The sequence below is a fragment of the Paroedura picta genome, chromosome 17 (assembly GCF_049243985.1).
Source record: "Paroedura picta isolate Pp20150507F chromosome 17, Ppicta_v3.0, whole genome shotgun sequence".
In the NCBI taxonomy this organism is placed as follows: domain Eukaryota; kingdom Metazoa; phylum Chordata; class Lepidosauria; order Squamata; family Gekkonidae; genus Paroedura; species Paroedura picta.
Genome location: NC_135385.1, coordinates 7159654 through 8276270, shown reverse-complemented (window position 1 = coordinate 8276270; position 1116617 = coordinate 7159654). Strand labels below are relative to the sequence as shown.

General features: G+C 51.4%; 36 protein-coding genes and 4 long non-coding RNA genes across 89 annotated transcripts; 18 read left to right on the top strand and 22 right to left on the bottom strand.

Moving 5' to 3' along the window:
• Positions 1-7362: 7362 nt before the first annotated feature.
• Positions 7363-17728, top strand: LOC143827219 (cytochrome P450 2W1-like). 2 transcript variants are annotated; one of them, XM_077316614.1, is made up of 10 exons: positions 7363-7425; positions 7519-7772; positions 9813-9975; positions 10422-10571; positions 10669-10826; positions 13840-14013; positions 14622-14763; positions 14861-15045; positions 15280-15421; positions 16762-17728. In XM_077316614.1, the coding sequence occupies exons 2-10, from the start codon at positions 7575-7577 to the stop codon at positions 16947-16949; spliced, it is 1500 nt and encodes a 499-aa protein (XP_077172729.1). In that variant the 5' UTR covers positions 7363-7425; positions 7519-7574; the 3' UTR covers positions 16950-17728. The 2 variants fall into 2 exon arrangements, with proteins under 2 accessions (XP_077172729.1, XP_077172728.1); XM_077316613.1 differs by lacking the exon at positions 7363-7425 and having other exon boundaries at positions 7457-7772.
• An 8196-nt stretch (positions 17729-25924) lies between these two features.
• MPRIP (myosin phosphatase Rho interacting protein) lies at positions 25925-103026 on the top strand. Of its 6 annotated transcripts, XM_077316688.1 has the most exons (26): positions 25925-27040; positions 44843-44920; positions 46099-46164; positions 62125-62276; positions 62741-62825; positions 67129-67324; positions 67994-68513; positions 74684-74825; positions 75305-75418; positions 76403-76459; positions 76758-76826; positions 77043-77132; positions 77891-78000; positions 78943-78981; positions 82403-82997; positions 83433-83549; positions 85995-89795; positions 91982-92129; positions 92705-92822; positions 93322-93481; positions 94465-94584; positions 95223-95309; positions 96379-96541; positions 97554-97639; positions 98117-98183; positions 99536-103026. In XM_077316688.1, exons 1-25 carry the CDS (start codon positions 26921-26923, stop codon positions 98147-98149), a joined length of 7266 nt encoding a protein of 2421 aa, XP_077172803.1. In that variant the 5' UTR covers positions 25925-26920; the 3' UTR covers positions 98150-98183; positions 99536-103026. The 6 variants fall into 6 exon arrangements, with proteins under 6 accessions (XP_077172803.1, XP_077172801.1, XP_077172804.1 ...); XM_077316686.1 differs by lacking the exon at positions 98117-98183; XM_077316689.1 differs by lacking the exon at positions 98117-98183 and having other exon boundaries at positions 25926-27040; positions 67994-68153.
• On the bottom strand, positions 63313-108933 carry PLD6 (phospholipase D family member 6). 2 transcript variants are annotated; one of them, XM_077316694.1, is made up of 3 exons: positions 108030-108933; positions 104533-104683; positions 63313-63721 (listed from the first exon to the last, which is right to left on the bottom strand). In XM_077316694.1, the coding sequence occupies exons 1-3, from the start codon at positions 108571-108573 to the stop codon at positions 63652-63654; spliced, it is 765 nt and encodes a 254-aa protein (XP_077172809.1). In that variant the 5' UTR covers positions 108574-108933; the 3' UTR covers positions 63313-63651. The 2 variants fall into 2 exon arrangements, with proteins under 2 accessions (XP_077172809.1, XP_077172808.1); XM_077316693.1 differs by lacking the exon at positions 63313-63721 and having other exon boundaries at positions 104024-104683; positions 108030-108914.
• A 4055-nt stretch (positions 108934-112988) lies between these two features.
• Positions 112989-121289, bottom strand: FLCN (folliculin). 2 transcript variants are annotated; one of them, XM_077316525.1, is made up of 12 exons: positions 121066-121289; positions 119852-120104; positions 119108-119254; positions 118600-118821; positions 118016-118176; positions 117463-117554; positions 117148-117341; positions 116662-116775; positions 116397-116520; positions 115687-115818; positions 115051-115156; positions 112989-114231 (listed from the first exon to the last, which is right to left on the bottom strand). In XM_077316525.1, exons 2-12 carry the CDS (start codon positions 120086-120088, stop codon positions 114021-114023), a joined length of 1740 nt encoding a protein of 579 aa, XP_077172640.1. In that variant the 5' UTR covers positions 120089-120104; positions 121066-121289; the 3' UTR covers positions 112989-114020. The 2 variants fall into 2 exon arrangements, with proteins under 2 accessions (XP_077172640.1, XP_077172639.1); XM_077316524.1 differs by having other exon boundaries at positions 119852-120208; positions 121066-121287.
• Positions 121290-123188: 1899 nt separating this feature from the next.
• COPS3 (COP9 signalosome subunit 3) lies at positions 123189-131871 on the bottom strand. The gene is made up of 12 exons (XM_077317053.1): positions 131654-131871; positions 129680-129809; positions 129161-129273; positions 129002-129051; positions 128336-128428; positions 127641-127820; positions 127384-127524; positions 126468-126641; positions 126080-126166; positions 125327-125440; positions 124902-124982; positions 123189-124817 (listed from the first exon to the last, which is right to left on the bottom strand). The coding sequence occupies exons 1-12, from the start codon at positions 131706-131708 to the stop codon at positions 124764-124766; spliced, it is 1272 nt and encodes a 423-aa protein (XP_077173168.1). The 5' UTR covers positions 131709-131871; the 3' UTR covers positions 123189-124763.
• Positions 131872-134472: 2601 nt separating this feature from the next.
• Positions 134473-141806, top strand: NT5M (5',3'-nucleotidase, mitochondrial). The gene is made up of 5 exons (XM_077317055.1): positions 134473-134921; positions 137301-137401; positions 138090-138150; positions 138714-138828; positions 139909-141806. The coding sequence occupies exons 1-5, from the start codon at positions 134652-134654 to the stop codon at positions 140049-140051; spliced, it is 690 nt and encodes a 229-aa protein (XP_077173170.1). The 5' UTR covers positions 134473-134651; the 3' UTR covers positions 140052-141806.
• A 1669-nt stretch (positions 141807-143475) lies between these two features.
• Positions 143476-153561, bottom strand: LOC143827477 (uncharacterized). The gene is given in 8 exon segments (XM_077317056.1): positions 143476-144051; positions 144053-145623; positions 150163-151386; positions 151646-151774; positions 152094-152222; positions 152428-152505; positions 152641-152749; positions 152911-153561. Coding segments are annotated over 8 exon segments (3414 nt in total). The 5' UTR covers positions 153019-153561; the 3' UTR covers positions 143476-143985.
• A 3434-nt stretch (positions 153562-156995) lies between these two features.
• ZNF287 (zinc finger protein 287) lies at positions 156996-162379 on the bottom strand. 8 transcript variants are annotated; one of them, XM_077317045.1, is made up of 6 exons: positions 161961-162379; positions 161494-161561; positions 160015-160094; positions 159683-159809; positions 159240-159368; positions 156996-158861 (listed from the first exon to the last, which is right to left on the bottom strand). In XM_077317045.1, exons 2-6 carry the CDS (start codon positions 161540-161542, stop codon positions 157351-157353), a joined length of 1896 nt encoding a protein of 631 aa, XP_077173160.1. In that variant the 5' UTR covers positions 161543-161561; positions 161961-162379; the 3' UTR covers positions 156996-157350. The 8 variants fall into 8 exon arrangements, with proteins under 8 accessions (XP_077173160.1, XP_077173161.1, XP_077173163.1 ...); XM_077317046.1 differs by having other exon boundaries at positions 160024-160094; XM_077317048.1 differs by lacking the exon at positions 161494-161561.
• A 265-nt stretch (positions 162380-162644) lies between these two features.
• Positions 162645-168166, bottom strand: LOC143827471 (uncharacterized). 7 transcript variants are annotated; one of them, XM_077317042.1, is made up of 5 exons: positions 168115-168166; positions 167067-167137; positions 166726-166852; positions 165977-166093; positions 162645-165620 (listed from the first exon to the last, which is right to left on the bottom strand). In XM_077317042.1, exons 2-5 carry the CDS (start codon positions 167124-167126, stop codon positions 164002-164004), a joined length of 1923 nt encoding a protein of 640 aa, XP_077173157.1. In that variant the 5' UTR covers positions 167127-167137; positions 168115-168166; the 3' UTR covers positions 162645-164001. The 7 variants fall into 7 exon arrangements, with proteins under 7 accessions (XP_077173157.1, XP_077173153.1, XP_077173155.1 ...); XM_077317038.1 differs by having other exon boundaries at positions 167058-167137; positions 168115-168131; XM_077317040.1 differs by lacking the exon at positions 168115-168166 and adding an exon at positions 167841-167921.
• Positions 168167-170337: 2171 nt separating this feature from the next.
• Positions 170338-190056, bottom strand: LOC143827502 (uncharacterized). Its single transcript, XM_077317096.1, is given in 19 exon segments — positions 170338-173704; positions 174074-174200; positions 174406-174485; positions 175055-175172; positions 175338-175708; positions 176156-176246; positions 176316-176539; positions 179398-181146; positions 181499-181626; positions 182515-182631; positions 183023-183203; positions 185895-185917; positions 185919-187605; positions 187962-188090; positions 188418-188544; positions 188750-188829; positions 188965-189073; positions 189321-189768; positions 189937-190056. Coding segments are annotated over 18 exon segments (7356 nt in total). The 5' UTR covers positions 189429-189768; positions 189937-190056; the 3' UTR covers positions 170338-171797.
• Positions 190057-249057: 59001 nt separating this feature from the next.
• On the top strand, positions 249058-251229 carry MED9 (mediator complex subunit 9). The gene is made up of 2 exons (XM_077316604.1): positions 249058-249662; positions 250492-251229. Exons 1-2 carry the CDS (start codon positions 249307-249309, stop codon positions 250706-250708), a joined length of 573 nt encoding a protein of 190 aa, XP_077172719.1. The 5' UTR covers positions 249058-249306; the 3' UTR covers positions 250709-251229.
• Positions 251230-258059: 6830 nt separating this feature from the next.
• RASD1 (ras related dexamethasone induced 1) lies at positions 258060-260501 on the bottom strand. 2 transcript variants are annotated; one of them, XM_077316612.1, is made up of 2 exons: positions 260106-260501; positions 258060-259250 (listed from the first exon to the last, which is right to left on the bottom strand). In XM_077316612.1, exons 1-2 carry the CDS (start codon positions 260389-260391, stop codon positions 258565-258567), a joined length of 972 nt encoding a protein of 323 aa, XP_077172727.1. In that variant the 5' UTR covers positions 260392-260501; the 3' UTR covers positions 258060-258564. The 2 variants fall into 2 exon arrangements, with proteins under 2 accessions (XP_077172727.1, XP_077172726.1); XM_077316611.1 differs by having other exon boundaries at positions 258609-259324; positions 260106-260487.
• A 5742-nt stretch (positions 260502-266243) lies between these two features.
• Positions 266244-313849, bottom strand: PEMT (phosphatidylethanolamine N-methyltransferase). Of its 6 annotated transcripts, none has more exons than XM_077316066.1 (7): positions 313711-313849; positions 308520-308627; positions 296799-296914; positions 290660-290805; positions 284040-284151; positions 278476-278550; positions 266259-266928 (listed from the first exon to the last, which is right to left on the bottom strand). In XM_077316066.1, the coding sequence occupies exons 2-7, from the start codon at positions 308610-308612 to the stop codon at positions 266844-266846; spliced, it is 627 nt and encodes a 208-aa protein (XP_077172181.1). In that variant the 5' UTR covers positions 308613-308627; positions 313711-313849; the 3' UTR covers positions 266259-266843. The 6 variants fall into 6 exon arrangements, with proteins under 6 accessions (XP_077172183.1, XP_077172181.1, XP_077172180.1 ...); XM_077316063.1 differs by lacking the exon at positions 313711-313849 and adding an exon at positions 311847-312002 and having other exon boundaries at positions 266261-266928; XM_077316064.1 differs by lacking the exons at positions 266259-266928; positions 313711-313849 and adding exons at positions 272063-275769; positions 311847-312002.
• A 16601-nt stretch (positions 313850-330450) lies between these two features.
• RAI1 (retinoic acid induced 1) lies at positions 330451-454837 on the top strand. 3 transcript variants are annotated; one of them, XM_077317228.1, is made up of 6 exons: positions 330451-330781; positions 368374-368473; positions 439612-445330; positions 449376-449469; positions 451300-451349; positions 453787-454837. In XM_077317228.1, the coding sequence occupies exons 3-6, from the start codon at positions 439628-439630 to the stop codon at positions 453799-453801; spliced, it is 5862 nt and encodes a 1953-aa protein (XP_077173343.1). In that variant the 5' UTR covers positions 330451-330781; positions 368374-368473; positions 439612-439627; the 3' UTR covers positions 453802-454837. The 3 variants fall into 3 exon arrangements, with proteins under 3 accessions (XP_077173343.1, XP_077173344.1, XP_077173345.1); XM_077317229.1 differs by lacking the exon at positions 368374-368473; XM_077317230.1 differs by lacking the exons at positions 330451-330781; positions 368374-368473 and adding an exon at positions 438684-439036.
• On the bottom strand, positions 391140-395659 carry LOC143827402 (uncharacterized). The gene is made up of 3 exons (XR_013227295.1): positions 395591-395659; positions 393284-393458; positions 391140-391277 (listed from the first exon to the last, which is right to left on the bottom strand). It is a non-coding gene; the product is annotated as an uncharacterized LOC143827402 (long non-coding RNA).
• Positions 454838-460122: 5285 nt separating the features above from the next.
• SREBF1 (sterol regulatory element binding transcription factor 1) lies at positions 460123-481514 on the bottom strand. Of its 2 annotated transcripts, none has more exons than XM_077316333.1 (19): positions 481104-481514; positions 473180-473554; positions 472196-472359; positions 471960-472100; positions 471425-471640; positions 471183-471297; positions 470627-470817; positions 470140-470344; positions 469197-469381; positions 467954-468215; positions 467335-467501; positions 466969-467137; positions 466260-466368; positions 465671-465774; positions 465307-465439; positions 464725-464875; positions 463634-463819; positions 462727-462838; positions 460123-461973 (listed from the first exon to the last, which is right to left on the bottom strand). In XM_077316333.1, the coding sequence occupies exons 1-19, from the start codon at positions 481210-481212 to the stop codon at positions 461750-461752; spliced, it is 3318 nt and encodes a 1105-aa protein (XP_077172448.1). In that variant the 5' UTR covers positions 481213-481514; the 3' UTR covers positions 460123-461749. The 2 variants fall into 2 exon arrangements, with proteins under 2 accessions (XP_077172448.1, XP_077172447.1); XM_077316332.1 differs by having other exon boundaries at positions 473171-473554; positions 481104-481513.
• Positions 481515-484325: 2811 nt separating this feature from the next.
• Positions 484326-505626, bottom strand: TOM1L2 (target of myb1 like 2 membrane trafficking protein). Of its 7 annotated transcripts, none has more exons than XM_077316760.1 (16): positions 505497-505626; positions 499708-499792; positions 499237-499315; positions 498827-498976; positions 498598-498732; positions 498221-498379; positions 497756-497872; positions 497474-497607; positions 496759-496807; positions 496429-496555; positions 496049-496166; positions 495102-495177; positions 493573-493638; positions 490185-490244; positions 489296-489404; positions 484326-488756 (listed from the first exon to the last, which is right to left on the bottom strand). In XM_077316760.1, the coding sequence occupies exons 2-16, from the start codon at positions 499743-499745 to the stop codon at positions 488605-488607; spliced, it is 1569 nt and encodes a 522-aa protein (XP_077172875.1). In that variant the 5' UTR covers positions 499746-499792; positions 505497-505626; the 3' UTR covers positions 484326-488604. The 7 variants fall into 7 exon arrangements, with proteins under 7 accessions (XP_077172875.1, XP_077172871.1, XP_077172874.1 ...); XM_077316756.1 differs by having other exon boundaries at positions 505341-505502; XM_077316759.1 differs by having other exon boundaries at positions 489368-489404; positions 505341-505502.
• Positions 505627-505791: 165 nt separating this feature from the next.
• On the top strand, positions 505792-514629 carry DRC3 (dynein regulatory complex subunit 3). Its single transcript, XM_077316764.1, has 14 exons — positions 505792-505969; positions 506581-506614; positions 507106-507334; positions 507799-507915; positions 508945-509111; positions 509598-509744; positions 509951-510070; positions 510441-510553; positions 511189-511363; positions 511877-512008; positions 512388-512458; positions 513376-513499; positions 513613-513744; positions 514455-514629. Exons 3-14 carry the CDS (start codon positions 507172-507174, stop codon positions 514560-514562), a joined length of 1569 nt encoding a protein of 522 aa, XP_077172879.1. The 5' UTR covers positions 505792-505969; positions 506581-506614; positions 507106-507171; the 3' UTR covers positions 514563-514629.
• A 30-nt stretch (positions 514630-514659) lies between these two features.
• On the bottom strand, positions 514660-519483 carry ATPAF2 (ATP synthase mitochondrial F1 complex assembly factor 2). The gene is made up of 8 exons (XM_077316765.1): positions 518963-519483; positions 518654-518698; positions 518275-518420; positions 518066-518163; positions 517283-517363; positions 516288-516400; positions 515965-516080; positions 514660-515694 (listed from the first exon to the last, which is right to left on the bottom strand). Exons 1-8 carry the CDS (start codon positions 519093-519095, stop codon positions 515557-515559), a joined length of 870 nt encoding a protein of 289 aa, XP_077172880.1. The 5' UTR covers positions 519096-519483; the 3' UTR covers positions 514660-515556.
• Positions 519484-519702: 219 nt separating this feature from the next.
• GID4 (GID complex subunit 4 homolog) lies at positions 519703-530844 on the top strand. Its single transcript, XM_077316766.1, has 6 exons — positions 519703-520064; positions 525208-525267; positions 525385-525492; positions 525894-525995; positions 526188-526318; positions 526966-530844. The coding sequence occupies exons 1-6, from the start codon at positions 519825-519827 to the stop codon at positions 527027-527029; spliced, it is 705 nt and encodes a 234-aa protein (XP_077172881.1). The 5' UTR covers positions 519703-519824; the 3' UTR covers positions 527030-530844.
• A 1703-nt stretch (positions 530845-532547) lies between these two features.
• DRG2 (developmentally regulated GTP binding protein 2) lies at positions 532548-539646 on the top strand. Its single transcript, XM_077316578.1, has 13 exons — positions 532548-532716; positions 533523-533683; positions 534423-534512; positions 534857-534917; positions 535605-535695; positions 535964-536036; positions 536400-536490; positions 536880-536977; positions 537629-537705; positions 537837-537925; positions 538273-538331; positions 538595-538648; positions 538879-539646. The coding sequence occupies exons 1-13, from the start codon at positions 532653-532655 to the stop codon at positions 538963-538965; spliced, it is 1095 nt and encodes a 364-aa protein (XP_077172693.1). The 5' UTR covers positions 532548-532652; the 3' UTR covers positions 538966-539646.
• An 8741-nt stretch (positions 539647-548387) lies between these two features.
• On the top strand, positions 548388-618974 carry MYO15A (myosin XVA). The gene is made up of 63 exons (XM_077316755.1): positions 548388-553090; positions 555641-555723; positions 556225-556288; positions 557173-557282; positions 557743-557817; positions 558018-558108; positions 560228-560331; positions 561881-561944; positions 562819-562932; positions 563081-563242; positions 563545-563658; positions 564008-564066; positions 564355-564478; positions 564991-565086; positions 565357-565488; positions 566143-566268; positions 567312-567389; positions 567749-567903; positions 580076-580121; positions 580758-580882; positions 581545-581662; positions 581969-582144; positions 582762-582846; positions 584881-584934; positions 585883-585964; positions 586697-586827; positions 587054-587149; positions 592070-592305; positions 592823-593001; positions 593296-593368; positions 594224-594412; positions 594640-594752; positions 595004-595098; positions 595429-595552; positions 595958-596019; positions 596704-596880; positions 597804-597885; positions 598428-598578; positions 599315-599423; positions 600429-600564; positions 601247-601368; positions 602060-602119; positions 602609-602684; positions 603117-603232; positions 604128-604246; positions 605090-605231; positions 605477-605588; positions 606987-607192; positions 607523-607647; positions 609074-609146; positions 609600-609672; positions 609946-610019; positions 610667-610749; positions 611161-611291; positions 611562-611656; positions 612218-612295; positions 613057-613153; positions 613322-613482; positions 614223-614356; positions 614758-614891; positions 615314-615447; positions 615816-615956; positions 617775-618974. Exons 1-63 carry the CDS (start codon positions 549047-549049, stop codon positions 617874-617876), a joined length of 11022 nt encoding a protein of 3673 aa, XP_077172870.1. The 5' UTR covers positions 548388-549046; the 3' UTR covers positions 617877-618974.
• Positions 618975-620957: 1983 nt separating this feature from the next.
• ALKBH5 (alkB homolog 5, RNA demethylase) lies at positions 620958-634512 on the top strand. Of its 3 annotated transcripts, none has more exons than XM_077316218.1 (5): positions 620958-621081; positions 624646-625780; positions 629904-629984; positions 630902-631057; positions 631311-634512. In XM_077316218.1, exons 2-5 carry the CDS (start codon positions 625053-625055, stop codon positions 631492-631494), a joined length of 1149 nt encoding a protein of 382 aa, XP_077172333.1. In that variant the 5' UTR covers positions 620958-621081; positions 624646-625052; the 3' UTR covers positions 631495-634512. The 3 variants fall into 3 exon arrangements, with proteins under 3 accessions (XP_077172333.1, XP_077172331.1, XP_077172332.1); XM_077316216.1 differs by lacking the exon at positions 620958-621081 and adding an exon at positions 621433-621598; XM_077316217.1 differs by lacking the exon at positions 620958-621081 and adding an exon at positions 623967-624543.
• Positions 634513-637007: 2495 nt separating this feature from the next.
• On the top strand, positions 637008-680410 carry LLGL1 (LLGL scribble cell polarity complex component 1). 5 transcript variants are annotated; one of them, XM_077316154.1, is made up of 23 exons: positions 637008-637143; positions 652165-652262; positions 662487-662568; positions 662666-662796; positions 663736-663894; positions 664227-664389; positions 664639-664774; positions 666052-666106; positions 666697-666851; positions 667027-667244; positions 667819-667886; positions 669206-669359; positions 670838-670942; positions 671557-671849; positions 672268-672421; positions 673675-673828; positions 674393-674676; positions 675172-675436; positions 675873-675987; positions 676840-676937; positions 677105-677228; positions 677862-677941; positions 678273-680410. In XM_077316154.1, exons 2-22 carry the CDS (start codon positions 652228-652230, stop codon positions 677938-677940), a joined length of 3027 nt encoding a protein of 1008 aa, XP_077172269.1. In that variant the 5' UTR covers positions 637008-637143; positions 652165-652227; the 3' UTR covers position 677941; positions 678273-680410. The 5 variants fall into 5 exon arrangements, with proteins under 5 accessions (XP_077172269.1, XP_077172268.1, XP_077172267.1 ...); XM_077316153.1 differs by lacking the exon at positions 637008-637143 and adding an exon at positions 639543-639730 and having other exon boundaries at positions 662666-662781; XM_077316152.1 differs by lacking the exon at positions 637008-637143 and adding an exon at positions 639543-639730 and having other exon boundaries at positions 678434-680410.
• Positions 680411-681311: 901 nt separating this feature from the next.
• FLII (FLII actin remodeling protein) lies at positions 681312-702165 on the bottom strand. The gene is made up of 30 exons (XM_077317100.1): positions 701538-702165; positions 699567-699677; positions 698847-698918; positions 698136-698216; positions 697700-697785; positions 696821-696982; positions 696182-696285; positions 695906-696081; positions 695367-695524; positions 694037-694121; positions 693688-693835; positions 693428-693561; positions 692606-692818; positions 691727-691906; positions 690937-691019; positions 690467-690541; positions 690211-690294; positions 689677-689848; positions 689431-689535; positions 688755-688946; positions 688098-688286; positions 687674-687813; positions 686731-686971; positions 685775-685929; positions 685081-685141; positions 684054-684182; positions 683735-683841; positions 683211-683316; positions 682630-682695; positions 681312-682190 (listed from the first exon to the last, which is right to left on the bottom strand). The coding sequence occupies exons 1-30, from the start codon at positions 701598-701600 to the stop codon at positions 682056-682058; spliced, it is 3813 nt and encodes a 1270-aa protein (XP_077173215.1). The 5' UTR covers positions 701601-702165; the 3' UTR covers positions 681312-682055.
• Positions 702166-702374: 209 nt separating this feature from the next.
• MIEF2 (mitochondrial elongation factor 2) lies at positions 702375-707827 on the top strand. The gene is made up of 4 exons (XM_077317102.1): positions 702375-702529; positions 704410-704560; positions 704675-704858; positions 705324-707827. The coding sequence occupies exons 2-4, from the start codon at positions 704417-704419 to the stop codon at positions 706379-706381; spliced, it is 1386 nt and encodes a 461-aa protein (XP_077173217.1). The 5' UTR covers positions 702375-702529; positions 704410-704416; the 3' UTR covers positions 706382-707827.
• A 378-nt stretch (positions 707828-708205) lies between these two features.
• TOP3A (DNA topoisomerase III alpha) lies at positions 708206-719885 on the bottom strand. Its single transcript, XM_077317101.1, has 19 exons — positions 719175-719885; positions 718234-718293; positions 717992-718065; positions 717342-717417; positions 716996-717104; positions 716280-716423; positions 715624-715794; positions 715093-715193; positions 714922-714996; positions 714054-714136; positions 713694-713901; positions 713178-713363; positions 712504-712633; positions 712185-712298; positions 711778-711943; positions 711457-711600; positions 710922-711044; positions 710020-710741; positions 708206-709163 (listed from the first exon to the last, which is right to left on the bottom strand). The coding sequence occupies exons 1-19, from the start codon at positions 719361-719363 to the stop codon at positions 709003-709005; spliced, it is 3036 nt and encodes a 1011-aa protein (XP_077173216.1). The 5' UTR covers positions 719364-719885; the 3' UTR covers positions 708206-709002.
• A 773-nt stretch (positions 719886-720658) lies between these two features.
• SMCR8 (SMCR8-C9orf72 complex subunit) lies at positions 720659-728706 on the top strand. The gene is made up of 2 exons (XM_077317223.1): positions 720659-723344; positions 725648-728706. The coding sequence occupies exons 1-2, from the start codon at positions 720988-720990 to the stop codon at positions 726099-726101; spliced, it is 2811 nt and encodes a 936-aa protein (XP_077173338.1). The 5' UTR covers positions 720659-720987; the 3' UTR covers positions 726102-728706.
• Positions 728707-728917: 211 nt separating this feature from the next.
• SHMT1 (serine hydroxymethyltransferase 1) lies at positions 728918-735092 on the bottom strand. 2 transcript variants are annotated; one of them, XM_077317224.1, is made up of 13 exons: positions 734647-735092; positions 734490-734552; positions 733423-733543; positions 732688-732833; positions 732359-732474; positions 732106-732266; positions 731775-731856; positions 731160-731372; positions 730942-731058; positions 730569-730691; positions 730147-730263; positions 729878-729988; positions 728918-729338 (listed from the first exon to the last, which is right to left on the bottom strand). In XM_077317224.1, the coding sequence occupies exons 1-13, from the start codon at positions 735075-735077 to the stop codon at positions 729166-729168; spliced, it is 1974 nt and encodes a 657-aa protein (XP_077173339.1). In that variant the 5' UTR covers positions 735078-735092; the 3' UTR covers positions 728918-729165. The 2 variants fall into 2 exon arrangements, with proteins under 2 accessions (XP_077173339.1, XP_077173340.1); XM_077317225.1 differs by lacking the exons at positions 734490-734552; positions 734647-735092 and adding an exon at positions 733971-734111.
• Positions 735093-735210: 118 nt separating this feature from the next.
• On the top strand, positions 735211-739146 carry LOC143827566 (chemerin-like receptor 1). Its single transcript, XM_077317227.1, has 2 exons — positions 735211-736960; positions 737506-739146. The coding sequence occupies exon 2, from the start codon at positions 737560-737562 to the stop codon at positions 738661-738663; it is 1104 nt and encodes a 367-aa protein (XP_077173342.1). The 5' UTR covers positions 735211-736960; positions 737506-737559; the 3' UTR covers positions 738664-739146.
• Positions 739147-740014: 868 nt separating this feature from the next.
• PRPSAP2 (phosphoribosyl pyrophosphate synthetase associated protein 2) lies at positions 740015-752461 on the top strand. 3 transcript variants are annotated; one of them, XM_077316373.1, is made up of 12 exons: positions 740015-740167; positions 745414-745525; positions 746216-746367; positions 747184-747236; positions 747640-747706; positions 748026-748198; positions 749156-749271; positions 749453-749508; positions 749849-749997; positions 750261-750331; positions 751057-751203; positions 751360-752461. In XM_077316373.1, the coding sequence occupies exons 3-12, from the start codon at positions 746249-746251 to the stop codon at positions 751516-751518; spliced, it is 1110 nt and encodes a 369-aa protein (XP_077172488.1). In that variant the 5' UTR covers positions 740015-740167; positions 745414-745525; positions 746216-746248; the 3' UTR covers positions 751519-752461. The 3 variants fall into 3 exon arrangements, with proteins under 3 accessions (XP_077172488.1, XP_077172489.1, XP_077172490.1); XM_077316374.1 differs by lacking the exon at positions 740015-740167 and adding an exon at positions 740204-740297; XM_077316375.1 differs by lacking the exon at positions 740015-740167 and adding an exon at positions 743221-743349.
• Positions 752462-754050: 1589 nt separating this feature from the next.
• Positions 754051-830675, top strand: SLC5A10 (solute carrier family 5 member 10). The gene is made up of 15 exons (XM_077316361.1): positions 754051-754197; positions 755788-755859; positions 755992-756096; positions 758727-758786; positions 759594-759698; positions 766852-766957; positions 767882-767962; positions 772052-772257; positions 779121-779256; positions 810813-810920; positions 811681-811831; positions 819585-819753; positions 828899-829114; positions 829302-829413; positions 829832-830675. The coding sequence occupies exons 1-15, from the start codon at positions 754087-754089 to the stop codon at positions 830008-830010; spliced, it is 1917 nt and encodes a 638-aa protein (XP_077172476.1). The 5' UTR covers positions 754051-754086; the 3' UTR covers positions 830011-830675.
• FAM83G (family with sequence similarity 83 member G) lies at positions 769071-809690 on the bottom strand. Of its 2 annotated transcripts, none has more exons than XM_077316358.1 (5): positions 808360-809690; positions 792894-793061; positions 787088-787212; positions 784958-786833; positions 769071-772804 (listed from the first exon to the last, which is right to left on the bottom strand). In XM_077316358.1, exons 1-5 carry the CDS (start codon positions 808837-808839, stop codon positions 772394-772396), a joined length of 3060 nt encoding a protein of 1019 aa, XP_077172473.1. In that variant the 5' UTR covers positions 808840-809690; the 3' UTR covers positions 769071-772393. The 2 variants fall into 2 exon arrangements, with proteins under 2 accessions (XP_077172473.1, XP_077172474.1); XM_077316359.1 differs by having other exon boundaries at positions 785243-786833.
• Positions 819494-826030, bottom strand: LOC143827105 (uncharacterized). Its single transcript, XR_013227189.1, has 2 exons — positions 825911-826030; positions 819494-819811 (listed from the first exon to the last, which is right to left on the bottom strand). It is a non-coding gene; the product is annotated as an uncharacterized LOC143827105 (long non-coding RNA).
• A 3990-nt stretch (positions 830676-834665) lies between the features above and the next one.
• GRAP (GRB2 related adaptor protein) lies at positions 834666-840165 on the bottom strand. The gene is made up of 5 exons (XM_077316792.1): positions 840043-840165; positions 837377-837474; positions 837058-837180; positions 836587-836755; positions 834666-835603 (listed from the first exon to the last, which is right to left on the bottom strand). The coding sequence occupies exons 1-5, from the start codon at positions 840118-840120 to the stop codon at positions 835418-835420; spliced, it is 654 nt and encodes a 217-aa protein (XP_077172907.1). The 5' UTR covers positions 840121-840165; the 3' UTR covers positions 834666-835417.
• A 22061-nt stretch (positions 840166-862226) lies between these two features.
• EPN2 (epsin 2) lies at positions 862227-874605 on the top strand. Its single transcript, XM_077316149.1, has 8 exons — positions 862227-862821; positions 864598-864710; positions 865933-866025; positions 866364-866520; positions 868179-868355; positions 869417-869509; positions 870559-870780; positions 872053-874605. The coding sequence occupies exons 1-8, from the start codon at positions 862227-862229 to the stop codon at positions 872400-872402; spliced, it is 1800 nt and encodes a 599-aa protein (XP_077172264.1). The 3' UTR covers positions 872403-874605.
• LOC143827020 (uncharacterized) lies at positions 862815-865323 on the bottom strand. Of its 2 annotated transcripts, none has more exons than XR_013227167.1 (3): positions 865120-865323; positions 864411-864680; positions 862815-863323 (listed from the first exon to the last, which is right to left on the bottom strand). It is a non-coding gene; the product is annotated as an uncharacterized LOC143827020 (long non-coding RNA). The 2 variants fall into 2 exon arrangements; XR_013227168.1 differs by lacking the exon at positions 865120-865323 and adding an exon at positions 865014-865114.
• A 4108-nt stretch (positions 874606-878713) lies between the features above and the next one.
• B9D1 (B9 domain containing 1) lies at positions 878714-894503 on the bottom strand. Its single transcript, XM_077316357.1, has 7 exons — positions 894348-894503; positions 892826-892894; positions 892014-892125; positions 891695-891791; positions 891098-891160; positions 890287-890354; positions 878714-878994 (listed from the first exon to the last, which is right to left on the bottom strand). Exons 1-7 carry the CDS (start codon positions 894420-894422, stop codon positions 878879-878881), a joined length of 600 nt encoding a protein of 199 aa, XP_077172472.1. The 5' UTR covers positions 894423-894503; the 3' UTR covers positions 878714-878878.
• A 4658-nt stretch (positions 894504-899161) lies between these two features.
• Positions 899162-1110476, bottom strand: CACNA1H (calcium voltage-gated channel subunit alpha1 H). Of its 3 annotated transcripts, none has more exons than XM_077317197.1 (39): positions 1110384-1110476; positions 1107247-1107381; positions 1106775-1106911; positions 1105806-1105945; positions 1052828-1053143; positions 983749-983864; positions 981015-981148; positions 977637-977734; positions 975176-975335; positions 971260-971575; positions 960095-960187; positions 958262-959039; positions 955968-956395; positions 945509-945660; positions 945116-945301; positions 944329-944446; positions 942212-942367; positions 939094-939184; positions 938473-938681; positions 937244-937678; positions 936921-937021; positions 936257-936380; positions 935503-935571; positions 935226-935410; positions 931739-931865; positions 931508-931633; positions 930051-930140; positions 928757-928970; positions 923592-923743; positions 922555-922664; positions 912632-912765; positions 912030-912100; positions 910134-910212; positions 909513-909634; positions 908561-908875; positions 907381-907536; positions 903471-903657; positions 903199-903377; positions 899162-902267 (listed from the first exon to the last, which is right to left on the bottom strand). In XM_077317197.1, the coding sequence occupies exons 4-39, from the start codon at positions 1105854-1105856 to the stop codon at positions 901128-901130; spliced, it is 7518 nt and encodes a 2505-aa protein (XP_077173312.1). In that variant the 5' UTR covers positions 1105857-1105945; positions 1106775-1106911; positions 1107247-1107381; positions 1110384-1110476; the 3' UTR covers positions 899162-901127. The 3 variants fall into 3 exon arrangements, with proteins under 3 accessions (XP_077173312.1, XP_077173313.1, XP_077173314.1); XM_077317198.1 differs by having other exon boundaries at positions 1106775-1106907; XM_077317199.1 differs by lacking the exons at positions 1105806-1105945; positions 1106775-1106911; positions 1107247-1107381; positions 1110384-1110476 and adding an exon at positions 1056705-1057334.
• Positions 1056749-1064919, top strand: LOC143827554 (uncharacterized). Its single transcript, XR_013227348.1, has 3 exons — positions 1056749-1056813; positions 1062289-1062388; positions 1064672-1064919. It is a non-coding gene; the product is annotated as an uncharacterized LOC143827554 (long non-coding RNA).
• Positions 1110477-1116617: the final 6141 nt, after the last annotated feature.

The following is a 1116617-nucleotide window of genomic DNA, read 5'->3' as shown; positions in this document are numbered from 1 at the left end:
CGTGGGAGAGGAAAACTTGTAGCCCAAGAAGTTGGCCTCTTCTTTCTATCCTCTAGTTGGCAAGACTGCGAGGAATTGCATTCCTCTGGATTTGTTGTTTTCCAAGTCCCGCGCTTCAAGGGACCATTTCTTGGGCTGATTTCTCTTCCCGCTAAGCCCCGCTCATACTGTGGGTCGGCCAAAAGAGAAATAACTGGGTTCTAGATCAAGTCAAGCCTGTACGCTCTTCCTAGTGGCTAAACTGACTCAACCAAGACTATCCTTGGTCACATTATGACTTCATGTGAGGAGACGAGAGTCACCGGAAAAGGCGATAACGTTCGGAAAAGTCGGAGGCAGAAGGAAAAGGGGAAGGCCTCAGAAGAGATGGATCAACTCAATCAAGGAAGCCGTACCCTTCTGTTTAGAAGACCTGAGTGAGGCTGTTCACGATGGACAGTTCTGGAGGTCATTCACAGGTTGGATCGTCATGTCGGAAGCAAATCGATGACATAAATACACACACACACACAGACAAAATATGGGTATATATGATATTTGGGCATGCAAGGTGGTAAAAAGATCTTGATAAAAACAGTAACAGGAGAAGAGCTTTGTCCGTAGACTCTCAGAAAATGGCTGACCCATATATTATCTCTTGGAGCTTCATTTTCTAGTAACCACCACTTTTATTTATATTAGTTGATAGTGGATAATAATACCTATCCATAAATATATTAATGAATTTTTCTGCCTCGGCCTCTACACCCTGTTGTTGACCCTCCAGAGGAACCGGTTGGCCACCGTGTGAGACAGGAAGCTGGACTGGATGGACACTGCTCTGATCCAGCAGGGCTCTTCTGATGTTCTCATGAAGGTCTTGGCCTCTCTGCTCTGATGCTGGCTGGATCCATCGCAGACCAGTGTCTTCCAGAACCTGTGAAACCTCAGTATGGTGGGATACGATTGGTTGCTTACCAGTGTGTGTGTGTGTGTAGGGAGGGAATACTGCTCACCACCTTATTATTTTCTTATTTCCTGTGCAACCAAAAGCAGCTTGGAGCCCCCTGTGTATAATAGGGTTTCCAATCCCCAGGCAGGGCCTGGAAATCTGATATTACAACCGATCTCTAGCCAAACCACATCAATACGGAAGAAAACAGCGGATTTGGAGGCTGGAATTTGTGGCATCAACCTGCTGAGGCCCCTCTCCTGAAACCTCACCCTTCCTGGACTCCAGCCCCCAAATGTCCTGGTTTCTCCCCACCCTACAGCTGGCCACCATTCTATATGGACCTTTCTTCCTCTGGATAAACTTCTGGATCAGACCCTGGGGTTTCTTGACAGCCCTGGAAGGGTTTCCCCAAGGAGTGGAATTAATTTTTAATATATATTTTTTAAATTGTTAAAACATTTATGTCAAACCTCCCCCCCCCAAAAAAAAATGGCCAATGATGGGCCTGGAGGGGGTGGGGAGGAGAGGGGCTCTGAGTGGGCGTGTCCACAGCTCTGCTTCCCAATCCTATTCTGCATGATCGTGCCACTTCTGGGGTTTCTTGAAGCCTGAGGAATGTTTCAGGGGTTTCTCAATGGCCAAAAAGTTGAGGAAGGCTGGGCTCGCAATATGACAGCGACATCTACTGATGCAGGGGAGAATTGCAGCCATTTCTCTTGTTATTTCAGGTTGGGACGTTCTGGTCTTTTGCCAGCTGCTGCAAACTATAGTCCGTTCAGTCTTGTTCAGAAGTCCTGTTACAACCCCAGTTTTATTATACGCGACACCGTCGTGGAAAGGGATGACAACGTGTGCATATTTTCCAGAAACAGAATCCATTCCACCTCCAAGACCTAGTCTCGGTGAGATGTGCAGATCTGTGCCTTCGTCACCACCTCCTTTAAGGCAAGGGCCATCGAGTCACAACCGAATTGAATCCCAATACGAAGCAGAGGTGATTTGCCCTCCCCTTCCTCTGCAGAGCCTTCCTTGGTGGTCTCCCATCCATGTCCTGATGCCACTTTCCCTCCCCAACTCCTTTTGGCATAAGCACAAAAATAACAACCCGATGGTTAAAAGTTTGGTTAATGCATTCTGTACCCTAGTGAAGGCAAAGTACAGGGTTTTTTGTTTTTTGATGTTACACAACCACTTTAAAAGTACTTCTACCTAACTTTCCCAAACTGTCGCTCTTACACATTTCGGGAATCGCTGCTGTGGGTAGGGATTGCAAGGATTGTAACTTCTGGCCAAGCTGGCCTCTTGGTTCGTTTTGGTTTCAGAAGCAGGGGTGGGGGAGAGAAGGAGGCATGTCCCCAGGATGAGAGCCTGCAGAGAACCCAGCAACCGGGAGGAAAAGCCAGTGCTAACCATTGGCCAGCACAAGGGAAGCCCCCGATCCTGTGCCTGTTGTGGGGAGAGGAAGGGAAAAGGGGCTTGTAAGCTCCTTCAAGTCATGGAAATCATGGCATTTATTTTTTTAAAAAAAACAGGTCCAGAGGACATGGCTGGCCACTGGGTGAGACAGGATGCCAGATTAAATGGATCACTGGTCCATCAATTTATAATTCATTCACATTCCTCGACCAGTTGGACATAAAAGTCATAAAAGTGACTCGGATGATACAATCCGTATTTATCATCAAACTAGGGTATGAAATTAATGTACGCTGTAAGAAGGTATGAATAAAAATAAACAGAAGGATTAGCCATTTATGATGTACTGATCATATTAATCCTACCTATAATGGAGTTTCTGGAAAAAAAAGATTTATCATATAAACACAGAACCTCTGTTACAGGTACAGATACTGGCCTGACCCAGCCGGGCTCTTCTTTTATAAATAGAATGTTATTTTAGCACCGATCGTCGAGGCAGAAGTAGAAAATAGCTAAAGAGGAAAGAACAAGCATCTCCCATCACCTACATTACAATATCACATGGTATTCTTGTTCCTGTTAATTTTATTTCCATCCCAGCATATATTGTAGATCATAAACCATAAACTAGCCATTCCACTCTGATTATGTTGTCCGTAACTTTCATCATATCCCGATTATAGGTAAGTCTACGTTTACTTTCTTTAATCTTCAAAGCCATAGGTCATCCAATCAGTTCTTTCCCTTTGCCGCAAGAAGTCAATAAAAAAGGTTTCCATTGTGTCGTAAAAGTTGCTTATTCTCTAACCACGGCTGTGAGTTTAGCCATTTGGGCTAATTCTAACAATTTAACCACCTGGTCTTCTCCTGTAGGCAAATTTGAAGTTTTCTAGTTCTGAACATGCAAAAAAGTCTCACAGACGTTACCGTGTACCTAAACATCTCAAAAGCACTTATAAGATTTTGGGGTAAATTGCAACGTTAGGGTTTGGGTTAGCTTAGGGTTAAAGATAGGGTTTCACGAAACCCTGGTTGAGAAAGTCTGGTTGGCCACTGGTTGGACAGGGGGCTGGTCGAGATGGACCACTGGTCTGATTCAGCAGGACTCTTCTTAACTCCTTTTTTGCAGTCTCAAGCAGCTCGTCACAAAAGACATCCAGCGCAGGTCTACGGATCTCTAACGCCCCTTTTATAAGGCAGGGTTGACCTCTTGTTGACAGAGGAGATCTTTTCAGAATTCTTTTCTGGGCAAGGTGTCAATTATGGGGCCATTCCGAACTGAGGGGAGGAGAATGCACGGACTTTCCCCCGTGAATAGTCTGAAAATAAGATCTATTGTTCCGTCAGGCTCTTGTTTCACATGGGGTTCTGATTAGTCTTGATTCCCAAAGGCAGTGAATTGGAGTAGAATTTCAGAAATGTTGGGGGGGAAATAACATTTCTGTCCAATTTTTCTTGGGCTTGCAAACTCTCGTGGGTTGTTTGTGCTTTTGGTTGCAAAACTAGAGCCAGCTTGGGGAGTCAGGCACAAATTCACTGCTCCCTGCAGGGCCGGGATTTTCGAGCTATAGTTTATCAGCTATAGCCCCTGGGCACCATGGTGTCTGCCTATACTTCCCTTGGTGCCCTCCAAGCTTTACAGAAAATTTGGTATTGACTGCCCTCAGTTCTGTGAAAGGGTTTTCCACTGGTGGATCAGGCCGATAAGGACTTCTCTTTTCTTTCAGTGGTATGTGGTTCGATTTTCCTTTCAATGCCCCGATTGGACTGGAACTAGGAAGCAGTTTTCCTGTGTATGGTTGGGGCTCGTCCATTAGGAAGTGATTTTCCTGTGTCTGGGTGGAATTCACTAGCATGTCCATTAGAAACTTCTGTGTCTTTGTGAAGTTCATTAGAAAGTCCACTAGTCAAGGTCTTGCCTGTCTTATCTGATGAACCATTGCAAGGCATTTTTAGAGTTCCATGTTTTTTTTTAATTGTTATTGCTTTTTAGGTCTGGTTGCGAGGTTCTGTTGCTTTTTTATTGAAACTGTAAAGATGTTTGTGAGTTTCAAGGGCATCCCTATATAACATAGCAACCATTGGTACTGCCCAGTATTTCTGCGTCTTCAGGTGGGATTCTGTGTCCAGATCGGTTTAGAGGACTGGCTTAGATTCAATGTCCAGATTGGTTTACACACACACACCCAAGCATTAAATAATTTGCCCAACAACTGTGAGACATTCCACACTTTGGAACGGAGAGATTCCCATCCGGCCGTGTCCTACCGCTGCAGATGCCAGCCACAGTTACTGGTGGAACATCAGGAACTAAAACTATCAGGCCGTGGCCCCAGCGTCCAGAAAACCCCCAACAGCCAGTTTAATGGAGGCAGCTTAGACCCAACCGGCAATGAGATTTGCTCGAAGCAAACGGGTCCCCCTTCCCCTCTGTTACGCCAACCATCCCGTCCCTCCAGCAATCGTCCAGCCCCCCTGCCCCTCATCATCGGTTAATTTTTCACAAGGGTCATTGGTCTCGAGGTAATACGTGACTTCCTCCCATTTTAATTTTTAACTTGAAGAGCCGGCTACTCCCGTGAGCCGTTTTAATAACCCCAGAGAGCTGGACGGCTTCCCAGCTCCTCCCCTGGTTAAAAAAACAGGCGGGGTGACCGACAATAGCCATCCCCTTTCTTGACCGTCGCAGTGGCTGGCTGTCCATTCGCTTTTTATCAACGCTTCTTCCCTGAATGTAACCTGTGCTCTAAAGAGAATATTTGGTGCCGTGTTTCGTGGTCCCCAAAAGTCCCATTCCAGGTCCCGAATTCTTGCTCATCTAAGCACCATGAGTTCTCCACTTGCAGCCTTCCTTTCACATGCCTGGCTGTCCATTGCTGGAAAGAACCAACACTCAAGTCTTCCCTGAGGTTAATTTGGTACAGGGGCCTTCTTAAACAGAATATAAGAGCCTCTTGTGGCGCAGAGTGGTCAGGCAGCAGACATGCAGTCTGAAAGCTCAGCCCATGAGGCTGGGAGTTTGATCCCAGCAACCGGCTCAAGGTCGACTCAGCCTTCCCTCCTTCCGAGGTCGGTAAAATGAGTACCCAGCTTGCTGCTGGGAGGTAAACGGTCATGACTGGGGAAGGGAATGGCAAACCACCCCGTGTTGAGTCTGCCATGAAAACGCTGGAGGGCGTCACCCCAAGGGTCAGACATGACCCGGTGCTTGCACAGGGGATACCTTTACCTTAAACAGAATACCCTGCCTGGAACTTACTAGGGTATTCCATGGAACGCAGGGCTAGCTATCAGGTTCCAGGAGGGTGCGGGGGGGGGGGGGGGGTGATGTGTTGCCTGCCAAAATTATTGTTTGGAACCAAAGTGTTTGAGCAGCAGAAGAATCTGCCAAACATCAAAATGCATTCACTTATTACATTCCTGTGCACATTTAAAAATTTAAAAAAAACATCAACTAATATCCTTCTGCTTCTCAACCTCTTGGAATCTTCACTTGTGGTTGTTTAGGGCTATTTTGTTCCCTCTTTTGCGGTGGGTTGCCAAGATTATTGACCACAATTTTTGCTTATTATAAACAAGGGCTTGTTTTGAAGAAGAAGAGATTTTTTTTATCCCTCTTGTTTTTTTATTTGTTTTTGGCATGTCATACACATACGGGAGTTGGGTGCTGTTTATTTTCTTGTTTCTGTGCCACCCAACCATTCATAAACCATATAAAATCATGAACCTTAACATTATCAGCCTTAAATTGAGTCTCACAGTTTTCAGACAGAGTCTCACAGTCTTCTTTAATGGCTTGTGGGTCATCAGTATTTTCCTTCACCTATTGCCTCTTGTTTAACTGTTCCTTTTATCGATGTTGTGTCTCTGTTTGTGTGCCAGATGGGTCATCATTTGCCCGGAAACAGCAGGGTGTGGTGGACAAAGCGGCAGCCTCTAATCTGGAGAACTGGGTTTGATTCTCCACTCCTCCACGTGCCGCCGGCTGGTTGACCTGGGGTCAGTCACAGTTCTCCCAGAGCTGTTCTTGCAGAGCTGTTTTCTTAGAGCTCTCTCAGCCCTAGGGTATTGGTTTTGGGGAGACAAAGGGGGAACTTTTTGTAAGCTGCCTTGGTTTTCCTTCAAAGAGTGAAAAGTGAAAACCAGCTAAGGTCACCCTTAGCTGCAGGCGGAGGAGTGGGAAATCAAACCCAGTTCTCCCCAATTCAAGTCCCAGCTGTCTGTTTCTTCATATTTTCTTCTCCATGCTTGCTCTTGAAGCTGCGGGGGAGAGACCCCTTTGTCACGAGGACCCCCACTCCACCCCATTTCCCAACAAGAGTCCTGAAGTCAAGTTGGCCACACTTTGAAAGCACCAAGAAGTTAAAACAAATTTAGAAAGCAGGTGACAGCCTTAAATCTAATTATACGTTAAGTAATTCAGCTATACCGGACAATCATCGACTCAGGCATATTTTTACTGATTCCAGCCTGCGAATGACCCACAGCATTTTGCTGTGTCGTCTTCAAGGCTAGCCCCATGCACAGCATGTTGAAGCAGTCTAGTCTTAAAGTTCCTGCAGCATGGACCAGCGTGGCTGGGTTGACTGCATCCAAATATTTTGATTTACAAACCAAATGCAAACAGGGAAACATAAATCCTTGGGTGCTTCGCTATCCTGGCTTCTCTCGGGACGCCTTGACCGGATCCGAGGACGATAAATCTGTCGAAAATTGGGAGGGGCACGCCCTCTGACATCCTCCCAACCAACATCATCATGTACGAATTAACCTTGACGCAACCTGTTCTCCCCAAATGTCAATTAATCTCCTCCCCCCCTTTAATAAGGGTTCGTATGCAGCGTGGAAGCAACATGACCCCTCTTTAGCACACCTTCCCCCACACAAAAAAGGGATCGCAACCAGGAGTAAACAGCAGCATTTGTGTATTGGAAGATGACGAAACTCTTTAATTTGGCCGGATAACTGAGCGTGTGCTATCCTTTCTTCCCTTCATTGCAACATCCTTTTTAAAGCTTTCGGACTGTCCGTCGTCCTTACAGCCAAATCAGTTTATTTCCCAGGGCCTGTGGGTGTGTAAAGGAGGGGGGGGAAGGGCTAGGGTGTCAACCGGAGAGTTATAAAACCGATGAAACGGATCAAACACACAATTCTTTTTCCCGCAGCGCAACGTCGGATCTCTCTGCAGTTTTCGGCCGGTGGCTGCAGGCTCCAGCGGGACATGGCTATTTGGGGGCTATTCCCGCTCACCCCATACGAGACATTCGTGCTTGTCGCCTTGGTGGTCCTGGCCACGCTCTGGCGTCTGAGGGGCTCCGGAAGACCCTCTCTGAACCTTCCTCCTGGGCCTCCACCCCTCCCGCTCGTTGGCAATCTGCACTTGATAAACATTAAGCGGCAGGATAAATCCTTTATGAAGGTAAGATTCGCACCCACCCCTTTGCTGGGATTTCCTTGCTCTGAGGTCCCTCCGGAGTTCAAATATCATTTTGTAAATTCTTAGGTCTTTTCAGAAGGAATCGGCGTCAGGAAAGGGGCAGGTCACCATATTAAATTTCTTGGAGCACCTTGAGTTATAGATTTGTTTCCTTTCTCCTCAGCGGGGTAGCTTACAGAATTCCCCTCGCCTTCCTGGCATTTTCACGACAGCCCTGTGAGGAAGGTTAGGCTTGAGAGTCTGGGACCGGCCCAAGAACAAAGTTTGGGTCCAGTGGCACCTGTAAGACCAAGGAAGCTTAATTTTGGGTTTAAGCTTATCTGTGCATGGGCAATTCTTCAGCTACACTGAAACACCAGCTGGTGTCGTGGTTAGGAGTGCAGACTTCTAATCTGGCGAGCTGGGTTTGTGTCTGCGCTCCCCCACATGCAGCCGGCTGGGTGACTTTGGGCTCGCCACAGCACTGAAAAAGCTGTTCTGACTGAGCATTGAAATCAGGGTTGTCTCAGCCTCACCCACATCACAGGGTGTCTGTTGTGGGGAGAGGAAGGGGTATTTGTCAGCCGCTTTGAGACTCCTTCGGGTAGAGAAAAGCGGCATCGAAGAACCAACTCTTCTTCTTCTTCAGTAATCTCAGGGCTCTCTCAGCCTCCCCTCCCTCACAGGGGGTCTGTTGTGGGGAGAGGAAAGGGAAGGCGACTGGAAGCCGCTTTGAGACTCCTTCGGTCACCATTAGGAGGCTCCCTCATTAAATGGTTTACTGTGCCTCCACGGAGTCATTTGGCGTTTACTTGCTACCTTCTGTGTACTCTGTCTGTTGGCTACATGACACGCATGCCACGCAATGAATAGTATCTACAGGTTAAAAGTCTTCTGCAGATGTTCTTATGTAAAGGACTCCATTGACAAGTTTTGAAAAATTAGCTATCCACGGCAAAAGTTATCTATTCTCCAGGGTACTTGTTTTTTTCTGTTAAATTATGATAGCAAACGGCAGAAATCTTTTGCAAAACTCCGGAAAGCACCCCTAAGCTCAAAAGAAAAAATAGGTAGAAAGGTTTTTCATAGGAAAAATCTTTGTGCATTTTTTAATAATAGCCGTATGTTTACAAATATTATACAGATCACTGTTTAATTGTGACACTTAATTTTAAATGCAGTCAACATTTCACCTTGTATTTGGATATCCCAGCATTTATTATACTGGCCAAAATAACTGCGAATAAAGTTTTCTCCTCCGGTCACGTCGAGTTCCTTTCAAAAGATGTTTATGGATTTGTTCCTGCCTCAATGCCATAACATCTGCAGGGCTAATATTAGCTCAGAATGGGAAGAGCCACATTATTCCAAAGGAAGAGGACTGGTTAGAGAAATTAGTAGGATGTATTCATTCGTCTGCGTAAACTAATTTGCCTCCTGCACAGCCAAACGTCTGATAAATCTGGAACACGGAATGCTTTCCTATCTGGAAGAAGTTAATTTCGGCTTTGCATAATGGAAGCTTTAAAACAGTTTTGTGGCCTTTATTTCAGACCCTCGTCTGTATTCATTTTATTGAAAATAAATATAGTTATTCTTGTTTTATTTATTATATTTATATGCCGCTCTCCCTGGCGGTTCAGGGCGGTTGAAAAATGTATGTGGATGAATGACAACTTGGGAGTCTAGATTGCTACCCAGAGGCAGGTAACAGGAAAACAGCTCTTCAAATCTCTTGCCCTATCTCTGCTTGTCTGTTGCCATGAAAACCCCGAGGAGTCGTCATAAATTGGCTGCATCTGGACAAAACTTTCCACCACCGAACTGCCTTGCTGCATTTTTATCCCCCCTTTGTTCGCAGGCGTTCAGGGCAGCCTTCTCCCCCTCCTTCCCTTTATCCTCACCTCTTGAAGTAGATTTGGCTGGTCCGTGATCACCTCGGTTGTTTCATGCCCGATCGGGGTTATAGCCCCCGGTTTCCTTCCTCCAACCAACAGCATCTCACTTCTTTTGTCGGTCATGAAACTCTTGCTTCTCTTCCAGCTTTCCGAAAAATACGGCCCGGTCTTCATGGTCCATTTGGGCTTCCAGAAGGCCGTGGTGGTGACGGGCTACCAAGCGGTCAGAGAAGCACTTCTGAGCAACGCCGACGAATTTCTGGACAGGCCTCCTATCCCGATATTTACTGAGATCCAGCATGGGCACGGTAATAGCACTTGGGGCACTTGGGGCTGTTCTTAATATCCCTTCTATATTCAGTTTGGCCGTAGTGGCAAAGCAGGGAGAAGTGGACATTTCCAGCAATAGAATTCGAGGGGCATTAAAGCTGGCAATTTTTGCTTTGTAAACCTGCTTTGGGGCTGAGAATGAGGTCTTGAGGGAAGGTCCTCCAAGAGGGTTCGGGGCCTTGTAGGTCAGGTGCCGAAACCACACCCACGTGAGGCCAGAATTTTCCTAACCTGGGGGGTAGCATCCCTAAGCCCCAACCAACCACGAACAATAACCTGGCTGCTGTGTTTTGAACCAGCTGTACAGTCTTCAAGGGCAGCCCCGCCTAGGAAAAAATGCAGCCATCAAGACGAAGCCTCAGCGACAGATGGCAACCAGTGCTCCCCTCGAAAGAAGGCTGATTCCTTGCGATGTCTTCCGCAGGTGTGTTCTTCTCTTCTGGGGAACTGTGGAAAAGCACCCGCCGATTCACCATGTCCAGCCTGCGGGACCTCGGCATGGGGAAAAAGCTGATAGAGGGACGGATCGTGGAGGAGCTCCATTACCTTATTGAGCTGGTCAAGTCCTTTAAAGGTGACAAGGGGCTAAAAGCCCCTTCTGCCGCTTTCTGGGGCAGCTGCCAATCCAAATGCCCCTGCATTGACACTTCCATTCCTCGTTTTTTTTTCAGGTGAGCCTTTCAAGCTGAGATCCTTCAACACGGCTCCCACGAACATCACCTTCGCCATGTTGTTTGGGGACAGGTTCGAATACGCCGACCCGACTTTTGTCACTCTCCTCCGGCTGATCGACGAAGTCATGATCCTGCTGGGATCGCCGTTCTTACATGTAAGAAGCCTCGTATGCCTGCAGGAAATCTTTCTGGGGCTGGGGGTTGGGAACATCTCAGCTGTAGTCTGGTCCAAAGGCATGAAATTCGAGTCCAGCACCCCTTTAGAAGCTGATGAGATTTCAGGGGCGTCAGTTTGGTGCAGAGTGACAGGCTCTAATCTCACAGTTCTCTCAGAGCTCTCTCAGCCTCACCTACCTCACAGGGGGTCTGTGTCCCGATTGGGATAGAAGTAGCTAGAGGAACAAATGATAATAACAAGACTTGGGTTTTATGACCCGCTTTTCACTCCTCGAAGGAGTCTCAAAGCAGATTACAATCCTTTCCCCACAACAGACATCCTGTGAGGTCGGTGGGGCAGAGAGAGCTCTGACAAAACTTCTCTGTGAGAACAGCTCTAGGAGAATCGTGACGAGCCCAAGGTCACCCAGCTGGCTGCATGTGGAGAGCGGGGAATCAAACCCGGCTTGCCAGATTAGAAGCCACCGCGCTTAACCACCACGCCAAGCTGGCTCTCCTGTTACTTCGGGCTTTCAGTTGTCGACGTCCACCTACGGCAAATGCTCTCTGCCCTCAAAATTTTGATTCAGCCCGGAAACCATTTGAGAAGCCAGCAAAGCCATGCCAAGCGACCCTTTTTGGCTAGCGGGAATCTGGATTCATCCCGCACCATGGAGAATTGTTCTCCTCTTTTAAAGCTTGACGCCGAAAGGAGCCTCAGCCTTCCCCACCGAGCCCTACCCGAGCAATTCCTGTCTCCGATGATCGATTCCCCCCCAAAACTTCCCGCCCACCCTGAGCCCACGTTCAAATGAAACCCAAATGTTGCAAGGAGCCGTGGTTTTTCAGCTTGGGAGGGAAACTGCCTTTCCCCCACCCACCCGCGCATGATCTGCTTCCAGGGTCTGCAGCCTTCTTGCTTCCACGGAACGCTATTCCTCGATTGCTTCGGAGTCTCTGTCCAGTTCCGCCAGCGCCGTGCCTCATCTGCCATTTCTGTGAAAGAGTCCTGAAGAGCAGACCTCGCAGGGAGATCCTGTGCAGTGCAGAAGATAGGAGGGCAAAGTAGGGCCCTGAGGGAGCCAGGTTCGAATCCCCGGAAGCTTCCCGGGTGACCGCATGCCCTTCGCAAGCTCTCAGCCTGGCCTACTCCACAGGTTGTTGTTCTGAGAGAATGGAGGGGAGAGAAAGCGACGTTCTAAGCCAGCGTTGAGTCTGGGGAACAAAGCAGGATACAAGTAAACCAACGCAAATGATTTTGTGAGGCCAGCATTCTATCTTGGACCTTCGGGTAGAGGAAAGCAGGGTATAAAAACCAGCTTTTATTCTTCTCCTTCCTTGGCTTCCAAGATCTGATGTGGTGGTGCTAAGCTGAGCTGTTCAGGTCAGAATTCGCTTTTAAATGGGAGCCCTTAAATCCCGGAGTGACTCTGTTCTAAAAGCATTCGTTCATTCGCCTTTACTGGCATTCCAGAATATTACAAAACGCATTCGGCAGAAGGTCAGAGGGAAAGAAAACAGAAACAGACAGCAGCAGAGGAGATAAAACAGTAATTCACTGAAAGGGCTATAAGTACTTCAACTCAAAATTTAGCGACCACGGCTGTAATCTCAGGGGGGATAAGGGCAGAGCACTGCATTTATTCACTCGCAGTTTATTACCGTCTGCGGAGCAGGTGGATTGCTGGAAAATCACAGCGGCAAAGTTTATTATGCTGGGAAGTGTTCGGCTTCCGGGTCGTAATTGATTTGCGAGTGGTGCAGCCCTGGAAAATGATGATGTTACATGCTGAAGTCCAGATTTCTTCTCTGGGCTCTGTCCCACCCACCCCCCTTTTGTCATGCCGCCCCCTTTAAGCAGCTGTTTTATTGCTTCCCCGTCACCCTCACTGCTGCTTAATTGTACTTTTTATTCACTTTCATAGTCTGGGTCCAGACAAGTCTGAAAGTCTCTCTTGGTTTCCCCAGAGATTCTTCAAAGAAATCGAGGCCGTTTCCTCCTTTCCAAAATGCCACTGTCAAATTGCATCCTTCCAAGAAGGTCTGAAGGATTTCTAGATTTAAAGAACAGCAGGGGATTTTTTTAATACCCCCGAAGGAGTCCTAAAGTGGTTTACACATGCCTTTCCCCTCCTCTCCCCGCAACAGACACCCCGTGAGGCAGGTGGGGCTGAGAGAGCTAGCCCAAGGTCACCCATCTGGCTGCATGTGGAGGAGTGGGGAATCAAACCTGGTCCTCCAGATTAGAGTCTGCTGTTCTTAGCCACTGCGCCATGTTCTCCTATGTGGGCCCTACTGCGTGGAGAAATCCATGAAAACAATGGCTTGTGCCTTTAGGCCTTTGGCAGGAGAACAAGGCACAGGGAAGAGGAGGCAGAAAGGTGGGCAGGCAAGAAGGGGGTCAGGGGGGGCTGCTGGAGACCCTGTCCAGGGCTCCCCTAAATGTGGAATTGGTCCCTGTGGTTTTGGTAAAGGTGACAGGCACAATTTATCAAGCTATTTCCCTGCATGAAGGCACATTTCGCTGCGGCTGACACACAGAAACTTCCTGATAGAGTTGGCTTTTACTGATTCATCCCATATCTTTATGTATTAGCTAGATTCAAGTCCAGTTCCAGGCGGAGCCAAAACTCATCCGTCTGTTCGCTCGGGCAGGAACCAGAAACGGCCAAAATCAGTTCTTGTCATACGGTTACACCTATATTCCCAATTCACTTGTGTTTGGCGATGGCTCCGTTTCTGATTGGCAGTGCTAAAAACTTTGATCAGAAGAGCGTAAATTAAAAAATGCAAGATTCTAGTCCTTAAGAGACCAACGAGACCAACCCAGCTATAAAGGCTCACTGGCCTCTTTTCCTACTTGTATCTGACAAAGGGAGCTTTGAAAATTGGCCTCCTGGGCTTGAATCTAGCTGTCCTCCTGCAAACTGACTCGGCAAACCCTCCGCAGCTGCCGTTTACCGATCCTAATCCCTTGCGTTGACATGGCGGGAATGTGCGTTTCCTTCCCAGCTCTTCAATTTCTACCCGTTCCTCGGGTTCTTCCTCCGGCCCCACAAAATGATCGTGAGGAAAGTCGAAGAGGTCTGCGTGATCCTCAGGAAGCACATCCAGGTTTGCAAGGAGACGATCAATGCAAACTGCCTGCGTAGCTACACCGACGCTTTGCTCTTCAGGCAGAAAGAGGTAATTTTTATTTTTTATTTTATTTTAGCAAACTGGTGGCGGGCCAGTGCGTAAGGGCAGAGCAAAACATCACCCCAAACGCCACGCCTGGGGTTTGCAAAGTAGAATTACAAAAAAAAACTCCTGGTTTCTAAACTGAACTCTCCCATTCTAGTTCCCTGTGGGAGCATCAGTAGGTTCTGTCAACGTTCATGTAGCTCTCTGTCACAGCTCCATCCAGGCCCTGCTTGCATGCACTACCCTATCCCCCACCTGTACATTGTGACTCTGGTTCCTCCTCCTGGTCAGTTTCACCCCCCAATTCCAGCTCACTTCTCCCCAATCCCATCCATTTGCCCACAATTGTTGGCAGGATCAGAATAGTCCTAAAAGGAGTGAGAAAAGATGACTGTAACACAGCAAGGGCATCTAGACTGAATGGGAGGGAAAAGTAGAGCATAGCTCCCCTGGACTGTCTCCATGCCCGTCTCCTGCTGAAAAATGGAAGCCAGATCTGGGCAACGGGCCCTCTGCCCGGTGCTTGGCCATTCCTTCACACCAGCCCTGTCCGTTGCAAGCCCCCACCACTGCAAATCCCCCACGCTCAAGCGGACGCTTCTCGTTCAAAGGAGGAGAACAGAGGCACAAGCACGTTCGATGATGCAAACGTCGTGGCGTCAGTGCTCGACCTCGTCATGGCTGGGACCGAGACAACAGCCACCACGCTGCAGTGGGCCGTGTTGCTGCTGACGAAGCATCCCGAGATTCAACGTACGTGACCGTGTTTGCCTGCCAGGTTCGATGCTGCAGGGTTTTGATTTATAATCGTCCATCGTCATTTGGAAGGTCATCCATTTCGCTGTTGCAGGCAAGGTCCAGGAGGAAATCGAGTCAGTCCTGGAATCCGGGCGCCTGCCGACCTCCGAGGACAGGAAGCATCTGCCCTTTTCCAACGCGGTGATCCACGAGGTGCAGCGGTTTGTCACACTCCTCCCACACATGCCACGCTGCACCGCTGTGGACACACACTTCCGTGGCTATTTCATCCCCAAGGTAGGAAGCGGGGCCTGCAGCGGGAGGGAGGGCCAGGCGCACTTCCCAGGGGAGGTTCTTCCAGAATCGTGGGGCTGCCACTGAAAAGGCCCTTTCTTGTGTGCTCACCATGAAAGCTTCTTTGACGGACGGGACAAGCAAGAGGGCCTCTCCCAGAGATCTTCACTCCAGGGCAGGAACATTGAGTTTTCCCCTCCCAGTCCCCTGCTGACATCTGTCTGTTTGCATCTCAAGGGTACCACCGTGATCCCCTCGCTCACCTCAGTGCTCTTAGACAAAACTCAGTGGGAGACGCCTGACCAGTTCAACCCCAACCACTTTTTGGATGCAGACGGCAACTTTGTGAAGAAAGAAGCCTTCCTCCCTTTTTCTACAGGTAACTGGAATTCTCCCCGTGGCATAAGAGCAAACATCTCATAGGCTTAGTGAAGGGGATTCCTCCCAGCCAATAATTTTGTAAAACAACATTTATTTTGAATTGGTGAAAGGAAAGCTTCTCTTAAAGAATGAGAACTTGTGGGAGAGGACTTGCAAAAAATAAAACAGAAGCAGCTTGTTATGTCCTGCCAAAAAAACCAAAACAAAACAAAACACAGGGGTTCAAGCTCCGCCCGCCTGACCCTCCCAGCTCCTCCCACTGATGTTTCCCATTGGTGGATTTACTGGGGTCAGACTCCACAAGTGACCGGAATGTATATATGTGGCCCATATAACTTCCATTATCGGACAAAGTGTGTCATGCACATAAAAGCCAACACACCTTGAACAAAGCTTTGTAACTCTTGGAGGTTATTATTTTAAGTCCGAAAAGCATAGAAGGTTCCAGATAGTGTTGACTTTTATCCATATCCATGGAGCCAACTTGGGCTTAGCAGAAAGGGTCCTTCTTTCTTTCTTTCTTTCTTTCTTTCTTTCTTTCTTTCTTTCTTTCTTTCTTTCTTTCTTTCTTTCTTTCTGTCTGTCTGTCTGTCTGTCTGTCTGTCTGTCTGTCTTTCTGTCTGTCTTTCTGTCTTTCTGTCTTTCTGTCATTCGTTCGTTCGTTCGTTCGTTCGTCTGTCCATCCGTCCGTCCTTATCCTTGTCCTTTCTTCCAAGGCTCTGCTCAGCATATGCTCCATTGCATAAGGAAGCTGTCATTGCACCGTATGCAAATTCAACAACCTAGCGCTCTCAGTATTTGAAATAACTCACCGTTTATCTGCTTGCACAGCCCTGTATGCCAGCATTGATATCCTTGACCTGCCAGTAAAAAAAGAGAGAGGGAGGGGGGGGAAAGCTTCTTTAAGTTCAGCTAGTGAGTTTGAGACAGCCGGGAGATTTGAATCCAGGATCTCTTGAACCACTAGAGTTACCAAGTCTGGGTTAAGAAGTAAATAGAGATTTGGGAATGGGGGTGGAGCCTGGGGAGGGGCAGGACATCAGCAAGGTGCAATGCCAGAAATCCCACCCACCAAGGTAGCCATTTTCCTGGAGGTCTGGAGATCGGTTACAATTTCAGGTGCTCTCCAGGCCTCCCCTGGAGGTTGGCATCCCTAGGAAGCACATCACATCCCTCTTAGCTGATACAGCCGTTCTGCGGCAGCTACTGGTTCATAGGTCTCCACTGAGGCTCCAGGCAGACTTCAAAACCAGGGGTTAGTCAGCTCTTGCTTCTATCTCCCGCCAAACCATTTCCCCTAAACGTTCTATGCTGGGGTTGGGGGGGGGGTCGTTGCAGGGCGCCGGAACTGCCTGGGAGAGAGCCTGGCCAAGATGGAGCTCTTCCTCTTCTTCGTGGGGCTGTTCCAGAGGTTCTCCTTCCGCCCCCCTCCGGGATCCACCGAGTCTGACGTGGACACGGTCGCCGTGCCAGGATTCACCATGCGTCCCCGAGCACAGAAGATTTGCGCCGTGCCCTGCGAATAAGACCCACAGATGTTTTGCTGAGACAAGAGATGGAGAAAGAGAGACCCTTTCTGTGCGAACGAGTGGATTCTGGGGTGGGCGTCCTACCACCAAAAAAAAAAAAGCACAAACCCCAAACTTTCGCTTCACTCCTTTAAGTTGTTTACAGGCTGTGCTGGTGTTTCTTTGTGGCAGTGTAAATCAGGGCTCCCTGTGGTGAAATGGTGAATTGACAGAAAAGAAGGGAAAGCAAAGCCTTCGGCCTGCAAAACAGGTGAGAGCCAAAAAGGTTGAGGGACGATAAAGTATAAAAATATATATTAAATATTATTATTAAGCATTCTGCAGGGGGCTGGACTAGATGACCCTGGAGGTCCCTTCCAACTCTATGATTCTAGGATTCAGCGCTCAAGGTCATTAAAATATTTTTAAAAAACATAAAAAGGGAACACTTTTTTCCCTGTAGGTCACGCACATCTCAGATGAGCATGTACACCATAAGAACAAAAAACTCGGACCTTACACGTTTCAATCTATAAGGGCTTCTTCGGAGATCAATAATGTACTGGCTTTGCAATATTTTTGTCACCCACTGGATATTTTAACGCTCAGCTGAGAAAAGAAATGTTATATTGTATTGGGAACTGTGTGTTATTGTGTTCACCTAAGAGGGATGGGGACCGTCAAGGGGCATTTCTAAGCAAACACGACAGCATTTTCTCTGGATATAAAGACCTATTCTATGCAATCTATATCGCATGGCACACTTCCCAAATAAATCCTGAATATTTGCCTCCCGTTGGAAGGCCCGTTTTTCTGTGCATTCAAGCCGAATCAGTCTGGGTTCGTTCTCCCAAGGGCTGGAGAAAGATATCCGTGAAATAGGTTGGTCTGGGAGGAGAGGAGGTTTTCCCCACCATCGAGGCAATGCTAAACTCCCGGCCTAGGCTGCATTAAAATGAAAAACATGGTGCCTTCCCTAGTTCTAGGTGGACAGCCGTGTCAATCTGCAGTAGAAGAGCATGATTCGAATCCAGGAGCAACTTGTAGACCAACAAGAGAATTAGGGGTTGAATTCTTTAGGGTTCAGAGTTCCCTTCATCAGAAACAAGCAGGAACAAGGAGCCCTGTTTCCTTATATACCACTCAGAAGGTGGGAGGGGGTGTTGCCAAGAAGAGAAGGACTCTGAGATTTCCATTCTGATTGACATCTGAATATAAGGACTCTACGGGCACTGGAGAAATTAACAAATAAGATCAAATTAATTCAGGGGGGGGGGGGGGAAGGAGAGATGACCAGCAACAGCTGTAAGGCTAAAGCAGAGAAGAACTATATAAGCTTCTTTGGTTCCTCCCCGGGTTGGAAGGCGGGCTTTAAATGAAGTTAGTAAAATAAATCAGGGCACCCAGAGGCATTGTGTTTGTATTTCTCAAACCAGAACTCACTCCCGGCTACCTGGAACCAGTCCTACCCACCCCTGCCTTCCAAACCGACCCTATGCGAGCCCCCTTCTTTTTTAGGAAGGCAGTTTGCAATAAGGGGCGGAGGGACCTCCACTTAAATCCAAAAGTCTGGAAACGCAACACATTCAGGGACTAAATTTCCACAATCTCAGAGGCCACCTAGCGTCAAAAGAGCTTAATGGCAGGGGGGGGTGGCTCCCCCTCCCCTTTGCACCGTCATTTCGGGCTTCTGCCCTCTCCTGTCTGCTTGAGGCCAGTTTCCCAACCCTTTCACTAACTGGCCTGTATTTCACACAACACGAGCCAATCTTTCTCCAAAGCGTTCCAATGGAAGCCAAATTCCGCAGCGGAGGAGTGTGTAAGAAGGACAGAATGCGTGCATGTTATGCGTTCAAATGCTTCGGCGGCATTATGGAAAAGCTGGCACCTTTGGGAGCCCCCACCGAGTTTTTTAAGGAAGTGGGCCAGGTTTTTGCCCAGCCAAGCTTCTGGCTGGCCACGGAAGATGTGATTGGCTGTGCAGAGTTGTTGTTGTTTTTTAAATTCAGTTGGCAGTTAGCTAGTGGCTAGCTCCGCCTCCTATGGCAGCCATTTTGGAGCTGCCGTTTTCTTGCTATGAGCACCGTGCCATGGGCAGAACTCCAGATTTACCCACAGGCTCAAAAAAGGTTAGGGACCCCTTTTGTTTTCTCTCTGAGCAGTTGATGCATGGAGTTATCCAGCACCCGGCTCACTTGCTCTGTGGCTGACGGATTCCTAGAGAGGACCTGAGGCCACCATATTATCCTCACAACAGCCCCAGGAGGTAGGGTACAGTGATGGAGAATCACTGGCCCGTTGTCTTTCACGATGGGCAGGGGATTTTAACCCAGGACCCAAGGCACAGTTAAGCGGAGGGTTAGCTGGAGCATCACCACCAACCATAAGAAGGGATTTCATAAAGTGTCTTGTACCCACAAAGAGGAAAGACACAGCTTCTTTGAAAAATCATAGCAATTAATATAGCATTTATATAGCGCTTTCAGTGTTCAAAGTGCTTCACGTCACCAACGACAGGCCTGTGAGGTAGGCCAGTATAGGGTTGCCAGCTCTGGGTTAGGAAATGCCAGGTGACTTTGGGGGTGGAGCCAGGAGTGGGCGGGATTTGTGGTGGGGAGGAACCTTGGTGGACTATAATGCTGTAGACTCCACCCTCCAAAGCCGCCATCTTCTCCAGGGGAACGGATCTCTCTCACCTGGAGATGAGTTGTAATTCTAGGGGATCCCCAGGTCCCCCCTGGAGGCTGGCATCTCTAGGCCTGTCCTATAGGATGAGGAAGGCGTTCTTCATCCCCCACCCCCATGAATTCGTGGCAAAGAGGCGGCTTCAAATTGGGTTCTTACTTGGCTCCCCCCCCCTTCCATTTTTGATCCTCACAGCAACCTTGTGAGGGAGGCTTGACCGCGAGACGGCGAGCAGCCCAAAGCGATCAACTGGAATCCGGCTTTTCGGGTTCCTCGCCGCTGCGCCAGGCCTTTTCAAACCAGCACACCAGTCTCCTGAGCCAGTGAAGAAAATCTATCAGACGGCTTGTCAGCGCTCCCAAGATGCACCAAGACTCTCAGGTAGGCGTCCCAACCTTTTGGGGGTTGGTGGGCATACCTCTGGAATGTTGAACACGACCTCAAAATGGCTGCCGCAGGAGGCGGAGCCAAACAGAGCCCCCCTCTCCTGGCGGGAAGGAGGCGGGGAGGATGAACCAAGCTGTCCAGCGGAAAGCCCTGTCCCTGTGCCTGCTTTGGCAGGAACCTAGTAACGTTTCCCTGTGGCCGTATCGGTGCAGACAGGTTCTCTCCCAAGCTTCTTCCGTATTCGCTGAACACTGTGCTCTGGGGCTCCCTCAAATGTGCCGGTTGCACAGTTACGCGGCCCCTGGCCCGTCTTCACCTTCCCCCACGCAGGCGACATTTCCCACAAGGCCGAGAGACGGTCTGGAGCCGCGCATGCAAATGCAACACACGGCACGATTCAGGACCATCGGCTTCTCCCTCTCCGCTCCAGTCTCCCTGCGAGGCGGGTGGGGCGTGGGGCTTGGCCGTGGGGAAGCACAGGATGGAGGTCTAACCCGGCGGGAAGCCAGATCGGACGTGGCCGGCAGGAGAGGTAAAGATTAACTCAGGAGTTCAGCCAGGCGGTGCAGTCAACGAAGCCGGGGACGGTGAAAGTTCACTCTCTGTACGGTTTGGGTTCCTTCGCCGCTTTGCGGACAGGAGCAAGAGGCCTCGTTTGGCAGTCCGAAACCGGCACCCTCTGTAGAAAGGACGGAGGTGGGCTTTGGAAACCGCGACACACCTTTGCCTCCTGTGAAAGCAAGGTGCCCCCTTTCTGGGGAGGACCAAGGCGGGATCTGCAGGCGCCGAAAGAGGCTGAGCCAGTCTTTCAAAAACACAAGTTTTTGGTGAATTGGTGGTGGGCAACTTACGGGGCACCTGTAGAGTCTTCGCAGCAAGAGAGGAGACGGGTATCTTGGCATTGCCTGCCTCAGCACAGCAACCCGGACGACCTTGGCGGTCTCCCCTCCGAGGACAAACCAGGGCCGACCCTGCTGAACTCCCAAATCCTGACAAAGGTAGACTAGTCTGGACCATCCTAGTCAGGGCCGCCATAATTCGGAAGCAACTTGTTATTGGCTAACACACACACACACACAGAGTATCCAGTGAGCCATCTGGGGACGTGGAAGGGGAAGGCCGACTCCCCAGCCTGTCCCACGAAGTGCTCGGGGCTGAACCCTCTGATCCCGGGGAAAAGGAAGAGCACAATGGGTAGGTCTCTCGGCAGACTGGTCTCTCTGCAGATCTTCCCACGGCCCCCGAGATAAGCGTGTTTGATCAAGCCAGGCGGTTATTTGCCAGGAGAATATCTCTGGTATGTGAATGGTGGGGACAAACCCTTTCTGGCGACCTGCAGCTGGCACATGTGCTCCAAAGGGCACCAGGATGCGAGGGCAGGAGTGGAGCATAAAGTGGGGCAAAGTCTGACCACCCTCACGTGCTTGATTCCCCGTGCTGCGATCCGCAAATGAGTAACGCCTCCTTTACGGCAAAGGAATACAGCGGCCCTTCCACGGAAACAGAATCATGGGCATTTAATGTCATATATTTCCCGCCTGTCTCCCTGAAGGGGACCCAGATCGGCTTTCTTCCATCGCCACTTTATCCTCCCAGCGACCTTGCGAGGGAGGCTAGGTTTCCGGTACACAAGTAGGGATTCGAACCTGGGTTCCCCATCCTCTGTACCACACCGGCTGTCATTGTAGGCATGATCTTTATTTTCATCATCAAATTTCTTCCCCGCCACTCCCGGAGGCCAGCTTGTGGTGGGTTACAGACGTCCGATAAAACCCCATTAAAACCCCCATTAAAAGGACACAAAACCCAAGACATAAAATCACATTAACAGCAAACAATAAACCTTTCTTATTTAAAGGAGGAAAGACTAGCAGGGTTAGAGGTGAGAGTGAGTCCAAAACACAGCAGGGTGTATCCTAAAAACAGTTCTGGATGAAATTTGACCGTGGGAGGCAGCCAATGGGTTGAGGAAATAAAGCTGAAGAGATGTATAAATTCCCCCGAGGGGCAAACAGCCACGGTGGAAAATGATAAGGAAAACCTTCTTTTCCCCAGAGCGCCAAGCGGATCACGGCTCTGTTTTCCTGTGTCACGGAAAAAGGAAAACGTTTGCAGATCTAATGGTGCCTCTCCCACATCACGGCCCTACAGCTAGGAGCCATGACTCAAACTGGGCCGACAAAGGTCATAAGCGCCCCTGCGCATGCACATGTCACACGTGAAACCCTAAATCCTGAATAAAGCTTGTTTGGCCTCAAAGGTGCCTCTGGGCTCAGTCTTTGCCCTGCTGCTTCAGACCCATGAATGGCCACCCGCCCATCAAGTCTATCCAACTAAACGTTTTCATGCTCAGCATAGAATTGCTCCCAAGCTATGAACTCCTGTGAGTGCAGGCGGTTTACGTCACTAGATGGCGCCAACCTTATTTCGCGAACGTTCAAGAAGGGGGAGGCTCTGTTTGCATGGTACAGAAGCACCAAAACCAAGTTCGGGGCCAGGGATACCAGGGCATCTTTAAGGCCAACCAAGGTTTATTCACCGTATAGGTTTTCGCGGGTGTGCACACTTCCAAGGCTAGAGTGGAAGCAAATTTCCTCAACCGTTACACATAGGCAGTAAATTGACATACGGCATGATGAAGACGCTTAACAGGTTCCAGGGCCAAGCAGAAATGACAAGCTGAGGTTTTGCTTGTTTCTGCGTTTGTTTAGAGATTTCTAAAGCGCCCCTCTCCAAAATTGGCCTCGGAGCATTGCACAACGGTAAAAAAAATACAAAAACGAACACAGAAATCTGAGTGAAATTCCAAAATTCGGCTCGAACCAGTTTCCTTAACGCCTACTATCCTGCTTCGTTCTAGATGTCACATCCCAACAGACCAAGTTCAGAAACACCTGGCTCGAAGAGGGGGTACCCACACGACAGGACATTCCAGGTAACCATTCATTTGGGTTAAATATTTGGGGGGGGGCACACACAGAGAAGGAAATATCAATATGTCAAAGAAATATGCAGCTGGAATTCCCCCCGGGTTTTGTTGAAATAAGGCCGGGCGGAATATAGATGCTTTTAATCCTTAATATTTATAACAGTTTTTTAAGAATGGGTTGTTTTAATCTCCTGTAACAGCGGAAAATAAGAATACTTTTATTTATTTATTTCGATTTCTATACCGCCCCTTTCTTTGCAGCTCTGGGCTGCATCATAGATACGATGGTTGATTTATTGATTGATTTATTGATTGATTGAAAGATGTGAAACTGCCCGTTCTCAAGGTAATGGGACCAAGAAGATCCAGGTTGAAACTGCCAAAGGATGGAGCCAGGGGAGGGCAGGGGCTTCAATGGGCTGCAAGGCTACAGGGTCCCCCCTCCCAAGCAGCCCTTTTCTCCAGGGGAATTGATCTCTGTAGTCTGGGGATGAGCCATAATTCCTTACCTGGAGGCTGGCATCCCCCGTCTTCAGGCAAACCATGGGCAGGGAGGGGAATTTTGCCCCTTCCTCTGTCTTTCCATCCAGGAGGCTCAACTTGTGTTCCCAAACTGAGGGGAAAGGCCACAGCCAGGTGAGTAAATCCACCCTCAATGTCCCAGGCCTCATTTCCAATGACAAACAAGGCAGAGTGCTCCAAATATTTATTAACCACTGTTAGAGTAATCTCCATTTCAAACAAACAGGACGCAGCAGTTGCCATTCAGGTCTGTCAGCCAAGAGCTCTGCGAGAACTGCCCTGCGAGGACAGCTCTAAGAGAATTGCGACTGGCCCAAGTTCGCCCAGCCGGCTGCATGTGGAGGAGCGGGGAATCAAATCCAGAGGCTCCCGGATATCTTTGCCTCCCCACCTTAAAAAACAAACAATAAATCGCGTGGCTCAAAAACAGAGGGAAGATCATGGGTGAAAAGGCCAATCACCTCAATACTTGTCCAGCAAGCTCCAGTAAGGAGGTTTTGGAGGTACAGGCATCCCAAATTCAACAATCCCTTCCTCAGATTCGAAGTTCTAGACTCCGGGAAGGTCATACAGGCCTGTTCTCGTTTAGACCTGTCCAAAACCACCTTGGATCTGAACAGGCCTGGTCAAGAAGGCCTCCAAAACGAATTTCTTTTTCGTTTACATCATCCCCTCGGGGTCCCAAAGCAGCCCCCCCCCCTCCAGCCTTTATTTTATCCTCTGAACGTCCCTTGACATGGCATCAACTGTATTGACTCCTTGATTCTATTGAGGAAATGAACACCAATTTATGGGGCCGGAATGGCGGAGAATGTCTCACTTTTGACCCTCCTCTCAACACCCGGAGTGGGCGATAAGCACCTTGCCTTTTAATTTTTAAAATAGATAAGTCTGTGCAAAGCCTCCCTCCAATAAAACCTACACCAGTCGAGGAATGCCCAAGTACTCCAGACATTTTGCTAAGTTAACGCTGCAAAAATCTGTTTATTGGAACGCAGGTCAAAGCGATGGATCCTTCCAAGCCACTGAATCCGTTTCTCTGGGCTGACTTTATTTGACCGGGAGAATTTGTATGTTTCCACTCCAGCAGTTTACAAGCCAAAAACCTTCCTAAGGTCATGTTTGTTACCATCAATATCAAACCATAACAAGCCATTAAAAATAAGCCAGGAGCATCCAAACTATCCACAAATCGGATTCTTCGGGGCTTTTGGCCCCGCCTCCCGCGGCAGCCATTTTGTTGCTACCAACCTGGGCCTGAATTCGAAAGGTGCCTGCAGCATCGGAAGTCTTGGGGACCGCTGGTTTGGTATTTTGGCAGAGAGAAGTTTGCAGAATCGTGGACACACGATGTTCTAGATTCCAGGTCAACAACGAAGCATCTATAAATACGTGATCAATTTCCACAAGGGCTATTTCACTCCAGAGGACTGGCAAATGGGCAGTGGGAAAGAGGTGCTGCATTTTAGGGCCGACCCAGATAGCTCAGGCTAGCCATCTCTCCTTAGATGTCCGAAATTAAACAGGATCAGCCCTGGCTGGCATTTGGGCAGGAAATTCCCAAGGAAGACGGCTGCTTGGGGGGATTGCGGCTGTTAACACAAAAACGGCATGATTGATCATTTATAACGTATACAGTAAAATTGCAATATTGATTATGTATAATAACAATGGCAAAAATTGATTGTTTATAATGAAGACTGCCTGTTAGGTTGCAGTTTTACGAGAAGAATCGCACGATATTTACAATTTCAAAAAGAGCAATCTGCAGGAAAAAGTTCAAACCTGGTAACATTTATAATAAAAAACTCACAATCCGCGGCACGACTGGGGGTTGCCGTTTCACAACACGGATGGCAATATTTATGATTTGCAATCGTTGTTGTTGTTAGTTGCAAAGCCGCGTCCGACCCACCGCGACCCCATGGACAACGGTCCTCCAGGCCTGGGATCACAGGGACGGCAAAAAACTAGATAATTTATCCTGAAAATGGGGTAAAAAAAGGATCATTTCTCCAAAAACCGGCCATGGGAATTGCGCCAATTTCTGATACCAATTGCAAAACTGACAGTGGGGCTTGCAGCTTAACAAGACGAATTGCAAGGGTGATAATTTTTAATAAAAATGGCAACACTGTTGATAATGCAGGACAAAACCCACCGAGGATGGCAGGGAGGGAGGGTGGCTGCAGCCTCTGTGTCCAGTAAGAGCTGCCAAACTGGCAACAAAGTGCAAATCAAGGCACAACATCAGAAGGGCAACGGGAAGTGTCAATCAAACGCGCCCCCTCCCTCCCTCCCTGTCTCCCGTCTCCCGGGGGCGCGCCCGCGCGTCGAGAGCGCGCCCCGCTCCCCTCCCTCCCTCCCTCCCTCCCTCTCCCCGCCCCCCTCCCGGATTGGGCCGCCGATTCTTTTGTTCCAACCCGGCCAATCCGGGCCCGCCATTGGCTCGGCGGCCGTGTCAATTACCCAGGCGCGATCCCTGTGCGGCTCGCGCGGCTCCCTCCCCCCAAGCGCGTGAGGATTTTCGCCTCTTCCTCCTGCAAGGCAATTTGGGGGGCCGCCGCGAAGGGGGGGCCAGAAGCAGCAGCAGCAGCAGCAGCCCCCGGCCCGGGGAATTTTGCATGCAAGCCTCTGCCTTGCCTTTGCACCATTGCAAGGATTCTTGGTTTTTTTGGGGGGGAGGGGGGGAGGAGAAGCCGAGCGGAATCAAGGCGTTTCCTTTTGCATTTCCTCCACCCACCCGCCCACCTCCTCGGCTCTTTCCTTTTGCTCCCCCTCCGGAGGACGGCTGCGCGTTGCGGGATCGCGCCCTCGGGGAGAAGGAAAGGCTTGCGTTGATTGCGCCGGCGGGGCTTGCGGGGAGGGAGGGGGAGGGAGGGAGGGGGCTGGGACCCCCCCTCCCTTACTGCTCTCCAGAGCTCCCCCCACCCCGGTTTCCATGCTTTGGAGGATCATGGCCAGGGGGCTTCTCCTGCGCAGGGCCGGGCCTGTCCGGCTCAGGATCGGGCGCAGCGGCTGGGCCGGCCCGCACGGCATTGTGCCTTGAGCCCGCGGTGGGCGTGTTGGTGTCTCCCCCTCCCTCTCCTTTTTTTTTTTTTGTCGGTCTCGGCTTCCCCTCTTGACAGTTCGGAGCTTTCCAACGGGTGCCATCATTTTCTGGATTATTTTTTCCCTCCCCCCTCCGCTCCTTAATCCGGATCCGAATGCGGACTGACTTCGAATTCGAGACTCGCCTCCGGGTGTAAAAGGATTTGGTGCAGAGACCTCGCTTCTCTCGCACCCGCTTTGCAGGCCGGACCCAAACTCTTCCTCCGTCGCCTCTCTCTTTAAATGCGCCCTGGGAGCGGGCCGGCGTCACTCCGCTTTGCCTCTTAACAGCATTCCGGGGGGGAATCCGGATTTGGGGGAGGAAATCGACTCGGATTGGGGGGTTTTTTTCCGCCCCCCGAGAGGCACCAACGCCATGTCTGCGAAGGAGAACCCGTGCAGGAAATTCCAGGCCAACATCTTCAACAAAAGCAAGTGCCAGAACTGCTTTAAGCCCAGAGAATCTCATTTGCTCAACGACGAAGATTTGAATCAGGTGAGTTTGGACGGGCTTGGTGGGGTTTTTCCTCCCTCTCCTTGCTTTGGCGGCCGGAGTATTGCAATTTATTCCTTTATAATATTTTCTTGCAACCAATACTGGAGGGGGAGGGGTCGCGCAGGGCTGGGTGCAAAGGGGTTTCTTAACAACAACCCCCCCCCAAATAACAACAACAACCTTTGACCTTAATACATTGGGCCAAGAGGGTGGCCAGCACCTTAAATGAAAGCTGGAACTGGGTTTGGGGGGGGGGGAGGCAGGAGACCTAAACTACAACCCCCCCTCCGTAAAGGCCTGGTTTTAGAAATACAGATTTTGAGCTTTTCCCTCTCCCTCCCCTCTGGTTCTCCTTGAGGGCTAGAACCTTGAAACCCAAATGTCCCAGATACCATATGCTGGGGGGGAAGGCCGGCCTTTGGCAGAGGCTTAATTTACGTGTGTGATTATATTCATCATATTATTATTTTACATTATTTTAATTCAAGCTTATCATTACCCACCCCCTCCCTTTCCTCTGTTTGGGGTCAGCCCCGGGGGGCGGGGGGTGGTCTTTCTGCTTGTTTGCTTGTTTTCCCCTCTGTGTTTGGCAGGATCCTCCCCTAGGTATGCGTGTCATTAGCAAAGGCCACCGTTCCTTTTTGTGTCTCCGGTTGTTGATAAACACAATTTGGGTGTGTGCATGCCTGAGTGTGTGTGTGTCGTGAGAGCCTGGATCCTGCTTGGGCTGTCTGCTTCTTTAACGCCCCCCCCCCTCCCTCCTGCCCTCCTAACACCCACAGTTACAATCCTATTATGGGAATGAGTTTGGTCATATTGCACAGCTGGGCGGAGAGTCGCGTCGGGAGGGAATGCCATCATCTGGGGAAATGTACGAGGACTCTTCCCACCCTGTTAGTATTGAGTCTTATTTTCACATGCATCCCCTGCTTTTTGCACCCAGATCCCTGCCACTGTGTGACTCCTAATGGGGCAGCCCGTGATTGAAGAAAGCCAAGTTATTTAGTGGATTCCCACCCCCTAAAAATATATATATATTGTCTTCCTTCCCAAGATCTGTCATTTCCCCCCCTCCTGCTGACCTCTTTCAGTTCGGGTTGGGGATGGGTGCTTTCCTGGTTACAGGACTGGTGGATTCTGAACGCAGTGGCAAATGGGGCTACCACTTTCGACTGGTGGTCTGGGGGTGTTTCGCAGGCACCCTCCTCTTTGCATGTCGTTTTCCGTTCCATGCACCTAGAAATCTAGGAAGTCAGGGTTGTAGGTTTCCAGCTTGGCCTTGCCTCTGGAGGACTGGTTTTCTGTGAACGGGGATTTAGAACAAAAATCTGTTGTGGCCTCCAGTCTGACACGGTACAGTCCTGGCAGAGGCTGGGGGAACAGATGGAGCTTTGACCTGCTTTGGGGTTGAACTTGACAGAAGAGTCCCTTAGAGTACTAGCTCCTTGGCGCAAAATGCATTTTAAACAACAATAACAAACTCTTTTCCTTGACTTGTGTACCAGTTTGAGGGTAAGACCTGGGCGACCCAGGTTCAAGTCCTGGCTTTGCCGCAGAAGACTGCAGGGTGACTTCAGGCCAATTGGCTGTTCTCAGCCAGACCCACTTTGCAGGGTTGTTGTGAGGATAAAAATAGAGAGAATGCTACAAGCCATGGTGGCTGAGGGGAACTTTCATGCAGATGGACCTTCAGTGGTGTGACCCAACTGGGTTCTTCTAAGGTTCTTATCAGGGAAGGCCTCGGCCTCTCTGCCCTGTTGTTGGCCCTCCAGAGGAACTGGTTGGCCCCTGTGTGAGACAGGAGGCTGGACTGGATGGACCCCTGGTCTGACCCAGCAGGGCTCTCCTGATGTTCTCATGAAGGTCTTGGCCACCCTGCCCTGTTGTTGGCCCTCCAGAGGAACTGGTTGGCCACTGGGTGAGACAGGAAGCTGGGCTAGATGGTCAGGGACGTCTCGCGTTCTTTGTGTTGTCAGTGCCTTTGGTTCCCCACTGAGGAGAAAAGTCGAGTACCCATGCAGAAAACAAAATCAATACAATTAGCCTGAAAAGTCCCACCCTGGTCCAGGGGTCTGTTTCCACTGACAGCCCTTTGGATACTTATGCTGACTTGTTTCTACTGTTTGACTTTCTTACTGCCCTTGACCTTGGAGGCTCCTTTAAAAAAAACGATTGTTGTATTATGATGATAGATTCAAATGGGGAGACGTGTTGGTCTGAAGCAGCACAATAAAGAGTCCAGTCAGGCACCTTTAAGACCAACAAAGATTTATTCAGGGCGTGAGCTTTCGAGTGCAAGCCCTCTTCCTCAGACTATGAACTCCCTGCTCTCCTTCTGCTTCACACCTTCACTTTGTTGGTCTTAAAAGTGCTACTGGTTCTCCGATTTTATTGTATTATGAGGTTTATTCACGGCCTCTCCCTCTAAGGCTTGGGGTGTGCATTAAAACTGGCATAATGTAACAATTTGATCAAAATGATGCATAATGCAACATTTTAAACCATTGCTCCAATTGCTCCGCAGATTTTGGCGTTGTGGCCAATAGTGCTGGGCAGTTTTAACCTCTCCTGGTTTAATCAGTAAAATCAGAGTCCAGAAGCACCTTTAAGACCAACAGAGATTTATTCAAGGCGTGCTCGTTCACACATGACACAGTTGTCTTGCAGAACTCAGCTGCCACCAGCGGCTTCAGTGGATCTATCCGTTGTTGTTGTTGTTGTTGTTTTTAATTCACCTGGAACCTCCTTGTCCTGAAGCAGTACACCTTGATTATTAGAAGCACTGGGGAATTGGCTGGTGAAAGGTTAGTTTGGAATTAATTCAGTACAGAGTCTACATTGCACTCCGTACACTCGGACCCAGATTCTAGGAGCGAATTGTGCTTCAACCATAGGTGGGCCAAGAGGGGGGGGGATCATCCACAGTTTGTTGCATTGAGGGACCTCTGGGTCAGTGCTCTGACTGAGCAATTTGGAAGGGAACTGACTTTTCTTCTCGGACTGCCACTTGGAAAGATGCAGGCCTTTTTTCTTGAGCTGGATCTGGATCGTGGGGTTATGGGCCCAGAATTGTCTGTGCCTCTAGCATAGAACACAGAGAGAACTGTCCTAAGCAGGTGATGGTTGTGGATATTCTGGGCTCTGTGGCAGTTTAAGTCCCTGACATTTCAGAGGTAGGACATGGCATCTTCAGAGGTAGGGCATGGCAAGATGGAGATCTCTCCCTGCCAGAGTGTCAAGGGAAGGCCTCCAGTTGACCACTTTGTGAGTCAGGATGGTGAACTCAGTGGACGGTTGGGATGGTTGAAAATCCACAGAGTAGCGTTTCGGGTGTCCGGCTAGGACCTGGGAGAACCAGGCTTGAATCCCCAGTCTGCCATGGGCAGAACTCGGTCTAGCTTACTTGACAGGGGTGTTGTGAGGAGAAAAGGGCAGGGAGGGAAATCACACGAGCCGCCTTGGGTTTCCCCCAGCGGAGAAAGGAGGGTAAACAAATGAAGCGAGTAAACAAATAAATCAAAACAAATTTGGTGGCAAACAGGTTGGGCAACAAGCTGTCGCCCACAATGAGTAGCGTGAGCCTCCCTGTTCAGAGGCAGTGTACCTGCGGATGCCATCTGCTTGAGTAGGGAGCGTAAAGGGGCACAGTCCCTTGCATGCTTGACCTGTGGGACTCCAAGGTGACTGGGAAATAGATGCTGGACGAAACAGGTTTGGTCCCGTCATTGTGGGTGCCGTGAGTCTTGTATTCTGGACCGTTCACATGGTCTGGAAGCTGAAGGGGTTGGCAACCCCCTTTCCCTTCCTCTTCCCACAACAGACACCCTGTGAGATAGGTGGGGGAGCTCTGAGAGAACAGCTCTGTGAGAAGAGCTCTTAAGAGAACTGAGACTGGCCCAAGGTCACCCAGCCGGCTGCATGTGGAGGAGTGGGGAATCAAACCCGGTTCTCCAGATTAGAGGCGGCCGCTCTTAACCACGACACCACGCTGGCTCAGGTGAGGGCGGTATATAAATATATAAATAAACAAACAAACAAACAAATAATAATTTTAAGTGGAGGGAAAGAAACATGCATTGCTTTGGTTAATTTCTGTTGAGGCGAATGCTACAGTGGCCAGCTCCCGGGAACTCTGATAACCCTGCCTTTTCTTACTCCCAAAACGGACCATACGCTTGGATTGGCTTTCCAGGATCAGCTTCCGGAATAGCCCTGCGAGGTAGGCAAAACAAGTTTGTTTCCCCGGCAAGCTTTACGAGGGAGGGAGAACTGGAATTCTCCTCTTCCTGGCTGGTGCTGAACAGGAAGGTGGCCTCGGGGAATGGCACAGCTTTGTGTTTTAAACAGCCCATGCCAGCGGCCAGTTTGTGGATGTTTTGGGTTAAGCCCTCAGCCCTCGTGCACAGCTGGAGGCTGGCCCAGCCCAAAAATGTTTGTCTCCTGGTTGACACATTTTCCAGCCTGGTCGCCCGCAAGAGATTGTCGCTCGCCACTGGCGACCAGAAAAGTGGTTAGATGAGCCGGCTCAAACAAGCTGTGTGACCCTGGAACTGGCAGATTCTTGACTTGAAGAGTCAGACGGTTTGGCGTGTTTTTGCCCAGCCAGGTCCCAGAGTGGCTAGCGCCGTCCTCCTCTCCTCCGTCGCACTCTCGCGATAACCTTGCAAGGTAGGTATGGCTGAGAGGATGCGACTGGCCCCCAGCAAGCCTCTTCTACATGCAGCCTGCTGGGTGACCTTGGGCCAGTCCCCGTTCTCTCAGAGCTCCCTCAGCCTCACCTCCCTCGCAAGGTGTCTGTTGCGGGGACAGCAAGGGACGGCGATTGCCAACCTCTCCAAGACACACAAGGTCTGCTGGGTGACCTTAAGCCAGTCACAGTTCTCTCAGAGCTCTCTCTCAGCCCCACGTACCTCGCAAGGTGCCTGTTGGGGAGAGGAAGGGGAAAAGTGGTGGTAAGCCGCTTTGAGACTCTTTTGAGCAGTAAATAAAACAAGGTGCATTTCTTCTTCCGTGGCGGGACTTGAAGTTCAAACTGAGATCCCAGTGCTGTATTTGCTGGGCCATTTTTAGAAAAGGGCATGCCAAAATTTCTCTGAGTCAGTGGTCTATTTGCCCCACACCTTCCAAATTCCCTTTCCAGGGCCCTCTAACTTGGGTCGGGGCAGACTAGTTACCTCCAGCGACTCAGTCGTCATTCCCGGTTCACGTTTCCTAGCGACTAAGTGACTATTTCTTTTTCTGAGTTTCCAAAAAGCCCTAAACTCCAGGCTGCTTGGGGGCCCTTACCTGTTGACCGAGGAACGACAGTCCCTGGAGATCCACTGCTGGAGGCGAGACCCACTTTGCTAGGACTCATTAAAGGGTGGGATCGTGATTCTCAGGGGGGGTTAGGCTCTTGATGCCTCTCAACGCCCAGCGGATGTCTGCTGCGAGGGGTCAGCCATCTTCTCCTCCGGGGGTCATCTACCTGGCTTTGCAGTGGGGCAGGGATGCCCCCCAGGCTGGCCTGGCACCCGGCAGGTGTCCTTAAATCCGGTTTTACTTGCGAGCGGCTGGCAGAGGGGTGTGGAGAGGGCTGCATTCCTCACAGTGGCCACCGTGCCCCGCCTAGGGAGGAGAGGAAGGTGCTGACTCCAGTCCTTGGGAAACCGCAGCTGGCCTCTGGCCCCTTTCTGTTTTGGCTTCACTTCCCCAGGTGTTTGCCGGATTCTCTTTGGTGTTTACGAAAAGGGTCGATCCTTCTTGGTCCCACCCCCCGCCCCCTCCTGCTCTCGGCCACCAAATTTGCTGACAGTTTAGGGGTGTTCCAAGAGTTTAGGGGTGGGAGCGGATTTGAACCCGCAAAGTTTTGGGTTTCCATTGTTTTCTGAAGCTCAGAGTGGGCAAACAGCTCCCAGGAGGTTCTGCCTGTCAACCTTGAGAACGGATTTGGAGCAAATATTCCCCCCCCCACACACACACACACACACATTGTTTAAAAGATAATGTTTGCTTTTCTGCGTCCCAAAACAAAACACCTTGTAATACCTTTTATTGAGACGGACCAAAACATGACCTCGAGGTTTTCATTCCTCCAGAACTCTCTTAACCGGCTGAATGCCAAAAAATTAAAATAAAAAAACGCTTACTTATACGCCGCTCTTCTCCCCAACGGAGATTTGAAGCCACGCTGCTTTCCCTGCTTCCCGTTTTGTACGCACAACAGCCCTGCAAGGTCTCTCAAGGCCACAAGCACGTGATTGGCCCAAAGCTGTCCTGACGTCTTCCGTGGCAAAGTGACAATTTGAATCTGGTTTTCCTAAATCTGTTTGACCCTCCAATCCAAACTCTCCCAGCGTTTTGTACCATTGAGAAACCCCTAAAATATTCATTGCCCACTCTGTAGCTATTGTTCACCCCCACCCCCGAATACACAATTTGGGGGTGACCCCCCAGCACTGTGGCAGCAGGAGCCATGACTAAAGGCCGGCTACAAATAAAGTCAATAAAACTTGTTGTTTTGGAGGCAAGGCTGCACACCTGTGTTCAAATCATCTAGGTTTCATGTTTTAAGTTTCTGCAGAGCTGTGCGTTGGAGGTTCATCGAATAGGGCAGGTGGGCAATGAACCGTCGGACGAAAGGGCCTCGGTCTCCCCACAGAGAGCCGGGCAAACACGCCCGTGACCGCAGTGTATACACAGGCTTATTTCCCGCCGGTGCAAAGAAAACGTCCATTATTCATAGCAGGGTTGGCGCAGAGAAGCAGAATGGGTGATGTCGCCCTGAACAAAAGAGGAAGGGAGGATGCCCGTCGGAGGGTTGTGTGCCAGGTCGATAGCTGCTGCCACACAGAGTGTGACCGGTGTCCGGTTTTCCCCTCTGCCATGTGTTCGAGAAGCAGCCGTTCCCCCAGCCCTCCCCCCTCTACCATAAGGGAACAATACAGACCTACCTTACAGGGTTGTTGTGATTATGGAGGCCGCACATGCAGATCCACCTTTGGGCACTCCAAAAACACTTTATCCGGGTCCCCAAAGTCTTTTTGAAGCCAGCAGGCACCTCAAGTTCTGGCACGGCCACGCAGCAGAGGGCGGCTTGCGAATTCGTGTGTCCCGACAAACCACAGCCATTACCCCCTGCGAGCCACGAGCCCTTGCCACAAACCAAGAAACCCTGGTTTGCACAGTCAGCATTCGGTTAATTGCGCCGAAGCCGCGGTTGATCGAGTCACAGCTTGTAAACCGCAGTTCGTCGTGATGTCTAAATTGCACCACCGAGTTCTCGCTTCTAGGTTAACTTTCGCCATGGAGACGGTTGCCAGCCAACGGTGTAATGCTGCACCCAGAGAGGCAAACGTCCTTCACATCATTCAAACGGATCCTAATGGGACCTTCTGTCCTTGTGAGGCCTTGATCTGAATCGGGTCCCCCAACCTTTTTGAGGCCATGGGTGCCTTCGGGATTCGGACGCCGGGTGATGGGTGCAGCTCGGACAGGGCTGCCCCCTCCCTTTCGGTCACGTCATGGAGAAGCTTGTATTGCATGCAGATCATCAGATCTCTGCTTGACCTCACCTACGTCCTCAAAACATTTGGCAGGGGCCAGGGAAGGTGGTACGAGGCCCCTGGGAACACCTGTCCTAAATTGTGGTGCTACTTTTGCGGCAGTAATGGGAGCATATGCAGCGCCTGGTTTTGAATGGCTGAATTTTGGGGAGGGATGTTTGTGTTGGGCGGGGGGACTCTGCTTGGCTTTCATTCCTCTGCCCCCAAGCTGCAAGCACCAAATATTTGTACACTCACCTGAAGCTGTAGACGGAAGGAGGAAAAGGGGGTGTGCAAGGCAATTTTTTGGGAAGCTAATTTGCCGTCGCTGAGGTTATGGTTTAGGGACTCTCATTTCTGTGGGAGTCTGGGGATTTCACCCCACCTAAGCAGAGTCAACTAACAAGGCACGGGAGAATCAGTGAGAATCGGTGACCTTTAAAAAAATTTCAAAACCCCCAGGGTAGGGTATCGAAATTTGGTCAGTGGGACAGAGGAACTGGAGTGTGGTGTGGTGATTAAGAGTTAAGAGATTCGGTTTCCCCACTCTTCCGCATGCAGCCAGCGGGGTGACCTTGAGCTGGTCTCAGTTCTCTCAGAGCTCTCTCTGTCTCACTTACCCCACAGGGTGTCCGGTGTGGGGAGAGAAAGGGAGGGCGATGGGGAGCCCCTTTGAGACTCCTTCGGGTGCCAAAAACCAGCTCTTCATCTTCCGTGGAGGACAGGAGCACTTATTTTCTTAAGCTATATTCTTGATCTAACGCCCTCCCTCCAAGTGCAGTTTTCGTCATCATACTTGACCCCCTTCCCAGAAAAAAAAACACCACAAAAGCAAAATGACTGAGCTCCCAAACTGCAGACAGATTCTCTGTTCCAACTTGGGGCAGAAGAATCCACCCGGTTCCTTCCGCCGATCTTTGTACCTTCAGCAGCTTTCCTGCCTCCCCTCGCCCCTGGGCCAAGAATTTTTCCTAGTGACTAATCTGAACTTCTGGAGCGTGTTTTGACGGGTCGGTAATTCTGCTGCCGGGGAATTCTTTCCTTGCGAGTACACCGACTTTCTCATGAGATTTGCGCCCCCCCGCCCCTTTTTGGCGTGTTGCGCGGGGGACTCTACCAGGTGGTTTCTCTGTATTTATTTGGGCCGTCACGGAATGCCCCGGAAGCGAGTGAGACGGACTCAAACTGGGTCTGGAGTAGACAGAAGGTTGGGGTGGTGGAGTCCCCAAATTTTGTGGTTGGAGACGGATTTGTTAAAAATAAGCGCTGACGTTCGGTCATCGGTCCGGGGGATGGCACGGTTCCTGGAGAGGCCGAGGTGACCTTCCCTGACATTTAGCCGAGGCGTGGAAATAGCAGCGGTCTTAGTCATCTAGGGTGACTAAGAACGGCTTGTGGGTGATTACGGAGGGAGATGTTTTGGTAAGCCCAGATGACCACAGCACGTCTGTTCTTGGCTTCTGAGAGCCAGCATGGTGTAACCCCTAATTTGGAGAACTGGGTTCGATGCCCACTCCTCCATGTGCAGCCAGCTGTGTGACCTTGGGCTTCCACAGTTCTCTCCGAGCTCTCTCAACCTCAATTATCTCGCAAGGCATAATTGAGGGGAGAAGAAGGAAAGGGACCGAGAAACGAAGTTAGACCGTTGATTCCACTTCTGCTGTCCTCTCCCAGTCTCAGTGAAGCTGGACTAACAGCGGCCTGCCTCACAGGGTTGTTTTGAGATAAAGAATAGCCCGGGACTTGAAAGTTGTAATGTTAATTGCCGGAGCTAGTTCTGTGCCGTCCCTGTTCCGGTCCACGCTTCCTAATGGAGAATTTCGGGGGAATTAAAGTCATCGCCCAAACACCCCTTCAGTACACCAGTTGAGAAACTCCACTGCCCTCGTCCTGTCCAGTCCTCCGGCGGGGGGGAGGTCACGTCACCAGCCGGCCAGTGCCAGATTGTCTTGCCGGTTGCAGCCCCAGCATCTGCCGAGGCCTGCAGTCCGTCAGCCCCGCACTTTGACAGCTTTGTGTAAACGGACCGGGGTGGCCATTTCCTCTCCCTGTTTCCTCGTGTTGAAGCTTTCGTATCCTCCGTCCTGGAGGCCAGCCGGCCGTGGGTAGCCAGAAGGGACTTAAAAACAGGCCCTCTTGGGCCAAGGGGCTGCAGCCTGTCTAAATCAGGGGTGGCAAAGCTGGCTCTCCAGCTGCCCATGGGCTGCAATTCTTTGGTGGCCTCCCATCCAACTCCTGACCTGCTCAGCTTCTGAGAGCTGATACGATGGGACTAGCCCGGGCCATCCACACAGAAATGTGAACAATTGTTTACACAACAGTTTAAAAAAAAAAACAGGAGGTGCAGCTTGCCTGTCCCCTTCCACCCAACGCAGCCCAGAGATCCGTGCTGAAAGGAACACCCAGATAAGTGGCAGGTTTTCACTTGGTCCCGGGAAGATCACAGATCTCCCGTCGGCTGAGCCGCTGTGAGAAAAACAGGGTGTCACCGCAGAGAAGACCCCGTCCGTCATCACCTGCCCATCTTCCTTTAGGTGTGGTGTCAGGGATCCCCGAAGGCCTCCCCTGTCAGTCCCGACAACTGTGTAGGTTGTGTGGGAGCCAAAGCAGCCCAGGTCTTCTCCTGTGTGGCATCCGGGAATCTCCGGACTCTGGTGGATGACTCAGCTACCCCCAAAGCGTAGCTCTCAGAGAACTGCTCAAGTCGGCAGAAAGCTGCTAAGCGTGAGGAAGTATCTGGTATTCTTCCTTTGTAGCTGGAGGTTCCAACAGTGGACTTCAGGTGGCTTAAAAAAAAGAAGACTGAAAAATTTGGGAGTTGCAGGTGCGTCGGCCCTTGGCGAGAATAACACCTTCTTTTCCCCTCTCTGTTGACGCGGTTTGCTTGCAGTCCGCTGATTACGGAAAAGAATTCCATTTATTTATGTTTATATTTATATACCGCTGCTCTCGAGTGTCTCTCAGCGGTTTACAAAGTCAATAAAATGCAATAAAATCCCCTAAAATACCTAACAGCATAACAAGATGGCGTCTTCGTTTCTAGTCTATTTTGAGCCTCTCCCTTCGTTCCCACGGAGGTTCCTTATTTAATAAATAGCTACTGTTCCCTGTGTGTCGATCACTGGCTTTCTAGTCTTTTAGGTTCATCTCGCTTTTTCCTGCTCCAGTTTCCGAGGCGGTTTAGGGGGTGGCTTCGAGCAAATGCGTTCCGGCTGATGAGCACGGGAGCCCCACCCGTGGATTCTGCTCCTTAAAACGATCCGATGAATCCTCGTCTTCCGCTTGGAATCCAGCTAGAAGGGCTTGGGTGAAAGTTGCCCGCATCCTCTGGTTTTGCCCTTCGGTGTCTTCTCAGTGGTGGCACCAGGGTGAAGAGGAGGCCCTCCCAGTAAGAACCCTTTAGGGTCGGTTCTAAGGTAGAGTCCAGGGGCTGCTTCTCCCACACGGTTCTCCCTGGAGGGAATCCGTTTCGATTAAAATCCCCCTCTGGGAGGAGCGGAATGGAATTCTTTATCACTGCCCTCACCCAGGTCCCTGGGAACCTTAATTAAGTTTGTTGTTCGTGGGGCAGTTTCCAGGATTAAAGGTAATAATGTAAAATAATAAAATATTTTTCATTACTGTATACTTTTTAAAAAAATGCTCCAGGGGCTAGTAGCCCATACAATTAAAAAAACAAACAAACTAAAATGTTAAGGAGCAGCGTTACGAGCCGAAAAGGATAGATTCAAATGGGGAGCCGTGTGGGTCTGAAGCAGCACAATAAAACCAGAGTCCAGAAGCACCTTTAGGACCAGCAAAGATTTATTCGGGGAGGGAGCTTTCGAGGGCAAGCAGGGTAAGGTGAGCAAAACACATTGCCGTATAAAACAAGCGAGAAAAGAGCCCTTGAAAATAATATGGAAGCGACAGATTTGTAATGGAATACACACCGGTGGGCAGGATGCTTTCCCAAAGGAGCGTGGTTTTTAACAAAGCACTAGTAAAGCATTTAATTGGCCTTTGCTTAATTGAACACCCAGTGTTTTTTATTTTAAGGGGAAATGTGTTTGTTTTAATTTAAAAAATTGTAAGCGCTGGATACCAGGTGCCCTGCTGGAAGAGGCATTCTCTCCATCCGGAAGAAGGCCTCTTCCACGGCCGTCGCAGCGTGGCTGGAACCAAAGTTTGTGTTCTGTTTTCTTTGGCGCACGTGTTTTATTTACAGACCCCTTTTATGCAGATACATTCAAAGTATCCTGAACTTCTTGCACCCAATTGATGTTCCGCCCCACTTGTAAATGACCGATGGGAGGTTTGTCGGGAAGGGACGGGAATAAATTCTCTGAGCCCGGCAAACACCTGGCACGGCAGCACAGGCATTTAGGGAGCGTCTCGGGGACGGACCGAGGAGGGCATCGTGGCGGAGCATCTGGAAAATTTGGGGGGCCTGGTTGTTGGGGCACCTCTGCTTTTTGTCTTGGCGTCTCTTTGGCACCCCCAAAGTTTAGTGCGTCTCCATGCATCTCATGGCGCATGCAACAAAGTCTTGTTTTTGGCGTGCGCGAAAATCCATGTACGTTTTATGTTGTGGTTTTAATAAGCTCTCTGTCTGACCCTCACACCGAAAGAGAAAGCTCATCAGCCTTGAAGGTGCTACTGGATCTGAATCTTTATCTTCTGCAGGCCAACACTGTTGTAGTTCTGGAAATAAAATTCCCGGGTGGGTTCCCCCTGGAGAGATCCGTCTTTTGATATTCTCTCTTGCCCCGTGACTCAGAAGTGGTCCTTTGGATCCAGGAGCACCTTAAGAGACCCACAAGATTTTTGGAGGATGAGCTTTTGAGAGTTCAAAGTTCCCTTTCGCACGAAGAGAGTTTGTACCCCAGTTAGGATAGAAGGTCATGGGGACCTTCATTCCTGTTCGTATCTGACGAAGAGAATTTTGCCTCTCCAAAGCGTTGGCCTCAAAAATCTCCGTGGTCTTTAAGGTGCTCTGTGACCCTCTGAAACGTTCCTCGGTGGTTCTTCCCGAACCACAGGATGTCAAAAGAGGAGCGTCAGAGTTGGCTGCTGTCCTTTGACCCGGGCTGGTCGGGATGACGTCCTCGCAGGGTGCGTGTTAGCGAAGGAGAGGGACCCTCCCGCCTTGTCCTGAAGCTTGCCGTGTGCCGAAGGAGAGACTGGCAGGTGCCTCGCCCTCGGAGGCTTGGCTAGACTGCCGCAGTTGTGTGCTGCGTGGGCGGATGGGTGGGGAGCCCAGGCTGGGAGGAGGCGCCGTGGCTGAGCCTCACACGGAAGGGAGAAGCAGCCGGGAGAAGCGGTGGGGACGGGCCGTCGGGAGCCATGATCCGCGGGAAGAGTGGTCGCGCCAGGAGCGCCCCGAAGGCTCTGGGGGAGGCGGGGGCCGAAATCAAGGTGCGTATGAGAGAGCGTGCCTTGTCTCGTCTGCTCTTGGAAGGGAGGCAGGGCCGGCCGGGTCAGCGCTTGGGTGGGTGGTCTCCCACGAAGTCCAGGGTCACTACACAGAGGCAGGCAGGCCGTGGCAAAACGGCTCCAAAGGGCTGTCGCCAAACGTCGGGTGTGGCTTTTGAGAGTTTTGTGGATTTCCTAGTATGTCTAAGAGATGCAAGGGATTACTTTGGCATTGAGGGCATGTTGGGGGGGGGGAAGTATTGTATAGTGGTCAAGAGGGGTGGACTCTAGTTTGGAGAACCGGGGGTTGGTCCTCTCCCATGCCTCTGCATGCAGCCAGCTGTGCGACCTTGAGCTAGTCACAGTTCTCTGAGAGCTGCTCCCACAGAGCAGTTCTCTGAGAGCCCTCTCAGCCTCCCCTCCCTCCCAGGGGGCCTGTTGTGGGGAGAGGAGAGGGAAGGCGAGTGTAAGCCGCTTTGAGACTCCCTCGGGTAGGGAAAAGCGGCATATAAGAACCAACTCTTCTTCTTCTTCAGTAATACCAGGGCACTCTCAGCCTCACCCACCTCACAGGGTGTCTGTTGTGGGGAGAGGAAAGGGAAGGCGATTGGAAGCCGCTTTGAGACTCCTTCGGACAGGGGAAAGCAGGGTATAAAACCAGCTCTTCTTCTCGAGAGCCCGTGTGGTGTGGCTAAGAGTGGCAGCCTCCAATCGGGAGAACCGGTTTTGGATTCCCCACTCCTTTGCCGCATGCCGTCAGCCGGGTGGCTTTGGGCAACTCACAGTTCTCCGAGAGCTGTTTTCACAGGGCAGTTCTCTGAGCTCTCTCTCAGCCCCACCTCCCTCACAGGGTGCCTGTTGTGGGGAGAGGAAGGGAAAGGGGCATAATATTTTACAAAAAACCCAGCTCTCTCTACTCTTTTTAAAACAGGCGTGCTTCTTTGATGGGACTTGGCACAAAAGGAGTGTGATATCACACAAGTGCAGGACAAAACCCACCAGTGTGACCTTAGAAGGCGCATTCCTTTGCACGCCTCCAAGACAAGCCCTCTGCTTGCAAATTCCACCCCTGGCACCTTGGAAGGCCAGCAATTTATGCCGGGGTCAGCGTTCTCGCATCCGCGCTTCCTCCGTTGGAGGCACACGAACACAAACTTCCTTTGCTGCTCTGGCTTTATTCATTTCCCGACTCGTGCCTGCTGATTCGTCCGCTCTCTTTGCTGCGGAACCGGATATTAACTCCGAGCCCCTCCGTCCCCGGTCAGTTTGTTCTGCGTGAGCGTTCCTGGGTTAGTCAAGGGAAAGACGCAACGTTTTCGATAGCTGCGGTGGTTTGTGGGGAAATCGTGTCTTCTCCGATCTTTGTGGGTTGCTGAGTTTGGAAGAGCCAGTCTGCTGTGGCGATGGAAGGTTTGGGACCGCAGGAGCCCTGGGTTCGAGATTCCGTTCCACAGCGGAGTCCTTGTCTTAAACATGTTGGTTACGAGTGCCAGAGATGAGCAGAGCTACTGAGTCAGATTCCTGGTTTATCAGGGCCAGTCTTGTTCGCTCTGACCGGCAGCTGCTTTTTGGGTCTTGGGGGGGTGGTCTTTCTCGTCCCCTCCTACCTGATCCTTTCCACTGGAGACGCCCAGGATTGAACCGGGGACCTTCTGCATGAGCAAAGGGAGCTGCTTCATGGTGAATCAGACGCTGGCCCCTTCAAGCTTAGTATCGCCTGCTCAGACTGGCAGCGTCTCACCAGGGTCTTTGGCAAATCCTCCACCAGGAAAACCCTCAGGTGAAAGCACCAACGAAAAAGCTCTGGCGGCCATATCTTAACTACCAAGATCTTTAGGCTCCTTGCCTACTCCACAGGTTGTGTTCTGCCTGGCCTACCTGGCTGGGTTGTTGTGAAGACACGAGGCCTTGAGCTTCTTGGAGGGAAGGCCAAGATAATACTGAGAAAGGCAAAAATGGAAACTGAATTTCCAACATGACTTTCAAACATGCTTTATTCTCGAGGGCTAGGAACTTGGCTTTTTAAAAGCACCAAGAAGGAGTTGGCGGGACTGGAATGGGCGTGTTTGGTTGGGGTTCTCTCGGCACGAATGAGAATTTCTAAGGTGCATATACCGAAGAAAGAGTCATTATCATTTTCACCTTTTTGGGGAGGGGGGGATGAGGTGCCTTGGGAAATGCCGTAGTCCAGGAACACCTTTAAGACCGACACGTTTAATTCCGGGTGGAATCTTCTCTGTGCATGGACGTTTCATCCGCCGATCCCCAGAATTAAACCCATCAGTCTGAAAGGTCCCTTTGGGCTAAAATTTGGTTCTTCTGTTTCTGACCCAACACGGAATGCCTGAAATGCATAAAAATACACGCAACCCAGTGGCCATCCGAAAATGCCTCTCCCGTCTCCTAGCCCAACCCTCTAACCGCCAGGCAGCACTGCCTCTGAAAGATCTAGGTCAGTTGCGTTTTGATTTAATCGCAGTGCCTAAAAGCCTGTTTGGGGAGAGCTCTCTGCTAGCAGCCCGTCCTGTTCTGTTCTTACAAGGACTGCTGTTTTCTTACTGTGCAAGGACAGATAAGAACCTTTTGGAGAGAAATCTACCCACAATGCCCCTGCTTCTGATAGGGGTGGGGTGTGGGCAGATTTCTCATATGTGTAAGCGTGTGTGTGTGTGTGTGTGTGTATTTGTGTGTGCTTAATTGTTGTGAAAGCTCGCAACCGGTAAAGCAGGTCCGGGGAGGTGCGGTTGCCGAAATCAGCACGAATGGTTCTCTGTTTCTGGCTTGCAATTAGATGGCTAGATTTTATTTGGATAGTTTTGCGGTTTTTTTTTTTTTTAACTTAAGAAAGAAACCTGGGCTGTTGGGGGCAGCTTCCCAAGTCCATGGCTTACAGGCCGCAGGTCTCCATGGGCTTTCCCGCAGGTAACCTTGCTGGAGAGACGGAAGAAGGCCAGTGGAACCACCAAGCCAAAACCACCAAGGCCAGTGGAACCACCAAGCCAGAAAATTTCGACCTAGTGGCTCAGCTAGCATCCTTCCTTATTCAACAGGTGTTCCATATACCATGTCCGGAAGGCTGGCAATTTTCAGGTGAAATTGTTTTTCCCAAAAAAATTGTGGGTCCTGGAAATCGTGAGCCTGCTAGAACATTGTCCATGAACGTCTTTTGAGTAAAGAAGGATATTCACTAAGCCGTTTTCTTTGTTTTACTTTTGGAGACAGCATAGAATCAAAACAAAAAACACAGATTAAGAATCTGACTCACAATGCGCTTTCTTAAAGAGGTCACTTGGAGGAGGGCTTCCCAACCTGGACGGAGCTGGTCTTGACTTTGGGATTTTGAAAATGGCTACTGGGTGCTGCCCCGAAACGTCAGACATGAAGACAGTTTGGGAATGTTCAGGGGCCACGAGCCGGGAGAAATCCTAGGATGGGAGACCCAAATTGGGTCCTTCCACTGGTCCAATGAGGCAGATGGAAAGCCAGACCTCACAATTTGCTTTGGGGAAGAAGGACGTGAGGGCGAAGGGACACAGGGGAACCGCTGCCTTGGCACCAAAAAGAAGGAAAATGGTTTTTGTCTGTGCTCAATTTTTGTCTGTGCTCCCAGTTTGCACCAAATAACCAGGCAGAGAAGCATCCATAGTTTTAGTCCCTTTCCAAGCTGTTGCCATCCCATAAGCTTCTTTGTAGGGCAGGGAAAATCGATTTCCTTCCCTTTGGGGAGCTGGTCAGTGTTTCTTAGCGAGCTGCCGATCCTTGCCCCGATAGCCGTGCGGAGGTGTATAATTTATTCCTTTGCCTTTCCCACCCGACGGGGGCCTGAACAAGGCTGGCGTCGTTCTTTGTTTCAGCCTCACAACAAACCTGCGAGGTAGGTCAGGCTGCCTGCGTGGCTGGCCGGCCCATGCATGGTAGTATAATTCTAGCAGTGAGATAATTCCGCACTTCCTCCTACTCCGTCGGGCCCAAGGCAGGAGGAATTCTGCAGGCGGACGCAGAAGTTACGCTCTCCTCTATCTCGTACAGCCTTCACTGATTTCTTCCTCCCTTTTCATGGGTGGCGTGAAGCCAAGCAGGCCTGTGGGACTTACTTTACAAGCATTTCCTGACGTTCCTGCTTGGTCCCCCACCACCCAGGCTGGGTCACTGATCCTCCTGCCCCTCTTTTGAATTAGCAACACTGGGAATGCCCTTGGCTCCCCCTGCTTCGAGATGGATTTGTTCTCCTTCCAGCCGGAGAACGTCCGGGGCCTCGGACCAGATTCCGTAACCCGGGGGTCCCCAGCTCTTTCCCGTCTGTGGGCACCTTTGGGGTTCTGAAGCAGCAAGGTGGGCACGTCTGCAAAACGGCCACAAAAAACCTCCTTACGCCATGACGGCAGCCGTGTTTATAAAAATCCACCCAAGCTGCTGACTTTCCAGTGACCAATCTGAAACCTAGCTAGGCCAAAGCCACAGGTGGCCCCGCCCGTTTCCCCCAAACACTGGGCAGGTGCCAAGAAAGGTGTCCTGTTGGCCCCCTGCGTTAATTGGTGTTGTTAGCATCATTTATGTCAATGGATTGAAACTGAAATACTTTGGCCCCCTCCTGAGAAGGAAGGACTCCCTGGAGAAGAGCCTGATGCTGGGAGCGATCGAGGGCAAAAGAAGAAGGGGATGACAGAGAATGAGGTGGCTGGATGGAGTCACTGAAGCAGTTGGTGCAAACTTAAATGGACTCCAGGGAATGGAAGAGGACAGGAAGGCCTGGAGGATCCTTGTCCAGGGGGTCACGATGGGTCGGACACGACTTCGCACCTAACAACAACAATGTCAATGGATAACTTTATGTACCTTTTCCAACATAAAGTACTGATCATCTTTTTCTTCCCTCCCTCCCCAGGCAAAGCCTATTTACGGTGGGTGGCTCTTGTTGGCCCCTGAAGGCACGGATTTCGACAACCCCGTCCATCGCTCTCGGGTAAGGACTTGGGGGATCCCTCTCGGGCAGCGGGCAGCCAGGGGAAGAACCCAAACAGGGGGTCTGTGGGAGTGCAGCTATCCAGTGGTAGCACAGAGAGGAATTAGAATTCGGCACACCGTTGAAATCCCTGCTAATTTTGGTTTTTGGGGAGCAGACCAAATTTCTGTCCCTTGCGGATAGCAAGCCAGCAGCAGCCAGACACCCCCCCCCCCCCCCCGTGAGCTCGGAAGCCGGAAACATGGCGGAATAATATTTCCAGGATTCAGGGTGCAGCTTGAGGTTCTTCCCTCTGGTTTTTCCGCCACAGAATAAATTATGCAAAACCAGGGGAGAAGGAAAGCCACGCTTCACATAGTAATTTATGCTAATCTAGAACTGAGGCGGGCGAACCAGTGGTACGTCTTAATGCAAGCGAGCTTTGTATTTTAACGTCTTGGGGGGAAATGTAGAGAAAAGTTCTTGCTGGAGCAGCGCCCAGTTATCCACCGGTGCACGAGGGGGCCAACACCAGCAGGGCCCTGCATGTCATGCCTCCTTCCTCTGGCGCTGGTTCATGTTAAGCAGGCAAGATCTGGCTGTGGGTTAAGAAGTGACCGGGGAGGGGCAGGGGGTTCTTATTTCAAGGTAGGGTTGCCAGCTGCAGGTGAGGAAATTCCTTGAGATTCGGGAACAGAACCTAGGGTACAAGACCATGGAGTCCGCCTTCCACGGTATTAATTCTCTCCAGGGGGATGGATCTCTGCAGCTGTGATCCCAAGGGATCCCCAGGTCCCACCCGGAGGCTGGCCTCTCTGTCTCACTCTCCCCGCTTGAGCACCCTGCTTCTGGGCAGCAGGAAACTCCCGGCTTTGGCTCCTCTCCAGGAAGAGGGCAAAGTTGTTTTCCGAAGAGGAGACATAGGGAAGCTGGAGGGTTAGTTGGGCAGAATTATTTGGCGGCTTGTGTGATTTGATTTGATTTATACGCCGCCCTTCCAGAACGGCTCAGGGTGACGTAGAGCAATAACAACAACCATAAAGAATCAAACATCCGGTACGATTCAAGAAACCTTTATTGGCATGCAAATGAAATATTCATCAACCCCCCTACACAAAAACATTCATGCTCTTGCTTTAAACCTCCCCGTCTGAATGAGCACATCTCTCTCTCTCTCTCTCTCTCTTTCCTTCTTCCAGAAATGGCAACGCCGGTTTTTCATCCTCTACGAACACGGCCTGCTCCGCTACGCCCTGGACGAGATGGTACGTCTCTCCCCCCTTTTTTCCTCCCTCCTCTCTCAGGTCTGTTGGATTAGGTGGTTTTACGGGCGCTGGAGGCTTTTTTAATAGGGTGTTTTTTATTTAGAGCAGTGGTTCTCAACCTGGGGGTTGGGGGCCGAACGACCCTTTCCCAGGGGTCACAGCAAGGCAAGTATCTTGGCCGGGGGGGGGTCAGCATCCAGCATCCCCACAACAGCCTTGCAGGGTAGATCGAGATAGAGCCTTCGTCTGTCTGGAGCAGCGGAAAAGAGCGAGATCAGCATGGTGGGACAAGAGGCAGAACTGAACTGAGAAACCCCCGGGGGAAAATTATATACAATCATGAATTATGGATCTTCATGCCGTTGGTCAGTTTTGGCTTAATTTCTGCGAAAGAACCCTTGCATCATTTTAGGGTTGGGGGTCCACCCCCACATGAGGAACTGGATTAAAGGGAAGGTTGAGAAGCACTGATTTTGAGGGATACAAAGAAGGAATGCTGCATATTATATGCTACAAAACTGCTGTGCAGAAAAAAAGATATACACACATTTAGCGGTACACATCTTGATCTTTTGCCTCACCTGGATGCCGCAGAGACTGCGTTTCCCGCTTAGTACAGTCTAGAGAGCTCTTATTTCTTTTCGCTTTTTCAACCAGGTTTTGCTTTTTTTAAAGTCAATCCGCAAGGAAAGGGAGAAAATTGAATTAGTAATCTAATAAACAATAAACTATACCCCAACGTATTTTAGGGAAAAGTCTCAGGGTTCTTGAAATTCTTCGGTGGGTTGTCTGTCGGATTTGTCCTGGCGCTTTCTGTTCTTCTGTGCACTCTCGTATCTGGCCCCATTTTCTTCTGGATCCCGACGTTGGTTTGTGGTGTGCCGAATATGGAATATTATCCACTCTGTCATGTTCTCTGGTAACGATTCTTTTATTGCATCCTGACCCATAAAGAAGCCCAGCTCCTGCGACCGTGTATTTAACAAGTTGACAGTGCATTTTATTTTTATATGGTACCATATTTGAGAACATAAGTTTTGGATCCAGCTCCAATTTAACCTTTAATATCCTTTAACATCATCCTGAATCGTAATCCCCGTCTCCCAGCCTTCCTTGCCACAAAAAGTTTTACAGCGAAGTGCAAGGACAAGAAGAACAAAACACAACAGCCTGTCAGTTTGCGTGTGGGATGTTGGTCCCAGGGGATCCATGTCTGCTGGCCCCCCGTGGGTCAAGGGGGGCCAGAGGGAGCCGTGAGAGTCATCACAGAAGTTGGGTGACCGTGGGGCCAGCCACACTCTCTCGGCCGCGCCTACCTTACAAGATTGTTGTGAAGATAACGACGTAAAATGAAAATCCGGATCGTGTCCCTCTCCCGCCTGGAGAGAAAAGAGGCAAAGGCGGCTCCTTCTTTTTCGTGTGCCGTGGGATTCTGTTCTGCCAGGAACGGGAGACCTGTGGCAAAGGGAACAGGTTCGTTCGGCTCGCCAGCCAAGGACGGGTCTGCTCACTCTGCTCGTTTCTCCTCCGGAGTTGCCCCCTGGCACGGGTGTTTGCCGGGCGCTTCCCTGTGCTCCACTCCCTGGAGGAAGCATGTGAATGTTTCCTCAGACGATTAGCATACAGGCCGGGCCTGTGATCACAAGGGGCAGGAGGCGGGCTGTGAGTATTTCGGGAGGCCAGGTGGAGGACACGGAACCTCTTGGAATTCTGAGTCTTCCTCCTCCCCGAGGCGGTAAAACCTGTTTGGCCTCAGAGTGCAGGTGAGGCCTCCCTAGCTCCGAACGAACCTCGTGCCGACTCGCCCCTGGCGATCATGAAGCGCCTCCAGGTGCGGCTCTCGTCGACGGAAAAAGTGTCTTCTTCTTGGGACTCAGAATGAGCTGCGGATAATTTCCACGAGCCGGTTTTTTAAGAAAAGACAAAGCAGGTGGACTCGTCTGATTTATCACCTCCCAAAACTTGACTTCTTTGCAGCTCCCAGAGCCGCACACCAAAGTGGTTAACAGCGCTGGGGAAACATTAAAACCGGCAGCGTCTGCAGAATGTTATCAAACGAGCTGGAGATAAAAGATCAGGACGTGCAAGTCGGTTAAGAAGATCTGTGCGGATAAGATAAAATTGGGCTGCTTATTGCGAAAGGGGGGGGGAGTTTAATTATGTTTATGTTAATGAATGAAAAATATGTTTCCAGGGTGCTTGGGAAGAAGGGGGCTGCCGCCAAAAGGGCCCCGCTGGCCTTAAATGCATGCCGGAGCCCCACTTGCTGGGCGGGGGTGGGGTGGGAGCCCCCCTCTGTTGGGAGCAGGAGCTGTCTCAGAACTACATAAAACCCTAGAAAGTTTTAAAGCCTGGAGCCGGCTTCTCGGAGGCAGCCTAGAAATGGAAGGTGTTTTAATACTGAGGAGGGAATGCTTAATGCCCCAGGGTAGAATAACAGTACCAGATCTGTTTACAAGTGAGGAGGAGAAAGGTTTAGCCCTTCCGGTAGGGATGCCAGCCTCCAGGTGGGGCCTGGGGGTCGCCTGGAATTACAGCTCATCTCCAGACGACAGAGATCCGTTCCCCTGGAGAAAAGGCTGGTCTGTAGGGCGTAATACCCCACTGAAGTCCCACCTTCCCCAAACCCTGCCTTCTGCAGCCCTGGTTTTCCAGAGCTGGTTTTTGGGAGGGATATTTCCTCTTCCCTTGGCCGTTCGGAGTTCTCCCCGGCTCCGTGGAGGGACGAGGAGCCACTTTCCGGCTTGACGTGAAAACAAAACCCGCAGATTTGCACGCACAGAGAAAGCTGCCATTGTTGTTTCTGGAACTTCATCCAAATGTCCTTAATCATCTAGACCTGGAACGCAGTAATCTCTCTTTCCCCCCACACACACCCCTTCTGTCTGGTCTCCCAGCAACCTGGCTGCCTTGGCTGAGCTAATATTTCCTGAAACGGCAACGGGGAGACATTTCGGAGGGAGCTTGGGGAAGGAAGGGGACGGGGGGCGGAAGAGAAGCACCAATAGGGGATGGTGGAGTCCGGAGGGCAAAGTGAGAGGGGCAGAAAGGGGGGAGGCAGGGGACAGAGGACATCTGGCATAGGTGCCGAGAGAACAGCCCCCTCTCCAGATGTTAACATCTGACAGGGAAGGTCAGGAGGCCCTCCACCTGGGTTGTCCTCAGCAAAGAGCAGGGCCTTTTTAGGGGTGGCCCTGTCAACAGAGGATGCCTTTGCTCAGGCATTACGGCAGGCGTGGTCTCCTTCGTTCTCCGAAGACAAGGGAAGGATAACTCCCCCCCTCCCCTTGCTGTTTTCCCTCCCCTTTTCCAGCACTCTGCTTTGCTACAGTTGTGTTTAGAGTTTGGGTGTGTTTTCGCTTCTTTCGTGTTTAAGGTTTATTTTTTGTTTTCGGTTGTGTTTCCCTGCAAACTTCCCGTTTAGTAAATTTCCGGGGTCGTTTACGGCAGGAGTAGTCAACCTGTGGTCCTCCAGAGGTCCATGGACTCCAATTCCCATGAGCCCCTGCCAGCATTTGCTGGCAGGGGCTCATGGGAATTGGAGTCCATGGACCTCTGGAGGACCACAGGTTGACGACCCCTGGTTTCCAAGATCTATCCTTTTTGCTGAGCCCTGGCGATGGGAGTTGTGCATCTCCAATGCCTCAAATTTTGTCCTCGTGGGATGCAACCGGGGCAATATCGAGCTTGGGCAGTCGCTTGTTTTTCACGTGCAGAACCCTTGTCGAGAGTCTTGTGATGCAAGGAGAAGAGGCCTCTCGGTTTTTCTCCCCTTTTTCTACGGGAGAAGTGGCAGAGGGGCACGGGCCCTCTGAGATTAATCGTGAGGAAGCAAGAAGGGGAACGGAGCAGGACGTGTCCTGCATTCTGCAAAAGCTTCTGGGGAACGCGGGGTGGGTGGGATATTCCTTTTGGGTTTTTCTCACCAAGCTTTTGTTGCTTTTTTTTTTTTTTAATCCACGGTCAGTTGGTACCTCCCCCCAACCTCCTCTCGGAGATCTACTGGGCTTACAATTGATCACACCTTCATGCAGCCCTCCTCCCCTGCCTCTATCTTTGCTTCCCCGTCTCCTTTGATAGACCCTTTGGTTGAGGAGTGGGCGGGCGATTTGCAAACGATTCATCAGTTCGCCATCCCCCTTTGCCGACGGCCTGTCATTCTTCCGGGTCCCTTTGCAAAGGAACGATTCCGTTTATTTTGGGTGCTGCTTGCGTAAGCCGGGAGCCAAATATAGCGGATGCGGCAGCTGTGCCGTGCCATCTTCCCCACTCCCACCTAGCCTGTGTCTTGTTTACGCTCCCGTCGTTTAAACCGCCTCTGACTGCTGCCCTGGTTTTTATTTGGCCGTTTTGACTTTTGGCAGGTTAAAAATGTGTGCAGCCGTGTCTCCCATAGCTGCTGGGGCTGGGGGTCCCAACCTTCTTGAGCCTGTAGCCACCTCTGGAAATCTGACAACCCCAACATGGCTGCCCTGGAAGGCGGAGCCAGCCACAAAATGTCTGCTGCAGGAGGCGGAGCCACGCACATAGAGGAAGCCCGAGGGCAGAGAAGAGGGATCCCTGGTCCCAAATATGTCCAGCCTCCAGCAATGACTCCTGCCTTGTGGAGCGAGCTCCCCAAAGAGATCAGAGCACAAAATTGGGCCACCCTCCATCTCCCTGAGTGGGCATCAAGCGCTGAGTGGCACTTAAGCCATGAGACCGGCTCCTCCTCCAAGCCCTTGCTATTATACCAGATACCAGATTGTTATTATTATTATATTAGGATGCTTTGTTCACTGCCCCAAGACGGCAACGACCGAGCGGGAGCAGTAAATGTCAATCAATCAATAATCTAAAAGACACGCTTGCAGGGAGAGAATAAAACTAACAGTGGGGCCATCTGCTCCTAAGACCTCATTGTCTTAATCTGCACGGCCAATCCGATCTCCAGCGTCCAATCAGAAGCCCGGTTGGTCTAGATCTCCCTATAGCCCCACCCGCTTTCTGTAGTCTACGATGGCTTGGCGGGCACCATGTTGCGGATCGCTGCCCTGGTCTTTTTATGCTTTCCGCTTATCGGCAGGGTAAAATTGCTGCCTCTGGCACCGCCCCCTTCTCCCCCCCTTCCGGTTGTTTCTTTCCGGCCCTCCAAGCAGAAGGGCTTACGCGTGAGCGGCTGGGAGAGCCAATCCTGAGCTTTGCACGATAATTCTTTGCGGCCGACCGGCTGCTTCCACAGTCAGTTCAGTGGGCTTGTCCGGCTTGTTTGAGCTCTCCGCCCCTCCCCGCAATTGGGAGACAAAGACCCTCGGTCCTTTCTGCCGATTGTTGGCGCCTTTGCATGTCCCAAACAAACCATTTCTCGCCCACCTGGATTGAAGATGAAGATGAAGATGACTGAGAAGAAGTCTTCTCAGCTGGGTTAATACCGTCTGGGTCCCACACGGGGGTCTTCATGGTACCCCCCTCCCCCGGTTTCTTTGCTTTTTAAAAAGAGGGGTAAATGACCATTTGAAGACCTCCACCTGAACTTTCAAGATACTCTTGTTTATCGCAAGAGAACGGCTTTAATGAGAATTACAGAGCGAGACCTTGAGTTTGAGAACAGGTTATCGAAACGTCCATCGAGTCAGAGAGCTCTCCTGATCTTTCTTAGGGTGTACAGTAGCTCTTTTGTTGTTGTCGCCATCCTGAAATTGGGCCTGTTCTTCGAGAGCCTGGACAGGGTACATTTTCAAGGGGCTTTGTCGTTTCCCTACTGGGCAAGGCTCAATAGTTCTGCTTTAAGTGGTTTGACTGTAAGACTGGAATATAGGAGACCCGAGTTTGAATTCTGCTCGCCAGATAACTTCCGGCCGGTTGCTTGCTCTCGGGGCTGATCTGCCTTGCAGGAGGGCTGTTACGAAGGTAGGAATGAGGCGAAAGCCGTTTGTGGGGGCCACTGTGGCAAGAAAGGAAGAATATAGACCGTAGAATCATAGAGCTGGAAGGGACCTCCATGGTCATCTAGTCCAACCCCCTGCAGAATGCAGGAAATTCGCAACCGAATCCAATCTTGGCATGCGAGCCACGAAGGCAGCCAAATCTGCACACACGGAGAACTTTTCACTCCAACGAGCGCGGAATAGTTTCCCCTGAAACCTTTCCAATTAAATGCTTGTAGTGCTGCTTGTGAAAGCGTGCAGCTGCCCTCGATATTACTTCCTTTTCTTAAGGAAGTTGAGCGCAAACCCCACTCACTCAGCTCCCGTCAGTGGCAGTTAATCGTCCGTTTTGTTGGCCCTTTGTGGAGCTCTCTGTCGGCTGCGCTGTGGACTCCTTTTCCCGGAAAAACCTCGCTTTGGTGCCATGGAAATTTGTTTTGTGCAAATATAATACTGATGATTGTGACGTTTTGGAGGGTAGTCGCTCCGGTCTGTAGGAGAACTGCTCGATTGGAGTCCCGTTGCACCTTAGAGGCCAACCAAAATTTTGGGCAATGAGCTTAGGAGGGCCAGAGCGCACTGACACATCTAACTCTTGCAGGCTTATCCCCTGGAAATCTTGCAGATCGGATGGAGGGGGTCTTGTTGGTCTCTTAGGTGCTGCCGGACTCACATTGAGCTCTCAGGTGAGAAAAGCACATCAGGCTGCATCCTAAACTGAAGGTTTGTCACCGAGATTTTTGGTGTTGCAGCCAGAAGCCATGCTCACAGGCGACCCCAGCTGCTGCTTTGACGTGCCAGAAATGGGACTGTGTCGCCCGTTTCCTGTATTTATTGGTGTGGTGCTGCTTCTGGGGTCTTGGCTAGATCACAGAATAATAGAGTTGGAAGGGACCTCATGGGTCATCTAGTCCAACCCCCTGCACTATGCAGGACATACACCGCTCTGGTTGTGCTTGAAGGATGGGATCGGAGCAGGGGGGTCATGTGGGTGCCCCCAACGGTGGGAGGCCTCCACCGACTCTAGATTGGCGTGAGAGTAGCCCGTAGCCTTTATCTTAGCCTACCTTGCAGGGTTGTTCTGAAGATAAAAGGTGGGAGTGAGCCAGGAAAAGAGATGAGGTCAAGTAGGATAGCCAGCGTGGCATTGTGGCTAAGAGTGTCACAGAAGGATCTGGGAGACCCAGCTACGAATCCGTGTTTTGGCATGGAAGCTTGGGCCAGTTGAGCGCAAACTCTCGCCCTAGCCTACCTCGCAGGGTCATTGTGAGGATAAAACAGAGGAGAAGAGAACAATGTGAGCCTCATTGAGGAGGAAGGAGGGGCTTTGGGACCGCCGTCACCGTCTTCTCCAGAAAGTCCTTTTTCTGGCTCTCGTTTCAATGTTTCTATTTTGACTTCCCCTCCTCCTCCCCCAATCTCCTGGCCGTTTCCCTTCCTGCCCCCCTCTCCAAAACCGATTGTTCTTCTCCCAAGACCTCCTTTCCCGACATCCTGCCTCTGTCGTAGGGGCAGGAGGCAGTGGTGTGGGGGGAGCTTCTTGTTGCTGGAAGCTTTGTGGATCTCAGCCGCTCGGGAAGGGGCAGGGGAAGGATGCGGCCGCCCGGGGATCTGGAAGTAAATACTCAATTAGGCCAGCGTCCAGCTTTGCCGGAGGGAGAGGGAGCGAGGGGGAGCGAGCCGGGTGTCCGAATTTTGGAATGCCTGAGAAAAGGGCCGGGCCCTACAGCAGGGTTGTGGGTTTCCCACAGACTCGGACGGCCTCGGCTGACCACGCAGGGCCAGAGGCCTTGGCGGAGAGCGCGGTTCCCACATCGAATGCTAATAATGGGACGTTGGGGGGGGGAAATGCCGTGTAGCGAGGATCCGGGCTCGTGAAGATTTGGTAGCCAAGACCCCTGAAAGTTGCATCGAGTTAGACAAAAGGGAACCGTTTCCCTCCCCCCTCGCCATCCCCCAGCATGCCTTGGCCCGGAGAAATTGAAGGCCTCCAGATCAGCTCTTTTCTTTCCGGGTAGCGAAGGGTGACCTCCTTCTTCCTTGGCACGCATCCCGGTGGTGCCTTTCGGAGCCGCCCGACTGGTTCAGCGGGTGTGGGGCAACGGGCAGAATTGGACACGCCGTCTCCGGGGGGAGGGGCTGTCTTGGGACCACTGTGCGGGTCCCTCACTCTCCTCTCCCGTACCCCCCCCCCAACGAAGGTTTCTCTGCAGCTCTTGCGCGAATGGGAGAGACAACAAAACACCTGTCTGTGCTAATTTATAATTTATTTCATTCATTCACTGCATTGATACCTCACCCTGCCCCCAAACGGTCTTGGGCCGTTCTCCTCTTCTCTGTTTTCTCCTCACAACGACCTAGCGAGGTAGGCCAGGCAGAGAGGAAGAGACTTTTGCTGTTGCTACTAGGGTTGTACGCTTCGGCCGCTTCGGTGAGCACCAGGGAACCAGAATTTGGCCACCCCTGGAAAGTTCCCTTGTGTGTCTCTAGGGGGAGATTTTCTTGTTGTTCTGCTCCTCGCCCCGGTCTTCATATTTCACGTGTTTCTCTCTCTGTGTGTGTTTTTCCTCCTTGAGGATTATGTACACTTTACATACAAAGTCCATGAAAAACCACTGCCTGGGGTGTCTCTCTCTCTCTCTCCCTCCTGGCCTCCCAACCCAAGGCGTGACGCTTCCCTTCTTCTCCGGAGCACCCAGTCTTCTAATCCCTTTCGTCGGAGCTCTGGACGCTCCCTTCCTCTCCTAGGTGCCCTTGAGCAGACTCAGCCCTTCCAGATTTACCTGGGGCAGAACGAAGACCCAATGGGGGTAACTTGCCATTTCGACCAGCACCAGCAATGGGAAGGATTCTTGGGCAAGTTTGGGGAGGGGGGATGGGGAAGAGACTCTGCTGTTTGTTGTTGCAGGGAGGGGGTTGCGGTCGGGAAACATCCTTTCCCCTTAGTCTTCCTGATGCTCCCAACAAAGCAGGAAATGCTGGATTTCTCATTAAAGTGGTGGTGGGATTAACGAGGGTTCTGGGTTTTTCCCAACAAAATCCTCGTAGTACGGCTCTTGTTACCCTCGGAGGCATTTAAATGCACATCTCGGTCCCTTTAAATGCCTCCGAGCCCGAATTGATTCGGCTGAACTCGAATCACCTGAACCCAAATCCCTGTGCCCGTGCCGGGATTCGGTTATTCAGGTATACCTGAATCATTCCCCCACAACTGTGACAGATTTTTCTTTGGTATGCCTCCGTACGGGGGAGTGGGGAAGCCAACCCGGTTCTCCAGATCAGAGGCTGCCCGTCTCCACCCCTCCACCACGCTGGCTCTAATTAATACGCTGCTTGTTTGGAATAAGCAAGCGCGTGTTCCAGTTGCAACCCTAATAATCATAATACTCGTTTACTTGCTTTCTTATTATTATCGATGTAGGTTATTTGCAGCCTTTGTTCTCACTGAGATTCAGGACGGGCTCCCTAACACGAGCCAAATGTCGCCGGCAGGAACGGGGCCTGCGGTGAGGAGAGTGGATACTGTTTAGACTGCAGACCCCAGAAAACAAACCTAAATCTCAAGCAGAACTCCACCGAAGCATGGGCTTGTTGTGTCCAGCCAAATGAGCAGAGCTGGCCTGGTGTGTGTGTGTGTGTGTGTGTCTTGGTTTTCAACCCTAAGCCACTTTCCCGCAACCCTCTCCCGCATCCCCCCTCTCTCTGCTTCGAGACCTGGCTGGGGGAATGCGTTGCGTAACCGGCAGGACTCAACGCCGTGGTTGATGCTTGCTGGGGGGTGGATTGTCATGGATACACTTGAGTTTTAGGCGCAGTTGGTTTTTATGTGCTGCAACCAGGCCAAGGGAGGGAGGGAGTTCTCCGTGGGGAGTCCAGCCACGGGCTGGCAGGACCCACCCGGCGCTTTTCCTGGGAATCTTTCACAACAAGATGCCCGTTTTATAAACATTTGCAGAGTTGCTCTGCACGGGTGGGAACAGGGAGACGTAGGAGAGGACCCGAGGGGGGCGCAGAATAGCGGATCGTTACGGGAAAGGACGAAGGGGCAGGGTGAAAGGTCATATGACTTCCAGCTACAGCAGGACCTCCTGTCACCCCTGTGAATAGCCCCACCCAGTTGAGTAACCCGCTGAGTTAATTTCGAGCTCACGAGCATCTTAATATTGGTCCCTCTGAACGCTCCTGGCCTCAAAAGAGGGGAGGGAGAGGAGCTGCTTTCAAAAAGGATGAAAACGGCACCGCCTGCTCGCCTGCAGAGATTTCTGCTCACCGCAGGCGACCAGACGAGGGAACGTTTGAGAATGCACGGTATAGGTTTTAAGTTCCGGGTGGCTTCGGCCCCTGGGGAGGCTTGGAGGGAAGGAAGGGTGGTGTGGTGTAAGGATCCCACTGGGGATTGGGGTGGCGTTTCTCTGCATGGCTGCCTCGTTTACCGGCCGGGGCAGAGATCATAGAATCATAGAGTTGGGAGGTACCCTCGACTTCCTAGACTGACCTCGCCTCCCCAACTAGCACGATCTGGAAGAATGCCACATTTTTACAAAACATGTCGACGTCACCAGGAAATGACATTGGGGAAGGGGGCACTCTGGTTTTTGGGCAAAACTCGGGTTTGAAGCATATTTTACCATAGAGTTTTGCCCAAAAGCTAGAGTGTCCCCCCTCCCCCGTGCTCCCCGAAGGTTCCTCCCCATTCCCGGCCAGCAGCGACTCTGCATTGACCGGCTTTGCAAAGGACGTGGTGGTTGGACCCCAGGCCCCAAGTGGGATTTCTCTCTCTGCCTTTCTCCGAGAGGGTTAACAGGACGAAATCCTGGCTCAGGACGCAGCTACCCCTGTGCTCCGGGCTGGCCCGGTTTGGCTGTTTAGACTCACTGTCTGCCTTGAATAAACTCTTAAGCTTCTTTTAAAATGTCCTCTGGCTGAACTCGCTGGCCCAGTCGGCGAAATGCTAGAAAGAGAAACCCGTCGGCGTCTCCTTGCCTCAGGCGATAAAAAACGGAGAGGAAAAAATGTGTCGATTTCCCCTTCAGAGATCGTCGGAAGAATCAGAGGGCCTTCTCATCCGGTCCAGAACTGTGACTTTACTGGGGGGTTTTGTTAGTAAGTTGTTTTATATACGTAGTTTATCATGACGCAATCCGCGCGGAGTCTGAGGAGATGGGGCGGAAAATAAATACAATTATAAAGAAAACAAATACTAGAGGTTCTAGCTAGCAGCGGCTCTTCAGAGTAAGGGTCCCCGAGGTGGTCCCCGTGGACACCAACCCCTTTTATGGCACCCAGCGAATGATTTTTGAGAAAGTGTGGGGCCATTTGGGGCTCCTCCCAAGCGGGGTTTCTGATTGGCCGTGCAGAACCCCAAAATCTTCTTTCCGCAGCAGCTGCAGCCACTGCAACCAATTACACCTCTCCTTTCCCCCCTGAGTATTTTAAAAAAGGGGTTACTCCTGTTGCTTCCTGCATTTGGGCACCCTCCGTGGGTCTGTCTCCATGTCCGCCAGGGTCTTTTTTGTGTTGGCTCCTCCTTCCACAGTGGCCATTCCGAGGCTGTGCCCAACACCCCAGGTCAGAGGTCAGAGTTCTCAAGATGGCCCAGAAGAAGAAAAAGTTGGGGACCCCCAATCTCAAATCTCAGGACCAGGAAAGGTCTTTCCCGCCAGCTGCTGACCTAAAGATATTTACATGAAGGCAGAGCCTGCCGTGCCAAGACCCTACCACTAACTAACCACCGACCCTCCTCTCTGCTACCACGTGCACTTCTTACAGAATTTTTCAATTTGGGAGTAAAATTTTTATCTCCCGTGATCTTTTCCTCTTCTTCCAGCAGAATTTAATATGGCTTCACTGTTGTGTGGCCATTTTGTTCACGGGAACCGACCTCAGATTCCCGGAGATCAGGGGGAAATTTTGAGAGATCTCCAGGACTCACCTGAAGGTTGGGAACCCTACTTGCAGGGAGTCTAAATGCCCAACAAACACACACACGAGACCACTCCCAATGCAAGGGAATTTGCTTCACATTATCTTTTGAGCAGCTACATTCTCAGATTGGGTCATATGTCCCTTTTTGGTGTGCCATTTGTCCCGGTGTGTGGGGGGCCGATTCAGGACCACCGTATACTGGGAGAAGGGTCTTACGCTCACCTCCATGTTGTTGTTCAGGCCCTAATGAAGGAAACACACCCAGGGGCGGTGTTTGCCGGATTCTTCCCAAGCATTTCCTGTTTCATTTCATTGGGGGGAAAGCAAGTTGAACTGATTGCTCCAGGGTAGTGGGAAGCAGGTGCTGGGAAGCACATTCCTGCGGGATTGCTACTCCACACTGTCATTAAAGAACATTTGCACGCATTCGAAATAACTCCTGTGCGTTCACTCTGAAATCTGCACAACAGCCCTGCGAGGCGGTTCATTATAGTGCAGACAGCTAGACTGAAAGCTGCCCAGTGGCTCCGTGGCTGGAGGGAGATTTGAACTCGGAATACTTTGGGATTTACAGAGATTCTGCCTTTCGGCTGTTTACTTTTTTTATTTCCAATTTTGTCCACTGCTTTGAGTGTGATTTTGCTTTGATTCTGATTTTTATTTATTTTGTTGCTGTTCTGCTGGTTTTCGGTGGTTCGCTGCAGATTGTAGTTCAGTAGCGAGCCCTTTGCGTTCTCTTTGCTTTTGCAACAGCGGCGGCAGGCACACCTCGCCCCCCCCCTTACCCCAAATGCTTGTGCATGCAGGATAATTGTGACCATCTCAACTCAGCCCTTTGCCTTGGTTTAGGAGATGCCAAAATGGCATCTCGCCTCCCTGCTTTCCTCTCCCGCTCCATTGCTTTCCGGGCGGATGAGCGAGCGGCTGGCAGAGGTGCACCAGTTGGAGCTCTGCCTGGCGAACACAAGACACACAGAAACTAATTGGTAGGTGTTCACCCACGTCCCAGGGGAAACCGGGTCCACGTGCTAATTGGAGTGCTTGGCAGGTTTTCCCCAAGGGAAAAAGTGAGCATTAGAGGGAAGCGTAAACAAAAGAAAAACCTGTGGGCAAAGAGACCCGCAGGTTGCTAGTCCACAAGAAGTTTTATTTATGGCCCTGTTTACTTCTGCCTCTCTCTGTTAGGCGTGGGAGGCTCCTTGTTTTCCTGAAAAGCAGAGAGGAAAAGAGGCCGGACTTGCAAAAGCTTCATTTCCTGGTTACCTGGAGGCGATGCACAATTGCCCTAGGTGAGCAGGTGAGCGACTGTTTATTGACAAACTTGCTCGACTTGACTCTCTCGGGATAGCACAGGCAAACAGGGGGAAACACGCAAACAGGAGGAAACACGCAAGGCTGCTCTTCACAACAGCCCGGCAAGGTAGACTGTTGTCCATATCCCCAGGCTGCCGGCGGTGGGGTCTTCCCTCCTGCACAAGCTCACAGCAGAGGGAAAGACGCGAACTGCACACCGCCCGCCCCCTCTCTCTCCCCTCTCGGCCCTCTAAGCGGTTCTGGGTTTGGCCCCTCTGCCAAGTCGCTTTGCATCCTGTCCAAGCACGGAAAGTTTTACGATGGTTTGTCGAAATGGAAAGTACAGTTTGGAGGTTTTTGTTTCCTTGGCTTGCTGCGACTGGCCGGGCGGCGGGGGACTTTGAAGCCCGTTAATGCGGATGGGCCGTGCCCACGGGGAATTCGGACGCAGCGGCACTCTGAGCGCCGCGTTCTCCGGAGCACTGCAGCTGCTCCGGACTGATGTAAACAAAGCCGATGGGCACTGTTTTACAACTGGCATTTAAGAAGGGGTGTGTGTGCGTGCGTGTGTGTGCTGGAGACGGATAATCCAGGCTTCTGTCTTAAAGAGGCCATAACCCAATTTTTTTCTGGAGAGAGAGCCGATTCCCTTTTCTGCATTAATATCAGGGGTGCATCTTGCTTTTGAGCCTGCGGGAAAGAAAGAGCTTTGGACGCAAAATACGTATATTGACGCAGAAGATCTTGACGATTAATATCCACCGAGACCTGAAGCTGTTCTTCGGGGACTGATGGATAAATAGCTTGGGAATCGGCACAAAACTTTGATTATAGATACGAGAAGGCCGGCAGGATTCTTATATGCTCAGAACTGGGAATCCGCAGGAATGCCCTCAGTAGAAGACGCTGGGACTTGCAGAAAGGGCCAGGCGGATCTTTTTAGGGGGAAAGCAACAACTTTTTAGAAATAATAACTAGAAACCCCTTATTGACTTCTTGGATGAAAGCGGGGGGGAATTATCTGAGGTTCTGTGGTTTTAAAGAGCAAAGAGAGTAATTTAGAATTAATTTTAAGTAAATAATCCTGTGAGAATTGGAGGAGTTTGAATTATTTGGTCATTGTTGTCCTAGCAGACTGGAAAGTCAAAAGTTAATGGCGATAATTTTACCTTTTGATTCTTTTCATCTATTCTTTTCCCTGAACTTTTGTGTGTCTGTATTTAAAGGGTTGACCTTTGAGACTGCAGAAATAAGAACTGGGAGTCCCTTTCCTGTGTCTCTGCATGAGTCATTGTTCTCTGCATGTTGTTCCCCACCGTTAAAAAGAAGTGACTTCACAGCGGCTGCTCAATCTGAGACAGCAGCACATGGCTTCTGGATAGTTGTGCTGTGTCTCCGTTTTGTGAAGCGAAATTAGTACTTTTTCAATCTGAGGAGCTTGATAAATTTCACATCTTGGGCAAAAGCACCCTGAAATACATATTGTGAGGGAGAGAGATGGGCTTGGAGATGATGGGGCTTGAACCAGAGACCAAGCATATGCCCTACCATTGAGCGCCAGAGTCTCAGGCCAAGGTCTTTCCCATCCCCTCCTGCCTAGTCCCTTCAGCTGGAGAATCTCGGGATTGAACCTGGGACCTTCTGCCTGCCAAGCAGAGGCTCTGCCACTGAGCCACTGAGGTCTTTCCCATCATCTCCTGCCTGGTCCTTTCAACTGGAGATGCCGGGGATTGAACCGGAAACGTTCTGCGTGCCAAGCAGAGGCTCAACCACTAAGCCACGGCCCCTCACGTTGAAAGAAATGCATTCCTACACGGCCTGTACCATGGTGGCACCAGCAGATAAAATCAGAGTCCAGGGGCACCTTTAAGACCAACAACGATTTATTCAGGGCGTGAGCTTTTGAGGGCAAGCCCTCTCCCTCAGACCAACAGATGTCAGAACTGCTTCTAGTTCTGCCGCTCGTTTTTCGGGATCACCAGCCCCACCTCCTGCGCATGGATGTATATCCAACGTCTGCACGCCAGCATTAAAAATTCTCGTTCCAGGCAGGCATTCTTGTCCGCCTGTATTATATACCTTATACCAGGCTTTTGGTTGAGCCAGTGAACAAACTGTTAAATACTTTGGGCTTTGGGGAGAGGGGGAGTGAATTAATTCACTGCGTGGGAGGCATGTGCTCTGTCGATGCTTCCAACAGCCGTGCGATGATCAGAGGAGAGGAAAGGGCTTTTCTGGATGGGCCTGGTCCCTCCAGACTTCTGGAAACGGCCTTTTCGGCAGGTCTGTCGTAGACTCACTGGCATGTCTTCTTTCCCCGTTTGCCTGTGAACCCTGGTCTGGGTTCTGTATCTGATGTCCAGTGTCCAGTTCATGTCTTGGGGGGGGGGGAATACGCAGTTAATACAGTTGTGACCATCCGCACTAAACACATACGCAAAGACGCACAACTGCCTTCTGGGTTTCTCAGCTCTGTGTCAAGAAAAAAAATGGAGTCCTTTCATCCTACACACGTTGGACAAGATCTGTCAAGTCACGTGTGCTTTTGCACGGCTCTTGCTTCTTCCCGCTGCGGAAAGAAATCAGCAGATATATAGGTTGCAGACAGGCTGTCCCCACTCCCTACATTCCTAAATTGACTTTTTATACCAGATATTGAATCCGATTTTTCTGGCCATCTAGGGCCACCCTGTGAACGGGGTCCCGACTCCCAGGTTGAGAACCACTGCACTAGGAGATGACCTTTAGACCCCACTGAGGTCCCTCTGAAAACCCCAGGCTCCTCCCCGAAAGTCTCCAAGCTTTTCCTTTAATTTCCGCCTCTCTCCCTTTCCAGCCGACCACGCTAGCTCAGGGCACCATCAATATGAACCAGTGTCTGGACGTGGTGGACGGGGAGAGCCGGACGGGACAGAAGTTCTCCCTCTGCATCTTGACGCCGGAGAAAGAGCACTTCATCCGTGCCGAGAACAAGGAGATCATCAGCGGGTGAGCCTGGATGGGCCTGGAGAAGGGGAGGGGAGGGGAGGGAGGCTGGATAGAGGGCAAGAAGGCTACAGTGGGCACGGGCCACGTGAGTGCCACCCCCGGGGGCTGTTTGGGGTTCCACTTCCTGACGGCTGTAGAAGGCAAGGGGACATATTAGTGGAGGAGCCATCTCAGTGGCTACTAGCCATGGTGATTGAAGGGAACCTCCCTGTTCAGAGGCAGTCAACCTGTGAATCCCAGTGCCAGGAAGCAGCATCAGGGCAAGTCCTGTGGTTGGCCCTCCAGACGAATGGATTGGCCACTGCCTGAGACAGGAGGCTGGACTAGATGGACCTTCACTGGTTGGGTCCAGCTCGGCTCTTCTGGCATTCTTAGGAAAACTTTGGCCACAAGGCTCAGAGTCTGTCTGCTCAATGCCTTTTCCAGCTGCGTGACCCAACGTTGCTTTCCCGTCTCACCCACAGGTGGCTGGAGATGTTGGTTGTCTACCCGAGGACAAACAAGCAGAACCAGAAGAAAAAGAGGAAAGTTGAGCCCCCCACCCCCCAGGTAAAAAGGGCCCCCAGTCCTTGGGGGCATCATCTCTCCCTCCCCCCCAGAACCTGAATTCTTACCTCTAAAACAGGACAGAAGTCGTTGTGAACGAGGCCCACCAATCAACTCTTTATTTATTTGCTTGTTTTTTTGTTTGATTATTTGGGTTTTTATTTGGTACTTGGGACTCCCTGTCACAGGGTGTTGTGACGTCAGCTAACTCCGGACAGCTTGTCAAAAGGGAATTTGACAAATTCGGGGAGGACAGGTCCGCTGGTGGCGATTAGCCATACTATCAATTTATTTAATTTATATGCCGCCCCTCTCAAACCAGTCGTCTCGGTTCAACGGAGCCTCCATGTTCAGAGGTAGTGTACCTCTGTGTATCAGTTGCCAGAGGAACAACAACAGGGGAGACCAAGGCTTCTGTGTCCTACCTGTGGGCTTCCTGCAGACCTACGGTCTGATACAGCAGGAGGCATTTTTTACAGAGTCTTGTCTTCATAAGGACTAGAACCATGCTTCTTGGTAATACGCAGACGTATCCTGAGAATGTCCTAAAGAAATTCTCTTTGTGAGTCTGCACTGAGTACACGCTGCAGTACAAAGGCCCAGATTCATGCTTGCCCAGTTTTGCCTAGTAGCTGGGGGAGAGCTCACACTCTCCTTCCCTTTCCTCCTTCCCCCTTCTGCGATCACAAACGGGAGAACGAGGGGAAGATTCTCGGCTGCCGACGGGCCTCTTGGGCAGAATAAAACCGCCCAGCGCTCTGGCTTCTCCGCACCAGATAGTCCCCGGAGATAAAACTCTCCAAGCGGGAGGCTTCCAGCCGAGTCGGGATCACAGATCTTCCAGGGGCCGCGACTCTGTTCTCCGGGGATCCGGCGATGACGATTTCACTCTCTTTTGACTATAAATGGTAAAAAGAGAGAGAGGGAAGGAGGGAATTAGCCCAAGCCGGTGACTCGTTTTTTCCAGCCGGAATCTGCCACGTGGAAGGCGTGGGGGAGCGTCCCACGGGGTCAGAATCCGACCCTGCTGCTGCCCTGGAGAATAGGTTTCTCTTTGTCCCGGACGGGAAGGGGCTTCTGTTTTTTGTTACGGCGGTTTTATCTTTTCTGCGCAAAATGGGCTGGCTAGCTGTGGGGAGGGGGGAGCCGAAGAAGCTTGGGGGGGGGGGACAGAGAACAGTCACTGGTCCCTTCTCTAAAATCAGAGTCCCGTCGCACCTTTAAGACCAACAAAGATTTAATCAAGGCGTGAGCTTTCGAGTGCAAGCACTCGAAAGCTCACGCCTTGAATAAATCTTTGTTGGTCTTAAAGGTGCGACGGGACTCTGATTTTATTGTGCTACTTCAGACCAACACGGCTCCCCATTTGAATCTGGACCTTTCTCTTTTTGATCTCATAATTGGGGCGTGTACGGTAGGATTGAGCCTCTTGTGGCGCAGGGTGGTAAAGCAGCCAACATGCTGTCTGAATCTCTGCCCATGAGGCTGGGAGTTCGATCCCAGCAGCCGGCTCAAGATTGACTCAGCCTTCCATCCTACCGAAGTTGGTAAAATGAGTACCCAGCTTGCTTGCTGTGGGATAAAACAGTAATGACTGGGGAAGGGAATGTCTCTGTGCTTGCACAGGGGATACCTTTACCTTTACCTTTTAGGGTGGGATACTTTACCCTCATTCACACACACACTGCTAAAGCGACACAGCTGCCTCAGTTTGGTCTCTTTCTCCCCACGTGGATGTCGGAATCCGCAAAGAGGCCGCCCTCCTGTTCTCTAGGAATGGCCCTGCCCAGTCTAGCCTGAGATCTCCGTGGCCGGGAAGGAAGGTGCGGGAGGTCTCGGATAGGAAGGAGGGTCTGTCCTCCGCGTGATCTTCCCTCTCCTCCGGCTTAGATAATTCATGGGGCGGCCATGCCCTGAGGATTTCACTCCCTGGGTGCTTAAGAGAGCCAGTTTGGTGCCATGGAGAAAAGCAGACACCTCTGATCCAGGGAACCAGTTTGCTTCCCCACTCCTCCTCCACGTGCAGCCAGCTGGGTGACTTTAGGCCTGTCTCAGTTCTCTCAGGGCTCTCTCAGCCCCACCTCCCTCACAGGGTGTCTGTTGTGGGGAGAGGAAGGGAAGGGCACTGTAAGCCGCTTCGGACTTCCCCGGGCAGTGAAAAGCAGATTACAAAGAGCTGGTGCTTCATCTTCTTCTTAAGGGCTTGCCAGATTGAGTCTGCATTTGATCTGGTCGCCCAGCCCTACCAAAACGTCCTTGGCTGATGCGGTGAGAGCCGTCTTCCCCCTTCCAGAGGGGATCTCTAAAACGGGTCCCTCCTCCATATTCCAAAATTGCCCTGCTCTTGCAAACCCCGTACTTGAGTAGCCCTCCTCTGCTCGAGGCCAAAGCTCAGGACGAAGGAGCGTCGCACAGTGTGAATCCGGCCCCCGAAAGCTTTTTTTGGAAGCAGGGTTTTTTTTAAGGGGGGGGGGGAGAACGCTGGCTGAATAATATAATTTTTTGGATTACGCTCCGTTGCCACGGCAACTCCCCTGGAAACCGTCCAGGGCCTGTTCTCCTGAGCACCAAATAAGGTAAGTAGGATTTCGGGAGGGGGGGGGGTGAGACGCGAGGCTCCGAAAAGCCGTGAGTGGAAGCGGAGCCTGAGCAAGCCGTGCTCTCTCGCGGTGCCCCGTGGAACGAATGGGGCGGACTGGGCCTGTGGTGCACCTCTCCGTTTCTTTGTGGAGAGAGTCTGCTTGCAAAAACCGAGAGAACTTCAGCAGCGAGGGAAGGGACGTTGGCTTGGTTGCTGCAGCAATTCTTCCGCTCTTTCCCCCCTTCCTCGGGTGCATTCCCCCTCAGCCTTCCCAGCATGCTTTGAGGGGCCCATCCGTACGGCAGCCATCTTGGTTGGTTCGCTTAGGTCAGGAGGCCTCTTGTTGGTCACTCTTGTTGGAAGGGAAGGAGCGATTGCAGGTTGTGAACAATGAGAGACTGTGCCTGAATCTTAGTGTTCGCCATCTGAGAGACCGGGTAGGGGGGCTGGAGAAAACAAATTCCGGAACTGCAGGAGGAGCAAGGTTCTGCTAGAAAAACTTTCCTGCGGCCGAAGCCAGGCGAAGCTAGCTGAGCCACTGTGGAAGAGCACGGTGTTCGGCAGACATGGGTTTCTTAATATACACATGATGTTTCTCAAGTAAAGTTTTGTACACCAAAAGCAGTTTAATAATATCATTTAATGAATGCGTTTTAATGTAAAACCTTTAATAACTGTTTATCAATGACACCTGATTGCTTGTACATGCCTTCTTGCCTCCTGTCCTGAGCCAGCCGAGAAGGGCAGGCAGTAAAGATAAAGTTCTTGTTACTATAATAGAGAAGGGTGGTGGTGGGCGGAGGGAGCTGTCAGAACCTGAAATGGACACGGAGGCTTTTCAAAAGGCAGACTGAAAGCAGACATCAAGAAAGGAATTTTTTTTCCAAAAAAGGAATGGTGACAGGGAGGGTGAGGTACCCCCAAAGCTTCAGGGGTGAGGGAGACGGGGAGGGTGTTCTCCCATTGCACGCTGGGTTGCCAGCCTCCAGGTGGGGCCTGGAAATCTCCAAGAATTACAGCTGAGCTCCAGAGCGCAGAGACCAGTTCCTCTGGAGAAGATGGCTGTTTTGGGAGCCCCACTGAATGGCAATAGACCCCACTGAAGTCCCACCCCAAATCTCCACCTTCCCCAGGCTCCGCACCCACAAGTCCTGGAATCCTCCAACCCACCATTGACAGGTGTATTGTGGAGTTGCCCACCCCATTGGGTTCGACTGAGGATCGTGTCCTGTCCAGAAGAGGAAGAGGGCCTCCCAGGGCTAACCAGCCCCAGGGTCTGTAAGAGGAGGCAGGCTGTAAATTAGTTCTTCTGATCAACATAGAAAGAGAGGCCCTGTGAAACTCTTTGGAGTTGTAGGTACCTCTCTGTGTTGGTGGAACTCCACACTGAACTTCACTCAGGGCTACCTCTGAAAAGGGAAGTTTAGTGTTCATCAGCCTCAGAGCTCAGTCATGCTTTCATATGTCGTAATGTTCCCCTGGTGGAGCATGTAAACATGCAATACGATGGATGGTGAGATATAAGCATGCGGTAAAGTTACCCAGGGTAACTTAGGAGAACCGGACATGGGCCTGCCATTTTCTGCAGCAGCCGTGTGCTGAATGCATCCGATTCTTCCTCCTACAGAAAGGAAAACGGAGTCACCTAAATGGGCACTGAATGGAAACTCTGGTCTGCAGACAGAGCGATCTTAATGCGTCTTGTGTCTTTGGTGTTCTCTTTAGGAACCCGGTCCAGCAAAGATGGCCGTGACCAGCAGCAGCATCCTCAGTGCCGAGAAGGTCCCGAGCACCAAGTCGACCCTCTGGCAGGAAGACCAGCCGGATGCAAACGGGGCGGTGGGCATGGCCCCGAGCCCCATAGAAGCTCCGCCTCCATCTGCCTGTTCCCTGAAAGAGCCCACGTTGGAGAGCAAAGAAGGTAGAAACCGATGTCGGAGAGCGATTGAATGTCATTTTGTTCTCATCCGCCTGGATTTGCATCGTTGGTGTCCCACTTTTTCTGCTGTCACAAGGGCAGCTGACAATTTAAATTGCACATGATAAAAACCTGCATTTTAAAACCATTAAAATCAAGCCCCCTCCCCACGCAGTACATCACTAACGGTGCTAAAATACTCATAACACATAAAAACGGCTATAAGGACATTGGCTTGGAAGGAGGATTGTTGAGTTGAAGGCCAGCTGGAACAAAGAAGTATTCACCTAGAGCTTTGGTGCCATGTGCCATGACCAAGAAGGCCCTCTCCTAAGTGGCCCCCGGTCCTATGTCACACTCTCCAAGTTCATACTCCCAAAATTCTTCAGAGGCCATCCTCCAGAGAAGCCCACTTCTCCGGGGTCCTTGTCACCTGGACTTCAGCTGGCATTTTGGAAGGTTTCCTGGTCCCACGTGGAGTTTGGCACCAATAGCTGAAATTCCAAATCTGCCGCAAGCGTCCACATCTCCCCCTTGGTTTAAAGCTTGGGGGGAGACCGTGGTCCGGTCCCTCTGTCAACCTGACCTTCCTCACATGGAAGTGGCGGGAGTCGTCCCCTTGAGGTTTCTTTCTTCTTTTTTGAGCTGTTGTTGTCCCCCTTGTGCCCCCAGACGAGAGCGTGATGGAGGGAGATCGTGGCGACTGCGGGCGGAAGGCGCGCGTGGAGAGCGGCTACTTCTCGCTGGAGAAGACCAAGCAAGACACCAAGCTGGAAGAGCAGCAGCTGCCGACCCCGCCGTCCCCGCCCAGCCCAGGCACCCCGAATGACAGGTACAGTGACCTCACGTCACCCTCCCCGGAGGAAAGCTGCCCGTTTCCTTCCCCAGGTTCCCGGCCCGGCAGCCGAATGGTTTACAGCCTCTCCCTCAACGCCCTGGACTCGGAAAGCGCCTACCCCGCCACGTGCGAGGACCCCGTCGGCCGAGACGGGGCCGGGGTGGCTGAGAGGCCGACCCGGTCCGGCGCCTTTAAAGCCAGCCGGCAGTACGCCACCCTGGCCAGCATCCCCAAGGCCGTTAGGATCAGTAACCGCGAAGCCTTCCAAGCGGAGCGGAAGCGGCTGGAAAGGAGGAACCGGGCCCGCAGCCCCGGGAGGGAGGAAGTCGCCCGGCTCTTCGGCAACGAGAGGAGGTAAGGCCCGAACGGCGCCATCACAACCCACAAGGGGTGGGAAGGGGGGGTTGATCTCCGCCTAACATCTCCCTAGTCAGAGCAGAGCCAGAAGGTGGAGATTCCAAGGCTTAAGAGGGGATTAGGGAGTTTTGTGGAGGAAACGTGCACCAGTGGCTGTACTCACTGAAGGAGACGGCCACGTTCAGAGGAAGCCACGCTCTGGATCCCTGTGGAGATGGCCTCTCTGCCTTGCTGTTGGCCCTCCAGAGGAACCAGTTAGCCACTGTGTCAGATGGACCCCTGGCCTGATCCAGCAGGGCTCTTTTGAGGTTCTAATGGGTTGTGTGCATTGAACTTTGCAGGGCAGGCAGGTAGGAAGGCTAAGAAGGAAGCAAGCAGGTACCCCGTTGCTTTCGTCCCTGGGATGCCGTGAGAAATCCTTGGGTTGCAGGGGGACAACCAAGTAACCCTCTGGAGTGCTGCGTGGTTATTCCAAGACAGTGCAATAAGGATTCCTGAGCTGTCCTCTGGGCAGGACCCAGAAAGCCCATTATTTTACTAAAACCTCATTGCCAAGTCACAGCAAACGCACGCGTTGTCCGTGCACACCGTCCCCTTGATGTTTCTCTTCTCACCCCTCGAGCAATTCTCATGTGACATTTGAGGCACATCCCCCTGAGCGTGCAATTCGAGCCCCACATTCACCTGGGGGCTCTTCCCCTCGTTCCTTTATAAAGGGAACGCACGTTCACCCCTTCTTCCAAGCAGGTGTGCATGCGTTGTACCCCGCAAATGTACCCCTCAACGTGCATTCCCTTGCAATGCACGAACAGGGCTGTAACCTCTGAGGCATTGCCGCAAGCCCGCACGGCAGCTTTTCAGTAACCGCGGTGTGGATTCGTTTCTCTTTCGTGGCTGTGCTTTAACCCTTGGGTGGTTTGTGGTTTGTGGGGCTGCGAGTTTGAAAATGTTACCTTGCTTGGGGAAGAAGGTTTGTGCGCTGGGATGTGCTTCCAGCTGGCTTCCCCCTGAAGAAGGGAGCGGAGTTGATGGCCCTGCACACCTACCTCCCCGCCTACGGACCCCTGACCCCCTGCCTTCATTTTGCCCTCCTGGGTGAAGATTCTAAAAGTTGGCCTGCAGGAATCACTTCCTCTGAAGTTGTGCAGTCTTCAGCCTGTGCAGAAGGATTTGCAAGCCAATGTCAAAACTTGGGACAAAAGTTGCTGTTGCTTTTTTTTTTTATTTGCTAAAGTACAACATTCACGGACAGAGAGAGAAAATAAAATCAAGGCCTTAGATAGGAGGCTATCGACCGATGAAAGATTCTTTTTTAAAAGGCTTTGACTAAAATTGGGGGCGAGGAGCAGTGAATTAGGAAAGAGAGCCGAGGCCCTGGAAAACAAAGATCAGAGTCAAGAGATTAGCTAGATCCTCCTTGTCAGGTAGCAATTTAGAAACCCGACCAGAGTTTAGGAGACTGAGGCGCTGGAGGAAGAGTGAGGAATTAGAGGAGGACGACAACAAAGTAGAGGTGTTCCCGCAGCTTTGTCAGACGCGTGCCCCGACTGTAGACGCTTCCCTGTGAATCCCGCCATGTTGCTTTGCTGGGCTGCTTTTCTTGCTGTGTTTAGCTTGCTGTGTTTGTTAACACTCACCACCCCCACCCCGTCCAACGTGTGCACACGCACACCCTTGGGTTTCTTCTGTTGTTGTCGGCGTTGCAGAGTTGAGCAAACTCGAGGTGAACGGCGTGCACTTGGTGTACCCCTGGGGGAGCACATCTTTTCGCCCCCCCCTTCTCTGGTCTGTAGGTCCTGGCATGCTCTGCATGCACCCAGAAGCACTTCCCTCAGTGTGAAATCATCACACACTCACAACCCAGATGATGTAGACGCGCTAAAAACGGCCACTCACATTACGACTGACTTCGCCCTCTTGCCCTCTCCCCTCGCCGAGCCTTTGTGCCCCAGAAAACGCATCGGTGGAGACTAGCTCCGCGGGGCCAAATGGGAATGCCCATCTATTCCACTCGCATAAACCAGTTTGGGACTGGTTTGAAATGGCTGCCATCTCCCTGCCACCCTCACCACATGCTCTACAAATTAGAGGGTTTTTGGGGTGTCTGGTGGGGGTTGCAGAACTAATTCTGCAAAAAATAAACAAACCCTATTTTTTAAAAAAGGACTATAATTTTGAGGGCGGTTGGGATGAGCTCTTGGGAGTCAGAGCTACCCTCTGAAAGGGAGTTCAGTTAAGGGGGCTGCCAAATTGTGTCTGCAAGAGAGGCAGGGATTGACTGGTGTTTGAGCTCCCTCTGCTGGCCACCAGGAGAGATGCTGCGAAGCAAATACGGTTTCCGGGAGCAGGGCACGCCCTCACTTGGGTCGGTCTTGGGTAGGAGTTGGCCCACCCTTCCCTGTGCTTATTCCCCGTTTGTTTTCTCTTGCTTCCTGACCTTGACCCTAGCCCCAAACGATCAATCTCCCGATCAAACCCCAAATTTAATAACGATGAATTGGGGGGCCACACCTCTCCAAGCACGGAGAATGCGGTCACGTTGGAACGATCTGCATGACGAATCCTCGCTCCCTTCCCCAAAGTCTTGGAATGCTCCAGTGTCTCTTCACGGACGTGGATCTTGTGCAGCAGGCGAGGGGCCTAGGCGGTTTCTCATTGGCGGCAGGAGAAGGGTGCCATTTTCAGGAAAGCAGCCGTAGGAAAGCACTTGGGCCGGCCCTGTATCCCATCCCTTACCAGAACAGTCACTCCAGGGGGGGAGCATTGGGCCTGCCTTCTGTCCCTAGTGCTGACCCCACCCCCAGAAATCATGCTTTCCGATTGCCCTTTTCCGCAGTGGACGGGGTTCCCCCCACCTATCTTTGCTTGGCCCCCTGACCAGCTGTGGGAGCTCCAAATTTCCCCTTTTTAAATGGCCTTGAAGACGCAAGCAAGGGGAATCGGGGAGGACGGACACCCTCCAGCCCCTGCCCCACACGCACAGTCGCTTCGTTTGCTCCGAATGAAGACCGCCTGTAGGGGGAGGAGGTGATGGGGGGGGGGCTTTGCGACAGATTCTGTTTTGTTCCCTTTTGCCGATGATTTGCATTTTAGTTTTCTGTGTGTCTAGAAAGCTTTAACGACTTTGATTTTGACTGGGGTGGGGAAGGAGAGAGACTGTTCTCTGTGCATTCATTCGCCAGCCTTCTTTTCTTTTCAGGTCTTGTGGCTCTCCGGCTTCTGCCGCTGTGTGGCGCGTCCGTCCTTTACTCCACCTGCTTCTGCTACCATCTCATCTCAAATCTCAAGCAGTAGACAACTCGGTGGCACACAACGCCCCCCCCCCTCCCCTTTCATAAGAAACCAACCTGCTTTTTTTTTATTTGTTCCTTTACGGAGGGGGTTGGCTTTTTTTCTTTGCATTTGGTTTTTGACTTAAAAAACAAAAAGGGTTTTGTTCCCAGACTGTCCCCGTTTTGGCCGAGGCAAATGTTAATTCCCCTCGCATTTGTTCCTTTTGCAAAGCCAAGATGAAAGGGGGGGGGGGTGCGTGGGAGAACGAACCACGAAGCAGACGTGCGGCTGGCCGTCAGACGATTTGCAGGAGTCCAAATGCAAACCGTTTGCCTTTTGCGAAAGGGGCTGCGAGGGGGTTCTGAGCGGGGCGTTTTTTTTTCTGAGCGTGAGACGCATCTGTAGCTCCCCCAAGTCACCCGGAGCTGTCTATTCCACCGGCGTTTTGGTGTGGGGCCGCCCCTCGTGGGCTCTTTCCTCTCGCTGCATGCGGCATGTTGGGATCCTGATCACACAGGCGAATCTGGAGCGCTGGGCAGACAGAGGTGTCGCGGGGAAATTCGGGTCTCACGTTCGCCTGGCTCTTTCCAAATCAACACTCCCTCTGTCGTTCGAAATTAAAGTCTGCCGCATTCTCCATCGACTGTATAACTTGCAAAAACCTTTGCACATGGGCTCATACGTTCAGGGGAGACACCCATTCCCCCTTGGATTCATTTGATCCCCTTTCTTTTTGAACACCCAGCTCCAGGCAGGAAACGGTTGGGTTGCCATCAAATATATTGGCACACAAAACTCTTCTGTCAGGACGTAAGCCTCCACTCCTGTGCAAAATGAGTTCCAAACCCTCTTTTCAGAGCTGCCTCACTGGGAGGGTGGTATATAAACAGGCTTGCTGCTTCAGGAGCAAGTCTTGCCGAGTTCCACGGGACTTTCTCAAGAGCTGCATTTTCTGTCCTCACCTGGTGATGCCATAGCGTCATGGGCAGATGTGGTGGTTGGTGGAGTTTACATAAGCAAGAGAGATGCGCCAGGCTACTTAAAACAAAGAGAAAGGTGCCAGGCTATTCTTTCAGCCTGTTCTGGAGGCAAGCAGGGAGGAAGTGTGTTCAACAAAGCAGGAAGTCTCCAGTGAGCCAATCAGGAAACTGGGGGAGATTATTTGATAAAACACCAGGAAGTTCCGAAGCTAACTAGGCTAAATGCACATCTCCTCCGATGCCCCCCACAGGGCATTCTTCCTATGCTCCTGAATCATGCACCCTACAGACCTTGTATATTCCAGCCGTTGTTCCCTATGCGCTCAGAACTGGAAGCCCCATATTTCCTGCTGCTTCCTGGTAAAAGCCCCCATGCTGTTTTTTTCCGTGGCAGTCGGAAAACTAGCGTCTTCACGTAGAAAGAGGAAGACCCCCTTCCTCATGAGTCCTTCCCTGCATGTTGCAGGGATCCTGTCAGAGCTTCAAATAAGACGAGGCTGTAAGTTCTCATAGTTGCATGAGGTGGGGGAGCACCGCTTGGCCCTTGTTCTCCTGCTGCCCCCTCCCCACGGAAGCCAGCAGAGAATTCTCCGCTCCTGTGCCGGAGCGAGACAGAACGTGCCAAAATTCCCCGCCATGCCTCGAAGGCAGGGACTTCTAGACGACTCACGTGGAAAAGTGATCCCTGTTCTGTCAGCAGTAATCTGCTTGATCCAGACAGTTGCACTTCTCAAGGCTGGGGAAGCAAGCCAAATTCTGACCAGCTGTATCTGCCCAGCTTCCAGATCCTTTAAGTGGAGAGGCCAGGGACTGGACTTGGGGCCTTCTGCGTGCCAAAGAGAGGCTCTTGCATTGAGCCAGGGTCACTTGACCCTACTGCCTGGTCCTTTTTAACAGGAGACGCCAGGGACCTTTCCCATGCCACACAGATACTCAACCGCTGTGCCACAACTCCTCTCTGATGCTGAACGCTTGACTTGCAAAAACGTTATGCCACCTCTCCAGAGGCCTGCTTGAGACAGCTTATGATGAAGAGTAAAACAACATCCTCAAAACCAAATAGTGTTTTTTATTTATTTAAAACTTTTATTAGCTGCCATTCCACCTTGTGGAACTCGAGGCGGCTCGTAAAGGAAATGATTTAGACCAGATTAAGATGGCCAACAAATCAATCCAATACACATCCGCCAAAATGTAGATAAAAATCTTAATCGCATTAAAAAGTTGGACCGCCTTCATTACGACAGCTGAAAAAAAAAAAGCAAGGCAGGTGCCGGACGAATTTCACGGAGGAGAGAAATTAATATGGCAAGGGGTCACCACTGAAAATACCCTGTCTCTAATAATAATAATAATTTATTTTTAATTATTTTTATATCCCACCCTTCTCAGTTGACGCAGGGCAGGTAACATCAGATAAAAACACGATACACAGATACGATACGTAGATAACAAATCAACAACAAAGTTAATTGGGTCTTTAAATTACAGTTGCAGACCTTCTGAGGGGCTGGAGGATGCTTAGTCTGGGGGCGTTGAGGTGGGTTCTCGAGCGGTCCCATGTGGTTCTTCCTGGCTTCAGCCGTGGGCCTGCTGGAGCGGTTGAAGGGCCCAGATCTCACTCACCGTGCCGGAGCCAGGGCATCTCAGAACCGGCCCAGCATAGTCAGGGCCACAGAACAAAATGTGGACCCGGGGGTCCACAAGACCCGGTACCGCTGTGTTCCCCATGACCGATTCTCACAGGGCCACTGAAGGTCGTCCTCGTAGGAAGAGCTTGTAAGGGTACCTCTCCCCCCCACCCCCCCAAATATCGTAAAGGATCTTTTTCAATAGTTGTAATTTGGGAGAGACGGTAGTGGCTTCTGTTGAAGGCCCTGCTGGTTTCCCTTTTTTTCTTGTCTCTCCTTCCAGGAGGTCCCAGGTGATAGAGAAATTCCAGGCCCTGGATAGCGAGAACGCCGAGCACATGGAGACCAGCGTGTCCGGCAGCAACGCGCTCTCCAGCGAGACGCGGCAGGGCAGGAGCGAGAAAAGGGTTTACCCCAGGAAGCGGGTAAGAGGCAGAAAAGGCTCTTCCCTGCGGAATTCAAAGGCTCACAATCGCACTTTTGCATGCTCTGGCTTGGAAAGGAGCCATATTGGGGGGAAATATTTGTGATTTTCGCACAAACATGCATGGCAGAGGGGGGGAAGCTGATGGCCTGGGCTAAATGGGACTTGGGCATACGAAAGCTTATCCCTTGAATAAATTTCTGCAACCTTCCCCTTGCATTGGTGTATTGCCATTTTAAACCAATGCAATTCTAATAAAGGCAATTTTAAATCATCGTGTCATTTATTTACATTATCTGCCTGGAGTTCTGCGAGGGAGACAGGCAGCGAACAAAACTTCTAAAGAAATAGATGGCGAGCTTAAAAGTGGCTTTAAAAAATTCTACCTGCTCAGGGGCCGCTGAGCCTCAATCGAGGAACGGATCTGCAGATCACCCTTCTTGTGATCTGCAGGGTTTTTCTCTCTTTCTTCCTTTGCAGGACTTTGATCCTGAGTCAGCCACGGGCCCCATCCAAGACCTGGCCTCTTGCCCTCTGGCCTCACACCGCAGGGCTAAGTCACTGGACAGGCGATCCACGGAGTCCTCGATGACGGTGAGCCACTGGGGGGGGGGGGGAGAAGCCATTCGTAGTTACAGCCTGACCCTGAGGGATCCTGAGTAGCCATCCTGAGCCCTTTCCAAATCCAACTTTGGGGGGAAGAATCTCACACAGCTGAGCATTGATCAAGCTTGCATCTGACGGAGAGGCTGATTCTGTGAAGGTTCAAGGGGGCGGCAGGTGACGGGATGAGCAATCCGGTTGTGGGTGTCTTGCATGGTGCAGGGGGTTGGACTAGATGACCCAAGGGTCCCTTCCAACTCCGTTATTCTATGATTCTAGTATTTGGAAGCCTCTTGCGTCAGCTGGACAGTTGTGAAAACACATGGCATGTATAGTTTTCAGACCCATGTGTAAAGAGGGAGTGGTTAAGGTTTAGGGCCGGGGTCTCGGAGAGGCTGTCCTGGCAGCATAGTCAGGATTCTGCTGGAGAGAGGAAGAACCGGGGGATGCTGAAACAAGGCAGAAAGGGTCTGGGGGTTATGCCTGAAGGCCAGTGCCAAGGAGAACGCTAGAGAGGTGGGCAGGTCACTTTGAGACCCACAGACATTTCAAGCGCATATTCGTCCCACCCTGATGCTCGTAGTTTTGTTGCACGTCGTTCTGTTTCACCCCCAAATGAGCCCTGGGAGGGGGCTGCTGGGGTTGGGCCTGGGAGGAGAAATGCTCCTGGGAGAACAAATGTCCAAGTCTGCCGCTTCAAGGTTGCCGGAGAGCAAAACGATTAAGTTTCGAAGCAAGGCTTGGACAGGACTGACCAGTATGCCTGTAAAGATTGCTCGGTTGGGACTGGCCATTTCCCCAGAAGTCCAAGTTGTCCGTGATTCTTCGGGGGTGACTTTGGGGCAGTCACTCTTGCCTCCTTGGAGGAAGCAGGCTGTTCAAAAGGCGCAAAATGTTATACTGGTGCTTCCTTACTGGAAAAGTTCCTTCCGTCTGGGTTGTGTCAACCGTCTTTCTGTGTTTTCCGCTTTCCAGCCCGACTTGTTGAATTTCAAAAAGGGATGGTTAACCAAGCAGTACAAAGACGGGCAGGTAAGCGTCGGGTGAAATCCTGACATGGTGTGGTGGGCCCAGTTTCCCAACAAAGCCTCGTAGTTCCTCTGCCACCGCAAAAATGGCTGCCTGGGGAGGCGGAGCCAGACACAAGATGGCGACTGCAGCTTACTGCCAGTCACACAGTGAAGAGCCTTTAGGCTCCCTGGTTCAAATGTCCTGTGACTTGCCAGGAACTTTGCCCCACTCACTTTTTAAAAAATATTTGGCAGGTAGCTGCTTGCCCCCCAATAACATGACCAGCACCTCACAAAACAACCTGTTTTGTTTTCCACAGTGGAAAAAGCACTGGTTTGTGCTGACCGACCAAAGCCTGCGATATTACCGGGACTCGGTGGCGGAGGAGGTAGGTGACGGCTGGCGCTGGTGGCTTCATTTCTCTTCATCCTGCAGAGGAGAATCCATGCTGGGCTCTGCCCTCTGGCAGTCGGGCTCTTCTGAGAATCCTGACTTTTCATTCAGCCTTTTGCATGGCTCGCGAAGGGCCAGGGGGAGTTCCTGGAGCGCTCAGGGCTGTTCTCCAATACGTCTTCCCCTTAATGTTGTTTCCCCTGCTCCTCAGGCGGCTGATCTGGATGGGGAGATCGACTTGTCCACGTGCTTCGATGTGACGGAATATCCCGTCCAGAGGAACTACGGCTTCCAGATCCACGTAAGAGTACTCAGGATGGAATGGGCAGTTCTGTGGAAGTGGAGGTGGTTCAGATGGGAGGGGGGGAGGTGGGGAAGCAATTGGATCTTGGCAATTTGGGGGTGGGGGTGTCGTGTCCCTTGATACCAGGGGTCCCCAACCTTTTCGAGCCAGTGAGTACCTGGGGCATTCTGATGCAGGGTGGTGGGTGCAACCACGCAATGGCCTCCATGGTCAGTGGAGCCAACCCTACAGGCACACCCAAGGGGAGCCCAAGTGGAGGGGACAAGCAGAATAATTTAAATGTATCTATTTAAATATAAAGAGTAGCGAGAGAAAATAAAACGAACGCTGGTGGCAATTTCTGCCCAAACCACATGAATCTGCACAGCCAGCCGGATCTCCGGTGCAGAAGCCAGTGCAGAGATGCTTGATGGGTAGCAGGGAAGTTCAGCAAGCCCCATGGGGTCCTCTGCTATATGGAAAGGATGAATCAAAGGGACCCAAATAGATTTTCCGAGTTTTTCATCTTTGGGATGGCGGCATCTTGTGGATCCCTCCTTGGGGGGGTGTTGCACTGAGGGCCTGTAAATCCATAACAGGTGAATCCTGGGAAGGAGAGGCTAAGCACCATGCTCTCAACCAACTCTTCTGAAAGCTCGCTCCTGCAAAAGATGGCGTAACACCAGCCCTGCCGAAAATGCCCTTTCCAACTCCCCTTCCAGGGGACTAGCGTGGCCCAGAAGTCCTCTGACTTCTACTCTCCTGTGTTCATGCAGACTAAAGAAGGAGAGTTCACCCTCTCGGCGATGACTTCGGGGATTCGCCGGAACTGGATCCAGACGATCATGAAGCATGTGCGGCCCACCACTGCCCCAGACGTGACCAAGTAAGAGATGGGGGAGCACAGCGCCACATCGAGGTTCCCTTCCTCTCTGGTCCGTGACTCTTGTCTGACCCCAGGCTGCATCTCATGCCTCTCCCTCTCCCTCTTCGAGCGCAGCTCAGGGTAGCTTTTTATTAGCATCAGGGACAGGAGGCTCAAAAGCATGGCGGTTAGCAAAGGAAAAAGTAAATTGTTTGGTGATTTTTTCAAAATGTTTTGGCTTTGGTTTATGCAGAAATATTTTTAAAGGGAAAGATTCCCTTCCCTCCCCGGGAAATCGTTAGAGCAGAATGATATATCAGAAGTCAAAAAGGAGAGGGAGGCACCCAAAAATAATATCCAGAGAAGGAAATTCTTCCAGGAAAAGGAAAGCCACAAGGAGCTGAAATGATGTTTAAAAATCTAAACAAAGTCTTCCTTGGGAGCAGTTCAGAGAGAGCGTTTTCCCCTTTTCAGGTTTCCTCTCCTGGTTCCAAATTCGTTCCTCCTCAGATGTTTTTTCCCATGGGCGAAATGTTGTATAAGAATCATCCCTTGGCAAAAGACAGCTTGGACCCTTGTTGGCTCACGTGTCAACCTCACTTTGTAGGCGAGGGCCGTAGCTGGTTCCCCAATTTCTTATTCTCAGTTTGGTTCCTAATGAAGCGCAGTGACTTGTTGGACTATCTCCCGCTGGGACTAACATAAACATTCAGTCAGATATCAACCCGTCCCGCTTGGTTCGTTTCCTTTCCGACCCCGTTTGCCGTGGCTTGGGCTGCTGTTTTGCTTTAGAGATCAGAGCTCTAAGCAGCAGACCCTGAAGAATTGGGACCACCTGCATCGGCCCAGGGATCTTTACACACAAACACACACAAACACACACACGCTCTTTCTGTGTGCTTCGGGATCCTCCGCTTTTTCTCTCCTCACTCCTCCGTCTGTTTAATTTCCATGCGTTCCCAGGAAAAACTTCTCTTTGAAACTATCCGTGCTGAAGCCCAGGTTGGAAAACTGTGTTCTCTCCTGTATTAACGTTTTGTGGTTTGTATATCTTGTGATTCACTGCATGCTTCCCCACTCTTATCTCTGCACTTCGGACGGGGCCAGGAAGTCCCGCTTTTCTGCTAGAAACAAGTCAGCCGGGGAGGGGGAGATGAAAAGGAAGGGCAGCCCTTGACTCTTTTGGTGCCAGCTTCCTCCCCTGGCTTAAGGACGCTTTCCATGCTCCTGCGAGTTAGTTGGTGTCTTTTAAATGAGGCGCATGAGCAGGAAGGCACGGGGAATGGCTAGCTGTAGGTTGATAAGACGCCGGAGACGCTGGCCTCGGGAGGGCGTGGATCGCTTTTACGTGACAGGGTCAGACATAGTGACTGCAATGTTTCTGCATCGGATATCGGCCCCATAAAACCAGCTTCTGGTTTATTGAGGTGTATTTTGCAGAGGGGAACGGATCGAAAATTCGGGAGGCCTCTGCATGTGTAGGGGGTGAATCTGCCGTGTGAAATAATGGCAGCCCCTCTTGCAGCTATTGGTTTAAGGACGGTCGATATAATGTGGATGCAGTCCAGAACGTGCGTGCAGAGGAGCTTTTTGGCCCAAGAAGGAATTTCGTTGGCTTAATTACAAGATTTTAAATGACTCCCGGGGCCCCTTCTGTACAACTGGGAAGGGAGCCCCTGCGACAGGGGCAGCCGCTGATGACATGGGAGGATGTGGGGTCTGCTTCTCAGGACTGCCCCGTGGATAGGGATCAAGAGAGGTAGCACTTGGGCAAGTGGGCCCAGGTCCTGCACGGCTTTTAAGGTGATCACGGTATTCCCCTCCCAGGGAAGACTGCTGACCTCCTTCTCCTCTCTTCCACTGTATCCTCACAACAACCCTGTGAGGTAGGCAAGGGCTGAGAGTGCGTGACTGGCCCAAGTCCCCAGCAGGAGCACCCATGGCGGAGCAAGATCTCCTGGGTCCCAGTCCGTCGTTTGAGCCCCCTGCACTCTGCTGGCTGGCGACAGGAGCAGTTAGCTTCCAGGGGTTGAATTCAGGCCGTCAAGAGGGAGCCACTTTTTGTACTGACTGAAGCTTCTGAAGGCTTGGAGGCAGCCCTGCAGACAGCATCTCCCACTTGTCCAGCCGGAGATCACAGTGCGGGACAGACGGGCTGTCCAGTTCTCACCTTTTCCCGTTTGTTTCCAGTCCAGTCTGCAAACCTGCATGCGAAATGCCGGGCATGCGTTCACTTCTGTCCCCAGGCCTTGTCTGAGAGTCCTTGTCCAGGCTCCCCTTGGATGTCTGAGAAAGCCATTTCCCTTTGCCTGTCTGCTGCCTCTCTGTGTCCCGCTCGCTTGCTGTCCCACCGTCAGCCTTGGCTCTTGGGAGGGCTGCCGCTTCCTCAGGGGCTCAGCTGTGGCTTGCCTTCAGTCTGGTGTCATGTAGAAGGGCTACTCGGCTGTGCTGGGGCTGACGTGTTGACCGATTGCCAGAAGGAGGTGGAGGGGGGTGTAGTAGGCGAGTCGACCATCAGAAAACACACAGCGGGACTGCGATAGGAAGTCCAAGAGCACCACTGAGGATCCCTGGGGGTTTACATTAGAGTAACCCATGCGATGTGGCACCATCTGGACCGAGTTAATCCCTTTTGGACAAAGGACAATCCGGTTCCTCTAGCCAATCTGGGCCAAATTTGCCACGAAAGTTCAGAGCTTGAGGGGGTGGGGCTACAGTTTGTACAGCGCTGATTGGTGGCCGTAGGCTCCGGCATCAGACGTGGAGCTTTTGGAAGGAGGCTGGCTCAGGTCCAATTCCGTGGACCGCCGATCCCTGGATTTCCCTCAATTTCCGTTTCTTGCAGGAAGGTTGGGTTGGGGGTCAAGGGCTCCTCCCGAAACCGGAGAAGGGGGTCCTACTCGCAAGACAACTCCCCACGCACGCACCACCAAAGGAGGCACAAACGGATGTTTCCTTTGCTTGGGTGTTAAAGATACTGCAGTCATGTTTGCTCCCAGGCACCCGCAGCATGATCTCATGAGCACACACACAAACAAAAATACCTGTTTCCTTCACACAGGGAAAATTCTGAATTCTTTTGGACAGGCTGTTCCCACGTTGTGTAATCGCTCTCAGCCGTGGAATTGTCACCGTTGCTGATCGAGGAACCTTCAAGGCTGCAAGAGGCTCTAGACCAGGGGAAGTCAAACTGCAGCCCTCCAGATGTCCATGCTGGCAAGGGCTCATGGGAATTGTAGTCCATGGACATCTCGAGGGGCGCAGTTTGACTAGTCCTGCTCTAGACTCTGCGACCCCTTTCTATTGAAGGGGGAGGGGTTGGATTTCTAATGCAAGGAACTAGATTTGGGGGTAGTTGCTGAAGAATCTTTGCAACCAAAACCTCTGGAGGATACGTCTCTGAGCCCTGTTGTTTCTTGTATCCCAGCTGCCCGTCTCTAATCTGAAACTAACTGAAGCCACAAAAGGAAACAGCACAGTGGGAGGAGGGGGGACGAACCCCAGAAAGATAAGAGAGTGAAGGGGGTGGCAGGTGACAGTGGAGGAGCGAGAGGGTTGTGAGTGTCCTGCCTAGTGCAGGGGGTTGGACTAGATGACCCAGGAGATCCCAACTCTAGGATTCTATGAAAATAAGACCAGAGGCTAAGTCCATCTTTGGGTCTTGGTTCTAGGGCACATCTGTGTTGGAATACTATGTTGGAACCAGCCCTAAATCTACATTGTTTTGTGGGGAGACTCAGTCTGTGCCGTTTGAGCCAGCAGAAAAGCCAGTCGCTTTTTAGGGCCCAGTTCACCAGTCTGCTGAAGAGGCAGAAACAGTTTTGGAAAACCGTTCGGCAAAGATGGACTTGAAGCGGCTTCTGAGCAGCGTTAGTTGACCCCCAATTAGGTGGGTCTTTCCCCCAATTAGGAGTGCATTTATCCCGTCTCTGCCCCCCAAAATCTTGCCATGGTGGTGAGCAGTGACATAATGTCTTGGGAAAGGATGAGAGATAAAGATCCTGGCAGTTAAACCAGCAGGATAACAGTTCTGAAGATGGCCCAAGATAAATGTCTTTTCTCCCAGGGCTTGGCAGGAGGCCAGGGCCAACTAAACTTTGAGGAGCACAGAAGTGCACAACTGGGCATTCCCCCTGCTTCTACGAGTGAGGGGCGTCGCTGGTCACAGTTGTGATGAGGGTCCTGGATGGTGGGTGGGCCAGTATGGGGCAGGCGGTCCCGGCAGCAGCATCAAATAGGAACAGCCGCAGAAGCCCAGGCGAGGTGCAAGAAGCAGCCATATCTGTCACGTTCCCCGTTCTTCCCCTGCTTCTTCGGCCCCACAAGATGCCTTCCCGGGGCAGAGCAGAGCGAGGAGACAGCAAGTCAGGTTCCCGACTGACGTTTTCCTGCTCCTCTGTCCTCTTTGCTCTCACGTTTCTAGCTCCTTGCCGGAGAAGAAAAGCAAGACCAGCTCCTCGCCGGAGGCCTGCCCCAAGCCGAGCGAGAAGCAGGACTCGGAGCCTGCCGAGATCGACCCTGAGCACAAGCGCAGCCGCGTCCGGGAGCGTAGGCGGGAGGGTCGCTCCAAGACCTTCGACTGGGCCGAGTTCCGCCCCATCCAGCAGGCCCTGGCGCGGGAGCGAGGGAGCGGTGTGGAGCAGCCCAATGGCGAGGGGCCGGCTCCTCTACCCCTGGAGCCCAGCCCCTCGGACTTCGACCCCGGGGAGCTGGAGAGAGAGCGCGCGCGGCGGAGGGAGGAGCGGAGGAAGCGTTTTGAGAGCCTGGATGCGCCCGACGAGGGAAGCCCAGAGGACTTCTCCCGGATGGAGGTGGACAGAATCCCCGGCTTGCCCGTCACTTCGGAGATCAAGCCGCAGAACGTCCACGTGGAGATCGAGCAGCGGTGGCACCAGGTGGAGACCACTCCTCTGCGCGAGGAGAAGCAAGTGCCCATCGCCCCGCTGCAGCTGGCGCATCCCGAGGAGGACAGCGAGTCACTCCACAAGCAGCATCTCACGGCGCTTCTGGAGAAGGAGGTGAGGCGGAGAACGGATTGGGCAGGAGCCGCTGTGGGTAGATTGGGGTGTGTGGGTAATTTGAGGTGGGGGGGTTCCTTGGAGGGATCCCCAGCCTTCTTGAGGTTGTGAGGACATCTTTGGGATTTCAAGATAGCATGGCGGGCAGACACCCAACAGCTGCTACGCCTCACGTCAGTCAAGCAATGAAAATGTCCTTGTAGTGCCGTGCCAGTCTCTATGAACAGAATGTTTTTGAAAATATACACAGCCAATCAAAAGCCCTGCCCAGCCCTTAAGCCCCCGATGGGCACCAGGTGAGCTGTCGGTGAGCGTCACGGCTTCCATGGGTACCCCATCAGGGATCTTAGCTCTGTGATTATCTTTGTGTAATTTCTGCGTGGGGATTTTTAATCTCGCTCTCCCTCTCACATCACTTTTGTTTTGGTCCGGTAGCTGGAGCAGAGCCAGAAAGCGGCCTCGGAACTCCTGGAGCAGAACCGAATTCTGCAGGACCAGCTGAAAGTGGCCTTGTGCCGGGAGCAGAGTGCCAGGGAAGGCTACATCCTGCAGGTAGGAGAGCAGCAGCAGACGGGGGGATCTGGAGAGCTTTGGCCCAGGTGCTCAAGCTGGATATGGAATTTGCAAAGGTGGCAGGCAGGACAGTTTTTGATTCCCCTTTGCCTCACATCGCAGGCCCCGGGCCTGGAAAACCTGGGAAAACTGGCTATGGGACACATGTTAAGAGAGAGGCCCCTGGTACCATAGTTCCTCCCAAGTCCTTAACTTAGTTGCTTCTTCTGTGGGACTCTTTTGGCAAGACTTGGGGGTATGCAAAGGTTCCCTGAGTGGTCGCGGTTACCTTCCTTTTGGGGAACCAAACCTGTTGGGTCTCCCCAGCTTGGTGGTAGGAAGTGCCTCATGAGTCACATTGGGAACGCCACGGTGGAGAACCAAGATTAACTTCAGCATCCCTTCCACCACCTAAGGAGGAAAGCGGGTGCCATTTCGGGCCCTCCCGAAGCATCTCCCCTGAGCTGCCGGAACAGAGGCTTCCTCCTAGCTCCTTTGTAGCTAACTGGGTCTCTGATTCCGTAGGTGACATTGCAAAGGCCTCTTTCAGGATCCGAATGATCTCACAACAGTCGTCTGTCGATGAAAAAGGAGTTGATATAAGACACTTATTAGTTGTCTTTCTTTCTCATGGAGCTAAAGGTGTCTTACATCTCGCAGTATAAACATCTTATCCTACATTGCAAATAGAATAAATAACGTTAAAATATGCAGCACCAAAACTTGCTCCCACTGGCCTCAGCTGCTGTGTAGCTTCCACCGCTCAGAATCCTGGAACGCAGGGAAGAGCCTTTTGCTCTGTTCCCAAGGCAACTTCTCCAAAATCTGCAGAGACAATCACTTCTCCAGTTGCCAGTCATAAGCTTGGTTTGGCAGGAGCCCCACCCACTTGACCAAAACACAAGGTGGGCGCCTGGAACAGTGTTGGGGATCACCATGGCGCCCGAGGGCACTCTGCCACGGATGCCTGCACTGGAGTGGTCTCCCGTGTTAACTTTTAAAGCCACTTCATCCTTTTCCTATTCCTTGCGCTGCCCCTACGGTGACGCTCTGGTGCAAGCAGACCTCCCTAAGCCTGTCAGACGCACTAACTGAAGTTGAGCATGAGAATTTCCTTCCTTCTTCCTTTTTTTCCGCTCTCTCAAAGACACCAAAATGTCTTCTGGGTCATTTTTGGAGCACGGGGGTCTCTGTATGTGCAGAGAGGTGGGAGTCGTGTTACTAATCACTCTTGGGTGTGAAGAAGTTCTGCATGGGGTGTTTCTTTTTTATTATTCTTTTGGAGAGGTTTGGGGTTTCTTGTTTTGGTGTGGAAGCATGTCATCTGACTTAACGATAACTGAGTGTCACATCTTTGGGCTGTCCCTGCCTGAAACGCGGCATCAGAAGGCGGGCCAAATTATTTGGCTGAACGCTATTGCTCCTTTGGCTTTCCGTTTGTGTTCTCCAAGACGCGTGATTTCTGTCTCGACTCTTGCATGATTCTCTGGATTTTTGTTTTCTCCTCTGTGCATGCAAACCACGGCTTTTGGTTTTGAGTCTCCCCCCAGGAATTTGTTCCGACTCTTATGTTCTCATCATACCCTCCCCCGTTTCTCCTCTTCATTTACCTCTCTTCAAAAACACAGCACAGATAGCAGGTAGACCTAGATGCTCCCAAGAAGTGTAAACTTCACTGGCAGTGTTTGAAAAACAACTACAGGCATAAACTTTGGTTCCAAATAGCGACAGATTACTAGCGCAACAAGAGCAAGGTGCTTCTTCCGTGTGTGTTGCACTTTTTGTTTGGCAGAGTTCAATTCAGAGGTGTAGATGTGTGCATACAGTCCAGTTTCACTTAAGACTTGATGTCCCGCTCTATTCCGAAGGCTGGAGGTGGGCAACTAAAGCAAGCAAAAAAAAACCACACACACACACACTCCCAGGAGAACAGAATTCACTGACTTTCCCCTCTGCATGACCCCATCTAGCTCTGAGCTTCCCACCCCAGTCAACCCAAAACAGGTATCCAGAGAGCTTGTTTTTAAATACATCCCTCAAACATCCTCATCATTTACCCCTCTTATACTCCATAATTTTCATTTCTTTCCGGTCTTCTACTACTTGTCCTTTTTATTCTTAGCGTTTTCTTTTCCGTTGTGTTTTGTTTTTTTATTTTTCCAGTTTGTTTTCCCTTCAGACTCTTTTGCGTTAGACCTGTTTCGGTGTTTTTTTATCGTCCGTGTTGTCTGTTTAAACCGGAAAGGAGTCTCCCTTATCCTTTGAAAACGAGATCTATTTTAATTAAAACAAAAGCACCTGCCACCAGCAAAATTGGAGCAGATGGGCAGCTGGTCAGACCCATCGGAGAAGACTTGTTCTGTGTCCCAGCAGGACCACAGGTGTGACACTCAGAGCTGGGAGCCAAGCGCACTACTAATCTCCTCTTTAATCAATTTTTTTAAGACTGGGGTTCCTGCAGCCCCATCGGGGGCCTGGCAGAGGCTCCACAAAGTCAATCAGGACCTCCAAAGCGAGCTAGAAGCCCAATGCCAGCGCCAGGAGCTGATCAATCAGCAGATCCAGGCCCTGAAGCGTAGCTACAGCGAGGCCAAGGATGTCATCCGGCACCACGAAGCGGAAATCCAGAGTCTGCAAGCCCGGCTGGGGAACGCGGCTGCGGAGCTCTCCATTAAAGAGCAGACCCTGGCCAAGCTGAAGAGTGACCTGAAGGCCGAGAAGGAGAAGGCCCAGGAGCAGATGGAGGAATGGCAGCACAGTGAGACGGCACTGAGCTCCCAGCTGAAGGCCAGCGAGCAGAAGCTCAAGAAAGCGGAAGCGCTCCTCCTGGAGAAGACCCAGGAGCTGCGAGATCTGGAAACACAGCAGGCCCTGCAAAGGGACTACCAGAAAGAAGTCCAGCGGCTCCAGGAGAGGATCGCCGACGTGAGCCGACAGCTCAGTGCCAGCGAGCAGTCCCGGGTGCTCATGGAAGAGAAGCTGCAGAGGAACTACGAGGCTTTGTTGGAAAGCTGCGAGCGGGAAAAGCAGGTCCTGATCCAGAGCGTGAAGGAAGTGGAAGACCGAGCCAGCGAATACGAGAACCAGCTCCAGAACAGCGAGCGGCAGATGGAGGTCCTTCAGAAGGAGAAACTGACGGCCAAATTTGAAGGCAGCGAGATTGTCCACCAGCTGGAGGAGCAGCTCGAGATGAAGGAAGACAGCATCCAGAAGCTGGCCGAGCACATCAAGAGCCTGGAGGAAGAACGGAATCAGATCAAGTACAGGTTCCAGGAGCTGATGAATCAGGTGGCCGAGTCGGACAACGAGGTCGCCAAGCTGCAAGCGAAACTGCAGGCTGAAGAGACCAACTACGGCACGCTGGCGCGCTCCTATGAGCAGGTGTCAGGCCAGTTTCAGAACTTGCAGAGGGTCCTGCAGGAGAAGGAGGAAGAGTTGAGAGCCATCCAGGAGGCCCACCTCAAGAGTGTCCAGAAGGATCCAGATTTGGCTGGGTCTCTGCAGGAAACGGAAGGCCATAAACAGGCCCAAGATGAGGCATTGAAAACATCGGCTGACGAAGGTTTAGAGCAATGCACTGCCCAAGAGACGGTGAATCCCTCCATCGCACCAGAGCCTGACGCCAATCAAGTTACGCAACATCTGCCGATTCTGGGAGGAATCCCCATTTTAGAAAGCACGCCCACGGAGAAGGACAGTCCTGGCCAGAGACCGATTTGTGAACAGGTCGCCATGAAAGCTGGAGAATGCCGGTCTTCACTGAAGCCTGCTTACCTTCAAGAGAGGGAGGCTGGTCAGAAGGACGGGGCCAAATTTGACCCCGAAACCCCAGGATCCAAGCGGCAGAGGATCCGTTTCTCCAGCATCCAGTGCCAGAAGTACATCCACGCGGACAGCTCGGAGAAAACGTGGGCCAGCAGCACTTCGTCCGACACCAGCCAGGACCGCTCCCTGTCCGAAGACAGCATGTCGTCAGAACCGGCTCCCTGCTACCCGGCCTCGGGTGACTCGGAGACTTACCTGTCGATCATCCACTCCCTGGAAACCAAGCTGTACATCACGGAGGAGAAGCTCAAAGACGTGACCATGAAACTGGAGAGCCAGCAGGGCCACAACCAAGACACCCTCCTCGCCCTTCACCACCAGTGGGCCGGGACGGAAGCCCAGCTGAGGGAGCAGCTTCAGGACAGCTTGACGCAAGTCAGCCTGCTTGTCTCGCAGCTGGAGCACGAGAGGCAGGGGAAGCTCAAACTGATGGCCCAGCACGCCAGCGAGCTGGAGGGATTCCAGGGGAGAAACAACCAAGCCTTGTTGTGTTTGAAGCAGTGTGGGGAACAGCTAAGGACCCTTCCTGGGTCTGACCAGGAAAGAGGGGGAGAGATGTTCTTGGACACCTTATCCAGTATGGAGGTAGCGCTATCAAATGCGATCCAGGCCTTACAGGGGATGCTGTCTTTACCCGATCTCCAGCCACGAGAATGTCCCCCGCCCCAAGAAAGCAGTCTGCTGGGAAATGATGCCCCTGCCCCCCTGGAACAGCCAACAGAGCTGTCTGAGCAAGAACAACTGAAGCTACTTTCCAAACGGGTGGCCTTTGAAGCCTGCCTGATCAACCAGATAGCAGAGTCGTTGAAGGACTCCACTTCGGAGATCAGCCTGGCCCTTCGGGAGATTCACGGGACGGTGGACTCTGTCCTCTTGGAGCCTTCCAACATCTCCCACACCGCGGTCGCCTTGGCCAACATCTTGTCGAAAAAGCTAGTGTTGGAGGATGAGTTTTGGAGTCAGGTTGAGGAGTTAAGGAAGCACCTGGGCAAGAAGGAGAAAGAAGAGGACAAGATGGAAGCGGGAAGCTCAGGTTCCCTCCAAGGCCTGGTTCACGCCACTGCAGGCAGTGCGCTTGTCCAAGCTGAGCTGGGTTTCGTCGCCCAGAAGATGCGGGAATCCTTTCATCGGAGGCTGAAAGCCATCGAGGAGGACCTCCACAACACCAAGACTGCCTTGCAGCAGCACAAGTCCATGCTGGAGGAAATTATTAAGGCCTACCAGACGCCTCAGTTCAACGGGGTTATGGACCAGATTTCCAAAGCGCTGGAAATCCAAGAGGGCACCTCTGAAGGTGTCCAAGCACCTTGGGATAGGTGTGCTCAGGAGCACGGGACACAAGACCGCAGCTTGCAAAGCTTTAGCACTCAGGCTCTGGCAGCTGTTCAGGAGGAGCTTTCCCAGCAGCTAAAAGACAGAGCAAAAGTCTTGGAAGAAATAGCAGCTGCTTTACTGTCTCTGTCCCCTGAGGAGGCCCTGAGAGATTGCCAGAAGCTCTTAAAGCTTTCTCGCACACCTCCCTATCTGTTGTGTATGGGAGATCTTGAACGCTACTCTTCCCTCCTAGTCCAGGATGCCGTTCTCCAAGCCCAGGTTTGTTATGGGGCCTACCGAGCAAGGCTGGAATACGAAAAAGAGGCGTGGCTGAACAAAGAGTCCCTGCAGAACATGGACGCTCTGTGCCAGGAGCGCATCAGGGCCGTGGCGGTCCTCAGGGAGGAGTACGAAGACTTGCTCCGAAAGCAGCAGAACGAATATTCGGAGATGATCGCAGTCCTCGAAAAGGAGAACGTGGACATGAAGGCGAAAGTGGCCCAGCTGGAGAGCCAGCGGAAGCTCCTGGAGGAAGAAGAACGCCAGCAGAGCAGAAAGATGATGGAGCTGCAAGGCAGGTACGAAGAGGAGATGCAGACGGTAGTCGAGCAGCTGAACAGGACAGAGAGCATCCTGAAAGCTGAGCGGACCAAGGGGCTGCACCAGCTGGACACAATCATTCAGGACAAGCAGAACTTGGAGAGATACCACCTGGAGCAGATCCAGACCTTAGAGGACAAGTTCCAGGTCAAAATGAAAGAGCTGCAGATTATTCACAACGAAGAGCTGCACACACTGCAAGACCACTACAGCCGGAATCTTCAGGGCCTGCAGGAATCTCTCGATGAGTACCGGAAGCAGTACCCGGAACCATTGCCCAAAGACACATCTGAAACTGGCCTGGTGGAATCCCAGACTGAGGGTCAGCTGGAAGACGGGCTGCAGGGCTCTGAGGGCGAGCTCAGCTCGATGCACGGTTTGCGCGAGCGCATACAAGAGCTGGAAGCCCAGATCGACGTCATGAAAGACGAGCTGGAGCACAAGCACCTGGAAGGAAGCGCGTCAACCCTGCGGGAGAAATATCAGAAGGACTTTGAGAACCTTAAGGTCTCTGGTGGTTTTATTCCCCCTTCCTTCAACAAATCGTGTGTGTGTCCCATTCATTGTAGAGTAGCTGTGAACGTTTTGTTAAGGGAAAGAGGACTCAGTGGGACTAGAGGACAGGACCATCCTTTAGAATTAATTTTGGCATTTCTCCCTGTGCATGAGGTTAGAAGACATTCTCGGCCCAACATTTCCTGGTCCTCTTGCCTGCATAAAGGTGGGTCTGTCATGATCTCTCCGCCCTACTCTGAGCTCTCTGATGGAGGTTTTCTGTGTCAATCCCTTTTTAAAAGGAGAGCTGCTGGGGGTTGAACCTGAGCAATCCCCCTAAAACTTAAGTTTTCAATCCACTCAATCACAGTTGAGCTTACAAAGAGCTCCATCACCATCTCCCTGGAAAGCACAGCACTCATGTTCTTTTGTTGTTGTTTTTTAAACGAATTCTCAAGTTCTGTCTCAATATCTTTAATTGAATATATATATTCATATAAAATGCGGACATCCAGTTTAGTTGACGGTCGAATCTACGACCTGAGTTTTGTTGTATTAGCTTATTTATTTAGTATTTATTTGGCCCATTTTTTATCCCACCCTTCCTTCAGCAAGTCCATCCAGCTCTCCCCTCTCCTGTTTTATCTTCCCAAAACGAGGTCCATGAAGTCGGTTAGGCTGAGAGCATTTACCTGGCTGAAGGCCCCCCGGCAAGTTTTGTGGGTTTGGCTGTGGGTCTCTCAGAGCCTTGCTGGACACTCCTAGCCTTGCTGCCTTTTATATAATGCAAGTCAGCAATTGCTCGGAGAAAATACACAGGCCAAACAAAGTGAGATTCACTAGTAGAGGAGTTAAACAAGCAGACAGGTGATGCATTTCAAATTATCATGGTTATGGCAGACTATCTGTGCAATCAGGATTGGGTAAATAAAGTTATTTATTATTATCAGGTAAATGCTGTACAGTTTGTGAAAGAAGTCTTTGATTCAAACAGAGTAACTAGGCTGGCTTTTATGGCACAGATTTTCGATCTTGTGCAGAAAAGCTGAGAAGAAAGATGTGTTTATCTCCGGTTAGAACAAACCATTCTGGCTGCCAGATCTTGGCTATTTCAACTGGGCCAAAAAAAACTTTTTTTAACTGCCAGTTTAATAATTTAAAACGGTAATGACTGGGGAAGGCACTGGCAAACCACCCCGTATTGAGTCTGCCATGAAAACGCTGGAGGGCGTCACCCCAAGGGTCAGACATGACTCGGTGCTTGCACAGGGGATACCTTTATCTTTACCTTAATAATTTAAACAGCCAAATTTTCCCAGCAGAATGGAGATGATCGTTGGGCTTGGAGAAGCAACATGCAACACACAAACAATTTTTTACAAGCTAAAATGCATGCTTCTCATGGCAAGCTCAGCAGCTACTTCGCCAGCCCTCCAAACCACCATGAGATGCCTGGGGCCGGGGAGGGAAAGGCTATGCTCAGGCCACCCTGCCCCGTTTTTGTGCATCTTTGTTCGGAGGTAGTTGGTTGTCAGGCTTTTCCCCCAAAGAACTGCTGTCTGCGATTCAGGCATTCTGGTCTTCTCTTGTTGTTGTTGTTGGATTTATTTCCCGCCACTCCTGGACAGACCAGCTCGTGGCGGGTTACATACAAAGTTCAGAACAATAATACAATCCCCCCCCCATTAACCGCCGCCCCCCATTAAAACCCCATAAAATTACCGAAAAATACAAAAAACATCTCTCTCTGGTCGCAAAACACCCCAGGCTCAGCTGTGGGGGCACTTTAGGTGCTTGTTTTATTTCTTTCCCGTGACATTTCATGGCACAAGAGCACCTCCTGATGCTCCTGTCCCCAAGGGGCTCACAGTCTTACGTACCCATGCAAGGGGGTGGGGTGGGGGTTATCCTGCTTTGAAGACTTAAAACTCCAAATCTTTCTGGCATGCCCGCTCAAGTGAGTCCTCCAGTATCTCTGTTTCTAGTCAGTTTTCCATCAGCTGTAGACCAGGCAGGCTTGATAGTTCTCTAGCTAGGAGAGCATTAACCCTTGCTTGCATGCTTAGCTCATGAGTTCTGTTTGTGTCTGCCTATTCATCCGTCTGTCCATTCATCTGTCCGAATGCACATGCACTGAATTCTTCCCAAAGGGACAAGTCCCAGCTGAACTGTTGTTTCCTTCTCCCCCCTTAAATTAGGCGACTTGTGAGAGAGGATTTGCCGCCATGGAAGAGACTCACCAAAAAAAGATCGAGGACCTGCAGAGGCAACACCAGCGGGAACTGGAGAAGCTACGGGAAGAGAAAGATCGGCTGCTGGCGGAAGAAACGGCAGCCACCATCTCAGGTAGGATGAAAAGTGTGCAGGGGCCGGGAGGAGAGGGCTGGGGTCTGTGCAAAAGGTGAGCAGTGGATCTACTTGAGGAAGCTCTCCATCCAGCAGCACCTCGGAGATCGCCAAGATGACACGGATAAGTCAAAAAGCACGGCTACAAAGTCATAGAAACCTTTATTAAATAAAAATGCGAAGCGGTTGTTTCTCGACAGATTCTCCCTCTAGGTCTATGCATTTCTGAAGGGGATGTCTCCATCTGTCTAACTCTTCCCTGTAAGACTTATACCGTGAGCCAGTTATCTGGGAGCGTGCAGTATAGAAGTTTAAATATAAATAAGTATAAATTTACACTGCCGTTTCGACGTCCTCGAGAGGCTCAAATTGTGGTGCTTAAGCATTCAAGAGTCAACACCCCCTTGAGCAGAGACACTTTGACTCTTGAAAGTTGACACCTTGGAGATCTCTGTTGGCCTCTAAAGGGCCACCTGACCTCCCCCTTGCTCTTTTACTGCCTTCCTGTGTTCTCAGGGGTGGTTACGCTTCAAGGTTCTTGTTGTTCCAAGTGTGTTTCCTGCCCTCCTTTCCAGCCATAGAAGCCATGAAGAATGCCCACCGGGAAGAGCTAGAGCGGGAGCTGGAAAAAACCCAGAGGTCCCAGATCAGCAGCAACAACTCCGACGTCGAGGCTCTGCGGAAGCAATACCTGTAAGATGCTTCTCTGCACTTCCTCATCCGTTGAGGTGGTTTGCTTTTTGCTGGGGGTGGGGGGGTGGGGAGAAGGAGGAGTTCATTAAGGAACTGTAACGCCACACTGGCAAATTCTGGTCCTGGAAGCCCATTTCAGCCCACATTCCCTGTGGACAAAATCATCTTTTGATTGCCAAACTCTTTCTTCCACTGAAATTTCACGAGCAGATTTATTTTCCTGATGGCCCTGAGGCAAAGAAAGGCATCAAGGCAGTGGCCGGAACGGCACATTTTATTTATTGTATTTATATACCGCCTTCCCGTTTCATGTTCACGTGAGAGCACTGCGTCTGCTTGTGCATTGCTCCTCTGAGCTCGAAATAGCTGGCAAAAGCCTTATTTTAAGAGTTGCTCTTTGCACAGGGGGGGAAAAAAGATTGAGGCAAAATTGTTATGATCCTGCCAGGACTGTCTGACTGTGCCTCTAGCTCTGTGTGACGAGATTTTCCGCCTGCAGGGAGGAGCTCCAGTCTGTCCAGCGGGAGCTGGAGGTCCTGTCGGAGCAGTACTCGCAGAAGTGCTTGGAGAATGCGCACTTGGCACAAGCCCTGGAGGCGGAGAGGCAGGCCCTCCGCCAGTGCCAGCGCGAGAACCAGGAGCTCAACGCTCACAACCAGGTGAGGCATGAGCCTGATGCTCCTCTGGGGTGGGGTGGGGGTCTCATTTGGGGCTTCCCCAGAGGGCCTTTCATCCGAGGGTTTATCCCACTGACTTGCCCATTCAGGAATCCCAACCGTTGGCCTATTACGGCTTAGTAAGAGAGAAGGAATGCGTCGCTCTTTGAAGACTATTCGGGAGCAATAGGTGATACAGAAGGCTGAGGCCAGCGCGTTGACTGTGGTAGCTTGTTTGAGCCTTGTTCCCTTGCCCCTGGCTTCTGGGCTGCATCTTCTCCCATCTGAACCTCCTCTGGTCATCTTTGGAGGCCTGCTTCAGTTGCCTCCACCACGGGAAGTTACCAGAGAAAGAGCCTCCTCAGTTGTGACACCAAAACGTTTATTTTTATGTATTAGATTTTTATACCGCCCTTCCATATGGCTCAGGGCGGTTTACATATAATATCATGAGGAGATCCATACAATGACCTAACATATAACATAGTGAAATACAACATGATAATTAATAGTGTTTCTAAATAACACCATTTCAGTGATCTTAAACAATATAACAAGGCCCCTAGAGAGGTCAGGCTGGTTCAGGCCATGGAAGGGATGTCAGAGGGGGACCTGTGGATGTCATTTGGGTTTGGTGGGTCTTAGGCAAACGCCTGGTGGAGGAGCTCCCTTTTGCAGGCCCTGCACCATCCTCACAGAGATCTGTCCTCCCTTTGTAAGCGTCTTTCACCAAGGAGTGAAGACTCTTTCATCTAACATGTGCCCAGTTACGGATCCTGGCTCCCCTTCCGGAGTCAGCTTGGCTAGAACCCTCTCACCCAGCTTGGCTAGAACCCTCAAGGAAGGCTGAGTGACCTGTGTTCATATTGTGGGGCTCCATCAAGGTCCTTACACACTGCTCCAGTGCAAGTGGGTGTAATAAATTGCTAGGATCATGGGCATCTCATTCAGAACTGTGCTCATGGCACCTACGGCGGCTCTTACAGGAGCTGAACAATCGTCTGGCTACGGAGATCACACGGTTAAGGGCGCTGCTGACCAGAGAGGGCGGCACAGAGACGGCCGGCACGCCTCTCACCCAGGGCAAGGATGCCTACGAGCTGGAGGTGAGTAGCCCTCTGCTTTGACTGTACACAAAACCACCCAGAGCTTGTAAGCTTGGGACGGGCGCTTTGGCTTGGGAGATGGCCTCTGGGTTTTATTCAATCCCCACAATGTGTCGTGGAGCTATGATGGTTACAGTGTTGAACTAAGACTGGCAGGGCTGGGTGGTCTACATGACCTTGGGCCACTCGTAAATCTCCAGTTTAGGAGCCATGATAACATTGAGAAGAGGGGAGGACTGCATCTCTCTCCCTCCCCTGCTCAAAATGAGATGGTTAATGCCAGCTGGATTATAGGCAGTCACTCACTTAGTATTTGGGGTACAGAAGCCCCCCTTTCTTGGAGACCTTCAGGAGATGCTGCATGGTTGCTTGCCAGGGCTGCTGAGGGAGTTTCATTGGCATGCATCTTTTACGGGGATGAAGGGGAAGAGATTTGGGGCTTGCTATTTTAGCTTTTACTGATATATATACATTTTTACTATTAGCACAGGTGGTGTATAAACGTTTTAAAATCGATATACACGAATACTTAATTGTAATGGGAGCATACTGAATCTGTTGGGATAGTTTAGGCTTAAAATGGTCCCTTTTCACCTAAAATGTCCCTGGCCAGCTTGCTCTCTCCTCCTTCCCTCCAGGTTCTACTGCGAGTCAAGGAATCGGAAATCCAGTACTTGAAGCAAGAGATCAGTTCCCTGAAAGATGAACTACAGACGGTGCTGCGGGTAATGTATATATCTACATGCTTTTCTTTGTGGAGTCTCAAGGCAGGTCAGAGTGACAGAAGCGGTACAAGACATACCGTAAATAGTGGAAGATTTGCAAACAAGGCAGTAAAATATATACGTAACCATTTTTTTTGTAGTGTTTTGTTTTTCGCGGTAGGCATGCTCTGATGTTATGCAACCCCCGTGCTTTTTGTGTACGCAACTTTGGACAAAACAAGACAGTATACTTTGTATGCACACTTCATATGGTAGCTCATGAAAATATTTCATTTATTAGATTTTTATCCCACCTCTCCATCAGGAAAGGGCTGGGGGGAAGGGGTCAGCTCACAACATTCAGGAACGATAATAAAACATTAGTTCTAATAAAATCAAATTAAGATAAATGAAATTAAAATGCTTTTAGCACAAAAGTCCACAGTGGTGTTAACAGAGTCCAGCAGGACTGCATTGCTGGAACGCCTGGTGGAATAACAGTCTTCTGTGCCCTGGGGAATACATTCCTTTGAATCTGGACAAAGCCCTGTTTGAAGTTACTGCACATTCCACTTACTCCTCTGCCCCGACTGAAAGCTCAGAAAGAAGCATTAGTGGCCCTGGCCAAGAGGTTTGTCCTGGACCATATGAATGATGAACCAGTACCTACAGTGAGGGAATCAGAACCTATGAGCCAATGCATTGTCCTCTTCCATGGGTGTTGGTTTCCCCTTTCGCCATCAGGTTTCAATCCATTTACAGCAGCCCTACAGGGTTTTCAAGCCTATAGGGGAGTTTGCCATCAACCTCTGCATAGCAAACCTGGGTGATTGCACAGGGCTGGTAAATATTTCAGGTGCTTGGGTGCTCTGCAAGACCAAACTCTTTGACGCCAACCTCATCTTTAATAGAAGTGGCATCTTAAAGAGAATAGCAAGAATCCCATGCTAATTGCTAGGCTTGCCAGAGATTGGGGTTTCCCAGGGCTGGACTGTTTTCCTCGTGGAAGCCGGTGGTGCGTATTTCTGCCTGTCTCCAGGGTCAGCGGAGCTCTCCTTAACTGAAAGGCCATCTTCTCTCCCCCCTCAAGGATAAAAAATACGCCAGTGACAAGTATAAAGACATCTACACAGAACTGAGCATTGTGAAGGCCAAGGCCGACTGTGACATCAACAGGTTGAAAGAACAGCTCAAAGCTGCCACCGAGGCCCTTGGGGAGAAGTCGCCGGAGAACACCACGGCCTCGCGATACGGTCAGTACTGTGGTAACAGACGACGCGGCTATTTTCCACCCGGGCTATTCAGGGAAATTAGAGGGATAGTCATCCTATTTAAATGTTAACCTGCATGCAAAGACGGGGCCTGTCATCTGGTAGACGATTTACTCCCACCACTTGGAATTCAGCTGCATTTCCTTGGACATGATCCATAAAATTTCCAGAAAGGAGGGGGGACATCTGCAGGATAAAAAAATAACCAGAAATCTGTAGGCTAGATGAAACATATGCAATACTGTCCTGAATGCACCATTTGCAACTTGTTTGCAGTTTTGGTATTTTAAATCACAAATGTCTTTGTGTCTTGTAAAAAAAAATATATATATATATCAAACTGCTTCATTCTGTGTGCCAGGGCACGTATTTCTTACTTTTTATCGTTTTAGTGGGCAGGGGGAAAAATAATACTGGAAATTTGAATACAGTAAACAAAAATGTGTATTTGTTAGACAGAGATAATAGGTAGGCTTGCCAGCATATATGGATATTAAAATCTTCATAACACTAAAAACAGCAAACGCATTGTAGGATACCAATAGCTGCTCTTATTTTTATTTATTTTTAAATTATTTTTGACAATGTTGCATATAATATCGACAGTCTGCATAGGAGATAGTACGTAATGCTGTAGATTGTTTTACATAATTATTTCCATGATAACGTTTTCAGTAAAAGCTTCTTTTCACTCATTCCAAAAGGAGTAGGAAATCAGTTTAATTCCTCCAGTTTAATTCTTCCTCCAAATTTTCTGTTAGAACTCCATAATTTGAGTGAGGAAAATGTCATCTTAAAAAGCATTTAGTTAATTCTAAAAGAATTTCAGTTTTTCTTTCCACTGTTCCCCATATTTCCTATGAAAAATGTCTAGCAAGACAGGAGAAGAGCTTTTTCCTGAATTTCTCTGGGTTTTCAGATCTCTAATCAATGTGAGAGGGTTCTAGCCAAGTCTTTTCAACAGCCAACCTAGCTGCCTTTTCTCCCCATCCAGATATCATGAAATCTAAAAGCAGCCCAGATTTCTTGAAGAAAGACAAGACCAACGTTGGCCGGTATTACAGAAATCTCAGGTCAAAGGTGAGTTTGTATGTTTGGGTGGATTTCCCCCCTCTGAGACTTTGGATCCATGAAACCACTCAAGAGAGCACAGGAGGCCGGTGTGCTTAACGAAGACTGCCTGAATTTGCCCTCCAACACTGAATCCTTTCTACTCCCTACTGTGGGGTAATATACTCAGCTGGTTTATTTGGTGTGTTTTGTACATTACCTGCTTTTTGTGTGTACGGCTCCCTTTTGTGTACGCACAGTAGTTGAGGGGGACAAAAGACCCTCCCGCCCAACTCTTTTTCCATTTGTTACTCCCAAGTTGTGTGACTTTTCCTGTGGTCATCACAGCATTTGTGTGCTAAGCAAGGACGCCAGCACCTGATCTCAGAGGCTCAAAGCTTCGGTTCTTGCCAGAGAGGGAGGGGGAAGGCTGCGGAGCTCCTAGCAGAACTGGGATTTATGTGTTTCTTGTTTTGTGTTTTTGTCTTTTACTCTCTCCTCTGACAGTCCGTTATTGAGCAGGTCTCATGGGATAACTGAAATGCACCAGACTCAAGGGGTCCCTGTCATATAGGTAATCCAGTCGGTACCCACGAGCAAAGCTGCTTCCCGACAGGCAGCCCATTCAATGCATGCCCAGCTCATACCTCCATGGCTGACAGGAATCTCTTGTTTCTCCGTCTTCTTAATCACCTGGAATCGTCCTTAGACTGGGGGCAGGAGACAAATTTTAAAACCTTATCAAGCCAGCTGAATGGTTGCTTCTGTGGGCCCCCCACCCACCCTTCTGTCTAACCAACCTTCCTTACCCAGAGGGATTTCCGCACCTTCTGAAATGCACGGAGAGATGCTGTTGAGGGCATGGGACAAGCAGTGTGCATGTGAAATTTGAATGTGCATGCGTCAAACTAAACTTTCCTCAACAGGCAGTGCTTAGATAGGTATTAGCTGTCTCCGTGGGAATGGATAATCTTTTCGAGAGAGCCAAGTCATTCCTAGAAGATAAATCAGCTGCATTTTCCAAAGGGGTGCCCAACCTGGTGCCCAACAAGTGTTATTAGAAAGCAAACCAACAAGGCTTTGGTTATTCTGCACAGATTTTTTAAAAACATTGCTTTGGCAGCAGCCAGCACAGCACAAAGATCGTCGCGGTGACTGAAGGTAAACTGTGGCAGCCATTTTCTGACTGGCTCCACCTCCTGTGGAAGCCATTTTGTGGCTGCATCCACCAGTGTCGGAATTTCATAGGTGCCCACAGGCTCACCTTGAGCCTCCTGCTCCTGTTCCCCCCCCCCAGGAAATTGATGTCCCCCCCATTTCTTAAACATTTTGCCTGTAAATAAACTGATGCACCCAGGTCTCCTGGGTGTCTCCCCCCCCTCCTGCTACTACAATGTCTTTGGTTTTCAAGAGGTCCTGGTGGAAGGAAGCAGCCAATTTGCAAATTATCTAGCTGACCTCTCTGGCTCGGTTGTCAGTTCCAGTCCACGGCTGGTGGACACTGTTCTTTTTTTAAGAAGGAAAAATGACCCATTTGCCACAGGCCATGTTGATGATTCTGTGTGCCTAGGGCTTGTGAAGAAGTCTGCAAACACCAAAGGGTACAGCAACAAAAGGGAAGGGGCAACTTTACCTGCACTGTTTGAATTGCACAGGCTGCCTCAGACCTCCAAAACCGTAATTCTCCCAGCTTCTCGTGCCTGCAGCCATCCAGTTCACCTCTCTCCACTTTGGACTGATTGACCAGTAACATCACCGCATCGTGGTGCATTTTCTTCCGCATGTCTTTCTAATTTCCATTGCGGGAGGGCTGTCACCGGCCGCCCCCGTGCCTCTGCATCTCCACCCTCTCTGTCAGATGCCGCTCTTCCCGTTCAGAACTGTGTTCTGATGTTCCTTTTTTGTTTCCTCTTCCTCCGTGTGCAGAGTCTGAAGGAAGGCCTGACCGTGCAAGAGCGCCTCAAGCTCTTTGAATCCAAGGACTTGAAGAAAGACTAGTTCTCCTTCCTGTGCAGCTTGACCCACGCGCACCTCCTCCTCCTCGCTTGCGGTGTGACCACACAAGCACCCTTTGGGTTTCTTTGTCGTTCCTTGGGATCCTCCTTGCTCTTTTTGTATGGATGTGGAAAACGCCGCCACCGTTTCTTCAGCCGGTCAGACAGACTTGCCAAGACTTTGCCCTGAGATATAGTTGACTGTTGGCGAGAGACATGGACAAGATTGGGGATGTGCTCTCCCCCCCACACACACACCTTTTTCTGGCTTCTCACACAAAAGCCCTCCAATGCATATCTATTACACTAAGTGTCAGTATTAAGGCTTGACGGCCTGTCGATAAGCTAGCTCTGTTTGACCAAACGCTTTGGTGTAGCTACAGGGCCTGGGGCGGGGAGGGGAGGCGACACACTGTGTTTTTAGCTCTGCCACTGTCGACGCTAACCCAAGCACTTACGGGCACGCTTTGAGCCAAACGTTGGCATCTCTGAAAGAAACAAACCAACAAAATGTCTGTTCTTGGCATGGTTTTTACCTGGCTTGCAGCACCAATGAGCGCAGCTGGGGATCACCTTGCCTCTTCTGTCTGCCTTGGGAAATGATGGAATGATGCCTCTGATGTATTTTAGCAGCTTCCGGAGAAGCTTTTCTTTGGAAACAGATAGTGCTACAATGGACGCCTAGTCTGGGAAGGAGAGCCGCTGCCACCTACGCCCTGTGCTGTTCCGTTCTAGCAGTACGGGTTCCAAACAGCTGGACTCTTTTTTAGCATGACGGTAAGGGATATTCGGGACAGGGCAAAAAATAGGGAGGTTGACTGAAAGAGATAGAAGTTGTCTGTATGTGGCTGCAATTTGGTATTGGGGGGGGGGGGACAGCAGTGGAGTGGTGTGCTTCAACAAAATCCTGTCTATTGAAACACAGCATTTGAGCAGCACACAAAGAAATTAAGGAGCTTGTTGGCGCTCGATCTCATCATTTTCTCTCCCAACAAGGAAACTCGGTGTCCCGTTCAGAGCTGGTTTTTCTACCAGGACCCAAAGGTACAGATTGGGGAACGTATCATTTGAAGTATTGTGCTCCTTGGTTTCAGTGCTCTTTCCAAGGAGAAAAGTCTCAATCTTGTCTGTTGCAAATGTTCCCCCCCCCCATCTCCTCTTTTTTTGGGGGAGAAGAGGGGGACTTAATTCAATTGTCACTGGAACTGGTTTTCCTTTGTCCCCTGAAGAAATGGAAAAGAAGTATTTTGCTTGTGCTGATATGCTAAAAAAAGAAAAAAAATCAAAACCCAAGTAAGCTGGGTTTTTTTCCCCCTGTGGCAGTGGCTGCCTGAGAGTAGCCCTATGCATTGTATAGAAAAGGTTGGTTTTTGTAATAATATTACTTGATTAAAATCCTACTGGACTTTTTTGCATTTTTGGTGGTTCATATGCAGTACTTAAGTTTTGTTGTGAACACTTTTAAGCACATGCACGCTCTGTGTAGCTTCCTTTTCCTTTGTAATTCCTCCCCATTTTTTAAAAAAATGGCTTTGTTATTCTCTTTAAAATAATTTAAAACCTGTATAGTATTCAAAACACGCCATGTAAATATTTATTACTCAAAAACTAGCGGAGGGTTCTTATGTTTTTGGTGACTTTTAATTTTTATTTTTAATCTTGTTCTAATACACTGTCCTTTTAACTTGGAAAATTATTGTAATCCGCTAGGAGAGGGCCTGTGGTAGAGCAGAAGGCCCCAGGTTCAATCCCTGGCATCTCCAGTTAAAAGGGATCAGGTAGGCAGTGATGTGAAAGATCTCTGCATAAAACCCTGGAGAGCCACTGCTAGTCTGAGTAGATAATTACTGACTGACGGACCAGTGGCCTTATTCAGTATAAGGCAGCTTCATGCGTGATAAACTCTGCTCTGTGTTCCCTTATAGGAGGTTTGTTTGAATGTTATAAACAAACAAAAAAAGATTCTGATAACTTTTAAGTTTGGAAATGCCTGTCCCCAAAAACACACGTTTCAAAACTTTAAACCTACTTACCTAGATACGGATTTTTCTTCCCCGCTCTGTTCAGTAATCCTGTAAGTTGACAGTGGCATAAATTCTTGGGAGTGTGCTGATTTTACTATATTTCTATAGTAGCAGTGGTGGTAGCAGCTACTCTCTCACTAGGCCTACACCAGTACCTTTGCATGGTAATACTGCTGCAAAGTGAACTAAGGTCCCCATATATTAGGGCCAGGAGTCCTATTTGCATAGCTGTACAGAGATGCTGACGCCTATGGGGATTTCTACAGACAACTTTGTATAGATTCTTTCCCGTCCGTTCTAAGTCTCACGGCATGGTGTTATAACAGAATGGCAGAATACTGTTCTTCTAGGACAACCCATAACAGGTTCAACAGAGTTGCCTTGCTAAGCTGATAGAATATGAAGAAGAAAAAATTCTTAGAAGTAGCAGAGGTGCCATTCTTGCATGACTTGAGAAATGGTGGTCTCAGCACCTGCTTGGATGTGTTTTGCTTTTGCTAGTGGTGTTCAGCAGTCCAAAGCCATGCTAGAGTATACATGAGTCCACTAGAGTATACATGAAGCGGTTTTTGACAGTAGACCCAATTTGTCCAGTGCAGATCGGTTTGGGGGATATAATTTTGTTCTGGCAGGAAAAGAACGCGAGTCCACCATAGCTTAAAATGCAAACATTCCTCTGTAATTAAAATGGAAAACAAACCCCCCGATAGTCTCTGAATACATACACTGTGTTTGAGTAACAAGAGCATGTACTAATATATTCTTCCAATATACTGTTTGGCTGGAATGCATTTTAACAAAAGGGACAAACTAGCAAAATACACATTTGAACTCACCTCAGCTACTAGCCCACCCCTCAAGTTCTCAGAGGTGGGTGGGGCTACCAGCCTCCCTGACAAGTAGACACCCCCATACACAGTGTCATAACAGTGACCCTCTTGAGAATCACATAGGAAATTGTTCTATTCCTGTAGTTCAGCAGGAGCTCAGCACAAATAAGGCCATAGCTGGCAGCAATGCTGTAAAACCACAAATGACAACTATTGTGCAAGAGAGGCACATTCAAACAAAATTACTGCAATGAGGGAAGGAGATGTGACTCCCCACAAATCTACTGGTGTGATTTGACTCGATTTTCTTTGGGCAAAGAAAAATTTCGAACCTTCTGCTCGGAGAATGAAAGGTATTCTCCTCCTTTGTTTCCATGCTTCTGAAAAATCCATTTCCCTCTTCCGCTGTTCACTGTAATAGAAGCGTCACTTATGTCACAGTATTTATTCCTTACAAAATCTTGTGTGACATGCTAGGGGTCCCATGGATGTAGCGCTGATGATTTTTATTTTGTAAATATAATTACTATACATAAAACTATATCGTAATAAACTATTTTTGCACCACTCTTGGCATGCTGTGGAGAAGGTTTTTTGTTTAAGGCAGAAAATAAAACGTCAGGATCGATTAGTCTTGGCATCTCTCACTGTCTGTATGCATTTGTTAAAAATCTCAAGATAGCAGTTATGAAAAACCTGAGCGCCCTTTGGAAAGCTATAACCTAGAACTCAACCTTTCTGCTGCAGAACGGTTTCTAACATCCCAAAGTAATGAGAAAATTGGCTGGGAGCATTTAGCTTGCTGGGCACTTTAAACCCCTTCAGGGTCTCCGGGGGGCTGGGACAGATCTCCCTGCTGCACAGGGACCTGAAAGGAGCAGCTGGAGCAGCCAAAGCTCAGAGCTCCCATCTCAGCTGACCAGCCTGAATAGAAGAGAAAAATAAAAACCTGTCCTCAGGTTTCTGGTGGGGTTTTTTTGGCTCAGTTTAGCTGAATGCACAACCCTAGTCTCCTCCACTGGCCCTTTAGAGAGCTGCTACGAGAGAAAGGGTTGGCACATCACCCTGCTGGTCCACTCTCAAATTGGTGCTTTTCTCCCACAGCTCCACACATACAAAACACCTGCATAAAAACAGCTGACTGGAGGCTCTTCTCTGGCAAGTAGATCTTACAGAAGGGGGAACGTGGGGGAAGTTCATGTGCTTCTGTTTAATGCATTCATTTGCAAGGAAATTTACCTGAGCACAGAGAGCATGCTCAAATTTATGTGGGGGTTGATGCATGATTGTCCCTTTTTGATTTTATGGAAGCTGTAGCCATGTTTAACATTACTGATTGCAGGAAAGGAGCACGGAGACTGTTTCCGCACTGGGAACTACGCAGCCTCAGCTCCCACGTGGGAGCACAAGTTCAGGGTGGGTCAAATGCTCCCCCATGCGGGAGCAGGAAGAGGTGGGACAACCTGCCCCGCCTCAAACTCCAGCCTGCCGTCCGGTGCAGAATCTCCAGAGTGGTAACAGTCAGAGGAAACCTAGGCCTTAAAATCTCAGAAATAATAAACATGCTTGGGAAAGATATCTGTATTTTTAAGTCATTATTAGAGAAAGTATGTTGCATCAGTGCTGCAATATATTATACAAACATACACAAATTTATATGTACACTCAACCTTTCTGCTGCAGAATAGTTTCTAACATCCTAACGTAATGAGCGAACTATACATTTTTCTCTGGGGGGGGGGGGAAACACTTAAATAAGAACACCACAACATCACAACTTGGATGAACTTGTGGTCATAATAATGATCTATTCAGACATATTAGTACCAACTGTGCTTGTCACACAACAGCTAGAAAAAAAGGCCATTAATAACATCTTTAAGAACTGTCCTATTCTCCATGGACTAGTCTCTGCAAGAAACTCTTTGCTAGCGGCAAACTATCGTTTGTTAAGCTGCCTTTCTGTCTCAGGCTTCTGCTTTTGTGGAGCCTGTTCTTTGGAGAAGAATATATAGTTAGCTGGATTGTAATTTTCCCAAATCTTTTCAAACTCCTTTAGAAAAAGCTTCACATACTCTGCATCTTCCAGAATCAAAACATTCTCCCTGTTGTGCTGGATGGCTTGGGCGGTCCAGTTGAGGGAGCCAGTGAGCAGCAACTGTTTGTCTATGATGGCAAATTTATGGTGCATGTAGCCGCTGTCCTGGTCGTGACGCACCTGGATCCCTGCAAACCCAGAAGACACCCGTTACCAGTCTTCACTTTCCCAGCACAGAAACGGAATGTTTCCAACAATATGATATTCACTGCAGTAACACACCCTGTATTGTGCAGGGAGATTGATTGCACCAACAACTGTCCTACATCAGGAGATCATGGGATATTAATTCAAAGTGGCCTTTGACCACCTATGAGGTTAGTAAGATCTGAGGCTGCAAGTAGGAATAAAAGCCAACAGTACGTCTAGTCAACTACTTTGGAAAACCTCTGTCAGGTCTCAAAGGAATACTTTTGTTTGTTCCTGGCTCTTACCCAAACTGAATATCCATGTTCATTGGAGGTGTTTTGCTTTTTTTTTTTAACTTCATGTTTACTGTGTACCTTTTCTCATCAGATGTGGGGGGGGGGACACACTTCTTCATGCATGAAGCAGCACAATGTCAACAACATGTTGGTTTAGAAGTATTTAAAAATATCTTTTAGTATTGTCAGATCTCTGATCCAAGATTTTTTAAAAACCTTTTACACAACTAAGTTTCTTGAAGAGATGGCTGCCCTTTTCTGAAATCAGAAAATTCTAAGCCGCAAAGGACCTTTAAAATACAACTCCACCCTACTATAAGAAGTCATCAAATGTAGTGTATTTAAAAAGAAGAGTTGGTTTTAGACTCTTTTTACTACTTGTAGGGCGTCTCAAAGTGGCCTATAATCACCTTCCCTTCCTCTCCCCACAGCAGACAAACTGAGGCAGGTGGGGCTGAGCTGAAACTGCTCTGTGAGACCAGCTCTAACAGGGCTGTGTGTAGCTCAAGTTCACCCAGCTGGCTGCATGTAGTGAAGCAGAGAATCCAACCTGGCCCACCAGATGAGAAGCAGCTGCTCTTAACTACTACACCAAGTGCCTGGATTCTATGTGATGCAATAACATAAATGCCCAGTGCTGGTTTTGGAACACCACTGTTAATTCTACCTCCATAAGTATTTTTGCCAATATTTTTATGAAGCGGTGATACTACTGGGAAGTGGGAAGAGCCATCAAGCCGCAGCCAACATGGTATCCTTGTTTTCAAGACAGAGATAGCCTGCCATTGCCTGCCTTTCTGTAGGGACCCTGGACTTCCCTGGTGGTCTCTCATCCAAATACTAAGCAGGGCCAACCTTGCTTAGTTTCCGAAGAGATCAGGGCATTGTCACTATTATAACCAACAAATACTACTAATAAATAGTAGTTTTAAATCAGCAGGACTGGGGTAGGGACGGCCAAGAGCACCTTTTAAGAGGACAATGAAAGGCCCTTTGATTTCTTTAAAATTATTTCTGTGTTTTAAAGGTTGGAAATAAAAAAAAAGCAATTTTGAAACCAGTTCTCAAACAGGCAGAGCGAAAGCCACCAATCTACCTTGCAGGGTTGTTGTAGCAATTCCTGAGACGATGAATGAAAAGTAGAGAAGGGATGCTACCCTGTAGGTAGGAATCTATCTCCTGGTGACATAGTTCCTCTGGAGAATATAGCTGCTTTCACAGGGGTGGCCAAACAGTGGCTCTTCAGATGTCCACGGAGTACAATTATCATGAGCTCCTGCCAACATGACCAACTGGCAGCAGCTCATGGTAACTGTTGACCATGGACATCTGGAGAGCCACTGGTTGGCCACCCGTGCTCTATGGCACTGAACCCACCAAGGTCCCTGTCTTTCCCAGGTTCCATCCCCATATCTCCAAGAGTTCCCCAACCTGATTCGGCAACCCAAATTAGGGGGGTTAAGATTAGGACCGTGGAGAACCAGGTTAGAACCCCCCCCAAAAAAAATGGAACACTAACACACAGGACTAGAAGGGGGGGGGGGGGAGGTAACATGGAAGATGGAAGGGGAGCCTGCCCTTCCCCCAAAGATGCAGTAAAAATTGGGCCATGGTGTGCCTGCAAAAACTCTAGACTTCCTAGAACAATAAAACCTGGGACTTTAAAATGTTACCTTGTTTTTAATGTTAAGGTCTTAATCTTGGTGTAGTGGTTAAAATGGGCAGCCTCTAATCAAGAGAGCCAGGTTTGATTCCCCACTCCTCCACATGCAGCTGAACTCTTCTTCACAACATAAGCGGTTCAACAATCAAAACCAACTGTTATTTATAATAAAAGATTATAAAGCGCACAGGATTCCACAAGCGCTGGTATACTTATTTATTTTATTTATATACCACCCTCCCCTAAGGCTCACGTTACTTTCTTCTCTTCGGGCAGTTCTCCCAGACTGGAATCAAACAACATCTACTGGGCCCTGGAGCTTCCCTTCCTCAAACCCATCTGATTGAACTGACCAACCATGGGCCTGTTAAGACTGTCTACTCCGTTAGAATGTCAGTTTCTCCGTTTACTGTTATTATTATGGTTGTCGCCTTTCCTTCCTTATAACCACAGTTTGATGTATCGTTCTTGTTTACGTTTATTGACCTCCTGCCCTGAGCCGTAGGGAAGGGCAGCACACAAATGTCACAAATAAATAATATCCTAATGTGTAGCTACAGACAGACAAAAGGTACTATCAGACAGGTAGCATCCCCATTTGAAATGATAGGCATACAAAAGGTAATATCAGACAGGCAGCATCCCCATTTGAAGCTTCAGACAGACAAAGGATAATATCTGATGGGTGATATCCCTAATTGAAATTTTAAACATACAAAAGGTAATATCAGACAGGTAACATCCCCATTTGAAATTTTAAGCAGACAAAAGGTAAAATCAGACAGGTAACATCAGTATTTGAAGTTTTAGATATAGAAAAGGTAATATCAGACAGGTAACATCCCCATTTGAAATTTTAAGCAGACAAAAGGTAATATCAGACAGGTAACATCCCCATTTGAAGCTTTAGATATAGAAAAGGTAATATTAGACAGGTAACATCCCCATTTGAAATTTTAAGCAGACAAAAGGTAAAATCAGACAGGTAACATCAGTATTTGAAGTTTTAGATATAGAAAAGGTAATATCAGACAGGTAACATCCCCATTTGAAATTTTAAGCAGACAAAAGGTAATATCAGACAACTAACATCCCCATTTGAAGTTTTAGATATAGAAAAGGTAATATCAGACAGGTAAAATCCCCATTTGAAATTTTAAGCAGACAAAAGGTAAAATCAGACAGGTAACATCAGTATTTGAAGTTTTAGATATAGAAAAGGTAATATCAGACGGGCAGCATCGCCATTTGACGCTTCCGCCAGACAAAGGGCACTATCAGTCGGGCAGTCTCCCCACTGGGGCCTTGAAGCCCCTGAACCTCCATCCCCCCCCCGGGCCGTGTGGCCGCCCTGTCCCTGTCCCTGTGGCTGCCCGGGGCCCTTACCGGCGCGGCGGAGGAGGCCGATCTGGGAGCCGCGCAGGGCCATGTAGTCGGCGTCGGTGACGACCCTCACGCGGACGCCGCGGCGGTGCAGGAGGAGGACGGCGCGGCCGAGCTGCGGGCTGGAGAAGGCGAAGACGCAGAGCTCGAGGGAGCGGCGCGCGCCCAGCAGGCGGCCCAGCAGGCGGGCCAGGGGGCTGTCGCCGTGGGGCAGCGGGCAGGGGCACGAGGGGGCCGCGCCGCCCCGCTCCGCCGCCGCCAGCAGGCCCTCCACGCACGTCAGCCGCGACGGGAAGAAGAGCACCTCGCGCCCCGGGGCCTTCCGCCGCCGCCGCCGCAGCAGCCACTCGGCCAGCGCCTCCACCGCCAGGGCCAGCGCCACCGCCAGCGACACGAAGGCCCCGCCGCGCCACATGGCCGCCTCAGCGACCACGACGACGACGCTGCTGCGCATGCGCCGCGCGCCAACGGCCTCTCCCGCTCTTTCCCCTCGCGGCCTCCCCATTGGGTGGAAAGATAACGGCGCCTGGCACGCGCCGCCGCGCATGCGCGCCTCCGCATACCTCGCGCTCGCTTCGCTCCCTGACTCGTTAGGGGGGTTTTTCTGCAATTCCCATGAGCCCCTGCGAGCTGTCGACGGCCCAGGTCACTCGGCCTCCGCCTTGCCGCGAGGTCACATGACCACCGCCTCAACGCGCGCTAACGGCACGTGCGCGACGCCCAACCGCCGCCGGCGGATTCCCCCCTTCCCTCTCCGCCTCCTCATTGGTGGAGAAAGTGAGGGTCACGTGACAGCATGCAAATAGGGAGCGGCCTAGGGCTTTCTAGATACTCCTGGACTGCTCATAATGGCAGGGGCTCATGGGAATGGTAGTCCATGGACATCTGGAGAGTTCCCCATAGGAAAAGCTTAATTTTAAAAATAAAGTATTTTTTTAATGAATGCTGTTACTTGCCATGAATAACTTTGGTGGGCTAAAAATAAAATTATTGTTAAAAATCAGTATTAAAATGCATTAAGATCCAGCGCTGGATACGGCAAGCCACGTTTTAAAAAGTAATATAACACAGGGAACACTTACTGCATGTCCAACAGTGGATAACAAGGCTAGCTAAGTGTTGTCCGAGTTAATGTTTAGGTTGACCTTTACCTTTAGCAGTCTTTTATCACGAGTGAGGTCTCCCCAGGAAAGCAAAGAAATGTTCCTGAATTAACTAATTGTTGTTATTGTTGTTATGTGCGAAGTCGTGTCCGACCCATCGCGACCCCATGGACAATGATCCTCCAGGCCTTCCTGTCCTCTACCATTCCCCGGAGTCCATTTAAGTTTGCACCTACTGCTTCAGTGACTCCATCCATCCACCTCATTCTCTGTCGTCCCCTTCTTCTTTTGCCCTCAATCTCTCCCAGCATTAGGCTCTTCTCCAGGGAGTCCTTCCTTCTCATGAGGTGGCCAAAATATTTGAGTTTCATCTTCAGGATCTGGCCTTCTAAAGAGCAGTCAGGGCTGATCTCCTCTAGGACTGACTGGTTTGTTCGCCTTGCAGTCCAAGGGACTCGCAAGAGTCTTCTCCAGCACCAGAGTTCAAAAGCCTCAATTCTTTGACGCTCGGCCTTCCTTATGGTCCAACTTTCGCAGCCATACATTGCAACTGGGAAGACCATAGCCTTGACTAAACGCACTTTTGTTGGCAGGGTGATGTCTCTGCTTTTTAGGATGCTGTCTAGATTTGCCATAGCTTTCCTCCCCAGGAGCAAGCGTCTTTTAATTTCTTTGCTGCAGTCCCCATCTGCAGTGATCTTGGAGCCCAGGAAAATAAAATCTGTCACTATCTCCATTTCTTCCCCTTCTATTTGCCAGGAATTGAGAGGGCCGGATGCCATGATCTTTGTTTTCTTGATGTTGAGTTTCAAGCCAACTTTGGCACTCTCCTCCTTCACCCGCATCAACAGGCTCTTTAGTTCCTCTTCACTTTCTGCCATTAGAGTGGTATCATCTGCATATCTGAGGTTGTTGATATTTCTCCCTGCAATCTTGATCCCAATTTGTGACTCCTCTAATCCCGCATTTCTCATGATGTGCTCTGCATACAAGTTAAATAGGCAAGGCGACAGTATACAGCCTTGCCGAACTCCTTTCTCAATTTTGAACCAGTCAGTGATTCCATGTTCAGTTCTCACTGTTGCTTCTTGACCTGCATATAAATTTCTCAAGAGACAAATAAGATGCTCTGGTATTCCCATCTCTTTAAGAACTTGCCACAATTTGTTGTGCTCCACACAATCAAAGGCTTTAGCATAGTCAATGAAGCAGAAGTAGACGTTCTTCTGGTACTCCCTAGCTTTCTCCATGATCCAGCGTATGTTGGCAATTTGATCTCTAGTTCCTCTGCCTCTTCGAAATCCTGCCTGTACTTCTGGAAGTTCTCGGTCCACATATTGCTGGAGCCTAGCTTGTAGGATTTTGAGCATAACTTTGCTAGCATGAGAAATTAGTGCGATGGTGCGGTAGTTTGAACATTCTTTGGCATTGCCCTTCTTTGGGATTGGAATGTAAACTGACCTTTTCCAATCCTGTGGCCATTGTTGAGTTTTCCAAATTTGCTGGCATATTGAGTGTAGCACTTTTACTGCATCGTCCTTTAAGATTTTGAATAGTTCAACTGGAATGCTGTCACTACCACTAGCTTTATTGTTGCTCAGACTTCCTAAGGCCCATTTGACTTCACATTCCAGGATGTCTGGCTCCAGGTCAGTAACTACCCCATTGTGGTCATCAGGGATGTTAAGCTCGCTCTTGTATAGTTCTTCTGTATAATTTTGCCACCTTTGTTTGATCTCTTCTGCTTCTGTGAGGTCCCTACCATTTTGGTCCCTTATCATACCCATCTTTGCATGAAACGTTCTCTTCATATCTCCAATTTTCTTGAAAAGATCTCTGGTCCTCCCCATTCTATTGTTTTCTTCTATTTGTTTGCACTGTTCATTTAAGAAGGCATTCTTATCTCTTCTAGCTTTTCTCTGGAATTCTGCATTCAATTGGGTGTATCTTTCTCTTTCTCCCTTGCCTTTCACTTCCCTTCTCTCCTTAGCTATTTGTAAAGCTTCCTTAGACAGCCATTTTGATTTCTTGCATTTCTTTTCCTTTGGGATGGTTTTAGTTGCTACCTCTTGTACAATGTTGCGAACCTCCGTCCATAGTTCTTCAGGCACTCTGTCTATCAGATCTAATTCCTTAAATCTATTTGTCACCTCCACTGTGTATTCGTCAGGGATATGATTTAGTTCATACCTGAGTGGCCTAGTGCTTTTCCCTACTTTCTTCAATTTAAGCCTAAATTTTGCAACAAGAAGCTCATGATCTGAACCACAATCAGCTCCTGGTCTTGTTTTTATTGACTGGATAGAACTTTTCCATCTTTGGCTGCAGAGTACATAGTCAATCTGATTTCTGTGTTGACCGTCTGGTGATGTCCATGTGTAGAGTCGTCTCTTGGGTTGCTGGAAAAGAGTGTTTGCTATGACCATTGTATTCTCTTGACAAAATTCTACCAGCCTGTGCCCTGCTTCATTTTGTACTCCAAGGCCAAACTTGCCTGTTATCCCGGTTATCTTTTGGCTTCCTACTTTAGCATTCCAATCCCCCATGATGATAAGCACATCATTTTTGGGCGTTGCTTCTAGAAGGTGTTGTAGGGCTTCATAGAACTGATCAACTTCATCCTCTTCAGCAGCAGTGGTTGGGGCGTAGACCTGGATCACTGTGATGTTGAATGGTTTGCCTTGGATTCGAACTGAGATCATTCTGTCATTTTGGGGATTGTATCCCAAGACTGCTTTTCCTACTCTCTTATTGATTATGAATGCTACTCCATTTCTTCTGCGAGATTCTTGTCCACAGTAGTATACCTGATGGTCATCTGAATTAAATTCACCCATTCCTGTCCATTTTAGTTCACTGATTCCTAAAATGTCGATGTTCAGTCTTCTCATTTCTTGTTTAACCACGTCCAGCTTGCCTTGATTCATGGATCTGACGTTCCAGGTTCCTATGGAAGATTCATGGATCTGACGTTCCAGGTTCCTATGGAATTAACTAATAGAATATATTAAAATCAGAGTTGGAAGGGACCTCCAGGGTCATCTAGTCCAACCCCCTGCACTATGCGGGCATTTAAAATGGCTTTCTCGGGCAAAGAAGTGCCTCCCTGAAGCCCCTCCCCAGACTCCCCCACCCATCCACCCACAGTAGTAACACTATTTTAGTGAATATGGTCCTACAGCTGTAATGTATTAACTTGGAGCAGATGTGTGTGTTTGAAAATATACAGAAGTTTTGTTACAATTGTAAACCACCACCACCACCCAAAAACATTCTGCTCAGGAGAGCCAGCTTAGTGTAGTGGTTAAGAGCAGCTGGGTTTCATACCCTACTCCTCTTCCACATGCAGCCAGCTGCATTACCTTGGACTAGTCGCAGTCCTATTACAGCTGTCCTCACAGTGCAGTTCTCTCTGCGCTCTCTCCGCCTAATCTACCTTACAGAGTATCTGTTGTGGGGAGTGGAAGGGAAGGTGATTGTAAGCCACTATGAGACTCCTTCAGGTAATGAAAAATCAGGGTATGCTGGTTTGTATACTCTTCTATTATGTGGTTGCAGACTATGCATTTGAGGCAGCAACAAGACCCTGGTGGCATTTTAAACTCCATATGCATTCACACAGTAGGTTTGGCATCTTGCAAGGGGGTCCTGGAGAATAACAACTGATCTGCAGACTATATAGATGATTTCTTTACTATTAATTTAAAACATTTGTGCAATTTCTTTCTGTGGAAAACAGTAAGGTGGCATTATAGCATACTAAGGACCTTTCCTCCCAAAATCCCATTCTCACCAGGTATTCCTAAAATAGAGTTAGGCAACCTAACATGCATACACATAAAGGCCATTTAAACAAGGATGGGGAGGAAAGGGTGATTTTATTTAGTTGCAGAGACTGCAGATTGAACATGGCTTATAAATTAAAACAATGTCAACAGCAGAATCAATATAAGTCCACTGAAACCCAGTGGCAAGTAAAACGTAGCAAGGAATCTTTCCTGTACAGGAAAACAAGCCTGGGTCTATTTTTAAAAATAAACCACAGAGGCTGAGATTTTAAAATGTTAACGCCTTACAAAGACAACCGTTCCAGAAGTTAAATATATCCAGTTTTAAAAAGCCATCTTCATTTTTCCCTTCCCTTTTAAATTCCCACATAAATATTTGTTTTGGGGAGGGGGGAGGAATTAAATATAAAGGAAACAAAACTAGGAAACATGGGACTTTAAAAGTTCTTTCGCAGATTCCAAGAACATCCCTGCCCAAAATACACAAGACTTGTTTCGCTTATTACATCACACCTAACATTTCTTTAGGTTTGAAACAAACAAGCTCCAGATCAGACGCCGGCTATTAGATGAACACTGGATAGTGAGACGTGACACACTCTTAGTGTTAACTTTTTCTTCTTAGGAGAAATCAGGTGAATCACAGGGCCAGCCTAGTGGCCCAAGCTCCCTTCAGTGTAAGAATTGACCTCTGGTTCTGCTTTTGGCTACATTGTAGGAAATCGACGGCCACAGAGAGAACACCTTTGTAAAATTACGTTAACCTGTCCCTAGAAAAATTCACAGGTGAAGCACTTCTCAAGAATCCCGTAGGAGAAGTTCAGACGTCTCAATGTGCCTTTGGATTTCGCAAAAGAAGGTTCTGCAGAGTGGCAAACGTTTACCGTTTCCAGTCCAAGACGCAATTGTGCCTCCTGGTCAAAGGACATAGAAAAGATCCCAGTGGGAGCATCTGAATGATCAGAAACCAGGACACAGGGGATTAAGGCATCCGGGGATACAGTAGAAAGTCATAGCTCTCCATGGATATCCAAGAATTCCCATTTGTCCTTGCCTCAGCCCTCGGAAAGGCCAGAGCACAGGATCCCACAAAGTAAGCCGGGCTAGTTCCGAGACTCTGAGGTCGACGACAATGTCGGGCTGCGCACAGTCGACATGAGGTGGGATTTGTAGGTCTTGCTGAGGCCCGTCATCCAGAACTTGAGCAGCTTCACGTTGTCCTCCTCCGAGGCTCCCAGAATGCTCAGCAGTTTCTGGGTGTCTTCCTTCGGCCGGCTGTCCACTTTGGTGAACTTGAAGAGGACTTTCACTTTGCTGCCAAAAGCAACACATGCAGGCGCCCCAAAAAAGAAAAAGAAAGAAAGAAACAGAAATTAAAAACCAAAAACCGCCATCCCAGCCCTGCAAGGTAGCAGCAGCGTAAATTATCCTCTCAAGAAAAGGGAGGTTTCCTTTGGGTTGTTCATGTAAACACACTATGTACAACATTTCTGCTCTTTGTTATGAACTGAAAATTGGAACTGGGCATAAACCAGAGTATTTCAAGAATGAATCCGTCTTGCACGTGTTTATGCGCAGCAAGACACCAAAGGGGAACGGCAGCTCAAAGTTTGCATCTATTAAAAAATTACAAACTACTATTAGATGTAAGTGGCCAAGCCAGCTAAAACCACAGAGGGATCCTAAGCAAAGTGAGATTCTCCTCTCTTCCGTTCCCCCACAACAACCAACCTGCAAGGTGGGACAGGCTGAGAGTTTGTGACTGGCCTATGATCACCCAGTAAGCTTTGGTAGAAATGGGGATTACAAACAGGATCTCCCCGGATTCTAGTCTGACTCTACACCATGGGTGGGCTAACTGTGGCTCTCCAGATGTCCATGGACTACAATTCCCATGAGTCCCTGCCATTGTAGTCCATGGACATCTGGAGAGCCACAGTTGGCCCACCCCACTCTGCCACTCCTTCAGCCACTGGGCTCACACAATTATTTGAGCTCACCTCTCAAGAACCTTAAAAACCCAGACATCTTTTAACAATCCCTTGACCCAAACAGCCTCTTGCTCCTACATTCTCCTGGGGCGAGGGGAACCTGCTTTAAAAAGCTTTTACAGAAGTGGAGACGGTCACTTACTTCATCCACTCCTCCTTCAGGCAGATGAGGCACTGGTCCACGACGTCCACCAGGAGGTTCTGGTTCGACAGAGCGGCTTCAATCTTGCTCAAGATGGTTGGACCAACTGTTTCCCAGAAAAGGAGGAAGAGAAAGCCTTTGACACGTGATGAATGGGTAACTAAGTCTAAACACAACTACACACCCAATTGGCAAGCTCTAGGGCCTTGAAATTCTGATCCAGGGTGCAACCACAAAATGGCGGCCACAGGAGGAGGAGCCAACCACAAAATGGCTGCCACAGGAGGTGGAGCCTCATGTACACACAGAGGAAGTCTAAGAGCAAGGAGAAAAAGTGTAATTTTTAAAAATCCACTGAGAAATAAGACCAATGAAGCAGTGCTATTTTTACCTGCACACCCAAATCAGGCTTCCAATGGCTCATCAAGAGCCGCATTAGACCAGAACTCTTCCCACCTTCTAGGCAACAAACAAGCTCACTTCCTTTTCACCTCAGTCCCTCAGTATCTCTCATCTTTCTATGTCCATAGCCAACACGTTTTCTCCCCAAATCTACAGCCACTACCAAGCCCAGCGTAACATCTGTTTGTTTTACCGAAAAACCCACATTTCAGCGTGGCCAAGCAGGCTGCTTACCTCTGTCCGCCACAACGGGGCTCCCGCTGGTGACCACGAATTCGTATTTGCTGAGCGCCTGTTCGTCGTCGAACAAGACGGGGTAGAGGCTCGAGCGGGTGGCCGTGCGGACTTCCACGAGGACGGCAAACTCTAAATCAAGAGACATGTGCACTCAAGCCCGGCAGAGTTATACTGATTTTTTGTAGAAACAGAAATTCCCACAGGAAGCCGCTCCGGAGTCTCTGTCTCTCTGCGAGATTTATTCACCGACCCTCCCAGCATAGCCAGCTCGGGGCAATTTGCAACGTTTCAACAGAACAATTCATAAAAGATATTAAGCAACCTTCTGCATGGCAGAAAAAGATAATTCTATTTCTTCTACAGAGGCAGAGTTCTGTTGTATTGCCAGCAGAGTGTGGAAATCCTTAGTTGAGGTTAAGTGACTTGGTTGTTATTAATATAATAAAATTACCGTGCTTTTAGCTATATTCTGACCCCGGCCAATGACTGTGAATGAATGAATGAATGAATGAATGAATGAATGAATGAATGAATGAATGAATGAATGAATGAATGAATGAATGAGCCGCATTAACATAACTTTAGAGCCCACCCAACCCAAAAAAGTACACCTCAACAGTTTCTGCAGGAACGGACTTAAATCTCCTTGGAAAATAACTGGCAACGCAAAAGGGGTTGGTGGGAGGGGTGGCAAACGCAGCTCTCACCAGATGACAGGATGTGAGGCGGAACTGGCACATGAGGGGCGAGGCCTAGGAAGTTACACCTGTAGGCTTCTTCGTATTTGTCGCTGTAGGGGATGATCCGAACGCAGCCGACGGGCAGCATGGTCTAGCAGAGAGGGGAGAAGGGGACAAGTGAGAAGGGCCGTCTGGCCTGGTCCTGTGACGTCGCAGCCACTCAAGAGGCCTCACCACCCGTGACACGTTCCGGGAGGGACTGGGGGAGGCAGAGCCGGCTGGCCATCCCTACCCGTAGGACGTTGAAGGCAGACTGGACGAGGTCTGGGTCCCGCGCTTTCCAGATGACCTGGTTCCCCATGAGGACGTGCCACGCCAGCATGTGGAAAGCCGACACGCCCAGGACCTGAGAAACCAAAGACATCCTTGGAAAATTGTTATTATGTTCCCTGTACTATGCCAGCATCGCATTATTTGAACCAGGGGATGGGCAAACTGTGGCCCTCCAGCTGTCCGTGGACTACAATTCCCATGAGCCCCTGGCAGCACATGCTCATGAGAATTGTAGTCCATGGACAGCTGGAGGGCCACAGTTTGCCCACCCCTGATCCAAACTGCGAGCCACAAATTTTATTGTAAACCACCCTGAGCCACAAGGGAGGGCGGTATGGAAGTGTGACAAATAAATAAACGAAATAAATAAATCATAAATCAGAGATCCCCACTGAGCTCACAGACATCTTAGATTTCCAACAAGCAAAGGGCCCCGATCCCACACCTGTCTCAAATGACGGAGAGACCGGAAAACTGGCTGGTTTCTGACTCCACCATTCCAGCTGCCGCAGTCCAGCACCAGAGACGAATCGGTCGGGCTCTTGACCAGCTCGCGGCCTTCCCCGGGATTCGCCCGGCTGGCCGGTTTCCCGTCCTCCTCCTCGGAGTTATCCCAGCCTTCGGATTCTTCCTCAAGATCTGGAAAAACAAAATCGGAAGAGTAATCACAAACTTGGCCTTGGAAAAGGCAAAAGGAAAGGAAGGAGACGAGGTGTGAGGGAGGGGGAAGTGCCTCTCTGATCAAGAGTTCGAATCCTACCTGCGAGCTTCTCCATCTGGACAAGCGTGTCCTCAGTGGGGGCGCCCTCCAGCAATTTCTCTGTCAGCCGGCTCCCGCAAGCCTTCAAGAGCCTGGGAAAATTAAAACAAACTTACAAAGATCAGGATAGAAAGCCGTAACGTGGCAGTGGCCAACAGAACATGGTGATGACTATGACCCCGCCATCTTGCATAAATTACAGCAAACATCCAACACCCAGCCAGCCAGCCACAAGCCCCGCCTCCTCCCCAGCATGCAATTATCACAAACGTAAGAACAGCCCTGCTGGGTGATGGTCCATCTAGTCCAGCCTCCCAAGTGGCCAACAACAGAGCATAGAGGCCAAGGCCTTTCCCTAATGTAGCTTCCTGGCTCTGGGATTCAGAGATTTTGTGCTTCTGAACATGGAGGTTCTCCTCAGCCACACTAGCTAGGAGTGACTGATACAGAGTTCCTCCATGAATCCATCTTGAACCCAAACCATCTTCACCACCTGACTGTATCAACATGCGCCCAAAACATACACATTACCACGCAAAGGAGAGCGCATTACCACGCAAAGGAGGTGTGGAGACAAGCCCACAGGTTCTCATCGTTGGTCAGCGAGGTGAGGGACCGGGCTGCATTGCCGTTCCTCTGGTGCAGGAACGGTGTAAAGGCCGTGTTCATGCGCTGGGCCCTCTGTGGGCAGCCGTACTGCTCCGCCTCGAACACCTGTGGTGCGAAAGCAAGCAGGGGTGAGAGGAAATCGGGAAACACTATGATTCAAAGCAGGCCCTCCTCTGTCAGAGGACTATCCAGCCTCGGCTTAAAAACCTCCAAAGGAGGAGAACCCACCACCTCCTGAGGAAGCCCGTTCCACTGAGGAATTGCTCTTAACGAGTCCTTGGAGAGGGAGAAGGATAGGAATTTGACAATAAATAAATAAAGCCAATAAAACCATCAGGAACGTCTAATGGACGTTTCGCCCCCAAATTATTTTGCTGCGGAATTCAGGGGTGGCTCCCCAGATGTCCATGTACTACAATTCCTATTTAGCAGGAGCTCGTGGGAATTGTAGTCCAGGGAGGAAGAGTTTGGCCGCCCCTGGTGTAGATGGTAGCCGCTCTGTCTCTCCCACGCCCCCTTCCCCCTCACCCTCAGCGCTTTGCCCTGCAGCTCGTCGATGATCCCCCGGATCTTGCCCAGCAGGAAGGGCCAAGAGTTGATGAGGTAGATGCGGTCCATCATGACGGTGATGATGCTGTACCAGCGCTGGAACCCCCGTGCCAGGCTGTCCTTGATGAAGAAGGTGTGGCTGAACACGAACCCGTGCTGCTCGTCCCCAAAGAAGATGGGGCCTTCGCGGCCCGGGCACACCTTGGGGAGAAGGGTGAGAGCACAGAGAAGGAACGGGTGGTGAGCGCTACACCAATATGGCCGCCACAGGGGGTGGAGCCAAAGCTCAACATGGCCGTCTCAAGAGGCGGAGCCGAAGGGATTCACCACAGGAACTGTGAGGTTGATCTAAGGCGGGGTGGGCAAACGGTGGCTCTCCAGATGCCTATGGACATCAATTCCCATGAGCCCCAGGGGCTCCCTTTCCTTGGAAAGACCTGGACTGCACCACTGAGGCCAACAGGGATGCCAAAAGTTCTCAGCTTACCTCGCAGCTGAGACTCCGGACGCACGCCTGGCGCACAATGCTGAAGAGCTGTGGGTGGTTAGGGTGCTGGTGGCTGACATACTTTATGGAGGTCTCTTTGTCGTGACTGACGTAGCCCGGGTGGCCCGCCGGAAGGGAACGACAGCCCTGAAAGGAGGAGCAGAGAGGAGGTCACTTCGCTGATGAAATTCCAAGGATAAAAGAAGAGCTTGTTCTTATATGCTGCTTTTCTCTATCCAAAGGAGTCTCAAAGCGGCTTACAATCTCCTTCCCCCACAACAGACACCATGTGAGGTAGGTGAGGCTGAGAGACCACGGCCTTTGAAAGAAAGAGAGCGGCAGGTGAGTTAGAAGTGTCGGGCTAGGATCTGGAAGAACCAGGTTCGAATCCCTTCTCTGCCCCTTCTCAGGCGGTCACAAGCTCTGAGAGCCAGCATGGTGTGGTGGTTAAAGACTGACAGACTTTAATCTGGAGAACCAGGTTTGATTCCCCACTCCTCCTCCAACTGCAGCCAGCTGGGCGGCCTTGGGCCCGTCCCAGTTCTCTCAGAGCTCTCTCCGCCCCACCTACCTCCCAGGATGTCTGTTGTGGGGAGAGGAAAGGTCCCTTCCAATTGCATGGTTCCAAGAAGCTCTGCAATTGGAAGGGAGAATATTTTTCTTTTCCAGCTACCATGAGACACCTTGCCCTTTGTAGAGAGACAGAACTTGGCCAAATTCTTCCTCAAAGTCCGGCCTACTTGCCTCACACATATCCGATTTCTTCGGTCCCGGGCTGCTGGAGTCGGCACTGGCACCCTCGGCCGGGCTGTGAGAGCGAATCCGACTGCTCATCTGAATGCCCCCTTCTTCCTCTTCCTGCCCAGGGCTGTCCCCATTTCCCGGGCCCTGCGGAAGGGGGGCGTGGAGGACTTCAGTGCAGAAGAGCGTCCGTGGGCCATGCAGTTCGCAGAAATGACACAGGACGACGATGGCATTCATCACGGCACCGTCCCTGCTACTCAAGAGGAGACCACAGAACTGCTCTGAATTCCTGCCAAAAGTTACACCTTCTTCTGCTTTGGGAGCAAACCCAGTTCAGCTTTGCGTGTAAATCCAGTCCTTGAAAAAAACCCACATACGCTCACTTAAGTTTGTATTTGTTCAGGGAAACGACAAACAGCAAACCACCACAGCCTTAAGAAAATCATGGCATCGAACGCATCACGCTTGCTAAAACACAATGTCCTGATTTTTTTTTTCCAGAGAGGCCAAAGAAAAGTATAAAAACGGGCCTTTCTTTTGGAAGATGCTTTCCCAAAGGTTATTCATAGAGGGGGAGAGAGCCAGTTATGTGACTTGCCAGTATACCAAGATGGACGGGAGTTTATCTTTTTGGAATCACATTTCCTCAGTATAACTCAAGTCCTTTCACTTGTTCTCTATAGCAGTAGCTGTGTTGGCCAGGCAGCAGGGGATGGGAAAGTGGTTGGAGAGCAGCTGCCTGCTGAGCAGACAACACAGACAATTGAAAATCTAACTCCTTAGAAGGGAGATTATGAGCACTTGGGACTCCCGTGTCCAATCCCGCCCCCAAACCACAAATTCACAAGAGTTCCTTCTCGACCCACATCCCAGCCACAAAGCCCCTGATTGGCATCCCCAGGCTGGCAGTATTGCACCTGTTTATAACGCACCTTGCCTGGAGCAACCCTAGTTCAAGCAAAATAATAAAATTAAAAGGATTCTGTGCTTGAAGGAATAAAATCCCACTCGCAGACAGGGGGAAATAATAGCTCCCTGATTTGCTCCTGCAGTCCCACGGATTGCACGGATGCCACCCGCCTGGATCAGATATTAAGAAGGCGGGCTACAAATATAAAGTCAATAAAATTGCAATAAGCTCATACCAGCTGGACTCTCAGAAGACGCTGGCGCATGCCCAGCGCAGGGCTGCCCCCCCATCCAGATAAGCCTACCTTTGCCCCTATTTCCAGGCGTCTTTGCAAGGCGCTAGACCTGCTTGAGGTCTCCCTCTCGCCCTCCTGCTGGACTCGCCTTCCACTTTGCGCATGCGCGCCGGTGCCCGGTGCCGTCCCGACCCAGAGCGCCTGACCCTGACTGAGCCGGAGATACCACCCGTCGTCCTTCAAAGGGGGGTACGAAAAAGCTCCCGCTGCTTCCACCAGCCTCGCCAAGCTTAGGAAGTATAGAATAGACTTTAATAAACACATTCAGACATAGTCTGGACTCCCAAAACCTCCCTGAGTAACCTCCTCCCCGCTTCACGGCCTCTGCAGACCCCCCTCCCTGGAATCAGTAAATAGTTCAGCCCGAGGGCGTTCGCGTTAACGACACAGTGGGGGAGACCATTTCTAAAACGGGGGAGGCGGCGTAATCCCAGAGCCGAGGGTGTGTGGCCCGCAGAGCGACGGGGGGCAAAAACGAACGCTGAAGAGGACCTGAAGGGCCAAAAAGGGGGGTGAAACGTTGAAAGGAGTCCGTCGCAGGAACGGGGAGTGCCCCTGAGGCCACTTTCTGGCTTCCGAGCCCCCCCTCCTGAGGAGATGGTACGAGCTGCCCAGTCCTATGACCGTCATGTGATCGAAGCGGCTGCGGGCGGCGCGCGAGGGTTGGCGCGCGCGTGCCAATCAGCTGCCCAGGTTGACCTCTTGCAAATAATAAAATGCAGGCAGCGTATGCCGTGCAATGTCTCGCAGGGGAAGTTTTCTAACTCGGTTGCAGCTTCCTAAAGAAGGCAATCCAGAAGTCCCTCTTCTCCTGTCCCTGCAGAAGGCTGCCTGCTTGCCCAGCGAGCTGGGCTGAAAAAGGCCTAAGCTAAGAGTGAGCTAGCTCCTGGAGACTCAGGCAGATTTCTAGGGCATCTGACCAAGAGAAGAGTGGGCGTTTGTTTGTTTTCTTCTTCCTCCTTGAATGCAGAATTTAAAGAATCTGGATTGCCCGGCCGTGGATTCCTTGACTGGCTCCGTCCATCTCCCATCTGGCCGCCCACCTTTCCTGCTGCCTTCCTCTCTTTTGTACAATGCCTCTCTCTTCCAGAGACTCTTTGGTCTCTTCATAAGGCGACCAAAATTCTGTCGAGCCGTTTCAGGTTCTGGGGAGAGTTCCGGTTTGACGGATTCGAGACCCATTTGCTTTGGTTAGAGTCAAGCGGGTGGCCGTGGGGGGCAGAAGCAGTGAGCCCCACAGCATTTTTAAGACCGAGTTTTATTCAAGGCATGAGCTTTCGTGCATGCACGCAAGCTCATGCCATGGGTAAAATGCAGTTGGTCTTCTGGACTCGAACTCGGTTCTTTCGGTTTGTTGAGGTCTTCCCTTTTCCCTGCTGCCTTCCCTTTTTCCTGGCATTATTGGCTTGTCCCGTGAGTCTCAAACACCCCAGCCTTATTCTGCCAGACGATGTTGCAGAACAGAGAGGGATCTGGTGGACCCATGTCAGAATTCCCCAATCCAGCATGGAAGCTTGCTGAATGACCTCAGCCCATCCTACCTCGCAGGGTTGTTGTAAGGATAGAATAGAGGGGAGAATGTTGTCAGCCACATTACAGTTCCCTGCTAGGAAGAAGAGCTGTTTTTTTTACACCCCGATTCTCAGTACCTGAAGAAGTCTCAAAACGGCTTACAAACCCCTTTCCCTCTCTCCGCAACACACACACAGTGAAGCTGAGAAAGCTCTGAGAGAGCTGCTCTGTAAGAACAGCTCTGAGGACTGTGACTAGCCCAAGGTCACCCAAGCTGGCTGCACATGAAGGAGGAGTGTGGGACCAAGCCCAGTTCTCCAGATTAAGGGGTCTCTGACCCAAGACATTTGGTAAATGCACATCTTATCCTAGAATGGCACAGTGGTGAGAAGAAGTGTCTTTCTAGGAGCCTCGAGTTCAAATCTCCACCTTGCCACGGAAGCTTCCCGGGTGAGTTTGGGCCTGTGGCACCAGCCTAACCTACCTCACAGGGGTGTTGTGAGGATAAAAGCAAGGCAAGGAGACATATGCTACGCTCAGCTCTTTAGAGAAGCAGGATAAAAACTGACTACATTTCCTTGGCTTCAGACACACGCACAGGGTATTTAAAACAAACGGGGTTGGAATAACTCATTTCAATGCTTTATTTTTTGCTTAAATAGTACACTGAAAGAACAAAACCGCCAGACTGGCCTCACAGGGGGGCCCGTACAGCAAAAAGACGCTCCTCCTCAATTGTACAATCAGTTCCTTGGCAGACACACACACACACAGAGACACACAACTGGTCACAACTGCAAACAGCCATCAGGAAGACTCGTTCCGGGGAGGTGGCGGAGGGAGCAGCCCCTTAAAAGGGCAATCTGTGAAATGGGTCTAATCTATTGCAGCTTGCAAATCGTCTCATCCAAGGCATGGTACCTCTGGGCTTGGCACCGGAAAATTAGCCATGCCTTCGGCCAAGGCCTTTCGTCCCGCCCGAAAGGCTCTCTGCGTTCCAGGTTCGGTAACCAAGCGCACCGCCTTTCTCTTGCGGCCATGAAGGGGAAAGTTCGACGATTGTTCTGGGAAGGAAGAAGCCCGCACGGGGGGCTTGCTGTTCTGGAAACCCCATTCCAGCCTCCATTCCCACAAGGGGTTGCCGAGGACACGTCTAAGCTGTCAACAGAGACCCAAACGCAGTCTGGGGTTACTGAGACGAAATCTCAAAAAACAGACATCAATAACGAGGCCATAACCCTATAATTGAAGTATCAGCCTGTTGCAGAAACAGGGACACCATATAAAGCAAAAAAATGATGTCGCGTAGCAGATGGAGCTGGGTTTTATACCCTGCTTTGCACTACCAGGGAGAGTCTCAAAGCGGCTTAGAATCGGTTTCCTTTCCTCTCACCACAACAGCCAACAGGTAGGTGGGGGCTGAGAGCTCTGAGAGAATTGCTCTGCGAGAACAGCTCTAACAGGACTGAGACTAGGTCAAGGGTCAAACTGGCTCGGCAGATTACAAACCGCCGCTCTTAACCATGAGACCACTCTGGCTCTTTGGAGGCCACTGAAGTACGTTAAAGGTTGACTTGGAGAGATTTGGAAGGTGAACCTCAAAGTTCCTCCTTTGGGGAGCGGTTCTTAGAGCGTGGATCAGGAATCCCACACAAGTGGAGGCAGGGAGTAGGATCAACGTGTCAAGCTATCATTTACAGAGTCAGAGGTCTGTCTGGCCTTTTCTGACTGGCAATAGCTCTCCGGGAGCCGGGGAAACATATTTTTTCCAAATGAACAGAAAGATGAAGAAATTGATCAGCATTTTAAAGAACCGATTGGGGCTATTACAGAAAGGGCGACATTCGAAGTCACGTAGAACAAAAAGTAAATTATTTAATGCATTCAACGGTGTTAATTCCAAGATAAATCCACAACAGGAGATTTCATTCTCTCTCTCTCTTTTTTTTTTTTCCTTTCCTTCCATTGCAAAGAATTCGGAAATGGTACAGTACTGAGAAGACGTCGGTTTACACTTTGCTTTCAATGTCCCGGTGAAACAGTAAATTTCCCGCTCGCCGCAGAGGGCTTCTTAAACACATTTGAATCTCAAAGGTCGTTTTTCTTTTAGCTTTTTTTTTTTCCCTCTCGTTTTCCCCCCCGCTCTGCAGTGGCGCAGCAAGCAAGCAAAACAAAACAAAACAAAAATGTGTTTTTCAAGAGTAACTGGAGGGTTTGCTTCCTGATTCGTCTTCTTGGGATCCCAAGCTCTGGGAAAGGAGAAGGAGAGAGCCGGTTAACATTGCAAAGAGACACACGACAGGGCCTGCTTTAACCTCATTTCTGAGCGTTACCTTCTGGACAAACTGAGGGTTCACAGTGATCTCCTGATCCATGGCTTTTAGTCTCTCATCCAGCTCTATGCATTTCAGCATCTAGGAAGGGGCACACGGTAGATAGCTTTGGTCAGTTTGGGCATCTGTACCACCGCAGGGTTCCCCAGCATTTGTGGGGCGCCCAGGCATAGCGATCTGCTAAACCTTTATGAACTTCACATTCACCAACCTTTAAATAAAACAACAACAACTCTCTATGTTCCCTGACCTGAACAGCCCAGGCCTAGATGGTCTCATGTGATCTGGGAAAGTAAACACTGGATGGGAAATTGTTAAGGGACACCAGGGTCAGCCAAGGAAGCGAACGAGACTGACGGCTTCATTCCGCCACTGTCAAAACAAATATTTGGGATGAAAATTCAGCGATCCCCTGAGTTCTTTACCTCCTGATCGATGTTGTGCAGCATAGCGGGGTTATTATATTTCTCCGGATTATCGTGGAAACAGACCATTCCGTCTTTCTGGTTAATACTAGCAAAGATTTCTCCGTCTTCTATCTGGTGGGGGGAAAAGGAGAACAAGATAACTGATGGCATGAAATTGGTGGAGAGATAAAATTTCTAGGAGGTCTGAAACAGGTTTTCCCCAAGGTTAAAAAAAAAACACCCAGAAATTTAGGGGGAGACCTCAAAATATGCAGTACTGTCCTATTGAGGGTGTCTGTTGTGCGGAGAGGAAGGGGAGGTGACTGTAAGCTGCTCTGAGACATCTTTGAGTAGTGAAAAGCGTGGTATAAAAACCAAGTCTCCTACTCTTCAGTAAGTTAACTGGTCTGGTTCCTGTAAGTAAAATTTCTTTCTCTGGTTACCATCGGAATCAGGCCATCTTTGTCATTGGTTTGAACACCAGTTTTCCTTAACCTGGAAACTTGGTGGATTGGGGATACCATGTAAAATTTCTCTGCTTCCATGATTTTTTTTTTTACATTTAATCCAACTGGCAATTTGGGGTTAGGGGATGGTCTAGAGGGGCCAGTTTGGACCTTGGGCCTTGTCCTGAAAACCAGCAAGCCCAGCCACAGTGCTTGCAATGAATCAGACCAAAACCCGACAGCTAATCATACCCAAAAACGACTTGAATCCCAAAGCTTCTCATCCCCTCACCCTGAGACGCAGAAACAAAGCGATGCTCCTTACCATGTGAAGGACGTATTTTTCAGCTTCCTGGGGCCCAGAGAGCTGCACTCGACTTGCCATGTCTTGAAGCGATAGCGTTAAAAACGTCTGGGAATTTAGGAGGGGAAGAAGCATTTAGGAGGGGAAGAAGGGCATGGCCTCCTGGCCCTTAATCAAAAGGCGCCTGCGGGTTCTTCTCTCATGAAAAGCTTACCCCCAAAATCTGATTGTCTCCAAGGTGCTACTGCACTCAAATCTAGCTCCTACCCTGCTACACTCTGAAGCCCCAGAGTAACGTCAATCACGGTTGTATGGCCTTCTCGTAGATGTGCCTTGCAACAGCCAGGACCCCCAAGCAGAGGCAAAGCCTCAAGGGAGAGCTAAACATAGAACACGGCAGAATTCTTACCTTGGTTAACCTCTGGATATTCTTTTTGTAGAGCGAGGAGAGGCACTGCTTGACCAGGCCCATGTTGTTATCCCGGGCGAACGTCTCGCTGTGTTTGTTCACCAGAGCCCGCAACTCCGAGGGCTTATTGGTGGTGTATACCTGTGCTAATTCGTGGTAGGCATTGCTAAGCGGCTGTGGGGCGGGGGGGGGGAGAGAGAAAGAGGCGTTTTATATATGGGCAAACTGCAGACTCTCGCACCTTTCAGGTTTAAATACCAGTCATGATTTGTTCCCTTTAAATTGGGGCACGTGCCAATTGTATATCAGCTTTTTAGGGATGAATGGCGAAGGACCAATACCATCGTGTCAGGTGAGCCTGTGCGTCTTTTCGGATGCTTCGTGCCACTCGTTTGGGCCGCAGAAACCAAATGGATGCTTTAATCCAGGGGTAGTCAACCTGTGGTCCTCCAGATGTCCATGGACTACAATTCCCATGAGCCCCTGCCAGCTGGCAGGGGCTCATGGGAATTGTAGTCCATGGACATCTGGAGGACCACAGGCTGACTACCCCTGCTTTAATCGACACGTCCGATCTCTCTTACACAGGCTCTCCGCCCATCTCTTGCTCTGAACTGCGACGCTACTCCCTGACCCTCACTTTACCTCACTTCCTCACCTGGCTTGACTGGCCAGTCATGGAAGAAGGCTGACCCCCTACCTTAGTGACTCATGAAGGATCGTACCATTTCCAAGGCTACTAATCCAGGATGCCCCCACCCCTCCTCCTGAGAATGTGGGCAAACCTCTTGTCTTTCCACCAACTCCCTCCCTTTCTCCCAACACGCCACACAGCTGCCGTGCGACGGCAGGGCCAGGAACAGCAGCATATAAATGTAATAAATAAATGGACGCCTACGACTATCCCGAGCCTTACCTTAATGAACCGACCCACGACCTGGGAGGTGTATTTCGGTAGCTGCTGCACTTTGCCAAGAAGTATCAAGGAAACTAAGATATATTTTTTATAGGACTCCAACATAATGTGGCTCACGGCCATGGCGGGAGTCGTAATAGCCTGGGAGAGAAAGGAAAAGACAGGCTCAGAAAGTGAAATCCTGCAAACAGAGCCCATCTCGTTAAAGAGAAGAAGCTGCTTTTGTAGGGCAGGCGTCACCAAAAACCAAGGGTTACCTGTTCGTAGAAGTAGAGCGCTCTTTCAAAGTTCTTGAGGCCAGTGTAGATCATCCCACCGTAGTAGTAATAGCACAGAAAGTGCTTGGCATCGTATGCCCCGTTCTCTTTACAAATATCCATCATGTCCACTTCTAGATATGGGAGGGCAGGTTTAAAGCATTTGGCTAATAAACAGAGCTAGAACAAAACAGAGTCGGGTTATGCAAGTCGGGCAACTTCCACGCACACAACAATGGTACAGTCTTCTCAATTCTTAGCAGGAGAAGGCCTCGGCCTCTCTGCCCTGTCGTTGGCCCTCCAGAGAAAACTGCTTGGCCTCGGTGTGAGACGGGAGCCTGGACTAGACGGGCCTTCACTGGTCTGATCCAGCAGGGCTCTTCTGAGGTTCTTATGCCAACTCAGAGCATCGAAAATGAATCAGAAACCGGCTCCTTATGAGAGAAATACAATACAGCCCAGGGGCATATGGAAGTTTGACTCTTTAACACAGTTAGCACAGTCGTTAAAGATTGCTTTAAGCAACAGCCCCCAAGCAGACAGCAAAAAAAGACACCCCCAAGATATACAGAAAGGCTCTCCATCGTGAGCTGCTGACTTCAGTTCCTGAAATGCATTTGGAAGGGTCTGCAGGGTGACTTCACAGGCACTTCCTCAGCCACTGGTTCCTGCGTCAGCCTGCTGGGCCGTCTTACCTGGCATAGATCGGCATGGATTGAGGTCAGCTGGTTAATGTTCATCTGCATCTTGTCTATGGCTTGCCTGAGAATGCCGATTCCTCGCAGGGGCTGCCGGAAACCATAGTCTCATTCAGGTACACTGTTCATATTTATTAGGCTTATATCCTGCCACTTTCCAGACTGGTTGGTTTTTACTGGGCTTTTAATGGTGACTGCTTTTTCGAATATATATTTAATCCCGTTTGACTTGCATTTTAACTGAATTACATTCAATTCGCTACCGTGGCCAACCAGCACGATTCCGCTTATGCGCCGAGCTGGCTTGAGCACCCCCAGGGGGAAAGGCTGCTAGTAAAAAGTTTTTAGGAAATAGATCAATTTTGCTGTGAACCAAAGACAAGGTCAGCTTCCACAGCAGAGGGGGAGCCATGCGACGGCGCAGCAAGGAACGACAACAGAGGGCCTGAAAGACTGATGGGTTTTGTTGCAGAATAAGGATTATAATAGTTAACAATAATAAAGATTATTTTTACTATTCCTTCAGGTGAATACAGATCAAAGAATCTGAGAAGCCAGGAAGGCGGAGGCCACCAGATTGCTGAGCTCAGGGGTTCTGGGCTGTGCCAACTGGGCTTCCGTACTCAGCGGCATTGTCCAAGGAACTGCAGCAGGCCCGCTTACCTGTTTCCTTTCCACCAGGGCGTTGGTTAACTGGTGACAGAGCCCAGCGACTAGAAACAATTCCAAAAGGAAAAAGACAGCAATTAGAACCCCCAAGATAAGGGAAGCAAATGGGGCAGCATGCCGGAGGTGAGGGCGCTGGCGTGACGTTTGACTCACATGTGTCCGTCGCGTATCGAATGTGCTCCCCGTTACACGTGCTGATGAACAGCTGGACCTGTGAGAAGAGCGTCTCGAAGTCGGGGACGCTGGGCATCGAAAATTTCACAAACCTAAAGAAATAGGAAAGCGACGTTTGTATTGGGAACTCCAAAGCCAGAGCCCAGCAGAAAAGGAGTGCTTAAAACTGGACATTGGGGGCAACGTGATAAGGCGTGCCCTGCAGCTCCCTTACTCTGAATCAGACTTTTGTCTGCTCAGACTAGCAGTAGCTCTCCAGGGTCTCAGAAGGAGGACTTCCCCATCACCCACTGCCTGGTCTGTTTTACTGGAGATGCTGCTGGGGATTGAACCAGGGACCTTCTGCCTGCCAAGCAGAGGCTCTGCCCCTGAGCCACAGCCCGCTCTCAAGCTCTCCAGGGTCTCAGGCAGAGGTGTTTCTGGAGAGCCACAGTTGGGCCGCCCCTGCACTAGACCAAGCTCCCAGCAAAAGATTCGGACAAACGCCACGCCACTCACAGAACGGCAAGGACCCCTAGTGAGTGTTCCTGGACGTCGAGGGCGCCCAGGACGGTGTCCAGGTGCGAGAGGTTCTTCGCAAGCAGCTCCCCGCTTTTGTTGATCAGTTCGCAGAGCTGGGTCATTTGCCCTGGAATAAGAAACGGCGCCGTTACGTTCACAGCTAGGTTTATAGCGGAAAAACACAGAGGCTGCCGGTCACTTTTTTGACTGGGGCTGTGGGGGACTGAACCCATGACCTCCTGCATGCCAAGCAGATGCTCTGCCACTGGGCCACAGCCCCTTCATCATTGCTTGCACATCACACCCTTTTAAAAAACCTGTAAATAAGAGAAAAGCCATGCGGTAGCCAGGTTTCTTCTCCTGGCACAAGGAACCTGTCTCTTTGCCTGCCAAGCCTGGAAGAGCATCCCCAAACACACCTGTTGCCCAACTCTCCTGATCCACAAGCACCTGCTTTCTCCTTCCCTGCCCAAATTTTGATTGCCATTCCCTTGGAGGCAGAGGGAAGAAGAGACCCCTCTCCACCGCACGTTCTTCTAGTGCTGCTGGACATGTCAAATGGATGTATTTTTATTTTTTTTAAGTCTCTCTCTGGAGACTTATAGAGAAGAGACACAAAGAGGAGAGTTCCCTTTCCTCCAAGGAGAGCAAGAAAACACGACACGACACCCAGCAGCAAGACTGACCATCAGTGATCCACTGGTAATAACCCCAAGAAAAGCAGGCCACAAATAAATTTACGATAAGAAACATGGTGGTGCTTTCTCCAAGACCAGGCAGAAACGGCTGAATGGCTGACACCACCATCGATTTCTTTCTCTTTTTAAAGATGACAGGAAAGTTTTAAACAGCCAACATGCTTCTACCGCTGAACCACCCGGAGAATATCCAAACGTAAAGCTTTGCTTACTTCCCTGACACTAGCCATGGCGTTCACTCAGAGGTCTTTTACAGGACCAGCTCACCCTGTCCTTTCAGCTGGAGAAGCCCTGGAGACTTTTGCTGTCACCTGTTGTCTGATCAGTTTCAAGGTGAAGCTGAACCCCAAGGCCACCCTTAGATCCCTCACTTTACCAAGTGGGATTTTCTTATCTCCTACTATCCTACCCTTTTTAACTGGGAGTGAAGCCGGGGCCTTCTGCAGGCCACCCAAAACACACAAGCGGATGAACACTGAACCAAACCGAGTTTAAAAAAAACGCGTTGGCCTTTATATACTGAATTAGCCTCTTAGGAGCAGTACTGTTTTTTTTCACGCCATTTCTTTTAAATTGAGGGTGCCAGGCTCCTTCCCTTCCCCTGCTGCCAGATTTAACTGGAGATGCATCTCCAAGAGTCTCGGGCTCTCCCATCTTTAATTGGAGATCCAAATGGGGACCTTCTGCAGGCCATCCAAGCAGAGGCTCTCCCTCCCATGGATCTCCATGGGATCTCCCAGGGATCCTTCCCATCACCCCCTGCCTGGTCCTTTCAACTGGAGGTGATAGGGATCCAACTGGGGACCTTCTGGGGACCATCCCAGCAAAGGCTCTCCCTCCCATGGGATCTCCCAGGGATCCTTTCCCATCACCCCCTGCCTGGTCCTTTCAACTGGAGGTGATGGGGATCCAACTGGGGACCATCCCAGCTAAGGCTCTCCCTCCCATGGATCTCCATGGGATCTCCCAGGGTCTCAGGCGGGGATCTTTCCCATCACCCCCTGCCTGGTCCCTTTAACCGGAGCTGCCGGGGATCGAACCCGGGCCCTTCCGCGTCCCGAGCGGAGGCTCCCCCGCGGCGCCACGAGCCCCTCCCAGTGCGCAGGCTCCGTCGGGCCCCTCCCTGGCAGCCGGGCTCTCCCCCTCCCCCCGCGTTCCATCCCAGCCCCGGGAAGGCGGGAGGGTCCCGCGCATGCGCCCCGGAGCCGCCCGGCGCGCCGAGAGATGCGGGGCCCGGGCCGGGCTCGGCCTCCTCCGGGCGGCGGCCGCTCACCTTGGGCCGAGAGCTGCCGGACGCTGTTGACGAACTGCTCCAGGGCGGACGCCATCTTGGCGGCTCGGGAGGCCGCAGAGAGCGCGCGGGGCCGCGCCGGGGACGGCGGGAAGAAGGAGCCGCCTCCCGCCGCCCACGCTGCCTCGACGGGCCAATCGCGGGCCGCGCCGGGTCGCGCGTCCGTCGCGTCACTTCCGGTCGCGGCGGTGGGTCTTGACAGGGCGGTTGCCGCGGCAACCCTCCGGAGACCCGGAAGTGGCGGAGCCGCCCGCTCTCCGGAGGAGGCGGCGCCTTAAGATGTCGTCACGGTCCTCGTCGCGTTTCCCGAGGCTGCTTGTTCAGCGCTCGCGTGACGTCACGCTCCCCGTGTGGCGTCACAGGGACGGCGCTGTGTTTTGTTGTCGCTTGGGAATGTTGTCTTCCTGCTTCTCTCTCTTTGCCAGAAGTCAGCCAGAGGCATCCAGGAACAGAACCTGCGGAAACCATGCTCTGCTCACAACACTGCTCAAAACTATGCACCAAACCATGCACTATGCACAACGCTGGCCCAAGATATACACAAATCCATGTGCACGTGACACAATTATGCACAAAACTGCACAAAACCATGTGCACGTGACACAATTATGCACAAGACTGCTGCACACAAAACTACAAATCTGTACAAAATGATGTACTATGCACAACAGTGGACAAAGCTATACACAAATCCATGGGCAGTGCACAACGCTGGACAAAGCTATGCACAAAACTATGTGCTGTACACAATGCGGAACAAAACTGCACAAAACCATGTGCACAACGTGACAAAACTGCACAAAACTACAAAATGATGTTCTGTGCACAAGACTGTACCCACAAAAATATTATTTTATTCTGTATTTTTAAAACAATGGAAACAGGAAATTATCAGTTGATTGGCTGGCTCCTGCACCTTCCTCCCGCACCTACTTCTCTGAAGGCGCATGTCACCCCTTCCAGTGTTCCTAGACGCCTAAAATATATTTCAGGGGTTCGTCCACAGTCAATAGGTTGTTGATATGTTATTGATAACTGTGTTATTTGTTTAGATTGTTCTGTGTATTCCCCTTGCAAAGTTTTGTGTGAACCGCCCTGAGCCATATGGGAGGACGATATAAAAATCTAATAATAAAGAAAGAAATAAATAAAGGTTGCCTTACAGGGAACAAGAGTCCATTAAAGAGTCTTCAAGCAGTTCCCTTGTTGTTTTTAGATGGGTACCCCCTCTGTTCCATTGATGCTCCTGGCCTTCAATTGGCCATCAATTATTTCTTCTCTGTTTTCAACTATTTCCCAATTCACCTCCCTGTGACCGCTTCCCTGGAAGCCATTTCTGATCTGAATTCGGGCATCCCTCCACAGTCATCATGAAATTACTCTCACCCTAACATAGCCACCCAGTCCCAGGGCATTCAGTTCAGAGTGCCCTCTGTTGTGGCCCTGGAGATTATTTGAAGAGGTGCCCATCTCTCTGAGGAACCCCTTGAAAATCCCCGCAAGGCCCTCCATACACACATCTCCCTCCGTCCTGATGCTCCTTCTATGGTTTGTCTTTCTCGTAAGGCTCCTTTCTGGCCCATGGTAAGAGGCCCAATCCAGAAGTTGATGGATCAATTCTAGAGAGGCTGGCTGGTTTTCCTCGGAGGATGCAAAAGCCTGTGAGATCAGGCACCTCTTTTCTTGACAGCCTGATGGCGAATGATCCTAGAACCAAGGCACTTTCCTCTCCACGGCGATTCTGATGTCATAAGCAGCATGATGTCATCAGAAGCGTCATAGAGAGGAAAGGAGACTTTTTTTTCATTTGTCTGAAGCTTTGAAAGGCTTAAGTCTACCAAACTTTTGCACGACGAAAGAGAACAAGGAGGCCGCAATGCGTGAGTTGAAGAGGTGGTTTGTTCCTCTGGAGCCTTCCCCAACTTCCTTAACCGACAGGCAAGCTAGGTGGGCGAGGGGGGAAGCTGACCAACGGCAGGAAGACGGTGTTGGGATGCCAGCCTCCAGGTGGGACCTGGGGATCCCCTGGAATTAAACTAATCTCCCGGCGACTGAGCTCAGTCCCCCTGGAGAAAAGGGGTGCTTTGGAAGGTGGACTCCCTAGCATTATACTCCACTGAGGTCCCTCCCTGCTCCAAATCCCCCCCCCCCAAAAAAAAACCTCCAGGTGTTTCCCAATTCAGCGCTGGCAACCCTACACTGACAACCCAGCAATCCCTTTGCCCCCCTCCTAGTAAGGGAGCGTTGACGCTCCGGAGTTTCTGCCCGGACACTGGTGGGGTTGACCTCCAAGGCGCTGGCCGGACTCCAGTCTAGCGGCCCGACCGGCAGGGCTGTCCTCTGCCAGGATCTGAACGGAGGGCAATATATTATGGACGCCCCGCTGGGTCCCTTCCAAGGCCCTTTCCAAGAGCTTTTGCAGAACAGGAAAATCTGTTTCCAAAGTCCCGCAGCCGCAGTGCCCGTCCTTAGAGGCGGCGCCCGCGGCTGCCCGTCCTCCTCCCGGACCCGGGAAGGAGAAGCCGAGCACTGCCGGGTTGGAAGGAGGCGCGGGGCTGAAATTGACCCGCCGCCGCCGCCGCCGCCGCTGAAACTGACCCGCCGCAATTGACCAGGCCGCCTCTTGGCAGCTGCCGGCCGTGCCCAGCAAGGTCGCCCCGGGCGCGCGCAGCCGCATTCCCCAGACGCGCGGCTGCCCGCAGAGCCCGGCGCGCCTCTCCATCCGCGCGGCGCCTTGGCGCTTGTTCTGCTGCAGGGGCAGGGGCAGGGGCAGGGGCTGGGGGTGGGCGGGGGTCGGGGTGGGGGCACCCAGGGGAGATGGGCTGGCCGCCGGCCGAGAGCCAAGCCCGGGTGGGGAGGGGATCCCGGCGGCCCGGCTGCGCTTTCGCGGGCGCAATGCGCAAAGGCGCAGGGGCGGAGCGAGGGGCTCGCCTGGGCTTGACAGCGCCGGGTCCGCGATGAGGCGTCCCCGCCGCCAGCCATGACCTTGGCGGGCCGGATCGTGCCCCCGCCGCTCGTCGCCCTGGCCACCGCCTGCCTGTCCCCCCCCAGAAGGGCCGGCTCGGGATGCGCCCCCCGGGGGGCGCGCCTGCGGGTCCTGGTGGACATGGACGGGGTGCTGGCGGATTTCGAGGGGGGCTTCCTCAAGAAGTTTCGGGCCACCTACCCGGACAAGCCCTACATCGCCCTGGAGGACCGCCGGGGGTTTTGGGTTTCCGAGCAGTACGGGAAACTGCAGCCGGAGCTGAACGTGAGTCTGCATTTTTGGGGCTGTTTTTATCGCATGGCTTTCGACTGACTTTGGGGATCCGAGGCGGAGGACGTCCCTCTCCATTTTTGTCCTTGCACAACAACCCTGCCGGGTAGGCCAGGGCTGCTGTTCCGAGGCCGCCCGACCGATCTGCAGGGCAGAGGGGGGATTTGAACCTGAGCCCCCCTGATCCCAGGCCGACACTCTAATCCACGGTGACCCAACCCGTTTCCACGGCAGAGCGGGATCGGAACCCGTCTCCCCGATCCTAGGCTCTCATCAGCACATTGTTTATTAGCAGGATGAGTCAGGGCATCAGGCAGAGTCATCGCTGGACTGTAGAGCAGCACACCTCAGTCCCCTCAGAGGGCAGAGGAAGGGAGCCCCTCACAACCCTTCTGAGCAACCCCTGCGCCCCAAATTCCACCCTCCTCGTGCATCACCCACAAACCACCAGGATTCCGCAAGCTGGAGTTGGCAACGAGATGATCCTTCCCTGTGGACACCAGATCACCGTAGTCCCATTCCATGAAGTCGTAAAAGCATAGAATAAGGGATTAGATCGGTCAATCAGAGAGGAGATGCCTATTGGCTTAGCTGCTCTGATGTCACAGCACTGAGGCGCTCTCTCTTTTGGCTGGGATGCCCTGGCAAGGTTGGATGAGTTAAGAGAAGCAGCAGGAGATTTTATTCTTAATATTCCACTTTTCACTACCAGGAGGAGTCTCAAAGCTGTTTACAAATGGCTTTCCCTTCCTCTCCCCACAATAGACACCCGGTGGAGTTGGTGGGGCTGAGAGCTCTGAGAGACCTGGTCTGAGAAGAGCTCTAAGAGAACTGGGGCTGGTTCCAGCTGGCTGCATGTGGAAGAAGGAGTGGGGGATCAAACCTGGTTCTCCAGATTACAGCTTTCCGCTCCTGAACCACGACACCACGCTGGCTCTCAAGAAGCCGGGCTGCTTTTTTATATCCCGCTTTTGACTACCCGAAGGAGCCCCAAAGTGACTTACAAATGCTTTCTCCTTCCTCTCCCTACAACAGGCACCCTGTGAAGACGGTGGGGCTGAGAGAGCTCTAAGAGGGTTCTCACATAATTGAGGCCTTTGAGCATCATCTGGGAGACGGTTGGGCTGTCTGAAGGTTGCGTAAACATTACAAAAGCCAGCTTCCTGTATTTCTTTATTCCCCTGAGCACAGAGTCTTCTAGAGCTGCAAAGGCATCACCCTTCTCCCTCTGCTCTTTCAGAACATGAAAGGAGCCCTGCCGGATCAGACCAGGGAGGGTCCTTCCAGTCCAGCCTCCCTTCTCACCCAGGGGCCAACCAGTTCCCCTGGAAGGCATGAAGGCCACTGTAGCCACTGGTACACTTCTCCACAAATCTGCCCCTTTTAAAGCTGTTTATTCCTCTGGACATCACTGCATCCTCTGACAGCAAATTCCACATTTTAACCCCTCTCTGTGTAAAGTGGTATTTCCTTTTGGCTGTCTTTAACCTACTGCCCATCAGCTTCATTGGATGTCTAGAGAGAGAAGGGGGGGGGGGATTTTAATTAAAAAAAATAACAACTCCACCCCAGGCGTAATTTTATAAACTTCATGTCCCTCCTTTAATAATCTCTTTTCTAAACACCATTCTGAGAATGGGAAATTCTCCTGGCAGGAGATATCTTTAGATTTTATTTCCCTCTTATTTTTCTCCAGCTTACAGCTTGGACCCAGACTATTGTGACGGGGTCCCTATAACATATGCTAAATACATAAATTAAACATCAATTTCCATAAAGGAAACATGCTCCAAGATTCCCTGGTATGTGCTGGGATATTTGGTTAGCATAGCAGAGTTTGCATGCTCCTGAGTGTAGTAAATAAATCTCTCAAGGAGTATACTGCAAAAACAAACAAACAAACCCGGTGAACTTACATTTCTTCAAGACACTCCAGTTCACATTCAGGTTGCAGTCGAACGGAGAGAAGCCTTGTCTAAATTCTTTCCTCATCACAAGTGGCCAGCTTGTCTGTGATCCTGTGTGTGGGTGGGAGTAGGTGGGCATCGTCTCTACAGGAGGGACCGGCAGACAATAGTGTCTCCATGGAAGGCCATGTGGAGGGAGTGGGGACAAAGTGAGGAGAGATTTGAGGGCAGCTCCCAGGTTAAGACAGAGAGCCATCCCATTCAAGGAGATATCACCCACACGGACCATGTGGAGGGAGGGAGAGGACAAAGGGAAAGAGAGAGCAGCTTCCAAGGGCAGCTCCCAGGTTAAGACCCAAGAGAGGCATCCCATGCAACACCTATAACCCCCTATAACACCTATAACAAGCTGAAATTCAGTAAAATGTGAAATTCAGTGTAATTTCTTTCCTCTCCCCTCCATCAGGAAAAGGCCATCAGCATCTGGGAGTCCAAGAACTTCTTCCTGGACCTCGATCCGCTCCCGGGCGCCGTGGAAGCTGTGAAGCAGATGGCGAATTTAGAAAAGTGAGTACACGGCAGCGGGAAGAGCTCAAGAAGGAGTGAGTGGGAGTGAAAGAGAAGCAGGATCTTGGGGAGCCCCACGGATGGAGCGAAGGATCTGGGATAATACGGTGTAGCCCAACCTTGGCTGCTGGGAGAGGAGGTGAGGTAAAGCGAGGGTCGGAGAGGAGGGAAGGAGAAAGAGAAAGATGGAACCAGGAAACTTCTGTGTACCAAACAGAGGACGTTTTGCCGCTGAGGAAGATGCCCTCCCCTAAACCAGAACCAGCATGGCGTGCTGATTGAGCACTGCAGTCTATAATCTGGAGAACAGGGTTTGATAACCCGCTGCTCTGCATGCATGGGTGATCTTGGGCTAGTCACAGTCCTCTTACAGATGTTCTCACAAAGCAGTTCTCTCCGAGCTCTCCCGGGGCCACCTACCCCACAGGGTGTCTGTTGTGGGCAGAGTAAGGACAAGGGGTACATCAACCGCTTTGGGGTAGCAAAAAGCAGGGTATAAATTTCAACTATGTTTCTTGCAAGCCAGCGTGGTGTAGCAGTTAAGAGGGGTGGCCTCTAATCTAGAGATGCAGGTTCAATTCCCCTCTGTTCCTCCACATGCAGCAGTTTTCTCAGAGCTCCCTCAGTGCGAATTTGATTTCACCCTCCTCCTTCTCTCTCTCTCTCTCTCTCTCTCTCTCTGAGATAGGACTGACCTATTCATCTGCACAAGCCCTATCAAGAAGTACCGCTATTGCCCTTATGAGAAGGTATGAAATCACCGGCAGAAATGGCAGAAGTTGCAAATTCCTTTTGCAGGACAGGCCGGGGGGGCTCAAGAGACGATGGAGGTCATGGTGGTGTGTGTGGGGGGTGTGTGTGCCCACACAGCTCTTTCATTCCTGCAAAAAGGGAAGGCGCTTAATCAGATTGCAGGGCCTCCGGAGGTCTCCCACCTTCCAGCAATCTTGGAGCAGGGAGTAAAAAATCCCTGAAAGCTCCCTTCACATAGCAGACAACCTAATCCAATCACAGCACCATGAGACTGGCAGCAATTCTCCAGGGTCTCAGGTCTCTCCTATCCCTTCCTGCCTGGTCCTTTTAGCTGGAGATGCCGGGGATTGAACCTGGGACCTTCTGCGTGCCAAGCAGAGGCCATGCCACTCAGCCATAGCCCCTCCTCGAGGGAGGTTAAGCTGAGAGGGAGTGACTGTTCAAGGTCACCCAGCGAGTCTCCACAGGGCGGATTTGAACCTCGCCCGACACGCTGAACCCGACCCCCCTCCGTGGGCGCACAGGGCTCTTTTTCCACCTGCCCTCTTTGGCTTTTCAGTACGCCTGGGTGGAGAAGCACTTGGGCCAGGAATTCCTCGAGCAGATCCTCCTCACTCGAGATAAAACCGTGGTCTCCGGCGACCTGCTGATTGACGACAGACCGGATATCGTCGGTAAGGAAGACGCTGGCCCGGCACAAGAAACATGGAATTTTGTAGGATGTGGGAATCAGGGGGTAGGATCTGGGGCGCGCTTCCACCAAGAAGCAGAGCTGACCATTCATTCTCACGAACGGTATCCGACACTGTGCTCCTGCACATGATACAGGAAGTTGCAAAGGTCGCTCTAGGGAGTATCAGAAAGTCTGTGCTTTTACCATAGAGTTTTTAGTGATTCCTAGAGCCAACTTCCAGGATAAGTCTAGGAATGGCCAGAATATGGTTTTACTACCGAGTTTTGAGTGATTCCTGGAGCTAGCTGTGTCCTTTGCTGTATAAGTATAGTGCTTATGACCAAAAAACATCTCTCTCGGTGTTGTGGCTTCCATTGGTTGCCAGGCAATTTAGAAGATTACAGCTACTCTATGATATACCATAGAGTCCGCCCTCTGAAGCCACCATGTCCTCTAGGAAAACAGGTCTCCTTAGCCTGGAGATGAGATGTGATTCCAGGTCCTCACCTGGAGGTTGGCAGCTGTAGCTGTGGTCACTATCAGCTACAACACCCCACCCGCAAACAAACCCAAACCTTTCTGCGCTTTTACTGGGGTTCACTGAGATCATTCCCACCAATCTTCTGTCCATAAGGACTAGAAACTTGAGTCATTCAAAAAAGAACGTTGAAAAATGTGAGGGAAGTTTCCGTCCATAAGGGCTAGAAACTTGAGTAATTCGTGTAAATAATACAATTGAAAAATGTGAGGGACGTTTCCATCCATAAGGGCTAGAAACTTGAGTCATTCATGTAAATAATACAATTGAAAAAATGTGAGGGACGTTTCCATCCATAAGGGCTAGAAACTTGAGTCATTCATGTAAAAAAGACAGCTGAAAAATGTGAGGGACGTTTCCGTCCATATGGGCTAGAAACTTGAGTCATTGTAAAAAATACAGTTGAAAACTGTGAGGGATGTGGACCCTCTCCCCACAACGAGGTCCCACGTATATGAAGTTTAGTTTGTGGACCGGAACAAGTTTCCTACATGATCTCACGCGGACCACATCTTGAAAAACATGGTTTTCTCTGCCTTCCAGGAGCCGAGAGGAGCCCCAATTGGGAGCATGTTCTCTTCACAGCCTGCCATAATAAACATCTGGATCTCCCCCCTCCTCGCAGGAGGCTCCATTCATGGACTGACGACTGGAAGGCTATTTTGGACAGCAAGCGGGCCGCCTAGAACCGGGCTCCTCGTGCCATTCTTCAGTTTGTCCCACTGGGACTCCCTCTGAGAGGCCCCCGAACCAGACATTGGACCTCCCAGACAGAAAACTCATCTCCATATCTTCAACTTTGGCTATGGAGTGAGAAGAGAACTGCGGTCCCAAGACCTAGAACCGGGCAAATTCAGTCAAAGAGAGATGGTAAATGGAAGCATCAGATATTGTGGACTTCCAGGGACACAATGCCGTTGCCATTTTTAGGTCATCTTGTGCCTGATAAGTGTCTAATTCAGCGCCCTTGTAGCCCATCGAGTGCTGTTCAGCTTGGGCTAGTCACAGTTCTCTTAGAGCTGTCCTTGCAGGGCAGTTCTGTCAGAGCTCTCACAACCCCACCTACCTCACAAGGTGCCTGTTATAGGGAGAGGAAGGAAAGGATGTTCTTAATCCCCTTTGGGATTCCTTAGGGCAGTGGAAAGCAGGGTATAAAAAACAGCTCTTCGCCTTCTTAGGTCTGGCCTCCATTGGGATGGAGACTGTTAGGTTCCTCCCCATTAGACAATTAGCAGTTTCAAAGAGAGGACTCGTATTTTCCAAAACAGCCCCAGGGAAGCTGGGCTCCGTCACAATACGGGATGCTGGAAGGGACAGGGCAAGTTTGGCGTCCCCTTCATTATAACCACATCTCGACATGGCTCTCCAAGGCTGGAAGATGTACAGTTGAGCCACAGGGTCCTTTTAGAATTTTGAAGGGCAGCCAAAACAATATGGCCACCATGGAAATTGGGTCAGTCACAAAATGGCCACCTTGAAGTTGGGTCAGTCACAAAATGGCCACCTTGAAGTTGGGTTCAATCACAAAATGGCCACCATGGAAGCTGAGTCAGTCACTGAAAAGCCAGCTTGTTATAGTGATTAGGAGTGTGGACTTCTAATCTGGTGAGCTGGATTTGATCCCTCGCTCCCCCACATGCAACCAGCTGGGTGGCCTTGGGCTAGTCACAGCCCTGATAAAGCTGTTCTGACCAAGCAGTAATCTCAGGGCTCTCTCAGCCTCACCCATCTTACAGGGTGTCTGTTGTGGGGAGAGGAAAGGGAAGGGGATTGGGAGCTGCTTTGAGATCCCTTCGGGTAGAGAAAAGCGGCATATAAGAACCAACTCTTCTTCTTCTTCTAAATGGCCACCATGGAAGTTGGTTCAGACACAAAATGGCCACCATGGAAGCTGGGTGTAGTCACCCACGGCCTAACCCCCAAGCCCTCTGCGTGGAGGCGGCCAGTTCCCTAGTTTGGGGCCAAGTCCATGAAAGCAGGAGGGAAAAGGGTGCAGATCCCTGGCTGGGAATCCCTGCCTAGAATAAACCTTTCTTCATCGTAAAGCCGGACTTAAACCAAACTTAGAAAATGTAAAACCGGATTTATTTGTTTTTTTGCCAAGCCAAGCCAGGCTAGGAAAATCCTCTCGAGAACCTTTGGATGGCAAAAATGTTTTTGTCACTAACCTGGGGACCTTCTGAGGCTTGGCCATTACCGACTGGAGCAGAAAAGCTTTGAGCAAGGCCAGCCCTACCTGATAAAACAGCGCAGATAAATTTAGTGCGTCCCGTGGGTAACATTTCATGGGACAGAACCCCCTTCATCAGACGCATGAAATATCATCTGTAGGTACCAGAGAGAGAGATGCACACGTACGGGAATAACAGAACCTTGGTCTCCGACGAAATATAATAAAATTAAAAAATAAATAAAGATAAAACGTTTGTGCGGCCGCGAAAGCTTATACCCAGAATTAAACTTTGTTGGGTTTAAAGACGCCGCCTGGACTCAAATTTCACCCCAAGATTCTTTGGTGTTGTCATTAAGAAGACCGACAGTCTTAGATTTGCAGGATGTTTGAAGCAAAGCGCTCTGCGCTAAATGAAAACACAAATTCTCCCCTCAAAGGGCTACAGGAGGAGAAGCACACATACGTGAGAAAGCCCAAAATTGAGACGGGAGGTCCTTACACAGGACACAGTAACCCCCCCGCAAGCAACAACCCCTTTCTAAGAACAAAGTTTTATCTCTTCCTTCCTAAAGCTCCACCTGAACCTGTAGCTTTGGGCATTGTGTAATTCCCAGTGGTCTGACCCTTATGATACAGGGGATAATTTATTTCATTTTAATTATTTCTTGGATTTCTCTCACGACTTTCCTGGCGCCTCGAGGGGGCTGAACAATTCAAACCATAACCATTTTTTCCCCATTAAAAAACAAATAAACCTTAAAATAGCAATACACAGAAACAGCCACAAGATGGCGCCACAAGCTATCATATATTTTTACTGAGTCCAGCCAGTCAATAGGGGATATATAATACAGAGATGCTCAGCCAAGGTGGGACCCCTGATCGAATGGTCACCCCCCTTCCGGCCTCAACCAAACGCAAGGGATTCTGGGAAGCTCAGCCAAGGGTTCGCGAAACCCTGCAGTTTCTTGAGGGCCCTGGAAAAGTTTCCCGAATGGGTGGGAGTTGTTTTTTAAACCTATTTTTTCAAAATCTGTTAAACATTTATTGGGTGACGTGACCGTAGGGGGTCCTCTCAACCCACTGGCCTCTTCCCAAAATGGCCAATGATGGGTCTGGAGGGGGTGGGAAGGGAGTGGCCTCGGGTGGACCCGTACATAGCTCTGCTTCCCGGCCCCTTCTGGGGTTTCTCAAAGCCTGAAGGACGTTTTGGAGATTTCACAACAGTGAAAAGGTTGAGAAAGGCTGGCCTAGAAAGTGCCAAGGAACATAAAATTTGTAAGAAGGGTCCTGCCGGATCAGCTCAAGGGTCCGTCTCGTCCAGCATCCTGTCTCAATCAGTGGCCGGACAGTTCTTCTGGAGGGTCAACCTCAGGATGTAGAGGCTGGCAAGAGAGAAGCACGAGAATAGCCAGTGGAGCTGGAGCTTTGGCCCTTGCTGGTCTCTTGATAATTTGGGCAGATACCTCCAGCCCAGCCAAGACTTCCCCCCAGGCTGGTGCCTCAGAAAAGGGACATGCGATCTTCCTTTTTTTGGCGAGATACAAAGCCCTCCATCTTGGTCGAAGGTTTCTCATTCTATGTTGGTGAATAGAATAATAGGGCTTGTACAAGTAGGCAGACAAGCCGTGCTCCAAACATTTTTGCAGGGCTATCAAAACCAGAGGGTCAGTCTCGCTCTCAGCCGATACAATCTACACAAATTTGCCTGGAGCGAGAGGAAGCATGATTTAAACAGTTCAGATAACCTTCCCCACTGAAGGAGAATATTCAGTGCAGTCTGGAGAGCCACGGTTTGGCTACCCCCCCCCCAAGGTGACAGTTACTTATTTACATGCTCACCATGTCTCTGATGCAAGCGGGGGCATTTGCACTGTGACTGACAGAAGCCATTAACAGAGCATCAATGCCCAGCTGAATGCTCAAGAAGCAGACTCTTTGGGTGAAGAATTCTCTTTATTAAAGACTGTAATGAAACAGGTACATAAAGTTCTTTGCTGAAACTAAAGTTAATGCCGGCTCACTTATTTACATGGCCGTCCTAAAAGACTCTCCTTATATTTCTTTTGGTGTGCAAAACCCAGGTGACGTATTTCGTGTTCCCACACTACAGGACTGCAAAAGCAGGTGATAAAGGAGGCCCCCCAGGACATACCACATTTCCCTCCCAGGAGGCAGCAGAAACGAAAGGCCCATACAAAGGTCAAACAAAGACATCAAGCAAAGAGAACCAATGTGTATAGAACAAAACATAATAAGCAATTGACACATCATAAAGCATAAAGTCTTGTGACTCCATGACTCAAACTTCCGTTTTTGTTTTTTACGTTTTATTACCATTTCATTGTATACGCACAAAATCGTAAAATGCAAAACATGTACTGTAGCTGTAGAAGTTTTTCATGCTGAGTAAAACTCCAGCCTGAGCATTCAGAGGTTTTATTCCACTATGTAAACTTGTGCAACACTTTTGAATCTTTTCCCACATTTTGAGCATTAGAAATATTTCTCCCCAGTGTGGGTTCTCTGATGCTGCTGAAGAGTGCCACTCTGACTGAATCTCTTTCCACACTCTAGACATTCAAAAGGTTTCTCCCCAGTGTGGGTTCTTTGATGGCGCTGAAGAGTGCCACTCCGACTAAATCTCTTTCCACAATCTGAGCACTGAAAAGGTTTCTCCCCTGTGTGGGTTCTCCCATGGCGTTGAAGATTGCCACTATCACTGAATCTTTTCCCACACTCTGAGCATTCAAAAGGTTTCTCTCCTGTGTGGGTTCTCTGATGCTGTTGAAGATGGGCACTCTGACTGAATCTCTTTCCACACACTGAGCATTCAAAAGGTTTCTCCCCTGTGTGGGTTCTCTGATGATGCTGAAGAGTGCCACTACGAATGAATCTCTTTCCACACAATAAGCATTCAAAAGGTTTCTCCCCTGTATGGGTTTTCTGATGCTGTTGAAGATTTCCACTCTGATTGAATCTCATTCCACACACTGAGCATTCAAATGGTTTCTCCCTTGTGTGGGTTAGCTGATGGCGTTGAAGATGGCCACTCCAACTGAATCTCTTTCCACACTCAAAGCATTCAAAAGGTTTCTCCCCTGTGTGCGTTCTTTGGTGCTGTAGAAATATGCCACTCTGACTGAATCTCTTTCCACACTCTGAGCATCCAAAAGGTTTCTCCCCTGTGTGGGATATCTGATGACGTTGAAGATCGCCACTCGAACTGAATTTCTTTCCACATACAGAGCATTCAAAAGGCTTCTCCCCTTTGTGCATTCTTTCATGATGCTGAAGAGTGAAACTCTGACTGAATCTCTTCCCACACTCTGAGCATTCAAAAGGTTTCTCCCCTGTGTGAGTCCTTAGATGCCTTTGAAGGTCACCATTCCAGCTGAATCTCTTTCCACACTCTGAACATTCAAAGGGTTTCTCCCCTGTATGGGTCCTCTGATGGCACTGAAGAGCACCACTCTGCTTGAAGCTCTTTCCACACTCTGAGCACTCAAAAGGTTTCTCCCCTGTGTGGGTCCTTTGATGCCTTTCAAGATCGCCACTCTGCCTGAAACTCTTTCCACACTCCGAGCATTCGAAAGGTTTCTCTCCTGTATGGGTTCTGTGATGCTGTTGAAGGTGGCCATTCAGACTGAACCTCTTTCCGCACTCTGAGCATTGGAAAGGTTTCTCGCCTGTGTGGGTTCTGTGATGCTGTTGAAGTTCGTCATTCATACTGAATCTCTTTCCACACTCTGAGCATCCAAAGGGTTTCTCCCCTGTGTGGGTTCTTTGATGGTGCTGAAGACTGCCACTCTGACTGAATCTCCTTCCACACTGTGAGCATTGGAAAGGTTTCTCCCCTGTATGCGTTCTCTGATGCTGCTGAAGGTGGCCACTCAGAGTGAATCTCTTTCCACATTCAGAGCACTCAAAAGGCTTCTCCCCCGTGTGGGTTCTCAGATGCTGCCAAAGATGGTTATTCTGACTGAATCTCTTTCCACACACTGAACACTCAAAAGGTTTCCCCCCTGTGTGAGGCCTCTGATGCACTTGAAGAGCACCACTGTGACTGAATCTCTTTCTAAACTCTGAGCATTGAAAAGGTTTCTCCCTTCCGTGTGTTCTTTGGTGTACAAGGAAATTAAATATATTCCTGAAGTACTTTCCAAACTGAACGTATTGACTTGCCTTCAGTATCCTGTGCTTTGGGAAATGTGCATTGACCTTTCTTCCTCCCCTCTTCTCAATCATATGGATGCCTTTCTTTCTCTTAGGTTTCCCTCGATTCCTGTCCTTCTCTTTCACGTCCTCATTTTTAACTCCGCCTCGTATTTCCTCACCCTGCGCATTCCTCTGATCATCCCCTGTGGGAATAAATAGAAATATTCTGTTAGCACCAAGGAGGCCTGGTAAGGTCCAGTCATTTTATGTGACTGCGACAGGTAAGCATTAATGACCCTTGTCTATATTTTCCCAGAATTTCCTTGACCTCTCCCCAGAATATCTACTCCTCAAGGATACCTCACTCCCCACCTCCGGGAACCATGGCTGAGCTCCAGATTTTAGGCCCCCCAAATCCTCCCTCCCTCCTTACGCAGCTGTCTGTGAGATTGTACGGAACAAAATGTTGCTCAGAAGAGAATCAGAACCCCCCAGGTGAAAGCAAAGGACAGGAATCAGGGCAGCCCTAAAAGAAAGAAAGGCAGCCGTATGGTTGAGAAGCAAGAGGGTCGAAAGTGTCATGTTCATTTTCCAAAGCACACGATAATTCAGTCGGACAAACGCACAGAGTTTGGAAAACGCTCCAGGAATAATCTCATTTCCTCGTGCAGCAAAGAAGACACAGAAGACAGAAGCAAAGAAGACACAGGGGAGAAACCTGGACACCAAACTGGCTTTCATGTCAGGGTTCCCTTGCAGTTTCTTCCCTCCTAGGAAATCTCCCGTAGAGATTTTGGATGGCTAACGCCATAGGATCCACCCTCCAAAGCTGCCATTTTCTCTAGGCGAATGGATCTCTGTGGTCCAGAGTTCAGCTATAGTTATGGGAGACCTCCAGGTCCCACCTGGAAGTTGGCAGCCCTGGGCCTGACAGAAGCCCCCGAGGGGCTCCCCACTACCTGACTCACCCAGGACTGGCTGCTGAGTGCTATTCAATTCCGCACAGAAAAAGATTACACCATGTCAGACGACAGGCAATAAACAAGAAAAACTCTGTGGCTAAGAAAGTGACCCAACTTTTAAACAACCGTCAAGGAGCTTTCGGTTACTTGTGTGTTTTATTTCGACGGGAGACTCTCAGCATCCAACGGATCATCTGTTTCTTGTGTGTTTTATTTTGACAGAAGTGTCTCAACATTCAATTACTGTACCGTGTTTCGGTCCACCAAAAGGCCTTCCTCAGATTGTTTTTGTGCTATAAAGCCATCAACAAAACACCTTAATGCAGAGGCCTCATACCTGCACAACCTAAAATTACAGTTTTTTCATGGGGCGAACACGCCGTCAAGTTGCCCCACAACTCTGGTTACAAAGAACCCCCCGAAGTCTCCTTCAAAACACTGTGGACATTCCTGAGGGACCAACTCTAGGATATTTATGAACGATCGTCCGACAAACAGCAGAAAAGAATCTTCCCCTTAAAAAATGCCATTCAACAAATACTGCTTCTCCAGTCAGGTTGCAATGACATCACCTACAACTCTATAACATAACCCAAACATTTCTTATAACCCAACTCAAATAATGAACGGTAGAGTCCTAGCGTTAACACGAGAGAATCCTACTCTCCGTTTTTCATTCGAAAATCCTGATTTCTGGTTATAAAAACCTAGAAGGATCTAAACATCTAACCATTAAATCCAGGATCCTCAATATAGGAAGCCACGGCTGCTTAACCTCACAAAAATAAGGACGCAAGTTCTTACCCTGGGACAACCAGTCCTAAGGGGTAAGGATAAATCGCGTAAGAATACCAAGTACTTAGATTGCTTTATTACAGCCCTTTACAACCCACATCCAAAAGGTTTCTCCCCTGGGTGGGTAATTAGATGCTTTTGAAGAGTGCCACTCTGACTGAATCTCTTTCCACACTCTGAGCATCCAAAAGGTTTCTCCCCTGGGTGGGTTTCTTTTTTAAATAAGATTTTTATTTTTATTTTCCAGGATTAAAGATAATGAAATACAGGCAATCTACATTGTTGATACAGAAAAAGAAAGGTTATGCTCTTCATTTGATACATTTAGTTCCCCGTTTCAATCCCCTTTTGTAATATTTAAAGATCATGCAATGCAAGTAATCTACATTATTGATACAGAAAGAAAAAGATTATGCTCTTCGTTTGATACACTTGATACCCCGTTTCAATCCCCTTTTAACTTATTTTCTTAGGTAAATCAGATAAGGGCCCCATTGTTCTTGAAAAGTCTCTTCTCTTCATTTAAGATTATAAGACTCCACATGGCTACAATATTATGGACTTTTACCCAAAGCTTATAAACTTTTTCACGTTTCCACCACATTTAAAAAGAGAAGTCTACTTTGTTACCATCGTTTCAACATTTGTTTGCACAGTTTTTAACAATTTTAACAATCATAAACAATTTATACTTAACGTGGTCTTAGAGCCATCCTCATTTCCACTAGGGAAAAGAAAAAAGGAAAAAATAAAAGCCTGCTTAGTTGTACGGAAAAAGAAAAATATATATATATATATAGGTTGTTAAGGTTGTTAAGTTATATAAGTGTATGTTATTAATACAAAAAAATGATAAAATAGAGTCTTCATTAGTTAGTAAAATAAAGTCTTCGTTAGTTACATTTATACCTCCTCAGTTAGGTGCCTCCTTTTAGTTATGCTTTAAGTTTAAGCTGAGAGTCACTACAGAGATATGTTAAATAATTCAAATTCAGCTAACATAGGAAATCTAAGACCACACACTTACATGGTAGTATAAACCCATTCCATTAAGTGCCTCCTTTTAATTAAGCTTTAATTTTGGGCTGGTAGACACTACGAAGTTCAGCTTACTTAGAAGATCATAGACCCCAGATTAACTTCTTAACTAGTTATATTGCCTATATGGCTACGGAAAAAAGCAGAAGGAGGAAAAGAATTTCAACCACTGTGTTTCAAGCTTCTTAAGGGGGTCTCGTATCGAGGCTTGTTACATCTTGTTGTTCCCATTGACTTATGTTCTGTCCAATTAGCCTTTGAGTTAGAGAGTGCAGTTGTAGTCTTTCCCTCGGAGTATACATCGGTGAATCTTGAAACAGTTGTACCTCCTGGGCTCCAATATCAGTACAGTTTTTTTTCCCCAAGAAGCTCCTTTGAATCGATTACTTTCACAGCAGATCCATATATCTTTTGATTGGTTCTTGTATACTGTAGCTTTGGAGTGGCTGTATGTCTTCTTAGGCAGGGCGTCCTTATCTAGGCTGCAAAGCTCCGACATCCCCTTTTCCATCTCCATAGTTTCAAGTTTCTCTTCTGCTGGTAATTTTCCACCTTGTTTAGAGCTATCATCAGCCACTGTTATTGATTCATCATTCCTGTTAGAGACTTCTTCCTTGCTGCCCTTGAACTCCTTGAGCATGTTTTTAAGCAAGCCATCTGTAAATGCTTTCAAATCTTGTGTTTGTCTCTCTAATAAGTAAGCGAATTTCTTTAGCATGGACATTATCTAGGCTTGAAATTTTGTAGGCAATTTTGCAAATAACTAGTAGAGGTCCTACGGAGTCCTAACGAAAAGCAACAGTCTGTTTTGATATTAAAGCAATGCCTCGTACCGGAACAGAATTTTCGCGAGATCTTCCCACCCACGGCAGTAAGAGCTACAAAACAAATGCAGTAAGAGCTATTACTAATTAGTTTGAGTTATTTTAAGTCCTTCTTCTACTTAGAAAAGAGAATTGGCCTGCCTCATATCAAGGTGGCTTCAAGCAGAGCCAGAGACAGGGGGAAATGAAGAAACGGGAAAGTACTTGCGTCTTTATGCGTTGTTTGATGTCTTAATATCTTGGAGTTTAGCAGATGTTCTCCCCTCAGTTCACAACATTCCTTTGCAGTAAATCGTAGTAGAGGATCAAAGTAGATTCGCTTATCTTCCTGTCACTCTAGCTTGCTTGAAGAAATCGGCTTTCCACGCCGAGAGTTTATTCCAGGGGAGAAAGTGCCGGGGGAAACCCCACTCACTGTTTATAGGCTCGATCTGATGTCTGCCAGATGTTTTCACTCCAGAGTTGTGATGAGTCGAAAGTCTTGCAGGGAAGTATCCAATTAGCTTTGTAGGTTAAGATAAGAGCTTTGTAGATTGCAGAGTTGAAAGAAAAGAAAAAAGTTTTGAAATGGCGGACGGCACTTACTGGACCCTGTGCACACTGAGCTTGCGTTCCAGTGGGATATTAATTTCCCTGCGGAACAGAGAGGCCCCAGAGATTCACAAGGAATTCCTGAGTAGATGGTGTGTGGGTTTGCGTACCCAAAACCCGATTCTGTCAATCACAGCAGCGATTGACCCTCAGTGGAACAGGAGCTCGAAGTATTCGAGCTATCCAAGTGCCATGTCTCCGCCCCCCTCTTCCTGAGTGTGGATTCTCTGATGGTACTGAAGACTGCCAGTGAAACTGAATTTCTTTCCACATGTGGAGCATTCAAACGGTTTCTCCCCTGTGTGGGTTCTCTGATGCTGCTGAAGACTGGCACTACGACTAAATCTCTTCCCACACTCGGAGCATTCAAAAGGTTTCTCCCCTGTGTGGATCATTTGATGTTGTTGAAGATGGTCATTCCGACTGAATCGCTTCCCACACTCTGAGCATTCGAAAGGTTTCTCTTGTGTGTGGATTCCTTGGTGTAGTTGAAGACTGCCACTTTGACTGAATCTCCTTCCGCACTCTGAGCACTGGAAAGGTTTCTCCCCTGTATGTGTTCTTTGATGCTGCTGAAGTTGGCCACTCTGACGGAATCTCTTTCCACACTCTGAGCATCCAAAGCGTTTCTCCCCTGTGTGGGTTCTTCGATGGCGTTCAAAATTGCCACTCCAGCTGAATTTCTTTCCACATATGGAGCATTCAAAAGGTTTCTCCCCTGTGTGGATTCTCTGATGCTGCCGAAGATGGCCACTCAAGTTGAATCTCTTCCCGCACACTAAGCATTTAAAAGGTTTCTCCCCTGTGTGGGTCCTTAGATGCCTTTGAAATTTGCCATTCCAACTGAATCTCTTTCCACACTCTGAGCACTCAAAAGGTTTCTCCCCTGTGTGGATTTTCTGATGTTGTTGAAGAGTGTAACTCCGGCTAAATCTCTTCCCACACTCGGAGCATCCAAAAGGCTTCTCCCCTGTGTGGGTTGCCTGGTGCTGCTGAAGCTGGTCATTCCGATAGAATCGCTTTCCACACTCTAAACATCCAAAAGGTTTCTCCCCTGTGTGGGTTCTTAGGTGCTTCTGAAGGTTGCCATTCCAACCAAATCTCTTTCCACACTCTGAGCATTCAAAAGGTTTCTCCCCTGAGTGGGCTCTCTGATGCCGCTGAAGGTGGTCATTCCGACTGAATCTCCTTCCGCACTGTGAGCATTCAAAAGGTTTCTCCCCTCTGTGTATCCTTCGGTGCACAAGGAAATGAGATATACTCCTGAAGAGCCTTCCAAACGGAATGCATTTACCTGCCTTCGTTATCATGTGCTTTGGAGAATGACCATGACACTTTCTGCCATCTTTTTTCTCAACCATACGGCTCGTTCCTTTAGGCCTTTCTGGATTTCTGTCCTTTTCTTTCGCGTCTTGGTTTTTAGCTCCACCTTGTGCTTCCTGATCGGGTTCTTCCCCCTCTGCATCCCTCTGGGCATCCCCTGTTGGAATAAACAGGTGCATACTTTTAGCACCTGGGAGGGCTGCTAAGGAGCCAAGGAATCTGTGTAACAGGGAAGAATTCATGGCCCTTTGGCTTCGCCCACCTTGGCTCATCTTCACCACACTCTGCACCTCTCCCCAGGATATCTACTCCTTAAGGATGCACCAAGCCCCACCCCCCTGGCAGGAGCCACAGCTGAGCGCTTCCCCGTGGCTATTCTTGCCTTGTCCTCTGACATAACCGTGAAGGATGCTCACTCTCTTTCGTCTTGTCTGGGGAGCCAGTCTGATCTTGGGATCCGTTTGAAGAATTCTGCAGCCTTCCCTGGGATGCAGGGCCCTCCTCTGTCTCCTGCACTGTCTCCCACATACTTCTGGCTTCTTTGGCTCCAAGAGAGAGAAAGAAAGACAAAGCTGATTAATCTTATGTGGTGGAAAACATAAATTCAGTTCTCTGGGAGGACAGAACCATATCCAGGGTCCAAGCCTGCTCTCAGGCACAGCCCCCTCCCACCTGGTCTTTCCACCTGGAGATGCCGGGGATTGAACCTGGGACCTCCTGCAGGCCAAGCGGAGGCTCTCCCCGTGACTCCCAAGGGTTCCTCCCGAGAGGCCTGAAAGCACCGCATTGCTATTCAGTGTTTGGATTTCTGCCTCATTAAAATGGCAGCCATTTGCAACTTTGGCCCCCGGGAGGAATCCTTACCCAGAAAGGCCAGATCCCGAGAGATCTCCCGCATGACTTCCCCGTGCAGAGCTCTTTGTCCGGGATCCAGCAGGGCCCACTCGGCCTCCGTGAAAGAGACGGACACCTCCTCCAAGGAAAAGGGGCCCTGCAGGAGAAAGCAGACCCCCCCTCAGAGATCTCGCCTGGCAGAGACTGAACCCCGGAAGGGAGGCGTCTGGGAAGGGACAGGGCGCTTGGCTTGGGGTGGGTCAAGGGGAGGGGGCTCAGAGCATCTCCCGCCTGGACCCCTTGCAGGGACTGCAGGAGCCCCCCTGGGGGAGGAGGAGGGACCCGGGCTGACCCCCTCTCCCCTCTCCTACCTGGACTGGAGGGGCAGCAGCCGATTCCACACCTCTGGGAAGACGACTGTTCAAGGGCATCTCTGCCCTGCCTGCGAGGGAGATGAGGGAGGAGGGTGAACTCTGCCTCGTGTGAAGGAGGAGGTCATTTTCTTCCTGAGCTCAGCCCTCCCCCCACCCAATTCAGGGGGGTGCCCCAAACACATCCCGGCCCAAAGAGACCTTACCAGGGGAGAGGGCCTCCTGGACACGCTCCATGGCCTGCGCCTTCTCCTCAGAAGGAGCTCCTTCTGCCCCTCGGAATGTGCCTTCTTTCCTCCCGGATGGGGCCCGCACCTGAAGCAGCAGCAAGGGAGGTGGGGGAGAGAGACGGGATGGAAAAGAAGGAGGGTGTGAAATCTCCCGCTTGGAGGATGGAGAAATGTCTGGCAGGGAACCTTGCGGAGAAGGCCAGAGACGGTCGCTTGAATTGGACGTCCCTGGAGGAGCCCCCTCACCTGCCCGGCCTGCCTCTTCTCCTCGGCCTGGCTCAGGAGGAAGCCTTCGGCCAGGGCCACCGCCTGGGCGCTGCTCTCCGGCCCACATCCTCTGACCCAGCGCTGCATCTCCCCGGGCAGGACGGCCAGGAACTGCTCCAGGGTCACCCGAGTACGAAAACTGAATATATGATTTTTCCGTTGTCAGATATCGATGCCTACTTTGGAGTCGCCCCGATCTCCCTCGCCGCTCACGGAGAACTGGGTCCCGGTTGTGTATTCAGAGCTGAAACCCTAATCCTTGTGTAACTTTTTCCCTGTGTAACTTTATATAATCCACGTAGGGATAATCCATCTGACAACTTTTAAACTTCTCACAATCTTGCCAGTTGTGTGTCTTACTGAGAAATCGGGGTTCTTCATGACAATTGTTTGGCTCACTCGGAAAGTGACTCTGCCCCTCCTTGGCCTTGGATGTGGGCATCACAGGTCACTCCCAGGGGCTGCGTTTTAGGACAGGGGGGGGATTTGGGGGGGCATCTCAGCAGGACCAAAGCCTCAGGGGAGACACCCCCCAGCAGCTCCCAGAGGGGGTCACCCCTCTGCAGGTTAAGGGAATTTAGGATTCCCTGTCTCTTTCCCCTTCTCCCTCCGTCTCCCTGTTCTCCTGCTCTGCCCCCCTGCGGGACCCTCTTTGGGGTCTGCACAGTTCTCATAGGGCCAAAGGCTGCCCTTGCCTGGTCCCCCCCAAGCCCCCCAAGTCTCCACCCCCCCCCCACCGGCAGAAGGAAACTGACCCCCAAGAGGACTCCCGGAGCCTCACCTGAGCTTTTGGGGTGGAATTAATAGGGCTGATTCCCCCCCCCGCCCACCCCCATTTACACAGCGGAGCCAAAAGGATGCCTCACTGCGGTGCCATCCTCCAGGCGGGGCCTGGAGATCTCCCGGAATTACAATTGGTCGTGGCAATACCAAGATCCTCTACGGCTGGGGGGGGGGAGGAGGGGGAGCGCCTGCTTTTGGGGGGTGGGGCTAAGTAGGATTAGGCTTCCCGCCCCGAAACTGACCAGCCCCCTCCTGGGCGCCGCCTCGTCCTCCCTCCTCTGGGGGAACTGGGAGGGCCAGCAGGGGGGGCCGGGCTAAGGACACGGGTTGCCCCCCCCCCAAATAAGACCCACCCCTCTCCCCATGGTGGGGGGAGCCCCTTTCAGGCCCAAGACCTTCCCCGGACAGACCTGCGATGTTCCACCCCCCGAATTACTTGCAAGGAGACCTCCCCCGCCCATCGCTTCCTTGCAAGGCAATCCGAGTCCCGGATTTCATTGTGCTCCTTCAGGCCAACGCGGCTCCTTGCAAGGAGACCTCCCCCGGCCCCGCCTGCAAACCCCCCCTCCCCACCCCCACCCCCACCCCCACCCCCCAATTGCATGCAAGGAGACCTTCCCCCCCGTGCAACTTACTCGCGAGCAGCCCTCCCCCGGATCGAGACCGGCTCCCCCCGCTGCCTCCGGAGCTCCTTTTTCCTCCCTTTGGCCGCTCCCCTCGGCCCCGCCTCCTCGCTCGGCCTCTCTGCCAATCAGCGCCGCCCGCTTAACCCCTGCAGTGCTGGCCTGGAAGGACCTCCCCCCCCCCCAGACTCACCTGGAGCAGCGGCTCCCAGGTGTGCGAAATGCAGCCTCCATTTCCCCCTCGGCAGCTGAGGAGCCTGAACTGCGGCTCTGCAGAGGTCCAGGGACTACAATGACCATGAGGCCATGCCGTCTGGTGCTGCTGGCAGGGGCACACGGTCATTGTAGTCCACGGACCTCTGCAGAGCCGCAGTTCAGGCTCCCCTGCTTGGCCACCCCACAAAAACACTTTCTCCACAATGTCCTGGGACCACAAAGGTGCAAAAGTGTAGCTGAAGTCTGTGGACCCTCCTGATTGTGCAAAGTCAACATAAGGTCACCTAGAATATCAGTGGAGGGGGGGGGGGATCACTGTTGTGGCAACATGGATCCAGAGCACGGATGCTCACTTCACACTCACCGTGAAATCTCTTCGCGTGTTCCTGGCCACAGCTTGAACCCCAAGAATCACAGATCCACGGCTTCGAAAACAGCCCCACCCAGCCCTCCCTGAAGGCCAAAACAGCTCCGGAAAGGACCCTGCCCTCCCCTCTGCCCGTCACTCCCAGAAGCCCAGACTGGAACGCTGTGGTTAGACTGGTCTTTGTGCAGGTGCGGTTTTTCTGAACAGATGTTGAGCATTTGGGCAAAACTCTTGGAAGACTCACTGTGTATCATGGAACGGTTTCCAGATATAAATTGAGGACAGATAAACCTGATATTATCTGCTTCTGTAGAAATTTATATGACCCCCGTCCCCCGTCTGAGTGCTGCCGGGGAGGCCTCTTGCCTTCCGCTTCAGACCCCCAGCACAGAGTTCAGACCCCTCCGTCCGTTCGTCCGTCTTGGGCTCGGCTGGCCTTGAGGTGCAGCTACTGGGACAGACGCTTGAGGCCTGGCCCTTGGGGACCAGAATGGCATTCCAGATGTCCTCTTTCCCATCCAACACTATCACCCTCTTTTCAGGAACTAGTCACCACTCTTAGCCAAGACCCACAAGGTTCACCTGCCAACTCCGTGGATACTTGTCCATTTCCCCAAAACTGGATGGTATCACAGGGACAAAGGGGGGTATGACCCCTTGAATCCCTATATCTTTACATGTACAATGATGTCAGAAAATGTTTATACATACAATAGTGTTTCTGAACCATGGCACAAATCTCCCCCACCCCTAATGATCCCAGTAAACCTCCAAATTCCCCAACCGGACCCATGGTTCAGCTAAGCCTTACCCTAATCTCAGAATTACCTACATAAATCTCTATATGAATACATGTACAATACTTTGAAAATATATATATATATTTACATCTCATGGTCTTTCCAAAGCAAGCCACAAAGTCTTCCCTATCCCTAACGATCCCGGTTCACCTCCAAACTCCACAACACCAAAGGGAAAACAACACCAAAGCACCAAAACACAAGCAAATACCTGTGCAAAAGGTCATAAATGTTCTTGGTAATCTAGTAACCGGAATGTCAACACTCAAGTCAAGGTCTTGTAGGTTTTTTCCTCTTGGAGTTGGGCCAAAACGACTTCTGGATTTTAGTCACTTTCAAAAGTTTTCCTTAATGGACAGGAAAACACATAAAGAGAAGGTGATTGTAAGCCGCTTTGAGACTCCTTCGGGTAGAGAAAAGTGGCATATAAGAACCAACTTTTCTTCTTCCTGGTCAGAATAAAACAGACCCCAATTGGGCACCCTAATAAACCTCAATGGTATTATTGGGACCATCAACAGTCTTCCTAATGAATAAATATGTACTTGGGAAACAGCTTGGTGGAGGGGTTAGGAGCGCAGACTTCTAAACTTGCAACCCAGGTTCGATTCCCCGCTCCTCCTCCACCTGCAGGCAGCTGAGTGGCCTTGGGCTAGTCACAGCCCTGATAAAGCTCTTCTGATCCAGCAGGAAGATCAGGGCTCTCTCAGTCTTACCTACCTCAGAGGGTGTCTGTTTTGGGGAGAAGAAGGGGAAGGCGATTGGAAGCTGCTTTGAGTCTCCTTTAGGGAGAGAAAAGTGGCATATAAGAACCAACTCTTCTTCTTCTTCAGTAATATAAGGGCCCTCTCAGCCTCCCCAGCATATAAGAAAAGTGGCATATAAGAACCAACTCTTCTTCTTCATCTATCCAGGAAAGATAAAATTTCTCTTTCTGGGGACCCAGTTTTCAAGGTGACATCATATTTGAGAGTTGGACAGACTCATGGTCATTGTAGTCCATAGATACCTGGGGAGCCAAAGTTGGGCCAACCCTGTACTAGATGCCTCTGGCTCTCTTCTCCTTCACACTGTATTTATACCAGTAGCAGAGAGAAGGAAGATAACCGTTATGCTCAAGTTGTCTTCCAACATGAGATTCTGAAAAGGAAACGTTTTTGCCAGTTTTGGAGATACCAGAAGGAGCCAGATCGGAAGAAATAGGCGTGAAATAAGGGGAAAGCTCTTTTCATGGACTAAGCAATTACAGGATTTCTCCTTGCAAGGGTTCTTAGATATTGTGCAAGATTTCTTTATTATTATTTTTTTAACTTTGATTTACTTACATACCATAAAACATACATTATAGCTGTACAAGGTTTTCATGCTGAATGAAACTCCACACTCTGAGTATCCAAAAATAATTTCCCCCTGTATGCATTATTATACGCTGTTTAAGACGCCTACAGTTACTCAATCTATTTCCATGCTCAGAGAATTAGAAAGGTTTATTTCCTGCATGAAATCTCTGAAGCTGTTGAACAGCCTCCCTCCGACAGAATTTCCTTCTATATTTTGAGTATTCAAAGAGTTTACAGGACAGTGTTGAAGATTTCTACTATGAATGGATTTCTTTCCACACTTTAAGGATTCAAATGTTTTTTCCCCTGATGGTGCTGCAGATGGAGACTCCATCTGAATTTCTTTCCATATATGGAGCATTGAATAGGTTTCTCCCCTGCGTGGGCTCTTTTATGTCTTTGAAGAACGCTACCGCAACTGAATCTCTATCCCATTGTGAGAATTCAAAAGATTTCTCCCCTGTGTGGATTCTCTGATGCTGCTTCAGATAGCCACTCAGGGAGAATCTCTTTCCACACTCCAAGCATCCAAAAGGTTTCTCCCCTGTGTGGGTTCTTTCATGTTGACGAAAGTGGCCACTCTGATTGAATCTCTTTCCACACTTCAAGCATCCATAAGGTTTCTCCCCTGTGTGGATCCTTCGATGTTGCTGAAGAGAGCCCCTCTCACTGAATCTCTTCCCACACTCTGAGCATCCAAAAGGTTTCTCCCCTGTGTGGGTTCTCTGATGACGTTGAAGATGGGCTTTCCGACCGAATCTATTTCCACATATGGAGCATCCAAAAGGTTTCTCACATGTGTGGGTTCTTTCATGTTGTTGAAGAGTGCTAATGCGATTGAATGTCTTTCCACACTCTGAGCATCCGTATGGCTTTTCCCCTGTGTGGGTAATGAGATGCTTTAGAAGTTCGCCACTCTGAGTGAATCTCTTTCCACATTCTGAGCATACAAAAGGTTTCTCCCCCGTGTGGGTTCTCTGATGCTCCTGAAGGTGGCCGCTCTGACTGAATCTCTTTCCACATATGGAGCATCCAATAGGCTTCTCCCCTGTGTGGGTTCTTTGATGTCGTTGAAGATGGGCACTCCGACTGAATCTCTTTCCACACTCTGAGCACTCAAAAGGTTTTTCCCCTGTGTGGGTCCTTTGATGTCGCTGAAGATGGGCACTCCGACTGAATCTCTTTCCACACTCTGAGCATCCAAAAGGTTTCTCTCCTGTGTGGGTTCTTTGGTGTTGTTGAAAATGGGCACTGTGAATGAATCTCTTTCCACACTCTGAGCATTCGAAAGGTTTCTCCCCCGTGTGGGTTCTCTGATGCCGCTGAAGTTGGTCACTCCTGCTGAATCTCTTTTCACATGTGGAACACCCAAAAGGTTTCTCCCCTGTGTGGGTCCTTTGATGGAGTTGAAGAGCATTTCTGTGACTGAATCTCTTTCCACACTCTAGACATTCAAAAGGTTTCTCCCCTTTGTGGGTTCTTTGATGCAACTGAAGACTGGTGCTCATCCTGAATCTCTTTCTACACAATGAGCATTGAAAAGATTTCTCCCCCTTGTGTATTCTTCGGTGCACGAGGAAATGGGATATACTCCGGAAGTGTTTTCCACACTGAATACATTTAACTGCCTTCATCATTGTGTGATTTGGAGAATGATAATGACAATTTCCACCAAATCGTTTCTCAACTAAAGAGTTGCTGTTACTTCTTTTAAGTCTGCCTTGATACCTGCCCTTTTCTTTCATATTTGGACTTTGCCTCTGAATTTCTTTGTCCTCCTCATTTCCCTCCTCATCCTCTCCTGGAATAAACAGGGAGATCCTGTCAGCACGTGGATGAGCTGCTAAGGGCCAAGGGCGTATGGGTGGATGGAGCAGGGAAGGACTCCTGTCCCTTCGGCCGATCTTACCCACACCTCCACCTTCCCCCAGAATATCTTGCACTTAAGGGTTCCTCCCCACCCCCAAGAGACATCATGGAGCTCCTGAAGGACCATCATGGAGCTCCTGCCCAGAAGGAGGTCCGTAGCCTCCAGATTCCAGGCCCCAGAAGGCCTCTCTCCCTCGTCACCCAGCAGGCCTTGCAACTGAGCCAAGGCAGATGTGCCCCCAAGTGAATCGGCCGTCCCCCACGGCTCCTCCTCGCCTCTCCCCTTGACATGACCCTGAGGGATACTCACTCTCAGCCAGCTCATTTCGGGAGGATATCTGCTCGGGGGGTTCTTTTGAGGACGGGGGCAGCCTTCCCTGAGATGCTGGGCCCTCCTCTGTCTCCCGCACTGTCTCCCACATACTTCTGGCTTCTTTGGCTCCAAGAGAGAGAAAGAAAGACAAAGCTGATTAATCTTATATGGTGGAAAAAATAAATTCAGTTCTCTGGGAGGACAGAACCATATCCAGGGTCCAAGCCTGCTCTCAGGCACAGCCCCCTCCCACCTGGTCTTTCCACCTGGAGATGCCGGGGATTGAACCTGGGACCTCCTGCAGGCCAAGCAGAGGCTCTCCCCGTGAGTCAGTTCCTCCCCGGAGGCCTGAAAGCACCGCATTGCTATTCAGTGTTTGGATTTCTGCCTCATTAAAATGGCAGCCATTTGCAACTTTGGCCCCCAGGAGGGATCCTTACCCAGAAAGGCCAGATCCTGAGAGATCTCCAGCATGACTTCCCCGTGCAGAGCTCTTTGTCCGGGATCCAGCAGGGCCCACTCGGCCTCCGTGAAAGAGACGGACACCTCCTCCAAGGAAAAGGGGCCCTGGAGGAGAAAGCAGACCCCCCCTCAGAGATCTCGCCTGGCAGAGACTGACCCCCGGAAGGGAGGCGTCTGGGAAGGGACAGGGCGCTTGGCTTGGGGTGGGGCAAGGGGAGGGGGCTCAGAGCATCTCCCGCCTGGACCCCTTGCAGAGACTGCAGGAGCCCCCCTGGGGGAGGAGGAGGGACCCGGGCTGACCCCCTCTCACCTCTCCTACCTGGACTGGAGGGGCAGCAGCCGATTCCACACCTCTGAGGAGACGACGGTTCAGGGGCATCTCTGCCCTGCCTGCGAGGGAGACAAAGGAGGGAGGGAGGGAGGAGGGCTGTTTGCTTGTTTGTTTGTTCCTTGCTTGTGCAACCTCGTCCTCTGTGCAATCCACACATTCCCCTCCTACAGTTTTTATTTATTTCTGGAGGGGGCCGAAGGGAAACTGCAGGCACCCAGGAGCCTCGGGGGGCATAAGGGCTGCCCTCTCTGGCCACTTCGGGGTCCCCCAGGGACTAGGAAGGGGGATTCTGCACCACAAGCATTTGGCTCCCTTGGAAACTGCCCCTGCCCCTCGGGGTTCTTCCCAGAGTTTGGCCTTGGCTGGCTGCCCTTCCCAAAACACGCGAATAAATCAGGGGTCTGTCCCAGGTAGAAGGGGGGGGGACTTTGGGGGGGGGCATCTCAGTAGGACCAAAGCCTCAGGGGAGACACCCCCAGCAGCTCCCAGAGGGGGTCACCCCTCTGCAGGTTAAGGGAATTTAGGATTCCCTGTCTCTTTCCCCTTCTCCCTCCGTCTCCCTGTTCTCCTGCTCTGCCCCCCTGCGGGACCCTCTTTGGGGTCTGCACAGTTCTCAGGTGCCCTTGCTTGGTCCCCCCCCCCACCGGCCCGGAGCCTCACCTGAGCTTTTGGGGTGGAATTAATAGGGCTGATTCCCCCCCCCTCGCCCACCCCCATTGGCACAGCGGTGCCAAAAGGATGCCTCACTGCGGTGCCATCCCCCAGGCGGGGCCTGGAGATCTCCCGGAATTACAAGCGTGGGGGGGAGGGGGACCGCCTGCTTTTGGGGGGTGGGGCTAAGTAGGATTAGGCTCCCCCCCCCGCCCAAAACTGACCAGTCCCCGCCTGGGCGCCGCCTCGTCCTCCCTCCTCTGGGGGAACTGGGAGGGCCAGCAAGGGGGGGCAGGTTGCTCCCCCCCCAAATAAGACCCACCCCTCCCGCACCCGCAGACTTCCTTGCAAGGAGACCTTCCTCCCCCCCCGTGCAACTTACTCGCGATCCCCCCTCCCCGGATCGGGACCGGCTCCCCCCGCCGCCTCCGGAGCTCCGGAAAAGCCTCCCTCCCTCGGCCCCGCCCCTCGCTCGGCCTCTCTGCCAATCAGCGCCGCCCGCTTAACCCCTGCAGTGCTGGCCGGGGAGGCCGGGGGCAGCCGAGGACCCCGCAGGGGAGGCCAACGCGGGAGGCGGCCGGGGGGCCACGGAGGCCCCGATCCCCCCGTCCCTGGACGGATCCCCCGAGGAAGAGGGCGGGGAAGGCGGGTCCCTCCTTGCTGGGGGTCGTGGCCGCACAGAAACGGGGCTCCGGGCAGAGACCCCCCCCCTGAATCCCGGAGGTTTCCCCCCCCCCGGAGTGAGACGGAGCCCCCCCCCCCCGCACGACCCCTGAGCCTCAAAGAGGGACCCCCCGCATCACGCACCTGGGACCGCAGGGGGGCAAAACCGTAGCTGAAGCCTGTGGGTCCCCATGATTCTTGCATAAGATAACCTGTAATAGCAACAGCCACAGCACACACACACACACACACACACACACACAATATCACCTTTGGGGCCACATGGTCCAAAACCACAGATCCTGATGGGTCCTCGGGGGGGGGGGGGTTGCACTGGGCCACTTCAAACTTCCCATCAAATCTCTTACCGTGTCCAGGGGGGCCACAGCCTGCACCCCAAAAACCCCGCAGATGGAAAACACCCCCCTCCCCTTCCCCGGTGAGCCCTCCCTGAAGGCCCAAACAGCTCCGGAAAGGACCCTGCCCTCCCCTCGGCCCGTCACTCCCAGAAGCCCAGACTGGAACGCTGTGGTTAGACTGGTCTTCGTGCAGGTGCACCAGTTTTTCTGAACAGATGTTGAGCATTCGGGCAAAACTCTTGGAAGACTCACTGTGTATCACGGAAGACAGATAAACCTCATATTATCTGCTTCTGTAGAAATTTATATGATCCCGTCCCTCGTCCCCCATCTGAGTGCTGCTGGGGGGGCCTCTGGCCTTCCGCTTCGGACCCCCAGCGCAGAGTTCAGGCCCCTCCGTCCGTCTTGGGCTCGGCTGACCTTGAGGTGCTAAATGGCCCTCTGCATTCAACAGGTGAAGGCCAAAAGAGGGGTCATACATGGAACAGTCTGAACACAAAACACAGTCACAATACAGCACACCAGCAATGATCCAGCGGTGGATCTAAGTCAACAGATCGCCAAGGGCTTTGGAGTTTGCCCCACTGTGAGCATTCTCCTACAGAGACACCTTAGCAAAGCTTAACTTATCTCTGCTGAAATCCTTCAGGGACTCCCCTCAGCACCAGGCAGATGCGGCCTCCCTCCCTCGCAACGCCTCCCCCCAACCCACCCCACTAGCCACCCAGTTCAGCAGCAGCTTCATGATGCAGACCGACCTCTCCTTTAGCATCCAGGGTGGGTCTCAAGGCCAGAAACAAGGAGGAGGAACTGCAGAAGTTCCGAAAATTCCCCCCAAAGCCCCCACCCTTTAAACCCTCCCCATGCCGGACCAACACCCAATCCCATAGTCTCAACCGGAGCCTACTCAGTGGATCTCTCATCAAAAAAACAATCTTATTTATTTATTGGTTTATTTCATTCAATTTCTTGCCCCACACTTTGAAGGCTTCCGGCCGGTTACAACCCTTTGTTAAAAACCCAGTAAAACCCCTTAAAACAGATATAAAAAGATTTCTTACAAAAAAACCAGAAGACTCTGCGCTAAGCTCATCCCAACTCTAACCGTACCCTAATATCTAGAGTTGGGGAGAAGAAGAGGGCACAAAGAGCATACGGTCAACGTCTTCTTCTTCCCGGTGACCAAACGTTGACAAAAATCTCCGAAAGTTCTCTCTCACACCTGGCACGCCATCAAATTGCAGCCCAATTTCTCTCATTCTCCCCACAGACCTCCCACGCTCACACATGGAAGTACGCGTTAAGTGTGAACATGTGAATGAATGAAATATTAAGCCTTTAACCGAATATGTCAACAAACAGATGTCCCAAGCTCCACAAACGGACACTGAACAATTGTCCTGCGGAGAGATTCAAGTGGGCCACTGTGTTGGTCTGAAGCAGCACAACAAAACAAAACCAGAGTCCCGGAGCACCTTGAAGACCAGGGGTAGTCAAACTGCGGCCCTCCAGATGTTCATGGACTACAATTCCCAAGAGCCCCTGCCAGCATTCGCTGGCAGGGGCTCATGGGAATTGTAGTCCATGGACATCTGGAGGGCCGCAGTTTGACTACCCCTGTTGAAGACCAACAAAGATTGATCCAAGGCGTGAGCAAGCCCTCTCCCTCAGACAACCCAGTGAATTAGTGATCCGCACGTCCCTCTATTACCCCCTTCCAAGAGTTTAATAGCAATCATGGGGACGCCATGACGTCTCTTCCGTTTTCTTCCTCTCATTTGGGCAGGCCACGCTATCTCCTGAGACAACTGGCATCTGTCCTCCACCGAGAGGTCAGCGTGACATCGCTCTCTGGAACAAACAACTTTTAAGACAGCTCAGGTGAAAGACGCAGACCTCAATCTTCTCCAACCTGTGAGATCTATTTGACGGCTTCAAACATGGCTAAAGTGCTTTTCACAGAACAAGCATTTCTCACATTTCTTCCTGATTAGGTTAGGATTCCTATGTTTATATAGTTTCAACGCTTCATACGTACTGTGGTTGTCCTTTAGGTGTGAAATAACGGGAAAGCTCTTTTCATGGACTAAGAATTACAGGATTTCTCCTTGTGTGGCTTCTTCAATACTGTAGAAGACTTTATTATAATTTTTTAAAATTTTGACTTACACACCATAAAATATACTATAGCTGTAGAAGGTTTTTGTGCTGAATGAAACTCCACACTCTCAGTATCCGAAAATATTTTCCTCAGTGTGCGTTCTTTCACGCTGTTGAGGACAGCTGCAGTTACTCAATCAACTTCCATTTTCAGAACATTACAAAGGTTTCTCTCCTGCATGAAATCTCTGAAGCTGTGGAAGAGCGCCACTCCGGCAGAATTACTTTCCATACTCTGAGCATTTAAAGGGTTTATTGGATGTTGTTGAACATTTCTACCATGAATGAATCCTTTTCCGCACTCTGACCATGCAAAAGGTTTCTCCCCTGTGTGGGTTCTTTGATGTCGTTGAAGAGTGCTACTGTGACCGAATCTCTTTCCACATACCGAGCATCCAAAGGGTTTCTCCCCTGTGTGGGTTCTTCGATGTTGTTGAAGAGTGCTACTTCGAGTGAATCTATTTCCACACTCTGAGCATTCAAAGGGTTTCTCCCCTGTGTGGGTCCTCTGATGCAACTGAAGATTGCCACTGTGACTGAATCTCTTTCCACACTCTGAGCATCCAAAAGGTTTCTCCCCTGTGTGGGTTCTTTGATGTCGCTGAAGAATGCTACTGTGACTGAATCTCTTTCCACACTCTGAGCAAGCAAAAGGTTTCTCCCCTGTGTGGGTCTTCTGATGTCGTTGAAGATGGCTACTGTGACTGAATCTCATTATACACTCTGAGCATCCAAAAGGTTTCTCCCCTATGTGGGTTCTTTGATGTCGTTGAAGATAGGCACTCCGACTGAATCTCTTTCTACACACAGAGCATACAAAGGGTTTCTCCCCTGTGTGGGATCTTTGATGTTCTTGAAGAGCGCTACTATCACTAAATTTCTTTCCACACTCTGGACATCCAAAAGGTTTCTCCCCTGTGTGGGTCCTTTGATGTCGTTGAAGATGGCTACTGTGCCTGAATTCCTTTCTACACACTGAGCATTGATAAGGTTTCTCCCCCGTGTGAGTTCTTTGATGTTTTTGAAGATTGCCACTGTGACTGAATCCCTTTCTACACACTGAGCATTGATAAGGTTTCTCCCCTGTGTGGGTCCTTTGATGTTGTTGAAGCTGGCTGCTCAGAATGAATCTCTTTCCACACTCTGAGCATTCAAAGGGTTTCTCCCCTGTGTGTGTTCTTTGATGTTGTTGAAGAGTGCCACTCCCACTGAATCTCTTTCCACACTCTGAACATCCAAAAGGTTTCTCCCCTGTGTGGACTCTTTGATGTAGTTGAAAATTGCTACTTTTACTGAATCTCTTGCCACACTCTGAACATCGAAATGGTTTGTCCCCTGTATGGGTTCTTTGATGTTGTTGAAGATCACTACTTTGACTGAATCTCTTGCCACACTCTGAACATTGAAAAGGTTTCTCCCCTGTGTGGGTCCTTTGATGATGCTTAAGATGGCCACTCTGACTGAATCTCTTACTACACACTGAGCATTTAAAAGGTTTCTCCCCTGTGTGTATTCTTCGGTGCTCGAGGAAATGGGATATACTCCTGAAGTGCTTTCCACACTGAATGCATCTACCTGCCTTCATTATTGTGTGATTTGGAGAATGATCATTACACTTTCTGCCATCTTTTTTCTCCACCATATGTCCACCGTTCCTTCTTTTAGGTCTGCCTTGATTGCTGCCGTTTTCTTTCAGATCTGTCCTTTGCCTCTGAATTTCTTTGTCCTCCTCATTTCCCTCCTCATCCTCTCCTGGAATCAACATGGAGATCCTGTCAGCACGTGAATGAGCTGCTAAGGGCCAAGGGCATATGGGTGGATGGAGCAGGGAAGGAGTCCTGTCCCTTCGGCCGATCTTACCCACACCTCCACCTTTCCCCAGAATATCACGCATTTAAGGGTTCCTCCCCGCCCCCAAGAGACATCATGGAGCTCCTGCCCAGAAGGAGGTCCGTAGCCTCCAGATTCCAGGCCCCAGAAGGCCTCTCTCCCTCGTCACCCAGCAGGCCTTGCAACTGACCCAAGGCAGATGTGCCCCCAAGTGAATCGGCCGTCCCCCACGGCTCCTCCTCGCCTCTCCCCTTGACATGACCCTGAGGGATACTCACTCTCAGCCAGCTCATTTCGGGAGGAGATCTGCTCGGGGGGTTCTTTTGAGGACTGGGGCAGCCTTCCCTGCGATGCGGGGCCCGCCTCTTCCACCATCTCTCCTGCACTTCTGGCTTCTTTTACACGTAGACAGAGAGAGAAAGAGGGAGAAATTGATCATTCAGGTGTGGGGAAAGAAGGCAAGATTCTTGTACCAGAAGAGAACCATAAAGGTAAAGGTATCCCCTGTGCAATCACCGGGTCATGTCTGACCCTTGGGGTGACGCAATCCAGCGTTTTCATGGCAGACTCAATACGGGGTGGCCTTGCCAGTGCCTTCCCCAGTCATTACTGTTTACCCCCCAGCAGCAAGCTGGGGACTCATTTTACCGACCTCGGAAGGATGGAAGGCTGAGTCGACCTTGAGCCGGCTGCTGGGATTGAACTCCCAGCCTCATGGGCAGACAGCTTCAAACAGCACATGGCTGCCTTACCACTTTGTGGCACAAGAGGCTCTTGAAGAGAACCATATTCAGGGTCCAAGCCTGCTCTCAGGCACAGCCCCCTTCCACCCCCTCCCACCTGGTCTTTCTACCTGGGGATGCCGGGGATTGAACCTGGGACCTCCTGCAGGCCAAGCGGAGGCTCTCCCCGTGAGTCAGTTCCTCCCCGGAGGCCTGAAAGCACCGCATCCCTATTCATTGTTTGGATTTCTGCCTCATCAAAATGGCATCCATTTGCAACTTTGTCCCCCGGGAAGGATCCTTACCCAGAAAGGCCAGATCCCGAGAGATCTCCAGCATGACTTCCCCGTGCAGAGCTCTTTGTCCGGGATCCAGCAGGGCCCACTCGGCCTCCGTGAAAGAGACGGACACCTCCTCCAAGGAAAAGGGGCCCTGGAGGAGAAAGCAGACCCCCCCTCAGAGATCTCTCCTGGCAGAGACTGACCCCCGGAAGGGAGGCGTCTGGGAAGGGACACAGAGCTTGGCTTGGGCTGGGTCAAGGGGAGGGGGCTCAGAGCATCTCCCGCCTGGACCCCTTGCAGAGACTGCAGGAGCCCCCCTGGGGGAGGAGGCGGGACCTGGGCTGTCCCCCTCTCACCTCTCCTACCTGGACTGGAGGGGCAGCAGCCGATTCCACACCTCTGAGGAGACGACGGTTCAGGGGCATCTCTGCCCTGCCTGCGAGGGAGACAAAGGAGGAAGGAGGGAGGGAGAAGGGCTGTTTGCTTGTTTGTTTGTTGCCTGCTTGTGCAACCTCGTCCTCTGTGCAACCCACACATTTCCCCCCCACACTTTATATTGATTTGTGGAGGGGGCAGAACGGGGAGTGTTTGTGGGAATGACGTCCGTCCTCCCGTGTCCTGGGAGCTGGACCCCTGAGCTGCCTGAAGGCGGAGGCCCCCCCGGGTGCCCCAGGCGGAAGAGCCCCGCTGAGCTTCCCCCGCCTTGGCCCTGGAGCCCCTCTTAGGGGGGGAGGGAGGGAGGGAAATGCATCCTCATGTCTGACCTCCTTTCACACCCCAAGGGGAGACCTTCCCACGGGGGAGGCCGCCTGGGGCACGATCCACGGCCTGCGCCCTCGGCCCTTGCTCCAAGGAAGCGCCTTCCGCCGCGGGGAATGAAGCTTCTTCCTCCTTCACGGACGGGGCCCGGATCTGGACCGGCAGCGATGGAGGGATGGAAGGAAAGAGACCAGGGACCTTCCCCCCCTCCCCGCCCGCAGACTTCCTCCCGAGGAGACCTTCCCTCCCCGGCCCCGCCTGCAACACCCCCTCCCTCCCCCAATTGCTTGCAAGGAGACCTCCTTTTCCCGGATATTCATGCAACCCCCCCCCCATTTGCTTGCAAGGAGACCTTCCTCCCCCCCCCCCGTGCAACTTACTCGCGATCCACCCTCCCCGGATCAGGACCGGCTCCCCCCGCCGCCTCCGGAGTTCCGGAAAAGCCTCCCTCCCTCGGCCCCGCCCCTCGCTCGTCCTCTCTGCCAATCAGCGCCGCCCGCTTAACCCCTGCAGTGCTGGCCGGGGAGGCTGGGAGCAGCCGAGGACCCCGCACATCACACACCCCTCCCCGTGTCCCGGGACCAAAACCGTAGCTGAAGCCTGTTGGACCCCCATGATTTGCACTAGATCTCCCCAAACTCCACACAAGATCACCTGTGGTATCAACAGCCACAGCGTACACCTCCCCCGTCACTCCCAGAAGCCCAGACTGGAACTCTGTGGTTAGACTGGTCTTCGTGCAGGTGCGGCTTTTCTGAACAGATGTTGAGCATCCGGACAAAACTCTTGGAAGACTCCCTGTGTATCACGGAAGACAGATAAACCTCATATTATCTGCTTCTGTAGAAATTTATATGACCCCCGTCCCTGTCCCCCATCTGAGTGCTGCTGGGGGGGCCTCTGGCCTTCCGCTTCAGACCCCCAGCGCAGAGTTCAGACCCCTCCGTCCGTCCGTCTTGGGCCCGGCTGACCTTGAGGTGCAGCTACTGGGACAGACGCTTGAGGCCTGGCCCTCGGGGACCGGAATGGCATTCCCGATGTCCTCTTTCCCAACCAAAGTTATCGCCCTCTTTTCAGGATCTAGTCCCAGTTTGTTCGCTCTTAGCCAAGGCCGGTTGGCTTCCCCGCTCCTCCTCCACCTGCAGCCAGCTGGGTGACCTTGGGCCGGCCACAGCCCTGAGGAAGCTCTTCTGACCCAGCAGGAAGATCAGGGCTCTCTCAGCCTCTCCCACCTTGGGGGGAATAGCCCCGCCGCCGCTTGGAAAGTCATTTGCAAAGCATAGTTCAAAGGGGCAACACAACCCAACTACAATAACCTATATATCTCGGGGTACAAGTCTTAGATAAGAAGGGTTCATGTGCTAAGATGTGCTTCATCTGTATCGATATGTACATGTTTACAATGGCACAATAAGGGAGGGGTTACTAAACACGGCCACTAAATCAATACGTCATAGAATCATAAATAGACTTGGGAGGGCCCTCGTGGGTCATCTAGTCCAACCCCGTGTCTGGCGCCAAGGAGACTCTTTGTGGCAAGCGAACTTACAGGGGAGGCTCCAATGGATAAACAAGCTAGACCGGCTGTAGGATTCAAGGCCAGCAGTCTAGGAAAGCCACGTCTCCCACAGTTTCACCCTCACAGGCTGGGCCCAGGTGACCGAAGCAGGTATTCCAGTCCGCTGATGGACCGGTTCCCATCTCCAGGTGGAGGCTGGAGATTCTGCACCTAAGCCTCGCCCAATGTCAGCCTGGTTTCCTATACAAAGCCATGCAATTTACCTCCTGAGCCATTTATATTGCAAAATCCTTTAGGCACACAGGAGCAAGGAACAGGGGGGGGGGGGACAGGCTGAAAGTTCACAGAGGAAAAGCACAAATATTAGGCAGAAACGAACCTGGTTCTGACACAAGCCCTCTCCTCCTTCAGGCTGTATTTATTATCAGTAGCAGCGAGGAGGAACATAAGCGTTATCCTCAAGAGAGTTAAGCTCTGCTAAATGCCCCTTACTGCATTCAACAGGCGAAACCCAACAGACGGCAGGATACGTAGGGGGATCCCTGAGGGTCTGCCTCCTCCCAAACACCATGAACAGTGAGGGGAACACACGTTTATTTAGGGATTAAGAAGAAGAAGAGTTGGTTCTTATGTTTTCTTTCCCCGAAGGAGGCTCAAAGCGGCTTCCATTCGCCTTCCCTTTCCTCTCCCCACAACAGACACCCTGTGAGGTGGGGGAGGCTGAGAGAGCCCTGATATCCCTGCTGGGTCAGAAGAGAGCTAAGAAAAGGGTACAGACCTGCAGTTAAAAATCACTGCAAAACGACAGTTCAAAAGGAATCCGTTGCTGAATTCTCATGGCCCTTCAGTACAAGTCTAACAAATTTCATTTATTTATTATTAGATTTCTATTGTGCCCTCCCATACGATTGTGGGCCCATAAAACATGGAAGAGTCTGAACACATAACACAGTCACCATATAACACATCAGCAATGACCAAGCCGTGGATCTTAGCATCCAGGGTGGGTCTCAAGGCCAGAAACTAGGAGGAGGGACTCCAGAAGTTCTGAAAATTCCCCCAAAGGTCCCCATCCTTTACACCAGCGGTCACCACCTTATTATCACGGGGATTGGTCAATGCTTGACAATGTGTCGGAGGCCGGGGGGGTTGGGGACCACTGCTTTAAACCCTCCCCATACCTGATCAATAGCCAATCATATAGACTCAACCAGTGCTTGCTCAGTTGATTTCTCACCAATACACCAATCGTTGAGAGAAGGGAGGTTCAAAATGTCTTCCAGGTGGCATGTCACCCCCAAAGCTCTAGGTAAGAGGCCGCCTAATGCGGAGATGCAAAAAAAAAGGAAGCAGCCGGCTACCAGAGTAATCAATAATCTATATAAAAACACAATCCATTATCTTAAAACATACGTGCTCAATTCCCATCGCTTAAATTATAAAGAAAAAAAGACGATCAACTAACCAAATAATTATTGATACATATGAAAGTATAGTTTGCCATCCTCTTAACCTACATATTCAGTTCCCATCACATATTAATCCTAATCTAGAAGTTGTTACCATCTTTCTTAGCAAAGTAATTGTTGATACATATGAGAGTATAATCTGTTATGAGAATATGTTCTATTATTGTCTTAGGTAGTATAAAGTCAGTTCCCTTCATATATTGGCCCTAACCTAAGAGTTACTGCTGCTGTCTTCCTCACCGGAAGCCAAGTGGATGCTCCACTGTTCAACACATTCTTCAAGTGGTCGCAGAAAATGAAATTGTGTTCTTTTCCATGATGTATCCGTTTGCGGGTCTCGAAGTATTTGTGTTTCTTGATCCACCCTACTCAGCAGTGTCGCCTGATGGTTCCTGTATAAAGTATTTCTGGCCGTGTTTCTGTCAGGGCCAAAAAAGTCTCTTGGTTGATTCTTGCTTGCAGTCGCCTTTGAGTAGGCTCTGTATACTTTATCAATCTGGATCTCATCCTCCTGTATGTAGTGTTCCAGGCTTTTTGTAATTTCCTTCCTTAGATCTGTTTTCCCAAGTTCTTCTGGGACGTCTTTAATTTTAGTGCTCCTAGCTTGTGGTTCTGCTTCCAATGTTGACTCTCACTCCTGTTGTCTGGCATCTGGACTTTGGTATGCTTGCCAGCTGATTTGTGTTTTCATCAGCTGTTTTCTTCAAGTCGTCAATTCTATCTGAGAGCTCTTTCCTGGTATCTTGAATTTCATTTTCAATCTGTTTAACTGCTTTCAGTATCTCTAAGTTGCTTTTGTTTAACAAATAAAACATCTGTGCGTTTGTTAGATTTTCCATTTCTGTACGCAGTATGTAATAAAGTCTCGTCTCGCGAGAGTCCGGGTACTTAGACGTTATCAGTTTGCAAAATCTCCGTGTTCTTTCAGACACTTCCCCTGAGCTCTCATTAACAAATTCTCAAGCTCTTTCATTGCCCGTTATAGCGAGTGTATTTAGCTGGCTTGCCTCCCGGCCGAAGAAAAAATTATCTTGTAAATTAGTTCGGGCGAAAAGGGAGGGGGAGAAAAAAAAGATGCCCTAGGAAAAATGCAGGCTTTTATCAGCTGGTCGTTCCAAACTTAGAAGATTAGTCCAAGATAGAATATGGCGGTCGTCCTCTTGACCCGAAACGCTGACAGCCTGTAATCCGGGGAGATATACTCCCTAAAGGATTGGAGACAGCCCCAAGAGTTCCCTAGGACTTCCTGGGTAGAAAGGTGAGGTGGGGGTTGCGTACCCCTCCTCTTTTCTGCCAATTGCTTCCACAATTGGCCCCTGTCAGGCTTCAGTGATTGCAATGAAATCCTCTCAGGACGACATCTTGGCCACACCTCTCTGATTGAATCTCTTGTTGCACTCTGATCATCCAGAAGGTTTCTTGCCTGTGTGGGTTAATAGATGACGTTTAAGAGTGCTACTTTCACTGAAACTTTTTCCACACTCGGAGCAGCCAAAAGGTTTCTCCCCTGTGTGGGTTAACAGATGACGTTTAAGAATGCTTCTTTGACTGAATCTCTTTCCACACTCTGAGCATCCAAAGAGTTTTTCCCCTGTGTGGATTAATAGATGTCGTTTAAGAACGCTACTTCGACTGAATCTCTTTCCACACTCTGAGCATCCAAAGAGTTTTTCCCCTGTGTGGTTTAATAGATGTCGTTTAAGGGCGCCACTTTGACTGAAACTTTTTCCACACTCGGAGCAGCCAAAAGGTTTCTCCCCTGTGTGGATTCTTTCATGACCGCGAAGACCGCTACTGTGACTGAATCTCTTTCCACACTCTGAGCATCCAAAAGGTTTCTCCCTTGTGTGGGTTCTTTGATGTTCTTGAAGATTGCCCCTCCGACTGAATCTCTTTCCACACTGTGAACATCCAAAAAGTTTCTCCCCTGTGTGGGTTCTTTGATGTAGTTGAAGAGTGCTACTGTGTTTGAATCTCTTTCCACACTCTGAGCATCCAAAAGATTTCTTCCCTGTGTGGGTTATTTTATGTTCTCGAAGACGGCAACTGCGACTGAATCTCTTTCCACACTCTGAGCATCCAAAGGGTTTCTCCCCTGTGTGGGTTCTTTGATGTACTTGAAGGGTGTTACTTCTACTGAATCTCTTTCCACACTCTGAGCATCCAAAGGGTTTCTCCCCTGTGTGGGTTCTTTGATGTTCTTGAAGATTGCTACTTTGACGGAATCTCTTTCCACACTCTGAGCATCTATAAGGTTTTTCCCCTGTGTGGGTTCTTTGATGTAGCTGAAGACAGGCAGCCAGACGGAATCTCTTTCCACACTCTGAGCATCCATAAGGTTTCTCCCCTGTGTGAGTTCTTTGATGTACTTGAAGGGCGTTACTTCTACTGAATCTCTTTCCACACTCTGAGCATCCAAAAGGTTTCTCCCCTGTGTGGGTTCTTTCATGACCTCGAAGAGTCCCTCTGTTCCTGAATTTCTTTCCACACTCTGAGCATCCAAAAGGTTTCTCCCTTGTGTGGGTTCTATGATGTTCTTGAAGTTGGCTACTTCGACTGAATTTCTTGCCGCACTCTGAACATCCAAAACGTTTCTCCCCTGTGTGGGTTCTTTCATGACCTCGAAGAGTCCCTCTGTTACTGAATCTCCTTCCACACTCCAGGCATCCAAAAGGTTTCTCCCCTGTGTGGGTTCTTTGATGTTTGTGAAGAGTGTTAGGGTGACTGAATCTCTTTCCACACTCTGAGCATCCAAAAGGTTTCTCCCCTGTGTGGGTTCCTTGATGTTTGTGAAGAGTGTTAGGGTGACTGAATCTCTTTCCACATTGTGTGCATCCAAAAGGTTTCTCCCCTGTGTGAGTTCTTTGATGTCTTTGAAAATTGCTACTGTGACTGAATCTCTTTCCACACTCTGAGCATGCAAAGGGTTTCTCCCCTGTGTGGGTTTTTTGATGTTCTTGAAGATGGCCCCTCCGACTGAATCTCTTTCCACACACTGTGCATTGATAAGGTTTCTCCCCTGTGTGTATTCTTTGGTGCACGAGGAAATGGGATATACTCCTCAAGTGTATTCCACACTGAATGCATCTACCTGCCTTCATTATTGCGTGCTTTGGAGAATGATCATGACACTTTCTACCATCTTGTTCCTCAAGCATACGGATTTTAGGTCTGCCTTGATAGCTGCCCTTCTCTTTCAAATCTGGCGTTTGGCGCTGAATTTCTTTGTCCTCTTCATTTCCCTCCTCATCCTCTCCTGGAATAAACAGGGAGATCCTGTCAGCACGTGGATGAGCTGCTAAGGGCCAAGGGCATCTGGGTGGATGGAGCAGGGAAGGACTCCTGTCCCTTCGGTCGATCGTACCCACACCTACACCTTCCCCCAGAATATCTCGCATTTAAGGGTTCCTCCCCGCCCCCAAGAGACATCTTTCTCCAGGTCTTTCTCCCTGGGGATGCCGGGGATTGAACCGGGGACCTCCTGCAGGCCAAGCAGAGGCTCTCCCCGTGACTCAGAGTTCCTCCCCGGAGGCCTGAAAGCACCGCATCCCTATTCATTGTTTGGATTTGTTTCTCGTCAACATGGCAGCAATCAGCACCTTTGTCCCCTGTGAAGGATCCTTACCCAGAAAGGCCAGATCCCGAGAGATCTCCCGCATGACTTCCCAGTGGAGGGCTCTTTGTCCGGGATCCAGCAGGGCCCACTCGGCCTCCGTGAAAGAGACGGACACCTCCTCCAAGGAAAAGGGGCCCTGCGGGAGAAAGCAGACCCCCCCTCAGAGATCTCGCCTGGCAGAGACTGACCCCCGGAAGGGAGGCGTCTGGGAAGGGACAGGGCGCTTGGCTTGGGGTGGGTCAAGGGGAGGGGGCTCAGAGCATCTCCCGCCTGGACCCCTTGCAGAGACTGCAGGAGCCCCCCTGGGGGAGGAGGAGGGACCCGGGCTGACCCCCTCTCACCTCTCGTACCTGGACTGGAGGGGCAGCAGGTGCTTCCACACCTGTGAGAAGACGACGGTTCAGGGGCATCTCTGCCCTGCCTGCGAGGGAGACAAAGGAGGGAGGGAGAAGGGCTGTTTGCTTGTTTGTTTGTTGCCTGCTTGTGCAACCTCGTCCTCTGTGCAATCCACACATTTTCCCCCCACACTTTATATTTATTTCTGGAGGGGGCAGAAGGGAAGCTGCAGGCACCCAGGAGCCTCGGGGGGGCATAAGGGCTCTCCCCGTATTTTGGACTTCTGGGAGTGCCGTATTTGGCTGGGGGGAGGGAAAGGGGGGTTGAAATGATGTCCCATGACGGCCACCGTCCCCTTTGGCCCAGACCTGGCTTGAGTGCCTTCCAAAGACCCTCCTCCAGTCCCCTGCTGACCCCAGCCAGCCGGCCTGCTCTGCCCTCTTATTTCCCTCCGCATCCCACCCGGAGCCCTGAGAAGGGGGGACACAGAAGTCCTCCTGTGTCCTGGGAGCTGGACCCCCGAGCTCCCTGAAGGCGGAGGCCCCGGATGCCCCAGGCGGAAGAGCCCTGCTGAGCCCTGGAGCCCCTCTGAGGGAGGGAGGGAAATGCATCCTCATGTCTGATCTCCTTTCACACCCCGAGAGGAGACCTTACCACGGAGGAGGCCGCCTGGGGCACGATCCACGGCCTGCGCCCCCGGCCCTTGCTCCAAGCAAGCGCCTTCCGCCTCGGGGAATGAAGTTTCTTCTTCCTTCACAGGTGGGGCCCGGATCTGGAACGGCAGCGGGGGGGGGGGGGGGGGAGGAGGGGTGGAAGCAAAGAGGCCACATTGTGGGTCCTGCCCCCCTCCCACTCTCTCCCCCCTTCTTCAGCAGACCTGGGGACGTAGCTGGAGGGAGGAGAAAGGCCAGAGATGTCGCTGGAGGAGCCCCCTCACCTGCTCCACCTGCCTCTCCTCCTCGGCCTGGCTCAGGAGGAAGCCTTCGGCCAGGGCCACCGCCTGGGAGCTGCTCTCCGGCCCGCATCCTCTCACCCAGCGCTGCATCTCCCCGGGCAGGACGGCCAGGAACTGCTCCAGGATCACCCGGTCCAGCATCTCCTGCTTGGTGCTCCTGTCCGGCTCCAGCCAGCGGCTGCAAAGTCCGTGGAGCCGGCTGCAAACCTCCCGGGGCCCGGCAGCCTCCTGGTAGCGGCAGCCCCACAAGGACCGGCCCCCCTCGGCTGCGGCCATCCCGCCCTGAGCGAGCCCCGGTCCCTGGAGGAGGAGGGGGCCACTCCCGGCCCCCCAGGGCTGCCCCCCGCCTCGGCCTGGGGAAAGAGAGGGGCCTGTGAAGAAAGGGGGGCAGGGGGGCCCGAGGGGACGGAGGACCCCCACTCACCCACCCACCCCCACTCCCCCCAGGGTGGCCCTCCTGGACCAGAGGGAGCCCCTCCCCCACCCCACCCCGGAAGTGACCAGCCCCTCCCTCTGGGGGAACTGGGGGGGCAGCGAGGGGGCGGGGCTAAGGACAGGGGTGGCCCCCCAATAAGGCCCGCCCCTCCCTTTCCCCAGAGGGCGGGAGACCCCCACAGCGCCGCCCTCCCCCCCACCCGCAGACTTCCTCGCGAGGAGACCTTCCGCGCATGCGCTTGCCACCCCCACCTCCCCCAATTGCTTGCAAGGAGACCTTCTGTTCCCGGATCCCCCTGCATCTCCCCTCCCCTCCCCCCACTTGCTTGCAAGGAGACCTTCCTCCCCCCCCCCGTGCAACTTACTCGCGATCCACCCTCCCCGGATCGGGACCAGTTTTCCCCGCTGCCTCCGGAAAAGCCTCCCTCCCTCGGCCCCGCCCCTCGCTCGTCCTCTCTGCCAATCAGCGCCGCCCCCTTAACCCCCGCAGTGCTGGCCTGGAAGGACCCCCCCCCCCAGACTCACCTGGAGCAGCGGCTCCCAGGTGCGCGAGGTGCAGCCTCCGTTTCTCCCGCGGCTCAGGAGGGCAGCTTGACCCCTGCAGTGCTGGCCGGGGAGGCTGGGGGCAGCCGAGGACCCCGCAGGGGAGGCCAACGCGGGAGGCGGCCGGGGGGCCACGGAGGCCCCGATCCCCCCGTCCCTGGGCGGATCCCCCGAGGAAGAGGGCGGGGAAGGCGGATCCCTCCTTGCTGGGGGTCGTGGCCGCACAGAAACGGGGCTCCGGGCAGAGACCCCCCCCTGAATCCCGGAGGTTTCCCCCCCCCGGAGTGAGACGGAGCCCCCCCCCCCCCCGCACGACCCCTGAGCCCCAAAGAGGGACCCCCGCATCACCCACCCCCCCGTGTCCCGGGGCTGAGAGAGCCCCGAGAGAACTGCTTGGTCAGAACAGCGTTAAGAAAGGGGAACCGACTTGCAGTTAGAATCACTTCGAAACGACAGCACGAAAGGAATTCTCATGGCCCTTCAGTACTAGTCCAACATATTTTATTTATTAATATTATATTAGATTTCTATACTGCCCTCCCGTAGGATTCAGGGCGTACATTTAAGAGTCTGAACAGAAAACACAGTCACAATACAGCACACCAGCAACGATCCAACGGTGGATCTAAATCAACAGATCGCCAAGGGCTTTGGAATTTGCCCCACTGTGAGTATTCTCCTAAAGAGACACCTTAGCAAAGCTTAACTTATCTCTGCTGAAATATATATATATATATATATATATATATATATATATATATATATTTAATTGCAACGTAAGTACAATTGGCCAGGTGCCCCCAGATGTCCCTCCAAAAGTGGGACAATCTGGTCACCTTAACATAGTCTCAACTGGAGCTTGCTCAGTTGTCCTCTCACCAATCAACCAATCCTTGAGAGAAGGGAGGTTCAAAATGTCTTCCAGGCGGCATGTCACCCCCAAATTTCTAGGTAAGAGGCCGCCTAATGCGGAGATGCAAAAAGGCAAAAAGTTCCTTTTACCGTCTGTGGTGGACACGTTAAAGGATCCAAACATTTTGGTGCAAAATACACGGGCTCATGCAGGAAATACGAAGAATATGTTTCCTATGGAGGCCAAAAACTCAGTTCCAGAAGATGGAGAACGTCTGGACAAGACTGGCCTTCATGGTACGCAAAGAACCTCCAGAGAAATTTCAAAACCACTGAAAATGCATTCTGGATGATCGAGAGACATAATTATTCATAAAAACACATCATCGATGTAATTAACTAGCTAGTAGACTGAATGATGAGACTGAAAAATTGAACTTTTTCCCCCTCTCCCTCCTCCCCTGCTGTTTACTGAATATCAACCCCTTCACTGCCCACCCTTTCCATGAAATTGTATTCAAGAGAGAGAGAAAAAATGAACCAATCTTATTTATTTCTTCAATTTATTGCCTACTGCACCCCAAAGGCTTGTGGTGGGTTACAATCCTCTGATAAAAACTCAATAAAACCCCTTAATATACATAAAAACAGATTTCTCACAAAAAAAACATAAGACTCTGCAGTACGCTAGTCCCAACACAAGAATAGACTAATATCGAGGGGTGGGGAGAGGAAGAAGGCCGCTTTTATAAGAGGCTGCCCGGCCTCAACCGTAGACCTGGCGGAAGAGCTCCGTTTTACAGGCCCTGCGGAAATCTGAAAGATCCCACAGGGCCTGCAGCTCCTCCGGGAGCTCGTTCCACCAGGTTGGGGCCAGGACCGAAAAGGCCCTGGTGGAGGGTCAGGCGTGCTTCCCTGGGGCCGGGGATGCCCATAAACTCACACTGCTGATCTCAGGTACCTTCCCCATCTGGCGTGGAAAATCCCCAAAACACCTGTCCATAGTGGATCAATTTCCCCTTCCTCGTGGTGACCTAACATTGACAAAAATCTCCAAAAGTTCTATCTCACAGGCGGTACGCCATCATATTGCAGCCTAATTTCTCTAATTCTCCAAACGGACCTTGAACGCCTACGTACGCAAGTGTACATAAGTGTGAACATGTGAATGAATGAAATATTAAACCTTTAACCGAATAGGTATTGGTATAGTCTACGTAAAAGTTCCCCAAAACATCTCCAGAACTCTTCCTCCTGTCCACAAGCTGATGCTCCACAAAGGGGCATTGAACAATTGTCACATGGTTGACACAACTCAGCTGATCAGTGATCCGCACCCCCCCCTACTACTCCCTGCCCAGAATTTAATAGCAATCATGGGGACGCCATGACGTCTCTTCCGTAGTCTTCCTCTCATTCGGGCAGGTCACGCTATCTGCAGAGACAACTGGCATCCGTCCTCCCCCGAGGGGTCAGCGTGACATCGCTCTCTGGAACAAACACCTTTTCAGCCAAGTCAAGGGAAAGACGCAGACTCCAAGATTCCCTTAGAGCCGTCCAGTGACTCCTGAAGGAGACCAGGTCCTCCAGCCAGAACCAACCAACCTAAATGCCTGTCCTGGATGCTCACCTGAGCACCTCAAGCCCCATCAACAAGAGGATTCTGAAAAGGAAATGTTTTTGCCAGTTTCGGAGATACCAGAAGGAGCCAGATCGGAAGGCAACCTGAAGGAGGGAGTTCCACGGAGGAGGGGAAGCACTACAAGGGAAAGCGCTTTCTGAACCTCCAACTCCTGGGCGTCTGAAGAAGACCTCATCAGAGCCAGCTGAGGATCATTTCACCTCCGTGTGGATTCTTGAGGGAACCTGAAGACCGGATCTATCCCTCAAGCCCTTGCCGGAAAACAAACATTTAGGAGATTATTCCCTTGTGTAGACTCCTCCAGGCTAGAGGAGATGTGAACTCCTCTTCAATCTTCTTCAGCCTGTGAGATCTATCTGACGGCTTCAAACATGGCGAAAGTGCCTTTCACAGAAGAAGGATTTCTCACATTACTTCCTGATTAGTTTGAGATTACTGTGTAGAATCAAATGTTTTTCAACTGTATATATATTTCAATGCTTCACGTGTACTGTGGCTGTCATTTAGGAGTGAAATAAGGGGAAAGCTCTTTTCATGGACTAACCGAAAGGTTTCTCCCCTGTGGGGGTTATATGATGTTATTGAAGAGGGCTACTTCGTCTGAATCTCTTTCCAAACTCTGAACATCCAAAGGTTTCTCCCCTGTGTGGGTTCTTTGATGATGTTTAAGATTGCTCCTCTGACCGAATCTCTTTCCACACTCTGAGCATTCGAAAGGTTTCTCCCCTGTGTGGGTTCTTTGATGTCGTTGAAGTGTGCGATCGTCATTGAATTTCTTTCCACACTCTGAGCATTCAAAAGGTTTTTCCCCTGTGTGGGTTCTTTGATGTACTTGATAACTACGCCAGTCACTGAATCTCTTTCCACACTCTGAGCATCCAAAAGGTTTCTCCCCTGTGTGGGTTCTTCGATGTGTTTGAAAATTGCGACTCTCACTGAATCTCTTTCCACACTCTGAGCATTCAAAAGGTTTTTCCCCTGTGTGGGTTCTTCGATGTACTTGAAGAGTGCGTCTGTCATTGAATCTCTTTCCACACTCTGAGCATTCAAAAGGTTTCTCCCCTGTGTGGGTTCTTCGATGTGTTTGAAGATTAGCAGAACGACTGAATCTCTTTCCACACTCGGGACATCCAAAGGGTTTCTCCCCTGTGTGGGTTCTGTGATGTTTTTGGAGAGTGTCACTGTGAGTGAATCTCTTTCCACACAATAGGCAGGCAAAAGGTTTTTCCCCAGTGTGGGTTCTTAGATGATTTTGAAGATTGCCCTTCTGACTAAATGTCTTTCCACACTCTGAGCATCCATAAGGTTTTTCCCCTGTGTGGGTTCGTTGATGTCGTTGAAGAGTGCTCCTGTGTTTGAATGCCTTTCCACACTTTGAGCATCCAAAGGTTTTCTCCCCTGTGTGGGTTATTTTATGTTCATTAAGAGCGCTACTGCGGCTGAATCTCTTTCCACAGACTGAGCATCTACAAGGTTTTTCCCCTGAGTGGGTTCTTAGATGTCGTTGAAGATAGGCACTGTGAGTGAATCTCATTCCACATATTGGGCATCCAAAGGTTTTCTCCCCTGTGTGGGTTATTTTATGTTCATTAAGAGAGCTATTGCGACCGAATCGCTTTCCACAGACTGAGCATCCATAAGGTTTCTCCCCTGTGTGGGTTTTTTGATGCCGTTGAAGATAGACATTCCGACTGAATCTCTTTCCACACTCTGAGCATCCAAAAGGTTTCTCCTCTGTGTGGGTTCTCTGATGTTGTTGAAGACCGCTACTTCGACTGAATCTCTTTCCACACTCTGAGCATCCAAAAGGTTTCTCCCCTGTATGGGTTCTCAGATGTCGTTGAAGATAGGTACTCTGACTGAATCGCTTTCCACACACTAAGCATCCAAAAGGTTTCTCCCCTGTGTGGGCCCTTTGATGTCTTCGAAGACTGCTATTTTGACTGAATCTCTTTCCACACTCTGAGCATCCAAAAGGTTTCTCCCCTGTGTGGGTCCTTTGATGATGCTTAAGATGGCCACTCTGACTAAATCTCTTACTACACACTAAGCATTGAAAAGGTTTCTCCCCTGTGTGTATTCTTCGGTGCACGAGGAAATGGGATATACTCCTGAAGTGCTTTCCACACTGAATGCATCTACCTGCCTTCAACATTGGGTGATTTGGAGAATGATCATTACACTTTCTGTCATCTCGTTTCTCCACCATACGGCCGACTTTCCTTCTTCTAAGTCTGCCTCGATTGCTGCTGTTTTCTTTCAGATCTGGCGTTTGGCGCTGAATTTCTTTGTCCTCCTCATTTCCCTCCTCATCCTCTCCTGGAATAAACAGGGAGATCCTGTCAGCACGTGAGATGCTAAGGGCCAAGGGCGTATGGGTGGATGGAGCAGGGAAGGACTCCTGTCCCTTCGGCCGATCTTACCCACACCTCCACCTTTCCCCAGAATATCACGCATTTAAGGGTTCCTCCCCGCCCCCAAGAGACATCATGGAGCTCCTGCCCAGAAGGAGCTCCGTAGCCTCCAGATTCCAGGCCCCAGAAGGCCTCTCTCCCTCGTCACCCAGCAGGCCTTGCAACTGAGCCAAGCCAGATGTGCCCCCAAGTGAATCGGCCGTCCCCCACGGCTCCTCCTCGCCTCTCCCCTTGACATGACCCTGAGGGATACTCACTCTCAGCCAGCTCATTTCGGGAGGAGATCTGCTCGGGGGGTTCTTTTGAAGACGGGGGCAGCCTTCCCTGCGATGTGGGGCCCGCCTCTGTCTCCTCCACCATCTCTCTGGTACGTCTGGTTCCTTTCCTTCAAAAATAGAGAGAGAAAAAGAGGGAGAGATTGATCTCTCAGGTGTGGGGAAAGAAGGCAAGAGAGTCAGGAGTCAAGATTCTTCCAGCAGCAGAGAACCACATTCAGGGTCCAAGCCCTGCTCTCAGGCACAGCCCCCTCCCACCTGGTCTTTCCACCTGGGCATGCCGGGGATTGAACCTGGGACCTCCCGCCTGCCAGGCAGATGTTCAGCCACTGAGCCACAGCCCCTCTCCCTTCAAGGACCTCAGTAACCCAAGATTGGAGGGGTTGAAACTAGAATCCCTCTCTCTCTCATCTGTGTCCTCATGTTCTGCCCTCCTGCCGGATCCTCCTTGGGGTCTGTTCGAGGCCCCCGGTGTGTTTCTGGGCCCGGGGGGGGGGGGGAGGCCTCCTTTTCCACTCCTCCTGCCGCGCCTGTCCAGGACTCTGGCCTGTCTGGCTGAGGCCCTGCATCCTAAGGCCTCGCCCACTCTCCGCCCCCTTAGCCCTGAACCAGTTATGTCTGCCGCTCCCCGAGTGGTTTGAAGAAAGGATCTTCATAAAGGATCCCCATAACTCTCCCCCCCCAGCCCCCCCTTGCACAGCGGAGCAAAAGGGCCATCCTGAGCTGCAACTGGCCGTGGCCACACCAGGATCCTCTCCGGCGGGGGGGGGCGCTTCATTTGGATTGGGCTCCCCTTGCCCCCCCCTCCCGGGCTCCCCCCTCCCCGAAACTGAGCAGCCCCTCCTCGTCCTCCCTTTGGGGGAAACTGGGAGGGGGCAGCGAGGGGGGTCTTGGGCTGCAGACAGGGATTGCCCCCCCCCAATAAGACCCGCCCTCTCCCCCTGGTGGAGGAGACCCATTCAGAGCGCCGCCCTCCTCCCTCCCTCCCCGGGTCCTACTTGCGAGGAGGCCTTCCTTGCCCGCGTGCGCCTGCAATCAACGCCCCCGGGTGACTTGCGAGGAGACCCGGTCTGGAAAGCGGCGAGGAGGCCGCTCTTTCTGCGGATGCGGTGCCTTAAAACAGGGATTGAGCTTCCGGGCCAGAGGACTCCCGCGCATGCGCCAGCAATGCTCCCCCCCTCCCTTGCTCTCGACTTCCGTCCAAAGAGACCTTCCGCGCACGCGCCTGCCCTCCTCCCCGCCTCCGACTTCCGTGCAGGGAGAGCTTTCGCGCATGCGCCTGTCATCCTCCGTTTTCCCCCCGACTTCCGTGCAAGGGGACCTTTCGCGCATGCGCCTGTAATCCTCGCTTCCTCCCGACTTCCGTGCAGGGAGAGCTTGTGCGCATGCGCCTGCCATCCTCCCCCCCTCTTCCCCGACTTCCGCGCAGAGAGACGTGCCGCGCATGCGCCTGCAGTCAACGCCCCGAATTACTTGCAAGGAGACCATCCCCCCCATACGACTTACTCGCGAGCAACCCTCCCACGGATCGGGCCCGGCCGCTCAGGGGTTCCTCCCCCCACCCGCAAGAAAAGCCTGGCAACCCCTGCAGTGCAGGCCGGGGAGGCCGGGGGCAGCCGAGGACCCCGCAGGGGAGGCCAACGCGGGAGGCGGCCGGGGGGCCACGGAGGCCCCGATCCCCCCGTCCCTGGACGGATCCCCGGAGGAAGAGGGCGGGGAAGGCGGATCCCACCTTGTTGGGGGTCGTGGCCGCACAGAAACGGGGCTCCGGGCAGAGACCCCCCCCCTGAATCCCGGAGGTTCCCCCCCCCGCACGAAAGAGGGACCACCCACAGCACCCACCCCACCACCACGCAGGGGGGCAAAACCATAGCTGAAGTCTGTGGACCCCCCTGATTTTTGCACTAGATCGCTCCAAACTCCACACAAGATAACCTATAATAGCAACAGCCACAGCACACAAACACAATATCACCTTTGGGGCCACATGGTCCAAAACCACAGATCCTGATGGGGCCTCGGATCTCTTACCGTGTCCAGGGGGGCCACAGCCTGCGCCCCAAAACCCCCGCAGATGGACAACCCTCCCCTCCCCCCCCGCCCGTGAGCCCTCCCTAAAGGCCAAGACAGCTCCAGAAAGGACCCTGCCCTCCCCTCGGCCCACCCTGCCCTCCCCTCGGCCCGTCACTCCCAGAAGCCCAGACTGGAGCGCTGTGGTTAGACTGGTCTTCGTGCAGGTGCGGCTTTTCTGAACAGATGTTGAGCATTCAGGCAAAACTCTTGGAAGACTCACTGTGTATCATGGAACGGTTTCCAGATATAAATTGAGGACAGATAAACCTGATATTATCTGCTTCTGTAGAAATTTATATGACCCCCCCGTCCCCGTCTGAGTGTTGCTGGGGGGGCCTCTTGCCTTCCGCTTCAGCCCCCCAGCGCAGAGTCCAGACCCCTCCGTCCGTCCGTCTGTCCGTCTTGGGCCCGGCTGGCCTTGAGGTGCAGCTACTGGGACAGACGCTTGAGGCCTGGCCCTCGGGGACCCAAACAGCATTCCCGATGTCCTCTTTCCCAACCAACATTATCGCCCTCTTTTCAGGATCTAGTCCCAGTTTGTTCCCTCTTAGCCATGCCCGACAGCAATGGTGGACGGTTACCCACCTTCCCCACCAGCCATTTTCGGCAGGGCATCCGATCTCTGCTGAGGAGGGATGGCCCTTTGGGGGGGAGGGCAGTCCACTGCTGGGGGTCCTCAAAACTATTTAGAGGGGTTGCCACACTTAAAACTATCGGCCAGACTGTCCCCTCTCCAGTTATCACCTTTCGCTGCCACCAGTAAGACCCTCTTTTTCAAGGGGGTCTCTGAGGAGTCCAGGACCAGGAGCCAGTCTCCCCCAGAGCTTACTCCAGGTCCCCCTGGCCCATGGAGATGTCGGGGACAGGGTCAGAGGAGGAAAAGGGGACCTTACTCCTGGGAGGAGGTGGGGAGGACAACTGCGGTTGGGAGATTTGGGTCCCACAAGGTTCACCTGCCCACTCCATGGCTATCAGTCCATCCCCCAAAACTGGATGGTTCTCAGAGGGGGAAAAGGGGGTCTGACCCCTTAGAACGTACTGGAATGTTCTGTTAAGGGCAGCAGCTTTTCCTCTTGACCCCTGTGTGTCCTGTTTCTGGACTTCATGGGGCTTCAAGGTGGTGACTTCCCAAAATCCTCACAGCAGGCAGGACTGGGGAGAGATGAGAGCTGTACCATGTCTCTCTAGAACTTCTGGTCATCTAAAAATGTGTCCGAATTCAGGTTGCTGGCTGGTTGCCCTGTATTCTTATAGCCAAGGGAAAAAACACCAAAGCACCAAAACACAAGGAAATACCTGTGCAAAACGTCATCTATAATAAGGTAATAAATGTTCTTGGTAATGATGTAATTGGAAAGTCAACATTCAAGGCCTTGTAGGTTTTTCTCTTGGAGTCAGGCCCAAACGACTTCTGGATTTTAGTCACTTCCAAAAGTTTTCTTCAATGGACAGGAGAACGCATGAAGTCCCTTCTTTGGTCAGAATAGAACATACCGCATTGGGAATACTAATAAACCTCTTGAGGGTTTTCTTGGGACCATCAACCGTCTCCTAATAAATAAATGTTTATTTGGAAGCCAGCTGGGTGGAGTGGTTAGGAACGCAGAGTTTTAATCTGGTGAGCCGGGTTGGATTCCCTGCTCCTTCTCCACATGCAACCAGTTGGGTGACCTTGGGCTAGTCACAGCCCTGATAAAGCTCTTCTGATCGAGCAGGAATATTGAGGCTCTTTTAGCCTCACCTCCCTCACAGGGTGTCTGTTGTGGGGAGAGGAAAGGGAAGGCGATTGGAAGCCGCTTTGAGACTCCTTTGGGGAGAGAAAAGTGGCATATTAGAACCAACTCTTCTTCTTTTGGGGATAAATAAGATAAATCTTCTCCATCTGGGGACCCAGTCTTTAAGGTGACATCCTACCATTCCAATGTGTTCTACATGTTTATACAGTTTCAATGCTTCATATATGCTGTGGTTGTCTTTTAGGTATGAAATAAGGGAGTAGCTCTTTTCATGGACGAAGCAATTACAGGATTTCTCCTTGCAAGGGTTCTTAGATATTGTAGAAGACTTCTTTATTATCATTTTTAACTATGATTTACTTACAAACCAAAAAACATATACTGTAACTGAAGAAGATTTTCATGCTGAATGAAACTCCACAATGAGTATCCAAAAATATCTTCCTCTGTAAGAGTTCTTTGATACTGTTGAGGATGGCTACAGTTACTCTATTTCCATGCTAAGAGAAATTAAAAGTTTTCTGTCCTGTGTGAAATCTCTGAAGTTCCTGAAGAGCGCAACTCTTGACAGAATCTCTTTCCACACTGATCATCCAGAAGGTTTCTCCCCTGTGTGGGTTCTCTGATGCAGCTGAAGACTGGCACTCCGACTGAATCCTTTCCCACACTCTGAGCATCCAAAAGGTTTCTCCCCTGTATGGGTCCTTAGATGATGTTGAAGCTGGACACTCTGAATGAATCTCTTTCCACACTCTGAGCATCCAAAAGGTTTCTCCCTAGCATGGGTTCTTTGATGTTGTTGAAGATAGCTACTTTGACTAAATCTCTTTCCACACTCTGAACATGCAAAAGGTTTCTCCTCTGTGTGGGTTCTTTCATGCAGCTGAAGACTGCCACGTTGACAGAATCTCTTTCCACACTCTGAACATCCAAAAGGTTTCTCATCGTTGTGGATTCTTTGATGTTTTTGAAGATGGGCTGCCTGATTGATACTCTTTCCACACTATGAGCATCCAAAGGGTTTCTCCCCTGTGTGGGTTCTTTGATGTTCTTGAAGATGGGCAGATTGACTGAATCTCTTTCCACACTCTGAACATCCAAAAGGTTTCTCCCCTGTGTGGGTTCTTTGATGTTGTTGAAGATGGGCAGATTGACTGAATCTCTTTCCACACTCTGAACATCCAAAAGGTTTCTCCCCTGTGTGGGTTCTTTGATGTTGTTGAAGAGTGCCTCTCTGACTGAATCTCTTTCCACACTCTGAGCATCCAAAAGGTTTCTCCCCTCTGTGGGTTCTTTGATGTTGTTGAAGATTGCCTCTTTGACTAAATCTCTTTCCACACTCTGAACATGCAAAAGGTTTCTCCCCTGCGTGAGTTCTTTGATGGTGTAGAAGAGTGCCACTCTGATTGAATCTCTTTCCACACTCTGAGCATCCAAAAGGTTTCTCCCCTGTGTGAGTTCTTTGATGTTGTAGAAGATAGCTACTTTGACTAAATCTCTTTCCACACTCTGAACATGCAAAAGGTTTCTCCCCTGTGTGAGTTCTTTGATGGTGTAGAAGAGTGCCACTCTGACTGAATCTCTTTTCACACTCTGAGCATCCAAAAGATTTCTCCCCTGTGTGGGTTCTTTGATGTTGTATAAGAGTGGTTTTCTGACTGAATCTCTTTCCACACTCTGAGCATCCAAAAGGTTTCTCCCCTGTGTGAGTTCTTTGATGTTGTAGAAGATGGTTTCCCTGACTGAATCTCTTTCCACACTCTGAGCATCCAAAAGATTTCTCCCCTGTGTGGGTGCTTTGATGTCGTTGAAGATCGCCAGTATAACTGAATCTCTTTCTGCACACTGAACATTGATAAGGTTTCTCCCCCGTGTGGGTCCTTTCATGTCTTTGAAGAGAGGCCCTCTTACTGAATCCCTTTCCACACTCTGAGCATCCAAAAGGTTTCTCCCCTGTGTGGGTTCTTTGATGCATCTGAAGATTGCCACTCTCTCTGAATCTCTTTCCACATACTGAGCATTGATAAGGTTTCTTCCCTGTTTGTATTCTTCGGTGCATGAGGAAATGGGATGTTTTCCTGAAGTGTTTTCCACACTGAATGGATTTACCTGCCTTCCTGATGGTGTGATTCGGAGAATGATCATTACACTTTCTACCATCTTGTTTCTCAACCAGGCTGCCGTTCTTTCTTTTAGATCTGCCTCGATTGCTGCTCTTTTCTTTCAGGTATGGCTTTTTGCGCTGAATTTTGTTGTCCACCTTTCCTTCCTCATCCTCTCCTGGAATAAACAGGGAGATCCTGTCAGCACGTGGATGAGCTGCTAAGGGCCAAGGGCATCTGGGTGGATGGAGCAGGGAAGGACTCCTGTCCCTTCGGCCGATCTTACCCACACCTCCACCTTCCCCCAGAATATCTTGCACTTAAGGGTTCCTCCCCACCCCCAAGAGACATCATGGAGCTCCTGCCCAGAAGGAGCTCTGTAGCCTCCAGATTCCAGGCCCCAGAAGGCCTCTCTCCCTCGTCACCCAGCAGGCCTTGCAACTGACCCAAGGCAGATGTGCCCCCAAGTGAATCGGCCGTCCCCCACGGCTCCTCCTCGCCTCTCCCCTTGACATGACCCTGAGGGATACTCACTCTCAGCCAGCTCATTTCGGGAGGAGATCTGGTCGGGGGGTTCTTTTGAGGACGGGGGCAGCCGTCCCTGAGATGCCGGGCCCTCCTCTGTCTCCCCCACTGTCTGTCCCGTACTTCTGGCTTCTTTTGCTCCAAGAGAGAGAAAGAAAGACAAAGCTGATTAATCTTATATGGTGGAAAACATAAATTCAGTTCTCTGAGAGGACAGAACCATATCCAGGGTCCAAGCCCTGCTCTCAGGCACAGCCCCCTCCCACCCCCTCCCACCTGGTCTTTCTACCTGGGGATGCCGGGGATTGAACCTGGGACCTCCTGCAGGCCAAGCGGAGGCTCTCCCCGTGACTCAGAGTTCGTCCCGAGAGGCCTGAAAGCACCGCATTGCTATCCAGTGTTTGGATTTGTTTCTCGTCAACATGGCAGCCATTTGCAACTTTGGCCCCCGGGAGGGATCCTTACCCAGAAAGGCCAGATCCTGAGAGATCTCCCGCATGACTTCCCTGTGCAGAGCTCTTTGTCCGGGATCCAGCAGGGCCCATTCGGCCTCCGTGAAAGAGACGGACACCTCCTCCAAGGAAAAGGGGCCCTGCGGGAGAAAGCAGACCCCCCCTCAGAGATCTCGCCTGGCAGAGACTGACCCCCGGAAGGGAGGCGTCTGGGAAGGGACAGGGCGCTGGGCTTGGGGGGGGTCAAGGGGAGGGGGCTCAGAGCATCTCCCGCCTGGACCCCTTGCAGAGACTGCAGGAGCCCCCCTGGGGGAGGAGGAGGGACCCGGGCTGACCCCCTCTCACCTCTCCTACCTGGACTGGAGGGGCAGCAGCCGATTCCACACCTCTGGGAAGACGACGGTTCAGGGGCATCTCTGCCCTGCCTGCGAGGGAGATGAGGGAGGAGGGTGAACTCTGCCTCGTGTGAAGGAGGAGGTCATTTTCTTCCTGAGCTCAGCCCTCCCCCCACCCAATTCAGGGGGGTGCCCCAAACACATCCCGGCCCAAAGAGACCTTACCAGGGGAGAGGGCCTCCTGGACACGCTCCACGGCCTGCGCCTTCTCCTCAGAAGGAGCTCCTTCCGCCCCTCGGAATGTGGCTTCTTTCCTCCCGGATGGGGCCCGCACCTGAAGCAGCAGCGAGGGGGGGGGGGAGACGGGATGGAAAAGAGACCACGCCGTGGGTCCTGCCCCACTCCCAGGCACTGCCCCCTCCTGTCACCAGACCTGGCGACTTATTTGGAGGGATGAGAAACCCTCTAATTTCAGTGGCCCCGGAAGGAGGGTGTGAAATCTCCCGCATGGAGGATGGAGAATAGTCTGGCAGGGAACCTTGCGGAGAAGGCCAGAGACGTCCCTGGAGGAGGCCCCTCACCTGCCCGGCCTGCCTCTCCTCCTCGGCCTGGCTCAGGAGGAAGCCTTCGGCCAGGGCCACCGCCTGGGAGCTGCTCTCCGGCCCGCATCCTCTGACCCAGCGCTGCATCTCCCCGGGCAGGACGGCCAGGAACTGCTCCAGGGTCACCCGGTCCAGGATCTCCTGCTTGGTGCTCCTGTCTGGTTCCAGCCAGCGGCGGCAAAGTCCGTGGAGCCGGCTGCACACCTCTCGGGGCCCAGCAGCCTCCTGGTAGCGGCAGCCCCGTAAGCACCAACGATGTTCCTCGGGGACCCCCACGTCCTGATGCCTGCAGGTCCTGGCCCAAGTCCTCTCTGGCCCGGCTCTTGCCCAGGATTCAGTGCCAGTCTCTGCCTATCCAGGGTGAGGGTCTCTCCTTGATCTCCTGCCACCTCCAGGTCCTTCCATCTCCAAAAGATGCCCTTCCTCACTAGGGGAGACAAGGGGGGGGGGGGATAGACATCGGAAAGGCTACAGGAAGTGGGAAGAGAGTGGTGCCACCCCCCTCCCCATTAAGACCCCCCCAGGATTGCCCTGCTTGGTCCCCCTTGACTGCTTGGGCTCTTAGGGGATATCCCCCCCCCTCAATAGGACTTACCTGCCCGCCGGGGCTGCAGGGCTCCTTCCAGGTGCAGCTGACCCACCTCCGGGCTCTTTGTGCTAGTCAGAAACTTCCCCCCTGCTTTCCCCTCCCCTCCCCTCCCCCAGCGGAAGAGGCTTTTCCTCTTCGCTCCCCACCCTTGCTCAGCCTCTCTGGCAAAAAAGCTCGGTCCCTTTAACCCCTGCAGGGCTGGACAGGAAAGGAGACGCTCCCCGGGCCCGTTGCCATCTCCCGGGGCCAGCCAGGCTGCGGCTCGGGGCGGGGGGGGTTTGCTGAGGGGGTGTCTCTGCTTTGCCCACCGAGCGCCGGCTTGGGGAGAGCAGCGGGAGGCCGGAGACACGCCGGGGACTGTCTCCCGTCAAGCGTCCGCGGAAACTTACATGCGAACCATTCAAAAGGGGGGGGGGATTGATTGGCAGGGGGATCCGGGGGGAGGGAGGTCTCCTTGCAAGTAATTCGATGAGGGGAGGGGTCGCTTGCAGGCGGATCAGGGGAAGGAAGGTCTCCTTGCAAGTAATTCGATGAGGGGAGGGGTCGCTTGCAGGCGGATCAGGGGAAGGAAGGTCTCCTTGCAAGTAATTGGTGGGGGGGCGGGCGGGTTGCAGGCGCATGCAGGGAAGGTCCCCTTGCAAGTAGGCATCTGGGTTGGGGCGGTCTTTGGCCTCGGGAAGGAGGAGTGCAGCATCCTCAATGGGTCTCCCTCCACTATGGGGAGAGGGGTTGGTCTTTGTTTCCGGGGAGGGGGCAATCTCGGTCCTTATCCCAAGACCCCTCCTCTGAAGAGAGAGAGAGAGAGTTTGCATCCCCTTCTATCTTCAGCCTAGGCTAGTTCCCCTTTTCTATTGGCGAGGGATTCCCCAGAATAAAGCGGCCGCCATCCAAGGCCTGCAGCCTGCCTCTTCATGGCCTCCCTTGGGGTTTCGTGCCTGCACTCCCAGGAGAGCGTGCTTCACTCCCCTTGTGCTCAGCCTTGAGCGCTCTGCTGTCCACATGCAAGGCATTTCCCTGCTTGCTTCTTGTAGGTGTCCCATGCAGGCATTACCTGGGACTGGCAAACCGTACCAGGAAACGATGCGTCCACGATGCACCTTTGCCCTCCACAGAGCCTGTAGCGAACAAGGCCGTATACGGACATTGCACACCTGGCTGACCAGGCCACAGGGTCGCCACCTGGCTGCAGCAATAATGAGCCACTGAGCTCCCGCCAGGTGGTCTGCAGGAATGTATAAATAAACAAGTCCCCAGGCACGGGGAGGGCCATTCCTTCCTCTGGCGACCCCTGATCCAGATCCACGCGGAAGAGCTGCAGAACTCAGCTGGACAAAATTGCGGGGAAGTCGTTGCAGTGAAAGACCTCATAGATTTTTTTGCACGGAATTGAATATCAGTGCGCGGGGTACCCTGCTCGAGGTACTCTGGAGGTAAAAGACTGGGAAAGGATTGGGGAGGAATTGAAACCAGAACCGAGAGCCCCTGTTCAGTTTTTGCTCCAAAGGCGCTGAGCGTTTTGACCCCTGAGGCGTCCCAAAGAGTGGGTTAAAATCGAGCTGTTGTATTTGGCTTTCCCTTAAGGACCCCTCTTTTCTTATTTGTGTGCTTTGCATGTTTCTGTGTTTTACTCGGTCGTTTTCATCCGGCTTATAAAATGTATTTCAAAAAAAAATGGTTTTGATGATTAGCCACCTAGGGAGATTTTCAATTTTTTTAAATGTGGCTGCCATTGGGAGAGCCTCCAGCTGCAGTAGCAGGAGTGCTGCTTAGCAATTTGGAACCGGGCTCTCCCTTTCCAGTTCCTGTGCTAGGAGCTTAATTAGAAACTTAAACAACCCGATGAGTCAGGACTTGCTTTCTCCCAGGGTGGATCTTGATAGTCACGGATGGGGAATACCCTTCTGCCCCAGTCTTTCATTCGAACCCGGGACCTTCTGCAGGCAAAAGAGAGGGCACAGCCACAGAGCCACAATATAAATCATGGGGGGGGGGGGTTATCCATTTTGGAAAAGAACATCACATCCCACCTGAATGATGGAAACTCCATCAGGTTTACCGAGACGGCCTGGCATAGGAGTCAAGAGCGGTGGCTTTTAATCTGTTGGGCCGGGTGTGAGTCCCCGCTCTTCCCCGTGCAGCCGGCTGGGTGGCCTCGGGCCAGTCACAGCCCTGATGCCGCTGTTCTCACAGAGCTCTCTCAGCCTGCCTCTGTGTGGCAACCCGGGACTTCTTCCTCGGAGGTCTTCTTTCCGGGGACTAGCCAAAGCCCTGCTTTGCTTCTGAGACCAGACAAGATTAGGGTATCCCAGGCCTCAGGGGTTACTGCGGCAGGCACACACACACTGGGATTAAAATCCACGGAGGATCCCACCCTCACCCACTGGGTGGAGCTGCAGAACTACATTAGTTTGTTGATCCAAACAGGGAGCCCTGTCGGTCTGAAGCAGCACAATAAAACCAGGGTCCAGGAGCACCTTTTAAGACCAACAAAGGTTTATTCCAGGCGGGAGCTTTTGAGGGCAAGCAGTGGCCATCATAAAGTAGGAATAGATAAGCAAAAGTTAATCCTGTTGCATTATTAAAACGTGAGACCAGCCAGGTCCTGTACGAAGAGCCAGGCAGTGACACCCTCCTGTCTTAGGCTCCTGCCTAGACACCTTTACGGATCGCGATAGATCACCTGCAGCTGGAGGGAACTTTGCAGTCACCATGGGTGTAGCTAGCAGCGTCCACAACAGTGTGATTTGGGGCAGGAGCATGAAGAAGAAGGGTTGGTTCTTAGATGCTGCTTTTCTCTACCCGGCTCAAAGTGGCTTACATTTGCCTTCCCTTTCCTCTCCCCACAACAGACATCTTGTTAGGTGGGTGAGGCTGAGAGAGCGCTGATATCACTGCCCGGTCAGAACAGTTTTATCAGCGCCGTGGCGAGCCCAAGGTCACCCAGCTGGCTGCTTGTGGAGGAGCGGGGAATCCAACCTGGCCCGAAAGATTAGATGTCCGCACTCCTAACCACGACACCAAACTGAAGCCTGCGACACTTCCGTGTCACCTGCCACGAGGAATTTGCGACCCTCTGGGGCTAGCAAACAAAATGTCCAAGGTGGGGTTGGCCTTTTCCGCTGCAGCAGCACGCAGCTGGCTCAAGTTCGACTTCATACCCGTTCATCAGCGCTCAAAACCTCTTGGTCATTCTCGTGGTAGACGCCACGCATCTCACACTTGGATGGTCCAGACAGGGCTGATCCTGCTAGAACCTGGAAGCTGAGCAGGGTGATGGAAGACTTCCAGGGATTTGGGTGGGCGTTCCTCCCAGGAGCGCTAGAATTCGTGACGTGGAGGCAGGCGATGCAAACCCCCTCCAATGGCCCCTCTCGCCTGGATGCCAGAAAACCTTGGCTCCTCCGGCTACACGGCACGCGCCGTGCGATAAACAGAATAACAAAGAGTTCCCCTGGGTTCACCAAAATTTACCCCGGAAAAACAGGGGACGGGTTTGGATTGGAAGTGACGCCCTGCTGACTCAGCCTTTGAGGACAGCACCCAAATGTTTGTGAAACGGCCCATTCGGAACAGACCCCCTAGTGAAATGACTCTGCGAAAACAAGCAGACGCACAAAACTCTTCTTTTCCCCTCACCTCTGAGCCAGCGGCCAACCGGATCTCGAGGAGGGAAAATGTGGCCATCGGCTGACGTCAAACGGCATCTGAGCCATGCTGCTTCTTACTGGGGGGAGCACATCCTTGGCTTTCCGAGTGTTTGGCTGGAGGAGGGAACTGGCAGGGCTCTCGCAATTTCTGAAAGAGAGGTTTGTTTCCTGGCTGCTTTGGCCAGAGCTGGCGGGCATCGGAGTTCAGCGAGGCCTCGGGGCAGCTCCGGCCCTGCATGATCGGTCAACGACGACGCCCATTCCAGAAAGCTACCGGGAAGGGGAGTGAGGGCACGATTCCCACCCTGTCCACCGAGGAGTAAAGAGGGCAGCCTGCTTCCGGTTGGGGCTTGGAGATCTCCCCGAATGCCGACTGATCGCTCGACAACCAAGAACAGCACCTCTAGAATCCTAGAATCCTAGAATCACAGAGTTGGAAGGGACCCCCTGGGTAATCTAGTCCAACCCCCTGCACTGTGCAGGACACTCACAACCCTCTCGCTCATCCACTGTCACCTGCCACCCCCTTGAACCTTCACAGAATCAGAATCAGGCCTCTGGAGCAGGGTTTCTGGACAATTCTGGAAGGGTTTCCTAGTGGGTAGAAGTTAATTCATTTTCAAGACATTTACTGGGGGATAGGATCATGTACCCAAATCCCTGGAAGTCCTCCCATCACCCTGCTTAGCTCCCGAATTCTGACGGGATCGGCTTGTCTGGACTGTCCAGGCCAGGGGACTTACTCTGACGTAACCGTGAGATGTGTGGCATCTATCACAACAATGACCGAGAGGTTTTGAGCACGGATAACGGGTATGAAGTCGAACTTGAGCCAGCTGCGTGTTGCTGCAGCAGAAAAGGTTACAATCCCGTAAGGGTTTTGAGGCAGGAGACTAACAGAGGCGGTTTGACCTGCGCCCCTCTCCAAAAACGGCCAGCGATGGGCCTGGAGGGGGTGGGGAGGGGGCTCCGGGTGGGCGTGTCCACAGCGAAGCTTCCCAACCGTATTCTGCATAACTGCGCCCCTTCCGGGGTTTCTGGACGCCTGAAGAATGTTTCGGGGGTTTCTGGATGGTTTAAAGGTTGAAAAAGCTGGCTCTGGAGGGGGTGAAGATAAGGCAAGCCAGGAGACCTCTGCAGTTCATCCCTGGAGTGTCCCGCGAGGGAATAGGAACAGGGTGCCCGCTTCCCCCAACTCCTATCTGTTTTGCCGACTTCTGAATCTCAGGGGAGGTCGCTGAGTTTGAGCTCACTGGGCCGTGGCCGGCTGGCAAAGACACAGGGCGCCCTTGCCAGCGTGAGTTCTCCGGATCACAAACAGCACACGTTCCACGATCTTTCCCCGCCTCCTGCGAATCTCAGTCCCCCGGGTGCTATCGTTGTCTCCTCTGGAGGTTTTCGTCACGCCGTCCGGAGCCAAGTTCTCTGGAGGGGCAACCGAGATGCACCAGATAACCTTTCCCAGAGGCAAGCTGCACCGTGACCCCTTTGCAAGAGTTCAGCTGCACGCCCCGTCGAAAACGGCACGGGGCCAAAGTCGGTGAAGCCGGGAGGCTTGCCGCGGGCTTAGGAAAGCGTGCCGGCCACCTCTGTAGGCCCGCCGCGGGCAACCCACAACCGTGAGCCGAAACCAACACACAGGGCTGAAGCAAGCCGGGCAAACAAACCGGGCCATAAAACGATCGATAAAACAAATCAACAAATAAGAACCCAACAATACAAAAACGTCGATGGAGAAGAAGCCAAGATAACGACGAGGCTAAAAAGCACATTCAACCGAATTATATTAATAAAACAGTCCAACGTAGGGATGCCATCCTCCAGGCGGGGCCTGGGGACGCTCTGGAATTGCAGCTCATCTCCAGACTGCAGGGATCTGTTCTTCTGGAGAAAAGGGCTGCTTGGGAGAGGGGACCTGCTGAATAACTTTGGGCCAGTCGCTCTCCCGTTCTCTCTCCAGGCCTAACCTACCTCGCAGGGCTAGGAGGAGAAAAGAAAGGAGGAACTACATATACAGCCCTGGGAGGAGGTGAGATATAAATGCACCAGACACATTTTTTTTGAGGAGGGGGGATCCAATCCATCGAAGGTGAAAAAAGCTTTGTTTGGGGTGGGGTGGGGTGTGGAGAATGTGACCGAAAGACAGACGTACTTCTGAGCCCTTTGAAACAAAGGCTAGGACCTCCGCGGTTTGTTGACTGCAGCAGTCTTGTGGCACAGCTGTTCGTGCCGGGGAAAGGGGACTGTCACAGAGGCCGCGAGGTCTCGTAAATATTCCTCCACAGGGGCAACCTGCTAGGGAGGGAGGCATCTGTTATTCCCGGCAGCATCAGAAGCACCTTCGGGCAGGGGGAAGATCAAGATTTGGCGATAGACGGGCAGGTTCCACCTGGGGCACGGGCTCCAAAACGTAACTATGAACACTGTTGCCAGATATCATACTTCAGGACACACGGATGGGCTCAATGCATTCATACAATCCCTCTGAGACTCACTTTTCTCCTCAATACGGATTCAAGATATCTGAGCGTTTGACAGGGAATATTTTATACTTGCCGGGAGCAAATTCTGGAGGGGAATTTTTTTGGGGGTGGGGGGGAGGGTTAGATGTGCGGACTTCTAATCTGGCATGCCGGGTTCGATTCTGCGCTCCCCCACATGCAGCCAGCTGGGTGACCTTGGACTCGCCACGGCACTGATAAAACTGTTCTGACCGAGCAGTGATATCAGGGCTCTCTCAGCCTCACCCACCCCACAGGGAGTCTGTTGTGGTGAGAGGAAAAGGAAGGCGACTGTAAGCCGCTTTGAGCCTCCTTCGGGTAGGGAAAAGCGGCATAGGGAAAACCAACTCTTCTCCTTCTCCTTCTCCTTCTCCTTCTCCTTCTCCTTCTCCTTCTCCTTCTCCTTCTCCTTCTCCTCCTCCTCCTCCTCCTCCTCCTTCTCCTACCACTCCCTGGTGGCCTGGTTTCTCCTGGCCACAGGTAGGGGATGGAGGTGGTAAGGGGGCCAGACCCAGCTTTGGAAACCCCTGGAGATTTGTGGGATGGCGCCCGGGGAGGGCAGAGACCTCAGTGGGATACCAAACCTTCAATCCCACCCTCCCAAGTGTCCATTTCCTCCAGAGGAACTGACCTCTGTAGTTTGGAGATGAGCTGCCATCCCCGGGGGCTCCCCAGGCCTCACCTGGAGGCTGGCATCCCTGTGCCTTCCAAGCATCCACATACACGTCTGCTATGTATTTATTTAGGCAGAGCAATTTTCGCAGGGAAACCCAGGCCAGAACAGAGGGTGGAAGATCCGTAACCTTAGTACAGTCTCAGCCTCTGTGTACTAAGGGGAATATTTCCCCCAGCCGGCCGTGTTTCCCGGAGAGCTGGGGGTTAGAAATAAAGATAAGAACTCCGGCGGGGGAGCCATAAAACCCCAGAGATGCTCCCTGAGCAGAAACATAACCCCAGAGCAGGTATGTTTACTGTCCTCAAGGGAGTCTGTGTTTGAAGTGGCAGAAAGGTGAGAGCAATCTGTCTTCCTCAGGGCCTAGATGACAGGTGAGAGAAGAAATTCCCCGCTGGGCAGAAAAGCCTGCAGAGATAACCCACTGAGGAGCAGAAGAGCTTGCAGACTGAAGACAAGGGTGTAAATTTCAGGAGGGGACAGGAAAGTCAAAGCCCTGGGCTTCTCTATCCCTTCTTGGCTCCCTCTAAATATTTTTCCGAACCGCTAATTGTCTGCAATGGACTTTGCACCTGTCAAAATTACACTTTTACTGGGACAGCGGTTGAAAAACAACATCTTCGGGGAATAGGCAGGACAGCCGAGGGTCAAACAAACCGAGGACAGGGCCGTGGCTCTGTGGCAGAGCCTCTGCTTGGCATGCAGGAGGTCCCAGGTTCAATCCCTGGCATCTCCACTTAAAAAGACCAGGCAGGAGGGGATGGGGAAGACTTTCGACTGGGATCCTGAAGAGCTGCTGGCAGTCTGAGTAGATGATTCTGACTTTGACGGGCCAAAAGTCCGATTCAGCTGCCGGTCAGGGGAGGGGCCGTTTGGTGGGGTCTGATGCACTGGCCCAGTTCGATTAGCCATTTTGGGGAGGGGGAGGCTGTTGGAACCAGCCCTCCCCACAGAGCCCTGATGATCCCTGGAGAAACCTCTCTGCCACTCAGTTGCTTGACAGCTCTGGAAGCATTTAAATGGACTGAGGTCTCTTTAAATGCCTCCCAAAAACTCGGCCTTCCCAAATCAAGCCGCACCAGAACCCCAGAACCGAAACGAGGATTCAGGTGATTCGGGAAATGCTGTTCGGAGGCTGATTCGGCCAGAACCTGAAACTCACAACTGAGTCAGTGAGAAGAACCGAGAAGCCAACGTTTAGCTCTGGCTCTGATGCTTCAAACCAGAAACAAATGTGACGGTTTTCACACGGAACCAGCGCAACTCCCTGGGGATACCTGTTTGAGGAGCAGAGTGCATAATACGCTGCCCTTCCGTGCAGTGGCAGCAATCTGTCCATGCCATGTAGCTGTTGCGAAACGCAGACCAGAACCTGATAAGGCACCAGGTGTGAGGGTCACATCCTGAACGCTTGATTGGGGGTTATCAATCAGCAATCTCTGGGAACAGAAAAGCCTCCTGAAACAATATTATTCACGTGGCTTTTGTTCCCAGCTCGGGGACAGATCGGTCCAGAGTCCACCGTGGCCCGGGAAGAAACGGAGCAGAGGAGAGTCGAAGAGAGATTTATGAGAACGCAGAAATAAGGTCGGCCTTTCGCAGCCTGAAATCTGGCCGGCGAATAGGAGACGTCGGCCTAGTTTTGCTTGTTTGGAGAGCCTGCGTGCCCGACGCTTGCGGGGAAAGCTGGAACAACAGATTCGAGGCCCTCTTCCGGAGTCCGGATCGCCTGAGATCCAGCGAGCCTCTCTTTTGAATGGCTTTTCTTCCCGTAGCTTACAGACAGAGTCTGCCAAACCTTTTCACTACCTACTGGAAAGGCTTATTGATTAACAGGGCCCGGGGTTTTTTCAAACAGCGTTTCCCAAGCGATGCTGGAATTCTCTCTGCCTCGCTCTGCATTCATCCCTCATTCTTCCCACAAGTATCCTTTCCCCGCACCGAGCCGCAGTCAAATTTCCGGCGACCCCTCAAGGGGGGGTTTATGGCAAGGAGCATTTGCGGTGGTTTGCCGTTGCACACCTCGGTACGGTTTGCCATCGGGTGCCTCTTGGTAGAAACCATGGGTCTCTTTGGTGGCCCTGCTCAGCCTCCAAGATCTGATAAAATCAGGCTAGTGTTGGCTATCTCGGCCAGGGTATACTTTGGTCTCCATTTTACCTGCACGATCACCCTGCGAGGTAGGGCTAGGCCAAGAGACGGAGAGCAATAAGCACCTCCTGCGCTTTGAGGTAGGGCGGAAGATTTGAAAACCAGCTCTCCCACATCCTCCAACGGTAGCCTAACCTCTGGACCACACTGCCCATCACTGCAAATTCCTCAGAGGGGGCGTATTTGTGGGGGTGTCAGGGAGCGCAAGAGCAGAGACGGATGAGGGAGCGTGATTACGTTAACAAGCTCACGGCGGAGCCAGAAGCCAGTCTCTCTGGTGATAACGGTGGCTGCGGAGGGTACTCTAGGACTTTTGTTGCTCCTAGACTCTATGGTATACCGTAGAGTCTAGGAGCAACAAAAGTCCTAGAGTGACATCACCTTCCTGCTGAGCTCCCCTCACTGCCTGAACCTCACACGCCCCACGCTCCTTGCCAAAATCTCCAAGAATGGCTAAATATTAATGCTCCCTATACTGTGGGGAGAATGATTACCTCAGGAAACGAGGTCAGAAAATGGGGGGAAGCCAGGGGGAAGCTCCTCTGTAGGGAAAGGGCCGAGCCTAACCCCCCAAACAAAGGCGGCGTTTCTCTTTCCAGCACCTTCCAGCGAGGATCTGTCAAAAACACCTCCCGATGGAGAACCTGCCATGGGGGTCCAAAGATCGCTTGGCGCCCGACAGACCGTAAAACCACAAGGCGATAAAAATGCCGGAGCCCATCATAACTGGCATTCGTCTGGATCGTTAAGGACGAACAAACAAGCGTCCTCCTTGAAGCACGATGTATCGCCCCAACCCCTCGGTCCAGTTCATCTTCAGTTTGTTTGACCTCATTTTCCCCGCGGTGCCAATTCCGATATGGCTCCGAGAACCGGTTTAACTCCGGGTGTTATTTGGGGTTGGCTTTACTTTTTGGCTTCCTTCGCCGACAACCCACCGTTCTCTCCAGGGGGGGGACTGGAAGTAGATGACATTGTTCTCCATTTTATGCCTCAAAACAGCCCTGCGGGGTAGGCCCGGTAAAGACCACAGGGCAGGCTCAAGCACGGGAGACCCGAAGCGGTTTATTCTCCTCTCCATTGCTCTGTCGTCACAACAGCAATGCAAGATGGGCCAAGATGAGCGGGGGTAAATGGCCCAAGGTCCCCCAATGGGCTTCCATAGCAGAGCCCGGGCCCCGAGCTCCCAAGTCCAAAACTAGAGCCGATGTGGTGGCAGCCTCCAGTCTGGAGAACTGGGCTTGATCCCCCTGCTGCGCCCCATGCAGCCAGCCGGATGACCTTGGGCTACTCACAGTCCTGTTAGAGCTGTTCTCACAGAGCAGCCCTGTCAGAGCTCACTCAGCCCAACCTGCCTCGTGGGGTGTCTGTTGTGGGGAGAGGAAGGGAAGGCGACTGGAAGCTGCTTTGGGTCCAAAAGCCCACAATTCCTCTCCTCTTCTTCAAAGAATCAGCCGCCCTGGTTCTCCGGAGCTTAGCAGCCTTTGCATGTGTGCCGAAAATATTAATTGGGCGGAGGATAAATATTCATCAGTACACAAATGTCAGGTCTTCCTCCATATAATCGCTGCAAATGGGAGCATGTGAGAAATAATATTCCACAGGGGAGGGGGAATGGCGCTTCCCATCTTTTGCAAGAAATTGGGGAAGAAGCAAGGTGGCCTTCGACACACACCGAAACCCACCCCTTGGCTTTCTTTCCCAAGAGCTGCTCCAGATTTCTCGACCACATAACAACAAAAGTGTTTTTATTTATCCAGTGAGCGACTGCGCCCCCACCCCACCCCCCCGCTGATTCGGCCTATTGATGTGGAGGGCTCTTTGCAAAACACAATAAAATCATATCAGCGCTGGGACCAAAGCAAAATTCTCTCTCCTTTTTCCCGGGGAAAGAAAAAGGACGGCAGAAAGACGAGGAAGAAACAATGGCTGGCCCCTTTGAAAACACTTACGGGGATAAAAAGAGCTCTCGGTGGCTTTTGAAAGGCAGGGGGGACCGAACAAAGCTAGGGAGGGAGCATCAAACCCTCGGCCGGCATATGTTCTCCGAGCACATGATGCGCACAACAAAATTGATCCACCGGCCACTGTGAGGGAATCGGTCCCATGAAACACTGGGGCCTAGCCAGCCAATGCTGGATTATTTGCAGAATTAAGACGCAAATTGGGGACTGTCTCCCCAGTTTGGTTTGTGAAAACCCCCTCCTCTCAGCAGCGGTCTGCAAAGGAAGGGGGGCTGGAGCTGGTCAAAACTTGCAGGGGCTTCTTGGTGGTGGTGCTTCCGCTCTCGAATTCTCCCCCCCCCCTCCCCAAGGCCCTTCTCCTAGCTGCACCTTTTAAATACAAGGTGAACTGTTTTTTAAAACCCCCAAATTTTCCCCACGGCTACCTCTCTATCTACCCTGCTGGTGCTACCCTGCTGGTGGAGAGCCAGTTTGGTGTAGTGGTTAGGAGTGCGGACTTCTAATCTGGTATGCCGGGTTTGATTCTGCACTCCCCCACGTGCAGCCAGCTGGGTGACCTTGGGCTCGCCACAGCACTGATAAAGCTGTTCTGACCGGGCAGTGATATCAGGGCTCTCTCAGCCTCACCTCCCTCACAGGGTGTCTGTTGTGGGGAGAGGAAAGGGAAGGCGACTGTAAGCCGCTTTGAGCCTCCTTCGGGTAGGGGAAAGCGGCATATAAGAACCAACTCTTCTGCTTCTATTCTTATATCTTCCTTTTAATGGCTATTATTTGATCCGTTCTTGGAAAATTGTGCTCAATATTTTTATCAGGGGAAGGCCTCAGCCTCTATTTCCCTATTGTTGGCCCTCCAGAGGAACTGGTCAGCCACTGTGTGAGACAGGAGGCTGGACTAGATGGACCCTCCCTGGTCTGATCCAGCAGGGCTCTTCTGATGTTCTTTTTAGGGGAAGGCTTCTGCCTCTCTGCCCTGTTTTCCCCTCCAGATGAACTGGCTGGCCCCTGCGCGAGACAGGATGCTGGACTAGATGGACCACCGGTCTGATCCAGCCTGGCTCTTCTGATGTTCTTACCCTCCCTTTGCAAAACGCAACCATCTGGATGTTGTGGACAGACTGAGCAGTGAGCTGAGACAAGAGCCAGCCAGTTCGGCTCTTGACGTTCGTTCCTCGTATACCGGCTCGATCTTACTCCCTCCGTTACTCTTTGGAAAATTGAAAACACCCCTGGAATAACAACAAAAGCCATACCCCAAGGGCAAAGCCGCCTTGTTAATTAAAAGAGAGACGGGCTTCGTAGCTGTAACCTTTATATATATAAAAAAGAGACCGGGCAAAACCAGAAGTCCAGGCTGGCTAGATGGAACCGAAGTGCCAATTAACCTAGATTTACATTCTTTCCCCCATTCTCAAAGCGAGCGGCTTTTCGGTTACGCAATCCCTCCCAACGATTGGCCAAGAGGTTGGGGAAAGGAAAACATCGAATTAAAGGTGATTTGCAATGTCTCATCCCGGCTATTTCAACCCGGCACGCCTTGTTTTGGTTTTGCCGTTTCCATTTGCGCAAACCAAGGTTAGGGGCTTTTCGTTCGACATTGCTTTCTGTTTTCCTCCCGTTGGGTTCTTTCCCTCCGTAAAGCGCGCCCCCCCTTTTAACCGCGAGGAGGCAAATCTGGTCTCAGAAGCAAATGTCGGGCAACCGCGCACTGAGGGCGCATGGGCCCGCGCCTACTCAGGGCTGGCGGATGTAGGAAGCCAACGAGGGAAAAAGCAGAGACAGGAAATGTTTGAGGAAAATATTCACATAAAGACCTAGAGAAGGAAATGAACTGTTCACATGGCCGGTTGTTTGACCAGGCAATACCCGAAGAACGCTACAGCTGTCATATATTTACCTGGAGTTTTTCGGTTTGTACATTCCAGTGGAAACTCTAGGCATTCACCGAGGGTTCTCTATGGTTCTGCATACCTATTCGGGGACAAGCCCCTCCCTCAAAAGGTCCCCCTACCCTTATTTTTTGCTTGACAACCTATGATGGGGTTAAAGAGGCATCTCGGAGAATATACCGCCTGCCCGTCTCCCGTGCAATTTCCCCTTTTGCTGTGGCTGAGTACATTGCTCTATAAATTTCCCTGTCGTGCCCTCTGGAAACTGATTCTCAGAACTGGCATGGACGACCTTGTTCTCCCTTCTGAACTTTCCTCCCAGGGAGAATTAGCATGAAATGATACTTCGACATGTTCTTTACTGGCCAGACCAGGGGTAGTCAAACTGCGGCCCTCCAGATGTCCATGGACTACAATTCCCAGAAGCCCCTGCCAGCATTCGCTGGCAGGGGCTTCTGGGAATTGTAGTCCATGGACATCTGGAGGGCCGCAGTTTGACTACCCCTGGGCCAGACCCTTCTCTGGCCCGTTCAGGCGGACAAAGCCGGCCGGATGCTGGCCGTGGAAGCTTGTAGGGATAGAGGGAGAAAGACAGAGGCGAAGGGGCTGGTCCAGAGGTCTCCAACACAGTGCCCGCCAGAGCTTCCGTTGTAAGGCAGGGCTTGTGGTTGGCTGTCGTCTTTCAAACAGGAGGGTTTTCATTTGCGGTAGGCAGCGTGACACTGGGGTACCCTGAAGCAGTCCTGGAGAGCTGAGTTTTGTACTCTGGAGGTGAGTTGGAATGCCAAAAGATATCCAGCCCCGCCCTGGAGGATGGCAATCCTACTTGTGAGGCAAGTGAGGCTAAAGAATGGGGATTGGTCCCTACCCTGAATCTAAGTTTGAGAGAGGTGTGCACGGCGTCGTGGTTAAACAGCGGGGTTTGATTCCCCCACTCCTCACGCTGTCAGCGGGGTGACCTTGGGCCAGTCACAGGGCTCTTAGAGGTGTTCTCTTAGAGCAGTTCTCTCAGAGCTCTCTCAGCCCCACTCAGTTCATGGCGTGTCTGTTGTGGGGAGAAGAATGGAAAAGGTTTGAAAGCCACTTTGGGAGTCCTTCAGGGAATATGAATCAGGGTATTAAAAAGAGCCTCTTGTGGCGCAGAGTGGTAAGGCAGCAGACATGCAGTCTGAAAGCTCTGCCCATGAGGCTGGGAGTTCAATCCCAGCAGCCGGCTCAAGGATGACTCAGCCTTCCCTCCTTCTGAGGTCGGTAAAATGAGTACCTGGCTTGCTGGGGGGTAAACAGTAATGACTGGGGAAGGCACTGGCAAACCACCCCCCAAGGGTCAGACATGGCCCAGTGCTTGTACAGGGGATACCTTTACCTTTATTTAAAAAACAGCTATTTTTCTTCTTGGTTTTTGGCAGGTGCCTGGCCATAGTTGTAAAAATGGCTTTATAAATACTAAGCACAGAGGTTGGAGGAGGGGAAAGGACCCCCCCCCCCAACTCATCTCTTCCAAGCACAATGGTCTGGACTGGTCCTCCGTTATCTGCATCGACAGATGGTTTGGGAAACTGTGGCTTTCAAACGCCAAGGATCTTTTGCATGACAAGAGAGAGCGAGGTGGAAAACCCGACAAATGGCTGGCAACGGGGGCAGACGATTACAAGTTATAAATAACTGTGCCCTAAAAACTAGCATACTTATTTTCAAAAGGCAGAGGGTTAGGACAGCCTAACAAAACAGCAAATGACTGGCCCTCACAGAAGGTCCCGAATGACAGGTACATATAACTTGAGAGGAGGGAAAACAATTAAATTACAGAGGCTTCCTGACATAGTCCTGATTGGCTGAGGCTGGTGTTCTCACTTCCTGACTCAGGCCTGATTGGATGAGGCAGGTATTATCACTTCCTGACTTAGTCCTGATTGGCTGAGGCTGGTGTTCTCACTTCCTGACTAGGTCCTGATTGGCTGAGGCTGGTGTTCTCACTTCCTGACTCAGTCCTGATTGGATAAGACAGGTATTGTCACTTCCTGACTTAGTCCTGATTGGCTGAGGCTGGTGTTCTCACTTCCTGACTAGGTCCTGATTGGCTGAGGCAGGTGCTCTCACTTCCTGACTCAGTCATGATTGGCTGAGGCAGGTATTCTAACTTCCTGACTCCATCCTGAGTGGCTGAGGCTGGAGTTCTCACTCCTCCCCTTCCCTAGGCAGCCATTTTGTAGCTGACTCCTCCCCTTATCATGGCAACCATTGTGTGGCTGACAACTCCCCTTCCCCAGGCAGCCATTTTGTAGCTAACTCTTCCCCTCATAAGGCAGCCATTTTGTAGCTGACTCCTCCTCTTCAAATGGCAGCCATTTTGTAGCTGTCTCCTCCCCTTCTCCAGGCAGCCATTTTGTAGCTGACTCCTCCCCTTCCCTAAGCAGCCATTTTGTAGCTAACTCCTCCCCTTCCCCAAGAAGCCATTTTGTAGCTGACTCCTCCACTCATAAGGCAGCCATTTTGTAGCTGACTCCTCCTCTTCTTATGGAAGCCATTTTGTTGCTGACTCCTACCCTTCCCAAAGCAGCCATTTTGTAGCTGTCTCCATGTCTTCTCATTGCAGCCATTTTGTAGCTGACTCCTCCTCTTCAAATGGCAGAAATTATGTAGCTGACTCCGCCCCTCCTAAGGCAGCCATTTTGTAGCTGTCTCCTCCCCTTCTCCATGCAGCCATTTTGTAGCTGACTCCTCCTCTTCAAATGGCAGCCATTTTGTAGCTAACCCCTCCCCTTCCCCAAGAAGCCATTTTGTAGCTGACTCCTCCCCTCATAAGGCAGCCATTTTGTAGCTGACTCCTCCTCTTCTTATGGAAGCCATTTTGTAGCTGACTCCTCCCCTTCCCAAAGCAGCCATTTTGTAGCTGCCTCCACCTCTTCTCATGGCAGCCATTTTGTAGCTGACTCTGTCAGACGCACAGGAAACTCACAACAAAACTTATTCAAAAGAAAATAGTTTTATTGATTAGCACTATACGCATTGGACTGAAAGTCAAATCTGACTCGAAGCCAGATTTGCCTCAGCTTATCAATACATTTCTCCCGCCCAAAACTTGACAGTTCCCAAGGAGGGGGGTTAGTGAAGAAAGACATATGTGAAACAAAAACAGGATTCCAAACTCCCATCCTTGAGAGAGGTACAAACAACCCTGTGAGCCCACAACAAGATAAGGTTAGAATAACATCACTATTCTATTTTATTGCTTACAAACTACAAGGACGGGGCTAGCAGGCGCCAGGTCCCATTAAACAATATAACTGACATGGAGGAACTCAGGCTAAATTTATGACAGAGATTCTACAATCCTGACATCCCTCCGCATTAAAACTAACTTCACTCCTCCATCTAGCCGGCATCTACCGGGCGAGGACAATCAGGAAATGCTCGATGGAAAGCCCGGAGAAGGCGAGGTGCCTTCACATTCCCTGCCTCCACCCACTCCTTGTCCCCCGAGGGGAAATCTTTCCACTCAATCAGATATTGAAGGCGACCCTTGTGCAAACGAGAGTCTAAAATCTGGTTGACTTCATAGTGGGTGTCTTTGTCGATGTAAATTGGCACAGGCTGGTCTGGAGGAGGGTGCCACTCGTCTGGGGCCGGAGCTCTTCGCAGCAGGCTGGAATGAAAAACCGGATGCACATTCCTATAAGTCTTTGGTAAGGCTAGCTCAACAGTCACAGGATTAATCAGTTTTACCACTTTAAATGGCCCCACATATTTAGGGCCAAGTTTCTTAGATTTCTGCTGGCACCTCAGGTTCTTAGTAGACAAATAGGCCAGGTCTCCCACTTTCCAATCAGGTGCAGGTACTCTTTTCTTATCTGCTTGAGCTTTATAGGCCTGTTTCGCCTCTTTGAGGCTAGCAACAATTTCTGGCCAACCTGTACTGATGGTCGATGCCCATTTATTTATGTCAGGAGCCTCCGTGGAGCTGAGTTCCCAGGTGGGGGCTGTTGCCAAATCAGTCCCATACACTACTTTAAAGGGCGATACCCCTGTTGAGGCGTGAACCCCATTGTTGTAGGCAAATTCAGCCAGCGGCAATAAGGAGACCCAATTGTCCTGCTGGTGATTGATAAAACAACGCAAATACTGTTCCAGGATTTGGTTTACCCTCTCGGTCTGGCCATTTGATTCCGGATGATAACCCGAAGTGAGGGCTTGCTCCACCCCTAATAGTCTCAAGAGTTCCCTCCAAAACTTGGAAACGAACTGGGGGCCCCGATCCGTCAGGACACGTGTCGGGATCCCGTGCAGACGTACCACGTGTTCAACAAAAAGAGAAGCCAATTTAGGTGCTGAAGGCACTCCCGTGCAGGGAATGAAGTGAGCCTGTTTAGAAAAAGCATCCACTACCACCCATATAACGGTGTTCCCATGGCTGGGAGGGAGGTCCGTAATAAAGTCCATAGTGACATTTGTCCATGGACGAGAGGGGGTGGGCTGTGGTTGCAATAGCCCCTTTTTCTTGCCTCCAACCGGTTTCGAGGCGATACAAATAGGGCACCCCTGCACGTATTTCTCTACATCTTTGCGCATGGATGGCCACCAATACTGTCTCCTAACTAGGTGCAGAGTTTTCACGAAACCAAAATGTCCAGCAGTTTTTGCATCGTGGCAAAGTTTCAAAACTTTTCCTCTGGCCGCAACAGGAACAAAGAGTCTCTCGCCCTTAAAAAAGAGCCCTCCCTTCTCCGTTAGATCAGGGCGGAGGGAGCCAAACTCCGGATCTTGTGACATCTCTTTCTGGACCCAGCCCCCTGGGATGGGCGGAACCGTCTTTACTTGGCTGCGCGTCACGGCGGCCATCCCTAGTTGGGCGGGGGTGAAAACGGTGTCCACCAATGGGTCTCGTTTGCTGTTGTACTGGGGCAGGCGTGATAATGCATCTGCCAAAAAGTTCATTTTGCCCGGCAGATGCTTAAGGGAGAAGTTGAAACGGGCGAAAAACTCCGCCCATCTCATTTGCTTGGCGGACAGTGATCGGGGCTGCTTGAGTGCCTGGAGGTTTTTATGATCCGTCCAGACAACAAATGGGATTGCGGACCCCTCTAGCCAATGCCTCCAGGTGGAAAGGGCCAATTTTACTGCAGCCGCCTCTTTTTCCCAAATTGCCCAATTTCGCTCTGCCCCCGAGAATTTCTTTGACAGATAGGCCAGCGGGTGTAACTTCCCGTCCTCCCCCTCTTGGAGGATCACGGCCCCCATTGCTACGTCCGAGGAGTCTACTTGCACAGTAAATTGCTTAGAAGGGTCAGCATGGGCCAGCACTGGTTCGGACGTAAACAACAACTTTAGTTTGTCAAATGCGTCTTGACAGGGGGGAGTCCACAGAAGGGGCGTCCCCGGGCGGCTCGCCGCTTTTCCCCCTTGTTTGGTTTTCAACAAGTCAGTGAGGGGCAACGCCACTTTAGCAAAATTGGGGATGAAAGTCCTGTAGAAATTAGCGAACCCTAAGAAACTTTGCAGTTGCCTCCTGGTGCGGGGAGGTTCCCAAGCCAGCAAGTCGCGCACCTTGCCAGGATCCATCTCAATCCCAGCCTGGGAGACACGGAACCCCAAAAACTCCACCGCATCGCGGTGGAACTCACATTTGGACAGTTTAGCAAACAACTGGTGCTTCCGCAAGCGGTTGAGCACTTCGCGGACCAGATCAGCATGACTCTCAACATTCTCAGAGTACACAAGAATATCATCAATATAAACCAACACCCCCTGGTACAATAAATCATGCATAATTTCATTAATCATATTCATGAACACGCCCGGAGCGCCGGCGAGGCCGAACGGCATTACGGTGTACTCAAACTGCCCCAGGGGGGTATTAAAGGCCGTTAAATATTCGTGCCCCTTCTTGATCCGAACTCGGTAATAGGCTTCCCTCAAATCCAATTTCGTAAGAATCCGTGCCTTCCCCAAATGGCCCAGCAAGTCTTTAATTAGGGGGAGCGGGTAGGCATTGCAGGTAGAGACCGCGTTCAACCCACGGTAGTCAGTACACAAACGTAGCGAACCGTCCTTCTTTTTTACAAAAAGGACCGGGGCCGCCAATGAAGACGTGGCCGGTCTAATAAAACCCCTCGCCAGGTTTTTGTCCAGAAAATCCCTAAGCTCCGCCATTTCCCGGGGGCTCATGGAATAAAGTTTGGCTTTGGGGAGTGGCTCCCCTTTCTTCAATTCGATGGCACAGTCAGTTTTACGGTGGGGAGGAAGTTGGTTGCACTCAACCTCCGCGAACACATCCGCAAAGTCCTGATACTCAGGAGGGAGCGCAGCCCCCCCCGATCCCAGAGCGGCCACAATCCCCGTACTTAGGGGATCCCGCGGTCGGGCGTGCTGCTCGCAGGCGGGAGAAGTAAAGTCCACAGTCCCTTCTTTCCATTTCACTAGGGGGTCATGCTCCTTCAACCAATCCAACCCCAACACACAAGGGAAGGCAGAATGAGGGGCTACCAAAGGCTGGAATTGCTCCCAATGTTTTTTTATGTCCAAGTCCATTGGGCGCGTTTTCGCTGTGGCCTCCCCTCCGGGAGCACATTTCCCGTCTAATTGGGTGATTGGCAAGGGTTCCCTCAGCGGCACCTTTCCCACCCCCAAAGTCTCGGCCAGTGCCGGGCTCACTAGGGATTGGGTGCACCCCGAGTCCACGATACACCGGACTCCCACTGTTTTCCCCGACTTAGGGTTGGAGAGCTTGGCAGGCAGGAGTAGCAAGGGGGAATCACTCACCACGCGTTTGCCCCTGTTGGCGGCCTGCTGGCGGGGCGCCTTTACAGCAGACCGTCCTCGTTTCCCGACTGCTCCTCGGCTTGATCCTCGTCCTCCAGCCCGCTTCCCTCCTCCGAGTCGTCCACTGCTGGCACGGTAGCCACTGGTACCAGGAGGGACTTGGCACTTTTCTTTGGAGCGGTTTTCTTGGCCGGCTGGGCTTTCGGTGGGGCGCTGCTCACGGCCCTCGGGGTCGCTGCCGCTTTTGTCGGGCAGTGTGCGAGAAAGTGCCCCGCTTGGCCGCAACCCAAGCACAGCCCCTTTTCCATGCGCCGGGTGCGCTCAGACGGCTCCAACTTGGCTCGGGGCTTGGTTTTCGCCGGGGTGGAAGTTTTCGCCGCGGTTTTGCCCGCAAGGGCCTGCACCATCGCAGCTCGCTCCAATCGATTTTCCATCTCCCCAGCCAATTGGACCCATCCGTCGACTGTAAGCGGGTCTTCCAAGAGGAGGCATTTGTCTGCCAGGGTAGGGTTGAGGCCTCCCACAAACGACAGCACGCGTTGGGGTTCCGTCCAGTCCGGCACCGAGGAAGCCAGCTCCTTAAACTCCCTGGCGTACTCGACCACCGACAACTTCCCTTGCCGGTGAGCCCTGAGTTTTTTCTCCGCGGTCTCTCGCTCGAACGGTTCCACGTACATCTGGCGCAGGGCTCTCATAAAGTGGTTGTAGTCACGGATGGCTTGGGGGTGATAGCGGTACAAGTCCACAAACCACTTGGCTGCTTTGCCTTCTAGGGCTTGACCCACGAAACGCACTTTCTCAGCGTCGTCCTGGAAAGTGAACCCCATTTCCATCATGTAAGCCTGGAGGTGCACCAGGAACGTAGGGAAGTCGGAGGGGTCTCCGGAAAACTTAGCCTTGAATTTATAGGTGCTCCGCATCTCCACACCCCGGAGGTGGGCCGGTAGGCGCCCCGGGCCCCAATCCGCCGGTGCCGGGGCCGGCGCTGGGGGTCGGGCACCACGGCCGATGCCTCGTCCCCTCCCCGCCGCCGCTCTTGCTCGCTCCGCTGCCCGTGCCGCCTCTGCTGCTCGCGCTGCCGCTCGCGCCGCTTCGCGCGCCGCTGCTGCCGCCGCCGCCTCAGCTCCCGCAACGTCCGCCGCCGCCGCTGCTGCTGCCGCCGCCGCTGCATCCTCGCCTTCGTCCGCGCCGTCCCCTCCGGCTCCAGCGCCGCCCGCGCCGCCTTCGTCCTCTCGCTCCTCGTCCTCGCCTTCTTGCTCACGCTGTGCTCTCGCTCGAGCCTCTGCCTCCGCCTCGATTTCCAGCTGCGCCCTGGCCCTGGCCAACGCCTCAGCATCCGCTGCCGCTTGCGTGTCCGCCATGCCGTGTTCCCGCAGTGCGAGCCCTCCACTCACTCTTCGCAGGCTGGTATCGTGCGCACCACCACCGAGCACCTCCTTCAGCAGGCGTTGTGTTCGGCGCTTCTCCTCCGGATCCAACCGACCCGAAAGATCCTGCAGCCAGTTAGTCACCCTGTCCAGCTTGTACTGCAAGTCCTGTGTCTCACCCACAGGCTCCAGCGCGTAGCTAGGCAGTCCCAGGTGCTCCGGCCACTTCTCATCCCCAGTAGGGCGGTCGTATTTAGACAATCGCCTGCGTTGGGTGACGTGTCGTTCCAAAAATTCCTCGGGCCCCGGGGTTGTCCCCGAGATTGCCCGCATCATGCCCGAGCTGTGCGGGCCGGCACTCGCGCCGTCGCCCTGGGAGAGGTCCCAATCCAGGCCCTCTCCCTGCTCAGAAAAAGTATGTCCCTCGCCCTGCATTTTGCAGGTGAAAGGAGTTGTGAGATTTGACTTGATGTCAGACGCACAGGAAACTCACAACAAAACTTATTCAAAAGAAAATAGTTTTATTGATTAGCACTATACGCATTGGACTGAAAGTCAAATCTGACTCGAAGCCAGATTTGCCTCAGCTTATCAATACATTTCTCCCGCCCAAAACTTGACAGTTCCCAAGGAGGGGGGTTAGTGAAGAAAGACATATGTGAAACAAAAACAGGATTCCAAACTCCCATCCTTGAGAGAGGTACAAACAACCCTGTGAGCCCACAACAAGATAAGGTTAGAATAACATCACTATTCTATTTTATTGCTTACAAACTACAAGGACGGGGCTAGCAGGCGCCAGGTCCCATTAAACAATATAACTGACATGGAGGAACTCAGGCTAAATTTATGACAGAGATTCTACAATCCTGACAGACTCCTCCCCTCCTAAGGCAGCCATTTTGAAGCTGTCTCCTCCCCTTCTCCAGGCAGCCATTTTGTAGCTGACTCCTCCCCTTCCCCAAGAAGCCATTTTGTAGCTGACTCCTCCCCTCCTAAGGCAGCCATTTTGTATCTGATTCCTCCTCTTCTTATGGCAGCCATTTTGGAGCTGCCTCCACCTCTTATCATGGCAGCCATTTTGTAGCTGACTCCTCCCCTCATAAGGCAGCCATTTTGTAGCTGACTCCTCCTCTTCTTATGGCAGCCATTTTGTAGCTGACTCCTCCCCTTCCCAAAGCAGCCATTTTGTAGCTGCCTCCACCTCTTCTCATGGCAGCCATTTTGTAGCTGACTCCTCCCCTCCTAAGGCAGCCATTTTGAAGCTGTCTCCTCCCCTTCTCCAGGCAGCCATTTTGTAGCTGACTCCTCCCCTTCCCCAAGAAGCCATTTTGTAGCTGACTCCTCCCCTCCTAAGGCAGCCATTTTGTATCTGATTCCTCCTCTTCTTATGGCAGCCATTTTGGAGCTGCCTCCACCTCTTATCATGGCAGCCATTTTGTAGCTGACTCCTCCTCTTCAAATGGCAGCCATTTTGTAGCTGACTCCTCCTCTTCTTATGGCAGCCATTTTGTAACTGACTCCTCCCCTTCCCAAACCAGCCATTTTGTAGCTGACACCTCTTCTTATGGCAGCCATTTTGTAGCTGACTCCTCCCCTTCTCCAGGCAGCCATTTTGTAGCTGACCCCTCCCCTTCCCTAAGCAGCCATTTTGTAGCTAACTCCTCCCCTTCCCCAAGAAGCCATTTTGTAGCTGACTCCTCCCCTCATAAGGCAGCCAATTTGTAGCTGACTCCTCCAATTCTTATGGAAGCCATTTTGTAGCTGACTCCTCCTCTTCTTATGGAAGCCATTTTGTAGCTGACTCCTCCTCTTCAAATGGAAGCCATTATGTAGCTGACTCCTCCCCTCCTAAGGCAGCCATTTTGGAGCTGTCTCCTCCCCTTCTCCAGGCAGCCATTTTGTAGCTGACTCCTCCCCTTCCCTAAGCAGCCATTTTGTAGCTGACTCCTCCTCTGCTTATGGCAGCCATTTTGGAGCTGACTCCTGCTCTTCATATGGCAGCCATTTTGGAGCTGACTCCTCCTCTTCTTATGGCAGCCATTTTGTAGCTGACTCCTCCTCTTCTTATGGCAGCCATTTTGCAGCTGACTCCTCTTCAAATGGCAGCCATTTTGTAGCTGACTCCTCCCCTCCTAAGGCAGCCATTTTGTAGCTGTCTCCTCCCCTTCTCCAGGCAGCCATTTTGTAGCTGACTCCTCCCCTTCCCTAAGCAGCCAAATTGTAGCTGACTCCTCCTCTTCTTTTGTAGCTGACTCCTCCCCTTCCCAAAGCAGCAATTTTGTAGCTGCCTCCACCTCTTCTCATGGCAGCCATTTTGTAGCTGACTCCTCCCCTCCTAAGGCAGACATTTTGTAGCTGTCTCCTCCCCTTCTTCAGGCAGCCATTTTGTAGTTGACTCCTCCCCTTCCCCAAGAAGCCATTTTGTAGCTGACTCCTCCCCTCATAAGGCAGCCATTTTGTAGCTGACTCCTCCTCTTCAAATGGCAGCCATTTTGTAGCTGACTCCTCCTCTTCTTATAGCAGCCATTTTGTAGCTGACTCCTTCCCTTCCCAAATCACCCATTTTGTAGCTGACTCCGCCTCTTCTTATGGCAACCATTTTGGAGCTGACTCCTCCCCTTCTCCAGGCAGCCATTTTGTAGCTGACTCCTCCCCTTCCCTAAGCAGCCATTTTGTAGCTAACTCTTCCCCTTCCCCAAGAAGCCATTTTGTTGCTGACTCCTCCTCTTCTTATGGCAGCCATTTTGGAGCTGACTCCTCCCCTTCTCAAGGCAGCCATTTTGTAGCTGACTCCTCCCCTTCCCTAAGCAGCCATTTTGTAGCTAACTCCTCCCCTCCCCCAAGAAGCCATTTTGTAGCTGACTGCACCCCTCCTAAGGCAGCCATTTTGTAGCTGACTACTCCTCTTCTTATGGCAGCCATTTTTTAGCAGACTCCTTCTCTTCATATGTCAGCCATTTTGGAGCTGACTCCTCCCCTCCTAAGGCAGCCATTTTGGAGCTGACTCCTCCTCTTCTTATGGCAGCCATTTTGTAGCTGACTGCTCCTCTTCTTATGGCAGCCATTTTGTAGCTGACTCCTTCTCTTCTTATGGCAGCCATTTTGTAGCTGACTCCTCCTCTTCAAATGGCAGCCATTTTGTAGCTGATTCCTCCCTTCCTAAGGCAGCCATTTTGTAGCTGTCTCCTCCCCTTCTCCAGGCAGCCATTTTGTAGCTGACTCCTCCCCTTCCCAAAGCAGCCATTTTGTAGCTGCCACCACCTCTTCTCATGGCAGCCATTTTGTAGCTGACTCCTCCCCTCCTAAGGCAGACATTTTGTACCTGTCTCCTACCCTTCTTCAGGCAACCATTTTGTAGTTGACTCCTCCCCTTCCCTAAGAAGCCATTTTGTAGCTGACTCCTCCCATCATAAGGCAGCCATTTTGTAGCTGACTCCTCCCCTTCCCAAAGCAGCCATTTTGTAGCTGCCTTGTAGCTGACTACTCCTCTTCTTATGGCAGCCATTTCTGAGCTGACTCCTCCTCTTCATATGTCAGCCATTTTGGAGCTGACTCCTCCCCTCCTAAGGCAGCCATTTTGGAGCTGACTGCTCCTCTTCTTACGGCAGCCATTTTGTAGCTGACTCCTCCTCTTCAAATGGCAGCCATTTTGTAGCTGATTCCTCCCCTCCTAAGGCAGCCATTTTGTAGCTGTCTCCTCCCCTTCTCCAGGCAGCCATTTTGTAGCTGACTCCTCCCCCTCCATAAGCAGCCATTTTGTAGCAGACTCCTCCCCTTCCCCAAGAAGCCATTTTGTAGCAGACTCTTCCCCTCATAAGGCAGCCATTTTGTAGCTGACTCCTCCTCTTCTTATGGAAGCCATTTTGTAGCTGACTCCTCCCCTTCCCAAAGCAGCCATTTTGTAGCTGCCTCCACCTCTTCTCATGGCAGCCATTTTGTAGCTGACTCCTCCTCTCCTAAGGAAGACATTTTGTACCTGTCTCCTACCCTTCTTCAGGCAACCATTTTGTAGTTGACTCCTCCCCTTCCCCAAGAAGCCATTTTGTAGCGGACTCCTCCCATCATAAGGCAGCCATTTTGTAGCTGACTCCTCCCCTTCCCAAAGCAGCCATTTTGTAGCTGCCTTGTAGCTGACTCCTCCTCTTCAAATGGCAGCCATTTTGTAGCTGACTCCTCCTCTTCAAATGGCAGCCATTTTGTAGCTGACTCCTCATCTCTTAAGGCAGCCATTTTGTATCTGACTCCTCCTCTTCATATGGCAGCCATTTTGGAGTTGCCTCCACTTCTTATCATGGCAGCCATTTTGTAGCTGACTCCTCCTCTTCAAATGGCAGCCATTTTGTAGCTGACTCCTCCTCTTCTTATGGCAGCCATTTTGTAGCTGACTCCTCCCCTTCGCAAGGCAGACATTTTGTAGCTGACTCCTCCCCTTCTCAAGGCAGCCATTTTGTAGCTGACTCCTCCCCTTCCCTAAGCAGCCATTTTATAGCTAACTCCTCCCCTTCCCCAAGAAGCCATTTTGTAGCTGTCTCCACCCCTCCTAAGGCAGCCATTTTGTACCTGACTCCTCCTCTTCTTATGGCAGCCATTTTGGAGCTGACTCCTTCTCTTCATATGTCAGCCATTTTGGAGCTGACTCCTCCTCTTCATATGTCAGCCATTTTGGAGCTGACTCCTGCTCTTTTTATGGCAGCCATTTTGGAGCTGATTCCTCCTCTTCTTATGGCAGCCATTTTGTAGCTGACTCCTCCTCTTCAAATGGCAGCCATTTTGTAGCTGACTCCTCCCCTCCTAAGGCAGCCATTTTGTAGCTGTCTCCTCCCCTTCTCCAGGCAGCCATTTTGTAGCTGACTCCTCCCCTTCCCTAAGCAGCCATTTTGTAGCAAACTCCTCCCCTTCTCCAGGCAGCCATTTTGTAGCTGACTCCTCCCCCTTCATAAGCAGCCATTTTGTAGCTGACTCCTCCCCTTCCCCAAGAAGCCATTTTGTAGCAGACTCGCCCCCTCATAAGGCAGCCATTTTGTAGCTGACTCCTCCTCTTCTTATGGAAGCCATTTTGTAGCTGACTCCTCCCCTTCCCAAAGCAGCCATTTTGTAGCTGCCTCCACCTCTTCTCATGGCAGCCATTTTGTAGCTGACTCCTCCCCTCCTAAGGCAGACATTTTGTACCTGTCTCCTCCCCTTCTTCAGGCAGCCATTTCGTAGTTGACTCCTCCCCTTCGCCAAGAAGCCATTTTGTAGCTGACTCCTCCCATCATAAGGCAGCCATTTTGTAGCTGACTCCTACTCTTCTTATGGAAGCCATTTTGTAGCTGACTCCTCCCTTTCCCAAAGCAGCCATTTTGTAGCTGACTCCTCCTCTTCTTATGGCAGCCATTTTGTAGCTGACTCCTCCCCTTCGCAAGGCAGCCATTTTGTAGCTGACTCCTCCCCTTCTCCAGGCAGCCATTTTGTAGCTGACTCCTCCCCTTCCATAAGCAGCCATTTTATAGCTAACTCCTCCCCTTCCCCAAGAAGCCATTTTGTAGCTGACTCCACCCCTCCTAAGGCAGCCATTTTGTACCTGACTCCTCCTCTTCTTATGGCAGCCATTTTGGAGCTGACTCCTCCTCTTCTTATGGCAGCCATTTTGGAGCTGACTCCTCCTCTTCAAATGGCAGCCATTTTGTAGCTGACTCCTCCCCTCCTAAGGCAGCCATTTTGTAGCTATCTCCTCCCCTTCTCCAGGCAGCCAATTTGTAGCTGACTCCTCCCCTTGCCTAAGCAGCCATATTGTAGCTAACTCCTCCCTTTCCCCAAGAAGCCATTTTGTAGCTGACTCCTCCCCTCATAAGGCAGCCATTTTGTAGCTGACTCCTCCTCTTCTTATGGCAGCCATTTTGTAGGTGACTCCACCTCTTCTTATGGCAGCCATTTTGGAGCTGACTCCTCCTCTTCATATGTCAGCCATTTTGGAGCTGACTCCTCCTCTTCTTATGGCAGCCATTTTGGAGCTGACTCCTTCTCTTCTTATGGCAGCCATTTTGTAGCTGACTCCTCCCCTTCCCAAAGCATCCATTTTGTAGCTGACTCCTCCTCTTCAAATGGCAGCCATTTTGTAGCTGACTCTTCCCCTCCTAAGGCAGCCATTTTGGAGCTGTCTCCTCCTCTTCTCCAGGCAGCCATTTTGTAGCTAACTCCTCCCCTTCCCCATGAAGCCATTTTGTACCTGACTCCACGCCTCCTAAGGCAGCCATTTTGTAGCTGACTCCTCCTCTTCATATGGCAGCCATTTTGGAGCTGACTCCTCCTCTTCTTATGGCAGCCATTTTGGAGCTGACTCCTCCTCTTCTTATGGCAGCCATTTTGGAGCTGACTCCTGCTCTTCTTATGGCAGCCATTTTGTAGCTGACTCCTCCTCTTCAAATGGCAGCCATTTTGTAGCTGACTCCTCCTCTTCAAATGGCAGCCATTTTGTAGCTGACTCCTCATCTCTTAAGGCAGCCATTTTGTATCTGACTCCTCCTCTTCATATGGCAGCCATTTTGGAGTTGCCTCCACTTCTTATCATGGCAGCCATTTTGTAGCTGACTCCTCCTCTTCAAATGGCAGCCATTTTGTAGCTGACACCTCCTCTTCTTATGGCAGCCATTTTGTAGCTGACTCCTCCCCTTCACAAGGCAGACATTTTGTAGCTGACTCCTCCCCTTCTCAAGGCAGCCATTTTGTAGCTGACTCCTCCCCTTCCCTAAGCAGCCATTTTATAGCTAACTCCTCCCCTTCCCCAAGAAGACATTTTGTAGCTGTCTCCACCCCTCCTAAGGCAGCCATTTTGTACCTGACTCCTCCTCTTCTTATGGCAGCCATTTTGGAGCTGATTCCTCCTCTTCTTATGGCAGCCATTTTGTAGCTGACTCCTCCTCTTCAAATGGCAGCCATTTTGTAGCTGACTCCTCCCCTCCTAAGGCAGCCATTTTGTAGCTGTCTCCTCCCCTTCTCCAGGCAGCCATTTTGTAGCTGACTCCTCCCCTTCCCTAAGCAGCCATTTTGTAGCAAACTCCTCCCCTTCTCCAGGCAGCCATTTTGTAGCTGACTCCTCCCCCTTCAGAAGCAGCCATTTTGTAGCTGACTCCTCCCCTTCCCCAAGAAGCCATTTTGTAGCAGACTCGCCCCCTCATAAGGCAGCCATTTTGTAGCTGACTCCTCCTCTTCTTATGGAAGCCATTTTGTAGCTGACTCCTCCCCTTCCCAAAGCAGCCATTTTGTAGCTGCCTCCACCTCTTCTCATGGCAGCCATTTTGTAGCTGACTCCTCCCCTCCTAAGGCAGACATTTTGTACCTGTCTCCTCCCCTTCTTCAGGCAGCCATTTCGTAGTTGACTCCTCCCCTTCCCCAAGAAGCCATTTTGTAGCTGACTCCTCCCATCATAAGGCAGCCATTTTGTAGCTGACTCCTACTCTTCTTATGGAAGCCATTTTGTAGCTGACTCCTCCTCTTCAAATGGCAGCCATTTTGTAGCTGACTCCTCCTCTTCATATGGCAGACATTTTGTAGCTGACTCCTCCCCTTCGCAAGGCAGCCATTTTGTAGCTGACTCCTCCCCTTCTCCAGGCAGCCATTTTGTAGCTGACTCCTCCCCTTCCCTAAGCAGCCATTTTGTAGCTAACTCCTCCTCTTCCCCAAGAAGCCATTTTGTAGCTGACTCCTCCCCTCCTAAGGCAGCCATATTGTAGCTGACTCCTCCTCTTCTTATGGCAGCCATTTTGTAGCTGACTCCTCCTCTTCTTATGGCAGCCATTTTGTAGCTGACTCCTCCTCTTCATATGGCAGACATTTTATAGCTGACTCCTCCCCTCCTAAGGCAGCCATTTTGTTGCTGACTCCTCCCCTTCTCCAGGCAGCCATTTTGTAGTTGACTCCTCCCCTTCCCTAAGCAGCCATTTTGTAGCTAACTCCTCCTCTTCCCCAAGAAGCCATTTTGTAGCTGACTCCTCCCCTCCTAAGGCAGCCATATTGTAGCTGACTCCTCCTCTTCTTATGGCAGCCATTTTGTAGCTGACTCCTCCTCTTCTTATGGCAGCCATTTTGTAGCTGCCTCCACCTCTTCACATGGCAGCCATTTTGTAGCTGACTCTTCCTCTTCAAATGGCAGTCATTTTGTAGCTGACTCTTCCTCTACAAATGGCAGCCATTTTGTAGCTGACTCTTCCCCTCCTAAGGCAGCCATTTTGTAGCTATCTCCTCCCCTTCTCCAGGCAGCCAATTTGTAGCTGACTCCTCCCCTTGCCTAAGCAGCCATTTTGTAGCTGACTCCTCCCCTTCCCCAAGAAGCCATTTTGTAGCTGACTCCTCCTTCCTAAGGCAGCCATTTTGTAGCTGACTCCTCCTCTTCATATGGCAGCCATTTTGGAGCTGACTCCTCCTCTTCTTATGGCAGCCATTTTGGAGCTGACTCCTCCTCTTCTTATGGCAGCCATTTTGGAGCTGACTCCTGCTCTTCTTATGGCAGCCATTTTGTAGCTGACTCCTCCTCTTCAAATGGCAGCCATTTTGTAGCTGACTCCTCCTCTTCATATGGCAGACATTTTGTAGCTGACTCCTCCCCTCCTAAGGCAGCCATTTTGTTGCTGACTCCTCCCCTTCTCCAGGCAGCCGTTTTGTAGCTGACTCCTCCCCTTCCCTAAGCAGCCATTTTGTAGCTAACTCCTCCCCTTCCCCATGAAGCCATTTTGTAGCTGACTCCACCCCTCCTAAGGCAGCCATTTTGGAGCTGACTCCTCCTCTTCTTATGGCAGCCATTTTGGAGCTGACTCCTCCTCTTCTTATGGCAGCCATTTTGGAGCTGACTCCTCCTCTTCTTATGGCAGCCATTTTGGAGCTGACTCCTCCTCTTCTTATGGCAGCCATTTTGTAGCTGACTCCTCCTCTTCAAATGGCAGCCATTTTGTATCTGACTCCTTCCATCCTAAGGCAGCCATTTTGTAGCTGTCTCCTCCCCTTCTCCAGGCAGCCATTTTGTAGCTGACTCCTCCCCTTCCCTAAGCAGCCATTTTGTAGCTAACTCCTCCCCTTCCACATGAAGCCATTTTGTAGCTGACTCCACCCCTCCTAAGGCAGCCATTTTGGAGCTGACTCCTCCTCTTCATATGGCAGCCATTTTGGAGCTGACTCCACCCCTCCTAAGGCAGCCATTTTGGAGCTGACTCCTCCTCTTATTATGGCAGCCATTTTGGAGCTGACTCCTCCTCTTCTTATGGCAGCCATTTTGGAGCTGACTCCTCCTCTTCTTATGGCAGCCATTTTGTAGATGACTGCACCTCTTCTTATGGCAGCCATTTTGTAGACGACTGCTCCTCTTCTAATGGCAGCCATTTTGTAGCTGACTCCTCCTCTTCAAATGGCAGCCATTTTGTAGCTGACTCCTTCCCTCCTAAGGCAGCCATTTTGTAGCTGACTCCTCCCCTTCCCTAAGCAACCATTTTGTAGCTAACTCCTCCCCTTCCCCAAGAAGTCATTTTGTAGCTGCCTCCTCCCCTCATAAGGCAGCCATTTTGTAGCTGACTCCTCCTCTTCTTATGGAAGCCATTTTGTAGCTGCCTCCTCCCCTCATAAGGCAGCCATTTTGTAGCTGACTCCTCCTCTTCTTATGGAAGCCATTTTGTAGTTGACTCCCCCCCTTCCCCAAGAAGCCATTTTGCAGCTGACTCCTCCCCTCCTAAGGCAGCCATTTTGTAGCTGACTCCTCCTCTTCAAATGGCAGCCATTTTGTAGCTGCCTCCTCCTCTCATAAGGCAGCCATTTTGTAGCTGACTCCTCCTCTTCTTATGGAAGCCATTTTGTAGTTGACTCCCCCCCCTTCCCCAAGAAGCCATTTTGTAGCTGACTCCTCTTCTTATGGGTCCCATTTTGTAGCTGACTCCTCTTCTTATGGCTCCCATTTTGTAGCTGACTCCTCCTCTTCAAATGGCAGCCATTTTGTAGCTGACTCCTCCTCTTCTTATGGCAGCCATATTGTAGCTGACTCCTCCCCTTCGCAAGGCAGCCATTTTGTAGCTGACTCCTCCCCTTCTCCAGGCAGCCATTTTGTAGCTGACTCCTCCCCTTCCCTAAGCAGCCATTTTATAGCTAACTCCTCCCCTTCCCCAAGAAGCCATTTTGTAGCTGACTCCACCCCTCCTAAGGCAGCCATTTTGTACCTGACTCCTCCTCTTCTTATGGCAGCCATTTTGGAGCTGACTCCTCCTCTTCATATGTCAGCCATTTTGGAGCTGACTCCTGCTCTTTTTATGGCAGCCATTTTGGAGCTGACTCCTCCTCTTCTCATGGCAGCCATTTTGTAGCTGACTCCTCCCCTCCTAAGGCAGCCATTTTGTAGCTATCTCCTCCCCTTCTCCAGGCAGCCAATTTGTAGCTGACTCCTCCCCTTGCCTAAGCAGCCATTTTGTAGCTAACTCCTCCCTTTCCCCAAGAAGCCATTTTGTAGCTGACTCCTCCCCTCATAAGGCAGCCATTTTGTAGCTGACTCCTCCTCTTCAAATGGCAGCCATTTTGTAGCTGACTCCTCCCCTCCTAAGGCAGCCATTTTGTAGCTATCTCCTCCCCTTCTCCAGGCAGCCAATTTGTAGCTGACTCCTCCCCTTGCCTAAGCAGCCATTTTGTAGCTAACTCCTCCCTTTCCCCAAGAAGCCATTTTGTAGCTGACTCCTCCCCTCATAAGGCAGCCATTTTGTAGCTGACTCCTCCTCTTCTTATAGCAGCCATTTTGGAGCTGACTCCTCCTCTTCATATGGCAGCCATTTTGGAGCTGACTCCTCCTCTTCTTATGGCAGCCATTTTGGAGCTGACTCCTTCTCTTCTTATGGCAGCCATTTTGTAGCTGACTCCTCCTCTTCTTATGCCAGCCATTTTGTAGCTGACTCCTCCTCTTCTTATGGCAGCCATTTTGTAGCTGACTCCTCCCCTTCCCAAAGCAGCCATTTTGTAGCTGACTCCTCCTCTTCAAATGGCAGCCATTTTGTAGCTGACTCTTCCCCTCCTAAGGCAGCCATTTTGGAGCTGTCTCCTCCCCTTCTCCAGGCTGACTCCTCTTCATTTTGGAGCTGACTCCTCCTCTTCTTTTGGAGCTGACTCCTCCTCTTCTTATGGCAGCCATTTTGGAGCTGACTCCTGCTCTTCTTATGGCAGCCATTTTGTAGCTGACTCCTCCTCTTCAAATGGCAGCCATTTTGTAGCTGACTCCTCCTCTTCAAATGGCAGCCATTTTGTAGCTGACTCCTCCCCTCCTAAGGCAGCCATTTTGTTGCTGACTCCTCCCCTTCTCCAGGCAGCTATTTTGTAGTTGACTCCTCCCCTTCCCTAAGCAGCCATTTTGTAGCTAACTCCTCCTCTTCCCCAAGAAGCCATTTTGTAGCTGACTCCTCCCCTCATAAGGCAGCCATTTTGTAGCTGACTCCTCCTCTTCTTATGGCAGCCATATTGTAGCTGACTCCTCCTCTTCTTATGGCAGCCATATTGTAGCTGATTCCTCCTCTTCTTATGGCAGCCATTTTGTAGCTGACTCCTCCTCTTCTTATGGCAGCCATTTTGTAGCTGCCTCCACCTCTTCACATGGCAGCCATTTTGTAGCTGACTCTTCCTCTTCAAATGGCAGCCATTTTGTAGCTGACTCTTCCCCTCCTAAGGCAGCCATTTTGTAGCTATCTCCTCCCCTTCTCCAGGCAGCCAATTTGTAGCTGACTCCTCCCCTTGCCTAAGCAGCCATTTTGTAGCTAACTCCTCCCTTTCCCCAAGAAGCCATTTTGTAGCTGACTCCTCCTTCCTAAGGCAGCCATTTTGTAGCTGACTCCTCCTCTTCTTGTGGAAGCCATTTTGTAGCTGACTCCTCCCCTTCCCAAAGCAGCCATTTTGTAGCTGCCTCCACCTCTTCTCATGGTAGCCATTTTGTAGCTGACTCCTCCCCTCCTAAGGCAGCCATTTTGGAGCTGACTCCTCCTCTTCAAATGGCAGCCATTTTGTAGCTGACTCCTCCTGTTCCCAAAGCAGCCATTTTGTAGCTGACTCCTCTTCTTATGGCAGCCATTTTGTAGCTGACTCCTCCCCTTCTCCAGGCAGCCATTTTGTAGCTGACTCCACCCCTCCTAAGGCAGCCATTTTGGAGCTGACTCCACCCCTCCTAAGGCAGCCATTTTGGAGCTGACTCCTCCTCTTCTTATGGCAGCCATTTTGGAGCTGACTCCTCCTCTTCTTATGGCAGCCATTTTGGAGCTGACTCCTCCTCTTCTTATGGCAGCCATTTTGGAGCTGACTCCTCCTCTTCTTATGGCAGCCATTTTGTAGCTGACTCCTCCTCTTCAAATGGCAGCCATTTTGTAGCTAACTCCTTCCCTCCTAAGGCAGCCATTTTGTAGCTGTCTCCTCCCCTTCTCCAGGCAGCCATTTTGTAGCTGACTCCTCCCCTTCCCTAAGCAGCCATTTTATAGCTAACTCCTCCCCTTCCCCAAGAAGCCATTTTGTAGCTGCCTCCTCCCCTCATAAGGCAGCCATTTTGTAGCTGACTCCTCCTCTTCTTATGGAAGCCATTTTGTAGCTGACTCCTCCCCTTCCCAAAGCAGCCATTTTGTAGCTGTCTCCTCCCCTTCTTCAGGCAGCCATTTTGTAGTTGATTCCTCCCCTTCCCCAAGAAGCCATTTTGCAGCGGACTCCTCCCCTCCTAAGGCAGCCATTTTGTAGCTGACTCCTCCTCTTCAAATGGCAGCCATTTTGTAGCTGACTCCTCCTTTTCTTATGGCAGCCATTTTGTAGCTACCACCTCTTATCATGGCAGCCATTTTGTAGCTGCCTCCTCCACTTCACAAAGCAGCCATTTTGTAGCTGACTCCTCCTCTTCTTATGGCAGCCATTTTGTAGCTAACTCCTCCCCTTCACAAAGCAGCCATTTTGTAGTTGACTCCTCCCCTTCCCCAAGAAGCCATTTTGTAGCTGACTCCTCCTTCCTAAGGCAGCCATTTTGTAGCTGACTCCTCCTCTTCATATGGCAGCCATTTTGGAGCTGACTCCTCCTCTTCTTATGGCAGCCATTTTGGAGCTGACTCCTCCTCTTCTTATGGCAGCCATTTTGGAGCTGACTCCTGCTCTTCTTATGGCAGCCATTTTGTAGCTGACTCCTCCTCTTCAAATGGCAGACATTTTGTAGCTGACTCCTCCTCTTCATATGGCAGACATTTTGTAGCTGACTCCTCCCCTCCTAAGGCAGCCATTTTGTTGCTGACTCCTCCCCTTCTCCAGGCAGCCATTTTGTAGTTGACTCCTCCCCTTCCCTAAGCAGCCATTTTGTAGCTAACTCCTCCTCTTCCCCAAGAAGCCATTTTGTAGCTGACTCCTCCCCTCCTAAGGCAGCCATATTGTAGCTGACTCCTCCTCTTCTTATGGCAGCCATTTTGTAGCTGACTCCTCCTCTTCTTATGGCAGCCATTTTGTAGCTGCCTCCACCTCTTCACATGGCAGCCATTTTGTAGCTGACTCTTCCTCTTCAAATGGCAGTCATTTTGTAGCTGACTCTTCCTCTACAAATGGCAGCCATTTTGTAGCTGACTCTTCCCCTCCTAAGGCAGCCATTTTGTAGCTATCTCCTCCCCTTCTCCAGGCAGCCAATTTGTAGCTGACTCCTCCCCTTGCCTAAGCAGCCATTTTGTAGCTGACTCCTCCCCTTCCCCAAGAAGCCATTTTGTAGCTGACTCCTCCTTCCTAAGGCTGCCATTTTGTAGCTGACTGCTACTCTTCTTATGGAAGCCATTTTGTAGCTGACTCCTCCCCTTCCCAAAGCAGCCATTTTGTAGCTGCCTCCACCTCTTCTCATGGCAGCCATTTTGTAGCTGACTCCTCCCCTCCTAAGGCAGCCATTTTGGAGCTGACTCCTCCTCTTCAAATGGCAGCCATTTTGTAGCTGACTCCTCCTGTTCCCAAAGCAGCCATTTTGTAGCTGACTCCTCTTCTTATGGCAGCCATTTTGTAGCTGACTCCTCCCCTTTTCCAGGCAGCCGTTTTGTAGCTGACTCCTCCCCTTCCCTAAGCAGCCATTTTGTAGCTAACTCCTCCCCTTCCCCATGAAGCCATTTTGTAGCTGACTCCACCCCTCCTAAGGCAGCCATTTTGGAGCTGACTCCTCCTCTTCTTATGGCAGCCATTTTGGAGCTGACTCCTCCTCTTCTTATGGCAGCCATTTTGGAGCTGACTCCTCCTCTTCTTATGGCAGCCATTTTGTAGCTGACTCCTCCTCTTCAAATGGCAGCCATTTTGTATCTGACTCCTTCCATCCTAAGGCAGCCATTTTGTAGCTGTCTCCTCCCCTTCTCCAGGCAGCCATTTTGTAGCTGACTCCTCCCCTTCCCTAAGCAGCCATTTTGTAGCTAACTCCTCCCCTTCCACATGAAGCCATTTTGTAGCTGACTCCACCCCTCCTAAGGCAGCCATTTTGGAGCTGACTCCTCCTCTTCATATGGCAGCCATTTTGGAGCTGACTCCACCCCTCCTAAGGCAGCCATTTTGGAGCTGACTCCTCCTCTTATTATGGCAGCCATTTTGGAGCTGACTCCTCCTCTTCTTATGGCAGCCATTTTGGAGCTGACTCCTCCTCTTCTTATGGCAGCCATTTTGTAGATGACTGCACCTCTTCTTATGGCAGCCATTTTGTAGACGACTGCTCCTCTTCTAATGGCAGCCATTTTGTAGCTGACTCCTCCTCTTCAAATGGCAGCCATTTTGTAGCTGACTCCTTCCCTCCTAAGGCAGCCATTTTGTAGCTGACTCCTCCCCTTCCCTAAGCAACCATTTTGTAGCTAACTCCTCCCCTTCCCCAAGAAGTCATTTTGTAGCTGCCTCCTCCCCTCATAAGGCAGCCATTTTGTAGCTGACTCCTCCTCTTCTTATGGAAGCCATTTTGTAGCTGCCTCCTCCCCTCATAAGGCAGCCATTTTGTAGCTGACTCCTCCTCTTCTTATGGAAGCCATTTTGTAGTTGACTCCCCCCCTTCCCCAAGAAGCCATTTTGCAGCTGACTCCTCCCCTCCTAAGGCAGCCATTTTGTAGCTGACTCCTCCTCTTCAAATGGCAGCCATTTTGTAGCTGCCTCCTCCTCTCATAAGGCAGCCATTTTGTAGCTGACTCCTCCTCTTCTTATGGAAGCCATTTTGTAGTTGACTCCCCCCCCTTCCCCAAGAAGCCATTTTGTAGCTGACTCCTCTTCTTATGGGTCCCATTTTGTAGCTGACTCCTCTTCTTATGGGTCCCATTTTGTAGCTGACTCCTCTTCTTATGGCTCCCATTTTGTAGCTGACTCCTCCTCTTCAAATGGCAGCCATTTTGTAGCTGACTCCTCCTCTTCTTATGGCAGCCATATTGTAGCTGACTCCTCCCCTTCGCAAGGCAGCCATTTTGTAGCTGACTCCTCCCCTTCTCCAGGCAGCCATTTTGTAGCTGACTCCTCCCCTTCCCTAAGCAGCCATTTTATAGCTAACTCCTCCCCTTCCCCAAGAAGCCATTTTGTAGCTGACTCCACCCCTCCTAAGGCAGCCATTTTGTACCTGACTCCTCCTCTTCTTATGGCAGCCATTTTGGAGCTGACTCCTCCTCTTCATATGTCAGCCATTTTGGAGCTGACTCCTGCTCTTTTTATGGCAGCCATTTTGGAGCTGACTCCTCCTCTTCTCATGGCAGCCATTTTGTAGCTGACTCCTCCCCTCCTAAGGCAGCCATTTTGTAGCTATCTCCTCCCCTTCTCCAGGCAGCCAATTTGTAGCTGACTCCTCCCCTTGCCTAAGCAGCCATTTTGTAGCTAACTCCTCCCTTTCCCCAAGAAGCCATTTTGTAGCTGACTCCTCCCCTCATAAGGCAGCCATTTTGTAGCTGACTCCTCCTCTTCAAATGGCAGCCATTTTGTAGCTGACTCCTCCCCTCCTAAGGCAGCCATTTTGTAGCTATCTCCTCCCCTTCTCCAGGCAGCCAATTTGTAGCTGACTCCTCCCCTTGCCTAAGCAGCCATTTTGTAGCTAACTCCTCCCTTTCCCCAAGAAGCCATTTTGTAGCTGACTCCTCCCCTCATAAGGCAGCCATTTTGTAGCTGACTCCTCCTCTTCTTATAGCAGCCATTTTGGAGCTGACTCCTCCTCTTCATATGGCAGCCATTTTGGAGCTGACTCCTCCTCTTCTTATGGCAGCCATTTTGGAGCTGACTCCTTCTCTTCTTATGGCAGCCATTTTGTAGCTGACTCCTCCTCTTCTTATGCCAGCCATTTTGTAGCTGACTCCTCCTCTTCTTATGGCAGCCATTTTGTAGCTGACTCCTCCCCTTCCCAAAGCAGCCATTTTGTAGCTGACTCCTCCTCTTCAAATGGCAGCCATTTTGTAGCTGACTCTTCCCCTCCTAAGGCAGCCATTTTGGAGCTGTCTCCTCCCCTTCTCCAGGCTGACTCCTCTTCATTTTGGAGCTGACTCCTCCTCTTCTTTTGGAGCTGACTCCTCCTCTTCTTATGGCAGCCATTTTGGAGCTGACTCCTGCTCTTCTTATGGCAGCCATTTTGTAGCTGACTCCTCCTCTTCAAATGGCAGCCATTTTGTAGCTGACTCCTCCTCTTCAAATGGCAGCCATTTTGTAGCTGACTCCTCCCCTCCTAAGGCAGCCATTTTGTTGCTGACTCCTCCCCTTCTCCAGGCAGCTATTTTGTAGTTGACTCCTCCCCTTCCCTAAGCAGCCATTTTGTAGCTAACTCCTCCTCTTCCCCAAGAAGCCATTTTGTAGCTGACTCCTCCCCTCATAAGGCAGCCATTTTGTAGCTGACTCCTCCTCTTCTTATGGCAGCCATATTGTAGCTGACTCCTCCTCTTCTTATGGCAGCCATATTGTAGCTGATTCCTCCTCTTCTTATGGCAGCCATTTTGTAGCTGACTCCTCCTCTTCTTATGGCAGCCATTTTGTAGCTGCCTCCACCTCTTCACATGGCAGCCATTTTGTAGCTGACTCTTCCTCTTCAAATGGCAGCCATTTTGTAGCTGACTCTTCCCCTCCTAAGGCAGCCATTTTGTAGCTATCTCCTCCCCTTCTCCAGGCAGCCAATTTGTAGCTGACTCCTCCCCTTGCCTAAGCAGCCATTTTGTAGCTAACTCCTCCCTTTCCCCAAGAAGCCATTTTGTAGCTGACTCCTCCTTCCTAAGGCAGCCATTTTGTAGCTGACTCCTCCTCTTCTTGTGGAAGCCATTTTGTAGCTGACTCCTCCCCTTCCCAAAGCAGCCATTTTGTAGCTGCCTCCACCTCTTCTCATGGTAGCCATTTTGTAGCTGACTCCTCCCCTCCTAAGGCAGCCATTTTGGAGCTGACTCCTCCTCTTCAAATGGCAGCCATTTTGTAGCTGACTCCTCCTGTTCCCAAAGCAGCCATTTTGTAGCTGACTCCTCTTCTTATGGCAGCCATTTTGTAGCTGACTCCTCCCCTTCTCCAGGCAGCCATTTTGTAGCTGACTCCACCCCTCCTAAGGCAGCCATTTTGGAGCTGACTCCTCCTCTTCTTATGGCAGCCATTTTGGAGCTGACTCCTCCTCTTCTTATGGCAGCCATTTTGGAGCTGACTCCTCCTCTTCTTATGGCAGCCATTTTGGAGCTGACTCCTCCTCTTCTTATGGCAGCCATTTTGTAGCTGACTCCTCCTCTTCAAATGGCAGCCATTTTGTAGCTAACTCCTTCCCTCCTAAGGCAGCCATTTTGTAGCTGTCTCCTCCCCTTCTCCAGGCAGCCATTTTGTAGCTGACTCCTCCCCTTCCCTAAGCAGCCATTTTATAGCTAACTCCTCCCCTTCCCCAAGAAGCCATTTTGTAGCTGCCTCCTCCCCTCATAAGGCAGCCATTTTGTAGCTGACTCCTCCTCTTCTTATGGAAGCCATTTTGTAGCTGACTCCTCCCCTTCCCAAAGCAGCCATTTTGTAGCTGTCTCCTCCCCTTCTTCAGGCAGCCATTTTGTAGTTGATTCCTCCCCTTCCCCAAGAAGCCATTTTGCAGCGGACTCCTCCCCTCCTAAGGCAGCCATTTTGTAGCTGACTCCTCCTCTTCAAATGGCAGCCATTTTGTAGCTGACTCCTCCTTTTCTTATGGCAGCCATTTTGTAGCTACCACCTCTTATCATGGCAGCCATTTTGTAGCTGCCTCCTCCACTTCACAAAGCAGCCATTTTGTAGCTGACTCCTCCTCTTCTTATGGCAGCCATTTTGTAGCTAACTCCTCCCCTTCACAAAGCAGCCATTTTGTAGTTGACTCCTCCCCTTCCCCAAGAAGCCATTTTGTAGCTGACTCCTCCTTCCTAAGGCAGCCATTTTGTAGCTGACTCCTCCTCTTCTTATGGAAGCCATTTTGTAGCTGACTCCTCCCCTTCCCAAAGCAGCCATTTTGTAGCTGCCTCCACCTCTTCTCATGGCAGCCATTTTGTAGCTGACTCCTCCCCTCCTAAGGCAGCCATTTTGGAGCTGACTCCTCCTCTTCTCCAGGCAGCCATTTTGTAGCTAACTCCTCCCCTTCCCCATGAAGCCATTTTGTACCTGACTCCACGCCTCCTAAGGCAGCCATTTTGTAGCTGACTCCTCCCCTTCTCCAGGCAGCCATTTTGTAGCTGACTCCTCCCCTTCCCTAAGCAGCCATTTTGTAGCTAACTCCTCCCCTTCCACATGAAGCCATTTTGTAGCTGACTCCACCCCTCCTAAGGCAGCCATTTTGGAGCTCACTCCTCCTCTTCTTATGGCAGCCATTTTGGAGCTGACTCCTCCTCTTCATATGGCAGCCATTTTGGAGCTGACTCCTCCTCTTCATATGGCAGCCATTTTGGAGCTGACTCCTCCTCTTCTTATGGCAGCCATTTTGTAGCTGACTCCTCCTCTTCTTATGGCAGCCATTTTGTAGCTGACTCCTCCTCTTCTTATGGAAGCCATTTTGTAGCTGTCTCCTCCCCTTCTTCAGGCAGCCATTTTGTAGTTGACTCCCCCCCCTTGCCCAAGAAGCCATTTTGCAGCGGACTCCTCCCCTCCTAAGGCAGCCATTTTGTAGCTGACTCCTCCTCTTCAAATGGCAGCCATTTTGTAGCTGACTCCTCCTTTTCTTATGGCAGCCATTTTGTAGCTACCACCTCTTATAATGGCAGCCATTTTGGAGCTGACTCCTCCTCTTCAAATGGCAGCCATTTTGTAGCTGCCTCCTCCACTTCACAAAGCAGCCATTTTGTAGCTGACTCCTCCCCTTTCCAAAGCAGCCATTTTGTAGCTGACTCCTCCTCTTCCTATGGCAGCCATTTTGTAGCTGACTCCTCCCCTTCCCAAATAAGCCATTTTGTAGCTGCCTCCACCTCTTCTCATGGCAGCCATTTTGTAGCTGTCTCCTCCCCTTCTCCAGGCAGCCATTTTGTAGCTGACTCCTCCCCTTCCCTAAGCAGCCATTTTGTAGCTAACTCCTCCCCTTCCCCAAGAAGCCATTTTGTAGCTGACTCCTCCCCTCATAAGGCAGCCATTTTGTAGCTGACAACCTTTCAAATACTTAAAGAGGGCTATCATGTCCCCTCTCAACCTCCTTTTCTCCAGGCTGGACATTCCCAAGGCCCTCAACCTCTCTTCATGGGGCTTGGTCCTATTAAACCCAGATTCTCTCCCACTTGAGCGTTATAGCAGCACCATTGCGATGGCATGATTCCATTGACTCCGTGGAGCATAGTGCAACAATTCAGAGGTGTAATGGAGGAGTAGAAACCAGAAGAAAGAGGTTTCCCCTCAAATGTGGATCAACCACCCTTTTTTGCTCACCTGATGCAAGCAGATTTGCACAGACTGATAAATTAATTCCACTAGCAGCCGGTTACCAAAATGGGTCTGTCTGACACGATGGGGAAAAACCCATTAGCAACCAGTTACTAAAATGGAGTATAAAGGGAATTTGAAAATGACCCTTTTACAATAGCTCTAGGATGCTTTAGGATGCTTAGGGCTAATCCTGCGTTGAGCAGGGGGTTGGACTAGATGGCCTGTATGGCCCCTTCCAACTCTATGATTCTATGATTCTATGATTCTATGATTCTATGATTCTAGCTCGTACCATCCCACTGTAAATACATCCCTGAGCTATTGGACGTAAAGTTTTCTACCATGATCTCTTCTTCCTCGGGAGAGACCAGCCTGGCTCAAATTGGGGTCAGTGAGAACCAGCTCCACCAACACCAGGTGCAAGATTCCAGGTGTTCCGGAAGCTGACCTCTCTTCCAAAACGCAGGGCAGGCTAAACGCATTCATAAAGCACGACAGCCTTCTCTCGCAACGACAGAGAACGCGGCAAAGAAGAAAGAAGGACGGCAAGGCCGAAAGCGCCGGAGTTTGCAGTAATTGCTCTGGAGTGCGAAGCAAATTTACTTAATGCATGCTATTATCTGGAGAAACATTTAATCTCGGCCTTTCTCCCCTCCCGGCTTCACTTCACGTCCTGTACATTCCCTCTGCAATCGGTGTTTTGTCTCTTTCTCAGGGTTGCAAAACGTGAACGCTGATAAGGGTGGCGGGGAGCCAGCCCCTGGCTGGTGGAGGGTGGGAAAGGGGGTGTTGTCTCTCTCTTGCTTCTCCCCCTTCCTCGTTCGCCTCCAAGTCAAACACAAAGGGCAGGGGACGCACCGTGGCACAAACGCTGAGAGGGAAGGCTCTCTTTGAAGAGGCATTCCTGGCCAAGGCTTTCGCCACCTGTGCATTGCTGCTCAATCCAAGCCCCAGAACTAGGGATGCCAACCTCCAGGTGGGTCCTGGGGACCCCCCCGGTTTTACATCTCACCTCCAGGTGACAGAGATCAAACCCCCTGGAGGAAATGGCTGCTTTGATCCATACACCCTAAAAGTCCCCAAATCCTGCTGGCGACCCTACCCTGAACAGAAGCTTACAAAGTAAAAGTCAAGGCCCAAAGGCAAGATTTGGACATTTGGAAAACCCCCAGCAGGCGCCCTGGGAGGTGGGTGGGGCTGAGAGAGCTCTGGAAGAACTGCAACCCCTTTCTTGGCTTTCCTCCGTCACTCATGTGATGTAACCTCCCCGATTACCCTCAATTGCCCCAATATTTGCATGCTGTTATCGAGAGGGTGACGTTGTCTGTCAGCCGGGCGATTAATGCTTAACTCGCCGTTAACACGCCCCCCGCATTGGTAAGGTTTTTGGATAACCGGTGTGGCTTCAGGACGGAAGGTGGGGAGTTTTATGTGGGGGGACAACAACACCCCAACAACTGTTAATTTCCCTTTGCCCTTTTCCCACGTTACTTCTCATACTGACATTCCAACCTTACAGGTGGTGGAATCAACACCAAGAATATAAACCTTATGTATAGTAGTAATATAATACTGGCAACACGCCAGATACCAGTCTGTATTGAACGTGTCAATACAGACCGGTATCCCCATACCTATGTGAACCTGTGGCCAGCATTATATTATTATTAGACATAAGGTTTATATTCTTGATGCTTATAAAACTGATAAAAATATTGAAGACACAGAGGACTTGTCACTGAGGAAAGCATTTCACTGAAAACAGAAATTACCTGGATGCTGTTTTGACCAGAAGTCCTACTGAATAAACAGATAAGGAAAACTGTAAAAAGGACATTTTCTTTATTTTATTGTATTGCCACTGGATAGGTCTTTCTCTCTCTGTTAGGTTTAGTTATTAGACCGTCCTTCTTATCTTCTTGTATGATGGTGGAATAAACACCCTAAACACCATGTTTGAGGCTGGGGAGGGATCAAAAACACAGAAGAAACTTTTCTTTGGCCCAAGGAGTAGTCTCTCTCTCTCTCTCTTTTAAGGTGGGAGAGCTTTCTCCAAATTCAATATTTCAAACCAGGTAAACCCATTGGGCAAAATTATTTTTTGCCACACACAGGACTGCTTGTTTCCCCCCCCCCCCCTGGAGACTGGCATCCCTCATGGGGACCTAAATGCCCACATTTGTATCTCAAGTCAGCAGATTTTGGGGTGAAAAAGTAATTTGCACTGTATTTTTAGGTGCAATGAAAGCAGGAATGCCAGTTTCCAGGTGAGACCAGGGGATCCCCCCAGGAAGTCTCTTCCGTTCCATCCCAAAATCTCCAGGTGTTTCGCAACCTGAATCTGGCAACTGCATCTCCTGCATCCGCCACCAGCGCCCAGGGGGACACGGCAAACTGGGGTGCCAACCTCCAGGGGGCGGCTGGAGATCTCCTGGCACGGCGACGGAGATCCGTCCGCCTGGAGAAACCGGCCGCTTTGGTCGGTGGAATTTGTGTCATGATGCCTTGCCCTCCACCCCCCGCCCCCAAAAATGTCCGTGGATTTCTTAACCCAGGGCTGGCCACCATCGATAGATCCCACTATGCAAAAGCTGATTTTCCAGAAGTGGTTGGACCCACAGATAAAAGCCATGTTGGAGCCAGAACATCAATTTTTGGGGGTGTGGTGTGTGGTGTGGAAATCAATTGGCTACCTTAGGGGTGTGTATGTGTGTGTGTGTGTGGGGGGGGGTGTTCAAGAAAGTTCCCAGCTCTCTCATTCTGCCCCCGTTCTGTGGCACATGTCCTCTGTCAGGCCGCCAATTTGTTCGTATCAATTGTGCCGGCTTGGTAAACACAGGGGGAGGGGGGGATATCTCCTGATTGTCCCCGTTCTAGAGAGCGCAAAGCCAGCTGGAGATGAGAAATTACAGGACCAGGGTCGAAGGCACACCCCCCCCCCCGCCCAAAAGGAATCAACATTCAAGATAAAAGCCAGGGGACGCTTGCTTGTTTTCGAACCTTTGTGGGAAAACATCACCTTCACCGCAGTCCGCCCAGCAGCTTTGTCTACCTTTCGGAAATGGGTTTTTAAAAAATTGGGGGGGGGGGGGGCGGTGTATTTCCTGGCATGCGATACGTGGAGGATATTTTTATCTCTCTTTTTTGTTGATATATTTTTAATGTTGATATTTTTATCGCCCTCTTGGACAAATTGACTCAGGCCTAAAATATGGGAACAGGAAGTGTCCCTGGTGTTGAATTAGGACAAGGGGTGTAAACAGAGCCTGAGGCCTGGGTCAGGGGTCCTCAACGTGGTGCCCGGGATTTATTTATTTTTTAAAGAATACAGGCAGGACACAGCTTCTGATAGGTCACTGGAGCCTTGATGGGCTACAGGGATTTTTGCAATGTTGCTTTGGCAGCAGTTGTTATCCCAACAAACAAATCTTCGCTGTGTGACCAAAGGCAAGCTGGGGCAGCCATTTTGAGGCTGGCTCCGCCTCTTTCTGCAGCCATTTTGTTGCTGTGCCCCCCCTGGCCTAGATACTCAAGTGGTTTCCAAATGAAGTCCAAATAATAAAAACTGTTGCGTTTGTAAACCTCGGGAAGGCTGAATCTCAAGACCGAGGTAGGATCGAATTGGGCGATGGAACTGACCAATGCGTGGCGAGGGGGGTATGTGGTCCAGAGAGTCTGCCCACCGAAGCACCCATTTTCTTCAGGGGAACTGATCTCTGTAGTTTGGAGAGGCGTCTGCACGCTGGGGAATCCCCAGGCCTCACCTGGAGGTTGGCATCCCTAACTGCCCCGATTTGCAAAACAAGACTCCCTCCTGGTTGGCCAAACACGGTTAGCTTTTAGCAGGAGATCCCTGGCCCCACAATAACCCTCCCTTGTCCTATTTCAAGAGGGTTCAGCAGGGGCAAACTGAGGCAACCTTGAGGTCTATCCAGAGTCCGCTAAGGTCTGTGATGTTTGGTCCTTTCCAGGTCTGCCTTAGAAGGCCCAAGGGGACTCCAGGCCTGAGTTCGTGAGACGACCCTGTTGAACCCGTGCGGGGCAAGCAAAAGATCCACCGGGGTGATAAACTAACGTTTAAACGTTAATTCCAAATCGCCTACAAGGTCATCCACGTGACTTCTGCCTCAGCCTGGCCAGGAATGCGTAGTGAAAGAAGAGGCAGAATACCGGGGCGTCATGCTCGGGGTTGCCCTGCCTCTAGTCGCTCGAGCATGAGGGGACTGCTGTGGCAATGGATTGGTGGCATGTGCCCCGTGGCACAGAACATGGGCCACGGTCACAGAAATCCAGGATCACTGCTGAACAAAGCCCCCCTCCCGAGGGAAGATTCACAAAGTCCGCAACGATTTCCACACTTAGGTAAGGACTATGACCCACAGCCTGCCCGGGTCAAAGGCCTAACCCACCCACCCTAAATCCGGCCCGTCCTTAAGTAAAGGCAGGCTGCCGAGAGTACAGATGATAAAATACAGACTCAATAATGCATCAGCCACGGTCTCCCTTCAGGATAGCGCAGTATCTTTCCCGGAAAAACACCCACTGAAACACGCCGGAAACGCTGCGCTAATGGCCTCAACGCCATCATTTCGGCAGCGGATAGCTCGGCTGTGCGGAAACCATTTGGCCAGCTGACTGCAAAATGCCAGATGCGTGGTGGCGCATGGAAAAATCTCTCGGGCTGCTTTAAGGTTCCCGATGGTCCCACTTGCCCGCCAACCCTGGTCGTAAATCCCCATCCTCTGTTTGTGCTTGTTTCCTCTTGCGGGGCTCTTTGTCCCAGCGAGCTGGGGGGGAGGACTTCAAAACCGCTTTACACCGTGTCTGAGTTTTGGGGAGGGCTGGGCAGGACGCTGCTATCAGAAGAAGAGCCCTGCTGGATCAGACCAGTGAAGGTCCATCTAGTCCAGCACCCCATCTCTTGCAATGGCCAAGCCGTTCCTGATCGGCAGGGAGAGGAAGGGAAAGGTGTTCACAAGCTACTTTAGGAGCCCTTTGGGATGTGAAAAAGGGGGTTTGAAAAAACAGTTCCTCCTCCTCCTCCTCCTCTTCTTCTTCTTCTTCCTAGTCTTCTTGCCTGCAGCAGAGGGTGTAATTCCGGACTCTGGCGTCCGTCTCTGTGCCGCACTGATAAAACCTAGGCAACTTCAGCTCCCTCAGAGGCACAGTAGGCGCCCGCCCCTCCTCCATCAAGATGCGTTTCGTATTGACGGCGGAGGGGTGAGCATTTTCCCTTCGCCCTCCATCCGAAGCAATTAGGGCCTTCATTTCCTCTCCTCCTGCCATTTCGGCGCAGTTCGGCTTCCATTAAAAACGAAACCGCTGCCAAGCGGAAAGATCAGGGCGGGACGCGGGCCCTGCCGCAAACAGACGGCAGAGGCAGTCGCCCCAAATTATGCATCATTGGCCAATTCCATCCCCCAGGAAGAAGAAAATTTCATCAGTAAATAGCAAAGGAGAACGGTTCGGGAGGCAAGAGTCACTGGACTGGTCAGGGGGGAAATAGCAAAGTTCGGGGCAGGTTTGCTGGGGCTTCCCAATATTCATGTTGGGCAGGTGAGAAGCCAGCAGGTAAAAAAGGTAGCCAGGTCGAATTGGCTGCCGGAGGGGGATGGGGGGGTGTTCAGGAGCCCCCCAACTTTGGAAGTGACGTCACCGCCTCGGAGGGCGACACTCTGGCTTTCTGGCATAACTCTATGGTAGAATGTGCTTCAAACCATAGAGTTTTGCACAAGAAAAACAGAGTGTCACCACTCCACAACAGCTCTGGTGTGCCGCCGTCACTTCCGGGTGACGTCAGCACAATGGGATGTTCTTCCAGGTTCCGGTGATTGTTTTGGTGGGGGAGAATGTGGGGAGGAGGTGAGTCTGGGAAATGGAGGACCCTGCCTGGACAGGTAAGCCCAAAACACGGTTTGTTCCTTCCCCTGGACGACGCAGACTATTGTTCCAAGCCAGCAGGGCTCTTCTGACGTTCTTACGACTGCAGTAAATAAATCCCCTTCAAGAAGAGAATTGAGAAAAAAGGTCAACTTATATTTATTCAAGCAGACCCGGCTCACATTCAGGTTGGCGTTGAGAGAACGGAAAGGAGCTCACTCTACAGAGCTCTTTCCTTGTTAGGAAGGGGCAGCTAATCCAGCACCTTGTCTATGAGATACTTTGCAAGAGTCTGGGATCAGTGCAATAAACATTAATGCAGAGACATGCGTCTGGATGTATCCGGAGACATAGGGAAGGCCATGGGGAGGGAGGGAAAGGACAAGCGGGGGGTGGGGAGCGAGAGAGAGAGGACAGCTCTCAAGCTAAGACCAAAAGAGGCATCCCGTCCACCCGAGCTGCCCCCGTCTCTTCTCCGCCTCTCCCCAAAGTACATTTGGGGACACAAGATCCAGCGGAGATTGGCGCCGAATCTTCGCGGCAGGACAGATGGCGATCGAAGGAAGGTCCTCTGGGGAAAGACGGCATTTGCATTCTTGGCTCCTGGATGCCACCATCCGCCCCTCTTGCTGCGGGGGAGACTGGGGGCTGCCAGGTAATGTTGACAGTATCCGGGGTGGGGAGAAGTTAAGAGTTGTACGGTCCATTCTGCCGTCAGGCGGGAACTGCTCTTGATTGCACTGCTCCAGGGCTGCTTGCAAAGTAGCTCCACAGCTGAGGGCTGCCAACCTCCAGGCGGGAGCTGGAGAGCTCCCAGATTTACAATTGTGACAAAATACCCTGCTGAGTCTCCTTCAGCCCTAAATACCATGCTTTCCAGGATTCCCCCCCCCCCAAAAAAAAAACTTGAAATGTCTCAACCAGGAGTAGAAAACTCCCCTGTGAGGTAAGTGGGGCGGAGAGAGCCCCGAGAGAACTGCTCTGCCAGAACAGCTTCACGAGAACTGGGAGAGAACTGGCCCAAGGTTACCCAGCTGGCTGCAGGCGGAGGAGTAGAGAATCAAACCCGGTTCTCCAGATCAGCGTCTACCATTATAGATTCCATAGTGGCCACCCTCCACCAGCTGCAATTCCGGGAGACCCCCAGGCCCCAACTGGAGAGTGGCAACTCTGTATCCCAGCTCTGCCCCTTGTGCAGAAACCGGTGCTCGCTCCAGGAACCGCACAGCCCTGGTTGTGCATCTCAAATTTCGCCACGACGTTCAGCCCCGGGGTCTCCCCCCGACGGCCCCTGTTCCGTCTCCAGGCCTTCTCCGCCTCCCCAGCGTTCCCATGTCTTCCATGTACCCTCTCAGTGTTTACGTGGTCTCTCCTCCGGTGCCAGAACATCTCCCCCTCCCCAGCCAGACCCTTGCATCACCATGTGCCTGCGTGCTCAGGGGGAGGTGGCGTTGTTCTTCCCGGCGCATCGGGGACAGGGGAGCTGCCATGCACTTCTGACCTTTCAGAAGAGGAGGGATGTTCTGTCTTGGCTCCGATATCCAGTGGGCGGATCGCACTTTATATACAGTCTGTGTAAGCGCCCTGCTTGTCTAAGGTTTCAGAGAGAGAGGGAGGGAGGGAGACTTGGGCCTTGGGGAGAGGTTGCACCAGCGTGGCCAAGATGCCAGACACCGGACAAAGGTGTTAAACCTTTATTGAATGTCAGGGGTGACCAAGAGCTGCTCTTGTCACTGGCGAGAAGAAGAAGAAGAACTGGTGTTTTGTACCCCACTTTTCCCCACGCGAAGGAGTGCCCAAGCGGCGTACCAAGCCCTTCCCCTGTCTCTTCCCACAACAGACACGTTGGATAATCACGTTCCTTCAGGGTGCTTTTGCAGCTGGGCTTTCCTTTTGCACACATTGGATAATGCTCTTCCGGTGCGTTTTTGCAGCTGGGTTTTTCAGGGCGGGGAACTGCAGGGAAATCTGCTTCGGAGGTGCGGCGAAAGCATGCACACCTGCAGAACTCAAAGGGAGCCAGGATCGGGAGTAATTTCATTCCCCCCCAAATGAAAATGACACAGGTCAGCGGGGCTAAATGAATTAACCCTTCCTCTGCTTCTTTGAGAGCCAGCGTGGTGTGGCTGTTAAAAGCGGCAGATGCAAATCTGGAGACCTGGGTTCGATTCCCCACTCCTCCTCCACATGAGGTCTGCTGGGTGACCTCCTCCCAGTCAGTTCTCTCAGAGCTGTTCTCTCAGAGCAGTTCTGTCAGAGCGCTCTCAGCCCCACCAGCTTCACACGGTGGCTGTTGTGGGGGAGAGGAAAGGAAAGTTGCCCTGAGATTCCTTCGGGTAGTGAAAAGTGGGGGATAAAACCCAACCCTTTTCTCACTGGAGACCTTAAGCTCAGACTGTACCCAGCCTGGGGTGCAACCTTGCAGTGGCAGGGCCAGCTCTGTGCGTTTCCTAAGCTGCGGCTGATTACCGAGCTTGTTCGGAGAGAACACCGAGACCCGGAATTAGCGAGCAGCAGGCCAACATGAGGAGCCGCGCAGTTGTGTGCGGGAAGGGGGGGGGATCGGGCCCTTCTGCACCCCCCTCCTCTTCTTTATACAGATCTCCTCCAACACAATTCCTGGAAGAGTCCCCCCACCCCACAGCTGCCCACGAAGCATCCAGCAAGCAGATACGAGTGGCAAGATCAGTGTCACCAGGAGAACATTGGCTGATGCCTGTTTGAGAGTCCTGTGGCGGCACTGTCCCCCGTCCCCCCCCCCTCCTAGTCTCTTTGCACTGGGACGCAAGGGGAAACGAGCAGCCCTCTGTGGGATCCAGATGTTCTCCGCTCGCCTCCAGCTGCTGCCCTATACCCGAGGTTCTTGGCTCAAACCAAGCTGCATGCCCAGGGTTCCTTCCAACTCATTAAGGCTCAGCCGTGAGCGCATGCGTGTCTCTGGGTGACATCGCTCCAACCGAGATGCGCTTGGCGCCTGGCAGCTAAACCTTACATGCCGCTCCTTGAGTTGCGCGGTTAGCAGGGGCGCATTGGCATTCGATATGCGCTGGCCGAAGAGTCCCCAATTCCAAGGTGGGACGTTCCTGGAGGTTTCGGGGGCAGAACTGGGAGAGGATGGTTCTTGGGGAGGAACCTCAGCCGGTAGCTGTAGCAGCTAGATTTCCAGAGCAGCCAGAAGTTCTGGCAGAACTGATCTTTGTGGGTTGAAAATCGAGAGCGATCACCAGGTGTCTCCAGCTCTCACCTGGAGGTTGGGAACCCTGCCTAAGCTGAGCACTGGTTCTTCTCAAATCCAGCCCCTGCAGTGTCCTCAGAGGCAGGCCGAAATCCAGAGGTGGCCCTCAGACCGAAAAATCTTTCCCGCTGGTGAGAGCCAGTATGGTGCAAGTCATTTGACACGCCTCTCCCTCCTCCCCATGCAGCCCGCTGGGTGACCTTGGGCTAGCCACAGCCCTGTTAGAGCTGTTCTCACAGGGCAGTTCTCTCAGAGCTCTCTCGGCCCCACCGACCTCCTAGAGTGGGTGTTGTGGGGATAGGAAGGGAAAGGCTGTTCTTTTCTTGTGACATTTGCGCTTGGAGACTCTCCCATCCTCCACCGTCCCTTTTCCAATCAAGCCACCACTGGCCCCCCACGGAGCCCCTGCTTCTGATACAATCCTTGTTTTCCAGCTTTCTTTTGCCTCTCCGCCGGCCCCGGCCTCTGGATTTCTAGAGCAGCCCACACCCAGAGTCCAGGGAGAAGGTATAAGTCATCCAAAGAGTATTTATTTATTTGGGGCACCTCTGGCCCAGCTAGCACCGCAGGGGGCCTGACAATGGAATAATGCAGAAACCCACTCAAAAAGACTCAACTATACCGTAATGAAACACGTGCGGTTTTCCAAGACAAAAACACAGAACAAGATCTGCCGCGTCAATCAAAAGTGGGACAGAAAATAACTTCAAAAACCGGGAAGACAGCCGCGGCCGTAATAACAACCTCAAATCCAGAAGAAGCAGAAGAACTGGGGGTTTTGGACCCTGCTTTTCCCTACTTTAGGGAGTCTGAAAGTGGCCGACAAACACCTTTCCCTTCCTCTCTCCCACCTCCGACACCCTGGGAGGTAGGTGGGGCTGAGAGAACTCTGAGAGAACTGCTCAGAAAGAACAGCTCTAAGAGAACTGTGCCTGGCTCCCAGTCATCCAGCTGGCTGCCTGTAAAGGAGCAGCAGGGAATTGAACGCGGCTCTCCAGACTAGAGTCCGTGGCTCTTTACCCACAACACCACCCTGGCTCTCAGACAGCACAGTTTTAAAAAAGGGCAGAGAAGATTTGGAAATTAACTGGAAAAAAGAAGAGGTGCCAGGTCTGTAGGGGAGAGACAACAGAAGGTCCAGTCAAACCAGCAGTGTTAAGATGATAGAAACTGGAAGTGTGTCTGCTATTTATTAAGGTTTCCAATTTCCAGGTGGGGCCTGGAGATCTCAAAAAATCGTAACTTGGGAATACAGGGACCAGAACCCCTGAAGGTAACGGCAACCTTGGAAGGTGAATTTTGTAGCAGTGACCCCCCCCCTTTTCCCCAGCAAATTCTGCCCTCCCCATGAGCCACCCCCCAAATCTCTAGGAATTTCACACTGAGTTGGCAACAGAAATTATAGAGCACAGGGAATGCTAAGGGGAAGGGGTCATTTAGGTGGGATCGCCAATTCTTCCTGCAACAGACACCTTGTGAGGTAGGCGAGGCGGAGAGAGCTCCGAGAGAACTGGGAGTGGCCCAACGTCACCCAGCTGGCTGCATGTAGCAGAGACACGGGGAATCGAACTCCCCAGATTAGAGGACGTCGCTCTTAACCACGACACCACACCGGCTCCGGAGATTGGTTGTAATGCCGGGAGACCCCCAGCGACCTGGGGCTCAGACCTAAGACCAGTTCTGATTCTGGCTGCCCCCCCCAAATACGCTCCTGTATGAAACAGCTCAAGAGAAGCACCAAAAGCATCCCACGTCCCTCCGGGGACCGCCCCAGACTAGACACCGGCTTGTGGCAGCCGTCACGCGCCTGGCTCTTGCAAGAGTTCTGCCGCCCCAAGCCCGTCTCCTCTGCGGCCCGGCCAGTCTCTCCCATTCCGCCGCAGAAATAATATTAACGCTTCCTCTGGGCCTGTCTTGTGTTTCTATTTACAGGGGCCCGTGTACCTGCCGTGCGCCAGTGCAGCACAGCTTGTCCTCACAAATTCTCTTCTGCGGCCGGCCTGAAACATCCATGTCAGCAAAAGACGTCAGCCACTGCTGGCCCTGGGAGGCTGACCCAAAATACCAAGGCACCGGGCTTTTTTTTGGGTCTTTCCGCATTCCTCAGGCCCCTGGGAGAGTCAGACGGAAGCATGACCCTTTGTTTCCGCCCCTCTCCCTCTTGGCTAGCCCCCCTCTCCCCCCAGAGCTGTGGGATGAGGGTCTTTCTCCCTGGTTTTCGTTGGGACCGGCAAGCGCAGCTGGGGAAGCAGGGAGGGACGTTCCAAGCAAGCAGATGTATCGTGTTCCAGGCCAAGCCTTGGTCAGAAAGAGCCAGATGGGACAGGCTGGACTTTGTGGGAGGAAGACAGGGGTGGGATGTTCACTTCGGACCCCTGAGTCGGAGAGGGGTCGTGGCTGGAGTGGGCGAAGGACATCTCCCGGGGGTGCTTTAAAGGGGTGTGACGCTCTTGAACTCACCTTGCAAAATGGCCTCTTTCTCCTGATGAACGGATTTCAAGAACTGTAATTTCAGGACAGCTCCAACCCCCACTTGGAGGTTGGCAATGCTATCTGGACAGATTGCTTTTGCTGGTTAGCAAGAAAAAGGAGATGGGGTGTGTGTGTTGTCCTCCACTTTTTACTACCCGGAGTCTCAAAGCAGCTTACAATCGCCTTCCCTTCCTCTCCCCACAACAGACACCCTGTGAGGCAGGTGAGGCCGAGAGAGCTCTAAGAGAACTGATAATGGACCAAGATTGCCCAGCAGGCTTCATCTGTCTCAAAGAGGTTTACAATCCCCTTCCTTTCCTCTCCTTAGAACAGACACCCTGTGCGGTAGGTGGGGCTGAGAGAGCTCTGAGAGAACTGATACTGGACCAAGGTCATAAAGCATTCAACAATCGCCTACCCTTCCTCTCCTCACAGGCAAGCTAGGTGAGTCTAAGAGAGCTCTGAGACGACTGAGACCGGCCCGAGGTCACTCAGCTGGCCACATGTCTCTCTTCACGTGGCTTACAATCGCCTGCCCTTCTCCTCCCCACCGCAGGCACCCGGTGAGGTAGGCGAGGCCGAGAGAGCCCCGAGAGAACTGCAACTGGCCCAAGGCCCTGGGGAATTGAACACCGGCTCTCCAGATTAGAGGCCACCAATCTTTTAGCCAAGCAGCCGCTAAAGTCAGCATGCCACCCCCGGGGGTCTTGCGATGGTTGTTTTTCTTGCTTGTTTTCTTCCTCCTAACGCCAAGCACCGGTTCTCTGTTCGCCTCGGCCTGCCTCACCAGCTTCCCAAAAATAGCAACCTAAACGGCGCTTCCGTCAACCGGTTCCGAACCAGCCAAAACCTCATTATCCAGAGGGGACAATTAGGCATTGCCAATTACCTCGGCAGCTCCAGAGAGACGCCGGAGAGGTCTAGCTGCCGCTAGGTCTAATCCAGCTAAGCTCGGAACAGCCAGTGGCCCAGCTCTGCTACGGTCCGTGTTTATTGGGGGGAAGGTCCTGCCAGACCACCTGCTGGAGGGGGGCATAAGACGAATATTTCTTGGCTTCACGTTTGTTTCCCTCCCGAACTTGGCCTGAGTTTGGCGCATCACCAGCGCCACACGAAGCTCCGTGTCAGAAATTCACGTCAGAGAGGACTTTCTCCCCTCCTCCCCAAAGAAGAGCACTTGGGGGGCATCCAGGAATGCCGATGGGCAGTAGGTGCAGGAAGGACCAAAGGAAACACCACTTTACACAGAGAGCAACTGAATGGTGGAATTCGGGAGTGACGGATGGAGTGACGGCCACAGGAATCAACAGCTTTCAAAGGGGATCGGAGAGATTCAGGGAGGATCAATCCATCAGTGGCTCGTAGGCATGGTGACTGAGCCTCCATATTCAGAAGCACTAGGCCTCTGAATTCCAGAGCCAGGGGGCAATCTCAGAGAGAACTGGGACTGGCCCGAGGTCACTCAGCAGGCCTCACGGGTCTCAAAGTGGCTTACTATCTCCTTCCCTTCCTCTCCCCACAACACACACCCTGTGAGGGAGGTGGAGAGCTGAGAGAGCTCTGAGAGAACTGGGAGTGGCCCAAGGTCACCCAGCCGGCTGCACGTGGGGGAATGGGGAATCAAACCCGGCAGGTGAACGCTGAAAACGATGCTGTCCAAGCTTGCACAAGAAAGATTTCAACAGGATCTTCCCTGCCATGAAAAGAGGGCTAATGCCCAGAAAAGATGATCCTGGGTTAGGTTGCCATCCTCCAGGCGCCACCTGGAAATGTACAGGTGTCATGACTGATCCTCAGGTGGCCAAAATCAAACCCCCTGTTGCAAATGGACGCTTCAGAGTGAATCGTATAGAAATGTCCCCTCCTGACGCCTCTCCCTCCACCTTGAAATTTCCAGGTATTTCCCAACCCAGAGCTGGCAAAAACGTGTCGATCGCTCAGATATTTAAACCCTACTTCCTCCAAAGCAAAAACACGGCTCCTCCCTGCCCCTCACAACAACCCTACGAGGTAGGTCAGCCTCAAAGCAGATCCATCTCCCCCTCCCTTGCCAGCAGCAGGGCGTCATGGCGATTGTAGTCCATGGACATCTGGAAAGCCAAACGGCTCGACGGTCTGTATTGGTTTGCCGGAAACAGCTAAACTTTTCTATTTTTCTTTCCCCGTACGGTTCAGGGCAGACGTTTGTCACCCTGGCACTGAGGAATCCTTCTTACATCGTGTGAAAGAAAGGCAGAATGTCACCACGGCCCCGTTTTGGCCGCCTGGCGAAGATCCAGCCCCGTCTCTGAATGTCAAGGTTTTCCATCAAAAAGAGTGCGTCTTGCAGACGGTTTCGTCCCAAGGACTTCAAAAGCAGCGTCCTGCACGGGTTTCTGTTCTGACCCACTTTTCGAGACGGGGGGGGGGGGAGGAAACTGCACACAGATCGAGGAAAGGAAGGCGATGGGGATAATGCCCACGCCAGGTCCGTGGTAACGCTTCGTGGCGTCATGGGGTGTCCAGCAAGTCGCTTTTAAAAGCCACGCCGGCCGGAAAAATCCAAAAACCCACTTGACGGCTGTCGGTAGTGATTTGAAGCTGGTTGTAGGCAAGAATATTGGGACGGACATGCATCATAAGCTATAGCTTTTGAAAGCTCAGCCTTGTTGAGCTGAGGGGTGCCTGGTTTTTTCCGAAAACAGTGCATCAATGCCGCCACAAAATGGCCACCACCCAGGGGGCAGAGGCAGCCTCAAAATGGCTGCCACGAATGGCTGCCACTGGGGCCAATAGAGCAATTCCAAGCCAAGCCTCCTCTTCCGATGGAGACGGTTCTTTCTGAACAGACACACCCTGGAGACACAAAGAGGATACCCTCTTGGTTCCCCCCACAAAATACCTCTTGCTCCTGCAAGTTTTGACTCTTTCTTTGGGGGAGGACAGCTGTATGCTTTTCATTGTCCACGTTTGCTGCAAAGGTGCTCCACAGGTGAGCCTTCTGCCCACACTAACCCTCAGAGCCACGCAATCGTGGTTTCCTATGAGCCAGTACTGCTGCAAAGGTACGGCTCTGCCTAAGCATTCTGCCCTTACTAAGCCTCTTAGCAGTGCAACGGCTGTGTGTGTTTTGCTGTGAGCTAATGCCCCTGCAAAAATTCGTCTCTCACTGGCCTCCTGCCCTTGCTAAGCTCTTACGTGGCTCCTACTTCAGCCGCCCTGACAATTTGTCTCCATGTACCGAAATAAACGCCTTGTCCTGCAAACCATTATTTATCATTCAGTCGATCACCGGCCTGGCCTTTGAAGCCCTCTTTCGGCCCTTTTCCAGATCACTGAGCTACGGCCTTCAAAAATCACGCGGCCTATTTAGTGACGTCTGCTGAAACAGGGTTCCCAACTTCCAGGCGGCCCCTGGAGTTCTCCCAGAATCAGAACTGATCTTCAGTTGGCCAAGAACGGCTCCCCCGCTGGGAGACTCCTTCAAGTTGGGGAAAGCAGGGGTGTGAAAACCAACTCTTCTAATCGTTCGAGAAATAGGTCAAAGAGCCCTCTGGGAACTTTGCACCGACCAGAACGTAAGGTACAAAATTTAGCAGCTGCTTTTTCCCAGATCAAGCAGGGGGGCTCTCAATGCACCCAGCAGCCGCTCTGCCACTCGGCTACTCATGCAAGCAGAGGCAAAAATGGGCAACCCCCTTTTCTATTCCAAACCGTCTCCTCCCTGCTCCTTCCAACTTTTGCACAACGCTCAGGGTTCACCTTTGGAGCTGTCTTGTGCTTTGATTGCGTTGGTTTCGGCCGGTCGGAGGCCCTGTTCGTAAGCTTTTGGGACTTGCGTGTGGACTGCAGTGTCACCCGCGGTCGAGGCAGGCTGACCGGGCACAGCCTGTCCTGGCGTGGCACCCCTGGCTGCTGGAAGGGAGGGCCGTCATCCAAGGCACAGTGCATAAGGTTTTCCATGATGTTGCCTCCTGGCACAGGGATTGACTGCCCCTGGATGTGGAGGTTCTCTCTTCCGCAAGGATTTAATTATTCGTTGAGTAACAAAATACTTCCGTCAGACCTGTGAAGCCCTGCGTTGTCCGGCATAAATCTATTGTCCACCCACTTTAATGGTGTGCCTTGGTTAAATATTTATTGAATTCACATATACCCCATTTTTCTCCCTGCTGGGGAGCCAAGGCAATTTAAGCAGTCTCCTCTCCTCCATTTTTTCTTCACAACCACCCTGTGAGGGAGGGAAGGTGAGGAGAGGATGTTTCCTTGACACAAGCAGGGATTCGAACCCCAGAGCCTAGTCTTGACTCCCTTCCCCACAACACAACACTTTTCTGCGTTACAGGGCTCAAGAACGTAAAACATCACAAACTTTTATTACAGGCCACGGCATTCACAACACGAGCCGGGATTCGAACCGGGTGATTTCTGAAATGCTGACTGCATCCCAATCCATTTGACTGCGGTCTTGGCCCTTTAATATTGCTGATCTCGGGTTTTGGGTTCTTCCTCCTAATCAAAATTGATCCAAGCCAGCTCTGAGAATTCAGTGCCACGCGCCGTCTGTTTGCTTTTTTTTAGTGTCAGATGGAGCTTAGAATAGGGTTTCTTTTTTTAGGGTGTAAACAGCCCTGGCTTGTTAATATTTATTTAAACAAAACGGGGGAATAGATCCCCAGCGTGGCCGGCCGGCTCGTCACGAATTGAGCCTGCGCGGCATTCAATCTGCTTGGTACGAAAGCCGATGTTTTCAAGACGCATAAGGGAGACGCACGGCTGATTTTTTGCACATCTCCACGCCCCCGAAAGAGGGACGCAACGATTTCTGAATTTAATTAAAAATGTGGAGCCTTTTCCAAGTGCTCCTTGCAGGACAGTCACCCACGACTCACACAAAGCAAGGTCTTTCCCCTCAAATGAATGCTATTTCCTTCCCTTCCCCCTTGAAATCTTCCCAGCGCCGAGGAGCCAAATAATATTATTAGGGACGTCAGAATTACCATCACTGTTGTATCATCCACAGATTGGCATTTTAAGCGCAGCGCCAAGCTCCAAAACGCGGATTCTAAAAACAGGGTTGTTTTTGGAAAACAAGTTTCTAGGGCTCAAGAAGCAAACCTTTCATGAGAGGCAGAAAAGTGGGAGGAAAAACAGGCTCAGAGTAAATGAGGGGTACCAGTTTTGAGATATAGGTTTATAAAATTTTGAAAAGAAGAACCCGCCTGCCCCCATGAGATCTAGCCCCACTGAAACAGACTGCCAGGACATTGGAAGAGCCCTGCTGGATCAGAGCGGTGGTCCATGTCCTCCAGCCTCCTGTCTCACCCAGCGGCCAACCAGTTCCTCTTTAGGGCCAACAACAGGGCAGGGAGGCTGAGGCCCTTCCCCTAATTTGAATATTAGGACAGCCCTGCTGGAGCAGACCAGTGGTCCATCTAGTCCAGCATCGTGTCTCACCCAGGAACTGACCAAGACGTAAAAATATAAGAGAAGCCACATCCGGTCAGGCCACTGGTCCCTCCAGTCCAACACTCTGTGTCACACAGTGGCCAAAGCCCAGGGGCCATCAAGAGGTCCACCAGCAGGGCCAGACCTCCAGAAGCCCCCCCTCCACAGTTCCCTCCCCCCCTGCAAGGACCAAAAAGAGCACCACCTCTACCACACCCGACATAGTGCTCCATCTATACCTTGTGGCTAATCTAAGGTGACCAGATTGTCCCACTTTTGGAGGGACATCTGGGGGCACCTGGCAAATTGTACTTAGGTTGAAGTTTTAAAAAATATATATTACAATACTGTTTTTGCGTTCTATGCATTCTATGACAAGTTTTGTTGCTCCATATAGACCAAATTTTTAATCAAGAACGCCCCCCCCCCCGCCCCCGCCCAGTCAATGGTGTCCCGCTTTACCAATTTTAAAATCTGGTCACCTTAATCTCCACCGACAGACCTCATAAGAACATTGGAAGGGATGTTGAGAATTTCAAATTGGGGACCTTTTGAATTTCTCGTGCTTCTTCCGTGTTGCAACCCGCCCTTGGGCCCTTGAGGAAAGCAGACTAGAACTGCAATAAATACAATTCTACCTGCCACTCCAGTCCTCCCCCCCCCCCTCTGTGTCCATCTCTCTGCCTCCAGTAAGGGCAGCCAAGAAAGGGGGAAAAAGAGTCACTCTAATCTGTGTCTTTTTGGTCTGTTGCACTTTGAATGGGAAGCAGAGGGCTGTTTTTTTCATGTTGTGGGTCTATTGCCGGATGTTTGGCCAGCTGGAGGAAGTTTGGGTAAACAGGGAGGGGATGTGTAGGCCTCTCCTTGATGTATAGCAACACGAAGGAGACATGTGGATTGCGGCGGGGCCTTTTGTTTCCTTCCTAGGCCTCCCCTCGGATTCGTTTAAGTCCCTTTGAGTTCCATTTTTTTTTTCTTTTAAGGCAGACTGAAACGCGCGCCCCGAACGACGGCCAATGCTGGGGAAGGGGACGCTTTTGCACAGCGCCCCCAAAGCTCGGAAAAGGGGGGGTTCCTTTTTGCAATGCTCGGAAGAGTTTGTTTTTTGCAAAGCGCCTCCAATGCATGGAAAAGGGGACCCCTTTTGCAATGCTCGGGAAAGTTTTTTTTTTTTGCAATGCACCTGCAATGCTCGGGAAAGGGGGCCCCTTTTGCAATGCTCGGAAAAGGGGGGCCCTTTTGCAAAGCGCCTCCAACACTTGGAAAGGGGGAGGGAGGCTTGCAGAGCTCCTCCCCGCACGCCCCCTTCCCCCAAACCCAGCCCCCTCCCGCCGGCGTGCTGACGCGCAAATCCCGCGGCCGCCTGGCCTCTCGCGTTGCAAGCGGGGAGGGACGGGAGCGCTGCTTGCTCCTTCTTTTTTGGGGGGCCAGGGGGGCTTCACTTGCATGCCAGGAGGGAGGAGGCGCTGCAAGTCTGCCGGGAGGAGGGAAGGGGAAGGGGGGGGGTTCCTGCAGGGGCGCCCTTGAGAGCAGCGGGGGCTGCTGACCCCCCCGGGGAGCGCCATTGAGACCCCCGGAGGCGGAGGACCCCGGGAGCGGCGCGGGCGCGGGATCATGGCCACGCCGGGCTCGGCCGCCGCCCCTGCAGAGCCGCCGCCGCCGCCGCCTGCCGCGCCCCCTCCTCCGCCGCCCTCCTCCTCCCAGGCGCCCGTCCCCCCAGGCGCCGAGCAAGGCGGACCGCCCTCCGCGCCCCCGACGGCCCCTCCGCAGCAGCCGCAGCAGCCGCAGCCTTCGCCGGGCGAGTCCAAGTTCCAGCCGCCCCCCGCGCAGCCCCCGCCGCCCCCCGCGACCACCACCACCGCCTCCTCCTCTTCCGCGGGGGCGCAGCAGCCTCCGCCCGCGCCCCCCGGCCCCCGGCCCGACCAGCAGGACGCCTCCTTCCTGCCCCTGGTGCACGACGCCATCAAATGGTGAGGAGGAGGAGCCTCCAAGGGCAGGCGCAGTCTACCCCCGCAAGAGGCCGGGTAGGGTCTCTCTGGAGCCCAGGGCAGGTGCAGGCTGCCCGCTGGACAGGGACGGGGTCGGCTGGGTCCTTCTCGGTTTTGCTCCGAATAGGAAGAGCTGGGGGGTTGGAGGCTCTGCGGTTTTTTCCCCCTTCCTCGCCCCTCAACAGGTACCCCGGGAGGTAGGTGAGGCTGAGAGCTCTGGGAGAACTGCACCTGGCCCAAGGTTGTCCCAGCTGGGTTCATGTGTCGCAAATCGGCTTTGAAAAAGTATTGCTACCTGCCCTGAGCGATGCAGAAGGGCAGGATGCAAATAAAAATGGATTGCTAAATATATACCATCGCCGTCCCTTCCTCTCCGAAAAACAGACACCCTGCGGAGTAAATTGGGCTGAGAGAACTGTGGCTGGCCCGAGGTCACGCAGCAGGCCACGTGTGTCTCCTACCCTACCTTTCCCCACAACAGACGCCCTGTAAGGTAGTTGGGGCTGAGAGAGCTCAGAGAGAACTGGCAAGCCTAAAGTCCCCCAGCTGCCTGCGTGTGGAGGCGAGGGACTTGAACCCGGTTCTCCAGATTAGAGGCCACCGCTCTTAACCACACACCAGGCTGGCTCGGCGTTTGCACACACATCTCTTGCACAAAGGGACCCTTCTCTATTCAGTGCTTTCCCAGGGGGATGTGCTCCAGGTGTCCGTGAGGCCAAGACCGCTCCGAAGGAACGGCGGAACCCTTTTTCTGTCCCATCTAACTGTATTAAACTGCCTTGGTTTTTTTTTTTCCCTCTCCCGTCCCCAGCATGGACAAGGACAGCCAGGACATCCACCAGGTGCTGAGCGACCTGCGCACCAAATTCGTGGAGATGCGCAAGCTCATCAAGAGCATGCAAGGCATCGGCGTGAGTCCTGAACACCAGCAAGAACAGCTGCAGAGCCTCCGGGAGCAAGTCCGGACGAAGAACGAGTTGCTACAGAAGTACAAGAGCCTGTGCATGTTTGAGATCCCCAAGGAGTAGGGAGGGGAGCTGGACGCCATGCCTCCAACTTGTAGTTATATTTCTCGTGGGCCTTAATACTTTGTTCTTGGTCTACATCTGTTCCTGGAGACACATAAAATTGGGGTGTGCCATGGCAAAGGGAGAGGGGTGCGTTCGAATGCTCCTCGCACTGAGAAAGCTAGCCTCTCAGGGAGAAGGATTTATCCTGCGGGGAGGTTTTTCAGTGTGAAGGGCTTGTCTCAATGGAAGAGCGTGATGAGACAGTCCTAATTTTGCTGTGGGTTACAATTGGCCATGCGAGTCTTTTAAAAAAGAACACAGGCCGGTAGAAGATAGCATTTGCAAGGGACTTTGAGATCTAGACAGAGAAAGGACAAAACTGGGATTACTGGGAAAGTGGGTGGTGTTAAATGTTACCATAGCCTTTGGTCCCATGTCCTAGTGAGGACAGGAGAAATGGGAAAAGGCCTCCTTTCAGACATGTCTGTATATATTTTGAGTGTTTTTTTGTAAAAAAAATAAACTCTTCTTGTTTCTGGGATAGTTTAATCTTTTTTAAATTAAACGCAGAGGTTGCAAGATCGTTCTTGGCTGAGTAATTCTAGCTACCCCGGAGAGAACCATACTGCAAAATGCATCTATGCAGCCTTTTGCCGAAACCTCTGCTGATCCGTTAGAAATACATATTTAAAGACCTTTCCTTGGGGAGTGTTCAAAAGGGCGAGAACGCCAGACTCTCGGCTGGTTCAAAGCAATGAGGCCAGTCGCTCTGTCAAATATTTTTTGTTCCCTGGCTTTTATTACAAGTGCAAACAAACAAAATGGGCCTTGATCAACATCACCCTGAGCCTTCGCCCCGTTACGAAAACAGATGACTTCAACGGCGAAACTTGCTTTTCTCAAAATCGCAATGAGTTTGGAATTCAGTGCATTTTCCAGGGCAGGCCAAAATTTGCACACGAGGCAAAAAACGCTACCCAAACTGATTGTCTCTGTCTCCAACCATGGCTTTTTTGCTTAAAGTCAAGACTACGAGTATGGGAAGGAGAAAGGCCATTGGCTTAAACAAATTCCTACTATATTGACATGTTGGCTGAGAATCCGTAAAGTTTCCACTGCCCAAATACCAGCCCTTGTGAGTCCTCAGGTGGGAAGTCAGACATAGGAGAGTCAATAATTCGTGGATGTTTTCGGCCACGTCCTGTCAATTGTTTTTTGCGCCCCGGTGTAAACATGGGCATTGTCCACGCAACATTTTATTCCAGGTGACCTCTTTCTGAAAATACCTCTCGAGAAACCCATGAAAACGAACATGTTCACAGACCGGGTGCTGGTACAGGCCCCTCTGATACACTGGAAAGATTTCAGGGTCTTTAAAAAATATTTGTTTCCTTACTGATCCACATTGTGCTCCCCCAAAAAGGGTCAAAATAAGGAAAATGTGCTCAGGCCTCTGTAGGGTAAAATGTAAAATGGAATATTAATATTCAAATTAAAAACGCAAGGCTTAAAATACAGCCACCTTAAAATCCAAGCGTACATTCATGCTAACGCCCCCTCTGATTAGACGCATTTTGGCATGGCTGCCTTTATCATCAACGGTCAGGCATAAATAAATAAAGCAGCGTGCATAAAATACAGGAGCAGAAATGTTAAATAGACAGTGGGCTTCTTTCCAATATGTTAACTGTGTAGGACGTTAAGGAACTTCATCCATTCTATGGACCAGAAGGCTGGATAAACTTCTTTGAGCACTCTAATGTATCTAAAGCAGCAGTTCTCTCAGAGCTCTCTCAGCCCCACCGACCTCGCAGGGTGTCTGTTGTGGGGAGAAGAAGGAAAGGTGATTGTAAGCTGCTTTGAGACTCCTTTGGGTAGTGGAAAAGCAGGGTATAAAAACAACTCTATCCTGAGAGCCAGCTTGGTGTAATGGAGAGCTGGATTTGGTTTCCCCACTCCTTCACATGTGGCCAGCTGGCTGACCTTGGGCTAATCACAGTCCTTTTAGTTATTCTTACTGAACAGTTCTATCAGAGGTCTCAGCCATACCTACCTCACAGGGTGTCTGTTGTGGGGAAAGGAAGGGAAAGCTATTGTAAGCCGCTTTGACACTCCTGGTAGTGAAAAGCGGGGTATAAAACCCAACTCTTGTTCTCACAGAGTTTGCTTTTTTGGACACCCTAATGTTGTCATTCCCCCCAGAAGCCCAAGATCTTTCCCCCCTTCCACCTCAGCAGGTCCAGACACCCTTTAGCCTGTACTTGGAGAGAGCTCGTGGTGGGTGAGGCTGAAAGATACCTGGGATTTTTGGTGTTTTGAGGCATTTAGAAAGGGAAGAGGGCCCTGTGAAGGAACTCCTCTCTGGAGGAGTTGAACTCCGTGACCGCAGCAGGTGACTAACTTTGCCAACGTAAAGCATTTGGGGGGGGGGGGGGGAGAGACACAACCCTGAACAATGGAGTTTGTCCCTATTCTCCACCGGCCATAACGTCAGTGCTGCTGGCCCCGTAGCAAGAGGCCACTCGAGTGCTTCCACAGGCTTCACGTAAAGGTCACAAGCGGGAGGCCGGGAAGGCCAGCTGACGTAACCTCCTCCCGAGGAGGCTCAGAGGAATGCCTGAACTCTCTGACTACACACACACCGCCAACTATAATTTCACCCAGACAAGGGGTGTGGCTGGATGTGGAACGCCCCGGGAGGGGGGCGGATGGAGTTCGCACGGCTTGCGTGGAGGTGAACCAGGACAGGACATTGGCCCCTGTCCAGAGCCACACAAAAATGCCGTTCCTTTGTTTTCGGACTCGTCCGGGGGAATGTCGTGGATGATCGGAACACAGGACGTGTTGAGAAAGAGCGTGAAGGGGTCAACCAGGTGCGACTTGGCAGAGCTGATGGGACGCCGTGGTGAGAGCCAGCTGTAGTTTTACACAGCTGACTGCCACGCGGGAGGGAGCCGACCAACAGCTAATAATAATAATAATAATTATTATTATCATTATTATCATTATTATTTTACTTCCTTTTCCTGCTGTCACACACCATGAAGTTCTGTGTTCTGTGATGGAAGTTGTTGTGGGAGTGATGTTTGCAAAAATCCAAACTGCCAATCAAATCTCCATGGCCAGTCAGAAGTCCGACTGGCCACAAGCCCCGCCCACTTTTGTAAAAACCCTTAGCAGGTGCCAAAAACAGTACAACTGACAGGAGCTACCCACCTGGTATTAAGCCCCACAAGTGCATTTTGAATTGAATCATAGAGTCATAGAGTCGGAAGGGATCTCCGGGGTCATCTAGTCCAACCCCCTGCACTGTGCAGGACACACACACAACCTTATCACTCACCCACTGTCACCTGCCACCCCCTTGAGCCTTCACAGAATCAGCCTCTTGGTCAGTGGGCTCTCCAGACTCTGTTTAAAAATCTCCAGATGGAGAACCCACCACCTCCCGAGGAAGCCTGAGAAACTGCTCTGTCAGGAACTTCTTCCTGATTTTTGGAAATTGAAAGACAAAATAAAACCTTTGCCAGGAGTTTGGTGATTCTTGTTACTTAAATTTTCAAGAAGACCAGAACTGGAAAACCGTGGACGACAATTTGCATTGGAGCTCCTGAAATCGTGGCACCAGAATGAAGCCCAGGCAAATAACAGCTTGATGTATAATAATTACTACAACCATCTTTTACTTCAATTCCCTGCTTGAAGTGTGTGCAGGTAAATCAAGACGATCCTTTCTGCCAATATGTATTTTGCCAATTGATTATTCTACAGGACATACAGAAACATTAAGATCCTGACAGAACACCAAGTCCAAGAAGCACGTGTTGGAAACAGTTTCATAATGAGCTTTCCAAAAAGTTTCTCACAGACTCCAAAAAGTGTTTCCCCAAAAATTCACCCTATAGTCTCTCTCACACACTCCAAAAAGATTTTTCCAAAACACATGAAAAGTTTCTACCAAAACGAGATCACAAACACATCTTTTAATCCATACAGGAATGTCAAAAGAAAACAAAAGCATATTCCCCAAATGTTTTATAAAGACAGCCTTACTTTGCCCCTAAATTCATCCCTCAGGCTTCTGGGACAACGATCAAGGTGTGACTGCCTGCCTTAAGGCATGCTAGGCCCTTAAGTACAAATTTAAAAGCCTGCAGGTGTTACAGGATCCCCATCAAGAACCTTCTTCCAGGAATGGCAATCAGAAAAACAACAGGCAGCTGGGTTGTTAAAGCAGCTTAGTTCAAGATGATTTAGGCCAAAAAGACTTCAGGTTCTTAAAAGGACAGCTAACTTTGGCCTCCTCTTGGAGGAGGATTTTGCAAGCATCTGCATAGCTATATTTGTGAGGGGTAAATTCAAATGGGGAGCCATGTTGGTCTGAAGCAGCACAATAAAATCAGAGTCCGGTAGCACCTTTAAGACCGACAAAGATTTATTCAAGGCGTGAGCTTTCGAGTGCAAGCACTCGAAAGCTCACGCCTTGAATAAATCTTTGTTGGCCTTAAAGGTGCGACTGGACTCTGGTGTTATTGAGGTACCAACTGGTTCGAGCAGAGAGTGGAACTAGGAAGGGGGTGCCCGGGTACCCTGGGCCTTAACTGGCATCTCGGCCTGCCCCTGTGCCAGCTGGGAGGGCAGCATCACACACGGCTGCCACACCCTGGCCTGCCTTGGGCCGGCAAAACATGGTGTGTCCAGGCTGAACGCCGTGTGTTAAGAAAAGCAAACACAGAAAGGGACAGGTGGGGCGGGGGCGGTCCTGTGCCCGGGTGGCTGGAACAGGGCAGCCCGTAACACTTTGTTTCTTAGATTGGTATCGCTTCCTTTTTCGGAGTTCAGCGAGGTCAACCAAGAAACGCCTCATCGGACTCCCTGCGAATTCTGGAGACTTAGATTGAAAGTCTTGCCCATGCCCCTGTCCGGCTGAGCCTTACGTAGCAGCGGGTGTCTTGAGGTTCGCTGCCCCTGAACATGGAGGTTCCACTGGGGCCCCAGGAACAATAGCCCATGGCTGAGTTAACCGTCCGAGAATTTATGGAATTTCCCCAGTTAATGGTATAAAAACTAGCAGTTGTTCAGCTAGGGCTGCCAGCTGCAGCCTGGAGAATTCCTGGAGATTTTTGGGTGGAGTCTAGTGAGGGGGGAGTTCTCTGTGGGGTGTAATGCCACAGGACCCATGGCATTACACCCCACATTTTCTCAAGGGAGAGAGATTTCCAGAGTTCAGTTCCGATTTGGAGAGATTTCCAGGTCCCACCTGGAGGCTGGCAACCTGAACCTTGTCCGTTGATGCCCCAAATCTCAGTCTAATATGTGGAAGGCTCACAGAATCCAGAGCTCTGCTATCGGAGCATGCTGGGTAACCTCAGGCCAGTCACGCAATCCCAGTCTAGCCTACCTCACAGGGGTGTAGGTAGGTTCGGCGGAGAAAGAGCTGTGTTGTAATTTTAACCCAGCTCTTCTGAGCCTAGCCCGACACGAAACTCTGGCTCCACAACAGCTGGCACCTTTGAATGCATCAAGGCAAGAAGCTGGCAGGTGCTGAGTCAGACCTTCTGCCTGTTGGCTGCTCTGACCGGCAGCCGCTCATCAGGCCCTTTTACTTGGACATGGTGGGTATTGGATCGGAGACCTTTCTGAGCCTGCGGGCACCTTTGGAATTCGGACTCAGGAGAGGGGGCTCAGGGACAAAATGGCCACCATGGTAGGCGGATCCATGCACACCCCTCAGGGAAGCCCAAGCGCAAAGGGGGAGAGAGGCCAACCGAGGAAAGAAGAGAGTCGAAATAAAATCCTGTTTCGTCGGCACTGCCAGTGAGATCTTCAGCAGCCTATCAGAAGCCGTGTGGGCCAAGAGCTCCCTGGCTCCACCCACTTCCTGAAAGCACTCAGATGGTGCCAGGTAGGGTTGGCGGGCAAAATCTTGGGGACCCCCGCTCTCACCCCCAAACCCAGGCCCCTCCCGAAATGACCTTGCAGTTTTATGCTGTGACTCAGCATCTCTCTCCTGCCACAATCTAGACAAAAGGTTTTTCAAGTCCAGCCAGCATGGGGCCCCGGTTAACAAGTCAGATGAGGATCTCAAAGACCCAGGTTCAAATCCAACCCTGGGCCGCAGACGTTCACCAAGTGACCAGGCAATCTCTTCCATCCCGGCCTCCCTTGCAGGGTCGGCGCCGTGAGGATAAAACGGCAGCTGGGAGAGCGACGTTGAGGCAGGAAGTGGAACAGAAACATCAGAATTAAAATTCAGCGTGAACCAAGCTAGTTGGTGGGAACATAATTTTTTTTCTTGGTTTGCATTTTCAGGGTGTGTGTGTTTTTGTTGTTGATTCAAAACATCATGCAATGCGATTCACTTTCATGTTTACTTTTGTCCCGTTTGGCCGAGGTCCCAGAACAGATGTCATATTTAAGCTCTGCACATTGTTCTGGACACAGAGAAACTCATGTTCTACCAAGGGAATGTTTTCGGTTTCCCGAGGGGCCCCCCGCCCCCCCCCCACTTATTTCGAGCCATTAATCGGCATTAAAAAAATTCACAGGCCCCGTCTCTGAGGAGGAAGGTGGAAGGAAACTCTTGACGTCACATCTTGGCCAAGGAGCCTCTCGTAGGACTTGCACTATTAATGTGCTGCAACAGAACCTCCACATTCAGGGGCAGTGTATCTCATGAAGCCGGCCTGGAACAAGCTGTTTGATACGTTCTGAGCCAAATCATCAACAATGCTTAATGCAGATAGCCCTGGATGGTGTGGTTATATTTAGAGGGGTGATATTGGCCATTCCCAAATTAACATTAGCAGTGTGTGTGTGTGTGTGTGTGTGTGTTTGTGGTGGTGTGTGGGGGAGGTTGCGCTTTGTCAAGCGGCCAGGAGGATCGAGGGCGATGAGTTCGACAACCAAGCACAATCCACAAAGGAAAATCCGTTTTACGGCCACGTTGGGAACCGGGCCAATGTACACAAGTCCTCCTGGGACAATGGGACCCAGATTCACGGGCTTTGTGTTTCATTTCCTGTCCCCTCCCTCCAGTCAGAACCAGCCACCACTAAGCAATGCTGTCCCCAAAATATTCTTTTTTATTTTGGAGGGGGGGGTCCTCCTTAAGAAAATGGCCTTTTTCCTGAAAAGTATCTTGAAGCCATTTTGTCATCAGGATTCCCGTCTCTTACCTCCCCAGGGCAAAGGCAGCACCGTAACCACTGAGCAATACTGCCATTTTGGAGATTTTGGGTTTCCCCCCCGTAAAAATGGCTTGTCGTGAAATGGACCCCCCATTTTCTTCACCCCCTCGATGCCTCCCTCCCCTTTCCCCAAAACCACACTGGAGAATCCCACCGGAATGCAGACGGAAGACAGCAAGTCATTTGAAAAGAGTTTTTTTATTATTATTATTGTTGTTTTGTAGAAAAAATATAACAAAAAAAAGATACCACAGTCGCCCCGCGGGAGAACCAACCGCCGGGCCGGGATTTGTTCGGGTCCAGGGACCAAAATACTCTGAGCATAAAGTGCCTGTTTTTTAAAGTTCCGTTTTTGCAAGGGGAAACAAAACAAAACAAATAACCCCCAGACAGACAGACAAAGACAATGTAAACAAGAAAGCTTGCCCACCGGCCTAACCCAGCCCCCCCCCTCCCGCCTGCCGTCCCACAAGGAGAGGGGGGAGAGAAAGGCGTGGAGAACTTTGCTAATATTTTTTCGACGGCAAGCAAGCTCTCTTCCGAAGAGTGCTTTCCACGAGCACACAAACATTACAAAGAGACAGAGCCATGGTCCGGAGTCCGTAAGGGCTGGTTCCGCCATCCCGAGGGGGAACAACCCCCCTCAAAACCCAAATCTTCCGACTGTACACGATGCCAAGGGGGTCAACGAGACCGGTTTCCAGCTTCCAAAAATGTCTCTCCACCCGTCCAAAGTCTCTCCTCGCCAGGGAGTGTGTCCCCCCCGCAGCAAGCCATCTTCCTCCCCAAACAGGTGAAGAAGGGTCCTCGTCCCCCAAAGGCAGGGACGTCGGAGGCACAGTGCCCCAGAGGGGTGGGTGATGCCGCCTTCGGCAGAAGGAGTCCGGACAGCCCAGCGGGTCTTAGCTGATCACGCAGCGCTCCTTGTCTTTCGCCTGCCCGCCCCGGACGGCCTTCTCCCGGATGTACATGAGGTCGCTGTGCACGCTGGGGCGGCGGGCAAAGGGGGCCAGGATGCCGTAGGCCTCCCCGCCCCCCTCCTCCTTCAGGAGTTTCTTGCCCTTCAGGGCCTTTTTCTGCAGGAGTTCGCAGTACTGGATGGAGACCTTGCGGTGGAGGTCCGGGCTCATCTCGCTGGGCAGCTTGGCCATGGCGAAGAGGGCCTGGAACATCTGGTCCAGGCTGCTGTTCTTCTTGGCCGAGATCTCGAAGTAGGCGCACTTCTTGGGATCGGGGCCCACCAGCTGCTCGATCTCCCGGGGCTCGACCTCGCGGTAGAAGTCCCGGTCGCCCTTGTTGCCGCAGATGACCAGCGGCACCTCCACGTTCTCCTTGGTCTTGTTCTTGAGGCAGGACTTGGTCTCCACGATCTGCTGCTTCAGGCGCTGCACCTCCTCGAAGGAGTCCCGGTTGTCCAGGCTGAAGACCAGGATAAAGACGTCTCCTGGGGAAGGGAAAAGAGGACGAGGACGGGTTAAGAGCGCGGCAAAGCGGAGAGCCCCGAGCTGCAAGCCCCTCGAAGCGTGCATGCACGCCAAACCCAAAATCGCCAAAACCCTTTGTTCGAAAACCATGCCGCTGTGGCCAATTTGAGTCCAGAAGCAGGAGAAGGGGTTCAGGAGTCTGGGGGACCAAAGCTCCCTTCGCCGGCTCCAGGTTCGAATCGAGCCGCCCCCCACCACAACAAGCTCCCTTTGGGCAAACGGGAAACATGACCGAGTTGCTTGTTTGCGGACAATCCCTGCGCTTCTGTCCCTCGCCCAGAAATCCCCTCCCATCTCCTCCACCGCCTAGCTGGAATGGCAGGCTCTGGAAGGGCTTCCAGGCAGCCGCTGCAGACCCTGAATCGCTGGGGGGAAACAGGCGCCGTCTGCCTTTCCACAAGCCCCTCTCTCTAGCTCACTCTCCCCCCCCCCTGCATTCCCCAGCATCGCAGCGTCTACAACATTTTGCACGTTGCATTTCTGAGCCCGGAGCCAAGCCGCTCCGGGTCTTCGGTCCGGGGACGCCCGTCTACTCGGGAGCAAGCCCGGCCAGGCTGGACGCGGACTCTGCGTGCGTGTGTCGGGGGTGGGGAGGGCTTTTTTTTTGTCTTTTCAAACAGGGTCCCTAACAGGACGCGCCGCGCACGATCCAACAGGTCAGCGCGGTTTTCTCCCCGGGCGAAACCTCGGCGACCTGTTGGCGGCGCGGCGCGGCTTTGTCGTCCTCCGGCTGGCGCTCACCTGTGAGGATGGAGAGTCGGCGCATGGCCGGGAAGGGGTGGTTGCCGGAGGTGTCGAGGATGTCCAGCTGGTAGACCTCGCCGCGGATGCTGTAGAACTTGCGGTGGAAGTCCTCGATGGTGGGCGTGTACTGGTCGTCGAAGCGGCCCGTGAGGAAGCGCGACACGATGGCCGTCTTGCCCACCTTGGACGAGCCCAGGATCACCATGCGGTAACGGTGCTTGGCCGGGATGCGCAGCTCCGCCTCGCTCGGACCCATCTTCTTGATCATCTCCGCCAGGCGCATCGGGCACGGAGGTGGTGGGGCGGAGGCGCGATCCACGAGGCGGCAAGCCAGAGACTGAGCCCGGGCCGGCGACGAGCCGCCTTAAGTAGAGCCCGGAGGGCGCCGCCCCCTCGAGGGGCGGCGGCCAAGCGCTTCCAGCGCCGGTGGCGCGCTCGGACGCCGCCGGTGGTGGCTGCTTGGGCAGGTTGCGGGGCCTCTGAGCGGGTGCAGAGGGCGGGGGGCAAGACCCCCTGCAGGGGCAGAGGCCGTGGGGGGGGGGTGTATGTGTGTTTTTTTCTCCCCCTCCCAAGGGAGGCGGCGCGCCCTAGGAAACCTGAGATTCGGGGGTGGCCCGCTTTTACGCATGGGGAAACTGAGGCAGGGAGGGGGGCTGCGCCAAGGGAGCCTCAGAATCTGACGCTGGGGAGGAATAGCTAGAGGGTTGCGTTTAGTTGGGGGGGGAGCGCTCTGTGCATGCTCAGGGGGACGCTGTTGCGCGGAGGAGACGCCGACCCTCGCGGAGAGGAGAGAGAGTCGCGCCGGCTCCCTCCTACCCAGGGATTAAGGCTTCGCGCTTCCCTTGGGAGCCAGCCCCGCAGAAGGAACCGGGGTTTGCTTCCGAGTAGACCTGGCTCAAGTGCCGCAAGGATGGCTTGCAGGGCGAAATGCTGGGAGCTTCTAGCGACCCCCTCCCCTCCAGGAGGGCCCGGGGGGGGGGGAACGGCTCTGATCCGCCGCGGTTCAACGCCCGCTTACTCAAAAGTAACCCCCTGGGCGTGCGCGGGATTGCGGCCTTTGGTGGGGACCGGGCACGGGCGGATCGGAGCCGCTGTGGGGGGCTTCTCCCCCCCCCCCATACCGGGCTCGGCTTGCAGTGACTCCCTTTTCCCCGGCTGGGGGCTGTGCAGGGAAGAGAAATCTCAGCCAAGAGGACTGCAAGCAAAGCAGCTGCTCTCTCAGCCCCCCCCCCCCCAATGGTGTCAATAGACTCCAGCAGCCATGCCTGGCTCCAAATCTATTTCATCTTCTCCGGATTATTGCAAACAAAACAAGCATTTCCCCCCGAAAAGCCAGGACAGGGAAGATAATATAGCTCTGACACCCCCCTGGCACCTCCTTGCTCCACTCACATCATCCGGACCCCCAAGATGAGCCACCAGGAGCAACTGGAAAGCTAGCCAAATTTGGGGCAGGGGAGGAGCCTTCCTGAGTCCCCTGCCCCCAATTTGTTTAGTCTTGACCGGGCTCTGGCTCTTGTCTCCTGCTGCAGACCTGAACCCCCTCCTCTCCACAAGGACATCTCCTGAGCATGTGCAGAGTGCCTGGGCTGGGACCAGGACCGGCCGGGCTGCACGGGTCTGCGAGAAACAAAGACTGCGGTCCGACTTCCGCCTTCCGCCATCGCCCACCTGGATCCTCTGGGCCAGGGGCGCCTTTGGAATCCTGGCCCACAAAATGGCGGCCGCCGAAGGCGGAGCCAGTCGCAAAATGGCTACCGTCACGAGGCAAAAATTCTTGCGCTGCAGTGCTGATGGCCACAGTCAACCAAATCTGCAGTGGCCACTCAGGAGCCTTGCTGGGGATCAGACCCGTCTGTCCACGGCTGCTGCCTAAAAACACACAGTGGACAAGAGGGATGGTGTTGGTGGGTACCCGGGTGCCATGCTGGGGGCCCCTGCTGCCAGCCTTGCTTTTTCCCTCTGCAAAGGTGGGCTCCTTTCCCTGCCCCCTCTCACTGCAGATTCGCTGGTGTGCGTCTGCTGCTTCACTTGACCCTCCCTGAGCCGTCAGGCATCTGGCCAATTCTAGGCCCCTCTCAGCTCCAGCTGTTCTCCCTCCCTCCCTCCCTCCCACAGTAAACACCAGCCCTTTGCTCTTTTATTGCCTTTGCAAAATGAGAAAAGGGGAGAAAAAACCTCTAGGGAGTCTGCTGCAGTGGTGGGAAAACCGTTAATTTCTAGCTAGGGAAAGAAATGTGCAATTTCGTGAGTGGGGTGGGGAGGTTGAGAAACTGCACTCCGTTTTGGGGGGGGCTTCTCTTTCACCCCCCCTTAAGAAGCAATGCCTCCTGGGTAGGAGCAGTCTATCTGACTGCCTGCAATTGAATGCAACTGACACATTTCAGCATATGTTTTAGCACACCTCAAACTGTTGCAAACCGTTTCTTGAAACAGAACGGGAAAAATAGTTCGTTTTACCCATTTTCTCCCTCCGTGGGGTCTCAAAGGGACACCCCCTCCTGGAATACATCCATACATTCCCCCCTCGCCTCCTCTCCGGGGCAAATCAGAATGGGAAACAGCTCTATAATTTAATTAAATTATCGGAGCTGCACTCCTTATCTGTTACTAAGAGCAACTGCCAGCTACGTACTGTATTTATGCTTCTGTTTTACGATTTTAATCTTTGTGTGTTTTTACGCTGGAAGCCGCCCTGAGTCTCCTGGGTGGGGGGGAAAGAGGGGAGGGGGGGAATCTGTCCGGCCTGCTCTTTTTGCTAAAGAATAAATCTGATTTCACCACAATGGGCTGATTTAGGCCTGGGTTGAAGCGTCCTTCCAATTTGTCGTGTGCTCCACTGTGGGGCAGAAGAGGGCATGTTTTGCCTCTCCGGATGCCTTTCTCCAAGGATGCGTTAATTTGGGAGCCAAAAACGGGAGGGTTGGGGGGGAAAGAGCCAAATTTATCGAGCCATGTGGCAGCGGCGGTGGACTTTGGGAGCACAAAGCCTTGGCCAGAGATTTAAGAAAGGGGGCATGTCGAAGAAGGAACAGGGAGGGCTTTAAATACTGTAAATCGCGTATTCCTTCGGGCTTCACAACAAAATCCGTTTCTTAATAAGGGTGACCAGTTCAGAGGCATGCGTGGGGCAGGAGGGACGGAGGGGTTAAAACCCCCGTGATTCTGCAGAGGACACGCTGTACCAAAAAGTGAAAAATGAGGGAGTCCACCCCCCCCCCCATTATGTATTTGGAATATTTCCCATTGGGAAGTGTGCCTCTTTCAATGTGGTGTGTTTTTTTTGTAAGTATGCTGTAAGAGTGGCTGACTGTTATCTATCCAGATTTGTTCCCGATGTGTCAAAAAAAAGGGCCTTTTCATTGTAACAAACAAAAAACAGAGAAACCCACAAACAAAATAAACAGGAAGAGAGCGTGGCAGAGTGGTTAAAGACCAGTGGACTCTATTCTGGAGAACGGGGCATGCTTCCCCACACCTCCGTATGCAGCCAGCTGGGTAGCCTTGTGCCAGTCACAGTTCTCTTAGAGCTAGCATCTCAGAGCAGTTCTCTCAGAGTTCTCTCAGCCCCACCTACCTCACAGCCCCACCTACCTGTTGTGGGGAGAGGAAGAGAAGGTGATTGCAACCAGCTTGGAGATGCCTGCTGGGTGACCTTGGGCCAGTCTCAGTTCTCTCAGAACTCTCCCAGCCCCACCTACCTCACATTGTGTCTGTTGTGGGGAGAATGTATTTGTAAACCACTTTGGGACTCCCTTGGGCAGTGAAAAGCGGGGTACAACATTCTCCACTTTGAGGACCAGATTCTTGCTCTATTAAAAAGGAAAGATTGAAAGTTTCGAACCTCAAGATTCGGAATCTGCTTCCCGGTCGCCATCTTGCCACTGCCGCGGTGGCGGTGGAAGCAGAAAAGGCCACCCGTCTAGCTACGAAGACGTCACCGCGGCTCAGGACGGGCCCCGCCGAGACAGGAATCGCTTTCGGCTGGCGAGAGCCCGATCTAATTACCCGAATGGGGATGTTTTTCCTGTTCGAGTGACTCGGACCGAGAGGGGTGATTAGGCAATTAGAAAAGGGTGAATCTGTCTCCCCCCCTCGGCTCCGCGCCCAATGAGCCGCCACCGTTCGATTTGCCGGTAAGCGGCAGCCACGGAGATTGGCGATCCCTGGGGGACGGACAAATTGGATATTGATTAGCCTCTCTTGCTAATGGCCAGCTATTAATAGCTCTGGGGCGGTTTAAAAATAGCCCTCGGGGAACAGAAAACTCACTCACTTACCTCAACGGTGCTCTTCTCGATGGGGAACGCAAAACCGCAAAGGCCCAATAACTGGGGGGTGTTTTTTTAATCTTCATTTGTACCACACCGTTCTCCTCGGTTGGGGATCCCCCAGAGCTGACAAAGCTCTCTTCTTCTATTTTACCCTCCAAACCCCCACCCTGCGAGGTAGGTTAGCCTGAGAGGGTGTGCCCAGCTAACGGTGAGCTTCCGGAGCGGAGTGGAGATTTGAACCTGGGTCTCCCAGATTCCAGACCGAGGGGGACCAAACTGTGGCATGTCCATGGACTACAATTCCCATGAGCCCCTTGTGTGATTCTGAGCCAGTCACATGGTCTGCGCCTAACCTACCTCAAAGGGAGTTTCGGCGAGTAACCCGGCTGAGCAGCTTGGTTTAAATCCAGTCAACATCTTAGAGACTAACAAGATTTTTGCATGAGCTTTTGAGAGTAATACCTCCCAAAATGTTGTTATGATTGGAACCGCACCGCAGGGACCCAAGGGGAATGTGTCAGACCCTCCCCATGCCTCCAATGTCCACGTACGGTTGGGCCATCCCCGTTGCCCAAGTACATCCGCATCAAGGAGCATTAGAAATCTTCGTCCAGCCAGGGAACTCTCTGGCCTGACCTTAGGCCACTTTCACAGCCAAGCCTACCTCGCAGGGTTATTCTGAGGCTCAAACTGGGGGGTGGGGGGGTGGTAGCGGTGATTCAACAGCTTTTGGGGGGAAGGGGTGGACAGAGACGGATGGGTTCGGCTTGTTCGGGGACTGGCTCGAACTCTAAATACTTAAAATCGAAACATGGGAATCCTCTCCGAGGCAGAACTCGTGGGGGAGACTGTGCCCACGGCTGGGGGGTTTCTCGCCATGCCCGCCTTCCGGCTACCCCCGTGTGCCACGGGGCAAGGTTGACTCAGCCCGGCGTCTGCTTCCGCTACGGCGATGACGTCCGCGGCTCTTCCATTCATCTCGGAAACGGGAACCGCTCGAGTCAGCCTGGTCCTCCGGGAGTCTCAATTTTTAGCACCGATCAATCCGCCACGTTATCGCTCCTCTTTCAGCCTCCGCTCCTTCATTGATTCCCCGAAAGATTTTTTCTTTATGTACAAGGGAGGAAGGAATAAAATATTTCTTGTGGCAGTTTATAACTCAGCCGGGGGAACGGAATGCCAAGAATATCGCTTTGACTCATCGTCCGCACCCCGCTGGAGACAGGTTCGAACGACGTGACTCTCGTTCATAAGAAACCTGGCTGGCCATTGACCTCGGAAGAAGCTCCAAGTAGATCGAACTTGTTTTGGTACCTGTGTTTCCCAACACAGTATGTGCTGCTCAAAGGGTCACTGCATATCTTCCACGTTAATTTAAAGGCCTTGTGTTATTGACCTTCTTTAGCACTGTGAAATAATCATGGAATCCTAGAGTGGGAAGGGGCTACTCAGGCCATCTAATCCCACCCCCTGCTCAATGCTTCTGTTTGAAGATTGCCAGTGAGGGGGAGAGAGGTAGGTAAGTAGGCTGACAGACAGACAGGTAGGTAGAATTCTAGAATCCCGGAGTGGGAAGGGGCCACAAAGGCCATCTAGTCCCACCCCCTGATCAATGCAGGATCAGCATAAAGCATCCAGGAGAAGGATCTGTCCAGCCGCTGCTTGAAGACTGCCATATTATAATATGTTATATATATATATATATATATATATAAATAATACCGAGTATATTATAATAATCTTTAACCGCTCCTGCGAATAAAATAAAGCAGTAAGAGCCCTGAGGGCAGGCCCTGTCCGGGATGAAGAAGGTTGCCCATTGGCCCCTTCTCCCGGACTGACAAGCGGAGGGCCTCCCGATTGGGCCCTCCGCTTGTCAGTCCGCCCCCAAAGTGCCAATCAGCAGCTGCACTTCTTGCTCCAGCATGGACCAGTTGGGAGGCACAAAGTGCCTACCAACCTGTCCAACCCCCCATGAGGCTAAACCTTCGCCCCACGGTGGCCATTCCTCTGTTGGCCGCTGAGAGGGCAGGTAGGCCCGCAGCCCCCCGTAGCCTGGCCTGGGTGGGGGGAAGCCTTCCCAGGTGTCGGCGAGCACTATCGCCGGCTCTGCGAGTCCATGAGCATCGCGCTCCCTGCCGCCTGGGAAGGCCTTTCGCCTGGGGGGGGGGGAGGAAAAAGCCTTCCCAGCCTCCCCCAGCCTCCCCTGGACACTCCCATGGCCACGCCACGCCGGCAGCTCTCCTTGAATCGTGACCGGCTTCCGTCATCGGCTGGGGCGCGCGGGGATCGTGTTCGTGGAAAAGTGACTCATTGTTTTTTGACCTGGGAAAGGCTAACGGTGAGACCTTGAGGGAAAGCTGAGGGAGAACTCAGAATATCTCTGGTCAGGGTAACACACAAGGGACAGGAGAGATGTCAAAGAGCTTTAATGTTCAGTTTGGTACACAGAGTCTTTTCCTCATTCCACCGCTCCGGAGTGACCTGCTCCCAGAGTCCTGCTCCGAAGAACAGGGCAGGTCAATCCACGTGTACCACGGTGACTCCTAAAAGAGAAGCTGATGGTTTAATCTCAGCTACTGGTTTTAATTTATTTATCCTCTGCTCTTCCTTTCCTCATGGGGACCCAAATCAGCTTAAAAACGCATAATTCCCATTAGCCCCGCTTTTATTCTCACTACGACTCCCCTGTGAGGTAGGTTAAGTCGAGAAGTTGTCCCGAGACCATGGTCACCCACAGATCCCCAACAGTTTTTGGCCTGGATATATATTTGGAAATCTAATACAGGATGGCGGACGCAGCCACTAATTGGCTGCTGCAAAATGGCTGCCCCCGGAGGCGGAGCCAGCCACAAATTGTCCACTGCAAAATGGCTACCCCAGGAGGCGGAGCCAGCCACAAAATGGCTGCTGCACCTTATCTTGTCACACAGTGAAGGTTCTTAGGCTGTAGTACCAGCCGCTGCCAAAGGCGTGCTTTGAAAAATCGGCACGGCCAACCAAATCTCCAGCGGCCAATGAGAAACCTTGTTGGGTAGAAGCCCTGTATGGCTCCACCCACTCTAAAAACAATTGATGGATGCCAGAAATACTGCTTCTGAGTACCCTTTCTGCTTAACCACTCCACCATGTTCTATCACTCCTTTCCTTTGCTGTTGTTATTGTGCGTTTTATCATCTCGTATTCATTTCAATTTCGTAGCATGGTTTCTATCTGGTTTGAGAGCGGACAATTAAAAAAAGAAAAAAAATTAAATAGGCTCATTTTTTTAAAGTCTCAGATGACTCCAGGCCTTTTCAGAACAACGTCTGCCTTCCTTCGGAGCTCTCCCTGGTTCTGAAACATCCTGCCACCGTCTTTAAACCCTACGATTCCCCGCCAGCGCTTTCTGACCAATTCACCATGCTGTCCAGCTTTGGAAGCCCCAGATCTGCACCTCCTACCGCTGGTGCTTCTAGTCCATACGTCTTCTGGTGCTTCTAGTCCAAAGGGTGAACTCCCCGAGGAAGCCAGAGATAACCAAAGCGAAGCACCAGAAAACGTGCCTGATCTTAGGGGCAATCTGAGACGGACACAAGGTTGCTTGCACGTGGCACGCGAGGGCATCAAAGCCCCGAAAGCACGGGCGAAGTCTGTGGTTTATCTAGCGCCTGGATCGAGGTGGGGTGTTAGAACCCGCACCTTTGTTTTGTAATGCTAGTTCCAAGGCCCTTCTCTTGGCTTCTCGGTTAGCGAGTGATGCACTGGATGTTCCGAAAACAGCTCCCGTTTGAACTATCGTCACCTAGTTAGCCGTCTGGGACGCCGGCGATGTGGAACACAGTGTTTAGAAACAGGACCCTGATCTTGGGGGGGGGGGGCGACGCCAAAAGGCTGTTCTTTGTCTGCCTGTGGGGTGAGGAGAATTAACATGTCTTGGTGTTGTACCCAGAGAGGCAGCTCCGTCCTCGCACCTTCTGCCGGCTTTCAAAGGGCCCGGGATTAGGAAGATAATGTCATGGGTAACCAGAGACAGTCCGAACCCTGCGCACTTTGCTGTGAAATATAGGCCAGGGGTCGTGGCAGGCAGAAAAGCCAAGCCAACGGCTGAGGTTCCAAAACGTAGAAGGCAGCAACCGGTTCGGAGGAAGGATTGGTGAGAGCCGGTCACGGTCAATCTCTCCGCGCGCCGTTAGGAAGGGTGAGCTCCGGAATGTGCCAAGATAGGGCTGAGGGAACTGCAAGGGAACTGACATGTTCAGTGCCACGGAGGGGTCACGGGGAAGGATGGTGCCGTGACTGGGCGGCCACTGGGGAAGGCAGAAGAGGGAGGGAGTGGCAAAGCGCTTCGAGAAAACCAGGGTGTTGCCGTGGTTAAGAGTGGCAGCCTCTCATTTGGAGACGCGGCTTTGGTTCCCCGCTTCTCCACATGCAGCCAGCGGGGTGACCTAGTCACGGACCTGTTAGAGCTGTTCTCGGAGTTCTCCCAGAGCTCTCTCAGCCCCGCCCACCTCACAGGCGGCCTGTTGTGGGGAGCAGAAGGGAAAGGGGTTTGTGAGCTGCTTTGAGTCTCGCTCGGGTAATGAAAAGCCGGGGATAACCCCCCCCTCTGGTTCTTCTTCTGCTCTCTCTGCTCCATGCCTGTCTTGAAAGCCCCTCCGTGGGGTGGGGGGCTCACTGTAAGTCTGTTGCAACATGAGAACATATACAAGTGGGTTTGACTTGAGTCAGCGTTGTCTTTTGAACGTTTGGGGCAGGCTCGCAATGGGGGGGGGGTTGCCAACAAGCACGTGCGCTCAATCTCTGGTGACCCAAACAGACCTGCAGCCATTAACTGTTACCAAGGACTGTGTAAACAAACACCAAACAGGGAGGCGGTTTTTTAACACTCAGCAGTTCTCTTACGACCGATTTAATGGTCTATTTAAACAAGTACCCGTGGCAGGGATGAGGAAGAAGGACAGTTGGTTTTTATATCCCGCTTTTTTATACCCGAAGGAGTCTCCAAGCGGCTTTCAATCGCCTTCCCTTCCTCTCCCCACAACAGACACCTTGCGAGGTAGGTGCGGCCGAGAGAGCTCTGGAAGAACTGTGAGTTGTCCAAGGTAACCCAGCAGGCCTCATGAGTCTCAAAGTGGCTTAAAATCACCATCCCTTCCTCTCCCCATAACAGCACCATATGAGGTAGATAGGGCTGAGAGCACTGCAAGGGAACTGACTGGCCCGAGGTCACCCAACTGGCCTCATGTGTCTCAAAGGGGCTTACAAGACCCTTCCCTTTCTCTCCCCACAACAGACATCCCGTGAGGTGGGTGAACCTGAGAGAGCTCTGCAAGAACTGTGACTGGCTCAAGGTCACCCAGCTGGTTGTACGTGGAAGAAGAGTGGGGAATCAAACCTGGCTTTCCACAGTCCAGTCCACCGCTCTTAACCATCACGCCAAACTGGCTCTCACAGTGCACTGCATCTCTCAAGGAGATGCCAGGGCTTTAAGGAAACTAGGAAAAGAAACCAGAATTTGAATACAGGCCCCCGTGACGCAAAAATCTCCCCATCCGTCTATTACATCCCTTCTCCCTCCTCAGCTAAGCTAACACGGACAGGGAAATATGACCAGCTTTCTGTGGATGAGCCGAAAAACGCGTCTCATGGATAGCACGCACCTCCAGGTATTATTTAAGAAGTAAACACTCATTTAAGTTCAGGTCAGGCCAGGAAAAAAGAAGGTGAAACCTAGGCCTAGTCTGCACACAATAGATAATGCACTTTCAATGCACTTTAGATTTTCCTGTTCTGCACTGGAAAATCCAGCTGCGAAAGCACATTGAAAGTGCATTATCCTCTGTGTGCGGAATGAGCCCTAGTCTGGATGGTTAGGAACATAGGGAAGCAGCAAGAAAAACGGGCGGCTTATTACAATTCACTAGCAAAATTGTTAGGTGAGAAGGGAGAGCATGACTCTCGCAAAGAAACGAGGAGGAGAGTGCATCTGCAGGTGACATAAAGGCATATTTTGTCCCCCGTGAGAACGTTGGCCAAGCCGTGACCACATGTCTACCGGCTCTAACATCCTTTCTCAGTGATCACGCAGATATTTCACCAAAATTACCCCTAAAGACATTCCCCTCCCTGCCCTGTTCTCCTTCAGCCGTAAAAGCACTCCGTAGTTTCCCCAGAATTTTATAAAGCAAAAAGCAACGTCAGGGCAAGTTTTAGTTAAAGGACATTACTAATCTGTCTGCTTTTACTGAATTCATTAATCAACAAGGTATAACAGAACCCATAGGGTCAAAGTGTAGCTTTCGGGAAAGAGAGAGGTTGGTTTTGGAGGGGACATAAATTACTGTTGAGATGAACTTCTAAGTAAACAATTTCCTTTAAGAGTATCAGCTTTCAAAATGAGTTTCCAGTATTTTTTACTCATCCTTTAAAAACAAACGAACAAAACGCCAGAAATGGCATGCAGATAAAATACTGGGGTGGGATGAAGCAGGTCCTTCAAGCCGTGATCTTGTGTAAATCCTCTGAGGAAGAAGAAGAGTTGGTTCTTCGATGCCGCTTTTCTCTACCGGGTCTAAAAATGGCTTCCAGTCGCCTTCCCTTTCCTCTCCCCACAACAGACACCCTGTGAGGGAGGGGAGGCCGAGAGAGCCCTGAGATTTCTGAAGAAGAAGAAGAGTTGGTTCTTATATGCCACTTTTCTCTACCTGAAGGAGTCTCAAAGCGGCTTCCAGTCGCCTTCCCTTTCCTCTCCCCACAACAGACACCCTGTGGGGTGGGTGAGGCTGAGAGAGCCCTGATATTCCTGCTTGGTCAGAAGAGCTTTATCAGTGCCGTGGCAAACCCAAGGTCACCCAGCTGGCTGCATTCAGGGGAGGAGCGGGGAATCAAACCTGGCTCACCAGATTAGAAGTCCACGCTCCTAACACCTACACCAAGCTGACGAAGGGAGGGGGTATATATACATTTTAAAAAATGCAATACTGCTGGCGCACATGTGGAAACTGAACGCCAATCCCGGCCCGGAGCGTGCAAACAAAGAAACAAGACGGATTAAATTGCCACGAGGAAAGATAATAGAAAGGACGAGTCTCCAAATGTTCCTACAGGCCCCAGGCAAATGTCGTTGGTGAAACCGCGTTTCCATTGGGAACCAAAAATCCAGGAAGCGACTCTTTCTTAGAAATCAGCCAACGTCTCCCCCCCCTTCCCATTTCCTTGAACACTTTCCTCAACTGTTTTTGCCTCCCTGCGTTGGTTCCGCCATTTTATGAGTGTGCCAGGCGGGTTTTATATGCCATTTGTGCAGCCGTTCTGCCTTCGACGGACGTCATTCGGCCCTGCAATCGAAGTTTCATATCGATTCGCCGGGGCACAAATAGCATCCAAAAATACACGCGTTTTTCTGAGAGCAGGAGAGGACAGCAGATGGGGGCCGATCTTTCGACGGATGGGGAAAGTTCCGGAAGAAGCCATTGCGATGCTCTGAGCGTTTGGAGGCAGCTGCCCAGTTCAGTCCCAGTTCAGCCCCAGTTAAAGCGATGCGGATAACAAGAGCAGACTATTTCCCTGGATGACGGAGAGTCGGGTGTTGTATTTATTTACCTCTATTTAATTCTTTTGCATTTCACTTTTTCTGCCCAATGGGGGTCCAAAGTGGCCGGCATCACACCAGCACATAAAATGTCTACAGCACTGGAATTGGAATAACAATTTCCCCTCCTTTTATTGTGAGATACAGAACAGATTACCTTTTTTTGGAACCTGATATAATAAATGTCATAGTTCGCAAGCTACAGTTGTTCCTCAGAGACGTTTCGTACGGAATGTGCAGCAACGTCAAAAATTAATAACGTCTTGGTAAAACAGGCTAGCTCGAATGTTTGGAACTTAGGATATCTGAAGAGAGAACTATTGATAAAATTATGAGAAGACATTCATTGCTTATTTTAGATACCCTGCAATTTATACCGAAGCCGAAGATCTGGTCTGCATATCTCTGGAAACAGAGTGCTGGGCACGATGGAAGGCCAGTTCGATTCGGCAAGGGGATGTCTCAGCCTCTTCTGCTCCCATCTTGGCCCTTGCTTCACTTCTTCTCTGTGCTCCACCATGACACGGTCTGTTTACTTTCCCTCTCCTTTTGTTTTCATTCCCCAAAGCTCCGCAGGTTGATGTTTGCAAAAGATGGTGTGTAATATCCCTTCTCCCCCCACCCCAGGGGTTGTGGCCACCTGGGCAGCAGGCAGGTGGTTCATCCAGAATAAAGCAAACACCGGAAGGCAGAGCGGAGAAGAGCCGTGAAGGAGATTGGATGGGCAGAATGCCCGCCTCGTGAGGAAAAGGGCATCGGGTTCGTTTGCCAGCCCCGACAGTTAAGAGGAGCCAAGGACTGAGTGACTGTTGTGTTGGATCAGTGCAAGGTCCAACGGGTGTTTTGGAGGAATGACAAAGCAGCTTCGTATCGAGAGTTAGATTCATGGTCCAACGAGCTCACCTTCTCCGCAAGATCTCAAGAGACAGGGGACAAAAGGCTCAGAAGCATGGGGTCCACAGTGCATGCTCCATGTGTCCATGGATGAACCAACCCTGGATACAGAATATGAAATTTCAGCTGCTCAGACTTTTAACATTGTCTCCTCGATGCATTATCGTTTTGCTGGTCCAGTAGAGTATCGGGGGTTGGTTGGCAACCTTCATGTCGGGCTCTTGGACCACGGCCAAAGACAGGCCTTTTCTGAACCATTATACGGCCTGGTTGCGCCTTCCCTCATCTCCCTTTCAAATCAGCCTGACTTGTTTTGTTCACTCGCGTTCCGCTGAACCCAAGTGGCGGAGCCGGTTTCCCCGCTGTGGAATTCAAATCGGCATGAAAGGCGCACGGCTCCGGCACAAACAGGCTTGTCAACCTGAGCTCGTTTAGTGCGCGGGCCGAGAATAATATCTCATTCTCGACGGCGGGAGTCTTTTCTTCTCTCCCCGCAGCAGGTGATAAGGACGGGGGCCGCGGCTCCCTCCGCACGGAGCGGATGGCCGTTCTGGCTCCTGATTAATAGCGACAGGTATGAACCGAATCCAGCTACCTGGGACCCAATTAATCTTGATCTCGCAAGGCTGAGCCTTGCGAGATAATTATCCCCTCAAATCGACACTGGAATCGTGGGCTCGGCCAGTGGCATGACACCGCCCAGCTCCCCCCGCGCTCCATTCAGAAATGTCATCTGGAAGCGTAATTAAGTCCCCAAAGGGTTTGTTGTTATTGTTTGGTTGGTTCTTTTTTTTTTTAATTGGAAGATCAGAGCAAAGGAAGGGGAAGGGTTGTTGTTTTGTTGTTGTTGTTGTGACTTTGTGAAAGATCAAGGAAATGACTGCTGGAAACAGGAACATTCAGTTGGAGAAGACCTCCCACAGGAACGTTTCTTTGAATAGATTTCCACTATCTGTCACTTTCTCGCCTTCCCCTCCATATTAGAACTCCCAAATGCCCCTTGTCCCAATGCTGTTACATAAGGATGTCGGAAGAGACATGCTGGATCAGATCAGGGAGGGTCCATCTAGTCCAGCATCCTGTTTCACACAATAGACAACCAGTTCTTCTGTAGACTCAACGAACGGAGCATAGAATCCAAGGTCTTCCCTTGAGAAGAACCTTCTAAGACCCCTGCAGGATCAGGCCAAAAATCCATCTATTCCGACATTCCATCTCATGCAGTGTCCATCCAGTTCCTCCAGAGGGCCAACAACAGCCCTTCTTCCTGGCTCTGGGATTCAGAGGTTCAGTGCCTCTGAATGTGGAGGTTCCCCTCTGCCACCATGGCTAGTAGCCACTGATAGATTTACTTTCCATGAATCTCTCCAATCCCCTTTTCAACCTGTGCATTTCTATGGCCATTTTAGGGTATCCTTGCCTACTCGAGAGCAACCTTTTAGAAAGCAGCTAATGTAAGAAAGCGAGAATCCGACCACCGTTAAAAGCCTGGGTACGATTGTGGACGCCTCTCTATTGAGGAAGGTCTGGGTCACAAACACTGCCCCCACCAAGCTTTTTACCATCTTCACAGTATTTCCCATGTGTCACAGGAATGTGAGCATCGTGCTTTCCAGGGAGATGTGACAGAGATCTTTATACTCTCCCAAGCTGCGACGGAGATTGGAAGCTAAGATATTAGTATTTACAGGATTGCCCAATTGGTCTGCATCACCTTTGTGCCTACTTGGTTATGCATTTTATCTTATGATACGCTTAATGTGTGTAACTCTGCCATACGATAAAGAAATGTACGTTTCTGTGAAGCTTGAAAAGCAAAATAGTAACGTCACGAGGGAGAAACTGGACTTTGGGGCAAGGATGTAGGTTCCCGTGTTTTATTTTTCAAACAAAGGCATCATGGCGCTCAGCAATTTAAGTTACAAAATGGCATGGGTGCAATGTAAATAAAATTAGACTGCTGAGCCTAAAGGAAGAGCTTAAATCGGGCCGGGCCTCTTGACGCTTTTACACGCACTAAATAATGCTCTTCCAATGCGCTTTGCGACTGGATTTTAGCGAGCGAAATGGAAAAATTCGCTTGCAAGCGAATTCAACTGGATCGAAACCACATTATTTAGCATTCACGTTTCCCAGCCAAAATGGCATCCCCTGACCGCTGCAATCAGCCGGGTGCCGGGAGCATGTGCTCGAGCACCCTGCCACAGCAGAGGGAGTTGCGTCGGCCTTTCAGTTGGTAACACACAAGAAAAAGATCAGGTTGTTTATGGCCAGAAAAGAGGACGGTCTGGAAGGGGGGGGGGAAGTCCCAAGACTAATTTTGCACTGCACGCACTTCCCCTAAATTGTATTCATGCCGCCTAAACGACGGCAGATGAGGCTTTGCCCCAATGCTTGCTGAGCGCATGCGTCCTTGTGCCGTATCGCTCTCCTCCGAATCGCATGCCTCCACTGCTGTGTTTGTTCTTTGCCTCTGCACGTGGGCCTGCAGTTACCTCTAAACGCTCAGGCCTCCTACTTGCGTTGCCTTAGTATTTTTTTTTTTTGACGTTTTCCAGAGGCTATAATCAACCCGTTCAAATTTCTGCACTTAACAGGATCCTGCTGAAAATCAGAAGTGGAGGCGGGCTCCTTGGATTGGGAGGGGGTGGCTTTGCAAAGCGTGAGTGCGTGTTCCCCCCCCCCCCCCATACCCACCAGTGGGTTTCCGTCTCGAAGGGACTTTTGAAGACGTTTTTGTCACGCATAATTAGAGGCCAGCCTGAATTTTCAGAGCCCTCCGAATTGTCCCGTGTTGGTGGCAGACTGAATTCTTGCTTCTAAACCACCCTGTTCTCTTTTTTTCCCCTGCTGCTGCTGCCGTAGCCCCAGTTAGTGACCCTTGACGGCTTTCTGGCGATAGATTTCTTCAGTGAATGGCCTGGAATTTGGGAAGGCGGAGAGAGGAGGGTGGATCGGGGAAGGTAAAAGGTTTCGGAAAACAAAAGAAAGAGATGGGGAGGTTACAGTTTTGCAGGGACTCGAAATCTGAGCGTCAAAACAGTAAAATACAACTACTTACTGCACGGGGCCCAGCATTTTAGGATTAAACACACCACGCGTAAGATACGATTAAAAGCTCAAGATCTTATCATACACTGAGAAGGTGAAGTTACATGTCCGGCATCAATGAATCACAATAACGGTTAGAGGTGTGTATTAAGGAGAAAGAGGAGAAACAATTTGGCCAACATTCAGCCCAGGGACAAAGGTTAAAAGAATACAGTCTTCGTGTTATGTTTTCCAAAATAATGAGAACTATAATGGCGCCTCGTGAATTTAATCAGGGTTGGCTCGTGGCTCATTCCACCAGGTTGGGGCCAGGACTGGAAAGGCCCTGGTCAAGGGCCAACCTCCCCTGGGGCAGGAACCTAAAACAGATTTGCACCTGCACAGCGAAGAGCCCTGTGGGGGGCATAAGGAGGCAGGCAGGCTCACAGGTATGTGGGGCCCGCATCTGTAGGTAGCCCACAGGTCAGAGTGGCCTTAATACATCTGCTGATGGTTTTTATGGTTGTATTGAGTTGGGCATCAAGTTTGTGGAGGTGGAGGGTGTTCAACTACCGTATAAACTGGCATTTCTCTGTCCCCGCCAGTTCTGGCACCTTCTGGGTCCTTCTCTGCCCTGCACACCGCTGAAAAGGCATACATAATAATCTTATTGCCGAATTCAAGATGCAAACTAGCTTCATTCAATCGCGCTCTCTTGTCATCAGAGGGAACAAAATGTTGCATCCCTCCACCTGCTGCTCGCTTTTGTGGATCACCTTGGAAGGGAGGGGTGGAAAAGTATCTGCCACACCTAACGTATCATTAACACCCCCAGGGAATCTGGTGTGTCGTTGTGGTCCCCAGGCAGATGTGTGGGTTTCAGAGAAGAACTCGTGAATGGAACTGCAGAGTACAAAATGTTTCTTGTGTGAGTGGTGGTGGGGAGGTCAAGCCTTGCCAATCTGGACTCAAAATAGCCCGTACTCTAGAATGACCTTGCAGGAGTGAGAGCCTGCCTTCATCACGGCATCATGGGGTGGTCAGAAAATTACGGCAGGAGCAGAAGCTCCACTATTCATGTCACCCAGGTGTCCCTAGCCTGGTTCCCACCAGGTCTTCTGTGCAGATTTTTAAAAAATATATATGACTTCAGGGGCAGCCAGGACTCAAAGGACAAGACTCTTCACGGTTTGCGTGAAGGTATGCTGATTGCATGGGAGAATAAAATTTTAAAGCATGATGTTCATTTGGGAAGGTACGTTGAAGAGTTGCTACTAGAATGATGCATGCCAACTCACTGCCTGACATACTTGGGTTGGCTCCGCCTCTTCTGGCAGCCATTTTGCAATTGCGTCCACTGCTCTCTGTCATGATTCCCACGATGCTCGCAGGACCAAAAAAAGACTGGGGGGGGGGTCCTGATATAATCCCCACACTCCCCTACAGAAAGGCAGCTGTCCCTTGTGAGTAGAAGGGGGTGTGGAATGTCTCCACTTGGGACCCTGGAGAGAAGCTGCCAGTCAGAGCTGACAATACTGATCTTCAGAGAACAAGTCCCTAAAAGTATTTCCAACTCCACGGTCCGTCTGGGAACAGGCCTGAAAAAGACTGAAGCCAGAGTCGGCTTTTTGTCTATTTTGATTTGGCTTAAGGCTCATTTCTCCACAAACGGCCTGCTACCACTAACCGTCTCAATTCTAGGCGGCAGCTGCGCACAGAAAGTAGAACTGTGAACCTCGGCAATACAAGTAGGGAGATACAAAGCAATAAAATTAAAAATCAAGCAGAGTTACTCAGCTGCGTTAGAATCAATTCCTTGTTTTTAACGAAACTGAGTAACTCTGCTTGATTTTTAATTTGATTACTTTGTATATCCCCCTACTTGTTATTGCTCATTATGCCAATAAATCTTCTGTATCTGTATCTTGGTTTCTCCATCCACACCGTACTTGAGCTGGGCAAAGATCAAGCCAGGCAAATGATTAAACAAAGGAGTAATGATCCAGAGCGTGAATCAGATTTGGCAGGGTCACCTGAGTTTACGGAACCCCCAAGAAATAGATTCAAAAGTCAGCAAAAGTCTTTTTTAGACATGAATCATATGTGTTCAAAGCCTTACCCCCTGCAAGGTTAGAGGGGCAATATAAACAGATTCTGAAGGTCGGGACGAGAGATTATGCAGATGTGGCTCAACGGAATTGAAGATTCATGGGCATAGACCACAATAAGATCATGGCACCCCTGAGTTGGTTTTTGTGGGTAGTAGAAGCCCATTCACCATAGACACTGTTGGTCCAGTCAAAGTTGGGGCCTTGCACAGATGTGAACTGAATCCCCTGCAGGGAACTCGAGGCTGACATCTGGTTAGAAGTTGGGGGACAAATGTAAAACACAATCTGCAGTCAGGACTTTAGGCCTTGAAGAGCCCTTGATCATCCATGATCGATGGTGCGGCCTTTTCAAGGGCAGGAGCTCTTGCACACCGCCGACAACGGGGAAATACACACAGCGAGTTTGCTAGAACTACCCTCTTGGCATAATTCTCCGAAGCTGTGGATAATCATTTGCCGCTCTCCGAGCATCAAAACAAACTCACCCTTCGTACCGCAAAGCAATTGTGTAGCACAGGGCCACGACGGCCGTCAGGAGGAGACCAGCTGGACTCGCAAGCCTGGTTTTGAAAGGGCGGAAGAAAACACAAGAGAAGGTAAGTGGGTTTTTTTTTTGTACTGTTGTTTTCGGAGAAAGGTCTTATGTAAGACACAACTGAGTCACTGGGCCAGGAGGCTGCAGCAAGATCAATCTCCAATGGACGCTCAAAAGAACAGTGTCATGCTGCGTTACCAATTCTCTCTCTCTCTCTCTCTTTTGACCACAGATGTTTGCCGAAAGATGCTGGTCACTTGGCCAAAGCTGCCTCCCGACCTCATTTTGGTTGACCTCTTTGCGGTGCCGTTACAGCAGTGCTGGAGACAGTACGACGAGGACCGTTTTTGTCGAGGTGACCAAAGAGCATAACTTTTTGTTATCAAGGAACTGCCTTGATTGACAAGAAGGCATTGACAGCCCAAACTGGGGCTGAAATGTGGGGCTGCCAGGGCTGCTTCCAGATAGGGTGGAGCAGGATGCAAAAAAACACATTCTGACACAGCAGGAGAAGCAAGGGGTCATCTTCCTTACCTACTCGGACGACATCTGTACACCGCCCGTGGCGCCGCGGGCGCCACGGACTAAATAAAACAGTAAGGGGTTCTGGGGCGGGATGTGTCCGGGATGAGGAAGGGTCCGGATTGGACCCTTCCTCATGACAGACAACCGGAGGGACCAAACGGCAGGCGCTTCGCGCCTGCCGATTGGTCCCTCCGATTCCCAGCCCCAGCAACTGCGAGCCGCGCTCAGCGCGGCTCGCAGTTGCTCCCGGCCTGACGTGGTGAGAGGCGCGAAGCGTCTCTCACCGCGTCAGGCCGGCCCCAAGGAAGCCCCCGCCGCAAACACAACACAAGACTCCAGCCGCCGAGAAGCTGCAGAAAAAAAAAAACACCCCCGGAGGAGCCTTTCGCCGCTAGCGCGACGAGAGGCAGCAGAAAAAAAAACCCCTGTAGGAGCTCCAAGCCGCCGCGCCGACGAGAGGCAACAGAAAAAAAAACCCCTGTAGGAGCTCCAAGCCGCCGCGCCGACGAGAGCTAGCAGAAAAAAAAAACCCTGCAGGAGCCTTTCACAGCTCCAAGCAGCAGAAAAAAAACCCCGGAAGGAGCCTTTCACAGCTCCAAGCAGCAGAAAAAAAAACCCTGTAGGAGCCTTTCACAGATCCAAGCAGCAGAAAACAAAACCCTGAAGGAGCCTTTCCCAGCTCCAAGCTGCAGGAAAAAAAACCCCTGTAGGAGCTCCAAGCCGGCACGCCCACGAGAGCTAGCAGAAAAAAAAAACCCTGCAGGAGCCTTTCACAGATCCAAGCAGCAGAAAACAAAACCCTGAAGGAGCCTTTCCCAGCTCCAAGCAGCAGGAAAAAAAACCCCTGTAGGAGCTCCAAGCCGGCACGCCCACGAGAGCTAGCAGAAAAAAAAAACCCTGCAGGAGCCTTTCACAGATCCAAGCAGCAGAAAACAAAACCCTGAAGGAGCCTTTCCCAGCTCCAAGCAGCAGGAAAAAAAACCCCTGTAGGAGCTCCAAGCCGGCACGCCCACGAGAGCTAGCAGAAAAAAAAAACCCTGCAGGAGCCTTTCACAGATCCAAGCAGCAGAAAACAAAACCCTGAAGGAGCCTTTCCCAGCTCCAAGCAGCAGGAAAAAAAACCCCTGTAGGAGCTCCAAGCCGGCACGCCCACGAGAGCTAGCAGAAAAAAAAAACCCTGCAGGAGCCTTTCACAGATCCAAGCAGCAGAAAAAAAAAACCCTGTAGGAGCCTTTCGCAGATCCAAGCAGCAGAAAACAAAACCCTGAAGGAGCCTTTCCCAGCTCCAAGCAGCAGGAAAAAAACCCCTGTAGGAGCTCCAAGCCGGCACGCCCACGAGAGCTAGCAGAAAAAAAAAACCCTGCAGGAGCCTTTCACAGATCCAAGCAGCAGAAAAAAAACCCCGGAAGGAGCCTTTCACAGATCCAAGCAGCAGAAAACAAAACCCTGTAGGAGCCTTTCCCAGCTCCAAGCAGCAGAAAACAAAAAAACCCTGTCGGAGCCTTTCACAGCTCCACGCAGCAGAAAAAAAAACACCTCCTGGTGTCCCCTGGGTCCTAGCGCCCATTGCATTCCTGGTTGCAATGGGCTTTCTTGCTAGTATTCCTTATAAACAAATTGTAGCTGTATATAGTAGTTGGCTTTCATGTCAACCTGGTTAACCTCTGCTCTGCAAATTCTAACTTCCCACAATGTCATTGGCAAAAAACAGTTTCACAGAGAACTCCTGTCTAAAAATCTATCAAATGAAACAGAAGTCCCTTCCCCCTCTCAGTGCCAGAATGTGGCCCTTCCTAACACTGCACACCTTTTCTTTTGAGTGATGCTTGGTCGATGACAGTGGGGTTCTTTTTTTTTGTCCAAGCCCAATTAGAACACGGCTTTGTTTGGACGAAAATTGGGCCCCATTCTCTTCCCCACCCCCTGCCTTGGGCTGAGCTGGCCACCTCAAAATGGGTCACGGTGTAAAAAGACAACAGGAATGATGTCACAAACGATGCTGTGGCAGCGCTTAGTGGGAAAGATTACAGTGGCGAAGGTTAGCAGGCAAACACAATGCAGGAGGCACAGAAAACTCAGTCGTCCGGGGATCGATAATAAGGTCAAATTGCAGGTGCGCAGATATATGGGTTAAATGTTCCAAAATGAGAACCGAGGTAACAAAAGGCTCCGGGGGATGCAGCCCATTCTGCGATTGCTCATTCCAGACCACCATGCAGGGGCAACTTCATATCAAAATCTAGGCTGAACGAACCGACGAGATTTTCGGAGCGCGATCGGGGAGGAGGGGGAACAGTAAGGCGCTTTTGAGACTTCTCCGGACAGTAAAAAGCGAGCTACAAACAACCAGCTCTTCTTCTTACTGCGAGCTGAACAGGACTAAAAGTTTTTGGCTATAAGAGTGAGATTGTTGCTCCGGTTTCTATAGCGAGGCAAGGCTGAAAGCAGATCTTCCCAGCAAAGAGGCTGGTTCAATGATTTCCAAGGAACCCCTCGGAGTCCCCTCGGGGTCAAAGATGGACTTTCACTGGTCTGATCCAGTAGGGCTCTTCTGAGGTTCTTATGAAGGCCCAGGCCTCAATGACCACTCCCAGAGCAAAACAATGAGATGGAGAGGCGTCCTTTGAAAACAAGGGGAAAGATTTATTGCCTGTCAATGGGAGGGCTTCACAGCCGCAGTTCCTGTGTGGTCCCTGCCATTCACTTCTGTGTGCATAAAAGCAGGGGGCGTGCTGGATGGGAAGGGAATAACCCCCCTGAAAACACTCAACTCCGAACTTCAGGCACATGTAAACAGCCACACAGATATGTTGAGTTTCTTTAACACCAACCCTCTCTCTGGGTGGGAACTCGCTTCCCACATGGGAAATGTAACATTTAGATCTGTTTCACTACCGTGTGAGACAAAGAACAACACTGGGAAAGGGGTATTGGATTAGTCACGCCCTGCTTTTCCTCCCAAGGTGGCTCAGAATATTGAACATGAGTTTGGGAGTGGGGCTCGTACCCCTGTCTTTCATAAGAAGAGCCCTGCTGGATCAGACCAGTGAGGCTCCATCTAGTCCAACATCCTGGCTCATCCAGGGTTTCATGAAACCCTGGGGCTTCCTGGTGGCCCTAGAAGGGTTTCCCAAAAGGATGGGAGTTAATTCATATTTATTGGGTGGTATGAACATATATGATCATGTCGACTGGCCCACCTCCCGAAATGTCCAGTGATGGGCCTGGTGGGAAGGGGAAAGGCTTTGGGTAGCATGTCCACAGCTCTGCTTCCCAACCATATTCTGCACGATTGCACCACTTCTGGGGTTTCTCGAAGCCTGAGAAATGTTTCAAGGGTTTCTCAATGGTAAAAAAGTTGAGAAAAGCTGCCCCAATCACTACGCTACATCCCACGTTCTCGTAATGAGCCATGAAAAAGAAGCCATCCACATCTCTGAGCTTCACAATAAGGGTATCTTTTACTTCCGAAACGCTAAGTTATCTTCACGGATGAACGGACTTTCCATTCCGTTCGTTTATCGGTCTGGAAGTTTTATCTGCCCAGCATTTCACTGGCCCGTGATTCCAGTTCAGCTAGGCCAGTTTCTAAATTTAACTGCGGATTTGGAGCTGAGGCAATTTCCCACGGATTTCGCCGCCTTCAGCCCGCACGTCCGGTTCTTCTATCGGGCCGGCTTGGATCAAAACCCAGCGGGAAGGAAACCAGCGTGGTCTTAGGAGTGAACGCATCGAGATGCGTTTTCAAGGAGAGCTTTTGTGGCGGTCCCGGGAAATGGTTAACCACTGCATGCATGCGTGGTTAACACAACACAACACAAACATACACAACACAACACAAACATACGCAAAACATGGAGGTTTAAGACAATGACAGAGTGATTGCTATTTATTAGTGTTTCTATCTCGGTTCATATGCACCATGAGTGAGAGAACGCAAGGAAAAGATAGGCAGTAATCTGAGGTATAGCATACTCTTCTAACAGTGTCCAAAACCCACGGGCCATCAGAGGGGCCAGAAGTGTGGAATCTCTCCCACTGTTGCCTCCCAAGCACCTAGAAGATGGAGCGTCACTGCCCCATACAGAGCGCTCCATCGATACCTTGTGGCTAACGGACCTCTGCTCCAGATCTTTCTCCAATCCCCTCATGAAGCTGCCTGAGATTGTAGCCGCCACCTTGCAGAAGTAAATTCCATGTTTTGAAGCCCCTTTGGGTGAAGAACTTCCTTGTTTCTGTTCTAAGCCAACTACCCATTCATTTCCTCGACTGCCCACAAGTTCTTGTATAGTGAGAAGGGGAAAAGAGTATTTCTTTCTCTAACCTCCCTATCCCAGGCATATTTTTCTTTACGCCACATTATTCTATCCTTCTCGAGAGGTTCTGAATAAGGAAGAGCCGCGTCTCTTTTTGAAACCGGCCGCTTTTAACTCAGTTTTTTCAACCCTACTTTCCATCAGGATTTGTTTTACCACACACAAGGTGTCAAATCAATGCACACCCCCAAAGGATAAAAACTCAATACTGTTATCTAGACGGTTGCAAGCGTAGCCAAGGCCTCCAAATCTGTCCAGCTGAGTTTGCAGCATTGTGAAGAGCAGTTTTCCCCCCACCCTGTGAGTTTGTAAAAATGTTGTGCTAAAGGCTAGGAAACCCAATACGGGCTCCGGGTCCCTTTTCAAGAGGTCACACAGGACAGCTTCTCAGGCAGCAAACAGAAACAGCCTTGGAGATCAGCCCAAACCCACAAATTGCCTTAGGTCTCATGCTTGGCTTGTATTGTAACAGCATCACAAAATTCTGTTCATGTTAGGCTAAGGTTGCTAGTCCCCAGTTGGACCTGGGGGTCTCCCAGTTTGGTGCTTCTCTCCCTGCTTTAGAGTTTTAAGAAACCAGGTTGGAGATACCAGGGTACATCTCCCCCCCCTCCCCAAAGACACGCCAGAAGCCTGAAGAGACAATAAGGATGGCGTCATTGCCAGAACTCACATGAGGGCCCATCCGAGGTAAATGGCAGTGCTGCCCCAGTACATTGGGTTGTCCAGTATGCTGAACGGGAAGCAAGTCACCTTGGCCTCCATGAGGATCCCAAAGTAATCGCCTGGAAGCAACACACATGTGAAGGTCAAAGGTCAAGGATGCATGGAAACACTGCAGAACATGCTACCTAGCATCTATGAGGAAAAGCATACGGTATCTCCAACCTCTTGTCCGGGGCACTTGCTAAAGTGAAGGTCTACCGTTAACGTTACGAATATTTAGCAATGACACATGGCATCCAAAGCATTTAGACATGAACCCTCTCACCTGAAGGCCTTGCTTGGAGGAGGGCAGCCAGAATGCATCCGGACGCTCCCTGCTCCTGGTAAGTCCCCTCCCATCCCGTCAGCTGTTCCAATGGATTTGGAAGCTCTCCCTCTTCCTCCAAACAGGAGACAAGAGAGTGGGACGACTTGTAAACCCCAGGAATAATCTCAAGGAAGGAACTTCTAGACAAGACAAAGGAAGTACCTCTTTGTCCTAGCTTGACCTGGGTAATGGGTAGGGAAACAGAGGTGAAAAACCTCAGGGGAGCTTTCTTTGGCATGGAGTCCTTCAGAGAAGACAGATCTCTTAAATGAGGTCTGGAGGGATGGCTATTGGCCATGCGGCTTCCTGCAGAGCTGGAGAAAGCACAGGTGTTCTGAAGGGAGCATTGGAGGAGCTATCTATTTAGCACTATTTTGCATTTCCCCTCTGCACGAATGAATGAATGAATGAATGAATGAATGAATGAATGAATGAATGAATGAGTGAATGAATGAAAATATTTGCATTTTCCCTCTGCGCAATGCACTCTGTGGCCTTCATTTCCCTCCAAATTCACCTTCCACCCAAACCACTGCCTGATTCGCTTCAAGAACAGAATGTTATTTTTCTTTTCCAAAAGGGTCACATGCCGTTTTCAGCTCTGGCAAATGAACACACTTTCCCGAGAATCCAAGCGCTTCCAGTAACGGCTCTCAAAGTCACCCCCTGTTTTCGGACGGGTTATAACCGAAGTGTCCAAAGAAGTATTTACATCCCAGGACTCTTTTAGCCTCTTTACTCAGAACTGTGAGAGCTTCGCTTGTGTATTTCTGAAGAAGTCCCATCTTCTTTCTTCGGAAAACAGCTTCTTCCGTCTCCTGCCGTGCCAGTGCTGGGCTGTGCGGAATACACTGCTGCTGGCTATCCTCTCCTTCCTTCTCCTCTCTGCTTTCTTCATTGGAAGATGTTTTCTTCCTCTCCTCTGGCCAGGCATGTTTCTTTCTGTTTTCCCCGTCTCCTCAGCTTCCGCAATAATCCTTTCCAGTCCCAGTGCTTCCGAAACGCCATAATCTCTGGCCTCGAGGAGATACGTCTGGCCTCAACCAGGGCCGGGATGGAAAGAGATCCTGGTGGAAAGAGTTCCTGCAGCAGATCCGGGCCCTGACGGAACTGACACAGTTCCGCAGGGCCTGCAAGATGGAGCTCTTCCGCCAGGCTTTTGGTTCGGATCAAGATGCCCCCAGATCGTAGCGTCATTCCAGGAGAACCAGGAGCACTTTAAAAAAGGGACTGCCGGTGCTGATGGTTTGTTCAAGTGTTTTAATTGTATTTTAAATTTTAACCAACTGTTTTAACTCCATTGCAGGATTGTATGAAGTTGAGCAACATGGCGTATGCTGCCCTGAGCCAGCTGGGAGAGCAGTATATAAATATAAATGATATATAATTATATCAAGTAGTCCAGAATGTTCTTGCGCAGAGGACTAAATCGCTTGAACTGTGCCACTCCGAGTTTTAAAACCACTGCATTGGTTTCCAGGCCCAACTGGGATTCTTGGCTTTGAACACCAAATCTCTGAAAGTTTCCCAGCACCAGCCTACCTGAGTAATCACCTTTTGCCAAACCCTCCACTTCCCACCTTCTATATCCTTTTTCTGAGCATCTTCTCCTTTTCAGCCCTAATTCCCGGGACAGCTGCACATGGCTTTCCTGCCCGCCTTTTATCCTTGCTGCAAACCTGTGTGGTCAACCGGAGCTAAAAAGGGGGACTTGTCCCAAATCACCTGGCAAACTTGGACATCCAAATGCAGATTGGAACCTAAGTCTTTCCCCCTTCCGGACTGGCACTCTAGGCCAAGGTGGGTTCCAACCAGCCAGAAAATCATCTCTGGTCTTAAGTGGGGAAAAGACCCCTGGACTTGGTAGCACAGGCAAACCTGATCTTGGAAGTTAAGTACGGCCAAGCTTGGCTAGTATTTAGAGATGAGACCACCAAATATCCCTGGCCTGCCTGCCAGAGAAGCTTCGATAAAGAAATCATAAACAAACAGAGTGGAAAAGTGATCCGCTGACACCACATCAGGTGCACCAACCTGGTGAGACACACTGCTCCAAGGGTCTCTTGCGGCATTTCGACAGCAATGCGCCAAACTCCCCTCGCACACAAAAGCATGACTCAGCACGCCATCCCGGGGTTCACTAGGCAACGGCAAATAATTTTTTTCTAGCGGGGAGAAAACTTTTTTCCCTGCCGGGTCATTATCCCACTTAAACGCCGATGGCAATTACCCAGGGGAAAAGAAATTAAACCAGGCAGATCGTTCTTGGAAATTCAAATGGATGATTTGTCAGGGAGGGGGTGTCACTGCAAGGGGCTGAGGAAATTGAAATCCTGAAACCGGCAAGAATGGCAATAAACTATAGCACTCAATTCCTTCCCGCCGTGCCTTTCAGCCCTGTGCTTGCAAAGGACCCCACTTTGCTAATGTCAATTATGGCATGCGGCTTAACCTTGGAGAGAAGGGGTCGGCTTTTGTTTGGCAGGGAAACAGAGGGCGGGGCCGGTTCGGTGAGTCATGGCATCTGCAGAGCCTTCCGGAACACAAACTTTCCCGGGATCCTTAACTCAACAGCGCCCCGCCTCAAATCCACGGAGAAGAGTCTGATGTTCCTGTATGAATTGATTTGCGTGGAAGAGAGGTGACTCTTCCCTCGGTAGAAATGTTAATTTTGAAAAGGAGGGGGAAAAGGAAAATATTTATAGACATAACGGGCAGCTTGGGAATATTTATTATTTCTTTAGTGTATTTGGACCTCGTTTTGAGGGGTTCTGGGCAGCGTACGTGGTTCGCCCCCTTCTCAGTTTTCTCCTCACAACATCCTGCGATGCAAGTTGGGCTAAGACTAACCAAGGTTCATCTGGTAAGTGTCAAGAGAAACAGAGGGTGGAGCTAGCAGTCAGCTCTTGAGATACCACTTCTTCCTTCTCTTAGCTCCAAGTGTCTCATGGCGACCTTCTGGGGAAAGTGCTATCAAGTCCTATGCTGTCAGACGGCAACCTTCTGGGAAAAGTGCTATCAAGTCCAGCTGTCTCACAGTGACCTTCTGGAAAAGTGCTATCAAGTCCTAGCTGTCTCACAGTGACCTTCTGGAAAAGTGCTATCAAGTCCTAGCTGTCAGACGGCAACCTTCTGGGAAAAGTGCTATCAAGTCCTAGCTGTCTCACAGCAACCTTATTGGACTTTCAAGACAACAGATGAACAGAGGTGGTTGGCCACTGCCTGCCTCCATGTTGCGACCTTCTTATTCCTCTGAGGTCTTCCAACCAAATGCTAGGCAGGGTCAACCCTGCTTAGCTTCCGAGATCTCGTGATATTGGGCTCGCTTGGGCTATCCAGGTAAAAGTGCCTTTTAATCGTACCGATGAGGAAAAAAAACAATTGGAAGAAAACGGAATTAGGCCAAGCCGCGAAATTTCGGCCCGTTCGTTTTCATTCATGTTATTTAACAGTCGCCGGGAAAAACAACAATGACAAAAACTCTCCTGACCTGAAGCAGATGGACTCACATACATATTCGTCCCCTCTTCCCTCTCCCCTGCCATGAAAACCTCATTACCTCTTTCAAAGCTTGTATTCAGCACAATGCGTGGTGGGAAAATAGGCCAGGCCGCATGGTGAAAAACGACACGCTGAAAAAATTAGGGTATCCTGGGAGTGCCGAGGCCCAGCACAATAACACCAATTGTGGAGGAACAAAGAGGAAGGAAATACTGGGGGAGAACTGTCCGACTGACTGTCCAGAGGTGGGGACAAATTAGCACGCACTCCAGAAAGAAAATGAGCTGAAAGTGAAGATATCCAACCGGTGTCAAATAGAGGCCTGAACTGCCACCATGGCGAAGGAAATTGGGTGGGCACAGGACGGCGGCTTAGTACGAGTAATTTTACCCTCCACTGCAATCATTTAGCCTACATTTAAGATTCAACGGGGCAGCAGTAGTGGGACATTTTAACCGAATCCTTGCAAAGGAAACACTGAATTACTCGCTTCGGAATTAGCTGCCACATTCTACCGACTCATCTCGAAGTTTCGGTCGGTTAGTGTCACGAGGTCTCCTGCCCTGCAGGATTTCAGGAGTGAAAATATGTCTCGCCTTTGGTGGGGCGTCAGCCTGTGAAATATTTTTATTAATGTCGTAATGTTAATTTTGATACGGGGAGCCTTTAGTTGATTCTGGACCCTAGAGGGAGCTGAAGCGTGTTCTGCCTTCCGTTCCGTGTACGCGGAACCTTCTCCCGTTCTCTTTTTGCTGTTCTTCCTCTCTGCTCATAAGTTAGTTCTTGTATCCTCAAGGTCTCTCTGCTGCCAGAAGGCCTAGCGTCAGTTTACGTTATCGCAAGCCCTGCTATTGTGACAATGACAGCCGTTCGAAACAGGTCTCAGAAGCTGCAGTGCATGAAATAGGGAAAGTGCAAATTGCATGGTGCCTTAGCATTCACATGCAGGCATTTATACACATGCGACATTGAGTCACAATTAGGGTAGCCAGGTGTCCCCTGGCAACTGGCAGGGGGAATTACCGCTCTGGTATTTGGGCTAAAGCTCTATGGTAGAAGCCATTTTAACCATAGAGTTTTGACCAAGTATCAGAGTGAACCATATTGCTGGAAATGCAATGACATCACTTCCAGTGCATACCACATCACCACTGCTGAACCGGGCTGGATCTCCTATGTCCCCTGCTGGACCACTGGTCCATGGCTGGAGCATCCCCTAGGGAGGGGGTTTCCTGCCCCCAGCTGGGGTTTTCACAGCAACAGTCCCCACAAAGCCACTCCCCCAAATAGCCTAAAAAAATAAATTCGTATTCACCATAAAAGAGCTCGTCATGCATTTCACAAAGTCAATATAACAAAAAGCTTTCCTTCGAATTAACTTTGTTAGTCTTGAAAGTGCCCCTGGTTTCCACAAATAAAGTTTCCCGCACGCTAGAGAGAAGCAGCTAATTTTTCTTTAAGTATTGTATTTATTTATTTATTTCATGGAAACCTTGAGTGCCTCTTTCAGCTCTTCTGGAAATCTCTGCCTTGCCCTGGCAGTCCCAGAACAGCGCACGGTGAAACATCTCCTTCCCACCTTCCCTGGTGACGCCCACCACCGCGGGGGTGTGTGTGGCAATTTGGTTCTTGTCGTGGGTGGCAAATAACCCCGCCACCTGCACAGGCGAAGTACATGACTGTAAACCACCACGTAAACACTGTGGAAGGGGAAGGTGTGCCTGTGATCCTGACTCACCTGTTTTGCCTGTCATCCAGGCCCGGATGATTCACACCTGCCATAAAACATTCTGACGCTCTGGCGATGCATCAGCTCTGGTGTCATCCCAAGGGGCTCTCTGAATGGGAGGCCCACCAGCTGCTCCCCTTCCACTTTTCTGATCCTTCATCAGACGCTGAATAAATCAAAAATCCCTAGGTGCACATTATGCCGAAGAGAAGGGTCTTCCTGGCACTCATCTGTCTGTACAGATCACATCTGGTTTGTGGGCACTTCCCCTGCATTTGTCAAGAGCACCGGCTCGCTGGATCGTGTCCTTTGGTGAACATTCAATAAAGATGGTCTTCGGGTCAAGGGGCATTATGAATAACAAGTGGAGAAGAGAGGCGCATATCTGGAGGTGCAGATATTGCTGCAGATGTTGCGCTGCTACAAAATGGCTGCCCCAGGAGGCGGAGCCAGCCACAAAACCAGAGACAGCATGGTGTAGTGGTTAAGAGAGGCAGCCTCTGATCTGGAGAACCAGGTTTGATTCCCCACTCCTCCTCCACATGCAGCAAGCTGGGTAACATCGGGCCAGTTACCGTTCTCTCAAAGCTCTCTCAGCCCCACCTGCCTCACGGGATATCTGATCTGGAGAGAGGAAGGGAAGGTGATCTGAAGTGGCTTCGAGACTCCTTTGAGTAGTAGCAAACAGGGTAGAAAAAAATCAGCTCTTTGTCTTTTGCTTTTGAGGTCTCTGCAAGGGAGAGTGGCGGGGTATATATCGAAGCAATGAATAAATCAATTTTCAACGTTGCTGCATCCACCTTTTGAAAATTGCTCGGTGAGAGGAACTGCAGGGGAGTTCAGTTTCCCTGCCCTTGTACCACCAAACTGAGGAAACGCATCTATTTTTATTTATGTATAATTTAATTTTTAAATCTAGTTTGCTAGATCTATGCTACATCAGACAACGATCTCCTAAAGAAAACAGCAGTCCTAGAAGACTTCCGCTGCTCCTATTACGGCAGAAACGAACGCCCCACTTGAGACTTACCCAAAAACGTTCCAACAAAGCCCAGGGCGAGAAAGCTGGAGAAGACGAACACCACTCCTATTGCCACGAGTCCAGCTCCAGCGTAGTAGCCAGGAAGCGAGTCTAGAGGTCCAAGTTTCGGCTGGCTCTTCATGGCTTCTGCAAAACTACGGGGGAAGGAAACCAAAGGGTTATTGGAAGGTCACAAAGACAGACTTGTATGTCAACGATGCATTTTACAGACCAGGACACCTTGTGAGTCTCCAGGCATTTCTACTCTAGGGGCAAAAATATTTAGATCCGGTGCGGTTTACGGGTTAAACTAGGACAGGGGTGCCTAGTCTTTTTCAGCCTGTGGGCACCTTTGGAACTGTGACACAGACAACCACAAAATGGCCGCCACAAAATGGCTGCCGCAGGAGGCAGAGCCAGCCACTTGGCCCCACCCACTTTCTATAACCCCTTGTTGGGCATCAAGAGAGGGGCCAGTAGGCACTCTATTGGGGTCCTCTATCCTAAGATATGGGAGACTTATCCTAGTTAAAGCTATCCCAGAAATTCTTACCCAGTAACCTTGGGCTGAGAACTCTCTTGGAGCTTTTTTGATAATTCAGGGAGGGGAGAACCACGGGTAATGTTCACACTCCTCGGAAAAAACAGTGGGACGTAAATGGAACAGAGACGTATCTTCATTGTGATTAAGTGTCCCTAACAGGAAGTTTTGGACCGAGTGGTTACTTCATTAGGGGAGGGGGGGAGACACCCAGTAATTGAACATGCTCGGTTTTGTGCAATTAAGCTAACCGCACATACAAAATGCAAGCATGATTCTGATTGGCATCCCACCGATTAAAGCGTTCGCTGTGTTTGTGAACGGGGAACATTATGCACAAACAGGATAATTACAGATAATAGCCTGCATACAGCTGGCAGTGTGCCTTCTCTCATACACATGGGAGGGAGGGGTCCACAATTTTGGTGCTTGTTGCTAGCTGATCCCTCATTTCTGCACATGCCGGAGAACGTGAAGAAGAGGAAAAGGCATTTCTGATGTGGCACTGTTGACGTTTGGGAGAAACGGGCATGAAATCATTTGTGGCGCTCACCGAATGGCCTTCATTACCATCTTCTATTCATTTTCCAAACCACCAATGACTTTTCTAGTATGGATGTTTGCCAATACCAAGACGCAGAGCGGATCCTTTTTGTCTGTCCATGTTTAACCAAGTGGCGAGATCCTACCAGCACCACCGAATGCTCCTCCCATAGGATCTTTTCCGGCCTAGTTTTATTGCTCGCTTTCCCCAAGGTGTTCGATATGGTTCTCTTCTCGACTTTATCCACACCACCTCTGTGGAAGGTAGGCCAAGTTGAGAGACAATGTCCTTCCCAAAGTCAACTCATGGGCTTTGAGGTTGAGTAGAAGAATCAAACCCAAAACATTCTAGCCAGGTGGTATGGTGAAGAGGGTTGGACGCATGTCTAGAAGACCCGAGTTCAAATTCCCGTTGATGACATGGAAGCCAGCTAGGTGACTTTGGACTGGTCATGTGCTCTCTGCCTAACCCACCTCACAGGGTTGTTGTGAAGATAAAACAGAGGAGCTTGCTAAACAAATCCTTAGTAGTATGTTAGCAAGCTCCTCAATTTGCGCTTACTATAATAGTAAGCGCCCATTGTGGAGCTTAGTAGTATGTTAGTAAACTACTAAGGATTTGTCTCGTATTCAGAGCCTTCAAAAAGTGTCTGACAGACATCAATTCAGTAATTCCTACAACCAACTTGTAAGTTGGGCCTAAAACCTCTACTACTCCATGGGCTGCAGATTTTAAACATTGCTGGAGCGGAGTGTCAGGCACCTGGTTACGATGGCAACCTTATAAAAACTCCCTGCCTGACATTACAAGAGACTTTAATTGACCAGCTGCTGTTTGACCGATCAAATGGAAACGAACGTTCGTCTCCCGAAAACTTCGTCTTTCTGGGAACGAAAATTCTCAGCACAGAAAGAAAAGCAACCGTTGACTGCACAAACAAAAAATCCGCTCTTTGGCCAATTCTTTTACATCCACCCCCCACCCCTTCAAATTAATCAGGCCAAGCAATTAACCAACCACCTGATTCCTCGCCAAGACAGCAGCTCTGCGAAAAAACAGGGACCCGGGCTTTGCCGAAACGTGCCTGACCTTCCTTCCCCCCGCCCCTCGCCCATTCGTGCCTTGATTCTCTTGCAAACAAATCGGTCCCTTCATAAAGCATCCGCCCCAGTCCGGCTGCAACCGAGGGGTGAAGGTGTTTGTGAACGCTAATGGCTTCTCTCCTCCCGTGGGTAACAATTTACTGTTTCTATTTGTCCAGTGTATGAACTCAGGTGGGTCACAAGCTGGTAAATCAACTTTGCAAGACTTGGCAGGTGGGACCCCGTTAATGAGTGGCAAAACATTGTTCCAGCTAGCGTATGCTGCCTCTCTCGGCACCTCAGGTCCTATCCAGCGGGGTTACTGGCCTGTCTCGGCCCTCCAGAGAATCACCTTTGGTGACTTCTGCGGATGAGGACAAGTGGGCAGCATTATGGCTCAAAATATGCACCTCGCACATAAGAGACCCAGTTCGATTCGTGACACTGGCAGTCAATAGATTTTGGAACAAGGAGAGGGAAATCCTGGCCTCGGGGCAATTCAGGGAAACATGGCCTGCTGGCGGACTAGTTTCCAGGTTGTGGCACATAACATGTCGCATTGTTGTGTTGGAAGGCCAACAGATTGGAAGGCCAACATAACATGTCGCATTGTTGTGTTGGAAGGCCAACAGATTGTGGCACACAATGTGTAGCCGCTGTGGGTTTACATATGAAGCTCGAAATGTGCAAGTTGTAATATACATACTGCTACCCAAAAATGTAAGTTACAATAAACACGGAACTGCTGTCTAAAATGGCAACCTCGTGTCCAGTTCACCCCCGTTGGGGTACACAGCCAATGTAAGTTAAACACAAAACTGCCATCTAAAATGGCAACCCTGTGTCCAGATCAGCCACACTGGAATATGCAGCCTATGTGAGTTACAATAAACACACAAAACTGCCGTCTAAAATGGCAACCTTGTGTCAAGACCACCCACACTGGAATATGCAGCGAAGATCATTTCAATAAACACAAAACTGCCGTCTAAAATGGCAGCCCCGTGTCCAGCAACACGTGTAGCAGGGTTGTGCGAGGATAAAATGAAGGGGAGAACGACTCGCAAGTCTTTTTGGAGTTCCTGTTTGGGAGAAAAGTGTGTGCATGCATTCATGGGGGAGGGGGGTTATAAACAAAATAAATCAGTACCGAGTGCTTTAACGCCCCCACCACCTCGGAATGACACCCATGGTCTTGTTATTAGGGAAAGCGGGGCATCTATCGTTCTGCAGACGCTCTCCGTATGCCTCACACTGTTGCATAAGGCCGAGATTTGGTATTTACCAAGCTCGCTTCCACCTGCCGGCCCCTCCCACTAGCTCTGGGACCCCATTTCCCCCCCCCCCATGGAGCTGATGATGGCTTTGCTCATCTAACAAGCAGTGTTTAAGCTCTATTTGGGTCAGTGAGTAGCAGCTAACTCTGCACAACACTTATTCGAATTCTCCTTTCGCCGGATTTGTCTCGGCCACAATTATCTTTTATTCTGACGGGCCCCCGTAACGCTTAACGGACACCTGCCTTTCTCCCCACTGGGAACCTAAAGCCATTTGTGTCCTTGGCCTCTCCTCAGTTTATTCTCACCACAACCCTGCGAGGGAGGCCAGGCTCAAGGTACCCCAGTGGGCTTTCATGACAGAGTATTGTCTGCTCAGACTGGCAGTGGCTCTCCAGAGTCAGGCAAAAGTCTTTCACATCACCTTCCGCCGGATCCCGTCACTGGAGGTGCCAGGGATTGAACCTGGGACCTTCCGCATGCCAAGCAAGTGCTCTACCACTGAGCCAGGGAAATTCCGTCTAAGCCTCCGGAAGAAGTTCCTGACAGTCAGAGCGGTTCCTCAGTGGGACAGGCTTCCTCGGGAGGTGGTGGGTTCTCCCTCTTTGGAGATTTTTAAACAGAGGCTGGAGAGCCATCTGACGAGGAGGCTGATTCTGGGAAGGCTCAAGGGGGTGGCAGGTGACAGTGGGTGAGCGAGAGGGTTGTGAGTGTCCTGCATAGTGCAGGGGGTTGGACTAGATGACCCAGGGGCTCCCTTCCAACCCTTTTATTCTATGATTCTCTCTGTTCAACAAGCTGCGCTTGGAAAGAGTTCAGCTCAGCGCAACACCCAGAAAGAAACTCAAACGACCAAGGATTACCTGCTTTGTTGACCTAAGAGTGGGGCAGTCCCATGCCTCTGCTGCAATCTATCAAGTTCACGAGCAGATCGAAGAAAGAAAAAAAAGGCCTGAAAACAGCTCTTCCAACACGGCTCCTCCCTTCCTCTCACGACCCACCGCTGTTTGTATCGGGAAAGCAAAACTGGGTTTTATGGACTGTTCCCGAAAGGGAAGAGGCAAATCCACCCCCGCCTCCCCCCACACTTCAAACATAACTTCTCTGTTACATAATCCAGGCATGCTTGGATCTCTCTGGTTACCAATTGCAGGGAAAATCACCGTCTCTCTCTGATACAAAAATGATGTAAATCATTCCGGGAGGGGAAATTTTAAAAAGATGGCAGCCAGCAAAGTTTCCAGATAAAGTTGATTTGAGGTTCTCATTCTCGAGATTTTCTGGGCTTCTAGAACGGGGCCATGATTTTGCAGCGTAACTTCATCCGTTTGTTAGATTAGTGGAAACAAGTACTGTTCATTAATGTAACAGGGAAAAACTAACGAATGTCATTCATTTAGATGCTGGCCATCTGGTTTGGAGCGTTAGGGAGGTTGGAGGGAGCAGAGTCAGGAGGCACAGAACTGATACCTGCGCTTTCCAATCAGCGAGGTCAAACGAATCTTTACATTTGTTAGAATAATCACAATGACGTGAAACTATGACCGCCATAAATGCAAATGAAAAAGCTAGCATGAAAATTCAAAATGAAAACTGCCCATCCTTAATTGTATACATGCTCTCAAACACCCAGCATGAGCAGTAATTGCAGAAGCCTGACAATAGTGGTTATTTTAATTATATTTATATACCGCTGCTCTCAAAAGTGTCACGGTGGTTTATGAAATCCATAGAGTGTTAAGAGTATTGCGCTAAGAGGCCTGCATTCGAGTCCCCCACTCTGCCACGAAGCCGTCCTTGTGAGCTCACCCTGCTCCCTTCCTTTCTCCATCTAACCTACCCCGCAGGATTGTTGTGAGGCTCAAACAGCACAGGAGAACACAGACAGTTCAATAAAACACACCCTCGATAACAATCAATTGTCCTGCCTCGACCAGCTGTGAGCCAGAGTGAAACTAAAGCCCGGGGAGCCAACGACGCTGAGAGCGCTACCTAGAGACCCGTCTCCGGTGTGTTTCCCTTGGCTGCACTGAGAACAACTAAGGACAAATTACCATGATGAGCAATGCTTCATTCATGCTGGATTACTCGCTAGCAAACGGCGGAGGGAGGGAAAGGGTTATCTTGTCACATCGGCGATAAGGAAGCTGAAGCAACCAGTACGCTTAAGTGCCCCGTATAATCCCTGTAGAGTCTGCAAAGGCAAATACTGTAACTCCTCAACGGTACTCAAGAGAAAGTCTTTATTTATTCCCTCACCTTTCATGCTTTAGAGGAGAAGGATGATCATTAACCCCGTCCGCCCTAGCCGTGCAGGGGGCGAAAATTCTTTATTTGCTGGCTTCATTTACACCCCATATTTTCTCCCCAATGGGCGGTTTGGGTCGTTCTCTCCTCTGTTTTATCCCCACCATAACCCTGCGAGGTAGCTTAGGGCTGAGAATGAACCGAGGACACAGAGTGAACTTTCATGGCACAAGTGAGGATTTGAACCCAGATCCCCCAGGTACTAGCCTCGCCACTCTTGACCACTGCACCATGCTGGAATAATGCATCGAGGCAGTGGAAATGAAGCAGGTATATAAAACCCACTAGCAGTTGCCCCCGGCGGATGAGTTTTGCTACTATAATAAAGGATTCTTGACGGTTCACTGAAGGTACCCATAGAACATGTCAAGGAAGCTTCCCTGCTCCCATTTCTTACCAGTGACTCCGCAGAAAGTTAAGCGACAAGATGACAGCTGCAAGGGAGTAGCAGGCAAGGTACGGGGAACGGAAGATGCGGGTCAGAACCCGAGTTCTGTGCTCCCATCTTGCTACCTGCTCGAACAAGCAGAAACAAAACAAACGGGTTATCAGAAGCGGGAGTTTAAAGTTAAACTGCACATCTGGAATTCCAGATGCATCACCCAGAAATTTGGCCCCAGGTTTCTGTGTTCTTGACTCCGGATCCTCAATATTCCCCTCTGGATCCTCAATATTCCCCTCCAGATCCTCAATATCCCCCTCTCTCTCCAGTTCTTAGAGAACATTCATGTTATGCCTGCAATCGCCTTTTGGCATTGAAAAACTGGGTCTCAGGGACTGCTTGCTGTTTCTGGGGTATAAGTCCAAAACTAAAGGCAGTGGTCTGACCTGTGGCCCGCCCCACAACAGAGGGACCATTTATTTATGCAGCAAACATTTCCTCATCAGTGTAACCCTTCACATCCAAATACAGAAATACATTCCCCTTCGTGCCGGTACAAACATTTTGCAGCTTCCAATTCAATTTTAGAAATGGAAGCACGCGTCACAGGGGTGCTATAAACAGAGCTCCCGGCAAGGTGGGTGAACACACAAGGACAGAGGCGTGGCCACGTCTGCGTAAGTCAGAGCCGAATTGGATCCACAACAGGCTGCTGAGTCAAATGGAGAACAGAGCCAGACACGAGACGTTCAGGCAAATGAGTCGCACGCCCGTGCCCTTGGTGGGAAATCATTTTGCCTATCAAACATCCGTCACAAGACAGATGCCGCTTGTCGCTTTTGCTTAGGAAAGCCATCTTGCATCTTCCATGATTCTGAATCTCGTCCCCGATCCCTCAATTTATGAGCGGGGAGGGGAGGAATGATGACTGAGTCAGGGCATCAATCTTTGTCTTTTCGAAAACATACCCCTTTGGATATCAGCCCAGAAGCGAAGGTTAGCAGCCGCTGATAGGGCATAAGGAGACGATGTCTAATGGCTGACAGCACGAATTCAGGAAGCTTCAATCATACCTTGGCACCAGACATATTTAGAGCTATGTTCCCACCCAGAAGCACTGGAAAGACCAACAAGATTTCCGGGAGAATGACCTTTTGCCTCTTGAAAATGCAAAAGCCTTATTGACCTCATAGGTGTGTTTGGACTCGTATCTAGTTCTTCTACCGGAGATCACTACAGCTAATCTCTGAGACAGGTCTAGGATGCCTTAAGATCATCATTCAAATTTTTGACAGCCTTTTAAAATACAGCGTTGATCCCAATGGCCTGCCTTGTAGGGTTGTTAGCAGTGTTGGGAGTATCGAATTCAGCCAGGTTGAAGTCCTTATGATCGAGAACCCGAGGAAGACTATCTAATACCGAAAGTGGTTGCGCCTGAGATTTAAGAAAACACCTTGGAGAAGCTAATTTCCTCTCCTCTCCCACCCCAAATCTTTTTGTTTTTAATATGAATTCTAAGCAGCCTGGTTACGGGAGTTGGCAAGGCCGACTTGACAAAGCTGCCCTGCTGCTTTGGTTTCATTTGTAGCTTCTGCCCGCATATTCCTGCCTTTCATTCATATTCAGTGTTTGTTCCAGGGACACGGATATACTGTTTCCCATCAGCAAAGCAGGCCCGGCTTTTCGGAGTGCTGCATTTTAATTAACTCCGCCTTGGGCTCCGAGACCCCAGGTCCCGTTCTATTTTCCGCTGTTCCATTTTTAACTTCTTTGGTACACTGCAAAAACAGACAGTGCAACGGCAAATCCAAATGTTTTGAGGCCAAGAAAGGTGTTATGTTTCCCTCAGCACTGAGCTACCCGTCTAGGTCCTTACATGGCCCCATGTTGTCCTAGCCTTTAACCGTTTTCGGCCGCCAGATGATGGTTCTAGGTTAGGTGGTAGGTGTAGGGGTGTCAGGTTCCAGGTTAGATCTTGTCCCATCTCATTCATAGTGGGGTTTATCTGCCATTGGAAGGAACCTTGCATCAACCAAGATGTAAAAATCACGACCACTACGGCAGGAGACCCTGATAGTGCCCGATAGTGCCTGCCAACCTCTCCGGGTGTCAACAAGTGTTTGTAGAAAGTGAGTAGGAAGATTCCTTGCTTTCCAAATGGCACCAATTCCCATGGCTGCTCCAAGGGGCAGAGGAAGGCAAAGGCAGCAGACTCTCTCTTTTTCCGGACTTCACTGAATCCATCTGCACTGCTGGTGGGGGATGGGAAGGTGCTTTCCTGGAGCTTTCAGACATGCTGACATCATCCAGGAGTGATATCAGCAAGTCAGCAACTCTCTTGCTTTTGGGGGCAAATCTCTAAGGTAGAATTTGCTTCAAACTTTAGCGTTTTGTCCTAAAGTCAGTGTCACCCCCCCCCCCCCCCCGGACAACCCTGGAGTATGTCTATGTCACTTCTGGGTGATAGCATGTTGCCTTAAATGTGACATTCTTCTGGGGTGAATTCAGGGGGAGGGGGGCATTCGAGCACAATGTGCTTCCAGAAAGCAAGGACCCCCGCCCGGATCAATAGACTTGATTGCTTCTCGGCCTTTTGGCTAAGATCAAGTGTAATAGGCCTGAGGACCCTACCGGGGCAGTGGCAATGTCTCTCATGCACAATGGACATATGGCCATGCCAGGTGGTGGGAGGTGAGTCGATGTCCCCTTGGTAAACTCAGATGATATGTTGATGATATGTCCATCTAGGCTACAGCTAGGACTAATGAGGCGAGGAAACGCAAGCGGAGAAAAGACGGTCCTGTGAACTAGGAGAGAGGAATGCCTCTGCACCCAGTCCGTTACCCAGCATTCTTCCCTCTGTTCGTCATAAGAACAGATTACGGAGTTAGGGAGATGCCATCAGGACAGACGTAAAGGAGGCGGACCTGGAAAAAGAAACCAACAGAGCGAAAATAGCAATGCTGGCCGTATTCAGGGTCCTGCACATCCAAGGCATCTGGGGATGGGCCAAAAGTGGGTTCAAGGAACCTCTTTTTCCAGCCACGGAGGTCGAAGGAGCACCTGGGAGTTTGACAACTCCCCTCATGGGCCTCGCCAAATTCTCTCCCCGCAGTTGAACTGGAGACTGGAAGCTAGCAGAGTCAAAACAAAAGGGAAGGCGAACAAAGAGTGCTTAATGTTCTGACATTTCTCCCCAAAAAACTATCAATCCCAGTTCTGCTAGGAATCCCTCCCTCTGTTAATTAAAAGGGGCCCCAGTTCTTCCAGGCCCAGGGAATGCGAACCATCCAGAAAGCATCAGTGATAAATCTCAGGCCCAGATGAAGGGCAGTGACGTGTTGAAATCTTGCATCAGGGCTAACCTGCGTTAGTCGGGTATTTATTTACTTATTTACACCCAGCCTTTCTCCCCAGAGCAACCTATATGGTTCTCCTTTCATCCATTTCCCCCACAAAAAGCCCTATTAGGCAATAGAACAATGTTTGGTTCCAGCAGCACCTTTAAGACTGGCCAAATTTTACTCTAGGTATAAATTTTGTGTGGATGCACACTTCTTCAAATGGAGACAAAAGGCTATAACCTGAATAAAACTTGGCTGCTCTTAAAGGTGGCCCTGGACACAAACTTTCTGCTGCTTTGGAGCAACATGGCCACCTGCCTCTAGTTAGGTAGGTTGAGTGTGGGTGACCAGCACAAGGTCACCTTGAGAGCTCCCACAGACCCCAGCGGACATCCAGTTTAACTTTTAGGGCTTCCCTTGTTTAGAACATCAGAAGAGCCCTGCTGGGTCAGACCAGTGAGAGTCCATCTAGTCCAGCATCCTGTCTCACACGGTAGCGAACCACTTCTTCTGGAGGGACAACAACAGGGCTTAGAGGCTGAGGCCTTCATAAGAACCTCAGAAGAGCCCTGCTGGGTCAGACCAGTGAGGGTCCATCTAGTCCAGCATCCTGTCTCACATGGTGGCCAACCACTTCTTCTGGAGGGACAACAACAGGGCTTAGAGGCCGAGGCCTTCATAAGAACATCTGAGGAGCCCTGCTGGATCCAGCCCTGTTTGGAGAAGGCATCCAAGTTGGGTAACCACCTGCAACTCCAGAGAAAACAGAGAACGTTATTTCCACACCGGGCGAAAACGGCTGACGGGAGGGATGGGAGAGAAAGCGAGGAGCGAGGGAACGCAGAAACGCAACGGCTAATTAATTTGTACAAGCCGGCAATTAGAGGCGCCCGATGTTTGCATGAAATTACTAATGAGACTCTTAAGGGGAGGGTTACGTGCGGCCAGGCTGCACGGGGAACGATCGAGGCGTCTTTGCTGGCGAGGGAACGCGGGGCGATCTTCAACAACCCACGAGCTAATTAGGAAACTTCATTAGCTGTGCTAAACTGTATTCAACTAGCTAGTAGTAATTAGCCAAGCGCACGCCATGATCGCGTTCCCCGGCCGCTGGGAGAAGGCATCCGAGCCGAGAGAGCCCGGCTTTATGAATTAATTTCCCCACTCTTTAAGGGAAGGTATATCCTTCCCCCTAGAGAGAGCAGGTTCGACAAGGTTGATTCCCAGCATCCTCAGGTGAGACCGAACAACACAGGATACGCATGCCACTGTTTCAAAAAAGTGAACGGAACACGGGCAGCAAAGCCAAGGAGAATATTCCACTCCCCCTGTTCTAATTTTTTTAAACCAATATTCTAGTCCTTGGGTATGGCAGTAAGGATGCTAGACCTCTGCTGGGGCCAGGGAATCTCCGCTTTGGCATTGTTCCCCCCACTTTGAGGGCAGAAAATGGGGGTAATACCCCCAAAACAGTGTTTTGGGAGGATCCTGCCCCCCCCCCGGACCTCTCGTCCCCTGCAGGAAGACCCTTCCAACCTGCTGACATCACCAAGAAGTGCACACTTAGGTCATCAACTTACGACGCTCTGGATTTTGGAGGAAATTCTGTGGTTTGAGGCCAGTTTTTTACTACAGAATTTTGCCTAAAGTCAAAGCATCTTCCCTGACGTACTTCCGGGTGACATTAGCTTGTCTCGAAAACCAGAGAAATGGCTGGACCTTATTTCCAGAGGTCATAGGGTAGACTTTGTGGTTTTCAGGCATTTCCTTGCCCCCTCTCTTTTACCGAAGCATAAAAAATCATGCCGTTTAGTTCAATAAATAAATACAGAAAGCACAGATTCAAAAGGAATAGCGCCATTTTACTTTAATTGCATAGCAGAAGCCCAGGGTCCAATTCAGAAGGAGGCAGTGGGGATCAGTGGAAGAGCATCTGCTTGGCATGCAGAAGGTCCCAGGTTTGATACCCAGCATCTCCAGTCAAAAGGACCAGGCAGGAAGCGAGGGGAAGGATCTGCTTGAGACCATGAAGAGCACCTGTCAGTCAGAGCAGACAATACTTGGTGGACCGAGAGTCCAACTGAGTATAAGACAGGCTTGTCTGTGTTCATGCGAGCTAACTCATACCCGTGACACGTTACCAAATGGTAAACATGGAGCTATTCCAGCAAGATCTTGGGATGCGCCTGAACCCCCTTTCTTGCCGATTCTGAATTGCTCTAAACTTCATATCTTGAGTGGAGGTCCAAAAGACCTCTTTAAAAAACGCAACCCGGTTGAGGAAAGAGCTCTTGAGACGAGGCGCGTAAACACTATTAGAGAGATGAAATTCTTATCGAGGGGTTATCGCGCATGGATTTGCAAGGCGCATGGGGATGTAATCTCCAGGGATGGGCGGAAAAGGGAAAACAACCTCCTAGACCTTATGAAACCTTTCTCTGTTTATCACTCCCCAAACCCCTCCGCTTTGGCTGGATCATGTTGCACCAAAGGTAATCATGTCAATTTGGCCTAAAAGCTTTTTAGGATAAACTCATGCATGAGACTTAGGGGGTAAACTCATGATAAATGAAGGTTTCGTTTGTGTTTTTTTTTTTCAAAAACCCTTCACGTAATGACAGCTGCTCTCATTTGCCCGCGACGAGTATGGAAAAGTGGCCGCAAATGACTTGCTAGTCTTCTAGGGTCACCCTCAGAAACAAAACTGAATTGCCTGACTCCCAGAAGGACAAAAACATGCCCCGATGATCAGGTGGGAGGGCATCTCAGAGCAGGGGGAGAGGCAAACTTTTTACGATGATTAAAGATCCCAACTGATATCAAAAGTCTGAGCAAGAGAACTAAGAACGGTATTTCAAGAAAACCCATTTGTAGAACAAATTATATCACAGAACATGTGTTGGTTCAGAATCTACAAAGTTTCTGCAGCCCAAATGTTGAGAGTTGCGAGGCATTTATTAGGAAGGGGTTTATTACGACGACTTACTGTAAGTCATAAAAGATATATACCGGAGTGTCACACGCAACTGCACAAGGCAGGAAGCTCACAACTCTGCCCATCCACAGAGACCCAAATGTGATCATATTTTCCCCATACCTTGTCTCCAAGCAGCCATGTTATGTCTTTTGTTAGCCACACCTTGCTGTTGTTGTTGTTATTATCATTATTAGTTTATTTCCCGCCACTCCTGAAACCAGCTCATATATTTGCATACGGAATTCGGTATTTATTTATTTTTAGATTTATATGCCGCTGCTCTCAATGAGTCTCGCAGCAGTTTACAGTAAGACAATAAAATACATCCCCTAAAAAGCCCTTAATACATTAACATTAAACATTCAAAGATGTAAATAGAAATCCCCAGGGTCAGAGTTGTGCCAGGTAAAGAATTCCTTGAGGTTTGTGCTCTTTCTCTTTTTTAAAATTTATATGCCTCTGCTCTCCATTCAAACTTGCAATGGTTCATAATACAACAATAAAAACCAGTACAACCCCTAAAAACCCCTTTAAAATGTTAAACATTAAATATTAAAAGATGGCTATGCAAGAGTTCTAACCCTTTGTCCAACTTTTAATGCTTAAATGCATCTTTTAGTGAGTTGACAGCGGATAGGCTGTGCTGTCTGCTTGAATTCCACATTCTGATCACTCTCTACGTAAAGCAGTGTTTCTTGTATCTGTACTGAACCTACTGCCCACCAGTATCACTGGATGTCCTCAAGTTCTAGAATTCAGAGAAAAGGATCACCATTTCTCTTTGACCCAGCCCCTGACCACTGGGAAGCTAGTCCAGTCACCCCTTGTGCTTCTGAGAGTCTTTCAAACACATGCGTTTCCTGTTTCTAGTTTTTTTAAATCTTTTAGGAAGCGGCATTCGCACCCAGTACCTGATCCGGCAGGCATTTTGCACTCCCACCGGCTCACAAATTTCAGATCCCGCCCTCCACCCGCCGGGAACGTGATTCACTGATCCCTCTGTCACTTTGCATCATTACGGGCTAATTATTTCCAGACGAGCATTTATAAATAGGCCGAACCCCCTGTGTCGTGAGACAGGCACCGTTCCCAAGGCCTCACTCCTGCGAAATGAGCCTGCTTAAGCTGAGGATTCATTCCTTGCCTGCCAACACGGGAGCCATGTAAATAAGCCCCGATTTATTTGTACGCAGTTCGCTGATAAACGGGCTGTCACAGGCCCGGTGGGCTTCATTAGCTCATGGCTGAAGACGGCGATTTTTATTTAAAAAATGCATTCTTATTATTTTAAGAGCGCTTTGCGAAGGGTCTATTTTCGGCTGTTGGTCCTGTCTTCAATTAACCACCTGCAACTGAAGAGTGTTCTTCCAAAACAATATGTTGGGTGAAAATGAGGGTTCGGAGGGGGGGCTGCTTTCCCCCGGCCGCTGTGTTCCACTGTGCATACGTCGCATATGCCCAGGAAGCAATTAAATGATGTTCAGAAGGAACACTTTTCATCAGCAGGATCCGCACGGGGGAGGGTCCCGAGGGGGCTTACACACCAAAGGCACCGTTCCATGTCTATCAGGGGGCAAACCTCGGATCAAACCTCAAGCACTCTGAAGCTAAGTCAGACGATTGAAATATAACCTGGAAGATCAGTTAGAACTTTTTTTTTTTAATTGAAACCGGCTGTAGGGGCTGGGCCAATCCACAGTGTTATGCCCCTGATTGGCCCTATCCCAACTCGGACACCCCGGACACGTTCCACCCCGCCCCTCCCAGGCTGTTTCACAAATATTACAAGGAACTATGGATAAGGATGTTCACGGGACTGGACTGAATGTGAGAATTATAATGCAAATGGGAGGGCTGTAGGTAGGTAGGTAGGTAGATAAGTAAGTAAATGAATGAACGAACCAAATGAATGAATCAGCCCTGTGAGGTAGGTTAGGCTGAGTGAGCATGACTCAAACTCAAACCTAGCCTCTGACTAAATGAGCTCTGAAAATTTTGTTGGTCCCTAAAGTGGACTCCGATCTGGTATCTCATAAAGAGAATTTTGTTATCTGGAAAGCATATTCCCTGAAAATTGCGTTGGTCTCTAAGGTACTACAGGACTCGAATTTGGGATCTGATAAAGGGAGCGTCGATTCTCGAAATGTTATCCCCCCCCCCCCAATTTTGTGGGTCTCTAATGCGCGACTGAACTGGAATCTCAATTCTCGCAAGGGTCCTCAAGGGCCTGCTCTTCTGCTGAGTCTATTTGCCCACCACCTTGGGCAATGGCTCATTACCACAAAGGGAGGGTTTTTACGAGCCCACGTGAGTGTGGAGGAGGGGGGGGGAACGGTTGCCTCTCCAGTTTGCAAACATTCGCCACGCATCCTGCCCATAATGGATTCCAGGAATCCGGGCTGCTGTCTAAAGTGCCCATTGGCTCTCCCTCCCCCCCAAACACTTGATGTCATTTCCAGCCACTAATTCCAACCAAAGTCAACAGAGAGAGGAAACAAAAAGAGCTCAACAGTTGCTTTTGTAATCCCCGAAATCCAAGCACCAGGTAGTAAAATGTGGCCGAAGGGGCGCCCAAGGCAAACACACACCAACACACACCTCTTCTCCAATCGATGTGCCTTTACCAAAATCACAACAAACCAGGCGGGCAAGAGGTCGGTCATATATTTTGCTCCTGCGGTGTCCCCTGCTGGCAACCGGGAGAGCTACAAGGCGACCAATTCTGCTGAGCCAGACTGGGGTTCTGCAGGAGACCCACAGAATTGCTGACCTCCAAATGGGGTCTGCAGAGCTCCTTCCCCAGGTGGGATCCAAAGCAGCTCCAGATCGCACTCTCCCCTTCTGGATTTTCTCACAACCACCCCTGAGAGGTAGGCCAAGCTGAGAGTTTGGGACGGACGGGCCTGAGGTCACCCAGCAAGCTTCTGCAGTACAAGTGAGGATTCGAACCCAGGATGCCTGGGACCTTGGGCCAGGCACGGTGCTCTTGGGGCTGTTCTCACAGAGTGGTTCTCTTAGAGCTCTCTCAGGCGCACCTGACTCACAGGGTGTCGGTTATGGGGAGAGGAAGGGAAAGGGCTTTGGGAAAAGTGGAGTATATAATAATAACAATAATGATGATGATGATGATGATATAGATTCAATGGGTAGCCGTGTTGGTCTGACGCAGCACAACAAAACAAAACAAAACCAGAGTCCAGCGGCACCTTTAAGACCAACGAAGACTGAATAAATCTTTGTTGAATAAATCTTTGTTGGTCTTAAAGGTGCCGCTGGACTCTGGTTTTGTTCTGTAATAACAATAATCATTCGCCAACAACATGCTGGCCCAGATCCACTGATTAAAACAGGGCCTCGCTGGGGCCAGCTGATCCCCAGAGTGAGAAAAAGGATCCCGGGGCCGTTGATCCCCCTCCCCCAGGTCAGTGGATCTACTCCTGTGTGAGCTCACCTGCCGACAGGGCTGCTCGCTTCACGCAATCCTTCCATCGTCTGAACCAGGACTTTCAAAGGCCTTGATTGCCGGAGATGCCACTGGGCCTCTGACCATTTTGGGTGACTCAATCACCGTGACCCAGTTCCCCATGTCCCCTTTGTGCATAACCGAGTTACGGCCGGGGCTCTAAATTTAGCCTCTTCCACCGCTTCTGACCCTCTCCCTGGGCGTCAGTTATGAAGTAGCCCAGTTAGGCTATTGTCTCTTTGCTGTAAAGGGATGACACAGCTGCAGTGATCAATAGAGATTTCTTCCCTCCAGCTCTGCCCCTCCGGCTGGCTTCAATCGCCTCCCCCCCACCTTGGTTAAGAGCCATTAAAAAATATCTTTGTCCGAGAGAGATGTACGAGGGGAAGGCAGCGATTGTTGCACCGATAGCGGGCCAGTTGGTCATCCGCCACCTCCTCTGCGGGCTCAAAGAAGCGGGTTTGTATGTCGCCCACCGAGACCTTAACTCGGGAGGGGGAAAGGTTATCTGTGATGTCAGCGTCCACGGTGAACCTCCATTAAAAACACCCCCGTCAGCGTTGGTAGCAAGGGAAAGAAATTCTAGCGACGTGCGACAATGACGGCTTTTCTTTTGATCGAGAAGCGTTAGGTCTCTGAAAAAGGGACGAGGATCTGTCGGCGTCCGTAGGAAACATCTAAGGACGTTTCCCCAAAAGAACAGGGGCCGGCAGCCCAAAAAAGCGTCATGTTCATAAAGCGGGGAATGATCTCAGCTATCCTGGGGGAAAGTGACTGGTATGATTTTCTCCCGTTATAGAAAGCAGAGTTGTGCACCCGTTACCCAAAGATGCCTGGAATTGAACTCAGGACTTTTGGCCGACAAAGCGTGTGTCAACTCTGGAGCGACCCTCCAGTAGCATAACCTCAAACACTGCAGGGGATTCTGGGAATGCCTCTCTCCAACCCTCAGGGGCGGTCATTGGGCGTGCCAAATTCCCTCTGTCCGGTCTTGGCCTGGAGAGGGCAAGATGGCCCTCTTGGAGCGCGGCACAGACAGAAACCGGAGCCCGAGAAAACCAGCCTGAAACCAAATCCTGCAAGTTACACAGTCCCCATTCACGGAAGTCTGCTGACCGTAACCAAAGACCCGTTATCTCGTTTCCTTGTTTACCCTCCGGTCGATCACTCCCGACTATAAACGACTTGTCAACAACTTATTTTTCACGGGCAGCTGCTGTGGGGAACCCCTCACAGCCTCACAGCCTCGTAGGCGGCTTCACTCCACGCGGGAATCAGTCTTTGTTTGGGTCCCTTATTGTGCCGCCAGCACGGCTATCGGAGTCACGAGAAACTCTCATTTCTTCTTCGTCACCCTTCCGCCGACGCAGCACCCGACTCTTTCGGTGTCAGACTCCATCTTGTTCAAGACATTTCAAGGGCCCCACGAGGAGGATGGACTCCAAAAATTCTCCTCATCTGGACTTCGCCTTGGATTTTGGCATGCCGGATTAGCCGGGCCCTGACCTGGATGGATCTAATTACTTAAAATATTTCTATCTCGCCTTATCTAAGCACATTCAAGGACGTCAGATTGCATATTGTGTTTATTTACTTCATGTATACCCCTCCTTTCTCCTCAGCAGGGTCCAAAGCCGCTTATAGGTAACTGTATCCTCACTACAACCCTGCAAGGCGGGCCAGGCTGAGAAAGAGAAAACCCTCCAGGCACATGCAAAGAAACCTACTGACAGTCATGAGTCAACAATTGCTCTGAGATTAACAGCGGCATCCTAAACCCATTAACTTCAGTGGATTTTAAAATATCTTAACCCTGCTTAGGATAGTTTTGTAAAATGGCTGCTAAGAACTAGGACAAATAGGGAGATTTCCCCCCACCCCCTCCCAGCAATCAACAATACCTAAACAAATATTTTTAAATTCCCATAATCACGAAAGGAGATCTTGCATACCAGATTCCAGAAAAGTGGATTGAAGGCGATGAAGAACACAGTGGCTCCAAAAGTCGAGTCCGTCACGTCCACGTAACTGAGGAGAAAAGCCATGGCCGAGAAATCAACCTGAAAAAGGTAACCAGAGTCAGTCAGAGGCCCAAATAAGACGATCGTTCAAACCTTCAGTGTTTATTTACTTCTTCTGTAGTCCGTCTCTCTCGCCTGGACTCCAGGCGGATTACAGAATTAGACCAACAAAGTTTTAAAGGTGCGCCTGGACTCAAAGTTTGTTCTGCTGCTTCAGGACAACTCGGCGACCCCCCTGAATCGGTCACGACAAACAGGAGTGGCAGAAAACAAAGCCAGAACTGTAGTGCACAGCCAAATCGACCCCCAAAGCGCTGTTTGGGAAAAACCTGCATCACCACAGCAACCTCCAATAGCATCCATCTCAGACCTATTTCCTGAGAAGGAGAAGGAGGAGGAGGAGGAGGAGGAGGAGGAGGAGGAGGAGGAGGAGGAGGAGGAGAAGGAGGAGGAGAAGAAGGAGGAGGAGGAGGAGGAGGAGAAGGAGGAGGAGAAGAAGGAGGAGGAGGAGGAGGAGGAGGAGATGGAGAAGGAGATGGAGAGGGAGAAGGAGGAGAAGGAGAAGGAGGAGGAGGAGGAGGAGGAGAAGAAGGAGGAGGAGGAAGAGGAGAAGAAGAATTGTTTTTTTATACCCCGGTTTTCTTTACCAGAAGGAGTCTCAAAGCAGCTTCCCTATCCTCTCCCCACAACAGGCACCCTGTGAGGTTACTGCTCTGTGGGAACAGCACTATCAGGTCTGTGACGAGACCCTGGCTGGCTGCATGGGGAGGAGTGGGGAATCGAACCCGGCTTGCCAGATCAGCAGCCGCCGCTCTTAACCACCACGCCAGGCTGGCTCTTGGGGCCAGTTTCCCCCTCTTTTCAGTCCAAAGCCCTGACTTGCCTGCTGAGCATCCTTGACCTGTTTTAAAAAACAAACAAACAAGCCACAGCGACTGCATCATCGATAATAACAACTCCAGTTCTCTTGTGTCCTCTCCAAAGCTAACCTAGATCTTTACAGGCAGAAAATTGGATTGAAAACTTGGGGGGGGGGATATGAATATCACATTAAGTGCGGATAAAAGAAGGTACAGGTAGCCTTTTCAGAGCCCAGGGCCTGCATAACTGGGGAAGTTGGTCATGTTTTGTTTTTGTTTTTTTTTCACTGTTTTCTTCCCTCCAAGAAAGTCCCTTCTAAAAAAGAAAGTCTTTTTTTACACCACTGAATGGCATTTATTGATTTATACCCACGGGAGCCAAAGCGGTTAATAATAAGATTAGTATTTATTTTTATTTATTATCTTTTTTCGGGCTGCTGCTGCTCCTCCTCCTCGATTTAGATTTATATGCCGCTTAAAAACAACCGTTACAATATCCTCACAACAAACCTGCGAGGTAGGTTAAGGCCAGAGACTGCTTGACCGTGTCAACCTTCCAAGAATGCTCTCAGGCCCCATAACGTTGAGGGCCCCGGGCCAAAAAAACTGATCTGCTATTTAGGCTTTTTCGCCTTCTCTGGATCGCCTCGACGCGGCCCCAGTCACCCATGCGCACGAGCGCTCTGCTCTGGATGTGGCCGATGTGGCTCTTGGAACCCAGCAGTGTGCACAAAACGCATCCGCTCAGCTTCTTGAGAATTGTCCGCCAATTTAGGGAGCAGGTCCACACTAGCTTCCTACGGGGCTTGATTCACACGGCCCCACAGCGCTTGGGCGTTGAGTGGAAAGGCCTTGCAAGCGTCACATCTCTGGTGGGCGCCGTGCAGCGAGAGAGAGACAGGAATTCCCTCTCGGAAGCCGTTCACCTTGCGCCCGGCTTATCTAGGCTTTAAGAGCTAAGCAAAGACTCGGCGTCACGCTGAAAATTCGGTGTGACGTTCCCTGGCTGGGCTTCATCCCACCCTCAGTGTCTTTTTCTGCGTCACTTGGGGTAGACAAGGCCCTTGAGCGCATCAGGGGAGTTGTTGGGTCACCTGCTTTGGATTGGGAAATTGGAAATTTTGGAGTGGGGGGTGGAGCCTGGAGAATAGGGCAGGCGGCCTTTTTCTCAGCGGAAATTGATTGCTGCGGTCTGGGGGAGCAGACCTGGAGGTTGGCAACCGCAGACGTTCTGGGTGGGCCACAGCCGGGGTGGGGGACGGGAAGGCATAAGGTGGCCGGCGGGCTCTACTTTGTCAGCTGCAAGACGTGCGTTTTTGGAGAGCATCACAGATGGCCAAACTGTGGCTCTCCAGATGCCCATGGACTACGATTCCCATGAGCCCCTGCCAGCATGCTGGCAGGGGCTCATGGGAATCGGAGTCCATGGACTATGTCCAAACTTGTTAAGACTGCAGCCGAAAAGAATGAACACAGAAGTCACTTGGAGCACAGTTTATCAGACCTCAAGGGCAGCCTCAGACTGGGAAGGATTAAGGAGACAAGGACATATATAGGAGCCCTGCTGGATCAGACCAATAAACCATTTTGTCCAGCCTCCTGTCTCCCAAAGTGGCCAGCCAGTTCTTCCGGAGGGGCAACAACAGAGCAGAGAAGCTGAGAACCTCCCCTGATGGTTTTGGGGAGGGACCTAAGCGGGATATAACACCATGCAATTCCCCTCTCCAGGGGGGAAACTCTGTAGAGCTCAGTTATTAACCTGGGGGAACTCCAGGTTCAACCTGGAGGTTGGCAAGCCGACGATAACCCCGTTCTCAAAGGACTTCGCTCCACAATGGAGAGTCCGTGGGACTCTCCTGACATCCGCAGCAAATTCTTTAGGCACAAGTCATGGAAATATTATTGCCATGAGCTGTATTCTCACTTTAATCACTTAAAGCACGTTTTGTTCTGGGTCGGAACAACCTCAGCTGGGCTTCCCTGCCGAGGTTTCAAGCGAAGACCAGCCCATAGGGAGAAAAGCTATCCGCGCACCTGAGCACGTGGGTTCGAGTTCTCCACAGAGCCTCCGCGCCCCCCCCCGCGTTGCACGTCTGAATACAGAACCCCGACACGTGTCTGCTTTAAAAAATTGCTGGAAACGTATTGGTTTTCCCTCCAAACATCCTCACGTTTGCAAAATATGTAAACACACGCATACACGCTTGCAAAAAAAAAATAAAAATACACAGTTGCAAAAAATTTACGCGTTTGCAATACACGTTATGTGTATAACACATACACACACTCGCTTGCAAAAAAATAAACATACACGTTTGCAAAAAAATAAATGCTTATATGTAAATGGTAATGTAAACACGCATACTTGCAAAAAAAATAAACAAATGTATATATCTACCTTATTATAATCCACATTATCTAGTCCTCCACAGCAATCCAGAGGACGTGGTTGCTGACACATTCACACGTTCACATTAATAATACTAAATTTAAAGGGAGGGCATAGAGATCCACCCCTCTTTTCCCCGCCCCCCCCCAGTTGTAACTGACCCGATGCAATTTGCAAGTAGCTAATGCAACTTCCGGATTGCAAAGGCTGTAAGCAGGCATGCTGGGAAATGTAGTCCATCACTCTCTTTAAAAGCTTGCAAGCAACGAACTGCAAGACCCGGGAGGCAATGAAAGGGTGCATTCGATGAGCTGAACCCCCCCCCCCCCCAAGGCATTTCTGGCTCTTTGCACGCGTGCACCGAAGCTTCGTGCGTTCACACGTGACGCAGGGATCCGCTGGCAGATGCGTGTTCTCAGCGTGCAAGCCTTGCTCCTTTGGGAAACTATGTGCCCCTGGAAACCCGGAGTAGCCTTTGAGAGGAGGCTTTTGCAATGGTTTCTCTGGGTGCCTTCAATATTTGACTCATGCTTATATAATAACACTCCCGTGGACACGTTAAAGGGCAGTAAACCCGGGTTTGCCAGCCAGGATCTGCTAAGAGGGGGAGCTGACAGCTCTGGAGATCATTTGCAATAGCAGGAGATCTCCAGGGACTAGCTGGAGATTGGCAACTCTAATGTAAGCAACCCAAGTGACCAGGCATGCCTCCTGAAATGCTTGCCAACCTCCAGGTGGGCAAACACGAAAAAAAACCCAACCCTACCGCTCCATAAATCCTGTAAGTTTCCAAAGTATTTGTATATTTCAACAGGAGGTCAACACGACCTCTTCTCTGTTACTCCAGAGACTCTGAGCTCCGCTTGAATTTATTGGCCACGGGCAATTACGATACAACTGAGGAAGTCTAACAACGAAACTAGCGATTACCAAGGACACTGGTCTGGGTTGTTGACTATTTTTAAAGGTATTGAAAACAAGCCGCTTTCCTCCTTGCTGGGCTTAATGTCGGCCTCCAGTTGAAATGTACCAATCCTCCGGAAACTTACAGGGTTTATTGAGACGTGTTGTTTTCTTTCCTGTTTGCACAACTTCCATGTGGGACCTGAATCCCCCCTGGAATTTCAACTTATCTTCTGTCTACAGACGGATTGCGGTTTCTCAGGGCAGACTCTAAGGTACATCACAGATTCTAGGTTAAATCCGCTCCCAAACCTCCAGGAATTTCCGAGGGCAGAGTTGGCAGCTGTATGCAACCTTCAGGAAACATTAGTCTGCTATATTTGCATTCTATAAATGGGCACCTTTAACACCAACCAAGTTTTATTCTTGGCATAAGCTTTTGTGGGTGTGCAAACAGGGTTCCTGCACACAAAAGAAGAGTTGGTTCTTTTCTCTACCAGAAGGAGGCTCAAAGCGGCTTCCAATCGCCTTCCCTTTCCTCTCCCCACAACAGACACCCTGTGAGGTGGGTGAGGCTGAGAGAGCCCTGATATCACTGCTCGGTCAGAACAGCTTTCTCAGTGCTGTGGCAAGCCCAAGGTCACCCAGCTGGTTGCATTTAGGGGAGGAGCGGAGAATCCAACCCTGCTCGCCAGATTAGAAATCCGCACTCCTAACCACTACGCCAAGCTGGCTCTCGCAAAGCGTCTACCCAGAATCAAACTTTGCGGGTCTTGAATATATAATCATCATCATCATCTAATCATGACTTTATTTATAGAGCCCTCTCTTCCCAGTTGGCTCAGGGTGGGCAACCAAGGTGCCCCTGGGCTCGGAATCTGCCTTGCTGCTTCAGACCGACCCAGCGGCCCACTGAGCCCGCCAGCAAAGAGAGTCAAGCTTCAAAAATCAGTCTTCCGAGACAACTGACCTTGTATGATATTGCTCAGGCTGGGGAAGTCCTGGCTGGTGCAGAATCCGGCTCCCTCGTGTCCCCCCGGATTGGACTTTGTACCTCACATGGGCCAGTCTCCAAAGTCAGGAGGATTCCCCGTCAGCGCTCGGTGTGGGTCCTTTTGGAGTTTGCAGGGTATGTGCTTCGTGTGTCAACAGCAGTGCCCTGCAAGAATATACAGGGTCCCAGCCTTGTGTAGAGAGCAGAAACAGACGGATTAGGCCTGGGTTCGAATTTCCGCTTTGCTGCGGAAGCTCGTATTGTCAGGGTTTTGACTACGCAAAGGAGCGGGTTAAGGAATAAATAGCTTTATTAAGAAGAGAAACGTGTTTGTTAAGAAAGGAGAGAGAGAGAGAGAGAGAGAGAGAGAGAGAGAGAGAGAGAGAGAGAGTCCTAACAGTGTAACTGACTAACTGTTGCGGAAGCAATCACGGAGGAAGTTTGCTCAAAGGAGCAGGAAGACTTCAATTAACCAATGAAGACATGGGAGGAGAGTATTTGAAAAAAAAAAATACCAGGGATTTCCTATCTAAATATGTGAATTGCACATATCCCCCAATGACTCATGTAGGGTATTCTTCACAGGGTCTTCAATAATGCCCATGAGAGAACTTCCACATTCCGACAGCTTCCCTTCGGCCTTAACCTACCTCACAGGGCTGTTGTGAGTATAAAATGGGGGCGGGCGGGAGATCAATGTAAGCAATTTTGGGGAGGAAGGCGGGGTATAGCCGAACTCTGGGTTGGGAAATTTCTGGAGATTTGGGGAGTGGAGCTTGTTGAGGGGAAGGTTTGGGGAGGAGAAGGCTTTCAGCCGGGAATAATACGATGCCGTCCCTTCCAAAGCAAACCTTTTCCTCCCATTGTAATTCCAGGAGAGCTCCAGGCCTGACCTGGAGGTTGGCAGCCGTACTAAAAATGCATCCTTGGGTGTAGGTAAGACTGAGTAGACCTAAATCTGAGCAAGCCTACTCTGGCTTCTTCTCTTAGCTTACCACCCTATGTGAAATCCTAGCTAAAGTGTAATGAGCACAGTGTAGGGGGAGACACGGGTTCGAATCCCCCCTTTACCTTGAAATCTTGCTGGGCGACCTCAGGCCCTGCCTTGCAAAGTTGTCGTAAAGATAAAACGGGAGAGAGCAGACCGCTTTGGCAAGGTATAAATGAAGTCAGTAAATAAAGAAGCCGATAGATAAAAAATAACCAGAGAGGACAGCGTGGGAGTTCTCGCTCTCCACCCCGTGTCACGTTCTCCTTTTTCTTGGTAAAGAAAAGGAACGGACTGCAGGATTAGACCCTCCCTGGGGATATATTGGGCAACGGGCCACCATGGCAAATTCTCCAGGGCTCATTAAAATCATATTCTGTCAAACAAACAGCTGGATGCTAGAGAAAGCAAGGGAAAAAAGGAGCTTATTTTCACAGCTACTGGTTCGATTGGCAACCGGCATGAAATTTCGGATTAAAAAACCATCTTACCCTCTTTGCCCACCAGTAAATCTTAACATTATTATGATGGGCATGAGCATTATTAATAATACTGGCCTAATGATGGGCTGCCAAGGAAGGTTGTTGCACACTTACAAAATGGCTGCCAAAGGGGGGAGTGGCCACCCACAAAATGGCTGCCCACCAAGAGGTCTGTGGCCCATCAACAATATAGCTGCTAAAGGGTGTGTGTGTGTGTGTGTGTGTTGGGGGGCACCCTCAAAATGACTTCAAAAAGGAGCTGGGGCCACCCACAAAATGGCTGCCCAAGAGAACTCTGGTCCATTTACAAAATGGCTGCCAAATGGAGGAGTGGCCACCCACAAAATGGCTGCCAAAGGGAGCTGTGGCCAGCTCATAGTCAGAATTAAATTTTATTGGGCTTAAAGGTACCCCTGGAATCTAAGTTTGTTCTGTGCTTCAGACCAACATGGCTACTTGCTTGCATCTATTTATTTATTTACTTGTTTTATATCCCCATTTTTCCCCCCCAATGGTGACCCCAAATGGCTTACACCATTTCCCCCTTCTTCCCTGGTCCCTAGGAATTCACAAATACTGGAGCAAGCTATTTGGTTTCCATGGCCCTCTCTGGCCAAGTGGCCGCGCATTGACGCATTCTCCTGCCGCTCCTTCCGAATTGCGCAGTGCCATGCCAACGAAAAAGCCCACTTCATGCACAGGCTAGCAATATATATATATATTTGAATTGCTTCTTGTCCTCTTCCTGCTTAAGTGTTTTCTTCTTGTTCCCCAGCATGCTCCTGGGACGTGTGCAAAGGAGGCAGTGGTGGGGAGGCGTATATAATGTACTCTAATGAAATGCAAAGGTGGAGGGTTCTATTTTGTGAAGGGGCTTTTGATTGCCTAGTTGGGATGGAGTCACTTGCCGGCAAAATGTTCTTTCCGCCTCTTTCCGCCGATTGAGAACCGAATCCGCTCCATCCGTGTGCCCGGGCTCCTTCGTGACAACATGAAACAAATCCCATGGCCCTGAGGGGAAAGAACAGCAGGGGACCATTTTTAAGAGTCAACTGGTATGAAAACTGTTTCTCTGATTGCAGACTTTCTTTCAAGGATCTCATGTCTGATCTCCCCCTATTTGAATCCTACAGGCCATCTAGTCCAACCCCCCTGCTCAACGCAGGATCAGCCCTAAGCATCCTAAAGCATCCAAGAAAAGTGTGCATCCAACCTTTGCTTGAAGACTGCCAGTGAGGGGGAGCTCACCACCTCCTTAGGCAGCCTATTCCACTGCTGAACTACTCTGACTGTGAAAAACCTTTTCCTGATATCTAGCCTATATCGTTGTACTTGAAGTTTAAACCCATTACTGCGTGTCCTCTCCTCTGCAGACAACGGGAACAGCATCCTGCCCTCCTCCAAGTGACAACCTTTCAAATACTTAAAGAGGGCTATCATGTCCCCTCTCAACCTCCTTTTCTCCAGGCTGGACATTCCCAAGTCCCTCTCTTCATGAACCTCTCTTCATAGGGCTTGGTCCCCAGGCCCCGGATCATCCTACTGGCTTTATTTGATTTATATTATTTAAAAATTTTTAATTTTTTTAAAAAAATTCTGATATGATGGAGCTTTACTGGAACCCCCATAATGTTCTGTGTAAACCGCCCAGAACTGCAAAGAAATGGGTGGTATAGAAATATAAATAAAGAAAGAAAAGGGCTGCTTTGGAGGGTGGGCTCCATAGCTTTATACTCCACTGGGCTCCCACCCTGCTCCAAATCCCACTTCTGGCTCCACCCCCTAAAAATCTCCAGCTATTTCTGAACGCAGAGCAGCTGCCCCTGAATCCTGGTAGTCGAGCACAGGCCAAATAACAAACCCTCAAAAAGAGTTTATTGATCCAAGCAAGGAGGAGACTTTGCTCCCACTGAGAGCTAAGAAAGCATTGCTGGCCAGATCTGAGTTCGAGAGCCAGGGTTCTGGGCCTTTGGCCTCACTGGAGGGGAAGCCGAGGTTCCAGGGGGTCAAGTGCTAATTGTCAGTCCCCTTTCCCGAAAGCCCTCTTTCTCCTCCGTACAAATGCATCCCTCCGACCTCATCATGGAAACCACCAGGCGGTCACCGGCGCTGCCAAGAAAATCCCAGCAATTGCCCATAACAAGCCCCGGACCCCAGGGGGATGTGGTGACCCAGAAAAGCCGAACAATGCAGACGGGGGAAAAGCTAACTCATTACTGTTTCGTTTAAGTGGGGAAAGTGGACCCGGAGGGGGGTCTGACAGAGGTGTATGAAATCATGAATGGGAGAAAGGAAAGGATTTCTCCTCCCGGTCCTAGAACATGGGGCTCCCCCTCCCCACTGATAAATTTGGTTTGAAGTTGGCCCCCTACAAAATAGTCTTTCTTGCTCAGTGTCCTTCATTAATTTGTGGGATTCGCTCTCACTGAAAGATTCAGGTGGGTCGCGTGGTGATCTGTAGCTGCAAAACCAAGTTTGAAGAAGAGTTGGTTTTTATACCCGGGTTTTCCTTACCCGATGGCGTCTCGAAGCGGCTTACAATCGCCTTCCCTTCCTCTCCCCACAACAGACACGCTGGGAGGTAGGTGGGGCTGGGAGAGATTTCAGAATTTAGGTTGATCCTGCGTTGAGCAGGGGGTTGGACTAGATGGCCTTTATGGCCCCTTCCAGCTCTAGGAGTCTAGGATTCTGTAACTGCGACTAGCCCAAAGATAGATGTGGTATGCTTCTTGGGAGATCTGTTTACTGCACTCTGGATGACGCTTCGACAGCTGGGCAAAGCACCCCAATATTAACCAAATATCCCAATATCGACAACTTCAGGATTTTCCCTGTCAATCAACCTGAGTTGGATAATTAGCTTGTGGTCCTTATTTCCTCAGGTAACCCCCTTCTTGTTTTCAGATTCCAAATCCAGAGGGCTGATTCGTTTTCAAAGGAGTTGTTTCTTTTTCCACTCACCGTTTCTCTCCGGCCCCGTCGAGAGCGACTTCTGCCTAAGAGGACATCAGCATGGGATCCTGGACTGTGTTCCCAAGGAGGCTGAATTGAGAAACAGCCCACAGCAGGTTTTCAAGGGACTGGAGCAGCAAAAGAGTGTGAGAAAGGAATGTATGAGTTATCCAGGCTGGGCAACTCAAATCTTTCCCCTTCTATTTATTAAAACAGTAGATTGGGGACCCACTTGGTTCTACCCCAAAATAATTCTGTTGTTCAGTGGCATGCACTGCAGAAGGCCCCAAATTCCACCTAAAAAGGACCAGGCAGGAGAGGATGGGGAAGACCTTCACCTGAGGCTGCGGGGAGCCACTGAGAGCCTCAGCAGACGGTACTGGCCTTAATGGACCGAGAGTTTGATTTGGTACGAGGTAGCTTTATATGCCTTCTTGTGAGGTTCTCTCTCCATCCTCCTCCTGGGTTCGGTATTTTATAGCTCTCAGAAAAACCGATCTACAGAGCCAGTTACAAACTCCCTCTCCCTGGTCGTTTTAATGTTTTTAATTCAACGGTCTGAGACTAGCGATAGTCTCTTATCAAGGCTGCCTTAAACCGGCACTTGATGGTGCTTTGCACATGGACAGATCCCAGCTGAGCAATTGGGAGGGTTGTCAATATCCAACTGAGACCTGGAGTTCTCGGGCTATTATCACAGGTCTCCAGGCCAGAGAGATTAGTTCCCCTGGCAGATGTAGAGGGGGGACTCCCTCCCTTTCTCTAGGCTTCACCCCCAAAATCTCCGGGTATTTCTATACCCCATTTTTCACTACCCGAAGGAATCTCAAAGCACCTTCCAATTGCTTTCCCTTCCTCTGCCCGCAATACACACCCAGTGAGGGAGGTGGAACTGGGAGAGCTCTGAAAGAACTGTTCTGTGAGAACAGCTCTGTGACTGGATCAGATTAGAGGCTCCTGCTTTTAACCACACCTCCATGCCGGCTCCCCTGGAGTTCCCTGAGGCAAGATTGAAAAATAGTTTACCAGCTCTTTTTTTTTTTTGGAGAATCTTCAAACAAAAAAGTTAGCTTTGGGCGTCCTGAATGAACCACCTCCAAATCTAGACCTCTGAGGGGGAGACTGTGGTCAGCTGTGACCGAATTCTCACCTATTCCCAGTCTGCCAGCATTTTCAGGGAAATTCACATGGACTCCACAGTCCATTCCACGTGTGGTTCCAGCTCCTGCAATGTCCGTCTGCAGAGGGGAGCTGACCCTGGGACACCATGAGGCTCATGTTCTTGGCTCTGTCAGCACAAAGGCCGCTTGTGTTTCCTCCGGCCTCCAGAACTGCTGTTCTCCATATGACTCCTCGGTCCCCTTTCCTCAGGCCAAAGGCTGAAATGCAGAATCTGTCTGCGCAAGAGATGTCCCAGCCCCATTCAGGGCAGATGCTCAGTGTGTGGCATCCGTGGCTTCCGCACCGCAGGCTAGCTGCGTATGAACACACAGATACGGGCAGGGAAGCATTTTGAAATTGTTAATGGCAAATTCTTCAAATCTGGGGGCATGGGATCACATTCGGGATTTTGGGGCAGCGAGGAGCGAATTCGAGGTTAGGAGGTCAGTCGAGGAGACCTGCGTTCGAGTTCCAACTCTGCCATCGAATCTCGCTGGGTGACTTTGGCTCGGTCTCTCTCCCCCTCTCTCCCCCTTTTGTGAGCTTCGGCTCACAAAAACGCAAATCCTCCCCTCCAAATCTTGTTCTCGGCCACGCTACCGGCCTTAAATTGAGATGTTCGACCTCACAGGGGATTTGTTGTGGGGGCAAAACGGAGCTGAGGTGGCGTCTTGGTGATATTCGCTTCGGGACTAGCGATATGCCTTCCCACGTGCTTGCGCGAGACGTCAATTGAGAGCCAGAGTCGCAGAGACGATGTGGGAAGAAACATTCAACATGGCTGGCCGCGTCCGCCAGTAACACAACCAGAGTCTAGCACGGCACAGCTCTTGCGAGCACGGCCTCTTCTGTCTGCATAAGCGTCAGCAGCTTTTTGCAGATGGGGATGCAATCCTGGTGCATTTGGGGAGTCAGGCCTCCAGCCGGCGGGCTCCGTGCCCCGACTTGTTTTTCTCATTTTCTCAAAGACCATTCTGGTTGCAAACTAATTTAGGTTGCTTTAGGTTGCTTCTAATTTAGGGCTCATGCTTTTCTCTCCTTCCTTCTCCCCCCGAGCGAGCGTTAAAGGTAACTGCCCTGTTCCTAGAAACCCGGCATTTTTGACATAAAGCGCGCTCCGGTCCCCATGGCGACAGCGTGAGCTCTCTCCCCACAGCGTGCGGCTGCGAAGAGAGACGCCATCGGCCCACAATCGATCTTGCCTCCCCAAGGTCACGAAGATTTGCGAGGAGGCTCAGGAGGGCTGGTGGGGGGGGGGGGAAGGGTTTGTCCTCTTCCCTTGGCCGAGAGGGCTCTCATTTAAGCCCGTGCTGAGCTCTGGCCGTTCCCGCAATTAATCTACAGCCTTGGCTTTTGTGACGGAGAATTCTGACATCCTGTCACCGCGAAAGGCCAAAAACGAGTCAGTCTTTTCTGTTTTCTTCTGGCCCTGAAGTTTGCGGGCGACTTCTGGAAACCCTGCAGGGGTTTTCAAGGTGATGGATGCACAGAGGAGGCCTGGTGCTCCACTCTCCTTGCATATTCAAACCCTGCCTGTAAGGAAGACCCTGAGGAAAATGGCAAGAAGACAGAAAGATAGGATCGTGAGGTCGGCATCTTCTCTCCTGTTAAACTCAGCGGGGAGGCCGTGTTGTTCTGAAGCAGCAGGGCCAAGATTGATTCCGGTGGCACTTTTAAGACTAACAAAGTTTTATTCCAGGTATAAGCTGCCATGTGCATGCGTCAGTCCTTTTCGGATTTGACCTGAATTCATTTTGCCAAATTCGAATCAACCAAATCAATGGTTCGGTACAGCGATTTGGATTCGGACAACTCGAATCGGATCAATTCGGTGCCATTGAAACCTATGGCGCCATTAAAAAGTTCGCCTTTTTGTCTGTTCCGTGGTCGGGGGGGGGGTAGGTTTGAGGCATCGACACCAGATTTGCAGTGTAGCTTTGGGAGCCTGCCCTCAAAAGCACCCCCGAGTTTCAAAAAAGACTGGACCAGGGGGTCCAATTCTACGGGTGCCTTAAGAGGGTGCCCCCAGCAGATCTCCATTTTTTTCCTATGGTGGGAAAAAAAGACAAGACCTGAATCTCTGTGTTTGTCTCTCCCCCCCCCTCCCTTGCAAAAAATGGAGATTGGATGGGGGGGCCCATAGAACTGACCCCCCTGGTTTCATTATATCTGAAGAAATGTGCACACACAAAAAAGCTCATCCCTTGAATGAAAGCTTGTTGGTCTTTTATTCATTTGTTTATTTATTTTTAATTTTGCATGCCGTCTCTCATGACAAATGTCACCTCGAGGCGGCTTGCAGCATGAAACCATCAAACAAGGTAGCCCATAAAACCCATTAAAACATTGACAAATGCAGTTAAATACAATTAAAGACGGCGGTCTAAGTCAGCAATAAAAAAACAAAGTCAGAACGGTCAATCTGGGAAGGGGAAGGGGCCCCGGGTGGGCTTGTCCGCAGCTCTGCTCCCCAACCCTATTCTGCAGGATTGCGCCGCTTCTGGGGTTTCTCGAAGCCTGAAGAATGTTTTGGGGGTTTCTCGATGGTAAAAACCTGAGAACGGTTGACGTAGGGTGAGCCGATCCCCAGAGAACAAGGTAGCACTTCACCCTTTGAGCCTCTCAGGTATTTACACCGTCCTTGGTACGCGGAGACCAGCTGTACGGAATCAACCACGCACCCCTTCAACAGGCCCAGTCTGCCGATATCTGCTTACCCCGTGAGGGACTGAGTGAAACTGAGTCTCTCCAAGCTGGCCCTCCCTAAAGCCAGCTTGTTCCCGGCCCGGCAATCGCAGCTGAGAATTACGAGCGTTTTTGCCTTGAGGGAGCCCGGAACAGGCCGTCTCCGAAGCTGAAGCAGCGGGGAAATGCGGGTGAAAAGGCAAGGCTGCCGGTGGCGGGGCCAAGGGAGAGAGAAACGGCATCACCTGTCCCCAGAGGACAGGGTGCCCGAAGGCAGGGAGTGGGCGTGGAAGATTCTGGTGGCTCGTGGGGGTTGCCAGCCTCCAGGTGGGGCCTGGAGATCTTCCGGAATGACCGTTGCTCACCAGAGTGCAGAGATTAGCCCCGCTGGCGAAGACAGCTGCTTTGGAGGGGGGATGCTGAGTGTGTGGATGGCCCAAGGTCTGCTAAGGCCTCTCCCCAAATGCAGTTTTCCCCAGGCTCCACCCCTCCCCAAATCCCTAGCCCTTTCTGTCTACCCGTAAATGTCCTGGAATTCCCCTGTTCCAAAGTTCTAGTCTGAGCATTGCTTACTTCCCCCCCACCCACCCCAGTTGCCAATAAAATACTTGGCTTGTTCTCATCTACTTTGCCAGTTTTTCAATATCTCTCTCAGCATCCTCCCCTGTATGACCCAGGAGTAAGCACATGTGCTCAGGGGCCGCGCGGGAACATCGGCAGAAGTCAAAATGTCTATCGATGGTCTGGAGCACATCAAGATGCCACATCTGACCACTTTCTGTAGCTTGCCATCCACTCACGGCCCAAAGCAGAACCAGCGTCAAGGGTCTCCCTCTGGTGGCCAAAACTCACAATACTCAAAAGAGAGATTGAGGCCTTTTCCGCACAACATAAATAAAGTGGGATGCTTACCTGGTGAAGACGCTACATTTTTCTTTTTCTTTTTCCTCCACATGCAGCCCATTAGGTGTCCTTTGGCCAGTGACATTTGGAAAGACCCCCCTGAATGCTTGGGTGGTGTTTCATGTGCCCCCCCCCCAAATATTCCAGAATTCCCTGCTTTAATGCAGGAAATTTTACTGGAGCATATGCTGGAAATTTTACTGGAGCATATGCTCCAATGCTGGCTACCTCTGCAACATATCCCAGAATTCCCCAATTCAGTTTATTGGACTCGTACAACATAAGCCAGAACCCGCCACTGCAATATCAGGGTGTCTTCAGCACATAAAGGGACACGGAGTCCCTCGTGGTAACAGCACTGCCATGTGTTCCTGAAGATAGTCGGGTCACAGATGCCCTTTGCTGCTCTCCGTTGAGTCTTTTTACATTATCTGCCCTTTGTGTTCTGGCTCCCGAGAGGTCAACATCGAATGCTGCCATCAAATCTAGAAATAACTGAGCGTTAACAATCGGGTCCTTCTTCTTCAATTCCGAGTGGAAGAACCAAATGCCGTTTCTGGGCTTGGAAGCCACAATGTTCCCTGGGCCGAGGGGGAGATTGAAAATGGACATGAAGCCCCTTGAGATAGGCCTACGAAGGGGTGTCCACGCGCTCCTTTTCTTCTGCCTTCGCCCTGGATCTCTCTGTTCCACATCCCACAGAAACAGTGACTCTCTGCCCTCCACGCACTTGCCCCAGGGAGGTCAGAGCGATCTCGGTGGCGTCTTTGTCCGGGGAAATGAGTTGCGACCGGCTCGCTTTTCATGGAATATCCGGAGAAGGCAGGGGTTTCATTACTTTGATGATTATTAAGCCTCTCGCCTTGAGTTCTGTGAAAATGCCGAGAACCCAGAGGACACCTTGACCTTCGTTGGTGGAACATGTCCCTGCTCAGAAGCACTTGGCTCCAAGTGGCCGGGTAATTAAATTATCTCCAAGAAGAAGATTGATTATCTTCTAGATGGTAGTCGGGGGCATACAAAGGTGGAAGAACAGCAGCTTATCTGCGGGAAAACATGCCTACCTTTCAACCATTTGATTAGGCTTTGTTCAACCGGCAGATGCTGTGAGAAAGCGGGAGACGGAACGGTGAGCTAGCGTAGCGTAATTATTCGAGCAACGGACGTGGACCGAAAAGTCCCAGGTTCGAATTCCCGTTCAGACGCACCACTATCACGAGGTGTCTTTTGCTGGTATCATCACAGCTTCATCGGGGTTCACCCATGTACAGTGTTTGATTGAACGCTGCCAAAAATGCAAACGCACTGAGTCTGTGTGCCAGATCTTGGTGTGAAGTGTTTCATCGGTGTATGTGGATGAGTGCAGTGACCATCATGGTGTCCCGTGGGTCCCCTCCGTGCCGATGGCAGAAACGCATATTTAGCTACTGAATACCAGAGAGGGGATTCGGAATGTGCGGCAGATACAGCCACGGAACGGCTGCTACAAAATGGCTGCTGCAGAAGGCGGAGTCAGCCGTAAAATTACCCACCTTCAGGTGCACAGTGACGATTTCTGCGTGTTGGTTGCAGGTCTTCCCAAACCAACATTTTAAAAGCCCTGCCTGGCCCATCAAATCTCCAGTGGCCCATCAGAAAAGCTCTACTAGGCCCCGTCCACGTTGTAAAAACATCTGGCAGGCCCCCTTAAAGGTGTCAGCAGGCATTTGGGGGATCCCTGCTCTAACCTCTACACCGTGCTGCTTCTGAAACTCCCCCCGGTGTCTGTTTCAAAGGAGATAGACCTTGGTCTGTTCTGAGATCAGGTAGTCTGTAGGCCTGTTATTCTTGGCTCCGACCTGCTGCCCAATAGAGACAGAAGCCTTTCTAAAAACAGCTGCATCGATAGAACGAAGGAGGTTAATCACTTGGTGGTGAAGGAACGCATGATCACGTCGCAGCTGACCCATGGCAACCTCATCGGGCTTTCAAAGCAAGAAAGGAGCAGAGGTGGTTTTTCCATTGCATACCTCTGCGTAGCAACCCCGGACTATGTTGTGTTCTACAATTAAGAGTCTATGGGCTGAGCTGTATTGCATATTTAAGCAAATACTGCTTGCCAATATGGACCTTTTTTCATAAGCAGGACAGCTGCTTTTCCCAACTGGGACGTCCTGGGCGAGGCCAGCATCTGTGATTGGCTCCCACTAATCGGCCAATCAGGGCAGGGCAGCTATATTAGTCCCTCCTTCTTTTAGGGCCAGGCCACCGATTTTGAAATAAAAAAAAACCTTTTCTTAAAGATTTTAACATATAGGACAGAAGACAGATAACAGGAACAGAGGCTGATTACCTTTTAAAAAGAAAAGGCTTCCGATTTTATCCACGTCAAATATAAATAATGGAATCATAGAGTTGGAAGGGACCTCCTGGATCATCTAGTCCAACCCCCTGCACTGTGCAGGACACTCACAACCTTATCACTCACCCACTGTCACCTGCCGCCCCCTTGAGCCTTCCCAGAATCAGCCTCTCCGTCAGATGGCTCTCCAGCCTCTGTTTCAAAATCTCCAAAGATGGAGAACCCACCACCTCCCGAGGAAAATCGCTTCTCATTTTCACAAGGACTATATTTAAAAAAATGAAGTCCCCCTTTTTTCTACATGCTCAAATTTTCCCCCCGAATCCCTAAAACCATGTACCATCAGTTTGGCCCCCCCGCAATATCACACAAACAGTCTAGAAGAGGTCCCCAATTAGCAACAAACAGAAGTTGCCTTTCCCCCTAATTACGGTTTTATCAACCATTCTTCTGTCGGATCACATCACCCTTTCGAAGCTGACCTCTGGCAAATGTCACCGATGGAGCTTCACCTAATTAACAAACTTTGGGGCCATAGATCATCTCCCTTAGCCCTGAGTGGTGAATGAATATTCCAAGTGCACAGTTCTCTTTTGGAGACACCACAGCAGTGTGATGCAAAAAGTCACATTTCCATCTCCGGAGAGAATAAACACGGAGGAGAGCGTGTGCAAACAGTCCGGCAATACAGCGTATGCTTCGTAAGCTGCCAGCCCCCAGTTTTAATCTGGTGCAGTTTGAAATCGTATCTACATTTCTCTCCAACAACCAGTGTGGGTGTAGTGGACAGAGCATCGGACTAGCGTCTGGGAGACCCAGGTTCGAATCTCTTCCTCCGCCGTGGAAGCCCACCGGGTGAACTTGGGGCCAGTCATACGCTCTCAGCCTAGCCTACCTTGCAGGACTGTTGTAAAGAAAAAATGGAAACTACGTAAGCCGCTTCGGAAACGTGGGGTAACAAACAAAGGAAATATAATCAATATTGCAGGTAACAAAGTTGGTAAAGGGGTGGGAAGCGTTGTTCTTTGAGTAACTTTTATCTTGCTTTTCCCGTTAGCAGAAATCCAAGGAAGATGAGATCAGAAGGTGCAATAAATACGACAAAAATGGACAATAAATCACAATAGATATGTTTCAAGAACAGAGTTCCTCCTCGCTGGGAAATCAGAGGGGTTCCTGCATTCCCCTGTCCCCCCCCCCCCCCCCGCGCTATTTTTTTGTAAGGAAAAGGACTAAGGGCTAATATTTTCTTTAAAAGAAAAAAAAACCCTTCACAATGGGGAAGATCCCGGGAATTTCACAAGCTTGCTCTGCTTTCCTCCAAATCCTGAGCAATTCTGCCATCTTGTGGCGGAAAGTGTGCATTACGCCACCCAGTGTCTAAATCTCATTGCCACGTCTTTAAAAGCACGGGCAGCACTGCACCTGCTCCAGGTGGGACCTGGAAATCTCCCGCTATTGCAATAGGTTTCCAGGTGCACAAAATCAGTTCCCTTGGAGAAAATGGCCGCTTTGGAGGAGGGCCTCTTTGGCCTTATACCCTGAGTCCCCCCCCCCTCCCCAAATACTGCCCTCCCCCAAATTTCTACTTTCGGAACTCTGACATGGGATGGTGGGTGAAGCCCCAAAATGGCCACCACAAGGGGCGGAGTCAGCCCCAAAATCGCAGGGGGTGAGGTCAGTCGCATTTCGAATAGCTCTCGAAAATTTCAGGCAGAAGCTCTTTAAAAAGACGGACAGACTGGCAGACAAAACGTGCCCAAGGCAGTTTCCCTCATTCTCCTCTCTTCTATTTTGGCACCACAACAACCCTGCGAGGGAAGTTGGGAAAAGAGGCTTTGAACATCTTTGGGTTTATTTGAATTGCATTTTTTGTCAGCTCCCTTGGGCCCCTACTGAGGGGAAATCCAAGACAGCAAGGGCTCAAAGAGTCAAGCTCTCCCCTTTAACAAGGTTGCTAACCAGAGATATTTTATTTTATTGACTTCATTTATACATTCCATTTCTCCTCAGAAGGACTTCTTGCCCTCCTCTGTTTTATCTTCACGACACCCCTGGGAGGTAGGTTAGGCCAAAAGCTGTTGACTGCCCCAAAGTCACCAGCAAGCTCCTTTAGCAGAGCAGGAATTCAAACCTGGGTTTTAACAGACACTCTAACCACTTTTATTTGGAATTCTGACATACTGCAGTGAGTGGAGCTACAAAATGGCTGCCACAGGAGGAGGAGCCAGCCACAAAATGGCTGCCACAGGAGCAGTTGTTAGCCACAAAATGGCTACCGCAGGAGGAGGTGCCAGGGCACAAAATGGCTGCTACAAGAGGAGGTGTCAGCCACGATACGGCTGCCACAGAAGGTGTCAGCCACAAAATGGCTGCCAGAGGAGGAGGTGTCAGCCACAAAATGGCTCCCACAGGAGGAGGTGTCAGCCACAAAATGTCTGCCACGGTTCACCTCCACTCACACAGCGCTGAGCCTTGTGCTGTGGTGGCAACCGCTGGCAAAAACAATGTTTTAAAAGCCAGCAGCTGATCAATCTTCAGTGGCCTATCAAAACCCCTCCGTCCAAAAACACAGGGTGGGCACCTTTCACGGTGGGATCCGTGCTGCATGTGGGCACCCCAATTGTGTGCCTCTGGGCTAGACTTTGAGGGCACTCAAGGGGAAGAAGTTCTGGGGGTTGATAAACCCTCTCTGCTAAGGTCAAGAAAGAAATACCGAATCCCCCCCCCCCCCCCAGGGCCTGTTCATCATCTCCAGCTGCCCACGGACGGATGGATGGATGGACGGTGGCTTCGTGCTCCAAACAGCTTGCTCTGCAAACCCAAAACCGTACACCAGAGCTCGGGTGAGTCAGGGCGACGCTTAAATTAGCTCCACGACAGCGGGGCCGAGCCCAAAATAGCATCTGCTTTCGTCGAACGGGGCCTGTGCGGAAAGGAGGCCCATATATCCCGAGATGGGCGTGGGCCAGCCGACGCGCCCGGCCAGCCAATAACAATCCCGGCTGGGTCGTAATGGCTCTCAAAACAGGCGCCAGGAATTGTGGCATCAGATGTGGCATTGTAGGCGGGTTCTGCCGCTGTTCCCGGGTCCCTGGCCGGTTGATTTCCCGATCCGTTAATTGGCCTGACCCGCACAGTGCTGGCTTGTGGGCTGATTGATTGAGGCTATTAGGCGGGCGCTATTAAAATGTAATTGTCTTAAAATTATTCACGACATGGATTTAATTACATTAGACGACGCGTGCGGGCAGGCCGTCCGCTCCAGACTGTCCTCCCGGGACTGTTGACGGACGGACGGCGCGTCACCCGGCGTCCCCATCTCTTCCCAGCACAAATTCGGTCTCCCTTGGAGCCGGGGGGTTCAGGTGGGTGGTCCCGTTGGAATGAGGCACCGTTAAGACCCCCCCCCCCAAAGTTCAGTTCGAAGTATAAGCTTTTGGGTTCATGCTGAGAACAAAGTTTGAACCCAAAAGTATAAACTTCCGTGTGCGGGCAACCTTTAAGACCAACAGTGTTGGATTCTGGGTATTCACTTTCCTTGGGGTTGCCCTCTCTGGCCTCTGGAGTCCCCCTCTAAAGCAGCCCTTTTCTCCAGGGGAATTAATCTCCGTCGCCTGGAGATGAGCTACAATTCCAGGGGCTCTCCAGCCTGGAGACTGGCATCCCTAGCTTTCCTGTGCTCACACACTTCTGCAGAGCCCTGGAGCCTTCAAAGTGCCACTGGACTCAAGCTGCATCCAAAAGTAGCCGTTTGTGTGTTTTTGTACGCCCTCAATATCCTGCCGTCTTGTTTGCGTGTTTCACTGGGACACACAACAAAAGGAAACACACAGGAACTGAAACTTACAGTATGTTTTCAAAAGGATCTAAGCAGATTCATGGCATAGGAGAAATCTGTCAGCGGTGAAGCTCCATGTGGACTAAAGAGAACCTCCATCTTCAGAGGCAGTCAACCTCTGAATGGCAATCCCAAGACACAGCATCGGGACGTCTGCAGCTTCCATATCCTGTTGTTGACCGTCCAGACGAACCAGTTGACCCCTGTGTGAGGCGGGATGCTGGACTGCAGGGACCACTGGTCTGATCCAGCAGGGCTCTTCTGGTGTTCTGTTGGGCCTAGAGAACTCTGGAAAACCAAGACCCAGTTCTCTCAGGGCTGTTCTTGTAGAGCAGTTCTAATAGAGTTCTCTCACAGGGGGGGGTCTGCTGCAGGAGGAGATTTGTAAGCTGCTTTGGGCCTGTTTCCTGTGGTGAAAGGCAGGGTATAATGCCATAGTCTACCTTCCTCCTGCTTTCTCTCAAATCTGTCGCATTTCTATATTAATGTTTTTACTATCTATCTATATTTTTTTCCTGCACACTGAACTTTTCTGTCAAGTGGAGTCGCTTGAAAAATGTAACTGCTAGTTCTATTGTTTTCATTTAAACCCCATTCGGTCCCCTCTCCCACAGGACTTACAACATTCTCCTTGCCTCCCTTTCCTCCTGCACAACAGCCCTTCGAGGTAGTGTGTGACCAGCTTAATGTCACCCAGAACATTTTGCAGGAGAGGGGACCCTGGGACCATGTTGCTGGTAGAGAGGGGGCTGCAGTCTCTCCTGCCCCTGAAATGGTTGGGGGGGGGCTCTTTGGGTCACGGAGGAACTGAGGGACTCATGAGTGGCTCCTTTGCTGGCAGGGGCTCATGGGAATTGTAGTCCATGGACATCTGGAGGACCACAGGTTGACTACCCCTGCAGGTGATCCCAGCCGCCTGTAGTGGTTAAGAGCAGCGGCCCCCAATCTAGAGAACTGGGTTCGATTCCCCACTCCTTCTCCACATGCAGCCAGCTGGGTGACCACGGGCCAGTCACAGTCCTTGCAGAGCTGTTCTCCCAGAGCAGTTCTCTCGAGGATGTCTCAGCCCCATGTGGGACTCTTTCATCTGGAGATGGGCTGGAATTTCGGGCAGATCCCCTTCCTCCTCCTCCTCCTCCATCTCTTCCCAAATCTCCAGAATTCCCCAAACCCCGCCTCGCAAGAAGCCCCCACCGCCGTGCCCGGGGAGCCGCCACGTCCCTGCCCCCCTCCGTGCCACGGGGCGGCCAGAGATCCAGCAGGGGGCACTGTGGGCCTTTGGCACGGCACCGGGCCCTGTTCCCACCCCCCCTCCGGGGGAAACCCGAGCCGGCGCTTCCGACAGCCGCCTGGCAGCAACTTTTCTCGCGGCCCCCTCCCGGCGCCTTTCTCGCTGGCTTCCCCCGTGCGGCGGGTGCGCTCCCGCGCTCCCGCGATGGCCAAGCCGGCGCCGGCCGCAGGCGGAGGAGGCGCGCCGGATCAGGGCCCCGCTCGCAGCTGCAGCCGCTTCTGAAGCGCCGGCTTCCCGTCCGTGCGCTCTTCTGGGCGCTTTGTCGGGGGAGAAAGGGAGCGCGGCCAGCAGCCGGGCCCGGAGGAGGAGAGGAGGAGGAGGAGAGCCGGCGCGGATGGATGGGCGGCCGGCGGAGCAAGGGCGGCGGGCGGATCGGGGCCCTCGCTGAAGGCGCCCAGGCGAGGTAAGAGCAAAGGACCAGCAGCAGGAGGAGGAGGAGGGGGCGCAGGGCTGCCTTGGAGACGCGGTGGCATCCGCCTCCACCGCCGTTACGCCAGGAGGGAGCGCCGTGGGCGGGCTTCCTCGCGAGTAGGGCATCCCGTTGCGGTTCCACCCTCCTCCCTTTGTCCCGCGTCCGCCCCGGCGAGGCCAGTGGGGTCCCCGGCGCGGAAGGCGCTTAAGCCGGAGCGGGAGGGCGGACCCGGGAGTCACGGGAGGGGGAGGGGGAGAGGGAGGGGGTGCTCCTTGCAGCCGAGCCGGCGGAGGAGGCGGAAATCTCGCGGTAGGCTGCAAGGGGGGGGTCAGGGCGGGGGCTTTCTTCCGAGGAGACCCGCAGCGGCTTTGGAACGGGCGTCGGGGCGCGCCGAGAGCGTTCTTTCCCCCCCGGGGCTAGGGGGCTGCTGGAAACGGGCTTCCTCGGGAGTAAAGGAGCGCGGGGGTTGCACTGGGGGGCTGCGGGGAGTTGGGGGGGCTGGAACCGGGCTTCCCCGCGAGTAAAGAACCCGAGTCCCCCCTCCGTTTCGCTTCCCCCTGGGGCTGCCGCCTGGGTTTCCCTGCATGGCTAGAACTGGGTTTCCTCGCGAGGAAAGGAGCGCCGGGCTTTGCCAAGAGAGAGACACACATACGCAGCTGTCTGAAGGCGGCTCCCGGGTTTGGGGGCGGTTTCCTCGGGAGGAGGGAGCGGGGAGAGGCAGGAGGCGGCCGGGGCCGGGCTGGCCGGGACTGTCCCCGCAGGGCCCACCGGAGAGCACGGGGAGGGACGCCAGTGGGATGGAGGGAGCGGCTTGGACGGAGGGATCAGCTTGCACAGCTTTTCACAACAGCCTTGCAGGGTCGGCCGGGGGCAGACTAGGGCCTCCCTAGTCTGCCCCCGGCCCCCGGGTAAATTCGGGCTATGGCGAGAGTTGGAAAGGTTTTTGATCGTTGCAGCCCTGCTAGGTAGGCCACTGCCATTAACTTGGTGGGGAGTGGAAAGGCGGGGTAGATAGGTAGTAGCTGGGCAGGGTTGTTTATCATTGCAGCCCTGCAAGGTAGGCCAGTGCCTTGGTGGGGAGGAGAAAGGTGAGGTAGATAGGAATTAAAAATATAATTATAATAATTTTCCTGTTAGGGACAGCTATGGAGCAAGAGGCTTGCCTTCTAAGGGAATTCAATGTCTTTGGTTGTTTCCCACAACACCTCTGTAAGGTAGGCCAGGAATCTTCCCCCTGATATTGCTGGTAGGGGACAGACGGCAGGTTCTGTCAACCAGCCGCCCATTTCCCAGTTCACAGAGTTCACCTCTGGATTGCGTCACGTGGAGATTGAATCCAGATGTTTCTTTGCATCCGAGGAGGGAGGCTGTTTTGCTGAGCCACCATCTTGGCTTGGAAAACCTGTTTCGATTCCGCTTCTGGGTTGTGGGGGAGCCCAGTCTTGGTTGTCCGGTTTGATTCTCCCTGGATTTCTAACCCTGATGAAGCTGACATGACAGCAAACCTCGGTTTGTGCCAATTGCATCTCAGTGACCCAGAAAGCCTTAGAAGGTCCTAAGAATGGCCTGCAAGAAACACAGGAGTCGGAAGATCGAGGAGAACGGGAGCAAGGCCAAAATCTGCTCTGGTGGCCCACAGAAAGCTCACAGGTGTTTTGGGGCTTGCTCAGCAGCTATTTTCTGCAGGAAAATAGGGTGAAATTCACTTAAGAAAGACAACGTGCTGCTCCATGCGTCCCAGGCCACAACCAACCCTTGAGCATTGTTACACCCTGTGTAGAACTAACCACCTTTTCATAGGAAAATCCAGAATGGGTCCCTTGTACATCGCTTTGCAGGGTTAGTCCGGTTCTGTTTGTTTTCCAACAGAAGAGCTTGCCAGCTGGGTAGGGAAACGAAACGCCTCTTGCCCTGCCTCCAAAAACTAGATATTCTGAGATAGACTGCGTTGGAACTTGGAGGATCCATTCTTAGGTCTTGGTTGGCCCTTTCTCCTCCAGGGATTGGTCAGGTTCTGTTCGAAGAGAAAGCTGTCTGCATGCCCCCCCCCCCCCCCCCGTGGCAAGGAAATTCCTTAAGTTAATTATCCGTTGCTTAGAAACCACTTCCTCTCTCCGGTCCTTAATTCAGAGGTGCAGGGAAGGGCGTCCTGGTCAAGAGATGCGCTCTGCAAGCCCCACTGCTTATTGTTTCAAAGTTCCAAAATAAGGAAGCCACGGTTGATATTTCTTGGGACCCTTTGTGGGACTATGAAACATAAACAGAAGCTGGGGTCAGCAAAGATCTTATGATTAAGAGCCAAACGATGTCGCAGTTCCGAAAGAGCCACCAAGGAGGAGCTCGGATAAGAAAGCCAGTTCGCACGACGGGTCTTAGACGTTTGAACTGGTTCTGAGCATTCGAGGACTGACCATCCTGTAAAGTTTCCACAGCGCAACCGCACTGGTCTTTTGTTAGGAGAGCAGCACCCGTGAGGTCCCACAGTCAGCCATATAAATATACATAGACTCGAATTAGGGTTCACGGATGAAATGCAATAGATGAAACGGACATTGTTTACAGCAGGGGTAATCAAACTGCGGCCCTCCAGATGTCCATGGACTACAATTCCCAGGAGCCCCTGCCAGCGAATGCTGGCAGGGCGCTCCTGGGAATTGTAGTCCATGGACATCTGGAGGGCCGCAGTTTGACTACCCCTGGTTTACAGGAACCAAAAGGTCGACGAAGCTACAGAGTTGTGTTATTTTTGTGTTTTTGTTTTTGTCGGGGCAAAATAATAATAAATTTAAAAAAATAAATAAAAATAAATAAATATACACAGGTGAACCCCTGCGATTGTTTTAGCATAGTGGCTAATATCTGTGCATCATTCGCACTCGGGGTTCCGGGCACCGATTGGCCTCCTTTCTCTTTCTGCAAAGCATTTTTAAGAACCCCTCCCGTCCCATCGCTGTCTTTGCTTGATGTTCCCTTCCCTTCACAGAGCAGATGTTCCGGCATCATTTGCTCCTCCTCTGTGTTATCTTAAATATATGTCAGTTTGGGCCGAGTGGTCATAGGTTGTAGACCACCCAGCGTGGAGCTTCAGGGGTCCTTACGAGTCCGTCTGCTCCATCCAATGATCAGGTTGGAACAGTGAAGAACTTGGTCCTCTTGGGATGGGGAAAGTGCCATCATGTTACCTGCCTCTGCACAGCCACCCTCTACCCTCCTTGGTCTCTCATCCAAGAACTAACCACGGCTGACCCTGCTTAGCTTCTGGAGTCTGATGAGGTCCTCTGGGCATATTGTGTGGGTTGGTCTTTAGAGGGGGGAACCGCATGCTTGGGCTGTTTCAGTAGCAGCATGGCGATAGCCACGGGCATTGTGGGACATCTCCTCCCCCAGGAAATTTGCCGAATCCCCTTTTTAAAAAGCCATAAACGTGCCGAGTTCGTAGCTTCCTGGGGCAGTGAGTTCCGTAAGTTAACTGGCTTCTGTGGGAACATTTGCCGTTTCTCGACTTGGCTGATTTCTGTGTCACAGGAAGTGTGTGTGTGTGTGGGGGAAACAAGCATCTCCCCTTGTCTGCACCAATTGTGTGATTATAAACCTTGGCCTCGTATTGAGCGGATATTCCCCCATGGGTTCGTTCTGTAATTTCAGTTTTAGGAAATTCGCACAGCTTGTTTTTCTCTGCCGGTTTATTTATGCGGCACACATGACCCATTCTGTAGGCTTCAATCGCATGCTAGCCCAGCTAAAAACATGCATGTTTCACAACATAAGCTTTGGGAACAGGATACGGAAAATAGGGAGGCTACAGTGCATTGTGAGCCCGATTTCCGCATGGAAGAAACAAAGTGGAAATGGAGATTTTGGGGGTCAACACTGCAGAGATGGGGAATCCAAAATAATCTCTGCCTTGGATTATATTCCCCAGTCCCAGGTTATGTGAGAAACCATGTTCGTTTGTTGTCACCTGGCTTTCTGTTATTACTACAGTTAAGATGATAAATTCCTAATGATTCAGAATCCCCATGGGGGAATAAATAATGTTAAATATAGCAGCGTAGATTGAATTAACATCTTTTTGTGCACTCGGCTGTCCCGTGAGAGCTACCACTGAGCGGCCCTCACACCAATATTCTTACTTATATATTCCAAAGATCCATTTTGGGTTACAAAGGATACAATCTGGGTCTCTCCCATTGCAGTAATACCAGGGGCCTGTTCGTCGGTCCTGGTCGGTGCAGTTCTCATCTCCCCTATTGTAAGTTTTCCTGAACTCAAGTCCCAACCCCTCAAGCAACTGAATTGTCCACACCACAAACCAATCATGCATGAAATGCTTGTTCTGAGCATGAGTGTTTTGAGACATATATTTTCGGCAGCGTGTGGGAATCTTTGGATCGAAGGAAGCAGGCATGGAATGTATTTTTAGCCATTACATTCCCTTCTTCCCTCTTGTTCAAGGATGTATTTTTAATTTTTCCCCCTTTCCCACGGAGTAAGGTGGGTTAGACGTTGTGAATCGGCGTAAGAGATAAAATGAGACAGCCGGAAAGAATTGAAGCATGCCATAAGTATTCGTGTAACATATTAAGGGGTACAAATGGTGTGTGTGCAGTGTAAACAAACAATAAGGGGACAAAACAACCCGACCTGAAAAAATGGGTGAGAACCAACGAGGTTGAGGGATGCAGAAGTATAAAAATATGCAGAACTCAAGGTAATGAAAAATATCTATATTTAAAAATCATGAAAAGGGAACGCTTCTCTGTGGGTCACACAGATATCAGTCAGACATGTACACCCTAAGTACAAAAGCATGTGTTATTGTAGTGGACTCTTATTGGTCGAAATGCGTTTGGTCCAATTTTTTTGTACTTACTAGAGGCGAAGCCCGTTGCACTGAGGAAGGTGTAACGGGCACTAGCCTGGTGGCCTGGACGTGGCCTCCTTAGGTGTGTTTCAGCTCATCCGTGCATCAGATTGTCAGGCAGAGGTCTTTCAGGTGGGAGGGGGAGTGGCAGAATGGGGCAGCCAAGGAGCAGAGCTGCTGGGGTTGATCTCCAGGTTGTGGTGCGACTGAGCATAACCCGGCCTCCCCCTGCCTCTGTCGTGGGTGTGGGAGGTGGTGCCGGGACCAGAGTGGCCTACCTAGCAAGCAGGGCCACCAGAGCTGGGCCTCTGCCTGCAGTGCTACTCAGAAGGGCTGATCCTCCTCTCCCTTTCTCCGGTGTCGACATCGGGATCTGAGCAGCCCAGCCAGCGAACAGGGTCAACAGAGCTGACCCTTCACCCATGGCACCAGTGAGTGTAACTGGGTCCCCTCCCCTGACTCCTGGTGGGCAGGAGGACACTTGGGGATGAGAGTAGGCAAGCCAGCCCACTAGGGCCAGCCTTCCACCTGCTGTCCTGGCTATTCCTTCAGTGTCTTGTTGCAGAGCGGGCCTGGTTCGTCTCCTACCCTGGTAAATGGCCAGATGTGGCAGGGAGGAGGGAGAGGAGGAGCAGGAGGGAAAAGAAGACAGCCGATTGGCCCTGAGTAGAACAGACCCCTCTCCCTATTGGGTGCGCATCCCCCACTGAGGGCCAACTAGAGGGTTTGGAATATTCAACCCGTCATCGGATGTACGTGCACCCTTTTTATGTTATGATGATGATGTACATATATGTAGCATAGGTCGGAGTATCGTCGAGATACTAGGCGACTTTGGAGGGTGTTTGCTGTCGCCTGCCTCCACGTCATGTCACTTGCTTTCCTTGGAGGTCTCCCATCCAAATACGAACCAAGGCCTACCCACCTTAGCCGCCGAGATCTCATTAGATTGAGGTATCCAGGTCAGGGCTTGAAGTGATACCAGGACAGTATAACAGAACCCTGCTTCTAATACACTATGTGCCGCTTTGTAGGCCACCATCCCTCATCCAACCGTTCTCAACCTTTTGATCACGGAGGAACCCTGAAGCCCCAAAAGAGAGGCTGGCTGGCCATGCCTCCCTGCCGTGTCCCCAGAAGTGGCATCAAAACAGGCAGGCTTGAGAAGGGCTGAGGGGGGTGGAGAGAAGAGGTGGTTTCAGGTGGGAGTAACAGTGCAGGCTCTGTAATCTCCCAGGATCGGAAGCAGTGGGAGTGACTGAGTCCATTAAGGCAGGAAGGGAAAGGCTGTGGGTTCCCTCTGGAGCTCTTGCGGTCCCCCAGGGGTCTCCAGGCCTTAGGGTGCAAATCCCTGCCCTAATCCTTTCTCTAAGCAAGTTCATAAACCAGGGCAACCGTATCCCATATTTTACGGAAAGCCGAGAGAGGGAAGCTTTTGGATCTCCTCAGGTAAGCCGTTCCCCATCCGGGACACATCCCCGGGAAAAAGGGAGTAAGCAGATTGTTTCCCACATGGAATTGCTTGCAACCTTAGAAGGGATCCGTATAATTTTGGGGAGGGGCATGTCCTTGAGATCCCTTCTGCCTTTTCACATTTCCCCTCCCTCCCTCTTTGTGCGTGAGTGGGTGTATGTGTAACATACCACATCCCCTGGGTGAACCAAAGCTTACTGCAAAATATAACTTTAAGCTTCCATTTATCTCACAAGGTAGCCTGCCTCCTATCAGGCGCCGTGGAAAAAAAAAAACAGGAGTACGGAAAGGGCTTTTCGGGAACGCTTGGCTGGTTTTGGAGATTTCAAAATAGCAGGACGGTGGAGAGACAGTTGCTGGCAGGGACACAAGCAGCTGCCTGCTGCCGAAAATCTCTGAGCCGTTTTTGAACGTCGGCTCTCTCTGGCTGCGCGTCTGCTTCTTTGATCTTGTCTTGGTGGTTTCCAAGTCCTGGATGTTTCCACGCGTGCACTTTCTGACTGTGGCCAGCGCACCCTGGGATTTGGTCTCCGGCTGCTTGCCGGAGCACAGCCGATCTCGTCTAGGCATATGCTTGGGCGGTTGCACTGCATCATGGGCTCTGTGTGATTTCAAGCTTCGGTAACGTTGCGCTTTTCCAGACGGTCGGTTTTGGGAAATGGGTTTCCTTGGAGGAGCTGGTTGGATTTTCGGAGCAGGGGTTGGCCCGGAAGCGACTGCTTGTTGCTGTTTCAAGGTGAATTGCCAATCACTCAGGCGGTCCCCATGGTGTTTTCAAAGATTAATGTTTCTGGTGAGGCTATCCATGCAAATATCGTTCTTGCAAAGTGAACCTCTTCTGCGCCACCCCCTGGTGCCCATTTTCTCTTGAGCCTCCTGTAACTCTCTCTCCTTTGCTGTTTATAACAAGCCATGCTTTTGAGAATGCCAACATCTGCACATGTGTTAGCCTTCCTGGCCGCATAGCCAGGCGGGCTCTGAGCGCCGAACGCCACATGCGTCAGCTGACAGTTTTCTCCGGGTTGCAATCCCTGGGCGCGTTAAATGCTGTCCAGTCACTTTCGATTTTTGGCGACCCCGTGAATTAACATCCTCCCAAAACGTCCTCCTGTTAACAGCCTCGTCCAGATCATGCAAACAGAGGGCGGTAGCTTCTTTTGTTGAAGAAGAAGACGACCTGGGGCTTTGTACATGGATTTTTACTATCCGAAGGAGCCTCAGAGTGGCTTCAAATCACCTTCCCTTTCCTCTCCCCACAGCAGACACCCTGTGAGGTAGGGGAGGCTGAGTGAGCTCGGAGAAAACTGTGACTCAGGTTGCCAGATGTGGGGATCTCCTGGACCGATAGCTCCTCTCCAGACTAAAGCGACCAGTGATAAAAAGGGACCTCTTCTTGTTTGGCTCTACTGAAAGTAATCAAGTAGGTCTTTCCATTGCAGTTTCAGAGAGAGGTAGATGCTTCTGTACTGTCCAGTCCTGATGAGGGATCTCCCAATCCCAGCCTCCCACCCACAAGAAATTGAGAGGCAGAAGAAAACATGGTCTTCCTAGAGGGACCCTCTAGGAATTAGTCTCGGACATCACCCAAACGTGACATCACATCCTTCCCCAAGCCCCGCCCTCCATCTCCTTAATCATGTTGGGGGAATTCTAGCTTGGTACAGGTTGCACCATGCCCCTTCCGTACACAGCTGGAAAATGACACGAAATAGAAACCGGGACACAGAAATTGGAGATTCGCAATCCTTCCGTTGGCAAGCCACTCGGTTTGATTCGGCCTCGGTGGCAGGCTCTGAGAGCCAACCGCAAACAAGATCCGGCCTCGGATAGCTTGGGAAGCATCAAGTTTCCGGAACTGTTGGGAAAGCAGCTTGGAAGCACAGAGGGGAGAGTCCGAAGGCCAGGGAAGAGAACTTTCCTGGCCCCGTGCCCTTCGTGTTTCCGTAATTTCCCTCGGAACGAGTTGAACTCCTCCCAATTTGTGGTTCCGCTAGGCCAAACTTATAAAATTATTCTTGAACTGAATCCGATGTAGAGCGCCGCAGCGGAAGATGATTCGAATGCTTCCTCCCCCGCGCGCTGCTGACGTGCACATGAAAACATTGCCAAAGAAAACAGTCCAAGCCGACCACAATGGGATTAGGTATACAATTGCATCAGACTTCTTTTAAGTGTCGGGTTTTATTTATTTACTTCCTGTCCGCCTCGCCTTTCTTCCCAGTGCAGAACCCAAAGCAGCTCCCCTTGTGAGGTGGGTTAAGATGTGACTGGCGTGCAGGATTACCCAGAGGGCTTTGTGCAGAGTATGGCCTCATGGGAGGGTCAGGGCTGGCCCACGTGCCCAGATTCAGGTTGGGTCTCGATTCCCATTCAGGAGCCATGTTGCATGGGGCGGGGGGAGTCTTTTTGGCTCTGGAAGAACAGGGGGAGGATTATATATAGCCGGGAGACCCTAAGAATGTACCCGCTTGTTGTGGTGGTTTAGAGCGGCAGCTTCTAATCTGGAGATCTGTATTTGATTCCCTGCTCCTCCCACTGCAGTCAGCTGGGTGACCTTGGGCTAGTCATTGTCTGGTTATAGCTGTTCTCACTGAGCAGTTCTCTCAGAGCTCTCTCAGCTCCACACACCGCACGGGGTGCCTGTTGTGGGGAGAGGAAGGGAAGGCGATTGTAAGCCGCTTTGAGACTCCTTTGGGCAGGGTATAAAAAACAGCTCTTCTTCTGCCAGACAAGAATAGTGGTTGGCTATTGCCCACCCCTGTGCTGAGGTCACCCTTCCAAGGACTAGCCGGGCCAACCCTACTTAGCTCCCGAGGTAGGACAGGATCAGTCTTGCATGGGCTATCTGGGTCAGGAAAAGAGAAGGAAAGGGGCATTAAATAGCTTTGGAGGGAACAGATAACTGCGGTGGTGCAGGGGTCAGAGCTTCAGGGCCTTCCTGAGTTTTCCGCTTGGAAAACTATTCCAATTCAGGATCCGTGCTGTGCTGGGGGAGAGGGGTGATCTTTTTTGACTTTGAAAGAACAGGGGCGGAGGAGGAGTAAGAGAGGTATTCAGCAACCCGGCCGGTGTCAGAAGGCCTCCTCTCCGTCAGTGGCTGGCCCGACAAGAAGGATGCGACAGTCCCCTCCCGGGGTCCAGCGGGAAACGTAAAGATTAAATAGTGAGCGAGCTGTGAGGCTCAGGTAGCTCGAGGCAAATTGCAAGATGGAGCAAACGCGGAGGAGGGAAGGGATTGAGAAAGGCCGGGGAGGGTGGAGGGGAGGGCAGGTTGGAAAGACACCAAGCCACGCATTTCTCCGTCCCTCCCGCTCCAAGGTCCAAGATTTGAAGCCATACAAACCGAGCCAGCGTCAGGTCCTTATCTTCCGAGAGCAGAAACAATTGGCCCGCAGTAAGAAAAAAAGGGGAGGGGGGAAGCAGTCCATTTGATTGACAAACAACAAAAAAGACCACGTTTCCCCCCCTCCCCGTTGTGCACAGGAAAAAAAATAAAGGAGGCAGCAGCTGTCTGGCTGGCACGGCCGTGTTGACACCTCCCCCCCCCCAACCAGTGGCGTCTCAGCCGTGCCTGCTGCCAGTGAGGCGTTCTGACTGGCTACGTTCAGCAGCAAATGCCATTGCCAAAACCTGCTGTCTCCAGCTGTGGCGGGGCTGGAGCCAGCCTCTGATTGTGCCGCAGAGGCAGAGTGTTGGGGGGAGTGTTGGGGGGAGCTGGGCGTATCAGAGTGAGGGAGGCGAGCAATGGCACGGAGTCCCCTGGGCCCATAACCGCACTCCTCTGGGCCCGTTCCCACACTCTTGAATTCAGACAGGGGGAAGGTTTGGCCAGGCTCGTTCTGCAACATTTCCACCCCAGATGGCCAGTTGTTTTGGCAGAACCAGGGACGACGGCACTGCTCAGGAGACTTGCCATGAAACTGGTGATCCGGACAAATGGACCATCTGCCCAATATCTGAACCGGGATGCAAATGCCAGGAGAAGCGTTTTATCTTTGGGAGATTCTCCTGCGTCTCAGCCAAAGCTGATTACAGACTGGGTCACTCCTGTCTTCTCTTGTGGAAAGCACATTATAGTCACGTGTTCCGGTGTAGTGTTATTTATTTATTCTTTGATTTATATACCGCTGCTCTCACTCGTGGCGGTTTACAATAAAATGATAAAAACACAAAACCTTTAAAATCCCCCGTACATAAAACACAGTAAAGATGACTATTAGTTGGAGTTAACCCCCCCCCCCCCATCTACTCGCCCCACCCCTGTCCAGCTAGCAGTCCGGAGCTCTTTCCTTAGGAGCGGGGGATATGATCTCACCAAGACTGCAATCCCAGGCCGTGCCTGGTTCAAGCCCCGCTTTCTCCATGGAACCGCAATTTAAAACATTTACTTTAATACATATATTTTTAACCAAGTGATGCTGCAAATGGCCGTCACTTAGCGCTTCAGCAGGAATCCTGGGATCATCGCACGGGCCCACTCTGCAAGGTTGTTGTATGACCGCAACTCCACACATACTCCCCTTTGGAATGGCTGTTCTTGTACAGCTTGTTTCCCAAGCTCAGTGCTTCAGTGCCACGGGGAATAGAAAGAATTTCACCACTGTCCCGCACGAGGGTGGAACTCTGGCTGCTGGTGCAGTGGGAAGAGACAACAAATTGTGGGGAATTCCAAGCGCTCTCCCGGAAATCTGTACCGTGGCTAGGCAGGCGTGTTCTGGGGGGTGAGGGCCATGGCCCAGTGGTAGAGCATCTGCTTAGTATGCAGAAAGTCCCTAGTTCGATCCCTGTTTTAATTGCTGTTTTAATGTTTGCGTATTTGCTTTAACTCTTTTTAAAAAATTGATTTTTTTAAACGGGTTTAAAGCGTGACTGCGATTTTGTTGGTTGCCCATGTCCACTGCCTCGGTGTCCCTTGTCAGGGCAGAGAGGCCGGGTGCCAATCTGGTCCGTCAGTAAGCGGCCAATGAAATAAGCAAGGGGGGAAGAAACAGGAGGAACATCAAGGGCCCTGTGGAATTGCGCCAGAATCCGGTTAGATTCTTTCTCAAGCATCAGGCCTCATGGGTTACGGCAGCATCCCCGAAAGGGAGGGGAGAGGAAGGCCTGGTCGAATTCCCGGGGACGCCCTTTGTGGTGACCCCTGGCCCTTTCGACCTCTCTCCGTTCCCATGGAGGAAACAGCCGGGCCACCTGTAGGGTGGTGTTCAGCCAAGCCAATCGAAGAAAAAAGGGCCTTTCTTTCTTTGTCGGGCCTCCACCGTGGCCGTTCCCCTCGGGGAGTCTGGAAGCGACTGGGACACTGAATGAACTTGAAACGGGGCCAGGGCCAGAATGCGCCACCCCGCCGGTGAAAAGGTGGCCATTATCCGATTCACCTCTCCAAGGGATAACTGCGCTCCCATCACAAAAAATGTTTGGACTGGAGCAGACCCTACTCCTCCAGCCTCTCAGGGGCAGAGGATGATTGCTCACCAAAGGATATAAAAGAAGTGGTACTGAGGGAATGCAGGAAGGTGAGCTTGGGAGCACAGCTGTCCCTGTCTGCTCTCCCCCCAATCTCCCTGTGATTGACACATGCCATCCCCTCTTCCTGCTGTATTCGTATTTCCGCAGTATCCCCTGCTGCCCTTGTCCTGTTAGGGGCCAGATAAAATAGCCGCTGAGTGCAAGGTTTCTGTATAAAATGCCAAGTATTTTCTCCAGTATCCACCGGCTGCCTCCCGCGTGCTCCCCGGCTGTGACTCGTCCTCTCCTCTTCAGAAGTTAGAATGTTTTTGAACATTCCACAGTATCACAGCATGGATTTTTTCACCTCGGGCAAGCTATAATTGTGTGCTTCCAATCAGTCATCTGCAGGGTTAGGGCAGGAGCACGCAGCAGGGGGTATTTCCCTTCCAACGTGAGAGACGGAATAGCACTGAGATACTTGTCTCCAGACTGCTCCTAGGATTTCGGAGTCCTGCGATACGTTCTCTGTTTTCCAAAGCGAAAACCGATTTCGGACGGTTTTGCTTTCGTTGTGTATTTCGTTTCCTAAAGCGGTACCAGGCGTTGCGCCCCTCCGGTCTGCTACGATTTTCACTTCCTGAGTCTGCCCCTACGGTTTCCGATGCAGTCTGTGTGCGTGCCGTTGACACAACGCCCAAAGTGAAGCAACCCAGGTGCCGCTGGGCAGTTCAGTGTCCCGAGATTCCTTTCGCGGGCTGCTGATCTGCACACGGGGATGTCCGCAAAACGGCATGTGAAACAATGTCTGTGATCGCAAGATGCACCAAACACCATGCACGAAGCAGTGTGGGTCATGCAAAGCATTTTTTAGGCTGCTACTGCAGTATTTAGAGACAGATTGCCTCTAACCATGGAGGTTCCATTTAGCTGTCAACCCCAACCACCACAAATGGGCCTTATCTCAGAACAGTTCTTCAGTGTCCTCCTGAAGCTCAGTATTGTCCCTCCTCCCTTGGCACCCCTTCATTGGTTAAGCCACCCTGTGCAGTTCATGTGCCTTCGTAAAGATGCTTGCTCCTGTGCACATACATGCTCAGCGCTAGCCTTGGGACCATGTACAGATGCTGGCCACTCCATTATCTGCTCCATTGGAGCCAGCGTGGTGAAGTGGTTAAAGAGTGGCTGAGAACTGGGTTTTATTCCTCAACAGTTGCAGTTCTCTTAGAGCTGTTCTTGCAGAGCAGTTCTCTTAGAGCTCTCTCAGCTCCATCTACCTCGCAGGGTTTCTGTTGTGGGGAGAGGAAGGGAATGGCATTTTGTCAGTCTCTTTTGGGTATTGAAAGACGGGGTCTAAGAACCCAGCTTTTCATTTTTGTAGAGTTGGTCTGCTCTTTTCCTCTCTTGCACTCCCTGGGCATCGGCAGGAAAGATGGAAATAGGGACAGAAGGCAGGCAGCATTGGTGCTGAGGCCCCTGCCAGATGGGCAGAGCCAGGCTGGTCTTTCCCCCTTGATCCCAGAAAAAGTGAGAATTTGCAGTGAAGACTATTTATATTTATTGTGAGGCTGTGTGTGGTATAGCCAGGAGATCTGCAGATTGTCCAGAAGCCAGGCAAGGGACGTTCGGAGGCAGTTTGCCATTCCCTGCCTCCATGCCATGACCTCTAGTGTTCCTCGGAGGAACTACCACCCAAATCCTTCGGGCGTCTCCCATCCAAATGCCAGCCAGTGTTGGCCCTCATTCGCTTCCAACTCTGATTGGATCAGGCTTGTCTGGTTGGATGCAGGGAAGACTGCTGGCACGCCATTGGCCGGTTGTGTGGCTCGTTAAAAGTCTGGACAGCTGTTGACACCCGGCCGGGTTGGCAGGAGTTCTCACTTTCCCTTCCTGAAACCGCTGAGGCCACCTTTCCCTGTGGGCACTTACTGCCTGTTATGCAATTTCCTTAGCTGGGTGGTCTTTCCCTCCCCCTCCCCACACCCCCTCACCAAGTCCTTTTTTTAAGGTTCCTGTCTTCTCCCTTTCCTTAACCCAGCAGTCGCTCGACACGTTTTACGGGCTCCTGGAGCACGGGGATAGCGGATAGCATTTTGGGGTCGGCGCATCATGCGTTGCGTGCCCTCCTGGAACATCAACAAAACGGTGGGTGCCCCCTGAGTAAAGGTATGGTGCCAGGGCTGCCTTAAACGGCACACGGAGGCAGGCCGTTAATCATATCCCCCTTAACAGGTTTATTTGCTCATTAAACATTTAAGACTTGTTTCGCTTTATCAATAGCGCAGAGGCGTGAAGGCTCCCGGTGCAAAGATTTATGCCGCGCACAATCGGATTGCTTGATTCCTTTTTTCTCTCCCCCCCCCCCCGCCCCCTCTCCAACCGGTCTAAGAGGCCATTTAAAATTTCACCGACAGGCAGAGGAGAGGTTTCCTCTGCCGCCTTGGCAGCTTTCATCGCTGACGTTTCTCTCTATAAATTAAAAGCCCAGATCCTTCCCCCAGCGCTCACGTCTCTGGCAGGGGTGAGCATCTGGTGCCCTGCTGCCTCCGCTGCCCTTCCTGTCGGCATCGAGTGCAAGGAAGCCTCACCTACCCTTTCAACCACAGGTCCAGGGAAGGTCTCTCTGCAAATGTGGCCTCTCCGAATGCCTGCTTTGGGCCCCGCAGGGATCGACAAGCCCCGGCTTGTGATGCCCCACCAGGATCCCTCCCTGGATTGGAAAGGAACACCTCCTGTCAGGACTTGCATGGTTTCAAGCACTGGCTGGGCCTCAAAAGATTTCCAAGGGGAAAAGAGGGGGAAATACTTAACCCCCCAAATTTGCATCAGGAAACCCTGAAAAGGTTAAGGAAACACACACGTGCGACCTGATGTTGTAAGCGTGATGCATAGAAAAACTTAAAATATGCAAAAATGTATTTATTCATGTCAGCCTTTCTCAACTTTTTCACCCGTTGAGAACATTCTTCAGGCTGCAAGAAACTCCAGAAGTGTCGTGAACCTGCAGAATATGGTTGGGAAGCAGAGCTGTGGACACGCCCACCCGGGACCCCTCCCCTTCTAAACCCCTCCAGGCCCATTGTTGGCTATTTGGGGAGGGGGGGGTGACCTGACCATAGATGGTCGTATTGCTCGATAAATGTCCAACGAAGATCAAATGTATATATATAAAATTATTTGACTCCAACCCATTTGGGAAATCCTTCCAGGGCTATCAAGAAACCCTCTGATTTATACAGAGAAGAAATAGAGGATGAGCTCTTGGGTCTCCAGAATGGACCAAAATGGTATGATACATTAGAAGGCTCCTGAGAGCTGCGAGTAGGACTCTCTGCTCCCTCTCTCAGCCTTGATTAGTTTTGCTCTTGGGTTGCATTGAATGTATGGCGACCCAGTAGGGATTTCGAGGCACGAGAGGTTGAGAGGCTATTTACTATTGCCTGCGTTCGCCTAGTGGTCTTAGACTTCCTTGGAGGTCTCCCATCCAAGGACTAAACAGGACCGACCCTGCTTAGCTTCCAAGATCTGATGGAAGCTATTTGAGTCAAGGCAAAAGGAGCACAGAGGTGGTTTGCCTGTCTCTACATAGCAACCCAGAACTTCCTTGGTGGTCTCCCACCCAAATATGAACCAGGACTGAGGTTGCTTTGTTCCCGAGATACGATGAGTAGCGGGGGCCACCCAAGTCAGGGCAGCTTCCCTTTCGGCATTTGGGAATTCGTGGTGCTCACTTTGGGGACAGGGGTTGGATCCTGCCACGGCCAGGAAGAGAAAGGATGTTTCGATGAAACGAGAGAGGCATTTTCCACTTGGCTGGGAAGTTCAATCTGCCAGAGCATTTCGATCCACTCCCACGACTGTTTGACAGTGGATTTTGCCATTTCACATGGAAAAAAACCCCAGTAACAAAATACATCAGAAGTGGATTGAAAGTGCATTATTGAGCATGCGTGACTTCCGGGAACGGAACTCTCGGGCATTCGGGGGTCCTGGTTCCGTTCAGGACTCCGATATAGGAGCGGGTGGGTCCATCTTGGGCAACCCATCCAGACCTAAAAACCATCTGCTCTGGAGTCCAGACAACGCGGAAACAAATCTGTTCCCGGCTCCACCGAGACTCCCTTGGCGCCTGGCCAAGTGGTCTCGCTCCTCCTTATCTAGGACGGGCAGTCCCCGTAGAAGGAAGCAGCCACTGGCTGTTTGGCTGATTGTCCTTGCCAAGAGCCGCTTGAAAGTGCGGCGGACTCTGAAGATGCCTCCGTGGACGCCTGCTTCTGCCGTCTCTGCCTTTGGGGCAGCTGTTGGCCATGAATCCTCGTCTCCCCCCCGCCCCCCGCCATGGTTTTCCAGCCTGGGTCCCATCTATCTGGATCCCCAGGGAGTAACTGGGAACCTTATGGGCTGGAAAGGGGACGAGTGTGCTACGTTGGGTGGTGTGCTTTCGGGTTTTCAGATCCCAGAAGGAACAGGGGGCATACAGCCTGGGGTTAGCAGATATCACTGTTGTGTTTTGCTTTGTCAAGCTGGAACATTCTAGCTGGGCTTGATAACCAGCTAGGTTGCTGTCCTCTAGAACCTGGTGAACACCCCCTCCAGATCTCCTTGTAGGTACATGACCCACCCTTCTCTCTATTATCCCCTCTCCTGCATTACCTCTAGCCTGGATTGCATGTCACCTTTGCGTGGGGCCTGCTGAGAATTATCCCCCTGCCCCTGCTCCTGCAAACCGAGTCCCTGCCTTTGGCCTTGACGGAGGAAGGCGACACGGCTACCTGGCTCCCCACCGCCGCCTCTGTGTTTTTTTTTTGCAAAGCGGAGTCAGCCAAAGGAAGGAAGGGAGGAGGAGGAGGGAGAGAGGGGGGGAAGGCAGTAATCTCTTTGCATTGGGGGAGCTGGCTGCTACCTCTCCGATTGCAGCCAATAATGACAAAGAAGCAAGGCTGCTGCCAGAGATAGAAAGAAGCGAGCCCTCCCCTCCCCCAGCGCTACAGCAAAGTCACAGCGATGGGAGTAGCAGTGCTGCAGGAGGGACGCTTCCTTCCAAGAAGCCTGGTAATAGCAGCGAGGAGTCATCATTGATTGCATTTGAACCCTCCTCTCCTCCTCTCTTTCTTTGGCATGCCATTTTTTCCCCCAAGGCTGTATCTCATCTCTCTCTCCCTCTCCCTCCCTCCCTCCCTCTCCACGGCTCCCCTGTCCTTCCCCCTTCGTTTGCCATTGAAGCGGCTTACAATAAAAACCCCCACTGCCTGAACGTGCCTGCTTAGATGTTCTTGACAGCACAATAGGCAGAGACCTGCAAATGCTACCGAGGAGCCGTTAGCCAGCCTCTCGAAACGACGGAGGAAGAAGGGGGCCCTCCCTCGGCTCCCGCCTCCCCTTATCCACCCATGACGTCCTGGCTAAGCCGTAATTGCAACCCTCCCCGCCATAAAAAACCCTGACAAAGTGAATGGGTAAAGAGCATGCTGATGCGAGCCAACTTACGGGAGGTGGTAGCCGTTTTCATCTCCCAGCGGCTCGTAGTCCCCTGAGCCCACTACGAATATTTAAGCCAGGGACGGTCAGTGTGTTTTCTTTAAAACATGGCTTGCACTTTTAGAAAGAGGATACACAAGAGATTCCATGCGCATTTGTTCGAAATGTTACTAGATAGCACTTGTGCATGCGTTTGGGGTAGACCAGAGTGATCTCTAGGGGTTATATTGTTCCATCTCGGAATAAGACAGAAGGCCACTGTGCCAGTTGGCCTCTTGTGGTGTTCTTTCCGGAAGCAGACTGTTCCTCCGTCCACTACTTGAAGACCTTGTCCTGTGTGCCTAACTTGTGAGGTCTTTGTAGTAGGTGATAACCCCCTACTTTATTGATCACTCCTGCCTAATTCCAAGCTAGTGGCCCTATTGGGAGCAGTCATGGTCTCCATCCCATATTCTTTCTTGAGTTGGCTTTCTTGCTCGGTCCTTCATGTCCCTCCCCCGTCAAGTAAAGGCCACTCCTAAGTAGAAAATAGGTCTTTGTTTACACACAGAGACCGTAGCTCATTCCTCTCAATACGGGCTGTATCTGGCAACAGAGGTTCTTTGTTGGAGATACCGCAGGCTCTGGGTCCAGAGGCCAGGGGGTGGCTCCTATCTCAGCTACGTGCCCGGGTCAAAAGGGACAGCCTGGCCACTTCCCTCCGGGAGAAGGATAATACCAAAACCCCGGCCCCCAATATGGTGGGATAGATGAAAGAACAAAGGTGTCGGGTTCTTTGCAGAAGAGGTTGCCAAATGACAGTCCGGGCCCCACCCTGAGGTCTGGGGGGCCAGGCGTTTTACCTCTCGTTCCTCCGCGCGGATCTCTCTTTCTCCTACGGGTTCCCTCCCCCCCCAGCCCCGCCTGCTTCGAAGCTTCCTTCCAGTTCTTATGCTAATGAGGTGCATTAATGCTTAATGACTGTGAACAGGGTTGGTTAATTGCACCTATCTGTGCAGGAGGCACGTTGACGTGTAAGCGGGGGGAACCACCGCTCCGAGCAGCTGCATGCCCTCCTGGACATTCTTAATTACACGGAAAACTAATGTGATCTAAACCGCTAGGATGGCGGTTAGTGGAGGGAGGCAGGTGGCACGCCATGCCAAAGGACTCTGGTAGCCCGTGGGGGTGGCAGGACCCAGATCCCCCCCTCCTTTGCTAGCCACCGAGCCAGCGAGGGAGACGGCAGCGAGCCCTGCTTGTCCGCAGCGTTCGCATCGGGTGGGGACGGGCGCAGCGCAGCAGATTAATTTAATTAATTTATTGCAGTTAGTTTGCAAAGGCATTATCCTGCCGTCTGGAGTGGAATACTGAGCAGCCCCATTAATGCGCCGCCAGTGAATCTGCGGCGGGGAGAAGGAGCGAGACGCAGGGCTCCCTGTGTTTGGCGGCGTTCGCTCTTAATGCCCTTTTGGAACGGTGCTGATTGGAGCGACAAAAGGGCTTTCGCCACACAGAACGTCTCAAAGCTGTCCAAGTTGGCATTTGTCCTCCGTTTGGGGCCACGCCTGTCACCCCAGGCGAGATAAACCCTGAACCTCCTGGACTCCCCTGACAGGGGCTCAGCCTCAGGACATCACACAAGTCCCCCTTCCATGCTGTTGATGCCTGGGAGCTGCCTGAACCCCCACGGGACACCACGGGTTCTTCATGTTGCCCCCCGAGCGGTCACTCCAGTCCCGTAACTGGAGAACCAGCTCTGCTTCTGTCAAAACACCGGAATGTGCCACCCTTATGATATCCTCGATTTCCCCTCGAGCCCCTGTCAGTGCTGTTGGGAGCCGTGCTTCCGTGGAGACCCTGTAAATGCTCGGCCCGTGAAAGCGAGCATCAGATCAGAGAGACCCTTCAAGCACGAGACTGCAGAGATTCAGTGCAGGTACAAAGTCCCTCTCCGTCAAACCTCTCCGACTTGCCGCTATGAAATGCCAGTCGCCGTTTATCTGCGGGGCTTTGACACGGCAGTGAGGCAAAGGTGGGTTCCGCGTTCCAAAGGTACCCCTTTGATGGGACGCCTTTGGAAGAGAGACTCGCACGAGCGTTTCTGAAGATGGCAATTTGAATGTGCCTTACAAGAATGCTCGGGAGCGATTCCACACCGTTTCCTCTGAAACCAGTGCCAGAAGGAGGGACTCTTTCCCCCCCAGTTGATGCCTGGTTGTTATCCCTGATTTTGACTTGCAGCTGCAGTGAGGATGGCCACACAGGAGAGCAGATTCATTTTCTGTGCCTTTTCTAGTCCCTGTGCAGTGCAGAGTCTTTTGGAATTGGTTGTCTGCTTTGCGACTATCTCCTCGTTTGGCAACCTTTTGCTTATCTCTGCTACTATAGCCATTCCCTAACAAGCTTGCAAGACCCAACTTTTTTTTTATGTGACAAGCTTGCAAGTCCCGACTTACTGCAGTTGCCAAGGAAAGGTGATCTCTAGGGAGCGAGCATCACAGGGGTCCCAACGCCTTTCAGTTTGGATCACAAAGGGATTTTGGAAGAGGTATTTTGTCCTGGAAGGGTGAACTTAGGGCCAGTTTGCTGAACTCCAGTCTCCTCTGCAGAAGCTCTTACTTTCTTTTTTGTTGGCATGTGCAAGATCTGTACTGTGCATGCTTCAAGAGCATATGAAGAATATCCTGCAGGGGGCATCAGGAGTGAGATATAGTGTCCTGATTGGGTAAGTTGCCGACTTCCTGCCACTTTGAGCATACTTCCTCCCTGCTTGTCTCGGTAACAGACAGAATGAAGACAACAGAACAGTTAGATAATTAAATCTCACCCGCTCCTTTCCCTATACAAAGCTTGCTTGTTTCCCTAATAAAACTGTTCTGTCCTAACCCCTCTCATCCTTATTTATTTGCTGTTTGCATTTCTAAATCACCCTTCTTGAATCCGTCATCTCAGGGTGGTTTGCATCTTATAAATTAGGAGCCTTAGGTGTCTGACTGCTCTGTGAGAACCAGATTCTCCCCAGAACAGACTGACAGTTAGACGGTTAGGACCATCTCTCTCCTCGCCGACTTACAAAGTTGTTTCTCCTCTCAATAAAACTATTTTATTCTTTAAGCGGCCAGTGCTGCACTGCTCCTTTGCATGTTTAAACTCTGCCACCATCTTTGCCATGAGTTGTTGTTTCTCTTTGTCCTGTCCCATCTTGTAGCCCTCTGTCTTCTGCCTTGAATCTTGCCACCTTGATGCCGGTTTTTCGCCTTGGGATCCTGGCTCTGTTCCCTCCATATCTTGCCTCCCGGTGCTCCAATAACATTCCTGGCTTATACCCCGTCAAGCCCTGAATAAGGAAAAACACAATTTATATATATTTTTAAAGCTGGGAAGTGCTGTTTCCAATGTGTTGGCTGCAGAATAGGGTGGGGTGATGGATGGAAAGAGAAAATCTCCCTCCCCATACACAACTCTCCACACACAACACCTCCCTCCCTTCCTGGAACCAGAAGTAGTTTATCCTAGTAGCATATTCAGCACGTTTCAGGGTTAAGGGGCCTTCACACTGTGATTTTTACGGGATCTTCATAATTATGCTGCTTGCGGAGCACAAGAACAAAAATGGGCGATACGCCTGCTCTGTTAGTAACGGAATATGCATATACCTCATTGAGGATGTTTGTGGACCATGAACCGCATAAGCATGAAGGTCCCCCTAGATATAGGGGCATTGGACTTGCATGTCCCACCACGGTTCAGGAAACAAAAGAGGATGAATGCGAGGACTACGACCATGCTTTCCCTCGTCAGCGATAAGTCTCGAAACAATGGGACGCTGCTAGGTCAACACGGCTGACCCTTTGTGTTTATTAGCGAGCCTTTCTCAACTTTTGTACCCTTGAGGAGCTCCCAAAACGTTCTTTAGGTGTCAAGAAACCCCAGAAGCGGTGGTGTCGTGCAGAATATGCAGTCTAACGTGGTGCAGTCTAAGGAAGAGTCTCTCTGAGCTTCATGGCCCAGGTTAGCGCGATCTCATCACATCTCAAAAGCAAACCAGGGTTTGTGATGGGATGGCAGACCACTAAACAAGCCCATGGTTGCTCTGAAGAGGCAGGCAGTGGCAAACCACGTCGGTGTGTCTGCCCTGCCCTGGATGGTCCTGGGTAGCCCAATCTCATCAGATTTCAAGGGCTAACTGGGGTCAACCCCAGTTAGGTCTGGGATGGGAGACCACCAAAGAAGTCCAGCTATGGTGGGCAATGGTGAAGCACCTCCAGACATCTCTTGCCTTGAACACCCAAGAAGATCCCCATAGGTCAGCTGTGTCTTCTCCGAAGAGCAGCTCATGTGCATGAAAGCTTCTGCCACAAATAAAACTTGGGTGGTCCAGAAGGGGCCCCTGGATTTGAACTTTGTCCTGCTGCTTCAATCCCACCCGCCGGGATCTGGTTCTGAACATGTCTGCCGGGTGAAAAGACCTCGGGAGTCTGTCCGGCGGGGCGAGCAGGGCAGACGCAGCCAATCAATCGCAGATGCATCGATCCAACGTCAAGGTTGACAGAAGCCAATGCAGACAATTAGTTCAGGCATTGCTGCTGGAAGCCAAAGAGATGTCGGCGTCCTTCCTTGTAAAATGTTCCTCGTGCTCTTTTTTGATTGCATGCTTGTGTGCAACGGTGCAGTTGTATATGCTGGGGGAGCGCGTGCCCCTCGGTGCTCACGAATGGCAGACCTTTCCTGCTTTCTCCATCGGTGCATGTAGATTATATATCCCTTTGGTTCCATTTATACCCCAATGGAGGCTCAAAGGGGGCTCACCTCCTCACCTCTGTTATATCCTCCCAACCACCTTGGGAGGTAGGCTAGACAGAGAGCAGCTACAAGCATAGACAGCTTCAAGAGGGAGTGGGATAGATCTGCCAAGAAGAAGCCCATTGGCGGCTATTAGACAAAATTTATAGATGAAACATTCTGTCTGGAGCAGTGGTGCTCCGTCTTCTTGGTACTTGGGAGGCCAACCGTGGGAGGGCTTCTGGAGTTCTGACCCCCCTGGTAGACCTCCTGAATTTTGTCTACTGTGACACAAAGTGTTGGAGTGGATGGGCCACTGGCCTGATCCAACATGGCTTCTCTTATGGCTGATATTTTTTAAAGCATGCACCAAAAGGGTGGGAATGATGAAAGAGCCAGCTTTCTCCCCATCTGGATACTTCCTTCTTCCCCAAATACATTCCACAAGAAACTCTCCCCCTTTGTGTCGGATCCCAATTCTCTTTTCCGACAACTATTTTTATGGGTGCTCAAGGATTTGGCCGCAGGCAGTATCTGGGGAATGCCTCTAAATGCATTAACCGAAACATTTTCTATCAACGACAAGCGCTAATAACATTCCGGATCTGCAGCCGTCCAGTTGAGCTTTCTTTTTTTAAAACACACAAACACACAAATCGTGGTAAAACTGTCAGCAAATAACTGGATTGTTGAAGGACTGAGAAAACGGGGAGGGGGGAAAATTTGGCTGCACATGAAATGCTTTCCTGTTTTCTTTATCGGCAGCAAGAAACAGCTCCCGGTGTCCTTCATTTTCCTCGCATGCTGCTCACCACAGCGTTGCCAAGCCCCCAAAACCGCACGGATCCAGAGACAGACTCTAAAGATTTTTTTAATTAAATTAATTCTTCTCTCCCCCCCCTGTCTCCCACATCCCTCCATCCATTGCTCTCTTCTGTCTCCTCCCTCCCGCGTTTCTCACTTGCTTCATCCTTGACTTAATGGCTTCTAAGCGGGCTCTGACATTTCCATACTGCCCGCCCGCGAAGAGAAGTGCTTTCCCTGCTTGGTACATAAATTGGCCGCGGAGGCTCCGGGATCCTCCCGCAGAAGGGCTCCCGTCGGATGCGATTCTCAGAGGTGATCCTCCGGCGCTTTCTTTAATGGTGCGGTAATGAGCACAAATTCATTAAGGCTCTTTGGAGAATTCCTTTAAAAAAAAAAAGAAATCTTTCGGTGCTGATTAGAAATCAGGTTACCTGCTTGTTTCCAGCCGTGGGCGGGGGCTTCCCAAAGGGTATGGGTTTCTAATGTCACGTTAACACCTGGATGCTAAAATGCAGGATGCAATCCCAGTAGGACAAGAAGTCCAACGTACCATCTATGCATTGCTGGTGATAGCGCTTGTTATTTATTTATTGTACCGTGGGTGTCGTGTAGCCAGGAGAGCTGAGGATCGTCTGGCAGCCAGGCAAGGGAAATTTGGAGGTGGGTTACCATTGCCTGCCTCTGCGTCATGACCCCTAGTATTCCTCAGAGGAACTACCATCCACATCACTGGCGGTCTCACATCCAAACTCTGGCCAGGGTTGCCCCTGCTTAGCTTCCGAGATCTGATGGTCAGGATGGTGATTGTGCTAATGTTGTTGTATGCGTCAGCAGCCAACGGCTCTGGAACGAAATGTGGTTCAGGACAGAGCCAGTCTTTATGTTCGGCTGAATGGAATTGGTGGGGGTCGGTCCAGTGCTATGGAAGGCCTGGATTTTTCCAGAATGGTTTCATAGAGATGCTTTGTAGAAAGGAAATGACAAAGATGAGCAATTGCCAGGAATCCGAGTGGGAACTGTGCTTAGGATGCCCATTGCTCAAATTCTTGTGTATATCGATGACATATTGTGAGACTATCTATGTGTACCACCTCTTAGTAGAGCCAGTGAGTTGGACTGTGGAGAGCTCTAAGACAACTGATCTGTGAGAACTGCTCCAAGAGGACTGTGACAAGCCAAAGGTCACCCAGCTGGCTTCACATAGAGGAACAGTGGGGAATCAAACCGGATTCTCCAGATTAGAGTCTACTGCCCTTTAACCACAACACCACCCAGCTCTCGATGGGCTTCCTTTGCAGATCTCTTGCTCATAATCTAGTGTTGCCATTGGAGAATAAACAGTTGCAGATACCGGTGTTATACCACTTGTCTGGAACAAGATTGTCCAAGACAGGCCAACCAACCCAGGTGTGCATTATCGCTAGAGCACTTGATTTCTGTGCATATGGCAATTTCTGTTACAATAATGGACTTTATAAGAAGCCTTCAGGTTGTATGTAAATAGATCCTGATGTTGACTGCTGCTAGCCAAGACAGATAAAGAGAACCTGGGGAGCTGCACATCAGATGGGGAGATCAGATCTGGGTCCTTTTCCATGTGAGCAGCAGAAGCAGGCCACAGATCCTGGGAAGGTCCCTTCAGGGAATTTGACCTCAGCCGAGGGTCCATACGGTCCAAATGGAGTGAGGGGCAATCTCAACGCACTTACTTCTCCCTATAGTCTTCTCGTTAAATGTTGATCCTTATTTCTCCCCCTCCCCCCCCGATGCTGGGGGAAAGGGTCAGGTCGGACAGCCTCGCTTGCGCACCGCTAATAAACACCCCTGGAAAATTTAGCCGACTGAGAACGAGTTCCACATGATGTTGCCTCGAAGACAGCAGTTGTGCATAAAAGCCACTTCTGAAAAGAGAGAGAGAAGGCTTTGCCATATTTTTCTTTGTTACCAGGCAACACAAGAGCTTTGGGGAGAGGCCCGGCCATTATGTAGGGTAAGGTCGAGAGCTGAGGGTATGGAAAGGGACCCAGAGTTCATCTGCAGACTTCTTTGCTCTCTTTTCAGGAGGAGGCTGGGGACGAGTGGGCCATAGCTTTTTGGGGATCCCCTCCAAGAGTTGAATGCTTGGGTGCATGCCAACCTCCAGGTGTGACCTGGAGAACATCTAGAATCCCAGTTGATCTCTGGGTGGCAGGGATCGGTTCACCTGGGATATGTGGGACAGGACAAGAGAGACCGCTGGTCCGATCTGGAAGGTCTCTTCTTATATGGCAGAGACCACTCCCGCTCCAGCCTAATAATTCCACATCTCCATTTCCCCTCACAAACAAGCTTTTTTGGAGCCAATGGGCAATTAGGGATACCGTTAGAAAAATGCAAAGGTCCAAATTAGAGATTCTGGAAACAGAGTGAACTTTCTCGCATCACGTATGAATATCCGCGCCCCCCCCCCTTCCGGGAGAGATATTGGGGGGGGGGTTGCTAGTGTACTTTAGGAGAAATTAAAATCCTGTGCCCCCAGAAATGAAAATTCTGTGCCACGAAAATTCCGTTGCTGGTACTAATTACTAACAAATGGCGAACTCGGTGCTCACCTCCGTAATTCTTCAGCATAATTTATTCTAGTTTTGTTTTCTGTTTTCCATGTTGGTTCTGCATGTCATGGGATGGGGCCCTAAGCCGTCTCTCCGACATGGGCAGGTGCGATCTTCTTTGATGCATCGTTGGTATTCTTGGGAGCAGAGGGGTGATTCTTAATGGCCTAAGCAAGAAGCCAGGTTGCTGCCCCAAGGCAAGTGCAGTATAGATGCTTACCATGTGGCAGGTCAACAGAGGAGGATGGGAGCTTGCCCAGTATAGTAGTTAGGATATTAGTCTGGGAGACCCAGGTTCGAATTCCTACTCTAGCCCGTGATTGTGAGCCAGCTGCGGACAACTCCAGATTTTGTGTACCCAGGGGGCTTAGATTTCCAGTGATTTCCCTTTCCCACAGCAACCGCACCTTCCCTCCCTCGCCATTTCCCCTGCGGGATAGTCACCAGATCCTCAGGCATTGGCTGACATTGTTGTCCCCTCTTAAGAGAGCCTTAAGTGTCCTTAAGTCTTCGGGATGGGGTTGGATCCAAGCCACTGAGTCATCTTGGCAGGCTGCAATTCTGATGTTACTTCATCCTTTGGCGGGACATCAGCGGCTGATCGGCAGGGCTGACCCTTGGCTGACAATTCTGTCGTCCTCGGTCCGAGGTGGCGTTCTGTGCATTTGTGTGCTTCGACAAACACGCAGCCTCCAAGGGTGGGGATGCGGCTCAACAGCAGAGTAGCTCCCTGCCATGTAGAAAGTCCCAGTTCAAACCTCGCCATCACCAGTTAAAGGGTGATCTGAGATTTCACAGGATTCTGGAGAGCGGCTGCCGGCCAGAGCAGACAACAGAGTAGAGAGCTGCTGCCGATCTGAGATTCTCTGAATTATACTGAATCAGACCTTTGGCGAATCAAATTCAGGGTTGTCTTCTCAGGCTGGCACCTCTCTCCAGGGTCTGACAGAAGTCTTCCCCATCCCCTCCTGCCTGGTCCTTTCAACTGGAGATGCTGCCGGGGATTGAACTGGAGACCTTCCGCAGGCCAACCAGAGGCTCTCCCACTGAGCCACAGCCCCTCCCATATTCTGAAGTCAAAGGATTTTCCTATCGTCTGGATAGAGGTACACCTAGAGAGAAACCTAAAACGCTGGTGCCTGTCGAGGACTTCTGTCTCCCCAACCGAAAGGCAGTACAAATTTCAAAGCCAGGCCCGGTTTGCCGGGGGTTAAAGGGTGAGTCCCGGGTCTGACAACATTTCAAAGGTTTCCACTGGTGTTGTAATGCATTGCTGTTGGCGAGCGGCCATTGCTTCCCATGCCAAGCCGAGGAAAACGCCCCTCGTAAGAATCCTGCGGCCCAAGACAGAACAGATGGCAAAGCAGCGAGAGGAAACCGAGGCCCTGTTGTCATGGCAAACGGCCTCGCCGAAGGGCGAGGAGAGCTCGGCTGGGTCGGAGACACCTGGGTTAGGGGGATTGGCTGCTTCTGTCCTCTTTCGCCCGTGCACATTCTCCCCCAATCATGCTTACAAATGAAACGGAACAACCTTTCCGAGCGGGCATAAACCCTCCGATCACGGTCCTGTGAATGCCTCCCTGGGGGCTTGCGGATATCTCGGGAGACTCGGAGATGCTCGGGGAATGGGATCATTTCCTTTCCCCGGTAGTGTCATTGGCGATAACTTTGCCCGCGACTCGCTGCTGCCGAAGACGAGGAATGACGGTATCGGAGGAGTCAGGCTGTTACCTCTCCCCAAGGTGCCGCAGAGCAGCCGCTGATCGTAAATTATTTTAAACAGAAGCCTGTTCTGAAATGGCCGTGAGAATCAGCGGGATGGAAATCACGGGCTGGGTCCCTGTTCATGTTGTGGGCCCAGGACCGTGGGAGCAAACGGGCTGCCCGCGTGGTCCGGAGGGCATGCGATATTGAGCAACTTTGATGACATCTCGCCTCGACGACTTGTTCTCGAAGCTGTCGGTCTCTCCGTGGGCAGTTTCTGCGTCTGCTGACGAGGTTGCCGTTCACACTGCGGAGGTCGGCTTCAGTTAGGCATTTGGCCCTTGAAATTGATTGCCTGCATTGCCTTTCGGACTGGGTGTCTTGCGCTCCCTGGGGAAACCCTCGAAGGGTGAAGATCACTCGTCGAGGATGCAGTTTTGTGCAACCTCGGTTTGTCTCAGGGCAGAGCAGGGGAAAGTGATTTTTAACCTTTCAACCTCAACTCGCTTTCACTCATTGAAACCGGGTTTGGTTGTTAGCGGTCTGAGGGAGAAGCCAGATACCCTTTCTTTTTCAAAATTTTCAAAGCAGGGAACTTGGTTTTAAATAGCGAAACTGTGTGTGTGTGTGTGTTGTTTGGGGGGTGTTTTCAAGAATTAAATGCCTTCCCAGCACTGCCCCCAGGGGAAACTGAGGCAATATGAGTCAATAGTTTACCTTCTACAGAACGAAAGGGATATGTGATCCTCAATCTCAAAATGTATAATTGGAAAATGGGCATTCTTCCAGCTCATCCCCAATTTCACCTCCATCCTGTGGTTGCTTCCTTAATTTCAGATTGGAGCTTGGAAGCTGCTTGGGGCAGCAACTTCCTTGTATTAGTGGAATGGTAGAAACAGCCAGGTCCGCCAATAGGACCCCAACATCTGCTCTCTTCCCTCCGCTTTTTGCAATACAGACTGCAGAGATTAGTGTCCCTGCATGGCTGATCAGAGGATGGACTCTGCTGTATTCCTAGAGTGGCTGCAGAGTATGGATGCTCTAGAACGTCTGTTTCTCCTGTGGCTTCTGCTCATTGTTGAACTCTCCACTCACCTCAGGCACTGCCCCCAGATCTCCAGGAAGTTCCAAAGCTTGAGTTGGAAACTTTGGTTTGCAGGCTCTTTTCTACCTGGCCCTCTCCAAGGGGTTCCAAACTCCTAGAAAGGCCTCTCTCTCTCTCTCAACCACTGCTACCACCGAACTTTATATGGAATTGCCTGCTGAGTGGATCAGAACTCCCAGCTTCCCTTTTCAACTCTGAAACCTTGCTCCTGTCTCCCACCATGGGGATAATAGCCACTTGCCAGTTGTCAGCATCCCTCCCTTCCCTTTGCAATAGTGTGCATGAGATGGTGTAGGTCTATGTGGTACAGGGAACCACTACCAGCATTCAAAGTCATAAAGTATTTATTGAAAAGAAAATGTTTGCAGGCATACTTTTAGTACAGCACCAGACTGAGTAAGAGATTCCAAGAGAAACTGTATAAAAACACAAAACCTTCTGCCCCTGTTACGAGATGTGCCCTATAATGTGTTAAAATATAGAACAGGCTCCTTTAGCTTAAAACATTACAGCTCTCTACTGAGGTTCTACTACCTTAAAGCTTGCTCCAAGTCTCCAGCACATAATCGATGGCTGTCTGCCGCAGACCTCTGGTAAGAGTTCTGTCCCCCTTGATGGAATGTATGCAAAAGAGACATTATTCCTTGTTACGGGGACTTTTATCATTTCAGTTTCTCCACGCACTTGCCAGAGCAAACTGGGTCAAACAGGCATTTCCTGGGAATCTCCAAGAATTCCTTCCTGGAGATTATTCGTGGGGGCTGTCTAGTTTGCATGTCTTCCCTGCTTGGTTGAGAAGGAGAGCTTACTGATTGTCTCTGACCAGACCTATTAGTGTTTGTATACATGTACAACTAAAGAGCAGTTGGACTGGCTTCCCCTCGCCTTCTCAAAGGGGGAAAAATGGTTAAAATCATTGTTTCAAACCACAGGGAAAATGCATTTCTTCAGAAACTTTAATAATGCTTCTGGTTGCATCTTGTAAGAAATGGAGAGTGGGGAGGAGACACAGGAAAATCTGTTTCCTCCCCTGGGCTGATGTCCGTTCGGTCTTCCAGTGGGGCCTGCTTCGAAAAAATCAATGCCCCCCCTCTGCGAACGAAACCCTGTCCGTCTCTAAGAGCAATTTCGAGCAGCCATTTAGAGCTTACCACTTACGGGCTCCCGCAGAAAAAGGCTTCTGCCCATTATCCATCTTGCTGCTGAATCAGTGGCAGCAGCAAGGGACGTGGAATCCCCGGGGCCGAGGCATCTGCAGCCTGCCTTGGAGCTCCTTTAATGGCAGACAATTCAGCTTTTCGTTTCCCCGGAGTTCGAGTAACCAGTGAGCAGCACAAAGGCCTCCCAATTAGGGATCCCTCCAGACAGACAAGGGGCTTCTTCTGAGAAGTCGGTTTCTCGCTTTGCTTCTCGGTTCCGTTGGTGCTGATGAATTTTTGTCCCACTTTTGTCTTGACGCAATCGTTGGTGCGCTTGTGGCCCCCTCGTGCTGCCCAAGGACTGGATCTCGGTTGAGACAAAGCTCTGCCTGTTGTGGCCCCACTCTTGAAAAATAGACAAGGTTTCGGTGTCAGGCATAGGATACATTACCCGCCTGGGTGTTCTGCCTCACCTCTAGCTTTAAAACTTGGTGGCCCCTGATGTCACCACGACAGAAAATTGTTGACTGGAGGGGCATGGTGGAGATTGATAAGATTATGCCCGGAACAGACTGAGTGTACAGAGAGAACTTGGGCTTCCTTCCCCCTCTCCCCAAATGCTGAATTCATGGTCAACCAGTGAAGTTGATGGGCGATGAATTCCAGATGAGATAAATGAAGTACTTATTTATTGAACAAAGGGCTAAAATGTGACATTCACTCCCAGAGGATTTAGAGACAGCCCCGAGAGTGGTTTTCAAAGGGGATTAGCTGTATTTGTGGAAGAGAGGTCTATTGGTGGCTACTTGCCATAGTGACTGCAAGGGAATCTCAGGGTGGTGTCGTAGTCAACAGTGGCAGCTCCTAATCTGGCGAGCCGGGTTTGATCCTCTGCTTCCCCTCATGCAGCCAGCTGGGTGTCCGTAGGCTTGTCGCAGCCCTGGTAGCGCTGTTCTCACAGTATAGTTCTGTCAGAGCTCTCTCAGCCCCACATACCTCACAGGGGATCTGTTGTGAGGAGAGGAAGGTAAGGTGATTGTAAGCCACTTTGGGACTCCTTCGGATCGAGAAAAGTGGGGTGTAAGAACCATCTACTTTTCTTCTTCCGTTTTCCCTGTTGTTGGCCCTCTGAGTAGTTGAGTACTCTGTGAGACAGGATGGACCATTGGACTGATCAACCAAGGTTTTTTTTAATGTTCTGGTCACGGGAAGGCCTGGGCCTCTATGTCCTGTTCTTGCTCCTCTGGAGTAACTGGTTGGCTGCTGTGTGAGGTGGGGTCCTGTATCAGAAGGGCCACTGGTCTGATTCGGAAGGATATGTTCTTATGATAGAGCTTCCAAGTTGATTGTCCACTGGAGAGCCATTGAATAGGTGCTCTCAAGGATTTGATCTGCCCTTAGACCTGTGAGGTCAGAAGAAGAGAGAGTAGACCATTCAAAATAACCAGAGTAGACCATTCAGGTGGGTTTCAAAGGAGGCAGGAGAGGAGTGGTCCTGTTTTTGATCACATGTGATAATTGCCCGTTTGTTCATAACCACAAAGAGCTACTCGGGAAAAGGGACAGAAGTCAAGGAGGTCAGCGATTTTAGTTTTGTCGATCCAAAAGTCTACTCCTCAAAATAACAAGGACCTTTCTCCCTTGCTCTTAGCCCTGGTCCTGGCCCGGTATATCTCCACCACGCCACCCTTATTCCTCTTTGAATCAATTTCAGTACTCCCCTTTTTGTAAACCCATTGGCACAATTCCTCACCCACCCACCCCTTCCCTTCTTCCTCTGTCTCCACCACTGTTGGAGGCTCCGAACGAAAGCTTCAGGGCCATCCCTCGTCGGATTACGCCCCCGGTAATGCACCCCGTGTGACACACCATGCGCTGCTTAGGTGTGGATTAGGTCCCGTTGATTTCTGAAAGGGTCTGTTTTCCAGGCTCGGCAAAGGAGCCGGATGGGCGGCTGGCCAGGGGAAGGGAGTGAGGCTTGGAAGGTGGTGCATAGCTTGCAGAATTACTGGCAGGTCTCGGGTAACATCTGTTTAAAATAAACGTTCATTGCCATTGTTTGTGATGCAGGGAGGAGGGAAGGAGGGAGGGGGAGAGAGAGAGAGAGAGAGAGAGAGAGAGAGAGGCAACCTGTCCGGGAATTTATCATGAAAATTCCCCTCCCGCCCCTCCATCCTTGCACCTCCTCTTCTTGAGGGGAGATTTCCTCCCCTGCTTTCCCCTGGGTTCCATTAGGCCCGTATTAAAGCTTTTTACTCCACTTGGCCGCCCTTCGCTGGAGTAAAAGGAATTCTAATAAACCGCCGGGAAAGATTTGCCATTCATTCTTTCCATGGAAACCGGGAGGCTGACACAGACCAAAGGCTGCACTCGATACGGCCTAGGTCACCGCAGGAGGGGCCCACGGCAGTGCTGGGAGCGGGGTTTCCGTTGGAAAGAAAGCAGGGGGGGAAGCCGTGCCTTCTCTCGCCTCCCTGAGGGTGCCTCTTTGTGCAAATGGGGGCGGGGGGAGAACAAGGGGCTGGACCGACAGGTGAGGCACAGCAGAATGAACCGTTCTGCAGAATGCTGAGACTGGCGCGTTAGAGGGGTCCGTGACCTCATTAGGCGCGGCAAATTGTAGCCGCCTGCATGCCTGTCTTTCCCGACCATCTGGGCCTCTCTGCTTCCTGCTAGGGTTGATCCCCTTCAAGCAGGGAGTGGATCGTGCTCTGGATCCCTTCGCTTGGCTTGGTGAACCCGTAGCGTTCTCGTGGCCATCCTTTCTTAGAGAAGGGCCTCGCGGGGGCGTTCTCGGGACCGTGGATGGATTCTCTGTTTTCTTCTGCAAAAATGGTGGCGGATTTAACCTCCCCTTGTTAGAGACTATGTATCCTGCTCATGGGGGAAGGAAGGAAGGAAGGAAGGAAGGAAGGAAGGAAGGAAGGAAGGAAGGAAGGAAGGAAGGAAGGAAGGAAGGAAGGAGATTGGAAGTGGAATGAGAAGGAAGGAAGGAAGGAAGGAAGGAAGGAAGGAAGGAAGGAGATTGGAAGTGGAATGAGAAGGAAGGAAGGAAGGAAGGAAGGAAGGAAGGAAGGAAGGAGATTGGAAGTGGAATGAGAAGGAAGGAAGGAAGGAAGGAAGGAAGGAAGGAAGGAAGGAAGGAAGGAAGGAAGGAAGGAAGGAGATTGGAAGTGGAATGAGAAGGAAGGAAGGAAGGAAGGAAGGAAGGAAGGAGATTGGAAGTGGAATGAGAAGGAAGGAAGGAAGGAAGGAAGGAAGGAAGGAAGGAAGGAAGGAAGGAAGGAAGGAAGGAAGGAAGGAAGGAAGGAAGGAAGGAAGGAAGGAAGGAAGGAAGGAAGGAAGGAAGGAAACTGACCAGTCCTTGGAAGGAAGGAAGGAAGGAAGGAGATTGGAAGTGGAATGAGAAGGAAGGAAGGAAGGAAGGAAGGAAGGAAGGAAGGAAGGAAGGAAGGAAGGAAGGAAGGAAGGAAGGAAGGAAGGAAGGACAAGATGGCTAACATACGAACTTTAGAATGAAAATTCGGTCCTCCGAAACTCTTTGGTTAAAAATGAAAAGTTCGAGCAAAACAGAAACGAGTAAAGTTTGGCATGATGCAAACCTCTGCTGGGAAGGAGAAGGTCTGTAGATGGGGTGCCCCCAAAACAAGGGGGGCAGCTAGAGAAGGCAGAGATGGTGATTGTGGGGGGCAGGAACGTATGGGAGAAGGCAGTCCTTCAAGTATTGGGTAGCCAATTGTTTAGGATTTTAACAGGCCATTTGTGAGAACCATTTCCTGAGCACAAGCCCCACTGAGTCGATTACAACTGGATTCAGAGTCTACCTGTTTGAGTCTGCGCCGGTAACTACCAGCCCCTTGATGCGAACTGGCTGCCTGTGGGAGTTATTTTCAGAGCGGAGTTATTTTCAGATTGGCCCCGTCTCTGCAGCTAGCCCCAGGCTGTGTCCTGAGGCAGCATCCAAACCGTTTTCGAGGAGGGCAGCCCCGCATGATGTGAATTGCCGCGATCCGATTCGGGATGTGACCGGAGCGCATGGCGCGGTGGCCAAATGGTGACTGCCGAGGCAAGATTGCAGCTGGCGCATCAGCCCAATCTGGACAGAGGTGCTTAAGCGTCACAGAGGAGACGCAAACCTCAGTCTGTGTCTAAAAATACCCTCCAATACAAATGTTCTCCTTTAAAGGGAGGGCAGCTCTATCCAGAATGGACCGGGTCTGTATTCCTCTGCCAGTGTTGACCCACGGCACTTACGTCACGCCTGGCGGGAGCTTCAGTTTGGTGGCCTTCATGGGCTCCATTCTCACTTCCGAGCAGCAATCCTGGCATATCTCCTCCCTCACCTGGCTCAGGTGAAGAGGAGAAATTTTCATTTGTTCGTTCGTTCGTTTATTCGTTCGTTCATTCATTCATTCATTCATTCATTCGTTCGTTCATTCGTTCCTTCATTCATTCATTCAGTTTGTTAACTGGCTCTCTCTGCATCCTGTCTTGGTGATGTTGACCTGCCCCCCCATGGCCAATGATGGACTTGGAGGGGGGTACAAAGGGGTGGGGCCCCAGATGGGCATGTCCACAACTATACTTCCCCACCGTATTCTGCATGATGGCGCCATTTCTGGGATTTCTCGAAGCCTGACGAATGTATCTGGGTTTTTCCAGTGGTAAAAAAGTTGAGAAAGGCTGGGCTAGGACCTGACCCGGATTCGAATCCCCACTCTGCCATGAAAGCTCGTGGTGCGATCTCGGAGCGGGTTCACCCTCTCGGCCTGGCCTACCTCACAGGGGGGGATAAAATGGAGATAGAGCGAATGACCTTATAAATTGCTTTGGAGTCTACAGTGGAGAGTCAAACGGAGTATAAAGATCTAAATTACAATAAATTTGGGCTGGAGTGTCCAATGGCCGTGGCACGAAGGGCAGAATTAGAAGGTGGCCGCGAAAGGTCAATGGGAGAGAAGCCGCCATAGGTTTGTGGATCTTGTAGTTCTTAATCCCTGTCCTTACCTCCAAAACACCCGCAAAGGCCTTCAGCCATATTGTATTTAATAAGCCGTGCTCCGTAGTATTGGGAGGTGGAGAGAAAGCAGGCGAGGAATAAAACAGGTGGTTTGAGCCTGCTGAGAGAGGTGCTGTCCCAAGCAAACCCAAATGGCAATTAAAAAAAGAACAACCACCATTAAAAGGGAAAACTATATTTGCTCCTCTTGTGTTTGATCGTTAACATGGCTGCAGCATGGCCGTTGTTATGAGTAGCGAGGTAGGAAAAGGTGCTTGTCGACGTCCAAAGCTCATAGGGGAGGGAGGGATAAGCCCAGCTCTGGCGTCTTGGTTAAGAATAGTGGCCTCTAATCTGGATAACTGGGTTTGATCCTTCACTCTTGGGGGCAGGAGGGATAAGCATGGCTTTGTGTTTTGGTTAAGAGCTGCGGGGTCTAATCTGGAGAGCCGAGTTTGATTCCCCACTCCTCCTGCACATGCAGCCATCTGGGTGACCTTGGGCTAGTCACAACCATGTTAGATCTGTTCTCACAGAGCAGTTCACTTAGAGCTTTCTCAGCCTCACCTGCCCCTCGGGGTATCTGTTGTGGGGAGAGGAAGGGAAGGTAATTGTAAGCTACTTTAAGACTCCCTTAAGTAGTGAAAAGTGGGGCAAAAAATCCCAACTTTTCTTCTCCTTCCAAGAAGCATTGTGATGCATTTACTTAGACATAATAGCAGGACTTTGCATTTGAAGACTGTGACTGAGATTCCCTTCCCTTCCCCAAAGGGCTTCCTTGGTCCCCCAATTCCAGACGGGTCCCATTGTTTGTTTCTTCCATCCGCCGTTGTCGATCATAGCTTCTCTGCTCAATACAGCGGGTGCCATTTCAGTCCAAACTTTTCCATCGCCTTCCACAACCTTCTGGGGCGTTCCAAAGTGTCACTTGTGACCCCTCAGGAGGACTGTGGTTGTGAAGTGATCGTCACAGCAGCGGGCCAGTGAGGCACTCAATGTTGATGGTCAAGATCTGTGGATCTTCCAAAATGGGAGCTTGGGCCCCACAGCCTTCACCCAGCCCCAGTCCCAATTGCGTTAGTGTTCTAATTCTTTGAACTGCAAGTTGTTTGGGGCAGGAGCCTACCGGTTTCCATTACTCTGTGAACTCCCATACGATAACAGTAGGGTGCTTAATAAAATCAGAATCCAGCAACACCTTTAAGACCAACAAAGATTTATTCAAGGTGTGAGCTTTCGAGTGCATGTTTTTGTTTTATTTGTTGAACCTGGAAACCAGGGTTGAAAGGGGAAGGGGGGGAGACATCTGTATATCATTAGCTCATCTATGTAAGGAGGCATCGTATCCAGGTTCCCCTACACCAGTGGTCCTCAACCTTCCTAATGCTGCGACCCTTTAATACAGTTTCTCATGTGGTGGTGACCCCCAACCATAAAATTATGCAAGGGTTCTTTCACATAAATTAACCCAAAACTGACCAATGACATGAAGATCCATAGTTCATGATGGTATATAAATTGTTTTTTTTCTGGGGTTTCTTAGTTCAGTTCTGCCTCTTGTCCCACCATGCCGATATCACTGTTTTCTGCTGCTCCAGACAGAGGAACGCTCTATGGCGCTCTACCCCGCAAGTTTGTTGTGTGGATGGTGCCCCCCCCCGTCCAAGCTGCTTGCCCTGCTGCGACCCCTGTAAAAGGGTTGTTCGACCCCCAACGGGGTCTTGACCCCCAGGTTGAGAACCACTGCCCTACACCTTTGAATTGCCTTCCCTATTCGAGAGTCTTTGGGATTCTGGAAATGTCAGTGACCCCCTTGCCCCAATGGGGTTGTAAACACACATTGGTGGTGCTGGGGAAGCATTCTGCCTCTCTTTCGTTTATTTTAAACCTGCAAAACCAGCTTCATTTTCCTACCTGTTCTCACCTGCCACTGATCACTCTGTTCCCAAGGCCAGGTTGTTAAGGTCCGCTGGTTACCAGACACCTGGGATTCTGCCCTCTGGAGAAATCCCTTCGTTATTCTGAGAAATGCCTCCCTGCACCTTCTAACCATTCCCCGCTTCTGTCCCCCCTATGGACTCACGTTCAACCGAACTGCCTACCCTTGCCTCTCCTTTGCCAGCACGCCCTGCCCGTACCATCCCCCCCAGCAGAGCTGTGGCACCCCCCCCCCTCCGCGCCCATATTCCTGCTGTCACTCACCACTTTGGCTGCAGCTGGCTCCGTGCAGCACTGAGAAGCTCCAGGTGTGCCGTGCTTCCCGCCCCCCCTGCACCCTCCTGGACTGCTTCCCTTCTCCTTTCCCCCTTCCTGTTCCTCCCCGCCCCCCTGCGCCAAGCCACCTATCTGATCCTGACCCCCTTTCTGCACCTTTTCACCGCGGCGCTCTCTCTTGACCGGGGAGGATTGGCAATTGCCCTCCCTACCCTCCCACATCCCCTCTGAGTGGTTCTTTCTTTCACAAGGAGTGGGGGGGGGGCGATACGACCTCCTCCTTTCTCCGCCTCTTCCTTTCTCCATGTTATTATTTTTCTTCCCCTCTGGAGGACTTTGTGTTTTGATCGAGCCGGGTTCCAACCCTCCCCCTTCCCCAAAAAGCCTCTGCAGCTTTCCTTGACCCTGCGTGACGGGCGTGTGCGTGTTTTGCGGGCTGCCCCTCGCTCTGATTGCTATTCCTGGCACAAACACACACAGAGAGCGCAGATCAGAGAAGCAAAGCTGCCAGGGACTCTACACAAAAAGAGAGAGAGAGAGAGAGAGAGAGAGAGAGAGAGAGACCGTCGCCTCCAGTCCCTTAGTCTCTGTGGATATGCTGATGTCTTTATAGTTCCACCGAGGAAACCTAAACCACTCCTTTTCCCCTTCACCCTGAGCTCCAGCACTTTTTCCTCTCCCCGTCTGCCTTTCGGAGCCTGCAGCCAACCGACACCCCCCTCCACACACACACACACACGCACACTCACACTGTGCTTTCCCTGCACACAAATGATCAGTTCTCCGCCTCCTCCGCTGGCATTAAATTTTCAAACTGGATGCTACAGGGCCGTTCCTAATTACCGCCTATCCTCTAGCGGTCCATGAGTAATGACTACTGAAAAAGCTCAAAAGGATTGCTGAGAAAAGAAAAGGGGGGGGGGGAGAGAGAAGAAGAAGAAGAGAGAAAGGAATTGTGCATTTTTTTTTCACCTTTTTTCCGCTCCCCCCCTTCCTTAAGGATCTAATCGGCGGCCACCGTGTTCTGGAAGAACAGAAGGGAAAAGAGGGGAGAGCGCGAGAGAGGGTCGGAAGAGAAGAGGAGGAAAAATAACGTGCAGGTATTGTGCAAACCCCCCACCCCCACCCCCGAGATCCCTTTGGTTCTTCGTTGGTGGGGCTACACAATGGTCATTCATTCATTCATCCACCCATTCATTCACCAGCTTTCTCGTCTTTCCCCTCCACCCCTGTTTTGTTTGTTCTCCTTCGGTCATTTTTTTTGGGGGGGATGGGTGAGAACATTGACGTTGGGCTTTGGTGGAGTTGGGAAGTGTGGTTGTGTAGGGGTCGGGTTGCTCACCCCGTCAAAACGGGTTCGTGGAAAGGGCGATGGGAGTTCTTGCAAATTTTCGCGCAAGCCACCGAACCGGAAAGGAACGGTTCGGTCGTGTCCTTTGAACAAAGGTGGACGGCGTCAAGCCGGGTTAGGAACAGAACCGAAGTTTGCTTGGGGTCCTTTCGAACGGCTTGTTATACCCCCAATCCCCCCTCAGCCCCTTTTCATTGACATCTGTGAAGTTCAATGAATGCCTGATCCTCGGTTGGCGGGGTCCACGGTGCGGGCGAAGCCTGCTGGCGAGTGCTTATTTCCGCATGCTCGTCGGAAGGGTCTTCTCCGTGAAAAGTTGCCGGATGGCTGCCAACAGAGAGACTCAGTATTCCCATTCTCTGTTGTCGTTGCGTCTGTGTGCGGTGTCGATGTCCTCTTGTCCACCCCCCGCCCCTGCTCGGGTCGTGTGGCGCATCTTTATCCAGAGCACCAATCTTGAGATGGCTGATCGTGGCTTGCATTCGCACTGGACAGCTGGTGGTGCATTTGGAAACCCCCGGGGGAGACTTCAAAGAGGTCGGGTTGGGATTCTCCCCGTCCCCTCCCTGGCAATTTTATCCCCCTCCTCTCTGGCACAAGCCACCTCGTCAGTTTTTTTTGGGGGGGGAAATAAATAAATTGGCTCTCGGGGACCCTTTTGTAGACCTTCAGCGGGTGAAGGTGATCTTCTAGCTGAGGAATTAATTGCAAATGCGTCGAGTATCTTTGCGGAAAAGGGTACTTCTAAGACGGACAAGGGGGTTTAAATAGTCGTGGTCAGCGGGGTCCTGTGACTGGGAAGGAACTAGGCACTTGCCTGGTATCCAGGAAGGGTCACGCTCCTCAAAAGGCATTTGCTCCAGAGCAATCCTGTTAGGAGCAGCAGAGAGGCTCCGGAGCAAAATGGGTTGTCCGTCGTTGCCGGGAACGTTGGCGTGCGTGGGTGTCCAAGCATGGGCGAACGCTTCGGTGCTCACTGAATCCATGATGCAGATGTTTAATAAATAAAAAGCAGATGTTTGCAACACAGGAGGCGGCCAGGAAAGGAACAGCAAACTGCACAGTTGTTGCATGCAGGAGATGTCAGGCAGAACGTAAGGACATACAGGTTCTCGACGATATGTGGCATTTTTTTTTCTTATTGAGGAGAGAGAGGAGAGAGAATGCACCAGAAAGGGCAGTGTGGTGTAGTGGGTAGATCAGAAGAGCCAATGTGGCAGAGTACTCGGACTAGGTCTTGAAAATCTCAAGTTTGAATCACCGCTCTACCTGGTTGACCTTGGGCCGGTCACTCTCAGCCTGGCCAGCCTCACAGGGTTGTTGTAAAGGCAAAAACGAAGGAGGGGAGAACCCAGTAGCTTGCCCCCTGGAAGAAGGTACAAAAATTACAGAAATATGCTGCTTTTCTTCCAGTTTTGTCTTGACGATGCTCAAAAGTAATCATCTTGTGTCACTTAGGGGATCTCCCATCCAACTGCAAAGCTGGAAATGCCATTGGTTTTTCTGGGCTTCACATTCTTCCATAACCCTGGAAGTCACCAGCTGAGCTGCCTTTAAAGTTGTTACCTCTTAGCTGGCCTCCCTCACAGGGTTATGGGAAGAAAACAGGAGGAGCATGCCCAGGAATGGAAAAATGGGATATGAAAGAGATATATAAGCGCAGCATAGAATTGATTCATAGGCAATAGTTTTAAAATGTTGTTTAGACCACCCTCGTGTGTGCCAAAGATCTCAGGTGTGTGTGCTGGGCTAATTTCACAACAACCTTACGGGGCGGGCTGAACTGAAATATGGAGTGGCCTTCTACTGAGAGGCCATTGGTCTGTCAGGGTCAGTGTTGTCGTGATAGCAGATCTCCAGGGTCTCGTGTTCTTTCCTGTGACCCAACACTGAATCCTTTTAACTGGAGATGCGAGGAACTGAACCAGGGTATTTCCACATGCCAAGCATGTGCTCTTACCACTGAGCCCTGGTCCCTCTCCATAGCTCTCCAGGGGGTACTTCGCATCACCCCCATTTCCTGATCCTTTTAACAGGAGATGCCAGGGACTGAACCTGGGACCTTCTGGATGCCAAGTAGATACCAAGTAGATACTCTGCCGTCGATCCCTGGTGCCTTCAAAATCCATCCAGACACCCCATTGAGCTTCAGGACTGCATCAAAATTAGAATTCGGGTCTCAGGCTTGCCCGTAGGGTGTTTTACCTGGCTGCTCATAATCCTTTTTCGGAGCCAAGATCTTAACAAACCGTCGAATTTTTATATACAGGAGCCGAATTCAAAGGAATTCACCTTAATAGGTGCTTTAGGGTAAAGAAAGTGGTACATCTTCAGGATCAGATAATATCTTTCTGGTGTGGGAGGCTTACAAACAGAAAATGAGGCGAGTATAATTTTTTAAAAAAAATTATAACGTCATCTGATGAAATCACCTGCCCCTGCCCTCAAGTACTATGCAAATATTATTTATGTGGGCAATTGGCAGGTCGTAACAACTTCAGCTGGTGCAGATAGCTTTGGTCCTGATCTGTCTATACGAAGGTGTTAACTCGTTGGAAGATTTTGCATTGGTCGGAAAAAGTCCATACAGTATTGATGGGTCTCAAAGATCTAGGAATGAATGGGGGGAGTCATTAGGGATTCCCTCCCCACCATGCATACAATTATAAATTGTAATCCTTCCTATGCTCTCCTATTTGGGGAGATTGGAGTCCTCCATGAGTCCTCGATAGCTTCTTTAAGAAACGGATGCAACGGGGAGTCTCTGGGACCCCGATATCGGAACCCAATGCGTCCAACCCCTCCCCCCATCAAGTGTTGATGGTTTTTGAAAACCGCGTTGGCGGTTGTTTCGGAGGGAGACCGAGAGCTGCGGGGAGAGAGGACTGCGGGGGCGGAGAGTCGATTTAAATTGGGCTTAATGGATTCCCAAGACACCTCTTGGAGATGAAAGTCAAAACAGGGGCCGGATCGCGGCGGAGCCGTCTCTTGCATTAAAGATGCCGGTTCGTCGAAGCCCTCCTCTCCCATTCCCTGTCTCTCGAAGGGGGTGGGAGAGACGTGTTATGTGCAGAGAGGACAGAGCGGCTTTCCTCGTCTTATAATGAGGACCCTAATTGAAGATCTTAACCCTCGCGGGATAGTCCTTGTCACTGATGGCTGCATTTGTTGTCCCTGGCCTCTGCTCAGCGGCTCTTCTGGGGAAGCAGGAATGAGGGATGGTGGCTCGGACAGGTTGAGAAGCACCTCTTGGGCCCTGAAGAGATCTCCGCTGCATTTTTGGACAGGGGTGACCCTAGTTCCTCATTGTTGCGTGAAATATCTCTTCCTCTGACAAAACTCCTCGCTTTTGGCAATCGCTTTGGAGGGTACTCGGAAATGGGGCGCAGATGTCAGATGCAAGGGTTCGGATCGCCGCCCTCAGTCTCCGACATTGTCACCGTTTAGTATTCTAAGGTGGGCTGCCTCAGAATATGGAAGTTCTATTCCGTAGCTGTTGATAGACATCCGAATGGAAGAGAGATCTAATTTTTTAAAAAGTTAAGTCAAGTGAACCATTTCTTGTTCTGCATTTGTTCTCGGGCTTAGTGTAAGCCTCGTATTCCGAACTTTTGGCATCTTGGCTGAGTGCCTCTGAGCATGTGCAGAAATGCCACTCCCTCAGAAGGGAACTGACTTGTGTTTTGCAAAATCAAGTGAAGGAGAGAGGGCTTTTGATCGTGTTCCCCCTTCTCCAGCTTTGAATTCCAAGCCCGCTAAGCTGCAGCCAGGGTTTCAGGAAGCTTTACTGGATTTGCTACCCCAAGGGGTATTATTTATTTACTGAATTTATTAAAAACAGAGCTTTCTTTTCCAACCTGGCCAATCCCCAAGGTCAATTATAACAAAGCCTAAAAGCAAGGTAACTCCGGTGGAAAACAACCACCGAGTGTACAAAAAACAAACAAACGAGGATCTGACCAGCAATCCCATAACTCAAAACAAACAAAAAACCCCCACAAGGATCACCACATTGCATTTAGCAACTGTTGCTAGCTTAGTTGGCTCTAGAACGAGACACATCCTTTGAAGGGTGCATGAATAGCCTTTAGCTCAGGGAGTCAAGTGGAACCTCTGTGTGCAAGTGCAGTCTACCAGAGGATGGAGGGCAGCAGGTGATGTACACCGGCATTTGCTGTTGAATCCCCCAGCTTGCTGCTGCTGAAAACCAGACTTAATTTAGCTGAATCTTCAAACTGGTGCAGATTCATGATTTCGGACATGCCGGTAGGGGTTACACCGTAGGTGACGCAGCAATGGGCAGTCCCCCGTCTTATCCAGCACTCTTGCCCCACATCCACTGACCAGCAGAGAAGGTTCCAGGTATTTTGTTGCCCTGAGAAGCACCTCTTAAACTCTGCATCAGGCGCCGCTGCATTGAATCCGAGTTCCCCGGATCAACACCACGATGGTGCGGCTTTACCCCGGGGAGGGGGGGGAGAATATCAGTCATTCCCCTTTTCCTTGGTGGATCCACATGGTCCTTGTTCCACTCCAAGAAGTCAAGTGGCTTGACAGCTGAATCAGCCTTGGAGACTGGTTATCTCAGAATTAGCCGGGCCGATCAAGTGTTCCTTCTGTCGTGTCTAAAACCCCTTTACGGATTATCTTTTGAACATCTGGGAAGGTCTCGCAATAAGGCAAGCAGGTATTGTCGTACTTCTTTTCCAGCCGAGTTTTAGCCTGTGAGCTTCTCGCGCTATTCAGACTCTCCTCTCTATGTTCTAAAAGGGAGAGGGGCATGGATACCTGCGAAGGTTAGGGGATTGGGAAAACGGAGGCGAGATTTGCCCTGTCTGCCGGTGGCGAGCTTTTCAATGTGCATGCGTTCGCATGTGGGAGGCCATCTGTAATCAACGACATTCTCAGTGGTGCCCGGAGCGATGCATGGCCTTGGCCCGCATGGCCATGGCCTTTGCCTTAGCAGTTTCACCACTACCTCCATCCATATACCTGTTCGTTGTCCTGAAGATAGCAACCATCTCCCGTTTGGTCTGTAGTCAGTCATTCCTTGCGGGCACCCATTGTGCCACTCCGGCTTGGCTTGGTGCCGTCGTCCTAGCGAAAAAAAATCGTGCCGCTTCGAATCAGTCGCTCCCCTCGCCTGACATATTTATTTTGACGTCTTCGGCGTCTCTCCCCAACGGGGACCCAAAGCCGCTTATGTCGCCGTTCTGCTCGCTTTGGTTTTATCCTCACAACAACCCTATCTGGTTGGTTGGGCTGCGGATGTGCGGTTGGCTCAAGGTCATCCGGCGAGCATCCCCAACAGAGGGAGAACTCAAACGCCAGCCTCTCAGACCCTGGTCAACCGTTCTGACCCCTGCACTGTGTGCAAACCAGTGCCTCCATCCGAAAGACTGTCACAATGCATGCATCCCTTTTGTTGCAGAGGTAGCTCATGGGGCAGTTGACCAGATACCTCCTCCAGTTGCTGCAGTGCTGCACGAGAATTCGGTTGCTGATTATTCGGGTGCTGATTATTCGGCACCGTATTTCAGCAGGGGCTGTGGACTGACTGGTAAATCCAAGGATCAGTCTCCAGCATCCATTTTAAGGGTCTCAGGTTAAGCAGGTGTTGTATGTGGTGTTTTAGGAGATTATTTATTATTTATTGGTTTATATAGCCCTGAAATCCTGAGATTGTCCGGCAGCCAGGCAAGAGACACCCTGGTAATCCATAATGGCTGTTGACCGGATGTGTACTTCTTAGCTCCTTGCTGGGGTTGGATTCCAATCAGGAGAGGGAATTCCAACCCCCCTTGAGAGAACTCGCTGGGGAAACTTTCCCATCCCCTTTCGGTATGCAAGAGTCTTGCATGGTGTGGTGGTTTCTAATCTGGTGAGCCAGGTTCGATTCTCCGCTCCCTGCTCGCGGAGCCAGCTGGGTGATCTTGAGCTTGTCACGGCCCTCGTAGTTATGCTCTGACCGAGCAGTCCTGTCAGAGCTCTCCCAGCCTCACTTCCCTCACAGGGTGTCTGTTGTGGGGAGAGGAAAGGAAGGGGATTGTAAGCTGCTTGGAGACTCGTTCAGGCAGTGAAAAGCAGGGTATACAAGCCAACTCGTCTTCAAATCGCACCTCCTTGTGGTGGCCTTAGGTTGAAGAGATGGCGCGGTGGAAAGGCTAAAGCCCCTTCTCCCCATGAGGCACGGTCCTGATCCAAACCAGGCCCTGCCTATCTGGGTATGCTGAGAGGGAGACTCTTGAGAAGATCTGGGCTGCACAGACCCAAGGGACAACCTAGCATGTCGTTAGATCCGCAGCCAAATATACGGTGCAGAATTAGGCGAGTGAGTGATCTGACAAAGGCTCAATCAGGTTTGTCTGTTCACAGACAGTACCAGGCACTGCTAGCCATATTCTTGTGTGGGGCCACACGGGCAGTCCCACGACCTCCCTTGCTTCTCCTAGATAATCTTTTCCATTCAGCCCCACTAGGGGAGGATAGTTTGAGCACTTTGAGCAACCTGTGTTCAAATCCTACTTCGACCAGGGAAACTCACTGGGCGACCTCGGGCTCATCACAAACTCTCTGCCTAGCCTACCTCTCGGGGTTGTTGTTGCCAGAAAACTGAGGAAGGGACGAACATGGTTTGAAACCCTCTTTGATCCCCAACTGTTGGGAGATGGGATATAAACAAATAAATGCTCGTGGCTCAATCCTAAGGCATACCAAATAAAGGGCTGGTTTGGAAGCTTACGGGACAAATTTGGGATGGGACGCAATCAAGATATTGTGCAAAGACCTTAGCTCTAAAGCTCTGGCTTCTAGAAACCTCCCAGTGTCCAAGAACCCGCCTCGCTACCCCCGACCGAGCAGGCCACGGATCCCTGTCAAGGCTGCGGAGCTATTTAGAGGTCAAACTCGGACAGTGAAATGCCCCGGAAGCCGCACGAGAAGCGCCGGAGGAAATGAACCGCTCTCGAGTGGGAAGAGAACAGTAGGTGACCTGCGCCCCCCCCTGCAATGGCTTGAAAGGATTGCATATTGACGAGGACGGTGACACATCCCCATTGATTTCCACCCGCCCCCCTTGCCTTTCTATTAGAAGGTATCAGCACCTTCCAGTGGCAGAAAGGGGTTTAATTTCAGGCACCGCTGCCCGGCGTAATGACGCTTAGCTCATCCGAGGATCTCAAAAGTGCTCCGCAGGGCGGGTCCTGAGCCACGTGCCCCCCTCCGTGGGGGAGTTGAGAGCTTTCAAGGAGAGGTTGGGGGAGCCGTTCGGTGCCCTCTGCTTTGGCCCCGGGCTGTCGGCATTTCAAGTCCGATATGAATTTTGCCCTTGCCAACTGTTGATCCACTGAATTGGCAGAGAGACGGAACCGGAAACACTCAAATAAGCATGCTTTAAAAATCAGAGAATGCCTCATTATTTAGGTTTAGATCTTTATCCGATTCGCAAGACATAAAGCCCTCGTTGTTGTCTGCAGTATCTGCCGTTCCAAGGTAGTTTGCTTCTGAACATGGAGCCTCCACTGAGCTATTGTGCCAATGGTGGAGCCCATACACAATGGGCAGAGCTTGCAGGTTGCCCCAATTCAAATATTTGTACCTGGCCACTCCTCCTGGCTCAAGGTGAAACGCCCCATTCTGCTGCTTCGTTTACTTGCCCAACAGCTATTGTGATGGTGGCCATCTGTTTGTGGAATGCTCGTTTTCAAGATTAACCTTTTCCATCCAGGTTCATATTTTTAAACCTCGGCTCATTTGGGGGGGGGGGGGCTGTGCTGGTTGCTGTGCCTGCAAATGGGCCTGAGACGACCGACACAGCGGCTGTCCGACCTCTTGAAGCCACTTCAGCCAGCGAGCGCTGCTCCCTCCTCCTGCTCAGGAGAGTAAAAGGGGTGTGTTGAAAACCGGCAATTGTAGAACAGTCCAGGGCCAGAAGACCAATGCCGGGCCTTGCAGAAGAGGAGATTAGTGCGCACATATGTGAATTCATTAATCGATGCTAATGAAGGACAGCCTTTGTTCTCTTCCCCTCAGGAGGCTAACTTTAGACGAACCCCTTAATTCCTCTGTGGGTGAGCCTTGGCCCTCTGATTTATTTTGCTTCCTCTCTCTCTCTCTCGCTCACCCTCTACCAGCTGTAAGTGGGTCTAGAGCAGGGGTAGTCAAACCGCGGCCCTCCAGATGTCCATGGACTACAATTCCCATGAGCCCCTGCCAGCATTTGGACATCTGGAGGGCCGCAGTTTGACTATCCCTGCTCTAGAGAGGGGGGGGCTGCCCATGCCGTGCCTTTTTAACAGGATCGGTGTGCACCGTGTCCTCCCCCGTTTAACAAACTGTCCGAGTCGGCATGCAGTGAGAATGCCGATCTTCCTGTAACCTTTCAAGGAAGCGACAAAGAGGCATAAGACAGTCCCGGGAGAGAACGGGGTTGCAGGCTTGGTAATTTGGTCTGTGGGAATGCAGAATATCAATGTCCTTTGCTTTGAAAGAGATGATGCCCAAGTTTGGATCTCTGCCTTGCTCTCCCAGCTTCGTTTAAGGTCGCCCATCGTGGTGGTGGGGCTGTTGGACCATCAGGTGAGAAACCGGGAGGCTGCCGGTTCGATCTCCCGCTCTGCTGTGGAAACTCACTCGGATTCTCTGATGAGCTGGTTGAACTCTGAACACAGTAGGGGGGGAGAATGGCATTGGTTTCAATCGTGGTCCGATTCATGGGATAAAGAGGAGTCGGGATAGCGTTCAGGGAGCTCTAATCTGGAGAACCGGGTTTGATTCCCTACTCCTCTGCCTGAAGCCAGCTGGTTGGCTTTGGGCTAGTCACAGTCCTGTGAGAGCTGTTCTTCCCAAGAGCAGTTCTGTGAGAGCTCTCTCAGCCCCACCTACCTCGCAGGATGTCTGTTGTGAGGGGAGAAAGGAAAGGTGATTGTAAGTCACCTTGGGGGGTGAAAAGCGGGGAATAAAAACTCAGCTTTTCTCCTCCTCCTCCCTTCCAGGGGAACCATGAGGGCGAGGTCCCTGAAGGTAATAATTGGAACAGGAAAAACAAAGTCCATGCTTATAAAGTTCAAGTTCCGTCCTTGGCCTTACTTGTTTGCGGTTTCGTGGCCGATTCGTGCAACTCCCGGAACCCAGCGTGAAAATTCTACCTGGCCTCCGTCACTTTGGCATGTCTAGACGGCTCCCCTCCAGTTTGCGGCTGGCATTGTAAACTCCCAGCATTCCGCGGGGCCTGCAAAACAGAGCCCTTTCACCAGGTCTAGGGTTGAGTCCGGCGTGGTGATGAAGATCTGACGGGCTCCCCTGGGCTAAGAGGATAAGCACCCTCTTTGTGACCTGTGCTCGCTCCTCCTACTCCTGTGCTAGATTTTGGTGGGTTATTGGGTTGTAGACCGCCATTTTTGTATATGGATGACTGTCCAGGATGGTTTTAATGGGGCTTTAAACACGGACAAATTGTAACCCGCCATGAGCCAGTTCTGAGAGTGGTGGGCAATAAGTCGAAAGAAGAAATAAACAAAGAGACAAACAAACAAGCAGCATCTCAAAGGGAAGGGTCTTGGTTGGAAATATTTCTCCCCTTCCCCATTTTGAAAAGGCTGGGAGCAGCTAATAGCTGAATGTGGAAACATAAAAACAATCATCGAAACCAAAACCAAAAAAAAAAAATTAAAAAATTAAAATTTCGGGTATTAAAACTCAGCCCAGAGGCATACGCTATTCTTAATAACATCGCCCACCATCAATATGTCAGCATATTTTAAATTTCAATTCAGCAAGCAGACACATTTTATTTTTTTAACGAGCCACCCAATAGACTTGTCTTTAAAAAGTCCTCGAAAGGCTGCTGGAGATGCAGCTTGAGAAAATCGTCCCCTCGTCTGGTCCGGCCATCCAGCTGGCCTGACTCCTCGCCAAAAGCATTTGGTGTTTGAGAGAATGCAGGGTCTCAGGCAGAGGTCTTCCCCATCCCCTCCTGCCTGGTCCTTTTAATGGGAGTTGCTGAGGATTGAACCTGGGACCTTCTGCATGCCAAGCAGAGGCTCTTCCATTGAGCCACAGCCCCTCTCCACAGCTTTCCAGGGTCCCACACGGATGTCTTTCCCATCCCCTCCTGCCTGGTCCTTTTAACGGGAGTTGCTGAGGATTGAACCTGGGACCTTCTGCATGCCAAGCAGAGGCTCTTACACTGTGCCATGGCCCCTCCAACAACTGCTCCTCATTTTTCAGGAAGTCTTTGGTAAGGCCCTCCACAACATGCCGTTCCCCATGAGTTCCCCCAACCCAAAGCAGTAGAGTCCACAAAGGTGCTTCTGTTTATCATTAACCTGACCCTCAAAGTAACCCCTGTGAGCCAAAAGGGGGTCTAACTGTGAAACCCTAAGGCTGGATTCACCCAGAACAGGGCAGACCCCCTAGCAACAAGGGACGCTCTTCTCTCTGTCCACACGTGGGCATTTAAGGAGTCTAAGAAGAGTGAAGGTGTAGATTCACACGTTACATGTGGCACCTCAGGAGTGCTAAAGCAACTGACAAACACCTTTCCCTTCCTCTCCCCACAACAAACAACCTGGGAGGTAGGTGAGGCTGAGAGAATCGCTCTGTGAGAACAACTCTACAAGAACTGTGACTGGCCCAAGGCCACCCAGTTGGCTGCATGTCGAGGAGCGGGGAATCGAAGTCAGCTCTCCAGGGTTGAGCACCAGGAGAGACTGCAATTCCCCGGAGGCATCCGGGAAGGAGGGGTGCAGGAGGGGCAGGAAGGAACCGGGTTATTCGGCAGGGCCGAGATTTTGATGGGGAGGTGACGCTGTCGGATGGAGCGTTCTCAGGCGAGATGGAGCTTGCCAGTTGGCATTGGAGAGAAGGCGGTGCGGAGCCAGTTGAAACAGGGCAAAATCCACCGGGGGAAGAACCAGGGCCATGGTTTTCTGGAAAGGAGCAGCGTCAGTGTCGGCTGAACAACAGAGATCTGCAGTGCCGTCCGCCAGGGAATGCAATTGAAAGCACCGTTCCTGCGGCCTTGATCTTCTTCCTTTCCCTTTTTCCATTTCCTCCCCTCCCCCTCCCCCGTTTCCATCTGTCTGAGCCGCTAGACAGCCGGGCCGGTGAGAAGGCCGGGGATCATTAGCCGGAAGCCAACAGATGAGCTGCTTTCTTAAAAGGATTGTCTGATTCCTCTATTGATCGGCTTGATTTAGAAGGAGGGGAGGGTCAGAGGGTCATAAATTATAATTTGGAAGAGGAGGGCGGCGAGGAGGGTGGGCCGGCTCTTAACCGCAGGGGGGATGGATCTATCTAGAGCCCTCTGAAGCGTCTGTCAGAAAATCACATCCTGCGGAGGGGGGTTGGGGGGGTTGGAAGAGCGCCGGCTTGCCACCAGTCCTTTTTCGGAGGGCAGGCGACTTGGGCAAGAGACAAGCAGAGGGGGCTTGCCCCTGCCTCCCTCTGCGTAGCAACTCTGCACTTACTCAGTGATCTCCCATCCAAGAATTAGCTGCGTGGCTCCTGAGATCTGACAAGATCCGAGCTGGTCGGGGCCAGCCGTGTCAGGGCGAGAGACAAACAGGGGTCGTTTATTGTCGCCTGCCACAAAGGTCAATGCTGTCTACTTGGACTTGCGGTAACTCCGCATTGTCTCAGGTCCAGTTCCTGCCTGTCACCTGATTTGCAATTACCTAGTTATATTACCTGCACATATTGACGGGAAATGCTGGGGGTCGAACCTGGGGACTTCTGCGGGTCGGGCAGCTGTTTGACGGCCGAGCCGCGGTGCCTCCCCTGGTGAGAGGCGTTTGCGCTCAGCTCGTTGGTCGTGCGAGAAGCCCCTTAGCAGAATATCTTGGGTCAGCCCAGGGGAGGGACCACCTTGTACAGAGTTGATCATCATCTTATCGTCTTTGGTAATGATGCCCTATTATGGATTGCAGAAGCTTAGGAGGGTCAGTATTTGGATGGAGGACCTTCAAGTAAGACTCTGCAGAGGAAGGCAATGGCCAACTACCTCTGCCCCTCTCTGGGGTTGCCATTAGCCTATCACCAGTTGGTGCTTGAATGGGAGGTCACCAAGGAAGACTTTGTTGAGGAAGACAATGGTGAATTTCCTCTACTTCTCACTTGCCTTGAAAACCCCTTGCTGGACTTACCATAAGTCTCTCATGAGATCTTGGAAGCTAAGCAGGGTCACCCCTTGGATGGGGGACCACCCAGGAATGCTCCCTAGAGAAAGATGATCTCAAGCCACCTCAGATTCTCACTGGCTTTGAGCGTCCTTGCATTGCAATTTGGGTATGAGTTGACGATAAGTATGGTATTAACAGTGGTCCTAGAGAGTTTGGATGCAAGCAGGGAATGCTGGGGCACGCCACTACGGTTACCCTTACAGTCAAAAACCCGGAGCCCTGCCGGTAATTATTCCTCTTTCTTAATTGAAAATTTCGGCCTCAGCGATTTGCTCGAACAAGCGAGGGAAGGGAGTCCGAGAAAGCATGACACAATCGGAGCCGGGCGTAATGGGCCAAGGGGGAGCGTGGATTTATAGATTCCACAGGTTGGCAAATGATCTCATAACTCAAGCGAGGGCACAGCCGCAGCGGGATCTGTCAGCTGCCTCCCCTCCTCCTCCTTTCCCTGCCGCTGCCGAGGCAAGGCGAAAGGGGTTTCCTTACCCCACCGGTATGGATAGATTCGCGACATCCCATCCTTTTATTAGAATTATGATTGCTATGAGGAATGTGCCCCCTCTTTAAATGTTTCCAAACAGAAGCTCTGTCTCTGCGCCCGTGTGGCGGGAGAGGAGCGGCAATTACATAAAATTACAATCAAGAGAGGCTGGCGACGCCACCGCGGCGCCCCCCTTGGAGGCCGAGGATGACTGATAAGGTCCAATCAAGGCGTCAGAAACAAGGTGTCGATGTTCTGGCAGGCCGTATATCACTCGCCACTTTGCACGGCTGTCTGTTGAAGTGCAGCGGATTCCCAAGGTGAATTTGGGGGGGAGGCAGACAAGGAGGCGGTCTGTCTCGGGTAGGGGTAGGGGGACCGAGTTGCCGGCGTTGACAAGGGATTTTTTGGGGAATCTCTGCTCAACCTGGCGGATGTCATATCGGCACCGGTCCTAAATAACACATATCTTGTTTGTCCAGGTTTGTTGTTGAGTAGCTCGTTCATTGTTTCATTCCTCAATGGCTGATGACACAAAATCCAAGGTATTTATATAAACGTCAATGATTAAATATATATAAAAGACAGAATTGCCTTGCTTGAGCAGGCTGGGACACATCTGATTTGGTGTCTTTTCTCTTGCAGCAGTCAGTGTCCGGGGGGTTATTTGTTTTTTTGTTTTCTCATTTCTATCCCACCCTTCCCTGAGGGCTCAGGGTGGTCTACATCACTATCACAGTAAAACAATAATTAAAAGATGGTAAACATTTTAAAATCTGTTTGCATTACGAGAACAACATGGTTGATAAGAATCATAGAATCATAGAATCATAGAATCATAGAGTTGGAAGGGACCTCATGGGTCATCTAGTCCAACCCCCTGCACTATGCAGTGGTAGAGACGAAGCCTTCCTCTCTGTTGTGCGACCTTGGCGCATGGAGATGCAGTGACCCTGAACATGGAGGTTCTACTTAGCTATCATGCACAAGTGAATATTTGCCAAATAGGTAACCCGCCTTTCCAATATATCTCCGCAACGTATATCAAGAATGAAAATATACTTTAATGATAGAATTGAAAGGGGCTTTTGAGGTCTAAGTTCCTACCCGTACGATGCAGGGAATGCTAAGTAAGAATGACCCCAGCAGATGGGGATAAGAAGAACCAGGAAAACTAACTTAGTCATCTCAAACGGAAGGCTTTTCACCTGTTTCTAAAAAAAATAAAACCCTTGCCAGAATGGAGTTAGACGGGAGGACATTTTAAAGCTCTAGGTTACTCAGCAAAGGGGTTTATGTTATTAGAAAAATAGTTATAGGCTATCACAAAAATGTACCTTTCCCAGCTTGGCTTAGGAAATAAATTAGCATGTTTTCTTAGGCATCCAAGCAATGCTTATTCCACAGGACAGCAGTTTCTAGACTGTTGTCCACATAAACACATGTAGCTATTCAAAAACTTTAGATATCGTGAAAAGGCAGCTGCTAGGTCGCTTATGATTGTTCAAAGCTCAGGCTCTAACATATAAAGCCTGTCCTGCCTATAAGGAATACTCAATAGTAGTAGTAGTAGTAGTAGTAGTAGTAGTAGTAGTAGTAGTAGTAGTTGTTGTTATGGAGTGTTAATATTATTAATAATTTAGATACTGCCCTTCTCCCACAATGCACCTATGTGACCTCCGACCAATATTTTCTTAGTAGAAGAGCTGTTTTTTTATACCCTGCTTTTCACTACCCTGCTTTTCACTTACAAACATCTTTCCCTTCCTTGCCCTACAACAGATACCCTGTGAGGTAAACAGGGTTGAGAGAGCTTTGAGAAAACTGCCACATGAGAACAGCTCTGTGACTAGTCCAAGGTCACCTTGCTGGCTGCTTGTGGAGAACTGGAGAAATGAACCCGGTTCTCCAGATTAGAGTACGCCGCTCTTAACCACAACACCACGCTGGCTCTCCTTAGTGCACCCTTCTGATAATTTGTTAGAACAGCCCCTGATTTGTCTCGGGGTGGTCCCGGTGTTGTGCAACAGCATTCCTTCGAGCAGAAGCCCCCAACATTTTCTTCCCTGTGCACAGTTTTGGAATTCTGTCACCACATCCTAGCTGCAACCCCAAAATGGCTGCCACGGCTGCCAAAGCACAGCCAATCAGAACTCTCCAGGATTCGATCCGGAAGCCTTTCTGGAGAAAAGCCCCACCTACTTTCTAAAAAACGCTTGGTGGGCACCAGAGAAGTTCTTGGTGAGTGCAGTGGCCCTGCACTGAGGACTGCTGCTTCCGCTGGGGACCTGGGGAGTGTGGTCTGCACCCCTCGACCAGAAATGTTTGAGATTGGGGTGTGTGTGTGTTACTAGGGCAGTGCTCAATATTCCATGGGTGACGCCATCTTTTGCGAAGACGAGAGGTCTCTCTGCAATCATTTCCTTCTCGTGACCCGGCACTGACCGAGCGGCAGAGGCGAGAATACGAGGAGGCGAACGGAAGGGTCTTGTGGGAAGACAATGGGGGATGTCGTTGTGTTTTCGGATGCTGGCATTCCATCTATCTGTGTGTGTGCGTTTGAGGGGCGGGCAAGGCGAGAGCCGTTTTTTGAGCAACCTCATCAGCGTTTCCTGTCTTACGACGGAGTAGCTGTATGAGGCAAAATGAGAGGGAGGGAGGGAGGGAGACAAGCGGGCTAAAAATAGACTCGGCAAACTTGTAACCACGTTGGCAGCTGTGAAGGTGAAGTCAGCAACAACTCCAGACGACATCAGATGTATTTATATGTTTCACCCCCCTTCCGAAGCCTTCCTCCCTCGCCTGTTACCTGACATTAACGGCCCATCACCCATCGAGGGACCTGGGGGATTATGGGACCACCTCAGCCGTTGAGGAAGGTTCTTGGCAGGCATTTAATTGAAAACAAGCCGGCAGAGGCCGGGGGCAAAGTTTGGGTTTCGGTACCATTGCTGGTGTCGACCGTTCCGCTCATGGACGATATTGTAACATTCCTGCCTAGATCTGTAGCGCAACCTCATCTGGAATTCAGTGTCCAGCTCTGGTCACCGTCTCTCTGGTGGTCAATCTGTTGAAGATGAGCCAAGAGTGTGATACAGCAGCGAAGAAGGCTAATACGCTACTAGGCTGCATTGCTAGGAGCATAGAGTCTAGAGGAAGGGAAGTCGTACAATCACTTTATTCCACCTTGGCTAGACCTCATGGGGAATCCATAGGGCCTGCAAGACGGAGCTCTTCTGACAGGTCTTTGATTGAGGCCCAGGTGCAGAAGATCAGAGAGGCCCCTCCAGGACAGGTTAGCTCAGTCTTCTATGTACCTGGATTGTCAGCACCCCCTTAATTCTCCTCCGAGTCACAGGGGTTATTGGATTTGGGGGAATGAAGGTCGGGACTTGCCATTGGGTTGTTGTTATCAGTTTTATTGAGGGGGTTGAATAGAATTTTAATTTTTTATTTTTTATTTGTGGGGGTTTTATCATAGGTAACCCCCCGCGAGATGGATTTGCTGATATTGGCGGGCAATAAATCCAACAACAACAACAATATATTGTGTCTACTTTGGGATGCCGCAGTTCAAGGAGTATATCAACAAGTTGGGACCTGTTCAGAGAAGGGCGACTAGGATGGCTGAGGGGTTGGGATCCAGCCCTTACAAGGATAGATGGAGAGAGTTGGGTCTGTGCAGCTTGGAGAAGAGGCAGGCCATGGGTGATGGGATAGCTGTGTTGAACTACGTCAAAGGGAGACATGTCAAAGAGAAGGCTGGCTTGTTTACTGCTGCTTTAGAGACAAGGGCTAGGAGTGTTAGGTTCAGATTATGGAAAGGAGGTTCCATGTAAATATTAGAAAGGAGTCTCTGATGGTAGGCTGTTCGTGATGGAATACTCTGCTTCAGAAGGTGGTGGAGTCTGTTGGGAGTTTTTAAGGAGGAGACTGGATGAGCACCTGTCAGGTGTGTGTGATTTTTAAGTCCCCGACAAGGTGGGGAGCTGGACTGGATGGCCCTCGGTGGTCTCTTCCAGCTCTGTGCAATTCTGCTTCTCCAAAAGGACATTACAAAGGGGGAAAGTACAGAGGAAGACAACCAGATGTGGAAGAGGTTGGAAAACTTTACCTAGTAGGAGAGAATCTGGGACTTTTCTGTTTAGAAAAGAGACAACTGGGGAGGGAGGGGGGGGGTTGTGAAAGAGTTTTATAAAATTATGCATGGAGTGGAGAGAGCTGACAGAGGAATTTTCTCTCCCCTTCCAAAAATCTAGAACTCGGAGACATCCAATGAAGGTAATGGGACAGTAGGTTCACGATGCACCAAAGGAAATGCCACTTTACACTGTGAGTGATTAAAATGCAGAAATTACTGCCGGAGGATGTGGTGACAGCCATATGAACGAACACCTTGAATAGGGGATTAGATAGATACATGGAAAATAAGTCTATCAGCCATGGTGGCAGAGGGGAACCTCCACATTCAGTGACACCAAACCTCTGAGTTATTATAAGAATAATAAAGTATGTTTTTTATTATTGATTATGTTGTTATGGTGCCGGGCTTTAACCACCCATCATTCTTGTTCGTGGAAGAGAGTAGTTCCACTGACAACTATTTGCCGCTGCTGTCAGATGGACCTTCCATGTGTTTCGGAAGTCACCTGTGTGGGGCACAGGCTCTGTGAGCTTCCCAAGGACTTCTGGGAAACCAAGATGGTGGACTAAACAGATGAGTGGACCAATCCCGGCCGCTCCTCCCAGAGCCAGCAATGGTTGCGGGTGGGGCCGGGCAGGCCGATGGCAGCATCAGGATTGGCAGCTGGAAAGAGCCTCTCCTCAGCCGCGCTGCTCTCTTCCACATCCCCTCCCCCCGCTTCAGCATGCTCAGGAAGCCATTAAGATCAGACGCACGTACGGAGAGACTCTGTCTAACAGCACTGCTGGCTGACCCTGATTTGTAGAGAGGCTGAACAGCGAGTGTTGCTGCAGCGTTCCAGGCTCTTCCTGTAGTAATCGCGCAAAGAGGGAAGGAGCCGCGCGTGATGCCTTGAGAAAGCAGAAGCACAGCCGGGGGCCGGGGAGGAGGCAGGACACAACAGGTCAGCGCTAGGGAAGTGGGGTAAAACGAAGGTCGGGTGCAAACGGAAACCCAGTCTCTCGTTCACGCAGTGGTCAGCTACGGGAGTTGGGAGAGGGACCCGCCGGGGGACACCTGGAGAGAAGTGGGGCATGGAGTCTTGACGGCAAGGTGGGGTGGAAGTTTAAGGAAGTGTGAGGAAGTACGAGATATTTTGCCTCCTGTCTGTCGTATCAGGAGCAATGCACACCGCTTCTTTTACCCACGTACCCGCAGTCCCTGGGGTCGCTTGGCATCGAGACCTGGGCTTGAGGATATATATCCCTTCTCTCTCCAAGGCTCGCACCTGGGATTTCAGTGCACACCATGCGGTACCCCCCCGAAATGGAGTATATGTGGATTGGAGAATTTGTGGAAGCCATAGCCAGAAATGTTGCTTGAAGGAACCGAAGGGTTCACGGATGGGGAGCATTGTTAGGGGTTAATGTTTCAGGTTCGGGTTAGGATTTGGTGTTTGGGTTCTGAGTTAAGGTCTAGAACTGATTTTGTTGATCCAGTTTGCTGACCTGACATGCGCTGCGCCTTAACGGCATCCATTAAGCTTATCTTGCCCACGATTGTCAAAAAAATGTTTGGCCAGAGAGGACTCTGGGAGAGGGGATAGGTGTATGGAGTATTAAGCCCCCACCCCAAAAGGAGTTCTTCTGGTTTAGAAGGAAATCAGTGCAATTCATTCAAAACATATGAGAAAAGCTGGGGACTTTCAGAGATGCGGACAGAGGCAGGCAAAAGCATTGCGCATGCGCCCATGCGCTCACGTACATGCCGGGGCTCTATGCATCATTCAAGTGCTTCCTTTGTACATCCGCCACCCCTCAGAATGACAGGCTTTTCACGACTTAGAACAGAAGCACTAAGTGCTTGTCAGTCATCTCGGTGCCCTTTCCCTCATTCGCCAGAGGTCCTGAAAGAGGGAGGGTGCTTCGGGCCTCTTGGCCAATTCGGCAGAAGGCTGGCTGTCCTTTGTAAGGGAGAGACGGTTTTGAATTTCTCAATCCTTGCCTCTTTGACCTGAAAATCCATTTCGGTTTTGCAGGACCCACAATCCCTTCCTTTTTTATGCTACCCGCCATCTCCTCACCCCAAACTCTTGCCGTAAAAACGCACACGCCTTCCAGCATTACTAATGCATCAGTAAACAAGTGTTATGCGTACCTTTGGTGTATAAACCACCTACACAATATCGGTTGTGTGTCTGAAAAGGTAGAGAACCTGAAAAGGTAGAGAACCTGCAGTTTCGGCAGATACGTTTGACACCGCAGAAACGAAAATTTATTTAGCTTGTGGGTGCTGAAAAAAGCCAGAGACTAAGAAGAAATTGATGAAAATCGAGAGTCTAACTCGGTTTTCTTGGTCGGGACCCCAACAGAGGATTATTGAAAACAGCTGTCGATGACGGGAAAGGAGAGGTCATAGAATCATAGAATCATAGAGTTGGAAGGGGCCATAGAGGCCATCTAGTCCAACCCCCTGCTCAACGCAGGATCATAGAATCATAGAATCATAGAGTTGGAAGGGGCCATACAGGCCATCTAGTCCAACCCCCTGCTCAACGCAGGATCATAGAATCATAGAATCATAGAGTTGGAAGGGGCCATACAGGCCATCTAGTCCAACCCCCTGCTCAACGCAGGATCATAGAATCATAGAGTTGGAAGGGGCCACACAGGCCATCTAGTCCAACCCCCTGCTCAACGCAGGATCAGCCCTAAACATCCTAAAGCAAGACCGGTCTTAGGGGTACTTTGCCTGTCTAAGGGAGGAAGTCTTTGTCGGTCTACTTGGGAGCAAGCACCAAGCATAGGGTTTACTTCCAGGAAAGAAAAGGGTCCTTTGGACGACCCTGTCAAATCCCGCACCCTTCCCGTCGCGCGGGGAAAGCCCATCGGTCCGGCTTACCCCGATCAAAAGCCGTCCCGCAGTCACGCCTCAGCGCTGTGCAGATCCGAAAGCGGAGAAAAGAGCAAGCCTTTGAGCTGCGTCTCGCCAACCTGAAGGGCTGAGGCTGACGGCTGGAAAGAAAGAGACAGACATTAAAGCAAAAGAAAATTAGATTCCTCGGGTTACCTTAGTTACCCGGTTTCTAATGACTCCGGCTTCCGGACCCCATCACCTTTCTCGTCTAAAGATTCTCGGGAGATTGCCCCGTTAATAAGAGAGAGTCCCTTGTTCACCATTTTTCCTGGCGAGGAGAGGGAGGGGATCAATGCTGTCTCCGTAGGGGGGACCACCCCAGGAGGTTTTTTAATACTTTCTTTTTGTGCCGTGGCTGGGGGGTAATCTATATCTTTCTGTCTGTAATTGCCTCTCCTTAGAGCGAGCTTTCTGTCTGGTAATAGCCTGCGTTGCTCTCGCGAAGATTTAGGGGAAGGGGGGGAAGGATATTTTGGAGGAACAGCTGTCAGCGTTTACCTGCGAGCCAAAGATTATCGAGGACGAGGCGGAAGGGATTGTCCTTCAGGGTGGCAAGGCAAATCGTATTTGGGAGAGGGGGGGGGGGAGTGAGCTCGTGCTTGGGGAGGATTCCGAATGCCTGCAGCAAACCCATTTGATCCCTGCTGTCTCGTGTTTAAGGAATTGAAAGGAGGGAGGGGACCAGAGAGCTGTGGAGCTGCATGCGCGGATATTGTTTGTGAAGGAGAGATTATGATCTTGAATGCTTCGAGATCCATGTTCACAAGGTACAGTCCTCATTCCGTATTACCTGCGCCGAGTATATGAGACTTATCATGTATGTTGCAATTTCAGTGCTGTTCATGCATCGAAGGCTTGTGCATGACATATGTACATGTGCGTTATCAATAGTAACCCCCCCCAATAAGAGGCTTTCAAGGCAAGTGAGAAGCAGAGGTGGTTGGCCATTGCTTTCCTCTGCAGAGCCTTCCTTGGTGGTCTCTCATAAAAAAACTGACATTGCTTAGCTTTTGAGACCTGCTGAGGTCAGGCTGGACTACATCCTTCTCCCTTCTGTAGTGGTAGAAAGGGCCATCAGGTTGCAGCTGACTTGCCACTACCCCGTTGGGTTTCCAAGTCTAGAGATGAACAGAGGGGTGACGATGGCCTTCCTCTGCAGAGCCTTCCCTGGTGGCCCTCCACCCAAGTACTGGCCATGCTTCCATCTGAGATGCAGTGACATTTGGCCTTCTATCCCAGTGCGGTATGCCAAAATTAATATTGCTTTTGTGTAGATGGGCAGCTGAGAGGGGGCTGACAAAGGCCGCTTAGCAGCGTTGTAGTCCTACTCGATGCCCATTCATTCTTTTAGCCATTACTCAACAGCAAAAGATGCAGCCCAGGACTTCCGCAGTGGTCTCCCATCCAAAGACTAACCAGGGCTGATCCTGCTTAACTTCCGTGATCTGACAAGATTGGGTTAGTCTAGTCAAGGAAGGAGACATATGGTGATTTGCTATTGCCCACCACTGCATTGTAACGCTGGAATTGGAGTCCTAACTGACCAGACCTGCTCTTGCTTAGCGACTGAAATCTGACAATACTGGGCTAGGCTGGGCCATCCAGGTCAGGGCAAATTTGGATAATAAATCCGATGAAGATTTTTTGGGGGAGGGAGGGTCCTGTTTCTCACTGTGCACACTTGCATCAGGATGAAGTGGTACTGTGGGGGGGGGGGGATGAAAATGTACTCAAAAACCATGGCAAGCTTTACCTACATAGCTCTGAACAAAACTCAGAAATGAAAGAATGGACCAATGGAGGACTCGTAATGAATGAATCCCACTCTGGAGAGAAGCCCAAGTAATCTAAAAGGCGATACATGGGGGAGACAATTCCAGGACCATTGTTAGAGGGTGGGTACGTCCACTCTGTCATGTACATGGATTCAAACACTCACGCGGTGAGCACTCGCACTCTTTATAAGCTTGACCTGTCCTCTCACAAGGTGCCGCTGGTGAGAATCGTTGTGAACCATTAGCAACATACAGTCACTTAGATAAGGTTTTCCTGGTATATTTTTAACCAAAAGAACAATCGTTTGATGCGGTTTTATTGTTGGAGCAAAAAACGAATACCGTGTACAATAGGTAGGGATGAACAATAATAGTCCTTTTGTCTGCGTAAAGTACTGTCAGGTTGCAGCCGATTTATGGTGCCCCCGTAGGGTTTTCAAGGCAAAAGATGGATGGATGTGGCTTGCCATTGTCACCCTCCATGTAGCAACCCTTGGGCTCCCTTGGGAGTCTCCCATCCAAGTACAAACCAGGAGTGACCCTGCTTAGCTTCCAAGATCTGGTGAGATCAGGCTAGCCTGAGCCCTCTAGGGCAGGGCCTCAAAGTTCACTAGAGCAAAAATGACACATGTTGTCGTATCCTATGCATGGTGTAGTGAGCCAGCATGGTGTAATGGTTAAAAGCGGCAGACTCTAATCTGGAGATCTGGGTTTGATTGCCTGCTCAGCCACATGCAGGCAGCTGGGTGTCCTTGGGCCAGTCACAGTTGTCTTAGAGTTGTTCTCACAGATCAGTTCTCTCAGAGCTCTCTCTGACCCACGTACCTCACAGGGTTCTGTTGTGGGAAGAGGAAGGCAAAGGTGTTTGTACACTGCCGTGGGACTCCTTCAGCAGGGAAAAGTGAGATATCAAAAACAGCTCCTCTTCACGTGTGTTCTTGCCAGTATTGCTTTCATATTGGGCTCACACAGAGGAAGTAATGCAATAAATTATTTTAGTCATGTGAGAAACAAGTAGTTCATGAAATGGCTTAGGGTCTTTCTAACAACTGCCGTTCTGCAAGACAGGGGCTTCATTTCTGCAAGCAGAATAAATTATGCAAATGTTGTCACTTTTATTGCTAATCACATTCAGTTTAAGGATGTGTAGAAATGGCTTTGCAGATGAGATCAGAGCTCTCTCTGGTCTAGTTTTTTGGGCTCCACGGGCTGGGATAATCTCACCACAAATGATCTGTGATCATGACCTCTGGCTTTTTTGGAAAGTGATGTGCACCCAGATAGACATGTGGGGTTGTTGCTGCCCTGACTGTTTGGGAAATGGAGACAAGGGATGCCCTTTCCATTGCCAGCATGATGTAGTTGTTAAGAGCAGCAGCCTGTAATATGGAGAACCAGATTTGATTCCCCACTCCTTCCCCACATGCAGCCAGCTGGGTGAGCTTGGGCTAATCTCAGTTGTCTCAGAGCTCTCTCAGCCTCATCTACTTGGCAGAGCTTGCTACTATCTAGTCTGACTGGCTGCAGCTTTTCAAGGTTATTTTCTTCAAGGTTATGGGCCCAGAACTTTTTGGGCATGATCATTTTCAACCTATGCAAGAGCCAACTATGTGTCCTACCGCTTAGCTCATTTAAGGCTTTGAAGGACTGTCTTATAATGAGGCAAACAAGCCTGTGACTAACTGACCCTCCTTAAACTGGTGGCAGCTTTCCAGACCTGATAACTGAGTCCCTTCCTAACGGAAGATGCTGCTAGTCGAACTTTCTGCATTCCGAGCACGTCGCCCCACAACAGAGCATTGCTCCCCCCCCCTGCATGCACACTGAAGGCATTTGACGCAAATCCATTTAGCATCAAGACTGACTCGAATAATTTCCGTGCCTGAGGTAGGAAATCCAAACACCACTCGCCCACGTGCAAATTAACTTGGGGCTGAATCCATGCAGAAGTTCTTCTAGGTGAGGAGGGTTGAGTCAGAAGGGGTAAGAGCAAAGCAGGTGTAGGAAACAGTGGGAAACTGCAGGGGTAGCATCAAGACCCAGCAGTGGAAGGGGAGGACATGCACAGCTCTGCACCAGCTACCAAATAGGGTGTGAAAAAGCAAATAGCACAGAAGAAAATGGAGACGCAAAGGGGAAAGCATTCTGGAGGATCACCTTCTTCTGCAACCAAAGACCCCCCCTGTACTGATCCAGTGGAGACTCTATCCTTTGGGAGCTCTCCTTACCTGGATATGGTAAACATGTTCTGTTCTCCAAAAGGGAAGTATAGCACCTCCCCGGGTTATTTAGGTCAAGAAAATTGTGAGTGGGGAAAAGGTTTAAGACCCCTCTGTTTGTATACAATGGTCCCAATATAATCCTTCTGGGAAATTTTCCTACTTTGGAATTTCTGGGGCAAAGCTACTCAGTAGTCCCACGTCTACCACTTTGTATTTGTCAGTGTGTACATTGACTGCGATCCTCTGTAGGACTATCCGCGACAAATGCTAAAATTAGTTCTCCCTCTACGATGCACCATTGTGGTCTGCCTCAGATCACAGGTGTGTCTCCTTTGACCTTGCAGAATGTCCATAGCTAAACATGGACATCTCATCCCAAGACATGCATGTTTTAGAGCCAGTTCAAGTGGATAGTTGAGGGTAGGACCCTTTCGTCCTGAAACGGGCACTGCCTCTGCCCACCGAACCAATAAAGACTGTTTCCTACCTCCGGACAGTCAGACAGGGTAGCAAGCAAGCCCGTCTCCCTGCGACGGCAGCCCCTGTCCGTTTGAGCTCGGCATCTGATGGCAATGACCTCTTGCCGAGCGCTTAATAAGGACGGGTAATCAGTTTGCGAACAGCTCCCCCGGGGTCCGAAAACCTGTCTTTCCAACCTAATTAGCAAACAACTCTCTGCCAACCAATAGGTTTGTGAAAATTAGAATCCCGGGGAAGGTGGGGTGGCTAAATGGCGCAGTAATTTATTCCCCCGTGAATAATTTGGCCAGCGTTACCTGAAAACCCTTCTGGCCATTTTTTTTTTTTTTTTTTAGCAGAAGCCTGTTTTCCTGCTCATGTCTGTTCTTATCCCTCCCACTCACCTTCACCTCCTTGGGGATTGAGGGAAGCAATTGTAGCCAGGAGCAGTTTGAGCATTCTGAAGGTTGGTGCAGTTTGGGGGATTTGGGTGGTGGTGGTTGTTGTTAATTCCTGCAATTGAACTTCCACGTTAATACTTTTCGTTCCTGGGTGCCGAAACGGGAAGCCCGCTGCTGCCTGCAAACAAAATAAGTACCATTTTTTTTCTGCGAAAAAATGCCGCGGCCCCCCCCTCCCTCCTGCATCCTTCACTCCTACTTCCCAGATGGTTTCCAGAGGTTTAGCATTTTCAAAGCGTTCCGTCAAAAAGCGTGGATGACAATCGGGGAGTGCTGCCTTTTAGCCTGCGGCCGACGCAGTTTGAAATGAGGTCCCAGGTAGCCATGGTTACCTTTCCTCTTTAGGAAGAGATGGCTTTTTTTTCCCCCTTTTGCATTGCCTTTTGTATTTGCGCATTTCAGACATAGCGTTCGCCAGGGCCGTAATTGGTATTCACACGTGCCAGGGAGGATACAGGAAGATCAGCGCAGGAAAGGAAGAGGACAAGAGGGGATCTGTGATAACCCTCCGGGGTGGGGTCAGTCAAGCTGCAGGCATAAACTTGGGGTGAGCCCAGACACAAGTTTTTCAATGAGTTGAAAGCAATGCAGGTTTGTTACCCTTGAGGGGGACACAGACATCTCTTTTGTCCTGTCGCTGCCTCCATTTTATCACAAAATGACACAAGGGCTTGCGAAGTCACTTTATCTGTCGATTGCTTTTTTCCCCCGCCTGCCTTTCCCCTGGGGATCTCACGGCTCTGTGCCCTGTTCTCCCCTCCTTTGCTTTACCTTGACAGCAAATTACCTGTCAGGGAATTTAGGAAACCTTTCCCTAGATAGCTCACATTAGCCTGAGCTCGTTAGATCTTGGAAGCTAAGCTGTGTTGGCCCTGGCTAGCATTTAGATGGAAGACCCCCCAAGGACTTCCAGGGTTCCAGGCAGCCAATGAGCAGCCTCTTTTGAGCGTCTCTTCCCTTGAGATCCTTCCAGGGTGACCATCAGTCAGCTGTGATGTAAAGCCTTTTCTGAGAGGCTGACCAGGTTTTGATGACCCGGAGGTTGAAGTTGTCCAGTGCCCCTCGCAGGAGCTCATTCCCCCTATTTGACTCCCTTTCGCCCCCTCTCGCTTGTGGCTACAGTCAGGGGAGAAGACAGAATCATAGTGACTCATGCTTCTTAGGGTCTCTGTGGGCCTCTAAAGAACAAGGAAGGATTTCTGCCCATCTATGGAGGTCTGAGCTGCTCGTGAAAGGTGCTAGAAGAATGTCATTTTCATGCACTCTGCTGGCTCGGTTGTATTTAGTTATTTATTTATCAGGGTGCTTTTGTCTTTAGAGGGAGCCCAAAGGGGCTTACAATGTCTCCTCTGTTTTATCCAGACAGCAGCCATCCTGCTAGGGAAGAATTGGAGAGATAATCACTAGCTGCTTCCATGGCAGGGTGCGGGTTCAGATCTGGGCCTGCCGGATCCTCACCGTCTGCCTGAACCACTCCCTCATGCTGGTTTTCCAGAGACTTTAGCCTCTCTTTTCCAGAAAGGATCTCTGGTTAGAGAAAGTGCTTATGACTAGGGGGTTGGACCAGATGAGCCAAGAGGTCCCTTCCAACTCTATGATTCTATGATAGGGTTGGCACCTCTATGATAGGGATTTCCTGGATCTTCAGGGGTATAGATGGGGCTTAGGGAGGGGAGTGTGCTCAGCAGGGTAAACACCAAAGAGTCCTCCCTCCAAAGCAGCCATTTTCTCCAGAGGAACAGATCTCTGTTGTCGAGAGATCGGGATAAATTCTGGGTTATCTTCAGATCTCACCTGTGCCAAGATCATCCAGCAGGTTTGGTGGCTGAGTAAAGATAAAGATTTGAAGCTGTCGTATCATGCGGGCTTTTGGTCCGAGGCCCAAGGGTACCCACACGGTGACCAGTGATCCCTTTTTCAAAACTCGTTTTTCCCCTCACTCATGCATCTCGTTTCCCTCCCCCCACCCTCTAGAGAAGGATAACATTTGCCCTCTACCTCACTAGGTTATCAATGGTTCAGATCCCTTATCTGGGCACGTGCCAATCGAAACCAGCAAGGTCTCGTCTCTCGTCTTAATCTCGTTTCACACTTCTCCTTCCTCTGGCAGTGTGAAGTTCAAAGCGACTCAGAGCGAGCGAGACTTTACTTCTTGTTGCTGCTCTCATTTATTTATTTTTAATCCCGTTTATTTAATAACCCGCGAGCAGGCACTCACGATAGCAACCTCAACCGATCAGGGGGGCTTACTCGGAATCCGTGGCCCTTCTGGATCACCGCAGCCGAAATCTGAAACCCACCCGTTCGGCCAGACCTTCCCATCAGACAGACCGGGTAAACCAGTTTTGGTCTCCACCCACCGTGCCGACGGGCTTGGCGCGAACCGCATTCCAAAGGGGCTTCAGACAAACGGGAGCCAAATTTGCCAGCTAGGGGTCCTTTGTCATCCTGCCTCCAAACCCAGTTCATGATCAAATCTAAAGGGAGACTCCGCGTCACCGGCTCGGACCAGTGCGTGGTGTGCATTACAGCAGTCCGCGGAGTCCACGATCTCTCAGGAGAACGGTGGGAGGCTCGGTGCTCCATCTTTCCCCCATAAAGATTTCCTTCCCAGAGACGGCATACGGTACACCAGGTGGCTTTAAGCCTCTTGCATTAAAGAAAGAAAGGCATTGTTCTTGAAAGGAGCACTGCTCGCGCATGGATGTGCATTTGGACTCGGATTGATAGAAGATCAAAGCTCAGGTTCTGGCAGGATTCTTGCATGTTGAACGAGCAAAGGTGGGGAGCAGGAAAAGGGTTATACGTACACATGCATGTATATTTCTTCACCCCTTGCTCCACCTTTAGGTTTTTGAGGTGGGGGGAAGAAGAAAAACATAATTGGCTGGCAGAAAGCTTGGGATTTCTGCTCCCAGCTCGGCAATCCTTCTGAGCCAGAGGCTCAAGCGCTTTCTCACGGAAAGCGTCCCCCCTCACCAAATAATTGAAATGCTGCAAACGGCTTGGGCGTGTTGCGGTGTTGCCGAAGCCAAGTGCGACTCTGCTGGATCCGACTCGCGGCCCATCTGTTTTTGACGGCGGGCCGGCCCGATGCTGCTGGGAAGCATACAGTCTCCCCATGGAGACTATTCCCCCTTGTTGTTTGTTACCAGCTATCTGGTCCTTCAAGCTCTGCTGCCATTGGCCATGGAGGTTTCATTTAGGCATAATGGGACTAGTCGGGCATAGAGACACTTGCCAACTTCGGTTTGGGCCATTCCTGGGGATTTGGAAGTAGAGCCTAGGGAGGGTGATATTTGGGGAGGGGAGGAGCCTCGGGCAGAATCCAATTCCGTAGAGTCTATCCTCCAAAACACTGCTTTCTCCGGGGGAGCTGCTGCCTGTCATCCGGAGATCTCTCGTGGTCGCAGGAGATTGCCTGTCCTTACCTGGAGGTTGGCAGCCTTAAGTACAGACACCTCCCCGTCTTTCTCTCCCCCCCCCCCAGACTGCCACTCGGACACTCCAACGAGGCACCCATCATTCTCCCATCCGCATGATAAGCACCCCCAAACAATTATTGCTATGCTCCGGAAGCGCCAGGCTCTTCTCAGCCGGCGCAATTTAATTTGCAAAATTAAGTGACTGACGGAAGAAAGGCAGGCCTTGGTGAGTTAGGCCAGGCCGGCAGACACAATGGCTCCCCGTTTGCAGCTCCCCCGGTGCTGCCTCTTCGCAGCGTGTCAAGAATCCGCAGGCCGGTTCACACCTGGTTTCTTTCCCCCCTCGTTACATTTTTTCCAAGGGAGAGGCTCGGTGCAGAAACAACAAAAAAAGAGCCTCTAATTGCTGCTTTATTGACTTTCCTGAGCCGGTGCTGCAAACATCTGTCCAGGTGTGCAAAGCCAGACGGTCAGAGAAGGGTGGGGTGTGTTTGTACAGCACCTTCCGAGCCACAGAGAAGGTTGGCGACGAGGCCGTCGCAAGCGTTCTGGATTTTCTGTTCCCTGGCTCCGTCGTCAGCCCAAAGGAGGAGACTGAGACGTGGAAAGATGGCCCTCTCTGTTGCTCCCTGCTGGTTAATATTCCAAGGTAGATTGCCCTTGAACGTGGAGGTTCCTCTTGGCTGTCATTGCCAGTAGCCATCGATTAGTCCTTTATGATTGTATCGAATCCTTTTTAAAACACATAAAACAGGGCGAAGCTGAGAACAGGGTGCTAATTTGACATTGAGAAGCAATCGAAATTTCTTCTAACTCCAGTCTGAGGAATGGAAGCCTGAATCTCAAAATCTCTTTGTTCTCTAAGGTGTGTCCATATTTAGTGCAAAGCGTTCTGCTGCTTCAGAAGTGGAGTTGCCAACTCTGGGCTGGAAAATACCTGGAGACTTTGGGGGTGGAGCTGGGAATGGGCGGGATTTGGGGCAGGGTGTACCAGTGTATAATGCTGTTGAATCCACCCATTCACTTTGCTGATTTATTTGTACAGTCATAGACCACAGTACAGGAACGTAAGAAATAAAAGAACCGAAGGCTTGTAATGCTTTAGGGCAAGGATTAGGATCAGTTTATAGGTATATGAAGTCTGAAGGAATAAGATACCATAACACAGGGCTCAAGGCCAAGCAGATCCCCCTCCAAAGCTGCCATTTTCTCTGAGGGAACTGATCTCTGTAGTCTGGAGATGAGCAATAATAGAGACCTATTTGGAGAAGGGCGGTCTAAAAATTAAATAATAATGATGATAATAATAGTGGAACTTGGCAACCATACCCCGTGGACATGAGTGGATCTTCCACATCCGGAGTTTGTATACCCCTAGATCCCAGTGGCTGGAAAATAAGCATTAGTTGCCTCTGAGGCTTGTTTCCCATAGATGGATGGTTCTGAGTGTCTCAGGTCCAGACGAAAGAGCTGGAGGTCCATAAAGGCACCGGGACTGATTCAGCCAGACTTGCCTCATGCCCTTCTGCCGTCTTCGGTGTCTGTCGGTGAGATTCCGTCGCACTTTCTCCCTTCCTATCTTTACGAGTGGGAGGGTGTCAGCTTTTATTTATTTGTTTGTTGATTTATTTTAATATAAATTGGAGCGGGGTGGCAGGGTGACTGGCATCCGTCATGGTTTTGCATACAGTGAAGCTTTGCGATTTGTTCCACTTTTATTCCCCAAGCCAGGGGTCCCCAACCAGGGGTCCGCAGTCCCCTGGGATTCTGCTGGAGCTCTGGAGGTGTTCCGTGGCCTTTCCCTCCAGCCTTTATGGACTCAGCCACAAGCCAGGGACTGAGCGACTTCCAGCCACTCTGAGCATGAGTGAGTTTATTCGTGGCTTCTGTGCTGGTGAGGAGTAGAGCCTGCACACCTACTGCTGCCTGAACCACCTCCTGTCTCTCTCCCACCTCCCTAGTCAGACTTCCTTCAGCCTGCCTGTTAACGTAGGTAGTGATGTCCTTTCTGGTGATATTTTACTTCCAGAGGCGAGGCACGGAGGCATGGCCAGCTGACCTAACTTCCGGGGCTTTTCAAAGCCTGGAAAATTATTTCAGGGGCACCTCCATGGTCAAGAGGTTGAAATAGGCCGCTCTAAGCATTACGGGATATACCTGGGGGAAAGCAGATGTTTGGCTGCTGGGGAATGTTATAGGAAGTCCCCCTCCTCCCCATGTTGTGAAGCCCTCGGTCTCTTAGACATCCCAGGATCCTTGCAGGGCAGTTCATCGAGGGTGATGGTGGGGTGACGGATATTGATCTCGGTTTGGGGGGAACTGGGCACCGGCTTGCATAACACCTGGGACAGTGAGAATGTCTGTCCCAGTGGGATTAAAAGTTCAATTGGCTACCCTTCCACCTCTGGTTGGAACGAGGACTAGACAAACCAGCTTCCCCGAGCGGTTTCTTGCGGGCCCGGATTCTCGTTTTGCTGACACCGCAACCCCCATGATAGCTGAGTCCGTGTCGAGTCGCACAGGGATGTTCTGTGCCCTCGCGGGTCTTATATCGAAAGGAGGCCTGCCTCCCCTGAACTCGGCAAAAACGGGGTGGGAGAAAGAATTCTCAAAAGTGCGTCCCTTGTCTGAGTGAGAGAGCGCTGTGATCTTGGGAGGGAATAAAGCAATCGGAGAGCTCTTTACCGTAACGGCAGATAACCCCTTAGGGGGTGCTTCCGACATTACGTCTTCTGGAACTGTGCAGAGGGAAGCCAGCAGAATGTGGCCACGGTGGGGTTGATGCGTCACGGCCCTGTCCCGGACGGAGTCGGATCACGAGTCCGGCCCTCTCTGCTTTGCGGGTGATGAGACGCGAAAGGTCTTTCCCAGCTTAATTAGCGATGCCGGAGATGGAACCCAGGGCCTTGTGAATGCAACGCAGATCCTTCCCCCCTGAGCCGTAGTCCCTCTCAAAGGCGTTGTGTGCACAGATTACTTGATGAGTAATTAAAACGGTGGAATTCCAAAACAGTGCCAAAAAGATTAGATGGAACTGTGGGCGTAGACGGGACCCGGTGCACAGAAGGGAGATCTGTCAGTGGCTACTAGCCATGGTGAGTAAAGGGAACCTCCACGTGCAGGGGTAGTCTAGCTCTAAATTCCAGTGCTAAGAGGCAGCGTGGACCGTCACTGGTCTGACCCAGCAGGGCTCTTCTGTTGGTTCTCATTCCCAGTTTTTGTACCTGTAATGTAGGTTCGCAAATAACATAGTGTGTGGAAAGCATACATTGTATGGTGAATATTTGGTGATGGGGAATCAGAAAAAGAGCCCCAAACCTAAGACTTGCTCAAAGGGAAAACCCAATTTCAACACATTTTTCAGGTCAAAAGAGCCAAAGCAGACAGTCTTATTCCGAGAGGACTTTCACATCACCGTCTGCTCCTTTTAACTGGAGATGCCAGGGATTGAACTGGGGACATTCTGCATGCCAAGCAGAGGTTGTACTGAGACATATCCCCTTCCGGAGCCAGTGTGGTGTGGTGGTGGAGAGTGGCAGTCTCTAGTCTGGAGAACGGGGTTGGATTCCCCACTCCTGCACATGAATCCAGCTCGGTGACCTTGGGCCAGTTCTCTCTGAGCTCTCTCCGCCACACCTATCTCACAGCGTGTTGTTGTGGGAAGAGGAAGAGAAGGCGATTGTAAGCCACTTTGAGATCCATGAGGGCTGCTGGGTGTCCTTGGGCGAGTCAAAGTTCTCTCAGAGCTCTCTTAGCCCCACCTAGCTCACAAGATGTCTGTTGTGGGGAGAGGAACAGGTAGGCAATTGCGAGCCACTTTGAGACTCCTTCAGGTTGTAAAAAAGCAAGGTATCAAACCAGCTCTTCTTCTTTATCACCTCTTATCCTCACGGCGGAGAAGTCGCTTGGAAACCTTGCATCAGAGCAAAAGATGACAATGCGGGTTTCTTTGCATCAGAGCTAAGCTGAAGCCAGGAGGGTGACCCTTTTGGGGGTCAAGATTTGGCTCCCAGGCCACCGGTGCATCCCCCTCAAGCAATCAGGGCCGGGCAATGGATTTCTTCTCTGAGAAGGGAAGGGCTTGGAAACCACATGGCGGCGAATCTAAAGGGAGCCTTCGTCTGATCTGGTTGACGCGGAGAGCATCAAGGGGAGCTCTTAACGGCAGCGTGGAGCGAAGCACAGGCTGCCTCAGTGGGTGTGAGGGGAACTTTCCAGAGTCTCAGGTAAACAGCGAGTGAGCCGGCGCGTCGGGGCGCATGCGCGCGCAAGAGATCAGGGAGGCGGGTGGGGAGAGTTGTCAGCTTCAGGGGCCCCTCGCTGGGAACATCATGGATTCTGACACATTCCACCCACAGAGGCAGAAGCCGGCGACAAGCTCCCCTCCCGGGTTTCACGCATCCGATTTACCTGGCTCTCTGAAGCCTCGCCGGGGTGTCAACTCGCAGCGTTGTTGCAGGAGCCGGGGAAGGGGGGGCACGTGGAGGGGCTGCCGTGGCAGAAGGCAGGCAGGGCCGGCTGTGGAAAGAGCAGCCCTACGTGGGAGTGACGGACGAGGCGGCCCACGGAGCCACAGGAGGGATTGCCCGGGGAGGATAGGAAGATATCGGCGCGGGAGGAGAGAGAAAAATAATAAGAACTTGCCTTTTTATACCCTGCTTTTCACTCCCTGAAGAAATCTCAGTGGCTCACTAACCCTTTTCGTTTCCTCTCCCCGCAATGGTCACCTAGCTGGGGTTGCGAGAGCTCTAGGAGAACTGCTTTGCAAGAATAGCTCTAAGAGAACTCTGATTATCCCAGGGTCCCCCAGCTGGCCGCATGTGGAGGAGGAGTAGGCAATCAAACCCTTTTCTTCAGGTTAGAGTCTGCTGCTCTTTAACCACATGGCTCAGCCGGGTTTGAATAGTTGGGCATGCCTGCTTTTCTATTAGGGCTTCACCGCAGAGATCAAAGGGGTATTTTTGAAAATCATCAGTGTTTGATGAGTCAATAAGGACAACACAGTCAAATCTTCGGCAATGTGCCTGAAGAGTGTGAGGATTAATCCTTGACGCCAGACCTGCCGTGTTGTTGGCCTCTCCACTTTTACCTGTGGAATATTGAGGGCTGTGATCACGAATTTAAGAGGTACATCCTGTACCATTAGGGAACCCTTTGGGCTGATCACCATTATCCCCGTTGACAGAAATATCCCCGTTCTCTCTGTCCAAATATCCCTTGGGTGTTGGCTCGCTTAGAATGAATCACCACTGTTCCCCTTAACAGGAACATTGCTGCTACCTGTAGGTCACACCTTCTGTCCAAGTGTCCCCTGGACACTGGATTGATCCCATTGGGCTGATCCCCATTATCCCTCTCGTCGGAGTATTCCCATCAGTCAATTTGGACTGTCTGTCCAAACATCTCTTGGGTCAATCCATTGGACCAATCGCCATCATTCCCCTCGACAGGAGGATTTCCATTGGCCAGAGGTCACCTCTATTGTGCCAGTGTCCCTTGAATGTCCCTTGAATCGCCATTGTCCATCTTGAAAGGATCATTTCCATTCCCCGTCAGTCCCACCTTCCGTCCCAACATCCCTCGGACATCCGATTGGCTGTTTTGGACCAATTGCCGTTGTCTCCGTTGACGAGGCCCTTCTTCCTGTTCCCCGTCGGCCACCCCTCCCGTCCTACCATCCCTTGGAAGGTCCCCCTTCTTCAAAAGAAACCCCCCAGCCCTCCTGATAAACAAAGGCAAGGGGTAGGAGGGCGGCTGGCATATTAATGCACTCGTTCGCCTCCCCCTCTCCTCACCGTTCCCCTCCCCTCCGTCCCTGTGGGAAAGGCCTTTGCAGATATAAGCAAACCTTGATTAAAAGCAGTTTGACAGCCAACGGCAGCAACCGGAGCAGCAGGGAAAAGCAGCTCTTCAGGTCTAAAGGGAGCCGGTTCTGCCTCTGCCTCCCGTTCTCAGATGTCCCTGATCCTTTAATCAATCACAGCCGAGGCAGAGAAGAGCAAACACGCATGCTGGGCCAGAGGTATGTATGCGCATTCATTGCCGCCACAAGCCAAGGCGAGAGACAGAGAAGCAGGGGATGTGTCCTCTCGCAAGGAACCTAGTGGGGTTTTTTTCCTTTCTTTCCGCAAGAACGAAGCATGGTCTGCACATCCTGCCAACTGCAGGATGGGTGTGTGTGTGTGGAGGGGGAAAGATGACTTCTCCCCCCCCCCTTTTTCAGTTCTTGGCACTGTTCTAGCTCCCCCCGGCTCCGGTTCGGTGCTCCCCCCGGGTCCGGTTCGGTGCTCCCCCCGGCTCCGGTTCGGTGCTCCTTTTAGCTCACGTATCTGATCTGGCAGTGGTTTATGGCGTCCAACTGAGAAGGCGGTGCTTTTTGGCGAGGACCAAATTGGGGATTCGTTGCTGAATTTTTAGGCTGGAACTTATGTAGGCTTGTGGGAGTCTCCCGGGAGGTTCACCAAAGCGGTGGAGGGGGGTGGGGGTGGGGATCAAGGGCCTATCCAGCTTCTTGTTGTTTTCCTGTTGTTGAAGCCAAAACCCCGATTTCAAGACCAATCTTCATGGCCTTTTGTGCCTCTGCGGTCTGCATTTTAGAAACGCCTGCCGGCAATTCCAGCACAGGATCAATAGTCAGGTCTTTGTACACACACACACACAAATTATTTACGCCTCCCTCTTTTGCCTGACCTCTTCCTCCTCCCCATTGCAAACATTTTTTTTTTAAATTGCAAAACCACTCTTTGGATTCGGGGGTGAGAGTGTCAGTGACGTCCCCGAAGCTAGCCAATGGGCCCTGATCACAGTTGGCTTTCCCCCAAGATCACCGGGCTTATCCTATTTAGTACCAGTTATTTCGCCGAATGTGTACAGAGAATGCATGTGGTCAAAGCACTTTTGAATTGGACCCTGGTTACTTTGGCCTATGGTGAGCAGTCTGCCTTGTGCATTTGCATACCAAGAAAAGCTGGGATTGCAGCCTGCCTGAATCAGGATGGCTAACGTTTGAGGGTTCCTAGTGTGATGTAGCAGGTGGACCAGGTGGGGATCTGGGTTTGACTTTCAGGAAGCGATCTGGGTTCTAATCCCTGCTCGGCCCCCAAAATCGAGCTGTGGCCATGGTCCATTGTCTCCCACCTTGCAGATTTATTGAGAGGATAAAAACAAGATAACGCACGTGCACCAGTGCTACCTTGAGCTCCTTGGATGGACCCCGTGCTGTAAAAGTAGTACCTAAATTAATAAATCCCAATAGCTTACAAATGTTCCAGCCTTTAAAGCTAGTCTTTATTTAGCAACATAGCAAATTCCAGAGGGTCCATTGGTGATTTCTTTCCTCCCCTCCTCTCTCCCCCCCTCCGTTATTTTGACGTGGCCTCCAGCCTTGGCGATCTGGTTTTGTAGCTTTCTGCATTTCAGAAACTCGACCACAAGAAGAAGGAGTGGAGGGGGAGCTCAGATCTCTTGGGTTTCACCATTAGGGGGATGAAGGGAGGGAGAAGAGGGAAGGAAACAGGGGACAGGACTTAGCTCCCTCCCAGGCGTGTTGAAGGCCATGCCGTTCAAGGAGGGGCTGAGGGAGAGAGCCAGATAGGCAGCAGTGATTTGGGGGCACTGAGTTCGAAATCCCAACTTTCTGCCCCCTTCCATGCTTTGGAGGCCTAGAGGAGAACAGTGATACTTTTCTGGAATGCTTTGTTATGGGGTTAAGTTTCTCAGCCAAGAGGCACAGGTAGCCATCTTCAAAAGGGAGTGCCTTTGAGGCCTGGTGTTTCCAGGGAAAGGTAGTGCTGTGTAGTAGTTAGAACATCTGGCGGGGGATGAAGGAGAGACACAAGGAGCTTGTGATCGGAGGTAGCAGTGGAAGATTTGTGACTTCTGCATGCTTGCTAGTCACGACTGGGGGTGGGGAGGGGGCTTGCAGGGCAAAGCGGCTCCTGCCACCCTCCCCCCGCACTGCTTTCACATCCTCAAGACCATCTCGTTTCCGCTCTGAAAATGACCTGTCCTTCTGAAAGCAATATGGTTCTGCAACATCTGGGTTTGATGTTCAAATCCCTGCTAGGCCATGGAGGTCCTCAGGGGATGCCTGGCCTGTCGTTCTGTCTCCGCCAAGCCTGCCTTGCAGGGTGGTTGTGAGTCTTCAGCAGAGGTGGAGAGAACAGTGTGTGCTGTTTTGAGCTTTTCAGAAGCCAGGAGGGGCAAATATGACTGTCCCGGTCGGGTCTGTGAATTGCCTCTTGGGTTTTTTTTTTTTTGGGGGGGGGTTCTGGGTTAGGAAATACCTGTATATTTTGGGAGTGGGGCCTAGGGAGGGAGGGATTGGGGAAAGGAGGGACCACACAGTCTACCCTCCAAAGCAACCCAGGAGATTGAATTGGCCTCAGCCGGGGCTTTTTCGGCTCTGGCCCCATCCTGACAGAATACTGCTGGATGAGATCAAAGCCCTCCAGGATCTTAAATTGTTCCGCAGGGCTTGCAAGACAGAGCTCTTCCGCCAGGCCTACGGCTGAGTCCTGAAATAACATCTGAAACCACTGGCCCCCCTGCCAGAAATCCTCCCATCTATATTGGGGCAAAAGGGTTTTACATGAGCCTCCCCCTACCTTTCCCCCTGTGACCGAGAGAACGGGCAGATCTAGGATCTAACTCCTTGTTTTAAACATTTCTGCTTAATGCAATTTCATCCTGTCGTGCTCCGTCCTGGATCTATGGCGAGAGGGTGGGAAGCAAATCCAACTGCAAAGGAACAAAATAAAATAAAATTTGCTCCAGGGCCATCTGGAGGGCCATTGTAATAGCTGAAGACATCCAGGTGCCCCCATCAGGGTGGCAACCTCGCTTTCCGGGGATCCATGGCATGCTTTTGCATCAAAGTTCACCCCTCCCCCTGTCCAAGAGCGGAGGGGGGAGGCAAATGGCTTCTGGGCATGTGCCCTTCGTCCCATAGCTTGCCCTCTGGAAGCAAACATCCTGCACTGGGACGTGTAGGCAGAAGGTTCTCATCTGGACCCTCCTGCTTTCTAGGAGCAGAGCCCGGGGTCCTCTTTAACCAGTCTGCACAGCTCCTTCCGCGTTGGCTGGGTCACCCGTAGGCTGCGCTTTTACAAGGTTCTAGGTAGATCTGCCCTTGGTATTTATGATTATAGACCTTGGCACGAAACCCCGCTGGAAACGAGGGAGTGAATGACAGGGAACAGAACGGGGCTTTATTGCCAGCAGAGTCTTAAAAATACATCTGGCAGCTATTGTGAGGTGCGGCGAGAGATCTGGCAGTGAGCTGCAAAATCGTAGGTGCTTTCAGTGGTAGAAAAGCAAAAAGGAAAAAGGAAAGCCCAAACCGACAACAAAAAGAATCCCAACCCCTGAAACCGAAAACATTCTTCCTTGGCCTGCCGCTCGCAAAAACGTACAAGCGACATCTGTGGAAGCAGAGGCACGTCTCAGAATTCTTGAGCGCATGTCTAAGGCGTTTTTTTAATTGCAGACACTGGTGAAAGAGAATTCCAGCGGCATCTCCCGCCCTAGCCCCCAAATCTAGAGGAATTTCCCAACCTTGAGGTGGGAACTTGGTGGTTACAGTTGTCTCCTCCCAGAGATCTCCTGCCGTTACAACTGACCCCCCCAGACTTCATTCTGTGTAGACCTGGGGTTCCCGACCAGGGGCTGATGATTATTTCAGAGGCTCCTCCAGGGTCAAAAGGTTGCAAAAAGGTGGATATCAACTATAGAGCCAGCTTGGTGGAGGGGGTAAGAGTGGCGGCCTGCAATCTGGAGAACCAGGATCGAGTCCCTGCTCCTCCACATGCAGCCAGCTGGGTGTCCTTGGTCCAGTCCCAGTTCTCGGAGTTCACTGAGCCCCGCCTACCTCACAAGGGGGTGTCTTGTGGGGAGAGGAAGGGGAGGCTGCTTTGAGACTCCTTCAGGTTGTGAAGAGTGAGGCATCAAAACCGAACCCTTCTTTTTCTTCCGTTCCCTTGGAGAAATTGGCTGCTTTGGAGAGTGGACCTTTCGTAAGCGTCTACTGAGGTCCCTGCCTTTCCCAAAAGTTGTTCTCAGGTAGGGGTGAGCGCTTCGGCGTGGTTCGGCCACCTTGGCGATCACTGAAGCACGAGGCGGCCAGCGGCACTGACTACCTCAAGCTTCGGTGATCACGAGGCAGCCGAGCTATGCCAAAGTGCTCATCCCTATTCTCAGCTCAACTCCTCCAAACATCGAGGTACAACCCAGAGCTGTCAATCCCGCCTAAGGTACGCTGATGGGATAGGAAGTACCAGCTGTATGTATGCCAGTTCACAACCCCAGGTTTGTATTGGGATATTAGGTTAATATAGCAGAGTTTTGCCCAGTCACAGGAGTGTGATGCTGAATGCAGTAAACTGCAAAAGAAGAATACTGCAAAAAAGGGAAATTGTACATTTGGTCCCATTCACAATTAGAAAGCAGCCTAATTGAAGGAATCCTTGTCCTCCTACAAATAGCCAACTTGTGGAGTGTAGGTGTGGGAGAATAAGGCATTGGCTCTGTGGGGGAGACCTGAAGAGACATGTGTCTCCATAGAAGGCCATGTGGAAAGAGGGAGAGGACAAATGGACAAGAGGAGAGAAGAGATCTGGGGTCAGATCCCAGGTTAAGACAGAAAGGTCATTAGAGGACAGTGTGGGGAGAGACAGAAGCCTAAAGAATGGCCAACTTGTCCAGCATCACGTGTGTATGAGTATCAGGGCATTGTCTCTGCAGGAGACACCTGCTGAGACACATTTCTCCATGTGGAGAGAGGAGTTATAGGGCAGCTCCAAAATCAAAACAAAGAGAGGCATCCTTTGCCACTCCCAAATTGAGGAAAAGGACTTGAGGAACTGAAAGGAGGATCGGGATGGAATTTCTGGTGGTAATGCATGGCCTCCAAAATTCCCCTTCTGTCTTTTTATAACCTTTCAGAACCAAAGTCCATCCTTCCAAGCCCCTTTGCTTCCCTTCTCCATCGTTGTAATCACTCAGCAGCAGAGTCAGCTTGATTCCTTGGGCCCCAAATCGGAACCCAAAATGCAGGTCAAGTGTTGCGAGATCAAATTTGTCACAAGAGGACCCTATTCGTAATGGAGCTAAAAAGGGGCAGCTATAAACCACATTGGTGTAATCAGTCATATAATTAAGTCTGCAAATTTTGGATTGGGAAATTCCCGGAGATTTGAGGAGCGGAGCTGGAGAAAGGCGGAGTTTGGGGAAGGACCTCGGTGGGATATAATGCCATATAAAGTGGCCATTTTCTCTCAGGGAACTAATCTCTGTTGCCTGGAGACCAGTTGTAATTCCAGGAGATATCCAGGCCCCACCTCGAGGGTAGCAATGCTTAAGTATTGTTCTCCCCAATCTCCATTTTTTCCTGCACGGCTCTAAAGATATTTAGAAACGCTCCAAATCACAGCACGGAAGAGTGAAAAACCATAAAGAGCCGGTCCGCCGGTCCACAAATCATATCAATCCGCTTAATGAAACCCAGGCTGGGATGCTGCTCTCTTTGTGGTTTCCACCACCATTTTTCAACAGTTCTGTTGGGGCACAGTGCCATTTTTCTTTGGGGAGGGAGAGTCAGGAAGACGGAGCGTGGCCAACGAGGGGGCGGCGTTCAATTGGCACCATTGGAGAAACGCAGCAGGCTCGGCTCCCGGATCAACAGCACCTGCAACAGAGATTTCCTCCCTTCCTCAACACCGATAGGGGAAAAGATTCTTGTGGATGTGGGCCCATCACGTTCCTTGTTCTTTCCTGCCGATAAATTGTAGAGACCGTTTAATTCTGTGCCTGGCTGTGCCAGCTCTCCTTGGGCCGCCTTTTACTCCCAGCATTTCTTGCTGCTCTCTGGGTCTTCAATCACTTCCTTTATTAAAATTTTAAGAACCAGATTTCAGCTTCTGGAACGGTTCTCCGGGTGACGGGCGCCAGCATCTCTTGTGCCACTGTGACCCTGCAGAAACCTGGCAACCGAGGTGCCACCCCATCAAAACTGACACCTGACATTTAAAAACGAAGGAGGGAAGCAGAAGGGGAACTTAAGTCCCATTGAGCAGAACGGCCCGTAAGGGTGAGCACTGCACCCGTCAAGGAGTCAAGCTGTCATCAGGATCTCTTCAGGATGACTCTGATTTCTCATCTCTGCCAATTGGGCTCCATATTCATTTTACCCAAACCCACAATTCTTTATTTTCATGGGATTTTGTTTGTTTCAGGAGGGTAGCTGCGTTCGTCCACTGTAGAACAGCTAGACTGAAATCCAATAGAAGAAATAGAGCTGGCTTTTTATACCCCATTTTTCACTACTCAAAGGAGTCCCAGTGTGGCTTACAAACAACTTTCCCTTCCTCTCCCTGCAATAGACCCCCTGTGAGATAGGTGGGGCTGAGAGAGGTCAAAAGAACTCCTCTGTAAGAACAGATCTCAGAGAACTGTTATTGGCTCAAGGTCACGCAGATGGATGCATGTGGAGGAGGAGTGGGGAATCAAACCTGGTTCTCCAGATTAGAGGCTGCCACTCTTACCCACTGCACCACACTGGCTCTCACCTTAAAGGCAAACAAGATTTTCAGGCTATAAGCTTTCAATTTCCTCTCATATAGCTTTGTGTATAAGAGCAGCTTGGTCTGTTAGGTAAGAGCAGCAGACTCTAATCTGGAGAAACGGGTTTGATTCCCCAGTCCTCCACATGCAGCCATCCGGGTGACCTTGGGCCAGACACAATTCTTTCAGTGTTCTCAGTCTTAACCTACCTCATACGGTGTCTGTTTGCGGGCAGAGGCAGGGAAGATTATTGTAAGCTGCCTTGAGACTCCTTTGGGTGGTGAAAAACGGGGTATGAAAACCGACTCTTCTTCTTCTTCCTATGTTATATTCTCAATACAGAGAATGCCCTGACCTAGATCGCAAGGTCGGATCTGGCCAGTACTTGGATGGTCCTCCTGTGGCTCTTTAGAGGACTGTTCTGCAGTGCGGCAACTGCCCTGTATGGGGTTCGCGGTTGGCAGGTAGCCCTCAACTCACAATAGTTGTTGCTGAAGGAACGGGTAACAAGAGAGGCTTCCTTAGATGCAGGCACCATATGTGGAATGGAAGCAATATGACTCGTTCCATCGATAGCGAATGAAAGCACAATTCTCTGCGAGCTGAGTCACGAGTACCCCTGCCCCAAGCAAGCAAGCAAGGAACGGAGGGCGGATATGCTTGATGTTTCGCTGGCTTTGTGGTAACGTTGGGGAATCGGCACAATAATCGACTTGGGTTGGGTAGATCGTTCTGTCCTGGAGGCCATGAGAAGCAGCTCTTGGTAGAATCCCTTCCTCGTTAACGCGGAAAGCGTTACCCACCGTCGGCGAAGCTTTCCCACGCGGCCTGGCGCTGTGCGGTCCAGCCGTGTGTATGCAAATGGGCCACAGCGCAAGATAACTATTCTAATTGAGACATCACAGGGTCCATTTTTCAAGACGGTGCGCCCTGGGAATTTCGGGCTTTGCAATTAGAGAGAGGAATGAGGGATCAGAGATGTAGCTGGCCCGATGTAAGGGGGTGATCCATCGCCCATTTCGTTTTTTTACCTTTCCTTTCAAGGTGGAGGTGTCAGGTTTGGGGGAATTTTAAAATTCTGTTTTCTCCTGAGGGGTGCAAGGGACTGGTTCAAGACCATATAATTGTTTTTTTTTTTGGGGGGGGGATAATTTTGCTTCTGTAAGCCAAGGATTCCCAGCCAGGGGTCTACGGACCCCCAGGGTTCCACAAGAGCTCCTGAGGGGATCCGTGGCCTTTCCCATCCTGCTTCAGTGGACAGTCACACCGCCACAAGCTTTATCAGCTTCACTTACCTCACAGAGTGTCTGTCGGTGGGGAGAGGAAGGGGAGGCGATCATAAGCCGCTTTGAGACTCCTTCAAGGGGTACAAAAACCCCTTTTTCTATCCCTTTGCCCAGCATGGTGTTGAGGTTTTTGCCGTTGGAAAAACAGAAATACAGGTGGACTGAAGGGGCGTCTGAGGTTGTTGTTTAAAGATAACATCTGTTTACTTCAACTGCGGCGGTTCGAGCTCTTGCTCTTCTTCCTTCCCCCTCCGATTCTCCTCCTTTCCCAAAGACGTTATAAATCAAACGGCTTTAAATGCAAAGCATCAGAAATTCTTAAAACCTTCATCTCATCTATTATTAACTGTGACAGTCAGTTCTACCTTCGACTGTTTTACATAACAGCTGTTGCCGAGACACCCCACGTCTTTACAGCTGACGTTCCCGACAGCTTGGAACCACACCAGTGGTGAGTGAGGAAGACTACAACGGAACGTTGCTTTTGCCGTCCTGGTCTGTTTGACTGGGGGGAAATCCCAGAAACCTTTTGGGGGAGATTTGCAAAGGTAGCTGGGGTGGACTCGTTCCTCGGAGTGAAGTGGGTGGATTCTGACAAAAGGTGATGGGTGCAACCACAAAATGGCCGCTGCAAAAATGGGAGTCGGCCGCCGAGCGGCAGGGGGTGAGATCCAGCATTCCTGTGAAGGGGTGGCAGCTGATGCCAAAGCTCTTTTTAAAAATCTGCACAGCCAATGAGAAGTCCTGTGGCCAATCAGAATCCCTCTTGGGCAAAAGAAGAAGAAGAAGAGTTGGTTCTCATATGCTGCTTTTCTCTACCCAAAGGAGGCTTTCCCCAGAACAGACACCCTGTGGGGTGGGTGAGGCTGAGAGAGCCCTGATACCATTGCTCGTTCAGAATAGATTTTTATCAGTGCTGTGGCGAGCTCCAGGTCACCCATCTGGCTGCATGTGGGGGAGTGCAGAATCAAACTCGGCATACCAGATTAGAAGTCCACACTCCTAATCACGACACCAAACTGGCTCTCATCCGACTTCTAAAATTATTTGCTAGGCCAAGCTATCATCAGGAGTCACGGTGCCCACAGTACCTAGGTCTAGACCGGCCTTTCTCAGCTTCTTTACCATTGAGAAACCCTTGAAACATTCTTCAGGATTTGAGAAACTCCAAAAGTACTGTGATCGTGCCCCCTCCAGGCCCATTGTTGGCCATTCTGGGACAGGGGACATGTCAACATGATTGTAGATGGTCATATCAGTCAACAACTGTTTAACAAATTTTAAAAATATATTAAAATGTTAATTTACTTCCACCCATCCGGGAAAGTTTTCCAGGGCCACCAAAAAACCTCGGTTGAGAAAGCCCGGTTTTGTTAAAACCCTTGTTGAGTAAACCTGGCCTAGACCTTGAACTAACTGGCGCAAGGGGGAAAGAATGACTGATGGAAAAATCTATTTTGATGTTCCCCAACTTTCCTGGTGCGTTTTTGACACCTGGAGTGCTTTCAGGGCGTCAATCCGCTTTGAAGCTCTTGTCGCGATCGGCCACATCTTTTATTGACATTTCCCCCTACCGTGTGGGGTATCCCTCTTATTACTGTGATCGCGTGTGATCATCTGGGGGAGCTGAGTTCTGAGAAGCGGCATCTATAGGGAACCGACAGAAGGATACCGACAGCAGCCTGGCTCTCAGAACGAGAATATTTTATAAGGAGGAGGTTCGTAGCGAAATTTCCACCCAAACAGTGACTTGTGTGCATGAACATGAGTCATCGCCGATGAATCCCTGCAGATAAAAGCATTGTGTCATCCAATGTCAAACACCTACGCATCTCCCTCCGACAAAAAGATGTCCTTCGATGAAAAAGGCTTCTGCCCGTCAGTCAATAATGTTATTCTCCATTGGAGGAAGCCTCAGCAACATTAAGTCAGAGGTTCCAACGGGATGGGTGGGGTCCGTAGAAGCCATTACCTGTATTAATTTAGTGACGGGTCTTCTAGTAAAGGGAACAATGACATGAGGCTTGCAAACTAGAGTTTCCAACTTTTGCTTTTTCAAAAAAATATGTTTACCCTACCAAGGTCAGTGGAACTGGATGGTCAAGGGCGAGAACCGTGAATTTGAACAGGAAGCCAATGGAGTTGTTGTTGGGGTCTGGCAGGAGTTGTGGGAGTCCACAGGAGGTCTGAAAGGGGTCTATCCCATTTTCCATCCTGCCTTAATGGACATGGTCACAAGCTAGGGAACCCTGGCCACTTCCATTGCTTCTGCCCCTAAGCATCACTTGTCTTTTGGTTTCTGTGTCTGAGAGGGCTAGAACCTGCATGCTTCCTCCGGGCTTATACCCCCCTAGTCTTCCTTGAACCTGCCTGTTAACACGTGTGGTGATATCACGTCTGATGTCTTGGTGCTTCCAGGGGCGTGACAGGGAGGTGTGACCTGCTGATCTCACTTCTGGGGCTCCTCGAAGCTTGGAAAATTATTTCAGGGGCTCCTTCAAGGTAAAAAGGCTGATCTAGAGTTGTACTGTCCTTCAAAACACCCGTTTTACTGATGGGACTACTGTTTGGTTGGCAGCCAGACGGGAAAACTCGCAGATCTATGGGGGTAATACCTATACCAAAGGTGAAAAATAGAGAGAGGCTTACCTGTTCTCTAACAGGTTAACTGCTGTGGTGAAACAGGATGCAGGACTAGGTGGACTTTTGGTCTAGGGTTAGCATTTCCGGTTTGGAAAATGTCTGGAGATTTTGGGGGTGGATCTCAACGAGGGTCGGGTTCGGCAGGGGAGGGACATGTCAAAAAAATATCCTTTCCTCCAGGAGAACTGATCTCTGTTTTCGGCAGATCAATTGAAATTCTGGTTCTGGGAGATATCCGGTTCCCAGCCAGATTCAACCACCTCCTTCTCATGGCCGTGACTCGTTTCTCACAGAAGTCTGCTGGTATCCATTATCTCTCCCTTTCTTACCTCCGCCTGCCCTTTCTGGGCTATCAAGGGGACCATCAAGGTCAAAAGGTCACCAGGGGTTTTTGCTTGCATTCCATAATTGTCCTGTTCCTGATGCGGGAACCTTCAAACGCTCCTCTGGAAAAAAAATGCTTGTAGCATCGCCCCTTCCCGCTGTGTCCAGAACCCCCGATGGCCTCCGCTGCCACTCGAACGTCCGCCTCTGAAGCGGCCTTGATTTATCCGTTCATAAGGAAACCGGTACTGTGGCTTATTGTGCGTGTTCAAGAGCCTCGCCTGCCCGCGCCTCTTTATCTCCTCTTCCCCTCCTACCCACCACTTCCTTTTCCCTCTCTGGGGAACGACAGCATTTTTTTTCTTCCTGCTCCGAAGAAGGTTGCAGGAGGAGGGAGCCGGGGAAGGCAATCTAATTGGCAACCGAGTAATACCCCGGGGGAGATGTGTACTTTGGTCATATCTAAGTGCATTCCAGCCAGCGTTTAAAGGCGCAAGTAGATCTCCGACTTGGATGGGGAGAAAGCCGGCAAGCTCTAAGCTCCTTATCTGTTATGGGCAGATTAACTCCTTAATCGTTCCTTTTTGGGGGGGTCTCCCGCTCCAAAATTATTTCCCTGCCTAGTCTTACCCTTCCATCCGTTAGAAAAAAAAATACCTCTAGGTAAAAAAATTGTACGAGTAGGTAGCCAATAGTGGGTGGGAAATTCGTAGAGATTTGAGGGCAGAACCTCGAGGAGACCGGGGCTGGGGAGGTGAGAACGCCAGAATGTGAGACCATAGAATTCGCACTCTAGAGCTGCTGTTTTCTCTAGGGGAACCAGCCCCTGTTGTCTTGAGATCCGTCGTAATTCCAGGAGTTCACGAGGTCCTTCTTGGAGGATGTCAAATCTACTGTATGGCAACCATGAGACTGATACACAGGAAGGGGGAAAATATGGTTTTCAACCAGGGTCTTGTATTCAGCGTTAGGGCTTGCCGACGAGACCAGTTGAGACGCGATCATGGAAAAGAGCGTGTCCGAGCATTCACCGACTACATTTTCTCCATGAAGGCTTGGTGTCGTTTTGATAGGTCCTGATAAAAAGACTTCTATGGATTGTCGTTCAATTCCAGTGGTTTGCCATTTGTTCTGAGGCAGCAGAACTAAATTTGAGTCCAACGGCACTTTCATGAGCAACAAGGTATTATTCAAGGTACAAGCGGGAGAAAGGAGTTTTCTTGGACTCCAGCCTCTCTCAACCCTCCTTGAACCAAGCAAGCACAATGCAAGACCCTCAGATGGTAAAAGGAATGGTGAAAATTTTCTGTACCACTTGTACCCGGCGGTTTGCACGTTCAGGATGGTTGGAGGTCAAAAAGACAGTGCGGTGGGAAAGTTGAGAGCCAGTGCGGTGTATTTGTTAAAAGCAACGGATTTAAATCTGGAGGATCGAGTTTGATTCCCCACTCTTCCTCCACATGCAGCCAGATGGGTGACCTTGGGCCAGTCACAGTTCTCTTAGAGGTGTTGTCGCAGAGCAGTTCTCTCAGAGCTCTCTCAGCCCCACCTACCTCCTTCGTGGGGAGAGGAAGGGAAAAGTGTTTGTCCGCTGCTTAGGGACTCCTTCGGGTAGTGAAAGGCAGTGTATAAAACCCCAGCTCTTCTTCTGTGCTTTTGTGGTGTTAATCCGCCTCCGGAGTCTGGCGAAATAAGTGGCTCCCCTGCTGGGCCTGTTAGTACGAGAGAGGTGAGGGTAACGTTCCCCACAGGGCTTGACAAGTCGCCCCCCTTCTTCACTCATGGAGCCGCACGCCCTACTCCTTTTTTCTCTTCTGAAGAGCAGAGTTGATTGATCTGAAGACCCACAGTGGCACGCAACCCTCTCCCCTCAAGCACCCCCGGAGGAATGCTTATCCGCCACTGCTAGGCAGGCTTCAGCCTCCAGCTAGGCCGCTCCACTTGATCTCTGTGCACAGCCGCAAGTTTCTCTCACTGGGGAGCCTCCAAACCCTCCCTGTGTCCAGCTTCCCCCACTTCCTCTCTTTCCCCACAGCTTTCATGAGTCACCCTAGCATGCCTTTGACAGCGCACTGCTTGCCTGGTCACACAAAACGAGCTTCCCCGGGAAGACGGGGTGAGTGTTGTTTCGCTGAAGGAAATGGCTGCCTTTGTTGCAGTGGCTTCAAAAGCAGGGGACACGTTAATTTGATGCGCACACACATGCATGCATGCATGCATACACGCCCCAAATAGAAAATGAGGTTTTGAGGAAATGCCAAGGTTCAGGCGATGCCAGGCAGTGTCATTACACTGAGTTGACAACTCCTCTCTGGAAGATGCGGGCTCTCCTGGCAGCAATACAGCTGTGTGTTGCTCTGGTACACATAGCTCTGTTTTCAGCCTCGAACAGGATGAGAAGGAGGAAAGAAAGATATAGGCTCATGTGAATGGTATCATGTGGGCAAATAGGCAGAGGGAATTCTGCTGGAGAGTATTGAGGAGTGTTTCTGGAATGCAAAGATGTTGCCTGTGAAAAGTGAAGGGCTTCCCACAGGGCAGCAAAACTTGGCTCGGTGGTGAGGAAGTTCCTGCCACTTCCAGAAATGGTCAGTTTTTAATGTGGAAACATATATACAGGTGCACCCCTTGAAACGGAAATGATTACGGTCACGATGTCCATTTATCCTGCCTTGGGGAGCACACCAGTAGATGGAAAGGAAAATGGGTGGCAGCATCTGGCATAGCCTATGCTGAGCCTCACTTGCTGATCTGCCACCACCTCCGCTGCCACCATCTGTCCCACCATTAGGAGTGCAGGGCTGGCCTCGGAAGATGGGCAGTGGAGGCATAGGAGGTGGCACAGTGAGTGGGGCTCAGTGCTGGCTCTGCCCACTGGCTGCTGCTTCCACTGCCTGTCTTTTGTGCCCGGTCCCGCACTCCTTCCGGCAACACTTTGTTGCAGATTATGTGTTTCCACATAATCTGTGAAAATCTGATTCTCGGGAATATTTCCCATGCAGGGATGGGACAGTGGTTGCCAAGCTGGAGCTCTTTAGCTGGCAGTCTAGAGGAGTAGAAAAGAGCAAGCATCCGGGAGCTCTTTAAAGACAAAATCTGTGACAGGGTATGAATTTTCATGAGCCATCGCTCACTTATGTAGATACAGCTAGCGTGTGAGTCCAGCGGACATCTTAAGAGAGTGCCGTGATTTCAGATGCCAAATGACCATAGTAGGCATGGTTAGATTAGGTGTGATTTGCAGAGGAGTAATAGGGGTAGAGAAATCAGTATTGGTCATGAAATAGAAAACCTAGGTCTTGATTCAGTCCAGGGGGGTGCATTACCTTGAGCTTCATTGTCAGCAGTCTCTTTTCCTAAACACCCTTTGAAAGAGAATTGCCAGGTCAGCAACTAAATGTCTTGGATGATAAAATGTCCCCCTACTCTCTTTTCAACATTATGGTTTCATTATGGGGAGTGCTGCCAGAAGTTTCTTAGTTCCCCAATCCCCCTCCCCAGGATCCACCCCCAAATCTCTATCTCCCCACCTGGATTGTCCTTCTGGTTTGTAACTATTCTGCCTCACCTTGGGATAGACTCAAAAGAAGATGCGGTAATGCTCACTGCGGGCCTCAGTTCTCTATCAATTTGGACTGTAGTTGCATCTCCGCAGTCCCTGTGACAGAAAAGGTAAAACACCTCTTGATGGAAATGTTTTTTGGGGGGGGGGAGGAGCGTGGAATAGCATTCCAGCCGCTCCATAAGGACTGTTTTGCAGAAGAGCGCCCGGCGATGGATTAAATTGTCTGGAACACGGATCGATCTCGCCAATGCTGTGTGGGCCGACTCCCCTACAGTTCTTTCACGGGGGCTTTCCCGCCTCCCTCCCTTCCCCCTTGAAAAATGCTCCCGCAAAATGAGGCAATGGAGGAGAGAACGTGAACTCAGTTGGTGTCGCGCAGAGACGCCGAATGCATTCCCTAGTTTGTTTGTGGGAATGAGAGCATGCATGCGTCAACAGAAGGACCCAAGGGAGGACAATGGTGGATCTGTAGTGGATCTCCTAGTAGGAGATTTGGCGAATATGCCAGAATTTTGCCCAGCTATAGAAGTGTGACAATGAGTGCGATACATAAATCTCCCACAAAGTTTATTGCCAAACAAGTAAATGTATCTTTATTCAAGTAGGTCCCGTTCACATTCAGGTTGCAGTGAAAAGAAGAGAGGGAAGCCTAATCTAAAGAATCCTTCCCCTATCACAAATGGCCAGCTGGTCTGTGACTGCGTGTGTGGGAGCATGAAGGTGTTGTCCCTACAGGAGAAACTTTCAGAAAAACTTGTCTCCATAGAAGGCCATGTGGAGAGAGGGAGAGGACAAAGGGAGAGAGAGGAGGGGTCAGAAAGCAGCTTCCAAGTTAAGAAGGAGGAGAAGGAGTTGGTTCTTATATGCCACTTTTCTCTACTAGAAGGCTCAAAGCGGCTTACAATCTCCTTTCCTTTCCTCTCCCCACAACAGACACCCTGTGAGGGAGGAGAGGCGGAGAGAGCCCTGATATCACTGCCCGGTCAGAACAGTTTTATCAGTGCCGTGGCGAGCCCAAGGTCACCCAGCTGGTTGCATGTGGGGGAGCGCAGAATCAAACCTGGTTCGCCAGATTAGAAGTCCGCACTCCTAACCACTACAACCAAGCTGGCATCCCATTCAAGGAGACAACGCCTCTACATACAGAGTAATCCCTCCCCCCCCCCAACATCCAAACATGCTGAGTTGCTCAGTCCAACAGCCCATCCACACATTACGCAGAGATCTTTTCTTCTCCAGGGTCCAGTTTTATCGTTTTCTAGACTGGTAGCAAAGGATAGGTGTAGGTGGCAGCCTCTTGGCTAGCGCCTGTGTCATCACCAAACCACTTTTGTCTATAGGAGCCATTTTCGTGACCGTTTGGAATGCTGTTTCCGCCTTCATAACGAACGCGCAGGATGAACGTCTACATGGTGAAATGTGATGCTTTCGGAATCAAAAAGCGGAAGGAGGGAATTGGCCGGATCGATGCAGCATTTAACTCGGCTCAGTAGAGAGAGCCAGATGGGATGATACTTTGGCCAGCATTCCTCATTGACGTTGTGTTGGGGGGCTGAAGTGTCGGTGAGTGTCGCCAGCCTCCAGGTGGTACCCAGAGTTCTCCCAGTTGATCTTCAGGTGACCCCTGGAGAAAACGGCTGCTTTGCGGGGTGCACTCTGTGACATTATGCCCAGCTGATCCTGGTATTTTCAGTACCAGAGCTGGCTACCTGAATGGTAGTTTTGTGCAGCACTGTGTGGATGTGTACCTTCCCTTCCATGCTGGTAAAAACAGAATTGGTCTTAGATTTTTCTCCCCAAAATGGGAGAGCTCCGAGGTGGATCTGCTTCGAATGCAGAAGGTCCCAGATTCAATCCCTGGCACCTCCAGTTAAAGGATCGGGTCGTAGTTCATGGGGATATTTTTTCATGCCATTACGTTCACCTTCCCCGCACCCCCTGTCTGGTTCTACCGCTGAGGTTTCGTTGTCCGTTGGCTGAAAGGAAGCACAAACAATGCATGGAGCGTTATGAGAAACAGAGGAAAGGTTGTTTCGGCAGCAATGGAACAAAACAGAGAATACCAGCCAGCGTCGATCCGAATCCCGCTGATGTGAAGTCAGGCAAACCTTTCCGTTTCTAAGAGCTCGCCTAGCGATATCTTCCGGCAAAAGATGCAGCGCCAATCCCCCTTCGAATTCCTACGGGGCCCCAGTTTGAGAGCGTTGGGCGAAATTGATTGAAATAAAGCGGAAAAAAGGATGGCGGCGGGGAAATGGAGAGCATGGGGAGGCAAATCCATTTATGCCCTCAAAGGGTTACGGTCTGAGTGCAAGGTGATAAATACGCTCCGGGGTGGTCTTCTCGCCCCACTGATACGAGACGGTGGGGGGAAGGTGGGGAAGGTCACACGGGTAATATTTAATAATGCTGTGTGGGAAGCCTGGGCATAAATCAAGGAGCACATGAACAAGACGGGCACAGAGAGCACCGTTGTGTGGAATGTGGGCGCAGGAGCGAAAAGGGATCGTGGGGGATGCGCAACCCCGGTTCCAAAACGGGAAGGGAACCGTTTATTGACTGGCGGAAATTAAGAGTGGGAAATGGCGGTGAGAAAAATCGAGGCAGGCTACGTTGGAGGCTGAGACACAAACCCCGAGATCTAAAGCCCTCCCTTCTTCCGTCGGGTTCTTCCCTCCCCCCTCCGTGAACCTATACACTAAACGAGCTCAGGGGCCCTCGAGGTTTAAAAAGGGTCATTTATCAACAGGAAAAACCAAGGGTGGCACTTCAGACCTCCCTGGCGCTAAAAGAATTCTCTGCCTCGTCCTTCAGAAAGGAAGGCATTAAAAAAAAAAAAATCACTGTTTGAAAAGGCGGGGGGAGGGGAGGGGGCACATCAAGCCGCCCAGCGGAGCGCCTGAACACTCAAACACACAGGCATTTATACACACCAAAGTTGTTTCCGTTTAAAGAGCCCTCGGCCTCTTTCCTTTTTTCAGCACGAGAAGAATGGAAATGAAGGGCAAGCGGGAGGCGGTTGCTCTTATCTCTAAAGGGCTCCATGGTTTGAGACCGCCTGGGAAGGACGGCGACCTCTGAACAGCACGCCTTTCTCTTGGGCCTCTCAGTTCTGAAGGTTGGTTGCTTGTTGGTAGCTCGAGAATGGAGTGTAGGGGGAGACGCGGGACTACTGCTGAAAAGAGCAGTCCTCAGCAGCAGTCGGGAGATACGGGACTACTGCTGAAAACAGCAGTCCTGCGCTGCCACCACTTCTCTCTCCGGGGAGATGTCCCCGCACAGCTAATTTCTCTGCCTCCTGAGCATGGCCCGTGAAATGGGGAAGGAGACAGTTAAGAAGTGGACCAATGTGCTCTGGGGAAAGTAGGCAAAGGGGCACGGGGCTGCCCTTTTAAGCGGCAGGCATGTCTAGTCCTGGCTTTCGAAGTCCAGGGATTCTTTCCTATTAATTCATATATTTCATTATTGGTTAAGCTAGCGAAGAGAGAAGACACATGCTGGGGATTGAACCTGGGACATCCTGCATGCAAAGCAGAGGCTCTTCCACTGAGCCACCAGCTTGCCCTCTTACAGGAGTGTCTTCATTGTCATTGGAAGTTCCTTGGAGATATCAGCTGAGCCTCAGCCATTGCGTTCACCTCAGTATTTCACTGCAGGCACCAGGGGGGCCATGGTCGAATCCTTCCCTAGCACAGCAGAGCGGCCAAACCTGGTCCCATTCCCCACCACCATTCTGAGCAGTTGAAATTTGGTTTGTTTGTTTTAAGTGCAAGCTGTGGTATCATATCACTTCCTGCTAAAAACAGGAAGAGATGTAGGGTCGCTCTAGGAATCACCAGAAACTTTATAGTAAAACCACAGAGTTCCTGATGATTCCTAGAGCTACCTCTTTTTTTTTTTTACAGGAAGTGATATAACACAGCAGCTAGCCTTGCAGGGGAGCCAATATCTTTGTTCACAGCCCTCCTGATAGTTGCTGGCAGTATCTAGTAGCCCTCTGAGAATTCTCTGACTAGACCCAGAGGCCCAATAAGACAGCCAGCGCAGTGCCTAGTTGTTCTGTTGCTATCGTACAAATCTGCGTCAGATTCACCCAGATTCCCGGAGCAACCCAAATTTGCTTCAAGATTCTGGCAAAACTCGGTGGCAACTTTCATACGATGTTCAGCATCGAGCGATACACAAGTGGAGCAGCTATGCTGGTTTATGGGCATGGACACCGAGGGTCGAATCCTTCCCTTTCCGTCTTCTGGTACTGGAACTCAGCTATGAGCGGGGAGAAATCCGATCAATGGGACTTGGAGATTATTCTCTGCTGTTTCTCTGGATCTGGTTGAGAATCTCTCCGCAGAGCAGTCAGAGCTGACCTTTTATCCAGCGTTCAATTCCTTTTTTAAAGCAAAAAATCGCATTTCCTCCCTGTGATGCACAGTCCGCATGCGCGGTTAATCTCCGACATGCAGGACAATGCGCAAGGGTTGCGTTAATGCAGATTGGAGATTGGTGGCTCTAATTTTGTAGGTGAGTTTTGTATATCAGTAATATTGTTCTTCCTTACTCTTTGTCAAGGAGGACTTTGACGTGTGCTTTCCCGCGAGTTGAAGCACAGAGCTGATGGTGAGAATCGCTATATGCCATTTTGTTTCTTTATCAACATGCAAAGAAGAACATCCAGAGAGCATTTAAATGGAGCCAGCTTCGGCTCCCGTCTAGTATTTCGGTCCAAAGATCTCGAAACCGTTTTACGAGCGCGCGATAATTCTTTAATGCTGCCTTCCACTTAGCGGAGCATTATGAAGCCCCTGTTTTATAGATTGCTCAACCATGCCGCCAGACAGACCCGGCGTGTTAAATGTTCCACTCCAGATGCATCCAGCGTGGGGTCAATGGAGATCCAGGTTTGAGTTTTGCGATATTTGAACCCCCTGATCGAGACCAGGCCTGTGGGGTTTGGGTTTCTCTCTGAAATATGGATTTCTTTTCAGTATTAAAGGAGTCCACAAAGCCCTAATCATGTTAGGAGTAGAGATGGGCATGAAGTAGAAAATCCTGGTTTGGTTTCCGGCTCACAGTGTTCATCAACCAAACCTCTGAACCAAACCTAACCCAGAGTCCCCAAATAAACGGGCTAATTCAGGCTGGGCTGTTTCGCTCCTCCCCTTCCAAAAGTGCAGAAGGGACTACTAAAATGACTGACGGGGAAGCAAAACAGAAGGTTTAAAGGGCTGGCAGCCATTTAAACCTAAGAGCTGATAGGCGCAGCCATCTGCTGTCAGCCTGAAATGGCTGGCAGCCATTTTAGCATTCCATTCCTCTCCCCCTCACTTCTAAGCTAGAGGGAGTGGAATTGATTGCTGAAATGGCTTGCAGCCATTTCAGCCTAACAGCAGAGTGGGTGCGCCTGTCTGTTGTCAGCCTGAGATGGCTGTCAGCCGAACCCCCAAACCGGACAAAGCGTTGGGAAATGTTTGGGGAAAGCGCACGAACATAGGCATTTTCATGGGAAAATTTTGTCCGTGCTCCGGATTGTACCAATCTCTGGTTAGGAACAATATATCGGTGCTTCTGGTGGAGTTGCCAGCTCTGGGCTTGGTAATTCCTGGAGATTTGGAAGATGAGTTACGGGGGGGGGGGGGATAAGCTTTTTGGGAGGGAAAGTACCCCAGCAGGGTAGAATGCCCACCGTTGAAAGCTGGCCTTTTCTCCAGAGGAATTAATCTCTGCTGTCTGGAGGGGAGTTGTCATTCTAGGAGTGCTCCAGGTCCAAGTCCAACCTTTTTAGTTTTGGGGAGTTCGGACTTGCCTGGGCTATTCTGGCTTTTTGGTCAAGGGCTACTTGTGCAAAAAAAAAAAACAAAGCTTAGTTTGTGCAAAATGAACAAACGAGAACAAAATCTTTAAGGCCAGTCATGTTGGCACAGGCTATCCGAACTCACCTGAGGGTTGAAGGCAGATTTTTCAGGTCTGATCTTCTACTGCTACAGAGAAGGCCCCGTCTCTCATTGCTATTCCCTTCACCTCTGAAGGCAGGGAGCCAAAGAGCGGGGCTTGTGAAGCGGGGCAGAATAGGCAGGGTGGACCCTCAGTATCATGGCTGCCTCGTTGTTTCCAGCCAAACACATGTTGTCTGAGGCACCCAAAAGAGGCTCGGGGGCATGTTGGCATGTCCATTTTCAAGTAGAGATGGGATCTGCGAGAAGGCGAGAGAGATCCCCATCCGGTTGACGTTTGAACGACAGCTTTCCTCATCCCTAGCGGCCCAGCCAGAGCTGAAAGCCAGCATAGTGTGACGGAGCAGTTGCCGGACTAGTATCTGGGAGACCCAGGTTCAATTCCTCACTCGTGCTACGGGGAGCCGGCTGCGTGACCTCAGGCAGCGTACCCTCCTTCAAGCCTTACCTACCTCACAGGGCTGTTGTGGGAGGGAAATGGAGATGAGAATGCCAGCTGCCTTGGTGCCCTGTCGGGGAACAAGGTGGGGTAGGCGCCAATTACCCACCCTGAGCCAACTGAAGGGGCGGGCTATAGAAAGAGTTTATTATTATTATTAATAATAATTAATAAATACACAATAAAATAATTTTTAAAGGCACGAGTGTCGCCAAGGAAGATCAAGGACCAGAGCTGTCTGTGTTTTCGACCCCTTGACAAAAAATCGCGTGCCGAATAGCTTTTGTAAAATAAATATGTGCAAACTGGTTTTGCCAGCTGGACAGGAAGGTGGAGAGAGTCTCCATGTCAGGAGCAGGTGTGTTTTTCATCCCCCCTCCTGCCCCATTCCTGTATTGTTCCTGGCGCTCTCGGGGAGGGGGATCGGCCTACTGAACCCAGAGAGGTCAGCCTGCGGTCTCAGAGGTCCTTGCCTTGTCTGCCTGGCTTAGTCTCACAAACCTCTGCAGCTAATCTTGGTCAGATTCCTTGCTGCCGTTTTGTCTCTGAATACTTTTTGCAGCCCCTCCTGATGGCCATTTGAACAGGTGGGACTATCCGCCGGCACCCTTCCAAGGGATATTTTCACTTCCTTAGGCAGAGAGAAGGTGTCTCTGTGGGGAGTAGGGGAGAGAACGCCTCACGTTCCTCCAAATTCTCACACGCCCTGTGTCGTGCCGGGTCTCCGGTTTCCTGCGCCCATTCGGCATTCTGTCTGGAACACCGTCCAGCGGAAAGACTGCGGAGGCAACTCTACCGAAGGTTGCAAGATGGGAATTAAATCTGGCCGGGCCCCAGATGCCCCATTTGGAGTTCAGCATGCCGGCTCGTGAACCCAGTTCCCTGGCCAGGCCAGGCCATAGACAGCCTCGTGGGGAGATACGGAAAGAACATTGTCCGAGGACTTGCCTATTCACAGATATCAACCTTACCAGATATGGCTGATATCCCCCTTCTGAGCCTTGTGATGCTGCTGGATGGTTAGGCCAGTGTGCTGAACCCTGCTTAGAAAAAGCTCAGCCAAGTGCTCTTCTTTAAGGTCTACCGAGACCCTTCCACTGCACTGCAGGGGCGACTTGGTTATTCTTTGCTTCTGGTGACCCCTGGCCCTCCAGCAAAGAGTCTTCCTTTGGGAAATTTCTTGGAGAGTTCAATGGCCAATCCACGCTGATGGGATGCTGTGTTAGCTTGTTGCTGAAACTCGAGATCTAAAGTTCAGCCCCCTGGGCTTTGAACCAAGAGGCACGTCAGCTCCGGCTCTCGGGGCATGGTTAGAAGATGCTTGATGTATGCTTAGAAGGTGCATGAGGCAGACGCATGATGCTGAGCTCAGCTAATCCTGGCTTGATCGATGCGTGTGGAAGAGCTCTCCTGAGAAGTGTGTGTTCCATTCCCCCACCCTCACAAACCACGAGAGAGCCTGTGGCTCAGTGGAAGAGCCTCTGCTTGCCATGCAGGAGGTCCCGAGTTCAAGTCCCTGGTGTGCCCAGTTGCGGCAGGTGATGTGAAAGACCCTTTTGTACCTAAGACCCGGGAGAGCCGCTGCCTGTCTGAGCAGACAATACGACCTAGATAGACAAAGGAAAATTCAGAAAAAAGGAAACTTCCTGCTTGGCATGCAGAAGGTCCCAGATTCAATCCCCGTCAACTCTAGTTAAAAGGACCAGGCAGGAGGGGATGGGAAAGACCTTAACCTGAGACCCTGGCTCAGTGGAAGAGCCTCTGCTGGGCATGCAGAAGGTCCCTGGTTCAATCCCCGGCAGCATCTTCAGTTAAAAGGACCATGGAAGACTTTGTGTCATGGCTTGGAAGAACCATGAGATGGAGAAATATTTTTGACATCATTTTACATATTTATATGCATAGGGATTTATATTGGGGTAAATTCTGAGGTTCTGGTTAGCTTAATCATGGTTCCGGTTGGCGAGTTTGGTGGTTTACTGGGATCATTTTGGGTGGTGAATACTTTGTGCCATGGTTTGGAAAGACCATGAGAGGTAGAAGTATTTTTTACATCATTTTACCTGTAAATGTATATAGGGATTTATATTAGGGTAAATCCTGAGGTTAGGGTTAGCTTAATCATGGGTTGGGTTTGGGAGTTTGGAGGTTTACTGGGATCGTTTGGGTTGGGGAAGACTTTGTGGCATGGTTTGGAAAGACCATGAGATGGAGAAATATTTTTTCACATTATTGTACACGTAAATGTGTAGAATTTAATATTGGGGTATGTTCTGAGGTTCGGGTTCGGGTTAGCTTAATCGCGGGTCTGGTTGGAGAGTTTGGAGGCTTACTGGGATCGTTAGGAGTGGGGAAGACTGTGTCATGGTTTAGTGTCCTTAAAGAGGGGAGGTGAGAGGCTGTGGCCCTGATCCATGGGGTGGGAGAAGCCCTGGAAGCACATGGCCCCACACAGAGGATAACCCGGCCCTGGACCAGCTACTGTCACCTCCACCTTCTCCCCGCAATGCCACTGCAATGTAGATTAGGCAGAGAGAGTGGATGTTCTAAGGTCACCTGGTGGGCTATTATGGTTGGGCGTCAAACCATTGTCTCCCTGCTCTTAGTCCAGCTCTCTAACTATGATACTATCCTTGGCAGACAAGTCAAACAGAAACGGACTGGACTGTTTTTTTAAAACTAATTAACGTGAGAGAAAGCCAGCGAGCAGGTCTGGGAGAACTGCCCCATGGGGCTTAGTGGAGCTGAGGAACCTTCTGAATGGTCCGCTAGCCCCAATTATCACGATGCAAAGGTAACCTACTTAGGCAATCCCCCTCATTCTCCCCTCTGTATCACAAGCAAGGATTTCAGTTGGACTCTGCCGGGACCCCGCAACGCATGTCCCTCCTCCTTTTCCTCGTTCACGCACCATTTTGGCGCCGCCCCAGGCCCATTTATCATCATCTGTGGTCAAGTGGAGTATGCAAGAACATCTGCTCCACTCTGCTGATTTCCGAGGGAGCGGGCAGCGGGGGAGCGGGAAAGATGAATGAGGAAGGCCCGGACAGAAACCGTGCTGCCAACTCCTCCTTTCTCTCCTTCAAGAGACGGGTTGGAGGGGGAGAAGTGGGGAGAGAAGTCAAAGGCAGCCTGCTTTCTCCTCGGTCCCTACACGCATCAGGAATGGCTGCTCGGATTCTCGTTCGTTGGGGCTCGCGGATAATCCCCTCGTTCTCGTTTCTTTGCTTGCCTAGTTAATGGAGGGGAGGCAGAAGACAGTGCTGGCCTGGGTGGGGGTTGCATTGCTGCGCGTGGACAGAGACACAGCTAGAGGTGGAGAAAAAGAGAGGAAATGGGTTTCATTGCTCGGTTAGATAATATAACTGTCTCTGCTCCACGTGAGAGCAGGAACGAGGCACACAAAATTGCAGGGGCGATGGTGGTACAGTTTTCCTTATTACCCAGCCTTGAGGACACTTGCTAACCCCTCCCCGCATACACACACACACACCTTTGCATGCGCGCAAAATTCCTGCATCCAATGACTGCCACGTATCGGCGGCTCTTCTAGGTTTTGACCCCTGCTTGCCTACTGTCCTATGTCCGTCCTCATCGCGGGTACCTTCCTAGTGGCCCGGCTCGCTCTCCCACTGTCATTTGTTCTCCTGCCATGTGAGGAGTTCACAGAGGGGCCATTTCGTTTCCCCCACGTTTCTCAAGGTTACTTTTGATTTGAAAATCAGGCTGGTCATGGCGGAAGCAAACGGGTTCTGAGTACGACCCAACGGCCACTTAATGCGCGCCAGGTTTTGCGAGCTTGACTGCAGTCACCTGAGAATGTGCAGGCGTGTGAGAAAAATTAAAAATTCAGCTTTATTTGGGCTCACCTATACCAGTTGTCAGACAGCGTCTATGACCTGTATTTGGCTTAACTAATTCCCGAAAATACCAGTAAGGGATGTTTCGGGTATTTATTCGGCTCTCTTTATGTCTCATGCGCCCCCCTCCTGGAAAGAAATTCTCGCCCTTTGGTGGCCCAGAGAAACTTCTTTTTTCCAGACAGACTTCTGTGTATTTTTCTTTCTTTCAGCCCTTCCTCTCCCCTCCTGCATCCCTCCTCTGCCATTCCCTCCCCTCATACACACACACACACACACACACACACACACTCACCTCACCTTAATAATAAAATTATATGAAGCAGTTTGCGGTATGGCTGAGAGCCAGAAAGGGTTTCTTTAAACAACACCAGCTCCGAATTAAACAGCACAGAGGCCAGCCTACTGACAGGCCGATGTTCTTGTGCGGGCGGCATGTTACCTCTGCCCCATTTTTGTACTTTGCTCTCCCCCCTCCCAGTCCAAAGAAAGTGTGGGATTTAATTTTGACCCAAGTGTGAAATCTGGAATCTACATCAGAGGCAAAAATGTCCCTTCCACCCCTTCCTACCCTGCTTCTGAGCTAAGCAAGGCAGCCATAGTCAGCATGATTTTGTCAGAGCTTGGACGCCAAACAGGGCCGGTTCTGGTTTGTACTCGGATGGGAGTCCATCAAGAATTACAAGGTTGCTATGTAGAGGTTAGCGATAGCAGACCATCTCTCTCTGGCTCTTCCCTGTATAGCGCCCACTAGCCAGGAAGCTAAGCAAGGTTGACCCTGGTAAGATGGGAGACGGCTAAGGAGGTCCAGGTTGGGATGCGGAGGCCGGAGACGGCAATCACCCTCAGTTCCTGTCTTGCTGCGAACACCCTTATGGCATCGCCATAATTCGGCCATGGCTTGATGTCACTTCCCGCCCCTGGCTAGCCAGTCACCATCTTAAACTGGGCTTCAAGTGGATTCTGGGAACCCAAACAGCAGAAGAGAAGAAAGCGAGATCCAGGGATAAAAGTTATGCTTAGAAAGTTCGCTCACAAAGAGTGAATACAATCCCACAGTGAATAAAATAGACCGTGGTTCTAACCCCTTCTCACATAACTATGCCGTCGACATGTCGAGGGTACGAGAAGATTCAGGACACGTGCACGGATACATCCCCATGTTCCCCCTACGCCCTCTTTTTCTCCCTCTCTGGATACAGCAAGGTCTATCAGATGGAAAATGGAAAAGGTTTACTGAGTAGAAGGAAGTTCCATAGAGCAGTGGGAGGAGTAAGATCACGGGGCAGGCTCCTCCCCTCCCCTCCCCTCGCATGGATTGGCTCGGGCCTAACCTCCCGCAGCTAGGAAACTGCAAACGTGAGAGGGAGAAATAGCCGAGCGGAGAAATTGCGGAGAAATAGCCGAGCGCACGTGAATATGCGGGGCGCGTTGTAGCAGTTGTACACACCTGACGTTTCACTGGTCAGTTGCATTCACTGTATGCGCACCGAAGGTCTAAATAGGGTAATTAGACTCCTACTGTCTAGATCAGGTTTTCTCAATCAGGGCTTTGTGAAACCCTGGGGTTTCTTGATGGCCCTGCAAGGGTTTCCCGAACGGGTGGGAGTGAATGAATTTTTAAGATATTTTTTTGAATGTGTTAAACTTTATTCGTTTATTTATTTATTGGATTTGTATACCGCCGTGAGCCACAAGTGTAACATAAAACTATCTCCAATCCATAAAACCACATGCAATATATACAACAATCGTCCAAAAAACAATTATCGGGTGACATGTCCATATATGGCTATGTTAACCCGCCCACCCCTCCCAAAATGACCAATGATGGACCTGGAGGGGATGGGAAGGGGAGGGGCCCTGGGTGGGTGTGTCCACAGCTCTGCCTCCCAATCTTATTCTGCATGATGGCGCCACTTCTGGGGTTTCTCGAAGCCTGAAGAATGTTTCAGGGGGTTCTAAATGATAAAAAAGTTGAGAAAGGCTGGACCAGATGAATGACAAATTTATGCATGCTGGAGGTGTCCTGCAATACCCCCATTTTGTGTAATGTGCATACATACCAGGTACCCACAGATGAGTCCAGCTCCAAAAATCCATTGGGGAGGGCAGCGCATGAAAATCTGGACTATTTTTTAAAGATAATAAACGGCGCAGTTATGTTTATCGCATTTCTCGTGCTTCACACACACACACACACACACACCACCGCTCTCTCTCTCTCTCTCTCTCTCTGAATTTGGCAGCAGCGTCAAGAAGGCGTGCAACCCCCAGGAGAAATTTCGCCTGTCTCATTAAACATCTCCAAGGCTCCCTTGAAACGCCTCCAATTTCACTTTGAAACGTTCTGCACGTGAAACCCGCCCCTCCCCTCCCCTCCCCTCCCCTCCTTCTCTCCCCAGGCAGACCCTACTTACTGCCAGTGGATTTCGTCACGCTTGAGGCCCCAAACTGCCCCCTCCAATATCGATCTGCCCTCGCAGGATCCTTTGGGAGCCAGGATTAAGGGGTGGAGCTGTTGAAGGATCATCAGCAGACATCCAAGGCCCTAAATGACCCAACGCTGCTTCTATCATTGCCTTCACTTTGTCTGCACAACAGCCCTGCGAGGTCGGTTAAGGCTGAGAGTGTGCGACTGTCCAAAAGCCCCCTGTTAATTTTCTCCCGGACCTGAGTTTTAATGGTTATACTTTCCTGGCTCTCTGGGTTTTTTTTAATCTCCTCTTCCATTTCTGCTCTCAGCTTCCGGGCGTCAAGGACACTGTACGATTTCTGTACGCGATTTATATGGATTTTTCTCACCGAGATAGCTGGGTGGTGTTTTTTTTTTTTAAACATATAAAATATGTATTACGCTAAATATTGACACTCCAATGATACTGAAAAACAAGGAAAGGGATTTGGTGCAAGGAGCCGAACGAGAGGCCAGAGCCGTAAAATAATCTCAGGTTCGGTGCACAGAAGAAGGAAGCGCGTTTTGGAACAGAGATGTTTTGTGGGGAGGGGGCCCTGTGAAGCACGAGGAATGCAAAATCAAACCCGCTTCCTTTGCTCAGTTGCTGCAGTACCTCTCCGGAGACGCGAGGCACCACTTGTAAGTCGTGAAAGCTCGCGCTGACGGGAAGGTTGCAAGGCTTCAAGACGCCACTGGATTTTCGTTTTCCTTGGACACGGCAAACATTCCCCCTTCCTTGCCGATGGCTGCTGGAAATGCAGAAACGTTTGCAATGGACCCCAAGCAGTTAGATCTGCAAGGAGGAACGAGAGATTGGGGGGCGAAAGCTTTCAAGCGTCCAATCCCCCTTTGTCAGCGACGCCTATACCCCCAACATCTCGTTGACAGCCAGGGTGGTGTAGTGGTTAAGAGTGGCAGACTGCAAACTGGAGAACCGAGTTGGATTCCCCGTTCCTCTACAAGCAGACAGCTGGGTGACCTTGGACCAGTCCCTGTTCTCGTAGAGCTGTTCTCTCTCTGCCCCACCTCCCTCACAGGCCTCCGTCTGCTGCCCTTCCGCCTCCTTATCCCCTCGCGAGATTACTGGCCACGGAATCCGCGACGCTACTGCGGCCGTTGTGTTTGTTCGCGATAACTCGCGGTTCACTGCTTTCCCTGAACCGCCTCCGCTGCCGTTTTATTTTCTGCGTCTTCCCCTGGCCTCTTCCACCTCTCTGCCTTTATCCATCTGTTTTGATTTGACTCGAGGACTGGGATTTGGGGAGGGGGTATCTCATTCCTCGTTTTTAACAGCGATATCTCCACTGCTCATGGAGCCTTTGGAAGGGGATTCGGTACAGATGACCACGGGTCAGTTCTGGAAGCGTCCGTCGGGGTTGAAGGCAAGTCATGAGAGGCATTGCTGCCAACCTCCAGGTGAGCCCTGGAGCTCTCCCGGAATTATAGCTGAACACCAGAGGATAAATATGCCAAGAAACGGGCTGCCTTGGAGTGTGGCATAAATGGGCATTATACCCCACTGTGGTTCTTCCCATCTCCAAATCCCAGTTTCCCAGGCTCTGCCGCAAATTATAGGAATTTCCAAATCTTGACCCAGCCATCCGCATTGTAACATAACTTTGGGGACTGATCTACCAAGACAATGCTTGGCGTGTCCATTACCACCTGCTCGATCTCTGCCGCTCTTTTTGGTGACGGCAGGAAGATGCAAAACACTTTGTCATGAGATAATCAAGGCAATGCCTCTCACAACATTGAAAAAGAACTAGTAGTTCTTGCTAGGACTTGTATACTTGCTAGGTTTGTGGGGGGAGGCAAAAAGAGGGATGCAATCCCAGCTGTGGTCCTGCGTCCCTTCCAGTAAAAACCCACAAGTTACATAGGGCAGCTCTAGGAATCATGGGAAACTCAGTGGTAAAACCATAGAGGTCTTGGTGATACCTAGAACTACCCAGTGTCACTTCCAGGTTCATACTGGAAGTGATATAGTGCCACAGCTGATTTTGCAGGCCCCCTTCCTGATAAAAACCATAGAATTTTCAGTGTTTCCTAGAATTACCGCATGTCACTTCCAGGTTTGTCCTGGAAGTGGCCTAGTGCGGCATGCAGTGCTGCCGTTTAAAAACAAAAAACAAAACTCCACCCCTCCCCCAGGGCTTGGCTTGATTTTGAGACTAAACCATGTGTGATGCCAGAGGACTTGACTTCAGGGATTTTTGGCTCTCTCTCTCCTCTGTCTCTCTCTCTGCTCCTTCCATGCAACAAAACTGCTTTTGGTTTTGAATTTCCCCCCTCCCTTTTAGCCTCCAGTGTGGTTAGGGGGGGCCTTGTAGTGCTCAGAAAAGAAAGCATTGATGAGAATTCGGTGAGAATTCATCTCCAGACTCGAAACTTCAAGCCCCGTTTCTCTCCACCCCATCTTGTAATTATCCGGATGGGTTTTCCAGCTAAGCTGAGGAATGCTCTTTCAGATTTGGGAAAGCCTCGCAGGGCTGAGGGTAACTCGAGACAGGAGCTAACCTCCTCTCCTCCGCTGATGCCATTGTCTCGGTCCCATCTGTCTTCGGACTCCATAGGAGAGAGCCAGGCTATTGATTTCCATTGCAAATGAAATCGGGAGACGGGTTAGAAATTTCTCAGTAATTGCAGGAGGAGGAGGAGGAAGGGGGAGAGAAAAGAGAAGCAGAGCAGGGTGGCCGCAGTGGCAGCCAGGGGGACTTAGACCCTGAGGTTCTCTGCCTCCAGGGAACGGATTTTAACCTCACAGCCGGCCGCCCAGTTGACTCTGTGCCATCGGGAGGGAAATGGCCTGCGAAGTTCAGCAAAGACGAAGGGAACTTACAGCAGACAGCCAAGAAGGGAAGGGTTAGGGAGGGGAGGAAAGCTTCGGCAGCCGGGGCCCGCCTCCTGCAAATTGGTTGGGCAGACTTCCGAATTCTGACATTCGGATCCCAGCCAGAGCCAGGCAGCCGAGGGGGAGAGAAGGAGGGAAATCATCTCAAACCAGCCGCCAGCGTGATTGTCGGAAATACTTCCCCCCTCTGAAATATTCCGTATCCCTTGGCCAGTTTGTGCGCCTGGGCTCCGTGCCCTGTGCGGAGTGCGGATTTGGGAACAATTGGAGCGAGATTCGGGGCATGGAAACCTCCCCCTACACATAGTGGCCCAAACGAGGCTCCCTGGGTTGCCAGTTTCCAGGTGGCAGCTGGAGATCCCCTGTAATTACATAGGATTTCCAGGATGCACACATCAGTACCCCTGGAGAAAATGGCAGGTTTGGACAGCGGGCTATATGGAATTATTGCCCCCTCCAAACGCCACCCTCCTCAGGCTCCACCCCCCAAAAAAATCTCCAGGAATTTCCCTATCCAGAGCTGGCACACATAGCTGCGTGTACAAGCAAATGTTCCAGACATTCCTGTGATCGGCCCATGTGTGTACATGCAAGAGGCCCCAGACCAGCTCATGATTTGACAATATGTGTACATGCCAAAAGCCCCAGCTTGGGAACATCCCATGTGTACACAGAAAAAATCCCCAGCCTGGCCTGTGATCAGCCTGCGTGTACAAGCGAAAGGCCCCAGACCGGCGTGTTTACACAAAAAGACCGATGTGTGTACATGCAAAAAAAAAAAAAAAAGAACCAGAGAGGTCAGTGATCAGCCCATGTGTGTACACACCGAAGGCCCCAGCATGGCCTGGGAACATCTCGCGTATACCTGCAAAAAGTCCCGGCCTGTTCCGTGATCCACTCATGTGCAGACAGTCCTAGGCCTGTGTTCACATGAAGCGCCCCAGCCTGGCCTAGGATTACCCAGGTGTCGGTGTAGAAAACCCCAGATTGGCTGGTGATGAGCCTGTGTGTACAGGCAAAAGGCTTCAGGTTGGCCCCTGAGTCCAACAAGAGTGCGTAAAACGGGCATGCAGGCCGTGAAAAAAATACGCCTTATATGCCGCTGGCATGCTAACTGTGGCGCTATCAAAATAAATGGAAAGGAAGTCGGAGGGCCTCTCTGGCTTAGCAGCTGCAGAGGAAACGGGCATAACGGGGAGTCCCTTTGTAAGACTCAGGAACCGTTCAAGGTTGCCTGGATGTGAGGTCTGGCTCTTGTCTCCGGGAAAAAACGGGGAGGAACATTCCTCCGGGGTCCTTTTACGGGGCTTTCCTCTTTCCCTTGCACCCCAGCGCCACCATTTCTGCGCTCTGGAAAACAAGCAACTGGAGAGGGAAACGGAACAAGGGCAGCCGGAAACCGAGTGGAAATGATCCGTGCTCTTTTCCGAAGATAAACAATCTCACATTGCCTTCTGGCGGCTTGGAGGGGAGGGGGACTGACCCTCGAGCTTCAAAGCTGGGAAGAGGTTGGAGGGTCTCCGGAACAGCCCTCCCCATAACGCACACACACATGCATATGTTCTGCAGAAAGGGTGATCTTCCAAGTCGGGTGGCCAGAGGTCATCTCCATGGCGACAGGGGTGACCAGCTGTTGTGGAGGTGCAACCGTGGGGGCCGTGGTTATCCCCAGCCGGCTGCAGTGATGGAAAATCAGCTCCATTTTGAGCCTGCCCAGACGGAGCGATGGTATCTCGCCTCGCAGTTAAGGTGGACTAATCTTGGGCATCTCCTCTGCTCCAGGATCCCGGTGTCAGTGCAGTTGATTTCCCAGAAAGCATGTCCACACTGCAAAGGCATTGCTCAGCACGGTTTGGCCCGTATTCGAAAACCCGGGTTTGATTGACAAGAGATATTTTAGAAATTAGGGATGTCTCTGGTCTGAACAACTGGGGCTTTCACGAGCTTCTTTCCACCTTCGGCCGGTGGCTTTTAGAGGGAGAATCGAGTTGGATTCCCTGGTCCCCCACATGCGGCCACCATTTTCCAATTTAAAACTTCCCCCTGTGACCACTTGAACTTCTAATAGGATTAAAAAGACAGCTGCCCCAGCTTTCCCCCCCCCCTGTGCTTTGAGGGAGTGAAGAGGGAGAATATTTGCAATCCGAGAAAGGTCATCAATCCTTTGGACTCCACTCCAGTTCAAAAAACATAGTAGAGGGAATAAAGATGCCAAGATTGGTGATCAATGGCAGCTGCATTCCCAGTTATAAAGCCGGTCTCTTTGATTTACTCGTTATTCTAGGGAGGCACTCGAATCTGCTAAACATCTTTGCTATACTGCATATTTTTGGGATACTTCCACGATGCTGTGTACTAATTTCCTGCTAATTTACTCTCACCTTTTATACGTAGTCTAGTAATTTCCATTTCATTGTCTGAATAAGCATGCGTGCACACGAAAGCTCACCCCTTGAATAAAACTCCGTTGGTCTTAAAGGTGACCTTTAATGTTATATTTAAATGCCTCCTTTCCCCCTGACCTGGAGGTTTTGGGGCAAATGATCTCTGCCACCAGCAGATCAGTTGTCATGCCAGGGGATCTCCAGTCACAACCTGGAAGTTGGCAACCCTGTGAAAAATGCTCCTTTTTACTGAAATGCAACCAAAGGATGAACTGGCTGTGAACCGTCCTCGTCTTCTAAATGTGTACCAGTTAGAGCTGCCAGCCACCAGCTGGCACCTGGAGGTCTCCCAGAATGACATGTAGTCCCCAACCAACAGAGACCAGTTCTCCTAGAAGAACGGGTTGCTTTTGGAAAGCGGACCCTATGGCATTCTACCCTGCAAAATTCTCTAGCCTCTCCCAGAGCAGTCATTTCAGGGGACCCCCACCTCCCACCTGAGGGCTGGAATCCCTTAGTTCATGGATCTAGATTGGGAAACGGCTTGAAATTTGGGGAGGGCAGGGGGAACTCAGTGGGGGTAGAATGCCATAGAAGCCAACTTTGGCTCTTCAGATGTCCTTGCACCACAATTCCCACGAGTCCCTGCAGCATGTGGCAGGGGCTGATGGGAATTGTAGTCCATAGCCGTCTTGAGGGCTGCAGTTTAGCCACTCCTGCTATAGAGCGATCTCCAAAGCACCCACTTTATCTAGGGGTACGATCTCTGTAGCCTGGAGCTGAGCTGTCATTCTGGGGGATCCCCAGGCCCTACTTGGAGGCTGGCATCCCTACTACCCACCAACCAGGAGCTTAGAGGCAGCCCAGGGACTCCCCAGACAGGTCCTTTGGAAGCCCCTGCCAGCCCTCTCGACAAACCACATCTCCCCCCCCACCCCCCAACTTAGTCCTCTCCATTTTTCCCACCATTCCTTCTTCCAGCCCAGAAACCTAATAATAATTTCCCCCTCCCCTGTGCTAAAAGGAAAGAGAAACACCAGCCCTTCGAAGCGCTGCCACGTCATTTTCTCAAGCTGTGCTCGCGCCTCGAACCCGCTTCCGCGTGGGGAATCCTTTGATTTTCCATGTCTTTGTTCCTCCGATTCTCTCTCTCTCTCTCTCTCTCTCTCTCTCTCATGCCCACATACAGCTCTCCCCCCCCCCTTCCCACTTCATTGGGACAAGAACTAGGGGAGGGGACAAGCAGGGAAGCAATGAGAGGTTGGATCCATGCAGCGGGTTGCTACAGAGCAAAGCTCTTTGCTGTATTTTAATTGAACTGTCTTTTCAGGGAGATATATGCTTTAACGGCATTCCAACTACTGCCGTGTTCGGGGGGGGGGGGAAATCCAGCCGTAATGCAAGAGAAGGGAGTTTAAAATGCGCTGGGAGGGGAGAAAGAGGCCGGAAAGGGGAATAATTCCAAAGAGGCCTCAGTGTTCATCAGTGAGAGCCATGTTCAAGATGAACATGGAGATGAACAGGGCCAGGCCGCAGGGTTTCATGTGCCAGATCCCACTCGGCCAGAAAGCTCACCCCCCCCAAAAAAAATGTGGGTTCCAGAGAAAGAGGAGAAGCGTTTGTTTTTATGCCCCCCTTTTCACTACCCGAAGGAGTCTCAAAGCGGCTTACTAAACCCTTTCCCTTCCTCTCCCTGCAACAGACACCCTGTGAGGGAGGTGGGGCTGAGAGAGCTCTGGGAGAACTGCTCTGCGAGAACACCTCCAGGAGAACTGTGACTGGCCCAGGGTCACCCTGCTGGCCGCCTGTGGAGGAGTTAGCCATATTGGTCTGCAGTAGAATGGCTGGATTTGAATCCGGTTGAAGACCAACTGGATTTGGGGGGCAGAAGCCTTGGAGTTTTATCTCTCTCAAAAGCTTGTTGGCGTCTCAGATGCTCCTGGGCTCAAATCTAGACACCTATCTAGATTGGACTCCCAAAACCTGAAATATCTTGCCGATCTCTGCGATGCGACTGAACACGAATCCAGACGCACAAGGGATCTGTTATTTATATCCATTGTTTATTCCTCCCTAGACCGTATGCTTCTCTGCTTCCTTTCCCCTGTGTTATTTTGGGGGGTCGGGTGGGTGGAAATAAATAAAAAAGTGAGCAGGAGACAGCAACGGTGCTAATGATCTCCACAGGACACGCACCATGAAAGGAAAGCAATCAGGGACTTGCGAAGGCCGGGACGTAATTTGCGTGGATGGATACGAGGCGGGTGGATGAGAGGCAGAAAAATTGGCCGTCGCTGCATCGCACGATGTCCCCAGATCTTGTCAGGATGGCAGCGGGGGGAATGAGGGGTGGCTGCAGCCTCACCTGAGGAACTAACTTTCTCCCTGTGGGGGAAGTGGGCAGTTCCCCTGGATACAATGGCTGCTCTGGAGGGTGACCCTATCGAGGTCTTCCCCTCCCCAAATCCTTTCCTCTCCAAACTCCACCCCCCAAATCTCCGGCTGTTTCACATCCCTCACAGCCTCACTCCTGTCTTACAAATGGAGAGCTAGAGCTTCCTTTATTGAAACAGTCCATCTTCAAAAAGGACGTGGGCAAAACAGAGAGGGTGCAGAGGAGAGTGATGGGGAGGATCCGGGGCTTGTGGACCAAGCCCTAGGAGGAAAGGCTGAGGGACCTGGGAATGTCCAGCCTGGAGAAGAGGAGGCTCAGAGGGGACAGGAAGGCTCTCTTGAAGTATTTGAAAGGTTGTCCCTTAGAGGAAGGCAGGGAGCAGTTCCTGTGGGCAGCAGAGTTCTTTCCCATCATCTACTGCTTAGTCCTTTCAACTGGAGAGGCTCCTGGGGATTGAACCTGGGACCTTCTGCCTTCCAAGCAGATGCTCTGCCACTGAGCCACCGTCCTTTTCCATGGCTCTCTGGAGTCTCACGCTGAGGTCTTTCCCATCTCCTTCTGCCCGGTCCTTTTTAACTGGAGATGCCAGAGATTGAACTCTTCCACCGAGCCCGGGCAGCTGTGTAAGACGGAATTAAGAGGTTGCATTGGGGGTGGGCGGGTTGGTGGATATTTTGTTTGTGGTTTTAACATCTGAATCCCCCCTTTCTCAGTCCGACAGCTAAGGCCCTCCTGGCCAAGTCACCGTTTTGCCGAAAGGGCCGAAGCGAGCAGGGGAAAGGAACCATAACCTCACGTATGTTGAGGTTCTCCTGGGATGCAACCCGAATGACCTCCTCGAGCCCTCAGTGCAAGGAGGATCTGTCCATCTCCACCACATCCGGTTTCCTTCCCCTCCCCCAGGATCTGCATCTTGTCAACAGCCCCCCCCGCCCCGCGCCCCCCCCCCACTCGCTGTTGGAAACAAGAAAGCAGAGTCGTCTCTCCCCCCCAATTCCCAGTGCAGCCAAGGGCTTCAAAGCTCAGGCCTGTTTTTATCACTGCTGTTCTCCGCTGCTCCCCTAATCGACGTCTGTTGCGAGGACCAGACACAGTCCAGATGGCAGTGCACCAATCGCAGAGCGCAGCCAGTCGGGAGAGATCAGATATCGCCGTTCGGGAGGGAGGTGGGAGGGGAGGGAGAGGATCGGCTGGTTGGAGGCGCTTCCCAGCTGGATCTCGCAAATCCGCCAAGGAAACAAAACAAAGCCAGAGATCTCCGGCGTTGTGACGGGATCATCAAACCCTGGAGTCCCCGAAGACGGGGAGCATGCTGGAGGAGGGGGATTCTCTCTCCGGGAAGTGATTTGTCCGGAGGAAGCGGCTGGAAACAGGATGGGGAAATTCAGGGGCCACTGGCTCTTGAGATGGGACCCGGTGACTGGAGGTCTGGGCTGCTGGAGAGGACAGGAAAAGGGGCTTGCTGCCCCCCTTTTGGACTTCAGCAGCTCTTTGTCTCTCCCCATCTCCAAAGCCCCATCGGCAGAACTGCTTCGTCTGATAAAAGAAGACGCGGTCCGTTCTTAACCATCTCGCAGCAATATTTATTCTTCTCTGTCACTGCTAGCGGCCCTGAGCCCATTTCGGGATGAGCAGCCAAGGAGGAAATTTGTAAATATAAATAAATATATCGATGGATAAAGCCCGGGCCTTGAAGATATGGGTAGCCAAGAACTCGGCAAGCATCCGGTTCCCTACCGCCTCTGGGGATCATGATGCACCATAGAGTACTAGCTCCCTCCTCTCCGGGGTTCCTCCGAGTCTTGGTGGTGCCCTCCAAGGTTCAGAATTGCCCCTGTTAAGTAGAAAGTAGCTAGGGAGGGAAATCAGGAAATGCTGTTTGTCTTCCCCTCTCCCTTGATCCGAGTCAGAATGTCTCACAGGGCCAGATTTTGACAGCAGTGGCTTTTCCTTATACCTTTTTTTAAACGCAAAAGCCAGCCCCCCCCCCCAAACACACTGCATCATGTTTTCGTTTAGCTTAAAAAAAAAAAAAGCAGCCCAACCCAAAATACATAAGCAGGGAGAGGCGGGGAGGGGGAGAAGAGGCAGTCATTTGAATCAGCTTGTCTCTCTGCTTCCCTCCGCAGATAACGACGCCCGGCCATGCAGTCCTTTCGCGAAAGGTGTGGTTTCCACGGCAACCAGCCGAACTACCAGCCGACTTCTTCGCAAGATTCATCACGCCTGGAGAATTACAGACATCACAGCCAAGCGGGCCCGCACTGTGAGCGGCAGCGACTGGTGGCGAAGGAGTACTACGGCCAGCCGCAGCCACAGCCGCAGCCGCAGCCGCTGCCTTACCCAGGGTACGGCGAGAACAGCGCCGTGGAGAAGTACCACCGGGGAAATAAGCAATTACGCAGCCAGCCGCTGCAGGGCAGGCCGTCATCCTTTCCAAATTACGCCGTCCAAGAGAATAGCCCCTACCCGGCCCGCTATTCCGGGGAGGAAGGCCTGCAGGCTTGGGGGTCTCAGCCGCAGCCGCAGCCAGCTCCACAACCTTTACCGGGAGGAGTAGCTAAGTACGAGGAGAACTTGATGAAAAAGACAGCTGCTCCCTCGGGCAACAGGCAGTACCACGAGCAAACCCCTCAGCTCCCGTTCCGAACTCACTCCTTACACCTCCCACAGCAGCCGCCGCCTCCTCCTCCTCCTCAGCAGTCAACCTTGACATATCCCAAGCTCCCCCGGCAGAAGCTCCAGAATGACGTCTCTTCCCCCATGCCGTTCCCGCAGGGCGCCCACTTCCCCCAGCATTCCCAGTCCTTCCCGCCTTCCTCGACATATTCGTCTGTCCAAAGCGGGAGCCAAGCAACGCATTCCTACAAAAGCTGCAACGCTCCCTCGGCCCCACCGCCCCCGCCCCCACCACATGAACGGGGCCTTGGCAATGCCACTACCTTGCCAGCCGGGCAAAGGGTCCAGAGTCTGCACGGCTACCCGGCAAACCGTATTAGCTATGACCAACAACAACAGCAGCAGCAGCAGCAGCAGCAACAGTCCTTGCAAGGGAGACATCATGCGCAGGAAGCACTTCACTATCAAAGCCTGGCCAAGTACCAACATTACAACCAGCCGGGCCAGAGCTACTGCCAAGCCGATGCACCGGTGAGGACGCCTGACCAGTATTACCAAACTTTCAGCCCCAATTCCAGCCATTCCCCGGCCCGGTCGGTCGGCCGGTCACCGTCGTATAGCTCCACCCCTTCCCCGTTAATGCCCAACTTGGAGAATTTCCAATACAGCCAGCAGTCTCTGAGCACGGGGACATTCCCAGCCAGCCTCGCTGACCACAGCCACTTCATGCCTTTGCTGAACCCTTCGCCAACAGACGGTGCGAGCCCAGACACTCAGCCCGCAGGGAACTGCAAAAATTTGCAGAAGGAGAAAATCCCCGAGAACCTCCTTTCCGACCTGAGCCTCCAAAGCTTAAGTGCGCTCACCTCTCAAGTCGAGAACATTTCCAATACTGTCCAGCAGCTACTGCTTTCCAAGTCCACGGGGATGGCTCCAAAGAAAGGTCTCAAAAATTCCCCTCGGACCCCCGAGCAGCTCAAAAGTCAGCACTGCAGCCCTGAAGGCAATAATTACTCTGCCGAGCAAGCGGGGACTCCCCTCTCTGACCCCCTCAGCACCCCGCAGTCGGTCCATGCTGAAACCCAGGAGGCCGACTACCTGAGCGGGTCGGAAGACCAACTGGAGAGGGGCTTCCTGTATTGTAATCAAAGCCGCAGCCCGGCCCGCGTCAACAACACCTCCAAGACCAAACCGGAGTCTGTGTCCACATGCTCGGTGACGTCTCCGGATGACATGTCGACCAAGTCGGACGATTCCTTCCAAAGCATCCACGCCAGCCTGCCGCTGGAAACCTTTACCAAGTTTGTTGGCAGTGAGAGGGACTGCCCCAGACTGCTTCTCAGCGCCCTTTCCCAGGAGGAGCTGGCGTCCGAAATCATCGGTTTGCAAGACGCTATCAACGAGAAAGCCGACAAAGGCTGGGCCAATTCTCCTGTGCCAAATAAAGACCCCGACAAATCCCCTTTCCAGAACCACAGAGCCTGCCTGGACGCGGTGGTCAAGAGCCCGTGGTCCAACCAAGGGGACTCAAGTACACTCGCGGAACCTCTGAAGTTAGACAAAACCTTGGAAGGGAACAACCGAAAGAACTTCACCGAGGAGGTTTACGACAGCTCCCAGGTGGCGTTTACAGCTGCAGACACCAAGAGTTCCATAAAAACAACCAGCTCGGTAGGATACCCCGGCAAACCCAACATCTCAGTCGTCACCTCCAGCTCCGAAACCACGACCTTCAGCTGCTACTCAAATGCCACAGCCAATTCCATGGGTTCCGATAACGCCATGGAGAATTTTGACTGGCCCGACGAGAACCTCAGTGACACGTGGAAAGAGCTCGGGTCCAGCCTGCAAGCCTCGGACCTCCCCAAGAGTTTGTTCTCCGGCAAGCTGAGCGAGAGTGGTGAGGAGAAAAAAAACGCCTGCTGCCTCAGCCTTTGCGACAGTGAGCAACCGGCCGAGACCGAGCAAGCGGAGATGTTCAGCCAGCAGCAAGGCAACAAGGGCGAGAGTTTAACGTATGACGAGACCGCTCGAGCAGACAACGAACATTGGCTCGAGGACACAACAAGGCAGTCCTGCTCGGGAGGAGACTTCAGCGAACTCCCCATGATGTCCTCGCCAGACTTGAAAGAATCTGATTTGGAACCGGAAGAGTATTCCTCCCTGTGTGATCTCGCTGGATCTGAGCAAAAATCGATGACCTACGATGCGTTTACACCCAAGTCTGCCGAGAATGCCCCAGCTCTCTCCCTCCGAGAAACGCCAGGGTCGGCGGAAGAATCCACGACTGCAGGGGAGAAGAATACGGCTCCCTCCTCGCACTTGTTGGATCAGTCCGTCATTCTTTTAGGCCCGACGGTCGGGACCGAAACAAAGGTGAAAAGCTGGTTCGAGTCTTCTCTGTCTCACTTGAAGCCGGAGGAGGAGGCAGCGGGAGGCGTAGAGTCCCTTCTTGAAAAGACGGAAACACCAGCAGCCTTGCCGGCAAAGAAACCGTTGTTGCCAGAAAAGGCCGTCTGCGTGTCGGAACCCACCTCCATGGGCAAAAGTCTTCGGAGCAAGAAGGTCCTCAGCAGATCATCCGGAGGAGAAGAGCTGGAGAAGCCCATGGCGAGCCCATGTACAGCCACCCAAGCGGCTGGTATAGTGGTCAACACATGTGCAGGGCCAAATAATCTGATTGAAATGCCAAGTAAGAACGCCCATGGGCAGACGCCGAGGTTTCCGGCCGAGGGTTTGCCGGCGCGGATGTGTACTCGCTCGTTCACCGCCTTGACCGAACCCAGGATGCCGGATCCTCTGGAAGGCTCCAAGGCCTCGGCCCTTCAGGAAAAGCTGGGCAAGAAGCTGCCTTGTGCTCTGAAACCGAGAGCCGCTTTCAAAGCCAGGAAGGCCAACGGGAAGCCCTCCCCGAAGCCAAGCGATCCGGCTCCTCAACTAGTCCCCGATGTCGCGCAAAACGAAGACCTGGCTGGCCAGAAGGCCAAAGAAGCTGATTCGCAAGAGGCCGAAGTGAAGGATCAACAGTCCATGATCCTCCGCTCTCGCACCCGGACTCAGGAGGTGTTCTGCACCAAGCGAAGGAGAGAGAAAGGGGCCATGGATGTGGGGCTGCTGAAGAACGGGAAGCCGAGCAAGATGTTCCAACCCAACAACCATCTGCCCGGCCCTTGCAAAATGAACCCTGCAAGCCAGTCCCCGAAAGAGAGCAAACTGGGGAAGAGAATGAAGCTGGCGAAAGCCCTGCCGGGGATTGGCACCAAGCGGCCCCTTCACACCTTGAAAAGGAAGTCCCCTTTCATGCCCCCGATCCCGGCCAAGAAACGGAACTTGATTTTGAGAAGCAGCAGCCAGAGTGGCATGGAGAAGGAGGAAAAGCCTGAAGCCGATCCTGGCTTGTTGAAGAGGCTGCCCCCATCCCCCAAAGCCAAAGTGGTTTCCAAGAGTCCCTGTGAAGCATTGACAAAGTCCCTCCCGGCGAAAGACACCCCCGCCGTCTGCATAAAAATCACCTCCCGAGCTGCCTTCCAAGGAGCCATCAAGACCAAGGTGCTCCCTCCCAGGAAGGGCAGGGGCCTGAAGCTGGAGGCCATTGTCCAGAAGATCACCTCTCCCAACTTGAAAAAGTTTGCCTGCAAAACCACCCCCGTGGCCGTCTCGGCCGCCATCGCGGCCACCGCCACCTCGCACAATAATCCGCTGAGCCCTTCCCTACCGGAGAGGGAGCAGGCCTCAAAGAATGCGAGCGTAACCCCAGCCGTGGGGGAAGCCAGACCATTAAACCCAGCCGTGTCACAAAAGGCTCCCGCCGCTCCAGCAGCCGAGCAATTATGCAGAAACCCGAACAACAGATCCTTCCGAGGGAAACTAATGAACAGTAAGAAACTGTCCTCCAACTGTTTCAAGGGTGAGGCCTATTCATCTCCCGAGACGCTGGAGCACAGCAGCGACAGCATGGCTTCCAGCGGCACCAGCCTGCTGCCCAAGAAAAGGAACCGAAAGGGGAAAGCCGCCGTTTTCCGAGCAGCCAAAAATAGCTTGGACAAGTGCCCTCACCTGAGCCCCGCTCTGCTCCTGGTGTCTAGGGAGAAGGCGGCGGCGGCAGCGGTGGGAGGGAAAATAGAAGAGAGACAAAGAGAGGGGAAGAAGCCCAAGACCGAGGACAAAGGCTTCAGCAATGCCGATAGCTCCGAGGGAAAAGCCTCGCAGGCCCAAACTCGGGCGCAGAAGCAGCGCGCCAACCACGCCAACTACAACGGCTACACGAAGAGACAAAGGAAGCGCCTCAGTCGCCGGAAGGCCAAGAGCGTCTCGTCGAGGTGTAAGAGCCGGGCCAAGAGGCGGCACCCCCAGCAGACCCCGCTGCTGAGCCCCGCCGAGCCGGAAATCCGGCTGAAGTACGTGTCGTGCAAGCGGTTGCGGGTAGACAGCCGGGCACCCCCGTTCTCCCCGTACGTCCGCGTCGAAAAGCGCGATGAGTTTGTCACCACCTGCACCATCGTCAACTGCCCTGCTGAGGAGGCCAAGCTCCACAACGAGCAGCGTCCTTCGTCCAGTCAGAGCGGGCTTTTCCGGACGGCCCATCCGCGGCCCCAGGCCATCCTACCTCTGTCGTCCACCATGCACCTCGGCCCGGTGGTCTCTAAGACCCTCAACGCCACCTGCTTGGTCTGCTGCCTGTGCCGGAACCCGGCCAATTACAAAGACCAAGGGGACCTCTGCGGGCCATATTATCCTGAGGACTGCCTGCCGAAGAAGAAGTCGCGGCTGAAAGAGAAGATCAAAGTGGAGGGGGTGGGCGAAGAACCTCCCTCGCCTTCTCCGGCAGATCGACTGCTCAAAGCGACAGATAATAATTGTGCAACTAGTACGGCGGCGGCGGCAGCGGCGGCGGGTGGAAAGCCGCCAAGGTTGGACAGTGGTGCTGACTCAGCTAAGCAAAGTGCGCTCCGCTCCAGTTCGAGGGGGATGTTTAGGAAACTACAAAGCTGCTACTGCTGCGATGAGAGGACAGAGGGAGAGGAGGCGGCGGCAGCAGCGGCGGCGGCAGCTGCCGAGAAGCCCAGGAGGCACGAATGTGGCAAAGCCGAGTTGCCGCCTCCGGAGCCGGTCGGAGACACGCAAGAGCACTGGGTCCATGAGGCCTGCGCAATATGGACCGCTGGGATTTACCTGGTGGCGGGGAAGCTCTATGGGCTGCAAGAGGCAATAAAGATGGCTTCCGACGCGGTAAGAGCCTCTCCCTTAGCTAAGGTCTCTGGTCGTGGGCCTCCCAGGAGGCATGTCAGCTGGAAGGGGTGGGCCAGACCTGGATTTTCAGGGGTAGGGGTGGAGGTGGGCAGAACGGATTCAGGAAGCTTCACCTGGAGACTCAACTTGTATGGGAGTGCGTCAGCCATTGTGGTGTTTGATTGGAATCTGGGGGAGGGGGCAGAGGACACTTCCTGGCCCCAAGGACCACAGTCTCCACCCAGTTCACTCCACTGGATGTATGAATTGCCACTGGTCAAGGAAGTGGGGACATCTTTGCGATTGGGTTACCAGGGAAGGGGGAGGGTCCTTTTTGCTTGGAAGCTTTTGAAGACACGGCTGCCCAGACTTGGGAACCAACCCATCTTTTCACCAGGCAGCCAAAGGTCTAGCTACCTGCAAACCAAGTTTGTTGTTCTGGGAGCGGGTTCACAGGGAGGGAAGTTTGCAAGGGAGCAGCGGGCAGTGGGGACAGGTGCGCGCTTGGATCAAGGCTCTTTGCCAATCTACTCCGACTCTGGCATCCCAACATGAACCAACCAAATAACTCTAGGAGACTCATGAGCCAACCACCATGCTCACAGCAGCCCTGCTCTGTTGTCGGGCTCTGATAATTCAGAGGTAGACTGCCTCTGTTCGCAGAAGGTCCATTTCACCGCTCCTGCAAACAGCGACTCAAAAACCCACCCTTCTCAGATTCGTTTAGTAAAAATCCCGTTCGCTCATCCACTGTCACCTGCCACCCCCTTGAACCTTCACAGAATCAGCCTCTCTGTCAGAGGGCTATCCAGCCTCTGTTTAAAAATTTCCAAAGATGGAGAACTCACCACCTCCCGAGGAAACCTGTTCCACTGAGAATCCGCTCTCACTGTCAGGAACTTCTTCCGGATGTTTAGACGGAATTTCTTTTGCATTAATTTCATCCCATTGGGTCTGGTCTGTCCCTCCGGGGCAAGAGAAAGCAACTCTACTCCATCCTCTATAGGGCAGCCTTTTAAATCCTTCCTCCCCGCTAAGCACCTGGCTAAGGAGGAAGGGAAGGGAGGAAGAGCACCATCTTATACATGTGACAGGAAATGTAATCAGGCTGAGAGGTCAGGAGCTATGTTGCCAGAATCTAGAGACAATCCTGTTTCTCCTGCAGGAAGCAGGAACCTCCAAGGGTCATGGGGTCTGGCCAGCTATCTAGCAATGCCTGCCCTTGATGCTGGTTTCTCACCCACTGATCCGGGATATACTGGTGCATTTGCTGTCGAGAAACTCCTGAAACATTCTTTAGGCTTGAAAAACCCTAGAAGTGGCATGAACATGCAGAATAGGGTGGGGAGGGAAGCATAACTGTGCATACCCCCACCCAGGGCCCCTCCCCTTCCCACCCCCTCCAGGCCCATCATTGGCCATTTGGGGAGGGGGTGGCAGGTTGACATGACCATATGTGGCCATATTACCCAATAAAGGTTTAATAATTTTTAAAATATATTTAAAAATCATTAACTCCCACCCATTCAAGAAACCCTTCCAGGACCATCAAGATACTCCAGGATTTCACAAAACACTTGTTGAGAAAGCCTACCATAGGCCCATATCCAATATAAATCAACAAGTAGAAGAGTTGTATAATAAGAAGGGACTCTTTTAATTAGGGATGCCTGGACCGAACTCTTGGGGAATTTTGTCTGGCTTTAAACTGGTTTGGATGAATACATCTTATGGTCTCAGAGCACTAGACACCTAGCTAGATCTCCTCTACCTGGCATTAGAGTCTAAAAACCTTTGCTAGATGCAGCAGTGGAAGTCTTATAAAGTCACAAGCAAGACTGTATACCTTTAGCACCCAGTACTCAAAGTTATAGCGTCTATGTGGGCAGTGGTTCCATTTTGACATAACTAAACTAGGAGCCGTTGTCATGCACCATGAAATTTGGTGAACCCTTTTCAGAAACAGCCAAGAAACATTGGAACTTTGCTTGGGGCATCCAATTTCCTATGTTAATGATGCTTCCAGAACTGTCTGCCACTTGATTCAGTTGGGTGATTCTGATACGTATATATGTAACCCGCCTCGAGCCATCAGGGAGTGGCGGGTAATAAATTGAATTAATAATAATAATACGCAGGCATTCTCTTCCCCTCATTCTGTTTCTCGGTCCCATTCTTTCCTTTTTCTTCCGGTTGGTTGTGGAAGCCCACATAAATTTTGTTTATTAAAGTGGCATGACAGCATCACGTCAGAGGTTTCCTTGTGACGACCTCCACAAATGCGTATTAGGTAGCAACAGCCAATCAGAGTAAAAAATAACAGAGGGCAAGGATGGGGAGGGCGAGAGGGCGAAGACAAAGCAAGGTGCCAAGAAGCGACGGTTTTCCAAGCCAGCATCGAAACAACACGAACATTCATGCAAAAAGCATCTCAAAAAATCTAATCACCCTGAACGATGAAATGTGGAACAGAAAAAGGAGAGATTGCTTTTGGCTTGGCCCTTGTTTAGGAGCACTTTGTGTTTCATTGATGAGGTGCTGTTCTGAGAACTAACCCCTGGTTGACTCTCTCTCTGCGTCTAAGCAGAGACAGTTGCGTGAAAGCCCTGAGAGCTAGTTTTGTGTGGTGGTTAGCAGTGGCAACTTTTAATCTGAAGAACTGGGTTCCATGTTCCTCAGACAGTTTGGTAACCTTGGGCTTGTCACAGTCCTGATAGAGCTGTTTTGACCGAGCAGTCCAGTAACTCAGCTTCACCTACCTCACAGGATGTCTGTTGTGAGGAGAGGAAGGGAAGGCGGTTGTGAGCCACTTTGAGACACATGAGGCCTGCTGGGTGACCTCGGGCCAGTCACAGTTCTCTCAGAGCTCCCATAGTCCTACCTACCTCACAGGGTGTCCATTGTGAGGAGAGGAAGGGCAGACGATTATAAACCACTTTGAGATCCCAGCTGGCTGTATGTAGCATTAGGACCACTACTGCTGGAAGAAGGAAGAGCTGGAATCTAAATAGGAGTCCTCAAAACGAGGGCTGAGAATCAGGTGTGATCCTGCTCATGCTTTGCTTTCAAGAGCTTTAAGATCAGATTATAAAGTTCAGCTGAGATGACTCCATTCTGCAATTTGTCAGCCTCTCCTTTAGATTTCATGTCCTAGGATTCCTTGTTGCCTTTTGGCCTAGCAACTGGGGGTACATTCTGGGCCTGGTGTGACCCGTCAAACTATCTTAAGCAGGGCCCTACCAATTTTAATCCAGGAGTAGCAAAGCAGCCAGCAGCTTTACTCAAAAACAAATGTTTGCCAGAAGTCACGAAAGGCCATTTAACACTCATACGTGAATGACCTTTCTTACATGGGTTTTGTGCATGATTTCTGCTCAACACATGCACCTTATCATGGCGAGACCTTTACAATGAGGCCATGCTGCCATTGTTATAAAGCTGATGCCTTCAAAGGGGAATGAAACATTTTCAGTGTCTTGAACCAAGTGGGCTATCCATACGGCCCACCTTTCAGGATAGAGCAATGCATATGGCAGCTACAGGTTCCATCTGCTCCCCTCTTCCCTCCTTCTTCTATGAGATTCTTAATGGGGGGGGAATGGGATTGATTGTTGTAGAATTGGGGGGCTTTTCCCCGTCGTATCTTTTCTTGATGTGATTATGGATCTCTGTGTTTTCTGTCTGGGGTTTTAAGAGGAGTTTTATTGGGGATTTGATTCAGACTACTGTAACCCGCCACGAGCCACTTGGGAGTGGCGGGTAATAAACTGAAATATAATAATAATAATAATACCCTGAGAAATGGCTCTCTGTGTATAACATGAGGGAAGGAGATACAACCAAATCACACCCCCAGAGAACTGTTGCAGAATGTTAACAAGTGTGCTCATTCCCCATCCCTCCCCAAAGCCTCCAAACCTTCCCACTGCACAGAAGTTACCGACAAAGAGATGCCTTGGCAAAAGCTAATACCTATGTTACTAGCTCTCATGGAGCTCTCTCTCTTTCTTTTCTCTCTCTTTTCTCTTTCTCCTGACAACGGCAGAGATGTTCCAGTTGTCAGCAAGTGGGAGCGACTGTTGGCTGTTGCCATAAGGGTTGTGCCCAAACTTTTCATTACACGTGTGCCATCGATACAGGTAAAAATACTCCCTACAGCTTGGATAAGGGTTTGGATCACAGGGGTGGGGGAAGGATGCAATTCTCTGTGGTAGATCCTACGAGTTGATCCAGGGTAAAAGGAGGAGGGGGCACCTCTTGACCAGGGAGAAGAATACGCTGGGAATTATGGGACTCGTCTGAACTAGTGCAGTAGGATTTCACTCTCTGTCTTTATAGCTGGTTCTGTAAACGTCTTATTTTTAGGATAGCTGGATTTGAGTCCAGTAGTAGCTTAGGGACCAACAGGATTGGGGAGGAGGGAGTACGAGCTGTCAAGAGACACCACACCTGTCGTCTCTAAGGTACCACAGGATGGGACTACAGCTGTTGTGCTGTTGACCAACATGGCAGGCTAGCAGGACAACTCCCCCCTCTAATTGCAGCCAGGCAAGTAGCATTTGCCAATATTCATTCATCACCCTCCACAATCCACAGCATATGCAGGCATTTTAATTTTATTGCTGTAAAAGTCTGCTTTTTATTGGGGTTTTCCTCTCCTTCCCCCCTCCCATGTCTTCTTCTCCTTCTCCTCATCTCTTCGGAGCCAGTTTGATTCTCTGCTCCTCCACAGGCTGCCAGCTGGCTGACCTTGGGCCAGTCACAATTCTTTCGGAGCTGTTCTCACAGAGCATTTCTCTCAGAGCTCTCTCAGCCCCACATACCTCACAGGGTATTTGTTGTGGGGAGAGGAAGGGAAAGGCATTTGTAAGCTGCTTTGAGACTCATTTGGGTAGTGAAAAGTGGGAAATTAAAAAAACAGCTCTTCTTCCACTCAACTTTATCATTTCCCTTTTCCTCCTCTTAAGGGTTAAGAGCTCTTAAAAGGAGAGGGAATGCTTTGATCTGCTTCACTTAGACAGAAGCAGAGCCCCATTATCAGTCCTGATCAGGTGATATGACCATATATGGTCATGTCAGCCTACCCCCCTCCCCAAACTGTCCAATGAAGGGAAGGGGCCCTGGATGGCCATGTATTCAACTATGCTTCCCAGCCATATTATGCATGATTGCACCACTTCTGGGGTCTCTCAAGTCCTGAAGAATATTTCAGGGCTTTCTCAATAGTAACAAAAGTTGAGAAAGTCTGGGTTAGACTGTGCCCAGGAGTCCTGATCTGCCCTCCCCCCCCCACCATATAGCACTTCCTCATCCTTCCCTTTCCACCCTCCTCCCTGAATGTACCCCCATGTGCTCACAATCCCTCTAGTTGCCCCTATTTAGTTGCCTGTACCACCTGTACAACTAACAGTGCTGTACACCTAACAACAGGCCTGGTTTTATGGCCACCGAGATAGCTCCCACAGCACATCAGCCATGTGCTCTTCCTCATGTTGACGAACAGCTGGAAGCACACTTACTGGCAAGATGAAAGCAAGCCAATGGTAACAGACATACAGACAGGGGGCAGGGGAGATGCACAGGTGGGGATCAGCATCAGGGGGACCCACCAGGAGCCCTGGGCCATGGCTAATACCCCCCCCCCCGCATAGGCTGGAGCCAACCCTGATTGAGTGTGCCCCAATGGTCTGTCATGGGGCAAGAGATTGGGGGGGGTGCTTTTTCAGGAAGGGTTAATCCTTTTAATTTACTCAAAGGGGTTGTCTTGCAAGGCAGTGAAGTGTCCTGCAGAAGCAAGGCAAGAGGCATTTCAGGGACTGATGCACAAGGAGAAATTTGAGAAGAGGTAGGACAAAGAAGTAGGGGGGGGAGATCCCAGAGGGGGTCTCCGGGGTCTATAGCAAAACAGCTGAAGTGGCGCAAAAAAGGATTACGAAGGGATTCATGCGACTCCTCTGTTCCATTTCCAGGTTGTTTGTTAACCGAAGAGACCTTCTCTCTGAACTGTCCCAAACATAAGGTAGGTCTGAAGACCCTTTCTCTTTTGTCAGGTCGATAGAAACAAACAGGGGCCCCTCTCTGAGACATCAAGCGGTTTGTCACCCACACTGAATTCCTGGAGAGGTCAGATTTGGTTTGAGAAATGCCTCTGCAGGCTCCACTCCCCAATCTCTTTTTAAAAATACATTTTTATGAAGACTCTTGGATACCATACGGTTAAAGTTTTATAAAGAAGGAAGAATCAAAAAACCAAGAATAAGACGAGGTACAATAATAACTATCGACTTCTGCATTTCCCAGAGACTAAGACACAACCGGTGACCGAATAATTTAAATGTAAAAGTTGACAATGAGATTACCTACTAAATTTAAGTTTATTTCAAATCTGGCTCCCCAATCTCCAGGAATTTCCAAGGGGGGGTGGCACCCTGGTAGACAGACAGGTGGGGGAATCTGAGGGAAGGAGTTTAGCAGGCAGAGCCCCTTTCTGTTCTAATAATCGCTGCCACCTCAGCCCTCCTCTCTTCCACTCCCTGCGAGGAAACAAAAATCAAGCCCAAGACCAAAGGCCTTTGTCTTGCCGTAGTAACCCCGGCGGCCGTATAAGTCACTGCCAGCAGCACTTCCTGCTTCCCTCGCCAGCCTAACTGTGGCACCTGGTTATGGGCAATTTAAAACAGACACAGGCAGACGGAGGGCTCCAGATGGCGTCCGAGGAGACGATTGACAGGCATTCCTCAGTGATGGGGGTAAAGAACCGCCTTAGGAGGCCAGTTTGCTTAAGGCTTTCTGCCCCTTTTCTCATGGCGGCCATGACGAGCCCGAACGGCCCATGTCCCTCGTGTTCACGAACTTTTTTGTGCCCTGTTCTCTCAGAATCAGGGCACAAAGCCTGCCCCCCAAAAGCATGGATTGGACCCACAAGACATTATTATCCCTCCTTTTCTCCAATGATGGTTGGTCTACATGACTCGTCCATATTATCATAGATTCAGGTGGATTGCCATGTTGATCTGAAGTAGCAGAACAAAATGTGAGTCCAAACGCACCTCTAAGACCAACAAAGAGTTTTTCGAGGTGCGAGCTTTTGTGTGCATGTCCACTTCCTCAGACAATGGAACAAAAATCATAAGATGTACAAATGTAAGGAGAGGGTAAATTAGTAGTAAATTAGTAAACAGCAAGAAATTTGGGGAGGATGTTGATATCCAAGCTTCATTATCATAAAGGTGCCTTTGGTCTCACATTTTGTACCCTTATATTATCGTCACTACAATCCTCTGGTGTGGATCAGGCCAATCGGCCCGAGATTTCACAGCTCAATGGCTCATGTCCCCCATCTCTTTCTGGTCACTACACAACACCAGAGGCTTCAAACCACCAGCAAAGAGGGTATCTGTAATCTGGGGACAAAAGGGAACGTGATAAACGCCCCCAACACTGTAGTCCTGATACACTCTCCCTATACGAGTCGTTTCTACAACCAAGTGACACACCCACTTATGGCTCCTTTGCATCACCTGATATTTAACCCCCAGCTTAACCCTAGAGCAGTTTTATAACACTACGGGTGTTGCGATAATTCAGCTGTGATTTCCGTTTTGAACACACCCTTTAAAAGGTAACACGTGGGGACTGTGAAAGGAAACCATCTCATTGTCCGTGTACCCTCGGCAGGGGAATACATTCTGATTCTCTGCCACACTTTGCACATGAAAGCCCACACGACTCCCATCTTGATCAGGGAGGCTTCTCCACCGACGCTGCTCCTCCTCGTTCAAAAATGGCCTTTCCTAGCTTGCTAGTCTGCGGTCTCGTTTCTGTCGGGCGCATTAGGCAGCATTTATGCGCGCGCACATGAGTGGAGCTGGAAAGCGCTGGGGGTGTCAGGGGTTGAAAGGCGTGGGTGTTTGGTAGGCCCGCGAGGCCTCGCAGTACCAATTAACGGAGGCCGAACGGAAGGAGGAGAGGGTAAGGAGATACCCAGGGGGAAGCTTGGCAACCCAGTTGCTATTGTGAGGGGAAAGTTGCTGCAGTCCGGAGTGGGGGTTTTTGCTGCCCCCTTGTGACGTATAAACCTCCATCCTGCACGCCTTTCTAGAAGGGAAAAAATAGAAAAGAAAGAGCTGTAAAATGCATCTCCACAGACTGTCAGGAGCATGTTTTTTATTTTTTATCCGGGACCAATGGAGCCACACAGCGGGTGTTAGCAACATGAATTATTCCCAATGAATGAACCAGGGGAGTCCTCTAGCTGTCAGCCACCAGCCGAGGCTCTCCAGCAACGGCTGGTCAGCAGTTTGCAAATCCAGGAGTGGAATTCTGGAATGGGGGATATACGGGAGGCGAGGAGGAAGATGGCTGCTTTCCTGTTGACAAACCGGTATTGTGCTTGCTGGGACATTAACCCTTTCGGCTCTTGGGGTTTTCTTTTGTTCCTTTTTCCCCCCCTACAGAAGCAGCCCTTATAATCCAAGGGACAATTTCACCTCGCCAGAGTCGAGTCCCGGAATAGTGGGGGACGGCTTAGAGCTTCGGACCGTTCCTTGAGGTGGTGGCTGCGACCGAGGCCAACTCCGGACAGGACAGACAATGAGAATGTAACCCCGTCGTCTTTGCAATATTACTTTCTGCCAGATGTGCAATGGACCTGGATGCAGGAGGGAGTCCTTTCTTCCAGCCTCCACTCCCTTTTGCACCGGACACCGCAGAGCCAATTCCAAAGGGCGTCCAACTCTGGCTCCAGCCTTCCTCTTCCTCACCAGCTCCCGGGGATCCTGTTTAATCTCACGGCAGGCCGACGCAGAACCCGGACAAAGAACACCTGCCCCTCCCGTTCCGGTTGGCTCCGTGAGACCACAGAATGGTTCCCTGTTGGCCTCCTCCTACCGTCCCCCAGAACGCTTCCCCAAAAGCCAGTATCAGAGAGAAAGGAAAATCCACTTCCAGGGTTTTCTTCCTGCCCCTGCACACTTCCCGCACTTAGGAGCTGTAACCAATACTGATAAGCTAACATCTTTCACCTGGGACCCAGCAACTGACAAAACCTGGTCTGGAGCTTGTTTTATTTTTATTTCCCCCCCCCCTCCCATGCACCTCCTTGCAGCAAATCTCGAAGGACTGCCCCCTTCCTTTGGAATGTACATCTTGCAAGCAGATTTTACCGGAAGGCAGGTGGCTGATGTTCCCTGATCCCGTTTGGACAGTACCAGGTTCAGTTGCATTTTGGAACTCCCTCCAACTGCACAGGAGATGGGAGGGTGGTGAAGGCAGACAAATTGGAGGAGGCGAGAAGAGAAGGGGTGTCATTCGCCCCCCCCTCTCTCTCTTTCATGACATGCTGGACTCCTGAGAGCTCTCCGAACCCTCCGTCTCTTTTTTCTCCCGATCTGATCTATTTTTGCCTTCCGCGAACCTCATGGCGTATGCGTGTGTGTCTGTATATATATATATGTGATCAGCGTGTAAAAAAAAAAAAAAAGAAGCGCCCCGCTGTTTTGGAAACAATGTCACGGTGCTTTGGTTCGTTCGCTCGTTCGCTTTTGTTCCTGCCTTCTCCATTTACCGAATTCCGTGTCCCCCACCCCCCATTCCCCAGGTCTCACCTAGGTCTTGAGTTCGAGCAGGACAATGGTCGGCTCCCCTCCCCTCGAACAGAAAGGTGGCCAAAAAACGCACTAGAACCCCGCGAGCAATGCCGGTTTGAGTTCTTGCGAATATTCGTTCGTCTTGAATATTCGGGGTGAATCTGGAGAGGGCTGCCTGTTGAAATACGAAGCGGTTTAGGGGAAAGGAGGAGATGTCATTTGTTGCATTCCGAGGAAGAGAGGGGAAGCAGGAAGAATCTCAGACCCCTTCCAGGTCAAGCCCCCCATTCGTACCCAGGGTAACCCACCTCGTGGTGGTTCACACAACTATGCAGTCCAGGCAGAACGTCAACTTTTGGCATGCTTCCCCAAGGGGTAACCCCCAAATGTGGGTTATTAATGACTGCCAAGAGAACTGGACAGAACTCGTAGTAAGAGATAATGAAGACTAGCTCTGTGGGTTCATTGGAGGTCAGCACAGGTAAGGTTTGGAGAAATGGTATTAGGAGAGACTACATGAGACCATAAGTAGAATTTCACTGGATCAGACCCCTGGCCTGTCTAGCCCAACATCCTGTTTCATCCATTTGCCCTGGTGAGCCGGTAAGCGGGCCAAAGATGATGTTGCTTCTCAAAATAGTCACTCAGCATGTGCTGGCAGTGGCTCATGGGAAATTTAGTCCATGGATAGGTGGAGAGCTACAGTTTGGCCACCCCTGTTATAGAGGCTCCCTCTTCTCAGCCACCAATGGCCCTCTCCTCCCCAAATCTTTCTGGACCCCTTTTTAAAGCTGACTGCGCTTGTGGCTTTCAGTAACTCCCCCGTTAAGTGACTCATTTGCCCTGGACCTCCTCGCCCATTGGGTGCCCCTAGATGGTAGTACTACGGGACAGGAAGAAAAATCTTCCTTGGTCTAGCATCTCCACCATGTGCATTATTTTATAAACATCTGCCATGTTTCCCCTTCCTCCACACTGCAGCTGATTTTGGGTGACCCTGTAGGGTTTTACTGCCATTTACTGCTTTCTTCTGCCATTGCCTACCTCTACCCAGCAACTGTGGAAGTCTTTGGTAATCTCCCATTCAAGTACTAACCAGGGCTGACCCTACTGAGACTTGGGCTAGCCTGGAACAAGCCCCCTCCTCTTAGCTGTCTTTTTTCAAGCCTTAGAAGGCCAAGATTCTCCAGTTTTTCCCTTGACCCTCTCGGTTGCCCTCCACTATACTTTTCCCAGCTCTAAGATGTCCTTTTTGTGATACGTGACTGATGCTGTCACCTGCCATGAGCAATGTTCCCTCCTATTCCCACCCCCTACTGAGCAGACTTCACATCCTGAGCAGAACACAAGTGCTGTAAGCTTATAATGAGCAACAGACTGGACCATGCATAGCTCCAGATAGCTGCTGAGCCGGGCTTCCCATGTTCATGAGTGGCCACTCACATGAAGCTTAGAGAGAACACTGGTCACAAGCTCCGGAAAGATTCCTCCCATAAATGCTGGGTGGACAAGAGAGTTTGGCAGTTCAGGATCTTCCCTGGAGATGCTGATCTATAATATTTGGGCGGATGCCCAAGGGGGGTTCCTTTTGGTAGGTATCTTACTCTCTCCTCCCAATGCCTTTCACTCTATTCCACTGAACCATGCAACCCTGTGTGTGATGTCCACCATCTCTATATGAAACTTCTAGCTGTTATTGTCACAGTTGTGGCCATGGCACTGGCCAAGATGGTTCCCAGCTCCGGTAACGTAAAGAGGACTGGGGCAAGAAGAGCCACAAGGCGTGAGGCCTGGTTGACACTGTAGCACAACATTGCTGGCGACTGGGGAACCACACAGAAGGGGTGAGACAATTTGGGCATATCATATGGGTCGGACAGAGGAAAGGGCCTGTAAGGATTCCGGGTGGAATTTAGCTACCCTCCCACCCACACTACACTCCTCGACGTCCCACATTCCCCCTTCCCGTACTGACCCATAGCCAGTTGTCATTCACCCCTAAGTAATTTATTCATTAAATATTGTCTCAGGTGACACGTGTAAGGCAGTTTCCCATGACACTTGAGTTCAGGGCTTTGACGGAAGATCCAGGTGCTGAAGCAAAATGCTAGGGGGCGGATTGAGTCATTTGAAGACGGTTCCGTGAATGGTCAACTGTAGGATTATCCTTGTCTGCTGTAGACCGCGAGGGAGGACTAGGGTTCAATACAGATTGAGAACGGTTTCGACGTGCGCAAACACACTGCCGCAGTGCATCAGAGCCCAGCCAAAAAAAAAAAAAAATCCCATGAGGACTTAATGCGCTTAAAACTCAGAAGAATCACTTATCCCGAAGGGACCTTAAGATAGGATTTATGCTGCTTAGCTTTTAAATCAACACCTAACGTACAGCATAAAGGAGCGGATGGTGGGTTAGAGCAGAGGTGGCCAAGCTGGGTCAGTACATTTCTTTTCGTCCTACAGCAGCCTAAAGAATGAATTCAAGTAATAACAGCCACGGGGGTTTCCTCCACCCTATACTAGCGAGACCTCGAAACGAACAGTTCTAGAATATGTTTTGGAACCCGAGTTGTACAGGATGTATATACATCGCAAGACTCTCTGCCCTCACTGGAGAAAATTCACCACCATTGTCCCTGCTTCCTCGCCCGTTGCGAATTTTTCACCTCTCCAGTTCGGTTTCCGTCGCCTGCCCATTCTGAGCCATGGTCACCCCACCACTTGCGCTAGTGATCCGTCTCTGTTCATGGTATTTTGTGTGCGCCACCTGCCCACTTCACCCACCATCCCGGCCCCCCAGCTCGCCCCTCAAGGTTTGCTAGCGAAGAAACGCAAGTTTGTTCCAGAAGCTTACCTTGGCCGGCAGCTCGGCCATCCCGGCATCCACGCCGTCGTGAAGCTGACCAATGACCCCCCCTCCCGACTGTCTTTTAAACGGCATCTTGTACATAATGACTGTAAAATGGCGAAATCGTGTGTATTATATATTGCCTCATTCGATAGTGTATATATATGTATACATATACATATATATAATATATGAAAGACTGTAAATGTTAAAACTAGTGTTCTTATTTAGTATATTGCTTCACACTGAAGACTGTGTGTAACAAGCTGTTTCTAAAAGAAGTTTATTTTCCTTAAGAGTTAAAAAAAAGAAAGAAAGAAAAAAAATCAGGTCATTGCATTCAAAACATCAATAAAGATTCAATAATTGTTTTGGACATTTGCAGAGTCCACCATTTCCCTATTTTTCTGCCCTTCATCCGTGGCAGGCATAAGGGCATGGCCAGATTGCAAAATTAATTTAAAGAAGCTGAAAGGTGAGATTGTGGCCCTCTCCAGTCACAGCGGGGGGGCAAGGAGGCCCAATATTGCCCTTTATCCAATCCCCTCATAACCATGGCGGGTATCCACTGATTAGAGGAAAGAGGATAACCGTGACTGTGTTTTTGAGATGCAGGAGATTTTGAGAGAGGGACGACCGAGCCCGTAGCAGAACTCTCTCTGCATTGCAGACAATTTTCAAGGTCAGGTTAGACACGGGTTGTTCGCTGATGGGACAGGTGGGTCGTACGAGAGAAAGAGCAGATCCCAGGGCAGAAGTAAAACCCCCCCCCCAAAAAAAAACACACACACACACAACCCGTGATCTTTGCTGATATCTGGAGATGTACGTTTCACGCAGCTCCCAGCCAGTGAAGAACAAAGAGCGAATGTAAACATGGGCCATTTTCCACCCGGAGATTTCCTGTTTAAGCCTTCGAAAGAGAGTTTCACATGTTTGTCCGTTGCGCGAGAACAGCAAAGGGCTAGGATTTATTCTTACTCAGCCGAGTCTGATGCGGCTGTTGTGTGTAAAATCATGCCACAAGGTTGTTATTATTATATATTAAAAACAGACTGGTACTTTGCGCAGCTACTATTAAGAAGAAGAGCTGGGTTTTTTGTATCCCACTTTTTACTCTCCAAAGGAGTCTCAAAGCGGCTTACAGTCACCTGCCCATCCTCTCCCCACAACAGACACTCTGTGAAGTAGGGGAGGCCGAGAGAGCTCTGAGAGAACTGTGACTGACCCAAGGCCACCCAGCTGGCTGCACGTGGAGGAGTGGGGACTCAAACCCAGGTCTCCAGATTAGCGGCTTCCGCTCTTAACCAAGCCGAGTCTCATCATTAAGAACAATAGCAGCTGGCAGTTGAAACTAGAAACTTGATGTTAACAAGGAAGCTCTCACTGATCATTAATAGGCAAAAGCTCCCATATAGATCCATGACAGCCCCTGCCATCTTCTGGGAAGGACCAGAGATTGGACCACTGGCAGTCCAAAAAAAAGGCTTGACACACTGGGCATTGGGGGGTGAGCATCCTTTTGGTCCAGGGGTGGCCAAACTGTGGCTCTAGATGTCCATGGACTACAATTCTCAACTGGTAGGGGCTCATGGGAATTGTAGTCCATCAACATCAGGAGAGCCACAGTTTGGCCACGCCTGTAATGAAGAAGAAGAAGAAGAGTTGGTTCTTAGATGCCGCTTTTCTCTACCCGAAGGAGTCTCAAAGCGGCTTCCAGTCGCCTTCCCTTTCCTCTCCCCACAACAGACATCCTGTGAGGTGGGTGAGGCTGAGAGAGCCCTGAGATTACTGAAGAAGAGTTCTTATTTGCCACCTCAACCTGAGACCCAGGAGAGGGACTGTGCCTCAGTCGCAGAGCATCTGCTTGGCGTGCAGAAAGTCCCCGGTTCTATCCCCGGCATCTCCAGTTAAAAAGGACTAGGCAGGAGGGGATAGGAGAGGCCTTGAGACCCTGAAAATCTTTTGCAAGCCTGAGGAGAGAAGACTGACCTTGATGGACCAATGGTCTGATTCAGTAGAAGGAAACTTCACTTGTTCAGAGAGGGACCATGGCTCAGTGGTAGGACATCGGCTTGGCATGCAGAGAGCCCCAGGTTCAATCCCTGGCATCTCCAGTTAAAAGTGCCAGATGGTTGGTGATGGGAAAGACCTCGGCCTGAGACCCTGGAGTGGGCCGGCTTTGATGGACCAAGGGAGCTGCTTGTTTATCCATCCCAGAATGTCTTTGTGTCTTTAAAAGGCTGATTAATGTCTCGAGAAACAGCACATGTGCAAGCTAAGAGAGAGATCATTTTTTAAAAAGCACAACCTATTCCCCCACCGGCGCCTTCATCCAGAAATGGGAAACGAGGAGATTATAAATAAGTAGGCATTTTTATTTATCCTCTGTACAAAAAACTCACACTATGAAAATAACTTTTAAAAGGAAGAGAGGAGCAAGGAAACGAAGTGGCCGAGAGCAATAGAGACGCCGACGGCTCCTAGCAGAGAAGCTCCTGTAGAGGGCGCCGATTCCCACGTCCCTCCCGTGACCGATCCGGAACCTTCCGTGGCTTCCATGATTCCCGCAGCAACAGCCCCCTCACTACACAGACCGCCCGATGGGGGCCCCAAGGTGCAGGACCTAGTGCTGTCGATGGGGGGGGGGGCTAGAAAGACAAAAGGAGTCCCCCTCCCAAAATAACCGGCCAGAACGCGGGAGTCCAAAATTAACCCAACATTGTCCGCCATTTTCTTTCCAGGACATTCGTCGGTCGAATCACACAAAAGGCAAGCCGGGGAGAAAAGCCGCCGCCCCCTCACGATATTTCCATAGAGATAAGAAAAACAAACTCTCCCACCCCCGGCTTCTCTAGGCAAAACACTCTCTGCTCCTAGCCTCCAGCAAGGAGCACAAGTCCTTTTTTTTTTTAATAAAAAAAAACACATGGAAATATTGTGACAAGGGGGGTGTCCTATCCCTTGAATAAATTTCTATCCCCAAAAAGCTTGTGTCAAGATAAAATGTGTAACTCTTTCAGTGTCACCGGATTCTGGTCTACTTGAGCTGCAAGGGTCTAACATGGCTAACCCCCCTACTCCCGGATTCTGCTAGGGATTGCAGGGCTTTGAGGTGGCTTGGGACTTGGATACGAGAAAGCCACAAGTCACTGTATCCCGAAGACCAGCAAAATCCCCGGGACCCTCCCTTTCTCAGAACACGAGTGCATTTCAGGAAACACCCCTCCCCGAGAATCTCGCCTTCCTTAAACATGCCAAAAAAACACAAAACAACCAGCTTTGCAACCAGGCAAGGGGTTGTCGGTTTGTGCCCTTGTGTCAAGATGGTTGAAGGAACACAACAGCAGATCGACAAGGGCCCAACCTGGGACACAAACCAGAGTCCACCCTGGATGGCATCATGACAGTCATACACGCTAGTCAACGGGGCAGATGAACACCCTGCAATATTAGGACCTGCCCCTAGGAGTCCCCGTTGCCTTACAAAAGGAAAGGAGGAGCAAGAAACTCCCACAGGCTGGCTGGAGGAGTCACGGCAGGCAGAGGAGAAGCAGGTCTATTGCGAAATGCTGTCAGCGCCCAAGATGCTCCCGTGGGTGAGCAAGGAGTCGACACCGAGCATGCATGGGGGAGCATGTGTTGGAAGAAAGAGGGTGCATTTCAGGGTCCACCTTCTCAAGCACCCCACCCCTGCTTCTAGCAAGCTCTCTGGCACCTCTGTCTACTTGGAACCGCACAGTAAAGGGGGAGGGGAGGGGAGAGATGTGCCATGAAACGAGGAAGGCAAAGTCTTAACGGCGTCGAGAACTCATTGCCTAGATAAAAAGCTCAGAATCTGCAAGTTCCGCTCTTCAGCACCCTCCATCTCCCCCACCAACAGTCCACAAGCCCCTGAGGCAAGACGAGCTGGCAGGGATCGCCCCCTGCCATGCCCTGCAGGGGGGACCCTTCCCCTCTCGCCCCGTCCTCGGCACCGCCCCTCTAGCTGGTGGTGACTGTCGAGCCGCTGCCGAGCTTCATGATCATCTGCTGGCATTCGTGGAGCGTCCGTTTGTCCCCCAGCTTCTCCAGGGAACGGGCGGCCTCGGCCAGCATGCCCATCCGCTGACCCGGCCCCAGGAGGAACACAGGCGGTAGGTAGGAGCAGGCCAGCAACAGGGCCTCGGCCTGCTCCCGGGCTGTCGGGTGGGTCTCCTGTTCGCTGGCTGGAAAGGGGGAAAAGAGCAGGGACAGGGTGAGGCATAATCACAGCGCTGGACAGAGTCCCTGTGCCGCAGACTGGAATGTTAGACCCTATTCCCGGATTCCAGACTTAGCCCTTCCCCCCAAACTCTGTGCTCCGCCCTAGTCACCTGACACTTCCAGGCCCATCCCCTTTCGGGGTTGGACTAGATGGCCCTGGAGGTCCCTTCCAACGCCATGATTCTAGGCTTCTGATTCTAAGCTGTAATTAAATACTATCTATCGGTATTCGAGGGGTATTTTTTCAGCTCGGTTTAACCCAATGCACACCCCTACTAGCGATTGTGATACTAGGGACCTTGTGACCCGCCACGAGCCATTGTATGGGAGTGGCGCGATATAAATCACATAAATAAATAGAATGAATATATTGTGTTTGCAAAGGACAGCACGTTAAAGGAGGACACAGATGCTTTTAACCCTTTCCTCCCCTGCAGTGTTTCACCTGCATAGCATAGGAGGTACACGGAGGCACAATATCTTTCCCCCCACGTTTAAACAGCCCTGAGGCCATGCTCCTCCCTAGGAAAACAGCCCCGGTAGCTGCATTTGGGAAAGAAAAACTCACAAAGCGGGAGGAAATATCCCCATGGAGTGAACCAAGACGGTGGTCTCCTTTGCGATGGATGTGTCAGAAAGCGGGTAGCATCACAAACGGGGGCACAGGAGTGCATCTTTCTCAGGGAAAGAACCCATCGGTACGCGAGCAAACTCACCTCCCTTGTTGCTCGAGGCCCCCCTTCGGCGCAGACTCCGGTCCAGCAGCTGGTGGGTCCGTGTGGGGCTGGCGCGGGCCATCAGCCGGGCCGTGGCTTCATGCAGGAAAACCTGGAGTAGAGACCGTGGAGGAGACAATCGGCACAAAACCCCCAGCATAATCTCATCCTTCATGAATCGCTATCCACGGGACTGCCAGCCCTCAGAATGGGACTCCCGGGTCCTTTACCCTGACGGTCTGACAAATCCCCTTTCAGTCAGTCTTCCCAAGCCCCCCCACCCCACAGTTTTTGTCAGCTCCCTATCCTATTTAGGGTTTATTCCTTAGAACAAGAAGAAGCAGAAGCAGAAGCAGAAGAAGCAGGAGAAGAAGAAGAAGAAGAAGATGAAGAAGAAGAAAAAGAAGAAGCAGAAGCAGAAGCAGAAGCAGAAGAAGAAGAGGAAGCAAAAGAAGAAGAAGAAGAAGAAGAAGAAGAAGAAGAAGAAGAAGAAGAAGAAGCAGAAGCAGAAGCAGAAGCAGAAGCAGCAGAAGCAGAAGCAGAAGCAGAAGAAGAAGAAGAAGAAGAAGAAGAAGAAGAAGAAGAAGAAGAAGAAGAAGAAGAAGAAGAAGAAGAAGCAGAAGACGAAGAAGAAGAAGAAGCAGAAGAAGAGGAAGAGGAAGAAGAAGAAGAAGAAGAAGAAGAAGAAGGAGAAGGAGAAGGAGAAGGAGAAGGAGAAGGAGAAGAAGAAGCAGAAGCAGAAGAAGAAGCAGAAGCAGAAGAAGAAGAGGCTTCCATTTGCCTTTCCTCTCGAATCGAACCCGGCATGCCAGATTAGAAGTCCGCACCCCTAACCACTACACCAAACTGGCTCTCAAAGGGAACAATTGAGGGGTAGCCAAGGCGGAAGCAAGGGGGCCATGCTCACCCTGTGCATAGCCGGTCGGTCAGCCTGGGCTAAGCGCCGGAGGCTACTGAGGTCCCCCTGGAAGCCGCGTAGTTCGAGGGTGGAAGCTTGGTAAGGGGTCCCGTGGGGCTGAGTCGCCTGCATCTGCTGCTGCCAGAGCCTCGTGCGGATGATGAGGAGGAGGTCGCACAGGAGGAACTGCATGGCCTGCGGGAAGAGAGGAGGACTGACAAAAAAGAGAACCGAACCGGGAAGGAGGGAGGGAGGACGGGCGGAGCATGACTCAGAGACCCGTAAGGCGACACGGGCTGGACGGAAGGGGGCTCTCCCTCCCCTCCCTCGCCCCATCCCAGAGAGGTCCGTCATCTTCCAGCAGGCCCCCTCGGCTGCCAGCGGTTGGGGAGGGGCTGCCTCGGGGCTGCATTGGAGGGGCATTGCACATCTCTGGCTGCACATGCAATGCAACTACAATGCACCTCCGCCACTGCCACGTTGGCCGCGCCACGAAGGGCCACGGAGCCTCCTTGTCCCTGCAAATGGGCGTCGCCATCCGGAAGGTACTGAGCTGGCCCCTGGGAGACCGACGCTGCAAAGGACAGATGACCACCGGCAAATCCCTCAGCTCTGCACGGCCTTTGGAGCACCCCGTATGCTGAGCTCCGCCCCCTCCAGGATTCACATGGACCAAGGACACCCAAAGAGGGAAGGACACTAGAGATGCCAAGAGTAACCCCATGCTGGTTTCTCACACCTTGTACTGCGGGTTCCAAGGACACCTGAAAAGGGAAGGGGGCTACGTACACCGGCCACATTGGTCTCTCGCATCTCAGACATAATTTAATTATTTGATTTATTGCCCAGCATTCCCATACAATAGCTCATGGCAGCTCATTCAAAATCCCATTAAAAGGACATACCAAAACAAGCTTCACCCCCGCAAGTATTCACATGGACCAAGGACACCCAAAGAGGGAGGGTACTACATGCGCCAAGTGTAAACCCCCCATTGGTTTCCCCCACATCTTTTGGCAACCCTTTGGACCTCCACTGTCCTCCCCCCACCCCCGAACCCCCAACTGAGCACTGGACGTTCCCCCCCATTTGCAACTCACTCTGTCAATGGTGCTCGTAGCCGTGTTCCCCCCCAAGCTGTCCCGCAGGTAGTCACTGGCTTTGTCACACTGGCCCAGGCTGCAGTCCAGTTTGCCCAGCAAGCCCCGGGCAGCCTTGAAGGTGAATAGCGCTGCACGAGGAAGAGGGTTCCTGGAGGGGAAAAAGACCAGGGGGAAGCTGCAACGTGTATATAAAACTTTCTGCTGCAAAAAAAAATTCCCCCTGACTGCTATTACAACTTAGCAAGCCATAGGATTAGGGGCACGCAGTGAGGCCGACGGACGTCAGAATGTTGGCCATGGAATTCATCTTAAAATGCTCCCTTGGGGTTTCCAAAGTCAGGTTTCTAGGCCATATGTTATTGAAGGCGTGCTTGGAATAGAGGGGAGGCAGCGTCCGTTATGACAGCCTTTCCAAAATCGAGGAGAAAGGATCAGTGCTCCTCGGAGCTCCCCAAGACTAACAAAAGCAGGATGGGAGGCAGCGAATAAGAGGTGTCATTTTGTTGCCAATGCAAAATCCATCTTTGCGTGGCACAGAATTCTGGTTTCACTGCCCCAAAGCGGGGACGGCACACTTACTCCGACACCTGCAGGGCTTTGGGCATGGATTCCACAAGCGGGTACAGGCGGTCCATGGCCTCGTCGTCTCCTTGCAAGCCGTGGATCACCATGGTAACCACGGAAGACCACCAGTTAGCCACGGGGTCAGAACCTGGAAAACAGAGGAGGAAAATGAGCATCGGGTATCAAAATGCTCAACTAATGGGGGGATTTACATAACCCCTCTCCCTCCAGCCACCTCCTTTGTCCTGTTTTTAGCATCATCCCCTTCAGTTCCCGCATCTGTGCATTAGCTGGGGTCAGGCATCTGACTCCCCTGCTTCCATGCTCCCTAACTCACCATCCCTCCTGCCCCTACAGCTTCTGGCCCCACAAGACTTACCTGTGGTGGCATCCATATTGGTGCTGATTGAGGGAGCTGGGCCCGGAACGGCATCTGCACAGCTGTTGAGGAAGTTCAGGTACTCAAGGGCATTGGAAAATTCCCTGTGGCAAGATGGAGGGTGAGTTAGGGACAGAAGGAAAGGCAAGGAGAGGCATGAACATTAACTTCAACTTAAGCAGTGGAACTTAGTGAAGAAGGAGAAGGAGGAGAAGGAGAAGGAGGAGCAGAAGAAGGAGAAGGAGGAGCAGAAGAAGAAGAAGAAGGAGAAGAAGATGAAGAAGAAGGAGAAGGAGAAGGAGCAGAAGAAGAAGGAGAAGAAGGAGAAGAAGGAGAAGAAGAAGAAGAAGAAGAAGAAGAAGAAGAAGAAGAAGAAGAAGAAGAAGAAGAAGAAGAATTGGTTCTTATATGCTGCTTTTCTCTACCGGGTGTGTCAAATTGGCTTACAATTGCATTCCCTTTCCTCTCCCCACAACAGACACCTTGTGAGGTGGGTGAGGCTGAGAGAGCCCTGATATCAAACCTGGCTCGCCAGATTAGAAGTCTGCAGACCCGCAGAAGCAAGAAACAACTCTGCACTCTGACTTACCCCTCGCCATGACTGACAGGTGGCTGTCCCTCCAACTTGGACACACAAGACAGGGCTTTCTCCAGTAGATGCTCCCGGAAAAGCTGGGTCACCTGAGCGAGGGGGTCAACTGGAGACAGGTAGAGCACATCAGACAGCTTTGCCTGGGCCTTACAAAGGGCCTGTTTTTGTCCAACAGCGGTTCAAGGGCTAGTCCTTCCCTGTATTTCCCCTTGCACTCCTTATTCTATCTTCATAACAACCCTGAGGGGGAGGGCAAGCAATGAGGTTTTCACACACACCCTGGTAGCGATTTGAATCTGTCTCCAAACCCACTACATGCCGGCTCCAAATCCACGACCGGCCCTAAAGAAGTTAAACTGGCCCTGAATAAATCTTTGTTGGTCTTAAAGGTACTACTGGACTCTGATATTTTTTGGCCCCAGGCAGGGCTTTTTCAGCTCTGGAGACTCTGGTCTAGTAGAATTCTCTTCCTGAAGAGATCAGGACCCTCTGGGACCGTAAACAGTTCCGGAGAGCCTGCCACACAGAGCTGTTCCACAAGGACTACAGTTGAGACCAGGGGATAAGATCAAAAGATGCCGACTTGATGTCCGCATATGTTGTTTCAACCCGTGTATGTTAAATTTGACTGTACGAGATCTATTGTTTCCCAACCTGGGTGGGCTAGAAGGATGAAGTAGAATTGCATCGAATTGAATCTCTGTACCAGGGTTGCTGGTGGAGCTGTAGATGCTCTCCCGCGGGGAGCTCTTCACGGCCCAGTCCCCGTCCACGAAGAAACGGTGACCCACAGGGTGGCACAGCCACTGGAGGGCGGGGGGCACGGTCCCACTGTGGGACAGCAACACCTGCCGGGCACTGCTGAGGAAGAAACGCTGTGGGCAAGAGAGGGAATGCCCGAGTCAGACGCAAATGCGAGGGAGAACTCGGCGGTTACAGCGCGGATACCCCATGCCTGCCTCGTCGAGAAGATCACCTCCTAAACTTGTGCCAAACCTGAGAGCAAAGTCGACAGCTTCCTCGACGACTCATCGGAAGCCCCTTATCGTAACAGCAACCCTCCCTTCCTTACCGCCAGGAAGTGGCAGCAGCGATGGAGACTGGTCTTCACCCGCAGCGCGGCCGCCACGTAGACCTCGGCCAGCGTGGCTACGGACATGGCACCCCCCGCACACTCGGCCAGGTTCACCGCACTCAGGGCCATGTTGATTGCAGACAGGTGACCGGCCACGTGCTTCCCTTTGGGAGACAAAGGAGGACAAACCATTGGTAATGAGACAGGAGACCTAGATTTTGATTCAGTCCAGGAGGATGCATTGTCTTGAGCTTTATTATCCATGAGAGAAGAAACTCATCAATGAGACAGGAAACAGGTCTCTATTCAGTTGAGGAGGATACATTGTCCAGAGCTTCATTATCTATGTATCCTCCTGGACTGAATCAAGAACTAGGTTTTCTGTTTCATTAACAATGCTGATTTCTCCATTCGGCATCTGAAATCATTCCGCTCTCTCTGACACAAGGACAGATGGATTGATATTGTAGCTGTATCTGAACAATGACTCACGAAAGCTCATTTTCTTCCATAAACCCCATCAGTCTTTAATGTGTTCCTGGACTCTTACTCTTTTCTTCTGCCCCATCTAAGTCGCTCCACACCCCCACCACCCGTGGCCACCTGCCAGTCCAACCTGTCATATGCAGCTGATGCAACCGGTGATAAACCAGCGCCGCTTCACATGCGCTCTTGCGCACATCGGCCTTGAGCTCGCGGTCTCGGAAGAAGCCTCCGGCTCGCCCAGCCAGCCAGCGTCCCACCCAGAGCCGCTGAAGCACGTGCCGGATCAGGTTCCACAAGAGGCTGCAGGTCAGGTCTAAGTTGGAGGTGGGGAGCGGGCGGCCCAGGGCTTTCAGCGCTGTCCATAAGTTCTGGGAGGCCTGGGCAAAATCCCCCTGCGGACAAAAGAAGAACATGCGCTTTTTATAGCCTGCTTTTCACTACCTAAAGGAGTCCAAAGCAGCTTACAAATGCGTTTCCCATCCCCCCATGACAGACACCCAAGCGAGTGTCCCGTAAAGACAGCTTGCAGGCCCACATCCGCAAGGGAATATAATCATGTATCTGGGGTCGTGGTCTCAGGGGCCTAACGACCCATTATGGTTGCTTTTACACTTGCTAAATAATGGCAGGTGGTTAGGGAAATGCAAACTTTGCACCTACAACCCAGCGCAAGCCCCAGCATCCTTTAAGCACAGTCTCTCCACGCTGCTTGATAGCCCTGCAGTACTTTCAGCTCTATCTCTTGGGGGGTCTGAATCGATCCTGATCTTCCCCTACTTCCTCGCCCTCCAATTCCGTGCTTACTCCCCCCCGTTCCCGGAGATTCGACACTTGTCTCCACCTCTTCCTCGGAGACCTTTTCAGCAGCTTGTGCACTTTCACCCCCCTTCCCCAACGGTTGGGGTACAACTACGGCCTTCTTGAGTGGTCAAGCACCGCGATAACTCAATGGCTCCAAACACTGCGGTATTAATACAATGATTCCTCAAACTTGGCCCAAGTTACAATGGTGATCAATATTATCCGGGACCCAAGGCAGAGATATCATTTCAGAGGTCTCATGTGGGCACAATTCCGTCTTGGTTGAATGCCTGTGTTCGGAAAAGAAGCCTTCCTATCCTTGCCCAAGGAGAAATAGTGCAGACACTGTATAGAATCAGCGTTGTTGTAGCTCTGCATGAAGTCAGAGAACATAATCCGCAACGTGAATGCTATTGCGGTAGTATCGTAGTAGCAATCTCACACACAGGCGCTCGTTCCGTGATTTCACGCTGAGGCTTGTTACCTAACCCGAACCAACTCCCCGTAAAATGTCACCCGTGATCTTTTGCGAGCGGAGTTCCATCGCCCGCATGCGCCCGCACAACGCTTACCCGGGCGAGATCCAGGTCCGCCTGCTTGCGATGCCTCCAGAAAAGGACAGAGGACTCCGAATGTGGCCTCGTGACGGGCTCGCCGTAAATGAAGAGCCGGACGAAGGCGCCCAGAACCACCATGATGTTGACCAGCCAGAAGACTAAGGTGGGGAGAAGCCACTGGGACCAGGCAACAGGAGCATCTGGACACCGAGACGTGAGCCATTAGTAATGCGGACAGTTCATGGGAACTGCTAATGAAACCCTCACTGAAGCAACTCAAATGCATGACCCCTATGCAGTGTCTAAGTTCATATAGAGAAAAGGCAGCTTATTCCTCGTAGGGAGGGTGTGGTGCAGGATCCCAAATCCTGGCTCTTGATTTCAGTAATCCCACACTGTCCCTCTCCAAAGGGTTCCTTTCAAAATAATCTCCTTGCAGAATCGATATCAACATTGCAAGGTCACTACGTTGTGTACGTTTTTAAGAACTGTTCTGCAGTCCTTATTTAGGATAGCCTATTCCTCTCCACCCCACATTGCCCGGTTTGGTTCACAATTGCCTTCCAGGACGTTGGGGAGATGAAATGGCTCAGCATTAAGACATAACGAGGAGGAGGAAAGAGTTACCGGGGCTGTATGATGTTGGACAGTTGGAAGAAGGCATTTATCGATGCTTCCCTGGATAAAAAACTCCCTGTATACAAATACATGGACCCCCTACCTGATACACTACATTTAGGCATTAGATCAAATTTCCACAGGTGCAGAACACAAGAGGGACAGTCAAAAAGACACCCACTGTCTGAAAGTAGCCCTGTGCAAACATCTCATTCCAGATCCTACCTGCCCCCCAACAGGAAGTGAACCAATGTGTCTGTGGACAGAGTGAACGAGTCCATTGCGGACAACCCGATCTCCCCTCCCCAGGACCCGGCACGGATCCTGCTCCACAACTCACCTCTAGGTTCGCTCTCGGACTTCATGCTGCGCCCGGGACCACTTGGACTCACAATCTCCGAGGGGCTGGCCGAGCTTGACCCTCCCAAGATGGAAGACAGAGGGTTGAATGAGAGACAGAGGAAGACAAAGGTACACAGGGCCATGCGAGACCTGTCCAGCATCCCCAGACTGCCTGGGGAGAGCGTCTGAGCCTCTAGCTTCACCTGCAAATCGTCAGACAGCAAGGGTGTTACCTTGGAGTGGAGGGACAATTCCACATATCCACAAGTAGGGATATTTAACAAGCATTATTGTTGTTGTTGTTGTAATTGTAGTAGTAGTAGTTGTTATTAGTTGATGGCAGCCTTGCATGTAAATAATACCCTTCATCAAGTCCTAAGCTTAGCAGCCATTTTGTTTTTCTTCTTGCCTATCAATAGACCTTGTTATCTTCCCTGTGGTATGCCCCAATCTTTAGATTTACTCCTCCCTCCCCAATTTCTGACCTTAGCCTCTTCACAGAATGGGCTGTCGGGCTCCGAGTCGCTTCCACTGGTCCCGCTGAGTGAAAGGGGGCTGCTGTACGAGGGGGAGCCGGCGTCCGATGGGGGCGGTGTCATGGCATCCACCATCTTCACCCCTTCTGCGGGGTCTTCCACTTTCCCACCACATATGGCGACCAGGTCCTTCAGGGACTCTGTGAGAGCAGGAGAGAACAGCAAGCGGAGGAATAAGATCCTTGCTCTCCACCGCTAGCATCAGCATAGCTACGAAACCAAGGGCGACAGAAGTAGAGGCAAAGCCAGTGTTTACTGCTGACTCCAACATGCCGTATTCCCAACAGGGTTATATCACTTCTGTTGGTCGCCTGGCTATACAGACTGTGCATCTGGAATCCGGAGCACCACAAAGAATGGTCCCTGGGTCTCCCGTAAGGTCTGAGTGGGATGCTGTTGCCAAGCAACCAGGGGCTAGGCCATCCGCCTTCCACGATGCTCTACTCTTTGGTTGCAAAGTCAAGTGTTTGAAAGTAAAAAAGGGCACAGGATGTGGGGAACTCACTGTTCTTCTGGGCAGCCATTTTGAGGGCCATGTTCTCCGCTTTCAGCTTCTGGTTGGCCTGCTTCAGGAACCGGATGTGGTCAATCGCCTTCCGCAAGACGGCCGACTTGTTCAGCTGCCAAAGGACGACAGGGTGAACGGGGCCCGGAGAAGACTCAGGAGATCCCTCTCCTACCCCTCCTCGACCACTCTACTGCGTTCCCTGGCAGAAATAAGGAGAGTGGCGCGGAATTGTTACCGACCTTGGCGTCTGTGCCCATCACCAGGTCCTTCAGCTCTGTGATTTTGTCGTTGATGGACGAGCGATAGCGTTTTTCAATAGCATTGTGCGCCGTGCGTTTCTCGCCTTTGTTCTGGCTCATCAGAGGCTTCCCGGCGGTCAGGCGGTTAATGGGCAGCTTGTCCGTGTCCACCATCAATGGCACGGTGGCCAGGATGGTACCCCCACTCACGAGTGTCTGAAAGACAGAAAAGACTTTGCTTTTCTGTAGTCTTAGAATCATAGAAGAATCATAGAGTTGGGAGGGACCTCCTGGGTCATCTAGTCCAACCCCTGCACTGTGCAGGACACTCACAACCCTATTACTCCTCCAGTGCCACCTGCCACCCCCTTGAGCCTTCACAGAATCAGCCTCTCCATCAGACGGCTCTCCAGGCTGCTACACTACTGCCCGGAGACTTTGAGCCTTTCTTCGCAGCTATCACTAAACTAGTTAAAAGTCAAGACCCCCTCCCAGGTTGTGTGGACCTATAGGGTGAAGGGAGGGCAGCCCTCACCGGCATCTGCAGTGGTGTGGACTGCACGGCTGTCGTGGTGGCTAGAGTTGTGATGCCTGACGTCTTTCCCCCGGAGACGTCCGCCTTGACCGCCGTCAGAAGCAGCGAGTCGGCTTTGATGAAGTGGGGCTGTAGCAGAACCTGCGGAGAGAGAGAGACAGTGTTTGAGGACCCCACTCTAGCCTATCGGGTCTCGCTGGCAACCCAGTGGCTCCCGCCCCACAGATCCCACTCACCGGCACTTGCTGGATCTGAGGCTGGATGACCTGAGGGGCACTGGGGGCTAGGAACTGCTGAGGCATGATGCTCTGGACCGGAGCCTGCAGCGCCGCTGGAGGGGGCTGCTGGGAGGTGACTGGGGGGCTCGGCAGGGGCGCAGGAGGCCCTCCTGGCGGAGGAGCTGCAAGAGACAGAATATTCAGCCGCCCAGTAGGCGAAACACAGTATGTGAAAGACAGAATATTCACCCATTCGGTATATGAAAGACAGAATATTTGCGAAAGGCAGAATATTCACCTATACGGTACATGAATCATAGAATCATAGAGTTGGAAGGGACCTCATGGGTCATCTAGTCCAACATGAAAGACAGAATATTTATGAAAGGCAGAATATTCACCTATTCAGTACGTGAAAGACGGAATATTTGTCCATTTAGTATGTGAAAGACGGTCCATTTAATATGTGAAAGACAGAATATTCATCCATTTACTATGTGAAAGACAGAATATTCGTCCATTTAGTATGTGAAAGACGGTCCATTTACTATATGAAAGACGGAATATTCGTCCATTTACTATGTGAAAGACGGAATATTCGTCCATTTACTATGTGAAAGACAGAATATTCGTCCATTTACTATGTGAAAGACAGAATATTCGTCCATTTAGTATGTGAAAGACGGTCCATTTACTATATGAAAGACGGAATATTCGTCCATTTACTATGTGAAAGACGGAATATTCGTCCATTTACTATGTGAAAGACAGAATATTCGCAAGACGGAATATTCGCCCATTCAGTACGCGAACGACATAATCTTTGCCCTTTTGATATAAGAAAAAATATACTGTTCTCTTCCAGAAAATCAAGTTGTGTGTTCGTTTATGCCCTTGTTCCCATCCTGATCCCGTCAACCCCCGAACCCCCGGAACTAAACTCCCCTTCAAACGTTCTGGCAGCCAGCCCCACACCCAATGCCGACTCCTCACCAGGGATACCGTTCTGGCTTGGGAAGCCCATCAGCGGCTGCGGTGAGAACTGGACTTGGGGCGCCGGAGCAAAACTGGGAGCCATCCTCCTGGCCGCTGGCATTTGGGCCTGCCGCTGATGGGGGGCTGTGGCCACGCTCTCTTCCTTGACGTCCATGGGGGTCGCGTTCCCATTGGGGCTGCTTGGCGGCAGGGCCTGGAAGCTCGCTTGGGACGGAGCTGGGAGCTGGAAAAGGGCGGAGGTGGACGGGTTGCCGGTCCCCAGGTAGCCATCGAACAAACTGGACCCGTGAGGGTTGGCATCCGGAGAGGAGTTCCCGCCGAACGGCGCATCGAACAGACCGGGGAAATGGCCGTCTTCCGTGTCGATCAATTGGAGCATGTCTGCGAGAACACAGAGGAACGTGAGCGGAAATATTGCCTCTTGCGCATCGGATACCTCTTCCTGTAGCTCGGGGGTCCCTGATACTTCCTGAACCTGCAAAGAGAAACTCAAAATGGCTGCAGCGAGAGGCAGACCAAATACAGCCACGGTGGAGGCATGTGAGGTAGAAGAAGAAGAGTTGGTTTTTATACTGTGCTTTTCACTGTCCAAAGAAGTCTCCAAGCGACTTAAGATCCCCTTCCCTCCCTCTCCCCGCAACAGGCACCCTGTGAGGTAGATGGGGCTGAGAGCTGTTGTGGCACGGCTGTCTGAGAACAGCACTATCAGGGCTGTGACTGGCCCAAGGTTACCCAGCTGGCTGCATGTGGAGGAGTGGGGAATCAAACTCCAGATTAGAGGCTGCCACTGTTAACTACTGCACCACACTGGCTCAGAAAAAGAAGAAGGAGGAGAAGAAGGAGAAGAAGAAGAGGAGGAGGAGAAGGAGAAGGAGGAGGAGGAGGAGCTGTTTCCATACCCCGCTTTTTCCTCCCCAATGGAGCCCCAAAGCAGCTAAACATACAGAAAGTAATAATTCTGGGGAATGTTCTGGCTGTATTTCGGCTGGCATTCTAGCTGCACTGCACATTGAGAGATCCTCTCAGAGATTCCGCATAGGGCAGCAGAGACACTATGGGGCAAGTGGGGGAGGGCGTGGAACACCACAACACGTGGGGAACCAACTGAGGTTTCCTCTCTTGCATGTGTCCTCATAGTCCTCCTTTTGCAAGAGCCTCACTTGTACCCACCGGGGCAATTTTATGCCAGCAAAGCTCTCGCTGTCTGAAAACTTCAGAACAATTTGGCGATTCTCCTGTACCACGGAGGGGAGGGGTCCCCCCCCCCCATCAGTTCCCCAACTGTCTTGGGAGTCCCAGGGTGAGATCCAGTCCCTTCCGCAGTCTACGGACAACAAAAGCCCGCGTTGTCCAAAGGGAATTAAAACAACTGGGAGGGGGGGGGGAAACCAGAGAGCGTTTCCACAGCTGTCAACAAGACAGCTCCAAGTGGTATGTGAAGAACTGTGTGTGCCCCCAAAAGCTGACACCTTGAATGAAGCTTGCTTGGTTTTAGAGGTGCCCTGCTCTCGAACTTGGTTCTGCCAGCTCAACAATCCAGCAGCGCAGCATGGAGAATCACGCTCCTCTGGATCCCTTGCTGAGTCGTGTTGATGTTCCGGTCGTGATCCGGTTCTCCCACTTCCGGCCAGGGGATCCCTCTACCGCCCCCCGCAAAAGGCGCTCCTCCTGGGCAGAAAGGGGGTCCCCAAGCTGGCACCCCGGCCACTCCCAGCGAGAAAGGATGCACTTCGAGCGGTGGGGGAGAGGGGAGAAGCCAGCGGGCAGCCCTTCTGGAAACCAAGGGCGTACCCCCTCCGAAAGAGAGGGGAAGGGGGGGCACTCTGCCAACTTTCTGGATATTAACACTTGATACCCTTCCCCCTTGGGAAGTGCCGTCCATCCTGGCTGCAACCCCCAGAAAGGAGTCTGGCCACAAGAGGCCGGGCTAGCCATGTGCAACGGAGGGCAGCACATCGGTGGCCAAGTGGGCAATTTGGGACTGGAGGGAAGAGACGGAGAGAGCCACATTATTTATTTTTAAAAGACTGCTCTCTCTCTCTCTCTCTCTCTCTCTCTCTCTCCCTCCCTCCCTCCCCCTGGCAGGCTTTCTGCCTCCTCCTCTCTGCCGGCTGGAATGAAGGAGGAATTGTGAATCACGGATTTAGCATGAGGTGATCCTGCCGCAGCCAATCAGAGCTCTGGGCCAGCCAGACGCTCAGGCCTTGCCCCCCCTCTCCAGCCTCCAAGGTGAATGGCGCCCGGGGTTACTGCCGTGCATCCCGGGTTAACCCCTTGCCCGCCACAAGGATGGGGAGAGGGGTTACTTGAGGTCAGCAGCCGGCTCCCTCTGACTGGAGTGAGATGCTTTTTGGAGAGGGGCCGGTGTGCCAATGGGAAAGGTCTCTCTTTCTTCGTGGGGTCGCTTTCTTATTTTGTTTGTTTGTTTGTTTGTTTTCTTAGCTCTCATTTATTGCCAAAGGGCCATTGCAATTCACAGCTGGCCTGAACAGATTCACGGTCTGGAGCGGCCGAACAAATCTTGAGTCCGGTGGCCCCGTTAAGACCTGCAAAGTTTTATCCAAGGCATGAGCTTTTGTGTGCACGCACATTTCCTCAGAGACAGTACTGCATTTGAGGAAGTGTGCGTACACACGGACGCTCGTGCCTTGAATAAAAGTTTGTGGGTCTTAATCTTAAACTTAAATAAAAGTTTGTGGCCACCAGACTCAGATTTGTTCTGGCCCGAGCAGAGATATTGAGACGATTCAGTACAACTTCTTAGTCCAACGGCTGAGAGGTGTCCCATACGCAGCCCTGGGTCTCAAAACACGCCAAATCCTCTTAACAACTGGATTATGGTCTTCGAATTTTGGCTACGGGCTCGCTTTAATAGGAAAGAGGGAAGTCAGGCTCGGTATATACCAAAGGAATCTGAAACCTCTAGCCGGACCCGAACGGTGGAGGGCAAACTTTAAGAACCCAAACTTGCTTGCGACCTCTTACTGTTTCAACCGGAGAGGGAAATCTTCTTTTGTATTTAAAAAGAGGCTAATAGAGCTCGGTGACCAAAAACGAATTATTGATGCTTGCAAACATGCTCTCCCTTGACCTTCAGCATCCTCCCTCATCCAGGTCAAATGGCCCCCATACATCAGCATCCTAAATAACCCAAATCTGCAGGGTTATTTCACAAGCAAGGTTTAAGGTAAAGTCCAAGGGACACCCTCTGAAGCCAGATTATGCCCTTGGTGCCAGGGAGTCCCTAGTCCGTATGATGTTTTATTGTGCCTTTTATGACCCTCAGTTTTACATGGAGAGTTTTTTAGTTGAGAATATCTCTGCTTGAATTAAACTCCGCAGTCTTCTTGTGGGTATGGTGCCTAAGAGACTTTAGAATACAGCTAGTTTCCTACAAAGTGTTTAGTTTACTGGTCAGAGGCTACAATGGGAATTTTCTCTCTTTTAGGTACAACTGGCAATTGGTTTTCTTTTGTATAAGGCCAGTAAAGGCCTTATGCATGTATGTCACTCTCTGGATGTTTCAGAACAAACTGGGGAGTCTGGAGGCAACTTGAAGGCTGGCAAAGTTTGATCCAAGATCTAAGCTTCGGATATCAGAAACGTGCTTGCATGTGAAGCCTTATATCTTAGAAGAAGAAGAAGAAGAAGAAGAAGAAGAAGAAGAAGAAGAAGAAGAAGAAGAAGAAGAAGAAGAAGAAGAAGAACTGTTTTTTGGGGACCCTGGTTCTGACTACCTGAAGGAGTCTCAAAGCAGCTTACAAGTGCCTGTCCTCTCCCAACAAGAAATACCCTGTGAGGTAGGTGGGGCTGGCTGAGAGAGCTCTGAGAGAACTGTGTCTGGCCCAGGGTCACCCAGCAGGCGTCATGTGTCTTAAAGTGGTTTACAGCTGCCTTCCTTTCCTTTTCCCACTACAGACATCGCGTGAGGTAGATGAGGCTGAGAGAGCTCTGAGAGAACTGTCTGGCCAAAGGTCACCCAGCTGGCAGCATGAGGAGGAGGAGTGGGGAGTCAAACCTAGTCTCCAGACTGGAGTCTGCCCAGTGGGGCACAGAGCTGCCGTTCTCTCCAGACCAGCCTCACCCTCTTTCGAAACGAAACGCGGCAAAGGGCAATGTGGTAAGTGGGTGGCTGTTGTGATCCTCAACCGAAAAAGGGGATAAAAGTCCCCATTGGCTAAGATGCAAAGCAAATAAACCGCAGGATGTCCGTCACTCTGAGAATATTTAGAATTGCTTTTCTGGGTCAGGGCTCTGCGTTCGGCTGCAGTCAGCTGGGGATTTCCCCAGCTGTTCACAAGTAAGGCACAACATCTCACTCTGTGGGCATGCATCCTCTGCATCTGCAAGATATACTGCCCCTGTACATGGAAGTTCCACTGAACTGTCACGTTCTTGGTAGACTTATACCACTCTTTGAAAAAAATATCTTAAAACCGGCAAGCACCCGGCCGTTCCGTCTGTCAATTCCCTACAGTTTGCTGACTTCTCAGAAATGGTTCTCTGTGGGTCCCCAAAATTCTGTATTTGGGGAGGGAGTGTGTGTGTGTATCCTGTGTTATCATTTGACAACCCACCTCTGCCACCCCCCAACGTGGTTGTTTGTATCCAGAACCGGAAAGGTCCCCATGCATTCCCCTTTCCTCATCGTGCGAGCCCTGCAAATCTCGAAGGGTTGTTGTTATCGTCGGAAAGGTCAATTGCAGAAGGACAACAATCAAATCCATGAAATCGCTGGGCTGGGAGAAGACCTGCCCCTGGGGCTAGGCATTAGAAGATGCAATCTGAATGGGAAGGGGCACAGAGAATGGGAAAAAGGGGAGACGAAATTCCACTCTGCCGTGGGTGAACGTCAGAACACAAGAGAAGCCATGTTGGATGAGGCCAATGGCCCATCCGGGCCAGCGCTCTGGGTCACACGGTGGCCTGAACCTGGGGGCCATCAGGGGGTCCCCCAGCAGGGCCAAAACTCCAGAAGCCCTCCCACTGTGGCCCCCCAAGGACCAAAAAAACAGAGCCCCCCTGCTCCGGACAGACTGTTTCCTCTACCCCTCGTGGCCTATAGACACGGAAGGACCTCTGATTCCGGATGTTTCTCCAACAGATACAACTTTAACTAGCCAATTTTGGGCTACGGGCAACAAAGGGACGGGGCCAGGGGGGAAATTTAAATTATTATTTTTGAGGACTGGAACAAGAAGAACTGGAAGCGGCGATGGAGACCCGGCCTTTGCTGGCGGCACCCAAACACCAGTCCTGCCAGCCGGGCCTCTGTGGTCTGGGAGAATTCAGGCCCGCCTTCCGAAAACAGAAGGTGCCCTTTGGCCCGCGGCAAAGTCCGTGTCTGAAAAAAGGATTGACTCCGAGTTACCTTTTGAAATCAGCGGGTTGTTTGCTTTTTGGCGGCCCGCTCGTGATGCAAGGTTGCCCAACGGAAAAACCGACAGGTGGGGAATTCTGCTTGCTTAGGCTGTGATTCTGGGCCTCCTTGAAAATCAGCAATGATCGATAGGCACAGCTCCCCAACTCCCCGCAAGGAGAGAAGTAGCCCAGGAGGGGGAAAAGTGGGCTAGGTTTCTACTAGCAGGGCGTTTTTGATTGACCCTAAGATCAGACCTGGTGGATTATTCCAAAGGTACGCCTAACCCAGCATCCTTTTTCCAACGGTGATCTGCCAGAAAGCTATGAGAAGCCCAAAGCTGGAAGAGCCACCTGGTGCTGTTTCTTCTCTGACCATTTCTGTTTATTTGAGGCACACTGCTTCTGAATGTGGAGGTTCTACTAAACCATCCCTGATAATAGCTCCCCCAAGGAACCCCAAATGTAAATCAGAGGCCATCTCTACATTCTGCAGCCACAAGATCCTTAAAAAACTGTGCCATGTAAAGAATATACTACCAGTCTAATTTTAGGGGGAGAGGGGGGGTCCTGAGTTCAAGTGTTGATGCAAAGGAGACCCAGGTTCGGATCCACACTCTGTCATTCCAGCTTGCTGGGCGGCCTTGGGTAACTCACACTCTCAACCTGACCTACCTTGCAGGGCTGTGGTTACGTGAATTAAAAAAATCAAAGCAGGGGGAAAATGTTAGATATAAACAAATAAATAGATGCACACAAATAGAGCAATTCTTCAATTTCTATAGGCATAGAAAGGTATAATCACTGTTTAAGGGAGTCAGTGTGGTATTTTGGTTGGGGATGTTGAATTAGGATACGGAAGACACCAGTTCGAATCCCCGCTCATGTCATGGAAACTTGCTGGGTCACCTCGGACCAGTGTCACACTCTCTCAGCCCTAACCTCTACCTCGCAGGGTCGTTGTGTGGATGAAGTGGAGGAGAGGAGAACTAGGCAAGCTGCTTTGGGACCCTGTTGCAGGTGGAAAGGTACAAATGAACAGCATAAATAAATGCTTGAAGAAAAGATAAGAGTAAAAGGTTTGGGCCTGTATCTCCGGCTGGGAAAAACAGCAAATTTAAAAAGAGAACATGAGGCCAGAGATCGTGGAGAAACGAAGACAGTTTGGAGCAGATTCTCAGATACGGGGTTTGGGCTGGAGGCAGTCCTTGCATGCCCACGATAAATTCCCACGATCCTTGCTGGGTGTTCACCCAGAAGGCAGGACAGCAGGGCATCTTGCAGACGCGGCCAGGGAAGGGTGGAGAAAAAGGGGGAGGACCGAGGATTTACAAGCGCTGGAAAAGAATCAGCAGCCGATCTTCCGCCTCTTGCCCTTGCGTAAGGGGGGGGGAGAGGGAATGACCGACAGTAACCCCCTGGTGACGTCAGCCTCCTTTGGGGAAGAAGTGGGCGGGGCGTGAAGCCACAAAACTGAGCTGCCAAGCAAGAACACGGGAAGGAGGGGGGAGGAGAGATGAATTTCCACAAAAATATTATTTCAGCAGCCCTCCAAGCCACCGGCCTGCCGCCCCTTTATAGACACCCTTGAGGAGGCTACATCAAGAGGGCGGAGCTGTTTTTGGTCTCCTGGTCTAGCAGGTGTGGCGCCAACCCCACGTCCGGTCACCCCACATCAGGAGAAGAAACCCCCTCCAAAGCTCATGCACGTTGCGTGCCCACAGCCCCAGCGTTTCGTTTCTCCTTCTCTCTGCACATGTGCAGGTCCCGATTCTAGGCATGCTTTTCATCCGGGGGCCTTTTCTGGTGAAATCACTGGCGGGGGGGGGGGGATTGGGCATGGGCACAGAGGGACCTGGCCAGAAAGCAACGTGCTGGAAACAAATAAGCAAGCAAGACCCCCCCCCCTTCCCCACCCCGAAAAACAAAATCCCTCTTGTGCATGAGAAACCAGATTGTCTATCTGTGTGCATAAGAAGCTAAATTTTCTCTCCGGGTATAAGAAGCTAGATTCTCCGTATGTGTGTAAGAAGCCAGATTCTCTGTGTGTGTCTCAGCAGCGAGATTCTCTCATTGTATAAGAGAAGGAAGATTCTCTGCACAAGTATAGGATTTTCTGTTTGTGCCTTAATAGGACAGATTCTCTGTGTGTGTCTCAGCAGCGAGATTCTCTCATTGTATAAAAGAAGGAAGATTCTCTGCACAAGTATAGGATTTTCTGTTTGTGCCTTAATAGGACAGATTCTCTGTGTGTGTCTCAGAAGCGAGATTCTCTCAGTGTATATAAGATTCTCTGCACAAGTGAAGGATTCTCTGTGCTTAATAGGAGAGATTCTCCCTGTGTGTCTCAGAAGTGAGATTCTAGACACAAGAATAGGATTCTCTGCGTGTGCATAAGAAAGCCAGATTCTCTGTGTGTGTGTCTAACAAGTGAGATCCTCTCGTTGCACCCGGGTCCTTTCCCCCTGGCTTCCCTCCATGGGGTGGCTCTCTAATTTTTTGCCCCTGGGCCTAAGGGAGAAGCCCCCTGCCACCTCTGGCCCCCCACCCCAACCCCCAATCCGGTACCTACCGTCAATATCGCTCAAGAGCGCCGTGTCGATCTCACTGCTTTCGTGCAGCGTCAGCGAAGGGTCCAAGCCGTCCAGGACGGGGTCTTCTTCGAAGGGGTGGCCGTTCATCTCGGCGGGACCCCCCTCTCCCCTCCAACCGAGGGGTCCTTCGGAGGAAAAAAATCCCAGGCGACAATAAAGTTGGCTTTCAGTGACAGTTTACGGAGCGGCTCTTTTTCTTAGGGGACCAAAGCGGCAAATATATCCACTGTGTGTGTGTGTGTGTGTGTCTGCCCCCCCTCCCCAAAACATGCCCGACAGCTGGGTTATGGGGCCCCGGGTCTTGGCTGAGCCCTGCCTCCAGCCCCCACTTCTCCCATGCCTGGATCCAGAGGGAGGGGGAAGGCGAGGGAAGGGAGTTGTGAGTGAACCGGAGTGGTAGCCTGCTCCTGGGGAGGGAAGCGGGGGGAGGAGCCGGGGCTCGAGGCCCCGCCCCCGAGTCCCTTGATGGACAGCCGCTGCCTTCAAGAGGAAATGTGTCCACACCGTCGTCCCTCTCACCATTTTGAGGGGTGGGGGCTCTCATCGTGTTTACTGGCTGGCTCTGCACAGACTCCCGAGGAAATGCACGTGTGCAGCGGGTTGGGAGCCTTGGCGCGGTTGGCATATTTTTCTCCGTGCTGCTGCACCTGTTGGATTTCTGCAAGCAGCCAGTGTGTGTCTGGGGGGAGGGGGGTTATAGAATGGCAGCTCAAGGACCCCGGGTGGGAAGCTTTCCTCCTTGAAGGAAATAGGAGGAGACCCGTTTTCTTGCGGGGCGGGGCTCCATTTGGAAATGCTCGTGAGAATCAGCAGTTGTATTTACACGTGAATTTGGGAGGGGCGGGGGCTGAATTTGGGTCTGTTGCCAGGCGAATGTGTGTCCTGGAAGCCCCGTGGTCGCTTTCCTCTCCTCCCCCTTTAAGTCGTGTATGGCCACCGGGGGAGGGAAGGGACGCGTTCCCACGTCCGTGAGATTCACGTGTCTCTTTGCAAGCGCGTGGGGCCGGAGCGGCGCGCTCGCCACTTGAAAGTTTCGTGCTGGTCTTCAGCTAAAGGGGGTCCAGAGCATCGAAATGGAACCTCCTCGTGCAGAGGCTGTCTACCCCTGAACACTAGGATCACAACCAAAGTACATAACCTTTTATTAGGGCCAGCGACGGGAACACCAAGGAGGGGGCACGGACTCGCCCTTTTCTTCAGGGCACGCCAGCCTGAATTCATACTCGTGGCTTTTTTTAAAGAGTCCCCGCACGTAGAAAACTAGCAGATCACGGAGCGGGCTAGTCTTAAGAACTGCCAGTCGGCCACCCGCTAGCTTTCAACACGCAGGGATTCTTCCCTCGGCGCGTCAGCATCAGCAAACAGAAGCACCCGAGGGAAGCGTCCCCGGCAGTCCAGGGGTAGACTGCTCCTGAGCCTGAAGGTTCTCTCCGGCCAATAGCTTTCCCATGGCTCTGTGCTATTTATTTATTATGCAAAACAGCCCTTTGGATCGGCCTCGGAGGAGCCAATCGCTTTGCACACACAAACGCACAAAGCGCTGCAAAACAAATTAAGCGAGGCCAGGAAAGGGTTAACGCCGGGCGGCCCTGGTGGGCGTGGTCACTCCCCCCGGCCGGCGACCAATCGGCTGGCGCCATACCAGGGATGCCCCCAAGGGGGAGCCGGGTTGAGAAGCGGGGAAACCCCGCCCGTAGTGCCGGTCGGCGGCAGCCAATGGGAGGGCGGCTCCGCAGTGGAGTGATTTTGCGTCACGGCCCCGGCTCTAGGATTACATCATGGGGGCGGGGAATCGCCCTCCTCCACGTGGAGCGTGGGCGGGGACGGGGCCCGAGCGTGGGCGGGGCTTGCGCTTAAAGGGCCCGTGCTGATCTTTCCCACAGCCCGATCTGGAGAGGTGGAATGTGAGCTCAAATAGGACCCCCGCAACTCTTTGCTTCTGAAAACAAACCGATAAAAGGTTTGAAATGGACATCAAATTTGGCATAAATCTATTACTGCGCCTACCTTCCTATTCGCACCATTCTCTTTATTAATCCTCACAACAACCCTGCAAGGTAGGACAAAGATTGAGTCCAGGGGGCAACACACTTTCCTTCTGGGTTTCAGCTTTCATGGGCATGCACACTTCTTCTACACATAATTGGGAGTGCAGAGGCACTTTTTAAGACCAGCAAAGTTGTATTAAAGACATGCACTTTCAGGTGCAAACACGCTTCTCCAGATAGCTGAAGAATCTTTATATTATCTTGAATTAAAGTTTGCTCTGCTGCTTCAGACCAGCACGGTGACCCACCTGATCCTGTAAGGCATGGGTGGCCAAACTGGGGCTCTACAGATGTCCATGGACTACAATGCCCATCAGCCCCTGCAGGGGGCAGAGCCCCAGTTTGACCACCCCCTGCAAAGGTAAGTTACGCTGTGAGCCTGGGATTGGCCTGAGATCCCCAAGCAACATTTTACAGAATAGATCACTCGATTCATTTATACCCTGCTTTTGTCCCTGAAGAAGAGCTTACAAAGCTGCTTTCATCATTCTCTGCTTATCCACAACAACCTTGTGAGGTAGGCTAGGCTGCAAAACAAAGTTGACAGCCCCAACTGGGTTGAAGCTTTGCACCCAAGGTGTTTTGGGCCAGGTGATGGAGAAGTGGGCAACGCCTGCCGTTTCTGCCGCTTGGGAGAAAAGGGTAGCAGGTTTCTTTTCTGTCCAAAGATCCTGCTCTGTTGGAATGGGTGGCAAGCCCGGCACGAAGGCTGGCCCTGTTGCTTACTAGAACGCCAAGGCAAAAAGACAAAAGGCCGGGCACATGATGCGCGGGAGTGGCAGTAAACAAGCCCACACAGAGCCACGTGAGCCAGCAAGAACAATGCCTCCGATGCTCAGTTTGAAATTGCATTGTGGCAGGAAAAAAGGCATGAGGCATTGTCTCTCCCCCCCCCCCCAAGATCTTTGCCTAGGTTTGGGGGTTAAAGGAAACTCAGAAACACAGAACCGGAAGGGACCTCCAGAGGCATCTAGTCCAACCCCCTGCACAAGACAGGAAATTCGTAATTATGGCGTTCCGGCCCTTCTGCTGGACCTCCTGATGGCACGTGGGTTTTGGCTGCTGGGTGAGAGGGAGATCTCTTTGAACCCCCTGCAAGCCCAGCTCTTGCCCCCTGGGCAGAAGATCCAATGCACCACACACAACCCAGAATCAGCTTTATGCACTAGTGTTCTTTTATTGGACTATTTCACATGCAAGAACCCAAATGTACAGAAACAAGGGTGATTCGTGGGACCAGAGAGAGAGAGAGAGAACGTTAAGAGACGGGGAATTAATCGTACATCCTTAATGCAAAACAAAAAACTCGGAAGAGTTACCACCCGTGAGCTTTGCCCGCATTCCAAGAAGTCACCACGGATGGAGGAGGAGAGAAGGCAACATAATTAAAGGAATTCAAGGGGGTTGTCCTTTTTTTTTTTTTACAGAGGGTATTTTTTTTACATTTAAAAAAATTACCTTCCCCCCCCTTCCCGCAACCTCCTCACCCCAACGGACGGACGAATAACAGCGAACGTTTCCAGTAAATAAATATTATTTTTGTTTTTTAAAATCCGGACGAGCCTCGAGCATTAAATATACAAATAGAGACGCCACGAAGTCGCTTAGGGTGTAACAGTGAGCCAATGTGTTTTGGGGAGGGGTTGAAAAGAACTTCCACTTTAAAACAAAACCAAAAGAATCCTTCCTGGATAGGACGTGCCGTGTCAAAGCATTTGCTTAGGATGCCGAAACGGCCGCAACCCCAGCTTTGATTCTCCTTACGGTTTCATCGAGATGCTTATAGGTTCCGTTGCTACATGCATTCAAAGGGCAAAGGTTTTGAAACACCATATGGGAAAAGGAGAGGATTTCTACGCGACTGCCCCCCGAGTGGTTATTTTTTTTAAAAGCTGCCGCCAGGTTTTCGATGGCTGATTCCCGCCGTTGAAGCCGGAAGCGCGAAATGGGAAGTTAGAACATTTGTGTGAGAGAGCAGGGTTGGTTGGACACCCTGGCTGGCTGGCGACGGAGAACGAGATGCCATTTAAAAAAATGTTCTATTGCCGATCTGGCTGCCGTAGCCTGGGAGGAGAGGACCAGAGCAGCCGTGCTGGCCACAAACGGCTGACGGTGACCCTAAAAGAGAGTCCGACTCTGAACGTGCGGGAACCGGACTCTCACGGTGGACACTGCCAAGAGACGGCAAGGAGAGGACGGAGCTTCCTCTTGGCGGCTTTCAGGACGGCTCGCCTTTCTAGGCCTGCACCTGTGTGCTGTCCAAAAACCCAACCCCTCGTTTGACCCCTGTCACGCCGACTGGTCGGGGGAACGCTCAACCTGCTTCCGGGAGAGGTGCCAAGTTTGGTATTTCGGGAAAAGGGGAGGCGTCAGGAGGGGAGCCAAAGGAACTGACCTGCTTGTGTTTGCGAGTGTGCTCCTCTACTTAACCCTGATCACGGGACACGACAGGGGGCACACCTAATGCTAGCAGTGCGGCACCTCGCCTGGCTTTCCATGGTCTCAGACAGATCCTGCTCCGGTAAACAGCTCCCCCAAGAGAAGTGAGCCGTGACATATGGACTGAAGGGCCAACCTGGGGCAGGGAAACGGGACCAACTTGGTCTTAAAATCAGGAGGTTGGGGGGTTGGTTTCCTTCCCCAGATGTAGAAACAGAGGCAGCCGGTCGCCCCACACATCAACCAACAGCCCCCCGACTTTGCTCCTAGTTCATTAGTGTATTTGCATACTCCCAAAAGTTTGTAACAGCTGATTAAGGATTGCACTCGTTCTAGATAGACACTTCTTCTACACATGGCAATTGTCTTTTGGACAGAAAAAAAGGCAACGCCCCCAAATCGAAGACTGAAAACAAAAACCCAAAGCACACACAGTTGTTCACAAAAGGCCCGTAAAAATACAATGCGGGGAGGGGGGGAATACAGTGGTAACAACCGAGGCCCGATACAGCGGGATGGTCCCTTGCTGACGCCCCGCGGAAAGGAGAGCTTGCGGTATCTCCATTCATTGCAAGAGCCTCAAGGCAGGAGGATTTCCCGGCGGGACGAGGCCCGAATAAATACGTTAAGCCTAAAAGCAGCAAAAGGTTTGAAGAAGGGGTTCCCGACGATAACGTTAGTTAGCAATTAGTAACAGAGAGAGCTCTTTTGCCAGGACATTTCTGGCTGATGGCTGCAAAACGTTCCCTTTTGTTTCCTAGTGACGCGGCCAACCCATTCGCCATTTTGCCCCGCTTGCAAATACGGTGCAGGAAAGGGAGGAGGGCGCCCAGGGACAGCTAGCTACCACAACGTCATTGAAAGCGATGGATCGAAAGTTCGGTGCCTGGCTTACTTGAAGAGGGCGAAGAGCAGAGGGGATTGCTGAAATAACGGGGAACGCAAACTCGGCCGGTGGAAAGCAAAGCTTCCCCTTTTGTCGGATCTCTCCGCAAGAGCCAAAGGGTCCCCACCATGAATACGAGATCGATGGTCAATGGACTGCTCAGGTTCTCGCCCTGAATCAAGGCTAACACTTCCTGGGTGAACTTAAAGCAGCCGTCCCATCCTGCGAACCAACCTGAACGAACCGCGTTCCTTCTTGCCCGAATGAGGATTCGGAGCCATTAAAAAGTGACCGGTTCGGACCTGATGTTGCCGGTTCCGTCCAAAGCAGCCTCCATCTTCCATTGCAATGCACCAGGCTTACGGTTTGCCCTACCCCTAGCTTCTTCTGCTCCAATGTCTTCCGGCACCTCTGAAGGCCTCGTTCGAGTATCCCAAAGGTCCTAAGTTCGAAGCTGGGTGCAGCTTATAAACCCATGGAGGCTCCCATCCCATGTCTATAAACTAAAAAGTGGGTAGTGATGTCATTGGCCAAGGGAAGGACCAGAGAAGCTCAAGAACGTCCCTTTGAAGGAACTCTGGAACTGTCCATGTGGAGAAGATCTAGCACTTGAGTGTGCCTTTCCCTGGTGGAATGGGAAATGGGACAGAACGGGCAGGATCACCTTGTGTGTTTCTAGGTCACGTGATTCTCTTCCCAAAGCAAACTGGGCCATCGGGCCCGTCGCGTGGCAAGAGCGTGGCCGACCATGGTCACCATGACCTCTGGAGGCCTGCCAGGTGTCATGACGGCTGGGTTGGGCCACCGCATGTGCCTTAAAAAAAATAATAAAAAGAGAAAGAAGCCACCGCGCAAAACAGCCATGCGGCCAAGTGAGCAACGGAAGATCCGAGTTCCCGCCGACGCATACACGAGACCAACGGCGGAAAGCAAGCACCTGGCCACCTGGCCTCGTAGAACCCACAAGCCCAATGTTATAATCAGAGCAAACTGTCTTTTTGTCAAGCTGAGAGCCGCTTCAGGGTCCCGCACGCTTCTGAACTTAGACGCCGTCGACAGCTTGCCCTTCTCCCGTGGCTGGTTAGCAGAAGCCGCACTGGCTGCGTTTGGAAGCCACGAACCCCACGGGACGTGGAGAGCTCCTGTGTCAAGATGCCTCCGGCACTGCCCGTGTAGGAAACCTGCCCACAGGAACTGTGCACGCCATACGACTCCATCACTCAAACATTACTGGCAGCGAAGGGGTAGAGCCACAACAACGTTTAAAATTAGGGACAGGCCACGGAGTTGTGACGTTGGCCACCAACTACGAGCTGCACTGTTGAGTCAAGACCTCCTTTTCTGTCTTTGTGCCAAAAGCTTTCTTCTAAGAAACGGCCGGAAACCTGCTCCAGTGTGGCAGAGAAATGTGTCCTCCCCAGCCCTCACAACAGAGGGGATCTGAACCGACGCAAAAAACCACGTACATCTCCCCAGAAAAAGGCAAGATCTTTCAGGGGAAGACTCACGAAGAGTAACCTCCCAGCCGCTGGCAACTTTGGCCGGGATGCGAGGTAAGCGTTCAAAGGAAACCGAGCGAGATGAGAGTGCTTCTGACGGCGGGAGAAGGCGGCCGAGGGTGCTCAAGCTGGCAAAGGGCGTGAAGGAATTCCCTCGGCGTTAGAAATACGGGAAGGGAGCAGGCGTGGGGTTTGGGGGCAAGGCGGACTGCCAGAGACGGCCAGCCGCTTCAAGACTACCTTGGCGGGAGAGGCCCATGCCGACGGAAGCGGGGACCGCCTTCCGCCAGCTCCTTCCGCATCTGCGACGAGGGGGAAACGCTCATGCCTCGCTCTAAAAAGCACGGCTCTCGGCGCTCACAAACCGGGGTGGGCGGAGGGGATGAAGCGGCCGCGGACGGATGCCCAGGGACATGACAATACAGGGGGGCTTAAATACTCTTTTAAACGTTAGCTTATTCGGGCTGGACATTTCCGGAGAGGTGCTAGGGGCTGTCTACGGAGCCCGGGGGGGCGAGGGGACCTCGTCGCTAGCCGGGGGTGGCGAGGAGAGCTAGGCGGCCCCGGCTGTAGACCTTTCCACGGACAGCCAGGAGGGAGAGGAGCGTCACAGCGCAAACAGGGCGTCTTCCGTGCGCTCCGGCTTCTTTTTGCTGGGGGGGTTGGCCGGCGGCAGCGGGGGCTCCTCGGGAGGCAGCAAGGGCAAGCTGGGGATCCGTTCGGCGGCTTTGGCCCGTTCTTCTAGAAATTTATCAAACTCTGCGGGCGAAAAAGGGGGGGGGGAAATAAAGGCTTGCGTTAATTTAGGGCCTGTTTGACTTTGGCCAACAGGGTAGGGGGTTCCCCAAAATGTGGGAGTTGCTCTGCTGTGGCCTGAGGCTTCTTACAAAGATCAGAGCTTGCTCATTGTCCCTGGAACACGAGCTCACACTCCAAGGCATGGGTTCCCAACCTTTTTGAGCCCTGCCAGGGTTCTGAAACGGCATGGTGGGCACCGCCACAACATGGCTGCCAGAGAAGGCGGAGCCAGCCCCAAAATGGCTGCTGTGGCTTCGTCACCCACCGAAATGCCTTGTGCTGCGGGGGCTGCTGGCGAAGTGACTTTTAAGAAAATCTGCACAGCCCATCCATTCTCCAATGGTCAATCAGACAACTGTGTGGCTTTGCTAACTGCAGCGAGGGACAAGAAGTCGCAGTCCTGCCCCCCCCCCCCATCCAAGGACTGGCCATCTAGTTCAACACTGCCCCCCCCCCTGAAATGTTGGCAGGTCATGGGGAACTTGGGCGCCAGCCTTCACCTGTGCAGAAAGCACCCGGGAGTGCAGGGAAATCAGGACTCAGTTGGTGGCCCCCGAGGCTTTCGAAATTACCTTCGCTTGTCACTCCTTCTTCGAGCTCGTCTCCTTTCTAGAATTAGTATGGGGAGAGGGAGAGAGAGAGAGAGAGAGAGAGAGAGAGAGAGAGAGAGAGAGAGATGTTCGTGCGCATTCCGTAACCCTCCTTACAGGTCGCGGATGAAACTGTTCATGGCAACACAGCCCTCTCATGAAGAGAACGTCCCACCCCCTCTTAGGGATGGCCACCTGCACGCTGCACTGGGAATATGATGCTGGAAGGGGGCCGGTTATAGGATGCTATACAAAAAAGGATACCCAGACTCAAGCCGTAGGAAAACACAATCTGCGTACTGCTGGCAATACACAATAATATAAAGCTCTTCGGACGGTTGTCGTCTTAGACAGTCTCTGTTCCGCTAGCCTCAGTTTTAATATTCTTAATCATTTGAACTTCCGCCCCAGTCTCCAATGGCAGTGTAGTGACAAACAGCTTTTTCTGACTTGGGGCCCGCCAGAAAATTATCTTCATCGTTAGCTCTGGACGTTGCTGTTGATGGATCTTAAATACTTTCTTTATATCGAGAGAGACATCTGAAGAAGAACCGTCAGAACAAGAGGAACGAGCTGCCTGTCACGACACTACAACCAGAGACTGTAGCGGAAGTTAAAAATATTAAGAATATTAAAACTGAAACGGTCACCCCCCTCTCTGCCCAAAATTTGGGTGCTGCCTGGACGCTTCCATTACACATTTGGCCCTTTTGCCATGAGGGCAGGGGGTGTGGGGCATGGGCCCCCGACTCTTTATTTCATGAAAACGTACAAAGGAACAAAACCAAGAGAGTCTTACCACGTCTGTACTAAGCCACTCCTCTATGTCATCCATAACAGAGGACTGAGCGACCGGAATCTACGGAGCGCGGCAAGAGGCAGATGGGCGAGCAGCCAGGCAAAAACGAAAACAACATCCACAGCCGTGGCCAAAGAATGGGGGGGGGGGATAGCGAGAAATAAAGGAGGGGGGGGAAACACACATATACAATGTAAAGTGCACTTTTACGGAAAAAAATAAGAAAATAAATTGCAACAAAATACACCCATGAAGCCACGGGGAGCAAGAAAAATAAACAGAGCATAAGGAAGCAAAACGAAACATGGGTTGGATGAGTGAAGCGCCTGGCGGGGGTGTGTGGGATGTCATCTGGGTAGGTGTCCCTGTCAGTGAGAACCAAATGAGCCCGGCCTGCCCCACCTGAGTTTCCCTTAGGGGTGGAATGCTGGATCCGAGGGGCTTAACATCTCAAAGGGGGACAGTAGAGAAAGGCAACGTACTGTGGGCATCAAGGAAATTGTAACGAAAGGTTTAGGGCAGGGGTAGTCAAACTGCGGCCCTCCAGATGTCCGTGGACTACAATTCCCATGAGCCCCTGCCAGCGAATGCGAATGCTGGCAGGGGCTCATGGGAATTGTGTTCCACGGGAATCTGGAGGGCCGCAGTTTGACTGCCCCTGGTTTAGGGGCATAGGCTATACGGGTAAATAGCATCGTAAATTTTTTTTCAATCGGTGGGTACAAAATGAAATGCCACAGAATTAAAAATAATGGGGTGTGGGGGGGAAACCTGACTATTATGCATTCTGAGCAATTCTCTTTGTCGCAAATGTTTCGGGCCAATTCCTTTTGGAGGTTTCTGAAGTGGCTACAGTGGCCGTGTGGAATCCTGATTTGTATGGGGTGCAGGATGTACGGGGGAAAGGGAGGGGTAACCCTTCCACCCGTGCTTCTGTTTTGCTGGTCAGCCCCTTTCCCCTCCATTCCTAACCCAGAAGGAGGGTGGGAGAGATGCGAAGGATGGGGAAGAGCGGGACGTGGCTTTTTTGCTTTCAGGCCACCTGCAAAGTCAAAAATAAAATCCTGACACACAGGAAAGCTGGCTGGAACATACCTGCTGTTTTGTTCTCAGACCTTCTTCTCAAGAAAGGCTAGGGGTCCCGACCTTTCAGAGCCTGGGGGTATTGCTGGGAGTCCTGACGCGGGGTTAGAAGGCGCCATCACAACATGGCTGCCAAAGAAGGAGGGGCCATGCACACACCCGGAGGAAGTCCAGGCGCAGGGGAGAAAAGGGGTAATTTTAAAAGCACCCTAAGAAAGAAGAGTGAGGGGCAGAGTAAGGCCCTGGCTGGCGGGAGCTGCCTCTGAAGGAACAGTGTTCCCGCCTGCACAACCTGATTGGATCTCCAACGACCAACCGGGAACTGGCCAGGGCCAGAGCAACCACTTCCTGAAGACACAAGGTGAGCACCAGAAAAAGGTGTTTGGGGGCCTGTGGGCACCGTGTCGGGGACCTCTGGCACGGGCCGTGCCATTTCACAGGAGTCTAATCAGAGGTTCAGCAAAAAGCCCGGCACGGCCCAAGCGCAGAGGATAACGTCACATTTCTCTTATTGCGTATCCTTAAAAACCCGGGTGACAGACACGGCGTTATGCCTTCCTGCTTCGGTTCGCGGAGGAGTCACTGCTGTCTACACTAACTGCTCCGGATCAGTCAGGGGAGGGGGGAATTGGGAGGCCTCCAAGACTAGCCCCAACAAGCCCGGTTCAAATGAAGAGGGCTGCCGTCCAATTAGGGGAGAAGCGAGTCAATTAGGCTGAACACGCTCGGGTCATTAAATAGCTGTATAAATTTACATATAAATAAAAAACGACGCCTCGGAAAAAAAATTAAGCCTGCTTTGCTTAACACAGGGGACCCCGCAGCTGGGCCCGGCGAGCAGGAACTGGCCGCGGGCTGAACCGTTACACGAACTCTGGAAGAATGACTCAAATTGAGTTTGCTCCGGGGTTTTTTCGACTTCTACGGGTCCCCCTCCAAGCTCTTCCGAGATTACTTGAGCCAGTAGTCCTACGAACGGGCAGGGTTAAGAGCTACGGCTAGTCCGGACAGAAAGCGGGTTACGGATTAGTTGGATTTGAGGGGAACACCAAACGTTTTCGTATTAAAACGAACAAGGTGGAGCACCCTGTGAGGGGGAGGGGGAGGAGTCGGCGCGCTCCCCCACCTACGATCTCGTTGTTTCGGCCAGAAAGACACCAGTATCCTTTTCCCGGGCTGAACAAACACAAGGCGGAAGTGAATGGGGGAAAGCGGAAATTCGAAGGTGCTGTTTTCAACAGCCATGGCGGAAGGGAAGAAGTGTGCCTCGGACTCCTTGGCCCCTTGGGGAATGGCGCTCGAGGGGAACCGTCCCTATTTGGGGAATCTGAGAAACAGCGGAGCTTTTGGGAATGACCCCTGAGCCTTGTTGCTGAGCAGGAGGCAGCCCCCCTAGTCCTCACTGCAGCAACCCCTTCCCTCCCTCGGTTTAATCCAAGGTGTGCAATCTAGTCTACAAATGCTATTCGCTTTCGGGTCACTTTGAGCCCGGCCCACAGCAGAAACCCAGAGAATGGGAGCCTGGCAGAGATAATCAGGTCCCCTCAATGCAGAAGGATAATATTGAGGTGAAGCGTGAAAATGTTGGAAGCTGTACTAAGCGGGGTATAAATATTTATTTATTGAATTTATAGGCTGCTCGAGGCTGGCTTGAACGGATTTATAATTTATAGGGATTCGATCATTTTGAACCCGCTGAAAGCTCATATCGAAATAATCCGCTGCTAAGGGTTAGGGAAAGGAGCCCGTTTCAACCAACGGCATCTCGTACGTCCTCCTGTACCCCGGAGTGATCTGTCCCTTGGAGGCATCCAGAGAAAAGTGACAGGGGAAAGGACGGGAGCCCCTGACCCCAATGCTGTCGACGGGCCATGAGCCCAAGTTATTTAAAGGTGTTGAGGACAAGGGGCCTGCGGACACCACCCCCACCCACCCCTGCTGATTTAAGACGTGAGTCTTGTGTTTGCCCTGGGGGGAAAATGGATACTGCACATATTAGGGGGCAGAGGGGGGAATTGAGACAGCAAAAGGAACAAGAGAAGCCCATCTTTGTTTGGAAAACCGACTCGCATAGGCCATGGGGTCGCGCACACCTCCCCCTCCTGCAGCATGCCCCTCCTCACCCCTCTGCCCTTCCGCCAAAGATGGGGCTCCCACGTCCTTGTACCATCCGGTCCGTGGTCCGTTCGACGGGGCGAGTGAGACATTAAAACAGAGGGCGGCGACGCTATTTCGGGGAGACAAGGTGAGGCGGACGGGGGGAGGCATAGGGGAGGGGTCACTCGATCGGCAAAATCCTCCTCACCATTCCTTGGGTCATGAGCCATTTGTCTATGGGCTCCAGGTCTGAGAAGCCAACTTTACCTCTCCTCTGTGGTTGGGGACAGAAGGTTCCCATGGGTGAGGTGGAGGGGGGGGGGAAGAAGGAAAGAGAAAAAGAGAGCCGCAGCGGCATCAATGAGAAGACCATCCCATGGTCCATTTGAGAGAACACACACCCTGCGTTCTGCCCCCCCCTCCTCCCCCAGCTCAGACTTGTTAATGGCCACTTCCCTGCTCGCCCATGGCGAGTGAAAATGGCCCATGGGCGACCAAGCAGGGGATTTTGGGTACCGTAGCAAGACAATACAGACTTCGGTCTCTTCAGGCACCTGCAGGAAGGGTACGAGGACAGCCATTTGGGTGGACTTACAGGCCCTGCCATCCATTCTTCTTCCACCTCAGGTAGGCAGTGAGAAATACCAAGCAACAGTCTCCCGATTCCTGCCCCCGTCCCCCAGAGGGCCAAAGGTATATCCCCACCTGTCACCCAAGGCAGCTCCTCCCGCCAATAACAGGGGGTCATTTCCCCAGGAAGTACTTTCCGGGGGGGGGGGGGCTGTCTTTGGTGGGGGGCTGTAACTCAGGCCCTGTCAATCCAATCCTCGCCAGACTTGGAAGGCAGGCAGAAGAGAGTCAGCCAGAGAGACCCTGAGAGTTCGCCGCCTCTAGCACGCTGGAGGGCCATCTCCGCTATCGAACCCTTCGTGACTTGAGCCCCGTCCAAGAAGTGCTGCCCGTCACAATTCTTTACGGGGAGAATTCCCCGCGGGCTCTTCACCTTGAAATAAAGTGCTGTAAAAAATCCTGGAGAGAGGGCAGAAGGGCGAGCGAGCGGAAGCTGCCGGCCCCCCCTGCAGGTGAGCAAAGTCAAAAGCAAAAAGCGCGTTCTCGAGTACTTTGAGCAGAGGGCTTTGAGACGCCAACACGCTGAACTGATAAGGGCCACAACTGATAAGAGAGCGACAATGAGGACCAGGGGTGGTAAAAGGGTGCAGGGGCCTCAACTGGAAGGCACACCGCAGTGGTGCTCCGTCCCACGTATTTCTCCTCTGGGCCAAAACGCCAACCCAGCTCTCCCCTGACCTCTGCAGATTTCTCTTTCCCCCTGAAGGCGAAACCAAACGGGCGGCTGGATATTAAGAGCCAGTATGGTGTCAAGGTTAAAAGCGGGGTCTCTGAATCTGGGGAGCTGGGTTCGATTCACCCCTCTCCCTCCACATGCAGCCAGCCGGGTGACCCTGAGCCAAGCACAGTTCTCTCAGAGCTCTCTCAGCCTCGCCTACCTCGGTTTGCTAGAAGAGCAAGGAGACAGAGAGCTGGTACCACGGCTTTCGTAGAGATCTAGCAAGCGGGGAGTCCTGTACAGACTTCAAGCCCAACGTTTCACTGCCCTTTCGACCCCCACATCCCATCTAGGGCTGTGTGAGTGGAGAGCATGGCGTGCTTGCATTCAATGCCCCAGGAGGAGCTTGGGAACAGGAGGCGACACGGAAGGGCAGAGAAGCGACCTACCCCTCCTGTGGTCTGTTTTCGAACGTCCAGGGTCGAGGGCACTGCTTCGACAGCCGGCGGGTCTTCATAGGACGCGCTGAGAGATAAAGAGGGAGAGAGAAATGGGCGGGGTGGGAATATACCTCTGACTCCCAGCGCCAGCATTAACAAGACTTCACTCTGTTTTAACCAGTTGGCTTTCCCCCTTTTCTGGGTTCACATAACAGCACTGGATTAGGGCTTACTTCGATTGTTTATTTCCCAGATGTGTTTTTAAAAATTATACGATCAACCACTGAGGAAGGCCTCGGAGGCTGAAACGCCCCTGGTCTTGTGCAGGGCATGCCCAAAAATTCAGCCACGAGATGGCGCTCGAGGACCGGATTCAAGATCCGGCCTCTTCCGCCAAAGCAACACATCTTGTATCTGACCTCAGCTGCCTGAACGCTGTCGGCAGCTGCGAGGACAACCGCTTTTGACAGAAGAGGTGGCCCCCAGCGAGCCGGTCTTTGCGCAGGAGAACCTGCAGCCTGCAGGGGGGGGAATATCCCATGCTGCCTTGGCTGGTACGCAACAATTATTCCATAACACAAACCTGTTTGACGCTGCCTGACGGGGAGGCAGAACTTAGGGTCATCTAGCTCTGTGAAGTCTGCTTATTTATTTGTTTGTTTGTTTATTTATTTATCCCCCGCTTTTGTTCCCCACTGGCACCTTAAAGCGTACTATAATGCTGAAACATTCGGAGGAGGGGGGAACCAAGCGGGCTCTGCAGATTAGAGGCTTGGCTCTTGACCACGATATCAGGATGGCTCTCACAGGCCATCTTTGCTGAAACCTAACGCCCACCACCTCAAGTTGCTCCGTAACCAGCGCAGAATTTTCGGCTCATGACCCACAGGACGGTTTTTGGTCCGTACGCTTCCTTCGGAGCCAAGCGGGCCACTCTGCCCCGAGCCCCTACGTACGCCTTGCGCGGATCGACCAGCGGGCCACTTCGTGTCTGCGTGAACACGCTGAAGTCGTCGCGGGGGTTGGCAGCCGGGAGGGAGCCGAGCGTCCCACTCACGTTGTTGGCGCCCAAATCTGCAGAGGGACATGACAAAACGGAGATGAAGGACGGAGCTCTTGGAGGACAGGCCGGCACAGAAGTCCTCTGCTTCAGACAAAGCCTCTGGGATTCAGGTCGTAGAACGGCTCTCTGAAAACGCCGGCCGTAGCCGCTCTCCCCAGCGCCCTGAGAGAAGCTCCGCTGCGAACACACTGAGGACTAGCCTCATGGCTAATCCCTTCTCTTTAGAAAAGAACCCTGCACACAGGGAGAGACACCACGAGGCAAAACACTCACCAAGACCAGCCAGTTGGGTGGAAAGGGTCGGCGCTGGCGGGGCGTTGCTTCCGACCATCGGGCTGACCACGGCCGGGGAGCCGGGCCCCAGGTCTATCAAGTTGTCCTCGGTCACTTCGCTGAGAACCTGCGGGGCCGTGGGTTGGAAAAATCAGAAGTTAGACGTCCTGCCGAGCAACCCGTTTCGAAGGCAGGCCCTGTCTCGAACCGGGAGTGCGCCAGGGTGCCCTGTTGAGCCCCCCAGAGGGCATCGTGCACGGGTGTGCCCAACCACCTTCTGGAGACAAAACGCATGAGAAATTATTCCCCTGCCCCAACAGGCTGACTTACCCCGTTGCTGGCGTTCTGCGTTGCCCGGCCTAGTCGGTACCGCTCGAATCTGCACGGCAAGAGGAGGACAAAAAAGAGAGAATTTTTTAAAAATGGAAGGCTGGAGAAACGCCCTCGGGGGCAGAACCCCGGAGGCCAGGAGGAATCTGCCTGTCTGAGTCGATTAGCCTCGGGGTGGGCGTGAGAACGAAGAAGAAAAACTGGGTTATTTATACCCCGCTTTTCACTGCCTGAAGGAGTCTCAAAGCGGCTGACAACCCCCTTTTCCTTCTGATGATCTTCTCAGGAGAAGGCCTCGGCCTCGGCCTCTCTGCCCTGTTCCTGGCCCTCCAGGGTTGGCCCCTGGGTGAGACGGGAGGCTGAACAAGATGGACCTTCCCTGGTCTGACCCAGCAGAGCTCGTCTGAGGTTCTTAGGAAGGCCTCGGCCTCTCTGCCCTGTGGCTGAGGATCTGGCTGGCCCCTGGTTGAGACAGGATGGTGGACTAGATGGACCCTCCCTGATCTGATCCAGCAGGGCTCTCTGATTCTCTTATGTTCCGAACTGGAGATGCCAGGGATTGAACCGGGGACCCTCCGCACGCCAACCAGCGGCACCAACACCAAGCCAGGGCCCCGCATCGATCACACCAGCTTCGCCTTCCGGATGGCGGAGGCCTTTGGACCTGCGAGGCAAGGGGTCGCCAAGAGCCTGGGGAGGAGACGGGCAGGGGCACCTCTCGTAGCGGAGGAAGACGTTGTTGAGGTCGTCGTTCACGTGCAGGAGCTCTTCCGTGACTTCTTCGTTCGACACCCGGGAGATCAGCTCCACGATCCTCTGCTGCATGGCGCGACACGTTCGGTTCAGCTCCTGGCGGGGGCGGAAAGCAAAATGATGGGAAAGCGGAGGGGCGGCCCAGGACGCTCGCTCGAAAAGAAGCGATTGTGTCCCTGAGCCACCACCCCTCCGGCAGAGGTCTCTCTCCCTTTGCCAACTTGAAACAGTTCCATTCACTTGCCTGCAGTAACTCGAGATCCGAAGGATCTTCCTGGCCCGGCACCATTTCCGTCAGCATCTCCGACATCACTTTTGTGTTCCCACGGACAACGTCCAGCTCGCTGCGGAGCCTCGTGATCTGTTGGGACGGAGAGCGGCGGTCCAGCTGGCGTTCCAGAAGACGGCGACGAGACCCGCTTTCCACGACCCAAAGGAAACTCAAACCCCGTCCCCCTACCCAAAACAGACGCCCTGCGAGGCAGGTCGGGGGCTGAGAGAGCTCTGGGAGAACTGCTCCGCAAGAAGCGCTCCGCGAGAACGGAGGTCACCCAGCCGGCTGCATGTGGAGAAGTAGGGTAGTGAACCCGGCTCTCCAGACTCGATACCACCACGGTTTAACCATTCTGCTCTCAAAGTCTGAAGTGTCACGCGTGCTTTGAAAGAAAAGGCTTCCCAAGGACTTCCCCCCTACCCCGACCAGCGATACCTGTTCGGTATTTGCAGTGATGGGGCTGCTCACGTTCAGGGGCGGAGCCTGCGGGGCCGGGTAGGCTGTCGGGGAAGGCGAGGAGTAGGGTCCGGCGCTCACCCTGGGCTGGGATTGGGACTTGTGCATGGTGGCCGCTGGGTCCACTTCAGGGACGCTCTACGGGGGAGAAAAGATGCCGGTGGAGGCAGCATTGGGTCTCTGCCCCCGAGGGAAACGTCCCCGAGACTTTCTGCGGCCCTCCAGATGTCCATGGACTACAATTCCCAGGAGCCCCCTGCCAGCAATCGCTGGCAGGGGGCTCCTGGGAATTGTAGTCCATGGACGTCCGGAGGGCCGCAGTTTGACTACCCCTGCACCAAGGCGTCCAGACTCACTCTCTGAGGGGTGTGTATTGGCGACAGAGCATCGAGGTCGGCCATTGGGAATTCCACGCCTTTCCTTTTGAGCTCTTCGTAAATGTGCACCACCCCGGTCAAGTCCGGGCTGCTCCGAAAGGCATCGGCCCAGGCCTAAAGACACACAACCGGCATTCGGGGCTGTTGAGTAGCTTCTGCAAAATGAACCCAATCGGGAAGGAGAGGGGGAGGGAGGCCGCCTACCGACCTGGATTAGGGCGAGGACTTTATCCTGGACGATGGTGGGAGGGTTGTTCTTAGGGGAGATGAGTTTCACCAGGACGCCGTCGATGAAGTCACGGTTGGCGACCAGGACGTGGAAGCGGTGGCCGCAGTTCTTCACGCACGTTTCCAGTACCTGCAGCAAGGGATGGGGGTGGGTGGGGGGTGAACCCCGTTGCAGGTGGAGCGCAGCTAGCTGGATAACTCACAGCAACAAGTGGGCTTATTTCCCTGGTCAGTAACTGGTTTCTGGGGCAGGGAAGCAAGCCGAGGGCCATAGGCCTTATCCCGTGTCTCCTGATACGGCCAGTGAGACCGGGCTTTCTCTGCACCCTGCCCCGCACGTCAGGGGAAGGCCCAGGGGCTGCTGAACTGCCGGTTCCCCTGCCCACTCACCGTAAGAGCCAGCATCACTTCCCTGTAGTTCTTGTTCCCGTTCAGCCGCTTCTTGAGCGCGCGGATGGCGTCCTTGGGGCTGGCGGCGGGAGAGAAAGAGCCACCGTGACAGTGAGACAGCTGGGGATCTCTTCCCCGCTCTCAGCGCTGGATTCAGATTACCGAAGCGACAACCGAACTGAGCCACACACAAAGCTCACCCACGCCAAGGGGCCTCAAAACCCTGGGACGCTGTAAGTCCCCAAACACAACAGTGAGAGGACGGGGGATTCATCCCCCACAAGAGGGAGTTTCTTGCTTGGGCACGAGACGGCGCATAATGTGCTGACAAGAAACGCGGCCGAGTGCAGCTGGCATTTTTTAAACTCTCCATCCCCTCTGGACCTCCGAAGGCCAAGAAGAGGCTCGTCTGACACCGACCCAGAGGAGAACGTCAAAGCCGAGCCCCTCGCCGGCGCCCTGAACACTTACCCTTCCTCCGTTTCGTTGATGATGTCGCAGATTTCCATGTTCAGCGTCCAGTCTTCGCTCTGCAGGGAGCCATCGGTGGCTTTTTCTATAAAGGGCACAGGGGAAGGCAGAGGTTAGTCAACTCGCTTGGGGGTTAAAAGCCAACGTGGACCCCAGAAACGGCCAGCTAGTTGGGCGATTCCCAGCAGGCCAATAATGTGCCTGGGTGGTTTCCGGGGACTGCTGGCAAGGGCTCCTGGGAACTGTAGCCCATGGGCATCTAGAAGGCTGCAGATTGGCACATGGTGGCAAGGGCTCATGGGAGTTGTAGTCCAGGGACATATGGCGAGCCGGTTTCAGATCTCAGAAGCCAACCAGAAGGGAGACCCACAAGGAGGGCTCTGCAGAGGAAGGCCATGGCCCACCCCCTCTGCTCCTCACCTGCCGGCAAAGCCCCTTGCCTGACAGCAGACACAAGTCCATTATTAACAGCTCATTTTCAAAGATTTTAGCTGCGTCTTTTTAACGCAGGCAACGGACGGGTATCATTAAAATTTAAGGAATAAGTAAACAGAGAGAGTTGGATGCTTGGGCTTTCCGTGAACTCTTCTCTGGGAGGCTTTCCTCGGCGAGGACAATGTGTGCTTGCAATTAAATTTTCATGGGCCCTTGTGCCACTTCCCGGCAGTAGCAGCAGCAGCAGCACAATGTCGGCCCATTAACCGCCCCCGCATGCATACGCAGTCCGCCCCGCAATTACGGAAGGCCACCGGGCCTCGCCTGCCGACACCCAAGGCTCCGAACGACGCAGGACCCTTAAATCAAACGATTGTCCGGATTTCGCGGCGCCTCCTTAGAGCCGCTGCCTGAATGTAGCAGCCAAATAATTGGATCTCGGCCCGGCGCAGCCGTAGAAACGGCGGACAAGAGAACGGCTGTTAAGGAAGCCCGACTTCCGCTGGACTTCTGCCCCAGAAAGAAACGCTTGGCGATTCTAAAGCAGACAGCTGCCACCGTCCCCTATCCCTCCTGAAGACTTAGGGCTGATCCTGCGTTGAGCAGGGGGTTGGACTAGATGGCCTGTATGGCCCCTTCCAACTCTAGGATTCTAGGATTCTAAGACCCTCAAGGTTTGGGTAAAAATCCAGAAACGCAAGCCGCTTTCGAAATCTCTTTCTGAGGCATTGCTTCGGAGCAGTCTGCAGACGAGGCCTGGGGAGCTCCCAGAATTACAACTGAACTCCAGAGAACGAGAATCAGCGTCCTCCCTCCAGAGGAAATGGCTACCTTGGGAGGGAACTGCAGATCACATCCCTCCTCTCCAAAGTATCTTCCCTCTCAGGCTCCACACCCCCCCCCCCGCCCCAATTTCTAGGAGTTTGCCAAACTTGGTCTGGCATTTGCAGGTAGCTCGCAATCTTCGGGGAGAAGGGAAGAGCAGGACTAATAAAACATCAGATGGGGAGGCCAAAGGATTGCGGCAACTTCTGCCATCACCACATGCGGGGACCTCTTAAATTCAGGCATGGGTTTCCACCCCCTCGGACCACCCCAGAATCCTTTCCTGCTGAAGTGAGTGACTCAGCAGGCATGGATGCTGCAGGGAGCGCTTAGAAGGGCTTTGTTCTTTGTCGTAGCCTGATAACTGCCTTCTAACCCATCTTTGCTCTCTCATTCTCTGCCCATGGCCTTCCCTGGAGACACAGGTCACTGCTGGACTCTCCTGTGGAGGCAATGCCCTCATACGCCCACCCGCAGGATGCTGGACAAGGTGGCCATTTGCGATAGGGAAAGTTCTCTTTAGATGAGGCTCCTTTCGCGTCTCTCTCATTGTTTTCTCTCTCCACATGGCCTGTACAGGTGAAATCTCCTTGAATGAGATGCTTCTCTTTGTCTTAACCTGGGAGCTGCCCTCTGATCCCTCCTCCCTCCCTCTCTCCGGGATTGTCCTCTCCCTCTCTCCACATGGCCTTCCATGGAGACGGGTCTCTCCTGTAGAACAGGGGTAGTCAACCTGTGGTCCTCCAGATGTCCATGGACTGCAATTCCCATGAGCCCCTGCCAGCGTTTGCTGGCAGGGGCTCATGGGAATTGCAGTCCATGGACATCTGGAGGACCACAGGTTGACTACCTCTGCTGTAGAACCAATGCCCTCATGCTCCCCCATGCTAATAAGGAATGTACTCTTTAGATGAGGCGTCTTTCTTTTTCTTCCTTGCAAAATTTACCCATTTTATTTATTTTGCACAAGCAGACCCACACCACCACGGAAAGCCCAGCAAAACCAAAGCATCCGATCAAAGCATTGCTCCAATCCGAAAAGAGGAGACGCACCAAGAACATGAAGGCACATGAACCAAAAAACCACCACTGCCGTCTTCTTTTGACTGCAACCTGAACGTGAACCGGATCCACTTAACCGGTTTAAGTTTACCGTTTCTGCAATATACTTATTGGGAGATTTATTGAGTACACTCCGGATCACCCTCCTATGACAAAGCAAAACTCTACTATACTAACCGAATATCCCAGTATTTACAACACAGAGAATTTCCTCAGCCGCTGGGTAATTGTAGGAAATGTTCCCTGAAGAACAACGTAAGGAGAGATGAATGCTTCGCTGGTTTTCTCTCAACCGGAAAACAGCAGAGAATTTTTCTTCCAGCCTTCCATTCCTGTAAAGCGTGCCACAAAATCATGGGAATCTCTCCTCTTAACTGATAGTGACGTGTATACAAGGTCAGCATTTAACAAACAAACAAACAAACGAAAACCAGACTCAAAGCAAGAACGTAAACTCATCCCTTGCTTTCTCCAGCCACCTAGTAAAGGCTTAGGGATAAGTCAAAGGACGATTTAAATACCCTATGATAAAATGGATGTTTTTTTTTTTTACTATTGCTCACCAGCCATAGTGCTGGCTCTGTTATCTGAGGGGCGGGATGCCACCGAAGAGAAGAGCCTGTGGATTCTCTGCTCTGTGTACTATTGAAAACAAGGATTCTCTGTTCTTTGTACAATCTAAAACAGTGTCGGATTTCTGACCCTGCGTGGTGGGAGCAAGCAGAAAGCATCCAGGTGGGAGTGGCTATGCAGAAAATAATTCCTCAACCTCTCGGAATGACTCGTTCTGGGGGGGGGGGGAAGCCCCTCCTGAGACCCCGCTTTTTTGTTTTCTTAAAAAAGAAATCTGTACCAAACCCTTGACCGTTCTGTACGTCATTCGGAAAGGGAGCCACGGTGTTTTTGAAAGACGGCTCTTGTATTGGGCAGACGGTTTTTACCGGCTCCTGTTTAGTCATCTATTTGTCCAAACTGAAGGAAAACCACAGCCCTCAGAACCTCCCTGGGTAACAAAATAATTTCTTCCTCTCGAAGATTATCTAGGATTGGCCGGGTGTGGGAGGGAAGAATGTGTTTATAGGGAGTGCTTTCTTAGAAGTACGCGGAGACCAAAAGTGCACAGAGATTCCTCCGGGGCCTTCCCTCCCACCATGCACCCACCATCCCGGGCATACGGAATTCCACAACACAATTAGAAGAATCGTCTTCTCCCCCTCTGTTCCTCCATTCTCAGCTCCCAAGGTTGCCCTGTTCCCAAGCAAACTCCTTTCTTCCAGCCAAAACAGGCACTCCTAAGAACGGCAGGCGGGCCAGGGTGGAGCAGACCGGCAGGGCCATCCAACCCAGCATTGTGTCTGGCACAGTTGCCCTGGAGGGTACGGAGGCCAAGCCCCTGATGCTGTCTCTCTGGCCCCGGGGTGCAACCTTCCACCCCCTCTGTAAACGGAGTTGGTTCGTTAGTTGCCCGGGCTCATAACCACATTCCTCCAGGGAGCTGTCCAATCCCTTCCGATGCTTGGGGGCCTTGCTATGCAAGCTCGCAATTTCACCACTCTCTGCGTAAACGCTGCCTGTCAGCTTCAATCGCATAACCTGTCCCTGTCCACTCTTCCTCCAGGAAAACATTGTGTCCTTGTTTTCCCTGAGGCGTGTCCAGTTGGCCCTGTGAGCCTGTCTGCAGCGGCAGAACAGAGCCAGAATCCAGGAGCACCTTCAAGACTAGCCAAATCTGTGGCAGGGGAGGGGCTTTGGCGAGTCACGGCTCCCTTCTTCGGATGGATCAAGCGGCGTAGCCATGTTAGTCTTTCCGTAGCAGGGGAAGAGATCGAGAGCCCAGCAGCTCCTTCAAGACTAACCGAATTTGACGCAGGAGAGGAATGCTTCTGAGTGACTGCTATTTGAGGATGTGACTCAGGGCGACTCAAAGCCTGCCACAAATTTGGTTAGTTTTGAAGGTGCTGCTGGATTCCTGCTCTGTGAGGTCCATTAGTTTATGAGCATGTGCAGAGGACTGGCTCAACAGCGTCCAGCGAGCTTTGTGGCTGGGGAGGGATTTGAACTCGGGTCTCCCCAATCTGACTGCAACACTTCAACTGTTCCGATCAAAGCTGCTCTGCCAAAGGTTCTGAGTGCGCCCATCAAATTTATTCATTGTAAGGAAAGGAAAGGAAAGTTCACGGCTCCACCCCATATTTTATACGCCTCACCCATGTCTTCACCCTTAGTCACCCTTTCCTTTGATGCACCTTTTCCACCCTCCTGGCAGGAAAGGTACACAAACCTGCTTTCCTTTTGCTTCACCTAAATATTTACACCCTACTTTTCTCTCCATCAGAGACCCAATCTTCCCTTCTGTATATTTTAAAACCCAAACAACAGCCCTGCAAGGCAGGGGAGACCGAGAGAAAGTGATTCACAATCAGCCAAGACAGCTCAGAGTTCTTCCGCTTTCAATTTAGCTTTGCAACAACCACAACAACCCTGCGAGGTAGGTAAGGCTGAGAGAGAAAGCGATTCAAGGCCAGCCAGTAAGGCTCATTGTTCTCCCCTTAATTTGTCCTTGCAACAACAACCTTTCAAGTAGACACCTTCGAGACTAACCAAATCCTAAGATTTGTTGGCCCTCCAGGGGAACTGGGTGGCCCCTGTGTAAGTCAGGATGCTGGCCTGGATGGATGCTCAGCAGGGCTCTCCTGATGTTCTTATGAGAGCCATTCAAGGCCAGCCAGTAGAGCGAATGGCTCTCCCAGTCTCCATTTCACCCACGTGACGACAACCCTGCGAGCCAGGCAAGGCCAACCGCGACCGATCCAAGGCAAGCCGGAAAGACCGAAAATTTCTCCCCGCCTCCCCCGCGACGGCTGGAGCCAAGAGAGACTGGTGTCCAGGCCGCCCAGCAAGGCTCGCCGCTCTCCTCCTCCTCCCCCCTTACATCCACAGAACAGCCCTGCAAGGCAGGCCAAGCTGGCCCAAGGTCATCCGACGAGCTTCCCTGGCAGGGAGGGGGCTTGAAGCAGGGGTCTCCCCCAGGCCTCAGGGAGACCCTGAGCAGTGGGCCACGCTGCCCCCTCCCCCAATCTCCCACCCCCACCCTTCCCATGTCAGGGAGACACGCAGCACCTCCCCCCACCCCAATAAAGGGGATGGGAGACAGACATGGGGGGGGGCTCGCCCCATTTCACTAGGGGGGGAGAAGCTGCGCCCCCCCAAATCCCCCTCCCCACGCCCCTCCCCCACCCTGGCTGCCCCTCCCCCACCCGCTGCGGCCCTCCCTTATATGGTTCTCCCCCCCCCGCCCCCCGGCCACTCACCGAGGCTCTGCCCCACCGGGGTGCTGAAGGGGTTCCCCAGCAGAAACTCCATCTTGGGAGGATGACAACAAACGCGGCCGGCCCTCGGGACGCGCTCCGCCGCCGCGCCTCGCCCCGCCCACCCCCCGACGCCCGCCAACCGGAACCGGCGCTCACCCCGGGGCCCGCCCCCCGCCGCTCAGGGCCGCGCGCTCATTGGTGGGCAGCCGCGCCCGTCACTGTCAGAACAGAGAAGCTGGGAGGGGGGAAGGCCGCTCCTTCCGCCGCCGCCGCCGTCGAACGCCTCGCCTCCCTCGCTCGTCCTATTGGCTAACAATCGCGGACGGGGCTTCCCCCGCCCCTCCGGCGAACGTTCCGACGCGGCCAGCCAATCGCGGCCCGCGACGGCTGTTTACGCGCCTCCCGATTGGGCGTTCCGCGGCGCCCCTCCCTTCGGACCGAGCGCGAGCCGCGATTGGCGGGGGAGGCGGCGCGGCCTCCTTGCGTCACGCGCGCGCGACGGCTTTTCATCCCCATGGGGGAAAAAAAGAGCGACGGTTGGGTGCGGGCACGTGACCGCCCCTAGCAACGGCTTCCCTAGCGACGTGGCCTCCGCCGAGAACGGAGGAGCCCCCTGGTTTCATCTCCCTGTAATTGAAATGGCAGGCAGAAGTCCAACCGGGGCAGCTTCATGGGGGGAGTTCCCCGCTGCTCCTCCTAGGCAGCCTGCAAAGGCAAAGGGGGGAGTTGGGGGCAGGGAGTGACGCTGTGGGGCCATTTCCTCTGGGGAAAACTGATCTCTGTCGTCTTTAATTCCGGGAGGTCTCCAGGCCCTACCTGGAGGTTGACAACCCCCCAAATCCTCCCTGGAATTTGAGCGGCAGAGATCGGTGCCTGTCGGAGGAAATGGACGCTCGTGGAGGGGTGGACTCTATGGTATACCATGGGCTCCGTGAGGAAGCGGAGTCCTAGAATGGCATCACATAAGAGTTGCCAGCTCTGGGCGGGGAAACGCCTGGAGACTTTGGGGGGAGGAGGTGGGAGTGGGAACCTCAGTAGAGTATAATGCTCCACTGGAAGGAATCCTCCTTCCAAAGCAGCCGTTTTCCCTAGGGGAACTGACCATCACAGCCTCCTTACCGTCCCCAGTGTCCATTCCCAAATCGCTAGGGATTTACCAAACTGAAATTGGCAAGGTTTTGGATTCAGTCCCTGTCTCCTGTTCCCAAATAATTGGAAGCACATCTTTCTCTCTATACAGCTGGGACGTAAGAGGTTCCAAACCAGTACTAAAGGTTAGTATGTACATGGCCAGCACTGTGCATGATGAGAGAGATGTGGGGGGGGGGGTGAACAAAACTGTGACACTCTCAGGAATGCAGATATATCAGGCATTCTCAACCAGGGCTTCGTGAAACCCTGAATGGGTAGTAATTAATTAATTTTTAATGTATTTTTAAAATGCATTAAACATTTACCGGGTGAGGTGACTATATATGGTCATGCTGAACCCCCCCCCCTGAAAATGGGCCTGGAGAGGGGAGGGGCGTGTCCACAGCTCTGCTTCCCAACCCTGTTCTTCACTATTGCGCCACATTTGGGTTTTTTTTTTTAATGTTTCAGGGGTTTCTTAATGGTAAAAAGAGAAAGGCTGGGTTAGACGGGGAGGCCATGGCTAGTTAAGGACACTGTGTATGGAGAGGATGTGGCATGCAATTCCAGTGTTTACAAGCCCTTTGCATATTAACAAGATTTTAATGGGTTGTGGCCTGTTCTGAAATTGCAGTGCCCGCTGCCGGTCGGGAAAATCCCCTTGACTGTGAGCCTGTGAGGGCCCCTTCCCAGCTTGGAGATGACCAGCAGGTTGTACGACAGCATCGAGCCCAACGTGATCGATGATGACATGCTCCAGAGCGCCGTGGAAGAGCAGGGGCCGAAGGAAGAAGCCGGCCAGCTGGCCAAGAGGGAAGGGATCAATTTCAAAGACGTCAAGGAGCTGCAGCTCGATTTTAGAAGTAAAGGGGGGAAGAATGCGACGTTGGCCTTCGAGGGGCGCCTGCAGGGGTCCCCAATGTCTTCAGGGGGGGGGCTGCAGTACCTGTCAGCACCTTTCCTGCTGCCCAGCAAGTGTTTTCAGAAAACAGGTGGGGCTTCTGATTGGCCCAGGCTTTCTGGAGAGCCACAGGACCCGTTCTGCCAAAAGGATGGTCTCATCAGCTGGCCGGAAAGGCTTATTTAATTTTTATTCCCTTGCTTCACTTCCACCCCGCACCTTCCTTCCTAATGACCTAAAGCAACCAGCATAATTTGCCTCTCTTCTGCTTTTATGCTCACGACAACCCTATGCTGTGAGTTAAGCCGAGAGGGCATGAACCTGGGTTCCCGACATCCCAGCTTGACATTCTAACCCGCAACACCGCACAGGCAGCTTGGTAAACGTGAGCTGCCTTAAAAACGCACGGCCGTTCTTTCCTTCCAGACATCCTGAAGATCGACAATCTCTGGCAGTTCGTCAGCTTGACCAAACTGCAGCTGGACAACAACATCATCGAGAAGATTGAGGGCTTGGACAGCCTGGTGCATCTGGTCTGGCTGGGTGAGGGGCTTGCGTGAAGTGCAGTTGGACATTCCTCTGTTCGATTCCCCCCAGCTTGGGACTGGCCCGGTGACCTCTAAACACAAAACCTGCATGCCTGTCCAATGACGAGCAGGAAGGTCTGGGAGCCGAGCACTCTCCAAAGACTACCCGGCAGCATCTCGTGCGCTGGGCCTGTATGGCTCATTCATCTTCAGGTCGCGCATCATGAGAGAGGCGTTTTGTTCTCTCTGCTTGCCCCGGCCGTGGCCTGTGAGCAAAACAGAATGACCTCATTGGGAGGCCTTTTGTTTCAAAGACTGGCCTGTCGTGAATGACATTCTTTTCAGATCCTTCCCGAGGGCAGCCATGTTGGCCTGCAGGACAGGGGTTAGATTTGAGTCCCTCAGAATCCTCAGAGCGCTTCCCCTCTTCTTTAATCAAGCCAGCTACAAGATGAATTGTCCTTTTGCATCCTCGTGGTGGTTTCCAGTGGGCAAAATCAATGCAGATCATGTACATGGGAGGGAGAAGAGAATGCTGCAAGGATATTCCATATAATCCGTGGCGTATCTAGGATATGGCAGCCATGGCGCATGCCCAGGGTGCTGCTTGTTGGGGGACACTACCAGTCACAGCCCTCCAGAGAGGTGCTTTGGCCATCACACCCCCCCCCCCTCAAGAAAAATGTCAACATTGGAGATTAACAGGCAGATGGATCAACTTCTATGATGAAGATGTTGCAAGTTCGCCTCCGTGCTCGGTGGGGCATCATGGCAGGGTCTCAGTGAATTACTCTCGGCATTCCCCAATTAAGGATACATCTGCCCATTAATCTCCAATTCTGACATAGTTCTGTCCTTCCCCGTGATCCCCACCCCAAAATTAAACTCAAACCATATAAATTAAGCTTGAAGGAGTCCAATTCATGATTTTCAAAAGATCTGCTTTTGGGAACACGAAACCACCTCGCCGTTGAGGCTTCGGACTGTCCCAAAGCTGACAGCTCCGTGAAGGAAACTTGTTCCCTCTCACTCTCCCAACCCCCAGATTTGTCCTTCAACAACATCGAAGTCATTGAAGGTCTCGACGCGCTGGTGAAACTGCAAGACCTCAGCTTGTTCAACAACCGGATCTCCAAGATTGAGAAGCTAGACGCGCTGGAGCAGCTGCAGATCTTCTCGATCGGAAACAACAACATCGGCACCCTGGAAAACGTAAGGCCCACTGGCTGTCAAAGATGTTGGAACGTGCAGAGATGTCTACCCTGACGTCTTTGATTAAAGACCACACCTAGTTTTGTTAATAATTGGAAACCCCTTATGGGCTTCTTGCACATAACGGGGGGGGGGGGGGAGGGACGGTTTATGACACGGTTTTAAAGATTAAAGATTAAAGAAAATGTTTTTTTAAACCATTTTAATCTACGTACGTAACCCTGCCATAAATTGACGGGTTTAAACGATTCGGTAATTGTTTATATTCTGGCTGCTTGGAAATGCACATGTGTATTGGGATTATCTTAACTTGCCTGTTTCATTCTTTCATTCTTTTTGTCTTTCTTCTGTGCTTTTGTTTTTTTCCTGTATTAATATTTAATAAAAGGTTAACAAACGGGAGCAGATCTTATGAAATAAAATACCTCCTGGCTGTCCCCTACTATTCCCAAATAAGCCTCTCCCTTCCTTGCCCTTCTGCCGCAGCTGGTCTACCTCAGGAAGTTCAAACATTTGCGCACCTTGAACCTTAGCGGGAATCCGGTGTGTGAAAACGAGGCGTACACCATGTACATCGCGGCATATCTCCCAGACCTCGTATACCTGGATTTTCGGATGGTGGAAGACAGCACGGTAAGAGCTCGAGGCTTCCTCTTAATCTGGCAGTGCCTGTTTTTTTTTCATTTTTCCTCCGTGTGTTCATGAGGTCTAGAAACAGGCCTAAATCAATGCCAGAGCATTTCTACTCTCACGCTGTCCTGGTCTTCTGTCCCACTTGGGAACACGAACCTAATTTTCAGGGGTTTTGTGTAACTTCTGTAACGTCTCTCATTGCTCAGAGGGAGGTCGCCTTTGTCAAATATCAGTATGCCATTGAAGAGATGAAGCAAGGAGAGTACGTGGCCCGGGCTAAGAAGGAGGTTGAGGAGGCCAAGCAGAAGGAGCTGGACTACCACAAGGTACATCTCCCCCCTTTGGCCACCCACCCATTGCCAGAAGAAACAAGCCCCCCAAGAGGTATAGAATTCTCTTCCTCGCTGAACGCAGAACATGAATGTCACTGAGTCTTGATAGGGATAATACTATTTGTCCAAGTAAAAGTATTTTGTCCTGTGCAGAAAAGCCCTCTTGAGTAGTTCTGTTTTGCGTGCTCAGTGGAAGTCTATGGCATCGGGAGCTTTCCTGGCCTCCCCTGGCTGACCGTTCCACAGGGCAGAATAAAGAGATGCGGCACGCTCAGAGCCAGTGTCGATTTGTAACCTCAGGGCTTGTTTGTTTGTTGGTTTGTTTCCTTTTGGCTTTTCCCGTCCGACCTCTTCGTCCTCCCAGTTGGCTTACGTGGAATATCTCAACGGCTCCTTCCTCTTCGACAGCATGTACAACGAAGACCCGGAGGCTTCCAAGCTGGAGTACCTCCCCGGCGTGCCGGAACTGCTGGAGGCATATCCTTCTGGGTTCAGTACAGAGCTGGTTGCGCATCTTGAGAATGAATGTGAGGTCACTGGTCACCCTCCTCCCCAAATCCCATCCTAGCACCCTTCCTGCCAGGTGCGAGAGCCCACTTGGGCTGGTGATGATGACACAGTTTTATTCAGGGTAGAAGCTTTTGTGTGTAGGCGTGTGATATCCAAAGAAGTGTGTACACACACAAATGCTTCTACCTCGAATCAAACTTGGTTGGCCTTCAAGTTGCTCCTGGACTCAGACTTTGTTCTGCTGCTTCCGAGGCGGCTGGATGGGGCTGAGAGAGCTTCCGGCAGGACTGCTCTGTGAAAGCAGCACAATCAGGGCTGCCACTAGCTCAGGGTCCCCCAGGTGACGGCATGCAGAGGAGCTAAAAATCAGACCTGGCTTGTCAGAAGAGGAATCACCGCTCCAAATCGCTATGCCGAGCTGGTCGGAGAGCTGCTTATGGCTGCTTATCTCGAGTCTCCAGTCTCCTGAGCTGCTACTCCTTTCCTCGGAGCCCGGCAACAGGGTCTTCCTTCTTAGAGAGAGCAACCGGGCTCCTCCTTCTGACTCCGCCCATTGCCTGCGGCAGCCCCCGGCGCGGCCTTTTCCTTGACTCCCGCCCCACGTACAAGAGCAAATTTGTCGCCATCTGCGAGAACCTCTTCGAATACGGGCTGAAGCAGCATGAGAAGCGGCAGGCCGAGGTGGCCCTCTTCTACGAGTGCCTCAACGAAGCCCTGGAAGACAACCGCGAGCAGGGCAACCAGATCATGGCCGACTTCGAAGAGAAACACCACCTGGTAGGTGGGAAACCGTTCCCGCAGCCCCCTTCCGGGGCTGTTGTGGACCCCCAGGCTGGGAATTCCTGCCCTCGACATTTGAATTCTGGTTAGTGCATTTTAGAAGAAGAAGAAGAAGAAGAGGAGTTGGTCCTTATATGCCACTTTTCTCTACCAGCTGGAGTCTCAAAGCGGCTTACATTCGCCTTCCCTTTCCTCTCCCCCCAACAGACGCCCTGGGAGGAAGGGGGAGGCTGAGAGAGCCCTGATAGAAATGCTTGGTCAGAACAGCTCTGTGGCGAGCCCAAGGCCACCCAGCTGACTGCATGTGGGGGAGGAGTGGGGAATCCAACCCGGCTCGCCCGATCAGAAGTCCGCACTCCTAACCACTCCTAAATTGTTTATGAAATGTTGGTGCCTGGTTAACATTGTCATTCTCCCGCTCCCATTGTGGAGCCCTTTGGCCAAGACCATCAAAGCGCTCCCTCTCAAAGGAGAGCTCATAACCCCTCGCTCTCTTGCGGCCCCCCCCAGGCGATGGACGCCATTCACAGCGCCAGCGAGACGGAGGTCTTGGAGACCAGGCTCACGGAGTACAGCGACGACATCACCCACCTCTCCGATTCCCTGATGACTCTGGAGATGCAGCTGGTGGACCAGTTAGAGGTGAGGCCGAGCATGGCGAGCGGGGCCATTCCAGGTCTTCTTGCGGGGAATGCTTTGAGGACTCAAACAGGACCCGCCCGATGCTTCCCTCGCCAGCACGATGTGGCCTTTAAATATACAAAGAGGGCATTTCCCCCACAACCTTGCCTTAATGATTCCCGTTTGTGCTTTTCTGATTTCAACCGGAAGCCTGGAGCTTCGTCTTGTTCTTTCACTGCAGGCTAATGCAGCTGCCCATCTCCAGCTGTCCTGCCCGATCTGGTCTCTTCTCCACGAACAAGGGCGATCGGGCAGTTAAGATGGTGGGAATCGAAGTCCATTTCGATGAGCTTAGTGCCGGCAGGCCCACGCCTTCCAATTTGTTTTCTTTCCCCTGCAGGAGGTCATCAAAGATTTTGAACGGAACATTTCTGACATGGTGTCCATCTTCATCGAAAACGAGCAAGGGCTATATCCGTCCTGTGGCCAAGGGCAGGAATCACGCAACTCGTTCAAGATTTCCAAGGATCCACTAGGGGAGGTTCAGAGTGTAGGCCAGGGGTAGTCAAACTGCATTCGCTGGCAGGGGCTCCTGGGAATTGTAGTCCATGGACATCTGGAGGGCCGCAGTTTGACCCCTGGTGTAGGCGAAGGTGGTTGGGGAGGGCAGAGGCTAGTTTGAAGAAGAGTTCGTTTGAAGAAGACAGGAACTAGACCGTTGAAATCTTCTTTGTGAAAGGATCCACGAGCATTTTAGAGGGTGTTTTATGGGGGGAAGGAAATAAAAATGGGCTGATACTTGGCAGAGTTTTATGGCCAGAGGGGGCTGCTCAGTGCCTCAGCCTGTTAATTCTATACATTCCCCCCGTTGACGCAGCTTCCATCACTCACCTCTCCTCCGTTCTGTTCTCAAAACAGCCCTGTGGGCTAGGCCAGGACGAGACTGTGTGACTTGCCTGAAGTCACGCAGAGCTTATGTCTGTGTTGTTAACAGTAGCACATCTGTCCAGTGGAGAGACACCAAGAAGTAAAAAAAAGGCAGAGAGCAGGTGTTTTAACAGGAAAAAAAGACAGGGCTGGGGAGTGTTGCAGCAGCGTTGGCCAAAATATAGTGTGCCCAAGGGCCCCCCTTGTTGATTAGGGAGCCCTTTGCCTGTGTCTTGGCTAATGCAAAGGCCTCCAGTATTATTGTCACTAGAAAGCCATTTTAACTGTCTCGGTTTGTGCCAAAACGAGTCCCTGAATGAAAACCACGTTGCGGGCCTTCTGCCCGACCAAGAGCTTGCTTCAAAACTGGCTGCCAGAGAGGGCACAGGGCACGAGAGCCAGGGCTCTGCAGGCAGGGCTCTCTCCACTTTTTTCCTTGGTTTCTTAACCTTCCCCCATACCATGGCGCAGTGCCGGGACCTCGAGAACCACCACCACGAGAAGCTTCTCGAAATAGCCATCAACACCCTGGAGAAAATTGTCAAAAGCGAGTTTGACGAAGAGATGCCGGATGACGTCCGGATGGTGAGACCTGCCCCCTGCCCCTTACCCTGGACCAGAGCACTCCTGGCCTCATCCCTCAAGACAGCGGCATCTGCTTCTCTCCCGAATTAAACCCACACTTCCTCCCTCACTAGCTTTTTGTGGACAAGGACACCATCGTCAACGCCGTCAACGCCTCGCACGACCTACACCTTCTGAAGATCGACAACCGGGAGGACGAAATCATCACCAAGGCCAACAGCTGGGCGTCTGTGCTGATAGAGAAGGTAAGTCAAGCCAGCAGCACAAGGGTCTTCTTGGGAGGAGGCTGCCCAAGAGAACGCCCACCTTGTCACTTGGAAAGGGGCGGGCCCTCGGTGGCCTTGGCCACCAATGTCTCCAGAGGAGGGCAATGAAGATGGGGAGAGGTGATATGGTGGCCATCTTCGAGCCCTTGAAGGGATGTCACATAGAGGATGCGGCAGAGTTGTTTTCCATTGCCCCAGAGAGTTGGACCGGAACCAGTGGGTTTAAATTAATTCAAAAAAATTTTAGGCTTAACATCCGGAAGAAGTTCCTGACAGAGCAGTTCCTCAGTGGAACAGGCTCCCTCGGGAGGTGGTGGATCCTCCTCCTCTGGAATTTTTAAAACAGAGGCTAGAGAGCCTTAGGCAGGTTGTGAGTGGGTGGGCAGAGGGGGTTGTGTCCGTGCTTGGCTCTTGTGGCCCTTTCTTGCACGCCCTGGACAATGCTGGGGTCGAGAGGTGAGTTTCCTCCAGGCCAGACTGGGCATGGAATCGGGGTCACTGTGGGTGGGCAGGTGGCTGTGTTTCCTACATTGTGCAGGGGGTTGGGCTAGATGACCCCTGGAGATCCCTTCCGGCACTGTGATTCTATGAACGAGGAATTATAGTCTGTAAGGAAGAATCCCCCTGTGCACAAGCTGACCTCTGGGGTCCTCAGGAGAGCCTTCAAGGTTTGGTTTCCTTCCCGGCAGGTGCACAAAAGCGAAATAACCAGAAACCGCGACCGCGTGAAGGAGATCAACCAGTTCATCGACCACCTCCACAACGAGCTGGAAACCATGGACGTTCTGGAAGCGTAGCCGGCCCCTGACGGCGCCATCAGCCGCAGCTTTCCTGGCTTTGGCCGCAGGGCCCTCCCGACCGCTGCTCTTGTTTCACGACCCGGAACAAGGAGGCTCGGCCCAATGAAATGGGGGCGGGAGAGTAAGCCCCCAAGGCTTTTAATGATCAAAAGGAATACATTAAACAGACGGCAGGGAAATTTGAGAGGAACTACCGCTGTACGTCACACGCACCACAGAAAGAGGGGACGTCGTTTGGAACGGCTAAGCGCTGCGTTCGACCGACGACACAAAGACGAACCTGCCCCAGGTGACTCGTGCCGATCCGAAGTTTTGTTGGTGATGGAGTGGGAATGACTCGGGGGGGGGGGGGAGGACAGAACGTGGAGCCTTGGGAGGTACAAAGCCACGTTCGGGCACTGAAACCGAACTGCTGTGAAGCTTTCATTAAAAGGCACCGACCAAATGTGCTGTGTGGCAGATGGCCGTGTTTCATCCTATTTGGGGGAGAGGGGGTCCGTGTCGCTGGTCCCCAAGAAGGGTTTTGTGGCAGAGCCAGGGTAGGTCCTGTTTGCAGTGGGGAGGGGCAAGGGAGGGCGGGAACGGCCCACCCGAGGATTGGGAGAGGGCCTGCGGTCGGTTGCAAATCTCACTAGGCTTTGGGGGAATCCAGAGTCAGCCACGCCTCTATGTTTGCATTTTGTGCATTTTGATCACTGCCGTGAAGCTGCAGAGGAGCCATTTTGGTTCCGAATCCATCAGAACGGCCCTCCTTTCTCCCAGATGAGACGGGCTCCGTGGCTCGCAGGGAGGTTGGGGAAAAGTCCGTGAAGAAGGCCCCAGTCCTTGGCACACCTGCGGCCTCCAACCCGAGGCTGTGAGAGAAATGGGCCCAGGCAACGGGGTGTGCCACCAGCCCTCGAGTCTTGGCAAGCAGGGGCATTTCAGTCCCACCGACAGCAAAGCTCCGTCAGTCTTTCCGCCTTGAGCCCTTCACCGGCCCTTCCCCGCCTCAGTCTTGCATCAGCTTGTGCTTGATGGTGGAACTCTCCGAGCACAGGTGAGCGAACAGGGTGGCGGCGGCCGTGCGAGCGCGCAGCTCGTAGACGTCGTAGTCATGGGCCCACTCCACCGCCCCCCAGCGCCGGATCTGGGAAAGTGGAAAATGGACAAAATGGGAAATAAGAAAAAACATTCCTCTTGCTCTCCTCCAGTTGAGAACCTTCAAGGAGATTCACCATCAAAAATATTTAAGTCCTGGAGCACCTGCGAGATGTGGGGGGCACCGGCTTTTGGCAGTCAGAGCCCACCCAATGACTGTAGCATCTCCCTATGGTGGCAGAGCTGCCCCCCCTTCTAATTTCAAGGGGGAGAGCTGCTATTTGGATAGCAGAATGGGGCCCAAGGTGTGAGACTTCACCTGGTATTCTTCCTCGAGGCGGGAGAGCAGGACGGCTTGCTCCACCGTCAAGTGCTTGTCCAGGAGGCCCATGGAGAGAATCAAGGACTTCAGCTGGGCAATCATGTACTCAATGCCTGGCAGGAGGGGAGAAAGTACCCCAGATCAGATGGAGATGGGTCAACAGGGGGAGCTGTGGTTCAGAATGGGGGGAGGGGCAAGGTCCCTCGGTCTTTGTCCCCCATCCCAAGACCCAATCCATGTCCCCCTAAACAAGGTTCTGACTTGGGAAATGTTGGGGTGGGGACGATTATGGGAAAGCAGCCACGCTCCCCCGTCCGTACCATGCAAAGCCCAGGCGTTGTACGAGGCCAGGTGGCTGACGAAGGTGTCTTTGGTGCTTTGTGGGATGCTGGGGCCCAAGATGCTTGTGGAAGAGCCGATGGCCACGTTGTACCTGTTTTGGGGCAAAGAGGGCACAGGCTAGATCCATCCGGAAATGAAACAAGCCAAAGTGATCTATTAGCACCAGAGCATTTCCAAGGGTCTTCTGGAGTGCCTTGAAACAGTTTGTCCTTAGAGGAATTGTCAGCATGCCAAGGCAGATAAAGTGCCCAACCCACAAGATGGGCTGACTGCCGCCCCTCTGTACGAGTTGGTGCTCTGCCCTAGCTTCTTTTCAGCTGGCTGTGGTTAAGACTATCTCCTCTTTACTTTGGAAATAAATAGGACATTCTGATCATCCCTGGAAGAGAGAACTGGCAGACATACCTGCCCTCAGAAGCTGCCTGTTGAGTTTCTGAGCACGTCACTGTTCTGGCTCGGGCACCTATCCAAACAGGCTCCGCTGGGCGTGGCTAAAATTGGCCCTTCTACTTGACCAGAACATGAGACTCAGAAAAACCGTGAGCTCTCAGAGGAGGCTGCCCGTCAAACCTCTGTATGCACTCCTGCTCTGAACTTGCCTCTGTTCAATCAGAACGCACAGCTAGACCAGTGACTCATGCGGGAACTGGGAGGGAGGGTGTTAAACAGGCAAATAATTCCTTTTTGCCCTCTCATAAGAGCAAAGGATGCCTCCAGTTTTAATTGAGGGAAGAAAGAATCTGTCCCAGCTATCAAAAGCTTGGGACCTCCGATTAGAAAAGCTGATATGGCCAAACAGAGCAAAGTTTTGCCTTTCTTTCGAACCCCATCCAGCCACCCTCCAACTCCCGACCACAACTCGGCAAAGAAAGTGCAAGCTCATTTTTAGCGGGAGCCGGTGGTATTCTCGGTTGTGTGGCCACACAAGACGTGCATGAATATTCAAGGGTATTCCCCCTCTGCACGCACTCACCTTTTCTCTGCCCACGCAATGACCGGATCCCACTCGTTCTTCTGCAGTTCCACTAACGCTGGCGGCTCTTCCACCCGGTAACTGGGACACCACAAAACCCAAGGGGAAAGCACAGCTGGTTACTGGATTTGCCAAGACAAATACATGGATCAAACTGTTAGGAAGCCTCCACGGGAGGGGCTGACTGCTGCCCCTTGGCCAGTAGGTGGCGGGAAAGTTATCTGCCTGTGACCCCGGAGAGCCACAGCCTGTCTGAGTGGGCAAATACTAACTTGGATGGAACCAGGACCTGATTCAGCTGAAGGCAGCCTCCTGCATGTGCTAATTTAAGGGTATGGCAGCTTTGTGATAACACTTTACACAGTGACATCTCTGCCCTGTTGCTGACCCTCCTGAGGAACTGGTTGGCCACTGTGTGAGACGAGATGCTGGTAGATGGACCCTCACTTGTCTGATCCAGCAGGGCTCTTCCTACTTTATCAGACAAAGGCCTCTCTGCCCTGTTGCTGGCCCTCCAGAGGAACTGGTTGGCCACTGTGTGAGACAGAAGGCTGGACCCCTGGTCTGATCCAGGAAGACTTTCCTGATGTTTCTATGAAAGCTTTGGCCTCTCTGCCCTCCAGAGGAACTGCTTGGCCACTTGATGAGATGGAAAGTTGGACTAGGTGGACCCTCAATGATCTGATCCAGCAGGACTTCTCTTATGTTCATGTGCATTCCACATACTAATTCAAGAGACTTCTAGATTTCCTGGCCCGCAACCGATACCAGAAGCGCCCCTACCAGATCGTGTCTGTCTCCAAGAACTTCACGGCCGCCCTGATGAGTTGTTCTTTGCTCCGCTGTGAGGGGTTGTCCAGAGCCGTGTTGCACAAGGTCGTCTGGAAAGTGAGGAATGGATTACAAGCACAGGAAAAGGAAGAGCTGCCCTGTCATGGGGGAAAGGCAGGATAAGGATGTAACCGGAAAGCGAGGGACCTGTTTTCACTTGCCAGGTGCATGGTGAAGAACTTGATCGTGTCTCGCTGGGAGTCCCACTCCGTTGCCACCGCCAAAGCCAAGGCCTCACTGGGCACAGCAAAGGTTTTGTTTTGCGGGGTTTTCAGCTTCCGATGGTCCAGGTTGATCTCAAAACCTCCTGGAGGAGAGAGAGGATGTATATATATACACACACTTAAAAGCTACCAAGTCTGCATGGAGGAATCTACCATGAGGTTTAAGTGATCCTCCCGGAGGTTCCCCCAGCTAAGCAGCTGGTCTACTTGGAAGTCAACCCTGGAGAGCATTCTTCAGACTGCAGCTGGTATCTGAAGGAGAGTTGGGTTTCATACTATCTGCTTTCCCCCTAGCCAAAGGGAGGGAAACACTCACCTTCGCCTTGGGAGATGCTAACGTTCTGGTAGAACCTCTTTCTTTCTGAAAGGGCAAAAGTACTTTCAGTTAGTACACAAATGAAGGGCATGTACCTCTCTTGTGCAACATGTGCAATTCCCCTATTTTTTTCAATTGAAAGGATTTGAGGATGCTGGAGAGGAAAAAAGCTTTCATGCCTGAAAAGATGGGAGTGCTGCTGTCAAACGGAGATCAACAGACCACCAACTTGAGATAAACGGACGACCGGTCCTAATTCTGACCTGATACCAAAGTTGCTCCCATCTGGAATCCACCCATCCATCTTACCTGGCTGCGGTGTGTACGGCCGCCTCCAACCCACGGGCAAAACCACCGATCCACGAGCGAGAAGAGCCGGCCGTCGATGCCGGACCGCAAGAGGGATGCCGGAAAACAGAGTCTGCAAGCTGCCACGCCACATCGTGGGGGTCCGGGGGGAAAGGGAAGCCCCCCACCAGCAGCAGCTTCCTCCTCCTTCAAACCCTGCAGCCCTGTCCAGCTAGGTGCGGCTGCTCGCCTTTTCAAAACACACGCAGAACACGCCTGGCTGCAGCCCTGAGCATCTTGCCGGAATGTGTAGCCTGGCAGTGGAGCCAGTGCAAATTCTACACCCAGGCGGGCAGAGGCTGCTTAGAAAGACCCGGCAGAGGAGCAATTTCTGGAAACGGCTGTGCTCTTTCCCTAGGAGAACCGACCTAATTCTAGAGATAAATTGCAGTCCAGGGACCAGAGCCCCTTAAAACCCCAATTATTTTTTTAAAAAAGGGGGGTGGGGGTCTCTGTGGAATCCCCAGCCTGGACCCTCCCTCCCGCCTCCCCCTCCCCTCTTCCAGCCTATCCAGCCCACTCTTTGGGCGCGGCCATCTTGCCGGGGCCGGAAGCGGAAGTGCCGCGCGGCCGCCGCCTCCAATCGGCGTCACAAACGCGTTTTGTCCGCGCGGCGCCGCCGTAGCGGGCGGGCCCTGGGGCAGGGCGGGCGGCCAATGGGGCGCGGGCGCGTCGCGGCGGGGCCAATGGGGCGGCGAGACGGGGCGGGGGCGGGGCCGCGACGGAGGGAGGCCCGGAAGGAGGCGCCGCCGCCGCCGCCGCCTCTCCGCGCAGGGCCGCCGCCGCCGCCGCCGCCGCGCTGGCGCCCGGGGACCCTCCCGCCATGCCGGTGCGGAGCGCCTGCTGCTGCCCGCCGCCGCCGCCGCCCCTGCCCAGCGCCCCCCCCGCCGCCGCCTCCGCCTCCTCCTCGTCCTCGTCCTCGTGCTGCGCCCGCCTGGAGCCGCCGCCGCCCATCAACACCGCCCAGCCGGGCGTCAGCACCAGCCGCCTCTACAGCGGCGCCAAGTTCCGCGGCCAGCAGCGCTCCAAGGGCAACGCCTACGAGGTCGAGGTCGTCGTCCAGGTCCGACAGCCGCGAGGGGAGGGGAGGGAGGGAGGGGGAGAGAGAGAGGGGCGCCCCCCACCCACCCCAGGGACCCACCCCCAGGCCCCGGGCACGGCGGGAGGGAGCAGGGCAAGGAGGGGGAGAGAGAGAGGCGAGCAGCGGCAGAGGAGACTGACGGGCTGTCATCCAGCAGCGGGTGGGGCTAGATGGCCTCTAGGGAGCCCTCCGGCTCAGGGATTCTAGGGGGTGGTAGATGCCCATCTATCTATCTATCTATCTATCTATCTATCTATCTATCTATCTATCTATCTATCTATCTATCTATCTATCTATCTATCTATCTATCTATCTATCTAATGCAAAATACAAATCTATCTATCATCTACCTACCTACCTATGGGGGGCCTCCAGGGAAGGAGGTCTCGAAATGTAATAAATAATGCAAAATAATCAATTTATGTATCTATGTATATCTATACATATATTATGGATGATATGTGTGTGTCGTCACGGCAGCCATGTGGAGGGGTGTGTGTGTGTGTGAGTGCACATTTATGCAGGCATATATGAAGGTGTGTGCATAGACACAAACAAACACAGCCCTATGCTTGTGTGCACCTGTGGATGTATTTGTGTGTGTGTGTATATCTATAAAAAGTATGTGGTGGTGATAAGCGCCATCATTATGCCCAGTCTGTGTTTGTGTGTACACCTGTCTTTGGGTGTGCGGGTGTATATACATAGAAATGTGCGTATTACCCTCATTGACGGCAGCCATGGGTTTGTGTACCCATGTGTGTGTGTGGGTGCATATCTATACGCACGCAGCACAACCACATGCGTGTGCCCTCCTGTGTGTGCATATATATATGTATACTATATTATTAATTATAGAGAGAGAGAGAGCCAGCTCGGTGTAGTGGTTAGGAGCGCGGACTTATAATCTGGCGAACCAGGTTCGATTCCCTGCAGCCAGCTGGGTGGCCTTGGGCTCGCCACAGCACTGAGAAAGCTGTTCTGACTGAGCAGGAATGTGGTGCTGTCCTTAGGATGACCCCATGGGCTTTTTGAGGCAAGAGACATTCAGAGGTGATGTATTTGCGTGCTTTTGTGTGCCTGGGTAGGTGGGTATAGAGAGCCAGTTTGGTGTAGTGGTTAGGAGTGCCGACTTCTAATCTGGCATGCCAGGTTCGATTCTGCACTCCCCCACATGCAACCAGCTGGGTGACCTTGGGCTCGCCACGGCACTGATAAAACTGCTCTGACCGGGCAGTGATATCAGCGCTCTCTCAGCCTCACCCACCCCACAGGGTGTCTGTTGTGGGGAGAGGAATGGGAAGGCGACTGTAAGCCGCTTTGAGCCTCCTTCGGGTAGGGAAAAGCGGCATATAAGAACCAACTCTTCTTCTTCTTCTTCTTCTTATGTCCATGCATACATGTATGTCCACGTGGGTGTCAAAGCATCCTAGAGGCAAACAAGATTTTTTTGGCTTCTTGAATCTTGGCCTCTCACAAAGCTCCTGCCCTGAAAATCCTTCTGGTCAACCTCTAAGTTGCTGCTGGGCTGGCTTCTAAGTAGTCAGAGCGATGCAAATAACCCTCTTAAATATCCCTCTCTCGATGGGTGGGCGGGCCTGTGTCTCCCACACTGGTGGCCTATTTCAGTAGCAGTACTTGGTTGAGAGAATGGCCAAAGGGATGTGCATCTAGATCAGCCTTTCTCAACTGTTTTACCCTTGAGAAACGCCAGAAACATTCTTCACGCTTCAAGGAACCCCAGAAGTGGCACCATCGTGCAGAATGTGGCTGGGAAGCAGAACTGTGCATTCCCCTTCCCAGCCCCATTGGCCATTTTGAGAGAGAGGAGCAGGCCAATGTGACTGTATATGGTCTTATCGCCCAGGAAACATTTAAGCGTGGCGGCCTCTCATCCGGACAGCTGGGTTCGATTCCCCACTCCTCTGCGTGCTGCCAGCTGAGTGACCTTGGCCTAGTCCTGATTCTCTTAGAGCTGTTCTCACAGAGCAGTTCTCTCCGAGCTCCCTTTGCCCCCCTACTTCACAGGGCGTCCGTTGCGGGGAGAGGAAGGGAAAGTCAGCCACTTGGGGAGTCCTTTGGGCAGTGAAAAAGCGGGGTATAAAACTAGCTCTTCTTCCTCGTCCAGATTCCACTGACCTATCTCAGATGCGTTCTGTGTGGGTGGCCCTCACCCCGCCCCACATCTGAGAGGACTCTCCTGTCACTCCCCCTTCCCTCCCCTTTTGCTGCTGCTCCAGATTCGTGGTTCCTCTCCAGTACGTTTCCTGTTTCTGCCCCAGATATTATCCCACCGGTTCTCCCCTGTCCCAGATTCCACCCAAGTTAACAATCTTGCTTCCCTCTTGCTATCTTCACCCTGATCTTCTTCCTTCCTGCAGGGCGTATAAATTCCGGCTCTGCAATCTAGTTCTGCAACTAGATTGAATACCTGTTGAAAGCCAGCAGGGTGTCAAGGGGAAGAGCTGCAGATGCTAATCCGGAGAGTTGAGTTCGAATCCCCACTCCTTCTCCACATTCAGCCAGCCAGGGGACCTTGAGCCGGTCTTGGTTCTCTCAGAGCTCTCTCAGCTCTGCCTGTCTCACAGGCTGTCTGCTGTGGGGAAAGGAAGGAAATGGGGTTTATCAGCTGCTTTGGGACCCCTTCAGGCAGTGAAAAGGGGGGGGACATTTTAGAATCTTGTTTTTAAATGTTAAATTCAGTTGTTCTGAATGCTATTTGAGGAGATCGGCTCCTTCCTGATTTCTATTGAGATGCTTGTTTGCAACAATATCGTTTGGGGCAGGGGACTGGTGCCAACTGGCAGGTCACAGTGGATAAGGCCTTCCCCTGAGAAGACCCTCCGAAGAGCCCTGCTGGGCCAGACCAGGGATGGTCTGGCCCTCCTGTCTCCCCCAGGGGCCAGCCAGTTCCTCTGCAGGGCCAGCCACAGGGCAGGGAGGCTGAGGCCTTCCCCTGAGAAGACCCTCAGAAGAGCCCTGCTGGGTCAGGCCAGGGAGGGTCCCTCCAGTCCAGCCTCCTGTCTCACCCAGGGGCCAGCCAGTTCCTCTGCAGGGCCAGCCACAGGGCATATAGGGGCCTTCCTCTTGTAGGCCTTCCTGCTTCAGTGACTGACTGCCTCTGAATATGGAAACTCCCTTTCGTCACCTTGACCAGTAACCACCTCTCTCCCTTGCATCCGCTTAATCCCGTTCTGCAGCTCTTTCTTCCTGTGGCCATCGCCACATCATCCGGCAGTGGGTTCCGCCTTTAAATCTCTCGTCCCGTCAGGAAGAATTTCCTGTTGTCCGTCTTGAACCCGGCCTCCCAGTGGCATGAGGGCATGGGCCCAGGCGGTCACCCGGAGCCTAGGTCTGATCCTCTGCCCACCAAGAGTTCCTTACGTTCTTAAGCTTGCTCTTCCTCCAAAGAGTTACGAGGCTCCTTAGTGGAACTGGTTGTCTCCTGGCTGAGACAGGAGATCCTGGACTAGATGGCCCTTCACTGGTCTGATCCAGCAGGGCTCTTCTGAGGGTCTTTCCATCGTGTTCTGCCCGTTATTGACGTTTTGTTTTAGTGTTTGGCGTTACGTGTGTTTATAGGCTTTCATCCGTTTCCTTGCTGGAATTGTCGTCTACACACTTGAAGGGTTTTTCCGAGCCAAAACGTTTCCCTGTTTCATATCAGCCACCCGGGAGGGGCCCTATTTGTGTGGAAAAGCTGGCGTGAAAACCAGTGTGAATAAACCACGCAGGACGAGGGAAACAATATAGGGAGGTCAAGGAAAAGGGTCCCTCCCGAACCGAACGGCAGGAGTGGGATTCCCCTTCGGCTGAGGCAAGCGGGGATCCTCAGATTGCAGGCAGGGCGTGCCGCAGCAGAGGACGTTGCCTTGTGACCTTTCCGGATGAGCAGCAAGCGTGTTGGACAGCGCAGCTGCTCGCGTGGCGGACGACTGAGTCAGATTCCCTGCTCCGCTGTAGGAACCCCGGCCCCGCTCTTCCCATTTCAGGGGGGGAAACGTTGCATCAAGTCGCTCGGAGGTTACAAGCGGGACGCACAAAAGATCGTGGCATGTCGAGGCTGGTCGGGGCGCCGTTTGAGAATAGCAGCCGCCGTCTGGCCGTCTTGCCTCATCGCGCCTGGCACAGTGTGAAATGCACACGAAAGGGTTCTGCCTGGCACAGAGCCGGCGTCTCTTAAGAGCCACCCGCTGTTGCTTGGCAGCCACTAATATTTCCCCAGCCCTGCCTTAATTTAGCTGCCGGGCTGACCGCTTTCCTGGCTTCAGAGAGTCCCCTCCGCGGGGAGGGCTTGGAACAGCACGGCCCACTTAAAGGCCTCGGCGCGTGCTCCGGATCGGTATCGCCAGCCAAGAGCTTGCCACTGGGTCGAGGGATCCACGGCGGGGATGTCTCGGCAGCTTGTCTGTCCCAGTAGCCAGGCAGGGTATGAATGACCTGTCTTTGAGAGGGCAGGGTAAACAGTGGAGGGGTTGCGGCTGTGCCCCTGCTCACGAGGAGACAGCTGCCTGACTGCTCTTGGAAACAAGATAGTGGGCTGATTATAGTCCTTCCTTCCTTCCTTCCTTCCTTCCTTCCTTCCTTCCTTCCTTCCTTCCTTCCTTCCTTCCTTCCTTCCTTCCTTCCTTCCTTCCCTCCCTCCCTCCCTCCCTCCCTCCCTCCCTCCTTCCGTCCTTCCTTCCTTCCTTCCTTCCTTCCTTCCTTCCTTCCTTCCTTCCTTCCTTCCGCCAGCCTGTTGGGATACCTGCCCAGGGAGAACGTTCCATGATCCCAAGACACCCAGTTTGGTGTTGTGGTTAAGGGGGGGGGGCGGCCTCTAATCTGGAGAAACAGGTTTGATTTCCCCGCTCTTCCATATGGAGCCAGCTGGGTGACCTTGGGCCAGTCCTAGTTCTCGCCTTCCCTTCCTCTTCTCACAACTGACACGCTGTGAGGTAGGTGGGGCAGAGAGAGCCCTGAAAGAACTGTTCTGCAAGGACAGTTCTCTTAGGGCTCTCTCAGCCTCATCTACCCCCCGGGGTGTCGGCTGCAAGTAGAGGACGGGAAACTGGTTGTCAGCCGATTTGAGACTCCTGAGGGTAGTACAAATCCAATCACCTCTTCTTTTTCCTCCCCCCCCCAGCATGTGGACATGGAAAATTCCTATCTCTGCGGCTACTTGAAAATTAAAGGCCTTACGGAGGTAAGTGCAAGGACGCACGGCGTGGCAGACCAAGAGTGCTTTAGATGCGAGAGACTGTGTGTTTGACCTGGCCGGGATTTGGGGTGTTTGTGACGTTCCAACTTTGCTCTCCCGCAGGAATACCCGACCCTCACCACTTTCTTCGAAGGGGAAATAATAAGTAAAAAGCACCCGTTTTTAACGCGCAAGTGGGATGCGGACGAAGACGTGGACCGCAAGCATTGGGTGAGTGGGTTGCGCTTTGTAAGCTTCCACAAGGGGGCGGCTTAACGCTTAATGCACACGAATGAATGCATTTTAATTTTAAACCGTTAAATAACTGCTTGTCGGTGTGGCTCGCGTGTGCCGTGTTTTTACTCGCCCTGAGCCAACCGGGAAGGGCCAGCTGTAAAAATAAAGTTGCTCCTGTTATTATATTAGGATCCTGCTCACGATAAGCGAATCGCAGGGGCCTGAGACACAAGTCCCTGTCGTGTACCTGAGCGCGTTTGTAAAATAAATTCTGTGCAGTGTGAACCCTCACCTGGCTAGGGACGCTTGCCCCGGCAGAGTTTCGAACTCACCCCAATGAAATCGGCGACCCCCGTCCCTCCTGTTGCCTGAATTGCTCCTTCTTTCCCTTCCAGGGGAAGTTCCCGGCCTTTTACCAGTATGCAAAAACATTTAACTCAGATGACTTTGATTACGAGGATCTGAAAACCGACGACTTCGTCTTCATGAGGTGGAAGGTAAAGGGGGAAGGGTTCCCGCCAGGCCTTGGGGGGGGGGGTGCCCAGCTTCGGAGCCTGACTCGTGGTCCGCAGGGGGGGGGGAGAGGGAGCCAAAATGGGGAATCCTGCTCCAGGGAGCTCAGGGAAATGCATGTCTTCTAGCTCTGTGCATTCTTACCCCCCTGATTCTGACATTTCTCCCACGCGCAGGAGCAGTTCCTGGTCCCCGATCACACCATCAAGGACATCAGCGGGGCGTCCTTTGCGGGATTTTATTACATATGCTTCCAGAAATCTGCGGCGTCTATAGAGGGCTATTATTATCACCGGAGTTCAGAATGGTAAGGATTCCCGCCTTCGGTCCCTCCCGTCCTGCAGGGGGAGACGTCTCGGTCCTCTCTGTCAGTTTTTTCTGCCCTTCTGCCCGCTGGCTGTTCTTGCCCTCCAGTTTTGTTGGTTATGTTGGCCGTATTGAGCTCTGTTAGATCTGGTCACCCTCTTCAAGAATGTAAAAGGCTGCCATGTAGAGGGTGGAGCAGAGTTGTTCTCTCTTGCCCTGGAGGGACAGACCAGAACCAATGGGATAAAATTAATCCTGAAGAAATTCCATCTAAACCTCCGGAAGAAGTTCCTGACAGTCAGAGTGGTTCCTCAGTGGAACAGGCTTCCTCGGGAGGTGGTGGGTTCTCCATCTTTGGAGATTTTTAAGCAGAGGCTGGAGAGCCATCTGACGGAGAGGCTGATTCTGTGAAGGTTCAAGGGGGTGGCAGGTGACAGTGGATGAGCGAGAGGGTTGTGAGTGTCCTGCATGGTGCAGGGGGTTGGACTAGATGACCCAGGAGGTCCCTTCCAACCCTGTGATTCTCTGATTCTAAGGAATAAAGGAACAATCATTGTTTTAAATGCATCAAGCTAAAGTGAAATAGGGTGAAGAGCTTTTTTCTGAAAATCCTTTTTGTTTTGTTTTTTTGCTTTCCCTGCCCCTCAGGTACCAATCCCTGAACCTAACCCACGTCCCCGAGTACAGCGCGCCCATTTACGAATTCCGGTGACGGCGATGCCGGCGATCAGGAGAGAAGGCCAGAGAGGGGGTCAGGGCGAGGGAGCGTCCTCTGTGAAGACAACAGCTGCGCCCCTGTCGGAACTGGAGGCCCCGGGCTCTCCCCCTTGCCAAGAAACCAGACTGCTGCGGGGGACGAGGACGCGGGAGCCCCAGTGCTCCTCCCGGCCGTGCGGCGGACTCCGAGAACTTTCACCTGGTTTTGAAAAGCCCCCCTTTTCCCCCCAATGCACTTTTTCCCCCCCGAACTGCACAGCTCGTCTTGTCGATCTCTGAGCACGCTCCCCTCCCCGCCCCTTTGTTCGGGCGGGAGGAGTTGGCTGTCCTTAGCCGGATTTCACCTCTGAGCGGAGGAAAACGTGCCCCCGAGGTTCTTTGCATCAGGCCCTTGCTCCGGGGGGCTGGGAAAGCCACCTCGGCAAGAGTGACAAGTTTTCAACCCAGCCCACGCCTGGCTCGAGGTTCTGAGCCACGGCCTCTGCAGGGAAGTGACTGTCCAGAGGAGGGCCCCGCGAAGTGCCCGTTCCCGTCAGCCAGCCAGGCGGTAATCTCCTGGGGATCTTAAGCTGGCTGCCGTAGGCCTCAGCAGCCGCTTCCCCTTTGCCGAAAGAGCTCTGTTGAAGTGGGAATTCCGCTTGGAAAGTGTAAAACAAAGAACTTGAAGGACAGAGTGAGACACAGAATGAGAGAGAGAGAGAGAGAACTCTTTTATTTTTATGGCTTGTTTTCCCGACAGCACTGCAAGGAGGTTACAGGGATTGTGCAAATCATCCCTCGTGACCTTTGACTGGGTTTTTTGGGGGGAGGGAGCTGTGAATGTCAGTGTTTGGGTTGGTGGTGAGAGTTCTACGCAATGATCCGGCCACTTTAGACGGCCGCCCTCCCTCGCACCCCCTCCCCCTCGGGGCACAAACTGACCAAGTCAGCCCATGACTCCGATCCTCTGCGCTGCGTTTAAAACCAAGAAAAAAAAGAGCGGGGTTTGCTCCATTCTCCTCCCAACGAAGAACTCCCCCCTAAAAATATAACAATCCGTGGGACCTGCTCCCTTCTTCACAGACGAAGAACCTTCTGCTCCAGAAATAAAAACTGCTCTTCTAGGACTTTGGGACGTTCAGTAACGCGAGATTCATGTGCCAAATTTTGTGTGCTGGGCGGGATTGGAGGGGAAGAGTCTAAAAAGGAAAAAAAAAATGCCCTTTTTCTTATGGCGTTCCTCGGGGAGGCATGTTCTGACTTTCGCCCCGCTTTGCCCTGAGCTTGTCTGTTACAGGGGATTCCCTCATTGCTCGAGATGAACTCCAAACCGATCCGGGACAGGACGAATCCTTGCCGAAAGAGCCCTTTCCCCTCCACACACAGATTCCGAAGGAGGTGAAAGCAAGATCCGGCAAGGCATCGGCCGACATCGGAACAACCAGCGGCCTCAGGGTCACGGCTGCCGCACGCACCCGCCACGCGGCCCTCGCGCCACGGTGTCGTCATTCGGCGTGGTCAGGCGGTAGACACAGTAGCCCAGACTGGGGGGCGGAGCTTGTGCCCCCGTTTTGAGGGAGGATGGGAAACGTGCCGAGGCCAGGACTCGGGTGCGAGTTCAGTTTCTTCAAGCTTGCAGATTGCTGTCGTGGTCCACAGAAGTGTGTGTGTGTGTGTGGGGGGGGGGCAGGGAGTCTGTTAGCACGTGAGAAGAGTCCAAAAGATGGCGAAGTAAGGGTGTGTCTGAGTAAGGGCTTGTCTTATTTTTTAAGAGTTCCGACATTTTTAAAAATTGAGAAAAGGTGTATAATTTTGGGCAGGTTGCAAAATCTCTCTCTTGAATTACTTGGCGGGGGGGGGGGGGTAAGGCGGTGGAAAGCGGCTCTGTCCCCCGAGACAGTCAAAAGATGGCTTTGTGTGTGTGTGTGTGTGTGTCTTTTTAAGGAACTTGCACATTGCTGCTTTCTGATTCAGGCTTTCAGGAGGGAGGATGTTAGACTCCAGGACGCGGGGCTGAATTGCCAGTGAGGGGGCTCCTGAGGGTCTCGGAGTCTCGCTTATTTCGAGTTGAGCGTCTGGGCTCCTCGAGTCTCGAACACAGACCCGCCGGGATGGCTCGAACGTTTCCCTTGCCGGCCCTAGTCACCTGCTGTTTCCAAGACAGGCACGGGAGAGAACAGCTCAAGTCGTGGAAGCGAAGGCCGGATGGAGCCGACGTAAAGTTCACCACCTTCGGAGAAGACTGTCTGGAACCTCTCGAACTGTGGGGGTTACTGCAATGCCCGATGGGTGATTTCTCAGACTTGGAAGAGACGGTGCAGGCGGCCACTTTAGATCTAATTTGGTGAAGCAAACGCTTGTGTGGCCTTGTCAAACGCCAGACCTTTTAACCCGTCTCATCGGGAGGGGTCTGCCAGCGTGGCAACCCGGAAAGCAGCCAGGGAGGTCCGCCCGCTTTCTTTCTGGTAAGATTTCCGGCATCATATGTACCCTTTACAGAGGAGGCCCTGGTTCCCAGCCACTGTGGCCAAGGTATGGCTGGCCACATTCTCCTTGCTCATGAGTGGCGCCTTGGCTTTCCGCTGGGCATACCTGGGGAGAGGGGCCTGGCCTCAGTATTATACCTGTTGAGCGAACAGCAATTACCAGGAGAGGAAGCCTGCTCTTTCCCAGTGATGTTCCTGTTCCTCTCAGTCCTCCCCAGAAGAGTGTGTGTCTTCCTTCTAGCTGATCCCCCAGGGTACCAGAAAAGGGCAGGGGCTAAGGTGTGTATAGTCCAGCAGGCGAAATAGCTTCAGTCTCTCAACCTGACCTGCTTTGGGGAAGCCAGACGGGTGGCCTTCTGCCTCTTCTTAACTTTGCAGTGCCCCAGATGTCCATGGACTACAATTTCCATGAGCCCCTGCAGGCAGGCTGCCGGCAGAGGCTCATGGGGGATTGTAGTCCTCAGGCATCTGGAGCCTCACTGTTTGGCCACAGTGCTTTGCAGCCCTCAGTCAAAAAAAAAAAAAAAGCGGGCTGGGTTTCAGTGAATGCAACAGCTAGTTCCAAATTGGGGAAGGGGGAGGATTTTGGCTGTGTTTCCAGAAGAGCGTTTCCCCAGTTGCAGGCAAAACACGGCTGAAAGCTTTTTCTAAAGCCGTTTGAAGAACGGAAGGAAAACAAAGGTCTCTGTCGTGGTGGTGCCTCCGTGGCTTTCTTGAGCCCAGCCAGGGTGCAGTATGGGAGAGATGAATTCCTCTCCGGCTGCATCCGCCTTTCAAATGGGCTGTGACCAAGAGGTTTGGGGAGCGAATCCCTGCCGGGGCCACAAAGGGCCTTGCCTGTTGCAGCGGTCTCAGCGTCTTCCCTGCGTGTTTTGAAAACTTTGGCTTATCCCAGTGCAGAATGAAGCCCAGCCTCGACTCATTTTCCACCTTTGTGATGTGTGCGGAACTCTTGGGCTCGGACCCTGATTTGATGTCCCACCCAGGGCCTTCTGGCTTTAAAAATAACCGAGTGGGGCAGAGCATCTGATTAAAAAGACATTCTTATCCCTCCCGTCCCCCTTTCCTCCTGATATGAATTTTCCCCGGTGGTCCGAAGGAGGAAGAATGAGTTCGGGTCGGGCTTGCAGCGGACTTCACACGTTGGGTCTTGTTACAGGGGCAGTGTGGCTCATGAGGTGTGTGTGTGTGGGAGCTCTGAAGGTGGGGGGAAGGATTTTATAAAGCTTAACTTGTAAATGAGACTATTCAAGAGTATTTATAGATAACACATGCAGGAAAAGGTTCTGCTGGTTTTCCAGAGTTTTGGATGTCCAAATTAAAGAAGAAAAGTTTCTTTTGGGAGGCTGCATGTCTGTGCTCTTTTTTGGGGGGAGACCCTGGGAGTGGAATCTCGAGTCTTGCAAAGCAAGGGTGTTATCACTGAGCATGGCTGTAGAGGGGCTGGAGTTTTGGATTGGGCCCAGAAGGTCCATCTTCCAATCCCTGTTCTGGTTGTCCTCAGGCCAGTTCAATTCCACGCCTCTGCCTACCTCGCAGGGCTGTTGGGAAGTGGCAGCGGGGGAGGGAGGATCAGATGGGCTGCTTTAAACTCATTTGGGTAGAAATATGTCAACAAAGTCACAGTCCCCCCAAACACCCTTGGGAAATCCTCGTTCGAGACAAGGGAAACAGTGCATGCTGCTTGTAGGTTCCCATGGTGGGAGAAAGGCTGGGTATAAATGAAATAAATCCCACATTCAGATGGTGGAAACATGAGTGAATATCTCCTGCGCTTCGCACATGAATTGACACAGGCCAAGAGGTGTGTGCTTCCTGTCGAATTGTCTCCCCTGCATGGCCTCCCCTGACCTTTGGGTTTGAGCCCCATTGTTTGGGGAAGATGGCTTCCCCGTTAGAGAAATCTTAGCAGACTGCTTACGCCCTTGCCAGGTCTATTGCGTTGATGAGTTGGTGCATCTGAATAGCCACAGTTCTCCAACAAGCGTGAGGAAAGGGTTTTCCAAGGGTTGAGGTCAGCAACTGTTTACTGTTGGAATTGAGGGACTTTGCAATGTCTCTTAGCCTCATAGCCACTAGACCAAGGCTGTTCTCCCGTAGAAGACAACGGAGATTCTTCATAGAAAAGAGATATTTACAGGAAGTTTCATTATATTATCTGTTACCTGGATGTTGACAAACAAGTTCCCTGTTCCTTTTTCTGTTTTGTTTTTTTAATTATTTCATTCTCTGCCAGAATAATATCTGGATATAAGTCGTTTGCACTTCTGCTTCCATCAGCAGCCAAGAGCTGAGTAAAATGTCATAATACAAGTCCAATGCAAAACTTCACGTGCACTAACAACCCTAATTCTTTTAAATGTGTAAAACTCGCTACTTCCTCTCAAGGCTTTCTGTACAAACACCTCACTTTTCACTTGCATACAATAAGCATGCTACAAAGATAAATTAAGCTGTTGACACTAGGAGGATCTCCAAATTTACAATGAAAAGCTTCCTGACCATCAAATTCAAATTGTTTAGTTATATACATCCAAGCTTTCATGGCGGAAAGACCTGCGTTGTTAATATTATGCCCTGAGCTGGTTTGCTAGGTAGGGCTGTATATAAGTAAAATGAATATATAAATGTCCTCCCCACCCAATCCCTGCCCTCCTAAATCACCCCTTCCAAAATCTCCAGATATTCTCCCAATCAAGAGCTGGCAATCCCAAATGGAGAAAGAGCGATCTTCAGATTGTTTATGTTAACTTTGGGGTTAGCAATTTCCAGTCTGTAACTTACGAAGAATAAGATACGCATTTGGGTGTGTGTGTGGTTTTTTTACCCCCCAAATATTAGTTCTAGTATATAAATCTAAGTAATATTTTTCTTTTCTGTATCTTAATACTTAAAAAAACATATAAAATTGGGGGAAAAAAAGAGCTGGCAACTCTAATCCAGCGAGAAAAAGAGATTTGTATCTCTAAGGAACGAGTCGTTGCTCCACGGAACGGAAATTCCGGGCTCCAGTCCTCCGGGGGAAACATTAAAACAACGGACCGCCCGGGGAATTACTTCCGGTGCGCGCGCATAGCACTTCCGGGCAGGTCGCCCGTCCCCCCCCCCCCGGCGCTTCTTCCCAGCATACTCCGTCCGGGCTGGAGCGGCGCGATGGGGATCCTGGAGAAGATCGCGGAGATCGAGAAGGAGATCGCCCGGACCCAGAAGAACAAAGGTGGGGGGTGGGCCGGTAGGGGGCAGCTTTGCACGGGGCTCCACCTGGTGAACCTCTGCCTGGCAGGGCTGGACAGCGTGGGGCGGGTACTGCGCGGGTGGGTCTCCTCGGGAGCAGGCTGGCCCTTGCTTGTGGGTTTGGAGGGAGGCCAGGCTGAAGTCTCAACACCCGTAGGAAGGCGGGCCTGCAGGCCGCCACTCGGCAGGGGCAGCTTTGCACGCGGGCTCGACCTGGTGAACCTCTGCCTTGCAGAGCTGGTCAGCGTGGGGCGGCTGCATGGGTGGGTCTCCTCGGGAGCAGGCTGGCCCTTGCTTCCTGGCTTGGAAGGAGGCCAGGCTGAAGTCCAACCGGTAGAGCTCCACCCATAGGAAGGCGAACCGGGGAGAGCCGCTTTGGGAGATCCTGTGGGGGGTGTGGGGAAAGCTTTACATTTCTTGTTGGGGCTGCCTCTGGTGCTTTGTTAATTACATTCATTAAAAGAACAGAAGGGAAGGGAGGCAGGCGTCCTGGGGTAGAGCCACGTCGGCAGAGGTCCATAGTGGACTGAGGGCTCAGCAGAGGAAGGTATCGGCCAGCCCCCTTGGCTTCTGCCTCTCCCCGAAAGCCCCTTGCTGGGCTCTGAAAAGCTAAGCCGGGTGGGCGCATGGCTGGGAGACCACCAAGGAAGACTCTGCAGAGGACGGTTCTTGCAAACCACCTCGGCTTCCCGCTCGCCTTGCATGTCAGCTGCTGCTTCAAGCAGTCGCATGGATGCTCATGGAATGTCTCTCTCTCTTTTTCCCTCCCCCCTTTACTTTACTCTCCAGCCACCGAATACCATCTGGGTCTGCTGAAGGCGAAACTCGCCAAATACAGAGCTCAGCTCCTGGAGCCCTCGAAATCCGCCGCGGCGAAAGGCGAAGGGTTTGATGTGATGAAATCCGGAGATGCCCGGGTAGCTCTGATCGGGTTCCCCTCAGTGGGTAAGGTCAGTGCCAGAACGAAAAACGTAGAATCGCTGTTTTTATGTGTTGTGGGTTCTTCCTTTGAAATCGACGAGAGGAAGTTTGCAGAAAGGACAAAGGAGGGGGAGACGTCTGGGAATGCCAAAGTGAAGAGATAGCTAGATTCGAATCCAGGACACATTAGAGACTGAGATGTTCAGAATATAAGCGTTTGAGAGTCCCAGGTGCTGTTCCTCAGTTAGCTTTCGAGAGCCAAAGCCCTCTTTGTCAGGCATAAGTGAACGGGTGGAATTCTCCCCCGTGTTCAAACCCAGAGACGATCAACGGAGGCTGGGAAGTACAGAATTCCAGTGTTGAGAGGCAGAAAGGGTCAGGCAGCAGAGGTGGACGTCTAGGGTTTGTGGGCGGTGTGTTTACCAGTGGAGAGAGAAGAGGCATGCTTTTTCTGACGGCAGCCCACTGTGAATCCGTTGTGCAAAATTTCCATCCAAAGATGTGATGAAGTGGAACCTGGAAACTTGCCCTAGGGAAATAACTACCAATATTCGAACAGCCAACCAGAGTTCCTCTGGAGGGACAACAGCAGGGCATGGAGGCCCAGGCCTTCCCCGGATGTTGCCTCCTGGCTCTGGGATTCAGAGGCTGGTGCCTCTGCATGTGGAGGTTCCCCTCTGTCACTCTGTCTAGGAGCCGCTGACAAACCTCCCTGTTTCGATCCAGCCGCCTCGCCGGTGCACTGAACACTTTTTCTTTTCCTTTCAGTCCACGTTTCTGAGCTTGATGACTTCAACTGCAAGCGAAGCTGCTTCCTACGAATTCACGACATTGACCTGCATCCCTGGAGTCATCGAGGTCTGTGCCGTTTGATCAGATTGTATTCCAGAGGGGGGTGGGGTTAGCCCCGGGCAGCCCCTGGACAAAAGGGGCGTGAAGATCCGTGTCTTAAGGCCTACTGCATTTCTTTAATGTGGACAGGTCTTTTCTTGGTCTGCCGTTCCAGAGTTTTCCAAAGCCCTAAACAATTTGGGCGTGGAAATCTATTTATTACTTTCTGTATCTTAAAGCATTTATATCCCAACTTTCTTGCGGTTCAAGGCAGCTTACGGTGGTGCTAAAATACCTCCAGCCACACCCAAAAATAAAACAGCAGCCCCGAATCTGCTCCTTCAAACAAAGCTCGTTTTGTTTGCTTGCAGTACAAAGGAGCCAACATCCAGCTTCTTGACCTGCCGGGCATCATCGAAGGAGCTGCGCAAGGTTGTCGTCTCGTTCCACTCGTTTGGCGTCGTGGTTAATCGGCGGCGGGCTCTGATCTGGAGAACTGGGTTCGATTCCCCCGAACAGGCAGCCAAGCTGGCTCGCCTTGGCCCAGTCGCAGTCCTGTGAGAGCTGTTCTTGCAGAGCAGTTCTGTCAGAGCTCTCTCGGCCCCACCCATCTCCCCGGGTGTCTGCAGTGGGGAGAGGAAGGGAAAGGGGTTTGCTTGGGGACACTTTTATTAGTGCCCACTCTCAGTGCTTTTTAAATTTTTAATTAATTATAGTTCTATACCGCCCTCCCCGAAGGCTCAGGACGGTTTACATAAAGCAGAAACAGTACAGATAACAGGGTGTCTGCTGTGGGAGGGGTTTTAATCAGCCCCCGGAGATCAGATGGACTGTGCGGATGTTTTTATCAATCCCCCCCCCCTTAATCCCCAGAACCGCAAATCATCTGTTCTTTTTTTTTTTCTCCCCCCTTTTCCTGTGACAAGTCCCCTAAGGCGTTTCAGGTTTGCCATCAATTTCGACTTAGTTGTTTCTCTGCTCAGAGAAATCAGTCGAACCCTCTCTGTAAATTCCGTCCCCTTCACCGGCCCGTCCTCCGTTGTGGGTGAAGCCGAATGGCTGCTGGTTCTCACGATGCCAGAGTGTTTAACCCTCCCTGTCTGCCCCCTTCTTCCGCAGGGAAAGGCCGTGGGCGCCAGGTCATCGCGGTGGCCCGGACAGCAGACGTCGTCATCATGATGCTGGACGCCACCAAGGGGGAAGTGCAGAGGTAAGTGGGCTCAGCGAACCGGCCGGTGGCAAAAACAGTCCAGGTGGGAAGGCTCGGGCCGCTCCCAGGCTCTGGAGGTCTGCCAGGTGAAAGAGCAGCTGTAGAGCTGAGACCCAATCTGGCTGGGCCGGAATGCCTGGATCGTAGAAGGGAACGGCAAGCGGTTGTGGCAGGTTTGAATCCCGGTTGTTTCAGACTTTGGGGGAAAGTCCAGCCAGCGGCTTGTGACCCTGATCCACTTTTCCCTCGTTTCTTTTGCCCCCTGCAGAGCTCTGTTGGAAAAGGAGCTGGAATCGGTGGGCATCCGGCTGAACAAACTGAAACCCAACATTTACTTCAAGGTGAGGGACCCTGGGGTGCTTTCGGAGACCCCCCCCCCCCAGGCTGAGTTTTGTTGGGGGGGATCCATGAGGCTTGGCGCTCCGATTTGAGAACAGCCTTGGCTCTCACCTCCTGGTTCACACTTTGTTCACTTTATATATAAGGCTAGCAGGGAGAGGCCAGAATTTGAACCCTTTCCCTTGGCCCCTAGCTTTCTAGTTGCAAGGAACTTGTTTTCATCTCGGTCGTGGGATTCCCACACCTGCGGTCTGCTTTCCAAAATGGTTTCAGGCGCAGAGCGACACCCACATGGCCCCACCTGGAACCAGCTCCGCGTGGTAGAATCCATCCCCTTGTAACCCAGCCTGCCTTCTCTTTTCCAGCCGAAGAAGGGAGGGGGCATCTCCTTCAACTCCACGGTGACGCTCACCCAGTGCTCAGAGAAATTGGTCCAGCTGATTCTGCACGAATACAGTATCCTTGCGTAGATAACCCCGGCGTGACCCGGCTCCATCCATTCCCCCCTCCGACTCGTGGGGACGCGACGCTCTGGAGAGGAGCATCCAGCTCTCTTGATAAGAACCGAGAGTCAAAACAGTCACCCCAACATGCAGATCTAGAGCCAATTCCTAACCACTGCATGATCGATCAGAAGGCTGCAGCCATTTTCTTTGCCACCCATCACCCCGGGGTCCCGTGGGCTGGGATGAGTGTGTCCCACTGGGACCCAAGCGAGCCCAAACTCTGTGTGTCAGTGAGGGAGCATGGGTGCTTGTGTCCAAGTGAAAGCCCAGACCCCCTGATCTCGCGGACACCGAATGAACGCAAAGCTCTTGATAGTTCTTAACGCTGCCCTCTTTGAGAAATCTTCAACGCCGAGGTCCTCTTCAGGGAGGACTGCACGCCGGACGAGTTCATCGACGTGATCGTCGGCAACCGTGTCTACATGCCCTGCCTTTACGTGAGCATTGCGTGGGAGAGGGATTTTGTTTGGGGCAGGATAAGTGCCGTCTCCCCATAAGTGTGGGGCAGAGAGCGTCGGCCTCTTGTCGTCACGATGTTTCCTTGGTTGTCTGGGAATGCAGAAGGTCCCAGGTTCGGTCTCTCCAATGAAAAGGTCTGGACGGGAGACCCTGGAAGAGATGGGGAAGGGGCTTTGGCTCAGTGCCGGAACCTCTGCTAGGCAGACAGGAGATCTTTAGGAACATCTGCTAGGTAGGCAGGTTCAATCTCCGGGTTTTCAAAAAGGACCAGGCAGTAGGAGTTGCAGAAGACCTCTGTCTGAAGTTCTGGCAATTCTGATTTTGGTGGACCGAGAGTCTGAGTCAGTCGAGGGCAGGTTCATATGTGATGGGAGAGAAAAAGGAAGGTGAATGTGGCATATAAGAACCAACTCTTCTTCTTCCTCTTCTTCCTTCTTCTTCTTCTTCTGTTTGAGGTCAGCGCTTAAAATGGGTAGTTATTTATGCACCAGTGCAGAGTTGTAGCAACAGGGGCGGGAGTCGGGTTCCTACACTTGAGGAGGGTTGGAATCTGTGCCTTCGATGGGGGCGGGGAGCCATGTGATTGACGGCTGACGTTCCGCGTGACCATCCCTGCCCCTTGGCCCTAGGTCTACAACAAGATTGACCAGATCTCGATGGAGGAAGTGGATCGCCTGGCCCGTAAAGCCCACAGCGTCGTGATCAGGTGCGTGGAGCGTCGGAATCCCGTCTCCTCGGCCGGCGTGTGACTTGAGGCGGGGTCGTTGTGGCCTGTGTCGGGGGGGGGGGGAGTCCTTTGGGACGGCATCCTGAGGACCTTCTCCATCTCTCTTTCAGCTGCGGCATGAAGCTCAACCTGGACTACCTGCTGGAGATGCTGTGGGAATACCTGGCGCTCACCTGCATCTTTACCAAGAAAAGAGGGCGTAAGTTGTGAGCTCGGACTGGGGGATGTGTAGTTAAAAGCAGAGGTTCCATTCAGAGCTGTGCCGGGGGGTTGCTTCATGCAGGCAACGTTAATCAATTAACAATTGCATTCAGGCCAGTACCTGGTGCCTTTACTCTGCCCGGAAGACTCTGAGAGTAACAAGGTAATAAACGAAGCAGAATTAGCTAATCGGTCCACAGCAGGTGAGCACCCAGAGCATCCCGCTTTCCAAAAGTGCCCACCTGGCAACCCAAAGCAAGGCTGCAGGGGAGCAGTAGATACGCCCCTCCCAAAACACCCATCTTAGGCCCTGTGAACCTTAACATTCCCCTCTCTTCCTTGCAGAGAGGCCAGACTTCTCCGATGCAATAATTCTGCGGAAAGGGGCTTCCGTGGAGCATGTGGTAAGTGTTGGATCTTGGAATTGGAAGGATGCTCCCTCTCAAGAGGAAAATTAGCAGTTCAGGGAGGAAGGTTCAAGCCTCACCCACTCTTGCGTGTTTAGTTTTCTCCTTGTGGGGAGAAATGGGGTTTTTGTTGCTCCAAATGAAGGAACGGGGAATTTGGGCTCCACACATCCATTTTGGAAAGGGTTAAGGCGTGCAAGGAAGTACAATAAGCACACAGACCTGTAAATACCCCCTTTCTTCTCTCCGCCCCCCTCTAGTGCCATCGGATTCACCGGACGTTAGCCAGTCAGTTCAAATACGCATTGGTTTGGGTAAGTTTTAAGTCTGTCTTTTACCAGGCCCTTGGGTAGAGGGGAAAGGGGACGGCAGGGAAAGGTCCCGAAAACGAGATAACCCGCCTGAAACCTCGATAATCCGCTGTCAAGAATACAAGGGTCAATTCCCCGGTTGAGCTGAGTCGATCCCAGATGAACTGCACCCACCCTCGTCCAAGAGAAGGTTCAAAAAACGGGCTTGCTAAAATCCTCTTTTGCCTTTCAAGGGGACCAGCACCAAGTACAGCCCCCAGCGGGTCGGGCTCAACCACATGATGGAGCACGAAGATGTGATCCAGATAGTCAAGAAGTAACCCCCTCCCCCCTCCGCCGTGCCGTTGATCTGCCGGATCCTCGCCCTGCCCTGAGGAGCCTCCAGAATGACCTGACAGCAGCGGCCAGCGGCCAAGCCAAAAAAATTGGGGTCGGGGGTGCGTGGCTTTTCCTACCGTTTCCCGGAAGCTTGCACAGGGGTAGGAAAAGACGGTGGATTTGCCGGCGGCCGGCACATGGATTCTCGCTGGAGCATCGCTGTCCTGGCATGCTCCTGGGTGCCTTTGAAACCCTCTGCAAGAGGGTCGATTTTGGATTGATCAGCCCAAGGTAGCCCGAAGAATTTGCCTTGGATGCGGGGACCGGGTCTCTCCTGTGACGAGGGGTGCATCGTTTTCTTCCCGTCTCAGGAGCCAGTACTGCGGGGAGGGGCGGCGGGAAATCTTTCCTGGACGGACAAATCATGTCCTCAAAATCAGAGGAGTTGGGGACAACCACGAAGCGGCTGGTGGAGGTTCCTTCCCTTCCACGTTCTATTTCGGAGATCAACAGCTTCCCCGGGGGGGATTTAGGGAAATGAGGCCGTCCCTCCGCCATCCCATAATGCGCATTCTTCGGACAGCTGCCCTGGCTCAATTCCAGGACTTGACTGCTGGTCTTGGACCCCTCGAAAAAAAAACCGGTGTACCTGTCAATTGAAATAAAGAATTACTTCCTCTCTAGCTTCTGAGTTCTACTTACTAAGGCAGGAGTCCCCGACTTGTTTGAGCCCCTGAGCAGCAATGAAATTTTGAGAGGGAGTGGAGACCGTCGTCCCCAAGCGTTCTGGAGAGGGTGAAAGGACATGTGCTTTTCTCTCCATTTGGCTGGTCCTCATTTGACTTTTTGTTTCTTCAGCTTTGTGAAGTGCGGCTTCTCCAGTCTGTCCTAAGAACCCCCGGCTGAGAAATGGCTTCGCTCCCACTTTAATACGTAAATGCGAAATCTTTGGTCTCATTCAGACATTTGTACCCCACTGTTCTCCTCCAGAGCGGCTTACCGCTTCATCCTCACAACAGTCCTGTGAGGTTGGGCAGGCGGAAAGCACGACTAGCTCAAAGTCACTCCATAATTTTGGTGGCAGAGTGGGGCACTCGAACCCAGGTCCCCCATAATACTAATGCCCCCCCCCCCATCATTGTTATTTCAACCAGGAAAACCTTTGCATATTGGCGTGTCTCCAGTTGCTGTTGAAGTGGGTGCCCAGGCTGTGCCTCTCAGCTCTCCATTCTTAAATTGTTTGGGGGTGGGTCTTGCAAAGGACAGGGGTTTGCTGAACCAACCAATCTCATTCTGGGGGTCAAAACTCTCCCCATGGGCCACGAGGAAAGGATGATCCCAATGTATACTTCCCTATACGCCCAAATTACCACTTGGTGGGTGAGTCTGCCCGTTGCCACTCTGCCAGAGTCCCTGGCCTTCTGGCAGTAGTCTTTGCTCCACTTCTCAGTGTGATTGTAAGATTGGCTCCTGCCACACAAGGCGCCCCTGAGATCAAGCTTTCTGTTGCCTCTCTGCAAGAGTCACTGCTCTGGTCTGGCCTTCCAAGAGGGAGAAACATCCTGCTCTGTTTCAGAGAGGCGCTCGGCTGCTTTGCAGTCAAACAGATTCGAGTGCAGTGGTGCGCCACAGAGACCAACGGCCCTGATCGGGGAGTAGTACAGAGTCGCACGGGACGTAACCCTTGCGTCCTGTCACTCTTCGTAGCTGCGGCAGCACCCTTTCCCCGTCATAGCCCGGAGGAAAAATACCCTCCGCATGTTTAGGGAACAGACAAAAAGACCCTTCTTGAATTGCCCCTGTAGCGCTGGTTTTCCCTGCCCTTCTCCCCCCTCTCCGGCGGCTCGGCCCCCTCCGTTCACGCCTGCGGCTGGGAATAATAGCCGTCATCAAATATGCATGGGGTGCCAGCAGCCGGCTGCCGCTTCTCTGCAAAACTGGGGCTACGGTCTCCACAGAGGCATCGTTCCCGATAGCGGGCCTTTCCCCCAATCCTGGCTTCCGGGGAGCCCCGGGCCCTAGCCCGTCAGCCGTGGCTCCAGCAGAGTTCTGGCCCAGGTGAGTGGCGTGTCTTCGAAACCTGTCGCGACAATCTATTTTCGCTGGATAGCCAGCTGCCTGGCCTCTGTGGGTCTCTCTACTGCAGTCCAAATGGGGGAATCTAGGACCTGTGGGTGGGCAGCAGAGGGGGGCAGTGGCAGACTCCTTTTATTAGGTGTAGGCCTGCTGGGAAACCCAAATGTTGCCCTGTTCTACCCCGCAGCAACTTGGAAAGAGGCATGCAGGCCAAGGGACTGGGTGGCACGTGACTTGGGAGGAAAGAGAACGGAGTCGCCCCGGCTGCCACGTCCGCTGAGATTACAGTTATCAGCCGGGATGGGGATCTGTGGGGAGGAGTCTGGGGAGGGTGGAGCTTGGGGGAGGGGCCTTGATGGCGCAGCGCCTCAGGGCCCGCCCCCCAAAGCGGCCATATTGTCCAGGGGGGCTGGTTTCTTGTTGTGTGGAGGTTGTGAGACCGGGTGACCCTTGGAGGTTGACATGCCGGACACCGTCCCCTCCGGTTCCCCCGCTGATTTCAAATGTCTCTCAGCCGCCTTTCTCCCAGGCGGAACTCAAGACAACTGGGGGGGGAATAAAGCGAAGGGGGGGGGAAAGACCCATAAAGGACCAGAATGTGTTTTTTGATCTTTATCGCTTGCGTTTGGGAATTCCTGTTTTAGCTGCGTATCACTTTTCATAGGTGGTTTTGTCATGATGGAATCTGCCCCGGGTCTCAAAAGATGGGGTGGGAAATATAAGTATAATAATAACTTTAAAATCTCCAGTTGGGACTAGCGGTAATTTTTTAAAGAACCTGATTGTTTCGGTTACCTTTAAAGGACCAAGCCAACACCTCACAACATTATTATTATTATTATTATATTATTATTATTATTATTATTATTATTATTATTATTATTATTTGTATGGCACGTGTGTCGTGCCACCAGGAGATCTGAGGATTCTCTGAAAGCCGGATGGTAGTTTGTCCTTTTCTGCCTCTTCTGACCCCTGGTGTTCCCTGGAGGAATTACCCCTCTGATACTTGAAGGTCTCCCATCCCAATACTCTGCCAGGGTCTTCGCTTAGCCTCCGAGATCCGATGGGATCGGTCACTGGTGGCCGGGTCGCTGTTCATGGTGCCTCCGGAGGGAACTCCCTAGGCTCGGCTCTCGGAAACGATCCGCCCTCCCATCACCGAGTAATTTGCAACAAACATTTGCATCATTCAAGACACAGAAATGTGTGATGGTTAAGGTGCTGGCCAGCAAAGCGGTCCACACGGCCAGGCTGTTGGAATTGGTGGACCCCAGTAGATGTGTTTTCTGGGGCACAGACTGGCCCAAATTCAGTCCTTAAGGAGGGGTGTCGTTCGCTTAACCCCAGAGATCCCCGAATCGACTTGCATGTGGGGTTTGCCGGTGAGCCACCGAAACATGACGTTGGTGATTTGATTTCATACCCCGGCCTTTCTCCCCAAAGCAGCTTCTGTCCTCCCCTCCCCTCCGGTGTACCCTCACAACAGCCCTGCGAGGCGGGCGAGGCTGAGAGCATGCGACTGGCCCCGGTTCATTCAGCAAGTTTCGGTGGCAGAGGCAAGATTCGAACCAGGGCCTCTTGGATAATTAGTCCCGTGTTCTATCCAGGATGCCACACCGGCTTCACGTTGGGAGCCGTTTCCTACTTTGTAATGCTTTGTAACTTTACGCAAGATATATCAGCAGCTCCGATCGGAGGGAGCCCGAAATAGCTTTGCCGGCGGGCGAGTTTTCGGCTCGGATTGCGCTCTGAGCCCGGTAGGTTTGTATGTTCCTTTCTGACCAGATCCACAACCGGGATCCTTTTGATCCCTAACCCCATCGCCCCAGCTAGATCGGAAACCAAGCTGCAAAATTGCCTCGGTGGACCTTCTGCAGAGGGATGTTGTGTCCGGCTGCGCAAATCCCTGGCCATTTGCAGGCGGAGCTTGGGGAGGGACCCGGAGAATAAAAAGGACGGGCGTTGGTTCAATTTTGGAATCTCTCAGCGACGGAGACAAATACAGTCAACAATGAATTCACAGTCGTAGTCTGTGCAAGAGCTGATTGCTTATGGAAAATTTAGAACAAAAAGTCCCTAACCATCTCTCTATCTAGTCTTGTCAACTTCAGTCTGGAGGAAAAATGTCTTCTTCCCCCTGAATCCTCAAAGCCACAAAACATCAAGTCCTTTCCCTCCCTTCGTGCAAAAAGTCCGTAAAGGGTGTCCAAATGAGCAACAAAGGGCGTGATTGCCTTTTCTCGGATCGAAGAAGGGAGTTTAGCCAAGTCTGTCCATCCCAGCCCCTTCGACAGCCCGTTCTTGGAGGTGTCCAGTTTTCTGATTCCCATCTCTAGGTCCCACCTGGAAGTTGGCAACTGCGTCATACTGCATCATATTTAACCCACAGTGGATTGGATCATTTCCCCTAGAGAAAGCAATTTTTGGGGAGGGTGAACTCTGTGGTATTTGAGCCACTTGAAGTTCCTCCTTTCCTCTTCTCCCACCCCCAAAATGTCCAGCTACACATCTCTCTCAACGCCTCCTGTAGGATATCCCCACTCCTCCTGCACGTTCAACCAGCTGGGTGACCTTGGGCAAGTCCCAGTTTTCTCAGAGCTCTCTCAGCCTCACCTACCTCATTGGATGTCTGTTGTGGGGGAGAGGAAGGGAAGAGATTTGTAAGCCCATTGGAGACACACAAGGCCTGCTGGGCGTTCTTGGGCCAGTCACAATTGTTTCAGAGCTTTTCTGGCAGAGCAGTTCTGGCAGAGCTCTCTCAGAAAGCCTACCAGGGTTTCTGTTTTGCGGAGAGGAAGGGCAGGTGATCGTTAGCTGCTTTGAGTCTCATTCAGGTAGCAAAAAAATGACCACAGCTCTTCTTTTTCTACAGAAATCAGTTCTGCAGGATAAAACGGCAGCTTCCAAGGGCAAACTACCGATTTTAGGCCCCAAATTCTCCCCTCCCAAATCCCCGGCAACGTCCACAGCCTGAATTGGCTGCCTTCACCAATCCACAGATACCACATTCTCCCTCAGGCCCTCTTTACCGGTTGGTCTTCTGCCTGTTTGGCTGCTATGGGAACCCCCCCACTCCTCTTCCCCCTTTTGTCACGTCTTGTTTTTTCTTCTTCTTCTTAATGGGCTGCCGCTTTACTGTCCCAGCTTGTGGTGCCACAAGAGGATGTTGATTTTGTAAATAACAAATAAATATTTGCCTCTGCCCATCCTGTCTCTGACACCGCCATCGGAAGACGGGGAGGAACCGGGGGCCCTTTGTCTCCGATAGTCTCCTCTCCCAGCCTGCCTCCGCCGTAGGAGCCCGCAGGACGTGAGATAAGCACCAACAGATTGCCAGCGTGAAGCCGGGCACCTTTCTCCGGCCGCTGGCCCCATTGTCTTCATCCTCCCCTCCTGTCGGGCATGACGTCGTGAGGTCCCTTCGGCCCTGACAGCTGGCATTGGCTCGGTGGGCCCCGGAGGACTGGGGAAAGGCCTGCCCTGGGGGAAGCAGCCGTTGCCAGGTGCCCGCCAGCCAGGGAGAGGAGCTACCTGGGCACCTTCCCCTCCCACGCTCCGCAGTTCCAGCCAAGCCGGGCCTTCTGGTGACTCCGTTGCTTGCCTCCCCTTTTGCAGGTGAGATGCGCCCTCCAAAATCTTGTGGCTGCACAGACTCCAGCTTCCGACAATGTCCAGGTAGCACCTGACGGTTCGTTTTCTGTAAGGTAAGAGGTGACTCTTCCGCCGAGCGCTTTTCCTCTGCCTTCCCGTTTGGGGGTTGCCAGTCCTGTTGAATTGGGGGTTTTGAAGTAGTCCTTGTGGAAATTTGTTTGGAGATGAGTTTTAAAGCTACAGCCCCAGGCGGGGGAGACGAAAGAAGGAGATGGAGAGAGGAAAGACTTCAGATTTTCTCTCTGATGGTGTTAAGTATCGCATACTGTATTATGATCACCAAAATCCTTTTTTTTGGCCTAGTTTCTAAATCTAAATGTTTTCCTCACCTTTAACTGTCAAAGCCACAAAGCATCCGTTTGTCTGTCCCCGTTTCATGAAAAAAGGTATTCTTGTCCAGTTATAAATACAGATGTTGTCTTTTCATTAATCAAATGGATAAGCTTATCTGACTCTGCAAATTCCGTCTTCTTTGCTGGTCATTCATCTAGTGAGGGTAATTTAAAATGTTTCCATTTTGGAGCATATAATTGTCTCAACAGGTTGGCAGGTGACAGTGGATGACCGATAGGGTTGTGAGTGTCCTGCATAGTGCAGGGGGTTGGACTAGATGACCCAGGAGGTCCCTTCCAACTCTGTGATTCTCTGATTCTAAATTCTGTCTCAACATCTGGAAGAAGTTCCTGACAGCCAGAGCGGTTCCTCAGTGGAAGAGGCTTCCTCAGGAGGTGGTGGGTTCTCCATCTTTGGAGATTTCTAAACAGAGGCTGGAGAGCCATCTGACGGAGAGGCTGATTCTGTGAAGGCTCAAGAGGGTGGCAGGTGACAGTGGGTGAGTGAGAGGGTTGTGGGTGTCCTGCATAGTGCAGGGGGTTGGACTTAGATGACCCTGGAGGTCCCTTCCAAATCTATGATTCCATGAATTTCCAGGGTCTTTTTTTCTGTTTGTATGTTAACAATCTCACTGGATTTATGGAGCTGCTTTCGGAACCGACATAACGTTGACAGAGCTTACAGATGAGAAGAGAGTGGAGCACCAAGTTGCTTGTGAAAGAATAAAATCGTTTTACAGAGAAGAGAAACAGCTTGGTGTAGAAAGGAGAAAGAGAGAGAGACCTAGCTGTTCCAACTGTTGCCTCCAGTCATTCTGTCTGTTTGTTCTAGAGGCAAATAGCGAGGAAGCGCACTCAAAGGAGCAGGAAGATAATTCGAAAGATATCAGGAAGTTCCTGATCTAACTATGCTAAAGACACATCTCTTATGGTGCCCCCTGCAGGACACTCTTTGTTTTGTGCTCAATTGTGCAAAACGCAGACCTTGCATATACCAGCATGTAGCAGAGAGCTTACAGTCGCGGACATTTCGGAATCCACAAGCCAGCTGTAGGTTCTCCCAGCCTCCTGCCCACAGTGCGAGGAAGGTCCTACAGGCCCACCTTATAGGGCTGTTGTGAGGTAGCTGGAATATGAGCCCAACGGCGTTCTAAAACGGAATCTTTCACATCTCCTGGCAACAACCAGGCAAAGCGTTGATTGGAATCTTAACGTGAGCCTCTGAACTGAAGATGCAGGGAAGGTATTTAAAAAATTCGCCAACACTGAAAATGTGTTTCTCGAGTATCCCTTGGGGTTCCCAATCTCCAGGTAGGTTCTGGAGATCTCCCATGGTTGCAGAGGGGCTCCAGATTACAGAGATCAGTTTCCCTGGAGGAAATGGTTGCTTGGGGGTGGTCTGCAGAGGACCCTCCCCCCTCCAGGCTCCCCCCCTTCTCAGGCCCCCTCCAAATTCCCCCACAGATCTGTAAACCCTACCTCTACCTTGCTTCTGAGTAAATGACCCATTTTGGCACTGATTTTGTCTGCCAGCCCTCCACCGCATCTTCCCTGAAGGCCAGCACTAGGGCACCAACCTCCAGGGGAGCCCTGGAGAACTCCCAAATTTCAACGGACCTTCCAGTGACAGGGATCCATCCCCCCTGGAGCTCATAAGCTCCTCCACCCAAAGAAACCTACTGCATTTCTGACAACCGTGGAATAAAATCCATGGACATTCCGTTCCTGGCCACTAGAGGCCGCCAAATGGCCACATATTGCTGCTTTTTCTGCCTCTTGTTCTGGGCATTCTGTGGGGCATTCTGAGGTTTTTAGGAGAACCCAAGGACGTTTCCCACCTGTTTGACCCCACAGCTTTGCCCAGGGCTTTGGTCTCCCCTGCCTTTGGTCCCTTGGTCAGTGTGCTTCTGATTTAGGGCACCCCAAGGAATGGACAGCCTCCCAAATGCCTCTTAGCTTTTTGGGCAGCCTTTTTTGATCTTTTGGCCGTGGCAGAGCCCCTGAAATATTTTCCAGGCTCCCCAAGGAGTCTCAAAGCAGCTTGCAATTGCCTTCCTTTCCTCTCCCCGCAACAGACACCCTGTGAGGGAGGTGGGGCAGAGAAAGCCCTGACAGAACTGTTGTGCAAGAACAGCTCTAATTCTTCCAGATGCTGCCTTTGCTGTCTTGTTTTGCTTCCATTCGGCTCCCAAATTCCCTGCTGGCCAAGGGTGTCACTCACCCGCCCCCTGGCCTAGTGGAGCATGCGGCTCCTTGCTTGCCAAAGGTGTGCATCTCTCCCCTTCGCCTCCCAGGTGAAATCGGATCTGCTTTCCTTCGCAACGGCAGACGGTCCTTTTTGTGGTGTTCCTTCTCGGTGCCCTTTTGCCCCTCGGTCTCCGGAGGCGCTTTGCCGAGGAGGCGAAGTGTCAAATGACAGAATAATTCTTCCAGGAGAATAACCGGATTGGGCTGTAATGGCCGGTTTGGGGCGGTGGGGGGGGGGGTTGGATCCCCAACCGAAGCCGCAATTCCATAAAAAGGTTTTGTGATATCTCTAGATCTGTGGGGTGGACTGGTCTGGAATCCTGCGTACGGTTCTTCCTGTCGTCTCAAAAAGTCGCTGGGAAAAGTCTCGAGGAGGGCGAGCAAAAGGATGAGGGGGATGGTGCCGCTTCCCTAGGAGGAAAGGCTGAGCAGACGACAAAGGGGGGGGGGCAACACGATAAAGTTTTATAAAGCTATGCACAGTGTGGAAGAACGTTGACACAACTACACTTTTCCTCTCCCTCCCAGAAGACTAGAACTTGAGGGAATCCAATGGAGCCGGTGGGCAGTAGGTTCAGGGTGGCCAAAGGGAAATACCGATTTACATGGCAAGTGAGTAAAATGCAGAAATTTCCTGCCAGAGGATGTAGTGATGCCCGGAGGCATAGATGACTTCCAAAAGGGATCAAGCATATTCATGGAGGAGAGAGGCCTGTCAGAGCAAAATCTGAGTCTAGCAGCACCTTTAAAACCAACAACCTTTTATTCGAGGTGTGAGCTTTTTGTCTACACAGCATTCTTCTTCCCACACAATCTCTCCCTGTTTCGGCGAAAGCTTACCCCTTGAATAAAATTTAGTTGGTCTTAAAGATGACTGTGGCTCTCACATCGACACAGAACTGGTTGACTGGGCAGCACTTACTGGGGAGTTCAGATTTGCCTTGACCGAACGGGATCATTCGGAACGGGTACGGAAGGCGTGTCTTTTTCGCCGCGGTTTCCCCAGAGCGGAGGGAACAAAGTGGACGGAGGTGGGTGCGAATGTGCCTTCTGAGTTTCTCCCTGTTTCTTCCTCCCTGTGCCTTTCTTCAGCCCCTTTCTTTCTTCTTTGGAAGACTCCCTGAGCTGAGACAGAGCAGCCCACGTACATTATTTATACCTCCGCGAGCCTGGGGGGATACGGTTACATACATTCCGGCTGCCGAGTGACTCTCCCTCCTTGACTTCTTCGCTCCCCAAGCGCCCCGCAGAAAGCACAGCAAAGGCCGCGGGTAGAAAAGCTGACGGGGAGAACGTTACAGAATTCGGGAGGAAGGGGAACACTGCTTCACCGCAAACGTCGAGGGGAGAAAGGCCCGCACGATGAACAGAAGAAGCAACCTCTAACGTGGCTGGAGTTAACGTCCTTGGCGAGAACAACGCCGGATAATGGTGCGTTATCTCAAGCAGAGAAGAGAAGGAGTCGCGCTCTACTGACTTGTCCAAGCTGCTGAAAGGTAAATAAAAGCAAGACTCTTTACCGTCGGTGTGTCCTTGCTTCTAAGAGGACCTGTCAAGTTGGGGAGACCATGTCCCCCTCGCAGCTGGACAGATGTTGATGTCAGCTGGCAAGCGTGCCGAGGCAGCGTGTCATTTTGATGCGGAGACCGGTCCGGGGTGGCTCCATTGCAGAAGGAATTCCCCCATGGAGGCTCTTGTCGAGTGCCGCCAAAGGGCAGGCCGGGTGACGGAGTCATGGGGACGGACCAGAGAATGAGCCTCCCTTTCTCCCAGCATGGCAGGCAAGAAAACCGACGCGAAGAAAGGGAAAGATGTCGGGAAAGGGAGGAAGAGCAAGAAGGAGCCCAGCGACTCCGAGGACGTGTCGGAGGCCGAGGTGGGGAAGACCACGGCGGAGGAGAGCGGAATGGAGAGCGAGATAGCAGAGGAAGAGGACCCCAAGAAAGGGAAAGACAAGAAGGGCGGGAAGAAGCCGCTCAAAGGCGCTTCGAAGCTGGTGATGGGCCTGGCCACCGACGATGCCAAGAAGAAGAAAGGGGCCAATAAGGAGCACGCCAAAGCTCAGCTGAAAGGCGCCACCAAGGCCATGGCCATCACCAAGAAGGAGCCGCCGCCCAAAAAGAAGAGGAGCCTCAAGAGCACCTCCAAGCTCTTCATGGGCTTCAAAGGGCTGAAGCTCAAGCGGCCGAAGAAGAGCCAGTTCAAAAACACCTCGCGCTTCTTCTGGGGCCTGAAGAAGGTCAGCACCAAGAAGAAGCAGAAGCAGAAGAAGAACAAGGCGGTCCTCAAGTCCACCTCCAAGCTCATGATGCGCTTCAAAGGGATCGGGAAGGGCAAGAAGAAAGAAGAGCCTCGGGCCGAAGGGACAAAAAAGAAGCCGGCCTTCATGCTGATACGGCTGGGCGGGAAACCCGGGGATAAGGCCAAAGGGGGTGGGTTTTTCGGCAACCTGCTGCAAAGGGCGAAGCCAAATGAGAAGTTCAAGACCCGGGCCCAGATTGTCCGCAAAGTGGCGGCAGCCACCAGTTGGCTGACCAGGAAATTCCTGGCCAAGCGCGGCAGATACATGTATGACGAAAGGGTTGCGAACGAGGCCTGGCTTTCAAGGATTGGGGCCAAGAAGCTCCCTTTCCCCTCGGAGGCTGAGGTCTTGAGGCACCGGGCCAATATGAGGAGGCTGCCTGAAGCGAGTGTGCTCTATGGCCAAACCCAGGAAGAATTTGGCTACTGGGACAACCTAGACGCCCCCTTGCCCCAACTGCACTATGACACCCACCGAGAGGATGAATTCGCTGAACCACAGTTCTCTTCCCAATACGACTACTCTAGCTATGATGCCGAGTGTTACGACGAGGACCCAGGTGAGGAATACGGGGGGTATGAAGAGCCAGTAGAGTACTACGACGATCTACCGCAAGAGGAGTATGATTATCCCAGAGAGGACGACCAAGAATACGAGCCGACCACCAGTTATTCACCCTACGAACCTTATGATGACTACGCTGACTATGACGAGCCGATAGGGTTGAATGACCAATACGCCCCCGATGATGACCCCTATTACTCAGAGGTGGAAGAAACAGAGTACCCTGAAGACTATATTCTTAATGAAGCAGGATACAACGAGAGTGAATGGCCTCCTCAAACACAGTCATCCTATAATCCTTACGCCTACCCATTGGATGACATTGTTGAGGAGGCCGAGGAAGAGCGGAGAGGCTACTCGTCGGATTTATCAAGCTCTTCCTTTTTTGAGCAGCAAGGGATGGGCGAGAACTTTGGCCCAAAGCTGTCTTTGACTCGGAAGTTCCGGCTCTTTCCGCGGCCCCAGGTGAAGCTCTTTGGTGTTGACAAACTGGACGTCCCCCTTCCCCCCTCGGCCCGGTTCTCCATTGGCAGTTTGGATCAGGACGAGGAGAACTATGAGGAATCTGAACCCTTGACCTCTCCTTTCGCCCAGTTCGACGATCGGAACACGAGGCCTCCCAAGTCGCCAAAGATCACAAAACTGCTGGAGGGCTGTTTTGGGGGTGGCCTTCCAAGGTCTGCGACCCCCAAGCCAACCGCGAGGAATTTGGGCCCAAAAGAACCAAGGTGCACCTGTCATGGAAGCTCCTCTCCAAGCTACTCCCCGAGAGAATGTGGAAGCCCTTTGGGGCAATTCCTACAGAGATCCCTCACGCAACCCAAACCCATACTAAAGCACCGGGGGACCCGGGAGCAGAACAGACCTCCAGGGGCATCACCCATGAAAAAAGTTCTCTCCATGTTTAGTGGCAGTAAATCCACGGGGCAATCTCTTCAGGTGGGAACGAGGCAATTTGAAATCCCCAATTCAACGTCCTCCCCGAAACCTGCGAGCCGGTTGGGGGGTCAGCAGAGGCCTGGGGCCCCTCACCCGTCTTCTCGCCGCACGGCCAACCTGCGCCACGCGCTTCAGGAAGAGCTGCACAACACGCTCCCGTACACGGGGTCATCTTCCTACAGAAAGCCGCAGCCAGTCGTCGGCATGTCCCCGAGGTCTTTCAGCCAGGAAGCCATCAACAACAACAATTCCCAAAGGGCTCCTTCCCCGCACTTTTCTCAAAGAAACGTCTCATCCTTTTCTTCAAAGCAAAATCCGAGGGCATTTGGTTCGGGCAGAACGCGAGTGGATTTCCACATCCCTGAAACAGCCGATTCCTTCCAGCAGTGGTCTGGCGGCCAGTCGTCCTCCCAAGGACCTTCTTCGTGGTCCACAGGGAGGTCGGAAAGCCCTTCCATGCGGAGAATGGGCTCGACACCCACCACAGATAAGGCCTCTTTCACTGCCCCGTCCCGGGGACAAAGGCCATCCACCCTATTAGAAGAGTCCACGTCTTCCCCTCGTACTACGGCCCGTAATCCTTTCATACGTCAACGCACCCCATCATCTACTAGTTTAGGGCTTGCCAGCAGCCGGAGGAATGAGGACCCTTTGAGGCCATCATCTTCTCAGACCTCCCTCAAATCCCACGCTTCTAAATTTCGGGATTCTCTTCGCAGTGTGAGCTCTGCTCGATATGCCCCACCAGGACCTCACGGCCCCACCCCTGGGGGGTTTCAAGGCCCCCCATCCTCTCCTACGCCCCTCAGACAGTTTGGATCGCCTTCCATCCCAAATTCTCCACGGCCGTCAGGAAGAATGAATGCGGACGTTCAAGGGAGGTTCTCCCAGACTCGGAACAGGCAGCTGGAGCCCCCAACCAAAGCAGTGAAACCTTTAATGAAGAATCCGTTCATGAAGCAATATGGCCACCCGTCTCCCATTCTGTCCACTAGGAGTGCGAGGACCCCCTCCCCACAGATGCAGACGCGGCAAGGGACCCGGAGGGTCACCATCGTAGAATCTCCAGTTGACAGACCTGCTCATCCCCACCCTCTTGATGATGCCAATGGGCAGATGACGGAGCAATGGTTGCCACAGCAGAGGTGGGATCGCGCTTCCGGGAATGGGGCGTCAACCATCCAGCCTCGTTCCCCCAAGATGGGAAGCAGTTGGAGTCTGAAGAACTTAGCAAACCTGCCTCCACCTCCACCTCCTGCTTCTAGCTCCGCAAAGGACTTCATCAAGCGCATTGGCCAGCCTCTTGCCGGAATGGCAGAGGTAGCTTCTTCCATCAGATGTTCTCCTGCAGGAATGACAGGCAACACCGGGAAAGGGAGTAGCTATTCAGCAAAGTTTGGCCAAGAACCAGGGTTGCCACCAGCTTGCTCCCTGCACCCCCATGCTCATAACCCGCCTTCTCCTGGGTTATCCCTGAAGCAAGTGGCCGAAGCCAACCGTTCTCGATCACCGAGTCTGAAACAGGAAGTTGTGGGGGGCAGCCTGAGCCACCCTCCTGCTGGGAGCAACCTTGGCACCCTGAGGGGGAGGTCCAATCTCAGTCCTGTGGCCCAAAGGTCACCTCCGTTTCAAGCCAAGGGAAGAGGAAGCCTGGTTTTTCAAGACCAGCTCAACCCCCCCAGAAGGCCAGGGCCTGCTCGTTCGCTTACCGAGCTGCTCGAAAACGAAACAGACGATGGTTCGGGGAGATATGCCGTGGTGATGCCCCAGATCCAGCGGATAAGTTCTTCTTTAAGGAGGCAAGTTCACCTGCAGAAACAACCTTGGCCCGACTATCATACGACGCAAGTCCACGAGATGCCAAACAAACGGGCCACGGAGAAACTGTACCGCCAGCCTCCCGTGGAGGCGTTTAGTCAGGAAGCCCCCAAACTGGGGACCGGCGTGGCGTGGTACCTGACACGCGGGACCAAGTTGGCAGACAGTGGGCCAAACACAGCGTGGCAATGTAAGGTAATTGGAGACGTCCTAATCGGTTTCATGGTGGGAGGGATGGGGTTCATGGTAAGAAAGCCAACCGGAGAGAGGAGGAATTGTTGGGTTTTGCTACAAGAAAGGTTCTATTGGAGTGAGTTCCTCAAGTCCCAATGGTCTTGTATTTTTGGAAGGAACCCAGCCTCTGGACAGAGGCATCCAACAGGGCACTCCTAGTGTTGACTATCCTAATGAGAGTGAGATCCTACAAGGGAGAAGTCGACCCCCTGACTTCCGGGCATTCTAGTGGGCAATATTTTCTCCACTCCCCCATAGGTCACCAAGAAGGGGGACATGAGGGGTTCAGTATATTAGAGCACACGTTTGTCCGGGGAGCCAAGGAAATTGTCACTAAGTCAAGGGACGATAACAGCAGATCTGTTCCAATTGAGTGTTTTGCGTGTTTCCTTTCAGGTTGTCCCCCAACGTGGTGTGTGGGTGGTAGAAAAATGATTTGCATGGCTGCCTTGACCCCCGATAAAACAAACTGAAGATGAACTCTCCCCACCCCCCCTCCAGTTGCTGCGCACATGTACACCCACCCCAATTTAATCCAGTGAGCACAGATCTTTGTATTATTTCCCAAACTGGTTTGATGGGCAGGATCAGTGAGGAAATACGGGTTAGAGCCAGACTAAACTGGCAATTTCCAATGCCCTCTTTAGGCACCCCCATGATGGTTCCCAGGGTCCCTTGTTCCTCCCTCCCTAGGGTAGATTTCCAAAGAAATCAGCAAGTAGTTGCAGAAATCCCCCTGTCCGGAAATTCAGCCCGAATATAACCCTACCAGTGGGCATCAAAGAAGATGAGTTTCAGCTCTCCATCAAAAGCAGTGGTCTCTCTCTCGCTTTGATGAGTCCCCCATATTTATAATTCCTTTCAGATACGGAGGAAGACACATGTAGTCCCTGACTATTCTTACCGACAATCGCACCTTACCGACAATCGTTAACAACATTCGGTGGTGCGGAAATTCAGCAGCCAAACTTTCGGGGAGAAACGTCATGGAAATGCCTGGCCCCTTTTTCCATGGCTCAGGCTTCATCAAACTGGGCGGCGGTGAATCTGGCTTTAAAAGGCAGCACCAGAGCCTACCCTATGATTAAAACCGAGCCTTTGTTCCTCCCGAGCGGCCGTCGGCCGGCAGCCAGCCCAACAAAGAGCGGCATGTAAATTCGGGGACTTGATCTCCCACACAGAGCCCGGCTGTCTTAATTAGAGTGCAAGTGACTTCCCACCACCTGAACCGTACAAAGGCCAGCTCGGGAGGTTACAAAAGGCTGGTGTAGAATCATAGAATCCTAAAGTGGGAAGGGGCCAGACCGGCCATCTAGTCCAACCCCCTGCTCAGTGCTGGGTCAGACTCAAGCAACCGGGATAACTCACAAGGCAGAGGGGCTTATTGGACTGCTGCCGGCTTTTCGTCTCAAACTGATGAGGAGCTGGTTGGGGAAACGCAAATTTCTCCAGGCCTCTAGTCCCCTGAATGTTTCTTCTTTTGGGGAGCCAAAGCCCTGCTCCCAGAGCCGGCTCTCCAGACCCTTTTTGGGGTGGCCATCAGGAAGAGGGCCCTGTCACAGCCTGAGCATGGGAAGGGATGATGTTGACATGACACTCTGGCTTTAGGACAAAAACTCTATGGCGGAATTAGCTTCTAACCACAGAGTTCTGCCCACAAACTAGACTGTCGCCCCCTGACATCCCCAACATGCCTATGTCCAGCGCATGTAGGCATGTCATTTTAATATTAGGCTTTCTTATCTTTTTTTTTGGGGGGGGGGTTCACTGGGTGGGGAGGTGCGGCCAGATATTTGACGGGAATTTCTACTTGATGTCAAGGTCTAAAAAATTATTGGCCGTTATTGGTGTACTTGAATGTCTTAAGTGTGCCAGATTCTTCTATGGCTTGTCAACATTTGAGCTCCTATAATAAACTGTATTTTTCTTTCTTTCTTTCTTTCTTTCTTTCTTTCTTTCTTTCTTTCTTTCTTTCTTTCTTTCTTTCTTTCTTTCTTTCTTTCTTTCTTTCTTTCTTTCTTTCTTTCTTTCTTTCTTTCTTTCTTATTTATATAGCACCCTCCCCAGAGGCTTCTAAAACTGATTTTACCCCTAACCTCTGCTGAGATTCCCCCCCTCTTTAGTGTGAAAGGATTCAAAGACACGGGGGGTCAAAGTGAATGCTGGGGGCGAAACTGAGAGACAGCCTGGAGTCTTGGTTAAGAGCCGCAGTCTCTAATCTGAAGACCTGGGTTTGATTCCCCACTCCTCCTCCACGGGTAGCCAGCTGGGAGAAATTGAGCCAGTCCCGGTTCTCTTAAGAGCTGTGCTTGCAGAGCAGTTCTCTCACAGCTCTCTCAGCCCCACCTACCTCACAGGGGAGAGGAAGGGAAGGGTGTTGGTCAGCCGTTTTGGGTCTCCTTCTGGTGGTGAAAAGCGGGGAATCAAAAACCAGCTCTTCCTGTTTGTCGTGCAAACTCTTGGAGGTGCAGGGATGGGCCCTCACCTTCTCGTGGTCTTTTCTCTCGACAGATGCAGTCTGTCCACACCTTGCAGACTGGGAGCTTCGTGGTGCCGCAGGCGGACAAGGGCGTGGAGGATATGACCCAGCTGGAGTGAGTGGGCATTGCGGGAAGGGGGCGTGTTTACAGCACATCTTCCCCAAACTCCACCTCCCTTTCCAAATGTTCAGCCGATCCTCTAGGAATTGCCTCAATCTCTACTGGGGGAATTCCTCTAGGAATCTTAATCCCCCCCGCTAGTCTCTATGGTTTATCATAGAGATGGAAGAAATTCTCCTAGAAGCAGCCATGATTTTTTTTCTCCTGCTTAATTTCTCCAGACTGCAGAATTCACAGCGTGTTGCCTGCTGCATATGAGTAAGTGGCAAACCTGTGCAGGAATTGTAGTACTCGACAATTTTTTGGGACTGCACTGGTCCCCCAAATTGCAACCACATGTATTGGGAGTGCACAAACCAACTGACGTGGGGCAGTCGCGTGTATTTTGGTGCACATGAACACGACCACCCTGGGAAATCCAAACATTTCTGAATTGTGTTTTCATTTAATACAGGGAAGGTGCGGCTCATAAATACGTTTTTCTGTCTGTTTCAGGGAACTCCATCAGGGAATCGTCCTTCAGAACATACGGAAGAGGTTCGAGCGGGGCCTGATTTACGTAAGCCGGTTGCTTATCGTGTCTCCTTCCATCTATTTCCAACTTTTATGCAAAAGAAACCCTGCCCCCCCCAGCACTGTGGTATACTGAAAGCAGTGCAGGAAGAACTAGAGAAACTGGGGTTCAAATTCCTACAAAGTCTCCAAAATATCTGGAGAGTTTTGGAATCGACATTTTCCACTCGGTCTACTTCTCAGGGTTGTTGTGAAGATAGCATAGACTAACTAAGGAGCCTTCCTTCCTTCCTTCCTTCCTTCCTTCCTTCCTTCCTTCCTTCCTTCCTTCCTTCCTTCCCTCTATATTTTCCTTCCTTCCTTCCTTCCTTCCTTCCTTCCTTCCTTCCTTCCTTCCTTCCTTCCTTCCTTCCTTCCTTCCTTCCTTCCTTCCTTCCTTCCTTCCTTCCTTCCTTCCTTCCTTCCTTCCTTCCCTCTATATTTTCCTTCCTTCCTTCCTTCCTTCCTTCCTTCCTTCCTTCCTTCCTTCCTTCCTTCCTTCCTTCCTTCCTTCCTTCCTTCCTTCCTTCCTTCCTTCCTCCTGTTCCAAGTGTTTTTGACAGTGGGCTGGGCTCCTGATGGCTGTGGAGATTTTTAACAATGTTGCCCGGGCACCAGCAGCCACCACAGCCCAAGAATCTTAATTGCACGGCTGAAGGTTAACTGCGGAAGCCATTTTGGGGATGGCTCCGCCTCTTACGGCCGCCATTTTGTCACCACACCCGCCCCTCTGTGTCAGAATTCCAAAGGTGTCCACAGGCCGAAAAAAGTGCGTGGCCCCGGACGTGACATCACACCGTTGAAACAGTCCCAGTTTCCCCAAAATGCTCCCACTGGCGATGGCTGATGTGTTCAATGTTTCCCGTCCTCTGACATTTCTTTCTCTCCCAGACTTACATAGGCAGCATCTTAGTCTCGGTGAATCCCTACAAAATGTACAACATCTACGGGACAGACCAGGTGCTGCTGTACGAGGGGAAAGCCCTGGGAGAGAATCCCCCGTAAGTCTCTGCCGCTGCCCAGATCACTTTAGGGCCAAAACTGGGGATCTGCTATTACAACAGATTTTCAGCTGACCAGTCGCCCTGGAGGAAAACGGCTACTTTGGGGGGTGGGTTTTGTGACACGATGCCCCACGGAGGTCCCTTGTGTCACCTCCCCAAACACTGCACTCCCCCCCCCCCCAGAGCTGTGAGGAGATGTCCATTCAACTCCACATTCTGAGCCAAATCCAAGACCTCAAGAGGCATGTCTTAAACCGGTTTGAGGCCAGTTTTTGTGGACATGGGTGGCTTGTTCTGGATTGAGCATCTCCTGGAGATGGCATACCTTCGAGACCACTCTCTGAAGCGGCCACTTCCTCCTGGAGAACTGACCTCTGTGGCGTCATCTTAGAGGGGGGTTTCGGGCCCCATGTAGGGGTCCTGAGTGTGAATTCTCGTTTTCCTTGTCTCTTTCCAGCCACCTGTTTGCAATTGTGAACATTGCGGTCAGCAAGCTGAGGGATGCCAAACTCAACCAATGCATTATTATCAGGTGAGATGAGATTTCGGAGATGCCCCTCACCTTCAACGCATCTCCGTATCGACTGTCTCTTTCTTTTGAAAAGGTTCTGCAACTAAGCCAGGGGTGGCTCTGAAGACAGCCATTTCCTCCAAAACACTAACCTCGGTCGCTGAACGAAGGATTCCCCCCTTCAGTTTTAAGTATGCTCATTTGGCCCCTTGCTTTTACAGTGGCGAAAGCGGATCGGGGAAGACCGAAGCCACCAAACTGATCCTCCGTTACCTGGCCGCGATAAATAGGAGGCACACTGCGACCCAGCAGGTACACGATCCGGGGCGTAGAACGAGGCAGCGTGGTTAGTGTGAATGCCGTGTCCCCGTCTCTGAACCAGGGGTCCCCGATGTTTTTGAGACTGTGGGCATCTTTGTGGGTGCAAAATGGCTGCTACAGGAGGTGATACACGAAATGGCAGTCACAAAATGGCTGCTGCAGGAGGCAGAGCATCAAATGGTGGTCACAAAATGGCTGCTGCAGGAGGTGGGGCACAAAATGGTGGCCACAAAATGGCTGCTGCAGGAGGAGGATCTAGATGCAAAATGGTTGCCATGGCTTCCCTTCTGTCATTCAAAGAAGATCCTTGCTGCTGAACCATCATTAAAAAAACCCTCTGGTGGCCAATAAGAAGTCCGGCTGAGCAAAGAGCCTACCATGGGCACCATGTTGGGGACCCCTGCCAGGAGCATCATCTGGCAATGAACAGGGCTCTGCAAGGTGGGAGCGGGAGGCCTGACAGGAGAAAACATTCTGCCCCTTCTGTGGACTGCTTGTTCTTTTGCATCCTAACAATTTCTTCCTTCCTCTCTCTGATGTCCACTTGCGTGCCCTTTCTTTCAACCGTTTGGCCCGCCGCTTCTGTCGCACACTCCGGTAGATAGAGGTACAGTGCGGTTGCGTGTGCAGTGTGGCCCTCTGGCTTGGTTTGAAGTGGCAAGAGACCCGACACAGGGGACGGAGTATGCATGCTGGGCTGACCCCTGAGCGGATAACCCCTTTCCAAGCCCACTGGGAAAGGTTCACCTCCATTTCCCCCTTGCGGACAGCAGAGGGCACTGCTGGGTCTGGTTAGAAGCGCATTGCAGAATCTCTTCAGCACCTGGGGAGACTCCCTCGGTTAGCCTAGACTCCCTTGCAGGGCTGTTGTGCAAACAAAGCGGAGGACAACATCAGCTGCTTAGAGTGTCACGCTGTTAATAGCATGCATCTAGAAAGACCTCCACTCAATTTCTCCTGAGCTTGGTCCAGTTGGTGGGAGCTGGAGAGCTAAAAACCCTTCAAACTAGCATGACCCCCCTGTCTGTGTCTGCCAGTGTACGCCCCCTACGACATTAGGGTCACCCACTCCCACTTGGGCAATCTCTGAAGATTTGGGGAAGGGGTTTGAGGAGGGAAGAAGGAGAGTTATGATGTTGCAGAGTCTGCCTTCCAGAGGCTGGGGTGCTGCCAGGACGTTTCCAGGTCCTGCCTGGAGGTTGGCGACTGCCCAAAAGGCCGACATAACGCTCAGGGGTTAAGCTGCAAGCATGGGGGTCTGTGGTTTTGCTGGTTTGAGATTCTGAGCCCTAGGGTGAACTTGGTCTTTCCGCTCCACTGTGGGAACGTCCTGATCCTCAACTCTGCGGGAACGGCCCAGTTAGTGCTTGGACTCTGTTATTCCAGGAGATCTCCAGGCACCCCCTGGAAGCTGGCAACCCTGACACACCACCATAGCCCACGATACCTAAACTTGAACACAGATGGAGCAGCCTTCTACTGAATCTGTCCCTTGGTCCCCCAAGGTCAGAATCGGCTTGTGGCAGCTCTCCAGGGTCTCAGGAGGAGGTCCTTTCAGGAGGTCCATCCCCTCCTGCCTGATCCTTTCAGCTGGAGATGCCGGGGGTAGAACCTGGGACCTTCTGCATGCTAAGGAGATGCTCTGCCATTGGGCTGCAGCCCTTCCTTGATCAGTGCTGCCCTCACCTGAGCTACTCTGACACGGTGCCGTTGTCCAACGTGCTGAGACCCTGAAGCCATCCCCGCCTGGCCTGCTTCTCTTAACTGGAGATGCTGCCGGGGATTGAACCCGGGACCTTCTGCATGCCAAGCAGAGGCTCTTCCCTTGAGCCCCAGCCCCGGCTCCCAGCTTACACCCAACCAATCTACATCTGCCAAGCCAATATGGAAGTGTATCCGATCACAAGTGGCTTCTAGCCCTACAAGTTCAAATTCTGTGTGTTTTACCAATTTATCATCTAGTCCCCCAGCCAGGTCAGGGAAGTTTGGCTCTGCGGACAACGCAGGTACCTTCAGGTTGGGAAATCCTGGGTCCCCCCCCCCCCAAAAAATGTTATCCTCTTGTAAATGCCTGACTTTCCCGGTGTCTGTGCTTGTCTGGACGGGACAGATTCTAGAAGCGACTCCTCTGCTGGAATCCTTCGGGAATGCCAAGACGGTGCGGAACGACAATTCCAGCAGATTTGGGAAATTCGTGGAAATCTTCCTGGAGGAGTAAGTGGATCCCTCTTTCTTTCTGTCATTTCCTCCTCCCTCCGGCTGTGGTTACATTTTGGGGGGAAATGACAGGAAACATCCCCTAGCAATCAGTTGCTAAAACTTGGCATCATGGTGGAGAGTTGCAGCTTCTCGTCTGGAGAACTGGGGGGCATTTCCCACGGCTTAAAAATAGCACAATGGTTGCCGATTGAAAACGCTACTAATTTGCCATAACGCACGACGTCGTCAACAATCTGCAACAATCCTGAAACCGATCAGCAATAAGCGCTTCGTTGTGGCGCTTTCAGGGGAATCCAGAAAACTGGATTCACCCTCCGGATAGCGATACACTCCTGCAACCAATCTGCAACACTAGCGCTAAAGACCTGTGCGTTACCATTGTAGCTGGTTCTTCAAAGTCCCTCCCCCTGGATCTCTCCTCCAAACTTCCGGCGAAGCGATCGCCATTTTTTTTTCTCGGAGCGAGCGGGGATAAACGCACCGGCGAGCCTCTTTCTGTTTAGAGGCTTCCCTGGCTTCAGTCCTTCACCTTTAGTCACTAAGCACAAACCACTTAAAAGCCCGTTTGCTGAAATAAAGTCCCTTTATTTTTTACACATAAATTCAGCCGAAAATCGAGCCCGTGAGAAGGGGGGGGGGGGAATTTTTTTTTTATCACTCGGGGCAGCGTGCAAACGATCATACAATCAAACGATAGCTCACAATAGGCAGCTGGATGGGTCTCTCCGTAGCAACGAATCTACACAGATTCGTTGCTATGGGTCTGTTTTTTTTTTAAAAAAACCTTCCTTAAAGGGAAAGCGGCTGTTTGGGAGCATGCTAACGGCTGCCCATTGGCTGCTTGACGGCCAGGGGCGGGACGAGCTTGGCAATAGCGCTTCCTTTCTAGCGATTTCTGCCGAGACCGGAAGCCTGTGGGAAATGCTAAAAAACGCAACTGATTCCACTACAAAGCCAGGTGTGCAAAACGACGAATTCCACTATTTTAAATGGCGATTTTTCATTCCGCAAACAATTTGCAACAAAGATCCCCGTGCGAAATGGCCCTGGGTTTTGATTTCCCAAGTCTCCTCCACATGCAGCCAGCACTGTGACCAGTCCCAGTTCTTCCTGAGCTCTCTCAGTCTCGCCCACCTCACAGGGTGTCTGTTGTGGGGAGAGGAGGGGAAGGCAATTGTAAGCCGCTTTGAGACTCCTTCGGGTAGTGTAAAGCTCTTCTAGAGTTTATGCTCTTAGGGATCTCTCTGTGCCTCTGGGGGTCCTCATTTTTTTCCTGGGTTCCTGGTTTTGGGATGAATCCCCTGATGTTTCAATTAGACAATGTACCCCAAACCATCTCCCCGCATCCCAAGTTTCAGGAATGCCTGAAAATGCCTGATGTTGGTAACCAAGGTGGAGTTCCAAGAGGTTTCCACCTGCTCTTCGAAACCAAAGTGGGAAACCTCAGCCGAAATGAGCTTCTCCCAGGCCCAGATTCCAGGGTCGCCAGAGGTTGGATGAACTGAAGGTGATCAGACCCAAATTCTAGGCTTTCTCTCTGCAGCAGACTCATCTGTGGTGCCATAACCTCGCAGTATCTTCTGGAGAAGTCCAGGGTGGTCTTTCAGGTGAGGGGCTTCCCTTCTCCTCCTTCCCCCTCCAAAATCATGTCCATTGAAGCCAGTCGCTTAGCTACACACAAATCCCAGAGAGGTCAGAAGCAAACAATAGACCGATTTTGTGCGTGTGTGTTCGCGCTAAAGGAGCATACCATGCACATGTCAAAATATCTTTTAATAGAGCATCTTTAGTGAGGGCTGGCCCTTCCTGGATGCAGAAGCCTTCTCTTAGCATTAGATTTTGGGTTGGTTTCACCTCTTACGGAAATAATTTTGCAGCTTGTTCCACCTCCTATGGCAGCCATTTTGTGGCTAGTTTTGCCTCCTATGGCAGCCATTTTGTGGCTAGTTTTGCCTCCTATGGCAGCCATTTTGTGGCTAGTTTTGCCTCCTATGGTAGCCATTTTGTGGCTAGTTTTGCCTCCTATGGCAGCCGTTTTGTGGCTGGTTCCACCTCCTACAGCAGCCATTTTGTGGCTGATTCTGCCTCTTATGGCAGCCATTTTGTGGCTGGTTCCAACTCCAATGGCAGCCATTTTGTGGCTGGTTCCAACTCCAATGGCAGTCATTTTGTGGCTGATTCTGCCTCCTATGGCAGCCATTTTTGCAGGGTTCCACCTCCTTTGGCAGCCATTTTGTGGCTGTTTTGCAACCATCATATGATGTGAGGGCTCCAAAGGTCCCAACAGGCTTAGAAAGGTTGTGGACCCCTGGATACGGCTATCAATAAAGAGCAACAAATCTATAATTGCTTAGTTTCTTGTATTTGTGCCACAAGGAGGTATGCAATTCAGGATTGCAAGGGAGGAAGTTCCAAATAGATACAGAAACATCCTGCAATGTCTCTGAGTTCTGTTCTTCTCTGGCCTTTCTCCTCACACAGGCCAACAACGAACGGAATTACCATATCTTTTACGAGATGCTGGCCGGCCTTCCAGGTCACCAGAAGCGCAAATTCTTCCTCCAAGAGGCGGAGACGTATTTTTACCTGAACCAGGTACGTCCCTTGCCCCTAGAGCAGCTGTGAAACAAGCCAAGCGTGGGCGTTCGAGGTGCATAAAAGCCCCAGTTGGGGTCCAGGATGGGTAATCCCTCATCGATATATCTGAGGGGACGGATTCCTTCCTTCCTTCCTCCTTACGCAGGGAGGGAATTGTGAAATTCCCGGCAAGGCGGACGCAGAGGACTTCCACAGGCTGTTGACGTCGATGGAGGCCTTGCACTTCAGCCTCGACGACCAAAACAGCATCTTCCGTATTCTGTCCTCCATCCTCCACCTGGGCAACGTCTATTTTGAAAAATATGAGGTAATGACCAGATCGCTCCGTCCTTTGAGAGCCAGCGAGCCAGAGTGGGTTTAAGAGTCTTGCCCTGACGAGCTCTGATCCGGAGAGCTGGGTTTGATTCCCGGCTCCTCTGCGTGCAGCCAGTTGGGGGACTTTGGGCCAAGCGCAGTTCTCGTAGAACCATTCCTGCAGAGCAGTTCTCGCAGAGCTCTCTCAGCCTGACCGATCGTCACCGGGTGCCTGTTGTGTGGAGAGGGAGAGGTGTCTGTCAGGCACTTTGCGACTCCTTTGAGTGGTAAAAAGCGGAACGTGGGGATTTGCAGATCGATTACCAGGAGGTGGCGTCCGTCGTGAGCGCCCGGGAGATTCGGGTCGTGGCTGAGCTCTTACAGATCTCCCCGGAATGTCTGCAGAAGGCGGTGACTTTCAAAGTGACGGTAAGGAGGCCGAGAGCCAAGAATTGTGTCCGTGGCTGAGGGAAGGATGGCTATCGGGGACGCCACAGAGGTATCATGGCCAAGACCTCTGATGAGAGTTTCCTCCCCTACATTCTCTCCATCTTTTCCACTTAATCCTCGTAACGGTTGGGTGGGTGGGCTTTTTCTTTTTTGTGCAAAAAGCCCACAAGGGGGTTCCGGTCAGCCACCAAGGCAGGTGCTGCTTTGAGCGGTGCAAAGACCATATGTATTTCCCTGTCCTTCGCAAAAGCCTCCTGTTTCCCCCCCGCCCGGAGCTGTGAGCCAAAGAGGGCCAACGAGTGCGAATCTCTCTCCTCTCCTCTGGCAGGAAACGCTGAGGGAGAAAATCCTGACCCCTCTCACGGTAGACAGCGCCATGGATGCCAGGTAAACAGAAGCTGTTGCAGGGTCCAGAGTTCAGATTTCGACGACATAACTATCTCCCTTCGATCACACATTGACTGTCCAGCTTACTTTCTTCTGATGCTTACTCTTCTGATGCTTACTTAGATATTTATACCCTGCTTTGTGCAGCCAATGGGATGCCCAAAGCTGCTCCCAATATTATTCTGTTCTGTTTTACCGGCACAACAACCACCCTGCCAGGTAGGCTAACAGCCAGGCCGCGCTGCAGGTTGTTCTCCCATTCACGGGTTCTCTTCCCCCGTCCCCCAGAGACGCCATTGCCAAAGTTCTGTACTCTCTGCTCTTCAACTGGATCACGGAGAGGATCAACCGGCGGATCTACCCCAAGCAGAAGGCCCTGTCGATCGCCATCTTGGATATCTACGGCTTTGAGGTAGGAGGCTGGGAGGTAAAGACCCACCTGGCCCCTCCCATTTTCTGAAAACACTTGGCGGGTGCCCACAGGCGTCGTGTTGGGGACCCCTGGCCTAGGTGAATCATAAGAATGTGGGCTTCTCTAGGAATGGGTTTGGGGTCCTTAGGAACAGATCGGAAGTTAGAAGGCTCAGTTATCTGCCTGTTCCAAACATCCGTTTGAGCTTCGATCCTGAACTGTTATCCAGAGCCAGTCTGCGGTCTTTCCAGACTGGCGGCCTCTAATCTGGAGAACTGGGTTTGATTCCCTACTCCTCCACATGCCACCCTCTGGGTGACCTTGGGCCAATCACAGTTCTTTCAGAACTCACAGAGCAGTTCTTTTAGAGCTCTATCGGTTCCACGTACCTTGCAAGGGTGTCTGTTGTGGGGAGAGGAAGGGAAAGGTGTTTGTCAACCACTTTAGGACTCTTTCAGGTTGTAAAAAGGGGGGGGTACAAAAATGGAGCTCTTCTTCTGTTCTGCAAACAGGACCTGGGCTTCAATAGTTTTGAGCAGCTCTGCATCAATTATGCCAATGAATACATCCAGTTCTTCTTCAACAAGATTGTTTTCAAGGAAGAGCAGGTGAGGCCCGATCAATCTCTCTGTCCAGAGGTGTCCGAGCACTGCAGATGTTGCCAAATAACGCTACCCTGCCTTTGCAGTGTGCTTTTATCATCTGGAAGCCCTCTCCCCCTATGATCCAGCCACAATCGTCACAACGGCCCTGCGATGCAGGCCAATAGCATAATCTGCTTGAGAGAATGTGGCTTAGCAGAGGCGGCCTAGTGGGCCAATGACAGAGAGGCACCTTGAAATTGAGTCGCAAGCGTAACTTCTCGGTTCTGGGTTCAGGAGGAATACATCCGGGAGCAGATCGAATGGCGGGAGATCATGTTCAACGACAACCAGCCGTGCATCGACCTTATCGCCCAGAAGCCTTATGGGATTTTGAGGATCTTGGATGATCAAAGCAGCTTCCCTCAGGTAATGTTCTTTGGGGGAAGTTGGGGAGGATCACAAAAGAGGGAGGATTAGGGGGATGCAATTTGGGGAGGGGGAATCAACTTGATTTCCTGTGACACTGAGGTTGGGTCCAAGTGGTGTTTGGACCAGGCTCGCCAGTTCTGGGTGGAGAAATCCCTGCAGATTGTTAGCAGAGTTAACTTCTGCAAATGAGTGGAGCACGGGCTGCTTAAAGAATAAATAGCTTTGTTGAGACAAATAAGAACGACAATAACTTTGTTTTTATAACCCACCCTTCCCGATTGGCTCAGGGCTGTAAAAGAAGAGAAGCAGAACTTGTGAAGAGAGAAGAGAGAGAGAGCCCTAACTGCCTAACTGTCTTCAACCATGCTTTCTGTTTGTTCTCTGTGTGTGTATCACTCACATGGATTTAAGGTTTTTTTCCCAGAGAAGGAAGACACTCTGCAAGTTTTCAGAGTGTCAGTAGCGCTTGTCTTCGCTCCTCAGCATGTTCTGTGGCAGAGTGGAGATTTGAACCTGGATCTTCCAGAGCGTGGTCTGACCCTAACTGTTCATCATAAAGCTGTCATCTGGACAGCAGGTCAAAGCTGGGTTTATACCCAGGCTTCCCAGATCACGTTCTCCATCTCTGGAATTATTCCTCTGTCTTTCCAGGCGACAGACCACACGTTCCTCCAGAAATGTCACTACCACCATGGATGCAATGAGCTGTACTCCAAGCCAAAAATGCCGCTTCCGGAGTTCACCATTAAGCATTATGCAGGCAAAGTCACCTACCAGGTGAGCAGCCGGGAGTCCTCCAGGCTGAAGAGTCTGGGACTTTTCAGTTTAGAAACAAAACTTAAGGGGGGGGGGGGGGAAGGGAGGTTTATCAAATTATGCACGAGGTGGAGAGAGCTGACCAAAAGAAAATGTTCTCCCTCTCCCAAAATACGAGATCTAGTGAAGCCAATGGGCAGTAGGTTTAGGATGGACAAAAAGGAAAGACTACTTTACACAGAGAGTGATTAAAATGTAGGATTTGCTGCCCGAGGTTGTCGTAACGGCCACAGGAATAAGCAGCTTTCAAAGAGGAGTATCTTTGTTGGTGGCTACTGGCCACCGTGACAGAATAGAACCGCCATGTTCAAAGGTAGTCAACCTCTGGATCCCAGAGCCAGGAGGCAACATCAGGGAAGGCCTCAGCCTCTCTGCCCTGTTCTTGGCCTTCTGGAGGAATTGGTCAGACAGTATGTGAGCCAGGATGCTGTACTAGATGGGCCCTCCCTGGTCTGATCCAGCAGGGCTCTTCTGATGTTCTTATCGGGTGAAGGCCTCAACCTCTATGCACCTTTTCAACTTTTGATTCCTGTGTCCATTGCAACATCCTTTGGCAGCAAATCCCGCATATTAATTCCTTTCTGTGTAAAGAAGTCTTTCCTTTGGTCCTGTACCTACTGCCCATCGGCTACACTGGATCCCTTCAAGTTCTGATACTCTGAGAGAGGGAGAAGAAGTCTTGCGGTCACATTCATGTGTTCATCTGCGAGGTCGGAAGCTGCAAAACGGAGCCAGTGAGGAAACTCCCATGTCCTCAAATGCCACATGCCATGGGAGCCACCCAAATGAAAATGCTAGAAGCAGACATTTCAAACAGACGCAGGAGCTATGGCTCGGGGGTAGAACCTCTGCTTGGCAGGCAGAAAGTCCCCGGTTCAATCCCCGACATCTCCAGTTAAAAAGACTCGGTATAAAACAGTTTCTTGGACACGTGTAGAGACAAAACCCTACTAATGCACCATGGGAAAAGGGCGTATTTTTTTTGGTTTGTCTGCCTCTTCCAGGTGCACAAGTTCTTGGATAAAAATTACGACCAGGTGCGCCAAGATGTCCTGGAACTTTTCGTCAACAGCAAAGTCAAAGTAGGTGCTTGGGTTGTTCTCCATCTGGCTGTGTTTTGAAGGGGAGGGACGTTGATAACAGGGACCGGGGAAATGAACAGTGGACCGCGTCAGTCTTTGAAGGGCAGAGGTAGCCAAACTGTAGCTCTCCACATGTCCATGGACTACAATAACCATGAGCCCCTGTCAATATTTTATATAAAAGTTGCAAGGTTCCCTTCCTATCCTCTAGGGGGAGCCAGTTTCAAGAGGCAGGGGGAGCTACCAAAAAGACCCTGCTTCTTACCACTGCAGTCGTAAGACCATTTCTTATCAAGTCATGAGCTTTCATGTCACCTGGTTCTCACCTGTGGGCCCGGCCCACCTTCTTTTTGTCGCAGTTGGTAGCAAACTTGTTCTTTAGCCATGCTCAGCAAGTGGCCCAGCAGAAGACCATGATGGGGATGAGCAGCTCCTGCAAGCGGAAGTATAAACCCCCAACCATCGCCTCCAAATTCCAGCAGTCGCTCTTGGAGCTTGTTGAGAAAATGGAAAGGTGAGTGGGGGGGGGGCATTTACCAGCAGGTAAAATGCAGGATTAATGCAGGTGGTGTCTACATTTTTTGGTTTCCTGCGGGCATGAGCATTTAAGCCAGTTTAAGAGCCTTTTAATAGTATTTAAGCCAATGTAATAGCTCTGCTCTCTGCATTTCGTGGTTTTCTGCAAGTGTGAGCATTTAAGCCCATTTAAGAGCTGGTTGTAGCTGGTTTCTCAGGCCACGTGGCCATGGATAGTCCTTGATTTTCACCAGTAATTGTGACTGGCACCTTCAGAAGAAGGATCACAGCGAGATGGGAATCTCTCTTTGCCAAAGTGTGGAGTATGTGGACAGTTTCTAAGCATTTTATTTACTCCGTGGTGTGTGGGTGTGGGTAACACATCACATACTTGTCTTATCTGGGAGTCTCTCAGGAGATGGACAGCCTTTAAACCAATTCAAAAAGGTAAATCACAAAGCACATTTCAACCAATTTAAGACTGAACATTTATGTCAACAACCATTTAAGGCAGTCTGAGAGCAATGCAAATGGAATGAATTTGAGATTCTAAATGAGCATAGAAGCCAAGGAATTTTTTAATTTTTGGCCATTAGTTTTGAGATTCTCTGTTTGCTGTGTTAATGGACATGGGAAAGTGAAAGTGAAACCAATGCATCAAGGAGGAAACTCTCTAATTGCCAGGATGACGGACACAGGAAAGTGAAAATGAAACCAAAGAGTCAATAGGACTGATAATTCTATTTGAGCATTTAAGATTCCAAATTCAATGAGTGTATATGTCAATGAGCCTATATAGTTTTCATTGAATTTGGGGACTCCCTAAATGCTTGGATAATAGACAGTGGAATATGAAAATGAAACCAAAATGTGAATCGGAAAGATAATTCTATTTGAGCGTTTAAGATGCCAAATTCAAGGAGTGTATATGTCAATGAGCGTCTATAGTTTTCATTGAATTTGGGGTCTCCCTAATTGCTTGGATAATAGACAGTGAATTGTGAAAGTGAAACCAATGAGTCATCAGGAAGGATAATTGTATTTCAGCATTTAAGATGCCAAATTCAATGAGCGTATACATCAATGAGCGTAACAAAACTTTCATTGAATTTGGGGTCTCCGTAATTGCTTGGATAATAGACAGTGGAATGTGAAAGTGAAACCAAAATGTGAATCGGAAAGATAATTCTATTTTAGCGTTTAAGATGCCAAATTCAATGAGTGTATATGTCAAAGAGCGTGTATAGTTTTCATTGAATTTGGGGACTCCCTAATTGCTTGGATAATAGACAGTGAATTGTGAAAGTGAAACCAAAATGTGAATAGGAAAGATAATTCTATTTGAGCATTTAAGATGCCATATTCATTGAGGGTATATGTAAATGAGCGTATAGAGTTTTAATTGCATTTGGGGACTCCCTAATTGCTTGGATAATAGACAGTGGAATGTGAACATGAAACCAATGAGTCATCAGGAAGGATAATTGTATTTGAGCATTTAAGATGCAAAATTAAATGAGGGTATATGTCAATGAGCGTATAAAGCTTTCATTCAATTTGGGGACTCCCTAATCGCTTGGATAATAGACAGTGGAATGTGAAAGTGAAACCAATGAGTCATCAGGAAGGATAATTGTATTTGAGGATTTAAGATGCCAAATTCAATGAGGGTATATAGCAATGAGCGTATAAAGCTTTCATTGAATTTGGGGACCACCTAATCGCTTGTATAATAGACAGTGGAATGTGAAAGTGAAACCAAAATGTGAATAGGAAAGATAATTGTATTTGAGCATTTAAGATGCCAAATTCAATGAGAGTATATGTCAATGAGCGTATAAAGCTTTCATTGAATTTGGGGACCCCCTAATTGCTTGGATAATAGACAGTGGAATGTGAAAGTGAAACCTATGAGTCATCAGGAAGGATAATTGTATTTGAGCATTTAAGATGCCAAATTCAATGGGGGTATATGGCAATGAGCGTATAAAGCTTTCAGTGAATTTGCGGACTCCCTAATCGCTTGTATAATAGACAGTGGAATGTGAAAGTGAAACCAAAATGTGAATAGGAAAGATAATTGTATTTGAGCATTTAAGATGCCAAATTCAATGAGAGTATATGTCAATGAGCGTATAAAGCTGTCATTGAATTTGGGGACCCCCTAATTGCTTGGATAATAGACAGTGGAATGTGAAAGTGAAACCTATGAGTCATCAGGAAGGATAATTGTATTTGAGCATTTAAGATGCCAAATTCAATGGGGGTATATGGCAATGAGCGTATAAAGCTTTCAGTGAATTTGTGGACTCCCTAATCGCTTGTATAATAGACAGTGGAATGTGAAAGTGAAACCAAAATGTGAATAGGAAAGATAATTCTATTTTAGGATTTAAGATGCCAAATTCCATGAGTGCTTATGTCCAAGAGCGTGTATAGTTTTCATTGAATTTGGGGACTCCCTAATTGCTTGGATAATAGACAGTGGAATGTGAAAGTGAAACCAAAATGTGAATAGTAAAGATAATTCTATTTGAGCATTTTAGATGCCAAATTCAATGAGTGTATATGTCAAAGAGCCTATATAGTTTTCATGGAACTTGGAGATTCCCTAATTGCTTGGATAATAGAGAGTGGAATGTGAAAGTGAAACCAAAATGTGTATAGAAAAGATAATTCTATTTTAGCGTTTAAGATGCCAAATTCAATGAGGGTATATGTCAATGAGTGTATAGAGTTTTCTTTGAATTTGGGGACTCCCTAATTGCTTGGATAATGGATAGTGGAATGTGAAAGTGAAACCAATGAGTCATCAGGAAGGAAAATTGTATTTGAGGATTTAAGATGCCAAATTCAATGAGGGTATATGTCAATGAGCGTAAATAGTTTTCACTGAAATTGGAGACAACCTAATTGCTTGTATAATAGACAGTGGAATGTGAAAGTGAAACCAAAACGTGAATAGTAAAGATAATTCTATTTGAGCATTTAAGATGCCAAATTCAATGAGGGTATATGTCAATGAGCGTATAGAGTTTTCATTGCATTTGGGGACTCCCTAATTGCTGGGATAATAGACAGTGGAATGTGAAAGTGAAACCAAAATGTGAATCGGAAAGATAATTCTATTTGAGCATTTAAGATGCCAAATTCAATGAGGGTATGTGTCAATGAGCGTATAGAGTTTTCATTGCATTTGGGAACTCCCTAATTGCTGGGATAATAGACAGTGGAATGTGAAAGTGAAACCAAAATGTGAATAGGAAAGATAATACATTTTCAGCATTTAAGATGCCAAATTCAATGAGAGTATATGTCAATGAGCGTATATAGCTTTCATTGAATTTGGGGACTGCTTAATAGCTTGCATAATGGATAGTGGAATGTGAAAGAGAAACCAAAATGTGTATAGGAAAGATAATTGTATTTGAGCATTTAAGATGCCAAATTCAATGAGTGTATATGTCAATGAGCGTATAAAGCTTTCATTGAATTTGGGGACCCCCTAATTGCTTGGATAATAGACAGTGGAATGTGAAAGTGAAACCAAAATGTGAATAGGAAAGCTAATTCTATTTGAGCATTTAAGATGCCAAATTCAATGAGGGTATATGTCAATGGGCGTACAGAGTTTTCATTGCATTTGGGGATTCCCTAATTGCTTGGATAATGGATAGTGGAATGTGAAAGTGAAACCAATGAGTCATCAGGAAGGATAATTGTATTTGAGGATTTAAGATGCCAAATTCAATGAGGGTATATGTCAATGAGCGTATAAAGCTTTCATTGAATTTGGGGACCACCTAATCGCTTGTATAATAGACAGTGGAATGTGAAAGTGAAACCAAAATGTGAATAGGAAAGATAATTGTATTTGAGCATTTAAGATGCCAAATTCAATGAGAGTATATGTCAATGAGCGTATAAAGCTTTCATTGAATTTGGGGACCCCCTAATTGCTTGGATAATAGTGGAATGTGAAAGTGAAACCAAAACGTGAATAGGAAAGATAATTCTATTTGAGCATTTAAGATGCCAAATTCAATGAGGGTATATGTCAATGAGCGTATAGAGTTTTCATTGCATTTGGCGACTGCCTAATTGCTTGCATAATGGATAGTGTGATGTGAAAGTGAAACCAATGAGTCATCAGGAAGGATAATTGTATTTGAGCATTTAAGATGCCAAATTCAATGAGGGTATATGTCAATGAGCATATAGAGTTTTCATTGCATTTGAGGACTCCCTAATCGCTTGGATAATAGACAGTGGAATGTGAAAGTGAAACCAAAATTTGAATAGGAAATATAATTCTATTTGAGCATTTTAGATGCCAAATTCAATGAGTGTATATGTCAAAGAGCCTATATAGTTTTCATTGAATTTGGGGACCCCCTAATTGCTTGGATAATAGACAGTGGAATGTGAAAGTGAAACCTATGAGTCATCAGGAAGGATAATTGTATTTGAGCATTTAAGATGCCAAATTCAATGGGGGTATATGGCAATGAGCGTATAAAGCTTTCAGTGAATTTGCGGACTCCCTAATCGCTTGTATAATAGACAGTGGAATGTGAAAGTGAAACCAAAATGTGAATAGGAAAGATAATTGTATTTGAGCATTTAAGATGCCAAATTCAATGGGGGTATATGGCAATGAGCGTATAAAGCTGTCATTGAATTTGGGGACCCCCTAATTGCTTGGATAATAGACAGTGGAATGTGAAAGTGAAACCTATGAGTCATCAGGAAGGATAATTGTATTTGAGCATTTAACATGCCAAATTCAATGGGGTATATGGCAATGAGCGTATAAAGCTTTCAGTGAATTTGCGGACTCCCTAATCGCTTGTATAATAGACAGTGGAATGTGAAAGTGAAACCAAAATGTGAATAGGAAAGATAATTCTATTTTAGGATTTAAGATGCCAAATTCCATGAGTGCTTATGTCCAAGAGCGTGTATAGTTTTCATTGAATTTGGGGACTCCCTAATTGCTTGGATAATAGACAGTGGAATGTGAAAGTGAAACCAAAATGTGAATAGTAAAGATAATTCTATTTGAGCATTTTAGATGCCAAATTCAATGAGTGTATATGTCAAAGAGCCTATATAGTTTTCATGGAACTTGGAGATTCCCTAATTGCTTGGATAATAGAGAGTGGAATGTGAAAGTGAAACCAAAATGTGTATAGAAAAGATAATTCTATTTTAGCGTTTAAGATGCCAAATTCAATGAGGGTATATGTCAATGAGTGTATAGAGTTTTCTTTGAATTTGGGGACTCCCTAATTGCTTGGATAATGGATAGTGGAATGTGAAAGTGAAACCAATGAGTCATCAGGAAGGAAAATTGTATTTGAGGATTTAAGATGCCAAATTCAATGAGGGTATATGTCAATGAGCGTAAATTTTCACTGAAATTGGAGACAACCTAATTGCTTGTATAATAGACAGTGGAATGTGAAAGTGAAACCAAAACGTGAATAGTAAAGATAATTCTATTTGAGCATTTAAGATGCCAAATTCAATGAGGGTATATGTCAATGAGCGTATAGAGTTTTCATTGCATTTGGGGACTCCCTAATTGCTGGGATAATAGACAGTGGAATGTGAAAGTGAAACCAAAATGTGAATCGGAAAGATAATTCTATTTGAGCATTTAAGATGCCAAATTCAATGAGGGTATATGTCAATGAGCGTATAGAGTTTTCATTGCATTTGGGGACTCCCTAATTGCTGGGATAATAGAGAGTGGAATGTGAAAGTGAAACCAAAATGTGAATAGGAAAGATAATACATTTTCAGCATTTAAGATGCCAAATTCAATGAGAGTATATGTCAATGAGCGTATATAGCTTTCATTGAATTTGGGGACTGCTTAATAGCTTGCATAATGGATAGTGGAATGTGAAAGTGAAACCAAAATGTGAATAGGAAAGATAATTCTATTTGAGCATTTAAGATGCCAAATTCAATGAGGGTATATGTCAATGAGCGTATAAAGCTTTCATTGAATTTGGGGACTCCCTTAATCGCTTGGATAATAAACAGTAGAATGTGAAAGTGAAACCAATGAGTCATCAGGAAGGATAATTGTATTTGAGGATTTAAGATGCCAAATTCAATGAGGGTATATGGCAATGAGCGTATAAAGCTTTCATTGAATTTGGGGACTCCCTAATCGCTTGTATAATAAACAGTGGAATGTGAAAGTGAAACCAAAATATGAATAGGAAAGATAATTGTATTTGAGCATTTAAGATGCCAAATTCAATGAGGGTATATGTCAAAGAGCGTGTATAGTTTTCATTGCATTTGGGGAATCCCTAACTGCTTGGATAATAGACAGTGGAATGTGAAAGTGAAACCAATGAGTCATCAGGAAGGATAATTGTATTTGAGCATTTAAGATGCCAAATTTAATGAGGGTATATGGCAATGAGCGTATAAAGCTTTCATTGAATTTGGGGACTCCCTAATCGCTTGTATAATAGACAGTGGAATGTGAAAGTGAAACCAAAATGTGAATAGGAAAGATAATTCTATTTGAGCATTTAAGATGCCAAATTCAATGAGGGTATATGTCAATGAGCGTATAAAGCTTTCATTGAATTTGCGGACTCCCTAATCGCTTGTATAATAGACAGTGGAATGTGAAAGTGAAATCAAAATGTGAATAGGAAAGATAATTCTATTTGAGCGTTTAAGATGCCAAATTCAATGAGGGTGTATGTCAATGAGCGTATAAAGCTTTCATTGAATTCGGGGACTCCCTAATCGCTTGTATAATAAACAGTGGAATGTGAAAGTGAAACCAAAATATGAATAGGAAAGATAATTGTATTTGAGCATTTAAGATGCCAAATTCAATGAGGGTATATGTCAAAGAGCGTGTATAGTTTTCATTGCATTTGGGGACCCCCTAACTGCTTGGATAATAGACAGTGGAATGTGAAAGTGAAACCAATGAGTCATCAGGAAGGATAATTGTATTTGAGGATTTAAGATGCCAAATTCAATGAGGGTATATGGCAATGAGCGTATAAAGCTTTCATTGAATTTGGGGACTCCCTAATCGCTTGTATAATAGACAGTGGAATGTGAAAGTGAAACCAAAATTTGAATAGGAAATATAATTCTATTTGAGCATTTAAGTTGCCAAATTCAATGAGGGTGTATGTCAATGGGCGTATAAAGGTTACATTGCATTTGGGGACTCCCTAATTGCTTGGATAAATGATAGTGGAATGTGAAAGTGAAACCAATGAGTCATCAGGAAGGATAATTGTATTTGAGCATTTAAGATGCCAAATTCAATGAGGGTATATGTCAATGAGCGTATAGAGTTTTCATTGCATTTGGGGACTCCCTAGTTGCTTGCATAATGGATAGTAGAATGTGAAAGTGAAACCAAAATGTGAATCGGAAAGATAATTCTATTTGAGCATTTAAGATGCCAAATTCAATGAGGGTTTATGTCATAGAGCGTGTATAGTTTTCATTGAATTTGGGGAATCCCTAACTGTTTGGATAATAGACAGTGGAATGTGAAAGTGAAACCAATGAGTCATCAGGAAGGATAATTGTATTTGAGCATTTAAGATGCCAAATTAAATGAGGGTATATGTCAATGACCATATAAAGCTTTCATTGAATTTGGGGACTCCCTAATCGCTTGTATAATGGATAGTGGAATGTGAAAGTGAAACCAAAATGTGAATAGGAAAGATAATTCTATTTTAGCAGTTAAGAGGCCTAATTCAATGAGTGTTTATGTCAAAGAGCGTGTCTAGTTTTCATTGAATTTGGGGACTCCCTAATTGTTTTGATAATGGGTAGTAGAATGTGAAAGTGAAACCAATGAGTCATCAGGAAGGATAATTGTATTTGAGCATTTAAGATGCCAAATTCAATGAGGGTATATGTCAATGAGTGTGTATAGTTTTTGTTGCATTTGGGGACTCCCTAATCGCTTGTATAATAGATAGTGGAATGTGAAAGTGAAACCAAAACGTGAATAGGAAAGATAATTCTATTTGAGCATTTAAGATGCCAAATTCAATGAGGGTATATGTCAATGAGCGTATAAAGCTTTCATTGAATTTGGGGACTCCCTTAATCGCTTGGATAATAAACAGTAGAATGTGAAAGTGAAACCAATGAGTCATCAGGAAGGATAATTGTATTTGAGCATTTAAGATGCCAAATTCAATGAGGGTATATGTCAATGAGCGTATAGAGTTTTCATTGCATTTGAGGACTCCCTAATTGCTTGGATAATAGACAGTGGAATGTGAAAGTGAAACCAAAATTTGAATAGGAAATATAATTCTATTTGAGCATTTAAGTTGCCAAATTCAATGAGGGTGTATGTCAATGAGCGTATAAAGCTTACATTGCATTTTGGGACTCCCTAATTGCTTGGATAATAGACAGTGGAATGTGAAAGTGAAACCAATGAGTCATCAGGAAGGATAATTGTATTTGAGGATTTAAGATGCCAAATTCAATGAGGGTATATGGCAATGAGCGTATAAAGCTTACATTGAATTTGGGGACTCCCTAATCGCTTGTATAATAGACAGTGGAATGTGAAAGTGAAACCAAAACGTGAATAGGAAAGATAATTCTATTTGAGCATTTAAGATGCCAAATTCAATGAGGGTATATGTCAATGAGCGTATAGAGTTTTCATTGCATTTGGCGACTGCCTAATTGCTTGCATAATGGATAGTGTAATGTGAAAGTGAAACCAATGAGTCATCAGGAAGGATAATTGTATTTGAGCATTTAAGATGCCAAATTGAAGGAGGGTATATGTCAATGAGCGTATAGAGTTTTCATTGCATTTGAGGACTCCCTAATTGCTTGGATAATAGACAGTGGAATGTGAAAGTGAAACCAAAATTTGAATAGGAAATATAATTCTATTTGAGCATTTAAGTTGCCAAATTCAATGTGGGTGTATGTCAATGAGCGTATAAAGCTTACATTGCATTTGGGGACTCCCTAATTGCTTGGATAAATGATAGTGGAATGTGAAAGTGAAACCAATGATTCATCAGGAAGGATAATTGTATTTGAGCATTTAAGATGCCAAATTCAATGAGGGTATATGTCAATGAGCGTATAGAGTTTTCATTGCATTTGGGGATTCCCTAATTGCTTGTATAATAGATAGTGGAATGTGAAAGTGAAACCAAAATGTGAATCGGAAAGATAATTCTATTTGAGCATTTAAGATGCCAAATTCAATGAGGGTTTATGTCATAGAGCGTGTATAGTTTTCATTGAATTTGGGGAATCCCTAACTGTTTGGATAATAGACAGTGGAATGTGAAAGTGAAACCAATGAGTCATCAGGAAGGATAATTGTATTTGAGCATTTAAGATCCCAAATTCAATGAGTGTATATGTCAATGACCATATAAAGCTTTCATTGAATTTGGGGACTCCCTAATCGCTTGTATAATAGACAGTGGAATGTGAAAGTGAAACCAAAATGTGAATAGGAAAGATAATTCTATTTTAGCAGTTAAGAGGCCTAATTCAATGAGTGCTTATGTCAAAGAGTGTGTATAGTTTTCATTGAATTTGGGGACTCCCTAATTGCTTTGATAATGGGTAGTGGAATGTGAAAGTGAAACCAATGATTCACCAGGAAGGATAATTGTATTTGAGCATTTAAGATGCCAAATTCAATGAGAGTATATGTCAATGAGTGTATAAAGCTTTCATTGAATTTGGGGACTCCCTAATCGCTTGTATAATAGACAGTGGAATGTGAAAGTGAAACCAAAACGTGAATAGGAAAGCTAATTCTATTTGAGCATTTAAGATGCCAAATTCCATGAGTGTATATGTCAATGAGCGTATGAAGCTTTCATTGAATTTGGGGACTCCCTAATTGCTTGGATAATAGACAGTGGAATGTGAAAGTGAAACCAAAATTTGAATAGGAAATATAATTCTATTTGAGCATTTAAGATGCCAAATTCAATGAGTGTATATGTCAATGAGCGTATGAAGCTTTCATTGAATTTGGGGACTCCCTAATTGCTTGGATAATAGACAGTGGAATGTGAAAGTGAAACCAAAATGTGAATAGGAAAGATAATTCTATTTGAGCATTTAAGATGCCAAATTCAATGAGGGTTTATATCATAGAGCATGTATAGTTTTCATTGAATTTGGGGAATCCCTAACTGTTTGGATAATAGACAGTGGAATGTGAAAGTGAAACCAATGAGTCAACAAAGATATAACTGTTGTTTGAGAAATTAGGATTCAAAGACAATAAGCAAGTAAGTGAAAGCATTTTTTTCGGCATTTACCTTTGGGATTCCTTATCTCCTGTGATAATATATATTGGAAAGTTAAATTTAACCAATGATTCAAGAAGAAGTAAACCTTCCTTTGGGACTTTATGAACCTAAAATCATTGGGCATGTATATCAATGAGCTCTTACATTTTTGTCATTGAATTTGCAGACTATCTGTTGAGATAATAAGTATCGTAAAGTGAAACTGAAAGTGAAACCAATTTAACAAGAAGGATTAAACCTTGACTGGAAATTTTAAGATTCTAGAGACGAGGTTGTACATCTATGAGTGTTTATATTTTTATCTTTGAATATAGAGGTTTTCTATTTGCTGTGGTAATGGACATTGGAATATGAAAGTGGACCCAATGTGTAAGGATGGAGGAAACTTTAATCTGTGTATTTTAGACTCTATATGTGTATATGTCAATGTCTTTCTTATTCCTTGGCATTTAGTTTTGAGATTCTCTATTTGCACTTTTAACGGACAGATGAAAGTGAAAACAGTGAGTGAAATGAGGAAACCTTTATTTGAAATGTTAAGACTCTAAAGCTGTCAGAGCCTGTCAATTAGCTTTAACATTTTTAGCATTCAGTTCTGAGATTCCCTATTTGCTGTGATAATGGGCATTGCAAAGTGAAAGTGAAGCCAATAAGCCAAGAAGGGCAAATATTCTTTTTGGACTTGAAGACTCTAAACACAATGAAAATGTAATTAATGAGCTTTCTAGGTTTTGCCATTTGATTTGGATATTGTCTATGTGCTGTGACTCAAGAAAGAGAAGACTTTCATTTGAGAAATTAAGTTTCTAAACACAATGAGCATGTAGGGGAATGAATTTTAAGTGTTTGGCATTTAATTTTGAGATTATCTACAACAATGAGCTTTTACATTTTCCCCATTGAAATATTCTCTATTTCCTGTGATAATGGGCATTGGAAAGTAAAAGTGAAACCAATAAATCAAGAAGGGTTAAACCTTCATTTCAGACTTTAAGATTCTAAAGTCAATAAGCGTGGGTTTTTTCATGCTTTTGTTGTTCCTTCTGGGAATTCCCTCTTTGCAGTGTTAATAGACATGGGAAAGTGAAAGTGAAACCACTGAGCCAAGAAGGAAGGAAACCTTCACTTGAGATTTCAAGAAGCTAATTAGCATGTAATTCAACGAGCTTGTAATTTTTTGGCATTCCATTTTGAGATTCTGTATTTACTTCTTTAACAAGCATTGGAAAGTGAAACTAATGAACCAACAAGGAGAAAACCTTTATTTGAGACTAAGACCCTACATTCAATAAGTGTGCAAATCACTGAGCATTCCTATTTTTTGGCAATTGGTTATGAGATTCCATAGATGCTGTTTCAATGGACATTAGAAAATGAAAGTGAAACCAATGAGTCACAAAGGAGTAAACATTATCAAACTTCAATTGAGAATTTAGGACTTTTCAGTCATTCCGCATGTAAGTCAATGAGGGTCAAAGGTTTTGGCCTTCCGTTTTTTAATTCTCTACTTGCTGTTTTAATGGACTTTGGAAAATGAAAGTGAAACCAGTGAGTCAATAGAAAGGAGAATTTCATTGGGGACTATAAGGCTCTAAATTCAATGAGCATGTAAGTCAATGAGCGGCATTCAGGGCAAAGGTTTTTAGCTTGGAGTACAGCTGGGGGCAGGAGGGACGGTTAGGGGCAGGAATCCCACCAGCTGGTTAACCAACTCAGAGGGCATGGCAAGTCTGCATCTCCCGTTGGCAAATTCTGCTTTGAAGCCAGGTCCGCTCTGTTTGAGGCTTGCTGTTTTGTGCATGAAAAGGTTCTGCCTCATTGTGTGCCTTGTTGTCTTTGCAGGTGTAACCCTTTCTTTGTCCGTTGCATCAAACCCAACAATAAAAAGGTACGTGGCTGGTTGCCCTTGAAGTCAGGGCGTGGGAGGGACAGTGAATATTGGCTGTTAAAGGCACGGGCAGTGGCTCAGTGGAAGAGCATCTGCCTTCCACACAAAAGGGCCCAGGTTCATTACCCAGCTTCTCCCATGGGAGAGCGGTCTAGAGCCACTCTAGCACAGAAACTCTTAAGATCAGAAGGTCCCACATCTGAAAAACAGTGTGGTATAGGGTTTAGGGGTGTGGGGAGACCCAAGTTTGTGTTCTCTCTCTCTCTGTGTCATCATAGAATCATAGAATTGGAAGGGACCCTCAGGGTCCTCCTTTCCTCAGTCTAGCCTACCTCTCAGGTGAAGAAGAAGAGTTGGCTTTGTACCCTGCTTTTCATGACCTGAAGTAGTCTCTGAGTGACTTCCAATTGCCTTCCCCACCTCTCCCCGCAGCAGACACCTTGTGAGGGAGGAGGGGCTGAGAGAGCTCCAAGAGAACTGCTCTGTGAGGACAATGCTATCAGGACTGTGACTAGCCCAAGGTCACCCAACTGGCTGCATGAGGAGGAGCAGGGAATCAAACCCAGCTTGCCAGATTAGAACTTTAGAAGTTTTGATTGGCTCCTTGGCCCAACCCCACCTTGTTTCCTGACCCAGAAACCGGGCCTCTTTGAGGAGGATGTAGTCGGCGCCCAGCTCAAGTACTCGGGAATTCTGGAGACTATCCGGATCCGCAAAGAAGGGTTCCCCGTCCGCATCCCTTTCAGGATCTTCACAGAGAGGTATGGAGGAGGGGGCTCTGATCTGGGAAAGCATTATAGGGTCTCCCACAGCTGGGAAGGCACTTTGGGTCTACCTGTACTGTGTCTCCCCCCCTCCCCCATGCATGTAAGGATACCTGCACCTGTGTTAGGAATGCCTCCATCTCAAAGCAGATTGTCACCAGAGTTTCAGTATGCAGAGAGTGTAAAGCACCAGGCCGCTTAAAGAATTAAAAAAAGCTTTTATTCAGAAAAGAAACAGCTACGTGTAGAAAGAGGAGAGAAGAAACTCAATTTTGTGTTATAGCTGTTATGTGTTCTGTTCAGCAACGGTTCTGGAGGCAAGCAGGGAGGAAGTGTGCTCAGGAAGCCTCTAATTGAGCCAATCAGGACACGGGGGGGGGGATATTCAGAAAACTATCAGGAAGGTCCTATTCAAACTATGCTAACTGCATACCTCCTCTGATGCCCCCTGCAGGACACCCTTTATATTTTGCTCAGTTATGCACCCTGCAGATCTTGCCTATTCTCCACCATAGTGTAGGCACCTTGTGTCACAATCTGTTTACGTTACACTGTTTTAGCGACTTCTATGCGGGATGAGCCATTGATGTGAATTCGTTCTTCTCTGAGAATCGATTTTCTTTGGGTGCCCCTCATCCCCTTGCCCTTCCTCCCCATAGGTACCGCTGCCTTGTCGACCTTCGCCCTGACTCCTTGCCCGAGGGGATGTACTGTGTCAAAGTGCTAACCAAACTGTGCCCAGTCACCCGTGATATGTTCTGCATTGGAGCGACCAAGGTACAGCTGCCGTTCTTCTGGATTGAAGGAGCACCTCAAGGGTGAATTGTTTTGTTCTGATCTTTTGATGACAGTCTTGATGGCTTCATCATCTCATGAATGACTTCATACCAAACATGGCTTCCCTCGGGGGTTTGGTCTTTCAACTTTTCTCTCATGTCCTTAGTTCTAGATGAAGGAAATTTCATTGGTGGGATTTTCATCCTTTGACGATGAACCCAATGGATTCCTCTCCTCATGGCTGACCATGTCAAACATGGCTTCCCTCAGGGGCCTGACCTTTCAACTTTCTCCTCACATCTCTAGCTCTTCATGAAGGAGAGCGTCTACCAGCAACTGGAGAGCCGGCGCGAGCGGATGGTACAAATGGCGGTGCTGACCCTCCAGCGGTACACCCGGGGGTTCCTCATCAAGAAGCGATTCTATGCCCTCCGCCACAAGATCATTCTCCTCCAGGCCCGGGCCCGTGGGTTCTTGGCCAGGTACGGAGTCTCCACACGGCTTCTTTCAGACAGATACAAACATGTCTCAGGTGCTGTTGATTAGCAGGGTAACCTGCCCCCAGGTGGGACCTGGAGTTTTCCTGGAATTATAACTGATCTCTGGCCAACAGAGATCATTTATTCTGGGAGAAAGGGCAGCTTTGGAAATGTGAGCTCTATGGTATACCATAAAGTCTAGAGGGAAAAGATATTCCCTCCATCATGATGTCATATCCTATGTTGTGTTCTGCTAGATTCTACCAGGGAGAAAGGAGACAACCACCATGAATTCTTTAGTGCCTAATTTTGCACTCATCTATCAAATAACCCTTCCTAAGCAAGCCTATAATATATTCTCTCCATGGTATAGTTTGCTAAGCATTCCATAGGCCTGACCAGAGCAGAAACAAATTCGGCAGAGCGAATCAGCAAATTTCCCCTCATATATTGAATTTTCTCATGCTTCAGAATATGGAGGTAGAAATACTTTCCCCCTCTCTGAAAACACAATCCATCACAGGTCTGACGACCAGCTTAATTCCTCATTCTGGGTCAACGTTGCTGAGGTGTGGATCCTTCCCCGGACATCACGCTGAGCAAATTTCCTCTCTTTGCAGGCAAAAATATTCGCGGCTGAGGGGAACCATCATTAAGTTCCGCTGCCTCGTGCGCATCTACGTGAACCGCAAGAGGTACCTCAAGGTGAGTCCCGTGTCGTGTGGCCTGCCAAAGACAGAGCTTCTCCCACAACCCTCTGTATGAACGGCTGGCCCAATACCATTCCATTTTCAGCATGCAAGGTTGGCTCAGGCTGGGTGAGAGAACATGTAGGTCCTGTCAAATAGCAGCCTCCAGGGCTGGTTTCTGGTCCCGTGGATCCCCAGACGTGCTTCCTGGGAAGGTGGCACCTCAAGAGGGTGGGGGATCCATGCAGGTGGGAAGGCGTTGATTTTCCACATGTTGAGTTATTCCCTTAACATGTCCCCTGCGGCCTGTGGTTTCCCCTTTGCCCAGGGCAAGGAGTAGCAACAAGCAGAGGGGGAAACGGTGCCAAACATCACTCCCCAGAGAAAGACAAAAGAGGAAAGGCAGAGCCCGGGCAAGATGACGTGCATGCACGCGGCATTCGGAGTATCTTTCTTTCCATTGTTCCCCAGTTCGCTCCCTCGGACCATCTGGTCTCTTTGCTGGCTTTGAACGGTTTCGTGTTACAAAGCTCTCCCCAAACACCCACCCATCCCCGAATGAATAGCTCCTAAGCTGGCACGACCTGGCAGGGAGGATGCTCGGCCAGCTTGTCTGAATGGTGCCCGACCCTTTCAGAGGGATAAAAACATCACAGGAGGGGTGACCCGAGAGGAAATGGAAGAAATTAGCAGGATGTACAGCAGGTTGGGAAGCTTAAAATATTAGGGAGGAAACTGGGCAGGCTGCACTGACAGTATTCATTGTGCTGGGAGACTGTCTCGCAACTGTATTATTTGCAAAGGCCAGGCAGGCTCTCTCCAAAACAGAGTGGGTTGTTTTGGGCTGCAGACTGCAGGCACGAAGGCGCTGATTCAAAAGTCGAAATAAGAAAAGGGGTGCACATTTCTCTCCTTTTCACTATGCAAAGGAGCTTGCACACCCCTTTCCTTTTCTCTCCCCACCATAGACACCCTGTGAGGTACTGTAGGCAGGGCTGGGAGAGCTCTGAGAGAAACGCTATGTGAGAACAGCTCGAAGGGAACTGTGACTAGCCCAAGGTCACCCTTGTGCGCGGAGGAGGAGCGGGGAATCACGCCCGGCTCTCCCAATCAGAGTCCGCTGCTCTTTAATTGCAACACCATGCTGGCTCTCTGAGGGCTATTTCAGAGGCCCCAGTGGGAACCAGATTCGAATCCAGCAGCACTGTAAGGACCGAGAAGAGCAGTGAACATTGGCATCAGCTTTCCCCTCTGCCTCGGGCACCTCACAAAGCACCTGGATCCACCCTTACAAAGCACAGCAGTTTCCTGGCGCCGGTCCTATGGGCAGAGTCAAAAGCTTGAGCCAGGCCAGCTCAGCAAACAAACCGTGGATGTTGCTCCCAGCGGCTGGCACCCTCCCAGCCCCGGGCAGACGGCAGCTTCACCAGGCAGCATGAAGACCCTGGCAGGCATCGTGAAGAGCGTCCGCTTTCTGGTGGAGGGGAACACCGACGCGGTGAGTGACCCGGTCGGTCGCTGGAAGAGGAGGAAGCCCTTTGGGGCTCACGCCTCAGCATGGGGATCAGGCAAGGACTCGGTTCTCGCCTGTCCCACTCTCTGCACATGCTCAGAAGACGCAAGAAGGAAAAGAGCCTCCCAAGGCCCACCTTCCTAAGAAGCCATTTTCCTTCATTGAGACTGGCCTCTATTGTCTGCAGATGTAATTCTGACAACCGTGCTCTCAAGATCCTTTATTGTAGCCCATGCTCACATGTGAACCCTCTCTCCATGGGTAGAATGAGCTCTGGGTGTTGACCTTCCCGACACAGTGACTAGAGAAGGCCTCTTTCCCCACTCCCCAGATGGGGGATATAGTAAGCAAAGAATTTCCTCGAGAACGTTAAGTGCTGGGAGAAGTGTCCGAGTGGACACGTACAGCACCTATTGGACAGTACTTGGTTAGAATTGGATTTTTTTTTTTTTTGCCCTGGGCATTTCTTTATGAAGGTCTTAGAGGGGAGGGGGGCTTCAAGACGTCCCTGACCATGGAAATCCTTTCTGGTTTCAGAGGAAAGAGGAAGAACGCCGAAAAGCAGAGGAGGAAAGGAAGAAGTCTGAGCAGGTAATGCCCAAGTGGTGTTTTTGGGTACCCAAGAGATGGAATGCCTCATCCTGCATGCGGGGGTGGGGGGTGGGGCTCTGTTCAAGATCCCACAAATTCTGCAACCCATCTTTTCCCCCATTTTGGACTTTTTTGGGTGGGGAGGTGAGAGGGTGTGCAGGAATTTCTTCCCAGGGCCCCAATGCATTTCTCCCTTCCCCTTTTGTGGCTGTTTTTCAATGAGAGTCACGCCAGTGGGATGGCTCGCTGGGGGTCTCAGCATGTGTGGATTTCCATAACCCCTCTCTTCGATTCCTCCCAAGAATCTTGGGGGCTTCAGTAGCCATTTCTCCCTTCAGGATTTCAAGATTTCTCCCCAACCTCCTCTGAGAAAGGGAATGATTATAAATTCCATTTTGGTGTGTGTCTACTCTACAGCAGGGGTCCTCAACACTAACTCCTCCTTGGGTACCCACCAAGTATTTTTAGAAGGCAGGAGAGGCCAAGTGGAGATTTAGCCATCAGGGTTTCTGGCTGGCCAGCGGAGATCTGATTGGCAACCTTTTAAAGAGAGCCTCTGCCTTCAAATGTTGTAGAGTCGCTGTGAGGAGTTATCCATAGCCTCACTCCCTGATCTGTGTGTCATGGCTCCGCCCCTCATGGCGGCCATTTTGTGGCTGTCTCCCCGTTCTGCGGTGGCCATTTTGTGACTGGCTCCACTTCCTGGGGAGGCGTGTCTCCCACCTCAGTCTGAATGACAAAGGTGCCCACAATAAAGTTGAGGACCCCTGATCTAGAGGGTCTCCGGGGGGCCGTTCCCAACCCCAACCAATGCTCACCGGTTGCTTACCTAGTCTCAGCAAGATCCGCAGTGTGAGTTTCAGCCGCCGGCCCAGACGCTCCCCGACCCTTGCGCTGAACGGACGGAGGATCAAGAGTGACTCTCTTTCTCTGCGTCCCTCCCGTCAGGAAATGTCCCCCCGAGAGGTGATGAAAGTTTCGACCTTGGAAGTCCCCGCCGAACTGGTTGGCCTCCTCAACACCGTGGCGGGTACGTTCTTATCGGCCAGGGCTCCTTCCTCGGGGGATCCGGGGCCGATACGAATGATTGTCGCCCTGACTAGGGTTGTCCTGTCTCCTGGTATGGGAGGGGTCCCCTGCTTTCTGGATGCACCTCAGCCCCCAAGAAACCCGACCCCAAACTCGCCCAAACCCAGAAAAATGAAATCCCAACCCATCTCCAGATGATGTGGGGCAGCTTCCTTGGAACAATAGGCTACTTTGGAGGGTGGACTGTATGCCGATGCCTTTCCCCTTTCCAAATCCTGCCCTTTCCAACCACCATCTCTGGATCTCCAGGAACGTTCCAGTTTAAAGTTGGCACCCCCAGCCTCCTCTTGTGGTTGGTGTGGGAAACGTGAGATCGAATCCTGTTCAGCCAAGCTGGTCCCTGGGGCCAACAGAGTTGGGTTCGTTAAAGCCAAGTCCTGGCCTCAATTCCCCAAAATCCGCCTTTGCGGGCTTTCTGGGATCTCTGCTTGCTTCTTATAGTCCAAACCAAGAAGAAAAGACCTATCCTTATGGCTTTCAAGAATAATAAAGAACATTTTTAAACAACGTCCTCTCTTGAGTTTACTTTTAGTTTGTTTCAACCCGAGTAAACTCAAGAAAGGACATGGTTTAAAAACATTCTTTGTTATCCTTTAATGCTGTCATGATAGGCCTTTTCTCCTTGGTTTATCTGAGACTGTCCCGTGTTTTTTTCCCCTATTGCTCCTTATAGTCCACAGGCAGGTGAATGAAGACTGCATTGTTGCCGTGGCCCCTCCCAAAATGCTGGCAGACTCCCAGCTCATGCTCCCCCTCAACATCAACAATTACCCCATGTCCAAGTACGTGCGGACCCATTTCAAGGTAAGGGGGCCAGGAACCCCCCAGGATGAGCTGGGGAGGGAGGGAGGGAGGTTCCAGGCAGCCTTTGGGAGTTATTTTTGACCTATATCATGCACAATTCCCAAAATGAATGGTCGCCCCACTTCAGCATTCCACCACTCTGTTAAGACATTCGCGCAAATGAGAACTTTGGGGAAATGCTTGAAGGGGAACACGGTGACCGTTTCCCTCCTTTCTCCTCCCCCAGGAACCGGTTTTTGGGATGCTCACCAAGGTCCTCGCCTCGCCTCTGACCCATTTGGACGACTGGCTGGGAGCAGAAGCGGTTAATCTCTTCAAGCTGGTGGGTGGGAATTGGGTCTCCCCCTACCCCTTGCCCCTGAAAGGAGCCCGTGGCCCATAAGGTGACAGGCCATGGCAGGTTGTCTGTGGCCTCTCTGTCAAAGTGGACTCGGATGTCTAGGGCCTTGCAAATTCTTGGGGATTTTGCAGGGTGTGGAGCCTGGGGTGGGCAGACTTTGGGGCCGGGAGGGTCTTCAGTGGGCCACGATGTCCCAGAATCCACCTTCGAAAGTGTAAGCTGGTTTTCTCCATGTAAGCTGGTTTCTGTCATGGGCAGGCTGTTGGGATGTGCAAGAGCTGTTTTGTGCATGATTGGAAAGCATACAAGGACTGGCCTACAGAGGGCGTTGGGGGAGGCATGTAGTTAGCATAGTCAGATTAATTACTTCCAGTTATTTTTCAAATATCCTTCCTGCTTCTTTGAGGTCACTTCTTCCCTGATTTCCCTCCTGAACAGAATGAATGATGAAAAACAGTCAGTTAAGACAGTTAGCTCTCTCTCTCTCTCTCTCTCTCTCTCTCTCTCCAAAGTATGGCTCCTTGACCCAATCATGTAGCACGTTTTCCTCTTGTGTCAGCACATTCCTGATCGGGGCCATGGAAGAGAAGAGATCACAACACGCCCAACCTTATGGGGATGAAAACACCCGTCCCCTCTCAGCAGCACATTCCACTTTCCTCCCATGGCACGATTGTTGTGGACACACGGCACCCAGGTCTCCTCTCTGCCAGGGATAGGGACGATGGGTTGACCCATTGCCCAGGAGATCAGGATTAGAGTATGGTAGCCGGTCTTCAGTACGATAGCTGAAAATAGAATTGTTCCCTGGGAGACCAGGTCTACTCGCCATGAGGCTGGTGGAGGGTTGGTGACAGCAGTTGCCATGGAGGTATTTTGTTCAGGAGCCCTGGTTGACAGTTCTCATCAGGGAGCTGGGCAGACCTGGGGCTTCGGGAGTCCAGGTCTACCAGCTCACCAATCCTATAGAAGGGGTAGACCTGGATCCCCAGAGCAAAGTTCTGCTTCCTACCAGGGAGCCCAGGTCTACCAACACATGGAATGCATTTCACCAGCAGCCCATATCTACTTGAAACCATTATGATACATAAGGAGCCCAGGTTAACTCACCACCAGTGGCCACCAGCAAATTTTGCCCGGAGCCCATGTCTACTTGTGGCCCCTCATTCGCCAGGAGCCCAGGTCAACTCACCACCAGGTAAAGGTAAAGGCAGGCCATCACAATTTTGCCAGGACCCCGTGTCTACATGTAACCTAGGTCATTTGCCAGGAGCCCAGGTCAACTCATCGCCAGTGATTATAACAAACTTGCCAGGAGCCCATGTCTACTTGTAATCAGTGTCATTCATCAAGAGTCCAGGTCAACTTATCCCCAGGGGCCCATCACAACCCGGTCAGGAGCCCATGTCTACTTGTGCCCAGTGGCATTAATCAGGAGCCCAGGTCGACTCACAACAAGAGGCCATAACCAGTTTGCTTGGAGCCCATGTCTACTTGTAATAAGGAGTCCAGGTCAACCCCGCCGCCATCGTTGGTGACCGCTTTTTTGCCACGAACTCTTGTGGCGCAGAGTGGTAAGGCAGCTGCCTGAAAGCTTTGCCCATGAGGTTGGGAGTTCGATCCCAGCAGCCGGCTCAAGGTTGACTCAGCCTTCCATCCTTCCGAGGTCGGTAAAATGAGTACCCAGCTTGCTGGGGGGTAAACGGTCATGACTGGGGAAGGCACTGGCAAACCACCCCATATTGAGTCTGCCATGAAAACGCTGGAGGGCGTCACCCCAAGGGTCAGACATGACCCGGTGCTTGCACAGGGGATACCTTTACCTTTACCTTTACATGTCCATGGTCATTCGCCAGGAGCCCAGGTCAACTTATCACCAGGGACCCATCACAACTCGGTCAGGAGCCCATGTCTATTTGTGACCAGTGCCATTAATCAGGTGCCCAGGTCAACTCACCACAAGGGACCGTAATGAGTTTGCCGGGAGCCCATGTCTACTTGTAATGAGGCGCCCAGGTCAACTCACCGCCATCGACGGTCACCAATTTTTGCCAAGAGCCAATGTCTATTTCTGATCATTGGCCCGGAGTCCAGGTCAACTCACCACCAGCGCCCATCACCAAATTTCACAAGGAACCCGTCTGCTTGTAACCGGGAGCCCAGGTCAACTCACCCCCATCAGCCATAACCAATTTTGTCAGAAACCGTTTCCTTGTAACCAATCTCATTCGCCAGGAGCCCAGGTCATCTCGCGACCAGGATCCATCACCAAAGTTTTCCATGACCCCGGTCAACTCTTTCATTGGGGGCCCAGGTGAACTCACCATCAGTGGACATCACAAAAATTCGCAAGGAGCCCATGTCTACTTGTATCCATTGTCATTCGTTAAGAGCCCAGGTCAACTCACTGCCAGTATCCTTTTGACACGAGCCCATGTCAACTCACCAGGAGGCCATCACAATTTTGCCAGGAGCCCATGTCTACTTGTAGTCTCTGTTATTCGCCAGTAGCCCAGGTCAACTCATTGCCAGGGACGACAACAAACTTGCCCATGTCTGCTTGTAGTCATTTGTCAGGAGCCCAGGCCAACTCACCACAAGGGACCACAGCAAGTTCGTCAGGAACCCAGGTCAACTCACCACAAATGCCCGTCCATAACGTTTGTCGGGAGCCCATGTCTACTTGTAATGAGGAGCCCAGGTCAACTCACCGCTGTCGGCGGTCGCCAATTTTTGCCACGAGCCCACGTCTTTCTGTCATTCTCCCGGAGTCCAGGTCATCTCACCACCAGCGGCCATCACTAAATTTCATGAGGAACCCATCTGCTTGTAACCAGTAGCCCAGGTCAACTCACCTACATCAGCCGTCTCCAGTTTTTGCCAGAAACCGTTTCTTTGTAACCAATCTCTATTCGCCAGGAGCCCAGGTCAACTCGCCACCAGGATCCATCACCAAATCTTGCCGTGACCCCGGTCTGCTCATTCATCAGGACCCCAGGTCAACTCACCACCAGGGGTCTCCACAAAAACTCACAAGAAGCCCATGTCTACTTGTATCCATTGGCGTTCCTTAAGAGCCCAGGTCACTGCCAGTGGCCTTTGACACGAGCCCAGGTCAACTCACCATCAGTGGCCGCCACCATATTTCGCACGGAGCCCATGTTTACTTGTAACCATTGTCTTTAGCTAGGAGCCCAAGTCAACTCACCTCCATCAGCCGTGACCAAATCTTGCCAGAACCCATTTCCTTGTAACCAATCTCATTCGCCAGGAGCCCAAGTCAACTCGCCACGAGTACCCATCACCAAATCTTGCCATGACACCACGTCAACTCACCATTCATCGGGGCCCAGGTCAACTCACCACCAGGGGTCGCCACAAAAAAAAAATCGCAAGGAGCCCATGTCTACTTGTGCCCATTGGCGTTCGTTAAGCGGTCAACTCACTGCCAGTGTTCTTTTGGCAGGAGCCTGTCTTGTAACCAGTGTCATTTGCCAGGAGCCGAGGTCAACTCACCACACCAAATTTCGCATGGAGCCCATGTCTATTAACCATTAGCTAGGAGCCCAGGTCATCTCACTATTAAAAGGTAAAGGCCAAGAGCCCAGGTCAACTCACCACCAGGCGGCCATCACAATTTTGCTGGGGGCCCATGTCTACTTGTAACCAGCATCATTCGCCAGGAGCCCAGGTCACCTCACCCGGGACTATCATCAAATCTTGCCAGGAGCCCATGTCTACTTGTGACCAGTAACATTCGCCAGGATGCCAGGTTAAGTTACCACCAGGGACCATTGCCAAATGTTGCAGGGGGCCCATGTCTACTTGTGACCCATGCCATTCGCCAGGAGCCCAGGTCATCTCACCCACGGAGCCCTTCGCAAGGTGCCCACTTTATCTTCTGGAGCCCAGGGCTACCCCTTCCCACCCGGCGCATGAATTGGTATAACAGCTTTCTTGGGGATGTTCAACGTGTACCACGCTGTTATATTAGAGCTCAGAAGTTCCTCCTTTTCCCGGGCGCATGAGTTGGTATACCAGGGCTCAGCGATAGGTTTTTGTGGGCCCATGTCTATTCGCCTTGTTAGCCAGGACCTCAGGTCTACCTGGCCGAAGACCGTTCGCATAGTCCCGAGTGTATGGCCCTCGCGTTCTGGGACCGGGTAGATCTGGGCTCTAGGAGTCCAGGTCTACCTGGTCATTTTCGTGAATGGTTAGACGGGCTTCCGGAGCAGGAATCTTTCCAGGGCCTAGGTCTACCTTTGATGCGGCTGCGCAGTGTGATTTGGTGGACCTGGGCTCTAACAAACTTTCTGCCTGTTTTAAATATACTATTTCCTCTGGCACACACTATCCCTCCCCACATGCCTCCTCTTGCCCTCCAACCCTCACCCAAGGCCCCCCTTCCCAGGCTTAATTTCCTACCCCCAACCACCCAATGCCCCCCTCCCCTCCCCTGCCCCCCGGGCTTCATTTTCCCTTCTCCGCCCGCACCCCCCTTCTGTCCTTTCCATCCTTAATTCCCTCCCAGCATCCTTAATTCAACCTCAGGGCTCTTAGAAGCCTGGAACCCTGCCACACCACTGCTTCTTCCATCTTTCCCTTCCTAAGAGGTGACAGGCATGAGATTGTGTTTGGCACACATCAGGCCCTCAACTTGCCAATCCTGAGGGACTTAGACTTGCTGCTTTAAAAAAGTAGCACCCAACGTTTCAGGAGCCCCCCCCCCCCCCGGGCCACAGGATAAAGAGAAAGCCAAGCCTATTTATTTTTCAAGCAGCTCAGTGCTCGGCTCCTTTGCATATTTAAACTCTGCCAACCGTGGCGATTCTGGGAGGTTCTCAGGCCCCCATCCCATTGCCTTGTCTGGGGGTTTCACGTCACTTCCTCCATCGGTGACAGGTTCTCCGCTTCATGGGTGACCCCCACCTCAACGGCACTCAAGAGAGCCTCTTCGGGAACTACATTGTGCAGAAGGGGCTGTCAACGGCGGGCCTGCGGGACGAGATCCTGGCCCAGATTGTCAACCAGGTGTGGCGGAACATCAACATTCACAACGAGGAACGGGGTTGGCTCTTGCTGGCCGTCTGCCTCAGTGCCTTCACGCCCTCGCCCAGCCTGGAGAAGCACTTGCTGAAGTGAGTGGGACTGCAAGGTCTGGGGGTCGGGGCCCATAACCTGTTAGAATTCTGGCAAAGCACCGTGGGCAGATCTACAAAATGGCTGCCAGAGGAGGCGGAGCCAGCCGCAAAAATAGCATCCACAAGGAGTGAACCAGCCACAATATGGCATCCACAGGAAGTGGAGGAAGCCACAATAGGCTGGCACAGGAAGTGGTGAGAGCCACAAAAATGGCTGCCACAGAAGGTGGAGCCAGCCACAAAATGGTGGTGTCAACTTCTTTTCCTTCTGCTGTGGTGGCTGCCACCGCTGAAGCAACCTGTTTAAGGTTTAGGCTTGGTTTGGGTTTATTTGATTTTTTCATCAGATAAAAGTTCCCCATACAACCAAAAATACATAATCAACAATATCCAATCAAACCTCGAAAGGCCAATCAGAAACCTTCCTGGGCCAAAGTCCGTCCTGGCCTTGCCCACTTTTGACCAACCCCAAAGGTGTCTTTCCCTTCCAGAGTCTCCTTTTCCCCCTTCCCAGGTTTGTTTCAGACTACGCCTACGACGGCTACAAGCCCATTTGTCAGCACAAGCTCATGCAAGCCATGGAGAAGACCCAGTTTGGCTTCGAAGCGGCCCGCTCGTATCCTCCTGCCCTGCTGGAGTGGACAGCCTGCCGCAGCAAAGTCAACATGGCCCTGGACGTCTACTGTTTCAATGGTAAAGGGGCCCGGGAGCTGAGGGCTAGGGGTGCCATCTCCAGCTGGGAAAATTCCTGGGGATTTGGGATTGGACCCTGGGAAGGGAGGGACTACATTGGGTAGGCCACCCTCCAAAACGGCCCGTTTCTCCAGCTGCCTGACAAAGTTGCTATTCTGGGAGCTCCTTGGGTCCTGCTTAGAGGTTAGCGCTCTTCAAGTGCCTTCCAATTGCATGCTGAACATGAGAAAAACATTTCTGGGCAGTTCCAGTCTGACCATCGCTTGGCTCTTGTGGGTTTTCTTGGCCCTGCAGGTGACCACTTTTTGTGCCCCGTCAATTCCTGGACCACAGGAGAAGGCCTGGCCGCGAACGTCTTGCAACACAGGTAAGACGGAGGAGGGAAAGTCAATTGGGAGGGGCAGGCAGGGGACCCAGTTGCTTGGTCTTTGCCATTTCCTATAAAACAACTTTTCACGCCAGCACCAGAGATCTTGAGGGCTGGCTAATGCTCAGTAGGGAAATCCCTGGAGATTTGGAGGTGTTTGAAGGGGGAGGAAATGCAGTGAGGATGTGATGTCACTCTAGGACATCTGTTTCTCCAATACTCTGTGGTATACCATAGAGTTAGTTGCCAGCTCCCCACTGGAGGTGGGGATTCCCTGCTCCAGGTCCCATACCCTGCTGCTGATCAACTGGTCAGTGGGGGACATTTATTAAGAGCAGGAAGAAAGCCTAGGCTACACTAGCAGCAATATGACATCACTTCTGGTGTGTGAGTTTGAGTTTATGTAAGACTGAGATTATTTTTTCAACGGTTAATGTCAAAATTGTGTTTTTACTGGGGTTTATTTCAATTAAGGTTATGGGCTATAATTAAACCTTAATAAAACAGAAACTTCTGGAGTATACAGGAAGTGACATCATCATCTTAGTGATGTCCAGGCAGCACTCTGGTATTTGGGCAAAAACTGTATGGTAGAAGTCATTTTTACCATAGAGTTTCTGCCCAAATACCAGAGTGTTTCCGGCATCTCCCAATGTGATGATGTCATTTCCAGTACACACAAAAAATGACATTACCCAATGCTGGTAAATCTCCTCCCATCCCCTGAATTGAGTTCACTCTCCAAAATTCGGGTTCCCACAGGGGATGAGATCTCTGCAGTCTGGAGATCGGTTAGTAATTCCAGGCTGTGCCTGGAGGTTGGCACCCCCACTCAGAGTGGGTTCTTCTCCCCAGGGGACTGATGGACGGCTGGCGAGGCTGGTCAGTCACGATGAAGGACGGGACCCAGTGGGCAGAGCTGGCCGGCCACGACTACATCCTGGACCTGATCTCCGACCTGGAGCTGATCCGGGGCTTCCCGAAGCAGAAGTCGTATTTCATCATCGCCTCGGAAAGTCCGGAGAAGACCGTCGGCGGAAAAGTGTAGGCAGTGCAGGAGATGGGGCCGTTGTGGTGGTGGTGGTGGTGGTGGTGGGTATACACCTGGCTCTTTCTGCAAAAGATTTGATGCGGATGCAAGACTGCATTTTGGCCGTGTTAGGTAGGGCAGGCAAACCTGAGAAATCAACACTTCTTAGCCATAACTGATTATTTTTCCTCCTCTTCACCCCACCCCATCGTCCGCCCTCTTCCTGCCTTATTCCGATTAGAGTACTCAGACACGGCTTGGACCCGGAGGGGGAGGTCCCTCCACCGCCGCCCACCAAGGCCCCCACCGTGGCTCCCACTCACCTGCCGGACTCCGAGGGATATGGCAGCCATGGTGAGTGCCCCCGTCTTAGCTCTGGTGGGGAGGACAGGAGAGGGGCACATGTGAAATCTCCATGAGTCAGACCCCAGGTCCATTAAGGTCAGTATTGCCTACTCAGGCTGGCAGCTGCTCTCCAAGATCTCAGGTCCTTCACATCCCCTTGAGCCTGATCCCTTTTAATCGGAGATTCTGGGGATTGAACCTGGGAACTGGGGAATCTTTTAGGACTAAACTGTTTTCCTTTCTCCTCCTGGACTCGGAAGCAGATTCAGATACCTTCAGTGAGTCCCGGAGCCAGAAGGGTTTGGACCGGTACCTGGACAGCCTCTTTGACCCAGTACTCTCCTATGGGAATGGGGTAAGGAACTATGGGTTTCTCCTTTAAAAAATTGGTTTTAAGAGAAGGGGGCTCCCCAATATTTTGGGGCCAGCGGGCAAATTTGGACTTCTATCACAGTGCAGTGATCGCAGCCACAAAATGGCTGTCACAAGATGGCCACTATAAGGGGCGGAGCCAGCCACAAAATGGCTGCTGGAGTTTCTGTTCAGTCTCACAGCGGAGAGCCTTGGGAGGCAGTGGTGGCAATAATCCGGGAACGAGTTTCCTACAGGGCCAGGTCTGGCGGTCTGCCGGAAAAGTGGAAAACATGTCGGAGCCAACAAAGAATTTCTTGTGTTGCCGGCCCAGGACTTAGAGAAGCCGGCGGCCATTTCCTTCCGGATGAAAGGTGGCGGAGGCGTGGGAGGAGGCCACAGGGACGACAGCCCGAGTCGTGGTGGCGGCGGGTCTCCTCAGGCTCCCCGGGTGTTTGGTGAGTGATGGGTCACCTCGGACAAGGCCTCAACGGGCTACAGGAGAATGGAAGAGAAGCCATTTTGGGTTAGGGATGACAGACCACATTTTCGCTTGGAGATTTGGGGTGTGAAGTCTGCAGAGGGTGGGATCTAGAGAGGGGAGCAGCCTTTGTAAGGTAGAACAGTGTAGACCCTTCTGAAGCAGCTGTTTCCTCCAGGGGAGTTCACCTCTACTGCTGGGAAACAGCTGTAATTTCAGCATATCTCCAGACCACGCCGGATTAGCAATCCAGTGCAGCTGTTGAGATCTGTTCAGTGACAGATGAGGGAGCTTGAAGCCCGGCCTTGAGCGCTCTCAGTCTCCTTGACCGCTTTCCGCCTTCTTTGCCAATTCTCGCTCTTTTCTTCCCCCACCCCTGCAGGGAAGAACGAGGGAAAGATCTCGACACAGAAGACTTCCTTCAGCCAGCAAGATGCACTTCTGGTTAGTGTGGGTGGGTGGGAAGGAGTTGTAAAGAATGGGGTTGGTGGCAGAATGTAAGGGAAGCCATATTGGATCGGGCCCATCTAGCCCAACATGCTGTGCCACAAGGCGGACCAAAACCCAAGGGCCATCAGGAGGTCTACCAATGGGGCCAGAACTCCAGAAGTCCTCCCACTGCAGCCCCCCAAGCACCAAGGAGACAGAGCATCCCTGCCCCAGATATAGAACGTAAAGGAATCCATGTTGGGTCAGCCCAGTGGCCCATCCCATCCAACACTCTGTGCCACACAGTGGCCAAAACCCAGGGGCCATCAGGAGGTCCACCAATGGGGCCGGAACTTCAGGAACCCTCCTACTGTTTCTCCCCAAGCACCAAGAAGTCAGGATCACGCCCCCAGAAGTCAGAATGCAAGAGAAGCCATGTTGGGTCAGGCGACTTGCTCATCCCGTCCAGCCCTCTGTGTCGCACTGTGGCCCAAACCCAAGAGCCATGAATTTATAAAGAAGCCAGCAGCCTCCCCGGAGTCAAACGCCTCCATCCCTTTCCTTTTTTCCAGGAGGTCCGACTCACTTCCCTTTCCCAAGCGCTCCTCCCCCCCCACGCCTTTGACACCCGCCCGACATGCAGCTCTTCTCCCTGCGAAGACGTGTGCCACTCATGCGCTCCTTTTGTTTCCCCGACAGGCCCGCCATATGTCACAGCAGGTGGCTGCTCTGCGGAGGCAGCAGGAGGATGCCAAGGCGGCCACAGGCTCGGGCTTCTCTGGCCCCCCCCAGGGCTCCGGTTTCAGATCTCCCACCCAGCGAAGTCCCACCAGGACCCAAAAGACGAGCAGATTGGGCCCAGGAACAGCCCTGCAGGCGAGTCTCTTTATCCCCTGCTTTTCACTACCTGAAGGAGCCTCCAAGCAGCTTAAAAGAAGAAGAGTCATTTTGTATACCCTGCTTTTCGCGGCCCGAAGAAGTCTCAAAGCGGCTTGCAATCGCCCGACCCTTTTTGGCGGGCCGCGCTAGGGACTAGGAAGGCGCCTTCCGTTCGCTGCCTTTCTGTCTGCGTCCCCATTCAGCTGCCCAATGTTTTGAACCCGAGACCATTGTCTTGTCCCTGAAAGACAGCAAGAAATGGTTCTCCGGTGGCTTCAGGCTTCGAGGGACCACTAGTTATGCTGGCCGGGCTAATCCTGCATCTTGGAGACCTGATATAAGTGTGGAGCCTCTTTTTCGGGGGCTGTACCTTTCCCAGGTGACCTGCAGGTGCCCGAAACTGGATACAGGCCTGTGTGTGGCTTACCTGTATAGATTTCACTCATCCACGAGAGAGGCAAATCCATCATCCCTCCGCCCCCTCCACCTCCCTGACGCTATCCTCTCGGGAATTGCAGGCGTTTGAATCCACATTCCTGTTGTGCCGTGAAGGCTGAGGTTTGGGGGAACTAGGTGGGTTGGGGAGGGCATCGGTGACCCCAAATCTCCATGGAGTGGGACAGAGAAGACGGAGAAGGGGGGGCTCAGGAGAAATCTCCAGCAGACGATGCTCAGTGGCTCTAGAATTGCGGTCTAGGGTTGTTTCCAGAAGCCACAATCTGGCTCGGGAACGTTCAAACCCTAAGGCCAGCCGTGGGCTATCTGGATGGGGTCCAGTTGCCCCTAAGAACTCAACAAAGTTTTCAGGGGATGAGCTTTCAAGGCCCAAATTTCCTACCCCCAAATTTCCTACGTCCTGCCGTCTGCAGCCATCTTCAAGGGAAGAGAGTTATTTGTTTTTCCTTTTCACCGCTTGGCAGAGGGAAGCGGACAAAAGGACGGTGGAAGGGACCACGGTGGCTCCGAACCTCCCGCGAGGCCGGCCTGCCTTTCAGAAAACAGGTCAGTAGGGAAACAGAGGCGAGACGCCAGCTTGAACAAATCGAGACCCGGCAGGGAGCGGAGCAATGAGAGAGAGGACGCAAAAGCCTGCATTTCCTTCCTGGGGGGTTTCTTTAGTTTTGCATGTCTCTGGTTGAGGTTTTCTCTTTTCTCCAAAGGAGTTGCTAGAAGTGGGGCTCGGATTTGTCGGTTATTTGGTGGGGAGGGTGAGAGAATGTGGGGCGGTGGAGATGCTGGGGATCGAACCTGGGACCTTCCGTAGGCCTGGCAGGGGAATGGCAGGAACGGAAAGATATTGATTGATTTGATTTTTAGACCGCCCTCCCGGCATGCCGGTTCAGGGTGGGGTCCAAAATTATGTTCAAAATGCAATAAGTGAGCAGTTCTTACCCTGAGAGCGGCAACTGGGAAAAGGAGTTTGCAAAGATCTCCTAAAATGATCAGGGATCTAAATGCAACGGGTCCTTCCGTTTGGAGTCCACAGCTTCTGAATCTGGTGGGTAAACAGTTCTGGTTTAGCCCATAGCTTTTTCTCTCCCCAGCCCCTGGCACCGATCCTGCCTCCAGGATGCGCGCGGGTGAGCTGGTGCGGCACTCCAAGCTGAATTCGGAGCACATCCCGGAACCGACGCAGAATATTCGCAACATTATCAAACAGTACCAGCAACCCACCCATGCCCCAGAGCCCATCAGGTCAGAGAACGGCTCCCAAAGACCCTTCTCTTTGACTATTATGGGCCACGGTATGACTATTTTTAATGGGTAGTGCAGGGGTCCCCAAAGTTTTTGAGCCTAGAATTCTGACATGGTGTGGTGAGTGTGGCTCACAAAATGGCTGCTGGAGGAGGTGGAGCCTGCCACAAAATGGCTGCTGGAGGAGGTGAAGCCTGCCACAAAATGGCTGCTGGAGGGGGTGGGGCCTGCCACAAAATGGCTGCTGTGGCTTACTGTCAGGCACAGGGAAGATCCTTTGCATTGCGTTGAAAGCTGCTGCCCATCAGCAACATGTAGAGGAGGAGTGGGGACTCGAACCTGGTTCTCCAGACTAGAGTCTGCTGTTCTTTAACCACTACACCACATTGGCTCTCAAGAAGTTGGGTTTTATTTCCTGCTTTTCACTTCCCCCAAGGGCGTTCCAAAGCAGGTTGCAAACTTTCCTTTCTCTCCCCACAACAAACACCCTGTGAGGTAGGTGGGGCTTAGAGAGCTCTGAGAGAACTGCTGCTGCAATAACAGAGCACAGCGAACTGTGACTAGGCCAAGGTCACCCAGGTGGATGCATATGGAGGAGGAGTGTGGAATCCAATGCAGTTCTCCATATAGCATCCTGCCGCTCTTTACACCACCCTGGCTCTTAATAATAGCTGGGGATCTGCAGCTCCTACCAGGAGTCTGGGAACCGTATTCAGTACCTGTTTCTCCTTTGCAGGAGGGAAGGTGGGAAGGTTTTTGTGAAGAAAACGGATCCTCACGAAGAAGCCCTGATGATCCTCAAGAAACAGATGTCAGGAGTTCCAGAGCCTCCGCAGCCAGCTCCGGTATGGACCTGAATGCACATACGAGAGGGGGTGGGTGAAAACCCAAGACAGAAACCTTATGCACTCTCATAATCTGTGCCAAGAGAGGGATCTGCTCAGTAGTTCTGGCTTGGATAAGACTGAAAATACTTGAATCTAGGCTGATTTGAGTACTTTTGGGGCTTATCCAAGATGAATCATACATCCCATCAGTTCAAACCAGCCAGATTTGGGTTTGATTCAGCTGACTGAGAAAGACCCCACCAAACAGCTGATCCTGAAGATCAGCTGCTTGGTGGGGTCTTTGTGTCCCCTGCAGACCCCTCTGAAACTGCAGAGAATGGGCTGATCCCTGGTCAATCAGCTGTCGGGCAGCTGATTTGGCCAAATCAGTTCAAGTTTCCCGAACTGGCCAAACGCGAATCGAAACACTGAACCAGTGATTCGGTTGATTCAAGTTGAACCGAATCAGGAAAACTTGAATCAGAAAAGTACTCAATTTTTTCCCGGTGCACGTCCTTACTGGTCAGCTAGAAAGTTCGACTCATTTTGGGAGACCCAAGTTCAAATCCATGAGGCCAGGCACACCAACAGTCTCTCCTCTTTTCTGTTTCTGAACCTAATTTACAGGATTGTTCTGCGGATGAAAAGTGTGCTGTTCAGAGCCCTTCAGTTAAGGGGAAGGATGAGGCAGCTAGATAAATGGATAGTGGTTGTTTGGGTTGGTAGCTGGGGCCATAGTTTGCACATCAAAGATCCCAAATTCCATTGCCCCTTATATCTCCGCAACGAAAAGGGCTAGAGAATTAGATTTTTCTTCCAAAATGAACGATGGGAACTCCGTAATAACGCTATAGCAGACAGTGAGATATCTGTGAGATATAATGCTATAGCAGACAGTGAGATATCTCAGGTGGAATGGAGAAATAGAAGAGATGGGGAACGAGGAAAGTGCGATGGAAGGTGGTGTCCTGGGGCCCCTATGAATACCCCTGCCCCTATGCAACATGCACATTTTATTTGCAGGCCATCCGGGAAGTACCTGTCAAGGAGGCAATAGCCTTTGTGAAGCCTGTGACCAGTGCCAGCGTTAAGAAGATCATGCTGCCCACCATCCGCCCACCACCCGCCATCCCTAGATCCTTCCCTGTGGCCTTCCCAGGTAAACTACCCTGTGGGCATCTGTGGGCTGAGATCTCCCAAGCAGGGCAACACACGCATGACGAAGCCCTTCTATCCCCCATATGTCTGGTGAATTAGATGTGTTCTTGGAGAGTCTTGTGTTTAGGAGATCCTTCTCAGGTGGGTATTGTGAGACATAGCGCTGAAGCCTTCCTTCCTCCCACAGAACATTTCCCACTCTTTCAGGATTCCCCAGTGTGGCATCCACCAAATGTTTGGCTCCACCCCCTGTAGTAGCCATTTTGTGGTTGACTCCACCCTCTATGATAGCCATTTTATGGTTGAATCCACCTTCTGTGGTAGCCATTTTGTGGTTGACTCCACCCCCTGTGATAGTCATTTTGTGGTTGGCTCCACCCCCTGTGGTAGCCATTTTGTGGCTGACTCCACCTCCTGCGACAGCCATTTTGTGGTTGCACCCGTTACTCTGTGTCAGAATTCCAAACGTGCTCACAGGCTCGAAAAAGGTTGGGATCTCCTGTACTAATATCCCAAACGGGGCAAATATCCACTCCCCGGGAGTCACCGTTCCAGATTGAGGAAACCATACATGGAAGGAGAAGCTCCACCCTTTTATTAGCACGGATGGTGTGGATTCCTGGAGCCAAAACTTCTCTCCCCCCTCCTGCCCACGTCGTTGCTGATCAGTCATTCCCTCCCAGCGCCTGCCTTGCGGCAGTTAGGATCCGAAGACGAGCTCGTCCAGACGCAACTTCACCGCCCTTTCAGCAACGAGTTCTACGCTTACCGCAACGTCTCCTGGAAGATCTACCTCCGCAAAGAGGTACTTGTCCTCCGTTTGTCCTCTTGGTGAGGGAGAATGAAAAAGCCACTGAGGCTTATGACGTTATACGCCATGCGAGGGGCAGTTGACCAGGCAGGGATTTTTCTCTCTTGTCCTAAAGCTCAGTAGCTGGAACTCATTGGCAGCGGATATCCTGAAGGAAGGGCCCTGTGCAATTAACTTGAGGAATTCCCTGCCACGAGAAATAGTTAAGGGCCACTGGCATGGATTTGCTCAGTACGGGGACTTGCTCGGTCTGATTATCCGCTACTTGATATGGATCTCCCTCTGCCAGAGGAGGAAAGCAGAGATCCTGGATGGTGTAGTGGTTAAGGAGTCAAACTAAGATCTTGAAGGCTCAAGTTCGAATCCCCCCACTCCTCCATGGAAACACGTCGGGTGACTTTGGACCAGTCTCTCTCCAGCTAGCCTACCTCACAGGGTTAGAATTCTAGGGAGTAAAATGGAGGCGAATGATGTTACAAACCGCTTTTTGTCCCTGCTGGGGAGAAAAACGAGGGTATGAAATAAATAAGTGGAAGGACCAGCCCCTCATTGTACATACAGTGGGCTTCTGTGAAGCAAATAGCTTTCCTCTGTTAATTTTGATTTTTTTTTCAAGCAATTATTTTACTTGGCCCAAAAAAATGGTCTTTTCCTATCTCCCATCTTCTGGGCTGTTTCCCTGCAGGTTTTCTACCCCAAGGACACCATCAATAACCCTCTTCTGCTCGATCTCATTTTCCGGCAGGTGAGCTCGCTCTGTTGCACGCAGTGTGCAAAACCTCCTCCTGCATTCAATGTGCAGTTGCACATGACTTGCACTCCTGGCTTCTCTCTCGCTCTGTGCATGATGTTCTCTTTGACACTGCTGACTTTTATTGATTTTTTAATCTTGCTATTTGTTTTAATAGTGTTCTCGGGGGGGGGCATGTTTGGTTGACGGTGCTGGAATCTGCAAGATAAACCATGTGCATGATCCAGCTGCAGATGAAGAAAATCCTAGAGGGGGACATCGGGGGGAGATGTGTATTTAATAAAGTTAGATTAGGAACTTTCTGGTATTTCTCAAATAATCTCCTGATTGTCCAGAAGAGAAAATATAGGTCAGCATTTTTGGATCTCAGTTGAGGAGAAAGGCAGGGTATTGAGGTATTAAATAAGAGAAATGGTAAATCAATCAATGGGCATTAATGAATTTTCACCATGGAGTGCCTCACATATTGGATTTCTCCTGCAGATCTTCAACGATACCATGTCAGAGGCTTGCATCCGCATTACCCAAGGGGAGAGGATGCGCATGAAAGCCCTCTTTGGTAAGCTTTGGGGTTTGGGGGTTGGTGTGGGGCAGCAGCTATGGTTGAGCCAGCTTGGTAGAGTGGTTAAACATGTAGGCTTCTAATCTGAAGAGCCAAATTTGATTCCCCACTCTTCCTCCTCCTGCAGCCAGTCACAGTCCTGTTGGAGCTGTTCTCACAGAGCTGTTTGCCATTAAACTTCTAAGGGTCTGGATTGGTTTTTGTTTTGAATACTAGGGATAAATTTGCTTGGAAATTCCTGGAGATTTGGTGGGCTGAGGGCAAGGCTCAGGGAAGGAAGGGACAGTGGTCAGATATATCGCCATAGATTCCAGTTGGCAAAGCAGCCATTGTCTTGACGGGTACCGATCCCTGTAATTCCAGATCTCCAGGCCTGACCTGAGAGCTGGCAACCATAACAAGGGGCTTGACTTCTGTTTTGCTCCACAGCTGAAAACAAGCTCGATTCCTTCAGCCCGGTGGCCGACGAAAGCGTCAAGAAGGAGATTGTCAACCTTGCCCGAGATGGGTGGGAAGTGTATTTTTCACGCCTTTTCCCAGCGACGGTAAGAAATCCCGTTTCCCGGAAGTTAGGAATCGTTTCTTTTCATGCAGAGGTTTCTCCACAGTTTGCAGGCTAAGCTGCAGTTTCTCTCCAAACTTCCTGACAGCAAGGCACCCAAACTGTGGGGAAAGATTTGAGGGAAGTACTTCCATTGCTTTCCAGGAAGCAGGTGGGGCATTGTACGGGAGGGTCTGTACTGACTTCCATCATCCAAATTAAATAATTTTCCTCTGAAGAAGGATTGGTAAGCAAGTAGGCTTTCTTTAGTCATTGTGTGGTTGTATTCTCCCGTCAAGATTTCCTTCTTCTTAAGAGATGTGAGGAAGGAGGTACGCCATTTGGCTCTGCCTCTGGAGGCAGCCATTTTGGGTTTATCTCCGCCTTCTGTGGCAGCCATTTTGGATTTATGGCCACCTTCTGTAGTGGCCATTTGGGGGGAAATTATGCAGACCATCATCAAGAAGCATTTTCCTCCCTTTTGATGATCTGGAGTCCTGTTATTTATTTATTTTTAAACATAGTTTTGATGGGAAAAATAGATAAGAAAGAAAAAGATTAAAACTACAGCACTGAAGAGAAAAGCAAAGCAAACCGGACAAGAAGAAGAATGAAATGGCTCTATAAAGTGAAAACGTCCCGTTTTTCTATGACAAGCAGAATTACAAACTTAACACTTCCTCTACACTTATTTAAAAAAGAAGCTCTCTATTTTTTTTGTTCTCTAAATCTTTCCTCCCACCTAATAATTAAAACCACACATGACAATTCCCTGGTGCCTTTTAAAAGATTGATTTTCGTACGGTGCTGCTTCAAACTTTAGTTATCCCTTGAGGTTTGCTCATCTCCCATCTATGCCGCCCTCATCCATGTTAACCATCCTGTTTCGATCCCTTTAGGGCAGTGTGGGCACCGGCGTGCAGATCTTGGCCGTGTCCCACACAGGGATCAAGCTTCTGCGACTCGTCAAGGGCACCAACTTGCCTGGGGAGCAATTGCGGGTTTTGCGGGGCTACGGGTAAGGCTGTGTTGGGGAGGTTGGCCGGGAGCTCTCAGAAGGATACGGCAGGACCGCGGTCTGGGTCGGGTGAGGAGCAGGGCTGCCAACCAGGGGCGTCCGGGCAGTCTTGTTTTCCCTGTTCGTATTTTTGCACATTGAATCATTCTTACCTGGGTACTCGCTCGCAGAGAGCTCTTCCAACAAATCTGGAAGGGAGGCCATGTTAAAAGGATGAGGAATCAAAAGGGCAGCCTACAAGGGGAACAGCTGTGGAGAGACTCCTGTGGTTTTGCTCACTGAATTTGTGTTTGTTCAGAGAATATCCTCTGCTAGAAGCAAAGGGTCTATGAGGACATGTTTGCTCAGAAAAGCTTCTTATTCATCACTGGGGATCTTGTTGACTGCATTTTTGGGAAAAACCCCCACTGCGGTCACCCCAAGACAAGGATTTTCCCCATATGACTGAAATGGCTGGCGCCAGGTTTTGAGGCAGCCATTTTGTGTCACCCAGAAAGTTTCCACGGAAGGGTGGGGATTCGAACCTGGGACTCCGAGTTCTTAGTCTGACACGCAAAAGGCAGCACCACACTGCCCACCTATTTTTCCTAACAGCACTCTTGAGGGATAGAACTGCCTAGACTTCTTTCCTTCCTGGTAAATAGGGATAGCCTAGGCATTGATCTATCTTCCACATGGATGTTCTGTCTGATGCAGTGGAGCCAAACAAACTTTAAAAAGGTGGGGACCCCTTAGTAAAAAGCTTGGGTAATGAGAACTATTTTGGCCTGATGCCTAAACGAGACAGTGAAGTAGGCCTGTTCCCTCAGATGGACAGCTAACCCCGTCTTCTCTTTGGCTCAGCTACAGCGATATCCTCTTTGTGACCATCCCCTCCAAGAACATGTTGGAGTTCAACCTCACCAATGAGAAGTTGCTCCTCTTTTCCCCAAAAGCTCCCCAGGTGAAGGCCATGGTGGACTACTTCATTACTGAGCTCAAGAAGGTATGAGCTGGTGGGATCTGGGGACCAGCAGAATGAGGTCTGAGAGAATAAAATCAAGACGAGTCCCGCATGGGACAACTTGTTCTCACCAAGGTCCCTCAAGAGCTAGTGGCCGTTCTGCCCTGAACCTCAGTTGGCTTACGGAATGTGGTCCATGCATGACTACATTACTCTGCCCAGCTTCAGAAGCATCTGTGAATTCCCATCTCCCTCCTTCTGTTCACCTTTTCTTTCCTCCACTCCAGGATTCCCAATATGTTGTGGCCATCAAGAACTATGTTACCAACGACAAGAGCCTCTTGAGCTTCCACAAAGGAGATATCATCTGCCTCCGGCCAATGGAAGGCTTGGAAAAAGGTGAGTCCCTTAGCAGGAAGTGCCATCTTTGAGGAGGGGATGAGAGAAAGGGAAGGGGACATTCTCAGGAGCTAGCATGGTTGAGCTCCAGAGAGCCCCAAAGGCAACTAGGGTTTCTAATCCCCAGGTGGGGTTGAGGGATTCTCCCCATACTTCCAGACTACCAGGCTATTTCCTTGGCATGGTCCACACAACCAGCAGACCTCTTCAGAATCCAACCCCCCGACCATTCACCCCCTTGACCCAGCTTCTGTACGAGGAGTAGCCCATACGAGGGTACCCCATGACCATAACAGTCAGCATAAAATCAGAGGTCCCCACCAAGCTGGGGTTTTGTTCTCACATCTGAATGGATCCAACCATGGTTACAAGCCTTCCAAAGCCAAAACTGCCCACCCTGTGTCCCAGTGAGCCAACCCTAGAGGGTGCCAGGCAGGGGAGCTTCAGGATTCCCCAACCCCCGTGATGCCGTACTGACTATCCCCGCCCCCCCCACAGACCGCTATTATGGCTGCGTGGTGCGCAAGAAAGTGATGCTGCTTGAGGATGTGAAGAAAGGGACTCTGGATTTTGGTGGGTGGCTCCTGTGTGCCGTGCCGTGCTGCGGTGTGATCTTTTGCTCCCTTGTACTCTTGACTGCAACTGTGTTACCCCCCCCCCCCGAGTGTGATTCTCCTCTCTTCTGTTCTCATTTGCTACGGAGAGTCCATCTGATAGGTAGGGGGAAGAGGAGAAAGCACACTAGGATAGATCTGAGACGTGGAATATCAATTCCTAATATGTCCAGCTGTGCGGAATGAGATCAAGCCAGTACCCTCGTTGGAGAGTATCACAGACGTTTGACCTGTACGATTCTATTGGTAGCATTGTGGACCCATTTTTTAAACCTTTATGCTACTAGGAGAATTCTCCGGATCAATCAATCAATCAATCAATCAATCAATCAATCAATCAATCAATCAATCAATCAATCAATCAATCAATATTTTATTTACGGTCATTCAGACCAAAATGAAAATACAAGCAATTAAAATAATAAGACAAATTAAAAGAGAAAGTAGAATTCTCTGGATGTTCTCCTTGCAATTCCTTTCTTTGGCCAAGACTTTGGAGGGGAGCGTAAACAGCATGGTCCTATGGGACACCTTCTGTGGATTCGAGTCCTGACAAAATGTCCCCCTTTGTTTCACTCATCAATACGGGGCCATTTTCCCAAGAAATTTTGCATTGTCCACTTTTCCCGAGGCTGCTGCAGTTGAAGCTTTGTGTGAATGAACCTGGAGTTGGGGTCTCCAGCACTTTTGCTTGATGTTAAACCATCCTAACACACTACGAGGCATGATAAGAGATGCCTTAGTAGATTCCTCGGGTCGTAAAAGGAATGCCTTCTGAATGCAGGTTGGAAATTTGGTGCCATCTATGGGAAGTCTGGCTTCTTCCCTGCTGACTGCGTCCAGCCGGCAGCAGCGCCAGATTTCATCCACCTGCCAATGGAGAAGAAAGAAGAGCCGCATGACAAGCAAGGCAAAGTGGCTGTCCCAGCCTCAGTGGCCGTGGCCATTGCGTCGGCAACTGTGGCTCAGGAACTGGATAAGAAATTGGAGGCGAGTACAATTGGCCCTTGGTTGAACTTCCCCAAGTGGGTGGTGGGTTCTTCCAGGGTAGGAATTGTTTGGGACGAGAAGGCTGGAGGGCGAGGGATTTCCCCCCGCTAGATGGAATCCCCCAGCCCCCCAAAAGTGGGATGCTGTTGCATGTTATCTTCCCCCACGAGACGGAGTCCCTCGACCACATTGGAGAGTTGATGTTCTCCCAGACCAACATGGCCTTCATCTGTAGGGCCAGCTTGAACCGACAGGCGTACAATCTGTCCCGTGATCCGACAGGCATTCTAGCCATGCCCAGGGAGACCATGTGCCTTTCTTTCCCCGTAGGTCTCTCCCAGCAGCGAATACACTGAAGACTTTGAAGGACTCCCTATGGGCAGCCCCCAAGGCGGCCCCTACACCATGCTGGAGTTTGCCAAGAAGTATTTCCGGGAAGGGCAGAGGGCAAAGATGTGAGTGCGTGCGGACGGACATGGGGCCTGGAATCCTTTAGGGCTTGGTTGCAGCCGAGAAACCGGAGGCCGTCATCTCAAGTTGGTTGTGTCAGAGTTCTTATCCTGAGACCGCAGTCCCCTCTGTAAGAGGACAAGGAAATTCCGGGCTGCTGCCACCACGCCCAAACTCCTCTGCAGACCAGTTAGTTAGAACGCCCCCGCCATTGTTTACGTGCGTGATCACAGTCCCTGGGATGGAAGAGAGGTAAGTGGAAGAGCCTCTGTCCCTTACCGCGGGCCATTGCAGAGTGTTGCCAACCCCCTCATTCATGGCATCCGTCAGGTCTTGAAGACGTAAACGTATTGGGGACTGGGGCTTGATAGGTCAGGAATGAGCTGCTCATGAAAATAGGCCTGTGGTCTCATCTGGGGGAGGTGCGGGGAGGAGAAAGCCCGGCTTATAGACCTAACTCGCAGGAGTCACAGTCCACTCGATGAATACGATACCCCTTTTGTGTGACTGGGACAAAAGGGATGTTTTTCGGCTTCAGGAGAGGCAAACGCGTGCGGTCAGAAAATCCGGGTTTCCAGTTGGGTGTATTGAAGTTGGACAATACACGCCATGGTCCCAGTCACATAAAATGGCAACCGCTATCCCACCACATGTGTGGCTGGATTGCCAAACTTGTAAGATCTTATCAGTAGCCAGCAAACAAAGAAAATTTGATCGTTAACAGAGCAGACAAAAAGGACAGCAGCGATAAGATCTAACAATATAGCAAAATGTTAAAATGATCCATTTTGTTTGAAGGAGGCTTTCAATTTCCTAGATGCTAAAAAGCAACGTTTTGTGACTTTTAGAGAGATTGCCTTATCTCGCTTTAGATCCTTAGATAGCTCTCTGAAATATAGGGTTTAAAGCGAGATAGGGTGGCCATAACCCTTGGCACACAACCCTTGGTATATTTCAGAGAGCTATCTAAGGATTTAAAGTGAGATGGGTCGGCATATCCAAAATTGTAAGGATCAGCCTTCAGTATGTTTCAGATAGCTATCTAAAGGTTTAAAGCGAGCTTGGGTGGGCATGACCAAAATTGTAAAGCTCAAACCAGATGGGTTCCCTGGCTGAACTCCTTTCCCCGTTTTAATGATTTATTTCTATGTTGAAGTTAGTTATCTTCTCCTTCAAAGCCATAAAAGCACATTCATGCTGTGTAGAACAATACAAATATGTATGGGGGGAAAGCTGAACCCCATCTGGACAATCCGAATCGAGGAAATGCTATTCCTCAGCTGGTTCTTACAACAACAATGTTTTTGGAAGAGTAGAGGGGGTGGCACCGAGACCAGGAGCAGGCCAAGAATCAACGGGAAATTGGAGAGGCTGTGCGCAGAGGGTATCTTCCCAGTAACAAAGGTGGAGTTTGTGTGACATTCATTACAGAGACCCCAGCAAGCTAAAATCCAAGAAAGGCATTGAATCCAAAGGTGTGGAAGAGATGCTGAAATTCACCAAGGTAATGCCAGTTGATTTCTTTATCCGTTGCAGTTTCCTTCCATATGTATCATTTCAGAAAGATGAGCAGGGAGATTTATAGGAAGAAATAAATATGCCGACGACCTCTGCTCATCCCCACTCGTCTAGGATTTTTATACTAGCTTTTAGAAGGAGAGTTGATTCTTATATGCCTCTTTTCTCTACCCGAAGGAGTCTCAAAATCTGCCCCTTTTTTAGGGTATCTCTTCCCCAGAATCTCAGCCTAACCATTCTTAATGGGAGAGCAACATGGACCTCGTTTTGGTCTGGGCCCTGTTCCTCCTCCTCCTCGGTGTTCGAACCCTATTATTTGTTTCCATCGAGGAGAATTTTGTCTGCGCTTACCCCGTGGCAGTGCGGCAATTCAGTTGCTGTGTCTACGACCCTCTTGCCGAGCCTCCGTTTCTCTCCTCTCCTCCCCGTTCCTTTTCAGGCCCCCATCCAAGAGTCGCTCATTGAATTCACAGATGGCAGCCTGAACAAAGTGGCGGAGGAGACCTTCCAAGGTGATTTGCCCAGATCTTCCTTTTTGCGGGAGTCGTCTAGCACAAGGGCTGGCCGTGATGCTTTTAGAACTTCGGTTGATCTTTGTTCAGAGGTGGACTCTAAAAAGCCTGACATGTTCGCTGCCCTGCCAACAAATGCTGTTTTGTCTGGTCTGTCAGGGAAATCCTTCCCACCCCCTCTCTCAGGACTGTAGTTAGGTGACGGCCGATTTGACCTTCTGTGGGAGCCTGGGGGGAAACGCCAACTGATTTGGGTATTTTTTCTCCCCGCAGCTGTGATGAAGTTCATGGGTGACCTTCCACTCAAGGGCCAAACTGAGCTAGATGTGGTCTGTGGACTTCTTAAGGTAAGCCCCGTTTTCTCCTCTGTTGCCAACTTTGCATAGGGTCACGAAGAGACGAGGGTTCACGGAGGCTCCTTCCATCCCAAAGACTGTCAAAATTGGGAGGGTGTTTTCCCAAATCAGAAATCCTAGATTCGAGGTCCAATATACAGATACCAGACTCCCCAGTGCAGCTGGGGGGTCTCCCAATTTGGGGGCACTCTCCTAGAAGATGCTAAAATGTATTGTAATTTTATCTTATTGTATGTATTTTCCTTGTTGTAAACCAGCGTGAGCCAGCTGGCCTGAGAGAAGCAGTTAATAAATAATAATGATAAGAAGTGATGTAGGCATAACAGGGCAACACTCTGGTTTGTGGGCAAAACCTCTATGATGGAATTAGCTTCTTACCATAGAGTTTTGCCCACAAACCAGAGTGTCACCCCTCCAGTGAGAATTACCGATGTTACCCAGATGTGCTGTAGGCACATCACATTTATTTTCAGTTTGTTTGGGGGGTAATCCCAGCTGGCCAGCGGTCGTGTTTTTGTCTGGAGGTGGTCGTTGGCATAACTGCTTCTCCAGGGGGTCTGGAGGGTGCTGTGGGACCAGTGACTCTGTCACCCTGTGGGGCTTGCTCCACTGCACGCTTGTCCCCGTCTCTCCTCCAGCTTTGCGGGGAATATGTGGTGATTCGAGATGAGGTCTACTGCCAGATCATGAAGCAGATCATGGACAACTCCAGCCTCAAGACGTACGTGAGTCTCTCGTCTTGGCGGAAGACCAAAGAGGTGGGAAAGGACGAGCGAAAGGCTCTGGCCTAGCTGCTGAAGGGGCACAGGAGAACAGAGCCCGGAGGGGTTCACCGAAGGGGTGCAGCGGAGAGAGGGTCTGTGTGGTAGTTGCACCAGATTGGTTCTCTGGTGTCACCTGATCCTCAGGAGCAAGAGGCATCAGCACACTGTATCAAATGGCATAAAATTTCCTCCTCTGACCATTGGCCTTATTTGTGCCTCGGTGCAGGAATCTGTCCTAGATCTGTTGGATGACTCCTCAAGAGGAATTCCATCTTTGTTTGGGGTCATTGCGATTTGGAGGGGGCGGTTCTGAGGCTGCCTCGAGATTGCCGCTGACGGACACGTAACATGTGGCCTGTTTTGTGTAGGGACAGCTGCCAGAAGGGGTGGAGGCTGCTCTACATCTTGAGCGCTTATTACAGATGCTCTGAGGTCCTCAAACCTTACCTTCTGTGGTTCCTTCAGGAGGTCTCCAGCAATCCCGCTTTGCATTTCCAAGGTGAGGCTTCACGGGGTGGGACCAAATTGTTGGCCCGAAAGGCCCCTCTGTCAGAAGGCAGAACTACCAGGATACCCACAAGGATATATCAAGTTGTTGTTGTCCAAACCACCACGTGTCCGGTCTGGAAAAAAGACAGGAGGACGGCAGGGAATGCGTCGGATTGCCAACCTTATCTAGCCTCCCTGTGAAAACTGAGTGGACTGAGTGGTTGGGGGGCAAAGGTTCCCGTGACATCTCTCTCCTCCTGTATTGTCGGTCGTCCATCAGGCATTGCCAAGGCTTGTGAACAGAACCTGCAGAAGACCTTTCAGTTTGGGGGCAGGTGTGGCTTCCCTGGGAACATGGAGCTCAAAGCCATGGTGGTGAGTGCATTGAAAAGTGAATTTTTGAATTTCTGGCAATCCATTGCTAAGCAGTCCCCTAGGGAATGGGGTGCCTAATAGCCAGTATTTGAGGCATCTTGTTGCCCAGATCTTGGTAGGCTCAGCTGTTTCCCCATCTGGGACTTGCTACCACAGACTCAGAAGTTGTAACCAGCTTCAGACCGAGCTGTTCTTTCTCTGGCTTCTGATCCTTTCTTTTCTTCCCATGCGTTAATGTCGCCGAGTCCGTAGAAGTGACGTTGGCTCATTTTGGGGAAGGACTCTCTGGCTTTGGGGCAAAACTTTGTGGTAGGATTTGCTTCTAGCCATAGAGTTTTGCCCCCAAACCAGAGTGTCACCCTCCCATCACTTCCAGAACGTCAGGTTGGGTTAATTTCCAGAGTCTTTCTGGAGGTGCATCCAGAAATCAAGGAACTCCTGGCCAGCCCAGGGAACCTGGCAACCTGAACTTGTCTTGGTTTCTGTCTGCCAAGGACTGAAGCTCCTCCACTGTGAATTATGCTCCCTAAATCTTACTTCCCGTTTCCCTTCCCTGCAAAGGCTGGAAGGAGCTCGAAACGCCAGCTGGTCCTCTTGCCAGGAGGTATCGAGAAGCACCTGAAGATCAAGACATGTTCGGTGAGTAGGAGCAAGAGTAGACCAGCCTTCCTGGAAACGTCCTGGTGAAACGCTGCCACAGAGGTTCACTCGTGGTCATAAGCCAGCCAAACCAAATGTAATCAATGGACTTAGAAAAGTAGAACTTACCTTGCTTTCGGAAGGGGGTAACTCAATTTATTTTTAAGTTTTAAAGAATTCTCCAAGAATCTGGACTGGGAAAAGACAGGAGGACATGGGGAATGCATTGGACTGGGAACCTTTTATCTGTGAAAACAGACTGAATCAACCATGTTCTGTTAGTTTACAAGCACGTCCTGAATCATCATCTTAAATTGGGTCTTGATATCACAGAAACCTTCCTTCCTTTTAATTTACTTGTATTTATTTTGCAAAATCTATATTCTGGTTTTCTGCCTTTGCAAGGACTACGAAGGCAACTAACAAATTAATACAATCATAATAAACCATATAGGGTTTCCCAAACTGTCCAAAGATCAACACCAGCATCTTGGATCGTGGTCAGAGAGAAATTGGGAGCCATGGCAGATCCCATAGACTCCCTCCAATCAATATCCTGGCTGCAACATTATGTACCAATTGAAGTCTCCAAACAGTCCTCAAGGGCAGCCAGCCCTATGTGGAACACATTGTAGTAGTCTAACTTCTATTACGTTTTTGGCACCCCGGCCTGTGAAAGTCGAAAAGCTTGCATGATGCCTTTTGAAACCGACTTTGATAAAAAAAACGAATCATCGTTTTGCTCCCCCCCTCCCTTTTAGGTTGCCCTGGACGTGATCGAAGAGATCTGCTACGAAATGGGCCTCAATCGTCCCGAAGCGTTCAACGAATATATCATCTTTGCGGTGACCAATCGAAGTGAGTCCAGCCTGTGATGGAAGAGCATATTCTGGGCTGAGTCTGCACATGTGGCCGATAAAACTCTTTTCTGCTGTTGTGTTTGTTGACTATCCCCTTCTCCTCCTTGGGGTGCAAATGAAGGAAATAAATAAATCCAAATAAGCTTGCGCCCGTTCACCTCTACAGATCAGAACGTCCGGCCTTTGAACAAGAAGGAATACATTCTCGATGTAGTCATGGAAATGGAAGAAGTGGACAGCAATTACATGTTCTGGTACCGGCGGGTCATCTGGAGCCAGCCGCTGAAATTTGACAACGAGTTGTATGTAACCATGCACTACAACCAGGTGAGGACTTTGGGTCCGGGTGGGCAGGGAGCATTCATTAGGATATTTGGTTAGTATAGCAGAGTTCTGTCCAGTCATAGCAGCATAATCTTGAGTGCAGTACATAAATCTCCCAAGAAGTATATCGCAGAAGGAGGTAAACTTACATGCAAGTAGATTCGGTTCACATTCGGATTGCAGAATCACAGAATCATAGACTCATAGAGTTGGAAGGGGCCATAAAGGCCATCTAGTCCAACCCCCTGCTCAACGCAAGATCAGCCCAAAGCATCCTAAAGCAGGATCAGCCCAAAGCTTCCTTGCAGTCAAAGGAAGAGAAGGAAGCCTCATCTAAACAGACTTTCCCTATTAGAGATGACCAGGTAGTCCGGCATCGAGGAGATAACACCTATACAAACCATGTGGAAGAAGTGAGAGAACAAAGGGATAAAGGGGAGAGAAAGAAACCTAATCTAAAAAGTACTTTCCCTATTAGAAATGAACAGCTTGTCCAACATCATGTGTGTGGTAATATGAGGGCACTGAATCTATAGGAGAGACCTGCGGGGACATGTATTTTCATGGAAGGCCATGCGGAGAGAGGGGGAGGACAACAGGAGAAGGAGAGGAGGGCAGCTCTGAGGTTAAAAGACCAAGCGAGGCATCCCATTCAAGCAGATACCACCTATGCACCCTTAGAGTGATGTAAATAATTATTATATTGCACGCACTTTCTCAAACTGTTCCGTTCTCACGCTCAGGTGCTCCCGGACTACCTCAAAGGGCTCTTCAACACTCTCCCTTCCGTGAAGCCTGCTGAGCAACAATTCCAGCAGGTCTCCAAGCTGGCTGCTCTTCAGCATCGGGCGAAGGACAGCATCTACCTGCCGACCTTGTAGGTGCCCTGGAGGCCGAGCGATAGCCCTGCGGCAGGAGAATGGGGGAGAGGTTCAGGAATCGGTTCTGCCCAACACGAAGGGAAGATTCTCCTCAGTTTCCGCCGCTGTAGTTCCCAACATGACTTGGCAGCATGGCGCTTAGAGAGGGGGCTTCAGTTCTCCCCCTTACGCCATCTCCTGGATCCCAGTCCAACATTATAACTACTAGTCTCCAAACTTTAGGGAGAGCTGAGAAGGGAATCTGCCTCATATAATGTATCCGGTATGGCTCAGGCTTCTGCAGGCTTGCTGTCACGTATCCAGTGTGGCTTAGGCTTCCGCAGGGTCCTTAGCATTTTCAGCGGGTTTGCCCTGGATTGCCTGTGATCTCTCCTTAATTTTCTCTCCCCCACCCCAGACAGGAAGCCCAGGAGTACGTCCCTCCTCAGCTCTATCACCTCCTGGCAGCCCAGGCGTGGCTGGACATGATCTCAGAGCACACGCAACAGACGTTGGCGCTGAGTGCTCACCAAGCGCGCGCACAGTTCCTGGGTGAGATGCCAACACGCTGCAAGAGGGCGGGGCTGTTATAAGAAGGGTGGATCGGGAATGAGTCAGAAAGGGTGCCAATCCTCACACAGAAGTCGGAAGTAAATCCAGCTCAGTTCAGTGGGACTTACTCCCCACTGCAGCCTTTTTCAACCTTTTGAGTGTGGAGGGGCTGCTGAAATATTTTTCAGGCTTTGAAGGTACCAGGGAGCCAGAAACGGCAGGCACAAGGTGGGCGGGTTCTCCCCAGCTGCCATTTTGAAAACCAATCAGAAATGCGCTGGCCACACTCACAGACACTGGAGAAGATGTCAGCGGGCAGCCTGGCACCCAAGTTGGGGCCCTTGCGTGGGAATAAGCAATAAAATACAGCCTTTTGCCTCCTGCTCTGCTCCATTAGCTTCACGCCCTGTTCTTTTGCACAGGTCTGCTGAGTGCCTTCCCCATGTTTGGCTCGTCTTTTTTCTACATCCAAAGCTGCAGCAATGACGCCATCGTCTCCCCGTGCATCTTGGCTGTGAATCAGAACGGTCTCAACTTCCTGAACAAAGAAACCCACGTAGGTGCAGTTGGCTCATTCCTGAAACCCTAGGAGCCTCGGTTCTGTGGGGTGAACCTTGAGTGTCTCCTCATAAAATGGGGGGAACACCCCGATTCCTGCTGGGCTGGGGAGGACAGGGGCCATTTGTCCACCTCTCGCTGTGGCTATCAGAGGATCCTTGGACACTTTAAGACAGGGGTCTCCACCTTCGGATGTCTGACACAGCATGGTTGGTGCAGCCTTAAAATGGCTGCCACAAAAGGTGGAGCCAGCCTCAAAATGGCTGCCACAGGAGGCAGAACCAGGCACAAAATGGCTGCCATTGTAGAAGAACCCCCTCCCTGAGGGGAGGCCAAGTTCTAACAAGGATCTTCTCCCTTGGTCAGGAACCAACGGCGATCTTTTCGTTGAAGGAGATCCAGTCGACACGCACCCAGCGACCTTCGTCCGGGTCCAGCTACCCCTACGTAGAGATCATGCTGGGAGACTTGATGACGCAAAAAGTCACCCAGCTGCAACTGGAGCAGGTAGGCGGCAGAAAGGTTGGTCCCAAGAGGGTCGGGTTCCCGGGGAGAAAAGCCCTGATAAGCTTTGATGCTTCCCTGAGCCAAAAGTTGCTGCTGGCATTTGAGCCATCGTTAAATTCGAGCACTTCTCTGAGATTTGTCCTTCAGGAAACCATTGGAGGAATTTTGCGGGAAATTACAGGTGATTCAGGAATGGATGTAGGGCTGCAAAGTCCAGGTTGGAGAATTTCTGCAGATTTGAGGAATGGAAACTAGAGGAGGGTGGAGTTGGTGAGGGACCTCTGCAGGGCATCATGTCATAGACTCCATTGTCCAAAAATCCCATTGTGTCCAAGGGATTTGCCCTCCCCAGGATTTATATTCTAAGGCAGGGGTTGTCAACCTGTGGTCCTCCAGATGTTCGTGAACATCTGGAGGACCACAGGTTGACTACCCCTTCTCTAAGGACCAAGATTTCGAAATCCACCAGTGTAAAATGTTGCAATCCTTACTTTAAAAAAAAACAACAAAAAAAATCAAGCAATCTGTTTGTAAAATTACAGGCTATCACAAGCCGAATGCATCGGTCTCTTGGGCTTTATTTAGCCTGCCTTTGACAAGAAAGCTTTCCTTGGCCAATTGTTTCCCATACCGGCCTAAACTCGACGATTATTATGCGCTCCACGCTTTGTTGGAAACATTGCGAACTGCCGTGATTACGCTTGACTTAACACAATTCTCCCTTTCTCTCCTCCTCCGCCTCCTCCTCTGTCTCTTTCTGTCGCTTTGCCCTGATCTTCTCCGCTGCTTCTCTGAAGCTTAACCTTCAGATGGTAGGTAGCTTTCCCGTGGCGTAATGCAAGCTCTGTCGTTGATTTCCGGGAAAGGGCCGCGTGCGACTACAGGAAACCCTTGGGGGCCCATTGCATTTGGGGTCCCCCATGTGTATTTTTGTGGCGAGGAAGAAACATTGAGATGACTCAATGGGGCAGTCATTTAGCCTCACGTCCAGGGGGAACTCAAGTGATTAGCAGTGTGGAACCCCTGACAGGTGACTGCCTGCCTTTCCGAAATTTTGCACCATGCCTTGTTCTCCGAGGCGATTTGCGCGTTTTACAATTTGGCTTCTCCCTCGTTGCAAAAATCAGGAACCTAGATTCGTTTCCACACGGTGACAAGTCCCTGTCGGCATCCGAACCTTCCTAAAGGATTATAGCCACTGCCAGAAGTTTAAAGTCCACTGGCGTTGTGTAAAGGGGTGTGTGTGTGTCCCAACGAGGGCAAAGAAGTTTAGAAATCTCCCCTTTCTTGCCCACCTGCTTTGGCTTTCTGGATCAATTGTACCAAAGCAGGTTTTTTGAGGGATGGAACAAAGGTGGGTAAACGTGGCGGTGAAGGGTTGGGAGAAAGATCGAGGACGGAAAACTCTGCATGCAGTATTCGTATTTATCATGTAGAGAATTTGCATCCTGCCCTTTTGCCCTTACAAGAGACGCCAAAGTGGTTTAGAGCAGTGGTTTAGAGCTTGCTGCTCCTGGGCACCAAGACATTCACTGATGCCCAGGTGGACGGAGAAAGGTAGGCTTTTGGCCACCATTTTTGTTTTTAAGATGCCACCGGACTCTTGCTCTTTTCTACTGGTTGGGGGGAAAGCCTCATGTGGATATTCTGGGGATAGAGAGATGTACATCAGAGAACCCCCAAACCCGTGTGGAATCGACCTTTGACTGCATGCAAATTTGGACACCTGCGTCTGTGTTACCCTTTCTGCGCCCGCTGGAGGGAACGAAATGAGTGCTGCCTCACACGGTTGCGTCTCCATCTCGCTTCCTCTGCCAGGGCTTGGAACTCTGCCGAGTGATCGCAACGCACATGGAGAATCTGCTGCATGCGCGGGAGAAGAGGCTCACCCTGCCGCCGAGCGAGATCACACTGTTGTAACAGGGATAGCTGCCTGCTTCTGCTTCCTCTCCGGAGAGCGGGCGAGTCCAGGCGAACCGGTGACGGATTTTCCCAAGAGCCCCTGTCCGCTCTACCCTCACCAGGCCCCAATTTTGCGTGGGGTCTCCGGTAACAGTGGGATTTGACGGTCCGTTCAATAAATGGGGGTCAACGTTTGCCAATCCCGAACCTTTTATGATCGCAAAGTCGGTGGAGTTAGGTGGAGTCCATGGTGGAGTTAGGTGGAGTCCAAGGATGTCCGGATCCGAGGAAAGGGGGCAAAATATGCTATTTGGTAGCAACATTGACACGGGTTTGAATTCCAGGATGTGTGGCTCCGTGCGGACTGGGGTTTAGGTTCCCTTCTTGAAGGGGTGCCAACCGCCAGGTGGAAATCTCCTGGAATCGTGATGTATTTCTGGCCGACAGGGATCAGTTCCCCTGGAGAAAATGGCTGCCTTAGGGGGGGGATTTTCTGGCTTTGTTCCCAGATGAGGTCCCCGGCCTTCCCGCTCTGTAACCCCTGACCTCTGTGGGTTCCATCTCAAAATCTCCAGTAATTTCCAAACCAGGAGTTGGCAACCTGACATTCTGACTGCGTACAGGAAGCTGTCAGGGGTTTCATATGGCTCCGGTTTCTAGTGGAAGGCCTCATCTTGGCAAGCCTGTGGTCCAATACTATAGGGGATGGGGGAACGTGCGGGAGAATCGTCCCAAGATGGTTTGATGGGTTCGTCCATTGAGCGTCAGTTTTCTGGTCAACAACTTCAGCTCATCCAGCTGACAAATGGTTCGAGCTGTCCTCAGCTGCCTCAGGAGGAAAGTATAGCTGGAAGAGGGCTGCATCTGGCCCTAGAGGCTCCGGAAAGGGGGAGAGCCGTTGCCCTAATTGGAGTTCGAGAACCAGATGTTTTCAGATTCTTGCTTTCCCAGTAATCGAGCCATTCCTGTTTATAAAAACAGCTGGGTTGGATTGCTGGGCTTTCAGCCATTGGCCCAAACAGAATCCCTCCATTTCCTGTGTTTTGTAAAATAAATAAATAAATAAAAATCACTCAAAATTTCATAGAGTTGGGGAAGGGGGGAACTGGTTTACAATTTGTACAACATTAAAAGTGTCCTTTTGATGTCAGTGGTTGTTTGTGGCTGATGATTCCCTTGGGACCCATCCAAATAAAGTGGGGTTCCCCAGCAACTGACTGGAGGGCTGGATGGGGTGTAGCATTACGGCAGAGTGATTATTTTTAATGCCATCTCACGTACTTCCTGGAAGTGCTACCAGGAAGTGTCAGGTGGTTGTTCTAGGAATCGCCAGGACCTCTATGGTAAAATAGAACCTGTTTTTATTTTTGAACAGCTGTGTGTGTGTGTGGGGGGGGTGAGGCCCCTGCCCCCTGCGTTACACAGGATTGTTTCATAACCTCCTGTCAGGGTCTTGGCAGACCCTAAAACCATGCCATAGTATTGCCAGCCCCTAGACGGGACATCAGCTGGAATGACCACCAATCTCCAGAGATTAGCTCCTTCTGGAGAAAACGACAACTTTGGATGGCCCCTTCCTAGCTTCACTCCCCAAATTATTTGTGCTTAGCAGATGCACGTGAAATGGAATGAAGCTTTGTCTGTCTGAACGGTGCCACCAGACCCAAACTCTGTTCCTTTGCTTCCGACCCACACGCTTGTCGTGTGGGTAGACCTGCGTAGGACTGAATTTGAGTTCGGAGGCAGGAGTGTAGTTTACGGTGTAATTGACCAACGTGCGGTTAGATCCCATCTCCTGGATCCGGTCAGTTTAAACCGAAATTGACCAATAGAGCGCACTGGCAGAAAAATCCATAGTTTGTGTGTATAAGTTGGGCTTTGTCGGTTCAGTTCAGCCCTTCTTGCACCGTGCTGGGGTGACAATAAAGAGCTGAAATCACTTCCAGGGTCCATGTCCACGTCGGAACCCACGGATTTAACAACGTTGACCCGCCTGGATCTACCTGTAAAGTAGGGGAGGCCTTTCCCAAATTCACCCAGTGAGAGCGGTGCTGCCCACCAGTTTCTAGTCCAATGCTCTAACCTCAGCTAGGGGTGCCAGCCTCCAGGTGGGGCCTGGGGATCCCCTGGAATTCCAGACTACAGAGATCAGTTCCCCTGGAGAAAAGGGCTGCTTGGGAGGGGAGTCTGTGGCCTTGGACCCCACTGAGGCCCCTGTCCCCCCAGGCTATGTCCCTAAATCTCTAGGAGTTTTCCAACCTGCATCTGGCCACCCTGCCCCTTGGGAAGCCTATAACCACTCTAGCTCTGCTTTCCGTATGCAGTTTTATAATGCAAGGGGGTGCAATTTGAATGTTCCCAACTCCAGCTAAAGGGAAATCTTTGAGACTTGGGGACAGAGCCATAGCAGAGAGGGCATCATTGTATGCCATACAGCAGGGTTGGCCAAACTGCAGCTCTCCAGATGTCCATAGACTACATGCCCCAGCAGGGGCTCATGGACATTGTAGTCCATGGACGTCTGGAGAGCCAGTTTGGCCACCCCTGCACAGATCTGTATAGCCTGCAGAAACTCCACCTGTAAATTGGCAACCGACATCATACATCCCTCCCCCCCAAAAAAATCTTATAATGCATTTTTTTATGCTTAACGTGGAATGTGGTTTTTCTCCCATGATGCATCAGCGTTGACCAGGGTTATGTCAAGAGGGCTCATACGAGGCAGCTTCCAGGGAGCAAACTTCTCCTTTGCAATAAATTTTATTTATAAATCAGAGCAAACGTAAGATCGGGAGCCATTTACGAGGACTGAAAGGCGACGGGAATTCAAGCCCCCTAATCAGGCACTTCAATAGCCACCCCGCCGCTCTCCCAAACGGGACGTTGGCTTCCTCTAATCAGCGCTCAGAATCTTCGCCTAGGCCCGCCTCCTTCGGGGGCGCTGGCCAATCCACACCAAAACGGGCGGGGAGAAGCCGGTTTGTCAGTTGGCGAACGCTCGGCCTAAGCCCCGCCCCCTCCACGCTCGCAGGACGTCGCCGTTGCGATCAACAGCGTGGTTGTGTTGACGATGCTCCCAAGGAGCATTTTTCCGCTTCTGCGCACGCGTCGTCCGGCCGGCGCACGCGCAGTCAGGGAGCCGTCCCGAGCCTCATAGAGACGCGCGAGGAGCGCCATGCGCAGTTCTCACTTCCGGCTCCCATTGGGACACCGCCGAAAGCCTGTGAGTAGATTCAGACCTGGTATTTTCGCTGCCCCCCCAATTCTCTATACTCTGCCCTGAGTCCTACCATTGCATTTAGCGCTTCCGTCCCTAATGACCTCTTTGCAATGCATTTCTTAGATAATGTCTATATAACATTTAGCATTTATACAAGCATTAAATATAGATGACTCTTGCTTTGGAGAGTATCTATCTAATGGCTGGTTTCGATGGGGAGCCGGACGTGCCGCGCCGCCCTCGGGTCCCGCCGCCCTTAGGCCGCCGCCCTCCGCGCGCGGCGATGACGTCACGGCGGCGCCGCCGTCCGTCCCCCCGCCCTTTCGCCCCGGGCCGCTGGGCGGGCGGGCGCGCCTGCGCACTTGGCGGCGGTCCAGGGCGTGCGCGTGCGCAGTCGGCGTCGGCTGGCGCTCTGAGGCGGAGGCGGAGGATGCCCCTGAAGTTATTTATAATGTCGGGCCGGCCGCTGGTGACGTAGCCAGGAGCCCCCCCTCGCCCGCCACGCCACGACGCCCGCCCGGTGAGTCCGAGGGGAGGCCCATGGGGGGGGGGCGCCGCCTCCCCCCTCCTTCCCCTCCCCCCCGCGACACGCGCCCCCGACGGGGAGGCCGGAAGAGAGGCCGGGGGGGGGGAGGGGAGAGGTGGGGGGGGGGCAGGAGCCTTTCCCAGCCTGGGCTGCTCAAAGGAAAAGGGTTTTTTTGGGGGGGGGGGGGCTGCCTGCCTGCCTTTCCCAGTTTGGGGCAGGGGTCGGGGGGGTGGACAGCCTGTGTCCCTCTGGGGGGCAGAAGGGATAGCGGCTCAGGCCCCCCCCCCGCCTCCCTCCCCCTGGAGGAGAAGCTTTGGGGGCGGACAGGCAGCCTCTGAGATGCTGAAGCGGAAGAGGTGGGGGGGGGGCAGACCGCCTTTCTCAGCCTGGGCTGCTCAAAGGAGCAAGGTTGGGGGGGGGGGGCTGCCTGGCTCAGCTTGGGGGGCTGCTAGGGAGGAAGAGGGTCGGGGGCACACTGCTTTTCTCGGTTTGTCTCCCCCCCCCTGGGCTGCTGGAGGGAGGGAGGGAGGTTCGGGGCACCCTGCCTTGCTCGGCCTGGAGGGAAAGGTTTGGGGGCGGATGGACCGCCTGCCTGCCTCTGGGATGCTGAACAGAAGGAGGGTCCAGGGCAGGCACCTTTCTTCAACCTGGGCTGCTGAAGAAGGAGAGGTTTGGGGGCAAGCTGCCTTTCTCCCCCTGGAGGAAAAGGTTTGGGGGCAGACAGCCCGTCTCAGCTTGGAGGAAAAGGTTCGGGGACAGACTGTCTGAATTCCTCTGGGATGCTTCACAGAAAGAGGTTGGGGGGCAGACAGCCTGTCTCCCTCTGGGATGCCTTTCTTCAGCTTGGGCTGCTTAAAGGAAAAAGGTTTGGGGGCACATGGCCTTTCTCGGTTTGGGGACTGATGCCCTTCCCAAGGAAAGGCACAGGGACAGGCAGCCTTCCCCTCCACCTGGGCTGCTGAGGAGGAAGAGGTTTGGGGACAGACTGCCTCCTGCAGCCTCCTGCAGCCTGAGGTAAGAGGTTCAGGGATTTGCACCCTTCTTCAGCCTGGGCTGCTTAAAGGAAAGAGGTTTTGGGGCACCCTGCCTTTCTCAGCCTGGGAAAGAGGTTTGGGGGCAGACAGCCTTCTTCAGCCTGAATGAAAGGCATGAGGGCCAGAGTGATGGGGTGCCCTCCTCGTGGAGCCTTTCTTCAGGTGGAAGAAAAAGCATTTATTTCCTATACAATCTTTCAAGCCTTTTTTCCTCTTAAAGAGCAAGATGGACGAGGCAGAGCAGGGGCCATGCAGTAAAAGTTCGCAGTTCTCTGCTTCGTTGAACGCTAACAACCTTGCGAGGTAGGACAGGATGATGGGCCTGAGGCCAGCTAGGAAGTTCTTAGAGTTCTTTCATTTTAGTTTTACAAGAACCCTGCGAGGATGTTTATGGTGAGCCTTCCATCCCCCCCAAAAGGGTGTCCATTACTTAATTTTACCCTCACAGTAACCCTGTGAGGTCGGATAGGGTGAGACCCAGTGACAGATACGAAGGCTTGTAATTCTCAGACATATCTATTAATTTGCCTTATACTGAATCAGATAACTGGTCTGTCAGAGTCGGTCCTTTCCAACCTGGTCTTTTACCTGGGGGTGCTTTTCCACCCTAAGCTGTTCTATCCTCCCAGGAACCTTGCGAGGTAGGCCAGGGTGAGGTGAAGGGCTGGCCTCGAGGCCCCACCTGGAAATTCTGTGCTGCAAGGGTGAAATAAAGTGCAGAGCCACTTCCTTGTTGAGGGAGGTGCGGGTGAGATAAGAGAGGCAATCCCGAAGCCAACCAGGAAACTTTGCCTGTTTTAGCCTAAGTTAGGCTGCGAGATCGTGGGGGGAGGGCTGGTTGTCTTCCTTAGGTATGGGAGGGGTTCTCAGGAGGGGAGCTGACTTGAATATCACATACTCTACTAGCGGTGTAGGGAGGGTCTTCTTTGAAAGTCAGTAGTAGTAAGTGTGAGGGTTACCTGCCTTCCCCAGGATTCCCTTCCAGCTTGGTGCCGTGGTTAAAGAGCAGTAGCCTCTAATCTGGAGAGACGTGTTCGATTCCCTGCTCCACCTGCAGCCATCCGGGTGACCTTGGGCCAGTCCCCATTCTCGCAGAGCAGTTCTCTGCGAGCTCTCTCTGCCCCAACTGCTTCACAGAGGGCCTGCTGCGGGGAGACACTTGGAGGCTCTTTTGGGTAGCGGAAAGCAGGGTTCAAAAGACCCCAGTTGCTCTTCTTGTGATATCCATTTTATTTCCTTCCATTTTTTTTTTTTTTGCCAGACTGGGAAGGAAAGGCCTGGAGTGGTTGGGGGGGGGGGGGGCAAAGACTGCAAGATTCTTATTTTGACACAGATTCTGGGCCAGGGCACATTTTGTGAGGGCCTCTCTTCGTTCCCACTCAGGGGAGCACAAGCCGCTGCCTGCCCCTGTCCTGTTTTCTTTCTTCCCTTCTTGCTGAATTCTCGAAAGAGGTTCGCTCTCTTTCCAGTTAGCAGGACTCTTCTCTGCCTTGTTTCCAAACTGGTGGCGGTCACGAGCAGATCTGGGAAGCGATGGAGGGGCGCAGGGGAAATCTCTTGTGTTGCGTGGCCTGGATGGTGGGGATTGGGTCGGGGAGAGGGCTGCAGAGGGGAGCCAGGTTGGCCCTCAGTAACATCTTAAGACACCCCCTTTCAAGAGTCAAAGCCATGGGGACAGAACCTCCACACTCAGAAGCACGAAGCTTCTGAATCCCAGCGCCAGGAGGCAACCTCAGGGGAAGGCCTCGGCCTCTCTGCCCGGTCGCTGGCCCTCCAGAAGTACAGGTTGGACCCTGTGAGAGACAGGAGGTTGGACTAGTTGGACCCTCCCTGGTCTGACCCAGCAGGGCTCTTTGGATGTTCTTTAGTTCCCCTTCATCAAGCATCTGATGCTAATTACACAATGTGAGTCAACAATTCCCACCGTGGGGGGGGGGTCATCTCAAGGTCTCAGCATCTCTTCCCCAAATTGGACCAACTCATCCAACTTTGTGCCTCTTTTTGCAGGTGACATGCGCGTTGTCATCCCTGTCCACGTCCAGGGAGTGAATTTGGAGCCGCCGCATCATCGAGACTGCAGCCTAAGCCGTCTCCTCCGCCGACACCTGGAGGGAAGCGGAATATAACTTTTTCTTCCTGGTTCTCCCAAAGGCCCGAAACCCCTTGCCCCTACTCCAGGGGTAAGGGGGTCCCGACTCAGAAGAGTGGAGCCTATCACCCCTCGGGAGAGGCACCTGCTGTGGCTTTTTCCCAGCCTGGGGGGACTCAGGTTTCGGGTTTTCCCTGGGCCTCGCTTCCCTCTCGGAGACCGTTTTGCTCGGATAGGCAATGCCATGAACGGCGGCGGTGTTTCCTGCTCCCCAGTCCCACGCGCCGTGCCCTGCGGAGTTCGGTAGAGGAGGCGCGCGCTTGCCATGGCCGGGAGTGGTTACACGGACCTGCGAGAGAAGCTGAAATCCATGATGCCTTACCGGGAGAACTACAAAAGCGGCAGCCAGCGGGACCCCGCGGAGCCCCCCTACGGGGCCACCGGCGGGTCCGCCAAGCGCAAGTACCGCAAGGACTCGGACTCGGAGCCCAGCGACGGCGAGGAGCGGCAGCGGGAGGAGGAGGAGGCCCAGAAGGTCAAGAGCGGCATCCGGCAGTTCCGCCTCTTCAGCCCGGAGGAGTGCGCCAAGATCGAAGCCCACATCGACGAGGTGGTCTCCCGGGCCGAGAAGGGGCTTTACAAGGAGCACACGGTGGACCGGGCCCCGCTCCGGAACAAGTACTTCTTCGGGGAGGGCTACACGTACGGGTCGCAGCTGCAGCGGCGGGGCCCCGGCCAGGAGCGGCTGTACCCCCGCGGCGAGGTGGACGCGATCCCCGAGTGGGTGCACGACCTCGTCATCCGGCGGCTGGTGGAGCACCAGGTCATCCCCGAGGGCTTCGTCAACAGCGCCGTGATCAACGACTACCAGCCGGGGGGCTGCATCGTCTCCCACGTGGACCCCATCCACATCTTCGAGCGGCCCATCGTCTCCGTCTCCTTCTTCAGCGACTCGGCGCTCTGCTTCGGCTGCAAGTTCCAGTTCAAGCCCATCCGGGTCTCCGAGCCGGTCTTCTTCCTGCCCGTGAGGAGAGGGAGCGTCACCGTGCTCAGGTAACCCTTGGTGCTCTCTCCTTGGCAGGAGCCCCTTCGGGAAGGGCGTGGGCAGAATGGAGAGGGGGCGGAGGAGAGGGGCGAGGAGGATCCGGAGCCTGGGGGAAGGGCTGAGGGACTGGAGAAGAGGAGGGCTCTCTTGAAGGATCTGAAAGGTTGTCCCTTGGAGGAGGGCAGGGAACGGTTCCTGTGGGCAGCAGAGGACAGGACCTGCAGGAATGGCTTTAAACCATTATTTTATTTATTTATTTGGATTTTTATAACGCCCATTCTTTACCGCTCTGGGTGGTATACATGGAAGAACAGTGCCGGCTTGATCAGGGGAAGTTCAGCAGTGGGATGGGCTGCCTCAGGAGGTGGGGAGCTCCCCCTCACTGGCCGTCTTCAAGCAGCAGCTGGACAGATCCTTCTCCTGGATGCTGGAGGCTGATCCTGCATTGGGCAGGGGGTGGGACTAGATGGCCTGCATGGCCCCTTCCCATGCTAGGATTCTATGGGTCTAGTTCAGCCGTGGAAGGGGCTGCCTCAGGAGGTGGGGAGCTCCCCCTCACTGGCCGCCTTCAAGCAGCGGCTGGACAGATCCTTCTCCTGGATGCTTGAGGATGATCCTGCACTGAGCAGGGGGTGGGACTAGATGGCCCTCATGTCCCCTCCCACTTCACGATTCCATTCTACACCTTAGAGACCAGTAAGGTTTTTGTGGTTATAACCTTTTGAGAGTCGAAGCTCCCTTCCCCCCCTTCAGCGTTTGTCCTCAGCCTCCCAAATTCGCGTGGACTTGAGACCCTTTAGGGACTGGCGGATCCTGTGGTTTGCACAGCCTTACGCGGGCAGAGGTCAGGGAGCTCCGCCAGGAGACGTGAAATTGCGCATCGCTTTCCCTGAAAAAGCCAGGGCCGACCGCTGGGGCCGTTCCAGCAGGACCTGGAGGGGGCAGGAAGTTTCCCAACCCAGGCGAGTGGGGTTGAAACCGCCTGTGAGGACAGGGCGTTCAGAGTTCAGCTAGCGTGCGCCCGAGTGTTTCAAGGACAGGATCTCTGGGCAACTTTACGAGCCCCACGGGTTCCTCACCACTTGGTGCAACCGCCCCAGAGTCAAACGAACTGGCCAGGGATACACATTTTCAATTGGTTAAATATAACGAAGCGGTGAGCCTCTTGTGGCGCAGAGTGGTAAGGCAGCGACATGCTGTCTGAAGCTGTCTGCCCATGAGGTTGGGAGTTCGATCCCAGCAGCCGGCTCAAGGTCGACTCAGCCTTCCATCCTTCCGGGGTCGGTAAAATGAGTACCCAGCTTGCTGGGGGGTAAACGGTAATGACTGGGGAAGGCACTGGCAAACCACCCCGTATTGAGTCTGCCATGAAAACGCTGGAGGGCGTCACCCCAAGGGTCAGACATGACTCGGTGCTTGCACAGGGGATACCTTTACCTTTACCTTAACGAAGCGGTGGCCGCTGAGTCAGTCTCTTCCCAAACCGTTTGGGGCGGTTGGTTTGGGTTGTTTGACTCCAGCGCCTTTCGGGAGCTTTTAATTTTGTTAAACGCCCGCCTGATAACATCTGTGAAGCAAGATGTTACCTCTCCAAGGTAGCTCCTCTGTTCTAGAATGCAGAGTGCCCCATTTTTCAGGAAATCCCTCCCTCCCTGTTCTCCCTGTTTCATGGTGTCTGTTCCCCCCCCCCCCAAAACAAACAAACAAACTAAAATTAGGAAAGTTCACCCGCATGGCTGGTTGCAGCTTGCACTTCTGAGTTTGTAAATGGATGGACAGGAAGGGATTGCGTCCGTGCTCGGCTCTTGTGGCCCTCACTTGCATCCCGGGGAAATGCCGATTGCCACTTGGGGACCAGGAGGCAAATTTCCTCCAGGCCAAACTGGTCAGGGATTCTGGGGGTTTTTTGGGGGGGTGGGGAGGGGTATCATCTGGGCATGGTGCTGGAGTCACTGCAGGTGGGCAGGTAGCAGTGGGTGTCCTGCATTCTGCAGGGGGTTGGACTGGATGACCCTGGAGGCCCCTTCCAACTCTGTGGTTCTCTGAGGCCGGATCCTTTCCCCGGGAGCCAGGTGCGGACGGACATGCTGGCTCAGGAGAAGCTTATGACTGGGCCGTATTTATAGCCTCATAAGCCAAAATCCGGTCCTCAGCCAGGGTGAGTCAAACGTCCCTAGCGGTTCGGCGTTGCCGTGGCAAAGGGGAGGGCGAGCGACTTGTCTTTTTTTTTTTTTCCCCCGTCGGAGGAGCAAGCGCCCCTGCCGGTCCGAAAGGCCACGGGAGGGTAACACGATCCCTGGCTTGGCTCTGTAAGGCGATCGCCACGCCGGGCCAGAAAGGCATCTCTCTCTCTCTCTCTCTGTCTTTCCCTGTCTTTTAGCAAGGGCTAAAACGCTACCCCTGGAGAGTCTTTTGCACGTTATCTCTGTGCTCCCGCAGAAACAAGGGGGTTGAGAGAGCTCTCCGAAAGCGAAACCACGACTGATAACGTTTTGGTTGCAAAACGGGTGGCGCCCGGCCGATAAGAGACAGCCGTGGCTACCCGAAACCCCACGCGAGTGTTTTCCTTGTGGCAGTCTGGTTACTCTCTCGTGCAGGGGGGGGGGCAGAGCTGAGTGAGTTGACACGGCGCCCGTTCTGTGGTCCAGAGTCACTTCTGCCTCTTTAGGCTGGCAGCCAAAAGCCAGGCCCCGTGGCATCCCCTGCTTCCACTCCCCGCCTTTCTTGGGGTTGCCGAATAGCATTTCGAGATCACCCTCTGTGGGGAGGGAAGTTTCCTTGTTTCACGCGGGTGCATCTGCAGGGACAGGACGGCTCATGTGCGTTGACTAGCCCCCATTCGAGCCTGGGAGAAGGAGGAGAAGAAAAAGAGCTGGTTTTTATACCCTGCTTTTTCTCAACCCGGAGGAGTCTCCAAGGGGCTTCCAGTCGCCTTTCCTTTCCTCTCCCCACAACAGGCACCCTGGGAGGGAGGTGGGGCTGAGTGAGCCCTGAGATTACTTGTCTGGGAGAACAGCACTGTCAGGACTGTGACTGGCCCACCCAGCTAGGTGCGCACAGAGCGTGGGGAATCAAACCTGGCTTGCCCAGGATGAAGCTGCCGCTCTTAACCCCCACACCCAGCTGGTTAAGGGAGCCACAAGAGGTTTCGGGGACCAAAGGCACCTGGAGCCGGTCCCTGGCAAGGAGAGCTGTGCCTCGCAGGATCTCATCCCCGGGAAATCAGCTGCAGCTCAAAAGAGCTTCCCAGCTGCTGGCGGTGTAGCCTTACCAAGGCACCTGCCAAAGGGGGGTGGGCCTAGGGGCAGAGCGAGTCCGGCCCACCAGTAGACCAAGCGTCCAGCATTCAGGGCCTCCACGGTCCTGGAGAATTGCACTAGGCCGGGCCTTCCAAGCTCATGGAGGGTGAAACTGGAAACTGAATCCCGGGGGTGGGCAGTGGGAGTGGTGGGGAGAGCTGTCAAGTCACAGGTGGGCGGATAGCGAGCCCAGGATCAGAATCTGGCCTTCCTGGCAGGTCTCCCATCCAAGCTCTACCCCGGATAGATCCCGTGAGCCTGGGAACCCCCGTCAAAGTAATGGGGGGGGGCGGCAGTATAAATACAGCTCCTCTTGAGGAGAGGGAAGCAGCCCAGAATAGCCGTGGTGTGTCTCTTGCAGCCCTCACAGGCCTCATACTGCTGGGTCAGTGATTCCTACCCTCACCTCTCTGGAGCCAGCCAGCAGGGCCGTCCGGCTCCCAACGCTGCTGCAGAGCAGACGGCCGTGCCGCTAACGCCGACAACATCCCAGTTTCTTCCGCTCAAGTCTCTAGGGCTTGACTCCCACGCCCCAGCGAGCGTTGGCACCCTTCGGTGCAGAGTCCGGATCCGTAGCCTGCGTCTCCCGCCTGAGGAGAGAGTTTTGGCGGCTTGGAGCTTGGTAGTAGACTCTCCCGTAACCTGGAAGAGAGCGAGATTTGGGTCTGGCAGCATCTCGGGACCCACAAGATTGGGCAGGGGGGCGGCCTGAGCTCTCGTCGAGCGATACGTTCGGTGGAATTCTAGGAGGCCAAAGAGCAGCGGCCTTTTTTGGGGAAAAAACCACTTCTGGAATCCCTCCTGACTCCTAGTTTCTTGTCTTGCTCCCCAGTGGCTACGCGGCGGACGAAATTACGCACTGCATCCGGCCCCAAGACATCAAGGAGAGGAGAGCGGTCATCATCCTCAGGAAGTAAGCGCTGTGACCTTCGCCGCCTTCTTCATTTTATTCTGTTTATTTATATTTATTTACCGCCCTCCCCGAAGGCTCTTGATCGCTGCCCGGGCAGAACCAGGGACGCGACTCCCTTTTGTCGGGCAAAATCGTATCCTGGTTTTGGGGCGGGGGCATGTGCGGTGAGCCGGGCAGTTTGGTGCCATCGGGGAGGAGTGGGGGCGTAATTTTACTTCGACCAAGCCCACTCTGAAGGGCTCAGAGAACCCCCTCTGTAAAGAACTGAAAGGACGACTGTTTGTGACCCACTCCAGAATCTCTCTGCGATGTTTTGCAGTCCTGGCATAAATCTGGATCGCCCTTCCTTGCCGCTCACCTAAGCTCCCTCTGTAATGACTTGAAACCAGTTAGAGCCATGGGAGAGATTCAGAGTTCAATCCCCTCCAGCAGGGTTTGACCCAGCAGGGCTCTTCTGAGGGTCTTCTCAGGGGAAGGCCTCGGCCTCTCTGCCCCGTGGCTGGCCCTGCAGAGGAACTGGCAGGCTCCTGTGTGAGACGGGAGGCTGGGCTGGATGGACCCTCCCTGGTCTGACCTAACAGGGCTCTTCTGAGGGTCTTATGATGAAGCCCTTCTGTGCCCAGTGGCTGGCTTTTCAGGGAAACTGGCTGGCCCCTGGGGGAGATGGGAGGCTGGACTGGAGGGACCCCTGGTCTGACCCAGCAGGGCTCTTCTGAGGGTCTTCTCGGGGGAAGGCCTCGGCCTCTCTGCCCTGTTGTTGGACCGTCCGAGGAACAGGTTGCCCTCTGTGTGGATTATTAGACGAACCCCTGATACGGCCAGGAATGCACCTCGGAAATAGCCTTTAAGGAAATCTCCCTGGGCCCGACGCGCAGCCAAACTAATTCCCCTTGTCTCTCTCCGCCTTGCGCTTTCAGGACCAGACTCGACGCTCCCCGGCTGGAGACGCGATCCTTGAGCAGCTCCGTGCTGACGCCCGGCTACGCCTCGGACCGCTTGTCCGGAAGCAACAGGGACCCCGTCCTGAAACCAAAGAGGTCCCACCGCAAAGCAGACCCAGACGCCGCTCACCGGTAAGAGGCGGAATGAGCAACGGGAAGGGTTTCGGTGTAGTCGCTCTTGATCGTTTTCCGGTTGAACTGCAAACCGTGGCTGTCCAGGTGCCCGTGGACTACAGGCACTAGCAAGGGCTTGTGGGAATTGTAGTCCCCGTATGCAGGGGGACAGGCCAGCTAGGAAAAGGTCAGGAAGGCCGGCCGGCCGGGGCGGGTCGTCCAGTCCCCCCCACCCTCACCGGGCTGCCTTTCTCCCTTCCGCCCTCCGCAGGCCTCGGATTTTAGAGATGGATAAAGAGGAAAACCGGCGCTCGGTCCTCTTGCCGAAACACAGGAGAAGGAGCCACTTCAGTTCCGAGAACTATTGGCGAAAGTCTTACGAGTACACGGAGGACTTGGACGAGGAGGAGGAGGACGGGAGCCCCGCCCGGAATGTGAAAATGAGACGGCATTGAGAGAGACAGAGAGAGCGAGAGAGCGTGAGCGAGAGAGATTGTGGTCTTCCTCTTCGGCACCGCCCCTTCCTCCCCCCCCCCCCCCAGGATCGTGGAGCTGATGAGATGGGCGTTCAGGCTGTGAAATCCTCTCCCTCCCTCCCTCCCCACCGCCCCTTTGCCTTTCCCCCCCCCCTTCGCACCGGCTGTTTCTCATCCAGCTTCATGTTTATATTCCTCCTCTCCCCCAGCCCTTCTTGGGGGTCTTTTTAGGAATGGCCGGAATGGATCCGGCTTCCTTTCTGTTGACGTTGTTTTGTTCCATTTTTACCGTGAAGGTCCGCCAGGTGCCCCCTTTCCCCGTCCCCCTGGCCTGCCTCCTGCCTCCCCCAGGGAGGTGGGCCTCTCTTCTCCCACCCCACCCCAGAGAGTAGAACCAGCTTCCTCCTTCTGGCAAGAAGCTGCATGCCGCGAGGGGCTTGGGCCGGAGCAGACTTAGACGATGCCAACAATCGGGGAAAAAATATCGTTCCTTGTTTTGAGTTTGCTTAAAGGGTTATCAAAATGTACTTACCGATCTGGCACCGCTGATTCCACAGTCGGAATGTAGCGTTCGGTCTCCCGAATTCCCGACCCCAACGCTGCATGCTGCCAGACGCTGTCTCTGGGGGGGCTTCCTCGCCCCACCCCTGCACCCAAGGGCTCTCGCTCTCTTCAGCTCGCTACTGTGTTTGGATTTTACTCCCCCTCCCCTCCCCTCCCTTGCTCGGAGGCCCTCTCTACGGGACGTCCGGAAGTCGAACCCCTCCCAGGCACCTCTGTTTTCTTTTACGGCACACCTGAGGACAAAAAGCGTTTAGGACGTATTGCACTTTAACGTCAGGGTTTTATTACCCCTCCTCTCCCTCTCCCTCCCCCTTCCCATTTTCCTTTTTTTCGGGGGGGGGGGGTTGGGTTGGATTTTGTTCAATGCCATAGAGTCTTCCCCCGCTCCCTTTCCATCCTCTGACCGGCCCCAAGCTACCGAGCACCGGTTTGGGGTTGTTTGTTTTTTGCGCTGCTAACAGGAAAACATAAAAAAGGGTACAGTCTCTGTGAAGGATTCTCAGCCGCCCCGCAACGTCGGAGGTGCCTTTGGCGGGCTTGCTGACGGAGCAAGGAGTGTGTGTGTGTGTGGGGGGGGGGGGGGGGTCAGGATGCCTCAGCTCTTACGGAGCCCTTCACACTAACAGCACGGGGCCTGATCCGGCCGAGGTCGATCTCAGCCCCTCTTGCTTCGGTTTCCGCTAGGCTTGTGCCGGAGACGCTCCTCACGGATTGAGCTCCAAGCTTTTCTTTTCTGTCTTCTGGCTTTAAGAAAAAGAAAAACACAAAAGGTATGTCAGGCTTTGTTTGGGGTTTTCGCCCCCCCAAGGCTGTCGCCGATCCCCTTGGAAGCCAAACAGCGGGGAGAGTTTGTCACATTTAGGAGCTGGGGTTCGGCACGCGCTGTGCCTGCCGGGGGCCAAGCCCACTTTGTGGACGTGGCCCAGCTTCTCCTGGGCAATGCGTCGGAGTCACCTGCCCACCTGGGAGGGTTTCTGTCAGTTGCTTCAGCAGCTTGGGGGGACGGCTGAGAGCGGTTAGTTGAGATCAGTGCCCTGCGAGATCCGGCCTCTGCTAGACCGTCCAGCCCGTCCTTCATCCGCGATGTCTCGTGTCCCAAGCCGCCTTGCTCCCCCGCATAGTTGGGCCTGCCACCCTGCTCTGGGTCAGGAGCACTTAAATCTTTTTGCGTCGCAGGTTTCAGGGGCCTTCCGAAGCGCGTCTCTGTGGCCTACCAGCGTGTAACTTCTTTTCGAAACGCCCATTCGCCTCCCGGCCCCTCTTAACTCTTCCCTCGTTTGTGTCCAGGGCAGAGGCTCAGCTTTGAGGTCCGACACCCAAATTTTAATCACTTACAAGTCCCCGGTTCTCCCGCTTAGCCTCCCCCCACAGGCCAGTCTTCTTCCCCCAGTTCTGGCCCCAAAACACTGCGTATGGTCAGATTTTAAGTCTCTGTTTTTTTCTCGGCCCTGGATTTTGCTTCTCGGCCCTGGATTTTGCCTTGGTTTTCTCTTCCTCCTCCTAATCAGGGTATTTCCTCCCGTCTGTTCAAAAAGCCACTTGCAGATTGCCGAGTCGGAAGGCAAAACACCCCAGGCATGTTGTTCCACACACCACAATGGGGATGGTTTTTTTTTGGTTGTCCCTCAGAGCCCCCCCCCCTTGCTGCCTTTTAGTAGGTTGCTTCCCCTCTCTTCCTCTCCTCAGTTCAGACTGTGGGCGCCAGACGCAAGCTGGTTCAGAGGTCTCCCTGCAACTGCGAATGCGGGAAATGTCCAGGGGCAAATAGGTTTTCTCGTTTGTAAATGCTGTTCGTGTGAGGCTTGGGGGAGCAACCGCTGCTGACGGATCCGGCCCCTTCTCAGATTCGACCTGCCTTGAAATTTCCATAGCGTTGGGGCTTTGTTTTGTTTTTTTGCATTGCTTGGATTCATTTCCTCCCCACCCGACCCCTTTTTAAGCACCATACGCAATTTAACGCGTCAGGAGACAGACTCCCCCCCCCTTTGCTCCGGAACGTTCCCCGCTCCTTGCTCTCCCCCCCCCTCCCCCAAGCACACACTATAAAAAACAACAAAAGTTCTGGCTGATGTTGGTGTTTTTTTTAAGAGAAGAAGAAATCTAATTTTTTTGTTACAAATAAGAACGTGGCAATATTTTTTTCTGTAACTTTTCATAGGAGAAAGTGTGATTTGTAAACAAATTGTACAGTTCTGACGTTTGGGATACGCAAAATTAAAACGGAAAAATAACCGTACCGCGCGGGGCACGCTGTAAATGGGGGCGGGGCGGGAGGGAAGAGATTATTTTCCATATTTGGGGAGAAATCTTTTAATTCTGGTTGATTTAGGAAGAGCTATAGTTCCCTTTCAGGGTTTGAAATCTTTTTTTTTTCCTTGTATAGAATGCTGCATTTAAGTAAATAAAAATCAAAGCATCACTTGATCAAAACAAGCGTTCTGCGTATGTTTAATTCTTCTCTTCTTTTACTTTTACGCCTTCTTTTACTTTTACGCCTTCAAGTATTTCAACTTCCAAGGCCGGGAATTTGCCTGCTTCCAGATGCATTTTTGCAGGAGGCCACATGATGGCGCAGGAGGCCAAGTTAACGCCAGATATGAGATTTTCCCCCCAATCCAGATTTATGGAGATTTTTTTTTTTTTTTTTAACAAGGTATGGGAAATTATGTCTGGGCTCAGAGCGAGGAAGCAGGAAAGAGACACATGTCGTTTGCATTCATCGCAAGGTTAACCGGGTGCTGAGCTTATAGAAGAAGAAGAAGAAAATTTCTGACCTTTCTGGCTTTCCTCGATGGCTCAGGGCCGATAACAGCAGATATAAAAACAATGATTTCCACCCATTTCCCCCTCAATGGCCACGCAAGGTGACTGATTTGAGTCCGGTAGCACCAGACCCAACCCCGTAATGTGTGAAAGCGCCAGTCCGTGTTGATTTCCACAAAGACACTAGCAGGAGAGCCACCTCTGAATCCAAGGTTTTCTTTTGCTCGTCTCTCTCTCTCTCTCTTTTTTTGCAGGGGGGCTGGAGGCAGATGCTGGGTGTTTTTGTCCTTCCAGCATATGAATTCCAGCTGTAGCCGCAGGAATCCATGGCAGCATCGCTTGTGGTCCGAAGAAGAATTTTATCACAGCCTTTCTGATCTGCAATTTGGCTGTTGAATTAATGCATTTAAAAAAAACCTCATCCTTCCAAGCAGCTCAGTTTCCCCTCTCTTCAGTACTATCTTCACAACAGCCCTGCAAGGTAGCTTAGGTGGAGGCTGTGCGGCTGTCATAAGATAACCTGGCCAGCTTCCACTGCCAGCTGAGGACTGGAATTCCCACAGATCTGCAAGATATGTCGAGTGCATTAGGACAGCACAAGAAGAATATCCTATGGGGGCATCAGAAGGGATGCATAGTTGGCGTATTTCATTTAGAAACTTCCAGATATTTTAAAAATATTCTCCCCCCCCCCCCCTGCTTGGCTCTGTTGGAGATTTTCTGCTCCTGGCTGCTTTCCCTGCAGAAAATTAGTCAGTTAGACAGTTAGGACTACCTCTCTCCCCTCTCACCAGGTGGTTTCTCTTGTATTCTTTCAGCAGCCGGTGTCCTGCCATGTTGCAGATTTAAACCCTGCCCACATGGACAAGGGGAAGGCAGAGTTGTGTGGGCCGAAGTCTCACTGCGATTTCCCCCCCGCCTTTCCAGCTCCAGACTACAACTCCCAGAGTCCCTCAGGGGCAAAACAGCGATTGCATTAAAACCTGTTTAATTTTAGGGGTGCAGACACGCTCCCAGGGCAGGCTGCCTTTCCACGCAGGGTGGATTAATTGCTTCCTCCTTCCTGTCAGCAGTGTGTTCCAGGGAGTCGGCCCCCTTCCCTCTGTGATGCAAGCCCCAGGTTCGAGATGCGCCACATCTGGCTCCCAGCTGGCCGAGGCCTAAACAAGTGTTGTCAAACCGGTCGCTCCGCGGATCCGCGGGCGGGTGACTCATCTCTTCCCGCGGCCGCCTCACCTCCGCGTGACTCTCTGCAGCAGCTGATCTAGCTGGCCTAATTGCAGCTGGCTTTGGCTTCCGCTGGTGTTACAGCTGCCAACCTCCTGCTGCCGTCTGGAGCCCTCCCAGTAGAACCACAGTTCCCCTGGCTATAGAGATCAGTTCTGGAGAAAACAGCAGGCTGTTTAGGGGGGGACTGTACCACATTACGCCCTGCTTAGGTCCTGGCGACCGTAGCATTCCTAAGGCCTACAGGGAGACTGAAAAACTCCCAAAAGCAAGGGGTTCGGGGGTGGCCATCTCTTGGTTGAATTTTATTTTTCGTAAGAACAATTCCAATGTTTCTTATTACAGCCGGAACCGGAGCTACCAGCGGTGAGGCGAGGATCCGGGTGACACGAGTTCGAGTCCTCACAGTGCTCACTGGACGGCCGAGGGCCGGTCACCTTCTCCCGCCTCGCAGAGGTTTTGTTGCGTGGTTGAAAAGGGGTGGGGCAGGGTGGGGTGGGGGGAAGATTGAGGTCAGAAGCTGCATAAATTGCTCCAGATGCTGAAGCGTCAGCAGCCAAGTTTGGTAAATGTGTGTGTATTGGAGGGGAGGGGGGGTCTCCATCTTGTTATACCCTGCGTTGAATTTGACCCTGGTTGGCTCGATTGTAAAGTTTGAACTGAGCATCCACGGCTAGAAAAAGGCCAGGATCCCACGGCTGCAAAACCAGCGGCTTCCTAATCGAGTTGGTGCAAAGTTCTTCTTCCCCCCCCCCCCCTCTCTGCAGTCACAAAAGCTTCGGTCTAATTTCGGTTCCTTGCGACGGACAGAGCAATCTCCAGGAGGTCAGGATTTTGGCCTGCGAGGAAGAACGGGGGGACGGGGGGGGGGGGGGACGGGACGCCAGCTGCCGTGCTTGCCTCTAAATGCAAATGTTCCTAATTATCCTTTCCCACGGCAAAGTCATTTTAAATTCCTTCTCCGGCAGCGGCGGTGCGGAAAGACCCTGGAAAAGGAACCAGAGAAACTCAGCAAAAAGGGCCGGATCCAGTGTCTGGATTGGCAAGAACCTGGCTCTGTCTGCAGGACCCCAGGTTGGTACCTGAGGCTGTTTGGGTGGAAGGAAACCCGAAACAATAGACTTTCGAACCACGTCCAAGGCGCTTGATTTTACTGTGTGGAAGGGCCAAAACAAATCCACTTGGATCAAAATTGCATTATTTAGTGTGTGTGAATCCATGCTCCCCTGCCCCTAATCTGCTGGGATCCCCCAACCCAGAGCTGGCAAGCCCTCCATGGCTTCCTTACGGCCCTTGACATGCGGAGGGAAAGACTAAGGGACAGTCTCACAAAGCTGGCCTTGGTTCGAAAGAGCCGAGTTCGAATTTCTGTTCGGTCTAGAGGCTCACGGGGGATCCCGCCACACCTTAAAGGTGAACGAGATTTTATTCCGGGCCGGTTTTCTAGCAACCAAAATGTTTCTTCTTCGGATTTCTGAAGAGGAGGGAGGTGTTAATAAGGGGGGTAATAAACCGCAAGGCCCTGAAATGCCGGAAATACACAGTGATGTCACATTCCTGCGTTATCTAGGAAATGCCAAGGCCTTGCATCATAGCAGATTGGGCTGTTTCCTCAGTTTTCCCAAACAAGTAAAATGGGTCTGACTAAGGTGCTGAGGAACCCCAAGTTCTCGTCCAGCCCTCGGGAGTCAGCGTCAAAACCTCCGGATGAATTCCAAGGAGGCAGTTTCACGCTGGAGTCTCCCTTTGGAGCTTGTGTCAAAAAGGGGCCGCATAAAACGCTGAAATATTTATTCTACAGATCTGTGCACATCTAGAATAAAAAACATCAGGGGGTCTGTATCAAACCGTACAGTCTATTTGACTCTTATCTACCAGTTGATGTTGCCCACAATGTAAATCCACACCTAGTTGTGAAAAAATATACTTTCTGAGTGTGTGTTCTATATATCCAACATATTTGAGGAAGGCAGAGGACACAATGCGTCTAGTTTTATGTGATTCATAGGACGTATTAATCCACCCGGAATGTTAGCAAATTGTACAGTCTGATTTTCAGATGCTTAATGCTTTTAATTCTACGTCTGCATATATTATATAATATTTTAATTTTTAAAAAAAATTGTTGTAGCTTGACTCGACGGACACAGACTGGGAGATTTTGAGTTGGGTTTGTTTTCCCTCCTTTGCTCTCGCCTGTTGGAGTTCCAAACCTCCGGATGAATTCTAGTTCTGCAGTTTCACGCTGCAGTTTCCCTTTGGAGCTCCTTTGCCAGAGAACAAATTTGGTTTTTTGGGTGGGGGCTCTTAGATAGACCACCTTACACCCTTGGAGGTGGAAATGTTCACCCACAGGTTCCTGGAGATGGTTCGTTTTTTAAATGTCAGGTATAGGTTACCACCTTGCAGGGGGTTGTGAGGCGAATATGGTGGGGGGGGACTGAAGATATTAATGGGATTGATGGCTGCAGATAATCTTAAATAGGTCTACTCTGCTATTTAAGAGGGCGGAGGAGCCTGAAAGCTATAAGGGAGGCTAAATGGGTGGAAAGAGGCAGCTGGAACTGTTTCTAGCACAGGAAAAATAAATTTGCTTGTTAAAGGGACAGGATATTGCCGATTTCCTCCCAGGCGTTTCTTGGGATCTTAACCCAAGAGAAAATCTGCTTTGGTACCTTAAAGATCAAGAACACTTATTCCCATTTGAGCTTTACAGAGTCTGAGCTCGCTTCTTAGGATGCAATGGGAAGGGGGAAAGTAGCATTTCCCTTATTTTAACAGAAAAGGGGGGGCGAGGAAAGAGCTGAGCAGCAACTGATTGTGGGGCTTCCCTGGGGTGGCCGATTCTGGCTTGGGAAACAGCCTGACGATTGGAAAGGGTTGCCAACCTCCAGGCAGGACCTAGAGATTTCCAGGAATTAGAGCTCCTATCCAGGAAACAGAGATCAGCTCTCCTGCAGAAAAGGGCTACTTGGGAGGGGGGGAACTCTGTAGCCTTGGGCCCCACTGCGGTTGAGGATGCCAACCTCCAGGTGGGACCTGGAGATCCCCAGGAGTGACCGCTCCTCTCCAGACTGCAGTTCCCCTGGAGAAATGAGCTGCTTGGGAGGGGGGGGGGGAGAGAGCTCCACCTCCAGGTCTCTCCCAACCCAGAGCTGGCAACCCCACCTCTCCCAAACTACATCTCCCAGCAGCGCTTGCAGCCCGGGAAAGCGCCCCACCCCAAAGCTGGCCGGCTTCCCAGCTGCGACAGCCGAGGCGGGCATGCCAAAAGATTTTGCAACAACCCCCCTCCCCCCCCCCCCGCAACCCCTTGCAGGAAAAAAACAAACAAAACAAAAAAAAGCAACCCAGAGAACTACAATTCCCAAGAGGCGCTGCCCCGCCTCCCCCGCGCAGGCGCACCGCCCGGGCCCATTGTGTGGCTGCCCCCCCCTCCCCGGCCCCGCCCCCGGCGCGGGCGGATTGGCCGCGGCGCCCGTCGCTCCCGGCCCCGGCTGCCAAGCGGGGCGCCTTGTGCAGCGCTGGCCCTCGCAGCCCGGCCGGGCGGCTCCGTGCATGGGGGACCCTCCGCGCCAAGATGATGAAGTTTCGCTTCCGCCGCCAGGGCCACGACCCCCAGCGCGAGAAGCTCAAGCAGGACCTCTTCGCCTTCCACAAGGTGCATTGGGGGGGAGGGAGGGAGGGAGGGAGGGGGCTGGCCGGCTGACCCCCTGGCAATGCTTCGCTTCGCCTTCCCACGCCCTCCCTCCTGCCTGCCTTCCCTGCCTCCCTGCCCTTCCCCGCTCCCGGCTGCTCCGTCTGCTGCAGGGGGCTCCCCCAAGCTTGTGGCTGCTCTGCTTTTTGGGGGTGGGGGAGGGCAGGGGGTGCCCCTGCTTGGGGGGGGGAGGGCAAGAGGGCCCCTCCTCCTCCTCCTCTCTATCTCCCTCCTTAGCGAAGAGGTGGTGCATGGGGGGAGGGTCTCTTTCTTTCCCTCCCCCCCAGCGTCCCTCTTTCCCTCTCTGCCTCTTTCCCTCCTCGCCCCCTGCCCTTCGCTCCAAGAGGGCTCTGGGCTTTTGTTGTGGGGGCTTTAAATGTGGGGGGTTGTTTGTTGCAGGATCCAGACCGCGCTGCAAGGGGAGGGGTGCGGAAGAGACCCCCCCTCCTCCTCCCTCCTTGGAAATGGCTTGGGTCCAGGGTGGGGCGGGTTGGCTATATGGGTGCAGAGCCCCTTTGCTGGGCGATCCCGCCCCAACCTTCTCCCCCCCGCCCCCCCCCCCCTGCGCCCGTCTCTCCTTTTTCCGGTCTCTGGTTTGGTTCAGGGAGGAATCTGTGCTGGCAGCAGAGAATCCAGCCGATCCCTTGTGGGGCGGGAGGGGTTGGGGTGCTTCTCTCCCCTTCCCCATTTCTCAGGGGGGCAGCTGCCTGCATTTCTTTCTCTCTCGCCCCCCCCAAGCCCCCCCACACCCCTTTTCAACTTGTTCTCTCAGAGGGATATGGGAGCCGTGCAATTCAAGATGTGTTTTCGTTTTCGGCGCCTGGAGAAGCAAAATGAAGGAGCAAAGAATCCCCCCCAAATGCTTCCTGCCTTAAAGTGGGTTTAAACACCTCCCTCACCTTCTTTTCCTAGAGTAACAAAGCCCCCAAATTCCCTTTGCCAAGTTAGGCGGGTCCTACTTTTCGCCATCCCTCTGGACAAATTGAGCCAATTCCACTTGGGAGATTCGAACTAGGGCCAGCCCTCGGATTACTGCGTTGGCCTCAGGGCCTGGAAGCAAGAGTGCCTTGGCTCACGTGCAGAGTGCAGTTTGGTCCCCTGGCTGTCCCACCCCTGCCTCCTGGGAGGGGTCTACTCCTGTGCGGAGAAACAGCTTGCAAACAATGCTTCCGAGGGCCGGGATTTCTCAGTGGGATGCCGGGATTCACAATGCCTTTGAGCTTTTGTGTTTTTGGTTGTGGGTTCGGTTTTGGCTCCCCCCCCCACACACACACACCCTTGTAATGCCAGGTTGGTTTCCCAGCGTCTCAGAGAAGCTCTGGATTTCGGCCAGGGGCTTTGGCCAGGCTCTGGATTCTAATTTAGCCCCCAAAGAATGTTTGCCTGCCTTAAAGGGACTGGTTTCTCTCCCCCTCCCTTCTCCAGTCTTGATTTACAGCTCTCTTTGCGTTAAGGCCAGTGTTGTGCTGACTCCCAGCCTGCGGGTCCCTTTAAATTAACCGTCTGGGTGCCGTGCTGAACGCCGTAGGCGTCCCGAGCGAATATTTTGTCGCCTGTGCTATTTTGTGGGGAGTAAGGATATATATTTTCCATGGGACTTATTTGGGCTGGTATATTTCTGCTAGGATCGGTATGCTCAGCCTGAAATGTATTTACTGATGCCCTTCTTCCCTGGATCAGTTTACGGTGTTCTTCTCTGTTTTATTCGCACAACAACCCTGTGAGGTGGGAAGTGGTGGGATTAGTCCAAAGCCCACCCAGGGCCGAGCTGAGATTCGAATCTGGGTCTCTCAGACCCTGATCTGACACTTAAGGGCTACTCCATGCTGGTTCTTGGGGCCTATCATGAAAGAGCCCAAAATGGTGAATTCGCCCAGGCCACGATCCATAACCATAGCAGTGGATTGCAATTGGGAGTTACTTAGGAGAAACTCCGGATGGGTGTTGAGTTGGGGGCCACAGAGTGGTCTCCTCTTGGCAGCTAGGCAGGTAGCCCTTTCGTGAGACCAGGTTGCTCACCTGTGTTTATGTCAGAAGATAAGGAAGTAAGAAGAGCCCTGCTGGGTCAGACCAGTGAAGGTCCATCTAGTCCAGCCTCCCGACTCAAAGAGTGGCCAACCAGTTCCTCTGGAGGGACAACAACAGGGCAGAAAGGCTGAGGCCTTCCTAAGAACCTCAAGAGTCCTGCTGGGTCAGACCAGTGAAGGTCCATCTAGTCCAGCCTCCCGTCTCACACAGTGGCCAACCAGTTCCTCTGGAGGGCCAGCCACAGGGCATGGAGGCCGAGCCCTTCCCCTGAGAAGACCCTCAGAAGAGCCCTGCTGGGTCAGACCAGGGAGGGTCCCTCTGGTCCAGCAGACCGTCTTGGTTTGCATCCTGCATCTAGAGCTGCCAACTCTTCTTCTTTGGCCCGGCGGCTACGCCTTTCTGAACCCGGCTTTCCCCCCCATGCCGCTTATCTGGCGCACGGCTAGGGACGCAAGGGGGCAAGGGGAACAGTGGAAATCCAGCGCGGTAAACATCAATGGCTATTTTTCCACCGGCCTCCTTGAACTTTGGCATCCGAGACTGTCGAGCGTGTTTGTTTTGGAAAGGATTGCGGCATGATCCCACCCAGGACGCGTGCTTCTCCGGCGTAAACATGCATGTGGCTTGGAGCGAGGGCTGGTGGCTGGCCGATGAACCGGAGAAAGCTCCCTTGACTTTGGGACGCCCTGTCTGTCCTTCCGCCCGTGCAAGCCCTCCCTTGAGCATGCGTCTTCCAACGTCCGACAGCGTGAGGACCCCAAACGCATGGTTCAAATCCCTGCTCTGCCATGGACCTACCTCACAGGGTGGTTGTTAGGATAAAACGGGGAAGGGAAGACAGTTGTGAGCTCCGGTGGGTCCCCAATTTGAAAGGAATCTTGGTGTCAACCAAATTTTGAGCATACACGCCACGGCATACCCAGGTCTCTTGAAACGTGTGAACCGGCCCTCCTTCCCTTGTTTGTGTTCAGCCTCGATTGCCTTGAAATATTCAGTTTGCTGGTACTAAAATTGTATACGAGTGGACGTTTTAAGGGCCTGCTAGGTGTAATCTGGCTGGAGTGACAACAACCCTGGAAGGTAGGCCGCAATGAGCCCTCTCTTGGGGACAGGAAACAAATAGTATCCAGACTCACTTCTCCGGCCTGCCCTAGACCTGTCCCTGTGCTTGGGTGCAGCTGTGTATCCGCTGTGCTCCGAGGGGTGTGAAGGAGAGGAGAATATCCGTCTAGCTTTTGAAACTCGGGTTAAACTAGGGGGGTAGGGGGTAGGACGATCCGGGAGCACATCGGAGGGGAGGTTTCGTGGGTGGAGATCTGAAGGAAGGCAGGTGTCCTCCGAGCGGACGTTTTGGGAAGACGGCGGAGTTGTGCGGAAGCAACTGGTGTGTTGGCACGGGGAGAGAATATATTTAGACGCAACAAAGAACCGTTTGTGAGCACCGCACGCTTGTTTGGGCAGGAGGCTGCCCGGCGTGTCTCTGCGTGATTGAGTGCTCACACAGCGCGTCCGGGTTTTTTGCTGTCGCACCATGGCAAAGAAATGTTTGGGGGATGCGAGGGAAGACGCGATACTCCCATTTTTTGAGATTTCCCAAGCCGGCTCTGTGTCTTACGGGTAGCAGTACACATTGAGACCAAACAGTGTGGGCAAATGTTCCCAAATATGGCCATTTCGCGTCCTAATTCTCCCTTGAGCCGCCAGCAATTACCTAGCAGCGACTGTGTAACCAGACTGCTATCTCGGTCAGCAACATTTGAGAGAAGCCGTCCCTCTATTGTGCCCTGGATCAGCCCCTAAAGCTGTGGTCTGGCTGAGGGAGGCCTACCCTGCAGGGGGAGGAGGCGACCAGGTGAACTTGGCCCTCCAGTTTCAAATTCCAGCTCAGGTGTGCCAGGTGACTTCTCTTCCCCGTCGCCTGTGATTCACCTCTGTAAAATGAGACGCTCGCTCACCCGGCAGGCCTTGTAAATCGCTCTGTGATACGTTGTACACTCCCCGGGTGGAAGTGCATATGCGGTTTCCTCTCTTTATCTGCCCTGCCCAGTGGGAACGCCGGCTGAGATCAACATCCCATTTGGGCTCTCTTCAAGTTCCTAGACCTCATGGTCGGCTGGAAGTCACAGGGGCTGGCCTGAGTTCTAAGCTTCAGGCATCAAAAACAGAACAAAATTTGACTCTGGCGGCACCTTTAAGACCTACAAGATACAAGCCTTCAAGATGCATGCCCACTTCATCAGATAAAAAGCGCGCGCATGCACGAAAGCTTATACCTTCAATAAAACTTTGTTGGTCTCAAATTTGCCCCCCTCCCCGCCTCAAACTTTGTTCTGTTGCTTCAGACCCGCACGGCGCCCCCCCGGCATCCATAATTTTGTTCCTTCCTCCCCAAATATGAACAAGATCTGAGTTCCACGATCCGCTCCATTGGTCGGTGCTGCTCTCCGAATTCAGGGATGTCTTTTGGGTAGCATGTAGATGGAAAGAGCATTTTGGGCCTTGGAAATCCAGTGCGGATCGACAAACGCTGACTTTTGGGACTCGTTCTCGAAATGACACTAGTTTTTGTATGGGCTGGGTAATTCTCTTTCGATTTGCTCCGTTTTAGTCTCTCTTCTCCCTGCCCCCTTTCCCTCCCCCTCATTTTGATGTGGAATCTTCCAATAATTTATCACGTGATACTTCTGAGATCACGTATGTCGGCTGTTTCCTAGACGTGAGGGCGTGGCTTGGGTTCAAATGTGCTGATTTTTCTGCCTGCCATGTTCCTCTTTCCATTCTCCCCCCTTCTCCCCTCACATTGTTATGGCCACCAAATTGATTCCATGCTAGACCTTTAAAGAAGAAAAAAGTTTCCATTTCTCCGTAATTCCCGGCTCTGGACTTTTGCAAGCTGGGCGGGGGAAATTAGTCATCTGAATTGACACAATTTTGGGTTTTTTGGGACCATTTGAGACCTGAAAATTTCAAGATGTGTTGAAAGAGCAAATCTGTGCTCTGACATCTTACCAAGCGCATAGAATTCTCCTTTTCAAGTTACGTGCCAGTGGACTATCTGCCATCTGGTTTACAAAGTCTTCACTATAGCTTAGGATACCCTATTTTTCTCCAACATAGGGCACCCAAAGAGATTTTGAGCAATCTCTTCTATTTTATCATCACAACAGCCCTGCGAGGTGGGTTAGGTGAGGCTGGCTCCATGCCTTCCCAGAGAGTTTCCATAGTTTTGTTTATAACCCCACCTGTCTTCTCAGTGGGGGACTTAAATTAGATTAACTCTTTACCCTGTCCTCTGTTTATTCCTCACAATCACCTGTTTCTTAGATTCTGTCATTGCTGAATATGCGGCAAGTATGTTTTCCCATTCTTCCAATGTATTTAGGTGAATATATTTGTGGGGTGGTAACTCCAGGGTTGTGGTGTTTTGGGGCGTGGGGAAAGCAGAGGATGTTTACGAGTGTCTTTCCTATCTTGCGTACATGCGCTTTTTTGTGTCTCCTTTTGCTGGCTCTCCTGGCACTGATTACCATGTTTTCAATTGTGAGTTAAATTAAAAATGGCGCTCCTTATGTTGTGGTTTGGAGGTTTGTGCGTCTGTTGTGGCCCTTAAAAGCCCTGTTGGGGAAGAGAGGCGGAAAAGAGCTGAGCGTAGCCCTACATCTGAATTTGGATTTGAGAGGATAAGTAGCTACTCTCCTACGGCGAGTAGAAATTTGCTCCAGGCGATTCAGCGACCAAGGATTCACGGCTCCTAGTTTGGTTGTTTCGGAAATCGAGTGTCGGATCCTTTAGGAAAGGTTGGAGCACAGGTTGAAAAAGATTGGAAAGGCAATAAAAGAAATGGGTCATTCTCAGCTGACTTGAGATCTGACCCACCCTGGTGTTGGGGTAGCTTTTGAGTGGGTTTGTGGGGTGGCCTGTCCCCGTTTGTGGTGCAGCATTGTTGGAGGAGCACTGTAGGTATGCCTTGCACATGATGAGAGGGGATGGCATAGAATGTGCGTGGGCTGCTGGGGGGTCCTTTACACCACCTTTCCAGTATTCCTGTTACCCGCTGTACCTTCGCTCTGTACATGCCCCACTGCTTACCTCGTCTCTGCTTTGAAACGCCTTCCCGAAAACTCTCACATTGACTTTATTTGCAACTCCGCCTTTCTTCCCAAGCGGCTTCCCTCGCGGTTTTCTTGTCCATTGAATTATCACAACCACCCTGCAAGGTAGGCCAGGCCAGCCAGCCAGCCAGCTTCCATAGCAGAGTAGAACCTGGCTCTCTCGGGTCCAAATCTTACACTAGTGGCTCTTAGCTTCAAAAGAACTGGACATCTCCTCTCCGGCCTTTGCATTTATGCTGTATTTAGCTTGTCTCACAACTGTGTCCCTGTCCAGAGTCGAAAACTGGGGGGGAAAGAGAGAAGAAATAACAGGTACCTTAAAAAGCTTAGCAGTTCAGTTTAGCTCGGGCTGGTCTCCCCCCTAGCTCAGGGAAGGATGCTGTGGCTGGTAAATAAATTGGCATAAGATGCGCGGCTGGGGCTGGGAGATGCGCACCCCTGCCGCGCATAGCTGCTTTAATTGGCTCGTCAAAGAACATCAGAAGAACGGAGAGACATCACAGCCGCATTTCTCCTCAGATCACTTCCAACGAGTGGAAGTTGTAAGAAAGGGGGGCGTGGGGGAGTGAAGTTTGCTTGCTAGGACCTTGGCCAGAATAGTCCTATGCAGGGAAATAGATTGTCATAAGGCAAGAGTCGGCAGAGCTGTTTGCTCGGAGGCTTAGTAAGGGCAGAATGCCGGGAAGAGTGGTATAGTGTGCAGCTCCTCATTGGCTCTTCGCCTGCAGGTTTGTATAGCATCCGTATGCAGGATGCTGATGGAGGGTGAGGGCAGAAGCAGACCTTGGTCTGTCAAGGTTTACCCCGACTGTCAGCAGCTCTACAATGTCTCCGGCTGAGATAGTTCACCTCTCCTAGCACCTGTCCTTTGGACGTGGGGCCTTCTGCAGGCCGAGGGGTTGCTCCGCCGGCCAGCCACGCCCCCTCCCTATATAATTGCAAAGTATAAATGGCAGGGTATAGAAATAACTACCGTGCAGGTGAATTATAATCAGTGTTGTAGCGTGTCAACCTTGACACGGTTCCCCGCTCCCTTCCAAATGGGCCCGCCTGGAGACACTTTCTGTTCGCCACAGGTGAACAAGGAAGTGATGGTTTCCAAGTACTATGGAGAGACCATCCTTACTCCTTCTGGCTTGAGATTCTTCTCCCCAGTCGAAGCTAGCAGGACACAAAGGTGGCTTTTGGAATCGCTGTCGTCGTTTTCTAAGCGCTATAAAAGGCTGCTCAGCAGAATGCAGATTTCGGCAAGGGCGTTCCCCAGGTCTGAAAGGAGGACGCTTGCCTCCGAAGCCCGGCCTTCTCCACCCTTTGGAACGAGGCAGGATGCCCTCCCAGCCACGGGCCCGATGGGGTGGCGAGATACGGCCGTGACTCCCTCGGGAGGCATCTCCCTTCGGAACGACAATTTTGTCAAGCAGCAAATCCGGCGTGCCCAGCTCAGCAGACGCCGAAAGGAGCACGTGCCGAGGCTGCCTGCCTCCTTTTTAATTTTAAAAATCATTTTGGCACTTGAGACTCCTGCCGTCACGACGTCACGCTGTCTCGGTGCTGGGGAACGTTCTGCCTCTGCGAGGCGATCCTCGAGTCGTCGAGGGAAGGCCTGCGATGAAATCTGGTCTCTGCTGAATTTGTATGGACTTCCCAGTCCTCGCGGCCACTCAGTTTGGGCACCTGGATTAGCCATGCCGTGGAAACTCCGACGGGAGCCCCAGTCAGTTCTGACTCAGAGTGGAGAGCCGCACCTTCTGGTTCCCACCGTGTTTGCGCCTCTCGATAAACCATGGTTTTATGGGTGGGAGCTCAAAATCTTGGTGCAGTGGTTGGGAGCGGCGGGTTCTAATCTGGCCAGCCTGGGTTGATTCCCCGCTCCTCCACATGCCACCAGCTGGGCTCGTCACAGCCCTGATAGTGCTGTTCCCACAGAGCAGTTATCTCAGGGCTCTCTCAGCCCCGCCTCCCTCACAGGGTGTCTGTTGTGGGGAGAGGAAAGGGAAGGCGATTGTAAGCTGCTTTGAGACTCCTTTGAGTAGTGAAAAGTGGGATATAAAAAACAGCTCTTCTTCGTCTTCCTTCATTATCAGAGGGGGCAAAGCAAAGGGGGTTTACCCAGGAAAGAAATGGGGTTTATTCAATCCTGGGTTTGTCATTTAAGTCGGGAAGACGATTTATTGTCTTGGGCTAATTTGTGCAACAAAGAAGTAAGACAGTTCGCTTTGGGTAAGAGAGGAGTTGATCCCATAACGTTCCGTCGAAATGAGTTAGGAGCAGGATTCGCACACTGGATTATCCCAGTGGGAATGAAGTCCTTCCGGAGACAAATTCCGCAAAAACCGCAGCTGTGCGTTACGGCCAATTTTTGCTACTTTAAGTAGCGATTTCTGAAACGGCAACCAAGTAGCTACTTATAACTTTGTGCGGAATGGCCCCCTGTTTTCATTCTGAAAAAACAGTCCTCTAGTCCAGGGGTAGTCAACCTGTGGTCCACCAGATGTTCATGGACTACAATTCCCATGAGCCCCTACCAGCGTTTGCTGGCAGGGGCTCATGGGAATTGCAGTCCATGAACATCTGGAGGACCACAGGTTGAAGAGGGGCTTGAGAAGGTGCCAGAGATGTTTGTGGATAATCTCAGGAAGCCACTACCTCGGTTTCCCAGTTCTCGAGGGGAGGGGTTGTAGAGCCCTGCGGGGAATTCCTCCTCCTTCCCCCAGGGCTAATGAAAGCAAATTATCTCATGCAGATTTTCGCATTCTTTTCCACTCTCCTTGAATGCTGCATTCTAATTCTCATTAGTGTCCTCATTACGAACGAGCCTCATTACGAACGAACGCTCCGGATAGTGGCTGTGTGCAAAATTCAAAATATTGACCCCTCTGGAATTCTGCACTCTGATTCTTTCCTGGCCGTTGGGGAGGGGGGGGCTACAGCGTATATTTGTGGATGGGACCAGAGGGTCTTAGTCTCTCCCAGCCTAGGGTTGGATCCAGACTGGATTTCCGTCCATGGAGCATCACATTTCCTGTTTCCTTCTGCCTGAGACCCTTCCCAAAATTCTGTGTACCCTCGGGAACATGGTTTTGATGGGTATTTTTAGGCAACTTGATAGGGGAGAGTCAGGAAAACCATGCTCAGCTAGTGCAATTCCTTGCACTTGTGAAAATACCTAGGCTGGGTCCCCAAATGTCTGTCTGTGATATACCCCAAAATTGCCTAAAATTAGACTACAATATGATTCTCTTCTTTTCGTATCTGATCATGGAAGATTTGTTCCCATTTGGAGTTGAATCTGGAGTCGTGATCTTTTTTCCTGCGCAATGTTGATCCCCTAACAGTCGATTTTCAGTGGGTTCTCTCCCCGGCTCCTGCGTTTCGGCCATCTTTCCCAAACCTTGCTCGTAGTCAACGCATGCCTGGGTGATGTGTGGATGAGAGAACACACATTTTGGCCAATCTGTTTATGTAATTAATTTTATACCTGCCTCCCCCCCAAGCGGGGATGCAAAGCGGCTTACGTCATTCTCTCCACCTCTGTTTAATACTCACAACAGCCCCGTGAGGTAGGCTAAATTCGGAGAGTGTGTCTGATCCCAAGTCGCCCACTGAACTTCCATGGATTTGATCCTGGGTTTTCAAGATACTAGTCCGACAGTGTTAACATCCTGCCAGGGTCTGTTCGATTTTCTTTCCGTCTGTAGCCTCGCAGTTACGGAAAGAACTGGAGGGGGGACAGCAGACAGAAAAGGCCTGTGGGTTCCTTTTCTCGGATAAACTCGCACACGGGTGGAGGATCCCCCCCCACACTTATTTGTGTGCCCGTTTTTCTGTGTCATCATTGTGGAGAGCTGGCAAAGGGTGAGAAGACGGGAGCTGGCAAAGGGTGAGAAGACGGGAGCTGGCAAAGGGTGAGAAGATGGGAGCCGGCTGCCCGCGTTGATCGTGGTTTACGGAACTATTCTTTGTGGGTTTTTTTTCTTTTTCGCTGAATGCTCGTTCGCATTGACCCCGAAACGAATAGTCGCTGGAATTGGCTGAAAGGGTTCATTTATCCGTGGGGGCCAAGAGGGGGAGGAAAACGCAGCCCTTAGCTAAGGGGACGCTCAGCAGGGCTGAGGGGCGAGGAAGGGAGCGGACTGCTTGGGGGAGCAGCGCGCAGCCAAATCTTTATTCTTTCTTTCCGGCGGCCTTAAAGCCTGCGCTCCCCTGAGGCTTTCGAGCTCGGCCGACTCCGAGTCCGCACCTGCGTTGCGTGGGTTGACTTGGCCCTTCCTTTACTCTCCTGTAGAGCTTTTGGCCCGTGGGGGCGAAGACCACCAAATGGCCCCAGTACGGATTCCGGGGAGCGTCCGTTCAGCTGCAAAGGCGTACCATAAAGTTAATGTTTTCCCGGCTTTGTTTGCGCATGCAGTGCGGCACATAGAGAACATTGCTGCCTGGGGGGGGGGGGAGACTGGTGACGGGGGGAGGGGTGTAGCCATTCAGGGGAGGGGGGAAGGAACACCGGCTTCTGAATCCCGAAACGTTCACTAAATAAAAAGCAGCTAATAAGAAATACCGTCTCGGTATCCGGCCTCGGGCCGAAATTCCCACTCTGTGTGCATGTTTGCCCTTTTCTGCGGTGGCTGTGCGATTTTGGATTCTCCACATCCTGCGAGCCCAAACGTTTTATTTTTGGAGGGCAAGGTGCTAGACCTCATGGCCGAGTGGTTGGCCTTGCAAGTTGTGGGCACGTCGAAGCAGAGGGCCGGCGTTCGAACGTTCAGCGTGGATCTCACCCTGCGGCTGCCGCTTGGACAGACGATACAAATAGTCAGAGTTTGGCAACTTGGCGCCCTGTCTGCCTTCTCCTGGGTGTAAATAAATATTTGGCGGCCTTTTGGCAGGAGGCCGGGTGTTCAAAATGGGGGATTGGGTGCAGAATTCAGCTTCCTGTGATTTATTTAGTGGTCTCAAAGATGTGTTTGGAAACAGGCAGGCTTGGGCCTGGTGCAGTCTTGGGAGCCAGTGGGGCGGTGGGATGGGGGTTTTTGGGGGTAGGGGGAGTGGTTAGTGCCCCTGCCAGAGAGATGGAGCACGGATCCAGGGTGGGGGCATCTGTGTGGCCTACCCGAGGTCCAAACTGCAGGCTTTCCTGGAAAAGGGTTGTATTATTGTTTCCAAAATCAGATGCCTAAAACTTACACAAAACCCCAAACATTGACCTTGATTCAGTGGTGTGGAATGGAAACTGGCGAATGTCACACAAAGGCAAACTGCGAGAGATCGCTTATGCTAAAGCTAGTCGAATGTTGCTCATTTAAAAAGTATTTGTACCTGCTTTTTTTCCTGCGATAGGGGCCCTAAACGGTTTGGAATCTCCCCTCCCCCTCCCATTTTTATCTTCACAACAATCCTGTGAGGTAGATGAGACCAAGACTGTGGCTCTCCAGATGCCCATGGACTACAGCTCCCATGAGCCCCCGGTGATAGTATACCCCCCACACACACACACACACAGTATTTAGGTAGAAGGGGGTGGAGTGTCAACTAGCTGAATCTGCCCCTTACATCCTAAAGGCCGCTCTGGAATTCCCTACTGAATCCGGGACCATGAACTCTGTGCATGCTTACTGGCACTCATTGCTCGGGGCACGTGACATTTCTCTGGGGCAAAGAAAACTGGTTCTCCAACTAAATTAGCAGTTTCCATCCTGCCTTCTAAACACTCCCGGGGTTCTGCCGATGATAATTGGACGCTGATTGGGGGTTCTCTCAACGAGACAGCCTACTCCACAGTGTAGAGCCCCAGGGGGGATAAGTGTGCTGGCAGTGATGGTTTAATGGAGCTTCCAGGTCCTGGGGCAGTGTACCTTGGGATTCCAGTTTTGAGAAGAATGGTAGCCCTCACAGGCTTCTCGGAGGCGTACGGAGCTGGAAAATAGGATCCTTGTTCGGTATTGTCGTCTGGCCTGATCCCTCAGGGCTTTTCTGAAGATGTCCTCCTTGCATTACTGGAGTAATTCCCTCATTCGCGTGCGGACCCTGCCGGAAACTTGGTTACGCCTGAGAATACTTTGCATTATGTCTAAGAATATTGTCCGCCGTGAGATCTCTCTGTGACCCCAGGAGGCGGACCCGGGACCGATAATCCAAAAGCAAAAAACTTTGCCCTCGGACTTGAATTTCCCCGCGCACTTTGCACAAGGCTGCGTCTCCCAACATGAATATTTGGGGTGCGTTGCCCTCGAGTTAAGATCTGGCTTTCTGCTTCCCTTCCAGACGGTCGAGCATGGCTTCCCGAACCAGCCCAGTTCCCTCGCCTTCGATCCCAAGCTGCGAATTATGGCCATCGGCACCAAATCCGGAGCCGTGAAAATGTATCCTTTTTTTTTGGCTTGGCGTTCGATGCGGTTCCCATACGAGGGTCTCCAACAAAAAGAAAAGGTAGGATTCACTTGACAAAGGAGACAAGGCCTGTGGGACCCCACCCCCTGTTTTTTGGGGGTCACGGGTCACGTGGAGGGTGGTTCCAGAGTGGTGGCAGTTGATTGGCTGTGGGGGGACGGGGGCGTGGCTGGATAGTGGTTGATTGGCTCTGAGGGCTGTGACTGGATGGCTGATGATTGGCTGTGGGGAATGTAACTGGATGGCAGCTGATTGGCCGCTTTGGGGGGCGGGGCCACGATCTGCGATGGTTGATTGGCCCCGGGGGCGCCGCTATAGGAAGTTGGAAAGACAGAGTGATGTCAGCTGCAGAGAAACACAGGACCCCATGTTTCTCACTTGGATAGTTGTGTGGCTTTGTGGGAAGACGGCTCCCTTCTACAACAACCCTCCAGAGTAGGCCAGTTGCGGTGGTGTGTCGCAGATGCAGGGGGATGTAGCGAGGGCCAGGAACCTCGATGGCTCGAGAAGAGGATTTGGATAGATTCACGGAGCGAGGAGCCCCTCAGTAGCTCCTGACAGTGGTCATGGCCAGATGTAAGAACGGGCAGGGGGGGGATCCCTGTTGGGTGCCCCCCTCCCTCCCTAGCTTTCTTGCTTGTGGGGCCGGGGAGTGCCACAGTTCTAAAATGTCTAGATCGCCTACGGCCGTCGGTTTCCCAGGGCTCGTGTTTGAAGTGCCCAGGATGGGGTTTTGTGTGCCGTTTTGGCGCCTGGCCGCATAGCCCCCCCCCCTCCTTTGAGAAAAGAGGGTCTTCCCCTGGAAAGAGGCTGAATAGATGCCTTTGGAGGGCTGCAGGAATCTTGGCCGCCAACCCGAGATCTTTTAAAATCTCTGCCCAGCAACACAGCTGAGATGTGCGGTCTCCATGGAGCCGCCAGTCCCCGGAATACAATGCCGGGAACACTGACCGTCCCCGGCTTCCAGCGTCTCTTTTTGTCTGCGCCTGTGTCCCGTGTTGTCGTTCTGGGGAGGGGGCGAGGCCGGCCGTGGGGAGGAGGAGGAGGGAGGTTTTAAAGCGGCCCGTAAAGAACCTCTCGGCTGCTTTTTCTGGCGACAGTTCGCAACGAATTTTCGGCGAGCGAACGGCGTCAGCGACGGTGCTACCGAAACCAGCCCAGCGGCCAAAAATGTCACTGTGGCCTGAACAAAGAGCAGTGTGGTTTGTCGAGCTGTCTCGGGCAGAAAGTTTGAAAGGATCGGTGTGGCTACTGAGAAGTCCCCGCTCTGGTTTTCCTGCTCGTCGTTGCTGCAGTGCAGAATCCGGAGAGTCGTAGTGAGATTTTTTTGGGAGGGGAGGAGATAGGAGCTGCCCGTCAGAGAGGCAGTAGTGAGCTAGGTGGGATGTACACCGCGTGAGGAAGTCTACCTTGGCCCTGCCCTGTCTACACTCCAGGGCTGTTGTGAGGGTCTAAGGGGAGCCCAGTGTTGGTCACCCAATACCCTTAATAAATATTGAGACAGTGAGCTTTTTCAAATATTGTCTCTTCAAATGCCAGGGTGGAATGCACCGAATCTCAAAGCTGAGATGTTTTTGGTGTGCCCTTTATTGTCATTTATACCCTACTTTTCTCCACAACGCAGGATACTGAAAGAGGCTTACCCTTCTCCATTTTATCCTTAGAACAACAGCCTTGCTAGGTTGGTTGAAAAGTCCTCTCGTGAGCTTCTGTGGGACAACAGGGGGTTCAAACCTGGGACTCCTCGGTCCTTGACTGACCCTGGATTCCCAACCAGGGTCTGCTCCCGGAGGTCTGCGGGAGCTCTGAAGGAGGTCCGCGGCCGTCCCCCTTCTGCCTTAATCGACTCGTCCACAAGGTAGAGAAGTGTCTGCTGTTTACGCAGGTGGTGATGTCACTTCTGGGGGCGTGGCAGGAAGGTGTGGCCTGCTGGCATTCCATCCGGGGCCCCTCGAAACCCGACCGGTTATTTCAGGGGCCCGCCGTGGTCAAAAGGTCGGAAAAGACGGCTGCAACCCTTACCCCGCACTCTCTCCGTGGTCCTCTGGAAAGTGGTCCTTAAGTCAGGCTGGCCACGCTTTCTGGTCTGCTTCGGGGAAAATATATCGCTGTCGGTTTGGGCCAGCTGTGCGAAGCTTCCCGATTGGTCCCCGCCAAGACGTAAAGCTCTTTAAAAACTCTGCCGTCATTGGAATGTGCAGTTCTTGAGTGTAATGTCAGCATAAGCGTTGGGGCCTTGCCAGGTGGGGGTGAGGAAAGGGGGTGAGGAATTACATGCAAGCGGGCTCTGTACTTTTGGCTCGTCGGCGTTGTCCGAGACGGGATTTTGGAGGTGGGGGCGAGGGATTTGGGGACCCCGCTGTAGCGTGCCCGCCCCTCTGCAACTACGGAGGCTTGGCTTCCGTTCAGGACATGTGTGCGAGCTGGAAGAACAATGGGGGAAATGGCTCAGGAACAGAGGATCAAGTTCTTAAGTGGGGGGGAGACGAGAGGAGGGGGGCCTTCCCAGCAGGGCAAGGAAGGAAACAGCTGAAGCAGCTAAAAATACAGACCCCTCGACGCATGAATGGAGCAATCTTCGGCTTGGAAGGGGCTCTGTCGAAAGCCCCCAGGGGACATCCGCCAAGGGCCGAATGGCTACCAGCTGTGCTGATCGCTCGGACACGCCCTCCCTGAACTAGGCTTGTTATTCGGGCAGGGTTCAGTCCGTTTACTGACCGCAAGTCTCTTGGTTGACTTAATTTCCAGCCCAAGAAGGGCTCAGGCGAACCAAATATTCGGCCTCGAGCACAAATCTTTGCCTTTTCTCGCGTGAATCCCGCGCAGCCGCCTGGCCTTTGGCGAATGCCGGGCCGGCCTGGGGCATTGTGGGAAACTCAGCGTTGTGAATCGTGGTCCCCTCCTTGTGATGCTGATGTGGGGGCAGAAGCAGAGGGCGCCTTTCTTGGCATGTTTGCAGACTGGTTTCGCAGATGCCACCCCCAGTGGCTAAATAAATCTTCCCTCTGGGAGCAGGGCGGTTTTGGGACGAACCAGTTGTCACCTCCCCCGAGGGGGACCTTACACCGTCCAAAGTAGCTCATCTCTGTGATTTGAAGATCAGTTGAAATTCTGGGGGGGCCTCCGGGCACCTCCGGACCTCGGCCACCTTTGCGAATTCACACCGCCTGCCGAATATCGTCTTTCTAGGCTCAGGGCTATTCTGGCAGCCTTGCGGCTCGGCTGGTTGGGAGGGGGCCTCATGGTTTGCAAATCGAAAATTTGCAGCGGCTTTAGACTCTTTGTCGTTACCGTTGCCCAACTCGGAAATATCTCACGCTGGGTCAGGCTGAGCCACTGATGGGTCTGTCGCTTCTGGCAGAGCGGCCGGCTGGGGCCGGTGGGGGGTGAACTGGGCAAAGCCGCTCCAATGGAGAAAGCCCTGGGGGGCTGCGGCGACCTGATTTCACGCTGTTTTCCACTTCCCCCTCCGCGCTTCTGAGTTCCCTCATGAGCCCCTGCCGTAGGAGTGTGGTGGGTTTTTGATTCTCCATCCCGCAAGTTCAAGTCAAAACAAGGACAGTTCTGTGTTTTCGCTGGCAGGAATTCACATGCCAACGTCCTATCTTCTGCCTTTCAAAACAAAACCGAGAAGCTTCTAGTCCTCATGATTCTGGGGACGGCTCTCTGAGTCCCTTGTTCTCTCTGATCCGTCTCTCCCTCGCCGAAGGAAGCCCAGCACAGGTTTTGGATCAAGAGGGGTGGCCGTGTTAGTCTGCCTGTAGCCGCTGAAAAGGGCCAGAGTCCAGGAGGACCCTCAAAATTGAAAAAAAAAATTGTTAGGTTTTTAAAATGCTTCTAATGCATTTTATTGCATTAGATAACAGCAAACAGAGATCCAGTAAACACACGCTAGAAAACGCTAGAGGGCGTCACCCCAAGGGTCAGACATGACTCGGTGCTTGCACAGGGGATACCTTTACCTTTACCTTTAATGCATTTTATTATATGCATTTAACTTATACTATAAGCTGCCTTGGTCTCCGTAAGGAAGGTGACTAATCAATGTGGCCTGATCCTGCTCAGCTTCCGAGGTCTGGTGAAATCAGGACAGCCTGGGCCATCCAGAGGAGAGCTCAGTGACGCTACCCCATATTTTTGTACATTTCTGTTTACAATAAAAAACTAGCCTTCTAGCATGCTAAAAAGGCGGAGTCTAGCCAGCCCGTTCCCTGATATACTTTCTTTCTACATGTGGGGGCAATACAGCCCCCCACAATTGCTCGGCTACAGTGTGCTTCGTGTGTTTACTGGATCTTTTTGCTGTTGAGGATTCAGGGTCAAACTCTGGCTCTTGCAGTTTCCAAAAGCTGGGATAACCAGCACGACACTGTGGAAGGCTCCAAGGAGGGATTAGATCAACATCTGGAAAGGAGGACTGTCAGTGACTATTAGCCACGAGGGAGAGCTGGAACACTGTCTAGGGCAGGGGTGCTCTGTCTTCTTGGTGCTTGGGAGGGCCTCCGTGGGAGTTCTGACCCCACTGATAAATCTCCTGATGGCCCCTGGGATTTGGCCAGTGTGTGACACAGAAGGCTGGACCGGCTGGGCCCATGACCTGATCCAACATGGCTTCTCTTATGTTCTTAAGGCACTGCTGATAAAGCTTTTGGGGAGCATTCGTTCGTTACCAGATAACTATCTCCCATGGGCTGGATCTGTAGCCCAGCTGAGGTCCTCCCTCAAGCATCCTCCCCACAGTGAGGTTGCTTGCTGCTTCTCTGTACGCTGCCCCGTTTCTTGGCTTGCCTCCTTCCAACCAGTCTTGGCTGCTGCCAAGTGCCGTTTGGCTGCCCGGCTGACGCTACTGTAGAGACGAGCCCAGACTCCCCACCCTTGGAGGCAGCGTGCCCTGAACACAGACTCTTAGGAGTGCAACAGGCACACTCTTTTGGAGCACGGGTCTTTCCCACTTTTAACGCACTCGGGAAGTCCGGCCAGAAACATTTCGTTGCCGCCTTTCCCCCTGTTAATCCCGAGGGGAGGGAAAGGAATGTGTTCTTCTCGAAGTTTGCACATCTCGCCTCTCCGTCAAGCAGCTCTGAACTTGTAGTGAAATGTAGAACCACTTGCTGTGTTAACACAACGGCGCTAGCAAGCACACGTACGGGTGTATCGTGTGTCTGTGTCTGTGTGTGTGTGTGTGTGTCGTATTGATTGTGGCGCAAGGGCAAATTGACTTGGCTGAAATGCCAAAACCGCCTGCTAACATTCCTCTTCTCGTCCGGGTTGCTCGGAAAGATCTCTTTCTGTGGGACTAGCAGTGCCTACTAGCTATGGTGGCTGAAGGGAACGGAACCTCCATGTTCAGAGGCAGTCGTCCTCAGAAAACCAGTGCCAGGAGGTAGCATCGAGGCCTTGGTCCTAAGCCCCATGGTTGGCCCTCCAGAGGAACTGGCTGGCCACTGTGTGAGACGGGATGCTAGACTGGGTGGACCATTGGTCTGACCCAGCAGGGCCCTTCTGCGGTTCTTAGGAAGGCCTCGGCCCCTCTGCCCTGTGGCTGGCCCTGCAGAGGAACTGGAAGGCCCCTGGGTGAGGCAGGAGGCTGGGCTGGGTGGGCCCCTGGTCTGACCCAGCAGGGCTCTTCTGATTTTTAAAAATGTCTACAACCACTGCACCACGCTGGCTCTCCGGACTGAACCTCCGGGACTTTGTGCCTGCAAATGTTCTCTTGCCTCGATGCACACGTCTCGTTCTTCAGCGCGCAAGAGGCGCACTGGCAGACCTGGCCTCTCCGGCGCATACGACATCTGGCGCAGAAGAAGCATCCCTCTGTGGAGCTCCCCGCATCTGGTCATCGGGGGTGGCGGCGGTGATGTTAAGACCCGTTTGTTTTGGGCAGGATTCCCATGCGCATGAATGGCCACGGCCAAGGCACATGGAGAACTGAATTCCTCCCATTGTCGTTCCGTTTTTTTAAAAAATATTTCGTGGCTCTCTCGTCGAATAGGGACTCCATTCATGCCCCGTGCAGAAATGTCTGGTTGGAATTGTCTTCTACCTCTCCCCCCCCCTTTTTTTGGGTCTGTGTCTCATGTGGAGTCATGCTCCATTTAAGAGCATCGGAACTGTGGCTCCAGCAAGCTCGTAAACGGCCCCTTGGTTGTTAGCTGCGGCTTTATTGCTTCCTCTGGGCTGCAAACCGCACTCTCGCGAATTGGGTCCCAGTTTGGGTGAGGCGAGACGCGTGGTTGTGAAGAGCACCGGACGAGGGGCCGGGGACCCGGGTTCGAATCCCCGCCCTGCCATTTTCGGTGCTTCAACACAGAAGCGAAAAGCTAGCCCAGCTTTTTTTCAACGTTTTAACCGTGGAGGTGCCCCCGAAATAAGTTTTCAGGCTTCAGTGAGCTCCGGAAATGAGGTCAGCTGGCCACACCTCCCTGTCACGCCCCCAGAAGTGACATCACCACTGTGTTAACAGGCATGCTCAAGGACTCGTTGGGGAAAGAGAGAGAGAGACCCTTTGCAGCTCCAGCGGACCCCCGGTTGGGAATCCCTGCGCCAGCCAATCGGAGAAGAGGTGGCTGTGATTATTCGTGCACCCACCACCCATCATGAGAAGGCGCATCCTTTTTACCTTCCGTCGCGCCCATGTGCCTCCTTTGCTGTCGTTCGGGGACGGAATTTGAATCTTGTACCCTGGCCTTTCCCTCCTCCCACAGAATCACAATGCGCAGCTATTTGCCTTTCGCTGGGGGTTAAGTGTGCACCCCCAAGGGTTGTCGTGCCTGTGAATCTCTTTGGAATATCCCCCCCACACCCCAAAAAAACCCGAAAAGGAATCCATGAAAGGAATAATTCTTGGGTGTTGCATTTTTGGGGGGCGAGAGGGAAAGCCCCACAATGTTGTGTCTTTATAAAGGGGACGGCAACGAGGAGAATATTCCTAATAGCATCCGAGTGAGCTCATGTTTTGATGTTGGACCGGGCCTGATCCAAGCCATGCCTCCGCGCAGTGGCTCTGGTGCAATTCCCCAGACGCTTGGCTAATCTCCGGGTGACTCATGTTCACGCGCAGGGGTGGCGCAATCCAGTGGGCGGCGAGCATGCATGTATAAACTGGTTCTCAGAGCACCCTGCGTGCTGCTGCCGGAGTGCATGTGGGGAGGGGGATCGTGGCCTGAATCCCAGCCCAGTTGAATTTCGAGGGCACTTGGATTTTGGCCACTGTGTGACACAGAGAGTTGGACCGGACGGACCACTGGCCGGTTCCAGCGTGGCTTCTTTTATGTTCTTATGATTTGGTCCATGCCTGGAGATGACACCACACTGGTTCGGTATTGGGGTCCGGTCTGGAGCACGTGGCGTGGCTGGGGAAGCCCCTCTGAGCATGCACAGAGTGCCTTTCTCCTGAATGTTTTCAGCGTTTCTCCTGAATGTTTTCAGCCTGCTCTGTTGAGCGCGGGAGAGCGAGGCTTCTGGGCAGCCACGCAGACGGATGCGGGGAAGTGAACCCATGGGAAAGTTCAGGGGTCTCACTGGACCCCATTGTCCGTGCTTAAAGGAGCGGCGTTTAATTGCTGCTGTGCTTCCTTGCCAGAGGGAATGGACAAAGCCCTCGTGATTGCACCGTCCGTCCGCCTGCCTGCACTGTGTCCAGACCCCCGTCCCACAGTTAGACCGGCTTGGTAGGGGGCAGCTAATGAAGGCAGTTGTGCGCGGGGAGACCTCGATGCTCCAGTAATTGCGCTTCTACTGTCGGTTTTTATAGTCGCCCTGGGAAATTGCCAGTCTAATAACATTAATACGTACAATGACAAGTTTGCAAAGAATTTCAACCTCCTGGTAAGCCAGAGTACTTCCCGCAAGGAGGCTGCCTGCTGCCTCTCTGCGAGAGTTAGGGTTCGCTCAAGGTTTTGGTTCCTTCTGGTCACCTGCCTGGTGGGTCTCCCTGCTGTGTCTCAGCGACGGGGTTGTGCCCTTGCAAGGACTCGGCAGAAGTATTGGAGGTCAGGAAGGAGGTGCATGCAGAACGGTGACTCCAACAGAGGCACGGCAGAGGGTTTCGCTGCCCCTTAAGGAGGAAATGTCTTACAGACCCCTCTGCCCAATTTGAATAGAGAACGAAAGCATAGACAGCAAAGGGGGCTGTCCAAAATCCGCCCGTCCTTCGTGAGCAGGAGAATGTGGCATTTTTGGGTCTGCTCCTTCTCCGGTTGTGGGCTGTGGTGGTGAACGCACGCGGTTGAACACAGTTGACGGCGGTTAGCCCCGTTCGCAAACTAGGTCATCTTCGGCGTGGAAAAACAAAAGCGACCCGTTTGCGTTTGGGGAACAAAAGCCAGGCTGTGCTTGGAGCGCTTTGTTCTCTCCCCCCCTCCCCCCGCATGCACACACCCAAAAAACTCTGTGGCCAAAATTCTTTGCTAAGAAAACATAACATCCGATCGAAAATATGAACATTTGTTCAATGTGTAAACTCTGGCAGGCGGGTCGTCCCGGCTTTTTTAACTGCGGAGAGAACGTTGGACCAGCATCCCAAGGCCTCCTCTGATGTGGCCTGCTGGAGCTGCCGTTTGTAAGCTGACTGCGTCAGAACATGGAGGCTCCCTATCGTCCACTTGGCTAGTAGCCATTGCTAGAATAAAATCGTTATTTCTATTGGAATTTATATTCCGTCCTATCTTCAAGCACCTTGTTAGTTTTCATTTGGCTTACGTTTATTCCTCTGGTCGAGGGTCCCCAGCAGTTTTGAACCTGGGGGCACCTTTGGAATTTTGACTGATTGCGGCGACAAAATGGCTGCCCCAGGAGGCGGAGCTAGCCACAAGATGGCTGCTGCAGGCGACCACCAGGGGAGAGCCTTCTGCTGTGGTGTTTTTAAACATCGGCGCAGCCAATCCAATCTCCCGTGTCCAGTTGTGGCTAATCCGCATTTGGCCCCACCCACTTCCGAAAAACACTTTGCGGGCACCAGGAAAGAGGTTAGCAGGGCACATTCGGGCGCCATGTTGGGGACCTCTGCTCGATGGGCTTTCAGTCGGCACTCCTCCCCAAATGAGTGTTTTGGTTGCCGTAATTTCTGGTCTCTGCTGCTCGCGAACCGGCTGTCCCGAACCCCAGAGGCGGCTTCCTCATTTGGAAAGGCGAGAAATGTTTTTAAAATGTCTCCCGTTGCCCGGCTGGCCCTTGAGCCGCTTGACCCTCTGGCTCTCCCCCCCTCGGGCTTTTCTGTTTGCGTTCCCATCACGGCCCAACCCCTGGGGACCGTTTCTAGGTCGGGAAGCTCAGCAAGACGGCTAGGGAAGTTTTGCTGAATAAGCAGCCGGGACCGGAGAGCAGCCTGTTGCTCCGTGCAACCAGCGTGCGGGAGGCCGGTTGCTTGGTGACCCTCTTTTGGCGAGGGTTTCTTACAAACACCGCCGCGGCTGCCAGGAAGGGGGTTGGGAAGCAGAAAACCCAAATGGGCTGCAGGGGGAAGCGGCGAGAAGTGGCCCATCACATTTGGGGAGCGGCAGAGACGCCGGTTAAGAAAAAAGCGTAGGGGTAGGGGCCCGGAGAAATGGTTGGCGACCCAATACAGAAGATGCTTTGTCGCAAAATTCTAGATTTAGTGCATTGGCCTGGTGAGCAGAAGGTCACAGGTTCCGTCCCCAGCATCTCCAGTCGAATGGAACAAAATAGCAAAGGATTTGAAAGACACTGGAGAGCTGCTGTTGACCTGAGTTGGCAATGTTGACCTTGATGAACTGATGACTTGATTCTGTATAAGGCAGCTTTGTGTGTGTTTTGGTACCATCCGTTCAAGAAATGGACCAGGCACAAGCTGGTGTGAAAGAGCCCAACCTGAGACTGGGGAAAGCGGCTGCCAGCTGAGTAGACAATACAGCCCTTGAGCTAGTGATCTGATCCAGTATAATTCGGTATCGGGTGTCATAAGCACAAAATTCTTCTAGGTCTAACGTGGACTAAAGCACTCTAGGGTGGGTAGATTGCGATCTACCAGGTTCGAATCCCTGCTCCTTTACAAAAACCCACTGAGTGATGTGCCGCAGCCTAGCCTACCTCCCAGGGTTGTTGTGAGCATAAAGTGGAGGAGAGGAGAACAATGTCACCCCACTGGCAGAAACGGGGGTTATAAATGGAGTGTATAAAAATCCTGTTTGCGTTTTTCTCCCCATTGAGTCTTTTCCTTGACTCCCGGCCTTGCTCAGATATGGAGCCCCTGGTGTCGAGTTCACCGGCTTACACCGGGAGTCGGCTACAGTCACCCAGATACACTTCCTCCCTGGGCAGGTAAGACAACCACGTCTTCAGTTCCCTTTGCCTTCGTTTGTGGCTGTCAAGCTAGAGGCCCCCAGTCTTAGACGTGTGCCTTTTTCTTTTCTTTCAGGGCCGTCTCCTCTCCCTGCTGGATGACAACACCCTTCACTTGTGGGAGATCTACCAGAAAGATGGCTACTCCCACCTGGAAGAGACCCGCAGCTTCCTCCTCCCCGGACGTCCAGGGTTCGACAGCGCTAAGTACTCATAGCTTGCTTGCCTTCTTTCTTTCGCGCTTGCTCGGGGGGATTCGGGGGTCCTGGAGGAAGTCTTCTGGAAGCGGAGACCTCCTTGGAAGATCTGGGAATCTGGACAATGCCTTCTTCCCATCTAGACTCCCCGACTCTTTCATCCACCCAGGGGACTCAGGGAAAAATTTTCCACTTTGCTGCCTCTGCTTGGTTTAGCTGCTTCTGCTGGGTTGCAAGTTTTGGGGCCAACCTGGGGCTCTTGAGCCGCGCTGTTCCCCCACCTCACTGGAGTAGCACTACAGCATGGAATACTTGCTGTAACTTATCCGGCAGCCATTTTGCACAGTGAGGGCTAAGGGCCTCGAATTCCCCTCCATTGTCTTTTATCAAAGCGGTTGTCTTGTAAAATTATTCGTGGACCGTTGTTTTATCTTGACGCAAACAGGTCTGTTCACAGGGAGGTTTGGCCACCAAACAGCAATGTTTTTTCCTCTTGAGCACCCTCTTGGCTCCATTTTCTATTTGAACTTTCCAAGAAGGTGGTCGAGCTGTTTTCCTTAGCCTTTCAAACATCCTTCTTTAGGCCTCGGCTTTGCCTGTGTGTAAAAGCTCCGGTCGGGTGCGTAAACTGGCCCGGGGATTCTCAAAACGTTTTCTAAGGAAAAGTGGTTGGTCTCCTGAGGAGATTATTTGGGATTCTTTGGCCAATAATATTGAGGGGGCTTCTCTGAAAGACAGTGGTCCTCTAGTAGGACCCAATTGGGAGAGTTTTTTTTTGGTTGGGGTCTTCTTGTGTCCTACATAAGCAAAGTTCTCTTTCTTTGCCTCATTGGGGAACCAAAAGAAAGAAGAATCCCTTGAAGGATTTTTTGGGGGTACGTGGGAAACTACCGGTCTAATGCGTGAGGCCATGCTGCTTGTAACTCAGGGCTTGTCCTTCTCTCTGTAGCTCTCCTCCCAGCATCACCCGGATAACGGTGATCCTGTTGATGTCGACCTGTGACCTTGCGTGCCTTGGGACGGAAGGGGGCGGAGTCTACTTCTTGGAGCTCCCGGGTTTGACACTCCTGGAGGATAAGGCTCTGTACCAGGACGAGATCCTGCAGAGGTGAGTTTAGGGACCATGTGACCAGGCAGAACAGTTCTGGTGGGATGCCATCGATAAATTTGTGGCGCTTTGTCAGTGGCTAGTGGAAGTCCCATGATTGGAGGCTAATTCGACTACCAGAGGCCTCTCTTTGGCTCTTCCTTGTGGGTTTCCTGGAGACATTGTCAGATCTTGAGCTGAGGAGTGTATTCTGCTAACCGGTGTCTTCGACGGATTGTTGTTAAAGGGCCAGGTTTGGCTCCCGGCCGAGGTCTGTCCAACTGGAGTCCAGTCCCTTGCGGGGTCGCAGCTCAGCTGAGGACACCACTGAGCGGCTTTTTTTTACGTTCCAGTGTGCCGGAAGACTACAAATGTGGGAAGGCTCTGGGCCCGGTGGAGTCGCTCCAGGAACACCCGCAAGACCCGGCCAAAATTCTGATCGGCTTCAGCCGGGGATTGATGGTCCTGTGGGATAAAAGCACAAGAGAAGTGGGGCACGTCTTTCTGGGGAACCAGGTACATACAAGGCTGGTCCGAGGGGGTTCCTAAGAACTGGATCTCTCTTCTCCAGTGGCCAGTTGTAATCCCAGCGTTATCCAGCCCCCACCTGGAGGTTGGGAACCCACAGTTGGATGCACCCCCCAGTTCTACCTTAGGGGGACATCTATTTTAGATTCCAGACTTTCGTTTCGTGCAGACTCTAGATCCCCTGTTCCTTGCCCAGGTTGCACGTACATTTATTCACCCTGGGTTTCTCTCTTCCAGCAACTAGAAAGCGTCAGCTGGGAGCGGAGCGGCCGGACGGTCGTGAGCTCTCACAGCGACGGAGGCTACGCGGTCTGGTCACTGGCGGAGGGCTCCCCTAAGAGCATCCAGCCGGTCACTTCGACCATCCCTTACGGTGAGTTTGGGAGTGACGTGCATTCTCATCTACATCTTCGTGCGATCTTGGCACCGGCTCAATTTTGGGGCGCATTTTTTATTCTCTGTTCCGCTGATCCCTGGGGAGGTGTCATAATTACAATGGGGGGGGGGGGTTGACGGGGGCGTGCGCATCTGAGGACATCAAAGCAGAGCGCCCTCGGTACCATCTGCCAGGCAGTAAGCGAGGATAATTTATCGGCTGGGAGCCGTCACTGGTAATTGCTTGGAAAACACGATTTAATGCTCGCTCTTAAAAAAAAAGGGAAGAAAAAGATTGGCCCTGGGCTGGATTTCTTAATGTCGTATCTTGCGGCAAAATGACTTTCTCGAAAAAGGGAATGGCCCCGTCAGCTTGGAGACAAGAGCCTTCCTTGCATGTTAAACAAGAACACATGCGCAATCCATGTACAGCGTACATCCTTGTGTTTATAGCTATCCACGGCAAAACATGCATGCTTGATGGAAAACAGATCAAGATTTTGATAGAAAAAGGCCTCCAAAGTTAGAATATATCCATTGAGAACATGAGATGGAAAGATTTATAGGAGGTATAGGGAAGCGATGGAAATATCTACATTTGGGGGTGTAAAAAACCCGAAAAAGGTACTCTAGAAAATAGGTAAAGTATTTTGGAGCCTGTCAGATTAATATTCCTAGTTCTGTAAAGGAAACATGCAAGGTCTTTTTTTCCTTCCGTATTATGCAATGTCTTTTTCCTTTGTGTGTACCTGGGTGTGTGCATCTTTGATTCGTTTTTATTTTATTCATTACCTTTCTATGCCACCCTCCCTTGAGGCTCAGAGCAGTTCACAGCATAGATACATACAAAGAGTCTCGAAACTCTGGCTTTTTGGCCGGGCCTAAAGCTGTGATTGTTTTTCTGGAAAGGCACAAACATTCATTTATCACCGGCCGCCGTGTTTGCTGCCAGTTGGGACAGCTGGCAAACCAGAAGGGTCGAGCTTTCTCCGCAACGCTTGGGGCCACGGAGGAAATCGACGTCTGTACACGGGAGGTGCTTTCTTTTCCTGTGTACAGAAAGCGAGCCTGCTGTTCTCCAAGAACCTCTGCACCCACGAGGACTAGCGACTTTAAAATCTTTTCATTGAAAACCAAGCTTGCAATACTTCGTTGGCCAGTTGCTCCTGTTGGGGCTAAACGTTGGCCATCAGTTACCCCCCTGCTCCGAGGGAGCGTCGATGGCGGAGCGGGATCGAGTGCGTTCTCCAAACCCCCCCTGCTCTTCCATTTCAGGTCCTTTCCCGTGCAAAGCGATCAACAAGATTGTGTGGCAGACGTGCGACTCTGGGTAAGTACCGCCTTGTGACTAGATCAACATGGGCCCGCCAAATAATACGGCGGCAGAATTCTTGAGGTGGTAGGACAGGCCATGGCAAACTGGTCACCATCGGTGCCCATTCCTGCTGATTCAGATCAAATTCTTCAGTGCCGATAGAAAACTAGCACCTTGCAGGCTAGTCTTCTGCCTGCAAGGAGACTTTTGTAACATATCGTCGTGTTCCCCTCCCCAAAATGATCCTTGGTGTCGTGGATAAGAGTGTTGGCCTCTAATCTGGGGAACGGGTTTGATTCACCACTCCTCCTCCACGTGCAGCCAGCTGGGTGATCTTGGGCTAGTCGCAGTTCTCTCAGAGCTCTCTCCATTTCACCCGCCTGTGGGGAGGCGAAGGGAAGGCGATTGTCAGCCGCTTTGAGACTCCTTCGGGTAGGGATCAGTGGGTTATTAAAAACACACTCTTTTCTCAAAGTGATGTTACCGATTCTGCCCCCGCTTCCATCTCCCTGCTTATTCCCCTGAATGCCTGTGCCAGATCCTACAAGCGTAAGATAGGGTGTGACAATTCGGCATGGAGAAAGTGACTTTCCCCCTTCCCGTAGGGGCCACTTCATCATTTTCAGTGGCGGGATGCCCCGGGCCAGCTACGGGGACCGGCACTGTGTGACGATCCTGCAAGGCCAGACGCTGGTCACCCTGGACTTCACGTCGCGGGTTATTGACTTCTTCACGGTATACGACACCGAGGTAGAGGAGGGTATGTGCTTTGCTATTTTGTAAAACTCCCAGCCGCCCTCTGCTTCTTTCCCAGCTTCTGACATCTCTTCCTTTGGGGGAGGAGGCCCGGTCTGGGGCCATTGAGCCCCCAATCTGCATCGTTGGTACCGAGCGCTCTACATGCATTGTATTGTCGCTTTCTTTTCTCCCCCCAGAGTTCGACAACCCGGCTGCCTTGGTGGCTCTGGTCGAAGAGGAGCTGGTTGTGATCGACCTGCAGACGCCCGGCTGGCCCACGATCCCTGCCCCCTACCTGGCCCCGCTCCATTCCTCTGCCATTACCTGCGCGTACCACATCTCCAACGTCCCCCTCAAGCTGTGGGAGAGGATTATAACTGCGGGGGGGCAGCAGAGCCCTCGGGCGTCCTCCGGGGTACGTCGGCACACAAGTCTGGCCATATTGACCCCTCAGACATGGCTGGGGAGGGCCGTCTTGGTTGGTTTGGGGATTTCTGTGATAAGGGAGGGCCCGAGCCCCTGCATCAACCGTCACAGAAACGGTTCTCCGCTCTGCGCTGCTCTCTTTTGGTGCTCACTGAGGAGCACCGATTTTGCACGAGCAGTCTCCATCACACTGCGGGTTTGGGCGAGAAACCTTGGGCCGGTCCCCTTCTCCTTCCGCTGCGCCTGTGTCACAAGGTTGTCGTGAGGACACGGGGCGGGAGACAGAGCTGTGTACTCCACCCTGATCTTCGCCGCGCCAGGGTGGGATCGAAATGGGATCGGCTTGGCCGGCCAAGTTATCTAAGAGATTATCTAGGAAGGAGGCGGGAAACTCCAAGCGGTGCGTATGGAGCCGCTTGGATTGAGGCGTGTTGGAATTTAGGGCGCCAAAAATGCTCCCTTAATCTAGGTTTGTCCCCGATGAAGTTTCCTCCTAATAACATTTCGGTCTCAGTCGTGCCCATGGCTAAACTCTGTTTCACGTCCCTCCCACCCCCTAACAGAACTGGCCCGTCATCGGTGGGAGAAATCTGGCACAGGCCCCCACGCAGAGAGGGCTTCTCTTGACTGGGTGAGTTATGGGGCAGTTTTTATTTATTTATATTGATATACCGCCCTCCCCTGAGGCTCAGCTTCTCTTCCATATGATCTCGGGGAGGTGTGCGAGAGGCGAGTTCGAATCTCGCGCGTGATGTGAATTCAAGTCCGGTGCAAGTGACATAACGGTGACTCGTATGTGTGTGTGTGTGTGGGGGGGGGGAGAGGTTGGCATACAAAGTGTGATTTTGCGGGTGATATTAAAGGCCTCGCCAGCATGGTGTCATGGGCTAGGATCCAGGAGGCCCAGGTTCGACTCCCCTGTATGCCATGGAAGCGCACTGTATCGTGCTTTCTTAGCCTAGCCGACCTCGCAGGGTGGTCGTGACGATAAAATGGGCGAGAGGTGCTGCTTTGCGGAGAAAATGTCTAAAATGCGGGGCTGGGAAAATGATTGAAGGGCGACCGAAATTATTAGGGATGGAGCGCCTCGTGTTGTGGAGAATCTGTTTAGAAATCCAGTTTAAATTGACACATGAAGAAAACAAAACCTTGATTTTTCCCTCGCATGTCCATCTGCACAGAAGAACGCTTCTCCTCTTCGTTCTTGCGTAGGAGAGCCCCTCTGCGAAGCCAGCCCTCTCCAATTATAAACCGTTCTTCTACGAAATTCAATTAAAAGCCAAATCTGCTCCGTGAATTGGAAGAATACTTGGGTTGCTCAGCCCCGCATTTCTAATCGATTAATCTGCTTTAAGTTGACTAGACAGCTCGGAAGATAATCCCCCCCCCATTCTCCCCCCTCCCCCCCCCCCCCCGGCTTCTTCGTCTTTTGTTTCCCCTCTTGGCGGTGTCCGACCCGCTCTGAGCCAAGCGCTTTATGGGTTTAATTTGGCGTTTGGTCTCCTTGGAGGGGACGGCAGATGTTCGGGGCGGGAGAGGGGGGCGCTTGGAGAAGAGGGAGAGATGCTTGCGTGGACGGTATTGGAGCTCAATCAACGTTTTTCCGTGGGAAGTTTTTCTTACGGGCCTCTGCCAAACTAGGAGGGTAGGGGGCCTGATCTCGTCGTGCCGGCCCCAAATCCCGCAGCCGTTTTGCGCCTGCATTTTTAGTGCTCCTGGGTCGACGTTCTCTCTCTCTCGCTCTCCTTTTTGATGAGCTGTTTTTGTTTTCCAAAAAGAAAGAGGAACATAAAAGGAAGGCGGAAATGAAAAGGGGGTGATTCAAGACAATTCATATGATTAATCAAAACTGGCACAGTATCCTAGACAAACGAGCAAAGATCTATTTTTTCCCCTCTCTTTTATCACTGTTGTATTTTCACAATTGCCGTTTATCCCTCGTTGTTTCAGCCACGAGGACGGGACAGTCCGCTTCTGGGACGCCTCCGGAGTGTCCCTCAAGCCCTTGTACAAGCTCAGCACGGCCCACATTTTCCAGACCGACTGCGAGCACAACGACAGCCTGAACCAGTCCGGCGATGAAGACTGGCCTCCGTTCCGAAAGGTACCAGACCCCGAGAGCTGGTGAAAGAGCGGTGGATTCTGGCCTGGCTTTGATTCCCCACTTCTCTTCCACATGTAGCCAGATGGGTGACCGCGGTTCTCTTAGAACTGTCCTCGTAGAGCAGGTCTGTCAGAGCTCTCTCAGCTCTGACTCAGAGGAAGTGAAGGGTATTTGTGTAACTTTGGGACTCCTTCGACTAGTGAAAGGGGTGTGTATAAAAATCAGTCGTTCTCCTCTGTCTTTCTCCCCCTTCTTCTCCCTTTCTTCCTTCTCTTTTGCTCTGGAAATTGGGGCCGCTTGGGGGGGATGGAAGGTTTGCATGGTGCAAGGGAGGTGTCGACTCTTGCTGGAGTTGCTGTGTGACCTTTGACAGCACGACATCCCCGGTACGCCTTCGCCCATTGCTGGGAACTCACGTGACCCCTCTCCTTCCTTCGCTTGCTCATTTCCGATCTTGTTCCCCGCCTTTGTTTACAAGGGCAAAGGTGTGTCTCGGCTGGGAGGCGTAGGCGTTTTCTACTTAGTGCCGGGGTGGCCAAACGGGTGGCTCTCCAGAAGTCCGTGGACTACAATTCCCATGAGCCCCTGCCAGCATGGCAGGGGCTCATGGGAATTGTAGTCCACGGACTTCTGGAGAGCCACCCGTCTGGCTTCCCCCTCCCCTAGTGTCATCTTTGGTCATGTGCATCTCAGTGAGCCACCTTGTGGAGAAAAGGAGTCAGTGCAGATTTGGAAACAGGAAACCCGTTCTCGGGGATGTAAACCGAGTGCGGGCCTGCGTACGCTGCTCCCTTCGTTCTTTGCCTTAATCCCTTTAGAAAAGGGCTCCCTGGCGTCTGATACTGGCCTGGAGATGAGGTTAGATGCAAATTGCTGCTGCTCCAACAGTGTGATGTCACTTCCCATGGGACCCTGGAAGTGACATCGTTGCGTTAGGAGCAACACGTTTGGATTCGACTCGATTGAATCCCGGAATGCCCTCACTTCTGGGGGGGGGGTCACACAGGAAGTGACATCATTCAGGCTGGATTACGAGTGTTTTACCCACATGTCCCCGGTGCCCTACCAAATCATGTACGGGCTGTAGGGTACCACTCGCTGTGGCCCTATGCAGGGGAGTCAGCCTGCAGTCTATGTAGCTGGCTTTAGTTTCAAAATAACTGCACAACTGCAGAGAAATATCTAGCGTCAAAAAATACACAACTGGCTTGGGCGTCGAGTTTAAATATGCAGAGAGAGCTGCTGAAAAGAATAAAATAGTTCTCTCGAGAAAACAACTTGGTGCATAAGAGAGGAGAGAGAGAGTCCCATCTAACTGTCTAACTGTTCTTTTTGTCTGTTCTGGAGGCAAGCAGATATATTCCGTATTCGGAGTGTTTTTGAGCTGAATACAGCGAGGGCACTTCCCAAAGAGCTGCCCTCTAACGCTTTGTCTGCTTCCCCCTTCTTCCCTCCTCAAACCCCTCCGCTCTGTCCAGGTGGGCTGCTTTGACCCCTACAGCGATGACCCCCGGCTGGGAATCCAGAAAATCGTCCTCTGCAAGTACACGGCGAAGATGGTGGTGGCGGGGACAGCCGGGCAGGTACGTCTGCAGCGGGAGAGCGGGAGTAATCTACTTCCCACTCGCTCTTTGTGAGAGACTTTTACCACCCTGTCCTGAGGGCTCCATGCAGGTTATTAACTTAATGAGCCCCGTCAGTTGTTTGCGCTTTGCCAGCAACGCGCGGGGAAGGGAAGCAGGTCCCTGCCCCAAGGAAATTACTACGTACGTTTCGGCAGCAGGAGTGGGGCGACAATCCAGAGGTGGGCGGAGAAACGAGGCTAACAAGGGACGACCGAAACAAAGCTGTCAAGGGATAGACGTAACCAGCGACAGTGTGACGTACCTCGGAGTGGGTTGTGGTTGAGAGTAAGCCAGCAAGCCCAGGGGGTCACAGGTCGGAGTGAGAAATGGGGCTCAGCAGGGGTAGCGTTTGACGTTTAATTCTGCACCAGGGCCTATTTCAGGATCTCTGTGCTTTAAGGCGATGCTGAAGGCTAATGTCTTCAGGCCGGCCCTTAATGGTACATTACGTGAATTCTGGGAGGAGTGTGCAAAGTTTCCCCCATCTCTTTTTATCCTCACGACGCCGACCCTGTGAGGTAAACCCAGGAATCATGACCCTGCGGCCGGGCCCTGTATTCTTCTCGTGGCAGGTGCTGGTCATGGAGTTGAACGACGAGAAGTCGGAGCACACGATCAACGTCGCCGTGATGGACCTCCTGCAGGACCGAGAGGGCTTCACCTGGAAGGGGCACGACCGGCTCACGCCCAAGAACGGCTCCCTGTCCTTCGCCCAGGGCTTCCAGCCCACCGCCCTCGTCCAGTGTATGCCCCCTGCGGCGGTCACGGCCGTCACGCTGCACTCAGAGTGGAACCTGGTCGCTTTCGGGACCAGCCACGGCTTTGGGCTGTACGATTATTACCGGCGGAACCCCGTGCTGGGCAGGTAGGGGGATCTGGGGGCAGTAGGGGGATCCGGGAGTGGTAGGGGGAGGCCAGGGATGGTAGGGGGATCCGGGGCGGTAGGGGAATCCGGGGGCGGTAGGGGACGGTAGGAGGATCCAGGGGCGGTAGGGGGAGGCCAGGGACGGTAGGGGATCCGGGGCGGTAGGGGGAGACCAGGGGCGGTAGGGGGATCCGGGAGTGGTAGGGGGAGACCGGGGGTGGTAGGGGGATCTGAGGGCGGTAGGGGGGAGACCAGGGGCAGGAGGGGAGACTGGGAGGTGTAAGATGGGCATAAGACAAGGGTGGGCGAGGTAGGAGGTATGGGGAGGTATTAAAAAAATGAAGGCCAGGTCAAGGGGATCGGGAGGCGTGAGATGGACATGATACTAGTACGGTTTGGGTTAATTTTTGCGTTCTAGATGCACGCTGCACCCCAACGACTCCCTGGCCATGGAGGGGCCGCTCTCCCGGGTCAAGTCGCTGAAGAAGTCCCTGCGCCAGTCCTTCCGCCGTATCCGCAAGAGCAGGGTGTCCGGCAAGAAGCGGGTGAACGCCAGCAGTCCTTCCAGCAAGGTAGGCGCCGCCGTATGCCCCGGGTCTGCGTTCGAGGCCTTGACTCCCGATGTGGCCTGAGCGAAGCCTTGAGGCAGAGGATCGGAGGGTATTAGCGCTCTCAGGGACGGCCCCTCGCTTGGGGCTTTGCAAATAGTTGGGTAGCCTATTTTAGTCTTGTCTCATCACCTCTTGGAAGCTAACCAGGGTTGGTTGCATTTGGATGGGAGACCTCCCATCAATACCAGGGTTGTGATGCATAGGAACCTCTGAACATCTCTTGCCCAGAGGAAGAAGCAAACTCTTGGTTAAAAGCCTGGGTCGAATACAAGACTTAGGGCTGGCAAATAAAGAAATGCAGTGAGCATCAAGACTTACCAAGGCAAGGAACCACCACGCAAAAGGCCCTTCCGAGGTTGATATCTTCTTCGCCTCTGCCCACAGAGGCACAGACAGCTTGAGAAAAGAGTATCTTAAGCGTTGGGATGGGCAATGCCTGTACAGGCAGTTCCTCACGGAGGGGGCACCCAAATTCTGACGTGGCCTAAGGCCTCTTCCAACAAAGAGGCCATCCGAGTGTTTACAAGATGGCAGAGAGGAACGCATCCCAGGTTAGGTACGGGCGTGAGCCGAAAAGTATTGCTTCCAAAATTGCAGAAACCTTTATTAAACAGAGATCACGAAATTTGAGGCTCTTGTATCTTTGACACATCCCTGATCTAGATCTGTACACTTCGGAAAGCGGTCATTTCCGTCTCTCTAGCCCTTCCCCGAAGAATTTTGCACTCGTCGATGGGTTCCGCAGTGAAATTATAATTTTGCCATCCTTGGGGGGTCTCTAATCGAGTTCCTTTTAAATGTCCTTTGAGTTTTGGGGGGAAAATGGTCAAGATTGGGACCGCGGGGCGGAGGGGGGACGGTTTCCCAACGAAATCCTTATAACATAAAACTTCTCCATCATAAGCCCCCCCCCCCATGATCGCCCTGTGTCCATCGAGAAAATCGGGTTTTATTTGGAATCAATCTGCATGTGAACGGGAAGCCTCAACAATACAATACAAATGCAAAAACCTTTTGTGGCATCCAAAATATAAAGTGGTATATAAGTTCTGAACTGGAGAGCTATAAAGCTGCAAAAAATCACAGCAGACGAGAGAGCAGCAAATACACAAATACACCCTTGGACGTCCGGCAAGTCGATCGCTGCCGTGTTTGGGGAGGACGGCAGGAGTGTCTCGCTCCCTGAAACACCGCCCCCCCTTCCCTCCCACCAGGTTCAAGAGGCCAACGCCCAGCTTGCAGAGCAGGCCGGCCCCCACGAGGTGGAAATGACCCCGGTGCAGCGGCGGATCGAGCCCCGCTCGGCCGACGACTCTCTCTCGGGGGTAGTCCGCTGTCTCTGCTTCGCCGACACCTTCCTTCGAGACGGTAATGGGTGCGGGAGAGGGGAGGGGGTTGCGCCTCAAATTTGGGAGGGGTGGGCTTATAGTTACACTTTTGTCTCGGTTCATCCCCTGCCGTGCTTGTTGGAGATTCCCCGGCAATCTGTGTGTGTGTGTGTGTGGGGGGGGGGGGGGGGGAACTGTGCTGGAGAGTTGTCATGTGTAACAAGGTCCTGGGTTCAAATTCTGCCCTTTCCAGGCCAAAGGATGTTGGATGAGACTCCTTTTAGGAAACACCTAGGACAGCGTTCAGATGTGAAGGGCAAGGGATATTTATTAATTGGATTTTTGTAGGGCCCGTCCTGGTGACCCTAGTCTGGACAGCTTCCTGTGTTCTTGTGAGGGTTTACCTCTGCAAGGCCTCATGGGAACTGTAGTCCATGCACATCTGGAGAGCCACGGTTTGGCCACCCCTGGGCTTAGCTCTTCAGTTTCTCAGCTCTTGAAAGGCTCCATCTCTTCCTTGATAATTAATTGAATTAATTAATTAAGCCAACCTCCCCCCCATTTATTGCTCATTGGTGTTTCCCCCCCTGTCTCGAATCCGCAGCCGCGCACCACGGCCCCACCATGTGGGCCGGCACCAACTCTGGCTCGGTGTTCGCCTACGCCCTGGAGGTCCCGTCCCAGGAGAAGTTTTCGGAGCGCTCCGTCGAGGCCGTCCTGGGCAAGGAGATCCAGCTGATGCACCGGGCGCCTGTGGTGTCCATCGCCATCCTCGACGGGCGGGGGAACCCCCTGCCGGAACCGTACGAAGTGTCTCGGGACCTGGCCAAAGCTCCCGAGATGCAGGGGAGCCATTCGGTGCTCATCGCCTCCGAGGAACAGTTCAAGGTGATCTCTTTGGCTGTTCAGGCCCTTTCCTCCCCTCTGTTGACATCGCTCTCCCCTCTGGAGGCAGGGCCTTTAGGAAGGAAGGAAGGAAGGAAGGAATGAATGAATGAATGAATGAATGAATGAATGAATGAATGAATGAATGAATGAATGAATGAATGAATGAACGATCTATGCACTGAACGGACGGACGGAAGGAAGGAAGGAGGAAGGAAGGAAGGAAGAAAGGAAGAAAGGAAGGAAGGAAAGAAGGAAGAAAGGAAGAAGAAAGAAAGAAAGAAAGAAAGAAAGAAAGAAAGAAAGAAAGAAAGAAAGAAAGAAAGAAAGAAAGAAAGAAAGAAAGAAAGAAAGAAAGAAAGAAAGAAAGACCTCCCTCACGAGATTGCCGGGTGCCTGGCTTGCGCTATCACAACCCCCCTGAGAGGTAGGCTAGATGGAGGCCACCGCGTTGGAATTCCGAGCCCTAACCCCGCTTCCCTCTCTGGCTCCCCGCAGGTGTTCAGCCTCCCCAAAGTCAGTGCCAAAACCAAGTTCAAGCTCACCGCCCACGAGGGGTGCCGGGTGCGGAAGGTGGCGCTGGTGAGCTTCGCCAGCGCGGCCTGTGAGGACTACTCGGAGAACTGCCTGGCGTGCCTCACCAACCTGGGGGACATCCACGTCTTCACGGTGCCCGGCCTGCGGCCGCAGGTGCACTACGACTGCATCCGCAAGGAGGACATCAGCGGGATCGCCTCCTGCGTGTTCACGAAACACGGCCAAGGTGGGCCTGTGGAGGGAGGTCTGGGGAGGGGAAAAGGGCAGGGGGGGGAATCGGGTATCGGAAGGGCTGTCTTCTCCGAAATAAAATCAGAGTCCAGTAGCACTGGGGTAGTCGACCTGCGGCCCTCCAGATGTCCATGGACTACAATCCCCATGAGCCCCTGCCAGCAACGCTGGCAGGGGCTCATGGGGATTGTAGTCCATGGACATCCGGAGGGCCGCAGGTCGACTACCCCTGCAGTGTAGTCTCTTAGGTGTTTTTTTTTTAAACAAGATAATGGTTTTATTGGCATTGAAAACGGCCCTCAGTTCTGCGAGGCGGAAGGAGGTTGGCGGAAGGGAGGGGAATTCCGCCCGGAGGGAGGCCGTCTCAAAAGCCTTACTAATCTTTAAATTTTATTTTATAAACTTGAGCGTTCCCTTCCTTTCCCTCCCAGGCTTCTATCTGATATCCCCGTCCGAATTCGAGCGCTTCTCCCTGAGCACCCGGAACATCACCGAACCTCTATGCCTGCTTGATTTGAACCGTGCCCATGACACCAACTGCCTTGGGTGAGAACCCCCTCCAGCAGCAGGGGATCATGGGAATGGTAGTCCACGGACATCTGGAGAGCCACCCCTGCCATAGGTGATATAAGGATGGGGTTACTGGCCTGATGTAATCCTGGCGTGCTTTGGATGCGGGAAATCCCATCCAAATTTTTGAATCCTAGAGTTAAAAGGGACCTCCAGGGTCATCTAGTCCAACCCCGCTGCTCCCGGCAGAATGCAGGAAATTCACAGCTGCCTGCCCACCCACAGTTCTCCGCCCAGATGGCGTCAGATCAAAATGGGTAGCCATGTTTGTCCGTAGCAGAAGAAAAGAGCCAGGGTCTGTGGGCACCTGAATTGGGGGCACGGGAGGAGCTTCTGGGAGCTCATGAAAAGTTCAAACCATTAAGGATTTCTACAGAAGTACTGGACTGTTTGCGCACTGGAATTCTCTGTGAACATCGCCCGGTCCTGGGATCAGAGTCCAGATAAATCTTCCCTTGAAAGGTTCTGTTCCATATGATTGTCCAGAGAGACTTTTTCTCTCTGATGGAAACCTGAACATTAAAAAGAAGGAATTTCCATGTCTGAACGCTTAGGGGTGATATTAAACATTTGAAACCAGGTTTTGGGTGTGTGTGTGTGGAGGGAGGGTAGATTTACCAGGCCTTGGAGGCGGGACTTGTATCCCCCCTCCCCAAATTGACGAGCAAGTTCGGCACGGACTAAATTCCATGCATAACGGGTGCAGGTGGTGGAATTTGGCCGTCTAGTTCAGAGTTGCTTTTTATTTGCAGTCAGGCTTGAGAAATTTGGCCTAGCGGAGCAGCGGCGAGGCTGACTCTCCCCCTTCTCTTCTCTCTCCCGGTGCAGGAATTGTAACTTCAGCGCAACGCCAAAACTGAACCAAGCCAACGGGACGCACGCCCTGCATGGATCTGAAGCTAATCACTCTCCCGCCAGTAGCGACCGTAAGCCAGTTGCCTTTTATTATAATTTTTGGGGGGGGGGGGCTCCCTTCCGTCGGAGAGAGAGCTCTCGTCGCCCTGTCACGGCGGACGTCCCCTTTAAAAGTAAAACAGCTGCGGGTTGTACAAGACACCACTGGATGGTTTGTTTTTTTTGCTCTTCCCTCCAGGGACCCCCGACGAACTGCAAGCGTCCTTCTCTCCCACGCCGGTTGACTCCCCAAATAACAGCATAGACACCCCCTTGGATACCACCGGGGAGATCACCGCAGAAGAAGTGAAGGATTACTTGGTGTAAGTCTCCCCCTCTTTGGCTTCTCCTGGTCACGGATCTTGACCCATAAGGCTTTGTGCTGCTAGTGAAGATAGGCATTACTTGCCCGAAGCCTACAGTCTTGGGGGAGCACTAAATCTATACCAAGGGGCCCTCACCTTTTTAGGAATTCTGACGCAGAGCGGTGGGTGTGGTTGCAAAACGGCTGCCAGAGGAGGGGGGACACACAGAGAAGGAGCCCAAATTCAGGGGAGGAAAAATGAGGGAATGCAACGATTACGGCAGCTACCACTGCTGAAGCGTTATTTTAATCTGCCTAACCAACCGGTGGCTGGTCAGAGGTGCCGGGAAGGTGCTCCACTCACCTGCTGGAAAGATTTGGTGGGCACCAGGAAAGGTTTTGGGCACCCACAGGGACGGGCTTGGGGACCCCTGAACCAAGTGAACCGTTCCAGGGACGTCTGCTGCGAGAAGAGTTTTCAAAAGCACTGAACTAAGTGGAGCATCCATGTTCAGGAGCAGTATACCCCTGTTGTTTGCAAATAAGAGGCAAACTGTTACGTTGGCCTGGGTGCCTTTGGCTGGCTGCAGTGGTGGTGGTTGAGCCCGTCCAGCAAGGCAGGTTTTACCTCCCTTGTATTTGTCCACTCTAGACCCTCGGAAGAAGCAGAGAGAAATCTGAGGAACGTGTCTGAAGACGAAGGCCGATCCCCGGGGATTCTGATTAAATGAGGTACAATTCTCATGTTGGTTATTTAAAAAAAAGGAATGAAGTCTCTAGGCCGGGGGTCCCCAAAGGACAGGCAGGGGGCAGGGTGGGGGGTTTTTTTTTAAAGGAAATTCAGTTTCCAGGACACGGGCAGAGTTAGCCAATCTCTCCTCACTTTGCGGAATTGTGGCTGCAGCAAAATGTGTCATCCCTGCTTGCCTCCACGACAGATTAAATGAATGCTGAACAACAGTTAGACAGTTAGTTAGGTCTCTCTCTCTCTCCTCTCTCTTTACGTCACTGTTTCTCTTCAGGATTTGCAGCAGTCTTGCTCACGGTTCTGTTCCTTTGCCAGGGATGGCCACACAGTGCTTGGACTCTCCTTTCCCCCCGCATCACGGACATAAGACTGGACTTGATCGGATTTGGGCTGTCGGACAGAACTCTCGACCCCCACATTTTCCCTTCTCTGCAACCTTTTCCTCTCATTTTTTTTTTTTTTTTTTTTTTGCAAAGACTCGTCACGTTATTTTCCTGACACCCGGACTGAAATCAGACGCCCAAACCTTCCTTCGGTACTTCTCATCTTTTCAAGAAAAGGATGCCACCGTCTCCGGGACCAAGATGGATCCCCCCGCCCTCCTCCCTTTTGCAAACACTAAAAACTCTGCAGTTTTATACAAAGCAAAACACGGACACGTGGGAACAGCACGGCGTGCGAGAGAGGGAATCGCGGCTAGCACCAAAACCCCACCGAGAGAGCATCAGATTCTCGGCAATGCATCAGCAGTAGACTTTTTATTGGGGGGGGGGGAAGGGTGCTTAAAATGAACCCCGTTATTTTTCTTCTTTTTCCGCTGCCCTGGCACGCCGGACACTTCCCCGGCGCCTCCTCGATCCGGTGGCCGGACGTTCGTTCCTTTTGCTGGCTGATCCCGTAGCTTGCGTGGGGCATGTTTACACATTTGCAGTTCCTCTAACCTGTTTCTTACAGCTTAACTCTGCCCCCTTCTCTCCCCCCTTCCTCTGCTAACCCAGCTAAGCTGCGAAAACCGACCCTCGGGGAAGATCGCCGGGCCTTTCCGCCGAACTGTGACTCGCGGGGAACTCCTCGGACTTGAAGATGAACGCCTGCCGGCCCCGATTTAATTTTTCCGACCCCCTTGGAGGGAGCAACTGGCCAAGCGGTCTTTGTTTTTGTGTGTGTGGGCGAGCGTGTGTGTCTCCGGGGTGGTACAACTGGGCAGGAGGCCTGGAACAAAACAGGACAGTTTGGCCCGATACCCTTCAGTTGTCCCCTAATAGGTTTCTTTCCCGTTGGCGCGGTGGGCTTTTAAACCTCCTGTCCAGCTTGCCCCCAAGTTCTCGTGCCCCTGCGGTCCCCCCTCGACTCTTGGCTGCCTTTGGCTTTTCACGTCCGGGAGATTTGAAGGGGGTTAGGGGCTACGGGACGGGTACCTTCTCAGAAGCCGTTTCTGAGCCCCCATCACTGTTGCGGTGGCTTCTGGGTGAAATTCTTGGAACCGTTCTCGGACGATTTGGGGAACGGGCCGAGGGTGACGCAGTGGCCTCCTTACAAAAAAAATCCGCGGTGGTATTTTTTGAGAAAGGGATTTCTGCCGTGGTGAAAATGCTTCGCCAAGGGGAATCGGCTGAAGTTCAGGAATGGCGTTATCTGTATTTGAGAGTTTCCCCGTGGTTTTCCTGGGGGCGGAAGGGAAAGGGGGGGGGGGGTCCGTCTCTGGCGGGAAAAGCCGGCAGCTCGGTCAGAAAAGGTGGGGTGGGAACATCTCTCCCTCCAGCCTCCGAGCTCTCCTGTAATCCCCCACTGTCACATTCCCATGCTTGAAGCTGAGGATTTTCTTGGATTGCGTTCCTTGTTGGGGCGGGCGGGGAAGGCGAATTCGTGCGGAGGAACCTGCCCCCCCATGGCGCGTTTTGTCAGGAGCGTATTTTGGATCACAGAGGGCCTTTTCCCTCCCCGTTTCTGCCCCCCAACTACAAAATGGCGCCCAGCATTGTTTCCCAAGACCCGCTGAATTTCGGGAGTCAGCTCTTTGGCTTATGGGTGGGTTTTGCGCCCCAGTTTTTGGGTCCAGTTTGGGATGTCTCTCAAGAGCAAAAAGAGGAGGGGGTTTTTTTGGGGAGGGGTCAGAGCCAATTCAGATCCTTAGCAGGACACTCTCGAGAGGTTATTTCGGTACGACTCGTGTTTTCTGCTCTGTGCTCGTGCGCGGGAGTGAATCAACGACGGGAGAAGAGTTCCCTAGCGGCCACGTGCCACGTGTGTCTTAATTTCTCCCCTCTTTCTTTTCGGCCAGGCCTCATTGTGGACGGGCGGGAGAGGGCTAGTTCCCCCGGTAGAAGGCTCCCTCCGGGAAGAAATTTTTTTTTTCTTTTGTCGTCGTTCCGGATCACGATGGATTTAGCGTTGTTTAGTTATTAATACTGGTTTTTAATAATGGAAAAAAAATAAAGCATTTAATATCTAAAGCTCGCCTCTCTCCGGTTTTATGGGAACGGGGGGGGGGGGCGGGGAGCGTGGTGCGGTATTTGTGACTTCTTTGGAGGACACTCTCGCTGGAAAGCCACCTTTTGAGTTCTCCTGGGCAGAGGAGGAGGGGAAACATTGCATGTGGGGAATGAAGGTCTTTAATCCAAGTGCTACGGTTTCCAAGTTCCAGGTGGGACAAGGGATCTCTTAGGTGACCCCCAGATCAGTTCCCCGGGAGGAAACGGCTGCTTTGGGAGGTGGGCAGGCCCTGCCTTCTCCAGCCCCCAAATCTTGAGGTATTCTTCAATCCAAATCTGGCAGTTCTCCTTGGGGAGAAGATTGCAAGATTTTGCAAGGGAGATCAGTGGCATGCCTAGAATATCCCCACCGTAAAACGAAAAATCGTACATATGGGACAAAAACTGTCTTGAGAATAGCAACTCTGCTGGAGAACATCAGAACCCCCAATTTACCGGATATTATTCCCGTATTAAAACCACGGGGCAAATTTGTCTTCTTTATCCAACTGCAGTTGGAGCTCTTCCCGTAACCCCAGCTTCTAAAAACAAGTCCCACTCAAATGTTTTGGCCCCGCAGTTCTCTTTTGCACAAAAAGCGGTCACTAAAGCATGCACAGGAGACGGCTCGGCCAGAGCCTCCGTGTGCAGCCGCAGTCTACCCCAGAGTGCCGTCTCTCTGCTGCCGGCCCTTGGAGGCGCTTCGGTGACCACGGGGCCTGTCGTGGCAAGGTAGCAGAAGGGCAAGGCTTTTCAGAAACAATCCGTCTGCTAAGAACAGCACAGGCTGCAAGGGAGTCTCCTCGGCATCCGTTAGAGACACCCGAGAGTCAAAAGGACAAGATATGAAAGAAGGACAGATGCACTTTTCGTGAGGCTGAGATTTCGTGAAGATCGCATTTTATTGGTGTGGTACAAAAGCACACAGTCGCGGGATCTGAGCAGATGCGTCCCGGGGTGCTCAGAGGGTGAAAAGCCCACCACCGGGGTGAGGTACAGTTCTTGCAGGAAAAAAACACTTTTTACTGGAAGAGCGGGTGAGAAGTGGCCGTCTCCCCAAAAGGGAGATTTTTTGGCCTGCCCTGAAAGCCGACCAGGCGATTTGCCCTTAAAAATCCCCGTGTGCTATTTATTCTGTCGGCTCAAACCAAATTAGGGGGCTGTGTGAACTGGGAACCTGCTTTTGTGGTCGGCTGAGGATATTTTCGGGGGAGGTACGGGCACACTTCCTCTAGAAACATTTCCCATGCGCACCCCCCTTCCCAACCCCCAAAATCAAGCCTCTCCGGGACAGAATAAAAGCCAAAACGTGTGTTTGGTGCAGAATAAAAAAGCCGTGCTTTAAATGAAGAGGTTCCCTCTGCTTCCCCTTGCTTCAAATGCTTTTGTAACAGAATTAAAAAAAGATTCCCAAGCGATGCCTACTTCCTCACACCAAGCCGGAGCACAGGAGGAAGAAGGAGTGAAATTGTTTGGCTTTAGACGCTTTCCCTTTAAAAGGGGAGGGGCTGCTGCTGGCCCCGCCTCCTACCTGCGTTTTGTTTGTGGTTTATATAAGCTGGCTGTCCCGTGCTGGACACAACACCCGGCCCACCCCAAAGTCCACCGCCCCGGTGGAAGTTCCCTTTCAGGCGGGCGGTTTCCGGAAGACACTCCAGGCGTGGAAGCAGCGGGTGAAGGCGGGTGGCTCGTTCCCTTTTCGGATAAGGCGGAGCTTCCGGGGGCGGGAAGGGTCCTTGGACCGCATGTGCTGGATGTAGACCTACGGAAGGGGAAGCCAGACGACGGTGAGGGCAGGGGCGGGAGAGGCCACGATCCCCAGGAGCAGAAGCTGGGGGTCTCTGACCCACCCCCCAAATATCTCCACTCTCTTCCCACATCTTTATGCCGCTAGGCCTCTGCTGATCCCGAAACAGTGTGGTGGAGGAGCTAAAAGGCTGGGCGAATTTGGGAAACCCCGGTTTGAATCTGCCATGGAAGCCTGCCTCGCAGGGTTGTGAGGGTAAAATAGGGAGGAAGAGGAGTTGTTTTTTTATACCGTGCTTTTCAAAGTGTCCATCAATCGCCTTCCCCTCCTCTCTTTGCAAGAGATACCCTGGGAGGTTGGTGGGGCTAAGAGCTCTGACAGAACTGCTCTGTGAGAACAGCTCTAAAAGGACTGTGCCTGGCCCAAGGTCACCCAGGAGGGGCAGGGAGCTTACCTGGCAAGCTTTAAGGCTCAGCTTGATCTCCACTTGGCTGGTCTGGGTTCCGACCCACATGTACACCTGTAGGGCAGAGTCACACACAAGAATATAAAGTGAAGCACAAGTTGCAAGAGGTAAGAAACCGGGCCAAGGCCGATGGTTCAAGACCTGGGGAAATGTGTTTTATTGCCCAGTGAAATTGCCCCAAATTGCTGAGATGTCTTGCCACTGAGATGCTCTTCAGGAAAAGGCAAAGAGCGGTGATTGTCCCTGCAAGGAATGGGCGTAATTTCGGCATTGGAGAGATTACGCCAACCGGATGCTGGGACATTGTAAAGATCTTTGGACTCCTTTTGTAGACTGACCACATGGAGACAGGTAGTAATTTTCGGAAATTCCACAGAGTTAAAATATATTTTTTACCTGGCCAACTTTCAAAAACAAAACGAAACCCAGAGCTGTAAACACCCAAAACAACAAGGTACGTATGACTTTTTCGACCCCCCCGATTCCCCCCAACGCTGGCCATTTCTCTCCTCCTTCACCCCTCCCCCCCCCCCATCCAGCTGCCTTTTCCTCCTCAGTTTCGAACTCACCTCCCGCCCGTTGTCCAACAACATGATATCGTCGTCGGCAAGGTCATCCTGGCAGAAGTCGGAGCACTTTTCCGAGACGGCGAAATAACCCTTTTCGTTGGAGCACCTGGGCGGGCGGAGGAGGAACCGAAAAGCATGTGGTGAGGGAGGGGCGGTTCACATGGGGAGGGGCATTGATTGGATTAGCATAATTCCGGCTTTGGGAGACCCGGATTCCAATCACGGCTCTCCTGGGAAATCTCACCCATGACTGTGAGATGGTTCTGCCTTCTCTGCCTCCCCCGCCTCACAGGGTGGTTGTGAGGCCAAAACAAGCGGAAGCAGCTTGGAGCAGTGTAAAGCGGGGTATAAATTCAACAACGACGTGTTTTAGGACCCACAAACTTTGGAACTGAGCTTGAACCAAAAAGCTCGGTATGGGAAGGAGGACAGGAAAGCCGCAGAATAGGGCACGGATTACGACCCGCAGAGGGACCACAAGGACCAGGGTGCAGAAAAGCAGCCGTGGAAGAGGCGGGTCTGACCTGAAGAGCCGGGAGTACTTCATGTACTCTGCGTCCCCGTCGTAGGGTTTCTGCGTGCCGATGCCGACCCAGAAGAAGTTTTCCGGCTCCTCTCCTTCGTTGATCACCTGCAACCGAATGAGAAGTTGGTTTGGGGTGGACGGAACGGGGAGGGGGGGGGGAGGTGGAAGAGAAGCAGTGCCCTCTGGGTAGTGAAAAGCAGGGGCCTAAAACCCAGCTTTTCGTCTACGGTAGGAGTCAGATCCACCATAGAGGTTTCCTCCCCCAAGTGCCAGAGCGTCGCCCCATGCGGAGCGCCCCCGAAGCCATCGGCCCTCACCTGCTTGCTGTAGGAGTCGTCAAACATATGGTTCATGATGTCCTCCGCCAGCTTGGCTTCGTCTGGGTCGGCGGCTCGCCCCACCCAGGTGTAGACGATGCCCTGATTGTCGGTGCTCTCAAAGGGGACCTGGGAAGCAGAAGAGACGGATACGGTCGTCGCAAGGGTTTTAAAAGGCAGGGAGAAGGACCTCTGAAATGACGGAATGAAAAGGACGGATTTGATTTGGCACCCTGCTTTCCTGGCCAATGAGACGCCAAAAGAGCTTACCTCTCTTGACTAACAACCCTGCAAGGTAGGCTAGCTTGAGAGCGACTGTCCGTAAGAGACAGCTTAAAAATTACGCGCCGTGCCTGTTTGTTTACACTTAAGAACCTCAGAAGAGCCCTGCTGGATCAGACCAGGGAGGGTCCCTCTAGTCCAGCATCCTGCCTCACAGAGTGGACAACCCGCTCCTCTGGACAGCCAGCCACAGGGCAGAGAGGCCGAGGCCTTCCCCTGATGTTGCCTCCTGGCCCTGGGATCTAGAGATTGATTGCCTCTGAACGTGGAGGTTTCCCTTCGCCACCATTTATTTATTCAAAACATTGCTTTCCAACCAATTCAGGGGCCCCCAAGGCAGTGAACGTGGCAAACATTAAAAAAAAAACATTTACAGCGCCGACGCTTGTAAATAAATTTACGGAAACCTGTTCCAATCTCAGAAGCCAGAGAAACGCAGCCGAGAAAGACCAGCTGATGAGAAAATTCTTGGCCCCTCTGCAGCCTTGGCAGAAGCAAAGATAATGCCAAATAAACTATGCCGAAAAAGAAACCGGAGAGTTCTGCCCAAATCTACCCCGGTCAGAGAGTTCGGCGTTTGGAATAGGTCTGGACAGAACCTAGGTCCTTCCCCCCCCCTACCACCACCTTTTAACTCTGTTGAATTCCTAATTTATTTGAAATTTTTAATTCGTGCTCACGACCCTTGGGGAAAATCTGCTGGTGGCAGAGAACTGAGGTCACGGCCGGCCACCGGTCATGTTACCTTCAAGATGAAGCAGAATTCCGCGTTCAGCAGGCTGGAATCGGTGTTGATCTGGATGCAGCTGCAGAGGAGGAGAGAGAGGGATGGATGACCTCTGGCACCACGGGGGGGGGTGCGGAAGGTCATCCCTCTCTGGGGGGGGCTGGTTGCAAAGAGTCCCTCTCCCCGCCCCCAGGCCAAGATCCCCCCCAGCTTCCCACCCCCACAGATCCCCTCTGCCTCCCCACCCACACACTGCCCCAAATTTACCCCTCAAAGCAAATCCCCTGGCTTGCTATTGGTAAAAAACATACAGCAGATGACTGGCTAGATTTCCTTTCTGCCCCAACAGTCTCACTGGTATAAACCGTCCCCTCTCGGTATCCTCACACAACCACCCTGCGAGGTAGGACAGACCAAGAGACTACAGCTGCCCCAAGGTCACAATTCCTGTCCCTTCCTCAGCCAGGGGGGGCTTTTCTGAGCTGCCCAAGGGCCTCAAACTTTGTTCTTTCACTCCACTTGGCCCCTTTTCCAGCTTCAGGATTTCACCCGTTATAGTACAGCTGACGGTAAAAGCGCTCTGCCCATGCTCAGAGGCACTGCCATCATCCCGCAAGTTGGAAGGCCAGTTCCAGGTCTAATGCTCTGACAAGCCAGGTTGGAAATTCAAACGCCTTTTGGGGCGGAGGGGAGAGGCCTGGGTGGACCGTACCGGGAGCAGAGGGCGCTTCCGTTTGTCCGGATGTGGTAGAGGCTGGGCTGGAGGTTGGTGTCCCGGGCTTTCCTCTTCCCCTTGTGGACGATGAACTTCCGCTTGAAGTGGGAGAGGAACTTGGGGTTCTCCTGCTGCTGGGTCATGCGGACGACCTGCGGAGAGGGATGGGAAACATAGTGCGCTATGCGCCGACACCGGCCTAGAAGCTGCATGGTTGTGCTCAGATAAATCGAACACTTTGGGGCCCTCAGGTTAGGAAGAAGAAGAGCTGTTTATTTTGTACCCCGCTTTTCACTACCCGAAGAAGCCCCAAAGCAGCTTACAAATGCTTTTGCTTTCCTCTCCCCAACACAGACCCCCACCCCCCAGTGAGGTAGGTGGGGCTGAAAGAGCTCTAAGAGAACTGCTCTCCAACAACAGCTCTAAGAGAACTGGGGCTGGTCCAAAGGTCACCCAGCATGTGGAGGAGGAGTGCGGCATCGAACCTGGCTCTCCAGATTAGAGGCCACTGCTCTTGAACCACCATGCTGGCTCTGAAGACATTTTGGATACTATTCTGGCAGCCAAGACAACTTCAACAGGGCAGCAGAAGCCAGAAGGGGGTTATTGAGGGGATGCTGGACTGCATTTTCCAGCGGTCAGTGAATTTGAGTGTGTGTGTGTGTGTGTGGGAGGGGTGTCTTTATAGTTCCATGCCCTCCCATCCCTTTCCGGGTCCCGCAAAATTAGAAGAGATTGCACAAAAAGCTAAGGCAGGCGTTAAAAGGCCTCTCTTATCCACAGGCGAAGAAAACCCGACCTTTCTGCATGGAAGGGGATCCCAATTGAAACAAAAAAGGAACGCAAAAACATTCCAAGAGGACGAGCACCCCAGGGTGCCCCCTGCAGGCCAGTGGCCGGAAGAGGCTTCCACCCAGCGCTCCCTGCGATTCAGGCCCCTTCACGCCACCTACCTCCAGCTTGCCGGGAAAAAGGCTCTCAAATTTCTTCTGGAGGCTGAAGGTGAAGGTCAGCCAGCCCATGTTGGAGGCCTCCCGCCCCTGCCAGAAGTACACCACGCACTGGAAGTCCTCCTCGGGCTGCTTCTCCTCTTCCTCCTCCTCTTCCTCCTCAGCGGCCTCCTCCCCTTCGGTCGCCCCCTTTGTCCCCTTCTTCTTTGCTTCGTCTTCTTCGTTCTCTACAGGCACCCAGTACCTGAAAGCCAAGCGCAGAGAGCCTCAATCATCCACTTGCTCCTACGTCCAGAAACAGCTTTGGGAAAAGCACACCAGCTTCGAAGTACCAGAAATTGCTCCCGGTGTGCACAGGGGAAATGCTAAAGCTTGCTTTGATAAAACTGCTCCCTGGCTGATTAGCTTTGACCACCCATCTGCACCCTTCTTCTGAAACTGCGCTGGTAGAGGGAAAACACACCGGCTTCAAAGTACTGGAAATTGCCCCCAGTGTACAGAGGAGGAATGCCAAAAAACTGCTCCCAGATTATTAGTCTTTGCCATTCATTGGCCCCTGCCTCCCAAAACAACACTGAAAGACCAAAAACACACTGGCTTCAAAGTGCTGGAAATTGCCTCCGGTGTGCCAAGGGGAAATGCAAAATCTTGATTGGGACAACTGTTCTTCTGGCTGGCCAGCTAAATAATATCTGCTCCCCAGCTAAATAAATGATTTTAAGTCTGACATTAAAAATAACAATACTAAAAAATCAGAACATTTTAATCTTCCAGGACCTTCTTCTCCTCACCTAAGAGTGGCAATCTTCAAACACATAAGCTGGGTGACCTTGGGCCACTCACAGTTCTCTCGGAGCTCTCTCAGCTCCACAGATCTCACAGGATGTCTGTTGTGGGGAGAGGAAGGGAAAGCGGAAGGAGAACAGGGAACGGGAGGATCCTTTACCGGCACAAGAAGACATAGCAGTCCTGGGTGTGGAAGTGCCCGAATTCCTCCTCTGGCAGGCGGGCAAATTTCTTCCCTTCCAGCACGAAGCCTTCCATGCCGTCCAGGTCTTCGTTCCATTCTTCCATAAGCTGTTCCGCCTGTCCCGACATGGAGAAACGGGGACATGAGCATCATGGCAGGAATTGGTAACCCAAGTTCCGGGGCAGAGCAGCATTTGAACCCACAGCGCTCTGGCTGATGCAGACACTTGCGTCGTTCCTAATTTTCGTAATCCTGGGTTTACCGCGTTGATTATTGGATTCCCCGAGGCCCCTCCCCTCCTCAAACCCCGCCCTCCTCTGGCCCCTCCCCCAAATCCCCGGCTGTTCTAACCCGGAGAACTTTGGTTTCCTCCCCTTTCCTCCCCACCCCGTGGGCCTACCTCGCTGAGGGGCATGGGGGGCTGCCGGGGGAGGAAGAGGGCCGTCAGGTCGGCCTTCATCTGGTCCTTCTTCTCCGCGTCCTTCTGCACCTTGCCAGAGAGGCCGCCCACCTGCTGGACCGCCTCGGCGTTGCGGGTGTAGTCGACCTTCAAGACGTCGTCCCAGTTCTTGAATTTGGACTTGAAGACCTGCCGGGGAAGGGAGAGCGTGGCCAGAAGGCCTCTCGGCCCAGCCTGGGAAGCTGAGCAAGGTTTGCGCTTGGGTGGGATGTGCCTGCCTTCCCCCCACGCAAATTAGGAATCCCCCCACGCCCCCTTTGCGAGAGAACGCTCCGGTGCATTCCTTTATCACGCTGTGACAGACCATTGCTTAAAAGCAGGGAAAGATCTGGTTTTTATACCCCAAAGGAGCCTCAAAGCAGCTTTACAAATCCATTTCCCTTCCCTGCGAGGTAGACGGGGTGAGAGAGCTCTGAGAGAACTGCTCTGTAATAGCAGCTCTGTGAGAATTCCCCATTGACCCGCACCGTGCAGGCCCCAAAGGAGTGAATGAACTCCTCTCCAATCTGGTCCTCCTCCTCAGTGTCTTTCTGGGCTTTTCTGGAGAGACTTAAAGCTGAAGGTAGCTCTCGAACTCAGATCTCCGGGTCCGCCCACCTGGCATTCGGTGCCCTCCAAGTTGCGGATGACCAGGGCGTGTTTGGGGCGGTGTAGCATGCTGCACAGCTCCTGGCCCAGCTTCAGGGCGGCCGCCCGCACCAGGCGAGGGGACTTGTGGCCGATCCAGATGAAGACGTCGGACCAACAGTCCAAGATGTAGACGGCTTTGGTGTCCAGTAAGCTCTGGAGCTGCAAGAGGGAGAAAGCAGATGGACGGGGGGGGGGTCTCTCCTGGAGGGCCAAGACTGACCACAGTGACCCCTAAAGTGCTCTGAAAGGTCCACGGACTTGGGAATGATGGGGTTAGATGCCGGGGATTGAACCGGGGACCTTCTGCCGGCCAAGCAGATTCTCTGCTGTTGCGTCACGGCCCGGAAAACCTCTTGTTCGCAGACTCTGACACCCAGAGGGGCACGACTAACAGGAATTTATGGAGCCTGGATTTCTCCTCCTTCCTGCACCCGTCTAACAATGCGTCTCGTGACCCCCGCTAGCTTCTTCCTCCAATCCTCTCTGCCCTGCAGTTTCCGCTTGGATCTGCCACTTCATCACAGCACCCAAGTCCTGCCCTCGAAATCTCTCTGAGGAAGCTGGGGGGTCCTTCCGAAGGCTTCCACAAAGGACCGGCTACTTCAGGGGCGAGGAGAAATCTTCCAACCACCTGACGGCTTACCAGCCTCATCTCCGGGAGTAGATCCACGCTGGGTCTCTTCTTGTGTTCGACGGAGAGCTTGTAGTTGATTTGGGGCAGCTCCAGGTACCCCAGCCCCAAGCCGACCTGTGCGGGAGGGGAAAAGAGGTTTGCAGGGACGAAAGCAATCAAGGTGCCCAGCCATTCTGGGGAAGGCCTCGGCCTCTCTGCCCCGTTGTCGGCCCTCCGGAGGAGCCAGTTGGGCATCTCTAGACTGATCCTGCCCACCTTATAGAGCTTGGGTCTGGGGGCCTTGAAGTCCTCTGGGACATTGGGCTTGATCTCTTCCGGCTGCCCCCCGAGGACGTCCCAGAACTCGGCTGTCTCCTGCGTCTGGCTAAGGAGGACGATTTCCGCTTTCCCTTTACGCTCGTTCTTGTTGATCTTCTCCGCAAAGAGCCTGGGGGGGGGCGGCAGAGGGACCGGTTAGGGGGCCGATTCCCGGGGAGAAGGGCAGCCTGCCATCTGAGGGTCTCTCTCTTTTTTGAGGGGGGGAGGGGGTTGCCTCTAACATCTTCCACAAACACACCGAAGGACTTGTGTGCATCTCTTATTTGGGAGGCGGGGAGGCGGAAAAGCAAGAGGCGGAAGTGGAGATTTCGGCTTGAGGGGCAAGACGGTTCCGCCCCCGTGGAAGAGCTCCCGCATTTCCGCACGTCTTCTGCCACTCGCAAACAGCATCTCAGCCAGGGTACCGCTGGCCAGCTTGTACCGTGGGGCAACCGGGTGGAGGGGAAGGGGAAAAGCCACATTGGGGCTTACCTGGCTTTGGTGGTCCCGCTCAGAGTAGCCTGGCTGCCTCTCCAGATGTAGATCTCGAGGCCGTGGTCCAGCAGGAAGACGAACCTGAGAAAGACCCAAAATCGAGTGGCTCATGGGAATTGTAGTCCCTGGACATCTGGAGAGCCACCGTCTGGCCAACCCTGGTTTAGATTATATTCGAGTTTTGGAAACTCTCCCCTGACCATGACACATCTGGAACTTCTGGGGCCTCCTTCCAGAGGTCAGAACTGCTTACCGGGGGTCCAAAGCAGCCGCCTTCAAGGGCACCGGTTCCAGTTTGATATTCTTCTTGCCGTACACCCGATAAAGCCTGCGGCGGAAAACAGAAACATTTTCCTGACCGGAAACTGCCATTCAAAATGGAAGCTGCAGGAAAAGGGTGTATCGCTAGTTGAAAACCCTCCGTGGACTGAGATCGGGGTATTTGAAGGAGGTTAAAGGGCACCAACCTGGAGGTTAAAGGGCACCGGCCGGGAGGTTAAAGGGCACCGACCTGGAGGTTAAAGGGCACAGGGAGAGGCCTGCCTGGCTGTCATCCATCAAAGAAGAAGATGAGAAAGGGCCTTTTCGGTGGAACGAGCTCGTGAGGGCTTGTCATATGGCCCTCAGGCCGACGAAGGCGGTTTTATTAAGGGCTTGGTTAGGATAGCTACCGCCCATTTTGTTTTTGACCTACCCCCCAGGCTCCAAGGCGTCATTCGTTACCTGGTGATATACTGAGTGTCTTCCACCGTGAAGAAGCCGCTGGCCGAGCCGCCTTCGATGTACGAGATCTCGTGGTCAAAGACCTGCCAAGCAGCCGTAATGATTTTAAAAACGGCTAAAGGTCAGTTACAAGGTGGATCCGCGTTTCCCCTCCCTGCAAAAGGACCCCACTCAAAATAGAACCGGTGCCCTGACACAAGCCCAACGCAGTTCTCCGATTCTATGAAATCCACCCATGCCCGTTCCTCTCGTCGCTGCCGTTCCCAAATATTTTACAGGGTTCTGAAGGGCAGCTAGAGGAAAGGCTGCTGTTTTTTAGCCAAGGAGGTGCCCGGCGTTTAGTGCTCCCATCAATTCAGGCTTCTACAGCCCGTGTTCCAAACACTTCATGCCTTTACTTGCAAGAACCTGAACCCAGGGCCCTTTGGGGAGAGACTGTAGGAACGGGACGTTGAATGTGGTCGTTAAACTGCGTGTGACCCGTTTGTGCGCACAGATAAAATTAAAACGCATCCCTTGGTGAGCAACGAAAGAAATCTTTAGTTGAGAGGCATGCCGACCGAAATAGATCAATCAACTAAAAGCTTGGTTGATTAATCTACCCAGGTGGGCAGCCCTAATTATCCGATGCAAAAATGGCTCTAATTTACATCCGGCTTCTCCCTTCCTCTCCTAAACATGCAGGGCTTGTTCTTTAAAGCTGCGTGACCAGAGTGAACTCTGAGGACAAACCGGGAGGGGTCAGCATCGCCCCCCAGACAAAGACCTCCCTCCACAGGTGGGCCTTTACCTGGCTGAATTCGTCGCTCTCGTCCCCCATCTCCTCCCGGATGGTCCGGCACTCGGCCCCTAGGTAGTTCCGCAGGTTGACGGCGTGGATGGCCGCACAGGCCTTCTTATCGAGCGTAGATTCCTGGCCGATCCAGTAGTAGATCTCCCAGTTCAAGGCACCGTTATCATCTAGCAATGTCTGGGGAAAAGACATTTCCTGAGTCAGGCTTCGGGTTGAGGGCATTTTCCCCTCCCTGTCCAGGTCTGATTGGCTAGTGACCACAACGTCATGGACTGGACTGTTTAACATAATGCTCCCTCCCCAGTCCTGGCTGACAACACAGAGCTACCAATGGGAACTGAACACCATAGAGGTGAGGGGTAGAGAGGCTCTCCTGCTGTGCTCCTGTGGCGTGGCATACATACCAATTAAAACTTTGTTTAATTCTCGTATTTTTCTCTCTCACCCAGATACGGTGGATTGGGAAACTCGCATTCAGCCCCAAAATTTGCTTGCTTAGATATTTCTATCCCACCTTTAGGCACCCAAAGTGGCTTAAAAGCATCTTTCTCTGTTCTAATCCGACAACGGCCCTGTGAGGTAGGTCAGGCCAAGAGAGAGTAAAAGACCCAAAGCTACTCAGCACGGCTTCCAAGGGTTTTGAACTCGGGTCTCCAAAATCCAAGCGCAAAACTCCAATCTCAATGTCAAATCTCTCTCTTCTAGCCTAAACTGCCCTTGCAGGACCACAGAGGTTAAAACGAGACAGCTGCCCAGCGAGAAAACAACCAAAGAAAGTCCCAGGCTCAGAGCTCCCTCGGCCCTGAGTTCGAGAGTCTTCCGCTGAAGAACTTCCGCCTCCCAGGCCACCGGACCCAGCCGAAGGCTCCCGCTTACCTTCAGGACGATGTAGCAATCTGCCTCGTAGAACTTCCCGTGGAAAGTCTCGTCCACCATGACGGGCACGAAGTTCTCGATCTGCCAGACGGAGACGCCCGGCAGCTGCCCGACGTCCTCGGTGAAGAACTCGGAGTAGTTCAGCTGCGGCTTCTCCAGGCTCTGGTCCCAGCGACGGGTCTTCAGGTCAGTGTACTTCAAGTCCCCGTTCTCCTAGTGGGGGAGAGGCCCAGGGTTCAGCGTCGCGCGCGGGGGAACGGACCCACCATCTTAGCAGCATGGTCCTTTCCGCCTGGCACAGATCCCGTGCGCAAGAATTTGCAGTGGATGCACTCTGCCTGGCCCAAGTGAAGCCCACCCTTGTGAAGACCCCGCTGGGGGACCTCTTGAGGGCCCCTGGGTTTGGGCCACCGTGTGCCACAGAGTGTGGGACTAGATGGGCCATTGGGCTGATCCAACATGGCCTCTCTTACGTTCTTTTATCTGGGGCAGGGATGCTCTCCCCCTTATACTTGGGGGGGGGGCACAGGGGTGGGGGCTTCTGGAGGCCCTGCTGGTGGACTTCCTGATGGCCCCTGAATTTTGGCCACTATGGGACACAGAGTGTTGGGCTAGAGGGGCCATTGGCCGGATCCAAGATGGCTTCTCTTACGTTCTGTCTAGGGCAGGGATGCTCTGTCTCCTGGGTGTTTAAGGGGCCACAGTGCTGGACTGGGTGGGCCCTCGGCCTGATCCAGCAGGGCTTCTCACACATTCTAGCACGGATCTCCAGCAGGCCGCCCCTGGCACCCCAACGCCCTGTCGTCCCCGGGGAATCCCTACCTCCATCTTCTTGTTCTTCTCCTGCGCCACGTCCGACATCCCCTTCAGCACCTGCTTCGCCTGGTCGTCCTGCGTGGAGTCTTTACGCCGGCGTAGGCGCATCTTCCGAGCCAGGGGATCCTTCGGGCTGCTCCCTGGAAACAGGATTCGGGGCAGGGGGAGAAGGGGGACCAATGACGGGGCGGCTTATCGATGAAACCGCAAAAGGCAGCTCGCTCCACGCAAACCACGGACAAGCCGTCGAGCCCCTGCAAGCTCACCTGTCCCGGCAGCTGCCACGGTCGCCGGAGAGGCGCCGGCCAGCCGGAGCTGGTTCTGCAGGGAGAAGTCGATGTTGTACCACTCGGAGGTCCGGTCCACGGGCTTGGGGGGCATCACCAGGCTGGGGTTCTCGCGGACGTCCAGGATCTACGGGAGGGAAAAGACGGAGAGGCGGCGAACGTTCAGATCGGGAGCGGAGAATTCGGCAGAGTGAGTGATCGGAGGGAGGGGAAAGGCATAGGGCTTCAAGCGACCCCCCACCACCCCGAAGCGATTTTGGCCTCCCCCTGGAAGGACCGAGGAACCGGATTCTCTCTCCCTGGGCTCGCTGCATCCCGAAAACCTCACCTCAATATCGGTCAAGAAGTGCACGGCTTCGGGCAGGGTGACCAGCCGGTTCTTGTTTAAAACCAGTTTCCTGAGCTTGGCACACCTGGGGGGAGCAGGGAGGGAGAAGGATTCAATGATGAACACACACAAAGGTTGAGAACTGCCTCAGCCCAGGGCAGTCTATCTGTGCCTCTACGCTTAGGACTATCTGCTCTGACTGATTGAAGGGGTGAGGCAGGAAGAGGTCTATTTTAACATCTGCCCTGCGGGGCTCTTTAACTGCAAAGAGAAATCGGTCTGGGGAACAGCCCTGGTCTCTCAAAACGTCGGTGCTAAATGTATTTGAGGGAAGGGGTGTTTATTATTATTATATTATACAAGCAGGGGAGAAACCTAGAACAAGAAGCAGTTTAAAAACGAGGTAAAAATGTGTTTGTGAAGGCGTATAAATGCGTTACGCTGCAGAAATAGAATGAGGACAAGTTTTGAATAGGAAGGGGTAAGAGAAATAGATTTTGAGCCAAAGTATCACTGAGATAAATAATTATTTTTTTAAAAATTGGGAATAATGGAAGTTGGGGCAAACGGGCAGAAAAGACGAAATATGGAACCTAGAGAAATGAAATTCATATATGTGTAAATTATATTGGTTATGAAATTAGAAATTTAAACTTGAAATCTAAAGAGCCCCAAAGGAAGCAAGATTGTATTTTGCAGAGGACATTTTGGGGATTATAATGAAAGGGCATCTTTGGGATGAAACTCTCTTCCTGATCTATATTTGATCATTGAGAATGCTTCTTGATATATACGATTTGAAATGTAGCCTCCCTTTCTTTCCTTGTATGCCTTATATTCCGCTATTTTGGGGGGATTTAAAACATTTTTAAAAATGAAAAAAAGAGTCAGCGCTAAAATCATCCACGCAGAATCCAAAAACGGGAACACACACGAGAAAACAGGCCCTAAGTCAGAAAGCGGCCCTGATCTAGCCCTGAGGCCGACTGAGCAAGACAGGCCCGATCCACCCCTTCTTCCACTTTCTCGCCGGGTGTTCTGGAAATCCCAGACTGCAGAATATCCATCAGTTACGCAATTTCAAGGCTTTTTAAGAACTGCTCTTTCCACTGTGCGGAACAAGCCTGAGAGACATTTCCCCATCTGCTTGGGGTGAACGGAGCGCCTCGTAGAAGCCCTCACTTGGCCTCGGAGGAGCTGGACACGATCCCTAGGAGGTTGCTTTGGGTTTTGAATCGTGTCCCGCGTCTCCGGACCGTCTTTTGAGCCGAGGGCCTCCGAGTTCCATCGGAAGAGGTTTCCGCCCTGGCTGCTGTGGGCTCCCACCTACCGGCAGAGGCTCTCCGGGATGAGTTCGAGGTTGTTGTTGGCCGCCATGAATTCTTCCAAGCTGGCCAGCTTCCCGATGCCCGAAGGGATGCCGTCGAAATCCAGCTTGTTGGAATTCAGGTAGAGCTTCTTCAGTTTGGTCAGCTTGCAGACGGCTGACTAAGGGGAGGAATGGGGCAAAAAGGGAAATTAACAGGCGGAAGAGGAAGAGGGGGAAAGAACTAGGCCGGGTTGATAGTCCCCCTCCTGCCCGAAGAGAGAGCTTTCCGAAGCAGGGATTTGGAGCTGAAAGAACAGACAAATTTTTCAGACAAAAAAAACCCCATGCATTCATGCGGACGCTCAGCACCACTTCCCGTCTCCGGCCGAAGCCCCGCCCTCTCCACTTGAAGCTCCGCCCAGCAGCAAAAAGCCCCGCCCCTCGTTTCCCGACTTGCACCCCTCCGTCCCCACATGCACTGGATCGGCCCATGTGTCAATAGACCCCGAGGCATGTGGGTCAGTGAGGACAGGGGCCGCGCGGCGACGGAGGCCACCCACCGGCAGAGAGGTGAGCTGGTTTCGCGAGAGGTTGAGGGTCTCCAGCCGCGTCCACTGGTCGATGCAGAGGGACAGCTCGGCGATCTGGTTGCTGCTCAGGTTGAGGCGACGGAGGTTGGACAAGGTGTAGAGGCACTCGGGGACGCGGCTCAGGTCATTGCAGGAGAGGTCCACGTCTGGGGACACAAAGGGGAGGCGGTCGCATGGGGGGGGGGAGTGCTCTCCGCGGACAGACCCGTTCCGCACAGGGCCGACTGCGCGTGACGCGGCTCCTACCTGCGAGGTTGCTCAACCCTTCCAGGCTGGTGGGCAGGTTGCTCTGGGTACGCTGCGTGTTCCGGAGGTGGAGGGTCTGCAAGGCGAGCATCGCGGGCAGTTGTCTTGGGTTCGAAAGAGGGAAGAACCGGTAGCGGGAAAAGAAAGGGACAGAGAAATCCGCTGATGAGCGGGCAACAAGCAAAAAAGAGGTCCGAAGGCCGCTTTGACGGAATTCTGCTGCTTGCTGCGGCAGACCCCGATGTTGCGGGTGGGCAAACAGGTCAGGGGATGATGGGACAGATTGCTGCTCCCCTCCAGGCCTTTTCAGCCTCTCCTGCTCCTCTGAGCACGCTTCCTCCCCGCCTGCCTCCAGGGCAGACACAACAAACAAACAAAGAGCAACAGTTAGACAGTTAGTTAGGATTTGCCTCTCGCCTCCCTCTCTTCACAAAGCTGTTTCTCTCCTAAACAGAACTTTATTCCTTTACGCTGGCCTGGGGCTCCACTCTCATGCGACATTAAACTCTGCCAACAAAAAGGCGGGATAGGGAGGACTCCAAACAAATTTCCCGCCACGGGCTAGAGAACCTCAAAGCAATTCCCTGGCTTTGAATCTGCACTACAGGCGAACCCCGCTCACACCTGCCCTCCCTTTACCTGAGCTGGGCGTGCAGGAGCGGATTGTTATTCAGGATCAGGGTCTGGAGGTGCACCAGGCGCCGCATTTGCGGGGGGAGGCTCTCCAGTTTGTTGTCGCTGAGGTCCAAGTACAACAGGTCCGTCAGGTTGATAAACAGCTGGTTGGGGATGCAGTCGATGCTGCGGGGAGGAAGGGAAGAAGGGGAGGGTGACCAGACCGACAGGCAACGCCCTCGCGAAGAGACAAGTTATGCGCTGGCTCGAGGGCGGCGACGGGGACGGAGAGAGACACACCGCACAAGACGGCGCCTCTGGGTTTTTTTAATCGGCAATTCCCAGCAGAAGGCACCACGTGGGGAGACCAATTTCAGGTGTGTGGCCATGTTGGTCTGACGTTGCAGGAGAAAGTGTGAGTGCTTGGAAACCTGCAGAGCTTTGTTCAATGCAGGTAAGATTTCGTGTGGAGGCTCAAACTTTTCTCCCAGGTGTGAAAACAGAGACATGGGCATGATTCTCACGTGCGTCCTTTTTCCCTTGCAAAGACAAGTTCCGCAACCTTCCGGACGCTTGAAGGAATTTTCTTAGCCTTGGCTCGCAAGGGTCTGGCCGAGCAGGGGCGTCTCACGTTCCCTCCCACGGCCCCCCAAACGGTTGGCCACTGAGTGAGGCAGGGTGCTGGATGGACTCTTGACCCGATTCATTCAGTGCTGGGCCACTTTGCAGGGCTGTTGTACGGAACCAAAGCCTGAACGCTGGACGTGGAAAAGAAACCCACCCTCATCTGTTGATATGCCCATTTTACAGAGCCAAATAGAGCAATTCTTGATTTTGGATATTTTATTGTGGGTGTTTTTTGCATACCTCTCTGAGGCAAAAGACCAGATTTGGCTCATTCACCTGTTATGCTTCAAGTTGAGCACCAGCATATTCTTGGCGTTCTCCAGCTCCCGGGGACATTCGGTCAACTGGTTGTAGCTCAGGTCCTAGGACAAAAAAACCCAAAAAACCTTCTAGAACCGCCTTTAAGGCGACCCACCCAAAATGGGAGCCAGATGCAGGTGTGAATTTCCAGCAAGCTGCAGGGGGTTGGACTAGATGACCCCGCAGGCCCCTCCCACCTCTGAGATTCTAAGACAGCCTTAGTTGCAGCTGTCTTTGAGCCATTTCGGGATTTTTAAGCACCCGCAGGCCTAACTGGAGATTTTAACTTGTGGTTTCTTTGCCTCTTTCTTATCCCTGTTGTTTTATTGACCCCACCAGCTACACGGCAGGAAATCTACCAGGGGGGAAATCCTGAAGGGATCGCTTGCAGCCTGTCGAACCCAAAACATACCAGCACAGAGAGATCGTCCAGCTGGAAGATGTCATCGGGAACGCCGCAGTTCTTCAAACAATTGGCCCTCGCGACAATGGCCTGGGAGGGTGAGTGAGAGACGGATGGAGATGTTATATAGAGGTGGCAGAACATCTGCTTGGCGTGCAGAAGGTCCCCGGTTCAATCCCCAGTGGCATCTCTAGTTGGAAGGACCGGGCAGGAGGGGATGGGCAAGACCCCCGAGAACAGCTCCCAATCTTAGGCCGATTCATCTGTGTATTGGGGAGGGGCTGTGGCTCAGTGGGGGAGCCTCTGTTTGGTGTGTGGAGGGCCCCAGGTTCAATCCCCGGCCTCTCTAGAGCCAGGTCAGAGGCAGCTTGAAAGGCCTTGGACAGCGGCTGCCTGTCAGAGTTGGCAATAGCTCCCTTGACCAGTCTAGGGCATCTGCTTTGAATGCAGAAGGTCCCCTGGCATCTCCTGACACGTCAGGGGTGATCCGAAAGATGTTTGCCAGAGACAGGTCCCCCTCCTTCCCTTTATCCTCACAATAACCCTGTAAGGTAGGTCATGCGGAGTATGTGCGATTGTCCTAAGGTCACCTGGGCCTCCCAGACCCTTGAATTTTGTGCTAACCACTGCGTTATGTAAACGGAAATAGACCATTGATTTGGGGCGGGGGCTGGATTTTGGGGCTGCGTGACATTGTGAGCCATGGGGATGGACTCTTACCCGGAGGCAAGGCAGGCCGGAGAGCTCCCCATGGAGCGTGGTGAGGCTGTTGTGGCTCACAGAGAGATGCTCCTGTTTGGAGACATGAGACAGACACACAGTTATCAGCACAACGACCCTGCGGGGTAGGATGATGCGGTCAGCCCAAGTCGGAGGACATGGCTAATTGCTTCCCGAAAACAACAAGCCAGTTAGGAAAGGTTGAGGGGGGCTTGGCCTGTTGAGCCTGGAGAGGAGACGACTGAGAGGGGATCTGATCACCATCTTCAAATATTTAAAAGGCTGCCATATAGAAGATGGAGCAGAGTAGTTCTCTCTTGCCCCAGAGGGATGGACCAGAACCAATGGGATGAAATTAATTCAAAAGAAATTCCGTCTAAACCTCCGGAAGAAGTTCCTGACAGTCAGAGTGGTTCCTCAGTGGAATAGGCTTCCTCGGGAGGTGGTGGGTTCTCCATCTTTGGAGATTTTTAAACAGAGGCTGGAGAGCCATCTGACGGAGAGGCTGATTCTGTGAAGCCTCAAGGGGGTGGCAGGTGACAGTGGATGAGCGAGAGGGTTGTGAGTGTCCTGCACAGTGCAGGGGGTTGGACTAGATGACCGAGGAGGCCCCTCTCAACTCCGTGATTCTATGAATTCCACCGGCTCAGATTCTCTGGGCCTAACCTCTGCCATCTCCCAAGCAACCCCCCCCCCAAAAAAAATAATGAAACCCTTTACCAATTTCTGGAGGGCAGACAATTCCTCGGGCAAGTAGCACAGGCCCGTCCGGTTGAGCTTGAGCCATCGCAGGCTGGTCATAGACTTCACATGCTCCGGAAAATAGCCTCCCTTGAAGGACGACAGGGGAGAAAGGAGGTCAGGCCGGGCGCCACTCAAGAAGCATGGGATTGTGTGTTTATCCACCAAGTACCCGGATCGGACGCAAAACAAGTCCAACAGTACAAAACCCTCGAGCCCCAGGCCTCCCAATACCTCTGGCCGTAAGAGCCCTTCGGGGGCCTGTGGCTATTTGGTCACTGTGGATATTTGGCCGGCTTGCTCACCAAGGCACAGCAAGGGGAGGTGAATCACCGTCCCCGTTTTATAGATACCTGCCCCGTCCCAGGGGATGCCGTGAAATGTCAGCCATGACAGCGTTCCCAGATGGGGGAGATGTGCAGAGGGCGAGAGGTTTTCCTGTCTTAGCGCATGACTGGCACTTTCGGGAGGAGTCACTTCCCACGTGCAGTTCTGGCGCTCACAAAGACACAGCCGCAATCCCACCCTAAATAAACCGGAAGTCCTCCCGGATGCTGTCCGCTTACAAAGTGGAATCAGACGTCCTGGCTCCCGTTCTCCATTTAATGCTCACAACAACCCAGCGGGGTAGGCGAAAACAGGCAATTGCCCTAATTGCAAAAAGGGCAGAGGGCGTGCAAATCTGCCCCTCCCTGAGCCTAGAGATTGCTCCTGGCCCCGCAGCCCGACGGCTCTCTTTACCCACGAGCAGCCCTCAAATGCCAGGAGTCAGATCCGAAATTGCTGGTTGGCAAAAGCCCACGCCTATTATTTGACGAGACAGACCGGTCTTAATTTTCAATTTTTAAGAAATGTGGTTTTATCGTCGCAGACTGCCGTGGGGAGGGGCAGTATAGAAATCAATTTAATATTATTAATGATGTTAAATTAATTTCCATACTGCCCCTCCACAGGGTGGTTAGTATTATTAATAATAATAATTAATAATAATAATAATAATAATAATAATAATCATGATTAAATGCTAAGCCCACAGCACATGTACCATGCACCCATTTCCACCCACCCTTCCTGTCTCCTCCCCCCCCCCACTGCCTAAATTGGGGCTGTAAGCTATTTGGGGCCGAGGGGGTCTTTATTTAGATTGGGCACACAGAAACTTACTCCATGAACAAACCAAGCGAATCAATTTATTATTCACAAGTCCGCATGCCTGGCTATTAAACGTACATCATTTTACGGCCCACGGGGTCCTGCGCATGGAACCCAGCCTTCCCCACCGTCCCGCACCTGCCAGATTTTTGTCGGACAACACACAAAAGTATAAGACAAGGAGAATCCGGTCTCAGAGCGGTGTCCGGCGACTGCAACCAAATTTAAGAAGTGTTCTCCCCATGCGGCCAAGCCACGGGGCCCATGCGCAACATGTGCGGGTTGCACAAAAGGGCCCAGGTCGAGAGCCTCTTAAATAAACAGGGACAATGTGGGATTTCAACCACGCTTTCAGGGGGACGTGGGTCAAACTCCAAAGCGGAATTACTCAGCCGGCAGAAGTGGCCCGTCCACGCCTTTGCTGTCTTAAAACTTTACTTGTCTCTAGCAAAAACAGAATCCTCTGAGGATGCCAGGCTCCAGGGGGGACCTGGGGATCCCCTGGAAACAGGGACGCTTTGGAGGGCAAACTCCCTGTCGCCGAACCCCCCTGCCCCGTCCCCAGGCGCCACCCCCAAATTCCTCCGGCTCTCCCCACCGAGATCTGGCCACCCTCGTCTCCCCCGGGAGCCCCGGGAGATCCTGGAAACCAGTCGGCTCCTCCAGGTTTGCCCAAGAGTTCTGCTTCTCCCCCAAAGCGACAAGATCCCGGTTCCCGGCAAGGGGGGCCCCAAAAAAGCCCTTTCCCCAAAGGGGCCCCTAAAAATAGCCCGGGAGGCTAAAATTCGCCCCGCTGACCTTGAAGTCGTTGCCGCTGAGGTCGACGCCGCGGATGAAGGGCAGCACCCCCGTGGCAGCCATGCCGCCCCCCCACCGCCACCAGCCCCGCTCCGGAGTCACTCCGCTTCGCCCGCACTCGGCGGAGGGAGGGAGGGAAGGGAAGGGAAGGAAGGGAAGGCGGCGGGGTGGGGCCCTCGGCGCGCCGCAAGCAAACTTGCTCGCCCGCCAGCCCGCCTCCTTTTAACCCTGTCGGTGGCCGGCCTCCTGCGCAGAGCGGGGTGCCAGCCGCCCTCCCGGGGGCGCCGGGAGGTCGATCCCCGGGAGTTTCAACGCCGCTCCAGGATACAGGGATCGGTCCCGCGGGAGGGAAGGGGAGCTTTTGGGGGGGTGTATGGAATTGGGGCACACTGAGCTCGCTGGGGTTGCCAGCCTCCAGGCGGGACCTGGGGAGCGCCCGGAAGGACGGCTCTTTCCCAGAATACAGCTATGATGGGGAGGGGGGGTAGGACATTGGACCCCACTGCGGCTCAGACCAGGGATGCCAGCCTCCAGGCGGGACCTGGAGATCGCCGGGAATGACAGCTCCTTTCTACAGCTTCGAGGGGGGGGGGGGTCTAGGGCGTTGGAGGGCACTGAGGACCGGGGATGCCAGCCTCCAGGCGGGATCTGGGGGACCCCCTGGAATTGCCGCTCATCTCCAGTCTCCCTGGAGGAAGGGGCTGCGGGGGAGGGTGGGATCTAGCGCATCGCCCTGCGGCCCCGTTCCTCGCCCGCCCCCGCCCTCCAACGCCAGCCTGCTTGCCCCGCGGTCAGGGGCCCGAAAACGGATCCGGCCCGAGCGAGCCAGGCCAGACCAGGCGGGCGCTGCCCCTTTAAGGCGCCGCGCAGGCGCAAAGAGGCGCTCCCCCGGAAGCCCCAGCGGATACTCCGCGTTCCGATTTGGAACGTCGGGACAGGCGGCCGCGCGCTCCCATTGGCCGCCCGGGAGGTCTCCGCGTTCGACGGCCTCGGTAAGGGCGAAGGCTGCGCGCGGGGGTGGGAGGGTGCCAGCCTCCAGGCCGCGCCTGGGGATCCCCCGGGAGGACGGCTCGTCCCCCAGACCGTAAGGACGAGTTCCCCTAGGGCAAAATGGCTGCTTTGGAAGGGGGGGGGGGACACCTCAAGCCTCCAGGAACCCCCGGCCTGGACTTGGCAACCCCAGTCGAGGGCGACCGTGTCCAAAGGTCAAGGGCGAATAGTGCACTACTGAGCTAGACTAGAGAGGCTCTCCGGAGGGAGGGGAGGGGGAGAGAGGTGACCCCCCCCCCAAATGGGATGCAGTCAGTGCAAGGCATCAGTCTTTTGTTACTGTTTTGTTACTTTGCTTTATTTATATCTGGGGCGCAAAAGCAGCTTCTGGCGTTCTCCTCTGTTTAATTCTCACAACGCCCCTGCCAGGTAGGCCAGGCTAGGCGGAGAGCGTGTGATTAGCCCAAGGTCACCCAGCAAACGCGTTGGCTTCGTTATTTGCGAGTGCCCCCGTTGTGACTGTGGGAGAGGCCGCTTGTGCGCACGCTGGGCTGAGGTTCTGTGAAAGAAACGCTCTCTGCTCGTCCTCAGAGACCCTTCTGCCTGTGAGGAACGGCAGCAGCTGTGAAAATGGGCTCTGAGATCGAATTCTGCCTCCAGTGAAACCCCCAGGGGGGAATTGGGGGGGGGGATCATGGGCAGCTCTTTGGAAACGTGATTCCAGGAATAGAAAAGATCGTCCGGTGGAAAGATTGCAAATATTGTTCCCGGGATTCAAAAATAGCAACCTGGAATCCAGCTCTTCCCCTGGGGCTGCAGCGGACAATGGCCAAGACGGATTTAGGATCCGTCGCGGTGCGTCTCGTGAAAACGAGGGCCAAGATTTTGGAGCGGGCTTGTTTTATTTCTCTAAAACGCTTGTGAGTTACCTTTCGGCCGTAAGGCGACTTTCAAAACAAATAAAACAGGAATATTTAATTTTAAAAATACAGAAAAGGCCGCAATTCAGAATCACAATTGGGACTGTCACTAAATTTATCACACAAAAAATTAAACGGGTCCAATGCAGTCGTAAATCAAAGCATCCCTGGAGGGGGTTGTTTCCCACGATCGGGGGGGCTGCCACCAAAAAGGCCCCATCTCCGGCACCCATCGGAGGAGCATTTTTGATTGGCAGGCCAGGCCACAGGGCCGCTCTCTGAGATCTTAGTAGCTGAGCAGGTGCCTGTGGGTGAGGAGGGTCCCTCTGAGACCCCCGTCCTTCTTAAGCTTGAACCCACTGAATGCCTTCTGAGCTACAAGCTCTGAAGGCCGCCCTGCTTTATTCCTCATGTCACGCTGGGCAAGGAACGGAGAAAAGCGAACGGCAAGTTAACTCCCTCGTGGAAAAGCCTGCGGGGTTCGTGGGCCGCCTCTGGAGGCTTCAAACGCCGGTCGAATGGACCCCAGTGTGGCCCTTTGTCTGGAGAGGGGTACAAATTTGGCCATCTGAGATTCCTGCTGTGTTTGACGGGAGGGACACACCCGCCCGTCAATCTCTCTGCGTGCCACAGTCAAGGGTACATCCGCCCGTTAATCTCCCGTTTTGACATGAACTTCCTACCTTGCGCTTTCCCCTCGGAATGAAACCCAGATCGACGGAGACCTTACAAGCCAAGTTTGTTATTCCCCGTTTCATCCGTGAACCTGTTAAAGCGACGTCACGACGCTGTAGGGCTACTTTGCAGGTCGCCCTTTAGGGACGGACGGGTAACCCCCGTTTCATTGCGTCTCGCGAAAGCCTGAACCTTAAACGAAACTCTGCTGGACTCTGCTTTCTTCGAGCCCTGGCTGATTTATTGTGTTTCCTCCCCTCCTCCCTTTGCCCCCCCCCCCCCGGCAGGCTGACGATGGAGGCGTTTGCCCCCAAGCGGAGGAACAGCGAAGGGACCGGCTTCGCCAGCCTGGTGGACTTCCTTCTGGCCAATGCCAGGGTGGTCTTGGGCGTCAGCGGGGCGGCCGTGCTGGCGCTGGCCACGCTGGCCGTGAAGCGGGTGAGTCTGTCCGCGGGGCTCCCTGTCCCGGGGGAGGGGGGTGCGCGGCCATGCGCCGAGGGGATTGTGGGTTGGGTGGCCGGGGCTCACGTCAGGCGCCGGTCCTTCCCGCAGCTCATCGACCGCGCCACCAGCCCGCCGGACGGGGACGGGGACGAGAAGGCCAAGCAGAAGTCCCTCGAAGAGAGCTGGCAGGAGCTGAGCTCGGCCCAGACGGCACCAAAACCGCCACACGCTTCGAGACGGGAAGCTCTGGAAGAGCCGCTGCTCTTGCCGGCCGGCAGCGGGCCGGGTCACGGTGAGGCCGGGAGAGACTTAACTTCTTCATGGTTATTGCAGTGGGGTCTGGAGCCGGTGTGGTGCGGTGTTTAAGAGCGGCAGCCGCCTAATCTGGAGAACTGGGTTTGATTCTCTGCCGCTCCTCCAGCTTGGGCGACTGTGAGCTAGTCACAGTTCTCTCCGAGCTGTTCTCTCCGAGCTCTCTCCGCCTATTTCACAGGGGGCCTGTCGTGGGGAGAGGGAGGGAAGCCGCTCTGAGACTCCATGGGGAAGTGAAATTCGGGGTGCAACAATCCAGCTTCCTCTCCCCCACCCCTTGCAAAGGAGTCTGTTCTGAGAGCTGGGGAAGAGCTGGTCAAAGCTGGCCCCCCGATATTCTCACTCAGAGACTTTGTACATCCAGACTGACCTGGGCTCTGACATAGACTGGCACATCCTTCTAGCGTTCCAGATTGAGGATTTAAATTTTTTTCCTCCTTCACAGACTCCGAGGACGCCCTTCCGCCTCCAGAGACGCTTCCGGCGGAAGTGAAGGCCCGCCTGTGCCTGACCCTTCAGGAAAAGCTCCTCGTGTGCTACCAGGACCGCGCCTCCGCCTCCGAGGCGGTCAGGACCCTGGGCAGGCAGCTGTCCGAAGACATCTGTGCCGAGCTGCAGACCGGCCTGAAGAAACACGCCAAGCTGCCCTTCGGCCGCGCCTCCCTTAGCGTCGACCTCTCCGAAGGGCTGATCGGGGCAGGAGGCACCCTGGAGGTCAACTTTCTCCTCCCTCTTGTCCTGGAGCCCGACCTTTGGGCCCCGATCCCGGGGGAGCAGACGGTGGTGAACGACCCCCGCGTGTGGATGATCAAGCGGACGGCCGTGGAGTACTTCCCGCGCGGGAGCAGCCCGTGGGACACGTTCCTGGTGGGCGGGTATTTCTCCTCCAACGCCGTCACCAGAGCTCTCCGGAAGGTCCTGGAAGCCTCCGTCAACTGGCCGGCCATCGGGAGCATGCTGGAGTGCGTGGTCCGGCCCGCAGTGGCCCCCGACAAGCTCAAGCTGGAAGTCTGGCACGAGCAGATAGGCTTGGACATTACCCTCTGCCCGAGGGCAGAGGCCGGGGACAAAACTCTTCTCGCTGCGCCCTTTGGAGAGCCGGTGCAGCACCTGTGGCAGCAAAATTTCCACGCCGTGGAGCTCTCCAGACTGAAAGAGCTGGACGGCAGAGACTCCGGCGTCCGGCAGCGCTGTCTTCACCTCTTGAAGGCGGCCTTCGGAACGCAGCCCTGCTGGCGCAAGCTGACCACCGGCCACCTGAGCCACGTCCTCCTGCACCTGAGCGGAACGGAGCCCGATTGGTCCGAGGCGGCCCTGGCCGACCGCTTCCGGGGAGCCCTGGAAGATCTGCTCCGGCGGCTGGAGGAGGCCTCCCTCCCTTGCTGTTTCGACGGCCGGATCAACCTCCTGGGCCCGCTGAGCGCCGAGGAGATCGAGGAGATCGGCTACCTGCTCTACGAAGCCCTCGCGGAACCGGACCTTTGGGACGGAATCGGCCTGTAAGCGGATCGGGCGGAGGGACCTGCTTTCGGGGGGCCGGGCCGCTGGGAGCGATGGGGGGGCCTCTTTGTGCTCCACGAAGAAGCGGGAAATACGGATTGGAAGGAGGGCAGCCCGAGAACGACAGAAGAAGAAGAGCCTTTGCTCTCCCCACGGAGCCATTTCCTGCATTGCTGTCCAGCCCAGGGAATCTGTCTGGGGCGGGGGCGTAATTTTTTTACAGATTTCCCCTGGCCTGGGCCGTTCCGAGGACCTGCTGCCTGGCCCAGAAGCCCAGCCTGGAGGGGAAACTTGACACGTGTGGCTTCAGGCCCACATTCCGGTCTGGAGGGGCAGCACAGGACTGGGGGGTCCACAAGAGGGCCGGGGCTCGGAGGGTAATTGCAAATTCATCTTTGCTCGCGGTAGGCCGGCCTACAACCGGGGCTGAAGTCTACCTTGCAGGGCTGAACCCGGGCCCTTCGTTTTGTGCCGCCTGTCAGTCGGACTTTGCCAGCGGTCAGGATGTGCCGAGGGGGGTGGGGGTCTGGCAGGGGCGAATGGGAACGGGCTGGTGGTCTTGGCTGCACTCAACGGGGCTTCTGGGACAGGGGTGGCCAAATTGAGGCTCTCCAGATGTTCCTGGCCTACAGTTTGCACGAAACCCTGCCCGCGTGGCCAATTGGCAGGGGCTCATGGGAATCGTAGTCCGTGGACATCTGGAGAGCCACTTCGGCCACCCCTGTTCCACCCCTGCCGTGCCATCGTAATGCTTCTGAACCGTACAAAATGTCTGCCTTATTTTTCCCTCCCAGCGACCCTCTTTTTTTGTGTATTAGACCCCACGGGTGTGTAAACAGATATTCCTGCCCCCTTGAGAGTCTTCATCTTGCATTGACACAACCGGGTGTGATACAAGATTGTCGAGAGGTCAGATGCTCCCTTGAAAGGCAGACTTGGGTCCCTTCGTCTTTACATGTCAAAGAATGAATTTCCCATTTTTGGGCCAGAGATCTTTGTGTAAAATGAGAACCACAGGGCCACAGGGGTTCTTGATCCACGTGGCTAGGGGGCACAGTGTGAAGAAAAGGGTTTTCCCCCGTCCTAGCAATCCTCTGGCTAGAATCGCCTTCTGCCACTTTTGTGTCCAAAATACTTTTTGAAAGCCGGCTGCAGCCGAAAAAGCATGGGCAAACGGTGTCTGGGCATTGAAAGGAATGAACTGTAAGACGGCGGGGCAAACGTACCGTGATGTGTGTGTTTTCAGCTTTTGATTTTCCTAACTTAATAGATTGTACCTAAGCAGCGGCTGTGGTAATATGAACTGCGTTTATGGGGCAACGAGGTGGCTTTCCTCTTCCCCCCCGCCCCCAAATTTGTGTTGTGCCACCCAGTTCTTCGGAAAAACGAGTTTGCGCTTACTGTTCTGGAAGAGGAGGGGGGGGAAATAAGCTCTTTTAGAACCTTCAATGCGTGACGGCGTATTTCTTTCTTTCCCCGCTTTCCGTAAGGACGTTTGGGGTGAAATTCTGGGCAACGACAACAGGGCAGTTCTGTGCCTTACAAGCTAACAGGCAAAGAAATGATCTCCGGCTGCTCGGTTCAGGGTTGCAGCACAATATCGGTTTCGAGGGCTGGAGATTAAAGATGCATTTCATGGATGGCTCCGTGGCCAGGCTGCTGTCAGAGCTCTGCAGGACCAGAAAGCAGGTCTTGGAAGATGGAGCTATTCCGCCAGGCCCTGTGCTTGAGGCCTAGCCACTGACATCTGACCTCAGAGGCCTTTATACCAAGCCCTCCCGGCCTCTCCAACCCGGCGACAGAAATTGCATGGCCGACACTGGAGCGGAATCTCTATTAGCAATTTTAATCGAAATCAGATTTCATGTGGCCTTTCAGAATCGGGGGGGCCGTTTCCCGTTAGGGTGAAAAGGGCAGAATAAAAAGCTCAAATCATGAACGCTATAAATTAGCGGAGGAGCCTGAGCTGTGTTTCAGCGCAGACCGCCGACTTCTGGCTAAAATGAGTTTAATTAAAAAGGACGAGCCGGTTCTTAACAGGGAGCCGGAAGGGGTTAGGGCATTCGGATTGGGCTCGCACGAGGGAGGGATTTACAGCTCGCCCCTGCCCGCCACCGAAATACAAACCGTGGCAGCTCCTTCTGCCCCTTGGGCCTCCTTCTCATCCACCCAGGAAACGGGAAACGGTTCATTTCCGCCAGTAAGCAGAGCAAGAGTTGTCATTTCAGGGCCCTTGTGGTTTCTTTTTGGGTAAGCCGGGCGGGGGGGGGGGTTTGTTTGCAATTTCATCATAATCCACGTTTACCCCCCTTCTCCCCCCCTCACAAAAGCGAAGCTGCTTTGCCCGTCGAGCGGGGGACGGTCAAAACGGAAGCGAGCAGTCGATGCGGAGATCCGGAAAGTAGCACGCCCCGCCCGGGGTCGGGGTGGAAGGCTTCCCACGCCCCCGATCCGTTCCCGCTTTCAAATCCCGTCTTGACCTTTAGCCGTGGTCCCAAGGAGTCTGCGTAGCCGAAAACAGACTTGTACGCTAAGCCAATGGCGTCCTGGCTTGTTGTGGGTCTCCCCTTCTCCCAGGCCGTTTTGGAATAGCGTTCCGGAGCGGGAAGGGGGCTGGCGGAATTTCAGCGATTCTGCGGACACGTCTTCCTCGTGTGGCCGGCTCGGTGGCAGATCCCGCAAGTCCGCGGCCGCTTGGCCCTGGGGGGCATTACGGAAGAGTCGCTGCTTGTCCTTTTGGGGTTGGGGCCTGCTGCTCGGCCGGCTGAGTAGCTGGAAGGGAAGGCTGCGGGGAGGGAGGGGAAACCGGGTCAGGGAGGACGGCTCTGCCCGATCACCTCCCCGCTACACAGATCAGCTCAGTCACGCAAAACCCAAGATTTGGCACCCAGCTTGAATCCTAGCTCGCCCTAAGACGGCTTTTGTCGTTCTCTCGCTGCAGGCGTGACGCTGCGGCTCAGGGGAAGAGCTTCTGCCTGGCTGGCCTGTGGTCCCAGGTTTGATCACGGGCCTCTCCGGTTACAAGGGACCAGGGTAGCCGGTGATGTGCTCAATAAACAGTTACAGACCTCAGAAGAGCTCTGCTGGATCAGATGGGTGGCCCAATTAGTCTGATGCGGCCTCCTGGGACTGGTATTCAAAGGTTTACTGCCTCTGAATGTGGAGGTTCCACTAAGTCACCATGACTAATAGCCTGTTGGGGCTTGAGGGGAAAACGGATGCTCTGGAGGGTGGATTTTTATGGCCGTGTACCCCACGGAGGTGCCTGTCCTCCATCCCCAAATTTCCAGGAATAGAATCCTAGAATCCTAGAGTTGGAAGGGACCCTCTGGGTCATCTAGTCCAACCCCCTACACTTTGCAGGACACTCACAACCCTCTCGCTCATCCCCTGTCACCTGCCACCCCCTTGAGCCTTCACAGAATCCGAATCCGGCAGTCCTCCCACCCCTATTCCAAGGGCGACCCGAGAGACCTAGTTTCCCCCCTTACTAAGGACTAGAAACTTGAGCATTAAAAAAAATTAAAAACAGGTGGAAGCTGGCAAGACACGCTGGATTCTGCTCTGATTCCAGCGTGTGCAGGAGGGCCAGAATTCCCCTCCCGGCCTGGCCCAAACGCCCCCCCTCCTCCTCCTCTCACCTGGCACCACGCTTTCGTCGGTCCACTGGAAGAAGCCGCACTGCTGTTCCCGGGGCTTGGCGCATGTGTGGAACTGGCGGCCTTTGTTGGGCCCCTCTTTCTGCACGGTCCGGAGGATGGCCTGCTGGTTGCATTGGCAGGTCGCACCACCCCCTCCTCCGTCGCCCCTGCCATGGAAACTGCCTCCGGGGCGCGAACCCTCGCTCCAAGAACGCCCCCCGCCCCTCTCGCCCCTGCCCGAAGGCGCCCGCTCGCCCCTGCCCTCCTCCTCTGTGTCTTCATCAGACCACAGGAAAAAGTTGCAGGCGCCTGCATTGCACTTGTAGAAGCGCCGCCCTTGGTTGGGCCCTTCCTTCCGCACCGTCAGCAGCACCGCCGGCTCCCTGCAGTTGCAAACAACGGCGTTTTCGTCGGCGCTGTCCGGCGGGGGGTCCGGGTTCCGTGCCGCTCTGGCCGGGGGAGCCGGGAGCCCTGGAGGGACGGGCAGCGCGTTTGCCGGCGGCTGGCCACGACGGTCTTGGTGGTTGGTCACGCAGGCGAGGGAGCGGCCGGCTTGCGAAGCTCTAGCTGGCCGGTCGTCCGGCTGCGGGGGTCTGGGCGGGCCGTGGAGGTATCTCAGGTCCAGGATCTCCCGGAGGGTATCGTCACAGCCCCCGATGCAGCCGACGAACTCCAGGGGCATCACGGCCGGCAGGCTGCCCCGCTTGAACTTCAGTTTCAATCTGGGGCGGAGAAGAGGGGAGAGAGATCTGACCTGGCCCGTTCTGGTGTGGGGCGGAGGAGCTGGCCCTTCCCACAGGTGTTGGCCAGGGGCACCGTCTAGACTCACAGAATTTGTGGTGGGGAGGAGCTTTTGGGAGTCACCAGTTCAGGGAAACTGCCCTCTCTGCCCAAGCGCTCACCTGTGGATGGGGCGTGGTTGGCACACGTCGCAGACAGAACCGTCCTTGCTCGCTTCCAGCACGGAGTCGGGAAACCACACGGCAGATTTGCAGGCAGGGTAGCCGGTGCAGCTCAGGTAGAATCTGATGTGGACAAAGGAAACATGTGAGGCAGGTGGGGCTCAGAGAGGACTGTGCCTGGCCTGAGGTCACCCACCAAGGTCACCCACCTAGGTCAAACATTTCCCGGATTAGGAAGAAGAGGTGGTTTTTATCCCCAGCTTTTCTCTCCCTGAAGGAGTCTCAAAGCGGCTTCCGACTGCCTGTCCCTTCCTCTCCCCACAACAGGCACCCTGTGAGGCAGGTGGGGCTCAGAGAGCTCAGACAGAACTGTTCCTGGCCCGAGGTCACCCACCAGGCCTCGTGTGTCTCAAAGTGGCCGGCGATCACCCTCCCTCTCCCCACAACAGGCATCTTGTGGGGCAGATGGGGCTGAGAGAGATCTCAGAGAACGGTGACTGGCCCAAGTTCTGGAATTGTTCACGAGAACACTGACCCGCCGTTCTTCTTGGTCTTCAGGACCATGTCTCTGTGGCACTGCGGGCATTTCCGGACAGGGTCAGGCATCGCTGGATAGAGTTCTCCTTCTTGGGTGACGTGGGTCCCTTCCCCAAAATACTGAGAGAGCGCCTCGTCCAGCCTGCGGAGGAAAAAGCGGCCGATATTTTGTGGCTGGCCCCGCCTCCTGCGGCAGCCATGTTGTGGCTGGCCCCGCCTCCTGTGGCAGCCATTTTGTGGCTGCCCCCACCACACTGTCAGAATTCCACTATTGGAAAACATTTTTAAAAAATATTAAGGGGGAGGGCACGGGACGCACTTGTTCGCCTTCTCCACAGCTTTGATGAAGATCTGCTTGTACTTCTGGACCTGCTCCCGCAGCACCACCAACTTGTCCTTCTTGCCCTCGCAAATGAGCTTCAGGTCGGCCTCCAGCTCGGCCCGGAGGTCAGGTTTGGACATCTCGTAGCCCATGGAGTCGTAGCCTAGGGAACACAGGGAGCTGCCTTCCACCGAGAGCCGAGCCTTCGGCCCGTCTGAACACAAGGGCACCGGCTCAATGGCAGAGCATCTACTTTGCACGCAGAAGGTCCCCGGTTCAATCCCCGGCATCGCCCAGTTAATAGGATCAGGCAGGAGGGGATGGGAGAAACCTCTGCCTGAGATTTGGGGGATTTTTATCTTCAGGTACCCGAGGAGACTGGGGTTAGGTCCTCCCTCCCTTACCTTCCACCAGTCCCATTCCCAGGTGCCCCGGAAGAAACCTCTGCTCCGGCGTGAGGCCGACGTACGTGCGGGATTTGATGGTCTCTATGTGCTCGGCGTGAGTGGCGTCTGTCCCTGAAAATGCACATACAGCGTTCATTAATCTTCGACTGCCCCTTAAGAAAATAATCCGCTCTCCATATTGAACAGAATTTCCCCCCCCCTGACATATTTCCCCAAGTTTAGGTGGGGGTTTCGGACCCCCCCGGAAGGAGCTGCCATTTGTGGGAATGGGGGTCTTCCACGGCACATGGCTCCGTGCCCCCCTCTTGGTGCTGACCGATGCCGTGTTTCTCCATGAGGGAGATGAGGTCTGCTTCCGTGAGCAGCTGGGGCGGGCTGGTCTCCCCGTCGGTCATCTCCACGGTGGTGGGCTGGAAGCAAGACCCCTTCTCGTACACGGGGATGACCTGAGGAGGGTTTTGTGGGGAGAGGACGACGAGTTGGTTAAGGAGACTTAAAAGCGGCTGACAATCGCCGTCCCTTTCCTCTCCTCGCAACAGACCGGCAGTAAAACGGCCTGCCTCACCCAGAAGCCAACCGGATTCTCTGGCCGGCCCACAACAGGGCAGAGAGGCCGAGGACTTCCTCTGGGAAGAACACCAGAGCAGCCCGGCTGGGTCAGGCCACAGAGGGTCCCTCTATCCAGCATCCTGTCTCGACCAGAGTCCAACAACAGGGCAAGGAGGCCGAGGCCTTCCCCTGAGGTGGCCTCCTAGCTCTGGGATTCAAAGGATTAGTGCCTCGGGATGTGGAGGTTCCTCCCGGTCACCGTGGCTAGGACTTTTTCCCCACGAACCCCCTTTTTGAGCTTTTTTCTCCTGGGGCCAGCACGACACCCCCTGCCAGCTAATTCTGCATTCTCACCCCCCTCCGTGTCGCCGTGAATCTGAAATCCGAATCAAGCCCAATTGTTTCCCACCTAGAATAAGTTCCCTTTCCCTCTCCGGTCACCTTATCGCTCCACTTTTCGTACGGATAGACTTCGAGGTAGTTCCTGGCCAGGATCATGAGCCCGTGAGCCACGAAGCGTTCGCTGGCGATGTCGATTTCCACCGTGGTCTCCTGCCCCTTGGCATCTTGGGAGCAGCAAGCCAGGAAGTGCCGGACAATGAACTCGTACAGGCGCTGCTCGTCCCCCTGGCGCGAAACAGAGAGCGGCGAGGAAATGAACGGCGGATCGGCAAACCTCCCGGACGGCTTTGCCCGTGTTCTGAGACGCGACCAGGACATGACCCAAACAGGTATGCGCTCTCCTCCTATCCAACCTTGCAGGGCTGTTGGGCGGGTGGAAAGGAGGAGGGGAGAATGCAGGGCTGTCAACTCCTGCCCATTATGGTCCTATCCTGGTGCCCCACACTTTGTGGCCTCAGCCAGGAAACACAACGCAGGCGACACAATTTCCAAACGTCACTTTGGACAAGGAACTACGGCCAATGGCGCCAAGCACTCCCAGGCGTGGGGCCTCACCTGCAGGCTGTCCGTGTGTTTGGTGGGGTGGATGGGGGGGTGGGCCTGGTCCGACTTGGTCCCGTTCCGGGGGGTGGGCCCACCCTGGTCGAGAATCCTTTGGGCGAAAGCTCCCCAGCGGGCGTCTCGCGTCTGGGCCTGCACCAAGCCGGGGAGGTTGATGTCTTTGGGGAAAACGTTGGTCTCCGTCCGAGGATAGCTGATGTACCTTTTTAAAAACAGGGGAGGGGAAGAGAACAACAACAGCCAAAAGTCACCCCGCTGCCTGCGTGTGGAGGAGTGGGGAATCGAACCGTGATCCTCATCCAGGAGAAAAGTGCAAAGAAAGGAGGGTTGGTTTTTTTGTTCGTTTTTCATTACCCCTGAGTGTAGAGTTTCTCAGCAATCCTCATGGTTTCTTTGGCGTTGATTTTCAGCTTACGGGACGCCAGCTTCTCCAGTTCCTACACCGTCAGAGGAAGAGAAACAGACAAGATTACTGCGAGGGAACGATAACGCATCCCTTGCGCCAAAAAGAAGCCGGGGTATTAACTGTAAGAAACCCCCATGTATTTCTGCCATGATTCTATTTTTGCTGTAATTCAGTGTGTCTACCTAGCCCTGATGTGGCCTTTCCTTGACACCCCTAGGTTGATTTCCTGCTGCTGTGTTTTACACTTACCAACCTCCCCAAACATTCTTCCCCTCCTGTCCCCTCTTGCCCTCCGTTCCCCTCCCCGTTTGGTTCCCTTGTTTCCGCCGTCTTCCCGTCCCTTGAAGTCCCTTCGAGTTCCCAGGGAAGGGGGAGCCCCTATATTGCCTGCCCTGCGCTCTGTGGGTCAGTTCTGCATCTCTAATAAAGGAACTTTAATTCAAAGAGTTCTTCTTTAGAATTTGAAGTCTCTCATAGTTAGCCAGTGCTGTGATTACAGAGCTTTTGTCTGATGCATCAAGATGTCGGCCTCCCTGCTTGAGAGACGCACCCTCTAAGAACCCAATAAGGCCCCCCCTTAGTTCTGTCACCATCTTTAAAGTTCCTCTTAAAGAGTCAGGGGCCGCAGGTTTTGTGCCAATTGGACTCGTTCTCGATTAAAAAACATTAATTTCAGAATTTTTAGTGTCGGTTTCACTGTGTGTGTTTTTTAAAAACCTTCCGTAAGCTGCCCTGAGCCTCCGGGAGAAGGAGAGGGTCACGCATCCCACAAATCAATACATCAGGCTTTCAAAATGGCCTTTCCCCTGAGCGTACCACCGTATCCAGCGGCAAGGGCCTCCATTTGCTCTTGGGCCTGCTCCCGACCTCCACCACGGTGGCCACCGGATCCTAGGGGTGCAAAAAGAGCAAAGAGAAAAAGCTGGAGGATCCTGGGGTTCTTTGGGATCCGAAAAAGGCGGCCGGCCGGCTGGGCCGGCATCCTACCTCCATGCAGATCTGGTAGAGGATCAGGCAGGCCGTGTGGTTGAAGAGACGGTTCCTCTTCCAGTTGAAGTGCACGGTGCCATCTTCGTGATTGTGCGTCACTGCGGAGAGAGGACGGCTCACCTGAAAGGGCTGCTCCGGCAACAGGAAGGGGGGCAGAGGGCAATCGACCGCACTCGGAGGAAGGACGGGATAAAAATATGACACCAGAAGAGCCCTGCTGGGTCAGGCCAGTGAAGGACCATCTAGTCCAGCATCCTGCCTCACGTGGCAGCCAACCATGCTGGACTCGATTTACCCTCCCTGGTCCGACCCAGCAGGGCTCTTCAGATGTTCTTGTGAAGGCCTCAGCCTCTCTGCCCTGTTCTTAGCCCTCCAGAGGAACTGGTTGGCCCCTGTGTGAGACGGGAGGCTGGACTGGAGGGACCCTCCCTGGTCTGACCCAGCAGGGCTCATCTGGTGCTCTCGTGTTCCGCAGTCTACAGATCAACGCGTTTCTGCCTCCGCAATGTCCCATTTCCCCCAACGAACCGTTAATTTTGTAAAAGGTCTCGGGAACAAAAGCTTGGATGGCTTTAAACCTCTCCACCACAAAGCCCAGCGTGGGAAACTGGCAGCTGCCGTAGCTGATCAGCTGCTCCGCCAGGACGTCCGGGAAGATCTTCTGGAGCCTCAGCGTCTGGAAACGGGTGAAGGAGGCACCTGGCCAGAGAAAGGGACAGAAGTCAGGTTGGGGGAAAAACGGTGCATTCATCCGAAGAGGGTGGGGTAGCACTGCGGAAGCCGGCATACTGAGGGTCGGAATCGTCTTTTGATCCGAGCGCGCTGACAGGGGCTCATGGGCATTGTAGTCCACGGACCTCTGGAGAGCCACGGTTTGGCCCACCCCTGCATTTAGATTAAAGCTAGAGCCCAAGGCAACATTAAGAGCAACACGGTATATCTGAAGAGATGGGCCACCAAAGCTTACACCCTGAGTTAAACTTTGTTGGTTTAAAAGTTTGCGCTGGATTTTTGTTGCTGTTGTTGTGCTGCTTCAGACCAACATGGCGGCCCACCAGGATCGGTCCTCAGATTCGTTTGGCTCCTGAGTCTGTTTTGACACCCCTCTCACCCAGCACCCTGAATGTTTGCGCCGCACGGGGAGGGTTGTCCCCAAGCCGCCTGGATCCCCTTTGCTCCCTTACCGATCCTGAGATCCAGTTCCTGCCTGACCTCCACAGCGTCGCTGACGTTCTGATCGGGCGGGACCAGGTTCTCGCAGGCGCTCCGGATGGCGCGAGGCGTGATCTCGGAGAAACGGGCTCGGAACACCTGGAGGTTCGGCTTCACTGTCGGCCAGAGAGACAGAGAGACACAGAGAGAGAGATCTTAGCTAGGTTGCCACAGGACCTGAGGAAAAAATGGTCTGAAGCAGCAGAGCTAACTTTGAGCCCAGGGGAACTGTGAAAACCACCCAAGTTTTAGTCCATTCATAAGCTATTGTGTGCATGCCTGTATCTGATGATACACGCTTTTCCCTTCCATACAAAGTTTCAAAGGAGCTTACAATGGCCTCCCCTTCCTCGCCCCACAACCTCTGAGGTAGGTGGGCCTGAGAGAGCTCTAAGTGATCTGCCCTGCAAGAAGGGCACTATCATGGCCGTGACTAGCCCAAGGTCACCCCGCTGGCCGCATGCTGAGGGGCGGGGGAATCAAACCCGGCTCGCCAGATGACAAACGGCCGCTCTTAACTGTGACACCACATTAAGTTATCACGTGGCTGAATTATCGTGCACATTGCTGTCTCTTGCACCGCCTTAGGCCACGATCCTTCGTGGCCAATTCTTCCTCGGTTTGCAAAAAAAGGATTTTCAAAAGGAGGGGTCCCCTGTCCCGTCCCCCCCCCGCCCTCACAATTCACCTGCTTTGCAGACGTGAATGATCTCGAAGCCGATATTCTCCCCCTCGCGGTCACAGTCCGTCCAGATCACCAGGGCCTGGCAGGGCTGGACTTCCCGCTCCAGGGTTCGCTGGAGGAAAGGGACAAGATGAGAGTCTCCTTCCAATGAGGTATCCCTGCCCCGCCCCCTTTGGGATCTCGCAGACACATGGGGATCACTGTGTACACGCGAGCTCCCCCAAAGGCGAGGTTTCAGAAAGGTGGAAAGGCACCGCTTGCGGAAGGCACGGGGAGCGCGAGCGGAAGATGCCACACAGCGTCGCAGGAGGATGTGCGAGGGCTGAAGAAGCTTGGCAGCGGTGTGTACCTTAATGTCAACGTAGTTCTCAGGGCAGTATTTCTCAATTTCGGCCTCGAAAAGGATAAGTGGGTTGCAGCTGAGCCTGGCGGAAGGAGCAGCAGAACAAGGTTACAACACACACGGCCCGAAGCCAGCGATCCAAAGGGCGTCCTCAACATATCTCCCAGAATACTAGCGATCCCTTCGTCTGACAGAAGAAGAGCTGGTTTTTGGTCTCCTGCTTTTTATCATCCAGAGGAGTCTCAAAGCGGCTTCCAAACGCCTTTCCTTTGCTCAACAGCACCCTGTGAGGTGGGTGAGGCTGAGAGAGTTCTGATATTACTAAAGAAGAAGATGAGTTGGTTCTTATATGCCACTTTTCTCTACCAGAAGGAGTCTCAAAGGGGCTTAAAGTTGCCTTCCCTTTCCTCTCCCCACAACAGACACCTTGTGAGGGAGGGGAGGCTGAGAGAGCTCTGACAGGACTGGCTGAATCAGAACAGCTCTAACTGCACTGTGACTGGCCCAGGGTCACCCAGCTGGCTAACATGTGGAGGAGCAGGTAATCAAACCCACCCCAACAGATTAGAAGCTGCCATTCTTAATTACTCGTAGGTTACAGTGTACCCGCAAAGAAGCATTGACAGCTCTCTGTGGAGAGCTCAACCAATACGAACCATTTTTTAAACGGCGCCTTGAAATCGTGGGTCAGGAGATGTCCCGAAACGGATGTCATCACCACCGTGACATTCTGCAGAAAACAGAGGGACGTGGATTAGTTCCAGTCAAAGCTGAATTAAGGTGAAAAGCCCTCCGCCCCCTTCCCCAGCAAGGCATGTGTGTATGTCCAGTAGACAGCTATATACTTGTGTCTAAAGAAAGAGAAATAAACAACTGCAAAAGATAATGTGAAACAGACCTGACCGAACATGTGACACTGGTATTCATAGATTTTGTTGAATTTGGAAAAACCTTCTCTCTAGAAGGAAATGAAAACAATTAGAACATATTACAAACTGCTAGCTCTCAATCATTTTAATACAGTTTGGCTGTAAAGCATTTGGATGTTTGTTGTTAGTTAAACACAATTCTGGAAGAATCTTTGGGCTTCCCCCCCCCCCTTAACAACCGGACACTTCATATTCACGGTAAACCACAATTTGACTGTTTCCAAACTGCAAACTGTGGTTTGTTCTCCGCCTTCCAAGCGGCCTTTGGAGGACTGAGAACAAGCCACAGCTTGGGATTCCAAAACGGCAACAAAATAGCTTTTGGTGTGAAAACAGAAGTATTTCATCCTTGAGCACCACACAGGAAGGAGAAAGGGAGCGCACGACACCAAAGACCTTCCAGGTAATAACAAATTCCAGTTGGTCGCTGTGCCTAAGCCACGGTGCAGCTAAAACATTTCTAGCCCTGGACAGATAAGTGCCAAACAGCTTAAAGTGGCTTCTGAACCTGCCAACCGTTGACGCTGACCCTACACTGACCTTTAGGGCTGGTTGTACACGGACGGGAATCCCCCCTGGGCATCTTTTAGCAGGCATTCTGATTCTGGCCCAAAGGCTGCCCTCTGAAACACATTTTCGTTAGGATCTGGGTTTACTCATTCCTCCAGCCGTGGCTAATTCAAGACTGGACACCATCTGGCAACCCCTCCCCCCCTCCCACCCGCCAGATTAAGGCCTTTCCCACTCTCCTGAAATATGGGGCCAGGTGCCACATTGGGGAACAGTCCCAAAAGAGACACAGATGACACACCAAAGAGCAACTTGTAACTCCTGAACCACCAAGCAAGCATCACTGGAGTGTCAAATATATCCCAAAATGTCTATCCCAAATTTCACGCGTTTGTCCTACCCGCCTCATCCTGCTATTGGAAAGGATGTCCGCGATTCCTTTGGCCGCGTCGTTCTTTTCCGCCACGCACAAGACCTTCTGGATGTTCCGCTGCATGGTGCCTTCCGCAGCCTGGGCGGAACAGAGACTCCGAGACTGGAAGAAGCAGCTGACCCTGCAGCGGGCAAGCAGGCCGGCCCGAAGAATCATCTCACAGGCTGGGCATGGCTCCCGGCCTCAGAAGTCATGGCGAAACTGCGCTTCCTGGCTTCTTTAAAGTCCTGTCCTGGGGATACGACGGAAACGGCAGCGGAGAAATCAATCCAGCCCAGTTCTGCTGAAGACTCATTCGATCGGCAAAAGTTGCTAGGGCCCTGAGGCAGTGAAGAGGCTGCATTCAGATTCATGCACAATGGAGATTCCTTTCAGAGCTGCTGGCAGCAGATTTGACCCACGACCCCCTGCAAGGCGAAAGGCACTTAAAAGACTACCCCTTTCTTAGGAACCTTAGGCCGCCCCTCTCCGACACTTGCCTTGGGGGCAGCTTAAAACCATAGTCAATTTCACCCCAAAACCAGCTGAAAATTTTGCAGCTTTTCCAACCCTAGTAGGAGATTTCTACCCTGCCCCTGCCCCAGGGGTCCTTTGTTTCAGACCCTATTTGCCCCCCCCAACCCAATTAGGCCTCCCCAAACTTCTTGGGGGGTCCCCTTTCTAATTTCCCCCAAAACCCACCTTCACCCCCCCCCAGCCAGGGAGAGGTCCCTTCCTCTTCCCTGCCCCCAGGTCCTGCCTCCTCCCCTCTGCTTGCCCCCCCCAGCTGAGCTTCTTCCCTCGCCCCCCAAACCCTATTTCTTTCCCCCTCCTAAGACAAAAAAAGCGCCTTTTCGCCTGTCAGCCGTATTCCGCGGCAGGAGCTGTCGTAAAGCCGGCAAAGAGCTTCGGCCGCCCGGAGTTGCTTTACGGCTTTGCCGTGAAGAACAGAGCGCAGGGAAGTCCCCCGCACGGCCAAGACAGCAGGGGCGGAAACTACCGCTCCCAGCATGCCCCGCGGCCGTCGTCCTCCACCCCCAACGTCTGTTTACTTCACTATGTCGCTTCTGGCCCTGGCCTGGCGTTCCCGTTTCCTTTTGTAATAATTTTTATTACGAAACGACTGCATTTCCCGATTCCTCGTCCAAACCGTTTCTCAAATCCCCACTTATTTTAAAATAATTCGCCGGGAAAAAAAATAATCTCGGTTGTACTTCCGGGGTCGCGCGCGTCACCGCCCGGAAGGTCACGCGGGCGCAAAATGGCCGCCCGGCGGCGGCTGTGAAGGAGAAGCGGCGGTTCCTGGCGGAGGCGCCGGGCGAGGGGACGGGCGGAGGCCGGCGAGGGGCGGCTGCGGCTGGAGGCGGCCCCAGGGCTCCGTCTCTCCGCCTTTGAGGGGGGCTGGATGGAAGCCGAGCTCAGGGGGAGGCCGTGAAGGGGGTCCCGGGGGCGGAAGGGCAGGGGCTCCTGGGGGGGAGGGGCGGGAGCCAGGCCCACAGCCGGTGGGGGAGGGGGGTGACCCTCAAAATGAAGCTCCGGGACTCCCCCCAGGCCCATTTGGATCTTAATTAGGTTGTAGGGCAATTGCCTCCCGTCATTGGGGAGGTCAAGCCGCCCCCCAGATAGGGAAATTGCAGGTTGGGAGCAAGGTGGGTGGGTAGGAGGATAGTTCCTCCGTTGGTAGTTTCTTCATCAGGAGCAGGGGAGTGGCCTAAGAGCGCCTCCCTCCGCGCCTCCCTTCGGCTCTAATGGATTCCGGGTGACCAAGGATGCTTGTGCAGCGTCATCCCGACCCGGAAACATGATCAGCGCCCCGGACGTGGTGGCCTTCACCAAAGAGGAGGAGGAGGAGGAGACCTACAGCGACCCGCCTTTGCCCGAGGAGTACTCGGTGCCGCTGTTCCCCTTCGCCAGCCATGGGGCCAACCCCTGGTCCAAGCTGTCCGGCGCCAAGTTCACCCGGGACTTCATCCTCATCTCGGAGTTCTCGGAGCAAGTCGGGCCGCAGCCGTTGCTCACCGTCCCCGACGATGCCAAGGTCTCGGGCACCTTCGACCTCAACTATTTCTCCCTTCGTATCATGTCGGTGGATTATCAGGCGTCTTTTGTGGGGCACCCGCCCGGGTGCCCGTATCCAAAGCTGAACTTTGTGGAAGATTCTAAAGTGGTGTTAGGAGATTCCAAGGAAGGCGCATTCGCTTACGTGCACCACCTGACTCTTTATGACCTTGAAGCAAGAGGTTTCGTCCGTCCTTTCTGCATGGCCTACATTTCCGCCGATGAGTACAAAATTATGCAGATGTTTCAGGAGCTCTCTGTGGAGTTCTCGAAGGCCTCGGATTGCTTAAAGACAGGCAACCGGAAAGCCTTTGCGAACGAATTGGAAAAGAAACTGAAAGACCTCAACTATACACGAACCGTACTGCACAACGAAACGGAGATCCAGAAGAAAAGCAACGAGAAAGGTTACTACAGCACGCAGGCGATTGAGAAGGCCAATGAACTGGCTAGTGTTGAGAAATCTATCATAGAGCACCAAGATCTTCTCAAACAGATCAGATCCTATCCTTACAGTAAACTGAAAGATTCTGATTTTCATCCTTATGAGCCGGAGAGTTCAGCGGAACCAGCAGAAGACAACTCGGAACAGGCGTTTACTACCTCGAAACCTGAGGAAACTGGTGAAACAAATCTATATCCTCGACGCTCATCTTACACCCCGAAGCTTATCAAGGCAAAATCCACCAAATGTTTTGACAAGAAACTCAAAACCCTTGAGGAACTGTGTGACCTGTACTTTTTCACCCAGACACTCGATCAGTTGCATCAGATCGAGAGATCATTCAGGGGGGACGTTTGCTACCTTCTAACTAATCAAATCAGCCGAGCCCTTTTGAAACAACAAATAATCACCAACTTCCTTTTTGAAGAGACATTTGCTGATGACGAAAGACCCCCGGAGAAGCCGTCAAATGCCTTACGGGGGTCGCCTCTAGATTCCACCGAGGCCAGATACCTGGAGGTCTGTCCTGTTCCCAAAATGTTAATTAGCTTGACTCCTTACAATTCCAGCGTTGAGTCCGTGCCCATTAAGATGGATCAGGCACTTGAAGGCCCCCCAGGCACGGAAGCCGGTGAGCCAATCGCTTACGACCCACAGGACTGTCTTGGGTACCTTGATGCAGACCTCAAAGGAAGCGTCAGCAGCGGCGAAAGCATCGAGATTTTGGGGACGGAGAAATCGGCGGCTGCCCCGGCTCAGTCCGAGAGCCCGGCCAGCTTGACGCAGCCTCACCCAAGTCCACAGGCCGCAAGAAGCAAAGCTGTCAGCAGGAGGACCATAAGTGAGGACAGCATCGAGGTCCTCAGTACGTGTCCATCAGAAGCACTGATTCCTGATGACTTTAAAGCAAGCTACCCAAGTGCCATTAACGAAGAGCCTTATGCTGACGAGGAAGACGACCGCCTTAGCTTCAGCCCCAGGTTAAATGTGGACCCGGCCGAAGAGATGGGAGGCGATCCGGAACCCGACAACCTCCTTCCTGCGGACTCCACCTGCTGCATCGGTAAAGAGAGCACCAGCTTTCTCGAGCCACTACCTAACCTGGCCCCTAAACTGAGCGACGACGACGGAGTGGTCAGTATCCCGCCGCGGCCTTACCGGCAGGCAGACCAGGAGTTCCGCATCAACTTCACAGACTATTCTACTCATGACGGCATCTTCGGGAGCCTCCTGACATACGAACTGGATCCGCATTATCTCACGAGTAACCGGGAGTTGAGCAAGATGAGCCCGGACAAATGCTCGGACTCGACCGTGAGCTACATGAGCAGTGCGGGGTCTACGAGCTCGGACAGGACGCCTTCCCCTGCCCCCCTCACCGGGCCGTCGGGAGAAAGGCACAAGAAGAAAGCCGGCCAGAACGCCCTGCGGTTCATCCGGCAGTATCCCTTCGCTCACCCGGCCATCTATTCTCTGCTGAGTGGCAGGACGCTGATAGTGCTGGGGGAAGACAAAGGGACCGTGGAGAAACTCGTCACCGCCCTCTCCATTTTTGTCCCCAACTGCGGGGCGTCTAGTAAGCCGGTGAAGCACTGGACCACCTCGCCTTTACACATCTCCGATTTCCAGAAGTGGAAGCTGATTGGATTACAAAGGTAACAAGAAAAAAAAGTAGCTAACTTTTTAACCAGAGGGGCTGTGGCAAAAGGTCCCAGCTTCAATCCCTGGCATCTCCAGTGAGAGATTGGATAGTAGGCAGCAGCGATTCTCTGGTAGGATCTGGCCCCCGAGAAATCTGACTGGCCTCAACCAGGGCCAGGGCGTTTTCAGCCCTGGCCCCTGCCTGGTGGAATGAGCACCCCAGGAACATCAGGGCCCTAACGGAACTAATGCCCGCAAATCAGAGCTCTTCCGCCAGGCTTGTGGTTGAGGCCCGTCTGAACAAACGAACAGCAAAACATTAATGGGCCTTCTGCTGTTGTAGCTGTAATAAAAGCTGCTCCTGCCGCCTCCCTCAAGGGAGGAAAGCAAGCAAGCAGGCTCACAGCTAGGGTCACTAATATTGTCCTGTCTAATATTTTAATGGCTGCTTCATTATTTTAATTGTACCGGCCGTATATAACTCTTGTGAATCACCCTGAGACGCCAGGTGCAACAGGGGTGGTCCAGCTACGTAACAATAAATAGAAGCCAATAAGTGATGGGAAAGACTTTCACCCAAGATTCTAGAGAGCTGCTGCCGGCCTGGGTAGGCAATACTGACTTTGAGGGACCAGAGGGACCAGTATCAAGCAGCTTCACGTCTGCCCAGCCTTACCCAGACCTTCTTTCCCAGCAATGCCCTGTTTGATTATTTAGAGCAGGGGTAGTCAACCTGTGGTCCTCCAGATGTCCATGGACTACAATTCCCATGAGCCTCTGCCAGCAATTGCTGGCAGGGGCTCATGGGAATTGTAGTCCATGGACAGCTGGAGGACCACAGGTTGACTACCCCTGATTTAGAGGATCCACACAAATCTGCAGTCAGTCCTGGTAGCCCAGGAACCATCCAGAGAATCACCCCCTCCCCTCCAGGTTTGGGGCACACATGGAAGTGCAAACACAGGGCCTTTGTCAAATTCTCACCAGTTTGCAATATGTGTCCATAAGATGGATTGCTCTGCCAGCAATTGCTGGCAGGGGCTCATGGGAATTGTAGTCCATGGACAGCTGGAGGACCACAGGTTGACTACCCCTGATTTAGAGGATCCACACAAATCTGCAGTCAGTCCTGGTAGCCCAGGAACCATCCAGAGAATCACCCCCTCCCCTCCAGGTTTGGGGCACACATGGAAGTGCAAACACAGGGCCTTTGTCAAATTCTCACCAGTTTGCAATATGTGTCCATAAGATGGATTGCTCTGTCGTCTTTCCTTCATAATTTGGGGGAAGGTGCCACGTTTGACTCATGCAGTGGGATGGCCGTCTGAAGCCAGCTTGGGCTTTGAGTGTATTTTTAAACAATTAATTCATTTAGATGTTGCGATGTACTCTGTGACAGAGAGTACAAACAAACTTGGCTTTGTTTGCCCAAATCAACTGATTTCTTCAGGAATTTTTTTTGGCAGGGGGGCTTTTCTCCCCCATGACTGGGGAAGGCACTGGCAAACCACCCCGTATTGAGTCTGCCATGAAAACGCTAGAGGGCGTCACCCCAAGGGTCAGACATGACCCGGTGCTTGCACAGGGGATACCTTTTCTCCCCCAGTTGGGGACCCCAAGTGACTTTTAACATTCTCCTCTTCTTCCATTTAACACAACCACCAGGCTGAGCTTGGGACAGGCCGAGACCCGTCTTCCACGCTTCCGTGGGTGAACGATGTTGCATCCTTAGTCCTAGAGCTGTGCTGCGTGAGGGCTTCTGCTCTACACGCAGGGATCGCCAGCCCCTTCTCAATCAGGGACAGGCGTGACGTTTGAACAAAGCCATCGCATATGTCCATGGGGATAATTCTGCTTGTGGCAGTTTCTGTCCCCACCACGGCTTGATTTTGCGGCTTATGTTTCTTCCCGTGCATGAGATCGGGGAAGGGGTCTTCCTCACAGATGGCTGTGAGATGGCTGTAAAGGAGGATCTCACTACAATGCCATGGGGTAGGCTGGCCTGAAAGCACCCCCCCCCCCGAGTCCCCCAGCAAGCTTCCATGGCAGTGTGAGGGTCTGAGCCTGCATCCCCCAGCTCCTAGTCTGGCCCCTCCCCCTTTTTCATCTAATCGGCTGCCTTGACTTCAGAACCTGAGAAGAACCCTGCTGGATCAGACCAAAAATCCAGCATCTCTTCCCAGAGATTGGCCAACCTGGAGGGACAACAACCAACGGGGCGCAGAGGCCAAGCCCTTCCCCTAATGTCACCTCGTCCGACCTGAGTGGGGGAGACAGCAGTTCAAAACAACAACGGCTTTTGCTCTTTTCCTTCCAGGGCGTCTTCTCCGGCCGGCCTCAACGCGCTGCACTCCCTCGGCCGCTACACCCGCTACATCAGCATCCTGGACGCGGACAGCAAGACCCTGCGCTGCCCTCAGTACCGGGGGTCCCTGCTCCCCCGGCTGGCGGACCACCGCACGCAGATCAAGCGGGGGAGCACGTACTACATGCACGTCCAGACCCTCCTCACCCAGCTGTGCTCCAAGGCCTTCCTGTACAGCTTCTGCCACCACCTGCACCTCCCCATCCGGGAGGGGGAGACGGAGGACTCCGTGGCGGCCCGGCGGGTGAATTTCCTGAGAGCCCACCTGGGGCTGGCCCACGAGGACGGCAGAGTGGTGCAGTACCTGGCAGAGCTCCTCAAACTCCAGTACCTTCGGGATCCCGTCCGGGGGGTCAGCCCGGTGCTCAGGTTCGATTACGTGCCCAGCGCTCTGTACAAAATTTAGCTCTCCTGCTCCACCCGTGTCCCCTTGCCCAGCTTCCAGCTCTGCTCCCCCGTGGCTCCTCTCCGGTGGCACAGACAGACTCGCGGGGTGGACAAACCCCTCCTTGTCCCAGCGAGACTCTGGAAATGTCTGTTGTGCTTCTCTCTCTGTCTCTTTGTTTTCAAGGGTGCTGTCTGCTCTTGAACCAGCTGGCCTTGTGCGGGAGATTGTAGCCAGTTTGTGGGGTGCCGGGCTGTGTGTGCATTTTGGGAGCTTTTGAGGGGGCAGGGGTAAAAATGTACAATGCAAACAGAGAAGAATCTGGCTGGCCAAATGCTAGAGCAGAAAGCCCCTCCCTGTTCCCAGGGCCTCCTTCGCAGAGTCACCCTTGAGAGAAGGCAGCTCGTGGAGCTGACTATACTTGGCAGAGGCGGAAGGGGCCCGGATCCGTCCCCGTTTCTGAATGTCTGACGACACAAAGGGGTCTCCCTCACAGATGGCTTGAATGTAAAGACCCTCCCCCCGGCCTGAGAGCCCACTGGAAGGGAAACTAGATATACCCGAGGAAGCCACATCTCACCCACACCTGCTTCCTTGGCTACGTTCCGCGGCCTGAGTCACAGGCCAGCCAGTTGTTCTTTTTTGGGGGGGGAGAGAGAGAGAGACGCCATACGAGGGGACCCAAATGTCTGCTTGTCTGTCTGTTTTCATTTCTCGTCTTCGGTGTCGTTTTCGGTGCCGGGAGGCTGCCGGCCTGGCTGGAGAGGTTACGGTTTTACGGGCCGCGCTACCGAACAACTTATTGTATGTACTTTAAGAGCTCTGTTTAATTCAAAGGCAAGCGGCGCAGATCCGGGGTCCGGTTCGTTGTCGGGCCAAGCGTTTTGTGCATTCTCGGAAACATCAATGCAAAAGCTGCACTCTTATTTGATGGGGGGGGGGGCAGGAGGGGAGCCCTGTTCTGAAAGGGAGATTTCTCGTCGATATGCTGCACGTTTTTTTTTAAAGTCCTCGAATAAAAATGTCGGGTTTTTTTGTGAGACAATGGCCAGGTTTCCTAGAGGGGCACTTGGGCAAAGGGACTGCAGGGCCCTCCCACCATTGGTGGAAGCCAGGATGGTGGTGGTGGGGGGGGGGCTTTGGGGGCAGGATTAGGCAGGGTTAACTCTTCGTTGTGCTCCGGCCTACCTTTCTGGACTCGGTAGCATCACATCCTGGGCAGGCTGCTGTGTTGACAAAGGCAGATTACCTTCCCTGCGTCCATTTTCCACCTTTCCTCCCTCCTGTTGGCCCGCAGCCCCCAAGCCTTTACCAAGGAAGAAGCCACTTTCGAGAATTAGCGGTGAATGCAGAAGCCTCTTGTCTGTTTTTTTTTTGACGGACGAGGTCGTTTTCCGTAGAATACAATTCCCCTCGTCTTGCAGCTTTCTGTATAGGTCAGCTTTCTGTATAGGCGGCCCACCGGTGGCTCCATTTGCCTGTTGTGTCAGGGACTCCTGGGAATTTTGGTCCATGGGCCTCTGGAGAGCCACCGTTGGGCCACCCCTGGTGTAAATATCCCCCTCCCTCCCCAAGGCCAGGCCCAGATAAGCCCACTTGGGCACTGTTGACTTACAGTGGAGGGATCCTGGGCGAGGCCGCAGAGGGGCCTGACCGTCCGTCTGCAGGTTCATTAAGCCTCAGCCCAATAAAGGCCCAAGCGGTGCCCGGAGTCCTCTGACGTCAGCAAGACTGGGAAGGCGCAGTTCCGTTTCAGGGCAGCCCCGAGCGTGACGTGAGCTTCGGATGCGTCCGTGAACGACTCGCGCAGACAGGCCGGGGCCCTTGACAGGACGGTGAACTTCCAAATCGATCGTGGTCACTTCAGGAGTCCGTCAGGGGCCTTTGATTCCCACATGGGTCACGGGAGGGGGGACGGCTTAAGAGTGTAATGTCGAGCAAAGAATGTATCCCTGACCCCCCCCCCCGGCCCTCCACACACACACACACACACACACACACACACACACACCCTTGGAAACCGTCCCTGGATTTTGCTCAGCCCAGCAGCCAGTGCTGGACAAGCAGCCCGGATGCCAACTTACTTGGAACCAGAACGCCGTTCCTTCCCGGGTGTCAGAGAACCCACTAGCCCCCCCCCCTCCTGTGTCTTTATTGCTCTCCTCGCTCTCTCGCTCCCAAACGGGTTGGCGGCAGCCCCCAAAGACTCTTCTGCACCCCCACGCCCCAGTGTGGCCTTTCCGAAAGATTTCACCCCCACGACTGCATGCTTAAGGTTCTCACCTCCCTCGCCGCCCGTGCGTACACCGCCCCCTGTGTGTAGGCCGTAGTTGGGAGGGGAAACCTGGACATAAGTGGAGAAATGGAGCAGCATGCCTTTCGAGAATGGGGGTAGGGCAGTGTATAAAACACCCGGCAACTAGGATGGCGGGGGAAAAAGTGTACATTTAGAAATATTGGGGGCGGGGGGCGGGTGGGAAAGATATTTATTCAGGCTGATATTTTTGAAACAATATTTAAAGAAAACGGTTGTATTTTTTAAAGCGGATATCATAATTCTCTGCGTATCCCGTGGTTCGGTTCTTAATTTTATTGTGCTCAGTAAAAATTGTCCTGACTCTACAAAGCGGGGTCGTGTGTCCTGGTATTGGGGAGAAGGGAGGGAGACCGCTGGAAGACTCGAGAGGGGCCAGAGGCCAGCCTGGCTTTGGACCGAAGGCCGGATTTTGCCCGCTTTGTAGCCGTCGCTTCGAAGAGGGCTCCCCAAAACTCTGCCCCCCTTCGGCCGGCCATGGACTCCAGAGAGAAATTGTGAGCAGAAACCAGGGGCGACCCAGTCAAGAAAACCAAGAGAGTTTTAATACTTCTTTGGTGAGTTGATACATTCAGTCCTTTTTGGGTGGCACGTTTCAAAGGGGGGAGCAGTTCGTTAAAAAGCAGAGTTTAAAAGCTGCCCCTTTAGGAGGGGGGCAGGGGTGGGAGAGGAGAACGATGGGTGTGGGGTTGTTACTCCCGAATATTCAAGGGGAGGGCAACGGTCTGAGGAGGGTCACGGCTGCCCCAGCCGCGGTTGCCTCGCCGGTTTTTACAAGACGGGCAACCCAGGGAGAGGGAAAGAATCGGCAAAGGCCTCCACTTCTTCTCTGAGGGACTTCAGGGGCTCCCGGTACTTCTCATCGGACACCAGTTTCTCCTTAAATTCCCGCAGCGTCGCTTTGGGGCTCATGTCGCCCTGGACCTGCAAGGTGAGCTGGATACCTGCAGGGAAAACCCGGCATCTCCAGTTTAAAAAAAGGAGGCGATGGGAAAGAACTCCACGGCAGGTGGAGAGAAATCCCAAGATCTTGGATCTGGAAGAAGACCCCGACCGGCTTTTGCCATACTGACACATGCATTTTTTCCCCTTTTTTTGCGGGGGGGGGGGGGAATCTGGTACATGGACAGCTAAGAATGAGAGACTCTCTACGGGAAGTAGAGCTTGCCCTGAAATACCCACCCCTCACCCAAGAGCAAACATTTTTAGCAAAGCAGGAGTGGCTCAATTGAACCAGTCTGGTGTAGCGGCTGAGAGTTGGAATAGTATCTGGGAGGCGGGTTCAGAAGGGCCCTGCTGGGTCAGAGCAGTGAAAGGCCATCCCGTCCAGCATCCCGTCTCCCACAGGGGCCAACAGGGTTGTGGGGCGGAGAAAACAGGGAAGGGGACAACACAAGCTGTTTGGGTCCTCCGCTGAGGTGAGCCAAGTGGAAAACCAGCTCTCGGCTCCAACCCGCCCCCCTTTCGGAACAGGCCCACTGACCTTTATGGATGAAGTGGGCTACTTTTTGGAAGTCCTTCTCCACGAAGCCCCTGGAGGTGAGAGCTGGGGTGCCCAACCGGAGCCCGCTGGGCCGCAAAGCGCTCTTGTCCCCTGAGCAGGCAGAAGTAGGTTTTTGAATGCGTTTACGCCACTTGCCCACCCCCCCCCCCCCAACCTTGGCACCAGGTTGGCCCCGCCTCGTGCAGCGGCAGGCGACAGTGAATCGCCTCTGCACACAAACTCCTCCTCGGCCACCGCCCCCCCCTCACCTGGGCAGGTGTTCTTGTTGCACGCGACGGAGCACAGTTCGAGGACCCGTTCCGCTCGCCCGCCGTCCGTTCCTTGGTTCCGCAAGTCCACCAAAATCAGGTGGTTGTCAGAGCCTCCTGCAAGCAGGGAGAAAAGCGCCTGTCATCCAGGGCTGAAACCAGGAATTCTTCCCTACCTGAGAATCCGAATGCCGGCCAGAGACACCCACGGCCTAGAAACACCTGGCCGGCCCCATGCTGCTCACGGTCCCCGTGCTGGGGACCACCTTCCGGGCCTGTCCTAACCTACAAGGCTCTGCTGGAACACACAAAATTCTCTGGATTTTGTACGTAGTCGACAAAGGGCAGCGGTGGCTGATTCCAGGCATTACTCCTCCCCTCCACCCATCCACCCACCCACACACACGGATGTTGCTCCTTACCTGTAACAATGTGGTAGCCGAAACCCGCAAGCGCCTTGGCCAGAGCTTGGCAGTTGGTGACCACCTGCCTCTGGTAGATTTTGAACTCCGGCGTCATGGCTTGCTTCAGAGCCACTGCAATGCCTGGCCAGGGGAAAAAGAGAGATGAGTTAAAAAGGAGAAGGGCCCCAACGGATGAGGGGGCATGCATGGTGGGTGTTCCAAGAAGTTCAGAGGCGGTCGGCCCTTTGCTGTCTTCGCATGGCAACTCCCAGGGTGGTCTCCCATCCAAGTCCTAAGAAGGGGCCGTCTTGCCTGGCTTCTGAGAGCTAACAAGATTCAGGCTAGCTTGGAGCAGGGGGATTTCGGAGGGGGATTTCGGAGAGCCTCTCACCTGCGATGGCGTGGTTGTGAGGCCCCCCCTGCAGCCCCGGGAAAACCGCCTGATTGATGAGGCTTTCGAAGTTGTACGGGACGTCCTTCCCCGTTTTGGGGTCCACACTGCGGGCGCCTGGAGAGGAGGGGAGTTGAGAGGGACGGTCATTGCTGGCTCTCTTCGGGGCTTGGAGGTCAGATGTCCAGGCCTCCTCCCCGCCGGGTCGGGGCCCTCACCTCTCCTGTAGAAGATCATGCCCGCCCGGCACCCCCGCAGGGTCTTGTGGGTGGTGGTGGAGACCACGTCGCAGTGCTCAAAGGGCGAGGGGACCACGCCGGCCGCCACCAAGCCGCTGATGTGGGCCATGTCGGCCATGAGGTAGGCGCTGTTGTCGTCTGCGATCTTCCGCATGCGGGCGTAGTCCAGGTTGCGAGAGTAGCAACTGACCCCTAGGGTACAAACAAGATGGCTTCCTGGCTTCTAAGGGTTTCACCGGGATGGGCTCTCTCCTCCGTGGAGAGAAGCAGGAGACAAGCCGAGATGGAATTTGGAAATGGCGTGGTGGGCGCTGCCCCAAAATGGCTGCCCGAGGAGGCGGAACTAGCCCCAAGATGGCAGCTCAAGGAGGTGGAGCCAGCCCCAAAAAGGGCTGCCGTGGCTTCCCTCCCATCACAGAGAGAAAATTCTCGTCTTGTAACATTTTTGAGATTGCTCGAGGGCCAATCAGGAGCTCTGCTGAGCAACAGACCCACCCACTTCCTGACACTGAGTTATGTGATACGAGGGATACACCTCGGAGCTTTAGAAGAGCCCTGCTGATAGCAGAAATTCCCTCTCCTTCCTGCTGATACCTGCAATTATCAGTTTTGGGTGGAACAGGCGTGCATTCTCCTCCAACCGGTCGTAGTCAATGTAGCCCGTCTGTGGGTTGACCTGGAGGTGGAGAGAAGAGGGGGAAATGAAAGAGGGTAGCCCCATTTCTGAGGCTCGCATGCAGCCAACCTGGTGACCTTGGGCCCGTTCCAGTTCTCGGAGAGCTGCTCTCTGAAAGCGGGTCTCCCAGAGCTCTCTCCGCCCCACCTCCCTCGCAGGGTGTCTGTTGTGGGGAGGGGGAAAGCATTTTCAAGCCGCCTAGGGACCCCTTTGAGTCGTGAAAAGCAGAGTTTCTTTTCTGCTACTGACCTTGTACGGCATGGATTCGAAGAAGATGGACGTGGCCGAGATCTTCTTCTTGTCCGTCATGAAGCCGTGCGTCAGGTGACCCCCGTCGGGCAGATCCAGCCCCATGATCCTGCCGTGGGGCTCCACCAGGGCAGTGTAGACGGCAAAGTTGGCGGGAGACCCTAAGGGAGGGGAACGAGAAATGGACCATTCCGTCCTCAGGCTGAACCCGCAATCCCGCTGTGCCCCCGTGAAGGTCCAGGCTCCGGAATACCTGAGTAGGGTTGGACGTTGACGCCCCACTTCTGTGGGTCCAGCCCGTAAGCCTCCAGGGCTCTCTTCTGACACAGCCGTTCCAGCTCGTCCACAAACTCCGTCCCGCCGTAGTATCTAAGGAGAAAGACGTCGGAGAAGAGGAAGAGGTAACAAGTCAGGCAGAAACGAATTAAATATTTAGTTTGGACAATGCGGTGGGGAGGCAGAAACGAAAAATATTCACTCTGCAAGTATCCCTGAAGAGAAGACAGAACTTTTCTCCGTCCGGGTCAAGAAGGACATTGGTCAAAAGTTAAGCCTTGCCCCCCACCTCCAACCCCGGCCCACCTTTGTCCAGGGTAGCCTTCCGAATACTTGTTGTTCATACAAGAGCCCAACGCTTCCAGGACGGCTCGACTGGCAAAGTTCTCCGACGCGATCAGCTCTAACCCGCGCCGTTGCCGCTGCTTCTCCTTCCGGATGATGTCATACACCTTGGCAGGAGGAGAAGAGAAACCCCGCTCACGTCTGAGCCCAGCATGGCTAGGCCAGGCGGACGTCAGCCCTACCAGGTAGTGAAACGTGGGGGATACAAAACCAGCTCCTCTTTGCATGGAATCATGTGTGCAATAGCACCACACAGGGTAACGTTTGTGTTCATCTGGATAAGAGCTCCAGGAGGGCACGGTGCAGGGGTTAAAGCACTGCAATAGAATTTGGGATACTCCAGTTCAATTCCCCACTCAGCTCTGGAGCGCATTTGTGTGTCTTCTGGCCGTCTGCCCGCTCTCAGCTGATTCTACCTCACAGAGTGATTGTTTTGAAGGGCAGAACTGCTAACCGTGACCAAAATGAGATCTGAACGGGGGGTTTTCCACCCGAACCTCTTAACCAATTGTTACACCAGCTCTGGGGGGGAAATGAAGCCAAATCGCCTGGAAGAGTTGGAGCCAAACCCGCAGCAGATTTTGCAATCACAGGATACGTCAATGTTCCCTTCCCGGCCACCCGGCCTCGCACTACAGCGTTCATGACGGTGACATCTGTTACACTCTTCTGCCAAAACCAATAAACCCGACTCACCTCCGGGTCGTTGGTGTCCAGCGGTTCCATCACCATCTTGTTGTGAGAGGCCCAGATGTCCGGGCTGATGTGGTTGCCGTCAGCACGGGCGAAATTGGCCATCCTGCCTTCCCCTTCGAGCCTACGGCGGACCCAAACGAAAGAGGCGATAGAGGATTTGCAGGCCACGGGAGAAGGAAAAAAAAGGTATCATTAAGCAGGCTTTTTATGCTTTGTAAATTAGAATACGCACAGGAAACATGAATAAGGCCATGCAGCTATCGCTTATCAGTCTTACGGCAAAAATTCCTGGTTCGTTCCAAGCTTGTTGCAACTTGAGGTTCCTACATTCGACCTCTTCCAAGCACCAATTTGTGGCCACAGGGCGGTCGATTCTCCAACTGCTGCAAATCTAGTTTTTAATCGGCTGAAACTCACCATTCCCGCAACAACCGGTCAGGGAGGGGGGATCAGAAATTCCCACATTATGCTAAGCAAACAAATAATGCGGTTTCGATTCGCTTCCGCGACTGGCGGCATATTTATGGATTCAGACAAACCTGGGCTACCTGTTAAGAGAATCTGCCAAGGCCCTGCTGAGGATTGGGAGAGCCTGGAAGAATGCCCCGGGCTCCCCGGTTCAACCAGACATAACGCAAATGTCAAATCCGTGCTTTGGCTGCGGTAAGGCCGTCCGGAACGGCTCCGATCTGCTGACTGTCATTAGACAGCGTGACCCTTGTTAAGGATTTGGGGCGTAGCGGAGCCAAGGCGGTCTTCGCGAAAACAACCCAGGCCCTGCTTTTTAATCATTGACTGCTCAAGGACTGCCAAGGGCCGCCCAGTCAGTCGGGCTTGCCACCCTCCAACGGCCAAAGTCCGTTTTGTGAAATTGTGGCATCGAATCCGTGCTCTCCGGGTGTCGCAAGGGGGGTAGCAAAGGTCAGGGGGACAAAGTGTTTGGGTTTCTTCCCCCCTCCCCCAAACAGGCCCTCCCCTAAGTTGTCATTCGCAAGAGGCTGACAAATCGAAAGACACCCCCCCATCCTGCTCCACCGTAGAAGCTTCTTAGGGGACCTTGGGCCTACCTCACAGGGTTGCTGAGAAGAGAAAATGGAGACGGTGAGACTGCTGTAAGCGTCTTTGGGTCCCTGTTAGAGAGAAAAGCGTGGTATTAAAAAAAAGATGAAGAGAGAACTGGCTTCCGTTTCCCACTCCTCCTCCCCATGTATCCAAATGGGTTACCTGGCGCCAGTCACAGTTTTCTCGGAGCTGTTCTCACAGAGCAGTTCTTTCAGAGCTCTCCCAGCCCCACATACCTCGCTGGGTGTCTTGTGGGGGGAGGAAGGGAAGGCAGCTGTAAGCCCCTTTGGGTGGGGCACAAAAACTCGGCTCTCTCCCTCTTGTCTTAAGAGTGTCCAACCAAAATCTGGGAGATCCAGGTTCAAGTCTCCACTCTGCTTCGTGGATGATCTTGGGCCAGTTGCACACACCAAGCCATGCCTACCTGACAGGGTCGTGGGGAGGATAAAATGGAGGAGAGGAGAGCCCCTCTGCAATCTCAGGAAGGTGAAAAACCCATCTTTTGGATGCTGCTTGCTTTGCCTTTCTTGAAACGGGCAGGCAAGATTTCTTTGGGGGAGGCGGGAGAATGACAGCAGCTTGCCCCGCACCATTTCTAAAACAGGCTAGTCAGATTCATGGAGAACGGCTCCTATAAGCCACAACAACCAAACTGAACCTCCACCTTCAGGGGCAGTATACCTCTGCATCACAGGTGCAGAGAAAGCAATTCTGGCAACCGTAGCTGACAGGGGGCAAGACGAGGTGACCCAGTCCCGTGGCTTTTCCCGGCAGGGCTACTCTAACAACTGCGGGGCAGGCAGAGGTTCTACAGGTGCAGTCCCCTCTGGTGGCGGTGGGGGAACTCGCCCTGTCGAGTTTCTGCCTGTCGTGCAATGCGGGAAAGCTGCCAATCAGTGTAAGGGGAGGAGCGGAAAGGCCTAAGATCTTGCAGAAAAGGGCACAAAAGATAGATTTTTAAATACCTGCCTGGATCCCCAAAATATCCACGCGCCGGAGAGTCCTTAGAAAGAGAGGGCTCCTCCCCCCGCCCCCTTCACTTAAATGCTCCGGGAATGGAACGTTCGGCGCCATGCCGTGCGCGTCGCAGCCAATCCGCGCGCCCCGAGGGTCCGGCCCCCGGCCAATCCGGAGGAGCAAGCCGGGCCGCCCTCTCCCTGGCTCGCTCGTGATTGGCTGGCGGGGCCCGACCTGCGCCTTCGCTGAGATTGCGAAAGGAGCGCGCGCGCGTAAACGGAGCGGGACTGGGGCTCGAGCCTGGGCGCCTCCGAGCGCGTGCAGAGTGCCTTCTCGGGGTTTGGTCCCCCCCCCTCTCCCCACCATAGCATAACTCTCCTAAAGGGAAAGAGCTTTTGAGCACATACAGAGTGCCTTCTCGGGTTTGATTTCCCCCCCCCCTCCCCACCAAAGCATAACTTTCCTAAAGGGAAAACGCTTCTGAGCACGTACAGAGTGCCTTTCCTGTCATGGCTCTGTTTTCTCCTTCAATTGGGATCTTTTAAGGATGTTTGTGAACCTTACTAAATTTCCAGGGGTCATTTGTACTTTAGCGATGTTATTGCCATTAATAACTGTGTTACTAGCTTGGCTATTAAGATCCCAAATTGGGTTAGAAAAAAGAGTAGGAGCCCAGTTAAAATTTGTATGGTATATTTATCATCTCATTTTGCTCCCCCTTGGGGATCTAAGGTGGCTCGTGTCATTTGCCCTCTCTTTTTGTCCACACAACAACAGCCCTGCGAGGTTGGTTAAGCCTGAATGGCCTGGCAAGCGTCTCTTGCAGAGTGGGGGATTCGAACCCAGGCCTCCCAAATCCCAGCTCAACACTCTGATTGCTACCTGACACTGGATCTCTTACTGTAATGTATTTTCCTTAACAGAATAATATACCGATTTAACATTGCATTTTTCAAGGGCTTTTGATTGGCCGATGGAAATCTAACTGACCGTATGCAGATTTAAATAATGTCATTTTGGTATCACTGATTTTATTCCTCCTTCTCTTTCCCAATGTATTTTTCAAAAATTAACCACCTCCTCCACTTGGGCTTCCTCTCTGTGTGTGGCTTCTACCTGAGACTATTTTGTGGTTGGCTCCGCCTCTTGTAGCAGCCATTGTGTGGCCACGCCCACCACCCAAAGGTGCCCATGGGCTTAAGAAAGGTTGGGGAACCTCAAAAATAGATGGGAAAGGGTGTTCCAGAAACACATGGCCACCCCTGGAAAGACCTCACCTCCGCTGGAAGAATCTCCAAGGAGTCAACTCTGGTAAAAAAAAACATATTGAGGAACAAGAGGATGGAATAAATTAGATCCTGTGAATTCCCCCTCAACTCAGAGCCATGGGAAGAAGGGGAGGAAAGGCAAGGTCTTGTGAATCACCCTCTCGTAAGTCATCTTGACGGACTGGTATTCAAAACCACTGCAACAAAATTCGGAAGACCGAGGGCTTCTCTCCAAGAGGCCAAAAGAACTGGTGAGTCCTTCCATCTTTCCCTTGCCAATTGATGCTTTATGCCCCAAAACTTTGAGACCATTTGGATTATTTTGGACAATCACTGGGAAGGATAAAGAGGATAGGATTGGGGCAGTTTTCTTTTTCCGTCACAGTGGTTATAAATAAATCGCTTTGGTTCCTGAAAGCCTCTTTATTTAACACTGAGCCAGAATAGCAAATTACGGGCCAGGCCAATCCAAAAGAACATGGAACGGAAAGATTTGTGCCATCCATGAATACATTTTAATTACAAATGTCCAAATTGCCATCAGCTGCATTCAAAATAATTTTGCCATTGTCCCGTGACCAGAGCTGCCAAAATTTCAAGTGGGGCTTGTTTCCCTCGGCTGAAGCTATTGATGGAATTGGGGACCCTCTGAGTGGGTAGATAGATGTGAATTTCCTGCATTCTGCAGAGGACTAGATGACTCTGAAGGTCCCTTCCAAAAATGATTCTATGATCAGACCTACCAGTGTTCACAATGGATTTAATATCTGTCTTCTTGCTCTTCTTTCCTCAAAAGTTTCATTGATTGATGGTGGTTATAAGACCCTGAGGTCTGGAGACTCCGCTGGGGATGGAGAACGCCTCTTCTTCGACCTTATTCACCCCCTCGTCTCACGGAAACGCCACCTGGCACGCCAACGACTACCGTGCTCTCCAGAGAATCATGCACACCCTCTCCATGGTCGTTTACGGCGTCGCCTGTCTCCTGGGGGTGACCGGGAACGGCCTCGTCATCTGGATCGCCACCTTCCGGATGAAGAGGACGGTCAACGCCGTGTGGTTCCTCAACCTAGCAGTGGCCGATTTCATCTTCACGTTCTTCCTGCCGCTGAGCATCGCCTACACGGCTCTGGGCTTCCACTGGCCCTTCGGAAAGCTCCTGTGCAAGCTGAACAGCACGATCGCCTTCCTGAACATGTTTGCCAGCGTCTTCCTCCTGACGGTCATCAGCGTGGATCGGTGCGCTTCGGTGGTTCACCCGGTGTGGTCCAGGAACTACCGCACGCCCAGGCTGGCGTCTGGCATCGCCCTGGTTGCGTGGACTGCCGCCTTCGCCCTAAGCGCTCCGTATCTCGTCTTCCGGGACACTGCGATGAATTCCAGGCACGTGGTCAGCTGCTACAATAATTTCGCTCTGTCCAGCAACTACGACTCTGAGGAGGCCCGAAGGATCTGGAAGTTCCGGCACAGAGTCATGATCGTCACCCGGTTTCTGTTTGGCTTCCTGGTCCCGTTTTTGGTGATCCTGGTTTGCTACGGCCTGGTCGTGTTCAGGATGAAGAAGAGGCACCTGGCCAAGTCCGGCCGGCCGTTCCGCATCATCTTTGCCGTGACGGGGTCCTTCTTCCTGTGCTATTTCCCTTACCACGTCTTCTCCTTGCTGGAAATGTCCAGAACGTCCTCCAGGCACGGGCTCAAGGTCGCCCTGTACATCGGGGTTCCGTTGGCGTCCAGCCTGGCTTTCTTCAACAGCTGCGTCAACCCGATACTCTACGTGTTCGTTGGACAGAAGACCTTCCGGAAGTCGATCCTCTCGGCGTTCGAAGGGGCTTTCGGCGAGGACTCGCTCCTGTCCACCTGGTCCAGCAAGAGGAAATCCAGATCCGTTTCCCAGGCTGAGATTCAAATGCCCAACGGGTTCCCGCTTGTGCCAAATTATCCGTCGGAACCGTAAGCAAGTGACTGTTGACTTTGCTTCTTCGTACTGGTGCCGACTGAGTTCTTTGGCTCGCCCTGGCTCGGTTGGGTTGCAAGAAAGAAGCCGAGCATGATATTCGACCCTTACGATTTTCACATTTTCAGACACATCAGTCAAACGTAGGAATGCTGGGTGGTGTCATTCTGGGCATATGTGAGTTCCCCAAATAATCTGAGAACTCATTGGGATTTTTTTCAACTGTGTCACAGTCACTTGGTACCGGTGTATAAATCTTTCTCAGTTGGCCTCAAAGATCAAGTTTGGGCCGGAAGGCATGGACCAAAACATTATAAATAAAACCACGCAGATGTTTCCAGTCCAGTGTGCTCCTGCCATTTTAAGCAGTCTCGATCAGATGGCTCTACATTGTTGTAGCTTCTTTGGTTGTTTTTTTCCCCTTGCTGTGTTTTGCAAACCGAAGAGCATTTTGTTTTAATAAATTAAAATATCTTGCTGGTGGACGTGAAGACAATTTTTGGTCTGGGGTGTGTGTGTGTGTGTGGGGGGGGATCAGCTTAAAAACTGACCCCCATCTGTCCTGTGTGGATGAACTTCCAAGGCCTTTTAAATTTTAACATGGGTGGCTTTCCCAGAAGGGACTTTTGAGAAGGCAGGAGAACTGTTTGGCGTTTTGGCTGCGTCAGGAATCGTTCTAAATCCGTGAACTGGAAAAGATGGCAGGTTCCCAATGGAATAAGGAAGCAACTCCAAGGGCTTTAAAGCCAGCTGGAATAAGAAACTCCTGGAGATCTCCCCAAATTACAACCGAGCTCCAGATTTGAGTGCTCAGAGACAAGGGCAGCTTGGGTTTGGGGAACAGAAGAACCCTTATTGATGATTATTGGTTATTGATTTACCATTGTGCTTTTAGCCTGCCCTTCCTTGGTGAGGTTTAGTGCCCTAAAGATGGGACTCTATGCCATTATACAACAACAACAACAATAATAATAATACAACTTTATTTGTATAGCCTGCCCCCCCCACCCTGTTGGCTCAGCCCTACCCTTCCCCAAACCCTCTTTCTGCCAAAGCCCACCCCCCCCCAAAAAAAACCTCCAGGAATCCCCCGGCCCAGAGTTGGCAACCCTTTGGAACCCTCTCAAGGACTCCAGCCCCCACCTGGAAATTGGCACCCGCCTAAAAACCTACTCCCCGCCACCCCATAAGGCCCCCTAAGAACAAACTCGCACGCCTTGCCTCCCCCCTCTCCACCCCACGAGCGAACACGCGTGTCGGGCGAACGTGAGAACGGGCAGCACGCGTGTCAGGCAGCCTCTCCGCTCCCCCCTCCAGCAGGGCCGAGAGCCCGGCCTCCTTCCTTCCTTCCTTCCTTCTTTCCCCGCCTCCCCGCGAGAGGCGCCGCCGCCGCCTCCTCCTCCTCCGCCATCTTGCCGGGTCCGCGGCCTAGTCGCGCTGGCCGAGCCGGGAGCCTCGCGTGGGGGCGCGGCCGCCTCGGGGGTCGAGGGCGGCGGCGGGGCAGGTACGGGAGGGCGGGGTCGGGCGGGAGGCCTGTCGAGGGCGGGGCCGGGGCCGCTCCCCTTTCCCGCCGAGGGGAGGGGGCTTCCGCAGCCGGCTTCTCCCCGCGGTGGCTTCAGGGGGTCGCCCGTGGGGTACGGAGGCCTGGGGGGGGGGTCGCCCATGGATCTGGGGGGCTGCGAGGGGGGGTCGCCCATAGGAGATGAAGGGCTGGGGGGGGGGGCTGCTTCGTGCCATGTGGGGGGCGGGGAGGGGGTCGCCCATAGAATTGGGGGGCTGGGAGGGGGTCTTCCATGGGGTATGAAGGGCCAGGAGGGGCGGGGGTCCTCCAGGGCATTGGGATATGGAGGGCTGGGGGGGGGTCTCATTCAATAGGGGTCTCCCGTGGGATATGGAGGGCTGGGGGGGTCTCTTGTTCAATATGGAGGGCTGGGAGGGGGTCTCTTGTGGGATATGGAGGGCTGGGGGGGTCTCATTCAATATAGAGGGATGGGAAGGGGTCTCCCATAGGATATGGAGGGCTGGGGGGGTTTCATTCAATATAGAGGGATGGGAAGGGGTCTCTCGTGGGATATGGAGGGCTGGGGGGGTCTCTTGTTCAATATGGAGGGCTGGGAGGGGGTCTCCCATAGGATATGGAGGGCTGGGGGGGTTTCATTCAATATAGAGGGATGGGAAGGGGTCTCTCGTGGGATATGGAGGGCTGGGGGGGTCTCTTGTTCAATATGGAGGGCTGGGAGGGGGTCTCCCATAGGATATGGAGGGCTGGGGGGGTTTCATTCAATATAGAGGGATGGGAAGGGGTCTCTCGTGGGATATGGAGGGCTGGGGGGGTCTCTTGTTCAATATGGAGGGCTGGGAGGGGGTCTCCCATAGGATATGGAGGGCTGGGGGGGTCTCATTCAATATAGAGGGATGGGAAGGGGTCTCTCATGGGATATGGAGGGCTGGGGGGGTCTCTTGTTCAATATGGAGGGCTGGGAGGGGGTCTCCCATAGGATATGGAGGGCTGGGGGGGTTTCATTCAATATAGAGGGATGGGAAGGGGTCTCTCGTGGGATATGGAGGGCTGGGGGGGTCTCTTGTTCAATATGGAGGGCTGGGAGGGGGTCTCCCATAGGATATGGAGGGCTGGGGGGGTTTCATTCAATATAGAGGGATGGGAAGGGGTCTCTCGTGGGATATGGAGGGCTGGGGGGGTCTCTTGTTCAATATGGAGGGCTGGGAGGGGGTCTCCCATAGGATATGGAGGGCTGGGGGGGTCTCATTCAATATAGAGGGATGGGAAGGGGTCTCTCATGGGATATGGAGGGCTGGGGGGGTCTCTTGTTCAATATGGAGGGCTGGGAGGGGGTCTCCCATAGGATATGGAGGGCTGGGGGGGGTCTCGTTCAATATAGAGGGATCGGAAGGGGTCTCCCATAGGATATGGAGGGCTGGGGGGGTCTCATTCAATAGGGGTCTCCCGTGGGATAGAGAGGGCTGGGAAAGGGGTCGTCCCTAGCATATGGAGGGTTGGGGGTCTCCTGTGGGATGGGGGGGTTGCTCATGCAATATGGGGGTCACTCATGATTTAGGGAGGGTGGGGGGCTTGCTGCGACCACAGTGGGCGTGGGAGAAATAAGGTAAGTGTGTGTGTTGTTGTTTTGGGTGGGGGGAGAGGGTCCCAGCTACCACATTAGTTATGGGGAAAGGGGGGGGGAGGTGCAGCCCGTCCCACCCTGGAAGCCCCCTTTGTATAAAGAGGCAGCCTTTTAAAATTAAAACAGGAGATTCGTTGTCGGTTTCCTTATCTAGCTTTTGTTTAAAGCGCCTTGTTTACATAGGATGTAATGTACAAGACTTGCCTGCCTTGTATATTACATCCTGTGTTAACAAGGTGCTATATATACTTTCCTGTCTTGTATTTACAGTTTATTGTTGTTTCCTTCAACATATAACATAGAGACAGCACTGAAGAATCAACCTTTTCATTGAATGCTTGTTGCTGTTTTCTTAAGGGATAATGATGATCCGTATATTCCTTATTGATCTTTCTATCTTATATAGTTTCCTTAGTATATATTTGCAACACTTAATATATTGTTTAGTAGAAGGGTTTTCTTAGGATATAAGGCATATACTGCACTTAATCTGTCTTTTATTTAAAGTTCACTGTTTTCTTAAAATGGATAGATGACACTTACCTAACGTTCATTTAAAGTTCATAGTTCATTTCTCATTATGCAACATACAGCACAGTTATGTATCTTTAGTTTATTGCCTTCTTCATGTTAAATATATACAACACTTACCTACCTTTGGATTGAAGGGTTATTGCTGCTTAACGCACACAACTTAAAAAAAAACTTTACACTTTGTGTTTATCATTGCATGTCTGCAACCCTCCCCTGTTTTTTTTTAAATTTAAAGTTTATTGCTTTGACTGAGTAATACACACACATGTCTAATTATGGTTTAAATGGAGGGGGGGCGTTTGCCTTTCTCACTTCAAAATATACAACCCCAAACAATCAGACACCCTTTCCCACCCGTGAGCACCTCAAGCAGAAGGCAGTGGGAAAAAGAGGAGAAGGAACGGGGAAAAAGTCACCAAGAAACAGAGTAGGGCTTTTATATGCCTCTTCTTAACCCGGAACGGGCTTCTGAGAAATCCAGCTTCCTGAGTCTAAAGAGGGACACATGTGGGGAGCAAAGAGGAGAAACATATCAACAAGAGCGTATTCTAGGGCATCTGGTGCGGCAAAATTAAATTAAATCCCAGTCTTACCAAAGCAGGAGTAAACATCTGGTGCTCTTAAAGGTACCGCTGGACTCCTGTTAATTTTTTTTTTATTGTGTATTGTTACTATTGTTTGGAAACCACAAATACTTCAATCTGATAGATATTTAACAACTGAAAGGCAGAGTGTGTGCCAGTCCTCCCTGTGGGGGCCACAGTTCTGGGTGGAAGGTTTTTTTGGCTGCTGCGGAGTTACCCTGTAATTGCATGGGGGTGGGGAGTGAGTCTGGGGTGGTGGGGGGGGAAGAGAGGCAGGCTGCATGCTTATTAGCTTGTCCTCAATGATGCAGCACACACCTCCTGCACACAGAGATGTGAGCCATGACTCCTGAAAGCCCAGTCTTTAGGGTGCTCCTGGACTCTGGCTTCTTTTCTCCCGGACATAAGGAAAGGATTGTCACAAGGTACTTTTGTGAGTGTGCTGAAATCCTGTCTTGTGCTGCGTGGGGAGGCCGGGTCGGGTTGAGCTCTCTTCCCCGTTCCTTTTCTGCTTGTTCCATCTTCTCTTCATGTAAAAGCAGGCATGCCCTTCCTAGTCCAGGGCTGGCCAAACTGGCCCTCCAGATATCCACGGACTACAATTCCCATGAGCCCCTGCCAGCATGCCAGCCCTGTCCTAGTCTGTATGCAGGTGGAGGGGGGGGGGAATGGGACGGAAGCCTGTTTGTGATTTTTTTTTATTTCGCCATTGTACCATTTTTGCCTTCGTTCCTCCCCCTTCCCCCCCAAAAGCTAACGTTTTAACCATTCTCCCCGCAATGTTTTGCAAACAAAATATTAGTCTCTTTAAACGTACCCGGTTTAATGACTCCCCCCCCCACCCTTTTTCTTGTCATCCGGAAGACTCGGTGGGGTTGGAACTTTCCCTCCTTTCGATTTGGGAGGTGGACTCTTCCCGTGCTCCTTCTGATGGTAACCACCATTCCCCCAAGGAAGCACATAAGGGGAGAGGTTAGATGCTGTCGATCCTCTTTAGCCGAGGCAGGAGAAATGTTTGTGTTCATCGTCGGATGATGCTGGATTTTGGCACGCATGACACACTGACTGCGCTATCTATGGCTGGGAGCATCATTCTCTGAACCCTCTTTGTCGGAAGATTAGGACAGCTCGCTTTTGGGTTCTCTTCCTGCCTCCCAGATCCTTCCTGACTCCCGTACCCTATTGGAGCACTCCGGGCTGTTAAAGTAAACCTCTTGGATTTAGACTTTTCCTTTGTCTGCTTGGCTTGTGGCGGGTGACTTTACAGCCACGGTCTATCCCCTAGGCTTCCAATTGCATTTAGACAACAACCATTGGAAGCAAAACACAGGCTGAGCTATATTTTGATTTCCTCAAGTCTGCCTCTGGGCTTCCAAACTCCAAAAGGGGGTTTACAAACAAAGTTCCTGAACAGATATGTGAAACCTGAGCCCTCCGAATGTCAGTTAATTCCCCCTTAATTAATTTTTTACTCTCCTGTCTGTCACTAAAGTGGTGCAATTTCTGGATTATGCTCCCAAGCTTGGCTTTGGGGCTTGTTTTTTTTCTTTTCTTGGCAGGTGGGAACAAATCCCCGGCGGGATTCTGCATAACGGGGGGGGGGGGGGTGAAACTTTAAACGGGCAAGGAGTCTTTTATCATGCTTTATATATATCGCTGTAAATGGTTAACCGATTCTCAAGTCGTGGACAGGCGGCCAGGGTCAGATCATCTGCACCCGTGGAGAGCGTGCTTTCCTGCCCTCGAGAGGGACTCCGGAGAAAGTTAACAAAACATGCGGGCGGGTCTGGTTTTCGTTTTAAAAGCAAAAGCATTTAAGTGAGGTCCGTCCCCTTCGTTCCAAAGAGCGAAGAAGCGTGGCGTCTCGGAAATGTTTGCTGGCTTGTGAAGGCGGCACTTCTGTCTCTCCCCGAACAGGGAGCTGTTCGAAGGACTTCCGGTGCTCAAATCCGTGTGTCGAAACGTCTACCGCTGTGAAACTCAACACAAGCGTGTGTTTTTCCTTCGTGCTGAGCTGCCACGCCGTGGCCCCTTGGGAACGACGTCTCTAAGGGCTTGAGAGCACAGGACGCCTTCAGCAGTTCAGGGCAGGACTTTGGACCCGTGTCGCATTTGCAGCTTTCGTGGAATTCCCGTTGCCCGGAGATCTCTGGTCATCTGTGATTCTCAGGGGTGTCTTTTAATGCTTCACTCAGATTAGGGCGAGAGGGTAGAGAAAACCAAGAGTCGGTCCAAAGAGGGAATGAACGGCGGCTAGAAACCTGTGTTGGGACTTCCGTGGAAATGTCTATTTTAATATATATATATATTCTGACTGGCTGGTCCTTAATTCCTTAGCGTCCGAAGCTGGCTGGAGGCCCATCGTCCGGCTTAACTACTGCGTCGTTCCAAAAGACGGACTTTCAGGCGGCGAGATGAGGGGGGATGCCAGTGGGCCGACACGGCTTACCTGTCCGTTAATGTAGATGCGCTTTCGGTTCTTCCCACAGGTGTCCAAGAATGCTTGCGAGGGCATCGGGGCTACAGCAGAGCTGAGAGCAAGAGGCGTTCCCCGCTCCGTGCCAAATTTGCTGAGCGGTTTCATCTGTCGCCTTGTTGTTTGTAAGTAAGTGTGTGTGTGTGTGTGTGTGTTGGTGGGGGCAGTGGTTCTAAAGCCAATTAGAAATTAAATATCTGGGAACCGGAGTCCCCCCGAATTGTCCGTGCCCTGGGTTATAGGAGCCCCCACTTAACCGTTCCTGGCCAATCCCTCCTTTTCTGACCGTGGCAAGATGAAGGCAGGAGAAAGGGGAAACCAAACTGGTCGGACCAACCCAGTTTGGGGGCTTTTGGATTGGCCTGGAGGTGACCCCAAACGGAACAAAATTAGGTCTTTAAAGTTCATGCTCATTCTTAGTGGTGGGTGCAAGTGCAGACAGCGTCAAGAGGGGCCTGGATACACATCTGGAGCAGAGGCCCCTCTGTGGGTATAGATGGAAGACTCTGTCCGGGGCAGGGATGCTCTGTCTTCTTGGTGCTTGGAGGGCCGCAGTGGGGGGGCTTCCGGAGTTCTGGCCCTTCTGGTGGACCTCCTGAGGGCCCCGGAGCTTTGTCCACTGTGTGACCCAAAGTGTTTGGCTGGTGGGATCCACCTCCTGCCTTCTAACGCAGGGGTAGTCAACCTGTGGTCCTCCAGATGCTTATGGACTACAGTCCCCATGAGCCCCTGCCAGCAAACGCATGTCTCGTCTTCTCCCTCTTCTGCTGTTAACCGTCTCTCCCCCGGCTGACACCCTTCCTCGCTTCTTGCAGTGTCATAGAAGGGGGACGACCAAGCGGGATTTGATGTTTTGCGTGGCGCCCAACGGAACAGGGCCCATCATGAACGTGACCAAGGGCGGGCTGGTGCTATTCTCGGCCAATTCCAACCCGTCGTGCATGGAGCTCTCGAGGAGGATTGCAGAGTAAGTAGACGCTACATTGACAGGGGAATTCCCAGTCCATACCTAGAGTGATACGACCGTCTATGGCAGGGGTAGTCAAACTGCGGCCCTCCAGATGTCCATGGACTACAATTCCCAAGAGCCCCCTGCCAGCAAATGCTGGCAGGGGGCTCTTGGGAATTGTAGTCCATGGACATCTGGAGGGCCGCAGTTTGACTACCCCTGGTCTATGGTCATGTCAACCAACCCACCCCTCCCAAAATGGCCAATGACGGGCCTGGCGGGGGTGGGGAGGGGAGGGGCCTTGAGTGGGCGTGTCCACAGCTCTGCTTCCCAACCCTATTCTGCACAGTCGCGCCACGCTGGGGCCTTCTCGAAGCCTGAGAAACGATTCTGGGGTTTCTCAGTGGTTAAAAAGTGGAGGAAGGCGGGTCTAGATATAGGGTGAGCAATAAATTACCATGATGAAAACGATGAACAGCTTCCAAGGCCAAGCCGTTATAACAAGCTAAGTTCAGAAGGCGACCTTTCGTTTGGGTTTAATTCCGGGGGGGGGGGGGGGAAGCACGGAGAAGGAAAGGAACGTGTCAAAATGGCCGCCCCCGTTCCGGAAGCGCCCATAGGCTCCGAAAGCTGGAGGGAGACGTCAAACTTCGCTCCATTCCCGGTGAGGTCATGCAAGAACGATAACTAAGAAATCACGAGCAATGAAATCCAGAAGGAACGAACCCGTCTTTTGGCTCCTCCGTGGTCGTGTGTGTTCTCAGGGTGGTTTGTTGCTCTCTGGCGTTTTGCTCCTTGCCCTGACGCCCGCCTTCCCTTTCTCCCCCTCTTCAGGCGTCTCGGAGTGGAGATGGGCAAAGTCCAGGTTTACCAAGAGCCCAACAGAGGTGAGCAGGAGGGAGGGAGAGGCTGCCTCCCCCCATAACCCCTCCCTGGTGACTGTTCTGCAAGTCCTTTTTTGTTCGCTGGCGTTTCCACTCTGCCAGTCCTTGAATGTGTTCTGTGCTTGGCGAGGGGGGAAACCGCTTCCGTTCTGAACAGAAACATGTATTGGCCACCGCTATGGTTATGGTTGAAAGGCTTCTGTGAATTTGTAGCGGCACTTTTTGACTTGGCCTCGTAATTCCAAACTGAAGTGAAGGAGGGAGAGTTCCGGGGGGGGGGGGGGCAAGCAGGCTAGAGCCAAATGATGGGCCAGGTAAATGGGACCCTTTTGGGCCAGCCTTCCGCTTCTGTCTTGCATAGTTGCAGCCTCTGAGGGCCTGTGGTCTCTTTTTTTTTTTTTGGCAGAAACGAGGGTTCAGATCCAGGAGTCGGTGAGAGGGAAGGACGTCTTCATCATCCAGACGGTGTCAAAGTGAGTGGCGGCAGGCCCCGATCCGGGAGGAGAACCCGTCCGGCCTGAGATGTTAGAAGACGGGTAGCAGGGCAGAACGGCGATGTCCCTGGGTCTTTTCATTTGCATTTCATTTCGGTCTTTTGGATTTTTGATGCTGGCCGGGTCTCCCCTTTTTGGCACCGACTCTTCCCGTGTCACGTTCACCATCCAGTTTGGGCACTGCGTGGACTTTTCAAGTATTCAGAGGATGGGAGGGGTTTGCTTTGAAACGCCTCCTGTGTGTCTATAAAAACACACCCAATGTCCGTCCGGAGACCCAGCAGCCTTCCCGTTGCAGGGACGTGAACACGACCATCATGGAGCTCCTGATCATGGTCTACGCCTGCAAGACCTCCTGTGCCAAGAGCATCATCGGGGTGGTGCCCTACTTCCCCTACAGCAAACAGTGCAAGATGCGGAAGAGGGGCTCCATCGTCTCCAAGCTGCTGGCCTCCATGATGTGCAAAGCAGGTGAGGGCACCCAGCAGCGGGGCACAGGGACTGGCATGTTGTCCGTCCTTCCTTCCTTCCTTCCTTCCTTCCTTCCTTCCTTCCTTCCTTCCTTCCTTCCTTCCTTCCTTCCTTCCTTCCTTCCTTCCTTCCTTCCTTCCTTCCTTCCTTCCTTCCTTCCTTCCTTCCCTCCCTCCCTCCCTCCCTCCCTCCCTCCCTCCCTCCCTCCCTCCCTCCCTCCCTCCCTCCCTCCCTCCCTCCTTGGATCTACGTAGCTTCAGATAAGTAGCGACTGGCTTCCATTTAAAACCTTCCAATTCAGGGGTTACCCAGCCAGGGGTCTGCAGACCTCCGGAGGTCCGTGGGTGTTCCAGAGGGAATCCGCGACATTTCCCTTCCTGTCTTAATCTACTCATTCATTCCGTAGACCAGTTTACAAGTTTTAAAAAAAATTAAAGTCCAAGTTCAAAACATACTAAAAACTCCAGTTATGCAGTTTAAAACTACCGAGGGGCGAATTGAGGTTCCATCTGTGGAAAGTGAGACGGGCTCTTGAACAGGGAAGCCAGGAAATTTCTGCCGTCTTGTCCTGGCCTCGATCACAGGCCTTGCAGAACTGTTCTTTCCTGGAGTGGGGAGGAGTGATGTCAAGCACGTTAGTAACATCAGAAGGTGACATTCTGGCTTCAGGGCAAAAACTCTGGTAGAATTTGCTTCACACTATAGAGTTTTCCCAAAACCTAGAGTGTCACTACCCTCACATGCCAGGTGTTGTCTGCACATTGCATTAATTTCAGAGTGGGGGGTTAAGTGGGGGGGTCAAGGTGCATCTGGAAAGCATGGGACCCCTGCCCGGACCAGTGGGCCTGGCAACCGTAGTTTAGGGTATGTGAAGAACTGTAATGTAGGTAAACAAGGAAGTTTAAGACAAAAAAACAGAGTTTGCAAAATAGTAATTCTCTCTCCGCCTCCCCCAAGGTCTGACGCACCTGATCACCATGGATCTACACCAGAAAGAAATCCAGGGTTTCTTCAACGTTCCCGTCGACAACCTGAGAGCCTCACCGTTCTTACTGCAGTACATCCAAGAGGAGGTGAGCTACCACCTATCTCTGTTCTCCTGGCTGGGAGGTTTGGGGTCAGTCTCTGCCTCGCTCCGCAGAGTCCAGCACTGATGCTGGGGAAGGACGCCACTCCCACGCAGTACGGGGCGACGTTTTCTGCCAAAGACGTGAGATGTAAAAACTTGGCATTTCTTCTCCTTTCGTGTTCCAGATCCCAGACTACCGGAATGCTGTAATTGTAGCCAAGTCCCCTGCCTCAGCTAAAAGGTGGGTAACATCTGTTTTCAGAACTCCTGCGGTGTTAGAAGAATTCACTTCTTCCATTTCTTTAGCTTAAAAGCACCTCTAGCTCGGTAAATCTCCTCCAGACAGGCAAACTCAGAGCTTTGGCACACAGACACACAGAGAAAAGCTCAGTAGTTTATTCCAGAAGAGAGTTTGCAGTCACAAAAACTCAGTAGTTTATTCCAGAAGAGAGTTTGCAGTCACAAAAACGCAGTAGTTTATTCCAGAAGAGAGTTTGCAGTCACAAAACCAGCTGTCTGACAAAGACAAAAGCAGCCGTCTTTGGTTTGCCTGCTGAACTGTGCTTTCTGATTGCTCATAGGGCACAGTCGTTCGCTGAGCGCTTGCGGCTGGGGATCGCCGTCATCCACGGGGAGGCTCAGGACGCCGAGTCGGACCTGGTGGACGGACGCCACTCACCCCCCACGGCCAAGAACATCGCTGCCATCCACCCCAGCTTAGAGATACCGAGTCAGTGACCTGGCTAGGGACGCTTTTAAACTCAAAATGCAAACGTGTTTTAAACCTTAGAGCTTTTCCTTAAAAAGAAATCCCGGTCTGTCCCTGATGAGTCCGGGGAGGGGGGGGACTGTCTTTTTGAAACCCAGTCTTGGAGGGCAGCTGTGATGGGCTGGGGGGGGGGGGGCGGGAGGTGGCTAACGATTTGTGGGGTGTTTTTCCGATGACATTTAGGATTTGTGACGTGTTTTTCACTTTCCCCCACTCTCGCTCAGTGCTGATCCCCAAAGAGAAACCGCCCATCACGGTCGTCGGAGACGTAGGAGGAAGAATCGCCATCATTGTGGTACGGAGCATTTCTCGGTTTACTTGGCAGGGGTGGAAGGTGCTGTGCGGTAGGACCGGACTGGCAGTGATGGCCTGGGGTTTGCAAGGCGAGAGACGGAGCTGGTGCCCCTTTGCCTGCCTCTGCGCAGCAACTGGGGCTGTGGTGTCCCATCCAAGGACTATCAAGGGCCATAGAATCCTAGAGTTGGAAGGGGACCTCCTGGGTCATCTAGTCCAACCCCCTGCACTAGGCAGGACACTCACAACCTGCTTAGCTTCTGAGATCTGGCCAGCCCAGGCCGTCCAGGTCAGTGCACAAGACAGACAACCCATGTTAGCCAGGCTCCACCCCCTGCCCTCCCAAGTCAAGAATAAAATAAGCACGGTTTTCTGGGTGGGTGGCCACCTTGAAGAGTCTGAATAGACTTAGAACAGCTCCTTGTTTGGGTAAAACACGGTTTTATGTATTTTTTGGGGGGGTATTTCATGTCACCTGCCATGAGACGGCTTGTCCAATAGCGGTGGGCAGTAAATCTAAGTAATAATCCGTCCCGCATAATATATTTCTGGTAAGGGCTTGGAGGAGGAGTTGGTCTCATGGCTTAAATGCCACTCAGCGCTTAACACCCACTCAGGGCGGCTGTCCCGCCCCCGAGCGCCTCCTCCTCCTCCAACCGGCTTGCCTGTCTGCCCAGCGGCTCAGGATAATCTGATCGCCCCTCTTCCCTTTCCGCTTTGGGCCAGGACGACATCATCGACGACGTGGACAGCTTCCTGGCTGCCGCCGAGACGCTCAAAGAGCGAGGCGCCTACAAGATTTTCGTCATGGCCACCCACGGCCTCCTGTCCTCAGACGCCCCCCGGTTGATAGAGGAGTCTGCCATCGACGAGGCAAGCCAGCCGCCCGGCCTCGCCGGGGACTATTCGGGAGAGACAAAAGGGAGGGGTGGGGGGGAAGATAAATCGCCCAGCAAGGCTGCAAGACGAGGGTGCAGCTCTCTCTCTCTGTCTCTCTCTCTCTCTCTCCTTCCTTCTCTCCCTCTCCAGGTTGTGGTCACCAACACGATCCCCCACGAGATCCAAAAGCTGCAGTGCCCCAAAATTAAGACTGTGGACATCAGCATGATCCTCTCGGAGGCCATTCGCCGGATCCACAACGGGGAATCCATGTCGTACCTGTTCCGAAATATCGGCCTGGATGACTAGCCTGGAAGTCTGGAGAAGAGGAGGGCGGGGAAAAAATTCAGGGGCCAAAACTGGATACGGACAGGACGTTTCTTTTTGAACTGTGAATTTTTGTGGCTTAACCCTTTGTATTTCAATGGAAGAAGAACCCTTCCCCTCCCTCCCCCCCTTCCCCGCTCTGTTGAGTTGCTCCCCTTTAAATTTAGTAAGGAGATTTTGAAAGTTTTTTTTTCCTTTGCCATTTTCGAGGGGGGGAAAATCCCAGAAGACTTCACCAAAAACAGCAAAACGCAGGAACTTGGGGAGGGAAATTAGCCCCCTGGGTTAGCTACGCTGCTTCAAAACATCGTCCAGCGGTTGCCCTGGGCGGCCATTCTTGAAAAGTAGGTTTTGTGGCACCTAAGAACAATCCTGGTTCTTAGAAGAGCGGGTGGGTCACTCATTTTGGGATCGTTCTCCTAGCTGGGCGTGTCGGGGCTCTTCGGAGGATCCGCACTCCTTGCCCCTCAGAAGCCAAAAACTTGACCTTGTGGGATGAAGACCGTGCGCCTAATGGCCTTCCGCCAAATCCCTCCCCACCGGCTGGCCCGTGAACCGCTAGCTCAGAAGGACTTGGCGGGCTGCACCGGAGAAACGCGACACACACTCACTCCTGCCCCTCCGAAAGGGGCTCGGATCCTCCAGGCGGTGACGTTTCTCATTTCCAACACCGCTCGCTCGGACCGGCACTTCTGGAACGGTCGGTCGAAGGGACGACAAATAAAGCCGCGCCAAGTTTCTCAGCGTCCCGCCAAGCCAAAAAAACAACAACAAAAAACCATTCACGCCATCGTCTGCAGCTGAGTGAACTTTTTGAGGGTTTTTCTTTTTAGGTAGAAGTGCTTTTATAGGAGAAGCGTGCGGAATCTGCGCCCGTATTTATTGTTTGCGACAAAATAAAATCCCGGGTTGTTTTTTCTTCTTCTTTTCGGTGTGTGAGCTTTCCGCGAAATGTTGGGTGTGTCAAAGGTGGTTCTTTGGGGGGGGGTGTTTTGGGGAGGAGGGTGCGGCCCCGCCCTAGGGGGAGAGGAAACAGTCTGACGGCTCCAGGCAAAAAGGGCCAGGCAGGAGGGGATGGGGAAGACCCCATTCTGAGAGCCATGGAGAGGGACCGTGGCTCAGTGGGAAAGGCTCTGCTTGGCATGCAGAAGGTCCCTGGTTCAATCCCTGGCAGCCTCTCCAGCTAAAAAGAAGACAACTTGGGTTTTATATCCCGCTTTTCACTACCTGATGGAATCTCTAAAGAGGTTTACAAACAGCTGTCCCATCCTCCACTCACTGCGGGCACCCTGTGAGTTGGGTGGGGCTGGGAGAGCTCTGAAAGAGCTGCGACTGGCTGCAGGGCGCCCAGCGAGCTTCCATGGCACAAGTGGAGATTCAAACCCAAGTCGCGCTGGCTAAATTTGTACCCTGCCTTTCCTCGTGGTTCAAGGGAGCTTACGATAACAGTCGAAACCTTTTCAGGTAAAAGCAAAAATCCCCCAGGAAACGCTGTCTGTTCCACGGCCCAACAGATGTCACAGGGGACTCCCTGCCCTTTCAGAAAACACACCCAAGACCCGCTGGGCTCAGCGGAAGAGCTGACAGAACGGAAACATGTTGGCAGCTTCACGGCCCTCCCAGAGGCTAGAATTAGGTTTTTCTTCAATAAAAATGGGCTTAAAACGTCCCACGTTTCAGAAGCATCCTGCGGTTACGCTTTAGCGGAAGCTACTTACTAATTCGTGGTGACCGAAGGAACACCACATTAACGGACGCTGTAAATGTTTATCAGGGAGGGAGGGAGGGAGGGGGCCAAGTTGGCCAGCTAGAAAAAATATTTGAAAGCTGCAGGGGAGAGACTTAAAAACCCACCACCTGTGAGTTCTGTAAAAGGTGGGTTGCACGACACCGGTGTGTTCTGGCCCGTGGGTGTTTCCGGTGTGTTGCACCAGGGCCAGCGACATGACTCAAACCCTGCAAGTGATTTGTGGGGCAATGTGGGATGGAGACCTAGAAATGAGGCGCAGCAGAGAATCACATTCTGTGCACACTTCCTGTGGAAGCTGTAGGCCTTGAACAATAGGGTGGCCCGCTCCGCAGGGTTGTAGAACAGCAGGAAAAATCCTGAGCTTGGTAGGAAACTCTCTCCAATCAGGTGGGAGAGACTCCTTGGATCTGAGGAAGTCACTGAGATCTGTGCAGGTTTGCTATCACACCTGTGACACCAACGTCAAGTTAGTTCCGTCCACAGACCCTTGCATGCAAAGATCACAACAACACGCTCTATCAGACTGGGGGTGCATTTTTTATTTCCCGGGGGCTATTTTGCATCCGACTGCAGTCTTTTCCCCGTGGCGCTGACCCACAAAGTTTCAGCGGCTACCTTTTAGCTGGAGAAGTGAGGAATCAACAGCTCTGCGTGTGGCATCTCTCCCATCGCTTGCTCATTAAAAACTTGTTTAATGATCAATTCTGGGAAATGGCTACAAATGACCGAGCAAGAGAGCGTCCCTCCGGGGCGGGTGGGATTGTTCTCTCGGAGCTTCCACTGGGCCACGGAGAGCGACCATGGAAGGCAATTCCAGCGCCGGAGCGTTCCCTCCTTCGCCCCGGTTTACTGCGGCCGACGTGACCGTGGTGGTGGTGTACTTCGTGGCAAACCTGGCGGTGGGGATCTGGGTAAGGCCGGTGAGGCTTTTAATGGGCAGGCAAGCCATCCGACGCTTTTGGGGCCGATCAGGAAGAACAAATTATCCCAGATGAGAGTCAAGGAAGAGAATTTGGTGCCAGGGTGTTGGCAGCGTCGGTCTAACGGGAGAGAATAAATTGGGGGGTTGGTTGTTGGCATAGGGAGTCCATAAGTCCTGACCTCGACAGCCCCGGTTAGCCAGATCTCATCAGGTCTCAGAAGTGAAGCAGGGGCTGCCCTGGGGAGAATTTGGATGGGAGACCTCCAGGGATTATTCCGAGGACCACGAGGGGGGTCATGACGGAGAGGCAGGCCATGGCAAGCAACCTCCGGATTTCCCTTGCCTGGTGGCCGGACAGTCTCCTGGCTCTACCACATGCATGGAAGGGGGTGGGGGTGGAAGGGCCCACAGCAATGAAGAAAATAGGGGAGTGGAGGAGAAATGCTTGTAGGGAAATAATATTTTAGATTTGTCAACCCCCCCCCCAAGCCTGTTTTGTATCAAACTTCTTCTGGGAGGGGGGGTATCACTGTAGAAGAAGAAGAAGAGTTGATTCTTATATGCCGCCTTTCTCTACCCAAAGGAGGCTCAAAGCGGCTTCCATTCGCCTTCCCTTTCCTCTCCCCACAACAGACACCCTGTGAGGGAGGGGAGGCTGAGAGAGCTCTGAGAGAACTGCTCTGTGAGAATGGCTGCGACTGGGCCAAGGTCACCCATCTGGCCGCATGTGGAGGAGCAGGGAACCAAACCTGGCTCTCCAGATCCCAAGCCGCTGGGATCCCATGCACAGCAGAAAACATTTAAAAGATTCAGATATATGGAACAGACACACAGAGCATGTGCAGAGTGCAACATAACATATTGATGTACCAGGTGAAACAGCCTAGTTATTCAGAATTGAATTGCCCAGTAATAATTAATTTTAGATGTTTAGATCAAATTGCCTAGTGCTGATCAGACTCAGTCTAAATACACATTTGGTTCTTTGGCTCCGTTGGGGCCACTGAGGCATCTGGCGTTGGCTTGGCGTGTGTGACTAGAACGTGGCATTTGCTGCCAGAGGATGTGGTGATGGCCACAGGAACACACAGCTTGAAAAAGGGTGTTAGATGGACTCATGGAGGAAAAGTCTACCATTGGCTACTGGCTATTGGGACTCAGGGGAACCTCCACATTCAGAGGCAGTATACCTCTGGATCCACAGAGGAGAGCCTTGGCCTCTCTGCCCTGTGGTTGACCCTCCAGATGAACCAGTTGAGCACTGGGTGAGACAGGATGCTGGACTAGATGGACCCTCCCTGGTCTGAACCAGCAAGGCTCTTCTGAGGTTCCTCTTCACCTGACTATTGTAGGCTGCAGGCTACAGTGATTCATGGGCCTCGTACCTTCCACCATGGTCACTCTGTAGGTTGCCAGGTCCGGCCAGGAGATCTCCTGGAATCACGGCTAACCTCCAGACTGGAATGCTCAGCTCCCCTGGAGAACCTGGCTGCTTTCGCGGGGCGGTTCTATCTCATAATAATCTTTTGAGGTCCTAACCCATCAACGAACCTCCATCCCTATTGGTCTTCCCCCTTAGTCCTCCTGTAGGGTCAACAGGAACACGCTGAGCGGTTACTTCCTAGCAGGGAAGGACGTCTCTTGGTGGCCGGTAAGTGGACACAACCTTCCCCCTTCCCTGCCAAATCGGGGTCTGGGTGGGGTGCTCCCCTTGACGAAAGCCCTGCCCTAAATCAAAGGAGAACCATGCAAAATTTGGGAGGATAACTGGCTGTCTTTGCAGATCGGAGCGTCTCTCTTCGCCAGCAGTGAAGGATCCGGCCTTTTCATCGGGCTGGCCGGCTCGGGGGCCGCAGGGGGGATCGCCGTGGCCGGCTTCGAGTGGAACGTAAGGGTCACTTGGTGTTTTTAGAAAGACTGAAAGTAGAGAAAGGAGATTATGGTTTTGAACAATCGGAGACTGAATCTGGAACAGGATTATGTGCCAATGATGAACGTGTCCTTGCTAAGGTGCATAAACACCTGTTGAAATCCGAGACGGAGGCAGAACGAGAGAAAGAATCCATGATAAAAGAGGCTAAAGTATTGGGATATAATATACGAAACAGAGCACAGGGGAAATATGCGGCTGAAAGGAGCCTAAATTTGCTCCAAGTGCCAGTCTGAAAGAGAAGGTTTAAATTCGCCCCAAAGTTTAAAAAGCCTTTCGAATGTATGTTGGAGATGTGAGCAACATGGGAGGGGTATTTTACCACTTACAGCAGGGGTAGTCAACCTGTGGTCCTCCAGATGTTCGTGGACTACAATTCCCAGGAGCCCCTGCCAGCATTTGCTGGCAGGGGCTCCTGGGAATTGTAGTCCATGAACATCTGAAGGACCACAGGTTGACTACCCCTGACTTACAGCGTACATGCAAGAGAGCTAAAAAAACCCGTTATACAAATGCATGTAGTCATCCGGAATCCAGATTTAAAACCGAAAGATCGTGTATAAGCATTGGCGTATACCTGAAGATATTCCAGTTTGTGCTGGAAGACCTAAAATTGCCCATGTCCATTGGCAATTGGCCGAATATGCCAATACTTAAATTTATTTATTTGTTTTTATTTTATTTTGCTACATTTCTATGCCACCTTCCTTTAAATATCAGGGCAGTTCATAGAATCATAGAAAGGTTGGAAGGGACCTCCTGGGTAATCTAGTCCAACCCCCTGCACCATGCAGGACACCCACAACCCTCTCGCTCATCCACTGTCACCTGCCACGCCCTTGAACCTTCACAGAATCATATATATGGCCTTAAAGGAGAGAATGCCAAGGACTAAAAAAAAAGGAAGATTCTTTCATTTTGGCCCAAATTTTCTGTGATTCTCTCACCTTTGTTCAGGTCAGTGCAAAGAATCCCCTGGGGCGGGCTGGACACTTTAAGTGTCCTGGATGCCTTTTTTGCAAGCCTTCAGGGCAAACCAGGTGCAGAGATTGGCCCCCAACAAAACCTTTGCCTTGGTCTAAAAAGCTCCCCCAATTTTGTGCATGTCTTTGGCTCGGTCCCCTAGGTCGCAAATGCCCACGGGAGAATCCACACGGCCCTTTAATCTCAGCACAGGGGAGCCTAGAGCTGTGAATGTTCTGGTGGAACATTCTAGACTCAATGGCCATTGCCCAGATGCCCTTCAATTTGGCGTGCTTGGAACGGCGTGTCCGAAGGAATACAGGAGGGCAAATTTGGAAAGCTTCCTTTTGCAAAGGGCAGCGGGGACCCGAGCATGAAGCTGGCTACTTTTTGCCTTTTGTTGGGATAAAAACCATCACAGCAGCAATAGGGATCGGGGCCCCCCTCAGCCTTTAACATGGGCCAGTCGGACGGAATGATTGCTAACGTTTTGCACCTGCTCTCTGGAGGTCTCCTCAGAGCAATTTGGAGGGAAGCTGCTTCTCAGCAAGTTCCGGGATGCTGGTTAAAACGGCTTCTTGCTTTATAACTTTGGCTTAAATTCCAGCAAATATTTGGGCATGCAGCTTGCTCAGTGGGGGGTCCAGCACCCCCCCCCCCCAAAAAAAATTGGGCAGGTCTCCATTTTTGGCCAATGCACTGAGGCAATACATGGGGGTTTATGGGCTTGGCCTGCACCTCTGCAGTGCCCCCAACTTCAAAATATTCTCTGGGCCCAGGGGAGGGGTTGGGGCTTCGTGGCAGAGCCTCTGCTTGGCTTGCACAAGGTCCCGGGTTCAATTCCTCTCTTCTCCAGTCAAAAGGGCCAGGCAGGAGGGGTGGGCAAGACCCTGGCTCAGTCATGGCTAGTCCTCTCCAAGGAATTTGGTTTCTCATAAAGCTCTTGGATGCTGGTAAATATGCCTTCTTGTTTTATCGTTTTGGCTTAATCTCTGGCAAATGGGCATGCAGCTTTCTCCGCGGGGGCCCAGCACCCTCCCCCAAATTACTCAGGTCTCTATTTCTGGCCAATGCCCTGACTAGATACATGGGAGCTCAGTGGGGGTTTGTGGGCTTGGCATGCACCTCTGCAGTTCCCCAAACTTCAAAATATTATCTGGCCCAGGGGAGGGGTTGTGGCTTCGTGGCAGAGCCTCTGCTGGGCATGCAGAAGGTCCCGGGTTCAATCCCCGGCAATTCTAGTTAAACAGACCAGGCAGGAGGGGATGGGAAAGACCTTGGCTTAAGACCCTGGCTCAGTGGCAGAGCCTCTGCTTGTTATGCAGAAGGTCCCAGGTTCAATCCCCGGCATCTCCAGTTGAAAGGACCAGGCAGGAGGGGATGGGAAAGACCTTGGCTTAAGACCCTGGCTCAGTGGCAGAGCCTCTGCTTGTTATGCAGAAGGTCCCAGGTTCAATCCCCGGCATCTCCAGTTAAAAGGACCAGGCAGGAGGGGGTGGGAAAGACCTCTGCCTGCAACCATGGAGAGCGACTGCTGGTCTGAGTAGGCAATACAGACCTTGATGGACCCGGGGTATAAAGCCAGCTTCCTGTATGCACTAAGATTTCTTTCTGGGTTCTTTCAGGCCACCTACGTCCTCCTGGCTCTGGCTTGGGTGTTCGTCCCTGTGTACATCTCTTCGGGGGTAAGTGAAACCAGCTGGTCTGCACCTGTGGCATGGCCGCCTGCTCACCAGGCATTGTGTATTTGGCTCCATGGGTGTTGTGGCTCTCCCCTTCCCAGTGAGATCCTGCCAGTGGCTGTGGAACACGGTCCAGGCAGACCCTCTGATTAGCGAAGCATGTCTTAAGAAAGGACCCCAAATCCACTGGCCTCTGGGGGAGACACTGAGAAAGCCTAAAATATCCCCCTTCTAACATTTATCTCAAGAAGTGAGCTCCTCCCTGTTGCCAGCCTTTCAGGTGCGCCTGGATGCTGGCTCTTTTCTCCTGCTGCAGACAGACCAACACAGAGCAGTTCTTTCAGAGCTCTCTCAGCGCCGCCTACCTTGCAGGGTGTCTGCTGTGGGGAGAGGAACGGTAGGGGATTGGGAGCCACTTGGAGACTCCTTTAGGTAGTGGAAAGCATACAAACCAACTCCTCTCCTTCTTCCAAGACAGCATTGGTATAGTTTGTTGCAGCCGTTTGTCTGAAGACTGATCAATTTCCTTACTTGACACCCCACCTTCCTCCCCTCAAGAGGAACCTACTTACCCTGTTCTCTCCTTCTCTCTTTTATCCTCACAACAACCCTGTCAGGTAGGCTCGGGGAAGCTTGCTTAATGACTTTCCGTCTGGCCACGCCCCCTCTGCCTTAACCTTCTTCACAGGGCTGTTGAGAGGATAAACACGGAAAGAGTTGTAGACCACTTTGGCTCCTTCTCAGGGAAAGAAAAGTGGGGTACAAATGAACGGAATAATAATATTTCTCCTCCTTTTTATCTCCTGGCAGATTGTCACGATGCCGGAATACCTCCAGAGGCGGTTCGGCAGAGAGAGGATACGGGTGTATCTCTCAGTCCTTTCGCTCTTGCTGTCTGTCTTCACCAAAATATCTGTGAGTCCTGGAGGGCTAAAAAGATGGCAATTGGGTTACCCACAACTCCCAGAACCCCTCTGCCCCCCCCCCCGGTTGTATATTCATTTATTTATTTATTTATCATACTTGCTGAACGTAATGGAAGCCCCAACAAAATTTCTAGGTGCCAGGGTGACCTGGACTCTGGGTTTTGGAAGGTCAGGTTTGGTGAATGTGAGAGGTTTGGGTTTTCAAAATAAATTTTTATTAAACGTGTTTTTTAGTATAATACTAACAGTTGAAGTTTTATTCTTACGTCCTGCTCTTCCTAGCCGGCTCTGCCGTCAACAACAAAATAATATAATTTACATAATAAAAACAATCACTGTAGAAGGGAACAGGAAAGGGAAGGCAACTGGAAGCCGCTTTGAGACTCCTTCGGGTACAGAAAAGCAGCATATAAGAACCAACTCTTCTTCCTCTTGGTTGTAATGCAGAGATTTGATCAGCAGAGGGAGCTCTTGGCTAAGATTTCTTATATTTCCTGACTTCATAATTCTCCCAGAGCTGTTCTCACACAGGGGTTTTCTTAGACCTGTCTGTGCAGATCTGCTTAATGTAGCTTGGGCCATGCCTCTAAGATATCTTTCGGGTTTTTTATTTCGCTAAGTGAGTTTGATGGCTAAGCTAAGTGCAGACTTCTAATCTGGCGAGCCGGGTTCGATTCTGCACTCCCCCACATGCAGCCAGCTGGGTGACCTTGGGCTAGTCACAGCACTGATCAAGATGTTCTGACCGAGCAGGAATATCAGGGCTCTCTCAGCCTCACACACCTCCCAGGGTGTCTGTTGTGGGGAGAGGAAGGGAAGGCGACTGTAAGCCGCTTTGAGACTCCTTCGGGTAGAGAAAAGCGGCATATAAGAACAAACTCTTCTTCTAAATACTGCAAGCTGTTTCAAAGGTCATCAATGGATCAATTTTCTTGTGAAAGTGCGGTGGAGCGGTTAGTGTGTCAGACTGCCTAGATTGGGCCCAGGTTCGAATTGCAACACTCAATCAGCCTGCCCCGCCCCACAGGGCTGCTGTGAGTGGGCAGCCAGGGCCGCAGACGGGGCCCATGCTCCCAGTTTATCCTCACAACATCCCCACGGAGTCGGTCCGGCTGAGCAAGCCTGGCTGACTCAAGAAGGCCAGGCCTGTGAGTTCTGTGGCCGAGTGGAGATTCGAACCCAGATCTCCGGCTGCCGTCCGGCGCTACACCCATTGTGCCGCCTCCAAAAGTCTGAACTCTCCATCACCTTCTCGTTCCATCCTGGTGTCATGTTCAGACCTTCCTGTGCTGTTGTCTTTGGGCTTTGCTATCACACCCAGGTGTGACTGTGGAATTTCGGTCCATTGTTCTCCCCCGCTCTCTCCCCTAGCCCTGCCTTGGGCTTTACTCAGGCCAAAAGCTGCCGGGTTTTGGTTTTCCCCGCGGACGCATTGTCTCCTGGCCTCCCCGAAAGTCTTTCAATGGAAGGGATATTGGTCCCTCTTAGTCACTGACTTGTTCAGCCACGGAGCGACTGGCTGGGGCCAGGAGATTAAGCGAGCCTCTATCTAATTCAGGGCAATCGTGTTGACAGGAAACAGTCGCGACAGAAGTCTGTGAATTCAGGGCACGTGCAAGAAGACGACCAAGAAGAAGAGCTGGTTCTTATAAGCCGCTTTTCTCTACCCGAAGGAGTCTCCGAGCGGCTTCCAGTCGCCTTCCCTTTCCTCTCCCCACAACAGACCCCCTGTGAGGTGGGTGAGGCTGAGGGAGCCCTGATATTCCTGCTCGGTCATAGCAGTGTTATCAGTGCTGTGACTAGCCCAAGATCACCCAGCTGGCTGCAGGTGGAGAAGGAGCCAGGAATCAAACCCGGTTCGCCAGATTAGAAGTCCACGCTCCTAACCACGGCACCAAGCTGGCTCTCTGGACACCAAGGGGGGGTGTCCGTTCCTTCAGGCCTCAGATTCTGGTTCCGGTCTCCTCTGCTGTGCCCCGTACAGGCAGGGGCATTGCTGGGCACCGATGAGCAGGGAACGCTGTATGGTGTGAATGCAGTACTGCGTCATTTTTTTCCATATGGGTACAAGCTCATGTGGACGGAAGCTGTGCCTGCAAAGAAAATCCATTCTGTGCTCAGTTCTTACAGACCTCAGTTCTGTGCCCCAGTCTCCATGGGGCTTTCCGGTTAGGGGAGACCGTCAGGCAGCTGCCTGTGCTTAGGACGGGCTTCGGATCAGATAAGGCGAGACGGGACGGTCCTTGCTCAGGTGTAGGGATGCCAGCCTCCAGGTGGGGCCTGGGGATCCCCTGGATTTACAGCTCATCTCCAGTCAGCAGAGATCGGTTCCCCTGGAGAAAAGGGCTGCAGAGAAGGTGGACCAAAATCCCTCCCATATACCTAGCCAGGCACGTAGAACCTCCATGTTCAGAGGCAATCTACCCCTGAATAATCACACTGGGCCGATTACGATGTCTGTCATGGGGGCCTATTGTGGTTCCCCGGTTCTGGTCCAAAACAGAATTCGGGACTCAACGGTCCGTGGTTCTGATGCCGGGGGCGGGAGGGAGGTCTCCTTCTGGCCTCGTTGCTCCATCCCTGAGTGGAGACCCCGGCAGCTTGCAGAAGCACGTCCGAAAAGGAGTATTTCTCCTGCCGAAATGAAACCCACAAGGTTTCCGACGCGCTTTGGTTTAAGCTCCCCTCCGGGGAGAGAGGTGATGTGAGGACAACTTTCTCGGAAAGGGGTGGGGTGGGGGGAGTTGGCCCTAAAACATCTTGGGGGGGAAGAATTCCTTTGATGGCCTGCCCTGATCCGGGCACAGACAGCCTGAGCTCACCCCAAGAGTCCTCCCCCTTTGCCCACCCCCTGGCCGGGGGCCCTTGGGCCAGACTTCAAAGGCCTCTCTCGCAGTCCCCGTTTTTATGAATGGAAACGCCGGGTTGTTGTTTTTTTTAATGTGATCCCTGTCTTTTGGAGCGAGCCAGCACCGTGCGCTCTCCGCACCCGTCCGAGAGAGACCTGCGAGGGAGAAGCAGTCGGGGGATTGTGCTTGGCTCATAGCAGGGAGCGTGATGCTTGTTATATTTGTAAAATACAGCACAGGCAGCTGGCAGGAGCCCTTCCGTTCGCTAACCCGGATAATGCAGAGCGCTCTGCTGGGAGTGCTGCTGAGGGCAGGGTCCCCACAGGTTAAGTTCGCAGAAGGGAGGAGCACTGGGCTGCTTAAGGGACAAAACAGTGTGCTTGCGACGAGGAACAACTATGCATAGAAAAAGGAGAGGCCTGTTTAATTGTTCTTGGCAGCCGTCGGTGGAGTGGTTAAGACGGGCGGCTTCTAATCTGGAGAGCCGGGTTTGATTCCTCGTTCCTCCCCCACCTGCAGCCAGCTGGGTGACCTTGGGCCAGCCACAGCACTGATAAAGCTGGTCTGACTGAGAAGGAATATCAGGGCTCTCTCAGCCTCACCCACCCCACAGGGTGTTTGTTGTGGGGAGAGGAAAGGGAAGGCAACTGTAAGCCGCTTTGAGCCTCCTTCGGGTAGGGAAAAGCGGCATATAAGAACCAACTCTTCTTCTCCTTCAGTAATCTCAGGCCTCTCTCAGCCTCCCCTCCCTCACAGGGTGTCTGTTGTGGGGAGAGGAATGGGAAGGCGACTGGAAGCCACTTTGAGCCTCCTTCGGGTAGAGAAAAGTGGCATCTAAGAACCAACTCTTCTTCTTCTTCTTCTTCTTCTTCTTCTTCTTCTTCTTCTTCTCCTTCTCCTTCTCCTTCTCCTTCGTTCTGGCCCTGAGGAATAGAAAATCCTGCTCACATTTTTGTTGGGTTGAAAGGCCTAGATAAAGAAACAGCTTGGAGACCTCCTTGAGTTCTCCTTCGGCTTGCCGGGCATACCCCACCTTACCATCCCTCAGACATCTCCCCTGTTCTCTGCAGGTGGCATTCCTGCGCATCGCCCTGTGTCTTTGGAAAGCTAAAACCACAAGTCCAGTTGGACATCTGGGGCTTGTCGGGGCTTCCGTAGGCAGTGACACAACCGTGGTGTTGAAACCCACCTTTGTGAAGCTTTGTGGACTCCCGGGTGTATGGATTGTGTGGTCGCCACCCCAGTCCTGCCTGGTTGGCGCATGAAGCGCATGTGGAAATGTGTCCGTGTTGTCCTCTGTCTTCGGAGGCGTGCTCCCTCATGTACGGATGCCTCACTGCCCTGAGGGGGGATGTGCTCAACTAGGTTGCCCCACTTTTCCGGTCTTTGTCAGCTTCCAGAGAATTTTCACGCCCTCCATTTGGAACGAGTCCTGCGCACTTTGCCGGTTTACGACAGAGCGATCTGGAAACCCCTGTAGGAATGCCAGCGCTCAGTTGCCTCTGATGTGGCTGAGAGCCGAGAACAGAGGCCATGGCTGGTAATAACAAGGTCACCGGCGCACATGCTCTTGGGAAGCTGCAAGCCATGGCGGTGTCCTTTCAGGGCCGATTTTTAAAACGAAAGGTGCCCAGAATTGGACACAATATCCCAAGTGAGGCCTGAGCAGTGCAGACTAGAAGAGGGGTCATGATTTCCCTTGCTCTGGATTCTGTGCTCCCAGCAATGCAGCCAAATAGCACACCCTAGCCGTCTTAGCTGATGCACTTAGCTGACCTGCTGCGGAGAAAACTCAGGAGCGATCCCACGTTGAGGACGAGCCGTCTGGGAAAGGGCCTTCTCTGTGCGCTGGTGGAGTGTCCCGTGAGGAGGGAGAAGAAGGGCGGATCGGGCCGGCTTGCTTGAAGTGCCAGGTTGCTGCGGGTGTGTTGGGTGTGCCCCAGCCGGCACCGAGTTCTGGTTTTAATCACGTTGATTCCCTGACCTGATTTTGATCGAGCTTCTATGGCACAAGGATGAGGGCGTTTGGGGAATTTGGAGCCACTGGCTTCAAACAGTTCGGGGAGGGGGCTCTTCTTGATTCTGGTGGGAGAGCTTGTTAAAACTCTTTTGAACTGTGGTTTGTTGGACTTGGGAATCATAGAATCCTAGAGTTGGAAGGGGCCATTGAGGCCATCTAGTCCAGCCCCCTGCTCAACGCAGGATTAGCCCTAAGCATCCTAAAGCATCCAAGAAAAGTGTGTATCCAACCTTTGCTTGAAGACGGCCAGTGACGGGGAACTGACCACCTCCTTAGGCAGCCTATTCCACTGCTGAACTACTCTGACTGTGAAAAATCTTTTCCTGATATCTAGCCTATATCGTTGTAAGGCAGGGAGAATGTGTACGCTGCCTTTCCAAAGAAGCACTGAATCATTCGCCCCCACCCCCTTCTGGGGACCAGGCTGGCGATCTGGCGATCTCCTGTCTCCTGATTGTGATTTCTGTTTTCAAAGTCTCACTGCGGATAAATTCCGGTGGGTGGCCGTGTAGATCTCAAGCACGAGGAGAAAGTTTGAGTCCAGGGGCGCCTTTAAGACCAAGGGAGCCGGCCGCTCTGCTCTGCCCCCTCTCCGTTTGGCCCACGTCCTTTTTGCGGTGAAGCCTCCAAAACTGCACGCGGCCTGCTCTTGTTTCTCTTAGTGTCCACAAGCAGCCCATCCGAACCCCCTGCTGCCCAGAACTGCATTTCCTAGCTAGCTTGCAGGCGTCTCCTTTTTGTCACCCAGACGCACAACTCTTCCCTTCTCCTTCTTGACCGGCACCTTTTTCTCCGCTGCCCCCTTTCCCAGCACGTTCAGGTCTGACTGGGCTCTATTTCGGTCTCCTGGGGTGTTCGCCGCTACTCCCAATTGGGTGTCTCCTGCGAGTTGAGTGAGGAATCTTTCCAAATCCTCATCCAGATCATTGATACAAGTGTTGAAAAGCCCCAGACCCGTAGATGGGAGTCCTCTAATAATGCCCAGGATCGCCCTGCAGAGGTAGTCAGTGGCCAGCCACCTCTGTCCCTTGCCCTGAACTGAATGGCTGAGGCCAGCCTGATCTTCTCAGATCTCGGCAGGTAAACTGAGTCAGCTCTGGTAATTCCTGGCATGGGAGACCACCGAGGCAGCCAGTGGCCACGCACCCCTGAACATCTCTGACCTCGAAAACCCCACGGGGTCCCCATAAGGTAGCTGCCTTTTGACAGCAAGGCCGGGGGAGCTGTAAGCGTGTCCACGAACTGGCCTTCTCCTAGGAAGCAAGGTGAATGCTGGGGATTCTAGTCCTCATGAGGGTGTTTTCCAGGCTGTGTGGGACCTGGAAAGGCCCATGCCATCTCCACCACCTGGGTCACACATCTCCCTCCTAATCCTAGCAGCATTTTGGCAAATCTGAGCGTTCAAGTGCACAGCCGGCCCCCCTCCTGGAAGAGGGTCGATCCAGGCTCAGGGGCAAGCTGTGGAAACCTCGCTTGGCCCGGCTTCCCGAGGAAGGGCGGGCACCAGAGGGACGGATCTGTCCAAGCCGGGGAGTGAAGGCACCGGCTTCGCCCCACCTGCCGCCTTCCGCGTTGCCGCCTGTGTCATCCCGCCCCGGCAGGAGCCGCAGGGCAGCGGAAGGAACTGCTGAGCTGGCAGAAAACAGGGGAGGTGACGGCACTCCTTTGGCAGGGCTGCTGAGGGAGGGGCAGAGCAGTTTTGCTCGGCTGCCAGAATGATGACCCACTTGAATCTAGGTCCTTGGCAAAGAGGGGGAGGCGGCCAGGCAGGGCCTCGGTGCCCTCAGGTGCGGGAAACCTGGGGCCAACCTCACAGGATTGTTGTGAAGTTAAATAGGGGATGCTCACCATGAACAAAACCCAGAATTCTTTGGAAGGAGGGGGGGATAGGTCCTTGGCTACCCACAGGGGATGGGTTGGGGGGGGGGTTGCCAGATCCAGCCTGGAAATGCCTGGAGATTTGGGGATGAAGCCTGGGGAGGGCAGTGACCTCTGGGGTGCAATACAGTTGATATCTACCTTCCTTCCTTCCTTCCTTCCTTCCTTCCTTCCTTCCTTCCTTCCTTCCTTCCTTCCTTCCTTCCTTCCTTCCTTCCTTCCTTCCTTCCTTCCTTCCTTCCTTCCTTCCTTGTCTCTCTCTCTCTCTGTCTCTCCTTCTGTTCTTCCTTTGTTCCTTAATTGCATTTATTACCTGCCTGGCTTTACGCAGCCTCCGAACCAGAAGGCCTCCGTCCATGGCCCGCTCAGGCTCCTGGCTCTGTTTCCTCTTGCAGACGGACCTGTATTCGGGGGCCCTCTTTGTCCAAGTCTGCCTGGGATGGAACCTCTACCTCTCCACCATCTTAATGCTGGCCATCACAGCGGTGTACACAATTGCAGGTAAGGCCCTGGTGGCCCCTCCTGGCTCTAGGATTCTGAGGATTAGTGCCTCTGAATATGGAGGCTCTCCTCAGACACCATGGCCAGGGGCCACTGATAAAACCTCTCCTCTATGACTCTATCACACCACCTTAGGTAGTCGCTGATTTCTGTGGCCGTCACTCCATCCTCTGGTAACAAATTCCACATCTGAATGACTCCCTGTGTAGAGCTTGGTTAAGAGCAGTGGGTTCTAATCTGGACAACAGGGTTTGATTCCCCACTCCTCCTCCTCCACGTGCAGCCGGCCGGGTGACTTTGGGCCAGTCACAGTTCTTGCAGAGCTCTCTCAGCCCCACCTAACTCACAAAGTGTCTGTTGTAGGGGGAGGAAGGGAAAGGTGATTGGAAAACATTTTGAGACCCATGAAGCCTGCTGGGTAACCCCAGGTCAATGTCAGTTCTCTCAGAGTTCTCTCAGCCCCATGTGCCTCACAGGGTGTCTGTTGTGGGGAGAGGAAAGAAAAGGCAGTTGTGAGCCGCTTTGAGACTCCTTCAGGTAGTAAAAAGTGGGATACCAAAAAAAACAGCTTCTTCTTCTGTGTAAAGTAGTATTTCCTTTTTTCCACCCTGAAGCTACTGCCCATCAGTTTCATGGGAAGCACTCAAGTACCAGGTGGAGAAAAAATTCTTTGTCCATTTTCTCCATCCCATGCATAATTTGATCAACCTTCCCCGCCCCCTTAGTTGTCCCTTTTCTAAACAGAGAAGATGCAAACCCTTCAGCCTTCCCTCACAGGGAAGGGGCTCCAATTCTCTTCTCCTGCCCACCTGCTTGTACCCCAAAAGGGGATGCTTCCGGAACCTCTGCAGGAGGTACAAAGAAGGAGGGGCTGACCATCCTGTACTGGGCATCCCTGTGAGTATGTATCTTTGTGTATTGCAGGAGGCTTGACTGCGGTCATCTACACAGACGCCCTACAGACGTGTGTCATGCTTGCAGGAGCCGTCGTCTTAGCAGTGATTGGTAAGGCTCGGGAACGCTTTCTTCTCTCCCCCTAATCCCAAACCCTCTTCCCCATTTAGGGCCGGTCCAGTGTAGCTCTAAAGTGGACATGGAAGCTGTAATTTGGGATATCCCCCCAAAGCCAGAGAAACAGGAAGGACCAGGCACTGCTGGAGCTGCCTCAACCCTTTCCCCGCCCCCAAACAGCTGAGCTGGTTCTCATTCTTGTGTGTGTGTATGACTCTCGACAGATTTGTATCTCAGGGCTGGATTGTCCTGACGGTTAACTTACAATCGTGTTGTTCTACTCCCCTGGTGGAATTCTGGGATTTTCCGAGCGGTTGGCTGCAGAGTTTTGTGCCTGGAGAGGCAAGATATTCTCCCCTAAGCAGTATCTTTGGAATCGCCATAGATGTGATTATATGTACAGACAAACAGGCACCTTGAATGATGGACATTCCAGCCCAAGCCTCCATGGGATAGAGCCTGCAGTTGTCCCTTGGTGTCCTAGTGTCCAATGGGAAGGCCTTCGGATGGGGACATAGGGGGGCTGCAAAGCCAGCTGCGGTGTCACCTCACTTTCAGTACACAACCAGGAGTCGCATTGATTTATTCATATACTGATATACACAGGGTAGCTCTAGGAATCATTGGAAAATCTATGGTAAAACACCATAGAGTTTCCCGTGATTCCTAGAGCAGCTGTCTGCCATTTCCATTTCCCCCCAGGGACTGATCTAGCCAACCCGCTCTAAATGTCCACATCCATTTGCCACCTTTGAGAGCTATATCTGGGCTAACTAGGTTTGAATCTGTAGCCTGCCATTGAAGCTTTCTGGGGGCCTTGGAACAGTTGCACAGTCTCTTAGCCTAACCCACCCTACAGGTTGGTAGTTGTGAGGATAACATAAAGGAGGGGAGAATGTCACCAGAAGTGGCTTTGGGGAGAAAAGCAGGATATAAACTTTGAGGAAAAGCAAGATATAAATCTCAAGCTAAAGCAAGATATACATCTCAAAGTGCATTAAATCTTTGGTTCCAAAGCATCCTAAACACTGGTGGTGATCCTAAATGTGGCGTTCCTTGCACAAGGATACCAGATTAACGGCAGAACAAGAGAGATGGGCCATGCAGCTTTTTGAGCTTTTATTTTTTAAATCTGTAAACAGTTTCTTCAGGAAGCTGTGCGGGAGTTAAAAGGAGACAGTCAAAAACAGCAGCAAGGTGAAACCTTTAGAACAAGGTAAAATCTTCTCTGTCCCCTGCTGACCTCGGACAGGGTGTTGCATTTCTCTCCCCAGCTCCCCAGGGGGAGTTGGCATCTTACTTTCTCAGTTCCTGCTTATACCCAGAAACAAGCTTTGTCAGTCTTGGGGGGTGTTGTGAACTCCCTCACTTCTCTCATCTGCTTGTTAACCTTTGTGCGTTACATTATTGCTATGCACAGCTCTGGTCAACTGCCTCAAACTGATTGTGGGTAGGATTGCCCAGTTACTTCTGTAGCCTGCTGGGTGACCTTGGGCCAGACGCAGTTCTCTCAGAGCTCTCTCAGCCCCACCTGTTATGGGGAGAGGAAGGGAAAAGTGGTTGTAAGCCGCTTTGAGATACCTGCTGGGTAACCGTGGGCTAGTTCTCTCAGAGCTCTCTCAGCCTCACCTACCTCACAGGAAAGGGAAAGCCATTGTGAGCTAGCTTGAGTCTCCTTTGAGTAGTACAAAGTACGGTACAAAAATCAGCTCTTCTTTTGAATGCATGCATACCTATCCTCACTGTTTCAATGTATCTGAATCCGTGTGTGTGCTCAGGAAAGCTCATCCCTTGAATAAAATTTGGTGGGTCTTCAAGGCGTCCCCGGACTCAAACTTGGTTCTGCTGCCCCAGAACAAGGTGGCCACCCACCTGAATTGGCCGCAGGACAGGTCATTGCGAACCAACTCTTCCCAGGCTGAGGCTTTGAGGTGTCTTTTAAGAGGGATCTGACCCCCAGAGCCCAAATCTCCGGGAAGGTCACGTGTGCAATTGGTGTTCTCGCATGTCTCCTGTTTTGGGGATGGGACCTGTGGGTAGGAACCTTGAGCCTCATGACAATTACTGTATGCATGTGGCTGCTGGGAAACTGCCTTTTTGGGACCTTCCGCACGTAACCAATAATCCACTCCAGCGACTGTTCGCAACTGGATTTTTTCCGTTTCGCTCCGTAAAATTCAGTTGCGAAGAGAATCGGAAGTGTGCGGAAGCGAACTTAGTCACCCGGAAAAAAAACAGCATTGGGTGGACACGGCTGGCACAGAGACGGCTCCCACGCCCTCCTTGGGCCGGCTCGCCCACTCAGTTGCCATGACGAGGCGCCGAAAAGATCTGGAATTGTTAATTCCTGTCGGCGCCTGCCACAAAAGACTTTAAATCTCTCCCGCCAAGCCGCCGAGAAACCATGACGTAATCCACTTTCTGTCAAACCTAGCTTTCTCTGAGGGATTTGTGGTTGCTTCCGGCCTTGGGCCCTCCTGTGAAGATGGGTGTTTTGTCTGAAAAAGGAGAAACCTTGACCTGAAGACACTAGTAAACCCAAGGACAACGCAAGGTGTTTAGCAAAATTCGAGTGCAATAGCACCTTGAGAGCCAGTCATGTCTCTAATCTGTAGAACTGGGTTGGATTCCCCACTCCTCCTCCCTGTACAGCCATGAGGGTGACTGTGCACCAGTCCCAGTTCCCTTGGGGCAGTTCTTGCAGAGCAGTTCTGTCAGAGCTCTCTCAGCTCCACCTGCCTGTTGTGGGGAGGAGGAGGAAGGGGATTGTAAGCTGCTTTGGGACTCCTTCAGGGAGTGAAAAGCAAGGTATAAAACCCCGCCCTTCTACCTTTTCTTTAATGAAAATCCAGCACAGGGATGACTTGACCCTTGCCAGTGTCGTCCCCACCAGCAGATAGGAGACTTCATTGTCTTTTAATGCAGTAGGAGGTGGTTTAGTTGAAATAAGGGGTGGGGGGGTCCAATGTGTGTGTTTGTTCCTCTATTGAAAACTTAGGCTTGTGGAAACCTGTTTTAAGCGCGGAAGGGGAGGAGTGGAAAAGAAATACCCTTCACAGCCATTCTTACATATCAGTTACTGTAGACAAACTGGGGGGCGTTCCAAGTTTGAGGGAAATGTACTCTGCGTGCCTTTTCTTTACAAAGATATTCAATATTTGTTCTCCAAAACAGAAAGGGACCCAGGTGCAGCGGGGAATGGGTTGGGACACACAGTGAGCCCTCGGAGGGTAACCCTCTGCTGAACACCGAGCCTGTGGGCCCTTTCAGAATTTGGACACAGCATGCCACAAAATGGCTGCTGCAGGAGGCGGAGCTTGCCACAAAATGGCTGCCACAGGGAAGATCCTTGTGCTGCAATGCACAGCCAATCAGAAGCCTTGTTGGGCACGCCCAACCTGGGCACCGTATTGGAGACTCCTGGCGTAATGACCCTCTGTGGTGGCGGGAAGAAGGGGGCGTGCAGGCATGAAATGGTTTTGGCAAGTGCTGGGCATCCTCGGTCACCTCCTTCCTCAAAGAACTGAGTTTGCTGCTCGGGCCAGCCGTTCCCTTTAATACTAGCAGGAGCCGTTGCAAAAACCATTTTGAGAAACGTCTTTTTGTCCGAGGAGGCGGGACTTGTGCAAACTGCAAAGAGGAGATCCTCGCTTATAAATAAACTGTGCATCACCCTATGGACTGGGCTTCCTGTTCCCGTACTTTCCATTCCCCTCCCTCCCTGGTTTCATCCCTTCCCCAAATCCCTTGTAGATGCGGGTGTCTGGATTGGGAAATTCATGGCAATTTGGGGGGGGGCATGGAACTTGAGGAGGGGGGCTTGGGGAGCTACCTCAGCAGGGTGCAATCCTGCCCAAGCAGCCGTTCCCTCCATGGCTACTGATCTCTGCTATCAGAAGACCAGCTGTCACTTGTAGAGATATCCGAGCCTCACTAGAGGTCTGGGACACGTGCAGGAAGGAATCAGGAGGGGGCAGGCTCAAACACAAGCCCCTTTTAACCCTCCGATCCTCATCACATGCCCTCTTTTTTATTTTAATCGGAGCCCTCCTTCTCATATTCCCCGCTCTCTTTGTCTTCCAGCTTTCGACAAAATAGGGGGCTACCACAACCTGGAAGAGGCCTACTTGAACGCCGTCCCCTTCACCATCATCCCCAATGCCACCTGCCACCTGCCCAGGCCGGACGCCCTGCATCTGTTCCAAGACCCCGGCTCGGACGACTTGCCCTGGACCGGCATGACGTTCGGCCTCACTGTTCTGGCCATGTGGTATTGGTGCACAGACCAGGTATGGATTACCACCTCTTCCCCCTCTCCCTGCCGGCTGGACCCACGACAGCAGGAGTTTCTCCCGCAGGTTCCTGGGCTTCAGGGCGCAATCTGGCAGACTCCGTGGGTCTGGAGGGACCTCTCCTCTCCAGATTCTACTGGTCCTTGTGGCTGGTGGTTCCATGAGGTTTCCTCTTAGGGTCAGACAACTGGGACACCCTGTGCTTCAGATGTTTCGATTGGGACAGTTTGGACAAAGGGATGCCCAGAGGAGTCCTTATTTCTTCCGGCACCCTCTGGCTTTCGTGGAACGGGGACAGCACGCCCCCAGTTGCTCTTGAGAAGCTGCCCGTCCCTTGGATGTTGCCTTGGAGGGGACGGCTGGGTTGACTGTGTTTGCCAAAGCCGTTGTTTGGCCGGCCGGGGAGGCCCTTTTTAGCTCTTCCTCCATCCCGTTGGTATTGGCTGTCTCCTGGGATTCTGCCCCGCTGTGCCGCAGGGGTGCCGGTTTTCCTGCAGCCTGTGGGGAGTTGCACCCGGGATCCGTAGCAGAACAACTGTGGTCCCTGTGGTCCAAGCAGAAAAGAAAAGAGGCAGGAGATTAAACACGAGGGATCTCCCGCTACCTTGAGTATCGCCGAAAAGCAAAATGAATTCAAATTAATAAAAACATTTCAGATTTATACATCTTTTTCCCACCATCGACCTCCATCTGCGGATACCTAGATCATCAAATTAGGGCCGCAATTGCACCAAACGGGTGTTTCTGCAAACTTGGGTGACTCCTCCAAGTTTGCAGAATAATCTGAAAACTAAAAAAGAATAAAGGAGGGGGAGCAACCCTGAGATGACTTGGCGGACTCTCATCCAATGGCTTAGCTTCTGAGAACAGACAAGATCATGCTAGCCTGCTCGGAGCCTCACACACATACACAATCCAAAAGCTGACACACCCATGGGTCATCTCGAATGTACCTAAAGACAGATAATAACATCTCTCAAGTTGAATTAACATGGAAGATGGAAACACGTTGTCATTGCTTCCGGCATAACCCAGAAGAGACATCACCGCACAGTGAAGTCTGGGTGACGCTCTAGTAGTTGGGCAAGAACTCTATGGTAAATTTGGCATCTACTATAGAGTTTCTCCCAAATACCAGGGCATTGCTTAGATGTTGCCAATGAGATGATATCACTTCCAGGTCACACCAGAAATGGCTTGGCCTCTTTTTCTCAATAAGTCCTGACCATAGGCCAGCTGATTGGAGGGATGATCGCTTTAACAAGGGGAGTCTGGAAATTCTAAAGAGGCCCCTAATTTGGGTGGGGGTGTTCTCACTTCCTGACTCTGTCCTGATTGGCTGATGCTGGTGCTCTCACTTCCTGACTCTGCCCTGATTGGCTGAGGCTGGTGATCTCACTTCCTGACTCTGTGCTGATTGGCTGAGGCTGGTGCTCTCACTTCCTGACTCTGTCCAGATTGGTTGAGGCTGGTGCTCTCACTTCCTGACTCTGTGCTGATTGGCTGAGGCTGGTGCTTTCACTTCCTGACTCTGCCCTGATTGGCTGAGGCTGGTGCTCTCACTTCCTGACTCTGTGCTGATTGGCTGAGGCTGGTCCTCTTACTTCCTGACTCTGTCCTGATTGGCTGAGGCTGGTGCTCTCACTTCCTGACTTTGTCCTGATTGGCTGATGCTGGTGCTCTCACTTCCTGACTTTGTCCTGATTGGCTGAGGCTGGTGATCTCACTTCCTGACTCTGTGCTGATTGGCTGAGGCTGGTGCTCTCACTTCCTGACTCTGTCCAGATTGGTTGAGGCTGGTGCTCTCACTTCCTGACTCTGTGCTGATTGGCTGAGGCTGGTGCTTTCACTTCCTGACTCTGTGCTGATTGGCTGAGGCTGGTGCTCTCACTTCCTGACTCTGTCCTGATTGGCTGAGGCTGGTGCTCTCACTTCCTGACTCTGTCCTGATTGGCTGAGGATGGTGCTCTCACTTCCTGACTTTGTCCTGATTGGCTGAGGCTGGTGCTCTCACTTCCTAACTCTGTCCTGATTGGTTGAGGCTGGTGCTCTCACTTCCTGACTCTGTGCTGATTGGCTGAGGCTGGTGCTCTCACTTCCTGACTCTGTGCTGATTGGCTGAGGCTGGTGCTCTCACTTCCTGACTCTGTGCTGATTGGCTGAGGCTGGTGCTCTCACTTCCTGACTCTGTGCTGATTGGCTGAGGCTGGTGCTCTCACTTCCTGACTCTGCCCTGATTGGCTGATGGTGCTGCTCTCACTTCCTGACTCTGTGCTGATTGGCTGAGGCTGGTGCTCTCACTTCCTGACTCTGTGCTGATTGGCTGAGGCTGGTGCTCTCACTTCCTGACTCTGCCCTGATTGGCTGATGGTGCTGCTCTCACTTCCTGACTCTGTCCTGATTGGCTGAGGCTGGTGCTCTCACTTCCTGACTCTGCCCTGATTGGCTGATGGTGCTGCTCTCACTTCCTGACTCTGTGCTGATTGGCTGAGGCTGGTGCTCTCACTTCCTGACTCTGTCCTGATTGGCTGAGGCTGGTGCTCTCACTTCCTGACTCTGTGCTGATTGGCTGAGGCTGGTGCTCTCACTTCCTGACTCTGTCCTGATTGGCTGATGGTGCTGCTCTCCCTTCCTGCCCCAGGGGGTGGTTTGATTGATAGCTTTAGCTTTTTGAAATGGTTGAATATTTGGGGGTGGAACTACAGAGGACAGTGACCTCAGAAGGGAATAACACCAAATTTTCCACCCTCTAAAGCAGCTACTGGCAAGGATTTTTTGACCATGTCCCTTTTAGGATCTCTCCTTCAGTCCCAGGGCCCCCTGCAATAGGCAGACTGCTTTTCCAATGAACCAGGCTTAAAAAGGCCTGAGCTAAGAGAGAACTATACTCAATATGCTTTGTTTTATGTATTTACTACATAGATTTCCACAACATTTGACCCAGAGTAGCTTTTGCGCTCATTTATTTTTTTTCTGGAATGCATCAATTCAAGCCCCCAGAAATCCCAGATTAGGTGATATCTGTTTCTTTCCCTTGATGAACCTTTCTAGCGATCAGTGATGTCATATGTTGCCAAAAGAGTATTTCACCAGTTCGGTTACCAGCCCTCCCAAACCCTTGGGACTCCCATTCTCACATTTCTGCAGTCTGAAGCCTCCTTCACATGTGCCACATGGCCCCTGTTGAGAATCGCCGCTCCAAAGCAGCCCATTCCTCCAGGGGAACTGAACCCTGTGGTCTGGAGAAGTGCTGTAATGCCAAGGGTTCCCCAGTTCCCACCTGGAGGCTGGCATCCCTAGCACCACTGCAAAATGCCTGCCACAAAATGGTTGCTGCAGGAGGCGGGGCCAGCCCTGAAAATGGCTGCCTCCGGTCACATTCAGGCGCATGTCCTTGTGTGGAGGCAATTCTGCACTGCCCATCGAATCTCCCTTGACCAATTGAAAACATTCCTGGGCAAAAGCTCCATGTTCCATAAATGTTGCCAATCCATTGGGCTCTTGGTTGCCATTTAGGGGACCTCCACAACCGGCCTTGCCCCCTGCCACACAGGACTGTTTGTGCCAGAGGGACATTCTGCGTGTTGAAACAGCCAGGCAGGAGGGCAAATATTTAGACAGTAATTCAGAAGTATTCAGGGGCCACTCCCAATTGGCAAACAGGATCCCAAACAGAAGACCAGGAACATTGGCTAATGGCGAGGGAGGTCTCCCCGCCCCACTCTAAGCCACCCCAGTGCAAAACAGTTCCTCTGGCTTTCTCCCTGCTGCCAGCATGGTGGAGTGCTTAAAGCGGGGGTCCCAACCGGGGCTCTGGGGGTCTGCAGGAATTGTGATGCAAGCACCTTAGTTTGCAGAATGATGACTGTGTTCAATTTTGGGCACCCCAGTTGAAGAGGGATGCAGACAAACTGGACTGTGTCCAGGGGCGGGCAACAAAGATGGTGAGGGGTCTGGAGACCAAGACGTATGAGGAAAGGTTGGGGGAGCTTGGTCTGTTTAGCCCGGAGAGGAGACGACTGAGAGGGGATCTGATAGCCATCTTCAAATAGTTAAAATATATAGAGGATGGAGCAGAATTGTTCTCTCTTTCCCCGGAGGGACGGACCAGAACCAATGGGATGAAATTAATGCAACGGAAATTCTGTCTACACCTCAGGAAGACATTCCTGGCGGTCAGAGCGGTTCCTCAGGAGAACAAGCTTCCTTGGGAGGTGGTGGGTTCTCCATCTTTGGAGATTTTTAAACAGAGGCTGGAGAGCCATCTGACAGAGAGGCTGATTCTGTGAAGGCTCAAGGGGGTGGCAGGTGATAGTGGGTGAGCAACAGGGTTGTGAGTGTCCTGCACAGTGCAGGGGGTTGGACTAGATGACCCAGGAGGTCCCTTCCCATTCTATGATTCTGTGTGTTTTACGTGAATGGCCCACATGTAGAGTTTGGCCACTGAACAGACCCTTGTGCAAGTTTGAGAGGGCAATTAAAGTCTTGCTGGAAGAGCGGAGGCCCGTGTTATTTTGGGTGGGCTGTTTAGCACTCTGTGTAAACAGGTTTCCCTGTTGCATCTCAATTGGTGGGAAGACCCGCCAGGCCATGGTTTTGTTTGGACCTTCAGCATGGTCCTTCCACATCAGCTGCCTCTCACCCTGGCATCTCTTGTTGCCAAGAGGCCTCCCTTTCTCCCTGGATATGTGTGCCAGGGTGGCATGCTGTGAACAGCCCGAGCCAGCTGGCAGTGCCCGGGCATGCCCCGAACGGGCGTGAATCGACCTTTCCTTCGAGTCACAGGACAACAAGAACGCTGTGCGCATTCATGCTCGCCATCTCCCGAACTAGTTGGGGCAGGAGGAGGAGAACTTCAGAAGTCCTGGACCCTCACCTGTGAAATGGGCACCAGAGTGCCAAAGCCCTGGGAGTAAAGCACACAATGGCTGGCTTTAAGGATGGCTTGGCATGGCTTTGGGGAGGACGGTGGCGTCTGAGCATGCCTCATTAGCACAGCTGGATGCAGATTAAGCCAACGTGGTTAGAGGGTCGGATTAGGGCAGGGACTCTGGGAGAGCTCTCCTGGTCGTCTCCCTCTACCCAAGGGACTCAAGGCGTTGTATCCCCTGTTGTCCCTAGGCTCCATTCCCCAAAACTCCAGGAGTTCCCAACCCCCCTCCCTCCCCTGCTGGTAGCTGGGGGGTGGGGCTGGCACCCTATTCGGCACCCTTGCTAATGATAGCTCCGCACCCACCCAGGACTTTCCAGGTGTGGCAAAGGCTTCCCTTTCATTATCCCTGCCACCGTTCGGCAAGGTGCGTGGTTGTTTGTTCTTGATTCTGCCGAGGATTTGGGGCACTGGGGGTGGAGGAGGGGGTGGGGCTGCCCGCAGCCACCGGAGCGTCAAAGGGGGGCACGCCCTCCGCGGTTTCCCAGATGAAAAGTCGGACATGCCAAGGAATCGTTCTGCCAGGCCCACACCCTCCGCAAGTACATATTGCTGACGGGGAACTTTCTCCCTGCCGTAGGCTGTGCTGGTTGTCGGTGGCTCTAACCTGGCTACGATGAGGTTTACTTGTTTGGCTTGCTGTGGAATCTACTTGCAGTGGTGTCTTAGGTCATGGTGACTCCATCGAGTCACCCGGGGGGGCAGTCAGCTGCAGAATCCTGGTGCTAGAAATTGGGGGACGATTTTGGCCTCCGCGCGTCATACCAAAGGATGTTCTCCGTCCATGGTGACGGCACAGAACCTCCACCTCTAGGGGCAGTCAGCCCCCAAATCCCAGCAGCATTTATTTTAAATATTTATTTATTTATTTATTTATTGGACTTGTACGCCGCCACTCTCGGCCCAGCCGGTTCGTGGCGGTTTACGATAAAGACACAAAAATACGTCTAAAACTCCAGCATCCCATAAAAACAACAACAAGCAGTAGAAGGAAACATCTGGGGAAGGCCTAGAGCTCTGCTGCATTTTTAAAGCTTGAAACCCTGACTGCCTCTCTCGTCCTGCTGCATTTTTTATTTATCTCGGTTGGCGTTTCCGATATGCCGATCGCTTCCTGTGGCAGTGAGTTCCACAGGTTAATTACGGCGCAATGGGCAATTTCCTTTATCTTCTCACCCCTACATCTGCAGCACTGGGCGTAATTGAGTTGCTTACGTTTGGGGATGGGAAGGAAAATCTAAAGCAGGGGTAGTCAACCTGTGGTCCTCCAGATGTCCATGGACTACAATTCCCGTGAGCCCCTGCCAGCATTTGCTCATGGGAATTGTAGTCCATGGACATCTGGAGGACCACAGGTTGACTACCCCTGATCTAAAGGTTTTGCAATTTTATCACTCATTTCCCACCTGGTCACTTTCCTACACTAAAAATACCCAAACTCTATTTGTGCAAGGTGCTCCAACCCCTCAGCCTGTTTGAGTTTCTTATTTCATGCATTTTCCTGTTCTATATAAGTAACTTAGTATACCTAATAACGTAAATAAATACCAAATGCTTTCTCAAATAACTGGGTGATTTATGGCATTTTTCAAGAAGACACGTTATCTTGATCTCACCTACCTAACAAAGAGGTTCTCGTGAGAATAGAGAGAGAGAGAGAGAGAGAGAGAGAGAGAGAGAGAGTGTTGTTAGCTACCGTCTTGGGGAGAAAAAATGGGGTACATTGTGCAGGGGGTCAGACTAGATGACCCTGGAGGGCCCTTCCAGCTCTGTGAGTCTATGATTTTAAATTAAAACAAGTAGTTTTTTAAAAAAAAATTCTGATTTTGGTGCATAAGTGCAAACAAAAAAGCAGCTAACACATTGAGGTCGGGTATGAATTCTGGACAGGAGTAACCCCAACTTCAGTTTCTGACCTTTTTTCTGGCAGGTGATTGTCCAAAGATCTCTTTCTGCAAGAGACCTCAACCACGCCAAGGGAGGATCTATCCTCGCCAGCTATTTAAAAATGCTGCCCATGATTGTGATCATCATGCCAGGAATGATCAGCCGGATCTTATACCCAGGTAACCCCCGAGAGAAAATACTCGGGATTGGAATTCTTTTGTTTGGCTCTTGTACTGGCTCTTCTTTTTGAGGAGGTGATGAGTTGGAAAGAGTAGGTCATTTTCAACCATCTGGGATTCGCAAATTGACCCATCATGATATGGCTTTTAAAACCACCCTCCGCCTCTTGGACGCTGCCATCACAATATGTGTTTTATCCTCTGTCAAATCTTGTGTTTTATCCCTTGCGTTTTATCATCTGTCAAATCGATTACTCAATTACAATATCTTAGCCTGTGACTTGGCTGATACTGCCAAAATGCTGTTATCCGGCACTCAAGGGGTAAGACAGCCAGCGTGGTGTAGTGGTCAATCTCCGTTTGTGATGTACGAGCTCTCCGGCTGGCCTTGGACCAATTAGTGCACTTTTGGCCTAACCCACCTTGCAGGGTCGTTGCAAGGAGAAAACAGAGGAGAGCAGGATGACATCAAGCTGTTTTGGGTCTCCGCTCAGGAGAAATGAATCCAATAAATAAATAATCAAGGAGGCTTGCAAGAGAACCCCGGGCCAGTAACATAGTCTCAGCTTGGGGGGAAAAAACCAAGGGGAACATTGTGGGGAGAACATCGAGGTGAAAACGAAGTAGGTAAATTGCCTGTTGCTCTACCCCAGAAGTCACAGGGACCAAACCCCCTGTCCTCTGGGGTACACCATGAAAGCTTCCACAGCTGGTGGACTCTGGAGCCACGGTGCTGCCCTGCACAGCAAGGAGGAAACTGGGCTGACTGGTTACCAGTTGCGGGGGGACTGGGCACCCAAAGATGATATTATCTCTCAGAGCCAGACAGGTGGCAATGGGGAATGCGTGCTCCCAAAGACTGGCAGGGGCTCATGGGAATTGTAGTCCATGGACATCTGGAAGGCCACAGTGACTACCCCAGGGTATGGTGACTGGTGGAGCAGGCTGGCATTCTGGGCAGTGCTGCTTAATTGAGAGTTCTGGATAATTGAGAGCCGGATAACAACGTTTTCCCTGTAATTCCGCCTCAGTTTAATCTGGATTCTCCATCTTCCCCATCGTTATCTGATTCGAAGTTTTGGGTGTGCCCCCAACGTGCCGATTGCATTGCTTCAAGAGCAGGTGGATCTGAGTGCCGGGGAAAAGACTTTCGGTACCAGCACCACCGAATGTGGGCTTAGCCTGCGGTCTGAGCCAGCACGGAGTTACTCAGAAGCCCGGCTTTGCCACATCATTATGTGGGTTTTCGCTGATTCACGAGTGAAATGACAATTCTGCAGAAACAAACATTCTTTCGTCGTGTTTACATGGAAGGTGCCGTCTTCGCAGAGGCGGATCCCTCCTAGGGGAGAAGGGAGGGCAGCTCTTTCAGAGATAGTCACGGCTGCCTGCGAACTTTCCAAACTAACAATTTTGTTGAGAGCATCTTAATTTGCTGGCCGATCCCATTAATTGCCCGGGAATTAACTGAATACATGTTTCTAGTCTTGTTCGCAAGGGTAAGATACGCTTGTACTCTTTAGGGAACAAAGAGCATTTCTACTGGAGGGAAAGGGACATGATGATGGTGACACGATGTAAAAAAGTAATTAATCAATTATTTGCATAATTATTTGGACAGTTGGTGGGGGAAAGCACCAAGAGGTACACCTTAACCCTTGACCTTATTAGTCCTATGACCCCCATTTCATTACATGCTGCCTCTGTGCTTCAAACCATAACCTTGCAGTCAATAAGGACTAGAAACCTGATTCCTTGAACCAGGAACGAGTTGTGTGGATTCCTTCCCTTGTGTGTTATGAGAGCAGAATATGCACAGCTCACAACTGAGGGAGGAAAGAAACCTGTTTTTTTGGTGCATGTTCTCATTTTCTTAGCAGTCTGAGAATTGTGTCATTTTATCAACTTACTGGAAACGCTTCTACTCCAAGCTCCCAAATGGAAAAAGGGAAATTTCGGAGGCAACTTCGAAAACAGTTCATAAGATGTTATGAACTTGGACAGAGTGTGAGTGGGTGGGCAGGAAGGGATGTGCTGGTGTTTGTCTCTTGTGGCCCTTCCTTGCACACCCAGGGAAGTGCTGATGGCCACTGTGGGATGGGAGATGAATTTCCTCCAGGCCAGGCTGGATTTTTGGAGATTTTTGGTGGTGGGGGATCACTTGGGCATGAAACTGGGGTCGCCGTGGGTGGGCAGGTAGTTGTGAGTTCCTGCACAGTGCAAGGGGTTGGACTAGATGACCCTGAAAGGTCCCTTCCAACTCTATGATAAAAATGCCCAACAACCAGTTACAACAAGAGAATCAGAGGGAGTTGTGCAAACTCTCCCCAAATCTTACACCCTTCGTACAATCGCACCGTGAAGAGGAAAGCTGCAATAAAACAGCCGTGTTGCAACGGGTGATAGATAAGTAGACGAAAAAGTAACTACTGGTAAAATCGGGAAATACTGCTGCTTAAAGGGCAGAATGAAAGAGAAGCAAAGAAACAGTAGGAGTAGAACAGATAACGCCATAAAAGGCTCGGAAAAGATAGCAAGGGCCGGGAGATTTCTCTGGGCCTTAGGAATCCGGGGTCCTCTACAAACAGGTTATCTGTGGCCAGGCTGCCCTGGGCGGCCCTGATCTCCTCAGATCTCAGAAGCTAGGCAGGGTCAGCCCCGGTTTAGTACTTGGATGGGAGACGGGCAAGGATGTTCACGGTCACCAAGGAAGTGCATAGGTAGGGGCAGAATAAAAATTCGGTGAATTGGCGTTTGGCCGTCAGGGATGCAGAATTGCCCTTCGTACACGTTCCTTATTTTTCATGAAAGAAAAAGTGCTGGGTGGGGTTTTTTTGGTCCGCGGTGGGTTTTATGGGCAGTTACTTTGTGGGAATACACGGCGAATCTTCTTGATATTGGAATATGCAAGATCCGTAGTGTGCATGATTAAAACCGTATAAAGAATAGCCTACAGGGGGCAGTGGAGGACATGCATATTTAGCATACTTTTAAAACAGTTTCCTTCTGTGCTCTGATTGGCTCAACTGGACGCTGCCTGCTCCTTTGAGCACACTTCCTCCCTGCTTTCCTTCAGAGCAGACCAAATGCAGAACAACAGTTAGACAGTTAGTTAGGTCTCTCTCTCTCTCTCTCTCCCTCCCCACCTCTACAAAGTTGCTTCTCTTCTAGATTTGTTTCTCTTAATTGGTTTGCTGCTGAATACCTCTTTGCATCTTTAAAGTCCGCCTAACTTGAAAGGTCCCCGGCAACGGCCCGACCCAGTCAAGGAAGACAGGCTGGCTCCGCAGACGCGGCGTCGAGAGCTTCAAAGCCCTTGGCACGCCTGGTCTTGCACAATGCTCCCACATGAAGGCAAGGCTTGATTGGTTTCTGCCCCTCTGCTAAGCCGCATTATTACGTAGCTTGTAACTGGTGCTGAGCCTGTGCAAGAAGCAATCTCTTGTGTGACAATTAACGTGGTGTCACGTTTTGAGCTCTGGACTATGATCTAGGAGAGCCGGTTTCGAATCTCCACTCTGTCGTGGCCTAGATGAATGTGAGCAGGCTGTCTCCTCTTGGCTTGACCTACCCTTGCAGGGAGTTTGTTAGGATAGGGAAGGGAGAGTAAGGGCGGGGCCCTCTAATCTGGAGTGCTGATTCCCCTATGCAGCTAGCTGGGTGACCTTGGGCCAGTCACAGTCATGTTAGAGCTGTTCTTGTGGAGCAGTTCTCTCAGAGCTCTCAGCCCCACCTCCCTCACGGGGGTGTCTGTTGTGGGGAGAGGAAGGGTAGGCGCTTGTAAGCCTCTTTGCAAGTTCATCAGGCAGTTAAAAAGCGGGGTACACAAAAAAACCCCTCTTCTCCTCTTTCACTGGCACCATGTCCAAATCTCCAGGAATGTCTCAATTTTTTGGTGACTCCTACTGTCCCTTCTCTCTTGCCCTGGGGCCACTGGCTGACCTTGCTTTGTTAACATCTGGCCCCGTCTCGTTTGCATTTATAGGTTTCTGTTTGACTGCCTTCTGCTCCGAGGATGTTTTCACTTTCTTGGCAATTTGGGACAGGCCTTGGGGAGATCAATTTCATTGTTGCCATTCCGGCGTTGGTCGGAGCACACTGGCTTATGGGACCCAGCTTGGACGGGCTTTGAAACAGGCAGCCAGATGAAAGGACGGCTGCCTTCTCAACAGGCTGACGCCGTCCTTCCGGCTTGACAGCCCAGCTGCTGGCTTGCTCTTGAGTAATGATGCACGCACTTGAAAAAGATTCCTGCAATTGCCGCCATGCAGGGTGTGCTTCCGTTCGTAGGCTGTGTCACACCCCGGCTTTGAGACAATCGCAATTCCATGTTGTTGAACAAGCCTGTCTTGGGTTTCCCCCTGGATCTCTCATCCCTCTGATCAATTCCCTATCGAAGCTAGCTTTCTCTTTGGACTTGGGGCGGCGGAGGGATAAACCTAGGGGAGAGTGTTGGAGCTATGCTGCAGGATGGGAGCTTTTTTGCAATGTTTGGGCAACAGGATGCGAGACACGTAGGGGAAAGTGGAGGCCTGATGGGTTATGGCTGCCAGAGGTGTGAAGTGCATTTGGGAAATGGCAGACCTCTGGTCCTTTGACGTGAGAAATAAAATTGTAATCTTCCCAGTGGGAGAAGTGGGAAACTCAACTAGAGGAAGGGGTATCACTTGGGTAGAAGAACCACTCAGAACTTCTGTTTGATTCTTCTAGAGTTGTTGTTGTTGTTGTTGTTAATTTCATTTATAACCCACCACTCCCGCATAGCGGCTCGTGGTGGGTAACAGAAATGTCCCAACGATAAAGTTTCCCATAAAACCAGGAAAGGATCCCTCAAGTCAGCTTGATCGCTGATTGCTTATATGATTATAGCTGTCTTAGCCTGAAGTGAATTCAGAGTGCCCGGGATTCCTCTTATTAAGTTTATTTAAAACGTTTGTCACCCGCCTTTCCACCTTGCAGGGCTCAAAAGTGGCTTACAATATAAATTAAACAACCATGATAAAAACACACAAAAGAACACCATGTAAAATCTCCAATAAATAAAAACCAGATTCGTCCAATGCAGTCCTAAATAAACTGGCTTCTGAAAGCTGAGAGTCAGGGGGGCAGGATGTTCCATAACCAGGGGGCTGCCCTCAGAAAGGCCCTGCTTTGTGCTAACCAGACGAGTTTTACTGACAGCTACATGTACGTTTCCTCAATGGGGCCGTTCAGAGTAGTAAAACGATACAGGAGAAGACCTAAGCCCCTTCTCTTTGCATGCCAGACTCCTGAATTGGGTCCCCCGCACCCAGGAAATTAAATTCTGAGCATGAAAAGCCAATGTGTGATCAAAACAAACAGCCTTTCATGCTGTGAATCAGCCTTTCACGTAAACAGCCCATCTGGGTTCCAAGCCCTTATTAGCCTCAAATGATAAGTGCCAATTTGCGTCCACGTGGGAAGGGAACCCACACTGTTTATCTTTGTGGTTATGCAGGGTATGTGCAAGCTCAGACTTCCTATTTCCCATCGCATATGTGGGAACAGTTCCCCGGGGATAAACCATCAAGTGATAACTACTTCGTTGCATGGATCACTGTGCCTTATGCGTATTGCAATCTGAATCAAGCAGACCACTAAGATCAAACCACTGAACCATGTTTGTAGGTATGTACAAAAAAAATAATTACGCATAGAAAGTTGCAAGGGATAATCCTACCTGTGGAGCATTGCTCGGACAGGTAATGTAGCCATCGGGGAAAGCACGCGGGTTGCGTCCCCTTCCCAAAACACCCCTAATCTCTTCCATGCTGTTGTTCCGCCGCCTCTGCCAGCCGGCCTCTTCCAAGCCCATGCTGCCCAGGGGGCTCACAAAGGTGCCCCGGCTCACGTGTGGGTCACTCAGCTTTCTCTGCAAGCCTGGGTGTCCGTGAGGGCTGTGCTCTCCTCCGTTGGGGAGGAGGTCCGAGTGGGTCCGGCGCAGGGGCCCAAAGCGGTCTCTCACCTCAAAGTACTCGTCTGAGACGGAGGATGCATTGGAGTGTTGGCGGCTATGGGCGGTCGAACTGCTGGACAAACTCTCCTGGTCACTCAGTGTTAGGTAGTCCTCTTCCTCATCCTCATCCGCCTCGCCCCCTTGCATCCCGTTCACGGGACAGGCCTCCTGCCTCGTCAGCTTTCCGTGGGTCCCCCTGTCTTCAGCTTTTGCCGGGCTTCCCTTGTGTTTTGGACTGGCACTGCCTGTTTCCAGCTGGGCGTCTTCTGTCACGGCATCTCCACCCTCGTCTGGTTCATTTTTCAGGGAGATAAGGCCTGTCATGTGGACGGTCCTCGGTTTGGGGACTGGAGGAGTGACCCTGTTGTCCGCTGTTGGCTCGTGAGCTTTTGTCCACGGGGGTTGCTTCAAGTGCTCGCTAAAGGCCAAAGTAGCAAAGGCATCTCCAGGGTTGGGTTTTTTGGGAATCCTTTTGGATGGGCTAGGATGAGGGGTCCCCTGGATTTCTCTGGTAGCATTAGGAGCTTTCTGGTTGTGTCCTACAGGTTTAGTGGCCTCCTGGTTGGTTCTCGTAGCATTAGGGGTCTCCTGGATGTGTCCCGTAGCATTAGGAGACTCCTGATTGTGTTCTGTAAGGTTAGGTTTAGGTTTAGGGGCCTCCTGGTTGTGTCTTATAGCTTTAGGGGTCTCCTGGATGTGTCCCATAGGATTAGGGGCCTCCTGGTTGTGTCTCGTAGCATTAGGGGTCTCCTGGTTGTGTCCCGTAGCATTAGGTGCCTCCAGGTTGTGTCCCGTAGGTTTTGGAGCTTCCTGATTGTGTCCCGTAGTATTAGAGACCTCCTGGATTTGTCCCACAGTGTTAGGGGTCTCTTGAATGTGTCCCATAGTGTTAGGGGCCTCTGAACTTTGGACGGAGCCAGAAGTTGGATTGAAATGGCAGGGGGAGGCAGGGGCAGCCTGGTTGCTCTGATTTTTTTGACCATCCTGCATTTTCTGTTTGAGCATCTCTCTGTGCTGTGCCTTGGCTTGGGCGACATCGCAAACTTTGATGCGGTTCATTTGGGAGAGCTGAATGTTTTTGATCTTGGGGTCGATAATGTTGATGTAACCCAACACCTCGCTTCCCGGTTCAGGATCGGGCTCAACCCAGGTGGGCAGATAGTCGAACATGTTTGCTTTCTCCAGGTTCAGCAGCCCCGGATGGACAGGAGCCAACATTTCCGAGAATTCGCTCGGCCGTTCGGACACTTGCCCTTCCGCAATCCCCTTCCCCTTGGCTCCGGCCCTCGGCCGGTCAGTAAGATTCTGGTCGCTGCTTGCGTGATCGCTGTTGGCGATTTGCTCGACGCTTTTTGCCTTCACCAGGGCATATTTGGGGTTGACCATTTTCTTCACTACGCTATTGGCCGGGGTGACGGGAATCGCTGAAGGCAGGGGCATGGGGTCGGGTTCTGGTTCCTCGTCCATGGGGATGGACTTTAGGCTGACTCCCCGAGACAGAAGGTACAATTCCTGGAACTGCTTGTCAAAGGCCTCTACCACTTGGCCAGAGAGGACCGAAATGACATTCCTGTCCGTTCTCGCAGCGGACCAGGTGAAGCTGGGGAGCAAATAGAGAATGAATTTTTAAGCTTCAAGCAAGTCCTTTCCTTCATGCTTTAACATAAAACTAAGCGCACATCTTTTAGAAGAGAAAGCCCATTAGTTGCCCTCCCACATTTTAAAGTCGACTATTCGGAACAAAACTAAAATTCTCGTTCCCTGTCGAAATTCTCGCTCACCGAACCGAGCGTCCGATCAAGCGTTCTGGGCAAACGAGCACGTTCTCAGCATTCTCTCAAGGAATCCACATACCTGTAAGATCCGCTCATGGCTTTGTCGCCATCCACAAACATGAATTTCTGCGCCAAGGCACCCTTGAACCTTGTAGCGGAGCGGGTAAAGAACTCGGTCCCCCCCATCGTGCAGACTCTAAGATTCTGCAAAACAGAAGCGGGGGAAAAAAATGTACCAAATAAACCATTTAGTTCGAGGGTTCAGATAAATATTTTTCTCAGTAGATTTTTAAAAATTATCCTTTTCTCCCATACGCTTGGGCATTCTCTTTATGTGTGTAACTCCGCCTCCTGCAGCAGTCATTTTGTTTGGCTCCGCCTCCTGTGGTAGCCATTTTGGGGCTGTACCTACCACTTCATGTCAGAATTTGAAAGGGGTCCACAGGTTCAAAAAGGGTGGGTTAAAGGAACCTGTTCAAATCTCTCTCTGTTTAATTGGTTGCTTTGGTAGAAATAGGCCTGCTCTCACGTTAGAGGGTGATTGAGAACCAGCGTGGTATAGTGGTTAAAGAGTGGCAGATTCTGATACGGAGAACTGGGTTTGATTCCCAACTCCTCTTCCACGTGCAGAAGAGTTGGTTATACTCCACTTTTCATGATCCAAAGGCGTCTCAAAGCGGCTTACAATTGGCTTTCTTTTCTCTCCCCACCAAAGAGACCCTGTGAGGTAGGTGAGGCTGAGAGAGCTCTGACAGGACCGTGACTAGCCCAACGCCACCCAGCTGGCTGCATGTGGAGGAGTGGGGAATCAAAACCCATCTTACCAGATTAGAAGCTGCTCTTGTTTAATCACTACGCCATGCTGGCTCTCATGCAGCTAGCTGGATGACCCTGAGCTAGTCACAGTTCTCTCACAGAGCAGTTCTCTCAGAGCTCTCTCAGCCCACCTACTCACAAGGTGTCTGTAGTAGGGAGAAGAGGGGAAAGGTGTTTGTTCTTTGAGACTCCACTGGGTAGTGAAAAAACAGGGTACGAAAACCCAGCTCTCCTCCCTCTGGATTTAGAGTTGGGTAATCGTCACTGAACCATGGCTTGGCCTCACCCCTTCTTAGCAATTACCATCCAGAGTTGTGAGATTAATGCAGAGATGTCTGCAGAACAAACTCTCAGGCCAGCCGTACCTTTGAGGTGTCTGACTCACTGACTGACCGGCTAGCAGTGGGATCCTGCTCTTGTTTTGTTCTGATTGATCCAGGGAGGAGTTTGCAAAAGGCAGTTCTGTTTCAGGGCTGAAATCTGTAGTGTGCATGATTGAACAGCGTACGAAGAATATCCTGCAGGGGGCCTCAGAGGAGAGGCGTATTTAGCATAGTCCAATCGGGAACTTCCTGAAATTTTCCAAATAACCTCCTCTTGTGTCCTGATTGGTTCAGTTAGAGACTTCCTGCTCCCTGGAGCACATTTCCTCCCTGCTTGTCTACAGTTAGTCAGTTAGACTGTTAGGGCATTCTCTCTCCCCTCTCTTCTTAGTACAGTGGCTTCTCTTTTCTGTAATGATTTGTTCTTCAAGCTCTGCTCCTCCTTTGCATACTTAAACGTGGGGGGAACAGCAGCATACCCCTTCGAGCCTGAAAACAAAAGGAAAGCCACTGTTGGCACAGGCCTTTTAAGACACTTGCCAGGGGCTACAAGATAAGGAGCCGACACGGATGTAGTTCTGGCTTTTCCGGCTTCTCCTGGCTGAAATGACGGCTGCCGTGCTTCCCAGACACCTCACAGAGCTGCCTGAGTTTGGGCCCCGTCTTCATTTCAAGGAGGGTGATAGATTTATGGACTGTAAATATTCCCCTGAGCCAAGACGTGACAATTTGTTGCAGGTCTCCAGAGCTTGTAAACATTGGGTCTGAGAGGGCGGATCGCAGCCGGGAGTCGAAAATCCTGGAGAAGGGGGTGGTGGAGGAAATGAATTGGTTCTTTCGGCTTCTTCCAAAAGCAATATCCCCCCCTCCTCAGGCTGTGGGGTTGCCACCCTCCAGGCTGGACCTGAAGAGTTCCAGAAATGTCAGCTGGTTTCCACACGACAGAGGCTGGTCCCTGGACAGAACGGCTGCTCTAGGGTGGACTCTAGGGCAGGGGTGGCCAGCCTGTGGCTCTCCAGATGCCTGTGGACTACAATTACCATGAGGGCCTGCAAACTGGGCCCTGCTGTCAGGGGCTCATGGTAATTGTAGTCCATGGACGTCTGGAGCGCAGACTTCTAATCTGTCGAACCAGGTTTGATTCCCCGCTCCCCCACATGCAGCCAGCTGGGTGACCTTGGGCTTGCCACAGCCCTGATAAAGCTCTTCTGATCGAGCAGGAATATCAGGGCTCTCTCAACCTCACCCACCCCACAGGGGAGAGGAAGGGAAGGCGACTGTAAGCCGCTTTGAGACTGGGGTAGAGAAAAGCGGCATCTAAGAACCAGCTCTTCTTCTCCTTCTTCATTTGATGGATTGAGGGTTTATTTCCATCTAAGGCAGCTTCGTGTGTCAGGAGATGTCCTTTGCAACCAGGCTCATAGCAATATTAATACAGATGTGATGCACAGCAGGGGTTTGGGTCCTCCTATCTGCTTTGGGGGGGAAGCATCTCCCGTGCGCACGAGACAGAACCAAAGACAGGCATTTGGCATCGTGTCAGGAACCCGCCTCTCTCCGAGGGCCGATCCCTTCCGCATCTTTTACAAAACAATTTAAGGGAGACAGCCACGGGCTTGGCTGCCTTTCACAGGCTGGGGAGCTTTTGTTTCTGTCTGCCGATGTTGTTCTATCGCATGACACAAACCTCAGGATGGTGCCCTTTGTTAAAAGGTCTGGGACATCCCCGGTGGGGGTGGAGGACCGGGTTTGCTTTGTGAGCAAAATACCAGTGGCCCGACATTTCCAAAACCGAGAGTCTTTGCTCGCAGGCCGAGATTCCACAGGGCAGCCCAAAGAATCCCGGCTTCCATGCCAGGCCCTTTTTACGAGCACGCTGAAGGCACAAGGCACAATTCTGGCGACACCTAGAGGAGCGGAAACGGGCCACAAACCACCCTCGGGGTATCACTTCCTCCTCCTCCTCCTCCTCCTCCTCTGCCTCCTCGTGACTTCGCTTGCTTGTTTGGTCTCCCAACGTGAAGAAGAAAAAGAAAAGGAACTGGAGCAAACACGCAGAGGCGGATGAGTCGCTGGGGGAAACACAACAGTCTCCGCTCGGGCCAAAGGTTGATTCACTCGGCAAACACTCCCTCTGATTCTCTAGCCTGTCGTGACACCGTTTCCCAAGCCGGAGCGCTGACCTGTTCCGCGTGCTTGTCCCAGCTTGCCAAAGACGGCCGGTGACTCCTCCTCTGGGGGAGAGAGACTCAGCGCCTCTCTGTTCTTTGCACCCACAGAGGATCGTAAAGATCCCCCCCCCGAAGCCAAGATGGAGAAAGGCTGGCCAATTCAGTGTTCAGCTTTTGGGATGTCTCAGTGCTGGAAGGGGGCGGTAAACACGCTCCCCTCCCCATTCCCTGTAACTGCATGATGTCACGTCCAGCTGTTTACAAGAAAGGGGTGAAAACATCATTTGTTGACGCTAAACAAGTGTGGATTTTGGGCCGCCAGCTCTGCAGGTGGGAACTTACCTGCTCCCAGCCCCTGGGGAAAAAAATGCCCTCCACATCGTGCCACTCTAGGAATTCCCCCAGTCTCTATGGTAAAGATAATAGAGACTAGGAGAGTCGGGCCAGAGCGTCACATCGGCCCAAAACTGCACCCTGCCCAGGCACCGCTCCCTGAATCTCCTGGCAGTTGGTGAGTGGTTGGAACCCCGTTGCCAACCTCCAGGCAGGGTTCTCCTGGAATCTTTACTGACGTTGGATGGTGGGGATCTCTGGCACCAGATCTTCCCTGAGCTCTCTCTCTCTGGAAATGTCCCCCAAATCTCCCGGATTTCCATAGAGTAAGGGTGGTTCTCCAGATGCCCTGACAGGGGCTCATGGTAATGGTAGTCCATGGATATCTGGAGAGCCACAGTTGCCCTAGAGGAAGCTGGGCAACCCTACAAACCAATTTGCACTGGATTTCCAAGCAGTAGCGTTTCTGTTTTGAACTCGGCTCTTCCCTCCGTGACCATGGCGTTACTGTCCACGTGTCAACCACGGTTCCATATATTTTCTAGGGTGTCTCTCTGATCCTCCAGGGGAAAGTGGGGGGGGGGAGAGAAAGTGGGGGGGGGAGAGCACCTCTTCACGGCTGAGGCAGGGGAATGGGGTTGCCAGCCTCCAGGGGAGGGCAGGAGATTTTCTGTCATTACAACTCACCTCCAGGCAACAAGGCTCAGTTCCCCTGGAGAAAAGGGCTGCTTTGGAAGCTGAACTCTGTATATTATATCCTGCCCTCCCGAAATCCAACCCTCAAGGGAGGGTCTTGTGAGCCATTCTCAGAATCAATTGTGTCCACATATTCCCTTGGACCAGAGGCGGTGTTTGTTTCTCCCCGCCAGGCTTGGCTTCCTCAAATAAGCTTCGAATTAAGAAACGTGGTGCCGTTTACGATCCTGGGTCCAAAGTACCGTTTCAGGCTTTGAAACGAAACTAGGAGCCGGAATGCCGAGAGGCGAGCTTCCACAGCCCTGCCCTGCGTTCAGGCGAGGTGGCCTGGCCATTGACAATCGTCACTGTGTCTCCGCAGCCTAGTCAACTACTGAGACCTTCCGTTAGGGATGCCAGCTCCAGGCTCAGAGATTTGGGGGTGGCACCAGGGGAGGGGAGGGGAGGCCAACATAACCTGGGAGATCCAGCCAGCTGGGCACAGTGGCTAGAACTTGAAGCCAGGGAGTCCCAGGTTCGGATCCTATCTCACTTTGGAAAGCCACATTCTCTAAGTCTATATGGCAACTCGGCCTGACCTAACCTGATATTGTCAGTTCTCAGAGGCTAAGTGGGGCCGGTCCTGGACACTATTTGGATGGGAGACCTCTAAGGTAGGGGTAGTCAACCTGTGGTCCTCCAGATGTCCATGGACTACAATTCCCATGAGCCCCTGCCAGCAAACGCTGGCAGGGGCTCATGGGAATTGTAGTCCATGGACATCTGGAGGACCACAGGTTGACTACCCCTGCTCTAAGGCAGACCAGAGGTGTGAGGTGGAGCCAGGCAATGGCCAACCTCCTCTAAATGTCTCTAGCCTTGAAAAACCCTACGGGGTCTGCCATGACTTGACGGTACTTTCCCCCACGTCTCCTAACAGGGACGGCATGTCCCAGGGGTGTCTGTAGTCTGCAGTGAGGAAAGGAGGAATTCAAATCTCTCTCCAAGTGACTCTCGATTCTGCCCCATAGCAGTCGATGTTTGGCAGCTCAGCAAACTGCTAATTTTGCATAATTTTCGGGAGGTGTCAATCACATACTTGGCGTTCCTGATTTTTCAACCGTTGTGGACTTGCCGTCCCAACAACAGCCGAGATTCTGCGGAGGGGGAATTCGGCGCCCCTGCAAAATCATAGCACAGCCTGGAAATTGCTGAGGCAATGGACAAGGGAAGGGTTACCAGGTGGGAGATCATGGTTACCTGATCCAGGTGAGAAAAGTCCTGGAAATTTGGGGGTGGAGACTAGGGAAAAAGGGGCAGGTGCAATGCCTGAGAAGTCACCTTCCAAAGCATCCATCTTCTCCAGGGAAAACTGATCTCTGTAGTCTGCTGATGATGTGCAATTTGGGGGGCTCACCAAGTCCCACCTCTCCCCAAACCCCACTCTCCTCAAATTCCCCCTTTCCCCCAAATCTCCAATACTTCACAACCCAGAGCTAGCAACCCTATTGAGGTGGTCTCCCATAATTACAACCGATCTTCAACCTACACAGGCCAAAGTTGTTACCTTCAAGTGTCCAGCATGCATTTGGGCTCTTTCGCACATCTGGAGGAAATATTTTAGGTTGCTCTCGTCCAAGATGATGTAGACGGCCACTTTCCTCTTGAACCCGGCATCTAGGAGGTCCTTGAAGATGTCCACGTCAGTGAACATGTCCATGACCACGGCCACGACCTGAGGAGAGAATGGAGAGGGGACCTGAGAACTGGAAAGCTTTCCACGGGTCTTGGGTTCACCAGCACTCCAAGGTCCTGTTCAGGGTTAAGGGCTTCTAAAGAAGATGCCGAAATAGTTATCAGAATGCCTTTTAACTCCTGGAAAATCTATCTTCTGGTCCTTTTCTTTTCCTGCCTCATTTTTTTTAAAACTTTATGTGAAAACATCTTCTGCTGCTGCTGTCAGGACAATCCGTAAGATGTGCAACGGAAATGCAATGGAAATCCGTTACAGAACTGATTGTCAACTGGCAAAATGTCAAGGACACGAACTGTGAGCATCCAAAAGTCTGGGCACAAGATGTGCATTTCCCTCCTGAGCCATACCTTGTGTGACATGGCCACAGGCCTCGGTCAGAGCACTCCAAATTTGCATCAAGATATCTCTGTTACTTTTCGGACCATTTCAGAACTTTGAAAGCCTACAGCTTTGTCTCGTCAAGAGCTTCCATTTGACATGAAAATAATTTGGAATTTTAAAAACCTGAAAAAACGTTTAAACAATTTATTTTAAAACACAGAATTTTCATGTTTGGTGTCTTCACATACCTCTTATGTGACAATGTTATTCTTGCCGCTTAGGCTGATCCTGCATTGATCAGGGGGTTGGATCAGATGTCCTGTACGGCCCCTTCCAGCTCCCAAAAAACTCAAAATGGTGGGTGCGGGGAAAACCCCGACTATACACATTTCTGCATTTGGCCGCCCCAAATTAGACCCTGTTAGTCCCCACTTTAAAAAATTAAAACTAGTTTTCTGGGGATTCCTTTGCTGCAGCTCAAGTTCAAGCAAGGGGGCAATTTGGGTCTGCGCCTAACCCGAAGAGGCGAATTTCAGTGAAGAAAAGGGGGAAAAAATCCGATCCTTTAAAAATGCAAACCTGAACAATATACCTACTGCGAAAACAGTCCCTGTGGAGCCGAAACTTACCAAAACCTGGGGCGCATCCACCCCTGGCCCCAGGCTCGTCCATTGATTAGTAGAACCTCACACAATACCAAGAGCTGTGAATTTGTCTCCGCAGCAACCAATAAAAGGCTTGGGAGATACCATCAAGGACATGGCCCTGTCTTGTTTAAATACCTGAAAACGCTTTTTATTTATGATCAGGAATCAGTCTGTCCGTCTGTCCCCCGCAGAAGAAAACAGCTGTTTCAATGGGTGGGCTGCAGGGTGTGATACTCTGCCCCCAAATCATCAGGGATTTCCCAGCACAGAGTTGGCGATCTGTGGTACTTCTACAGTTGCCAGCTCTGGGTTGGGAGATACCTGGAGACTTTGGGGGCGGAGCCAGGAGTGGGCGTGGGGGAACCTCAGTGGCGTATAAAGTTATGGAGTCCCCTCTCCGAATCATCCACTTTCTCCAGGGCAACTGATCTCTGCCGCCTGGAGATGAGCTATAATTCCAGGGGGTTTCCAGGTCCCACCTGGAGGCTGGCATCCCTAGGCACTCCCCTTTTTCCTTTTGCACAGAAAAGGGGATAACTTCTTGAAACTTTCATGGCCAGTTTCAACTGGCTGTTGTGTGTTTCCTGGACGAAAACTACCCGACCACAGCCACGCTGCCCCAAAACCCCACAAGAGCCAGAAAAGGGAGCACGCCTCATCGTGGTCCATTGTCTGTAAACATGCTTCACTTGGGAAGGATCGCGTCCCGGTGTTGACTGAACCTCCCCATGTTATCTTGTTCTTGGGACTTTCAGCCTCCTCGTTAAATCCTTCAAGCACATTCTTTTATCCGGACACATGAAAGGTGCTCCGTCGGAAGCCCGTTCATTAGCCCGGCCCGCCTCCCTCTTTATGGGACACCTGCGACCTACATGGGCCGGGTTGGGAAACTGAGGCCCATAAAAAGGAGCTGCTAAGAGGCCGGAGATGCTGCCCAGCCAGGTGTCTCAGCGATTACCTTTGTGGTTTGCTGTGTCACAGCCGGTGACTGGAGCGCTTCTCTTGCACCACAGCCTTCTAATGAATGCTTATTAGTGTTAATAATATCAGCCCCTTCATGTTTTTACAGCATGCGTAACATTACCCGTCCTACAGTCCTGAGCAGCTTCCTCCTAAGCTTGCGTGGCGGGACATCTGGACGGATGATGTGGCCTCTTAAATAGCGCAGCACGATTGATTTGGAGCTGTTCGGCTTGCTGCGCTGGTCCCAGTAGCGTTGGACTGGGGATAGGGTTTCCCGGCTCCCCCTAGCTTCCGGGGGTAGGGGTAGGGTTGCCAGCCTCCAGGTGGGGAAACTCATGGAGATTTGGGGATGGGGCCTGGGGAGGACAAGACCTCAGGGGGCCCAAGGCCATGGAGTCCACCCTCCCAAGCAGCCGTTTCCTCCAGGAGAACTGATCTCTGTAGTCTTCACATGAGCTGTAATCCCATAGGATCCCACCTGGAGGCTGGCATCCCTAACTGGGAGGCAGCGTGGTGTGGTGTTTAGAGTGCCAGACTGGGGTTCTGGGAGACCCACGTTTTAATCCCCACAGCTCTTCCACGGAAACTCACTGGGTGACCCTGGAGTGCTCGGACTCTCAACCTCTCCTTCCTCACAGGGTTGTTGTGAAGGTACGACAGAAGAGGGGAGAGCGAGGTTCTAAGGTGCTCTGAGTCACCCTTGGGGACAGACCTCTAAGTGAATAAGTAAAGTACTGGAACAGCTGGAGCTGGGATTGGTAAAGAGGGGCCAGAAAAACCCTTTGGACGCCAAGGTGACATCCTCACCCCTCTTCATGACCTGTAGGTGGACAACAGCTTCCAAGAGCATCTGAAAGTGATTACCAGCCTGGGCAAATGTGGGGCGATCTGGGGTGGTGATGCCTTGAGGAAGGAGGAGCTAGGAGAGGATGTGTTGTCATTTCCAGGGGACACTCTAGGACTTTCCCCTAAGCTCTGTGATAAAGACCAGAGGGGAGGGGATTCCTAGAATGCCACTAGGTAGGTCATTGTTGTTGTTGTTTTTTAACGTGCTGGTCAGTTTTTCAAGGACCTCCCAGTGGTTCAGCGATTACGTTTGCACTTTGCCGCATCACAGCTGTTAACTTGTGTCAGCCTTAACTCATCAGCCTTAATAATAACACCCCTTTAGTATGACTTCCTTAATAGTCCCGGACTGAGACTGGGGGAGGGGAATTCCTGGCCAGGCCCAGGCAACTGGGAAGCCTAGACCTTGAGCAGGGATCTAAATAACTGAAAGGAAACTGTTAGCAGCCGGGCAAGCCAAGGCCCAGCATCCCTGCGGTGTCTCTGGGTCCCCTGGTCTCTCAGATCTCCCCCCGATTTGCTGGGCAAAACAACGGCTGATCCAGCGCCCTCTGAATTGCACGGCCCCACAGTCCTGGTTTGTTACTCCGCAGCAGTCGCTTCATTTTGTTTTTTTTTCCCAGGGCCCTTTTGACTCCTCCGTCTGCCCCGGCCTCCAGCCTAAAACTCTCCTTTTCTGCCGCATAAGCAGGAGCAATTAAAAATCTTTCTCGTTTAATGAATGGTGGTGTTTTTTTTTTTTTCGGGGTTAGGTTCCCATTATCTAATTAGCCAGAAGTTGGCTGGAGCGGACAAAACCGCCCTTCCACTCCAGCGTTCGTGTTCGAACTCTGCCCAGGCAGGTGCCCCCAGAGAGCCTAACGGGCGGGCAAAAGGGGATACCCTTTCCCTGAGGACGGTTCCCACAGGTAGACTGCCTATGCAATCGGTGCTCCACAGTCAAGGGGCTACTGCAAGGCAATGCTGGAGATCACGGGGTGGGGTAGGGTGGGGAGGGAGAGGAACTGCAGAGGGAGCTCCTTGCAGGCCCTGGGATTAACTCTGCCGAGGCTCAGCTGAACAAACCCAGCTAGATAAATAGCCGATTGGAGTCGCTTGTCGAAGGCAGCTCCCCTGGCTTTCTCACTGTTTGCTCAGAAGGCCTTGGTTGCCAGGGGCCTCTTTGCCTTTGTGGAGGCAACGGGGGAATCAATCAAGCCCTCTCTTGAAACCTCAGCTAATGGGGGAAATACCCCAGGCTCTTTTGTGCTGCTGCCTGAGAGAGCCGGCATAGGGAAGGGGTTAAAGAACAGCAGACTCTAATGGGGAGAACTGGGTTGAATTCACCACTTTTCCTTCACATGCAGCCAGCTAGGTGACCTTGGGCCAGTCTCAGTTCTCACAGAGCTGTTCTCATGGAGCAGTTCTTGCAGAACTCTCCCAGCCCCACCTACCTTGCAGGGTGCCTGTTGCGGGGAGAGGAAGGGAAAGGGGTTGGGACTCCTTCATTGGAACTCCTTCGGATAGTGAAAAGTGGGGTATAGAAAAAAGTTCTCCCTCTTCTTCCAAATGATGCTCTAGGCTGTCTCCTCTCGTCTCTATGGTCTTTCCTCTAGAGATGAGGGGAAACTCCTAGAGTGTTGCTATAGAGTTTGTTTTCAAACTATGTCTGTTATTGAATATCCTAGCTGGCAACCCGACTGTCCTTGCCTATGTCTCCCAGAGCCTCTATTTCCCTTTACATTCCCTTAAAAACAAGCCTACAACCTCTGCCCCCAGGTTCCCTGAATTCAGATAAAGGTAGCTGGGTATTTGGAATATGCTGCCATTCTGCATTTTTCACAGGCTTAGCCTCTTACAAACAAGGATCCCTTAACACAGCAGAGTCTTCAGGCTGTTGTGTGGAATGGCTTCTCGGAACGAGGAAGGCGAGATTCTCTATTCCTTCCTCTTTTGGACCAGCGTGTATGAAATGTTGAATTGTTTGGTAACTGGCAGGGAGGAGAAGGAACAGGATGGTAAAGAGGTTCTCCCCCTCAGCTTCTCAGGAGAGAATGCTGAACTCTGGCTTGCCGTATCTTTTGTTCCTTCGGCGTACACCCACAACTGCTGAAAATACAGAAGTCTACCTGTTTAGGAGAACCCCAGAAAGGAACAAAGTTGACTCCCCTGTATTTTCTTCTCGGGGATGTGAAACATGTTGCGTGTGGTAATTACTTGCCAAAATTTGCAGAGCAAAATTTGAGTCTGGCAGCACCTTTAAGACCAAACAAGTTTTATTCTCACTATAAACTTTTGTGCGCATGTGGACTCCTTCAGATAGTGCAAAGTTTAGAAGAAGAAGACTTGGTTCTTATACCCTGTTTTTCTCCATCCGAAGGAGGCTCAAACTGGCTTACATTCGCCTTCCCTTTCCTCTCCCCACAACAGACACCCTGTGAGGGAGGGGAGGCTGAGAGAGCCCTGATATTACTGAAGAAGAAGAAGAGTTGGTTCTTATCTGCCACTTTTCTCTACTCAAAGGAGTCTCAAAGTGGCTTCCAGTCACCTTCCCTTTCCTCTCCCCACAACAGACCCCCTGTGAGGGAGGTGAGACTGAGAGAGCCCTGATATTCCTGCTCAGTCAGAACAGTTTTATCAGTGCCATGGGGAGCCCAAGGTTGGCTGCATGTGGGGGAGTGGGGAATCAAACCCGGCGTGCCAGATTAGAAGTCCACACTCCTAACCACTACACCAAGCTGGCTCTCTTTAAGTCCAGGGGCCCCTTTAAGATCAACCGAGGTTTATTCTGAGCATAAGCTTTTGTGCACATAAGGACATCAGAACATCCCTGCTGGATCAGACCAGTGAGGGCCCATCTGGTGCAGGATTCTTCCTCACACATTGGCAAGGGACAACAACAGGACATAGGATAATTTCTCAAGTTTAATCCTGGGTCTGGTGGGGAGGTTTGCATGTTTACTGGGATCCTCAGGGGTGGGGAGGATTTTGTGGCATGGTTTGGAAAGACCATGAGATGTAAAGATCTTTGTTGACATTATTGTACACGCGAATATACAGGGTAAATTCTATGGTTTGAGTTAGAAGCTGATGGTAATAGTTGGCCAGGTTGGGGGAAAGGCATTGCCCACAATATAAGGAAAGACCAGGTTCTCAACAGGCCTCCTGATTGTCAGGTGGCTACGGCTGCTATTGTAGCCATGGGAAGCTTTAATTTGAATTCGTGGCAGCTGAAAACCAGCCCAACTCTACCATGGCCCCGTCCTGTTTCTGAAAAGCTCAGTCCTGTTTCTGAAAAGCTCAGTCGGAGCCAGGGGAAGGAGTGGGAAGCATCAGGTTTCTTTAGGAGCCCTTTCTAATGCTTGCAGGTATGTTGTTGCAGGAACACTTTCCTAATACTTGCCAGGGCTATCTTGCTGCATTTATGCCCATGCTGCACCCAGAATGTCTCCTCCAAAGTTATTACAATTCTGCTGGGCCATGTAAGACTCCTCTGTGTATTCCTGATGCCTGTTTAGTTTCCCCCATAAATGTCTTTCTCCCTTTTTGTAACAGTCTCTTTTCAACCTTCTGCCAGAGTTCATCTCAATGCCTCTCCCAGTGAGCTTTTCCCCATTTCAAGCAGTTGTTTTGCCAGGGTTCCCCCAGAAATATCTATGCTCTTTTTATTTTATGAATATCTCTTAGGGCAGGCCCTGCAATCCTGTGCTCAGGGGTTTTCCTCCCTATTAAGTGGCTGAAGACTCTTGAAACAGAACAGAATGTGATGTGCTGGCTTTTAATAAATAATTTGACTGTTTAGCTATAACTTTTATTCCTCAGGAGTGACCAGCTGGGTGGATTGTCTGTATTAATTTACCTGGGAGATGCTGGAGGGGGGTGGGAATGGGGGAATAATATCAGAACTCTGAAAATGGCTCCATAACATAAAAACACAAGCCATGCAGGTGCTTTGAGTTTCAAGGCTCTCTAGGCAACTAGCTTTCAGGCAGAGTTAAGACTGCAGCCCTGAGCCCAGCAGGTCAAGTTCAATGCTTTAACCTTTTTTGTGGGAAAGTAGTGTGGGTGTTTGGTCTTCCTTTCTATTGAAAAATAAGTGGGCTTTGTTTGTTTCATTGGTGCTACCCCCCCCCTGTTTTATTTCTTGCTGTCTGCAGCTGAATTCAGCCCCAGCCATTTGTGGCTGAGGAGAATGGTCCAGGTGCTTTTCTTGAGTTTTGGACTCCTTTGGTTGCTGGAAACCCTAGCAGGCTGCTTGTCTCTCTTTCAAGTGATATTTTCATGAAGATGCCCTTAATGTTGTTGTTTTCTTTCATAGGATGAATTTGGACATGGTACATCCTCACAGCTAGAACTTGCCCTCAACTGTGTCTCTCTTTTCTAGGGTAAATACAGAGAAACTGCTTTGATGCCACTGAGTCACTGAGTCCTCATCCTTGAAATGTTTCTTGCCAGCTTAGAAGTCAGCCATAAAGCCCTTTTAGCTGTTTTGCTCATATGTTAAGTTTTGTTGAGTAATTGGAAAAATTGTGTGACCTGTTTGAGATTTCCAAGTTAAGCAGCTATGCTGCAGACTACAGAGATGGCTAGCACTTTGATTCTAAACATTTGTGCCACTGCATCTGTGTTTTGGGCTGGACAATCTTGTTTTGTAGAATAAAACTCAAGGGAAGCCCAAACTCTATCTGAGTGAAAGAAGATTGAACATTAGGTTTATCTTTGGTGCTGCTGCTTCTAATTTCATGGTACTTTTATCTTGCTTTTATTTATCCCATTTGACTTTGAAACTTCACACTATATAGTAGAAATCCTAGAATCATAGAGTTGGGAGGGACCTCCTGGGTCATCTAGTCTAACCCCCTGCACTGTGCAGGACACTCACAACCCTATTGCTCATCCACTGTCACCTGCCACCCTCTTGAACCCTCACAGTCTGTTGAATAAGCAAAGAAACAATTATAGTAAAATCATTTCTTACATCCAGATGCTTAATGTACTTGGTGTCTTTGCAACCTCCCTTCTGTTTGTTGGGTTCTTTTTTTTGGTTCTCTTCTATATTAAAAAGTAAGTTAAACGAAGGAATAAAGAAGAACACGCTTCATGCTTTAGATCCATATAGTGTATGAATCTTTAGATTCAATGACTTTTAAGCATTCTTCTAGCTTGAAATAATTAAGAGCCATTGAATTGAACGTGAAAGTCTGGAAATAAACAAGAACCCCATTAAAAGATGGTGGGTGAGCATTCTCCAAGCCAGTGGTAGTCAACCTGTGGTCCTCCAGATGTCCCTGGACTACAATTCCCATGAGCCCCTGCCAGCAGATGCTGGCAGGGGCTCATGGGGATTGTAGTCCATGGACATCTGGAGGACCACCGGTTGACTACCACTGTCCTAAGCAACTGTAAGACTCTTTCAGCGTGTGACAGACTATGTTGTCTTGAACATGTTTTGATTGCTGGTTGTCTGAGGTTAGGCCATATAGTGCCTGCATGAGAAGAGAGAATTATCAGGCAGTCTGGAATAGGCTAGAGGAGGCTGCTAGTTTAAAGACAACATTACAACCTGACAACCATAAAGACAACCTAAAAATATTGCAGCCACCACTTTGAGTTTCTCAGCCAGGGTTGCTTGATGGCCATGGAAGGGTTTCCTGAAAGGCTGGGAGTGAATTAACTTTGTATGTGTTTTTAAAACGTATTAAACATTTATGGGGTGATCAGTGGTCATGTCAACCTACCCACCTCTCCCCAAATGGCCTGTGATGGTCCTGGAGGGGTTTGGAAAGGGAGAGGGGCTCCTGGTGGCCATGCACACAGCAATGCTTCCAGCCAGCTTGGTGTCGTGGTTAGGAGTGCGGACTTCTAATCTGGCATGCTGGGTTTGATTCCCTGCTCCTCCCCCACATGCAACCAGCTGGGTGACCTTGGGCTCGCCACAGCACTGATAAAGCTGTTCTGACCGAGCAGTGATATCAGGGCTCTCTCAGCCTCACCCACCTCACAGGGTGTCTGTTGTGCTTCTTCTGTGTTTCTTGTAAAAGTTCACTTTTACTGTTTTTTCTTTGTGTGCAGCTTTGTAGTTCTTTATTTCAGTGTTTTGTTCATTGGGGGGGGGGGAGCACTGCAATTGTAGCTGTCCATTCTCCCAGTTTGGTAGCTGTTATATTTGTTGTGGACTGGGGAAGGCACTGGCAAACCACCCCGTATTGAGTCTGCCATGAAAACGCTAGAGGGCGTCACCCCAAGGGTTAGACATGACTCGGTGCTTGCACAGGGGATACCTTTACCTTTACCTTATATTTGTTGTGGTAGGTTGCCAACTTTGGGTACCGTTGTTCTGCCTTCATTTGCTGGCCTGGGGGGGGGGGCACTGTTTGGTTCTCCTGCCAGAGCTGTTCTCACAGAGCAGTTCTGTCAGAGCTCTCTCAGGGTGTTTGCATCAAGAGAAGAATGGAAGGCAATTGTAAGCCGCTTTGAGTCTCCTTTGGTTAGTGAGAAACGGAGTACAGAAACCAGCAGCTATTCGTCCTCTTGGCTTTTCTGTATTTGTTGGGGGGGGGGAGGCTGGATGGGAGAGCCTGTGATGATGGAGCATTTCCCACCCTCGGCTTATATGCGAGTCAATAAGATTGCCCGGATTTTGTGGCAAAATTAGGTGCCTTGGTTTATATGCAGGTATATACGGTGCTTATTCATCACGGGAATTACACTATTCCCGGCTACACTGTATATGAGGCTTGTGAATAGTACGAAGTCACGGTCAGTAAAAGGTTGATGCATATCTGCCCACCCCAAGGATTGTGACAGGGATGGTCAGGCAGGCCTGTTATAAGGTCTGTCTAACTCAGGGGTAGTCAAACTGCGGCCCTCCAGATGTCCATGGACTATAATTCCCAGGAGCCCCTGCCAGCATTCGCTGGCAGGGGCTCCTGGGAATTGTAGTCCATGGACATCTGGAGGGCCGCAGTTTGACTACCCCTGGTCTAACTTAAGGCAGCCTGTTGTGTCCTCAAGTAATTGAATTGAATTTCCCTTCTTATAAAACTTTTGCCATATACATTTCTTCCAAAGGGAGCTACTAAATCCGCATACCCTAGATGCAATAAGATCAATGTGCTCCCCACCCCCTCTGGGGTCAGATTTGGGTATTAGACCAGTGGTCCTCAACCTTCCTAATGCTGCAACCCTTTAATACAGTTCCTCAGGTTGGGGAGACCCCCAACCATAAAATTATGCAAAGGGATTAAACTGAAAACAAACCACGGCGTGAAGATCCTTTGTTCATGATTGTGTGTAAATTGTGTTTTCATCTGGGGTTTCTCGGTTCAGTTCTGCCTCTTGTCCCACCATGCCCGTATTGCTCTTTTCCGCTCCTCCAGACAGATGAATGCACTATCTTGATCTACCCCACAAGGCTGTTGTGTGGATGGTGCCCCCCCTGGCCAAGTTGCTCACCCTGGAAGGGTCATTTGACCTCCAAAGGGGTCCTGACCCCCAGATTGAGAACCACAAGGGTCAGACATGGCCCAGTGCTTGCACAGGGGATACCTTTACCCTGATGGTGATTTTGATAAAGGCTCGTTTTCCTCCTGGGCATAAACTCTTGAGACACAGAGAGAGAGAGAGATGGCTGCGTTCATAACAAAACTCTCATTTTCCCATCTCCAAGTATTAGTGTGATGCAGTGGTTAAGCACAGTGACCTCTGATCTGGAGAACTGGGCTTGACTCCCCACTCCTCCAAATGCAGCCAGCCGGGCAAACTACAGCTAGTCACAGAGCTGTGCTTGCAAAGCAGTTCTCTCTCAGCCCCACCTGGGGCAAACCTTTCCTGTGCATAACTCCAGACCTGGAGGACATGGGGATCTCACAGGTTTTGGGGGGGGGGGGTGCGCTGTGCGACTTTTTAGTGTGTGAATAAGGGGTTGAATATTGCGCACGAACATGGCCCAGCGCCGATCTGCCCCGAACGCCTTGGAGCAGGGCTTGGCTGTGAGAAAGAGACGCTTGGCACACCGCCCAAACGTTTGCGGTTGAAATTTCACAAGCGCACTTATGTAAAGCTCTCTCTCCGGTCGCCTCGTGCTTTCCCATTAAGCGCAGGGCCGCTGAAGAGTCCTTAAACGCAGCAGACAATCGGCGGGTGACTCCAGTTCAGGAACTGTTGTGTCTTAAGGGACGGAGAAACAAATTAGGCGGGGAGGTGATCCGGTGGGGCTGTCAGGTATGGGCTGGGGTCCACCTGGAGACTTTGGGGGTGGAGCTGGGAGTGGGAGAGACCTCAGTGGAGTGGAGTGCCAGGGAGTGGACCCTCCAAAGCAGCCCTTTTCTCCAGGGGAACGGGTCTCTGTAGTCTGGAGAGGAGCTGTAATTCTGGGGGATCCCCAGGTCTCACCTGGAGGCTGGCGTCCCTAGCAGGGAAAGAGTGAGAGAGAATCAGACTTGGAGCTGGGATGTCAGATTCCCTCTCCCACATTTCTTAGAATCCTGCAACTTGTTGGTATATAGAATCATAGAGTTGCAAGGGACCTCCTGGGTCATCTAGTCCAACCCCCTGCACTCTGTAGGACACTCACAACCCTCTCGCTCCTCCACTGTCACCTGCCACCCCCTTGAGCCTTCCCAGAATCAGCCTCCTCGTCAGATGGCTCTCCAGCCTCTGCTTAAAAACCTCCAAAGACGGAGAACCCACCACCTCCCGAGGAAGCCTGTTCCACTGAGGAACCGCTCTGACTGTCAGGAACTTCTTCCGGAGGTTGAGACGGAATAAACTAGGCAAGGAAGCCGGGTTGGGCTAGAAACAGTCGGCGAGGGGGACTTTCCCCCGTTGAAAGGTCACTCTTTCCGATAAAAACTCCATCTGATAAGGGAGCCCCGTGCTCGAAACCCAAGCCAAACCAGGCTGGTGTACTCTCGTCGTGACCGTGTGCATATTCCCTTGCGGAGTGACCCGTGCTCAAATAATGAACTGCATTTTTTTCTGTGTGTGGGGGGGAAGGGGGCGTGAATCACAAGCCTTTGGGGACTTGCAGGACAATTAGGGACAAGGCCCTGCTGTCTGCTCACGTGGCTGCATGTTGACATTTAAATCAGGAGGATGTCCTCTTAGGAAATAAGGACCCTGGGGGGGAGGGGATGGAAAAGACCAACTCCCCCCCTTTTTTTGCACCTAGTACGGAAAGTATTAAAAGAACGACGCTTGAGTCCCAGAGGCACGTTGGAGTCCAGCAAGGTTTTATTCACGGCATGAGCTTCTTTGGGTACAGTGAAACAGAACCTCCTCAACCATAACATGTAGGGAGAGCGGCCATGCCCAGCCGAGGGTCTCCAGGCCCCCAGGGGTCTGCAGGCTGTTTCAAAGGGCTTTTCTCCTCTGCAGCAGAATGATAAGGAAGCGGGATCCACTCAGAAAGCTAGGAAGAGGGTGCATGCCCACGAAAGCTCATACCTCGAATAAAACTTCTGTTAGTCTTCAAGGTGCCCCGGGAGGAAGCCGCTGTCCAGGGTCTCAGGCACAGGTCTTCCCCATCCCCTCCTGCCTGGCCCTTTTAACTGGAGAGGCCAGGGATTGAACCTGGGACCTTCTTCCACTGAGCCAGGGTCTCAGGTCAAGGTCTTTCCCATCCCCTCCTGCCTGGCCCTTTTAACTAGAGGTGCTGGGGATTGAACCAGGGACCTTCTGGGTGCCAAGCAGAGGCTCTTCCACTGAGCCACGGCCCTTCCCTGCATGGAGGGAGCTCTTCGCATGGGTGGGCTGCCTATTCCCCCTCGAAAGCCGCCCAGACCAGCAGCCCACCCGGCCCCTTGAGGCGGGGAGTTCCACAGGCGCGTCATGCAAAAAAAGCGCCGTCTCCTTTTGTTTTGGCTTGCCTAGCAAATCTCTGGCCGAGCTGCAGCCCCATCATTTCGCAGAGAGGCACTGACAAGGCCCCGGGGGTGGCTGCTCTGAATCCCGATCAATTAGAGACGAGGCGACCATCCGTCCTTGTCACGGGGCAAAACAAGCCTCGCCAAATCCAGAAGCCGGCTCTCTCTTGGAACCGTAAAGATCGTGTCACCTCTTTGCTATCTGGCCCCGTGGTTGTCGGCCTGCAGAGCCCCGGAGGTCACGGGGAAATGCCTCGCTGGATCGGTCAAAGGTCCTCTGAGTCAAGTGTTGTGTTTCCAAAGCACCAGCTGCGTTTCTGCAAACCCGGGGCAGAAAAGGCACCACCGAGTGTTTTTCAGCACCCTAAATCCGAGCGGTTTTTGCGGGGCAGCATAAGCCTTGCTGGATCCAAACCCTCTTTGTCGAATCAGGGCGTGAAAACGATTTCTAAGCCTTGCTCCTTGCGTCTTGTACTCAAGTGGCACAAAGATATTAAAAAATATAGGGCTGTTGCAATTTTATGCCCTTGCAGTTTTGTGGGGTGTTTTTTTAAGCAGGTCTGAGAAATAGGGTCAGCATTGTGCCTGTTTTGCAGGTGGAAAAACCTGACGGTTTGTTCCTTAGGGGCACACCAGCATGGTAAGACCCCTGACCGTAGTGCCCTAGCGTTTCTTACGGTGAGAGACAGTGTGGCATGGGGGTTAGAGTGTGTGGCTAACATCTGGAAGGTTCCAGATTCGAATCTTCCCTACCACAGATGATCACGTTCTCTGCCGGACCTTCCCTGCAGGGTTGTTGTGACGATAAAATGAAAGAGGAGGACGCAAGGCACTTTGGAAAGGAAGGCAGAGGGATGGGTGAGATCAATGAATAACTGGAAGTTTTTTGCCCAGGTTGGGGACAAAACAATTTGGGGGTGTCTATCGGCAGTCCCCGACCCCTTGCGACAGGTCACGACCTCACCTGGCAGGTAGAATATCCAACTATCTAACTCCCCCCACTCACACACACCTCAGGGGGCGACCGTCCGCCGGTTTCGCTCCACCTAACCCACCTCACAGGGTTGTTGTGAGAATTAAACAGGGGAACCGGGGGCTTGGACGCTTTAGAAGAAAGGAAGGACTTAAAAAATGCGATAGATTCTTGCTACAGGAGTGTAGCAAGTAATTCTGAATCAAGTACATTGAGAGAGGTTTTCGTTTACTAGGAATAACAGAAAGGCTCCATGGCTCGTGTGTTAGCCCAGTTCCCTTAAGCAGGAGGGCTCTGTTTTTATGGACTGTTGTCACCCCAGGCGGGTCCGTGACCAGCTGTAGAAACAGCAGCCTGACAACAGCATGATTGAACATGGGCAGAGTGCCTTTGCTGCTGGATGACCACAAGTTGTCCCTGCTCACCTGGGAAAAGGAAGAGGTGTTTCTAGTTTGGAAGATGCCCATCTCAACCCCCGTTCCCCTTCGGGGCATCAAAACTTCAGTAGCAAACAATCAAGAATTATTAGGAATCAGGGAGAAAAACAGTCTTCTTTTTTCACGTCGGAAACTTAAGAGTTAAGTGTGAAGATTGTGATTTTACACGCATTTGCAGAGGAGGAAATTGGGGGCATCTCGTTTATATCATTTTCCCCCTCTCCCTGTTTTTGTTTTCCTGTGGTTGACGTTAGGTTTCACCTTTGTCTCTACTTGAGATAAAGCTTCAAAGGAAGTTTGTTTTGAAAAATACGAAGTTGCAAACAGCACGGGGATGGGGAAAGAGGGAGAGATCGGAGCCGACGGCTTCTCGGGCTGGGCGGGAACTAGGTTTGTGTTGGATCCGCGCCGATGACAAAAACTTCAAAGCTGCACCAACCGAAATTGGCATTTCCCGAAAGAGTTCTTTCTTTCCATCCCTCCTCCCGTGCGAGTACAGACAACAGCCCTAGTGCCTTCCAAAGAAGGAAGCAAGGAATTTGGGCCGGGTGTGATTCAACCCCTATGCCGCTCATAGTTTTAAATCAGTCATCCCTTGAACCAATCCAACACTCCCCCCCCCTTTTCTTTAGGACCTTGGAGAGGCACCTGGGCCCTTGTCATGTGACAGGTGACTTGAACACTGTTAGGCCGTGACACACAGGAAGGATGCGATACAAAATATGTAGCCAATTAGGAACAACAGTTATGCGCACTAGTTGGGCAATCCCCCTAAGTAGCGAGATCTAAATTTTCAGCCCGCTCCGTCACAGCTGGGGAGAGTACAATGCGCTCTGTCACATCTCCCAGGAAAGCAAGATGCTCACGTTCCTGGGGCAGATGGGACACAGTTTGGCAGACTGCCCCACAAACACACGCAGGGCCTGGTACTTCGCCCCACTGCAAAAACAGGCCTGTGCAACTGCCAAACCCCACTCGTATCCTATTAGTCATCTTCTGTACTTTACGGGACAAGTTAAATCCCGCAGGCCTCTCGTCGGTGTTTATTGGGTTATGGATGTCTGGGGGGACTTCTTCCTGCCCTTTGCTGCTCTCCATTCCCTACTGGCAAGCTGGCCTGAGCTCCTGGCACGGTCACCTCATTCCCAGACAAACCCGAAATGTCCGGGAACATCCTCTAGATCGGCCAAACGTCACCTAACCGTGATTCTCACGTCTTCCCCGACAAAACGGGGCCCTGCTCACCTTTTGCGCCTGGAAGATCATCTTGCGGACCACCTCCTTGATGTGGGGCTGGAAGTCGATGGGGGGCTGCATGTAGACGGTAGCCCGCGTCACCCCGCGGTACGCGACGCTCTCCGGCCACCCGAGGTCCAGCTGGGGGATGGACCGGTCAGACCTCTCCGGCCAGTACTCCAGAGAGGGCAGCGGCCCCTGCTCCCCGTCTTGGCTGCCGCCGTCTCCGCTCTTCTCTCCGCGGGAGGGATATTCCGAACCGGGGTCGTACGTCTCCAGCGTCTCCAGGATCTTTTTGAGCTCCAGTTCGGAGAGGAAGTCCCGGATATTCTCCTTCTTGAGGACCTCGTAGAAGGCGTCGGGGCCCCTGGAGGCCAAAGCTTCCAGGGCCAGCCTCTGCTCCTCGCTGTAGAAAAATTCTGGCTTGGCCTCGCTCGAGCGCCAGTTGACGTGATTGTTGTCCAGACACTGGACCTGCGAGAGCGCCATGGCCGCTGGCACGGGAGGAGAGGGCCCCGATCCCACCGGGCCAGTCCCAAAGCAATAAATAAAAACAAGGCGGCCAGCTGGCCAGTCCTGAACAAATAATAATTTAGTGTTTCGTACCCCTGAGTCTAGCAGCTCGCAGCAAATCCGGACCCTGTGCAAGCCCACCCCTGCGATCCCGACGATTCTGTTTTCTCCTTGGATCCTTTGCCGTGATTCACAGTGGGCTTTCGGCTTCCTGCTTACCTCATCTCAGCAGAGGGGTTGGGGGAAAGTGCAGATTTGGGAATCAGTCCCGTTCAAGTTTCTTCCTCAAGACTCCGATAAGCCGGCAAAACGAGCCGGGGGGCGAGCATTGGGGTGGGAGGGCGCACCACGTTGACGGGTTTTGGGCGGCCTCCAGACCCGGCTTGACCCCTGTCCTTTAGCCCTGAGAATGTCCACTTCGGTCAGGGCTAACTTTTGCTTTCTGGCGTCCCCGTGGGATGTGAAGTCACAGCGGCTCTGTTCTTCCTGGGACCTGAGCTCGGCAGGTAGCGATTTTGGGTTGGTGCCGGCGTGCAGTGCCTTGGTGCAGAGTGGAAACAGGACTCTGGTTCTTTCCTGGTCAGCAGGCGGCTTCTTTCCGCTCTGAGCGCCGGGTTCCTCCGGGTTTGCCGGCCTTGGAGAAAACCTCTGCCGGCGAGCAGCTGGGCAGGTATCAGCCGGCCACAGAAACCTCCGGGAGTGTCGGGCTTGGGGGTGGAGAAGGGGGAGAGAGAAAGCAAAGAGACAGCTTGAGTAATCAGCTCCTCCTTGCCTCACCCACGGACCGGCCTCTCTTTCTGCCCGGCCTGCCTGCAGTTAACTCCTTCGGCGGGTGTCGGAGGTTTGCACACCTCTGGCTCGGGGAGGCTGGCAGGAAGCTGAGTCATCGCAGCCGGGCTGGGATGGGCGGGGCGGGGCAAGCCGGGCCTGGCTGCATCACACCAAAGGGAAGCGTCATTTTGGGGCAGCATGGGGCTTGTTGGTTGCCAACCTCCCGGAATGACCGCCTGTCTCCAGGCAGCATGTGCCGCTGGTTAATTTCTTCCACGCCTCCTACAGGGAACGCTTTCCGCTTGCATAAAATCAGCTTTCGCCCTTGCTGCCCACAGTACTTAAGGCTGGCAGGTGAATGAAATGAAACTTCAGCTTTACAGTCCAGCCTTGCTGAAGGACTTGGTTGTCAGCTGGTGTAGGCGGTGTGTCCTCTTCCAAAAACTGGGGAGTTTGGTGTAGCGATTAAGAGGGCAAGCCTGTAATCTGGAGGACTGAGTTGGATTCCCTACTCTTGTCTCCGCAAGCAGCCAGCTGGGTGACCTGGGCTAGACCTGATGGAGCTGTTCTCACAGGGCAATTCTGCCAGGGCTGTGGGGAGAGGAAGGGAAGGGGATGGGAAGCTGCTTTGAAACTCCTTGGGGGAGTGAAAAGCGGGGTATAAATACCAACTCTTCCTCCTTCTTCTTCCTCTTCTTCCTCTACTGCCCCCTCCTGGCTCTACCCCCAAAGTGTCCAGAGATTTTCCGTCCCGGAGCTTTAATTCAATTACACACCATCAACAGACCAGCCCCAACCAAAACAAAACAAAACCCCCAACACAACTCTGTAGCTTCATCAAGCTTTTTGGTTCCTGTAAACAATGTCCATTTCATCAATTACATTTCCTCCCTGAACCATAATTCGAGCCCTAAATCACAATAAGGTAGGCCAGGCTGAGAGAGCTCTGACAGAACTGCTCTGCGAGAACAGCTCTAGCAGAACTGTCACTAGGCTAACATCACCCAGCTGGCTGCAGACAGATCATGGAGGATCCAACCTTAGTTATTCTTTTGAAAATTCAAGACCTCTTGACTCATTGATTCCTTCCTCAACAGCTCTTCTTCACCTGGACGGACCAGGTGTCCTGTCTGGCCAAGAAGGTGAGAACTGGACCGCTCTTTTGTCTGTCGTTTCAGATGCGGTCGGCTGCGTGGACCCGGACGAATGTACCCGAGTGTGCGGGGCCTCGGTCGGCTGCTCCAACATCGCCTACCCCAAGCTGGTGGTTGAGCTGATGCCCAGCGGTAAGAGGAACTTGGTCCTGCCCATCTCGTTATCATTTCCTCTTTCTACTCAGCTGTGTGGCCAGGGAGAGTCCAGACCAGCCTTGATGGATCCTTGTTTTCCCAACCTCGGGGTTTTTGTGTGTGTGTGTGTGTGTGTGTGTGCATCTTCTCCTTCCAAATGAGGAAATCCCGAGGAATGACTAAGAGGGGAAATTTGCATGGAATATTTCTTGGTGTGAACACAGTCACCGATGTCCTTATATTCCTTCTCTGACGTTATAATTTTTATTGCCATTTTAAGGCAATGAGATCAACAGCTCTTCTTCACCTGGAGGGTGAAGAAAAGAACCGATAAAAAGAAAAAGAAAGGGAAAAAAATAGAACAGTTTCAAGTTTCTTGGCGACAAAAACGCACAAAGTAATCCAGACTAATAAACGCATTAAAAGATCAGTGCCATGGTTTGATTCCCCACTCCTGCACATGCAGCCAACTAGGTGACCATGAGTCGGTTTCAGAGCTGTTCCCACAGAGCAGTTCTCCTAGAGCTCTCTCAGCTTCGCCGACCTCACAGGGTGCCTGTTGTAGGGAGAGGAAAGGGAAGGCGACTGTAAGCCACTTTGAGCCTCCTTCGGGTAAAGAAAAGCAGCATAGAAGAACCAATTCTTCTTCTTCTTCAGTAATATCAGGGCTCTCTCAGCCTCACCTCCCTCGCGGGATGTCTGTCTGTTGCGTGGAGAAACAACCAAACAACGACTGTGTTGTGGTCTCACCCTCCAGGTCTGCGGGGCTTGATGATCGCGGCCATGATGGCGGCTCTGATGTCATCGCTGACCTCCGTCTTCAACAGCAGCAGTGCCCTGTTCACCATGGACATCTGGCGGAGGATCCGACGGGAGGCCGACGAGAAGGAGCTGCTGCTGGTCGGAAGGTCAGCACCGGGGGGCGCTAGGGAGTGGGGAGGGGTTGACGGAATAACTCTATCATAATAATAGTCCTTTGGCGCTGAAGCGGAGACTTGTTGCATCCTGAATTTTGGTCCTTGGTTTGCCATAATTTGTGAATTTAAGAAAAAATACTTAGGGAAACAGTGAATCCTGAGTCCCTTGAGGGTGGAAAGAGTTCGGAGCTGTTCATATTCCTCTCCAAGGTTTTTTATCCCTCCCTGCCCCTCCGACAGTGTGGCCCAGTGGTGAGAGCGTTGGACTTGGATCCTGGAGGGTTGAGGTTCAAATCCCCTCTTGGCCACGGAGTACCACTGGGTGACCTGGGGACACTGACACCGCCGGGACTACCTTACAGGGTTGTGGTGAAGGTGAAATGTAGGGAGAGAGAGTGACGTTAGCTGCTTTGGGTCCCTGTTGAAGTCACGCAAGGATCCCTTTCCTTCCTTTCATCCTCACAACAACCCTGCGGAGTAAGTTAGGCTGGCGAGTCCAAAGCCACCCCGGAAACTTCGGGGCTGGACAGGGGTTTCAGGGCACGTCTCCCAATCCTTGCAACCAAACTGCACTCAGTTCCCCATTAATAAATTCCTAATGCAACTATGCTCAATGCACTTCTCCTCCAGTGCCCCCTGCAGGATAGTCTTCATACGCTGTGGATTCATGCACACGACAGATCTCGCAGATTCTGACAATCTTCCCACACGGATGCTTTCCAAAGCAGCCCTTTCCTCCGGGACGGGGGGAGGAGCTGTTTCAAAGAAACACACAAGCAATTGGGGTGCAGTCCGGAGACTGTTGCCATTCCAGAGATCGCCAGCCCTGAGCCGAAAAAGAGGCAGGGGAAGTACATTTTAGGGGGATCTTATTAGTCCTGCATTCCCAGTCAGTGATGATCCCAGGAATTCACCCACAATCCTCAAGGGAACAGCCTTTCCGATCCCTTTTCCTGTCTCTGTTCTCAGTCGCCGAGCAGAATCCGGGCCTCGGACTGATCTGCCCACACAGCGGGTTTAGCAATTCAATCCCCCGGGCGAGCGTGGGAACAAACGAGACCATTTGCACGGCCGACGGAGGGCAGACGAGAGAGATCGCAGCGGGCGTGCTGATGGTCCGTATATTTATTCACCCAGCGCCGCCTCGATTTCTCAGATGCTCTGGCCAACACCTCTAGGCATGTGGGGTTGTGGTCGAACCGCCGACATTGACTACATAATCTGGCTTGTGAAATCCGGCCCTGATGGCGCTGTCAGTAATTGACAAGCGCGCGCATCAAAGTATTCACCCGCTCACTCAACGAGGCCCATGTCCCGCATCCAAGTTTTGGAGGTAATTCTTCATTTGCCAGGGAAGGCCAGGATCTTGTTTGTTGACCTCTTAAGTCACGTGGGCAGGGCCCACAGGACAGCGTGGTGGTGTGTGAAAAGTGTCCAGCTATGATTTGGAGGATCCAGGTTCAAATCCCCACTTCGGCATGGCTATTTGCTGGAGAACCCTGCCGTTCTCTCTTTCCCTCTGCTTAACCCCTACCTTGCAGGGCTGTCATTTGCATAAATGGGGAAGAGAGAAAAGAACTGGGTTTTTCTATACCCCACTTTTCACTGCACGGAAGGGCCCCCAAAATGGCTTTCAACCCCCTTTCCCCTCCTCTCCCCACAACAGACACCCTGTGAGGTAGGTCGGGCTGAGAGAGCCCTGTGAGAACTTCTCTGAAATAACAGCTCTAACAGGACCGTGACTAGCCCAAGGTTCCCCCCGCTGGCTGCATGTGGAGGAGCGGGGAATCAAACCCAGTTCTCCAGATGAGAAGCCGCTGCTCTTAATCACTAACCCCCGCACTGGTTCTCGTAACTAGAGAAGCGCAAGACTTCGAGTGAATGGAAATGAAATGGAATGAGATGTATTCATGCCCGCTTTCCTTTGCCACCATGCCCTGCTTGGCTAATGAACCTGTCGGGCCTGCGACGATCTCCTTCCCCGGACTGCTAGTATTTTATTTGAAGGGTCACTGGTGTCTTGCTTCCCGGGAGCGTTCCTGGGCATCCCCTTTCTGTGGCTCAGGATAGAATCGAAACGTAATGGGCCGCGGATGTGTGGCTAATTAACGCCGCCCTATCCGGGCGGCCCTGAACCCTGGAAAGGCGATGCAGAATTGTGAAGCCTTCCACTCGCTTGTGTGAAATGTGTTTTCCTGTGAACTGGAGAGCAAGACGGTCCCGCCCACTTGAACTGGTTGCGTCAAACTGGCTTTTCGGTCGCCTGCGGTGCGTAAGCGTTGCCTCCAGGCGAATAGGCAAGGATACAGGGCTTTTTTCAAACAAGGGGAATGTCGGTTCTTTCCCCTCCCTTCTTGCTTTAAGGCAGGGGGTTGTCAACCTGTGGTCCTCCAGATGTTCATGGGCTACAATTCCCATGAGCCCCTGCCAGCGTTTGCTGGCAGGGGCTCATGGGAATTGCAGTCCATGAACATCTGGAGGACCACAAGTTGTGAAAATTCCGACACTGAACTTCCCCCGTTTCGATTCCGTAATCGGCCGCCGCTCGGCTGTCCGACGGGTTTGGAAGAGTCCTGATTATCCAAACACAGGCGTACCTGCATCCAAAACTAACCTTGCAACGATCCTCTCATTTCAATTGTAAAGTGTCCCGGGCACTCCCGATGGGCCCACCCGGCGGGAGACGCCTAGCTTAATGGTTTTTGTTTCTCTTATCTATTATTCGGCTGGGGGGGGGAGGGAAGAGAGTCGGTTTGCTTACAATGTGTTCAGGGAGGGGGGGGGGAAAGGCCAATTTATGCATAAGTCACCAGCTAGGGTGCACAATGCATTCGTCTGCCATTCCCATCTGACCTGATTTTTTCGGGACCTGCCCAATGTCATGAGTCAGTAATAAATAATAAAAAAATAAAATAAACCACCAGCTTGCCGAAACCGAATTCCAGCCGCCGGTATTCTGCTGAGCGCATCAACAGATGCGGCGGCTCTAATATTCGTCTGCGCCTGTTCTTGGGGGGGGGGTTCGTCAGCCATGCGAGTGAAACTTCAAGGGCAGGAGAGCTTCCCCCCCCCCCTTCCCGTTTGCAGTTCCCGGGACGTGCGCTGACCTCCTTCCCTTTTGGCTTCACCGCCTGTGAAATGGGTGGGCCTCCCTTTTGTTTATCCTCAGGAGGGGAACTGCGGAGAGGTTTAATGAGGGCATTTGGGCTGGTAGGCGAAAGTGAAGCTGTTCGTTATCAGCCGAGGTTTGCAGATGGAATCTAGCATGACGGGGAAGAAAAATTGGGGTATGCGTCGGGAAGACACTGAGTTTTATGCATGGTGTTGATGTGCCTGTGTGGTTCTCTCTCCATGTGCGAATCTTCATCTCATTGATCAAATTCACAAGTTAGGGGGAACTGATGTACGATCTGTGCATGGTACGCGCTTGTTCTTTGTACGTGCATCGTGTGATTCTCATATTATATTAGACGCGTGTACAACTCAACATGGGACAGAACCCTAACATTTATCCAAGTTTCATTCGTAAAGTCAGAACATGTTGGGCTCTTTCTTTCAGAAAGGTATGTTTATGTACAGGCATTCATTGTGACGTGCAAGCCTTTGCACAGAGAAGGAGGGAAGAGAGAGGACTGTCTAACTGTTGCTCTGCATTCCTTTGTTCTAGAGGCAAGCGGGGAGGAAGTGGACTCAAAAAAGCAGGAAGTCCCCAAATGAGCCGATCAGGACACTGGAAGAAATTGTTTGGAAAATATCAGAATGTTTCCAGTCCAAATCCTCATAAATACACATCTCCTCCTATGCCCCCCGCAGGTCATTCACTATATTCTGTCCCATCATGCACACTGCACATTCCCACAGGTATTTCCCCCCAGTTTCCTCCCCTGAGCCTCTTCTTCCCTCACTGACGTTCTCTTTTTCGATATCGGTTGCACAACACCGGCGTGATTCAGTGTGGCAGACAATGACGTGATCCGAGAAACGAACCAAGGGGGTGACTAAGCCGACAGATTTGATCAGGGACAGACAATCCAATCCGCAGATGAATGCAAGGCAGAGGGTGTGTTGGGGGGAACCCCTGGGAGAGAGGCAGATTTGGCCGTTTCTGTCTTAGCCGGGCCCAGATGTTTTGGGATACGAGGCATTACACTGAGACCTGATCCTCTCTGCCTCTTCAAGCGTGGAGAATGAAGAAACCAGTTTGTTTCTAAGGCATGCTAGGATGTAGCCAGGAAACAGTTAAATACTTAGCCAGCCCTTTTTGAGATGCAGAGCAAAGAAGTAACCCCATCTGCTCCGAACCTTGATGGGTGATCTAGTATTCCGGAGGATTTGTTTGTTTATCGCCCGGTGGGTGCTTAGCATAAATGCTACGAGGGAAGGATTGTCCGGCAGCTGGACAAGAAATGTTCAGAGCCTCCAGGCCATGATTCTCGTTTTCTTGGGGGGTCTCCCACCCGAATGCAAACCGAGGCCATCTCTGCTTAGCTTCTGAGATCTGTGGAGATCCGGCATGCCTGGGCTATTCAGGTCAATTCTGGAGGAGAGAGGAAAATATTGTAGGCGATTAAGGGTCAGACTGAGTGCTGTTTCCCCAATTCCCTTGGTCAGCCCCTCCTGTGTCACCTTCCCTTCCTGACTGCGTCTGCAATCCGCGATCTACGGACCTGATCAATGCAAATCGGCACATGCCCCGAGCCATTGCGCTGGAATGCGGGCAGCTCCCCTGCCAAAGCGTTGCTAAACTGCCTTTTCCATCTCTCTGGGTGGGCCGCGTCCCGCCCTCTCCCAAATGCCGGCCCCAGGAAGGAAGGGGCCGACCACTGCCAATCTCCAGATTTGGCCTGGAGGTCTCTCGGAATGAGAACAGAGCTCTGGACCACCGTGACCAGCTCTCCAGAAAGCATTGGCTGGTTCAGAGGGTAAATTTTAATGGCACATGTGCACCCTTGGAATTCTGGCGTGGCGCACCACCAAACGCCCCCCTCAAAATAGCTGCTGTAAGATGTGCAGCAGCCCTTTTCTCCAGGGGAACTGACCTCTGTCGCCTGGCGTTAAACTGCAATCCCAGGAGATTCCCAGTTGCCACCTGGAGTTGGCAACCAAATCCCCAGAGTGCCAGAAGTTCTCAGTTGGTGACCCTGGCTTGGTCCCACTCCAGCCCCTTCCTCTGAGAAAGATTAGAGCCCCTAAAGCTGAAGACAAAGGTTTCGAAGAGCAGCCGTGTGTCATCACCCCTCCCTCTGTGTGAGCACCACAATTTGCAACACAGATGTGCATTCCAGCGTGGCAGATTTCGGAGTGGCCGTCCCCCTTTCCACTCCCGTCCCGCACGAGGCAGATGGAGTGGCACCCCTGATCCTGGGCGTATTTGTGCTTTCCAAATACACACCCACCCCTCACCAGTGTTTAAGACATGTGGACCAAGGAAGGGGAGAATGAGAGCTCCTAAATTCAGTAACAGTGTATTGAAAATCCTCTCCTGCTCAGAAGACATCGCCTCTGTCTTAGTCTGCTTCTGAACAAATCTGAGTCCAGTGGGACCTTTAAGACCAGCAAAGGTTTATTCAGGGTATATGCAAGCATGCCCAATTCCTCACATGCAATGAAATGGGATTTCCAGTCCACATTTGTAGGCAGAGGCCGAACAATAAATCATCACACCGCATGATGGAGATGTTTAACAGATTCAAGCACACTTGCAGCTCAAGGAAGACCTTGAGCTAGTCACTGTTCCCTCAGAGCAGTTCTCTCAGAGCCCTCTCCACCCCATTATCCTCACAGAGCGTCTGTTTTGGGGAGAGGAAGGGAAAGGGGTCCATTAAGCCACCTTGGGATTCCTCTGGGTCATGAAAAGTGGGGCATAAAATAACCAGGTCTTCTTCTTCTCTCCGAGATCTTAATTTTGGGGGGTAAATTTTGGGGGAAGCGTGTTGCCAACTCCCTGGAAGGGGTGATCTGTCTTTTTCATACAATAGACGGAGAGTCCCCCAAAATAAGGGCTTTTCTTCCTCCATCTAAGCTGCCGAAAGAGCTCGCTTTGCGCAAACGGCCCTCCTTTAGAGAGAGAACCAGGGGATCCGATGCTTAATTAAACAGCTAGGGCTTGGCCTGGGGTGTAAATAAATGGTTATCAAAAGGGCACGCCTCAACCTGCTTCGGCTTGCCGCTCTCTCCTTCCGCCCAGCTGCCACTCTTGCATCGTCTGGTGGGGATGGGGCCGGAGTCAGCAGGGACGTCTGCTCTCTCCTCGCCCGGGGCCTTCCCAGAAATGTTCAGAACCCCACAGGGGGGAGAGAGCATTAAGCCATCCCCTGTGGGGCGAACCAATCGCTTCTCCCGTCAGCCGCGTTGTACAAGTCCAGCCCACGGAAACACGTTCTCATGATTTAATTCCTTTCCCGGCTGATCGGTCCCGGTTGGAAGAGAGTCTGAAGCCCTTGTGGCCTCGGATCCATCCCAAACGGGGTCGAAAGGGCAGATTCAAAACTTACTCCACGGTGCACACAAAATGCGGGTTTTGTAAATTCCAACCATCCTTCTGCAACGACTGAGAGTGGCTTCCAGATGTGGAGGAGATATCTTGTACACACTGTCCGGGACACAACGCCTTTGCCACATCGGGGGCTGCCGCTGCCCCCAGACCCTTTCCACAGTGGGTTCAAATCTCAAGTGACCCTGCTCAGTGTGCGACCTGGCTACTGTCTTTTCCCCGCCCCCTCGCCAATCCCTGCGAACCAATTTAGGACTAACTGACACGTTAGGCTTTGGGAATCCCTGAATCACTCTTAGGACATGGAACTGTCACCGACATGAGTTTTGAATCCTAGAGTTGGAAGGGACCTCCCGGGTCATCTAGTCCAACCCCCTGCACTAGGCGGTAGCTTTGCAAAGCTCTTTCTCAGCCGTGCTGTTTTTTTATCAGAAGGGTGCCCTGAGTTGCTTGGAGCCCTGCAAGAGGGAACAAAAAAGGCAAGGTTGCCTGTGGGTTTTTTTTCCCTTCTTTTGCCTTTCTTTTTCCCCCAGTTGGATTTAAAAGCAGTCTGGGATGCCCACTTTTCATTATGGGAGCCATGCAGGGAAAGAACCGCACCCTTGTCATCCCACCGTGCTAATTGCATGCATTTTTAACTGGAGTCCGAGGCGAGGGGGGGGGATGCAGTGGTCAAATCGACATTGCTTCCTCTTGTTTGGTTCTCGTCGTTTCTGGGGGGAAGTCTGCAGAGATCTTCCTGACAAATGGATTTGTTTGAAGCGTTTCTGTCTAGCTCTCAATCTGGCCTGGAATTTTATTCGTTTATGTTTTGTTTTTAGCATCATGTTTGTGTCTCTGTGTGTAGTAATTACAGTACTAGAAAAGCGTGTCACCATCAGCAGATTAAAATTCTGGCATGCCGATTAACCAATCGCGTAATTAGAAACCAAGATAGATAACAGGTTTCATGAAGGGCTGGTGCCAGGTGAACGGATGTGCCAGGGCAGAACTGGCCTACTCTAATGGCCATATATTTTTGGCAGACTGGTAGCCATCAAAGGTTACCTAAGAGTGGCCAGCTGAGGCCAGATCATGTTAGAGCACCTGCCGGTCAAATCTGGCCAGTTTCCCTGAGACTCCAGCTATCTACGATGGACATATCTACCTAATGCAAGCTGCATTTTAGCCACGCTGTTGTCTGTATATTTTGGCAAGCTGTCTGACTTTTCTTTCACAAAACGCTTCTGTGTCTTGCGCTAATCCTTGCAGGATAGTCACCGTTGTCCTGGTGGGTGTGAGCGTGGTCTGGATTCCGATCCTGCAGAGCTCCAACAGTGGTCAACTCTACATCTACATCCAGTCCGTCACCAGCTACCTCGGGCCACCTGTCACGGCTGTGTTTCTGCTGGCTGTTTTCTGGAAGCGAGCCAATGAGCAGGTAAATCCGGGGTTGGGTGGACAGCTAGCTAACAGTCACTTTCCGATCGCACTCGAGGCTTGAGTTGGAGAGGGGAAATTGAGTCACACAGGTTAAACCAGGGGAGGGACAATTCAAAGAGTTATGTGGGCCTTATGGTTGCCCAGTTACTACTTGCCTGTACTTTCTGATGCTACCTGGCTACATCCTCTGATGCTACCTGGCTACATACTCTAAGGCTACCTGCCTACATACTCCGATGCTACCTGGCTACACCCTGTCTTTTGGTCTTTTATGTGTTAACTTCATAAACTTGGACTGAATGTCTGTAATAAAGTTTGAACTGAACCGATGCTACCTGGCTACATATTCTGATGCTACTTGGCTACATATTCTGATGCTACTTGGCTACATACTCTGAGGATACCTGGCTACATACTCTGAGAATACCTGGCTACATACTCTGAGGCCACTTGGCCACATACTCTGGGGCTACCAGGCTACATACTCTGAGGATACCTGGCTATATTCTCTCAGGATAGCTGGCTACATACTCTGAGGCTACTTGGCTACATAATCTGAGGATACCTGACTACATACTCTGATTCTACATGACTACATACTCTGATGCTACTTGGCTACATTCTCTTAGGATACTTGGGTACATACTCTGATTCTACCTGGCTATATACTCTGAGGATACCAGACTACATACTCTGATGATACTTGGCTACATTCTCTTAGGATACTCGGGTACATAGTCTGATTCTACCTGGCTATATACTCTGATGATACTTGGCTACATACTCTGAGGCTACTTGGCTACATTCTCTGAATCTACCTGGCTACATACTCTCAGGATACCTGGCTACATACTCTGATGCTACCTGGCTGCATACTCTGAGGATACCTGGCTACATACTCTGATGCTACTTGGCTACATTCTCTGAGGATACCTGGCTACATACTCTGATGCTACTTGGCAGCATTCTCTGAGGATACCTGGGTACATACTTTGAGAATACCTGGATTTTGTCACTCTGAGGCTTCTTGGCTACATACCCTGATGCTACCTGGCTGCATACTCTGAGGTTACCTGGTTATGTCATCTGTTTCTACCTGGCTCCATTCTCTTATTCTACCTGGCTACATATTCTGATGCTACCTGGCTACATACTCTGATTCTACCTGGCTACATACTCTGAGGGTACTTGGCTACATACTCCGATGCTACCTGGCTACATACTCTGAGGATACTTGGCTACATACTCTGAGGCTACCTGGCTACATACTCTGAGGATACCTGGCTACATACTCTGATACTACTTGGCTACATTCTCTGAGGATACCTGGCTACATATCCAGAGGATACTTGGCTACATACTCTGAGGCTACTTGGCTACATACTCTGGGGCTACCTGGCTACATTCTCTCAGGATACCTGGCTACATACTCTGAGGATACTTGGCTACATAATCTGAGGATACCTGACTACATACTCTGATTCTACCTGACTACATACTCTGATGCTACTTGGCTACATTCTCTTAGGATACCTGGGTACGTACTCTGATTCTACCTGGCTATATACTCTGATGATACTTGGCTACATACTCTGAGGCTACTTGGCTACATACTCTGAATCTACCTGTCTACATAATCTGAGGATACCTGGCTGCATACTCTGATGCTACCTGGCTGCATACTCTGAGGATACCTGGCTACATACTCTCAGGATACCTGGCTACATACTCTGAGGCTACCTGGCTGCATACTCTGAGGATACCTGGCTACATACTCTGATGCTACTTGGCTACATTCTCTGAGGATACCTGGGTACATACTTTGAGGATACCTGTATTTTGTCACTCTGAGGCTTCTTGGCTGCATACCCTGATGCTACCTGGCTATATCATCTGTTTCTACCTGGCTACATTCTCTGATTCTACCTGGCTACATACTCTGAGAATACCTGGCTACATACTCTGAAGCTACTTGGCTACATTCTCTGAATCTACCTGGCTACATACTCTGAGGATACCTGACTACATACTCTGATGCTACTTGGCTACATTCTCTTAGAGTATTTGGGTACATACTCTGATGCTACCTGGCTATATACTCTGATGATACTTGGCTACATACTCTGAGGCTACTTGGCTACATTCTCTGAATCTACCTGGCTACATACTCTGAGGATACCTGGCTACATTCTCTGAGGATACCTGGCTACATACTCTGATGCTACTTGGCTACATTCTCTGAGGATACCTGGCTACATACTTTGAGGATACCTGGATTTTGTCACTCTGAGGCTTCTTGGCTGCATACCCTGATGCTACCTGGCTGCATACCCTGATGCTACCTGGCTATATCATCTGTTTCTACCTGGCTACATAGTCTGATGCTACTTGGCTACGTACCCTGATGCTACCTGGCTGCATACCCTGAGGTTACCTGGTTATGTCATCTGTTTCTACCTGGCTACATTCTCTGATTCTACCTGGCTACATATTCTGATGCTACCTGGCTACATACTCTGAGGGTACTTGGCTACATACTCTGATGCTACCTGGCTACATACTCTGAGGATACTTGGCTACATACTCTGATACTACTTGGCTACATTCTCTGAAGATTCCTGGCTACATACACTGAGGATACCTGGCTACATACTCTGAGAATACCTGGCTACATACTCTGGGGCTACCTGGCTACATACACTGGGGCTACTTGGCTACATAATCTGAGGATACCTGACTACATACTCTGATTCTACCTGACTACATACTCTGATGCTACTTGGCTACATTCTCTTAGGATGCCTGGGTACATACTCTGAGGATACCTGGCTACATACTCTGATACTACTTGGCTACATTCTCTGAGGATACCTGGCTACATACGCTGGGGCTACCTGGCTACATTCTCTCAGGATACCTGGCTACATACTCTGAGGCTACTTGGCTACATAATCTGGGGCTACCTGGCTACATACACTGGGGCTACCTGGTTACATTCTCTCAGGATACCTGGCTACATACTCTGAGGCTACTTGGCTACATACTCTGAATCTACCTGTCTACATAATCTGAGGATACCTTGCTACATACTCTGAGGATACCTGGCTGCATACCCTGATGCTACCTGGCTATATCATCTGTTTCTACCTGGCTACATTCTCTGATTCTACCTGGCTACATACTCTGAGAATACCTGGCTACATACTCTGAAGCTACTTGGCTACATTCTCTGAATCTACCTGGCTACATACTCTGAGGATACCTGACTACATACTCTGATGCTACTTGGCTACATACTCTGAGGATACCTGGCTACATACTTTGAGGATACCTGGATTTTGTCACTCTGAGGCTTCTTGGCTGCATACCCTGATGCTACCTGGCTGCATATCCTGATGCTACCTGCCTATATCATCTGTTTCTACATGGCTACATAGTCTTATGCTACTTGGCTACATACCCTGATGCTACCTGGCTGCATACTCTGAGGTTACCTGGTTATGTCATCTGTTTCTACCTGGCTACATTCTCTGATTCTACCTGGCTACATATTCTGATGCTACCTGGCTACATACTCTGAGGGTACTTGGCTACATACTCTGATGCTACCTGGCTACATACTCTGAGGATACTTGGCTACATACTCTGATACTACTTGGCTACATTCTCTGAAGATTCCTGACTACATACACTGAGGATACCTGGCTACATACTCTGAGAATACTTGGCTACATACTCTGGGGCTACCTGGCTACATACACTGGGGCTACTTGGCTACATAATCTGAGGATACCTGACTACATACTCTGATTCTACCTGACTACATACTCTGATGCTACTTGGCTACATTCTCTTAGGATACCTGGGTACATACTCTGAGGATACCTGGCTACATACTCTGATACTACTTGGCTACATTCTCTGAGGATACCTGGCTACATACACTGGGGCTACCTGGCTACATTCTCTCAGGATACCTGGCTACATACTCTGAGGCTACTTGGCTACATAATCTGGGGCTACCTGGCTACATACACTGGGGCTACCTGGCTACATTCTCTCAGGATACCTGGCTACATACTCTGAGGCTACTTGGCTACATAATCTGAGGATACCTGACTACATACTGTGATTCTATCTGACTACATACTCTGATGCTACTTGGCTACATTCTCTTAGAATACCTGGGTACATACTCTGATTCTACCTGGCTATATACTCTGATGATACTTGGCTACATACTCTGAGGCTACTTGGCTACATACTCTGAATCTACCTGTCTACATAATCTGAGGATACTTGGCTACATACTCTGAGGATACCTGGCTGCATACTCTGATGCTTCCTGGCTGAATACTCTGAGGATACCTGGCTACATACTCTCAGGTTACCTGGCTACATACTCTGAGTCTACTTGGCTACATAATCTGAGGATACCTGACTACATACTCTGAGGATACCTGGCTACATACTCTGATGCTACCTGGCTGCATACTCTGAGTATACCTGGCTACATACTCTGATGCTACCTGGCTACATACTACATACTACCTGGCTACATACTACATACTACTTGGCTACATTCCTTGAGGATTCCTGGGTACATACTTTGAGGATACCTGTATTTTGTCACTCTGAGGCTTCTTGGCTGCATACCCTGATGCTACCTGGCTGCATACCCTGATGCTACCTGGCTATATCATCTGTTTCTACCTGGCTACATAGTCTGATGCTACTTGGCTACATACCCTGATGCTACCTTGCTGCATACTCTCAGGTTACCTGGCTATGTCATCTGTTTCTACCTGGCTTCATTCTCTGATTCTACCTGGCTACATACTCTGATGCTACCTGGCTACATACTCTGATTCTACCTGGCTACATACTCTGAGGGTACTTGGCTACATACTCTGAAGCTACCTGGCTACATACACTGAGGATACTTGGCTACATAATCTGAGGATACCTGACTACATACTCTGATTCTACCTGACTACATACTCTGATGCTACTTGGCTACATTCTCTTAGGATACCTGGCTACATACTCTGGGGATACCTGGCTACATACTCTGATACTACTTGGCTACATTCTCTGAGGATACCTGGCTACATACTCTGAGGATACCTGGCTACATACTCTGATTCTACCTGGCTACATACTCTGAGAATACCTGGCTACATACTCTGAGGATACCTGGCTACATACTCTGAGGATACCTGGCTACATACTTTGAGGATACCTGGATTTTGTCACTCTGAGGCTGCTTGGCTGCATACCCTGATGCTACCTGGCTGCATACCCTGATGCTACCTGGCTATATCATCTGTTTCTACCTGACTACATAGTCTGATGCTACTTGGCTGTATACCCTGATGCTACCTGGCTGCATACTCTGAGGTTACCTGGCTATGTAATCTGTTTCTACCTGGTAACATTCTCTGAGAATGCCTGGCTACATACCCTGATGCTACTTGGCTACATACCCTGATGCTACCTGGCTACATACTCTGAGGCTACCTGGAAATATCCTCTGATGCTACCTGGCTATGTCATCTGTTACTACCTGGCAACATTTTCTGAGGATACCTGGCTACATACCCTGATGCTACCTGGCTGCATACTCTGGTGCTACCTGGCTACATCCACTGATGCTACCTGGCTACATACTCTGAGGCTTCCTGGAAACATCCTCTGATACTAGCTGGCAACATTCTCTGAAGCTACCTGGCTGCATACTCTGAGGCTACCTGGCTGCAAACTCCAATGCTACAAGAGGAAGATCTTGTTCTTCCTGGCTACATCCTGTGACGCTACCAGGCTACATCCTGTGATGTTACTGGGCTACATCCCATGACGCTAGCTGGCTACATCCCGTGATGCTACCTTGCTACATCCCGTGATGCTGCCTAGCTACATCCAGCGACGCAACCTGGCTACATCCGGCGACGCTGCCTTGCACATCCTGTGACACTAGCTAGATCCTGTGATGATGCCTGGCTACATCTTTTGATGCTACAAGGCTACATCCCGTGATCTTACTTGGCTTGATCCTGTGACACAGCCTTGCTACGTCTTGTGCGATACCTGGCTACGTCCTGTGATCCTGCCTGGCTGCATCCTGTGACACAGCCTTGCTACATCTTGTATGATACCTGGCTACGTCCTGTGATTATGCCCTGCTATGTCCAGTGATGCTGCACTGCTACGTCTTGTGGTGCCACCGGGCTGCGTCCTGTGATGCTACGTGGCAGCGTCCTGTGATGCTACCTGGCTACATCCTGTGGTGCTACCTGGCTACGTCCTGTGATGCAACCTTGTTGCATCCTGTGATGCTACCTGACTACGTCCTGTGATGCTACATAGCTATGTCCTATGATGCTAGATGGCTACATCCTGCTGCTCTACCTGGCTACATCCTATGATGCTACCTGGCTACATCGTGTTGTGCTACCTGTCTATATGCTGTGATGCTACCTGGCTACATCCTCTTATCTTACCTGGTCCAGCAGAGACAAGAACCACAGCAAGCCCAGACACAGCAGCGGGAGGGGAGGCGAAGAAAAACGCACACCTCCCAAGTTCGTTGCATGAGTGGATCCAGCATCCCTCTGGGTAGAGTCCCCTGGCCCTTGTTCGCAAAATTTGGTCCAGAAGATGATGCGCAGATGTTTCTGGAGGCTTTCAAACATACTACAGAAGCAATGGGATGGCACAAGACTCAGTGGTCTTTTATCATTGGCTCTTACTTGACAGCAGAAGGACAGCTGCATTAAAGGAAATAGCCAAAGAAGACCTGGCTGATTACAAAGCCTTGAAGAAGACTATCCTGGATCGATATCAAGTGTCCCCAGAGACACATAGACAGAGGTTTAGAGCGGTAACTTTTCTGCCAACCCTGAATGGTGATTAATTGGCTGAAAGATGCGGCTATTCGCTGGTTGAATCTTAGCAGCAATGGCATTTGTCTGAGGCCGGATGGTGGCCCAAGGACTGACTGACTGACTGACTAAGATCGGGTTCCCTCTCCCCAGGGACGAAGGACAGTGCTAGAGTGGCCAGGAGCCCCAGATCGATCCTTCCAAGTCAAATTACTCCTCCGCCTGTTTTTTCTTGGACCATCCAGAGAGCATATATGGAAACAGTATTTTAACATTGCATCTCCATTATCATTATTGTGTATTGTGGTGAGGGTTTTAATGGGGAATCTTAACGTTTTAATGTATTGAGCTGTATGAAATGTTGCAAACCGCCGCGAGCCGGTTGTCTGAGAACGGCGGTTATACAAATCTAATAAATAATAATAAAATAATTAAGAAAGCCCTTTGTTGGAGTGTGACATGGGAGGGGGGGGTATCACTCTCGCAGGAACAGCCGAAGGGGATCCCAGACATCCAACCTGATCACCAGCGGTGATTCGGGGCAAAGAATTTAGAGCTTTAGTAGACGGCGGAAGCTCCATGCCCATGGTTCGTCGAGATCATTTGGATTGGGAGCGTCCAATCCGAAGATGGGTGTCCATCACTTGCTGCCATGGAAACCGGGATAATTTCTCAGTGTTTGCCACCCCTGTGACTTATCTGGACCGCTGGTAGTGCTGGGGAAGGACGCCCTTCCATTTCAGGACACCTTCAAAGCTCTCCAGAAGAGGGCTAGCAATGTGAGCTTCCCTACGGATGACTCCAACACCAAGATCATAAGACAAGACCCAGGAATCATAGAATCATAGAGAATCATAGAATCATAGAGTTGGAAGGGACCTCATGGGTCATCTAGTCCAACCCCCTGCGCTATGCAGGACACTCACATCCCAATTGCTCATCTACTGTAATCTGCCACCCCTTTGCCTTCACAGAATCAGCCTCTATGTCAGATGGCTATCTAGACTCTGTTTAAAAATCTCCAAAGATGGAGAACCCACCACCTCCTGAGGAAGCCTATTCCACTGAGGAACCGCTCTGACTGTCAGGAACTTCTTCCTGACGTTTAGAAGAAATTTCTTTTGAATGAATTTCATCCCATTTGTTCTGGTCTGTCCCTCTGGGGCAAGAGAGAACAATTCTGCTCCATCCTCTATATGGCACCCTTTTAAATACTTGAAGATGGTTAGGAGAAGAGATGCTACATGGAAACCTGCAAAATGACCCCGACTTAGCCCAACAAGAAGAGGAAGATCTTGTTCTTCTTGGCTACAACCTGTTGTGCTACCTGGCTACATCCTGTGATGCTACCTGGCTACATTCTGTGATGCTACATCCTGGCTACATCCTGTGAGCTACCTGGCTACATTCTGTGATGCCCCCCGAGGAAACATCTCGCCACATTCCTTCTCTGGGGTTCAGAAAGATGTTTTTCCTTCTCTGTCGCTTGGAGATGAGCTGCAATTCTGGGTTGGGGGATCCCTAGGTCCCCCGTGAAGGCTGGCATCCCTAATTGGGAGGAAGGGGCATGATTTGGGTGTCAGAGCTATCGCCTGGGTGAGTACTACTTTTCCCCTCCCCAGGCTGCACCCCCCAAAAAAGTCCAGGTATTTCCTTACCCCTAGCCCACCCGCCCCTAATTTATACATCAAGAGGGGCAGAATAGGAATTAACAAAGTTGCTTGTCGTTCTTGTGCGATCGTAGCATGACTAGAACACAGCCCTGGGGATGAACAAAATTTATTCTGGAGCGCCCTTGATCAGACGCAGTGGAGAGTACACCCACGGCCGATAGATTTATACGTAGAGTTACAAGTTGGACAAGGTAGCCTGACTTTCATTAGGCAGAAAACATCGAAAGGGTAGCTGTGTCGTCCTTTTTGTTTGCCTTTTTGTTTATCTGAGATAAACCAGGCGTATTCCAGCAGAAACCTTTCATGAATCCTTGACTCCGTGGGGAAATCAGTGTGATTCACCATGGCTAGCAGCCCCTGATGACACCTAGAATCCTAGAGTGGGAAGGGGCCATACAGGCCATCTAGTCCCACCCCCTGCTCAACGCAGGATCAGCCCAAAGCATCCTAAAGCAAGGGTCCACCAGGACCTCTCCTCCCTGATCTACCTGCCCTCCTTTGAGAGCTGTCTATTGCCGAATCCTCTGGCAGGAAATCCGCCGCATCAAAAAGCATTTCCTTTCGCCCGCCATGACATCTCTCGTTTCAGGGAGCTTTCTGGGGTCTGATGGTGGGCCTGGCCGTGGGCCTGACCCGGATGTCTTTGGACTTCGCACACCCCAAACCTGGCTGTGGGTCACCCGACGAACGCCCGTCTTTTGTGAGAGACGTCCACTACCTCCACTTTGCTGCCATACTCTGCCTGCTGACCGCCGCCGTGGCTGTCGGGATCAGCTTGCTGACCCGACCTCCCGCCGAATCCCAGGTGAGTTGGGTCAAGGTATCTCCATTCCTGAGGATCGGGGCGGAGCCTGGGGAGGGCGTGGCTTCGGGAGGGAAGCCAGCTCAGCAGGGTGGAAAGCCACTCTAGACCGAGTGCCACTCTAGGAATGGTTGGGAATTCTATGGTGAAACGATAACGTTTTTTTTTTCTTTCGAAAAACCAATTGCAGACCGAGAACCTGACCTGGTGGACCCTTCGTCCTGAGCGACACCTGTCTTCTCCCGCACTTTCGGTGTCCAAATCGCTCCCGGAGAACAGTCTCTCCGGGGCAGCAAAGGAGGGTAAGGCAGATAGTCCCCCCCCCTGTGAGGTGGGTGGGGCTGAGAGGGCTCTGAGAGAACTGGGACTAGCCCTAGGCCACCGGGCTGCCTGCCTGTGGAGAAGGAGCGGGGAATCGAACCTGACTCTCCACGTTACAGGCTGCCGCTCTTAACGGCCAAACCAAGCTGGCTCTCTCTTTCTCTCTCATCCAGTTTGCAGCAGTGCTTGGCCAAAGCGTTCTGCTGAGCCCATGAGCTGGGGTTGGATGCTTTCCTCTGCTTTTTGACTTCAGCACCTGCTGTGGGGATAAGCTGCTCCTGTACGTGGAAGCTCCATTTAGCCACCACAGCCACTGGACAAACCTACCCTCTGCCATGCTTATTTTCCTTTCAAGGGGGACCCTGCCCCTGCTACCCTTTTCTCTTTTGTTTTTAACAGAGTCCAAAGAAGGAGAGACCAGAAGCAGCATCTGCAGGTCCCCAGTTGCGAAGTCAGAAATTCCCACCCCAACGGCCTGCAGAGACCGACCACCGTCTCCTTTCTGGGCACGGGTCTGCGGCATCAATGCCCTCCTTCTGCTGTGTGTCAACATCTTTTTCTATGCTTATTTTGCTTAAAGAGGAAGCATTTGGTCAAGGCCCTGAGAAGACCGGGGCAGCGGGGTCTCTAAAGCATGGAATTTCCTGCCGATATTGGCATCATTTTGTTTAATTATATGTTTCGACCACTAATACGGCCCGTTTTGTGTTCATTCAGGATGGGAAATGTCACACGGCCCCACCTTGAGGCTGGTGACCATCCCCTTCCTCCTGGCTGCCCCCAAATCTCTCTAGAACAGCTCTGGTTCACAGCCTTTGATTTTCCCTTCTTTTCCACTCGGATTTTGGCATTTCCTTGTTTTTTCCAACCACACCTGCCAGTGAGAGCCCTCATAGCAGGAGACCAGGTAGACCTATGTTAATCAGTGAGTTGCACCCTCCCCAAATGCCCTTGGCTTGATACTTTGGGCAGATGGCCACTGTAGCGTCCAACACCGCAGGGAGATGTGCTTCTCAACCAAACGGTTTTGATAGGAGCATGCCCAGGTGGTCATGCTGCTTTTTGGAATCTTTGGTGTTTACCCGCTTCCGACCTGACCAATGTCTTGCCCCTGAGCCCCAGTTGCATCACTGGGAACCAGAGCCATATCCCCAGCTGTGGGTGCCCTGCAGAAGAAGCAACACCCTATTATCTCGAGTCTCGTAAATCTCAGGAGGAGCCTGGCTGTTTGTGTCAGAGGACAAGAGCTGCTGTTCCCATCCTAGAAGGGTGATGCTTTGTTTTTGTTTTTTTTATAGCCGGGCTCAGCAAATTGGCTGAGTGACTTCATCGTGGTGCTTGTCAGGCTGCCAAGGAAGAGGCTTGCGTCACCGGCTTGTTCCCGACACGCCCGAGACGGTCTGGTTTTAGAGATGCGTTCTTTGTCAGTCTGAGGGGGATCAAGGTAGTATGCTGGGCCCATAACCCGTAGCCGGGCATCTAGGGCAGCCGCCCTCCAGGTTCTGCCTGCAGATCTCCCAGAATTCCAACTGATCTGCAGATGACAGAAATCGGGGTTGAATGCTATCCTTGCATGGGCCCATAACCTGTAGTCAGGCTTCTAGGGCTCCCAGCCTCCAGGTAGGGCCTGCAGATTTCCCAGAAATTTCAGGATTGAATGCTATGCTGACCTTCAGACCCCAATTCTTTGGTCCTACTGGGAGGGGTGAGTCAAAAGGGGGAAATATGACCGAGAGGGTTGGTGTAAAAATGAAGGCGGTTTCAGTGTATTGAGACGGCCATTTTCCTCCCCAAGGTAACTTATCCCCGTCATCTAGAGATTGGTTGCAGCCCCAGGAAATGCCATGCCCCACGTAGCACTTGCCATCCCTAAGCATTGAGCACACCGGCCATGGAAGATTTTGGCTCATTAATTCTTGCTTAAAACCAGTTGTGTCCTGTTTTTCCGAAAAGATGTACTGTCCAGTATGGCTTTTTGAAAAGTAATCTAGGAGAGCTGATTGGCCGTCCTCAGCCAGCCTTGAAGACTTTTGCCCGGAAGGGAATCTTTACCCGTCCTTCTAAGAGCCAAAATGCCCACCTGACTTCAGTCCAAGGTCTGAGTTCCTTTGGAGTTCAAGTAAGAATTCACCTGGAAAAGCAGTGGGTACATTTTTAAGGAGCCGGTTCTCCTGTCTGAGTCGAGTAGATTTGTTGTGTGCTGTTTGCCAAGGTAAATACACCTGCTTTGGACAGATTGAGTCTACTGTGAGAACCTCCTCTGGGCTTTTCATCCTGCAACGCCCCAGAGAGCCAAACAGTCAGCTGCAGACCTGGATTTTGCTCTCCTGCAGTCCTGCCAACCTGACAGACTCAAAGAGGCACGGCCTAGATCCAAAGGGGCCGAGGTGCAGAATGCAGAAGAGCACTTACAAGAGAAGAGCTGGTTTTTTTATACGCTGCCTTTCCCTATTCAAAGGATTCCCAAAGCAGCTTACAAAACCCTTCCCCTTCCTCTACCCGTCACAGACACCCTTCGAGGTAAGTGGGGCAGAGAGAGCTCTGTGAGAACTGTTTGATTCACCACTCCATGTAACCCGTTGGGAGACCCTGGCTCTTCCCTTTTTTACTGACGTTCTCCTGTCTCCAGAGCTGTGTTTGATTTCCATTTCCTTGCATAGACTGGTTAAGACCACGCCCCCTTGAACAACCCCCCTGCGGAGCGGCCTTCCTGAACCAGCGAGCAGGACTCTCCCAAAACCGGGCCAAAGAAATTTGCCTCCGAGGGCTTGTGACTAGTAATTCTGTACATTTTGGGGTGCTGATGTTGGATAATTCTTTGGTTCTTAACGGCCCTACTTGCTGGATGTCAAGATTCTTTGCAGCTGCTTTGCAGAGCAGGTGGAGAAATTTGGGGATTGGGCCTGCTGGTTAGATAAGAGCTGCTTGGCTAAGCTGCACCGGCCCTCTCTGTGCAGGTGGGGCTCACAGGCTGAGGCCGGTCGGAAAAGGCTTGGCGAAATTTATTTTTAAAACATTGAAAGGCACAACCCCAGGGGGAGTAGGCAGATGGTCAGGAAAGAGAGAAGAAAATTTAAAAGACCTCCTCTCTTTGGTCCCGAGGCTACTGGGAACCTCTGGCCTGTAAATCAGGGGTGCCAACTTCCAGGTGGGGCTAAGGGCTCTCCCATCCCCACCAAGTTGCCAGCCTCCAGTTGGCAGCTGGAGATCTCCCAGAATTCCAGCTAGTCTCCAGGGGACAGAGATCAGCCCCCCCCCCCCGAAAACCTTTGCTTGGAAGTTGGTCTATAGGGCATTATACCCCTCTGAGACCCCTCCCCAGGCCACTTTTCATAGGAGCAGAGCGGATTCAGAAACAATAAAATCAGAGTCCAGTAGCGCCTTTAAGACCAACAAAGATTAATTCAAGGCGTGAGCTTTTGAGTGCAAGCCCTCTTCCTCAGACTATGAACTCCCACCATGACAGTGGGAATATATAGCAAATATTAATTATTTTAAATTAGTAAACTGTGTCACACATCCAAATGCAGCCGTATGATAATTCTTTGCCAAAACAGCCAATCAGTCCCCTGGAATTCAGTTGTTGTTCACAAAACGACAGTCACCTTACAGACACATTATCGCAAATAAAATAAATTGTGAGGAACATGGATACACAAGTTAAGCAAGGTTAGCATGAATAGCAAGGCAAAAAACCCATGTCCTTGTTGAGTCCAGGGTATGTCGTGGTTTTGAGTGTTGTAACAACAGAAGGGCATTGTTGGCATTTGATGGCATATACAATGTTGGAAGATGAGCAATTGTGTAAGTCTTTGATTGTATAGGTGATGTTGTTTGCGGCATTGGAGTGTATGTGGCAATAAAGTTGGCATCTGGGTTTGTTGCTAGCTCTAGTCCCAGTGTCCATGTTCAAATTAGATTCTGATTGTTGTGGGTGAGGATTTGTTTGAGATTGGGGACCTGTCTGTGTGAAAGACAGTGCTTGGGAAAGAGAACTGTTGTTATCAAGTAGGAGTTGTAAGTCACTGACGATGCGTTGTACTGGTTTGAGCTGAGAGCTGTATGCAACCACTAATGGTGTTCTATTATTTTCTCTTTTGGGTCTGTCTTCTAACACGTTTTCTCTTGGTATCCTTCCGGCTTTCTTAGTCTGTTCCTTGGCCTCACTGGCTGGGCACTTTCGTTTTGCTGTAGATCATTTAGGTGGGAATATCTGTCCATGGGATTGGAGCAGATGCGGTTGTAACGTAGGGCCTGGTTGTATACAATGCATTGTTTGGTGTGTTTAGGATGGTAGCTAGAGACATGCAGGTACGTTTGCCGGTCAGTAGGCTTTAGGTCTAAGGTGGTCTCTAGGCATCCATTGTCTATTCTTACGGTAGTGTCCAGAAAATGTATTTCTTGCGTAGACAACAAGGACACTATTCATGCTAACCTTGCTTAACTCGTGTATCCATATTCCTCACAATTTATTTTATTTGCGATAATGTGACTGTAAGGTGATGGCAGACAGTTCTATTTCGCCTATGGTTTTGTGAACGACAACTGAATTCCAGGGGACTGATTGGCTGTTTTGGCAAAGAATTATCATATGGCTGTATTTGAAGAAAAAGAAGAATGTGGGGGAGCGCAGAATCGAACCCAGCTTGCCGGATTAGAAGTCCGCACTCCTAACCACTACACCAAACTGGATGTTATGGCGTAGTTTGCTAATTTAACAGAATTTTTGCTCTATATTCCCACTGTCGTGATGGGAGTTCATAGTCTGAGGACGAGTGCTTGCACTCGAAAGCTCACGCCTTGAATTAATCTTGGTTGATCTTAAAGGTGCTACTGGACTCTGATTTTGTAGTCTAAAGAAATGTAATTCCAGTAGAACTATACTATGGTTTTCTTTAGACTGCAAAGATAAAGTTAGTAGATTGAATTTCATTTGGGGATGTTTTGTGTTGGGCCACTGCCTCCTGGTGTTCTCTGGGATGCATTGCAGCTGTAAAAAGTTGTCTTGTGTTGGCCGTTGTTGTTGTTTAAGGGTTGGGGCAGGAGATTTCAAACGCCCATTAAATCTACCCAGCCATCCTCATTCCTCTCCGCCTTTTGACGCATAACTAGAGAATCACACCTGATTTCTGACACTTGGCCGCTTGGCCCCCACTCCTCTTCTGTGACTTCCTTAAAATGAGGCCCATGATTCTCTTTTTTTGTCCAGTTGAACACAAATGTAATACACAACCCAGGAGCGACAAAATATTAGGATGTATTGCAAAATATTGACTTTCTACTTATTTAGTAGTCATTTTCTTTCTCCTAGTGGTGCCCTCCGACACCTTGCATGGTGTCCACCAAGTGCTTTTAGAAAGAGGGCGGGGCTAGGAGGAGCCTTAGCCCAACAGGGCTTCTGATTGGCCGTGTACATTAAAAGGCATCCCCTTAAACAAAGTTCCTACCTGAAATCTCGAAGAGTTACTATTAGAGCTCTTACATATAACCTCAATCCATGACATTTTGTGGCTGGCTCCGCCTCCTGCAGCAGCCATTTTGTGCGAGTGGCTCCACCTCCTGCAGCAGCCATTTTGTGACTGCGCCCACTGCCCTTGGGTCCGAACGGCTGGGGATCTCTGCCCTAAATGAAAATTGTGAGTGTGCAAAGAGCGCCGGAGATCTCTAAGACATTTCCCAGTGGCCACACTAAACTACATTTCCCAGGATTCTTCAGTCCACAGTTGGTTTGCAGTGCAGAAGGAATCCCTTCTGGATAGGTAACAATTGTGTGAATCCAGTTCATCTCCACCTGGAAGGCAGTAGGGCCGATTCCCGTCATGCACATGTGTTCTTAGGCCACAAATGTTACACAACCAACAAACTGTTCCCTTCGTCTCCTTCCCGGAGAAAGGCCTCAAGGTGTTCCGGTCATCTTTAAGTTTTGGAAGGATCCAGTCCGGTTGCCGAAAGGGGGCCATCCTACCGAAATGCCAGCGAGGCGGGTCACATGCTCAGCGGGAAAACGTAGTTCCGGGGGAAGAAGCCACTTTTTGTGCCCAATTTTCCCTTCCACCAGTTGGCGTCAGAACAGTCCAGGATCTCGATGACGTCCCCTCGGACGAAGCCCAGCTGGGTCGGCTCTTGGGCCGGGAAGTTGAACTGGGCTTGAACAAACTTGGGTTTCTTGGGCTGCGCGAAAGAAGACGGAGAGGACGTCAGAGAAGAAATGAACTGTTCTGGCTATTCTCCTTCCTGCAACGCCTGTTTGGGGATTCCCCCCACACGGAAGCTTCCGAATTTAAACAAACGTGCCAACTATGACTTGTGGACTCAGCCAAACAATCTAAAGGACTGACCTCTTGCATGGATTCCAGCCCGGGAATTAAGACTCCAGAGAGACGCCCCCCCCTTACTGTCCGATCAATCAATAAAGAAGCACATCTGATGGGTGCAAAAGACAGGGTCTTTTTAGTGGTAGCCCCACCATCCTGGAACAGCCCCCCCATGGAAGGCCCTTGTGATCTTGTTCTTTAATTGAAGATGGGAGGGGGGGTTGTGACTGCATGTGATTAAATGAGTTTTAAGCTGCGGTTTTAAATTTGGGCTTCTTTAAACAAATATATAGCTTATTTATGTGTTTAACCCAAACAGTAAGCCACCTTATTTGCTTTATGTGTATCCCTCCCTTTTGTTCCCAAAGCGACTAACATCTTTCTCTTCTCCTGACCATGTGCGTGATTGACTGCAGGTCACCCAGGCAGCTTCTGTGTCCGAGTAAGGAATTCGAACCCGGTTCTCTCAGGTCATAATCCGACGTAAAAACCTGCAAACTCGGACTCAATGTTGTTCTGCTGCTTCAGCCCAACACAGCTGCCCGCCTGAATCTAGGGGTAGTCAAACTGCGGCCCTCCAGATGTCCATGGACTACAATTTCCATGAGCCCCTGCCAGCGAACGCTGGCAGGGGCTCATGGGAACTGTAGTCCATGGACATCTGGAGGGACTCAGTTTTGACTACCCCTGGTTTCAAGCTACCTTCTGTCCTCTGGTACCTTACTCTCCGTCCAGCCAACGCGAACCACGTGGGAACGGAAAACAACGGGAGAACTAGACCCACTTTGGAGAACGGGACCCGGCCGGACCTCTGCGATGCCCCAGCTTCCTCGGCCTTACCTCCCGTGATTGTTCTCGGTCTCGGAGGAAGAGCTGCTGCTTCTTGGCGATGCTGTTGGTCCGGTAGAAATCCACCAGCTCGTTGATGGAGCTGAACTTCTCTTCCCAGAGGTAGTATTTGCACTTCTTCTCCCGGAGCACCTTGAAATGCAGGACTTGCTCCCCGTAGCTGTGAGGAAGAAGGAGGACAAGGCCCTGGGTGAAGTGGCAGCGCTGCAGTTGCCAACCTCCAGGTGGGGTCTGGAGTCTCCCAGAATGCCAACCCATCTCTAGATGACCAAGATCAGTTCCCCTGGAGAAAATGACTGCTTTGGGGGGGGGGGAGGTCTCTGTGGTATCATATCCCATTGTGGCTTCTGTCCCCCCCCAGGCTGCCCCCAGACCTCCAGGCATTGCAGTTTTTGCCATTTTGCTGTTCCTGAACGAGGGACGTTCGTGGGCCCCCAAAGTCGGAGGAAGGCGCGGGCTTACTTCACGGAGATGGAGAAGTCCCCCGGGCTGCTCTCACTTTCCCGGATCAGGAAAGCTCCCCTAAACTGCTTTTTCAAGAGGATTTTTTCAGCCACCTCCCTGGAAATCCGGCCGGAGTACCACCTGGAGGGAGACAGCACAGGAAGCTCGAATAGGGAGCCAAGCCGGGGCCTGAAAACACAGGGGAAGGCCCTTCGCAGGTGAAGATGATGGGGAAGCTTCACCTGTTGACCTTCTGCAGGTAACCCGCTAGAGAACCAGGAAGGGCCAAACAGGAAGAGACGCCCTTGGCCCTATCTGAATACAAGAACCGACTTACGGGTGCGGCTTCATTTTGATGTAGTTTTGGGGGACGAATCCTTCCAGGCCGGACAGCTCTGCTTTGTACCAGTTCTGGTCGTCTTCCATGTTCAGGATCTGTAGTGGAAAACAGCAGGTGTACTGAGGTGACCGCCCCACAATAGGACTCGTGGCTCAGTGGTAGAGCTTCTGCTTGGCATGCAGAAGGTTCCGGGTTCTATCCCCAGCCTCTCCAGTTAAAAGGGATCACGTGGGAGACTTCTGCCTGGAGAGATGTCACCAGCTGAGTAGGCAATACTGATCTTGATGTCAGTTTGGGGTATACTGGTGAGAATTTCAAAGTAAAATCTGGGAGGCCAGATTCAGATTCCCCATTTTGCGGTGGAAGCTCCTTGGGAGACCTTGGGCCAGGTGTGCACACTCCGCAGAGCCTACCTCACAGGCTCGTTGTGTGGGGAAAATGGAGAGGAGAAATACGGAAGCTACTTTGGGTCCCGTTTTGGGGAGGAAAGCGGAGTTGTAAACAAGGACTGTTTAAGAGTGAGGAACTCTCTAAGGCTGGTTTTTAAAGAATTTTATTCCTGAAGTCTTTCGTGGGAAGCAGGGACCTCACCGTTAACCAAAATTGCAGACTAACAAGCCAATAATCGAGTAGCTCCTTCTGCATGCCAAGCAGAGGCTCTGCCATTAAGCCCCTGCAAAAAGGCTGAAGAAAAGAGCTGGCATCTTTTCTCCAGGCAGTCTTAACCCGTGGTTGATCGCTAGGCGAGTTACTAAGTAATAAGTTAATAACCGTTATATCTGCATATGTGTAGTGTATTTGTCTGGCAGTCAGGCAAGGGATGTTTGGAGGGGGTTTGGCTATTTCCCACCCCCAATTGTTAATACTAGCATGACTGACTCGGGATAATTTTGAAAGGTTACGAACAATGGGTGACTTTTTGCAGAGGGTGGCCGTGTTAAGTCCCCCCACTGCAGTTACAAGAGCAAGATTTGAATCCCGTGGCGAAGAGGATCTGCAGGGGATGAGTTCTCAAGAGCCAACCCTCCCTTTGTCAGGTACCAGGCCCAGGTTTTGAGCTTCTTGGTTTCTCAAGCAGGGGATGTGCCCTGAATGAAGAAGAGGTGGAGTCCTGTTGGTTCTCTGACAGTGAAACGCTCAGTTGCAAAAACAGGATCTGAGATTTCTCCGGGGACTCTTGGGGGCGAGTCATGTCCCTGGAGGCCAACAGGATGGCGACTTTGAGTGTGCAGAGATGGCGGCCAAAAGACAGAAATGGGGCTTTTGACGGGGCAGAGGTTAGGGTTATTGATTCGTGAGATCCAGGCCTCTGGGTTGGGGGGAACCTGGGAGGCTTTGGGAGTGGAGCCTTCCAAGGGGGTCCCCAGGTCCCCCCTGTAGGCTGGCATCGGTATTCAAGCCCCAGACAAATATAGACCAACACAAATATCTATACAAGGGGAAGTCAAAAAACCTTGCAGCAAAATCCAAGAGGAAGAAGAAAAGTTGGTTCTTGTATGCCTCCGTTAAACAAAACACACACAGGTAAAGTGAAGCTACTCTTTCTCCCTCTGGGTCGGTGTTCTCCTGAAGGGGGTGCTTCCATCTCTCTAGCCCGTCCCTGAAGGATTGCCTGCACTTTGCTTTGCACACCGCAGCAAAATGGCGAATGGGACCTCCTCGAGGGACTCAAATCGTGCTCCGCTAAATGAGTCCAGGCAGCCTTCTCTGTCCTGGCCCCCACGCGGTGGAATGAGCTCCCGGAGGAGACCAGGGCCCTGATGGAGCTCAAGCAGTTCCGCAGGGCCGGCCAAAGGGAGCTCTTCCGCCAGGCGTTTGGTTGAGGCCAGGCGTCACCAACAACATCTGAAGGGCCCCTGCTCCCTCCCTCCCTCCCTCCCTCCCAAAAATCCATCCGTGCACTCTGCTCCTGGACCTGTTTGCACTGTATGAATGTTACGGTGATTTACATGTTATGGATTGTTTCTTGCATTGTTTATACGTTGTTAGTCGCCAAGTCAGTTTTCTGTTTTTGGTTTGGAGGTGCCCTAATGATACCGTGACAAGTATATTACCAAGGGAACATTTCTGCAACCATTTGCTCATCAAAGAGACAGATTTCAACACATTTTGTTTGCATGTACAAACCGGAGCCCTCGTAGCAATACTTTTTGGCTTTCCCTCGCATGTAGTTCTGCCCTGTGCCTGGGACCCCAGATTTTTTGGGGGGGAGTGGGAACAGGGTCTCCTCTCCCAATGCCTCATTTATTTTATACCTCTTTCACACACGACTCCCCTGCCCCCCCCCAAGTGGCTTACAATGCTCTCCTCTCCTCCAGTCTATCCTCACAACGCCCCTGCAAGGTAGTTGCGGTCAAGGGCATGTGACCGGACTGTGGTCCCCCAGTAAACGCCCATCGCCAAGGAAGGTTTCTAAATGGGGTCTCCTAGAATGACACGGGAAGGGCGGATTTCGGAAGCCACTAAACTGACATTCCAAGAAGGGGTTGAAACTTGACTAATCTGCTGCCGAAGCCACAAGTTATACTAAGACACAAGTTATACTAAGCCCCCCTGTTTGAGTGGTGTAATTTAACCCAGTCGTAAGCCTCCCCCTTTTTCCAAAGAGGACTTATTTTTAAACCACGTGTGACTGGCCAAGGGTTGCCCACGGGCGTTGGTACCTTCAGCGTGTCCCCCTTCTTAAAGTTCAGCTCGTCCTTCTCCGCAGACTGGAAATTGTACAAAGCCAGCGCCTCCATCCTCCGGCCACGGTCCTCTCCGAGGCACGTCTCCCTCCGTGGCGGCCCGGGGAGAACTGTCTTTTCAGAAGAACCAAATCAGACTTCTCTCTTTCCCTCCCTCTGTCTTTCTCTTTCTCTCTCTCTCTGCAGTTCAGTGATGCCTTCAAGTTTTGCTTCCTGTCTCTCAGGCTCACAGGTGGCTAAACCCCACCAAAAAATATATCCACATGTGAAATGGCACAGGAAATTATTTGCATGTGGGGGTGTATGTCTGGAACAGGGAGAAAGAGGAGGCAGGAGCATCTGCAGAAATGACCCCCTCCCTGGTCTTTTACCTTGAAGGGATTTTCGGTCCTTATGTTCGGTTCCTGTGGCCAGGGGGGTCCGGCTTGCCCCCCACCCCCACTGCTGCTAGTCCTGTGTTTTTAACAGAAAAATGACGCAGGGCTGGTTGCACTGAATTTCACACGTGGCTTTGTGTAGAAGCACAAGACCCCGCCCAACTCTTTTTCGGGTAAGTTAGAAGCCCTGTCAGATCACACTTGCCAAAGAATGGCCCTTCAATTCACTTCAGTGACCGTTCTCAAGAAGATTCTGCTGTAAAATAAAGTTTGCAAGAAGATTCTGCTGTAAAATAAAGTTTGCAAGAAGATTCTGCTGTAAAATAAAGTTTGCAGGAAGATTTTGCTGTAAAATAAAGTTTGCAAGAAGATTTTGCTGTAAAATAAAGTTGCCAATTTATTTAGCGGATCTGGAAGAGCATCTACATTTCGACATGGAAAGGAAACCGACGTTCTCAACGAAAAAGACCTTCTCCTTCTCCAAGAGCTGGTACCATGGAGCTTCTAGGGGGGCAAAGAGCCAGCAGAGTAAGAAGACACAAAAAGGATGAAGCACCGGGTTGCATTAAAAATTAGAATAAGTTTATGTACAAAGAGAAACCACTATGTCTAGGGTAATTTCTCAAGTTAGGGTTAGCTTAAGCATGGGTCCAGTTGGGGAGTTTGTAAGATTACTGGGATTGTTAGAAGAGCGGAAGACTCTGTGGCATGGTTTGGAACAACTGTTAGATGTATAAATATTTTCTGACAATATAACATATGTAACTATGGGGATCTATATTGGGGTAAATTCTGTGCTTATTGTAAGCTTAATGATGGGTCTGGTTGGGGTGTTTGGAATTCTGACTGGGATCGTAAGGGGTGTGGAAATCTTTGTGGCAAGGTTTGGGAAGACCATAAGAGATAGAAATGTTATTAGAAATTATTGTACATGTAAGTGTATAGGGATATTTATTGGGGGAAATTCTGTGGTTGCGTGTACGGTAAGGTTAATGATGGGTCCAGATGGGGAGTCTAGATCCTGAGATCCTGAGCGCTGGCGAAGACTTTATGGCATCATTTGGAAAGACCATGAGATGTAAAAGTTTTTTGACATTGCTGTACATGTAAATTTATAGGGATTTATATTGGGGAAAATTCTGTGGTTAGGGTTAGGGTTGGCTTAATCAAGGGTCTGGTTGGGGAGTCTGGAGGTTAATGGGATCGTTGGGGGTCGGGAAGTCTTTATGCTCTAGTTTGGAAGACCATGAGATGTAAAAATATATGTAGACAGTATTATACATGTAAACGTATAGGGATTTATATTGGGGTATTTTGTGTGGCTAGGGATTGTATTAGTTTAATCACGGGTCCAGTTGGGGAGTCTGGAGGTTTCCGAGGATTGCTAGCGACTTTGTGGCTTGCTTTGAAAAGACCATGAGATGTAAAAATATCTTCTGACATAATTATGAATGTAAATATACAGGAATTTATATTGGGATAAATTTTGAGGTTGGGTTACCTTAATCATGGGACTCGATGGGAGGGTCTGGTGGTAGACTGGGATTGTTAGGGATTGGGTATACTTTGTGGCTTGGTTGGGAATGACCATACGATGTAGATATAGTTTTTGACATTACTGTAAATCTATAGGGATTTATATTGGGGTAAATTCTGTTGTTAGGGTTTGTGCTAACTTAATCATGGGCCTGGTTGGGGAGTCTGGAAGTTTTCTGGGATCCTGAGGGTTGGGGAACACTGTGATATGTAGAAATATTTGTTGACAGTATTATACATGTAAACGTTTAGGGATTTATATTGGGGTAAATTTTGCGGTTAGGGTTAGGGGTGGCTTAATCAAGGGTCTGGTTGGGGAGTCTGGAGGTTAATGGGATCGTTGGGGGTGGGGAAGTCTTTGTGGCACAGTTTGGAAGACCATGAGATGTAAAAAATTTTGTAGACAATATTATACATGTAAACGTATAGGGATTTATATTGGGGGTATGTTGTGTGGTTAGGGTTTATGTTAACTTAAACATGTGTCCGGTTGGGGAGGTTTCCTGGGATTTTGCGGAATGAGGGCGACTTTGTGGCTTGTTTGGAAAGATCATGAGATGTAAAAATATCTTTTAACATCATTATGAATGTATATAGGAATCTATATTGGGGTAAATTTTGAGGTTGGGTTACCTTAATCATGGGACTGGATGAGGGGTCTGGAGGTTTGCTGGGATCGTTAGGGGTTGGGAATAGTTTGCGGATTGCTTTGGAATGACTATACGATGTAGATATAGTTTTTGACATTACTGTAAATGTATAGGGATTTATAATGGTGTAATTTCTGTGCTTAGGGTATGTGTTACCTTAATCATGGGAACGCACGGGGAGTCTGGAGGTTTCCTGGGATCACGAGGGATGAGATAGACATTGTGGCATGGGATGGAAAGACCATGAGATGTAAACATATTTTTTGACATCATTGTAAATGTACATATATAGGAATGTATATTGGGGTAAATACTGTGATTTGGGTTACCTAAATTATGGGTCCGGTTGGGCGGTTTTGAGGTTGGCTGGGATCATGAGGGTTGGGGAAGACTTCGTGGCATGGTTTCGAAAGACCATAAGATGTAAAAATGCTTGTTGACATTATTATACATGTAATAAGATAGTGATTTATATTAGGGTAAATTCTGCATTTAAATTTAGCTCAATCTGGTTGGGGAGTCCAGAGTTTTCCTGGGATCCTGAGGGTTGGGGAAGATATAAATGGTATCGTTTGGAAAGACCATGAGATGTAAAAGTGTTTTTTGACAGTATTGTATGTAAATTTATAGGGATTTATATTGGGGTATATTCTGTGGTTAGGGTTAGGGTTGGCTTAATCAAGGGTCTGGCTGGGCCGTCTGGTGGTTAATGGGATCGTTGTTAGTGGGGAAGTCTTTTGTGGCATAGTTTGGAAGACCATGAGATGTAAAAATCCTTGTTGACATCATTATGAATGTAAATATATAGGAATTCATATTGGGGTAAATTTTGAGGTTGGGTTACCTTAATAATTGGTCTGGATGGGGCGGTCTGAAGGTTTACTGGGATTGTTAGGGGTTGGGAATACTTTGTGGCTTGGTTGGGAAAGACCATACGATTTATAAATAGTTTTTGACATTACTGTAAATCTATAGGGATTTATATTGGGGTAAATTCTGCGGTTAGGGTTAGGGTTGGCTTAATCAAGGGTCTGCCTTGGCCGTCTGGTGGTTAATGGGATCGTTGTTAGTGGGGAAGTCTTTTGTGGCATAGTTTGGAAGACTATGAGATGTAAAAATCCTTGTTGACATCATTATGAATGTAAATATATAGGAATTCATATTGGGGTAAATTTTGAGGTTGGGTTACCTTAATAATTGGTCTGGATGGGGCGGTCTGAAGGTTTACTGGGATTGTTAGGGGTTGGGAATACTTTGTGGCCTGGTTGGGGAGTCTGGAGGTTTTCTGGGATCCTGAGGGTTGGGGAAGACTGATATGTAAAAATATTTGTTGACAGTAGTATACATGTAAACGTTTAGGGATTTATATTGGGGTAAATTCTGCGGTTAGGGTTGGCTTAATCAAGGGTCTGGTTGGGGCGTCTGGTGGTTAATGGGATCGTTGGGGGTGGGAAAGTCTTTGTGGCATAGTTTGGAAGACCATGAGATGTAAAAATATTTGTAGACCGTATTATACATGTAAACGTATAGGGATTTATAATGGGGTATATTGTGTGGTTAGGGTTTATGTTAACTTCATATAAATCTATAGGGATTTATAATGGTGTAATTTCTGTGCTTAGAGTATGTGTCACCTTAATCATGGGAATGCACGGGGAGTCTGGAGGTTTCCTGGGATCATGAGGGATGAGAAACATTGTGGCATGGGTTGGAATGACCATGAGATGTAAAAATATTTATTGACATCATTGTAAATGTACATATACAGGAATTTATATTGGAGTGAATTTTGAGGTTGGGTTACCATAAATTCCGGGTTGGGTAAATTGTGTGGGTCCAAATGGGTCCAAATAGGGAGTGTGAAGGTTTTCCTGGGATCCTGAAGGTTGGGGAAGACTTTGTGGCATGAGTTGGAAAGACCATGAGATGTAGAAATATCTCTTAACATCATTGTGAACATAAATATATAGGAATTTATATTGGAGTGAATTTTGAGGTTGGGTTACCTTAATTATGGGTCTGGTTGAGGAGTCTGGAGTTTTCCTGGGATCCTGAGGTTTGGGGAAGTCTTTGTGGCATCGTTTAGAAAGACTATGAGATGTAAAATGTTTTTTACACTATTGTACCTGTAAATTTATATATTGGGATAAACTCTGCAGTTAGGGTTCAGGTTGGCTTAATCAAGGGTCTGGTTGGGGAGTCTGGAGGTTAATCGTTCGGGGTGGGGAAGTCTTTGTGGCATAGTTTGGAAAAACCATGAGATGTAAAAAATATTTGTAGACAGTATTATACATGTTAGAGCATCTTGTGGTGCAGAGTGGTAAGGCAGCCAACATGCAGTCTGAAAGCTCTGCCCATGAGGCTGGGAGTTCGATCCCAGCAGCCGGCTCAAGGTTGACTCAGCCTTCCATCATTCCGAGGTCGGTAAAATGAGTACCCAGACTGGGGAATGCACTGGCAAACGGGGATCGTTAGGGGTTGGGAATACTTTGCGGCTTGGTTTGGAAAGACCATACGATGTAGAAATAGTTCTTGACATTATTGTCAATATATAGAGATTTATATTGGGGTAAATTCTGTGCTTAGGGTATGTGTTACCTTAATCATGGGAACGGATGGGGAGTCTGGAGGTTTCCTGGGATCACGAGGGATGAGATAGACATTGTGGCATGGGTGGGCAAGACCATGAGATGTAAAAATATTTTTTGACATCATTGTAAAAGTGAATATATTGGAATTTATATTGGGATAATTACTGTGGTTTGGGTATCGTAAATTATGTGTCCGGTTGGTATTCCTGGGATCCTGAGGGTGGGGGAAGACTTCATGGCATGGTTTGGAAAGACCATGAGATGTAAAATTATCTGTTGACAGTATTATACATATAAAAATATAGTGATTTATATCGGGGTAAATACTGTGGCTTGGGTTACCTAAAATATGGGTCCGGTTGGGGAGTCCGGAGGTTTCCTGGGATCCTGAGGGTTGGGGAAGACTGATATGTAAAAATATTTGTTGACAGTAGCAAACATGTAAACATTTAGGGATTTATATTGGGGTACATTCTGCGGTTAGGGTTGGCTTAATCAATGGGCTGGTTGGGGAGTCTGGAGGTTAATGGGATTGTTGGGGGTGGGGAAGTCCATGTGGCATGGTTTGGAAGACCATGAGATGTAAAAATCTATGTAGACTGTATTATACATGTAAACGTATAGGGATTTATATTGGGGTATATCGTGTGGTTAGGGTTTATGCTAAGTTAAACATGGGTCCGGTTGGGGAGTCTGGAGGTTTCCTGGGATCTAGGGTTGGGGAAGACTGTGATATGTAGAACTATTTGTTGACAATATGATACATGTAAATGTATAGCAATTTATATTGGGGTATATTGTGTGGTGAGGGCTTGTGGTAACTTAATTATGGGTCTGGTTGGGGAGTCTTGAGGTTTCCTGGGAACGTGAGGAATGAGAGCGACTTTGTAGCTTGCTTTGGAAAGACCATGAGATGTAAAAATATCTTTTGACATCATTGTGAATGTAAATATATAGGAATTTATATTGGGGTAGATTTTGAGGTCAGGTTACCTTAATCATGAGTCTGGATGGGGAGGTCTGGAGGTTTATGGGGGTCATTGGGGGTTGGGAATAATTTGCCCCTTGGTTTGGAAAGGCCATAAGATGTAGAAATAGTTTTTTACATTACTGTAAATGTATAGGGATTTATAATGGGGTAAATTCTGTGCTTAGGATATGTGGTACCTTAATTATGGGTCCGGATGGGGAATATGGAGGTTGGCTGGGTTCATGAGGGTTGGGGAAGATTTCATGGCATGGTTTCATAAGACCATGAGATGTAAAAAGGCTTGTTGACATTATTATACATGTAAAAATATAGTGATTTATATAGGGGTATATTCTGCGTTTAGATTTAGCTTAATCATGGGTCCGGTTGGATTGTCCGGGGGTTTGTGTGGCATTCTTTAGAAAGACCATGAGATTTTAAAATGTTTTTTTACATTACTGTACATGTATATTTATAGGGATTTATATTGGGGTAATTTCTGCGGTTAGGGTTAGGGTTGGCTTAATCAAGGGTCTGGTTGGGGAGTCTGGAGGTTAATGGGATCGTTGGGGGCGGGGAAGTCCATGTGGCATAATTTGGAAGACCATGAGATGTAAAAATCTATGTAGACTGTATTATACATGTAAACGTATAGGGATTTATATTGGGGTCTATTGTGTGGTGAGGGCTTGTGGTAACTTAATTATGGGTCTGGTTGGGGAGTCTTGAGGTTTCCTGGGATCGCAAGGGATGAGGTAGACTTTGTGGCATGCCATAAGACGTATAAATAGTTCTTGACATCATTGTGAATGTAAACATATAGGAATTTATATTGGAGTAACTTCTGAGGTTTGGGTTGCCTTAATCATTCATCCGGTTGGGGAGTCTGGAGGTTTACGGGGATCGTTTGGGGTTGGGAATACTTTGGTTTGGAAAGACCGTACGATGTAGAAATAGTTCTTGACATTATTGTAAAAGTATAGAGATTTATAATGGGGTAAATATGTGTTACCTTAATCATGGGAACGGATGGGGATTCTGGAGGTTTCCTGGGATCCTGAGGGTTGGGGAAGACTTTATCGCATGGTTTGGAAAGACCATGAGATGTAAAATTAACTGTTGACAGTATTATATGTGTAAACATATAGGGATTTATATTGGGATATATTCTATGGTTAGGGTTTGTGTTAACTTAATCATGGGTGAGCTTAATCATGTCTCGCTTGTACACAGGAGGAGGTTTCACAAGCAGGCAACAAACAGCCTTCCTTCCTTCCTTCCTTCCTTCCTTCCTTCCTTCCTTCCTTCCTTCCTTCCTTCCTTCCTTCCTTCCTTCCTTCCTTCCTTCCTTCCTAAAATGGAGCTGTTTTGCCCTTTAAGGAGGACTGGGTGTGTGTGTTTGATCTGCTGCCTTGCCATGAAGTCCTGGATCCCTGATTTTTGGGGTGCAGGCTGTGGCCATGGACACGTTAAGCCCGCAGGGGTAGTCAACCTGTGGTCCTCCATATGTTCATGGACTACAATTCGCATGAACCCCTGCCAGTGTTTTGCTGAACATCTGGAGGACCACAGGTTGACTGTCCCTGGTAAGTTCAATGCAAACCCCTTGAGGATCCATGAGGATCCGTGCTTTGGAACCACGTTGCCCCCAAAGGTGTGAGTGTGTGTGTGGGGGGGTGTATGTTGTGGCTGTTGATGCAACAGGCGATCTTATGTTGAGGTTGGGACAATCTAGTGCAAAAATCATGGGGTCCACATACTGAAAGTAGGATTTTGCACCCCAGCACTGCAGGGGTTAAAGGGACGGCGCTGATTGGCACAGAATGATGGTTGTGGTCAAATAATAAAATATTCCTTTCTTTGATTCAAAATAAAAAATCATAAAATAACAAGTAATCCTTGCGACCAAATCAAAATCAAAACATTGTCACGCGAAATAAAGCCATGACATAAAATGATTGCTGTTATGAAATAAAGAAACACACAGCCGTGCAATTGTTCCATATTATAAAACCATTAGGGTGATGAAATAGAAGATAATAGAATAATCGTATTCTAAAAATCTAAGAAATAAAATAATTATGAGTAACTACTAGAAGATACAGGAGGCCCTACAGATATGACAAATATATTAAAATGGCAACATAAAACATAATAATTATTAATCATATAATGAGCAATATTCATTAATATTGATTTATAATAACCATTAATAATTATAATAATTATTATTAATCATATAATGAGCATCAATATTTATTAAAAGCAACCATTAATAATAATTAATAACCAATAATAATTTTTACTAATTAGAATTAATTAATAGAATTAATTAATATAATTGTCACGAATAATTAAAATAAAATAAGAGGAGCGGGCGGCGGTTTCTGCTTCTTTTTTTTTGTTATTGAACCGGACCACCAAAAAAGGAGCGGGGGGGGGAACGGGCGTAACTGCTCATGCGTGGAAGGGAGACGCGTGGTGCGCGTGCGCGAGCGAGGCCGGCGGCCACCCTCCCCTCCCTCCTCGCTCTCTCTCTCTCTCTCTCTTGCTCGCGCGCGCACGCACGCACGCGCCCTCCCCTTTCCACCACCTGTCCCTCGTTAGAACGCGCGGAGGGAGGGAGGGAGGGTGTGCGCATGCGCCGTCCCGCGCGCTCGTCGCCGGCCTCGGAAATGGCGGGCCGGGCGCGCGCCGCGTCCCCTCAGCGGCCGCCGCCATGTTGGCGGGCGGCGGGTGGTGCCAAAGGCGGGCGTCGTGGGCGGGGGCGAGGCCGCTTTCCCTGCTCCTGGGGCTCCGGCCGAAGCTGCCGCCGCCGCTGCTGCCGCCTCTGAGGCCGACGCCTCGTCCTCGCCAGGTCGGTGCGTCTCTTTGGGGGGGGGGGGCCCTCCCCCTCCCCCTCCCCTCCCCTCGCCTGTGTGGGGGTCCTGCAAGGGGCGGGGGGCCATTTGGGGAGGGGGCCCTGCTGGGTGGCCCTCTTGCAAGGTTGCAACATGAAGCTTCCCCCTCCTTCTTTTTGCAACAGCCTCCTCCTCCTCCTCCTCCTCCTCCTTATTATTATTATTATTATTATTATTATTATTATTATTATTATTATTATTATTATTATTATTATTATTATTTGCATTGTGCCTGAGCCTGAGGAGAGCTTCTCCTGCCAGTGTTTCTGGGTGTGTGTGTGTGTGTGGGGGGGGTTCATTTGTCGTGCTTGCCACGCGCAGTCAAGGGGCTTGGGTTGTTTTTTTAATTATTTGGGGAGGGGGCGATGCTGACTTGCCTGCAGGGCTCTCCCCCCCCCTCTTCTTTTTAAAATGCACTCCCCCCCCTGCAAGGTTGCAAGTTTAAGCCCGAGATGACTACATTGAAAGGCCACTTTTGTAAGCCATGTGCGTATCAGCGCAATGAAATGTGTGTATGTACACAATTGGGGGTTGACCCAAAGGGAGCACTTTCGTGCAACACTTTATGGGGTGTGTATGGGCAGGTTTAATTGGTTTTGCTTTTTCTGGTACATTGCAATGCAAATGTCCGTCTTGCATGCATTCAATGCATTGGGGTGGTTTTTTTGCTGGCAGTTTCTCTAATTGATTTAATTTGGGGAGGATAGTCCTTTGTTGTTATCTTTTTTTAAAAAAAGTAACGTGACACAGGATTGTTTCTCTACCTGTCATCTGTTTATCAACTAAGTATATATATATTTATATATGTACACAAGATAAGGATGTTAAAACACCACATTGTAAAACATGTGTATGCGAGCATAATTCAGTGTGTGTATATACGCACGTGTATATGAGCAAAATCGTTATAGGATTTAAATCAAATGAAGCATTAAAATGCCACCTTAAAAAAAACCCATGGGTGCATATTAATTAGAATTTAAATCCTAGAAACTTAATTTGTATGCGTTAGAATGCTATGTGTTGAATGACATGTGCATCTTAACATGTGATTCGAGTGACGGAAAACACACACATGGAGATATGGGCACAAACAATACAGAATTTAAATAATTGAGAGAGCGACACTTGGAGTAACATGTCGCATTCAGAAAATGCACAGAAAACGATTAATTTGGAACACAAAGTGGCCGCCTTACAATGTCACATGCATTTGTGGGTATTCACGTATATGCATAACCGCTCTCCAAATACAGATTTAAATCAAAGATTACAGGGGCAAATTGAGAAGAGGAACTCCGTGGGGGGTAGAATGCGGAAGGTGGTGGCATTTCGAGGGCCCATGGGTTTTGTAAAGGAGGGTGGATGGAGTTCGGTGTGGGGCTTTCGTGGAAGGTTTATGTGGGGTGTGTGTGTGTGTCTGGACCGCACATGGTTTGGCTGCTGGAGAGTTTGCTCTGTGGAAGAGGCGCAGGAGAAGCTAGGCATCCCCAGGGCTTAAATGCAAATAGTAGCTCAGGATTTTTCCTGGGGGAAATTGACCTGGAAACAGACAAGGTTGAGGTCTTGTGTGTTCCCATCTGGGCCTTTGGGTTGAAATGTAATTCACTGGGGGGGGGGGTGTTTGTGTGCAAGGGGCGTGCCGTGGGCTTTGTGGCGAGGTTGCGTGTTTTGTTTTGCAAAGTAGCTGGAGGGGAGGTGCCCTGGCGGGGGCGTGTGACAAAACCAAGGTGATTAACACCCTTGCATTCCAACAGGCCTTTGTTCCAAGGCTCTGTGCCTTCACGTCTGGGGTGGCTGATTTCTCAGATCCTTAACAACAACAACAAAAAAAAGCTCTTCTGACAGTGCTGGGACCATTAAGCGGCAGCCGAGTATCCGTTTACCACATCTGTCTAGCCTAGATTTGATTAAAACCCTTCCCTTCCTTCGTTTTTTTTGCATCTCTTGCCAATCCCTGGGCGGTTTCTCCTTCCCCCCTTTCCTTTCCCCATATGCCCTGTGCGCTGAAATTTTGTCTGCCTCTCCTGTTTATAAGGGATCTTCTTGGTAGGAGGGACTTCAGAAGACGTAATTTTCTTCTCTTGGGGGTGGCAATGCGGAAGCAGGCGCTACACATGGTTGTGGTCCATTGGGGCTTAATTTTTCTCTTTTGAAGAGAACAAAACTTCCTGCTAGCTCAGACAGATTCATCAGAGGTGGCCAAACCGCGGCTTGCCAGACGTCCATGGACTACAGTTACCATGAGCCCCTGCCAATTGGCCATGACTACAATCATGGTGATTGTAGTCCGTGGACACCTGCAGAATTTGGCCCCCCCTTGTTAATAAGCGCTTTGCAGCTGGCTTTCTAGACCTGTCAGAACGAATTATTGGCCATGAAGGTAATTCAGCTTCTCCTGTCAACATCCACTTTATGCAAAGCACTGTGACACTTCTAGTACCCTCCAACCGTTTGATGGAAAGGTAAACCTAAATAGCTTTCTGATTCTTTTAAAAAAGAAATAACCAAACCTCCCGTAAATCTGTATACGGTGTTTTCACCCAGATGTTGTCTCTGTTTCCAAGTATATAATTTCGTGCCTCCTTGTAGGTTTCTCAGAAGCTGAGCCCTAGAGGGGACGTATTCCCAGGGCGTGGGATGAGATTGTAGGTGGAAGGCGACTGACTTTGGAGGAACTGAGCATAGATCCAGACTCAAGTTGTGCTTCCCAGGCCTTTTCTGCATGGGCGGAAAAGGCTGGGCCACTGCTTGTCTGCCAGCAGGGCTTATCGCCACTTCCGCGTGACGTCGGTGCCGTCCTGGACCCGCCCCAGGCCCTCTGTTGCCCCACAGCCAAAGGAACATGGATATATCCGTGTTCACCGATCTGCCACGGGGCCTATCCAGGTGCAGGCCAGTTGTGAAGATCTGGGACTGGAAGGCCTAGCTTCTCCTTCTCTCATGGCATCCTGGAGGGGGCAGAAAACACCCCATTTGCCACTTTATCTTCATGGAGGTGGGATTGCGTGACCGCCTTGAGGAAGATTAAAAACCCATACAGGCACTGTTGCGAAGAAGGTGGAACCTTCCTGCCGTGGCTGGAAGAAATCCGGGGCGGACCAGGTCCGTTGGAGAAAATCTTCCCCCGTGAGGATCCAGGAAGCAGCTGCACAGAAGGTTCTGGAGTTGCTTAATATCCTGGGCCGTGTGTGACTTTTGCAGTTGTGATTTGAACCCAGCCTTTGAGCTTACGTGGACAGGCATGTCGGGGGTATGATATCTGGGTATTGTGGGTTTGTGACTTCTAAAAAAACAGAGATAATGTAGGACCCTTCCTGTTTTGGTTTTTAAGTTGTGCAACCAAGGACCTGTTGATTACTAGCTCATTAGACTGTTATCTTCTGTTACTATTGTTATTGTAGTGGCTTGGTGTCGTGGTTAGGAGTGTGGGCTTCTAATCTGGCAAGCCGGGTTGGATTCCCCGCTCCCCCACATGCAACCAGCTGGGTGACTTTGGGCTCACCACAGCCCTGATAAAGCTGTTCTGACCAAGCAGTAATGCTAGGGCACTCTCAGCCTCTCCTCCCTTGCAGGGTGTCTGTTGTGGGGAGAGGAAAGGGAAGGCGACTGTAAGCCGCTTTGAGACTCCTTCGGGGAGAGAAAAGCGGCATATAAGAACCAGCTTCTCTCCTTCATTGTTATATTCCAGTTTGTTGACAAAACTGAGTTCAGTGTGTAATTTACGATCCATGTAAACCGACCTGAGCCCCAGGGGAGGGCGGTATATAAATGTAACAAAACAAACTAGAATAAAAAATAAATAAACCCATAGAAAAGTTCTTCCTGGGTGGGGTTCATTTCTCCTGAGCTATAGCAACGTAATTCAACAACAAACGTTCTATATTATCGGTCCTTGAATTGCGTGAACACTAAGATGTTAGTATCGCCCCGTCTGTTTGCATAACTGTTGTATCTGACTTGGCAACATATTTTATATGCTTCCTGTGCGTAACTTTGCCGCACACTAAACAAACAAACCTCGTAACTAAACAGAATTCCTAAGCGGAGTGGCAGAATTCTGCAGTGAAATCTTTGGACTGGATTTCTCAGGTTACCTTCCTCTTCCCTCTGATCCTCACAGATGTCTTGTGTGTCATTTTTCGCGCAGCCGGAATTTGCCAGGGATTAGAAGGAAACCAGATGAACTAGGCTGGCAGATCTTCAAGCACTGACTTGTAGATATGAATATTTTTGAGGTGTGTGTTTGGCGTTCTTAAGAATACGGTAGCATTGTTTTGTTTGGGGTATAAACAAACAGGGACTCTCTGCGTACAGTGGGATAAATAAGCCATAAATGTGCGTGAATGTGTGTTTTGGGGGGTGTATTCATCCGTGCAAAACTGAAGGAAGGTTTTCCAAAGTCCTGGGAGTCAGTCCTGACATGAATCTCTTCCTTCGCAGTGCCCCTCTGATAAATTGTACAAGCCACTCTGCGGTTGGGGAGCCCCCCTGATGCAGACAGAATGGCAGCTACCTTGATTTTTCTGCCTGTTTCTGGGACATCTCATTACAGTGCTTTTCTTTTTTTTCCCTGCAAGGAAATCCTTCCTATGCACAAGCAGGTTTATGCACAGTCAGAGCGGTTCCTCAGTGGAACAGGCTTCCTCGGGAGGTGGTGGGTTCTCCATCTTTGGAGATTTTTAAACAGAGGCTGGAGAGCCATCTGATGGAGAGGCTGATTCTGTGAAGGCTCAAGGGGGTGGCAGGTGACAGTGGAGGAGCGAGAGGGTTGTGAGTGTCCTGCATGGTGCAGGGGGTTGGACTAGATGGCCCAGGAGGTCCCTTCCAACTCTATGATTCTAAATTCCGTCTAAACATCCAGAAGAAGTTCCTGACAGTTAGAGCGGTTTCTCAGTTTCTCAGTGGAACAGGCTTCCTCGGGAGGTGGTGGGTTCTCCATCTTTGGAGATTTTTACACAGAGGCTGAAGAGCCATCTGATGGAGAGGCTGATTCTGTGAAGGCTCAAGGGGGTGGCAGGTGACAGTGGGTGAGTGAAAGAGTTGTGAGTGTCCTGCACGGTGCAGGGGGTTGGACTAGATGACCCAGGAGGTCCCTCCCAACTCTAGGAGTGCGTTATTCCTTCTGGTCCACTCAAAATCTTCCCTGGACAGGTGGTGGTGGTCAGAGGCGACTTTCGGCAAACCCGTAGTGCAGCTGTTTCTAAACGTTTGGCCGTTCAGTTCAGTCTTTGGAACTGGGCCGGAAGTGATTTTGGCTGGCCACCCTTCCCTGGCATGTTTGAGGAGGATTGGGGGTGGAGAGGAGTGGTTTGAGGCCAGATTAGGCGTAAGCACGTGAGAATGCCACCCCCACGTCAGTGGAAGCAGCCACTTCCCTGCAATACCGGGAGTAGCTTGTGGCCAGATCCATTAAGGCAGGATAAAGGGGAAAGGCTGGAATGGAGTCCCAGGTCTACGAGAGCCCTGGTTGGGAGACCTGGCCTTAGACAGGGGAGGAGCAGGGGCCGGTATCCCATTACCTGCCTCTGTGTGGCCACCCTGGGCTTTGTCGGTGACCTCCAATCCACGGACTGGCCAGGGCTGACCCTGTTTAGCTTCCGAGAGCCGATGAGATTGAGGTTAGTCTGGGTCGTCCAGGTCAGGGCAAGAAACAAAGCAGGTGGCTTGTTACGGGCTGACCCTTCTTAGCTGCTGAGCTGTGGCAGGATTGGGCTGTCCTGGGCAACCCAAGTGACGGCCGCTTGTCTGGAGCGGGATGCCGTGTGTGTGTCGGAAGGCGTGGATTGCAAATTGCTGCTTCAGCCCAAATGACGTTGATGAGACGACTCTTGTCTCTTCTGGTGATGTTGTGGTCATGTGGTCTTCCGGTCGGGTTTGAGGAAATCCCCAATTCTTCAAAGGTTACCAGGCATTTCTCAGTCAGGAGGCTACTAAGCAAAGACAGATTTCTTTGAAATGCTGTTGGTAAGCTACCTTTGTGGTCTTGTGGTGTGGGGTGCCCTCTAGGCCAGGGGTAGTCAACCTGTGGTCCTCCAGATGTTCATGGGCTACAATTCCCACGAATTGTATTCCATGAACATCTGGAGGACCACAGGTTGACTACCCCTGCTCTAGGCTATGCAGTTTTCTGCATTGTTTGGCCTAGGAAGCTCACTTCTCAATGCTTTGCTTCAGTTTTCCTTTGTCCTAGCCCTTCCTAATTGCTTATTACATGCCTCATCCTATTAATCTCCTTGGCTCATGCCGCGTAATCCACCTTGAATTTCAGTCTGACTGTTGCCGATCCACTGTGCTTTAATGGTGGCTTTGTTTCTCTGTCGTGAACCGCCATGAGCCGGTGGCCCGACAGTGCTGTCAGCAAGTCCCAGTCGTAACTAAAAAAAAAATAAAACCAATATAAAGTCGCAAGCTTTGGTTTAAACCTCACGTGGCTTCAAGGTAGCCTGCCTCAAAACATTTTTGCAAGGCGCAGGAAGGTGTGCACCCATGTTCTAAGCTGGGGTCCAAACGCCGGCAGGACAAGCAGAACTGTGGTGGGCCTTCTTCTCCCTTAATTTCTACTTTGGTGCCAAACCGAGATGGGCCCGGAGAATCCGATCGGCTTGGCTCCGATGTAGTCTGCTTTAACTGGCCTTTACAAAACCTAAAGTCCATTGATGTGTTTCCGCCCCTGGCCGAGAGTGAGAAATGAAATACCGGCCTTTGTGGAAGTGCGGCCAGAGCCGTGAAACTTCTGGCCGCTCGGAAGCAGTTAGTTCTTCCTTGAAACGCATCTTGTGGCTTCTTTTGCCTTCCAGTAATTGATCCCTGGCTGAGAAGACTGGTGACCGCTAGCGTCTTTGTGGAGAGCAGCATAATGGCACGCTGTTCTCTTGCATCCCAGACCAGTCAGTCCCCTGGAAACAACGGAGCCGCGCAAAGAACGGTGTGCTTTAGGGGAGCCATGAGTCTTGCGCTCTCTGTTCAGGTATTCCATATCCGAAAACGTTCTGTTCCTAGCCGCTTGGAAGTGAGGCATCTGTTCTGAAGGACTTGTCAGAAAAAGCAAACATTATGGTCAGGCTGTTAGCGAGCACATTGTGAACGCTAACCGAACGAACGTTGAATGTTTTTTTTTTTTAAATAGGCAGGTGGGAAGTGAGGAATGAAAAGGAAACGCTGGGGAAGATTTATCAAAACGTGCACCTCTTAGGATCGGAGGGCCCCTTTCAAGGGTTTTGAAAGTAATTGGTAATCGGTGCTTAGTAATAGTCGGGTGTTTATAGGTTTGAGTTCGTAGTTTTATAGGTTTATAGGAATGAGAAGCTTCCGGGGGTCAGAGCTTCTACCTCAAAGCCTTGCCAGTTTCTAGGGCAAATTCAAATGGGTCGCCTTGTTGGTCTGAAGTATCACAATAAAATCAGAGTCCTGGAGCACCTTTAAGACCTCAGACTTTCTTGCGAGGAGCCCTTGAAACATTCTTGAGGCTTTGAAAACCCCACAAGTGGTGTGATTGTGCCCGATAGGATCGGGAAGCAGAGCTGTATACAAGCGGAGAGTTCTCTCCAAGGGCATTTAAAGGGACTGAGAGCCCTTTAAATGCACTTTAACCCGGGGCTATTCAGCAATCCCGACAAGGATAGCCATTTCGGATAGCCAAATAAAAACTGGCTATCTATATCTGGCTGAAAATATAGCCATGAACTACGGATGAGGTATTTTCCAGAGTCCCCACCCTCCCCCCAACTCAGGTAGACCAAATGCACACTCCTACGGGGCAGCAGAACTGAGCTTCTGGCATGATCTAGCCACAGGTGACCCACAGTTGCTAAAGTGGGGCTGTTAGTCCGTTGCTACCCCTTGATTTTAAAACAGAAACCCTGATGTTTGCAGTTTTAAAGCTATCGTTCAATTTTTAGGTGCACATCCCTGCGGGTGGAGCTCTGTTTAAACTTCCCTCCCCTCTTCTTCATTTTGAAGTTAGGGTGTGTTCCCTTGTTCTTTGTTTTATGTCCCAGGGCTTAAAAAAACAAACAAAAAAAAACACCCGGTTCAATAATGCCTGAGTGCTGCTATACTTCAATTTTCCGAAGACAAATGGGGCCATCAGGGTAACGTTCCTTTTCATTCTAGCAAATGCAGGATAAATGATGGAGGAGAATAAAGCTAAGTAGTTTCGGGGGCCAAGGGTATAGTTGAATTTAAAAACAGTTTTTAAAAGGGTCGTTTTTCAGTGGAAGCGTCGTTCCTGGCGGTGGAAGGGCTTTCCCATTTAGTTTAAATAAATTTAGATTAATCCGTCTCGGCTTCGGCTGGCGGAGACGCAGCAGTCTGGCCTGCCTGTCGGAATAAGAGCCTTCATAAATTCAGTGCCGATAAAAATTGGAGATCTGAAACGCTGGAATGCGTCCTTCCGGAGGACGGCTTGTAGGTGTTGATGTTTCGAAGCGCAAAGGACAGGAAATGCCGCATGGAGAACAAGATTCTCTGCCCTCAATCCCCTTTAAGGTCAAGCAAATATCCGCCCACGGAAAGGCACCACGGAGCTGGAGCCGTTCTCAGAGAAACGGGGAGGGATGAAGGCCGAGTATGAGTCAGGGGGATGGGATGGGAAACCAAGACGCATCCCTCTATCTTCAGAAGTGAACTGGTGCCAGTGAACTGGTGCCGGAAGTGAACTGGGGAGTTGTGTGCATGGAGCAACGGGAGCAGAAGAACACGTGTCACTGGTGCGGAGGCCGAATGGCTCCTGGTTTGGCTTGAAATTATTCTTTGCACGCTCCTGAGTGTTGCAGATGGCTCTCGTGAGACCCGTTGAGGTTGTTTTAAATCTGTACGCCTGGGCGGAGTGCGTTTTCAGCCGATTCCAAGTCTGCTAATACAGGGACCGAGGTGTTGAAGTAGTTAGCCGAGAGCAGGCTGGTAGGGACTGATGGGAATTGTAGGCCACGGACATCTGGAGAGTCACAGTTGTGGTCGCCCCCACAGTGGAAGGGCCACAGCTCAGCGGCAGATCGTCTGCGTGGCATGCCAAGAGTCCTGGGTTCAAATCCCTGGCACCTCCCAGTTAAAAGGGTCCGGTTGTAGGTGTTGTGTAAGACCCCTGATGGAGACCCTGGAAGAGCAGCTGCTGGGATGAGTAGGGGAGTTTTCCCTTGGTTCTTCATGTGTCAGCAGGTGCCTCTGAGGAGTCTCTCATATTACACTTTTCATATACAAAAATTCACTGACTTCTTTATTTTAAAAATCAGGAAATTTGAGTGTTGGCCAGGGGACATTTTCGAAGTGCATTTCTGTCTCTGAGGTCCAAGTCATGGACAACGCAGTTCTGTTTACCCAACTGCTGTCAAGTCATTACCCTTTAAAAAAATTGCTTTACCCTGTTAGAGTTATGATCTTTTTCTTCCTTGGGAGGTGGTGGGTTTCAAGCTCCTTTGCAAGTTTTTAAGCAGAGGTTAGATAACCCTCTGACAGAAACGCTGATTCTGTGAACTCAGGCAGATGGTGAGTGAGGGGGGGGGGCAGAAGGGGCTGTGCTGGTGTTTGGCTCTTGTGACCCCTCCTTGCATGCCCAGGGAAATGCCGATCACCACTGCGGGGTCGGGAGGCAAATTTCCTCCAGGCCAGGCTGGCCAGGGATTCTGGGGGTTTTTGGGTGGAAGGATCACCTGGGCATGAAATTGGGGCCGCTGTGGGTGGGCAGGTAGTTGTGAGTTCCTGCATTCTGGGGGGGGGGGGGTTGGGCTAGATGACCCTGGAGGTCCCTTCGACCTCTACGTTATTTGTGGCTCTTGTGTGTATGCTACATCTGGTATTTTCTCTTTCCACACTTTTGTACGCTCGGGTTGTATAATGTGACGACATGGGCAGGGTAGCCAAGGCAGGAAAGCAACTCCACTCATTCACAATGTTCTTGGCTTCCGGCTTGTTGTTTGTAGCAAGCGAATCGAGTTGCGGGATGTATGTGTGTTTGTGTGTGTGTATTTTTGTTTGGAATTCCTTCTCGTTTACATGGAATGCTCTGGCTCCTCTGTGCTTGTGCATTCTCTGTTTATGTTTCATCAACTTTTAGCCCGCCCTTGTTGTAACTGTGCTCAACAATCACCACGTTTTTTTGATCCTGCGCTGCTTCTTTTAGTTGTGTCCGCTTCGATCATCTCTAACCACCACGTTCTTGGTCGGCCTGGTTTCCTTTCACCGCTGACCGGTCCTAGCGTAATTGCTCAGTGGTAGAGCCTCCACAACATGCAGAAGGTCCCAGGTTCAGTCCCTGGCCTCTCCAGTTGAAAGGACCATGCAGGAGGGGATGGGGAAGACCTCCGCCTGAGACCCTGGAGAGCTGTGGAGAGAGGCTGTAGCTCAGTGGGAGAGCCTCTGCTAGGTAGGCAGAAGGTCCCCGGTTCCATCCCCAGTTATCTCCAGCTGAAAGGACCAGGCAGTTCTGATGCGTCACTGCCAAAGAATGGCCTTTGTCTTCTTTCTTTGGATCTCAGGAGCTGTTCCCGCCATTTCAGGGCTAGGCTCATCCCTAACAGAAATTGCATTTTAATTTTCACATGGATGAAGTCGTAGGCAGTAAGGAGAGAGGAAGAACCAGCGGGAGATGGATCCACTCAAGAAAGGAAGCCACAGTTTTGCAAGGACTGAAGGAGGCAGTTAACAAGAGGATGTTTTGGAGGCCATGCATTTGCGGGGTCACCGTACGCTGTCATCCGGAAGTGATTTGACGGCTGCGTGCATCAATTAATTTGGCCACCTCCAAGAGAGGAATGTCTGGAATTTTCCTTCGCCCACACCCACCAAAGTCCTCCAACTTGGCTGGCGTTTTAACGGGAGAGGAGTTTGTGCTCCACTTGACCCCAGTCCGACCCAAGCTGTCCAGGAAAGGGTAAGGTCAGTGATGGTCAGTGATGCGGGGTGGGAAATTTCCCATTGTTTGCCTGCACTAGGAGAAGGGGAGGGCCCGCCAGGCGATGAATCGACTCAGTAGAAGAAGCTGCAGTTTTGCAAGGCTGTTAAGGACAGGATATTTTTGGAAGTCATGAATTCACAAGGCCCTTGTTGAGTCGGACGTTAACAGAGACGTTTTTCCCACGGAAAATTTTCCACATGGGTGAGCATAACTTTGGTTTATCTCTTCATCGTCTGGGCTGTCGTGCTGTTGCGTAGGAGGTGTGCTGATGGGCAGGCTGCAGTTTTGGCTCAACCTGGATAGCCCTGCGTGCCAAGACGAGGCTCTTCCACTGTGCCACAGCCCCTCTCGATGACCCTCCAGGGTCTCAAGGGTCTTCCCCCTTCCCTCCTGCCTGGTCCTTTCTCACTGGAGATGCCGGGGATTGAACCGGGGACCTTCTGCGTGCCAAGCCGAGGCTCTGCCACTGGAGTTCTCCCACCCACCTGTCTAGGCTGGTAAGAGTTATGTGCTGGGTATGGTATATAGCTCTCTTTCTTTTCGGCACCCCACCCACCACCTGCGTCATTGGATTGAGGTGCAGCAGGGAAGCATAATGAAAAAGCAAGAGCCCCCACCCCCCACCCCCGGTTCTTTCACAAAAGCCACTGCCAGACTCTCAGAAGCATTAATTGCAGATATGCAAATGCTGATCCAGTTGTAGAAATAATGGGGTGTGGGACATAAGACAAGATTGTGAACTTCCAGTCTGCAAGTGTGTTAACAGATTCCCCCCCTCCCGCCCCCGCCCCCGCCCCCTTTTAAGTTAGCTCCTGTGGGTGTTTTTTGTTCTGGTGTTTGTGACGAACAGCTGTTGCATGAAATTTAATTTTGTTTGCTGCTTGCCATTGCAGCTCTGCTCGCCCTGCAGGGACTGCATTTTTGCTGAACTTGCACGTTTAGTTCACGGTTCACGGGTGAACTGGTAATCCGCTAAGGTCCGGTTAAAAACGTTAATTTCTTTCGATTGCGACGCTGGTCTTTAAGTGAAGGTAATTTAACATGCTGCGTTCTTTCTGTTGCCTGGCGTGTGGCATCTCGGCAAAGGTTTATGATAGATCTGGATGGGACTGGGGTGGGGAGTCATATTTGCCTGGGGAGACAGTGGGTGGGTACGGTGTTGGTGCGTGGGTTGGCGCTGTCTTATACAGTTCCATTTTGGTAACAGCTGACTCCTCTGCGCTGGAGGTTTTCTCCACTTTTAGGAGCTCGTCCAGAAATTTAGGAATTTCAAATTTAGGAATTTAAACCTTCCAGGGTCCTGCGATTTTTACTTTAAACACCCCTTTTGTATTCAAATATTTATTTTTGTATTCATTTCATATTTTAATTGTGTATTTGCACTTTGGCCTGAATGACCCGTAAATGAAATTTTGACTCAATATTTGACTTGTATCTTGGAGTCAGGATCCAAAGGAACCGGTTAAGAAATGAATGGCAGCCTCACCAGTTAACAGTGCAAACTTATATAAAACAATGACCAGAACTTCACACACATTTCTGTTTAGGCTACACAACAAAACTTTCCAATGTGAAATGAGGACTAAACTTCGTATTTCCCAGGGAGAATTACCGAGAGGGGCCATTGCTGAAAACAATCGGTGCCACAAAGAAATTCCTCAGTGCCTTGGTCAACTGGCGACTGGGATTTGTGAGCGCTGCTTCTCTATATGGTTGCTTCTTAAATCCATAGGGTGCCTACTCTCCCAAGAGATTTTCCCCCATTCTGGTGTTAAGAATGTCGATTGTACCCATCCTGTTTGAGTTCTTTCCCATCTGGCTGCAACAGGTTGTTTCAAAACCGGTTTACCTTCACCTGTTCAGATATAGCTGAGTTTTGAAAACAGTCCAGAGGAGGAAACTCCATCCCAGCTTTATTTCTTGCGACGGATCCGATATAAGAAAATTTAGTGTTATGTTCTTGTGCTTTCGGTGACTTACAAAAACGCAGCAGAACCATTAGCAGCGTAACTAATTCCCCCCCCTCCCTATCCTACAGGTCAGGATTCCCAGGGTCTTCTGGATCTTACCCAAGAGAAGGAAATGACTGTAGCTGAATTCGCTGCAGGCTGGCCGAGCGCGCAGGGTCTTCCTATCCGAGGGACTTGCAAAGGCGGAAGAACAGCGACCGTCCCCTGAGGGCTTTTATTTGTGGCGGCTGTTTCTTCGCTGGGACCCTGCTTGGGAGTGGAAGGAGAGAACCATGGCCACTTCCTCCATCAGGCGGCAGATGAAAAACATTGTGAACAATTACTCCGAGGCGGAAATTAAAGTCCGCGAAGCCACCTCCAACGACCCCTGGGGCCCGTCGAGCTCCTTGATGACCGAAATCGCCGACCTGACGTACAACGTGGTGGCCTTCTCCGAGATCATGAGCATGATTTGGAAGCGGCTCAACGACCACGGGAAGAACTGGCGGCACGTCTACAAGGCCCTGACCCTGCTGGACTACCTGATCAAGACCGGCTCGGAGCGGGTGGCCCAGCAGTGCAAAGAGAACATCTTTGCCATCCAGACGCTGAAGGATTTCCAGTACGTTGACAGGGACGGGAAGGACCAGGGCATCAACGTGCGGGAGAAGTCCAAGCAGCTGGTCTCCCTGCTGAAGGACGACGACCGGCTCAAGGCGGACAGGGCCCAAGCCCTGAAAACCAAAGAGCGGATGGCCCAGGTGGCCACGGGCCTCGGCAACAACCAGATCACCTTTGGCAGGGGCTCCAGCCAGCCTAACCTGTCCACCAGCTACTCGGAGCAAGAGTACGGCAAATCCGGGGGCTCCCCGGCTTCTTACCACGGGTGTAAGTACGGTAGGGTGAGTGGGCGAGGTTTGCGGGGCGCTTTGTAGCCGTGGCTGTCCTGACATGAGGGCGGGGACCAGAGGGATGAACGATCTTTCGGAGGCGGGAGCGTGCAGGAGCACGCTGGGGCAATCTGGTTGAGAAACTTCACAGGATGGGCGTCAGCTTCTGTTTGTTATTATCGTGGTTCGCAATCAACAATACACAGTACGCATTGGATGCATAAAATAGGCAGTCTCCCCAGAAAACACACAATTAACGGTGTGGCGTGGTTAAGAGCAGCGGCTCATGGTCTTTGATTCTCTGCTTCTCCACAAGCATCCAGCTGGGTGGCCTGTTCTCACAGAACTGTTCTCTTGGGGCTCTCTCAGCCCTACCTATTTCTCAGGGAGTCTCTCCAGCGGCATCTTGCATAAGCATCTGAGTTAAGCGTCACGCGCCGGGCGACAACAGTGGTATTGTCTGGCCGTATTACGAAGGCAATCCCCTTTCCACTGGATCCCTGCAAACAAAGAATTGTGCTGAGGCCGTTGTTATAACTGAAGGATTTAAAGGGACCCGGAGGGGGGGAGGGGGGGATGTGACAACACGAGCTTTATTCAGGGACCTGAATCTCATGCCATATTGATGGGTAGGACACAGCAGAGGGTTAGATGCATTTTTATCCACCCAAATCCCTCCCCCCCCACACACACACAAACCTGAAGGAAAACATATTCACTTTAGGAGGGATCTTTTCTTTAAAAGACAGAACTATTGATCTAAATGAAGGGTGGGGGGACATTTAAAAGGAAACATGATGGAGTTGCACTGCTGAAAATGTGACTCAAGCCTGTGCGTTTACTTGGAAGAAAGTAAGTAACAACAAGTTCAATGTAGCGTCTATAGAATTGCACCCTTCTATATCCAGAACCTCTTTTCTCCAAAATTGGTGTTGATCATTGTAGAAGACAGTGAAGGGTTGCGTTTAGTTTCTGTGTCCAGCTCATGGTTGAAATGCAGAAGAGTTGTTGTTTATACACCCTGCTTTTCACTACCTGCAGCAGCCTCAAAGTGGCTTATAATCGCTTTCCTTTCCTTGCAAGGGACTCCCTGTGAGGTAGGTAGGGCTGAGAGAGCTCTTGGGAGAACTGCCCTATCAAGAGTGTGAGTGGCCCAAGGTCACCCAGCTGGCTGCATGTGGAGGAGCGGGGAATCGAACCCAGCTCGCCGGATTAGAAGCAGCTCGCCGGATTAGAAGCTGCGGCCCTGAACCACGACACCAATGCATCCTACAAGCTGTTTGTTTAGGGTTTAGGTAGCAAAGAAGAATTTAATCGGCCAGGCAGTTCCTCCTCAGGGCCAGCCACAGGGCAGAGAGGCCGAGGCCTTCCCCCGATAAGGACCTCAGGAGAGCCCTGCTGGGTCAGACCAGGGAGGGGTCTCTCCAGTCCAGCATCTGGTCTCACCCAGGGGCCAGTCCCAGTGTTGTTGGGAGCTTAAGATGGAGTTGAGGGGGACGACATAACCCACCTTGGGTCCCCTTTGAAATAAATAAATAAACATAATGCCACATTCTGAAGATGCTCGATCAGCTTCGGCTTCCTCACCTTCAGGAGCAGCGCGTGTTTGTTGCGTTACAGCAGGAAGCACCCACTTCTCAGTCCTGTCCCCCTTAACTTACAACAGGCTAGTTTGGGAGAAGACGGGGAGAGGTGGGCTTGCCGAAGCCGAGACTCAATGCGGTTCACGGCTGATCCTGTCTCTCTCTCTCTCTCTCTCTCTGTTCTCTTGCAGCCACCTCACCGCGAGTGTCTTCGGAGCTGGAGCAGGCGCGGCCGCAGACGAGTGGGGAGGAGGAGCTCCAGCTGCAGCTTGCCCTGGCCATGAGCAGAGAGTTTGCGGAGCAGGTTAGTTTCCTGGCAGGCCGCCCTTCACCCGTCGCGGCCTGCTTCAAGACACCCACACAGGGTGAGCGGAGGGGGGTGGGGGTGGGGGTGGAGGTTTCTGTTCTTATGAAGCTGTTCCGTGTTTATGTATCAGGCGTGTGTGAAAGGCCACCTCCCTGGCTCACGTTGCGGAAGGATTGCCCGATGTGGCAATAAGCAGTTTTCGGGTTATTAAAGGAGAACTGCGGCCGTGTAGCCAAGCCGCTCGCCCCCCCCCCCCGTCCCTGCTTTTGGGTGCTTGTGCGTGAGAGAGAGAAAACCCACCCTGGGGGGAAATAATGGAATCGCTTGTCCAAGAAGTGGCTCAGCTTTCAGGGCAGGACAGTGGGCTTACTGTGCCCGTTCTTCAGTCTAGGCCATCAAACGTTACCTCTGGGAGGGAGGAGGATTCCGTGTCCTTTGTGACAGAGGAAAAGAACTCCCTGAGCCGAAAATTCTGGTGTTGGAACGGGAGAGGTCGGCGTGCAAATGCGGTCTTGGGCAAAGCTCTGAAGCCGTGAAACTGGGCGTGGGGGGAAGTGTTTCGACTCCCTTGTGTGCATGTGCCTTGCCCCAGGGCCGAGGCCTTGTTTTATGTCAGGCAGGGCTTGCTTGGTGCTGGCACCCGTACATCATAATGCCCCTTGGAGACGAGGCCCTCTGCTGATTTCATGGCCAAGCAAACACGGCTCAGAAGGCATTTCCTGTACAGCAGAGGTTCTCAACCTTCCTAAGGCCGCGACCCTTTAATCCAGTTCCTCCTGTTGTGGGGACCCCCGGCCATAAGATGATGCAAGGGTTCTTTCACAGAAATTGAACCAAAACTGACCCATGGCGTGAAGATCCATTGGTCATGATTGTCTATAAATTGCTTCATGTCACGCTGCGATGGCTTCTCCGTTAAGTTTAATGTTTTTAAAACAAAGCGCGCGTGGATTACTTACACCCTGTAATTATTCTGCGGTTCTGTGGGCGATTTGGGCTCGGGTCCAGTCGCCTCGCCAAGGTTCTGCTTTTGTTTCTGGACCTAGACGCCAGGGGATGAGTTTGAGACTTTGCAAGTGTTTTGGGAAGCCCGGGTCTCCTTTGAACGCGTCCTGTTTTCCCTTCCACGCCCGGTCCCGTCAGCGTTTATGCAAGTAATTGGCCATTTAGTCCCAAGGGGGGGGTACCTGGCGGTAACGGTTGCCTGACGTTTTGCCAGGAGGAACGCCTCCGACGTGGCGACGACCTGAGGCTGCAGATGGCGCTGGAAGAGAGCCGCAGGGACACGGCGAAAATCCCCAAAAAGAAAGAGGTAGGCCCCGATCGAGGCTGAGTGCGGGGAGAAAGCCAGCGCCTCTTAGGGATTTTTGCCGAGAAAACAAGCATTCTGTAGAGATGTGCCTCAGAGTGATGTATTTATTTTGTTTTCTTAAAATTTGTAGACCTCCCTTTCCGCACGAACGTCCTCAGAACGATTTCAATGCTGGGATATATCTCTGTTTTGTGTGTGTGTGTGTGAGAGAGAGGCATTAGAATATCTTCTGTGTTGGGACGAATGCCGATAGGAGGAGACTAAGGGCACGTGAAAGAGTGGCATATTCCATGTTTGTGTAAAGCTTTCATAACCCCCCAACGCCCTGTCTCTTGCAGCACACGGCTCTTTTGGATCTGATGGATGCCCTGCCCTCTTCGGCCCCAGCTGTCCGGAAAGCGGAGCCCTGGGGGCTTCCCGCAGCCAGGAACCCAACCGACCCCTGGGGGGCCTCTGCAGCAGGCAGCACGCCCCCCGACCCGTGGCAATCCTTTGGTAAGTGCATGGAGCTCTGCAGAGAAGGCCCCCCTCGCCTTCCCCGGTGCAGGAGGGTCTGGGACTCAGAGATAGAGCCTCCCTGATTGTCTTTGTTCCATGGGGAGGGGGTTGTCGGTTACTATTTTGAGTTGGGGAGGGCCGGGCACTCACTGAGAGCCCCTCAGCTTGGCACATAGACAGTTCGGTCCTTGGCATCGCCAGCTCGAGAGGACGGGAAGCAGCGGTGCTGCGGCAGGCCTCAGTCTGAGACGCTGGAAATCCGCTGCCAGTCTGAGCAGACAGCGGACTGTGTCGAGGCTTCCTTTGGGGGAAGTGGCAGGGCATCTGCTTCACATGAAGAAGGTCCCAGGCCAGATTCATATCATCTCCAGTAACAAGGAGACCCTGAAGAGCAGCTGAAGAGGCAATCCTGACGCCCACGAACCAGGGGATCAGTGTCAGCGGTGTCCTGAGTCCGACAATCGAGCACAATTAGAACTCGGGTGCACGTTTTCTCTCCGGGGATCGTGGCAGAGGCCGAGGGAGCCCTGGCACTCAGGCCGTGACGCTCTCCGTGAAGTTCTGCCTTGCGTGGCAAGACTCAATGTGTGCCTCTGTGTGCCGGGGGAGAGAAGCCAGAGTGTCACGTCGCACGCTCAGCTGCAGCTGCGCCGTTTTCGCCTCCTTTTCAGCATTCATCGGCGCCGGAGATAACCGGCCCCTTGTTCTAAGCTGCCAGGCGCTTTGGGGGCCCGAGAAGCGTTCCGAAGGAGCCAGATTTATGTATCTGAAAGCCGGCTTTAAAAAGAAAAGGCAGCGAGAAAGAAGAAGTGACTCAGAGCGGAACAGAGATTTGAATGTCTTCCTCCGCCGGGCCGTGGCATTTCAGTCCAAATGGGAATCAGGGGCCTCTCAGAGGAAGGTCTCGCCCCTCGCGCTTCCCCTCTCCCGCCTCCCCCGTTTTCTTTGTTATCTGTTTCATGAATGGAGCGACTGTTCCGGAAACTTCCCTTTGCTACAGACCTTGCTGATTAGCATGATTCTGCATGGGCATCATTACTGCAAATGCAGCGGGAGGAGGAAATGGAGCCCCTTTCTCATCAAAGCACTCTGGTGTTTCCTGTCTTTGGGGAACAGCACACACACACGCCCACAACAGACACACATACACACTCACACACACACACGCCCATCTGCCACCTGTGCCGTCCAGACATCCTGAGAGCGTCTCTCCTGCCGGCATTCCTTCTGTGAACTGGAAACCGAGGCCCAGCCTCCTTACCGCGAGCTTGTGGGGCTGAAAGAGTGTCCTGCCCTCATTTAGATCCCAGGCCCTGCTTGTTGGGGGCAGCCCCAGCATGGTCGGCGGTGACCTTTTCAGATGAAAAGCTCAACTGGGTCAACGGCCGCGGGCCCTCCGAACTGAATGGCGCTCGCTGTGGCTGACACCATGAAGTACATAAGTCAGTCTACATAAAAACGTCTCCCCCCCCCCCCCTGACAAGTCAAGCAGTAAGGTAATAAGCTGTGATGTAGCGAAGCCGGTATTGTCACCAGCGCATGATCCCCTTTGGAATGTGTGCGGGGGTGTTTGAACTGTGCAGAGCGGATCCCTTGTGATCGAGTTTCCTTCTGACGTCCGTCCGTTGTGTCTCTCTGCTTTCCTCTGCCTGCAGGTGCCAAGCCAGCTGCCTCTGTGGACCCCTGGGGGTCCCCCGCAGCGTTGCCTCCCCCCCAGCCCCTCTCAAAGAATGCGGACCCCTGGGCCTCCTCACAGCCGACTTCCCTGGCGGCCAAAGCTACCGCTGACCCCTGGGGACCCGCCTCTGCGAGCAAGTCCTTTCCCACTGCCGGTGAGCCGTGTTATTTGGGAGCTGTAAATAGTAGGCGTGGGCTTGACCGTAGGCCGGATGAAAATGCCCTGACGGTCTTCCGCCCTTTTCAGTGGGTGGGGACGCTCGGATTGCACGAGGCTTAGAGGGGCATGTTAAGCCACGGTTTCTCTCCCCTGTCCTAAGTTAAGCCTCCGTGTTCTCTTTGGGGTTCCAACGACCTTGTTTCAGGGGTGGCCCAAGCATCTAGTTTTAAATTAAGTTTGAACTCCTTCATCGGCAAGCTGTGTTTCTCCCCCAACAGGGCTTAAATGGCCCTCCTTCATTTTATCCTTGCAACAACCCTGCAAGGCGGGCGAGGTGGTCAAGATGCGAGTGGCCAAAGGCTTCCACGGCACGCCCATCCGTCCGTCCGTCTGTCCATTAATCCATCCATCCATCCTCATAAAAAACCCCAAATCATATAGAACCTGTTAAAACCCACCCTTGATGGTGCCATAACCCCACAGTCTCCATTCATCAACTACAAGAATAGCCTCCAGGAGAGCACACCTTGGTGGCTGCTGACCTGACTAGCACAGGGAGGGTCCCATGCCCCTGACTCTCAGCTCTCCCAGGAGCTCATTCCACCAGGCCAGGGCGAGCACCGAAAAGGTCCCCTGGATCCTAACCTGCCTTTCCTCTGAGAAAATTCCCCAGGTTGCCTCTGTGCTCGGCTGTAAATCTCTCCAATAGGAAACAGCTCGGATTCGGATAGGCCGCTGACCCTAGTTGACAGCAGTTCCCACCCCAAAGATCTTAATAGTCATAGGACACCTGCCCCTCTTCCTACGGTTAGCCTCCTCTGCTCCGCAAGGTGTCCCATGGAGAAAGAGCTGGGGAATAAGCGGAGTCAAAAGGTTTTAGAAATGAAGACTTCCAGTCTTTATGTGTCCTGCTTCTCTTAGAGAATTCCCTTCTGGGCGTGTTTTAACGTGGGGAGGGGGCGAGGGAGAAGGCGGCTCCCTCTTAGGGGTGTGGGTCTGGCCCTGAACGCATCGGGCTGCTGACGGCATAACCGCCTTCTCGCCGCCCCCCCACAGGAAGCAAATCCTTTGACCTCTTCAGCAGTTTGAACGGTTCGGCGAAAGACGACTTTTCCGACTTTGACAGCCTTCGGACCTCCGCGAAGCAAGGTAGTTTTTTTCCCTTAGGAACTCTGATTTCAACCTAGATTTGGGATCTCTTGCAACCAGATTTTCGGGGCATAAGCTTCTGAAATCTCTCACAAAGGGAGCTTTGACCCTTGAAAGCTTATGCTCTGAATATATCACTCACCTTTCTGGTGAGCGAGATATTCAACTTAGCTACCCTCTGAAACTGATTTCAACTTGTGTATTTATAACCATTTATTTGACCAAAACACTGTTCAATCGGGCTGAGGGCCAGACAGATTTCCTTCCTCCCTCCCTCCCTCCCTCCCTCCCTCCCTCCCTCCCTCCCTCCCTCCCTTCCTTCCTTCCTTCCTTCCTCTCTTTCTCTCTCTTTCCTTCTCTTTCTTTCTCTCTTTGTCTCTCTTCTCTTTCTCTCTCTCTTTCTTGCTATCTCCCTCTTTCTTTCTCGCTTTCTGTCTCCCGTTCTCCTTCTCTCTCCACCTCTTGCTTTCTCTCTGTCTCCCTCTTTAAAGGGGGCAGCGCCTCTGATTGTGAGGTGTGAAGGTGCAGTGGTGTAATGGCAACAGATTAGGGAGTGCGTTCAAAAAATATATCTGATGCTTCTGAATGTCTTCTCCATAGAGACAATTAATCCGTGTCTGTACCCAACAGCATGCTAAAGAAGGATATACCAAGGTCAGTTTGTAGAAACTTTATTTTCTCTTAACCCTGTGATCACAATCCGAGAGTCCTAAAAATTCTGCAAAATAGGCAGGGCTTGTGTCTAAATTGGAGAAAAACGGCTGGGCCTGCTTTTGAAGCAATCCCGTTCCACTATTTCGAGGAAAAGAAAAATGCAATGGACGGATCCGAGGCTCTTGTGCGCTCTAATTCTCCTGATTCCTCCGTTTGATTTTCACCTCCCTCCTAAGCACATGTGCTCCGAAGCAAGCTTTCTGGATTCCGAGTACATCGGCTTAGGATCCGCAGCCTTAAATTTGCCAGTAAGACACGAGGAGAGACGAGCGATTTATTCTGAGGCGAACCTGAACGGCTCCTGGTCCTCCTTGGACTCTCCCTCTTTCTTCCAGCCGATTCGGCGGCCGGCTTGTCGGCCCAGAACAGCGGCACGACGAGCCCCGACCTCTTCGAGTCGCAGCCTTCAAACCCTGTGCCCGGGAGACAAAGCGCCGCGCGGAAAACCCCGGAATCTTTCCTGGGCCCCAACGCCGCCTTGGTCAACCTGGATTCGTTGATATCGAAGCCGCCACCACCGCAGCCTGCCCCTTCGCTGAATCCGTTCCTGGCTCCAGGTAGATCTTAGCCAAGGGGGGGCTGCTGGGGTCAGGGTGGGGTAGGGTGGGGGGGAGACCAGGGCGGAAGAACAGTGGGGCTTTTTAAGAAGGCGGCCGTCAAGGAATACGCTGCACCAAGATCTTGGTTCCACCCATAGAATCCTAGAGTTGGAAGGGGCCTCCTGGGTCATCTGGTCCAACCTATTGCATTATGCAGGACACTCCCAACCCTCTCGCTCCTCCACTGACCCCTGCCACCCCCTGAAGTGTCTCCCCCAGGCCGAAGCAGGGGGAAGGTGGGGACTGAACCTGGGACTTCCTGGTGATACACAACAGGCTGTATCATTAATGGGGGCCCCTTTCCCCTCACCCCCCCCCTTTCTGACATTAGGCAAGCCCGTTTTGATGAAGTGCCTTGTCGAATTCACTGGGAAACGCTCTCCTCCCCCTGCTGCCAGTAGCCACGGAACAGTTTCTTTTTCCCACAGGGGTCACCAAAGCCCCCCCAGTCAACCCAGCAGTGTGTTTATATTATAAGGAATTTGTCTTTCTGGCTGTGGGCCAAAACATCGTATCCTGGGAAAGTTCTTCTCCGCTCTTCCCTTTTGCTGGCGTATCTGGAAAGAGCTTAGGAAAACCTATATTAAGTCAGCAAAGCTGTTTAATGTATATCAGGACCCAAAGGGCTGTGCCAGGGGTGCTGTTTCTCCGACGGCCAGCCCTCCGTCGAAATCATCTGGAAAGTCCACTGCATAGCTCTTCTTCATGGAGCTCCTAGTAGTGAGCTGTGCTGTTGAGGTTCCGAGACAGGAAGGCAGAAACGTTACAGCCTGTTTTTGTTTAAAAACAAACAAAAACACAGCCCTTCCAAATGCCCCTTTGTTCCACCAGCTGCAGGAATGCTGCTTTTTCTTTTCTGCTTCCCTCCCCCTGTGTTTTGGGAGAACCTTTAGTTGAGGTTTTGGTTCCGGTGTGTTTCTTGTGGGCGAGGCGTTGCTTCTGGTGTGTTCCCTGGGGGGGGGGGTGTGAGGTGTTGCTTCCGGTGTGTTTCCCATAGTTCTACGGCCTCTGCCCAGAGAACAGAAAGGGGACGCTGCAAGAGATTTCCCCCCTCCCCACACACACATATACAGTCTTGTGTGATTTGGGCAGTTCGGGCAGGCATAGTTTTGGGGGGGGCGTCTGAGAATGCGACTGTGTCGTGAGATGCAGCACAGGCTTTCCTTTCCTTCCAGTGGGGAATACTGACCAGTTGGCCCCTCTCTCTTGTGTCCCCTTCTCCACCCCCAGGGGCTGCCGCCACGTCTGCCGCTCCCGCGCCAATCAACCCTTTCCAAGTCAACCAGCCGCAGCCGCTGACCCTCAATCAGATGCGGTCGAGCCCCGTCACGGGCACCACCAGTCCGTCCTTCCACGCCGGGCCAGCCGTGGGCGCGGAGCCCGTCCCTCTCCCCGCCGTGGCGCCCGTGGCCGTGGGGATGGCGCCCGTGCCCGCCATGGGCGTGATGGTGTCCCTCGCCAGGATGGGCCAGGGGATGGGCGTGGGCGTCGTGGGGCCTCTGCCGGCTCCTCTTCACAGCGCCGGGATCCCCTCCTCCGCCTCACAGCCCGCAAACACGACTAACCCTTTCCTCCTATAAAAGAGCCAGCCCCCGGAACTGGACTCTGCTTGCGAGGCGGGTGGAACTGAGCCGGGAACGCCCTGGGCTCGTTTGGACGGAGAAAGAGCACAAGAGAGACTCTGCCGGCAACGGGGGTAGATGTGCAGTTGACAGTGACGTTCTTGGAAGAGTTCTCCCCCCCCCCCCACCCCCATTTAATCTCAAGTTTTCTCTGCAGACGGTGGTACTTAGCTTCTGGCTTGGGGGAAGGATTTGCGTGGAATTCCTGGAACCCGTGTCACCAAAGTTTTCGATTTCTTCCCCTCTTCTCCTCCCCCGGCCCCCCGATCATTTCAGTGTCATAGGAAGAATTCTTGCCGATTTAAACTCCTCCTGCCCGTTTGTTTGCCGTATTTCGTGGGCAGAATACGGGAGCAGGCTGCAGCCCAGGTGGGCAAGGCACCCTGCGTTCGCCAAGACGACACCCGAGACGGCACTGCCACGGAAGTCGGTCACCCGTAGTCCTTATGAAACCGGAGCGACAAGGAGGGTTTGCAGTGGCCAGAAGTGGGTTTTATAGACCCCCCCCCTCCCCAAAACACACACACACCCTGCACACTTTAAAAGAAGAAGAACAGCAACAAAACCGGTTGTGCCAAACTCTGCCCTCTCCGCTGGGACTTGGGTGGGAGGGTCGGGGTTGATTAAGAAGTCAAATTTGTCGGGAGTGGGGTGAGGGGAGGGGCAGAAGCACAGCCCTCCTTCCGTTGCGACCTCCTTGAAGTGTGCATTTTCCACATGCGGTGTTGGAGTCTGCGTGCTGCTTTCTTCTTCCGGGGGACTCTTAAAAGGACTTTCTGTCCGAGCGGCCGGCAGGAGTGGTTCTCCGCTTCGTGCTCATCTGGAAATTGACTTTGTTCGGACATTATCGTGCGCGCGAGAGAGTGTGGTTGTACCCTCACCCGCTGTGTTGTTTTTAATTTGCGAGAAGAGGGGAACGATGGGGCAGCAATGAATTCCGTTTCAACCAGGGCAAGGTTGAGGATATAGTTTCAGGATGAACTTTGCCCTTATTATGCAGTTAATCCTTGTCTACTTTGCACTTTTTGGTTTGGGGAGGGGGGGGGGGGGCCGGGGAAGGGATTTTAGTACCGTTTCATGATTGGCCCTGAAGTTCCTCTTCTCGCTAATTTTTAGAATGTTCTTATTTAACAAGTCTGTAGCGTCGCTGGGACTTTTTTATCCGGCCTGGCTGGAAGGAATCCACACTCAGTTCTTTTATGAATCGACGCCCTCATGCATACACGGCAGCTGCTAGAAAACCCAAGTTTATCGTTCCCGGCCCGCAGACGAGATTCTCCCGTTTTGTTGTCTGTTGTTTAATCCAATCGGCTGTCGCATTTCCAGGAGCGCCTCTGGCAGTGAGGCTTCCATTCCAGAGAAGGGAGAGAAAGAGATATCTCTCTCTCTCTCTCATTTCTGTAAAGAGAATTTTAAAAGGGAAATTATGTCCGAGCGGTTTTGCTTCGGGACGGGAACTGACAGGCTGGCTCGGCGAAACCCCGAAGCAGAACCTGAGCACAGCGTTTAAAAAGGAAGGAAAAAACACAACACTACAGTTGCCTTTTTAAAAACCCTTTCCCCCTTCCCAGTCTACGATTCAACTCCCTCCCCGATCCAAACACGAGGAATTTTAAAGCCTTTTGTAGCCGGAAGATCACAAAAGGAACCACTTTGCTCTTCTGATACCTTCGGGAAGACGTTGACCGCCAAGCCGACACTGTTTTATGGATGTTGTTACTTCTAATCGACTAAAATCTTCTAACTAAAGGCGCTCTCTGTGCTAACCAGAGACTCTGTTTAGAGTTTCATTGCAGCTGACCTAAAAGAGAGAGAGAGAGAGAGAGAGAGAGAGAGGAGTTCTCCGGCATAGCCTTGGCGATAAGCTCGATTTGAGGTTACCGATTTTCAGAAACCTGCTTTGAAACTGGCCTTGTGTTGTCACGCCCCCCCCCCTCCCCGATCCAGATCCCATCTTTTGGATGAGGGACGAAAGCAGCGCCTCCCCCCCAGCCCCCAAAAGGGCATCTTGGATTTCTTTTGCAGCTTCTGTATTTATTTTTCCGTTTGTGCGGCCGCCCTTCCCCGGGGGCTCTGGGCGGACCACAGCAATCACAAAGCTATAAAATCAACTTATAAACCCTAAATATGGTTAATTGACAATTAAAATCTAAGAATTTCAGCTGGCTCGCCTCCTCTCTCGGTGGGGGGGGGGGGGAGGGAAGGGGGAGACGCAAGGATTGGGCAAAGGTTTTGGGCACTTAAGGTCAGGAGGCCAGAATTTTGATGGTGTTTGTAGGCCTCAGCCGTAGGGCTGGCGCGGAGGGATTGGTTAAGAGTGGCAGGCCGTAGCCTGGAGAACTGGGTTTGATTCCCCATTTCTCCTCCCACGTGCTGCCCCCGTGTGGTTCATGTTCCAGATGCACGGCTGAGGTTCTCGGTGAGGAAGAATCTCGTAGTTCAGGGTGCTCGTGGCCACGGCAGCTGCAGCCACACCTTCCAGCGTTGGGCCCATGTCGTTCCAGAACGTGGCTTTGTCGTTGTGCGGCAGAGCTAGAGTCAACCCAACAGCACCCGTTTGCAGCTGGCCCGCCGCCCAACGTGAATTTGGAGGGTACCAGCTGTCTAGGGTCAGAGTCCCCATCATCCTTGAAAGCTTATCCCCCTCCCCACCCCGCCCCCCAAATCTTGTGGGTTGCTAAGGTGCTAGCGGACTCTGGCCTAGCTGCTGGCTCCACGTTTCTTGTGTGTGCAAGTCCAGCACTTCAGTTACTGCACAGAAAGCTGGAGCGGATTTAACTTGGGTATCATGGTTAAGAGCAGCGGGGGGACTCGGTTGGACTCCCCGCTCCTCCACGTGCAGCCAGCTGGGAGGCTTTCGGTTAGTCACAGTTCTCTCGGAGCTCTCTCAGCCCAGCCCCACTGACCCCACAGGGTGCCTGTTACGGGGAGAGGACGGGAATGCAAGGGCAAGTTGCATTGAGGCTCCTCCAGGTAGTGAGAAGTGGGCTACAACAACCAGCTCTTTGTCTAAATTGGCCTCTGGGTGGCCCAAGATCATCATCTCCTGACAGCGAAGCAGGTTTGATTCTGGTTGGTGTTTGGACCGGAGACCCCCGAGGAAGTCTGGGGTCGCTGTACGAAAGGAGACGACGCCAGACCAACTTGGAAGACCTGCGGGGTAAGTTGGCTGGGGCTTCCTGATGCACGGCCTGCGCCACCTGGAGTGGATCACACCTCAGAAGGTCACCGGTGTCGGCCTTGGGGAATGCCGAGAAAGCCGAGGGTGGCCAAAGGCTGGCTTTCCAGATGTCCACGGACGACAACTCCCACGAGGCCGGGCCACCTTGTGGCGGGCTCAAGGGAATTATAGTCCACGGACATCTGGAGACCCACAGTTTGGACTTGGCGGTTGGATCTCCCTGGTTCCCGCCTGGAGCTGGAAACCAAGTGGGTAGAGTCACGCTGTCGGTCTTCTTGTAGTGACCGATTCAGCATCTGCTTTCCTTTTTTCGGTTCCTCGGCCGAACGGACGCCGGGATCATCTGCTCCTGAGCTTGACAGGCCAGCACATTGCACCCCCCCCTCTCTTCTTGTTGTTGTGGGGGAATGTTTTGTCACCTGCCTGTCTGGTTCTCGGCACACCTGCCTTTTCGAATTTCTTTTTGTTTAGGTGTGCAGACTTGCAGTTCCACCCCACCCCCCCACCCCCTCTGGTGCTGTGCCTCCTTCCTGCCCATTCGGCTGGCCCCGAAACGTGTCAAGGAGTTTTCCAAAAGTTTTTCTCAGCAGTTGCGAATGTCGCTCATGTGAGCTTGGGATTTTAGCCTTTTAACAAGGTGTTTCGGTTTGCGCTCGAAGTCGCCCTCTTGGATTCCAACGGACGGCTGCCGTCACTGTGTTTGGTGCAGTGTCATTTCTGGAGGTTCAACTGGAGCAGCTACTACAGCATCTGGAATTTAAGACGCAATAGAAGTCCGTTTCTCACAGTGGGTTTAATTCTCGGACGCTTTTGGCTCCTTGTGAGGCTGATTTCGGCCACCAGCCGTTCAAAGCCAGCAGGTTTTGAATGTGTGAGAGAGATGCTGGAGGTCCCCGTCTCCTCCCATGGCCTAGCGTTGCTTATCGGCATCTCCCGTGTAAAAGAAAAGAGACTTTGACCCGAGGCTCTGGAGAATACTCTTGAGCAGACCATCCTGACCTTGAACGGCTGGTGGCTGAAGTCAGCCTCACAAGGAGCCAAGCGTCCGAGAATTAAACCCAAGAGGGCGTCTTCAAGCGCAAACCGAACTTAACACTATCAACGCTAAGCCATGGGAGGGGACGGGGACCTCTGGTTGGTCCTGCAGCATCTCTCACACATTCAAGACCTGCAGTCTCCAAGGGGCAAACCTGGATATGGGTAACCCAGCCCTGATGCTTGCCAGATAGGTGTAAACCAGCCCTGTTTGCTCCTTTTCAGGGAAATCTAAGATCTAGCCCTCCACATTGGCCTGATTTCTGTGTGTGTGTGTGTGTTTTTCTTGCGTTATACGTGGCTTTTTAACTTTTCCCGTATTTATTGCATTTTTATTTAAGTGCCAAGCACACTACAGGACGGAAGAATGTGACGTCCTCCTTTGCACCGGTTTTCTCTTCTGAAGCGGCTTAATTTTAATACTTTGGAGGTGAACCTCAGGAGGGGAAGGAAATAAAGGGAAGAGGGTGAACTGCCTGTTTTTTTCTTTCTTTCTTTTTTTTTGGGGGGGGGGGGTAACCTTCCTAATACGCTCAAGTGAATAAAAATAGAAATGGGAGCTGCTGGAGAATTGTCAGGACTGTAAAAGAACCTCGATATTATCTTCTCTTTGGTATGTTAAAAATCTCTGTCCAGTCTCCTTCACACCAACCCCTTGGCAGGACGCCCGGAGAAGGCGGATGGAGTTTCCCGAAAAGGCCAAGGCGCTAAGGGGCAGAAGCCAGAGACGAAAAAGGCAGCTGCCCGGCTGTAGACACGATTGGCATCAGGCCAACGCAGACAAGGGGAGAGAAGCCGGGCAGCTGTAACCCAGAGCCCCTTTGCCTTCTGTTCAGAAAGCGATGCCACGTGCATTGGTCTCCCATCGTCAGCCAATTGTTACAGGAGCGCTTGAAAGAAAATATTTCAAAAACTGGGTTCGGTTCTTTTTCTTAATGGTCTGTGCGTTCTGTTTTGGTTCTGCCCACTCTGTTTCCAGGAGGGAGAGGATGGGGCTGTCCCAGTGGACTCCACAGTGAGACGTCGTTTTTTATGTGTGTGGAAGCAGATGGCTCCCCGCAGCGCAGGGGTAGCCAAATGGGGGCTCTCCAAAGGTCCATGGGCTACAATGCCCATGAGCCCCTGCCAGCTGGCAGGAGCTCATGAGCATTGTAGTCCATGGACCTCTGGAGAGCCACCCCTGCCCTAGTGAAATGGCTTTATCCAAGAGCCGTGTGCAAACTTACCAGTTGTTTCTGGCCTGATGGCCAAGTTGTGGGCTCCCGAAATCTTTCTGTGCCTTAAAATATGCCACCAATAGCCCTTTTCTGCAAAATCCCCCTTTCCTTTCCTCGCAGGAACCGTCCCAGCCTCTGGCAGATCCACCTCCCCCTTGCTGCAAGCAGTGGGGAAAAGATGTTCACTTTTGAGCCACTGTCGCAGAGACATGAAGGCTTAATAAAAGTGGCCTTGGCGGTCGTTTAGCATCTTGCGAAACGGCATGCAAAAAGTTCTTGTGTCCTCCTAACTATCAGTGAATGCCCAGGGACCTGCCCGCTCTGTCCCAGCATGTGGAAAAGTTAACAAGTGGATACGGAACGGGTGTGGAGAACGGTCACAGTAGTAACCGAAGGCCTTAAGAGCCTGTGCGGACTGTGCCATTTCAACGATCTAGATCAGGGGCAGTCAAACGGCGGCCCTCCAGATGTCCATGCACTACAATTCCCAGAAGCCCCTGCCAGCATTCGCGAATGCTGGCAGGGGCTTCTGGGAATTGTAGTCCATGGACATCTGGAGGGCCGCCGTTTGACTACCCCTGATCTAGAGGTATGGCACTTTCAGGAAAAATGGTAACCCAGGAAGGAGCTTGTTGGTTTTTTAAGACAGAGGCAATTTGGTAGCTTTTCCCTATATAGCTTTAACACAATTGGAGCCCTGGAGGTGGTAGAAGGGGCACTAGTTCATCCATCCACCTTTTCCCCATAAAGGTGTTCTCTCTAATCCTCACTCCCTGATACCCCCGTTTTGTAAAAGCAGGGAGCTTGTCACACAAAAGGATGCTCAAAACCTGAAGTAGCAATTTTCAAAATCAAACACCTTTATTGTTTTGTCAATGCTGACACAGCCTTCTCCAGTTCCTGAGGTTCTGAATTGGCTTCCGCCATGCGGACAAGTCCTGTTAAACGGGAACAATCCAGTTCAGTGTTTGGCAACGAGGCCGGACTGGGTGTCCCCCACTTCAGGAGCGATGGAGGCCGTCCCCCGAGGGGCTGACCTCATAGCCCAGCTTCTTCATATCTTTGGTCACGACGTGGAACGAGAGAGTCACGAAGCCCTGGGACCGCACCCGGGTCACTAGAGAGACAATAAACCAACAGTCAGTGGGGCTCGAAACAAACATGCAACTTCCCTTAAAACCTTTCTAATGCCGTGGCCCCTTAATGCAGTGCCCCATGTTGTGGTGATAATGTGGCATGTTATCCCTTACCCTGCAGCCTTATCTCTGACCCTACAGTAGCGATCCCCAACCTGTGGTCCGTGGACCACATGTGGTCCGTTGACTAATTGGAGGTGGGCCACGAAGGACGCCTTCTCCCCCCCCCCCCCCGGCCCTTTACAACACACTTCGGGTGTCATTGTCTCCCATCACTCCCAGATGGGCCTATCTCGTTGCAGAGAACAAGCTCAGGGTTCCCATTGATTTGTTATTGTCATGTTAAAATTTCCATGAAAATAAAATGTTCCTTATGTTCATTGTTGTGGCGTGTCTGTATCTTATTTTGAAGGGATGTTTAAACATTACCATAGTTATCAGAGATCGTTAGGGCAGTGGTTGAGAGTAGAGGAGTAAACTACTCCCTCCACCAGGCCTCAGTAAAATTGTCAAGCGTTGAGTCCCTGGTGATAAAAAGTTGGGGACCACTGCCCTACAGAACCCCTGGCCTTTCTGAATGGGTGGGCACCTTTGGGCTATCATACAGGGTGGTGGTTGCAGCCGCAAAATGGTTGAGAAGAAGAGAAGAAGGTCTTCTCTTTTTTCTTCTATTCCTTCACTTTTTAAAAGGAGAATAAAGAGAAAAAAAGCTCTTCTCTACTTCTCTTCCTTGTTTTTCTTCTCTTTCTTTTTCTTCTCTTTTCTTGAGGCCTGACTGGGCGTCCCCCACTTTCTTGCTTTCATTCTTTCTTGCTTGCTTGCTTTTTCTCTCTTTTTCTCTCTTCATTTTCTTTCTTCACTTTCTTCTTTCTCTTGACTTTCTTTTTTCACTTTCTTTTTTCACTTCTCTTTACTTTTTTCATTTCTCTTCTCTCTTTTCACCTCATTTTTCATATCTCTCTTCACTTCTCATTTATCACTTCTCATTTTTTCACTCATATTTTTGACTGCCCTACAGAACCCCTGGCCTTTCTGAATGGGTGGGCACCTTTGGGCTATCATACAGGGTGGTGGTTGCAGCCGCAAAATGGTTGAGAAGAAGAGAAGAAGGTCTTCTCTTTTTTCTTCTATTCCTTCACTTTTTAAAAGGAGAATAAAGAGAAAAAAAGCTCTTCTCTACTTCTCTTCCTTGTTTTTCTTCTCTTTCTTTTTCTTCTCTTTTCTTGAGGCCTGACTGGGCGTCCCCCACTTTCTTGCTTTCATTCTTTCTTGCTTGCTTGCTTTTTCTCTCTTTTTCTCTCTTCATTTTCTTTCTTCACTTTCTTCTTTCTCTTGACTTTCTTTTTTCACTTTCTTTTTTCACTTCTCTTTACTTTTTTCATTTCTCTTCTCTCTTTTCACCTCATTTTTCATATCTCTCTTCACTTCTCATTTATCACTTCTCATTTTTTCACTCATATTTTTGACTCTCATTTTTTGACTCTCATTTTTCACTTCTCATTTTTTCACTCATATTTTTCACTCTCATTTTTCACTTTCTTCTCTTCTCATTTTTCGCTTTCTCTTCTCTTCCATTCTCATTTTTCGCTTTTTTCTTTTCACTTCTCTTCTCATTTCTCGCTTTCTTCTCTCTTCTCTTCTCTTTTCTCTTCTCTTCTAATTTTTCGCTCTCTTCTCTTTTCTCTTCTCTTCTAATTTTTCGCTCTCTTCTCTTCTCATCGTCTCTTTTCTTCTCTTCTCATTTTTCTCTTTTCTCATTCTTTGCTTCTCTTCTCTTCTCAATTTTCGCTTTTTTCTCTTCTCTTCTCTTCTCTTCTCTTCTCTTCTCTTCTCTTCTCATTTTTTGCTCTCTTCTCTTCTCATTTTTTGCTTTCTCTTCTCTTTTCTAATTTTTTGCTTTCTTCTCTCTTCTCTTCTCTTCTCTTCTCATCTTTCGCTTTCTTCTCTTTTCTCATTTTTCGCTTTCTCTCTCCTCTTCTCATTTTTCGCTTTCTTCTCTTTTCTCTTCACTTCTCATTTTTTGCTTTCTCCTCTTCTCTTCTCATCTTTCGCTTCTGTCTCCTCTTTTCTCATTTTTCGCTTTCTTCTCGCTTCTCTTCTCATTTTTCGCTTTCTTCTCTCATTTTTTGCTTTCCTCTCTCTTCTCATTTTTCGCTTTCTCTCTTTTCTTCTCATTTTTCGCTTTCATTTTTCGCTTTCCTCTCTTTTCTTCTCATTTTTCGCTTTCTTCTCTTTTCTTCTCATTTTTCGCTTTCTTCTCTCATTTTTCGCTTTCTTCTCTCTTTTCTTCTCATTTTTCACTTTCTTCTCTCATTTTCGCTCTTTTCTTCTCATTCTTCGCTTTTTTCGCTTTCTCTCATTTTTCGCTTTCTTCTTTTCTCATTTTTCGCTTTCTTCTCTCATTTTTTGCTTTCTTCTCTCTTCTCATTTTTCGCTTTCTTCTCTCATTTTTCGCTTTCTTCTCTTTACTTGTCATTTTTCGCTTTCTTCTCTTTACTTGTCATTTTTCGCTTTCTTCTCTTTACTTGTCATTTTTCGCTTTCTTCTCTTTACTTGTCATTTTTCGCTTTCTTCTCTCATTTTTCGCTTTCTTTCTTCTCATTTTTCGCTTTCTTCTCTCATTTTTCGCTTTCTTCTCTACTTGTCATTTTTCGCTTTCTTCTCTACTTGTCATTTTTCGCTTTCTTCTCTCTACTTGTCATTTTTCGCTTTCTTCTCTTTACTTCTCATTTTTCGCTTTCTTTTCTCATCTTTCGCTTTCTTCTGTCATTTTTCACTTTCTTTTCTCATCTTTCGCTTTCTTCTCTCATTTTTCACTTTCTTCTCTTTACTTCTCATTTTTCGCTTTCTTCTCTCATTTTTCACTTTCTTCTCTTTACTTGTCATTTTTCGCTTTCTTCTCTTTACTTGTCATTTTTCGCTTTCTTCTCTTTACTTGTCATTTTTCGCTTTCTTCTCTCATTTTTCGCTTTCTTTCTTCTCATTTTTCGCTTTCTTCTCTCATTTTTCGCTTTCTTCTCTACTTGTCATTTTTCGCTTTCTTCTCTCTACTTGTCATTTTTCGCTTTCTTCTCTACTTGTCATTTTTCGCTTTCTTCTCTTTACTTGTCATTTTTCGCTTTCTTCTCTACTTGTCATTTTTCGCTTTCTTTTTACTTCTCATTTTTCGCTTTCTTTTCTCATCTTTCGCTTTCTTCTGTCATTTTTCACTTTCTTTTCTCATCTTTCGCTTTCTTCTCTCATTTTTCACTTTCTTCTCTTTACTTCTCATTTTTCGCTTTCTTCTCTCATTTTTCACTTTCTTCTCTTTACTTCTCATTTTTCGCTTTCTTCTCTCATTTTTCGCTTTCTTCTCTCTTTACTTCTCATTTTTCGCTTTCTTCTCTCTTTACTTCTCATTTTTCGCTTTCTTGTCTCATTTTTCGCTTTCTTCTCTCATTTTTCGCTTTCTTCTCTTTACTTGTCATTTTTCGCTTTCTTCTCTTTACTTGTCATTTTTCGCTTTCTTGTCTCATTTTTCGCTTTCTTCTCATTTTTCGCTTTCTTGTCTCATTTTTCGCTTTCTTCTCATTTTTCGCTTTCTTGTCTCATTTTTCGCTTTCTTCTCATTTTTCGCTTTCTTCTCTTTACTTCTCATTTTTCGCTTTCTTTTCTCATCTTTCGCTTTCTTCTCTCATTTTTCACTTTCTTCTCTTTACTTCTCATTTTTCGCTTTCTTCTCTCATTTTTCACTTTCTTCTCTTTACTTGTCATTTTTCACTTTCTTCTCTCATTTTTCGCTTTCTTCTCTTTTCTTCTCATTTTTCGCTTGTCTCATTTTTCGCTTTCTTCTCTTTACTTCTCATTTTTCGCTTTCTTCTCTCATTTTTCTTCTCTCATGAGAGAAGAAAGCGAAGAATGAGAAGAAAAGAGCGAAAATGAGAGAAGAAAGCGAAAAATGAGAAGTAAAGAGAGAAGAAAGCGAAAAATGAGAGAAGAAAGCGAAAAATGAGAAGTAAAGAGAAGAAAGCGAAAAAAGAGAAGAAAGCGAAAAATGAGAAGTAAAGAGAAGAAAGCGAAAAATGAGAAGAAAGCGAAAAATGAGAAGAAAAGAGAAGAAAGCGAAAAATGAGAAGAAAAGAAGAAAGTGAAAAATGAGAAGAGAGAAGAAAGCGAAAAATGAGAGAAGAAAGCGAAAAATGATAAGAAAAGAGAAGAAAGCGAAAAATGAGAGAAGAAAGCGAAAAATGAGAAGACAAGAGAAGAAAGCGAAAAATGAGAGAAGAAAGCGAAAAATGAGAAGTAGAGAAGAAAGCGAAAAATGAGAAGTAAAGAGAGAAGAAAGCGAAAAATGAGAAGTAAAGAGAAGAAAGCGAAAAATGAGAGAAGAAAGCGAAAAATGAGAGAAGAAAGCGAAAAATGAGAAGTAAAGAGAAGAAAGCGAAAAATGAGAGAAGAAAGCGAAAAATGAGAAGTAAAGAGAGAAGAAAGCGAAAAATGAGAAGTAAAGAGAGAAGAAAGCGAAAAATGAGAAGTAAAGAGAGAAGAAAGCGAAAAATGAGAAGTAAAGAGAGAAGAAAGCGAAAAATGAGAAGTAAAGAGAAGAAAGCGAAAAATGAGAGAAGAAAGCGAAAAATGAGAAGAAAAGCGAAAAATGAGAAGAGAAGAAAGCGAAAAATGAGAAGAAAGCGAAAAATGAGAAGAAAAAAAGAAAGCGAAAAATGAGAAGTAAAGAGAGAAGCGAAAAATGAGAAGTAGAGAAGAAAGCGAAAAATGAGAAGTAAAGAGAAGAAAGCGAAAAATGACAAGTAAAGAGAAGAAAGCGAAAAATGAGAGAAGAAAGCGAAAAATGAGAAGTAAAGAGAGAAGAAAGCGAAAAATGAGAAGTAAAGAGAAGAAAGCGAAAAATGAGAAGTAAAGAGAAGAAAGCGAAAAATGAGAAGTAAAGAGAGAAGAAAGCGAAAAATGAGAAGTAAAGAGAAGAAAGCGAAAAATGAGAGAAGAAAGCGAAAAATGAGAAGAAAAGCGAAAAATGAGAAGAGAAGAAAGCGAAAAATGAGAAGAAAGCGAAAAATGAGAAGAAAAGAAGAAAGTGAAAAATGAGAAGAAAAGAGAGAAGAAAGCAAAAAATGAGAGAAGAAAGCGAAAAATGAGAGAAGAAAGCGAGAAATGAGATGACAAGAGAAGAAAGCGAAAAATGAGAGAAGAAAGCGAAAAATGAGAAGTAAAGAGAGAAGAAAGCGAAAAATGAGAGAAGAAAGCGAAAAATGAGAAGTAAAGAGAGAAGAAAGCGAAAAATGAGAGAAGAAAGCAAAAAATGAGATGACAAGAGAAGAAAGCGAAAAATGAGAGAAGAAAGCGAAAAATGAGAAGTAGAGAGAAGAAAGCGAAAAATGAGAGAAGAAAGCGAAAAATGAGAAGTAAAGAGAGAAGAAAGCGAAAAATGAGAGAAGAAAGCAAAAAATGAGAGAAGAATGCGAAAAATGAGAGAAGAAAGCGAAAAATGAGAAGTAAAGAGAGAAGAAAGCGAAAAATGAGAGAAGAAAGCGAAAAATGAGAAGTAAAGAGAGAAGAAAGCGAAAAATGAGAAGTAAAGAGAAGAAAGCGAAAAATGAGAGAAGAAAGCGAAAAATGAGAAGTAAAGAGAGAAGAAAGCGAAAAATGAGAAGTAAAGAGAAGAAAGCGAAAAATGAGAAGTAAAGAGAGAAGAAAGCGAAAAATGAGAAGTAAAGAGAAGAAAGCGAAAAATGAGAGAAGAAAGCGAAAAATGAGAAGTAAAGAGAGAAGAAAGTGAAAAATGAGAGAAGAAAGCGAAAAATGAGAAGAAAAGAGAAGAAAGCGAAAAATGAGAGAAGAAAGCGAAAAATGAGAGAAGAAAGCGAAAAATGAGAAGTAAAGAGAAGAAAGCGAAAAATGAGAAGTAAAGAGAAGAAAGCGAAAAATGAGAAGTAAAGAGAAGAAAGCGAAAAATGAGAAGTAAAGAGAAGAAAGCGAAAAATGAGAAGTAAAGAGAAGAAAGCGAAAAATGAGAAGTAAAGAGAAGAAAGCGAAAAATGAGAGAAGAAAGCGAAAAATGAGAAGTAAAGAGAGAAGAAAGCGAAAAATGAGAAGTAAAGAGAAGAAAGCGAAAAATGAGAGAAGAAAGCGAAAAATGAGAAGTAAAGAGAGAAGAAAGCGAAAAATGAGAGAAGAAAGCGAAAAATGAGAAGTAAAGAGAAGAAAGCGAAAAATGAGAGAAGAAAGCGAAAAATGAGAAGTAAAGAGAAGAAAGCGAAAAATGAGAAGTAAAGAGAAGAAAGCGAAAAATGAGAGAAGAAAGCGAAAAATGAGAAGTAAAGAGAAGAAAGCGAAAAATGAGAGAAGAAAGCGAAAAATGAGAAGAAAAGAAGAAAGTGAAAAATGAGAAGAAAAGAGAGAAGAAAGCGAAAAATGAGAGAAGAAAGCGAAAAATGAGAGAAGAAAGCGAGAAATGAGATGACAAGAGAAGAAAGCGAAAAATGAGAGAAGAAAGCGAAAAATGAGAAGTAAAGAGAGAAGAAAGCGAAAAATGAGAGAAGAAAGCAAAAAATGAGATGACAAGAGAAGAAAGCGAAAAATGAGAGAAGAAAGCGAAAAATGAGAAGTAAAGAGAGAAGAAAGCGAAAAATGAGAGAAGAAAGCGAAAAATGAGAAGACAAGAGAAGAAAGCGAAAAATGAGAGAAGAAAGCGAAAAATGAGAAGACAAGAGAAGAAAGCGAAAAATGAGAGAAGAAAGCGAAAAATGAGAAGTAAATGAGAAGAAAGCGAAAAATGAGAGAAGAAAGCGAAAAATGAGAAATGAGAAGAAAGCGAAAAATGAGAAGAAATGAGAGAAGAAAGCGAAAAATGAGAGAAGAAAGCGAAAAATGAGAAGTAAATGAGAAAGCGAAAAATGAGAGAAGAAAGCGAAAAATGAGAAATGAGAAGAAAGCGAAAAATGAGAAGAAATGAGAGAAGAAAGCGAAAAATGAGAGAAGAAAGCGAAAAATGAGAAGTAAATGAGAAGAAAGCGAAAAATGAGAGAAGAAAGCGAAAAATGAGAAATGAGAAGAAAGCGAAAAATGAGAAGAAATGAGAGAAGAAAGCGAAAAATGAGAAATGAGAAGAAAGCGAAAAATGAGAAGAAATGAGAGAAGAAAGCGAAAAATGAGAGAAGAAAGCGAAAAATGAGAAGAAAAGAGAAGAAAGCGAAAAATGAGAGAAGAATGCGAAAAATGAGAGAAGAATGCGAAAAATGAGAGAAGAATGCGAAAAATGAGAAGAGAAGAAAGCGAAAAATGAGAAAAGAAGAAAGCGAAAAATGAGAAGAAAAGAGAAGAAAGCGAAAAATGAGAGAAGAAAGCGAAAAATGAGAAGAAAAGAGAAGAAAGCGAAAAATGAGAGAAGAAAGCGAAAAATGAGAAGTAAAGAGAAGAAAGCGAAAAATGAGAGAAGAAAGCGAAAAATGAGAAGAAAAGAGAGAAGAAAGCGAAAAATGAGAGAAGAAAGCGAAAAATGAGAGAAGAAAGCGAAAAATGAGAAGAAAAGAAGAAAGTGAAAAATGAGAAGAAAAGAGAGAAGAAAGCGAAAAATTAGAGAAGAAAGCGAAAAATGAGAGAAGAAAGCGAGAAATGAGATGACAAGAGAAGAAAGCGAAAAATGAGAGAAGAAAGCGAAAAATGAGAAGTAAAGAGAGAAGAAAGCGAAAAATGAGAGAAGAAAGCGAAAAATGAGAAGTAAAGAGAGAAGCGAAAAATGAGAAGTAAAGAGAAGAAAGCGAAAAATGAGAGAAGAAAGCGAAAAATGAGAAGTAAAGAGAGAAGAAAGCGAAAAATGAGAAGTAAAGAGAGAAGAAAGTGAAAAATGAGAGAAGAAAGCGAAAAATGAGAAGAAAAGCGAAAAATGAGAAGAGAAGAAAGCGAAAAATGAGAAGAAAAGAGAGAAGAAAGCGAAAAATGAGAGAAAAGTGAAAAATGAGAAGTAAAGAGAAGAAAGCGAAAAATGAGAGAAGAAAGCGAAAAATGAGAAGACAAGAGAAGAAAGCGAAAAATGAGAGAAGAAAGCGAAAAATGAGAAGACAAGAGAAGAAAGCGAAAAATGAGAGAAGAAAGCGAAAAATGAGAAGTAAAGAGAAGAAAGCGAAAAATGAGAGAAGAAAGCGAAAAATGAGAAGACAAGAGAAGAAAGCGAAAAATGAGAGAAGAAAGCGAAAAATGAGAGAAGAAAGCGAAAAATGAGAGAAGAAAGCGAAAAATGAGAAGTAAAGAGAAGAAAGCGAAAAATGAGAAGACAAGAGAAGAAAGCGAAAAATGAGAAGTAAACAGAGAAGAAAGCGAAAAATGAGAGAAGAAAGCGAAAAATGAGAAGTAAAGAGAAGAAAGCGAAAAATGAGAAGACAAGAGAAGAAAGCGAAAAATGAGAAGTAAACAGAGAAGAAAGCGAAAAATGAGAAGTAAACAGAGAAGAAAGCGAAAAATGAGAGAAGAAAGCGAAAAATGAGAAGTAAAGAGAGAAGAAAGCGAAAAATGAGAAGTAAAGAGAGAAGAAAGCGAAAAATGAGAAGTAAAGAGAGAAGAAAGTGAAAAATGAGAGAAGAAAGCGAAAAATGAGAAGAAAAGCGAAAAATGAGAAGAGAAGAAAGCGAAAAATGAGAAGAAAAGAGAGAAGAAAGCGAAAAATGAGAGAAGAAAGCGAAAAATGAGAAGTAAAGAGAGAAGAAAGCGAAAAATGAGAGAAGAAAGCGAAAAATGAGAAGTAAAGAGAGAAGAAAGCGAAAAATGAGAAGTAAAGAGAAGAAAGCGAAAAATGAGAGAAGAAAGCGAAAAATGAGAAGTAAAGAGAGAAGAAAGCGAAAAATGAGAAGTAAAGAGAGAAGAAAGTGAAAAATGAGAGAAGAAAGCGAAAAATGAGAAGAAAAGCGAAAAATGAGAAGAGAAGAAAGCGAAAAATGAGAAGAAAAGAGAGAAGAAAGCGAAAAATGAGAGAAAAGTGAAAAATGAGAAGTAAAGAGAAGAAAGCGAAAAATGAGAGAAGAAAGCGAAAAATGAGAAGACAAGAGAAGAAAGCGAAAAATGAGAGAAGAAAGCGAAAAATGAGAAGACAAGAGAAGAAAGCGAAAAATGAGAGAAGAAAGCGAAAAATGAGAAGTAAAGAGAAGAAAGCGAAAAATGAGAGAAGAAAGCGAAAAATGAGAAGACAAGAGAAGAAAGCGAAAAATGAGAGAAGAAAGCGAAAAATGAGAGAAGAAAGCGAAAAATGAGAAGTAAAGAGAAGAAAGCGAAAAATGAGAAGACAAGAGAAGAAAGCGAAAAATGAGAAGTAAACAGAGAAGAAAGCGAAAAATGAGAGAAGAAAGCGAAAAATGAGAAGTAAAGAGAAGAAAGCGAAAAATGAGAAGACAAGAGAAGAAAGCGAAAAATGAGAAGTAAACAGAGAAGAAAGCGAAAAATGAGAAGTAAACAGAGAAGAAAGCGAAAAATGAGAGAAGAAAACGAAAAATGAGAAGTAAAGAGAGAAGAAAGCGAAAAATGAGAAGTAAAGAGAGAAGAAAGTGAAAAATGAGAGAAGAAAGCGAAAAATGAGAAGAAAAGCGAAAAATGAGAAGAGAAGAAAGCGAAAAATGAGAAGAAAAGAGAGAAGAAAGCGAAAAATGAGAGAAAAGTGAAAAATGAGAAGTAAAGAGAAGAAAGCGAAAAATGAGAGAAGAAAGCGAAAAATGAGAAGACAAGAGAAGAAAGCGAAAAATGAGAGAAGAAAGCGAAAAATGAGAAGACAAGAGAAGAAAGCGAAAAATGAGAGAAGAAAGCGAAAAATGAGAAGTAAAGAGAAGAAAGCGAAAAATGAGAGAAGAAAGCGAAAAATGAGAAGACAAGAGAAGAAAGCGAAAAATGAGAGAAGAAAGCGAAAAATGAGAGAAGAAAGCGAAAAATGAGAGAAGAAAGCGAAAAATGAGAAGACAAGAGAAGAAAGCGAAAAATGAGAAGACAAGAGAAGAAAGCGAAAAATGAGAGAAGAAAGCGAAAAATGAGAAGTAAAGAGAAGAAAGCGAAAAATGAGAGAAGAAAGCGAAAAATGAGAAGTAAAGAGAAGAAAGCGAAAAATGAGAGAAGAAAGCGAAAAATGAGAAGTAAAGAGAAGAAAGCGAAAAATGAGAGAAGAAAGCGAAAAATGAGAGAAGAAAGCGAAAAATGAGAAGTAAAGAGAAGAAAGCGAAAAATGAGAGAAGAAAGCGAAAAATGAGAAGTAAAGAGAAGAAAGCGAAAAATGAGAGAAGAAAGCGAAAAATGAGAAGAAAAGAAGAAAGTGAAAAATGAGAAGAAAAGAGAGAAGAAAGCGAAAAATGAGAAGAAAGCGAAAAATGAGAAGAAAAGAAGAAAGTGAAAAATGAGAAGAAAAGAGAGAAGAAAGCGAAAAATGAGAAGACAAGAGAAGAAAGCGAAAAATGAGAGAAGAAAGCGAAAAATGAGAAGTAAAGAGAGAAGAAAGCGAAAAATGAGAGAAGAAAGCGAAAAATGAGAAGACAAGAGAAGAAAGCGAAAAATGAGAGAAGAAAGCGAAAAATGAGAAGTAAAGAGAGAAGAAAGCGAAAAATGAGAGAAGAAAGCGAAAAATGAGAAGTAAAGAGAAGAAAGCAAAAAATGAGAGAAGAAAGCGAAAAATGAGAAGTAAAGAGAGAAGAAAGCGAAAAATGAGAGAAGAAAGCGAAAAATAAAAGAAAGCGAAAAATGAGAGAAGAAAGCGAAAAAAGAACAAAAGAGAGAAGAAAGCAAAAAATGAGAAGAAAAGAGAAGAAAGCGAAATATGAGAAATAAAGAGAAGAAAGCGAAAAATGAAGAAAAGAGAGAAGAAATGACATAGAAGAAAGTGAAAAAATGAGAAGACAAGAAAGTGAAAAGAGTAAAAATGATAAAATAGAAGAAAACCTTGCCAGAGAGAAGGAAGGAGAGCTGCCTCGCCAGATTAGAACACACTCCTATCCACTAATCCAAGAGAAGGAAGAAAGTAGGGAGAAGAGAAAAGAAAGAGAAGAAGAGTAGAAGAGAATAAAAGGCAAGGTGGCCACATTAGAATGCTGCACTTCTATCCAGTACACTAAGAGACAGAGAAGAAGAAGAAAAGCCAGCTCACCAGATTAGAACTCTGCACTCCTGTCCACTACACCAAGAGACAGAGCCTGCCACAAATATGGCTGCAAGGGCTTATACTCTTTAAGGGTGGGCAAGGACGGTGCCCCTCGACCTTATCTAGAACACTGGCAGGAAAAAAGGACAAGAGGTGTCTGTTTGCAAGCACTCACCTTCTCGGCCCTCTCCCTGCGCCACCACTTTGGGGTCCGTGAACTCCGGCTGTCGGCCCATCAGCCAGCTGAAAGGAACGCCCAAGCAAGCTGGTTAGTCCAACGGCAGCCATCCAGCTCTGACCAGACCCCTCTTTTACAGCTCCTGAGGTCCCAGGTTGCTGAGTCCCCAATGCAGAGTGCAGCAAGTCGAAACGGCTTTTCAACTGGGGCTAGCAGCATGCTCAGCCCCCCCCCCCCCCAGGATGTAAAATGATTTCCATGCAGCATGCTGGCTCAGAGCTGGCTCAGTCTGGAAAAACTCTCCATTAAAACAGTTTTAGGGAGGGTAGTTCTCTGGGCCAGTAGAGGAAGAGCCAGATTTGAAGCAAACCAGATATTCAGGGCATAAACTTTTGAGAGTCGCAGTTCCCTTGGTCAGATATCTCCCCTTATCAGCCCCCTCTAGCTTGGTGCGGTGGTGAAAGAGTGGCGCTCTCTAATCCGGACAACTGGGTGTTTGATTCCCCACTCCTCCGCAGGAAGCCAGCTGGCAGACCTTGAGCTAGTCCCTGTTTTCATTGAGCAGATTGCTCAGCCCCACCTCTCACAGGACAGCCAGGGGCAGGTGGTTCGTAAGCCGCTTAGGGACTTCTTCTGGTAGTGAAAAACGGGGTGATTAAAAACCTCAGCTTATCTCCGTCAGGTATCTGTCGATAAGAGCTTCGACTCTCGAAAAGTCACACCCTCAAATCCGGGGTCTCTTAGGTAGCACTGAAGAATCTGAGGTGACGTTTTACCAGAGAACCGTGTTGCTAACTTCTTTGGGTACCTGGTGAACTTCTGCAGCTTGGATGTCGATTCTGGCACGAACATCGGGATGGTTCTTTTATGGCTGAAAGAGAATTTTAAAAGACTTGGGTTTTGACACCTTGCTTTCTGTATTTCACCACGTAGCAGTTTACCCAACTGGATTAGACCTGTGAGCATTCAAACACTGATAATAATAAATTATAAACACTTGTCTTGACCTGCCTGGCTTTCTGGGGTGGGATCGATAATCAATAATAAAACCAATAATAAAATGCCTTTAAACACAGCACAAAAGTTGTCACACCAGAGTCACAAGTTTGGCTACAGTTTGCCAAGAAGAGCCAGTTTCACTCCCCAAAGGAGGCTCAAAGCAGCTTGCAATTGCCTTCCCTTCCCTCTCCCTACAACAGACACCCTGTGAGATAGGTGGGGTTGGGAGAGCTCTGAGAGAACTGCCATGTGAGAACAGCCCCGAGAGAACTGTGACTGGCCCAAGTCGCCAGCTGGCTGCATGTGGGGGAGGCCTTCTTGCTCATTTGGTACTGGCCTCTCTGACAGACAGCCAACAAAGATTACAGTCTGCTGAAATGCGCTTGGGAATGAAACACGGACTAACCTTCCCGGCGTAAAAGGGACGTGGACAGCTCCATAGCCCCGCACCACGTCGTTGCCGAATAGATCGGGACCGTACACGCTTAAGACTATCTGAGGCCCTGAGGCAGAAATGAGAGAGAACGCCTGTGAAGCTCGGCCCTACAAGCAGTTCAGTTTTGTGACTGCGACGTTGTAGGCTCAGTGACCCGGGGGCATTGCGGGCTGTGTGGCTGGGGTCTTCAGGGGTAGGACCGGGCAAGATGAGATTCTCTCCATGCCAAAGGGGGTGCCCAGCCTCGCCCTTCCCGTTCCCTGTCCCGGCCTCCTGGAGCCTCACTTACAGCCAAACGGGTTGGTGCTTTTGAAGGTGATGTCGATGGGGAAGTTCCACACCAGGTCTTGCCGGGAGCCCCTGTTCTTGGACGTGATCTGTGAGATCCCTTCTTCCAAGCCCTGAGAGCAAGGGGGGGGGGGGTCAGAGAGCACTTGGCTATCACCCAGCTTCCACCAAACACAAGCCGCCAAAAATACCCTCCACGGGGAGATCCGTGTTCAGTTTCACTTTAGAAAACAGCAAGATTTTTTTTTAGGGGTGGGTGGGATGAGCGTTCAAGAGTCAAAGCTCCCCTAGGAAGGGTTTTCTTGGTCTCCAAGTTACTCTGGAAACCTCCCCTGAACATTTCTGCGCTTCTTCTGATCTGGAACTGCAGCCGCCAGCCAGGTCGAAGGTACCTGTTAGGATTCATACACCTGTTATAGCCAACCATGGTTCAATCCCCGGCAGTCGAAAGGACCAGGCAGAAGGGGATGGGGAAGACCCTGGAGAGCTGTGGAGGGGGATGGTGGCTCAGAGGGAGGGCCTCTGCTTGGCGTGTGCAAGACCCCCCGGGGTTCAATCGCCAGCAACATCTACAGGGAAAAGATCCAAAGTAGGTGATGCAAAAGACCTCTGACCCTGGAGGGTCGGCTGCCTGTCAAAGCAAACAAGGCTGAGGACCTCAATGGATCGAGGGTCCAATTCAGTAGAAGGCAGCTTCACGGGCACGTCTCAACCGCTACGGAGTAATTAACATTGGGTCATTAACATTAACAAGATGGAATAAATAAGACGAGCTGGTTCTCAGATGCCGCTTTTCTCTCCCCGAAGGCTCACCGTGGTGGGGGCCCAGTCGTGGCCGTACACGAAGCAGTATTTGCAGTACAGGTCGTCGTAGTCCGGGAACTGCAGGAGGGAAGGAAAAGGCCGCAGTTGGGATTCTGGACAGACAGGACTTTAAAACATTTATTCATCGCCTTTCAAACTTGCAGCACTCAAGACGGCTTGTGATGTAATGGAAAAGCCTGCAACGTCATATTCCAATGCTATGTGTAGCGGCTCAAGTGCACAGGATCGCCATGTGCTGCGTAGGAACGAGCCCCTCTGCTTCTCTGAGCTCCAATCGTTGGGGGGATCCTGTCCGAAAAGCACTTCTGCTCCAGAGGTGGTTGCAATAACAAAAAAAACAATTGGCATGCCGCCTATCTTGCAGAAATGTAAGCAAAGGGCCCTAGCCGGGGTTCTTTGTTTGGACGTAAGAAATCCGCCAAACCTGCGTGGCCCTCTGAATCCATCTCAGCACCCTTGCCCTGGGGCGGTCTCCCTCCCTCTTCTTCTGCCAGGGCTGCCTTGCCAACTTCCCCAGTTGTCTTCTCCACCCCACTCCTGCATCTCCTCCATGCCAATAATCCCAGGGTGGCATCTGGGGAGGGGCCTTTATGCAAAGTTGCCATGTTCTCCAGGGGAACGGATCCCTTTTGCCAGGAGTCTGGGATGCCAGCCTCCAGGTGGGGCCTGGGAATCCCCGGAATTGCAGCTCGTTTCCAGACTACAGAGATCAATTCCCCTGGGAGGGGAGGGGAGGGGAGGGGAGTGGGTGCTTTGCAGGGTGGACCTTGTGGCCTTGCACTCCCCCGAGGTCCCCGTCCTCCCCAGAGTCCATCCCCAAATCTCCAGGTGTTCCCCTACCTGAACCCAGCAACCCTGCCTGGAAACGAGTTGCAATTCCGGGAAATCTCCAGGCACCATCTGGAGATTGGCAAGACTAGGGGAAACCTCTTCCCTGCCTGGGAAAAGACCCGGGGGGTGGAAGGAGCGTTGCCAACTCTGGGCTCGTGGCTCCCTGGCGCTTTGGGGGTGCAGCGCAGAAAGGGCAGCCTTTGAGGCAATGGGGGATCGTGCTGCAGGCAGAGCCCACCTTCCAAAGTCGCCATTTCCTCGGGGGGGGGCGGGGGCGGGAGACCTCTTTTGCAAAGAGGCGAGCTGCAATTCCGGGAGATCTCCCGGCGTCTCCTGGAGACTGGCAGGCTGAGGGGGGAGCCCTTTCCCTGCCCGGGGAAAGCCAGCCAGACTAGCACGAGAACATCATTCGGCTTCAATGCACATTCATAAAGGGCCGCGGGCTGCCTTTCGTTTGCACGGGAGCCCCCCCGCCCCCCCCGTCCCCCCAGCCTCGGTCCTTGCATTGCAAAGGGAGACCCGCGCCCTGCTCCAACACCTGCACCTTGCAAGAGCGCCGTCTGCAATTGCACGCCTGCTCAAGACCAAAACAAAAGGCTGCGTCTGCAGACGGGCGAGGGGGGGGGGAGGAAGCTCCCCCCGCCCGCTCCCGGCCTGTTGGCAACCGGCCCTCACCCACCTGCGCGCTCTCGATCTGCCCGCTGAGCATGAGGAGGAAGACGGTGGGGTTGGGGTGGGCGGCGGGGGCCGCCATGGGGCCCGGCGGGTCGAGGTGGCGCCCGTTGCTAAGGGCCGCGGGCGGCGCCTTCCTTGGCAACGGGCCCGGGCGACGGCGAGCCGCCGGGGACAAGCTTCTTCCCGCCGCCGCGGAGGGGGGGGGGCGACGCCGCCTAGTGGCCAGAGGGGGAAGGGCAGACTAGAAACATCACATCATTCTCTCTTAATCCTAATGCATATTAATAAAGAGTATTTATTATTCACACATAATAAAGATATTAATCACGTGACGGATATTATTTTTGCTAGGCATGCGAGTACGTTTCACTTCTTTGTTGCACGGCACAGTGACCCACAGGAAACAAATAGGACTACACTGCTGTGATTAAACTCTAGGAATTGTTAACATTTAAGAATAAATCTAAGGGCAAGAATAAATTATTATTTATTATTATTAATATTTACCGGGCCTCCCATTAAATCTTCCGTGAGAACTGCCCAATGAGAACATCTGGGGAAACGCCGACAGTCACAACTGGACAACTGTTAATGTTTAAACGTGTGGGTTTTTTTTTTAAGATGCAAATTTTATGTGAATAATTTTTAATCTAGTGTATTGCTTTCCTTTATATGTCGATCGCCGGCCTGAGCTGGCAACGGGAGAGTGGTATAAAATTTGAATTAATTAATTATGAACGATACTGTTATACTGTGTTGTTATTTGGTTACAATTATTAGTTATCAGTTATAAATGTTCTACAGACTGTTTTATGTATTGTTCTCTGTTTTAATGTAAACCGCCCTGAGCCTCCGGGGAGGGCGGTATAGAAGTATGATAAATAAATAAATAAATAAATAAATAAATAATAACATATATTTTTATTTTTAGGCTGCTCATTTCTGGCAAAGGTCTCAAGGCAGCTGGGGGAGAGAAAAGAGTGCCACAGAGCAGACAAATGGGCAGCCTAGGCATTAATCAAATATCAGATATTTGGAACAAGCATGGCGTAGGGGTGAGAGTGTTGGACAAAGGGTCTTGCAGAGGCAGATTTGAATCCCCTTTTTTCCATCCGAATTGGGCTCCCCTGAACCTGGAGTGCCGCCCTCCTAGACCACGTGGGGAACGTTGAAAGGGTTACAAGGTCTACAAGATCTTTTCCCTGCCCCAAAGCCGAAATTGACATTTCCCTGCAAGAGATTTCTCATGTCAGGCGATTCTCTGGGCTGCTCTGAAGCAAGAGGCCAAAGTCTGAGTCCAGGAGCTGTTTTAAGACCAACAAAGTTTCATTCTGGCTTGCAGATTTCTGTGTGTGCCCAGTTCTTCAGATATCTGGATGCACGCAAAAATTTCTCCCCAGAATGAAGCTTTGTGCGTCTTAAAAGTTGCAGATGGACTGAGACTTTAGTGGTAAGCAAGACCTAGAGGGACCACTAGATGTCCTCACTTGATACATTTTAGGAAGTGGCCGATATCCGTAGGCTGTGCAGAGACTTGGGGAGGGACCCACACAATCTGTTAGAGCAGGGGTAGTCAACCTGTGGTCCTCCAGATGTCCATGGACTACAATCCCCATGAGCCCCTGCCAGCAAACGCTGGCAGGGGCTCATGGGAATTATAGTCCATGGACATCTGGAGGACCACAGGTTGACTACCCCTGTGTTACAGCAAAGAGAAGTCCTTGAATGGACCCCCCCCTGAGCTTGTAGGGATTCCCATGAGGGAGAGCAGAAAGGAAGGCAATTTTCCAGCCCATTGGGAGATGAGCTGATTTGTGTTTTGAAAGACCCCCCCCTTCGATTGTGTTTGCCCATAAGAGACAGAGATTTCAAAAATATGTTTAGTTCTAATTTTGTAGCCATCTTAGAGAAAGATGACTGCATATCAGTTTGAACTGCTTATCATGACAGCATATCAGTCTGAACAAATTGCTAACTGAGTTGGTTTTTGTTGCTTTGGTTTCCTTGATTCCTTTTGTGCAGAATGTGACCCTCATGCAACGGAACAAATCAAGGGCTTTTTGGGGACAGAACAGCCCGTCTCCATCCTAAGTCTCAGAGCATAAGAGAGACTCGGGCGAGAGAAAGATGCAATTTGTCTGCATCTGAACTCGTGACCCCCTTGGGAACATTCCGATCCGAAGGCTGTCTGCCCGATCCCTCCTTGTGCTTGATGAATCATCCACCCCAGCATCAAAGGTGGATCCGAAGGGCCTTCTAGAAAGCCGTCCGTTTCCTCTCCACCTAGGGCAACTTCAGGATTAAATAAATTATTTGCTTTTTATTGCCCTGGAAGGTTGGAGCGGAACCATCGGGTTGAAATTAAACCAAAAGCTAATCTTCCTACTTCTTCAGTGAGTAGAGAGCAGGAAGAGATGTTGCCCTTTCTCGCATCCCTATCGCTGCTTTGGAGTCAAGAAGAAAGTTCCCTGCGGGCCAGATTGGTCTAAGAATGGGTCGGGATGGGTCCCCAACTCTTCTGGAGCCAACAGTACGTTTTCATAGTTTTAAAATGTGGGTCTGACACATGCAAGCAGGCTTTTACAAAAAACACAATCAAGACAAGTTGTTCGACGAACGGTCGCTAACACTCTTATAAGAGAGGGATATTTCCCCTCCCCTGCATTTAAATCAGAGGCCCATTCGACACAAATGGTTTACTTGGGAAAATGGGAATGAAGGATTCTCGGTGTTTAACTGAGTCCTCCATGGCTCATGACTGCAATAAGAAGGGGAACGAACAGGCACCCATGGGTGCTAAAATGGCTCCTTTGGGGTGGGGGGACTCCGGTATGATATTCCGCTTGACCTTGAGTGGACAGAAGGTAACTGATCTGTGTCATGAGGTCTCACAAACGCTCCCTCCAAGATAAATTTCGACCACAAATGCCGCCAGCCCGGACTTTCTCTCCTCGAATGCTTAACGGCCAAGGATTAAATTTCTGATTGAATGGCCCTAAAAACCTGCCCCTCCCTCCCTTTTTTCTAGGGGGGGGGAGTGGAAAACACGCTCCCCGAAAGCCCAAAGAAACGTGAACGCATCATTCAATTACAGGCGGCCTTTAATCTGGCCTCATTTGGCGATCACAGAAGACGGCAGCAGCGTGACCGTGGACAAATGTGCTTTTTAGGATGAATAATTAAATGGACTTTCTCCATTAAACCCGGCCCATTAAAGCTTTTCACGTGAGGACGGGACGGGACGGGACGTAAGGGCGCCGAGCCATTCTGCTTGGGAGCCTTTAAGGCATCTCCGGATGAGAATCGAATTTCTCGTATCCTTGACAGGGACACGGAGGTGGGGTGGGTCTAGTGACATCCCTCCCGGGGATCCCTGAAAAATCGTCACGAGGGCTCCTCCAGGGTCAAAAGGCTGCGTTAGACATACCTTTCATTCGAGTCGCACTTCGGATCGGCTCCCGGGATCACGTCCACGTCAGGAAACGACTCAGGCTTCGCGGGGACCGTTCAGTAGATGCGCTCCGATGGTCTGTTTCGTTCTGGCCCAGCCTTGCCGAGATGTGCATGTCCTCTTTTGGCGCTCATTGTGGCCTGATGCACCTCCTTAAGGTCAACCTCTGGAAGAAGCCTCCAGGCAGGACCTGGGCATCCCCCAGAATTACAGCTCCAGACTACAGAGGTCAATTCCCTTAGAGAAACCGGAGGGTCTGGAGGGAGGATTCTGTGGCCCTGTATCCACCCCCAAACGCCAGGGGTTTCCCAGCTTGCACCTGGCCACCCAAACCCCCACCCCCTTGCAGTTCTAGTGCTGGCCGTGAGCATATCTTGGAAGAGCTGTTCCTAATGCCGGTGGCTACTGAAGGAGGGCCGGGCCCTAGGATGGGCTTATCTTGGGCTGGAGATGTAGACGACGAAGAAGAGTTGGTTTTTAGACCACAAAATAAAACCATAACACCGGAAAGCCGGGCGATGGCGGAGGGGTCTCTCTGTGGGGCTGGCTCCTGCCTCTATTGGGTTATGACCCCCAAGCATCGCTCAGCAACACCTGCCCTTTCTCAGCGATGTGTCTGGAGATTGGAGAGGGTGAGCCTTGCTTGCCTACTGACAGGGAAGCCTTCCAGCCACATGGGGCTCCTACTTACTCAGCCAGAAATCTTAGCGCTTGCTTGTTCACTCCCCGCCCCCTCCGAGCAACCGCTTTGATAACCCCAAGCCCCTGCAGAGAGCATGAGGACTCCTCAGAAGGTCAGGATCCCAAAACAAACCCTCTCTGCTCAACATCAAACCTGCCCTGCCCTCAACATCTGTCCTGCTACAGCTGCTTCTTGCTGCCCCTCTCTTCTGCTTCTCCCCAGTTTTATGCCAGTCCCCCTTTCAGCTGTTGATTGCACAATACTTCTAGTCCCTGGTGGGCTGTTTGATCCGCCCCTCCTACCTCTGCTCCAGAATAAATGACTGAAAAACGTGGGTGTTTGTGTTGGTGATGACACAGATGCTAGCCAATCGGCACCAGCCCCCTCTGGTTCTTCAAAGATGCTGAAGCCACGAAGGAGCATTGCATGCTTTTATAAAGTGTGCTTCCAAGGTAAAAGCAGAAGCAATGTTCATGGTTACAACGGGTTCTTCAGCGGCAAGCCTTCTCTCTGTGTGTTTTGGCTTAAAAAAAAAATGTTCAAACTGCAATTGCCCAAAACCTCCCACAGATTTAGGAAGTATTCCAGAACAGCATGGTAGGAGGAGGGAAAGCACGCTCGCCACATCTGGCTCCAGTAGACTTGCCAGCTCCCAGATGTGGCCTGAATTCCACCCAGAATTACAAGTCATCTCCACACTATGAAGATCAGCTGTCCTGAAGAAAATGGAGAAAAGAGGGGGGACGACCACGCCCACCTTCCCAGACCTGGCCCCCAATCTCCAGCAGGTTCCGAAGCTGCAGTTCGCTACTTGACTTCCCTACACCTCCTACTGAGAAACGAAAGCATGGGTTTTTTTTTTTGCCCCATCGAAGAAAAAAGATCAAATTTGGAAAAGGCAAGCTGCTTCAGCCACCATCCTAAACTATACGTTCTGTGCATACTATCCTTCTGCTTCCCGATACAGCAAACAAAAGTTTACATTTCTTAAATAATTTGTTATTTATTTGCATTGCTTCCTCCCCGCTCACTGACTTCAGAAGTCACCTCCCCCTCCTTGGGCCCTCCAACGGGGGATTTCCGATTTTTGCAGCATTTATGCTGAATCCCAGCATATTAACGGGCGGGGGAAAGAGGGATGACCATCGTTGTTCCGAATATACGCAAGAGGAAAGAAGGACAGATCCGTACCAAGAGGATGAAGAATAAGAATAACTTATTATTATTATTATTATCATTATGAATAATATCATTATTGCACTGGCTACATTTCAGTAGTGATTTTGGTTTTTCGTTGTTTCCTGTAGCGAGGGTGTCAAATGTAGAGGCGAAGCAGGAGGAGGGGACCGAGAAAAGAAACACCAAAATGTTACCAGCGACAGAACTTTGAAGCTGACCGATCTGTCAACCCAGCTAAGCTAAGTCCATCATGTCTTCCCACAAGATCCGGCAACAACGTGGATCCAGAAGATAACTCCCAGTTTACCTCCCACGCTACTAATAACTGGGCGTGTGATGACCCCCCCCCCATAACCCACTGCTGAAAAACTGGCCCTGCAGAATCAGAGAAGGTCTGGGGTTCAAAACGAGAGAGAAATTCCTGAAATGGAACGACAAGTGTTTGCTATTTTAAGTGTTCCTCTTAAAAATCTAATGGTATGGGGGGGGGGGAAATTCTGTGGGTTAATGCAAATTAAATTTAAAAAGTATTAAAAGGTAGGAGGGGAAATCGGCTGTGACCCATTTGAAGTGAGTTGTGGCAGAGGCTGCAGATATAAGCACCCTCGTTAAACCAAATGCCAAACTCACTCACGGGCCCCCGATCCAGCAAAAATGATCCGTACTCTCATCAATGGGGCCACAGTGGCAAGTCGCCAAGGGAAGCCCCATGGGTTTTGGAGGAGTGTGAGGGGCTTAATTTCAGACGGATCGAGGCCACCGGGCTGTCGCCAGATTAATCCTGCGCAGGACTGAATGGCAAAGAGAAGAGTTTGGACGTGAATATTTGTGAGAGTGTGTGTTTGTGTGTGTGGTGTGGTGTGTGTGGCTTTTTATGTTCTTTTTTTTCCTCTTTTTATTTCTCAAATACATTATTTTTTTTTCTATTTATAATAACTGCTGATATACAGACAATATACAAATTCCATTTTTTCCGGGGCACTTCAACTTCCTGTGACAACGTCCGTGCAATTAATAAAAAGTGCCTTTTGTTTTGTTTTGTTTTTGTTTGTTTTTTTGAAAAGTCAAAAAAAAGCTTTTTTTTAAAATCCTTTTTTTGTTTTGTTCGTTTCTTTAAAAAAAGATAAAACAAAGGCCCGAAACCCAAATCAATGTGATCCAGGCCACGCCAAGGGGAAGAAAAAGAATGAGGGGGAAAAGGATCTTCGTGTCCTACACAGAAAGGAAAATACTCCCCTTTCTTTTACCCTGATCCGTGGTGCTGTTTTCAAAACCAGCTTCTCTTTGATTCTTTTGTTGTTGTTTAAAAAAAACCAACCCCCCCCCCCCAAATCCCCCACAACAAAACCCTTCACAGCGCTTTGAAGAAACATTTTGGAATCAGCCACGGAGTTCTGGCTTTGCAATCATTTTCCACTTTTGGTGGCAAGCCCTTAAAATTCTCTCCATCTACCTCCTCCCCCCCTCGGAAGCTATACCGGTTCGTCAACGGGTTTGTCTGTCACGGGGACTGTCCCGTACTTCCGTAGGGGACTCTTTGTCCCACCGAGAAGTTCCCGGCTCCCCTCGGGGTCGGTACACTGAGTTTTCAAATGGTCCATCTTGGTCACCTCGGGGGCGTTGGTGTTTTTGGAGGGGGAAGCCTCCGAGCCACTGTCCGAGAGGCGGTCTGGGAAGCCGCTGGCCGAGCCAACGTTGGCCTGTTCGTAGGAGAAGTTTGGGATTGTCAAGTGCTCCCCTCGGCAGACGGGCGGGGCCCGGCGTTCCACCTTGCCCCCCTGGTCTCCCGCTTGGTTGTCGGCTAGCTCCAGAGGGTCCCTGTAAGCCGTGGACTCGCACGATGGGGTCCTTCTCCTCAGCAGGCTGTTCTCGGATGCTTTGGTTCGTGTGGACGTGTTGCTTTCTTCCTCCATGGGAGGATCTATAGAAATGCACGGGGGGCTCATTTTCTTCTTCCGCCGCACCCCGTGGATGTACTCGGACTCGAGATGAAGAGGGAGCCGCTTCCTCTCTTCGGTGGACTCCACGAGGCTCCCCTCGCCGTCCGTGACCGACGGGCAGATCTCAATGGAGTGCCGTCTTTGGTCGTCCGCCCAGGTCGGCTTGGCCAAGAAGCCTCGGGTGTCCACGCTGTAGAACTTCTTCAAGTCTTTCTCTTTGACGTTCCCCCCCGTCAGGCTGGTCGTGCTGCCATTCTTCAGGGGGAAAGGCGACAAAGGGGGCGAGAGGAAAGGGGAGTCTGACAGGTCCCCGCTGTCACGCTGGTGGGCCCACCCTCTCACAGAGCTGTTGATGTGGCGGACCTCCTCGTCGGCCGGGTCGGAGGATTCGAACAGGGAGCTGTCAGGGTTGCTGTTGCGACTGGAAGGGCGGCTGGCGATGCTGTGCTGACCGAATGTGTGCTTGTGGGTACTGATGCTCGAGGGCTGGTGGGGGGAAGCGTGGGGAAGCGGGGGTGTCCCGGGCAGAGACACAGGGGGCGGGGGGAACAAAGGCGGGCCCAACGTGCTTTGAGACAGCTTCTTAAGTGGCGGGTTCTCAGGGGCCTCCGCCGGCTTGTTCTCCTTGGAGTCTGCATTCTGGCCATCCAAAGATTCCCTTTGAACAGCCTCCTGCCACACCAAGAGAAGAAAACGAGAGTTGAAAAAGCAGCATGTGAGGGAGAAACCTGGAATTCCTGAACCGAGGGCAAAACAAGGATATTTCGATGACCTCCTCAGTGATTGAGGGTAGCCATGCCAGGCTCCAGTAGAAGAGCTAGATTCAAGTCCAGAAACCATAAGATTTTCGGAGTATGGATTTTCGAGAGTCAAAGCACCATTTGTAAGACTCTCGAAAGTCCATGTCCCGAAAATCTTGTTGCTCCCTAAAATTAAAATTAAAATCTAACACATGCACGAAAGGTAGTTGGAACAGGATAGTTGTGTTTAGTGGCTCTGAATGTGGCGGTTCGCCTCAGCCACCATGCCTAGCAGCCACTGATAGGCTTATCCTCCACGAATCTGTCTAAACCCATTTTAAAGTTGTCTATGCCTGTGGTGATCGCAACATTTTCTGGCAGTGAATTCCACATCCCAAGTGGTCTTTCTCTTGTCCATCCTGAGCTTACTGCCTGTCCGCTTCCTTGGATGCCCTCGAGTCCTTGTCATTTGGGAGAAAGTCCTCTTTGTCAACTCTGCCCATGTAGTGCATAATTCGATAAACCTCTATCGCATCCCCCGGTAATTGTCTCTCTTCTAAAAAAGAATAATTCCCTCCCTTCCTCCCAAGTTGCTGAGGAAAAAAATGGACAAATGGTTTGTCTCGTTTATTTATTCGTTTAGATGCTGCGTTTCTCTCCAACAGGGCTCTGAAGTGGTTTATGGAGTTCTTGTCTCCTCCATTTAATCCTCACAACAACCCTCTGAGGTAGGCTAGGGGGAGAGAACACGACCGGACCAAGGTTGCCCAGTGAGCTTCCATAACAGACTGCAGGATGTGAACCTGGGCCTCCCAGATCATAGCCTGGCACTCTGTCCTCTACACCACACGGTTCCATCATACCTGTCTACACAGCAGCCTGTTGAGACTGGGGGACTGAGACATGGTGTGCGGAGGGCGGAGCTTCCACAGCCCCCCTGCATCATGGTGTGGAGGCGGGGTCGTGGGGTGAAGGGCCTCCCAGGGAACGGTCAGAGAGGAGCATGTCCCTGCCGGTTGGGAGTGGACCGAAGTGATAGATCCTGGAAGACACAACGTCCTATTAGTCGGAGGCCTCAATTGAGGGAGGCTTGAAGACGCTCTGTGTGTTCGCCACGAACTGCACCGCGGCTTACCTCTGGGCGACTTGTGTAGATACGCCTCCAACTCCACTTCGTGGAGTGGGTACGGGGCCTTTGCTGGGATCACTGGCCGGAACATATAGCTGTCGTTGGGTAAGGAATGCATCCTGGCCACAGAGATCTTCCGGACCATCAGGAGGTTCTGGGGGTCTCTGTTGGACCCGAGGCCGGCCACGGCTTCCTGCAAGAGCAGCAGAGGTGGGGTTAGGCGAGAAACCAGGAGACCTCGTGTTTGACGTTTCCAAGTCCCGTTTTCCTCATGGTGGGCCTGGTTGCTTAGCGAGGTACGTGGCTCAATGGCTGACCACTGGGTGACTGTCCATTGTTATCAGGGTGCTACAGAACTGTCTGCCACGTTTGGGATGGTGCAGGCTAGCCTGATCTCATTAGATCTTGCAAGCTAAGCAGGATCGGTCCTGGTTAATATTCGGAAGGCAAACGATTTGCCGGTGATGGCAAAAGATTTCTGCTTGCCTCCTGCCATGCAAACCCAATCTGACTGTCATGTGTCATGCCAGGTTCCTGTCAATTTGGTTGATTCTTCCCAGTCTGGGGTTGTACTCTTTAGAGGTGCCCCTCCCCTCACTCTGCCTCCAGCTTTTCTCAACTCTGGACTTTAGAGTCTTTCTGGAGTGCAAATTCCTTATCTCCTGTCCCTGAACAGAATACATAATGATCCTGCTTGCCTTTTTTGCACCTGGCCTCTAGCGAGACGAACTGTCCCATATTTTCACACGCTGGTAGATCAAAAGTGAGCAATGTTAGAAAGCATCTTCGCGACCAATCAAGGGGGGCGTGGGGCCCAAAGGTAAAACTAGCCTGGTTTCCTTTTGGAGCTCATCTTCGATAATGTTTATCTGACGCTGATTCTCCTGCTGATGCTTCTCTCACCTAAATGAAGGCTGCCTTAGATTTTTCCAATGCCAGGGGCTCCTGAGAGTCTGTCTTGAGGGGTTTTTGGGAACTGCACTCCCCTCCCCTCCCCCCACACAAAAGTAGCAAAATTCAGGTGGTGGCTGTGAGCCACCTGTGTCCAAATCCAGTGGTTCACCCCCACAACGCCATCAATTGAATTGGCCTCCCAGACTCTATTCTGACCTCCCCTGGCCTCCTTCAGTCCATTCATTCACCTGTAACTGATTCCGCACAAGGTCCTGGCTGATAATCTTTCAAGAATGCTTATTTATTGATTCGGTTGCCTCATTTATTCTCTGCCTTCCTCTCCAATGGGGACCCAGAGCAGCTCACCTTATCCTCCTTTTCTCCATTTTCTGCTGACAACAACCCTAAAGAGCGCATGGCTGGGCCAAGGTTATCCTGTGAGCTTCCACACAAGAAGGTGACACACCAGAATCTCAGGTGTAGGCCTTCCCCATCCCTTCCTGCCTGATCCTTTTTGTTGGAGATGTAGGGCTTGAGCCTGGACCTCCTGTATGCCAAACAGATGTTCTACCACTGAGCAGTGGGCATTTAAGTACTGATCTCCACAAACATGGTTTTAAGCCAAGCACTACACACCCTGCTGGTGGACCTCCTGATGGCCCCTGGGTTTTGGCCACTGTGTGACACAGAGGGTTGGCCTGGAGGGCCATTGGCCTGATCCGATATGGTTTCTCTTATGTTCTTATGTCTGGGGCAGTGATGCTCTGTCTTCTTGGAGCCCTGGAGGGCAAGAGTAGGAGGGTTTCTGGAGTTCTGGCCCTGCTGGTGAACCTCCTGATAGCCCTGGGTTGTGGTCACTGTGTGACACAGAGCATTGGACAGAAGGCACCATTGGTCTGATCCAACATGGCTTCTCTTAGGTCCTTCTGTTCACCCTGGCTATTCCAGGGAGCTTGTTGGCAGCCATTTTGAAGAATCCACTATGACTTCCCTCAGCTGAGGAGCTTAGTGGCAGCCATCTTGAATGTGCCATTATGTCTCCAGCAGAGGAGCTTGCTGGCAGCCATTTTGGAGGGGCTACAATATCTCCCTTCAGAGGCGTGTGATGGCAGCCAATTTATCGAGGTCTCAACATCTCCACTCAGAGAAGGAACTTGCTGGTAGCCATTCTGTAAGGACCACAACATCTCCCCTCAGAGGAGCATGATGGCAGCCATTTTGTAGGGTTACTACCTCTCCCCTCAGAGGAGCATGACGGCAGCTATTTTGTAGGGTTACTACCTCTCCCCTCAGAGGAGCATGACGGCAGCTATTTTGTAGGGTTACTACCTCTCCTCTCAGAGGAGCGTGATGGCAGCCATTTTGTAGGGGCCACAACATCTCTTGGCGGAGGAGCTTTCTGGCAGCCATTTTGTAGGGATACTACCTCTCCTCTCAGAGGAGCGTGACGGCAGCCATTTTGTAGGGGCCACAACATCTCTTGGCAGAGGAGCTTGCCAAAAGCTACTGCACCCTGCTGGGTCCAAATAGGTTTTTACTGCATTTTCCTGGACTTCAAACACCAAGGTCCCTTTGTCCATCTCTGAGGAGGCTGCCCCCCACCCCTGTGCCAAAGCTGGGTCCCATTTCGAATCTTCCCTCTCTCCTTCCAGAAGGCGATCCTTCTCCTTTCCCTGCCAAAAGAGACAGTCGACCTGTCTGGGGATTTCCACGTGTTTATTTGGCCGCAGCGTTTCCCGGCTGCTCAAAGACACAGATGTCGGCCCATCAACCCTGAGAAGCAGAGCACATCTCCTTCCCGGCCTTCCTCCCTCTGATGCTAATTCGAGCCTCCGGTTCCAGATGGCCGTGGTTCAAGGAGACGAGGAGGAGGAGGACCATTCCACAGCAGCTGTGCCTGGCTCTTCCCAAATTTGGTTTTCTTTTTCGCTAAAAACACACAAAGAGGCTCCGAGGTTGCTAGATAGGAAGGAGATGAAATGTGCTGCCAACTTTGCGTCTGCTCAGGACAAAAGCTCAAGGGGGAGGAGGACAAAAACTCCACCGCTGATCCCCTAAAGGTTGCCGAAATAAATCTGCAAAAGCTGCTTGCCGGGGGGAAAGCCGGCCTCTGGTTTGGGGTCTGGGGATCCCCCAAAAGTATCTCATCTGAGAGCGGCTCTCCAGGTCTCAGGCAGAGAACGGTCTTTCCCATCCCCTCCTGCCTGGTCCTTTCAACTGGGGATGCTGAGGATTGAACCTGGGACCTTCTGCATGCCAAGCAGAGGCCCTGCCACTGAGCTACAGCCCCTCTCTACAGCTCTCCAGAGTCCCAAGCCGAGGTCCTTCCCATCCTCTCTTGCCTGGTCCTGCCAGGAGCTACAAAAGCGCCCCCACACAACATTATTCTGAACAAGTAGGCGACCCATGCGCAGGGACGCTGCCGTGTAGGATTTTGTGTGTGGTTGTGACAGGGACGGGGTGGCTGAGATTTATGAATCTACCTCACAGCAATAGAGAGATCTCTTTCTGTCAATGCTGCAACCAGAGCTCACTTAGCTAAACAGAAGGGAAGAAAGACCTTTGCACATGGTGCACGATTAACATGTGAACCTCAGTATCTCAGGACTCACCGTGAACTTTGGGAGGGACTGCCCAAAATATATCACTGGGTCACATCAGGGGGTAAAGACTAGTCAGGGGCCATAAGCCAGAAGGACTCAGTATTTCGGGAGAAATGTTTCTCAGGGGAAAGGGGAAAACAGGTTCTTAGTCCCTCTCATCCTTGCATGTTCTCTCCCAGCCACGAAGGGCCAGTTGGGACCTGGAGCAAATCCGGCAGCTTGCTGGCGGGAGACACACAAATGGCGGCAGGAAAGCAGGGGTCCCAAAGAGGAGACAAGAGGGTGGGCAGACGCAAACCACCGCTAGCTCTGAAGCCACAGACGGGACACACGGACGCTGCCACGCCACTGCTTGGCTGCACAGCACTGAAGCAGGATGGGGAAGGGCTGCCGAAGCCAGGGTGCGTCCATACAGTCACCTTGGCCTCCCCGCCTGGGGCGCTGCGGGAGGGCGTTGGGGCCGAGCGGCGCGGAGAAGGGTAGAAGGACGCAAACTCCATGAGGGGATTCGTCCCTCCCTCCAGCAGGTCTAGGTCAGGGATGGCTAAAGACACATTCTCACAGCTCAGAACCTCCTTCGGGGTACAAAATTAGGGAGAGAAAAGGCATCAGAGGGCGACACAAAAGGCATTTGTAAGCATCTGCCACCCAATCATTGGGGAGGGGGCGTTTTCTACATTTGGGGAGACTTCTCTCCGCAGAGTGATTGGGGTCTGGAACTGGTGACCAACCTCCAGAATTGCAGCTGATTGCTCAATTACAGTTCCCCATGAGGAACTCTGGAGGGCAGACTCTAAGGTAAACCATAGAGTCTGCAAGAAGTAGAAGTCCTAGAGTGACACCACATTGCGACATTGTTGCCGTTCTCCCTTCTCTCCCCAAACTCCGCCCTCCTCAGGCATTTCCCCCAAATCATCAGGAATTTCCCAGGGTGGAATTGGGCACCTTAGGGCCACCCTACCCTAGCTAGCCTTTTCTAGCATCAAAATGTCTCGGAATGAAGTCAGGGTCTCCAGGCAATGACTGACAACTAGCAAGAGGGTTGCAGGGGGCAGCAAGATCCTGGGAGAAAAATTTAACAAGAGAAATAACGTTTTGTCTACTTACAGGAAGTTCTTACCATAGGGTTCCGGGTAATTCCTAGAGCTTCCTGGAAGTGAAAAGGGTAGTTCTAGAAATCGACGGAAACTGTACGGTCACTCTGGAAGTTCTAGCCATAGAATTTCCAGCAATTCCTAGAGCTACCCTCTAGGTTGCTCTAGGAATCGCCAGGGACTCTATGGTAAGAACTTCTTGTGAGTAGATGAAGCCTTATTTTCATTCTCATTTTTCTCCTGGGAATTTGCCCCCCTGCCCCCCACCCTCCTGGAAACTTTAATCCCCAACAGGAGATGTGAAGACAGACGTGTGATTTCTCAGAACTTCCAACAACAAACTGGGCAACCTGATTAACCGTCTTGCTCAAAAATGGGTCTTCCCCACCTTTTGGGCAGGTGGGGATCAATCTGCTTTAGGAACACAGGCCACATCTCCTACTGTCCTACCCCCACATCCTCAGGAAGGAAATTTATCTGGACAAACTTCTTTGGTTCTTTTTACCAGGCCTTGATGCTTCACCAGGAAGGGTGACCCTGGCTTGGACGCGCCGGGGAAGCCCAGGGGTCCTCCCCCATCTGGGGTTCGGACCGGGGTGTTGGCCCCTCGGGACATCTCCAGCTCGATCTCGGCGTCCATCTCAGCATCCTCCTTGGCTTCCTTGTTGCTCTCCTCCAGATGCTTCATGAGGACGGCCACCACCACGTTGACCAGGACGAACTGGGCGATGAGGACAAAGGTGACGAAGTAGACGGGGGAGATGAAGGGGAGGTAGGTGAGGCAATGCTTGTCGTCCCGGTGGCATTCCCGCAGTGTGTCCTGGGAGGGGAAGGGGGGGAGGAATGATGTCTATGTTGGTAGAGTTTAAGTACGCAAGAGGGCCGAGCACCAAGATGCTTACAAGAATAAAATAGTTTTATTAAGGAGACAAACAAACGTTGCATAAAAAGAGAGGCGAGATAGTCCTGTCTGTCTTCAATTATTTATTCTGTCTGTTCTGGAGGCAAGCAGGGAGGAAGTGGCCTCAAAGGAGCAGGAAGTCTCCAAAAGCCAATCAGGATACAGGAGTAGATGATTTCTTAATCTAACTATGCTAAATCTACATCTCCTCCAATGCCCCCTGCAGGATATTCTTCATATGCCGTTGAAGCATGCATACCACAGATTTTGCGGATTTTAATAGCCAGAATCACACCACTGGGCCACCCTGAAGCATGCAAACAGGCCACAGAAGAACGACCTCTCTTCTTTCCCCCAATGACATCTTCACAGGTACACTGCCTTTCTACAGGGAGGCTTCATAGTACAAAAACGTCCCAGTGCCTTCTTGTTTTTTTACATCTCGAGAAAGCGCTAAAACTGAATCACTGTTATCTCCGTCCCAGAGAAAGCGAGAGCCTCAAATCCTCGTCCGTTTCTACATACCCAGACTGTGTGTGCGTGTGTGTGAATTTACCTTCATGATGCCATTCCAGTTATCTCCTGTCGACACCCGGAAGAGGGTGAGGAACGCCATGCCGAAATTGTTGAAGGTCGCGTGGCGGCTGAGGCCCTCGCAGGGATTGTCCTCACTGCAGTCTGGGGGAGAAACACGGCGGAGGTGGAATTCAAGAAGAAACCGGGGCATTTTTGGCCAACGGCAATGTGCTGACCCCGCGAAAACAACCACAAAGGCAGAGGCAGGAACCTGATCCTAAGGACGTAAGACCCTCAGCCCCTCGCAGATTTTGTCGGTCTCTGAGGCGCTACCGGACCCTTGCTTTTTCCAGCGGCTCTGGACAGGCTAACACGGCCCCCGGTCTTGAGCTGTGAGCTTAGTCTTGAGAGCTTGTGATGGGCCCAAAGTCTCCAAAGTGAGTGGCCACAGTAGAGTGGGCATCTGAATCAAGGTCTCCCAGATCTTAATACGCTCAGCTTTGTAACCCAGAGTCTTATTTTAAAATTGTCAGGAAAAGGGCGAGTAAATCAGCCGTTCCAGGGAAAGGAAAGCTGGCGGACGCTCACAGCCCACCGTGTGAGAAACGGAGGACTCCCGCTAGGGTGGCCGGAGGAGGGCGACGGAGAGAAAGAGGCTCACCTAGTTTCCCGAATAGCTCCACTCCCAGGGCGGCGTAGATGAAAAAGAGAAGCATGAAGAGCAGACCCAGGTTGCCTACCTGGGAAAGAAGAAGTCGGAAGAGAATATCAGAACTGGCTGCAAGTGGGCGGGGGTCTCTGCCCTGCGGGGACACCCTTCAGGAGTCGGCGGGGAGCCTGGGGTTACAGCGGAAGTCCCGACTACGGAGACCGGACCCCCGAAGGAATTGGATGCTTTGGAGGGCGGAGGTCCACCCCTTCCCAACCCCACCCTCCCAAATCTCCAGGAACAACCCATTCCTTGACAGTACTGGTTCACAAATGTTTCTCCCCCTTCAAGTTTCTTCCATCCCCCCCCCCCACACACACACACACAACACCTGCACAATGCTGGTTGTCACACCAGGAGAAAAGAAAAAGAGTTGGTTTTTATACCCCGCTTTTTGCTACCCGAAGGAGTCTCAATGCAGCTTGCAAACACCTTTCTCTTCCTTTCCCCACAACAGACACCCTGTGAGGCAGGCGGGGCTGGAGAGCTCTGAGAGAACTGCTCTGCAAGAAGAGCTCTAAGAGAACTGGGACAGACCCACTGGCTGCATGTGGAGGAGGAGTGGGGAATCGGACCCGCTTCTCCAGCTCAGAGACGGCTGCTCTTAACTGGCTCTATTAAGTGGAATTTGCATTTCGGCAACTGTTGCTTGTAAAGTTTTCAAAAAATCCCCACTTGTATGCCTTGGACATTCTGTGCAGCTCCCACCAAATCTAGGCAGTGTTCTTTTGGATGCAAAGTTGGATTATTGTTGATGTTATTTTTGACTGTGTTATATGTTAGATCGTTCCATGTATCCCCCTGCGATGTTATATGTAAACCGCCTTGAGCCGTGTGGAAGGGCCGTATAAAAATCTAATAAAATAAAATAAAAAATAAATAAAGGGGGGGGGGAGTCCAGACTACCAAGCCCCATCTTTTGCATCCTTCCCGTCTTGGAGGGTGGGTGTGCAATCAGTCCCTCCCAGTTTAGAGATGTTAAAAATGAGAGCTAGCATTTGTCAACAGCAAATTCAAGTTCAGGTGGGCAGAAACCGAGAACAGTGAGTCCTTTCCTGGTATTCTTTTGCCGTGGAAAACATCTGCTCTCCGGCACCCCCGATCCAATCCCCCTTCCTTCTGCCTTTCATTTATGCCCGAGGAGAGTCCTCAAACCCTTCTCCCAGCCACCCATCTGCCCGGCGGCCATCGATCCTGCTCACCCACCTGGGTGCCACTTCGGGCTCATTCCTCTAAACGACGGAGAGCCAGTTTGGTGTAGTGGTTAGGAGTGTGGCCTTCTAATCTGTTGAGCTGGGTTCGATTCTGCACTCCCCCACGTGCAGCCAGCTGGGTGACCTTGGGCTCGCCACGGCACTGATAAAACTGTTCTGACCGAGCAGTGATATCAGGGCTCTCTCAGCCTCACCCACCCCACAGGGTGTCTGTTGTGGGGAGAGGAATGGGAAGGCGACTGTAAGCCGCTTTGAGCCTCCTTCGGGTAGGGAAAAGTGGCATATAAGAACCAACTCTTCTTCTTCTTCTTCTTCTTCTTCTTCTTCTTCTTCTTCTTCTTCTTCTTCTCTGTTTTGAACACAGCTTGGGAAAGGTGTTCTCCGGGAAACGCAATTACATTTGCTGTTTTACCCCTCAGGAGTGAACTTTGAAACACCCGTGTGCGTGTTCAGTTTTCTAGACGGTCCCCAACCTGAATGCGTTGTGGTGGGAGTTGTCAAATTCCGTTTTGGAAACTCCTGGAGATTTGGGGTTGGGACGTGGGGAGGGTGGGATCTGGGGAGGGAGGGGTCTCAACGGGGTGGAATGCCAAAGAATATACCCCCCCCCAAAGAAGTCGATCCCTGGGCTTACCTGGGGCAGAGCTTGGACCACCGTGTCCAGCAGGGCCCGCATCCCCGTTGCCATCTTGAGCAGCTTCAGTACTAGAAGGGAGAGCAGACCGGAGTCAGTGAACAATGGAGCATCCAGGCTCAGAGGCGGTCTACCTGTGAGCCTGCAACAAAAGGAGCCGACGTCGTTAAATGCAGCCACCTGGATATGCGCTTTGAGAGCCAGCGTGGTATTGTGGTTAAGAGGGGAGGCTGGGCTTGATTTCCCACTCCTCCTCTCCTCCACCTGCAGCCAGCTGGGTGATCTTCAGCTAGGCACAGTTCTCTTAGAGCTCTCTCAGCCTCACCTAACTAACAGGATGTCTGTTGTGGGGAGAGGAAGGGTAGGTGTTTGCAAGCCGCCCTGAGACTCCTTCGGGTAGAGAAAAGTGGGCTAAGCCCCCCTTCCCCAGCTCCTCCTTTTGTACATAAAATTTCTTTCTCTTGTTACCAAGCTTAAAATTGTAGCGCACCATGGGTGCCAAAGGGGCCTGCTTTAAATCTCTGGCTGCATGCCATTTCCAAGAGAGACGGGGCCCCGTTCCGACGGCCACAGACCTCCGCGCAGCCAGTTGCTCTGCTCACCTCTCGCGATTCGGAGCACACGCATGATGCGGATGATCGTTGGGTTGATGGGGAGGGCAGCGTTCATCTCTATCTCCTCCAAGGTGATTCCCATGATGGACAACAAGACAATGGCCAGATCCAGCTGGTTCCACCTGACCAAGGAAATACAGGAAGCAGAGAGAGCACCAAGTTAGGAGGAGCCAGGCAGACAAACATGGTGCCTTCATTTTCTTCTGTCCTCTGTCCATGTTGGAGATGGATTGTGCCATGCATGCCCTCTCTTAAGGGCATAGAGCCGGTAGGAGATGGAGGTCAGAAGCCCACAGACATAGCTGCTGAACGGGGGGGGGGGGTCACTGGGCAGAAGGGAGACAGGGAGACCCCTCTATGCCATGCTGAACTCCTCAGAGGAGCTGGAAGGGGGGCTGACGCCGGCTGACCTCGGGGGAAGATGGCCGAAATACATGGTGTCAGATCCGACTACGGGGAAACATTTTGGGAGTGTGAGTGGCCGACGGCTGCCATTAATTAAGTAATCACTAAATTATTAAAATTCTAGCCCATCATGAACCGCCAGCATTTCGTGGTGGGCAACAAACATTTCCCAGTAGAAAATGCACAGAGTCCCCACTAGAGAACAGACACAAATCACTGCTGGGAGAGGCCAGCCACAAACAGGGCCACCAAGGAAGGGGAAGGAGCAAATCACAAAATGGCTACCAAAACAGCAGGAGGAGCCAATCACAAAATGGCTACCAAGAAGAAGGAAGAGGGGCCAAGTACAAAATGGCCACCAAGGAAAAGGAGGAGCAAATCACAAAATGGCTACCAAGGCAAGGGGAGTGGCTAAACTCAAAATGGATACCAAGGAAGGGGAAGGAGCAAATCACAAAATGGCTACCAAAACAGCTGGAGGAGCGAAGCACAAAATGGCTACCAAGAAGAAGGGGGAGGGGCCATGCACAAAATGGCTACCAAGGCAGATTGAGGAGCCAAGCACAAAATGTCTACCAGAAAGAAGGGGGAGGGGCCAAGCACAAAATGGCTACCAAGGAAGGGGAAGGAGGAAATCACAAAATGGCTACCAAAACAGCAGGAGGAGCCAATCACAAAATGGCTACCAAGAAGGGGGAGGGGCCAAGCACAAAATGGCCACCAAGGAAGGGGGTAGGAGCCAAAGACAAAATGGCTACCAAAACAGCAGGAGTCAATCACAAAATGGCTACCAAGAAGGGGGAGGGGCCAAGCACAAAATGGCCACCAAGGAAGGGGAAGGGAGCAAATCACAAAATGGCTACCAAAACAGCAGGAGGAGCCAAGCACAAAATGGCTACCGAGTAAGGGGGAGGAGCCAAACACAAAATGGCTACCAAAATAGCAGGAGGAGCCAATCACAAAATGGCTACCAAGAAGGGGGAGGGGCCAAGCACAAAATGGCCACCAAGGAAGGGGGTAGGAGCCAAAGACAAAATGGCTACCAAAACAGCAGGAGTCAATCACAAAATGGCTACCAAGAAGGGGGAGGGGCCAAGCACAAAATGGCCACCAAGGAAGGGGAAGGGAGCAAATCACAAAATGGCTACCAAAACAGCAGGAGGAGCCAAGCACAAAATGGCTACCGAGTAAGGGGGAGGAGCCAAACACAAAATGGCTACCAAAATAGCAGGAGGAGCCAATCACAAAATGGCTACCAAGGAAGAGGGAGGAGCAAATAACAAAATGGCTACCAAGGAAGAGGGAGGAGTCAAACACAAAATGGTTACCAAAACAGCAGGAGGAGCCAAGCACAAAATGGCCACCAAGGAAGGGGAAGGAGAGAATCACAAAATGGCTACCAAAACAGCTGGAGGAGCCAATCACAAAATGGCTACCAAGAAGGGGGAGGGGCCAAGCACAAAATGGCCACCAAGGAAGGGGGTAGGAGCCAAAGACAAAATGGCTACCAAAACAGCAGGAGGAGTCAATCACAAAATGGCTACCAAGAAGGGGGAGGGGCCAAGCACAAAATGGCCACCAAGGAAGGGGAAGGGAGCAAATCACAAAATGGCTACCAAAACAGCAGGAGGAGCCAAGCACAAAATGGCTACCAAGAAGGGGGAGGGGCCAAGCACAAAATGGCCACCAAGGAAGGGGAAGGAGGAAATCACAAAATGGCTACCAAAACATCAGGAGGAGTCAATCACAAAATGGCTGCCAAGAAGGGGGAGGGGCCAAGCACAAAATGGCCACCAAGGAAGGGGAAGGGAGCAAATCACAAAATGGCTACCAAAACAGCAGGAGGAGCCAAGCACAAAATGGCTACCAAGAAGGGGGAGGGGCCAAGCACAAAATGGCCACCAAGGAAGGGGAAGGAGGAAATCACAAAATGGCTACCAAAACAGCAGGAGGAGCCAATCACAAAATGGCTACCAAGAAGGGGGAGGGGCCAAGCACAAAATGTCTACCAAAACAGCAGGAGGAGCCAATCACAAAATGACTACCAAGAAGGGGGGGGAGCAAATCACAAACTGGCTACCAAGGAAGGGGGAGGAGCCAAACACAAAATGGCTACCAAAACAGCAGGAGGAGCCAATCACAAAATGGCTACCAAGAAGAAGGAGGAGGGGCCAAGCACAAAATGGCCACCAAGGAAGGGGAAGGGAGCAAATCACAAAATGGCTACCAAGGCAAGGGGAGTGGCTAAACTCAAAATGGCTACCAAGAAGGGGGAGGGGCCAAGCACAAAATGGCCACCAAGGAAGGGGGTAGGAGCCAAAGACAAAATGGCTACCAAAACAGCAGGAGGAGTCAATCACAAAATGGCTACCAAGAAGGGGGAGGGGCCAAGCACAAAATGGCCACCAAGGAAGGGGAAGGGAGGAAATCACAAAATGGCTACCAAAACAGCAGGAGGAGCCAAGCACAAAATGGCTACCAAGAAGGGGGAGGGGCCAAGCACAAAATGGCCACCAAGGAAGGGGAAGGAGGAAATCACAAAATGGCTACCAAAACATCAGGAGGAGTCAATCACAAAATGGCTACCAAGAAGGGGGAGGGGCCAAGTACAAAATGGCCACCAAGGAAGGGGAAGGGAGCAAATCACAAAATGGCTACCAAAACAGCAGGAGGAGCCAAGCACAAAATGGCTACCAAGAAGGGGGAGGGGCCAAGCACAAAATGGCCACCAAGGAAGGGGAAGGAGGAAATCACAAAATGGCTACCAAAACAGCAGGAGGAGCCAATCACAAAATGGCTACCAAGAAGGGGGAGGGGCCAAGCACAAAATGGCCACCAAGGAAGAGGGTAGGAGCCAAAGACAAAATGGCTACCAAAACAGCAGGAGGAGTCTATCACAAAATGGCTACCAAGAAGGGGGAGGGGCCAAGCACAAAATGGCCACCAAGGAAGGGGAAGGGAGCAAATCACAAAATGGCTACCAAAACAGCAGGAGGAGCCAATCACAAAATGGCTACCAAGAAGGGGGAGGGGTCAAGCACAAAATGGCCACCAAGGAAGGGGGTAGGAGCCAAAGACAAAATGGCTACCAAAACAGCAGGAGGAGTCAATCACAAAATGGCTACCAAGAAGTGGGAGGGGCCAAGCACAAAATGGCTACCAAGAAGGGGGAGGGGCCAAGCACAAAATGGCCACCAAGGAAGGGGGTAGGAGCCAAAGACAAAATGGCTACCAAAACAGCAGGAGTCAATCACAAAATGGCTACCAAGAAGGGGGAGGGGCCAAGCACAAAATGGCCACCAAGGAAGGGGAAGGGAGCAAATCACAAAATGGCTACCAAAACAGCAGGAGGAGCCAAGCACAAAATGGCTACCGAGTAAGGGGGAGGAGCCAAACACAAAATGGCTACCAAAATAGCAGGAGGAGCCAATCACAAAATGGCTACCAAGGAAGAGGGAGGAGCAAATAACAAAATGGCTACCAAGGAAGAGGGAGGAGTCAAACACAAAATGGTTACCAAAACAGCAGGAGGAGCCAAGCACAAAATGGCCACCAAGGAAGGGGGAGTAGCCAAGCACAAAATGGCCACCAAGGAAGGGGAAGGAGAGAATCACAAAATGGCTACCAAAACAGCTGGAGGAGCCAATCACAAAATGGCTACCAAGAAGGGGGAGGGGCCAAGCACAAAATGGCCACCAAGGAAGGGGGTAGGAGCCAAAGACAAAATGGCTACCAAAACAGCAGGAGGAGTCAATCACAAAATGGCTACCAAGAAGGGGGAGGGGCCAAGCACAAAATGGCCACCAAGGAAGGGGAAGGGAGCAAATCACAAAATGGCTACCAAAACAGCAGGAGGAGCCAAGCACAAAATGGCTACCAAGAAGGGGGAGGGGCCAAGCACAAAATGGCCACCAAGGAAGGGGAAGGAGGAAATCACAAAATGGCTACCAAAACATCAGGAGGAGTCAATCACAAAATGGCTGCCAAGTAGGGGGAGGGGCCAAGCACAAAATGGCCACCATGGAAGGGGGAGGAGCCAAACACAAAATGTCTACCAAAACAGCAGGAGGAGCCAATCACAAAATGGCTACCAAGAAGGGGGGGGAGCAAATCACAAACTGGCTACCAAGGAAGGGGGAGGAGCCAAACACAAAATGGCTACCAAAACAGCAGGAGGAGCCAATCACAAAATGGCTACCAAGAAGAAGGAGGAGTGGCCAAGCACAAAATGGCCACCAAGGAAGGGGAAGGGAGCAAATCACAAAATGGCTACCAAGGCAAGGGGTGTGGCTAAACTCAAAATGGCTACCAAGAAGGGGGAGGGGCCAAGCACAAAATGGCCACCAAGGAAGGGGGTAGGAGCCAAAGACAAAATGGCTACCAAAACAGCAGGAGGAGTCAATCACAAAATGGCTACCAAGAAGGGGGAGGGGCCAAGCACAAAATGGCCACCAAGGAAGGGGAAGGGAGCAAATCACAAAATGGCTACCAAAACAGCAGGAGGAGCCAAGCACAAAATGGCTACCAAGAAGGGGGAGGGGCCAAGCACAAAATGGCCACCAAGGAAGGGGAAGGAGGAAATCACAAAATGGCTACCAAAACATCAGGAGGAGTCAATCACAAAATGGCTACCAAGAAGGGGGAGGGGCCAAGTACAAAATGGCCACCAAGGAAGGGGAAGGGAGCAAATCACAAAATGGCTACCAAAACAGAAGGAGGAGCCAAGCACAAAATGGCTACCAAGAAGGGGGAGGGGCCAAGCACAAAATGGCCACCAAGGAAGGGGAAGGAGGAAATCACAAAATGGCTACCAAAACAGCAGGAGGAGCCAATCACAAAATGGCTACCAAGAAGGGGGAGGGGCCAAGCACAAAATGGCCACCAAGGAAGGGGGTAGGAGCCAAAGACAAAATGGCTACCAAAACAGCAGGAGGAGTCTATCACAAAATGGCTACCAAGAAGGGGGAGGGGCCAAGCACAAAATGGCCACCAAGGAAGGGGAAGGGAGCAAATCACAAAATGGCTACCAAAACAGCAGGAGGAGCCAATCACAAAATGGCTACCAAGAAGGGGGAGGGGTCAAGCACAAAATGGCCACCAAGGAAGGGGGTAGGAGCCAAAGACAAAATGGCTACCAAAACAGCAGGAGGAGTCAATCACAAAATGGCTACCAAGAAGTGGGAGGGGCCAAGCACAAAATGGCCACCAAGGAAGGGGAAGGGAGCAAATCACAAAATGGCTAACAAAACAGCAGGAGGAGCCAAGCACAAAATGGCTACCAAGAAGGGGGAGGGGCCAAGCACAAAATGGCCACCAAGGAAGGGGAAGGAGGAAATCACAAAATGGCTACCAAAACATCAGGAGGAGTCAATCACAAAATGGCTACCAAGAAGGGGGAGGGGCAAAGCACAAAATGGCCACCAAGGAAGGGGAAGGGAGCAAATCACAAAATGGCTACCAAAACAGCAGGAGGAGCCAAGCACAAAATGGCTACCAAGAAGGGGGAGGGGCCAAGCACAAAATGGCCACCAAGGAAGGGGAAGGAGGAAATCACAAAATGGCTACCAAAACAGCAGGAGGAGCCAATCACAAAATGGCTACCAAGAAGGGGGAGGGGCCAAGCACAAAATGGCCACCAAGAAAGGGGGTAGGAGCCAAAGACAAAATGGCTACCAAAATAGCAGGAGGAGTTAATCACAAAATGGCTACCAAGAAGGGGGAGGGGCCAAGCACAAAATGGCCACCAAGGAAGGGATAGGGAGCAAATCACAAAATGGCTACCAAAACAGCAGGAGGAGCCAAGCACAAAATGGCTACCAAGAAGGGGGAGGGGCCAAGCACAAAATGGCCACCAAGGAAGGGGAAGGGAGCAAATCACAAAATGGCTACCAAAACATCAGTAGGAGTCAATCACAAAATGGCTACCAAGAAGGGGGAGGGGCAAAGCACAAAATGGCCACAAAGGAAGGGGAAGGAGGAAATCACAAAATGGCTACCAAAACATCATGAGGAGTCAATCACAAAATGGCAACCAAGAAGGGGGAGGGGCCAAGCACAAAATGGCCACCAAGGAAGGGGAAGGGAGCAAATCACAAAATGGCTACCAAAACAGTAGGAGGAGCCAAGCACAAAATGGCTACCAAGAAGGGGGAGGGGCCAAGCACAAAATGGCCACCAAGGAAGGGGAATGAGGAAATCACAAAATGGCTACCAAAACAGCAGGAGGAGCCAATCACAAAATGGCTACCAAGAAGGGGGAGGGGCCAAGCACAAAATGGCCACCATGGAAGGGGGAGGAGCCAAACACAAAATGGCTACCAAAGCAGCAGGAGGAGCCAATCACATAATGGCTTCCAAGAAGGGGGAGGAGCAAATCACATACTGGCTACCAAGAAGGGGGAGGAGCCAAACACAAAATGGCTACCAAAACAGCAGGAGGAGCCAATCACAAAATGGCTCCCAAGAAGAAGGAGGAGCAAATCACAAACTGGCTACCAAGGAAGGGGGAGGAGCCAAACACAAAATGGCTACCAAAACAGCAGGAGGAGCCAATCACAAAATGGCTACCAAGAAGGAGGAGGAGGGGCCAAGCACAAAATGGCCACCAAGTAAGGGGAGGAGCAAATCACAAAATGGCTACCAAGGCAAGGGGAGTGGCTAAACTTAAAATGGCTACCAAGAAGGGGGAGGGGCCAAGTACAAAATGGCCACCAAGGAAGGGGAAGGAGCAAATCACAAAATGGCTACCAAAACAGCAGGAGGAGCAAATCACAAAATGGCTACCAAAACAGCAGGAGGAGTCAATCACAAAATGGCTACCAAGAAGGGGGAGGGGCCAAGCACAAAATGGCCACCAAGGAAGGGGAAGGGAGCAAATCACAAAATGGCTACCAAAACAGCAGGAGGAGCCAAGCACAAAATGGCTACCAAGAAGGGGGAGTGGCCAAGCACAAAATGGCCACCAAGGAAGGTGAAGGAGGAAATCACAAAATGGCTACCAAAACATCAGGAGGAGTCAATCACAAAATGGCTACCAAGAAGGGGGAGGGGCAAAGCACAAAATGGCCACAAAGGAAGGGGAAGGAGGAAATCACAAAATGGCTACCAAAACATCATGAGGAGTCAATCACAAAATGGCTACCAAGAAGGGGGAGGGGCCAAGCACAAAATAGCCACCAAGGAAGGGGAAGGGAGCAAATCACAAAATGGCTAACAAAACAGTAGGAGGAGCCAAGCACAAAATGGCTACCAAGAAGGGGGAGGGGCCAAGCACAAAATGGCCACCAAGGAAGAGGAAGGAGGAAATCACAAAATGGCTACCAAAACAGCAGGAGGAGCCAATCACAAAATGGCTACCAAGAAGGGGGAGGGGCCAAGCACAAAATGGCCACCATGGAAGGGGGAGGAGCCAAACACAAAATGGCTACCAAAGCAGCAGGAGGAGCCAATCACATAATGGCTTCCAAGAAGGGGGAGGAGCAGATCACAAACTGGCTACCAAGAAGGGGGAGGAGCCAAACACAAAATGGCTACCAAAACAGCAGGAGGAGCCAATCACAAAATGGCTACCAAGAAGAAGGAGGAGGGGCCAAGCACAAAATGGCCACCAAGTATGGGGAGGAGCAAATCACAAAATGGCTACCAAGGCAAGGGGAGTGGCTAAACTCAAAATGGCTACCAAGAAGGGGGAGGGGCCAAGTACAAAATGGCCACCAAGGAAGGGGAAGGAGCAAATCACAAAATGGCTACCAAATCAGCAGGAGGAGCCAATCATAAAATGGCTACCAAGAAGGGGGAGGGGCCAAATACAAAATGGCCACCAAGGAAGGGGAGGAGCAAATCACAATATGGCTACCAAAACAGCAGGAGGAGCAAATCACAAAATGGCTACCAAGGCATGGGGACTGGCTAAACTCAAAATGGCTACCAAGGAAGGGGGAGGGGCCAAGCACCAAATGGCTACCATGGAACGGGAAGGAGCAAATCACAAAATGGCTACCAAGAAATAGGGGGTGGAGCCAAGCACAAAATGGCTACCAAGACAGGCGGAGGAGCCAAGCACAAAATGGCTACCAAAACAGCTGGAGGAGCTAAGCCCAAAATGGCTACCAAGAAGAAGGGGGAGGGGCAATGCACAAAATGGCTACCAAGGCAGATTGAGGAGCCAAGCACAAAATGTCTACCAAAAAGAAGGGGGAGGAGCCAAGCACAACATGGCTCCCATGGAAGGGGAAGTGGCCAATCACAAAATGGCTTCCAAGGTTGGGGGAGGAGCAAATAACAAAATGGCTACCAAGGAAGAGGGAGGAGCCAAGCACAAAATGGCTACCAAAACAGTTTGAGGAGCTAAGCACAAAATGGCCACCAAGGAAGGGGAGGAGCAAATCACAGAATGGCTACCAATGCAAGAGGAGTGTTCAAGCACACAATGGCTACCAAGTCAGGGGGTGTGGCCAAGCACAAAATGGCTACCAAGAATAAGGGGGAGGAGCCATCCAGAATATGGCTACCGAGAAGGGGGAGGAGCAAATCACAAACTGGCTACCAAGGAAGGGGGAGGAGCCAAACACAAAATGGCTACCAAAACTGCCGGAGGAGCCAATCACAAAATGGCTACCAAGTAGGGGGAGGGGCCAAGCACAAAATGGCCATCAAGGAAGGGGAAGGAGCAAATCATAAAATGGCTATCAAAACAGCAGGAGGAGCCAATCACAAAATGGCTACCAAGAAGAAGGGGGAGGGGCCAAGCACAAAATGGCCACCAAGGCAAGGGTAGTGGCTAAACTCAAAATGGCTACCAAGGAAGGGGGAGGGGCCAAGCACCAAATGGCTACCAAGGAAGGGGAAGGAGCAAATCACAAAATGGCTACCAAGAAATAGGGGATGGAGCCAAGCACAAAATGGCTACCAAGACAGGTGGAGGAGCCAATCACAAAATGGCTACCAAGAAAGGGGGAGGAGCCAAGCACAAAATGTGTACTAAGGCAGGGGGAGTGGCCAAGCACAAAATGGCTACCAAGAAAGGGGGAGTGTTCAAGCACAAAATGGCTACCAAGTCAGGGAGAGTGGCCAAGCACAAAATGGCTACCAAGAACAAGGGGGAGGAGCCAACCAGAATATGGGTACCAACTCAGGAGGAGGAGCTAATCCCCAACAAGCTACCAGGGCATCAGGTGGGGCTGACCACAAAATGGTTACCATGCAGTTAGGAGGGGCTCATCTCATAATGGCTACCATGGAAAGGGAGGGGCCAATCAGAACATGGTTACTTAGCCATTGATTAGGCCTTATCAAAAATGGCTACCATGGTGGTGGGTTCCAGTACAAGCCTCTGTTCTGTGTTGTTGATGCCATTTTGCAGCTGGCTCCGCCTCCTGTGGCAGCCATTTTGTCCCTGTGCCCGACATCAGAATTCCAACCGTCCCTGCAGGCTGGAAATGACTGGGGACGATTGTACCCAAAATCACCTTGACAAGAAACCCACACACCCGGAGCAGTGATCTAACCTGTCTTTGAAGAATCTCCGAAATCCAAAAGCCACCAGCTTCAATACGGCTTCCACCACGAACACAAAAGTGAATATGTAGTTGCAGTATTTTAGCGCTTCGTCCAACGACTGTAAGGATTCAAAGGGAGGTGTTAGGCACGGTTTCCCAACTGTTAAATGCCTGCTTCCTCCGTAATACACCTAGCCAGAGAGCAGCGTTTCCTGACCTCGAGCAGACGAAACCGGATCCGACACAAAATGCCGGGCCCCCGAGGAATTCCCCCTGTTGTGTGTCACATCCCAGCTTGGACTGCATTTATGTTGCAAACAGAAATATCCGCCAGGCAGAACAGGAGGCTCCCAACATCTGTCGAGTGGCTTAAATAATTTACGAATCGCCTTCTAAATTCGCGGAAAAGCGAAGGGGCAGTGGAGGAAACAGACCCCGCTCAGATAAAAAGATAAAATGCCAGTGTCTATTTGAACCTCTGGCCTCAACAGGCACTTTGATGCGCGATACCAAGCTTTGGCAGCCAAATGAAAAGGAAACACTTGGACCGAGATGAATGATTGGCAACAGAAACTGGATAAAGAAGTTCCCAGGCAGGGCTCTCTAGGGGGAGTTCTGCCATAGACGTGGGGCCACCAGCTAAAAGGCTCTGCAAACATTTACTCATCTAATCTACCAACGGGTTAGGGAGACCCCAAGCAAGTTCTCTCTGGGTGACATCCTCAACATGGGAAGGTCTGAGATACAGGCAAGGGTACCTTCTGGGAAGGTTCAAGGGGGTGGCAGGTTACAGTGGATGAGTCTTGCACAATGCAGGGGGTTGGACTAGATGGCCCAGGAGGTCCCTTGCACTGCGAATGCATCTGCTCGTTAATCTTGGCATTTTCATTTCTTTTATTTAGACTTAGCTTGTTATTTCTGACCGGCCCTTGTACCCGCGTGCTTTTTTTGGATCCTTTCCGAAAGCAATGCCCGGGATCAAACTCGTACCCCTCGAGGGAGGCGTGGGGTCTGTTCCCCAGCGCCGGAAGCTGTATGCTCCTTACCTTGGGCTGGTTGAAGTGCTCCATGGACATTGTGATGACGTTGACCCCAATGATAAAGGTGATGAACAGATCCAAGTAGTGACTTGTGCAGAGGGTGTGGATGTACTTCCGCACCGGTGAGTAATCTGCGTAGTACGGCCGCTTCTGGGCTTCTGTGGAAAGGAGGGCGGGGTGGGAAACGAAACGTGACGTTTAGCGATACCCGTTTCTTGTGAGACTGGGGGGGTCTGCATGCTGGTGGAGCCAGCCTTGTGGATTTCGGGAGGTAGGTCCTTGAAGGGGCCCACGTGATGGGTCACCCTCCTCTTTGGGCACGCGGTGGGAGGTTTTGGAGAAATGGGAGGGCGCAAAGCTTGACAGGGAAATGAAACTGGGGAGGGCTTCAGAGACAAACGCCGGCCATTTTGTGAAGAAGGAGAAGGAGAAGGAGGAGGAGGAGGAGGAGGAGGAGGAGGAGGAGGAGAAGGAGAAGGAGAAGGAGAAGGAGAAGGAGAAGAAGACGACGAGTTGGAGACTCAAAGCAGCCTACTATCGCTTTCTCTTCCTCTGCCCCCAAAAGACACCCTGTGAAGTAGCTGGGACTGAAAGAGCTCTGACCGATCTGCAACAAGCCCAAGGTTATCTAACTGGTTGCAGAAGTGGTGAATCAAACTTATTTCTCCAGGTTAGAAGCCGCTGCTCTTAACCGCAACACCGCGCTGGCTCTCTTTTGGTTTAGAACTTTGCCTCCAACATAGAGCAGACGGGTACCCCAAAGGCAAGCCGGGAACAAAGGTGATGACCTGTTGATTCCCAGCATCTGACACTCCGAGGTAGAGGACCTCTGCCTGTGGAGGCTCAACCCATTCCCACAAACTTGCCTGTACATCGCAGCCTGAACCAAATCTTGCCTCAGCAATTCCCCTTAGTGAATCCCGGGAATAAACCAAGAGAGAGTTCAGAGTTTCAAAAAGTGGGGGTGCAAGACACAAACCCTTTTAGGGTGCTGCATCTGTTTGCTGGCTTCTGCTTTCGGGGCCTGCGACCTTCCCCGTGCTTTCCAGCAGACATTGCACCATTGAGGCAAACGTGGCCGGATCAGAATGTACCAGCCGAAGAAGTCCGATCAAAAGGAAACAAGGCTGACCTCTCACCCTTCTGCTGTTCATTCCCTCCCCGCTTGCCGGTTAGAGCAGATGTTTTAAAGAGCCTTCTGACCAGCGTCACCCACATTTCCATCTGCCAAATATTTTGAAAGCTAACCAAGGAGCAAACACTTTCCTCCTGAATGGGCAGGCTGAGCATTATGCTCCAGGAGTCTCTTAAGGAGGTTCACAACCAAACAGTGTTGCCCTAATCCACCTGCCTCGATGGATTTTTAAAATGTAGGCGCTAGGGTGCAGTTGTACGTGTGGGATCTGCACAATTTTCTCCTGCAGCAGGCGAGTTTCGCAGAGAAATCCAGAATAAAGGAGTCGCCGTTTACATGTGGGCATCAGGACGTCTCTGAGAAGAGAAGCGGGATGGAAATTCGCTTCTGAAATTTGTAACTTCGAACAAACTCCTTCTGGGTGCTTTCGTCCGCTATGGAATCCCTGCACATTACAAGGGATTCTGGGAAATATGGGACAACCCCGGTTTGCCAGGTACACAAACCAGGGCTGCGAGAAGCTGATGAAGTCAGTGCAGTCAGACTCTGAACAGACACGGTGCTATGAGATCTGTGTTCAGATCTCCCCGACATCGTTCGAAATGCAACAACCACAACACAGAGGCCCCTAAATCTAGGACATTTTGGGGGGAGAGAATCAGAGGAAGCTGGGCCCTGTTGCCCTCCCTCAAACGACACCACAAAGTCAAACGCACAGGTAAAGCTCCGGAAAGCCAGAAGACAGTGAAGAACGAAAAGTGGGCTGGGCATGAGACTGGGAGTGGCCGGCGGTGCTGGAGCCAGGTGTGGTGAGACAATTAGTTGTGGAGCTCCCTAGAAAGCCAGAGTAGCATTTCACGTGGGCTCTGAAGATGGGAAGATTTTTAGCCCGGCAGTATAAGGCTGCAGGGGGCCCTGGAACTCAGAGACAACATACACGGCAGCGACCACACGGCGTCTCAAGATGCATGCAAGCACACAGGTCATGAGTCATGCTGTTAAACCCATGCAATGTCCGCTAGAAGAGATGCTATTCATGCACCAGGTGGCACAGCGGCGCTTGCAAAAGGGTGCTGGCAACTGGGGGGGGATGGCTCTGCTGTGGCGAGGCAGGCTCAAGGCACGGAAGCTGAGACACAGACGCATGTGAGAAACACTTGGCCCTGCACATGTCTCCCAGTTATGCTGCCTCCCACCCCTTGATTCATGACAGTCCAGGCCCCATAACCAGGAGCCTCAATCTAAAGTCTAGGTCAGGGGGGGTCAAACTGTGGCCCTCCAGATGCCCATGGACTACAATTCCCATGAGCCCCTGCCCGGCAGGGGCTCATGGGAATTGTAGTCCATGGGCATCTGGAGGGCCACAGTTTGACCTGGTCTAAGTCTAAGCTTTTGAGAGTCAAAGCTCTCTCTGCCAGATACAAGGGGACATTTGGCTCTCAAAACCTCACACCCCTGACTCAAATAGGGTTACTAGACGTGAGACCAGCACACAGCTCCTCTTGGGGACAAACAAAAGCATCACAAACACAAACGTCCCCCCCTTGCTCCAGAGACCCCCACAGGACTCGAAGATGACCCCAAGGAGGCGACCACCTTCCCCCTTCCAGCCAACGTGTGGACAGGTGCGGGCAAGAGGCACCCCGGAACCCAAGTCAGGCCCTCCCCAGACCCACGGCTGGCCCCACGGCTGGACACCCACAGAGCACTGGCCGCGTCGCATATCTTTCTGAGTCTGCCTTTTAAAAGCTGATTTCTAAGTGAGCCTAAGAAACCACCAGATTTGTGGGGAGGGGGTAAAAACCCTTCCCGGAAGAGAGAGCTGTCATAATCTCACCTGCCCATTATTGGACTTCAACGCCGGGGCATTATTTTGGTCCTTTGACGTTCCTGCCATGATTGACTCGGGATTCACCCCATGCCCATGAACTCCCCACCCTCCATGCAGCTGCCTTGAGACCCTGGTCCCTAAGGAGAAAGGATGGAGCCAGTTCTCAAGGATTTGCAGAGGAAATGAGGCTCTGTGTCAACTTGGACGGTGTCAGGGAAAGGTCTGGGAGGGAGCATGCGAGCCAAGAGACAATGCATCGGGGGCTTGCCTTCGCCGTCTGTTTGTTTTGTTTTCGCGGGATCACAGCGATTTTCTCCTCCCCCAAAGTCCTGGGAACTGAAGGCGGAAGGTGGCTGGCCTCCCCAAACTGCAGCTTCACGGGGGTTCGTTGGACCGAGGGAAACACTTTCAAGCTGGTTTGAGGGCCACAGCGCAGGCAAGGCTGAGGATCTACCAGCGGGTCCCCAGATGGTGCGTTTTTCTCCAGCCTCTCTGCCTGACCCATGTCCGTTCTCAGCAGCTGCTTGAAACTGTACACCTGGGGGTCATGCACAGTGTGGGCATGGGTCTGCAGCACAGATCCCCCCCCCGCCCCCAGGATCTATTAGAGATCTCTTGAACTCTTGCTGGCTTGGCTCTTTCAGAGACACGTGCAGCCAGCCAGCTGTGTCTCACAACCCGCCATGGACACTTGTCACTCCTCTCCCTTTTGTATCCCCTCGTCCTGTCTTGTTGTCCGTTTCCCTCCCACTGCTTGATAGGCAGGGATTTGGTTTCCAAACCTCCGAGACTGTTTCGCAGTGCCCAGGAGCAAAGATTCCCTGGGGCACTCACTGAATATGCATCTCTTCTAGCAGGCAGCTCCCCCCTCAGCCCCCAAAATGGGAGCACCCCACTCCTCCCATGCTGTCATTTTTTTCTCATGCAGCAATTGCGTGGCATGCGGGAGGGCCATGCATGCGCCAAGATACCCCTCTCTCTCTCTTTTCTCTTAAAAATAAAGACCACTACTGAATATCTGGTTTGGAAAAAAAAAAAAGATCTAATGAAGACCCCGTCAGCATATCTTTCAAAATCTTGGCGATGCTTTAAATCCCGTTGGGAACCATCTGCATACGTAAGAGAAATCGGGGTCATGTGCCTTCGTCTAGGGAGCCCATTGGCTATTTGTTGGGCTCCTCCTGGGCTCTTGGGGGTGTGCTCAACCACCCCACCGGCACTTGACATAATCACGGTCTCTATCCCCAGATTCATACAGAACCCAGCCTACTTAGATCTCCCCTACTGGTTTCCAGGGGTCTATGGATTAATCCGAAACCCAGCTCTCCCTCCAAGGACCTTGGCGTCACCTGCCGAGGCTGGCCGTCCACCTGTGCTCTGCTCAAGGCTTAGCTCCCAGGAACGAGACCTTCTAGGAAACTACTCCGTCTCTTCTGACCGGCGGAAGCTCTCCGGGTCAAGATCTCAGGCAGTCGAAGGCTTTTTTAACACCCTCGAGCTTTGACCGCTTAACTGAAAACCCCATGGCTGAGTTTGATGGCTGGGCTGTGTCCCCACCTCTACACCCTCGTACCATCAGGCCATGCCCAGTCGCCAAACAAGTGTGGCCCGCATATTTACCACTTCGATAGCTAGAGTGGAGACCCGTTCGAACTTACAGGCTAACGAGCTTTGGCTCTCGAAAGCTCATCCCCTGAAAACATGGCGGCCCTCTGAAAGATAGCTCTGGGTCCTTCAAGGCAAGAACCTGCAGGGTGCTGAGAATTCTGGGACGCTTCTCCAGCCCCCTTAGTAAAATGAATGAAACTGGCATAAAGACTGCAGCGTAGATGTCCTCCCTTTCACTGAAGTATCCCAGAAAGACCTCCATCAGCCTTTTACCCTGAATGTTTCTAGATTCCACCATCTTTTTAGGCTGACATTTTGGTGGTCATATTCCCTTAAAGACATTGAAGCTCCTCCCTGCATTTTAACCTTCACTGGATGCCCCGCAACCCTTCAGCTAAGTCTGTGGCAGGAGAAAACCCGTTGCCTCTGACTCTTAAAGCATCTCCAGAAGGTCCGAGACGATAAAATCTCCTTCGCCCATGGCTCAAAACCAAAGCAAACCAAAAAGGAAGCGACGAGAAGGATCCCAAAGAAACCTCTCGCTTTGGAAGCAGGCAAGGCTCAGAAAGATAGTGAAGGGTACCACCGTCTACCGACCGGACATGTATATCTCCTTACTCCTACGCTTTTTCTCCAGCCGACGGAGACGCTTCTCCTCCCGCCGGCGCGCCTCCTCGGCCTCCTGGTGCTGCCGGCACTTGTGGAAGTTCTCCACCACCACCCCGACGAACATGTTGAGCACGAAGAAGCTGACGATCAGGAGGAAGGAGATGAAGTAGAGCAGCATCCACGGGTTGTGGTTCTGGCTGGGCTGGCGACGGAGGCGGGAGGGGAGCGGGGACAGGCAGAGAGAGAAAAAAGGGGGATGAATTGGGGAGAGCACAGCGGAGCCGACCGACGCGGCAAAAACACCCCTGGGGTTTCGAACCCGGGACCCGAGAGCTGCTGTGTATGCAAGTGTCACCGGTTGAAGAATGAGCTTGGAGGGAAATGGGGTTGAAAACCTGGGCTGGGGGGTGATGCTCATAACCTTTAGAGAATTGCAGAGACAGGGCCTGGATCTGGCTGTTGTCCGGGCAATGATCCAGGTGTCCATGTAATTGAGAGCAAGCCAGACCAAGTAATTGAGAGCGAGGCACTACACATACCCACAGGGTAATTTTGCCAGAGGAGGGGTGTTTGGGGCTTGCTCTCTGCTGCCACCCCCACGGCTGGTCAGAGGATGGTATTGCAGCTAATAGCTCAGTGGGCTAACATGACACAAGCTCCGTTCTTATAGCTGTTCTTCCTGAACAGGAATATTTGTTTTCCCTCAGCTTGTACTCTGCCATGGACGACTGTGTTCACGTCCTACCAAATCACTTGCTGTCAGATAGCGGCATGATTTTAGGTGGCGCCATGGAGTTCCTGGCCGAATGGGATCAGAAATGCAGAGGGCTGCCTCTTACAGCTTGCGCATGAATGCGCGTTTTTTAAGAGAGACAGCCTCCGGGAATTTTCACAACCCCTCCAATTCAATGCTCCCCAACGGAGCTAGGCCATGTTGTCAGTCACCAAATTACGGACATGTCGATGCGACTAAACTCTTTAGATGTAGAAGAAGATTTTTTGTATCCGGTCATTCACTATCCAAAGCGGCTTACAAACACCTTTCTCATCCTGTCTCTACAACAGAAACCCTGGGAACTCGGTGGGGCTGAGAGAGCTCTGAGAGAACTGCTCTGTGAGTACAGCTCTAAGAGAACTGTGCCTAGCTCAAGGTTGCCCAACTGGTTGCATGTGAAGGAGTGGGGAATCAAACCCAGTTCTCAAGATTAGAGTCCGCTGCTCTTTTAATCGCTCCGCTTAAGCCCCTCCCCCCAAGGTAACCTTTGGGAGTTTTCGCTTCTACCTGCTGGTCGATGCCCACCGCATCCAGGCCGTCATACATGATGTTCACCCAGCCATCTTTGGAGGAGAGAACGAACAGAGACATCAGGGCCTGTGAAGGCAAAACGTCCTGATAGTCATCCAAACTGTGACGCACACACACAAAAACAGGGAGGATAGACCTGCAACCGATGCAGAAGCCCAGGGACGCCAGAAGAGATAGATAAATCATAACAACAGAAAGCCAGTGCGGTCTAGTGGTTAGAGCAGGGCCCCTCAATATCTTTAGACCAGAATCTTACAAACCACCGGGCAAAACGTCCGCAAGAACAGTGAATGGGAACAAAACCCACCCTTAACTTGCTATATTAACTCCATGCGGGACGGCTTGCGGGAGAGGGTCTGGGGCCCATCCCAGCCAAATGGTGCTTTCTCATCGTCCCCTGTTCTTGGATTGCATGAAGACTGGATATGCACTCTGCATATGTTCAGGTGTCCTGGTAGCTTGGTGTGCTCCTTGAAGTAGGGGGTGTCCCGGCATTGCAACTGAGTCAGGTCCTGACACTAAGGAGAAAGACCCCCTGCTGTGCCTGCTAATTAATCATCCTTCGTGCTTTCTGCGTGGGCAGCCCAATCCCGCTTTGCTGTCTTTGCAGTCCTTCCCACTGGCTTTCTTGAAACCAGGTCGTGGCTCCTGCTCCACCCCTTCGATTAGCGCCATGTTACTGGCGGGGGCCCTTCACAACTCACTTCCTGCCTCTCTCGGGTCCCAGCTGAGCTGCTCTGGAAGCTGCTCTCTGTCCTGGGATGCCACTTCCAATTTCCCAGCCGGGCCCGGGGCTAATGGCAGGAGTTCCTTCCCGACCTGCTCTCCGATCAGCATGCAAAAGAGAGGTCCCTTCGGAGCCTCTTGTGGAGACGAGGAGCAGAGACGAAGGGGGAGAGCCAGTCAGAAATGCGATGGGAAATTAGAAGCTGTTGCTGGCAACGGAGAGGAAATCAAGTCGGCAGGCTTGGAAAGTGCCGCTGATTCGCTCTGCTCAGAGCTGTCCAAAGCCGGGAAGAGAATTTGGGGGTGAAGGAGGGAACTATTTCAAATTTGGAAGCACTATTGCTGCCTCCCCAATGTATGCATTTGAAATATGTGAAAGGGAGTGTCTTGCAGCCTGGGTCACTTGAGACACAGCAGAATATAAATTTAGGGGATAAATAAATAAATGACAGGAGCACAAGCTATGACAGGTACCAATTGGCTAGCGCCTGTGACACCACTTCCTCTGCAGAGCAGGATCACAACTGTTTTTTTAAAAACGTGATTCTCCCCCAGCTCAGTAAGATGGTGGCTCTAACGGTACACGTACACATGAAAAGAAGGGCAAGGCTGAAACCCAGAAGTTTTGTTCACAAACACAAATGGACACCGAGTGAGTCCTCGTAGAGGAAGAACCTGCTCTCCTGAACGTTGGCTTCTGTCTTTACCTGCCCCAAATTGTCAAAGTTGTACTTCCGCCGGACCCATCGGTAGTGGGCGTGGGTGCAGTCCTTTTTCGTGGAGATGTTCCGGATGTCGGTCCCTTCGCAGTAGTAGAATTTCCCTTTGAAGAGCTGGATTGAAGGGGAAGGGGAGGGGGAGAGATTAAAACCATTTCGGAACGAGGGGTCCCCTGACACACCTGTGTAGCCGAGTGGAACAGGGCGCGAGAGCGTTACCTGCACTCCCAAGATGCCGAAAATGATGAAGAACGCACAGCAAATGAGCACAATGTTGCCGATCGGCCGTAGGGAGGAGATCAGCGTTTCTACCACGAGTTTCAGCCCCGGTGCTCTGCTAATAACTCTGCGTGGGAGGGAGAAGAACAAAACCACGTTGGGGGACACAAAACGCAAAGCCCCCATAGAGACTCGGAGGTGTCCCAGATTATTCTCCCTGTGGGCGGGACGATAACAGCCCTTTATGGGAATTTGCGGTCCTCGCAATATAGTACATTTATTTTTTTTCCTTTTGCAGGTATGGCACCTTTCTTCTTTTTTGATTATTTCTAGAGTAAATAAAATAAGGGACCGTTGCTTGAAATGCGGAAGAGCAGAGAGACCACTCGGGAGGTAACCCCTGATAACCCCTCAGATGAAAACCTTCGTTTCACTTGCAGCAGCCAAGCGATCCCCTGAAAAACGGAGAAGTGGATGGAGAGGAATTTGTTTTTCTCTCCCATAGCGCAGGAATGCCTGGTCACCCAATTAAGTTGACGGACAGCAGGCCCACGAAGAACAACAACAAAAAGCCTCATCTTTCTTGGCACAGTTCATAGGGAACGTATGAAAGACACTGTTTACATGGCAACAGCATAGGCAGATAGCGGCCTGTGGCTAAGAAGCAGCCCGGTCTAGTGGTTAGTGTGTCGGGACAGGATCTGGGAGACTCACGTTCGAATCCTCGTTGCACTACCAATGCTTGCTGGGTGATTTGGGGCCTGTCGCTCTCTCTTGGCCTGATTTATACCCCAAAGTTGCTGTGAGGATGAAATCAGGGAGGCGAGAACGACGCTGGTCTGGGTCCCCCCACTAGGAAGAAAAGCATGACTATTGAAATGAATAATAATTCTTTCCAAAGGGCCAAGAGGAATTCACGGAGGAGAGTTCCGTAAATGTATTTATTATTTATTGATTTAGGTTTTCATACTGCCCTTCCAAGTGGCTCTGGGAATGAATGGGAATTAACCTTTTTTTGGCTACACAGAACTTGCATGGACAGTGTACCTCTAAATACCAGGGAATTGTATTTAATCAGAGTCAGCATGGTGTCGTGGTCAAGAGTGCCAGCTTCCAATCTGGTGAGCTGGGATTGATTCCTTGCTTCTCCACATGCAGCCAGATGGGTGACCTTGGGCTTGTCACAGCCCTGATAGGGCTGTTCTGACCGAGCAGTGATATCAGAGCTCTCCCAGCCTCACCCACCTCACAGTGTGTCTGTTGTGGGGAGAGGAAAGGGAGGCTTTATAAGCCCCTTTGAGACTCCTTTGGGTAGAGATATAGAAACTAATTCTTATTCTTGTTGTCAAGGGGGTGCATGGGTGTCTGTTCCCCTGCTTGTAATATTTCTGGGGACATCTGTTTGGCCAAGAAGATGCCAGTTTAGGTGGGCCACTAGTCTGGCCCAGAAGGGATCCCTTGAGATTCTGAACCATTTCGGAGTCTCTAGATTTGTACCGTTCATTCAGACGGATGTTTCATAAAGGAAACAACAGCAGCAATCTTACTATGGTCTGTTATTCCACCAGATGAAAGCATCGTCCGACTTCTTGCAGAGAAGCTAAATCGCTGTTCGGTGGTACCGAACGCCAAATGTCTGCAGATGCGCGGAGTTCTCTCGGATTATTTTGGTTCAGATGCAAATGGGCTCCAGGCCGACCCTTCCTGGGGGGAAGGGCAGGGAAGCGGGCTGCTTCTGGAACGGCTAAGCGCTTGGCTCTGCACTTGGCTATGCGCTCGTCGTTGAGCTGATGAGCGGCTGCCCGATACAGAACATTCCGACAGAAGCACGGGGAGGACGGCGCATTTATCTTGCTCGCGGTGCCAGGACAATCACGTTCCCTGCTGCGAATGAGCTCAACCTTCCTCCAAGCCTTGGAAAGTTAATTGCGTGCGAGGGTCTCCTTTCAGCTGCCTTGTCAGGTGTGTCCAGAAGTGCCTGGGCAGGATTGCGAGCCCCCACCCTGCCCCGTAGTCAAACGGCTTCTGTTCGAGAAGGTAAACCGCAGAGGGGCTGAGAAGTACCCCGGCCCCAAAACCAGCCGGCGCGCGAGAGCCAGCAGGTTTGACAAGCAGAGTTTAGCAAATGGCTCTCCAACGGAGAACTGGAACGCTCTTAAACCGGGGCTGCCCTCGAGTGGAGAAAGCAAGGGGATAGTGTCCACCTATCTTAAAAGAGCTACCCAAGGTGCCAAGGGGCTGGATGGAGCCTCTAAAAACTCAAACGATCAGGCCAGAGACCGAGAGAAGCCTGTTGTACTGATTTATTGATTGATTGATTGATTGATTGATTGTACGGTGCGTGTCGTGTTGGCAGGAGATCCAAGGATTGTCCGGCAGCCAGGCGGGAGATGTTCAGAGGTGTTTTGCTATTGCCTGTCTCTGGAACGTGACCCTGAGTGCGCCTTGGAGTTACTGCTACCCAAATTCTTGGCGGTCTCCCATCCAAATGTTAGTCAGGGTCAGTTTCTGAGATTTGACAGGATCTGCCTTGCCTGGGCTATCTGGGTTAGGAGAGTCTGTTGCAGAAATAGCTAGCTTCAATTAGCTCATTAGAGACCAATGAGAATTTGGGAGCAGACGCCTTTGAGAAGCAAAGCTCCCTTTGTCAGGGGCAGGCTACCTGAGCTTTGATTCTTGAAGGCTTATACCCTGGAAATCTTGTAAGGGGCTCTGGGCATCAATCTAGTGGTTCTAAGGCAGGCCAACCGTTGGAATGATTAGAAAGATGTTTTTATTGTCTCGGGATTGCAAGCATTGATCTGTGACGGGTTCTTTGACTTGTTCAGAAGATGCCGCTTATACACTCAGCCCCCTTGCTGCTAAACACATCCTGCCGTTAACAGCTACTTTTTGTGTGGTCGTTCTGGCTCTTGTTGTTTTTTTCCCCGCTTATGGCAATTGCCCGATCTCTTGTTCTCTGCTGGTGATGAGACAGCGTATAAGCGGCTGAAATGAACAACTAAATAGCAACCCATTGTGCCTTCTGCTGTTCTTCAAAACTGGCATGAAACTGAACGTTGTGTGCAGCAACAGAGGCCAAATTTGCTTGCGGGACCTCTGAAGGGGAAGAGAGTGTCTTTTTCCAGAAAAAAATATTTAGGAGAATGAGAAGAATAAAAGTACAAAACTCTGCTTTTCACTACCCAAAGGAGTCTCCAAGCAGCTTACAATTGCCTCCCCTTCCTCTCTCCACAACAGACACCCTGCGAGGTCGCTGGGGCTGAGAGAGCTCTGAGAGAACTGCTGTGCGAGAAAACCTCTGAGAGAACTGTCACTGGCCCAACGTCACCCAGCGGGCTGCATGCGGAGGAGGACTGGGAAATCACCACAACTCTATTCGGGGTCCCTTTTCCCTGCATCGGCGGGCGCCCTCAGTTTCCCACCCTTGTGAGAGGAGAGCCGTGGCCCCCAGTCCCACCCAGGTGTGGCAGAGCACGGCCAGTACCTTAAAGGCCTCAAGGTGCGCAGGAGCCTGAGGACACGGAGGATGCCCAGGATCTTGGCTCCGCCCGCAGACGCCATGGAGACGATGATGTCGATGACGGAGACGAAGACGAGGATGCCGTCCAGCACATTCCAGCTGCTCTGGAGGTAGGTGTGTTTCCCGGAGAAAAAGCCCAGAGCGACGACCTAAAGGCAGGGGGAGAAGCCGGCGTTAGGGCAGGCACCCAGCCTCCCCCGTGGTTCCCTGGAGTCACGCCTCACGGAAGCGCTTTGCTTACCTTCACCATCATCTCGACGACAAAGATGGCGGTGAAGATGTAGTTGGAGACGCTCAGGAAGATCCGCTCCTGGAAGAGAGAGAGAGAGAGAGCGGGGGGATGGCTTGAAACGGGCCAGCAGGAGCACGTGATGGGGGGCCTGAAGCCACTCTTGGTCCAAGCTGGGCAGTAGGAACGAGCAAAAGGCAAGCTGCACCTGAAATACTGAAATACTACATGATTTAGGGGAGGCAAAGAGCTCTCGGGAGTCACGGCTTGCTTCTTCAGATTCAGTTTGATTACCCTGATAGGAGCTGGGGGTCCCACACTCTGCTAAAAAGTGGGTGGGTGGGTGGGTGGATAGATGGATAGATGGATAGATGGATAGATGGATAGATGGATAGATGGATAGATAGATAGATAGATAGATAGATAGATAGATAGATAGATAGATAGATAGATAGATAGATAGATAGATAGATAGATAGATAGATAGATAGATAGATAGATAGATAGATAGATAGATAGATAGATAGATAGATAGTCTATTGGGACCCAGAGCATCTCCATGTACTTCAGACCCGCTGTATACAGGAGGCTGATGTGGAAAAGGGTTAGATCCCCTCTCCCCAAAAGGCCGTGGTTCTGACCCAATTCCCCCGCACTCCATGGCTGATTGTTATCTCGGACTGAGAGCAACGGGGCAGCCTCTTCGCCTCCAACCCAACCTTTCCCAACCAGTCGTCCATTTTGGGGGGAACTCCGTGGGGCTCACCGTACTGTTGGGGTCGATGTCCGGCCGCTCCAGGGCGATGGTGATGCAGTTCAGGAAGATGAAAACCAGGACGACGTGGTCAAACATCTTGTGAGCGATCACCTTCTGGCAGGTGGCCCGGAGGCTGCAATTGAAGAGGGAGGAAGGAGGGCCGGTTAACGCTCTGCCTGGAAGCCTCGGGGTGCAGTTGGGGCATCTTAGAGCGATGGACGGAGTTTGGCCCTGCCGGAACCAACTTTGCCCCCTGGGAATACGTGGTCTGATGCTAGGGTTACCAATCTCCAGGCGGTTAAACAAGCCAACCATTCTTTGCTTGAGGCAATGAATCTAACTCTTTTTATCAGATCTTGTTCCTTGTAACTTATTCAAGTCAAAATCCAGAATTTTGCAGGTAAATAAAGCTCAAAGCCAATCGGCCTCTGGTGACAGCCAGTTCCGTAATTCTTCATCAGGTAAACAAAGAATTGTTTTATTTTTCCATTTTTCTGAAATGGGGTTTGTTTGCTATCTGTTTCACTTCCATAGGATTGAAAAGGGTGTGTGAGAACTACGATGTTAACTAAGCAAGTTCCTTTTGTATTGTTCTAAACCAGACTGTTGATGTCTGCAGTGCAGAGATGCAAGCGGGAAGAGACCGGGGCACCCCCCAACCAGAGGGCCTTACCGGTTCTGCGGCGAAAACAGGTAGAGGGCCCAGTCTTCATGCGTCCGGCACCATTTGGGTTTGAAGGGCTCCAAAACCTTCCGAATCCGGTAGCAGTAACTCTGGACGGGAGACATTGGGTCTACTTGGTCATGGCCTTTGTGACAGGTCACTCTCGGCCCTGCTGATGCCCACTTTCTCCCCACACCCAAAAGTCCCTAAAACTGACCCCGTTCCATTCATCCCATTTGGTGTTGGCAGAGACCGAGCGGGCAGGGCTCAAGGGGAAATACATTGGAGACTGCAAGCAGAAAGACAGCATCTCAGGGGCCAGACATACTCACATCCTCCAGGTCGTCATCGTAGTCCAGGGGGTCCTCCTTGTGGCCGTCCATGTGCAGGTAGAATTCGCTGGGCACGTGGACCATTTTGCCATTGCAGTCCTGGTACTCGGCGGGCACCATGGCCACGGGGCTGACGCTCAAGGAACGGCGCGTTCCCGGCACCTGCAGCAGCTCCGGCCATTCCAGCACCCCGCGGCAATCCAGCGACTCCGCCCGGCGGTGGGAAGGCGGCCGGCTGACGGCGCTGAGTTTGGCGTCTTCCGATTCGTCGTCGGTGCTGCCTTTCCCTTCGCCGGAGAGCAAGGACTCCCGCTCCCCGGACTGGCTCTTCTTCTTGAGGCTCGGGGCCCGCCCCAAACTGTTCCAGCTGGAGCGGCGGCTGCCCCAGTTGCTACTGGTGCCCCAGTTTGCACAGGGGGTACTGTGGAGGCTGGACTGAGAAAGGGGAAAAGCAGGTCAGAGCTGCTGGGGAGAGCCCCCCCCCCCAAACCCACTCCCTTTAGGCCAGCTCTGCCTCTCTCCGCACCTGAATTCCAGGAGGGTGACAGTCATGATGCAAACAATATCTATGATTCGATTTCCCTGACTGCCCCTCCCACCATAGCCCTCTTGGGGCCGTTTGCAACAATCCCATGAAACAATTTTGATTCAATAAAACCGTAAAAGCAGTAGAAACAACGTGAAGGTTTTAAAGGTTTGGATCTGCTCACTGCAGCTGCCAGTCTGTTCACAACTGGTTCAGCATGTGAGAAGGGTGCAGAGGGGGGTCCTTATTAAAAACCCATAAAAATTAACGGGGGTTTTCTCTGCATACCCAGCTTAAAGATATCAATTCTCACTGATTATCCTCACTAGGTTATCCTTTCAGTTTTCAGTCATTTTCATCATTTAAGCCCCGTCCGTTGGGGGAGAGTTTGGGGAAACGATGTCAATCTCAACAATAAATAATATCTAAGACTGAGGCTTATTATTTATTTGAGTCCTAAACTGCCCTTCTGAGTCCAGCCGCAAGAGTTTAGGGTATGTTAAAAAAAAAAAAAACACTCCTTGGCATTCAGATCTCAAGTATATGCAAAGACTGAACATTCAGAAAGCCAAACTGAAATTCCAAAACATGTCCACATTTTCACTTGGTGTTAACAGTAGCCTTTTGGGCTCCCTGACCCATCTTTTCCTTCCTCCAGGCGACCGAATTATGACCCCCCAGAGAACTAGTGCTTGCTAAATACCAGAGACTTTTGATCGAAGCCGAGGGGGTCCAGAGATGCGTTGCTCCCTCTCCTGGAATCCACAAAGGGGTGAACAGAGTCCATGTGTGGGGAGCATTTTGGGGTGGGCATGGGTGTGGCCGCAGTGCGCATGATGATCGGAGGGGGCATGCTCCCTTTGCCTTCCAGGTGGCCGTTGGGTGTGACCGCCAGGGAGTACATCTTCATCTCTGGGAAAGAAAAGAAAGGCTCAATCCGCGTCTGTATGGTGGGGGAAAAACCAAGAGTGTGAACATTCCCCTCTGGCAATTTATTCAAAATCCCCCTCTGGCGAGAACGAGCTTTCTCTGTTTTAATATTTTTATTATTATTATCATTATTAGATTTATTACTCGCTGTTATCAGCAAAGCCGACGTAACATCATTGATCCCCCCCTTTAATTTATTTCCCGGTGGGAAAAACCTAGCCTCCCACCCCCTTTTGGTTCTTGGTTCAATCTTTGGGTAAAGTTTATTTTTCTCTCCCCTTTCTATTTCGCTCAATTTTGCCACTTAGGCCTCCCCTCGCTGAAGCCGGGAGGTGAATGGCAACTTTACTCCCTGCCTTAGCCCCCCTTCCAGGAAAAGGAGACCCAGTCCTACCGGAAGCGCGGAGTTCCTTCAGCTTCTCAAAATCCTCTTCAAAATTGGTCGAGGTTTTGTCCTCATCCGTGTCAGAGCGGTTGGCATCACCCTACCGAGGGGGGGGGGGGAAGGAGGAATGTCTTTGCTTTTTATTTTTGACAGAGCCCCAGGTTTTTGAACTGACAATTTCAACCCAAAAGTCCTAAAGAGGTAAACATTTACACAAAAAAAGACGAAAGATGAAAATCAAACGCAAAACAAAAGCGACAGAGAAACTTTGGAGTTTCTCAGTGATAAAAACATACATCAAAAACTATGATTTTCCAGCAAGATTATTTACTTGTTCAAAAATTACTGCAACCTTATAACAGAATATGGGGATTAGGAATTATTCTCTGTTCTGCTCATTCTCTACTTTACTCTTTTATCACTGATTTAAATCTGTAAAAAAATCTTTTTACATTGTAATGGCCTGGGGAGACTTGACTTGAATACGGGATTTCCAATTAGCTGTGATTGCCTTTTCTCTCATCAGAGAAGTGAGTTTAGCCATCTCTGCAAATTCCAGCGTCTTCAATGGCCAGGCGGAAGGAGCTGCACTTCTCAAGGTGACCTCTTTGTTTCACTTCCACGCTGCATAAATTTCTGTAGCAGGCCAGTTTAGATCCCGTCTCTTGCCCTGAGTGAATTAGGGGCCATTGGCCTCATCCTGCATGGCCTCTCTTAGGTTCTCATGTCTGCAGCTGTGATGCTCTGACTTTTTGCTGCTTGGGGGGGCCACAGTGGGAGAGTTCTGCCCCACTGAGAGACCTCCTGCCGGCCCCTGAGTTCTGGCTGCATGGAGTGACACAGGGTGTGGGACTGGAGGGGCCATTGGCCTGATCCAACAGGACTCCTCAGGTTCTAACTTTTACGCACTTGTGATACATCATTTGTCCCGTTTGTGGTGTTTGGACAGGGACACGGAGAGATCCACCAGTCATGTGCACAGCTCTGCCCCAAGACCTGACTGGATCTCTCCCCCAGAATAAAGTGATGAGGGGAATGAGAGCTGGGCAGATCTGACATGGCACCCAATGAATAATGCACCCGTTTTCTTTTCTTGGAAGAAACGAAAGGAAAAGCTTTGCCGTGTGTTTGAATCACAGGCTGAAGTGCGACTCCGAGAGGCCCCGTTAAGTGCCAGCCACAAAGCACCATCCCAGCCCCCCCTCCGCAGTCTATAATTACATATTTATGGAGAACATCACCCGCAACTGCCAATTTTCAGCTTTCTCTTCGCACGCCATTCACGCAGATTGGAAATTGGGGGATCTGGAAGCAGGGCTTCTCCGCTACGGCTTAAATTAAGGCATTATGTCTGCTGATTTCATTTTTGCAGCTTCCGTAGATTTTTTTGAAAGAAAGCACTCAGATTTCGGGCTGGTACATTCAGCAGCGAGGGAAGACAAAGTCGTCAATGGCGGAGAAGACCCACCAAATCTTGAGACCCACCAAATCTGGGGCAGGGGAGGAGATTCCGGGAGTCCCGGCTCACTTCTTCATCGGTCCTTATGTCTTGTAGAGTGAAACTGTCTCAGATCCTCGATGGAAGGACGGATGGTCTCATGTTCTAGATGTGTCGGAAGAAGTGAACTGGGATTCCCGAAAGCTCCTCTTCTGATCCTGGACTCTGATCCTGGACTCTGATCCTGGACTCTGATCCTGGACTCTGGCTCTTTTCTGCTGCTGCAGACAAACTAACACAGCCACAGAGTTCTGCTTGACCTCTGCTTGAATTTTTTTTTTTGGTTGGCGGGTAATGTGCAGCCCCTTCTGGGGCACCTGCTCTTTTTGCACTACCCGTGGGCTGATAAAAGGTTAGAAAGCCATTCGAGAAGAAATCCCACCCTCCCCTGCTCAGTTCCACCCCTCGAGGCCACCCAGGTTGACAAAAAGGGCCTCATCCAAGAAGAAGAGTCTGGTTTAATACCCCGCTTTTCACTGTCCAAAAGACTCTCCAAGTGGCTTACAGTCGCCTCCCCTTCCTCTCCCCACAACAGACACCTGGTGAGGTAGATGGGGCTGAGAGAGCCCTGACAGAACTGCTCCATGAGAACAGCTCTAAGAGGAGCAGAGACTCAAACCCAGCTCTCCCGATTAGAGGCGGCCATCCAGAACACCAAGGGCAGTTTCTCTTTCAACGCTTGAATCTCTTTGCTGCTGAAGCCGACAGAAAATTGCAGGACAGCTCCCCTCGGTTCTTGTGAAACATTTTTTATAAAAAAAACCAGCCCCCGAAGTGATTAAAAGCCCTTTCCGGAGTCATTATTCTTGGTTTAGTTTGGGTAAGGCTCGCGAACATTTCCATACGCTAATGACTTCATGAAAGCCTCCTGATAAAATACGAGATTGCCATTGTTATCGCTCTGAAAGAGAACCCAAACTGCACAATGGTTTTGCTCAAAGGGGAAGAGGCTGGGCTGTTTGGTGTTTCTGGATGGCCCTTGAAAGGTTTTCCGAATGGGTGGGAGTGAATTAATGTTTCATATATTTTTTAAATTTGTTAAACATCGATTGGGTGATATGACCATATATGGCCACGTCAACCCACCCACCCCTCCCAAAATGGGAAGGGGAGGGGCCCTGGGTGGACATGTCCACAGCTCGGCTTCCCAAACACAGTCTGGACGATAGCACCACTTTCTTATTTCTTATTAATTATTTCTTATTAATTTCTAATTAATTAATTAATTTCTTATTAATTGATTGATTTTATAGCCCACCAATCCCGAAAAGGCTCGTGGCGGGTTACAATAACCATGAAATCCCCCAATAAAATTGCCCCCTAAAACTATAAAGCCTGAAGAATGTTTCAGGGGTTTCTCTAGGGTAAAAATAATGGAGAAAGGCTGATCTAGATAAATGCACAGTTGAAATCACCCTTTCAGCTGGATGCACCCTGGACACAACTGGAGAATGACCGTCCCAAGGAAGCTGAAGTTTCCCACGGGATCTGAGTCGTACACATGCTCACCACTACTTGTGGACGGGGTCGCTGACTACATGCTGGATCGCTTCCCCAGGACGGGCTCCTTGTCCTTCCCTAGGAACTAAGTGGGGTGACTTAGGTCAGGTTGTCAGACCCTCCCCTTACCTCTGCTTGGAAACCTTCCACCAATATGGCGACCAAGAGGTTGAAGAGCACATAGTTGCCGAAGGTCATGAGGGCCACAAAATAGAGGGCTGCCCAGGAAGAGGTGGAGGCCATCCCGTTGTACAAGACCACGTTCCAGTCTTCTTGGGTGAGGATCTGGGCAGAACGGAGAGGAAGAGACAGTCTGGTTGACCAACAACAGGGCACGGAGGCCGAGGCCATCATAAGAACCTAAGAAGAAACCTGCTGGATAAGACCAGTAGTCCATCTAGTCCAGCATCCTGTCTCACACAGTGGCCAACCAGTTCCTCCGGAGGACCAACAACAGCTCATAGAAGCTGAGACACTTCCCAAAAGGGCCCTGTTGGATCTGTCTAGTGGTCCAACCAGTCCAATATCCTGCCTCAAAATTGGCCAGCCAGTCCATCTGGAGGTCCAGCAAAAGAGTCCAGAGGCCAAGGCCTTCCCCTGCTAAGAAAATCAGAAGATCCCTACTGGATCAGCCCAGTGGTCCATCCATCCAAGCATCCAGTCTAGCAACTGGCCCACCAGTTCCTCTGAAGGTTCAACAACAGGGCATAGTGGCTGAGGCCTACCCCTGCTAGGAACCTCAGAAGAGCCGTTCTGGATCCAACCAGTGACAGTCCAACAGGTCCAGCATCCTGCCTCACAACTGGCCAACCAGTTCTTCCGGAAGACCAACAACAGAGCATAGAGCCCTAGGCCCTGTAAGAAGAACACTGCTGGATCAAACCAGAGGCCTATCTTCTCCAGCATCTCGCCTTGGCTGTTGCACGAGATTGCTACCCAAAGAGCAGCTTCCAATGGCTAGCAGCTAAGTCTCTCTCCAAGCCTGGACACCTTCCTAACTGCTCCCCCGAGCACACAGAACCCAGGAAACAAACCAAAAAAACCTCAGGGTTTCCAGTTTACCAGACTGCTGACCTCCATCCTCCCAGCCGCAACCAAGACCTACTATCTTTAGAGCGGCCGCTAAACAGGGCTGACCTACCGGGAGAGGAGTCAGCCAGGTGAGACCCACCTTCCGTTGGGCTTTATTTATTGAGCTTAGCAACACAGCTCCCATTAACCTTCCGGGAGAACGCACACTCAGTCCTCAGCCGAATTTATTTACCCAGGAGATTTGCTGATCACAAATTCCCGCCGTTACCTCTGCTTGAAGCGTGAAGTACAAGAAGCTGGTGTCGGTTTTTCCCGCAGAGGGGCTATTATTTCATCTCTGCCGGATTGCATTTAGGCAGGAAGGTCACAAATTGAGAGAGTCAACGCTCCCCCGGTCAGGAACGAGATTCAAGCTGCTCTTGTCCCGTCCAAGGCCGCCCCACCCCCCTCCCTGGAGCTGGCCGACACCTCGTATGGTTGGAGAAAAAAGTTTTCTTTGACATCAGATGGGTTTGAGCAGCCTACAACTCCCCAGCCCCCCCCCAAGACCCAATGAAACCTGGGTTGTACTGCAAAAAAGGGGAAGAGGTTTTCATTACTGGTTTTGTGTTTGCTTGTTTCTTGCCCAGGACCGCATTTGAGCTGGTTTTACAAGTCTGCAGCTACTTTGTCCCCAATCCGGTTTAACATAAGCGTCTTTGACAGTTAATAGCTGCAGCGGAGAACTGGGGCTTGCTGCTGGAGTCATCCATTTGCGGAGAAGTCTGTCTGCACCGTGCCATTAATCAGACCTGACTTCTAGGGTACCCGGCAAGCTGCTCCCAGTGTGGGTACGAAACCGAGGTTGGTTGCCATGCTCTTCCCCTGCTTACGGAGAACTCGTGCGCTGGAGGGAAAGCCTTTGCATCTCTCAAGCAGTCTCCATCTCGTAAGAATTTAAGAACCTCGGAGGGCCCATCTAGCCCAGCCTCCCTTCTCACTCAGGGGCCAACCAGTTCCTCTGGAGGGCCAACAACCAGGCAAGGAGGCCGAGGCGTTCCCCCGAGGCTGCCTCCTGGCTCAGGGATCCAGACGCTGCCTCTGAAGCTGGAGGTTCCCTTCGGTCGCCACGGATAGATTCAGCCTCAAGGAATCTGTCTCATCCGCCCTCAACGCTGTTTATTCCTGCATGCTTGGGAGGAAGTGCTGACCTTTCGGGGGGGGGGGGGTCTTACCTGAAAGACGGTGACGATCGCCCAGAGCAAGGAATCAAAGTTCTTTCGGTCAGGGATGGTGTCCCCCGTGTCTGTTTTCAAGCCGAACTTGCAGCCAAAGAGATGCATGCCAAGGATGCTAGAAAAGAAAGCAAGGCTTAATCTTGTGCTCTGAGCCCTGAGGTTGCTCTGCCTTCCTGGAGGGTGGTCAGACCCTTTCACCAAAGGTGGCAGGACCCAAAGTGTGAGGGTTGTCATTTAAATCAATTTTTAAAGAAAGATGATTAAAAAACTGAAAGGAATTTGGATAAGAAATCCCGAGCCACTGTGGTGTAGTGGCTAAGAGTGGTGGAGAGAACCAGGTTCGATTCCCCAGCCTTCTCATGCTGGGTGATCTTGGGCCAGCCCCAGTTCTCTCCGGACTCTCTCATTCCCACATCCCTCACAGGGTGCCTGTTGTAGGGAGAGGAAGGGGAGACTCCAACCAGTAGAGAGAAATAGGGTATAGAAACCAACTCTTTTTCTAACCACACGAGCAACTATTGTTTATAACTGCGTCTACTCAAGCGACAGCTGTCTCTTGAGATGCGAACCTTCATTTCCACGCACACTTCTCTCCCCACAAACAGCACACACAAAAACACAACGACATCAATTGGGTCAATGTTGTCTTCCCCAAACAGATCTGGGAGAAAAGAGCCAGCGTCCAGAAGCACCTTCAAGACGAGCAAAATCTGCAGGAGGAGGAGGATCTCACAGGGGTTGTGGCTCTCTTCTTCGGAGGCCAGACGGAGCCGACAGCACTTACCTGAAGATGAATATGAAGAGCATGAGGAGCATGCAGAAGGTGGCCACGTTGTCCATCGTCTTCATCAGGACCACCAGCTGGCGCCGGAGAGCCGGCATGAACCTCACCAGCTTCAAGACCCGGAGAAGCCGGAACGTTCTCAGCACGGAAAGGCCTCCGTCCGATTGGCCGATAATCTCCCAGACGCTGCAGCAGCAAATGAGAAATTCGGTGATTTCGGGCATGGATTTACTGGGATTGGTCTGAGCGCTGGTGGCCAATCAGCATTAGACCCCACTCTCATTCGACCCGCCTCCTCCCCGTGCACTACCAGCTAGGTCTGGCTAGGGTTTCCTGGAGCGAAGTTAGCGGAAGTTGGCAGAAGTGGGGACGGACTCCGATGGGCGCACTGACCTGATCACCACAATGATGCCATCAAAGATGTTGTAGGGATTCTTGATGTAGCCCCAGAGGCCAAAGGCCATCAGCTTCAGGAGCATCTCGAGGGCGAACATGCTGGTGAAGACGATGTTGCTGATCTCCAGCGCGTTGGTCAACTCGTCTGGCTTCGCGGGGTCAGGAAACAAAGAAAAACACGGTCACGTCGAGGAATGTTCTCCGCACGGGCCCAGCTCCCCAAACCAGACTGAAAGGACACTATGGAAGGATCCAGAGAGTCACAGTAACCTACACGCCGTATTTCCTTCCAGGCTTGCAAATAACAAGATTAATAGATTAATAATCAAGGGCAGTCAAGTTGCATCTGAGGTATGGAGCCCTCTAGTGGTGTTTCTAGGCAAGAGATGAGCAGGGGTGGTTTACCCTTGCTTCCCTCTGCCTGGCAACCTTGAAGATTTTTGGTGGTTTCCCATCCAATGACTAACTTAGGGCCCACCCTGCTTAGCTTCTGAAATCTGGTGAGATTGGCCTAGCTTGGTACAAGTCCAGGTCAGGGCAAAGACAGAGGAGGTTTGCCTCCCTCGCCCCACTAGCGAACAGATTGTTTCCCGGCTCGTCCCAATTTTCTCCCATCCTCTTTATTAGAGGATATCATGGCGTGCCGTTTTATGAGCTCTTACGCCCTTGTGCTACAGGGGAAATCAAAAAAGCTGGACACACGCTGCTCCGCTGGCCCTTTGATGGTGACCTTAGATATAAATTTATTACACCCATCCCACCCAAAAAAAATGAATTAATAAAATCTCTAGAGGCTATGACTCCTTTCTTCTTGCAGACCTGGCGTCTGGAACCACGGATAGAATGCTAAATTCTGCACCACTGCCTGAGTCTACGGAGATTGTGACGCATAATTGCTGTTTTTGCATTGCTTAGTGTAAAGCTAGACACGGATTCTTATAACTGTTCTGCTAGTGCGTTCTTTACGCCCCACAGGGATGACCGGTTGACCCCAGTTTGCTTCCAAGCCCTGGATCAGGCTGGATCAGAACCCACAACCTTACTTGGGTCCAGTAGCATCTCTGAGTCCACAAGATTTTTTTGGGGATAAACCAGTGTGGTGCAGTGGTTAAGAGTGGAGAGATCACATCTGGAGAACCGGGTTTGATTCCCCACTCCTCCTCCTCCTCCACATGCAGCCAGCTGAGTGACCTTGGGCCATCCCCAGTTCTCCCAGAGCTGTTCTCACAGTTCTCTTAGAGCTCTTTCAGCCACACCTACCTCACCAGTTGTCTGTGGTGGGGCAAGGAAGAGAAAGGGGTTTGCAGGGAGTCCTCCGGGTAGTGAAAAGCAGGGTCTATAAAACCAGCTCTTCTTCAAGAATCAAAGCTTCTTTTATTAATCAAGCAAGAATTGTGTGAATCTTTTTTGCCTTCTGCCTCTGATTTCTTTTTTTTTTTTTTTGCAGGGAGTTTGGCGTTATTCTTACAAATTCCCATAAACAATTTGGCTTCTGCGAAGATAATGGAAACGCCGGCTGACGGGACAAAAGAAACGCTGTGAAGGAACGAGAGAATTTCCACCTTCTGTCTCTCCGCGCCTCCAGATAAGCCCTTTAGTTCTCGGTGCGACGAAGCTATCTGGGGGAAACAGGCCTTTAATCCCACGAGGAAATTCTCCCTTTCCCCAGACGATGTCCCAAGGTCTAAGATCTATGGCTTACTTCTACAGGACGCTCCTAACCTGGCAGGGAAAGATTAATGCCTTCAAGGAAATATGGGGCAGAGAGCGGGGACAGCGGAGGCAAAAAGACCTGAGGGAATCCTGTTTCCTGCAGAGATAAATCAGCACTTTTATCAGGGGACAGGAAAATTATTTCAAAGTGCTCCATCGCTGGCACATGAGACGCACCGGATTAGAAGCTCAAGCCTAAAAAGCAACCCCAAAACGCTCGGAGGGGGGGTCATACCAGGGAAGAACCGGCACTGAGGTGACCGTGCTGGTGTAGGAGACGGGAATGGGTGGCCTTGGGACACAGGGGGGGGAAAGAGTTGGGTTTAGTCCGCGCTCTCCGTGGAAGAAGAGCTGGTTTGCTTATATCCCGCTTTTCACTTCCTGGAGGACGTCCAGAATGGCTTACGGACACCTTTCCCTTCTTTCCCCCACATCAGAGGCCTAGGAGAGAGGTGGAGCCCATGTGGAGGAGCTCTGCATGAGACCTGGTAAGCAGCTGCCGGTCAGAGTTGACCCTCCTGACCTGGACAGATGGAGAGCCTGACTCAGTAAGCAGCTTCGCGATTCTTTCTTGTCTGAGCACTGAAAAACCCACAGAGGGCATTCAAAGATCAGCTCCTTCCGTGAGCCCTGAATCCATGGGGGGGGGGGAGGGAGGGAGGCATAAAAACAGCAGCAACACAGATTGTGCTTGAAGGACATCTTAAAAGTGTTGCAATTTGCCGGCGTTATTTTGCGCAAAGCCGTTGGTTGCCCTTGAGCTAATTTTGTGTGCGGGGCAGACTAAACCCCTTGGTTCCCTCTCCCCAAACCGGCTCGGTTTAACGGGTGGATTACCCGTTTTCATATTAGATTTCCAAGGCTTATGAGTGGCTAACGAAATAATCTCTAGATGAAAATCATTTTTAAAAGAGAGAGAGAGACAGGGAGGGAGGGAGGGAGGGTGAAGAGATTAGAGAGGCGGCTCAGGTGGGATTAGGGGAGACCTCCCCATCCGATCCTGCCCCGCCTGCCCAAAGCACGGAATAGTTCAAATGGGTTTAAAGTGCTTCAGATGCACAGGAGGAATGGAATCGATAATACAGTTAAGGAAAGGGATGCATTAGCTTTTGAGCATCAAAAAAAAAATAAAATAAGCCCTGAGTAATGCAACTATATAATTCGGCAATGCAATCCGGCAGTTAGAACGGCTGCTGAAAGACCCTGTAACTGGGTATGTGGTCAGGCAGAGGTTAGGAGTGTCGGTGACGTCACTGAAGCTAGCCAAGCAACCCTGCACCAGCTCATCCCTGGTTGCAAACACCTGTACAGGGGAAACAGGCAGCAGTGAATAGTAAGAGCCTACCCTGGGAGACAGAGAGGGATAATTGTCCCGAATAAGGCAGAAGAAGTGACCTTGGTGGTGGGAAAGAGGTTACATTTGTCTCCACCCCTAACCTTATTTCCTCGGCTGATAAATGGCGTTCCCTCCCTTTTAACTTCCCGAGAAACTCTTCCTGTCAAGGGCTTCCCTTCTCATCAATCCAGCACTGCCGGTGTCTCACAGGACTCTCCCTGAGGTTTCCATGCTTGCGGATTTTGCCTTTTCCATTTCTCCGCGATTGCATTTCAAGTGGTGTGAATGCCGGGCTAGATTAGAGCAATTACCGGCTTCCCCCGGCGGGATGAAAGAACCGGGACATGGCCCGTGAAGGGGGCCCACCTGCAGCCGTGCGCCAATCTCAAACCAGCTTTTCTCGAAACCGGGGCCAATCGGATGGATTTATGCCTCCGCGGATGCTCATCTACCAGACGGTCGGAGAAAATGAGCTGTGAGCGGTGGGGGGACGGAGAAGAATTGTCTCCGGTGACAAGAGTCCAGGAGGTCTCCGTAGAGCAATCAAGGGGGGTGCGGAGGGAACAGAGGCAGGTGGAGTGACCTGCTCAGAGGGATGAGAGCCATATTGTGGGCCTTTTGAGCTGGGCTGTCCTTTCATTCAGTATGGAGGTACCTGCGGAATTATCTGCACGTATATCAGAGCTGTTCTCACAGAGCAGTTCTCTCAGAGCTCTCTCAGCCCCATCTGCCACACAGGATGTCTGTGGGGAGAGGAAACGGAAAGGGGCTTGTAAGCTGCTTTGGGACTCCTTCAGGTAGGGAAAAGGGGGGAATAAAACCGAACTCTTCTTCTTTGAGAGCCGGTGTGGTGTCCTGGTTAGAGCAGTGGCCCCAAATCTGGAAAACTGGATTTGATTACCCATTTCTACTCCACATGCAGCCAGCCGAGGGACTTTGGGCCAGTCACAGCTCTCTTAGAACTGTTCTTGCAGAGCAGTTCCCTTAGAGCTCTCTCAGCCCCAACTACCTCACAGGGAGTCTGTTGGTGGGGAGAGGAAGGGAAGGTGATTGGAAGCCACCGTGCCACCCTCAGGCACGGCTCGGCGCTTTCTAAAAGGAGCAGCTCTTTTCGAGGCCCTTTGACAAGACAGCTTCCCTCAGCGGCCATGACAAAAACCCTTCGCTCCGTCCAGGTGCTTAACAGAGAGATCAACAGCCCTTTCCTTCCCTGCGAGGAGCTCCGCTTGTCAACTCCATCGAAAATATCCCCCGTGTTGGAAAGTTTCAATCAGAAAAAAAATAAGGGGGGGGGTACAGAAAAGAAAAATGAACGCCCCCATCTCTATTACTGCCAAAATGATTCACGAGGGGTCGGGGAGACTCCTTCGGCAAGACCATCCTTCATCCCGACAAACAGACTTATGGAGACTCTCGCTGGCAAAAGGATCTTTCTGCGCCTCTGGCCGCCTGCCGGGATGGTGCAGGGCGGACGGAGCGGAGGAGAAGCCCCGTTCAAGGATGGATGGTGAGTCAGGCCAGCTCGCCAATAAAGCCGGGTTTCTGGAGAGGCTCCTGCAGCTGCAGGACCGCCGTCTTCTGCCGGCCTCCTCAGGAGAGAACGTCAACCGACGGGGAAGAGAGCGGCCTCTTTTTCGAGCGAGGCTTTAATGACCTCCAAGGCATGCAGCGGAGGGGAGAGGGAAAAGGGTGGTGGTGGGGGGGGGGACTCACGGAGAAAATGTGTTCAGGCATCAGATGCTCCAAGGACATTACGATGATTCATGGTTGGTGGGGGACAGTACGGGAACAGCGACACGGATAACAGAAAACTATTTCACGGCAGAAGTTCAGAGATGGTGGCCGACTCTTAAGGCTGAGAAAGAGAGAGAGATGAAGGAGATGCAGGGATTGGCTGAAGTCCTGTGATGTCACAGAGAGCCAGGGCTGCCGAGGCCCCTCCCTGAGGCTGAGAGAGCTCGGAGAGAACCGGGACTAGCCCAAGGTCGCCCAGCTGGCTGCCTGTGGAGGACTGGGGAATCAAACCCAGTTCTCCAGATTAGAAGCCGCTACCCTTAAGCACTCAAGAAGAGCTGGGTTTTCTTTATACCACACTTTTCACTACTACCCGGAGCAGCTTACAAACTCCTTTCCTTTCCTCTCCTCAACTGCCACCCTTGTGAGGTAGGTGGGGTCGAGAGAGCTCTGAGAGGACTGGGTTGCCCAGCTGTTTGCATGTGGAGGGGGAATGGGGAATCACACCTGGCTCTCCCCATTAGAGTCTGCTTCTCTTAACTAGGACACCAGGCTGGCTCTCCCCTTTAGAAAGTACCTTTTACTCACACTGGGACCCCTACAGGCTCCATTAACGGGCAAAGCAGGGCGGCCACAGTCGTAGGCCCACCCGTCCATGCATCATTTCCAGACGACAGAGCCCCAAATAGTTCACCTGTGCCCCCTTCCTTTTCTCCGGCTGCCTGCCACGTCTCCCCCTTGCAAATACTTGTTTTGCTCACAAGCAGCAGGGATCCTTGTCACTAAATTGCATATGCCAGGAGAAAAGGAGTATAATTTGCACGCAGGGAACTTAATGCCGCTGGGAAGAGCCTGTCTATCCACCCATCCATCTCTCTGCAGATGGGATATACCTACAGATAAGGGAGACGAGACAGATATAGTTAAATGTGACACGAGGAAGACCTCTGGCTGCACACCCCCAGCTCTCCCCAGATAAAAGCAACCCCTGTGAAGGAGCCTCGTCAGAAATCCCTGAAAACCCGAGAGTCATTCAACGTGGCGGAGCGAGTACAGCACTGGATCAGGATCCAGGAGACCGAGGTTTGGATTCCTCTCTGACATAGGACCTTCCTGACCATTTCCAAATCGACACTGGCTCAACAGGAGACGTCCTGCTTTTTCAAGCAGACCTCCTCTCTGCTTGCCTCCAGAACAGTGGTTGAGCAGAAGGAGGACTCCCAACGACAGCTAGCCAGTAAAGTGAAATCTCTCCTCTCCTTTTTCCGCTCCTTCGCATACTGAAACTCTCTCACACTGGCAATCCTAGAATACGTGTCTAACGGCTGGACCATGACTTTGCAGTCCAGGAAAAGGCGAATTTTGGCAACAACGAGGAACGACGTAAACTGTCCCCCACAAAAGCCAGAGGCAAAATGCTGTTTCCCTACCAATTAGGACGCCAGTCAACCAATGAGCACCTGGCATGCCAGGGGTGATGTTTCCGGTATTACCGCATCCCTTCTGGCTATTTACTGTTGTGTAAGTGGCTTGCGTTGTGTGGGGAGTGCGTGGCGCAGGAAGAAGTGACAACCGGGTAAGTGTGCAATTAGAAAGCACTTGACCGCCCAGGATGGAAAAATCGTGGCTGATTAAGAAAGGGGGAGGGAGAATTGCCGCTATCTGGGAAATTGAGCATGGACTGAACCTCGTGCTGCAGCAGTCTTCCTCAAAAGAAACCCCCTGTAAGGAGTGTGTTTTTTATAAGCTCCTGAGAAGGCGGGGGCTGGACTGGATGGCCCTTGGGGGTCTCTCCCAGCTCTGTATGATTCTGATTCTGTCTGTGGGAAGCTCACCTCCTCCAAGGTGCTCAGGGTGCAAAACAGGGATGACACTTCCTGTCGAACATCCGCGGCTTTGCACCGTGGCGACCACACCCGCCTCCTCGTTTCTTTGAGCAAAGACCCCTTTTCTCCTCTCGTTTTTGTTGCCGCTTTGAGATCTAAGAGGCCCCTGGCTCTCCTGCTTTGCGAAGAGTAGCCCGGAGCGTCCCCAGCAAAAAGGGTGACGGAGACGCAGGCTGAGTTTCCTTGTGCCGTCGCTCCCGCGCATCCGCCCCGGGCAACCCCCCCTCCCCCGAGGGCCGCTTTCTGATCTCCATCTGCTTCGGCAGGAGGCACTTAGGAGGAATCCTGGCTCACTCCGCGTAGATTGTGGGGAGCCAGCTTGTTTGCAAGCTAAGCTGCGGCTTACAGAGTCCGGCACGTACGGAGGCCTCCGTGGGGCTTGGCTCGGAAGCGCCTGCTTTCTGTTCCCAGCAGCTGCCGCGTTTTATCCCTCTCGGCTTGGGTGGGTGGTGGAAAATGGCGCGGTGGCCAAGGCTGCCCAGTCGCCGAGGATTCTGGAAACGCACCGTTCACCCAGACGCTGAAGGTCAGAAGCTGATTCTGGCCCGAGTCAAACAAGGCTTTTCCTTGAAATTCCTTGAAATTCTTCACCTGTTGGCCCCGCCCTTTCTTGTGAATGGTGTCTGTGATGTCACCAGAGGGCCACTTCTCATAGGCTCACTGGGCAGTGATGTCATAATAAGAACATAAAAGCAGGGGAATAGACCAGCTGGGTCTGACCAGGGAGGGTCCATCTAGTCCAGCCTCCTGTCTCAGACAGTGGCCAATCAGTTCCTCTGGAAGGACAACAGGGCAAAACAGCTGAGGTTTCATAAGACCCTCAGAAGAGCCCTGCTGGATCAGACCAGGGAAGGTCCATCTAGTCCAGCATCCTGCCTCACCCAGTGGCTGACCAGTACGTCTGGAGGGCCAGCAACAGGGCAGAGAGGCCTTCCCCTGAGGTTGTCTCCTGGCTCTGGGATTCAGAAGCTTTGTGCTCCTGAACGTGAAGGTTACCCTCAGTCTCCATAGCTGGTAGCCCTCGATAACCTCCATGAATTGGTGTAATCCCTCTTTTAAACTGTTTATTCCTGTGGCCATCCCTGCGTCTTTTTTCAGCCAGTTCCACATTTTAATCACTCCCTGTGTAAAGTAGTATTTCCTTTTTCCCAGCCTGAACCTACTGCCCATCGGCTTCACAGGCAGCTCTTGACTTCTAGTCTTTTGTGAGACAGAAAAAAAAGCTCTGTTTCTCACCTCTCTCCACCCCACACACATATATACCTTATAAACCTCCCTCGTGTCCCCTCCCTAGTTCTCTGTTTTCTAAACACAATCCTCCCGGATTCTTCCACCCTTCCTCCTTGGGAAAGGGCTCCAACACCCTTAGCCCCTCTCCTCTGTATTTATTTCAAGCAAAGGTTGGATACACACTTTTCTTGGATGCTTTAGGATGCTTAGGGCTGATCCTGTGTTGAACAGGGGGTTGGACTAGATGGCCTGTATGGCCCCTTCCAACTCTGTGATTCTATGATTCTATTTATTTATTGTTTCGACTTATTGTCCACCACTCTCATAACTGGTTCGTGGCGGGTCACAATTTGCCCGTGTTAAAAGCCCAATTAAAACCCCATTAAGACCATTCAGGACATTCATCCATATACAAAACAGGCTCCTAAAACATTTTAAGGACATGGCGGTCTACAACACACTAACCCCCCAAAATCTAGTACAGGAGTGGGAGGAGGGAGCGTAGGTCACATAGTGGGTGCTTTCGCTCTTAGCACAGGGGGGCCCATCAGATCTTCCTCGCTATGCCGGCCTCAACCCTAGACCTGGCGGAAGAGATCTGTTTTGCAGGCCCTGCGGAAGGCTGTACTCTCCCCCCAGCTCTGCAATGTCCCTTCGGCTCTGCAATGTCCAGAACAGCACGCAGGACTCCCAATAAGGCCTCACCGCTTGCTTGAGAGCGCTCAGGGGACTAATTCGGGAAGAAAAAGGGGACAGAGACCAGAGAAGGAAACGAGGCCGAAAGAGCTGCAGCTCACGGACAGAACAATTCCCATGGGAGGGAAGGGTGGATGTGCAATGAAAGCTTCTCCAGGCAAACATTTCTGCCTCCCTGCTGACGGCATTTCCACGCTCCAAATCCAAATGGGAGATTTGGCGTAGACTTAATCAGCGCATCGTTATGCTGAACTTTCACAGCCTGGCTCCGTGGAAACCCAACGGCGTTCTCCTTGGAAGTTTTCCCAGAGATCCCGGCAGCATCGCTTGTGGTTCGGTCTAAACCGTCTATTTTATGGATCTGAAGTTCCACTCTAGTTTTTTGGGGGGGGCTTAAGGAGGTTGCAGGAAAGCAAACACGAGCACAAGAATTCAGGATGGAGCGAAACGTCCGGAAGAAGGCGATTTTGAAACGCACACTTCCAAATTGTGGGAGGGGTCCCCCGCTCCCTCCACTTAGGAGGGGATGGGGTCTCAGCACCTTGGTCAGCAGCTGTGGGTCAGAGGAGGCCAGACTGACCTTTCTCAGGTGAAGGCAGGTTTGTGGAGGGAGAGGCTGTGGCTGAGTGGCAGAGCCTCTGATTGGCACACAAAAGGTCCCCAATTCAATCCCCGGCACCTCCAGTTAAAACGACCAGGCAGGAATTGGTGGGAGAGCCTTTGCATGGGAGGGCTTCTGGAGTTTGGGTCCTGCTGGAGGACCTCCTGATGGCCCCTGGGATTGGGCCGCTGTGTGGCACAGAGTGTTGGCCTAGAGGGGCCACAGGCCTGATCCAACATGGCTTCCCTAATTCCCGCTTCTTTCTTGGGATACCAGCTGCAAAGGGGAGAGGGGGAGAGGCAAAGACAGCAGGGGCTGGACCTGAAGGCCTGGATTTGTCTGACTCCGCCGGACTTAACTGTTCTTCCAAGAAAAGGAGAAAAGCGGCTAAGAGGCAAGCTGCCTTTCTCTTCCAGGGCCCCAACCTTTCGGCTCCGGCTGTGAGTCATCGCCTTTCGTTCCAACCAGACAAGAGGGACGCTGTGCCTTTGCCGTTCAGAAGCCGTTTCTGGGCACCCCGCTGGTCTCAGTATTAGTGTGAACAGTACGAGGCTCCCCTTTCTCTAAACACTTTTAAAAAACCCACAAAAAATGACAACAAGGACAGCGGAGAAAACGAGGGCTTGTCTTACCGTCACGACCAGAGGAGGGCTTGGGCGGGGGGGGAGGGAGTTTATTTAATCTGCACACAAAATAGTTCAGCCAAGCTTCCTTAATGACCCCACTGCTCAGGGCTGGGGGTATATTCTAATTCACGGAGACGTCTGTATCAGTTGTTCCATGCCATGTCTGTCCAGATGAACACGCGCAGAGCATCAAGGCCGGGTTCGAGAGCAAGGATCCCCAACGTGGCCCCCACAAGCACCTCTTTCCCTGTCTTTTACATCACCCCTCTTCTCCCTCGTCCTTGCACTTCCTCTGTGTGATTCGTTCCGCCTCCCGTAGCGGCCATTTTGCGGTTGGCTCCGCCTCCTGCGGCCACCATTTTGGTCTGCCACCCTGGGTCAAAATGCCAAAGGGGCCCATGGGATCAAAAAAAGTTAGAGACCCCTCAGGTAAAGTGCCCTACTAGGATCTGGGAGATTTACGTCTGAATCCCCTCTGCAATTCCCAGAGATTCCATGCAATTAAACATTAGCCCATTTTTAAAAAGGAGACGTGATCTGCCCTGAGCCCTCGGGGAAGGGCAGAAACACAATCACAAAAATAAATCCGTCTATTCCTGCAGAAAATGGACCGAGCCGATTACGGGCCACCTACCTGCTCGTGATACTCGATGCCCATGCTCAAGGTGTTGATCAGGATGGCGATCATGATCCCCCGGTTGAAGTACTTGCTCTCCACAATCCTCTTCAGTTTGTTGCCAAAGGCCTTCCAAAGCCGGGCGACCCTGTTCCTCTCCTTCGGTTTCTTCTTCTTCTTCTTCTTTTTCTTCTTCTTGTTCCTCTGCTGCTGGATCTGGTCTCGCTGGTCCCCGTGCTTCACGTCCTGGGTGAACTCGTAGACCCCGGCGTTGTCCTCGTCGGACTTGTAGCTGTCTGACTCGCTGAACTCGAACTCGGGGTCCTCCAAGATACTGGCGCAGTACGGGCAGTTCTGCAGCTCGCAGTTCAGGATGCTGGCCTGGGGGCTAGGCAAGGAGCACGGCACGTTCAGACCGGACAGCCTGCTGGACGCCCGGCTAAGACCTGCAACGCAAAGAACTTGGTGGCTTCATTTATTTAGTCAATTTTTATCCTATTATCGTGATCTCAATTTACTGGCCCCCCCTTCTCTAGCAGCAGGCTTGGGGTGGCTAGCGTTAGTTAAAACCCGTACGTGATAAGTATAAAAACCAGTATAAATAACTTCTAAGATTTTAAAACCGAATACCCTATCCTTCCCCAATCTAACAGCGGAATAAAAAATGAAAGTCAGAATTCCCGATTGTATGTTAACAAGTTTCTTTATACCCTTGGGCAGGATTTACTTGGCCAAAGAGACTCGGATTCTTTCAGAGTGACCCTCGGACCCCGTGCATTTTGGTCCTGTTTTATTTTTATCCTGCCAGTTTTATCCGATCGTTCCCTGCTTTAACAGCGGCATAAAAAATGATAGAGTCTCGCTTGTACGTTAACAAGTCCCTTTAGTCCCCCTAGGGCATTATTCATCTGGCCAACGAGACTTCGATTCTTTCGGAATTTGCTCGGCATCCCAACTAAGTCTCCCTAAATAATGATCCCCATGACAGCGGCCTCCCTTCGACCTTGTCGTCTTGCCAGGCAACCTGGACATCCAGTATGCCCCTTCAACTGATGAGCACCCCTAGGTTGTGGTATTAACCGTTCATTTCCTTCTCATTCATATTGTCCCACATGTTCCATGTACCTTTCCCATTCCCCACTGATCTTATGCGCACAGCCCTGAGACGTCACAGAGACATCACAAACAAACAAACAAACAAACAAATAACACCTCCTCATCCATTCATGATATTTTTGCCAGGTCGTTCACAGTCCGACAGTTAAAAAGAACAGAAACTTGAATAAGCATGAACCGAAAACAAGGAAAAATGGAAAAGGAAAGGAATACTGGCCCCCATCCCACTAAATTCATTTCTAAAGGACAACATTCTCTAACAGGACTATTCAATACCTTCGTCAAAACTTTCAAATAAGCGTCTCCATCCATTCAAAGAATGTTTTTAAACATTCTGTTTTTTTTTCTGGGAGTCGCAATGAATAAGTTCTAAGACAATTCCAAATTATCTTGAAATCATCCTTCTTTTTTCTCCCTGGAATTAATCTAATCTTATTTGTTAATTTCTCAAGAGCCAGCGAAACGAGTCAATCTCTTTATCAGTCTTCCAACTTCTTCTTCTTCTTTTTTCTAGAAACTTCCACCGAGCTTGGTCCCCTTTCTCTGACAAATGACCCAGCTCTTAACCCTTCCCAGGTTTCTCCAGCCCTTGCAAGGGTGACATGTGTGGCCTGCAGGAGCTTCAGAAGCCAAAGAAGAGAGATCGAACCCGATTTCTAGTCACTGGAGGTGGAGTTGTGACGGGAACAGCGCTTTGCCCTCTCCGTGAGTTCCCGAATTAGAATAAATTATGCAAAACAGTCTCATTTGCGGAATACGTTATGCACAACCCGAGACATAATGCAAATCTGCTCAATTTGCACAATTTATACCGGCCCTGTTAGACCGCGGGGGATGCATTAATCTAGAGTGTAAGGCAGCGCTAGCTAAAGGGGGATAATTTACGTCCTCCCTGGCATGGGATAGGAAAAAAGAGCATGACAAAATGGACACAGAATGCGTCTGTCTTACAGGAAAACAACTGAAGACCAATCACAATGGCTCCATGCCTCTGAAGTAGAACACTACAGTCAACGGGCCATGCTCCATCCATCCCCCGCAGGGAAAAACAAACTCCCTAACCCACGACATTTATGAAGCATTGCCTATGTGTATAGCAGTCATTTCTCTTGCAATGTCCACGAACCCCTCTTTTACCCATCCGCCATTTTGTTTTGCCCAGCAGGAGCTCGGACAACGTCAAGAAAGCTTCTTACCATGTTCTCCAACCAAATGCTGGAGCTTCCCGTAGGAATCCACATTCAAGTGAATCGGGCTGTTGACCATCGCCACCGGAGCGCCGCCATTTTTATCCCCTTTGGACACTGGTGCGACCACACCCCTGCTGGCGGGAGAAGGCAAGATGGTGGGGTAGTTCATGCTGCCGCGGTTGGTGAGCTTGACGCTTGCCGAAACATTGGAAGACTTGCATTTCACCTGAGCTCCTTCCACGTGGCAGTCGGCGTGGAAAACGCTGTGGACGGACTGGGAGTCCGGCGCCGAGGAGCTGCGGATGTTGGGGGACGGTGGCGGGAGCATGAGTTGGCTTCCGGGCTTCATGACCTTCAGCTCCAGGTCGCAGATCTCCGGGTTGGAGCGTGGCCCTTGGGGGCTTCCGTTGCTGATGTGGTAGTGGTGGTGGTGGTGGTGGTGGTGGTGGTGGATGAGGTGGTGGATGGAGGTGATGCGCTTCTTGCTCCGGCCGCCCTGCCCGTTGCTGGGGTCGCTGTTGGGGTCGACCTTCTTCCGCCGCTTGTTCTGCCAGCTGTGGTAGAGGCGCAAGGTGCGCCGCTTGACTTTCCTGAAGATGTGGCAGATGTACTTGAGGAGTTCCTCGTAGCAGCTCCCCGGCTCGGAGAAGCTGGCGATTGTGCTGTCGTTCGAGAGGTAACGGGCCCGCTGCTCTTTCATCAGCTGGTTCTCCCGCTGTTTTGTTTCAGAAAACTGTGTTGCTATCACAACTAGGCACAAGTTAATCATGAAGAAAGAACCGACCTGGGGAGGGGGGGGGGGAACCCAAAGGGAAACAGATCAGGCACAACCCAGAGGGGTGTAAATGTCTAAAAGAGACACGCTAGGCTATGTCGGTCAGTGTGCTTGGGGAAAGGCAATTGGGATGCCCTTATTTCGACTTGGGAGGGGAGCATTGAAAGGGGGCGGCTTCCTAGCTTGGTCCTCAGCCCATTAAGGTGGGAGGGGAAATGTCACGGGCCCCCTCCGGAGCTCCACAGGTTCCTGGGGCTCTGGGCTATCAGTATGAGTAAATTTAATGTCTCCCATATTTTTTCTACTCTTCCATGTTGCTTGTTGTTTCACTTCATACATTATTGTTAATCTAAGTTACCAGGATTGTTTTATGTGGACCGCCCTGAGCCTTCGGGGAGGGCGGTATACAAATATAATGAATGAATGAATGAATGAATGAATGAATGAATGAATGAATGAATGAATGAATGAATGAATGAGTGAGTGAGTGAGTGAGTGAGTGAGTGAATGAATGAATGAATGAATGAATGAATGAATGAATGAATGAATGAAATAGAGCTCTGGTTGGGAATCCCTGCTCTCCTGTATTAAATGTATTAAACAAACTTTATACATTCCACAAATATGCCTCCTTGGGGGGGGGGGTAGAGATCCAAGGACTATGCCAAGATATCTCTCCACCACAGTTGCCGTAAAGAAATAAAGACTCCTTATCCAATGCTCAGGGTCACTTGGGTCAAATGTAAACACAGATTTACAAGCTATTATTCTGGCCTGAGAAGTTGGGAAATCAGATGGATATTTTGGGGAGGGCGAGACAAAAGCCAGCCTCCCTAAGCAAAGCTCATATTGAAATAAATGATAGTCTTTCAGTTCCTTCATTTCTCTTCTCCGACCCCATGACTCACGATACGGCATCTAGGATGACCACAGTTACCCCCGGAGTCAGGTAATGCAAAGTTTCTTGGGAGAAGCCCAAGAGTTCGGCAGGAGAGTTATGGCTTTCACTTGTCTAAAGAGACACGACAGGCCCACCCGCCTCTCCGGGCCGGCCCCATACTTACTATTATAAGCAGTATAAAATATATAAAATTGTAGAAAGAGTGCGCGTCCATGACATAGTACATGATGTCAACCCATCCTTCCAAAGTGATCACCTGCGGGGAGGACAGAGAAAGAGAGAGGGGTTACCACCGGAAGAGGATATAGGAAAGGGGAGAATTTGGGGGTCTCTAGTATTTCCCACTGGCCACTAACAGATCCTTTTCGTCTGGGACCTTCTGCATGCTAAGTGCAGGCAGAAGACAGCCAGCGTGGTGCTGGGGTCAAGAAAGGTTAAGAAGGGTGGAGTCTGATCTGGAGCGGGGAATCTCCTTCGATTCCCCGCTCCTCCACATGTGGCCATCTGGGTGTCCTTGGGCCCGTTCCAGTTATCTGAGAGCTGTTGTCGCAGAGCACTTCTCTCAGAGCTCTCTCAGCCCCACCGACCTCACTGTTGTAAGGAGAGGAAGGGAAAGCGGCTTGTAAGGTCCCCTGGGACTCTTTTGGGTAGTGAAAAGCAAAGTATAAAAAAAAGCCAGCTCTCCTTCAACCAGCCAGCCAGCCAGCCAGCTTCTTTTTACGTGTTAGATCATGTGCCCAGTCCACATTTTCACAGTTCTGAGCAGGCAGAATGTTTGTGAAGGTTCCCTAACCCCTCTGTACACAAACCAAGAACTAACATCCCACAGCCGATCTCCATGACGATTTCAAACGTGCATCTGTATTCTTTCTTTCCTCCCAGCTTTGTCCGATAAAAGAAACGGGATCAACACACAAACAGACGCAAAACTGCCCTGCAAGCCCACGTTCTCCTGGCTTTAATCCGATACCCCGAGCCATCTCTCTCGACCGACTCCCAGCCCGTCCTGCCAAATCACCCCAAATCGGTCTTGACTTTGCAAACGGAGATGCAGATCAATGCCGGGCTTTTGCGAAGTCCGCAGGTGACTGGGGGGCGAGATCCGCCAGGACGCGCAGCCCAGGGCATAGCTGTCTCCGTGAGAGGAATATCATTGCACTAATGAGGACTGTGCCTGTGACCCAAGGAGAGGCCTGCGGTCTGTCCGGGACCTCTGGCTGCCAAATACTGACAGCGCAAACAACTCCAGAGTTGAATAAATGGAAATCCGGTGCCAACCAGCTGTCAGCAGAGGAACCGGAAGCCCCCCTGGCCCACCCTATAAGGTTGTGGTTCCTCAAGGGGTGGGCCGAACCTGGCAAGAAGCATTTCCCCGAATGCATCCGAATCAGTAGCCGACCCCTGTCCGACTTTGGGCTGTCAATAAGTTGAGCTGTCGTTCCAGGCGCTCCCCACCTGAAGGCTCATCCCTAGACCTTCCCCAAGGATAAGGCCTGGCCTTTCCCCCCTGGCTCAGCCATGCTTCCTTCAAGAACATCCATGGAAAGAGAACCAGAAAGTGGGCTGCTCTTTCGGGCGGCTTGCGAAAACGGTGCACACAGACGCACACACAGAAGCACCAGAGGTGCGCATTAAAACTGGATCACTGTCCTTGTGGCTGCTGTTTTAGTGTTAGATGTTTGAACAAGCCAGAAAGGGGCTGTAATTAAGTGGCCAAGCTTGTGTTTTCCGTCCCCTTTTAGTCGCAGGAGAAAGGGAACAGACTAGAGAACTTAATTAACAACGAGAAAAACACGCGTAGCCTTCATGTGGGCTCTCTTCCTGACTCACTCTCAGCCACGTGGTTAAAGCCCAAGATGGCCCAGGCCAGCCTGGTCTCCTCAGATCTTGGAAGCTAAGCAGGGTCAGCCCTGGTTAAGTGTCTGGGGGGGGGGGGAGACCACTGAAGAAATCCAGGGTTGCTACACAGAGACAGGCAGTGGCTCAACCATCTCACTTGTCTCTTGCTTCAGCCTGCCATTTCCCATGGCTAAATCTATTGGGTTAATGAACGGGATGGCCAACGGCCCTTGGGCACTTGAAACCCTTTCCCCAGGTGGAGACAGGGGCCATTTGGAGCCCGAGAAGCAACTGAGGCTCTCCTAGGGTCTCAAGTCCCTTAAAGCTCTGAGAACCAAGAGAGGAAAGCCGATCCTGATTGTTTATCTTATTAACGGCCACAGTCTCCGTGGCCGAATGCAAAGAAAAAACCGAGGCCAGCTGGCCCTGCAGGAAAGAAAGCCAGATCCCACGAACTACTAGGCTTGCCAACCTCCAGGAGGAGTCTGGAGGTCTCCTGCAGCTACAACTGATCTCCTTGTGCCCTCTGCAGGCCCCAGCCCCCCAGCCTCCTGGTATTTCCCCACCCTGCATCGAAGGCCGCACGGCTCCAGAAGAAGCTGACTTTCCTTCCGCTTTGTGCCAGGCATTTGCAATCTGTCCTCGTCGCCGTCTCCCGATGGCTTCCTTCGCCGGGAGTTTGGGAGACTTTCTGGAGCAGCTGTGGAAGCAGGTGTTCGTCTCCCTTTACGTGCCAGGATGAAAAATGAGCCGAGGGGCCAGAAATGTGCCAGCCGCACCTCCTCGGCGCACGTTTTGCTTTCGGGCCTGGCAGCCGCTGAGCGGAATGCCGAAGAAAGCCCTTGCAAGGCAGAGGCCGTTGGCAGAGGACGATTCCCCACTTTTAAAAATAACATGAGCTGCAATTCCGGGGGATCCCCAGGTCCTGCCTGGAGGCTGGCATCCCTGTTTCTGTGGCCTTCGGGACAGAAGAACTGGGTTTGAGAAGCCGCCCCCAGTGGTGCCGGAACATCACGCCTGTGGGATCGGACGGCGTCGAGCGGGACGTGCCAGCCCGACGCGCATTTTGTTTCCGTCCTAATTAGAATGTAAATGATTTAATCTTCTTTTCCCGAGTGTTTGAATTTGCAGCCCCCCCTCCTTTAAAAAAATCCTCACGCACAGGGAAGAGAACCAATTTTTGCAATGTACAAGATTATTTGCCCTGATAGGAGGGAAATTCAACAGCGGCTAACAAGCTGTTTGGGAGACCTGAACGGTCAGATTTTCTTCGCACTCGCCTCCAATAGGGCCTTGGACATGCTCAGAGTTGCAGTTGACTTCTGGCAGTATTGTCGGGTTTTCAAGGCCAGAGATTTTCAGAGGTGGTCTGCCATTGCAGACACAAGAAATGGACTTTCTAGTGAACTCCACCCAGACACAGGAAAAGCACTTCCTAATGGACTTTCTAATGAACTGCACCCTGACACAGAAAAAGCAGTTTCTCGTTCCGCCCCGTCCCCTAGGAAACTCCCAGAGAAGACAGGAATGTGATGTGTTACACACACACAAGAAGTAAATAAAATGCCCAGCAACTGTTCACACACTCCACACTTTGCCATGGAGAGATTCCCATCTTGCTGTGCCCTGCCTCTGAAGACACCAGTCACAGTCACTGGCAAAACGTCAGGGCCTAAAGCTCCCAGCCCCCGGCCACACGGCAAGCAGATCCTCTAAGTTCCTACATGTCAGGTCGTTGTCTGGCGGGTCAGTGAAAGAGTCCCTCCGTTTCCAAATACGGCCACATGGAAAGGTTTCCCATTAATGCAACGTGCCTCAGTTCTCATCAGCAGAGATAAAATCCTTCCGTTCTGCTGAGCCCAAAAGCAATCTCCAGGGAGGTTTGCAGCAAACCGGAAACCGGCTGCCAGAGAAAGGCCAAAGGATCCTGTTAAGTCGACTGGCCACCCCGTGCCTTCAGGGCGCTGCCAAACCCCATAATGGAGCCACTTCTCAAAATGAGCCAAAGATGAGACCAGATTTAGGACTGAGAAAGCCCGAGATCTGGAGGGCAGAAAGAGGCGGCTGTCCAGCCGAGAACTCTGAGGAGACAAATCGGGAAGATTGACACAACTTCCAGGAGGGTCTGAAGCTCTCCCAGGACGTCTGCTGACTTCCAGGAGGCAAAAATCAGATGCCCTGGGGAAAGAATGCTTCTCCGGTGTCCACTGAGGAAGAAGAGCTGTTTTTTAATGCCCTGGTTTTCCAAATCAGAAGAAAATCTTTTTCTTTTATACCGCACTCTTCACTACCCAAAGCAGTTTACAAACCCCTTTCCCTTCCTCTCTGTACATCAGAGTCCCCAAGAGAGCTCTACAAGAACTGTTTTGTGAGAACAGCTCCGTGAGAACTGGGACTGGTCCAAGGTCACCCAGCCTGTGGAGGAGGAGTGCAGGAACCAAACCTGGTTCTTCAGACTAGAAGTAGAGGAGCTGTTTTATTTATACCCCACTTCCCACTACCCAAAGGAGCCCCCAAGAGGCTTACAAACCCTTTCCCTCCCTCTCCCCACCACAGACAGCCTGTGAGGTAGGTGGGGCCGAGAGAGCTCTGAGAGAACTGGCCCAAGGTCACCCAGCTGGCTGCATGTGGAGGAGGACAGGGGAATCCAACCCAGCTTGCCTGACCAAGCAGAGACACTGTGTTTTGCATATCAATTTGAAACAATCAGCTTGAAATTGTTCACAGCGGTTCTCCGGTAACAAATAATCCCTCTCGTTCTTCCAGCGTTGCGTAAAGAGCCTTGTAATTATTAGATAATTGCCATGAATGAGTGCTATAATTTACTTTTTTTAAAACTGTCTTCTGTTCTTAGGCCCCAGAGGCCTCTCTCTTTCCCGCACTCCCCAGTTCCTTCTGCGCCCCTTCTCCTCTCAAACTTGGATCAGTCCGGCAATCCCCACCTGGCCGGGTCACCTCTCCATGACACAAGGTGCCCGTCAGCCAATCGCCACCGGAACCCTCTGCAACTGCAGAAATCAATTGCCGTTTTACAATGTAGATTACAAGCGTGAAAATCCGAAGATGAGAGTTTGCCATCGGCGGCGGCGGGTGCCCGAGCCCTCCCTCCTTCCCCTCACAGCAGTGGCTCTAACAAGACAGAATACCTCTCCAGGCAAGAGTGAATGCCAGAGAGAAAGGGCAGCCTCTAATTGCAGGGCTGTCCTAGAGTCCTCTTCTCATGGGCTTCCTTGGGCAAGTTGATTCTGATAATGAGCCCCAATCAAAGAACAACGGCTAGTTTTCCACCCCTGTGCAGGGAGCCTCGCCTATCAAATTGTTGTCAGAGTCCGTTTCATGGTTTTCATTAATCTGCTTATGACAGGGGGTGTTGGTAACCCCTCTGGTCAGGTGTGTGTGGAGGGGAGACCCAACCCCACAGAGTTCTTTTTGCAAGATCCCAAATTATCTTCCCTGCTTGAAAAGGGGTTTCTCCGCACCACTTTGAGATGACACATTCGGGGCCCGTTGCGGATCGGGGAAACTCGGTGGCTGCTTAGGAGAAGTGAAGGAGGAGAATGGCACGAAGGGAAGAAGTTCTGCATGGCCAGGAAATTTTGTTCCATCTGCAGGTGGCGGAATGTGCCGTCAGGTCTCTGCTGGCTGATGTTGACCTTGTAGGACAGGGGTGGCTAAATTGTAGCTCTCCAGAGGTCCAAGAACTACAGTGACCATGAGCCCCTGCTAGCAATGTTCTCTCTTCCTCCAAATTTGAAATTTGCCGCCAGAGTATGTACTGATGGTGACAAGAAAGAACAGCTTTCAAAGGGGATTAGATAGCTTTGCTAGGAGAGGTCTATGAGTGGCCACTGGCCAAGGGGATGGAGGGGAACCTCCATGTTCAGAGACACTAAACCTTTGAATCTCAGAGCCAGAAGGCAACATCAAGGAAGGTCTCATCTCTTAGTATGAGGCAGGATCCTGGACTACATGGACCACTGGTCTGACCCAGCAGGACTCTTGAGGTTCTTAGGAAGGCCTCAGCCTTTCTGCTCTGTCGTTGTCCCTCCAGAGGAACTGGCTGGTCCCTGTTTGAGGCAGGAAGCTGGACCCTCCCTGGTCTGACCCAGCAGGGCTCTTCTGAGGGTCTTATCAGGCAGACCCCTCAGCCTCTATCCCCAGTTGTTGGCCCTCCAGAGGAACCATGACCACAGATAAACCTCTCCTCCTCCATGATCTTTCTAGTCTCCTTTAGAGGCTGCCATGCGCTGAGTGTGGTATTCTTGGCAGCATCCTGCTGACCACTGCTAAAGGCAGAATAACAGGCCAGACAGGCGCACTGTGGCCTGGTGCACCATCTGTCCCGCATGTTCCTAAGTGACACTCCCGTGCTCAGCAAACCGTGAAAGGGCCCAGCTTGTGGCTGACTTCATCAGGACAGGCGCTCTCTCCCTCTGCCGGCACAGGCAGCGTGTCTATCAACGCCGGAACAAACCCTTCCTCATTACATATTCATGAGGCTAGATTTATCAGGCTAATTAGCTCGGATGCTTGCGTGTGCTGGGGCGAATACGGTTGATAGGGGAGGATCGGGTGAACAGAAGGCCGGTAGGGCAAAGAAGACTCCGTGAAACAATCCATTCCTTCGCGGCTGGGAAGTCCTGGGGCCCCAACTGAGACCCAGAAGAACGCTAACAGGGAACGTGTTTGGTGTTGCTGACCGGACGGCCACTAATGTCCTTCCGAAGAGCGAAAGTCACCGCGGCTCAAAGAGGGCAGCAAAGAAGACAACATGAGCCTGTCTCATCCTGAATCAAACCATTCGTCCTCCCTGGTCAGGACTGTCAAGTCAGACCGACTCCCTTTCCAAGAAGATCGATTCAGGTGCGTTGGTCTTCAATGGGCCACTGGACTCAAGTTTTGTCCTGTGTCTCTCTGAGGTCTCAGGGGGAGGTCTTGCCCATCCCCTCCTGCCTGGTCCTTTCAACTGGAGATGCCAAGGATTGAACCGGGGACCTTCTGCCTGCCAGGTAGTTCTTTCCCTGAGCCATGGCCCTCTCTACAGCACTCCAGGGTCTCAAGGCTGAAGTCTTTCCCATCCCCTCCTGCCTGGTCCTTTAAATGGAAGATGATGGGGACTGAAGTGGGGACCTTCTGCAGGCCAAGCAGAGGCTCTCCCACTGAGCAGTTTGCACAATTGTGGGAAATACACACTGGTGAGGGACCGGATACAAATCTAATTAATAACAACAACAGCGGCGGCGGCGACAACTACAACAGCCACCCTAGAAGAGAGTTTCAAGTGGCCTCTGTGTTGACTTGCAGTAGAAGTGTTCAGCTGAAGGCCAAGAGCATCTCACCAGAAAGGAAGACCAGAAACTCATCTCCCACGCAAGAAAAATCCTGTTGGCCTGTAAATGGCAACTAGACTTGGATGTAACCACCCTAAATATAGGTTAGGCTAAGAGGTTCGCCAGCGAGCATCAAGACCGAGTTGGGATTTGAACCCAGGCCCAGTCCAACGAGTAACAACGTGTGGAATTCACTGCCAAGGGAAGCACAGAGGGGCTCATCTGCGATAATAACATGAGGGGTGGAGTCTAGACCAGGGGTAGTCAAACTGCGGCCCTCCAGATGTCCATGGACTACAATTCCCATGAGCCCCTGCCAGGGGCTCATGGGAATTGTAGTCCATGGACATCTGGAGGGCCGCAGTTTGACTACCCCTGGTCTAGAGTCAGCTAAAAAACGTGCCCTGCTCCCTAAAGCCTTTTGGGGGCTGAGATGGCATCTCCTTTGATGAGCTAATTGAGCCGTCTCTGAGACACCTTTCGTTTGCTACCGGCAAGGCGGGAATCCTCTGCAGAGGCTCGGCTCTCCCCCCCCCGACCCCCGCTGGTACAGCAAACACGCCGAAGAAGAACTCTCTCCAGGCAGCTGCAGCAAGAGAGGCGCGTGACAAGAATGCCCGAGACGGGAAAGCAATGGCTTTACCTTCGTGCAGAGTTGGGAGAAAGATGAAAAAAAAAAGGGGGGCGAGGGAGAGGAAGAGTTTGAAATACTGAACGGTATTAAAGGAGCTGTCAGCGGGAACAGGAGTCTCTCGGCGTTATCTTGATTGTGCGCTTCGACAGGGAAGAGTCCCCCCCCCCCCGTGCTGAGACTCCCTGCCGTCAGGAGCGCCCGGCATCTGCGGGGGCTGAAATGACAAGATGCGTCAGGCGGCATGGAGAGGAGACACGGGGCAGAGGCTTTTCGGCTGAGGTGTCTTTTAGAAGGGGTACCCCAGCGTGACGTTCCAGCACCGACACACCGACGCAAGATTAAAACAGTTCCCGGAAACTGCCCTCCGGTGATCGGGACATGACAGAAGATCCAAATCCAAGTCTCCATGTGCCGCGGAAGGTCGCTGAGAGTCCTTGGGCCAGTCACCCCTGCCTCAGCCTGACCTACCTTGCAGGGTTGTGTTGAGGGCATAACCGAGGAGAGGAGAACAGGGCAAGCCGCTTTGTGTCCCCACTGGGGAGAGTGTGACGGAGTAAAGAAAGAAACTGGTGCAGTGCTGAACCTTGTGAGTGACGCCCGCCATTATTCAATTCCTAACACCCCTGTTATTTCCGCTTTCTTCTGCTCGCCCGGTCATTCAGATCAAATCAGAAATCTGCTTCGATGGGCAATTTGCTGCACGCGGGTGACAACGCTTCCTGGGACCACCGAGGAGTTGTCAAACCTCGCCATTCATGTCCTCCCGTCTCCTTCTCTTTAGTTTATCCCCGAATAAACTAATCACGGCCCATCATTTGCCACGGGTACGCTGCCCTAATAAATAACATGCCAGAGCAGGACTATTAGCCAGCCAGTGGAGAGTACTGGAATGCTGTGTATGCTGGAGGATTACGATCCTGATTCAGGGACACTCTCAGCCCATGGACTGGGTCCTTCAGGCACCCTCCACCCCTCCCCAAGAGTCTCGAAGCATAGAATCATGGGAGGCGATGAGCCTTTTGGGGGAATGGCGGTGTAAAAAACAATCAAATCTCGAATAATAAAGAAATGTCATATTGGCAGAGCGAGAGGGTTCTGAGCGTCCTGCCTTCTGCGTGGGGCTGGACTAGATGACCCAGGAGGTCCCTTCCAACTCTGTGATTCTATGATTCAATCAGAGTGTCGGCTTTGCATTGGGGCGTTGGTTCCCGCCAACATCCTCCAATTAAGAGAAAATAACACCAGACTGAGTCACAGATTTGGCCTACTTGAGGCCTTCCCTTTCAAGCCTATGCACACCTCTGAGATTCTGACACTGGAGAGACACTCAAATGCACAGGAAGTCCAACTGCAATGGATAAGTGGCAATTTTTCAAAAAATACACTGGGAAAGAACATGGTTGAGGGACTTGCTGCTGGAGGAACATTATTTTAATCTGCACAACCAATCGGATCTCTGGAGGCCAATCAGAAGCCCTGCCCACTTTCTGAAAACACCTGGTGGGCAACAGGAAAGGTGTCTGCGAGTTACCTGCCCCCCCCCACCTCCAGGCACCATGTTGGGGATACCTGGTCAATTTTGTATCGGACAGCTCTGCTTTCCTCGAGGAACCAAACTTCAGTGCTAACGTGCCTCCCTTGCAGAAGAACCAACTGGCTCCTGCTACAGCCTCCTAGCTGACAAGTTTGGGAAAGCTCTCCCTCTCCCTGGGAGCAGGAGAAACTCATTCAGAGCTTTGATAGCCTGAAGGTCGGACTCGGCACAAGGCGATGCTTTCCGTCCGTAGGCACGCAAGCTCAATGCTTAAAAATTTCAGGCATTCTTGTTTCTTGTGCCTCTGGATGTGTTCATGCCTCCGTGATCCACACAGCTCCCCCAGGGCTCGATATCACTGCCGTCCCCCGGAGAGAAAGCCGGGCTCTGCTACGTCTCTGCAACACCTCCCCCCCCCCCGCGCCCTTTGGCCCCTTGACGCTGCCTCCCGTCGTCTGCTCCGCTCGCCTGCTGTCTCCGTCCGGCCTCTCTCCATCAAACTGCCATTAGGCTCCGCTGCTGACATTTGTCTCCATCACCACCGCCTTGAGCGAACGGCAGTGGGCAGCCGTGCGTTCTTAGCTCGCCCTGCGACGCCTGGGGAGCTCCCCCTTGGCTTTTGAAGCGAGAGGAAGGCCGACCCGCCCACCCACGCTGCCACCTCTGGTTACGGCCCCTTCCGGGAACACAAGGAGAAGGCGATCCCCTCCCTCGCAAAGGAACGACCCCTGGCTGGGTCCCAAGCGGTATCCGCACAGCCAACTTGCATCCAGGTTGTCGGACGCTGCTGCAAAAAGGGGAATGTTATCCAAGATGGAACCGCAAAGATATGGTTTTGGGGAACAGGCTAACAACATACGTTGGTGGAACATCAGGACATAGAGCAGTGAGACTCAAGGGAGGGCATCACATTCTTGCCCCCCACTTTCCTTCCACTGATGCCCCATCTGGGCCTGAAGCCACTCCTGGTATCATGGATCAGCCAGACCTCACTGACGACAAGGGATCCTCAGAGAAGGAGGAATCTTATGGAGGCAGCCCAGAGCCAACTGAAGCTGATCAGCAGGAGGTTCAGGCATGTCTGGACCTACAGCCAAGAGCTGGCTGGGTCACCTCCACCCCCCAGCTCTCAGTCACCCCTCTACCTTTGGAGGCCCTTGAACCTTTGGAAGGACACAGAAGAAGTCTGAGAACAGATTTACAGGTGAGGCAGTAGAGTGTGTGTCTCCTGGCCTGATGCCAGCTGCTTCTTGATACACTTCTTGATACTGAAGATGAGTCTTTGCAGGACTGTGCCTGAGAAGCTGGGCCTGTCTCCAGAGAGACACTTCTGGGCATGGATGCTACGTAAGCTCAAATGCCACAGTGCTTGTTTTCTGAAAACCTGACCTTGGATTGACGATATTTTGATTGATTTCTGGAAACCTGACCTCAGACTGGACAACACTGGACTTCTGAAACCTCCTCCAATGTTGTGATCTTTGGAAATTGGAGAGAAACACTCTAACCTGACCCCAGAAGCTGGCAAACAAGTATACCTGGGGTCCTCGAAGACACAGGTGTTGACATGCACAGACAATGTTTGTTCTTTCAGGGAGATTTAACCCCCCCATTGTAATTTTTTAAGATAGTTCTGCAAATCTTTAAGTATCTTTAAGTATCTGCAGATAAGGCCACACGACTATTAGAAATATCACTTATGTCCAGCACTCTGTAGGGAAATCAATGCACAACTTCACAGATATCTCAGAATTGTCCACAGTGTGCCAGCATGCAGTTGTTTCCCAACAGCTGTCAAAACCGAAGGAAGGACAACAAAGGTCCGGCCAACACAATGGAGCAGCCCAAATATACTCCTACTCTGCCTCGTTTGCCAGCGGTAAGCATAACCCTCGAGGACCGGGTTACCCAACGGAAGCTGAAGGCGCATCCAACACCCCTGGACTTCTATCTGTGCGGGAACGGGACGAAGCAAAACGCAAGAGCCTTACCTGAAAAATGGCAATCCAAGCGTAGCCAATGTTATCAAAATTAATAGCTCCGTTGTGTGGGTTGAAGTCCCCCGCCCTGCAGCTGTTGTAATACTGGTTCCAGTTTATGCAGGAGTTCCGGTGGTTGAAGTCCAGCGTGTACGTACTGGGGTTGTACGAGTCCATGCTCAAAGTACACTCCACCTTGTACTCCTTCCGGTTAGGAATGCTCGAACACTTCTGCATGCCGTTTTCCCGGTGGGATGAACAAATGAATGGATTGTCCTCTCCTTCCTCCGTCCGGTAATACGGCTGTAGAAAAGTCAAGTTGTATGCCCTAGGACGGAAAGAGGAGACCCGGGAAAGTGATGGCGTCTCCAGTCACTATTTTTATTTCTTAAAAAACGCTGTTAGGCCTCCTTTCCGCCCGCACGGCGGTTGCAAGGAAGGTGGAGAAGGGGGAAAGGTTTGAGCATTAAAACAGAATTTAGAACAGGGTATAAAACAATGCAATGACAGCGTATGACTGTATAAAGACAGAACACCAAAACCAGGGTTTTGAGAGTTGAACCAAAATTTGTGCTACAACCTTAGATAGGCATCGAGTTCAAATTCAGTAGAGCTGAATTATACGGGTGTGACTTCTGTGAAAGAGGGGAATGTTGCAGGGATTCTCGCTTGGTATAGTGGTGAGAGTGTCAGACCAGGATCCCAGGGACCCAGGTTCAAATCCCCACTCAGTCCTGGAATCCTAAAGAATGTCCTTGAGTCAAACGCACTCTCAGCCGAAGCTATCTCACAGGGTTGTTGTGAGGATAAAGGAGAGAACGTGAGGCCAAACTGGGGTAGAAATAAAGTAATTAAAAATAAATAAATAGGAATCCTTAGGAAATTAGTGCCCCTGGACAGGATCTCGAATGAGAAACTCTATCCTGAGGGCAGCCATCTTGAATTCAAAGAACAATTAAACAATAAATGCCTACGAGAAGCCAGTGGGGACAAATGAGGGCCCTTGCGGAAGGGACCCCATGCTATGCACTGGCAGAATTCAGAATGGTGGGGCCCTCCCTACAAACGAGAAACGGCAGTGGGTAACGCTCTTGTCGATTCAGACGCAGTCCCAGTGGATTTCCGTTCCTCCCAAAGGCAGTCCCCGCTTGTCCCTCAACGAAGGCCTGTTTGCATATCAGAGCAACGGAGCGTCCACGAAAATGCCTCCAGCTGGCACATCTGTTCATGCAAAGAGACCCAGCCACCGGCCATTTCAAGCTCTTCTTGATTGTCAACGGGACAGGAATAGAGCCTTTAGCAGGCGCTGTGTGCTTATCTCAAATCTTGCAAAATTGCCCTGGGAGTCGTCTCGCGGTTTCTGTTAGCTGTCTCTGCTGCCGTTGGTATGTCCCGTTCCCGCACCCCCCCCTTTCACTTTGTCTCTATTAGACTTCAGACTGCAAAATCTCTCTCTCTATTTAAAGACACCGAGGCCTCACTCTCGGAAACAGAAACGAGGCAGGGTTATCGTCAACCTCCGAACCACAGAATCATAAAATAACAGAATTGGAAGGGACCCCACGGGTCATCTAGTCCAACCCCCTGCACTATGCTGGACATGGGGCCTGGAGTCCCCCGTATCTGTTAGATGGCCTCTCCTCCTAGGCTCATCGGTGTCCTTGGTCCGAGCAGTCTTTTCGGTGGTGGCCCCTGCCTTGTGGAACTGCCTGAGGAGCCTGGAAAGACGCCCGCCCTCCTGGCTTTCCACGAACCCCACGGAACTGAATGATTCAAGGGGGGTTTTCTACATGGGCAACCAGATAGTGATGGACAGAATGATTCGCAAAATTACAAATTGCTCTGCTTCAGTTCTGTCTGTTCAATTTCTGGCTGTGCCTCCAGCTCTCTCTTTTTGTATTCATTGAGAACCTGCAGTGGAGGACTTAGCGTCTTACGTCTTATTTTGCCCTTTGTACTGCAGGGTCCACATTTGTGGATAAGCTCTTAATGGGGCGTAATTTACTATCTGATTCGGACAAATTGGGTCCCCCCCCCCCCGGCTTGCTGATATTAATCCCCTGGGTCACTTCACAATGTCGTTCTTCACCTTTGCTGCTGTGAAAAGTCATGCAAAATTTATTGCTCCGGAGACCCCTTTGACCCTTCGGTTTTATAACGTTTCACTGCATCTGCTGTTTTTAGCTGTTAGGCAAAATTCAACCCGGAATATTTCTGTAAAGGATCAGTTTAATGTTATGTAGTTCAACTATTTTAATTTAGAGTGTGTGTGATACGTAGAAAAAGAAGAAGAGTTGGTTCTTAGATGCCGCTTTTCTCTACCCGAAGGAGTCTCAAAGTGGCTTCCAATCGCCTTCCCTTTCCTCTCCCCACAACAGACACCCTGTGAGGGAGGGGAGGCTGAGCGAGCCCTGAGATTCCTGCTCGGTCAGAACAGCACTATTAACACTGGTTCTTCTTTCTCCCTGGCTGATAAATAAGGAAGTACATACATACACGCTTCCTTTCCAAGTGTAGGGGGTTGTATTGATTATTTTCAGCTTGCTTTTTTCCCACGCCTATTTGTGAGGCCTCCTGAAATATCGCCTATAGCTGCCTCCAGAGGAGACATCGATCAACTGTTTTATCCAATCAGATGGGTTTGTCCCACGGCTGGGCAGAAACCGAGTCAGGGTTGTATTTTTAGCCAAGGGATGGCGGGGATCTGATTTGCGGGTCCCGTCCAACCCAGTGGCCAGGAACGGTTTGGCAAACCCTTTGCATTTGGCCAGCTCGCCTGCACCAGAGCCGGTGGCTTTCGGCCGTTTCAGTGTGTCATTCCAGAGTCCGTCGGCCAAAACACACATTAGAGAATTGGTGCAGTGCCATCCGCAAAGAACTAAAAATTAATAGCCCAATTAAAAAAACACAGTTTATGGAACTGTGAAACCCTGAATCCTGTACTTCTCGGTTCCAATTCCGAGGACAAGCAGCCGTGACTCAGCTCTGGGGCGCCGAGATTTCACGCGGAAGGTCACAGGACTCCTTCTCCACAGTCAGTAGAATTGGGTCGTTTTTGATGGGAAAGATCTCTACGAGGGACCCCAAAGAGCAGCTGCTGGTCAGAGTAGATATGGCTCATGTGGATGGACAAACACATTTAGGGAAGCTCTGTGGCACAGCGGCGGAGGGACTGCATGGCACACAGAAGGTCCCCGGTTCAATCCCCCAAAATCAGGAAAAAAAATGTTCACAGTCAGAGTAGTTCAGCAGTGGAATAGGCTGCCTAAGGAGGTGGTGAGCTCCCCCTCACTGGCAATCTTCAAGCAAAGGTTGGAGACACACTTTTCTTGGATGCTTTAGGATGCTTAGGCCTGATCCTGCGTTGAGCAGGGGGTTGGACTAGATGGCTTCTATGATTCTATGATCCTGCGTTGAGCAGGGGGTTGGACTAGATGGCCTCTATGGCCCCTTCCAACTCTATGATTCTATGATTCTAAAATCCCCAGTTTTAAGGCCCAGGAGGTAGACTATAGGAAAGATCTCTGCCAGAGACCCAAGATGGCTGCTGCTAGTCTGAGGAGGCAACTCTGGCCTTGACAGACCGGGGATCAGAGTTGGTATGAGATTGCTCCGTGTGTTTTGTGTTTCGGGGTAAATCTGGCCCTACCATTTCTAACTGCCAGAGGCTGTTGTAATCCTTCCAAGTCAGCACTGTGTAATGTTTTGAGAGGGGGACTAAGACCCAGAAGACCCAGGTTCGAATCCTCACTCGTCCATGGAAGCTGCAGTGGCAACCTTAGGTCATGACACACTCTGAGCCTAATGCCAGGGAGTAAGGAGGCTGGAGTCCAACAGGAGCCTGCAATGACCCTCCCAAGAAAGGCGGGAGACGGGAGGGTAGAAACAGGCAAAGCCAACCAGCTGACGGGGATGGAGGAGAACTTACATTTGAAAATGAGGATCTAGGAAACACCTGTTCCTCAGCAACCCGGCCCAGAGCTGCACCCCGACGATCCCGAAGATGAAAAAGACGAAGAAGCATAAGAGAAGGACGTTGCCTAACATAGGCAGAGTATCTAGCAGCAGAGTGACGAGTATGCGCATACCTGGGGAGAGAAGAGAAGAGAAGGAGAGGGGATCAGGCCGGCTGCCAAGGTCAACACAGAGAACGTAAGACTGGAGAACCTCAGGAGAGCCCTGCTGGGTCAGGCCAGGGAGGGTCCCATCTGGTCCAGCCTCCCTTCTCACCCAGGGACCAACCAGTTCCTCTGGGGGGCCAACGGCAGGGCACAGAGGCCGAGGCCTTCACGAGCTCCAAGAGGTCAGAGCATCCCTGGTTCAGACATAAGAATATAAGAGAAGCCGTGTCAGATCAGGCCAAAGGCCCAACCACTGTGTGTGTCACAAAATAGCCCAAACCCAGGTGCCTTCAGGAGGTCCACCAGCAGGGCCAGAACTCTAGAATCCCCTCCCTCACTGTGCCCCCCCAAGCACCAAGGAGACAGAGCATCCCTGCCCCAGACATAAGAACACAGGGGATGCTACGCTGGATCAGACCCCCCCGTGGACCCAACCAGGTGCCATCACAAAGACCACCAGCGGAGCAAATCCAGAAGCAACGACAGTGCTGCTTGAACCTGGCCACCAGTTGGACGAAACGGAGGACCCTACCCCCGGCCAGGGGTCACTGCATTCTTCTTGCTACTGGGCTGTTTCGATGCCGCGATCTGGCCCCATTGAGGGAGCTGCTAACAACAAACCTAACAAGCAAACATAATCGGCTGCTCCAAGCCAGGATGCTTCGGAAAGCCAGAATCGCCCTGCCGCAAGCCGCTGACCCACTGCCAGCTCTCATCAGCTGATGGCCCTCAAGCACTTAATGCAATTATTAAGCGAGCCTTGGGCTGTCAGGGGAACCAGTGCCTTTTGGCTCCGTTTTTTGGCGGACTCTGTCAGCGGGGCATTGCTCCAGGCCCCTGTGGAATAGGTGCCATCAGTTGCCTTTCTCAGCGCCATCAGTTCCCTCAGTTACCTTGGTCAAAGCCATCGCTTGCCTTGGCCAAGGGCGCAGGCTCTGCCCACAGCCGGCCAGCCAGCCCCTCTTGTGGGAGGCCAGGCGGGGTCACCGTGGGATTCATAACAGAAGCAACAGCGCGAGAGGAAGCAAACGTTTCGGCTTTGCCCGTGAACGGGGGGGATCAGGAGGGATTACCTGGACGGCTGATGTTATCCGAAATTCATTATACTCTCACCGCTGACATTTCCCCACCGCTCGGAGTTGTGGTTCGCCACTGGAAAGATTTGCTGTTCCCAGCGGTGGCACTAAGCCCCGCGTCAAAGGGAATGCAAATGCCGGAGGCTGAAAGTCAGCCGTCCTAAGCCCGCTGTTGGTTTTAGGTGAAATAAACTTTTTAAAGGAAACTTCAGAGGATCAAGAGACGCAGGAAAAGTCTCTCCTAAGCAAAGGTCTCTTTGGTGAGCATGAGTCTTGATGGGTTAATGAATCCATCCTTGTTCAAAGGCAGGATGCCTCCACGGGCTAGAGAGAGAGCCAACAGGGGACGGTTTGGGTCTCTCTGCCCCTCCTGGGGTTGCCCGTATGGGAAACGGCATGTGGGATGACCTTGGCTCTCCGTCAGGGATTGAATGTTCTCCATCTCTGAGATATTCGGGGAGGGAAGGAGCAGGGGATTAAGGGCCTTTTCTAAAAAGCAGAGGGACAGGCAGAACCGTTTCTGGCGGACACCTCTACAATTATCCCGGCTCTAGGCAGAGGAGGATTTCTGCCGAAACGCGGCAGAAAGAGCGGAGACATTAGCATATCAGCCCGAGATCACTCAGCGCACAGCCAGCGCTGCCGGGAAATGAATTCGACTTGTCGGCTTAGCTTTCAATATTGGGCAGAGGCGAGAAACAGCTGGATCCACTTGGGGAGGGCTTAAGGCCCACTTGAGCCCCCCACGGAGCAGGCTGGCCCGGCTGGGCTCTTCCTTGGATCGGCTGCTCCCTGGAACACAGTTCTTCATCGGCCACGATCTCAGGATCAGCTGTGTCCCAAGGGAAGGTCATTGCTATGGCCAGAAAGAGTCTGGCACCAGCCTGGGGGGGCTTTCGGACCCATTTGGACAGCTGTGCCGCCATAAGCAGAACCAACAGGAGCTTAAAGGCCACCTGATCCCAAACTGGGCCACATGCCGTGGAAGCCATTCGAGAAGGAGAGCCGCAGAAGGTAGGTGGGTAGCCAAGCTGTGGGACAAGGCGAATATCTGCCTGAATTTCCCAGAACGAACAGCCAGATCCATCCCAAACCGGGCCAGGAGTCACGGGGGACATCGGGACGCTCGAAAAGACAGACCCGCCTGTTACCCGACACAAAGGGGGAGACGAAAAGCAGGGAGGAGACTCACTGGGCACCCTGTTAATGGCTCGTAGAGGTCTGAGGACCCTGACGGTGCGGATGGCGGATAAGCTGACGTTGTGGCCGTCCAAGGAGTATTCCATCATGCTGAGGAGAGGGAGAAAAAGAGGGAGATGGGAGTGAGAACGAAGGCTGCGGACAATCTCCGGCCTTTTAGATAAATAAATGCACATTTTATTTGCACGCCGCCCCATCCTGTCGGCTCGGGGAGGTTAACAACCTTAGGCCTGGCGGAAGAACTCGGTTTTGTGTGCGATCCCAGAGGGCCTGGATCTTCCACCAGGCAGGCTGGGGCCAGGACTGAAAAGGCCCTGACCTTGGCCGAGGCTGGTTTTCTCTCCGTGGGGCCCTGAGCTAATGTCAGCTGCCTCATCTTAATGCTCTTCGAGGGTCCCTGGCAAAGAGAGCTTTGACTCTCGGTAGCTCACCCCCCTCCCCCAAACTTTGCTGTGTTTCTAGTCAACTCAAATCTAGTTATCCGACAAAGGGGACTTTGTCTGTCGTGTCCCAAAACTCTTGAGGGTCACTAAGGCACTCCTGGACTCCAATCTAGTATCTGACCAAGGGGAAGTTGACCCTCGAAAGGCCATATCCCCAAAATCTTATTGGTCTTTAAGTTGCTACCAAACTCAAAAAGGAGCCAATGCCCCTAACGCTGCTGGATTTGAATCGATCTGATCTTTGGTGCGTGAAAAATACTGGGGGGGCTGAGATGGCCACTGAGGGATGTTCCCCGGAGAGCTTCACACTATGCAAATTCCAACTCCTCGGTGGTTTTGAATCGTTTCGATGGTGTTTTTATTGTATTGTTGTAACCCACCCAACCCTGCGCCTGCTTGCGGAGAGGGGTGGTATGAAAATCAAATTGTCAATCAATAGATGACGGGAATCAATGCCAAAGTAGGTTTCTCTGGACTGGAAACGCAGGACCCACGGAAGCCGGCAAAGCAGAGATGTAAACCCCGGGGTTAACCCTGCCCTGTCCACATTCAGCTTCCCGTGGTTTCAAAACCATCAGAGCTGGACCGCTTTGGGAGCTGCTTTGCACAAAACGTCATCTGGACCTCGTCCACGGCTCTGCAAAGCCAGGAAATGCAAGCATCGACCTGCCGGTTGTGGCCGATGGCCCTCAGCCAAGCGCCAGGTACGTCTGCTGACCCGGCTTTCCAGGAATTACGCAGACCCGCCGTCTGGAGCAGGAGCACAGAGACAGCAGGATCCTTAAGGGTCTGGCTGGCGGGAGGCCTGGTTTTCCCCCCTGGTAGCGAAGTGGCTTCTGCCATCAACGGATGCCTCTAGTTGCGTTTTTAATGGACACGAAACAGGAAACGCTCACTAAAGCTTCATGGAAACTCACTCCAGCCGGATGGGAGATTTCTCTCTCGGGGACACAGATTTCTATATCTTAAGGCAGTGCTGATGCCTCTGGCAGTGATTGGCTGAACTGCTCTGATGTCACCGGGGGGCGAAGGGAGACCAGGGGGCCCAAAGGAGGCCAGGACAGAGCCCTCCGGTAGCCAGCCTGAGGAAAAGTGCTAAGGGTGTCGGATTCGGTCCCAGGAGAACTTGAATCCTCACTCTGCTGTACCAGCGTGTTGGTGACCGTAGGCCCGTAACACTCTCCCAGCCCAGCCTACCCCACATGGGTGTTGTGAGGACAAAATGGAGCAGGAGGAAAGCAGGAAGAGATACAGAAGAGAGAATGATTGGGGAGGAGAGCTGCATCTAGGCCAGTATACTGGTTCCTAAAGTGGTAAGCAAATCCATCTGGAACGCATAACATTAGGACACGGGAATGCTCCAAAGCAGCCATATTCCAAGACACACTGCCCCTGAACATGGAGGTTCCATTTTGCACCATAATGCTTAATAGCCTTCGACACAGGTTGGCCATTCCCTGGCCGAGCTGAATCTTTTAAAACCTGGTCTTACTAGGGATTCTTGAGTACAATTCACCACCTTCCACAGGACAGAGAACCTCCTTCTGAAACTCAAAATACCAGTCTGATGGGATACAGACTGGAGTTGGGGACAATCCCCTTTGTGCATGTCCACACCTTGGGTCCTCACAGGGAAGGGAAGTGATTAGAAGATCCCCACATGGGCGGGGAGCATGCTACTCTGCAGAGGCGACGGGTGACAAGAAGGAGGGACCGGTTCCGCTCCAATTGCAGGTGTACGTTTTGGATCTCTGCGATTGCACCAGAGTTGCCCTGGTTACGGCAGCCTCAGTGCACAGCCATTAGGTTAATTAACTGCCTGACAGGGGAAAATGGCTCCCACACTTCCTTCTCCCAGCCCCCAAAATAGCTCGAAGGCCTGAGCCAGATTTCTGATGCCGACAAGCAAGGAGAACGTATTCGCTTCTGTGTGTGCTAAACAATCTCCTGAAATGCCAACACTTGGGCACACAGCTTGAGCCAGCCTGCTCAGCAATGAGGCTGAGGCCTCCCTCTGGGAAGGACCTCAGGAGAGCCCTGCTGGGTCAGGCCAGGGAGGGTCCCTCCAGTCCAGCATCTCATCTCACCCAGGGGCCAAACAGGGCCTGTGGAAATGGGCCAGAGGCCGAGAACTTCCCCAATGTTGCTTCCCTGCTTTGGGTTTCAACGGTTGACTGCCCCTGACCATGGATGTTCCCTTAAGTCACCATGGCAAGAGGCCCCTCATAGTCCTGTTCTCCAGGGACGAAAGCCAAGTGTGAGGGAGCTGCAGAAATGAACAGGATTCAGCGACAGTGGCTGGCAAGTTGGCTAGATCTAGCTGAACGGTTTGTAACAACCACAGAACATGGCTATAAGTGAGTGACTTGGCCGGAACAACTCTCGAAAGGCCGTCAAATCTGATCTGATTCAGTGGGTCGCAGCGGAAGAAATCCCTTCCCTCCAAGCGGCACTGTGGCTGCCTACCAACCAAAGGTCGTCCCTAGCTGGCATCCGCTCTCAGGGGTCCCGCCTGCAGTGTTCCCTTTCCGCTTTTCTTTGTGGACAAAATCATTCAATTCCTTCTACGTTGCCGGTTCCTGCCCCATTGTGTGAAGCAGCAGCAATGCACCACTGGATCAGCCCGTGCAGACAGACCCAAGGGCTGCAATGGTGCAATGCCTGGACAATTGTGAAAATGTGTGGGCACAGCCTTAGATAGCTGTGCAAGGGTTTTTATTCCTTGCATTTACGAGGGTGTTGTTCCTTTTATTTACTAGGGTCTTGCTCGTTTTTATTTACAGGGGTTTCTCCCTTTTATTCCTCTCCCTGCTCCTGGAAGGAGTCCTTGAATAAGAGAAAAATGGCTGGGCAGCTTGTGAAACCCCTGCCCACCCCTCTTCCCCCGTATCCCTCCCACAACCCGGAACGGACTGACGCCCACTGACCCAGCAATGACGATGAAGAAGTCCAGGCGGTTCCACGTGTCCCCCAGGTAGCACTTCTGCCCGAAGATCCCCAGCGCGATCATCTTGATGACCATCTCCACGGCAAAGAAGGCAAAGATGAAATGGTCGAACGCCTGAGGGGCAAAAGAGGAGAGCTCTTAGGGGTGCACGTCGCTACGGAAGCTTCCTTCCTGACGCACCTGAGACGCGCTCTCTGTGCAGAGTGAAACGACGGCCCAGAGGGGTGTTCCTAGATATTACAAATCTGAGAAGGTCAGACTCCAAAAAGAAACATTATACCAGCAATTGTTGGGGCTACGCCTATCAGGTTTCCCTGGACCACCCAGCTATACGCCAGAATTGGTTTTAGATAAGAGTGCGTTATTTAATATTATGGACCACCGAGGAAGACCCAGTAGGGCCGGAACATGGTCATGTGCAGTTAGATCTGGATAGATTTTTTAAAATATAGTTTTTACTTTGTTTTTAACCTAATACTGGTGCATTTGAATTAATAACTGTTAAATCTTTATATTGTTTTGCAGCTCAAATTTTGAGTTCCTGGCTTTGTCAAGGTTGGGTTTTCGTTCGCTTTTGGGCTTTGCACATGTCCCTATGGAACAGAAGGTCTCACGCCTCGGCGTCTGGTCAAGAGGAGCAGAGACCTGCCTACTTGGGGGGGGGGTGCACTGCTAGAGCCGTTTCAGAAGTCTGGTCTGCAGTAGACCAGTCAGATTCCAGTCTGGTAGAGCCTTAAAGACCTGCAAGAGTTTCTCAATCTCTTCACTTTCAAGAGTCAAGACTTCCTTTTATTTCTTTAGCTTTCTAGATCGCCCCTCTGCAAAACGCCTTGAATCGGTTTGATCGAGTTGAAATGAAAATCTCGGAGCCCTTTTATCCTAGTCAGAAATTGGGACAGGTGTGGCATCCATTATGAGTAATATTTTCAATGCCCCCTCCCGCCTTCTGACTAGAATAAAAGACGCGGGAACATCCGTTTCCGCCGAAGGTGATTTCAGACTCTTGAAGGTTTATCTCCTGAAACATCGGTTTGTCTCTAAGGAGGCTGCTGGACTCAGATATAACTATTGCTCCAGCTGGAACACGATTGCACAAACAGTTCAGAACTGGGCAACGTTCAAGCAGCTTCCATCCCATGTTTTGTAATCCAGTGGGTTGACCTCCCTGGAAGCAAGAACATGGCTCAGGGCCTTCAAATGGAGACAGAGGTTGTTCTGTGCTGAAAGAGCCTCTCTGAAACAGGAGTCTCACAAATCGATCTGGGGATGAAAGCCTTGATTGAGGAATTGACATCGGCTGGAACGCCGGCTAATCGCGCTTCTAAAATGGACAAATCCAGAGCGTCTCCTTTGATCGAAAGGAGTTGTCCTGGAATTGATCTTGCTGAACTTGCTCATCCCTGTTCTTCCATCTCTTTCCCCCCAAATCTTTACCCCCTATTTGTACTATCTGACTACCTCAGCGATACTAGATTGAATTTTATGCCCCATCGGTTCCAGAGGTGGGATTTCGGATCAGGCCTCATTCCGAAAGAATTTCCCCTTGCGGCCTTAACAGGATTGACATATCTTTTCGTGTGTTGCTTGAATGCAGGTTTCTGGGGAATGTAAGGGATCATGATTTTAAGCCTCTAATTGAGCAATTGGACCCTTATGCCCTGGAAACTCTTCGTGACGCGGATCCCAGGAGGGCTCTGGCAATAGCAAAATTTGTTACTGTGCTTCTTGCCCTTGCGTCCCCAAAATGAGGGATGCGAATCTTCCACTCCTCAAGGTTTGTAAATCAACGAGCTTTGAAGGGAATGAAGGGGAAATGAAGGCTCTTACCCCATCCTTCCCAGAAATGGCAGGTATTTTCTCCGGCATGTGGGTTGTGGGCCCCTTCTTGGAGGACGGCAGACCGTCACAATCAATTTTGCAAAATGCTATTTGCTGGGCTCAATCGCCGGGACATTTGCAACTCAGGTTTGGCCTGGATGGAAGCCCCCTCCCCTCCACGTGGAATGGAGCTGTGATATCCAACTCGGCGGCCAGAGAAATAAAAGAAGTGCTTTTTTAAATTGGGGGTGGGTGGGAGGAAGACGAATCTAAAATATCCTCAACACAGTTACAAATATTGCGAGAACAGGCCTTGGAAACAATCCCATTAGCTTAAGTTAAACGGGTACAAGCCGCATGTTCGTACCGTCAAGGGGAACGCAGAACCGAGAAGCAATTGGTGTCATTCTGCGAGAACGACTTTAGAGGTGAACTGAACCCACTTATCTTGTTTTCAGGCTGTTTCCAGGAGTGAAACATTTGCAAAAAAAAATGTCTGGTGGTTTCTAGCCCTTGCGTGGATATTCCCATAGTGTAGAGCTGTCCTTGGAGGGTAACGCTTTCTTCTTCCTTTGCCAAGACAGCCACAAGGCACTTGACTTCTGGCACCCTTCGGGAGGGGCTGTGGCTCAGGGGCAGAGCCTCTGCTTGGCATGCAAGAGGTCCCCGGTTCAATCCCCGGCATCTCCAGTTAGAAAAGACCAGGCAGGAGGGGATGGGGAACAGCGCTGTGGAGCCCGTGGTCACCCTGTTGATGACCCCCTTCCGCTAATAAATAAACAGCAAACCTCTTGGTGGTGGTTGTGTTTCTTTTAATGGCATGCAAAGCCAAGAGCCTCTGGGGAGGGTGGTATATAAGTATGATAAATAAATAAATAAAGAGGCCTCTCCCTTACCTCCAAGATGGTGCACCTCTCCGACTGGCATGTGCTACTGTCCTGGCAAGGCTGGAACATCCCGAGGGTGACGCAGTTCAGGAGGATGACCAGCATGCTGACGTGCTCAAACCAGGTGGGGGCCAAGAGTTAAGGAAGCTCATTGTGATTCCAGGATTCAGTGGGGGGGGGAGGGCAAAAAGGGAGAAGAAGCAGGGAGAGGGAGAGATGGGCATTTCTCCGGGCAGAGAGCACACCGGGGACCCTATAAATATGACAGGGCCCCTCTTCCTGTCCACCCACCCAGATGACCCCACTTGGCTTGGGCATCATGCTCTGCCCCCCCTGCAAACTCACACCTCCCACCCCCTGATGCCCACATGCCCCTTTGCCCGATGTCCCAGTCAAAGGCCCAGGAATTCTGTGTCTCAATAGGTAACAAACAAGGTATCAAATATAGGAAAATACAAGTATTTATGGAGAAGGGATGAAATGTTTTGGCCTTCCAGAAGTGGCGCAATTGTGCAGAATACAGTTGGGAGTCAGTGATCCTCCAGGCCTACACACAAGCACACAAACACACACACAAACACACCCTGGGCGAACCTGGGAAAGCGGGCGGCGAGGCGGGGTTAGCAATTTTTTTGTGAATGATCCACTTTCCAATTATTCCATTAACAGAAAGCGGGGCGGAGACGAGAAGTCAAAAACGCCATCTACGTTGCTAAGTGCTCGAAACGGCGGGGGAGAAAATTAAGGGGAAAAACCTGACTTGAAGTGGAATCCCTGCCGGGCGGGTTGCATTAAATCTGGCAAGAGCACAAGTTAAGAAACGGGTTTTTTTCCAAAAAGGAATCGGATGAATTAAATGCCACTCGGAGTAGCAGCAACCGGAAACGGGGGGTGGGGTGGGAGGCGGCAACATGAGACTGTTTCAACAAAAACAAGACATTGGAGTTCAGCCGCTTGGGGAATGAATAGGAGGGAACAGAAGGGGTCTCCTCCTTCCAGAAGGTTCTCTTCTCAAGGACAACATCAGAACATGAGAGAAGCCATGTTGGGTCAGGCCAACACTGTGTGCCAAACCCAGGGGCCATCAGAAGGTCCACCAGCAGGGCCAGAACTCCAGAAGCCCTCCCATTGTGGCCCCCCCAAGCGCCAAGAAGACAGAGCACCCCTGCCCCAGACATCAGAGAAGCCATGTCGGATCAGCCCAGTGGCCCCTCCAGTCCCACATTCTGCGACACCCAGGGGCCAAACTGCCCACCGCAGAAAGGAAGAAAAGACACGCCGTCTCAAGGCAACAGAATGACACTTCTGGACTGGATCTTCTTGCCCAGCAGGGTGCAGTGGTAAAGTCTCAGTTCTCTCAGAGCTTCCCTTACAGAGCAGTTCTGCCAGAGTTCCGAGGCCCACCTACCTCACAGGGCGTCTGTTGTGAGAAGAGGAAGGGAAAGGGGATTGTCAGCCACATTTGGAGAGTCCATGGGGCAGCCTCCGTTGGGCCACCCTTGGTAACGGAAGTTGTTTTTTGTTGTTTTGCCCGTCAATCTCAGTTTCCACTTCCTAGGCCAGAAAACAACCCCCCCCCTCCCCATTTCTTTCCTCTAACAAAAAATTAAGGTCTTTGCGGAGAGCTTCCAAAACACACCTTAGCAGCTCTAATCAATCAACGGCCACCTCAGGTCCCCCAGGCAGAAACTGAAAGGAAGGCCAGCTCCCTTCTCCACCCTCAAAGATTAAGCCTCCGCCACAAAAGAAAACTAATCCCCAGCTCCCTTTTCTGGTTTTTAAAAACCCGACACGAATATTAACTTGTGGCCGGACTCAACCAACTCGGTCTCAGATGCCCTGGGTTCCGGAGCCTCCGTTTTCCGCTCAGGTGCGGGAAAAGAAAAAGGAAATCCCCGGGTTAGGATCTGTGTTGGGCCGGCTGCAAAGTCTCCATCTCGCCTACCTCGCTGGGTTGTTGCTTGACTTTCACTAGGGGTGGGAATCGGAGAAAATTAACTCTCCCCACAAGGCACTCTGGCTTGATCCTGCAAAGGGCAGAGAGAGCTTTGGAGAGAGGCTGGATTCTTAAAAGGGGTTTCGGGACTGCACAGGGCTGCGATCCAGGGAGGCTCTGACAAGAGGAATGCAGCCGCCCCGAAATGCCCTGTCTTTCCCCCTTCCCCCAAGCGATCCGGCCTTGCGGCAGTCTGGCAAGAGGGACGTGACGCAGCATCTCGGACCCATTTGTCGAAATGACAGGATCCGTGGCCACCGAATGCAATAATGCCGGCAATTACCCTGATTGTCACTATTTGTCACTGGCACAAACTAGGTCAACATGAGCACGGCCTGGAACCAGCTGGCAGCCTCCCAAGCACCCCCCCTGCCTGGGTGGCACATGGAGCCCCCCCCCACACCCCAGGCAGCATTCTGGCAGGCAGTGGCTCCCTTCTCCTTCCTTCCTTCCTTCCTTCCTTCCTTCCTTCCTTCCTTCCTTCCTTCCTTCCTTCCTTCCTTCCTTCCTTCCTTCCTTCCTTCCTTCCTTCCTTCCTTCCTTCCTTCCTTCCTTACTCCCTCCCTCCCTCCCTCCCTCCCTCCCTCCCTTCCTTCCTTCCTTCCTTCCTTCCTTCCCTGTTTTTTCCTTCCTTCCTTCCTTCCTTCCTTCCTTCCTTCCTTCCTTCCTTCCTTCCTTGTCTCTCTCTGTCTCTCCGTCCTTCCTTCCTTCCTTCCTTCCCTGTTTTTTTCCTTCCTTCCTTCCTTCCTTCCTTCCTTCCTTCCTTCCTTCCTTCCTTCCTTCCTTCCTTCCTTCCTTCCTTCCTTGTCTCTCTCTGTCTCTCCGTCCTTCCTTCCTTCCTTCCTTCCCTGTTTTTTTCCTTCCTTCCTTCCTTCCTTCCTTCCTTCCTTCCTTCCTTCCTTCCCTGTTTTTTCCTTCCTTCCTTCCTTCCTTCCTTCCTTCCTTCCTTCCTTCCTTCCTTCCCTGTTTTTTCCTTCCTTCCTTCCTTCCTTCCTTCCTTCCTTCCTTCCTTCCTTCCTTCCTTCCTTCCTTCCTTCCTTCCTTCCTTCCTTCCTTCCTTCCTTCCTTCCTTCCTTCCTTCCTTCCTTCCTTCCTTCCTTCCCTATCTTTCTGTCTTTCCCTCCCTCCTTCCTTCCCTTCTATCCTGCTTCCCGCCTACTTCGTTCCTCTGGAGTCCAAAAAACCCAAACAAAACATGCCAGACCCAAGAGATGCGACAGAATTAGCTGCAAAGTCAGGATTCTCAAAAGTCCATTATCTTTTTGGGGACTGCAAAGGGGCAAAGGCACCCTCAAGCATCCAGAAGGAGAAATGAAAGGCCGTTCTTTTGCCGATCTCTTTGTTCCCCCCTCCCCTGCCACCCCCCGGCAGAGTTTCCAGCGACCACCCCCCTCTCCCCGAATTGAAACCCATCAGGTTGAAACGGTCTGGTCGGGGCCCGGGGAATTAAGTCGTCAAGAAACGCCTGGAGACGTGGCAGACGCAGCCAATTTGCCGGGCCGAGTTCAGAATGCCTCTCGCGGGGGCGGAGAAATTAACTTTAAAAAGCAGCTGGGATGGAGTGCTGACAGCCACTTACGGCTCACGTTGAACTGAACTGCGGACTCTCCGTCGGCGAGAGGAGGCCGAGAAGAAGAAGAAGAAGAAGAGTTGGTTCTTATATGCTGCATTTCTACCCAAAGAAGTGTCAAAGTGGCTTCCAATCGCCTTCCCTTCCTCTCCCCACAACAGACACCCTGTGAGGTGGGTGAGGCTGAGAGAGCCCTTATAAGAACATAAGAGAAGCCATGTTGGACCAGGCCAACAGCCCATCCAGACCCACACTCTGTGTCACACAGTGGCCAGAACCCAGGGGCCCTCAGGAGGTCCACCAGCAGGGCCAGAACTCCAGAAGGCCTCCCCCTGTGGCCCCCCAAGCACCAAGAAGACAGAGCACCCCTGCCCCGGACAGTGTTCCCTCCATGCCATGTGCTTCACTTCACACCAGCATCATGCCATAGCTTTTCATCAACCTTAAATCAAGTGAGACAAGAATGCGGCTGCTTGGGAAACCTTCCAAAGCTTCAGGCAAGAAGGTTTCAGCACCTTGGACAGAGCCTTGAACGGAAGGGGAGAGTTGCCCACAGGGTCTGAATTGGGTTAGATGCAAAGGGAAGCCTTCCTGATGCACAGATAAATCCCATCGCCTGCACCAAAAGAGGAGGAGCGTGCATGCCAGAGGTGAGAGGAAGCAATCCGTAGCTGGGGAGGGGACATGGTTCATTAGTGGAGCATTAGGTTGGCACGCAGAAGGTCCTGGATTCTGTCCCCAGAAATCTCCATCTAAAACTGACAAGGCAGGAGGTGATGGGAAAGACCTCTGTCTGAGACCCTGGAGAGCCTTCAGTTTAATGTCTAAACTGACATTGAAAGGTATCTAAATAACCAGGCAAGGGAAGACTGGAACAGACCATCAAAAGGGCATACAGATGTTAAAGGAACAAACAACAGATGTGGGAACTGATTGTGACTCCAGTCCCCCCCTCCCACTCCCAGTACCAACAAGTCCAATTTCTGGGTGTGTCCTGAGTGACTTTAAATGTGTCATGAGATAAGAAGCCGATGTCCCTGTTAATTCCAGGGGGCTTCATTGGCCTCAGCGTGGTAATAACTCACAACCCAGCAATCTCCTGGTCCAATCTGTTTTCTGAAATTGTAATACGGTGGCTACTTTGACGTCCCCACTGTCATCGCTGTAGTATCATAGTCATCGTCTCCCAATACACTCATTACGGAGGGGTTTAACACTTCCAAATGGGGAATTCTTTTGACACGAGGACAAGAGATGGGAGCTTCCCGTTCCAATCTCCGCCAGTGCATGCCACTGAGATCTTTGGACTATATTTGTCTCTAGGGTGGTGTGCATTGGTATTCCAACCCCACCCTGACTAATTGATCCTCCCGGGACACAAAGACACCACCGGGCAATCAGTGTGGGCTTCATCACAAAGCCAATCTGGCTCCGGGGAATAACGAATCATTTCTAGCAGGCCTTTCCGCGAGAAACTTGGAACTGCTTGAATGTCCGTCTGATGAATAGAGGCAATTATGACTTTTTTTGGGGGGGGGAAAGAAAGATACTTTAAGCAGCTTTCGATTCAAGGAGCTGTTTAATTTGACACATCCAACGATTTCTCCTTCCCCCCCCCCACTCCAAGGCTGCACTAGTCTCTGTTATCATACTGGTTATTTTCTACTTCACAGCTTTAAACAACTAATTGTGCCTTCGTTTCAGCAGAAGATGGCCCCAAATTGGAATGATCTCTAGGGGCATGGTTGGGTGACCTGAGCCACCAATGTTGCTAAATGGCCTGGAAGAAGGAGAGCAGAGAGAGAAACAGTACCCCCAACCCCCCCCCCAAAAAAAACCCAATACAAGCCCCGTATGGAAGTATGGCTTCTGACCTTTCTAGGTCTCAGAAACGGGCCTTCTTCAGTCTGCGTTTATCTTCCCAGCTGGCTCAAATTTCTACCAGTAAACACTGAAATCAGGGGTCTTGTAAGGCAGGGCTGTTATTAGCTGGTCTTCTTCCGATGGAAGGATTTTCTGGTGGAAGGTCAGGAGGATTGGTAAACACCTTGACTTCCCCTGGCCAACGTATGGTTTTGTTTCCCCACCGAAATTTCCTTCTACTGAGGACAGGTGAAAGGGGAGATATTTTAGTCCCAACTCCTGCAGCAGCCAATTTGGGATGGCGCTCCCCCCCCCCCAAAAAAAAAATTCTAAAGGAGTCCACAAACGTTGGTGACCCCCTGATTGAAACCGTTTGTTTATAGGGTTAAATTATTTTATTCATTCAAATGTTTATCCCCCGCCTTCCCCCTAGGCTCAAGGCAGCTTACAACAAAACTTAAAAAAAAACATTTTTTCACTTTAACCCCCCCAAGCACCAAAAAGACAGAGCATCCCTGCCCCAGATGGGAGAACATCAGAGAAGCCAGGTTGGATGAGGCTAGGATGTGAGATTTTACGGGAAAGCCATTGAAATTCAGAAACACGGATACAATTTCAAGAAAGACGGCAAATCAACAAAACCAGCCCTACAAAACACCATAATAATATTTTTTTAAAAAACCCCATGGGACTCTAAAAACACCTCACAATGGTTCACCATGTACGACAGGGGAAACCTTGACTTTCTAATGAGCTCTATGCTTCCGAATGGACTTTCTAATGAATTCTATCCAGATGCAGGCACAGTGCTTCCTACTCCGTCCATTCCCTGTCAAAAACTCAGATGAGACAGGAATGTACTGTTATGCCCCTCCCTAAAGAAGCAAATAAAAAGTCCAGCCACTGTTCATGTTCCCGTCTTGCCATGACCTACCTCTAAAGATGCCAGTCACTCACTGGCAAAAATTTCAGGGGCTAAAACTACCAGATCATGGCCACACAACCATCTGCCAAGGGTTATCTTCATTGCTTCTTCCCGAGCTTGGATCTTACAATCCCTGATATCGAGAATACCTCAGTATTTCTGGAAAGGAAATATACCTGCTGTTTAGTTCCCGTCCACAAATTCCTGGTCCTCCCTCTTCTTTTCCTCCGGGGGCCGATCGTCAAAGGTCTGTTATAGCCTGGGATAATTAGCCTTTGCGTAATTCTCCGGGGACGGTGAAGACACACCGACGTGCGCTCTGGCAATCCATGCATGTGTTGGAATCTGTGCGCTACCGAGCTCATTACAGCAGTCCTGCAACACCTGTGCCAGCAACGAAGGCAGAGAGGCAAGAGGCAGGCCTGTCTTTGAGGGGAGGGAGGCAGGGCCCACCTGGCAGATCTGGGCCACCCGGAAAAGGGCAACCCAGTTGATTAGCAGACTGGAGCGCCACTCCTCCAAAGAAATCTGACAAAAATTGGGGGCTCGTTAAGACCAGACGAGACTGCTCCCAAGAAGAGAGAGAAGGTCATAACATGGTTAAGAAGCATGCAAAGCGTGGGCCAATAAAACACTTGGAATCCACTCATTAAAAAAGCCCAAGGCAGATTTGTTTTATTTAACATGCACGGGTTGGAGTCACAGGACTGGCGAGGCAGTCATTTTGGGTGTGCACAATTGACACAACCACACTGCTTTCCCACAGCACTTGTTCATCCATCAATGCTTTCACATCCAACTTTAAAAAAAAATGAACAATTTTGAAGGTTTTTTTAAAGTTGAGACTTACTACTTAGATGTCTCAGAGAGTCTGCCCGTGAACCCGTCTTACATTTGCCGTTCTTGGGGCCAGTCCACGAACAGACCCTGCGCCAGCGTAAGAATCAGGGAAAGCATTCTGCCCAGCATCAATTATTTCCAAAGGATGAATTCGACGGAGCTGGGATGGAGGAAGAGCGAAGCTACCTGTGAAATCATTGTTTGCACGCCGGCTGATTAATGACCGTGACCCCGGGTGATGCTGCATCTTCTTTCTGTAAATAAGATCGTTTCGGCCGGGGACCAGGCAAAAGCAACCGCGAGCTGGCGACAACCAAACAGCGACTGAGCCAGCACGGAGTTCATTAGCCCTGCACTGTGCTCACAGACTGTGCCAGGAGAAGTCCAATTCAGAGCTCACCTTGCATGCCACGGAGGCTGCTTGATTTGCTCTCAGTATTGTTTGTAGGGTTGTTTTATTTTAATGCACCTGGCTTGTTTTTAATGGCTTCCTTGGCTTAGTCTGTGGAGAATTAGAGGTTCCTTGCAGCCCCAAATCTTTCCATGCAGGGAACCAGAGCGAGGCTCCCTGACACAGTCCCCCTTCCTGGCACCGGCCAAGTGTTTTTAAGAAGCAGGTGGGATTTTGCACAGCAAGGCTTCTGATTGGCTGCAGGAGTTTCGATGGGCGACACCGATTTTTTCAGGAAACATTCCTATGGCGGCACAAGGATCCTCACTGGGGGAGCAAAAGGAAGTTGGAGGAGTCGTTTGGGGGCCATCGGGAGGTCCACCAGCAGGGCCAGGACTCCAGAAGCCCCTCCCCACTGTGGCACCCCAAGGACCAAGAAGACAGAGCACCCCTGCCCCAGACAGAGTGTCCCACCTATTCCTTGTGGCAGGAGCCACCAACAGGCCTCTGCTCCAATCCGGATACCACCAGAGGGCAACCTACTGAAGATCATCAGAGTAACAAACATTGGGAAAGGCGTCCCCCAGGGGAATCAGAGAGCCCGCCGATTCTGCATCTGTTAAAGGCAGCCCTGTGCCTGCAGACGCCATGCCCCCTCCCCTCCACGTGACCATGCAAACAGAAACTCCAAAAATGTCTGTGTTGTTTTTGGAAAAGCCGCTTCTCCCTTCTAGCTGTGCAGGACACTAAGCCAGGAGCCGCAGGGGTCCGCGGCGGTGTTTTCGGAAAGCAATTAAAATGATGGATTAGGCTGGTGCGGGACACGTGAGCAGCACAAGGGAGATGAATTCATCAGCTGTGGAGGGGCCAAGCGGTCTTATGTAAGATGGGGGGGCACTATGTAATCCAGCCGCTTAACTGGGGGGGGGCGACTCACAAACACCCAAATAATGAGGACTAACCAACCTCTGGCCACAGCTGCACAAGGAGGTTTGGGGAGTGGGGTGATTGATGGTTGTAGCGGACAGACATGGGCTTCTAGCATCTGAGAAGATGGGAGCATCCAGAGGAGGCCTGCTGGCTCGGAAGGAATAGGTGCCAACCTCCAGGTGTCACCAGGAGATCTCCAGACATTACAATGGATCTCTGGATGACAGAGGAGGAGGAGGAGGAGGAGAAGAAAAAGAAGAAGAGCTGGCTTTTTAAACCCAACTTTCCACTACTCACAGAAGTACCAGTGTTGCTGACAATCACCTCCCCTTCCTCTCCCCACAACAGACACCTTGCGAGGTAGCTGGGGCTGAGAGAGCTCTGAGAGAACTGCTCTGCAAAAAAAACTTTGAGAGGACTGTGACTGGCCCACGAGATGTCTGAAGCAGGAGTCAGAACAGAGGAATATGGCGGATGAGATAGGGTTGCCAACTCCAGGTCAAGGGGAGGGGCTTCAGTGGGATCTTCTCAGCAGCCCTTTTCTCCAGGAGGGACTGATCTCCGTTGTGCAGAGGGGAGCTCTCATTCCAGGGGATTCCCTCCTGGAGGTTGGCAACCCTGCGGCCCTTAATCCCCTCCTCCTCCTCTCTCTCTCCTTCGGGGTCCCAGACAAGTGGAAGCTCTCTTTTCCGCCTCCCTCCCTCTTTCCCAAACGAGGGGAACGGATCGATACTTAAGCCAATTTCACAGGCCATAAAGTTTACCGCGATGAGGCGCAGAAGGCAACCCAGCCGAGTGGCATAAAGCCGCTGGCTGGGAAAGAGGCAGGAGAACTCAGGCAGGCCCCTTCTCAAGGGGCTGGAGAGCCTTCCCAATGAGGACCTGGGGGGGGGGAGAAGCCTGCGTGGAGACAGGACAAGTGGCCATCAGGCTGAAAGTCAAGGTGACCCAACAACGAGGACTGCAAGGAAGAAAGAGGGAAAACAAGACTCTCTTTCGGGATGCTCTGAACAGCCGGGATTGGACAAGCAGGGGCCAGAACTCCAGGAGCCCCCCCCCCACTCTGGCCCCCCAAGCACCAAAGAGACAGAGCAGCCCTGCCCTAGACAGAGCCTTCCCTCTACACAAGTTGTCTATTAGTCATTGGTGGACCTGTGCTCCGTACATTTTGCTATTTTAAACAGACGCTGGACAGGTGTGATTGTGAAAGCCACAGCATCTTATCCCATTTGCCCCTGAGCTTGTGCAGTGCAGACGGCAGGCTGTCAGACTAGGATCTGAGCGACCCGGGTTCGAATCCCCACTCTGCCATGGAAATGCACCGGCTGACCTTGGGGGCTGCACACCCTTCTGAGCTCTGCCTACCTCGCAGGCATGGGGAGAAACACACAGCAGGGAGCAGGAAGGTGGAGGGGGGTTGGGAGGAAAGGAAACCAGGATCAGGGGAGAGGGGGAAGGGAAGGGAAGGGAAGGGGAGCAACAGAGGCACTGGCTGGGAACTCATGCAGAGAGGGGAGCACTCCGCTGCTTTTCCAAATGTCATTTGCTCCAAAACAGAAGCAATGAAACTCTGCTGCTGCAATGAGACGGAATTAGGCCATGGGTTTTTGCTTTGCCGGGCGCCGCGAGGGGGGACTCAGTGAGCCTGTAATTCTCCTCTATTCAGAAAACGTTCGTGTTTATCAAGTGTTTTTGTATCCACTCGGGCGGCTTGTCAAGCCGCTCACGGGAGAAAAAGGCTACTGCCAGGAGGCGAAGCGACGCAGGGAAATCTGGGGCCTAAACAGAGAGAAATCCCCTTAAAAAGGTAAACCGCCCAAATCTGTTACTGCCCTGAGCAGACCGGCGGCTTGGTCAGAACATGGATGGGCAGAAGGTTGAAATTCTACCCTGGCAATGATCTTTCTGGGGCCGGAGTCCCCCGACCAAAGTGACCCTGTAACATAAACTCAGCGTCCCGCCCTTTTGTTACTGCCGAACAGCTTCTGCAATGTGCTGAAAACAAGCAGACCAAACTCCTTTCTTGAAATTCCGCAGCCAAGCAGGTGAGCAATAACAGTTGCAATTATTATAAACACAGGCGCTTGACATCACAGTGATTTTTTTTGTTTGTCTTTTCCTATGTCGCTATCTACAAACCACTACATGACCCCTGAGAGCTGCCTCTGGCAAAAAAAAAAGGATGGTTTTGGGGTTGGGCTCTACGGCTATTCTGTCCCCAAGCTCTACCGCCCCCAGGTTCCAGTCCCGAATCTCCAGGACTTCCATGGCAGAAGCTGGCAACCCCAAGAAGATGGATGCCCCACTGAGCAGAGGTACACCCTTCCAAGACGGCTGATGTTCAACAAGGGAGTAACTCTATCAAGAAGGGAGTAACTCTATCAAGGCAAGAGAGTTCAGTGCTCCTTGGAACTGGCTTTAGTGACCATTGGCCAGACCTTCATTCCTGAGTTCTACTGGAGCCACTCCTGCTTTCTCCTGGGGGGTGAAGAGCCTTATTCTGATCAGCAGTTGGGAAGCTCACTCACAACTTCCAAGTCTCTGCTTCTGGGTTGAATCCTGATCCAGGTTGGGTCTACCCCTGATCTACGGCTCGCTCCCATTTCTGTGGTCCTGCCCAGGAGTAACCCAATGCCTATTTTCCAGGGAATATATATGAATACATGTAATTAATTAATACATGTAGCAGCCTTCCCATTGAGATACAGGCCCTCCCTTTAGCTCATTCCTCCCCAAAAATGTCATTGCAAAAAAGTTCGATTTTCTGAATCAATTTTACTCGTTACCTAATTGCACTCAGGATAACTTCGGCGAACACTTCCCCGTTACTGGTTGATAGCACACGGTTACCTAGGAACCACAGGGCTCTGTGCGGCACCAAGTCACCGAGAAAGCAAACAAAGGATTCTATGGAAACAGAAATCTCGACTCCCCACTGCTTTCCTCCCCCACGGCCTTCTTCTTGGCTCCTCCATTGGGGGGGGGACGGCGTGAGGGTCAAGGCCAACCTTGAGGATTAACTATCCCGGAGTTGACCAGGTGCAGGCAAAGGAGCTCTGTCCTTTAAGCTGTTTTGCTTTCTGTGGAGGGGAATTATCACCAGCCGGCAGAAGCAGCCAGAGGAACCAGGGTGTAGCTGGAGAGCGACTGAAAAGGCTGCCACTGGTCTACCCACTTTGAAAGAAGAGATGGGGAAACAGCCCATCGGCCGTACCCATTTATCATATCTCTTGGAAAGGTGGAATCTCTGTTTGGTTCGGTTTGGTAATCTCTGTTTTGTTCTTGTATCCCGAAAGACATTGATCACGGGGACGCAAGATGGTATGCAGAGATACCCACATTGTTATCTCTCTCTACACTGCCAAGGAAGCTTAGTTGAGTAAGGATCTTTTAGATGAAAAAAGGATATAGATCTTTGCAGAGAGAATGGGCAAAGCAGCATCAGGGGAAAGCCTCGTCCTCTCTGTCCCATTGTTGGCCCTCCAGGGGAACTGTGGCCCCTGGGTGAGACAGGAGGCTGGACTAGATGGACCCTCACTGGTCTGACCCAGCAGGGCTTTTTTATTGTTCTTATGTTATGAACTCAGACATGGAGGATGCCTGTCAACTCAGTCCTCTCCTCACAAGAGTAAATTTCTTAGAAAATGGAGGGGCTGGTGGGTATTTCCCCCAGATGTGCCCAAATGGACAGCTCTCCCAGAGACCTCTCCAGCAAACGCCGAATTATTCCCACTCCCAGGTCATTAAGAGAGCTCCGGAGACGGAGTCAATTATGAGCCGAGGTGGGAGGAGCCCGTCCGCTGCTAAATCGAACCGTATCCAAAAAGACGGGCAGGCTGTCAGCTCCATTAATCTTGCCTTCAATGCTTCTGGGGGGGGGGCAATGGTGAGGGACCCCCCTGACCCCGCCCCCTGGCAGACCCTGGTGCTCTTCACCCAAGACAGAAGCCCTCCAAAGGAACGTGATTTCTCTGAGCGGGCACTTAAATGGGTATTAAAAGCAATGACTTCACATTCCACAAGAGCTCCAGGGTAAATCATGCAGCAGTAAAACCACGGCACCAATAAATTCGACGCCACCGAGGCTGTAACAAGCGGAGTCCTCGTGAACACACACCCTGTTATGGTTAGATGTTGCTTAAACCTCACACAGAAACAGCCGTGGTTCCCCACGCCTGACCTCCGCAGGTGGGCCCGTTTGGGTCGTTCACCTGTGACATACAATCCAAGAGGATGTCCCACAACAGCCTCTGCGAAAGTTCTCAATTGTCACATGCTAGAAGAAGAAGAAGAAGAAGAAGAAGAAGAAGAAGAAGAAGAAGAAGAAGAAGAAGAAGAAGGAGAAGAAGGAGAAGAAGAAGAAGAAGAAGAAGAGCTGGTGGTGGGCGGGAGGTTATTCCCTGCTTTTCCCTGCCCAAAGGAGTCCCAGTCTGGGGAGCCAGGTTGGATGCCCAACTCCTCCTCCACATGCAGCCAGCTGGGTGACCTTGGGCCTGTCCCAGTTCTCTCCGAGCTCTCTCAGCCCCACCCACCTGTTGTGGGGAGAGGAAGGGTAGGTGCACGTAAGCCACTCTGAGACTTCTTTGGGGCATGAAAACGGGGGTACAAAAAAACAGTTCCTCTTCCTCCTCCTCCTCCTCCTCCTGTCTAAGTGAGAATGGCAGAGCATAAATAGGCAGGTGTGGCTGAGAGGCCTCTGACAGAACTGCTCAGTCAGAACAGCTCTGTGACGAGCCCAAGTTCACCCAGCCGGCTGCATGTGGAAGAGCAGGGAATCAAACCTGGTTCTCCAGAGTAGAGTCTGCCGCTACTAGTTTCCACCGGGGAAGGCCACGTCGCAGCCCTGAGGCAGGTGAAGGAAAGGGGGGTACGTGGGGGCTGAGGGAGGGGCCAAACATCCCACCCTCCATGCCCACTGAATGGGAAGAGGCCCTCATCTGTTTGGCCAGCGTCTTTGCCATCCAGACTTAGCCTCCAAAAGGAAGCCGGGAGAGAGGCTTGTTTCCAGGCCCAGCCTGCGGGTCCCTCCAGGAGGCGGCTGTGCAGCAGACGGCAACTAAAAGCTTCATCGGCTCCTGCGTGCCTGCAGGCCTGCGTCCTGACAGTCCGACCGGCCGGAGGGAGCGTTGCGGAGGAGATGACAGACAAGTCCCAGGAAGCCTCCGACGTTTATCGGCTGCTCCGCTGAGGCACCGAAGGCGTTCCTGGCATGGCTTCAGCCTCCTCTCCCCAAAGCGGAACCGACTGGACAAGAGTGTGAGGGAACGCAAGCGGCAATCACGACAGAGCATGAAAACCGCCAGAAGAAAGAAGAAAGAAGAAGAAAGAAGAAGAAAGAAGAAAGAAAGAAGGAAGAAGGAAGAAGGAAGAAGGAAGAAGAAGAAGAAGCAGAAGAAGAAGCAGAAGAAGAAGAAGGAGAAGGAGAAGGAGAAGAAGAAGAAGAAGAAGAAGCAGAAGAAGAAGAAGAAGAAGAACGGGGTTCTTATACCAAGCTTTTCACTAACCGAAGGCGCCCCATTGCAGCTTACAAATGCTTTCCCCTTCCTCTCCCCACATCAGACACCCTGCGAGATAGGTGGAGTCGGGAGAGCTCTGAGAGAACTGCTCTGTGAGAAGAGCTCTGAGAGAACTGGGACTGGCCCAAAGGCACCCAAGTTGGGTGTATGTGGAGGAGGAGCAGAGAATCAAACACAATTCATGTCATTGTTATTATTAACAACCAAGGCCCTTGCTATCCTGCCTGGGAGATCAGCTGGGTAGCAAAATCTCGTGACTTGGGCAGTGGCATCCAAGTGGGCTGTGTCAGGGGCATCTCAGCGGCCAACAGGGACCTCTCCAGCTGTGGCCAATCCCCCCCACGCCAGCTGATGCCGGTGCCCTCCAATTCGTGGCCTGCATGGAAAACGCCCCAAGAGAAAACACTCCCAGAAGCACGAGAGACCAATTCAAAAAGGGATCGGGCGGGTGAGGCGTGACAGCCGGGACAACGGTTTCACGGTGCGGCCGTAACACGGTTCCCTTTCCCCGAGGGCCTTATTTTCTAGGATAGGGAAATGCTGCGGCAGACACCTTAATGCAATTTCAGAGCCACTCCACTCCAGCCCAAGCTAACCTTCAGCTTCAGTCGGATTAATCCTCGGGGCGAAATATTTCGCACGAGAAGCGTAATAACCAACGGATAATATCACTCGTAGCAGACCTGCTTCTGCATCGCGGGTAAAACACAACGCTCGGCTTTTCAGCGGCCCCCTTCGAAGGAGCCGCTGAAGAACTGGGACTAGAATCCTGCCCGTCGTAAATCATTTTATCGGGAGAAGATTTATTCGGCACTGGCAGCTCTGCGCATCCAGGAGGTGTTAAGTATTTCCAATCTTTTTAAAGGACCGGGGCCGTTTTCACAAATAGCGGGATGTAATTTGCATGTCGTTAACTTTTGAAGGGTCTTTGAGGTTTCCCCCTCCTGAGTTTTTTTTAAAAAAATGATTCCTGCTGCAGAAACTAAATTCAGGATTTGGATTTTGACAGTATTTGCGGGGAAAACTGCTAAGATCTGTTGGCAGGCCCGGGAGAGGAGGGAACGAGGTGGGGGTGGGGGACTTGCTTGCATGTCTATGATGGTTGCCAATTCCAGTTTGGGAAATTCCTGGAGATTCAGGGACGGTGGCGTTTGGGAAGGTCTCCAGGCTTCGACTAGAGGTTGGCAACCCTGAATGGTCGCACACCCCTCAAATCCACATTCCAATCCAAGTTTCCTTCCAGAAGAAACGGATGTTCTACCTCCTTGCAAGCCGTTCTGAACCACAAGGGAAAACGGGATTGACAGGTTGAAATTAGTAAATATAATAAATGTATCAACTGCCTCAGGATTCTTACTCTGGATCTTCTTGCAGAGTCAGCCTCGATGCAGGAAGGTAAACGTCCCCTCCTGTCAGAGGGCTAGATGCCCCAAATCCTGCCGGTTTCTCCAGCGTAACTGTCAGTCCTTGACCGAACTCTCAAGGAGAAGACTTGCTGTATTGAAGAAAGTAGTGAACAGAGTGCAAGGGCGTTCCTTGCTAGAGCTACAGGGCAAGCTTACAAGCATAACTTGTATATCCCTTCCCTACATTGCTGCATCCACATCCGGGGGAAAGTTGCCCTGTTGAATTTCTCCTTGCACACAGAGCTGTTAAAAGAATGCATTAAGGTGGTGTCAGCAGTCGGAGTAGCTCTTTTCTCCTTACATCCTGAAAACATTTGTCACTGGAAGAGGTGAGTGAATAATCAGCGGTTATGCCTGTTAATGTCGCCTCAAGAGCCGCACCTCCGGATGTCAGCGTCGGCCAGAGTGAAGGATGACTTAACAGCCGGCGATGTTAGAAAGGAGCGCGGACATATTTTAAACATTAAAGCCGCCGTTACATATTTTAACAGTTGCTCCCGTTTTTCGCAGCTGGTCTCAGTTGAGTAATCTCGCCGGTCATGGAATATTAAAAAGGCATCCCAGCGGTGGTATATGCATTAAGGGGAGGGGGGGGAGACATTAAAAGAGACTAAGAAATTGTGAAATGTGAAAAGGGAAAGAAACGTGGAATTTGCCTGCAACTGGGAATCACTTGCCGCTTGGAGCAGTTTGTACCAGTTGACATGGCGAACAAAGTGTCAGGCAAAGAAACAGGTTTTCCCCAATACCCCCTTTTCAGCTTTTCTACTGAAGTTGCCACGTTTTGCTAACATTTTTATTATATTACGCTATTTTTATAATGCAACTTTCAGTCTGTGGGTATAATTGTGCTAGTGGAACTGAAAAGGATAAACACCTTGATTTTCTATAAGCAAAATGAGAAATATGCTCAGCGCTAGATAGAAGAAGCGGAGAATCTCTTCTTAGCACATGTACCTTGATTTTGGCCGATCTGAGATGCAGGGGGGGCGGGGAGGATGTTGAAAATAATTAAACTCCTCACACTTCATAGTAAACATAGAGGGTGAGTCATAGGGCAAACAGCAATTCTAGGTCTCGAGTTAAGCGTGGAAAACGCTGAATTATTAAAAAGCGAATTATCGTCATACACATGATAGCATGCAGCATTACTCACTGAGAAAATTGCTCGCATACAATCAGTGGATGCATCCTTGCAGATATCGGATATGCCTCGGCTACACAGAGGGGCGATCATTCTGTAATTTAGACTGGTTTACGAGAGGAACATCATAACCAGCGTTTCAACATGGAACATCTTAAGAACGCAAGAAATTCAGAAGAGCCCTGCTGGATCGGACCAGGGAGGGCCCGTCTCATCTCACACATTGGCCAACCAGCTCTTCTGGAGGTCCACCAACAGGGCAGAGAGGCCAAGACCTTCCCTGAGAAGAACCTCAGAAGAGCTCTGTTGGGTCAGCCCAGAGAGGGTCCATCTAGTCCAGCCTCCCGTCTCAAACAGTGGCCAACCAGCTCTTCTGGAGGGTCAATAACAGGGCAGAGAGGCTGAGGCCTTCTTAAGAACTTCAGAAAAGCCCTGCTGGATCAGAGCAGTGGTCCATCTAGTCCAACATCCCGTCTCACCCTCTGGCCAACCCGTTCCTCTGGAGGGCCAAGAACAGGGCAGAGAGGCCGAGGCCTTCCCCTGAAAAAAGCCCTCCTGGATCAGACCCCTTGGTCACTGTGTGTATCCGCAGCAGCAGTCTTCTAGTCTTCATCAGCCTGGGGGTCTACTCGGGAGCAACATCAGGTGGAGGGGATTGGAAGTTCCCTTCCTTCCCACCGGCTTAAAACAAAATGAGCTTTATCCAAACACTCTCTCCTCTTTCATGTAACCTCTTTCAGCAGGGCTTCAGCGTACGAAAGGGAAAGAGTGGGAACTGATTGCAACGTATCAATTAATTCTCCAAGCCTCTTACATCTCGGCCTGTTTGCGAGGAACAAAGGACAGTTTTAAAAGAGTGATATTCGGGCCTAATTAAATGGCGCCGGCAAAGATTATGCGGTTGGTGCTGGCTGATGGCCATGCGGCCGGAGATTTATTCCGTCTGACAGAGTCTAATGCACCCTGGATATTCTGCCTCCATCTTACGTGCGTGCTTGGGTGGGTGGGGGGGGGGAGCCAAAACAAGAAAACAGTTTAAATACGCTTCCGATTTAATTATAAATTAATTGAACTGCAATTCATTAAGGCTCGTTGGGCACCGGGAAAGATGACTGTGGGCATCCAGGGGTCGATGGGCCCCCTGTTGGGGACCCCAATGGACACAGACTGAATTTTTGTAGATTTTGTAGATCTTATCTGCAAAGAGAGCCGGTGGGGTGCCGTGGTTAAGAGCGGCGTCTTCTAATCTGGAGAACTGGGTTTGATGCCCCATCCCTCCACATGCAGCCAGCTGGTGACCCTGGGCTAGTCACAGTCCTGTTAGAGCTGCTCTTGCAGCGCAGTTCTCTCAGAGCATTTCACCCCGTCCTACAATTAAAACGCCAATCCCCTCCTCTCGTCCCACCCAAACGCAAGAGATTTCTGAAAGACATCCAGGCCAAGAAACGCTTCCATTTGGGAGCAGGGGAGATGTTCGCTTCTTCGCAGCAGATTAATAGCTCCTGCTTTGGACGGAGGGCTCGCTAATTAAATGCCTCACCGCCACGGTTGTACTAATCAACTATGCAAAGGGCCATTATTCACCCCAAAAGGGCAGCTTCGCTCGAGCAGAGTGGTTCCCTCTTCAGACAAGCATCCGCTGCTCACAATACGGCTGGAGACGTAATGGGGACAGAGATCGACCGCCGACCTCCGGACGACAGAGAAAATGGCTGCTTTTTAGGGCGGGCTCTATGGCGCTGTCCCTCCCCTCCCCAAAGCCCGGAGCTAGAAAAGCTACATCACAAGAAGCCAGAAAGGTGGATGAGGACTGGGGGGACCAGGAGCCACGGAAGGCGGCCAGCTGACTCGGGGTTGGCCACAAGGTTGCTGGGAGGACAAAAATAGCAAGGCATTGTTGTTTTGGGTCCCTCAGGGCGTTAAAGTTAGGGATAAACAAGGTGAGTCAATCCGTCCTGGGAGGAAGGGAAGGGTACCAGCCCAAGGTCACTCCGTCCCACCATGCTTTCTGCCTAACCTACCCTGCAGGGTTGTTGTGAGGATAAAGTGGAGGGGGAAACAATGTACTGGGGACGGATCGGGGCCATGGGACAAGCAAAAGACAGGAGAGATGACCTGTTTATTTTGTCCTAAAGCGAACAACCACTCTGTGAAGTTCACATTGGACCGTCAACGCGTAATCCGATACATTTCGTGTGTCGGCCTTTATTTGATCATGTTCAAAGCGGGCGTAGTGTTCAGATAGTTTAGGGGAGGGATACGGGCTTAAACGGAAGGAGGAGGCCGGGAGGGGAGGAAAGGCCAGGCTGACTTGGCAGGAATCGATCTCGTTGCATTAAGAGGAAGGGAAACCTTATTTGTAGCTATTAAACGCATCCGAGTCGAAAAAGCTTTCAAAGTTCAAAACGGCCCGGTTCGCCCCTGAGCTGGAGGTTGAGGGGACTGTTTGGGAGAAAGTCTGAACCAAAAATAAAAATAAAAAAATCACAGATGATTAATTCAGAGGATTTGAAAACCTGGTTGCCAGCATATCTCTCCAGTCCAGCCTCCCGTCTCACACACTGTCTAACCAGTTGGAGGACCAACAGCAGGGCACAGAGGCCTGCTGGATCAGCCCACTGTAGGGTTGCCAGCTCTGGGGTAGAGCCGGGAAGGGGAAGGATGTGGGGTGGGGAGAGACATCAGTGGAATATAATGCTATGCAGCCCACCCTCAAAAGGAGCCATGTTCTCCAGGAGAACTGATCTCTGTAAAACTGGGGGATCCCCAGGTCCCACCTGGGGGTTGGCATCCCTAGACCTGTGGCCTGTCTAGTCCATCATCCTGCATTTGGGATCGGGGGGGGGAGGGAGGGAGAAAGACATAAGGAACAAGAGTTGGCTTCCAAAAGGAAGAGGATCTTTTTCGGGATGCTCGCAATGATCTCTCTCACTCAAGGAACGCAAGATTGCGTCACTTCTGCTTGAGCGAATTTTCCTCCGCTTGATTTTTATGACCTCTAGCTTATTAAACGGAGAGGGAGCACCTGCTGGGGGGCTGGGGGATCTTCCGCGGCCACGGCGGCCCTCCAAGCAGAAAAGCGAGCTCGCAAAACAAAGGCAATTTTTTTTTGGCTGTTCTTCCCAAACATTTGGGCTCCCGTCAACAGCTCCCAACCTTTGGAGAGAAGGTACCGAGTACATCGCGTTCCCTGGGCTGTTGACTCAGATGGGCAGAAACGGCAAATATGGCTCTCTGCACAGACAGAGGGGAGGAAGAATGCCGGGCGTTTGATCAAGAGCAGGGAATTGAAAGAATTTCCCCCCTCCCCATCTGCCTACAGGTGCTGTGGCGTGTGGGTTTGCAGGAGGAGGCTGTGCATTCCCCAAAACGTGGGCTTCCTGGGTAGATTTATTATTATTATTATTATTATTATTATTATTATTATTATTATTATTATTATTATTATTATTATTATTCAAAACCGCCAAGCATTACTCAAAGCAGATCTTCAGACTGGCCCCTGGAGATCTAATCAGCTTTGGGGCAGATTGATCTATTTATTTAGATTTCTATAGATTTCTATTTATTTTAGATGTGACGATGAAAGCCAAGCCACGGCGGCCATTTTGTAGCTGGCTCCGCCTTGCACGGTGGCCATTTTGTGGCTGGACGCCCGGCACTGTGGGAAGAATCCCAAAGGGACTTGGGGGTCCAAGAAGTTTGGGGATCCCCCCGTCTAGGAAGCCGACGGACTCATTTTCGTTCCGTTCCAGCGAACGGCCCCTAGAATAAAACACCACCTAGAATAGGGGTAGTCAACCTGTGGTCCTCCAGATGTTCATGGACTACAATTCCCATGAGCCCCTGCCAGCAAACGCTGGCAGGGGCTCATGGGAATTGTAGTCCATGAACATCTGGAGGACCACAGGTTGACTACCCGTGACCTAGAAGGCCTCTCTACGGCATTAAAGTCCACCCACCCTACGGTGCACCACCGAGATTTCCAGGAATCTCCCTACCCGCAGTTGGCAACCCGGGAGGGAAGAGCATTCTGCGGGGACGCCCTGCCATGGAGGCCCCGGCGCTCCCTCCGGGGAATCTGATCCCTGCCGTCTGGAAGGCAGATGTTGCTCCAGGAGAGCCCCAGGGGATTCCCTGGAAATGTAGAGTCAGAATCTGATCCTTTCTTTGCGTGTCTCCAGCCCTTAATATCACTGACAAGGCTAAAAATAAGGCTCGTGGGAGGAGGGAGGGAGGGAGGGAGGCAGGGGGGCTCCTCCGAAACCCGTCAGATAGAAATAGCCAAGTATTTGAGTCAAGCGGGAGGGGAGGCTGGCAGGTAAGCACTCGCGTGCAGGAATCGGGGTCTGCTACAGCTTGGGAAAACCTCTCAAATGTCTAAAACCCACAAGCAAAGCATTTTGGAGCCGGTTGAGGTGCATGAAATCTGGGCTTCCAACTCCGGCTTGGGGAAATGCGGGAAGGTTTTGCGGGAGGCACCGACGGAGAGGGGAGAGAATCCAGCGGGGAACTGGTGCCACTCTAGGACTTGGGTTCCTCCTAGACTTTGTGGTATACCATCAAGCCTGCCTTTCCGATGATTTCGGTTTCTCCAGAGGCAGGAGAGGGGAAGAACGTCAGCCGCTCGGGGTCCCCATTGGGTTAAAAATGAAGAAAATAAATGAGGGGAAATCCAGGCCACGAAATCATATCAATATGTTTACCTGCTGAACTTCTGCCTAGGACAGACGGGAGTGGGGAGAAAGTGCACGGAACAGATGCTGTGTTATTCATCTCTCTCTTTGTCCCCTGGCCAGGAATTCAGGATGGAGAGGGCTCGTTTTGGATGGATTTCATCCCCCTCCATTTTCATCCTTTGCCAGCTTGGTCGATTGAAGTTTTTTTTTTTTTTTTTAAATACAGTTCTTTGATATGTACTTTTGGGGGGAAGTTTTTCGGATTATTTCATCAGTTCCTCTGGAGAATATGGCTGCATTGAAGGACAGAGTTTCATATCTTGCTAAGGTTCTTGCTCTCCCTAAACCACGCCCTCCCTGGGTTTCAGGTGTTTCCCAACTCAGGTGTCCCTTTGGTGAAACTATATTGTAAGCCAACAGCCCATGTAATTGTAGGCAGAGTTTACATACGAAGAGGAGGAGCAGAACATCGGCCAGTTAAAGAATGGCTTTGCTGAGAAGAGGAAACAACGTTGTCAAGAGAGAGGAGAGAGATAGTCCTAACAGTCTAACTGACTAACATTCTCTGGAGGGGAACGCCGAAGGCAGTGTGCTCAAACGAGCAGGAAGTCTCCAACGGAGCCAATCAGGACACAGAAGGGGATAATTTGAAAAACCTCAGGACGTTCCCGATCTAACTATGCTAAATATACATCCCCTCCAACGCCCCCTGCAGGATAGTCATCTTATCCTGTTGAATCATGCCCTTGACAGATCTTGCGTGGGTACCAAAAGTAATAACCTGTCTCCCAATGGGAGGGTCTTCTCTGCTGGTTTGTGACTGTACAAAATATTGATTGATTACTTTGTCCTGCGGCTCTGTTTGATTTGTTCGGGCCCGAACGTTTGGGGCCAGCCCCACTCAGCTGGTGAGCTTTGGAAATGTTTTCCACGGAGGGGGTGAAGCAGCCGTGACGGGAACGAAATCCCAGCCACCCTGCTGCGCTCCGCCTGCCTGGACGGCTGCATCGCTATGCCGAGCATTCGGATATCCCAGACTAACAGCTGTTCCCCGCCGGGCCTGCGTGTGCAGGGAGACTCCCTTCCAGGGGTGGAAAGAAAGAAAGGGAGGGGGGGTCTCTCTCCCTTTGGAACAGATCTGGGGGGCTCATGTGTCTCCAAGGCCAGCGTAGGAAAGGAAACAGCTGAGAAACAGCTGAGTAATTGAAGAGAGGGCAAAGGCCGAGGCTGGAGTGCCACAGGAGATGGAAATAGAGACCCGGCCGGGTGGCCAGGTGGCCACGGTTTGGCTTCCAGGGAGAGGAGGGGTCGTCAGATGGGAACAAATTTGGCTCTGGGAAATCGGGAATCTTGCTACAGAATCCAGAAAGCGGAAAGCTTTCTCGGTGTCCCTCGTATTGATAACCACAGCGAGCGGACAGCAATGGGCGGAACGAATGCAGGGCTAATCTCTGCCTGAAGCCTCACTGGTGCATGTCTCGTGAACCTTAAGCTTAGTGACACTCTAGGGATTTCCCATAGTCTCTCTGTTAAAAACCATAGAGCAGGCTTTCTCACCTAGAGTTTCCCGAAACCCTGGGGTCTTTTGATGGCCCTGGTAAGGTTTCTTAAATGGGTGGGGATTAATTAATTTGTATATATTTTTAAAAATTGTTAGACATTTATCAGGTGATAATGACTATATATGGTCATTGTGACCCACCCCCTCCCAGATTGGCCGATGATGGGCCTGGAGGGGGTGGGAAGGGGAGGGGCCCCGGGTGGGCGTGTCCACAGCTCTGCTTCCCAACCATATTCGGCATGATCCTGCCACTTGTGGGGTTTCCTGAAGCCTGGAAAATGTTCTCGATAGTAAAAAAGTTGAGAAGGGCTGCCGTAGAGGCTAGGGGAGGCGGCCTAGCCAGAGACCTGGTGGCCCAGGGAAAACATCTGGGGGAGACTCCAAAACCTCAATCAATTATCCCTTCCACACCCCCTCTCCGACAAAGCAGCCACGCGTAGCTTTTCGGGAAGGAGGCCGGCCTCCTTGATTAAGTGTTGGGCTCGTGGCTTCCAGCCACCGTTTTCCCTCCGGCATAATGACCACGTTGGCAGCAAGGTGGCTTCTTGGATGTTGATTGTTTTGTGCCAATCACTGGGTTAAGCACCCGTAATTAATGGCTTTCCCGGGCTGGCGCTGGGCTCTTAAGTGAGGCTGAGGCCGGGAGGCCGGCTGGGGCTTGTGCACTGAGCCGGGGTTTGCTGTAGGTGGCTGCCCCCACTCCAAACTAAAGGAAGGGCAGGCACTCAGTTGGGAGGAAGGGGCCGAGACCAGCAGAGCTGGGGGGGGAGGCAAGGGGGCAGAGCTTGACCGGGCTCCCCTAGACCTTCCTTTAACCCTCATTGGGGCCAAGCCTAGAGATCTACGTGCTTATTTATTTATATTTATTATATGGGGCTCAGGGAGGTTTACAGAAAATGTAGAAACGGTACTCAGGACTTAAGTTTGCACAACAACTTTCACACAACAGTAATAATATTAACAGATTTAAACCCTCTTTGTCCAAACCATCCGGGCAAACACAGCTACTGCCAGTCGTCGCACACAAAACAATGAGCAAACTCTCTGGAACGTGGATCTGTTTTTTTCTAAGCAGACACAGGCAGGACTCCCACCGGACAAGCCCAACGGTGGGCTCAGTGCCTGGCATTCTTGCGGAAGAGGCCTCTGCGTTCTGTATGCCCGAAAAACTCCATAATGTTGGTAAGGCCCAACATCCCTTTGGAGAAGCCAGGCAGATTCTCCCGTAGCAATTCTTAACAATTATCTCTCTAATCACAGTTTCTAGTCATTTACCCAGAAGAAGAAGAAGAAGAAGAAGAAGAAGAAGAAGAAGAAGAAGAAGAAGAGTTGGTTCTTTTATGCAGCTTTTCTCTACCCAAAGGAGGCTCAAAGTGGTTTACAATCACCTACCCAGCCTCTCCCCACCGCAGTCACCCTGTGGGGTAGTTGAGGCTGAGAGAGCTCTGAGAGAACTGTAACTCACCCAGGCCTCCCAGCTGGCTGCACATGGAGGAGGAGGAGGAGTGGGGGATCAAACCCAGCTCTCCAGATTAGCGGGCTGCAGTTCTGAAAAACTCCACCACGCTGGCTCTCAAAGAACAGTTCAAAGGAACGCAATTTGCATCCCTGAAGGAGGCCGAATCTCCCATTTTGACGTGGTGCAAATTGAAGAGCACAGAATTATCCGGGGAAGGGTTAGAGAGACGGAAGCTACTGCCATCGAGAAGCGCACAGACCTAGAGGGAGGATATGCCAAGAAACAATAGCTGCACATTTTGATGTTTTTTTGTCTAGCAAAGGTTTCTATGATTTTGTAGCAATACTTTTTTTTTCGACTCGCCTTCCTATATATATTATCTTGCCTTCCCCAGAATAATATGAAAATCTCTGCTTAAGAGCCGAAAAAGCACAGTCAGGTTTGCAACCATCCCCTGTAGTTTTACATTTCGTGCCGGCGCGAGGAGGGGAAGCAAACGAATACCCTGTTGTAACCCTCTTGAATTTCAACATCTCAGCAAATTCTGTATTATTGGGGTGAATAAGGACACCACACATTAGCAATGCTTTGTCTGATGTATTGATTTAATAAAGTTTCTCCCCCCCCCCCTCTCTCTCTTTGCATCTGGCGGCTCGTTGCCATGGCTGCGGGTTGCTGACGAGTGGAAAAACACAAGGGAACCGGGAAACGCAAGAGGGTAGCGATCCACCAGAATCTTTTCCGCCTGCTCTCGGCTGCAGAGGTCTTCCAGGAGAGGGGATTCCCTCCTCACCCCGAGAAGGCGAAACTAGTGAGGCAGGTGCTGCCGTATCGGCCAACTTACTCGGACCGCTGCAGCCCCTTTCAGTTTCCTTTCTTTTAAGGCAAGCCGTCCCAATGTAACTGGCTCCTTCTGCACACGTTGGATAATACACTCCCTATGTGCTTTTGCACTGGATTTTTCTCTCCTTCCACATGGCCTGTACAGGTGTGAACTGGGTGCTTCCCTTAGTCCAGGGGTAGTCAAACTGCGGCCCTCCAGATGTCCATGGACTACAATTCCCAGGAGCCCCTGCCAGCAAATGCTGGCAGGGGCTCCTGGGAATTGTAGTCCATGGACATCTGGAGGGCCACAGTTTGACTACCCCTGTCTTAGTCTTTCCCGGGGAGCTGCCCTCTGGCCCCCTCCTCTTTCTCTCCCTTTGCCCTCTCCCTCCCTCTTCCACATGGCCTGTATAGCTGATGTAACTTCCTTGAATGGGATGCATCTCTTTGTCTAAACCGACCTGCCCTCTGATTCCCTCCTCTCTCTTTGTCATCTCCCTCTCTCCACATGGCCTTCCACTGAGACGCATGTCCCTCTTGCAGTGCCCTCATCGTCCCGCACAGGTGAAAATAAAAACAAAAACAAGCTGGGCCTTTGCAAGAGGGAAAGTGCTCTTCGGATTAAGCTTTCGACTGCAACCTGAAGGAGGACTGGGTTTACTTGGATAAATGCAAGTTCCCCTTTTCTTGCAATATAGGGAGAGCTCTGTGCCTGGGCAAACTTTGCTCCACTAACTAAACTTCCCAATATTAACACAAGCCTAGGTAGGAACCACTTGACCAGGAGGGGAACTTGGAAGGGCTGGTTTCTGTCAGAAGTGAGGATCCCCCTCAGCCGGGAAGGGAAAGCACAACAGAAAGGAGGAAGAGAGAGAGAGAGAGAATGCACATTCTCCCTTGGAGAAGATTTATAGCTCCTTTTGCTCACGTCGTTGGAGAGAGAGAGAGAACAAACCCAGTACATTAGCTCCATCCTTTGCAGCCAGGTCTTCAGGGACGCCTTGTACAAACCCGGCCCTTGAAATACTTTTAGTCTGCCTGCGGTCCAAAGGGAGAAAGGGGGGCATTTTTCATCTCTTTCGGGGTCTCCGAGCTGCCCCTAAACTTCAAGGCACTAATCTGAAATGTTTTTTGTTTTTTTTGGGAGGGGAGGCGGGTGCATTTCGGGTAGATCGGACCGACGCTTCACAGGAGGTCCCAGCCGAGCCAGAATCTGGCCACGTCCAGGCCATTTGGGGGAAGGGCAGCTCCCACCTTTTGGGGGCCGGACCAAATAAGGGCAGATGGATTCGGGCCGTGGACGCCCTCCTGTCTGTGCTGGCGTGCCTGGGTTTCTTCCCCTCTTCCCTTCCGCCATCGGTCACGGGGGGGGGGGGGGAGAAAGAGCATTTTGTCAATCGAAACGTTCTCTTCTGTCTGGACGGGTGCCGCTCATTTAATTAAGGAGCGGCTACAAGCCTGCCTTTCGAAGTTATTTGTCATCACACAGCAATATTGGAGAGCGTTAACAAAAGCACCTTGGCCAAGCAGGGCCACAGCTGTGGGAGAGGACGTCTTGGCCCCCTCCGAGGCCTCCCTCTGGCCCGAGGAACCTTTCTCCCAGGGGTGCAAGCCTCCAGGGGGAACCCAGGGTTACCAACACACCCTGGGGAAATTCCTGGAGATCTGGAGGGAAGGGAGGAGTTTAGGAAGGGCGGGCATGGGGGGGTCCACAGAGTTCCCCTTGCAGAGCTGCTGTCTCCTCCAGGGAAGCTGACCTCTCTCTGGTCTGGAGATGAGCTGTCATTCCGGGAGAACAGCAGGGCCCATCGTAGGCCAAAAACACCCTTGGAATTAAGACTCATCTCCAGTTTGCACAGAGAGCAGAACAGAGAGTTTCGTAGCGTTCCAGCTTGGGAAATCCCTGGCAATTTGGGGGGGGGGGGTGAAGCTCAGAGAAGAGGGTGGGGAATCTCAGCAGCCTAGAATGGCACACAGTCTGCCTTTTCCTCTGCGTATTCGGAAGACCAGTCGTCTTCCAGGGCATCTGCCGAAGATTCCCAGGCCCGCCTGGGGTTCGGCACTCTGTCCCGACGACGTCCGCAGCAGCAAGCCCTCCCCGGTGGCTAGTTTGCCTTTCGGCCCCTCCTTACTGAGCAGGCCCTGTGAAAGCCAAACGGGGCGGCCCAGCTGTTTGGGCTCCGAAGAGAAGGATTATGCGGCTGAGTCATCTGTCAGTGGCTACAGAGGAAGGAGGGAAAGTGACGGAGGAGAAAATTTCCAAACAAGGCAATGTTTGCCTTAAAATCATCCCGGAGAAGATATTCTGCAAGATCTATAGGAGGGCGGGGGGGGGGGCGGGCGGAGGGGGGGGGATCACGCGTGTTTCCTTGGATCAGAGTCGGCAGCCTTCCAAATGGCACCAGCCGTCTGTGCCGAAGCAACAGGAAACGTGGGAGTTGAGGCAGAGAATCCCCCCAAAACATGTTTGCTGGCAGGCTGCGGCGTTCCTGCCGTACCGGTGAAGCCATCTCATGAATCCCACACACGGAGCACACGTGCAGGTTTGGAGGGCTTTCGCAGGTCTTCGCTCAGGATCCTTTACAACTACCCTGTGAGGTAGGCCAGAGGGAAGTACTCTTTGGGGAAAGTGCGGCCTTCTGTCAACTGCATCCAGAATATGAACTGATCTACTAGGATAAATATAAATTTGCCTCCCTCCCCCTCCAATACACTGCTTGGGAGATTTATGCACTGCGTGCAGGATCATTCTTGGGGGACAGGGCAAAATTCTACTCTATAAACGGAGAGGCTGATTCTGTGAAGGTTCAAGGGGGTGGCAGGTGACAGTGGATGAGCAATAAGGGTGGTGAGTGTCCTGCACAGTGCAGGGGGTTGGACTAGATGACCCAGGAGGTCCCTTCCCACTCTGTCATTCTATGATTCTATGAAACTAACCAAATAATAAGAAAAGGGGCCACGAATTAAACCCATTCACCACTTTACAAATATTCCTCCCTCTCCCTGCCCCACTTCCATTCTGTGCTTGGCTTCCCTCCCTGTCCGAGGGGCCAGAGATTGGCCTTGGCATGTTCGGGTGCCAGGGTATGTGTGGGGAGGAAGGGAAGAACACCAAGTTGAAACATTGGCTCGCGAGGTGTCCTGTGGCTTTGATCGGGGAAGGAGAGCTAGAGTAACCGCCCTGAAATTTAATAAAGCGGCAGACAGCCTCTGGTGCGCGCATGTTTTAAGGGGGAGATTAAAGGCATAATCTCTGCTCGCTATCACCTCTGTCAGTTCCCTCCTGTCCTTAATGGGGAAGTGTGGCTGATATAGACAAGTTGGTGGACATGTTTAGGTGTCAAAGGAAGGCTCGGTGGCTTTAGGGCAGGGGTAGTCAACCTGTGGTCGTCCAGATGTCCATGGACTACAATTCCCATGAGCCCCTGCCAGCAAACGCTGGCAGGGGCTCATGGGAATTGTAGTCCATGGACATCTGGACGACCACAGGTTGACTACCCCTGCTGCTGGGACTGTAAAGGAGGGCTGCCTGGAGTCAATGAACTCAGTTTGCCGCATGGAGCATTTATGTGGCAGGCATGACTCCAACCCTAGAGATTAGTCAAGCCAAATAATTTCCCTCCTCGCCCAGTTACGCTGGGAATGGAGCATGTATTTCGCCAGAAAGGCCGGGAACCGGATTCCGCAGGAGCGTGAACGTCCGTTTGGAAATCGACAGTGGCTTTTAGCCAATCGGCAGACAGCGTCGATGGGACTAGGCCGAAAGGAGGTGGTCCTTAAGCTCAGCCCCACCCCTCTGCACAAAAAGTAGCTTCTGGACAGTCTTCAAGGGCAGCCCCACACAGAGCATGCTGCAGTAATCTAATCTGGGGGGTGGTTAGTTGGGGAGTATCTTGGTTGCTACTCTTATCTGGCTTGCAGGGGATGAATTCTCCTACACGGCTGTGGGCCTGTTAAGGGGGGAACGACAGTGGCAAAAGCATTTCCGAATAAATATGAGCTTCGTCCTGGCTGCCAGTAAAAAACATATTTTTAAGGGAGTTAAAATACCTGCTGCGTTCCTCCCAAGAGAGGACCGCTCCTTCATCTCAACAGACTTTTCTTCCCCTCCTCTGTTTTTTTTTTTTTTAAACCAACGAGGCACATTTTATAAATAATATATATAAGCCGGTTCTAAAGAGTTTTCCCCCCTCTAAATAGCTCAACCCTTCCTCCGAAGTCGGAAAGATTTGAGCTGATATTTGCCTTATAAGTCTTTATTTTCGGGAAGTTTACAGCCATGCGCCAAGGTAATTGTTTGGCTCCCTGCGTGGATATTTCAAGGGCTGCTCCGTGGGAAAAACAAGACAATTCCCCTAAAAATAGGGTTTCAGAGCCTGTGGAAGAGAAATCCAGAGAGATTTCTATGGGGATGATCCAGGGCCTGGGGACCAAGCCCTTGGAGGAAAGGCTGAGGGACTTGGGGATGTTCGGCCTGGAGAAGAAGAGGCGGAGAGGGGACAGGAGGGCTCTCTTGAAGGACCTGAAAGGTTGTCCCTTGGAGGAGGGCAGGGAAAGGTTCCTGTGGGCAGCAGAGGAGAGGAACCGCAGTAAGGGGTTTAAACTAGGTATAGAGCGGTACCAGCTAAATATTTGAAAACAAATTTTCACAGCCAGAGTAGTTCAGCAGTGGGATGGACTGCCTCAGGAGGTGGTGAGCTCCCCCTCACTGGCCGTCTTCAAGCAGCGGCTGGACAGATCCTTCTCCTGGATGCTGGAGGCTGATCCTGCACTGAGCAGAGGGTGGGACTAGATGGCCTACATGGCCCCTTCCCACTCTAGGATTCTAGGAGTCTAGTTCAGCAGGGGAAGGGGCTGCCTCAGGAGGTGGGGAGCTCCCCCCCCACTGGCCGTCTTCAAGCAGCGGCTGGACAGATCCTTCTCCTGGATGCTTGAGGCTGATCCTGCACTGAGCAGGGGGTGGGACTGGATGGCCTGCATGGCCCCTTCCCACTCTAGGATTCTAGGAGTCTAGTTCATCAGTGGAAGGGGCTGCCTGAGGAGGTGGGGAGCTCCCCCTCACTGGCGGTCTTCAAGCAGCAGCTGGACAGATGCTTCTCCTGGATGCTGGAGGCTGATCCTGCACTGAGCAGGGGGTGGGACTAGATGGCCTGTATGGCCCCTTCCCACTCTAGGATTCTATGGGTCTAGTTCAGCTGTGGGATGGGCTGCCTGAGGAGGTGGGGAGCTCCCCCTCACTGGCCGTCTTCAAGCAGCGGCTGGACAGATCCTTCTCCTGGATGCTGGAGGCTGATCCTGCACTGAGCAGAGGGTGGGACTAGTTGGCCTACATGGCCCCTTCCCACTCTAGGATTCTAGGAGTCCAGTTCAGCAGGGGAAGGGGCTGCCTCAGGAGGTGGGGAGCTCCCCCCCCACTGGCCGTCTTCAAGCAGCGGCTGGACAGATCCTTCTCCTGGATGCTTGAGGCTGGTCCTGCACTGAGCAGGGGGTGGGACTAGATGGCCTCCTCTAAGGCACCCTTTTATGATCCGATGCCTTAATAATGCATAACGCCACCCTGAATGAGGCCACAGTAGTGCATTAGCAGTGAATTAAAAGTGCATTGCTCCCACGATGGCCCTTCCACACCCATGGAATGAGGCGCTTTCGGCCCAATGCACTTCACAATTAGTTTTCACGGTGCGGAACGGCAACATCCACTTGCAAACAATTGCCAGGGTGCATTGAAAGCGCATTGTCCGGGGGGGGGGTGTGTGAAATGGCACGCAGGGAAGACGGGTAGAGGAAATGCCGTGCTAGTTTGTCCGTAACCTATTACGTTTCCTTTCGCTTTGGTGTGTCGCTCACACAACGGAACCTGACCTCGTGAGACGGAGAATCGTGGCTCTCTTGTTCGAAGGAACAGCCTCTTGCAAGGAAGATGGTCTCAGCCTCCAAGGGCAGAAGGCAATTGGGAAACAAAAGGTCCCACTCGGAGCCAAGAGCCCTGCGCCTGCACAATGCCTCCGGCTGTCATTTTTATGCCTGCTTAAATACACAACTCCACCCCGAACATCTTAAGTGTTTGCAGCGTGCCGAGCGGTGCCATCCATCAGCCCAGAATAGCTTTTCGGGGAATGTTCGCGCCGTCTCCTGGGTACCTTGTACATCTTGCACAACCACCCCCATCCCCCCCCGCAAAGATGTTATTGCCACAATAAAGGACACAATTGCACAATCTTTCCTGCCTGGCGGGGAGAAACGGCACCGTTTGGAGTCCACGGGTGCCGTGAACTAGAATGTGTTATTTTACTACGGTTTTGCACCGGAGTCTCAGGGGAGGCTCACAGTTTGCATGCCGACGGCGGCCGGAGGTTTCTTCCGAGGTACTGGGGGAAAGCATGGGGTTTTGGGGGGGTGGAGCCTAAAGGGGCGGGATTTGTGGAGGGGAGGGGCTTCCGTGGGGAATAACGCCAGGGTCCACCCTCTACAGTAACTCTTCCCTTCCATGATATATCATCTCTTATACCTTAAGAAAAAGAACCTGTTTTCACAATCAGCCTTTACATTCTCATGCAGTATTAATTTCCTTGGTTTTTTGCCCTGAAACCTTCTAATCTTTCAACCTAAAGCATCGCGAATGCTTCTCCCCACCTGGAAGGTAGAGTTTTGGAGAGCAGAAAGGGTCCCCCTGATTCCTTTCCCACACCGTTCCTCACCAGAGAGCAGCAGGTACGACTGCCTTCCCGCTCACCATCTGTGCCTTTCATTTTTCATCAGCTCTTTTCAAACTCCACTGCACCTGAACTACCGCAGACGTTCCTCGACAGGGACGCTCGGCCTAACCTGTCAATTCCCTCCCTTCCCATCAGACTTCCTGGCTTCGTCAACATCTCCTGGAGAAGCCGGGCGGGAGCTTGCGACCGTAGCTCTGGTCCAGGTGTGGAAAAAGCCCCTTGGCGGCTCACCTATGGCGAACACGGTCCACCTCCAGGCAACCAGGTGGGAAAACGGTTTGCAAATTCAGAAAAAGGGTCTCCAGTTCCCAGCCTGCGCTCATGGACTCACTTAGGGTGGGGGAGATAACATTAGATTCTTTTTGATTATCTTTCACAAAACAGTGTGTGTTTGTGTGTGTGGAAGTGAAGCCACAGTGTGCCCTGAAAATCACACACATAGGCCTATGTTCACTGCCTGTAGCTTTTGCGTCTGCACCAATTTGCTCTTCTTGTTTCGCGCGTAATAGCAGGGGGAACCCGGCCAAACGGAGACGATTTACTTTTTGTCCCGAGCCCCCCTCCCCGGCACAGAACGCATCTGACAACAGCATGGAAGCCATGGTGGCCACCCGAGGGGATAAATGCACCCAGCACAGAAAAGAATACGGCGCTCAAAATAGCAACGCAGCAAGAGGGGTCGATTGTCGGGATGGGCACCAGCTGGAAAATTCCAGTTCGGTGCAGGGAGGTCCTGAACCAAGTCGAACCTCTGAACAAAAACCCCCAGATCAAACAGGGCAGGTTGGACATGTTTTCATGCAGCTGCGGCCAGGAGACGGGGGCGAGGGATTACCTGGGAAGGGTCAAATGGCTACTGGCCATTTCAGTGGTCTGTTTTGTTTTCCCCCGCTTGGGGAATGGTCGGTTTAAGTGGCTGGAAGCCACGTAACCCTAACAGCTGATGGATGGATTGTGCTGCTCACCTGTTATGTTTAAATGTCTCGAACCCCCAAACTGGATAAAAATCCAGGAAATGTTTGGGGAGATCGCAGTGCCCGAACGTCTGTTCAGGGGCCAAAAACTGGGCCAAGTTCTTGGCAAATTTGGGCTCATGAACCGGTTCTTGCCCATCCCTAATTCTATTTTAAAGCGGGCACCAAGCAAAAATCAGACAACCCAAGAGGAAATGTTTAGGTCTTTTCTAACAAGCGAGAAGCTAAATCACCATCTAGGTCCAGGAGAAGAGATTATTCCACAGCCCTGGGGGCCACCGCGGACAGGACCTGTTTCTAGGTGGCCACTCACAGAGATGCCCAGAGTGAGAGGCGGAGGGGGGCCGGGAGCATTGGACTAGGGTCTGCTAGATCCAAGTGGGAATCCCTCCATAGCCTTGGGAATGTGGCACGTTAAATTAGCAACTCTGGGTCTGGAGAATTCCTGGAGGGATTTGAACCTGGGTCTCAGTGGTCCCCAACCTTTTTATCACTGAGGACCAGTCAACGCTTGGCAATTTGACTGAGGCCCGGGGGACCGACATGACGTGCTAACGAGAAATATCCAGTTTCCAAGCAAGCCACCGGCATCTTCTAAAGCAAGGCAGATCCTGGACAGAACTGCACCGACTCAGAAGTGGCTCAGAAACACCCCGGTTTCTCAGACGCCTCTGCTTCCATTTCCTACTCCCAGACTGTTCTCCGAAGCCACGGAGACCTGTGCATCATTACGTGCTCCCCTGACAGCAAGAGTTTAGACTCATACAGGGCGACGCGGTGCCAGTGTGACTCCTTTTTTAGCCCCCCCCCCAAAAAAAAACCCAGCACAGAAACTCTGCATAAGATTGCAATGTCAGGTTGGACTAGGACCTTCGAGACCTGGGTTCGAATCCCTGTCCAGCCACAGAACCCATGGTGGTGGTGGGGATGGGTGAGTTTGGAGTTCTGCAAATCGCTACCAATCTCCAAATTCCACCTTCCAGATCCAGGCTAGGAAACTTCTGGAGATTTGGGGGGCTGAGCCTGGGGAGGACAGTGGGGCACAAGACCAGGGAGACCACGCTCAAACTCAGCCACTTTTCTCTCCAGGAGAACTGATCGCTGTTGTTTGGAGAGGAGCTGTCATTCCAGGGAATCCCCAGGTTGGCATCCCTAATACCAAGTTCATGTAGGGATCCAAATTTCAGCATGAGAACCGCCTGGAGGAATTCCTTGGGGGCAGGAAAATGATCTCTGCAGTCCTTTATCTTTTAAAAAAATCTAATTACCTATATCTGTCTTTCTGTATGTCTGCCTGCCTGCTGGTATCTCTCTCGATCTTTCTCTCTCTGCACCTATCAGCTCTCTTTGTATCTCCCTGCCTTTCTGTATCTAGCATTCTGTCGGCCGGCCTGTCTATCTCTGTCTATTAGGCATCTCTCTCTACATATAAATACATTTTCAAAGTATATATCATTTAATTTGTGCAGTTCTATCTCCCGGGCCACCAGAGGTATCCCAAGCCGTTCACCCTCATGCACAAAGGTGGAAATTCCACCTCTCTATTAGAACTTCCGCCAGCTTCCTTGAGCTGTTGCTTAGCAACTCGTCCCGGGTTTTTTTTAACAAGAAGGTTTGAAAGGATCCAGCTGTTCCTCGGAGGAATCCTCATCGAGGCTGTTCTCAGAGTCCCGTGTTAGTTAAGCCGCCCGGTTCAATAAACAACACATTTTCTCTTTGTGTTTTCGCCGTGCAGCTACCTTGGTGCTAAATGAATACGCCGAAGGTACCTTACGAAGATGAAAGATTCCGGCTGGCTGCAGGCAGGACGTCTGCGGTCAAGTCGGCAAGGGGGGAAAGGCCAAGCGAAACAGAAGAATTTGGTTCACTGACGGGGCAGTGGTGCCCAGCGGTGGTGGGGGAGGTGGCTGTTTGGCATTGCAGGCCAAGCCAGATGTTGATACGGGTTTCCCAGATGTAACGGCAAGGCATCAATGATGAGGGAAGGGGGGGTCATGGCCCAGCATGGGGTGGAGAAAGGAATGCAAGATAAGCCCTGGACTTATGGAAGCTCACCGACCCACAGCCAGCTTAGACTACTGCAATGTGCTCTGCTTGGGGCTGCCCTTGAAGTCTGTGCAGAAATGTCATTTGGTGTAGAATAGATGCTGACCTACTCTGGCTCCCAATCTATTTACAGGCTCAGTTCTTGGTGTGGGTGTTGACCAGCCACAAACCAGACCGTACCAGAGCTCGACTCCTTGAATTTCTAGGCCAGCCATGAAGTGTCCGCGTCTCTCCTTCATTTGGAGAAAACTGAACTACCTGAAGCTAAGAACAATTGCCACCCGCAGATGCCCCTTATGCCTGGAAATTATTCATTTATGTATTAGTTAGACATTTATATTCAATGGCTCTCAACCGAAACGGGTTTGCAGACTGACTTAGGCAAGAGAAAGGGCAGTCAAGAGTAAAAAAACAAACACACCGTACATAAAATTATTTTTTGCAAAACCAAAACTACCCGAGGGGGGTGGAGTTCTGCACGTCATCTGCAGCGATCTTGAAAAGGATGTGAAAAGAGGGGCACAACAGGGGATAAGAATCAGGCAGCACAGAGGGAATCTCTTCCCCCTTCTTTAAAGTTTCTAAATGCTAAAAGCCTTTAACTGTTTTTAAAAGCCCCCGCTAGCAGACGGAATGCATCTTTACAGAAGATGCGAAGAGCAGATAAAAGTCAAGTCCGGCAGGAAAACACATAAAACACAGAGAAGAAAAACAACCTTGGCGTTCTTCTGAAATGCCCGGTGGAGACAAAGATCTCTTAACCGGACACCGAAAGGTAGACATCATGACTAGCTGAAGCGGGACAGCTGGGATGGTCAGAGGGATGCCAGATTCCCCCAGCCACCGAGGGGGCATGCCTGATCCAGGTGGGGAAACTCCTAGTGATTTGGAGATGGACCCTGGAGAGAACAGGGACCTCAGTGGCTACAAGGACACAAAGTTCACCCTCCAAAGCACCCATCTTCTCCAGGGGAAACTGATCTGTGTTGTCTGGAGAAGAGATGTCATTTGGGGGGCCCCTCCTGGTGGCCCTTGAAAGCCTCATCTGACTTGGTTTTTGTTATGTTCTACCTTTTGTTGCACACTGCTGTCTACAAACTGCCCCCAAACCTGCTTCTCCTCTGCTCCTAGCTCTCTATGACACCCCCAAGTCCTGAGATATGGCTCAGGTGCCACCAAAGAATCAAGACCGAGCACAAATACCCACACTGCCTGATCTTAATCTTAGAAGGATGCCAAATTTGCCCACCCTTCCCACTTGGAAACCTCAGGCCCGAATTAACAGCCCCCGCCAAAAACTTTAATGTGGACCAATAGCTCTGCACGCAAAAGGATTTTTACTCCTTGCTCCTTCCCGTGCAGATGGGTTAAATACTTCTCAGGAAGCGAGCAAAAGTAAGTAGAAATAAAATTAAACAGCTTCTCCCACTGAGAAAATTGGCCGATTCCGGACTTCAACTGGAAAACACGCACACATTTGATACCAGCAATACTCTGGGTAGTTTTTAGAACGGTCCCCTTTCCCCTGTTACTGAAGATAAAGGCCTTTAATAAGGGTTTAGTCAAAAGCAGCCATGGGCTGGTGAGCAGAGGGGAGGAGAGACCAAAGTCTCCTCTTGAGACATCAGCTGGCCGCTCTTTCAAGCAATGGCTTCCTCTCACCTTTCCCCACCTGTTCTCTCTGCTCTCCAGCTGCCTGGGCCCTTTGCAAAAGCAGAACGTTTGAGCCCTGAGATGTTTTGGGGATGCACGATGCCATTTAACAGCCGGAATTACCGATATTTTGCTAACTGAGCAAAGAAAGGCCCATGAGCCACTTGGCCATTCTTCCCTGGCTCTCTACGTCTCCAAACCTTTAACCCCAAGCCCTTGATCAGAGGCGAAGGCCTCATCTTCAGCAATGGCGGCTTTTGTGGGGTTGAGTGGATTTCCTTAATCATATCCCCCTCTTGTTCCGGGATTTTGCTTGCCACTGCGTTCAGTCTGTCTTCAATTCTTGCAGAAGTCAACGAAGAAGAGCTGACTTTTATAGCCCGCTTTCCTCCCCCTCAAGGAGGCTCAAAGTGGCATACAAACTCCTTTCCCTTCCTCTCCCCACAACAGGCACTTTGGGAGGGAGGTGGGGTGGAGAGAGCTCTGGGAGGTTGGCAACCCACTTCAACTGATCAGGAGACCTTTCCGGGTCCCCTGCAGAAACCGTCTGAGGTCACACCGGCTCCCCCTTTTGAGCCTTCGGACATGACAAATGGCTTTCAGGCTGCTCTCCTTCCTTCCCTTTCCCCATAATTGCCCGAGGGTTGGACATTCGGATCAATGCTGCTGATTTACCATCCATTCATCCTGCCGCACTGAACACTGAACTTAAGGAGGGGGGATTTGGAGGTGGGTGGGTGGGCTGAGGACGGCAAAACAGAAGACATTCGCGTTCTCTCCCCTTTGATCGGCTCCATATTAAATCAGCGAGCAGATGGTACCTTTTCTCAGGTCATGTTCACCGGAGAATCGTGCAAAGGATTTTCTGTGGCCCGACTCGTAAGTTTGGGATGGTCCGAAAGCCCGGCACCCAAATCTAACCTGCACCCTTCCATTCCTCTAGAAACCCCTTTCCAAAGAATCGCAGAGAAGGGGGTCGTTCCAGGTTGCTTACAACCTCTGCTAAACAGAGACATAAATGTTAAAAGGATGGAGTGGGGCTGGGTGTCGGGTGAAGACCAGGTTGGCTTCCCAAGGCCCTCTGGAAATGTAAAACAAGCAGGAAGCAAACCCATCTTGGCCAAAGTTCTTCCAAGCAAGAACGCCTGGGCCCTCTGGCCAGCCACAAAGCACTCAGGCTGCTGGAGCCAGTTACACGTAAGGAAGCAGAAGGACAAGACAGGCATGTACTCTTCGAACATGGACCCTTTATGTCCCCTTATTTGCGCACTGCTGCCCCCCGGAAAGAGCCCAAAGGCCAGCCTTGTTGAGATGCCCGCAAGTTCGGTTTGTGTCAAAGACGGCTGTGTCTCAAAGGCACCGCCAGAGATAGAGGCCTGTGCTCTCCCACATCAACGCGACCTCAGTTAAGAAGGGGGCCGTGCTGGCCATTGGGTGCCAGTCGAGGGGGGGACAGCCCATCTGTGTGGCCAGGGAGGAAAGATGGCTCTCTCGGAAATGGAGGAAAGATGACAAGGCTGAAGCAGCCAGGCATAAACATGAGCATGACAGTTTTAAAGCCTCAATGCCTGGCCCGAAGGAGGTGCTCTCGTTGGGAGGGGGCCACTGGCTGCGCACCCCACACAAGGAAAGCAGGGGCTTCTGAAACGAAGGGGGAAACTCCGGAAAGGAAGGCTCTCGGATGTCGGAGAGTGCAGCCCCCTTCGCCGGAGGGGAAAGAAATGAATGCAGTGGCATTTTGCGCCACCGACTGGACCACAGGGGTCAGGGACGGTCCCCTCTCCCCCGGGGTGTCCTTAATAGAGGAGGGATTTGGGGAGGGATTTGGAGCGGCACAGAGGGAGGGTGGGAGGCTCGGGGCACGATCCGCCAGCAGGCCCTCCTGCCTTGGGAAAGGTGCTTGAAAGCTGCTTTGAGACTCCTTATGGTGGAGAAAAGTGGGCTATAAAAGTCAGCTCTTCTTCTGGGTGGTGAAAAGTGGGGTATAAAACCATCTCAATGTCAGCTTTCCTTAGTCTAAGAGAAATTAGCTAGTTTCAGATCATCCAGCGAGCTCAGATAGAGAAGTCCAAGGCTGCAAGGAGAACTCCCCTGGTAAAGTAACATGGTCCAGGGCTTCCTCACAGAGACAGACCAAGATCTGAGAGACACAAGTTCGAATCATCACCCTTCATTGACGCTCAATGGGTGACCCTTCAAACAGCCTTTATCTCTAGCAGCCTACCTTGCAGGGTTGTCAGGAGGACTAAACTGAAGAGGGACGCAAGGGATTCTGGAGAGAAAAGTTATTTTTTTCTAGCCGCACATGTCACTGGATTCCCTGCAACTGAATGATACGAAGCAGACTCCGTTCAGGGCCCCTCGACCTAAAAATCATTTTTTGGAGAAAAGAATGCCTTTGGAGTATGGAAAAGAGAGAGGAGAATTTAAAAAAAGAAAACATTTTGACATGTCCTGTGCCTTTTGCGATCTAAATATAGCCCTGGTATTTACGTCGTCATGTCCCGCTTGGCCGAAAAAGTCATTTAAAAGTAAAATTGGCTTGATTCCTTGCTAAATTGTCATTGTTGTTCTTCTTTAGAGGTCCTTTCCTCTCTCCGCCCCCACCCCCACCCAAGTTTGAAAATCATGCCGTCCAAATTGAGCGTTGGAGGCAAAACCGCGGGGGCGTGGAGCTCTCCGGAGAAATCTGGGGCCTGCTTACGGATTCATATATTCCTGCCTCTGCTAGCCCGTGGATATTTCAAATGCCAAAAGCACTAGTCCGTCAGGTGGAAACTCTTACTGGAGATGAGCTGGATGGTTGGCGATAACAAGGCCAAAACAAAAGAAAGGAATCCGCCAGGGCTGACAGAGGACCAAGGACTGATTGAACAAGGTCAGTGTCCTCCTCTCCCACTGGGAATGGGAGCGAGACCCAGAAATAGGTTGCCAGTGCTAGCCTGGGTAATTCCTGACCATTGGGGGGCAGTGTCTGGAGGGCGGAGTCTGGGAAGGGGAGGGAACTCAGTGGCCGCTCTAGGACGATTCCTCTCCGATGCTCAACTTGGTGGTGGGAAGAAAAGGGTGGGCACAACAGGGGCCACATGCTTCCCCCCCCCAACTGATGTTACTGACCTAATGATGCCATTTCCAGCGCATCCTGGAAGTGATGTTAGTATGGCAAGTGACGCTCTAGCATTCAGCCCAAAATCTATGGTTAAATCATAGAGTTCGGGGCCAATGCTAGAGTGTCAGCCTCACTCTGGTGATGACATTTGCAGGTCATCTTGGGGACATCGATCACACCCTGGCCAAGACCATAAGCCACCCCTCTCCCTCGTGACTGGCTTTAACATCTGGCCAATCAGGAGAACTTTTAATGCCAGCCAATGACCAGGGACTATGTTGCCCTGTCTTTTTTTCAATTGCTTCCTGAAGGACTAATTAAGAGAGGGCTTAAGCCATCTTTATGTCCCTGGGAGGGAGAGACAAGAGAGGCATCACTTAAAATGTGCTTTTCAGGGCATGCCTAAGGTGTGTTTATTTATTCTCAGTCTCTCTGGCCTTTCATGATATGCATTTGGCGCCCAGTTTTATGTGTCCCATTTTTATTCCTAGTGAAATGCAAAACCCACATTTTAAAGAGCTCCAATAAAGTGAGACAGAGAGACGCATGCACATGCATATATATATATATAAAAGGGGGAGGGGAGGAGATATCTTCTCTCAATCCGCTTGGAGCACGGAAAGAGGGCCTAGTGGGAAATGCAAGTCGGACAGTGGAGCTGCCAATGGAAATTGCTCCCTAAAGCGAACCAAAGCGAACAGGGTCACGCCGGAGGTGACAAATCTACAGATCTCACTTCTCTGCAGATGGCGAAGCAGCTCCTTGGCTGGAACACATTGCTTATCTTTTCCTGCACATTCAGCCCAGGGTTACCCAGATCCAGGTGGGCTCTGGAGTTCTGGAATTGCTGTAGATCTCCACAAACAGAGATCCGTTCCGCTGAAGGAACCAGTGACGTGGGTGGGTCACCATAGGCCACCATAGGCATGCACCGTTGAGAATAAATGGAGACTCCCCCCAGAAGGCTCTCTCTCTCTCTCTCTCTCTCTCTGTTTTTAATGGAGTAGATTTTATGCGTAATGCTCTGTGATTTAATGCGCCATCCAACAAAGTTTTAGCCGAGCTTCCATTTAAAAAAAAACACAGGGAAAAGTTCTCCTTGTGCTCCCAAATGGAAGGCATGGGAGATTTCAGCGGGCGATTAGCATGCGGAATAACGAAGCTCCAATTTAGACGTCTCAAAGGAGCACCAGCGACAAAATGTCAATTATGCCGCGGCGTGGCGGGTATTTGCATGCGTTCATTTCGCTTCCTGCTTTTGATTGACCCCCTCCTCCTTTCCCCAATAGGACTGACTATCCAGAAACAGGGAAGTAAAAAGGAAAAAAAAGGGGGGGGGAGAAAAAAGCTGACAGCGAAGCCGGAAAGATGAACCGTGGTGGGCTGTCACTCCGAACGTCAGCTGAGGCTCCTGCCTCTTTCTCTTTAGCACAATGTGGGAGGGGGGGGGGGAGAGGATCATGTTTAAGACAGAGAGCAAAATGGAAGACATCAAAGGGGGCTTGGCTGGTTTGATTAGATCCTGTACAGGAGGAGGGGGGAATAACAGGACGATGAATAATGAACAGGAGCAAAACGAACAATGAGGATGCCGCCAACACATTTCGCTAAGAACAGGAGAAGAGAGCCCTGCTGGGGTGAACTGGGTGGGCCTGTTCATGGGAGGGGACAGTCTGCGACTGCTGGAACACCCAAAAGAAAGAGCAAACGGGGAGGGATCCAGGCGGGCCGCCGTGTTGCTCCGAAGGACCAGAGGAATGCTTGGGCCCAGGGACACCTTCAGCACCAGCCAAGTATAATTCTTGGTAGAAGCTTTGCTGTGCATGCGCGCCTTTAAGACCAGCAGAGTCGAATTCTCAGAGGAAGGTTTCTTGCGCATGAACATGTCTTCAATTGCAGTGGGGGGGGGGGAGGACCTGGGACAAGTTCCTAATGATCTGGGCTGGGGAGGTGCTTTGGGGGTCGCGATGCCGTGCTGACCATAGCTGACCCTCGAACCAGGTTTGCATGTCCCCATGCTCCCCAAGACACTGATGTATACGACTGGCAGCCAACTGATCTGCATTCTGAGGGCGTAAGCCTTCGGGAACTTTGACTTTCCAAAGTCTACCCCCTGAAAACCTCTCTAGTCAGTGGGGAGTTACTGAACCGGAATCCAGCTCTTTCACCGCAGGCCGACACGGGCACACGGCTGACGCTGATTTAGCTGCCTAATTAAAAATGCCCATGCCGAGTCGAGCCGGGGCACCGCCAGGGTGCGAGGGAATAGAAGTGAGTCACTCGCTGTGTGAACGCACACACGCAAAGCCCGCTCAGGCTGCTAGAAAGGAATACAGAACGGTTCAAGGGCGGCGGGTTTGATTCCCCGCTTCTCCACACACGGCCGGAGGGGTGACACCGGGCTAGTCACAGTCCTGTTCTCATAGAGCAGTTTCTCCGAGAGCTCTCTCAACCCCACCGACCTCACCCAAATCCTGTGAGGTCTTTCATCCCAGTACTAGCCAGGGTTGGCCTTGCTTAGCTTTGGCATCCCTTCGATTCCCGTGTGTGCAGTGCTCAATGAGGAGCCTGACTCTTGCGCATATGGAGGAAATTCAGCCTAACCCCCTCCCCCTTATCGTTTTCCTATCTGCCTTTGGTCCTGCAAGTGACCTGTTGGGGTTACCCATGAGTAGCCATATTGGCTTCCCCAACACGTCACCTACAGGACCAAAGGCAGATAGGAAAACAGCAGGGGGGGGACCAGCTAGATCTCCTTCAAGTCACTCCTGGATTGTTCCAGGTTTGGGCAAAAGACCCCCAAGCCGACCCCCAAAATCTCAAGGGCTTCCTTTTTAAAAAGGGTTATTTTCGTACACTGACTCTCTTTTAAGGCAAAAACCGTCTTACAGAACAGAGGCAGAAAGCAAACCAAGTGCATAAAGAGCTGGGGGAGGATATTCTCTCTGGGGACTTGGCCTTGGATTGAAATTCCCTGGCCCTTCCTTTAAAAGGACAGTCTCTGGCGGAGGGACCTGTTCCTTGGCCGGCTTGAGTCATCGTCCCCCGTTTCAAGCATCGATCTCTTCCAGGCCGTTCTTGGCTGCAAGTCATAAGTGTCTTGAGTCGCCTGTCACAAACCTATCGGTCCCATTGATTAGGACATAAACTTTACTGTCGGACACAAAGTGGGCAGGGGACGGCTAAGAACACTGAAAGGAGGTGATAACACCGTCCCGGCACTGTTGACCCATCGGAAGCTTTCCTGTAGAGCAGGGATGGCCAAGTTATGGTGCTCCAGATGTCCATGGACTGCAATGACCATGAGCCCTATATTATTTAATATATGGGAATCTAGTCAACCTGTGGTCCTCCAGATGTTCATGGACTACAATTCCCATGAGCCCCTGCCAGCAAACGCTGGCAGGGGCTCGTGGGAATTGTAGTCCGTGAACATCTGGAGGACCACAGGTTGACTACCCCTGTATTAAATAATTTAGGCTTTAAAAACTTTTAAAGGCTGTTAATCTTCTATGATTAAAATAAAACTGAGGCCATTACGTATGGATTCGTACACAACTCTATGGTTAAACTTCCGTGTTTTGGAAAAATGCCAGGGCATCCGTCCAACGTTATGACATCACTTCCTGTTTTTATCCGCACAACAATTGCCAGCTCTCGGTTTCTCTGAGCAAAATGGTGATTGCTGCTGGTACGGGGGCTTGCGTGCCGCTTCCCTAACATCATTTGGCTCACCGTGGGGATGAATAAAGGCCTATGTACCACCTGCTCAGCAAATTGAGACCTTATCAGTTGCCTTGACCAGATGCATATGCTTTCATTTAAACACGCACATGTTCGGAAGCACTCCTTGCTCGGCTCTGAAAACGGCACAGAGGGGTAGCCGCGTCAGATGCAGAGAATATTGCAACAAGATAAAATTAAAAATTACAGTGTGGTGGAGTGGTTAGTGGTAGAATACACAGGATCTGTAGCACGCATGATTTAAGAGCAGAAGAAGACTATCGTACAGGACATATTAGAAGAAACAGATATAGTCAGCGTATCTAGATTAGAAATGTCCCGGTATTTTGCAATAGGAGTCCCTTTGAATATTTCCTGTCTCCTTTCCCTCCTGAACATTCAGTCAGTTAGACAGTTAGGTCTCTCTCTCTCTCTCCTCTCTCACTCACAAAGTTGTTTCTCTTCTCAACAAAACTAGTTTATTTGTTTCAGTAGCCGGTGCTCTGCTTCTTTGCATGTCTAAATGCCAACAGAGTGTCAGGCAAGGATCTCGGAGACCCCAGTTCAAATCCCCCACTCTGCCACAGAAGCTCACTGGGTAACCTTGAGCCGGTCACCTGTAATGTCACATCGGCCCATCATGTTGTCCAGTCAGTCTGGGAGCCGCGTGTTGGGGGACTGCCTCCTAGTAGTGGCCAAATGGCCTACCTAGACCCCTTTTTTATGCACCCACACAATGAATGCCATTTTGAAGTCCACAATTGCAGTAAACACGCACCCCTGCTTTTTTGCAAGCCAAGCTGAGGGAGATTCTCAAATGACAGTTTCTTCTCTTCCAAATCCTCTTTCTCTCCCCTCCCGTGGGATGAACAGCCTCGGCCAGCTGTAGAACGCTGCTTTCCAAAGACCAGTTTATGAAATGAGATTTAGGCTTCAGTCGAGGGGGGAAAACTCAAGCTACGGGAAGACGAATAGGCTGTAACCACTGGAGCCGGGCGAACGAAGGGATACCGAGTGGCAGAGGGTGAACAGAAGGGAACTTCGTCTTAGGTGACGATCTAACAAAGTTCTGGGAACAATTCCGGGGGATTCGGGTTTTAGGAAACACTCCCCCTTCCCCGTTTATCAGAGTCTTGCGGACCCTCTTCTCGAGGAAAAAGGTTCACCGTCCGCTTGAAATGAGCACCGTGTCTCCACTTGCAGAGAGACAAGCCGGTTGCGCCTGCCGGATCACTGGGTGGAAAAGAAACCTGCTCTCAGCCCATCCGGCCAATTACTGCACAGGGATCCGGGAGGATTGGCAAACTCACAGACTCTCCTTAAAACGTCACCGACGCCTGATGGCTTGCGAGGAAGCCGAATTAATAAATGACTCCCAGCCCAACGTATCCGTGTCCCCGCATACGCCTCATGCCTCCTCCCGCCCTCCCCAAAGTGCAGGACGATAAAATTTTAGAGCATTTGACCTCTTCTGCTAAACCTTTGGCCGTGCCTTTGTGCTAACCTCGCAGATGTTCCCGTCTGCCACCCTGAGGCGTGGTTTGGCTAATTGAATTGCCGCGGGGACATCTCGCTCACCCGTCCCTGTCGCCGTAGGCACCCCCCTCTGTCCAGTGGAGTTGTCCTTGACAGCCAGCGTAGTGGACTGGAGAGAGCTGGGTTCGATTCCCCCTCCTCCCCCTGCTGGGTGACCTTGGCCCAGCCCCAGTTCTCTGCGAACTCTCTCGGCCCCACCTGCCCCACAAGGCGTCTGTTGTGGGGAGAGGAAGGGAAGGAGGGCTGGAAGCCACTTGGAGACTCCTGGAGGCAGGGAGAAGCCGGGTATAAAAACTAACTCTTCTTCTTGATTAGAAACGGCACAAACCGCTCTGTTTATTGGAGCCAGCATCCACTCGCCCTCTCAAACCGCTGAATGTGTTCTCTCCCACCGTTCCCCAAATTTGGCAACAACAAGCTGAAAATCAAGCCATTGCAGGGCCCAAAACATTTCATTAACTCGGAGCGGGGGGTGAGCTTCTATACTCTGGCAATTGCTCTCTGCAAATAAGATGTATACATTAAAAAAAAAACAAAATTCCCTTCTGCTGAAACAAATTCAACAGAAGGCAATTTAATCCCAAGACTGGGAATGCGGGGGAAGATTCTTCACCCAACTGCCTTTTCCTCCCTCCCACTCTCCCGGATGCAAAGAGGGAGGACGCCCCGAGGTAGAGGGGGCCGCCCTCCGTGGACTGGAGTGGGGGGGGGGTGGAGAATGGCAAAATGGCATTGTGCAAGGCCATTGCTGGTGGGTAAGAACCCAGAAACGCTGTTGCTGTTGCATGACACTCTAGGATATCCCTTCTCCAATCTCTATGGTAAGAACCATAGAGTACAGGAAGATTCCTAGAGCATCATTCCAACAAGAAGTGGTATCATTCACCCCACTATTTTTTACCCACCACTCAGCACTGGGAGAGGGCAGGTTTTCCCCTCTAGCTGGATAAATGCCCATCTGGCATGAAGCTCTCTGGGTGAGTTTGGCCCGATCACTCTCTCTTCAACTGATCTACCTCACAGGGCTGTTGCAAAGAGGCTAGGATCGTGCCACGTCTCCGGCACAGAACAGATTTGGAGCCAGAGTGGACTGGAGGGTGAAGTATGTCAGACTTGTATCTGGAAGACCCGAGTTTGAATCACCACAAGCACCTGGCACCCAAAGCAGATTGACTAAGGCTCTTCGGATCCTTAACCCGCACATCTCCTTCAATTAAACAGGCACCCTTTTCTTGAGGAGGGCATGTTCCCAGATGGGGACATGTACAGCAAAATGGGAATAAATCCATTGAGAGTTCGTTTGCCAAGGTCTAAAGCTATTACCTTCCTGCAAAGGTAAAACTGTAATGGCTGACAGATTTGACAGGCATCATTAGGTAATCACGGGGTTGAAGACCCAAATTAAGAAGAAATGCCAATTGGGCCTGGTGAGAAATCACAACAGCCTTATGCACCAGGTACCACAAGGGCTATGTGCCACAGCATCTCCCGTTTAAAAAGATCTCAGCTTACCCGGCTAGGAATTAGACAATGTGGACAGATGGCCGAAAATTAGCCCCAGGTAGCTTTTTATTTACTTAATGAATCCGCCTCCATTTCCTGCTGGCCATAAAAGCCACTAAAACAGTCGCCGTGAAGCAATTGAGCAAAGACGCACGATACGAAACCAGCCCGAAGAAAAGGCCAAATCAAGTCCTATGGCCATAAAAATTATACGAACAGCAGCTCCTGGAAAATCAGTATTTGTTGTTTAAAAGGAAACTGCAGAGCTGTTGCAGAGAGAGAGAGAGAGGCCACACGCCCGCAGAGCTAAGAATTTCAGCATTAAGAATTTCACAGAGTTGCAAGATTACAGCCCGGTCGCGGCAGAATGACCAAGAAGGTTTTTGAGGGTATGAGATTTCAGAGGCGATGTTGCTACCTGCCCCGGCTTTTGGGTTCCTCTGGAACCAGAGGGAGGGCTCACGACCACAGCAAAATGGGAAGCCTAGGCAGGATCAACTTTTAAAATGGTTTCCTTCCTATATGCAACTCTAACATCTGTTGGAATCCGCAAGATCTGTCGTGCGCATGATTCAGGAGCATGGGAGGAATATCCCCCAGGGGGTATCGGAGGAGATGTGCACTTAGCATAGTTAGATTAGGAGTTTACTGATATTTTGTGCATCCGTTCTTCCCCACTGGCCTCCAGAACTGAAAGAATGAATGCAAAACTCCATTTAGACAATTAGAAGAAGAGTGGGGTTTAACACCCGGATCTTCACTACCTGAAGGAGTCTCCAAGCGGCTTATATTTTCGCCTTCCCTCCCTCTCCCCACAACAGACACCCTGTGAGGGAGGGGAGGCAGAGAGAGCTCTGAGAGAACTGGGGCTGGCCCAAGGCCACTCAGCAGGCCTCACGTGCCTCAAAGTGGCTCACAAGCGCCTATCCTCCTTCTCTCCACCACAGCTGGCTGCATGTGGAGGAGAAGTGGGGAATCAAGCCCGGTTCTCCAGATTAGGGTCCGCTACTCATAGCCCCATCACCAAGAAGTCGGGTCTCTCTCTCTTTCTCCTCTCTTTCTATATAAAGTTGTTTCTCTTTCTATATAAAGCTATTTCATTCTTTTAAGCATCACGGTGCTCCGACCCTCTTTGTGCACTTAAACTCTGCCAACAACATCTGGGGCTGGTCCTGAATCGGCAAACATTTGGCGCACGACCAGAAAGCAGCATGCCACGGGCCGAGAGCCAGGCGCCCTCCTTGCCAAAGGGTCTGTTGTTTTTATTTACTTCCTTCCACTATACACGCAGCCAACCTCCTCGCCCCCATTTCATCCTCACAACCACCCTGCAAGGTAGGTTCAAGGTCGCCCGCGGCTAGGTGGGACCTGGGGATCCCCAGAAATGACAGCTCCTCTCCAGACTGCAGAGATCAGTTCCCCTGGAGGGAAGGGCTGCTTGGGAGGGGGGGCTTCATAGCATTACGCTCCCCCAAGCCCCCAAATCCATGCCCCCTCCTGGCTCCACCCCTGAAGCCTCCAGCTATTTCTCAATGGTGATTTGCACCTGGGTCTCCAAGACGCCAACCCCTACACTATACTGGCTCTCACCGCTGGGCACAGTTGAGCGGAAATAACTCGGAGGTCACCCTGGATCTCTCTCGGCTGGCGGAGACGTCCCCCAAGCGTCCCCCTTCCCCAGCCTCTCCATTCCGGTCATGCTTCAGTCTGTCAGCTTACTCAGCGCTTGTGGATCTCTCTCCGTGGCTTTTGTGTCTCGCTGACATTGGGCCCTCGCGGCTAAAGGCACACGACTGGAAACCTCTGGACCGTCTTCCGTTGCAGGCCGCTTATGTAATCATGCGCCACCGAAATTAACTTGAGCGGACAGCTCAAGGTCTTGCGTTGGCTCGGAGGGATTGTTTTTTTTTATGGAGAGACAGCAAGAGATCACGGGGAAGGGGGGGGAACGAAGCAGGTATTTCTCAGGTGAGGACGGAAGGCGTCTCCGCTTGCTCGGCAGTGGATTCTCAAAGTACCTGATTCTTTTCGTGGTGGGGGTGGGGATGAGGGAGCCCAGAGGCCAACCAAGTGGAGAGCCACAGATGGAAGATGACCAATGGACGAGGAAGAGTTGGGTTTTATACCCCGCTTTTCACGGCCCGAAGAAGTCTCAAAGCGGCTTGCAACCACCTGGCCTTCCTCTCCCCGCGACGGACACCCTGTGAGGTAGGTGGGGTTGCTCCGTGAGAACAGAGCTATCAGGACTGTGACTGGCCCAAGGTGACCCAGCTGGCTGCAGCTGGCTCTTCACTCCTACACAAAGCCGAAGATGATTCTTAACCTGCCGAAATCCACACCCTGGTCCAGAAACACCCTGATTCAGTGGGAGAGCCCCTGCTTGGCACGCAGGAGGTCCCAGGTTCGATCCCCGTCAGCATCTCCAGTGAAGAGAAGCAGGCAGGAGGCTAAGGGGGAGGGTTTCAGGGTCTCAGCACCTCGGACAGCAGCCAGGTCTCTGGTTCTGTTCTGCTGCAGGGGGAGAAATGGAGGGTGTATTCTAGGACCTTATGGTCCTCCCGCTTCCCCCTCTCCAGGAATTTCAGGGATGTTCAAAACACTCAAGGTAAAACACAGAGAGCGTAAAAGAAGCCATGTTGGATGAGGCCAGCGGCCCTTCCAGCCCCACACTCTGTGTCCCACAGTGGCCAAAACCCAGGGGCCCTCCAGAGGTCCACCTGTGAGGCCAGAACTGCACAAGTCCTTCCCCTGTTGCCCCCCCCCCAAGCGCCAAGAAGACAGCGCATCCCTGCCCCAGACAGAGCATTGCATCTCTACCGTGGGGCTCGTAGCCACTGAGGGGGTCTCTGCTCTTTGGGTTTCCCCAGCCCCCTCGTGAAACCGCCTGTGCTTGTAGCCGCCACCACCTCCTGAGGCAGGGAATTCCAGATGGGAATGACTCTTGGGGAGAAGAAGAAGAAGGGGGGCAGGAGACCCAGGAGCGGCTGTCGGGTGGGGGACTTGTTACCGAGGAGAGGAACGAAATCTCAGGCTTCCAAGTCAGATCAGATAAGAAAGAGAGATGCCCCCTCCCTCCAGCCAACCCCATAACCCAGAGTTTCATCCGGCCTTGCGTGGGCGCAGAGTTCTGTGGGGGCTTGTTTTTAGCGGCTGGGGTTTCCATGGAGATGCCATTCGCCGGAAACTTGTTGGTGCGTCCGTGCCGGCTTTTAAGAGCTCCATCAAGGTAGGAAAGGGAACCCCAGAGATTCATTAGCAACAAGTTCCCATAGTAACCTCCCTGAACTCATTAATAATTTCTCTCTCCCCACCCCAGCCCTCCCTCCCTCCCTGACCGGTTTATTCCATGTGTGGGTGGCACAAATCCGGCTGGGGAGCGGTAAAGCCGGCTTTGAGGTAAAGGTGCCACCGCGCAAAATCACGAAATGCTAGCTGGTGTTCCCCACCACCACCCACCACCCCCTAAAAAGAAGCATTTCTGAAACACCAAGGTGGGACTTAAATATTAACAAAACCACACCTCAGAGAAACGTCTATGGAGTCACGGATCTATTGGCCTGGTTGATTTTCCTGTAAATTTGCTTTCTTTGGCTATGTGTCCCCCACCGAGTAATATACTACTGTTGCCAACACTCGTCTGGAAAATCCCTGGAGGATTTGGGAGGGGAGCATTTTGCTGAGTCACGAGATTTTTGCGGCATGGGCCGAGGTGGAGCAACACCCATGAAAACCCAGAGAAATCTCTGATCTTAGATGGGTGCCACTCTGCTTCACACAATGCCAATTTATGGCAAGAGGAACTGGTTTCCCAACGCTCTGCATAGCGACCTGGGTCTCCCATTCAAGTTCTGACTTCCAGAACAGCCTGACCACTGAGCTCTGATCCCTGAATAGCCTGACCACTGAGCTCTGGAGTCCGGCAGTAAATCTGAGGGATCTCTGGGCCCCACCTGGAAACTAGAAACCCTATAATATATGCCTTGTCCAAATTCAATTGTAGTTTATTGAATCTTATAGAAAACGTCCTGAAAATTATCATGCTGCTGGGGAAGAAGAAGAAGAAGAAGAAGAAGAAGAAGAAGAAGAAGAAGACGAAGAAGAAGAAGACGACGAAGAAGAAGAAGAAGAAGAAGAAGAAGAAGAAGAAGAAGAAGAAGAAGAAGAAGAAGAAGAAGGAATTTGTTCTTAGATGCCGCTTTTGAATGAGTCTCAAAGCAGCTTCCAATCGCCTTCCCTTCCTCTCCCCACATCAGACACCCTGTGAGGTGGGTGAGGCTGAGAAAGCCCTGATATTCCTGCCCAGTCAGAACAGCTTTATCAGTGCTGTGACTAGCCCAAGGTCACCCAGCTGGCTGCATGTGGGGGAGGAGCAGGGAATCAAACCCTGTTTGCCAGATTAGAAGTCTGCACTCCTAACCACTACACCAAGCTGGCCAGGAATATATATATAACAATAATTTCTGATATATATATAAAGAATCAGTCCTTTAACCAACCTTTTTCTTTCGTATCCCTTTTATATTATTGTCTTGCATTATAATTCTTTAAAGACATCATTGTAAATATATTCACCTTGCCCTACGCATCGCATGTCCTTTAAAAACCAACCTGCAGCTCAGATTCTACCTCCTTGCAGCGCTTTCCCTCTTTGCTCGGACTTCCCCGGCAGCTCAAAAAACACCTTCCTGGCTCTGCAACCGGATGGGAGGAACTGGACCAATCAATACCCTGATGGATGTGGGCTTGGATCGGGGCCAAACCCGCTGAGCAGTGTGGTTTGGATCCCATTTCGCAGAAGTAGAGCGGAAAAGAGAGGAAGCAGAGCCGCCGGGGGCATCTCTAGCCCAGTTCGGAGGGGAAATGCAGCACGGCATGCGGGCTAGCACGAAGGACTGGGGCCCGAGAGACCCGGATTCGAATCTCTACTCTGTGAGAGAAGCTCGTCAGGATGCTTTGGGCCAGTCACAGGCTCTCAGCCTAGACTTCCTCACAGGGTCGTCCTCAGGAGGGTAAATCAGAGAAGGGTCGATAGGTTCAGGTGGGTGGACTGAAATGGCAGGACAAATTTTGAGTGAAAGGCACCTTTAAGATCAGCTAAATTTTATTCCAGATATAAGAGAGAGAGAGAGAGAGAGAGAGAGAGAGAGAGAGAGAGAGAGAGAGAGAGAGAGAGATTATGCAAAGAAGCGTGCAAGCACACAAAGGTTTTATCTTGAGCAAAACTTTCCTAAAGGTGACCCTGGATTCAGACTTTGCTCTGGAGAAAGGTAGAATCCTTTAACTCACTCTAGGTTCCCGTTGTGGTGAAGAACGTGGCATAAACACAGTGAAATAAATAAAACCCAGAATCAGAAAATGCCCAGCCTTTAAAACAGTAGCTGCGGCGGGGTGCCCTAATCTGAACTCGCGCCCTGGCCGCTAGAGGGTGGGTGATTTAAGGTCCCCTCTTTACGTCACTGCTGTGACCTCTCAGGGATGCACTGGGGAGCTGCGTTACTGAAATAATCAGATGCCCCCTGGAAAATTCCAGTAAGGAGATGGAATTCTTTCCTGTAGCCTGATAGTCAATCCGGTGGCTCTGGCGGCAGGAATGCTTTTGCCTCATCCGGACTGGGCTCCGCTTACTTCTGGGTCCCTCCAACTAGATCCTAGAAGAATCCGGCCCGCCCACGGCCTGTGCATTCCCCCTCCCTCCCCCTTCCCAAAGCCCGGTGGTGGTTCGCTCTGCATCGAGCGCTTTGGCCTCAATGCGCTTGGTAATGAACCTCTAAAGAGCACGCATCAATCCTGATTAGGTGTGGGCCTGCCTCCGCTTTGGCTAAGCTCACTAATCCCAGCTTGGGAGCTGCAGGGCGGCCAGAGAGAGAAGCAGAAAGACGGAGGGCGCAGAAGCCTCCCGAAGAGAGCCAGCCAGCTCCAGGTAGACAGAGCCCAACTCGAGAGACCCTCCCCTCAAGAAGGGAAAGCCCCTGTAGCTCTTTGTCTTGTGATGGGACACCAGAAGGGGAAGCTGCACACCAGGGACGCCAACCTCCAGGTGGGATCTGGAGATCTCCTGGAATTACAGCCAACCTCCAGGTGACACAGAGCTGTTGCTGTCCTGGCTGCCTTGGAGGAGGGACTCTGTGAGGTTGGTCCCTACTGAGTTCTTACTTTCCTCCACCCTCAAAATGTCCAGGCCTTTCCCAACTCAAGAGTTGGCAACCTTCATGCCTTCATGCTCTGAGTCTCTGGCTGGGGTGGATCGAATTGAGGAAAGGGGTACAATGCGCTACATCCCACCCCAAAAAAGCATCTGTTTTAGAGATGAGCTGCCATGCCCGGGGACCCCCCGGTTACCCCTGGAGGTTGGCACCCAGAGTTCCACAGTGTAATGATGATTCTGCTGTTTCTGAACTTGCATAATTTGCCATTCCTGCTCCACTCCAGACTGCAGGCGACAGCTAGCTAGATAGTCAGGCCTTTCTCTCTCTACGCATAATCGCTTCTCTCCCCAAATACAACTGTTTTAGTCTTTAACCAGCCCAGCGCTCTGTGTTCTCTCCGCATCTTGAAAACCTGCCAAAAAACCCAGAAGGGCCAAGAACCATCTCTGCTTCACACTCTGCGTTTGGCTTCGTTTCGAGTAACCATCTCGCTGGTGCTGAACCGCAACAGAAAACATATTCTAAATCATATCCAGGCCAACGAAAACATCCTCCGTTCCATTCGGCCCCCCCCCCTCTGCTAAACCCGAAATCGCTCCCCCTCCCCCTCCCCCTGCCTCTCCTCGCTTCCCTGTAAGTTTAAGAGCATTCTGCTTTTCATGGCATTTCTATTGTTTTTGTCCTTGTTCCAAGTACAAAAGGAAAGAGGGAGGGGGGGGAGAGTTAAATCAATCGGGTCTTTAATTCGTTTTTGAAGACTAATTGAAGAGCTGTATTGAGTTCGAGAGTTCGTGAGTGTGGACGCATTAGCGCCCAGTGGCATCGGGAGCCGCCGGGTATTACAGAGGACTCAAGGGGGGAAAGAGAGTAAATTGTGTCAGGTTTTCTTTTGTGATAACCACGAGGGGAAGTGGAGTGCAGCGGACTCACAAGCTCCCCTGGACGATTGTTCATCTTTTACCCCGGCTGACGTGCGTCGATACATCGATTTCTCCATCCCATGCTGGCAGCATTTACTCAACGGCGACAAGCCAAAGAAATGTAGATCAGCGCCACCAAATGACAGCGTCCAGGGGGGGTCCTTACTGAAGAAGGCACACAACGTTTGGCTTTCTGCACCCGTGAGGGTTGATGCACGTGTCTTCCAAAGACATTCAGATTTCCGAAACCGGTGGAGGTTAAAGCAGCCTTTCTAGACTTTTTTAAACATCGAGAAAACCCTGAAACAGTCTCCAGGATTTAAGAAGCCCCAGAAGAGACGCAATCGGGCTGGGAAGCAGAGCTGTGGACATGCCCACCTGGGTCCCCTCCCCTCCAGGCCCATCATTGGCCATTTTGGGAGGGGAGGGTGGGTCAACATGGCCATGTATATGGTCATGTTGTTGGCCCTGCAGAGGAACTGATTGGCCACAGTATGCTGGACTAGATGGACCCTCCCTGGTCTGACCCAGCAGGGCTCTTCTGAGGTCCTTATACTGAGCAGATACGTGTTTTCCCTTTCCCCCTCTGCTCTCTAAGATTGTTTATTGATTTCTTCCCATTCTTCTGCTGAACTTCTGGCTTTGTCCCTTTTAATGCTTCCCACTGCACTTTCATACCCGTCTTTCTTCTTCCGCCGTTGGACGTTTTTAAGCCACACGGAATTTTCTACAGCGCTCTTAATTGTTTTGTCAGCAGCCCCGGAAACCCAGGTCCTGGCCGAGGGACAGAATGTAAACATTTAAAAATAAAATAAACGCCGCGTCGGGCCTCCACGCTGAATATTTCGGGAGGGACGCCGGACTGCGATGCGAGTCAGCCATCCTGCATCCATCAAGAGGACCCGGCCTCTGAACTCCTGAGGCTGTTTTTGCTGGCTGGCAAAACTGCCTGGGGGGTCTTTGATGCACAATTGCACTCTCTGGACGGTGCATCAACTACGGGAGTGCAAAGTATTTGCTTGGGATAAACTGCCCAATGTCTGGAAAGGATCAGGTTTTGAGGAGCCGTCTTGTCAATAATAGCAATAAAAACAACCAAAACATTTTATTTCTAACCCATCTTTCCAATCTGCCAGCTTGCTGGGACAGCAGTCTATTTATAAATGAATTAAATAAATCAAATGAATCTCTGTTCTGGAACGTTCCTTCCCCCCCCATCCCTGTTTTTCCTGGGTGGAAAGGAGGAGAAAAGAGTGCCCAAATTTGGTGCCGCTCGTTCCCCTTCCAACATCCCGCTGCTTTGTTCCGTCTCCCTCTTATCTGCTACGCGTGACGTCGGCCGCATATCGCCAAACAAAAACGGGCTCGGATGCCAAAAATACACACAAGTGGAAGGGAAAGAATCAAAGCGATAAGGCGGCAGAGGCCGGAGAGCTTGCGGGACGCTTGGAAAAAGGGGAGGAAGAAATGAGTCAGGGAAGGGGGGCTGGGAGAGGTGAGGAGGACGCGTCTGGCTGAGAGGAACACGTCTGGCTGAGAGGTTTGGGAGATGGTGGCCCATGAGCAGAGTGGGGCCCTGCAAACTGGGGGCAGCGTTCGCCCACAGCCCGTTCTTGAAATCCTCTGAATGTTTGGACGATAAGGCTGCTCAAGTGGGGGCCGGTGTTAATAAAAGCTCAGCGCTGCATGATGAAGAATGGTAAGCATCGCATTAAACGCGCTGTCCGGCGCATGTGCCCGGCCAGGCTCGGCCGGCCGCCAACAGGCACGGCACGCGATAGGTTTGGGACCTTCTTGCCCGCACTGCGGCTTTCGGAGGAGCCCAGTCGGAACCCCGCTGACAATCAGCCCCGGCGTCTTCTGCCTGTTTCTCGCGTGGCCGAGGGACACGCAGCAAGCAGGTAATTATATGAAATTAGCTGCAGAAGTTGGCACGAGGGTTATGAGGACCGTTCCGGCAGTCCCCCTGAATACGAATATCTGGGTTTTCTGTCCACTCCATCGCAGCAGGGGAGAGGGTAAAGAGCTCCGCCACATCTTCCTGGAAAGTAAGATGCTCACCTTCCTGTGACAAGGTGGAAAATAGTCTTGCGGGCTGTACTACAATTTCATTCAGGAGCCGGCATTTTGCCCCATTTCAACGACAGCACTGCACAACTGCCAAAGCCTGTTTCTATCATATCGGTTGTCTTCCTCCATGAATCTATCTAACCCCCCTTTTAAGGCTGTTTATTCCTTTGGCCATCACTCCATCCTCTGGCAGTCAGTTCCACAGTCTAACATCGCTCTGTGTAAAGTGGCATTTCCCTGGTCCATCCTGAACCTACTGCCCAACAGCTCTGTTGGATGCTCTCGACTTCTCGTCTTTTGAGGGAGGGAGGGAGGAAAAGTTTTCTTGGCCAACTCTCTCTCCCCCCTGCATAATTTGATAAACCTCTCTCATGTCTCCCCACCGCCCCCTTAGATGTCTCTTGTCTAAACTGAAGAGTCCTGGATGCTTTAGCCTTTCCACCTTGGTTGACCTGAATTATCTTGGTTGACCTTCTCTGCACTTTCTCCGGCTCGATAACCTGATCTTTGTAGTCTGGAGATGAGCTGCAATTCCAGGAGGGCCCCCAGGTCCCACCTGGAGGTTGGCATCCCTATATTCCCCCTTTAATGGGTTCTTGCTGGCCTAGAGGGATATTCCCCTCCCCTCCCCCTTAAAACTCAGGAATGAATTTCTAATTGCTTGAATTGCTGCCTCTGTAAAGCTTCCTGTTCACCAGGGAACCGGAAATGCCACCACCAGCCCCTTGACAAGTTCTGTCTCTTTCCTTCAAGCAGCAGGTCCCTGAAAAACTATTTTCAAAGGACAAAAACTGACACACACATCCTTCAACCGCAAAGCATCAGCGGCAGCTGGGACCAGAGAAATATTTTCCGAGCAGCCACCGATCTTGGCGAGGGATGGGATGACATTCCCAATCCATGCTTCCAGCGCTAACAAGAGGAGACAGATGCGCTGAAGCCCTTGAGTGCTCATCCCCCCCCCCCGCCAGGTGGAGAAGAATCTCAACTATTACACCTTGATCAGTGGTTGGAGGGAAAAGAAAGGAGGCAAGGGGGGATTCCAGGACAAAGCCAGAACGTCAGAAGAGCCCTGCTGGGTCAGAGCAGAGAAGGTCCCTCTAGTCCAGCCTCCCGTCTCACACAGGGCCAACCAGTTCCTCTGGAGGGCCAATCACAGGGCATGGAGGCCGAGGCCTTCCCCAAAAGAATGAAGCTGTCCATCCTTCAATCCCCCCTCCCCACACACACACACACACACAGAGAGACACATATTGTGGTCAAACTGGCCCAAACTGCTTAGCATTCCGGTGAGCAGGACTCGCAGATGAAACTTCCGTTCGTTGTCTAGCAAGCCGAGCGAGAGAGAGAAGCCGTGCCCGCCCGCTTCAGGATCTGGAGTTTGCGTTTCCCAGGGCCCCGCTTCGAAGCGAGATGACACACCACGGCGGGGTTTGCCAGCACGCGCCATTTCACAATCTGTCACTGTCAGGCGAGGAAGCACCCGGATCGGGCAGGGGTGTTCTTACTCTGTCCCCTGAGCGAGACTCGGCCCTTCCGAGAGCAATAAAAGGGATCGGATTAAGTGGGGGGAAATCGGCGTCTGCGGTTACACTTTGTCAAACGGCTGGGCGGGGGAATCGGCTCCCTCTGCCAGCACCGACCAGAATATTCCCTTGCTGCAATACTCAAAAGATTGTCTCCGGGATCCCCAAACTTGCATGCTGCAAAACGGGCTGGCACTTAAGCGGCACCTTTAAGACCCACACAGCTCCCTTCGAGCTACAAGGCTTCTGTGCGCATACGGACACCGAAATGAGACCTTTAAGGCCCATAGAGTGTCATTCAAGGCACAAGCCTTCATGCATATGCACGCTCAAGTGGCACCTTTAAGACAAAGGTTGTGCATGCAAACTCAAGGGGCACCTTTAAGGCCCGCAAAGTTTCGCTCATGGCATGCGCTTCCGTGTGCATGCCCCCCACCCCCTCTTCTTTTCTTGTATCTGAAAGCTTATACATTAAGTAAAAATTAATTGGTCTTCAAAGCACCTGTGCTGCTGCTTCAGGCCCCCACCCAAAAACCAGTGCCTGGAAAGGACAACTGCGGTGTGGTTTTCCTTCACTCAGCTCAGCCCAGACCCCAAATGGGTGCTGCTTCCCCCGAAGGAGCAAGGCAACTCCCTGGCTTTGCTGTCCCGGCACACTTGAGGGGAGACACGGATCAGTGGGCGCGGACGGTGAGCGCAATTAATCTGCCCTCGGCCGCAGGCACAAAGCACGCAGATATGACTTTGGAGGAAGCACGAAGAGGATTAGTCAGTGTGACGTCTCCGTTGTCCTGTTTGAACGAAGGATTTTGTATCGTGCCCTGGAGTATAGTTCCCCCCTCCCCTCCAAAACGTGTGGGCCTTAAGATCTCCCAGAATGACAACGGACTAATATCCGGGAGAACGGACTTCATATCCTGCTCTGCCATGGAAGCTGTCCGGGTGACCTTTCAAGTTGTCAACCTCCAGCTGCTGGCTGGAGATCTCCTGGGATTACAACTGTTCTCGATGGGGCAGGCAGCAGTTCCTCTGGAGGAAATGACCCGAGGATTGCAATTCTGGAGCAAGGCCGGGCACTTTGCAATTAATAAGGGAAGAAGAGCAGGCTTCTTCCTTTCCCTTCCTTTCCTAACCCCACGATGGACACCCTGTGATTGAGAGAGCTCTGGGAGAACTGCTCTGCGAGAGCAACTCTAAGAAAACTGTGAATGAGCCCCGGGTCATGCGGAGGAGGAGTGGGGAATCAAACCCGGTTCTCAAGACTAGAGTCCTCTGCTCTTTAACCATGACACCAAATTGCATGTTGAGTGAAACCAGGCAGCTGATATTTGAGCTCCCCCAGGAAAACCTTCCCCCACGACAAACAATCAGAATTTCACTCTAATTTCCTTCCCACTCTTCTCACACCACTGTGGACATGAACCGAAGCCAGAGATGGTCATGCAGCACAGTAAAAATAACCCAAGTGCTGTAACTCATTATTTGCAAGAGAAAGACATTATTAACAACAGAACGACAGAGAAAACCAGAATGACATCCAAACACACACAGCGGGAAGAAACCCCCAAAGGCCATCCAGTCCAGACCCCCACCTTCTCGGGGTCTTAAAAACTACACACTCCTGACGGGGGCTCATCCAATCTCCTAAAAACTCCCAACCCACCCACCCAATCTGACACAAGCCCCAACAAAACTAGGACTTTCTGGGTATGTCTATTAAAGAGGTACTACAAGCCTGGAACAAAGACACAAAACCCCCCATGGAGAAAAGGTGTAAAGGCAGAACTGATGTTAGGATGGTTAAGTGGTTAACTGGCACAGCTGCAGCCAGAGACCATCTGCTTCTCCTTCCCATTCAATCAATTTTAAAAAGCTCACACCTTTCCCCTGATACCTCTGCAATGAAAAGGATTGGAGGCTTGTTTTTGAAAACTTGGAAAGCTTGAGGAGTCAGTGATGGGGCAGAATATATTATTTTTTGGAGGGGTATTGCCTACAAAGGGGCGACCCCCACGGATATAAGGCTGGGCGTGGATTTTGGCCGGAGTGGCAGATCAAAGGCAAAGGATTTTGTGGCCCCAGTGAGTGAGGCTGGGGCCAGGAAGGAGCCCTAGATGGGGTCGCCAACAGCCTGGAGACACAGCACATGCCCTGCCCCTTTAACACAGGCTTAAAGGGGATGTCACGAATCGGAGAACATTCTTTAGCTCCCTCCCTTGAAAAGTTGCACATTACTATTCCTGCACAGTAGTCATCGTCCCCCTCCTTCCGGGAGATCAGAATATCATTTTGCACATTTTTTAGTCGGTGTTTGAACTGGCTGTTTGCATTTATTCCATAAGCCGCTCTGAGCCCCCAGGTGGAGAGAGAAACAGGGCATCAGCGACTCAACAAACACTCATCCAACCACCTACCATAAACACGAATTAAACCTGTTCTGGCCCCCCTTCCCTCTGCCCCATGGCAAAATTTCAATTTTTTGGGGCCCTGCTAGTGGACCTCTTGATGGCCCCTGGGTTTGGCCACTGCGTGACACAGAGGGTTGGACTGGTTGGGCCCGGCCCAGCACGGATTCTCTGGTGCTCTCCTGCCCGCATGTTCTTACCTGAACGTTCAGGTCCTGAAACTGGGTCAGTGTGCAAACAAAACTGACCTTCTGTGTAAATAAAACTGAGCTGGCTGCAACTTGGATGTTCCGTCTGATTTGGCAGCCTTCCCTGAGTCGATCAGCTTGGGGATCCGCCAATTGCAAGAGCAGGATTTTCCCCCCCAAAAAATAATTCCCTTTTTTTTAATCCCACCTTTTCCTCCAAAGAGCTCAGGACCGTGAACGTGAGTCTCCCCTCCCTCATTTTACCTGCACAACAGCCCTACAAGGTAGGCTAGCTTGAGGTATGAACTGGTCCAGCATCGCTTGGAGAGTTTCCTCGCACGGGGAAGATGGGTTAAAGTTGTCCAGGTCTCTAGCCATTACACAATACTCCCCGTAGTCCCTACTTTTCTCTCCAAAGCTGCTTATATTGTCCTCCTCCTCTCCATTTCCTACACCCCTCTGAGGCAGCTTAAACAGAGTGTTGTGAATGGCCCAAGATCACCCAGTGAACAAGAAAGACAAGACTCTCTACCCAAGGGAGTCTCAAAGTGGCTTCCAGTCGCCTTCCCTTCCTCTCCCCCTGAGAGGGGGGTGGGGCTGAGAGAGCCCTGACAGGACTGCTCTGTGAGAACAGCTCTAACAGGACTGTGACTAGCCTGAGGTCGCCCAGCTGGCTGCCTGTGGGGGAGTGGGCAGCTTCTGTAGCAAAATGAGGATCTATGGAGGCTGATTTCACGCAGGACGGATATCCAATGTGCTTTTGCAGCTGGATTTCCCCGTGCTTCTAAAGGGCATGGAAGCGCATTATCCACCATGTGCGGGATGAGTCCCGGTCTGCCGTCAGCCGGATTAACAAAGCCCAAATTCCATTGTATGGTTCTCTGACGGCATAATCCGAGGCGTGCTTACTCAGAAGTAGGCCACACGGGGCTCAGCTAGGCTAACTCCATAACAAGCATCCGGGAGATTGCGGCGTAAGGAACTTAAGTCCCAACGAGAAACGGAAAACCCTACAAAAGGGCTAGAACGGACTACAGAATCAGAGGAAGAAACCAGAGGAATAAGCCAGAGGAAGAAACCTTCACCGTGAACCGGAAAGAAGAAGAGTTGGGGTTTATACCTTGCTTTTTCACTGCCCGAAGGAACCCTCAGCCCCTCCCCGGCTGGCGGAACATGTTCTAAAACTTTTGCAATATTTATTGGCCAGTCATTCTCCCTGCCCACCCCGGACCCAAGGCAGGCGGCCGAGGTGATATAAAATGCAATAAAACGGGGTTTTCAGAAAAGAAACAATCCGTTGCACAACTGGAAACCACTGAAATATTAAAAGCAATCAAAACGATACGTTTGAGTTGGCCTTTCCCAAACGGCATGCCGGACGGGGGGGGGGGGGTCAAAGCTGCAGGAGCATTTGAAGCAAAGAGCCCTGTGACTCACACCTGACGGTGCCCAAATAAACGCCTTTGAACGGCCCTTGGGTTTTGCTCTTCTTTGGATAAGCAGCATGGCTGCCCCTCTGCAATTACTCCCTTTGGGCCCCACAACAGCCCTGCAAGGTAGATCAGGTCACCCGACAGCAGAATCAGGATTCGAACCAGATCCTCATCTAAGCGCCACACTGTGCTCCCTCTTGTGACCCAAAGGAGCCCTTTCAAAGAAATCTATCCCCCCCCCCCTCCAATCGTGCTTCTAGATTTGGCTGCAGGGGCCCTGGGGGTGGGGGTGGGCGTGGACCCTCCTTCGTGCATGCTCCGAATGCCTGGCCTTTGACCCTCCCTGTAAGCTGATCGGGCGGACACCTGTCCACACTTCGAAGTTGGCAAAGGCTTTTTTTAGCGTTCTAAAAAAGCCGCCTGTAATCTCCCCCCTCCGTTCCCAACCCGTTTCGCTCAGCCCACAGAAACCGGCCCTGTTTCCAGACATCTGCTCCCAAACACCCACCACCCTCTAGCAGAGCTCAGATCTTCACGGCCCAGGAATACTTGAAGCGTTCCAGCCCCCCCTTGCCCTTTCGGGGGGGGGGGGGTTTGAAATGTTTCCACTTGGACAGGTGGAGTCGAAGAGGAGAACGCTTTCCAAAAATCTCTGCGAGGGCTTTGTTCTCCTGAACCGAGAGGTTCCAAAAAGGTTAGAGAAAAGCAACCGTGCAGCCTGGCATTATAAAGGCAACGTTGAGATCTCTAACATCGAGATCATTGTTAGATCTATTGTATTGATGCCACCCTCTTCTGAATATTATTCTACCCACCAGGCTGAACTTGGGGGGGAAGTCAGGTAACTAAGATCAGAATTGTGACCCCCGCCGCTTATATGTTATATGTAACTTTTGTTGATGTTAATTGGGGGTTTTATGGGGATTTTATTGTGTTTTATGTTGTAAACCGCCCTGAGACCTATTTGGAGAAGGGCGGTCTAAAAATTAAATAATAATAATAATAATAATAAAAACGTGGGTACAAAAATTAAGAAGCGGCATTTGTTGCAAAAATAAGCACAAGAAGGCCTCAATAACAGTCCCACAGACACAACCAGCACTTAAAACCACAAAGAAGGATTCCCCAGCCTATGGCGCTAGTGTACGTTTGACAATTCACGCCATGTTTTATTAAGGTTTAATAGACCATGAGCCACACAGCTGTAAATTCAAGAATTTAAAAAAAAAAACAACAACCACATCAACAGTGAAATAGAAGCTTGTTACACAGGCAAGCACAATGTTGGCAGAAACCGCTCAAAAACAATCTTCGCCTCACTTTATGGACATAATAGGTATTTCAAAATCCATTTTCTCGTTCTTGCTATAGCCTCCTTCCCCGATAAGGCAGGACTGGGCTGTTTGCGAGCAGTTCCTGTCAACGTTGTGGAGTCGATGGAGCAAACTTCGGCTGTTCTGTTTTTCTAAACAAAATCTCACGTGCCTAGCTGCGTGGCTCGTGGGCCAGTGGACCTTCCTAAAACGATTTGCGGCAATTTATGTGTGCCTGATCAATGGGGCAGCCTAGAATGCAGAAAAGCGCTTGGCCATTTGTGATTTTAAGTATCGATTGGGCACCCAGGCTATTATGGAGGCCTTATAGCGTTTTAAACCCTCTTTGTAAACTCTGCGTGTAATTTCATGTATTTTAATGTTTCTACCCTTTGCATTGATAATATCCGGCTGAACATTCCTGCCTCTTTAACCTTTTGGGTTCCTTGGTTCCATTGTTTTGGGTTACGATTTTCTCCTTTTTGCCCGTCGGCGTTTCTGAAGCCCGATGCCCGCTTTATGGGCACGAAGCTCAGGGACAATTTGTCAAGGGTGGGATCTCTGGCTACGCTTGGCATCTGAGAACCGTCGGAGGGGGACCGAACTCCAGCCGCTCTTTGCTATGCCCGGAGAAACAGAGAATCAAGATGCCTTTGGGTCACCGGTTTACTTGTCGGGCAGGACAGGCTGAGAGAGCCCTGATGTTACTGAAGAAGAAGAGTTGGTTCTTAGATGCCGCTTTTCTCTACCCGAAGGAGTCTCAAAGGGGCTTCCAGTCACCTTCCCTCTCCCCACAACAGACACCCTGTGAGGTGGGTGAGGCTGAGAGAGCCCTGATATTACTGGAGAAGAAGAGTTGGGTCTTATATGTTGCTTTTCTCTACCTGAAGGAGTCTCAAAGCGACTTCCAATCACCTTCCCTTCCTCTCCCCACAACAGACACCCTGTGAGGTGGGTGAGGCTGAGAGAGCCCTGATATTACTGGAGAAGAAGAGTTGGGTCTTATATGCTGCTTTTCTCTACCCGAAGGAGTATCAAAGCGGCTTCCACTCGCCTTTCCCTTTCCTCTCCCCACAACAGACACCCTGTGAGGTGGGTGAGGCTGAGAGAGCCCTGATATTAGTGAGGCAGGGCATGGCAAACCCTGTTTTAATGTCTCTTGCTGTGACCCTATGGAGTCAGCTGTGATTTGGTAGCAGTTCGTAGCATCTGCAGGTTTGTTGGTTATCTTGTACAGCCTGAAGAACCAGTGTGGCATAAAGGCTAGAAGAATGGCAGACTCTAATCTGGAGAACCAACTTTGGCGACCTCAAGCCAGTCATGGTTCTCTTAGAGCTGTTTTTGCGGAGCTCTCTCTGCCCCGCCGACCTCACAGGGAGTCTGTTGTGGGGAGGGGAAGGGGAAGCAGTTTGTAAGCTGCTTTGGGATGCCTTTGGGTAGTGAAAAGCAGGGTATAACTCTTCTTCTACTTCTTGGGTTTCCTCTCCACCTCCTGCAAGCATGCGCCTAAGAACTCCACACCTTTGGGCCTCGTTCCCCAGGAAATGGAAGAACATCTCTCTCGATTTGAACCTGTCCGCTCAGGTGACAAATCTCAGGCAGCATTTTGGGGAAACTTCGCATGCTCTGCAGTGATGTGGGTGGGAACCTCTCCCGGAACGGGCGAACCCAGAGACCGAGGGGGTTCCTGGAACATCTGAATAACCCCCTAAGAATAACATCCATTTCCAATCCCCCCCCTTCGCCAGACACGAACGGTCTCATCAATGCAGGAGATGCAAGAAGACGTCACAACCCACTTAGTGTGCATCCTGAACGCAGTTCTGCCCAAAGATTTCTGCTGAAGCCATGCTTTAAAACAAAAAAAAAGATTTAGGCTACAGCCGTAAGCCTCTAGAAGCTTGTAGTAAAAGCTTGATTGGTTTTCAAGGTGGTGGGACAGACACACAACACACACACACCCCTCAAGACGGATGAATCCAAACATTGCTTCTTAACAGCGTCGGACAAGGCTCTAGGCGTCCGAGGTTCGAATCCTCATTTGTGTCGCGGAATCTCGTTGGGTGACTTTGGGGAAGTCGCGCACTCTCCGCCTGGCCTACCCCACGGGGTTGTTGTGAGGAAAAAACAGAGGTGCGGGAAATGACTTCCATTGCCTCGGGTCCCCACCGGGGAAAAAAGGAAGGGTTCAATGGAAGCTAACAAAGTAAGCAGTCAAATAATAATAAATTAAGTCAATCAATCAAAGCGTGTGCTAAATAATCCCTTTCCAAGCCACTGCCCAAGGAGGTGGTGAGCTCCCCCTCACTGGAAGCCTTCAAGTAATGGCTGGACAGCTACTAACTATGGATGTTTGAGGCTGATCCTGCATTGAGCAGGGGGTTGGACTAGATGGCCTCTATGGACCCTTCCAACTCTAGGATTCTAGGAGGGGGTTTCTCTGGCCCCTGGGGGCAGAGTTTGGAAGGGGCAGTTATGAGAAAGAAGAGATGTCCCAAGTTTTGTCCCTAGTGCACACTGAACATGCATGTGCTGCTGTGGACCCCTGGAGCCCACCCTGCATCCATTTATTTAGAGGCAAAATTTCTGCCAGACTTATCTACAAGATAGGACTATTGGGTGTTTAACCAGAGTAGAGGTCGGCCCACTTCACAGCCCCTTAGTCGCTCCTCGCTAAGAGAGACAGAAGAAAACAAATACCCAGAAGGGAAACTTGTATTCCGGCTTCTGGAGGCCGAGATACAGCGATGTATCTTTCCCCGAGATCATAAATATTTAAAGCCGAGGATTTATGGAGGAAGCGTGGAGGGGAGCTGATAAACACCGTGCCAGCTAATTGCCAGCTGAATGAGAAAGTTGGGTTTTTTTTTTTTTTAAGGAGTGGAAAACATCAGAGATGGAGAGGAAGGAATGGCAGTAAAACTTCTGATCCGCAGGTGTCCGGCCTGAGCAGGTGGAAAGCCAGCACAGGTTCAAGCATCGCTTAGCAGAAAACTCCTGCTGGATCGGGCCAACCAGTTCCTCTGGAGGGTCAACCACAGGGCATGGAGGCTGAGGCCTTCATAAGACCCTCAGAAGAGCCCTGCTGGGTCAGGCTAATGAGGGTCCATCTAGTCCGGCCTCCCGTCTCACAGAGTGGCCAACCAGCTCCTCTGTTCCCTCCTCTCTTGGCATCGCCCTGCACAGAAGGAGAGGCGTGCACACTGAACGATTCTTTCCCGCCTATCGGGGACTCTCAAGGAAAGAAATCCTCTCTTTGCAGTTCCACCCTGTTTGGACGTATTTCTCAGGCAGGATTCCCCTCCCCACGCCTCCCCCCAGCCCCCGAAGACAGGTGCTTTCCAAATCTCCCCGGCTCTTCTTTCAGACTGGTTTCCCCCGGCCGGCCCGCTGCTAACCAGCCGTCCTTCTCCCCTCATTCCCAGCCCCCTCGCAACGTTCGGGTAGCATTCTGCCCACAGCCCTTTCGCAAAATGCAAAATTGGAGAGGCATGCCATCTCTCTCTTTATTTCTTTAAAAGCCAAGCAGATTGTGCAGAACTCTGCGGCTCCGTTGCCAGGAAGCAGATACCGATGCCTACGTGAAAAGCAGCATCTCCAGCGAATCAGTGAAATGGCCCCATCCAATAGTTTAAGATCTGTGATCATAGGCCTCTTGGAAGCAGCTTCCGCGGGCGAGGAGTGAGCCTTAATCCCACTCTGCGCATGTTCAGAGAGGCTCTCTCTCCGACACACGCTTAGTTACGACCAGTACGTTTGGTGCTTTCCAAAAGAATGTCAACCTCGCAAGAAAGTTAATAATATTTAATTTATGTACTGAATTTATAACCTGCCTTTCTCCCTCCAGGCAGCAAGAAGACAGAGCATCTCTGACCCAGAGCATCTCTGACAGAAGAGAAGCCCTGTTGGGTCAGGCCAGTGGCCCTCCAAGAGTCTGTGTCACACCATGGCCAAACCCAGGGATCTTCAAGAGGTCCACCAGCAGGGCCAGAACTCCAGAAGCCCCCCCACACACTGTGGCCCCCCAAAGCCCCATCTCTGCCCCAGAATATGCCTTCTATATGCATTTTGTGGCTAAGAGCCATTGACGGACCCCTGTTCCACACCATCTTTGCTTGCTCTCAACATAGGGGGTGTTTTCCAAAATAAGGCAAGTCCCCCTCAAAATTAAAAATTATTCAAAATATATCTCTATCCCACCTTATGTCCTGAGGCTCAAGGCCACCCCACTTGAAAGGCCATCAAAATAACAGGTTAAAAACAAAGCCGAGTGGCCAAAACAGTTCCCCCCACCACCAAAGGTCCTCGGACGGTCTCACGCGCTTTCCTGAGCAGGACAACCATCCCGGAAGGCCTGGCCTTCCACTGGAAATGCCGGTGACCTGAACGTCTCCAGACCTCCTTCCCATCCGTATCCCCCTCCGTGTCTCAGACGTTCCCAGCTCCAGATCCGACCACCTCCGCAGTTTCCTCCCAGAAATAAAACCTCGCCTAGATTCAGCGCAGGCAGATGCAGGTTGGCACCATCCGTTCCGTTGCTGGCTCTCCACCCCAGCCCAGGGGATTTCGTGCAAAGTCTTTAAATACGGCAGACCCAAAGTCCCGCTTTTGACAGGGGATGGGGGTGGGTGGGAAGGGAGCAAATGACAATTACAGGGATTTGAGGAGATCGGAAAGGGAGAGGTCGTAGCTCGGTGACAGAGCCTCTGGTGGGCGCACAGAAGGTTCCCGGTTCGATCCCCGGTGTCTACAGTCCTAAAAGATCAGGTGAGGAGAGAGAACTCCGTCTGAGACCCTGGAGAGTGGTGGAGAGGGGATGTGGGTCAGTGGGAGAGGCTCTGCTTGGCACGCAGAAGGTTCCCGGTTCAATCCTCGGGGCTCTGGCAAAGTGGGCAGAAACTGGACCAGTGGTCTGATCCACTGCAGCTCCTCTGATGTTCTCATCAGGGGAAGGCCTTGGCCTCTGTGCCCCGTGGTTGCCCCTCCAGAGGAACCGGTTGCCCTCTGTGTAAGCCAGGAGGCTGGGCTCGGTGGGCCCTCCCTGGTCTGACCCAGCAGTGCTTTCCTGTTCTTCTTACATGATGGTGGACCAACATCTGGGAGACTTTCCCTCTTGGTTGCTGAAAGGAAAGTTGGATCGTCCCCTCCAGCCACCGACGCTTCCTTTTAAAAACTTATTACCGGCTGAAGCAAGAGGACACAGAGGCCCCTTAAGCGGATGCCGCCTCTCTGATGGCGCTTTGCAATGGATTATTATGGGCTGCCGTCTCCCTGCAGCCCCCCTTCAGCTGGCTGTTGCTAAGGGCGGCAGGAAAGAGCTTATTTAACACACACACACACAGAACTTCCTCCGCTGAACTCAAGCCGGATCGATAATCGCCAAATTAATAAATAATGCCTGCCATAATCCGAGCTGCTGGTCCCCAGGCAGATGCCGACAGGCGCCACAGATCCATCCTCCCCCCCCCCCCAGTGCTTCGAGATGGAGAGATCAACCCCGGCTGCACAGCTTGTGAAATGATACAAAGACCCACACACACAGAATCTGTGCCGGGATACCCACAACGTGTGCTCAGGCGACACAATTGCACATGGGTGGAGGAATTGCGTTACTCTAGAGCAGGGGTAGTCAAACTGCGGCCCTCCAGATGTCCATGGACTACAATTCCCATGAGCCCCTGCCAGCAGGGGCTCATGGGAATTGTAGTCCATGGACATCTGGCGGGCCGCAGTATGACTACCCCTGCTCTAGGCCACACTGGTGAGGGCGTTTCTTCCGTGCATCCCTCTTCTCTCTTTCCCCCCTTTGTCCTCTCCCTCTCTCCACGTGGACTGTACAAGTGTTATCTCCTGGAAGGGGATGCCTCTCTTTGTCTTAACCTGGGCGTGTCCCTCTAACATCTCCTCCTCTCCACCTCCTCCTCCCTGCAAGAACAGAACGGCTTCTGGCAGATTCAAGATGCCACTAAAGCAGCGGTTCTCAATCAGGACACCTTTGGGGGTTGAATGAGCCTTTCACAGGGGTCGCAGCTGGGCAAGCGACTTGGCCAGGGGACCCCATCCACACAACAGCCTTGCGGGGTAGGTCGAGATAGAGCGTTCGTCTGTCTGGAGCAGCGGAGGAGAGCGAGATCGGCATGGTGGGACAAGAGGCTGAACTGAACTGAGAAACGGCGGGGAAAAAACAATTTATATACAATCATGAACTGTGGATCTTCACAGCATTGGTCAGTTTCGGTTTAATTTATGTGAAATAACACTGGCATAATTTTATGGTTGGGGGTCACCACCGCATGAGGGACTGTATTAAAGGGTTGCAGCATTAGGAAGGCTGAGGACCACTGCACTAAAGGAATCACCCCCTGCTCCAGCCAGCTGCCCCATTTCTGGAGTCCTCGGTGCAAACCATCTCCTCTCAACCCAAAGTCCTTCTGCTTCTCCTGCCCCTTTGAGAAACCCCTGCATTTAATGTCCTTTCTCCAGCCCAGCCTTGACCCTGAGTGGCGCTAAGATGACAGCAACAGAACCCAGATGATCCAAGAGGCTCAATCTCCAGAAGAAAGAACAGCCCCAACTCCAAGAGGCAAGCCGGCGGTAGGAAATAGGACCCGCCAGAAGATAAATCCTCAATCCGGCCCTGGACAATTATAAAGGCGAAACCGACAGAACTCGGAATCCCGGCGCAAGACAGAAAGTGGCCGTCCCAGAAGGGAAAGGATATGGGTTACAGACCAGTTTGAGGCACCAACTGCGCGGCCGGGTCGTCTGGTGGAGGCAGAAGAAGACCGTGGAGGCCAAAGCCGGGTACGGAACCTGGTTCTCTCCCTCCTGGGCTGGATCCCTGGCGGACGATCCCGCAGAAGCCAGGCTGTCCTGGATGGACTTGCAGGCGCTGAGAGCGTCCTCATCCTTCTCCTCCCCGGGCGGAGATGCCTGGCTGCTGGAGGGGCTGGAGGTTATGGGGACCCGGACGTCGTCGCTCGACAGCGCGTGGAAAGATTCTCCGCTCTCGCCATCAGCCATGATAGCAGCCAGCACCTGCGGAGGGACAAACCACAAGATGAGGGCCATGTGGAGGGTCGCCAGAGAGGGGGCAAGGAAGACCCACCCACTCACCCTAGGAAAAGGTGAACCTACAGTGCCTGGCCAAGGAGAGTTGCCATCCTCCAGGGAAGGCCTGGAGATCTCCTGGGATTGCAGCAGATTTCTAGGTGGCAGAATGAATCCCCCAGGAGGAAATGTCTGCTTGGAAGAGCAGGGTCTATGACATCACATCCTTGCTGAGCTCCGAAACCCCACCCCCCCACGTCTCCACCCCCCAACCTCCAGGAATTCCACCAGGAAGCTAACCCCATAGCTGCCGGCCGCAGTACAACCAGAGCTGAAAGAAGCTCCAAAATCCTTTTACTGTAGGGTATGAAAGGCATTTTCTTTCCAGAATGCGATCTATTAAAGGTTATTGTTAAGAAGTCACAGTCGACATGCAGAGGGGATGAGGCGTGTCATATGGAATATGCAGTAATATGAAAACTAATAATATAGACTTAAAACAGAAATATTTGAAATGGGAACAATTGGTAAGACTCTCAGGAGGGGGATGTTGGGGGGAAATCTTGTTCATTTATTTCCGTTCCCCTGCAATGCCTCTGACTTTGAAGGCTGAGTTTTGTTGTAATACTTTTATCACACTCCTTGACCAACACAATCGCAATCTTAGCAATCTAGAATTTAAAACTTACCACACTAAAGGGAGGGGAAAGGAAATTTGCTCCATCAAACCTGCCTTTACAATTTATCGAAAATAAAAGAAAAAGGCAATTTGAGATTTCAGATTTCATCCGATTTCTATCTCAGTTACCGGGTGAAATTTTCTAGGTTTACAGACCTGGTCACAAAATAGAATCGTAGAGTTGGAAGTGTCACTAGAGGCCATCTAGTCCCACCCCCTGCTCAGTGCAGGATCAGTCTCAATCATCTAGGATATGTATCCGTCCAACTGCTGCTTGAAGACCACCAGTGAGGGGGAGCTCCCCACCTCCTGAGGCAGCCCATTCCACAGCTGAACTACTGTCTTGTCCTGACAACTGGCAAGGTTTTTAAGTTGTGTCTCTGTGTGTGGTTGTGTGCATGGCTTGCAAGAGAAGGGACTGGGGAAAACAACAATAGAGATAGAAGGACAAGCTGTGTCTGTGTGTGGGGGGGAACAGTGGGTGGGTGGGGAGGGAGACAAGCAGAGGCAGCTTCTTGGCTTGGAGAACTGGATGCAAAATCCAGGCAACAGCTCTGTCTGTCGTCGGTCTTGTAAGCTAAGCAGGGTCGGCCGTGATTAGCATTTGGGTGGGAGATCACCAAAGGCGGCCAAGGTTGCTACGCAGAGGCAAGCAACACCTGAGCTGGGTGGCCCAGGCTAGCCGGGACTAGTCAGATCTCAGAGGCCCGATCTCAGGGTCGGCCGCAATTCGTGCTCAGATAAGACGCCACGCAGCAATCCCGAGGCTGCTATGAAGAGGAAGGGAACGGCAGACCACCCACTGGTGGTTTTGAACCTTGAAAGCCCTGCAGGGGTCGCCATAATTTGGCCGTGACTCAGTGACATTTTGCACACCTAAAAGGTCTTTGTGGCGCAGTCTTTGAATTTAGCCTGGGATGCCCAAACCCTCTCAGGTCACTCCCGGGGCACAGTCCTCCCAGACAGGGCAAAGGAGGGTAGCTTTGGGGCACCAAATGTCAGCTTCCCACTCAGAGGACCCAGAATCAGAAAAGGATTGTCGTGGAGAGGAGAGGAAGGGGAGCAAGAGAAAGAGCCAAAAGCTGAAAGCAGAGACCTGGGAGGAAAGTGGGAGAGAAAGGTGGAAAGAACAGGCCCATCAAGGCCGGTGTTGGCTACTCAGCTGGCAGCTGCTACCCCAGGTGTCAGGCTTGGGTCTTTCTCTTCTCCTCCTGCCTGGTCCTTTTAACCGGAGATGCCAGAGATTGGACGGGTGACTTTCTACATGCCAAGCAGAGGCTCTGCCACTGAGCCAAAGCCCCTCCCCTAAACCTGGTAGAGACACTGCCTGTGACCTTGACCTGGGAGAAAGCCCCATCAAGCACGGTGGGGGTTATTTGTGAGTGTGAGGGAGCCCACAGGGCTCAGGGCTTAGACCAATCTGGCAGTTGGCATGCAGTTTAGCTCACGGGGTGACCTTGGACCGCTCAGTCAGGTGTACCTTGCAGGGTTGTTGTCAGGGTAAAATTGGCAGACAGCTTGAGTTTGCAGATCTAAGTTTTTTTTGGGGGGGGGGAATTAAAAAGCCATGAAATAAGCAAGAGGCAGGATTGGATAGCCCAGGGGAAGAAGGGGAGGGGCCTTGGCTCAATGGCAGAGCAACTGCGTAGCATCACCACCACCACGTATGAGGAGAGGGGCAGAGCACGGCCTGAGACCCTGGGAAACTGCTGTCCAAAGGCCAGATTCAGTGTCAGGCAGCTGTGGTTATGGGAACAACTGGTCACACAGACGCAGTGGTGAAGTGGCTTGAATCTCCCCTCAGCTTATCAGGCCAGCTGCTCTGCCTACCTTGCAGGGTCATTGTGAGGGCTCAAGAAGGATGTCGAGAGCCACGTGTTGGGGAGGAACAGCAGTGTTGGCTGAGGGGCAAGTCCCCTTTACCCGAGAACAATGTGATGAAAAGCCAGTTTCCGGAGCCAGAAGAGGTGCTCCAAGCCACTTTCTCCTGGGGAGGGGAAGGAAGGAGAGGCAGCCAAGGGGTTCGGAAGGCGAGAAAGTGGGGGAGTGAAATGGGGTGCTTGTGTTTCGGGGGGGGGCAGATGGAGAAGATTGGGAAGAACAGAACAGGGAGGGAACAGTTAAGCGGAGGCAAAGGAGGAGAGGCAAGAGTTAAAAAAGGCAGGCGAACCTGAAGGTGGGAGAGAGGAGGTGGGGGGAGGAAAAGGAGGCCACGAGATGCCTGCGTTTCATTGTTCTGTTCTCTCCCTTCCACCCTCCCGCATTGGACCCCTTTTGGAAGCAGAAAAATTCGCTTCTCCGAAAGGAAACCGGCGTTCCGACCCTTCCGAATTCCTCTCTGCGCGGGGAGCGAGGATGCCCCCCCCCAAACCCTGCGCATTGTCTCAAAAGTGAAAAGGGGGCTTCAAAGCACGCCTTTGAAACTGGCCGTGCCCTAGAAACCCAGGAGCAGAAGCGCATCGCGCTGGGGCGAGGCAGGGGAAGCCCAGGGGCGGAGTGTGTGTTTGGGGAGGGGGTCCCTAATCCGGAGCTTCCAGTTGTTGAAAGAGGCGAGGGAGAAGAAACGAATTGGAGTGGGTGGGCTCAGTCCCAAAAGTCGTGCGTTCATGCCACCTCTCCCGCCGCCGCCGCTTCTCCCGAGGAAGCGTGGGGAGGCAAGTCTCCTCGCGAGGAAGGAGCCCTCCCCGCAGGTCCCCGAATCCAGCGCTAAATCAGGAGCAACTGCAGTCCGGCTTGAGAGAGACGCGGCCATTGGACTCGAGGGGGAGGAGGCGAGCGTGCTGGGGATCGGGGCGCCGGGAGGTCCGTGGGGGCGAACATCTGGCCCCCTCCCCCGAGGATAGAGGAGTCGGGGTGGTCTGCTTCCTTACCTTAGTTTCACGGACCGCCGGCTTTCCTCACGCATAGCCGTGCCTTGCCGTTCACATGAGACCAGGAGGCAAAATCGACTTCCAAGGACTCCGAGAGGAGAGCGCAGGGGTGGGTATCTCTCCCCCCCCCCACAACCACCACCTCCCTCCCTGGGGAAGGGAGGTCTCCGGCTCTGTCAGTCCCGGGAGCGCTGGAAGCGCCGGTGGGGATGGAGGGCGGCGGTGTGAGGGGGGGGGGGTGGCCCTGGTAGAGACAAGGAGGTTCAAACCGGTGCGGCTCCCATCCTCTTAGATTCGGCGCGTCGCTGGCTTCTTCTTGCCCCCCCCCCCCCCGCTGCCCTCCCCTCCGCTTTTTCTTGTTCCGGAGATGGAGAGCCAGCGGCTCTTCTTCCAAACTGGCCGCGGTCCCTTTTGCGCCAGTTGGATCCCAGGAGCGAGGGAGCCGGCCAAGTCCCGCTAAATCCTTCGTGGCGGTGGGGGTGGGTGAGAGAGGGAGAGAGAGAGAGAGGAGGGAGGGGGAGATCTGAATAGGAGCGAACCAGAGAGAGAGAGAGCGAGATCCCGACGGAGCCGGAGCGAGAGCTTCGCCTTTGCGCACACTGGAAACTTCAGACTTCTCCGGGCGGGGGAGAGAGAGAGGAGGAAAAAAACCCAAGAAAGGGGTGGAGAGAAAGCGGGAAAGGGGTGGGGAGGCCGGCGAGCGCCTGGAATCTCCCAGCCGCCGGAGCCGGGCGCGGAGCGGGCGAGCGAGAGAAGAGAGGATGCCGGCGCGCTCGCTGGAGAGGCGGCCCGGGAGCGCCTTTTGGAGAGGGCGCGCCATGCGTAAAAGTCCCCCGGGCGCAGCGCCCGCAGCCGAGGCGGAGAGGCGCACGGGTGGCTGGGCGAGGGGCGCATGGCTCCCGGGTGCCGGGGGCTCCGAGGGCGCGCGGGGAGCCGAGGGGGATTTGGGGAGAGGGGCGGCGGGGGCGTGGGCACGCGGTCTGCAGCCCCCCCTCCCGCGGCTGCCATTGTTCTCCCTCCCCCGTTTTCTCTCCCTCCCTCCCTCTCTCTCTCGCCTCCTCCCCGTCCCTTTGTTCTCCCTGGCAGCTGGCCCTGCCCAAGGTGGCGGCGCGGGGAAGGTCAGGCGCGCCTGCGGTTCACAAGTTCAGTCTCCCGGCGGGAGGGGGGCCGCGGGATCCCTTCCCAGGTGTGCGGACGGACCTCGGAGGGGCAGGGAGACGTGGGGTCCAAGGACGGCTTGGCAGCGACCCCCCCCCCCCCGATTGGCAGCCTCGCCCAGGCTGCCGCGGAGAGGGGGGCGGTCAGGAAAGACGGCAACGCCCTTCGCTCCCCCCCCCCAGCCTCGCAGGCGCAACTGTCGGTTCCCACGAACGCCTTGCACACGGAACAAGGCGATGCTGGCGCGGGAGAAGCCAGCCCAGGGGAGCTGCTGAGCCTGGCTTCCCGGGGAGTTGCCTTTTGATGCAAACGTTACCTGGTGAATCCCTCCCCCCAGTCCCGACTCCCGGCTGGAAACTCCTGCTGATTTGGGGGCGGGGTCTGGGGCAGACGGGGAGTCCACGGAGTCCCCCTCTAAAGCACCCCTTTCCCCCAGGGGGACCCATCTCTGGAGATGAGCTGTCATTCCCAGAGGTCCCCAGGCTCCACCTGGAGGGGGGCAGGTCCAGCTGGAAGCCAACCCCTTTTCCTGGGTGAGGGGGAGAAGGAGTTGGGGCAGAGCTGCCTGGAGTTTTTGGGGGTGGAGACTGAAGGCTCTGAGCCATCCGTTGTCACCCCAGGAGGTTTCCAGCCACTGGACGGGATTAATAAACTAGCATTTTCCTCTGCAAAGCAGTTTACAGCATCCGTTGCAGTTTTAACCTCACCACAATCCTGCCAGGTAGGCTAGACTGCATGCAGGTGACTGGGCCAAGGTCACCCAGCAAGCGTGACCGGCAGAGCGGAGATTCGAACCCCGAACTTCGAGGCGTGAGTCTGGCTCTCGAGCTACGTCAAAGCCACGCTGCCTCTCAGGGTGAATTGTCAAGGGAAGGGGAGCAATAAGAGAGGAAGGAATCCCCACCGGACACCCTTTCCCAGATGCCTTCTCAGCCCGGACTTTTGGAAACAGACGGGGTGGTTATACCCCTAATATTCCATTTGCGCTGGCCAGCCCTGGCATTATTCACAGCTGGTTATTAACCGAGAATTTAGCGAAATGGAGGAGCGACAGGACCATTAGCAAGTGCAGTCCAAACATGCATCTTTAGGGTCGGGAGGGACAGGCGCTGCGGTGGCCATAAAGGACGTTCTGGTTATCATTTGGGAGTGGAAGGGGGCAGCCTCCCAGTCAAAGGGAGACCGGCCTCGGCCAAGGAGCTGGGAATCCAAAAAGGCCACAGAAAGCTAAGCAGAGGCGATATATCACCCAGCACCGAGGAAGGAGCTGTGTGTTTGGTTTGGGGAGGCAGGGCTGGTGGAAATCAACTTCTTGTCATATGTAGCTCTGTGCTCTGAACAGAATGTGTGTGTGTGTGTTTGGGGGGGGGGGAGAGGAGGAGGACGTCCTTGGCTCAAATCAGGGGAGGGAAAGGAGCAAAGGAAAACCAGAGTCAGGAGACACTGTTGGCGGCTTCCCCAAAGGGAAGACCTTCTGCGTTTCGGAGCGGTTTTGCTTTGTTTTCTTCCTTCCATGACATGTTCCTGTGGTAATGGCACAAATCAGTCCCAGAAAGGCATTCTTCAAGATACGTCAAAGAGGCCGGTAAAGTTCAGCTGCTAGGACAGCAGGTTCTTTGGAATGATCCCCCCACCCCCAGCTAGAATGATCCAAGTCAACTTTTGAAGGCCTCTTAACAAGAAAAACAGAGGACTCCTTCAATGCCCGGGGCAGGCCACAGACCAGGACAACCAGAACCCACCCACCCCTTCAGGGCGGGTAAGAGCAGGAAGCAGATCAAATGGTATCTGCATGATCTATCCAGAAGTTTAGACCGATTTTGTCAGACCTCAGACACTAAGTAGGGTTGAGACTTGGATGGGAGACGACCAAGCAAGTCCCAACAGCAGAGTAGAAAAGAAAGAACAGGAGGAGACCACCAATATCAGGACCAGCTAACAGAGTTGAGAGCATCGCTGGGAGAAGAAGGTAACTGTTGTGTGAGTTTGTTATTGGAGCCCTTGGAGAGGTGCCCAGAAGGCATAAGAAACATCTGGAACTTCGGCGCATTGAGCAAAGAACACCAGTACAGCTCTGGAAGACGGCATTGCTTGGAACAGCAGGGACCCTGCAAACGTACCTCTGCAAATTCCCAGCTCCCCATTGTAGGACATCTTCTACTGGTCAAGTGACTGAGTGTGACAATACATAATAATTAAAATAACAAAAATCACAGTCCAGGGGTGCCTCGAAAGCCAACAAAGTTTTATTCAAGGTATGAGGTTTTGTGTAGACACACACTTCTTTTGGATGTTTCATCTTGTATCTGAAGAGGCGTGCAAGCGCACGAAAACTCACACCTTGAATAAAACAGAGTTATAAATGGAATAGGAATTTAAGGAATGAAATGGGTTTGAGAGACAGCGTGGTGTGATGGTTAAGGGCAGTGGCCTCTGGAGAACCGGGTTTGATTCCCTGCACCTCCACATGCAGCCAGCTGGGTGACCCTGGTCCAGTCACAGGCCTGTTAGAGCAGTTCTGTCAGAGCTCTCTCAGCCCCACCTACCCCACAGGGTGCCTGTTGTGGGAAGAAGAAGAGAAGACGATTGTAAGCCACTTTGAGAATCCTCCAGTTAGCGAAAGGCGGGGTATAAAACCAACTCTTCTTGGACTTCTGCTTCCAGCTGCTTCCACTATAGGTTCAGCCCCCCCAGGAAGACGGGGAAAGCCCTGACGGGGCTAAAACAGCCTGCAAAAGGGATCTCTTCCACCAGGCATGTGGTTGAAACCAGGTGAACCAGCAACAAATACAGGGCCCCTGATCCCTCCCAGATATCTGCTTTGGACCTGTTTGTAGCATTATATTCTGTTGCCTCTGTTATAGTTTAATGTTATTGATCCGTGAAGAGCTGAGCTCCAAGGGCTTTGCTTGGCTCAACACCCTCTTTGGAAGAAGGCCTCAACAGGACCCAGGGGAAGCCAGAGGAGGGGGGGGGGACCGAAACAGGTGAAGCCCTCAGAGGGCAAAGCCCTGAGGCAGCTGGGGAGGGTTAAAAACAGGCTTCAGAAGATCAAAACAAAAGAGAGGCTGGAGAATCCCCCCCCTGCGCCCCCCTTTACATGGGAAGGTTTTAGACTCTTTCCAAGCACAGACCCCTGCATCAAAGGACCAGGGACAGGCAAGTGTTGTCTTCCCCAACCCATCTGACAGCTACTAGAGGCACAGTTGTGGTGTGGGATTTCGACTGGCACAAACAGGTGGGTGTGGAAGGGTTTAACCCTCTCTGTGGTCTCTGCGGGCGGTTGGTGGGCACACACACCTCTGATGTCCCCTTCTTCTTCTCTAGATGGCTTGAAAAGCAGATTAATGGAGGGGAGTGTGGGACATTCGAAATATACTTAAGTAGACAGAATAACTGGTGTTTTATACCCCACTTTTCATGAGCCTAAGGAGTCCCAGAGCAGCTTAAAAACACCGTACCTCTGCTCACACCACACACATTGTGAGATAGCTGGGGTTGAGAGAGCTCTGAGAGAACTGATGTGTGAGAACTGGAACAGGTCCGAGAACTGGGACAGGTCCGAGGTCACCCAGCTGCCTGCCTGTGGAGGAGCTGGGGAATCATGCCTGGTTCTCCAGATTACAGGCCCCCACTTCTTAATCACTACCCCGCACGATGCTACTCCTTACGAGCCTATTCAATTTATAGCTCAGCCTCCCAAGCTACAAAATATAATCCCCTGTTGGCAGAGTTTAAGTATGCAAAGAGGGGCAAAGCACCAAAGGATAACATAGATTTATTGCGAAGAGAAACAGTTTTGTACAAAAAGGAGGGAGAGAGAGAGAGAGAGAGAGAGAAAGCTAACTAACTGTCCATCTACCAGGACGTTGCTAATCTAACTATGCTGAATCCACATCTCTTCTGATGCCCCCTGCAGGATATTCTTCATATCCTTTTGAATCATGCACGCCGCAGGTCTTGCATAGCCAACACCCTGCAAGACTGGAGGTGGGGCGCCCACCCCTTCATGGAGCCCTGAAAAGGGGTATATCAAAGGGACCCCCACCTACATTGCACCCACCTCCCCATCCCCTCCCCTCCCCTCTTCCATTGGTGTGTCAAAGCCCCAAGGGACCACCCCTCGAAAACGACTCGGAGAAATCCAGGGATGTGCTGATTTTCTGTAGCAGCCATCGCTATGGAGCAAAGAGGTCACCAGAGAGTTAGACGGCGTTCTCTGTAATGCAGGCCGATATTTTGGCAGGCTCAAAAGGGGTGTTTGGGGAGCGTTCTTATGCGAGCGCCGTTTCTCGGGAGGGGCAGGGATCGTGCCCCATTTTCAGGCAATGTTCTTTTTAGCAGTAATTAAAGCTCTAAGGTTTCTAGTGTTCTCATAAAACGCTCTCTCCCTTTGTCTCCTGTTCGGAAAATAACTTAAAAAAAGAAAACGGACGGTACGGAAAAACAAGACAAGCCCCAAACAGAATCGGTGGATTCGTTTAACCTTTGCCCAGTAAGGCCACGAGTCTCATGGAAAAGATTATGTAAGTTTTATTTCGCCTGCGTCACACTCTTTCCACGCACAGAGGTATCTTTTATGGATTTCCTTCTTAAATGGAAGGAATAAAATCGAACCAAAAGCCCACCCCCCCCCTCCCCAGGGATTCCGAAATTACCTTCCTTGAGAGCCAGTGTGGTGTTTTGGTTAAAGAAAAGTGGTCTCTAATCTGGGTTGATTCCCCACTCCTCCCCTACATGCAGCCAGCTGGGTGACCTTGGACCAGTCACAGTTGGCGTAGGGCTGTTCTCTTAGAGTCCCCCAGGGCAAGAGTTTTCAAGAGTCAAAACTCCCTGTGCCAGTCAGATATGCCTAATCCCAAATTCATAAAGAGCAGACAGCCATAGTATTGTCCTTTCTCCTAATGTGGGCGGCCCTCCAGAGGAACTCATTGGCCCCTGGGTGATGCTGGACTGGAGGGACCCTCCCTGGCCTGACCCAGCAGGGCTCTTCTGAGGTCCTCCAACCCTGTGAAATGTGTCACTCCAGCCTTCATCCAGGGGAGAGAAAAACTCGGTCAGCGTCCATCGCTCCTGGCCGATTGAACGGCAGGATTCGAAAGATCGATACTGTGGCTGGAATTATCCCAGGGGTGAAGCAGGCTGGGAGAATTGGCAGGCAAGGCCCAGGCCAGAGAAATGAGATGGGGCTCTCTGTGCGTGTGCCTGCGCCAGGCTCTTTCTGTGCCCTCACAGGTTGCGACGGGTCCAGATCCCTCTCTGGGAGTGTGAAAACAGGAGGGAGTGGAAAAAGGGATGGGAGAAGAGTCCAAACTCAAACCCGCATTACTAAAAGTCCCCCGTTTGTGCCCATTTGTACTCTTAACATGCCCAGAGATGTTTTCCAGCTATTCATGTCACGAGATGTCAGGAAATACATTGGTGGATCTCTAGGGAATTTAAAATTGTTGCGACTCAGGGTTGCCGTCTGCAGGATGGGGAACTCCTGGAAATCTGAGCATGGAGGACGGGGACTCTGCTGGGGCAGCAGAAGGGTCCACCAGCGGGGCTGGCACTCCAGAAGGCCGCCCAACCTTGTCACACAAAGGTCCCGCCACCTGCTCCTTAACATTGCCAGGCACCCACCAGTTCTTGTCTTGTGAGACTTTCTCTAGCCTCTATTTGGATTCTTGGCCACATCAACCTTTCCACAATCCAAAATCTATCCTGTTTAAGCATAGGCCTTTGCCAGTAGGTGCTGTCTAACCTGTTGTGTGTGGGTTTTAAAAAAAGAATTGCTTATTTTTTGCTTATTTAATTCTCGCTGACTCGAATCTGGGTTTTCTCCCCCCCCCTTGCTTTGATTGCCACGGAGGCCTTGGCTACGGAGCTATCTAGCTAACTGGCGTTGCATAAATCACACTCGGAAAATAATATCCGTGGATGACGGCATTCGTTTAGCTAAATAGACAGAGGACCACTTTCAAGTTATGGAGAAAGATTAACTGGAGAGGAGAGGAATTGGGGGCTGGGAGGGGGGCGTGGCCACTAATAAATCAGTGCGGGGGGGGGATGTGGAAAGGAGGGGAGAAAGGGAGAATAAATTGTATCCGAAAAGATGCATTTTCTAATATATTCCAAAGCGTTCAGCCAAAAGTTCTTCCAAGAGCGATTGGCAGCTGGATAATCCTGGGTGTTCTGTCTCAGACGCGTTTGTAATTAAGCGAGGCCGGCTGTTACTCACGGCCGTTTTGAAATGAAATTATAATTGGGCACCTAGAGAAGTCGGTGACATTTGCCTTTTCAAACACCCGTTCGAGGGTTTCCAAGAAGGGAAAACAACCTGTTCTGGGGACCTCAGGTTGGGCTTCCTTAACCAGAGTTTTGTGAAACCCTGGGGTGTCTTGATGGCCCAGGAAGGGTTCCTCAAATGGGTGGGATTTGTATTTTTAGCATTTTTGGGGGTGATGTTACCCCATACAGTCAGGAAGGGGAGGGGCCTGGGTGGGCTTTTACACAGCTCTGCTTCCCAACCACATTCTGCACGGTTGTGCCACTTCTGGGGTTTCTCGAAGGTTGAAGAATGTTTCGGGGGTTTCTCAGTGGCAAAAAAGTTGAGAAAGCATTACACCCCACAGAAGTCCTTCTCCAAAGCCGGGGGGTAGGGGTGCAGTGTTTAAAGAACACTGGGCAATAATACAAAGTCATAAGCTTATAATTTTACTTGTATTTGTCCTAGAGAAAACCAGAAGCCTTTTCTACATGTTTCTGTATTTTCCTTATCCTTTCCCCTTGCTTTCTGTTCGTATCCTTTCCAAAATGTCTTTTAGTTTTCATCTTCCTTTCCTAAAAGAACCCGCACTGCTCTCTGGAGGCAGGGTGAAATCCCAGGGGACCTCCAGGCCCCACCTGGAGGATGGCATCCCTGGTGGGAGGATCACCGGCCAAGAGGAAGTGGAACCAACCAGCCCCTCTCTGCTGGCAGTGGGCCAGGATCCATTTGGTGACCCCAAGAGCACGATGCATTTCGAAGGAATCCTCAACGCACCAGACAGGTCTTGCAGGAGAGAGAAGTAACGTCAGGTGGAACCTCCAAGACCAGAGGTCTGCGTACCTCTGAGTCCTGGGTGTGAGGAACAGGGTAGGCTGTTCCCGGGGGCCTCCGGCTCTCCACTACTCTCCACTACTGTCTTCTTGCACCTGAAGAGCACAGGGGGACGTTCCTGCTGGAGGGAAGGCCGGGGAAAGCTGGATCGGCCCCCTGCCCTTCTCTCCGCCCATCCTCTCCTCCTGACATTTATAGCATAATAACGGTCCTTCATTCCGTGCAAGGGGGAAAAAAAAATTCCCAAGCAGATTTACATAATTTATTGCAGCCCCTTTTGTGGTTGGTTTAATGCTCTGCTGATTCTCACTTGACTTAATGCGTTGCTATAATGTGCAGATCGCTGTTTTACAGTTTTTAATCAAGGCCTTCTGAACACCTGCCATCCGCGGGTCCTTGCTCCGGAATCCCCCTCGCTTGTCAAAGGAGGCAGCAGGGAGACGGCTCATGCTCCAGTTGCATCTCCTGAATTTCTGGCTTTGAGGCCTGGAGCATACCAGCAGCACAGCGAAGCAGCAGAGTTCTGGTAAAGCAGACCGGATTGGATGGCTAAGATTGGAGGGCAACTTGCGAGTCCCTGCAAGGAGAAAGCTTGCTCATCAAGGTGTGGGCAAGAATCTTTCTCCTAAAAAGACGATGCACAATGTCTGTGAAAAGGGCACACAGAAATACAGGGAAGGATTTATACATCACTGGGAAAGAGACCACCCTGAGCATGAGCCATGTGTTTAATTCACCGCGATCCACCGTATTACGATTTATTTACTGTGGATGGCCTTGGGGTGACACGTTTTGTCTGCAGATCCCCATACAGTTCCATTCCACAAATGCATAAATAAAGGGCAGTTCTCTGTGTCTTTTGGATACGTCTTGCAAATTAATATTTCTGAAGTCCCATGAGGGCCATTTAAGATTTGTGACTCTTCCTACTGTTCTTTCATGGCTCAAGAACCTAGGAAAACCAGAGTGAGAGAGAGAGATCCAAATCTTGTGGCATCCTGCAGGTATATTTAGAAATTTAAGCAACTCAGACTGACACAATGATAGACTGGGAAGGAAATAGGTTTTAAGGGTCTCTTGTTGAGCTCCCAAATGTTTTCTGTGCCGCGCCTCCAGGAGGTGGCTATAACTCAGAACGGCTTCCTCATAAAGGTATTTATTACATCTGAGTGATGAAGAGAATTCATGGTCTTCCAGAGGGTTTGTGCAGGAATCCTTCTGCAGGAATCGCGGCTGGTGTGTTTTGAACAGCATCCTTGGCGCTCCATCGCAGGCTGGGTTTTTAAAAATGTGAAAACATCTGTACGCACCAGCCAAAGGGGAAATCTTTAAGATATGCGACTGACAATGAAATGGAAATCTGTTTCCGAAGTAATCATCGACCAGGGAAATTTAAAGGACATGGAGACACGAACTGCAAACTTCTTCTTCTTTTGCATTGGCAGAGTTTAAATATGGAAGAGGTCTAGAGCACTAGGAAGCTTAAAGGATAAAATAGCTTTATTTACGAAGAGAAACTGTCTAGAAAACTCCAATCCCTGGCATCTCATTTCTTCCAGCATCCTCCTCCCTAGAGCAGGGGTAGTCAAACCTGTGGCCCTCCAGATGTGCATGGACTACAATTCCCATGAGCCCCTGCCGGCAAACGCTGGCAGGGGCTCATGGGAATTGTAGTCCATGGACTTCTGGAGGACCCCAGGTTGACTACCCCTGCCCTAGAGCATCCAACCAGATCTCTCTTGGTGGCCTCCATGGACGGTCCAGTTAGCCACCATGGGCAACAGATGTTGCCTGACTTGCCCTCCATGAATATGTAAAGAAAGACATCTGGGCTAATTGGGGGTGGGGGAGAGAGGAGGAGAAGTGAGACCCATACCTGAGCCGGCTTTGATCGTCTTCCATCCAGTCCCCAGAAAACAGACCGGGATTCTGAAAATTGGCTTGGCCTCCGTTTCTGTCACGCCATCCCTCCAGGAGGGGAGGGGGGGTCCTTGGCAGCTGTCCCTCCCCATCCTGTTTTTGTTTGCAATAGCAGTCGGGTCTGAATAAAAGCCTAGCTGGCATTCCGCATCCCCGTTTTTTCCCAGGGCTAATTCCTCCCCTGGGGTTTTGACCAACCAGCTAATCTCCCCCCCCCCCCCCGAAAAAAAAAATCCAGCCGGGGACGACGACGCAGAAGGACGTAGTGGGCTGAAATCCACTCAGCAAAACAAAGACTCCAGGAGAAGAATATGCAATTAGGCAGAGAGGCATCGTAGCAGTTAGGAAACGATTAATTCGCAATCTTCCTGTGTTATAGTAACCATAGCCCGGGCGGTAGGCCTTTTGATGCAATACTAAGTTTACATCACAAATGTGTCCTGAGGCCTCTGCCTTTGCAGGGGCGGCTTCGAATAGAAATGATTTTGAATTTCTCATGGGGCAAATGTACGAATCAGGTGTCACTCCAAGTGTGCATGGGGGGGACCCCCTTGAATGTGGTGTGTTTTGTTCAGGCTCATTCTGCACGCGCTGGATTATGCACTTTCAACGCACTTTCCTGTTTTGCGTGGGGAAATCCAGCAGCCACGCACATCGGAAGTGTGTTATCCCACATGTGTGGAAGTTGGTTTTGGAAACCTGAAGCGGCCAACACAGTCAAGCCCGATGGCACAAAATCTGAGAAGCTAAGCGGGGTCGACCCTGGCTAGTCCTTGAAAGGATGATCTCCAAGGAAGGCCAGGGCCATGGCGTGGGGGCAGGCAATGACAGACAGAAGATGGTAGGTAGGTAAGTAGACGATAGATGGATAGGTGATAGAAAGCAGATGGATAGACTGGTTGACTGTTCTAGAGGCAAGCAGAGAGGACGTTTGCTCAAAGGAGCAGGAAGCCCCCAAAGACCCAATCAGGACGCAGGAGAGAATTTGAAGATTACCGTGAAGTTCCCGATCTAACTATGCTAAATAGACCTCTCCTCCGATGCCCCCCGGAGGAGATTCTTCGTATGCTTTTCTCGTATGCCCATCGCAGAGCTTGCAGGTTCCAACCGACCTAACCGGTTCCTGTTGTTGTGATGCTTGTATCCACGATCAAGATGCGTTTTTGCCACGCCTGCGTTCCTCTGTGACCAGCGTAGCCTCAACAGGACCCCCTGCGGCTAGCTATGCCAGCCGGCCTGGAAATGGTGCAGGGAAACTGCCCTCAAGCACTAAGGTGCCTGAGACCACAGAACCCATGTTGCAGTGCCATCGAGAAAAAACTCCACGTGTAGAGAAAAAAGAAGCTGCTTCTCAACTTTTTCTCTCAGGCTGCTTTTTGCCTACCTGGCCAGAGCCCCACAAGGTGGGAACATGGCTTCTGCATGGCTCATTCCCCCTCTGTGAAGTTTTTCTGGAAGAAAGCTCTCCTTTCGCCCGTCTGGAGAGGCCTGCAAAAGAGCTGGGTGGCTCTGACCACAGGCCCTGATTTGGCAACCATTTTGGGAGAATTAGCGTAGCAGATGCCCAACCACAGCTGTGGCCGTCCGCGGCAAATCTTTCCAAAGCAGAGATCCAGCTCTTGCTTTTATAGACCGATTACATTCGGAGAAAGGAGCCAGCCGGGGGGGGGGGGTCTGTTCTCGCCACTGCTTGTCCTGTCTTGGTTTTGGCGTACAGTGAGTTTCTCAAGCTGTGACTCATACAGAGACACGGATGCAGCCTCCTTGGGTGGGTGGATATGTTGAACAGGCAACAGATTTTAAATGACTTAATGAATTGCTTTTTGGAAGGAAGGAAGGAAGGAAGGAAGGAAGGAAGGAAGGAAGGAAGAGGGAGAAAGAGAGAAGGAAGGAAGGGAGGAAGGAAGGGAGAGAGGGAAAGAGGGAGAGAGGAGGAAGGAAGAAAGAAAGAAATAGGGAGAAAGAGAGAAGGGAGGGAGGGAGGGAGGAAGGAAGGAAGGAAGGAAGGAAGGAAGGAAGGAAGGAAGGAAGGAAGGAAGAGATAGAGGGGAAGGAAGGAAGGACTTATTTTATTAGATTGGGGTGGAGGTGCTTTTAATGTGGATGCTGGTGAGTGCCAGAGATGAGAAGAGAACAGAATTAACGTGACTCCCACAATCAATAAGGCTTTTCACTGTTTAATTTCCCTATGAGATTTCCTCCTCGACTTAAATTCGGCTCCCTCCCCTTTCTTCCTGAGCTTAGATGATTGCACAGCAAAAGAAAGGAAGGAAGGAAGGAAGGAAGGAAGGAAGGAAGGAAGGAAGGAACTGGGCCGCTAAGGTGAGCTTTCTTAAGCTTTTCAAGGGCTGGCTGGAAGAATCCCTGAGACTGTGGGGGAAACAAAGGCTGCTTATCTTTTTATTCCTGCCACACAAGGTGGAAACAAAGGCCTCCTTCTTAAACCTGAGCGGCTTTCGGGGGCTACCTTTGAAACCCACAAACAAAGCCCTAATTTCGGTCTTCAGAAAGCAGTGGGATTCATTCTTGGATCCTCCCAGGGGAAAGGGACAGCTCTCCTTTGCTTCGGCAGCCATCCGCCGATCTTGACATGTTTTCCAACCCATTTATAGAATTTAAGAAAGCCGAAAGCTGGTTCCGGGCGGGTGGGGCATGAATGCAAGGGCCTTCAGAGACTGATGTCTGTTGTTGGAGGTAGACTGCCCCTGTGCTCAGAGGCTCCATTTAGTGGTCACGACTGCCTTAGGCCGTCCTAAACTGTCCGGGGCCATAATACCTGAAGGACCAACTTTCCCACAACAATTCCTCCCATTGCCTGGGTTTCGGGTTGTCAACTCCAGCTGGAATTCTTTCAGGGCAAGGGTCTTCTCTGTGGTGGCCCCATCCTGGTGGGAAGCTGTAGTAGAAAACACACAAGTCCTGTGGGAGCTTCCAAGAGTCCGATGCAGGGATTCGAATCCAGCAGAGCAATGCAGCTACCCTCCGAACGCAGCGACTCTGCACCAAAGTTCGGCATTCAGATTTTACCCTCCCAGTCCAGGTTCAGGCCAGCGGCTGTTGCAAATTCTTTGTTTGTTTAAAGATGGGATTGATTTCTCACAAAGAGCACAAATGACAAGCCATCCGCCGCGTGCTGGAAACTGGTACGTCGACTCCTCCACGTCGCTCTCGTCCTGAGAGAGCCAGCCAGTCGCAGGCAGGAGGCCCGGAGCTGGTTCAAAGAGCGCTCATGTTTGGCTTTTAAGAACCCCATTAAAGATTCAAAGCCCGTCGCCTCAGCAAGATTTGACCGCCAGATTTTGGAAGGGACTGGATGTTTACGAGTTGCAGAGTGAGTCTCCAGTTTCAGCACCGGCCTGTTGCTGGAGAACACAACCTGTTTGCCACCCCCAAGTAATCTGGGGATTCATTACAGGGGGTCAAATGGTCTCCTGGAGCTGCAAATTCAATTGTTCCAAGGTGGCCTCTTCTGATATTTTAGGGGACAGAGATTCGGATGGGATTCAAGGCCCGTTCAGGAGGAATAATCTAATATTAGAGAGTGGGCGGGGCCATTGGGGGCTTTTACGAAGAAAAGGCTTCTTACTGGCTCCTGGGGATTTGATTGGCTGTGCAGGTTTTTAAAATGTTGCTTCATTAGCTGCTGTCTCTGCAACACAAGAATTTTCAAATAAAAGCAAAGAGGGGCAGCCATTTTTGTGACCGGCTCCACCTCCTGTGGCAGCCATTTTGAGTCTGGTTCCACCTCCTGCGGTAGCCATTTTGAGTCTGGCTCCACCCCCTGAGGCAGCCATTTTGTGACCGGCTCTACCTCCTGCGGGTTACTTTCTGCACAGCCAATCAACTCTCTTTCCAATCGGAAAGCTTGCAGGGCAAAAGTCCCAGACAGCCCTGCCTATGTTCTAAAAAAACTTGGTGAGCCCCAGCAGAGCTGTTGGCAGGGCTGTGGCATCCACGGGCGCCGCGTTGGGGAACCGCGCATCTTTTATTTCTGTCTCCTCGATACTCTGCTCCCCCTATAACATTGCTATTAGAAATCATTTAAAGATCACTGGGGGAAGAATCTGAGAGAGGCATACCCACGAGAGGCAATTTACTGAAAAACTTATACTAGTGAAAAACATCAGAGACAAATTAGATTTATTTTAGCATGTTTCCTCCCCCCCCCTTCTTCTCACTGTCAAAAGCTCATTGAAGTCAAATTAGCTCGAAAGATGTTTTTGGAACAGGGTGCAGGGAGCCATTTAACAAAGGGGGGGGGGAGTTTGAAAGGAATTAGAACAAATCTTGGTGCTTCAGGACACACATTTCATGTGACTTTATTAGGGGAGACAGAATTCAGTTCTTGGGAGGAAAGGGCATCAGGATGCATCCCACAACCCCCAGAACAGAAACTAGGAAACCATCGAATTATCCTCATCTTGGCCTGACTACCCCCACAGAGAAAGGACCCTCTCCTTAGATATAGAGTCCGGGGAGGAGGGGGTCGCCACTTTGGTCTGAAGCTGCAGAACCAAGTTTGAGTCCAGGGACACCTTTAAGACCAGCCTAGGTAGAAACTTTCGTGGGCAGGATATGGAATTGAGCCACAGCACCTGAAGAGCATGCATGCCCATGAAAGCTTCTACCCTGAATAAAACTTAGCTGGTCTTAAAGCTGCCCCTGGACTCAGACTTGGATCTGTTCCCCCCCCCTCCTCCTCGGAATGGACCAGCTTCCCTCATTCTGCAAAGAAGTCCTTGAGCATCCAACTCTGATTTTTAGCTGTTTTTGACCCTCCCTGCCAGCGTCTCTCGCTCTTCCCATTAGGCATATCTCCTTTCTCCTGGTCCGCGTTTGCCATGTAATCCCCTTGGCTCCAGGAAATCATGTGCCGGAGACGCTGGGAACTAAATCGCTTATTGGAAATGCTCGCTGCAGAGACGATAACCCGGTGGAAGTCTTAGAAGGCCTCGGAGTAGCTTTTGACGGCGTCCGATTTCACCCCAAGGGGAATCTGGAAGTTTCTTGCTGGGAAACAATGATGACACTTGAGTCACAATGAAGTGAGCTTTGAATCACAAAGGTTCCCGCCCTGGCAAAGGCTGGTGGCCTCTAAATCAGAGTTTTGACCATGGAGGAAATATTTTTCAAGCTCTGAGGAACCTCAGAAGTAGAGAAGCGACCGCAGGAGGAAGACGCAGGAGCCGGCCGATCGATCGATTGATCGTTTCCTGTCTCCGTTGCAGAGGATGAGGGGAAGTGGGATCCAGTGGTTTCTAGCAGAGTCAGTGGCCATCTGGACTTCTGGGAAAGGCCGCATGACCCCTTGGGAGCTCTTGGGAATTCCAGGCCCAAAGTGCAAGCTTTGATTTGGTGTCTACAGACCAGCAGGGCTGCCCTCTTGGAAGAAACGCCCAAAGAGTAGCAAGGGAAGTGAGAGAGAGGTTGCCAGCAGAGAAGGACAGCTGCTAACATTACAAGACAAGAGGAGAATAGCCTGAAGGCAGTTCCAAGAGGGTATCAATGTGGGTCTGTGGAAGAAGAACTGGATTCAAATCCAGGAGCATGGAGGAGCTCAACGCTTCTGTTGTCAGGGACTGCCGAGTCTCCAAAGCTTCCCCCCAATTTTGTGTCGGTCTCCAAATTGCTCCTGGACTTGAATATTGCCGCTCATCTTTATGGTAGGAACTGCAAGATCTGTAGCATGCATGATTGAGTAGCCTGTGGGGGATATTTTAGACGGGGGCATTGGAAGAATTGTGTAGCTACTGCTTAGAGTAGGAACATCCTAATGTTTTTTCTAGCCATCTCCTTCTGTGTCCTGATTGGCTCAATTGGGGACTTCCTGCCCCTTTGAGCACACTTCCCTCCAGAACACACTGGACAAATGGAGAACAGTTAGGCAGTTAGACGGGTCTCTCTTCCCCCACTCTCTATGCAAAATTAAGCAAGTCTTATTGTATTAGCCATCAGCCACCACTATCAAATCTAAGGAGCATACAAAAACATAAAATAAAAACTTAAATTCTAAAATTGACTGGACTAGAATTGACTAAGAATAATCGTAATCACTGTTTTATTCTTTTAAGCAGATTGGTGCTTTGTTCTCTTTGGATATTTAAACTCTGCCAACACTTCTCCGGTGGAAGCAAAAATGGGGAGTGAAGCAAGGTCACAGCGTTACTTCTGGCTGCAGCCCATAATGAGGTCACGACGCTCTAGGAGTCCCTAAAAATCCTTCTATGGTCAAATACACAGAAATCTGGAGGATTCCTAGACCACTGAGAGCTAGGACTTCCTGGTACAGTTAATTGTGAGAGGGAAACAGGGATTTTGTCTGCCATTCTGGGCAGGAGCCAAAAGCAGAGACGGGATCTGGGGATACCTAATCCCTGCAAATTCTCCCCACTTCAGGTGGGGAATTTTCTCACGCTTGGTTGTGCAAAGGCCAGAGGCAGATTTTTCCACCACGCTTTTTGCAGAATTCTGTTTCCGAGGCAAACACCCCCTCCCAAAAAAACCCCTCCCAAGTGGGCCACGGGAGAGGAGAAATGTCACTTTTAATTAATCTATTTCCGTTTACTTCCAACGCCTGTCTTCGTTTTCCCTGAAGTAGCAGCTCTGGCTATTTGCATTAAATCCAAGCGGACTCAGACGCGAAATTTCCCCCACGCATTAGGCAGGGACGGCCGGCATTTCGAGAGCCCTCGAGGGTGGTTTTTTAAAAAAAGTATTATTATAACGGTCGAATAAGAAGGAAACCAGCAGAACGTTGAGAACGCACTGTGTTGCTCTTTTTAAAAAAGAGCCCTGGACATTAATTGCATTTCTTGCAGATTCTGGGAACATTCAGAAAACAGTGCATAGAAAGACGAGGGAGTGGCAAAATTCAATTGTTCGGGTTTTTATACAGGGCCATAGTTTAACGGCGGGTTTCTTGCATGCTTCGTCCTACTTTTATGGCTCTGCATTCCAGCCCCTGCAAACCCAGGTGCTGCACCCAGCATGGTGTAGCCGTTTGAGTGTTGGACTCAGATCTGGGAGAATCAGATATGAATCTCCACACTGCCATGGAAAGCTTGCCTAGCCCACCTCACAGGGTTGTTGGGAGGATAAAACAGACAAGAATACTGTTGGGTGCTTTGAACTCCACTGTTTTTTTTTTACTCAATTTTTCACTACCCAAAGGAGTCCCAAAGCAGCTTATAGTCTCCTTCCCTTCCTCTCCCCACAGCAGACACCCTGCGAAGGAGGTGGGGCTGAGAGAGCTCTGGAAGAACTGGACTGCAAGGACAGCTCTAAGAGGACTATTTCCCAAGGTCACCCAAGCTGGTCGCACCTAGGGGAATCAAACGCACTTCTCCGAATTAGCACCCACCACTTTTAACTGCTATGCCACGCTCTCTCTTCAAATCAAGGCAAGTTATAATTAGTAATAAAATATTTTCCCTGGCTTGGACTCCTTTTTGCGATCAGAGAGTGCCTCTGCTCCTCTGTTGGCTCGACATCCTTACAAGCGTCACCACGAGCCAGTTGTGGTCCACTCCGTACACCTGCAGACCTGCACCTCACCTGTTCACGGTATGCTTAGTCTGGTCCCTCTTGCATCCCTTCAGATTTTGTGATCTGCCTGGAGGGCCAGACTGTGATAAGCAGTAACTTGTTTTGCCCCTGGGTTGAGTTTTGGGTCACTGGGGATAAAATTGGGTTTCAGCAGGGTAGCAGAAGCCGATCTCGAGGAAAAAAACCCGTCTGTGACAACCGAGCTTTTTCCCCCAGGGGAAAAAACCTTAAAACTCAATAATTCAATGAAGTCAACGCAGCACTGCCATCCGTCTGGCTGACTGGGAACAGTTTAGGGGGCAATGGGCTGTCCAGGAGCGACTCACTGGAGACGGAAAAAGGAACTGGGAATGAAACCGGTGCCGGGTTTTGGTTTGCATCTCGAGGTGGAGAAAGCCTGAAGACCTTGTTCCAGAGACACAATTTCTGGGATGTTGCTTGGCAACATATATAATGTATATGTATATATATAGATGTGTGTGTGTGTAAATATATATCTCAAAGGCGGAAAGCTGAAATGCATCAGCCAAGCCAGGCGGAAACGATTTTTGGATCCCCCCTCTCCCAAAATGCTTCTGTAGGGTCCCTTGTCATGGCCAGTCTGAATTAGTCTGGGGGTTGATCCCAGCCAATCAGATACGAGGGCACCGTGACATCGCAGAGCGCCAGGGCGGTGTCATAGTTGGGCCAGGATCAAGGCGGGGGGGGGGGAGAGACTTGGGTTCGAAACCTCACTCCTCCCTGCAACTCACTGGCTGTGCTTACATCTGTAGCTCTTCGGCTATTTTGTAAGCTGCTTTGGATAATCTGGAGAGGCAGGAAGCCAAATTTTAAATCAATAACCAATTCCATGTGTGCACGTTACACACCAGCCAGGCAGGGTTTGCACAGGAAACACAGGGGAAAGTACCCAGTCGACCACAACATTCGTAAGAAGCAGGAACTTGTTTTGCCCCTGGGTTGAGTTTTGGGCCACTGGGAATAAAATTGGGTTTCAGCAGGGTAGCAGAAGCCGATCTCGAGGAAAAAAACCCGGCTGTGACAACCCCAGGGGGAAAAACCCTTAAAACTATTTTCTCTCCCCCCTCCCCACACATTATTGCCTGTAATAATGCCAGTTTTGGGCTTGGGTTGCTAAGCGACCCTCCTTGCGGGGCCCGGCCCCTTCCAAAACAAGCCACCCAAAATAGACCCCTGCGCATTTGGAGAAGGACACGTCCCGAGATCTCTATAATTCCCAGCTCAGAAGCAAGAAAGGGCTGCTTCTTCCAGGGCCTTCTTTGGCTCGCGGAGTCCCTCCCTGCCCTGGGAACCAGGAACGCCTCTCTGTAGCTCTGTGGGAGTTCCCAGGGTGGAATTCAGGACACGGAGGAAAAAGGATAGATGGAAACGGCGGCAGAGAACAGCATGAGAGCGGCCTGGCTGTAAGAATAGCTGCCGGGGCTGTGCAGTATCACAATGGCTGCTTAGGAGTACAGAGTCAAAGAAGGGGTCTCGAGGGTCATCTAGTCCATCCCCCCTTGGGAGGGGCCTCGAGGGTCATCTAGAGGCAGAGGCAGGACACTCACAACTATCTCAACACCCACAGTGACCCTGATGACCCCCAGATGCCTGCAAGAATGCTCCACCTCTCTGCGGATTTTTGTACTGCAAAGAGCCAAAATGGCCCCAGACAGCTGGGAAGGGGTGGGGAGGAGTAACAGGCGGTATTTTGGAAGCTTGTATTCTTTTATGGGGAAACCAGACGCAGGTGTAGAGGGGGCGTAGGGGGCAATGCCCCTCAATAAATGCCCCGTGCCCCTCATTCAGTTCCCAGTTTAATCCGATTGCCAGGGAAAGAAAGGGAGGGGTGAACTGCAGTTATTTTGAAGAAGCAAATTAGGACTCTTGAAAACACAAACCCTGTTACAAATCTGGTCTTTAAGGTGCTACTGGATTCTTGCCCTTTTCCCTTCTCCCCAAATCTGTGATTAGACCCAAAGGACTGACGACGCAGAATTTGATAAGATTCCACTATGCAAAAAGTACTTTACTATTTAAGGTCCACAGGCTGAGGGGTACAACATCCAAGTGCATTTCACCTCCCTCGACAGAAGAATAAGGCTTTTTATTATTTTTTGGGGAGGATTGAAATAAAATCTGTGCAGAGGACAATCCGTTTTCCGAATGCAAAGTCTGCTAAACTTCTGTGCATGTACAGAGTGCTTTCTCCCTGCTAACACAGTAGCCCCACACAACCGCCTGCCTGACATCACGCGATAATTCTTAGGTGAGAGGAAATGCTTTCCAGGCACACGCAGCCAGTCGGGGGACCTTGTGCTCGTCCCGGCTCTCTTAGAGCTGTTCTCGCAAAGCAGTTCTCTCAAAGCTCTCTCAGCCCCACCTACCTCACAGGGTGCCTGTTGTGGGGAGAGGAAGGGAATGGTGTTTGGGCGGTGAAAAGCAGGATGTGAAAACAAGCAAACCCCCCAGCTCCTCCAAGCAGGCGTTTTCTCTGGGGAAATTGGTCTCCGTGGTCTAGAGATGAGCTGTAGTTGTGGGGGATCCCCAGGTCCCACCGGGAGGCTGGCATCCCTGCTCACAAGCTCCCCCATCCTGGCTTCACGTTTGGAAGAGGGTTTGTTTCTCTCTCTCTCTCTCTCTCTTTCTCTCTCTCTGTGCCTCTCTTGGATCCAAAAGTGCAGCTGGCGGAGAGAAGGAAACTGTGTCCGCCCCCGTTCTCCGCAGCAGGCTACGGATCTACCAGCCGCCAACCTGTTTTGCTTTGGGGATGGCTTCACAGAGCAGGATTAAAGAGATAAAAAGATCCCTTTCAAGCCACAACCCCGTGCCCCCTTGCCTCCTGCCCACCTAAAACAAGACAAACCACCAGAAGCCTGCACAAAACAGTCCTGCGGGTTCCCCGATGCTGTTGAAGAAGAACAGCTGGGTTTTTATACCCCGCTTTTCACTGCCCGGAGTCTCAAAGCGGCTTACAATTGCCTTCCCCTCCCCACAACAGACAGGCTAGGAAGGAGGTGGGCTTGGAGAGCTCTTCGGGTGGTGGAAAAGCACTGCACAAAACCCAGCTCTTCTTCTTGAGAGCCATTGTAGTTAAGAGCAGGGGGCTCTGAACCAGAGAGCCGGGTTCAATTCTCCACTCCTCCTCAACATGCAGCCAGCTGGGTGACCTTGAGTCCGTCACCATTCTGTCAGAGCTCTCTCAGCCTTCCTGACCTCACAGGGTGTCTGTTGTGGGGAGGTGAAGAGAAGGCAATTGTAAGCCGCTTTGAGACTCCTTCAGGTAGTCAAAAGCGGGATACAAAACCACCAACTCTTCTTCTCTTAATTTATACCCCAGTCTTCTGTGGGTACAAAGCGGCCTTACAACATCCTCCCCTCCTCTACTTTCACAACAGCCCTGCAAGGTAGGTTATGCCAAAAGACTCTGACCAGCCCAAGGTCACCTAGTTTTCACGGCAGAGCAGGGATTCAAAGCTGGTCCTCCCGGATCCTAGTCCGACACTGTTCACCACTTACACCTCTCCTGAAGATTTTAATTTGTCTGCTTCTTGTTACTGAGTAACCTTGCCTGTTTTCCAAGGAATCCCTTTTATGGCTGGTGCCATGAGGTGTTGCTACGAGACGCATTGATGCGCCATCTGCAAGGAGGTGTGGGGAAGCCACAAGCAGGAGGCAAGGAAAGAGAGAGAGGATTTTTGCTAGGCCAAGCACTGACCCCTTCCCTGTTGTCCATAGTCTCCGAATCCACGTGGATCTGACCTTCAAAAATTGGATGACTGAGCACAAAAAATCCTTCCTCTAATAACCGTTGAGCCTTACCTGTGCCTCACCTTGACCGCGCTTCCCAAGAAGCGTTGCCAGGGCAACCTCTTCCCGCTCCCCACGCCGAGAGACTAATTGTGACTCTCCGACAAAGGAAATGGGATTCCCCGCGCACCAACAAAGAGCTTGCATGCAGGGGCGCTTCCCACACTCTCAGATCAGTGCGGAACCGAGAAAGGCAAGGAGGACATGCTGCCCAAAAGGGAGGGGGCAGATTTCACGGGGTCTCTGCCTTGCGGGTACCACCCACCCAGCGCACGACTGAACTAGCTGTGGGATACCCCCAAACCCTTGGCTCCAAAGTCTGAGGCTGGGAGAGTTGCTGAGCTCCATCGGGCCTCTTCGCTCCCTCTCCTGGCTTTCCCTGCCCTGTTTGACCCCAAGCCGTAAAAAACAACGGGAAGCCAAAGGTCTAACCTCCAGTGCTGGAACAATGCACCATGCAGCACATTAGACTAATGGAAACATCGTACAAGGGGTTTTTGTTGGCATCACAGTTTCAGTGAATGTCACAGGATAAATCCGAGAAAGCCAGAGTGGTGTGGTTGTCAAGGAGTGGTGGGCTGTAATCTGGAGAGCCGGGTGTGATTCCCCACTCCTCCTCTTGTGGAGGACGGACAGAACGACAAGACCGCTCGCCTTTTAAAGACAGCCAAATTCTTGCATGTCATTGCTGCGTCCCCAGATGAATTTCCTTCCCTGCGTGAACCCACAGACATGCACACTGGCTACTGAGAACAGGCCGCAGCGTAAACACTGCCCAAGAAGCGAGTAATTAATTTGTCGACAACAAACTAAGCCTCTTTGGAGATTATGGAGCCTCTCTTGTCTTGGCGCGTTCCTGAAACGACTCAGCCACAAATGCTTTACGTGCCCGTGGAAATCCCTTGCCCACACTTGTCCACCAGCTCCACTGGCCGAGTTTTGGTTTTGAAGAGAGTCTAGCTGCCGTAGGGGTGAAGGCCAAAGAGGCAGAGAGGAGTCTCAGGAGGGAGAAAAGACACGGGGAACACGCTTGTAGAGAGGCCAGGAGACTTCAGGACCCTGGAGAGCTCTTCTTGAATGTTCCCTGCCAGAAGACCGGAAGAAGAGACCGGACGGGTCAGAAGAAAACTCCTTCTAGACCAGTATCCTTCAGCAGAGGCCACCGGACAGAGATTTCCCCTGCAGCTTCCAAGGTGTGAATTTTGAAGGGGCTGGGGACCTAAAGCCAAAAGCAGGATCCTACGGGGTCAGACAGGTGGTCCAACTTGTTCTACATCCTGTCCCACAGAGTGGGCCATCAACAGGGCACAGGGGCCGAGGCCTTCATAAGGACCTCAGGAGAGCCCTGATGGATCAGACCTATGAAGGTCCCTCTGGTCCAGCATCCTGTCTCACCCAGCAATGGCCAACTGGTTCTTCTGGAGGGCCAGCAACAGGCTGAGGCCTTCCCCTGATGTTGGCTCCTGACACTGGGATTTAGAGATTTACTGCCTCTGAATGTGGAGGCTCTCTTTAGTCCCCATGGCTAGTAGCCTCTGTTGGCCTATGCTCCAAAGAGAACCCAACCAGTCTTAGGGGGTGCTATAGGGCCTTTAAGGGGGAGGGGAATGAACTTGAGGCAAATAATGTCTCTCCTTCCCCATCTAATGGGGTCAACTGGTATTAGGCCTTTCCAGTGGTTTCACATTGCCTTGCCACCATGACTGCAAGTCTCCCTGCAAACAGGTGTTCTCGCAAGGCAGTTCTCTCAGAGCTCTCTCAGCCCCACCTAACTCACAGGGTGTGTCTATTGTGAGGAGAGGAAGGGAAGGCGATCGTAAGCCACTTTGAGCCTCCTTCAGGTCGTCAAGAGCGGGGCACCCAAAACCAGCTCTACTTGTTCCTAATTCAGTCCTCCGGCCTTATGGTTCCAACCCAGCTTACTTCTTCAGGGTCTCCGGGAAAGACGGATCCCAAAGGAGACAGCAGGCAGGAGAGAGACGGAAATCCCAGGATCGGGGAAGGCAGTTCCACACATTTAGGGAAGGAACTGAACGTCGTGTGATCTCTAGACAGAAGGTCATGGCTTCAGCGGTGGGCATCTCCACTTAGCAGCCTTCAGATGGTCGGTTGTCTCTAAAGAGCAGCTGCCAGTCGCTGATCGCAGCTCTGAGCTAGAAGACCAATGTCCCTCTGTCCTGGCCAGCCCTGTATATTCACATCCCGGGCCCATTTCTCCTCTCCTCTGCCACTCTAGGGATTTCCACGGCGCTCAGAGCCGTGGGAAGAGGGAAAGGACAAAGGAAACCCTCTCGACAAACCCCACGTAATGAAATATGACAGAACTAAATGCGCCTCGCCACTACCAATTTGCCGGCGTGATGCCCGCCGGCGCCCCGGCACCAAGCAGCTTCCGGACCGGCTTTATTGAGAGTTACTTCCTCGATTAATAACCACGTCAAGCTAGAGAAAGCTCCGGCCCACCCCACCTCCGCTGCTTCGTCATCACCCCCCCACCCCGCCCGTGGCACAGCGGTTTCCGTGGGATTGAGGAATTAGGAGGCGATGAAGCAGAGACCCAGCTGTGTGGTCAGGGGCACTACCCATGGCGACGGCCCAGGCAGACCTCTGGGAGGCGGCTTGCATGGAAAATTGTTTTGTGTCCCACCTTGTGGCAAGGCAGAATCATTTTGTGCCTGGCTCCTCCTCCTGTGGCAGCCATTTTGTGTTTGCTCCCCCAACAAGGTGTCAGAATTCCAAAGGTGTTTGTGGGCTCCAAAAAGGTCGGGGACCCCCCCCTTCCCCACGCTGACCTTTGCACCATAGCGTCTGAGTTGCTGAATCCGCTGTCTCCTAGAATATCCCGAGATTTGCAACATCACCCCAAAAAAGGCATCTCTGCTTAAGAGATTCTCCGAACAGCCAGCCCCACTGGCAGCTGGGGTAAGTGAATTTGATGCCAGTGTCCGTCGTTACGGGAGAGATGAAATTCAAAACAACAGAGGTGTCACGAATTAGGTGAGCCCTCCTGGGACCTCCTTTCCGGAAAGTGGAGGGAGCTGCCATCTTTCAAAATCATTTGGAGCGAACCGTTCTTGTGGAAAGGGGCAGGGCGGGTGAGAGGCAGCACTTTCCTTCCTTGCAGAGACCTTGCAAATTCCCTGCCGTGGGCCAAGAAAGTCAAAGCTCGGCCTGGAAATGGCAAAGTCTTGAACTGCGTTTAAAAGGCGGCCGACGGTTTCTTTCTTTCTCTCTTCTTCATCAACGCGATTTTCAGGCGGTGGCTGAGGAGGGTGGCGTTTGTGGAAGATGGTGGCTAGCTGTGTTGAATAAGCAGCCAGGTAACACAACAGATACATTTGGCCACAATCACAGTGCCTATGGCGGCTGGTGTGAGTACCTGCGTGTGCCGATTTCCTTTGCTAGAACGTTTACACGAAATTTTGTCTCCTGCAGCCTGCCTTCCCCACTGCATAGACATCTTTTTAAAACTTTTGAGGCTGCCTTGTCGGTCTGCTGAGTTGTTTCATTCTGTATATCTGATTCTCAGCGGGACTAGCAAACATCCGAATCAAAAGACCCCCCACAACAGTAACCGGCTTGGTGCTGTTAAAGGATCCAAAAACTCAACCCTGGGGTGTATAAAACAAGGCAACGCCAGCAGCCCCACAAGTCTCACACAATCCTCTGCGCAATCCTTCAAAACGGCAACCGGTTGTATGTTTTGTTCGATTTGGGGGTGGGGTGGGGGGGACAGATCACTTGACTGAACTTGCCCTGCTTTCCTTCTCTGTGTGAGTCTCCTTTTTGGAAGCTCTTCCATGGGCAGTTTCATCCGTACCCCCAAGCAGGCAATCGACGGCGACATCTCAAGAGAATTGTGCAAATCGGAAAGCACGCGCACAGGGCCGGAGGGGGCTCCCTTCGGCGAACCCGGTCCCTCCTCCTGCTAATTAATATTCCGCGCCAAGAGTGCCGGAGACGCCTGTATGGATGCCGCTTAATTAAAAATAGATTACTTTATCAACACAGGTATATTTTAATTAGCCGTGCGCCTCCATATGTTTCCAGCTGTCTTCCCCCCTCTTGGCGACGGGAGTCACAGACGATGACTTGTTTTTTAAAAAAATCCCTTTGGTAGGTTTTTGATAGCATTTCGATTATGTTTTTAACACTGAGGGTTTTGTTTGATACGCAAGGCCTGCTTCGAATGCACTCAATGATTTGTTTTTTAAAGCTTTGTTTTCCACCCTTTGCCTCATTTCGTCAGGGGTGAGGACTTGAGAAACACAAGCAAAAAGCCTCTTTCGGAAAGCCCCGGGGTCCTTAAAGCAGGTTGGAGCGAGGTGCCGAACATTGTGGACCTGCCTCTCGGCTACATTTTGGCGAACATGGGTACCCTGAGGTGTGGTGCTGCCTCTTTCCTTTCTACAGTGGCCAGGTGACCCAAGACGGCCCCTGGGGCTTCACAAGGGAAGCTGCTGTTTTGTACCCCGCTTTTTACTCCCTGAAGGAGTCCCCGAGTGGCTTAAAACACCTTTCCTTTCCTGCCCCCCCCAACAGACACCCTGTGTAGCAGGTAGGGCTGAGAGAGCTCTGAGAGAACTGTGACTGGCCCAAGGTCAGCCAGCTGGCGGCACATGGAGGAGGAGTGGAGAACTGAACACGCTTCTCCATATTAGAGGCCGCCGCTGTTAACCAATCTGGCTCTCAAGAACATCAGAGAAGCCATGTTGGATCTGGCTAATAGTCCATCCAGTCCAGTGGCCCAAACCCAGGGGCCCTCAAGAGGTCCACCAGCAGGGCCAGAACTCCAGAAGCCCTCCCACTGCGGCCCCCCAAGCACCAAGCGTGTAGAGCATCCCTGCCCCCCCCCCAACAAAACCTCCCATCTACACCCTCTGGGATTCCTCCCGACCCTTTAAATTTCTCTCTAGGAGCAGCCCTGCCCACTTGAGAAAGTCAACTAGAAAAGCTCCAGAAAGGGAGTTTGGGGGTGCCGGGACACACACCTTTGATTCTCCGCTTTTGCCAGTCTCTCCCCCCCCCCTCCCCAACCACGATGTGCAGTTCCCCGCATGGCCAGAATGCCAGCTTGCCACACAGTTCCCCGTGAGTGGGCTCCCCCTTGTTTATTTCACAGCCTTGGCAATTGAGAGAGAGAGAGAGACGCACATGTTGGGAATGAGCCTGTACTGGGTGTTCTTGTTTCTGTCAGTGAACATTCGGGGACTCGGGAGAAAACAGAAGTTCTGGGGGGTCTGTTCACAGTTCACTCCACCCCACCCCACCCCACGGGAGGGATGATTAGGGTGTGTTAAGCCTGACGTGAGATATACTATGTTGCTCGGGGGTAGAAATGCATTGCCACATGTGTGTGTCAGGAATGCATACATTGAACGGCAAACAAAGGGGGGGGGGAAGCACCAAGAAAGTCCAGGGTTCCTACGGAGAGGCAGGCAATGGTGGGCCACCTCTGAACCCTGACCCTGATGGTACAAACTAACCCTACCTCATCAGCTCTCAGAAGCTAGCCCTGGGCAATGGGGTGGGCCACCTCTGTTTATCTGCTCTGACCTGTAAGGCCCAGGGCAGCCGGATCTTGCCCAGTCTTGGAAGTTAAGGGGGGCCGGCAAAGGAAGCCCAGGTTTGCTACGCAGAGGCCGGCCGTGGCCAACCACCTCTGCATGCCTCCTGCCCTGAGCACCCTCCAGGACCAGCCGCCATCGGAGGGTGCCTTCTGCCCCCACCCCTGGATCCTCCCTGCAGTGTGCGCTTCGCAGCCGGAGAGAGCAAAGAGCTCTGAGTCAACACGGAGCCCTGTTTACAGAAGGAGACATCCGCTGAAATCTGCGATTGCTTAGCAACCGGGCTGCCTCTCCTTCGCTGCGTTTTCAGATAACCATGGCAGCCCTCCGCTTGGATGCGGGAACCCAGAGCAGCTATCAAGGACCCCTCCTCCCCCAAGCACGTCCCACTTGGGCGTCCCACATGCCCCAAAGCGTGGAGCGGAGTGCGGGTGTGATGAGAAGGGCGTCTGCTGCCTGACTACCTACTGCGGGACCCCTCCTAGGAAGCTGGAAGCTGGAATGAGGCAGGACTTGACCTCTTCCTCCTCACCCCACAGGCGCCCCCAAATCAAAATTAGATTAGTACATAGCGGGGTGGGCCCCAATCAACCTCAAGTCCCGTTGAAGGCAAACTGGGTTTCCAGGGCAAGTGAGGTTCAGAGGTTCCCCCATGGCCTACCTCTGCATAGTGATCCTGCGCTGCCTCAGGGGTCTCCCATCCAAATATCATAACTGGATCGTAAGTGCTTCTCTTCCAAGATCGGATGAGGTCAGGAGTCCTAAGCTGTTATCCCCTTCTAAGCCCGTTCATTTATTTTATTGCCCGCGTTTCTCCTCAGCAGGGACCCCGACCTTGCTCATCTCGCCTCCGTTGGATCGTCACAACAACCCTGCGAGGTGGGCCAGGCCGAGAGGGTGCAACGGGGCCGAGGTCCACCGGCCAGCCACTGTGGCAGAAGGGGGATTCGAACCTGGGTCTTCCAGATGGAAGTACACTTCACCAGCTTGTCAGAGCCCGAGTTCCCTTTTGCTGGATTGGTGACATTTGCTGGAACATCTCCAAGTTAATTCGGTGCATTAACGTTTCCCAGGCCAACTTGGTTGGGTTAAGAGCCGAGGCTTCCCATCTGGTGAGCCAGGTTCGATTCTCCACCCCTCCTCCCCATGCAGTCATCTGGGCCAGTCACAGTCCTGTTAGAGCTGTTCTCACAGAGCACAGCTCCCCAGACCTCCAGGAATGTCCTAACCCTGAGTTGGCATCCCTGCCGCCACTTTGGGAGACCATATAAGGCCAGGTTACTTTCAGGCATTCCAGCGTGGGACTTAAAATAGACTTCTAAGACGTTAAGCGGGCACCGACCGCTGACAGCTCAGGATGGATGGATCCAAGAAAGAAAACTTCATCTCCTAAACATAAGGGTGTGTTTTTTTTTCCCCTTTTCGTTTTATGGAGACTGAACTTAACTGGTTTTCCAGGTCATTGTAAATGTCAGGGCCCTGCAAGAGCGAGGAACCCACCCCTGGTCCTATAAACACACGAGGAGTCCTTTTAAAAGGGCGACGGTGAACAGGGGTCTGGTGGGAGTCTGCCAAGCTTTAAAAGGATCGTTGCTACGCGACTCCAGGATCTTGGGAAGATAAACCGCTCTTCAAACCGCCATGGAGGCAGCTCACGGGGCGGCCGCAGTGTTTATATGGCCTTCTTTACGAGGGGCTTCCCTCCTACTTCAGTGAAAGCTCGGGAGCAAAGTCCCGGGCATGAGCAGGGGGAGGAATTGTTTTTGTGCGACTTTCCAGCCTGTGGGAAGGTGCTCCTGGTCATGCTGGAGATCCCTGTCCGGAGCATGACAAAGAAGAGGAGTTGGTTTTTATACCCCGCTTTTCTCAAGGAGTCTCAAAGCGGCTCACAATCGCCTTCCTTTCCTCTCCCCACAACAGACACCTCGTGAGACTCCGGAGAGAACTGTGCCTGGCCCAAGGTTGGCTTCACGTGTCTCAAAGTGGTTGATAATTGCCTTCCCTTCTTCCCCCTGCAACAGGAACTTGATGTGGCAGGTGGGGCTGAGAGAGTTCTGAGAGAACTGGGAACAAGGTCACCCAGCTGGCTTCACATGTCTCCAAGTGGCTTACAATCACCTTTCCCTTCCTCCCTCCACCACATGCACCTTGTGAGGGAGGTGGAGCTGAGAGAGCTCTGAGAGAATGGGGACTGGCCCGAGGTCTCCCGGCTGGCTTCACGGGCCTCCAATCCCCTCCTTCTGGCTTTTAATCTGCAGCTTGCCCGTCCTTTCCCCGCACAATCTGTATAAGCTGTGTCAAACTGGCAAACCAGCAGGCGCGGAGCATGTGTCTCCTCGTGGCGAAGCTGCTGCAGAAATCAAATATTGACATGTAAATGCTAGCGATGGGGGTTTCTATAGGGATCGGATCCAGGGCCGGCCAAGCAGAAGGATTCTGCAAGCCACTCTCTGTCCGAATTCGACAGTGACTCCAGACAGCCCCCAAAGGAGTTCGGGGGGTGGGGATCGATGCTTTCTAAGAGCCAGCTTAGTGTGGTGGTGAAAGAGTGGGGACTTCTAGCCTGGAGTCCAGGTTTGATTCCCACGTGCAGCTGGGTGTGGCTAGTCACAGTTCTTACAGAGCAGTTCTCTTAGAGCTCTCGCAACCCCAACTACCTCGCAGGGTGTCTGTAAGCCGCTTTGGGACTCCTTCGGTGAGTGAAAAGCAGGGTGTAAAAACCAAGTCTTCCCCCTTGAGAGCCAGCGTGGTGCAGGGGTTAAGAGCAGCAGCCACCAACCCGGAGAACTGGGTTCAATTTCCCACTCCTCCTCCACATGCACCCAAGTCCCTGTTCTCTCAGCCCCACCTACCTCCTGTATTCCATATCTCCTCGTAACAACAACCCTGTTGGGTAGGCCAGGCTGAAAGGGTTTCACAGGCCCAAGGTCGCCCAGCAAGCTTCCATGGCCAAGCAGAGATTTAAACATGCGTCTTCTGCTGCCTTCCCTCCCTTGTATTCTCACAACAACCCTGTGAGGTAGGGTGAGGCGGGCAGTGCACAAGGGCAGGGGTCTCCATTACACCAGGCCCACTGGATGCCTGCAGAGGGACTTCCTCCTGGCAATTAGGAGAGCAAAAGTCCGGAAAGGGTGGGGACGGGAAACCCACGGAGGAAATAAAACGCAGCCGGGAGAGATTTGCTCTTCTTGGGGGATGCAACGTGTACGTACCGATTCCCCGGTGTGATATTTAAAGGCTAATGTATTCCCACAGCCGCCTAAACGGACAGATCTTCCTGCTGTCTCCCCAACGGCTCAGCCACGACAGCGAAAGGAATGAAGCCAATTCCGGCGGAAGAGAAGCTTCCCTTGGGAAGGAGAAATCTGCCAGCTCCCCTAAAAATGTAATTTCGGTCACGGTTGTGGGTGGGTGGGTGGGTGGTTGGGTACCTGGGGGCCTCACCCCCCTCCTTGCCAAGGCCTCCGCTCCTACCCCAAAGCAGTGTCTGAAAGTTTCTAAGCCCTTTTGTACCATGAGAACATCAACAGGGATGCAGGCCGAATTCTGCCCCTTCTGCCTCGGAGCCATGGGGAGAGAAACCGGGCAGGAGGTGATGGGGAAAGACCTCGTTCTTGAGACCTGAAGAGCCACGGAGAAGGGTCATGGCAGAGCCTCTGCTTAGCATGCGGAAGGTGCCCGGTTCAATCCCCGGCACCTCCAGTTAAAAGGACCAGGCAATGGGTCCTGCGAAAGACCTTACGGCCCTGGAGAACAGTTGCAAGTCCTTGATGGACGGATAATCCATCCTTGACTCAGCACAAGGCAGCTTCATGTCAGAAATCTCACCACCGCGCACAATGCGAGAGAAAATCGGGGAATGAGAGATGCCCGGCCACCCAAACAAGACATGCATCACCAAATACGCCTCCCGCCCGAGATGTCGCCTCGACTAAGAGCGCTTCCGGAAGGAGCACACTTATTTAATAGAGACGATTATCGGAAACAAACAAACCATCTTTCATCTCTCCCGGCCCAAAATTTGTCATCTCGCGCCGCTCAAACGGCCAGGACGCCGGCCCATTTCTCCGGGGTGTTTTCCTTCGCTCGCTCTGCACGTCCCAAAAGTCATTTCAATATTTTACTATCTGGCTAATGAAAAATGCATGGCGCTCCGGCCTTGTGCACGGAAGTACTTCTGCTGCCGCGACACAGGAGAAAGTCGTAGCCTTTGGCCGATTCCGTTCGTTTCCCAAAGAGCAGAAACTAGGGCTCAGTAATATGAGGGAGGAGGGTTGGGAAAGGAAGAGGAGGCAGTGTGACTCAGGAAATGCGTTGGATCAGGACTCGGGTAGGGCTGCCAGCTCAGTTTGGGAAATATCTGGAGATTTCTTTTGAGGGGAAGTGGATCCTTCGAAGGGTTTGGGGAGGAAAGGGACTTCAATAAGGTACAATCCAATGGAGTACCCCCCCCAAAAAAAAATCACCCAGAGGAAACAATTTTGGTTGTTGGGAGATCAATTGTAATATCAGAAACTCTCCAGGTGCCACCTGGAGGATGGTAACCCTAGATGAGGGAGATCAATTACCCACAAATGTTGTGGCAATATTCATTGGGGTTAGTTAGGGGCTGCCTTGGATTTTGACCTTCTAAACTCTGCTGTCTTCTGTCATTTTTATTAGTTATTTGCTCTGCCTGGACTCGGCTAATTGTGACGGACGGTGCAATTAACCTTTTCAACGGGTTTGCAGGACTCGCAACCCCAAAACCGGACATCAATATTTTAAGCTGATAATTAACACGGCCCAAAAAACAAATGCAACCAGCTTTGCCCCGAAAACACGAACTCTGGCATGAAAAACCTACCTAAGCAGTGGAAGATTTTGGACAGATTTCAGAGAAGTATGTTGAAGTTCCGGAGGGGAGGACATTCACACAATAGCCAAGTCGGGACATGGTCATTTTCCTTTCTCTTTCCAGCCTTTCACTGCTATACCACTTGGGAACGTGGAAAGAGACTGAAAACATTTCAGAAATGGCCCCGTGGGGGGCTTGTAGAAATTTCTGGGGACGCCCACTCAGTGAGGAGAGCTCACCTGCCCAAGATCATCCACCAAGGGGCAGGTTTTCCCCAAACTCCTTCTTCTTCATGGCTGGCTGGCTCCTTTGACCTAATCTGAGGAGACAATTCTTGTTGTTTTCAGCCTAAATTCCTTGGGCAGCCTTGGGCAAATGTCATGAACATATGAGGCTGTTTTATTTCTCAGCCTAGGATTGGTCCTCTATTGTTTCCCTTGACGGTAGAAGTCCTTCAGGGTCATTTGTAGGAGGGTCATTCCCCTCCCCTCTAGCCCCAGAGAGGTGGATAACCTGAGCTAAATCATTGGCTTGAGTTCTAACCCACTCCACATTAGGGGAGGTACATTCAAAATCCAAACGGAAGTGTCCCCAGGGTGCTATTATTATAGCAACAGTAAATAGGAATTACAGCTAACATCGTTAAGGGGAAAATGTTAATGAGGACTAATGAGGGAAGCTATTTATTAATCCCCTGCAAATGCTTCCAACTTGTCATCTCCTGTTTTGTTCCCACAAGGTGTAAGATGGAAAGGAGGGCAGCTTGGCTATGTGTACCTGACAGGGGTGTTATCCTACCAGAAGAGTTTTCCTATCACATAACCCCACCAAGCTGAATTAACCAAGACCTACAAATAGGGTTTAAGGGTTTCCTCTGGGAAAAGAATGTAACCATCACACCAGTTGTCACTGGAGTCCTTGGAACGGTGCCAGGCCCCACAAAGGGGAGTGAAACAGCTTCTATCGTGTTCAATTCCTCAATGAAGATAGTTTCAGGTGGGCGGCCATATTGGTCCAAAGCAGCAGAACAAATTTTGAGTTCAGACACACCTTCAAGGCCAACAAAGTTAAATTCTGGGCATAAGCTTTCGTGTGCCAGCACCCATCTTCAGTTACTTGCACCCAGAATTAAACTCCGTTGGTCTTCAAGGGCCACTGGCCTCTGTTCCTCTCCCCGGGTTTCCTCTCACAACAACCCTGTGAGGTAGCTTTAGGCGATGGGTGTGTTACCCTGCAAGCTTCCACAGCAGAGCAATGACCCAAAATCCAGCCTCCCAGATCTAAATCAAACACTGACCGCTACACCGCCCTCTCCCTTAAACTCTGACACCCACCATCTCTCACCATTTACTGTTTCTTCTTGCTGTGGCATAGTTTGATGTTTGGGCTGTGGGAAGAGCAGGAAAAGATAAAGAGATAAAACCGAGGCTGCAGCTGTGTGCTGCCCTGAGGGAAGCACATTTTTTTGGGGAAAAGATTGTGATAGATAAATAAACCATGGGTTTAGCAGAAGCTGTGCTTCCAGTGGGAAACCAGGCAAAACAAATGCCAGGGATTCGGGGGGGGGGGGCTGTCTCCAGCTGCCGGCTGAGCTCAGTCAGTGCTCCTGAGACTGGAGAGGGCAGCTTTTTGTACCTCTGAGTGGAATCCTATAGGCTCCCTGGAACCACCCGACCTTTCTGCATGGACGGAGATTCAGAGGTGTCTTGGTAGGAAAATGGCAGGATGGCGGATTTCCTCTAGACCAGACTGGCTAAGGATTCTGGTTTTTGTTGGGGGGGGCATCATCTGGACATGGAATTAGGGTCCCTGTGGGTGGGCAGGAAATTGTGACTTTCCTGCATTCTGCAGGGGGTGGACTAGATGACCCTGGAGGTTCCCTCCAACTCTATGATTCTATGGTTGAGCCAGAGATGGGTGTTTGCCAAGCAAAGGACCCTGGCAGAGGTCCTGGTCTGGTCTTGTAAGGAAGCAAGGATTTAAAACAACCGGGGCCTGGAGTTCTCCTGGAATTACAATGAATCTCCAGGTGACAGAGATCAGTTCCGTCCTGGGAGCAAAACATCTGGCACAAGGCTCCGTCCTTTGTCCAAACCCTGGAGGGAAAGGGCAGCTTTCAGGGGGACGGGGGACTATACACCATACATCCTAGGTGAAAACCCCTCTCTAATTTCCCTTCTCCTGCATCTCCAGGAATTTCCTGGGCTGGAGTTGGCAACGCCGGGGGAAACCCTGCAGCTTTTGAACACAGGCCTCAGGGGATAACCTCTCAGGGGTGTCTCCGCCTGAGTGAGCATCGATTCAGGCTTTGCCTCCCTCCTGACGGTTCCCCCCACCCTGTGTGATAACGAAGGAGGAGTGCGTGGGTGAAAATCTCCAACACGCTGTCACAGGAAGAGCTACCCTCGCGAGGAGCTGGGCATGTTTTCTCCAGACCCGTGGCAAGAGAGCGCTGTCGGAGGCCGAGCCTGTCCCCTCGCGTTCTGGCTCTACGCCACCCTTTTCCTTGTGCTCATCCCAGGACTTGTGCTGGATTGGCCTTGTTTGTTCTTTAACCCCCCTCCTTGCGATGGCTTTTGAAAGATTAACAAGGGAAGCAAGTGGAGAGGGGGCTTCTCCACCCCCCCTTTGCCCTGCTCCACCGGGGCCGGCATGCAGGAAAACTAAATTTTTCATAGGGCACTTAGCCCTTTTAACCCTCTGGAAGTTTTGACACCGTTGGTACAAAAACTGCAGCGATCTGTAGACCTTCCTAAACATGGAGTGAGTGAACAAAGGGATCCCTGAAAGGAGAAATCCAGAGTGTATGACTCCCCAGCCATTCCAGATGTGGGGAAAAATTAAGTATTTTTGGAGGGTGCTCACCGCAACTCTGCCTGATTTACTAACCGGGGACTGCCTCTATCAGGAGAGGTTTGGTGAGCAGGTGACTCTATGTCAGGGACCCCTGGATCGTTTGATCCCTCTGGATTCAGAGCTGGACACACTCACAGGAGGGTGCCCGTTGTGCCTCAGGGTGAGTTCCTCCTCAAGGACGGGCTGTAGCGGCAGCCGTTTTTGGGGAAGGGAGGAGAAGTCAGGCTCTGACCTGGCATTTTGGCACATGGATGGAGCCCAGCAGCTCTCCTCCTGCTTCTCAGAGGGGAAAGGGGAACTATTTCAACAAAGCTTGGTCCATGCTGAGTTGCTAATCTCTAGGTGGGTGTTAGAAGGGTTTTTAAATATGCAAGAGATTGCGCTACCAGGCTGCTCAAAGAAAAAAATAGTTAAATGAAGAAGGCAGACAAACTTTGTAAAGAAAGAGAAGAGGGAGAGAGAGAGAGACCTAACGGTCTAACTGTTTTGTCACCTTCGTTCTGTTCTGGAGGCAAGCAGGGAACAAATGTGCTTATAAGAACAGGAAGTCTCTAACGGAGCCAATCAAAACACGGGTAATTGAGAGACCGCACCCCCCCACCCCCCAAAAAAAGTCTTTGCTGCATGGAGGAGGGGAGGGTCAATGCCTTGCAATTAGGGCTGCCAACCTCCAGGCAGCAGCTGGAGATTTCCTGCTATTCCACGCAACAGAGTTCAGTTTCCCCTGGAGAAAACAGCAGTTTTGAGGGCAGAATCCAGGGCACGGTGCCCTTCAGACACTTCCCACCCCAAGGCTGACAACGTCCCTTGCAGCGGCATCCCATGCAGAGCTCCTCCCAGCCAAGCCGTTCAGAAACAAACAGGCCTGCAGCCAGCCAAGCTCCGCCGGGGACAGCAAGTTTGTCGCAGCAAGTGCCTTCCCGAGAGCGCCGTTCAGTGATGGATGGGCTAACAGATTGGAAATCATTCCCTCCACTTCCGTGCATAACTACATCCTAACGACTGGAATTACGGGGGAATTAGCCGAAACTTAATTCACTCCACGGGCCCCAGCGCGCTTTGCGTCCGGCTCCTGCGAAAACTGCCACACGCCCGGCGATGGAACAACGGCAGCGATTTCCCACCCTTTCTGACTCAGAAACCCGGCAAAGGACATTTGAGGGGAGAAAGGCCTCTCTTATCGCCTGGCTTCCACAGGGGTCGCGGCAGGCCAAGCAGCTTGGCCATGTGTGGGCGGGGGGGGATGGACATCAACACAACAGCCTTGCAGGGTAGATTGAGCAGCGGAAAAGAGTGAGATCGGCATGGTGGGACAAGAGGCAGAGCTGAACTGAGAAACCCCAGGGGAAAAAAAAACAATTTATAGATAATCATGAACAAGGGATCTTCACACCATGGGTCAAGTTTGGGTTTAATTTCTGTGAAAGAAGCCTTGCATAATTTTATGGTTGGGGGTTACCACAACATGAGGAACTGGATTAAAGGGTTGCAGAATAAGGAAGGTTGAGGACCACTGATCTAGGCGATATCGTTCTACACGCCCGTAAGCCCATTCCTGCAGGTCCCCTCCTCTGCTGCCCAGAAGAACCTTTCCCTGCGCTCCTCCAAGGGACAACCTTTCAGATCCTTAAAGAGAGCCTTCCTGTCCCCTCTGAGCCTCCTCTTCTCCAGGCTGGACATTCCCAGGTCCCTCAGCCTTTCCTCCTAGGGCTTGGTCCCCAGGCCCCGGATCCTCCCCATCACTCTCCTCTGCACCCTCTCTGTTTTGCCCAGAGAGGCACTCTCTCTGTTTTTGAAGATGGATTGCTTCAATAAAGGAAGCTCTAGCTCTCCATTTGCAAGACAGGAGTGAGGCTGTGAGGGATGTGAAACAGCCGGAGATTTTGGGGGGGTGGAGTTCGGAGAGGAAAGGACTTGAGCTCCATCCCTAAACCCCGGATCCTCCTCGCAGCTCTCTGCTCTACCGCCCCCCCCCCCCACACAAGGGTATGGGGCAGCAGAACAGCACCCAGTGCCTAAAATCTCCCTTCCTGGAAACTTCCTCACCGGTTTTAGTGGTGGGCGGTACCAGGTGGGGATGCCTCATGTGCCAAAGGCCTTTTTTTCCAGAGGGGAAACCGAGGCCGGTTTTGCTAATGGACCGAAACACAGGGTGGGTTTTCCAAAGCGAGAGCTCATGCACTTTTGATATGGAGAAGCTTTGCAATATTAGCATCCATTTGCTGCAGAAACCTTTGCAAAGGTGTTGGCCCGGGACCTTCCAAATGCTTTCATCCAGTCACTGGTGCTCCACAAATGGCTCAGCCTGACCTCCGTGTGTCCTGTTCGCTAACGGGAGTAACAGCCCCCCCCCCTCCAAGTTGATGCTTGGACTTTCAGAGAGCTTCCCCAGGAAGGGGGGGGGGAGGGCAGACGCTGTAGATTGCATGGGAGGAGGGAGGGAAATTAAAGCTTTATGAGCATGAAAGGACAATGCAGAAAAAGGGGTTCTCTCCGGCGACAGCAAACGTCAGTAGAAAACACTGCCCTTTTGGACTAGCTTCGTGTGTGGAACTGGGAAGGCTGTAAATCCCAACTCTAATAGAAGACAGTTAAATAGTTAGGCCGGGCCGAAATGCTTAAGTTTGTTACTTCAGTTAGAGAAAACTGAATATCTACTTTGGCGATGTAGGGGAAAGGCTTTACTGATTGTTTTCTTGTAGGGCGAGGGAGAAGGAACAGCTGGACAATCTGTAAATCTGAAGGTTCAAGAATGCAGATCGCTGAGTATTTATATAATAATAATGAAAGGGGTCTAATTATTAGAGGGTTAAGGCAGGGGTGGCCGAACCGTGGCTCCCTTCCATCATCACCACAGCGGGCAGCCCCTCATAATGGCCACCCCCTCATCCTCTGGCAGCAAACCCCACATTTTGATCCCTCTCTGTGCAAAGAAGTATCTCTTTTTGTCCGTCTTGGACCTACTGCCCGTCAGGTCCAGCGGATGCCTCCCCCCCCCAGTTCTAATAGTTTGGGAGGGGGAGAAAAAGTCCACTTTGCCCCCTCCCTTCCCCCCTCTATCTAATCTTCCCACCAGGCTCCAGCGTTCTTTAATTGACGCATGCTGGCCTGCTAAACGGTTTCACGTTTCTAATTTTATGGACGGCTTTAGGAGTATTTAATGCTTTTTATTGCATTCTGCCTCGGGGATCTTTCAGCAGAGATCCTTCCTGCAAAACGAATAGGCAACCTCTGCTTCGGAGGGTCTGCTTCCTGGCGGGCGGGAAAGGGCTCTCGTGGACGCTGCTTCTCCAGGTCTGCTCCCTTCCTCTTGAAGGTCCCAGCTCTGGGTTGGGAGCCTAAAGAGGGTGGGGCTTGGGGACGGAAAGGAAGCCATAGGGCACCCCACCCACCTCGAAAGCCAGCATGGCGTAGGGGTGAGAGAGTGGCAGACTTTAATCTGGAAAGCTGGGCTTGATCCCCCGCTCCTCCACATGAAGACAGCTGGTTAACCTTGGCCCGGTCCCAGTTCTCCTAGAGCCGTTCTCACAGAGCAGTTCTCTCAGAGCTCTCAGCCCCATCTACCTCACAAGGGGTCTGTTGGGGGAAAGGAAGGGAATGGGATTTGTAAGCCGCTTTGGGAAGTGAAAAGTGGGGAATAAATACAGAGCCCATGTGGTGCACGCTTAAGAGCTCCAGATTCTAGTCTAGAGAGCTAGGTTCAATCCCCCACTCCTCCTCCACATGCAGCCAGCTGGTTGACCTTGGGCCGGTCCCAGTTCTCCTAGAGCTGTTCTCAGAGAAGTTCTCTCAGAGCTCTCTGGCCCACCTAGCTCACAAGGTGTCTGTTGTGGGGAGAAGAAGGGAAAGGAATTTGTACACCGCTTTGGGGTTCCTGCAGGCAGTGGGAAGCCAGGCATACAAAACCCACATCTTTTTCTTGGAGCAAGGCTGAGCTCTCCCTTCTAGTTCCTTGAAGGACCGTGGCCCTCGGCAGGGTACAGGGCCCAATCTAGATTTGCAAAATTGTGGAGAAGTGAAAATATTAACCCCCCCACAGCCATTCCTTCCCCTCCTGTGGATGGCACAGCCTCGAATTGTTGGACGGAAGGGCCCGGGACTCTGATCGTTTCAAGTTCCTCGCAGAAACCGTTTTGATATTCAGAGCCGCGATCGGTCTCAATCAAGGAAGGGAACGCTGGCGGTAAACACGGGAGAGAAGCGTTTCTTTCATCTGCAGACATGAATATGCAACCAGCTGCCGTCCTCGTTTACCTGGAGGGCTGGCGTCAAGCGTTCTCCTCCGGCTCATTAGAGGAACGTTGACTGTTTAATTACCTTCGCAAATCTTAGGCTTGTCTAATTGCTCGCTAAAACTGAGATGGGAACCGCGTTGCAAAGACAGGGACATCTCCAGGGAGAGGGGCCGGCACAGTTGGGAGAGCTCATAAGTGTTTGTGTCTCCCTCCCTGGAAAGTGACTCCGTTTTGGGTTTCTTAGAGAGCAAGGACAGGGGAAAGAACCAGGCATGAGAAAGGATGGAAGGGTTTCTGCACCCTTGGCCTCATTGCTTGAGCGTGCCTTCCTACCGCATTTTAAGCCGGAATCTCTCTTTGCAGAGAAACATGGGAAGGACTGTAGCTAAGGTCTCCAATTAAGCCCTTGGCATCTCCAGTTAAAAGGACAAGGCAGGAGGGATGGGAAAGACCCTTTTCTGCCTAAGGCCCTGGAGAGCTACTGACCTTGATGAAGCCAAGGTCAGATGTAGCGTAAAGCACTTGCGTGTGTTTCAAACCCTGAAACATTTGCATTTAAAACTTCTTAACAACCTTGCGGAGAATCAGAATGGGAATATCCGTGGGGGTGGTTTCCCCGACATTTTTACTGCCCAAACATCCGCGTTTGCTCCCTGCGAAGGGCTACGCACATTTCAAATGCACATCCAGACAGCTGCCGCCCTACCCTCCCCAAATCTGACTTTTCCTTTCCCTTCCTGAAAAAGGAAAACTGGAGGATGATTGCAGACCAATTTTTCAAAAAGGTAAAACCTTGAAAACCAGATGATGAGGTTGACGCTCTCGGGGTGGGCTCTTGGAGGGGGGGGGGAAGTCATCAAGCAGGTGTCTCGAGCGACAGGCATCTTGGGGAAGAAGGACTAGATTGTCGGCCCATCCCCTGCCATAACTTGCACACAGGCTGCTTCTGCAGTCCCTTGATTATGAGAGGGAGACAGGCAGATTCTGGCCGTTTTGTTCCAATTTAGTAACTGGTTGTCAATGGATCCCCCCCCCCCCCTCCCCGTCATTTCAGACAGACCCGGTCTTAGTAACGGGCTGCTAGCAAAGTTGATTCCCTTGCACCCAACCTACTGTGAGCTTGTAGGTTTTCAAGGAAAGGACCCAAGGCGGTTTGCCACTGCCCACCTCTAGATAGAGACCCAGGACGTTTTGGTGGTCTCCCATCCACGTCCTAACCACGGCTGACCCTGCTTAGCTTCCCAGGTCTGCCACAATCAAACCATCCTGGACTATCCAGGTCAGGTAATCAAAATTAGCTCCTCCTCAGTCCAGCAAGGCTGAAGGAAGGGCACAACTCAGGCCAGGGGGGCATGGGCTCTCACGGGCAGTGAACTTCCAGGCACCCCCTCCCCAACGCCGAATTTGCAAGCGAGAGGTTTAGCAATCTGAAAACAGCTAAGCTATCAGCATGATTCAGCCGTGTTTTCCAGGGTGGAATTTTTCAATTTCCAAACCTTCTCCCCTGGTGGGTTTTATAATTCACAGTAGACAGCGATTCCAAAAAAGCTCGGTTCACCGCTGGTGTATCAGGAAGGCAATAGAATATGCCCAGTTGCTAATGCCGACAGTTGGGTGTTCTATTATTCATAGAGAGCTTTTTGGGTGGGCAGGTGGGGGGTGTTTTATGGGTTTGTAACCTTTCTGTTGACTTGCCAGGCGGAGGCGTTCTAATCCCCCCCTCTCCCAGTCTTGCCTGACCATCCTCCTTTGGCAAGGCTTTGTTTTAAGTTTCCTTCCCACAGCAGGGCGCTTTCTGATTGCTCTCGTCTAATTGAAATAGTGTCGCAAGAATGTCCCTTTCATGTATTATATTGACACTGATCTTATTAAACCGTCAGATTGGCTCTTGCTTCGGCGGACAGGGGGAGAGAAGCACGGTGACATTCAAAGGAGTACAAAACAACCTCACTATCTTTCTGCAGAGAAATCATGCAACAGTTTCTTCTGCATTATTTAACCCGCCAGGACACCCCCCCTGGGGAGGTTTGACAAGAGTCTATCAAAATGGAGATTGGCAACTTTCCCAGGTGTAGCTGAAAGCCTTGGGCTGGATCATTTCCTGCAGAGAAATTATAGGATTTTCATCCTCCGGCCGGCTTCTGAGAAGATTATGGGATCAGCAAAGTTTCGGTTCTTGGAAATGTCTTTGACAAGAAACTAGAAGCTGAAATCTCCCAGATTTCAGGACAAGATTTGTAGCGGAATATTCAGGGAGAGATGCTGGAAACTCTCTCAGGACTATGAATCCTCCCGGACTGAATCGAGACCTGAGTTTCCTGCCTCATTTGGTAATGAAGCTCATGACAATGGATCCTCCTGGACTGCTTACCGAAGTCCAGGAAATTCTCAGGTTCAATTCTGTTAGAAGGATCAGGTAGGAAATGACATGAAAGGCCTCTGACTTAAACCCTGGAGAGATTTTGCCAGTCTGAGCAGACTATACTTCGTAGAAGGCAGCTTCATGCTTCTGCTCACACTGGTTTGGGCTGCTTAGTGCAATAAAGTGGAAGGTGCAACTCAAAGGTCACTCAAGGAGTAACCCTCGGTCAAACCTACTTAAAGATATAAGGAAGACATAATAGTGTTTGGAGATTTCTCCAGAGCAACATTTTGCACTTTCCGGGAGGTATCCTTGGTCCTGAAATACCATCTTCTGGGCCCACTCTGTTATCTGCTGCTTGTTGGCTGCCCCTGTTCGTTGACTTCTTTGGACTTTGCCCAATAAGCCTATGAACGCACAGCCCAGCAGGAACAGGACACGATCAAAAGGCACGTAGACATGTACTTGGGCTCCAGCTCCTCCGCTTTTGAGCGTGCCGAACTCTGATCGATACGAGCAATAAAACCTTCCCCCTTTTTGCCACAAAGAGCATGGCATACATTATTTAAAAATGACAGCTATTTTTTTAAAAAGCTGAGAGGGGAGGCAGAAGCGCTTTTTAAGTGCTCTGGCCATTTGAGAGATTGTGCGTGGAAGAAGAGGACTTCCTAGAGAGGAAAGTCAACCTAGCCAATCTTGTCTACTTGTTGACTTTACTGCTGCAACACAGCATTCTGGCTTCGGCCCTGTTCGTGCAAACAGGCTGCCCAGTCTGAAAAGTCCCCCCCCTCCCTTGTAGGGTTCTGCTGATCCCCTGGAAGGTTTTACATTTTAGCAGACATGTCACATGATCACGCACGGACACGTGATGCAGCGAAGTCAATGCTTGTCTTTCACGTCAACTCCCATCTGATCCTTGTAACTAGAGATGTTGCTGGGGATTGAACCGGGGACCTCCTGCCTGCCAAGCAGAGGCTCTGCCATTGAGCCACAGCCCCTCTCTATAGCTCTGCAGGGTCTCAGGCAGAGATTTTCCCCATCCCCTCCTGCCTGGTCCTTTTAAACTGGAGATGATGCTGCTGGGGATTGAACCAGGGACCTTCTGCATGTTAAGCAGATGCTCCCCCTTTGAGCCACGGCCCCTCCCTGTCCTCTATGCATCCCCATGGACACTACAATCAAATGTTATTCCCTCTGAAACCCTCAGAGTTGCCCATTTGCCTATATCTAACCCACAAAACGCCAGGGAAGTTCGGCAAAAAAGTTCAGGATGTTAGAAAAGCCACTTGTGTTCCCTCTCTTAGCTACGATACCCGGGAGACGCCTCTTAATACGAACTGCATTATTAGTACCAAAGAAACATTTGGCCAAGTGCCTTCTGAATGAAAGAGAGATCTTTCCTCTCCCTGCCCCAGTCTTGTTGATTGCTTCACCTCAATGAGGAGCGACAGGACATAGATCCAAGAAAACAAGACAGGCTGAGATTCTGGAGATAAGGTTGCCATTTTGAGAGAAGAATTTGGGGGGTGGGGACGTGAGACAGAGAAGAAGAGGAGGAGGAGGCGTTTGTTTTTATACAGTGCTCATCACTACCTGAAGGAGTCTCAAAGGGGCTTACATTCACCTTCCCTTCCTCTCCCCTCCACAGACATCCTGTGAGGGAGGTGAGGCTGAGAGAGCCCTGAGATTACTGAAGAAGAAGAAGAAGACTTGGTTCTTATATGCCGCTTTTCTCTACCCGAAGGAGTCTCACAGTGGCTTACAATTGCCTGCCCTTCCGCTCCCCACAAACCGGCACCCTGTGAGGTAGATGGGGCTGAGAGAGCTCTTAGAGAACTGTTCTGTGAGAGCAACACTGTCAGAATAAGTGAGGGTCACCCAGTTGGCTGCATGTGAAGTTCCAGGGAATCAAACCTGGCTTGCCAAATTGGAAGATGCTGATCTTAACCACTACACCAAGTTGTGGCTCAGGGGCACAACAGCCTCTGTTTGGCATGCAGCATCTCCAATTAAAAGGACCAGGTGGGAGGTCATAGGAACGACCTTGGAGAGCTGCTGCCAGTTTGAGCAGTCGATACCATTCTTGGCGGCCTGGCTCAGTACACTTCCGCTTTAGCAGCGAACCTGTCCCCACCCCGACCCCATCCTGGAAGGATGTGCATCGCTCAGCACAAACGGCAGATTCTGGCCGTACACCGAAAGGACGTCCCCGTTAAGCTGATTATCGGATGTCATTTTACGGCAGCCCTTTAAAATATGTCTGCTGAGGGCTGATAAGCTCCAGCCGTCATTTCGAGGGGACAAATTGAGTCCGTGTTTATCTAGATGGAGTAGATTATGAAGCCGGGGACTCTGGCGGAACTGGCTACAGATACCAAATCAAAAGGCGCCTGCATCTCAAACTGACCTTCGGATCGAAGTTTGCAAACAGGTATTAGTGGCCGTAATCACTCGGTAACACAAGCAGGCAGCACAGCTGGTTTGGTTCCTGAAAACCCAACAACATCAAAACGTACAAGGACAGGATCCAGGGAGAGTTTGTTGTCGCCAAAGGGGACTCCCTAAACATGCTTGCTTCCCCGAGTCTTTGGAGTAGAACTGCGCACGGAAAATGATGAAAACAAAGCTGCACTGATTTATTAACAAAGGCATATCCCGTCTCTTTAAAACTGTATCACAAAATGTTGCTTGAGGGAGATGCTAAATAGCAACTGATCAATGAAAACTAAGAAACAGTTGATTTTTTAAAAACAACAGCAGGTCAAATGTTATAGGATCATTACTATGCAGTGCTATACAGAGTTACTTAGGTATGAACCCTGTGAAAGAGTCGCCAGGATTGGCAGGGATGGGTACAAACTGGCTCATGAACAAAAGCTTGTCATAAATTTCGGCCAGTTTGTGGGTTGCTAAGTGCTGTTTGTGAGTGGGAAAGTTGCCACAATGTTTCAGTGCAGTTCATGAAGGTGTTTAAATGGCTCTGAGGCATTTAAACCCCCTGCTTTTTGCCCATGATGAAGAGCCACGGTGAGCAGAAAGCAGGGGGTGAAATGTCTCTCAGGCATTTTTGCCCCATTTTTTGCTCATTGCCAAAAGCTGTGATGAGCAGAGGACCATTGGATACCCTGCTTTCTGCTTCCCACGGGTTTTTTCCAGGGGAGCAGGAAACAGGGCTTTCAACTTTAACAATCCAGTTCGTTTTTCCAGAACAGCCTATTATTTTGGGATTAGGCTCATGAACTAGCCCCTTCTGCCTCTTTGACGCTATACTTCTATGATCCTGTGACTCCAAAGTGAACCCCCGGCCATGCAAATAGGGATGTCAGCCACTAGGTGGGGGCGTATTCGGCTAAACATTCCAAAAAATCAAGGCCTCGGAAGCACAGAAGCGTTTTCGCGGTATCCCCGATCCTCAGCATTTCCCAGTAAAGGGGGAAATGCTGCCCTGGAAGCCGGCATGCTGATTTCCAGCCCTGTCTCTCTTCCAAGAAGGACCAGCTGCCTGAGCAAGGCGATTTAAATTGGTAAATTACAGCAGTTAAGAACCAATGCAGAGAGCCATTAAAACATCATTTTAGGGAGGCTCAGAGGAAAGGCTGTTTCCCCCCCCCCCCGCTCTTTCTCAGGCCTCACTGGTTGCAGGTACTACGCGGGAGGAGGGAGACGTGGAATCGGAGCAGCACCCTGGCATGGCAGAGAGGGTTCAGCCGTGCCCCCTCCCTTTAATGGGACTAAGGTTTGGGGACGGGCACAAAACTAGGGAGACACAGTGTGGGTTGCTTTGCAGGGTGCTCGGTCCACAAACCTGCAAAAACCTCTAGCCTTCAGATTATTGGTGAGCTTCGTGATGCGGTAGAACTGTGTCCTGGAATGCTAGGGGAACCTGACTCATGGTGGATCTCCGGCTGACTCTCCAAAACTTGCCCTCCAAATTAGGCGAGGACTGAATTTATGCAGTCTAAATTACGACCCCCCCTCCCAAGAAAGTGCCTTCCCCAAAAGTGAGGAAATCATGCACTGCCTGGATGATATATTTCCAGCCTCTGAGAGACGGTTAACAAGACAAAACTATTCCCCTCAACCTATCTTTATTTATGTCTTTATTTATTCATATTTATATACCACCCTTCCTTGAAGGCTCAAGGCGGTTTCTGCCCCAGGTTGGTTTTTATCCCCCGCTTTTCACTCCCCAAAAAGAGTCTCGAAATGGCTTCCGATCACCTTCCCTTTCCTCTCCCCACAACCGACACCCTGTGAGGTAGATGGCGCTGAGAGAGCTCTGACAGAACTGCTCTGTGAGAACAGCTCTAACAGAACTGTGACTGACTGCATGGAGCACCTGGCTCTCTAGATTAGAGATTAGATTAGACACCGTCCTTAATGACAACACCAGGCTGGTTCAGACATGGTTTGTCTCCCACCCAAGGAATAGAGAGGGCTGGCTCTGCTCTGTTTTCGAGTTCGGATGATGCTAGCCTGCACCCTCGATTCTGGAGGCAGAGGAAGGATTGTGCATAAATATCTCTTGGCATTCCGGAAACGAAAACCAGCAGAGAGCCTCTGCAAAGGCAGACGCGAAACGGATGGCGGGTCTGTTCCCATGAAGGAAGCGGCATAAATAATACAAAATTAGGCCTCATTATTTAATCACCGGGCCCCGATTAAACATGATCTTGGGGAAGTTAACCATTAGCAAATAGCACCTTTCGGCTAAGCTTGACAGTCATGCTGATAAATTAATGCCACGTTTCATTAAGCCAAAAAAAAAAAATCCTTATTGCTGGGAGGGGGTAAAAGGGAGACGGAAGCAACTCTCCTTTTGCACAAAGGAAAAGGCTGTTTTAGTTTGGAATTAGCTTTCCTTGCTCACAGGAGCCCTGACAATCTTGCTGCTGCAAGCCCACTGGTGGATGCTGGAGAATGAACCACAAGCACAACAACCGTGTAAGGTGGGCCAGTAAAATTATTGCTCTACACCAAGCTTTCTCCAACCCACCTCCCACACCTGGCATCAGTTTCTCTCTCCTGGGTCAGAAGCCACGGACCACGTTTTTGCCCCACTTTTCAAGGGGCTTGGGGTGACTCACACGTTTGTGTTACACCCGGCAACATTCAAATGAACAGGGCTGCCAACTTGAAACGGGAAGATTCCTGGAGATTTTTTTTTTGGGGGGGGGACCAGACATTTAAAAGAACAAAATATATTTTTATTAAGAAGAGAAGCAACTATGTATGGGAGAGAGAAAGAGAAGAGAGTCCTAACTAACTGTTCTCACTGCTCTGTCATGTAGTCGTCTGTCCTGGAGACCGGCAGGGAGGAAGAGAGCTCAGAGGAGCAGGAGACATTGGAAGAATCATAGAGTTGGGAGAGTCCATAGAGGCCATATAGTCAAACCCGCTGCTCAATGCAAGATCAGCTGCAAGCATCCATGAAGGAGCAGACAATTTGTAAAACAAAACATCAAGAAGTGCCTGTTCTATGTTAAATACACACCTCTGTCGCCCTCTGCAGGTTACTGTTCACTCCTGCACACTGCAGATTTTGCAGATTTCAGCCACCCCCTGGAGGAGCTTGAAAACCCTACAAATGAAGCTAGGCAGGAGTATGGAGCATGGCCTCTGGGTAGCCCCATCTTTCCCCTGAGGAAGGGACAGAAGATAGCTGCCTCCTGCAATCTGCTTCTCACCCCACGTGTCAAGCATCCCTCCACCAACCCTCTAGGAGTGACAGGCAGACAAGCGTTCACCTTCACGTTTATGCAGTTCCAGGCGCCTCAGATCGGACCCTCTTTTTAACGTCAGGAGGGCTTTCAAGATTGGGAGGGCAGCCAGGGGCATCTGCATTTGCTGACGCTCCCAAAACATATCTGTCGATTTCAGGGGAGGCCAGCACAGTGCAGGAACGAAGATAAATTGGGTGCGTTCAGGAGAGCTGCAGAGCTCTCCGAAAGGGAGATAAAGGATATTACTTTAATGACCGCTGGCCCTTAAACCCATTACGTTTTAAGCTGATTTGGCTCTTGGGCAGTCAGTTAGATTAAACTGGCTTAAAGGCAAGAGCCTCATCATCAAGGGGACGCAGATCCCTGAAATTCCCCAAGGCCTACATGCGGGGAAGGAGTAAACAGGGTTTTTGCTGATACTTCTGTTCAGAGCAGGCTGGATTTGGGTCTGGGGATTGTCCCACAAGATCTGGAGGTCCGAGGACAGAACTTCAGTTTGTTCTTTGGATCGAGCTCTTCCAGATCTTTTAAAAGGCAAAAAGGAGGGTTGATCTCAAAATGTTGCAGGCTGGTTTCTCTGGAGAAAAGGGAAGGTGCGCCCTAGGGCATGGTACCAGGTTGAGAAACTGAATCTGTTTTTGTTATTCCAATGTAACCAACTGAGAAGCATACTTTCCACAAATTTGGCTCCCTTCCTGATCAGAGGGCACTGCTATGGACGCAGAAAGGCCAGCTGGGCTATGATTAATGCTTGCCTTGACCAGGGTCTGTTTTTGAGAACTTAAAGGCCTCCGTTTATTATATCTGGTCCCCTGGTCTACACATGCGGCAGTCTAATTGTCTGTTAAGGTCTTGTCTATGCAAAGGAGATGATACATTACGAAACGCACGGCACATCCCTTGTATGCTGTACTGAGGTGTACATCAGACCATTGATAATAACAGCAATAAAGAAGTACGTTTGGTTAGTGGTGTTGAGACATTAGTATTTATGTAGGATTTGATTTTAGCAGAGGCTTTACACAGAACATTTATGTGCTTTTATATTCAAGTGGTGTCATTCACAAGAACTGGAAGTTTTAAAACTGCATTACATTTGAGAACCCTTTGGGTGTGCCCCCAACAGGCTTACAGACCCCTTCTTCATTGTTAACCTTTTTGGTTTCCTGTTATTACAACTTAACCAGTTGAGAAGAAAAGAGAAAAGCCCGACAGAGGTACAAGAAATGTTTTTTGTGCTTGTTACCTGGGAACAGTTGAGCAAAGGCACCGGCATGACTTGTCCTCACAAACCCAGCCCCAAATTGAATTCTTACAATATTTGCTTAAAGATGCCCTCACATTCAAACATTGTCCTACTACCTGCAACCTACCTGAGCAGCCCAAACAGTTGGTCCAAGACTTGCTAGGCTGCTTTGTGGAAAGATGGTCTCCTCATGAGAAAGCAGGCTTCTTCACACAGGGGAAGCAACTAAAGTGATGCACAGCCCCTCTGGCCTCCCATTCCGATACCCCGTGTCTCTCTTTCTTTAAAGACTCCCACCCCCAAATCCAGCTTGCCCCCACACAGATTAGGATAAACAGTTGGCTAGTTCCCCACCCCCTCCCTCCTCCCTCTTTTCTGTAGCATTGTTGGCATCAAGGACCCAGAGACCCAAATCCTGTGGAGCCAGCATGTAAACACTTTGTACAAATACATGTTAAGTTTGGCATTGGGGAAAATCAGCCTCTCAATTAAACAAGCAGCAGCCCACAGATTGGGATAAACAGTTGGGTGGTTCCCCACCCCCCTTTTCTGTAGTATTGTTGGCATCAAGGACCCAGAGACCCAAATCCTGTGGAGCCAGCATGCAAACACTTTGTACAAATACATGTTAAGTTTGGCAGAGGGGGGGGGGGATCAGCATCTCAATTAAACAAGCAGCAGCCCAGGAGTCTAAGAGGAAGCAGCTCAGGGAACAAGACATGGTTGCTCAGAAATGGCTTTAGATGCCCCAGACTCACCGTCCCGAAATTGCAGGGTGCAGCTGGAGCCTTCTCTGTGGGTCCCTCCATTCGGAGACAAGCAGGGCTTCGTCCTCCAGAGCCCAAACAAAGCAGCGTCTCCACCTTCCTTGGCCCATTAGAGTTTTGGGCTCACCTGGCTGAGGTGAAAACGAGCAACCAATCAGCCTCCATCCTGGCCAGAACTCTCTGGAAGATTAGCTCTCCCCCTCCCTCCCTGGGCCCACAGGTGCTCCTGATGGGCCAATTCCTGGCTCTGGCCCTGAAGGGAATGAGTTTGTACATACAGATACAGGTGTTACACTTCCTCTCGAGGTGCATTATTGACATGCCTGCCCTGAAGCCCGTTTTATTGTCTACACTTCTTTTCATAACACTAAGGATTGTTTCTCTTCTTACGTTTATGCATTTGCTTCATAAAGTAATGCTTTGTTTACTGAGGATTTTGGGACAAACACTGTGGTTTCCTGGCCCCTTTAAAAATATATTTCAAGGCATTTTTGATATTTATACACAGTGGCTCTTGCCTTGTTTTTGCTGTTGTGTATACTGCATTTCCCCTCCTTTGTTTTCTTTTCACCCAAGGGGAGCAGCTGAAGGGACAACCCCACCTCTGGTTCCTCTCCTTCCAGCCTGTCCATCCCAAAACTTGTGGCATGACTCCCCTCCTCCTAAAAGACGCCCACCCCAAATCCACGTTGCCCCACGCAGCTTTTAGAGAAACAGCCAAGGCTGGCTGGGCCCCCAGCACCCAAATTGCCCTCCCATTACATTGTTGGCCTCAAAGAGTCCAGAGACCCCAACCCAGCATGCGAAAACTGCGTACAAATCCATGTGAAGTGGGGCAGGGAGGGAAAATTCACCCTATCAATTGGCCAAGAAGCAGCCCCAGTCTCTCTAAGGAAGCTGCTCAGAAAACAAGAAATGCCCACTCAGGGCCAGAAGACGCACTGAGCACCACAGACTTACGGTCCAGAAATCGCAGGCTGCAGCTCCAGCCTTCTGCACGGGGTCAGCCATCTGCAAGGCTCAAGCCCCTCGCTGAGGCCTCCGTCCCTCAGAGCCCGAGCACGGCAGGGACTCCCCCACTTCTTTGGCCCACCTGTCTGAGACAAAACATTTAATGATTCCTCACTCTCCTTAAAAACTCCCACCCCCAAATCCAGCTTGCCCCACACAGATTGGGATAAACAGTTGCGTGGTTCTGCACACCCCTTTTCTGTAGTATTGTTGGCATCAAGGACCCAGAGACCCAAATCCTGTGGAGCCAGCATGCAAACACTTTGTACAAATACATGTTAAGTTTGGCATTGGGGAAAATCAGCCTCTCAATTTAACAAGCAGCAGCCCAGGAGTCTAAGAGGAAGCAGCTCAGGGAACAAGACATGGTTGCTCAGTGGCCCGAAATGTCCAGAAATGGCTTTAGATGCCCCAGACTCACCGTCCTGAAATTGCAGGGTGCAGCTGGAGCCTTCTCTGTGGGTCCCTCCATTCGGAGGCAAGCAGGGCTTCCTCCTCCAGAGCCCAAACAGCATCTCCACCTTCCTTGGCCCATTAGAGTTTTGGCCTCACCTGGCTGAGGTGAAAACGAGCAACCAATCAGCCTCCATCCTGGCCAGAACTCTCTGGAAAATTAGCTCTCCCCCTCCCTCCCTGGGCCCACAGGTGCTCCTGATGGGCCAATTCCTTTTGTACATACAGATACAGGTGTTACACTTCCTCTCGAGGTGCCTTATTGAAATGCCTGTCCTGAAGCCCGTTTTATTGTCCCTCTACTTTTTTTTCATAACAGGAATGATTGTTTCTCTTCTTATGTTTATGCATTCACTTTATAAAGCAGTACTTTGTTTACTGAGGATTTTGGAACACACACTGTGGTTTCCCCACTCCTTTAAAATATATATATTATAAGGCGCTAGATGCATATTTGAAATTTGTTATTGAATTTCCTTCTGTTTGTAAAAACCCATTACACTCAGAGATAATTTGAATACCATTGTTTATATTTATACCCAGTGGCTCTTGCCTTGTTTCTGCTGTTGTGTGTACTGTATTCTCCCCTCCTTTGTTTTCTTTTCCCACAAGGGGAGCAGCTGAAGGGACAACCCCACCTCTGGCCCCTCTCCTTCCAGCCTCTCCATCCCAAAACTTGTGGCATGACTCCCCTCTCTCCTGCAAGAGTCCAGAGACCCCAACCCGGCATGCAGAGACCGAGTGCAAATCCATGTGCCGTGGGGCAGGGAGGGAAACTTCACCCTATCGGTTGACCCAGCTGCTCAGGGGACAAGAAATGCCCACCCAGGGCCAGAGGTGGCCTCTGGCTCCACAGACTTATACGGTCCAGAAATTGCAGCCTGTTTTCCCAGCCTTTGGTTTGGGGTTTGCAGCCATTTGCAGGTTCCAGCCCCTCGCTGAGGCCTCCGTCCCTCAGAGGCCAAAGGAAGCAGCGACTCCCGCTTTTTTTGCCCACCTGGCTGAGGTAAAAGTGAGGGAGCAATGAGGAGCCCCCCCTGGCCGGAAGCTTCCGGAAAATCACCTCAGGCTTCCCTCCTTTGGCTCATTAGTGCTTTTGGCCCACCTGGCTGAGGTAAAAGTGAGCAACCAATCAGGAGCCTCTCTGGAAAATTAGCTCACCCCTCCCTCTTTGGCCAATTAGTGTTTTTGCCCCACCTGGCTGAGGTAAAAGTGAGCAACCAATCAGGAGCCTCTCTGGAAAATTAGCTCACTCCTCCCTCCCTCTCTGGCCAATTAGGGCTGGGGGCCCACCTGTCTGAGGTGAAGGTGAGCTGCCAATCAGCACCCAGCCTGGCCGGAACACTCTGGATAATCAGCACTCCCCCTCCCTCCCTGGGCCCACAGGTGTTTCTGATGAGCCAATTCCTCCCTCTGGCCCTGGAGGGAATGGGAGGCTCCCAGGATGGTTATTAAACAGGGGAAGGAGACAAGAGCCGATTGGTGGACTCCCTGCCCTTTCTGCCCAAGTCCCAGTTCTCCCAGAGCTCTCTCCTCCGCTTCCTTCACTGAGTGTCAGCTGTGGGGAGAAGGAGTCAGGGGTTGGCCTGAAGCCGCAGGACACAGCTGGAGTCCCGGGGCGGCTGCAAAGTTTTTTCCAGTGTTGAGCTTTGGTGTGCAGGCACCCTCCCTCCAACAAGGGTGTGAGAGTTGCAAGGCCATCGAAGTTGAGAGTGGGCCAGTGTTGCCGGAGAGCCGGGTTCGAATCTGTTCTCGGCCCTGAAAGCTCCCTCGGGGAATATTCAGCTGGCTTTGGAGACTCAGCCTAACCGGCTCAGTGGGAGAGGAGTAAAGGAGACACCCCCCCTGCAAGTCCCTGCAAGTCCTCTGTTCATTCATTTGTTATGTAATTAAAATAATTGTGCTTTGCAGTACCAAGTGAACATTTTAATTTCTCTTTTCGGGTTTGCTCTTTAATTCCAACCTGTCGGTGAATTTCACAGAATTTATTTGGCTTTTGCAATATTTAGCCATGTAGCCAGTAGATGGCAGTGCAGGATTATGTTTCGAAAACAGCGTCTCTTGACACTGCAAATTCTAGGGATAGTTTTGGAAACCTTTTTCTTCTTCTTTAAGGCATGTCTTCGAAACAAAGTGGGCAGTGAGGAAGAAGAACTCCTGTAAATGGGAGATCTGTGCTGGATGTGTGAATGAGGCCTCCATTTAAAACCTTTGTCTCAAGGCAAACCCAGATCTTCTGGAGGACCTAGTCCATCAGGCACTAAGTGAAAGAGGGGTGGGCACCGGGTTGGGGAACTGTGCCCTACATTGCTGTTTGGTTCACTCTGGCTTCTCCAGTGGAGCGTGTCTCTGCATGGTGGCATTCTGCCCTACAAGTTAATCAATTGCTCTCTTTTTACAGTTCTTAGAACCATAGAGCTGGAGGGGAACTCCAAGGTCATCTAGTCCAACCCCCTGCACAATGGGCACACCTACAGTGACTCCAATTTCATGCCCAAGTGATCCCCTCCACCACCAATAATCTCCAAAAATCAAACCTGGCCTGGAGGAAATCCATCTCCCATCCCACAGTGGCCATCAGCCATTCCCTGGGTGTGCAAGGAAGGGCCACAAGAGACCAACACTGGCACACCCCTTCCTGCCCACCCTCTCACACTGTGCCTGAATCAGCAATTTTGTGAGATGACTCTCTAGCCTCTGCTTAAAAACTTCTTGTTCCCTTTCTCAAGTTCTCCAGGCGAGGCAAACAAAAGACAACTGAGTAGCCATCGGTCCCTGTGGCACCTGGGCCTCAAGGGAAATTAATTTATAAAGTAGATGGAAAGCAGGCAGTGAGTCATTTTGGGTGCCCAAAAAGCCGTATGCAGATAAACTCAGGATCTGAGGATCTGGAAGCACAGAGATCAAATATTCTATGAATTCCAAAGGGACATGAAAGATTATGATCAGAACATATAAACTAGTGCAGAAAAATGCCTCAGGATATCAGATCAGATATTTTAAATTTAGCATCTGATGCTAGTCGAGATTAAAAGAAAATGAGTTGGTTTTTATAACCTTCTTCTCCCCCCCCCCTCCGGAGGAGTCTCAGCACATCTTACTAACCCTTTCGCTTCCTCTCACCACTGCAAGACACCCTGTGAGATAGGTGGAGCTGAGAGAGCTCTGAGAGAACTGCTCTGAGAGAACTGTGACTGGCCCAAGGTCACCCAGCCGGTTGCAGGTGGAGGAGGAGTCAGGAATCCAACTTGGTTCTCCAGATGAGGCCGCTGCTGTTAACCACGACACCTTCCGGGCTGTCCAGTTAACGGATCTGCAAAGGGAACAAAGAACAGGTCATTCCAGATGGGAGCAGGTCTCTATCTGTTGCTCTGAGTTCAGGCCTTATCGGGAGGGGAGGTTAATAAATATGATGCTGGATCCCCGTTGTGGACATGGGGACAAAATATTGTCTCATCTGTTCTTCTATCAGCTAGAGAGAGAATCAGAGAATCGTAGAGTTGGAAGGGCCCTCCAGGGTCATCTAGTCCAACCCTCAGCACAATGCAGGACACTCACAACTCACAGCTGGTCCTCGCCTGGAGGTTGGGAACCTGAGGCCCCTCTAGGCTTTAACTACACATTTTTAATCTTTCACTGTCTTGAAAGTCTCTGCTCATCTCTTGCCTTTTCTTGTTTGTTTATTTACATTTATATACCGCCACTCTCAAATGTTTACAGAATCCATCAATACAATAAAATCCCCTTGATATCTCCTCCAGGGAAGTCTGTCTGTTTCTTTCAATCCCTGCTTCGTTTGCCACCCTCAGACGTGTAGGTTTCAAGGTAAACACTGGTTGATTATAACAACCATTTCTGGACGGGGTTTCTGGGACGTTGTGCTGTTCTTCCTGGTGCTCACAAGATGGCAGGCGTGCTTCAGAAACACACGTCCCTTCCACTCATTCACAGCCCTGCAGAGCGGTTTTTGGAGGCTTCCCGAAAAGGCTGGCTTCTGTGGAAACCTGGACTGAGGTGAGACTGGATGCTGGACTAGATGGACCTTCCCTGGTCTGACCCAGCAGGGCTCTCCTGAGGTTCTTAGGAAGGCCTCAGCCTCCCTGCCCTGTGGCTGGCCCTGCAGGGGAACTGGTTGGCCCCTGCGTGAGACTGGACTGGATGACCCCTGGTCTGACCCAGCAGGGCTCTCCTGATGTCCTTAGGAAGGCCTCGGCCTCTCTGCCCTGTTGCTGGCCCTTCAGAGGAACTGGCTGGCCCCTGTGTGAGACTGGTGTCTCTCCTCACCCCAAATCCTGCCCACTCCTGGCTCCACCCCAAATTCTCCAGGTATTTCCCAACCCAGAGCTGGCAACTGCATGTTGGACTAGCTGGACCATGGGTCTGACCCAGCAGGGCTCAACTAATCATGGAAAGGCCTCTCCGCCTTGTTGCTAGATCTCCAGAGGAACCGGCTGGCCCCCGGGTGAGACGGGAGGCTGGACTGGAGGGACCCTCCCTGGCCTGACCCAGCAGGGCTCTTCTGAGGGTCTTCTCGGGGGAAGGCCTCGGCCTCTCTGCCCTGTGGCTGAACCTCCAGGGTGGAACCCTTGTGCTGAGCTAACTCTCCATCCATACAGAAGGAGAGAGAGAGAGGTTTAAAGTACCGCATTGTGACATTTAGTGATAAGTGGTGCGCCCGTGTTTGAAAATCACACTTCAGGGAGAAGGTGGCTTATAAGAACCCAAGTCTTAATCTCCTTTAATGGATAAGACATGTACAAACAGCCTGGAGAGAGCGTTTTCGGGACGGGGAAGCGGTGCTCATGGCAAGCGACCTTTCCTTCCTCGTTTCTTGCGTTATTCCCTCAGCTCCGCTGGCGGATTACCTTCCCTGTTTCCGCCAGTGTCGTTCTTGAACGCCGTCTCCCTGCGACGGTAACCTCTGCCAGCCCGCCCTGCCCGAACGGCCGCTCTATTTTCACGGAGCGTTGTTGAGCGATCCCATTGTCGGGGAGGCAAATGGCAGATCCTCTTCGGTCGACCCTTCTGGAATCCGAGGGGGTTCAGGGAGGCCAGGGGGGATGAATGGACCAGGAAGGACCCCCCCCCCCCCCCCCGTTTATCTCCTGCCCTGAGCTGGATGTCTGATCCAAGCTGGGAGACCCCCAAGGATAGCAAATCTCAGCTTCTCTCTTGCTGCGGAAGCCCTAAGGGCTTGCCGTGAGTCAGTTGCATCGGAAAGTCTTCGAGGGTGTTTGTACCCGGCTTTTCACCGCCCCAAACGCTCTCAAAGTGGCCGGCAGCCCCCTTTCCCTTCCTCTTCCTCTCCCCAGAACAAGCGTCCTGGGAGGCCGGTGGCGAGGAGAAGTCACTGGGCCGGCTGCATGTGGAGGAGGAGCAGGGAATCGAACCTGGCTCTCCAGATCAGCGGCCGGCACTGTTAACTGCTCTGCCACGCTGGCCGTCGCTCCGGTTGCATTTCATGAAAATTGCGACAGCCGCTCTGCCCATGCTCTGCCTAGGGGGCAGCAGAGGCTCCCGAAAAGAGAGCTGCTTTGGGTTTTTGCTGCAACGTTTTAGCTTCCCCTGCAAAGCATCAAGCATGGTGTGTGTTTTTTCCCCTTCTCCCTCTTTTTGTGTGTCTGCATGAAGAGGGCAGAGGGGGGGGGGGAGTTCAGTTCAATATGGACCCTGCAGGAAGGAGAAGCAGGGAAACGGGAAATTTCCCCAAAACGTGCCTGCTTCACTGAACCCAAGGCAGATCCTGGTTTTCTTTCCCGCGAAGGAGGAATCTCCAAGCAACTCTGCCCACGCCTCATTAGCTGGCCCGGAGCCCAGGGACACGTTTGGGGCACAAATCTGACGCATGCTCGGTCAGGGTTGGTGAAGCAAGCCTCCTTAGTGGCCAGGCACGCTTGCCAACCTCCAGGTGGCAGCTGGAGAACCCCTGGTAGTGCCACTGTGCCCCAGACTTCAGAGATCGCTTCCCCCTGGAGAAAAGGGCTGCCTTGGAGGGTGGGGGTTGATGGCGTCACACCTTGTTCCCCCCAGAAAACTCCACCCTCAAACTCTCCAAGTATCTTCCAGCCCAGAACTCAGAGTCAAGAGATATTGTACCAGTGGTGTGGTAGGCTGTGTTGCTGTCACTCTAGGGCAGGGGTAGTCAAACTGCGGCCCTCCAGATGTCCATGGACTACAATTCCCAGGAGCCCCTGCCAGCAAATGCTGGCAGGGGCTCCTGGGAATTGTAGTCCATGGACATCTGGAGGGCCGCAGTTTGACTACCCCTGCTCTAGGGGGTCATGCCCCCCCCCCGATCTTGTTGCTGCATTTCCAGTGCAAGAGGTTTGCAGCAAAATTCTGCTGTGCTCTTCTATGTGGCTCACACTCTCCACACCTAGCAAGGCTGCAGGCCTCCAGGTGGAAACAGATCCGTGAAAATGTTTCACTGAAAAATCTTGGTAAATTGTTTGTTTTCAATACAATTTAAAAAAATCTTCAAGGGTATATCACTTACCGAATTGCACCCCCAAAATGAGGTTCAGCAGCCTCCGGAAAAGCCGGTTCCGACTAATTTAGCAGTCATCCTCAGGACTTCATAGGTCTCTAAAACACAGGAAGGAATGCAGATACTTAAATGTTCCAATAGCGAAATGTTTCGCCCAAATGATATTATAACAAATAAGCTAAACCTCTGCAAAGCATCAAATCAGCAGAATATCTGCCTGCATCTAATTGCTGCGTTTCTTGCCTTTGTTAGCCGGGATGCCAACCTCCAGGCAGCAGCTGGAGCTCTCCCACAATTACCAAAGATCTTGAGGAAGCAGAGATCTGTTCTCCTGGTTGAAACAACAACCTGGCAAGGAGGGCTCTGGGGTATTTATGGTGGACATCCCTCCCCTCCTCAGACACCACCCCCCAAATTGCCAGATGTTTCCCCACTGGAGCCGGTGACTCTAATTCTCACACACACACACACACACACACACACACACACACACGGATCCAGCAATGCCAGCCTGGAAATGCAAAAAGAGGAAGATGACAAAGGGGTGTGTGTGTGTCTATGGGGGGAGGGAGATAATGAATGGATGCATTCCCTTCATTCACTCATTGGTTTCTGCCTTTGTTTTCATTACCATAATTAATGAAACAGACGGGGCATTCCCCGTTCATTTAGTAAGGGGGGGGGAGACTTTCAGGCGCAGGAGGAGAAGCGAAATTCCTGGCCGGAAGAAAAGAAACAGGGTTCTACTACAGCAGGTGGAGGGGATCTGGTTGCCAAACTCCAGTTGGCGGCTGGAAACTGAGCTCCAGACGACAGAGGTTTGTTCTCCTGGGGGGGGCACGGTCTCTTTGGAAGGGGGGGGTTCTATGTCATTGCCCCCCATTGAAATAGCTCCCCAAACTCCCCCCTCCCTCCCTCCAACCTGGCACCCTGGGAGTAGGTTACTGTGGCCTACCAGGTGTGATTAAGGGAACCTCCATAGTCAGAGGCAGTGATCCTCAGAATGCCAGCACCAGGAAGCAACATCAGGGGAAGGCCTCAGCCTCTCTGCTCTGTGGCTGGCCCCTGTGGTAGATGGGAGGCTGGACTGGAGGGACCCTCCCTGGCCTACCCAGCAGGGCTCTTCTGAGGCTCCTGCCATGTCATGTCAACGGCAGGTGGTCAGGCTGGAAATGAGAGATGCTTTTCTTCTTTTGAGCACGGCGTGCTGCAAAGGCACTGCTAGGAACAAGCTGCCCTCCCCTCCAGACGAGGCATGTATGCATTTAGCCCTTTTAGGGGGGGGGGAGAGAGAGAGAGAGAGAACATTTTGAGGAACAAAATGTGCCCACTTGCGTGGCTTTATCTTTGGAGACCACTCCTTGCTCATTTGGAGTTAAGGATGCATCGTTAGCTGGGCTGACTAAATTGCATTGGCGGCAGCAGGGAGGGAATAACCGGCGTGGGGAACATGAAGAACTTGGCTCGTTTCTCCACTAATTCTTACTTATTCTCTGTTCTCCTGTGGGGGGAGGGGGGGGAGGGTGGCACCCGGCCTGCACCAGAGTGGAGAAGCAGCATGGTGGGCAGGGGATAAGCATCTCAGACTAGTATCTGGATGACCCCGGTCAAAAGGACCAGGCAGGAGGGGATGGGAAAGCATGAGAGCCACGGGGAAGGGTCATAGCTCAGTGGCAGAGCCTCTGCTTGGCATGCAGAAGGTCGCAGGTTCGATCCTTGGCAGCCTCTCCCATTAAAAAGGACCAGGCAGTCAGGAGGTGGTGAGAAAGACCCTCGAGAGCCCCTGCCAGTCTGAGTAGCACAGGCTGAGGTCTGTTGAGCAGGGGTGGTGGGGGGGGGGTAGGAAGGAGATGTTGGTGCCAGGGAGTAGTTGCAACTGGGGGTATAAAAACTGAAATATAAATAAAATAAATAAATAAAAGGCAGCTTCCCACACTCATGTTTAGTGTCCAGAGCATTGTTGTCTGAGACTTCAGTTCAAATCTCCAAAGCATACCCTTGGGCCAGTCCCTCTCTCTCTCTCTCTCTCTCTCTCTCTCTCTCAGCATGGCCTACCTGGCAGGGTTGACAGAGGGCAGGGCAACGGATAAAAACCCACAGCTGAAAGGGGGTTCATGATTTGGTCTGTTCCAGAGGCGGGGATTGTGCGGAGGGGCAGATAATTCCACGGGTGCATTTTGCGGGTGGGAAACCTGTGCCAGAGCTGCTGATGCAGCAGGCCCAAACCTCCCAGGGCTTACTTAGAGGCTGAAGATTATCGATTCCCGTTGCTGTCAGGACAACCGCACTGGCGCTCTGCTCACCTCTGCTCCTTCCTTAAGCCGGGCTTTGAGGGAAGCGATGCTCGGGGACTCCCTGGGCGTGTGGTGGCCGCTCAAGTGTGCTCAGAATGCCTTATTTCGTGCTGTCGGAAACAACCAGCAAGGCTCTATTGGAGTGTAGCTTCCGGGGCGTGCTTCTTCTACCACGGCATCTCCAGCCCAGCACCAAGACCTTACTAAGCCTCGCTTTGGGGTGCAGATGTCAACTGGAGACCCCCAAAAGTTCCCACTGTTCCCACACCCTGACACACATCGAGCCACGAGAATAGAACTGATCGATTTAATTCGGAACGAACAAACAAACAAACAGAAAAGCCATTAGAGACGCAGATTGTGAATTTCTCTCTGTTTAACCCTGGGATTCTCTTAAGCTGAAATCTAAAGCACAGTTCCCCAGGAGCAAGCCCCATTGAATAAGACACCAGAACAACACCCCCCCCCCCCTGCAAGTTTGCACTCTCCTCCACATTCTCCCTCTTACGGGGAATCAATAAGCAATGACTCAGGGTAGGATATTGATTGTTCGCTCTA

Excerpts from the sequence above, each read along its gene's own strand:
- GID4 (XM_077316766.1), top strand. The coding sequence starts at position 519,825 with ATGCCGGTGCGGAGCGCCTGCTGCTGCCCGCCGCCGCCGCCGCCCCTG. Across the intron at positions 525,996-526,187 it reads TCGTCTTCATGAGGTGGAAG|GAGCAGTTCCTGGTCCCCGA; the intron begins GTAAAGGGGGAA and ends TCCCACGCGCAG. Across the intron at positions 526,319-526,965 it reads TATCACCGGAGTTCAGAATG|GTACCAATCCCTGAACCTAA; the intron begins GTAAGGATTCCC and ends CCTGCCCCTCAG.
- NT5M (XM_077317055.1), top strand. The coding sequence starts at position 134,652 with ATGACCTTGGCGGGCCGGATCGTGCCCCCGCCGCTCGTCGCCCTGGCC. Across the intron at positions 137,402-138,089 it reads CAGATGGCGAATTTAGAAAA|GACTGACCTATTCATCTGCA; the intron begins GTGAGTACACGG and ends TCTCTGAGATAG. Across the intron at positions 138,829-139,908 it reads CGACAGACCGGATATCGTCG|GAGCCGAGAGGAGCCCCAAT; the intron begins GTAAGGAAGACG and ends TCTGCCTTCCAG.
- SREBF1 (XM_077316332.1), bottom strand. The coding sequence starts at position 481,212 with ATGAACGGCCACCCCTTCGAAGAAGACCCCGTCCTGGACGGCTTGGAC. Across the intron at positions 470,818-471,182 it reads AATGGCTGCCCAGAAGAACA|AGTCCCTGAAGGACCTGGTC; the intron begins GTGAGTTCCCCA and ends CTGCTCTCACAG. Across the intron at positions 465,440-465,670 it reads CAATATGGATGCCACCACAG|GTTCTGACCCCGTGGCTAAC; the intron begins GTAAGTCTTGTG and ends TCTGTTTTCCAG.
- LLGL1 (XM_077316152.1), top strand. The coding sequence starts at position 639,650 with ATGATGAAGTTTCGCTTCCGCCGCCAGGGCCACGACCCCCAGCGCGAG. Across the intron at positions 666,107-666,696 it reads TGGCAGACGTGCGACTCTGG|GGGCCACTTCATCATTTTCA; the intron begins GTAAGTACCGCC and ends CCCTTCCCGTAG. Across the intron at positions 673,829-674,392 it reads CGACACCTTCCTTCGAGACG|CCGCGCACCACGGCCCCACC; the intron begins GTAATGGGTGCG and ends TCGAATCCGCAG.
- MPRIP (XM_077316686.1), top strand. The coding sequence starts at position 26,921 with ATGTCTGCGAAGGAGAACCCGTGCAGGAAATTCCAGGCCAACATCTTC. Across the intron at positions 76,827-77,042 it reads GGGACTCGGTGGCGGAGGAG|GCGGCTGATCTGGATGGGGA; the intron begins GTAGGTGACGGC and ends CCTGCTCCTCAG. Across the intron at positions 78,001-78,942 it reads ACTGCCCCAGACGTGACCAA|GAAAAACTTCTCTTTGAAAC; the intron begins GTAAGAGATGGG and ends ATGCGTTCCCAG.
- RAI1 (XM_077317229.1), top strand. The coding sequence starts at position 439,628 with ATGCAGTCCTTTCGCGAAAGGTGTGGTTTCCACGGCAACCAGCCGAAC. Across the intron at positions 445,331-449,375 it reads TAAAGATGGCTTCCGACGCG|AGATGTTCCAGTTGTCAGCA; the intron begins GTAAGAGCCTCT and ends TGACAACGGCAG. Across the intron at positions 449,470-451,299 it reads CACGTGTGCCATCGATACAG|GTTGTTTGTTAACCGAAGAG; the intron begins GTAAAAATACTC and ends TTCCATTTCCAG.
- TOM1L2 (XM_077316756.1), bottom strand. The coding sequence starts at position 505,392 with ATGGAGTTTCTGCTGGGGAACCCCTTCAGCACCCCGGTGGGGCAGAGC. Across the intron at positions 493,639-495,101 it reads GAAAACAGACCACAGGAGGG|AGGAGAGGTAAAGTTGGCTT; the intron begins GTAGGTCGCTTC and ends CCCCAACCACAG. Across the intron at positions 488,757-489,295 it reads CCCGGGTGCTTTCTGCACAG|AGTTTGATAAATTTCTAGAA; the intron begins GTGAAGGCTGGC and ends TTTCGCCCGCAG.
- DRC3 (XM_077316764.1), top strand. The coding sequence starts at position 507,172 with ATGACCAGCAGGTTGTACGACAGCATCGAGCCCAACGTGATCGATGAT. Across the intron at positions 509,745-509,950 it reads GGATGGTGGAAGACAGCACG|AGGGAGGTCGCCTTTGTCAA; the intron begins GTAAGAGCTCGA and ends CTCATTGCTCAG. Across the intron at positions 511,364-511,876 it reads TCGAAGAGAAACACCACCTG|GCGATGGACGCCATTCACAG; the intron begins GTAGGTGGGAAA and ends GGCCCCCCCCAG.
- LOC143827219 (XM_077316613.1), top strand. The coding sequence starts at position 7,482 with ATGAAACGGATCAAACACACAATTCTTTTTCCCGCAGCGCAACGTCGG. Across the intron at positions 7,773-9,812 it reads AGGATAAATCCTTTATGAAG|CTTTCCGAAAAATACGGCCC; the intron begins GTAAGATTCGCA and ends CTTCTCTTCCAG. Across the intron at positions 9,976-10,421 it reads TGAGATCCAGCATGGGCACG|GTGTGTTCTTCTCTTCTGGG; the intron begins GTAATAGCACTT and ends TGTCTTCCGCAG.
- MED9 (XM_077316604.1), top strand. The coding sequence starts at position 249,307 with ATGGCCACGCCGGGCTCGGCCGCCGCCCCTGCAGAGCCGCCGCCGCCG. Across the intron at positions 249,663-250,491 it reads GTGCACGACGCCATCAAATG|CATGGACAAGGACAGCCAGG; the intron begins GTGAGGAGGAGG and ends TCCCGTCCCCAG.
- RASD1 (XM_077316612.1), bottom strand. The coding sequence starts at position 260,391 with ATGCGCCTGGCGGAGATGATCAAGAAGATGGGTCCGAGCGAGGCGGAG. Across the intron at positions 259,251-260,105 it reads CCGACTCTCCATCCTCACAG|ATCGTGGAGACCAAGTCCTG; the intron begins GTGAGCGCCAGC and ends CTGAAGCAGCAG.
- ZNF287 (XM_077317045.1), bottom strand. The coding sequence starts at position 161,542 with ATGGGGACCCACAGGCTTCAGCTACGGTTTTGCCCCCCTGCGGTCCCA. Across the intron at positions 159,810-160,014 it reads CTCCAGTCCAGGTAGGAGAG|GGCCCCTTTTCCTTGGAGGA; the intron begins GTGAGAGGGGGT and ends TTTCTCCTCCAG. Across the intron at positions 159,369-159,682 it reads TCAGGATCTGGCCTTTCTGG|CCAAAGAAGCCAGAAGTATG; the intron begins GTAAGGATCCCT and ends TCTCTCTTGGAG.
- ALKBH5 (XM_077316218.1), top strand. The coding sequence starts at position 625,053 with ATGGCCGGGAGTGGTTACACGGACCTGCGAGAGAAGCTGAAATCCATG. Across the intron at positions 625,781-629,903 it reads GGGAGCGTCACCGTGCTCAG|TGGCTACGCGGCGGACGAAA; the intron begins GTAACCCTTGGT and ends CTTGCTCCCCAG. Across the intron at positions 631,058-631,310 it reads GACCCAGACGCCGCTCACCG|GCCTCGGATTTTAGAGATGG; the intron begins GTAAGAGGCGGA and ends CGCCCTCCGCAG.
- GRAP (XM_077316792.1), bottom strand. The coding sequence starts at position 840,120 with ATGGAGGCGCTGGCTTTGTACAATTTCCAGTCTGCGGAGAAGGACGAG. Across the intron at positions 837,475-840,042 it reads AGAAGGGGGACACGCTGAAG|ATCCTGAACATGGAAGACGA; the intron begins GTACCAACGCCC and ends TTTCCACTACAG. Across the intron at positions 837,181-837,376 it reads ATCAAAATGAAGCCGCACCC|GTGGTACTCCGGCCGGATTT; the intron begins GTAAGTCGGTTC and ends GTCTCCCTCCAG.
- TOP3A (XM_077317101.1), bottom strand. The coding sequence starts at position 719,363 with ATGATTCTTCGGGCCGGCCTGCTTGCCCGCTGCAGGGTCAGCTGCTTC. Across the intron at positions 718,294-719,174 it reads CCAATAGCAGGATGAGGCGG|AGAGAAGGTTTTTCCAAATT; the intron begins GTAGGACAAACG and ends ATTTCCTTCTAG. Across the intron at positions 711,045-711,456 it reads AAGACCAAGAAGAACGGCGG|ATTCTACCTGAGCTGCACCG; the intron begins GTCAGTGTTCTC and ends TGTCCACATCAG.
- SMCR8 (XM_077317223.1), top strand. The coding sequence starts at position 720,988 with ATGATCAGCGCCCCGGACGTGGTGGCCTTCACCAAAGAGGAGGAGGAG. Across the intron at positions 723,345-725,647 it reads AAGCTGATTGGATTACAAAG|GGCGTCTTCTCCGGCCGGCC; the intron begins GTAACAAGAAAA and ends TTTTCCTTCCAG.
- FLCN (XM_077316525.1), bottom strand. The coding sequence starts at position 120,088 with ATGAATGCCATCGTCGTCCTGTGTCATTTCTGCGAACTGCATGGCCCA. Across the intron at positions 117,555-118,015 it reads CTCCACACCTCCTTTGCGTG|GCTCTTGAAGGCTTGCGGGA; the intron begins GTAATGCGCTCT and ends TAATTTTCCCAG. Across the intron at positions 115,819-116,396 it reads GCCTCACATCCTGTCATCTG|AGTTTGCCGTCCTCGTGGAA; the intron begins GTGAGAGCTGCG and ends CTCTTGATTTAG.
- FLII (XM_077317100.1), bottom strand. The coding sequence starts at position 701,600 with ATGGCTGCCACGGGGGTGCTGCCCTTCATCCGCGGCGTCGACCTCAGC. Across the intron at positions 696,983-697,699 it reads CTCAACTTGAAGCATAACAG|CATCGACTGCATCCCCAACC; the intron begins GTGAATGAGCCA and ends TCCTCCCCGCAG. Across the intron at positions 690,542-690,936 it reads GACACTCAGTATATCACCAG|GCTTTATCGGGTGTACGGCA; the intron begins GTAACGAATGAC and ends TTTCCGCCGCAG.
- DRG2 (XM_077316578.1), top strand. The coding sequence starts at position 532,653 with ATGGGGATCCTGGAGAAGATCGCGGAGATCGAGAAGGAGATCGCCCGG. Across the intron at positions 534,513-534,856 it reads GCATCCCTGGAGTCATCGAG|TACAAAGGAGCCAACATCCA; the intron begins GTCTGTGCCGTT and ends GTTTGCTTGCAG. Across the intron at positions 536,037-536,399 it reads AACCCAACATTTACTTCAAG|CCGAAGAAGGGAGGGGGCAT; the intron begins GTGAGGGACCCT and ends TCTCTTTTCCAG.
- LOC143827471 (XM_077317038.1), bottom strand. The coding sequence starts at position 167,126 with ATGCCCCTGAACCGTCGTCTCCTCAGAGGTGTGGAATCGGCTGCTGCC. Across the intron at positions 166,853-167,057 it reads CTCCAGTCCAGGTAGGAGAG|GGCCCCTTTTCCTTGGAGGA; the intron begins GTGAGAGGGGGA and ends TTTCTCCTCCAG. Across the intron at positions 166,094-166,725 it reads TCGGGATCTGGCCTTTCTGG|AAGCCAGAAGTGCAGGAGAG; the intron begins GTAAGGATCCTT and ends TACGTGTAAAAG.
- PLD6 (XM_077316693.1), bottom strand. The coding sequence starts at position 108,573 with ATGCGCGGCGGCGCGTGCCAGGCGCCGTTATCTTTCCACCCAATGGGG. Across the intron at positions 104,684-108,029 it reads CGGCCTCCTCCGCCGCGCCG|GGATCCAGGTGCGTCACGAC; the intron begins GTAAGGGCCCCG and ends CTGGGTTTGCAG.
- ATPAF2 (XM_077316765.1), bottom strand. The coding sequence starts at position 519,095 with ATGTGGCGTGGCAGCTTGCAGACTCTGTTTTCCGGCATCCCTCTTGCG. Across the intron at positions 517,364-518,065 it reads TTGGAGACAGACACGATCTG|TTACCGGGTGGAAGAGCCGC; the intron begins GTAGGGGCGCTT and ends GTGGTGTCCCAG. Across the intron at positions 516,081-516,287 it reads CAACGCCTGGGCTTTGCATG|GCATTGAGTACATGATTGCC; the intron begins GTACGGACGGGG and ends CCCTCCTGCCAG.
- B9D1 (XM_077316357.1), bottom strand. The coding sequence starts at position 894,422 with ATGGCGGCCCCCGCCGCCCACCCCAACCCCACCGTCTTCCTCCTCATG. Across the intron at positions 891,792-892,013 it reads AAGCACCAACCCGTTTGGCT|GGCCTCAGATAGTCTTAAGC; the intron begins GTAAGTGAGGCT and ends TTTCTGCCTCAG. Across the intron at positions 891,161-891,694 it reads GTCCCTTTTACGCCGGGAAG|CCATAAAAGAACCATCCCGA; the intron begins GTTAGTCCGTGT and ends ATTCTCTTTCAG.
- CACNA1H (XM_077317197.1), bottom strand. The coding sequence starts at position 1,105,856 with ATGGAGGGACCCACAGAGAAGGCTCCAGCTGCACCCTGCAATTTCGGG. Across the intron at positions 935,411-935,502 it reads TCGTCGAGATGATGGTGAAG|GTCGTCGCTCTGGGCTTTTT; the intron begins GTAAGCAAAGCG and ends CCCTGCCTTTAG. Across the intron at positions 908,876-909,512 it reads ACTGGAATGGCATCATGAAG|GACACACTGCGGGAATGCCA; the intron begins GTAAATTCACAC and ends TTCCCCTCCCAG.
- EPN2 (XM_077316149.1), top strand. The coding sequence starts at position 862,227 with ATGGCCACTTCCTCCATCAGGCGGCAGATGAAAAACATTGTGAACAAT. Across the intron at positions 866,521-868,178 it reads CGACCCGTGGCAATCCTTTG|GTGCCAAGCCAGCTGCCTCT; the intron begins GTAAGTGCATGG and ends CTCTGCCTGCAG. Across the intron at positions 870,781-872,052 it reads GAATCCGTTCCTGGCTCCAG|GGGCTGCCGCCACGTCTGCC; the intron begins GTAGATCTTAGC and ends CTCCACCCCCAG.
- SHMT1 (XM_077317224.1), bottom strand. The coding sequence starts at position 735,077 with ATGGTGCGGGGCAAGCTGCTGTCATTCTCCCGCCTCCCCCAAAGAAAT. Across the intron at positions 731,373-731,774 it reads CCCAAAACTGATAATTGCAG|GGGTCAGTTGCTACTCTCGC; the intron begins GTATCAGCAGGA and ends TTTGTACCCTAG. Across the intron at positions 729,339-729,877 it reads AGCCCACTTCATCCATAAAG|GTATCCAGCTCACCTTGCAG; the intron begins GTCAGTGGGCCT and ends TTTTCCCTGCAG.
- PRPSAP2 (XM_077316373.1), top strand. The coding sequence starts at position 746,249 with ATGTTTTGCGTGGCGCCCAACGGAACAGGGCCCATCATGAACGTGACC. Across the intron at positions 749,509-749,848 it reads TCCCCTGCCTCAGCTAAAAG|GGCACAGTCGTTCGCTGAGC; the intron begins GTGGGTAACATC and ends GATTGCTCATAG. Across the intron at positions 751,204-751,359 it reads AGGAGTCTGCCATCGACGAG|GTTGTGGTCACCAACACGAT; the intron begins GCAAGCCAGCCG and ends CTCCCTCTCCAG.
- SLC5A10 (XM_077316361.1), top strand. The coding sequence starts at position 754,087 with ATGGAAGGCAATTCCAGCGCCGGAGCGTTCCCTCCTTCGCCCCGGTTT. Across the intron at positions 755,860-755,991 it reads AGGACGTCTCTTGGTGGCCG|ATCGGAGCGTCTCTCTTCGC; the intron begins GTAAGTGGACAC and ends CTGTCTTTGCAG. Across the intron at positions 819,754-828,898 it reads GGAAGCGAGCCAATGAGCAG|GGAGCTTTCTGGGGTCTGAT; the intron begins GTAAATCCGGGG and ends CTCTCGTTTCAG.
- MYO15A (XM_077316755.1), top strand. The coding sequence starts at position 549,047 with ATGGCAGGCAAGAAAACCGACGCGAAGAAAGGGAAAGATGTCGGGAAA. Across the intron at positions 605,232-605,476 it reads TCATTACTGAGCTCAAGAAG|GATTCCCAATATGTTGTGGC; the intron begins GTATGAGCTGGT and ends CCTCCACTCCAG. Across the intron at positions 607,193-607,522 it reads AACTGGATAAGAAATTGGAG|GTCTCTCCCAGCAGCGAATA; the intron begins GCGAGTACAATT and ends CTTTCCCCGTAG.
- FAM83G (XM_077316358.1), bottom strand. The coding sequence starts at position 808,839 with ATGGCGCTCTCGCAGGTCCAGTGTCTGGACAACAATCACGTCAACTGG. Across the intron at positions 793,062-808,359 it reads TGATCTTCCAGGCGCAAAAG|GTCGTGGCCGTGGTCATGGA; the intron begins GTGAGCAGGGCC and ends TTCTCTCCTCAG. Across the intron at positions 787,213-792,893 it reads TGCATGCTGGACACTTGAAG|AATCTTAGAGTCTGCACGAT; the intron begins GTAACAACTTTG and ends TCTGTTTTGCAG.
- PEMT (XM_077316063.1), bottom strand. The coding sequence starts at position 311,909 with ATGTGTCAGCAACCACGTCCTCTGGATTGCTGTGGAGGACTAGATAAT. Across the intron at positions 308,628-311,846 it reads ATAATGTGGATTATAATAAG|GTTGATTTCTCGGCCATGGC; the intron begins GTAGATATATAC and ends TACCTTTTTCAG. Across the intron at positions 266,929-278,475 it reads ATTGCTTTGCGGTACGAAGG|GAGTCACCGTGGTACACGTG; the intron begins GTGAGTTTGTTT and ends CTTCTCTTTTAG.
- LOC143827566 (XM_077317227.1), top strand. The coding sequence starts at position 737,560 with ATGGAGAACGCCTCTTCTTCGACCTTATTCACCCCCTCGTCTCACGGA.
- COPS3 (XM_077317053.1), bottom strand. The coding sequence starts at position 131,708 with ATGGCGTCCGCCCTGGAGCAGTTCGTCAACAGCGTCCGGCAGCTCTCG. Across the intron at positions 129,810-131,653 it reads CCGGCAGCTCTCGGCCCAAG|GGCAAATGACCCAGCTCTGC; the intron begins GTGAGCGGCCGC and ends TTCTTATTCCAG. Across the intron at positions 129,274-129,679 it reads CTAGGGGTCCTTGCCGTTCT|GTTTGTGAAATTTTCGATGC; the intron begins GTGAGTGGCGTG and ends CTATTTCTTTAG.
- MIEF2 (XM_077317102.1), top strand. The coding sequence starts at position 704,417 with ATGGAGGCGTTTGCCCCCAAGCGGAGGAACAGCGAAGGGACCGGCTTC. Across the intron at positions 704,561-704,674 it reads CCACGCTGGCCGTGAAGCGG|CTCATCGACCGCGCCACCAG; the intron begins GTGAGTCTGTCC and ends TCCTTCCCGCAG. Across the intron at positions 704,859-705,323 it reads CGGCAGCGGGCCGGGTCACG|ACTCCGAGGACGCCCTTCCG; the intron begins GTGAGGCCGGGA and ends CCTCCTTCACAG.